We start from the raw sequence: 1,011,429 nt of genomic DNA, 5'->3' as shown, positions 1-1,011,429 counted from the left end.
GGAAGACCCAACCACGAGCCATTTTTAATGTCCTGGTGGAGGGAAGGAGGTTGTCACTCAGGATTTGATGGTACATGGCTCCATCCATTCTCCCATTGATGTGGTGAAGTAGTCCTGTGCCCTTAGCAGAGAAACACCCCCAAAACATAATGTTTCCACCTCCATGCTTGACAGTGGGGACGGTGTTCCTATCCTAGACCTACAGCTTCCTCTTTGATAAGTGAATCCGGGGTGACCTGGGGTATGCCTGATGTGGATATCCACCAGGCGAGCCTCGCTAGCTATGCTATTTAAGGCTACACTATCATAGGCCAGTCTGTCTTTGGAACCTCCTCTATCGCGGGGTCTAACGACAGTGTTAAAATCCCCACCAAAGATGACCTGTCGACTAGAAAAAAGGAAAGGCTTAATCCTCATAAAGAGACTTTTCCGGTCCCACTTAGTTTGGGGACCATAGATGTTGATTAATCGTAATTCTTGTCCCTTTATGAGAACATCTAAACTCAGGCATCTCCCCATTTCTAATTCTATCATCCGTCGGCATTTTACCGGTGCGGTGAAAAGAACCGCCACACCGCTATATGGCTCGGCCGCAAGAGACCAGTAGCAGGGCCCGCGTCGCCAATCCCTCCTGGCTTTTACGACATCTGCCAAAAGTGACTGCCTGGTCTCTTGCAAAAACAAAATGTCAGCTTCAACTCGGCTGAGAAAATCAAAGGCCGTAAATTTAGCCATATCTGACTAAATGCTTGCGACATTAATGGAAGCCAGCGTCAACGGTGTGGGTACCGCCATCCTGGATGATAAAATTAGATGGCTTTCTTCTTCCCACCCCTGTCATGGTCTGAAGAGGACCCCCCAGACTCTCTTCCCTTCTTGGCACGTTTTTTGGAAGCGGTGGAGTCCATTCCCTCCTGGCGGACCTCCCCCCCCCTCACTCACACTCCCATCCTCGTCCCCTTGTCCCGGGTTGACCCCTGCCCCAGAGGCCTTTGTACCTCTCGGGGGAAGGGGTCCAGCGCCCTCTGAGACCCCTACCTCACCCTCCTCTTCACTTTGTTGAAGAGCTGGAAAATCCATGAGGGCTTGGTAGCGGTTGGGGGAGAGCACCAGAGGAGTGCAGATGTTGCCTTCCGTGGCTGGGGCATGGCCAGATGACTTTGGCCCGCTCAAGATCTTACCCTGTGTCCCAGGTGTTTTTTTAGGCTGTACCCTCTCTTCCTCACCAACACTTTCATATTGGGAGGATTGAGAGTCCTCAGCCGCTTGCTCCCTCTGGATCCTCCTGACCTCCTCATCCAATTCAGCGTCCCCAAGGGCATCCGTCTCCAGGGCATGCTCCGGGTTCAGGCCAGAGGTCCGCCCAGTTGCCTGGGCTTCCCTCAGCTCCCTCTCCTTTTGCCTCTTCTCCAGCCTTCGATGGTAGGAAGGCTGGAGCCCTTTCCTTGATGTCTTCACTTGCCCTTTTGCTCCGCCATCCCTGCACGCCTCCTCACACACAGGAGCCACCCCACTCTCTTCTCCTGCAGGCTTGGCGACGGCACTGACCGCAGAGCGGGGACACCTACTGAATAGGTGACCTAAGTCACCACACAGGTGGCACCTAATCTGGTCACACGATGCGGCTAGATGACCTACCCCCCCACAATGAGCGCACTTCTGCACTGTGCAGGCTGCACTCAAATGTGAGGGGTCGCCACACCAGTGACACAGCCTTGGTTGCCCCTGGTAGAAGACCAGGATACGAACCCTTCCAAGGGAAGCAGAAGATGGGATGTGGGACACAGTTTGCCCCAGACGTTTAAGTTTCACCATAAACGTCCAGGCCCCCGACCAGATGCCAAACTCGTCCAGGTTCTTCCTGGGCATCTCCGCTACCTCCCCATACCGACTTAGCCAGGTCATGATGTCAACGCAAGAAAGTGACTCGTTACGGGTGAGAACGGTCACTTTCTTGAGACCATTCTGACGGGATATTGCTTGTGCAGCAAAATCCCGCCAGCCGGGCTCGTCCTTCACCAGCTCATAATTCCCCCAGAAGACCTCTAGGCCTCCCGGTTGAACAAAGCTGATGTCGAACTCAGCCGAGCCATGAGGATGTATCAGGGCGAAGATGTCACGTGCGCTGAAGCCCATCCCCAGCAGCAGCTCCATCACCGTTTTTCTGGCCGGCGGTCCCCCCCCACTACCCCGGCATATGTCCTGCTCGGGGCACTGGGAAGGGGAGCGCCAGGCCCCCCCACATTTCCGGCAGAAACATCCTCCCGTGATCCTAACACCCTTTTGGCCAAGCCAGGTTCCACATTTTTAAGTTTTTCGCTTGCCTTCCCTGCCCTGACCCCAACCAATCTGGCCGCCAGATGACATAAGCGGCACCTCCACGCAACCCTCCGCATCATTGGTGTCCATGTCACTTGCCAGGGCAGGGAGAGGCACATTTTCATTTGCATTTTTATTTACATTTTTATTCACTTTATTATCATTAACTTTATTATTATTAACTTTTTTATTTACTTTTGTATTTACTTTACTATTATTTACTTCTTTATTAACATCTTCATTTGGAACATTGCAGGGTACTTCCATCTCCATTATGTCTGCTGAGCTGCTTAGCAGCGGCCCCTCTATGCGTACATCAGCCAGGCCACTCCCCTCCTCCATATCGGAGTGGCCGGCTCCGCCCCTCCACTTGCCGAGCTGCACAGCAGCGGCCGCTTCACATGTTTACCAGCCGGCTCCGCCCCTTTCACTTGCCGAGCTGCATAGCAGCGGCCGCTCCGTGTATTTACTAGCCAGGCCACTCCTCTCCTCCATACAAGAGTGGCTGGCTCCGCCTCCAGCAGAGGCTTTGGCTACGCCCTTGTCCGAGGCGTCGGGTGCCCGCTGGCCTATCACGCTGGCCTGTTCCGGTGCGACCGAACCGGCCACGTTGCAGGCACCCGACCCGCGGGACAGCGGTGCCCCCGACTTCTGTTCCGCCCCCTCCTCCGGTGTACGGCTCACACCGCACACCGGTCTCCGGGGCTCGCCGTCAGCTGGGACTGGGGCCACGCCCCCTGCAGCGCTCTGACAGCCAGCGCCGCCCACTTTACAGCGAGCGGCGTCCGGCACCATCTTGCCCGCCCTCGATGCCACCTCCCCGCATTCCCGCCCCGACTCCACTGCAGAAGCCGGAGCTGGGGGGTTTGCGGGTCCTGCACGTCGGACCAGAATCTCTTCTGGCCCGGAGTGCAGGGGAGACTCGTGCACATATACCAGCCTCATCTCTTTCCTCCGCTCTTCCATCTGCTTTTGTTTTAGTTTTTTCCTCCGTCTCCGCTCCGATGCCGCACTCCTCTCTTCCTCTTCCGGGGGCAGCTTTGATCCAAAACTAAACCCCTCCAGCGACATGGGGGATTCCTGGTCGCAGATTTGGGTCATCAGACCAGGGGGGTGATCCCCCTCGGACCTGGAGCTGCTCCCCGAATCTGGCAGCGGCACAGCATTTGGCACGATTCTCCTGATGGAGGCATCCCCCGACTGGCTGGGCGCCTCTGTACCTGATCTGTCCCGTACAGGGACCGGCGTTGACATGTCGGGAGTTTCCTCCTCTGAAGTACCTCTGCTTGCTGTCTTGTCTTTTCCTCTGCTTGCTGTCAGTTTTTTGCTTTCTTTATTTTCTTATGTCTGGCTTGACCCAGCCATTTGCAGGTATCGGTCATCGTTCCTTAATTTCCCAGAAAAGGCTCCTCCCCCTTCTAAGATCACGGCTCTCCTATCTTCCACCTCCTTTACCTCCCGCAGCAAGGAGCGGACCTGTGCCGAGTATTTGGCCCGCCTGCTGCCGGAGGATTTTGCCGCTCTCTGCCGGGCCACCCTAACGTCTCCTCGGAGCCGCTGCAGGGACCTCCCCAGGTCTTTATATTCCTCGAGGTGGGCCACCAGGCGGGAGCCAAAAGTAGTAGCCTCCTCTCCCGGCCTCAGTGACCCCCACTCCACGAGGTCCCTGCAGCCATGGTGTTCCGTCCTGCTTCTCCATGAGAATGATCCGTTACCTCTGCTCTCCTGGCGGCATGTTGCGATGCCCCAGCCGAGTGGGGGGATGAGGCCACATTGCTGCAGCCCCGCAATGTCCACCTCTCCCCTGGGGCTGGCTCAGCTTCCCCAGCCGGCTGGGATGTCCCTCTACCACCCACCGGCCTGCTCCGGAGGGTGGAGGATTGGGACTCCATCTCCAGATGGAGCCCCCCTCGGGGCACTCTGCTAGCCCAGGCAGGTGTAATAAACCTGGGCAGGTAATAAAGCAGAGTCCCTGGGAAGGTATGCACCAAAAACACACGAACACACTGCTCGCACACCTCTCCCCTCAGGGAGCAAGCCCGTTCTGACACCAGCACACACAAACTCCTCCTCTTTCCGTGGCTGCTGGCACCAGACTTGCCCTCCAATGAATCCTCGTTAAAGGATTTAAAGTGTACTCATTCCAATTACAGGGCCTCGAAAGAGTCTTGTATTGTTATTTTTCGTCACTACCTCCCCGAGTCGGGAGTGGGTAATTTGCGCGCCTGCTGCCTTCCTTGGATGTGGTAGCCGTTTCTCAGGCTCCCTCTCCGGAATCGAACCCTGATTCCCCGTTACCCGTGGTCACCATGGTAGGCGCAAAAAGTACCATCGAAAGTTGATAGGGCAGACGCCCGAATGTATCATCGCCGTCACGGGGACGTGCGATCGGCCCGAGGTTATCTAGAGTCACCAGAGCGGCCGGGGAGAGCGGCGGGGAGGCCGGAGCCCGACCCCACCGCCCAAGCCCCCGGAATGGTTTTGGTCCTATAAATGCACGCGTCCCGGGTGGTCAGCGCTCGTCGGCATGTATTAGCTCTAGAATTACCACAGTTATCCAAGTCACGGTTGGAGCGATCAAAGGAACGATAACTGATTTAATGAGCCATTCGCAGTTTCACTGTATCGGCCGTGTGTACTTACACGTGCATGGCTTAATCTTTGAGACAAGCCTATGCTACTGGCAGGATCAACCAGGTAGTCCCCCCTGCCATCGAAGTGCTGAGACTACATTCATTTATTGCGCTCGGGAGGTGGGCGGCCTCACAGCGCCAGGGGGACAAGACGACTTTCCAAGGCAGCAGAGAAAGTCCAGGACCTTTGCAGAGAGGTCAACCAAGAGCCCTGCGGGAGGTCGCAGCTGGCTGCCAACTTGGTACCGGTACAACCTTGTCACCGCTCAGAAGCGGCCCAGGTCGGCAGGACATGGGTTGGCATAACTGCTACGACGCGCCCCAGGACAATCCGGGCTACCTGCTCTCACCGACGGCCCAGCTCGAAACCTGCCGAGATGGAGGACGCCTACGAAGACCGGTCGCGGCAGCATCGTTAGCCGAGGATCTAGAGAGAGAGCACAACATAGAGCCGAGAAATGGAGCGCGCTCAGCGTCCCTTACCGTTAACCATTCAACCGATGGTGCGGGTATTTCGGGACAACCGCAATGACAACCTCGACAATCCGGGTTAACTGCTCTCACATGCGATCCAGCTCGCAACCTGCCGAGATGGAGGACGCCTACAAAGACCGGTCGCGGCAGCATCGTTAGCCGAGGATCTAGAGAGAAAGCACAATATAGAGCCGAGAGATGGAGCGCGCTCAGTGTCCCTTACCGTTAACCATTCAACCGATGGTGCGGGTATTTCGGGACAACCGCAACGACAACCTCGACAATCCGGGTTAACTGCTCTCACCGGCGGCCCAGCTCGCAACCTGCCGAGATGGAGGACACCTACGAAAACCGGTCGGGCAGCATCGTAAGTCGAGGACCTGTTTAGAGAGAGCCCAACATAGAGCCGAGAGATGGAGCGCGCTCAGCGTCCGTTACCCTTACCATTAAGGTAGAAAACCTGGTGCAGGTAATATGGGACAACCGCAACGACAACCTCGACAATCCAAGTTAACTGCTCTCACCGGCGGCCCATCTCGCAACCTGCCGAGATGGAGGACGCCTACGAAGACTGGTCGGGGCAGCATCGTAAGTCGAGGACCTGTTTAGAGAGAGCCCAACATAGAGCCGAGAGATGGAGTGCGCTCAGCGTCCGTTACCCTTACCATTAAGGTAGAAAACCTGGTGCAGGTAATATGGGACAACCGCAACGACAACCTCGACAATCCGGGTTAACTGCTCTCACCGGCGGCCCAGCTCGCAACCTGCCGAGATGGAGGACGCCTACGAAGACCGGTCTGGGCAGCATTGTAAGTCGAGGACCTGTTTAGAGAGAGCCCAACATAGAGCCGAGAGATGGAGCGCGCTCAGCGTCCGTTACCCTTACCATTAAGGTAGAAAACCTGGTGCAGGTAATATGGGACAACCGCAACGACAACCTCGACAATCCGGGTTAACTGCTCTCACCGGCGGCCCAGCTCGCAACCTGCCGAGATGGAGGACGCCTACGAAGACCGGTCGGGGCAGCATCGTAAGTCGAGGACCTGTTTAGAGAGAGCCCAACATAGAGCCGAGAGATGGAGCGCGCTCAGCGTCCGTTACCCTTACCATTAAGGTAGAAAACCTGGTGCAGGTAATATGGGACAACCGCAACGACAACCTCGACAATCCGGGTTAACTGCTCTCACCGGCGGCCCAGCTCGCAACCTGCCGAGATGGAGGACGCCTACGAAGACCGGTCTGGGCAGCATTGTAAGTCGAGGACCTGTTTAGAGAGAGCCCAACATAGAGCCGAGAGATGGAGCGCGCTCAGCGTCCGTTACCCTTACCATTAAGGTAGAAAACCTGGTGCAGGTAATATGGGACAACCGTAACGACAACCTCGACAATCCGGGTTAACTGCTCTCACCGGCGGCCCAGCTCGCAACCTGCCGAGATGGAGGATGCCTACGAAGACTGGTTGGGGCAGCATCGTAAGTCGAGGACCTGTTTAGAGAGAGCCCAACATAGAGCCGAGAGATGGAGCGCGCTCAGTGTCCGTCACCCTTACCATTAAGGCAGAAAACCTGGTGCAGGTAATATGGGACAACCGCAACGACAACCTCGACAATCCGGGTTAACTGCTCTCACCGGCGGCCCAGCTCGCAACCTGCCGAGATGGAGGACGCCTACGAAGACCGGTCGGGGCAGCATCGTAAGTCGAGGAACTGTTTAGAGAGAGCCCAACATAGAGCCGAGAGATGGAGCGCGCTCAGCGTCCGTTACCCTTACCATTAAGGTAGAAAACCTGGTGCAGATAATATGGGACAACCTCAACAACAACCTCGACAATCCGGGTTAACTGCTCTCACCGGCGACCCAGCTCGCAAAGTGCCCAGGAGGACGCCTACGAAGAACGGTCACGGCAGCATCGTAAGTCGAGGACCCGTGGAGAGAGGTCAACCAAGAGCTCCGCAGGAGGTCACAGCTGGCTGCTAACTTGGTACCGGTACAACCTTGTCACCGCTCGGAAGCGGCCCAGGTCGGCAGGACATGGATTGGCATAACTGCTACAACGCGCCCCAGGACAATCCGGGCTACGTGCTCTCACCGTCGGTCCAGCTCTCAAAGTGCCGAGGAGGACGCCTTTGTCGCCCACGGGGAACCGAGGCCGCTTTCCCGGCGGCTTAGCGGCTCCACATGGGATGGGGCCGCCCCCCTCCGGAGAGGGGGGGAGGGAAGCCACCGTGGAGCCGCGTGTTGCTTGCATGCGGGCGCCACGCCGACACTTCCAGCCTCGGGCGAGGCGGAAGACCGCTTTGGACTGCTTGCGAGAAACAACCGTGCCTCATGCGCGGGTGCGCCTGGGAGCACCTCGGCAAGAGAGGCCCTTGCGAGCAGTGGACATACGGGGGCGGTCACTGCCTCCCCGTCGCTTAAAGCTTTCTCTCGCGCCTCGGGCTCCGGCGACACCAGCGCGCTCTTGGACGCCTTTCAGAGTGATAGAAGCAGCACTGAGCAAATGCAACTCGCGGGAGCGAGAGGTACCGGTGCCCGCCTTAGCAGGACTGCCGGGCTTTTTGGGACACCGGCCGTAGGTGGCCGGGGGCGAAACAGACCCGGACGGTGTGGGAGGAAGACGCGCTCGCCGTAACCGACAGGGCTCCAAAGCACTGCCGAGCAAGTGGTCCCTCCGCCGCTGGGTCGCGGGGAGCCAGATCGATCTGAGGAGTCTTGGACAAATCCCAAAGACTCAAACGGCGCGGGAGCACGTGCTCTTCTCACAGCTTAACAGCAGGTGGCCGAGGCCGACGGGGACTACCAGGAGGTCGGCATAAGGGGCCACTACCTACCGGTCACACCATGGAAGTCCTTCTCGGCCACGAACGGTTAGGACTTCCCGCTAGGAAGAACCGTTCGGACTTGGAACGCGGAGCAGAAATGCCCTCTCACAGGATTTCAGGTGAAGGAGGTATTCACACCCCTAAAAGTGTCACCTGCTCAAATAAACTGGGGTAAGGTGCCAAAGTACCCGGGCTCCTGGAACTGCTGCCCGGCTGAAGCCCAAAATAAAAACCTCATAGGGTTTTTTCTCCAAAACGTCAATGAAGACCGAGCTGCGAGCGAGGCCGACGGGGACTTCCACGAGGCCGGCATGACGGGCCACTACCTACCGGTCACACCTTGGAAGTCCTTCTCGGCTTGGAACCGGTGCAGCTCCTGCTAGAACGTGCAGCACGATCTCCTTCACAGTACTCGGTAGGAGACGCCATGGTGGCCGAGCTCCTGCAACTGCTGGTCGGCCTGGGACATCAGAAAGAATGCACCAAAGTTCTTTCGTGGAAGTTAAGGCGCAGCGGACCGACCAGCAAGCGAGGCCGACTGGGACTTCCAGGAGGACGGCATGAGGGGGCTGATGCCTACCGCTCACTCCCTGGAAGTCCTTCTCGGCCACGAACGGTTAGGACTTCCCGCTAGGAAGAACCGTTCGGACTTGGAACGCGGAGCAGAAATGCCCTCTCACAGGATTTCAGGTGAAGGAGATATTCGCACCCCTAAAAGTGTCACCTGCTCAAATACACCGGGGTAAGGTCCCAAAGTACCCGGGCTCCTGGAACTGCTGCCCGGCTGAAGCCCAAAATAAAAATCTCATAGGGTTTTTCCTCCAAAATGTCAATGAAGACCGACCTGCGAGCGAGGCCGACGGGGACTTCCACGAGGCCGGCTTGACGTGTCACTACCTACCGGTCACAACATGGAAGTCCTTCTCGGCTTGGAACGGGTGCACCTCCCGCTAGAACGTGCAGCACGTCCTCCTTCACGGTACTTGGTTGGAGTCGCCAAGGTGGTCGAGCTCCTGCAACTGCTGGTCGGCCTGGGACTCCAGAAAGAATGCACCAAATTTCTTTCATGGAAGTCAAGGCGCAGCGGACCGACCAGCGAACGAGGCCGACAGGGACTTCCAGGAGGCCGGCATGAGGCACCACTACCTACCGGTCACACCATGGAAGTCCTTCTCGGCTTGGAACAGGAGCAGCTCTGATGCCCCAGAGGAAGCCAGAAGGCCGAAACCCATGGTCGGGTTGCATTATTTGGCGTGTTACAAGAGCTTCTCTTATGCTTTTATCTATATCTATTTTTGTAAGTATGGAATAAACTCGTGGAATTTGTAGTTTCCAAAAGGTAGTGCACTATCTCCTTTTTCTCCCTTGTTGAAGATTTAGAACATCAAGTACGAGGATCTACACAGCAAGCAGTTGCATTTCTGCAGTTTCATTTCTGTTTAACAAACCGACTAATGCCCCGAATGATACTAGTGGTCCTAGTGACTAATTAAAACTAAACCAGAATAAGAAACAAGTCACGACCAGGTGTTTGAAAAAATACAAATAATCTTTATTAAAGTCAATTAGACACATGGAGACAACATATAACACTTAGACATAATAAAATGCCATGGACCCTCGAACACAAACGGAATCCGAACGTGAAAGCAGAGTAGCCCCCCAGAAGAAAAAATGGTCTGACAAAACCTATATATAGCTAAAGTGCATACATACATATTGATAAGCAGGTACTAGGCATGGTACGCTTTGCATGCTTGTTTATTAGTCACCATGTATTATTCAACCTAGTAATTGAGGTTTGGTTTACTAAATGTTTATAGCAGTAGTCACTGTCACGTTCAGTCATTTGTTAGTTTTAATCATCTTCTCATCACTAAATTTTCTTGGTCACTCATTGTAATTTAATCTGGGTTTGTCCACATCCCTTTTCCCTTTCCCCCTTATCCTTCCCCTCTCCTCCCCCCTACTCATTCTCTCCTTCCCCATTTCCCCCCCCCCTTTCCCTCCCCCCCCCTTTTTTTCCCTCCCCCCCCCCTTTTTGTTTCCCCCTCCATTTTTCTTGCCTCACCTATCACGTTTAATATTACTGACATCAATTGTGCAATTATAGTCTTAGCACATACTTGTGCACTTTGCTCATATTCCTGCACTACTGGATTAAAATGAACTAGATTGATGTATATTTTTATGTATACTCATTTTGGATATAAAGAAATTGTTATTTGACTCACCTTTGGTTTTATTTACCGCATATTCACAATTTTCGGGTTAGATGTACGGTTTGTTGTGCTGCATTAATACTAATTATATTGTTCTGTTCCTCTTCAGCATTAATCAATATACACTTGTTGTGTTGTTCTACTTTCTAATCATTTTTGTTGATATTTTTTCACGTTTCTTCACTTCTCTCACATTCACTACCGCTCACTGTGAACTTATGTATTTTGTGTATATGTTGGTACATATGTGTTTGTGTATATGTGTATATATGTGTATGTATGTGTATGTATATATATATATATGTGTGTTCATGTATATGTAGGTATACCCTCGGTCACTTTTACTTTCTTTCCTCTTTTCATTTTTTTCATTTTTTTATTTTTTATTTTTTTACTTTTCACAGCATTACTGGTTAATTCTGGTACTGTGTTTCAGCTCTGAAGTGTGATATGGACTTGGATAGTCAGCTTCAGCACCTTGGACAGTGACTGCTCTAACTCTCTCGGTTATTTAGCTTTGACGGCTGTGCTGAGCATTTCAGCACGTTGGACAGCGACCTCGGCTCTTAATGCTTTGCTATGCTCTCCAGCGTGTTTAACAGCAACTGCTGCTCTCACGCTGGACTGTCACCTAGCAACGGGACGCTTTGTCCCGCTGCTGCTGCTTAATGAGATCGGCTTGGCCTTTTTTTAACCTTTTTGTAACCTATTTTTTCACCTTAATGATCAGGATAGATAGTTCTACCTTGGGCCAAAACTGGATTGCCACTAAACTTCTAATTTCATTCCTCTTTATATCCCTGCTTCTGACCTCCGGTGATTCCACATCGAGCCGGCGGGCTGATTTCATTCCCCCGCCGGCCTGATGTGGTTATGCCGATGGAGGCGGTTCTGGGAGGAGGACTGTTTTGACATAAGACTACACGATAGGACGCTATCGAGGGTGGGCGGGATGTATCGCCGTCTGTCATTGATGACCGACGCTGAACACCTAACCACCCGATAGGAAACAGCTGTGATTTTACCGGTAAAACATCATTGAGGAAGGTATATCATGGGGTAACTGGGGCATTTGGACATCAACCCCTGACGAAGCACCAGCGAAACGCGCGTTGGGTTAAGCAGAGGTCCCCCTCCTGGTCTTGATCTCCTATTTATCCTCTTATACGCAGGTGTAGGTATACTACTTTACATGTCGTTTTTACTTAGATTGTATCTTATATATATTCTCTATACTTATTTGTGTGTTCATCTGTGCAAAGCGTACCATGCCTAGTACCTGCTTATCAATATGTATGTATGCACTTTAGCTATATATAGGTTTTGTCAGACCATTTTTTCTTCTGGGGGGCTACTCTGCTTTCACGTTCGGATTCCGTTTGTGTTCGAGGGTCCATGGCATTTTATTATGTCTAAGTGTTATATGTTGTCTCCATGTGTCTAATTGACTTTAATAAAGATTATTTGTATTTTTTCAAACACCTGGTCGTGACTTGTTTCTTATTCTGGTTTAGTTTCATTTCTGTGTGGAACCACAAGTACCAGCGAGATATACACACCAGTGGAAATTTGGATCGTTCTTTCTGCATGCTAGCTGGGGGAAGGTCAAACCCTTGATGGACACTTCAGACTTTACATCTACAACCGTCTGAGCGGTAAAAAACTATCACTTTATATGCTGAACAACTGTCATTTTTGTCAAGAATTGACATCAAATGTGAACAAAATCAGTGCTTGAGAGAGACAGTGGGGATGAAGATGGATATATAGGCACATGTTAATTAGAAAATGGGAATCTCCTTTCTGGAGCTTAAATGTTTAAATATGATATATGCAGGGAGATAAGATTTTTTTTTAAAAGGGTAAAGGGAATTTAACAGTACGCCTAAACACTCACTTTATAAATATAGAGATAAATACAGCGATTTAGAGCTTATATGTGCACAAATATGGGTCACTTTGATGGGAAATATGGAAATTAAAGGGTGCTAAAGATTCATTCACCCTATAAAACACAAACAAAAAGAGATTCAATTGGGTGCCTTTTGAATAGTAATACTAATGAGAGTGTTTTCACTGTGTGTACACTGACACTAGTCATATTTTTAAACATAAATGAAGAAAGTGGGACCTTTACAAGGTTTATGCATAAATGAGAAAATGGTAATATGTATTTTCCACTATTTGTTTGAGATAATCAGGAAGATAAATAGGCTGGATATGATATGGGAGGAAAGACGGCGAGGCAGTGGCGGATTAAGTAGACCATGGGCCCTGGGCTGTTACCCAAACTTGGGCCCCCCTTCCTCACCGCCGCCCTGCCGCACCGTAACTATTTTTAACACTACTTTTTGGGGCAAGCATTAACAGTGTTACGATTCCCCTTGTCACAGCGCGGTGTCCCTACATACTGACAGTATCACATTGTGCAGGGACACATCCTCCTGACAAGGGGAATTGTCTATCAGTCCTGGACTGCAGAAAGACTTTTTGTGAAATACAAGGATTTCCTATAATAAACATGTCAGGAGAGGTGACAGATTCTCTATAAATCTAGTGACTCACAGGTGACGACGTAGTTTTTTTCCTCTTCTCCATCCAGTCCAGACTTCATGACGACTTTTCCCGGCCATGACCCATTTCTGCAGAATTTTCCACTCAGATGTCTTTGGCTCCTCACTTTTCCAACATTTCCACACCTATAAACAAAGATAATATTATCATGGTGCCACATACTGTGTCCCTAAATATAATAGCACCAAACACTGCGCCCCTGAATAAAATAGTACAAACACTGTGCCCCTAAATATTATAGCACCATAGACTGCGCCCCTGAATATAATTGTGCCAAACACTGTAGATAGCACCACACACAGCCCCCTGTAAATAGCGCTACACAGTCCTCCCCCTCTGTAAATAGCGTCACATAGCCCTCCCCCTCTTGTATATAGTGCTACACAGAAATCCCCCTTAGATATAGTGATACACAGCGCTCCCATCTATATAGTGCTATACAACAATCCCCCCTTGTATATTGTGCTACACAGTGTCTCCCCCCCTTGGACCTGCAGCTTTTGTAATTGCTCAGTATAATGTCCCCCATAGCTGCCCCCACAGTATATTGCCACCCATAGCTGCCCCCACAGTATAATGCCCCATAGATGTGACACAGTATAATGTCCCCATAGCTGTGACACAGTATAATGCCCCATAGATGTGACACAGTATAATGCCCCATAGCTGCGACACAGTATAATGCCTCCATAGCCGCAACACAGTATAATATCCCCATAGCTGCGACACAGTATAATGTCCCATAGCTGACACAGTATAATGCCCCATAGCTGACACAGTATAATGCCCCATAGCTGACACAGTATAATGCCCCATAGCTGACACAGCATAATGCCCCATAGCTGACACAGCATAATGCCCCATAGCTGACACAGTATAATGTCCCATAGCCGACACAGTATAATGCCCCATACCCGACACAGCATAATGCCCCATAGCCGACACAGTATAATGCCCCATAGCTGACACAGCATAATGCCCCATATGTACGTACCTAATAAAAAAGAAAACATAATTGCTTACCTATCCCGGTTCCCACGACGGTGGGGGATGCTTCTCCTCCTCTGCACTGTGCTGTGCTGTGAGTGACTCCGTGCAGACAGGCGCGATGACGTCACTACATCGCGCCTGCCTGCACCGAGCCGCTCACGGCAGAGTGAATGCTGGAGCGAGGCTCCAGCATTCAACCCAACTGAATCTGCGCCCTGCGGACGCAGATTCAGCCGGAAGCAGGCAGCGCGGTAGCGCTGCATAATTTTTTAAGTTTGTGTGCGGTTCGGGCCGCGATGGGCCCCCTGGCAGCCTCGGGCCCCGATGGGCCCCCTGGCAGCCTCGGGCCCCCTGGCAGCCTCGGGCCCCGATGGGCCCCCTGGCAGCCTCGGGCCCCGGGCGACCGCCCGAAACGCCCACATTATAATCCGCCATTGCGGCGAGGGGAGGGTTAGGTTAGGGTAATTGGTAAAGTAGATTATTGACTATGTCATGTCACAAAGGAAGTTTAACCCGTTAGTGGCCGGCCCATAGTCTTTCTACGTCGGTCATTAACGGGCCTTATTCCGATGCAATAGACTTTTTACGTCGCTTAAGTAAACAGAGCAGGGAGCTGTCAAATCTCCCTGCTCTCAGCTGCCAAAGGTAGCTGAGGGCTGGGGGCGTCCCTGCTCGACCGGGGAGATCGATATTAGTATCGATCTCACCCATTTAACCCCTCAGATGCGGTGCTGAATAGCGTGCACCGCATCTGAGTGGTTTTGGAGAGAGGGAGGGAGCTTCCTATCAGCAAACTGACACCCGGCGATAAGATCGTCTGTTTCTCCGATGGCAGCCGGGGGACTAATAAAGGCCCCCAGGTCTGCCTGTGGTGAATGCCTGCTAGGTCCTGCTATGACCTAGCAAATGCCTGTCCGTTTTACACGGACAGGCATAATACACTGTAATACAGAAGTATTGCAGTGTATTATAAATGCGATCGGATTATCGCATAGTGAAGTCCCCTAGTGGGACTAGTAAAAAAGTTTAAAAAAAAGTTTAATAAAAAGTGAAAAAAAAAAAGTGAAAAAAAAAATTAAAAACCCACCTTTTCTCCCTTACAAACTGCTTTATTATTAACAATGATTAGACAAGATGTCTCGCAGGACAAATGCATATAAAAGGTGGGAAGAACACTCAACCACCCATATGAAAAATTAGAGATAAGGACTCTAACAATATATGATAAACCGGAGAAAAAGAGTCATATATATCAAGGTATGAAACAACTAAATATCTTTATTGAAAAACAGGAATAAAATACATTAAATAACATAGACAGAGAATCCAAAAAATAGTCCTTACATGGATCACAAATGTGTACATTGAGTCTATATATATATATATATATTTTAGAAAACACTTGATGGTATACACAGTTACTATGACTCGATGTGACTACCACATGGGGTGCATTAACATAGGGATGGTATCAAAATATGAATTGTATGAAAAAAATCAATATGCCTAACTCTGAAAAGGTCTGTGGTAACTCGAAAGTAAGTACTACTTGCCTAAAAAAATGGCAAGAAAAGCCAGAGGTAGATCCAGAGTATGCACTTACCCATGTATAGGAAATAGAGTGTGACCCAGCAGTATCGGATAGCGCCCCGACGCGCGTTTCGCCCGTAGCTTTCTCAAGGGGTGCAGATGTTATGATAGTGCCCTGTTTATATGGGGATCGTTAAAATCATATAATCTCCCCTCTACCAATCAGGAGCCGATCTAAGCGGCGCCTGGCTGTGACGGACATGGATATCGCCGCCGGACTCCAGTGACCCACTGCGCATGCGCGAATCCCGGGACGCGTCACCAGGGAAACAGCGCAGGCGCAGAGAGCCATATTGAACGACCGGCCGACGAACACCAAGCCCTACCTATTTCATATAGGTCCCATCTAGTGAACCAGGAAATGTAAGTACATAATTCTGTGGGATGCTCGACCAATACTCTCCGAACATGGCTATTTAATCTTTATATAGAATTATTTATTATTAACAAACAAAATAAAGTAAAAAAGTTACACTTATTTGGTATCGCCGCGTCCGTAACGACCCCAACTACAAACTTATTACGTCATTTAACCCGCATGGTGAACGTCGTAAAAAATAAAATAAAAAAACATGCAAAAATTGCTGTTTTCTTTGAATCCAGCCTTAAAAAAATGTGATAAAACGTGATCAAAAAGTCGCATCTACTCCAAAATGGTACCGATAAAAACGACAAGTCATCCCGCAAAAAAAAGCCCTCATACAATTGCATCGGCGAAAAAATTAAAACGTTACGACTCTTCAAATATGGAGACACAAAAACAAATAATGTTGAAAAAAAAACTATACAAATTTGGTATCGTTGCAATCGCAACAACCCGCTGAATAAAGTTATTGTGTTATTTATACCACACGGTAAACAGCGTAAATTTAGGTTGCAAAAAAGTGTGGCGAAATTGCTGTTTTTTTTCTATTCCCCCCCAAAAAAAGTTAATAAAAGTTAATCAATAAATTCTATGTACCCCAAAATGGTGCTATTAAAAATTACAACTTGTCCCGCAAAAAACAAGACCTTATACAGCTATGTTGACGCAAAAATAAAAAGTGTATAGCTCTTTGAATGAGACGATGGAAAAACTTAAAAAATGGCTTAGTCATTAACATCTAAAATAGGCTGGTCATTAAGGGGTTAAGCAAAGGAAGAAAAATGAAGGGGAAGGGATGGATGGTTAAATAAAACTTAGGGGGGGGGGTCTCTCGTGCTAACATGGAGTGGTATTCTTTTTATTTGTTTTGAACAATGATGTCGGAATTAAAAATAATATCTTGGAATGTGAAAGGGATCAGCACTCCAACTAAAAATGGAAAACATTCTGTGACACCTGGAAAAACTTTGCTAGAGACTCACCTGTCCCAGAAGGAAAATGGAAAAAATGAGAAGGATGTGGTTAGGCCAGCATTTTGGCTCACTAGCCATAGGGGAAAAAGCTGGGGTTCTGATCCTTATACATAAAAAACTTAACTGCCAAATAATATCATCTGGGAGAGATGAGGAAGGTAGAATTACTAGAGTGGTACTGAAATTCCCAAATAAAGAACTGTGTATTTATAGTGTATATGCTCCTAATACTAATCAGAAAGAATTTTTGATGGAATTGGCTACAAGGGTCATCAAAGATTCCAATCCCTTCAAGTTGATAGGAGGTGACTTTAATGAAGTAGTAAATAGCACAGAAGATAGGATAATACAAAGTAGAGGCAAACATCAGAATGTAGTGGGCACATTTTTAAATCTGACCTGCACAGTGGATCCATGGCATCTGATGAATCCGATTGAGATGGATTACACTTTTTTCTCATCAGCTCATGGATCCATGTCCAAGATAGATTACTTGTTGGTGACTGGTAATCTAGTAGATATGCTAGGGAGAACAATGAGGCGCGGAGAGACCCGGTGTTATTTTGGTAAACAGCCAAATCAGTTCTAAGGGGATATATAATATCCTACACAAGAGGGGTCCAGAGAAAGACGAAGGAGAGATATTGGCAAGCAAGTGAAAGCTATAAAGTAGCCTATAATAAATATGAAAAACACCAATCTAGGTAGAATAGAGAGAAAATGTTAAAAACCCAGGAAATCAACAATATATGGCTACAAAAAATCCAGACACTTTATAGTAAGCAAAAAGAGGTGAGATTATTTAGATATGGAAATAAATCAGGCAAGAAGCTTGCAAATCTGTCAAAAAGCTTAAATGAAAATAAAAATATTCATGCTATTAAAGATGATAAGGGCAAAATATGCAGTGAAACAAAACAAATCAATAAAATATTCTTTGTGTTTTACTCAGGCCTATAAAAGCAGGAAAACTGTAATATCGCTCTTAATGATAACTATCTTACAAAATCTGAACTTATTTGAACTGAAGAGCAGCGGAACAAGTTAAATGAGACTATAACGTCAGAGGAAATAGCCAGGGTTATCAGACAATCATCCAGGAATAAGGCCCCGGGCCCAGATGTTTATGTAGGTGAATTTTATAAACTACTTGTAATGATGGGGGTAGGGAAACGGACAAGTGAGCCCTAATCTACCCGCCACTCTGTCCCTGCCTACTTGCAACGACCCGCCCTAGGCGACGGGGTACAACTGGGCGGCGGTCCCTATGCTCAGTAAGTGCACGAGACAAACAGACAAGGGTAAACAAAGCTAAGGGAAGTGGGGCAATTGCCCACGGCAACACCGTGAGCAACAAGAGAGGTGAACGAGCCGAGTCAAACCAGGAGTGTACGAGGTACCAAACGCAGAGCAGGAGAGTAGTCAGTAAGCCAGCGTCAGTATGGAGCAGGATCAAATAGTTAGAAGCTGTAGCTGGGCCAGGAAACCACACGAGAAGAATCACAAGCAAAGGAGGAACAGGAAAGGCAGGTATAAATAGACAGAGGGCGGGAGCTAGGTCCGTCTGGCCAGGCTGCGATAGGCTCTCCCACTCCTAAGCCTGCCATCCTGAGTGGTGGAAGATGGAGTCAGTCTCAGAGACATAGACTCAGGTGCAGACTGATTACCTATGGGCGTATACACAGAAGTTGTGCCTGGCAGATCCTTTACAGTACCCCCCCTTTTATGAGGGGCCACCGGACCCTTTCTAAGTGGACCTGGTTTATTGGGGAAACGAAGGTGGAACTTCCTGACCAATACCCCAGCGTGAACATCCCGGGCGGGTACCCAAGTCCTATCCTCAGGCCCGTATCCTCTCCAATGGACCAGGTACTGGAGGGAGCCTTGGACCATCTTGCTGTCCACAGTCATGGCCACCTCGAATTCCACCCCCTCAGGGGTGAGAACAGGAAGAGGAGGTTTCCTCGAGGGAGCCAAGGACGGGGAGCAACGTTTAAGGAGGGAGGCATGAAACATGTCGTGTATTCGAAAAGATGGGGGCAACTCCAGTCGGAAGGAGACAGGATTGAGGACTTCAATGACCTTATACAGCCCAATAAACCGGGGAGCAAACTTCTTGGACGGGACCTTAAGGCGCAAGTTCCTAGACGATAACCACACCAGATCCCCGACCATAAACAAGGGGTTAGCAGAACGTCTTCTATCAGCCTGAGTTTTTTGTACGCTCTGGGACGCCTCTAGGTTCTTCTAAACCTGGGCCCAGACTGTGCACAGTTCCCGATGAACGACCTCTACCTTGGGATTGTTGGAACTACCAGGTGAAACGGAGGAGAACCGTGGATTAAACTCAAAATTACAGAAAAAGGGGGAGACCCCTGACGAGTTACTGACCCAGTTATTAAGGGAAAATTCGGCGAGGGGAATGAATGAGACCCAATCATATTGACAGTCAGAGATAAAACACCTTAAATATTGTTCTAGAGATTCATTAGTCCTCTCGGTTTGGCCATTGGTTTCAGGATGGAAGGCAGAGGAGAAGGACAGATCAATCTCCAACTTTTTACAGAAGGCTCTCCAAAACAATGAAACTAATTGTACCCCTCTGTCCGAAACAATATTGACAGGGAACCCATGGAAACGCAGGATGTGTTTGACAAACAAGGTAGCTAACGTCTTGACATTGGTTAGTTTCTTGAGGGGCACAAAGTGGCGCATCTTACTGAAGCGGTCTACTACAACCCACACCACCGACTTGCCTTGAGATGGAAGCAAATCGGTGATAAAATCCATGGAGATATGGGTCCAAGGTCTCTGGGGAATGGGCAAAGAACGTAGTAAGCCCGCAGGTCGGGACCTGGGAGTCTTGGACCTAGCACAAACCTCACAAGCGGCGACGTAGGCCTTAACGTCTTTAGGCAACCCAGGCCACCAATAGTTTCTGGCAATGAGGTGTTTGGTACCCAGGACGCCTGGATGACCAGATAGTGCGGAGTCATGATTTTCCCTAAGTACCCTTAGCCGGAATTGCAGGGGAACAAACAGCTTGTCCTCAGGAAGGTTCCCGGGAGCTGAACCTTGATCAGCCGCAATTTCAGAGACTAAATCAGAATCAATAGAAGAAATGATTATACCAGGAGGCAAAATACAAGCAGGATCTTCCTCCGAAGGAGGGCTGGCCATGAAGCTACGCGACAGTGCATCGGCCTTAATATTTTTAGACCCAGCCCTATAGGTAACCAAAAAGTTGAATCTGGTAAAAAATAGCGCCCATCGAGCTTGTCTCGGGTTTAGCCTCCGGGAAGATTCTAGGAAAACCAGATTCTTGTGGTCGGTAAGGACCATTACCTGGTGCCTAGCCCCCTCCAGGAAGTGGCGCCACTCTTCAAATGCCCATTTATGGCTAAGAGTTTGCGGTTGCCAATATCATAGTTACTCTCAGTGGGCGAAAACTTCCTGGAGAAGTAGGCAAAGGGACGGAGATGGGTGAGGGACCTGGTACCCTGGGACAAGACAGTCCCCACTCCCACCTCGGATGCGTCAACTTCCACGATAAATGGCTCCATTTGGTTGGGCTGAACCAGCACCGGGGCCGAGATAAAGCACTTCTTAAGGACCTCAAAAGCCTTGACAGCCTCAGGAGGCCAGTGGACGAGATCAGCACCTTTGCGAGTGAGGTCCGTAAGAGGCTTAGCGATGACCGAGAAATTAGCAATAAATCTCCTGTAATAATTAGCGAACCCCAAGAAACACTGAAACGCCTTCAGGGAGGCAGGTTGGACCCCTTCCGCCACAGCCTGAACCTTGGCGGGGTCCATGTGGAATTCATGAGGAGTGAGGATTTGACCCAAAAATGGTATCTCCTGTACCCCAAACACACATTTTTCGGTTTTCGCAAACAGTTTGTTTTCCCGAAGGACCTGGAGCACCTTCCTGACATGTTCAATGTGGGAGGACAAGTCCTTGGAAAACACCAGTATGTCATCAAGGTACACTACAAGAAATACCCCCAGGTAATCTCTTAAAATCTCATTTATGAAATTCTGGAAGACCGCAGGAGCATTACACAACCCAAAGGGCATGACGAGGTATTCGAAATGACCTTCGGGCGTGTTAAACGCAGTCTTCCACTCATCCCCCTCTTTGATGCGGATAAGGTTATACGCCCCCCGTAGATCAAACTTAGAGAACCATTGGGCCCCCTGAACCTGATTAAAGAGATCAGGAATCAAAGGAAGGGGATACTGGTTCCTTACAGTGACCTTATTCAAGTTACGGTAGTCAATGCATGGCCTAAGACCACCATCCTTCTTCCCTACGAAGAAGAAGCCAGCACCTACCGGAGATGTAGAGGGGCGAATATAACCCTTGGCCAGGCATTCCTGGATATACTCTCTCATGGCTTCACGTTCGGGACAAGAAAGATTAAATATCCTACCCTTAGGGAGCTTAGCTCCTGGTACCAATTCGATAGCGCAATCGTATTCTCTATGAGGAGGTAATACTTCGGAGGCCTCCTTAGAGAAAACATCAGCGAAGTCCTGAACAAACTCAGGTAGTGTGTTCACCTCCTCAGGGGGAGAAATAGAATTAACAGAAAAACATGACGTCAAGCATTCATTACCCCATTTGGTAAGCTCCCCAGTATTCCAGTCAAACGTGGGATTATGCAACTGCAACCAGGGAAGGCCTAAAACGAAATCGGATGATAATCCCTGCATCAACAGTACAGAGCACTGCTCCAAATGCATGGAGCCAACAAGGAGTTCAAAAACAGGGGTATGCTGTGTAAAATAACCATTAGCAAGAGGAGTGGAGTCGATACCCACTACCGGGACAGGTTTAGGCAAATCAATCAAAGGTATAGCTAGAGACATAGCAAATTCCACAGACATGATATTAGCAGAAGACCCTGAATCCACGAAGGCACTGCCGGTAGCAGACCTACCACCAAACGAGACCTGAAAGGGAAGCAAGACTTTATTACGTTTCATATTTACGGGAAATACCTGTGCGCCCAAGTGACCTCCCCGATGATCACTTAGGCGCGGAAGTTTTCCGGCTGCTTATTCTTACACCTAGGACAGGTGTTCACTTGATGCTTGTCGTCCCCACAATAGAAGCAGAGACCATTCTTCCTGCCTAACTCTCTACGTTGTCGAGGGGACACGGAGGACACGAGTTGCATAGGTACCTCCGAGTCTTCCGTGGAAGAGCGAAGCAACGGGACCTCGGGAGGCATCATGGGGGAGCCAGAGGGGAAAACACAAAAACGTTCAAGTTGTCGTTCCCTGAGACGTCGGTCAAGTCGTACCGCTAAAGCCATAACCTGGTCTAGGGAGGCAGAAGAGGGATAGCTAACTAGCAGGTCTTTCAGGGCGTTCGACAGACCCAACCTAAACTGGCACCTTAAGGCAGGGTCATTCCACCGAGAAGCTACGCACCACTTCCTAAAGTCAGAACAATACTCCTCAACAGGTCTCTTACCCTGACGTAAGGTCACCAGCTGACTCTCGGCAAAGGCAGTCCTGTCAGTCTCGTCATAAATGAGTCCGAGAGCCGAAAAGAAACGATCAACGGAGGAAAGTTCAGGGGCGTCAGGAGCCAAGGAGAAGGCCCACTCTTGGGGGCCTTCCTGGAGCCGGGACATAATTATACCCACCCGCTGGCACTCAGAACCTGAGGAGTGAGGCTTTAAGCGAAAGTAGAGCCTACAACTCTCCCGAAAGGAGAGAAAAGTCCTCCGGTCCTCTGAGAACCGGTCAGGCAACTTGAGGTGGGGTTGAAGAGGTGAGGTGAGGGGCACTACCATGGTAGCGTCAGGCTGGTTGACCCTCTGAGCCAGGGCCTGGACCTGTAGGGAGAGACCCTGCATTTGCTGGGCCAGGGTCTCAAGGGGGTCCATAGTCGTGTCAGGGACCAGGGTAGACTAGGTATTTGGGCTTGTGATTATGTAATGATGGGGGTAGGGAAACGGACAAGTGAGCCCTAATCTACCCGCCACTCTGTCCCTGCCTACTTGCAACGACCCGCCCTAGGCGACGGGGTACAACTGGGCAGCGGTCCCTACGCTCAGTAAGTGCACGAGACAAACAGACAAGGGTAAACAAAGCTAAGGGAAGTGGGGCAGTTGCCCACGGCAACACCGTGAGCAACAAGAGTGGTGAACGAGCCGAGTCAAACCAGGAGTGTACGAGGTACCAAACGCAGAGCAGGAGAGTAGTCAGTAAGCCAGGGTCAGTATGGAGCAGGATCAAATAGTTAGAAGCTGTAGCTGGGCCAGGAAACCACACGAGAAGAATCACAAGCAAAGGAGGAACAGGAAAGGCAGGTATAAATAGACAGAGGGCGGGAGCTAGGTCCGTCTGGCCAGGCTGCGATAGGCTCTCCCACTCCTAAGCCTGCCATCCTGAGTGGTGGAAGATGGAGTCAGTCTCAGAGACATAGACTCAGGTGCAGACTGATTACCTATGGGCGTATACACAGAAGTTGTGCCTGGCAGATCCTTTACACTACTACTAGAAGATATTAAAATGGATCTGAGGGAATTATTTAACAATGTTATGCTTGGGAAAAACATCCTTTCCATCTAGCGAAATTAACGTTTTCGCAAAAAAAATTGAAAGATCCACTACTTATGGGGTCCTATAGACCCATTTAGCTGATTAACCAAGACATAAAATATATGAGAAAAATATTGGCTGAAAGATTGGCGGAAATTATGCAAAAATTTATAACATCTGATCTGAATGGCTTTGTCAAGGGTAGGACAATAGTAAAGAGCATTAGAAGGATCCGGACAGTGATGGACTGGACCAAGAAGAAAATAAATAGATAAGAAGATCCGGCTGTACTAATGGTATGTGCCGAGAAAGTATTTCATTATGTCCGATGGCCTTGGCTAGTTACAGTCTTAAATAAAATGGGCTTTGAGGGAGACTTTGTTGACTTTTTGAAGGGCCTATATAAACAACCTAAGGCTCGTCTAGTAGTTGCCGGGGAGATATCAGATGTGATTGAATTGGTGGAGGGACGAGACAGGGATGTCCTCTGTCCCGGCTACTGTTCAACCTATCGATAGAGCCCTTATCAAGATTTATAGTTAAACAAATAAAAATCAAAGGTATTAAAATAAATATGGGGGAACTTAAAATTAATCTATTCGCTGATGACCTTTTAATATTTTTGTCGGATCCAAAGAAATCCCTACCAAGTACATTGGCTATATTGGAGGATTTGAGACTCGATCGGGTTATAAGATCAATAGATCAAAAAGTGAAATCCTTTTTATAAAATCGGCCGGGGATAGGAACTGGACACAAGATTTGGACCTAAAAATAGCAGACTGGAATTTTACCTATTTAGCTATAGTTATTGCATGTAGAAAAAAAGAGATGTATGATCATAATTTTGGAAGTGCAATAGAAAAGATTAAAAAGGAATTGCATAAATGGATAAAAATTATTTGTTTCACGCGTCTATAGTATCCATTGCAGTTAATTCTAAGGATATTATCCATCTTGAAAAGTGCTTCAAAAGATTTATATGGAAGGGGAAGAGGGCACGTATGGCCCTGAGGAGATTGATGATGATTGATTGATTGATGATGACCAGAGAAAGGTGGGGGGGATTTCCGGACATTAAAAATTATAACATGGCTTGCCTGATTAGATGCTTTATAGATTGGATCCAGGGGAAGGATAAGTTTATAAATAGACAGGCAGAGGAGGAATTAGTGGCACCTTTCTCACTTGTGGGCATTTTACATGCCAAGTTGAAAGATATACTGCCTGTAAAAAATTTGATTATCATATCAGATACAAGGTTAACATGGCGACAAATTCGAAAATGGTGTGATCTCCTGATACATATATCCACCCACCTTAAAATAAAGGACCATCCAGGTATATCTTTTAACATTTTGCATATAACCATAGATAATTGGGAAAAAAATTGACCTCTGTGGGTGAAAGATCTATTTACTCAGGTAGGCAAGATGAGAAGCTTTCAAGAGTTATGTACTCAATTTAATATTGCAGATAGACATTACTTTACATATATACAATTAAGGGAGTTTTCTGGAGAAATAAAGGAGAGGAAAATGAATCAATTTAGGCCATGTCCTTTATTTGAATCTTTATTTATATCTGGCAATTTTATGTCATTGGCCAAAATCTATTCAAATTTCAAAAGGGACGAGCTAGTCGAGAGAGAATAAAGTATGGCACAGGGAAATATAAACAATATTGTCAGTGCACGACATAATGGAAAGGATACAGAAAGCAAGTAGGATGGTTAATCGAGTGATAATCTCTGAAAAATGGCGTGAAATGCATTTCTTTATAGTGAATAGACTGTACTGCAATTTTAGTATCCCCCTAGAAAAATATGTACCTTAATACAAGAGTCAATGCCTGAAATGTGGCAAATTGAAATCCTCCTTATACCACAGCTTTTAGACGTGTAGCTTAATTCAACTCTTTCTTGGTGAAGTAGAAGAGGTAATTAGATTGGTTACTAGAGTAAGAAATAGAGTAGATGAGTGACTATTCCTGTTTCACTTCCAGGAAAAAGAATTACCATCTGATAAAATGGCCTTGGCCCATTTAGTGGTCTTGGCAGCTAAAAAGGGCAATATTAATCAATTGGATTAAGCCAGAACCTCCGTCAAGGAGAATGATAGTAGACATATTGGAAAAATTTATGCAGATGGATTTTGCCACAGAGGGAAATAGGGAGAGGCAGGAGGGCTATATCTTCTTTAAAACTAGATGGAATCGGTTTTTAACCCCTTAAGGACGCAGCCTAGTTTTGGCCTTAAGGCTCAGAGCCCATTTTTCAAATTTGACATATTTCACTTTATGTGGTAATAACGCTGGAATGCTTAAACCTACCCAAGCAATTCTGAGATTGTTTTCTCGTGACACATTGGGCTTCATGTTCGTGGTAAAATTTGGTCGATATATTCAGTGTTTATTGGTGAAAAATTGCAAAATTTAGAGAAAATTTTGAAAAAATTGCATTTTTCAGAATTGAAATGCATCTGCTTGTAAAACAGACGGTTATACCACCCAAAATAGTTACTACTTCACATTTCCCATATGTCTACTTTAGATTGGCATCGTTTTTTGAACATTCTTTTATTTTTCTTGGACGTTACAAGGCTTAGAACATAAACAGCAATTTCTCATATTTTTAAGAAAATTTCAAAAGCCTTTTTTTTAAGGTACCTCTTGAGTTCTGAAGTGGCTTTGTGGGGCCTATGTATTAGAAACCCTGATAAAACACCCCATTTTAAAAACTAGACCCCTCAAAGTATTCAAAACAGCATTTAGAAAGTTTTTAAACCCTTCAGGCATTTCACAGGAATTAAAGCAAAGTGGAGGTGAAATTTGCAAATTTCATTTTTCTTGCTGAATTTCAATTTTATTCATTTTTTTTCTGTAACACAGAAGGTTTTACCAGAGAAACACTACTAAATATGTATTGTCCAGATTCTGCAGTTTTTAGAAATGTCCCACATGTGGCCCTACTGCGCTCGTGGACTAAAACACAAGCCCTAGAAGCAAAGAAGCACCTAGTGCATTTTGTGTCCTCTTTTTTTATTAGAATATATTTTAGGCAGCATGCCAGGTTTGAAGAGGTGTTGAGGTGCCAAAACAGTAGGAATCCCCCAATAGTGACCCCATTTTGGAAACTACACCCCTCAAGGAATTCATTTAGGGTTGTTGTCACCATTTTGACCGCACAGTTTTTTAACAGCACGTATTTGAATTGGGCTGTGAAATGAAAAAAATGTCATTTTTTCCAATAAAATGTCATTTGTGATCAAAATTTCTTATTTTCACAGGGAACAAAATACCCCATTTTGTTGCCCAATTTGTCCTTAGTGTGGCAATACCCCATTTGTGGTGATAAACTGCCGTTTGGGCCCATGGGAGGGCTCAGAAGGAAAGGAGCGCTATATGTTTGTTGGAGTCCAGATTTTGTTGGATTGGTTTTCGGGTGCCATGTCGCATTTGCAGAGCCTCAGAGGTATCAAAGCAATGGAAACCCACCAAAAGTGACCCCATTTTGGAAACTACACCCCTCAAGGAATTCATTTATGGGTAATGTGACCATTTAGTCCCCATAGTTTCTTCACAGAACTTATTTGAATTGGGCTGGGAATTAAAAGAAAATATATTTTTTCCAATAATATGTCATTTTAGCTCAAAAATTCTTATTTTCACAAGACATAAAATACTCCATTTTGTTGCCCAATTTGTCCTGAGTGCGGCAATACCCCATTTGTGGTGATAAACTGCCGTTTGGGCCCATGGGAGGGCTCAGAAGGAAAGGAGCGCTGTGTGTTCTTTGGAGTACAGATTTTGCTGGATTGGTTTTCGGGTGCCATGTCGCATTTGCAGAGCCCCAGAGGTATCAAAGCAATAGAAACCAACCACAAATGACCCTATTTTGGAAACTACACCCCTCAAGGAATTCATTTATGGGTGTTGTGACCATTTTGACCCCATAGTTTTTTCACAGACTTTATTTGAATTGGGCTGGGAATGAAAACAAAATTATTTTTTTCAAATAATATGTAGTTTTGGCTGAAAATTTCTTATTTTCACAAGAAACAAAATACCCCATTCTGTTGCGCAATTTGTTCTGAGTGCCACAATACCCCATTTGTTGTGATAAACTGCCGTTTGGGCCCATGGGAGGGCTCAGAAGGAAAGGACCACCATTTGGCCTACTGGGGATTTTCTAGTGCGAAGTCATGTATGCAGAAGCCCCTGAGGTACCAGTACAGTTGAAACCCGCAAGAAGTGACCCCGTTTTAAAAACTACACCCTTAAGGCATTCATCTAGAGGTGTAGTGAGCATTTTGACCGGAGACCTACACCCCATAAACTGTAATGTGGGTTCTCCCGGGTATGGCAATACCCTACATGTGGCTGTTATCAGCTGCCTGGACACACAGCAGGGCTCAGAGGGGAAAGACGAGGGGGGATAAGCTGTGTGGAGTGCATCAGGGTAAGTAAAATTGGGGTAAATTATAAACCAAGGGATGTATGATAAATGTTAAAACACTCTTTCATACAGAGCTCTGGTTATTCGGGACACGTGTCACATTGATATATTGTGTCATCCATTATCGCCCTCTTATAGCAGACTTTGCACCTCTTTTGACTTTTTCCCTTCTTGCCAGTTTGGGGAACTTCTCCTGGAAAGTGTTGCCCTGGTACGATGCGTGTGGCCTCGCTTCCAGAAGTACTGGGTGCCCCCCCTTCTTGGTCCCTAAAGATTAGGTTCTTGATAATCACCTCTTGAAATTCCAGGAAAGTTCCCGTCTGGCCTGCACATCGACGTAGCACGTACGCATTGTACAAAGCCATCTGTATGATGTGCACGGCCAGCTTCTTATACCACACCGCATGGCGCAGTAGGGCTTCAGGGCTTGATCTTACAAGTCCATCCCTCCCATGTACCTATTGTAGTCCAGGATGCAGTCTGGTTTGGGGGTGGCCTTTCCTTCATATATCCTAAACCTGTAGGTATACCCTGATGCACTCTCACAGCTTATACATCTTCACGCCATACCTTGCCCTCTTAACCGGCAGGTACTCGCGGAATTGAACCCTCCCTTTAAAATGTACCAGGGACTCATCAATAGAAATACACTTCTCAGGGGTGTATGCTTGGGAAAACCGGGCACTGGAACGGTCTAATAGGGGTCTCCGTTTATACAAACGGTCAAAACTGGGGTCATCTCGGGGTGGGCACGGCTCATTATCAGTATAATGTAAGAAGCGAAGTATTGCCTCATTTATTTATTGTTTTAGGTTCCAGTTCAGTTCTTTAGTTGCTTTGAGGGGCCCATATATTAGAAACCCCTATCAAACACCCCATTTTAGAAACTAGACCCCTCAAAGTATTCACAACAGCATTTAGAAAGTTTATGAACCCTTTAGGTGTTTCACAAAAATTTAGAGCAAAGTAGAGGTGAAATTTACATTTTTTTTTTTGTCAGAAAATCCTCTTTATACCATTTTTTTTATAACACAAAAGGATTTATCACAGAAACGCAACTTAATACTTATTGCCCAGATTCTGCAGTTTTTAGAAATATCCCACATGTGGCCCTAGTGCGGTAATGGACTGAAACACCGGCCTCAGAAGCAAAGGCGCACCTAGTGGATTTTGAGGCCTCTTTTTTATTAGGCACCATGTCCGGTTTGAAGAGGTCTTGTGGTGCCAAAACATTGTGAACACCCAAAAGTGACCCCAATTTGGAAACTAGACCCCTTGAGGAATCCATTGTAGTTTTCTTGGGGTGCATGCGGCTTTTTGATCAGTTTTTATTCTATTTTTAGGTGGCGTGGTGACTAAAAAACAGCAATTCTACTATTGGTTTTTTTTTTCGTTTTTTTTTACAGCGTTCACCGTGCGCTATAAATGACATATTCACTTTATTCTGCGGGGCGATACGATTACGGCGATACCAGATGTTTATAGTTTTTTTTTATGTCTTATGGCGTTTGCACAATAAAATACGTTTTGTAAACAATCATTCACTTTTTGTGTTACCTTATTCTAAGAGCCAGAACGTTTTTATTTTTCAATCAATAAAGCCGTGCGAGGACTTATTTTTTGCGTAACGAACTGTAGTTTCGATCAGTACCATTTTTAGGTACATGCGACTTTTTGATCTCTTTTTATTCCATTTTTTGGGAGGTGAAGTGACCAAAGAATTGTGATTGTGGTACGGTTTATTATTATTTTATTTTACGGCGTTCACAGTGCGGGATAAATAATGAAATAATTTTGTAGTTCAGGCCGTTACGGACGCGGCGATACCAATTATGTATAGTTTAGTTGTTTGTTTATATATTTTTATTAATAATAAAAGACTGATAAGGGAAAAGGGGGGATTTTTACTTTTATTACTTTTAAATCTTTTATTTTCTTATTTTTACACATCTTTTTTTAACTTTTTTTTTACTGTATTACTTTGTCCCACTAGGGGACTTGAGGGCAGGAGGCCCTGATCGCTATTCTAATACACTGCACTACATGCGTAGTGCAGTGTATCAGAGCTGTCAGCTACTCACTGACAGCAAGCATAGTGGGTCCTGACGTTGTCAGGACCCACTAGGCTTCCGTCTATGGCATAGCCATTGGTGTCCGGTTGCCATAGTCACCATCGCCGGCCGCTATCGCTTAGCAGGCCGGCGATGGCAGCTTAACCCCTAAAAAGCCGCGATCTCTATAGAACGCGGCTTTTAAGGGGTTAATCAGTGGGGACACAGCGATCGGTCCCCGCTGTAGGAGCTGTGACAGCTGCTGAACAAGACAGCAGCGTCACAGCTCCTGTATGTGTCGGGAGGACGGCCGAAACGGCCGTTACTCCCGAGACGTACTATTACGTCATGGAGCGCGAACGATACAGCTGCCATGACGTAATAGTACGTCAATGAGCGGGAAGGGGTTAAAGAAATTTTATGAAATAGGATTCCATGATATTTTCGATTAGAGAATTATGGATATTTCAAGTCGAAAAAGGAAATGTGAAACACGAGAGGTGAGTGGGTGGGAGGTAAAGGGGAGTGGGAACAAAGAGGAAAATATGAGATGTGTTATAATGTTTTGATTGTGATTTGTTATCTTGTTTTGAATAAAGAATTTAAAAAAAAAAGTGCAAGTGATATACATTTCTTCATCAAACAGAAAATGAGGATGTAAATTATGTACAAGTGAAATCACATTGTCATGCATGTTCCCTATAATGGGTCAAAAGTAATAGTAATATAGACATTCAGATATTCACGCAGCAAACTAGCAAGAAAGAATATTCTGGACAGGTCTTTTGCAGCTATTGTCTATATTTTGGCCTCCAGTGATAATGTAGCAAAATGTAAGAAGTTTATATGAGTTATCAAAATTTCCACTAATTAGTAAGGCATCCTACCAAAAAGACAGATTTTCTCTGAAAAAAATCAGTATCGTATTCTAACTTCTACCTGGAAATGCAGATGTGTCCTTTCTTACCTTTCCTTTTATCTCAACATATCCAGAGATGACCAGTTGCAAAAAAGAAAAAAATATTTTGCAATACTCTGTCATGAGATGTCTATGGTATATATGTCTATGTGTGGCTATTCAGTGGTTGTGATGTGAATTGCAGCCTGTGAGGGTATTGCTGGCATGTCATGAAATTGTTTTGAATTGGTTACATGAGAATTTGGAGTAAATTCAAGCCAAAATAAGGGTAGAAACACCTGTACATCAGCCCATGTAAAGTTATAGATTTGCTTTAAATATTGTGCTACACCTAAAGAGTTAAAAAAAAACATTCTAAATGCTGTTTTAATACTTCAGAATTGAATTGGTCCCTAAAGAATAGGATAGTTTTGGAAATTTTCTTAAAAATGTGAGAAATTGCTGCTAAATTTTTAAGCCTCGTAATGTCCTTGAAAAGTGTTTCCCAAACTGTGGGTCGCAAACCCCTGGGTAGTCGTGTGAACATCTCCAGGGTGTTGCGAGCCATTAACCGATTTCCCGGTTTCAATTGTATCTGCGTTCTCAGGATGCAGATACAGTTTAATCCCTTGCTGGAGCAAGGAGCTGACGGCTCTTTGCACCATCATTCACTATACAGTGAGCAGCTCGGCACAGACAGGTGTAATGTAGTGACCTCATCGTACCTGTCTGTGCCGAGCCACAAAGACCAAAGGAGCAGAATGATCTACTCCACTCATCCTGGTAATGGGGATAGGTGAGTAATTATTTTATTATATTTTATTAGGCACTATGGGAACATACTGGGTATGGAGGGCCGCAATGGTGCAATATACTGAATGAGGGCATCTGTGGGGGCATTATTCTCTGTGGAGGCAGCTATGGGGGCATTATTCTGTGTGGGGTCAGCTTTAGGGGCATTATACTGTGTGGGGAGACACAATAGGGGCATTATACTGTGGGGAGCAGCTTTAGGGGCATTATCCTGTGTAAGGCAGCTATTGTGGGGCAGCCTTAGGGGAATTAGACTGTGTTGGGGCAGCTATAGGGGTATTATACTGTGTGGGGGCAGGAATGGGGGCATTATACAGTGTGGGCGCAGCTATGGGGGCATTATACTGTGTGTGTGTGTGTGTGTGTGTGTGTGTGTTACAGCTATGGAGGCATTATACTGTGTGGGGGCAGCTATGGGGGCATTATACTGTGTCGGGTAGCTATTGGGCCATTATACTATGTGGGGGCAGCTATGGGGGGCATTATACTGTGTGGGGGCAGCTATAGGGGCAATATACTGTGTGGGAGCAGCTATAGGAACATTATACAGTGTGGCGGCAGCTATAGGGACACTATCCTATGTAGGTGCAGCTATGGGGGCATTATACTGTATAAGGGGCAGCTTTAGGGGCATTATACTGTGTACTGAGGGACAATAGGGGCAGTATACTGTGTGGGGGCAGCTATAAGGGCATTATACTGTGTGTGGGGGCCCTAAAGGGTCATTATTCTGTGTTGGGGCAGCTATGGGGGCATTATACTCTGTTGAGGCAGCTTTAGGGGCGTTATACTGTGCAAGGAGGTACCATTGGGGTATTATACTGTGTGGGCGCAACTATTGCAGCATTTTCCTGTGTATGGGCAGCTATAGGGGCATTATACTGTGTGACGGCAGCTATGGGGGCATTATACCGTGTGGGGGCAGCTTTAAGGGCAATATACTGTGTGGGGAGGTGCAAAAGGGGCATTATACTGTGTGGTGGCAGCTATAGGGGCATTAAACTGTGTGTGGCAGTTATAGGGGCAATATCCTGTGTCGGGGCAGCTATTGTGTGGGGCAGCCTTAGGTGTATTATACTGTGTTGGGGCAGCTGTAGGGGCATTATACTGTGTGGGGGCAGCAATGGGGGCATTATACTGTGTGAGGGCAGCTATGGTGGCATTTTACTGTATGTCGGGAAGGTTTGGGGGCATTATACTGTGTGGAGGCAGCTATGGGGGCATTATAATGTGTGGGGGCAGCTATAGGGGCATTATACTATGTGGGAGCAGCTATGGGGGCATTATACTGTGCAGGGAAGCACTATAGGGGCATTAGACGGTGCGGGGGCAGCTTTAAGGGCATTATACTGTGTGGGGAAGCACAAGAGGGGCATTATACTGTGTGGGGAACAGCTATAGGGGCATTATACTGTGTGTGGCAGTTATAGGGGCAATATCCTGTGTGGGGGCAGCTATTGTGGGGGGCAGCCTTAGGTGTATTATACTGTGTTGGGGCAGCTGTATTTTTCAGTGCACAGACAGCGATAGGGGCATTATACTGTGTGGAGACATGTGACGATCGCCTATCTCAGGTCACGTAACAGGGGTGTACTACCCTACTGAGTTTATTAATTTACCACATAAATCAACGCCCACCTACTCTAGATGACAGGATTATGCTAAATTAGTCCCATAGTTTCCAACACACCAATAATTTATACCACAGTATGCTACCACCACCTATACTTATCTAGGCAATAGGTGCCTACGTCTCTATGTTCTCTTATACCAGTTACAATAACAGATTATATAAATGGAACATAAAATACAGGTAACGTTCTTCACCTTCGGAAGATTAAGTTCTGTAAGACTACAAGGACGAGACTTATTAATATTTCAAATTTAATACACAATAGTGCAGTGCATTACAAAAAATAGTTGTCGGATTAAAAGATGAAAAATATACATACAGTTACAATGCATTCAGTTTATAAAAATAAAAGGGATAAAAGAAACAGAACAAAACCTTACTGATGTACAGCAGTATTATCCTGGCTGTGGGGACAGCTGAAAATATGGGCAGTCACTCCAACCGAGATATGGATCCCAAATGACTGACACCGACCCTCGCTTCTCCTGGCATTTTAAACTAATTTTTTCCCGCCAGTTCACTGGCTGGTGATGTCACTGAGAGGAGGCTGTTCATATAATATTGAAGCATACTCCTCCCATTACACAGTTGTATTTCTATCGATAAACATAAAAGTGGTCATGTGTTCTTGCAGGAATCCCCTAGAAATATAATATTACCTGCATTCACCTGTGCAGACATTTACCAACCAGGGCATATCAAACACCACTGTAATAGGCCCATGTTTTTAGCCAACAGCCAATTCCAGGTAGTTCCTCTGGGTGTAGGGATGTGAATTTGACGTATATATGAGGGCTATTCCCCCTGATCATAACTAGCAATGTGGGTCACTACAAATATCAATTATGATGGGGTATGCCTTGATGTATTATATTTTCTTTAAACATAGGCCATTGTCCCATGTTTCATCTTCTTCACATGGCAAACACACCACAGGCATCCATTTGCATAGCTTTAAATGTTTTGTCAGGATGTGTGGGCAATTACTTCTAACCCTGGATGAGAAGGTTATCTGATGCTAGATACAGGACCTAGTGTCAAATTCTTAATCAACACATCTCGCACCTTGGTGAGGAAAGGGCCAATTAAACATTTGCCTGACAGTGGACGTCCTTTATTGGCCAAAGATATGCATTTCTTAGGTAAAACAGATGTATCTTCTGTGTCAGAAGGGATTATGAATCGACCCCTTAATAACCTACGTTTAATGATATTACCTGTAACTCCACAAGGCAGCTATAGGGCATTACCCTGCGTGGGGGCAGCTATAAGGTATTATACTGTGTTGGGCCCACTAAGAGGTCATTATACTGTGTGATAGCAAACATAGAATGGTGACAGCACCCTGCGACACTAATGCCACCTAAACCACTAAATATAAATAAATATGCACTAAAGCTAAATCTACTTACAAATAGGGAGGTTCTAAGTGCACATTTTGATCAAAAAGTGTTAGCCCACCTGCCACGACAAGGCGACCTCTGTAAGGTGGGAACCTACGCTGCACATACACCCAGAACTGGGACTAAGCCTACATATATACCTGGGGATGGTAGGATCCAGCATTGAACTGATTAAAATCACCCAGGGCAGAATGGGAGGAGTGCAAGAACAACAAGTGGAGGCAGTCACTAACCCCACATATATGGATCCCATAAACACAACAAAAATTTGAACAGCACATTCCAACTAAATGATACAAAATGTATGCAGGTGCAAGAACACCCATGACTGCAGATATACAGCAAACATAGAATGGTGACAGCACCCTGCGACACTAATGCGACCTAAACCACTAAATATAAATAAATATGCACTAAAGCTAAATCTACTTACAAATAGAGAGGTTCTTAGTGCACATTTTGATCACTGTGTGATAGGCCCATTCAGATGTGTTTCACTCCCCTGTGCTGTACCCCTAGCTACTTCTCTGATGGCCACTGATGGTCACATGACCCACCATCAGTAGCCATAGTTGAGCCTCAGTGACGCGCAGCAGCAGGATACATTGAACCCGCTGAAACAAAATAAAAAATAGTTTTTTTTACTTATATCTAATTGCTTACCATCTCGATGCTTGTTTTTATAGTTTAAATTTATAATGTTAGCACTCTTCAATCTTCTATTTTGTACTTTTAGAAGTAATTTGTAATATACAAGACTATTTAAACTGGGGATGGGTTTTACCACGCATGCTTGAAAAAGGGGGCGGACCCCTGAAACATTGCGCCAGGCGTAGTAAGATGCCAATCTTTCCTCCACGTGAAGTCTCTGCAAACAAGCCATAAAACCACTGGGAGGAATCCATTATGGACTTGAGCACACTGGGTGATATTTATATTTATTCTCTGTATGTGATCAATATGATACTAACTTTTTGATAAAAAGTTATAGAGAAAAAAAAAACGCAATCGTTATGTGCTTATTCTCTGTATAAAATTACCTTGAGCCTGCCCCACCTCACAATTATCCTTGTTTTCGATGTTGCAGGGACTTATTTTTCGAATCGAGCTAACTAACAACAAATGATGTTGACATACGTCAGACTAGATGGGGCTAAGTACGATAGAGGGGGTACCGAACAAAAGTCTCGGCCAACAGTGGATCCCGCCCTCAGAAAGGTTGTTCACCACTGTCCTAGAAATATAAAAGGACATTCAAAAAACTATGCCAACATAATGAAGACATATGGTAAATGTTAACTAGTTACTATTTTGCAGTATTACAAGCAGATACATTTAAATTTAGAAAAAAACTAATTTTACCATTAACATAAAGTTCAATGTGTCATGAGAAAACATTCTCAAAATTGCTTGGATAAGTAAAACCATTTCAAAGTTATTACCACATAAAGTGACATGTCAGATTTGAAAAAAATTGTTGTGTCTACAAGGCCAAAACTGGCTGTGTCTCTAAGGGGTTAAAGCCACTAAATGTACCACCATTTTATATGATGAGCACTGGTTGAACCGATCGAACGAGTGTTTCAAAAGTGAAATTTTCGTTAGGCATAAGACAAATGTGCATTTTGTACCATAGTGTAGTGTTCACATCTTCTCATAAAAAATTATATCTGGTGGATCTGGAGGAGTGATTTGTTTAGAAATACAGAATTAGCAATAATTCTTAGAATAAACTGTTAACATATATGAAAGTGTACAATGCTAGTACTGCAAAGTTAGCAGCCACAATCTGATTTCATGCTACTTTGGCAAGAGATATTAAGACAACCACCATATATCAGATCTAATAGTTTTCACTTAAAGAGGCTCTGTCACCAGATTTTGCAACCCCTATCTGCTATTGCAGCAGATAGGCGCTGCAATGTAGATTACAGTAACGTTTTTATTTTTAAAAAACGAGCATTTTTGGCCAAGTTATGACCATTTTCGTATTTATGCATATGAGGCTTGCAAAAGTACAACTGGGCGTGTTGAAAAGTAAAAGTACAACTGGGCGTGTATTATCTGCGTACATCGGGGCGTGTTTACTACTTTTACTAGCTGGGCGTTCTGATGAGAAGTATCATCCACTTCTCTTCACAACGCCCAGCTTCTGGCAGTGCAGATCTGTGACGTCACTCACAGGTCCTGCATCGTGTCGGCACCAGAGGCTACAGTTGATTCTGCAGCAGCATCAGCGTTTGCAGGTAAGTAGCTACATCGACTTACCTGCAAACGCCGATGCTGCTGCAGAATCATCTGTAGCCTCTGGTGCCGACACGATGCAGGACCTGTGAGTGACGTCACAGATCTGCACTGCCAGAAGCTGGGCGTTGTGAAGAGAAGTGGATGATACTTCTCTTCAGAACGCCCAGCTAGTAAAAGTAGTAAATACGCCCCGATGTATGCACATAATACACGCCCAGTTGTACTTTTACTTTTCAACACGCCCAGTTGTACTTTTGCAAGCCTCATTTGCATAAATACGAAAATGGTCATAACTTGGCCAAAAATGCTCATTTTTTAAAAATAAAAACGTTACTGTAATCTACATTGCAGCGCCTATCTGCTGCAATAGCAGATAGGGGTTGCAAAATCTGGTGACAGAGCCTCTTTAAAGCCTATTTAAAATCTTGCTCTTGAAATCGCTCTGCCAATGGCCAGACCTTCAGATTAAAAGAGATTTTCATAAAAAAGAAAGTATTTGCACAGCGTATTGTCTCTGAACCTAAAGCTTGTAGGGTTTTATAATGTATAAACCAGGCATCTGAACTGGGAATATGGCTTAAATACAGTGAAGATCATTCTCACCTTGAAAAGAGGAGTAGTGAGTATAAACTATACAATGAGCAAAATGGGGGAGATGGAAAAAAACAAACAAAAAACATTATTAGAGAAGAATACTTATGAGATTTAGCTGTGCATATGTAACTGTAACTTTATTTTAAGAAAAATTCAAGTATAAATACAAATATCACAGGTTAGGCAAAGGAGATATTGCAGTATAGATTATAACGCTGAAAATAAGAGCTAACAAAAATAATACAATTGTATTTTTCGATTAGAAACATTGCAAATAACACATAGTGAAGACAAAGGATGTGAAGACAATCAGAAAGGGATATAGCAGCCCGTGTAGACATGTATCCAAACCATGGACTGAACAGAATTACATGAACTATAATGGCAAACATTTAGGACTGCACTAGTATATCCTTAAAAACAAGCAAATTACCTCACTAGGGTTGATATCACAGTGAGCAAAAAAGAGAGAAATAGACATATCAAACCTATACATCAGCCAGTCAACAGTAGATAATACCTGGTAGCAAAACAAGGTAAGATGTCCTACGTAAAGGAGTTAGATCGTTATTTTGGAATCATTCCCTTGATTGCTGATTCTCGGTTGACGTATGTGGCCCAGTACACCAGATTAAAAATGGCGAACAGGATAGGGAAGACAATACGAGAAATCTTATCAATACGACTAACACTGTTATACGATTTTTTCCCATCTAGAGGTTTTAGCTCATGGTGTGGAGGAGAGAGAGGCAATGGAGGAAGAGCTGCATTCTTTGCAATGGATGTCAGGGCTGGTTCCTTTATGTTCAGTGTGTAAGTTGTTCCTACAATGTTGTACATTGTATTGGATTTTTTCTCCAGGATTATGGGTTCCTTTATCTAGGGACATAATAAAAAATTATAATTTTATCAACCAAATGTAATAAGAACCAAAGGCACTGAAAGATATTTTCAATAGCGTTTACAAAACTTGAGGGGAGAATTGGGAACTTATCCCAAAAGCAGTAGCAAATGAATAAACAGAAAATACAATCTAACCTATAACATGTTAACCAGTGATTTATTGCACAGATAAGGCCATATTAGAAAAATAAGTTTAAATTCAAAAGCCCAAAATGTCCTATTCATTGACAGTCATACGTAACTTTTATTGATTTTTTTACGTCTAGAGGAAAACAGGTTTTACCATCATCACAGACCAGGAGAACAGTGAGACTATGGAACACTCTGCCACAAGGTGTTGTGATGGTTGATTCTTTGAAGTTCAAGAAGAGCCTTAAAGAAGCTTTGTCACCAGTTTATAAGTGCCCTATCTCCTACCTAAGGTGACAGGCACTGTAATGTAGATAACAACAGTTGTTTTTTTGCTTTTTTTAAAAACATTTATTTTTGACAGAGTTATGACTATTTTTCATTTATGCTCATTTCTTCTAAATGCCCAACTGGGTGTTTTTTGTTTTTTTTTTACTTTAGAGCAAGTGGGCGTTGTAAAGAGAAGTGTATGATGCTGACCGATCAGCGTCATACACTTCTCTTCATTCATGTTCAGCTGTACTCACAGCACAGCGTGATCTCACGAGATCATGCTGTGCTGTTACTTACTCCCACATTAACTTTGCTGGAGTGTCAGGAGAATGAAAAGACATCGCCTCCAGCCAGGAAGCGGTCTTTCATTCTCCCACACTCTGGTCACGCTATGCTGTGAGTACAGCTGGACATGAATGAAGAGAAGTGTATGACACTGATTGGTCAGCGTCATACACTTCTGTTTACAATGCTCACTTGCTCTAAAGTAAAAAAAAATGCCCAGTTGTGCATTTTGAGAAAATTAGCATAAAACGAAAACTAGTCATGACTCAAAAATAAAAGTTTTTGAAAAAACAAAAAAACTACAGTGCCTATCACCTTAGGTAGGAGATAGGACACTTATAAACTGGTGAAAGTACCTCTTTAATGTCTTTCTTGAAAAATATAATATTAAAAGTTATGAGTACTAGATTCTGGAAATGGGAAGTTAATCACCGGATTTATTCTGATTTTCATATTTGGAGTGAGGGAGGAATTTTTTCCCTAATAAGGCAATTGGCATCCACCTCATGGGGTCTTTGCCTTCCTCTGGATCAACACGGTAGGATTATAGGTTGGACTTGATGGACTTGTGTCTTTTTTTCAACCTTATCAACTATGAAACTATATATGATTTGGTTTTCCAATTACTATATATGATTTGGTTTATGTTCAGCTCAGCAGCAACTACAGCGGCTACTAATACAATTTGTAGTCCTAGTTTGTAGCAGCAACTCAATAGCCTTGTTTCTTGCATATGTACGGACAAATATCTTTCAAATAAGTTGCTGATTTTTTTTCCATCTCCCATTGAAGCCAAAAAAATAAGATACACACTGTCATTTGATTGACTATACATGCCCCTGAATCTCTCCACTCTCCCCCTGTGTCTCTCCGCTCTCCCCTTGTGTCTCCCCGATCTCCCCATGTCTCTACCTGTGTTCAGCGCCGCAGCATACAATGGCGCTGGACACGGGGAGAGCGTGCCAAAGATCAAGACCCCGCGTGCCTCCTGTGGCACGGGTGCCGGAGGTTGCTGACCCCTGGTTTACATCATATGCACATCCTTACAGTTGCTATTCAAACACTATTAACTCCTTAATGAGCAGCCTATTTTAGACCTTAACCTCTTCCCGCGCTGTTCCGCAATAGTACGTCCTGCAGCGGGGTTAGTTCCAGCATCAGGACGTACAGTTGCGGAGTAGTTCCCGGCGCACACTGTCCTGACGGACACTGTCCGGGAACCGGGAGGTCAGCTGTCCCCGACAGCTGACACTCCAGCCTTGCCGGTCAGCGGACCATCGCCGCTGATTTCGGCAATTAACCCCATAAATGCGGCGACAGATTGCCGTCGCCGCATTTAAGTGGTTTGAAGCACATCGGCAGCCCCCACGAATTGATCGTAGTGGCTACCGATGCTTGTCGTGGCAATCATTGTCTGACCTCCGGGTTGCCATGTACGGAAGCCTCGGAGGAGCAGCCTCCTGCAGGTCCTCCGTGTGTAGTGTAATGTACTCTAGCAGCGATCAAAACTGCAAGTCTGGGGGCGTGGCCTAGCAGCAGATGTAAGAGGACGTGTGTGGCTGGAGCTCCTGCTGTATTCATCCTGAAAGTACAGATTATCCCTGAATTACACGGTAATATTCACCGATCTGGAGGCTGGGAGGCTGGAGGAGTCGGTACCGCTTAATACAGCTACAATGACCCGTTCTAAGAAGCAAAAAACGCCGCCGGCGAGTCCGGGGCCGAGGAGGCAAGATGGCGCCGAGGAGACTGAATGCAGGAGCAGGCACATGCGGTCTGAGGCGGCAGACAGGCTGGAGAGATTTGCAAGAACCCCTCGTTCGAGCGGATCTGCAGCAGGCAAGACGCCGATGGCTGGCAGTGGGAAGGCAGACAACATGGCCTCCGGTTCCAGATACTCCGTGCTGGGAGAGGACACGGTGAGTGAGGAGGAGGAAGAGCTGGGGAGTCAGCGGCGGGACAGGCATGTGGAGGAAGATGGCGGCAGAACGCATAGCAGGAGAGACCAGGTGAAGGAGCCTTCCCTTGCGGATATATTCGCTGCGGTAAAGCAGAACTCCTCAATTTTATCTGTGCTGACCGGGCAGGTGGGAAGCCTGAAGGAAGATATACTGCTGTTACGTAATGACTTACAGAAAGTGGCAGAAAGAACCACAGTTATTGAGGGGAGAGTGTCTGAAGTGGAGGATGTTCTGCCGGAGCTCAGGCGGGATGTGCAGTCTCAGTCCTTGGCGGTGGTGGCCCTGCAGGCTAAGGCGGATGATTTAGAGAATCGGCTACGCAGAAACAACGTGCGTTTGGTCGGAGTGCCGGAAAAAACGGAGGGCAATAACTCGGATGAGTTCTTTGAAAAATGGCTGCTGGAGCAGTTTGGCCGGGATGAATTGTCTCCTTTATATGCTGTTGAAAGAGCGCACAGAGTGCCTTCCAGACCGGGACCACCGGGGAGGCCCCCGAGGCCGGTCTTAGTGAAGCTGTTGCATTACAAGGACAGAGATAAGATCCTGAGGAAGGCAAGGGAACGGCAGGATATCTCCATCAATGGCGCCAAAATATCCTTTTATCCGGATTTCTCCGCGGAGGTGCAGAAGAAGCGGCTGCAATATTGGGATGTAAAGAAACGTCTGAGGAACTTGTCCATACCATATTCCATGATGTATCCGGCCAAATTGCGGGTGGTTGCTTTTCGGACTGCTTCATTCTTTGAGAACCCCAGAGAGGCTGCAAGATGGCTGGATAGCAATGAGGCATGGTTGCGGAGACCGGCTGGAGAAGAAGATGCGTGAAAGCCCGCCTGGGCGGTGAAGTCTGGAGCCATGTTGGCGTTTATGGGACTGTAGCATATTATATGTTATTATGCAGTTCTCCGAAGTGTGTGAACACCCTTGTCTGAAACACCGCAGGGTGGTATCCTTTTAACAAAAATGGCCGCACCTGACGGCAATGTTATTGAGGGAATGTTACTGGGTACCTAATGTATCTGTAAACTCTGCTGATTGTGTGGGATTGTTTAATACATGCGAATAGCAGTGGGAGCCAGCGCTCACTGGAAGTGGTGAGAAAGTTAAACGGTTCAAAGAGAGATGCCAGTAGGGCATGTTAAAAGTTCGCACTATGGTGCGTTTCTGCTGGATAGGAGAGACAGTACATGTCGCTCTGACCCTTTTCGGAGGGGAGGTTTTGTTGGGGGGGGGAGGGGAGGAGGGAGGGAACGCACGGCCTAATATCTTGACTGGAGCAGGCTGGAGGAGTTGCAGATTTCTTAAAAATATGACGCCTGATGGGATCGGTTAAATGTCTATCCTGGAACGTCCGGGGAATACGGGAAGCTAGGAAACGGCAGGCAATCTTTAACTGGGTTAAACAACAAAATGCCCTGATAGTGGGGCTGCAAGAAACGCATCTGACTAGAGAGTCTGTATCATTATTGCAGAGAGTGTGGATCGCACATGGGTTTCACTCATTTCATACGACGTATTCCAGGGGGGTGAGTTTGCTGATACACAGGAGTCTTCCCTTTGTCTGTCATTCATCCTTTTCTGATGAGGAGGGGAGGTATGTGGGAGTGCATTGTACTATATATCACTGGGAGTGTATTCTAGTAGTGCTGTATATCCCTCCGCCTTATTCTAGCACTGTACTGAAACGAGTTACGGAGAAACTCTCCAGGTGGCCTGAGGTACCGCTAATTGTGATGGGGGATTTTAATGCTGTGATGTCTGAAGGGTTGGATAGGTTTCATAGAGGAGGAGGAGGGCAAAGAAGAGATCTGACCGCCTTTGGAAGATTAATGGAGGAATTGGGTCTGCGGGATATTTGGAGAGATAAACATCCAGGGGTGAGGCAATACTCGTGTGCATCATCCACATTTCAGTCACTTTCCCGAATAGACATGGTAGCATGCTCAGCTTCAGCGGTGCCGTACATAGCGCAAATAGAGTACCTACAGAGGGCATTGTCAGACCACTCTCCGATGGCGGTGACGCTGGAAGTGGGTGTAAGGCATACCAGGAACCCCGGGAATTGGAAGCTGAATGCGTTTTGGTTAAGATTGATGGATGGAGGGGAAATACGGAACCTGATAAAAGAATATTTTAATTTTAATACTGAGTCGGTGCCGCGGGGAGTGTTGTGGGATGCCATGAAAGCCTGGCTGAGAGGAGTATTCATTCAAAATATTAAACAAATTAAAACTAAATCCAGGCAGTTGGGAGAAAGTTTAGAGGAGCGGGTGACAGAAACAGAAGGGAGACATGTAGAAGAGGGATCCGAGGAGACACTTCGACATTGGGTGGAGGCACAGACGCTGTTAAAAAATCACCAACTAACAATGGCGGATAATAAATGACTATTCCTTAAACAGCAATATTATGAGGAAGGGGAAATGGCGGGGAGATTACTCGCTAGGATGGCAAAACCGCATGGGGGCAATAATTTCATTCATGGCATTAGGGGGGAGGGGGGGAGGGTGGAGACAGACACGGGGCAAATCCTGCAAATATTCCAGCGGTTCTATACTGACCTATATACATCCAAAGTGCATTACAACACACAGCAATTGGACGAGTACCTGGGAAACATTAATTTGCCTACCTTGGGCCGGGAGGACCGTGAAAGTTTGGAGACCCCTATTTCACTAGAGGAGTTGGAACAGGCGATAAGAGATATGGCAAATGAGAAAGCTCCGGGTCCAGATGGGTTACCGGGGGAAATCTATAAGGAATATGGGACGGAACTAGCGCCAGAATATTTGAGTACTTTGCAGGATAGTTTTGACAGAGGTAAACTACCAGACTCCCTATATGAGGCTACGATAGTGGTTCTCCCAAAAGAGGGGAAAGACAGTCAATTACCGGAGTCCTACAGACCAATATCCTTGTTGACATCGGATGTCAAGATCTTGGCAAAGATATTGGCACTGAGGCTGAATAGGGTGGTACAGCATGTTGTGCATGAAGACCAATCGGGGTTCATGCCCTCCAAATCGACAGCGGTCAACCTCAGGCGGCTGTTTTTAAATCTTCAGGCGGCACCGGATGAGCAAGGAGGAAGGGCGGTGCTAACGTTAGATGCTGCAAAAGCGTTCGACTGCGTAGAATGGGGGTATTTATGGCGGGTAATAGAAAAGATGGGATTCGGCCCTAACTTCGTAAAGTGGGTACAGTTGCTATATGTGGCCCCTACAGCCCGCATACGGGTGAATGGTACAATGTCTGAGAAATTTTCACTGGCCCGGGGTACACGACAGGGGTGCCCACTGTCACCATTACTATTCGCCTTGGCGGTGGAGCCACTGGCGTGCCTCATAAGACAGGAGGAACGTATAAGAGGCTTGCAATATGGGGAAATGGGGGAAAAAATTTCATTATATGCAGACGACATTTTAATATATATGACGGACACGGAGAATACACTGCAGGTAGTAATGGATACGATCACAAGGTTTGGGGAGTTCTCTGGATTAAATATTAACTGGACCAAGTCTGCTTTGATGCCACTTGATACAGTGAATATTGTAGATACTGGAGGGGGGATCCGGATTCCGATAGTTTCTGAATTTACGTATCTAGGGGTTAAGGTGACAGCTAGGGTCCAAGACTATATGTCTTTGAATGTCTCACCACTGCTGCTTAAGGTGAAACAAAAGGTGGATGCCTGGAACAGGCTCCCGCTCTCTGCTCTGGGGAGGACTAACCTAATCAAGATGATCCTTATGCCTCAAGTTTTATACATTCTTCATAACTCCCCAGTATGGATACCTAAGCAATGGTTCAGACGATTGCACAATCTCTTTCGGGATCTGGTATGGAAAAAAGGGGTTCCAAGGATTAAATTGGAGAAATTGCAATTGCCCAAAGATGAAGGGGGGGTCGCGCTGCCAAATGCCTGGATATATTACCTGGCTGCCCAGAGCCAACAATTTAAGGGATGGGAGGACACAGAGACTTGGGGTGCCAGTGCACGTTTATTGTCATACATGGGGGGAGGACATAATAAACTAGAGAGTCTGGAAGCGCATACCTTTAAGAGATTGGCGAGTGCTAAACCAACGTTACTCCTGATACATAAAGTATGGTGGCAATGTAAACAGATCCTGGGAGTGGGAATGTGCACCAAATATACTCCCCTATGGCATAATCCGGTCCTGTGGGAACTATACCAATTAGAGGGCATGCAAAAATGGGAGTTGGCAGGGGTTAGACGAATACAACACTTATATGATGATAACGGGCTGAGATCATTTCAGCAGTTGAAGGACCTATTTCCACTAGAGCACAATATGTTTTATCAATATTTGCAGATCCGTCATGCCCTACAGGCGCAGGCGCAGGTAGTGGACCTGACGGTCTGTGCTCTTGGGGTCCTGGAGTATGTGGGAAGGGCTGACACGACCAAAGGCCTGATCTCAATGGCGTACAGGAGCTTGCTGTCCAAACACCTGGGAAACCCAATGATGCTGGTAAAAGCGAAATGGGAACGGGATGTTGGTCCATTGACTGAGCAGGAGTGGGAGGAGATATTAGCATCCACATGTCACTTATCGCTCAGTCTGGCGCAGAGGAGATCACAACTCTTCCTGATACATAGAGTGTATCGAACCCCGTGGGTATTAAAGCAGATGGGTATTAGAGCGGATGCTAAATGTCCTAGGTGCACGGAAGAGAAAGCGGATATACTGCATATGTTTTGGTCATGTGAGGCTCTGAGGACCCTATGGGGGGAAATATTGGATCTGATAAAACAGGTATATGGTCGGGAATTGGCGGCAGACCCTAAAGTTATGTTGTTGGGAGTAGTGGGAGAATTGGAGAGTGACAGAATGGCAAACATGGCAATTGCCAAGATATTATATCAAACAAGGAAATGCATTGCTAAACACTGGCTGGATGCGGAGCCACCAGGGATGAGGGAAATTGTAGGAATGGTGAACTATAATATCCTGATGGAGCATAAGATATTTTCTAAAAGGGGCACGGAAAAAAAATTTGAGAAACAATGGAGCAGATGGATGGCCTGTCCTGAGGTGCTGTCACCTGAACTAAACAGAATAAGGGCGAGAGTCGTCTGAGGAACTGGAGGTGGTAGAGTCTGGAGCAAAAAGGGGTGGTGGGGAAACTTGATAAGAGAAATGTGCTCTGGCCAGGATTGGTGCTAGAAACAAAGGGCAGAGATATAGTGGGGGGCCGTGCGGGGAGGGGGGAAAGGGGGGAAGTTGGGGATTTCCTGATATGCTGTCATTATTGTATACGATGCTGGAAAATTGTAATGTGAATGTTACTATGTTATTTCTTTTATGTGTTCGTATCAATAAAATTGGTTTGATTTAAAAAAAAGCTGCAAGTCTAAGTGTCCCCTAGTAGGACAAGTAAAAAAAAGTAATAAAAATGTTTTAAAAAAGTGTAAAAATAAAAGTTATAAGTTCTATAAACAAACACAGAATTTTTTTCCTATAATAGTCTTTCATTATAGGAAAAAAATTAACACGTTAAAAAAAGTACACATATCTGGTATCACCGCGTTCGTAACGACCCCAACTATAAAACTATAATGTTATTTTCCCCGCACTATGAACACCCCCAAAAAAATCTATAAAAAACGACACCAGAATCGCTATTTTTTGGTCACCACCCCTCCCAAATAGAGAATAAAAAGTGATCAAAAAGTCGCATGTACCCGAAAATAGTACCGATAAAAACTACAACCCGTCCCGCAAAAAAAAGGCCTTACACAGCTTTTTTAACTAAAAAATAAAAAAGTTACGGCTCTCATAATATGGTGACACAGAAAATAAATTATTTTATAAAAAAGTGATTTTATTGTGCAAACGCTGTAAAACATAAATAAACCTATATACATATTGTATCGCCGTAATCGTACCAACCCGCAGAATAAAGTAAAATTCTCATTTATCGTGCACTGTGAATGCCGCAAAAAATAAACTAAAAAACATAGTCAGAATTGCTTGTTTTTGGTCACCCGGCTTGCAAAAAAATTTAATAAAAAGTTATCAAAAAAATCGCATGTACCCCAAAATGGTACCAATGAAAAGTACAGATTGTCCCGCAACAAATAAGCCCTCACGCAGATCCGGTGGTGAAAAAATAAAGAAGTCCTGGCTCTCAGAATATGGCGATGCAAAATGTGCAGTGTTTTCTAAAAGCGGGTAACATCCGACACCATTTATCAGTGCGACACCGGCCACACATCTATGAATTATTATTTATTTACCGCATTATTATACCCTCTTATTATGCCCTGATGTTCTCCGCACAGATTACACATGCCACCACATTATAAACTGATATACCAGCGAAACCCAAAACAGAAAAACTACCAAGCAAAATCCGCGCTCCAAATCAAAATGGCATCCCCCCCTTCTGAGCCCTGCAGCGTGTGCCCAAACAGCAGTTTGCGCCCACATATATGGCACCGCCATACCCGGCAGAACCCGCTTAACGCTTTATGAGGTATTTGTCTTCAGTGGCACAAACTGGGCACGACATATTATAGACTAAAATGGCATACCAGTGGAAAATTGCAATATTCACACCATCCGCTGTGCATTAACCCCTTTGTGCACTATGACCTAATAGCACGTCATGGTGCGGGGGTTGATGTATGGAGCCGGCTCACGTGCTGAGCCCGCTCCATACGCTGTGGGTGTCGGCTGTGTATTACAGCTGACACCCAGGACTAACGGACAGGAACAGCGATCGTGCGGTTACAGAAGCCTGTAAAAATAACAATATACTGCAATACATTAGTATTGCAGCATATTGTACCCGCAATCCAATGATCGCTGGTACAAGTCCCCTATGGGGACTAATAAAATGTGTAGAAGAATAAAAGTTATAAGTAGTGAGAGAAAAAAGTTTAAAGTTAAAAAAAAAAAACTTTTCCCATTTTTCTTTTAAAGTAATGTAAAAAAATAAACAGAATTGATATCGCTACGTCCGTAAAAGGCCGAACTATTACAATATACCATTATTTAACTCGCACGGTGAACACCGTAAAAACTTAAATAATTTAAACCGCTAAAATCGCTGTAGTTGTAATTTTTACCGCACGGCGAAAGCTGTAAAAACGAAAACCTGAAAAAATGGAATCAGATTTTTTTCCTATATTCCTATATTTTCCTATTTTTTTTCAATTTCCCAGTACTGTTTATGGCTCTTTAAATGGTACCAATAGAAACTACAATTCTTCCTGCAAGAAATAAGCCCTCACATCACTCTACTGACGGAAAAAGAAAAAAGTTATGGCTCTTGGAAGGCGGGTAGTGAAAAACGAAAATAAGAAAGCAAAAAAATGGATCAGTCCTGAAAGGGTTAATTCATTTCTAATAAAAAAAAATGTATGACCCAATGTGGGGTATTTCCATACCCGGGAGAAATAGCTTTACAAAAATTGGTTGTTTATTTCTCCTTTATCCCTTGTGAAATTTAGAAAATTCTAAATTTTAGTGGAAAAAAATTGTGATATTAATTTTCTCCGCCTAATTCTAATAAATTCTGCAAAAGACCCATGCTCACTATACCCCTAGAAAAATTCCTTGAGGGGTGTTTCCAAAATGGGGTAACTTGGGGGGCTTCCACTGTTTTGGTCCCTCCAGGGCGTTGCAAAGGCGGCATGGCACCGAAAAACAGTCCAGCAAAATCCGTGCTCCAAAATCCAAATGGCGCTCCCTCCCTTCTGAGCACTGCCATGGGTCCAATCAGCAGTTTATTTACCACATATGGGGTATTGCCGTAATCAGGAGAAAATGCATTTCAAATGTTGTGGTTCTTTTTTTCCTTTATTCCTTGTAAAAATTTAACATTTCTATGCTTTTTCAGAAAAAAAGTTGATTTTTATTTTCACTGCCTAATTCCACAAAATTCTGCAAAAAAACTGTGTGGTCAAAATGCTAACTATACCCCTAGATAAATTCCTTAATAGGTGCAGTTTCCAAAATGGTTTCCCCTGTTTTGGTCCCTCCAGGGGGTTGCAAACGCGACATAGAACTGAAAACCAATCCAGCAAAATCCTTGCTCCTAAATCCAAATGGCGCTCCTTCCCTTCTGAGCCTTGCTGTGGGTCCAATCAGCAGTTTATTACCACATATGGGATATTGCAGTAATCGGGAGACATTGCTTTACATATGTTGGGGTGCATTTGCTTTATTATTTCTTGTAAATATTAAAAATTTCTATGTTTTTTCAGAAAAAAAGTAGTTTTTCATTTTTACAGACTAATTCTAATAAATTTAGCGAAAAACCTGTGTGGTCAAAATGCTAACTATACCCTGAGATAAATTCCTTGAGGGGCGTAGTTTCCAAAATGGGGTAAATTTTGGGGTATTTCCACTGTTTTGGCACCACAAGACCTCTTCAAACCTGACATGGTGCCTAAAATATATTCTAAAAAAAAAGGAGGCCCAAAATCCACTGGGTGCTCCTTTGCTTCTGAGGCCGGTGCTTCAGTTCATTACCACACTAGGGCCACATGTGGGATATTTCTAAAAACTGCAGAATATGGGCAATAAATATAGAGTTGTATTTCTCTGGTAAAACCTTCTGTGTTACAAAAAAAATATTAGAAATTAATTTCGGCTTAAAAAAATTTAATTAGTATATTTCACCTCTACTTTGCTTTAATTCCTGTGAAACGCCTAAAGGGTTAAAACACTTTGTGAATGCTGATTCGAATACCTTGAGGGGTGCTGTTTTCAAATTGGGGTGACTTCTGGGGATTTTCTAATATATAAGGCCCTCAAAGCCACCTCAGAACTGAACTGGTCCCTGAAAAAATAGCCTTTTGAAATTTTCTTTAAAATATGAGAAATTGCTGCTAAAGTCCTAGAAAAATAAAAGGACATTCAAAAAACGATGCAAACATAAAGTAGACACATGGGGGATGTTAAATAGTAATTATTTTGTGTGGTATTACTATCTGTTTTACAAGCAGATACGTTTAAATTTAGAAAAATGCTAATTTTTGCAAATTTTTTCTAAATTGTGGTGTTTTTCAGAAATAAATACCAAAATGATCGACAACATTTTTTCACTAACATAAAGTACAACATGTCACGAGAAAACAATCTTAGAATCGATTGGATAGGTAAAAGCATTCCAATGTTATTACCACATGAAGTAACACATGTCAGATTTGAAAAAATCGGCTGGGTCCTGAAGCCAAAACAGGCTGGGTCCTGAAGGGGTTAATTACCAAGCCATTTTGTACGTTTTTCCATCGTCTCATTCAAAGAGCTATATTTTTGCGTTGACATTGCTGTACAAGATCTTGTTTTTTGCGGGACAAGTTGTAATTTTTAATAGCATCATTTTGGGGTACATAGAATTTATTGATTAACTTTTATTAACTTTTTTGGGGGGGGAATAAAAAAAAACCTGCAATTTCGCCACACTTTTTTGCATCCTAAATTTTCGCCATTTACTGTGTGGCATAAATAACACAATAACTTTATTCAGCGGGTTGTTGCGATTGCAGCGATACCAAATTTATATAGATTTTACATGTTTTACTACTTTTACACAGTGAAAACACTTTTTTTTCAAAATTATTTGTTTTTGCGTCTCCATATTTGAAGAGCCATAACTTTTTTATTTTTTCGCCGATGCTATTGTATGAGGGATCTTTTTTTGCGGGACGACTTGTAGATTTTATCGGTACTATTTTGGAGTAGATGCGACTTTTTGGTCACTTTTTATAAAAAAAATTTAAGGCTGGATTCAAAGAAATATATTATTCGTGGTGTTGTATATCCCCCACCTGGATTATTGTGAATTCACTTCTCCGTAGTATCAGAATAAAGAGAGAGTAGATCCGGAGTACTAAAATATAACTTTTACTGGTATAGGTAAAAAATAATGAACAAACATGTAAAACAACATGAGGATCCTATCTGCCAATACTGCATACAGATATTTATTTATTTTCCATCATTTCGGAATATTGTCAAGATTTCTATTGACAGCGATGAACAGCAATAAATCAGTCCGCCTTTTGTGTGGTTTCCTAATATAAATGGTGCTTGATTTTTGGATCACATGTGGAAAAAATGTAAAAAACAACAGTGGGGCAATTGCCCTCCTACCCCGTATTTGGTTGGTAGTCCTCCACGTAAATGTGTCCAACGAAATATATTGAATCCTCTCTTTGGATGGTGGAAAACGACAGGTAATTCTCCCTACGCGTTTCCTGCTGACCAGGCAATTCCTCAGGGGAGATAGGTCGATGAAGCAGTGATGTCCAAAGTCAGGGTTTTTCTGCTTGAAATGTGGCTGTCAATCTTAATAGAGAGGAATGCTCGATAACTTAGAGCATGTTGAATCAGAGCAGCAGTTGTTTTCAATGTGCTGCTCGGCTGTCATTTCTTGCACGAGGGAAAGCTCGATCAGAGCAAGTTTGCAGTGGCAAAAGGAATCCTTAAGTTAGAACAATCTTGCAGTGGCAACGATTATATCCTTCCTGGTAGGAGGTAAACAAAGAACGCCTGTCCCTGGCGTGTGCCGTCGATTGCTTTAGCAAGGGATGATAAGATAGTGATCAAGTCATCAGACAAAGGGGGCAACGTGGTAATACTGGATAAAAGTAAATATATCGAAATGTGCCATAATATCTTGAATGATCCCATTAGTTACGAGATCTTAACAGAAGATCCCACATCCAAATATAAAAGAGATCTTTTCAAAATATTAAATGAAGCAATGAAAAATAAACTCATCAGTGAGCATGAATTCAAATTCATGATGATCGATAAGCCCAGGACCCCCACATTCTATGCTCTCCCCAAGATACACAAGGGTACCAATCCCCTGAAGGGCCGCCCTATAGTCTCCGGTATTTTGGGCTTGACACAGAATGTGGGGGTCTATCTAGATAAGGTCTTGAGAGGATTTGTGGAAACACTACCCTCCTATACAAGGGATACTATGGATCTGCTTTCCAAAATTGATGGTTTACCAATTGAGCCAGGCACTGCTTTATGCAGTATAGATGTAGAAGCCCTATACTCATCCATTCCTCATGAAATGGGACTCAGGGCAGTACATCACTTCTTGGACACTAGAGGAATACATCATAGGGACCATAACGCGCTCACCTTGAAATTATTGGAGTTTGTTCTAACAAAAAATTATTTCCTATTCAACGGACGAATGTACCACCAACTCAGGGGCACTGCTATGGGCAACTCATGTGCTCCCACATATGCCAACTTGTTCCTGGGTTGGTGGGAGGAAACCATTATATTCACTGACGAACGGTGTTTACAGAACCTTCCGATTTCAATGTGGGCGCGTTATATAGACGATATATTTGTCTTATGGACCGACCCACCTGACATATTCAGAGAATATGTTCAGTCCATAAATCAGAATAACATAGGAATGAGATTTACTTTTGAAATTGATCAAAATTCCCTACCCTTCTTGGATGTACATATTTTTTTAGATGGTGGTGGCAAAATAAAAACCTCGATCTACAGGAAACCCACAGCCACCAATAGCCTTCTGCGGTGGGAGAGTTACCATCCTCTACCACTTAAAAAAGGTATACCCAAGGGCCAATATCTTCGTCTCAGAAGAAATTGCTCTGACCCGCATGATTTTAAAGTAAAGGCCAGGGACCTGAAGGCTAGATTTATGGAGAGAGGCTACCCATCAAAAATTTTGAAAGAATCATTTCTACATGCACATTCATCAAAAAGGGAGGAATTACTTATACCTAAAAAGAAAGTAACTACACAACAACCTATACGACTAATAGGTACATTTGATATGGCAAACTATACAATCAGGAGTATACTAGACAAACATTGGAGAATTCTCCAGATGGACACAGATCTTAGGGGGATAGTTACACCTAAAGCACAAGTTACCTACCGAAAAGGCAGAAGCATCGGGGACCAACTAATGCATAGCCATCTAGAAACCACAAAAAGTGAAGGTTGTTGGTTAGATCGTAAAATAAATGGATCCTTTAAATGTGGGCACTGCAGAGCATGTACATTTATACTAATTACTAAAATGTTCAACAGTGCACACACAGGAATTCACTACCCGATTAAAAGCTTCTCAAATTGTAGTTCTAATAATGTGGTATATAAAATCACCTGCCCATGTCCCTTGGACTACATTGGAAAAACAACAAGAGAATTCAGAAAGAGAATTTTAGAACATATAGGTGATGTGCGTCATAAAAGAGATAAACCTGTTTCCCGTCATGTACACTTGAAACATAAAGGAGATCCAAATTGTCTTAAATTTATGATAATTGAACAACTACGACCATCTATAAGGGGTGGAGATCTGGATAGAACTCTGTTACAAAGAGAATCCAAGTGGATTTTTAAACTGGGTACTATGGTACCAAATGGTCTAAATGAACAACTGGACTTTGGTTGTTTCATCTAAATCCACTTTATATCTAATATTCAAGTATTAAATAATATTTCTGCTAAGTATCTCTAAATACATATTGAATTCTTTCAACCTCTGATAATAGCCTTAAAAATATCAAACTAAGTTTGCTACTTAAATATCCCAAGGATTTTAGTCACATGACTATTTATGAATGGATTACCCTAAATTAAACATAGCTTTTTTGATTATGCTCAGACATAATGCTGTGTCCCTGGTTCATTGAGTGCTGACATGCTTATGTCGGCACCACTGTCCCACGCACACGGCATTTGTTCCGTTCTGACACTTCCCCTCTCATCATCCCACCAATTACTCCCTGGCCATGTTCCTCATCTCTAAGCATGGATATCTTCCATGTTATTCTCTCTAACACAGACCCGTGATGCCTGTACAGGCACACGGACCTGATGCTGGAGAAAAACACTGGGTACGTCACAACCAATCATTGGCTGATACGTCACCACAAGGGATATATCTTCCCCTCATACATCTCCTGTCTGCACTTGACCGCAACCAGGGGATGCAGTAATATCTGCAGTAAATTGATCTGGATAAGTCTGCCGGGGGTAAATAGAGGCACTCCTTCTCGCCGCGGCTGCTCGCACGGCCGTGGCATGATTTTCATGCCCGGCGTGCGTTCAGTCGCGGGGAGGAGAGATCTGTCACTTCAAACACACACCTCCCTTGATACGTCACAAGGGGGTGTGTTGGGTGGGATGGGCCAGGGGAAATAATCTAGCATAAAAAGCAGGGATTCCCTCAGTACACCGACGGCACACGCCAGGGACAGGCGTTCTTTGTTTACCTCCTACCAGGAAGGATATAATCGTTGCCACTGCATGATTGTTCTAACTTAAGGATTCCTTTTGCCACTGCAAACTTGCTCTGATCGAGCTTTCCCTCGTGCAAGAAATGACAGCCGAGCAGCACATTGAAAACAACTGCTGCTCTGATTCAACATGCTCTAAGTTATTGAGCATTCCTCTCTATTAAGATTGACAGCCACATTTCAAGCAGAAAAACCCTGACTTTGGACATCACTGCTTCATCGACCTATCTCCCCTGAGGAATTGCCTGGTCAGCAGGAAACGCGTAGGGAGAATTACCTGTCGTTTTCCACCATCCAAAGAGAGGATTCAATATATTTCGTTGGACACATTTACGTGGAGGACTACCAACCAAATACGGGGGAAAGAAGGGGGGCAATTGCCCCACTGTTGTTTTTTACATTTTTTCCACATGTGATCCAAAAATCAAGCACCATTTATATTAGGAAACCACACAAAAGGCGGACTGATTTATTGCTGTTCATCGCTGTCAATAGAAATCTTGACAATATTCCGAAATGATGGAAAATAAATGAATATCTGTATGCAGTATTGGCAGATAGGATCCTCATGTTGTTTTACATGTTTGTTCATTATTTTTTACCTATACCAGTAAAAGTTATATTTTAGTACTCCGGATCTACTCTTTCTTTATTTGGATTCAAAGAAAACAGCAATTTTTGCATGATTTTTTATTTTATTTTTTACGACGTTCACTGTGCGGGTTAAATGATGTAATATGTTTATAGTTGGGGTCGTTACGGACGCGGCAATGCCAAATATGTGTAACTTTTTTACTTTATTTTGTTTATTAATAATAAAGCAGTTTGTAATGGGAAAAAGTGGGTTTTTCATTTTTTTTCCACTTCTTATTAAACTTTTTTTTAACTTTTTTACTAGTCCCACTAGGGGACTTCACTATGCGATTATCCGATCGCATTTATAATACACTGCAATACTTCTGTATTGCAGTGTATTAGTGCTTGCATTAGTGCTTGTCCGTGTAAAACGGACAGGCATCTGCTAGGTCATGCCAGAGGCACTGTGGGCACTGATGTGGAATGTTTATAAGAACCATTCAGTGCATAGTGGAGGAAGTATCCACCGGATAGGTCATCAGTACATAATCTGTACTGATCCGACACCCGGACCCCGCACTGATCAGCTGCTCAGGACACCTCCGAGCACCGGACATACCTGCCGGAAGCAGTTGGCTCTGGCCACGGAACAGGGGCCGAACTGCAGTACTGCAGCACTGCTCCTATTCAAGTGAATGGGAGCAGAGCTACAGTTCTACAGCATGGCTGCTATGCTATGTATGGACGAGTGGATAGGTCATCAGTTGTCCGGTAGTGGACAACCCCTTTAAGCAAAGATAACACAGTAAAAAAAATAGGCTGTAACACTTAAAGGGAATAGCCAGAAAATACATTTATCACCTATTTACAGGATAGATGATAAGCGTCTGATATTGGACCCACCACTGGGGCCCCCACCGGTCACTAGAATAGGGTCCCAAGTCCCCCATTTCTCCTCACTCCACCCCTCGCAGTGAGAAGAAGCTTGACTGGAGTGGAGGATGAGTATGTGCCATGTTGCTCCATTCAATGTCTATGGGACTGACGGAAAAAGCCTAACAATGTACTCGACTGTCAGCGTCTGTCCCATAAACTTTGAATGTAGCGGTTCTGCGCATGATTGTCCGCAGATCCAATCAAAGTTCTCCTTACTGCTGTATTGTAGTGAGGAGGAATGGGGGCTCGGCACTCTGGCTCTGTTGATTGGCGGGGGTCCCAGCAGTGAATAGGCAATAAATGTCTATTCTGGGAATACCCCTTTAGAGCTCTCCTTTAGGCTTACAAACTGCAGTCTGATTTCATGTCCTTATTCTACATGAAATATCACTCCAAGTTCTCATATTCACGTTTACTCACCTTAAATGTCTGACCTTCCTGAGCCCTTTTGCCATCCCACGCCCATCCTCTTTTAGTGAAGTAATTGACTGTAGCGAATTCAATAAGTGCAGAGAAGACAAAAGCATAGCACACTGCCATAAACCAATCCATTGCAGTGGCATAAGCAACCTTGGGCAGAGAGTTCCGCGCACTAATACTTAAAGTTGTCATTGTCAAAACAGTGGTGACACCTAAAGAAAAAAAAATGCAATCAGACATACTACAGTTTATAAAACGTCACTGGATATCAGTCTCATACTCTTCACTGATACAAATGAGTTGCTAGTATTTGAAAAAGATCTGCTTCCCGTTACAGCGAAGACTTTTTATGTCCTAAAAGAAAGTGCCACTTTCCATTAGGACATGGTTATCTGCTAGTTCCCACAGGTACAGCGGTGTGAGGGCTCCCCCCCTCTTTTTTATCCAGCTCTCTCAAAGCCCCAAGTACGAACATAGCAGCGGTGATTTAGTGGGTTGGGAGTATTTGATTTGCTCGGTTAACTCCTTAGATGGAGTATGACGGAGGAATGGGGCTTCCATCAGCAGCATGCAACGCGATTGCGGGTTGCCGATGGGTTTCAATGGCAGCTGGCCCCCATGTCTGCGAGAGACATCTGCCTATGCCTAATAGTTTGCCTGTCAGTTTTATACTGACAGGTAATAATGCTTTGGAATACTATGTTATTTTTTCTTTAAAGAATATTCTCTTTTTTAAAAATAGTAAACAAATATAAAATAAAATTAAGGCGGGATTCACACGACCGGGTTGCGTCCGAGCCCGAGTGCCGGCCGGTAAAATCGGCCATTCTGCCCGGCCGGTTTGCATAAAGTTATGCATCCGTGCCGGGCCGGGCAGATCCGGACAGTGACATCATCGGCAACTCCTGAAGGGGAATCCCCATGTGTTCGGGGATTCCGCTTCAGGAGTTTCCCCTGATGTCACTGCCCAAATATGGACAGAGACATCAAGCGCTCTGTCCAGGAGCGGAATCCCCGAACACACGGGGATTCCGCTCCTTCAAGGAGCTAAAGTGCGGCTAGCACATAGCAGAACGGGGAGATACCTCCCCGCTCTGTTATAGTGGCGTCGCTACAGTAGTAGCAGCAGCAGCAGCAGCTGCTGCAGCTGCTAGCGGCGCCATCAAAGGTGTCGCCGGGCCAGGGCGCTTTTAACAAGCAGGAGAAGGGAGCCAGCGCAGCGCTCCCTTCCACCTGCTGTACACCCCGGCCCTGCCACACCGTGTACAGCGATGCCATTCGTCAGAATGGCATCAACTCCTCCTCCTCACATGCACTCTGCGCTGTGAGGAGGAGGAGATAGAGCGCAAGAGCCGGAAAACCCGGCCGTCACTCGGGACACATCCCGGTGATGGCCGGGTATTACTCGGCCCCATAGACTTCTATGGGAGCCGGGCGACCGGGTACCCGGGCGAAAATAGAGCATGTCCTATTTTTTGACGGGCGGTTTTCCCGGCCGTCAAAAAATCGGTCGTGTGAATAGCCCCATTAGGGGTCTATTATTCCTAATGCAGCCGGGTGCCGGCCGATTTATGAACGGCCGGCACCCGGCCGGGAAACCCTGCCAGGTGAATGAGGCCTTAGCCGTGACACCATTGGCCAGACAGGAAACTGTGAAACATTTTTGCCTATAAAATTGTTTAACCCGTTAGTGACCGGCCCATCGTGTTTCTACGTCGGTCACTAACGGGCCTTATTCCGATGCCATAGACTTTTTACGTCGGAATAAGTTTACAGAGCAGGGAGCTGTCAAATCTCCCTGCTCTCAGCTGCTAGAGGCAGCTGAGGGCTGGGAGCGTCCCTGTTCTGCCGGGTGAGATCGATATTAGTATCGATCTCACCCGTTTAACCCCTCAGATGCGGTGCACAATAGCGAGCACCGCATCTGAGTGGTTTTGGAGAGAGGGAGGGAGCTGCCTCTCTCCCCCACCGACACCCGGCGATACGATCGCCGAGTGTCTGTGTCTCCAATGGCAGCCGGGGGTCTAATAAAGGCCCCCAGGTCTGCCTGGAGTGAATGCCTGCTAGATCATGCCGCAGACATGACCTAGCAGATGCCTGTCCGTGTTAAACGGACAGGCAGTAATACACTGCAATACAAAAGTATTGCAGTGTATTATAAATGCGATCGCAGAATCGCATATTATAGTCCCCTAATGGGAATAGTAAAAAAGTGAAAAAAAAAGTTTAATAAAGTTAATTTAAAAAAAAATGTGAAAAAAAAATGAAAAACCCAGCTTTTCCCCTCACAAAATGCTTTACTATTAAAAAAACAAAATAAAGTAAAAAAGTTACACATATTTGGTATCGCCGCGTCCGTAATGACCCCGACTATAAATCTATTACATTATTTAACCCGCACGGTGAACGCCGTAAAAAATGTAATAAAAAACTATGGAAAAATTGCTGTTTTCTGTGAATACTGACTTAAAAAAAATGTGATAAAAAGTGATCAAAAAGTCGCATCTACTCCAAAATGGTACCAATAAAAACTACAAGTCTTCCCGCAAAAAAAAGCCCTCATACAACCGCATCGGCGAAAAAATAAAAACGTTACGGCTCTTCAAATATGGAGACACAAAAACAAATAATTTTGAAAAAAAAGCGTTTTTACTGTGTAAAAGTAGTAAAACATACAAAAATTATACAAATTTGGTATCGTTGCAATCGTAACAACCCGCTGAATAAAGTTATTGTGTTATTTATATCACACGGTAAATGGCGTAGATTTAAGACGCGAAAAAGAGTGGCGAAATTTCAGGTTTTTTTCTATTTCCCCCCAAATAAAAGTTAATAAAAGTTAATGAATAAATAATATGTCCCCCAAAATGGTGCTATTGAAAAGTACAACTTGTCCCGCAAAAAACAAGACCTTATACAGCTATGTCGACGCAAAAATAAAAACGTTATAGCTCTTGGAATGCGACGATGGAAAAACTTAAAAAATGGCCTGGTCATTAAAGAGGCTCTGTCCCCAGATTTTGCAACCCCTATCTGCTATTGCAGCAGATCGGCGCTGCAATGTAGATTACAGTAACGTTTTTATTTTTAAAAAACAAGCATTTTTGGCCAAGTTATGACCATTTTTGTATTTATGCAAATGAGGCTTGCTAAAGTACAACTCGGCATGTTTACAGTAAAAGTACAACTGGGCGTGTATTATGTGTGTACATCGGGGCGTTTTTACTTCTTTTACTAGCTGGGCGTTCTGACGAGAAGTATCATCCACTTCTCTTCAGAACGCCCAGCTTCTGGCAGTGCAGACACACAGCGTGTTCTCGAGAGATCACGCTGTGACGTCACTCACTTCCTGCCCCAGGTCCTGCATCGTGTCGGCCACATCGGCAACAGAGGCTACAGTTGATTCTGCAGCAGCATCAGCGTTTGCAGGTAAGTAGCTACATCGACTTACCTGCAAACGCCGATGCTGCTGCAGAATCAACTGTAGCCTCTGGTGCCGATGTGTCCTCGCTCGTCCGAGACGATGCAGGACCTGGGGCAGGAAGTGCCTGATTTGCATAAATACAAAAATGGTCATAACTTGGCCAAAAATGCTCGTTTTTAAAAAATAAAAACGTTACTCTTATCTACATTGCAGCGCCGATCTGCTGCAATAGCAGATAGGGGTTGCAAAATCTGGTGACAGAGCCTCTTTAAGGTCCAAAATAGGCTGGTCATTAAGGGGTTAAAGGGGTTGTCCAGGAAAAAAAAAAATTCTAAAAAAATGTCCCCCAGCCTTGATTTGCCTTCCCGAATACCCCCTATTAACCCGTTAGTGACCGGCCCATCGTGTTTCTACGTCGGTCACTAACGGGCCTTATTCCGATGCCATAGACTTTTTACGTCGGAATAAGTTTACAGAGCAGGGAGCTGTCAAATCTCCCTGCTCTCAGCTGCCAGAGGTAGCTGAGGGCTGGGGGCGTCCCTGCTCTGCCGGGTGAGATCGATATTAGTATCGATCTCACCCGTTTAACCCCTCAGATGCGGTGCGCAATAGCGAGCTCCGCATCTGAGTGGTTTTGGAGAGAGGGAGGGAGCTCCCTCTCTCCCCCACCGACACCCGGCGATACGATCGCCGAGTGTCTGTGTCTCTAATGGCAGCCGGGGGCCTAATAAAGGCCCCCAGGTCTGCCTGGAGCGACTGCCTGCTAGATCATGCCAGAGGCATGACCTAGCAGATGCCTGTCCGTTTTAAACGGACAGGCAGTAATACACTGCAATACAAAAGTATTGCAGTGTATTACAATAGCGATCGGAAAATCGCATATTAAAGTCTTCTAGTGGGACTAGTAAAAAAGTAAAAAAAAAGTTTAATAAAGTTAATGAAAACAAAAATGTGAAAAAAAATGAAAAACCCAGCTTTTCCCCTTACACAATGCTTTACTATTAAAAAACCAAAATAAAGTAAAAAAGTTACACATATTTGGTATCGTCGCGTCCGTAACGACCCCGACTATAAATCTATAACATTATTTAACCCGCACGGTGAACGCCGTAAAAAATTTAATAAAAAACTATGAAAAAATTGCTGTTTTCTGTGAATCCTGACTTTAAATTTTTTTTATAAAAAGTGATCAAAAAGTCGCATCTACTCAAAAATGGTACCAATAAAAACTACAAGTCTTCCCGCAAAAAAAAGCCCTCATACAACCGCATCGGCAAAAAAATGAAAACGTTACGGCTCTTCAAATATGGAGACACAAAAACAAATAATTTTGAAAAAAAAGTGTTTTTACTGTGTAAAAGTAGTAAAACATACAAAAACTATACAAATTTGGTATCGTTGCAATCGTAACAACCCGCTGAAAAAAAGTTATTGTGTTATTTATATCACACGGTAAATGGCGTAGATTTAAGACGCGAAAAAGAGTGGCGAAATTTCAGGTTTTTTTCTATTTCCCCCCAAATAAAAGTTAATAAAAGTTAATCAATAAATAATATGTCCCCCAAAATGGTGCTATTGAAGAGTACAACTTGTCCCGCAAAAAACAAGACCTTATACAGCTATGTCGACGCAAAAATAAAAACGTTATAGCTCTTGGAATGCGACGATGGAAAAACTATGGAGGACAGAGCCACTGCGTCCGGGTATCTGGTAGCGAAGTCTACCAGGGTTAGGATGTAACGCTTTCCCCCTCGGCTGGGGGGATTAATGGGGCCAACCAGATCTATGGCCACCCGCTGGAAAGGCTCTCGGATGAGGGGCAGCTGCTTGAGCGGCACCTTGCGCGGGGCCCCCGCCACCCGTTGGCAGACAGGGCACGAAGCTCGGTACCGCTGCACGTCCTCAGTCAGCCCTGGCCAAAAGAAAGCCTTCGAGAACCAGGCCCTGGTGGACCTGGTCCCAGTGTGACCCGTCGCGGGTATATCGTAGGCCAGGGCTAACAGTCGTGCACGGTAGGCTTGGGGAACAAGCAGCTGTTTGGAGGCGGTCCAGGGCGACTCGGGCTTGGTCGGGGCTTCGACCCGGTACAACAGCCCGTTGTCCCACTGGAACCCTGCCTGGGCCCCTCCACTGGGTGGTCGATCTGCCAGGCTATGGGCAGAGGACAGGGAAGGATCCGTATGCTGGGCCTCCCTAAAAGCGACCCTATCCACCTCCCCCAGGTCTGTCGGGGGGTTCGTCGGGTCGGTCAGTTGTGAGGTGTCAGGGGCTTGGGTACTTACCACCGGCGGTTCGGGGAGCGGGGCTTCCGGGAGAGGAGCCTCGGTGGTTACACTGGTCGGTGGTGGAGGCAGGTAAAGGTTCTCCCGGGCTTGGCTGCGGGTCACGGCCCCAGCGAACTGACTTGTCAGACCGTTCCCAAGGTCGTTCCCCAATAAGACATCGGCGGGGAGATCCGGCATGAACCCGACTTCGACCTCCCCTTTTCCGGGGCCCCAGTCCAGGTAGACTCTGGCGCGGGGAATGGACCGCTGCTGTCCGTCCGCCAGGGCAATCCGGGCTAATCGCTGGGGAAGAACCTTAGACTGGGGAACCAGGTCCGCTCTTACCAGGGTGAGGGATGCCCCCGAGTCACGGAGTCCCTGGACGGTGCGGCGTCCCAGCACCACGGGCTGTCGTGGCCCTGCATGTTGGCAGGGACCTGGTTCATCACGAGGCTCGCAAGCTCTACGTGGTAGACCACCTCCTCCACCTCTGGTGAATCTAGGAGGTGGTCACACTCATCGGGGTCGCCCGCCTCCGGGCAAAAGGCGACCCGGGTTGGGGTTGGTCTGGGAAAGGGCACCGTTGATTGGGCCAAGGGGCAGTCCCGTCGGATGTGCCCCGGCTGGTGGCACCCATAACACTGGCGGGAGTCCATAGGGCCGCGGACCCTTGGAGGGATCGGGGCGGCCGTAGGCTGCGGCTGGGGTCTCATCGAAGCTGGTCGGGGTGGTTCCGCTATTTTGGTAGGGGCTCGGAGCTCTCGGCGTTGGTCCTGGCGCGGAAGGCTTCTCCACTGGGGTCGGTGGGCCAAGAACTCGTCGGCCAGGGTGGCGCCATCTTCTGGGGTGCTGGGGTGGCAGTCCGCGACCCAGGCACGAACGGGGACCTCCATCCTGGAGAGGAGTTGCTCCAAAATGACGAGGTCCCCCAGGGCCTCCCGACTGAAGGCCTTCTTCCCCTCGGCCCACCTGGAGCAGCTTAAGCGGAGCTGGGCTGCCAGTTCCACATGGGTACCCTGGCCGGCGAGCGTCAAATTACGAAACCGCTCTCTGTAAGTCTCTGGGGTGATCGCATACCTCCTCAGCAGGGCGTCCCGGAGGCAACCGTAGTCCCGTCCATCCTCTGAACCTAGGCTTCGGTAGACTTCAAGGGCCCTCCCTTGCAGGCTGGGCCCCACGTAGCGAGCCCATTCGGTGGTGGGGATGTCATGCACCTGTAGCTGTGTCTCCAGCATGGTTAGGTGCGCATCGATGTCCGTGGACGAAGGATCCAACTTGGGGAGGTCATTGTATCGTAGTTGGGGTCTTCGGGGCCCAGCAGGGATTGGGGTTGTTGGTTCTGGGGGTGCCACTGCACGGGCCACGGCCCCAACGATGATCAGGCGCTCGGCCTCGGAGCTTTGAGGCCCCAGAGCGGTCAGCAGATCCCCCATCCGCAGGGCCTGGGCGTCCGAGATGGTGCTACGGCCGGTTCCCTGGCGACTGGCCGGTTCTTCGGGGCAGTAGTCAACGTCACCCTCGGCCATCTCTCTCATCTCGGCCGGGTTCGTTCAGGTCCCAGGCCTGGAGCTTCTCAATCAGCCGATCCTTGATGTCGCGGGACGAGAAGGCAATGCGCCGGAAACGGCACAGCTCTTGGAGTATAATTCAGAGGTAGCTGCCATAGGGGACAGCCTCTGCTCCGCCGGGAGGATCTATAAAGTCAGACTCCATGACTGGGGATTTAGGTGCCTGTGGTCCCCCTGTACTGCAGCACGTGTGGCAGTCCGCCCTTGAGGTCTGGCCGCGAAGCGCCGGATGGTACCAGGGTACCTATCCCCTGCCGCTTTCCCTAGAATGGGCTGAATCTATCCCACCGCTGCCACCAAATGTGGCGAAACCGGGTCAGTGGGGGTCGGTTTACTCCAAGAGAATGTGGGCGATAGATTCAGGCGACACAGATTAACAGGGGACAAGCCACAGAGGCGCGTTTATTAACAGGGACAGACACACACAGAAACAATGCACCGCTGCTTCTCCCCTCTGGGCTGGATGTGACGGGCTACCTCACTTTGGGGTCTCTCCACTGTACCTTTCATCCTTTGGGGTGTCTCCAGATCCTTCTTAGTTAGATGGGACTCCAGCACTTGCCCTCTATTACTGTCCCTAGGTCAGGTACCATCTCTGAGGTAGATCTCACACAGCACCACTATCTCCCTCACTCACCCCTCCCTCAGGAATCAGGCCATGTGCTTTCTGCTTTTGCCCCCTCCTTTTTCTTATTTACATTCAGACAAGTTCCCGCTTGCAGCCTGTGACTCACTCTCCTACAGTGTAAGATTAACCCTAGAGGGGAGGACAGTGAAGCAGCACTGAATACAATATAATATAAATCAACTGGTTATCAAACATAACGTAATGCAGTTTGAGGGGACATATCCCCATCTAGCACCGGGCGCCATCTAAGCTATGGCACCCGGATGGCGGGAGTGCGACGGTTTGCGGCAGGCTTAACCTTTATTTGGTTACAATGCCTGTAACCGTCACCCGTTCCGCCACAGAGTGCACGGCCCGCGATTTGTGGGTGGCTCGCAGGTGACACTCAGGGGCAGGCCGACACGAAGATCACGGCCGTGCACATGGCTACGGTCGTGTGCATGAGGCCTTAGTGTGTCTCACTATTTATATATATTTTTATATATAAAATGTTGTGTATGTGTGTATATATATATATATATATATATATAAATATATAAAATGTGTGTGTGTGTATATATATATATATATATATATATATACACATACATATATATGAACACATACATATTATATATATATATATATATATATACACACACACACACGCATATACATACACACACAAAATTTTATATATATATATATATATATATATATATATATATATACACTACTGTTCAAAAGTTTAGGGTCACTTAGAAATTTCCTTATTTTTGAAAGAAAAGCACAGTTTTTTTCAATGAAGATAACATTAAATTAATCAGGAATAAACTCTATACATTGTTAATGTGCTAAATGACTATTCTAGATGCAAACGTCTGGTTTTTAATGCAATATGTACATAGGTGTATAGAGGCCCATTTACAGCAACCATCACTCCAGTGTTCTAATGGTACATTGTGTTTGCTAACTGTGTTAGAAGGCTAAAGGATGATTAGAAAACACTTGAAAAACCCTTGTGCAATTATGTTAGCACCGCTGTAAACAGTTTTGCTGTTTAGAGGAGCTATAAAACTGACCTTCCTTTGAGCTAGTTGAGAATCTGGAGCATTACATTTGTGGGTTCGATTAAACTCTCAAAATGGCTAGAAAAAGAGAGCTTTCATGTGAAACTCGACAGTCTATTCTTGTTCTTAGAAATGAAGGCTATTACATGCGAGAAATTGCCAAGAAACTGAAGATTTCCTACAACGGTGTGTACTACTCCCTTCAGAGGACAGAACAAACAGGCTCTAACCAGAGTAGAAAGAGAAGTGAGAGGCCCCGCTGCACAACTGAGCAACAAGACAAGTACATTAGAGTCTCTAGTTTGAGAAATAGACGCCTCACAGGTCCTCAACTGGCAGCTTCATTAAATAGTACCCGCAAAACGCCAGTGTCAATGTCTACAGTGAAGATGCGACTCCGGGATGCTGGCCTTCAGGGCAGAGTGGCAAAGAAAAAGCCATATCTGAGACTGGCTAATAAAAGGAAAAGATTAATATGGGCAATAGCACACAGACATTGGACAGAGGAAGATTGGAAAAAAGTGTTATGAACAGACGAATCAAAGTTTGAGGTGTTTGGATCACACAGAAGATTTGTGAGACGCAGAACAACTGAAAAGATGCTGGAAGAGTGCCTGACGCCATCTGTCAAGCATGGTGGAGGTAATGTGATGGTCTGGGGTTGCTTTGGTGCTGGTAAAGTGGGAGATTTGTACAAGGTAAAAGGGATTTTGAATAAGGAAGGCTATCACTCCATTTTGCAACGCCATGCTATACCCTGTGGACAGCGCTTTATTGGAGCCAATTTCATCCTACAACAGGACAATGACCCAAAGCACACCTCCAAATTATGCAAGAACTATTTAGGGAAGAAGCAGACAGCTGGTATTCTATCTGTAATGGAGTGGCCAGCGCAGTCACCAGATCTCAACCCCATAGAGAAGTTGAGGGAGCAGCTAGACCGCATGGTACACAAGAAGTGCCCATCAAGCCAATCCAACTTGTGGGAGGGGCTTCTGGAAGCATGGGGTGAAATTTCTCCCGATTACCTCAGCAAATTAACAGCTAGAATGCCAAAGGTCTGCAATGCTGTAATTGCTGCAAATGGAGCATTCTTTGACGAAAGCAAAGTTTGAAGGAGAAAATCATTATTTCAAATAAAAATCATTATTTCTAACCTTGTCAATGTCTTGACTATATTTTCTAGTCATTTTGCAACTCATTTGATAAATATAAGTGTGAGTTTTCATGGAAAACACAAAATTGTCTGGGTGACCCCAAACTTTTGAACGGTAGTGTATATACACATATATACACACACAGTGCGGGAACTACAAGTGTGAAGAAGGATGAGAAGGTGTGGACGACGAGATTTTTAGAGGAGGGGGCGTGTTCTGTGATTGATGACGCTCCGTGTCTTTGCTAAGACAGCACTTTCGACTGTGTAAAGACATGGCGCGTCATCAACTACCTTTAGGCTCTATTCACATAAGAGGGTCTTAGTGTCGGCCTATCAAAAACGGCGGTTTTGGTCAGTATTCTCGGCCGTTTTGCATCTGTTCCGTTCCGGGCCATGCTTCCGTTTTTAACCTGTTTTGCACCTGTTTTTTCCTTGTCCGTTTTAAAAACGGATGAATTTAATTTGTCAATTTTCTGCCACACACTGCCCCCTGTAGATAATAGATAATACTACCTTCTATAGATACTGCCACAGCCCCCTGTAGGTAATGCCACACAGCCCCCTGTAGGTAATGCCACACAGCCCCCCTGTAGGTAATGCCACACAGCCCCCTGTAAGTAATGCCACACAGCCCCCTGTAAGTAATGCCACACAGCCCTCCTGCAGGTAATGCCACACAGCCCCCCTGTAGGTAATGCCACACAGCCCCCCCTGTAGGTAATGCCACACAGCCCCCTGTAGGTAATGCCACATAGCCCACCCTGTAGGTAATGCCACACAGCCCCGCAGTAGATAATGCCACACAGCCCCCCTGTAGGTAATTCCACACAGCCCCCCTGTAGGTAGTGCCACACAACCCCCCTCTAGGCAATGCCACACAGCCCCCCTTGTAGGTAGTGCCACCCCCCCCCCTACTTTCCTGTAGGGGACGGCTCTGGAGAAATCCCTCACTTCACTGTCCATATATGAACAGTGAAGTGAGGTACTTCCCCTGGAGCGGAATCCCCGGCCACATCGGCGGGGATTCCGCTTCAGGAGTCCCTGACGTCATTGTGTCCATATATGGACACAGTGAAGTCTGTGACTTCTCCTGGAGCGGAATCCCCGGCCACATCTGCGGGGATTCCGCTTCATTAGTCCCTGACGTCACTGTCCATATATGGACACAGTGAAGTCAGTGACTTTTCCTGGAGCGGAATCCCCGGCCAATTCGCCGGTGATTCCGCTTCAGAAGTCACTGTGTCCATATATGGACACAGTGAAGTCTGTGACTTCTCCTGGAGCGGAATCCCCGGCCACATCGGCGGGGATTCCGCTTCAGAAGTCCCTGACGTCACTGTCCATATATGGACACAGTGAAGTCAGTGACTTTTCCTGGAGCGGAATACCCAATCCCGGGCTTGGGGATTCTGCTCCTACAGTGAGCAAATAAACACCCTCCTCCTCCTCACATGCGCTTCGGACTGTGAGGAGGAGAAGGAGAGAGCGAGCGACGGCAGACACTGCCGTCACAGTACACACCGTCTCCACATATTAAAACTTGCGCATGCGCAATGAAACACACGGCTGCTGAAGACGCAGCCATATCATTTAACAGAGCATGCGTGGTAGTGTCAACCACGCATGCTCTAAGCAGATGGGGAAAACACGTGGTACAGTTACGTCATTTATGACGTAACCGTACAATGTGAAAACCGAAAACCGCAAACCGGAAGTTAGGCGCGAATGGACGGGTATGCACAGGAAGTGCAGTTACGTCTGTGCTTTGACAGTTAACCGCCGCGCGCCGCTTCACCCTGCTGCAGCGGTTAACTGTGCAGGGCGTCTGCCCTGCATTCCCCGTTGCCGATCAGCGGCCTATCGCCGCTGATTTCGGCAGTTAACACCTTAATTGCGGCGTTCGATTTGAACGCCACAATTAAGGTGTTTAGCGCCGATCGGCAGCCCCCATGTGAAATCACGGGGGCTGGCGATCGTACCCATGGCAACCGGACGCCAGACAATGGCTTCCGGGTTGCCATGTACATATGCCTATGAGGACCACCCCGAGGCTGGTCGTCATAGGCTTCCTGTCAGTGTGACTGTTACGTCACAATGACAGTTGGAATGCATTACACTACGTGTGTAGTGTAATGTATTCCAGCAGCGATCAGAGCTGCAAGTCTAAGTGTCCCCTTAGTGGGACAAGTGAAAAAAGTAAAAAAAATAATAAAAATGTTTTAAAAAAAGTGTAAAAATAAAAGTTATAAGTGACATAAACATGAACTGCTTTTTTTCCTATAATAAGTCTTTTATTATAGGGAAAAAAATGAACACGTAAGAAAAAAGTACACATATTTGGTATCACTGCGTTCGTAACGACCCCAACTATAAAACTGTAATATTATTTTTCCTGCACGGTGAACACCGCAAAAAAAATAAATGAAAAACAAAGCGAGAATCACTATTTTTTGGTCACCACCCCTCTCAAAATATACAATAAAAAGTGATCAAAAAGTCGCATGTACGCCAAAATTGTACCAATACAAACTACAACCCGTCCCGCAAAAAACAAGCCCTTAAATAGCTTTTTGGACTGAAAAATAAAAAAGTTACGGCTTTCAGAATATGGTGACACAGAAAATAAATAATTTTCTAAATAAGTGATTTTATTGCGCAAACGCTGCAAAACATAAAAAAAAACTATATACATATGGTATCGCCATAATCGGACCGACCCGCAGAATAAAATATAATGGTCATTTATAGCCCAGGGTGAACGCTGTAAAAAATAAATAAAAATCATTGTCAGAATTGATGGTTTTTGGTCACCTTGCTTGCCGAAAAATGGAATAAAAAGTGATCAACAAAATCGCATGTACCTCAAAATGGTACCAATGAAAATTACAGATTGTCCCGCAACAAATAAGCCCTCACATGGCTCCGGTGGTGAAAAAATAAAAAAAGTTCCAGCTCACAGAATATGGCGATGCAAAATGTGCAGAGCGTTCCAAAAGCGGATAAGATCGGGCGCCATTTATAATATAAGTGCAACACTGGCCACATATCTGCGTATTATTATTATTATGCCCCTGATGTACTCTGCCCAACCTACATTTGCCCCCACATTATAAACTGAAATACCAGCAAAAGGCCAGAGCTTCTACCAAGCAAAATTTGCGCTCCAAAAGCCAAATGGCGTCCCTCCCTTCTGAGCCCTACAGCGTGCCCAAACAGCCGTTTACGTCCACCGATATGGCATCGCCATACCCGGGAGAACCCTGTTAATATTTTATTTGTGGTATTTGTGGCACAAACTGGGCACAACATATAGTGCACTAAAATGGCACATCAGTGGAAAATTGTAATTTTCACTTTCCACCATCGGATGCGCATTAAACCCTTCGCGCACCATGACTTAATAGCATGTCGTGGTGTGGGGGTGATATATGGAGCGTCTCACGCGCTGAGCCCGCGCCATACGCTGCGGGTGTCAGCTGTGTATTACTGTTACAGGAGCCTGTAAAAATCACAATATACTGCAATACATTAGTATTGCAGTGTATTCTACCAGTGATCTAACGATTGCTGGTTCAAGTCTCCTATGGGGACTAATAAAATATGTAAAAACAAAAGTATATAGTTATTATTAGTGGAAAAAATTAAATTAATATTTAAAGTCCAAAAATAAACCCTTTTCATATTTTTTCTCTAAAGTAATGTAAAAAAATACACAAAATTGGTATCGCTGCGTCCATAAAAGTCCAAGATATTACAATATACCATTATTTAACTCACACGGTGAACGCCGTGAAAAAGAAAGAATTTTAAATGGCAAAATCGCAGTTTTTTGGTCACCTTGGCTCTACCAAAAAATGTAATAAAAAGTACTTAAAAAGTCTTCTGTACCAAAAAATGGTACCAATAAAAACTACGGCTCGTCCCGCAAAAAATAAGCCCCCTCACCGCTCTATTGACGGAAAAATAAAGACGTTGTGGCTCTCGGAAAGCGGGGAGGAAAAGCGAAAAAGAAAAAGCAAAACATGGATCAGTCCGGAAAGGGTTAATTTATTTTCTAATGAAAAAACATTTATGACCACATGTGGGGTATTGCCGTACTCGGGAGAAATTGATTTACAAATGTTGGGGTGCATTTTCTCCTTTATCCTTTGTAAAATTGAAAAAATTCAACATTTTAGTGGAAATAATGTTGATATTAATTTTCACGGCCTAATTCTAATAAATTCTGCAAAAGACGTGTGGGGCCTAAATGCTCACTATACCCCTAGATAGATTCCTTAAGTGGTGTAGTTTCCCAAATGGGGTTACTTTTGGGCGGTTTCCACGGTTTTAGTACCTCAGGGGCTTTGCAAATTCGACATGACACCCAAAAACTATTCCAGCTAAATTTGAGCTCCAAAAGCCAAATAGCACTCCTTCCGTTCTAAGCCCCGGTGTGGGTCCAAACAGCAGTTTATTACCACATATGGGGTATTTACGTAATCAGGAGAAATTGTTTTACAAATGCTGGGGTGCTTTTTCTCCTTTATTCCTTGTAAAAATTTAAAATGTATAAGTTCTTATAGAAAAAAAGTTGATTTTTACCTTTACAGACTAATTCCAGTGACTTCAGCAAAACAACTGTGGTGTCAAAATGCTAACTTTACCCCTAGAAAAATTCCTTGAGGGGTGTAGTTTCCAAAATGGGGTCACTATTGGGGGGTTTCCACGGTTTTCATCCCTCCAGTGCATTGCAAACGCGACACGGCAAAATCAGAAATCCAAAATCCAAATGGTGCTCCTTCCCTTCTGAGGCCTGCTGTGGGTCCAGACAGCAGTTTATTGCCACATATGGGGTATTGCTATAATCGTAAGAAATTGCTTTACATATGTTGGGGTGTTTTTTCTATTTTATTCCTTGTAAATATTTAACATTTTTACGTTTTTTCACAAAAAAAGTAGATTTTCATCTTCACATACTAATTCAAATAAATTTAGCAAAAAAACTGTGGGTTCAAAATGCTAACTATACCCATAGATAAATTCCTTGAGGGGTATAGTTTGCAAAATGGGGTCACTTTTGGGGGGTCTTTACTGTTTTGGTACCACAAGACCTATTCAAACCTGACATGGTACCTAAAATAGATTCTAAAAAAGGAGGCCCCAAAATCCACTAGTTGCTCCTTTGCTTCTGAGGCTGGTGTTTCAGTCCATTACCGCACTAGGACCACATGTGGGATATTTCTAAAAACTGCAGAATCTGGGCAATAAATATTGAGTTGCGTTTCTCTGGTAAAACCTTCTGTGGTACAGAAAAAATGTATTACAAATTAATTTTCGAAAAAATAAATGAAATTTGTAAATTTCACCTCTACTTTGCTTTAATTCCTGTAAAACGCCTAAAGGGTTAAAACACTTTCTGAATGCTGTTTTGAATACTTTGAGGGGTGCAGTTTTCAAAATGGGGTTATTTATGGGGACTTTCTAATATATAAGGCCCTCAAAGCCACTTCAGAACTGAACTGATCCCTGAAAAAATAGGCTTTTGAAATTTTCTTGAAAATATGAGAAATTGCTACTAAAGTTCTAAGCCTTGTAACGTCCTAGAAAAATAAAAGAATGTTCAAAAAACGATGCAAACATAAAGTAGGCATATGGGAAATATAAACTAGTAACTTTTTTGTCTGGTATTACTATCTGTTTTACAAGTAGATGCATTTAAATTTAGAAAAATGCAAATTTTTGCTAATTTTCTCTAAATCTTGGTGTTTTTTTACAAATAAATATTGAATTTATCGAACAAATTTTTTCCATAACATAAAGTACAATATGTCACGAGAAAACAATCTCAGAATCACTTGGATAGGCAAAAGCATTCCGGAGTTATTACCACATAAAGTGACACATGTCAGATTTGAAAAATCGGCTTCGTCCTGAAGGCCAAAACAGGCTCAGTACTGAAGGGGTTAAGTTCTTTAGTTGCTGCAACAGCTGCATCCTTGTAAGTTATATATCGATGGATCGGTCCTCAAAGGTACAGTGCTCATATTATCATTGAGCAGTACTGTGACTTGTAAGTTGGGATGACCTGGATATTATACGAGGAAGCAAAATAAACTACCGCCCGATGGCATGAGCTGACCTGCAAAGGTACATAAAGGGACGCTACATAGGTGAGTTCTTGTCCACAGACAGGCCATGCAGTAGAAAGCTGCAGTGTCGTGGTGACGTGTTGGGGACGAACCTGCCTTGGCCCGATTCACAGAATTGTTGTCACTTTGTAAAAAATTTCTATATAAAGTAATCATAATAAATACAAATTAAAAAAAATCTCCCTGGGAAACTGTCAACAGATTACTGATGACGTTGGTTTATTAATATTCTTTAAGTATATAGCACCAGCATATTTTACAGTGTGTCACAATTTAGACAATTGGCATACATACTGACATAAATTAACCTAATGATGAAGAGAAAGGGTAGACTTATGATAGGTCTAAACAAAAACTCGGTTACGAGTGCCAAATTTTGTAGTCGGCAAGTCCCCTTTACACTCAGCTGTCGGTGCTTTCACCCGATGCCAAATGTATGGAGCTAGCTGCAGTCACAGGTAATAAGTGAGGAAGGGGGGCAGATTCCTTGCTGTGACTACTGGGTAAGGGCTGGGGGAGTCAAGTGGGACTACTCTGTGAGAGGAGGAAAATGAGAGGTGGGTTGGACCTGCTGCAACTGATGTGGGCTGCTACAACTTTAGGGAAGTTGTAGAGGGGACCTGTTATGACTAGACAAGTGTGTGGGGGGGGGGGACTGCTGTAACTACAAGTGTATTGAACGATGGGTCCTGTAACTATTGTGGGGTAGGTGATGTGAATATTGTGGGGGGGGGGCGGGGCTGTGACTACTGGGATCGTAGTAAGTGCTGGAGGTGAGGTCATGGCCTTGCTATGATTAGTAGTGAAATGGAGGCTTCTGTGGGAGCACTTGCTGTAACTACTGTGTGGAGGTCTGCTGTGACTATTGCCTGGGGAAGTGGAGAGAAAAGTGGGGATGGGGCACTACTGTTTAGGGGAGTCTTATTCTCACTACTGTCGCAGATTTCACCCACTGCAATGCAATGGGTAAAGTCCGCTGCAAAATTTGTACAGAACAGTATTATCCAAATTTTCCATTAAAAGACGTTCTTAACTCACCAAACACAGTCCTTGCTGGCACAGACTCTCTGTTCAGCCAGAATGACACTTGGGACAGGATTACTGTCATTATACAAGGGAGGTACGTTTGAATGACAAAGTATCCAATCTTACGCTTTAGGTGGAAGTGAGTAGTCATAACAATGTATTCACCTAAGAGACAAAAAGAACGAAAAACTCAATTACATAAAACAATAAATATGCTATGTCAAACAAAATAAAGTAACAGATATTTGTGTACAATAAGCACAGCATGAATTACGAATGCACTCTCTTCTTTACCAAAATATATAAGAATCAGAAGACATTTCAGATATTATAAAGCTACTTACTATTGTTTACCTCCTATGAATACTTAAAAGTTAATTAAGAAGGACTTAAACACTAGACTATCCAAATATCAAATCTTGGTTTATTATTTGACAGTCAAATGAGAAAACCAATCTGTGGAGAATCCACAAGGGAAAAAAGAAAACCTGGACCGCACTTCCACTTGCTATACTTGATCTATTGCGTCCCCCCACAGATACAGCCCCACAACAACAAAAAATTACCACACAATACCACAAAAAAAATAATACAAAAAACATTTACGGATGTATACATGGTCTGTTTTGTTTTTTTCTGGTACCAGCACCCCACCCCATTTGGCCCGGGTGTTTTTAATAGCAGGAAACTGCATAAAAAGGGTTCCTACCTAATTGTTCTCAGTTAAGTTCTGAGACTACAAGGAAAGATGAGCTTTTTCCATCTGTTAATTTTTTTGTGGTATTGTGTGGTAATCTTTTGTTGTTGTGGTGCTGTATCTGTGGGGGGACCTGGTCCAGAGCCAAGCTGGTCTAGACTGGCAGCATGGGTGCTGTTGGTCCCTCTTCAGGTGCTGTGTTGCAGCGGCATTGGTTGCCATGGGATACTACACTTAGTAGAGTAGGGACTAACTTGAAAGAGGTTGTTGTGAAGTGGCAAGTGGGCTCATACGGTTTGATTAAAATGTTTACTAAGAATCTCATGTTAATACATTTTATTTTGCTGAGCCGCAATAGATCAAGCAGTGTTGTAACTACCACGGTAGCAGCCATAGCGGCTGCTACTGGGCCTGCCACTTAAGGGGGCCTGTGCCACTAGCCGACACGCACCCCCATATGTCTGGTTGCGCCGCTAGCAGCCGTTATGGCTGCTACAGCTGTAGCGATGCTACAACGGGGCCCGTACCACCGAGCATCTAACATTTATGGGCCGTGCGACACTTGCCCTCTCATGCCTGGGGGTGTCGCTAGCACCGAAGGGGGCCCTGGTGCTAGCGACAGCCACCCCCTCTTGGAGTATTTGTACCTGCGTCTATAGCATGCAGGTACAAATACATGCATTAGCGCTGAATGGTAGGGCATGTTTCGACCATTCACGACTTGCCCCGCCAAACAGTGCCTTTCAACGATGCTAGCGGCGCGATGACATCATCGCCTTGCTTCCATGCTTGAAAGGTGCTGATTGACGGGGCAAGTCATTCTGCCCTGCCAATCAGCGCCTTTGAACGAGGCGTCATTCCATTCCAGCAGAACTGCTCAGAAGAGAGCAGGTCTGCATTGCCACCGGACGGCGCCGGAACGGGATCATGTATGTAAAGTTTTTTTCTAATAAAACTGTGAGTGGCATTATCTACAGGGGGGTCTATATGTGGGGATGCGGCCACTATATACAGGGGGGTCTATCTGTGGGGATGTAGGGCACTATCTACCGGGGGGTCTATATGTGGGGAGGTGGGGCACTATATAGAGGGGGGGTCTATATGTGGGGATGTGGGGCACTATCTACAGGGGGGTCTATATGTGGGGATGTGGTGCACTTTATAGAAGGGGGGCTAAATGTGGGGATGTGGGTCATTATATACAGGGGGTCTATATGTGGGGATGTGGGATACTATCTACAGGGGGTCTATATTTGGGAATGTGGCCCACTATATACAGGGGGTTCTATATGTGGGGCACTATCTACAGGGGGGTCTATATGTGGGGATGCGGTGCACTTTATAGAGGGGGGCTATATATGGGGATGTGGGTCATTTTGTACAAGGGGGGTCTATATGTGGGGATGTGGGCCACTATATACAGGGGGGTCTATATGTGGGGATGTCTTATGTGGGGATGTGGGGCACTATATACAGGGGGTCTATATGTGTAGATGTGGGGCACTATCTACAGGGGGGTCTATATGTGGGGCTGTGGGGCACTATATACTGGGGGAGCTATATGTGGGACACTATATACAGGGATGGGCTTTATGTAGAGCACTGTCTATGGGGGAGCTATTTGTAGGGCACTATCTATAGGGATGGGCTATATGTGGGACACTATACTCAGGGGGAGCTATACGTGAGGTACTATATACAGAGGTGGACTATATGTGGAGCACTATCTATAGGGGGGCTATATGTGGGACACTAAATACGGGGGTGGGTTACCTGTGGGGCACTGTCTACAGAAGGGCTATATGTAGGGCACTGTCTACAGGGGTGGGCTATATGTGAGGAACTATCTGTAGGGTAAGCTATATGTAGGGCATCACGGTGGTTCAGTGGTTAGCACTATTGCCTTGCAGATCTGGAGTCCATATGTGGGCACTATCTACAGAGGGCTGTATGTGGGGCACTATCTACTGGGGGCTATGTAGGGCTCCTATGTAGGGCACTATCTACAGAGGCTCTATGGGGGTCACTATCTACTGGGGGCTATGGGGGCACTATCTACAGGGGACACGGTGTGTGTGTGTGTGTGTGTGTGTATGTGTGTGTGTGTGTGTGTGTAACACAGTGCATGGTACTATTATAATCAGGGACACAGTGTATGGCGCTATTATAATTAGAGGCGTAGTGTATGGTACTATTATAATCAGGAACACAGTGTATGGTGCTATTATATTTAGTAGTGCAGTGTATGGCACTTTAATATATTTAGAGGTGTTGAGAATTTTAACTTAGTTTATAGGTGCAGAAATGTTTTAAAAGTGAGAAGCGAAGACATCTGAGCAGAAAACTGCAGAATTGGGTCGTGGCAAGAAGAAATCCCTCACAGTGGTCTGGACCGGTGGGAGAAGAAAATATCTAGAATCTGAGACGTCACCGGTGAGTCACTTAATGTAAATGTTTATTCTGCCTCTAATCAGCACTGTAGTCACTGTATGACCTGCAGAGAGATGATGGGTGGTATGATTTTTTTTTGTGAAACAGCATCTCCCAGCATATCTTTACTATTGTTCGGGCCATTCTGGGAGCTGTAGTTTCACGCCGTGCAAACCTACACGGCAGGGGTTGCACTAAATTGAGCTGTATTTGTTCTGGTGTTGTATATATGTACTGAGCTTGGTTCTGGGGCTGTATATATGTACTGAGCTTTGTTCTGGGGATGTATATATGTACGGAGCTTCTGTATTTATGTACTGAGCTTGGTTATGGGGCTAATTCACTGATTATATCACTATATTGGGTTATATAAACTCAGCTTTGAATGTTAGTCATTGCTTGACAAAGATCCCATTGAGACAGATCAAAACGTTGCCTGCCTGTGGGTTGATTAAAACACATCACCTTTTTCACCTATTTCCTTGGAGTGCTGTCTCTTCATTTGAATTTTTTTTAATCTACAAGGGTTCTTAGCCTCAACCCAGGAGGTTTGCACCCACTACTGTAGCTGTGCTGCTTAACTATTTTTTCACTATAGCTTTGGCCTATAAGCTTGCACGCTGTTACCTTTATCAACATGTCTCGTCCACAAGACATTCACCACGATACTTCACCCCCAGATGTCTATTCCTACAATAGAGCCGAGGAGGAACGCATACTATGTGGACTGCCATCTTCCTATTAACACCATCCACCATTGATCTAAAGAAAAAGTTTGAGCAGGAGTCTAAGAGACGTGTCCATCTGGAACTACACTTAGCTACTCTTGGGGAATACCACAAGCTGAGTAGAATTCCACGAGGTATGAGGTCGCAAATGAGGCCAAACCTTTTTTCAAATGATACTGAATTTAAGATCCGTTTTGCTCAAATTGCTAACAAATATGCATTGGATATCATTTTGGTCAATATCGAATTCCTGACCAAAGAACTTAGTATGCTGATCCCAAAGATCACAGAAACAGAGTCTCAATTAAGGAGTGCCCTGTCTACACATGATTTTGATTTTTACATTGATTCCTTGATACCCCACCTGAGTAAAAAATAGAGTGGAGTTGGAAACTACCAAAGGACATAAATGGCAAAGGGATGCCGATGATTATGACAAGGGTTATGTCTACAATTGGCAGGCAGAGACCAGGAGAGTGGATCAACGTGACGACGGGAATAGGAGAAAGACTAAGCCAAGTATTAACCAACCTGGTGTCCTTAATGTTGGTTCCACATACCGTAGCTCAAAATTTTCCTTTATACATTTTTTTCCCAAGCGAACGTACAACCCACGCACTAGAAGAGGAGGCAGAAGGCAACACAGCGGCAGTGAAGTCCAAATCTCCGAAGTCGCAACGAATATTGACTCCACGCCAGGCGACACTGAGGACAAAGGATGCCAGCCAATCCCTAACTTAGTGGTAAATAGTTAATCACAAGTTTTGACATTAGAACAAGAGAGACTTTTGAACAAGGGCCTCTCGTTTTGCCCTAGAACAAAGGCTAATTGGCTTGATCTGGAGGTTGATAAGTTTTTCCGTTCCATTAAAGTGAAAACTTTCTTTTTAGAGGGACAATCTAGTAAAGATTGTACTACTGTGAGTAATCATGTTGAATAAACCCTTAAGAAATGTGGTTTAGCTTTAAAAAGTGATTTTGTTCCCTCTAGCTGCCCACCAGCCATTGACACGTTCATCACTGCAGTCAAACTAGATATAGGGAGACTGAGAGATTAGAGTAAGACATCATGTCTACAACACCCAAACATGACCAGTAGTGAGATAATGGCTTAATCTGAACTAGTTAAAAATAAGGACATAATTACCAAGCCTGCCGATAAAGGGGGAGCCATAGTTATCCTAAATACAGTTACAGGACAATACCATCTACCGGAAGGTCGATAATGACGGCAAATTTTACATCATTAAAAAATTTAAAGTAGTGATTCAGGATGCTATCTCTGAAGGTTTGATTGATGAATCCCCAAAGAAATTTTTGATTATAGATCACCCTGTGACCCCCACTCTATACATTTTACCCAAAATACATAAGACCCTCATATATCCACCAGGACGTCCCATTAGTCTCGGGCATCGGATCCATCTTTTCTAATGTGGCTATCTTTTTGGACAGAAACATTAGGGATTTTGCAACAGACACTCCATAATATAGTAGGGACACAAGTGACTTCCTGCTTACACAGGTGAGTCTCCCTACAGGAGCTATTCTAGCTTCCTTTGATGTAGCTAGTCTCTATACATCTATTGAGCATCAGAGGGGCCTCGATGCCATCGAGCAACATTTACAGAACAGCATCTTTTCAGAGAAATGCAGAGTATTCATGCTCTAGCTCCTTAATATTATCTTGCGGTACAACTACTTTACTTTTCAGGATGTCTTTTAAATGCAACAGCAGGGAACAGCCATGGGCTCAAACATAGCACCCACATATGCCAATATAAATATGGCCATGTTAGAAACATCATCTATCTATCCTTCTTCACATTTCTCTTAAGTGTTACACTGGTGGCGCTACATTGACGACTTCCTGATTTGGACATGATCCACTGAGGTATTATCCACTTTTCCCATGTTTCTTAACACAGTAGTTCCCAGTGTTAAGTTTACATTGGTACACTCATCCTCCTCCATTACCTTTCTTGACACTAGGGTGTTCATATCGGAGAATCACTTGTTCACGGACTTGTTTGTCAAAACCACACATGTCAATAATCTCTTAAGATTTGACAGCAGCCACCCACGGGGTATGATACGTTCCCTACCAGTGGCATAACTACTGCTGTAGCAGCCGTAGCGACTGCTATGGGGCCCGAGGCATGAGGGGGCCTGTGTCGCCCGCTGGCACGGGCCCCCACCATGACCGCAGGCTCCGCTAGCAGCCGCTATGGCTGCTACAGCGGGACGCCACTGAATACTACGGCAGAGCAGGGAGGTATCTCCCCGCTCTGCCATTAAACAAAAGACATGTATCCCCTATCCACAGGATAGGGGATACATGTGTGATCGCTGGCAGCGATAGGGAGAACAGGGGACTGAAAGTCCCCCTGAAGTTCTCCATGACTAACTAACCTCTGACTTCCCAGGTCTGTGTCGGCAGCTCCGTAGAAATGAATGGAGCGCCGGTCGCGCTTGTGCGCATGCGTGACCAGCGCTCCTTTCATTTTTATTGAGCTGCCGACACAGACGCCGGAAGTCAGAGGTTAGTTAGTCATGCAGAACTTCAGGGGGACTTTTAGTCCCCCGTTCTCCCTATCGCTGCCAGCGATCACACATGTATCCCCTATCCACTGGATAGGGGATGCATGTTATTTGTAGGACACACTATAGGTCGCATTTTTTTGGGGGGGGGGGGCGCTGTATGGCGTTCCCTGCAGGGGGGCGCTGTATGGCGTTCCCTGCAGGGGGGGGCGCTGTATGGCATTCCCTGCAGGGGGGAGCTGTATGGCGTTCCCTGCAGGGGGGGAGAGCTGTATGGCGTTCCCTGCAGGGGGGGGAGCTGTATAGCGTTCCCTGTAGGGGGGGGCGCTGTATGGCGTTCCCTGTGGGGGGGGGTGCTGTATGGCGTTCCCTGCAGGGGGCACTGTATGGCGTTCCCTGCAGGGGGGGCGCTGTATGGCGTTCTCTGCAGGGGGGGCGCTGTATGGCGTTCCCTGCAAGGGGGCGCTGTATGGCGTTCCCTACATGGGGGGGCTGTATGGCGTTCCCTACATGGGGGGGCTGTATGGCGTTCCCTACATGGTGGGGGGCTGTATGGCGTTCTCTAGAGGGGGGGCTATATGGCGTTCTCTACAGTGGGGGCTGTATGGCGTTAGCGCCATACAGCCCCCTCTGTAGAAAACGCCATACAGTCCCCCTGTAGATAACGCCATACAGTCCCCCTGTAGATAACGCCATACAGTCCCCACTGTAGAGAACGCCACACAGCCCCCCCTGTACATAACGCCACACAGCCCCCCTGTACATAACGCCATACAGTCCCCCTGTAGATAACGCCACACAGTCCCCCCTGTAGATAACGCCACACAGTCCCCCCTGTAGGTAACGCCACACAGTCCCCCTGTAGATAACGCCACACAGTCCCCCCTGTAGATAACACCACACAGTCCCCCTGTAGATAACGCCACACAGTCCTTCCTGTAGATAACGCCATACAGTCCCCCCTGTAGATAACGCCATGCAGTCCCCCTCTGTAGATAACGGCATAAGTCCCCCTGTAGATAACGCCATACAGCCCCCTCTGTAGATATCTACAAAGGGGGCTGTATGGCGTTATCTACAGGGGGGACTGTATGGCGTTATCTACAGAGGGGGGCTGTATGGCGTTATCTACAGGGGGCTGTATGGCGTTATCTACAGGGGGGGGCTGTAAAAAAGGCACTATCTACAAGGGGGGGTTGTGTGACACCCAGGGGAGGGGGGGCCCCAGTCAAAAGTTTGCTATGGGGCCCAGTCTTTCCTAGTTACACCCCTGTTCCCTACCCTATAGTCAGGGTGAAGACAATAGTCACTGACCACTCAATTGCAACATGCAGACTCAGGGAGATGGGTAGAAAATTCAGACAATGGGGTTGTAAAGGATTTGCCTGACACAGCTTCTGTGTCGACGCCCGTGGTTAATCAGACTGCATCTGTTCCTAGGTCTGCTAGAGTGACTCGATCTGCTACCACTCAGGCTGGTAGGCTGAGGAGTGGGAGAGCCTATCGCAGCCTGGCCAGATGGTTCTAGCTCCCGCCCTTGGTCTACTTATACCTTAATTTGCTGCTTGTCCTTTGCCTGTGAATCTCTTGTTTCCTGGCTCTGCTGCCTGGCTTGACTGACTATTCTCCTGCTCTACATTTGTTACCACGTACACCGCTGGTTTGACTCGACTCGTCCACTACTCTGTTGCTCACGGTGTTGCCGTGGGCAACTGCCCCACTTCCCTTTGCTTTTGTGTACCCTTGTCTTGTTTATCTGTCGTGCACATATTGAGCGTAGGGACCGTCGCCCAGTTGTACGCCGTCGCCTAGGACGGGCTGTGCAAGTAGGCAGGGACTGAGTGGCGGGTAGGTTAGGGCTCACCTGTCTGTCTTCCTATCCTGACATTACAGGGATTACCCTAAATCCGTTGTAGTTACCAATATGAACAGAACTACAGCCATCTCTAGGGAAACACTACTCTCTGACAGTACAATCACCTATGCAGCAAAAAAAGTTGCCAGAGTTCCTTTTATATCTACATATACAGAACAGAGCAATAAGGTCGCCAATATTATTAGGAGACACTGGCCCATTCTCCACAGCAGTCTCAGACATGTACCGGAATTTGATATCCCTCCATTGTTTTCCTATAGGCGCTCAGCCAATCTCAAGGACAAATTAGTCAGGGCAGCCATGGAACCGATGGTCAAAAAGGCAGGACAACGGTTCCTAACAACATGCAATACAGGTTGTTATCCCTGTTTAGCCTGCGTCAACTGTCATTTCATGATCAAGGGTCGCTCCTTTAAACATCCCATTACTGATAGAATAACTCAAATTAAATACTATCTCACTTGCAACTCCTCATTTGTGATCTACTTACTTGAGTGTCCCTGTGGACTATGGTACATTGGTGAGACCACTTTGGAACTAAAATTGCGACTAAATAATCACCGTTTTACTATCAGGAATAAGAGATTAGACTTACCCGTTTCCAAACACTTCACAGAAATGATTCGCACCGAGAAACAGCTCAAGTTCACAATCATTGACCATATCCCACCCTTGCGTCGTGGGGGGGATAGAGTGGCATTACTAAAGAGAAGGGAGCTTGAGTGGATATTTAGGTTAAATACCCTTAGATCTTATGGCCTTAACATAGATTTTAAGGTGGGTGGTGCTGGTTTAGGTTAGGTGACCCTGTTCGCCCGCCTGGTATTTATGTCTCCTTATGTTCTTTCTAGGGTCATACAAGAACTGACATTTATTTACTGTTTTAATTATTGTGATTTTTAATAAATCATATTTTCTGTTTTTCCAGGGATTCGATTTCCCCTTCAGTATTCGGAAGATTGATTCTCACCTCCGTTGGACACATATTTAGTTTTTTGTTAAAATTATTGTTTTCTTTTTCTTTTCAGTGTGGCAACTGTACTCTATTCCCTATACCATTTATCCTTTACCAGGACCGTAATTATATGTCGGAATGATATTTATATTTATGGCGACACATTAAAAAATATTTAATATTCTTTACACTTGGCGTCTCTGTGTTTTTGCATCGCGCATTAGAAGTGCCTCCACAATACTGGCATAACCATCCCTCTATAGTCCAGACACTGGGCGGTGTGATGCTCGCTTGTGTAACAACGGGCGAACCATCCCTTGATCCCTTGTACCCAAAGGAGAGGACTCCATCACGTGGGATCCCTGTGACGTGTTGTGTCTTGACACATTGGGTCTGGGTTATAGCAGGCTATTTGGAGATCTTTTGGGTTCATCCCATATGCTTATACCACAGGACTCAAGTGTCTTAGGTGTACTTCTATTGTTCACTCCCGGTCTCCACCACTAGATGTCGCTAATGCCTTATTACTTTGCAACATGTGTACTATTCCTTCCATTTATTTATATATTATACTATATTATCTTATGATTATCTATTATACCCTTTCTGTGAATTTAGTCCTGTTATTGGCTGTTCTTTGGTTTTTCTCCCATTCCTTCTCTTTGCCGTACTGAATTTCTATTATGAGAATGGTGCGCATGCGCAGTACGCTTGTGACTCGGGGACGCTGATGTAGCGAGTCTCTAATTAACAGTGTCGTCCAGCGGTGAGTATTGTCTTCCCCCACTGTAGTTCCTATTATGTTTTTTGTACATCTACCACACCACTAATGTTTATTACATGGTTTCTCCACATCACCAATGTACATACACTTGATTAAAGGGCTCTCTGTGTAGATGCCCTTCATGCACTTGATATACTATGTTAAAGTTATGACCACCACAACTGTATCACCTGTTGTTTATTCTAAGTTTATACCAATTCACTGATTATATCACTATATTGGGTTATATAAACTCAACTTTGAATGTTAGTCATTGCTTTACAAAGATCCCATTGAGATGGATCAAAACGTTGCCTGCCTGTGGGGTGATTAAAACACATCACCTTTTTCACCTATTTCCTTGGAGTGCTGTCTCTTTATTTGAATTTTTATATCTACAAGGGTTCTTAGCCTCAGCCCAGGAGGTTTGCACCAACTACTGTAGCTGTGCTGCTTTACTATTTTTTCACTATATATATATATTAGAAGAATTGCAACATGCGGACAATGTGTGGCTTAGAGAGGGGATTGTTTCTATGATGGCCATCTTCTGTAGTGCTGTCACCCATGAATGCAACTTGAAGATATAAAGGCGATGCTTACAGATTGTCTTTTTTAAACGGTGGCTATAGGGATCCGATCGTGTGGTAGACTTGCCCCTGGATCTTGAACGTTGGTACGTATCCTGGCTCCAGCATACGTTTTCCACATCCAAATTACATCACCTGGAAGGTATTGTTGTAGACCCGGATATATTTCAGAGACTCGGCAGAGTGCAGTGAGGAACCATCGTGCAAAGTTGTGAGCTCTTCTGGTGGAACCGGTAAATCGGGTATTCTGACCTTTCCGCCAGAGAAGCACATTCCTAGTCGTTCACCTTCATACTTAAAGAGGCTCTGTCACCAGATTATCAAATCCCTATCTCCTATTGCATGTGATCGGCGCTGCAATGTAGATAACCGTAAAGTTTTTTGTTTTTTTTTAAACTATCATTTTTGGCCAAGTTATGAGCAATTTTATATTTATGCAAATGAGCCTTTCTAATGGACAACTGGGCGTGTTTTCTCTTATTTCCAACTGGGCGTGTATTGTGTTTGTAACATCTGGGCGTGTTTACTTGTTTTACTAGCTGGGCGTTGTGAATAGAAGTGTTTGTCAGCATCATACACTTCTATTCACAACGCCCAGCTAGTAAAACAAGTAAACACGCCCAGATGTTACAAACACAATTGTCCGCATTGTTTCTCCATTCGACCAATCTGAAGCAACAGAGCTTGACCATATAGGGATTTTGAATTGTAATGGAAAGCAGAATTACACATATCAGCCCAGATAGTAGCTTGTCGATTAGTAAATCGGCATGGAGACGGGCTTATGTCTGCTGGGGAGTCTCTGCTGCTCGTCTGTCTCGCTGAGACTGCAGTCGTTCCTCAGTCTGCTGGGGAGTTTCAGTAGCTCGTTGTTGGCTGTGGCGCGTCTTGTCAGCCTGGAGACAGGCTTGGGTCTGCTGAGAGTTTTCAGCATTTCGGGCAGCTGCCATGCACTTTGCCACAGTAAACTTTCATCCAAGTGCCGGGTTCCTTTTTGGAGGCATGACTGCTATGAAAGGGTTTCAATTTATGAGAATGCTGAAATCCAGTATAGGTACAGTGTAGAGTAGGTATAGGTCCTTTCACGGCGAGTACCATGTCAAGTAAAGAAAAATTGCTGGGTTCTTATGGAAACCAGGTCTAAAACTGTGCGTATGTGAGTGAGGCTTAGAATGAAGGACCTGCGATATTCTATTGTCTAATACGGGCCATCTGATGTGATATGGGGGGAGGTCCTTGATGTGAAAGCCAGTGGTGCCTTATTTACTTTTGTGAATATGTCGAGAATGGTAGGTCCTAGAGAGCTGAAACCCGGTCTAAAACCTTCGGAAATGCCTGATTTACTTATGTGTCCAATTTGGTTCAGATTGGTTCAGTTGTTTGGCTGTGCATAAAGAACATACATCAGACAAAAAGTACCCGGCGCAGCCCGGGTATAACATGTCGGTCGGTCGGTCTGTCCGTTAGTGTGCTCATTGGATTTCCAAGGGTGCCCAGGAGGCCAATCCATGCCCTCATATTTTCTTGGTTTACGGGAAAATCGCTAGTAGCCCTATATACCCCAGCAGTTACACGCTGTTTATTTCAATTTAACTTCCTAATTACCTAACAGCTAAACTGGTCCTGGCCTTCAGTAATCTGATTGGTTGCTATGGGAAACCGCTCCACTGTACCTTCTCATCTAGGATTATCTTGTAAGGTGCACTTCCTGATACTGCCAGATATAAATATCTCTACTATAAAAGTGAATGTCTGTATTCGCTTTTATAGTAATAGGTCGTGATGATGTGATAATGACTGATAACAGAGAAAAACAGCAAGGTCGAAACCTTTACGAAAACCTTCCTGAACACCCGCTGTACCTATGTGCCAAATTTGGGGTCAAATTGTTCAGGTGTTTGGATGCCTATAGAGGATGTCAAATAGACATTCACTATAATGGCTGATAACAGAGAACCACGGCAAGGTTGGGACATTTACGAAAACCTTACCCGACACCTGATGTACCTATGTGCCAAATTTGGGGTCAAATGGTTCAGGCGTTTGGATGCCTATAGATGACAAACAGACATTGACTTTTATAATATAGATTAGCAGAGTTCCCCGGCTTCACACTGGTCCATTTGTTTATTGTTTGTGTGTGTGGTTAAAAACTTCATTTCCTACTGATATGAAGCCAACATATCCAATAAAGTCTAAGTGCAGGTTCCTTTTTGGAGGCATGACTGGTCTGAAAGGGGTTCAATCAGGGGCGTAACTAGGAAAGACTGGGCCCCATAGCAAACTTATGACTGGGGCCCCTCCCTCCCCTGGGTATCACACAACCCCCTCTTGTAGATAGTGCCTCCCTGTAGATTCTGCCACACAGCGCCCCCTGTAGATAGCATCATAAATCCCCCCCTGTAGATAACGCCATACAGCCCCCTGTAGATAACGCTATACAGCACCCTATAGCGAACGCCATACAGCGCCCCTGTAGATAACGCCATCCAGCCCCCTGCAGATAACACGATACAGCCCCCGTGTAGATAACGCCATACAGCCCCCGTGTAGATAGCATCATACAGACCCCCCTGTAGAGAACGCCATACAGCCCCAAATCCCCCTGTAGATAACTCCATACAGCCCCCTGTAGATAACGCCATACAGCCCCCCTGTAGATAACACCATACAGCCTCCCCACTGCAGATAACGCCATACAACCACCTGTAGATAACGCCATACAGCCCCCCTGTAGATAATGCCATACAGCCCCACACCCCCTGTAGATAACACCATACAGCGTATCTGTAGATAACGCCATACAGCCCCCCTGTAGATAACACTATACAGCCCCGCTGTAGATAACGCCAAACAGCCCCCTTCTGTATATAACGCCATACAGCTCCCCTGTAGATAACGCCATACAGCACCCTGTAAATAACGCCATACAGCCCCCTCTAGATAACGCCATACAGCCCCCCTGTAGATAACGCCATACAGCTCCCCCTGTAGATAACGCCATACAGCCCCCTGTAGATAACGCCATACAGCGCCCCTGTAGATAACGCCATACAGCACCCCTGTAGATAACACCATACAGCCCCCCTGTAGATAACGCCATACAGCCCCCGTGTAGATAACCCCTTACAGCCTCCCCACTGCAGATAACACCATAAAGCCCCCTGTAGATAACGCCATACAACCCCCTGTAGATAACGCCATACAGCCCCCTGTAGATAACGCCATACAGCCCCCCTGTAGATAATGCCATAAAGCCCCAAACCCCCTGTAGATAACGCCATACAGCGTCTCTGTAGATAACGCCATACAGCCCCCCTGTAGATAACAATATACAGCCTCCCCACTGCAGATAACGCCATACAGCTCCCCCTGTAGATAACGCCATACAGCCCCCCTGTAGATAACGCTATACATCTCCCCCTGTACATAACGCCATACAGCCCCTTTAGATAATGCCATACAGCGCCCCTGTAGATAACACCATACAGCCCCCCTGTAGATAACGCCATACAGCCCCCGTGTAGATAGCACCATACAGACCCCCCTGTAGAGAATGCCATACAGCCCCAAACCCCCCTGTAGATAACTCCATACAGCCCCCTGCAGATAACGCCATACAGCCCCCTGTAGTTAACACCATACAGCCTCCCCACTGCAGATAACACCATACAGCCCCCCTGTAGATAACGCCATACAACCCCCTGTAGATAACGCCATACAGCCCCCCCTGTAGATAATGCCATACAGCCCCAAACCCCCTGTAGATAACGCCATACAGCGTCTCTGTAGATAACGCCATACAGCCCCCTGTAGATAACGCCATACAGCTCCCCCTGTAGATAACGCCATACAGCCCCTGTAGATAACGCCATACAGCGCCCCTGTAGATAACGCCATACAGCCCCCCTGTAGATAATACCATACAGCTCCCCTGTAGATAACGCCATACAGCCCCCGTGTAGATAGCACCATACAGACCCCCCTGTAGAGAACGCCATACAGCCCCAAACCAACCTGTAGATAACTCCATACAGCCCCCTGTAGATAACGCCATACAGCCCCCCTGTAGATAACACCATACAGCCTCCCAACTGCAGATAACACCATAAAGCCCCCCTGTAGATAACACCATACAACCCCTTTAGATAATGCCATACAGCGCCCCTGTAGATAACGACATACAGCCCCCCTGTAGATAACACCATACAGCCCCCTGTAGATAATGCCATACAGCCCCCGTGTAGATAGCACCATACAGACCCCCCTGTAGATAATGCCATACAGCCCCCCTGTAGATAACGCCATACAGCCTCCCCACTGCAGATAACACCATAAAGCCCCCCTGTAGATAACGCCATACAACCCCCTGTAGATAACGCCATACAGCCCCCTGTAGATAACGCCATACAGCCCCCCTGTAGATAAGACTATACAGCCTCCCCACGGCAGATAACGCCATACAGCCCCCCTGTAGATAATGCCATACAGCCCCCTGTAGATAATGCCATACAGCCCCCCTGTATGTAATGCCATACAGCCCCCCTGTAGGTAACGCCATACAGCCCCCAACCCCCCCCCAAAAAAAGACATATAGTTTGTCCTACAAAAGACATGCATCCCCTATCCACAGGAGAGGGGATACATGTGTGATCGCTGGCAGCGATAAGGAGAACAGGGGAAAGTCCCCCGAAGTTCTCCATGACAAACCTCGGACTTCCGGAGTCTGCGCAGTTCAATTAAAATGAAAGGAGCGCTGGTCACGCATGCGCACAGGCACGACCGGTGCACAATTCATTTCTATGGAGCTGCCGTCAGACCCCGGAATTCCGAGGTTTGTCATGGAGAACATTGGGGGACTTTCGGTCCCCTGTTCTCCTTATTCCCTGGAGAGTAATGAGATTCTTGTTACTTGTGACGTCGAGAGCCTATACACCTCCATGGGGCATGACCTTGGGTGCCGGGCGGTAGAATTTTTCCTAGAACAAGAGCCTAATTACAATCCCAAAAGGTTGAAACCTGTAATGAAGGCTCTCAAATTCATCCTGACCAGGAATTATTTCCTATTCGATGCACTCTTCTTCCTACAGACCCAAGGAACAGCGATGGGTGCAGCATGTGCCAACATGTTCCTTGGGTAGTGGGAAGAAGAATTTGTCTTCTGCGAGCAGCAACAAGAATACATCAATAGTGTAACGACTTGGCGTTGCTATTATTGATTATGTCATTTTCATATGGCGGGGGGAAGAACAAAGGTTGTTAGAATTTGTGAATGGTCTTAATAACAGCCAACTCAATATCAAATTGTCATTGAGTTACAGTGAAGTAGAAATTCCCTTCCTGGACATTAAAATTGGCATTAACCAGCAGCGGCAGATTGAGACAGATTTATATAGGAAAGAGACGGATACCAATAATTTGCTGGAAGTGCCCACTTGTGGAGAACGATAAGAGGTATCCCCAAGGGCAAATTTCTGAGGTTGAGAAGAAATTGCTCAACCTTTGAAAAATTCAAACTTGGGGCTGCCTCTTTAAAAAAACGTTTGAGAAAAACAAATTACTCAAACCGCCAAATAAAATATTCCTATAATCAAGCACTCCGTACAGATAGGGATACGTTATTAATAACCAAAGAGAAGGTGAAAATACAGTGAGATTCATCACAACCCTACATGATAAATGGGAAGAGATGAGTAAAATTGTGAATAATCATTGGAAGATTTTGCTAATTGACCCAGATATACAAAAGCATCTGGGCGTTAAAGCCTCAATAGGCTACAGAAAGAACAACACAATTGGTCAACATATAGTCAAGAGCCATTTCACAAGGGACTGTATCCAGAGAAAACCTCAGAAATTTCCGTGGTTTTTCCCATGTGGGACATGCACAGCATGTCAGATCCTAGTGAAAAAAAAGGTCTTTGAGGATGGTTCAGGGAAGTCCTATACCATTAGACAACATATCTCCTGCTCCACTAAGGGGGTTAGCTACATGTTAAAATGTAAATGTAAACTACACTATGATGAATACCTGAAATCTGTCCTATAATAAAGTATAATATTCTACTTATATGGGCAGAAATATTTGGCTATAAAAACATAAACAAAAATAAGAGTACAATAAAATAATAATAAAATTGAAACCAAAATAAAAACTAATTGTAACATAATGTTTACTTGGTGTAGGTAATACGCATTGTATAAAAAGTAAATTAAATAACTGTTGTGACACTTGAGATGCTGTCATAATATAATTCTTAATAACAATATAAAAACTATGATGAATAATATTGTCAGTTAACTGGTTGAAGACGCAGGACGAGAATGCTCGTCCTGAGCGGCGGGTTGTTGCCGCATTAGGACGAGCATTCTCGTCCTGCAGTTAAACTGTCACCGCTTGTAAACAAACGGTGACAGGACAGTGACTTCAGCTGTCACAGACAGCTGAGCGTAACAGCTATCGGCGGTGGGACCAATCACGGTTCCCCCCCTCTCCCGTGGATCGCTGTGATTGGTCAGTCACTCCAGACTGACAAATCACATCAGAAAAGTGAATTGCCGCCCTTCCTCTGTGACGGATCTCCTCAGAACGGTCACAGTTGTGACCGTTCTGAGGAGATCGGACCAGAGCGAATTTAGTGCGTCCCCTCACGAGTGAAATACACCACACAAACCCGTTTTTTAACCCCTTAGAGCTCCCCAATCCACCTCCCTCCCCTCTCCTTTTGGGAGACCTGTCAAAAGTTACTTCGTTTGTTAAAAAAAAAAAAAATCCATAAAATATCTAAAAAATAATATAAAAAAAATATAAAAAAATTATAGGTAGTAGTGTAGGATATATATAGGTGATTATTTTCTATATATATATTATATATATATACACACGTGTATATTATATACATACATATATACGTTATATAGTATATATATGTTATAAATATACGCTATATATATCGTACGCAGACGTCCGAAAAAGAGTGTTAACCCTTCCTGCGCTGACGTTTTAGGCTCGATTTTTTTGTTTTAGCCTAAAATAAAAAGTTTAAATTTAAACAATCTAAAAATTATTAGTAGTAGTTTAGGTAGGTTACATATATACACACACGCATACACCAGGTTTCTGACGACATTTAAGACGTAGTTTTTTTAATTGTCATAAAATTTTAAAAAAATTGTTAAAAAGTATAAAATTATGGCTAAACAGAATTACACTGTGGAGGAGGCCTACGCCATGCTGTGTTCAGACACAGACACGGAAACCGCCAGTGAGGATGAGGAACACTTCCTTATTTTGTCATCCTCTAGCGATAGTGAGGAAACCCCACAAAGGCGTTGTAGGCAGAGTGACAGTCACTCAAGTGACTCCAATTGGGTGCCCCCAAATATTTTTTCACCCCAAATTCCTGAATTCACTTCTGCCCCGGGAATAAAAATTGATACCACTGGCTACACGGAATTAAATTTTTTTCAAATTCTCTTCACGGAGGAATTGGTGAACCTAATGGTCACCCAAACAAATATTTATGCCGAACAGTATCTGGCCAGTCACCCCGCGTCATATTACGCTAGAGGCCAGAAGTGGCATCCAACATGTGCTGCAGAAGTTAAAAAGTTCTGGGGGCTCCTTCTTAATATGGGGCTTATTAAGAAACCCACCATACGGTCCTACTAGTCGACCGACGTTTTGTATGCTACGTCAATGTACAGTGGTGTAATGGTGAGAACTCGGTTTGAGGCAATATTAAGATTCCTCCATTACACTGACAACAGCCAGTGCCCTCCGCCTGGTGACCCCAACCAGGACAGATTATTTAAAATTAGGCCGCTTATTTCACTTCTGAGTGAAACATTTTCAGAGGCATACACCCCTAATAAAAATATTGCCATAGATGAGTCGCTCGTGCTCTTCAAAGGAAGGCTACGATTTAGGCAATACTTGCCAAGTAAAAGGACAAAATACGGGATAAAAATGTATAAGCTCTGTGAGAGTGAAAGTGGGTACACTCACAGATTTAGAATTTACGAGGGAAAAGACTCCAAAATCTGCCCAACAGAGTGTCCCCCTGTCCTCAATACAAGCGGCAAAATTGTGTGGGACCTTTTGTACCCCCTGCTAGATAAAAGTTATAACCTTTATATAGACAATTTCTATACTAGCGTCCCACTGTTCCACTGCCTATTTGATAAAAATACAGTCGCCTGTTGCACAATACGGAGGAATCAAAAAGGCCTCCCCAAAAATTTGGTCGACCAGAAATAGTGATAGCAGGTCATTGTCTAATGGGACTGTGATGGTGACCAAATTTAGGGATAAAAAATATGTTTTTATCATCACGTCCATTCATGGGGACAGCAGCACCACTGTTCCAGTAAGAGGGTGTAATGCCACAGCCCTCAAGCCCGTGTGTATACAGGAGTATAACCAACACATGGGTGGCGTAGACCTGGCAGATCAAATGCTACAGCCGTACAGCGCAATGAGGAAGTCCCGCGTATGGTACAAGAAGACTGCAGTGCACTTCATACAAACAGCGCTGTACAATTCTTTTATTGTTTATCGGAAGTCAGGGAATCAAGCACCGTATCTTGAATACCAGGAAAAGTTATAAAACAACTACTTTTCAAAGACCGAGCAGAAGAGGCTGCAAGAACATCCCATAGCAGCGAGGCCTGCAGAATTATATCAGGGCAGCACTTCCCAAGTGAAGTTCCCCCCACTGAGAAAAAGAGAAGACCATACAAAAAATGTCGCATCTGTTATAAAAACGGAATGCGAAAAGACACGGGCTATCAGTATGACACTTGTCCTGATAAGCCAGGATTGTGTATCAAGGACTGTTTTTGCGCCTACCATTCCTCCCTAAATTATTAATTTTATGACTTACTCTCTACTTTTTTTTTCTTACCCATTTTTGACCTTTCATCCCTATTTCCGGTACATTATTGCCCATTTATGAATTGGAATTAAACCTAAAAAAAAACTAAATACTTCATTATACCCCTAGATGAATACTGAAAAACTAAATACTTCATTATACCCCTAGATGAATACTGAAAAACTAAATACTTCATTATACCCCTAGATGAATACTGAAGGACAGTGTTTTCTGCTCAGTCACTTCAGAAAGTCTGCAAATAAATTGTGCCTGGAATTCATCTAACTAGGCCCAAAAAGCCACAAGGCGCTCATTCAGTTGTATGCTCTCCCGTAATTCTAGCTAAAAAAAACGACATGGTCAACATAATCACTATACCCCTAAATGAATACTTTCAGGGTGTAGTTTCCAAAATGGTGTAACTTTTTTGGAGTTTCCACTGTACTGGCACCTCAGTGGCTCTGTAAACGTGACATGACATGACACCGAAAACCATTCCAGCAAAATCTGTTCTCAAAAAGCCAAATGGCACTACTTCCCTGCCATGGGTCCAAACAGCCGTTTATTACCACATATGAGGTATTCCCGTAATCAGGAGAAGTTTCTTTACAAATTTTGTGGTTCTTTTTCTCCTTTATTCCTAGTAAAAATTAAAAATTTCTAAGTTTTTTCAGAAAAAAAGTCGATTTTCATATTCATGGCCGAATTCCACTAAATTCTGCAAAAAACCTGTGGGGTCAAAATGCTCACTATACCCCTAGGAAAATTCCTTGAGGGGTGTTGCTTCCAAAAGGGGTCGCTTTTGGGGGGTTTCCCCTGTTTTGGTACCTCCAGGACGTTGTAAACGCGACATGGCACCGAAAATCATTCCAGCAAAATCTGTGCTCCAAAACCCAAATGGCGCTGTTTCCCTTCTGAGCCATGCCGTGGGTCCAAACAGCAGTTTATTACCACATATGTGGTATTCCCGTAATCGGGAGAGGTTGCTTTACAAATTTTGGGGTACTTTTTCTCCTTTATTTCTAGTAAAAATTAAAAATGTCTACGTTTTTTGAGAAAAAAGGAGGACTTTCAATTTTACAGACTATTTCCAATAATTTTAGCAAAAAACCTGTGGGGTTAAAATGCTAACTATACCCCTCGATAAATTCCCTGAGGGGTGTAGTTTCCAAAATGGGGTCACTTTTGGGGGCTCTCCACTGTTTTGGCACCACAAGACCTCTTCAAACCTGACATGGTGTCTAAAATATAATCTAAAAAAAGGAGGCCCCGAAATCCTGTAGGTGCTCCATTGCTTCTGAGGTCCGTGTTTCAGTCCAAGAGGACACTAGGGCCACAGGTGGGATATTACTAAAAACTGTAGAATCAGGGTAATAAATGTTGAGTTGCAATTCTTGGCTAAAACCTTCTGTGGTACAAATTTTTTGTATCACAAATAAATTTTGCCAAATAAAAGTGAAATTAGTAAATTTCACGTCTATTTTGCTTTAATTCCTGTGAAACGCCTAAAGGGTTAAGAAACTTTTTGAATGCTGTTTTGAATACTTTGAGGGGTGCAGTTTTTAAAATGGGGTGATTTATGGGGTCTATCTAGTACATAAGGCCTTCAAAGCCACTTCAGAACTGTACTGGTCCCTGTAAAAATAGCCTTTTGACATTTTCTTGAAAATGCGAGAAATTGCTGCTAAAGTTCTAAGCCTTGTAACGTCCTATAAAAATAAAAGGACGTTCAAAAAATGAAGCAAATATAAAGTAGACATATAGGAATGTTAACTAGTAACTATTTTGTGTGGTATTACTATCTGTCTTACAAGCATATACATTTAAATTAAGAAAAATGCAAATTTTCACTAATTTTCTCAAAATGTTGGTGTTTTTCACAAATAAATACTGAATTTATTGACCAATTTTTTTCACTAACATCAAGTACAATATGTCACGAGAAAACAATCTCAGAATCGCTTGGATAGGTAAAAGCGTTCCAGAGTTATTACCACATAAATTAACACATGTCAGATTTGAAAAAATCGGCTGTGTCCTGAAGGCCAAAACAGGCTGTGTCCTTAAGGGGTTAAATAAATTAAAAATAAGCAATAAAAAAACAAAAACAATAAAAATAATTAATATAAATTAAATTGAAAATTAAAAATTCAAACATAGGTATATAAACACAGATTAATATACAACTTCTGTTTATAAACTTTGTAAAAGTTTCTCTCTAAATGGATAGGTCTGTATACCTCAGGACAATAATCCTTTCTTGTTTGACTCTTGACACTATTAGCTCTAACCTGTAGGAGTTTTTCTTTTATCAATTAAACACTATATTTATCTTACTGAGTTGTGATTGGCTGTGACAGCTGTCAATCACAACTCCTGACATAAAGGACACGAGAAACTGAGCGTCCATGCCCCTAGAAACGCGCGTCGGGACATATCCGGTCTTAGATCAGGGAAAGACAATACAGATTTGAAGGGAAATTTACTGATGTAATACCTGCTGGTGAACGATCACCAAGCAGGGTAATAATTACTGGCTGTAATGACGGGGTAGGGAGACAGACAGGTGAGCCCTAATCTACCCGCCACTCAGTCGCTACCTACTTGCACGACCCGTCCTAGGCGACGGCGTACAACTGGGCGATGGTCCCTACGCTCAATATGTGCACAACAGACAAGGGTACACAAAAGCTAAGGGAAATGGGGCAGTTGCCCATGACAACACCGTGAGCAACAAGAGTAGTGAACGAGCCGAGTCAAACCAGGAGTGTACGAGGTACCAAACGCAGAGCAGGAGCGTAGTCAGTAAAGCCAGGGTCAATATGAATCAGAGGTCAATAGTAATAGCTGGAAAAGCAGAGCCAGGAAACAAGAGAGAATCACAGGCAAAGACAAGGGCGGGAGCTAGAACCGTCTGCCCAGGCTGTGATAGGTTCTCCCACTCCTCAGCCTACCAGCCTGAGTGGTAGCAGATCGAGTCACTCTATCAGACCTAGGAGCAGATGCAGACTGATTAACCACGGGCGTCGACACAGAAGCTGTGTCTGGCAGATCCTTTACACTGGCACTGCTAGACGCCGTTCATGGGGAGACAAGTGTGATCTTGTCTAATAGCTTAATATCAGCTCGGCTGCTCAGCGCTCGAACAGCGTGTGAGCAGCAATTTAAACAGCTGGCGTGCTGTTTCAGGCATCTGGCTTGTTGCTTGGCAACGTGCTCTCCACGTGTGCTGGAGAGAAAGGCAGCGTTCTTTCAGCTGCCTTTAATGTCTAAGGGTATGTGCACACGTAGTGTCCAAAAACGTCTGAAAATACAGAGCTGTTTTCAAGGGATACTTCAGCACGTTGGACAGCGACTTCTGCTTTTACTGCTGCAGTGGGCTCTCCAGCACTATGGATAGCGTGTGCTGGACGGTTACCTAGCAACAGGACGCTTGAGTTCTGCTGCTGTGTTTAAACGGCATTTGTCGGGCTGAGTATGGTGCCCCCTTTTTTACACTGTGTGGGAGACATTTTGACCTTTGACCAGGTCTGGCCAATTACCACTTTTAAGTACTGATGCATCATCTCATTTTCGGCTCTACTCCCTGCCTTTGCCTCGGGCTGGGGTGCCGTGTCGGGCGGGCGGGGATTTCTTTCTCCCCGCCCGCCGGGCGGGGCTGCACTGCTGGGGGCATACACGAGAGGAGGTGATTGTAACTATGGGTTTATACGATAGGACGCTATCGTGGGTGGGTGGGGTGTATCGGCGGCTGTCATTAGTGACTGCCGCCAAACACCTTATCACCTGATGGGAAACAGCTGCTGCTTCATTTTCAACCACTGGAGAGGAGAGTATATCTAGGGCTATGTGGGGCATCTGGACATCACCCCTGACGAAGCACCAGCGAAACGCGCGTCGGGTCTGGCAGCGGTCTCCCCTCCCGGTCCTGATCGCCTGCTCATTTTCCACTACGTAGGTGTAGGTATACTGCTCATTAGTTTGCCTATGACTGCACTTTGCATGTATATTTTTTTAGGTATCTATCTGTGCAAATGTACTATGCTTAACACCTGCCTAATAATATTGATTTATGCTCTTTGTGGGATCTTGTGACCATTTTAACATCTGGGGGACCAGGCTGCTTTTATGTTCGGATTCCATCTCTTTATGAGGGTTCATTCTTTTTACTGTGTATAGTTGTAATGTGTTTTCTGTGTATTTTTGACTGAAATAAAGATTGTTTGTAATTTTGCAAATACTTGGTCGTGACTTTTCTTCTCTTTCTGGTTTATTATATCAGTCACTGTGACCATTGCCACAATTTGGGGCATTGCTCTGTCAAATGCTGTGTCGCCCAGGGTTGTCTCTCCAACAAATCCTAGGCGTTGGAGTTTTTTGGCTTCTGGGGACACAGACACACGACATGGCCAGTGAGGCCACAATATGGACAGAGTCCAGAAGTGTGCCTGCTCTGTTTCTCCTGGACAGACAGTTTAAGCCGATCCACTTGCATCGGAACCTCGGGTGGAGCAGCAGATGAAGACAAGAGGGGTTGCTGGAAGTTGGGAGCCAACCTAGGAAGCCTTCTCTTTTGATGAACCACTTGGGATCTTTCTCTGAGCCTCATGTCCACTCGGGTGTTAAGTAGAATTAGGTCGTCCAAGGTAGGTGGCAGCTAGTTCGTCTTTGATCTCGGACGACAGACGATGCCAGAAGGAAGCTACTAAAGCCTCATTGTTCCATGGCAGGAGAACCTCCTTGTTCCAGGACAGCTCTCCTGCCAGGGTCTGGAACTGGATGGTGTACTCACCCACAGAGGAGTCCTCATGGCAAGGTTCAGTATAGCAGTAGCTGCCGATGAGACTCGTCCAGGCTCCTCGAACACAGTGTGGAATAACCGCACGAATCCATGGAAGTCTCGGGTCCCTGTCGTTCCCAAATTGGGTTCGCCCAAGCCAGGACCTTGCCGGCAAGTAGAGAAATCATAAAAGCGATCCTGGCACCATCTGAAGGAAATTCTCTGGCGTGCAGGGTGAAGTGGATATGACACTGGTTAAGAAATCCCCTGCACGCGCTTGCTTCTCCATAGAAATGAGTTGGCAGTGACAGCGAGAACCGAGGATCAGAACCGGTGCTGCCAGGAGGTGAAGCAGGAGGATCAGTCAGAGGAGCTGGAACAGGAGCAGAGAAGGAAACAGCTAGCGCCCCTAGCTGTAGTGCCATGGAGTCTACTGCCACAAGAAGTTGATCCTGTCGTGTTCGCAGGTCCTGCAGGTACGCCTGCATGGCTTGGGAGGGTGACAGGCCCTTGAATTGACCAGCGGGGTCCATGGCCTGAGCGTACTGTCATGACGCGGGGTGTGGACCAACTGGGCCGTACCACGTAGCGGGATAGCAGCTGGCCAAACAGGTACAATGCAGAGTCTATAGTTCAGAGAGGATAAAAATAGAAAAAATATTGCTTCAAGTTCGCTCACCGCATTTCCCCTGCGTTAATTTCTGCAGTTGATTGATTCCACGTCCAAATGTTGAAGGTGCTTGAAGATACTCCCAAGATAATTCTGAGTCGACAGCAGGTATACAAGGCAATTGAAGTGAACTATAAATGGTGTATCCAGCACTCAGTATAAAATATTATGGCTTTAATTTTAAAACAGAAAGATTAAAATAAAAATCCCGGGACCACGCTTACGTGTTTCAGACCACTCAGGTCCTTAGTCATACCTATGACTAAGGACCTGAGTGGTCTGAAATGCGTAAGCGTGGTCCTGGAATTTTTATTTGAATCTTTCTCTTTTAAAAGGACCGAATAAAGCCATAATGTTTTGCTCACTTCAGAGAGGGTACCTGAGGCAATGTAGACCGTAGCGGTAGATTCAGGCTAAGATGAGGCTCCGACAGTAGACAGACACAATAGATGCAGTGGAGAGCACAACACGACTCCAACTCTTGATGGCACGGTAGCATGGGATACAGGGTACAGGCAGCAGGGACGGGTAACACTGGGAACTGGAAAACACTACGAGACCATTTGCAATGACAAACTTTAGGTAACACAACAACGCTCAGGCAATGACTAGAGAGCAGGGCCCCTTTTATAGTCCTGAAGCATTCTGAGCTAATTCCAGTATTCTGCAACTGTGTGAGTACTGGCCCTTTAAGGCTGTGAGCGCGCGGGCCCTGCGGGAGACAGTGTCCGGACCAGGAGGGAGACGCTGCCGGGAATTCACTCATCCATGGCCGCGGCCATCAGAGAGTAAGTCAGGACGACGGTCCACGGCCATAGACGTTACAAGTACATATATGCATCCCCAGAACCAAGCTCAGTACATATATACAATGCCAGAACAAAGCTCAGTACATATATACATCCCCAGAGCCAAGCTCAGTCAATATATACAGAGCCAAATCAAAGCTCAGTACATATATACATCCCCAGAACCTAGCTCAGTACATATATACAGCACCAGAACAAAGCTCAGTACTTAAATACATCAGAACCAAGCTCAGTACATATATACGGCCCCAGAACCAAGCTCAGTACATATATACAACACCAGAACAAATACAGCTCAATTTAGTGCAACCCCTGCCATATAGGTTTGTATGGCATAAAACTACAGCTCCCAGCATGGCCCAAACAATAGTAAGGATATGGTGGGAGATGCTCTTCACCCAAAAAAATCATACCACCCATCATCTTGCTGAAGATTAAACAGTGACTACAGTGCTGATTAGAGGTAGAATAAACATTTACATTAAGTGACTGACCGGTGACGTCTCAGATTCTAGTTTTTTTCTTCTCCCTTCGGTCCAGACCTCTATGATGGATTTCTTATGGCCATGACCCATTTCTGCAGTTTTATGCTCAGATGTCTTCACTTCTCACTTTTAAAATATTTCTGCACCTTTAAACGAAGTTAAAATTCTCAACACCTCTAAATATAATAGCGCCATACACTGTGTCCCTGATTATAATAGTACCATATATCGTGTCCCTGATTATAATAGTAACATACACTGTGTCCCACACACACACCGTACCCCCTGTAGATAGTGCCACCATAGCCCCCTGTTGATAGTGACCCCCATAGAGCGTCTGTAGATAGTGCCCTACATGGAAGCCCCTGTAGTTAGCGCCCCACATACAGCCCTCTGTAGATAGTGCCCACATATGGACTCCAGAGCTGCAAGGCAATAGTGCTAACTACTGCGCCACCGTGCTGCCCTACATATAGATTCCCCTATAGATAGTGCCTCGCATATAGCCCACCCCTTTAGACAGTGCCCTACATATACCCACCCTGTAGATAGTGCCCCACAGGTAACCCACCTCAGTATATAGTGTCTCACATATAGCCCACACCTGTAGATAGTGCCCTACAAAATGATCCCCCTATAGATAGTGTTTCACATATAGCCCACCTCTGTAGATAGTACCTCACATGTAGCTCCCCCTGTATATAGTGTCCCACATATAGCCCACCCCTGTAGACAGTGCCCTACATATAGCCCCCCTGTAGCTAGTCCCCCACAGGTAACCCACCCCTGTATATAGTGTCCCACATATAGCCCACCCCTATAGATAGTGCTCTACATATAGCCCACCCCTGTATATATTGTCCCACATATAGCTCCCCCTGTTTATAGTGCCCCATATCCCCACATATAGAACCCCCTGTATATAATGCCCCATATCCCCACATATAGACCCCCCTGTATATAGTGGCCTACATCCCCACATATAGACCCCCTGTATATAGTGCCCCACATCCCCACATATAGACCCCCTGTAGATTGTGCCCCACATCCCCACATATAGACCCCCTGTATACAGTGGCCCACATCCCCACATATAGACGTCCCCGCTGTGGATTTTTCCCGACATTCCCACATATAGACCACCCTGTATACAGTGGCCCACATCCCCACATATAGACCCCCGTGTATATAATGCCCCACATCCCCACATATAGACCCCCCTGTATATAGTAGCCTACATCCCCACATATAGACCCCCTGTAGATAGTGCCCCACATATAGACCCCCTGTATACAGTGGCCCACATACCCACATATAGACCTCCCCGCTGTGGATTTTTTCAGACATCCCCACATATAGACCACCCTGTATACAGTGGCCCACATCCCCACATATAGACCACCCTGTATATAATGCCACTCACAGTTTTATTAGAAGAAACCCCAAAAACGTTACATACTCACATGATCCCGTTAACGTGCCATCCTATGGCAATGCAGATCTTCTGAGCCGGTCTGCTGGAGCTGAACGACACGTCGTTCAAAGGCGCTGATTGGCAGGGCAGAATGACTTGCAGCGTCAATTAGCGCCTTTCGAGCACGGAAGCGGCGCGATGATGTAATCACGCTGCTAGCGGCGTTGAAACGTGCTGATTGGCGGGGCAAGTCATTTTGCCCCGCCAATTAGTGTAATTGTAAGGCGCTGAATGGTCAGGCACGGAACATTCAGCGATTCAGCGCTAATGCATGTATTTGTACTTGCGTTCTATAGACGCAGGTACAATTACTGCAAGGGGAGGCTGTCGCTAGCACTGGGCCCCCTCCGGTGCTAGTGACGCCCCCAGGCATGAGGGGGCCCGTGTGGCCCGGCCCATAAATGTTAGTGGCTCGGTGGCGCAGGCCCCAAAGTAGCGTCGCTACAGCTGTAGCAGTCATAACGGCTGCTAGCGGCGCCACCGGACATACGGGGGGCATATCGTCTAGTGGCATGGGCTCCCTCAAGCCACGGGCCCCATATCGGCCGCTACGACTGCTACCGCAGTAGTTATGCCACTGCCTGATGTACTCTGCCCAGCTTACATATATACTGATGTACTCGGCCCCAGCTTACATATATACTGATGTACTCGGCCCCAGCTTACATATCCCCTTCTGTACTCCGCCCAGCTTAAATATACTCTGATTTACTACTCACAGCTTACATATACCCTGATGCACTCCACCCAGCTTACATATACCCTGATGTACTCCGCACAATTTACATATACCCTGATGTACTCCGCACAGCTTACATATACCTTGATGTACTCCGCTCAGATTACATATATCCTGATGTACTCCGCCCAACATACATATGCCCCCACATTATAAGCTGAAATACCAGTAAAACCCCAAAAAAAACTACTACCAAGCAAAATCTGCTACAAAAACCAAAGGGCGGTCCTTCTGAGCCTGACAGTATGCCCAAACAGCAGTTTATGACCACATATGGGGTATTACTGAATTTCGGAGAACCTGCTTAACAACATATGGGGCATGTTTTTCCAGTGCCACAAGCTGTGCACAACATATTGGTCACTGAAATGGCATATCAGTGGAAAAATGTCAATTTTCAATCTGCAACATCCACTGAGCACTAATTTCTGTAAAACACTTGTGGGGTCAAAATTCTCACAATACCTCTAGATGAATTTCTTCAGGGATGTCGTTTCCAAAATGAGGTAATTTTTTGGGGCTTGCCAATTTCCTCGTACCTTAGCTCAATGCAACATGGTGTCAGAAAACTAATTTTGTAAAATCTCCACTCCAAAAACCAAACTGCGCTCCTTCCCTCTAGAGCCTTGCTGTGTGTCCAAATAGCAGTCTATGACCAAATATGGGGTATTGCCAAACTCGGGTGAAATTTCTTTACAAATGTTGGGCAGCTTTTTCCCTTTTATCCCTTGGGAAAATGAAAAAATTAAACTTTTTAGTGTAAAAAATGTTGATATTAATTTTTACGGCCTAATTCCAATAAATTCTGCAAAAGACCTGTGGAGTCTAAATGCTCACTATACCTCAAGGCGTGCAGTTTCCCAAATGGGGTCACTTTTAGGGGGCTCCTAGTGTTTTGACCCCGCAGGGGCTTTTGAAATGTGACATGGCACCCGAAAACCATTCCAGCTAAAATTTTGACCCCTGCAGTGCATCCAAACAGCAATAAATGACCACATATGGGGTATGGCCGTAATCGGGAGAAATTGATTTTCAAATGTTGGGGTATTTTTTGTCCTTTATGCATTGTGAAGATTTAAAATTTCTACGTTTTATTGGAATAAATGTAGCTTTTCAATTTCGTGGCCTAATTCCACTTAATTCATCAAAAAACCTGTGGGGTTAAAATGCCCACTATACCACTCGATAAATTCCTTCAGGTGTGTAGTTTCCCAAACGGGGTTACTTTTGGGAGGTTTCCACTGATTTGGTCCCGAAGGGGCTTTGCAAATGTGACATGGCGCTGCAAACGATTCCTGCAAAATTTGAGTTCCAAAAGCCAAATGGTGCTCCTTCCCTTCTAACCTATGCCGTGTGTCCAAACAGCAGTTTATTGCTGCCTAATTTTCACTGCCTAATTCCACTAACGTGAGCAAAAAAACCTATTGGTTAAAAATGCTTACTATACCCCTTGATACATTCCTTGAGGGGTGTAGTTTCCCAAATGGGGTCACTTTTTTTTTTACTGTTTTGGTCCCACAGGGGCTTTGCAGATGCGACATGGTACCCGAAAAACATTGCATCAAACCTTGCGCTCCAAAAGCCAAATGGTGCTCCTTCCCTTCTGAGCTCTGCCGTGTGTCCAAACAGCAGTTTACTACCACATTGCTTTTCAAATATTGTGGTGTTTTTTATCCATTATGCCTTGTAAAAATGTAACATTTCTACATTTTATTGGAAAACATTTAGATTTTCATTTTCACGGCCACATTCCACTAAATTCAGCAAAAAAACTGTGGGGTCAAAATGCCTTGATAAATTCCTTGAGGGGTCTAGTTTGCCAAATGGTTTCTTTTTGGGAGTGTTTTTGAGCCACAATAGCTCTTCAAACCTGACATGATGCCTAAAATATATTCTAATAAGAAAGCCCCAAAATCCACTAGGTGCTCCTTTGCTTCTGAGACCTGTGTTTCAGTCCATTAGCACACTAGGGCCCCATGTGGGATATTTCTAAAAACTGCAGAATGTGGGCAATAAATATTGAGTTGTGTTTCTCTGGTAAAACCCTCTGTTACTGAAAAAAAAGGTTTAAGTATGAATTTCTGCAAAAAAATTAGATTTGTAAATTTCACCCCTACTTTGCTTTAATTCTTGTGAAACGCCTAAAGCGTTAAGAAACTTTCTTAATGCTGTTTTGAATACTTTGAGGGGTACAGTTTTTTAAATAGGGTGATTTATGGGAGTTTGTATTGTATGGGCCCCTCAAAAACTCTTTACAACTGAACTGGGCTCTGAAAAAATAGCTTTTTGAAATTTTCTTGAATATGTGAGAAATTGCTTCTAAAGTTCTAAGCCTTGTAACATCCTAGAAAAAGAAAAGAACGTTAAAAAAAACAATGCCAACATAAAGTAGACATATGGGATATGTGAAATACTATTTTGTGTAGTATTAGTTTTACAAGGAGATACATCAGATACATTTCAATTTAGAACTGCGCTAATTTTCTGTACATTTCTGTAGTTTTTCACAAATAAATATTGACTTTATCGACAAAATTTTTTCACTAACAAAGTACAATATGTAACGAGAAAACAATCTCAGAATCATTTGGATAGGTTAAAGCATTCCAAAGCTATTACCACATAAACTGACACATGTCAGATTTGAAAAAATCGGCTTTGTCTTTAAGGCCAAAACAGGCTGTGTCCTGAAAGGGTTAAGCCCTGTCAAAGGAATCCAAAATACTTTATAGGGGTACAAAGGGTACCTAACCACTATATAGAGGCACCTAAGGAGACCTAACTATCATGGGGACACAAAGGGGTCTTAACTACTATATGGGAACCCATAGGGGGAACCTAACTACTATATGGGGACACAAAGGAGGACCTAACTTCTAGGGAAGCATTCCTGTGCAAGGAGGGCACTATTATTGTATGTGGGGCACTATTATTGTGTGGGGGTACTATTACAGTGTGGGGCACCAAGAGGGGGCATTATTTCCATCTGTGGCACTATAAATGGTGAGTTTTTGTAGAGGGTGGGGAGGGTGCCGGAATAGCAAGGAGCCAAAGATGTTTGTGTTGCAAATTCTGCAGAGGCAATACGTGGCTGTAAGAAGTCGTCATGGCGTTTTGGGCCGGATAGTGAAGAAAAGGGAAAGTGAACTACTCCAATGTGAGAAGACATCACTGGTGAGTCACTGTATATGCCTGTACTGTAATCACTAATATGATCTGCAGAGTGTAACGTCTATAGTCACGGCCCGTCGTTCTGACTTATCCCTCAACGGCCGCGGCCATGGACATGTGAGTTCCCTGCAGCATCGTCCCTCTGTGAGGCGCCGGCACTCACTTCCTGGTATCGAGACTGTCTCCAGGGGGCGCGCGCGCCTGCGCGTGCACGGTCTTAAAGGGCCAGTGTGTGCATAATTGCAGGAAGTCTGCAATCAAGCCCAGAATGCTACTGGACTATAAAAAGGGCTCTGCCCTCTTGTTCTTTGTCTGAGCGTTGTTCATTATCCAAAGTTTGTCTTGCAAATGGTATCCTAGTGTCTTCCAGTTCCAAGTGTTCCATGTTCCTGTTCCTGTATCCTGTATCCCGTGCTGTCCTGGTCAAGTGCCGTGCTGAAGCTGTTGTCCTGTTCTGCTACTCCACGCCTGACGTCTACCTGCTGCCTGGTCCCAGCCGAGCCTGCCTTGCTACTGTCCGAGTTGCCACAGGTACCCTTTCTGGATTATAGACTCTGTACTATACCTGTATGGCCAGCTGCCATCCCACTACGCGGTACGGCCTAGTGGGTCCCCCCCCTCTCATCGTGACACAGAGCACCTGTATAGGACTGATATACTGGTAAGGCTGGGTTCACACAGAGTTTTTTGGTGAGTTTTTTGATGCGGAAACCGCGCTGCAAAGCGCGCCAAAAAACGCCCAAAAATGCCTCCCATTGATCTCAATGGGAGGTGGAGGCGTTTCTTTCAAGTGAGCGGAAAAACCGGCTCACGGGAAAATAAAGGGACATGCCCTATCTTCGGGCGTTTACGCCCCTAACTTCCCATTGACAATGATAATCCGCCACTGGAGAGAAGTGTATGATGCTGATTGGTCAGCGTCATACACTACTCTGTACAACGCCCACTTGGTCTAATGTAAAAACATGCTCACTTGGGCATTAAGAAACTCATTAGCATAAAGCTAAAAATCGCTCATAAAGTGGTTTAAAATAGATTGTTTTTCTAAATAAAAAGCATTACTGTCACCTACATTACAGCACCGATCTCCTTATATAGGAGATAGGGCACTTATAATGTGGTGACAGAGTCTCTTTAAGAAAGGGTTAGACATCTCCCTTGAAAAATACAATATACAGGGTTACTGGTATTAACCGGGTACTTTAACGTTTTTATTTTTTGGACTATCAACGTGGTTTTGCTGACTTTTTCATGATCAATACAGTTTTCTTTTTTAATGTCATGGGTTTAACAACCAGGGCTGCCCTCTGAAAATTTACAGCAGACAATACTTAAGTGGTTAATGCAGAATGTTGATCCAGAAATCTGTCCGATAACCAGTAGCAGGTAAGGAAGGAATTTTTCAAGGGTGTTTGTTTTTTCTGGATGATCGACCGTGGTTTGTAAGTATAAGAGGTTGAACTTGATTGCTACTTAAAGGTGTTATTTCCAAATGTACAAACTTCCTAATTCTAACTCTTTATAATAAGACAGCCTTTCTATCCCTTTCTGAATACCCTTGAATCACATTCAATTCTCCTACATTCTACATACAAATGCCCCAACAAATACCCTTTATTCAACCAGTTGATCGGCGGGGTTCCCGGGAGTCGGACCCCCACCGATCTGATATTGATGACCTATCCAATGGATAGGCCATTACTACAAAATGCCTGGAAAACCCCTTTAACTTTACATTTTACAAATATTAAGAAGCTATTTAGATGAGAAAATTCAGCAAACAATTTCAAGGTTACAAGGTAAAAATAATGCTATATATCAGGACACAAGCAAATCTCCAATACATTGTTAGACACTAACTATGCTGAAGAATACATTAAAAATGAGTAACATACTGTGTATGATATGGTTACATTTTGTATAATTTCTAGCCATCATTTGCCAATGTCAGATGTGATTCTGAAATCTGTCTCTGCAAATACAATCCCCAAAAGTATTTATGTGGTAAGAAAAATCAACACATTCATTTTACATATATTTCCATGAAATATTTGCCTAAATACACAGTGAAATCACATAAAATACTGTTTATATCTGACATTTGTCACTACATACCTGTGCTTGAACGGACTGTTTCAGTTCCTACTACTAAGCCTAATAGGTCATATTGATTGAGTCTAGAGCCATCTGGAGCAACAGCAACAGATTTATCAGATCCATTGGTCCATGCATAAACTACTTCAGTACTGGGATATGCATCTGCAGAAGAAAAACAGATATATATGATGATCATCTCAATTATAAAACAAATTGTAATTAAAAAAAAACAAGCAAAACAACCTTTTTTAAAAAAAAACTAAATTTCCCATCAGCAGCATACGGTGCATTCTGAAAGTTTTCAGACTCTTTCACTTTTTTCATATTTTGTTATGTTGAGGCCTTGTGCTACAATAAAAATAATTCTGTTTTTCCCCATCATTCTACACACAGTACTCCATAATGGCAAAGTGAAAACAGAATTTTATAAATTTTTGCAAATATATTGAAAATTAAAAACTCAATTTTCAAATGGACATAAATATTCAAACCCTTTGCTATGACACTTGAATTTTAGCTGTAAGGGCCTCCCATTTTTCTAGATCATCTTCTAAATAATTTTACACCTTGATTGCAGTCCACCTGTGGTAAATTAATTTGTTTGGACATTATTTGGAAAGACACACCCCTGTCTATATAAGGTCTCACAGCTGACAATGTATATCAGAGCAAAAACCAAACATGAGGAGAAAAGAACTGCCTGTAGAGCTCAAAAACATGATTGTGTGGAGGCACAGATTTGGAGAAGTGTACTAAATGTTCCCAAGAGTACAGTGGCCTTCATAATTCTTAAATGGAAGAAGTTTGGAACAACTAGGACTCTGAGAGCTGTCCGTCCCACCAGACCAGGTAATCGGGGAAGAAAGCCATTGGTAAAAGAGGTGACCAAGAACCCAATGGTCACTCTGGCTGAGCTCTAAAGATTCCTTGTGCAGATGGGAGAAACTTCTAGAAGGTCAACCATCACTGCAGCACTCCACCAATCTGGGCTTTATGGCCAGAAAGAAGTTTCTCCTCAGTAAAAGACACATGAAAGCTTGCCTGGAGTTTGCAAAAAAGCATCTAAAGGACTCTCAGACTGTGATAAACAAGATTCTGTGGTCTGATTAAACTAAAATGTAACTTTTTGGCATCAATTCTAAGTGTCATGTCTGGAGGAAACCAGGCACTGCTCATCACCTGTCCAATACCATCCCTACAGTGAAGCATGGTGGTGGCAGCATAATGCTGTGGGGGTGTTTTTCAACGGCTGGGACAAGAAGACTGTTCAGAGTTTGAGGGAAAGATGAATGGAGCAAAATACAGAGATATTCTTAATGAAAACATGATCTAGAGGCTAAAGGTTCACACCCCCTCCACACCTCAGTGATTTGCAAGAAAGGAAGTACCCGGAGGAGTGAAACAAAATAAAAGATAAAAGGTATTTTGAAGGATGACAACAGAAGAGGCAGAGATTAAAGGGACCCAAATCTGGTAAATTATATCCATATTCTGCCTAGGCCAGACACTGACCTATAAACCTCCACACGGAGGAAAGGATAGTGAGTTAACTGACTCTCTTAGTGCCAAATAAAATCTTATAAGGGATGGAATATAAATGGTGCTGTGAAGAGTTCCAGAAAAACAATTACCTATAAGTAATTATTGTTTTATCATCGTTCATGACAGCATCCATGCGAGAATAGACTAGTAGTCATTAGGAAGTCTGCAGGACTTTGCTACCAAAGGAAACATCTGCTTCAAAAAGAACCTACAGAAGATAATATCTAAAAAATGTATGTGGAGAACTCCACGTAGCTGCCTTATAAATTTGAAAAAGAGAGGCTCCTGCTTTCTCAGCCCAGGAAGTGACAACTGACCTGGTTGAATGAACTCCAAACCCTACTGGTGGAGGAAGAGATAAGGACACGTAAGCAAAATGTATTGCCTGCCTAATCCACCTGGCAATGTATACTGTAGAAGCCTTACTAACTATACGAGGTCACTGAAACTGTAGGAGAAGATTTTCGTCTTTGCTCCAATGAGAAGTAACCTCTACATATCTCAGAAGACATCTCCTCACATCCAGGCAGTGGAATCATTCTTACTGAATGTTCTCTGGGTCAGGAAAGAAAGAAGGAATGACATCCTGCGAAGTATGGAACTTTGACACTACCTTTGGAAGGAAGGAGGGGAGGTTTAATGACCACCCTGTCATCCAATACATTAGTATAAGGGGGCTGAGCTGAAAAAGCCTGAATTACAGAAATCCTCCTGGCAGATGTAATGACCTTAAGGAAATCTAATTTCATAGTTAGAAGTCATTTGTCTATACCTGCCTGTAGGAAATCTAGAATGAGTGGTATGTTAGGATCTGTCAGAGGATCTTGTTCTGAACCTACAAACTTAGTAAAGGTGTTCCAAACTCTCAAGTGGATGTTAGATGTCACTTTATTCTTACTGGCTAAGAGTGTGTCTACTAGATTGTCCGAAAGATCTTCTCTAGAGAGAATTAACCTCTAAATTCCATGCCGTCAATTGACGTTTGTTGAGATGTGGATGGAAAAGGGAACACTGAAAGAGAAGATCCTTCCTGATGGGAAGGACCCAAGGAGGAACTACTGACAGGGAAATTAACCAAGTGAACCAGGCTCTCCTGGGCCACCTTGGAGCAACCAGAATCACTTCAGCCCTGTCTTCCCTGATTTTCATTAATATCCTGGGAATAAGACAAAGGGGTGGGAAGGAAATCCCAATTCCTGACCCCAAGATTGACTCAAAGCGTCCATAGCTAGAGGATGATCTAGAGGGTTCGGAGAGTAAAATTTCCCTACTTGATTGTTCCCCCTGGTGGCAAAGAGATCTATCAGAGGAAGACCCCATCTGGAAACAATCTGCAGAAAAATATCCCTGTTCAAGCACCGCATGCCTTGCCTGATTCTGACCCTGCTGAGGAAGTCTGCAACATAATTGTCCTTTCCCCTGAGATGAACTGCAGATAAGCTGTTGAGGTGGAGTTCTGCCCAGAAGAATATTGACTGTGATAGTGCTTGGAGGTGAGGAGCTCTTGTACCTCCCTGGCAATCTAGGCCATTGATGCTGTGTTGTCTAAATAAATTCTGACATCCTTTCCCTGTAATAGGGGACCTGCAGCTAGAAGACCGTTCTTTATGGCCATCAGTTCCTTGAGATTTGTGGAGGAAGATCTGGTCAAAGGATCCCATCTTCCCTGCCAGAGATCCTCCGCCAAGTGAGCCCCCCAACCCCATGGACTTGCATCTGTGGTGAGGCTGACCGGGTTGTGAACTGACCAGGACATCCCAGACTGGAGATTCTCTACCTTTGTCCACCACAGAAGAGAGAGTCTCACTTCTGAAGAAAGGTGAAATTTGGTGTCCAAAGAGAGGGGGGAACCATCCCAAAGGCCAAGAATCTCCCCCTGAGGTGGCATTGAGTGATGCTGAGCCCACCCTATTGCTGGGATAGCTGAGGTCATAAGGTCTAGAATGGACATTGCTTTCCGGAGGGAGCACTGGTGGAAAATAAAGAGATCCATTACCCTGTTCTTTAGGGACTGGACTTAATGACGGGGGAGAAAGCACTTCTGACAAGTGGGGTCTAGCAGAATTCCCCCAAAAATATCGATTTTGGAGGGGCTGGAGCTGATTTTTTCCCTGTTTATATTACACCCCAGGACGAAACCGGTAGAAAGTCGTCTAGATAGGGTACTAGAAGTAACCCCTGGATTCTGACAAAGGCCGTTATTTCTGAAATTACCTTCATGAAAAAGCTCGGGGCCTAAAAGACCCCAGAGGGAAGAGCCTTGTACTGGAGATGGAGAAGGCTTCTGTTCATCCAGACAGCCAGCTTTGAAAACCTCTGGAAGGATGCATACATCAGTGTATGGTAATAGCATCCTCTAGGTCTAATGTGGCCATTACACAGTCGGGAATCATCAGACCGATAGTTGAGGCAATAGTTTCTGATTTTTTTTGTATGTTAAAAACGTGTTCAGGGACCTGAGGTTGATATTAAGCCTGAACTTGGCAATGGGTTTCTTTACTAGAAATAAGGGGGAGTAAAAACCCCTTCCAATCTCTGCCGGAGAACTGGGACTAACACCCCCTTCTGAATCAAGGAGTGGAGTTCCCCTAGTAAGGCCGGTCTCTTGAAAATATCCCTTGTGTTTTTTTGTTGGGATAAATCTTTCCCCAGGGGGAGAGAGAAACTCTAGTCTGAAACCCTCTCTTATACCCTCTAGTACCCAGGGGTTGGTTACATACATAATTACATAGTTTGTACGGTTGAAAAAAGACACATGTCCATCAAGCTCAACCAAGGGATGGGAAAGGGGAAGTAAAAAATTTCTACACATAGGAGCTAATATTTTTTTGTTCTAGGAAATTACCTAAGCCTTTTTTAAAGCCATCTATTGTCATTGCTGTGACCAGCTCATGCGGTAGACTATTCCATAGATTTACAGTTCTCACGGTAAAGAAGGCTTGTCGCCTCTGCAGGTTGAACCTTTCTTGTTCCAGACGGAGGGAGGACCGCCTTGTTTTTTGAGGGGGTTTTACATGGAACAGGATTATATACTTATTATTATATATATTATACGGTATTTTTTGTATGTGCCATTAATATATTTATATAAGTTAATCATGTCCCCCCTTAGTCGTCTTTTTTCAAGTCTAAATAGGTTTAGTTCTTTTAATCTTTCCTCATAACTTAGATTCTCCATGCCCCTTATTAGCTTTGTTGCTCTTCTTTGTATTTTTCTAACTCCAGGGCATCCTTTCTATGAACCGGAGCCCAGAACTGAACTGAATATTCTAGGTGAGGCCTCACTAATGCTTTGTAAATTGGTAATATTACATCCCTCTCCCGTAAGTCCATGCCTTTTTTAATACATGACAATATCTTGCTGGTGTAATGACGGGGGGTAGGGAAACGGACAAGTGAGCCCTAGTCTACCCGCCACTCTGTCCCTGCCTACTTGCAACGACCCGCCCTAGGCGACTGGGTACAACTGGGCGGCGGTCCCTGCGCTCAGTAAGTGCACGACAAACATACAAGGGAATACAAGCAAGGGAAAGGGGCAGTTGCCCACTGCAACACCGTGAGCAACCAGAGTGGTGAACGAGCCGAGTCAAGCCAGGAGTGTGCGAGGTACCAAACGAAGAGCAGAAGAGTAGTCAGTAAGCCAGGGTCTGTATGGAGCAGGATCAAAATAGAAGGAGCTGTAGCTGGGCCAGGAAACCACACGAAAAGAATCACAAGCACCGAGGGACATGAAGGGCAGGCTTAAATAGACCGAGGGCGGGAGCTAGCTGAGTCTGGCCAGGTTGCGATAGGCTCTCCCACTCCTAAGCCTGCCAGCCTGAGTGGTGGAAGCTGGAGTCAGTCTCAGGGATGTAGATTCAGGTGCTGACTGATTAATTATGGGAGTTAACCCCGAAGCTGTGCCTAGCAGATCCTTTACAGTACCCCCCTTTTATGAGGGGCCACCGGACCCTTTCTAAGTGGACCTGGCTTACTGGGGAAACGCAGGTGGAACCTCCTGACCAATACCCCAGCGTGAACATCCCGGGCGGGTACCCAAGTCCTCTCCTCGGGCCCGTATCCTCTCCAATGGACCAGGTACTGGAGGGAGTCTTGGACCATCTTGCTGTCCACAATCTTGGCCACCTCGAATTCCACCCCCTCAGGGGTGAGGACGGGAACAGGAGGTCTCCACGAGGGAGCCAAGGACGGGGAGCAGCATTTAAGGAGAGAGGCATGAAACACGTCGTGTATACGAAAAGACGGGGGTAACTCCAGCCGGAAGGAGACAGGATTGAGGACCTCAATGACCTTATACGGCCCAATAAACCGGGGAGCAAACTTCTTGGACGGAACCTTGAGACGCAATTTCCTAGACGACAACCACACCAGATCCCCGACCATAAACAGGGGGTTAGCAGAACGTTTTCTATCAGCCTGAGTTTTTTGTACGCTCTGGGACGCCTCTAGGTTCTTCTGAACCTGGGCCCAGACTGTGCACAGTTCCCGATGAACGACCTCTACCTTGGGATTGTTGGAACTACCAGGTGAAACGGAGGAGAACCGTGGATTAAACCCAAAATTACAGAAAAAAGGGGGAGACCCCTGACGAGTTACTGACCCGGTTATTAAGGGAAAATTCGGCGAGGGGAATGAATGAGACCCAATCATATTGACAGTCAGAGACAAAACACCTTAAATATTGTTCTAGAGATTGATTAGTCCTCTCAGTTTGGCCATTGGTTTCAGGATGGAAGGCAGAGGAGAAGGACAGATCAATCTCCAACTTCATACAGAAGGCTCTCCAAAACAATGAAACAAATTGTACCCCTCTGTCCGAAACAATATTGACAGGGACCCCATGGAGATGCAGGATGTGTTTGATAAACAAGGTAGCCAACGTCTTGGCGTTGGGTAGTTTCTTGAGGGGCACAAAGTGGCACATCTTACTGAAGCGGTCTACTACCACCCACACCACCGACTTGCCTTGGGATGGAGGCAAATCGGTGATAAAATCCATGGAGATATGTGTCCAAGGTCTCTGGGGAATGGGCAACCAACGCAGTAAGTCCGCTGGTCGGGACCTGGGAGTCTTGGACCTAGCACAAACCTCACAAGCGGCGACGTAGGCCTTAACGTCTTTAGGCAACCCAGGCCACCAATAGTTTCTAGTAATGAGGTGTTTGGTACCCAGGATGCATGGATGACCAGATAGTGCGGAGTCATGATTTTCCCTAAGTACCCTTAGCTGGAATTGCAGGGGAACAAACAGCTTGTTCTCAGGAAGGTTCCCGGGAGCTGAACCTTGATCAGCAGCAATTTCAGAGACTAAATCAGAATCGATCGAGGAAATGATTATACCTGGAGGCAAAATACAAGCAGGATCTTCCTCCGAAGGAGGGCTGGCCATGAAGCTACGCGACAGTGCATCAGCCTTAATATTTTTAGACCCAGCCCTATAGGTAACCAAAAAATTTAATCTGGTAAAAAATAACGCCCATCGAGCTTGTCTCGGGTTTAGCCTCCCGGCAGATTCTAGGAAAACCAGATTCTTGTGGTCGGTAAGGACCGTTACCTGGTGCCTAGCCCCCTCCAGGAAGTGGCGCCACTCTTCAAATGCCCATTTAATGGCTAAGAGTTTGCGGTTGCCAATATCATAGTTACTCTCAGTTGGCGAAAACTTCCTGGAGAAGTAGGCACAGGGGCGGAGATGGGTGAGGGACCTGGTACCCTGGGACAAGACAGCCCCCACTCCCACCTCAGATGCGTCAACTTCCACGATAAATGGCTCCATTTGGTTGGGCTGAACCAGCACCGGGGCCGAGATAAAGCACTTCTTAAGGACCTCAAAAGCCTGGACAGCCTCAGGAGGCCAGTGGAGGAGATCAGCTCCTTTGCGAGTGAGGTCCGTAAGAGGCTTAGCGATGACCGAGAAGTTAGCAATAAATCTCCTGTAATAATTAGCGAACCCCAAAAAACACTGTAACGCCTTCAGGGAGGCAGGTTGGACCCATTCCGCCACAGCCTGAACCTTGGCGGGGTCCATGCGGAATTCATGAGGAGTGAGGATTTGACCCAAAAATTGTATTTCCTGTACCCCAAACACACATTTTTCGGTTTTGGCAAACAGTTTGTTTTCCCGAAGGACCTGGAGCACCTTCCTGACATGCTCAATGTGGGAGGACCAGTCCTTGGAAAACACCAGTATGTCATCAAGGTACACTACAAGAAATATCCCCAGGTAATTTCTCAAAATCTCATTTATGAAATTCTGGAAGACCGCAGGGGCATTACACAACCCAAAGGGCATGACGAGGTATTCGAAATGGCCTTCGGGCGTGTTAAACGCAGTCTTCCACTCATCCCCCTCTTTGATGCGGATAAGGTTATACGCCCCCCGTAGGTCCAACTTAGAGAACCATTGGGCCCCCTTAACCTGATTGAAGAGATCAGGAATCAAAGGAAGGGGATACTGGTTCCTTACCGTGACCTTATTCAGGCTACGGTAGTCAATGCATGGCCTAAGACCACCATCCTTCTTCCCTACGAAGAAGAAGCCAGCACCTACCGGAGAAGTAGAGGGACGAATGTAACCCTTGGCCAGGCATTCCTGGATATACTCTCTCATGGCTTCACGTTCGGGACAAGAAAGATTAAATATCCTACCCTTAGGAAGCTTAGCTCCTGGTACCAATTCGATAGCGCAATCGTATTCTCTATGAGGAGGTAACACTTCGGAGGCCTCCTTAGAGAAAACATCAGCGAAGTCCTGAACAAACTCGGGTAGCGTGTTCGCCTCCTCAGGGGGAGAAATAGAATTAACAGAAAAACATGACGTAAAACATTCATTACCCCATTTGGTTAGCTCCCCAGTATTCCAGTCAAACGTGGGATTATGCAACTGCAACCAGGGAAGGCCTAGAACCAAATCGTACGATAATCCCTGCATCAACAGTACAGAGCACTGCTCCAAATGCATGGAGCCAACAAGGAGTTCAAAAACAGGGGTATGCTGTGTAAAATAACCATTAGCAAGAGGAGTGGAGTCGATACCCACTACCGGGACAGGTTTAGGCAAATCAATCAGAGGCATAGCAAGAGACATAGCAAATTCCACAGACATGATATTTGTAGAGGACCCTGAATCCACGAAGGCACTGCCGGTAGCAGACCTACCACCAAAAGAGACCTGAAAGGGAAGCAAGTTCTTAGTACGTTTCCTATTTACGGGAAATACCTGTGCGCCCAAGTGACCTCCCCGATGATCACTTAGGCGCGAAAGTTCTCTGGCTGCATTCTTACGCTTAGGACAGTTGTTCACTTGATGCTTGTCATCCCCACAGTAGAAGCAGAGACCATTCTTCCTGCGGAATTCTCTACGTTGTTGGGGGGACACGGAGGCCCCGAGTTGCATAGGTATCTCTGAGTCTTTCGGGGAGGAACGAAGCAACGGAACTTCGGGAGGCATCATGGGGGAGTCGGAGGAGAAAACACATAAACGTTCACGTTGTCGTTCCCTGAGACGTCGGTCAAATCGTACCGCTAAAGCCATAACCTGGTCTAGGGAGTCAGAAGAGGGATAGCTAACTAGCAGGTCTTTCAGGGCATTCGACAGACCCAACCTAAACTGGCACCTTAAGGCAGGGTCATTCCACCGAGAAGCTACGCACCACTTCCTAAAGTCAGAACAATACTCCTCAACAGGTCTCTTACCCTGACGTAAGGTCACCAGCTGACTCTCGGCAAAGGCAGTCCTGTCAGTCTCGTCATAAATAAGTCCGAGAGCAGAAAAGAAACAATCAACGGAGGAAAGTTCAGGGGCGTCAGGAGCCAAGGAGAAGGCCCACTCTTGGGGCCCTTCCTGGAGCCGGGACATAATTATACCCACCCGCTGGCTCTCAGAACCTGAGGAATGAGGCTTTAAACGAAAGTAAAGCCTACAACTCTCCCGAAAGGAGAGAAAAGCCCTCCGGTCCCCTGAGAACCGGTCGGGCAACTTGAGGTGGGGTTCAAGAGGTGAGGTGAGGGGAACTACCAAGGTAGCATCAGGCTGGTTGACCCTCTGAGCCAGGGCCTGGACCTGTAGGGAGAGACCCTGCATTTGCTGAGCCAGGGTCTCACGGGGGTCCATAGTGGTGTCAGGGACCAGGGTAGACTAGGTATGGGCTTGTGATTATGTAATGACGGGGGACAAGTGAGCCCTAGTCTACCCGCCACTCTGTCCCTGCCTACTTGCAACGACCCGCCCTAGGCGACGGGGTACAACTGGGCGGCGGTCCCTGCGCTCAGTAAGTGCACGACAAACATACAAGGGAATACAAGCAAGGGAAAGGGGCAGTTGCCCACGGCAACACCGTGAGCAACCAGAGTGGTGAACGAGCCGAGTCAAGCCAGGAGTGTGCGAGGTACCAAACGAAGAGCAGAAGAGTAGTCAGTAAGCCAGGGTCTGTATCGAGCAGGATCAAAATAGAAGGAGCTGTAGCTGGGCCAGGAAACCACACGAAAAGAATCACAAGCACCGAGGGACAGGAAGGGCAGGCTTAAATAGACAGAGGGCGGGAGCTAGCTGAGTCTGTCCAGGTTGCGATAGGCTCTCCCACTCCTAAGCCTGCCAGCCTGAGTGGTGGAAGCTGGAGTCAGTCTCAGGGATGTAGATTCAGGTGCTGACTGATTAATTATGGGAGTTAACCCCGAAGCTGTGCCTGGCAGATCCTTTACAGCTGGCCTTTGAAGCAGCTGATTGACATTGCATGCTGTTATTTTGTTTATGACTTACAAGTACACCCAGATCCTTCTCAACAAGTGACTCCCCCAGTGTAGCTCCCCCTAGGACATATGATGCATGCAGGTTGTTCGTACCCAGGTGTATAACTTTACATTTATCTACATTAAACTTCATCTGCCAAGTGGACGCCCAAACACTCAGTTTGTTTAAATCCGCTTGCAATTCACGAACATCTTCCATAGTCTGAACTATATTACATAGCTTGGTGTCATCTGCAAAAATAGAAATAGTTCTATTAATCCCATCCTCTATAAAATTAATAAATAAGTTGAATAATAGTGGTCCCAGCACTGAACCCTGTGGTACACCACTTATAACCAGGGACCATTCAGAGTAGGAATCATTTACCACAACTCTCTGGATACGGTCCTTGAGCCAATTCTCAATCCAATTACAAACTATACTTTCTAAATCTATAGTCCTTAATTTACCCATTAGACGTCTATGAGGGACAGTGTCAAATGCCTTTGCAAAGTCCAAAAACACTATATCCACAGCGGCCCCTCTGTCTAGGCTTCTGCTCACCTCTTCATAAAAACAAATCAGGTTGGTTTGACAACTTCTGTCCTTAGTAAAACCGCGCTGGCTGTCAATTATAATACTATTTTTTGTCACATAATCCTGTATATAGTCCCTCAATAGCCCCTCAAACATTTTCCCCAGGATGGATGTTAAGCTTACTGGTCTAAAAACCCGGGGAAGACCTAGAGCCCTTTTTGAACATAGGCACAACATTTGCCCTGCGCCATTCCCTTGGCCATATACTAATCACTAGAGAATCTCTAAATATTATGAAGAGGGGGACATAAATAACTGAACTAAGCTCATTAACCCCTTCAGGACCAAGCGCATTTTGGCCTTCAGGACCAGCCCCATTATTTCAAATCTGACATGTTTCCCTTTATCTGGTAATAACTCTGAAATGCTTTCACCTATCCAAGCGATTCTGAAACTGTTTTCTCGTGACATATTGGACTTCATGTTAGTGGAAAACTTTGGTCGATAAATTCAATATTTATTTGTGAAAAACACCAAAATGTAGAGAAAATGTGCAAAAATTAGCATTTTTCTAAATTTAAATGTTTCTGCTTGTAAAACAGATATAAATACCACACAAAATAGTTACTATTTCACATATCCCATATGTCTACTTTATGTTTGCATTGTTTTTTGAACACTCTTTTAGTTTTTGTACGACGATACAAGGCTTAGAACTTTCGTAGCAATTTCTCACATTTTCAAGAAAAAATCAAAAGGTTATTTTTTCAAGGACCAGTTCAGTTCTGAAGTGGATTTTAGGGCCTTATATATTAGAAAATCCCCATAAATCACCCCACTTGGAAACTGCACCCCTCAAAGTATTCAAAACACTCCTTAGGTGTTTCTCTGGAATCAAAGCAATGTAGATGTGAAATTCACAAATTTCTTTTTTTTTTGCCAAAATTAATTTGTAATACATTTTTTTCTGTAACACAGAAGGTTTTACCCAAGAAATGCAACTCAATATTTATTGCCCAGATTCTGCAGATTTTAAAAATATCCAAAACGTGGCCCTAGTGTGCGAATAGACTGAAGCACAGACCTCAGAATCAAAGGAGCACCTTGAGGATTTTGGGGCCTCGTTTTTAGAATATATTTTAGGCACTATGTCAGGTTTGAAGGCTCTTGTGGTGCCAAAACAGTGGAAACCCCCCAAAATTCACTCCATTTTGGAAACTACACCCCTCAAGGAATTTTTCTAGGGTTATAGTTAGCATTTTGACACCACAGTTTTCTGCTGAATTTATTGGAATTAGTCTGTGAAGATGAAAATCTACTTTATTTCTGAAAAAAAAATAGAATTTACTAATTTTTACAAGGAATAAAGAAGAAAAAGCACCCCAACATTTGTAAAGAAATTCCTCCCAATTACGGCAATACCCCATATGTGGTAATAAACTGCTGTTTAGACCCACGCCAGAGCTCAGAAGGGAAGGAGCGACATTTGAATTTTGGAGTGCAGATTTTGCTGGAATGGTTTTCGATGCCATGTCGCATTGGCAACGCACTGGAGGGACCAAAACAGTGTAAACTCCCAAAAAGTTACCCCATTTTGGGAAATACACCACTCAAGGAATTTTTATAGGGGTACAGTTAGCATTTTGACCACACAGGTTTTTTTTGCTGAATTTATTGGAATTAGTATGTGAAGTTCAAAATCTACTTTTTTCTGAAAAAACATCGAATTTTCTAATTTTTACAAGGAATAAAGGAGAAAAAGCACCCCAACATTTGTAAAGCAATTTCTACTGATAACTCAATACCCCATATGTGGTAATAAATAGATATTGCTGGAATGGTTTTCGGTGCCATGTCGTGTTTGCAACGCCCTAGAGGGACCAAAACAGTAGAAACCCCCCAAAATGACCGAATTTTGGAAACTACACCCATCAAGGAATTGCAAATGTGTCATTTCTAGGACATATTTTTCCTACATAGTACATAAAACTGATGAAATGCATCCCAACATTTATTACGTAGTTTCTCCTGTGTCCAGAAATACCCCCACTTAGGCCGTAATCTGCTGAATTCCCACACAGTGTGGCCCCAAAGCAAAGAAGCACCCTTTGGCTTTTCAGAACATAATTTTAGCTTGAATGACTTGATAGGCCCCACTCCATGAAATTGTCTATATGGACATTATATCCCTGGCCAAGTAGCAGGTGTATAAGATCCCACACAATTTTTCCACTGACACTAAGGGAAGGGGGGCACTCTGGGGGATCGATTTTGGAATCCCTTCCCTCATAAATCCGGAAACAATGTGTGTACCCGGTGGAACGTTTGCAGATCTCATATAGCTTTTGTAATGACGGGGTGGGGAGGCAGACAGGTGAGCCCTTATCTACCCGCCACTCAGTCCCTGTCTACTTGCACGGCCCATCCTAGGCAACGGCGTACAAATGGGCGACTGTCCCTACGCTCAATAAGTGCACGACAGACAAACAGACAAGGCTACACAGAAGCTAAGGGAAATGGGGCAGTTGCCCACGGCAACACCATGAGCAACAAGAGTAGTCAACGAGCCGAGTCAAACCAGGAGTGTACCAAACGCAGAGCAGGAGCGTAGTCAGTAAAGCCAGGGTCAATTTGAAGCAGAGGTCAATAGTACTAGCAGGAACAGCAGAGCCAGGAAACAAGACAGAATCACAGGCAAAGGAAGAGCAGGAAATGAAGGTATAAATAGACCGAGGGCGGGAGCTAGCTCCGTCTGGCCAGGCTGTGATAGGTTCTCCCACTCCTCAGCCTACCAGCCTGAGTGGTAGCAGATTGAGTCACTCTATCAGACCTAGTAGCAGATGCAGACTGATTAACCACGGGCGTCGACACAGAAGCTGTGTCTGGCAGATCCTTTACAGTACCCCCCCCCCCTTTTATGAGGGGCCACTGGACCCTTCCTAGGTGGACCTGGCTTATTGGGGAACCAAAGATGGCACCTCCTGAGCAATACCCCAGCGTGAACATCCCAAGCGGGTACCCAAGTCCTCTCCTCAGGCCCGTATACTCTCCAATGGACCAGGTACTGGAGGAAGCCTCGGATCATCCTGCTGTCCACAATCTTGGCCACCTAGAATTCTACCCCTTCAGGGGTGAGAACAGGGACCGGAGGTTTCCTCGAGGTAGTCAAGGACGGGGAACAGCGTTTCAGGAGGGAGGCATGAAACACGTTGTTTATTTGAAAATACGGGGGTAACTCCAGCCGGAAGGAGACAGGGTTAAGGACCTCAATGACCTTGTACGGCCCTATATACCGGGGAGCACATTTTTTGGACGGAACTTTAAGATGATAATTTTTTTAAGACAGCCACACCAGATCCCCGACCACAAACAAGGGGTTAGCAGAAGGTCTTCTATCTGCTTGAAAAAAGTCCAGTTGGACTGAAACGTCGCATGGGTGAATAAATAGCTCTTGCTCTTTTTGGAAGTGCTGCCTCTGTCCATTCTTTGTCTGCTTTCTATCTGCCTGAGTCTTTTGTATGCTCTGGGACGCCTCTAGGTTCTTCTGAACCTGGGCCCAGACTGTGCACAGTTCCCGATGAACTACATCTACCTCGGGATTGTTGGAACCAGCAGGTGAAACGGAGGAGAACCGTGGATTAAACCCAAAATTACAGAAAAAGGGGGAGATCCCTGACGAGTTACTGACCCGGTTATTAAGGGAAAATTCGGCGAAGGGAATGAAGGAGACCCAATCATATTGACAGTCGGAGATAAAACACCTTAAATATTGTTCTAGAGACTGATTAGTCCTCTCAGTTTGGCCATTAGTTTTAGGATGGAAGGCCGAGGTGAAGGACAGATCAATCTCCAACTTTTTACAGAAAGCTCTCCAAAACAATGAAACAAATTGTACCCCTCTGTCAGAAACAATATTGACAGGAACCCCATGGAGACGCAAGATGTGTTTGACAAACAAGGTAGCTAACGTCTTGGCATTGGGTAGTTTCTTGAGGGGCACAAAGTGGCACATCTTACTGAAGCGGTCTACTACAACCCACACCACCGACTTGCCTTGAGATGGAGGCAGATCGGTGATAAAATCCATGGAGATATGGGTCCAAGGTCTCTGGAGAATGGGCAAAGAACATAGTAAGCCCGCTGGTCGGGACCTGGGAGTCTTGGATCTAGCACAAATTTCACAAGAGGCGACGTAGGCCTTATCGTCTTTAGGCAACCCAGACCACCAATAGTTTCTAGCAATGAGGTGCTTGGTACCCAGGATGCCTGGATGGCCAGATAGTGCAGAGTCATGATTTCCCTGAGTACCCTTAGCCGGAATTGCAGGGGAACAAACAGCTTGTTCTCAGGAAGGTTCCCGGGAGCTGAACCTTGATCAGCTGCAATTTCGGAGGCTAAGTCAGAATCAACAGAGGATATGATTATACCTGGGGGCAAAATACAAGCAGGATCTTCCTCCGAAGGAGGGCTGGCCATGAAGCTACGTGACTTTAATATTTTTAGACCCAGCCCTATAGGTGACCACAAGAAGTGGCGCCACTCTTCAAATGCCCATTTAATGGCTAAGAGTTTGCGGTTGCCCAAGTCATAGTTACTCTCAGTGGGCGAGAACTTCCTGGAGAAGTATGCACAGGGACGGAGATGGGTGAGGGACCTGGTACCCTGGGACAAGACAGCACCCACTCCCACCTCGGAGGCATCAACCTCCATGATGAATGACTCCATTTAGTTAGGCTGAATCAGCACTGGGGCAGAGATAAAGCACTTCTTAAGAATCTCAAAAGCCTGGACCGCCTCTGGAGGCCAGTGGAGGAGATCAGCACCTTTGCGAGTAAGATCCGTAAGAGGCTTAGCGATGACCGAGAAGTTAGCAATAAATCTCCTGCAATAATTAGCAAACCCCAGGAAGCACTGTAACGCCTTCAGGGAGGCAGGTTGGACCTATTCAGCCACAGCCTGAACCTTGGCAGGGTCCATGCGGAATTCATTAGGAGTGAGTATTTGACCAAAAAATTGCATCTCCTGCACCCCAAACACACATTTTTCAGATTTAGCAAAGAGTTTGTTTTCCCAAAGAGCCTGGAGCACCTTCCTGACATGCTCAATGTGGGAGGACCAGTCCTTGGAAAACACAAGTATGTCATCAAGGTACACTATAAGAAATAACCCCAGGTAGTCTCTTAAAATCTCATTTATGAAATTCTGGAAGACCACGGGAGCATTACACAACCCAAAGGGCATGACAAGGTATTCAAAATGACCTTCGGGCGTGTTAAACACAGTCTTCCACTCATCCCCTTTTCTGATTCGAATAAGGTTATAAGCGCCCCCAAGATCAAACTTAGAGAACCATTGGGCCCCCTGGACCTGATTGAAGAGATCAGGAATCAAAGGAAGGGGATACTGGCTCCTCACAGTGACCTTATTCAAGTTTCGGTAATCGATGCACGGCCTAAGACCACCATCCTTCTTCCCTACGAAGAAGAAGCCAGCACCTACCGGAGAAATAGAGGGGCGATTGTAACCCTTGGCCAGGCTTTCCTGGATATATTCTCTCATGGCCTCAATTTCGGGACAAGAGACATTAAAAATCCTACCCTTAGCGATCTTAGCTCTTGGTACCAAATCGTTTGTGCAATCGTATTCTCTATGACGAGGTAACACTTCGGAGGCATTTTTAGAAAAAACATCAGCGAAGTCCTGAATAAACTCAGGTAGAGTGTTCACCTCCTCAGGGAGAGAAATAAAATTATCATTAAAACAGGCGTCATCCATTCATTACCCCATTTGGTAAGATTCCCAGTATTCCAGTTAAACGTGGGATTATGCATCTGCAACCAGGGAAGGCCTAAAACCAAATCGTAAGATAATCCCTGCATCACCAGTACAGAACACTGCTCCAAATGAATGGAGCCAACAATGAGTTAAAAAACAGGGGTATGCTGTGTAAAATGACCATTAGCAAGTGGAGTGGAGTCGATATGCACTAACGGGACAGGTTTAGGCAAATCAATCAATGGCATAGCTAGAGACATAGCAAATTCCACACACATAATATTAGCAGAAGACCCTGAATCCACAAAGGCACTGCTGGTGGCAGACCTACCCTCAAAAGAGACCTGAAAGGGAAGCAAGATCTTATTAGGTTTCATATTTACGGGAAATGCCTGTGCGCCCAAGCGACCTCCCGGATGGTCACTTAGGCGCGGAAGTTTTCCGGCTGCTTATTCTTACGCCTAGGACAGTTGTTCACTTGATGCTTGTCATCCCCACAGTAGAAGCAGAGACCATTCTTCCTGCGGAGCTCTCTACGTTGTTGGGGAGACACGGAGGCCCCGAGTTGCATAGGTTCATCCAAGTTTTCCGTGGAAGAACGAAGCAACGGAACCTCGGGAGCCATCATGGGGGAGCCAGAGGAGAAGGCACAAAAATGTTCAAGTCGTCGTTCCCTGAGACGTCGGTAAAGACGTACCGCTAAAGCCATAACCTGATCTAGAGAGTCAGGAGAGGGATAGCTAACTAATAGGTCTTTCAGGGCGTTCGACAGACCCAATCTAAACTGGCACCTCAAGGCAGGATCATTCCACCGAGAAGCTACGCACCACTTCCTAAAGTCAGAACAGTACTCCTCAACGGGTCTCTTCCCCTGACGTAAGGTCACTAGCTGACTCTCGGCAAAGGCAGTCTTGTCAGTCTTGTCATAGATGAGCCCGAGAGCAGAAAAAAAGGTCAACATAGGAAAGTTCAGGGGCATCAGGAGCCAAGGAGAAGGCCCATTATTGAGGGCCGTCCAGGAGCCGGGACATAATTATACCCACTCGCTGGCTCTCAGAACCTGAGGAGTGGGGTCTTAATAGGAAATAGAGCCTACAACTCTCCCGAAAGGAGAAAAAAGTCTTCTGGTCCCCTGAGAACTGGTCAGAGAACTTGAGGTGGGGTTCAAAAGATGAGGTGGAGGGCACTACCTGGTTAGCATCACGCTGGTTGCACCTCTGAGCCAGGGTTTGGACCTGTAGGGAGAGACCCTGCATTTGATGAGCCAGGGTCTCAAGGGGGTCCATAGTTGTGTAGGAACCAGGATAGAAAAGGTATATGGACCTGTGATTATGTTATGACGGGGTGGGGAGACAGACAGGTGAGCCCTAATCTACCCGCCTCTCAGTCCCTGCCTACTTGCATGGCCCGACCTAGGCGACGGCGTACAACTGGGCAACGGTCCCTACGCTCAATAAGTGCACGACAGACAAACAGACAAGGGTACACAGAAGCTAAGGGAAATGGGGCAGTTGCCCACGGCAACACCGTGAGCAACAAGAGTAGTCAACGAGCCGAGTCAAACCAGGAGTGTACCAAACGCAGAGCAGGAGCGTAGTCAGTAAAGCCAGAGTCAATTTGAAGCAGAGGTCAATAGTACTAGCAGGAACAGCAGAGCCAGGAAACAAGACAGAATCACAGGCAAAGGAAGAGCAGGAAATGAAGGTATAAATAGACCGAGGGCGGGAGCTAGCTCCGTCTGGCCAGGCTGTGATAGGTTCTCCCACTTCTCAGCCTACCAGCCTGAGTGGTAGCAGATCGAGTCATTCTATCAGACCTAGGAGCAGAAGCAGACTGATTAAGCACGGGCGTCGACACAGAAGCTGTGCTGGCAGATCCTTTACAGCTTTATACCAGGCCCTTTTATTTCGGAGGTATTGACGGAAGTGGAGCCTTCTCTTACAACTGACTCGTCGACCGCAATATTTTTACCTGGGATGTAAATTTGGGCAAATTTTAAATTAAAATGGTTGATGACAAGCCTTATTTTATAGTAGGATGTGGGATTATGGGCGAGAAATTGTTCTGCATATAAATTTGTCTGTTTGACCATTAAATTTATATATTCAGCGGAGAAAAATTATTTAAAAAAATGAAACTCTCCGAACCCCGTGGTCTCCACTTGGATTCCGGATGATGTGGTCGAAGTTGGGATCCTGGGGGGCAAAATTTGTAGCAGGCATCCATATCACCTCTCTATCGGGGGGCTGGTCAGAACCAGCAACTCTTCTGCGCTGCTGAGGGGGCTCATCAGACTCGCTAGACGAAGATAATGTCAGCACGAACTGCATTTCATCCATGCTAGCAGAGTTTGTATCCGAGCATAGCATAGCGTATGCCTCCTCTGGGCTATAAAATGTCTGCACCATATTGCAGTAATGTACACTACAATGTAACAGATATAATTTTATTGTAACCATAAAACGTAACTGTACCTAAGAAAAAAATAAATTTAAAATAATAATTTTTTATTGCACTGTGATTGCACTTATATCTATTTATTTTCACTATACCAATCTGTGCAAATGTACCATACCTGGCACTTGCTTTAAATTTACGACATGCACTTTAACAGTCTGGGCGATCCTTTGACCGGCTTTCTATCTGGGGGGCCATGCTGCTTTCATGTTCTGATTCCATCTTTTTACGAGGGCTTATTTTATTGTGTATAGTTTTGTTTATGTGTTTGTCTGTGTCTAATTGACTTTAAAGAGGCTCTGTCACTAGATGTTCAAACCCCTATCTCCTATTGCAGCAGATCGGCGCTGCAATGTAGATAACAGTTTTTGTTTTTTTTCAAAAACGAGCATTTTTGGCCAAGTTATGACCATTTTTATATTTATGCAAATGAGCCTTTCTTATGTACAACTGGGCGTGTTTAAATTTATGTCCAACTGGGCGTATATTGTGTTCGTTACATCTGGGTGTTTTTACTTGTTTTACTAGCTGGGCGTTGTGAATAGAAGTGTATGATGCTGACGAATCAGCATCATCCACTTCTCTTCGTTACCACCCAGCTTCTGGCAGTTCACAGACACACAGCGTGTCCTCGCTCGTCCGACACGATGAAGTTCCTGTGGGAGGAAGTGAGTGACGTCACAGCGTGATCTCGCGAGGACACGCTGTGTGTCTGTGCACTGCCAGAAGCTGGGTGGTGACGAAGAGAAGTGGATGATGCTGATTCGTCAGCATCATACACTTCCATTCACAACGCCCAGCTAGTAAAACAAGTAAAAACGCCCAGATGTACACACACAATACACGCCCAGTTGGACATAACTTTAAGCATGCCCAGTTGTACATAAGAAAGGCTCATTTGCATAAATATAAAAATGGTCATAACTTGGCCAAAAATGCTCGTTTTTCAAAAAAAACAAAACGTTACTGTTATCTACATTGCAGCGCCGATCAGCTGCAATAGGAGATAGGGGTTTGAAAATCTGGTGACAGAGCCTCTTTAACCCCTTCCCGACATTTGACGTACATGTACGTCATGGAAAGCATTGACTTCCCGCAAAATGCCGTACATGTACGTCAAACGTTTGGCACCGGCCCAGAAGCTGAGTCGGTGCCATCATCGTCGGATCTCAGCTGTATCTTACAGCTGACATCCGACTGTAACGGCGGGGACCGAAATTAGCTTCGATCCCCGCCATTAACCCCTTAAGTGCAGCGCTCAAACGCGATCGCTGCACTTAAGGTGTTTGCAGCTCATCGGAGCCCCAGCAATGAAATTGCCGGTGTTCCGGTGGCTGCAATGGCAACCGGAGGCCTAATACTGGCCTCCCGGTCTGCCTAGCACCGAAGCCGGTCAAGATCCGCCCGGCGGCGGAGCCTGATCGGCTTCCGTAGCTGCCGGCAAGATGGCGCCGGGTCAGGAGCTGATCCGGCGTCATCAGCGGTGGAGGTCAGCTGTACTGTACAGCTGACATCCACCTGTAACGGCAGGAACCGGAGCTAGCTCCGATTCCTGCCATTAACCCCTTCGATGCAGCAATCGAAAGCGATTGCTGCATCGTAGCGGTTACAAGCAGATCGCCAGCCCTGACAGGCAATCGGGACTGGCGACTGCTGTTATGGCAACAGGAGACACAATGGTCTCCTGCTCTGCCATTACGGAAGCCGATTTAGGCCCCGCCGGGAGGCGAAGCCTAAACGGCTTGCTGTCAGTGAATGACTGACAGATCTAATACATTGCACTACATAGGTAGTGCAATGTATTAGAAAAAAAAAATCTGACCGTTGGACCTTCAAGTCCCCTAGTGGGACTGGAGAAAAAGTGTAAAAAAAGTATAAAAAAGTGTAAAAAAAAGTGCAAAAAATAAAAGTTTGAAAACAATAAAAGTTTCAAGTAATCAAATAACACACAATCCCCCTTTTACTCTTATCAAGTCCTTTATTATTGAAAAATAATAATAAACCATATGTATTTGGTATCGCCACGACCGTAACGACCGGAGGTATCAAAATATTGTATTATTTATTGCACGCGGTGAACAGCGTAAAAAAAACCCGTAAAAAACGTTACCAGAGTTTCTGTTTTTTGGTCACTTTGCCCTACAAATATTACAATAAAAAGTGATCAAAAAGTCGCACGTATCCAAAAATGGTACCTATAAAAACTATAGCTCGTCCCGCAAAAAACAAGCCCTCATACACGTCCGTCGACAAAAAAATTAAAAAGTTATGGTTCTCACAACTTGGCGACAGAAAAAATACATTCTTTTTACAAAAGTAATTTTATTGTGAAAAAAGTTGTAAAACATAAAAAAGTGCTATAAATTAGGTATCGCCGGAATCGTACGGACCCACAGAATAAAGTTAACATGTAGTTTATAATGCGTGGTGAACGCTGTATAAAAAAAAACAAAAAAAGCTTTGCCAGAATTGCGTTTTTTTGTTTACCTAGCATCCCAAAAAATAGGATAAAAGGTGATCAAAAAGTCACATGTACCCCAAAATGGTACCAATAATAACTACAGCTCGTCCCGCAACAAACCAGCCCTCATACCGCTACGTCTATGAAAAATAAAATTAGTTATGGCTCCAATAAGTCAGGAAATAAAAAAATATGCAGTTGTGCCCGAGGGGAACATTTCTTCTGTTTCAAGAGGCGATTTATCAAGGACCTAAAATTAGGGAACCAGGAAAGGGCCCAAACATATCCGCTGGAAGCGACGGTGCCCGTATTATACCAGGACAACACTTCCCAGCAAAATTCCTCAAACTACAAAGGCGCGGAGTGTGGACCAAAAGGGGGATAAGAAATGACACCATTTATCAGTGCGACACCGGCCTGTGCAGAAAGGATTGCTTCACAGCGTAACACACATCTATGGATTATTTTTATTTTTTTATACCACCTGACTATGCCACTTATATACTCCGCCCCGCTTACATGTACCCCCACATTATAAAACACCAGCAATACTCAAACAAATATAGTACCAAGCAAAATCCGCTCTCCAAAAGCCAAATGGTGCTCCCTCGGCCCTGAACCCTACAGCGTCCCCAAACAGCAGTTTCCTTCAACATATGTGGCATCGTCATACCCGGGAGAACCCTTTTAACAATTTTTGGGGTGTGTCTCCAGCGTCATAAGCTGGGCATGACATATTTGCCACTGAATGGCATATCTAGGGAAAAATATAAATTTTTAATTTGCACCATCCGCAGCGCATTCATTTATGGAAAAGACCTGTGGGGTGAAAATGCTCACTACACCCCTTAATTAATGCCTTGAGGGGTGCAGTTCCATAGTGGGGGTCACTTATCAGGGGTTTCTTTTTATTATTTCACATCTGAGCCTCTGCAGTTGTGAACCAATACTTTGTAAATCGCCAAATTAGGCCTCCACTCCGCATGGTACTCTTCACTTCTGAGCCCTGTCATATGTCCAGACAAAAGATTAGGGCCACATGTAGGGTGTTTCTAAAACCGGGAAACACCGCATAATAATTAGAGAGCTGTCTTGTTATGGTGGCACAAGCCGGGCACCACATATTGGCATATCTATGGAAAAAAATCCCATTTTCACTCTGCAACATTGAGCGCACACTAATTTCTACAAAACACCTGCAGGGTTAAAATGCTTACTACACCCCTTGGTAAATGCATTGAGGGGTGTAGTTTCCAAAATGGGGTCACTTCTGGGGGGTTTCCACTGTTTTGGGCCCACAGGTGCCCAGAAACCAATCCAGCAACATCTGCACTCCAAATGGCGGTCCTTCCCATCTGAGCCCTGCGGTTTGCCCAAACAGCAGTTTATGACCACATATGGGGTATTGCCGTACTCGGGAGAAATAGCTTTACAAATGTTGGGTTCTTTTTTTCCTTTATTTGTTGAGAAAATGAAAAAATTTGCGCTAAAGCTACGTCTTATTGAAGAAAAAGGACTGTTTTTATTTTCACTGCCTAATTCTAATAAATTCTATGAAACATCTGTGGGGTCAAAATGCTCACTACACCCCTAGATGCATTCCTCAAGAGGTGTAGTTTCCTAAATGGAGTCCCTTTTTGGGCGTTTTCATTGTTTTGTCCCCTCAGGGGCTTTGCAAATGTGACCTGGCCTCCGCAAACCATTCCTGCTAAATGTGATCTCAAAAAGTCAAATAGCGCTCTTTCCCTTCTAAGCCCTGCCGTGTGTCCAAACAGCCGTTTATTACCACATGTGGGGTATTGTTTTACTCGGGAGAAATTGCTTTACAAATTTTGTGGTGCTTTTTCTCCTTCAGTCCTTCTGGAAATGAGAAAAAATTAGCTAAACCTACATTTTCTTTGAAAAAATGTAGATTATTATTTTCAGGGCCTACTTCCAATAATTTCTGCAAAAAAACTGTGGTGTCAAATCGCTCACTATACCTCTAGATAATTTTCTCAATGGGTGTTGTTTCCAAAATGGGGTCACTTGTGGGGGGTTTCCACTGTTTTATCCCCTCAGGGGCTTTGTAAATGTGACATGGCCTCCGCAAACCATTCCTGCTAAATTTGAGTTCCAAAAGCCAAATGGCGCTCTTTCCCTTCTCAGCCTCGCCGTGTGTCCAAACAGCCATTTATTACCACATGTGGGGTACTGTTTTACTCGGGAGAAATTTCTTTACAAATTTTATGGTGATTTTTCTCCTTTAGTCCTTGTGGAAATGAAAAAAAATTAGCTAATCCTACATTTTATTTGAAAAAATGTCGATTTTCATTTTCACAGCCTACTTCCAAAAATTTCTGCAAAAAACCTGTGGGGTCAAAATGCTCACTATACCCCTAGATAATTTCCTCAAGGGGTATAGTTTCCAAAATGGGGTCACTTGTTTGGGGTTTCCACTGTTTTGTCACCTCAGGGGCTTTGTAAATGTGACATGGCCTCCGCAAACCATTCCTGCTAAATGTGAACTCCAAAAGCCAAATAGTGCTCTTTCCCTTCTCAGCCACGCCGTGTCTCCAAACAACCGTTTATTACCACATGTGAGGTATTGTTTTACTCGGGAGAAATTGCTTTACAAATTTTGCGGTGCTTTTTCTCCTTTAGTCCTTGTGGAAATGAGAAAAAAAATCGCTAAACCTACATTTTCTTTGAAGAAATGTTGATTTTAATTTTCACGGCCTACGTCCAATAATTGCTGTAAAAAACCTGTGCGGTCAAAATGCTCACTGTACCCCTAGATAATTTCCTTGAGGTGTCTAGTTTCCCAGATGGGGTCACTTTTGGGGGATTTTGACTGTTTTGGCACCGCAAGAGCCCTTCAAACCTGACATGGTGCCTAAAATATATTCTAACAAAAATAAGGCCCCAAAATCCACTAGGTGCTCCTTTGCTTCTGAGGCCGGTGCTTCAGTCCAGTAGCACGCTAGGGCCACATGTGGGATATTTCCTAAAACTGCAGAAACTGGGCAACAAATATTGAGTTGCATTTCTCTGGTAAAACCTTCTGTGTTATAAAAAAAATTGTATTAAAAATGTATTTCTGCAGAAAAAGATGAAATTTGTAAATTTCACCTCTACTTTGCTTTAATTCCTGTGAAATGTGTAAAGGGTTAAGACATTTTCTAAATGCTGTTTTGAATACTTTGAGGGGTGAAGTTTTTAAAATGGGGTGACTTTTTTGGGGTTTCTAATATATAAGGCCCTCAAAACCACTTCACAACTGAACTGGCCCCTGTAAAAATAGCCTTTTGAAATTTTCTTGAAAATGTGAGAAATTGCTGCTAAAGTTCTAAGCCTTGTGAGGTCATAGAAAAATAAAAGGATGTTCAAAAAACGATGCCAATCTAAAGTAGACATATGGGTGATGTTAATTAGCAACAATTTTGTGTGGTATAACTGCCTGTCTTACAAGCAGATACATTTAAATTGAGAAAAATGCTAATTTTTGCAATTTTTCGCTAATTTTTGGTGTTTTTCACAATTAAATACTGAACATATCGAGCAAATTTTGCCAGTAACATAAAGTCCAATGTGTCACGAGAAAACAATCTCAGAATCGCTTGGATAGGTGAAAGCATTCCGGAGTTATTACCACATAAAGTGACACATGTCAGATTTGAAAAATGAGGCTCTGTCAGGAAGGTCAAAAGTGGCTAAAGAGGGAAGGGGTTAATAAAGGCTTTTTTACTTTTTCTATTATTTGGTCGTGACTTGTTTCTCTTTTTGGTTTATCTTATTAGTAACTAGGACCATTGGTATACTTAGGGGCATTGCTCGGTTTGTTTTGGTTAAGGAATAGCCAAACTCTACTACTGTGAGGTTGTGGTAGACAGTTTCATGTCACAGGTCCACCATGACAAGACTGAGCACAGCAACAAGACACAAGGTAGTTATACTGCATCAGCAAGGTGTCTCCCAGGCAAAGATTTCAAAGCAGACTGGGGTTTTAAGATGTGGTGTTCAAGCTCTTTTTGAAGAAGCACAAAGAAATGGGCAACGTTGAAAACACAATGATCGGCCAAGGAAACAGTGCAGCAGATCAAAGACACATCATGCTTACTTTCCTTCGAAATTGGAAGATGTCCAGCAGTGCCATCAGCTCAGAACTGGCAGAAACCAGAGGGACCCAGGAACACCCATCTATTGGTCATAGTCTGGGCAGAAGTGGTCTTCATGGAGGAATTGCACCCAAAAAGCCATACCTTCAATGTGAAAACAAGGCCAAGCCACTGAACTTTACACAAAAACATAGGAACTGGGGTGCAGAAAAATTACAGCAGGTGCTCTGGACTGATGAGTCAAAATGAGAAAATAGAAATATCCAGAAAATGTAGATAAGTCAGTTAGGCCAGTGAACAATAAAGTGAACACTGCCAAGTGCCAGTATTTACACAAATGTCCGCTATTCCAGCAGATCCTCATGGCTGTAGCAGAAGGCAGTTTGTTCGCCGAAGGGCTGGAGAGCGGTACAATAATAAGTGTCTGAAGGCAACAGTGAAGCATAGTGGAGGTTCCTTGCAAGTTTTGGGCTGCATTTCAGCAAATGGAGTTGGGGATTTTGTCTGGATTATTGGTGTCCTCGATGCTAAGAAATACAGGCAGATATTTATCTATCATGCAATACCATCAGGGAGGGGTCTCATTGGCTGGAAATTTATTGTGCCGCAGGACAGCGACCACAAACATAAAGCCAATGTCATTAACCCGTTAGTAACCGCCCATAGGTGTTCTTACGGCGATCAGTAACAAGCTTTATTCTGATGCATTAGCCTTTTTACGGCGCTGCAGCAGCACCGCCAGGAGCAGTAAAAGCCGAAATAGGCAACAGTCCCACCCATTTAACTCCTCAGATGCGGCTGTCAATAGCGACTGCCGCACCTCAGTGGTTTTACAGGAAGGGGGCGGCTCCCTCTCTTTCCCCATCGGCACACCTGCGATGCGATCGCGGGGTGCTGATGGTTTTTATGACAGCCAGGGGCCTAACAAAGGCCCCCAGGTATGCCTGTAGTGAATGCCTGTTAGTTTATAATAAATAAATAAAAATCCCAAGTAAAAAGAAAAATGAAAAACCCATGTTTTCCCCTTACAAAATGTTTTATGAAAAAAATAAAAAAAGTTGCACATATTTGGTATCGCCGCATTCATAACAACCCCAACGATAAAACGATTACATTACTTAACAGCACAGTGAGCGCTGTAAAAAATAAAATAAAGAACAATGCCAGAATTGCTGTTTTGTGTACATCCTGCCTTCAAAAAAAGTGATAAACAGTGATCAAATAGTCGCATGTACTCTAAAATGGTACCAATAAAAACTACAAGTTGTCCCGCAAAAAGACTAGCCCTTAAACAGCTATGTCAGGAGAAAAATAAAAAGTTATGGTTCTTAAAATATGGCGACACAAAAACAAATAATCTTGAAAAAAAGTGTTTTCACTACGTAAAAGTAGAAAAACATAAAAAAACAATATAAATTTGGTATCACCACAATCGTAATGACCCACTAAATAAAGTTATTATGTTATTTATACCCAGTGGCGGATCATCATATGGGCAGATCGGGCTGCCACCCAGGGCCCAAGGCTCCCAGGGAGCCCATGGCCGCCTGATCCGCACATAATCTTATATATAATGCAGCGTGCTAGCGCTAATGGCTGAAGGCACATCTGCTAGTGGTAGGACACACCTCTCTGATGCTGCACGTACCGTCAGAGAGGAACAGGAGAGCAGGGTGGTAGTTAAGCGATGAGATTAGTGTGGTACTTGCCTCCTGCCCTAGCTAAGATTAAACTGATCGTCTGACGCTGGGCGGGGTCCATCTAACTCAATGCAGAGGGCTTTATGCGGGATGGGGGGATTATTCTCCCCTTCATAGAATCCTCTGCAGTCACTTAGATAGTTAGACCCCCTTTCAGTATAATCCTCCCCCTTCCCATAGAGCCCTCAGTAGTTACTATATTGCAAGGGGAGGTCAGATTGTCTGACTGACTGCAGGGAGCTCTATAGGGGGTATCTGAGCGACTAACAGCTGAGGGCTCTATGTGAGGTATATCCCCCTCCATAGTGATTTCAGAGTCAGACACTATAAGGGAAGGGGTGTCTGACTAAATAAAGGGGTTTTGACATCAGGGACATTTAGGACATACCCACAGGATATGTCATAAATGTCAGATAGATGCGGGTCCCACATTTGGGACCCACACCTATCTCTAGAACGGGACCCCCTAAACCCTGTTCTACCTTTTTCTGCTCATGCTGACTCCTGGCCACTTCCTGATTACATTGTCGGGACATACAAAAACAGCATAGCTCTCTTAGCTACACTGTTTCCGTAAGTCCCATAGAACTGAATGGTAGTTACAGTAACAGCATAGCTTGCATGCTACGCTGATTCCGTAACAGCCATTAACTACTATGAGAGTTACGGAAACAGCGTAGCCTAGCGATTCTGTTTTCTTAACTCCCAACCATGTAATCAGGAATTAGCTGGGAGGCAGAGGGAGCAGAAAGAGGTAAACCGGGATTTTGGGGGCACTGTTCTAGAGATAGGTTCGGGTCCCGCATCTATCTGACATTTATGACATATCCTGTGGATATGTCATAAGTGTGCATCATGGGAAAACCCCTTTAAAGTGTAACTAAACTTGTAAACAAACTTCTGACATGCCATAGTGACATTTCAGAAGATTTGATCGGTAGGGGTCCGGGCACGGAGACCCCCACTAATCGATAACACAAAGTGACAAAAGCGCTCGGGTGAGCGTTGTGCCACTTAGTTTCTGAAAGGCTTTTCACGGACAGCACGCAATGTTCGATCGGAAACTAAGCCGATCAGAAACGAAGCGCTCACCCGAGCGCTTCTGCCACTTCGTTTTAGTGATCGGTGGGGGTCCGACCGTTTAAATAAGTCAAAAGTTTAGTTACCCTTCAAAGAGTAATTCAACTTTTAACAAACTTTTGACATGTCATAGTGACATGTCAGAAGTTTTGATCGGTGGGGGTCCGGGTGCTTAGACCCCCACTGATCGCTAAAGCAAAGTGGCAGAAGCGCTCGTTTGTGCGCTGAGCTGCTTGGTTTCTGTTAGTTTTTTTACGGAAAGCCGAGAGGTTGGCGTATGGACCCATAGAAAGGCTATAATTTCGTACACCGCTACATTGGCATTCCGGAAAACGCCAAACAGAAAGTATGCAGCTCAGTGCATTTGAAAAAAAAATATTACTAACGTTGTTTGATTTAAAGGTTAAATAAAAGTTCAAAGAAGAAAAGCGTTGTGTCAGGAGTCTAACACGGGGGAAAGCGGGTTGCATTGCGTTTGCAATTGAGGGGGAAGGAGGAGGCCCAAGTTGTGTTAACAGTCCAGGGCCCATAGTACACATAATTCGCCACTGTTTAAACTACACGGTAAACGGCGTAAATTAAAGGTGCAAAACAGAATGGCAAAATTTCGGTTTTATTTCTCTCCCCGCCCAAAAAAAGTTAATAAATGAATAAATTATATGTACCCCAAAATGGTGATATTAAAATATACAAGTTGTCCTGCAATAAAAAGTCCTTATACAGCTATTTTGACGGAAAAATAAAAAAGTTATAGCTCCTTGAATGCGATGATGGAAAAACGTAAAAAAAAATGCTTTGTCATTAATGCCTAAAATCGGCTGGTCACTAAAGGTTAAGAACTATCTTCAGCGTAAAGAAGAACGAGGAGCCCTGCAGGTGATGATATGGCCCCCACAAAGCCCTGATCTCAGCATCATTGAGTCTGTCTGGAATTACATACAGACATGGCCGGCCTTAGATACGTTCGACGAGTGCGGTCGTACAGGGCGCCAGCCGCCACACTGCAAGAGGGGCTCCAGCGGGTGTGTGTATCCCCGCGCCATTGCAACTACCAGCGGGTCATGTGGCATTCGCTAACTGCACCCAGGGCCGGCCTTAGGCAGTCGCCTTTCCACCTGGGCGCTTCTTCACTTAGTAGCAGTCGCTACCGCTGTAGCAGCCATAGCGGCTGCTAGCGGCGACACCGGGCATGAGGGTGGTGGCGCCGCTAGCAGCCGCTGTGGCTGCTATAGCGGTAGCGATGGAACTATAGCAGAGCAGGGAGGTATCTCCCTGCTCTGCTATCTACTAGCGCCACTGTAGCTCCCTGAAGGAGCGGAATCCCCACGTGGCCGGGGATTCCGCTCCTGGAGCGCTCCTTGATGCCTCTGTCCATATATGGACAGTGACATCAGGGGAAACTCCTGAAGCGGAATCCCCGGCCACAGCGTTGCAGACACTATGACCGGGGATTCCACTCCAGGAGAAGCCAATGACATCATGGACACAGAAGACAGGAGTTTCTCCTGGAGTGGAATCCCAGGTCACAGCGTCTGCAACGCTGTGGCCGGGGATTCCGCTTCAGGAGTTTCCCCTGATGTCACTGTCCATATAAGGACAGAAGTAGAGAGTTACCTCAGCACTGAACCGCTAGAGCGGTGCACGCCTCTTCAGAACCCGGTCCAAGGTCCTCAATATAGGGCAAAAAATGGACAAGGAGGCAGCACGTCCAATAAAACGTAGAAAACCTTTAATCACCCATGCAACGTTTCAATCCCTCAGGACCTTTCTCAAGCATGAGATAAGGCATGAGGCCTCAAGCATGAGGCCTGACCCCTCTCTAACCTATCTACCCTTTTATTTTTTTTCCTTGACCTACCTCCTCAGCCCTAGTTTAACCCCTTCAGGACATATCATCAAGGCATTTCCAAGTTATTACCACATAAAGTAACACAAAGCCTTGAGGACGAAGAAGATTTTTTCAAATCTGACATGTGTTACTTTATGTGGTAATAACTTGGAAATGCCTTTACCTATCCAAGCGATTCGGGGATTGTTTTCTCGTGACATATTGTACTTTATGATAGTGGTCCATAAATTCAGTATTTATTTGGGAAAAACACCAAAATTCTGCGAAAATTTGCAAAAACAAGCATTTTTCTACATTTAAACGTATCTGCTTGTAAAACAGATAGTAATACCACACAAAATAGTTACTATTTCACATATACCATATGTCTACTTTATGTTGGCATCGTTTTTCGAACGTCCTATTTTTCTAGGACATTACAAGGCTTTAAACTTTAGCAGCAATTTCTCACATTTTCAAGAAAATTTCAAAAGGCTATTTTTTTTAGAGACAAGTTTAGTTTTAAAGTGGCTGTGTGGGGCCCATATATTAGAAACCCCCATAAAACACCCCATTTTGAAAACTGCACCCTTAAAGTATTCAAACCAGCATTCAGAAAGTGTTTTATCCCTTTAGGCATTTTACAGGAATTAAAGTACAGTAGTGGTGAAATTTATAAATTCTATTTTTTTTTTCCCAAATTTATTTGTAATACATTTTTTTTTCTGTAAAGGGAAGTTGACACGGCCTATTTTCGCCCGTTTTTCGGACCGTAAACGTCGAAAAATGGCTGAAAAATCGGAAGCAGAACACCTCCAAACATCTCAGACGGAGAAAAAAAACGGCCGCGAAAAAGAAGTGCAGGACACGTCTTGGCACGTTTTTGGAGCCATTTTCCATAGACTCTATTGAAAAAAACTCCAAAAACGGCCATAAAAAATGCCGCAAAAATCGCAAGTGGCATAAAAAACAGCTGAAAATCAGGAGCTGTTTTCTCTTGAAAACAGCTCCGTATTTTGAAATGTTTTTGAGTCTGCGTGTGAACATATCCTTACACAGAAGGTTTTACCTGAGTTTTGCAACTCTATAAAAACTGCAGAATCTTAGCAATAAATTAATATCCCACATGTGACCCTAGTGTGCTAATGGACTGAAGCACAGGTCTCAGAAGCAAAGGAGAACCTAGTGGATTTTGGGGCCTCCTTTTAAAAAAAATATATTTTAGGCACCATGTCAGGTTTGAATCGGTCTTGTGGTGCCAAAACAGTGGAAACCTCCCCAAAAGTGAACTCATTTTGGAAACAAAGCCCCTCAAAGAATCTAGGGGTATAGTTAGCATTTTGACCCCACAATTTTATTGCTAAATGTATTTGAATTAGTCAGTGAAAATTAAAATCTTTCTAAAATTTTTCAGAAAAAACATAACAAAAGTAATAATGGTGAAAGAGCATCCCAACATTTGTAAAGCAATTTCTCCCGATTACGGCAATACCCCATATGTTGTAATAAACTGGTGTTTGGACCCACGGTAGGGCTCAGAATGGAAGGAGTGCCGTTTGGATTTTGGAGCGCAGATTTTGCTGGAATAATTTTTGGTGCCGTGTCATGTTTGCAAAGCCCTGATGGGACAAAAATAGTGTAAACCCCCCAAAAGTGACCCTATTTTGGAAACTACACCCTCAGTAATTTTTCTAGGCGTATAGGCAGCATTTTGACCCCCACATGTTTTTTCTGCTGAATTTATTTGGATTAATCTGTGAAAATAAAAATCTGAAAAAACATAGAAATATTAAATTTTTGCAAGGAATAAAGTAGAAAAAGCACCCCAACATTTGTAAAGCAATTTCTCCTGTTACGGCAATACCACATATGTGGTAATAAACTGCAGTTTGGACCCACAGTAGGGCTCAGAATGGAAGGAACGCCATTTGGATTTTGTAGCGCAGATTTTGCTGAATTGGTTTCTGGGCACCATGGCACATTTGCATAGCTTCCTGAGGTATCAGTACAGTAGAAATTACCCAGATGTAACCCCATTTTTGAGACTTTATTCCTCAAGGAATTAAATTAGGGGTGTAGTGAGCATTTTGACCCCACAGGTGTTTTATAGATTTTATTAGAATTGGGCCATGAAAATGTAAATCTACATATTTTCCAATAAGATCTAGTTTTAGCTCAACATTTTTCATTTTTACAAGGCCTACAGGAGAAAAGGCACCCCAAAATTTGTTGCGCAATTACTCACGAGTAAGGCAATACCCCATATGTGGTCTTAAACTGCTATTTGAACACACAGCAAGGCTCTAAATGGATGTTGCAGATTGAAAATTGTAATTTTTCCACTGATATGTTGTGCCCAGCTTGTGCCACTGGAGACACACACCCAATGAATTGTTAAGCTGGTTTTCGAGAGTACAGTAATACCGCATATGTGGTCATAAACTGCTGTTTAGACACACTGCCAGGCTCAGAAGAACCGCCATTTGGCATTTGGAGTGCAGATTTTGCTTGGTAGTAGTTTTGTTTGGGGTTTTACTGGTATTTCTGCTTATAATGTGGGGGTATAAGTGAGCTGTGCGGAGTGCATCAGGGCATAATAGTGTGATATAATAATGGGGTGAATGAATAATTAAATGAATAATCCATGCATTGGTGTGGTACTCTTTGTACCAATCTTTTATGCATAGGCCAGATTTTTGGGGTATTATACAAAATAACTACGCTCCAGTACTCCCTAATATTTGACTTCTTTACTAGCCCTATAAGCAGCACAAGGCCCTAAAGTGTCCTCATCTCTGCTGCATCCACGGGGTCTACCTGTGTGGTTTAGCAAATGATGATGTGGGGTTTTTAATGAAAAACTAGTGGACCTCAAAAATATGTCTGGGCCGTCATTTAGCATCATTGCGTTCTGAGAGTCATAACGTTTTATTTTTCCATTGATGGAGCTGTGTAAGGGCTTGGTTTTTGAGGAACGAGCTGTAATTTTTATTGGTTCCATTTTGGGATAGATTGCAAAAATATTAAAAAAATACTCACATGTGTGAGGAGAGCCAGGCACCTAGCTCCCTTCGGATCCTCGTTCACTTTATATATCACTCCCCTGGTCACTCTTTCAGTAATGCAGCAGGTAGAAACATCAACGGTAGTAAAAGGGTGATTTTAATAACATTTGAATATAAAAACAATTATAAAAATGGTCAAACATTCCGCTTCATTATATTTCTTTTTATATTGAAATATGCAATGGTGGTGGCTAGAAGAAAAAAATAAAAAGCGGCAGAATCTGTGTGGTGCATGCAATCTAACTGAGACGTCAACTGCAGTTTTTTGGGCAGGTGACCGGTTCAAGCCATGCATCTCATTCCCTGAGCACCCGATGTCTTTCCTGTGATGTACATGGCACAGGCAATATTCCAGAGAATACAGCCTTGGAAGGCTTTCCCTTAAGCTTGTAGCCTAGTTCTTTAACCTCTAGGCGCACCATAACGTAACTGTACATCCTGGTAGCCAGTGTCTTAGCGCACCAGGACGTACAGTTACTGAGCGGTTCCCGGTGCACACTGTCGGTGACAGTGTGCACTGGGTGCCAGGGGATCAGCTGTCCCCAGCAATTAACCCCTTTAATGCGGCGATCGATTGCAATCGCTGCATTTTAGAGGTTTCTAGCACAACTGCAGAAACTACGATAAAATCATGAGGTTTTCAGATGGTTGGCATGGCAATTGGAGGCCTCCATGCCTGCCATGTACAGAAGCCTGTGTCGTTCCCGATGCATACTGTCGGTGACAAGTGTGCATCAGGAATCGGGAGGTCAGCTGTCCCCAACAGCCGACACTCCACTGTTGCCGATTAGCGGCTCATCGCCGCTGATTTTGTAAATTAACCTCTTTAATGCGGCGATCGATTGCAATCGCCGCATTTAGGGGGTTTGTAGCACATCGGTTGTAATGGCAACCGGAGGCCAGACAACGGCCTCCGGGTCTGCCATGTATGGAAGCCTATGAGGACCAGCCTCTGGTGTATTCCAAATCTGGCAGTTAGAATACATTACACTACCTAGGTAGTGTAATGTATTCTAGCAGCGATTAGCTCTGCAGGTAAAAAAAAAAGTGTTTTTTTTCCCATAATAGGTCTTTTATTATAGGAAAAAAATTAAAACGTTAAAACAAAGTACACATATTACTGTGTTCGTAATGACCCAAACTATAAAACTATAATGTTATTTTTCCCGCACGGTGAAAACCGCAAAAAATAAACGAAAGACAATCCCAGAATCACTATTTTTTGGTAACCACCCCTCCCAAAATATAGAATAAAAAGTGATCAAAAAGTTGCATGTACCCCAAAATAGTACCAATAAAAACTACAACCCGTTCCGCAAAAAAACAATCCTTTAGCCATCTTTTTTGACTGAAAAATAAAAAAGTTATGGCTCTCAGAATACACCGTGTTCCAAATTATTATGCACATTGGATTTAAGTGTCATAAACATTTAATTATTAGTTTTTCAATTAAACTCATGGATGGTATTGTGTCTTAGGGCTCTTTGGATCATTGTAATCAATCTCAGACACCTGTGATAATTAGTTTGCCAGGTGTGCCCAATCAAAGGAAAACTACTTAAGAAGGACGTTCCATATTATTAAGCAGGCCACAGGTTTCAAGCAATATGGGAAAGAAAAAAGATCTCTCTGCTGCCGAAAAGCGTGAAATAGTGCAATATCTTGGACAAGGTATGAAAACATTGGATATTTTCAAGAAAACTTACGCGTGATCATCGTACTGTGAAAAGATTTGTGGCTGATTCAGAGCACAGTCGGGTTCGTTCAGATAAAGGCATAATGAGGAAGGTTTCTGCCAGACAAATTAATAGGATTAGGAGAGCAGCTGCTAAAATGCCATTGCAAAGCAGCAAACAGGTATTTGAAGTCGCTGGTGCCTCTGGAGTCCTGGGAACCTCAAGGTGTAGGATCCTCCAGAGGTTTGCAAGTGTGCATAAAGCTATTATTCGGCCACCCCTAAACAATGCTCACAAGCAGAAACGGTTGCAGTGGGCTCATAAATACATGAAGACTAATTTTCAAACCGTGTTGTTCACTGATGAGTGCCGTGCAACCCTGGATGGTTCAGATGGATGGAGTAGTGGATGGTTGGTGAATGGCCACCATGTCCCAACAAGGCTGCAACGTCAGCAAGGAGGTGGCGGAGTCATGTTTTGGGCTGGAATCATGGGGAGAGAACTTGTAGGCCCCTTTAGGGTCCCTGATGGTGTGAAAATGACCTTTGCAAAGTACATAGAGTTTATGACTGACCACTTTCTTCTCTTTCGTGGTACAAAAAGAAGAACCGTGCCTTCCGTAGCAAAATTATCTTCATGCATGACAGTGCACCATCTCATGCTGCAAAGAATACCTCTGTGTCATTGGCTGCTATGGGCATACAAGGAGAGAAACTCATGGTGTGGCCCCCATGCTCCCCTGACCTCAACCCTATTCAGAACCTTTGGAGCATCCTCAAGCAAAATATCTATGAGGGTGGGAGGCAGTTCACATCAAAACAGAAGCTCTGGGAGGCTATTCTGACATCCTGCAAAGATATTCAAGCAGAAACTGTCCAAATTCAATGGATGCAAGAATTGTGAAGGTGATATCAAAGAAGGGGTCCTATGTTAACATGTAACTTGGCCTACTAAGTTTTTTTTGATTGAAAGAGCTTTTGATTTCTGTAAATATGACCTCCTGATGCTGCAAATTCAACAAATTACCATTTTACTTCTCTTTACAACCTTTAAAATGTTTTGATCTTTGTTGTGCATAATAATTTGAAACAGCGCATTTCGAGTTTTTTACTTCTAAAAAAAATCTGTTATCATTAGGAGATTTGTTTAATAAAATTTGCATTATACTCCAACGGTTGATGGCTTGAAGATTATACTGACTGTCATTTGCATCGACTATTTAGGAAAATCAGCGAAAAATAACATTTGCATAATAATTTGGAACGCGGTGTATGGTGACACAAAAAATTTATTATTTTATAGAAAAGTGATTTTATTGTGCAAACGCTCCAAAACATAAAAAAAACCTATATACATATGGTATCGCCGTAAACATACCGACCCACAGTTTAAAGTAAAATGTAATTTATAGCGCACAGTAAACGCCGTAAGAAATAGAGAATTTAAGACGACAAAATTACAGTTTTTTGGTCACCTTAGCTCTAAATAAAATGGAATAAAAAGTGATCAAAACCTTGTATTTACCAAAAATTGGTACCAAGAAAAACTGCAGCTCGTCCTGCCAAAAATAAGCCCTCACACTGCTCAATCAACCAAAAATAAAAAAGTTATGGTTCTCAGAATGTGTTGATACAAAACAATTTTTTTTCAACAAATAGTTTTTTCTTTGTAAAAGTAGTAAAATATAAAAAACCTATATAAATTTGGTATCACCGTAATTATATTGAGACGCAAAGTAATGTTAAGTTGTCTTCTTTACCACACGGTGAAAGCAGTAAAAACGAAACCCAAAAAACAATAGCTGAATCAGAGTTTTTCCAATTTCAGATTTTTTTTTCAGGTTACCAGTACATTTTATGGTACTTTACATGGTGTCAATAGAAACTACAACTCCTCCCGCAAAAAATAAGCTGCCATACCACTCTATTGATGGAAAAATAAAAAAGTCATTATGTTTGGAAGGCAAAGGATCAGTCCTGAAAGGGTTAATTAATTTCTACTAAAAAGACATTTAACCACATGTGGGGTATTGCTGTACTCGGGAGAAATTGCTGTACTAATGTTGGGCGGCTTTTTCTTCTTTATGCCTTGTGAAAATGAAAAATTCAACATTTTAGTGGACAAAAATGTTGATATCCTTTATCACAACCTAATTCCACTAAATTCTGCAAAAAAAACCTGTGGGGTCAAAATACTAACTATACCCCTAGAAAAATTACTTGAGGGGTGTAGTTTCAAAAATGGGGTCACTTTTGGAGTGTTTCCACTGTTTTGGTCCCTCCAGTGTATTGCAAACGCGACGTGGCACTGAAAACCAATCCAGCAAAATCTCAAAATCTGCGCTCCAAAATCCAAATGGCGCACCTTCCTTTCTGGGCCCTGCTGTGGGTTCAAACAGCAGTTTATTACTACATATGGGGTATTTACGTAATCGGGAGAAGATGCTGTACAAATTTTGGGGTGCATTTTCATACTTTATTCCTTGTAAGTACTAAAAATGTCTATGTTTTTTCAGAAAAAAAATAGATTTTCATTTTCGTAGACTAACTACAATAACTATTGTAAAATACCTGTGGGGTCAAAATGCTAACCGTACCCCTAGATTTATTCCTTGAGGGGTGTAGTTTCTAAAAGGGGGTCACTTTTGGGGGATTTCCACTGTTTTGGCACCACAAGGCCTCTTCAAATCTGACATGGTGCTTAAAATATAATCTTGAAAAAAGGAGGCGCCAAAATCCACTAGGTGCTCCTTTTAGCTTCTGTGACAGGTATTTCAGTCTATTAGCACAATAGGGCCACATGTGGGATATTTCTAAAAACTGCAGAAACTGAGCAATAAATATTGAGTTGTGTTTCTCTGGTAAAACCTTCTGAGTAAGATAAAAAAAAATGTATTACAAATTAATTTCTGCAAAAAAAATGAAATTTGTAAATTTCCTCTCTACTTTGCATTATTTACTGCGAAACGCCTAAAGGGTTAACAGACTTTCTGAATTTTATTTTGAATACTTTGAGGGGTGCAGTTTTTAAAATGGGGTGATTTATTAGGGTTTCTAAAAGATAAGGCCTTCAAAACCACTTCAAACCTGAACTGGTCCCTGTAAAAATAGCCTTTTGAAATTTTCTTGAAAATGTGAGAAATTGCTGCTAAAGTTCTAAACCTTGTAACGTCCTGGAAAAATAAAAGGACGTTCAAAAAACTATGCAAACATAAAGTAGACATATGGGAAACGTTAACTAGTGACTATTTTGTGTGCTATTACTATCTGTTTTTCACTAATAAATATTTCATTTATCAACCAAATTTTTCCACTAACATAAAGTACAATATGTCATGAGAAAACAATCTCAGAATCACTTGGATAGCTAAAAGCATTCCCAAGTTATTACCACATAAAGTAACACAAGTCGGATTTGAAAAAAATCGCCTGTGCCCCAAGGCCAAAACAAGCTGCGTCCTGAAGGGGTTAAAATTATTCTTAAGGCTCCTCCATCTACTTATTCTATTAAACTTCCTTATTATGGAATCCCCTACAACTACTAATTGTCATGCCCTACCAGCATTACCATTCCCCAACTACTAGCTGGGCTGTTCTACCGGCTGTTAGGGAGAGCAGTATCCACCCAATATGGCAACTGGATCGATCATGTGTGATACTGTCTGATAGACCATGTATCTAAGCCTACCATAATGGAGGCTTAGAAACAGGACCCCATCAGACAGTAATCTTATACTGTAAAAGATTACTGTCTGCTGGGGTCCTGTATCTAAGCCTGCAGTGTGGTAAGCTTAGATACATGGTCCAACAGACCGTATTACACATGGGACTGTGTCTAAGCCCATGTGTGATGCTGTCTGCTCGACCCTGTATCTAAGCTTACCACAAGGCTGTCTTAGATACAGGACCCCATCAAGCAGTAGTGATGTTACACTTACCCAGCTCTTCGGTGCAGCGGATGTCCCAACACCATCCCGTGTTGTGACGTCATGCGTGGCGCACAGCGTCATAACGCGAGAAGACGTCAGGACATTTGCTGCGCTCGTGAAGGAGGGTAAGTATAGTGGTGTTACTTTAGTACCAGGGGCCCCCTGTATTTTATGTCATATGCCCCAGTTACTATAGTAAATTTCTATAGATGCGGTGCTAGGGCCGCGGCCCAGTTGCAATCGCGACCGCTTTAGTGGAAGTCGCCCGAGGATCCGGGGCATCGGGCCAAAGATCCGGGGCTGGGCCCTGTAGGTCCGGTGCTAGCGATGCCACTGCCTTAACCCCTTCCCGACATTTGTCTTACGTATACGTCATGGAAAGCCAGTGCTTCCCACAATTTGTCGTATACTTACGACAAATGGATGGCACCGGCTCAGAAGCTGAGTCGGTGCCATCATTCCCGGGTGTCAGCTGTATGTTACAGCTCACACCATACTGTAATGGCGGGGACAGACATTAGTTCCGATCACTGCCATGAACCCCTTAAATGCAGCGGTCAAGAGCACTTAAGGAGTTTGCAGCTCATCAGCACCCTAGCAATGTAATTGCCGGAGTGCCGGTGGCTGCAATGGCAACTGGAGGTCTAATACTGGCCTTCCGGTCTGCTTTCTATGGAATTCTTCTGGGCCCTGCCGGGAGGCGGGGCCTGAAAGGCTTCCGTAGCCAAAGGCAAGATGGTGCCAGTTCAGTACCACAGCAGGTTTTACCAGACAAACCCAACTCAATATTTATTGCTCAGATTCTGCAGTTTTTAGGAATATCCCACATGTGGCCCTAGCATCCTAATAGACTGAAACAAAGGCCTCAGAAGCAAAAGAACACCTAGTGGATTTTGGGGCCTCCTTTTTTTTTAGAATATATTTTAGGCACCATGTCAGGTTTGAAGAGGCTTTGTGGTGCCAAAACAGTGGAAATACCCAAAAGTGACACCATTTTGGAAACTACACCCTCAAGGAATTTATCTAGGGGTATAGTTAGTATTTTGACACCTTAGTTTTTTTGATAAATTAATTTTAATTAGTCTGTGTAGATGAAAACCTACTTTTTTTCTGAAAAAACATAGAATTTTCTAATTTTTACAAGGAATAAAAGAGAAAAACATTTACAACATTTACAACATTTGTAAAGCAATTTCTCTTGATTACGGCAATACCCCATATGTGGTAATAAACTACTGTTTAGACCCACGACAGGGCTCAGAAGGGAAGGAGCACCATTTAAATTTTGGAGCCCAGATTTTGCAGGAATGGTTTTCGGTGCCATGTCGCGTTTGCAATGGCCTGGAGGGACCAAAACTATGGAAATGCCCCAAAAGTGACCTATTTTGGAAATTACACCCCTCAAGGAATTTTTCTAGTGGCATAGTTAGCATTTTAACCCTACAGTTTTTTTTGCAGGATTTAGTGGAAATAGACAGTGAAGATGAAAATTCTACTTTTTTTCTGAAAAAACATTTTTTAATTTTTACAAGGAATAAAGTCGAAACAAAACCAAACAGCATTCGTAACGTAATTTCTCCCGATTACGGCAATACCCCATAAGTGGTCATAAACTGCTGTTTAGACCCACGATAGAGCTCAGAAGAGAAGGAGCACCATTTGGAGCACAGATTTTGCTGGAATGGTTTTCAGGTGTCATGTCGCGTTTGCAGTGCCCCTCAGGTACCAGTACAGTGGAAACCCCCATAAAGTGACCCCATTTTGGAAACTGCACCCCTCAAAGAATTTGTTTAGGGCTGTGCTCACTTTTATGACCCCATAGTTTTTGTTTGCTGAATTTAGTGGAAATTTTTCACAAGTGAAGTAAAGCACCTCAATATTTATCTATTTATTCTGAGTTCGTAAATACCCCCAAAGTTGTCTAAATATGTTGTCTGTAAACTTAGCAGTCCCTGGAAGTGAAGAAGCACCACAAGGATTTTGAGGCCTTATTTTTACTTGGATGATTTTAGCCACAAGCATAGGCCTAAAAAAAAATTGTGCAGATCATAGACATTTGTTAGAGTATTAGGTATTCATCTAGGGGTATAATGAGGGTTTTTAGTTTTGTTATATGTTTTTTTAGCGTGTCCAATTTTAAAAATGGTTAAAAAACCAGAATGATAAAGGGGTGGGTGTGATAATTTTTTTTAATCCAGAGAAGTGTGGAAGATGCGAAATCAGTCCTTCATAGAGAGTCCGGGTTTTGATGGACAGGTGTCGCACTGATATATGGTATCCTTACGGATAACTCTTTTTGCGCAGACACGGCACCTTTTTTGTGCCCTGCGTTTTTTTGGTGTTGCATGCACTTCACTTGGAAAGTGCTGCCCAGGAACGATACGGCAAGTACTACTTGAAGCAGCAGAAGTTTCCCCCACCTCATCTCCAAGCAGAAGAAATTTTATATTGTTGTCTTGGTATTCCAAGTAGGTACCCGGGTGTCCAGCTTTATGGAAAATTAAAAATAAAATGTACAGTGCCATCTGTACAAGGTACACTGCCAATTTCTTGTACCATATTTTACTTTTTCGCATGGCACTGTAAGGGTATTAAAACCTGATCATTCAGGTCAAACTCCCATAAATTTATTATATGCCTGCATGCATATAGGCTTCATCTTGAATCCACGTGTGGGGACAGGGGTGCAGCTGGCGTCATGCATAGATCTTTTTTATCCCGGTATTTGAGAAACAGGACCCCACCCAGCAGCAATGCCCTGCTTTCTCCAATTTGCAGGGATTGACCAATGAGGGTCTTGGGAAGGTGCCGCTGGTTTTTTCGGACCGTCCCACATGCCACTTTTTTTTTGTCTTTTAGACATTTGAACAGGGGTAAACATGTGTATCATTTGTCCAAGTACAAGTTGTACCCCTGATCTAACTGTGAGTGCAGGAGGTCCCAACTATCTGCCCTGTTGTAGACAGGACGGGGGGACAATTTGGGGGCTGTATTGTCCTGTCATAGATCCGGAAAGCGTATGTGTATCCGGTCTCAGACTCACACAGCTTGTACACCTTGATCCCGTACCTGGCGCGCTAATTGGGCAAATATTGGCGAAACTTCAGGCTGTCCTTGAAGTGCACCAGGGATTCATCAACTGAAATCTCTTTGTCAAGGGTGTAGATTTGGGAAATTTTTGGGGAGAAAATGTTTATGAGGGGCCTAATTTTAAAAAGTCTGTTAGAATTGGGTGTCATCCTGATGGTGGGGGCATTGGGAGTAGCCAATCTATAGTGCTGAAATTTTTGGAGGGCCTCAAATCGGGGTCTTGTCATAGTATTTCGGTACAACAGACAATGATATAAAATATCCGTGGACCAGTAGGATCTCACTTTGGGCTTTTTAGTGAGACCCATGTTGAGGACTAACCCCCAATATCTTTGCATTTCTGCACAATTAGTCAGTTGCCAACGATTGGTCTCGGCATAAAAGGAGTTGGGGGTGTTCGGCTATAAATTGGTGTGCGTAAACATTGGTTTGGTCCACCATAAGTTTTATTAAATTGTTGGTAAATAACAATTTGAAAAATACAATTACAGGCTTCCCTTCTGTCTGCACATACATTCCTGCCGCAGCAGTAAATTCTTGGATTTGGGGGGTGTAATTGGCTGGGTGTGACCAATCACTGCTGGCAGTACCAGGGTCAGGCAGAACGGCAGTTTTAGGGTTAGGCAGAACCTGGGCACTAACCCTCCTGTGACTATGAGAAGGTTCCTCACTGTCACTAGAGGAGGATGAGGAAGACGAGAGAAAGAAATCTGGTTCCTCACCGCTCGCTCAGTCCGTATCGGATGTGCTCATGGCATACACCTCTTTAGCGGTGTAACGCTTCGCAGCCATTTTATTAATTTGTGTCTAAATATATATATAGTTTATACACACATAGCTGTAACAAACCATTGTATAACAAAGATTTGTTTTAATTTTTTCATATAAAACACTAACAACACTAACTAACGCTTGCTAATGCTAACACTGACACACTACGTTTTTTTTATATTTTTTCATGGAAAACACTAACAAATAGAATTTTATTTTAATTTTTTTTATAACACTTAGTACCACTTACTAACTGAAACTTACTAATGCTGACTAACTGACAAGTGACGAGACTGACAGTGACGGATTGACACTAACTGACAAGTGACGCGACTGACAGTGACTGATAGACACCAGGACGTAGAGTTGCGTAGGGGTTAACTGATGAAATTGCCCATGTAGCATTGTCATAGAACTTCTGACTAAATACTGTCATACAATCCAAGCCAGAGTGTGCCCAATATTCAATGCACCACAGAGCATCAGAGCAGCAGCACAGACCAGGAGTTCTGCCACAAACAAGCAACATTATATACTTCTGGTCACCCTACTTCGTGCACATGATTAATTTGCTGGTGCATTGTTTTCTGTGTAAATTACCATGGCCCACAGTATGTGTGTACCTATTCATATGCCATTTGAATAAGATGAATTGTTTAAAATTCAACCTCATTTTAGTTGCTAAAAGAAAAATCAGCTACATATCATCTGTATGATTTTTTTTTTTTAATGGTGATTGAAGTGTTTTTTTTCACATGAGTTACTTTTGGGAGCCCTAATAATGGAAGCATAGACATACTATGCTACAGCAAAAATGTTCATATAAGCCCTTCCCAAGCTTTACCCCTTATTACCATGGCATCACCTCCAAAACTCCCCCTGGTTGTAATCTCAAGACATTACTGTCTTGTCAGAGTGTCCATACCTAGTGACGCCAGTTGCGCTCCTGCATTGTTTCAAATTGTAGGACCATATAGAAAAAAAAAGGCCATATATTACCTACATAATGGTGCTAGCTTAGTGTAGGTTAGTGTACTGTAGGTTAAACAATAGTGTCACTAAAATAAAATTACATGGAATTGCCAATTAACATTACGTCCACAACATACATAAAATAACTACATAGCAGTGCCCACATAGTAGTAACTACTACTACAGAGGTGCTGATACCAATGTGTCTGACATATTACCACAATAATACAACACATTTATCTCCTCTATGGACCGTGGTTGGATTTTGCCAGGGTGTCTGTGGACACAGGGGCCTGAATTGACTCAAGTGTTGCCGTGTATCTCTGAGGAGCAAATCTCTACCACTCAACTGTCCCAACGTTACCTCGCACCTTATTGTGCTATGCACATGACCCTTCAAGAGGGACACCCTCCTCGGCTCAACAATAGTCGTGTGTCCTCGATAAGGCACCGATACCTTTGTCGACCGAACTACACCCAATGGCGAAAAGCCACTGAAGAATTGGAGCGTTAATGTGACAAGCCCAAAGACCATGCATCGAAACACAGAAGATACTACTTTAGACCGCCACACAATCTGACACAGCAATGAAGTTTGGGGTACGTCCACCATAACTTTACACAGCTTTAGCAGTCCTTTTACTGACTAGCATATTTTACAGAGATGAAGAGAAGGAAGCTTTCATTAACTATTATCTTCTGAGCAATATGTCTACCCTGAAGTCAGTTGTAACTAACTGTCACATATAATCACCTATATAATGGATACCGACTTATATACGTTAAAAAAGAGGGCACAGGTCCATCAAGTTACATCTTTCTCAATCAATAACACGTCATTCATTGCTAGCTTTAGTTATAATCCTCAATGCCTTTCATCATTAGCTAAGAATCTAGTCCTTTTTTTAACTGCTGACATAGTATCTGCCATTACTCAATTATTCCTGATTTTAATGGCGGCAGGGGCGTAACTAGGAAAGACTGGGCCCCATAGCAAACTTTTGACTGGGGCCCTCCTCCCCTGGGTGTCACACAACCCCCCCTTGTAGATTGTGCCTTTTTTACAGCCCCCCTGTAGATAACGCCATACAGCCCCCCCTGTAGATAACGCCACACAGCCCCCCTGTAGATAGTGCCATACATCCCCCTGTAGATAATGCCACACAGCCCCCTCTGTAGATAACGTCATACAGCCCCCCTGTAGATATCGGCATACAGCCCCCTCTGTAGATAACATCATACAGCCCCCCCTGTAGATAACGCCATACTGCCCCCTGTAGATAACGCCATACAGAGTCCCCCCTGTAGATAACGCCATACTGCCCCCTTTGTAGATATCTACAGAGGGGGCTGTATGGCGTTATCTACAAAGGGGGCTGTATGGCGTTATCTACAGGGGGGACTCTGTATGGCGTTATCTACAGGGGGGCTGTATGGCGTTCTCTACAGAGGGGGCTGTATGGCGTTATCTACAGGGGTTCTGTATGGCGTTATCTACATGGGGGCTGTATGGCGCTATCTACAGGGGGGCTGTATGGTGTTATCTACAGGGGGGCTGTATGGCGTTATCTACAGGGGGGCTGTATGGCGTTATCTACTGGGGGGCTGTATGGCGTTACATACAGAGGTAACCCACTGTAGAGAACGCTATACAGCCCCCACTGTAGAGAACGCCATACAGCCCCCCCTTTAGAGAACGCCATACAGCCCCCCCTGTAGGTAACGCCAAACAGCCCCCCCTGTTGGTAACGCCATGCAGCCCCAACCCCCCAAAAAAATCCGACCTACAGTGTGTCCTACAAAAGACATGTATCCCCTATCCACAGTATAGGGGATACATGTGTGATCGCTGGCAGCGATAAGGAGAACAGGGGACCAAAAGTCCCCCGAAGTTCTCCATGACAAACCTCGGACTTCCGGAGTCTGCGCAGTTCAATAAAAATGAAAGGAGCGCTGGTCACGCATGCGCACAAGCGCGACCTGCGCTCCATTCATTTCTACGGAGCTGCCGACACAGACCCCTGGAAGTCAGAGGTTTGTGATGGAGAACTTCAGGGGACTTTCAGTCCCCCGTTCTCCCTATCAATGCAGGCGATCACACATGTATCCCCTATCCTGTGGATATGGGATACATGTCTTTTGTTTAATGGCAGAGCGGGGAGATACCTGCCGTAGTATTCAGTGGCGTCGCGCTGTAGCAGCCATAGCGGCTGCTAGCGGAGCCTCCGGCCATGTTGGGGGCCCGTGTTGGCGGGCCACACGGGCCCCATCATGCCGCGGGACCCGTAGCAGCCGCTACGGTTGCTACGGCGGTAGTTATGCCACTGAATGGCGGGTTTGTGATGAATCCCCCCGATCGAGCAGGCCCCTTTTTTTCCTGCTAGCTGAAAAAAAAATCAGCTAGCAGGAAAAAGAAGCGTACGACTCCCATTGAAATGAATGGGAGGCGCAATTTTGTGGCGGGTTCTACCGCTAAAATTCCGCAGTGTGAATAGGGCCTTACTGTTAAGAACCCTTTTCTATATTGATGACTGAGATGCCTTTCTTCCACATGCAATGAATGTCCCGTGGTCCTTTGTAAAGTCCTTCAAAAGAACAAACCATGTGCTAATTCTTTATATTGGCCTCACATGGACTATGTTCACACATGGTGGATACGATGTGTAAAAGCACATATCGTATCTGCTCTGGGTGCTGCAGTGAATTACAGCCGAAAAACTGCACCAAATTGTGGTGCAGTTTTTCGGCCGAAATGTCCGCTGCAGAAAACTGCACATAGGAAAAAAACCTCCACATACCCTCTTTGACTGGCCTCCTGGGATGATGTTTAACCGGTTAAGGACTAGGCTGTTTTACAGCTAAATGACCAGAGCAAATTTCACAATTTTGCTATGTGCTTCTTTAGATGACTATAACTCTGCAGGTGAATAAAGTTCATCTTTGAATTTTACATTCTTTTTAAACGAGATAGGGCTTTGTTTTAGTGGCATTTGTCAGTATATATCATTTTAATTTTTTTCTCTAAAGAATGCAAGAATTTAGCAATTGTGTCAGTTTATGCCAGCATTTTTCACACATAGTATTGGACCACGGACAAAATTAATCTCCTTTCACATTCTTCCACTTCTCCCGTGCATGGGGATACCAAATATGTGTGCCTTATTCACTGTGCGGGCATGTGCCAGGGCTTGGCATAAAAGGAGGCTTTTTGGCCTTTTCGGTCCAGGAATTTTGCATTTGATTTTATATCAGCATACTGTTTTCTTGGGGGCGTAATGCTGCTGAAACATTAGAATCACCCCATAAATGACTTCATTCAAACAAGTATACCCCACAAGGTTTCCTTCAAGGGGTTTATCATATTTTTAGCAAGTCCAGTTTTCTTCTGAAAGTTTCTTGAATAAGATGTAAAAAAATAAAATTACCAATTTTTTAGCAAATGCGTCAGTTCATGCCAGCATTTTTCACACACAATATAGACCATGGACAAAATTAATCTCCTTTCACATTCTTCCACTTCTCCCGTGCATGGGGATACCAAATATGTGTGCCTTATTCACTGTGCGGGCATGTGCCAGGGCTTGGCATAAAAGGAGGCTTTTTGGCCTTTCCGGTCCAGGAATTTTGCATTTGATTTTATAGCAGCATACTGTTTTCTAGGGGGCGTAATGCTGCTGAAACATTAGAATCACCCCATAAATGACTTCATTCACACAAGTATACCCCACAAGGTTTCCTTCAAGGGGTTTATCATATTTTTAGCAAGTCCAGTTTCTTGAATAAGATGGAACAAAATAAAATCAGCTTTTTTTTTAGAAAATGCGTCAGTTTAGGCTAGCATTTTTCACACACAGTATAGACCACGGACAAAATCCATCTTCTTTCACATTCTTTCACTTCTCCCGTACATGGGGATACCAAATATGTGTGCCTTATTCACTGTGTGGGCATGTGCCAGTGCTTGGCGTAAAGGGAGGCTTTTTGGCCTTTTCGGTCCAGGAATTTAGCATTTGATTTTATAGCAGCATACCTTTTTCTTGGGGGCGTTGTGCTGCTCATAGGCGTAAGGTTATAGACTGAGATTTGTGACGTTATTTTCTATGCAAGTAATTAGTGCTCCAGGTGCCATCTAGTAGCCAGTGTTAGTAATTTCCTCCTTTGCGTAATTTCTTGTTTTCCCCACCCATGAGAAGGTGAAAAGCATTCTGGGAAGAAGAAGGGCAGTCTCTTCTATATCTGCTCAGAGAGAAGACCATTTTGATTCATTCCATCCTTCTCGTCCAAGTATAGTCGGTAAGCAGATAGATGGTTTATATTACTGGCTATCAGCAGCCACAGGAATACTGTTAGGACAGTATTCACTCTGTTACATGGGACTGTAATATATCAGTTCGTGTAGTTGTGAAGCTCGGCCTAGCCTCATGGTCAGCCATGTATGGTCCTATACTGTATTTGTACTGCCATACACTGTTCATACTGTACTATAACTGTTATCTCTACTGTTTATTTGTATATAGGCTTAATATATATCAGCCTGTTACCTGCATATGTAGTACATTTATTCAATGTGCCTTGTTCTTATGTATTGCTGTAATCTAATGGCATGTATATTCTTGTTTGTTCCTCAGTTTTACCCTAATCCTACGACCAGTTAATAAAGCTACAGACTTTCAACCAGTCTCATTTATTGGCTAGTAGGAAGGTGTTTAGCTGCCTGTCGAGCTCCACATAGACCCCGGGGGTGCGTGAAGTGGGGGCAGGACAGTAAAACGACTGCTGGAATCAAGAAGGAAAAGATTAAGACTACACTGCTACTGTCTACGCAGTCACCTGCAAACAAGCAACACGGCGATCTCTACGGTCAAGCTATGTCACGAAGCCAGATATCTTTTCTCAAGACAAGATCACATGTCAGTTCCTCCAAGGCATCATCTGTTGGCAATGCAGCCGCCATCGCCCGCGCAAAGGCTGAAGCAGCAAAGACACGGGCCACCTTTGCTGAGAAAGAGATGCAACTGAAATTACAACAAGCAGAGAGGGCACAACATAAAGCATCCTTATAAGCAGAGAGGTCACAACAACAAGCATCCTTAGAAGCAGAGAGGGCACAACGACAAGCATCCTTGGAAGCAGAGAGAGAGCGCAACAACAAGCCTCGCTAGACCTGGAAAGGGCGCGCCTGGAAGCGACACTTGCAAAGCTCACCATTGAAAAGGAAGCAGCAGCTGCCATAGCTGAAGCAGAAGTCTTAGAAGCAGCCGCATACCCTGACAGTGAGCACAGCAGACATAGCAATTTGCTAGGCCTAGAACAGGATCCCAAAGATTCACTACAGAGCACTTCAGAATATGTCCTTCAACACTCCATCAGTAACTCTCAGACTACACAAGAAACAAAAGAGATCATCAGAGAGCCAAGTCAAACACACCAGACCTTGCGTCAGGAAGCTGACCTCAGACCACAGTTCTGCAAGCAAGAGAATGACACAGCTCAAGTCAAATTCCCTGCTCACCAAAGAACCCAACCTCCATTCCAGTATACAGGGAGTTTCTTCACCCCAAAACGGTATGGCACGGGCGAGCCTGAAGCAGAGACTCCTAACAGGTATGACCACACACCACACTCTCACCATGGCAATGCTCTGCCAACCTGTCTCAGTACTAACCAAGCCACAATAGACTTTGCTAAGTTCTTTGCTCGACGTGAGCTGGTCACCAAGGGACTTGTAAAGTTTAGCGATAGTCCTGAGAACTATAGAGCTTGGCGATCCTCTTTCCAGAATGTTATCAGAGACTTAGACTTGTCATGCAGAGAAGAGCTAGATCTCCTAGTGAAATGGCTTGGAAATGAATCTGCTGAGCATGCTAAGAGGATCAGGGCCATCAACACAAACTACCCAGAAACAGGTCTTAAGATGATCTGGGACAGACTTGATGAGTGTTATGGCTCGGCAGAGGTGATAGAAAGTGCATTATTCAAAAGAATTGAGGACTTCCCTAAAATAGCTAGTAAAGGCTACCAAAAACTTAGGGAACTTAGTGACCTTTTAATGGAACTACAGGTCGCCAAGGCAGAAGGAGATTTATTGGGGCTTGCATTCCTTGACACAGCTAGAGGTGTCAACCCTATAATCCAAAAACTTCCCTACAACCTGCAGGAGAAGTGGGTCACACATGGCTCTAGGTACAAGCAAATTCACAATGTACCATTCCCTCCTTTCAGTGTGTTTGTGGAATTTATTACACAGCAAGCAAGAATTAGAATTGATCCTAGCTTCGATCTTACACTATCCAGTGCCACTCCTGGTTTCAAGCAGCATAAAACACCAGCGGCAGTTCACAAAACTGATGTTTCTCTTAAAGGTTATCCCTACAGGTCTTCAAGCTCCTCTCACCAAGAGGACAGATTCCAGGATCCCAGTAAGCAGTGTCCCCTGCACAGGAGGCCACATTCCCTACTGAAATGCAGAGCCTTCAGGGAGAAGTCCATGGAGGACCGCAAAGCCTTGCTCAGAGAAAACAAGATCTGCTACAAATGCTGCTTAGCGACATCACATTTCGCCAAGGACTGTAAGGTCAGTGTAAAATGTACAGAATGTGACAGCACAGATCACAACACAGCTTTACACCCTGGGCCACCACCATGGACACATGCAGTAAGTGCCCAGGAGCAGGGCGGAGAGGAAATGAACACTGATACAGAGACACCAGCAGTTACTTCTCAATGTACTGAGGTCTGCAAAGGACTTATAGGTGGCAGGTCCTGTTCAAAAATCTGCCTAGTCAGAGTTTACCCAACAGGCCACAAAGACAAAGCTATTAAAGTCTATGCAATTCTCGATGACCAAAGTAACAAGTCTCTAGCCAGATCTACCTTCTTTGAAATTTTCAAAATGAAAGGACCCAGCTCTCCCTAATTCCTAAAGACTTGTGCCGGTACTGTTGAGACGGTGGGGAGGAGAGCTACTGGTTACCCAGTCGAGTCTATAGATGGTTACACATCCTTGCCTTTACCAACTATAATTGAGTGTAACCAGATCCCTGATAACAGGTCTGAAATCCCTACACCAGATGCTGCAAAACACCAACCCCATTTGAGACATATAAGTTATCTCATACCAGAATTAGATCCACAGGCTCAGATAATCCTGCTTCTTGGGAGAGATATTTTACGAGTTCACAAAGCTAGAGATCAAATCAATGGTCCTCACAATGCTCCATATGCCCAGAGACTTGACTTGGATGGGTGATTATAGGAGATGTTTGTCTAGGAAGTGTGCACAAACCACCCTCAGTAAACAACATGCTTACTAGCACACTAGAGAATGGACGCCCTTCTCTTTTCCAACAATGTCAAAGCAATTTCCTCATAAAAGAGCTACCTCACAGCATCCATCTGCCATGTCCCTTCATAGGCAACTCCTGTGACAACCATGCCTGTGACAGGGACCAAGACCACTTAGGATGCACAGTCTTCCAGAGAACAAAGGAAGACAATCAGGTGGCAACAGGGCCGCCATCAGGAATTTCAGGGCCCCCTACAGCTACATTTTCTGGGCCCCACTACCGTGGCACCGCCTGTTAACGGTACTCCGTCCAGTACTATATCATGGTACCCAGGGCCGCCATCAGGGGGGGTATTAGGGGTACTGATGTGAGAGGCCCGGCCAAACCTAATTGAAAGGGGGGCCCGGCAAACTGCCGCGACTTGCCTTTGGTAGAAAAAAAACAGGCCCCGTTTTTTTCACCAAAAGAATGTCATGAGCTGCGGGCCCCCCTTTCAATTAGGTTTGGCCGGGCCTCTCACATCAGTACCCCTAATACCCCCCCTGATGGCGGCCCTGGGTAGCATGGGGGCCGTCAAACACCGCCGCCCGTGCGACCGATCACGCGCACCACGCAAACTCCCGCGCATGCGCACCGGCGACCGCCTGGAAGCGCGCACCGAATTTTGAGGCAGATTTTGACCTGCCCACACTATCTTGCCGCGTTTTTTGCCCACGGCGATTGAGGACAGCAGACAGAAAACGCAGCGAAAAATGCATTTTCTGCCTCCCATTGATTTAGATGGCAGGTCAGAGGCAGAACCGCGGCAAGAAAGGATGTGCTGCTTTTTCTTTTTTCCGCGACTGGCTCCCATTGATTTCAGATTAAATCAATGGGAGGCGGTTTTGGAAGTTTTTTGGTGCTGATTCTGACGCAGTGTCCGAGTCAATATCAAGGCCCAAAAACGTTGAACTGGGCCTTATTGTTAGGGCTTATTCAGACGAACGTGTAATACGTCCGTGAAACGTGTGTGATTTTCACGCGCCTTGCACAGACCTATGTTACTCTATGGTGCCGTGCAGACTGTCAGTGATTTTCACGCAGCGCGAGTCCGCTGCGTAAAACTCACGACATGTCCGATATTTGTGCATTGTTCGCGCATCACGCACCCATTGAAGTCAATGGGTGCGTGAAAATCACGCCCAGCGCTTCCGCAGCCGTATAAACTATGAATGAAAACAGAAAAGCACCACGTGCTACAAACATACAAACAGAGTGTCATAATGATGGCGGCTGCGCGAAAATCACACAGCCGCGCATCATACGCTGCTGACACACGGAGCTGTTATGGACCTTTTGCAAGCGCAAAACGCCACGTTTTTGCGCGCGCAAAAAGCACACGCTTGTGTAAATCCGGCCTTAGGGTAGGAACACACTAGGCATGAACACTGCGGATTTTATGCAACACATTTTATTGTGGATAATCCGCAGCGTATTACAGTCGCAGCAGAGTGGATGAGGTTTGAACAAATCTCATCCACACGCTGCAAAAATAATGGACCTGCAGTGTGACTTTTTGGCTTTTTAAGTCGCATGTCAATGTATTCTGTGGAATCGCCGCTCCTCTGTTGCAGAAATGCTGCGGTTCTGCCGCAAAAATCACAAATGAGAAAAAAAAAAAAAGCCACTTTTTTAAATTGATAAAGTTTAGACTTGCCCCGGCCGTAGTCCTGGTGACGCGATCCTCTATTCTTAGCGCAGCCCCGCCTCCTGTCATGACGTTTCATCCCATGTGACTGCTGCAGCGGTCACATGGTCTACAGCGTCATCCCAGGAGGCGGGGCTACGTTCAGAAGAGAGAGATGCGTCACTTAAACTACGGCCGGGGTAAGTCTAAACTTTTTTTTCCCTGCAGGATTCCCGCAGCGGACACGCCTCACCAAACCTGTGCCACTATTTGGTGCGGTTTTGCTGGCGGAATTCCCTGCGGCTCCCGGGATAAGCTGTGTAGTTTTACTCAGCATATCCGCCTAGTGTGTCCCTTATGATGTCGCTCCTGGAGCTGCTGCCGGTCTCTAAATAGGCAGTTGGTCCAGTAGAATTTGGAATTATTTTTTTTTGTGAACCAGCTTAAAAAAATACAAAACTTTGGTGTTAGGGCCTGTTCACATCACTGTTCGCTTCCGCTCCGGGGTTCCTTCTGAGGTTTCTGTCGGGTGAACCCCGCAACGTAAAGTAAAAGTGATAGCACAGCTTCCGTTTGCATCACCATTAGCGCAGTCGACTGCGCTATTAATTCCGTCCGAAAACCAGCCGGAATGGTGACGAACGGAAACCATTAGCGATGTTTCCGTCACCATTGAGATCAATGGTGACTGAAACGGAAGCTGTGCTGTCACTTTCACTTTCCGTTGCGGGGTTCACCCGACAGAAACCTCAGAAGGAACACCGGAGCGGAAGCGAACGGTGATGTGAACAGGCCTTAACACAAAAGTTTTGTATTTTTTTAAGCTGGTTCACAAAAAAAAATAATTCCAAATTCTACTGGACCAACTGGCTATTTAGAGAGCGGCAGCAGCTCCAGGAGCGACATCATAAGGGACACACTAGGCGGATATGCTGAGTAAAACTACACAGCTTATCCCGGGAGCCGCAGGGAATTCTGCCAGCAAAACCGCACCAAATAGTGGCGCAGGTTTCGTGAGGCGTGTCCGCTGCGGGAATCCTGCAGGGAAAAAAAAGTTTAGACTTGCCCTGGCCGTAGTCCTGGTGACGCATCTCTCTCTTCTGAACGTAGCCCCGCCTCCTGGGATGACGCTGTAGACCATGTGACCGCTGCATCAGTCACATGGGATGAAACGTCATGACAGGAGGCCGAGCTGCGCTAAGAATAGAGGATCGCGTCACCAGGACTACGGCCGGGGCAAGTCTAAACTTTATCAATTTAAAAAAGTACCTTTTTTTTCTTCTCTTGTGTGATTTTTGCGGCAGAATCGCAGCATTTCCGCAACAGAGGAGCAGCGATTCCATAGAATACATTGACATGCGACTTAAAAAGCCAAAGTCACACTGCAGGTCCATTATTTTTGCAGCGTGTGGATGAGATTTGTTCAAATCTCATCCACTCTGCTGCGACTGTGATACGCTGCGGATTATCCACAATAAAATGTGTTGCATAAAATCCGCAGTGTTCATGCCTAGTGTGTTCCTACCCTAAGGCCGGATTTACACAAGCGTGTGCTTTTTGCACGCGCAAAAAACGTGGCATTTTGCGCATGCAAAAGGTCCATAACAGCTCCGTGTGTCAGCAGCGTATGATGCGCGGCTGTGTGATTTTCGCGCAGCCGCCATCATTATGACACTCTGTTTGTATGTTTGTAGCACGCGGTGCTTTTCTAATTTCATTCATAGTTTATACGGCTGCGGAAGTGCTGAGCGTGATTTTCACACACCCATTGACTTCAATGGGTGCGTGATGCGCGAACAATGCACCAATATAGGACATGTCGTGAGTTTTACGCAGCGGACACACGCTGTGTGAAAATCACTGACAGTCCGCACGGCACCATAGAGTAACATAGATCCGTACGAGGCGCGTGAAAATCACGCACGTTGCACGGACGTATTACACGTTCGTCTGAATAAGCCCTAACAATAAGGCCCAGTTCACAGAGTTTTTGGGCCTTGACATTGACTCGGACGCTGCGTCAGAATCAGCACCAAACCACTTCCAAAACCGCCTCCCATTGATTTAATCTGAAATCAATGGGAGCCAGTCGCGGAAAAAAGAAAAAGCAGCACGTCCTTTCTTGCCGCGGTTCCGCCTCTGACCTCCCATCTAAATCAATGGGAGGCAGAAAATGCATTTTTCGCTGCGTTTTTTGTCTGCTGTCCTCAATCGCCGCGAGCAAAAAACGCAGCAAAAAAACGCGGCAAGATAGTGTGGGCAGGTCAAAATCTGCCTCAAAATTCTTTAAGGAATTTTGAGGCAGATTTTTTTTTGCCTGCAAAATACTGTGTAAACAGGGCCATACATAAACAACACTTTGAGATAATTTACTCACTGTGTGTCAGAAGAGCTGCTCCCACTCCAGTCCTCTTCCGGCGATGTCTTCCAGGGGAGGTCTTCGGTCCAGACGTCCAGTCCTTCACCTCCAGCCAGGCTCCAGGTAAGTTTTGTCCATGTGTGTCCGCGGCTGCGCGCGCTTCGTTCGCGGGTGCGCGCGCGGCCGGTCGCGGGTGCGCGCGCTTCGTTTGCGGGTGCGCGCGCGGTCGATCGCGGGTGCGCGCGCGGACGGTCTCCAGTGCGGGCGTTCGTGGATGCGCGCTCGCGAGTGCGCACGCGCGGCAGTTTCATTGTGCGCGAGATCGGGTGCGCGCGCGGGCGGACGGTTTGACGGCCCCCCATGACGAGGGGAGGGGGCCCGCAGCAGCAGCAGCAGCAGCAGCTCACGACATTCTTTTGGTGAAAAAAACGGGCCCCATTGCAGGGGCCCGTTTTTTCCTACCAAAAGAATGTCGAGGCAGTTGCCGGGCCCCCCTTTCAATTAGTTTTGGCCGGGCCCCTCACACCACTACCCCTAATACCCCCCTGATGGCGGCCCTGGGTGGCAATGTCACATGAAGATAGACTGTTCTTATCAATAATGGAGCAGGAAATAGTCAAAGATAAATCAAATAGCTGGGTTTCACCACTTCCCTTCAGGTCCAAGAGACAACGCTTGCCTAACAACCGAGAACAAGTCTATAAACGCTTCACTTCCCTTAGACGTAATTTGCAGAGAAAGCCAGATATGAGAGACCACAAAATATTTGAGAATGATCATGCAGAGATAGCTCCTATCTTAAAGGACACAGAGGAGTGCTGGTACCTACCCATATTCGGTGTATACCACCCAAAGAAACCAGGTCAGATAAGAGTGGTATTTGACTCTAGTGCCAAACATGAGGGTGTCTCCTTAAACGATGTCCTCCTGTCAGGTCCAGACCTCAACAACCGACTCCTAGGAGTACTTCTCCGCTTTCGCAGAGACTCTGTTGCATTCATGGCTGACATCCAACAAATGTTCCATTGCTTCCTTGTTAAAGAAGAACACAGGAACTTCTTAAGGTTCTTTTGGTTCAAGGAGAACAATCCCTCCAAAGACCCCATAGAGTACCGCATGCGGGTACACATCTTTGGTAACAGTCCTTCCCCTGCAGTGGCTATTTATGGACTAAAACATTCAGCGAAGGAGGGTGAGAAAGAATATGGATCAGATGTTAGACACTTTGTAGAAAAATACTTTTATGTGGATGACTGTTTACAATCCCTGCCTACAAATGAGTCTGCAATCAGTCTTCTTAAAAGAGCTCAGGAAATGCTCGCCAGTTCAAACTTGAGACTCCACAAAATCGCCTCCAACAGTAAAGAATTGATGGAAGCCTTTCCTTCGCACGACCACTCAAATCATTTAAGGGACTTAGATTTGGGAACTGACACTCTTCCCATGCAACGTAATCTTGGGATACTCTGGGACTTAAAGTTTGACACCTTTACCTTCCAAGTCAGCAGGGAGGAAAAACCCTTTACTCTGAGGGGAGTCCTGTCTGCTATAAACAGCTTGTATGACCCTTTAGGATTTGCAGCTCCTGTCACCATACAAGATAAAGCAATACTCAGAGATTTAACTTGTGATCCTTCCGACTGGGATGATCCACTTCCCACTGAAAAGAGAGGTCTGTGGGTAGAGTGGAGGAACTCTCTAACCACTCTATCTACTCTACATGTTGCACGTCCATATGCCCCTGTGCCATCTACAGAAGTTCAAATACAAAGACTGTGTGTGTTTTCTGATGCTTCTGTTAAAGCCAAAGAGCTCCAAATTCCTACAAACCTGGATACAATGAGTGTCGAGAGATACCTAAGTGAGCGAGGTTGCACTTGTACTTTCAATCCACCCCATTCTTCTCACATGGGTGGAGCTTGGGAAAGAATGATAGGCATAGCACGTAGAATCCTGGACACCATCTTCCTGCAAGTGGGTACAGCAAGGCTTACCCATGAGTGCTCGACTACTTTCATGGCAGAAGTATCAGCCATCATTAATGCCAGACCTTTAACTCCAGTCTCAAGTGATCCTGAAGATCCAGTAATCCTTACTCCTGTACTGCTGCTTACTCAGAAGACTAGCACTGCTCATGCTCCCGCTGGAGAATTCAGTACCAAAGACCTTTACAAATGTCAATGGAGACAAGTACAAAGCCTTGCCAATACCTTTTGGGATAGGTGGAAAAAGCAATATATCTCCACGCTACAACCAAGGAATAAATGGCAGAACACCAAACCTAACATCAGAACTGGTGATGTCGTGCTTATGAAAGACTGCCAAGCACATAGGAATGAGTGGCCTCTAGGTCTCGTTACTAAAACATTCCCGGGAGAGGATGGGAATTTCCGGAAAGTTGAGGTCAAGGTTCATAATCAGAAGGAGACCAAACTATTTCTCAGACCAGTAACAGAACTTGTTTTACTGTTTTCATCTGGGGACTCTGATGGTGGCATCGATTGACGCCAGACGGGGAGTGTGCTGCTCATAGGCGTAAGGTTATAGACTGAGATTTGTGACGTTATTTTCTATGCAAGTAATTAGTGCTCCAGGTGCCATCTAGTGGCCAGTGTTAGTAATTTCCTCCTTTGTGTAATTTCTTGTTTTCCCCACCCATGAGAAGGTGAAAAGCATTCTGGGAAGAAGAAGGGCAGTCTCTTCTATATCTGCTTAGAGAGAAGACCATTTTGATTCATTCCATCCTTCTCGTCCAAGTATAGTCGGTAAGCAGATAGATGGTTTATATTACTGGCTATCAGCAGCCAAAGGAATACTGTTAGGACAGTATTCACTCTGTTACATGGGACTGTAATATATCAGTTCGTGTAGTTGTGAAGCTCGGCCTAGCCTCATGGTCAGCCATGTATGGTCCTATACTGTATTTGTACTGCCATACACTGTTCATACTGTACTATAACTGTTATCTCCACTGTTTATTTGTATATAGGCTTAATATATATCAGCCTGTTACCTGCATATGTAGTACATTTATTCAATGTGCCTTGTTCTTATGTATTGCTGTAATCTAATGGCATGTATATTCTTGTTTGTTCCTCAGTTTTACCCTAATCCTACGACCAGTTAATAAAGCTACAGACTTTCAACCAGTCTCATTTATTGGCTAGTAGGAAGGTGTTTAGCTGCCTGTCGAGCTCCACATAGACCCCGGGGGTGCGTGAAGTGGGGGCAGGACAGGCGTAATGCTGCTGAAACATTAGAAACACCCCATAAATGACATCATTCACACAAGTAGACCCCACAAGGTTTTCTTCAAGGGGTTTATCATATTTTTAGACAGTCCAGTTTTCTTCTGAAAGTTTCTTGAATAAGATGGAACAAAATAAAATTACCAATTTTTTAGCAAATGCGTCAGTTCATGCTAGCATTTTTCACACACAGTATAGACCACGGACAAAATTAATCTCCTTTCACATTCTGCCACTTCTCCCGTGCATGGGGATACCAAATATGTGTGCCTTTTTTATCACATAGAGAAGTAGTAGGGCGGACGATAGAAGAAGCTTATTTCACAAATCGCCTTTTTTCAAAGCTGGTTTTACAAAACACAACAGAGTTTCTATAACACTTCCAAAATATCTGCTCTTGAAGCAGAAATCCCAAAATATTCATCTAGGGGTATAATGGGAATTTATTTTTTGGGGTTTTCTAAATTAAGAAATTGCAGGTTTATGCAAATGGAGCTCTCCAGCAGATGAACTTTAGAAAATATGCAAACATGACATCCACCCCCCACCCATTCCCTCCCTCACACTTGGCGTAACATCAGGGGAAAAATAAAAATGTAATGTAGGGCAAATATATTTTCAACTAATTAACTAAAATCTAATAATGCAGAACAGTGTGGTATTTTTTAAAACATGGCTCAATGCACAGGCCTGGTTGCGAGGGACATGAGGGACAGAAATATCGGGAATCTTTGCGGTGCCCGTCTTTTCTGCAGACGCGGCACTTTTTCTGCGGGTTGCTTCTAGTTGGTGTTGGGGAATCCGACTGATGAAGTGTCTTTCAGTCAGTCGTGTGACATCCTCAGACTGGGGGCATTCTCGGGTGTCCTGAACATCAAAAATGAGGCCTTCAATAATTTTCTCCTGGAAATCCAGGTATGTGTCTCTGCCTCTGTTTTTTTTGTAGAGCACAAATGAGTTGTGGATGGCCACGTGTAACAGATAAATGGCCACTTTTTTGTACCAGGTTTTTGTTTTTCGCTTCACTAAGTAGGGCTGTAAAACCTGGTCGCTTAAATCCACCCCCCCCATGTACTTGTTATATTCGGACACGCTCACTGGTTTGTGCTTGTCCGATGTTGCCCCTCTTTCCCTCACTGCCACTGTTCCTGCGGTATGAATCGTGCTTAGCACATACACATCTTTGCGATCCCTGTACTTGACCGCCAGCAATTCCTCAGATGCATAAGCACAGGAGTCCCCCTTTACCATGCGCTTCCCCACTAATTGCTGTGGAAAACCAATTCGGTTTTTGCGCATGGTACCACATGCCCCAGTTCTTGCAGCATGCAAATGCCTAAACAGCGGCACACTAGAATAAAAATTGTCACAGTACAGGTGGTACCCCTTGTGTAGCAGAGGCTGCATTATCTCCCACACGATCTTACTGCTGGTGGAAAGATCAGGGGGGCATCCAGGAACATTTATTGTGCGGTCTCGCCCTTCATAAATCCTGAAGGCGGTGGTATATCCTGACCCGCTTTCACACAATTTGTAGAGCTTAACGCCATATCTTGCACTTTTGGAAGGTAGATATTGGCGAAAGCTAAGTCTTCCATGAAAGTTAAGGAGGGATTCGTCCACGCTTACATTCTGCTCAGGAGTGTAGATTTGCAGGAATAAATTATTGAGGGAATTTATCAGTGGTCTTATTTTGAACAACCGATCTCGGTTTGCATCGGTACTTGGGGGGGCCTGTGCGTTGTCGTTGAAGTGGAGGAACCTCATTATTGTCTCATAACGAGACCTGGGCATTACTGCAGAATACACTGGGGTGGCTTGGGCGGGTCTTGTTGACCAGTAAAACCTAATGGAGGGCTTTTTGACAATACCCATATTTAGGGTGAGCCCCAAAAAATTTTTTAATTCCTGCAAATTGGTCCAATCTCTGGCATGGGTGGATGAAGGTTTCTGCCTTATATACTCAGCAGCGTATAAATTTGTTTCGTGGACAATGATATTTAGGATGTCGTCAGTTATAAATAAATGGAAGCAATCCATTTGAACAAAATTTGTATTGTCCACGGTTATGCCAGGAGTGGCAGTAAATCCGTGGATTCTAGGCCCAAAAGATGGGGCAGGTGCCCATACAAGAGCCTGAACTGGAGGGACCAGGCTGTCCTGTGCTACAGTGCTACTTGGCCCTGCGCTTCCATGTTCTGCAGTTTCAACTGCGTCAGGTATAACGTCCCCTGAAGATGAACCTGAAGTGACGCTATCATCGTCACTGCCCAAAACAGGTTCCATCTCTGACGCCATCTCTAATGCAGTCTCAGACTCCGACCACAGCATGGCGTATGCCTCCTCGGCGCTAAACAACTTCCTCGCCATAACGTCACTAACACTAACTAAACAAACTTTTTTTTTTTTTTTTTTATAAAACACACAAACTAACTGGTATATATATCTACACTACCTCTAACAAAAAAATAAACCGCTATTGCTATATATATTATATATATGTGGATATATATATAATTATATATTCCCTACCTGCCTATTCTAATAGAATAAAAGATAGAAAGGTAGATAGAAAGAAAAAAAGATAGATGGATAGATTGTATAGATAGATAGATATCTATCTATACAGAGAATGTTTTATAGAGTGTAACTGTATTTTTTTTGTAACTGTAATCTTCTGGTTGCAATTCTGTCGAGTTCTCTTCTTCTCACACTGAAACAATGTTTGAGGAGAAGAAAAGAGGCAGGAGATTTGCTGCCATAAATATCAAAATAAAACAAATGTGGTCGCTGTGATAGGTTTTCACAGCGACCACATGTTCAGGGACCATCAGATTGGTCCCTGATACTCTGCCCAGTGCCTAGAGCTGTTGGTAACAGCGTGGGCACAGGGCTGTGTGCACGCGATCGCGTGCACACTGTATTAGACGTACAAATGCATGTGATCGCTGTGATTGGTTGTCACAGCGATCACATGTTCAGGGGCCAAAATATTGGCCCCTGACACTCAATTGACTTCAATGGAGATTCTAAATTCCGCAATGAAGTCCGCAGATGTAATGTAGATGCTATGTGTGCTGCGGAGCGTATTGGTTTTTTAACATGACATTTCTTCATTCTTGCTGGACCTATGTGTATTTCTAGGTCTACAGCCAGACTGAGGAAGTCAATGGGGCTCCCGTAATTATGGGTGACTACGTGTGTGCACCCGTAATTACGGGAGCGTTGCTAGGCGACGTCAGTAAATAGTCACTGTCCAGGGTGCTGAAAGAGTTAAGCGGACAGTTGCGGAAGAAATACGCTACGTGTGGCCATGCCCTTATACTGCTTGCACCGTCCCTGGCTGGGATTATCTACCTTGTTCCCCTCTGGAGGAATTCTGTTGGTCGTGCTGCTGATTTCTTTTGAACCCGTTGAATAAAGTTATTGTGTTATTTATACCACACGGTAAATGACGTAGATTTAGGGCGGAAAAAAAAGTGGTGAAATTTCCGGTTTTCTTCTATCCCCCCACAAAAAAAAGTTAATAAAAATTAATGAATAAATTATATGTACCCCAAAATGGTGCTATTAAAAAGTACAACTTGTCCCGCAAAAAACAAGACCTTATACAGCAATGTCGACGCAAAAATAAAAAAGTTATAGCTCTTCGAATGTGACAATAGAAAAACTAAAAAAATGGCTTAGGCATTAGGGCCCAGAATGCAAGCAGGGAGAAGGGGTTAAAGAAGCAATCCCACAATTTTTTTTATTTTCTGGCCCGTTGGAAAGGCACATTATGTAAATTGTGGTGCAGGAAATGTTCTTACCGGTTCGCTGTATTTGTGAGTTATCCACTCCGTACTGGTCCACAGCTGTGTCATGTGATACGCAATAAGACTCTCCAACTTGGTGTAGAGGAGAAGGATTTGGGTTCCTAGAGCACTGGGCTGACTTTTCATTGGGGTACAAACTGTATTCTGCAGATGATTTGCACCTAAATGGAAGGGGGTCCGCTGTGCTGGGGGAGAGAATTCTAGCTGGGGTGGCGGAGTATTTAAACTAGGGCTGAGGAGGGAGGTCAATGTAGAAAAAAAAGGGGTAGCCAGGTTAGAGAGGGGTCAGACTATATTGGTGGGGGGAGAAACAGAATGTGGGGAGAGGACTAGACAACAGGATAAGGAGATCCTTTCGTTACAAAACATCAGTGTAAATAAAAAGGCCCGATTAATGTCAAATCACATTTCTGATAATAAAAGTGAAAAACTGACAGGCAAGTTAAAGTGTATGTTCACAAATGCCAGAAGTCTAGCAAGCAAAATGGGGGAGCTGGAGGCCTTGATACTGGAAGAAAATATAGATATAGTTGGTGTTGCTGAAACATGGCTGGACTCTTCACATGACTGGGCTGTAAATCTACAGGGTTTTACACTTTTTCGGAAAGACAGGACAAATAGGAAAGGTGGTGGTGTATGTCTGTATGTGAGAAATGATATGAAGGCGAGTGTGAAAGAGACAATAGTGGGTGAATACTGTGAGGAGGTTGAAACCTTGTGGGTGGAACTAGAAAGGGAGGTAAACACTGAAAAAATTACTTTTGGTGTAATCTATAGACCCCCCAATATAACTGAGGAGATGGAAGTTCAGCTATATAAACAGATGGAGCGGGCTGCACAGGCGGGTACTGTAGTGATAATGGGAGATTTTAATTTCCGGGATATTAATTGGTGTCATGGTTCGGCTTCAACTGCAAAGGGGAGACATTTCCTCAACCTGTTGCAGGAAAATTTTATGGGCCAGTTTGTGGAAGACCCGACTAGAGGTGAAGCTCTGTTGGATCTGGTCATTTCTAATAATGCAGATCTTGTTGGGAATGTCAATGTTCGTGAAAACCTCGGTAACAGTGATCATAATATAGTTACATTTTACCTATACTGTAAAAAACAAACGCAGGCTGGGAGGGCAAAAACATTTAATTTTAAGAAAGCCAATTTCCCCAGGATGAGGGCTTCAATTCAGGATATAGACTGGGAAGAACTAATGTCAAATAATGGAACAAATGATAAATGGGAGATTTTCAAATCTACTTTGAGTTATTATAGTGCAAAATTTATTCCTACAGGTAACAAGTATAAACGACTCAAATTAAACCCCACATGGCTTACACATTCTGTGAAAGGGGCAATACATGACAAAAAAAGGGCATTTAAAAAATACAAATCTGAGGGTACAGCTGTAGCCTTTGTAAAATATAAAGAGCTTAATAAAATCTGTAAAAATGTAATAAAATTATCAAAAATACAAAATGAAAGGCAGGTGGCCAAGGATAGTAAAACAAATCCCAAAAAATTCTTCAAGCATATAAATGCAAAAAAGCCCAGGTCTGAACATGTAGGACCCCTAGATAATGGTAATGGGGAGTTGATCACAGGGGATCAAGAGAAGGCAGAGTTACTAAATGGGTTCTTTAGCTCTGTATATACAACTGAAGAAGGAGCAGCTGATGTAGCCGGTGCCAGTGCTGTTAATATATCAGTTGATATACTGAATTGGATGAATGTAGAGATGGTCCAAGCTAAATTAAATAAAATAAATGTGCACAAGGCCCCGGGACCAGATGGGTTACACCCTAGAGTTCTTAAAGAGCTTAGTTCAGTTATTTCTGTCCCCCTTTTCATAATATTCAGAGAATCTCTAGTGACTGGTATAGTGCCAAGGGACTGGCGCAGGGCAAATGTGGTGCCTATTTTCAAAAAGGGCTCTATGTCTTCCCCGGGTAATTATAGACCAGTAAGCTTAGCATCCATCGTGGGGAAAATGTTTGAGGGGCTATTGAGGGACTATATACAGGATTATGTGACAATAAATAGCATTATAAGTGATAGCCAGCACGGTTTTACTAAGGACAGAAGTTGTCAAACTAACCTAATCTGTTTTTATGAAGAGGTGAGCAGAAGTCTAGACAGAGGGGCCGCTGTGGATTTAGTGTTTTTGGACTTTGCAAAGGCATTTGACACTGTCCCCCATAGACGCCTAATGGGTAAATTAAGGACTATAGGTTTAGAAAATATAGTTTGTAATTGGATTGAGAATTGGCTCAAGGACCGTATCCAGAGAGTTGTGGTCAATGATTCCTACTCTGAATGGTCACCGGTTATAAGTGGTGTACCCCAGGGTTCAGTGCTGGGACCCCTATTATTCTACTTATTTATTAATGATATAGAGGATGGGATTAATAGCACTATTTCTATTTTTGCAGATGACACCAAGCTATGCAATATAGTTCAGACTATGGAAGATGTTCATGAATTACAGGCAGATTTAAACAAACTAAGTGTTTGGGCGTCCACTTGGCAGATGAAGTTTAATGTAGATAAATGTAAAGTTATGCATCTGGGTACCAACAACCTGCATGCATCATATGTCCTAGGGGGAGCTACACTGGCGGATTCACTTGTTGAGAAGGATCTGGGTGTACTTGTAAATCATAAACTCAATAACAGCATGCAGTGTCAATCAGCTGCTTCAAAGGCCAGCAGGATATTGTCGTGTATTAAAAGAGGCATGGACTCGCGGGACAGGGATGTAATATTACCACTTTACAAAGCATTAGTGAGGCCTCATCTAGAATATGCAGTCCAGTTCTGGGCTCCAGTTCATAGAAAGGATGCCCTGGAGTTGGAAAAAATACAAAGAAGAGCAACGAAGCTAATTAGGGGCATGGAGAATTTAAGTTATGAGGAAAGATTGAAAGAATTAAACCTATTTAGCCTTGAAAAAAGACGACTAAGGGGGGACATGATTAACTTATATAAATATATTAATGGCACATACAAAAAATATGGTGAAATCCTGTTCCTTGTAAAACCCCCTCAAAAAACAAGGGGGCACTCCCTCCGTCTGGAGAAAAAAAGGTTCAAGCTGCAGAGGCGACAAGGCTTCTTTACAGTGAGAACTGTGAATCTATGGAATAGTCTACCGCAGGAGCTGGTCACAGCAGGGACAGTAGATGGCTTTAAAAAAGGGTTAGATAATTTCCTAGAACAAAAAAATATTAGCTCCTATGTGTAGAAATGTTTCCTTCCCTTTTCCCTTCCCTTGGTTGAACTTGATGGACATGTGTCTTTTTTCAGCCGTACTAACTATGTAACTATGTAACTATGTAACTGCCACAGCGTCTCATGTGTGGACAGTAAGTTTCTCCATTCATTCCTATAAGACTCACATCGAGGCTGTGATAGTAATTAATAGAGAAACTGTCTTCCTGCCCACACATGAGACGCTGTGTCCGTTGTAGAGTCCTATTGCGGGTCACATGACACAGCTAAGAACCAGAAGGGAATGGATAACTCACAAATACAGCCACCGGTAAGAAAACTACCTTCACCACAATTTACATAATATGCTTCTCTAATGGGTCAGAGAATAAAAAAATCAGTGGGAGTGCTTCTTTAACATGTATAAATATATGGGTTAGTTCACACATAGCGTATATACTGCGGATTTTCCACAGCGGATTTTCCGCAGCGGATTTAATTGCGGAAAATCCGCAGCATAATGCAGTAGCAGCAAAGTGGAGACTTGAACAGAGAGGAAAAAAACACTTAGAAATTGAGTTGCAGTTTATTTTAATCCACAGCCTGTCAATTGTATTTGCGTAATCGCTGCTTTTGTGTTGCGTTTTCCCATTTGAATTCAATGGGAAGGTAAAATCTGCAACAAATAGCCTCCTTGGAGACTGATACACAGGTATTGCACTAGCGATCTACAATAGTATTTCCATTTTACTTGAGTATGATGATGTGGGGGCTTCTTTTACTATGTTATGATGTAATTGTGAGGGTTTATTAACGTTACTATTGTTGTGGACGTTCAGGAAGTGATGTCATATCACAGGTGGTATATAAAGTGTGCACTTATGTATTATCACTATGCTTGACAAAGACCCAATAGAGGTTGAAACGTTGCAGTTTTTTATGCTTGGTGAATAAATCTACTTTTTTGGACATCTGAGTGCTGCAGTCTTTCTTTCTATTGCTTTATTCAACGGGTTGTTACGATTGCAAAGATACCAAATTTGTATAGATTTTGTATTTTTTACAACTTACACAGTAAAAACACTTTTTTTTCACAATTATTTGTTCTTGCGTCTCCATATTTGAAGAGTCATAAATATTTTATTGTTCCGCCAATGCAGTTGTATGAGAGCTTTTTTTTGCGGGACTACTGTTAGTTTTTATTGGTACCATTTGAGAGTAGATGTGACTCTTTGAGCACTTTTTATCAAATTTTTTTTAAGTCAGGATTAACAGAAAACAGCAACTTTTCCATTGTTTTCTATTTTATTTTTTACGGCGTTCACCGTGCGGGTTAAATAATGTAACAACTTTATAGTCGGGGTCGTTACGGACGCTGTGATACCAAATATGTGTAACTTTTTTGCGTTATTGTGTTTTTTTTTTTTACAGTAAAGCATTTTGTAAGGGGAAAAAGCGGGTTTTTAATTTCATTCCGGCATGACCTAGCAGGCATTCACTACATGCAGACCTGGGGGCCTTTATTAGGCAGACCTGGGGGCCTTTATTAGGCCCCCGGCTGCCATTGGAGACACAGACACTCGGCGATCTTATCGCCAGGTGTCGTGGGAGAGAGAGGGAGCTCCCTCCCTCTCTCCAAAACCACTCAGATGCGGCACACTCTATTGAGCACCGCATCTGAGGGGTTAAACGGGTGAGATCGATACTGATATTGATCTCACACGTTCGAGCAGGGACGCCCCCAGCTCTCAGCTACATCTGGCAGCTGGGAGCAGGGAGATTTGACGGCTCCCTGCTCTGTTTACTTTATTCTGATGCAGCACCGTGGAATGGCGGCGCTGTAGAATAAAGCCCACTAATGACCGCCATGAAAAGGCTTATCGGCGGTCATTAAGGGGTTAATAAGATCACCTCTAAAGTGTCTTTTTTCCAAGCTAATCAAGTACAATTTTTCTAGCCTATCATTGTGAGAATGATCTCCCATCCCCCAGATTTGAACCCTCTCCAGCTCTCCTATATTATTTTTACTAAGTGTGGCCCAAAACTGAATCCCATATTCAAGATGTGGTCTTACAAGGGATAATATTTAATTTGAATCAGTTTTTTTTTCCCCTCTTTTTATACACCCTAAAATATAATTTGCTTTTGCAACTGCTGTTTGACATTGAGAGCTGCTTAGCTTACTTGTAACCAGAATACCCAGGTCATTCTCTTGTTTCATTATCCCCAGTTTATTCCATTTAATGTGTATGCAATTATACTATTTCTTCGGCCTAGGTGCATTACTTTACATTTATCAACATTAAAATTAATCTGCCATTTTTTTGCCCATGCTGTCTGCTTATCTAAGTCTTTCTGTAATGTTTTACAATCAAGCTGTTTTTTTTTAACCCTTTCCCGACCCATCACGAAAATGAAAGTCATGGAGAAGGGGGGTAATGTTTGAAGCGGGCTCACGTGCTGAGCCCGGTCTATATGCTGTAGGTGTCAGCTGTGTATCAGGCCAGGAACAGCGACCGCGGAATTTAAACCGTTAAAACGCAATGCGATCGAGGGGCGCCGATGGGTGTCATGGCATGGCCTAATGAAGATCCCCAGGTCTGCCTTCTGTCTGCCTCTGCCAAGCTATGCCTCTGGCAGGGCTTAGCAGAAGCCTGTACAAATTACAATATACTGCAATGCATTTATATCTAATGATTGCTGGTTCAAGTCCCCTAATGGGGCTAATAAAATGTGTAAAAAAGAGAAGTGTAAAAAATAAAAAAATATATAAGTTAAAAAAAAATAATTCAAATTTTTCCCCAAGCACAATGTAAAAAAATAAAAAAAATAAACAAGTTTGGTATCGCCGTGTCCAAACTATTACAATATACCATTATTCAACTCGAACGGTGTAAAAACTTTTTTTTAAAACACCAGTATCGTTGTTTTTTTGTCACCTTAACGCTCAAAAAATATTTAATAAAAAGTGATCAAAAAATCGTATGTACCAAAAAATGGTACCAATAAAAACTACAGCTTGTCCCGCAAAATAAAAGCCCTCACTCCTCTCAATTGACCAAAAATTAAAAGGTATGGCTCTCTATTTTTTTCTTTTAAAAATTTATAATTCGTTTTTTATTAAGTTTTCAAAATACAAACAATAAAGTTAATACGGCACATGTTAAACTTATTAGTTCGTACAGGTGCAACATTGTAAAGCAAAGGCAATCAGGTAAGGAGGTTGGGAAGGGGAGAGGGGAAAGGGAAAGGAAAGTGAACATAAGAATACCTGAGTATAAAAATGTAAAAGTAAACCAGCATTCAATACCAGTATTACCGATCAAAAATCAAAATTGTTAACGTAAGTCAACATTTACAAACACTAATATAAACCTGCATGTGTAATATAGGGACAATGACATGGTGACAACTGTCATCTCTTAACAAATGAAAGATAGCAAAGAAACATCTTCTCAACGGTACCCAGGAAAATAGGGACACCACAAATTTTCATAGGAGACTAAGAAGAAACAAAAGCTTGAAAGAGAATCCATGGGAGCCATAAAGACAAATCTGAACGACCCCCAGGGAATCTGGCACAATATAACTGCTCTATCTTGCAGGAGTGAGTTACTTCAGAAATTACCTCCTGTTTCGAAGGGGTGATAGAAGATTTCCAGTGAGCAGCGGATAACCAGACGTGTAGCAAGGATTATATGGCTATTGACCACCACAAGGTCTTTCGAGAGGTGGTTTGTTCCCAAGAAGCATAATGCCAACGCTGGATTAGGTGGAATCAATTGTTTGGTTACTGTATGAAACAAAGTAAATATTGATTTCCATAAGGACCGGATTGCCGCGCATGACCAATTTTTTTTTTAACAAATAGATTTTTCTTTGTAAAAGTAGTAAAAAAAAAATATATATATATATAAATTTCGTATCACTGTAATCAGATTGATCCGCAGTATAAAGTTAAGTTGTCGTTTTTACCACACGATGAAAGCAGTAAAAACAAAACCAAAAAGCAATGGAGGTATTGAGTTTTTTTCAAATTGCACCCCAGACAGAAAATACATGGTCTTTTAAATGGAGCCAATAGAAACAAAAATCCCCCTGCAAAAACTAAGCCCTCACACCACTCTGTTGATGGAAAAATAAAAAAGTTATGGCTCTTGGAAGGCGGGGAGTAAAAAGCTAAAATGTAAAAATGAAAAATGCCTGGTGTTATGGAATCACTGGTTGCGCAATCCCCAAAAAGGCTGCTGGAGACTGTCGGGAGTAAGCGTGCAATTCATCACAACTCTGATCGACAGAATCTAAAGCTACTCTGAGGTATTTGCCATAGCCCACTGCAAGGCGGGATGTTTTTTGTTGCACAGAACCCAGGTTGTTCTAACATAGTTCAGTGTTGGATAAGGGGTGCAATGCAGGCTATACCTGAACAGGCATCCATACAGCCAGAGGGTAAACAGAAAGTCCAAAACAGAGCGAGTGGAAACCAGGTACAGCAGAGGTCAGAGCCAGCCGAGAGCAGATAATCAAAATCGGTAAACAAGGGGTTAACGAGAGACAAGCCGAGGTCAGTGTAAAATTCATTGCCGCGGACCGCCAGGTTTACTTACCTCTTGACGGCCACAGCCATGGATCAGCTCACTTCCGCTTCACTCTGCTGTGTCCCGTAGGGTGCGCGCGCACGCTCCTGCCCGCTCTTAAAGGGCCAGCGCGCACACCTGAATTAAAGACCAAATTAGCCCATGAGCACCCTGGACTATAAGAGGGGCCCAGCCCGTTCCTGAATTGCCTGAGCGTTGTTGTAATTTACCTATGTTTTACCTATGGGCCCTTAGTGTTTCCTAGTTCCCAGTGTTCCTGTTCCTGCTACCTGTATCCGTACCGTGCTATCCAGAACCAAGTGCCGTATAGAGTTGGAGTCGAGCTGTGCTAAGTACCACGCCTGTCTTGTTACACCATGCCTGGTGTCTGCCTACTGCCAAAGTCTCATCCGAGCCTGTCTTGATGCTGTCCAAAGTTGCCACAGGTACACCTATTTGAGCTGTAGACTTTGACCTGTGACTTGTTGGCCAGCTGCCATACCGTTAAGGCGGTATGGCCCAGTGGGTCCACGCACCCAACGTGACAGTCAGTTTCCAAGAAGTCCAGAAGTCTAGGTCACAGGGTAAATTAGATTTTAAATGAAAGCTTTTAACTAGACGACTAGCATGTACAAAATAGGCCCGAACCCAAGTTTGTTCCTCCGGCCCATACCCCTTCCAATGCACCAAGTACTGGGGAGTACCCCTGACCCTTCAGAAATCCACGATCAACTGAACCTCAAACTCTACATCTCCTTCCACCTGAATTGGAGGAGGAGGTTTCTTGCGGGGATTAGATGGTGGAAATTTTTTTTTAAAGGAGAGATTTGTGAAAAACATTATGAATCTTAACCGCTTCCTGCACCTTGCCGTTAATGCACGTCGAGTATAATGGTCATTTATAGCCCAGGAAGAACGCCGTAAAAAATAAATAAAAAACATTGTCAGATTTTATGCTTTTTGGACCTTGCTTGCCGAGAAAATGGAATAAAAAGTGATTAAAAAAATCGCATGCACCCCAAAATGGTACCAATGAAAACTACAGATTGTCCCGCAAAGAATAAGCCCTCACACAACTCCGGTGGTGAAAAAAATAAAAAAGTTCTGGCTCCCAGAATATAGCGATGCAAAATGTGCAGTGTTCCAAAAGCGCATAAGATCGGGCGCCATTTATAAGTGCGACACTGGCCACATATCTGTGGATTATTATTTATTTACCCCATTATTATACCCTCTTATTATGCCCCTGATGTACTCTGCCCAGCCTACATATGCCCCCACATTATAAACTGAAATACCAGCAAAACGCCAGAGTTACTACGAAGCAAAATTTGCGCTCCCTAAAGCCAAATTCCGCCCCCTCTCTTCTGAGGTCTGCAGCGTGCCCAAACAGCAGTTTATGTCCACCGATATGGCATTGCCATACCCGAGAGAACCTTGTTAATATTTTATGAGGTATTTGTGGCACAAACTGGGCACAACATATAGTGCACTAAAATAGCACATCAGTGGAAAATTTTAATTTTCACTTTGCACCATCCGCTGCGCATTAAACCTTTCGCCCACCACGACTCAATAGCATGTCGTGGTGTGGGGGGTGATGTATGGAGCTGGCTCACGCACTGAGCCCGCGCCATACCCTGTGGATGTGGGTGTATTACCCACCATACGCTGTGGGTGTATTACAGCTGACACCCGGGACTAACGGACAGAAACAGCGATTGCGCTGTTCCAGGAGCCTGTAAAAATGACAATACACTGCAATACATCAGTATTGCAGTGTATTGTACCAGTGATCTAATGATTGCTGGTTCAAGTCTCCTATCGGGACTAATAAAATGTGTAAAAACAAAAGAAAATAGTTATTATTAGTGGAAAAATTTTTATAAATATTTAAAGTCCAAAAAAAAACACCCTTTCACATTTTTTCCTCTAAAGTAATGTAAACATCTTTTTAAAAATACACAAAATTGGTATGGCTGTGTCTGTAAAAGTTCAAACTATTACAATATACCATTATTTAACTCACACGGTGAACGCCGTGAAAAAAAAAAAATTTAAGATGGCAAAATCGCTGTTTTTTGGTCAACTTGTCTGTACCAAAAAATGTAATAAAAAGTGTTCAGAAAGTTGTACGTACCAAAAAATGGTACCAATAAAAACTACAGCTCGTCCCCTAGATAGATTCCTTAAGTGGTGTAGTTTCCCAAATTGGGTTACTTTTGGGGGGCTTTCACTGTTTTGGTCTCTCGTGGGCTTTGCAAATTCGACATGACACCCAAAAACGATTCCAGCTAAATTTGAGCTCCAAAAGCCAAATAGCGCTCCTTCCCTTCTAAGCCCCGCTGTGGGTCCAAACAGCACTTTATTACCACATATGGCATATTTACGTAATCGGGAGAAATTGTTTTACAAATTTTGGGGTGCTTTTTCATATTTATTCCTTGTAAAAATTAAAAATGTGGGGTCAAAATGCTAACTTTACACCCCTCAAGGAATTTTTCTAGAGGTAGTTTCCAAAACGGGGCACCAGTTGGGGACTTTCCACTGTTTTCATCCCTCTAGTGCATTCCAAAAGTGACATGGCACTGAAAACTATTCCAGCAAAATCAGAAATCCAAAATCCAAATGGTGCTCCTTCTCTTCTGAGCCCTGCTGTGTGTCCAAACAGCAGTTTATTACCACATGTGGGGTATTGCTATAATCGGAAGAAATTGCTTTACATATGTTGGGGTGTTTTTTCTACTTTATTCCTTGTAAGAATTAACATTTTCAGAAAAAAAGTAGATTTTCATCTTCACATACTAATTCAAATACATTTAGCAAAAAAACTGTGAGTTCAAAATAACTATACCCCTAGATAAATTCCTTGAGGGGTGTAGTTTCCAAAATGGGGTCACTTTTGGGGGTCTTTACTGTTTTGGCACCACAAGACCTATTCAAACCTGACATGGTGCCTAAAATATATTCTAAAAAAAGGAGGCCCAAAAATCCACTAGGTGCTCCTTTGGTTCTGAGGCCGGTGTTTCAGTCCATTACCACACTAGGGTAACATGTGGGATATTTCTAAAAACTACAGAATCTGGGCAATAAATATTGAGTTGAATTTCCTGAGTGAAACCTTCTGTGGTACAGAAAAAAATGTATTACAACTGAATATTGGGAAAAAAAAAATGAAATTTGTAAATGTCACCACTACATTGCTTTAATTCCTGTGAAACGCCTAAAGGGTTAAAACACTTTCTGAATGCTGTTTTGAATACTTTGAGGGGTGCAGTTTTCAAAATGGGGTGACTTCTGGGGATTTTCAAATATATAAGGCCCTCAAAGCCACTTCAGAACTGAACTGGTCCCTGAAAAAATAGGCTTTTGAAATTTTCTTGAAAATATGAGAAATCGCGAGAAGTTCTAAGCCTTGTAACATCATAGAAAAATAAAAGAATGTTCAAAAAACAATGCAAACATAAAGAAGACATATGGGAAATATAAACTAGTAAGTATTTTGTGTGGCATTACTATCTGTTTTACATTAAGTAGATACATTTAAATATAGAAAAATGCAAATTTTTGCTAATTTTCTCTAAATGTTGGTGGTTTTTTTTACAAATAAATATTGAATTTATCGACCAAAGTTGTTCACTAACATAAAGTACAATATGTCACGAGAAAACAATATCAGAATCACTTGGATAGGTAAAAGCATTCCAGAGTTATTACCACATAAAGTGACACATGTCAGATTTGAAAAATCGGCTTCGTCCTGAAGGCCAAAACAGGCTCAGTCCTGAAGGGATTAAAAGACCGAGGAAGAGCCAGATGAAAAGATACAGGATTAATCATTTAAAAAATTTCATATGGACCAATAAACCTAGGAGCAAACTTGCGAGACAGTACTTTCAGTCAGAGATTTTTAATAAAAAAAGGCACACCCTTTGCCTCACACCAAACACAGGACCCACCGTATGTTTTTTGTCAGCATTTTTCTTTTGAGTAACTTGGGAGTTCTTCAGGTTCAATTGAACCTGAGACCAAACTGTGCACAGTTTATTTGATTAAACTTCCACCTCTGGGTTATCACTAAAAGAGGTGGAAAATTAGCTAAAACGAGGATGAAAACCATAATTACAGAAAAACGGCGACAATTATTTATGGCAAATTCCGCTAATGAAAGATATGTGACCCATTCAACCTGGTTATCAGCAATATAACACATAAGATACTGTTCCAAGGTTTGATTAAAGCGCTCAGTTTGTCCATTAGTCTCAGGGTGGAATGCAGAAGAGAACGATAACTGTACAACAAGTTTCTCACAGAAAGCTCTCCAGAAGCTAGCCACAAATTGTACACCTCTATCAGAGACAATATTATCCTGGAATAAAATGCAGACAAACCACTTGATCAACAAATAATTTAGACAAAGTCTTGGAATCAGGGAGTTTAGGCATGAAATTAAAAATTTACCCAAATGACAGTTTTCCCTTCAGAGGGAGGCAAATCAGTGATAAAATCCATAGACAGCTGGGACAAAGTATTCTGTGGTTTCTGTGGAACAGACAATGGCAACAGTTCACCCACAGGACGAGTTTGAGGAGTCTTAGCGCGAGCGCAGGCATCACAAGCAGAGACATAGGAACTCACATCACAAGACAAAGATGGCCACCAATAGAGCTGACAATTTAGTCCCAATTATCCATGGATGGCCACACAAAACAGAATCTGGTAACTCATTGAGCAAATGAAATCTGAACTGAGGAGGTACAAACAACCTCCCAGCAGGAATGGTTTGCAGAGCGAGTTGTTGACATACTTTAATCTCAGTTGCAAGGTCAGGTGATATATCTAAAGAGATAATGATTTCTGCAATAACAGGGAAAAGGAAACACTCCCAGTCGAGTCCTCCTGTATCCGTCCTATCGAAGTGAAAGCTTCAGATGGTGAAGACAACTTGAGTTTCAGGAAAATAAAACCTTTTATTAAAACCCTGTCACAGAGAGGGTTAAAAATGATAAAAGAACTGCAACACATTCCAACCCTTTACTAGGGTCTTCATCAGGCATATAAAACATGACATTATGTCACGATCCGTGGGTATGTAGACCCACTAGGTCGCTCCGCCGTTGCGGAGTAGCAGCTAGCCAAACAACAGAGTACCTGATCAATACAAAATCCAGCACAAGGGTACCTGAATAGTCCAGATATTCGCAGTGGCTAGGCACAGATGGAATATTCACGGCAGAGGATGCCACACGTGGCGGAGGATGTCAGAAGTGGCAGATGACACCAAACGTGGTGTACGACAGCAGGCGTGACCGATGGCACAACACGACTCCAAAAAATCTATAGGGATCAGGAACTAACACAGCAGAGAATACAGGAATAGGTAGTAGGACACGGGGACATTTGGGAACAGGATAACACTAAGGGACTATTTGCCAAGACTAACATGGGAAAACACAACAATGCTCAGGCAAGGAGTGAAGGGGCAGAGCCCTATTAATAGTCCAGGGTGATCATGGGCTAATTATTGATAACTTACATGTGCCGGCGCTGGCCCTTAAAGGCCAGGCACGAGCGTGCGCGCGCACCCTACGGGACACAGCCACGTGGAGTGGTAGTGAGTGCTCGCGTCTCCTAGGAAGAAGATGCCGGCCAGAACTCACAGATCCATGGCCCCGGCCACCGAGGGGTGAGTAGGAACGGCGGTCCGTGGCCATGGATGCTAAAGTATACCCCTCTTACGCCCCCTCTTCTTGGAACCAGAGCGAGAGAGAAATTTATTAATGAGGGTTGGGACATTAAGGTTCTATTCTGGCTCCCTGGACCTCTCCTTAGGACCAAACCCTCTCTAGTCCACCAAATTGAAAGTCCTTCCTCGTACCCTCTTGCAGTCCAGGATCTCTGTCACCTCAAACACATCAGATGAACCGCTGGGAGAAACTGTGGACTACAGGTTTCAGAGGGACACATGAAAGGAGTTGGGGATTCTGTGGGTAGGAGGCAGCTGAAGCTTATAGGAGACAGCGTTTATCTGTTGTAGTATCTCAAAGAATCTGAGGAACCTGGGAGCAAACTTGTACAAAGGCACCATTAAATGGATATTGCTTGAGAACAGCCAGACTTTGGTACTCGGAAGAAACTGAAGCGGTTTTCTTCTCCTAGTATCCGCTTTTCAGTTCATGCGATTGACTGCCAGCAGAATTTGTTGCCAGATTTGCAGAAAGTCCCCAAATACAGAGTCAGCTGCGGGTACCTGGGAATTAGCCAAAACAGAGAGAGGAATTAGTGGATGTTGGCCGTAGACAATGAAGAACGGTGTGGAAGCAGTGGACTCACTTGTGTGGTTGTTTTATAAGAACTCGGACCATGGAAGAAGCTGTACCCAGTCATCATGCTGCATGGAGATGAAGTGACGAAGGTAATTCTTCATGATCTGGTTAATCCTCCGGGGAGGACTTTTCCAGAGGGATGTCTCTAACTTGCAGGGGATTAGCCGTAATAATGCAGGACGGGTCTATGATACATTGCAGGGACTCCACAATTTCCTCTGTTTCAAACGACCTGGATTGGCCCTCACATTTTTGTCAGCAGGACGTTAGTGGAGCAGAAGTTGGTGAAGAACAGCGAGCACCTGGATTGACAGGGATTGAGCCGTTGAGCCGACAGGAGATAAGTGAGGTTCTTGTGGTCGGTGTAAATCAGGATGGGATGAGCTGCGCCCTCTAGCAGATGTCTCCACTTCTCCAGAGCCAATTTGATGGACAATAACTCCCGATTCCCAATAGAGTAATTGCGCTCAGTGGAGGAAAAAGTCTTGAGTAATAGCCACACACCACTGGCTTTCCTTTGAAGCTTCTCCGGAACAGAAGTGCCCCTGCACCAACAGAGGAAGCGTCCACCTCCAACGAGAACTGTCAAGAGATGTCAGGATGATGGAGGATTGAGGCTGAGGTAAAGGCACTCTTGAGGCTATTAAATCTAGATTCTGCCTCTGGAGTCCACACCTTGGCGTCCACACTGTTCTTGGTAAAGTTAGAGATGGGAACCGCCAGTGATGAGAAGTTTGGGATAAACTTCGGGTAGAAGTTGGCGAATCCCAAAAAATGCTGTATGGACCGCAGGCCCTGAGGACGTGGCCATTCCAGGACGGACTTTACTTTCTCAGGATCCATCTTGAGACTTTGATCCGAGATGATGTAGACCAGTGTCACGAGTAGTTCGTGGACCCACTGGGCCGTACCGTCTTGGCGGTATGGCAGCTGGCCAACAGGACGCGGGTAAATGTCTATAGTTCGTATAGGGTACCTGTGGCAGGTCAGATAGTAGCGAGGCAAGCTAGGCAGGAACTTGGCAGCAGGTGGACGTCAGGTGTGGAGAGGCAAGTCAGGTCTAGAATACGGTACAGCACGACTACAGCAAGCATGACACTAGATTCAGGATACAGGAACAGGAAACAGGAAAACACTGGGAGCAGGAAACACTAGGGGGCCATTTGGAAGACAGACTAGGGATACAACAACAGGGCTCAGGCGTGGGAGGATGGGGCTGGGACCTTCTTATAGCCCAGGGTGCTCTGGAGTAATTAGCTCAAATCACCAACATGCTTCTTAAGTCTGGACTGAGCTCATGAGCGCACCCTGGTGGTCACAGTGGAGCAGGACGGCCGTATGTGCAGACATCTCTTGAGAGAAGGGCGTCGACTGGATGGAAGGAGTTCGTGGTTAGCAACCACAGACGTTACAACCAGGAAGGGCAGAGAATTGTTTTCAAAGACGCACTTCTCCAGCTTGGCATATAGACGATTCTCTCTTAATCACAGCAGAACTTGACGAACATTCCTCCGATGAGTCGTCGGATCCGGAGAGAAAATCAAAATATTATCAAGATAGACCACAACACAGACATAGAGGAGATCTCGAAAGATATCATTGACAAATTTCTGGAAGACCGCGGGAGCGTTACACAGACTGAAGGGTCTGTGTCGAGTGTTGAATGCTGTCTTCCACTCTTCACCTTGACGGATTCGGATCAAATTCTAAGCCCCACACAGACCACGGTAGCCAATGCAGGGTCGAAGAGATACGTCATTCTTCTTAACAAAGAAGAATCCGGCCCCGGCCGGGGAGGGAGACTTTCATATGAAACCCCTCTCCAGATTCTTGATATAGGCTGACATGGAGTGAGTCTCTGGAAAGGAGAGAGGATTTACCCGTCCATTTGGAGAAGAAGCACTTGGAACCAGTTCAAATTGGACAGTTGTAAGACTGGTGTGTAGGAAGCATCTCAGCCTCCTTTTTGCTGAAGACATCTGCAAATTGGGAAAAATTAGTAGGTAATCCCGCTAATGACTGAGGCAGAGGAGACCGGATGGGATGGATCTGTAACAGGCAGCGATGGGCACATTTGGGACCCCATTGGAGAACTTCTCCGGAATTCGAATCTAGGACTGGAGCATGCAACTGGAGTCAAGGCAGACTCAGTAGAACCGGATTGACGGTTTAAGGCAAGACAGGGAAGGTATTCAGTTCAGTATGAAGGGCTCCATCTTGGAGCATTAGTGGTTCTGCCTAGGGTTGTCTCTCCAACCAGTTGTCTCTCCAACCAATCCTAGGTACTGGAGATTTTTTGACTTCTGGGAACACAAACGCACAACATGGCCTCTGAGGCCGCCATACAGACAGAGTCCTGAATTGCATCCGCGTTGTTTTTCCTGGGTAGACAATTTGACCCGGTCCACTTGCATAGGAACGACTGATGAAGACAGTTGGGATTGCCGGAAAGTAGGAGCCAGCCTAGGGAATCTTCTCTCCCGGCGAACCTCTTGGGATCGCTCCCGGATCCTCGTGTCAATCCAGGTGGCTAGAAGAATAAGATCATCCAGGGTAGGTGGCCGATCATAAGCGGCAAGCTTGTCTTTAATCCCAGAAGATAGTACCTGCCAGAATATAGCCACCAAGGCCTCGTTGTTATAGGTTAGTTCTGCGGCCAGGGTATGAAAATAAATGGCATATTCGCCCACGGAGATGTCTCCCTGGTGTAGGGTCAGCAGGGATGCAGCAGCAGAAGAGATTCTCCCAGGTTCCTCAAATATATTACAGAAAGTCTGTAAGAAACAATGTAAGTCACGGGTCTCTGGTCCCTGTCGTTCCCAAATGGGGTTCATCCATGCCAGGGTCTTGCCAGTAAGGAGAGAGATTACGAAGGCAATCCTTGAGTCATCAGAAGGGAAGGAATTTGCATGTAGTCTGAAGTGGATCTGGCACTGGTTCAGAAATCCCCTGCAGGTCCACGTGTCTCCATCATATCGAGGAGGTAGTGGCAGGGAGCATCGGGGGTCTGCACCGGTACTGACAGGAGGTGTAGCAAGAGGAACAAAAGGAGCGACAGGAACAGGTGCTGTGATGACTGCGGCTTGCGCATCCAGCCGATGTGCAATGGCCTTCACCGCCAGGAGGAGTTGTTCTTGTCGTGGCTGAAGGCCTCGCATGTCTGCCTGCATGGCTTGTGACGTCATCATGGTCTTGGATTGACCAGTGGGGTCCATGGCCTGAGTGTTTTGTCACGATCTGTGGGTATGTGGAACCACTAGGCTGCTCCGCCGTAGCAGAGTAGCAACTGGCCAACCAACAGAGTACCCAATCAATACAAAGTCCAGCACAAGGGTACCTGAATAGTCCAGACAGTCGCAGTGGCTAGGCACAGATGGAACTTTGACGGCAGAGGATGCCACACGTGGTGGAGGATATCAGGCCTGGCGGAGGATATCGGGCGTGGCAGATGACATCAGACGTGGTGTACGACAGCAGGTGTGACCGATGGCACAACACGTCTCCAACACTCAATATGGCTCAGGAACCAACACAACACAAGATACAGCAACAAGTAGTAGGGCATGGGAACACTTCGGAACAGGATAACACTAAGGGACCATTTGCTAAGACTAACATGGGAAAACACAACAACGCTAAGGCAAGCAGTGAAGGGGCAGGGCCCTATTAATAGGGTGATCATGGGCTAATTAAAGATAACTTACATGTGCGCATGCTAGCCATTTAAGGCCAGGCACGAGCTTTCACGCGTGCACCCTACGGGACACAGCCGAGTGGAGCTGAAGTGAGTGGTGGCGTCTCCTAGGAAGGAGATGCCGGCCAGCACTCACAGATCCATGGCCGTGGCCACCGAGGGGTGAGCAGGAACGTCGGTCTGTGGCCGTAGATGCAACACATTACAAAGCATGGTATATTTATACTAGTCCGTGCTTTATGACATGAGGGTCAAATAGTATAGGTCGAGGTTCATGGATGGGAGGTGTTTAACTCTCCTTAGATAATGTGTATTGTCATTTAATCTGCTCTTTTTTGCTTGAAAAAATACAATCCAGTTTTGTAAATGCTAGCTTGCTATTGTGCAAACATGTTGTATTAATAAATATAAGTATATGTATTGATACTACTACGTTTTTAACCATTGCTAATAGTGATGCTTTGCCTGCCGGCGCAAAGAATGATTTTTGTGCTTGACTCCCGTGTCAAAGCACAATGAGAAAAGGAATGTTTATGAAGCTAGATCGCTACTTTGTTTCAGAGGAAATGAATGTGCATATATTAAAGAAAACCTTTCACCTGCCCATACATGTGCTGTTGAGTGCAGCATGTAATAGGCAGGGCTTCACAAACACTGTCTCCCTTGAAAGTATTTTTTCTAACTTCCTCCGTTATTTACATATCGGTATGTAAATAAGCTCCTGAACTGTCAATGGGTCGTTTCTATCTAACTAAATGGATGGCAAGGGGCCGTGAGCTGCTCGCTCTGATACTGTCCAATCAGTTACGGACAGTGTCAGGGCGGCTTTTTCTTTGTTCCCTCCTGCGAGAACACAAACACACTGGTGGTTCTGCCGAGAGCGCTCTCAGTCTGTGTGTGTTCTCGCGGGTGGGAACACAGCGCGAGCCGCCCTGACACTGTCCGCAGCTGATTGGACAGTGTCAGAGCGAAGACATCACACCCCCTTGCCATTTAGTTAGATAGAAATGCTCCCAAATGCGTAAAATATAACGGCACCGATATGTAAATAACGGTGGAAGATAGGAAAAAAATGTAAAGTGAGACAGTGTTTGTGAAGCCATGCCTATTACATGCTGCACTCAGCTGCACATGTATGGGCGGGTGAAAGGTTCTCTTTAAAACTTTTGGGATGATTCATGTATTTGACTACAGTGTCAGTACATAATAAAAGAGAAAGTGCTTAGTGGCTGTATCGTTACTTTTTTTCAGGAGAACTGAATGTTTACATAATGGAGCTTTCAGAAGAATGTGCGTGCTTGTCTCCCGTGTCAAGGCATGATTAGAGAGAATATACTTCTGAATCACTACTTCGTATCAGAGGAAATGGGTGTTTTCAGTGGGATACCTACCATTGTAGCAGTCGTAGCGACTGCTACGGGGCCCGCGGCATTACGGACCCTGTACCGCCTGCCGACACGCCCCCCAATATGCCCGGTGGCGCCGCTAGCAGCTATTATGGCTTCTACAGTGGTAGCAATGCTACTACGGGGCCTGGGCCGCCGAGCCTCTAACATTTATGGGCCGGGCGGCACGGGCCTTCCCATGCCCGGTGGCGTCGCTAGCAACAGCCAGTCCCTCCTGCAGTAATTGTACCTGTGTCTATAGCAAGCAGGTACAAATACATGCATTAGTGCTGAATGGCGCTTCCGTGGTTGAAAGGCGCTGATTGACGGGGCAAGTCATTCTGCCCTGCCAATCAGCGCCTTTCAACGATGCATCGTTCAGCTCCAGCAGACCTGCTCAGAACAGAGCATATCTACATTGCCACCAGACGTGCGGGAACAGGATCAGGGTGAGTATGTAAAGTTTTTGGGTTTTTTTTCTACTAAAACTGTGAGTGGCATTATCTATAGTGGGGGCTCTATCTACATGGGTGGGTCTATATGTGGGGATGTGGAGCACTATATACAGGGGGAGCTATATGTAGGGCACTATCTACAGGGGTGGGCTATATGTGGGACACTATGTAAAGGGATGGGTTACCTGTTGGGCACTAGCTACAGGGGGGCTATATGTAGGGCACTGTCTACGGGGGTGGGCTATACGTGGGACACTATATACAGGGGGTGCTATATGTAAGGCACTATAAGCATCGGTGGGCCATATGTGGAGCACTATCTATAAGGGCAGCTATTTGTAGGGCACTATCTACAGGGGTGGGCTATATGTGGGACACTATATACAGGGGTGGGTTTCCTGTGGGACACTATCTACAGGAGGGCTATATGTAGTGCACTGTCTACAGGGGTGGGCTATATGTGAGGCACTATCTACAGAGTTGGGCTACACGTGGAGTATTATCTAGAGGAGAAGCTATATGTAGGGCAGCACGGTGGCTCAGCACTATTGCCTTGCAGCTCTGGAGTCCATATTTGGGACACCATCTACAGAGGGCTGTATGTTGGGCACTATCTACAGGTGCTTCTATGTAGGGCACTATCTACAGAGGCTCTATGGAAGTCACTATCTACAGGGGGTTATGGGGGCACAATCTACAGGTGGCACGGGGTGTGTGTGGGACACAGTGTATGAATTTTATCTTCGTTAATAGGTGCAGAAATGTTTTGAAAGTGGGAGGCTGAAGACACCTGAGCGGAAAACTGCAGAAATGGGTCGTGGCCAGGAGAAATCCATCATAGAGGTCTGGACCGGAGGGAGAAGAAAAGAGAAAAATAACTAGAATCTGAGACGTCACTGGTTTAATTGTTTATTCTGCCTCTAATCAGTACTGTAGTCACTGTATGATCTGCAGGGAGATGATGGGAGGTATGATTTTTTTTTGTGAAACAGCATCTCCCAGCAAATCCTTACCATTGTTCGGGCCATGCTGGGAGCTGTAGTTTTACACCGTACAAACCTATTTGGCAGGGGTTGAAATAAATTGAGCTGTATTTGTTCTGGTGTTGTATATATGTACTGAGCTTTGTTCTGGAGCTGTATATATGTACTGAGCTTTGTTCTGGTGCTGTATATATGTACTGAGCTTTGTCCTGGTGCTGTATATATGTACTAAGCCTTGTTCTGGGATGTATATATGCACTGAGCTCGGTTCTGGGGCTATATTTATGCACTGAGCTTGGTTCTGGTGCTGTACATATGTACTGAGCTTGGTTCTTGGGATGTATATATGTACTGAGCTTTGTTCTGGTGCTGTATTTATGTACTGATCTTGGTTCTGGGGCTGTATTTATGTACTGATCTTGGTTCTGGTATTGTATACAGTGGCATAACTATAGGGGTCTCAGCAGTTGCAATTTAGACCCGGCCCCGAAGTCAGGGGGCCCGCGGTCCCCCGCACCACATCAATGAAAAGTTACTATAGTAACTGGGGCCTATGTAATAAAGACACAGGCCCCTGTTACTATAGTAATTGACAGTACTTACCCCCCCCTCTTTTCGTAGGGCAGCACAGGTTCTGACATCACAGCACTGTGCGCAGCGCATGACATCCCGACGCTATGCGCTGTGCACAACATCCCGACACTTGATGGAGTGAGGACCTCCCCTGCGGCCGAAGAGTAGGGTAAGTTTAATATCAGTGTCTTGCTGAAGCTGATGGGTCGAGGTCTGACTCCCAGGACCCCCACCAATCAGCTGTTTTGAAGGGGGTGCAGAGCTCGTACGAGCGCTACTTCCCCTTCATTACGGTCACTTTCCCACACTGAATCGCCGACACGGACATGGGAAATGAAGGGGAAGTAGCGCTTGTACGAGCTCCCCACCCCCTTCAAAACAGTTGATTGGCGGGGGTCCTGGGAGTCAGACCCCGACCCATCAGCTATTGATGGCCTATCCTGAGGATAGGCCATCAAAGTTTAGGGACTGGACAACCCCTTTTAAGCCTACCATGTGGTAGGCTTAGATACAGGGACCCAGCATACTGCATAAGATTACTGTCTGCTGGACCCTGTATCTAATCCTACCTTAGGCTTAGATACAAGGTCCAACAAACAGTATCACACATGCACATGGGCCATGTATCTAAGGCCCTGTTCACATCACATGGCCTAGTTGTGCGATCTGTGATCTTAATGGTGATGGAAACTTTGTTAATGGTTTCCGTTTGTCATCGTTGTGAACGTGTTCCGTTGTTTTGGCGGAATCAATAGCGCAGTCGACAATGCAAAGCAACTGAACCCTGTCACAACAGTGACAAACGGAAACCTTTAGCAACATTTCCGTCACCATTGAGATCAATGGTGAGGGAAACGGAAGCTGAGGTTTCAGTTTGCCTTTCTGTTGAGGGGTTAATCGGACGGAACCCCTCAAAGAAAAGGGCAGCGGTGATGTGACTAGGCCCTTACTAACGTTTTTTTTTTGTGTTTTTTTTACAGGTTTGGTCATTGGACTACGTCGGATTCATGGACTACTTCGATGACGGCTTTTTTATTTTCAATAAAATGGTTAATGAGGTTTGTGTGGGGGTTTTTTATTTAAATAAATCTATTTGTTCTATGTCTTTGTATTTTTTTTAAACTTTATCGCTACCACTTTAGTAATGGTTGCTGATTGATTGACAGCGTCCATTACTAAGGTGGGGCTTAGTGTAAAGTGAAAAGGCTAAAACTAACTCCTATTATTACCCTGGTACCCACCGCCACCTGGGGTGTCGGGAAGAGCCGGGTACAATCCAGTACCCGACCATCTGTAGTGATGGTCGGGCACCGCGGCGGCTGCAGGCTGGTATTATTAGGCTGGGAAAGGCCCTTCCCACCCTGGCAATGCTAGTCTGCTGCTGCTATGTTGTATCTGGCTGATTTTGAAAATGGGGGGGACCCCACGTCATTTAAAAAAAAATAAAAAAAATGGAAAGCATGATGTGGGTTCCCCATTTTTACACCCAGCCAGATACAACACAGACGCAGCAGGCTGGGAAGGGCCACTATTTTTGGGCTTTCCCAGCCTAATAATAGTAGCCTGCGGCCAGGCCACTGCCCAACCATCACTACAGACGGTCGGGTACTGGATCGTACCTTGCTCTTCTCGGTACCCCTGATAGCGGTGGGTACCGGGGTAATAATAGGGCTTAGTAATAGCCTCTTCATGGCTAACATTAAGACCGGCCTTATTAATGGACGCTGTCAATCAGACAGCGGCCATTACTAAGGCGGTAGTAATAAAGTTTAAAAAAATCCAAAGACATAGAAAAAATATTTTCTTGAAATAAAAATCCCACACACAATCCTCGTTATCCATTTTATTGAGAATAAAAAAATGCCGTTATCAAAGTAGTCCTTGAATCTGCAGTAGTCGAACAACCGAACTTGTAAAAAAATACAAACACACAAAAATAATTAGTAACACATGAAAAAGGCAAATAATTCTTATACTTACCTTTCCTAGGTCCAGCGCTGGAGCCGCAATGTCAGCGAGCTGGGCCCTATATCTAATCCTACCATGTGTCCAAAGAGATGTCAGCCACACAGCCCCAATAGTATGTGGGTGGAAGCCCGCCTGGGTCATGACCATAAGACCCAAAAACAGTAGATCCAAAAAATCAGGCAGAAAAATGTCATGTGAAAACAACATTTTTCAAAAAGGGCTCTAGGTCTTCCCCGGGTAATTATAGACCAGTAAGCTTAACATCCATCGTGGGGAAAATGTTTGAGGGGCTATTGAGGGACTATATACAGGATTATGTGACAATAAATAGCATTATAAGTGACAGCCAGCACGGTTTTACTAAGGACAGAAGTTGTCAAACTAACCTAATCTGTTTTTATGAAGAGGTGAGCAGAAGTCTAGACAGAGGGGCCGCTGTGGATTTAGTGTTTTTGGACTTTGCAAAGGCATTTGACACTGTCCCTCATAGACGTCTAATGGGTAAATTAAGGACTATAGGTTTAGAAAATATAGTTTGTAATTGGATTGAGAATTGGCTCAAGGACCGTATCCAGAGAGTTGTGGTCAATGATTCCTACTCTGAATGGTCCCCGGTAATAAGTGGTGTACCCCAGGGTTCAGTGCTGGGACCACTATTATTCAACTTATTTATTAATGATATAGAAGATGGGATTAATAGCACTATTTCTATTTTTGCAGATGACACCAAGCTATGTAATATAGTTCAGTCTATGGAAGATGTTCATGAATTGCAGGCAGATTTAAACAAACTAAGTGTTTGGGCGTCCACTTGGCAGATGAAGTTTAATGTAGATAAATGTAAAGTTATGCATCTGGGTACCAACAACCTGCATGCATCATATGTCCTAGGGGGAGCTACACTGGCGGATTCACTTGTTGAGAAGGATCTGGGTGTTCTTGTAAATCATAAACTCAATAACAGCATGCAGTGTCAATCAGCTGCTTCAAAGGCCAGCAGGATATTGTCGTGTATTAAAAGAGGCATGGACTCACGGGACAAGGATGTAATATTGCCACTTTACAAAGCATTAGTGAGGCCTCATCTAGAATATGCAGTTCAATTCTGGGCTCCAGTTCATAGAAAGGATGCCCTGGAGTTGGAAAAAATACAAAGAAGAGCAACGAATCTAATTAGGGGCTTGGAGAATTTAAGTTATGAGGAAAGATTGAAAGAATTAAACCTATTTAGCCTTGAAAAAAGACGACTAAGGGGGGACATGATTAACTTATATAAATATATTAATGGCACATACAAAAAAATATGGTGAAATCCTGTTCCTTGTAAAACCCCCTCAAAAACAAGGGGGCACTCCCTCCGTCTGGAGAAAAAAAGGTTCAAGCTGCAGAGGCGACAAGGCTTCTTTACCGTGAGAACTGTGAATCTATGGAATAGCTTACCGCAGGAGCTGGTCACGGCAGGGACAGTAGATGGCTTTAAAAAAGGGTTAGATAATTTCCTAGAACAAAAAAATATTAGCTCCTATGTGTAGAAATGTTTCCTTCCCTTTTCCCGTCCCTTGGTTGAACTTGATGGACATGTGTCTTTTTTTCAGCCGTACTAACTATGTAACTATGTAACTATGTAACATATATATATATATATATATATATATATATATATATATATATATATATATATATATAGGAGGACCACAATCAAATTTTAAATGTAAAAAAGTAGTGCCAATTAAATATAAATTCAAATATACCGTTTTTATTCAAAATTTATAAAACAGAGTGTAATCATACATTGTTGGAGTGAGATTGTGTAAACGTTCCTTGCCATACATCAAAACCTCATCGTGGCAGGAAGTGTATCTTTAAAATATCAGTGCTATAATTATGAATAACCATCCAAATAATACACCTGTGTAAAAAGTTTGACATGTAAAAGACTCACCACAATAAGGACCGGCTCCTCTGCAAATGTAATCAATGCACGCTCACAACGGCGTTCACTAAATGCTACTGCGCATGTTCGAACTAATCGAGCTGTCAGAAATCCAATAACCCTATTGCGCATCACCACGTATACGCAGATCACAAAGACCGCACACCGCGGCCATGTTAGTGTCGGGCATGCCGAAATGAGTGACATCAATATAAATTGATGGAGAGAAGCAGGAGAACAAACAATCGGCGCTAAATGAATTAATCATACACATAAAAACTGTTTAGTTAACAGGTGTATTCTAATATTATCATCAATGCTTGGGATAGTATCGATGACCATAGAGCTCCATATATCACACGGAAGCCCTTTAGGATACGCATATATATATACACATAGTTTCACATACACAATATCCCAAGGGAGTGCACGACCAATCACCCCCCTATTCGCAAGGGAGAAATCTGTCATGCAAAGAGGGAAAGGACACATACCAGGCACATGTATAATATGCCTAGGTGACTAGACCTCCACCACTCATCATCCCAACGGAGTATGTCCGTGTAAGGCCTGTCTCAGCCATTATGTAAGTGACCATTAATCCACACACAAATGTATTAAATCCAATGGATACCATCCCAAGTTTTATAATATATAAGAAAAGTTGCTATTAAAAAGCCCTTAATCGACTGCTAGTGCCATTATAAATGTTACTCAATAGCAAAAAAGGTTCATTATATTAAATAGGTGTCATAAGAAATACGTTCGTAACATGTTGGTTTGTAAATAGAAAATATTTACTGAACATCAAAAAGTTGTAACCAGTATAAGCCGGTCCCATTATTGCTGAGGCAATCCATGCTTCAACATAATGTAAAGAATATGAACTCTGAACAAGAAAAAATGAAGATATCTTAAAATGAATCAATATAAATTACAATATATAATCAATGACGATATATAATCAATAACTACAATGATGCTGATAAAGACCACAATAAAGGGGAGAGAGAAGTCGGTAAGGACTCATCTAGGAGACAGTACCAAGTGGACAATCTGCATTCAGACCCCGTGGTTTCAGAGCATCAAGTTTATGTATCCATTGTAGCTCTCAAAGCTTAAGTAGCTTATTTTTATCGCCAAACCGCCTCAAAGGGGGAACATGGTCTATTATCGAGAATCTCAAATCCCGCTATCCGTGTTTAAAATCTGTAAAATGATTTGAGACTGGAAGATCAAGTCTCTTCTTCCGTATCGTATAACGATGTTGATTCAGTCGTGTCTTAACATCAGGTGACGTCTCCCCTACATATAATAAATGACAGGGGCACTGGAGTACATATATCACAAATTCCGTATTGCAAGTAAGGAAGTTGTTAATTCTAAATTGTCTGTCAGTTTTGGGATGACTGAAGATGTTCCCTTTCATCATAAGTGTACAGTTTATACAACCGTAGCATGGAAAGCAACCTTTTTTAGAAGGATGTAAATAAGTTTGTCGATTACCCTTGGAAAAGCCTAGATCCGATCTTACAAGTTTATCTCTAAGATTAGTCTCCGATACGAAAATATTGGCATTCCTCTAAAGTCATCTATATTAGGAAGACAACGTCCAAGCATTGGCCAATGCCTTCGGATGATATCATTAATCTGATTACTCATATGGGAGAAAGTGAAGACAAAGGGAATACGTTTATCACTATCGCTGTCAGTTCTCTTCTGTAATAGATCTGTTCTAAGAATTAGGTCAACCCTTCTTCTATGTTGATCCAACAGATATCAAGAATATCCTCTAGCTTTAAATGTATCTGTCATACCTTCTAGACCGTAACTCTAAGTCTATCAGGTTTATTAATGATCGCTTGGTCCGTGACAGTTGACTAACAGGTTGAGATTTTATCATGCTTCTTGGATGTGAACTATCGTAGCATAAGAGACTGTTTCTATGAGTAGGTTTCACAAATAAATCCGTGGTAAAGGTAGTTCCACTCAGTTCCACTAACACATCCAAACATTGTAATGTGGTTTTGGAACTGACTAGAGTAAATTTAAGAGTTTGGACAATTGTGTTAAGGAAATCATGAAAATTGGTGAGTTCAGATAGTCCTCCCGTCCAGACGAGGAAGACATCATCTATGTACCGCCACCACCTCAGCACATGCCGAAAGTGGTGGGATACATAGACGAGGTCCTCCTCGAGAGTACACATGTATATATATCTGCATATGTAGGTGCTATGTTTGAACCCATAGCAGTTCCTTTGCATTGAACATAGTATTGGTCACGAAAGAGGAAATAATTTCTAGTCAATATAACCTCTAGTAGAGATAATAATAGAGATTTTCATTCAGTTGTATAACAAGATTTATCCAAAATGTTCTTAACAGCCCTAAGGCCGACAGTCATGTTGTATGGAAGTGTAGAGGGATGTCACATAGAACGAGGCTAAAATGACATCTCTACTCTCAGTTAAGGAGATTCCTTGCAGTTTGATAAGATAATCGGTTGTACCCTGAATGTACGACTCAGCCCCAACAGTTAAGTGCCTTGGACACTTGTCCCAAAAGATGGCTATATTGGAGAAAATAGAATCAGTCCCTGAGATGATTGGACGCCCTGGAGGGTTAATCAACGTTTTATGGATCTTGGGCAATATGTATAGTACCGGAGTCCTAGGATGCTCCACAATCAAATAATGTTTTAGATCATCTATAAGGCCACCACTACTTGCTTCATTGATGATGATGATAGTGAATAATTTCAAAATCTCAACCTTGGGATCATGAGGGATAGGTACATACAGTGAAGGAAATAAGTATTTGATCCCTTGCTGATTTTGTAAGTTTGCCCACTGTCAAAGACATGAACAGTCTAGAATTTTTAGGCTAGGTTAATTTTACCAGTGAGAGATAGATTATATATAAAAAAAAAAGAAAATCACATTGTCAAAATGATATATATTTATTTGCATTGTGCACAGAGAAATAAGTATTTGATCCCCTACCAACCATTAAGAGTTCAGCCTCCTCCAGACCAGTTACACGCTCCAAATCAACTTGGTGCCTGCATTAAAGACAGCTGTCTTAAATGGTCACCTGTATAAAAGACTCCTGTCCACAGACTCAATTAATCAGTCTGACTCTAACCTCTACAATATGGGCAAGACCAAAGAGCTTTCTAAGGATGTCAGGGACAAGATCATAGACCTGCACAAGGCTGGAATGGGCTACAAAACCATAAGTAAGACGCTGGGTGAGAAGGAGACAACTGTTGGTGCAATAGTAAGATTGAACTCTGACCCGCTGGTTTTGGCGGTTTTTTCAGGACTCTGGTCTGAATTAGGCTTAATTAGCCCTGCATTCCGTATGTGTATAAATATGTGCCTCCTTGCTGTCATCTTAACTTGCCTGAGGAAGACGCCAGTCCGGCGTTGAAACGCGTAGCAATTGTCTATTTATACTACCTCAATTAAATGTATTAACTCTTTATCAAGCAGCGCCTCAGTATCCCGTTTTTTTTTTCTTTATCAATCGAGTAACAGGAGGGCGATTGCTCAATGTTCGTTGAGCTCCCCGCGGTAATGCCTCCTGCCGCCCCTTCTACTACGTCTCCTGTTGGTGCGGACACTTCCTGGGCTTCCCCTAGAAAAGAGTTGTCCCCAGATGTCCCCTTGTTGTCAGATATCTTTTGGTGTCAATATGACTCCTCTTTTTCCTATTGTCCTTCATTTATGGTCCAATTCCCTTGGTGTCCTCATTCTGCCAGTTATAGATGCGACCACGGCTTTAATCAACCGCATCATGGTGCCATTTCTTCCTTTTCTTATCTTCAAGTTCAGATCTGAACTTCAATAAATATGTATTAATTCCAGTATTGATTTTATTGAATTCAAAAGGAGAGACAATGGATCTAAATTTCATATCTGTCTCTTGTATACAGGTCAAAGATGCAATCTCATATTATAGAAATTCAATATTTAATAATAGAATATCCATAGCATACTTGTTGGAAATTTGTTGAAGGCGTGTACAAAAAGCATGATTCTCTGTAAATAGATTAGGTATCATGTTAGATTTCATTCCTCTAGGGATCCTCTTGACCCTGAAATACTCGCCAAGCGTGGCCAAGTGCAGTTGAAGATTAGTTAATCTTTAAGATTCTTTCTCCTTTCTATATTTCAAATCGGTAAGAAAGGGTGTATTTAGAAAACCAGCCTCACCCATATCGCCCCCAAGTATCCGGTCCACATCAGCATCAGTGTAGGTAAAAAGGTCACGACACAACGCACCATTGGATTGAAGAGGAAGTGACATTTTCAATATGTCGTGCAGGCACAATTAGCCAGTGTACAGTGTCCAAAAAGATGTCAGCCGAAAGGCCCCAATAGTATGTGGGTGCAAGCCTGCCTGGATCATGACGATAAGACCCAAAAAGAAATGTGTAAGGCCCTGTTCACACTGAGTTTTTTTTACGAGTTTTTTGATGCGGAAACCGCGCCGCAAAACTCCTCAAAAACCGCCCGAAAATGCCTCCCATTGATTTCAATGGGAGTTGGACGAGTTTTTTTATCGCGAGTAAAAAAACTGCGTTGCGGTAAAAAGAAGCGTCATGACCCATCTTGAGGCGGTTTCCGCCTCCAAAACCCCATTTGAATTAGTCAGAAAGAGGAAAAAAACGCCTCGACAAGTGTTTTGACGAGTTTTTGTCAAACCACTGTGCACAAAACGTCTGTCGCAGTTTTTGCAGGAGGAATTTTCCTCCTGCAAAAAACTCAGTGTGAACATAGCCTAAAAGAGATCGGAGAAGACAGAAGCAGCGAAAGCTGCTTCTATCCTCTCCTCAGGGTCCCCGGCAGTCACTGACAGCCGGAGACCCGACATTCAGCTGCCCGATCGCTCGGGCAGCAAGTTAAGATCCGCGCTGTAAAAAGTCTATGGCGCGTGTTTTAAGGACAGTGACCGCTGGCCATAAAAACACAGCCAGCGGTCGGGAACCAGTTAACAGTTTCACATGTAAAAGACTCACCACAATAAGCACCGGCTCCTCTGCAAATGTAATCAACGCGCCCTCTTTTACATCTCAAACTTTTTACACAGGTGTATTATTTGTATGATTATTCATAATTATAGCACTGATATTTTAAAGATACACTTCCTGCCACGATGAGGTTTTGATGTATGGCAAGGAACATTTACATGATCTCACTCCAACAATGTATGATTACACTCTGTTTTATAAATTTTGAATAAAAATTGTATATTCGAATTTATATTTAATTGGCACTACTTTTTTACAATTACAATTTGATTGTGGTTCTCCTATATATATGTTGTTTTCACATGACATTTTTCTGCTTGAGAATGGCTATTGTGTTGAGCTGAAATGTTGCAATACCTATGGACCAATAAACACCACCACTTCGTTTTGCTAATACCTTGGAGTGCTGCCTGATTTTTTGGATCTACTGTTTTTGGGTCTTATGGACGTGACCCAGGCAGGCTTGCACCCACATACTATTGGGGCTGTGCGGCTGACATATTTTTGGACACTGTACATAGGCTAGTTGTGCCTGTATGCCATATTGAAAATGTCACTTCCTCTTCAATCCAATGGTGCGTTGTGTCCTGACGTTTTTTATCTACACTGATGCTGATGTGGACCGGATACTTGGGGGCGATATGGGTGAGGCTGGTTTTCTCAATACACCCTCTGTTACCGATTTGAAATATAGAAAGGAGAATGAATCTTAAAGTTTATCTAATCTCCAGCTGCACTTGGCCACGCTTGGGGAGTATTTCAGGGTCAAGAGGATCCCTAGAGGGATGAGATCTAACATGAGACCTAATCTATTTACAGAAAATCATGCTTTTTGTACACGCTTTCAACAAATTTCCAACAAGTATGCTATGGATATTCTATTATTAAAAATTGCATTTATACAATATGAGATTGCATCCTTGACCTCCTGTATACAAGAGACAGATATGAAATTGAGATCCATGGTCTCTCCTTTTGAATTTAATAAAATCAATACTGGAATTAATACATATTTATTGAAGTTCAGATCTGAACTTGAAGATAACAAAAGGAAGAAATGGTACCGTGATGCGGTTGATTACAGCTGTGGTCGAAACTATGACTGGCAGTATGAGGACACCATATAGCTATCTTTTTGGACAAGTGTCTAAGGCACTTTGCTGTTGGGGCTGAGTCGTACATTCAGGATATGATCGATTTTCTTATCAAACTGCAAGGGATCTCCTTAACTGGGGGTAGTGATGTCCTTTTGGCCTCATTTGATGTGACATCTCTCTACACGTCCAAACAACATGACTGTGGCCTTAGGGCTGTTAAGAAAATGTTGAATAAATCTTGTTATACAACTGAGTGCAAATCTCTATTATTATCTTTACTAGAGGTTATATTGTCTAGAAATTATTTCCTCTTTCGTGACCAATACTATGTTCAATGCCAAGGAACTGCTATGGGCTCAAACATAGCACCTACATATGCAAATATATACATGCATACTCTCGAGGAGGACCCGTCTATGTATCCCACCACTTTCGGCATGTGCTGATGTGGTGGCGGTACATAGATGATGTCTTCGTCGTCTGGACGGGAGGACTATCTGAACTCTCTGATTTTCATGATTTCCTTAACACAATTGACCAAATGTGTTAGTGGAACTGAGTGGAACTACCTTTACCACGTATTTATTTGTGAAACCTACTGATAGAAACAGTCTATTATGCTATGATAGTTCATATGCAAGAAGCATGATAAAATCTCTACCTGTTAGTCAACTGTTAGGGACCAAGCGGATCATTAATAAACCTTATAGACTCAGTTATGGTCTAGAAGGTATGACAGATAAATTTAAAGCTAGAGGATATCCTGGATATCTGTTGGATCATCATAGAAGAATGGTTGACCTAATTCCTAGAACAGATCTATTACAGAAGAGAACTGACAGCGATAGTGATAAACGTATTCCCTTTGTCTCCACTTTCTCCCATATGAGTACTCCGATTAATGATATCATCCGAAGGCATTGGCCAATGCTTGGAAGTTGTCTTCCTAATAAAGATGGCTTTAGAGGTATGACAATATTTTCGTATCGGAGACCGCCCAATCTCAGAGATAAACTTGAAAGATCGGATCTAGGCTCTTCCAAGGGTAATGGACAAACTTATTTACATCCTCCTAAAAAAGGTTGCTTTCCATGCTTAGGTTGTATAAACTGCACACTTATGATCAAAGGGAACTTCTTCAGACATCCCAAAACTGACAGACAGTTTAGAATTAACAACGTCCTTACTTGCAATGTGGAATTTGTAATATATATACTGCAGTACCCCTGTCATTTATTATATGGAGGGGAGACGTCACTTTTTTGTTAAGACACGACTGAATCAACATCGTTATACGATACGGAAGAAGAGGCTTGATCTTCCAGTCTCAAATCATTTTACAGATTTTAAGCATGGAGAACGGGATTTGAGATTCTGGATAATAGACCATGTTCCCCCTTTGAGGCGGGGTGGCGATAGAAATAAGCTACTTAAAGAGGCTCTGTCACCAGATTTTGCAACCCCTATCTGCTATTGCAGCAGATAGGCGCTGCAATGTAGATTACAGTAACGTTTTTATTTTTAAAAAACGAGCATTTTTGGCCAAGTTATGACCATTTTTGTAGTTATGCAAATGAGGCTTGCAAAAGTCCAAGTGGGTGTGTTTAAAAGTAAAAGTCCAAGTGGGCGTGTATTATGTGCGTACATCGGGGCGTTTTTAATACTTTTACTAGCTGGACGCTCTGAAGAGAAGTATCATCCACTTCTCTTCAGAACGCCCAGCTTCTGACAGTGAAGATCTGTGACGTCACTCACAGGTCCTGCATCGTGTCGGCCACATCGGCACCAGAGGCTACAGTTGATTCTGCAGCAGCATCAGCGTTTGCAGGTAAGTCAATTGTAGTTATTGATTATATATCGTCATTGATTATATATTGTAATTTACCGTATATTGATTGATTTTAACATATCTTCATTTTTTCTTGTTCAGAGTTCATATTCTTTACATTATGTTGAAGCATGGATTGCCTCAGCAATAATGGGACCGGCTTATACTGGTTACAACTTTATGATGTTCAATAAATATTTTCTATTTACAAACCAACATGATAGGAACGTATTTCTTATGACTCCTATTTAACCCCTTCCCTCTTTAGCCACTTTTGACCTTCCTGACAGAGCCTCATTTTTCAAATCTGACATGTGTCATTTTATGTGGTAATAACTCTGGAATGCTTTCACCTATCCAAGCGATTCTGAGACTGTTTTCTCGTGACACATTGCACTTTAAGTTACTAGCAAAATTTGCTCGATATGTTCAGTATTTAATTGTGAAAAACACCAAAAATTAGCAAAAAATTGCAAAAATTAGCATTTTTCTCAATTTAAATGTATCTGCTTGTAAGAAAGGCAGTTATACCACACAAAATGGTTGCTAATTAACATCACCCATATGTCTACTTTAGATTGGCATCGTTTTTTGAACATCCTTTTATTTTTCTATGACCTCACAAGGCTTAGAACTTTAGCAGCAATTTCTCACATTTTCAAGAAAATGTCGAAAGGCTATTTTTACAGGGGCCAGTTCAGTTGTGAAGTTGCTTTGAGGGCCTTATATATTAGAAACCCCCAAAAAGTCACCCCATTTTAAAAACTTCACCCCTCAAAGTATTCAAAACAGCATTTAGAAAATGTCTTAACCCTTTACACATTTCACAGGAATTAAAGCAAAGTAGAGGTGAAATTTACAAATGTCATATTTTTTTGCAGAAATAAATTTTTTATGCAATTTTTTTTATAACACAGAAGGTTTTACCAGAGAAATGCAACTCAATATTTGTTGCCCAGTTTCTGCAGTTTTAGGAAATATCCCACATGTGGCCGTAGCGTGCTACTGGACAGAAGAACCGGCCTCAGAAGCAAAGGAGCACCTAGGGGATTTTGGGGCCTTATTTTTGTTAGAATATATTTTAGGCACCATGTCAGGTTTGAAGGGCTCTTGCAGTGACAAAACAGTAAAAATCCCCAAAAAGTGACCCCATCTGGGAAACTAGACACCTCAAGGAAATTATCTAGGGGTGTAGTGAGCATTTTGACCGCACAGGTTTTTTACATAAATTATTGGAAGTAGGCCGTGAAAATGAAAATCAACATTTCTTCAAAGAAAATGTAGGTTTAGCGATTTTTTTTCTTATTTCCACAAGGACTAAAGGAGAAAAAGCACCACAAAATTTGTAAAGCAATTTCTCCCGAGTAAAACAATACCCAAAATGTGGTAATAAATGGATATTTGGACACACGGCATGGCTGAGAAGGGAAAGAGCGCCATTTGGCTTTTGGAGCTCAAATTTAGCAGGAATTGTTTGAGAGGCCATGTCACATTTACAAAGCCCCTGAGGGGACAAAACAGTGGAACCCCCCCCAAGTGACCCCATTTCAGAAACTACACCCATTGAGGAAATTATCTAGGGGTATAGTGAGTGTTTGGACCCCACAGGTTTTTTGCATAAATTATTGGAAGTAGGCTGTGAAAATGATAATCTAAATTTTTTCAAAGAAAATGTAGGTTTAGCTAATTTTTTCTCAGTGCCACAAGGACTGAAGGAGAAAAAGCACCGTAAAATTTGTAAAGCAATTTCTCCCGAGTAAAACAATACCCCAAATGTGGTAATAAACGGATATTTGGACACACGGCAGGGCTTAGAAGGGATGGAGTGCCATTTGGCTTTTGGAGTCCACATTTAGCAGGAATGGTTTGCGGAGGCCATGTCACATATACGAAGCCCCTGAGGGGACAAAACAGTGGAAACCACCCACAAGTGACCCCATTTTGGAGACTACACCCATTGAGGAAATTATCTAGGGGTATAGTGAGCGATTTGACCCCACAGTTTTTTTGCAGAAATTATTGGAAGTAGGCCCTGAAAATAATAATCTACATTTTTTCAAAAAAAATCTAGGTTTCGCTAATTTTTTCTCATTTCCAGAAGGACTGAAGGAGAAAAAGCACCATAAAATTTGTAAAGCAATTTCTCCCGAGTAAAACAATACCCCACATGTGGTAATAAACGGCTGTTTGGACACACGGCAGGGCTTAGAAGGGAAAGAGCACTATTTGGCTTTTTGAGATCACATTTAGCAGGAATGGTTTGCGGAGGCCAGGTCACATTTGCAAAGCCCCTGAGGGGACAAAACAATGAAAACGCCCAAAAAGGGACTCCATTTAGGAAACTACACCTCTTGAGGAATTCATCTAGGGGTATAGTGAGCATTTTGACCCCACAGATTTTTTGCAGAAATTATTGGAAGTAGGCCCTGAAAATAATAATCTACATTTTTTCAAAAAAAATCTAGGTTTCGCTAATTTTTTCTCATTTCCAGAAGGACTGAAGGAGAAAAAGCACCATAAAATTTGTAAAGCAATTTCTCCCGAGTAAAACAATACCCCACATGTGGTAATAAACGGCTGTTTGGACACACGGCAGGGCTTAGAAGGGAAAGAGCACTATTTGGCTTTTTGAGATCACATTTAGCAGGAATGGTTTGCGGAGGCCAGGTCACATTTGCAAAGCCCCTGAGGGGACAAAACAATGAAAACGCCCAAAAAGGGACTCCATTTAGGAAACTACACCTCTTGAGGAATTCATCTAGGGGTATAGTGAGCATTTTGACCCCACAGATGTTTCATAGAATTTATTAGAATTAGGCAGTGAAAATAAAAACAGTCCTTTTTCTTCAATAAGACGTAGCTTTAGCGCAATTTTTTTCATTTTCTCAACAAATAAAGGAAAAAAAGAACCCAACATTTGTAAAGCAATTTCTCCTGAGTACGGCAATACCCCATATGTGGTCATAAACTGCTGTTTGGGCAAACGGCAGGGCTCAGAAGGGAAGGACCGCCATTTGGAGTGCAGATGTTGCTGGATTGGTTTCTGGGCGCCTGTGGGCCCAAAACAGTGGAAACCCCCCAGAAGTGACCCCATTTTGGAAACTACACCCCTCAATGCATTTACCAAGGGGTGTAGTAAGCATTTTAACCCTGCAGGTGTTTTGTAGAAATTAGTGTTCACTCGATGTTGCAGAGTGAAAATGGGATTTTCTTCCATAGATATGTGGTGCCCGGCTTGCGCCACCATAACAAGACAGCTCTCTAATTATTATGCGGTGTTTCCCGGTTTTAGAAACACCCTACATGTGGCCCTAATCTTTTGCCTGGACATATGACAGGGCTCAGGAGTGAAGAGTACCATGCGGAGTGGAGGCCTAATTTGGCAATTTACAAAGTATTGGTTCACTACTGCAGAGGCTCAGATGTGAAATAATAATAAAAAGAAACCCCTGAGAAGTGACCCCCATTATGGAAACTGCACCCCTCAAGGCATTTATTAAGGGGTGTAGTGAGCATTTTCACCCCACAGGTCTTTTCCATAAATGAATGCGCTGCGGATGGTGCAAATTAAAAATTTATATTTTTCCCTAGATATGCCATTCAGTGGCAAATATGTCATGCCAAGCTTATGACGCTGGAGACACACACCCCAAAAATTGTTAAAAGGGTTCTCCCAGGTATGACGATGCCATATATGTTGAAGGAAACTGCTGTTTGGGCACGCTGTAGGGTTCAGAGCCGAGGGAGCGCCATTTGGCTTTTGGAGAGCGGATTTTGCTTGGTACTATATTTGTTTGAGTATTGCTGGTGTTTACAATTATAATGTGGGGGTACATGTAAGCGGGGCGGAGTAGATAAGGGGAATAGTCAGGTAGTATAAAAAAAATAAAATAATCCATAGATGTGTGTTACGCTGTGAAGCAATCCTTTCCGCACAGGCCAGTGTCGCACTGATAAATGGTGTCATTTCTTATCCCCCTTTTGGTCCACACTCCGCACCTTTGTAGTTTGGGGAATTTTGCTGGGAAAGTGTTGTCCTGGTATAATACGGGCACCGTCGCTTCCAGCAGATATGTTTGGGCTCTCCCCTTCCTGGTTCCCTAATTTTAGGTCCTTGATAAATCGCCTCTTGAAACAGAAGAAATGTTCCCCTCGGCCCCAACTGCATATTTTTTTACTTCCTGACTTATTGGAGCCATAACTAATTTTATTTTTCATAGACGTAGCGGTATGAGGGCTGGTTTGTTGCGGGATGAGCTGTAGTTATTATTGGTACCATTTTGGGGTACATGTGACTTTTTGATCACCTTTTATCCTATTTTTTGGGATGCCAGGTAAACAAAAAAACGCAATTCTGGCACAGCTTTTTTCGTTTTTTTTTATACAGCGTTCACCATGCATTATAAATTACATGTTAACTTTATTCTGCGGGTCAGTACGATTCCGGCGATACCTAATTTATAGGACTTTTTTATGTTTTACAACTTTTTGCACAATAAAATTACTTTTGTAAAAATAATGTATTTTTTCTGTCGCCAAGTTGTGAGAACCATAACTTTTAATTTTTTTTGTTGACGGAGGTGTATGAGGGCTTGTTTTTTGCGGGACGAGCTATAATTTTTATAGGTACCATTTTTGGATACGTGCGACTTTTTGATCACTTTTTATTCTAATATTTGTAGGGCAAAGTGACCAAAAAACAGAAACTCTGGTATAGTTTTACGTTTTTTTTTACGCTGTTCACCGTGTGCAATAAATAATATAATATTTTGATACCTCAGGTCGTTACGGTCGCGGGGATACCAATGGTTTATTATTATTTTTCAATAATAAAGGACTTGATAAGAGTAAAAGGGGGATTGTGTTTTATTTGATTACTTGAAACTTTTATTGTTTTCAAACTTTTATTTTTTGCACTTTTTTTTACACTTTTTTATATTTTTTTTACACTTTTCTTCAAGTCCCACTAGGGGACTTGAAGGTCCAATGGTCAGATTTTTTTTTTTCTAATACATTGCACTACCTATGTAGTGCAATGTATTAGATCTGTCAGTCATTCACTGACAGCAAGCCGATTAGGCTTCGCCTCCCGGCGGGGCCTAATCGGCTTCTGTAATGGCAGAGCAGGAGACCATTGTGTCTCCTGTTGCCATAACAGCAGTTGCCAGTCCCGATTGCCTGTCAGGGCTGGCGATCTGCTAGTAACCGCTACGATGCAGCAATCGCTTTCGATTGCTGCATCGAAGGGGTTAATGGCAGGGATCGGAGCTAGCTCCGGTTCCTGCCGTTACAGGTGGATGTCAGCTGTACAGTACAGCTGACTTCCACCGCTGATGACGCCGGATCAGCACCTGACCCGGCGCCATCTTGCCGGCAGCTACGCAAGCCGATCAGGCTCCGCCGGGCGGATCTTGACCGGCTTCGGTGCTAGGCAGACCGGGATGCCAGTATAAGGCATCCGGTTGCCATTGCAGCCACCGGAACCCCGGCAATTTCATTGCTGTGGCTCCGATGAGCTGCAAACACCTTAAATGCAGCGATCGCGTTTGAGCGCTGCACTTAAGGGGTTAATGGCGGGGATCGAAGCTAATTTCGGTCCCGGCCGTTACAGTCGGATGTCAGCTGTAAGATACAGCTGAGATCCGACAATGATGGCACCGACTCAGCTTCTGAGCCGGTGCCAAACATTTGCCGTAAATGTACGGCATTTTGCGGGAAGTCAATGCTTTCCATGACGTACATTTACGGCAAATGTCGGGAAGGGGTTAATATAATGAACCTTTTTTGCTATTGAGTGACATCTATAATGGGACTAGCAGGCGATTAAGCGCTTTTTTTAAGTAACATTTCTTATATATTATAAAACTTGGGATGGTATCCATTGGATTTAATAAATTTTTGCGTTGATTAATAGTCACTTACATAATGGCTGAGACAGGCCTTACACGGACATACTCCGTTGGGATGATGAGTGGTGGAGGTCTAGTCACCTAGGCATATTATACATGTGCCTGGTATGCGTCCTTTCCCTCTTTGCATGACAGATTTCTCCCTTGCGAATAGGGGGGTGATTGGTCGTGCACTCCCTTGGGATATTGTGTATGTGAAACTATGTGTATATATATATGCGTATCCTAAAGGGCTTCCGTGTGATATATGGAGCTCTATGGTCATCGATACTATCCCAAGCATAGATGAAAATATTAGAATTCACCAGTTAACTAAACTGTTTTTTCCTGTGTATGGTTAATTCATTTAACCATACTCCAACAATTTATATTGATGTCACTCATTTCGGCAAGCCCGACACTAACATGGCCGCGGTGTGCGGTCTTTGTGATCTGCACATGCGCGGTCATGCGCAATAGGGTTATTGGATTTCTAACAGCTCGATTAGTTTGAGCATGCGCAGCAGCATTTAGTGAACGTCGTTGTGAACGCGCGTTGATTACATTTGCAGAGGAGCCGGTCCTTATTGTGGTGAGTTTTTTACATGTCACACTGTTTACACAGGTGTATTATTTGGATGATTATTCATAATTATAGCACTGATATTTTAAAGATACACGATGAGGTTTTGATGTATGCCAAAGAACGTTTACATGATCTCACTCCAACAATGTATGATTACACTCTGTTTTTTATATTTTGTATAAAAACTGTATATTTGAATTTATATTTAATTTGCACTACTTTTTTACAATTACAATTTGATTGGGGTCCTCCTATATATATATGTTGTTTTCACATGACATTTTTCTGCTTGAGAAAGGCTCTTGTGTTGAACTGAAACGTTGCAATACCTATGGACCAATAAACACCACCACTTTGTTTTGCTTATACCTTGGAGTGCTGCCTGAGTTTTTTGGATCAAATCCTATCATGTGTGATACTGTCTACTGAGCCACTGTATCTAATCCTACCTATAGGGTCGTATTGCTATAGATATGCTGTCTCTCATATATATATATATATATATATATATATATTCACACATATACACACACATATACATGCACGCACACATTTTTTTTTTGGGGGGGACACACCTATGTATTGGGGCTATTTCCCCTGATGTTTTAAGTCCTTAGTGACGCCCCTGGCTGCTAGTGCTGCATTGTTGGATCACTTAGGAGATCCAGCGATCTAGCTGAAAGCTGCAGGCCATCGGCCATGAGAAGTTTGGGGGAGCCCAAGAAGAACCTTTGCATCGGGGCCCATGAGCCTTTAGCTATGCCCCTAATTGTATATATGTACTGACCTTGGTTCTGGTATTGTATATATATACTGAGCTTGTTTCTAGTTCTGTATTTATGTACTGAGGTTGATTTTGGTTCTGTATATATGTCAGAGCTTGGTTCTAGTGCTGTATTTATGTACTGAGGTTGGTTCTGGTGCTGTATATGTGTATTGAGCTTGGCTCTTGTGCCGTATATATGTATGAGCTTGGTTCTAGTGCTGTATTTATGCACTGAGCTTGGTTGTGGTACTGTATATATGTCAGAGCTTGGTTCTAGTGCTGTATTTATGTACTGAGCTTGGTTGTGGTACTGTATATGTGTATGAGCTTGGTTCTGGAGCTGTAATTATATAGGATATATTTATAATAACAAAAATGCAGGGCAGATGGAATTGTTTTCAATTCATTGTATATTTAATGGGAACCTGTCTGGTAGGTTTAATTTATTTATTTACTTATTTATGTTACTTATATAGCGCCAACATATTACGCAGCGCTGTACAGAGGTCCACTTTTACTGTCCCCATTGGGGCTCACAATCTAAATTCCCTATTGATATGTTTTTTTGGGATGTGGGAGGAAACCGGAGTATTCGGAGGAAACCCACGGAGAACATACAAACAGCATGCAGATGTTGTCCTTGTTTTTTTCATTTGAACTCAGGAACCCAGCGCTGCAAGGCAACAGTGCTAACCATTGAGCCACCCCTTGAACTGCCACCATGCGGTAATACATGACCTAACAATATTTCCAAGTGTATGTTTCATTCAGATTCAGCAAAATCTATAAAATCAACTTTTAAAACGGCGCACATTGTATGCTAATTACTCATTAAAGGGTCATGGGTCGGTGCCGCTATCCTGAAGAGTCACATTGTCCTGCCTCCAAACCCACCTTTCCATGTTTGATTGACATCCCCCTGGCTGATACATTTTTATCAGATGCACCATTGCCTTGTACTGCTTGGGGGGGCTGTCTGGCACTATATACAAGGGGGGCTGTGTGGCACTATACACATGGGGGAGCTTTGTGGCACTATATACAAGGGGCTGTGTGGCACTACTAAGGGGGAGCTGTGTGGCACTATCAACTAGGGGGGCTGTATGGCCCTGTTTACAAGGGGGGGACTGTGGCTCTATCTACAGGGGGCTGTATGTGGCGAAATCTACAGGGGTCTGTGTGTGGCACTATCTACTATGGGGGACTGTGTGGCACTATCTACTAAGGGGGTGCTGTGTGGCACTATATACAAGGGAGGGGGTCTGTGTGGCACTATATACAGGGGGAGCTGTATTGCACTATATACAGTGGGGGCTTTATGTTGATATCTACAGGGGGCTGTATGGCACTATCTACAAGGAAGAGGTTGGGGGCGCTATCAACAAGTGGGGTGTGACACTGTCTAAAGGCGGGGCTGTATAGCACTGTCTACAGGGGGGCTGTATGGCACAATCTACAGGGTGTACTATCTATAAGGCGGGCTGTGTGTGGCACCTGGGGGGCCTCAGTGAAGAGTTTTCTATGGAGCCCAGTCTTTCCTAGTTACGCCCTTGTGTGTTTGCAACGTATGTCTCTTGAGAGTAAACTATATTGTTACCAATGAAAGTTCATCGTGGCTCAAGGCTTTTTTCCAAGGAAGGTAAACTATCCAGGATCTGGGAAATTGTTTTTTAATATAAAAAAAAATTCAAGAAACTTGTATTGTTGGACGGCAAAACTTTAAAAAGTGACCTGTTCTAGGGGGTGGAGCCTAGCCGCCGAGGTCATGGCTGCTGAATGAGTTAGCTGCAACTACCTCTGCTCCGAGCGGCACAAAATGATGTTATCCGACCTGAATTGTTAGCTCTTCACTGGGGAGGAATAAGCAAAACCGATGTGAAGACCTACAAGGCAACAACTTACCATATGTCCATTTGCCCATCTGTCTGTTGGAGGTTTGGAGGATTTGGAGGATTGATTTGACCTGTCGGACGTCAGCCGGTCTCTTCTTGCTGTACATGCTGCATACACTGCTGCTGAGTCTGCCGGGATTGACGGGCTGAGAGCTTCCAGCTGAGAGCTTCCAACTGTGCTGAGTGTTGCTGCTGTGCTGTGCTGGGATCTGCTGGGGCTCGCTGCTGGGTCTCCCAGGTGTAGAGAGTCTTGTCGCTAAGGAAGTCGGCGCAAGATCCGGCTCCAGCGATCAGCTGCTTACTGACAGGGAGGCTGGACTTTCGATACCACGTGTCTCGGTGTGTCTCGGCGCCAGAAGGGTTCTTACCTACAGTTGTGCTGTGCTGTGTTGTCTTGCGGTGCCTTGCTGAGTCTTGCTGAGTCTTGCTGCGCCGTGCTGTGCCTTGTGGTGCCGTGCCTTGTGGTGCCGTGCTGTGCCTTGTGGTGCCGTGCTGTGCCTTGTGGTGCCGTGCTGTGCCTTGTGGTGCCGTGCTGTGCCTTGTTGTGCTGTGCCCTGCATTCCTGTAATGTTCCACTCCAGGAGGAATTAATTTAAGAGATCTGGTAATATGCTCTAAGGTCTAATTAAGTGACTGTATCTTGCAAATTGTCCCTTTAAACTGTGCTTAGCCGTGACGAACTGTGACGAATTGTACTTAACTGTGCCCCATCGTATTGAATTATATGTGTCTGGAGATTAGAGGTCTGGAACGTTTCACTGGTTGGATTTGTGTTTTTCTCGCCCAGCTTTTCTGTTAATATAAGAGCAGTCAAGATGACTAAACATAAGGGTAGAACTGCTCCTAGGAAGCTGACAGAATACTTTGCGAACTCAGTCCTCTCTCAAGAAGCTGATTCAGGGCCAGGAATCACTGGCGTTTTACAAGAGGAGGTGAGCCAGCCCGTAAGCATATCTACACGAGCTCTTACACAAGATGAAGCCTCACTTGAAGATGGGGCCTCTGGTTCTCCCTCAACAATAAATGGGGACAGGGCCTCATGTGGGGATACGTTCTCCCCCTTGGTTTCTCCAGCAACTAAAAGTCCTGCCCGCAAAAAGTCTTCAAGGGTGGAAGAATTTACGCTGCCACAATCAATAACGGATGAATCTTGTGATATTAACCAGTTTCCCTCCTCTGACGCTCCCATTACTGTAGACACATTAAAAGGAATGCTAATCTTGTTACAAAAGGGCATAGACAAAAGTGTGTCAACCCTGGTGAGCAAATTACAGTCTAATGTTAACGCTCTAGGTGAACGCACTGATCTAATAGAACGCAAGATGGGAGATTTTACAACCGCCCATAACGAGTTGGTGAATGCCCACAACGCCTTGGAAAATGAGGTTGTTTGGCTTAAACATAAAGTTACAGATACTGAGGATCGATCAAGGCGTAACAATATTAAAATACGAGGCATAGCAGAGGAGATATCAGCTACAGAATTGGCTCCCTATTTGAGCAAACTATTCCTTGCCATAATACCATCACTTTCAGAACTGGATCTGATAATAGATCGGGCTCACAGATTACCCAAATCTAAAGCAGCACCAGAAAATGCGTCCCGAGACACGTTGGTCAGAGTACATTTCTTCAATATCAAAGAAATAATAATGTTTGAGGCTAGAAGAATCGGCTCCCTTCCGACTCCCTTCAATAATATTTCTCTATTTCCGGACCTATCAGATGGCACTCTTCAAGCCCGTAGGAACTTTTCCAAAGTTACGAAAATCCTGTGTGACGAGGGTATCAAGTACAAATGGGGTTTTCCGACAAAATTGTTGATAACACATAACGGGACTTTTGTTATCGCCGCGTCTGTAGAAGAAGGAATAGCACTGTTACAGAAGTGGAACATCCCGTTTCCTGGTAATGTTCATAGAGCTGGGAGGGCCAACACACCCTCCACACTCCCTCTGGAATGAAAGACAGTGAATATTCGACATCATATGACTTGATATTTTTTTTGTACGTTTTTTTCGCCCCCTAAAGCTAAGATGGTGCTCATATATCTTGAAGTTGGTTAATCTAAATTTGAAATTACTATTGGAGCAATTTGTGTTTTTCCAATTGCATTTTTCTCTTCCCCCATGAGAATGCAGTGCGAAATTCGCACTATGATTGTTCTCAACTTATTTTTATTTTTTCCTTTTCTTCTTCCTTTCTCTTTCTTTTTAACATGTACTTTCTTGTACACAAATTACTTACATAAAGGGGCAGCTTTGAATTTTGTGCCTCAGACATTTAGTACATTTAAGGTCCTTCATAAAAAGAAAGGGTTCCGTAGCTAGATCCTCATGGTCAGGTTGGGATTATTTGGCGCTTACTTGTATTTGTTTTTTAACTTGTAAACATGGTATTAAAAATGTGTTCAATTAATTTAAGGGGTCTTAATAGCCCCTTTAACCCCTTCCCGACATTTGCCGTACATGTACGTCATGGAAAGCATTGACTTCCCGCAAAATGCCGTACATGTACGTCAAATGTTTGGCACCGGCTCAGAAACTGAGTCGATGCCATCATCACCGGATCTCAGCTGTATCTTACAGCTGACATCCGACTGTAACGGCGGGGACCGAAATTAGTTTCGATCCCCGCCATTAACCCCTTAAGTGCAGCGCTCAAACGCGATCGCTGCACTTAAGGTGTTTGCAGCTCATCGGAGCCCCAGCAATGAAATTGCCGGGGTTCCGGTGGCTGCAATGGCAACCGGAGGCCTAATACTGGCCTCCCGGTCTGCCTAGCACCGAAGCCGGTCAAGATCCGCCCGGCGGCGGAGCCTGATCGGCTTCCGTAGCTGCCGGCAAGATGGCGCCGGGTCAGGAGCTGATCCGGCGTCATCAGCGGTGGATGTCAGCTGTACTGTACAGCTGACATCCACCTGTAACGGCAGGAACCGGAGCTAGCTCCGATCCCTGCCATTAACCCCTTCGATGCAGCAATCGAAAGCGATTGCTGCATCGTAGCGGTTACTAGCAGATCGCCAGCCCTGACAGGCAATCGGGACTGGCGACTGCTGTTATGGCAACAGAAGACACAATGGTCTCCTGCTCTGCCATTACGGAAGCCGATTTAGGCCCCGCCGGGAGGCGAAGCCTAATCGGCTTGCTGTCAGTGAATGACTGACAGATCTAATACATTGCACTACATAGGTAGTGCAATGTATTAGAAAAAAAAAAATCTGACCGTTGGACCTTCAAGTCCCCTAGTGGGACTTGAAGAAAAGTGTAAAAAAAAGTATAAAAAAGTGTAAAAAAAAGTGCAAAAAATAAAAGTTTGAAAACAATAAAAGTTTCAAGTAATAAAATAAAACACAATCCCCCTTTTACTCTTATCAAGTCCTATATTATTGAAAAATAATAATAAACCATATGTATTTGGTATCGCCACGACCGTAACGACCTGAGGTATCAAAATATTGTATTATTTATTGCACGTGGTGAACAGCGTAAAAAAAACCGTAAAAAACGTTACCAGAGTTTCTGTTTTTTAGTCACTTTGCCCTACAAATATTAGAATAAAAAGTGATCAAAAAGTCGCACGTATCGAAAAATGTTACCTATAAAAACTATAGCTCGTCGACAAAAAAATTAAAACGTTATGGTTCTCACAACTTGGCGACAGAAAAAATACATTCTTTTTACAAAAGTAATTTTATTGTGAAAAAAGTTGTAAAACATAAAAAAATGCTATAAATTAGGTATCGCCAGAATCGTACGGACCTGCAGAATAAAGTTAACATGTAATTTATAACGCATGGTGAACGCTGTATAAAAAAAACGAAAAAAGCTGTGCCAGAATTGCATTTTTTTGTTTACCTGGCATCCCAAAAAATAGGATAAAAGGTGATCAAAAAGTCACATGTACCCCAAAATGGTACCAATAATAACTACAGCTCATCCCGCAACAAACCAGCCCTCATACCGCTACTTCTATGAAAAATAAAATTAGTTATGGCTCCAATAAGCCAGGAAATAAAAAAATATGCAGTTGTGCCCGAGGGGAACATTTCTTCAGTTTGAAGAGGCGATTTATCAAGGACCTAAAATTAGGGAACCAGGAAAGGGAGGGCCCAAACATATCCGCTGGAAGCGACGGTGCCCGTATTATACCAGGACAACACTTCCCAGCAAAATTCCTCAAACTACAAAGGTGCAGAGTGTGGACCAAAAGGGGGATAAGAAATTACACCATTTATCAGTGCGACACTGGCCTGTGCGGAAAGGATTGCTTCACAGCGTAACACACATCTATGGATTATTATTTTTTTTTCATACCACCTGACTATGCCCCTTATATACTCCGCCCCGCTTACATGTACCCCCACATTATAAGACACCAGCAATACTCAAACAAATTTAGTACCAAGCAAAATCCGCTCTCCAAAAGCCAAATGGTGCTCCCTCGGCTCTGAACCCTACAGCGTGCCCAAACAGCATTTTACTTCAACATATATGGCATCGTCATACCCGGGAGAACCCTTTTAACAATTTTTGGGGTGTGTGTCTCCAGTGTCATAAGCTTGGCATGACATATTTGCCACTGAATGGCATATCTAGGGAAAAATATAAATTTTTAATTTGCACCATCCGCAGTGCATTCATTTATGGAAAAGACCTGTGGGGTGAAAATCCTCACTACACCTCTTAATAAATGCCTTGAGGGGTGCAGTTTCCATAATGGGGTCACTTCTCATGGGTTTCTTTTTATTATTTCACATCTGAGCCTCTGCAGTTGTGAACCAATACTTTGTAAATCGCCAAATTAGGCCTCCACTCCGCATGGTACTCTTCACTACTGAGCCCTGTCATATATCCAGGCAAAAGATTAGGGCCACATGTAGGGTGTTTCTAAAACCGGGAAACACCGCATAATAATTAGAGGGCTGTCTTGTTATGGTGGCACAAGCCGGGCACCACATATTGGCATATCTATGGAAGAAAATCCCATTTTCACTCTGCAACATCGATTGAACACTAATTTCTACAAAACACCTGCAGGGTTAAAATGCTTACTACACCCCTTGGTAAATGCATTGAGGGGTGTCGTTTCCAAAATGGGGTCACTTCTGGGGGGTTTCCACTGTTTTGGGCCCACAGGCGCCCAGAAACCAATCCAGCAACATCTGCACTCCAAATGGCGGTCCTTTCCTTCTGAGCCCTGCCGTTTGCCCAAACAGCAGTTTATGACCACATATGGGGTATTGCCGTACTCGGGAGAAATTGCTTTACAAATTTTGGGTTCTTTTTTTCCTTTATTTGTTGAGAAAATGAAAAAATTTGCGCTAAAGCTACGTCTTATTGAAGAAAAAGGACTGTTTTTATTTTCACTGCCTAATTCTAATAAATTCTATGAAACGTCTGTGGGGTCAAAATGCTTACTACACCCCTAGATGAATTCCTCAAGAGGTGTAGTTTCCTAAATGGAGTCCCTTTTTGGGCGTTTTCATTGTTTTGTCCCCTCAGGGGCTTTGCAAATGTGACATGGCCTCCACAAACCATTCCTGCTAAATGTCATCTCCAAAAGCCAAATAGTGCTGTTTCCCTTCTAAGCCCTGCCGTGTGTCCAAACAGCCGTTTATTACCACATGTGGGGTATTGTTTTACTCGGGAGAAATTGCTTTACAAATTTTATGGTGCTTTTTCTCCTTCAGTCCTTCTGGAAATGAGAAAAAATTAGCTAAATCTAGATTTTTTTTGAAAAAATGTAGATTATTATTTTCAGGGCCTACTTCCAATATTTTCTGCAAAAAAACTGTGGGGTCAAATCGCTCACTATACCCCTAGATAATTTCGTCAATGGGTGTAGTCTCCAAAATGGGGTCACTTGTGGGGGGTTTCCACTGTTTTGTCCCCTCAGGGGCTTTGTAAATGTGACATGGCCTCTCAAACCATTCCGGCTAAATTTGAGCTCCAAAAGCCAAACGGCGCTCTTTCCCTTCTAAGCCCTGCCGTGTGTCCAAATATCCATTTATTACCACATGTGGGGTAGTGTTTTACTCGGGAAAAATTGCTTTACAAATTTTGCGATGCTTTTTCTCCTTTAGTCCTTGTGGAAATGAGAAAAAAAATCGCTAAACCTACATTTTCTTTGAAGAAATGTTGATTTTAATTTTCACGGCCTACTTCCAATAATTTCTGTAAAAAACCTGTGCGGTCAAAATGCTCACTACACCCCTAGATAATTTCCTTGAGGTGTCTAGTTTCCCAGATGGGGTCACTTTTGGGGGATTTTCACTGTTTTGGCACCGCAAGAGCCCTTCTAACCTGACATGGTGCCTAAAATATATTCTAACAAAAATAAGGCCCCAAAAGCCACTAGGTGCTCCTTTGCTTCTGAGGCCGGTGCTTCAGTCCAGTAGTACGCTACGGCCACATGTGGGATATTTACTAAAACTGCAGAAACTGGGCAACAAATATTGAGTTGCATTTCTCTGGTAAAACCTTCTGTGTTATAAAAAAAATTGTATTAAAAATTTATTTCTGAAAAAAAATATGAAATTTGTAAATTTCACCTCTACTTTGCTTTAATTCCTGTGAAATGTGTAAAGGGTTAAGACATTTTCTAAATGCTGTTTTGAATACTTTGAGGGGTGAAGTTTTTAAAATGGGGTGACTTTTTGGGGGTTTCTAATATATAAGGCCCTCAAAACCACTTCACAACTGAACTGGCCCCTGTAAAAATAGCCTTTTGAAATTTTCTTGAAAATGTGAGAAATTGCTGCTAAAGTTCTAAGCCTTGTGAGGTCATAGAAAAATAAAAGGATGTTCAAAAAACGATGCCAATCTAAAGTAGACATATGGGGGATGTTAATTAGCAACAATTTTGTGTGGTAAAACTGCCTGTCTTACAAGCAGATACATTTAAATTGAGAAAAATGCTAATTTTTGCAATTTTTCACTATATTTTCGTGTTTTTCACAATTAAATACTGAATGTATGGACCAAATTTTACCACTATCTTAAAGTCCAATGTGTCACGAGAAAACAATCTCAGAATCGCCCGGATAGGTGAAAGCATTTCAACGTTATTACCACATAAAGTGAAACATGTCAGATTTGAAAAATGAGGCTCTGTCAGGAAGGTCAAAAGTGGCTAAAGAGGGAAGGGGTTAAGAGAAGTCTGTTGTGGCGTGAAGCTAAGGCTCTAAAATGTGACGTTTTATTGGTACAAGAAACTCATTTTCAGGCGGAAAGAACCCCAAAATGTTCAAATAAATACTTCCCACATATCTTCACTTCTTCATGTTTGACTAAACGTAAAGGGGTCATGATTGCTATTAAAAATAGAGTTGCCTTTATTTTTAAATCACTTATAAGCAATCCTCAAGGAAGATATTTGGGAGTAGTATGTGAAATCAATAATATATTGTATACTGTTATTAATGTTTACTTTCCAAACAAACACCAACATAAATACCTGGTCTCTATATTATCCAAAATTAAAGCCATATCACAAGGTATGCTGATTGTAGGTGGAGACTTTAATATGATTATCGACTCGGATATAGATTGTACCACTAAAAATAGACAAGTGTCTCCCTTTGCACTGACGCTGGCGGAGGAAGGTTTGTTTGATGTGTGGAGATGTCAACATGGAGGGGAGAGGGATTATACTTTCTTTTCTCCCCCACATGGTTCTTACTCCAGGATTGATCTGTTATTGGTAAACAATAAGGCACTTTTACAATCCAAAGCCTCAGAAATCGTACAGATAACCTGGTCCGATCATGCACCAATTTCGCTTTATATAGAAGAAAAAATATTGCTTTCCTATCCGTCACAGTGGCGTTTGAACGACTATATACTCCACCACCCTGACCATGCTACAAAACTGCCTAAAGAATTGTCTTTCTTCTTTGAAGTAAATGTGGGTTCGGTTCCTTGTCCTTTTACTGTTTTGAATGCGCATAAAGCATTTATGAGAGGGCTGTTAATTAAAGCTTGCTCTCAGAGAAAAAGAGAAAATTAGATTTTTAATATTAGTAAGCAGATAACAGTTATGAATGGTAAAAACAAGGCTACTCCTACACCGGCATACTCTTCTGAACTGAGATCCTTGCGTTTGTCATTGCAGTCACTGCTGGCAACCCAACATGATATTCATCTTAAACGTTTACAAATGAACACTTACGTACATAACAACAAAGCTGGCGCTTTTTTGGCCAAAAGGATAAAACAGCTTACCCCATGTTCTCGTCTTACTCACCTTATTGATAACCAAGGTAATAAAATAATAGATCCTAGGCTGATAGTTGGTCAATTTCGAACTTATTTTAATAATCTCTATAGCTTACATACGGATGATAATACTTATCAGCCTTCACAGTTGGATATTGCAGATTTTCTCCTTACAGTTCCACTGCCTCAGGTTTCCCAATCTCAACTTGCAGCCATATCGGCTCCTTTCTCTGAGCCCGAGGTACTTAAAGCAATATCATTGCTTAAACTTCATAAAGCGCCGGGCCCAGATGGATATACAAATAATTACTACAGAGAATATTCACAGATTTTAGCTCCCTATTTAGTGCAGATATTTAATAAAGCAGCACAGGAGGGTGCTTTCCCTATGGAAACGCTTTTGGCCACGGTAGTTACCCTCCCGAAGCCAGATAAGGATCCTACGTCCCCAGTAAATTTTAGACCAATTTCTCTTTTAAATACAGACATTAAAATATATGCAAAAATGCTTTCACAAAGATTATATCATATTATCTCTCATTTGATTAACCCTGACCAAGTTGGGTTTGTGGCGGGTCGTCAGGTCTCTGATGGAACCCGGCGGTTTATGAATCTAATCCAGTGCGCGGAGACCTTGAGAACACCTTCTCTGCTTCTTTCCTTAGATGCGGAGAAGGCGTTCGATAGAATACACTGGGGTTACTTGTCCCAACTTTTTGAACATTTTGGTCTTAAGGGACAAATAAAATCTTCAATACTGGCTTCTATATTCGTCACCCTCAGCTAGAGTTCTTTCCGTTGGTTTTCTCTCTGACCCTTTCTTAATAGCGAACGGCACCCGTCAAGGCTGCCCACTTTCTCCAATCGTGTTTGCCCTAGCAATGGAACCTTTAGCAGAAGCAATAACACTTAATATAAAAATTCAGGGCATCAAAGTGGGAACTAAAGCCCATAAAATCGATCTGTATGCGGACGATGTACTTTTGATGGTCTCCAATCCCTTTAACTCTTTACCCGCTATTCAAGACACCCTTTCCAAATTTAGTAAAATTTCATATTATAAAGTTAACTCAAACAAGTCTAAAATGATGGGGATTGGATTAGATCAGGTAATGAAAACCTCTTTAATTATACGCTTTCCCTTTGAGTGGAGGGAAGAGAGTATTACATACCTAGGTACCTTTATTACAAGTTCGAGTTCGACATTATTTTCAAAGAATTACCTTCCACTTTTACTTAAGGTATCAAAACTAGCGGACAGCTTCTCCAAACCAATGATCTCTTGGGCCGGGAAAATTGCTATCGTTAAGATGATGATCCTGCCTATAATACTATATGTATTCCGTACAGTAACTATTCCACTTCCTATTAATTACCTTTCGAAACTTCAAAAGTTAATTACGGACTTCATATGGGCTGGCAAAAAACCTAGGATTCGATTTTCCACCATGTTCCGCTCTTGGTCCACATTGGGCGATATTTTCACTCTACGGTTCTCAGTCAGATTTACCATTGGTGGGGTAGGCATAATGATCTTAAATGGGTAGAAATTGAGAGGGCTACTCTGGGGACTCACCTAATTTCTCTTTTGTCACTAGACCGCCCTAAGCGCCCGCATAGGAATATAAATATGCTTTCTATTGTTGCCTCTATAGCCTCTTGGCAATATGTAATTTCACATACCTCTAAGGCTGACTGCCACCCCCTTCGGTTATTACCCCTTCGGTACCTCTCCTCCTTCATGCCGGATTTAAATGTATTAAAATGGGAAGCAGCTGGGATAGTTACGATCGGTTCTCTTTACGAATTAAAGGGAATGTTGCCCTTTAACAAATTGGTTGAATCATACGGCATATCTACTCATGATCTGTACAAATACTTTCAGATCCGTCATATTTTAAGCAGTAGGAACTTGGATGGGCGAATATTCCCAAAAAGTGCATTTGTGGCTTTCAACTCCGCTGCGCCTAAAATAAAGTGCATTTCATGGTTTTATTCTACCATTTCTAATTCTCAGAGATTAACTAAACCAGGGTATTTGCTTAAATGGGTGGTGGAATGTGAATGTGGTTATCACCTTAGCAGAATAGCACCAGGCGATGAATTGGGTCTCTAAAATTTCTAAAGGTGAGAGTCATAGAGAAGTAGCACACAAAATACTGCTTAGATGGTATAGAACCCCAACACTGTTGACTAAATTTAATCCTTCTTACTCTCCCCTCTGTTGGAGAAATTGTGGCATGTTAGGTCACTATATGCATGTGTGGTGGAACTGCCCTGTAGTTTTTCGCTTCTGGAAAGCTACCTTTGTATTTTTGTCCACCATTCTACGTCATACAATACGCCCTTCCCCTGCATTGGCGTTGTGCTTTATTGGTTTGATTGACATCCCTAGAGACCTAAGGTGCATAACGGGGCATGTTATTCGTGCAGCTAGATTGTTGATAGCCAGGTCTTGGAAATCTTCAGACCTTATTACTATCACTGAGTTAATAAATCTTGTCCAATTTGATTATACCATGGAAAAAATGGTAGCGGTTCGCTCTATTTCATATGGGAAATTTTTAAGCAACTGGATGTTATGGTCAGACTATAATACCTCAAGATTATTTCCTTCTTAGGTTATAAGCATTAGAAGCTTTCCTAATTGATTGGTGCAAGGACATTAGGACATAGCAACAAGGATTTAATAATATTACCGAACTGGATCTATAGTAGATTACAAAGATAAAGTCCCGTATTGTTACTCATGTAACAAAAGTTAGTCAAATTACTTTCGGAAAAAAATCGTAACTGCCTTTTTTGTATTATGCACTCTTTCTTCTTTTTTTTTTCCTTTCTCTTTTTGTAATGTTTTTACTGTATTGGTTGAATAGTGGAAAAGACAATTTAATACTTAATGGTATTTGGATATGTATGTTAAATTAACCTGTCTTTTTCTTTTGTTATGTTTATGTTATGTTGAAAAATAATAATAAAAATAAAATTTAAAAAGTGACCTGTTCGTTGCCATTAGGTTCACTTCGTATAGTGAAAGGTATTTATATCATATAATTGATTCTTGAGGGATATGAAAATTTGCTGTGTGTCTTAAATAAAATTGATAGGATCAACTATTGAGATGGGGGGAAGCTGTGTTTTTTAGACTGTTTCAATACTCACATTTTAGCCGTCAGGGGAGAGGGTTTGGAGCTTAAAATCCAATATGCCTCACGTTTCTTTAAACGGCTTATTCGGTAGTGTACATTTTTTGGGATTTGTTCTATAGGTAAGATTTTTATATTTGCAAAAGAGGAATTATGAAATCTTAGTAGGTGTCTCGAGAGGCTATGTTTCAAGAAACCAATTTTAGTGTTAAATCTGTTCCCATTAAGTTTACATCTCAGGGGTTGGGTGGTCCTTCCTACATATTGAATGCCACAACTGCATTCTATCACGTATATAACATGGTTGGAACCACAGTTTAAGAAAGATTTATGTAATGTCTATGGCCACGGACCGTTGTTCAGACTTACCCTCTGACGGCCGCGGCCATGGACGTCTGTGTTCTCGGCGGCATCTCCCTGGAGGGAGATGCCGGCACTCACTTCCGGGTTCTGAGACTGTTTCTCGCAGGGCACGCGCGCCCGCGCATGCATGGCCTTAATGGGCCAGTACGCGTCCAGTTGTTAAAAATCTGTAATTAGCCCAGAATGCTGCTGGACTATAAAAAGGGCTCTGCCCACTTGATCTTTGACTGAGCGTTTCTGTATACCTAAAGTTTGTCTTGCAAATGGTCTCCTGGTGTTTTCCAGTTCCCAGTGTTACCCGTTCCTGCTGCCTGTACCCTGTATCTGTGCCATCTACAGTGAAAGTCAAGTCGTGTCTTCCGCTGCATCTACTGTGCCATCTACAGTGAAAGTCACAACTACTGTCTACATTGCCTTAGGTACACTTTCTGGACTATAGACATTGTATTGTACCTAGTTGGCCAGCTGCTATCCCGCTACGCGGTAAGGCCTAGTGGGTCTACACCCCACACTGGGACAATTTAATTGGAAACTCTTCTTTAGTAATGTTTGATTTAAAAGTCTTGTTCCCAAAATTAATACTGGAACAGCGGAGGCATTTGTTTTTGCCTCATATGTGGATACATACAATGGAGGAAATAGGCCTATTGTTTTGGTTGGCACTAGAGTTCTTAATCTGCTAGGCTCAACAATATTTTTTATGGTTCTGCCTCGTCTAAATGTAATCGTTGTTTTTTAGGCATGATTTTACTCAATATGGGATCATTCAACAGGATACCCCAATGTTTATTTAGCACATTTCTGATTGTGCCAGACCCTGCATTATAAGTGGCAATAAAATTGCTTTAAAAATGCTTCTTTTTATTATCTATTTCTTTAGGATCTTTTATTTTTTCTATAAGGCATTCCTCTTGCGGTGTAGCCAGATTCTTTATGAAGGCACTAGTTATTACCTTTCTAGGATAGCCTTTTTCTTTGAACCTTTGATCTAGGATTTTTTCTTGCTCCCTATAGATTGACGATGAAGAGCAATTTTTTCTAACACGTCTATACTGGCTAAATGGAACGTTAAGTGTCCATATTTTATAGTGTGCACTTTTGAAATTTAAGAAGCTATTAGTGTCCATTTCTTTAAAATTAACGCTTTTGATATAGTGCGGTGAAACCGAAACCCCAAGTGTTTTTATTGAGGTGATCTACAAAATGCATGGCTTCTTCATAAGATGGCCATAAGATGAACAGATCATCAATATATCGACGATAATATACCAGGTTATCTAGATGTACGTGTCCATCCAGAATGTAAAGGGATTCAAATCGACCCATAAACAAATTAGCATAACTGGGGGCAACCAGGGTCCCCATAGCTGTGCCTTTAATTTGGTGGTACAGGTTGCCTTCATATCTAAAGATGTTTCTATTTAGTATAAAATGTAAGCTCTCTATTAGAAAGTCACTCTGATCTTTGTGTAATAAATCATTATTTTCCAAATAAAACCTTGTGGCTTCAAGGCCTAGCTTGAGTTCAATATTCGAGTATAAAGAGGTCACATCTAGAGTCATTAGAGTGTAGTTATTGTCCCATCTCTGTTTTTCAAATCCCTAATTAGACTAGTAGAATCTTTAAGGTAGGAGGGAAGTTGTGTCACTAGCTCCTGCAGATGTAAGTCTATGAAATTGGATAGCTAACAGGTTAGTGAATTTATGTCCGATATTATCGGGTGTCTAGTTGGATCCTTTTGATCCTTATGGATCTTAGATAGATGATAGAAAAAGGGGGTTTCTGGGTTCCTAACAATCAAAAAGTTTTTTCTTTTTTATTCAAAAGCCCTTCTTTAAAAGATTTCTTAATCAGTTGTAAGAATTCACCTGCAAACCCTACTGAGGGATCATGTGTAAAAATATGATAGTAAGCTGTGTCAGAGAGAATTCTGTGTGCCTCTTTATTGTATGAAACTCGGTCTTGAATGACAATGCCCCCCTTTGTCTGCAGACCAAATCACTATATATTTTGTGTCTTCTGTAGATTCCTGAGGGCTGCTCATTCTTCTTTATCCAAATTTTCATGGTGGGGTGTTAGTTTACTAATATTCCTGAGATCATTAGAGGCTAGAGAATAAAAGGTTTCTAGGTAGTTCCCTCGGTGATATAGGGGACAAAAGTTGGATTTTCCCTGCACTGGCAAATGCTTGTATTTCTCAAACATGATATCCTCATCTGTGTTGACAATAATTTTTGTTTCTTTAATTGTGAAGTGCCGTTGTAATGTTAATTTCTAATGAAATTATTTAGGTCCAGAAAGAGTTGAAAGTCATCAGCTCTCTGTGTGGGGCAGAAGGATAGGCCTTTGGACAATAATTTGTCTTCTCCTTCTTCTAGATATTTTTGGGGATGTTTTCGGGGGAAAAGGTTTGATGGGGACTGATATCTGGTATGGGAGGGGGGTCTAAAAAAAAAATATGAAAATGATTGCTATGAGGCGAAGGCTCAGCGGAATCCATAGTGGGGATGGTAGTGGTATGAATATCAAAGGCTCCAAGGTGTAGAACTAAAGGAGATATGAGAGCTTGTGTCCTATATGGGGTTTTTGTTGGCAGGGTGTTCCTACCCAACATATAGTGGTGTTCACCCTATCTGAGGAGTCATGTGTAGTGAAAAACATATTATCACAAAGTGTGGATATATCCAAATCCTCTATGGACATATTTTTATACGGAGTGACTAGTCAATCCAATGCGGGGAGATTTGGGTTGGCAGGGACCCATGTGGCAAGGTCCAGCTCTTTATTACTTATGGAATTCCTTTCACAATCAACCACAGTGTGAGGGCTTTTTTGGCTGAGTTTTCGGAAGGAACTGTGTCTATGATCGGTGTATCAAGGGAATCTATCTGATGTTGTTCAATAAGGAACGTTCCATTATTGTGTGTTGATTTGTGTCCTTTTATATTGGAAGATAAATGTACTGTAGATGTTTCTTTATGACGGGGTTATGATCTTGTTGGGATGTATTCATGTTTCTGCATGTGTTCCTTCTGAATTAAGTTCTATATTGCTGTTGGATCTGTGGAACACGGTTGTGACGTGCTAATGAAGACATAGAGTGGATGTCTGTATTTCTCTCCCTTTAGATAAAATAGGTTCAGGATGAATGCAGAGGACCTGTGAGGAACAGAAACTTTGAGATAATGCATCAGCCCCGACATTTTTAGATCTGTAGTCTTACAATAAAGTCCAATCTGGTAAAGAACAAGGCCCATCTAGCCTGTCTGGGATGGAGTCTTTTGACTGATTCTAAAAAAGTCAGGTTTTTCTGGTCAGTCAGAACAGTAGTTTGATGTTTAGCCCCCTCTACAAAGTGGTGCCACTCTTCAAATGCCCACTTAATTGCAAGAAGCTCACGATTACCTATATCTTAGTTCTTTTCAGTGGCAGAATATTTGCGAGAAAAAAACCCACAGGGACGCAAATTAGTCAATACACAAGATCCTTGAGATAAAAAGGCCCAAATGTCAAATAATCACATTTCTGATACTAAAAGTGAAACATTTAAAGGCAAGTTAAAGTGTATGTTCACAAATGCCAGAAGTCTAGCAAGCAAAATGGGGGAGCTGGAGGCCTTGATACTGGAAGAAGATATAGATATAGTTGGTGTTGCTGAGACATGGCTGGACTCTTCACATGATTGGGCTGTAAATCTACAGGGTTTTACACTGTTTCGGAAAGACAGGACACATAGGAAAGGTGGTGGTGTATGTCTGTATGTGAGAAGCGATATGAAGGTGAGTGTGAATGAGACATTAGAGGGTGAAGATTGTGAGGAGGTTGAAACCTTGTGGGTGGAATTACAAAGGGAGGTAAACACTGAAAAAAATTACTTTTGGTGTAATCTATAGACCCCCCAATATAACTGAAGAGATAGAAGGTCAAATATATAAACAGATGAAGCGGGCTGCACAGGCGGGTACTGTTGTGATAATGGGAGATTTTAATTACCGGGATATTAATTGGTGCCATGTTTCGGCTTCAACTGCAAAGGGGAGACATTTCCTCAACCTGTTGCAGGAAAATTTTATGGGCCAGTTTGTGGAAGACCCGACTAGAGGTGAAGCTCTGTTGGATCTGGTCATTTCTAATAATGCAGAGCTTGTTGGGAATGTCAATGTTCGTGAAAACCTTGGTAACAGTTATCATAATATAGTTATATTTTACCTATACTGTAAAAGACAAACACAGGCTGGGAGGGCAAAAACACTTAATTTTAAGAAGGCCAATTTCCCCAGGATGAGGGCTGCAATTCAGGATATAGACTGGGAAGAACTAATGTTAAATAATGGGACAAATGATAAATGGGAGATTTTCAAATCTACTTTGGGTAATTATAGTGCAAAATTTATTCCTACAGGTAACAAGTATAAACGACTAAAATTAAACCCCACATGGCTTACACCTTCTGTAAAAAGGGCAATAAGTGACAAAAAAAGGGCATTTAAAAAATACAAATCTGAGGATACAGCTGTAGCCTTTGTAAAATATAAAGAGCTTAATAAAATCTGTAAAAAGATAATAAAATCAGCAAAAATACAAAATGAAAGGCAGGTGGCCAAGGATAGTAAAACAAATCCTAAAAAATTCTTCAAGCATATGAATGCAAAAAAGCCAAGGTCTGAACATGTAGGACCCTTAGATAGTGGTAATGGGGAGTTGGTCACAGGGGATCAAGAGAAGGCAGAGTTACTAAATGGGTTCTTTAGCTCTGTATATACAACTGAAGAAGGAGCAGCTGATGTAGCCGCTGAAAGTGCTGTTAATATATCAGTTGATATACTGAATTGGATGAATGTAGATATGGTGCAAGCTAAATTAAATAAAATAAATGTACACAAGGCCCCGGGACCAGATGGGTTACACCCTAGAGTTGTTAAGGAGCTTAGTTCAGTTATTCCTGTCCCCCTCTTCATAATATTTAGAGATTCTCTCATGACTGGTATAGTGCCAAGGGACCTTTCGCAGGGCAAATGTGGTGCCTATTTTCAAAAAGGGCTCTAGGTCTTCGCCGGGTAATTATAGACCAGTAAGCTTAACATCAATTGTGGGGAAAATGTTTGAGGGGCTATTGAGGGACTATATACAGAATTATGTGACAATAAATAGTATTATAAGTGACAGCCAGCACGGTTTTACAAAGGACAGAAGCTGTCAAACCAACCTGATTTGTTTTTATGAAGAGATAAGCAGAAGCCTAGACAGAGGGGCCGCTGTGGATTTAGTGTTTTTGGACTTTGCAAAGGCATTTGACACTGTCCCCCATAGACGTCTAATGGGTAAATTAAGGAATATAGGTTTAGAAAGTATAGTTTGTAATTGGATTGAGAATTGGCTCAAGGACCGTATCCAGAGAGTTGTGGTCAATGATTCCTTCTCTGAATGGTCCCCAGTTATAAGTGGTGTACCCCAGGGTTCAGTGCTGGGACCCCTATTATTCAACTTATTTATTAATGATATAGAGGATGGGATTAATAGCACTAGTTCTATTTTTGCAGATGACACCAAGCTATGCAATATAGTTCAGACTATGGAAGATGTTTGTGAATTGCAGGCAGATTTAAACAAACTAAGTGTTTGGGCGTCCACTTGGCAAATGAAGTTTAATGTAGATAAATGTAAAGTTATGCACCTGGGTACGAACAACCTGCATGCATCATATGTCCTAGGGGGAGCTACACTGGGGGAGTCACTTGTTGAGAAGGATCTGGGTGTACTTGTAAATCATAAACTAAATAACAGCATGCAGTGTCAATCAGCTGCTTCAAAGGCAAGCAAAATGGACTCGCGGGACAGGGATGTAATATTACCACTTTACAAAGCATTAGTGAGGCCTCATCTAGAATATGCAGTCCAGTTCTGGGCTCCAGTTCATAGAAAGGATGCCCTGGAGTTGGAAAAAATACAAAGAAGAGCAACGAAGCTAATAAGGGGCATGGATAATCTAATTTATGAGGAAAGATTAAAAGAACTAAACCTATTTAGCCTTGAGAAAAGACGACTAAGGGGGGACATGATTAACTTATATAAATATATGAATGGCACATACAAAAAATATGGCGAAATCCTGTTCCATGTAAAACCCCCTCAAAAAACAAGGGGGCACTCCCTCCGTCTGCAAAAAGAAAGGTTCAACCTGCAGAGGCGACAGGCCTTCTTTACTGTGAGAACGGTGAATTTATGGAATAGTCTACCGCAGGAGCTGGTCACAGCAGGGGCAGTAGATGGCTTTAAAAAAGGCTTAGATAATTTCCTAGAACAAAAAAATATTAGCTCCTATGTGTAAAAAATTTTTACTTCCCCTTTCCCATCCCACTTCCCCTTTCCCATCCCTTGGTTGAACTTGATGGACATGTGTCTTTTTTCAACCGTACAAACTATGTAACTATATGTATGTAACACAGCCCCCACACCACTTTCTGAGGCATCAACCTCCACAATAAAGGGGCTTGAAACATCAAGGTTTCAAAGGCGGAGACCGCACTAGGTCTCCAATTTAAAAGATCAGAACCCACTTTCAAAAGATCCGTCAAATGTTTGGCAAAGGAGGAAAAATTAATTAAATCAATTTTCGGTAATAATTAGCAAAACCCAAAAATCTCTGCAGAGCATTAAGTGAAATGGGTTGGACCCACTCAAGAATTTCCTGAACCTTAGCGGAGTCCATACGAACATCATTAGGAGACAGCACACATCTAAAAAAATTTACTTCCTGAACTGACGTTTTTCAAGTTTTGCGTAAAGACAATTTTCCCTCTGTACTTGAAGGACGGACCTTAAATGTTGAACATGAGAGGACACTTAATTTTTTTAACTGTTCTCTCACAGCGTCCGTTGAGACAATAAAAACCCCTGTACCACATCCATCTCTATTAATTGCATCATCTCTACCAATCACATTAGATTTATCATAGGATCCACAATACCATCCTTAACATTTGAAAATCTATTGAAATACTCGTTCAATTCATTAAATTTTTCCTCATCCATATCGACTATCCTTTGTTTGATCTTCATCCCTGTTATGGCCTTCATTCCTGACCATACCTCCCCCTGATTATTTTTAGAAAGTTTGAGCTCCAATTTCCTTTTACACACCTCCTTACTTTCTTTTATTTTATACTTCAACTTACTTTTCACTATTTTAACCGCCTCATCATCCCGATCTCTACAGGCTATTTTCTTTCTATTTTATAACTTCTTGAGATCCTTTCCTACCCATGATTTGTTATTTCCAAAACACTTCACTTGCACCTAAGGTACGATTAAATCAGTGCAAAAATTAATATAATCTGTTATATGTTCTGTAACCTCATTTATATCACATCCGTCTACCCCAACTCCAAAAACTCCCCAATGCGTTACTTCAAAACAAGCATTTAACCTCTCCTCACTTTCCTTAGTCCATTTTCTCACATGTTTAATTTCCACCGGATTTGATTTTACAATTGGACAATATAGTGGCCGACTTAATACCAAATTATGGTCCGAACAACCCAACGGTGGTAATATATCGTTACAATATGCTTTCCTCACATTGGCATACAATAAATCCAGCGTTTTGTCGCCTATTGTTGCACCTTCCACATACTGCTTAAAGTTTGGTAAGACTCCACTCAATGACACATGATTAAAATCCCCTGTTACTACAAAAAACAGTCAGGATGTTCAGTCATAATACCTGATATTAACCAGTTCAGGACCGGGCTATTTTGAGCCTTCAGGACCAGACACCGTTTAGCCCTTTTTAGCATGTGTTAGTTAAATGGCTATAACTTTTTTATTTGTTGAGCTAACTACGTGATTTTTTCAACGTTTTTTCCATACACAACGCAGGTTTCTTTTTTTTATCATTTTTATACACACCTTTTTTGCTATTTTAGAATTTCTATTCATAAAGTTTGAAAATAATAGTAAAAAAATAAGCTTTTTTACGTTTCAGCTATTTTTTTTTGTTAATAACATAGTTTTACCCTAAAGTAGACCTTTTATTTGTGATCGTCATTGTCTACCGTAAATTTTAATATATTACATGTCTATATTAGGGTAATTGGGTCAGCGCTAGCGTTAATAAAATGATTGGCAGGGGGGAAAGTTTTTTTTGGGGTGGGTATTTTATGTCTATTTATTATTAAAAAAAAATTGCACTTGACTTTACTATTTTTTTATTACTATTGTCTGCCCCTCAAAAGGTCAAAAAAGACCTTTGGGGAACTTTAAATTTTTTTTTTCTTTCTTTTACACCAGGCTTTTCCCCTGTAACTGGGGCTGCACAGCAGCCCCAGTAACAGGGGAAATCAGCCCTCTCATAGTGACGATTGTCACTAATAGGGCTGTGCTGTGTCTAGTAAGACCCAGCAGCAGTCTGGGAGTAACGGCACCCGGCGATCATGTGACCAGTCACATGATCACCGGGAGGAATAGAGACAGTGCCGCTGCTGCTGTCTCTTTTCCTATACACAGCGTTCATTGAGCGCTGTGTAAAAAGACATTGGAGAAGACAGAAGCAACGAAAGCTGCTTCTATCTTCTCCTCAGGGTCCCTGGCAGTCACTGACAGCCGGAGACCCGACATTCAGCTGCCCGATCGCGCGGGCAGCAAGTTAAAACCCAAGCCGTAAAAAGTCTATGGCTCGGGTTTTAAGGACCCTGACCGCTGGCCGTAAAAACACAGCCAGCGGTCGGGAACCAGTTAAAGATAATACCTCACACACCACTTTAGCGTCGCCTGACGGCGGAATATACACCACACCCACCATCACAACATTACATTTCCTCGGCAAATAATACGGTCTTATTCCCACCACAAGCAATTTAATATCAATACTGGAATATAGCTTGTTTACAGTAACATGCCCTGGATGACACAATTTATTATTATTATAAAGTAGTGGTCGGGAACCAGTTAAAGATAATACCTCACACACCACTTTAGCGTCCCCTGACGGCGGAATATACACCACACCCACCATCACAACATTAAATTTCCTCGGCAAATAATACGGTCTTATTCCCACCACAAGCAATTCAATATCAATACTGGAATATATCTTTTTTACAGTAATATGCCCTGGATGACACCATTTACTATTAATATAAAGTACCACTCCTCCCCCTCTTTGCTTACCTGTGCTCTCAAAGTCTCTATCCGCTCTTACTAAATCAAACCCTGGAACTTCAATATTCGCATCGGTTATATCACTGTGGAGCCACGTCTCGGTAAAAGCTAAAATACTACACTCCCTCACATCACGAACAAACATCCCAATTGCAACAAGCTCATCCATTTTATTTCCTAGAGACCTGACATTCCCAATTAAAACAGATGGAACCGCCGGTTTATACCTCCTTCTTTTTTTCCACACCTTATGGCCTGCCCTGCACCCCATAAATGGCCTCCACACATCCCTAGGAATCCTCACTAATTTTGTAATACCTTTCGGCATATCATTGCATATCTGCATTAGCTCTCTCCTTGAATATTTAAAGGGAAGGTGTCACGAATATTTTTTTTTTTATATGTTATTGCTTTTAGTATGTCATTAAAAGAAATTTTATTTATCTGTGTTTCTGAGTTGTACTTTTTTCTTTCTTTTACTTCTCTATGGGGGCTGCCATTTTTTTTTTCATCTCTGTATGTGTCGATTAACGACACATACAGAGATGGAATACGGCACATACATCCCCATAGAGAATTCAAACGGGAGCCGTTCCATTCACTATAGCGTACGCCATCTGTGTGGGAACGGCGCATGCGCCGCTCCCACACAGACCAAAAGGAAGGTCTTCGGCAGAGCGACATCCGACGCCATTTTCATGAGGACCGGAAGCCGCGGCCAGACAGTAAGACGACTACTTCCGGTCGTGGCTTCCGTCCATATGTTCAGAAGCAAGGACTAGGAGCGGAGGCAGCGGCGGCGGCGACAGCGACGGCGGCGGCAAGAGCAGGTAAGATATGTTTGTGTATGTGATGTGTGTGTATGTTCGTGTTATACTGTGTGATTACCACTGTATCTAATCCTCCTACACTGTGCACTCGCTCAAAAAATGGCGGCACACAGTGTAGGAGGTTTTAACATTCAACCCCCTCCTTTCTCCTGCCACTAGCCATGATAAAGGAGGGGGGATTGTTTGAGGACACTAGAGCGAGTGTGTATTCTCCAATTTTGCAGCATAAAGCAATGAGGTTGCTTTACCACATGCCAATGCTGCAATCTTGAGAATCTAATTTATAATATTTACTGACTTGTAAAAAAAATTAAAACATTAGAACAATGTGTAATCATTTATATACTAACTGTTTAACTAAAAATAAAAATATAATTTTTCTAGCGACATATTCCCTTTAATCACAACAATGGTACCCCTGTTAACCCCTTCCCGCTCCTGGACGTACTATTAGGTCATGGTAACTATAGCGTTCGCGCTCCATGACCTAATAGTACGTCTCGGGAATAACGGCCGTTTCGGCCATCCTCCCGACACATACAGGAGGTGTGACAGCTGCTGTCTTGTTCAGCAGCTGTCACAGCTCCTACAGCGGGGACCGATCGCTGTGTCCCCGCTGATTAACCCCTTAAAAGCCGCGTTCTATAGAGATCGCGGATTTTTAGGGGTTAAGCTGCCATCGCCGGCCTGCTACTCGATAGCGGCCGGCGATGGTGACTATGGCAACCGCACACCAAACAATGGCGTCCGGCTATGCCATAGACGAAAGCCTAGTGGGTCCTGACAACGTCAGGACCCACTATGCTTGCTGTCAGTGAGTAGCTGACAGTTCTAATACACTGCACTACGCATGTAGTGCAGTGTATAAGAATAGCGATCAGGGCCTCCTGCCCTCAAGTCCCCTAGTGGGACAAAGTAATAAAGTAAAAAAAACTTTAAAAAAATGTGTACAAATAAGAAAATAAAAGTTTTAAAAGTATTAAAAGTATTAAAAGTAAAAATCCCCCCTTTTCCCTTGTCATTTATTATTAATAAAAATATATAAACAAACAAATAAACTATACATAATTGGTATCGCCGTGTCGGTAACGGCCTGAACTACAAAATTATTTCGTTATTTATCCCGCACGGTGAACGCCGTAAAAGAAAATAATAATAAACCGTACCACAATCACAATTGTTTGGTCACTTCACCTCCCAAAAAATGGAATAAAAAGAGATCAAAAAGTCGCATGTACCAAAAAATGGTACTGATGGAAACTACAGTTCGTTACGCAAAAAATAAGTCCTCGCACAGCTTTATTGATGGAAAAATAAAAAATTTCTGGCTCTTAGAATAAGGTAACACAAAAAGTGAATGATTGTTTACAAAACGTATTTTATTGTGCAAACGCCATAAGACATAAAAAAAACTATGAACATCTGGTATCGCCATAATCGTATCACCCCGCAGAATAAATGGAATATGTCATTTATAGCGCACGGTGAATGCGGTAAAAAAAATAGAATAAAAAAACAATAGTAGAATTGCTGTTTTTTAGTCACCACGCCACATAAAAATAGAATAAAAACTGATCAAAAAGCTGCATGCACCCCAAGAAAACTACAATGGATTCCTCAAGGGGTCTAGTTTCCAAATTGGGGTCACTTTTTGGGGGTTTCCAATGTTTTGGCACCACAAGACCTCTTCAAACCGGACATGGTGCCTAATAAAAAAGAGGCCTCAAAATCTACTAGGTGCTCCTTTGCTTCGGAGGCCGGTGGTTCAGTCCATTACCGCACTAGGGCCACATGTGGGATATTTCTCAAAACTGAAGAAACTGGGCAATAAGTATTAAGTTGCGTTTCTCTGATAAATCCTTTTGTGTTGTAAAAAAAATGGTATAAAGAGGATTTTCTGACAAAAAAAAAAAAGTAAACTTCACCTCTACTTTGCTCTAAATTCCTGTGAAACCCCTAAAGGGTTCATAAACTTTCTAAATGCTGTTGTGAATACTTTGAGGAGTCTAGTTTCTAAAATCGGGTGTTTGATAGGGGTTTCTAATATATAGGCCCCTCAAAGCAACTTCAGAACTGAACTGGAACCTAAAAAAATAAATAAATGAGGCAATACTTAGCTTCTTACATTATACTGATAATAAGCCGTGCCCACCTTGAGATGGCCCCAGTTTTGACCGTTTGTATAAACGGAGACCCCTATTAGACCGTTTCAGTGCCCGGTTTTCCCAAGCATTCACCCCCAAGAAGTGTATTTTTATTGATGAGTCCCTGGTACATTTTAAAGGGAGGGTTCAATTTCGCGAGTACCTGCCGGGTAAGAGGGCAAGGTATGGTGTGAAGATGTCTAAGCTGTGCGAGAGTGCAGGATATATGAAGGAAAGGCCACCCCCAAACCAGACTGCATCCTGGACTACAATAGGTACATGGGAGGTATGGACTTGTCAGATCAAATCCTGAAGCCCTACAGCGCCATGCGGTGTGGTATAAGAAGCTGGCCGGGCACATCATACAGATGGCTTTGTACAATGCGTACGTGCTACGTCGATGTGCAGGCAAGACGGGAACTTTCCTGGAATTTCAAGAGGTGATTATCAAGAACCTAATCTTTAGGGACCAAGAAGGGGGGGCACCCAGTACTTCTGGAATCGGGGCCATACGCATCGTACCAGGGTGGCAACACTTTCCAGGAGAAGTTCCCCAAACTGGCAAGAAGGGAAAAAGTCAAAAGAGGTGCAAAGTCTGCTATAAGAGGGCGATAAGGGATGACACAATATATCAATGTGACACGTGTCCCGAATAACCAGAGCTCTGTATGAAAGAGTGTTTTAAAATTTATCATACATCCCTTGGTTTATAATTTACCCCAATTTTACTTACCCTGATGCACAGCTTATCCCCCCTCGTCTTTCCCCTCTGGGCCCTGCTGCGTGCCCAGGCAGCTGATAACAGCCACATGTAGGGTATTGCCATACCCGTGAGAGCCCACATTACCGTTTATGGGGTGTAGGTCTCCGGTAAAAATGATCACTACACCTCTAGATGAATGCCTCAAGGGTGTAGTTTTTAAAACGGGGTCACTTCTTGCGGGTTTCAACTGTACTGGTACCTCAGGTGCTTCTGCATACATGACTTCCCACTAGAAAATCCCCAGTAGGTCAAATGGTGGTCCTTTCCTTCTGAGCCCTCCCATGGGCCCAAACGGCAGTTTATCACCACAAATGGGGTATTGCGGCACTCAGAACAAATTGCGCAACAGAATGGGGTATTTTGTTTCTTGTGAAAATAAGAAATTTTCAGCCAAAACTACATATTATTGGAAAAAAATAATTTTGTTTTCATTCCCAGCCCAATTCAAATAAGTTCTGTGGAAAAACTATGGGGTCAAAATGGTCACAACACCCATAAATGAATTCCTTGAGGGGTGTAGTTTCCAAAATGGGGTAATTTGTGGTTGGTTTCTATTGCTTTGATACCTCTGGGGCTCTGCAAATGCGACATGGCACCCGAAAACCAATCCAGCAAAATCTGGACTCCAAAGAACAAATAGCGCTCCTTTGCTTCTGAGCCCTCCCATGGGCCCAAACAGCAGGTTATCACCACAAATGGGGTATTGCCGCACTCAGGACAAATTGGGCAACAAAATGTAGTATTTTATTTCTTGTGAAAATAAGAATTTTTGAGCTAAAATGACATATTATTGGAAAAAATATATATTTTTTTCATTCCCAGCCCAATTCAAATAAGTTCTGTGAAGAAACTATGGGGTCTAAATGGTCACATTACCCATAAATGAATTCCTTGAGGGGTGTAGTTTCCAAAATGGGGTCACTATTGGGGGATTCTTACTGTTTTGGCACCTCAACACCTCTTCAAACTTGGCATGCTGCCTAAAATATATTCTAATAAAAAAGAGGACTCAAAATGCACTAGGTGCTTCTTTGCTTCTAGGGCTTGTGTTTTAGTCCACGAGCGCACTAGAGCCACATGTGGGACATTTCTAAAAACTGCAGAATCTGGACAATACATATTTATTAGTGTTTCTCTGGTAAAAACTTCTGTGTTACAGAAAAAAAATGAATAAAATTGAAATTCAGCAAGAAAAATTACATTTGCAAATTTCACCTCCACTTTGCTTTAATTCCTGTGAAATGCCTGAAGGGTTAAAAAACTTTCTAAATGCTGTTTTGAATACTTTAAGGGGTCTAGTTTTTAAAATGAGGTGTTTTATCAGGGTTTCTAATACATAGGCCCCTCAAAGCCACTTCAGAACTCAAGAGGTACCTTAAAAAAAAGGCTTTTGAAAATTTCTTAAAAATATGAGAAATTGCTGTTTATGTTCTAAGCCTTGTAACGTCCAAGAAAAATAAAATAATGTTCAAAAAACGATGCCAATCTAAAGTAGACATATGGGAAATGTGAACTAGTAACTATTTTGGGTGGTATAACCGTCTTTTTTACAAGCAGATGCATTTAAATTCTGAAAAATGCTATTTTTTCAAAATTTTTTCTAAATTTTGCAATTTTTCACCAATAAACACTGAATATATCGACCAAATTTTACCACAAACATGAAGCCCAATGTGTCACGAGAAAAAATCTCAGAATCGCTTGGATAGGTTTAAGCATTCCGACGTTATTACCACATAAAGTGAAATATGTCAGATTTGAAAAATGGGCTCTGAGCCTTAAGGCCAAAACTAGGCTGCGTCCTTAAATGAACAGTGTCATCACAAATAATTTTTTTATATGTTAAAGATGTTAGTGCTTTATTAAAAACGTTTATATTCATTTGTGTGTTTGTGTTTTACTTTTTCTTATTTTTACACTTTTTCTTCCCTATGGGGGCTGCCATTTTTTGTTCCATTTCTGTGTGTGTCGATTAACGACACATACAGACATGGAATACGGCAGCCACAGTCCCTTAGGGACTGCGAACGGCTCCCGTCCCATTGACTGCAGTGTACGGCGTCTGTGTGGGAACTGCGCATGCGCCGCTCCCACACAGTCCTATTCGAAATTGGCGCCGTCCGGCGCCATTTTCCTGTGGGCCGGAAGTCGCGGCCGGACAGTAATATTACTACTTCCGGTCGCGGCTTCCGGATTTGTGCACTTGCACCAGCGGCAGCAAACGGAGCGGACGGGCCGGAGGGAGCCGCGGCGGCAGGAGCAGGTAAGAGATTTCAATGTATGTTAGTGTTAGTGTGTGTTTACTACTGTATGTAAACCTACTACACTGTGGGTTAGCTCAAAAAATGGCGACACACAGTGTAGGAGGTTACACCGTTCAAACCCCTCGTTTATCCCGGCACTAGCCAGGATAAAGGAGGGGGGGTTGCTGAGAGCTCACTAGAGCGAGGGCTTTTAACCCAATGTTGCAATGCTGCAATTTTGGGAACAGCTCCATCTAGTGACCAAAAATGGGTAGTATTATAAATTAGAAATAATTTATAATATTTCCTGGCTCGTGCAAAAAAAAAATAAAAAATTTGAACAATGTTTAATCACCCACACACTAAATGTTTAATTTTTAAAAAAAAAACATGTTTTTCTGGCAACACATTCCCTTTAAGGGGTTAACAACCACAGTTTGTCCTTTATTCCACCCCAATACTGGGGTCCCTTTGGACTTCCAAAGTCCTGAGTGTCAATTATCTCCATGGAATAACCAGACATTTTAAGGCACGATGATAAATCAGACCCCCCTAACTGCATCCTCAATAACGATAATACTGGAAGTATGGATAATAAGGGAGACAGCATTTGGCAAAAAAAGCCCTCCTAATCCCTCCATCCTTTTTCGCACCGGTTGCCTCATCAATCCCGGCATGGGCCCCTCTGTCAGTGCTGGCAATGAAATGTCCAATATTGACGGACAGGCACCTGTAGCCCGTAAAACAGGCACCTGTATGTCCATGACAAATGTGTCATTTATGACACTGCCCACGATACCTCCACCTGCTCCTCTTGATCAGTTGTGGATACAGATCCCCACCCACAGAAACTCTCACCTCTTCAGCAATTCTCCAGTAGTTCACCCTATACCCTCCAGGCACCCAGCAGTCTGTTCTTATTAACCTTGTTCACAGGCGCTGCCGGTTCGTGCTCTCTCACAGCCGGACCAACACTTCCTCCAACTTCTTTCCAGGCACCCCGCAGTCTTTCACTGCCGGCCACATGCGATTTAGGTCAGTGCACTAAACGGTCGTTCTCTCTCACAGCTGGTCCAATACCGCACCTCTTTCTCTCCAGGCACCTCACAGACCCTCTCAGCTGTTCACATGAACTTTCGGTCTGTTCACCACATGGTCTGGCTCTCTCACAGCTAGACCAACACCCAGGGCCGCCATCAGAAGTTTCTGGGCTCCATACAGCCAAAATGTCTGGGCATCCTCCATTACCAGAGGTGGACTACGGAAAGTGTGGCGCTCATGTTTGTACATTATACGCGTTAACCGATTTTGGTGCTGATGTCAATTACAGTGAACAAAACCATGGAGCTGGCAGTGACCAGTTAATGCTCTGGATTTTGTTTAATTTAGCCAAAACTTATCCGACTGTATGGCATATAGTGGGATACGTTGTTCGGGGAGTGGACCTTTCCCATGGCTGGAGTCCCCGGGAAGATCTTCTACTAGCGCTCTGCCCAGGGAATCTGTGGCTGTTCCTTATGTCAATATATGTTAGGCTTCGTTCACATCTGCGTCGGGACTCCGTTCATGGGTTCTGTCTGACTTTTCCGTCAGGGAAACCCATGAATGGAAACCAAACTGAAACAATCGGAAACCATAGCTTTCCATTTGCATTACCATTGATTTCAATGGTAACGCATCAGTTGCAAATGGTTTCCGTTTGTCTCCGTTTTATAAGGTTCCCCTTGTTTGCACGGAATCAATAGCGCAGTTGACTGCGTGGTCTTGGTGCATTTTTTTTAACTGCACCTCAAACGCTACATGTGAATATACCCTCCCCCGCACAAAAACTATAACTAAACTTTTCCCTTGCAAAACATCTACAGCAAAGCCCCCTACCCTACACAAATGAACTACAAGGGTCTCTTCACATGTCGAGGTCAACTCACGTTTTTTGCAACAGTTTTTGTAAAATTGCTTTATAACCATGTCATTTGCCATGGTTTTGCGAATTCTCTGCAAAAAAAACAAAAATGCAATATGACTGTAACTTGTAAATATATGCTAAATAAGTTCCAACACACATGGCATTTACAGTCAAATCCCCTCTCCCCCACAAAAATTATTTAAAGGATACAGCCGCTATACCTTTGAAAACCTTTTTTAAATAAAAATGTTTATCAGTGTGTTTTGTGCAACTTGGCAATTACATTTTATTCAAAATAATTTTTACTTTTTGAGATACAACTGCTTTATATCCTGTATACAGAGCAGCTGTATCGTACGCTGAAACCTGAATCCTTCAGGTCAGCGGGACTGACAGGTTCAGTGACACCGGATCCTGCATGTTTCTGGCACGCAGGATTGAGCTGTTAGGCTGGGTTCCTACGGGTCGGATACGCTGCATAAAAATCCCGCAGGGTGTCCGATTTGAAACCCGCAGGACATTCTGTCCGAAAAATTGCACCACATTGCGGTGCGTTTTTTTCCGGACAGAAATTCCTCTGCGCAAAAAAACGCTCATACTTATACCCTCCTCTGACATCCGCTCCGGCCTCCCTGGATGACGTTGCAGACCATGTGACACTGCAGCCTGTGATTGGCTGCAGCGGTCACATGGGTTGCAACGTCATCCCAGGAGGCCGGACTGCAGGAAGAAGGATGGCCTTCTGGGTAATTCTGGGTAAGTATGATTTTTTTTTCTCCAGAGTTGCAATTTTTGCAGTAAAAACGCTGGGATTACACCACAAACGTTCCAACACTTGGCTTTCTGTTGCGGGTTTTGCATCCCCATTGATTTCAAAGGGGAAAACATACAGCAGAATATCAACAAAAACGCAGCATAAATTGACATAATTTTAATTCCGCACCGAGGGTCAATTTATCAACGTTTATGCTGCGGGTTTTTTCCGCAGCATGGGCATGAGATTTACAAAATCTCATCCTCTTTGCTGCTACTGAAAATGCTGAGGAATTTCCGCACAGAATTCCGTTGCAGAAATTCTGCAGCGTTTAGCTACGTGGGAACCCGGCCTTACCAATCACATCTAAGTCATAAACAAAGGTGTGATCGATAACAGCTTGATCCGACCGATGTCACTGAACCCGTCAGTGTCCCGCTGATCTGACGGATTTAGGTCTCAGAACTACATACAGCTGCTCTGTATACAGGATATAAAGCAGCTATATCTCAAATAGTAAAAATAATTAGTAATAATATGTAAATGCCCAGTTGCACCAAACACAATGATAGCCATTTTTTTTTCTTTACGTTTTCAAAGGTTTACAACAGAATCCCCTGATATGTCGAATCGCACATCGGCCGCATTTTCCAGACCAAACACAGTGCAGGGAGCCGGGCTCCTAGCATCATAGTTATGTACGATGCCAGGAGTCCCTGCCTCGCTGCGGGAAAACTGTCCTGTACTGTAATCATGTTTTCAGCACGGGACAGGGGAGGTAGGGACACCTGGCATCGTACATAACTATGATGCTAGGAGCCCGGCTCTCTCCACTGTGTTCGGTCCGGGAAATGCGGCCGACATGTGGTCTGTACATCACGGACCGAACACTGTCGTGTGAATTAGGCCTTAGGGTCAGTTCACACGTAGCGTAAATACTGCAGTTTTTCCGCAACGGAATTTGTTACAAAAAATCCGTAGCAAATACAGTAGCAGCAGAGTGGATGAGATAAAACAAATGTCATCCACACGCTGCATAAATACTGAGCGGTAAAAACGCTCAAAAATTGACTTGCGGTACAGAATTGAATTCCGCAGCAGGTCAATTGTATTTGTGTAATCGCTGCTTATTTGTTGCGGGTTTTCTCCATTGAATTAAAAAAATGCAACTCATAAAAAAAATAAAAATCTTATAGTTACACAGAAGTCTGGGTTTCTTCCTCCCTCCAGCGCGCCTTCCTGAGATGACGTTTCATCCCATGTGACTGCTAGCAGGCCGGCTAAATGATGCAGTTTCCACAGCGGACATTCCGGGTGAAAAACTGCACCACAGTTTGGTGTGGATTTTCAGTCGGAATTACCTGCGGCGCATAGGGCGGATACGCTGCGTGCTTTTACGCAGCGTATCCGCCCAGTGTGAACTCAGCCTAACAGTTAAGTTCCCCCTCCCAAGAACAATTAATAATGAATCCCTTCTCCCACACATAGCATTCACTGCCAAGTCACACCATCCTCCACATATAGCATTTTACACAAAATCCCCTCCCCCACACATAGCATTCACAGCCAAGTCCCACCATCCCCCACATATAACATTTCATACAAAATCCCCTCCCCCACATATATCATTAAGGGTATGTTCACACGGCTTATTTACGGACGTAATTCTGGCGTTTTCCACCTCGATTTCCATCCAAAAATGCGGCTCGATAGCGTCGGCAAACATCTGCCCATTCATTTGAATGGGTCTTACGATGTTCTGTTCCGACGGTCATTTTTTTTACGCCCCGCTGTCAAAAGGCCGTCATCCTGTAAATAGACGCCCGCATCAAAGAAGTGCCTGTCACTTCTTCAGACGTTAAATGGAGCCGTTTTCCATTGACTCCATTGAAAACCAGCTCCATTTACGTCTGTAATTGATGCAGCGAAAAAGCGCCTCAACATGCCATTACGGCTGAAATTACGGAGCTGTTTTCTCCTGAAAACAGCCCCGTAATTTCAGCCGTAATGGACGCTGCCGTGTGAACATACCCTTACAGTTAAGTTTCTCCGCTACCACAAAAAAGATTTGCAAAGAATCCCCTACACATAACATTACAGTTCCCTCTTAGGCTGGGTTCACACGACCTATTTTCAGGCTTAAACGAGGCGTATTATGCCTCGATTTACACCTGAAAATATGGCTCCAATACGTCGGCAAACATCTGCCCATTCATTTGAATGGGTTTGCCGACGTACTGTGCAGACGACCTGTAATTTACGCGTCGTCGTTTGACAGCTGTCAAACGACGACGCGTAAAATAACAGCCTCATCAAAGAAGTGCAGGACACTTCTTTGGACGTAATTTGAGCCGTTTTGCATTGATTCCAATGAAGAACAGCTCACAATTACGGCCGTCAAAGACGCCTCGCAAAATGCGAGTACGAGCAATTACGTCTGAAATGACGGAGCTGTTTTCTCCTGAAAACAGCTCCGTCATTTCAGACGTAAATGCAGTTAGCGTGTGCACATACCCTTACCTATCCTGGAAGAATCTTCCTCAGCAGTTGCAAGTTGCAGGCAGGAGGGGGCGGCGCTGCATGTCACTGCTCCTCTCCAACTTTTCTTCCTCCGTCCTCCCTGTCTTGTGGGCGGCTCCCTGCACATGTAACACGGAGCTTCTGGTTCCTGCTCAGGCAGCATCTTCCTCTCAGGGCCCCAGTGTAAGTTACTTCAGAGTAAAGAACGTCCCGTTACGTTGCAGGGTCCGTTCCTTTCTCCAAGTACCTAATGCTGGGGCCCTCAATGAAATGTTTGAAGTAGCGGATGGGCCCCTTCTTTTCATCCTTGTTGCCGGGCCCCTGACAGGCATACCAGCAGTGCTGCCCTGATGGCGGCAATGCCAACACCACCTGGAGCACACGTACCTGGAGGTCTGGCTCTCTCAAAGCCAGAAAGCCGCTTACTCCTACCCCTTTGCTGGAGTGCTGGTGTAATGACGGGGTAGGGAGACAGACAGGTGAGCCCTAATCTACCCGCTACTCAGTCTCTGCCTACTTGCACGGCCCGTCCTAGGCGATGGCGTACAACTGGGCGACGGTACCTACGCTCAATATGTGTACGACAGACAAACAGACAATGGTACACAGAAGCTAAGGGGAATGGGGCAGTTGCCCACGGCAACACTGTGAGCAACAGGAGTAGTGAACGAGCCGAGTCAAACCAGGAGAGTACGAGGTACCAAATGGAGAGCAGGAGCGTAGACAGTAAAGCCAGGGTCAAAATGAAGCAAGGTCAATAATAGTAGCAGGAGCAGCAGAGCCAGGAAACAGGAAAGAATCACAGACAAAGAAAAGCAGGAAATTAATATATAAATAGACCGAGGGCGGGAGCTAGAACCGTCTGGCCAGGCTGTGATAGGTTCTCCCACTCCTGAGCCTACCCGCCTGAGTGGTAGCAGATCGAGTCACTCTATCAGACCTAGGAGCAGGTGCAGACTGATTAACCACGGGCGTCGACACAGAAGCTGTGTCTGGCAGATCCTTTACAGCTGGTTCCCCCGAGTCATCCCCCAAGAACTCCTCACAACTCCTCTTAACTCGTCCTCTGACGCCGGATCACTTACGGCCGGCTTATTCACAGCCGCACTGCCATGAGCCGTATTGCTCTATTGCTGACTCCACCACTTTCTCCAAGCTCTCTGGGCTACCACCTTGAGCGGCTCACCTCCACCTCCTGACTCCTCCGACTCCGCTCGTCCTGTGCACCGAAAATGAGCCGCGAACACCACCTAACACCAGACACAGACACTGACATACACCAAACTGGGAGCTGCTCCTGCTTGCAGCCACTGACGCGGCGCATCAAATCGCTTTTACCCAATAAATAACTGGATTATGTGACTGCAACCATGGAATACGAAATATATTACTTCAGAAGGCACATTTTCTAGAATAAAGAAAGTAATTTTTCAGTATGCACAGTACCCACTTCCAATGTAACAGGCGGAGTAGAGAACTTGACCGACCCCTGAGCGAGAGGGGTATTATCAATAGCAGAGACTTTGACTGGGGTACTTAACTGAACAAGGGGGATAGCCAATCTCTTTGCAACCTGAAAATCCAAGAAATTAGCCGCAGAACCACAATCTACGAAAGCTTGGCCAGAAATACAAACATTATTAAACCATACATTAACAGGCAAAAATATATTTTTTTTAAATGTGGGAAAAACCTGACTACCCAGATGGCATTCCCGGGGACCATCTAGGCTCTGAAGTTTTCCGGAGCTGACGTACTAGACGCCTGGAACAGTTCTTTAGAGTATGACCAGCGTCCACGCAGTAGTAGCACAGCCCTTTGCGTTTTCGAAAAAGTTTATATTCTTGAGAAGACATAGTGGAGCTCAATTGCATGGGCTTGTAGTTGTCGGTCCAGACGCACAACAAGGGTCATAGTCTCCTATAGAGACAAGGGTGGAGGGTAATTTATAAGGAGATCTTTCAAGGTTTCTGAAAGACCTCGGCAAAATTGACATCGGAGTGCAGCATCATTCAATTGTGAAGAGAAGAACCATCGTCTAAACTCTGAGCAATAATCTTCGACAGGCCACCGTCTCTGCTGTCGAGACAACAGATTGGCCACTGCAGTGATATCTTGTTCACCATATATTAAACCTAAGGCCCCAAAGAAGACCTCCACAGAAGAAAGTTCAGGGGCATCAAGTCTCAACGAAAAGGCCCAGAATTGAGGATCACCCTGCAAGAGCGAAATGACGATACCCACCTGTTGTGGCTCCGTTCCAGAGGAGATTGACAAAAGTTTTACCATCACCAGAGAAACGATCAGGTAAATTCACCTTTGGTCCAACCGGAGTTGCGACTGGGCTGACTGCTTGGGCCTGCGCTGTTTATTTTTTTAATAAACAGATTTTTATTGATCCAGTATACATCTAATCATTACATACAGCAATGAAACATTGCAAACAAAGCATTGGGATACGGATCACATTTTTTACAGAAAAAAAACAAAAAAGAAACATACAAACAAACAAAACTCCGGATCCAGACACAACAAATTGACCACATATTAGACTAAGGTAATCATAAGAGTATGTCGGAGTAAGTAGAGTCAGTCCATTGATCCCATAAGGAAGTACGAGCGTAGGACCCTTGAATAGAGGCTAAAGCGCGTTCCATAACACAATTATTGTTAACATATAAAATCACTTCACTCATACTAGGCACTTTTGTAGATTTCCAGTATTTTGCAATCAATATTTTTGCAGACAGCAATAAATGAAAAAGTATGTTTCTGACACCCGGAGAGAAATCCACCAATCCCACATGCAGTAGGGCTAGAGCAGGGGCGAGCTGAATGTCAACCCTTTTAAGATAAGATACCGATAGCAGAATAGGTAAATGTCTAAATAGATATAGTATTTTTGGGAGGATCATCATCTTAACCGCAGAGCTTCTCCCTACCCATGATGCCTCATACTTCATGTACTTGGATAAGTCTGCTTCTATCGCAGATACCAATGGTATATAATTATATTTATATAAAAGAGAGGTGGGGTAGGTAAGTTGTATTCCTAAGTATGAGAAAGAGTGCTCAACACAAATAAACGGAAATTTCTTCCGGAGAGAGTCCAAAAGAAGACGAGAAATATTCATACTCAAAACCATAGACTTGGTAACATTAAGCTTATAATACGAAACTGCACTAAAAGCCTCCAATATCTTAGTGACCTCTAATAGAGAGGTCTCAGGGTCAGATATATTTTGATGTACATCCAGAGGTAAATACCAATGCAGAGGGAGAAGAATATAGGGCCATTATACTATGATGCGCCGTACCATGAATTCCAAATGCCTCTAGAAGTAACCGCAAATATCCCCAATGGACCCGATCGAAGGCCTTCTCCGCATCCAAGGAAAGAAGCAGAGATGTATCAAATCAGGCAAAATGCCGGCTAGGCGTTCCGCAATTATTTTAGCAAACAATTTTAAGTCTGTATTCAGCAATGATATAGGTCTGAAGTTACCCGGTTTGTCCAGAGTTTTCCCCGGTTTAGGTAAAACAACTACTGTAGCTTTTAACATTTCCACAGGGAAATTACCACCTTGCTGTACATCAATAAACAGATTCAATAAATGGGGTAGGAGAAGAGAACCAAATTTTTTGTAGTAGTCTACTGTGAGACCATGGGGGCCAGGAGTCTTATGAGGTTTCAAGGACTCATAGCCTGCAGGATTTCAGTTTCAGATATACTAGCAGAGAGCATCTCCAACTGATGAGAGGTGACTGAAGGCAAATTCATGTCCTGTAGAAAGGAAGAAATCATGGACACAGAAGGCTGTGGGGTATCTAAATTATCCTTGAGATTATATAGATCTGCATAGTAATCTGCCAGTACATTTGCTACGCCTTGAGGATCAAATACCTTTTCATTCTTACTATTATAAAGGAAAGGAATCCTAGATTGAGCCGATCGCTGTTTGAGATGTGAAGCTAATAAGGCGCTGGTTTTATTGTTAAATCCATAATAACGTGCCTTTACCTTTCTCAAGGACTGCTCATATTTATAAAGGTCAAGTTGGTGGAGTTGATTCTGTAAATTCTTGAGCAAAGCAGCCCTGTGTGGACAGTAAGACTGCTTGTTGGAAGCTCTTAATTGAGTGATGTTGGATGACAAATGAAATCTCAATTCATTTTTCTGTCTTTTATCTCTAGCTGCAATACTGATAAATTGACCTCGCATATAAGCTTTGTGTGTGCACCAAAGCGTAGCCGAGGACACGTCGGCAGTATCATTGAGCAAAAAAAATTCTTGCAATAAATCAGCGGATTTGTTAGCAAATTGAGGGGCAGATAGAAAATAATTGTTAAGTCGCCATTGGTTCGCAGGAGGAGTACTATATCTTTCTGCAATGGATAAATAAATGGGCGCATGATCGGACCAATCGATATTACCTATTTTTGTAGATATTATTCTACGAAACAAAAAAGCATCCGCAAAAAACATATCTATCCGTGAATATGTCTTATGTGGATGAGAGAAAAAGGTGTAATCTTTCTCTGAGGGATGCTGGAGCCGCCACACATCTAATAGCATTTCTTTTTGAGTAATATTGTACAAGTCGGACGGTTTATCTGATCCTGAATGAGCTGAGGAGTCTAGTGCGGGCCACATTGTTTTATTAAAGTCTCCCATAAGTAACACCGAACCCGACCGATGCTTATTGAGAAGTTTGAACATTGATTGAAAAAACCGTAACTGTTTTTAGTTGGGCGCAGAAATTACGACCAGAGTGTAGGTAATATTATTAATGTCACATATCAATAGCACAAAACGCCCATATGGATCTATATGGGCCTCCCTAAGTATAAAAGCCACAGAGTTTCTAATCGCAACTCCCCTTTTTTTGTGATAAGCCGGGGAGGCATATATATTCGCAAATTTCTTATGGTGCAACCTACTTACATCTACCTGATTTAAATGGGTTTCCTGCAAACAGACGATATCCGCATGGGACTGTTTTGCCTCTTTCCATACCATAGAACGTTTAAACGGACTATTAAGTCCTTTAGTGTTAAGCGAAACTACCTGTAGCACCATTTTAAGACATGAAATGCATCTGCTAAAAGACAATTACCTGAGACCCACTGACTTACTACATGTCTGAGAAAGAGATTTCCAGAGCAGCTTTGACCTGCCCTGTATAGACCGGAGTTAACAAAAACAGACATACAACAATTAAACAGTATCCTGAGAGGGAGGACATCAAACCCTAAGGTGAGATGTAGAGGGGGGAAGGTGAAACACATCAATTGCAGTGTATCACCGTGAACCATACCATGGCATTTAAGAAAATACAGCAAGGATATACAACAGACAGTTATGTCATAGCCCTTTCTGAAGTACAGAGAATATTCTGCAATAACCTTTAGGCCCTGTTCACACCGAGTTTTTTGTTTTTTCTTTTTTTTCTTTTCTCGGACGCGGAAACCGCGCCGCAAAACCGCCCGAAAATGGCTCCCATTGATTTCAATGGGAGTTGGATGAGTTTTCTTTACCGCGAGTAAAATAAATAAATAAATAAAAAAATAAAAAAACATCAAAAAGAAGCGTCATGACCCATCTTGAGGCGGTTTCTGCCTCAAAAACACACCTTCAATCAGTCAGAAAGAGGAAAAAAAACGCCTCAGAGTGTTTTGACAAGTTTTTGTCAAACCACTGTGCAAAAAAACGTCTGGAGCAGTTTTTGCAGGAGGAATTTTCCTCCTGCAAAAAACTCAGTGTGAACACAGCCCTAGGAATCATATCAGAATTTATCAAGACATACAAGAGGCAGTCAGTCAGGATCTTTAGTTTCCCATTCCTTCTCCAATCTAGGTAAGGATCTGGATCTTAGCGATTTAGGAAGGGAAGCAATCGGAGATAAATGCCATTCCTGAAGCAGTTGCAGAACTTTGGCTGGATTGTTCGCAATCACTTTCCGACCATCTTTAGTGATAATGAGCTTGACAGGAAATCCCAGCGATATTGAACATTGTGCGATCTTAAAATCTTCGCCACATCTTGGAACTCCCGTCGTTTCGCCAATGTAACCGCTGACAAATCCGTGAACGCGGAGACACCTTGAAACCTGTCTGGAAGAAGAGGTGGTTGTCTGGCAGCTTGCATCATCTTCTCTTTAAATCGATAGAAGTGTAAACGAGCGATCACATCCCGTGGAATAGTGGCAGGTAATTCTTTGGGTTTTGGTATACGATGCACTCTATCAATAAGCCAATCTGACACAGGGACATCCGGTACTAGCGCCACAAAAAAATCAGTGAGAAATTCTTCAAGTTGTTCCGGTTTTATCGCTTCAGATATGCCTCTAAACCGCACGTTATTGCAGCGGGACCGATCTTCCAAATCCGCCACCTTTAAACGTAAGGACCCCACTACCTCTTCTAAAGAATTGTTGATATCTACCAGCTCATTATGCGCTGCTGAGAAGTCAGCCATTTTATCCTCCATATGAGAGATACGTTCTCCCAGAGCAGCAAATTCCATTAGGATATTTTTAAAAGCAGCTTGAATGTCAGACTGGAGAGAGGTTCTCAAACTATCCAGTAAGATTTTTAAAGTATCTTCCGATACAGGCGAAGGAGTAGACTGTGATGCGTGCATAGCAGGGGAGAGACAAGTCTCTGTACTTTGCATATGTGGCATAGGAGACAGAGTATGAGGAACAACATGAGTACTCACTCGGCCCCTGGATGTATCACTTCGCATCTGAGGAGAGGATCCATGAGAGGACCGGGTGTGGTCTCTCCCACTAGCTGAAGATTGCAGCGAGGAAGCAGGAGAAGAAGGTCCCTCTTCAGCCGTTCTCACAGCCTGGAAGCCGCCGGCGCCACTTTGGGACCTCGTGGAGGGAAAGAACTCCGTAAGTCTAGCAGAGTTTGCTTTCTTTTTAGCTTTCCCCATGTTGCAGGGCGGAAAGCAGGACTTAAGTGCCGCTGTCAGTGCACTTGCTGGGTCTTTTCTCAGCCGTTTAGAGCCGCTTAGGGCCGTTTGTAATGCCTGGTGTTTGCGGCCTGCGCTGTTTCATGCTGCTGTATATGTACAGCCAGACCTTGTACCAGCTGAGTCAGATTATGCATTTGACCTGCCAAAACTTGCATAGGTTCCATAGAGAAAAAATAATATAAGTGGCTTGTGAATATGTTATGGAATCACTGGTTGCGCAATTCCCAAAAGGCTGCTGGAGACTGTCAGGAGTAAGCGTGCAAATAAAACCGCAACCCCAAATCCGTCACAACTCTGATCAACAGAATCTAAGGCCACTTTAAGGTATTCACTAGAGCCCACCGCAAGACGGGATGGTTTTTGCTGCACAGAACCCAGGTTGTTCTAATAGAGTTCAGTGTTGGAAAAGGGGTGCAATGCAGGCTATACCTAAACAGGTAACCAGACAGCCAGAGGGTAAACAGAAAGTCCAAAACAGAGCTAGTGGAAATCAGGTACAGCAGAGGTCAAACCAGTCGGGAGCAGATAATCAAAATCGGTAAACAAGGGGTTAACGAGAGATAAGCCATGGTCAGTTTCCAAGAAGTCTAGCGCACAGGGTAAGTGAGAGCTTGATCACAACACCTAAGTAAGGAGAAAGATTCACAAGCAAAGAAAGAGGGAGAAGGCCAGGTATAAATACCCCACCCACACCTGATAGGAAGAAGACAGAGAAGTGGGATAGGCTCAGGAAGTAAACAGAACCGCCGAGAAGCTAGATCAGTAGTCTTGGCGATCTTAAAGGCAAAGACGCTTCCTAACATCTGGGTCTTTAAAGGGTTAAGTATCCTAATAATTTTTGTTTCGTCATCAAAAACTGAAACGTTAATACACTTCTGACTTAAGCTCACTTTGAGTAAGTACCATTTATATTGAGTCTTTGTTTTCTGTCCCTTAACAAATTCTTTACCCACATAAAGAGCTGCCTGTCATGTCCATGGCCGCGGGCCGTCAGGTTCACTCACCTCCTGACGGCCGCAGCCATGGGTCTGCAAGCGCTGGACCCAGTCTCCTCCTCAGGAGACGCCACACTCACTTCCGCTTCCCTCGGCCTGGTCCCGTAGGGTGCGCGCGCACGCTCATACCTGCTCTTAAAGGGCCAGCGCACGCACCTGAGTTAATGTCAAAATGAGCCCATGAACACCCTGGACTATAAGAAGGGCTCAACCCCTTCCTCCCATGCCTGAGCACTGTTATCATACCCAAAGTTTGTCTAAGCAAATGGTCTCCTAGTGTTTCCCAGTTCCCAGTTTTCGCCGTTCCTGTACCTGTATCCCGTACTATCCTGGTCAAGTGCTGTGCTGTATACCACGCCTTTCCTGCTACACCATGCCTGACGTCTGCCTGCTGCCTAGTCCCAGCCGAGCCTGTCTTGATACTGTCCGAGCTGCCACAGGTACACTATACAAACTATAGACTGTGACCTGCGTCCTGTTGGCCAGCTGCCATACCGTTAAGGCGGTATGGCCCAGTGGGTCTACGTACCCAACGTGACACTGCCATCCACTTCTTATCAGGATTCCTCTCTTTGGAGACTGCCTGTTCCCATTTCTGATGACCCGTAGCACTCTACACTAAATGCCCCCTTGTCCCTCCTATCTGGTCCTCTAGCAACCAGGTAGGCCTCCTGAGAGAGCTCATTCTATGCCTCAGTAAGATGCAGCGCCGGCTGCAGAACACAGAGGCAGTGCAAAGGGCAAAGACGCAGGACACGACAGGGGACAGCACAAGGGGGAACACAGATGCCAATGAACGGCACAAGGGCAAACACCAAAAACAACACCAGGAAGGACAGCATGGACCAGCAAATAGAGGGTAGACACAGACAGTAACACGAACACAGCGAACAGTGAACAAGACAGAAGAGGGACACAATACACTCACCAGGACAAGGGGTGAACCCTCTGCACTATCAGGACCACAACCTACACGCTCTCTACTCAACCAACTTTTATTCAGTAAGCCAATCGTAGCCACTTAAAAGTAGACTGCTTTCTTTGTCAATCTCCAGAGTCAGAAATCAGCACTGGGGCATTTCATTGGGCAGAGCCAATCTATGAATAATCTCTTCTATTGGACAGATGTGTTGTGTAATGGAATAGTGATTGAAAAGTGGATATAGAGGTTACATAATTATCCCAAGCAAATCATTAGAATTTCAGAAAGCTATTTAAATCACTCTGATCTGTAATTTATATAAAGTCACTGCAAGGAAACATAGATCACATCTTCCATGATACTCTAAGTGTATGTTCACACGCAACGTCAAAAACGTCTGAAGATGACAGAGCTGTTTTCAAAGGAAAACAGCCTCTGATTTTCAGCCATTTTTGTAGACGAAACCTCTTTTTTAGGGCTTTTTTGGAGCCGTTTTTGGAGCTGTTTTTTCATTGACACAATGAAAAACAGCTCCAAAACGGCTCAAGAAGTGACATGCTCCTTCTTATTACGGGGCGTTTTTTTACATGCCGTTTTTTAAAACTAAACTGAACTAAACACCGTTTTTCCCATTGAATTCAAGGGACAGATGTTTGTAGGCATTCAGCTACCATTTTTCCAGCCGTATTTTGAGGCGTTAACTCAGTGTGTGAACATACCCTTAGCCTCAGTGTAAACTTGAATACATTAAAAGATAGAGACAAATACAAAAAACAATAGTATAGCATAAAAAAATAAGTAGAAAAAAAGAAGGAAAGTATTAAATAAATATTAAATAAAAAATATAAATGAAAAAAGTTAAAATCATCTTTCCTGCCACGTATACATTTTCAATGGAATTTACAAGCTATTACATATCTAAAAATCATTATAACCATAACAAAGGTGTACATACACTTTAATATTCATTTTCTCTGATGATAGTTTTTACTACATTTTAGTCTAGTTGCTATAAACCTTAATTATTTACATTCTACATAGTAGCAAAAGCACAAATGTGAAAATACGCACAGCTTCCAAATTTTAGTGGACAGGCGTGAACATCCATGGGAAAATCTTCAAGGTGCATTGTGCATTCAGCATGGATTGTAAGCCTGAAATAAAGAATAGAAAAAAGGTTTCTGTTCATTTTAAAAGACTTTTAGTCTGGTGCTTATATTCACTTGCAAGTGTAAAATTTAATAGTCATTTAGATTAGTATTTCAATATTTAAAATATATATTTATATTGGATCACGTCTTGAGAATGTGCACATATAGACAAATATTCTGTTGTGATGTAAATGATCGAAAATCATTATGATCATTGCAAAAAACAATATTGATTTAATACTTGCATAGTCCCACATGAAAATCACGGTAATAATGAGAGAAAATGTTAGACCTGTATCCAATAACTTCTCTATCTGGTGCAACAGCCTTCCATAAAAATTACCATTTTGATACCATTAGATTTTCAGTCTCAGTGGCATCAAAACCTGCAAAAGTAAGCGGGCAGCTGTCATCTGACAGCTACTCTTTTCTTTGTGATTCGCACAATAGCTATTCATATTTGTGCTCCCTTGAGACTGAATATCTTAAAAGACTGGTCAGTTCTTAGAATAGTGGCTGGTAAGGGGTAGCCATTTACGGTAGAAACTAATGAGCGTAGAGGATAGCAAATTGTCATAGAAGGACTGGAGAAAGAATGTTTTAGGAAGTCAGACACATAAGAAGGGGACATTTCAGGAATGGATTTAATTCTACCTTCCAACATTTAATGAACGTAAAGAGTGACAACCCATCATTGCAAATTTATATTACGCTAAGTCACGCCTCTAACCCTGCCCAGTCCCTATCCCTACACACCCAGTTTTCTTTGTGCCCCCACACAGTAATAGTGCCCTCTTTGGGGTACCATTCAGTAATAGCGCTCCTTTGGACTCCACTCACTTTCATAGTGCCCTTTTTGTATGTCACAGAGTAATATGTAATGCCCCCATATTCCCCCTACACAGTACCTTGCCCCCATAGTTCCCCCACACGGTATCATGCCCAGTAGTACCTCCACACAGTATCATGCTTCCGTAGTGCTCCCACACAGTTTCATGCCCCCAGAGTGCACACACACAGTATGATACCCCCAGAGTGCCCCACAAAGTATGAAGCCCTCATAGTGCCCCCACACAGCATCATGCCCCCAGAGTGCCCCCATACAGTATCATGCCCCCAGAATGCCCCACAAAGTATGTTGTCCTTATACTGTCCACACACAGTATCATACCCCCATAGTTCCTCCCCACACAGTATGATGCCTCCATAGTGCCCCAATATAGTATAAATCTCCCACAGTGCCTCCACTCAGTATCAAGCCCCCATAGTTCCCTCACACAGTATCATGTCCACATAGTGGCCCAACACAAGGTATAATGCACCCATAGTGCCCCCACACCATATAGTGGCACCATAGTGCCCGTCACATGGAATTATGCTCCCATAGTGCCACCACACAATATAGTGGCACCATAATGCCTCACCACACAGTATAATGACCCCATAGTGCCCCACACACAGTATAATGTCCCCACAGTGCCACCCTTCACATTATAATGCCTCCATAGTGCCCCCACACACAGTATAATGCCCCCATATTCAGGGGCGTAACCAGGAAAGGCTGGGCCCCATAGCAAACTTTTTGCTGCCCCCCCAAGGTAGGTGCCACACGCAGCCCCCCTTACAGATAGTGCCCCCTGTAGATACTGCCCCCTGTAGATTGTGGCATACAGCCCCCCTGTAGACAGTGCTATACTGCACCCTCTGTAGACAGTGTCCCACCCCACTTGTAGATAGTGCCCCCACCTCCCCGTTGTATATAGAGGCATATAGCCCCCCTGTAGATATCACCATAAAGCCCCCTGTATATAATGCCACACAGCCCTCCTCCCTTGTATAAATTGCCACACAGCCCCCTCCCTTGTATATAGTGCCACACAGCCCCCCTTAGTAGATAGTGCCACACAGCCCTCGTTAGTAGATAGCGCCACACACAGACGCCTGTAGATTCTGCCACACAAAATCCCCCGAGTAGATAGTGCCACACAGCCCCTCCTGTACATAGTGCCACACAGCCCCCCTTGTATATAGCGCCACCCAGCACCCTCCCTTGTAGATAGTGCTTCGCAGCCCCCTCCCTTGCAGATAGTACACAGCCCCCCCTAGATAGCGCTAGACACAGCCCAGTGTAGATAGCGCCACACACAGCCCCTGTAGATAGCGCCACACACAGCCCCCCTGTAGATAGCAGCACACAGACGTCTCCCTTGTAAATAGTGTCATACAGTCCCCCTAGTAGATAGTGCCACACAGTTCCCGCTTGTATATAGTGCCACCCTACTTCCCCCTTGTAAATAGTGACACCCTGCTCCCCCCTTGTATATGGTGCCACGCTGCCCCCCCTTGTATATAGTGCCACCCTGCTCCACCCTTGTATATGTCACACAGCCCCCTTTTGTATATGGTGCCACCCTGCCCCCCTTGTGTATAGTGCCACCCAGCACCATTTGTATATAGTGTCAGCCTGCTCCCCCCTTGCATATAGTGCCACCCTGCTCCCCCTCTTATATATACTCCACCCTGCTTCCCCCTTTATATAGTGCCAACCTCCTCCCCCCTTGTATATAGTGCTACCCCATTCTCCCCTTGAATATAGTGCCACCCTGCGGACGGAGCACTGCACTGCCTCAGGATGGGACGCATGCACAGACCAACGTGATGCACATCACGCCGGCCTGCGCAGGTAGTCTTCCCAGCACCTTTAGGCTGCAGGCCTAACGTGGCCTGCAGCCTATGGTATTCATTTGTATCTGCATCCTGAGGACGCAGATACATGTGAATGTGCCTGTTGCTAGCAGCGGGGCCCACTCCGGTGCTAGCGACATCACCCGGCATGAGGGGTCCCAAGCCGCCGGGCTCATAAACGTTAGGGGCCGGGCGTCGCAGGCCCAGTAGTGGCATCGCTACCACTGGAGCACCTATAATGGCTGCTAGCGGCGCTAACGAGCATGGGGCACCATGTCAGCAGGCGGCACAGGCCCCCTCATGCCATGGGCCACGTAGCAGGCACTACGGCTGCTTCAGCGGTAGTTACGCCACTGCCCATAGTGCCAAACACACAGTATGATGCCTCATTAGTATAATGACCCTTAGGTGCCTTCCCACACAGTATAATACACCCATAGTGCCTCCCACACAGTATAATGCCCTCATAGTGCCCCCACATACAGTATAATGCCCCCATAGGGCCCCCACACTCAGCATAATGCCCCTATATTGCCCCCACACTCTGCATCATTTCCCATAGTGCTCCCCACACACATTATAAAGCCCTCATAGTGTCCGACATACAAATTACAATGCCCCCATAATGACCCTACACACAGTATAGAGCCCCTGTATTGACTAAAAAAACACACAGTATAATGCCCCCGTAGTGCCTCCCTACGCAAAATAATGCCCCCGTAGTGCTTCCCCACACAGTATCAAGTCCCCATAGTTCTCTCATATAAAGTAAGTAGTGCCCCAAAAACACATTATAATGCCCTCATAGTGCCTCTCTACACAGGATAATGTCATATTGTCCCTCTTTACACAGTATATTGACCCATAGTGTCCCACGCACAGTATAATGCCCCCATAGTGCCTGCCTACACAGTATATTGTCCCCATAGTGCCTCCCACACAGTAAAATGCCCCCATAGTGCCCCACACACAGTACATAGCCCCAATATAGCCCCATACACAGTATAATGCCCCTAGAGTGCCCACTACATAGTTTAATGACCATAGTGCCCCCACACCCAATAATGCCCCCAAAGTTACACACACACACACACACACACACACACACACACACACACACACACAGTAAATGCCCCTTTAGTGCCCCCACACAGTATTATTCTCCATAGTACCACACTATAATGCCCAATAACTCAGTATAATGTCCCATAATGCCACACACATTGTAATGCCCCAATATTGCTCCCACACAGCATAATGCTCCCATAGTGACCCCACACAATATTATTATTATGTCACTATAATGCCACACACACAGTATAATGCTCTAAAAGTGCCCCTCCCACACACGGTATAATGCCCTAATAATGCTTCCCTACACAATGCCCCCACGCAAAGAATAAAGCCTTCATAGTGCCCACACACACAGAATAAAGCCACCATAGTGCCGCCACACACATTATAATGCTCCCATATTGCCCCCACCCTCAGTATAATGTACTCATATTGCCCCTACACTCAGTATTATGATCCCATAGTGCCCCATTACAAAGTTTAAAGCCCCCATTATGCCCCCCAACACATAATGCCCCCATAGAGACTCCCAACACAGGATAATTTCCGATAGTGTCTCCTCACACACTATAATGCCCCCATAGTGCCCCACACACAGTATAATACCCCATAGTGCCACCCACAATGTATAATATCCCCATAGTGCTTCTCTACACAGTATAAGGCATCCGCCGAAACGCGCGTCGGGCTCAGGCGTCTTCCCTGTGCAGGACCATGAACCCTGGTATGTACCTCTATTTGTATATGCATTCTGTTTTACATTTCCTAGGCCTTTGTTAAACCTCTGTTGTCAGGCCTCATAGTTCGCTGCCTGTGTTTTGCATTTCTTTTACATATGTGTGCACCGCAGTGATTATTTGTACCTGCACTAGCATTTTACACTGCACTGGTAGCTGCACACATATTCCTTACCTTGTGCATACCGGGCAAAATCAGTGTTCCTTTACGTATTCTCATCCATATGTCTGTATATTTCCATTCATGTATGTTCATACCTAGATTATACTTTATCGCGTCCTGTATAAGTTGATGCTCTGTTTCTTTTTATTGTGTGACTCATCTTTTTAATGTTTTGTATCGATCTTTAAAATAAAGCGATTTTTTTTTTTTATTACTTATCACGTTTGTGCTATTATTGATCATTTTCGTTTGTAGGTTTAACAGTATAATGCTCTCATAGTGCCCCCAAGGTCAGTATAATGTCCCTATAGTACGCACACACAATATCATGCCCTAATAATGCCCCTAACAGTATAATGCACCAATAGTGCCCACACACAGTATAATGTCTCCATAGGGCTTCCACACACAGTGTAATGCACCTATAGTGCCCACACACATAGCATACAGTCCCCATAGTGCCCTTCACACACTATAATGCCCCCATAATGCCTCCCTACACAGGATAATGCCCCATAGTGCGCCTCTACGCACCATAGTGCCCCACACAGTATAATTCCCCCTGCCGACTGGAATAAGGGATTGTCCCGCTGGATCCAAAAGTACTTGAAAGGCATGGATTTCAAGGCCCCCTGAACGCTGAATGGTAATGCTGCAGATTTTTCCTGCGGATTTGCACACACAATAAAATGCTACCATAGTGCCTGCCCACACAAAGTATAATGCCCTCCAGTATAAAACCCCATAGTGTCCTTTCCACACACAGTACAAAGCTACAACAAAGCCCCCCCACACAGAATAATGCCACCAGAGTGCCTCCACCAAGTTTATAGCCCTCAGTACCCCACACACAGTATTATGCCCCATAGTGCCCCCACACAGTATAATGCCCCCAAACTTCCCCACAAACAGTAAAATGCTCCTGTAGTGCCTCCCTACACAATGTAATACCCCCATAGTGTCCACACACAGTAAATACCCCCATGGTGCCCCACATACACACAGTATAATGCCCCCATAGTGTCCCCAAAATCAGTATAATCCACCCATAGTGCCCTCATATGCACAGTATCATGCCCAAATACTGCCTCCCACACAGTATAATGCACCCATTGTGCCCCCTACAGACAGTATAAAGTCCCCGTAGTGCCCTCCACACACATAATTTCCCCACATTGCCCCCACACCGTATCATGCCCCCATAGTGCCCCCACACAGTATAATGTCTGAGTAGTGCCCCACCACACAGTATAATTCCCCCATAGTGCCCACACATAGCATAATGCCCCATAGTGCTTCAGACACAGTAGAATGCCCCCATAGTGCTTTACACACACAGAGTAAAGCCCCCATAATGCCCCCACACACAGTATAAAGTCCCCATAGTGCCCTCCACACACATTATAATTTCCCAACAGTGCCCCCACACATTAGCATGCCCCCATAGTGCCCCACACAGTATTATGTCTGAGTAGTGCCCCAACACACAGTATAATTCCTCCATAGTGCCCTAGACACAGCATAATGCCCCACAGTGCTTCAGACACAGTAGAATGCCCCCATAGTGCTTTCCACACATAGTGTAAAGCCCCCATAATGCCCCCACCCACAGTATAATGTTCCCATAGTTCCACCATACACAGTTTAAAAGCCCATAGTGCCCCTTACACACAGTATAATGAAACTATGGTACCCCTTATACAGTGTAATACCCAACTAGTGCCCCCACACACAATAATGTCTCCATAGTTCTCCCACACACTAAAATGCCCCAATAGTGCCCCCAACAGAGTGTAATGTCCACATAGTGCCTATCACACAATATAATGCCCCCATAGTGCCCTACATACCTTATAAAGTTTCCACACAGCATAATGCCCACCATAGTGCCTCCCTACACAGGATAATGTCCCATAGTGTCTCCTCACACACTATACTGCTCCCATAGTGCCCCACACACAGTATAATAGTGCCCCCACATATTACAATTCCTCCATAGTGCCTCCCTACAGATGATAATGTCCCATAGTACCTCACACATAGTATAATTCCCCCATAGTGCCGCCCACAAAGTATAATATCCCCATAGTGCTTCCCTACACAGTATAATGCTCTCATAGTGCCCCAAAGTCAGTATAATGTCCCCATAGTGCGCACACACACACAATATAAAGTCCCCATAGTGCTCTCCACACACTATAATGCCCCATAATGCCTCCTTACTCAGGATAATGCCCCATAGTGCCCCTCTACACACCATAGTCCCCCACACAGAATAATTCCCACATGCCATCTGGAATAAGGGATTGTCCCGCTGGATCCAAAAGGCACTTGAATGGCATGGATTTCAAGGTCCCTTGAACACTGAATGGTAATGCTGCAGATTTTTCGTGGGGATTTGCACACAATAAAATGCTACCATAGTGCCTGCCCACACAAAGTATAATGCCCACCAACAGTATAAAACCCCATAGTGTGCCCTGCAAACAGTACAAAGCTACAATATAGTCCCCACACACAGAATAATGCCGCGAGAGTGCCTCCACCAAGTTTATACAGGATGTGAAGGGGGAAAAAATGCAGTATTCGGGACAAGGCTTTATTTGTAATAGATAATACGCGTTTCAGGACCGGACAGGTCCCTTCCTCAGGTACATACAGTGCTCCACAAGAAACAGGCATCATTTTATACACAGAAAGACCGGGGAAAAAAAGAGACGACAAGCGTTTTTTCCTGGATGGTAATTACACCTGATTAACAAACAGGAAGGGCGGAGTGAGTTAACCCCAAAGGTCAATCTAGATCAAAAGGTAATGACAAGTCCTAGCTTCTCCTGATCGTATGCAGGTGAACAATAAATACACTATTGTAATGACGGATGTTTACCTTGTCATCACAACTGTCTTTCTCATACAAATACATAAATATTGAACATATTGGAAAGATACATTCACGTATACATAAATATTTCAGATTATAATCTGTAAAAAAAATAAATATATATATATATATATATATATATATATATATATATATATATATATATATATACACACAGCAAAAATAGGCAGCACTCTGTTTGTGCAGGTGAAAAAAAGAGGATACTTTTATTGTCCCATAAGTACCCTCTTTTTTTCACCATCACAAACGGAGTGCTGCCTATTTTTGCTCTATATACAATTGGGATTTTGGACTAATCTCCTGGGCTTGCACCCACATTATACCGGTGCTGCTGGATACATCTGTTTATCTATATATATATATATATATATATATATATATATATATATATATATATATATATATATAAAACAAAGCATAGTACTGCATGTTTAGATAAGAAACTGTTAAAATTTATTAACGACCAGAGTAAAAAAAAAAAAAAAAGGAAGAAGAGATAAAAATGTATAAGAATGTATAGAAAACCATCCTTATTCAAACATAATGGACAAAGTAGTGACTGGCTGGTTTTGGTGTAAACCAATGTGTATGCAAACCAAAGTGTATGATCTAGTCTAACGACCACATTTTTGCTCTTATTACAATTTTTAAAAAGGTGGCAAAATGGTATAGTGAGGCTACCCTTAATTAAGTAGATGGATTGTTGTGTAAAAGAACCGTTCCATACAGTGTGCTGTCATCCTTTACTAGCGATTAATATTGAATTGATTTATATGAGTGCTATTTAGTGCTGAGGGACCCATAGGGTATATATTTTATTTAGCAGGTGTTCTCCAGGGTCTCATTCAGCCCCTCCGGAGAGAGACTACAAAATTTGTAAATCCAAAAGGATTCCCGATTTTTCAAAAGTGAGAATCTGTAATTACCATCCAGGAAAAAAACGCTTGTTGTCTCTTTTTTTTTTCCCGGTCTTTCTGTGTATAAAATGATGCCTGTTTCTTGTGGAGCACTGTATGTACCTGAGGAAGGGACCTGTCTGGTCCGTAGTATCTATGCCAAATAAAGCCTACTATAACATACTCCGTTTTGAATATCTACCCGTCAGGCGCCGTGTCCCGAATACTAAATTTTTTTCCCCTTCACATCCTGTGTTCGTTTTCCCCGGGAACAGAACTTTTTCTCGTGGGATAACAGCGAGTGGCAGCCGACTTCCACAACGATCTTCATGTCATTCTACTTTCCATGCTCAGCAATAGTGTTGTGCCTATCCTAGCACAACACTGACAGGTAAGTACATCAGCTCACCTTTTGCTCACCTTGTCCCCCTTTCCTTACAATATTACCTTAGAGGAGCGCCGTGTTCTCCTCTCTTCGTTTTTCTTTATCCAGATATCCACCAAGTTTATAGCCCTCAGAGCCCCATACACAGTATTGTGCCCCATAGTGCCCACACGCAGTATAATAACCCCAAACTTCCCCACACACAGTAAAATGCTCCTATAGGGCCTCCCTACGCAATATAATACCGCCATAGTGACCACACACAGTAAATACCCCCATGGTGCCCCACATACACACAGTATAATGTCCCCATAGTGTCCCCAAAATCAGTATAATGCACCCATAGTGCCCCCATATGCACAATATCTAGGGGGGCGGAGCATGTGCCACGGGTGCAACAAAGAGGGAAGGTGGGGGGCGCAGGTGCCGCACCGTCCATGACGGTGGCCTGCTGCCTCACTGAGGGGGCGGCGGCGCCACTAAAACCAGCCGCCACCACCCCCTCCCGCACTATAGGCGATAAATGGCCAGGTATTACTTATTTGCGCTGCTTGCATCATTGAATTTGGTCCGAATTGTATAAACTTTTTTTATTAGCCGTAAGCCTAAATGTTTGAAGTTCTCGTCAGCCACCATTTTGTAGGTTATAGAACAAAAAAGGGTAGAAGAGGAAATTTTTTAAAAAAAAACACCATACTCACCACCTTCCCTGGTCTTCTATGGCAACGCATTCCTGTCGGCAGGTGAGATGATGTAGCTGTCCCATGTGACCTCTGCAGCCTGTGATTGGATGTAGGGATCAGATGGGACAGCTACGTCAACTCACCTGCCGGCAGGGACACGTCGTTACGAAAGACTAGGGGTGTGTAAAGGATCTGCCAGGAACAACTTCTGTGTCAACGCCCATAGGTAATCAGTCTGCACCTGCTTCTATGTCTGTGAGACTGACTCCATCTTCCACCACCCAGGATGGCAGGCTTAGGAGTGGGAAAGCCTATCACAGCCTGGCCAGACGGAGCTAGCTCCCGCCCTCTGTCTATTTATACCTGCCTTTCCTGTTCCTCCTTTGCTTGTGATTCTTCTCGTGTGGTTTCCTGGCCCTCCTACAGCTTCTAACTATTTGACCCTGCTCCATACTGACTCTGGCTTACTGACTACTCTCCTGCTCTGCGTTTGGTACCTCCTACACTCCTGGTTTGACTCGGCTCGTTCACCACTCTTGTTGCTCACGGTGTTGCCGTGGGCAACTGCCCCATTTCCCTTTCTTTGTGTACCCTTGTCTGTTTGTCTCGTGCACTTACTGAGCGTAGGGACCGTCGCCCAGTTGTACCCCGTCGCCTAGGGCGGGTCGTTGCAAGTAGGCAGGGACAGAGTGGCGGGTAGATTAGGGCTCACTCGTCTGTTTCCCTACCTCCATCATTACATAATCACAAGCCCATATACCTAGTCTACCCTGGTCCCTGACACTACTATGGACCCCCTTGAGACCCTGGCTCAGCAAATGCAGGGTCTCTCCCTACAGGTCCAGGCCCTGGCTCAGAGGGTCAACCAGCCTGACGCTACCATGGTAGTGCCCCTCACCTTACCTCTTGAACCCCACCTCAAGTTGCCTGACCGGTTCTCAGGGGACCGGAGGACTTTTCTCTCCTTTCGGGAGAGTTGTAGGCTCTACTTTCGCTTAAAGCCTCACTCCTCAGGTTCTGAGAGCCAGCGGGTGGGTATAATTATGTTCCGGCTCCAGGAAGGGCCCCAAGAGTGGGCCTTCTCCTTGGCTCCTGACGCCCCTGAACTTTCCTCCCTTGATCTTTTCTTTTCCGCTCTCGGACTCATTTATGACGAGACTGACAGGACTGCCTTTGCCGAGAGTCAGCTGGTGACCTTACGTCAGGGTAAGAGACCTGTTGAGGAGTATTGTTCTGACTTTAGGAAGTGGTGCGTAGCTTCTCGGTGGAATGACCCTGCCTTAAGGTGCCAGTTTAGGTTGGGTCTGTCGAATGCCCTGAAAGATCTGCTAGTTAGCTATCCCTCTTCTGACTCCCTAGACCAGGTTATGGCTTTAGCGGTACGACTTGACCGACGTCTCAGGGAACGACAACTTGAACGTTTTTGTGTTTTCCCCTCTGACTCCCCCATGATGCCTCCCGAGGTCCCGTTGCTTCGCTCTTCCATGGAGGACTCGGAGGTACCTATGCAACACGGGGCCTCCGTGTCCCCCCGACAACGTAGAGAGTTCCGCAGGAAGAATGGTCTCTGCTTCTATTGTGGGGATGACAAGCATCAAGTGAACACCTGTCCTAGGCGTAAGAATAAGCAGCCGGAAAACTTCCGCGCCTAAGTGATCATCGGGGAGGTCACTTGGGCGCACAGGTATTTCCCGTAAATATGAAACTTAATAAAATCTTGCTTCCCTTTCAGTTCTCTTTTGGTGGTAGGTCTGCTACCGGCAGTGCCTTCGTGGATTCAGGGTCTTCTGCTAATATCATGTCTGTGGAATTTGCTGTCTCTAGCTATGCCTTTGATAGATTTGCCTAAACCTGTCCCGGTAGTGGGTATCGACTCCACTCCTCTTGCTAATGGTTATTTTACACAGCATACCCCTGTTTTTGAACTCCTTGTTGGCTCCATGCATTTGGAGCAGTGCTCTGTACTGTTGATGCAGGGATTATTGTCCGATTTGGTTTTAGGCCTTCCCTGGTTGCAGTTGCATAATCCCACGTTTGACTGGAATACTGGGGAGCTTACCAAATGGGGTAATGAATGCTTGACGTCATGTTTTTCTGTTAATTCTATTTCTCCCCCTGAGGAGGTGAACACGCTACCTGAGTTTGTTCAGTACTTCGCTGATGTTTTCTCTAAGGAGGCCTCCAAAGTGTTACCTCCTCATAGAGAATACGATTGCGCTATCGAATTGGTACCAGGAGCTAAGCTCCCTAAGGGTAGGATATTTAATCTTTCTTGTCCCGAACGTGAAGCCATGAGAGAGTATATCCAGGAATGCCTGGCCAAGGGTTACATTCGCCCCTCTACTTCTCCGGTAGGTGCTGGCTTCTTCTTCGTAGGGAAGAAGGATGGTGGTCTTAGGCCATGCATTGACTACCGTAACTTGAATAAGGTCACTGTAAGGAACCAGTATCCCCTTCCTTTGATTCCTGATCTCTTTAATCAGGTTCAGGGGGCCCAATGGTTCTCTAAGTTTGATCTACGGGGGGCGTATAACCTTATCCGCATCAAAGAGGGGGATGAGTGGAAGACTGCATTTAACACGCCCGAAGGTCATTTCGAATACCTCGTCATGCCCTTTGGGTTGTGTAATGCTCCCGCGGTCTTCCAGAATTTCATAAATGAGATTTTAAGAGATTACCTGGGGGTATTTCTTGTAGTGTACCTTGATGACATACTTGTGTTTTCCAAGGACTTGTCCTCCCACATTGAGCATGTCAGGAAGGTGCTCCAGGTCCTTCGGGAAAACAAACTGTTTGCGAAAACCGAAAAATGTGTGTTTGGGGTCCAGGAGATACAATTTTTGGGTCAAATCCTCACTCCTCATAAATTCCGCATGGACCCCGCCAAGGTCCAGGCTGTGGCGGAATGGGTCCAAACTGCCTCCCTGAAGGCGTTACAGTGTTTCTTGGGGTTCGCTAATTATTACAGGAGATTTATTGCTAACTTCTCGGTCATCGCTAAGCCTCTTACGGACCTCACTCGCAAAGGTGCTGATCTCCTCCACTGGCCTCCTGAGGCCGTCCAGGCTTTTGAGGTCCTTAAGAAGTGCTTTATCTCGGCCCCGGTGCTGGTTCAGCCCAACCAAATGGAGCCATTTATCGTGGAGGTTGACGCATCCGAGGTGGGAGTGGGGGCTGTCTTGTCCCAGGGTACCAGGTCCCTCACCCATCTCCATCCCTGTGCCTACTTCTCCAGGAAGTTTTCGCCAACTGAGAGTAACTATGATATTGGCAACCGCGAACTCTTAGCCATTAAATGGGCATTTGAAGAGTGGCGCCACTTCCTGGAGGGGGCTAGGCACCAGGTAACGGTCCTTACCGACCACAAGAAACTGGTTTTCCTAGAATCTGCCCGGAGGCTAAACCCAAGACAAGCTCGATGGGCGCTATTTTTTACCAGATTCAACTTTTTGGTTACCTATAGGGCTGGGTCTAAAAATATTAAGGCCGATGCACTGTCGCATAGCTTCATAGCCAGCCCTCCTTCGGAGGAAGATCCTGCTTATATTTTGCCTCCTGGTATAATCATTTCTTCTATTGATTCTGGTTTAGTCTCTGAAATTGCGGCTGATCAAGGTTCAGCTCCCAGGAACCTTCCTGAGAACAAGCTGTTTGTTCCCCTGCAATTCCGGCTAAGGGTACTTAGGGAAAATCATGACTCCACACTATCTGGTCATCCAGGCGTCCTGGGTACCAAACACCTCATTGCCAGAAACTATTGGTGGCCTGGGTTGCCTAAAGACGTTAAGGCCTACGTCGCCGCTTGTGTGGTTTGTGCTAGGTCCAAGACTCCCAGGTCTCGACCAGCGGGCTTACTACGTTCTTTGCCCATTCCCCAGAGACCTTGGACCCATATCTCCATTGATTTTATCACCGATTTGCCTCCATCTCAAGGCAAGTCGGTGGTGTGGGTTGTAGTAGACCGCTTCAGTAAGATGTGCCACTTTGTGCCCCTCAAGAAACTACCCAATGCTAAGACGTTAGCTACCTTGTTTGACAAACACATCCTGCGTCTCCATGGGGTCCCTGTCAATATTGTTTCGGACAGAGGGGTACAATTTGTTTCATTGTTTTGGAGAGCCTTCTGTAAAAAGTTGGAGATTGATCTGTCCTTCTCCTCTGCCTTCCATCCTGAAACTAATGGCCAAACCGAGAGGACTAATCAATCTCTAGAACAATATTTAAGGTGTTTTATCTCTGACTGTCAATATGATTGGGTCTCATTCATTCCCCTCGCCGAATTTTCCCTTAATAACCGGGTCAGTAACTCGTCAGGGGTCTCCCCCTTTTTCTGTAATTTTTTGTGTTTAATCCACGGTTCTCCTCCATTTCACCTGGTAGTTCCAACAATCCCGAGGTAGAGGTCGTTCATCGGGAACTGTGCACAGTCTGGGCCCAGGTTCAGAAGAACCTAGAGGCGTCCCAGAGCATACAAAAAACTCAGGCTGATAGAAGACGTTCTGCTAACCCCTTGTTTATCTGGTGTGGTTATCGTCTAGGAACTTGCGCGTTAAGGTCCTGTCCAAGAAGTTTGCTCCCCGGTTTATAGGGCCGTATAAGGTAATTGAAGTCCTCAATCCTGTCTCTTTCCGACTGGAGTTGCCCCCATCTTTTAGAATACACAACGTGTTTCATGCCTCCCTCCTTAACCCCTTCCCGCTCCTTGACGTACTATTACGTCATGGCAGCTGTATCGTTCGCGCTCCATGACATAATAGTACGTCTCGGGAGTAACGGCCGTTTCGGCCGTCCTCCCGACACATACAGGAGCTGTGACGCTGCTGTCTTGTTCAGCAGCTGTCACAGCTCCTACAGCGGGGACCGATCGCTGTGTCCCCGCTGATTAACCCTTTAAAAGCCGCGTTCTATAGAGATCGCAGCTTTTTAGGGGTTAAGCTGCCATCGCCAGCCTGCTACGCGATAGCGGCCGGCGATGGTGACTATGGCAACCGGACACCAAACAATGGCGTCCGGCTATGCCATAGACGGAAGCCTAGTGGGTCCTGACAACGTCAGGACCCACTATGCTTGCTGTCAGTGAGTAGCTGACAGTTCTAATACACTGCACTACGCATGTAGTGCAGTGTATTAGAATAGCGATCAGGGCCTCCTGCCCTCATGTCCCCTAGTGGGACAAAGTAATAAAGTTTAAAAAAAGTTAAAAAAAGATGTGTAAAAATAAGAAAATAAAAGATTTAAAAGTAATAAAAGTAAAAATCCCCCCTTTTCCCTTATCAGTCTTTTATTATTAATAAAAATATATAAACAAACAAATAAACTATACATACTTGGTATCGCCGCGTCCGTAACGGCCTGAACTACAAAATTATTTCATTATTTATCCCGCACGGTGAACGCCGTAAAATAAAATAATAATAAACCGTACCACAAACACAATTCTTTGGTCACTTCACCTCCCAAAAAATGGAATAAAAAGAGATCAAAAGGTCGCATGTACCGAAAAATGGTACTGATCGAAACTACAGTTCGTTACGCAAAAAATAAGTCCTCGCACGGCTTTATTGATTGAAAAATAAAAACGTTATGGCTCTTAGAATAAGGTAACACAAAAAGTAAATGATTGTTTACAAAACGTATTTTATTGTGCAAACGCCATAAGACATAAAAAAAACCTATAAACATCTGGTATCGCTGTAATCGTATCGCCCCGCAGAATAAAGTGAATATGTCATTTATAGCGCACGGTGAACGCTGTAAAAAAAAAAGAAAAAAAAAACAATAGTAGAATTGCTGTTTTTTAGTCACCACGCCACCTAAAAATAGAATAAAAACTGATCAAAAAGCCGCATGCACCCCAAGAAAACTACAATGGATTCCTCAAGGGGTCTAGTTTCCAAATTGGGGTCACTTTTGGGGGGTTCCCAATGTTTTGGCACCACAAGACCTCTTCAAACCGGACATGGTGCCTAATAAAAAAGAGGCCTCAAAATCCACTAGGTGCGCCTTTGCTTCTGAGGCCGGTGCTTCAGTCCATTACCGCACTAGGGCCACATGTGGGATATTTCTAAAAACGGCAGAATCTGGGCAATATGTATTAATTTGCGTTTCACTGATAAATCCTTTTGTGTTATAAAAAAAATGGTATAAAGAGGATTTTCTGACAAAAAAAAAAATGTAAATTTCACCTCTACTTTGCTCTAAATTTTTGTGAAACACCTAAAGGGTTCATAAACTTTCTAAATGCTGTTGTGAATACTTTGAGGGGTCTAGTTTCTAAAATGGGGTGTTTGATAGGGGTTTCTAATATATGGGCCCCTCAAAGCAACTTAAGAACTGAACTGGAACCTAAAACAATAAATAAATGAGGCAATACTTCGCTTCTTACATTATACTGATAATGAGCCGTGCCCACCCCGAGATGACCCCAGTTTTGACCGTTTGTATAAACGGAGACCCCTATTAGACCGCTCCAGTGCCCGGTTTTCCCAAGCATACACCCCCGAGAAGTGTATTTCTATTGATGAGTCCCTGGTACATTTTAAAGGGAGTGTTCAATTCCGCGCGTACCTGCCGGGTAAGAGGGCAAGGTATGGCGTGAAGATGTATAAGCTGTGAGAGTGCATCAGGGTATACCTACAGGTTTAGGATATATGAAGGAAAGGCCACCCCCAAACCAGACTGCATCCTGGACTACAATAGGTACATGATCAAGCCTTGAAGCCCTACAGCGCTATGCGGTGTGGTATAAGAAGCTGGCTGTGCACATCATACAGATGGCTTTGTACAATGTGTACGTGCTACGTCGATGTGCAGGCCAGACGGGAACTTTCCTGGAATTTCAAGAGGTGATTATCAAGAACCTAATCTTTAGGGACCAAGAAGGGGGGGCGCCCAGTACTTCTGGAAGCGAGGCCACACGCATCGTACCAGGGCAACACTTTCCAGGAGAAGTTCCCCAAACTGGCAAGAAGGGAAAAAGTCAAAAGAGGTGCAAAGTCTGCTATAAGAGGGCGATAATGGATGACACAATATATCAATGTGACACGTGTCCCGAATAACTAGAGCTCTGTATGAAAGAGTGTTTTAAAATTTATCATACATCCCTTGGTTTATAATTTACCCCAATTTTACTTACCCTGATGCACGCCACACAGCTTTTCCCCCCTCGTCTTTCCCCTCTGAGCCCTGCTGTGTGTCCAGGCAGCTGATAACAGCCACATGTAGGGTATTGCCATACCCGGGAGAACCCACATTACAGTTTATGGGGTGTAGGTCTACGGTCAAAATGCTCACTACACCTCTAGATGAATGCCTTAAGGGTGTAGTTTTTAAAACGGGGTCACTTCTTGCGGGTTTCAACTGTACTGGTACCTCAGGGGCTTCTGCATACATGACTTCGCACTAGAAAATCCCCAGTAGGCCAAATGGTGGTCCTTTCCTTCTGAGCCCTCCCATGGGCCCAAACGGCAGTTTATCACAACAAATGGGGTATTGCGGCACTCAGAACAAATTGTGCAACAGAATGGGGTATTTTGTTTCTTGTGAAAATAAGAAATTTTCAGCCAAAACTACATATTATTTGAAAAAAATAATTTTGTTTTCATTCCCAGCCCAATTCAACTAAGTTCTGTGAAAAAACTATGGGGTCAAAATGGTCACAACACCCATAAATGAATTCCTTGAGGGGTGTAGTTTCCAAAATGGGGTCATTTGTGATTGGTTTCTATTGCTTTGATACCTCTGGGGCTCTGCAAATGCGACATGGCACCCGAAAACCAATCCAGCAAAATCTGGACTCCAAAGAACACACAGCGCTCCTTTCCTTCTGAGCCCTCCCATGGGCCCAAACGGCAGTTTATCACCACAAATGGGGTATTGCCGCACTCAGGACAAATTGGGCAACAAAATGGAGTATTTTATTTCTTGTGAAAATAAGAATTTTTGAGCTAAAATGACATATTATTGGAAAAAATATATATTTTTTTAATTCCCAGCCCAATTCAAATAAGTTCTGTGAAGAAACTATGGAGTCTAAATGGTCACATTACCCATAAATCAATTCCTTGAGGGATGTAGTTTCCAAAATGGGGTCACTTCTGGTGGGTTTCCATTGCTTTGATACCTCTGGGGCTCTTCAAATGCGACATGGCACCCGAAAACCAAACCAGCAAAATCTGTACTCCAAAGAACACACAGCGCTCCTTCCCTTCTGAGGCCTCCCATGGGCCCAAACGGCAGTTTATTGCCACAAATGGGGTATTAATGCACTCAGGAGAAATTGGGCAACAAAATTGAGTATTTTGTTCCCTGTGAAAATAAGAAATTTTGATAAAAAATTACATCTTATTGGAAAAAATGTCATTTTTTTAATGTCACAGCCCAATTGAAATAGGTGCTGTGAAAAAACTGTGTGATCAAAATGCTAACAACAACCATAAATGAATTCCTTGAGGGGTGTAGTTTCCACAATGGGGTCACTTTTGGTGGGTTTCCATTGCTTTGATACCTCTGAGGCTCTGCAAATGCGACATGGCACCCGAAAACCAATCCAACAAAATCTGGACTCCAACAAACATATAGCGCTCCTTTCCTTCTGAGCCCTCCCATGGGTCCAAACGGCAGTTTATCACCACAAATGGGGTATTGCCACACTAAGGACAAATTGGGCAACAAAATGGGGTATTTTGTTCCCTGTGAAAATAAGAAATTTTGATCACAAATGACATTTTATTGGAAAAAATGCCATTTTTTTTCATTTCACAGCCCAATTCAAATACGTGCTGTGAAAAAACTGTGCGGTCAAAATGGTAACAACAACCCTAAATGAATTCCTTGAGGGGTGTAGTTTTCAAAATGGGGTCACTATTGGGGGATTCCTACTGTTTTGTTACCTCAACACCTCTTCAAACCTGGCATGCTGCCTAAAATATATTCTAATAAAAAAGAGGACTCAAAATGCACTAGGTGCTTCTTTGCTTCTGGGGCTTGTGTTTTAGTCCACGAGCGCAGTAGGGCCACATGTGGGACATTTCTAAAAACTGCAGAATCTGGACAATTCATATTTAGTAGTGTTTCTCTGGTAAAATCTTCTGTGTTACAGAAAAAAAAATGAATAAAATTGAAATTCAGCAAGAAAAATGCAATTTGCAAATTTCACCTCCACTTTGCTTTAATTCCTGTGAAATGCCTGAAGGGTTAAAAAAACTTTCTAAATGCTGTTTTGAATACTTTGAGGGGTCTAGTTTTTAAAATGGGGTGTTTTATCAGGGTTTCTAATACATAGGCCCCACAAAGCCACTTCAGAACTCAAGAGGTACCTTAAAAAAAAGGCTTTTGAAATTTTCTTAAAAATATGAGAAATTGCTGTTTATGTTCTAAGCCTTGTAACGTCCAAGAAAAATAAAAGAATGTTCAAAAAACGATGCCAATCTAAAGTAGACATAAGGGAAATGTGAACTAGTGACTATTGTGGGTGGTATAACCATCTCTTTTACAAGCAGATGCATTTAAATTCCGAAAAATGCAATTTTTTCAAAGTTTTCTCTAAATTTTGCAATTTTTCACCAATAAACACTGAATATATCGACCAAATTTTACCACGAACATGAAGCCCAATGTGTCACGAGAAAACAATCTCAGAATCGCTTGGGTAGGTTTAAGCATTCCGACGTTATTACCACATAAAGTGAAATATGTCAGATTTGAAAAATGGGCTCTGAGCCTTAAGGCCAAAACTAGGCTGCGTCCTTAAGGGGATAAAAGCTGCTCCCCATCCTTGGCTCCCTCGAGGAAACCTCCTGTTCCCGTTCTCACCCCTGAGGGGGTGGAATTCGAGGTGGCCAAGATTGTGGACAGCAAGATGGTCCAAGGCTCCCTCCAGTACCTGGTCCATTGGAGAGGATACGGGCCTGAGGAGAGGACTAGGGTACCCGCCCGGGATGTTCACGCTGGTGTATTGGTCAGGAAGTTCCAACTTTGTTTCCCCAATAAACCAGGTCCACTTAGAAAGGGTCCGGTGGCCCCTCATAAAAGGGGGGGGGGTACTGTAAAGGATCTGCCAGGCACAACTTCTGTGTATACGCCCATCAGGTAATCAGTCTGCACCTGAGTCTATGTCTCTGAGACTGACTCCATCTTCCACCACTCAGGATTGCAGGCTTAGGAGTGGGAGAGCCTATCGCAGCCTGGTCAGACGGAGCTAGCGCCCACCCTCTGTCTATTTATACCTGCCTTTCCTGTTCCTCCTTTGCTTGTGATTCTTCTCGTGTGGTTTCCTGGCCCTCCTACAGCTTCTAACTATTTGACCCTGCTCCATACTGACCCTGGCTTACTGACTGCTCTCCTGCTCTGCGTTTGGTACCTCGTACACTCCTGGTTTGACTCGGCTCGTTCACCACTCTTGTTGCTCACAGTGTTGCCGTGGGCAACTGCCCCATTTCCCTTTCTTTGTGTACCCTTGTCTGTTTGTCTCGTGCACTTACTGAGCGTGGGGACCGTCGCCCAGTTGTACCCCTTCGCCTAGGGCGGGTCGTTGCAAGCAGGCAGGGACAGAGTGGCGGGTAGATTAGGGCTCACTCGTCTGTTTCCCTACCTCCATCATTGCAGTTTTACTACTTTTACACAGTAAAAATACTTTTTTTTCAAAATTATCTTTTTTATTTTTACGCCGATGCAGCTGTATGAGGGCTTGTTTTTTGCGGGACGGCTTCTAGGTTTTATTGGTACCATTTTGGAGTAGATGCGACTTTTTGATCACTTTTTATCACATTTTTTTGAAGGCAGGATAAACAGAAAACAGCAGTTCTGCCATTGTTTTTTATTTTATTTTTTATGGCGTTCACCGTGCGGATTAAATAATGTAATAGCTTTATAGGTGGGGTTGTTACGGACACGGCAATATCAAATATGTGTAATGTTTTACTTTTTTTTTATATTAAAGTATTTTATAAGGGAAAAAGTGTGTTTTTCCTTTTTTTTTTTGGGGGGGGGGGGGTTTATTTATTTATTATTAACTTTATTAAACTTTTTGATAACTTTATTTTTTGTCCCACTAGGACTTCACTATGCGATCTTCTGATTCCTTTTAAAATACAGTTCAATTCTTCTGTATTGCAGTGTATTATTGTATTTATTATTGTATAATATTATTGTATTATTAGTGTAAAACTGACAGGCACCTACTAGGTCATGCCTCAGGCATGGCCTAGCAGGCATCCACTACAGGCAGACCTGTGTGGGCCCTTCTTAGGTTCCTGTCTGCCATAGAAGCCATTTGCACCCTGCGATTGCAATTGCAGGGTGACGGTGGGGTGAAAGAGGGAGCACCCTCCCTCCAAAACCACTTGGAATGCGGCGCTCGCTATTGAGCGCCGCATCTAATCGGTTAAACGGGTGAGATCAATGTTGATTTTGATCCCGCCCATTAGAGCAAGTGCCCGGCTGTCTTTAGACCACACGACAACCACTTTGCCGCCACAGTACACCCGTGCGCTATATGTTACAGCGCGTGAAGAGGTGGCGCTCTTGCATAAGTACCATCAATGGCCGCCGTGAAAAGGCATATTGGCGGTCATTAATGGGTTAATCATATCCTCTATATCATTAATAAATAGATTAAATAACAGTGGTCCCAGCACAGAACCCTGGGGTACACCACTTATAACCAATGACCATTCAGAGTAGGAATCATGGACCACAACTCTCTGGATAAGGTCCTTGAGCCAATTCTCAATCCAATTACAAACTATACTTTCTAAACCTACAGTCCTTAATTTAGTTCTTCACCAGGAAAGTGCTGCCCTGGAACTATCCTGGGGACATCAGTACTTGCAGAGGTAGATATTTCTCCTACCTCTGCCCCATTACCAAAGAGAAGGGATTTAATTACCTTCTCCTGGTATCCCAAATATGTCCTGTCATGACCAGTGCTCCTGTAGATGACAAATGAGTTGTTAAATGCCATTTGGACGAAGTACACTGCCAGTTTTTTATACCAAGTTTTTTGTTTCCACATGGCATTGTACGGCTTGAGCATCTGGTCAGATAGGTCCACCCCGCCCATAAATTTGTTATACGCCTGGATGCCGACAGGCTGTGACGTGGTGGTGGGTGTACCACCGCGCACAGGGACAATAGAGTAGGTAGACTAATGAATGGATGTTAGCATCAATACATCCTTCTTGTCCCTGAATAAAAAAAAAAAAAAAAGGAACCCTTCGCTTTGGAGTGCCCTGCTCTCCCTGCGCTACAGGGTCTGGCTAAGAAGGGTTAGGGAGCTGTATTCGATTTTTGCGAACCATCCCACACACCGTTTTTTTTGCTCCACCGGGCACTTGAACAGGGTTACTGAATCAATAGCGCAGTCGATTCCTCCGCTATGGATTCCGTCGGAAAACCGGAAACCTTCCGGAATGGTGACGAACGGAAACCATTAGCAATGTTTCCATCAGCATTGATATCAATGGTGACTGAAACGGAAGCTGTGGTTTCACTTTCACTTTCCGTTGCAGGGTTCACCCGACGGAAACCTCCGACGGAACCCCGGAACGGAAAGCGAACGGTGATGTGAACAGGCCCTTAGTCAGTTTTAGTGTCATAAAATAAAAAATAAAAAAATACTTATTAGTGTACGTTAGTGTTAGTATTTAGTGTTTTATGTAAAAAAAAAAAGACAAAAAAAGGTACTATTATACAATTTTTTGGATACAGCTCTCGACAGTATACAAGTATATGAACAGGCCCTATCTCTGACTAAGCTACACTGACAAAAAGACGATGACTAACGTCGCTGACTCACGCTAACTGACTGACACTAGCTGACGCTGATTGACTGACGCACTGACGCGGACTGACACTGATTGGCTGACGCTGACTAACAGACGGTCTGACGCTGACTGACACTGACTGATGCTGACTAACTAAATTGAGACTGGCTAAATTGACACTGACTAAATTGACACTGACTAAACAATCTTTCAGTGTGTTATGAATTTTAAAAAAAAAACACAACAAGAAAAGCACCCTTATACACTGGGAGAGGTAGGGGGGAGGTTAATGGGGGCTAAAGGGGCTTTTTTTTTTTGCACTTCCTCACACAATGATAAGAAGCTCTGATCCCCACTTTAGAACTCCAATAGAGGAGATCAGAGTCTACAAAGACTTTTTTCTTCACTTCTAAACTCTGATTGGTAAGTCTGTACAGACTAACCAATAGGAGCGATCTCCGACAAGGGACCACTTAGATTGGTCCTTTGTAGTCTGCCTGAAGACCAGGGCAGATGATACGTACACTTAAAGAGGCTCTGTCACCAGATTTTGCAACCCCTATCTGCTATTGCAGCAGATAGGCGCTGCAATGTAGATTACAGTAACGTTTTTATTTTTAAAAAACGAGCATTTTTGGCCAAGTTATGACCATTTTTGTATTTATGCAAATGAGGCTTGCAATAGTACAACTGGGCGTGTTTAAAGTAAAAGTCCAAGTGGGCGTGTATTATGTGCGTACATCGGGGCGTTTTTACTACTTTTACTAGCTGGGCGTTCTGACGAGAAGTATCATCCACTTCTCTTCAGAACGCCCAGCTTCTGGCAGTGCACAGACACACAGCGTGTTCTCGAGAGATCACCAGAGGCTACAGTTGATTCTGCAGCAGCATCAGCGTTTGCAGGTAAGTAGCTACATACGCTGATGCTGCTGCAGAATCAACTGTAGCCTCTGGTGCCGATGTGGCCGACACGATGCAGGACCTGTGAGTGACGTCACAGCGTGATCTCTCGAGAACACGCTGTGTGTCTGTGCACTGCCAGAAGCTGGGCGTTCTGAAGAGAAGTGGATGATACTTCTCGTCAGAACGCCCAGCTAGTAAAAGTAGTAAAAACGCCCCGATGTACGCACATAACTTGGCCAAAAATGCTCGTTTTTAAAAAATAAAAACGTTACTGTAATCTACATTGCAGCGCCTATCTGCTGCAATAGCAGATAGGGGTTGCAAAATCTGGTGACAGAGCCTCTTTAACCGCCGCTGCGGTGTAGCGCAGTGCGGTGGTTAACTTTTAAAGTGCAGACGTAACTGCACGTCTAGGTGCGAGTAGTTACTGCTTACCTGGACGTGCCGTTACGTCTAGGTGCGGGAAGGGGTTAATTCTTTCACAACATCTGCCGTACATGCGTGGCGGAAGTTTAAGGGGTAGGTATGCTGCGGTTGTTTGCTGTATATTACAGCTGACACACTGCTGTAACTGCCAGGATCAGAGATTACTCCAATCCCGGCAGTTTAACCGCTACGATAGAGACAGTGGCATCTAAGCCATTAGACAGAGGTGGGGGTGGGGGGCTTTTTCCTATGTGTGAACAAGGTCTAAGACTCTTTTCAGACATTATTTGTGGACTACGTCACAAGGATAGGTTTGCAATGAAAATTGATAAGTAAATCAATATAAATCTCTCAGATCACTCTGACATGAGCACTATCTTAGAAACAGCCATTCTCCCCTGAAAACTACACTCAGAGGGATGAAACATGTGGTGCGGCTGGGGCAAATGCTAAATCTTTATAGGGGGGTTTCCAAATGCACATTTTTTCAAACCAAGTTATCTTATGCTATGAATAATGATCTACACTTATCAAACAGCATAGCCCTTTATATTACAAGCTCTGATAAAAAACCACCACCTTGTAGAAGCACCACACCCCACCTTGTAGATAATGGCACACACCGTCCTTGTAGATAATGACACACAACCCCCTAGTAGATAGTGCCACTCCCCCTTGGAGATAGTGCCACACTACCCCATAGATACCGCCACACACACACACCCTTGTAGATAATGTGACACACCCCTCTTCTAGATAGTGCCACACCCACTCTGTACATAGTGCCTGGGTGCCCCCCCAAAAAATTAAAAAAACTTATACTCACCTGGCCCTGTTCCCACAGTGGAAACCCCACCTACATGCGCCACTGGGAGGCTGTATGAATGCATGCTAGTTTTTAAATCACAATCTATGTAGCCTATTGAGTGATACTTCAATATGTTATTATAGACCAAGTGCAGTGTACAGGAGCAAGGAGTTCAGCTCGTGTGTGTCAGTAGTACCTGGTTTAGGAAATGAAAACATAATTAAGGCAGTTCTATCCACTTTATTTATATAAATAATGTGTCATATATAATACACTGATCTATATAGTAGCAATATCTTCCATTGCTATTGGTCTAGCAATCTCAAGAAATACAATTAACAGAAGACTCATGGAGAAAATATTAAAAGCACTTTGTTGGTTTTCTGTTTGTGAAATTGATGTAATTGATTGAAGTTTTTAGAGAATACCAATAACACGTATAGTTTTAAATTTAATCTCACACAATTAGTGGGAGCATCGAGTGGGTAGTGTTCACACTACCTTTAAGTTTTAAATAATGTGAAGAAAAAAATACAAGTGTATTCTTTGACATACCCATTGGTTTCTAGCAATTAAACGTATGCCATAAGATTGTCCTTTTTTGTATACAGCTAAATGCGGTATTGAAAGCGTACCTAACCTTTCAGGCGACTTTTCAGAATAAGCTGCCATATGTGCGTACATGTGGAATAACACTATTTCTGGTTACTATATGACTTGTGTATGGCATTTTTCATTAGTTTTCACCTCTGTAAGCTTTATCTCTTATTCTCGGAGCTAGTGGGTGAAACCCAACTGGTATCATTTCTTCTATAAAATTCACACACACAGCAGTCCCCTGTATCTATCTAATCCATATATAGAAGCTGCAGCAGCATGGAAAACATCATACAGTAGTAATCAGCAGTGTAGCTGAGAATCCAGCACTGGGGCGACATATAACTCTTACCAGTCGCGTGTGTCTCCTCTCTTTCTCTCTCTCTATCTCTCTATCTGCTCTTGCTCCCTCTTCCCCCTCTATAGACTTCTATACGCAGCGTATCTTTGTCTCTCTATGCACCTGCTCCTTTCACCTACTCTCCCCTCCCCTCACCATAGATTTCTATGGGCAGCAACGTCTGTGTCTATCTGCTCCTGCTCCCGCCTCCTGTTCCCTCTACCCCTTTCCATAATCTTCTATGGGCAGCAGCGTAGTGTTTCCTCTTGCTCTGCTCCTACTACCTCATCCTGCTCTCCCTCCCCTCTCTATAGATATCAGGGCAGGCTGTGAAGACACAGGAATGTGCTTTGATATAGATAAACCCCCCCCCCTTCATGCCGTCCGTCTCCTCTGCTCTGTAACTAGAGACGGATTTTGCTTGACAACAGAGGGTGGATAGCAGATTACAGGAAGAGATACACCTAGTGGCAGTAACTTCACACAGGGATTGCATAGATAAAGCGAGTACATTTTAACAGTAAATAAATTACAAAGTTAATATATCAGGAATACTATTAGAATAGCATAAGTTGATTTGAAAATTTAGTGTCCATTAAAACGTGTATTTTACTATGCCTTTCAATACAACAAAAAAGTTTACATCAAAGTAAACATATTGGATCAGAGTTACATACATTTGAGCACACTTTTTTTTTAGAAGAAAAAACAATTAAAATGTATACAGTACGTCAACAGCATGCCCCTAATTGGATTACTTTTTCCAATACATCTACAAGGGAATGTTCACATGCTGCAGATTTGGTGCACAAATGTAATATTTACTCTATACATCTGAACGGGGCTATTTCTGCTGCATGTGAATGGATTTCTGTAAACCTCACTTGGATGAATGGGAGAATTGTAGAAATGTCTTCAAGATGTGAATATAACCTAGATTTCATTAGCCAAATATATGCCAAAAGAGTGGGACAGTATATGGTTCCCCGAACTGTGCTGAGTGTGGTAAACTATGCCTTTTAATACAGCTGTATGCAAAAACGCACAGTATGTTTTTGTTTTTTTTATGGGAGTCAATGGCCGACGTTTGTAACTATACAGCTATTCAGTTGCATACGCCTGGGGTATACATTCGGTGGACTATTTCAACCAGTACCGCAAAACTTAATACCATAACATGGTGGGAATGTGAACATAGCCTAACATGTTCGTTCCAGCAAAACTTAATACCATAACATGGTGGGAATGTGAACATAGCCTTGCAGATTCGTTCCAGCTGAGCAGCTGACGAGGGGGAAGGGGTTAACTGGACACAGGTGGTATAAATTAGTCAGCAGACCTCATTTTGAGCTTGCTCTTTCTGAGCTTGGTGGTTTAAGTGGCTTGTGAACTAAGTGGAGTTCTAAAACCGGATTGTGTTGCTGTACTTCTGTATTGTGTTGCTGTATTTCTGTGTTTGTGATTCTGTTTTGATTGCTAGCAAATAGAAGATAGCAAAAACTCACACAATTGAAAAAAAAAATTTGTAAATTATTTATTTATTTATTTTTTTCCCTTGCAGATTCGTTCCAGCTGAGCAGCTGACGAGGGGGAAGGGGTTAACTGGACACAGGTGGTATAAATTAGTCAGCAGACCTCATTTTGAGCTTGCTCTTTCTGAGCTTGGTGGTTTGAGTGGCTTGTGAACTAAGTGGAGTTCTAAAACCGGAGTTGAAAAGAGGAGTTGAAGCCCCAGTAAGTACTTTTCTTTTTCTTTGACAATTGTTCGCTGTTTTGGTGTAACTTGGATAATGGATAGCAAGATTGGAGGTTTTCTTCAGTGCACAGTTTGTCATATGTATACAAGACTGGAGCCGGAGTTCCAGGGTGAATATCTCTGTGGCAGATGTGAGCATGTTGTTCACCTGGAAGCTCGCATTAGAGATCTGGAGGAGCAAAATGCAACACTGAGGAAGATAGACAATTTTGAGCGGAGCTTGCTGCTCACAGAGCATGCAGTTAGTGGGTTAGAACTGGAGGGTGAAGACATGGGTGAGCAGGATCAGGTAAGTAGCTGGGTTAATGTAGTTAGGGGCAGTAGAAAGGGGTCAAAGACAAGGAAGGCCGATCCGGTTTCTGGCATTCCAAGCAAAATTGCCAGGTTGGGTGATGATGCGAGGGTGTCAGTCTCAGAAAAGGCAGCCCTAGTGGATACTGATCTCCCTAACAGCCGGGAGAACAGCCCAGCTAGTAGTCGGCGGGATGGTAATGCAGGTAAGCCAAGACAATTGATAGTTGTAGGGGATTCTATAATCAGGAAGACGGATAGAATAATTTGTCGCCAAGACCGCCTCAACCGAATGGTTTGCTGTCTCCCTGGTGCCAGGGTTCGGCATGTGGTGGAACGGGTGGACAAATTGCTGGGAGGGGCTGGTGATGATCCAGCTGTCGTGGTCCATGTCGGTACCAACGACAGAATAAATGGTAGGTGGAGGAGCCTTAAGAATAATTTTAAAGAACTAGGCTACAAGCTGAAGGGAAGGACCTCCAAGGTTGTATTCTCAGGAATACTGCCTGTGCCATGCGCATCACAGGAAAGACAGCGGGAGCTTAGGGAGTTAAATGCATGGCTGAAGTCTTGGTGTAGAGGAGAAGGATTTGGGTTCCTAGAGCACTGGGCTGACTTTTCATTGGGGTACAAACTGTATTCTGCAGATGATTTGCACCTAAATGGAAGGGGGTCCGCTGTGCTGGGGGAGAGAATTCTAGCTGGGGTGGCGGAGTATTTAAACTAGGGCTGAGGAGGGAGGTCAATGTAGAAAAAAAAGGGGTAGCCAGGTTAGAGAGGGGTCAGACTATATTGGTGGGGGGAGAAACAAAATGTGGGGAGAGGACTAGACAACAAGATAAGGAGATCCTTTCGTTACAAAACATCAGTGTAAATAAAAAGGACCGATTAATGTCAAATCACATTTCTGATAATAAAAGTGAAAAACTGACAGGCAAGTTAAAGTGTATGTTCACAAATGCCAGAAGTCTAGCAAGCAAAATGGGGGAGCTGGAGGCCTTGATACTGGAAGAAAATATAGATATAGTTGGTGTTGCTGAAACATGGCTGGACTCTTCACATGACTGGGCTGTAAATCTACAGGGTTTTACACTTTTTCGTAAAGACAGGACAAATAGGAAAGGTGGTGGTGTATGTCTGTATGTGAGAAGTGATATGAAGGCGAGTGTGAAAGAGACAATAGTGGGTGAAGACTGTGAGGAGGTTGAAACCTTGTGGGTGGAACTAGAAAGGGAGGTAAACACTGAAAAAATTACTTTTGGTGTAATCTATAGACCCCCCAATATAACTGAGGAGATGGAAGGTCAGATATATAAACAGATGGAGCGGGCTGCACAGGCGGGTACTGTAGTGATAATGGGAGATTTTAATTTCCGGGATATTAATTGGTGTCATGGTTCGGCTTCAACTGCAAAGGGGAGACATTTCCTCAACCTGTTGCAGGAAAATTTTATGGGCCAGTTTGTGGAAGACCCGACTAGAGGTGAAGCTCTGTTGGATCTGGTCATTTCTAATAATGCAGATCTTGTTGGGAATGTCAATGTTCGTGAAAACCTCGGTAACAGTGATCACAATATAGTTACATTTTACCTATACTGTAAAAAACAAACGCAGGCTGGGAGGGCAAAAACATTTAATTTTAAGAAAGCCAATTTCCCCAGGATGAGGGCTGCAATTCAGGATATAGACTGGGAAGAACTAATGTCAAATAATGGAACAAATGATAAATGGGAGATTTTCAAATCTACTTTGAGTTATTATAGTGCAAAATTTATTCCTACAGGTAATAAGTATAAACGACTCAAATTAAACCCCACATGGCTTACACCTTCTGTGAAAGGGGCAATACATGACAAAAAAAGGGCATTTAAAAAATACAAATCTGAGGGTACAGCTGTAGCCTTTGTAAAATATAAAGAGCTTAATAAAATCTGTAAAAATGTAATAAAATTAGCAAAAATACAAAATGAAAGGCAGGTGGCCAAGGATAGTAAAACAAATCCTAAAAAATTCTTCAAGCATATAAATGCAAAAAAGCCAAGGTCTGAACATGTAGGACCCCTAGATAATGGTAATGGGGAGTTGATCACAGGGGATCAAGAGAAGGCAGAGTTACTAAATGGGTTCTTTAGCTCTGTATATACAACAGAAGAAAGAGCAGCTGATGTAGCCGGTGCCAGTGCTGTTAATATATCAGTTGATATACTGAATTGGATGAATGTAGAGATGGTCCAAGCTAAATTAAATAAAATAAATGTGCACAAGGCCCCGGGACCAGATGGGTTACACCCTAGAATTCTTAAAGAGCTTAGTTCAGTTATTTCTGTCCCCCTTTTCATAATATTCAGAGAATCTCTAGTGACTGGTATAGTGCCAAGGGACTGGCGCAGGGCAAATGTGGTGCCTATTTTCAAAAAGGGCTCTAGGTCTTCCCCGGGTAATTATAGACCAGTAAGCTTAACATCCATCGTGGGGAAAATGTTTGAGGGGCTATTGAGGGACTATATACAGGCTTATGTGACAATAAATAGCATTATAAGTGACAGCCAGCACGGTTTTACTAAGGACAGAAGTTGTCAAACTAACCTAATCTGTTTTTATGAAGAGGTGAGCAGAAGTCTAGACAGAGGGGCCGCTGTGGATTTAGTGTTTTTGGACTTTGCAAAGGCATTTGACACTGTCCCCCATAGACGCCTAATGGGTAAATTAAGGACTATAGGTTTAGAAAATATAGTTTGTAATTGGATTGAGAATTGGCTCAAGGACCGTATCCAGAGAGTTGTGGTCAATGATTCCTTCTCTGAATGGTCACCGGTTATAAGTGGTGTACCCCAGGGTTCAGTGCTGGGACCACTATTATTCAACTTATTTATTAATGATATAGAGGAAGGGATTAATAGCACTATTTCTATTTTTGCAGATGACACCAAGCTATGTAATATAGTTCAGACTATGGAAGATGTTCATGAATTACAGGCAGATTTAAACAAACTAAGTGTTTGGGCGTCCACTTGGCAAATGAAGTTTAATGTAGATAAATGTAAAGTTATGCATCTTGGTACCAACAACCTGCATGCATCATATGTCCTAGGGGGCGGTACACTGGCGGATTCACTTGTTGAGAAGGATCTGGGTGTACTTGTAAATCATAAACTCAATAACAGCATGCAGTGTCAATCAGCTGCTTCAAAGGCCAGCAGGATATTGTCGTGTATTAAAAGAGGCATGGACTCGCGGGACAGGGATGTAATAATGCCACTTTACAAAGCATTAGTGAGGCCTCATCTAGAATATGCAGTTCAGTTCTGGGCTCCAGTTCATAGAAAGGATGCCCTGGAGTTGGAAAAAATACAAAGAAGAGCAACGAAGCTAATAAGGGGCATGGAGAATTTAAGTTATGAGGAAAGATTGAAAGAATTAAACCTATTTAGCCTTGAAAAAAGACGACTAAGGGGGGACATGATTAACTTATATAAATATATTAATGGCACATACAAAAAATATGGTGAAATCCTGTTCCTTGTAAAACCCCCTCAAAAAACAAGGGGGCACTCCCTCCGTCTGGAGAAAAAAAGGTTCAAGCTGCAGAGGCGACAAGGCTTCTTTACAGTGAGAACTGTGAATTTATGGAATAGCCTACCGCAGGAGCTGGTCACAGCAGGGACAGTAGATGGCTTTAAAAAAGGGTTAGATAATTTCCTAGAACAAAAAAAATATTAGCTCCTATGTGTAGAAATTTTTCCTTCCCTTTTCCCTTCCCTTGGTTGAACTTGATGGACATGTGTCTTTTTTCAGCCGTACTAACTATGTAACTATGTAACTATGTAACTATGATTTATGCCTAGAGCCAGTCCTGCAAAAATAATATATAAATATATAGACCGTATATTTGTGATCCTAGAAATAGATAGAAAGCAGTACTAAAGAGAAGATTTTAATCAACTTATCTCTGGAAAATATCCAACCAGAAGTTATAAATGCTATAATGTAATCTCACAACATTAAACATGTCAGAATGTCTTGATTAAATATTTTGCAATACAGCTAAGATTTACGAGTAAGCTCAAAGGATTTTGCCAACTGCATTTTGTGAACTTCAGTTGGGTACAATAAGGCACACCTGGTTATACTTATTTTTTTTAAATAGTCTTTATGAATAATAGTAGATAATGATGCAAAGCATATGAGCAGCACTATAGTATACACAAAACGTATTACCTCATGGTGTAAAGTAGAGTCCCATTGTATGTAAGTCTCAGCAGCTTGTTGGGCGTGGTCATGTTGTGTGCCACAGATTTCTTTCCATTGTGAAAGAAAGTGTCTGGAGTCCAAATCTTGCTTGCCAACAGGTTATTCAGAGGCAGAGTTTTTATTGGTCCATCAAATTTCAATCTCTCATCCAGCCAACTCTGTCTAAAGAACACATCTATTGTGTATTCCTATGAAAGCAAATATATAGAGAAATGTACAGTAGGTAATGAAAAAAACATTAATCTGAAGGTTTTATATTACATATATAATATTTAGTATTGAACCTCTTCTATATTTTGCTTTTTGTTGAATAATACTCATGATCTAAGTTATAAAATATTTTGTAAATTTTTCATTTTACAATCAAGTTTATATATTTAAAATAATTTAAAATGTAGATTAGGCTTAGATTGGCTTGTAAAATAAACTCTTTCCCTAGATATTGTTTGCTGTGTCAGGGGGCTGTAAGAAGAAAGCAGTATTTAGTTCACAATATATCTTAAAGGCTACAAACAGCTTTGAAAAGGAATTTAAAAAAAAATAAACAGGTCAGTCAGTGTGATTTTTTTTCAACTTTATAAACAGTTTTTATTAAAAATTAGTTTTACTTTTTGAGATACAGCTGCTCTGTATTCTCTATACAGAGTAACTGTATCATTCGCTAAATCCTGTTCCCATCTGGTCCATGGGACTGACGGCTTCAGTGACAGCGGGTCCTGCATGTCTCTGACACCACATCTAAGTTCATAACTTAAAGGTCGATCCTGCATGTCAGAGACACTCAGGACCTCTTGACACTGAACCCGTCAGGTCCACGGGACTGACGGATTCAGGTTTTAGCAAAAGATACAGTTGCTGTGTATAGAGAATACTATAGAGGACCCAATCACAGGCTGCAGCGGTCACATGGACTGCCACAGCCAATCACAGGCTGCAGCGGTCACATGGACTGCCGCGTCATCCAGGGAGGTCGGACTGGAGGTCAAAAGAGGGACGCGTCACTAAGACAACGGCTGGGGTACGTATGAACTTCTTTTACTTACAATCGCTGCGTTCTGTAGCGGAAACTCTGCCCGAAAGGGCTGCCCCTTCTCTCGATCCAGCACTGATAGAGAGAAGGGGCTGCCGATTAGTGCAGTGCAATTTTGCTGAGAAAAAGGGTCCGTAAATACAGGTGGAATATGGGTGACAACAGGCCCATATTTACGGGCACGGGTCCGTAAATACTGGTGGAATACGTGTGACAATGGACCAGTATTTACGCCAGTATTTACGGACATAAAAAAATATGTTCGTGTGCATGGGGCCTTACTATGTAATGTAACTTTGCATTTTGTTAATTGATTAAAAAAAAACTATTAACACTTCTATTTTTTAAAGCATTCTTACTTTCCAGCATTTTTCCACAACTGCCTAAAACTTTGCAAAGCACTGTTTAGAGTTTAATTTATGTTTTTCTACTCTTGTCCAATAAAAACCCTTTTTTTTTTTTAATTAAAAAAAGTTTGGGTTCGTTCCATTCAAAGACTCTTAACATTTTTATTTTTTCCATCAAATAAGCTCTATGAGGGCTTTCTTTTTGCGAGAGGAATTGTAGTTTTGATTGGTACCATTTTGGGGTGCATACCATCATTTTTTATTCCGTTTTTTAATAGGCAGGATCATTTAAAAAAATGCAATTTTGGAATTGTTTCATTGCATTTTTATTTTTTATTTTTTTACTGTGTCTGGCATAAATATAGTGTTCACTTCACTGATCATAGATATTCAAGGTGTGTTTTTTTTCCATTTAAGGCTGTTTGGCACTGAATTCACTAATGGATTGAAAGGAACTTTTTTTTAATATTAAAAATTATATACTTTAAACGATATGCATCAAAATAATGTCCAGTTAGAATTCACTGCTTATATTTAAATGTCTTTATTAGTTTTCCCCAGAGTGTGTACTTATTTTCTCACTGATTTTGATCTTTAGGGATATAATGTATTACAGGTAACGATGTTACTGTGTTTGGTTAATGAATGATCTCTGCATATATTGATAGATAATGCAGATGTGATAGTATTTGCTACTAGTGCATTATGCACTTACTTTGACACTATCAACTCAGTAATGTGGTCAATAAACTAGATATATGTACAGAGTATGCCTATTATTTATCTCATCTCTATATAGTTGTTATATCCTGATATGGCATTATTTTATATTGTTTTTGTTATTTTTATTCATTTATATTTGTATTTATATTTTTATATGTTGTTTTTTTATTTATATAATATTTTGTTATTATTTTATTTTATTATCCACATCAGATTTGTTTAGGCACTTCTGTTTACGAGGATCATCACCCCGTTTGTGTGTACGTTTTCAAGTTCACAGTTGTGCACTGCCATTAGAACCTAAAAACTGAGCAATTGTGTTTGTTCAACAATCCTAGATAGTTGCACTATGTACGTTGCAGGCTGATTAATGTTTTCTATATAGCACAAACGATGGTACAACTTCCAGTTTGTTGTGCTGGAAAGATCTCTGCCTGATAGGTATTTCCTAAAGCACACTTGGTAGTGCAGCTACCATTAGTGCCCTTATAAGGGTTAATATCTCGTTCCGTGGCTAGCAATCTGGACCCACGTTAGGCATGAATAGATGCCTCTTAGACATTGTATGCTTTAACTATTAGGGTATGTTCACACGCACTAATTACGGACGTAATTCGGGTGTTTTTGCCCCGAATTACGTCCGAAAATAGCGCCTCAATAGCGCTGACAAACATCTGCCCATTGAAAGCAATGGGCAGACGTTTGTCTGTTCACACGAGGCGTATATTTACGTGCCGCTGTCAAATGACGGCGCATAAATAGACGCCCGCGTCAAAGAAGTGACCTGTCACTTCTTTGGCCGTAATTGGAGCCGTTATTCATTGACTCCAATGAATAGCAGCACCAATTACGTCCGTAATGGACGCGGCGTTCAAGCGCCTGCACATGCCGTTACGGCTGAAATTACGGGGATGTTTTCAGGCTGAAACATCCCCGTAATTTCAGCCGTAACGGACGCCCTCGTGTGAACATACCCTTAGACAGTTTAATTCTGCAGGCCCCTGATGAATTACGGCCGAAATTACCTTTAGGGTATGTTCACACGGCCTATTTTCGGACGTAAATCGGGCGCTTTTGCCCCGAATTACGTCCGAAAATAGCGCCTCAATAGCGTTGACAAACATCTGCCCATTGAAAGCAATAGGCAGACGTTTGTCTGTTCACACGAGGCGTAATTTACGCGCCGCTGTCAAATGACGGCGCGTAAATAGACGCCCGCGTCAAAGAAGTGACCTGTCACTTCTTTGGCCGTAATTGGAGCCGTTATTCATTGACTCCAATGAATAGCAGCGCCAATTACGTCCGTAATTGACGCGGCGTTCAAACGCCTGCACATGCCGGTACGGCTGAAATTACGGGGATGTTTTCAGGCTGAAACATCCCCGTAATTTCAGACGTTACGGACGCCCTCGTGTGAACATACCCTTAGTAAGGAAACGCGTAAGGCTTTAGACTTGGTAACTGGAACGAGATATTAACCCTTATAAATGGCACTAATGGTAGCTGCACTACCAAGTGTGCTTTAGGAAATACCTATCAGGCAGAGATCTTTCCAGCACAACAAACTGGAAGTTGTACCGTCGTTTGTGCTATATAGAAAACATTAATCAGCCTGCAACGTACATAGTGCAACTATCTAGGATTGTTGAACAAACACAATTGCTCAGATTTCAGGTTCTAATGGCAGTGCACAATGTTTAATTCCTGTGTACAAAGTGAACTTGAAAACGAACACTCAAACGGGGTGATGATCCTCGTAAACAGAAGTGCCTAAACAAATCTGAAGTGGATAATAAAATAATAACAAAATATGATATAAATAAAAAAACAACATATAAAAATATAAATACAAATATAAATGAATAAAAATATCAAAAACAATATAAAATATTACCATATCAGGATAGAACAACTATATAGAGATGAGATAAATAATAGGCAGACTCTGTACATATATCTTGTTTATTGACCACATTACTGAGTTGATAGTGTCAATGTAAGTGCAGAATGCACTAGTAGCAAATACTATCACATCTGCATTATCTATCAATATATGCAGAGATCATTCATTAACCAAACACAGTAACATCGTTACCTGTAATACATTATATCCCTAAAGATCAAAATTAGTGTCCAGTGATTTATTACACTGTAAATCCTATCACAGGAGATTTGAGGGTGCGGCCCTGACATGGTCGCAATGCGGCCAACAACCACGCCGGCACCATGTAGGACAAATACCTCGTTAAGAGGTATTCCGGTCACATGCACATGCGCACTGTCGCTCCATTCATTCTCTATGGGAGCCCCGGAGATAGCCAAGTGCATTGTTCGGCTTTTTCCGGCGCTGCCATAGAGAATGAATAGGAGGTAAGTTGTTGTAATTTGCAAAATCGTGCGGCCATAAAGGGTGTATTAATTCATGGATTTTGCAGATAAAGGGACGGTTTACCTGCGTTAACATGCGGCCACTAACAGGCTGTTGGCGGCATTGCGAGAGTGTCAGGGCCGCTCCGTGTTGCCTTACCCTTAGGCTTAATATCTCAGCAGACAGAATTGGCTGTTGCAGATTGCAAAACAACCCTCTTGTATGTGACAGCAATAAGTGATCACTGGTTTACGCAGCCCGGATTCCTGAACTAATTTATCGGCAAGAAAACAGTTTCCGGTACACAAATTCTCTGCCTCACATTGATCTGCCTGACTACCTAGCCTATTATGACCCAACGTGTTTCTATTCTGCTTAAAGAGACAGTGTCATGATTTCTTTTTTTAATTAATTTATTTGTTTTTATTTAATAAAATATTATATTTACTTTATTTATTTTTTCACACACAATGTTTTTTTTATTAACACTTTCTTACTGTACTGGTGACTGCCATGTTTTATTTCATCTGTGTATGTATCTCTTAACGGCACATACACAAATGGAATAAGACAGCACAGTGCAAAGGACACAATGAACGGCTCCCGTTCATTGCATCTGACATCTGGCTCTGAACTGCGCCAGCGCAGTTCAGAGCGACCCAGCAGAGAAGCTGGTTTGCAGGGAGATAGCAGGCGCCATTATGAACCCCCCCCCCCTTGGTGACCCCCCCTCACGACCTCCCACACACCTGATGTAACTGTGTGTGTGTCTGTGTGTAGCAGAGCTGTGTGTGCGCGTGTAGCAGTGCTGTGTGTACGCGTGTAGCAGAGCTGTGTCCCGGAGTATACACGGGCGCCACTAATCCTTCATAGCCACTTATCAGCTGTTTTGAATAATCAGCGGCGAGCACACACACAAATCCCCCCAAACATGCAACTAGGGCCGGCCTTAGTATATATGGTGCCCTGTGCGAAATTATCTTTCGGCGCTCCACTCACATCATAAAGAAAACACCCCATACAAAAAGTATAATGTCCCCCACAGTATAATGCCCTATATAGTGCCCCCACACAGTATAATGCCCCTTTAGTGCCCCCCATACAGTATAATAATAATAATATTTAATATAATATATTATAGCTCCACACAGTATATTGCCCCCTGTAGTACCCCCACACACTGGAAACATTTCCTCAGGCACCCCTACCGAAAATTGTTTTGAGAAAGACACAAAACGGTTAAAATCAAGCACTAAACTCGTAGGGTATGTTCACACAGCGTTTTTTATAAGGCAAAAAATTCCTTCAGGAACTGACAGCGTTGTTTGACCTTTATTTTTTGGCGTTTTTTTTAAACTGTTGAAGCGAATACAAAAGACGCAGGAAAAAAAGCGCCAAACAAGCAGATACATTTAATGTAAAGGATCTGCCAGACACCGCTTCTGTGTCGACGCCCGTGGTTAGTCAGTCTGCACCTGCTCCTAAGTCTGATCGAGTGACCCCTCCTTCTACCAATCAGGCTGGGAGGCTGAGGAGTGGGAGAGCCTATCACAGCCTGGCCAGACGGAGCTAGCTCTCACCCTCTGTCTATTTATACCTTCACTTCCTGCTCCTCCTTTGCCTGTGATTCTGTCTGTTTCCTGGCTCTGCTGCTGCTGCTTGTACTTTTGTCCTCTGCTCCATATAGACCCTGGCTTACTGACTACTCTCCTGCTCTGCGTTTGGTACCTCGTACACTCCTGGTTTGACTCGGCTCGTTCACTACTCTCCTGTTCTGCGTTTGGTACCTTGTACACTCCTCGTTTGACTCGGCTCGTTCACTACTCTTGTTGCTCACGGTGTTGCCGTGGGCACTGCCCCATTCCCCAAGCTTCTGTGTACCCTTGTCTGTTTGTCTGTCGTGCACATAGTGAGCGTAGGGACCGTCGCCCAGTGGTACGCCGTCACCTAGGACGGGCCATTGCAAGTAGGCAGGGACTGAGTGGCGGGTAGATTAGGGCTCACCTGTCTGTCTCCCTACCCCGGCATTACATTTAAATTTAGAAAAATGCAAATTTTTGCACATTTTCTCTAAAGTTTGGTGATTTTCACAAACAAATACTGAATTTATTGATCAAATTTTTCCACTAACATATAGTACAAAATGTCACGAGAAAACAATCTCAGAATCGCTTGGATAGGTAAAAGCATTCCCAAGTTATTACCACATAAAGTGACACATGTCAGATTTGAAAAAATTGGCTGTGTCCACAAGGTTAATTTAAATAAGCCGGGGAACCACCATTGATTAATAGTGGAACATTAGTTCCATTTTCAAATTGAGACCCATTGGATCCCTAGTCTTAAGACTATAGATCCAAAAGGCCTCCCTATCCAGTAGAGTCTGTTTCATATTGCCACCCCGTATAGAACCCTTTATTTTCTCAATAGCATATGTTTTAAATGAATTGACTGACCTGTTATGGCACGTAATAAAATGTCTGGCTGCGTTGGAAATGCCTGGAATGTTGGGATTCCTGACATATCCCAAATGCTCCAGGGTTCTGGTTTTTAATTTTTTTGTTGTACAACCAACATACATTAGTTTGGATTCTGTACACTCGATAACATATGTGACATATTCACTATTGCACTTAATATACGTTTTGATTGGAAAATTCGTTACTCCCCCCCAAATCGTAGAAAATTTTTGTTTCTCTGGGCCACAATCTTTATAAGATTTTTTGTTCTTATTTTTAAAGAGTAATTGGTCTCCAGATTTGGATCTTACTATTGATTTTGCTCTATCTAAAGTCCACTTTCGATATTCCCGGTTAGGTAACCTCTTACAGATTTGAGCCTGTTCCGTGATAAAACTTTGTGTTTGGTTGCAATTTCTCCTAGCTCTAATCATCTCACCCACGGGTATGGAAGAGATGGTATGTCTGGGGTGACTACTATTTGCGTGGACGATAGTGTTTCCTGAGATTGGTTTGCGGTATGTTTTGGACTGAACAGTCTCACCAGGCATGGCTTACAGCTCTAAGTCCAAAAAAACAAATACTGTTGGTCTCAACCTAAAATATAAATCTAAGGTTACAACTGTTGTCATTGAGATAATTAATGAACTCTGGTATGGCAGACACATCGCCCCCTCCCATACCATTAGGAGGTCATCAATGTATCTGCCATACCAGTGTAAGTAGTTGGTGTAGGGGTTTTCTGTTGAGAAGATAGTATACTCCTCCCACCAGACCATAACCAGGTTTGCCAAAGAGGGGGAAAATTTTGCCCCATTGACACACCCTTTAATTGCAAAAAATATTGCCCGTCAAATAATTATGTGTCATAAGGAACACAAGCAGTTCCACACAAAAGGATTGTAACTCCAATGTATATGTACTGTACTTAGAAAGATGATGATCTAGGGCTTTGGTCACTATTGCATGTGGGATACTAGTATACAATGATATCACATGACAGCTTAGCCAGATATGCTTATGATCCCAAATTTTGACATTAAACATTGTAGCGTCCATGGACGCGGGCCGTCGGGTTTACTCACCTCCCAACGCCCGCAGCCATGGATCTGTGAGCGCTGGTCTCCGTCTCCCTCCTAGGAGATGCCAGCGCTCACTTCCGCTCCGTTCGGCTGGGTCCCGTAGGGTGCGCACGCACGCTCGCGCCCGGCCTTAAAGGGCCAGCGCGCGCAATTAGGAAATCGTCATCACTATCAACTGCCATGATTTCCTGGTCTATAAGAAGGCCCCTGGCATTCTAATCCTTGCCTGAGCATTGTTAGTCTTTCCCAGTCTGTCTCGCAATGGTCCCTTAGTGTCTCCCGTTCCAGCTGTTACCCGTGCCCTGTTACCGTCCCTGTATTCCGTATTGTTCTAGTTCCTGTGCCTACCAGCGTTGGTGTAAAGGAATCTGCCAGGCACAGCTTCGGGGTTAACTCCCAGAACTAATCAGTCAGCACCTGAGAATACATCCCTGAGACTGACTCCTGCTTCCACCATTCAGGCTGGCAGGCTTAGGAGTGGGAGAGCCTATCGTAACCTGGCCAGACTCAGCTAGCTCCCGCCCTCGGTCTATTTAAGCCTGCACTTCCTGTCCCTCGGTGCTTGTGATTCTTTCCTTGTGGTTTCCTGGCCCAGCTACAGCTCCTGCTATTTTTGATCCTGCTCCATACAGACCCTGGCTTACCGACTACTCTTCTGCTTTTCGTTTTATACCTCGCACACTCCTGGCTTGACTCGGCTCGTTCACCACTCTGGTTGCTCACGGAGTTGCCGTGGGCAAAGGCCCCTTTTCCTTGCTTGTGTTCCTTTGTATGTTTGTCGTGTTTGTCGTGCACTTACTGAGCGCAGGGACCGCCGCCCAGTTGTACCCCGTCGCCTAGGGCGGGTCGTTGCAAGTAGGCAGGGACAGAGTGGCGGGTAGATTAGGGCTCACTTGTTCGTCTCCCTACCCCCTGCCATTACATAATCACAAGCCCATACCTAGTTTACCCCTGGTCCCTGACACCACTATGGACCCCCGTGAGACCCTGGCTCAGCAAATGCAGGGTCTCTCCCTACAGGTCCAGGCCCTGGCTCAGAGGGTCAACCAGCCTGATACTACCCTGGTAGTTCCCCTCACCGCACCTCTTGAACCCCACCTCAAGTTGCCCGACCGGTTCTCAGGGGACCGGAGGGCTTTTTTCTCCTTTCGGGAGAGTTGTAGGCTTTACTTTCGTTTAAAGCCTCATTCCTCAGGTTCTGAGAGCCAGCGGGTGGGTATAATTATGTCCCGGCTCCAGGAAGGGCCCCAAGAGTGGGCCTTCTCCTTGGCTCCTGACGCCCCTGAACTTTCCTCCGTTGATTGTTTCTTTTCTGTTCTCGGACTTATTTATGACGAGACTGACAGGACTGCCTTTGCCGAGAGTCAGCTGGTGACCTTAAGTCAGGGTAAGAGACCTGTTGAGGAGTATTGCTCTGACTTTCGGAAGTGGTGCATAGCTTCTCGGTGGAATGACCCTGCCTTAAGGTGCCAGTTTAGGTTGGGTCTGTCGAATGCCCTGAAAGACCTGCTAGTTAGCTATCCCTCTTCTGACTCCCTAGACCAGGTTATGGCTTTAGCGGTACGACTTGACCGACGTCTCAGGGAACGACAACGTGAACGTTTATGTGTTTTCTCCTCCGACTCCCCCATGATGCCTCCCGAAGCTCCGTTGCTTCGTTCCTCCCCGAAAGATTCAGAGATACCTATGCAACTCGGGGCCTCCGTGTCCCCCCAACAACGTAGAGAATTCCGCAGGAAGAATGGTCTCTGCTTCTACTGTGGGGACGACAAGCATCAAGTGAACAACTGTCCTAAGCGTAAGATTGCAGCCAGAGAACTTCCGCGTCTAAGTGATCATCGGGGAGGTCACTTGGGTGCACAGGTATTTCCCGTAAATATGAAACGTACTAAGATCTTGCTTCCCTTTCAGGTCTCTTTTGGTGGTAGGTCTGCTACCGGCAGTGCCTTCGTGGATTCAGGGTCCTCTACTAATATCATGTCTGTGGAATTTGCTATGTCCCTTGCTATGCCTCTGATTGATTTGCCTAAACCTGTCCCGGTAGTGGGTATCGACTCCACTCCTCTTGCTAATGGTTATTTTACACAGCATACCCCTGTTTTTGAACTCCTTGTTGGCTCCATGCATTTGGAGCAGTGCTCTGTACTGTTGATGCAGGGATTATCGTATGATTTGGTTCTAGGTCTTCCCTGGTTGCAGTTGCATAATCCCACGTTTGACTGGAATACTGGGGAGCTAACCAAATGGGGTAATGAATGTTGTACGTCATGTTTTTCTGTTAATTCTATTTCTCCCCCTAAGGAGGCGAATACCCTACCCGAGTTTGTTCAGGACTTCGCTGATGTTTTCTCTAGGGAGGCCTCCGAAGTGTTACCTCCTCATAGAGAATACGATTGCACTATCGAATTGGTACCAGGAGCTAAGCTTCCTAAGGGTAGGATATTTAATCTTTCTTGTCCCGAACGTAAAGCTATGAGAGTGTATATCCAGGAATCCTTGGCCAAGGGTTACATTCGTCCCTCTTCTTCTCCGGTAGGTGCTGTCTTCTTCTTCGTGGGGAAGAAGGATGGTGGTCTTAGGCCATGCATTGACTACCGTAGCCTGAATAAGGTCACAGTAAGGAACCAGTATCTCCTTCCTTTGATTCCTGATCTCTTTAATCAGGTTCAGGGGGCCCAATGGTTTTCTAAATTGGATCTACGGGGGGCGTATAACCTTATTCGCATCAAAGAGGGGGATGAGTGGAAGACTGCGTTTAACACGCCCGAAGGCCATTTCGAATACCTCGTCATGCCCTTTGGGTTGTGTAATGCCCCTGCGGTCTTCCAGAATTTCATAAATGAGATTTTGAGAAATTACCTGGCTATTTTTCTGGTAGTGTACCTTGATGACATACTGGTGTTTTCCAAGGACTGGTCCTCCCACATTGAGCATGTCAGGAAGGTGCTCCAGGTCCTTCGGGAAAACGAACTGTTTGCCAAAACCGAAAAATGTGTGTTTGGGGTACAGGAGATTCCATTTTTGGGTCAAATCCTCACTCCTCATGAATTCCGCATGGACCCCGCCAAGGTTCAGGCTGTGGCGGAATGGGTCCAACCTGCCTCCCTGAAGGCGTTACAGTGTTTTTTGGGGTTCGCTAATTATTACAGGAGATTTATTGCTAACTTCTCGGTCATCGCTAAGCCCCTTACGGACCTCACTCGCAAAGGTGCTGATCTCCTCCACTGGCCTCCTGAGGCTGTCCAGGCTTTTGAGGTCCTTAAGAAGTGCTTTGTCTCGGCCCCGGTGCTGGTTCAGCCCAACCAAATGGAGCCATTTATCGTGGAAGTTGACGCATCTGAGGTGGGAGTGGGGGCTGTCTTGTCCCAGGGTACCAGGTCCCTCACCCATCTCCGCCCCTGTGCCTACTTCTCCAGGAAGTTTTCGCCAACTGAAAGTAACTATGATATTGGCAACCGCGAACTCTTAGCCATTAAATGGGCATTTGAAGAGTGGCGCCACTTCCTGGAGGGGGCTAGGCACCAGGTAACGGTCCTTACCGACCACAAGAATCTGGTTTTCCTAGAATCTGCCCGGAGGCTAAACCCGAGACAAACTCGATGGGCGTTATTTTTTACCAGATTCAATTTTTTGGTTACCTATAGGGCTGGGTCTAAAAATATTAAGGCTGATGCACTGTCGCATAGCTTCATGGCCAGCCCTCCTTCGGAGGAAGATCCTGCTTGTATTTTGCCTCCAGGTATAATCATTTCCTCGATCGATTCTGATTTAGTCTCTGACATTGCGGCTGATCAAGGTGCAGCTCCCGGGAACCTTCCTGAGAACAAGCTGTTTGTTCCCCTGCAATTCCGGCTAAGGGTACTTAGGGAAAATCATGACTCCGCACTATCTGGCCATCCAGGCATCCTGGGTACCAAACACCTCATTTCCAGAAATTATTGGTGGCCTGGGTTGCCTAAAGACGTTAAGGCCTACGTCACCGCTTGTGAGGTTTGTGCTAGGTCCAAGACTCCCAGGTCCCGACCAGCGGGCTTACTGCGTTCGTTGCCCATTCCCCAGAGACCTTGGACACATATCTCCATGGATTTTATCACCGATTTGCCTCCATCCCAAGGCAAGTCGGTGGTGTGGGTGGTGGTGGACCGCTTCAGTAAGATGTGCCACTTTGTGCCCCTCAAGAAACTACCAAAAAGCCAAAACGTTGGCTACCTTGTTTGTCAAACACATCCTGCGTCTCCATGGGGTCCCTGTCAATATTGTTTCGGACAGAGGGGTACAATTTGTTTCATTGTTTTGGAGAGCCTTCTGTATGAAGTTGGGGATTGATCTGTCCTTCTCCTCGGCCTACCATCCTGAAACCAATGGCCAAACGGAGAGGACTAATCAATCTCTAGAACAATACTTAAGGTGTTTTGTCTCTGACTGTCAATTTGATTGGGTCTCTTTCATTCCCCTCGCCGAATTTTCCCTTAATAACCGGGTCAGTAACTCGTCAGGGGTCTCTCCTTTTTTTGTAATTTTGGGTTTAATCCACGGTTCTCCTCCGTTTCACCTGGTAGTTCCAACAATCCCCAGGTAGAGGTCGTTCATCGGGAACTGTGCACAGTCTGGGCCCAGGTTCAGAAAAACCTAGAGGTGTCCCAGAGCGTACAAAAAACTCAGGCTGATAAAAAACGTTCTGATAACCCCGTTTATGGTCGGGGATCTGGTGTGGTTGTCGTCTAGGAACTTGCGTCTCAAGGTTCCGTCCAAGAAGTTTGCTCCCCGGTTTATTGGGCCATATAAGGTCATTGAGGTCCTCAATCCTGTCTCCTTCCGGCTGGAGTTACCCCCGTCTTTTCGGATACACGACATGTTTCATGCCTCCCTCCTCAAACGCTGCTCCCCGTCCTTGGCTCCCTCGAGGAGACCTCCTGTTCCCATCCTCACCCCTGAGGGGGTGGAATTCGAGGTGGCCAGGATTGTGGACAGCAAGATGGTCCAAGGCTCCCTCCAGTACCTGGTCCATTGGAGAGGATACGGGCCCGAGGAGAGGACTTGGGTACCCGCCCAGGATGTTCACGCTGGGGTATTGGTCAGGAGGTTCCACCTTCGTTTCCCCAGTAAGCCAGGTCCACTTAGAAAGGGTCCGGTGGCCCATCATAAAAGGGGGGGTACTGTAAAGGATCTGCCAGGCACAGCTTCGGGGTTAACTCCCAGAACTAATCAGTCAGCACCTGAGAATACATCCCTGAGACTGACTTCTGCTTCCACCATTCAGGCTGGCAGGCTTAGGAGTGGGAGAGCCTATCGTAACCTGGCCAGACTCAGCTAGCTCCCGCCCTCGGTCTATTTAAGCCTGCACTTCCTGTCCCTCGGTGCTTGTGATTCTTTCCTTGTGGTTTCCTGGCCCAGCTACAGCTCCTGCTATTTTTGATCCTGCTCCATACAGACCCTGGCTTACCGACTACTCTTCTGCTTTTCGTTTTGTACCTCGCACACTCCTGGCTTGACTCGGCTCGTTCACCACTCTAGTTGCTCACGGTGTTGCCGTGGGCAACGGCCCCTTTTCCTTGCTTGTGTTCCTTTGTATGTTTGTCGTGTTTGTCATGCACTTACTGAGCGCAGGGACCGCCGCCCAGTTGTACCCCGTTGCCTAGGGCGGGTCGTTGCAAGTAGGCAGGGACAGAGTGGCGGGTAGATTAGGGCTCACTTGTCCGTCTCCCTACCCCCTGCCATTACAGTTGGAGTGTCATCTGCCACATCAAGTGCCATCTGCCACGTCAAGTGCCATCTGCCACGTCAAGTGTCATCTGCCACGTCAAGTGCTATCTGCCACGTCAAGTGTCATCTGCCACGTCAAGTGCCATCTGCCACGTCAAGTGGCATCTGCCACGTCAAGTGCTATCTGCTACGCCAAGTGTCATCTGCCACGTCAAGTGTCTTCCACTTCATCGGATACTGCCCGCCACATCTGGCGCCACCTGCCGCATCTGCCTCCATCCGCGCTGAAGCCACAGCCACCGTCCGGACTATTTCAGGTACCCAAGCATTACTGTCTGCCATTGACTTCCGCATAGACTGTGACCTGGTCAGCTGCCTCCCCGCTACGGCGGAGCGGCCTAGTGGGTCCACATACCTTGTGTCCGTGACAGTACGCTCAGGCCATGGAACCCGCTGGCCAGTGCAAGACCCCAGTACACAAGATTCAGACAGAGATGCATGACCTACGCACACGTCAGGATCAACTCCTTGAGGCGGTGAATTCTATCCTGGTCCGCCTGGATCTACTCGCTGTTCCACCTCCGGTTCTTCCTCCTGAAGCTGTTGCCGTGCCACTGCCTGTTGCTCCCCCTGTTTGTTCCGGATCCTCAGTTCCTCTGCCCCTTCCTCCTCGCTACGACGGTGATCCCAGAGCATGTAGAGGATTTCTCAATCAATGCACGGTGCATTTTAGGCTACGGCCTCATCTCTTCCCCTCCGAGGAGGCCAAAGTGGCATTTATTATCTCCCTCCGTGCTGGCAAGGCCAATCTTGGAGCAACAAGGACCTGTATCCGCGGACCTAGCCTTGTTCCTGCAGTCCTTTCGTGCCGTGTTCGAGGAGCCGGGTCGAACTTCCTCTGCCACAGCTACTCTGTTGACCATCAAGCAAGAGGGCTCCACAGTAGGGGAGTATGCCATCTCCTTCCGTACCCTAGCAGCCGAGCTGGCATGGAACAATGAGGCACTGGTGGCGACCTTCTGGCAGGTACTGTCCTCTCACATCAAGGACGAACTGGCAGCCCGCGACCTTCCTTCTACCTTGAATGCCCTCATCCTGTTAGCCACCCGGGTTGATATGAGAATCCGGGAGCGCTCTCAAGAGGTTCGTCAGGAGAGCCGGGCCCACAGACCAGCACCCTCTGCCCAGATACCACTATTGTCCACTCCTAGTGCGCTACCTGAAGAACCCATGCAGGTAGACAGAGTCCGGTTATCTGAACAGGAGAAGCAGCGCAGACGCTCCTCTTGACTTTGTATGTATTGTGGCCTCAAGGGTCATTTTGTGCGCCAATGCCCACAGAAACCGAGAAACTCCAGTACCTAGGGTTGGTTGGAGAGGCAACTCTAGGTGGAACGTCTCCAAACGTTAAAACCTTCCAAATTATCGATACCTGTGGCCATCGTCACCGGACAGACATCTCATCCTTCCTCCGCCTATCTTGACTCTGGAGCGGCTGCTAATTTTATCCACCAGGATCTAGTGGATCGGTTTCAACTACCCACAGTCCGTCTGGAGAGACCCCTGGCAGTTGCCTCTGTGAATGGTCTACCGTTGCCTGATCCGATCATGCTCATCACTGAGCCGTTGACACTACGGGTCGGAGCTCTTCACTCGGAACAGATCTCCTTCCTGGTACTACCTAAGGCTATCAATCCTATCCTGCTGGGTCTGCCATGGCTCCGTCTACACGCCCCGACACTCGACTGGAATTCTGGAGAGGTTCTTCAATGGGGTTCCAGATGCCATAACCATTGCCTGTCTCAAGTCCGTCCTGTTGTGCCCCCTCTGCCTCAGTCACTCTCCGATCTACCTTCTCAGTATGCCAGTTTTGCGGATGTCTTTTGCAAACGAGAGGCTGAGACGTTGCCTCCACATCGGAATTATGACTGTCCCATTGAACTGGTTCCTAATGCTTCTCTTCCCCGTGGACGAGTATATCCTCTCTCCTTGCCAGAGACTTTATCGATGTCAGCCTATATCAAGGAGAACTTGGAGAGGGGTTTTATTCGAAAATCTTCCTCCCCGGCCGGGGCAGGCTTCTTCTTCGTTAAAAAGAGAGATGGATCTCTCCGACCCTGCATTGACTACCGTGGTCTTAATCAGATCGCGGTCAAGAACAAATACCCCTTGCCACTCATTTCCGAGCTGTTTGATCGCATACGAGGAGCCAACATTTTTTCCAAGCTAGATCTGCGGGGGGCCTATAATCTAATCCGGATTCGCCGTGGTGACGAATGGAAGACGGCATTTAACACCCGCGATGGTCACTATGAATACCTAGTGATGCCCTTCGGACTGTGTAACGCTCCCGCAGTATTTCAGGAGTTCGTTAATGATATCTTCCGAGATCTCCTCTATATGTGTGTTGCAGTTTATCTCGATGATATTCTAATTTTCTCCCCAGATCTGATGACCCATCGGAGGCATGTTCGTCAAGTTCTTCTGCGACTAAGAGAGAATCGCTTGTATGCCAAGTTAGAGAAATGCACCTTTGAAAAGAGGTCTTTGCCCTTCCTTGGCTATGTCATCTCGGATCAAGGCCTTAAGATGGACCCTGAGAAATTAAAGTCTGTCCTGGAATGGCCACGTCCCCAAGGCCTAAGGGCCATACAGCGGTTCCTGGGTTTCGCCAATTTCTACCGGCAGTTTATTCCGAACTTTTCTTCTCTGACGGCTCCCATCTCTACCCTTACCAAGAAGGGTGTGAACGCCAAGGTATGGACTCCAGAGGCAACTGCCACGATTTCCTGGTCTATAAGAAGGCCCCTGGCCTTCTAATCCTTGCCTGAGCGTTGTTAGTCTTTCCCAGTCTGTCTCGCAATGGTCCCTTAGTGTCTCCTGTTCCAGCTGTTACTCGTGCCCTGTTACCGTTCCTGTATTCCGTATTGTTCTAGTTCCTGTGCCTACCAGAGTTGGAGCGTCATCTGCCACGTCAAGTGCCATCTGCCACGTCAAGTGCCATCAGCCACGTCAAGTGTCTTCTGCCATGCCAAGTGTCATCTGCCACGTCAAGTGTCTTCCGCTTCGTCGGATACTGCCCGCCACGTCTGGCGCCACCTGCCGCATCTGCCTCCATCCGCGCTGAAGCCACAGCCACCGTCCGGACTATTTCAGGTACCCAAGCATTTCTGTCTGCCATTGACTTCCGCATAAACTGTGACCTGGTCAGCTGCCTCCCCGCTACGGCGGAGCGGCCTCGTGGGTCCACATACCCTGTGTCCGTGACAAACATGCATTGGACATCTATTGTATCCCGTAGATGGCCTGGAACCCTGCACACAAGAGGCTGGAGGAGTGAATCTAGCCACTCCGACAGCCTCTCGGTAAGGTATCCAATGCCGGAAACAATTGGGCGCATTGGTGGAGGGTTGGTGCCTTTATGTGTTTTAGGAAGGGCATGATGGAAAACTCAACCCAAAGATAATCTTATTGCTTTTAGTGATCATTCCCCCCTGGAAACCTTCATCCAACACTTTTTTTTACAATTAATTTGGAAAGCTTTTGTAGGATTGCTATCCAATCTCCTGTATGTATCTTTATCTGACAGGAGCCCCGGAATCTGTGTTTTATAAATATGTGTGTCCATAACTTTTATGCTTCCTCCTTTATCAGCCATTTTTATTGTGATCTCCGGGTTATCTCTTAGTGATTTTACTGCAGCGTTTTGAATGACTGTCATGTTCGGATTATTCCTGTTATATTTGCTCGCATCATAAAGCTTCTGCAGATCCCTTTCTATGGCAAATTGAAATTTATCCACTGAACCAGCCGTTGACTGTATGGGGTAAAATCTTGGATTCGAGGTAGCAAAATTTTCAGCAATATTAGACAATGTGTCTAGTTCCTCAAGACACGACAGAGCAATTTGTTCCATAAAAGTAAACAGTCCTGGGTCCTTTTGATGTTCAATTGCAGTATTGAATTCAGGGTATGTTGTAAAGTTCATTTCAATTTGGGCTGCATTGGATGATGCCAGAAAATGTCTCTTAGCTGTTAAGTTGCGGATAAATTTGTTGATGTCCAATAGTGTACAAAAAACATCAAATTTCCGATTTGGAACATAATTTAGACATAAGGAGAGAACATCTAGTTGAGCTGGTGTAAGGGGGGGTGGATGACAGATTGATAACATCCATATTCGATATCAATTCTTGTGATTGTGCAGGCGGTGAGGTTCCATATCTGCTTGCTTTATATTTCCTACCCCCTCTCTTCCCCCGTTTTCTGACAAATTACGGTTATTGCCTGTTAATTGTCTAGGAAGTTGTTGTAATCTTCTAGTATCCGTTTCAGACCCACTGTTACCTCCATCAGTAGAATCCTGTTCAGTGGAGCTGAAACTGACTCTAATGGGATTTGCATCATGTTTTCTGAACTTTCTCTGATTTTTAGGTATTGGTCTAGTTGTACCAGTTGTACACCTCATTGTTTGCATAATCTGAGAGATCCCGTTGGAACTTAGATTTTTTAATTTCTGCAATAAATTTCTCCAATTGTTCCCTATACTTAGAAGTTCTCATTTCCAAGGTACAATATTCAGGTGAGCTTGAGAAATTGTTAAATTATTCTTTCAGTTTGGTGATGGCTGTCTGTAATTCAGACAATTTCATTTCCTCATGTTTAATAATAAGTCCCATGAGGTTAAGTGAGCAATCTATAAGATTTACATTCCAATCTCTAATAAATTCATCAGAATAGTTAAATGTTGCAATTTTCCTGATGCGTAATCCTATCGGACCATTTTTTTTTAGATATATAGTTCCAAAGGGTCGTGGAATCCCACCAGACCCTTGCTTCCTGTGCTGATAATTTTTCCAGCTCACGGAATTTGTCCTGTAAAACCAAATTATTAGCTTCGGTGCTATCAGTGCTGCCAAACACTAAAGCCGCCATTTCCAGCCTGGAGCGTTGAGGCTCTTGTGACATAGTGAATAAAAGAACAACACAGCACTCTGTAGGTAGTGCCACACAGCCCCCTGGTAGGGAGTGCCACACAGCCCCCTGGTAGGGAGTGCCACACAGCCCCCTGGTAGGGAGTGCCACACAGCCCCATGGTAGGGAGTGCCACACAGCCCACAGCCCCCTTGTTGGTAGTGCCACACAGCCCACAGCCCCCTTGTAGGTAGTGCCACACAGCCCCCTTGTAGATAGCAACCCCCCCCCCTTACTGTAGATAGCGCCACTGTAGCTCCCTGAAGGAGTGGAATACCCGTGTGGCTGGGGATTCCGCTCCTGGAGCGCTCCTTGATGTCTCTGTCCATATATGGACAGTGACATCAGGGGAAACTCCTGAAGAGGAATCCCCGTCCACAGCTCCTGTCGTCTGTGTCCATTTATGGACAGTGACGTCATTGGCTTCTCCTGGAGTGGAATCCCCGGTCACAGCATCTGCAACGCTGTGGGTGGGGATTCTGCTTCCGGAGTTTCCCCTGATGTCAGAGACAGAGACATCAAGGAGCGCTCCAGGAGTGGAATCATCGGCCACACGGGGATTCCGCTCCTTCAGGGAGCTACAGTGGCGCTAGTAGATAGCAGAGCAGGGAGATATGTCCCTGATCTGCTATAGTGCGGTCGCTACCACTGTAGCAGCTAGCAGCGCCACCCCCTTATGCCCAGCATAGCTATGGCTGCTACAGCGGTAGCGACGGCCACTAAGTGAAGAAGCGCTCAGGCGGAAAGGCGACTGCTGAGCCAGGCACGGGCGCTTCTGAAACAAGCAGGGGAAGGGAGCCTACGTGTAATGTCTGTGGCTGCGGGCTGTCAGCTCCAACCTACCGCTGACAGCCGCAGCCACGAGTCAGCAAGCGCTGGCCCCAGCCTCCTCCTCAGGAGACGCCAGCGCTCGCATCCACTCACCTCTGCCGGATCCCGCTCTTAAAGGGGCAGCGCGCGCACCGGACCTCATGGACGACCTTTGACCCGTGAGTACCCTGGACTATAAGAGGGGTCCAGCCCCCTAGTTCTATGCCTGGGCGTTGTTGTGTTTCCTTAGTCTGTCTATGCAAATTGGTCCTCTACTGTTTCCTGCTCCCAGTGTTTTCTGTTCCTGTATCCCAATCTAGTTTCGTGCTTGCTATTGTCGTGCCGTGCTGGATACCATGCTTGACTGCCTACCCACGCCTGTCGTCCACCTGCTGAATAGTTCCTGCCAAGCTACTGTCCATGCTACCACAGGTATCCTATATACCGTAGACTCAGACCTGCGCCCTGTTGGCCAGCTGCCTTACCGCCAAGGCGGTACGGCCCAGTGGGTCCACAGACCCTTCGTGACACAGTGCAGCGCCCCCTTCCACCTGCTGGAGTGATGCGCCCTGTGCGAAGGCACAGGTCGCACACCCCTAAGGCCAGCCCTGCATGCAACTGCGCCACACACAACTCCACCCCACTGTTCTTTTTACGCAACACGTTTTTTTTAAAAACGCTTGCATAAAAAAGAACGTCTCGCTTTCCCATTGATGTAAATGGGATGCTTAATCAAGCGTTTGACACTTTTTTCACGTATTTTTTTAACGCACTTAGTGTGCGCTTTTTGACGCATAATTAGGACTCCCACTGACTATGGGAACATTTGGCATGTTTTACGTGCAAATGGATTGACTCGACACCACTTTATTTACACAATGTTTTTTTTAAAACTGAGTGTGTAAAAAAAGTGAGTTGGATGTACTTACAGCGCACTTTACCAATTATGTAAATGAAAAGCGTAATCTAGCGTTTTTTGATGCAGTTTTTGGCACGTAAAATGTGCAAAAAAAAAAGTGTCAAATACACGCCGTGTGAACCTGTCAACGGAAAAATCATTCACTTCACTTTCATCATTCTTAGGGTATGTGCACACACAAAATCAAAAATATCTGAAAATATGGAGCTGTTTTCAAGGGAAAACTGATCCTGATTTTTAGGCGTTTTATTTAGCAACTCCACGTGCTTCCAATTTTTACGGCCCAAAAAACGGACGAAAATAAGCCGTGTGAACATACTGTTAGGATATGTGCATACGTAGTGTTTTCAACCATTTTTCAGGCTGTAAACATCCCGAAAAACGGCTGAAAAATCGGAAACAGAACGCCTGCAAACATCTGCCCATTGATTTCAATGGGAAATACGGTGTTCTGTTCCGACGGGGCGTTTTTTTACACCTCATTTTAAAAAACGGCACGTAAAAAGACACCCGTGAAAAAGAAGTGCATGTCACTTCTTGGGTTGTTTTTGGAGCCGTTTTTCATTCACTCTATAGAAAAAGAGCTCCAAAAACTTCCGTAAGAAAAATCACGAAAAACTCGAGTTTGATTAAAAAACGGCTGAAAATCAGGAGCTGTTTTCCCTTGAAAACAGCTCCGTATTTTCAGACGATTTTTTTAGTAAGCGCGTGAACATACCCTTAGCCTTTTGGTGTGCACTATAGCTTCTGCCAGCTGCCATTTGTACAATCACTCCCAAAATGGCAGCCGGACAATGCTTAGCGATTTGAAGACACCTTTTCCAGGCTTGTAGCCAAAAATAGGGATGGGGTGAGATTCCATCCCACATTTACAGCAGCCATGAGTCAGGTTGCTTTGCCTTATTCACCTTGCTGTTATTCTTGGAAGTGCTCCCTCTGGTGGCCAACATAGGAAAACATGTCAAATTATTATTTAATTTTTAATACTTTCCACCATGTGGAAGAAAAAAAAAATACAGCAAAAAACTTAAAAAATATAATAGAAATAAATAACTTACTTAAAAAAAAGTTTAATTCGCGACACATTACCTTTAACTTCATCAGGGGTAATTTTGAGCAAATCAAATTAACAAATGAACGGGATTATAACGTGAATAATCCAAAGGTTAGGTGATAAACAAATTCTATAAAATTAGTTCACCCAATTAGTGCTCCCAATTGTAAATAGGACGGCCATTTGCTACAACAAGACACAGACAGTTCTGTGTCTGTTGGAGTCTGAAGAACACTCCCTTAGCCTACTTCTTTTATTGTTAAGCAATGTGGGATAGCATTTTAGAGGATCATTTGACACAACACCTATCGTTCGACATCGACATTCAATAAAGAGGTAAGGAAAATATGCATACATTACTAGTATGATACACCCAGATGTGTCCCTGAAATGGTCAAGGAGATGCTCCTAACCCCTTCCTTGGGGAACCAGCCAGCACCAGTTTTTACTGCTTAATATTTGTGTCTGCACTAACGAAATGGAACTTTAATTTACTTATACTATCTCCCTTTTCTGTATAACATCCCTTGTACTTCAAGCTCCAGTTTTGAAGACGCTACTCCTATAATATGCCATCATACCTACAAGTTCCAGAAGTCTTATATGGAAAAGGAACCAGGGTTCACTAGTCTTATTATAAGAAAAACTGAAATAATTATCCAATTAAGTAACTTAGAAAAAATGCAAAACAATATAATATTCATGGTGCCGTCCAAATTATTATATGACAAAAACTAAAACAAAAAAGATCATTGGACACAAACTAGCACACTCTAGGTAAAATATTTAGTATTAGGCCGGGTTTACACGAGCGTGTGCATTTTGCGCACGCAAAAAACGCTGCGTTTTACGTGCGCAAAAAGCACTTAGCAGCTCCGTGTGTCAGCCCCGTATGATGCGCGGCTGTGTGATTTTCGCGCAGCCGCCATCATTATGACACTCCGTTTGGATGTTTGTAAACAGAAAAGCACGTGGTGCTTTTCTTTGTTTTCATTCATCCTTTTCAGTGCTGTTGCGCGATTCACGCTTGTCCCACAGAAGTACTTCCGTGTGACATGCGTGATTTTCACGCACCCATTGACCTCAATGGGTGCGTGATGCGCAAACAGTGCACAAATATAGAACAGGTCGTGAGTTTTTCGCAGCGGACTCACGCTGCGTAAAAATCACGCACCTGTCTGCACGGCCCCATAGACTAATATAGGTCTGTGCGACGCGCGTGAAAATCACGCGCGTTACACGGACGTATAACACGCTCATGTAATAGAGCTTAAAGTAAGTACAAATTTATTAATTAATTTAAAAAGTATAGTCGATTCCGATCACTATAATAAGTAAAGCATTCATAGACCTGGAAACAAAGATCTATGACATACAATGTAATTGCTAAAAAAGAACACCATACATGATCAGCTGAGAAGATAAATATATCACGATAAGTACTGCTGATTAAGGATCCAAAACTATAGAATTCAAATATACAGACAATATATGAGAGATTACGTGAAGCAAAACAATTGAAGACTAAGTACAAAATATAACATAATGAATGCATACAGATCTAAATGTACTTATCTATATCTTATCTATATCTTGACGTGATCAAGGGGCCCCTTTGATAAAATTGTCATGCGGATTGTAGGTTTGGCCAAATGAATGTCCTTCAATGATGATATAGGGAACCTGTGTCTTTGTGCTGAAGTATAGAAGCACAAATCCCTTGAAAGACACCTCCAGTTGTTAGGAAAAAATTAGATGTGGGAGAAGGTTTAAATTTAACTCCCCAGATCAGTCCGACATGATCCAATTCAAGCCACCTGGGTAAAATGAAGTCCACTCATAGCGTAGAGTGAACTACACGATAGATCCCAGTTGCGTACTTCAGAACGGGGTCAGTAAGGGAGATAGGTTCCTGACACTCCTCACCCGACAAGGCGATCCGGCACAGACCTCCTAGTTTGGTTTATGTGCACCCGCACATCACGACTCAATTTGTGGTACAGGACCATGTTACCATGATCCAGCATGGGATCAGCTCCAGAGCAGGTACACGGCTTATATTCAGTAATACTCATGGATTAGATAGAGTTAAATTGCATGTACATATTTATTTCTCTTAAACAAAATATCTTTTGTAGGTTAATAAAAACTTCAGTAGGGGAAGTAACCTCTTGATAATTATAAAGTATTTGTAGAATCAAGGAAATAATCATATTCCTCAGTATTACCAATCTCCATATTTGAAGATATTGCAAAGTAAAGTCTTATATAAATAATTTTAAGTACAAGACAAAAAATGTCACACATATAATAAAGACTCCATTTCCGCTAATAATTAATCTACATCTGAGGTTCCATCTTTGGGCATACATACATTCTCTATATTGTTTAATTCCCACTTTACGGACCTCAGCCCTACCACCTCTATGGCTGTTTAAACAACATCCTCTTTTTTCTTGCTTCCCTGGGCCCCCATCACTTCCCAGTAGTGCTTCTAGTTTAAACCCCCCTGGCCTCTCTTGGGTTCCCTGAACTCTGAACCCTTATGTTGGGGTCCCTGACCCCCGGTTTCTCTTGGGTTCCGTGAACTCTTATGTTGGGGTTGTTGGGGTCCGTGACCCCCTGACTTCTCTTGGGTTCCCTGAACCCTTATGTTACGGTTGTTAGGGGTCATGACAACCTGGACTCTCTTGTTCTAGAAGTTTCTTATATACGTTTAACCCAAAATGATGCAAGGAGGGTGAGGTCCCTAGTTTGTCACAAGCTTATCACAATACAAAAGGGTGAACTTACTTTATAGGAGGCAGATCCCCAATGTAGGCAGCACTAGACAGAACAGAGCACAGGCAGAAGTGTAAGAAACTAAGGTCCTTACTTACCGTGGTTTTTATTACCCCGACTGTCCTCCCCTGCCCACTTCCCGCCTGAGCTGGAAATAGTTGCCTCCCGGGTTTCGGCACCAAAATGTCAGAGTAATCTAAAGGTTAGGCGATAAACAAACACTATCAAAGCAGTTCACCCTGTGTCCCCAATTGTAAAAGATGACGGCCGTCTGCTACAAGAAGATACAGACACACACAGTTCTGGGTCTGATGGAGTCTAAAGGACATTCCCTCAGCCCCCTTCTTTTATTGTTTAGCAAACTGAGAGAGCATTTTAGAGCATCATTTGACACAACACCAATCATTCCACATCAGTTGGGCATTGGTCACCAATCACAATATAAAATAACAGATGTGTCCCTGAAATGGTCAAGAAAATGCTCTTAACCACCTCTTGGGGAACCAGGGACAAAATTAATCTCCTTTCACATTCTTCCACTTCTCCCGTGCATAGGGATACCAAATATGTGTGCCTTATTCACTGTGCGGGCATGTGCCAGGGCTTGGCATAAAAAGAGGCTTTTTGGCCTTTTCGGTCCAGGAATTCTGCATTTGATTTTACAGCAGCATACTGTTTTCTTGGGGGCGTAAGGCTGCTGAAACATTGGAAACACCCCATAAATGACTTCATTCACACAAGTAGACCCCACAAGGTTTCCTTCAAGGGGTCTATCATATTTTTAGCAAGTCCAGTTTTCTTCTGAAAGTTTCTTGAATAAGATGGATCAAAATAAAATTTGCAATTTTTTAGCAAATGCGTCAGTTTATACCAGCATTTTTCACACACAGTATAGACCACGACCAAAATTAATCTCCTTTCACATTCTGCCACTTCTCCTGTGCATGGGGATACCAAATATGTGTGCCTTATTCACTGTGCGGGCATGTGCCAGGGCTTGGCATAAAAGGAGGCTTTTTGGTCCAGGAATTCTGCATTTGATTTTATAGCCGCATACTGTATTCTGGGGGGTGTAATGCTGCTGAAACATTAGAATCACCCCATAAATGACTTCATTCACACAAGTAGACTCCACAAGGTTTCCGTCAAGGGGTTTATCATATTTTTAGACAGTCCAGTTTTCTTCTGAAAGTTTCTTGAATAAGATGGAACAAAATAAAATTAGCTTTTTTTAAACAAATGCGTCAGTTTATGCTAGCTTTTTCACACACAGAATGCACCATGGACAAAATTCATCCCATTTCACATTCTGCCACTTCTCCTGTGCATGGGGATACCAAATATGTGTGCTTTATTCACGGGCATGTGCCAGGGCTTGGCATAAAAGGGGGCTTTTTGGCCTTTTCGGTCCAGGAATTCTGCACTTGACTTTATAGCCGCATACTGTTTTCTGGGGGGCCTAATGCTGCTGAAAGATTAGAATCACCCCGTAAATTACTTCATTCACACAAGTAGACCCCACAAGGTTTCCTTCAAGGGGTTTATCATATTTTTAGCAAGTCCAGTTTTCTTCTGAAAGTTTCTTGAATAAGATGGATCAAAATAAAATTAGCAATTTTTTAGCAAATGCGTCAGTTTATACCAGCATTTTTCACACACAGTATAGACCACGACCAAAATTAATCTCCTTTCACATTCTGCCACTTCTCCTGTGCATGGGGATACCAAATATGTGTGCCTTATTATCACATAGAGATGTAGGAGGGCGGACGATAGAAGAAGCTTATTTCACAAATCGCTTTTTTTCAAAGCTGGTTTTACAAAACTCAACAGAGTTTCTATAACACGTCCAAAATATCTGCTCTTGAAGCAGAAATCCCAAAATATTAATCTAGGGGTATAATGGGAATTTATTTTTTGGGGTTTTCTAAAATAAGAAATTGCAGGTTTATGCAAATGGAGCTCTCCAGCAGATGATCTTTAGAAAACATGCAAACATGACATCCACCCCCCACCCATTCCCTCCCTCACCCTTGGAGTAAAATCAGGGGAAAAATAAAAAAGTAATGTAGGGCAAATATATTTTCAACAAATTAACTAAAATCTAATAATGCAGAACAGTGTGGTATTTTTTAAAACATGGCTCAATGCACAGGCCTGGTTGCGAGGGACATGAGGGACAGAAATATCGGGAATCTTTGCGGTGCCCGTCTTTTCTGCAGACGCGGCACTTTTTCTGCGGGTTGCTTCTGGTTGGTGTTGGGGGAATCCAACTGATGAAGTGTCTTTCAGTCAGTCGCGTGACATCCTCAGACTGGGGGCATTCTCAGGTGTCCTGAACATCAAAAAAGGCCTTAAATAATTTTCTCCTGGAAATCCAGGTATGTGTCTCTGCCTCTGTTTTTTTTGTAGAGCACAAATGAGTTGTGGATAAATGGCCACTTTTTTGTACCAGGTTTTTGTTTTTCGCTTTACTAAATAGGGCTGTAAAACCTGGTCGCTTAAATCCACCCCCCCCCCATGTACTTGTTATATTCGGACACGCTCACAGGTTTGTGCTTGTCCGATGTTGCCCCTCTTTCCCTCACTGCCACTGTTCCTCCGGTATGAATCGTGCTTAGCACATACACGTCTTTGCGATCCCTGAACTTGACCGCCAGCAATTCCTCAGATGCATAAGCACAGGAGTCCCCCTTTACCATGCGCTTCCCCACTAATTGCTGTGGAAAACCAATTCGGTTTTTGCGCATGGTACCACATGCCCCAGTCCTTGCAGCATGCAAATGCCTAAACAGGGGCACACTGGAATAAAAATTGTCGCAATACAGGTGGTACCCCTTGTGAAGCAGAGGCTGCATTATCTCCCACACAATTTTGTTGCTGGTGGAAAGATCAGGGGGGCATCCAGGAACATTTATTGAGCGGTCCCGCCCTTCATAAATCCTGAAGGCGGTGGTATATCCTGACCCGCTTTCGCACAGTTTATAAAGCTTAACGCCATATCTTGCCCTTTTGGAAGGTAGATATTGGCGAAAGCTAAGTCTGCCATGGAAGTTGAGGAGGGATTCGTCCACACTTACATTCTGCTCAGGGGTGTAGAGTTGCAGAAATTAATTATTCAGGGAATTTATTAGCGGTCTTATTTTGAACAACCGATCCCGGTTTGCATCGGTACTTGGGGGGGCCTGTGCATTGTCGTTGAAGTGGAGGAACCTCATTATTGTCTCATAACGAGACCTGGGCATTACTGCAGAATATACTGGGGTGGCTTGGGCGGGTCTTGTTGACCAGTAAGACCTAATGGAGGGCTTTTTGACAATACCCATATTTAGGGTCAAATGAGCCCCAAAATTTTTTTTCATTCCTGCAAATTGGTGGGCGTCCAATCTCTGGCATGGGTGGATGAAGGTTTCTGCCTTATATATTGAGTGACATATAAATTTGTTTCGTGGACAATCTGATTTAGGATGTCGTCCGTTATAAATAAATGGAAGTAATCCATTTGGACAAAATTTGTATTGTCCACGGTTATGCCAGGAGTGGCAGTAAATCCGTGGATTCTAGGCCCAAAAGATGGGGCAGGTGCCCATACAAGAGCCTGGACTGGAGGGACCAGGCTGTCCCGTGCTACAGCGCTACTTGGCCCTGCACTTTCATGTTCTGCAGTTTCAACTACATCAGGGACAACGTCCCCTGAAGATGAACCTGAAGTGACGCTATCATCGTCACTGCCCAAAACAGGTCCCATCTCTGACGCCATCTCTGATGCGGTCTCTGACTCAGACCACAGCATGGCGTATGCCTCCTCGGCGCTAAACAACTTCCTCGCCATAACGTCACTAACACTAACTAAACAAATTTTTTTTTATTTTTTTTTTATAAAACACACAAACTAACTGGTATATATATCTACACTACCTCTAACAAAAAAAAATAAACCGCTATTGCTATATATATTATATATATGTGGATATATATATATAATTATATACTCCCTACCTGCCTATTCTAATAGAATAAAAGAAAGAAAGGTAGATAGATAGAAATAAAGATAGATGGATAGATAGATAGTATAGATAGATAGAAATCTATCTATACAGAGAATGTTTTATAGTGTAACTGTATTTTTTTTCACTGTATTCTTCTGGCAGCAATTCTCTCGAGTCTCTTCTTCACCTCAAACTGAAACAATGTTTGAGGAGAAGAAAAGAGGCAGGAGATTTACTGCCAGAAAAGTAAAAATAAAACAAATGTGGTCGCGACCACATGTTCAGGGACCATCAGATTGGTCCCTGATACTCTGCCCAGTGCCCAGAGCTGTTGGTAATAGCCAGGGCATAGAGCTGTGTGCACGCGATCGCGTGCACACTGTTTTATACGCAGAAATGCATGTGATCGCTGTGATTGGTTGTCACAGCGATCACATGTTCAGGGGCTAAAGATTGGCCCCTGACATTCTGCCCAGTGCCCATGGCTGTTAGCAACAGCCAGGCCACAGAGCTGTGTGTACGCGATCGCGCTTGCACAGTCTCTGAAGTGCCGCCGTAATTAGTCTATACGGCGGACTTCAGAGACCCTGACCGCTGGCCGTATATATACAGCCAGCGGTCGGGAACCTGTTAAAGCATTCAATCTCTTATCCTATTTCATCCTCCTGTTTGCACTTTTTACTGGCCTTGGTGCCATGGTGATTATTGCCTCAGCATCACTCCACTCCAAAGGTCAGGTTATCCAAGCAAATAGTAAATCTCATTCAAACTGACCTAGATATTTTCTTTTTAGTAGTCAGTTGACTTTATTGCCTCATAAGGGCTCAATTATTTTATTATTAGATGAAGCAACCAAAGAATATGAAGTCTTTTAGACCCTTTAGTTTTACAAATTAGAGTCTGTAAGTCCACTGGGGTTCTGTCCTCAAAAGTAGGTTATCCCAGTTACCTCATCTATTCGGGGGTCTTACTGGTGATACAATTCCCTTGCCCCCTTGTTTAAACCATACATGGTTTGCCACTAGTGCTGTTGAAACCGAAAGAACTTTTGCATCAGATCCAGGGTACGAGAAAGAGTAAAACACATGAAAAAAAAGGACATGAAACATTCCCAGTTCATAAGGGATCTTTAGGAGTTCAAAGATAAGAGATTGTATGAATTTGTGATTAATACAGTAGCAGATACTTAAGAAACTGACTTATAATCCTCTGACTGTGATACCTCTGACACAGAGAGGGCACCTGGGCTGGGCCGATTCTAGCTTTTTTGCTGCCTTAGGCGAAAATTAAAATGGCACCCCCCCCCCACCCCCCAGGCTGTTCTATATCACTAGCAGCCTTACAAAAAAAATAAAAAATCCTACCACCCATCATCTCTCTGCAGATTATACAGTGACTACATTACTGATTAGAGGTAGAATAAATACTTACATTAAGTGACTTACCGGTGACATCTCAGATTATAGTTGTTCCTTTTCTCTTCTTCTGGTCCAGAACTCTATAATGACTTCTCCCAGCCATGGCCCATTCAAGCCGTTTTCTGCTCAGATGTCTTCAGCTTCTCACTTTTCAAACATTTCTGCACCTATAAATGAAGATACAATTCTTATGATGCCACACACTATGTCCCTAAATAAAATAGTGCCATACACTGCACCTCTAATTATAACAACACTGTGTCCCTGATTATAATAGCACCATAAACTGTGTCCAATACACACACACACACACACACACACACACACACACACACACACACACACACACACACACACACACACACACACTGTGCCCACTGTAGATAGTTCCACCCATAGAGCCTCCTGTAGGTAGTGCCCTCCATAGAGCCCCCTGTAGTCAGTGCCTCACATAGAGCCCTCTGTAGATACTGCCCCCATAGAGCCCCTGTAGACAGCCCCCTGTAGATAGTGCTCCACATATAGCCCCACATATAGCCCCCACCCCCTGTAGATAGTGCTCAACATATAGCCCCCACCCTCTGTAGATAGTGCTACACATATAGCCCCCACCCCTGTAGATAGTGCCCCACATATAGCCCCAACCCTGTAGATAGTGCTCCACATATAGCCCCCACAGTCTGTAGATAGTGGTCCACATATAGCCCCCACCACTGTAGATAGTGCTCCACATATAGCCCCCACCCCCTGTAGATAGTGCTCCACATATAGCCCCCACCCCCTGTAGATAGTGTGCCACATAAAGTCCCCACATACAGCCCCACCCTGTAGATAGTGCTCCACAAATAGCCCCCCTCTAGATAGTGCTCCTCATATAACCCCCACATACAGCCCTACCCCCTGTAGATAGTGCTCCACATATAGCCTACTGTAGATAGTGCTCCACATATAGCCTACTGTAGATAGTGCTCCTCATATAGCCCCCACATACAGCCCTACCCCATGTAGATAGTGCTGCACATATAGCTCCCACATACATCCCTACCCCCTTGTAGATAGTGCAGCACATATAGACTCAACATACAGCCCTACCCCCTGTAAATAGTGCTGCACATATAGCCCCACATACAGTCCTGCCCCCTGTAGATAGTGCTGCACATATAGCCCCACATAAAGCCCTACCCCACTGTAGATAGTGCTGAACATATAGCCCCCACATACAGCCCTACCCCCTGTAGATAGTGCTGCATATATAGCCCCATATACAGCCCTGCCCCCTGTAGATAATGCTGCACATATAGCCCCACATAAAGCCCTACCCCACTGTAGATAGTGCTGCACATATAGCCCCCACATACAGCCCTACCCCCTGTAGATAGTGCTGCACGAATAGCCCCCACATACAGCCCTACCACCCTGTAGATAGTGCTGCACATATAGCCACCCCAAATACAGCCCTGCACCCTGTAGATAGTGCTGCACATATAGCCACCCCACATACAGCCCTACCCCCCCCTGTAGATAGTGCTGCACATTTAGCCCCTCACACTTTTAGCAAAAAAAAACAACTTTACATACTCACCTAAACTGATTCCCGTGCCATCTTCTTGCAATGCAGGGCAAGTCATTCTACCCATACAATCAGCACCTTTCAATGTTGCGTCGTTGAAAGGCACTGATTGGCAGGCCTTGCCCAGTCATTTGACGCAAGCAATGCGATGACATCATCGCGCCACTTGTGCTGTCAAAAGGCTCTGAGTGGCAGGGCAAGTCACTCTGCCTAGCCAATCAGTGCCTTTCAATGTTGTGTCATTGAAAGGCGCTGATTGGCAGGCTGCCTTGCCCTATCATGCCATTGAGCCGCTTACATCAGTGAAAGGCTCTGAATAGCAGGGCATGGAACGTATCCCACCATTCAGCACTTATGCATGTTATTGTACCTGTGTCCTTTAGATGCAGGTATAATTATAGTGCAGGAGGGGGTGGCGGCGGCTGGTTTCAGTGGTGCTGCCTGAGACGACATGCTCATCTCGCCTCATGGCCCTGCACCTGCGCAACAACCACCAAGAGGCAACTACAGACGTATGGGGGCCCCTAGGTACAAAGGAAGAACAAGAGGGAGATACCAGGCAACAGTTTTTTACGCAACAGCCCCCCCCCCCATCTCACAGTATCTGCTGAGAGACAGAAGAGTAGGGCAGAGCAAGCAATAGAGGAAGACTTTCAAATAATAAACTCGTCAACAAAAGAACTATTGACAACTTAGATAGAGCTCATCAAAAAAGATTTATCATATGTTCCCATGATAAAAATTCTTCCAATCACACAATAGACGCCATAGCCTTGAAATGGGATTGAAGGAGTCAGAGATCCTGTATCTTATAGCATTGGAAGATTTGGCAAAGGCCGTGCAGGGACATAAGGATGTGGGGCCATTCCCTCTATTCAGTCCTAAAAGTAGGAAATGCCCCCCATTAGTGGACTATGCAAATATAGATCTCTTTGTCGGCTTGGTAAAAAACGTACTTTGGGATTTCAACGAGCAAACAAAATCAAAGTCACAATGAGGCACTGTGAAAACTTGTACGTGATTCCTCCCTTGTCATAAAGTCTTTTGACAAAGGGAGTGGACCGTTATATCCATTTGCTTGGATAACCTGACTTTGGGAGTGGACTGGTGCTGAGGAAATAATCACTGCAGCAGCAGGGCCGGTGAAATGTGCAAACAGGAGGCTGTAATAGGATAAGAGATCAAATGCTTTAACCCCTTGGAGACACAGCCTATATTTATTTTCTTTTTAAAATCTTTTTATTGAATTTTATCAACAATACATAACAGAAAAACACAGCTGGTCAAGTCAGTTGGAAACAGTCTCAATCAGAGAATATATATATACATAGTAAATATAAGGCACCATACCGTACAGTACATGAAATGATAAGTACCGTATTTTTCGGACTATAAGACGCACCTGACCATAAGACGCACCCAGGTTTTAGACAACAGAAAATAGGGAAAAAATAATTTGTTAAAAAATAATTTATTCTGTTTCACCACATTCTGAGAGCCAAAACTTTTTTTACATTTTTTTTTTATCGATTGAGCGGTGTGAGGGCTTATTTTGTTGCGGGACGATATTATTCTATTTTTTACATTGTGCTTGGGGAAAAATGGGAAAAGGTTTTTTTTTTTTTACACTCCTAAAAATGTATCCAACATTTTTTTTTTACACATTTTATTAGTTCCCCTAGGGGACTTGAACCAGCGGCCACTTGGTTACATGTGGAGTCACTGAAACAGCGTAACTACACTGTTTCCCTAACTCCCATAGTAGTGAATGACAATAACGGACGCAGTGTAGCATGCGAGCTATGCTGTTTCCATAACTACTGTTCCGTTCTGCGGGAGTTACGGAAACAGCGTAGCTCTCCGAGTTATGCTGTTTCAGTAACTCCACATGTAATCAAGTGGCCGGGAGAGCACAGAAAGCTAAAACAGGGTTTAGGGGGCCCCGTTCTAGAAATAAGAGCAGAGGTGGGACCCGCATCTACCTGACATTTATGACACATCATGTGGATATGTCATAAATGTCCTTCATAGAAAAACCCCTGTAAATGCAGCGGTCGCTATTGACCACGGTCTTTAACTAGTTAAAGGGGTTTGCCATAAAACAAATGTTTCCCCTATCCACAGAATAGGGGCTACATGTGAGATCGACGGGGGTCCGACCGCTGGGACCCCCAGCGATAAGGAGAACAGGGGAGCGAAAGTCACCCAGAGCTCTACATGAGAAGCCTGGACTTCCGGGTTCTGTTCCGCAGCTCCATAGAGATCAATGGAGAGCCGCTCGCGCATGCGCAGAAGAAACCCATTGATCTCTATGAAGCTGCCGGACACAGAACGCGGAAGTCAAAGTTTCTCATGCAGCTCTCTTGGTAACTTTCGGTCGCCAAACTCCTTATCGATCACACATGTATCCCCTATCCTGTGGATAGGGGATACATGTGTTTTTTATGGCACAAGCCCTTTAAACTGCCAGGAACAGCAAATTGCTGTTCCTGGCCGTTATAGCAGCATGTCAGAACCTGACACCTGCAGTGATTGGAGCGGGCTAAGTGCGTGAGCCCGCTCCATACATCACCACACCCCCCCACTCCATGATGTGCCGGCACGTCATGGGTCGGGAAGGGGTTAAGTAATGAAGCGGTCATGACTGCGGACTATAAGATTTATTCTTGCTAAAAATTGCGTCTCATAGTCCAAAAAATACGGTATATAATCAGCGCAATGCAGAAATGCAGTCCTCAAGTGAAAACACTCATATGAAAGTGAATCAGGTACTGACACGACAGATGAATATAAGAAGTAGGCGTAATGTAAAAGGTAAAACTAGTAGGGGAGGGCAGAGGAAAGGGAAAGGGGGGAAAACAATAGGAATGTAAATCAAAAGAGTGGAGCCACCTTTGAAAAGGAGAGCACTAAAAGCAATATGTAAATATATCTAAATGCTCAGCATTCTTGTTAAAGACTGGAGGTAAGCCGTTCAGGTAAAGGTTAAAGGGAATGTGTTGCCAGAAAAACATGTTTTTTTTTTTTTTAATTAAACATTTAGTGTGTAGGTGATTAAACATTGTTCAATTTTTTTTTATTTTTTTCACGAGTCAGGAAATATTATAAATTAGATTCTAATTTATAATATTTCCCATTGCTGGTCACTAGATGGAGCTATTCCCAAAATTGCAGCATTGCAAAATTGGGTAAAAAGCCCTCGCTCTAGTGAGCTCTCAGCATCCCCCCCTCCTTTATCCTGGCTAGTGCCGGGATAAACGAGGGGTTTGAACGGTCTAACCTCCTACACTGTGTGTCGCCATTTTTGAGCTAACACACAGTGTAGAAGGTTAACATACAGTAGTAAACGTACACAAACACGAACATACATTGAAATCTCTTACCTGCTCCTGCCGCCGCGGCTCCCTCCGGCCCGTCCGCTCCGTCTGCTGCCGCTGGTCCAAGTGCACAAGTCCGGAAGCCACGACCGGAAGTAGTAATCTTACTGTCCGGCCGCGACTTCCGGTCCACAGGAAAATGGCGACGGACGGCGCCAATTTCAAATTGGACTGTGTGGGAGCGGCGCATGCGCAGTTCCCACACAGACGGCGTACACAGAAGTGGATGGGACGGGAGCCGTTCGCAGTCCCTATGGGACTGTGGCTGCCGTATTCCATGTCTGTATGTGTCGTTAATCGACACATACAGAAATGGAACAAAAAATGGCAGCCCCCATAGGGAAGAAAAAGTGTAAAAATAAGAAAAAGTAAAACACAAACACACAAATAAATATAAACGTTTTTAATAAAGCACTAACATCTTTAACATATGAAAAATAAATTTGTGATGACACTGTTCCTTTAAGGACAATTGCCCCGATTCGAACATGAGGGGTGGTGGAGACAGACAAAATTTAGGGCCTCTGTGTTCGGAAACCTATCGATCTATATATATATATATGGGGTTTCTAGGTTGTCCATTCTTTCCACGCCTGAGTGAATTTGTGATGTGTGCGGAGTTCCCAATGAGATAGTTCCTCCAATCTGGATATTTGTTCGACTTTGGAAACCCAATGCAGTACTGATGGGATTTCTGTTAACTTCCAATATAGTGGAATTAAAAGGCGTGCTGCTGCAATCAGTAGCCTCAGGAGCTTTTGGGAGTGTATGGGAAAATCTCTGGGAAATAAAGCCAGCAGAGCAACTGGAGGCGACGCCTGAAGTGTGGTGCCACAGACAGTGTTAAGGCTTATTCAGACGAACGGGAAAAACGTCCGTGCAACGCGCGCGTTGCACAGACCTATATGTGTCTATGGGGCCGTGCAGACATGTCCGTGATTTTTCCTCAGCGTGAGTCCGCTGAAAAAAAGTCACGACATGTCCATTCTTTCGGCATTTTGCACGCATCACGCACCCATTGAAGTCAATGGGTGCGTGAAAACCACGCATGCCGCACGGAAGCACTTCCGTGCGAACTGCGTGATTCACGCAACAGCTGTCAAAAGGATGAATGTAAACAGAAAAGCACGACGTGCTTTTCTGTTTACAAACATCCAAACGGAGTGTCTTTGAGAAGAGCGAACCCGGACAACCGAACTTCACCGGGTTCAGCCGAACTCGTTTTGGCCGAACCCGGCAACAAAATTTCCGGTACGCGACGTCAGGAGATAGTCACTGTCCAGGGTGCTGAAAGAGTTAAACTGTTTCAGCACCCTGGACAGTGACTTCCGATCCCAATATACATGAACGTGTAAAAAAAAAAAAGAAGTTCTGACTTACCGATAACTCCCGGCTTCTTCCTCCAGTCTGACCTCCCGGGATAACTATTCAGTCCAAGTGACAGCTACAGCCAATCACAGGCCAAGCACAGGCTGCAGCCAATCACAGGCTGCAGCGGTCACATGGACTGCCGCGTCATCCAGGGAGGTGGGGCCAGATGTCAAGAGAGACGCGTCACCAAGGACGCGTCACCAAGGACGCGTCACCAAGGCAACAGCCGGGAAGTTCTCGCTAAGTACGAACCTCTTTTTTTTTTTTTAACAGGTTGCTCGATATGGTGATCGGAATTCACTGTCGAGGGTGCTGAAAGAGTTACTGCCGATCAGTTAACTCTTTCAGCATCATACACGGATGACACACGGAGCTGTCAAGTGGTTTTTGCGTCCGCAAAAACGCCACGTTCGTGTGAATCCAGCCTTAATATGTTGGAAGATCTGTTGCCGGAATTGTAATAGTAACAGGGGTACCTTCCTACATATTTGGTGGGAGTGCCCAGAGATTTTACATCTCCAACAAATGTCTGAAGTAGAACCATACATCTGCTTTAGTCTGACAGGAGTAAGATACCACCTAGAGAGAACCTTGCAGGTGTATAGTCAGAAGAATCAAATGTAAGGACAACAATGGTTGCCTCCGTGCAATGTTTTAAGTGTTTACGAAGAGATGAATATGTAGTCCAATCTGTGGTAGAAGTTATGAAGTGCTGAGAAGTGAGTGTAGTCCTTGGTGTCCGGGTTGAGGAAACGCCATGCGTCTGATAGTTTGGCTCTATGAAACAGCTTCTTAATGCCAGCTAATGCCTTGTAGGACAATGTTAAAGTGCCTGTGGAAGAATCCAAGCAGAGTCAAGCAAAACATTGAGACCTCCTGTAACTATAGCTCCACCCTCCGAAAAGTCCATAAATTGACCTATAGTTTGGCTTTTCCATGGTAGTTGGGAGGTGTTTGGTACATGAAGGTCACCAATAGTGAAAGTTTGATGTTCAATTTTGCCTTTCATAAACACATATCTCCCCTCTGGGTCAGACATGTTATCCAGCACTAAAAAATTTAAAAAATGTATGAAAGCCGATGCTGGCCGCAGAGGGGGAGGAACTATGAAGCCACTTTGAGAAATAGGAATTGGAGAGGATCGGGACACAGCCTATATTTTCAAATATGACATGTGTCACTTTATGTGGTAATAACTTTGGAATGCTTTTACTATCCAAGCAATTCTGACACTGTTTTCTCGTGACATATCGTACTTTATGTTACTTGTAAAATTTGGTTGATACATTTAGCGTTTATTTGTGAAAAACACCAACATTTTTAGAAAATGTGGAATAATTTGCATTTTTCTAAATTTAAATGTATATGCTTGTAAGACAGATGGCAATACCACACAATAGTTTCTAGTTTTCATTTACCATATGTCTACTTTATGTTTGCATTGTTTTCTGAACGTCCTTTTATTTTTCTAGGACTTACAAGGCTTAAAACCTTAGCAGCAATTTCTTACATTTTCAAGTACAGTAAAAAATAGTGTAGTACCACGTCACATCCCCCATCAGACTGAGGCCGGATTCAGACGAGCGTGTGCGTTTTGCGCACGCAAAAACCGCGCTGTTTTGCATGCGCAAAAGGCACTTGACAGCTCCATGTGCCCTATTCATATGGATGCGCGGCTGCGTGCTTTTCGCGCAGCCGCCATCTTTATGACACTCTGTTTGGATGTTTGTAAACAGAAAAGCACATTCATTCTTTTACTGTTATTGCGCGAATAACGCTTGTCCCAAGGAAGTGCTTCCGTTGGGCATGCGTGATTTTCACGCACCCATTGACTTCAATGGGTGCGTGAAACGCACGAAAAACGCCTAAATATAGAACATGTCATGCGTTTTACGCAGCGGACTAACGCTGCGCAAAAAACACGGACTGTCTGCACTGCCCCATGGACTTGTATTGGTCCGCGCAAGCCGCGTGAAAACCACGCAGGCTGCACGGACGCAAGTCACGTTCGTGTGAATCCGCCCTAACTCCGGATGCCTTAACTCCTAAGTCATCACCCCTATAATGTCAGTTTTATTGCCCCGGCTTATCACCTCATGTACTAAAAGTTATTCATTTGTAAACTTGCCTGACGAAGGAGCCTGTGTGCTCTGAAAGCTTGCATATAGAACTTTTATGGTTAGCCAATAAAGGTATCATACCTACTATACTTTTGTCTTTTTTGAAACAAAAGTATTTAACATTGCATTACATTTTCAAGAAAAATTCATAAGGCTATTTTTTCATGGATCAGTTCAATTCTGAAGTTGCTTTGAGGGCCTTATATATAGGAAAGTCCCCATAAATCACCAATTTTAAAAACTGCACCCTCAAAGTATTCAAATCAGCATTCAAAAAATGTCTTAACCCTTTAGGCGTTTCACAGGAATTAACCCCTTCCCGCCGCAGCTTTTTTCGTATTTCATTTGTGTTTTCTCCTTCCCACGTTCCAAAAGCCATAACTTTTTAATTTTCTTGTTGATATAGTCCTATGAGGGCTTAATTTTTGCGGGACGAGCTCTAGTTTTTAGTAGCACCATTTGTTGTACCATATAATGTACTAGGAAAAAAAATATTTGTGGGGTAGAAAATGAAAAAAACTGTGATTCCTCCATTGTTTTTTGCGGTTCGTTTTTATGGAATTATCCATGCAATTAAAACAACATGTTAACTTTATTTTGTGGGTCAATATGGTTATGGCAATATCAAATCTATATAGTTACTAACTGTGAAAAATAAAATGTATTTTGTCGCAAAATTCTGAGAGCCATAACTTTTTTATTCTTCCGTTGATTAAGCGGTATGAGAGCTTATTTTTTGCGGGACAAGCTGTAGTTTTTAATGCTACCATTTTGAGGTACATGCAAGGTTTTGATAACTTTTTGTTTTATTTTTTTGTAGGAGAAGAGGTGACCAAAAAAATAGCAATTCTGGCGGTTCATTTTTCATTTTTTTTCTGGTGTACACCGTGCAGGTTGAATAATTATATATTGTAATAGTTCAGACTTTTATGGATGCGTCAATACCAATTATGTTTTTTTATTTATGGAGGGAGGGAAATGGGAAAAGGGGAGGTATTTTGAAGTTTTAATATTTATTTTTTTTGTACATAAAAAACAACAACTTTATTTCATTGATCTTTACTATATTTATTAGCCCCGCTAGGGGACTTGAATCAGCCAACGTATATCATCTTTCTGACAGACTTCTATTAAGTCCTGCCAGAGGCAGGGCTTAATAGGAGCACAAAGTTTGCAGACTTGGGGGCATTCATTGGGCCCCCAGGCTGCCATAACAACCATCACCACCCCGCAATTGCATTGCAGGGGTAATGAGCTGCTTGAGGGGATGGCCCCCTCTTTCTAACAATTTAAATGCTGTGGTTACTATTGACCATGGCATTTATTGGGTTGAGCAAGCGGGATCGCACTCTAGCCCGATCCTGCTCGTTGCTGTGAAGTGTCGGCTGTATCATACAGCCGACACAAGCATTGTATGGAGCGGTCTCAGCCCATGAGCCCGCTCCATACTTCCCCTACCTGGCTATGACGTATGGATCTGTCAAATGTCGGGAAGGGGTTAAAGAAAAGAGGGGCGAAATATACAAATTTCTTTTTTTTTGCCGAAATTTATTTGTAATACATTTTTTTCCTGTAACACAGAAGGTTTTACCAGACAAATGCTACTCAATAATTATTGCCTGGATTCTGCAGTTTTTAGAATTATCCCACATTTGGCCCCAGTGTGCTCCTTGACTCAAACACAGGCCTCAGAAGCAAAGGATCACCTAGTGCATTTTCTGGCCTCCTTTCTATTAGAAAATATTTTAGGCACCATGTCAAGTTTGAAATGGTCTTGTGGTGCCAAAACATAGGAAACACCCCCAAAAAGAAATCATTTTGGAAACTACACCCCCAAGGAATTTATCTAGGGGTATAGTGAGCATTTTGACCCTACAGTTTTTTTTGCTAAATTTCTTTGAATTAAGCCGTAAAATTGAAAATCTAATTTTTTTCCATTAACCCCTTCCCACATTTGACGTATCCATACTCCAAAGTCGGGTAGGGGAAGTATTGAGCGGGCTCACGGGGTGAACCCGCTCCATACGATGCCGGTGTCGGCTGTTTGTTAAAGCCGACACTTCAGAGTAACGAGCGGCATCGCACTCAAGCGCGATCCCGCTCGTTGAACTCATTAAATGCCGCGGTCAATAGCGACCACAGCATTTAAATAGTTAGGTAGAGGGGGGCGACCCCCTCTGACGCTCATCGCGCTGTTCAAAAAGTTCCAAAAAAAACACTTTTTCTCCCTAGATCATAGTGACAAAATATATAAATAAACATAATTGGTATAGCTGCGTCCGTAAATGTCTGAACTATTACAATATATAATTTTTAACCCGCACGGTGAACGCCATAAAAATAAAATTGTGAACGCCAGAATCTCTATTTTTTTGTCACCTAATCTCCCACAAAAAATGAAATAAAAAAAGTGATCAAACCGTTGCATGTACATCAAAATGATATTATTAATAACTACAGCTTATCCCGCAAAAAATAAGCCCTCATACCACTTAATCGACGGAAAAATAAAAAAGTTATGGCTCTCGGAATATAGCGACACAAAATAAATGTTCTTTTTACACTTAGGTTTTTACTTGTAAAAGTAGTAAAATATAGAAAAAACAATATATATTTGGTATCGCCGTAATCGTATTGACCCACAGAATAAAGTTAATATGTTGTTTTAATTTCACAGTGAATTACGTAAAAACGGCACGCAAAAAAACATGGAGGAAATGCTGTTTTTTTTCATTTTCTACCCCGCAAATATTTTTTTTCCCATTTCCTAGTACATTATATGGCAAAATATGGTGCTACGAAAAACTACAACTCGTCCCGCAAAAATCAAGCCCTCATAGGACTATATTGATGCAAAAATAAAGACGTTGAATACCTATACGAGTATAGACCATTGGAATGCGCCAAACAATAATGCGTCCACACAAATCGTAAAGCAAATATCAATACCTATACCAGACTGTGAAGACTACTAGTATATCCAGAAAATGAAACACACATAGCACAAGTCATGTACCATGACAATATAAAATAAACTTTATTGAAATATACATAACACATTGGCCATCAAAATATAAAAACAATATAGCACACAGTAAAAAGGAGAGTATGGAGGAGCTGCATGAATAATCCAATATATATGCTACCATACTATAAACATCCTGTGATGTGGTAACAAATGCAGATATCTATAGAAAAGATAATCATATAGATCAAGTATTTGGACAACAGAAGCACATAAATATATTTAGCACCTAACAGAAGAGCACACAATTGTGCATGCATATAAGAGTATACAGCTAAAGCTCCAAGTTGCACCCAAAACAAAGACCATGCTTTATAAATAAAGGATATTGCACAAACCCATGGACTGCATGATAGGAAGCAAGCAGGAACACTCCACACTGACCGCCCCCGACGCACGTTTCGCCGTCAGCTTTCTCAAGGGGTACTGACTGAGGGGATAGTGGTTGTTTTAAATATAAAATGCAGAGGGAGGGGACTACACGAATAGCCAAACACTAAGCAGTGTTTACAGCATATGGAGATCTGCAATCACAGATCAAATTACAGCTACCATGCTGCAGGCACCATTAGGCTATGTACACACGGGGTATTCTGCAGGAGGAATATCTGCCTCAAAATTCCGATTTTCGCTGCGCGACCATTGAGCGCCGCGGGCACAAAACAGCGCGAAACACGCTTTCTCTGCCTCTCTTTTTACTGTGTGCTATATTGTTTTTATATTTTGATGGCCAATGTGTTATGTATATTTCAATAAAGTTTATTTTATATTGTCATGGTACATGACTTGTGCTATGTGTGTTTCATTTTCTGGATATACTAGTAGTCTTCACAGTCTGGTATAGGTATTGAAAAATAAAGACGTTATAGCTTTTGGAAGGTGGGGAGGAAAAAACGAAAATGAAAATCTGAAAATGGGCTGCGGCGGGAAGGGTTTAAAACCTACAATGTTTTCATTTTTACAAGGAATAAAGCAGAAACAACATCCAAACATTTGTAAAGCAATTTTTCGCAATTACGGAAATACACCATTTGTGGTCATAAAGGAAGGAGTTCTATTTGACTTTTGGAGCTCAAATTTTGTTGGAATTGTTTTTCATGTGCCATGTCGCAATTGAAAAGTCCCTAAAGGATCAAAGCAGTGGAAACCCCTTAAAAGTGACCCCATTTTGGAAACTATACCGCTTATGGAATTTATCTTGGGGTATAGTGAGCATTTTGAGCACACAAGTTTTTTGCAGAATTAATTGGAAGTAGACTGTGAAAATGAAAATCTCATTTTCTTTCCATAAAATGTAGGTTTAGCTTAGATTTTTTTCATTTTTGCAAGGGCTGAAGGAGAAAAAGCACCCTAACATTTGTAAAGCAATTTATCATGAGCACGGCAATACCCCATATGTGGTCATAAATTGCTGTTTGGACACATGGCAGGGCTTAGAATGGAAGGAGCGTTTTTTGGCTTTTGGAGCTCAAATTTTGCTGAAATGTTATGCGGTGCCATGTCGCATTTACAAAGCCCCTGAGGGATCAAAACAGTGGAAACCCTCCAAAAGTGACCCTGTTTTGGAAACTACTCCCATTATGGAATTTATCTAGGGGTATAGTGAGCATTTTGACCCCACAGGTTTTTTGCAGAATTAAATGGAAGTAGCCGTGTAAATGAAAATCTAATTTTTTTTTCACATCAAATGTAGGTTTAGCTTAGGTTGTTTCATTTTCACAGGGGCTAAAGGAGAAAACCACACCAATATTTGAAAAGCATTTTCTCCTGAGCACGGCAATATCCAATATGTGGTCATAAATTGCTGTTTGGACACACGGCACGGCTTAGAAGGGAAAGAGCGTTTTTTGGATTTTGGAGCTCAAGTTTTGCTTGAATGGTTTGCGGTGCCATGTCGCTTTGGCAAAGCCCCTGAAGGACCAAAACAGTAAAAACCCCCCAAAAGTGACTCAGTTTTGGAAACGACTCTCCTTATGGAATTTATCTAGGGTTATAGTGAGCATTTTGACTCCACATTATTTTTTTCAGAATTTATTGGATGTAGGCCGTGAAAGTGAATATCCAAAATTTTTTCCCATAAAAAGTAGTTTTAGCTTAGAGTCTTTCATCTTCACAAGGTCTAAAGGAGAAAAAGCACCCCAACATTTGTGAACCAATTTCTCCTGAGCACGGAAATACCCCATATGTGTTCCTAAACTGCTGTTTGGGCACACGGTAGGGCTTAGAATGGAAGGAGCGTTTTTTTGGGGTGCAAATTTTGCTGGATTGGTTTTCAGCTGCCATGTCACATTGGAAAATCCTCCGAGGGAACAAAACAGTCGAAATCTCCCAAACGTGACCCCAGTTTAGAAACTACACCCCTTAGGGCATCTCCAGCTAGAGGAAAAATAAGTATTATTTTTTGGGGGTTTTGCTGGTATTTCAATTTATAATTGTGGGGGCATATGTATGTTGGGTGGAGTACATCAGGGTATAATAAGGTGGTATAAAAAAAGGGTACATGAATTAATAATTAATAATCCATAGATGTGTGGTAGACTTTGAAACACTCCTTTATGCACAGGCCAAGTTTTTCTGGGCAGGTGTCACACTGAAAAGTGGTGTCCATACTTATCGCCGTTTTGGAACACACTCTGCACCTTTTTTGGGACCTTCCCTTCTTAGCAATTTGGGGAAAATAGCTGGGAAAGTGCTGCCCTGGTACAATATGGGAGCCCTTGCTTCAAGCAGATGTGCTTCGGTCCTCCCCTTCCTGGTTTCCAAATAGAAGTGCTTTGATAACCAGCTCTTGAAATGTCCCTGTCCGACCTGCACATAGGGATAGCATGTAAGCGTAATACAATGCCATCTGTACAATGTGCATGGCCACATTTTTGTACCACACCCTTGTCTTTTCGCATTGCACTATATGGCTTCACGACTTGATCTGAAAGATCAACCGCCCCCATGTATTTATTATATCCCAGGATGCAATCTGACTTAGGGGTCACTGTACTGGAACCTCTTACAGCGACAGGGGTGCTGCCATTCCCATGTATTGTGGTCAAGAGAAGGATATCCCTCTTGTCCTTGGACTTGACAAACAACATGTTCTCACTGCATACTGCCCTGCTCTCACCCCTCCTGAGACTTTGGCCAAGCAGTGTTTTATGGAGGCCTCTCTGGTTTCTGCGCACGGTGCCGCATGCTGCAGTACTTCTGGAGGAGAGGCACTTAAATAATGGGATGCTGGTGTAGAATGAATCCACGTAAAGGTGGAAACCCTGGTCCAGCAGAGGGTGCATCAAATACCACACTATTTTCCCACTAACTCTCAGGACAGGGGGGCATTCTGGGGGTTCAATCCTGGAGTCCTTCCCTTCATAAACCCGAAACCTGGGGGTATATCCTGAGCTACTCTCACACAGATTGTACACTTTCATCCAATGTACAAGGTACTCGTCTACTGAAATATTCTTTTTGGGGGTGAACACTTGGCTAAATTTCTTGCTAAAATGATCAAGGACAGGCCTGATTTTAAATAGGTGGTCATATGTGGGGTCATCACGGGGCGGGCACTGTGCTTTATCAGTATAATGCAAAATCTTTGAAATTGCATCAAAACGAGTCCGGTTCATGGTCATGCGTTAAATTGGGGTGTTGTACAAAACATCTGTACTCCAATATTGCCTAATCTTTGGCTTCTTTACAAGACCCATATGAAACACAAGGCCCCAAAATATCATCATCTCTGCTGCATCTACGGGGTCCACCCAGGGGGTCTAGCATATGATGACGTGGGGTTCTGGGCGTATAAATTGGTCTGGGCCACCATTAAATTCACATATTCCTCTCTGAAAAAACCTTTAAAAAAATCTATTTCTGTGAGGGACTTCAGTCTTAAAATTATTTCCTGAGTTGCCAATAAAATCAGGGATCTGAGGCACATCATTTTCAAGTCTGGGCTCCACATGAGCTCACTAATTTGGGGGTTTCCTCAGCTGATGTTCTGGGGCGCCTTTGCAGGTTTTCCTCAACACCGGATGATGCGGAAGAGGAGGAGGAGGACAAGATGTATGGAGCAAATTCCTCTTCTCCCTCAATGGCCGAATCAGTGTCAGAGGCCAGGAGGGCGTATGCCTCCTTTGCTGAATAGACCCTTTTGGATGATTGGGACATTTTTATTAGGGGGGGTGTAGTGCTTCAACATGTGTAATACTCAATTTATTTTTACACAGGAGGTTGTGTGTGTTGTGCTTTTACACGTGTATAAATGTACAAAATAAAAACAATTTGGAGAAAAAAATGTACTGAATAAACTTCAGTAAAAAAAAATTATGGCAACATCAAGCTGCAAAAAAAGTTCTGACTTACTGACACTAACAAATTAGCCCTAACTGTAGTAAAAATATACTACAGTAAATTTAGACTAAAACTACAACGCTACGCTATGTAAAATTTAGTGAATGAACTTCAATAAAAACCAAACTGAAGCCCGCCACGAATTGATGCTAATCCTGTAACGCTATTTATTAGTACTAAAAAACTGTAGTAAAAAAAATTACTATAGTAAATTTAGACTAAAAATATAAAGCTATGCTATGTAAAATTTAGTGAACGAACTTCAGTAAAACCCAAACTAAACGGCCGTCACTGACACTAATCCTGTAATGCTAAGGTATCAATAACTGACGCTAAAAAACTGTAGTATAAAAAATATACTACAGTAATTTACACTAACTCCCTACCTAAGGCCCCATGCACACGACTGTAAAATCGCCCATAATTACGGAGCGTGATTACGGTCCATAATTATGGGCCCATTCATTTCTATGGCTGACGGACACCTTCCCATATATTTAAGGGAAGGTGTCCATGCCGTAGATTCTCGCCGAAACAATAGGACGTGTCCTATTTTTTTATTTTACGGACCATGCACCCATACTTTATAATGGAAGCAAAACACGTAAATACGGCCGGCTATGTCCGTAATTACGGGTCGTAATTACGGGCAGGCTCGTGTGCATGGAGCATAAGCAGGTACTATATACACCTAGCTATATATTTTTTTTACTTTTCACTTTTTTTTTTTCAAAAAAACCTACATCAACAAATTACCACTGAGGCGGCCACAGTGGCCGCAAGGCGTGCACAAAAAGATAGTGCTGTAAAAATAGGCCAAAAAGCAAAAAACCTGCGCTAAAAAATGTTCACAAATGCTGATCAGTGATGGCGGTCACTGAGCAGTTCTCAGCGGCCAAAGGACGCACACAAGAAATGGTGCGAGAAAAAAAACACTTTTTCTTTTCACGCGCGTCGCACGGACCTATGTTAGTCTATGGGGCCGTGCAGTCAGTGATTTTCACGCAGCGTGAGTCCGCTGCGTGAAACACACGACGTGTCCTATATTTGTGAGTTGTTCGCGCATCACGCACCCATCGAAGTCCACGTGCTTTTCTGTTTACAAACATACAGAGTGTCATAATGATGGCGGCTGCACGAAAATCACGTAGCCACGCATCATATGGTGATGACACACGGAGCTGTTAAGTGCCTTTTGCGCGCGCAAAACGCTGCGATTTTTGCACGCGCAAAAAGCACACTCTCGTGTAAATCTGACCTTAGAAAAATGAAGAAGAAAAGCAAAAAACCTGTGTAAAAAAAATTATTACAGATGCTGATCAGTCATGACGGTGGCCACATGTCGCGCCCACGGATATGGTGCAGAGGAAACATTTACATTGTCCTGTGGCAAAAACTGAACACAAATGCTAGCAGTGACGCATACTTGCCAACATTTGAAATTTTTATCCAAGGACACTTCGGGTGTAGCATCTTTGTGGGTGTGTCTTATTGGGGCATTGTTTATCTAGTCCGTGTGGCTAGCGGGGCGTGGCTTTCCAGAAATTCTGCATACGAAAAAAAATTAACAAATCTTTGCACTAGTTTGGCTGACAACCACTATGGTGGCCAACATCTCTCTGGTTATCTGGTTGTTTACAGGCAGGTGATGTCTCACTTTATCACTAGGGCTAGGCGATATGTCCTGACCATGCTGACCACTACTGGTAGCGTAAAAACCAGCGTAGATGATGGCACACACTCCCCCTGTTGATGATGCCACACAGCGCCTCTGTAGATGATGCCACACAGTTCCCCTTGCAGATGCCACACAGACCCCCTGTAGATGTTGCCACACAGACCCCCTGTAGATGATGCCACACAAAACCCTGTAGATGATGCCACACACACACCACCTCTGTCATGTCCATGGCCGCGGGCCGTCAGGATCACTCACCTCCTCATGGCCGCAGCCATGGACATTTTGCACGGTGTTTGAGGAGCCAGGCTGAGTCTCATCTGCAGCAGCTTCCTTGCTGAACCTACGCCAAGGAGACATCTCAGTGGGCGAGTACCATCTACTTCCGCACCCTGGCAGGAGAACTGCTGTGGAGCAATGAGGCCCTGGTGGCTAAATTCTGGCATGGACTGTGTCCTAAAATTAAGTACAAACTTGCCGACGAGACCTGTCGTCTACCCTGGATGACCTCATCCTTCTGGCCGCCCGGATTGATAGAAGGCTCAGAGAATGGATTGATAGAGGTTTGTCGGGAGGGAGGTCTTCCTAGTCCGGTCCCTACCTTGCAGCAACCCCTGCTGTCCTCAGATGCCGATCCTCCTAAGGAGTCTGTGAGGATGGACCAATGTAAGCTATCTACCCAGGCGAGACAACGCAGACACACTTCAAGACTCTGTCTTTTTTGCAGTCTAGGAGGCCCTCTTGTGCGTCTGTGTCCCCAAAAGCCCCAAAGCCTAGGGTTGGTAGGAGAGACAACCTTGGGTAAAAAAGGACTTCCGTCTAAATTGTCCATACCCGTGACCATAGTGTCCGGTGAGAAAACGCATCAGGTCTCTGCTTATCTGGACTCTGGATCCGCTGCTAATTTCATTTGTATAGACCTGGTGGATGTTCTTCAATTACCCACTACCCCTCTGGAGATACCGTTGATGGTTGTATCGGTAAATGGACTACCTCTGCCAGACCCAGTTATAGCTGTAACCCAGCTGCTGAGGCTCCAAGTAGGGGCTCTCCACTCCGAGCGTCTATCATTCTATGTCCGATCCAAGGCCGTTAACCCCGTGCTGCTGGGCCTGCCTTGGCTCCGACTACATTCCCCAGTCCTTGGCTGGAACTCTGGAGAGGTTCTCCAGTCGGGCCCCGAGTGTCACAGCCATTGCCTGGTGCAGATTAGTTCGGCTCAGCCTCCTCTGCCTCGGTCATTGGCAGGATTGCATGGTCATTATGCTGCATTTTCGGATGTCTTCAGCAAAAGGGAGGCAGAGACACTGCCCCCACGCTGGGCGTATCACTGTCCTATCGAGCTGATTCCTGTTGCATCCCTTCCCCGTGGTAGGATATATCCTCTCTTCTTGCCAGATACTCTGTCCATGTCCACCTATGTTGAAGAGAACTTTGAGAGGGGCTTTATATGGATGTCTTCCTCTCCGGCAGGAGCCGGGTTCTTTTTCGTCAAAAAGAAGGATGGCTCCCTGTGTCCTTGTATTGACTACCGGGGTCTCAACCAGATCACGGTGAAAAATAAGTATCCATTGCCACTGATCTCAGAACTGTTTGATCGTATACGTGGTGCAAAGATTTTTTTCCAAACTAGACCTGCGTGGGGCTTACAACCTAATCTGGATTCGCCGGGGTAACGAACGGAAGACTGCATTTAACACCCGTGATGGACACTATGAATATCTAGTAATGCTCTTCGGCCTGTGTAATGCTCCCGCATGTCTTCCAGGAGTTCGTTAATGACATTTTCCGTGACCTCCGTTATATTTGTGTTGTGGTCTATCTTGATGACATCTTGATTTTTTTCTCCAGATCCTATGACGCATCAGAGAAGTTTGCAGAAATGGAGGGTGTTTCAAATGCCCTACACTAGCTCTGTCCGCCTCATTCCGATTAATAATGGTGAGCACAGCTGGTGCATATCTACTGTCTCCCATACTGACCGTTATTGAGGCCTATTTTGCTGGCGATTGTTGTCTCCTGCATCCTGCTGTGATCGTCATCATCATCAACTGTGCTGCTGTTTTGTTTTTGTTTTTAGTAGCAGCACTGTGATCTGTCCCTAAATTTTCTTGTCCCAGTCCCTGAAACTGTCCCCCCTCCTGTCCTGGGGCAGTGACAGCCGTCACCATACTTGCCAACTGTCTCGAATTTTCTGGGACTGTCCCAAATTTACAGAGACATTCCCAGCAAATTACTGTCCCGGGAATTGTCCTGGCAACTGCTACACAGAATTGTATTTGCATTCTCAGGACGCAGGTACAATTGAATACTATACAGGGGCGTAGCTAAAGGCTCACGGGCCCCGATGCAAAGGTTTTTCTTGGGCCCCCCAAACTTCTGATGGCCAACAGGCCGCAACTTTCAGCTGCATCGCTGGGTCTCCTAAGTGATCCAAAGATGCAGCACTAGCAGCCAGGGACGTTGCTAAGGTCTTGAAAAGATCGGCCGGAGCTGAGACCCGGGCTTATTAGGAGGCCACATGACCGGGACAAACAGAAAGGGGAGGAGCTTGTGCCACGAGGCCGGACAGGCGGCGCTCTGGTTTGAGCACCAGTCTGTCCGGAAATACAGGGAGGAGCAGTTGTCTCCTCTGCTCTCTCCGTCCTCTGGCTTCCCCGCGTCTCCGTGCCTCCATGGACATACAGGTAATCCTGGAGCAGCTCCGTTCTATGGCTGCCAAGCATGGGTCAGATTGGCTAAAGACCCAGCTCGCTGGTCTAGTCGATGGTCTGGCCGGGCCTGGCTCACCCGGTCCTGCGGGTGGGCCTGCAAGTGAGTTGGAGGCAGGGAAGGAGGAGATTGTGGGGGGATTGCAGGATTGTGTTCCCCAGGGCGGGTGGCAGCGCCGGTCGAGGTGGGCTTGGCCGCCGTCCGGTTTCAGCCCGGATGTTACTACGAGGGTTCGGCGCAGGGTTGGAGCCCAGGGTTCGGCGCAGGGACCCTGGAGACCGGGGGGCTGGCCCGCATCTTCAGGCCGCAGGCCTCGGTCTGGCAGGAATCTCGCTTCCCGGGCGGATCCATCGGCAGCAGGTGGTTCAGTCCCCATGGGGCGGGGACACCACCTGGCTCCAGGTCAGTCTCTCCTGGATCGGCGGTGGGCCGGCCTGGCGATGGTCCACTTAGGCGGCCCACCTGTGCACAAGACGGACGTTCTAGCACTGCGCGGTGGCTACGGTCGGTGGTCGTGCAGGGGTAACGGCAGCGGGCGGTGCCCCGCTGGCTGTGTGTTGGTGGAGATCATGCCTAGGAGTTACCCCCCAGTGTTCGTCATCATCGCAGATTGGGGAGGAAGATGGAGGCCATAGTGAGGGACGGCTGAATGATCCGGGTCTTCCGGCTGGTGGGATCACAGCTCCTGTGCAGCCCGGTGAGTCTATGTCTTTATCTTATCCCATCCCTGCCATTTTTAGTTCCCCGGGGTCGGGGGGAGTCTCTGTCGGGGGTGGGGTGGTTGAGTCAGGTAGTAGCAGGGTAGGATCGTGGGATGGTGCAGTGGTGCAGGGGTTATTGGGCAGTTTGCAGGAGTTGCTATCGAGGTGCGAGCAGGTAGGTTTGTTGGGGGAGCCATCCCCGGTGGCTGCTTGGGGCGGTGGTAGTGGGATTCCGCAGGATATGGAAGGTGTCCCAGTGGTGGCGGGCGTGCCGGTGGTTCGTGAAGCGGGGGTTGCAGTGTCAGTCCAGACGGAAAAGATGGGGAGGTGGATCGGTGCGGTTGGATGATAGGGCAAACGGGGAGGTGTATGTTTGTTTTGAGGGGCCGTTGGGAGCTCATTTAAAATCGGAAGTTAAAGAAAAGATCTGGATGGATGAGTATGTTGAGATCTTCTCACTGCTCCCCTTGGAGAAGTTCAATCTAGATAAGCCAAAACGGATTGAGAGCAAAAAGGAGGAGGAGAAACGGAGGTATCGGCTGATACCTCAGACGTTTCCCAATTGGCTGCAGGCATTTGCCATATTGGCGAGTGTTATTGGGAGAAGGTACCGGATAATTGCTCGGGCCTTTTTTGCAATATGGATGCCATTGGGAGACTTATAGGGTGTATGGGGGTATGGCGTGGCTTAGGTATGATGAGCAGTTCTGGCAAAGAAAGGTGGTCCGCCCGAATATACGGTGGTACCAGAAGGATATTGGATTGTGGTTGAGGGTTATGGCCCCGATGCGTTTTGGGATGGAGTCCTTTCCAGGGGCGGCTGGGGGGTCCGGCCAGTATAGCCAGCAGCGGACTGGTGGACAGTCAGGGACTTTCTCAAGGGGTAGGTCGGGCCTTTGTTAGCAATTCAATGAGGGTCAGTGTAAGTTTGGAGCGGGCTTCAAATTTAAACACTCCTGTTCAGTCTGTAGTGGGGCATCACATGGCGCGTCGAGAGGTTTTAAGAAAGGAAAGGGGAGAGTGACGCCGGTGAAGTTGGGAGAGATGATGCTGTGTCTAAATAGATACCCTTATAGGGAGAAGGCAAGTTTGTTGTAGGGGGGTTCGCGTCAGTTTCCGGATCCCCCCTTCTCATGTTGTCCCTTTTTCGTTACGTAATTTAAAATCTGCGCATTATCACCCGACGGTTGTGTCCGAGAAATTGAGTAAACAGGTGCGGTTGGGGAGGATGGCGTGTCCTTTTTTGTCCCCTCCTTTCGTTGACACGGTAGTCTCTCCGTTAGGTGTCATGCCTAAAAAAGAGCCTAATCAGTTCCGGTTAATACATAATTTATTGCATCCAAAGGGGGTGTTCGGTGAATGACGGGATTTATCCAGCGCTTTGTTCTGTTGTTTATACGTCCTTTGACGTGGCGGTTGAGTGGGTTTGGCGGTATGGTCTGGGGGCTCTCATGGCAAAAACGGACGTGGAGTCAGCTTTTTGTTTGCTTTCAGTGCACCCCGATAGTGTTCGGTTGTTGGGCTGTTACTGGGAGAGTTCGTATTTTGTGGACAGATGTCTTCCGATGGGCTGCTCCATTTCCTGCGCCTATTTTGAAGCCTTCAGTTCATTCTTGGAATGGGTGATTTGTGAGGTGGCGAGAGTTGCCTCTGCCATCCATTACTTGGATGATTTCCTTTGTGTGGGGCCCGCGGACGTGGGTGGCTGGTCGTTTTGGAGTGCCCATCGCGCCCGAAAAAACGGAGGGTCCGAGGTCGGTCCTGGTGTTTTTGGGAATCACGATTAATTCCAAGAGCATGTAATACAGACTCCACCAGGAGAAATTGGAGGATTTGAAGTTGTTGGTAGGCAGGGTGTGCCATTTGAGGAAGATTCAGTTGCAGGACTTGCAATCTCTCCTGGGGAAGCTTAACTTCGCTTGCCGCATCATGCCTATGGGGAGGGTTTTCTGTAGACGGTTGGCGTGGGCTACAGTGGAAGTCATTTTATTAGGTTGGGGGAGGAACATCGGGAGGATTTGAAAGTATGGTGTGACTTCCTGGGGCAGTATAATGGGAGGTCAATTATCATGGCCCCGGTGATTGAAAATGTTGATTGGGATTTATTCTCGGATGCATTGGGGAGTGTGGGCTTTGGGGCCTGTTGCGGGGGACAGTGGCGCATAGGTCAATAGGCTGTTAAGTGGGTGGAGGTGGGCTTGCAACGCAACCTGGCATTTTTGGAGCTGTTCCCTATTGTGGTAGCGGTGTCTATTTGGGAGGTCAGATTTAGGAATAAGAAGGTGCGTTTCCATTGCGATAACATGGGGGTGGTGATGGCAATTAATAATGTTTCGGCGTCATGTCCCCATGTTGTTTGCTTGTTAAGACATTTGGTCCTACTTTGGGTTACAGCTGTTCATCTCCCGGGAGTAGATAACTCAAATGCGGATTCTCTTTCTCGCCTGCAGTGGGATCGGTTTCAGCAGTTGGTCCCGGAGGCAGATGCGATAGGGCTCTTATGCCCTCAGCACTTGTGGGAGCTGGTCTAGAGGGAGCAAATCGACTGATTCGGTCGTCATTGGCTCTAGGGACGTGGACTGCTTATGAGGCAGCCTGTCGCGAATGGGAGGATTGGCTCGATGTGTTGGATAGAGTAGTTTCTTATGGGGATCAAGTGGTGGTGTTGTTGGCATTTTTGGGTCATGTGTCTGCTGCGGGCAGGTCGGTTGCGAAGGTTAATTGCTTTGTGGCGGCCATAGCATTTGGTTTTAAATGGAGAGGTTTACGGGACGCCACATTGGAATTTTTGGTAGGCCAGGCCCTGAGGGGGTTAGAGGGGGTCGGGTGGCGCCTGATAAGCAGCACCCGGTATCATTTGGTCTGTTGGAAAAATTGGGGATTGCGGCGAATGTGCATATCAGAGTATGAATCTTTGTTATTTCAATTGGCATTTTCTTGGGCCTTTTTTCGGGCGCTACGGGTAGGGGAATTGGTGTCACCCAGTGGAGTGCGGCCGGGGGAGTTTGTTGACGGACGATGTGGTGCATTTGGGGATCGGGTGGAGTTCTGGATTTGTCGTTCCAAAACGGATCAAAGGGGGAGGGGGCGGCGAGTGGTATTGAAGGAGGTCGTGGGCGCGGTTATGTGTCCGGTTCACTCGTTGGGGGCTTATTTCAGGTATGGCCAGTTTAGGGATGGGCCTTTGCTATGTCATGAAGATGGACGTTTTTGTCGCGGGATCAATTTACGATGGTGTTTCGTAAATGTTTGTCGTGTGTTGGTCTGGAGGAGAAGGCTTTTGCGCCGCATTCGTTTCGGATAGGGGCCACCACGGACAGTGGCGGATTAAGTAGACTATTGGCCCTGGGCTGTTACCCAAACGTGGGCCCCCCCTTCCGCCCTGCCGCACCGTAACTATTTTTAACACTACCTGTTTGGGCAAGCATTAACAAATGGGTCTTACGATTCCCCTTGTCGCAGGGCTGTGTCCCTACATACTGACAGTATCACACTGTGCAGGTACACATCCTCCTGACAAGGGGAATTGTCTATCAGTACTGGAATGCAGAAAGATTTTTTGTGAAATACAAAGATTTTTATAATAAACATGTCAGGAGAGGAGACAGATTCTAGTGACTCACAGGTGACGACTCCTCAGATTCTAGTAGTTTTTTTCCTCCTTTCTTCTCCATCCGATCCAGAGCTCATGACCCATTTCTGCAGAATTTGCAGAATGTCAGATGTCTTCGGCTCTTCACTTTTCCAAAATTTCCACACCTATAAATGAAAATAAAATGATCATGGCGCCACATACTGTGCCCCTAAATATAATAGCACCAAACACTGCGCGCCTGAATATAATAATACCATACACTGTAAAACACCACATACACACAGCCCCCTGTACATAGTGCCACACATAGCCCCCTGTATATATCACACATCCCCCTATAGCTAGCACCACACACATCCCCCAGTAGAGACCGTTACACACAGCCCCCTATAAATAGCGCCATACAGCCCTCCCCCTCTTGTAAATAGTGCTACAAAGCCCCTCCCCTTTGTATATAGTGCCACACAGTGCTCCCCCTTTGTATATAGGGCCACACAGCGTTCCCCCCTTGCAGATAGATAGATAGATAGATAGATAGATAGATAGATAGATAGATAGATAGATAGATAGATAGATAGATAGATAGATAGATACATTATTTATCCCCAAAGGGAAATTGGTTTACAGTTCTAACTCCCATTTACAGTACATATTATATAAAAACAATACAACATACATCGACAACATATAATAAAATATGTATTAAAAAGCATCATCACACACTACAAAAACATATTATAAAGTGCAATAGCTTTTGGCATAAAAGATCTTTTAAATCGTTTTCCTACATCGAAATTGTAGCAATCGATCACTAAAACAGCTTTGTTTATCGATTAAAATGCTATGCAACGGTTGCAATTCCTCTAATTTAATTGCACTAATCTTCCCTAATAACCTTTTATTTAATACCTCCTCAAATAAAGGCATCTCACTAACCATGATCGATTTTCCCTTTTTGATCACCTTATTCAATTTATTCTTTTCTGCTTCTCTGATATTACCTCCCCAACAGACAGCACCATAAAATATAACGCTAGCGACCACAGAGTTATAAAACATTAATATCATTTTATCACACACATTAAACGAGCGCAAATTACATAAATAATACAACCGGCTCATTGCCTTTTTGTGCACCTTTTCTGTATTCTCGATCCTATCCAAATTCTGGTCCAAATATATACCCAAATATTTGTAGGATCTGAATCTCTCCACTTCCTGATTTAGAATAGACACCGGCGCCGCTATCTCTTTTTTCTGCGTAAATCAATAATCATTTCTTTTGTTTTCCCAATATTTAATTCCAACCCATTATCCACACTCCATTTAACAAATTCAGATATCACATCCCTATATTCTTTATCTCAGTCTCCTTTTATCACAGTCTACACAGGCCACTTAGTGCTCCTTCTTGTATATAGGGCCACATAGCGCTCCCCCTTGTATATGGTGCACACTGCTCCCCCCTTTGTATATAGTGCCACACAGCGCTCCCCTCCCCCTTGTATATAGGGTCACACAGCACACCCCCCCACCTTGTATATAGGGCTACACAGCGCTTCCCCCCTTGTACATAGGGCCACACAGCGCTCCCCCTTTGTATATAGTGCACACAGCGTTCCCCCTTTGTATATAGTGCACACAGTGCTCCCCACTTTGTATAGTGCACACAGCACTCCCCGCTTTGTATATAGTGCACACAGCGCTCCCCCTTTGTATATAGTGCACACAGCGCTCCCCACTTTGTATAGTGTACACAGCGCTCCCCACTTTGTATACAGTGCACACAGCGCTCCCCTTTGTATATAGTGCACACAGCGCTCTCCCTTTGTATATAGTGCACAGAGCGTTCCCCCTTTGTATATACTGCACACAACGCTCCCCCTTTGTATATAGTGCACACAGCGCTCCATGCTTTGTATATAGTGCTCACAGCGCTCCCCCTTTGTATATAGTGCACACAGCGCTCCCCCTTTGTATATAGTGCACACAGCGCTCCCCCTTTGTCTATAGTGCACACTGCGTTCCCCCTTGTACATAGTGTCACAGAGCACACATCCCCTTTGTATATAGTGTCACACAGCGCTCCGCTCCCCCTTGTATATAGGCACACACAGCGCTACCCTCCCCCTTGTATATAGGGCCACCCAGCACTCCCCACTTGTATATGGTGTAACGGAGAACTCCCCTCCCTCCTTGTATATAGTGTCATGGAGCACTCCCCCCCTCCTTGAATATATACACAGCACTACCCCCACCTAAAAAAATATATATATTACTTACCTTGCCCCGTGGCGGCCGCTCCAGCTGCATGCATGTGAATCCTCCGGACTAGACGCATGCGCAGACCGGCGTATGTAGTGCCACACAGCGCTCCCCTCCCCCTTGTATATAGGGTCACACAGTATACCCCCCCCTTGTATATAGGGCTACACAGCGCTTCCCCCCTTGTATATAGGGCCACATAGCGCTCCTGCCTTGTATATAGTGCACACAGCGCTCCCCCTTTGTATATAGTGCACACAGCGTTCCCCCTTTGTATATAGTGCACACAGTGTTCCCCACTTTGTATAGTGCACACAGCGCTCCCCCTTTGTATATAGTGCACACAGCGCTCCCCACTTTGTATAGTGCACACAGCGCTCCCCGCTTTGTATACAGTGCACACAACGCTCCCCCTTTGTATATAGTGCACACAGCGCTCTCCCTTTGTATATAGTGCACAGACCGCTCCCCCTTTGTATATAGTGCACACAGCGCTCCCCCTTTGTATATAGTGCACACAGCGCTCCCCCTTTATATATAGTGCACACAGCGCTCCCCCTTTGTATATAGTGCACACAGCGCTCCCCCTTTGTATATAGTGCACACTGCGCTCCCCCCTTGTATATAGTGTCACAGAGCACACATCCCCTTTGTATATAGTGTCCCACAGTGCTCCGCTCCCCCTTGTATATAGGCACACACAGCGCTACCCTCCCCCTTGTATATAGGGCCACCCAGCACTCCCCCCTTGTATATGGTGTAACGGAGAACTCCCCTCCCTCATTGTATATAGTGTCATGGAGCACTCCCCCCTCCTTGAATATATACACAGCACTACCCCCACCTACAAAAATATATATATTACTTACCTTGCCCCGTGGCGGCCGCTCCAGCTGCATGCATGTGAATCCTCCAGACTAGACGCATGCGCAGATCAGCGTGATGCAGTACCTCATCACGCCGGCCTGAGCAGGGAGGCTTCCCAGGGCCTTATAGGCTGCAGGCCTAACGTGACCTGCAGCCTGTAATATTCATTTGTATCTGAGTCCTGAGGTCTCAGTTACAAATGAATGTGGCTGCTGCCCTAATGATGATCTGCCACTGGCCACGGAGGCGGTAGGGTGAGGTCTTGGGCCAGATGCCGTGCGTCGTATAGGGAGGTGGGAGTTCCAACGGTCAAGGCTGTATGTTCGCTCCCATCTTGTTTGATCTCGGGAGAGGGGGGAGTTTCGGTGAGGGGGTCTTATGGTTATTTAGGATTGCGCCGGAAATTTTTTTGGTGTTATAATTGCGTATGTAACGGTTGCTGATTTTTTCTTTCAGATTCCTCCCCGTGTCTGGTTTGGAGTTTTGGGCATTCCTATGTCCATTGGGGTGCGTTGCGGGCTGACATTCATCCAGAGGGGTGGCAGCTGGGGTTTTCCAGTGCTGCGGAGTTTCATCACTGTGCGATGTTGGACCGTGCTCCTGATGTATTGGTTCTGCATATTGGGGGGAATGATCTGGGGGCATGGCCGTCTTGGTAATTGATCCAGGGCATAAAGTATGATCTACTGCGGTTGTGGGTGGTTTTCCCTCGGGTAACTGTAGTGTGGTCGGAGATAGTGCATCGACAAACATGGAGATTGGTGAGGTCAGTGGTGGGTATTAACAGGGCTCGTGTGAAAGTGAACAGGGCTGTGTCGGCATTTGTGGTGAGGAATGGTGGAGTGTTCGTGAGACATGATTTTGAGGATGGTACAGGCAATTTTTGGCTGGCTGATGGGGTGCATTTGACTGTGGTGGGAATTGACCTGTGGGCATTATGGATTCAAGAGGGAATCGAACGTGCCATTTTGTTGAGGGTTGAACTTGCATACTTGAGGTGGTCAAGGTATGCTCATTGTGGCGGGTTTTGGGGGGTCCTTGGAGTTGGTTAAAATTAGCAGGGGAGAGATTCATACTGGTGATGGCCCCCCAGATTATACATGGTGGAGGATCTGGCTTATATGGGCTCCTGCTGGGTGGGGTCCCAGGGCGCAAAATAGAAATGCTTCAGCCATCTGCGGTTCACACGGTGTCTCTGAGCCTGTAGCAGGAAGTCTGGGGGTAAAAAATACAGAAATGGGCAGAATGGCGCCAGATCTTTCTTATTAGCTCCAAGCAGGACCTTCCCAATTTTCTGTATGGGGGTGTATGGTTTTCACGTTATTAAGTTATGGTTATTTATTTGGTATTTGTTACTGGTATTTATTATTGTGTTGTTTTTCTGTTTCTTGTTAATAAAATGGCTGCTGTGGCCAATTCATTCCAGCTCTAAGTCTCAGTGTCATCATTTGGTGAAAGAAAGGTAAAGGGTAGCCTAAGGGAGTTGGGAATGTCACACGCAGTTAATGATTTAAGGGTTACAGAACCGTACTCTGTTTATCCCAAGGTCAAGAACGGCCAGAGCTGAGCCCCGGGCTTAGGAGGAGGCCACATGAGCGGGGGAAACCAGAAGGGGAGGAGCTTGTGCCATGAGGCCGGACAGGCAGTGCTCTGGTTTGAGTGCCAGTCTGTCTGGAAACACACTGAGGAGCAGTTGTCCCACCCACCCTCCCTCTTTTTTGTGTTGTGGGTTATGTTGTTTAGGTGTTCATGTTGTGTGTCCAGTCGTCATGGCAGCATATGGCGGGTTTGGGGGGGTCCTTGGAGTTGGTTAAAATTGGTGGGGGAGGGATTCATACTGGTGATGGTCACTCCCAGATTATACATGATGGGGGATCTGGCTTATATGGGCTCCTACTGGGTGGGGTCCCGGGGAACAAAATGGAAATGCTTCAGCCATCTGCGGTTCGCACGGTGTCCCTGAGCCTGTAGCAGGACGGATGGGGGTAAAAAATACAGATATGGGCAGAATGGCGCCATATCCTTCTTATTAGCTCCAAGGACCTTCCCAATTTTCCATATGGGGGTGTATGGTTTTCACGTGAATGATGTTTGTATGGGGGGTTTGCGTGAAGAGGTTATTAAGTTATGGTTATTTATTTGGTATTAGTTACTGGTATTTATTATTGTGTTGTTTTTCTGTTTCTTGTTAAGAAAATGGCTGCTGTGGCCAATTCATTCCAGCTCTAAGTCTCAGTGTCATAATTTGGTGAAAGAAAGGTAAAGGGGTAGCTTAAGGGAGTTGGGAATGTCACACGCAGTTAATGTTTTAAGGGCTACAGAACTGTACTCTGTTTATCCCAAGGTCATGTCAGGGTAAATAGCCCCAATACATATACCCCCACCCCCAAAAAAAATGTGTGTGTGTGTGTATGTTTATGTGTATACAGGAGACAGAATATCTATAGCACTACGACCCTATAGCTATGGATAGAATTAGATACAGTGGCTCAGCAGACAGTATCACACATAATAGGATTATCTATCAGGCCCAACAGACAGTATCACACAAAAAATGGTTAATGAGTGTTGTGTGTAGGGTTTTTATTTCAATAAAACATTTTTTCTATGTCTGTATTTTTCTAAACTTTATTAATATTGCCTTATTAATAGCTGCTGGCTGATTGACAACATCCATTACTAAAGCGGGGCTTAGTGTTAGCCGGTACAGAGGCTATCACTAGCCCCCAATATTACCCCGGTACCCACCGTCACCAGGGGTACCGTGAAGAGCCGGGTACGATGCAGTACCCGACCATCTGTAGTGATGGTCGGGCACTGGCGCGGCCGCACGCTTGTTTTATTAGGCTTAGAAAGCCAAAAAACAGTGGTCCTTCCCACCCATGTAATGCTAGCCTGCTGCTGCTATGTTTTATCTGGCTGGTTATAAAAATGGGGGAACCCCACATCGTTCTTTCCAATTATTTATTTATTCACTTTTTAAAAAAGAAATACGTGGGATCCCCCCCCCATTTTTCATAACCAGCCAGATACAACACAGCAGCAGCAGGCTAGCACTACCAGGGTGGTAAGGGCTACCGTGTTTGGCTTTACCCAGCCTAATACTACCAGCCTGCGACCGCCCCAGTGCCCGACCATCACTACAGATGGTCGGGTACTGGATCGTACCCGGCTCTTCCCGGCACCCCTTGTGATGGTGGGTACTGGGATAATAATGGGGGTTAGTGTTTGCCTCTGCACCAGCTAAGACTAAGCCCGGCTTTAGTAATGGACACTGTCAATTAGCCATCGGCTATTAATAAGACAGTAGTAATAACGTTTAGAAAAATACAAAGACTGAGAAAAAATATTTTATCAAAATAAAAATCCCACACACAACCCCCAATAACCATTTAATTTAACGCCGTTATCGAAGTAGTCAAAGTATTAATAAGGCGGTAGTAATAAAGTTTTAAAAAAATACAAAGACACAGAAAAGCTAGCGATGCCCCTGGTGACAAACATCATAGAGAAGTATGGAGTGCACTCCATACTGAGGGTGTCAGCTGTTTACTACAGCTGACATTTGGGACTAATGACCAGGACAGGGGCATTGCTAGGGTCTTAAAAAATCAGGGGCACAAGCCCCGAGACATATATTTACCCCCTAAAAAAAATCAAATACATTTTTACATACATATCGGAGATAACATATCTATAAGACTAAGACTCCTATAGCAACACCGCTGGATAGAATTTGATGCGCTGTCTCAGCAGACAGTATCACACATGATAGGCTTAGATACATGGCTCCAGCATACAGTATCACACATGATAAAATTAGGGCTCATTCAGACGAGCGTGATTCTCGTTAGTGTGCTGAAACAACGCACAGCACACGGCCCCATTGATATCAATGTGGCTTTTCACACATGCGTGAATTATCACACAGCGAGTGTCCGTTGCGTGAAACTCACTGCATGTCCTATATTGGTGCTTTTTCACGCACCTAGCTGTCCATTGAAGTCAATGGGTGCGTGAAAACCATGGAGAACACATGGACAACCGCTGTGTGCTGTCCGTGTTCTATGCATCAATAACACTGAAAAAAGTGCTTGCAAGTGCGCGAAAAACATGCCACATGCAAAGCACACCTGATGCAAGATGTAAATTTGTCACGCTCGTGTGAATGTAGCCTTAGATACAGAGCCCCAGCAGTAAGTATCCTTGTACTATACCTCAGTGGCAAATTTGGCATTTCTGGAACCCCAAGCAAAGTAATGTCTTGGGGCTCTAATCAAAGACCCTTGTAGAGAGTTCCCCACACAATGCCCCCTGTATATAGTGTCACAACTCCCCTGTATGGTTCCACACAGGGCTGGCTCCAGGTTTATTTGGGCCCTTGGGCGACACAAACTTAGTAGGCCTCTATGCGGGGAAACGCACGGCGGCAGTAAAATGGCAGAAAACGTCACTTTGTGCCCTCATATAGAAGTTAGGCCCTGTTTATGCCCCCATATAGAAGTTAGGCCCGCAGTTTGTACCTCCATAAATTTAGTCCCCTCTGTAGATAGTGCCACACAGCCCCCTCCCATGTAGTGCCACACAGCCCCCCCTACCAGGTAGTGCCACACAGCCCCCCTCCCAGATTCCATTTCAGGAGAAGCCCCTGACATCACTGTCCATATATACAGTGGCTTATATACAGTGGCTTAGATACAGGGCCCTTAGATACAGTGGCTTAGATACAGGGCCCCAGCAGACAGTAATCTTATACAGTATAACATTACTGTCTGCTGGGGCCCTGTATTTAAGCCAACAATGTGGTGGGCCTAGATTCAGGGCCCGGGGCGGATTGGCCATATACTTCACCGGGAATTTTCCCGGTGGGCCGGCCGCCCGCCCCACTGCTCAGGGGCCACTCTCCTGAACGGTTCTGCAGACATCTGTTTATGCGGGGACTGATAAAGAAATCCCCACAAACAGATGTATGCAGGAGCCTCCGTCCACTGAATGGGGGGGGGGGTGTATATGAGTGTGTGTATATATGAGTGTGTGTATGTATATATGAGTGTGTGTGTGTGTGTGTGTGTGTGTGTGTGTGTGTGTATATATGAGTGTGTGTATATGAGTGTGTGTGTGTATATATGAGTGTGTGTGTGTATGTGTGTGAGTGTATATATATATATATATATATATATATATATATATATGAGCATCTGAGGTGTCCCCTTTCCGACAGTTTATCGGGCCCCCCTGCGACGAGATCGCATGGTGCCGATTGTTGTCATGGGAGGCCAGGGGCTTAATGAATGCCCCCAGGACTGCCTTCACTCTTCCTCTGTTAAGCCATGCGGGATGTTTTACAAGCAGCAACAGCCGATCCTGCCTGCCAAGATATTAAGCCTAAAATCTCCTGTGATAGGAGTAACAGACAGTCTAATAAAGCAATGGACATTCTATTAATGCAAATGGATAAAGTATATAATTTTTAATAATAAAAACAAAACTGTTCTTTCAATCCGTCAGTGAATTCTGATAAATATTATGGTAATGTTTTACCAAAATAAAGGGTTTTGTATGGGGAAAAATTGTGACTTTAAAGAGAACCTTTCACCTCCCCATACATGTGCAGCTGAGTGCAGAATGTAATGGGGAGGGCTGCACAAACCCTGGGGCACTTTAAAAAAAAAATCTACCTCCCTCCGTTATTTAGATAACGGTGCCGTTATATTTGGTGCCCGATATTTAAATAACCCCCTGAACTGTCAACGGGGTGTGTACTGGCAAGGGGGCGTGTTACTATGGCTGTGACACTGTCCAATCAGATTTGGACAGTGTTACAGCAAGAGCACACGCTCTCTCACTCTTCAGCTTTTAAAATCAGTCATCTGCCGAACTGGCAAGGGGGCGTGTCACTGCATACGCGCTCTCATCTCTTCAGCTCGTGCGAGAGATCAGTCTTGTACATTGTTTGCCGAACGCTCCCCAGCTCTTACACTGTCCGTAGCAGTGACACGCCCCCTTGCCAGTTTGGCAGACAACGTACAAGACTGATCTCTAGTTGCAGGGACTTTGGGCTTCAGGAACTGCTTCGGGACCTCAGTATACATTGGACAATGTATATACATATCCTTGGTCTATTAAGAGATTAGTTCAATTACTACAGTGTGTCCCAAGCAGGGGTGTTGCATGGAAACCTACCATGAAATTTCTTGTGAAGAACAGTTACTAATGCAGGTTTGTCCCCGATGAAAGGATTTCCTGTCTTCATAAAAGGAGATGGCACAAGTGGTGAGAATGTTACCCAGCAATCCAATAGCTGCAGTGATAAGAAAGAGCTTGCTCTTGCAGTAATGCTGCAGCCATTTGATCTCACAGAATAAACCAACAAAAAAAAGGTTCCTAAACTCAGCCAATGTGGTGATAAACAAGTTTCAGGTGACTAAAGGCTTTTACACCTGCCGATATTCAGCCGGTACAGCGAGCGCTGATCAACGAGACATTGTTGATCGGCGCTCGTTTGCTCCTGTCACACGGAGCTATGTACAGGGACGAGCGGTCGTTACTCCGATCGCTTGTCCCCATACGTCATTATCATGTCGACAGCGCATCTCCCTGTTTACACAGGTAGATGTGCTGCCAACAACTATAATATATATTTTTTTTAAAACGATACGATCAGCAGATGATTGAGCGTTTGCTCATTTGTCTGCTGATCGCTGCCCTGTTTACACAGGGCATTTATCGGGAACGAGCGTTCTATGAACGCTTATGTGCCCCATAATCGCCCAGTGTATAAGGGCCTTAAGACAGACTCCTGCAGTATTCTAATTTGCCTGCTGCCGATTATTCTGCTGTTAGTGTGTAAATAAAGATTGTGCTTCCACTTTCAACATGTAGGACTGCACCCTAGCTCTCCAGACCCTGGTCTGCTTTCCTCAACAACATATAGGAGATGAAGGATGCATATGGGCTTTGGGCGACTACCAATTTTGCTCTCATTATAATCTGCAGGAGTGTAGCTAGGGGGGGGGAGGCAGGGCATGTGCCTCAAGCGCAACTAGAAGGTAAGGAAAGGGAGGCGCCTAGCGACCTGGGCATAGTTGCCAATAGTCCCGAATTTTCCAGGACAGTCCTGAATTTACAGAGACAGTCCCAGAAAATGACTGTCCCGGACGCGTCCCAGCAACTTCCATATTTAATCGCATCTGCTTCCTCGGGCACAGATACAATTGAATATTATGGCAGAGCCGGAAACTATCCGCTCCCTGCACTGCCATTCACTCCTCCTGGAGCGGAATCTCCGGCTGGGGTGTTGCCGACGCTCTGGCCAGGTACAGTATTCTGCTCCTAGAGAAAGCCCCCTATGTCCCTATCCATATACGTCAGGGCACCTTCAGGAGAGGAATCCCCGGCCAGAGCGTTGCCAATGCACCGGCTGGGGATTCCAATCCTAGACGGAACCCCAATGGTGTATCTACAGGGAGGGAGTGTAGCGCTATCTATAAGAGGGGGCTGTGTGGCACTATCTACAAGGGGGTCTGTGTGGTTGTATCTGCAAGGGGGGCTGTGTGGCTTTATCTAAAAAGGAAGGCTGTGTTGCTTTATCTGCAAGGAGGTGTGGCACTATCTACTAGGGGGGAGTGGGGTGGTATCTACAAGTGGGGGGTGTGGCACCACATACTAGGGGGGAGTGTGGCAATATCTACAAGGGGGCTGTGTGGCACTATCTACCAGGGGGAGTGTATTTGGCACTACCTACAAGGGGGGAAGTGTGGCACTATCTACAAGGGTGAGTGTGGCAATATCTACAAGGGGGTGTCGCACTATCTTCAAGATGAGGCTGTTTATTCACCATATAATCTCATTAGCCTTAGTTATACAATCTGTTTTAGTCAGGCACACTGACCTCTTTCATTTTTTTTTTTTTTCATTTATTGTTATGTTAACTACTTTATAAAACTATATTGCTTGTAAAAAGTACAAGCAAATTTATGTTTGAATTACATTTAAAAAAAAATGTAAAAAAAAAAAATACATCTCATTGACTGGTAGAGAAAGCAAACATGGCCAGGGGAAGAAACATGTTCGCGCCAAATGGAATCTTTGCCCTGGGTGCAGGAGAACCTAGCTATGCCTCTGTGTCACATAGGGTTCGTGGATCCACTTGGCCGTACTGCCTTGGCGGTAAGGCAGCTGGCCAACAGGGCGCAGATCAAAGTCTATAGTTTATATGGGGAACCTGTGGCAGCTCGGACAGTAGCAAGGCAGGCTTGGCTGGGACTAGGCAGCAGGTAGACGTCAAGCATGGAGTAGCAGGACAGGCGTAGATACAGCACAGCACGACAACAGCACAGCACGGCACTAGACCAGGATAGCACAGGATACAGGTTACAGGATACAGGAACAGGGAACTCTGGAACTGGAAAACACTAGGAGACCATTTGCTTAGACACACTAGGATAAACAAACAATGATCAGGCAAAGATCAGAAGGGCAGAGGCTTTCTTATAGTCCAGGAAACATGTGAGTTGATGATGATGATTGTTTTCATGTGCGCGCACTGGACTTTTAAGAGCGGGCACGAGCCTGCGCGCACACCCGACGGGACACAGCGGACTGGAGCGGAAGTGAGCGTTGGCGTCTCCTAGGAAGGAGATGGGGACCAGCGCTCACAGATCCATGGCTGCGGGCATCGGGAGGTAAGTAAACCGGACGACCCTCGGCCATGGACGCTACACTCTGTAATCTGCCCCTGCCTGTCCCTAATTAATAAAGCTTCTAAACAATATAAATCAAAGAGAAGTTGTAAATACTGTATACTGACTGTGAATCCTAGTCTATATGATTACATCTGGGCCCTTTTGTTTCACACCCTTAAACTACAGTGGTGCAATGGTTTCATATGCCAAAACTATCAGAAATACATTGACGAAAATGCCCCAATATTTATGCACGGATGTAGTCATTTTTATCTTGACTCTTAATGCAGTAAAAACACAGTGGCGAGAAACTTTAACCCCTTCCCGACATCCGCCGTATATATACGGCGCTGCCGGGAAGGTGTTCCTGCAAAGCGCAGTACAGTTACGGCGCGATGATGGTGCGGGCTCAGAAGCAGAGCCGGCACCATCACCGCGGAGTGACAGCTGTATTATACAGCTGGCACCCTCCTGTAACTGCCAGGACCGGAGCTATTCTCCAATCCGGCAGATTAACCCCTCAGATGCTGATTTTCACCCGACCGGCAACCCAGTGACGTAATCGCTGGGTTGCTGTGGCAATCGGACGCCAGAAAACGGCGTGTCCTCATAGGCTTGCTGTCAGTGAATAACTGACAGCGCTAATACACTGCACTACGTATGTAGTGCAGTGTATTAGAGTAGCGATCGGGGCATCAGGCCCCCATGTCCCCTAGTGGGACAAGTAAAAAAAGTAAAAAAAAAGTTAATATAAATGTGGTAAAACAATAAAAACACACACTTTTCAAATAAAAATAAAGCTAAACAGAATTTTTTCCCATAGTAAGTCTTTTATTATGGGAAAACCCGTAAAAATTAAAAAAAACTATACATAATTGGTATCGCCGCGTCCGTAACGACCCAAACTACAAAACTATTATGTAATTTATCCCGCACGGTGAACGCCGTAAAAAAAAAAAAAAACATGAAAAACAACACCAGAATCTTTGTTTTTAGCTCACATCTCCTTCCAAAAAATGCTATAAAAAGTGTTCAAAAAGTCACATTTACTCCAAAATAGTACTAATAAAAACGGCAATCCGCCCGCAAAAAATAATCCCTGACGCCGCTTTGTGCACGCAAAAATAAAAAACTTATGAGTCTTAGAATATGGCGACACAGAAAACAAATGATTTTATAAAAAAAGTGATTTTATTGTGCAAAAGCTGCAATACATAAAAAAAACGATATAAATTTGGTATCGCTGTAATCGTATCGACCCGCAGAATAAAGCTAACGTGTAATTTAGGGCGCACTGTGGATGCCGAAAAAAAAAACAATAAAAAACTATTCCAGAATTGCTTGTTTATGGTAATTTTCCCTTACCAAAAAATGAAATAAAAAGTGATCAAAAAGTCGTATGTGTTCTAAAATGATATCAATAAAATCTACAGCCCGTCTCGCAAAAGACAAGCCCGTACACCGCTCAATCAACTGAAAAATAAAAAAGTTATGGCACTAGAAATGCGGTGATGAAAAAACATCTCAATGCGCAGGCCGGAGGGGCACATTCCTTCAGTTTCAGGGCCCTAGTATTGAGGAACTAGGAAGGAAAGGGACATATCACATCCGCTGGAAGCGAGGGTGCCCGTATCATACCAGCGCAAAACTTTCCCAGCAATATTTCCCAAACAATGAAGGAGAAAAAGTCCCCAAAAGCTGCAGAGCGTTACAAAAGGGGGATAAGAAAGAAAACCGTTTATCAGTGTGACACCTACCTGTGCATAACGGATCGCTTCACAGCGTAACACACATCTATGGATAATTGTATTATTTACCCCATGATTATACCCTCTTATTATACCCTGATGTACTCCGCACAGATCACATATGCCCCCACATTCTAAACTGAAATACCAGCAAAACCCCAAACAGAAAAGCTACCAAGCAAAATCCATGCTCAAAATGGCGGTCTTTCCCTTCTTAGCCCTACAGTGTGCCCAAACAGCAATTTATGGCCACAAGTAAGGCATTACCATACCAGGGAGAACTCGCTTACCAAATTTATGGGGTAAGATTCTCTAGGGGCACAACATATTGTGCGGTGAATAGGCAGATAAGTGGAAAAATTGCAATTTTCACTTTGCACCATCCACGGCGTATTCATTTCTGAAAAACACCTGTGGAGTCTAAATTCTCACTACTCTCCTTGATAAATACCTTTAGAGGTGTAGTTTCTAAAACGGGGTCACTTTTGTTTGGTACATCAGGGGTTTTGCAAATGCAACATGGCGTCCACAAACCATTCCAGCAAAATCTACATTCCAGATAAATACCGCTCCTTTTCTTCTGAATGTTCCCATATATGTAAACAGCTGATTATAACAACATATGGGATGCTACCGTACTCGGGAGAAATTTCTTTACAAATGTTGGCGTGCTTTTTTTTCTCTATTCCTTGTAAAAATGAAAAATGTTGATCTAAAACTACATCTTGTTGGAAAAAAAATTATTTTTCATTTTCATGGCTTAATTCTAATTAATTCAGCAAAAAACCTTTGGGATCAAAATTTTCACTATACCCCTAGATGATTCCTCAGGGGGTGCAGTTTCCCAAATGGAGTACTTTTGGGGTGTTTCCACTGTACTAGTACTACAGGAGCTCAGCAAATGTGACATGGCGCCGAGAAACCATTCCAAAATCCAAATGGTGCTCCTTCGTTTCTGAGCCAAACCGTGGGTCCAAACAGATGTTTATTACCACATGTTGGGTACTGTTTTACTCGGGAGAAATTGCTTTACAAATGTTGTGGTGCTTTTTCTCATTCAGTCCTTGTGGAAATGAAAAAAAAATACCTAAACCTACATTTTCTTTGAAAAAATGTAGATTTTCATTTTTACGGCCTACTTCCAATAAGTTCTGTAAAACACCTGTGGGGTCAAACTGCTCACTGTACCCCTAGATAATTTCCTCATGGGGTGTAGTTTCCAAAATGGGGTCACGTGTTGGGGGTTTCCACTGTTTTGTCCCCTCAGGGGCTTTGCAAATGTGACATGGCCTCCGCAAACCATTCCTGCTAAATTTGAGTTCCAAAAGTCAAATGGAGCTCTTTCCCTTCTCAGCCTCGCTGTGTGTCCAAACAGCCGTTTATTACCACATGTGGGGTACTGTTTTACTCGGGAGAAATTTCTTTACAAATTTTATGGTGCTTTTTCTCCTTTAGTCCTTGTGGAAATGAAAAAAAATTAGCTAAACCTACATTTTATTTGAAAAAAATGTAGATTTTCATTTTCAGAGCCTACTTCCAAAAATTTCTGCAAAAAACCTGTGGGGTCAAAATGCTCACTACACCTCTTGATAATTTCCTCAAGGGGTATTGTTTCCAAAATGGGGTCACTTGTTGGGGGTTTCCACTGTTTTGTCCCCTCAGGGGCTTTGCAAATGCGACATGGCCTCCGCAAACCATTCCTGCTAAATTTGAGATCCAAAAGCCAAATGGCTCTCTTTCCCTTCTCAGCCCTGCCGTGTGTCCAAACAGCCGTTTATTACCACATGTGGGCTACTGTTTTACTCGGGAGAAATTGCTTTACAAATGTTGTGGTGCTTTTTCTCATTCAGTCCTTGTGGAAATGAAAAAAAAATACCTAAACCTACATTTTCTTTGAAAAAATGTAGATTTTCATTTTTACGGCCTACTTCCAATAAGTTCTGTAAAACACCTGTGGGGTCAAACTGCTCACTGTACCCCTAGATAATTTCCTCATGGGGTGTAGTTTCCAAAATGGGGTCACGTGTTGGGGGTTTCCACTGTTTTGTCCCCTCAGGGGCTTTGCAAATGTGACATGGCCTCCGCAAACCATTCCTGCTAAATTTGAGTTCCAAAAGTCAAATGGAGCTCTTTCCCTTCTCAGCCTCGCTGTGTGTCCAAACAGCCGTTTATTACCACATGTGGGGTACTGTTTTACTCGGGAGAAATTTCTTTACAAATTTTATGGTGCTTTTTCTCCTTTAGTCCTTGTGGAAATGAAAAAAAATTAGCTAAACCTACATTTTATTTGAAAAAAATGTAGATTTTCATTTTCAGAGCCTACTTCCAAAAATTTCTGCAAAAAACCTGTGGGGTCAAAATGCTCACTACACCTCTTGATAATTTCCTCAAGGGGTATTGTTTCCAAAATGGGGTCACTTGTTGGGGGTTTCCACTGTTTTGTCCCCTCAGGGGCTTTGCAAATGCGACATGGCCTCCGCAAACCATTCCTGCTAAATTTGAGATCCAAAAGCCAAATGGCTCTCTTTCCCTTCTCAGCCCTGCCGTGTGTCCAAACAGCCGTTTATTACCACATGTGGGCTACTGTTTTACTCGGGAGAAATTGCTCTACAAATGTTGTGGTGCTTTTTCTACTTTAGCTAAACCTACATTTTATTTGAAAAAATGTAGATTTTCATTTTCATGGCCTAGTTCCAAAATATTTTGCAAAAAAACTGGAGGGTCAAAATGCTTGCTACACCCCTAAATAAATTCCTCGAGGGGTGTAGTTTCCCAAATGGGGTCACTTTTGGGGGGTTTCCACTGTTTTAGTTCCACAAGACCTGTTCAAAGCTGACATGGTGCCTAAAATATATTCTAATAAAAAGGAGGCCCATTTGCTTCAGTCCAGTACCGCACTAGAGCCACATGTGTGATATTTCCTAAAACTGCAGAACCTGGGCAATAAATATTGAGTTGCATTTCTCTGGTAAAACCTTCTGTGGTACAAAAAAAATGGATTCAATATGAATTTCTGGAAAAAAATAATGAACTTTGTAAATTTCACCTCTATTTTGCCTTAATTCCTGCGCAATGTCTAAAGGGTTAAGAAACTTTCTAAATGCTGTTTTGAATACTTTGAGGGGTGCAGTTTTTAAAATGGGGTGACTTATTGGGGGTTTCTAATATCTAAGGACCTCAAAGCCACTTCACAACTGAACTGGCCCCTGTAAAAATAGCATTTTTAAATTTTCTTGAAAATGTGAGGAATTGCTGCTAAAGTTCTAAGCCTTGTAACGTTCTAGCAAAAATAAAAGAATGTTCAAAAAACAATGCCAAACGAAAGTAGACATATGGGTGATGTTAATTAGCAACAATTTTGTGTGGTATAACTGCCTGTCTTACAAGTAGATACATTTAAATTGAGAAAAATTCTAATTTTTGCAATTTTTAACATAAAGTCCAATGTGTCACGAGAAAACAATCTCAGAATCGCTTGGATAGGTAAAAGCATTCCGGGGTTATTACCACATAAAGTGAAACATGTCAGATTTGAAAAATGAGGCTCTGTCAGGAAGGTCAAAAGTGGCCAAAGAGGGAAGGGGTTAATTTGACATTTTAACTTTTCAATGGCTTTTGTTGTGTGATATCACGCTGCAGCAAGTTATCAGAGTCAAGATAAATATGGCTACATCCGTAGCAGAGACGTGGCATAGCAAACACTTGGTACTGATGATACGTAGCATGGCAGATGACACTTGGCACAGATAATACGTAGCCCAGAGGATACAATTGACTCCAACTCTAGACTTAGCTCAGAAACAAACACAGAAACTGGATACGGGATATAGGAAGCAGGATACGGGAAGACTGGGAACAGGATACAACTAAGGGACCATTTGTTATACGAACATGGATAGACAACAACAATGCTCATGCATGGGGTGGAAGTGCAGAGCCCTTTTTATATTCCAGGGTGATCTGGTGATTGGTTTGGGAACTTTTTACTGGTGCGTGTGATGGCCCTTTAAAGCCGGGGACGAGCACCCTAGGAGAGACTGCAGGGTAGTACGGTCGTGTGTGCTGGCGTCTCAAGGGATGGAGATGCCTACACAAGCTCAGAAGTCTGGGGTCGCAGCCACCGGGAGGTGAGAGAAGGCGGCGGGCCGCGGTCGTTTTACCAGGCATGTACTGCTCCCATCCATGCCTCACTCTGGTGACCTCATGAAGGTCCAGCACGCGCATCACTATATTCTTCCCTAGCATATCTCTGTTCTCCCTGTCCTACTTAAGTCCGTCCTGCCCCTTCCTGTGCCTGAGCGTTGTTGTGTTTACCCATGTTCGTTATTGCAAATGGTTCCTTAGTTGTATCCCGTATCCTGTGTTCTGTATCATGTATCCAGTATCCAGTAATTGTGTTTGTTCCTGAGTGAAGTCTAATGTTGGAGTTATCCTATCTGCCACGCCAAGTGTCAACTGCCACGCCAAGTGTCATCTGCCATGCCGAGTATCATCTGTGCCACGTGTCATCTGTGCCAAAGTGTCTACTACGATAAGTGCCTGCCATGCCAATGTATCTCCTACGTCTCGTGTCTCTTAGAACTTCTGTACAGGTAATCTTGTTCTAAACACTTTCTTTTACTGTAGTTTGGCCTGCTGCTACTCTGCTACGGCGGAGTGGCCTAGTGAGTCTACATACCCCACAGCCATGACAATACGCTCAGACCATGGATCCCGCTGGTTAACCCAAGACTGCACTCCAGTTGATGCAAGCAGACATGTGTGACCTTCGGGCACGACAGGATCAGCTTCTTCATGCAGTGAATTCCATAGTTAATCACTTGGATCTTTTTTCCGTGGCTGCTTCTCCTGTCAGTACTGGTCCCGGAATCTCTCTGCCACTATCACCTCGCTACGATGGAGATGCAAAGACCTGTAGAGGCTTTATTAACCAATGCCAGATTCACTTCAAATTGCATGCACATCTGTTCCCCTCTGATGTTACCAAGGTCGCTTTCATCGTCTCCATCCTTTCTGGCAAAGCTCTTGCATGGGCTAATCCCATTTGGGAATGTTAGGGCCCGGAATCCTCTAATTTACAGTTGTTCCTAGAGCCTTTACGCATTGTTTTTGGGGAACCAGGTTGGACGTCTTCCGCAGCTTCCTCTCTTCTAACCCTCCGTCAAGGGGAGGCGACGGTTGGACAATATGCTGTCCAGTTCCGTATCCTGGCAGCGGAACTTGCCTGGAACAATGAGGCCGTAGTAGCTATTTTCTGGCAAGGACTCTCTCCACACATCAAGGATGAGCTTGCGGCTCCCATCCACCCTGGATGCCCTTATACTGTCGGCAACCCGGATCGACATGGGGATCCAGGAACGTGCTCAGGAGGTCCGCTTGGAAAGAAGGTCCTATAGACTGACACCTAAGTTCCAGAGCCTCCTACTGCCTTCTTCAGTTTTTCCACCTGAAGAGCCCATGCAGGTGGACAGAAATCAAATTATCCGACCAGAAGAAACAGCACAGACGCTCTCCAGGACTGTGTCTGCATTGTGGCCACAAAGGCCATTTTGTTCGTCAATGACCGCAGAAGCCTGGAATCTACAGAACCTAGGGTTGGTTGGAGAGACAACCCTATATGGAATGATGCTAAATGCCAAATCGTCTCCCAAATTATCCATTCCAGTATCCATTTCTGGAATGGATACTGGAATGGAATTAATGGAATTCCAGTGTGTGTGAGTTCTAGTAAGAAATCACACACCAACTGTAAAGGATCTGCCAGGCACAGCTTCTGTGTCTACGCCCATAGGTAATCAGTCTGCACCTGCTTCTATGTTTGTGAGACTGACTCCATCTTCCACCACTCAGGATGGCAGGCTTAGGAGTGGGAGAGCCTATCACAGCCTGGCCAGATGGAGCTAGCTCCTGCCCTCTGTCTATTTATACCTGCCTTTCCTGTTCCTCCTTGCTTGTGATTCTTCTCGTTTGGTTTCCTGGCCCTGCTGCAGCTACTTGAACTATTTGACCCTGCTTCATATTGACCCTGGCTTACTGACTACTCTCCTGTTCTGCGTTTGGTACTTCGTACACTCCTGGTTTGACTCAGCTCGTTTCACCTCTCTTGTTGCTCACGATGTTTCCGTGGGCAACTGCCCCATTTCCCTTAGCTTTGTGTACCCTTGTCTGTTTGTCTCGTGCACTTACTGAGCGTAGGGACCGCCACCCAGTTCTACCCCGTCGCCTAGGGCGGGTCGTTGCAAGTAGGCAGGGACAGAGTGGCGGGTAGATTAGGGCTCACTTGTCCGTTTCCCTACCCCCATCATTACATAATCACAAGCCCATATACCTAGTCTACCCTGGTCCCTGACACTACTATGGACCCCTTGAGACCCTGGCCCAGCAAATGCAGGGTCTCTCCCTACAGGTCCAGGCCCTGGCTCAGTGGGTCAACCAGCCTGACGCTACCATTGTAGTGCCCCTCACCTCACCTCTTGAACCCCACCTCAAGTTGCCTGACTGGTTCTCAGGGGACCGGAGGACTTTTCTCTCCTTTCGGGAGAGTTGTAGGCTCTACTTTCGCTTAAAGCCTCACTCCTCAGGTTCTGAGAGCCAGCGGGTGGGTATAATTATGTCCCGGCTCCAGGAAGGGCCCCAAGAGTGGGCCTTCTCCTTGGCTCCTGACGCCCCTGAACTTTCCTCCATTGATCTTTTCTTTTCTGCTCTCGGACTCATTTATGACGAGACTGACAGGACTGCCTTTGCCGAGAGTCAGCTGGTGACCTTACGTCAGGGTAAGAGACCTGTTGAGGAGTATTGTTCTTACTTTAGGAAGTGGTGCGTAGCTTCTCGGTGGAATGACCCTGCCTTAAGGTGCCAGTTTAGGTTGGGTCTGTCGAACGCCCTGAAAGACCTGCTAGTTAGCTATCCCTCTTCTGACTCCCTAGACCAGGTTATGGCTTTAGCGGTACGACTTGACCGACGTCTCAGGGAACGACAACTTGAACGTTTTTGTGTTTTCCCCTCTGACTCCCCCATGATGCCTCCCGAGGTCCCGTTGCTTTGCTCTTCCACGGAAGACTCGGAGGTACCTATGCAACTCGGGGCCTCCGTGTCCCCCCGACAACGTAGAGAGTTCCGCAGGAAGAATGGTTTCTGCTTCTATTGTGGGGATGACAAGCATCAAGTGAACACCTGTCCTAGGCGTAAGAATAAGCAGCCGGAAAACTTCCGCGCCTAAGTGATCATCGGGGAGGTCACTTGGGCGCACAGGTATTTCCCGTAAATATGAAACGTAATAAAATCTTGCTTCCCTTTCAGGTCTCTTTTGGTGGTAGGTCTGCTACCGGCAGTGCCTTCGTGGATTCAGGGTCTTCTGCAAATATCATGTCTGTGTAATTTGCTATGTCTCTAGCTATGCCTTTGATTGATTTGCCTAAACCTGTCCCGGTAGTGGGTATCGACTCCACTCCTCTTGCTAATGGTTATTTTACAGAACATACCCCTGTTTTTGAACGCCTTGTTGGCTCCATGCATTTGGAGCAGTGCTCTGTACTGTTGATGCAGGGATTATCGTCCGATTTGGTTTTAGGCCTTCCCTGGTTGCAGTTGCATAATCCCACGTTTGACTGGAATACTGGGGAGCTTACCAAATGGGGGAATGAATGCTTGACGTCATGTTTTTCCGTTAATTCTATTTCTCCCCCTGAGGAGGTAAACACGCTACCTGAGTTTGTTCAGGACTTCGCTGATGTTTTCTTTAAGGAGGCCTCCGAAGTGTTACCTCCTCATAGAGAATACGATTGCGCTATCGAATTGGTACCAGGAGCTAAGCTCCCTAAGGGTAGGATATTTAATCTTTCTTCTCCCGAACGTGAAGCCATGAGAGAGTATATCCAGAAATGCCTGGCCAAGGGTTACATTCGCCCCTCTACTTCTCCGGTAGGTGCTGGCTTCTTCTTCGTAGGGAAGAAGGATGGTGGTCTTAGGCCATGCATTGACTACCGTAACTTGAATAAGGTCACTATAAGGAACCAGTATCCCCTTCCTTTGATTCCTGATCTCTTTAATCAGGTTCAGGGGGCCCAATAGTTCTCTAAGTTTGATCTACGGGGGCGTATAACCTTATCCGCATCAAAGAGGGGGATGAGTGGAAGACTGCGTTTAACACACCCGAAGGTCATTTTAAATACCTCGTCATGCCCTTTGGGTTGTGTAATGCTCCTGCGGTCTTCCAGAATTTCATAAATGAGATTTTAAGAGATTACCTGGGGGTATTTCTTGTAGTGTACCTTGATGACATACTGGTGTTTTCCAAGGACTTGTCCTCCCACATTGAGCATGTCAGGAAGGTGCTCCAGGTCCTTCGGGAAAACAAACTGTTTGCAAAAACCGAAAAATGTGTGTTTGGGGTACAGGAGATACCATTTTTGGGTCAAATCCTCACTCCTCACTCCAAGGTCCAGGCTGTGGCGGAATGGGTCCAACCTGCCTCCCTGAAGGCGTTACAGTGTTTCTTGGGGTTCGCTAATTATTACAGGAGATTTATTGCTAACTTCTCGGTCATCGCTAAGCCTCTTACGGACCTCACTCGCAAAGGTGCTGATCTCCTCCACTGGCCTCCTCAGGCTGTCCAGGCTTTTGAGGTCCTTAAGAAGTGCTTTATCTTGGCCCCGGTGCTGGTTCAGCGCAACCAAATGGAGCCATTTATCGTGGAAGTTGACTCATCCGAGGTGGGAGTGGGGGCTGTCTTGTCCCAGGGTACCAGATCCCTCACCCATCTCCGTCCCTGTGCCTAATTCTCCTGGAAGTTTTCACCCACTGAGAGTAACTATGATATTGGCAACCGCGAACTTTTAGCCATTAAATGGGCATTTGAAGAGTGGCGCCACTTCCTGGAGGGGGCTAGGCACCAGGTAACGGTCCTTACCGACCACAAGAATCTGGTTTTCCTAGAATCTGCCCGGAGGCTCAACCCGAGACAAGCTCGATGGGCGCTTTTTTTACCAGATTCAACTTTTTGGTTACCTATAGGGCTGGGTCTAAAAATATTAAGGCCGATGCACTGTCGCGTAGCTTCATGGCCAGCCCTCCTTCGGAGGAAGATCCTGCTTGTATTTTGCCTCCTGGTATAATCATTTCTTCTATTGATTCTGATTTAGTCTCTGAAATTGCGGCTGATCAAGGTTCAGCTCCCGGGAACCTTCCTGAGGACAAGCTGTTTGTTCCCCTGCAATTCCCGCTAAGGGTACTTAGGGAAAACCATGACTCCGCACTATCTGGTCATCCAGGCGTCCTGGGTACCAAACACCTCATTGCCAGAAACTATTGGTGGCCTGGGTTGCCTAAAGACGTTAAGGCCTACGTCGCCGCTTGTGAGGTTTGTGCTAGGTCCAAGACTCCCAGGTCCCGACCAGCGGGCTTACTACGTTCTTTGCCCATTCCCCAGAGACCTTGGACCCATATCTCCATGGATTTTGTCACCGATTTGCCTCCATCTCAAGGCAAGTCGGTGGTGTGGGTTGTAGTAGACCGCTTTAGTAAGATGTGCCACTTTATGCCCCTCAAGAAACTACCCAAAGCCAAGACGTTAGCCACCTTGTTTGTCAAACACATCCTGCGTCTTCATGGGGTCCCTGTCAATATTGTTTCGGACAGAGGGGTACAATTTGTTTCATTGTTTTGGAGAGCCTTCTGTAAAAAGTTGGAGATTGATCTGTCCTTCTCCTCTGCCTTCCATCCTTAAACTAATGGCCAAACTGAGAGGACTAATCAGTCTCTAGAACAATATTTAAGGTGTTTTATCTCTGACTGTCAATATGATTGGGTCTCATTCATTCCCCTCGCCGAATTTTCCCTTAATAACCAGGTCAGAAACTAGTCAGGGGTCTCCCCCTTTTTCTGTAATTTTGGGTTTAATCCACGGTTCTCCTCCGTTTCACCTGGTAGTTCCAACAATCCCGAGGTAGAGGTCGTTCATCGGGAACTGTGCTGTGTCTGGGCCCAGGTTCAGAAGAACCTAGAGGCGTCCCAGAGCGTACAAAAAACCTCAGGCTGATAGAAGACGTTCTGCTAACCCCTTGTTTATGGTCGGGGATCTGGTGTGGCTATAGTCAAAGAACTTGCGCCTTAAAGTCCCGTCCAAGAAGTTTGCTCCCCGGTTTATAGGGCCGTACAAGGTCATTGAAGTCCTCAATCCTGTCTCCTTCCGACTGGAGTTGCCCCCATCTTTACGAGTACACGACGTGTTTCATGCCTCCCTCATTAAACGCTGCTCCCCGTCCTTGGCTCCCTCGAGGAAACCTCCTGTCCCCGTTCTCACCCCTGAGGGGGTAGAATTCGAGGTGGCCAAGATTGTGGACAGCAAGAAGTCCAAGGCTCTCTCCAGTACCTGGTCCATTGGAGAGGATACGGGCCCGAGGAGAGGACTTGGGTACCCGCCCGGGATGTTCACGCTGGGGTATTGGTCAGGAGGTTCCACCTTCGTTTCCCCAATAAACCAGGTCCACCTAAAAAGGGTCCGGTGGCCCCTCATAAAAGGGGGGGTACTGTAAAGGATCTGCCAGGCACAGCTTCTGTGTCTACGCCCATAGGTAATCAGTCTGCACCTGAGTCTATGTCTGTGAGACTGACTCCATCTTCCACCACTCAGGATGGCAGGCTTAGGAGTGGGAGAGCCTATCACAGCCTGGCCAGACGGAGCTAGCTCCCGCCCTCTGTCTATTTATACCTGCCTTTCCTGTTCCTCTTTTGCTTGTGATTCTTCTTGTGTGGTTTCCTGGCCCTGCTGCAGCTTCTTGAACTATTTGACCCCGCTTCATATTGACCCTGGCTTACTGACTACTCTCCTGCTCTGCGTTTGGTACTTCGTACACTCCTGGTTTGACTCGGCTTGTTCACTACTCTCCTGCTCTGCGTTTGGTACCTCGTACACTCCTGGTTTGACTCGGCTCGTTCACCACTCTTGTTGCTCACGGTGTTGCCGTGGGCAACTGCCCCATTTCCCTCAGCTTCTGTGTACCCTTGTCTGTTTGTCTGTCGTGCACTTATTGAGCGTAGGGACTGTCGCCCAGTTGTACCCCGTCGCCTAGGGCGGGTCATTGCAAGTTGGCAGGGACTGAGTGGCGGGTAGATTAGGGCTCACTTGTCTGTTTCCCTACCCCCGTCATTACATCATCTCTGCTTATTTGGACTCCAGAGCGGCTGCAAATTTTACACAGCAGGACCTAGTAGATCATCCCCATCTGGCCAAGGTTCCTCTGTAGAGACTCCTGGCAGTCGCCCCTGTGAATGGGCAACCACTGCCTGATCCTATTCTGTCCATCAATAAACCTCTGAGACTACAAGTCGGATTCCTCCACTCGGACCACATTGTGTTCTTCGTCTTGCCAAAAGTTATCAACCGTATTCTGCTGGGCCTACCTTGGCTTCGTCTACATGCTCTGGATTTCCGGAGAGGTCCTCCAATGGGGATCCAAGTATATTCACCGCTGCCTGCCACAGGTTTGTCCTGTTCTGCACCCACTGTTTCAGTCACTCTCTGGACTACCCCCACATTATGCCAGCTTGGCAGGCATCCCTAGCAAAAAGGAGGCAGAGGTTCTTCCTCCCCATCGTTCCTACGATTGTCCTATTGAACTGCTCCCTGACGTCTCACCCCTCATAAACGAATGTATCCTCTCTCCTTGCCAGAAACCCAGGCCATGTTGGCTTACGTCAAGGAGAACCTTGAGAGGGGGTTTATCCAAAAATCTTCTTCTCCGGCTAGAGCCGGATTCTTCATAGTTAAGAAAAAAGATAAATCACTTCGACCATGTAACGATTACTGTGGTTTGAACCAAATCAAGGTTAAAAACAAGTACTCCTTGCCGCTAATCTCAGAGCTCTTCAATCAAATTCGTGGAGCCAAGATTTTTACAAAGTGCGTGCTGTATCCTGATCTGTATTCGTCAAGGTGACGAATGAAAGACTGCATTTAACACCCGAGACGGTCATTATGAGTATCTCTTTTTTTATTTTTTTTTAATATTTTTTTTTATTAGTTTCCAAAGTCATATAGAATAGCAACTTTCAGAAAATTATACAATTCCACAAAGATGAGGGGTACTCACAGGAACCCAAAATAATAAATCTCAATATATCACTTATATACAACAGTGCATACATAGCAGAAAATAAAATACGAAGACAAAAAAAAAAACTGAGAAAAATACACAACATTTGGAACATTGCTCACATTTACACTCTGAAAATACAGTACAATACATCACTACAAATATCAACACCTTTGCATATTATTGACCGTGATCCTACAAAAAGACACCTAATAGGACCCTATAGACCCCAGACCAAAGGATAATCAACATCCCCAATTTAACGAATATGACACCTGCAAATTTTTATGAAGTGGAATTGCTTATATGAAGGACCTGAGACGTGTAATATGAAACCCATGAATCCCATCTATTGTCAAACTGAGAAATAGAATGAGACGATTTAACCAACAGTCTTTCAATATTATGTGTGAATTGTACATGTTGACATAATTCTTTGGCAGTTAAAGGAGAATTGGACTTCCAAGTTCTCACATGGATCTGGCCGCAAGTATAATATGACCTTTCACTGTTCGCACCTCCACAGCAAATTCTGACATGCCAATAAAACACAATGCTAATGTAGATTGTATGTGAACGCAGAGACCAGTAACAGACTTTATAAGACCCGCCGCTGCCAGCCAAAACGAGTAAACTAGGGGACAATCCCACCAAACGTGTCTGTATGTGCCTATCATGCCGCAGCCTCTCCAGCAATAATGTGGATAAGTAGGGTTCATTTTAGAACTATGCGCGGGAGTAAGGTACCAGCACAACATAATCTTAAAGGACATCTCCCAATAACTTTCACTCTTGGACATTCCCTTAACCCCTTTAGGACCAAGCTCATTTTGGCCTTCAGGACTAGACCCATTTTTTCAAATCTGACTTATTTCACTTTATGTGGTAATAACTCCGGAATGCTTTTACCTATCAAAGTGATTCTGAGATTGTTTTCTCGTGACACATTGGACTTTATGATAGTGGAAAAATGTGGTCGATAAATTCAATATTTACCAGTGAAAAACACCAAAATTTTGTGAAAAATTGCAAAACTTAGCCTTTTTCTAAATGTAAATGTATCTGCTTGTAAGACAGGCAGTTATACCACTCAAAATTGTTGCTAATTAACATCCCCCATATGTCTACTTTAGATTGGTATCGTTTTTTGAATGTCCTTTTATTTTTCTATGACGTCACAAGGCTTAGAACTTTAGCAGCAATTTCTCACATTTTCAAGAAAATTTCAAAAGGCTATTTTTACAGGGGCCAGTTCAGTTCTGAAGCGGCTTTTAGGGCCTTATATATTAGAAACGCCCAAAAAGTCACCCCATTTTAAAAACATCACCCCTCAAAGTATTCAAAACAGCATTTAGAAAGTTTCTTAACCCTTTAAACGTTTCACAGGAATTAAAGCAACTTAGAGGTGAAATTTTCAAATTTAATTTTTTTTTTGCAGAAATTCATTTTTAATCAATTTTTTTTGTAACACAGAAGTTTTTACCAGAGAAACGCAACTCAATATTTATTGCCCAGATTCTGCAGTTTTAGGAAATATCCCACATGTGGCCCTAGTGCAGTAATGGACTGAAGCACCGGCCTCAGAAGCAAAGGAGCACCTTGTGGATTTTGGGCCTCCTTTTTATTAGAAAATATTTTAGGCACCATGTCAGGTTTCAAGTGCTCTTTCGGTGCCAAAACAGTGGAAATCCACCAAAAGTGACCCCATTTGGGAAACTACACCCCTTGAGGAAATTATCTAGGGGTATAGTGAGCATTTTGACCCCGCAGGTTTTTTGCAGAAATTATTGGAAGTAGGCCGAGAAAATGAAAATCGTCATTCTTTCAAAGATAATGTAGGTTTAGCTAATTTTTTCTAATTTCCACGAGGACTAAAGGAGAAAAAGCACCACAACATTTGTAAAGCAATTTCTCCCGAGTAAAACAATACCCCACATGTGGTTATAAACGGATGTTTGGACACACGGCGGAGCTTAGAAGGGAAAGAGCGCTATTTGGCTTTTGGAGCTCAAATTTAGCAGGAATGGTTTGCGGAGGCCATGTCGCATTTGCAAAGCCCCTGAGGGACCAAAACTGTGAAAACGCCAAAAAAGTGACTCCATTGAGAAAACTACACCCCTTGAGGAATCCATCTAGGGGTGTAGTGAGCATTTTGCCCCCACAGGTGTTTCATAGATTTTATTACAATTGGACAGTGAAAATAAAAAAAAATCCTTTTTCTTCAATAACACGTAGCTTTAGCTCCAAATTTTTAATTTTCTCAATAAATAAAGGAAAAAAAGAACCCCAACATTTGTAAAGCAACTTCTCTGGAGTACGGCAATACCCCACACGTGGTCATAAAATGCTGTTTGGGCACACGGCAGGGCTCAGAAGGGAAGGAGCGCCATTTGCTTTTGGTGTACAGATTTTGCTGCATTTGGTTTCTGGTCGCTATGTTGCATTTGCAAAGTCCCTGTGGGACCAAAACAGTGGATCCACCCCAGAAGTGACCCCATTTTGGAAACAACACCCTCAAGGTATTCACCTAGGGGTGTAGTGAGCATGTTAACCCCACAGGTGTTTTGCAGAAATTCGTGTGCACACGATGTGGGAGAATGAAAATGGGAATTTTTCCTTAGATACGCCAATATGTGGTGCCCAGCTTGTGCCACCATAACAAGACAGCTCTCAATTATTATGCAGTGTTTCCCTGTTTTAGAATCACCCTACATGTGGCCCTAATCTTTTGCCTGGACATTCGTCAGGGCTCAGGAGTGAAAGAGTACCGTGTAAAATTGAGGCCTAATTTGGCGACATATAAAGTATTGGTTCACAATTGCAAAGGCTTTGATGTGAAATAATAAAAGAAACCCCTGAGAAGTGACCCCATTTTGGAAACTGCACCCCTCAAGGCATTTATTAAGAGGTGTAGTGAGCATTTTCACCCCACGTGTCTTTTCCATAAATGATTGCGCTGCGGAAGGTACAAATTAAAAATTTTCCCTAGATATGCCAATTCAGTGTCAAATATGTTGTGCCCAGCTTGTGCCACTTTTTTTTTATATACAGCGTTCACCGTACGTTATAAACTACATGTTACCTTTATTCTGCGGGTCAGTTTGATTCCGGCGATACCAAATTTATAGAACTTTTTTATAACTTTTTGCACAATAAAATTACTTTTGGAAAGAGAATGTATTTTTTCTGTCGCCAAGTTGTGAGAGCCATAACTTTTACATTTTTTCGTCGATGGAGCTGTGTGAGGGCTTGTTTTTTGCGAGACGAGGTATAGAGTTTTTTAGGTACCATTGTTGGATAAATGCGACTTTTTGATCACTTTTTATTTCAATTTTTGGAAGACAGTGACCAAAAAAACAGTAACTATGTTTTTGAGTTTTTTTTTTACGGCGTTCACTGCGCTGGATAAATAACATAATATTTTTATAGTTCAGGTCGTTATGATCGCTGCGATACCAAATATGTATGGCTTTATTATTTTTTTCTATAATAAATGACTTGATAAGTGAAAAAGGGCGATTGTGTTTTGTGTTATTATTTGAAACTTTTATTGTATGTTTTACAACTTTTATTTTCTTTACACTTTTACACTTTTTTTTACACTTTTCTTTAGTCCCACTAGGGGACTTGAATGTCCAACTGTTTGTTTGATGTTCTAATACATTGCACTACCTATGTAGTGCAATGTATTGGAACTGTCAGTTGTTCACTGACAGCAAGCCGATCAGGCTCCGCCTCTGGCGGGGCCTAATCAGCTTACGTAATGGCCAACAGGAGTCCATTGTTAGGGCTCCTGTTTCCATAGTAACAGTCGCCAGCCTTGCCATCGCATGGCAAGGCTGCCGATTTTCTTCAAACCTCAAGGATGCAGCGATCACAATGGATCGCTGCATCGAAGGGGTTAATGCCAGGAATCGGAGCTAGCTCCGATTCCTGGCGATAGATCGGGGTGTCCGCTGTAACATACAGCGGACACCCACTGCTGATGACGCCGGCTCAGCTTCTGAGCCGGAAGCTGAGCCGGCGCCATCTTGCCGATGGTACCAGAAGCCTCCTGGGCCCCGCCGACGATGGGGCATAGGAGGATTCCGTTACTGACGGACCGGGAGGTAAGCATTAGCCCTCCGATCACTTTTGCAGCCACCGGCAACCCAGCGATCACGTTGCTGGGGTGCCGGTGGCAATAAACTCCTCACATGCTGCGATCTCTATTGAACGCAGCATGCGAGGGGTTAATCGGTCGGATCGGAGGCTAGCTCCGGTCCTGCCCGATACCTCAGGGTGCCAGCTATAACATATAGCTGTCACCCGGCGGTGATGTCGCTGGCTCAGCTCCTGAGCCAGTTTCATCTCCATGACGTACAGTAACATGAAAATGCGGTAAGACACCAGTTTTCTTGACGTTACTGTACGTGATCCGGCGGGAAGGGGTTAAGAACCTTGATTACAGGGTACCATTCTTTTGAATTTATAGTAACATTTAGATCTTGTTCTCATTTAAGAATATAAGAGGGATCAATTATCAATTGTGGTTGCACTAACAATTTATAAAACAATGAAATCCGTCGAAGAGCAGGCCTAAGAGATTAAAAGAACTGATATATAACCTGTAATGACGGGGGTAGGGAAACAGACAAGTGAGCCCTAATCTAACCGCCACTCAGTCCCTGCCTACTTGCAACGACCCGCCCTAGGCGACGGGGTACAACTGGGCGATGGTCCCTACGCTCAATAAGTGCACGACAGACAAACAAACAAGGCTACACAGAAGCTGAGGCGAATGGGGCAGTTGCCCACAGCAACACCGTGAGCAACAAGAGTGGTGAACGAGCCGAGTCAAACCAGGAGTGTACGAGGTACCAAACGCAGAGCAGGAGAGTAGTGAACAAGCCGAGTCAAACCAGGAGTGTACGAAGTACCAAACGCAGAGCAGGAGAGCAGTCAGTAGGCCAGGGTCAATATGAAGCAGGGTCAAATAGTACAAGAAGCTGCAGCAGGGCCAGGAAACCACACGAGAAGAATCACAAGCAAAAGAGGAACAGGAAAGGCAGGTATAAATAGACAGAGGGTGGGAGCTAGCTCCGTCTGGCCAGGCTGTGATAGGCTCTCCCACTCCTAAGCCTGCCATCCTGAGTGGTGGACGATGGAGTCAGTCTCACAGACATAGAAGCAGGTGCAGACTGATTACCTATGGGCGTAGACACAGAAGCTGTGCCTGGCAGATCCTTTACATAACCGTTGGGAATGTTGGTGAGTGAATTTAAGTATTGTGTAGTGCATGACGGATTTGAAGGAACTTATAAAAATCTCTTGCAGGAAGAGAATAAGTGCGGGTTATATGTTCAAACGTATGTAGGAAATCTCCAGAGTATAAAAGTCCAATTGTCTTTACACCTGCTACCTTCCACTTACTGAGGTCCAACTCAGGAATATGTGTGTTCATGAATTGTATGGGTAAATCTCCAAGAATAATCATATCTAATGCGGAGGTACATGTACAATGCGATTTCCATGCAGAAATGGAAGCTGAAATCCTGGACAATTTATTAGGAACCTTGTAAAGGTGCGATGATGACATGCAAAATAATGCATTTAATGGGATCCCCAAATGTGCACTTTCAATGTCCACCCATTGTTTTTTTGTGAGTTGTTCCACCAAAATTTTGTTTGATCCAAAATAGCCGCCAAGTAATATTTTTTCAAATCTGATACTCCCATACCGGCTTTGGTCCAGGGTCTAGTCATGGTGTTAAATCTAATTCTAGGTTTCCGCCCTGCCCATATGAAGTCTGACAAAATTTTATGCAATTTTGAAAAATAAGTGTTGGTCACCGACACAATCACAGTCCGAAATACATACAAAATGGAAGGTAAAATTAACATTTTAACAATAGCCACTCTAGTAACCCAGGTAAATAGTGGTTTATTAAATTTCTGTACTAATTGAGACATCTTAGGCAACAAGGGTATATAGTTACACCCGAAAAGATCTTTACTGGAGCTTAAAGAAACACCCAAATAAGTAATACACTTATCTTGCCAATGGAAAGGAAAACTCGCCTCCAACGAGGATTTAGTTAAAGGAGCTATACCTACTTTCAATATTTGCGATGTAGAAGGGTTAATTTTATATTATGATGTATTCCCAAAATTAGTAATGATTTGTTTGACAGCTGGAATGGAAACAATAGGGTCTGTTATAGAAGGTATTACATCATCTGCATATAAGCCTATGGTGTGTGAGGAGGTGCCTACTGATATACCGTGAACATTACAATTGGTCCTGATATGTTTTACAAAAGGTTCCATTACTAGGGTAAAGACAATAGGGGACAATGGGCAACCCTGTCTAGTTCCATTAGTGATATCAAAATTGTCGGACAGAAACCCTTGCGGAGAATACTCTCGCAGCTGGACGTGAATACAACACAAGAATAGCAGACTTTATCATACCTTGAAATCCAAACTTGTCCAACATAGCCGACAAATATCCCCAGAAAACCCTGTCAAACGCCTTCTCCGCATCCAAAGCGAGAAGCAGAGAAGGCGTTCGAGAGGATTCCACCAGCTGAACAACGTCCATAAACCGGTGAGTACCGTCTGAGGATTGACTTCCTGCCACAAACCCAACTTGGTCGGGATGAATTAATTTCGGTAAGATATGCACCAACATTAGCGATAAAATCTTATCATAAAGCTTTAGAACTGTGTTGAGCAGCGATATTGGCTGAAATTTAGCAGGAGTCATGGGATCTTCCAGGTTTGGGAAGAGTGATTATAGTAGCCTCCAACATCTCAGGCGGAAAGCAACCGTCCACCGCAGCCTTATTAAAACTATCTGCCAAAAATGGTTCAAAGATACCAGAAAAAAGTTTTAAATACGAATTTTAAAAACCATCAGGGCCCGGGGATTTAAAGGGTTGCAATGTGAGTATCGCCTTCTCTACCTCAAGAGTTGATATGGGAGCTGAATTATAATCTAATTGACTCGAGGACAAAGAAGGAAGACTAATGGCTCTTAAGAACCCATCAATGTCATCCTTTGTAGGATGATGTAATAGTGGATCTGTAATGTCGGGGTAGGGAGACAGACAGGTGAGCCCTAATCTACCTGCCACTCAGTCCCTGCCTACTTGCATGGACCGTCCTAGGCGACGGCGTACAACTGGGTGACGGTCCCTACGCTCAACAAGTGCACGACAGACAAACAGACAAGTGTACACAGAAGCAAGGAAAATGGGGCAGTTGCCCACGGCAACACCGTGAGCAACAAGAGTAGTGAACGAGCCGAGTCAAACCAGGAGTGTACGAGGTACCAAACTCAGAGCAGGAGCGTAGTCATTAAAGTCAGGGTCAATTTGAAGCAGAGGTCAATAGTACTAGCAGGAACAGTAGAGCCAGGAAACCAGACAGAATCACAGGCAAAGGAAAAGCAGGAAATTAAGGTATAAAAAGACCGAGGGCGGGAGCTAGCTCAGTCTGGCCAGGCTGTGATAGGTTTTCCCACTCCTCAGCCTACCAGCCTAAATGGTAGCACATCGAGTCACTCTATCAGACCTAGGAGCAGATGCAGACTGATTAACCACGGGCGTCAACACAGATGCTGTGTCTGGCAGATCCTTTACAGTATCCCCCCTTTTATGAGGGGCCACTGGACCCTTCCTAGGTGGACCTGGCTTATTGGGGAACCGAAGATGGAACCTCCTGAGCAATACCCCAGCGTGAACATCCCGGGCGGGTACCCAAGTTCTCTCCTCAGGCCCGTATCCTCTCCAATGGACCAGATACTGGAGGGAGCCTTGGACCATCCTGCTGTCCACAATCTTGGCCACCTCGAATTCAACCCCTTCAGGGGTGAGAGCAGAGACCGGAGGTTTTCTTGACGTAGCCAAGGACGGGGAGCAGCGTTTCAGGAGGGAGGCATGAAACACGCCGTGTATTTGAAAAGACGGGGGTAACTCCAGCCGGAAGGAGACAGGGTTAAGGACCTCAATGACCTTGTACGGCCCTATATACCGGGGAGCACATCTTTGGGACGGAACTTGAAGACGCAAATTTTTTTGAAGACAGCCACACCAGATCGCCGACCACAAACAAGGGATTGGCAGAACGTCTTTTGTATGCTCTGGGATGCCTCTAGGTTCTTCTGAACCTGGGCCCAGACTGTGCACAGTTCCCGATGAACTACATCTACCTTGGGATTGTTGGAACCACCAGGTGAAACGGAGGAGAACCGTGGATTAAACCCAAAATTACAGAAAAAGGGGGAGACCCCTGATGAGTTACTGACCCGTTATTAAGGGAAAATTCAGCGAGGGGAATGAAGGAGACCCAATCATATTGACAGTCGGAGATAAAACACCTTAAATATTGTTCTAGAGACTGATTAGTCCTCTCAGTTTGGCCATTCGTTTCAGGATGGAAGGCCATTCGTTTCAGGATGGAAGGCCGAGGAGAAGGACAGATCAATCTCCAACTTTTTACAGAAAGTTTTCCAAAACAATGAAACAAATTGTAAACCTCGGTCAGAAACAATATTGACAGGAACCCCATAGAGACGCAGGACGTGTTTGACAAACAAGGTAGCTAACGTCTTGGCATTGGGTAGTTGCTTGAGGGGCACAAAGTGGCACATCTTACTGAAGCGATCTACTACAACCCACACCATCGACTTGCCATGAGATGGAGGCAGATCAGTGATAAAAATCCATGGAGATATGGGTCCAAGGTCTCTGAGGAATGGGCAAAGAACATAGTAAGCCCACTGGTTGGGACTTGGGAGTCTTGGACCTTGCACAAATTTCACAAGCGGCGACGTAGGCCTTAACGTCTTTAGGCAACCTAGGCCACCAATAGTTTCTAGCAATGAGGTGCTTGGTACTCAGGATGCCTGGGTGGCCAGATAGTGCAGAGTCATGATTTTCCCTGAGTACCCTTTGCCGGAATTGCAGGGGAACAAACAGCTTGTTCTCAGGAAGGTTCCCGGGAGCTGAACCTTGATCAGCTGCAATTTCGGAGGCTAAGTCAGAATCAACAGAGGATATGATTATACCTGGGGGCAAAACACAAGCAGGATCTTCCTCCGAAGGAGGGCTAGCCATGAAGCTACGCGACAGTGCATCAGCTTTAATATTTTTAGACCCAGCCCTATAGGTGACCACAAAGTTGAATCTAGTAAAAAACAACGCCCATCGAGCTTGTCTCGGGTTTAGCCTCCGGGCAAATTCTAGGAAAACCAGATTCTTGTGGTCGGTAAGGACCGTTACCTGGTGCCTACTCCCCTCCAGGAAGTGGCGCCACTCTTCAAATGCCGATTTAATGGCTAAGAGTTTGCGGTTGCCAATGTCATAGTTACTCTCAGTGGACGAGAACTTCCTGGAGAAGTAGGCACAGGGATGGAGATGGGTGAGGGACCTGGTACCCTGGGACAGGACAGCACCCACTCCCACCTCGGAGGCGTCAACCTCCACGATGAATGGCGCCATTTGGTTAGTCTGAATAAGCACTGGGGCCTAGATAAAGCACTTCTTAAGGACCTCAAAAGCCTGGACCGCCTCTGGAGGCCAGTGGAGATCAGCACCTTTGCGAGTAAGATCCGTAAGAGGCTTAGCGATGACTGAGAAGTTAGCAATAAATCTCCTGTAATAATTAGCAAACCCCAGGAAGCACTGTAACGCCTTCAGGGAGGCAGGTTGTACCCATTCAGCCACAGCCTGAACCTTGGCAGGGTCCATGCGGAATTCATGAGGAGTGAGGATTTGACCAAAAAATGGTGTCTCCCGCACCCAAAACACACATTTTTTGGTTTTAGCAAACAGTTTGTTTTCCCGAAGGGCCTGGAGCACCTTCCTGACATGCTCAATGTGGGAAGACCAGTACTTGGAAAACACAAGTATGTCATCAAGGTACACTACAAGAAATACCCCCAGGTAGTCTCTTAAAATCTCATTTATGAAATTCTGGAAGATCGCGGGAGCATTACACAACCCAAAGGGCATGACGAGGTATTTGAAATGACCTTTGGGCGTGTTAAACGCAGTCTTCCACTCATCCCCCTCTCTGATGCGGATAAGGTTATAAGCCCCCCGTAGATCAAACTTAGAGAACCATTGGGCCCCCTGAACCTGATTGAAGAGATCAGGAATCAAAGGAAGGGGATACTGGTTCCTTACAGTGACCTTATTCAAGTTTCGGTAATCGATGCATGGCCTAAGACCACCATCCTTATTCCCTACAAAGAAGAAGCCCGCACCTACCGGAGAAGTAGAGGGGCGAATGTAACCCTTGGCCAGGCATTCCTGGATATACTCTCTCATGGCTTCACGTTCGGGACTAGGGAGATTAAATATCCTACCCTTAGGGAGCTTAGCTCCTGGTACCAAATCGATTGCGCAATCGTATTCTCTATGAGGAGGTAACACTTCGGAGGCCTTTTTAGAAAAAACATCAGCGAAGTCCTGAATAAACTCAGGTAGAGTGTTCACCTCCTCAGGGAGAGAAATAAAATTAACAGAAAAACATGACATCATGCATTCATTACCCCATTTGGTAAGATCCCCAGTATTCCAGTTAAACGTGGGATTATGCATCTGCAACCAGGGAAGGCCTAAAACCAAATTGATAATCCCTGCATCACCAGTACAGAGCACTGCTCCAAATGGATGGAGCAAACAAGGAGTTCAAAAACTAGGGTACGCTGCGTAAAATAACCATTAGCAAGTCTATACCCACTACCGGGATAGGTTTAGACAAATCAATCAATGGCATAGCTAGAGACATAGCAAATTCCACAGACATAATATTAGCAGAAGACCCTGAATCCACGAAGGCACTGCCGGTAGCAGACCTACCCTCAAAAGAGACCTGAAAGGGAAGCAAGATCTTATTAGGTTTCATATTTACGGGAAATACCTGTGCGCCCAAGTGATCTCCCCGATGGTTACTTAGGCGCGGAAGTTCTTCCGTCTGCTTATTCTTACGCCTAGGACAGTTGTTCACTTGATGCTTGTCATCCCCACAGTAGAAGCAGAGACCATTCTTCTTGCGGAGCTCTCTACGTTGTTGGGGAGACACGGAGGCCCCGAGTTGCATTGGTTCATCCGAGTTTTCCGTGGAAGAACGAAGCAACGGAACCTCGGGAGCCATCATGGGGGAGCCAGAGGAGAAAGCACAAAAATGTTCAAGTCGTCGTTCCCTGAGACGTCGGTAAAGACGTACCGCTAAAGCCATAACCTGATCTAGAGAGTCAGAAGAGGGATAGCTAACTAACAGGTCTTTCAGGGCGTTCGACAGACCCAATCTAAACTGGCACCTCAAGGCAGGGTCATTCCACCGAGAAGCTACACACCACTTCCTAAAGTCAGAACAGTACTCCTCAACGGGTCTCTTACCCTGACGTAAGGTCACCAGCTGACTCTCGGCAAAGGCAGTCTTGTCAGTCTCGTCATATATGAGCCCGAGAGCAGAAAAAAAAAATCAACAGAGGAAAGTTCAGGGGCGTCAGGAGCTAAGGAGAAGGCCCCTTCTTGGGGCCCTTCCTGGAGCCAGGACATAATTCTACCCACTCGCTGGCTCTCAGAACCTGAAGAGGGGGGCCTTAGACGGAAATAGAGCCTACAACTCTCCGGAAAGGAGAAAAAAGTCTTCCGGTCCCCTGAGAACCGGTCAGGCAACTTGAGGTGGGGTTCAAGAGGTGAGGTGGGGGCACTACCAGGGTAGCATCATGCTGGTTGTCCCTCTGAGCCAGGGCTTGGACCTGTAGGGAGAGGCCCTGCATTTGCTGAGCCAGGGTCTCAAGGGGGTCCATTGTTGTGTCAGGGACCAGGGTAGAAAAGGTATATGGGCCTGTGATTATGTAATGACGGGGTAGGGAGACAGACAGGTGAGCCCTAATCTACCTGCCTACTTGCACGGCCCGTCCTAGGCGACGGCGTACAACTGGGCGACGGTCCCTACACTCAATATGTGCACGACAGACAAACAAACAAGGGTACACAGAAGCTAAGGGAAATGGGGCAGTTGCCCACGGCAACACCGTGAGCAACAAGAGTAGTGAACGAGCCGAGTCAAACCAGGAGTGTACGAGGTACCAAACGCAGAGCAGGAGAGTAGTCAGTAAAGCCAGGGTCAATATGAAGCAGAGGACAATAGTACAAGCAGCAGCAGCAGAGCCAGGAAACAGGCAGAATCACAGGCAAAGGAGGAGCAGGAAATGAAGGTATAAATAGACAGAGGGCGGGAGCTAGCTTCGTCTGGTCAGGCTGTGATAGGCTCTCCCACTCCTCAGCCTCCCAGCCTGAGTGGTAGTAGATCGAGTCACTCTATCAGACTTAGGAGCAGGTGCAGACTGATTATCCACGGGCGTTGACACAGAAGCTGTGTCTGGCAGATCCTTTACACCGATTGTCACAGTTTAATGCAACTTGAAGCTCAAGGGTTACCAGGTGTCACTAGTGTACCTTTGACTAACTATGATGTTCAGTATTTTGTAGACGGATCTAGATAATGGAATGAGCAGACAGGACATTTCACCACCGGGTATGCAGTAGTCCAGGCAGGTAAGACAGTGCTGCAAAAGTCACTGCCCTCCAGCAGCTCTGCCCAAGAGGCAGAACTCGTGGCACTCGCAGAAGAATGTAAGTTGGGCACAGGTAAAAGGGTGAATGTCTATATAGACTCAAGGTACGTCTTTGGAGTTGCACACGATTATAGCACAATATGGCGAGCAAGAGGCTTTCTGACTTCAGTAGGCAAACCAATCAAAAATGCTGATGCAGTACAATAACTATTTGAGGCTTTAGCATTACTTACAGAAGTAGCCATAATTAAAGTGCAATCGCACACAAGACTAGACACCCCTGAAGCGGAAGGGAATGCACTGGCTAACCAAGCAGCAAAAGCAGCTGCAACATTCCCGTGGGCACAGTCACGGAGGAGTTGCTGTGTGCTTTCCAGACCCAAGCGCCGGCCCCTGAACAGAAATTGCAGCAGGAGGTAGGAGCTGTCAGAGGCAAAGGAAAGCCATGGCATGTAAAGGGTAAAACGTGCTTACCACATAGTTTTTTCCCAATGATGTGTGCCCTAGCGCATTCCCCAGTTCATAACTCAAAAGGATGAATAACACAGTGTTACATCACTGGTTTGCCCCTGTATTTCAGAACGCAGCTACTCGACATGTAGAGGGTTGCCTGACATACACAACCCCGGTAAAATGACAAAAACACCCAGTAAGCACATGCCTCGCCCTGATTACCCCTTCCAGCGACTGCAGGTGGACTACATACAGCTACCCGAGGTAAGTGTATAGGAATATGTTCTCGTATGTACAGACTTGTTTTCAAACTGGCCTGAGGCATGGCCAGTAACCAAAGCCACAGCTAAAAACACTGCTAGGAAAATACTCAGTGAAGTAATATGCCGATATGGGGTCCCTGAAGTATTTGAGAGTGATTGAAGAACCCACTTCACAGGAGAAGTACTAAGGCATATACTTACTAGCCTCGGCAACACACAGGCATTCTATGAACCATATTACCCAAGGAGGCAAACATCTAGATGAAGGAAGAAGGTCAACTGTACTCCAAGCACCGAAACCTCTGACAAAAAGGTATGACCAACTTCTGCAGAAGTTGGATAGCCAATTATGCTGCTATTATAGGACCATTAATGTCTTTGATTTATGAGGAACACCTTGCAGCCCAGGATTCCATTAAATAGACTCCTGAAGCTGAGGAGACATTTTTTCAGATAAAACAGGTTCTTGTAGGATCTTCAGTGCTTGGACTACCTGATTATTCATAACCCTTCATTCAAACTGTAGATTATAAAAATGGATACATGACTTCAGTGCTAACACAGTAATATGGGGGAAAGGATAGACCTCTAGCTTACTACTCATCAAAACTTGACACAGTAGCTAGAGCCTTACCTCCCCGTGTTCAATCAGTTGTAGCTGCCGCAGAAGCTATGAGAGCTTCCGCCACATTAGTGTTATTCCATCCATTAACTCTTAAAGTATGACACGCAGTAGCTGTAAGACACTTGTCATGCATGACATTGTTACTTTCACAACCAAATTTGATGATAGAAAGATGTACTACTTTAAATCCTTCAACCTTGATGCCTACTGCTGAGGATGGTGAACCACATGATTGCCTATCCTCCATAGCAGAAAGAGTGGACCCAAGGTCAGATCTCAAAGATACTCCACTACCAAATAATGATCTCATACTGTTTGTAGATGGATCTTGTTAGAAAAATCCGGATGGCACCAATGCCGAAGGGTTTGCAGTGGTCACACAAGAGGAAACATTAATAGCTAAAGCCCTACCTAAACACTTGTCAGCACAAGCAGCTGAATTAATAGAATTAACTGAAGCGTGTAAAATTGCAAAGGATAAAACGGTAACTGTCTATACTGATAGTCAATATGCATTTTCAATTATCCATGTGTTTGCCCAACAATGGAAAAATAGAGGCATGGTAACTTCTACAGGAAAATATATTAATCATAAAGATCTTATATTGCAACACTTGGAGGCTGTTCAGCTACCGAAAGCGGTGGCAATATGCAAATGTGCTGTAGCAAAACATGCAGCTACAGGACAAGATAATCTACTCATACAACAGACACCGCAAATTATAGATCTCCAAATACTACAAGACATGCAACAGTCCTCACCTAAGTCAGAACAAAATAAATGGACAAATAAAGGAGCCACCATTCAAAATGGGCTATACATATCCACAGAGAACAAATACATCCTACCCAGCAACTTATTCTGATATGCAGCCATATTGAGCCATGGGAAAAGCCATGTCTCAACAGGGGGGATGGTAGAAATCATATCTAAAATGTTCATGGCATATGGCTTTACTAACTACTCTAAAAAAAATATTTGTTTAACCAGTCTAATATTCACCATACATAATCCACAGGAGAATGTAAGAACAAAGAAAGGACAGTTCCCAAGTCCACAATATCCATTCCACTATATTTGTATGGATTTCATTGAATTAAACAAATGTGAAGGGAAGAAATATTGTTTAGTGATTATTGATGCATTTACTAAATGGGTAGAAGTATTCCCCACAGCAGGCCCAGATGCTATCACAGTTGCTAGAGCATTGGTAAAGGAAATAATACCTAGGTTTTGGATACCTGAGAAAATATACAGTAACAGTGGATTTCACTTTGTGAATAATGTCGTATTCTTACTAGCACAGAACTTACAAAAAGAATTGAAAAATCGCTGTGCATACCATCCGCAATCAGCAGGATTGGTAGAAAGACACAATGGGATACTAAAAACAAACTCAAGAAAACAATGGAAGAGACTGGGAAGAATTGGGTATATTGTTTACCATTAGTAGTTCTAAATATGCATGTGACTCCTATTAGCATCAGGTTTGAAGCCTTTTGAAATTATGTATGGTAGACCATTTGTAATACCACATTTAAAACCATTCTCTAGGATGTATGAGGAGTCTGATTTTACACTTGCTGAATATATGGCAAAAATGGTAACTAACAAGGAAGTTTTTATTTTTAATTGTATTCCAGGTGACCCTGTACCTGAACCTGTGAAGCCAGGAAATGGTATCCTGATCAAAGTTCTAAAAATAAATCACTGGTATCATCTTCGTTGGGAAGGACCATATCAGGTTCTGCTTACTACACCTACGGCTATAAAGAAAGCCGAACGTACCTCTTGGATACACTTATCACACTGTAAGATAGTTAGGGAACTGCCACTATCCTCCTAGGCTATAAAAGACTGATTACAAAGGGTGGTCATTTGTTAGAAGTGACTGGTCCCAAAGTTCAGTGAAGAAAACATCCAGAGCCTGGATGGAGACAGGGCAAAATGTCATTAGTTATTCTAAGTATCCTATGGGGGTCCAAGGTGTGTAAACCTAAGGTATGGGATCCCTGGGAAACAGGGTCGCGGTATGATTCCCCAAAGACTTAGCTTGGAGGGTTAAATATTTTAATTTCACTGAAGGTGAGATTGCAACATATGAAATAGATTTTTACGCTGTGGTTAGAGACCAATGCATGGATAGAAACATAGCTTACAAACTAGCATATTCAGATAAATACATTTGTACTATCTATGTAAATACCCTAGGGAAAAGGAGATGTTCTTCATGGTCTTCAGCCAAATAGATCACAGATGAATTATCAAGCAGGAAGCCGAATTACTAAGATATGTATTCTCTATTATTTTAATGACCTCTCCTCTACATAGTTGCTCAGGTCTCAAAGAAATGTGTTATCTCTATGTGTTCAATATGGCCTTCATACATCCCATTGTAGCAGGTTGACTGAACGCCCAGACATAAAATGAAACTATTTCCCATTATCTCCCTAATGGGAAAGCACAGCTAACAACATCTCATTGTTTGTTTGTCTCCAGGTGTTAACTGATGTCAGCATTTTAATGAACAATTATAATTATGTACTTGAAATATTCTTATTGTCTGCTATTGGCTGAATAGGAGTATTTTGAGCACATTACCTCTGATTGGTTAACCTCAAGCCTACACCCCTTCTGAGTGATAATATTTTTATTGAGTTTGGCAATAAACCCCTAGAGCAGTATGTCCCTCTTTAAAAGAAAAGTTAATTATTATTAAGAAATCTACCTCTCCCTGCACAAGTTCCAGCAACTGTAACTAGTTATTTTCGACCTTCCAAAATCCTAATAAAAGGATAAGGGACTATATGCTATATGAGCTGATGTTTCAGGTACTGACTCTATAGGGCATTTCCTTATTGAAGTTAAGGAAAAGGATGGAACTGAAAGTCCTTTAGCCCTGACAATAGAATTACCCTCTATAGTCTATCTGGCCAATTTAACTTATGAAGATAAATTAGCATTAGAAAAAGGTTACAGTGATAAAAATGAGTGGTTAGCCTGAATAGGATACAGTGCAATCCAAAATAACTAACTGTATTGCTTGTGCAAAAGCTAGGCCACATCTGGCTACTATACCTTTCAGGCTATCAGATAAGGAGAACCTACAAGGTCTGCAATGCGTGTTATCATTATATGATGCATCATATAATCCAGGTGATAAATTATGTTAGACATTCTCTTTATTGTACCCACCTGTAGGGAGAGATGAAATCCCTCCCTTAGTAGTTGCTTACCTAGGCAACTACACCTGCTTTCTGAGGAATGGGCAAGGTAAGAGAGTAGGGAACCTCATTGAAGCGGTCTATCCCTGGAGGTTCTTTTGACCATAGAATATATGTAGATGAAATAGGAGTACCCCGAGGGGTGCCAAATGAGTTTAAGGCCCGAAATCAGATTGAATCAGGGTTCGAGTCTATACTTTTCTGGTGGTCTACGATAAATAATGTCGACTGGATTCATTATATTTATTACGATCAACAGAGAGTTGTTAATTATACCAGAGATGCAATAAAGGGCATTGCAGATCAGTTGGGACCTACATCTTTAATGACATGGCAAAATAGAATGACTCTGGATATGTTACTAGCAGAGAAAGGGGGTGTCTGCAAAATGTTTGTATCTTCTATTGTACTTTTATTCCCAATAATACAGCTCCTGATGGTAGTATTACCAAGGCATTGGAAGGACTAAATTCCCTGTCCGAAGAGCTTGCGGAAAACTCTGAATTAAATGACATCTTCACTAATTGGCTTGAAGGATGGTTTGGATATGTGGTTACTCCATTTTCCAGTCTATTGATTTCCTTAGCAACAGTGGCAGACATACTTGTAACTCATGGATGTTGTTGCATTTCTTGCATAAGGGGACTAATTCAGAGACTCATTGACACTTCAATTACTAAGACAATGTACTAAGAGATTCAAAGTAAGAACGTATACGATGACTTGGAAACACCCCATAACGATTGACAAAATTCTGACGGACTGGTGAAAACTTAAAGAAAGAATTTGTTTTAGATGTTTCACAGAACATTTCTTGATAAATTTACAACAGGGGGGATGTTAGGAAAGTTTTATTTTAAATTTATGTATCGGAAACTAAGGTGTGCATTGAGCTATACAGGTTTCTCTGCAAAGGTTTTTGGCTGACAAAGTGTTAAATATGCTATCAAGTATGAGGGGGTGGGCAGCTGAATTCGTTTATAGAGAGAATTGAAGCATTCACATAAGTTTCAAGGTCAAGAGATGACAAAGCTGTGTAAGAACTGGTTTGAACTAGGTTCATCCCATGTATAAAAGCTATGATACTCAAGGTAGCAGCAGACAAAAGCTGAAAGATGACTAAATCTGCTGTTGTTAATGAGAATAAAAGGCTGCGATATTTCAATTTATTCAGGTGACTCCTTAAATCTCTTTGATAAATACATAAATTCTTCTATCAGCCGGGCACTCTGGTGTCCGTAAGACACGGGACTATATATCTTGTTAGTACTTGTGGCCCACGCTGCCTAGAGATGTTGTGGACTATGTTGCTTCTTGTATCAGTTGTGCCCAGGACAAGTCCTCTCATTCTGAGCCTGCTGGTCTGCTTCAGCCTCTTTCTTTTCCTGATGGACCTTGGCAACACATTACCATGGATTTTATAACCGACCTTCCTCCTTCTGCAGGTTGCACTACTGTCTGAGTCATAGTTACATAGTTACATAGTTAGTACGGTTGAAAAAAGACACATGTCCATGAAGTTCAACCAAGGGATGGGAAAAGGGAAGGTAAAAATTTCTACACATAGGAGCTAATATTTTTTTTGTTCTAGGAAATTATCTAAGACTTTTTTATAACCATCTACTGTAGCTACTGTGACCAGATCCTGCGGTAGACTATTCCATAGATTTACAGTTCTCACAGTTAAGAAGGCTTGTTGCCTCTGCAGATTGAACCTTTTTTTCTCCAGACGGAGGGAGTGCCCCCTTGTTTTTTGAGGGAATTTTACATGGAACAGGATTTCACCATATTTTTTGTATGTGCCATTAATATATTTATATAAGTTAATCATATCCCCCCTTAGTCGTCTATTTTCAAGGCTAAATAGGTTTAATTATTTTAATCTTTCCTCATAACTTAGATTCTCCATGCCCCTTATTAGCTTCGTTGCTCTTCTTTGTATTTTTTCCAACTCCAGGGTATACTTTCTATGAACTAAAGCCCAGAATTGAACTGCATATTCTAGATGAGGCCTCACTAATGCTTTGTAAAGTGGTAATATTATATCCCTGTCCCGCGAGTCCATGCTTCTTTTAATACACGACAATATCTTGCTGGCCTTTGAAGCAGCTGATTGACATTGCATGCTGTTAATTAGTTTATGATTTACAAGTACACCCAGATCCTTCTCAATAAGTGACTCCCCCAGTGTAGCTCACCCTAGGACATAAGATGCATGCAGGTTGTTGGTACCCAGATGGATAACTTTACATTTATCTATATTAAATCTCATTTGCCAAGTGGATGCTCAAACACTTAGTTTGCTTAAATCCGCATGTAATTCACGAACATCTTCTATAGACTAAACATTACTACATAGCTTGGTGTCATCTGCAAAAATTTAAATAGTGCTATTAATCCCACCCTCTATATCATTAATAAATAAGTTGAATAATAGTGGTCCCAGCACTGAACCCTGGGGTACACCACTTATAACCGGGGACCAATCAGAGTAGGAATCATTGACCACAACTCTCTGGATACGGTCCTTGAGCTAATTCTCAATCCAATTACAAACTATACTTTCTAAACCTATAATCCTTAATTTACCCATTAGACGTCTTTGAGGGACAGTGTCAAATGCCTTTGCAAAGTCCAAAAACACTATATCCACAGCGGCCCCTCTGTCTAGGCTTCTGCTCACCTCTTCTAAAAACAAATCAGGTTGGTTTGACAGCGTCTGTTCCTTATTATGAAGAGGGACTGAAATAACTGAACTAAGCTCTTTAAGAACTCTAGGGTGTAACCCATCTGGTCCCGGGGCCTTGTGTACATGTATTTGATTTAATTTAGCTTGGACCAGATCTACATTCAGCCAATTCAGTATATCAATATTAACAGCACTGGCTACATCAGCTGCTCACTCTTCTGTTGTATATACAGAGCTAAAGAACTCATTTAGTAACTCTGCCTTCTCTTGATTCCCTGTGACCAACTCCCCATTACTACTATCTAGGGGGTCCTACATGTTCAGACCTTGGCTTTTTTGCATTTATATACTTGAAGAATTTTGCTCATCTCTTCATAAAACAAATCAGGTTAGTTTGACAACTTCTGTCCTCAGTAAAACCGTGCTGGCTGTCACTTATGATAATATTTTTTGTTACATAATCCTTTATATAGTCCCTCAATAGCCCCTCAAACATTTTCCCGACAGTGGATGTTAAGCTTACTGGTCTATAATTACCCGGTAAAGACCAAAAGCCCTTTTTGAAAATAGGCACCACATTTGCACTGCGCCAGTCCCTTGGCACTATACCAGCCACTAGAGAATCTCTAAATATTATGAAGAGGGGGACAGAAATAACTGAACAAACTCTTTAAGAACTCTAGGGTGTAACCCATCTGGTCCCGGGACCTTGTGCACATTTATTTTATTTTATTTAGCTTGGACCAAATCTACATTCTGTAGCGTCCATGGCCGCGGGCCGTCGGGTTCACTCACCTCCCGACGCCCGCAGCCATGGATCCGTTTGCGCTGGTCCCCGTCTCCCTCCTAGGAGACGCCAGCTCTCACTTCCGCTCCGTTCGGCTGTGTCCCGTAGGGTGCGCGCGCGCGCTCGCGCCCGGCCTTAAAGGGCCGCAATAGGAAATCGTCATCATCATCAACTGCCACGATTTCCTGGTCTATAAGAAGGCCCCTGGCCTTCTAATCCTTGCCTGAGCGTTGTTAGTTTTCCCAGTCTGTCTTGCAAATGGTCCCTTAGTGTTTCCAGTTCCTATTGTTACCCGTGCCTTGTTACCCGTTCCTGTTCCCACGTGCTGTGCCTTAGTATCGAGTCGTGCCACATCCTGTATCATCTGCCACATCCGGAGGAATCCGCCACTTCCTGTGTCATCTGCTATGTCCGGAGGAATCCGCCACGTCCTGTGTCATCTGCCACATCCGGATGAATCCGCCACGTCCTGTGTCATCTGCCACGTCCAGAGGAATCCACCACGTCCTGTGTCATCTGCCACGTCCGGAGGAATCCGCCACGTCCTGTGTCTTATGCCACGCCTGGAGGAGTCCGCCACGTCTGGCGCAACTTGCGGCTCCTGTGTCATCCGCCACGTTTGGCGCCATCTGCTGCACCCATCTCATCTGTGCCAGAGCTGTGGCCACCATCTGGACTATTCAGGTACCCTTGTGCGGGACATTGTATTTCTGGGGTGTCCTGTTGTTTGGCCAGCGGCCTCCCCGCTGCCGGGGTACGGCCTAGTGGGTCCACTAACCCGCTCCGTGACACATTCATCCAATTCAGTATATTAATTGATGTATTAACAGCACTGGCACCGGCTTTAGCTGCTCTTTCTTCTGTTGTATATACAGAGCTAAAGAACCCATTTAGTAACTCTTCCTCCTCCTGATCCACTATTACCAACTCCCCCATTACCACTATCTAGGGGTCCTATATGTTCAAACTTTGGCTTTTTTGCATTTATATAGTTGAATTTTTTGGGATTTGTTTTACTATCCTTGGCCACCTTCCTTTCATTTAGTATTTTTGCTGATTTTATTACCTTTTTACTGTCACAATGCGGGGTGTGGACCCACTGGGCCGTACCGCGTAGCGGGATGGCAGCTGGCCAAACAGGTATAGTACAGAGTCTATAGTCCAGAAAGAGTACCAGTAGCAAGGCAAGCTCGGCAAGTAGAGACACGATGAAGGCGATCTTGGTTCCATCCGACGGAAATGCTCAGTCATGCAGGGTAAAATGGATATGGCATTGGTTCAGAAACCCCCTGCACATACTTGCGTCTCCATGGAACCGAGAAGGTAATGGCAGCGAGAACCGAAGATCCAAACCGGAACTGTCAGGAGGTGTAGCAGGAGGGTTGATCGGAGGAGCTTGCATAGGAGCAGGAAGGGAACAAGCTAGCACCCCTAGCTGCTGTGCCATGGAGTCCACTGCCACAAGAAGTTGATCCCGTCTTGCTCGGAGATTCTGCAGGTCCACCTGCATGGCTTGGGAGGGTGACATGCCCTTGAATTGACCAGCGGGGTCCGTGGCCTGAGCGTACTGTCACAATGCGGGGTGTGGACCCACTGGGCCGTACTGCGTAGCAGGTTGGCAGTTGGCCAAACAGGTATAGTACAGAGTCTATAGTCCACAAAAAGTACCAGTGGCAACTCGGACAGTAGCAAGGCAGGCTCGGCTGGGACCAGGCGGCAGGTAGACATCAGGCGTGGAGTAGCAGAACAGGTGTGGAATATAGCACAACACGACAACAGCTCAGCACGGCACTTTACCAGGATAGCACTGGAAACAGGATACATGATACAGGAACACTTGGGAACTGGAAGACACTAGGAGACCATTTGCAAGACAAACTTTTGGTAACGAACAACACTCAGGCAAAGATCAAGAGGGCAGAGCCCTTTCTATAGTCCAGTAGCATTCTGGGCTTGATTGCAGACTTCCTGCAATTATGCGCGCACTGGCCCTTTAAGACCCCGCACGTGCGGGCACACGCGCCCTCTGGGAGACAGTCTCGATACCAGGAAGTGAGTGCCGGCACGTCACAGGAGGACGACGCTGCAGGAAACTCACATGTCCATGGCCGCGGCCGTCGAGGGGTAAGTCAGAACGACGGGTCGTGGTCTTAGACGTTACATTTACAGATTTTATTAAGCTCTTTATAATTTACAAAGGCTACAGCTGTACCCTCAGATTTGCATTTTTCAAATGCCCTTTTTTTTGTCATGTATGAACCGTTTTACAGAAGGTGTTTATACTTGTTACCTATAGGAATAAATTTTGCACTATAATTACCCAAAGTAGATTTTAAAATCTCCCATTTATACCATTATTTGACATTTGTTCTTCCCAGTCTATATCCTGAATTGCAGCCCTCATCCTGGGGAAATTGGCCTTAAAATGAAGTGTTTTTGACCTCCCAGCCTGTGTTTGTTTTTTACAGTATAGGTAAAATGTAAGTATATTGTGATCACTGTTACCAAGGTTTTCACGAACATTGACATTCCAAACAAGCTCTGCATTATTAGAAATGACCAGATCCAACAAAGCTTCACCTCTAGTCGAGACTTCCACAAACTGGCTCATAAAATTTTCCTGCAAAAGGTTGAGGAAATTTCTTCCCTTTGCCGTTAAAGCCGAACCATGACACCAATTAATATCCCGGTAATTAAAATCTCCCATTATAATTACAGTACCCGACTGTGCTCACTGCTACATTTGTTTATATATTTGACCTTATATCTCTTCAGTTCTATTGGGGGGTCTATAGATTACACCAAAAGTAATATTTTCAGTGTTTACCTCCCTTTCTAGTTCCCCCCACAAGGTTTCAACCTCCTCGCAGTCTTCACCCACTATTGTCTCTTTCACACTCGCCTTCATATCACTTCCCAGATACAGACATACACTACCGCCTTTCCTATTTGTCCTGTCTTTCCAAATCACTGTAAAACCCTGTAGATTTACAGCCCAGTCATGTGAAGAGTCTAGCCATGTTTCATCAACACCAACTACACTACCGTTCAAAAGTTTAGAGTCACTTAGAAATTTCCTTATTTTTGAAAGAAAAGCACAGTATTTTTCAATGAAGATAACATTAAATTAATCAGAAATACACTCTATACATTGTTAATGTGCTAAATGACTATTCTAGCTGCAAACGTCTGGTTTTAATGCAATATCTACATAAGTGTATAGAGGCCCATTTCCAGCAACCATCACTTCAGTGTTCTAATGGTACATTGTGTTTGCTAACTGTGTTAGAAGGCTAATGGATGATTAGAAAACACTTGAAAACCCTTGTGCAACTATGTTAGCTCCGCTGTAAACAGTTTTGCTGTTTAGAGGAGCTATAAAACTGACCTTCCTTTGAGCTAGTTGAGAATCTGGAGCATTACATTTGTGGGATCGATTAAACTCTCCAAATGGCTAGAAAAGAGAGCTTTCATGTGAAACTCGACAGTCTATTCTTGTTCTTAGAAATGAAGGCTATTCCAAGCGAGAAATTGCCAAGAAATTGAAGATTTCCTACAACGGTGTGTACTACTCCCTTCAGAGGACAGCACAAACAGGCTCTAACCAGAGTAGAAAGAGAAGTGGGAGGCCGCGCTGCACAACTAAGCAACAAGACAAGTACATTAGAGTCTCTAGTTTGAGAAATAGACGCCTCACAGGTCCTCAACTGGCAGCTTCATTAAATAGTACCCGCAAAACGCCAGTGTCAATGCTGGCCTTCAGGGCAGAGTGGCAAAGAAAAAGCCATATCTGAGACTGGTTAATAAAAGGAAAAGGTTAATATGGGAAAAAGCACACAGACATTGGACAGAGGAAGATTGGAAAAAAGTGTTATGGACAGACGAATCAAAGTTTGAGGTGTTTGGATCACACAAAAGAACATTTGTGAGACGCAGAACAACTGAAAAAATGCTGGAAGAGTGCCTGATGCCATCTGTCAAGCATGGTGAAGGTAATGTGATGGTCTGTGGTTGCTTTGGTGCTGGTAAAGTGGGAGATTTGTACAAGGTAAAAGGGATTTTGAATAAGGAAGGCTATCTCTCCATTTTGCAACGCCATGCCATACCCTGTGGACAGCGCTTGATTGGAGCCAATTTCATCCTACAACAGGACAATGACCCAAAGCACACCTCCAAATTATCCAAGAACTATTTAGGGAAGAAGCAGGCAGCTGGTATTCTATCTGTAATGAAGTGGCCAGCGCAGTCACCAGATCTCAACCCCATAGAGCTGTTGTGGGAGCAGCTTGACCGTATGGTATGCAAGAAGTGCCCATCATACCAATCCAACTTGTGGGAGGGGCTTCTGGAAGCATGGGGTGACATTTCTCCCGATTACCTCAGCAAATTAACAGCTAGAATGCCAAAGGTCTGCAATGCTGTAATTGCTGCAAATGGAGCATTCTTTGACAAAGGCTAAATTTGAAGGAGAAAATTATTATTTAAAATAAAAATCATTATTTCTAACCTTGTCAATGTCTTGACTATATTTTCTAGTCATTTTGCAACTCATTTGATAAATATAAGTGTGAGTTTTCATGGAAAACCCCAAATTGTCTGGGTGACCCCAAACTTTTGAACGGTAGTGTATATCTATATTTTCTTCCAGTACCAAGGCCTCCAGCTCCTCCATTTTGCTTGCTAGACTTCTGGCATTTGTGAACATTCACTTTAACGACTTTCATTTTTTCACTTTCAGTTTCCGAAATGTGATTATTTGACATTATCTGGGCATTTTTATTTTCATTGCTGTTTTGTAAAAAAAGGATCTCCCTATCCTGTTGTCTAGTCCTCTCCCCACAGTCTATTTCTCCCCCACCAATATAGTCTGACCCCTCTCTAACCTGACTATCCCTTTATTTTCTACATTGACCTGCCACCTCAGCCCTAGTTTAAATACTCCGCCACCCCAGCTAGAATTCTCTCTCCCAACAAACCAGACCCCCTTCCATTTAGGTGCAAATCATCTGCAGAATACAGTTTGTACCCCAATGAAAAGTTAGCACAGTGCTCTAGGAACCCAAAACCTTCTCCTCTACACCAAGACTTAAGCCATGCATTTAACTGCCTGAGCTCCCGCTGTCTTTCCTGTGGTGCGCATGGTACAGGCAGTATTCCTGAGAATACTACCTTGGAGGTCCTTCCCTTCAGCTTGTAGCCTAGTTCTTTAAAATTATTCTTAAGGCTCCTCCATCTACCATTTATTCTATCGTTGGTACCTACATGGACCACTACAGCTGGATCATAACCAGCTCCTCCCAGTAATTTATCCACCCGTTCCACCACAAGCCAAACCCTGGCACCAGGGAGACAGCAAACCATTGAGTTGAGGCGGTCTTGGCGACAAATTATTCTATCCGTCTTCCTGATTGTAGAATCCCCTACAACTACCAATTGTCTTGCCTTACCTGCATTACCAACCCGCCGACTACTAGCTGGGCTGTTCTCCCGGCTGCTAGGTAGATCAGTATCCACTAGGGCTGCCATTTCTGAGACCGACACCTTTGCATCATCACCCAACTTGGTAATTTTGCTTGGAATATCAGAAACAGGATTGGCCTTCCTTTTCTTGGACCCTTTTCTACTGCCCCTAACTACATTATCCTAGCTACTTGCCTAGTGGATCGCTTTTCTAAGATGGCACATTTCATCCCCCTAATTGGACTTCCTTCTGCTCCTCATCTGGCAAACCTATTTATACAGAATGCCTTTCGTCTGCACATTGTTTCTGATCGGGGTGTACAATTTACTTCTAAATTCTGGAGAGCCCTATGTAAACATCTTGATGTGAAATTGGACTTTTCTTCTGCGTATAACCCACAATCTAACGGCCAAGTTGAAAAGATTAATAAAACACTGGAAAATTATCTTCGTCACTTCGTCACTTTATTTCTGTTCAACACGATAACTGGGTGCAGCTCCTTCCTTGGGCCGAGTCCTCCTACAACAGCCACACGAGTGAATCTATTGCCTCTTCCCCATTCTTCATTGTATACAGCCAACATTCACGTGTTCCTCTCCCTGTGCCTGCTACATCTCAAGTACCTGCAGCTAATTTTCCAAATTCTTAATTTGGAGACTTTCTTCATATCTGGAAGCAGACCAAGTCCTCCATCCTACAGGTGGTAGACCACATGAAGAAAAATGCTGATAAAAAAAGAAGAATCCTTCCTCAGTTTCTTCCCCGAGCCAAAGTCTGGCTATCATCGAAGAATGTTCCTTTAAAAATCTCCCAGATTTGCCCCCCGATTTCTTGGCCCTTTAGAAGTTCTCCAACAAATCAATGCTGTGTCATATAGGCTACGGCTGCCTCCGACTCTCAAAATTCCCAACTTCTTCCATGTTTTCCTCCTAAAGCCCCTGGTTCTGAATTGCTACAGCAAATCCCCTTGTCATGTAACTTCTCCAAGTGGTGCTTCTGACATCTTCAAAGCCAAGGAGATTCTGGAGTAGAAGAGGGTAGGAGGAAAAATCTTCTGCCTGGTTGACTGGAAGGGGTTTGGTTCTGAGTTCTGGTCCTAAGAAGAGGGGGCATAAAAGGGGGAGTACTGCAGTGCTGGTGGCCGACGTACGCCACTATCCGGCTTCCACTGGCGGCTGCCAGGATCTATTACCTTCTTGCTGGTGTCCTGCACCTCATCCCCGGGGACGCCAGCATGTATTGGTCCCATCTTTGCCTCGCTCCCGTAGGGTGCGAAGCACGCTCTGGTGACCTCTCAAAGGGCCGGCGCGCTCAACACTATATACTTCCATAGCCTATCCCTGTTCTACCTGTCCTACTTAAGTCCGTCCTGCCCTCCTACCTGTGCCTGAGCGTTGTTGTGTCTACCCATGTTCGTTATTGCAAATGGTCCCTTAGTTGTATCCCGTATCATGTGCTCCCGTATCCTGTATCCCGTATCCAGTAATTGTGTTTGTTCCTGAGCAAAGTCTAGAGTTGGAGTCGAGTTCATCCTCTCTGCCACGCCAAGTGTCATCTGCCACGCCAAGTGTTATCTGTGCTAAGAGTAATCTGTACCATGTGTCATCTGTGCCACATGTCATCTGTGTCGTGTGTCATCTGTTCCAGAGTGTCTGTTACGTCAAGTGCCTGCCACGCTAAAGTATCTGCTACATCTGTCAGAACTTCTATACAGGTACTCTTGTTCTAAAGACTTTCACTGACTGTAGTTTGGTCAGTTGCTACTCTGCTACGGCGGAGCGGCCTAGTAGTTCCACATACCCCACAACCATGACGTGTATCCAGATGTAGCCATTTTTCTCTTGACTTTTAATGCATTAAATACACAGTAGCAATAAACTTTACCTTTTCAATGGCTTTTATTGTGTGATATCAAGCTGCAGCAAGTTAGCAAAATCCAGATAAACTTGGCTACATCCAGGGCCGGCCCTAGGATAGATGGCGCCCTGTGCGAAATGATCTATTGGAGCCCCACCCATCATCAAAAAAAAATGCCCCATAAAAAAATTATAATGCCCCTTTAGTGCCCCCATACAGTATAATAATAATATTGAATAATATAATATATTACAACCCCTTCAAGGACACAGTATTTTGTCCTCTAATTGTGCCCACAGTATTATGCTATCTGTAGTACCCCTACACAGTATAATGTCCGCTTAGTGGCCCCCACACAGTATAGTGCCCCCTGTAGATTTTGCCATACAGCCTCCCTGTAGACAGTGTCATAATTCCCCACCTCCTTTTTGTAGATCGTGCCATACAGCCCCCCACCTCCCCCTTGTAGACATTGCCGTACAGTCCCCCACCTCCCCTTTGTAGACAGTGCCATACAGTCCCCCAACTCTTCCTTGTAGATCGTGCCATACTGTCCCCACACCTCCCCCTTACAGACAGTACCCCCAAACAAAAACAAAAATTGTACTCACCTAGGCCCCGTTCCCATGACGAACTGAGCTGCTCCATGACGGGACCCTGTAGCCTAGTACAGAGTTTCCAAACCTTTTCGGACTCGAGGCAGCACTTAAAAAATAAAATTGCCTCAGGGCCCCCCTAGGAAAAATTGTTTTGAGAAAGACAGAAAACGGCTAAGAACAAGCACTCCACTCGTAGGGCATGTTCACACACGTTTTTTGTAAGGCAAAAAAATCTGCCTCAAAATTCCTTCAGGAACTGACAGCGTTGTGTGACCTTTTTTTTATGTTTTTTCTTAAGCTGTTGAAGCGAATGCAAAAGACGCAGGAAAAAAAAGCTCCAAATGGGCTCCACAGGTATTTTCTGCCTCCTATTAATTTCAATTGGCGGTCAGAGGTGGAAACCACTTGAAGACCATCAGCCCCCCACTCACAGTAAAATGACCATCAACCCCCGACTCACAGTAAAATTAACATCAGCCCACCACTCACAGTAAAATGACCATCAGCCCCCCACTCACTGATTCCCCCTGTAGGTAGCGCCACACAGCCGCTTGTAGGTAGCGCCACACAGCCCCTTGTAGGTAGCGCCACACAGCCCCTTGTAGGTAGCGCCACACAGCCCCTTGTAGGTAGCGCCAGACAGCCCCCTTGTAGGTAGCACCACACAGCCACTTGTGGGTAGTGCCAGACAGCCCCCTTGTAGGTAGCGCAACACAGCCCTCTTGTAGATAGCGCCACACAGCCCCCTTGTAGATAGCGCCACACAGCCCCCTTGTAGATAGCGCCACATAGCCCCCTTGTAGATAGCGCCACACAGCCCCCTGTAGAGTGTGCCACACAGCCCCCTGTAGAGTGTGCCACACAGCCCCCTGTAGGGAGTGCCAAACAGCCCCCTGTAGGGAGTGCCGCACAGCCCCCTGTAGGGAGTCCTGCACAGCCCCCTGTAGGGAGTGCCACACAGTCCCCTGGTAGGAAGTGTGCAAAGAGCATTGGTAGGGAGTGCCACACAGTTCACAGCCCCCTGGTAGGGAGTGCCACACAGCCCCCCTGGTTGGTAGTGCCCCACAGCCCCCTGGTTGGTAGTGCCCCACAGCCCACTGGTTGGTAGTGCCACACAGCCCACTGGTTGGTAGTGCCCCAAAGCCCCCTGGTTGGTAGTGCCCCAAAGCCCCCTGGTTGGTAGTGCCCCACAGCCCCCTGGTTGGTAGTGCCACACAGCCCACTGCCCCCTGGTTGGTATTGCTACACAGCCCACAGCCCCCTGGTTGGTAGAGCCACACAGCCCCCTGGTAGGTAGTGCCACACAGCCCCCTGGTTGGTAGTGCCACACAGCCCACAGCCCCCTGGATGGTAGTGCCACACAGCCTACAGCCCCCTGGTTGGTAGTGCCACACAGACCACAGCCCCCTGGTAGGTAGTGCCACACTGCCTACAGCCCCCTTGTAGGTAGTGCAAGGACTACGAAATGACCCTGATAGCTGGCGGGCAATAGACACTCAAAAAAGGACAACTGTGCAGGAGCACACAAAATACCCAGCTTTCCCAGCTATCAAATAAATGTGTGGAAATAAACTAAGATATAACTTTTATTTAGTCTGAGTAAAGGATTAATCCTTTTAGCTAGATTAAATAAAAGTTATATCTTAGTTTATTTCCACACTTTTTTTTGATAGCCGGGAAAGCTGGGTATTTTGTGTGCTCCTGCACAGTTGTCCTTTGTAGGTAGTGCCACACAGCCCACAGCCCCCCTGTAGATAGCAACCCTCCCCCTTCCAGTAAAGATAGCGCCACTGTAGCTCCCTGAAGGAGCGGAATGCCCGTGTGGCCCGGGATTCCGCTCCTGGAGCGCTGCTTGATGCCTCTGTCCATATATGGCAGTAACAGAAGGGGAAACTCCTGAAGACGCTATGACCGTCGATTCCACTCCAGGAGAAGTTCCTGTCGTCTGTGTCCATGACGTCATTGGCTTCTCCTGGAGTGGAATCCCCGGTCATAAAGTCTGCAAGGTTGTGACCGGGCATTCCGCTTCAGGAGTTTCCCCTGATGTCACTGTCCATATATGGACAGAGACATCAAGCAGCGCTCCAGGAGCGGAATCCCCGGCCACACGGGGATTCCGCTGCTTCAGGGAGCTACAGTGGCGCTAGTAGACAGCAGATCAGGCCGGTGTCACAGCTAGCAGCTGCTATGGCTGCTACAGCGGTAGCGACGACCACTAAGTGAAGAAGCGCCCGGGTGGAAAGGCGCCTGGATACACACACCCGCTGGCGCCCCTCTTGCAGTGTGGCGGCTGGCGCCATATGCGACCGCACTGGTCGAACATATCTAAGGCCGGCCATGGCTACATCCGTATGTAACCTTAAGCCTCAATTTTCGGTATATTGTTTAAAGAATTTAAGTCATTGTGTTCTTCTGCGCAACTTTATCAGTAAAGTGCAATAGTGACTGAATACTGCAATACTGGAATTATGACTTTGTAGCAAAAATTTATTCAAAATACTCAATAATTGCACCAGACAAATCTATCATGATCTTTCAGTTCACAAAACTTACAAGAACTTGAACAACTTCTACTGGGCATAACTAGTTATAGTAAATATTATATATGCTACAATTATTGCATTATAATTGCATGGATCCTTGAAAAGTTTACCTTGGATCACTTACCATATCTGTGTCAGAAACTGGGCCAAAACTGGTGACATATATTTCTGTCTTCACTTCTGTCACTGAATCTAAAAGCAACAACAAAGACAAAACAAATTTGAATAGTTTGCTCAATAACAGCACATAAACATAACAGGTTAAATGGACACTAACTTTTTGAACAACTTATGCTAATCTAATAGTATACCTGATATCTAGCAACTTTGTAATTGACTTACTGCTAAAATTTAGTTATACTTTATACACACAAATTCTGTGTGACATTACTGCCACTAGGTATCTCCCTTCCTGCATTTTACCCACTTTTGTCAAGCAAAATCCATCCCTAGTTACAGATCAGATAATACAGACTACAGTAAGTGGGGGATGTCTTTTTACAGCCTGTCACTCCGCTGTTCTGGCTCAAGATTAGCTGAGAACGTATCGATTGGTTCTGTCTTCTATTGCCATTTATTGATTTTATTTCCTGGTTCCTTCTGCTGGTGTGCTCTGTGTTTTGGTTTGTATCCTTAGGCCTCATGCACACGATCGTAAAAACACCCGTTATTGTGGGTCGTAATTACGATCCGCAATAACGGGCCCATAGACTTCTGTTAGTCACGGGAAGGTGCCCGTGCCGTTAAAAAAATAGAACATGTTCTATTTTTTCATTTTACGGGCCGTGCTGCTATGCTTTATAATGGAAGCACGGCTCGCAAAAGCGGCCGGCTGCCCGTGGCCGGCTGTGCTCGTAATTACGAGTCGTAATTACGAGCATGGTCGTGTGCATGAGGCCTTAGGTTGTTTTTCTCCCCTGTTGACTATTTTTCTGTCTGCTAATTTGGTACGGTTTTGACTCTCTTGTTGTTTTGACGGAGCTTTACTCTATTTATGATATTGGTTATCGTTTTGGCTCTGACACCACCGCTTCGTTACTGACATTTGCTAGTTTGACATTTCTTTTTTTATAAATCAGTACATTTTTACTGAAATATATATTTTCCTTACAAAACAATACTAAAACAATACCCAACTCCCTCCCCCCAAAACATAGTCCCATTATAGGAATATGAGAATCCTGCTTCTGTTTCATTTCTGCCTCCCATCGTTCTTCGCTCCTCATCGGACATTTAGGGATCATAAGCGCTTTATAAAGACATGGGGGAATTCCGGCCAAAGTCCCTGTAGTCTCTATCAAATGGACAATCTCGTTATCATCAGTGATAACACATCCATTGTCCCCAACATAGTCCGCCTGGAATGTATGTCGTAACAAGGTATTTATAAAAATCTGGCTCAATATCCCATGGCTTACAAGCTGTGCCACCCTTGTGAGACCAGCAAGTTTGCGGTTACCCAGTCCTTCAGGCTGATATAGATTAGACGGCCACGGAGTATCCCATATGGTTATATACTGCGTAGTCCCCGGTATAAGTTGTATGTCCCTAACCTCTCACCACACCTTATGGATAAGATTCACAGTGGGTAAATGACTCGCCCGCAAATTACATTTATCTGCATCCAGCACCTCGTATAAACTATCCCTTTCAAAAAGCTCTTTTAATAAAGATCTTTGTGGGTCTTTATCTGTCCCTTCCCATCCTCTTATGTGCTGAAGTTGTCCCACCAAAAAGTACACCCATGGATTAGGGATGGCTAAATCCCCCACTGTCTTTGGTGAGTTTCCAGTTTAACAAAAAAGGAAAGAATTCCACAGCACTGGACCACAGGCGGGTGCACGCCTCAACAGGACCTGGTCCACAGTCCTCAATACTAGGATGGACAAAGAGGCAGCACTTCCAAAAAAAAGACAGCTTTAATCACCCATGCAACGTTTCAGTCCAACAGGACCTTTCTCAAGCATAGTGAATACATCAAATCACAAGTCTATAAGGACTCACAGAGTCAATGACAATCAAAGAGTGATAAAGGCAAAACAGTCGAATATATCCATATACTGTATAGCAATACAATTTAAAACCCACAGGTCACTAGAATAAGTGATGATACAAAAATATCTAAAATATTAAGGGACTGGTACAACAATAAGCAGTCCAATATACATTAATAAGATAATGAGTAATAACTCACCCAAGTGCGTGTGAAATAAAATAAATTGCAAACTAATGTCTGCAGATGCTAGATGGACTCACTCCTCGTGGGTTACGGCGTCTGTATATTCACACTGCGCATATCACACATATGTATGGAGAGGAAATCACTTAGTGAGTTCCTTAATCCAGACTCCGCATGCCTAAACCGCAATGTCCCACGAGACTACGCTGAATACTTCCCGCACATGCGTGTTGCACTAAACACTGTGCGGCGGCGGAGTTTAAGGCCTTATTCACACGAACGTGCTAAACGTCTGTGAAGCAGCGGAATCCCCGTGTGGCCGGGGATTCCGCTCCTGGAGCGCTGCTTGATGTCTCTGTCCATATATGGACAGTGACATCAGGGGAAACTCCTGAAGCGGAATGCCCGGTCACAACCTTGCAGACTTTATGACCGGGGATTCCACTCCAGGAGAAGCCAATGACGTCATGGACACAGACAACAGGAACTTCTCCTGGAGTGGAATCGACGGTCATAGCGTCTTCAGGAGTTTCCCCTTATGTTACTGCCATATATGGACAGAGGCATCAAGCAGCGCTCCAGGAGCGGAATCCCGGGCCTATATAATTCAATGTGGCCGTTCACACGGCCGTTATTTCAACGGACCGTGTGAAGGGTCCGTGAGAAAATAGGACATGTCCTATTTTTTCACGCATCCCTCCATAGACTCTAGTCTATGGGGGATGCGTGATATCGCATCCCGCAGCACAGATGAACCTCGGACGTGAAACACGGCCATTTTTCACATCCAAGATGCGCAACGCCCGTGTGAATCTAGCCTAATGCGTGTATAGTCACCACGCAACATTAGTTAGCGAAAACACATATTGACTTGTTGAAAGAATCTCAGGGGTATCCACACTGGGGCATTATAAAGCAGATATAACAGTTGCGGCATCCATAGCATTTTTCTAAGATTTGCTCGGCCACCATAGACAGACGTAGTCCAGCCCAAGCATCTAATGTGCGCTCAAACCTGCCTATTAATGGAGATAAATTAGTTTCTCTTATTCCAAAATCTGACGGGTAACCACCACTCCCAAATATTTAACTCCTTCCCGACATTTGACGTATACATACGTCATAGCCGAGTCGGGGAAGTATGGAACAGGCTCACGGAGTGCACCATCTCCATATGATGTGGGTGTCGGCTGTATGTTACATCCGGCACTTCACAGTAACAAGCGGAATCGCGCTCGAGCGCGATCCCGCTCGTTTAACCCATTAAATGCTGCGGTCAATAGTAACCGGAGCATTTAAATCGTTTGAAAGAGGGGGGCGACCAATCGCGGTGTGCCGATGGTTGCTATGGCAGCCTGGGGCCCTAATGAAGGCCCCCAGGTCTGCCATCTTTGTGCTCCTATTAAGCCCTGCCTCTGGCAGGGCTTAATAGAAGTCTGTCAGAAAGACGATATACTGCAATACATTAGTATTGAAGTATATAGTGCAAGCAATCCAACGATCACTGGTTGAAGTCCCCTTGGGGGACTAATTAAAAAAAAGTAAAAATTAGTACAATAAAGCTTTTTAATTATGTAAAAAAAAAACTATTAAAAAAAAAAAACATTTCCCATTTTCCCCCCTAGTGTAAAAAAAATAATAAATAAACATAATTGGTATCATGGCATCCGTAAAAGTCGGAACTATTACAATATATCATTATTTAAACCGCACGGTGTACGCCGTAAAAAAAAAAAATTGTAAACGCCAGAATCGCTATTTTTTGGTCACCTCATCTCCAAAAAAAAAATGGAACAAAAAGTTATCAAAACCTCGCATGTACCCCAAAATGATATCATTAAAAACTACATCTTATCCCGCAAAAAATAAGGCCGCATACCACTTAATCGACGTAAAAATAAAAAAAAGTTATGCCTCTGAATTTGGCGACACAAAATAAATCAAACTTTTTACACTTAATCATATTGACCCGCAGAATAAACGTAACATTTTGTTTTAATTGCACAGTGAATACTGTAAAAACGAAACGCGAAAAACAATGGAGGAATCGCTGTATTTTTCATTTTCTACCCCACAAATAATTTTTTTCCCGTTTCCTAGTACATTATATGGCACAATAAATGGTGCTACAAAAAACTACAACTCGTCCCGCAAAAATCAGGCCCTCATAGGACTATATCGATGGAAAAATTAAAAAAGTTATGACTTTTGGAATGTGGGGAGGAAAAAACAAAAATGAAAATCTGAAAGTTGTTTACGACGGGAAGGAGTTAAATTCTGACACCACCTGTAATCCAGATGGAGCATAGGAAACTTCATCACGAAGAATATTTTAAGCGAATAAAGTGGATTTGGACCAATTAATAACCAAACCAAAGTAGCCCTGAAAGTGGCAATGACCTCCATAGCCAACCCTAAGGCTATGTTCACACGGGGTATTTTGCCGAGCTTTTTGACGCGGAAACCGCGTCGCAAAACTCTGCAAAAACGGCCCGAAAATGCCTCCCATTGATTTCAATGGGAGGCATCGGCGTCTTTTTCCCGCGAGCAGTAAAACTGCCTCGCGGGAAAAAGAAGCGACATGCCCTATCTTCGGGCGCTTCCGCCTCTGACCTCCCATTGACTTCAATGGGAGGCAGAGAAAGCGTATTTCGCGCTGTTTTATGCCCGCGGCGCTCAATGGCCGCGGGTGAAAAACGGCGCGAAAAACTCCACGAAAATCGGCGTGCAGGGAGAGGAATATCTGCCTCAAACTTCCAAACGGAATTTTGAGGCAGATATTCCTCCTGCAAAATAACCCGTGTGAACATAGCCTAAAGATTCCCTAGCATTAGCCAAAAATAAGGGATAGCAAAAATTCCTCTTGAGGACCCTTTATTGCTTCCAATTTAGCCCTGATGTACACCACCAAATTTAATTAAACAAATGGAAAGGGAAGGGAAAGAAATGGGAAAAAGAAGGGCAAGAAGATCAACTGATCTATTATATTGAATTATTAAAATTCAAGTGCGATCCTGACACATAGCTGAATATCAGCTCGCTGCTCACAGCGCTCGGCGTGTGAGCAGTGATTCAAACAGCTGACGTGCGGTACCTGTCTTTGGAGTCTGGTCTGTTGCTCTGTAACGTGCTCTCCACGTGTGCTGGAGAGAAAGGCAGCGTTCTTCATACTGCCTTTAATGCCAAGGAGTTACATGCACAGATGCAGGAGTGATAGCAACTCCAAGCTGAACACCAGCACAGCAGCTCACAGTGCCTCAGCAGCCTGTGAGCAGTGAGTTCAACAGCTGACACGCTGCTTGGGTCTCAGGCGTCTGGCCTGTTGCTTGGCAACCTGTTCTCCACGAGTATTGGAGAGAGGTGCAGCGTTCTCTTTGCTGCTCTCAGTGTTTCCTATGTTGCCAAACACTCACAAATAAATATAAAGTGTCACTGACATTGACTATTACATCAACACTGGTTCATTTTGCTGTGGAAAATACTTGTCAGATTTCTACCATTGACAAGGTTGCTGATAATAAAATAAATAAGGCACCTGTCAATGTTTAGCACTGACAATTACATTTGTCTGCTATGTGTGACACACTTTGCTACATTCAAGTGTGCAGCTGCCTACTTTAGTCTTATACAGACTCATTCCACAGGCATTAATTAGTACCAGAGGATTATATAGTGGTGTGCCCCGGGGACATAGACATTTTCATATTATTTGCCCCTCTGTGCACTCCACTCTAGTTATCTGATACTGATGCATGCAATGTTTTCCCTTCACCCCCATTCTACCATCCTACCATCTTATCACATATAGGTTGAATGGGTTTATCTATTATATGGGGTGTACTTTAATGAGGGACCGTTCGCCCCATCCCTTTTTGGTATATTATACATAAGCCAGTAATTTTACTGAATTTTAATAATTCAATATAATAGATCAGTTGATCTTCTTGCTTTTTGCCCTTCTTTTTCCCATTTCTTTCCCTTCCCTTTCCATTTGTCCAAAATATACTGATGTACAGATAAAAATAGAGTCTCCAAGGCGCTGCTGCACAGGGAAGGCAATGAGCATGAAGGATATGTGATGTATAAGTAATTTATTGAAAACAAGGCTACGCGTTTCAATGCCGCACCGGCATCTTCATCAGGCCATAAAAGAAACATATCAACTGCACAGTTTAAATACACACTGAACACTGAAAAAACCCGCCAATGTGACCGGGGTCAAAGTGCTCGGATGACGTCACAAATGAAAGGAATGCAACCATTCACACGAGGCAGTAGATGGTATAATCAGCGGTCAGGACCTTGGACAGCAGCAATGTAAAACATACGCAACCGAATCGAAGGAAACACATAGCAAACAGAACAATAATGGTACATAGAGTATAAAATTACAAATGGGATAAAATATTATTATAATACTCATTATGTCGGAGTAGTATAAATATGAAAAATATAAAAGAAAAAAGAAGAAAGATCCAAATCTACAGAAAAAATTATATATATATGTACGGCAATAAAATTACTTGGAAAAGAAAGCATCCAAATGGATGTTAAAAAGACGGCATATAAATGAATGTGGAAAGACAGAATAATAATAACAGAATGATGTTAGAAACATCTAAACATATGCTGAAAGTAATAGCATCCAAAAGTATGCTAAAGTGACAGCGCATTTATGAATAGAAAGACGGGCATCCATTAAATCTGTACTCTGAAAATGATAACCAAATGTGATACAATAGGCTACCATTATGAACTAACGTTATGATGAAATAATATACAATTATGGAATATAATTATGTAGGTACAGTACAATAGGTAAATAAACGAATTATTAGTATAAAAACAGGATAAAAGGGAAACAGATGCGTGTCAACCAGTATACAGTTAGATCATCAAATAGCTAGGTGAGGCAGAAATTAAAAATGAGGGATGTGAAGGAAAAATAGGATATCGAGAAGATAAATAGCGGTAAGGGAGTGACACTAATAATCTCTATGTAATTGCAAAAAGAGCCGCTATATCGGAATAACCTGAATTATGAACTAAACGAATTTGAAGGAGTGCATGGAGCTAGGAACTGCAAAGCAATGGCAAATGTGAGGAAAAAACGGACCCAAACGAACGAGCACAGAAATTACTGTTGAATGGATAAACGTGATTGTTTATCAATAATCATTAATCTAGGGAAGATTCAGTGAGATCATTTAAACCATATGGTTGGAGAGTCCTGAGTTTGAAAATCCAATAATTTTCACGCTGCTTAAGTTTATTAAATCTATTTGCAGTATTTAGTGAAATTAGTTCGATGGGTGTGACTGTTATTTCATTAAAAAGATTATTATGAGTAGAGGCAAAATGACATGAAACACTATGTTTCATAAAACCAGAAGTTACATTGAACCTGTGACTATTGATTCTGGTTCGTAGGCACTGAGTAGTGCGGCCAATGTATTGTAGACGACAGGGGCATTCAAGCATATAAATAATATATGCAGTGGCGGACACAGACTGCAAAAGGCCCCTGTGCAGATAATGTGCCAGGGCCCCCCCGCCCCCCCCCCCCCAATACCGACAAAGTTACCTAAACATATATATGCATATAAAAATAAACCTTACTAATAAAAATTATGAAGGAAGATTTATATTGTACATTTTATTACCAGTTTAGAACACAAGTAACACATTTTTTTCAGGGTTAAATTCTTATCTAAACTAAGTCCCTAAATGTGGGCAAAGAAAATGAAAAACCTATACTCACCTCCTCCGGCGCCTCCGTTCCCCCTCCGCAGCCCCTATCCCTTTCTGTGTTTACAAAGCTGCTGTGGTGACGCGCGGTCGATGGCACATGACCGCTGCAGCCAATCAATGCCCTCAACAGCGATTTGCTGTGGAACTACTGTCCTCAGCAGCACACCAATGAGGAGTTATTGGCAGCAGCGGTCACGTGCCATCGGCAGCGCGTCACCAGTGCAGCCTTGTACACTTGTAACACAGACCGAGACAGGAGGATGGGGGCTGCGGCGGGTGAACGGAGGCGAGGGAGGAGGTGAGTATAGTTTTTTTATTTTCTTTGCCCACATTTAGAGACTTAGGTTAAATTGAATCATTGAATATAACACAAAGCACTCATGCAACTGAGATGCAATAATTTAGATGATCTTATCATGCTTAGCTTACTGCACTGTTACCTATCAAGCAGGACTGAATCTCAAGATATCTACAGAGGGGGCTGTATGGCGTTATCTACAGGGGGGACTGTATGGCGCTATCAACAGAGGGGGCTGTATGGCGTTATCTACAGGGGGGACTGTATGGCGCTATCTACAGAGGGGTCTGTATGGCGCTATCTACAGGGGGGTCTGTATGGCGCTATCTACAGGGGGGACTGTATGGCGCTATCTACAGGGGGGACTGTATGGCGCTATCTACAGGGGGGACTGTATGGCGCTATCTACAGGGGGGACTGTATGGCGCTATCTACAGGGGGGACTGTATGGCGCTATCTACAGAGGGGGCTGTATGGCGTTATCTACAGGGGGGCTGTATGGCGTTATCTACAGGGGGCTGTATGGTGTTATCTACAGGGGGGACTTTATGGCGTTATCTACAGTGGGGTCTGTATGGCGTTATCTACAGGGGTTCTGTATGGCGTTCCCTACAGGGGGGGTCTGTAGGGAAAGTCATACAGCCCCCCCCTGTAGGGAACGCCATACAGACCCCCCTTTAGGGAACGCCATACAGACCCCCCTGTAGGGAACGCTATACAGCCCCCCCTGTAGGGAACGCTATACAGCCCCCCCTGTAGGGAACGCCTTACAGCCCCCCCCTGTAGGGAACGCTATACAGCCCCCCCCCTGTAGGGAACGCCATACACCCCCAATCACTCAAAAAAATGCGACCTACAGTGTGAAAAGACAAAAGACATGTATCCCCTATCCACAGGATAGGGGATACATGTGTGATCGCTGGCATTGATAGGGAGAGCGGGGGACCGAAAGTCCCCCGAAGTTCTCCATCACTCACCTCTGACTTCCGGTGTCTGCGCAGCTCAAGTGTGACCGGCGCTCCATTCATTTCTACGGAGCTGCCGACACAGACCCCGGAAGTCCGAGGTTTGTGATGGAGAACTTCAGGGGACTTTCGGTCCCCCGTTCTCCCTATCAATGCCAGCGATCACACACGTATCCCCTATCCTGTGGATAGGGGATACATGTCTTATGTTTAATGGCAGAGCGGGGAGATACTCCCTGCTCTGCCGTAGTGTTCCGTGGCATCGCGCTGTAGCAGCCATAGCGGCAGCTAGCGGAGATTCCGGCCAAGGTGGGGGCCCGTGCCGGCAGGTGACGCGGGCCCCCTCATGCCGCGGCCCCGTAGCAGCCGCTACGGCTGCTATAGCAGTAGTTACGCCCCTGTGTTAGGGGGAGTTCACACTGAGGTTTTTTTCGCGAAAAACGTCAGAAAGTGCCTCCCATTGAAATCCATGAAATTTTTCCTGCGAGCAGTAAAAACCGCATGCGGGAAAAAGAAGCGCAATGCCCTTTCTTCGGGCGTTTCTGTCTCTGACTTCCCATTGACAACAATGGCAGGCAGAAAATGCGTTTTTTGCTGCGTTTCCCTGCCCACGGCCCGATGGCCGAAAAACGCCACAAAAAAACGCAATGAAAAACGCGGGAAGTGTTCTACCGGCAGGTCAAAATATGCCTCAAAATTCCGGAAGGAATTATGAGGCAGATTTTTCTACATAAAAACTTCTCCCTTCTGACATGAACTTTTTAACTTCATCTACCTGTCCTCTGCAGTCTGCACGTCCTCCACTCGTCCTGTGTCTGTCCTCCGCTCATCCTATGAGTTCTCCGGCAGTCCTGACTGTACTGTCCAGCCGCCCGAAGTCTTACGTCGCACCGCCCCCTGTCCTCTCCCCTGCCTGAGCGCTCCTCCTACCACCAGCATCGCCGTCCTGTCCTATTCATCTGTGCCAGATTGGCAGTGCAGTGTAGCGGCTATCACCGGGCCCGGGCACCCGCCCCCTCCCTCCCGATTGGTAGTGCAGTGTGGCGGCTATCACCGGGCCCCCGCCCCCTCCCTCCCCTCATGCCTAGTGTTGTGATGCTACTAGGCATGAGGGGGCCCGTGCCGCCAGGCCTGGTACATAAAATGTAATGTGCCTGTCAGGGCGACACGGGCCCCCCCATGCCGCGGGCCCCGTAGCAGCTGCTACGGCTGCTACTGTGGTAGTTACGCCACTGAACGGGCCCCCTTCCCACGCGGGGCCCTTGTGCAGCTGCACCGGCTGCACATGCGGTATGTCCGCCCCTGAATATATGAACTCCCACAATTCAGGAAACTATTAGAAACTATTTAGAAACTTTTTCCACTCTCGTAGGTAATGAGTTCAGATCACTTGGCAAACCTACACACAATTCTGATAACCTCACATATCAGGAAAGAAATTCCCTCAAAACATTGGCGAAAAATGAGAATATCACGATTCGTTCAGCTGACAAAGGAGGAGGCATTGTAGTTATGAACAGAGACCAATACTTGGGGGAGACCCACAGAATTCTGGGAGACACTAATTTCTATGTTCAATTGACAGCGAATCCCCTACACGACCACTCATTAAAATATGCTAATCTAATTGAGACAGCGTTCCGAGATGGCATTATTACAAAAAAAGAAAAGGGCTTTCTCCATATGCCTTTTCCTAGTTTGCCATTTATGTACCATCTTCCTGTTAGGGATCTGCCAGGTACTTCATCTAGGTATACTCCTGGGATTAATCAATCCACACCTGAGGCCAGACCTGTTCGACTGACACCATCTCCCACCAACCAGGGTGGCAGGCTCAGGAGTGGGAGAGCCTATCGCGGCCTGGTCTGTCGGAGTTAGCTCCGCCCCCTGTCCTTTATTACCTGCCCTGTTCTCTCCCTCAGTGCTTGTAATTCTTTTGGATTCCTAGCCCCACTGCTGCTTGCGCCAGCCTGCTTCTGCCGTGCTTCTGCCTTGCTGCAGTTCTGCTTGACCTGCTTTGCTTTGCCCCCGGCTTGCTTCTGTCTCCTTGCCCGCTTGGGTATACTCACTTCGTCCTGGTCCTGACTGTCCGTTCGCCGCTCCGTTTCCTCGTGGCGTTCCGTGGCTACTGCCCCTTCCCTTGCATGTTCCCTGTTTGTTTTCCTGTGCACTTAGACAGCGTAGGGACCGCCGCCCAGTTGTACCTCGTCGCCTAGGGCGGGTCGTTGCAAGTAGGCAGGGACAGGGCGGTGGGTAGATTAGGGCTCACTTTCCCTTCACCTCCTTCCGGCCATTACATAATTACAAGCCCCTCCATGTCCCCTCGACAACGTAGGGAGTTTCGCAGAATGAATGGTCTCTGCTTCTACTGTGGGGACGACAAGCATCTACTGAACACCTGTCCCAGGCGCAAGAATAAGAAGCCGGAAAACTTCCGCGCCTAAGTGATCATCGGGGAGGTCACTTGGGCGCACAGGTATTTCCCGTTAATGTGAAACGCAATAAAATTTTGCTTCCCTTTCAGGTCTCGTTTGCTGGCCGGGCTGCCACGGGCAGTGCTTTCGTGGATTCAGGGTCATCTGCTAATATCATGTCTGCAGAATTTGCTATGTCTCTAAAGATGCCTTGTATTGATTTACCTTATCCTATCCCTGTAGTAGGAATCGACTCAACTCCCCTTGCTAATGGTTATTTTACTCAGCATACTCCTGTTTTTGAACTCCTTGTTGGCTCCATGCATTTGGAGCAGTGCTCTGTACTGGTGATGCAGGGATTATCGTCTGATCTGGTTTTAGGCCTTCCCTGGTTGCAGTTGCATAATCCCACTTTTGATTGGAATACTGGGGATCTCACCAAATGGGGTAATGAATGTCTTATGTCATGTCTTTCTGTTAACTCTATTTCTCCCCGGGAGGAGGTAAACACGCTTCCTGAGTTTGTTCAGGACTTCGCCGATGTGTTTTCTAAGGAGGCCTCCGAGGTGTTGCCCCCCCATAGAGATTACGATTGCGCTATCGATTTGGTGCCTGGTGCCAAGCTTCCTAAGGGTAGGATATTTAATCTTTCATGTCCTGAACGTGAAGCCATGAGGGTGTATATCCAAGAATGCCTGGCCAAGGGTTTCATTCGCCCCTCGACTTCTCCTGTAGGTGCTGGCTTCTTCTTCGTGGGGAAGAAGGATGGTGGTCTTAGGCCGTGCATTGATTATCGTAACCTGAATAAGGTCACCGTAAGGAACCAGTACCCACTTCCTTTGATTCCGGATCTTTTTAATCAGGTTCAGGGAGCCCAATGGTTTTCTAAGTTCGATCTACGGGGGGCATATAACCTTATCCGCATCAAAGAGGGGGATGAGTGGAAAACTGCGTTCAACACACCCGAGGGTCATTTCGAATACCTGGTCATGCCCTTTGGGTTGTGTAATGCCCCTGCTGTCTTCCAGAATTTTATTAATGAAATCCTGAGAGAGTACCTGGGTAATTTTCTTGTTGTGTACCTTGATGACATACTGGTGTTTTCCAAGGACTGGTCCTCCCACATGGAGCATGTCAGGAAGGTGCTCCAGGTCCTTCGGGAGAATAATCTGTTTGCTAAGACTGAAAAATGTGTCTTTGGGGTACAGGAGATACCATTTTTAGGGCAAATCCTCACTCCTCATGAATTCCGCATGGACCCTGCCAAGGTTCAGGCTGTGGCGGAATGGGTCCAACCTGCCTCCCTCAAGGCGTTACAGTGTTTTTTAGGGTTCGCCAACTATTACAGGAGATTTATTGCCAACTTCTCGGTCGTCGCTAAGCCTCTTACGGACCTTACCCGCAAGGGTGCTGATGTCCTCCATTGGCCCCCTGAGGCCGTCCAGGCCTTTGAGACCCTCAAGAAGTGCTTTATCTCGGCCCCCGTGCTGATTCAGCCCAACCAAGAGGAGCCATTTATTGTGGAGGTTGACGCTTCCGAGGTGGGAGTGGGGGCCGTCTTGTCCCAGGGTACCAGCTCCCTCACCCATCTCCGCCCCTGTGCTTACTTCTCTAGGAAGTTTTCGCCCACGGAGAGTAACTATGATATTGGCAACCGCGAACTTCTAGCCATTAAATGGGCTTTTGAGGAGTGGCGGCACTTCCTGGAGGGGGCCAGACACCAGGTAACGGTCCTTACGGATCACAAGAATCTGGTTTTCCTAGAATCGGCCCGGAGGCTTAATCCTAGACAAGCTCGGTGGGCACTATTCTTTACCAGATTTAATTTCTTGGTTACCTATAGGGCTGGGTCCAAGAATATTAAGGCTGATGCTCTGTCACGTAGTTTCATGGCCAATCCTCCTTCCGAGAAGGATCCTGCTTGTATTTTACCCCCTGGTATAATCGTCTCTGCCACGGATTCTGATTTAGCTTCTGATATCGCGGCTGATCAGGGTGCAGCTCCCGGGAACGTCCCTGGGGACAAACTGTTTGTTCCCCTGCAATACCGGCTGAGGGTAATCAGGGAAAACCATGACTCCGCTCTATCTGGTCATCCTGGCATCTTGGGCACCAAACACCTCATTACCAGAAACTATTGGTGGCCTGGGTTGCCTAAAGACGTTAGGGCTTACGTCGCCGCTTGTGAGGTTTGCGCTAGGTCCAAAACCCCTAGGTCCCGACCTGCGGGCCTACTACGTTCCTTGCCCATTCCCCAGAGACCTTGGACCCATATCTCCATGGATTTTATCACCGATTTGCCTCCATCTCAGGGCAAGTCGGTGGTGTGGGTGGTAGTCGACCGCTTCAGCAAGATGTGCCACTTTGTGCCCCTTAAGAAGCTACCTAATGCCAAGACGTTAGCTTCTTTGTTTGTGAAACACATCCTGCGTCTCCATGGGGCCCCAGTCAATATCGTTTCTGACAGAGGGGTACAATTTGTTTCCTTATTTTGGAGAGCTTTTTGTAAAAAGTTGGAGATTGATCTGTCCTTCTCCTCCGCCTTCCATCCCGAAACTAATGGCCAAACGGAAAGGACCAACCAATCCCTGGAACAATATTTAAGATGTTTCATCTCTGACTGTCAATTCGATTGGGTCTCATTCCTTCCCCTTGCTGAATTTTCCTTGAATAACCGGGTCAGTAACTCGTCAGGGGTCTCCCCGTTTTTCTGTAATTTCGGGTTTAACCCAAGATTCTCCTCCGTCTCCCCTGGTTGTTCCAATAATCCTGAGGTAGAGGATGTTCATCGGGAACTGTGCACTGTCTGGGCCCAGGTTCAGAAGAACCTAGAGGCGTCCCAGAGCGCACAAAAGATTCAGGCGGATAGTAGACGTTCTGCTAACCCCCGGTTTGTCGTCGGGGATTTGGTCTGGTTGTCGTCCAGGAACTTGCGCCTTAAGGTCCCATCCAGGAAGTTTGCTCCCCGATTTATTGGACCTTATAAGATCATTGAAGTCCTCAACCCTGTATCCTTCCGTCTGGAGCTCCCCCCATCATTTCGCATACATGACGTCTTCCATGCCTCCCTCCTTAAACGCTGCTCCCCGTCCTGGTCCCCCTCGAGGATACCTCCTGTTCCCGTTCTCACCCCTGAGGGGGTGGAATTCGAGGTGGCCAAGATTATGGACAGTAGGATGGTCCAGGGCTCCCTCCAGTACCTGGTCCATTGGAGAGGATACGGGCCGGAGGAGAGGACTTGGGTACCTGCCCGTGATGTTCACGCTGGGGTATTGATCAGGAGGTTCCACCTTCTCTTCCCCACTAAACCGGGTCCCCTTAGTAAGGGTCCGGTGGCCCCTCATAAAAGGGGGAGTACTGTTAGGGATCTGCCAGGTACTTCATCTAGGTATACTCCTGGGATTAATCAATCCACACCTGAGGCCAGACCTGTTCGACTGACACCATCTCCCACCAACCAGGGTGGCAGGCTCAGGAGTGGGAGAGCCTATCGCGGCCTGGTCTGTCGGAGTTAGCTCCGCCCCCTGTCCTTTATTACCTGCCCTGTTCTCTCCCTCAGTGCTTGTAATTCTTTTGGATTCCTAGCCCCACTGCTGCTTGCGCCAGCCTGCTTCTGCCGTGCTTCTGCCTTGCTGCAGTTCTGCTTGACCTGCTTTGCTTTGCCCCCGGCTTGCTTCTGTCTCCTTGCCCGCTTGGGTATACTCACTTCGTCCTGGTCCTGACTGTCCGTTCGCCGCTCCGTTTCCTCGTGGCGTTCCGTGGCTACTGCCCCTTCCCTTGCATGTTCCCTGTTTGTTTTCCTGTGCACTTAGACAGCGTAGGGACCGCCGCCCAGTTGTACCTCGTCGCCTAGGGCGGGTCGTTGCAAGTAGGCAGGGACAGGGCGGTGAGTAGATTAGGGCTCACTTTCCCTTCACCTCCTTCCGGCCATTACACTTCCCAAGATACATAAATCCATCACTAATCCCCCCGGACGCCCCATCATTTCTGGTATTGGGTCCTTGACCAGCAACCTTTCCCATTTTGTTGATCTGCATTTACAACCCCTAGTGGTCGGCCTATCTTCATATCTCAAGGATTCGACGCAAGTTATTAGAGAGCTTCTTGCTACTAATGTAACTAATTTCATGCACCCCATTAATTTTCTCACTGCAGATGTCACTGCTCTATACAGCAATATCTCCCACTCCAAAGGCCTTGATGTTATTGAGTCGGCACTAAACACCAAAACCAACATGCCCACTGTTCAGATTGATTTTATCACCAAATGCGTTCATTTTATTCTCCACCATAATTTGTTTCGTTTTGATAAAAAAAATTATAACCAAATTAAGGGGTGTGCTATGGGTTCCAGGTTCGCACCCTCATATGCCAACCTCTATATGGGTAATTTTGAAGAACATTATATACACCAGGATCATCGCTTCAAAAATAAGATTTTATTGTATAAACGCTATATTGACGATCTTCTCTTCATTTGGATGGGCAATGAGTCTGAGGCTGCATCTTTTATTGAATTTCTTAATCAGAATACGTATGGGCTTTCTTTTACACATACCTTTTCAACCACGTCCATTGATTTTCTGTATTTAAATATTTCCTTTGACACTGCCTCCAATAAATTTAATACGAAGACTCATTTTAAAACGGTAGATGTCAATAGTTACATCAATTTTAATAGTGCTCATTATCCACCATGGATCAAGAATGTCCCTTTTGGTCAATTTAGGAGGGTAAGAAAAAACTGTACTACTAATATGGATTTTAATAGGGAATGTAATATTTTAGAAAAAAGATTTAAAGAGAAGAATTTTCCAACCAATCTCATAAAAGGAGCTCGGCGCAAAGCTGCCCTACTAACCCAAGCATCGTGCATTGAGGAAAAGGTAGACAAGAGGACTGCCCAAAATTTTAGTAATAATTTCATCACCACATTCAACAGTGGTAATAAGAAAATCAGGGAAATCCTAGAGAGGCATTGGCATATCCTGACCAGTGATCCCTATCTTAAGAGTGAATTGCCCAGTAAACCTATAGTTACTTTTAGACGTTCAAAATCTTTAAAAAATATTTTGGCTCCGAGTAGACTGAGCAATCCTTCAGCGACCAGCTCAACTTTGCTCCTTAAACTATTAGGCTCTTTTAAATGTGGCCATCAACGCTGTATGTGCTGTGCTGTGATCACCCATAGAGCCACAAAATATACATCCACAGTGACTGATGAATCTTTCAAGATTAATAGTTTCCTGAATTGTGGGAGTTCATATATTATTTATATGCTTGAATGCCCTTGTCGTCTACAATACATTGGCCGCACTACTCAGTGCCTACGAACCAGAATCAATAGTCACAGGTTCAATGTAACTTCTGGTTTTATGAAACATAGTGTTTCACGTCATTTTGCCTCTACTCATAATAATCTTTTTAATGAAATAACAGTCACACCCATCGAACTAATTTCACTAAATACTGCAAATAGATTTAATAAACTTAAGCAGCGTGAAAATTATTGGATTTTCAAACTCAGGACTCTCCAACCATATGGTTTAAATGATCTCACTGAATCTTCCCTAGATTAATGATTATTGATAAACAATCACGTTTATCCATTCAACAGTAATTTCTGTGCTCGTTCGTTTGGGTCCGTTTTTTCCTCACATTTGCCATTGCTTTGCAGTTCCTAGCTCCATGCACTCCTTCAAATTCGTTTAGTTCATAATTCAGGTTATTCCGATATAGCGGCTCTTTTTGCAATTACATAGAGATTATTAGTGTCACTCCCTTACCGCTATTTATCTTCTCTATATCCTATTTTTCCTTCACATCCCTCATTTTTAATTTCTGCCTCACCTAGGTATTTGATGATCTAACTGTATACTGGTTGACACGCATCTGTTTCCCTTTTATCCTGTTTTTATACTAATAATTCGTTTATTTACCTATTGTACTGTACCTACATAATTATATTCCATAATTGTATATTATTTCATCATAACATTAGTTCATAATGGTAGCCTATTGTATCACATTTGGTTATCATTTTCAGAGTACAGATTTAATGGATGCCTGTCTTTCTATTCATAAATGCGCTGTCACTTTAGCATACTTTTGGATGCTATTACTTTCAGCATATGTTTAGATGTTTCTAACATCATTCTGTTATTATTATTCTGTCTTTCCACATTCATTTATATGCCGTCTTTTTAACATCCATTTGGATGCTTTCTTTTCCAAGTAATTTTATTGCCGTACATATATATATATAATTTTTTCTGTAGATTTGGATCTTTCTCCTTTTTTCTTTTATATTTTTCATATTTATACTACTCCGACATAATGAGTATTATAATAATATTTTATCCCATTTGTAATTTTATACTCTATGTACCATTATTGTTCTGTTTGCTATGTGTTTCCTTCGATTCGGTTGCGTATGTTTTACATTGCTGCTGTCCAAGGTCCTGACCGCTGATTATACCATCTACTGCCTCGTGTGAATGGTTGCATTCCTTTCATTTGTGACGTCATCCGAGCACTTTGACCCCGGTCACATTGGCGGGTTTTTTCAGTGTTCAGTGTGTATTTAAACTGTGCAGTTGATATGTTTCTTTTATGGACTGATGAAGATGCCGGTGCGGCATTGAAACGCGTAGCCTTGTTTTCAATAAATTACTTATACATCACATATCCTTCATGCTCATTGCCTTCCCTGTGCAGCAGCGCCTTGGAGACTCTATTTTTATCTGTACATCAGTATATCTCTTGCGGTTTTCCTTGGAACACCGGCACCGAGTCCTGGCAGCAGCAGCAACGATTCTCTCCACTGTTCGTTGTCCTCTGATCCTAGGTGAGCACCTAATTGGATTTCTGGATTTTGTACCTCTTTACCCCGGGTAATCTACACTATGTGGCGCTGTGTTTTTTATCTCCCATTTGTCCAAAAATAAGGGAGCATCATCCGCATATAGTGCCACTTTCTCCTCTCCCTCATTTTGGCCAAAACCTATAATGCCTGTGTGGGTCCGAAGAGCTGCCGCCAGAGGTTCGATGGCCAGTGCAAATAGCAGGGGAGACAAGGGGCAACCCTGTCGCGTACCCCTACTCAGCGCAATGGATTATATCAAACAGCCGTTAAGGCCCCATACACACGACAGCAAAAAACCTCCGTTTTTGCGGACCGCAATTGAGGTCCGCAAAAACGGAGCCATTCACTTTCATTGAACACTGACACCTTTCCATAGCACTACAGAAGGGTGTCAGTGCCGTGGAAATATTCCGGGAATTATGGAACATGTCCGTTCTTTCGCATTTTGCGGGCCGTGCTCCCATACTTTGTATGGGAGCACGGCCCGAAAATGCGGCTGTCAGTCAGCGGCCGGCCGTGCCCGCAATCGCGGGCTGTGATTGCGGGCACGGTCGTGTGCATGGGGCCTAACTCTAAGGGGATGTTCACACGGCTTATTTACGGACGTAATTCGGGCGTTTTAAGCCTCGATTTATGTCCGAAAATGCACCTCGATAGGGTTGGCAAACATCTGTCCATTCATTAGAATGGGTCTTACGATGTTCTGTGCACACGGTCAATTTTTTTTACGCCCCGCTGTCAAAAGGCGGGGCGTAAAAAAGACGCCTGCGTCAAAGAAGTGCCTGTCAATTCTTCAGACGTAAATGGAGCCGTTTTCCATTGACTCCATGGAAAAACAGCTCCATTTACGTCCGTAATGGACGCAGCGAAATAGCGCCTCAACATGCCATTACGGCTGATATTACGAAGATGTTTTCTCCTGAAAACAGCCCCGTAATTTCAGGCGTTACGGACGCTGCCGTGTGAACATACCCTAACTCTAGCAGTTGGTCTATCATACAGCAGTTTTACCCATGAGATATATTGGTCCAGCAAACCAAACATCTTCATTACTTCTCAAAGGTAGCTCCATTCAACACTATCAAAAGCCTTAGTGGCATCAAGAGAGCAGATAACTCTATCCCCGGAATTGTCTATAGGGGTCTGCATGTTTAAGTAGTGTCTGCGTATATTTATGGCCGTAGATCTGGCTGGCATAAAGCCTGACTGGTCCGAGTGAATAATAGTGGATATTAATGGGGATAACCGAAGAGCTAGGACTTTAGCCAAGACTTTAATATCGATGGTAAGCAATGATATGGGTCGGTAAGAATCAGGTATAAAGGGGATACTTGCCAGGTTTAGGAAGAGCTCCAACAATTTCTTCCAGGATAGTACAGGGTATATGTCCAGATTCCAATGCCTCTTGAAAAACTGTAAGCAGTTGGGAGAACAAAATATCACCAAATTTCTTCTACATTTCCATAGGGAGACCATCACCCCCCAGAGACTTATTATTGGCCATGGATGCCATTGTGCTCTCCAGTTCCTATAGTGTTAGCAGGCCATTTAAGTATTCTCGAATGTCTTCAGATAATTGTGGGTGATTAAGATCTCTTAAATAGGAGACAACCTGCTCCCGAGAGTACATTAGTCTAGAGTCATAAAGTCGGGTGTAGAATGAGTGGAATAAAGGCAGAATCTGTGCAGTCATAAATACTAACTCTCCCTTCTCATTCTTCATAGCGGACACATATGAAGAATCCGATTGTGCTCGTGCAATCCGCACCAGCACATGACCTGTCTTCGAGCCCACATCATACTATTTCTGTTGTTGGAAAGCTCACTTAGTCTTACCCAGTTCAAGTTTATGGTTAGTATATGCATCCTGTGCCTCTCTCCACTCCAGTAGAAGGACACGATCCACATATTTCTGTTCCAAATGTTGGCCCCTTAGGCTCAAGAAATCCCCGAATTGACGGGTTTTTAATTTAATTCTGCTCACTGCTTGAATAAGTGTACCACGTAAATAAGCTCCCATGGCATCCCATAGTAGCCCTAATGACACTGTTCCCACATTATTTTCAAAGTATTCTAGTAAAGAGGATTCCACCCTGGAAACATCAATCACCTGCAACCAAAATGCAATAAAGGGCAATACACGTTGCGAGGACATTAAAGCCGAGTATGCCAGGAGGGTCAACAACAATGCCCAGTGATCAGAAAGGACTCTAGAGTTATATTCAATAGAGACTAGAAGTTGTAATATATCATCAGATATATCATCAGATTATGAGATTTAGAATGGCACGAGAATTGACGAGTGGCATGAGAATTGACGAGTCCCCGAATGGCGATCTCGCTACAAGTCAATGAATGATAGTTCCCTAAAAAGTTCACCGAAGTGAGTCAAAGATTTAGGAGTCGGGGGTTTTGGCTGAGCCCAGTCTATTCCAATAGGGTTGTATTACAGTGTTAAAATCCTCTATCATTATAATTTGGACTACCACATTACCTCTTTAATAACTGAATGATTGTTCGGTAGCGGCACATATATAGAGATCAGCAAATATTCATTATTATAGATTTTGCAGTGGAAGCAAACATACCTGGCTTCCTGATCCAGCTGTAATGTAATACATTTATACGGAATAGATTTATGAACAACAATACTAATCCCCCTATAATTGCTAGAAAAAGCAGAGTGGAACATATGACTCGTCCGTGGTCTTTTCAAGGTGTTCATTTTATCCCTATCCGGATTAGTCTTCTGGAGACATAATATCGCTGGCATATGTGTTCGAAAAACAATCAAACATTGCAAATCGTTTAGTTTGGTCTCCCAGACCACGCACATTCCAACTTACAATATGAAATTCTTCACCCATTATCATAGATGAGATTGATGACATTCCCCAGCAAGATACTATAACATGCTAACTCCATAAAGTACCACAAGATGGCAGGAGAGCACCACATATATTTTAGCAAAGCTCTGAAAGAAACCTTTGAACTACAGGGTGGGCCATTTATATGGATACACCTAAATAAAGTGGGAATGGTTGGTGATATTAACTTCCTGTTTGTGGTACATTAGTATATGGGAGGGGGGAAACTTTTCAAGCTGGGTATTGACCATGGCGGCCATTTTGAAGTCGGCCATTTTGTATCCAACTTTAGTTTTTTCAATGGGAAGAGGGTCATGTGACACATCAAACTTATCGAGAATTTCACAAGAAAAACAATGGTGTTCTTGGTTTTAACGTTACTTTATTCTTTCATGAGTTATTTACAAGTTTCTGACCACTTATAAAATGTGTTCAAACTGCTGCCCATTGTGTTGGATTGTCAATGCAACCCTCTTCTCCCACTCTTCACACACTGATAGCAACACCACAGAAGAAATGCTAGCACAGGCTTCCAGTATCCGTAGTTTCAGTTGCTGCACATCTCGTATCTTCACAGCATAGACAATTACCTTCAGGAGACCCCAAAGATAAAAGTCTAAGGGGGTCAGATCGGGAGGCATTTCTTCTGTGGTGTTCCCAGGACTTTAGAAAAACAAAGGAAAAACAATGAAAGGGGTTTTCCACTTTATGACAACTGATGACCTATCCACTGGATAGGTAATCAGTATATGATCGGTGCGTGTCCAACCGCCGGACCCTGCACCAATCCGCCTCTCGGGCCGCCAGACGATGTTGCAGATGGCTCCGGTCAAAGAAAAGCGGTCGAGCTGCAGTATTGCTGTTCTGCTCCTATTCAAGTGAATAGGAGCAGAGCTGCAGTTCTGCCGAACGGCCGCTATGCAGTGGTCAGAGCCATCTGCTTCCGGTTCCAACTACTGCATCCTGTTTCAAAAATCCGTTGTACGGAGGCAGCCGAAGTAGCAGATCGGTGCGATCATATACTGATGACCTATCTGGTGGATAGGTCATCAGATTTCAGAAAGTGGAAAACCCCTTTAAACAGTGGTATAACTTTCATCGACGTGCCCACTCCAACGTACCAAGTGGTATAGGAAACCAGTCTTTCCTGAAACCAAATATGAAAGTGCAGCATACAGAGAGTCAGTAAGTAGGCGTACAATCTTCCCGCCTTAGAAAGGATACACGGACTCCTCGGGCTCAATATCACATCAGCCAAGCTCCTCACACTTCTCTCCCATAAACATCTTGAGATCACTTTTCGATATAACTTGCAGAATCAATTTCTCTCTTCTTGTTGCAGTTTTTGCTCATTCTGGTCCAGTCAGCGAGCCGCATCTCAGGGATTCTCAAAGAAGTGTGTACTATCCAGCGCCGCAATTCTCAGTCGGGCAGGGTATAGCATAGAATAAGGCATGGCCAAAGCTCTCAACCACTTCTTGATTTGCAGAAATTGCGCTCACCGCTTTTGAACTTCTGAAGAGAAATCCAGGTAAAAAGTGACAGAGTGAACTTTAACAGCAATTTCCGGTCAATTTCGAGCCAATTGGATGGCATCTCTATCTCTATAGTGAAGCAGTTTAATTAGTACTGGTCTCGGTGGTGCACCCTGTGACAAGGGCCTGGTAGAATCCCTGTGTGCCCGTTCCACGATGTATAGTGGAGATAAAACAGCTGGGCCAAATACATTTCTTAGCCAGTCCTCAAAGTGGTAAGTGGGATTAGACCCGTTCGTCTTTTCGGGGATTCCAAGTATTCGCACATTGTTGCACCTCAGGCGATTCTCCATATCATCGGTTTCAGCAAATAATGCTGCAATTTGTCATGACTACGTATATCTGCAAGCAATAAGGGCAATTTATCTTCCAGTTCACTCACGCGTCCCTGTAGTATCGCAGAGATGGTACTTCTGTTCCACTATGTTGTGCAGCAAGAGGATATGATCATTTGAATGATTTACCATGTTATGGCCTTATTTTATTGTCCTATGCAATGTATTAATTATTTACTATCACTTTAGATCACAGTAGGAGCTGTGGAGGTCTTATAATTAGTTATCCACAAGAGGGCGCATCGACATCTGTGGATGTTTCTGGAAGGTGAGTGCAGCCTGGTTTTGGAGACCATAGAGCTCAGTTTAGTCTGCATTTGGTACGCATCAGACACAACCTCCAGCAGTGTTTTAGGCTCCAGTGTAACTGGCTGGGCCTACATCAACCACCGATGCCTGAAAGGAAGGAAGGTGGAGTAGAGACTGATTCCTTCTAGAAGCATACCTGAAAGCCAGCTTTGTAGCAGCATCCAAGAAACCTTGCTGTCTAAAGATACAGTCATCTCTGACGGAGAGGTTTTTGTGGGCCTCAGAGGCTTTCTTGGGAAACACCGGGACACGTCCTACCCAGCATCAGAAGAAAGTAGTTTACATGCTATTGCCACTATTAGCGAAGATTTAGAAGCTAGATTATTTAGTGAATCCATAGAAATTAAGGGAGATATCTACTAAATAGCTATCAAGTCATAAGGTACTGCTGAAAGGAAGAAAGATTGGAATCCTACTTAGATCTACCACCAGCTTGTTTACCTAAGAACTGATTGATTACTACTACCTCCATCATTGTGCAAGGACTGTTCATTGTTATCAGCAAGTTACAAGTAAACCGTGAGTTATTTGCACGAAGGACTGTTGTCTCAGGTTCATCTGCACGCTACATCAAGGGCACCCCAACCGCCATCAGGCTGAGATACACTACACAGGGTGTGCCCTGGGGGAACAACAAGCACCATCATTCACTGTACCAGCCCAGGGGGAGTGGGGGAGGATAGGTTGAGTTACATTTATCCACCGGATACATCGTTGACGCTAAAGAGGCCAGATACTACAATTCCCATCCTCTCCAGCACAGCGCACATTACCCGCAAGGGTTAGCGTCACAAACTACATTTTAAATCTACCGTGCGCTGGTGCTGCGCTCGGTCCTGGGGTGCCACACAATTTGGCGTAGTCATGAACAGGATACAATACCTAGTGCGGGGAACCCCCAAAAAACACCCCCACAAATAACAGGATTTGACATATAGTGTTGGGGACCCCTAAGATCCCTATACGAACAGGATATGAGAACTGCTATATTATTTGGCACTGTGAACAGATTTTCAAAGCCTCATGTGGGAACCTCCTATCAACATTCCACAAACCGTTGGATTACAAATATTTTTGTGGAAACCCCCAACAAGAGAGAGTTTTGCCTCAAAATGCCCTTGTACATGCTTAAAAGGAACTTTTCCAGCCATTACTCCACGGATGAAGAATGGGAAAAAGAATTTTCCAGCCCACAAGGGGTTAAACCGCCATTTTGAGAGACTGTTCCAGCCCTAACAGGGTTAATCTGCCATCTTGGATTAATTCCAGCTGCATCACACTGTTTCTACCAGCCGCAGAGCGGTTAAGACTGCAGTTCCAGTTGTCACCAGAGGAAGCTGCGACACATTATGAATATCCACCACCGCTATACCACCAATAACGCTGACGTGAATGTCTGGGAGCCCCCTACAAAATACCCACTGCTGACCAAAAAGTCCAGGAGCACCCCCAGAAAAGAATGACCATAATCACAGCAACCTGCAATTTATGTTCAAGGCCACAAGAGGGCCACAGGAGGCCTTGTACTTCAAATAGACTCTCAGAACAATTGACTTTACTAGACCATTCCCTACAATCTGCGGTGATCATTACAACAAACCAGTGTCTGGGAGCTGTCCGCTAACATAAAAAAAAATGTTGGACAGCACTGACACAGAATAACCGGGCCCAAGCGTACAACCAAATACTGTTACTTCTGGGAGATCCCCCACTTCAGCAGTGCCCACCATGATGCCATTATCTAAGGAATACTATCTTGGAGCCCCATGGCTACCCCGTTATAAAGCTGAACCACATATCCTAAAAGACTTTAGAGAAAAGATCTTTGCTATGTTTCGCCTGTACCCAGTTACTGAAGAACAGAAAGTGAAGATACTTGTGGGTCAGTCAGAGGACGTTGCACTAAAGGAGGTGAAGTCTTAGCCTCCTCCTCAAATAAGGACAGTAGAACAAATCTTCAAGAGACTGCATGCCATCTTTGAGCCCAAAACTATTTCAGAGCTGAGGATGTGGTTCTTTGACAGAATACAGCAGCCAGATGAGACCTTATGAAATTTTGCACTCTCTCTACAGGAGGCGATGAGAGCCATCATCCAAGCTGTTCCATCTGAGGCTGACAAGGCAGACCAAATCCTGCGAGCGCAGTTCATAGAAGGAGTCGCCATGGAAACCATAAGCGGTCATTTGCAAATGTCATCTGTACAGAATCCTGATTGTTCTTTCATAGACTTTAACCCCTTAGTGACCAACAATACGCCTATTCACGTTCATCACTAAGGGGCTTTAGGCTAAGGCGACGCCTTTTCACATGATCGCTTTAGCTTACTGTAGCGCCAAAACAAATGATCAGAGCTCCGTTCTCTCAGCTACCGGAGGTAGCTGAGTGTTCAGAGCAACGACCAGAGACCATCACGAGTGGTCTCTGGTCACGTGATCACCGTGAATCGTTATATCACTGCAAAGCGGCAGAACGTTATCCTTTCTCTCTCCACTCATGGAATAACTCCTTAGAGAGGAGAGAGAAAGGGTAATTAGTGTTCCCCAGTATACCCCAGATTAATCCCCCCCTCCCACGTCCGATCCCCCCCAAAATGGCACACGCACGCGCTGTGCATAACTTACCTGTGTCGGCAGCTGGCACAGCAACAATGAGGGACCGTTGTGACTAGTCCCTGATCAGGTGAACTCTGTGATAAAACAGACAGTTATTTTCATAACACAGCCAGGACATGGGCTGTGTTTCTCTCTCCTCCCATTGTAGTTGTTCTAAGAGGAGAGAGAGATCAGTCTGCGTCCTGTTTTGTCAAAAAAAAAAGTGAAAAAACAAATCATCTTTCTAATATATACATATATATATATATATCATATATAAAATCTAGATTAGCGTCAGCGCTAGATTAGCGTTAGTGCTAGATTAGCGTTAGTGCTAGTTTAGCGTTAGTGCTAGATTAGTGTTAGTGCTAGTTTAGCGTTACTTTAGGGTTAGGGCTAGTTTAGCGTTAGTGTTTAGGGCCGTAATACTACATTAGTGCTTTATTTTATTGAATTTTTTTCCGTCTCTTATATAAAAAAAAATAATAATAATAATTAGTGTCGTTTTTAGGTTTACTTTAGGGTTAGGACTTATAGGGCATATATATATATATATAAATATAATGTCTCAGCGAATGTACTGCGCGGAGCAAGCCTACGCCATGCTATGTTCCAACAGTTCTGAAAGCGAAACAGACACCGCTTCAGAATTTGTTCCCGACAGTGACAGTGACAATTCAAATTCTACCGCTGAACCCTATAGTCCTATGGTGGTAGATACGGCAGTCGCTGTAGAGGTGTCAAGTGCAGGGATGAGTGTTGCAGTCCCTCCCGTGATGTGGGATCCTGCACTATCATTTTCCCCCCAAGTACCCCAATTTGAAGCGACTCCAGGAATTAGGCCCCATGCACACGACCGTGTTTTTGCGTCCGCAATTCCCCCGCAAATCCACGGGAGAATTGCGGACCCATTCATTGCTATGCGCCCATACACACTATCCGTGTTTTCACGGGTCTCCGCAGGTCCGCACATCCGTGCCGCAGAAACTCAGGACATGTCTTATTACGGGCCGCAAATTCGATGCGGACATGCCAATAGAAGTCAATGGGCCCGTGGAAATTGCGGATACACCTCCGTGTGTCATCCGCAGTTTTGCGGATTTGCGGAAGTGTTGCTAGGCGACGACCGGGAATGAGTTCTGTCGTCATCCTGTTTTACCTAGGCTTTTTTTTTTTCATCCGCATTTTGCGGATTACATACGTATGAACTGCGGATTACATACGGATGAACTGTGGAGGACATTTCACGGAACACGGTCCTGGAATTTGCTGACCAGAAACACACTACGGTCGTGTGCATGAGGCCTTAGTGTTGACATCCAAAATTTTACCCCCTATAATTTTTTTCATTTATTTGTATGCGATACGGTCCTAGACTTGATAGTCCAGCAGACTAATCTGTATGCTAGGCAGTTTGTTCTGCAAAAGCCTGCGTCTATATATTCAAGAATGTGGAACCCCACAAGTGTCCCAGAAATAAAAAAAAATTTAGGCATTACCCTCACTATGGGTTTGGTTAAAAAACCATCTGTCCGGTCCTACTGGACTTCTAGTGCTGTCCACGCTACCCCTGTATTTGCAGCAGTAATGTACAGAAACCGCTATGAGGCCCTAATATGATTCATGCATTTTACCGACAATTCCCAAGTCCCCCCAAGAAGTGACCCAGCCTATGATCGGCTTAATAAATTAAGGCCATTAATCACCCTTCTAAATGATTTATTTTTAAAGTTGTACACCCCTGATAAAAATTTGTCTGTAGATGAATCGCTCATGAGCCTCAAAGGCCGTCTTTCCTTTAGTCAATTCATCCCTTCCAAACAAGGCAGATATGGGGTGAAATTATACAAAGTGTGCGAGAGCACAACGGGTTACACCTGCGGTTTTAAAATATATGAAGGCAGGTGTTAGAATAGTTTTATTTTAAATTTATTGTTACTTCATGTAATAGATATTAAATGTGCATGCAGGGTTCTCAGAAAATGCTTTAGTTGACAAAGGGTTAAATATGTTATATTCTTAAGTGTATGAGGCGGTTGGACTTCTTAATAAAGATTGCAATCTCCAGAGGAAGTCCAACGTGGCCTAATCTCATTCTGAAGTGTAACATTTCATATGACAGGAAAGCCACAAACGGTTTTCAGTTGGTATATGTGTATATAAACCTATGCTTATGTAATGAAGGCAGACAACTGCTGAATTCGACTTGTCTCCTCATCGATGAGAATAAAACTCTTATTGGGATGAAAACTTGAATCATTATTGATAAGTATGGAAAATTCTTCTAACATCTTGGTCCTTCGAACCGGAAACCAATATTTCCAGACCCTCGTCCACCCGAGGACTGTACACCGTGCACGGGGTGAGTCATCAAAATACTCACTTAATTCAAAGACCTCCGGTTAAATTACCGTTAAAAAGAGGCCAGTCAGACGGAGGGACGAGGTGTGGAATGACGGTTTTTAAAAGAACATAGTAAGGAGAATTGAGGATTCGAGTTTTCATCTGAATAACGGTAATATAATTTTGTATATATGTGTTTTTATTATTTTTCATATTTAGATGTTATAAGGTTATGTGATAAAAAAAACAAAAAAAAAAGATAACGTAAAAAACCTGAGTTGGAACTTAGGTACTAAGACTGGGTCTTAGTTATATTAAGCACAGGTCTTAATATAAAAACCTGGGAATAGCGGTTCTCGAGGTTAGTAGTCCATAGCCTGTGTGAGAAGGCTACAGGTAATAAATAACTCCGTGCAGCACGTAAAAGATAAAGTACTTGGAGATTTGGAGGATCTCCTATAGAATAAGTATTATGATTGTTTCTTATAGAGTATTATGATTGTTTCTTATAGAGTATTATGATTATTTGTTATAGAGTATTAGGATTATTTGTTTTATAAAGTTTATGATTGTGACTAAAAGTATTGAATGATTGAGATAAACTAAATCCAAAGTTAAAGAAAGATAAAGACTTTCAAACTGTGGTGTAAAGACACATCCAGGACATCTGCTGCTGGTCTGACCAGCCTCTTATTGTCTCTGGACGCCCCTGACACCAGAAGTTTTAAGGTAATCAAGTATTTCTTTGGTGCAGTTGAAAGAAATGGTTGTTCTAGATGAAACATATATGAGACTCCTTGACTGTGAAGAATGAATGTATGAGGGTTAAATAAATAAAACCCTGTGTGTATAAGGGAGTCCGATTAGGAATGGTCCTTTGTAAAATTGTTACAAGGACAAATCAGTAGGAAAAATACTGTAAAACACCCAGGAACATGAAGTATATGACTGATCAGCATAATACTTGTAAATATTGTTGTGTTTTGTGTGTGTTCTGTGAAACTTTGGTGAAAATACCTTGTGGTCAAGATATATGAGTTATACAGAAATATAGAGTATGATAGTAGGTTTTGTTATTCATATCGAATTTGTCTGTTTGTTAATCGTTAATCATGTGTCTTGTCTAAATGTGGTAAAAGTGAGAGTTGAGACAGTCTTTCACATTTGCTCGTCGTGGTCACCTTGGGTGAGCGACATTACTGTCTTGGGACTGTGTTTTCGTAAGCAGCTCTAGGCGTGTAGAGTGCAGCGAGTCCTACAGTCCAGGGAGAATAACGTTTTGGTGCAGCAAACACTGTTATTCAATATTCCCAAATGACCATCAAAATTCTACAAGACTCTTTGAATGAGATCAAATTAGAGTCAGATCATAGAATAGTCAAAATAATTGATAAAGGATACAAAGTTAATCAACTCTTTTCATATTAAAAGTGCTCGTAAGACTCCTATTCTAGAAAAAAAGAAAAACTATTTAGGTGTCCATTAAATAAATAGAGAGACATATACTAAAATTGCTAAATTAGATTTCCTTTCAAAAGGACACTGCTTGTAACATGTGGTTGTTTGTGTTAAAAAGTATTAAATATTCCTTTAGAAGGGGATGTTAAGTATATGCACAAATTAGATGTGGTGAATGTACAATGATGATGATGATAAAGGTGTGGCAAATTTGGATTTAAAAGGACTTTGAGGGTAATTGAATGCTATAATTTAGTGAAGGAAAAAAGAGAAGTGTGGTTTTGATTGTGTAAGACGACGGTTGGAAGATTCTCACAAAGGAGAACAAGGTAGAAGGTTGACAGAATGTTAAAATGATAAGGAATGTTAAAGAAGGTTGTTTATATAGTTCAAGATGAAAAACTTTCATAGAACAAAATGCTGGCTGGTTGAAAGACCATGAAATGATCGGAAAAGCAGAACTATAGAAGAGTGTGTCAATAAATGTTGATATGTATAGCATGTGCATAAAATAATAGCATTCAATAATAGTGACTGTAGTAGTGATAAAGAGTAATACAGATAGGTACATTGCAATAAGTAAGGTGGATGATAACAAGAAGTATGATGTAGACGTGTATACAGGGTGTTTGTTGCAGACTAGTCTGAGGAGGAAATGAAATTGTGTACGGTTTGATGTGAGATGTTTTTCTCAATCCAGATTAAGAACTGAATTAATTGAATTTCAAATTATTATTATTATTATATGTAAAATTAGTGTGTAAAAAGTCCTAGAACATTGAACTAAAGTACAAGATTGTGTAAATAGACTGACTTTTTAATTAATTAAGTTAGCTGTATAAAATCAGATTTTAAAGTTATAAATACAGTTTCCTTAATGTACGAATTTGCGAATGACAATGTCTTGTTTGATATGGAACATGAGTCTGATTGTTACAGTTTAATGTAACTTGACGCCCAAGGGTTACCAGGTGTCACTGATGAACCTTTGACTAACTATGATGTTCAGTATTTTGTAGACGGATCCAGATACTGGAATGAGCAGACAGGACATTTCACCACCGGGTATGCAGTAGTCCAGGAAGGTAAGACAGTGCTGCAAAAGTCACTGCCCTCCAGCAGCTCTGCCCAGGAGGCAGAACTCATGGCACTCGCAGAAGCATGTAAGTTGGGCACAGGTAAAAGGGTGAACGTCTATATAGACTCGAGGTACACCTTTGGAGTCTCACACGATTATGACACAATATGGCGAGTAAGAGGCTTTCTGACTGCAGCAGGCAAACCAATACAACACTGGTTTGCACCTGGATTTCAGAACGCAGCTGCTCAACATGTAGAGGGCGGCCTGACATGCGTCAGACACAACCCCGGTAAAATGATAAAAACACCCAGTAAGCGCACGCCTTGCCTTGATTACCTCTTCCAGCGACTGCAGGTGGACTACATACAGCTACCCGAGGTGAGTGTATATGAATATGTCCTTGTATCTATTGAAATGTATTCAAATTGACCAGAGGCATGGCCAGTAACCAAAAACATAGCTAAAAACACTGCTAGAAAAATATTCAGTGCAGTAGTATGCTGATATGGGTGACAGAAGAACCCACTAAACAGGAGAAGTATTAGGGCATATACTTACTAGCCTCGGCATCACACAGGCATTCCATACACCATATTATCCATGAAGGTAAACATCTAGATGAAGGAAGAAAGCCAGTGATACTCCAAGCACAGAAACCTCTGACAAAAAGACAAATGATGTCCTTTTTGGGTATGACTAACTTCTGCAGGAGTTGGATATGCTGATATTACAGGACCATTGATGTCTTTGATTTATGAAGAGGCATTTTTTTTCAGATAAAACAGGTTCTTGTAGGATCTTCAGTGCTTGGACTACCTGATTATTACCTTACCTCCCCTGTTTTCAATCAGTTGTAGCCGCCGCAGAAGCTATAAGAGCTTCACATTAGTGTTATTTATGATAGAAAGATGTACCACTTTAAATTTTTCGACCTTGATGTCTACTGCGGAGGATGGTGAACCACTTGATTGCCGATCCTCCATAGCAGAAAGAGTGTTACCAAGATCAGATCTTAAAGATATTCCACTACTAGATAGTGATCTCATACTGTTTGTAGATGGATCTTGTAAGAACAAATACATCCTACCCAGCAACTTATTCAGATATGCAGCTATATTGAGCCATGGGACAAGCCATGTCTCAACAGGGGGGATGGTAGAAATCATAGTTAAAGTATTCACGGCATATGGCTTTACTAACTACTCTAAAAAAAAATTTTCGTTTAACTAGTTTAACATGCGCCAAATATAATTCACAGGGGAATGTAAGACCAAAAAGAGAACAGTTCCCAAATCCACAATATCCATTCTAACACATTTGTATGGATTTCATTGAAGTTGTTTTTGCTTCCTAAGATATTTGGAATATGTATAAGGGTGTTAATTTGAATCTCAGAGTATGAAAGAAGAAATTTGGTTTGAGACACTTGTCAGATAAAACGTATGGTATATGTGAATATTTCTGTGAGTAGAAGATGTTACAGATAATCATCTCAGATCAAGGTACAAATCCTGCTGAAAAGGGTAACAACAAGTGTGACATAAAATGTACCCAGTAACTACATATTATCTATGTGCCCTGTCCAGAGAGACAGAGAAGTTTTTCTTATATAAAGGTGTTTGTTTGATTTGATGTACAAGACTTGTCAATGAACTGATGACACCCAAACCAGAGGGGTGATAGCGTGAGATTGGTGATAGTATTCTTTTCTTAGTTGAGACTCTATTGTTTATATTGTCTGAGGTTTATAATTATAATGTATGCCACGGTATTGTGAATAACAACTTGAGGTGTTTTATGTGGAGTTATGAGGTGAAGGTCACTGGTTGTTGTCACTCATATGTAAGAAGTACATGGCAGCAATGAGAGCCCAGAGGTCATGTGACCTGGGTGTCTTTAGGTTTGAGAAAGATGCTGCCCACAACCTGTTATATCTGCAGGGGTAAAAGTCGAATTAGGACAGTAAGTGACAGTGCGACAATTATGACCAATATGTACCGTGGAGGAGAAGTTTGGATTATTGAAAATGTTAGTAGGTTTAGCAGTAAAGAATGCTCATAATGTAGAGAAAGTGGCCGACAGATTGGACACTGCTCCCTTGGCATTTGCCAAGTAGTTGGCTCAACCTGTTGCCATTGTATAGACCTTTTTGGCATTATGCAGGATAGAGCAAACTAAGAAAATAAAGTCCGTAAGGGGGATAAGCCCTATTAGGATGGATGAAGAGTTTTATTTTACACTTGCTGAATTTATGGCAAAAATGCTAACCAACAAGGAAGTTTCTATCTCTAATTGTATTCCAGGTGTACCTGAACCTGTGAAGCCAGGAAATTGGATATTATTTTCATTTAAAAAGATCATATCAGGTTCTGCTTACCACACCTACGGCCGTACAGATAGCTGAACGTACCTCTTGGATACAATTATAACACTGTAAGGTAGTTAGGGAATTGCCACTATCCTCCTAGGCTATAAAAGACTGATTACAAAGGGTGGTCATTTGTTAGAAGTGACTGGTCTCAAACTTCAGCGAAGAAAACATCCAGAGCCTGGGAGGAGACAGGGCAAAATGTTATATGTTATTCTAGGTATCTTATGGGGGTCCAAGGTGTGTCAACCAAAGGTATGGGATCCCTGGGAAACAGGGTCAGCGTATGATTTCCTAAAGACTTAGCTTAAAGAGTTAAATATTTTAATTTCACTGAAGGTAAGATTGCAACATATGAAATAGATTTCCGCGCTGTGTTATAGATCAATGCAAGGATAGAAACATAGCTTACAAACTAGCGCATATTCAGATAAATACATTTGTGCTATATATGTAAATACCCTAATAAAAAGGATAAGGGACTATATGATATAGGAATTGATGTTTCAGGTACTGGCCTATAGGGCATTTCTTGCAACTGAAAGTTTTTTAGTTCCAAAGATAGACCTGCCCTCTAAAGTTTATCTGGCCAACTTCACTTATAAATTGACATTAGAAACAGGTTGCAGTGATAAACATGAATGGTTAGCCTGGATGAGATACACTGCAATCCAAAATAATAGAACTAACTGTATCGCTTGTGCAAAAGCTAGGCCTCATCTGGGTACTATACCTTTTAGGCTATCAGATAAGGAGAACCCACAAGGTCTGCAATGCATGTTATCTTTATATAATGCATCATATAATCCAGGTGATAAATTATGAAAGCCATTCTCTTTATTGTACCCACCTGTGGGGAGAGATGAAATCCCTCCCTTAGTAGTGGCTTACCCAGGCAACTACACCTGCTTTCTGAGGAATGGGCAAGGTAAGAAAGTAGGGAACCTCGCTGAACAATTTTGTGACCGATAATGGTAATTACTCCTCTAATTAGTTTACCTACCAGACAAGGGCAAGGACTGATCTCTGGTGGCTATGTGGAGAAAGGAAGGCCAAATGGCAGGGAAGCTGTACTCTGGTTCAGCTTCTGATGCCATTCCACTTGTTTTTAGCACCTGAGTTTCAGAGAATGAGAAAACGCCCTGGAGACTATCTGAATCGCTATAAGCGGTCTATCCATGAAAGTTCCTTTGACCATAGAATATACATAGAAAATAGGAGTACCCCAAAGGGGGCCAAATGAGTTTAAGGCCCAAAATCAGATTGCATCAGGCTGCGAGTCTGTACTTTTCTGGTGGTCTACGATAAATAAGAATGTCGACTGGATTAATTATATTTATTACAATCAACAAAGATTTGTTAATTTTACCAGAGATGCAATAAAGGGCATTGCAGATCAGTTGGGACCTATATCTTTAATGACATGGCAAAATAGAATAACCCTGGATATGTTACTAGCAGAGAAAGGGGGTGTCTGCAAAATGTCTGTTGTACTTTTATTACCAATAATACAGCTCCTGATGGCAGTATTACCAAGGCATTGGAAGGACTCAATTCCCTGTCCGAAGAGCTTGCAGGAAAACTCCAGAATAAATGACATCTTCACCTCATGGATTGAGGGATAGTTTGGAAAATGGACTGGCCTGGTAACATCTGTACTCATGACCATTGCTGTTGTTGCCAGTATATTGACTGTTTGTCGATGCGACACTCTGCATAAGAGGATTGATCCAAAGATTAATTGAGACCTCAGTGACAAAGACAATGTACCAAGAGATTCAAAAGAAGAGAACCTGTCCTGGATAATCTTACAGAACATGTCTACATAAATTTATAAGAGGAGGGAATGTTAGAATAGTTTTATTTTAAATTTATTGTTACTTCATGTAATAGATATTAAATGTGCATGCAGGGTTCTCAGAAAATGCTTTAGTTGACAAAGGGTTAAATATGTTATATTCTTAAGTGTATGAGGCGGTTGGACTTCTTAATAAAGATTGCAATCTCCAGAGGAAGTCCAACGTGGCCTAATCTCATTCTGAAGTGTAACATTTCATATGACAGGAAAGCCACAAACGGTTTTCAGTTGGTATATGTGTATATAAACCTATGCTTATGTAATGAAGGCAGACAACTGCTGAATTCGACTTGTCTCCTCATCGATGAGAATAAAACTCTTATTGGGATGAAAACTTGAATCATTATTGATAAGTATGGAAAATTCTTCTAACAGCAGGTACCGCCAAATTCATACCCCATGCTGCCCAGAAACTATTGGCACCTCTGGCAAAATAGTGTGGAACCTAATGGAGCCATTTCTGCACAAGGGGTACCACGTCTATACAGACAACTTTTATACAGGTGTTGCCCTTTATAAAGCCCTCCATGCTGCAAATACAGGGGCCTGTGGGACAGTACGGAAGAACAGAGTGGGACTCCCACAACAGTTGGTGTCCAGGCGTTTGAGAAAAGGAACATCCATGGCCCTTGCAAGTGAGGAATTACTTGCAGTGAAGTGGACCGACAGGAAGGATGTCTACATGCTGTCCACAGTATACACGGACACCACTGTGGCAATTACGGAGAGGGGGGCTACCACTGCAAAGCAGAAACCTGTCTGTGTAACAGACTACAACAAATTTATGGGGGGTGTAGACCTTTCCGACCAGGTGCTTCAGCCTTAACTGGTGAAGCACAAAAATAAGGCCTGGTACAAAAAGGTAGCAATCTACCTCATCCAGGTTGTTACCTATAACAGTTTTGTTATTTTCAAAAAAGCCCAAGGAACGCTAACTTTTCTTCAATTTCAGGAGAAGGTCATTGAGCATCTCCTTTTTGAGTCCACTATACCGGCACAATCCTGCGAATATGAGGATGTGCGCAGGCTTTCAGAGCGCCACTTTTTACACCCTATTCGTACCACTGAGACCAAAAATATCCCCAAAAAAGGTGTTGGGTATGTAGCAAGCATGGAAGGAGGAGGGATACCCGCTTTTATTGCCCCATGTGTCCATCAAAACCAGCCCTTTGTAACTACCCCTGTTTCGAAACCTTTCACACGGTTTCAAATTACTAGCATTTAAAACAAAAAAAACAAAAAATGGGTGGGGGGTCTTTTTAGGGAGTCAATTTCTTTATATTTTCTTTTTAGTTTGTGGGCTTTCCAAGTACGGATTATTTCTTGTGGGAGAGGTTGTAGAGCACATTTTTTTCAGACCGTGAAACTAATTTTACCCCTTATGATTTTTTTTATTTATTTGTGGGTGATCAAGTGCTGGAATTAATTGTCCAGTACAAAATCCCACATCCACAATTTTTTTATTTTGACTGTTCTTATGACTATGTCCCGCCACATACAGCTGTTACATTCATATTTCTGCACCGTGAAATGGGCATGATCTTTTTTTATTTGGAGGATCTCTAATAATCGAGCTGTTCCTTATCAATACACCATGGGCTTTGTTATAGTTCTTCTGGAAATACTGACATCATTTTGGGGATTAGTGGTCCTTTACTGTTCCTATAAATGGTTTTGGACATTGCACCTCTATATATTCTGTAGGTGATTGGTTGTTTTGTGCACATAGCGGTTCCTACCTTGCCGGGCAGGGGCCTGTTATGGTGTACCGCGTCACTTGGCACGTTCGTCCCTCATAAGGATTGATGGAGCTAAAGAGACATTGTACAACCAGTCACTGAAAAAAAAAAAGCTTGTCATGACAGCCCTGCAGGTGTTCTTCTATCTAGTGAACAAACTCGAGTTTGCAACATAGTTGGATACATTTTCCTCCATTTGTATATATTGCCCTTCACTCCAGTACAGATTTTTTTTTCTGCTATTTGTTACACATCAGACCAGAACGCTGTTGACAACGACATCAGAATGAAACAAATGTGGGACAACTGCTTTGTTAGCAAGACATAGTCATATAGACAGTCAAATGCATTTCTAGGCACATGCCTCCCTTATTAGAAAATAGCATTGCTTTTCTTCTGTACGGCCCCCCAAGATAAGAATGCAATATATTTCTAACACAGCAGCCGATTTACACAGATATATTTTTCTATCAATTCATTTGAAAATGTATTAAAAATTTGCATAAAACAATATATAGCCATATTTATCTGAGAATTCCTATTAATTCCTCCTTTTTACATTTTTGCGTTGTGTATTTCTACACCCCTAGATAAATACCTTAAGGGGTCTAGTTTTCTAAATGGGGTAATTTATGGGGGATTTCTATCATTCTGGCAGCTCAAAGCCTCTCCAAATGTGCAGTGGGGCCTAGAACATTTTCCAGCAAAATGTGTCCTGAAAGCCTCCGGGTGCTCACTCCTTTTCGGGCCCTGCCGTGTGTCCAGGCAACGCATTAGGGTCACAATGGGGGCATTTTTGAAAACAGGAGAAACAGGCTGATAGATTTTGTGGTGTGTTTCTTCATTCTCATGGTCGCTTTACAAAGAAATCGGTCTTCAAAGTGATACTTTTATATAAAAAGTTTTTTTTTTTTTTAATTTCACCTGCTATGCATTTAATTTAGCAAAAAAAGTGGGGTCAAAATCCTCGCTACACCCCTAGATAAATACCTTAAGGGGTCTAGTTTTCTAAATGGGGTCGTTTATGGGGCGTTTCTATCGTTCTGGTTGTTCAAAACCTCTCCAAATGTACAGTGAGGCCTAAAACATTTTCAAGCAAAATATGAGTCCTCAAATAAGAGCGGTCACTATCTGAAATGGCTAAAAAATATACCATATAGCCAGGTTAAGAGGATCCGGAAAAACTGTACTTTAAACAAAGATTTTAACAATCAAAGCCATATTTTGCATAAACGGTTCAAAGAAAAAAACTACCCACATACACTCCTTTCAGACGCATATAAAAAGACAGTAGTTTTAAGCCAACAAGATTGCCTACCCACTAATGATATAGCATCAAATCGAATCAAAGACAATAAGGCAATTAGTACAAAAGAGGCGAAGGAAAAACATAAGAACTCTTTTTCCTTTAATTTTGTAATAAAATATAACTCGGCACACAAAAATATAAAAAAAATTATGAATAGACATTGGCCCATCTTACATGTTGACCCCTTTTTAAAAAATAGTTTACCAATGAAACCGATAATAACATTTAAAAGAGCAAAAACGGTTAAAAATATCTTGGCACCCAGCCGGATAAATTTTTCTGGTAAACAAAAACCATTTCAACAAATTACCGCTAATTCATATTTACATACAAAAGGGAGCTCAAAATGCAGAAAAAAGAGATGCTTATGTTGCTCTAGCATTCTCACCACAGACATTTTTCGATCTAATCAAACGAAAAATGAATATCAAATTGAGACACATCTAAACTGTCAATCAAATTATGACATATATCTCATTAATTGTATTTGTGGTCTCCAATACGTGGGAAGAACAGTACAACCTTTACACTGTCGCCTAAATAAGCATCGATCCAATTGCAGAAACAAATTCCTCCTACATAGTATTTCTAAACACTGCACTTTGTTTCATAATGATGATTTTAAATGTTTTAGTAGCATACCTATTGAACATATAAACGAAAGTCGAGTGGAGAGGTTCGATTTGCTCTGTAAAAAAGAAATCTTCTGGATTTATAAACTTAAGACCCTAAAACCGGAATATATTTCTAACACAGCAGCCGATTTACACAGATATATTTTTCTATCACTTCATTTGAAAATGTATTAAAAATTTGCATAAAACAATATATAGCCATATTTATCTGAGAATTCCTATTAATTCCTCCTTTTTACATTTTTGCGTTGTGTATCTCTACACCCCTAGATAAATACCTTAAGGGATCTAGTTTTCTAAATGGGGTAATTTATGGGGGATTTCTATCATTCTGGCAGCTCAAAGCCTCTCCAAATGTGCAGTGGGGCCTAGAACATTTTCCAGCAAAATGTGTCCTGAAAGCCTCCGGGTGCTCACTCCTTTTCGGGCCCTGCCGTGTGTCCAGGCAACGCATTAGGGTCACAATGGGGGCATTTTTGAAAACAGGAGAAACAGGGTGATAGATTTTGGGATGTGTTTCTTCATTCTCATGGTCACTTTACACAGAAATCGGTCTTCAAAGTGATACTTTTATGAAAAAAGTGTTTTTTTTGTTTTTTTTTCACCTGCTATGCATTAAATTTAGCAAAAAACTGTGGGGTCAAAGTACTCAATACACCCCTACATAAATACCTTAAGGGGTCTACTTTTATGAAAAAAGTGAAATTATATTTTTTTACGCCTGCTTTGCATGAATTCTTACAAAAAACTGTGAGGTCAAAATACTTACAACACCCCTTAATAAATACCTTAAGGGGTGTAGTTTTCAAAATGGGGTCACTTGTGGGGGTTTCCACCATTCTGACACCTATGAGCCTCTGAAAACCTGGCTTGGTGCAGGAAAACAAAATGTACTTCAAAATTTATAAAATTATTACTAAATTTGTAAGTCTTCTAAATTGCTCTAAAATTATTATTATTTTTTTTTTCAAAAGTGCTGCCAAAATAGAGTAAAGAGATGGAAATATATATTTAATTAAAAAAAATTGTACAGTATGTATGTACATATGTGACATATTGCAGTTAAATATAGGGAAAAATTATAATTTTTACAAAATTTCTTAAATTTTTCTATTTTTTAATTAATTTCCGCAAATCGTATCAGTCTACTTTTACCACTAAAAAACAATGTCAGAATTACTTGGATATTCAAAACTTTCACAGAGTTATTCTCTGATAAACTCAGACATACCAGATTTGACAAATCTGGCTTGGTCATTAAGGTCTAAACAGGCCCAGTCATTAAGGGGTTAAAGAGATAGCCCTGGAAGTGCTAGAGAGAAGACCAAAAAGAAAAACTGTGAGAACAGCTGTAGCAACCTTAGAGGATGTCTTAGAGCTTCCAACTGATTCTGTGTTCAACACCGGTATCTGAGTTACCAGCACCTAGAGACTTTCCTCAGGACAGCCCACAGAAGGAGTTCCGTCAGGGTCCTGCTAAGGATCCCACAAACAGATTAGACAGAAATGGCATACCTTTCTGTAACTATTGTAGAAAAATGGTGCTGGGCATTAAACAGGCACCCCCCAAAGCCAAGGACAATCCCTCGAAAGGAGAAACAATATGTCCTGAAAATCCCAAATTGATGCCACGGTTTGTTGGGCCCCAACCTGAAGTTACCATCCGTATCAATGGAGTCCCTATAACTGCCATCCTAGACACGGGGTCCCAAGTAACCACCATCCGTCAAACCATTTTCAACAGATACTGGAGCGGTGAAGCCCTGAAACAGCGAACCAATGCATGGTTGAGTGTCATGGCAAGTAATGGTCGACATACCCCTATAGAAGGCTACTAGGAACCAGATGTTCAAGTGGGAAATGCGAAGCTGCAGAAGCAAAGTATCATTGTGCTCAAGGTACCTTATGATGACCTATGCTCCTAGGGATTAATATTTTGCGACATTTCTATGGAGAAATGCTGGAAGCCCTGCAACAGTCTAAACCCACAGCGACACAGAATGCCCAACAAGTGATCAACAAGACCATCAATGTCCTGTCCGCTCAGCAGAGGTTCACTAATGCCAGAGGAGAGATATGCCGTTCACACATACAGGACAGCCGTCCAGTCGTCTTACAACCTATTACTGAAACTCTACTATGGAGCTCGTTCTGGTATACAAGGTGAATACTACCATCATGAAGTGTTCAGCCAGCACCCCTTGGATTATGGTCACGCTAGAGACATTCCTCACACCATACCAACAGGTATGCATCCTCCTATCAAGGAGAGGCAATGACCAATCCCACCTGCTATGTACCAACTTGTGAAGTCCAGGATCCGGGACATAAACAGGTGGGAATCATCCAAGATAGTCACAGCTCATGGGCTGCACTGCTGGTGTTGGTTCGTAAAAAGGACGGTAATATTAGATTCTGCATGGACTATCGCAAAATTAATAGCATTACACACAAAGATATGTATCCCCTGCCACGCATTGAAGAGTCCTTGACTGCTCTAGGGTCAGCTGCGTTCTTCTCCAACCTTGATCTCACCAGTGGGTACTGGCGGGTACCCATGGCAGAGGCAAACAAAGAAAAGATTGCCTTCACTACTACCATGGGCTTATTCAAGTTCAATTACAGGCTTTTCGGACTTAAAGGGCCAGTGTGTGCACCTAAATAGTATGTCAAATTAGCCTATGATCACACTAGACTATAAGAAGGGCCCTGCCCCTTCCTTCATTGCCTGAGCGTCCGAAACGGAAGAGAAAAGTTTAGAGTAATAGCTGCATACAACTGCCTTGCCTTTGGGACCGGAACATAAGTGCCCCAGCACTAACCGAGGAGGCGTCCATCTCCAACGAAAACTGTCGAGATACATCAGGATGATGGAGGGTCGAGGCTGACGTGAAGGCACTCTTCAGGCTATTAAATGCGGATTCAGCTTCTGGAGTCCACGCCTTGGCGTTCATGCCTTTCTTGGTGAGGGTAGAGATGGGAGCTGTCAGTGAGGAGAAGCTTAGGATGAAGTTGGCGAATCCCAGGAAACGCTGTATGGACCTTAAGCCTTGAGGATGTGGCCTTTCCAGGACGGCCTTTACCTTCTCAGGATCCATCTTGAGACTTTGATCTGAGGTGATGTAGCTCAGGAAGGGTAGAGCATTTCTCTCAAACACGTACTTCTCGAGCTTGGCATACTGGCAATTCCCCCTTAATTGCAGCAAAACTCGACGGACATATTTCTGATGAGTCGTCAGGTCTGGAGAAAAAATGAAGATGTCATCGTTATAGACCACAACACAGACATAGAGGAGGTCACGGAAGATGTAATTAACGAACTCTTGAAAGACCGCAGGAGCGTTAGACAGAGTGAAGGGCATCACCAGGTATTCATAATGCCCGTCTTGGGTGTTAAATGCCATCTTCCATTCGTCACACTGGTGGATCCGGATTAGGTTGTAAGCCCCACACAGGTGTAGCTTGGAAAAAATCTTGGCTCTTCGTATGTGGTCAAACAGTTCTGAAATCAGCAGCAACGGATATCTATTTTTTACCGTGATCTGGTTGAGGCCCCGGTAGACGATGCAAGGTCGAAGAGATCCGTATTTCTTTTTGACAAAGAAGAATACGACCCTGGCCAGGGAGGTGGACTATCGTATGAAACCCCTCTCCAAATTCTCCATAATATAGGCAGATATAGACTGAATCTCTGGCAAGGAGAGAAGGTTTACCCTTACACGGAGAAGGACGCATCCAGAACAAATTCAATATGGCAGTCATATGCCCGGTGTAGGGGCAGCGTCTCCGCCTCCTTCTTGTTGAAGACATCCGCAAACTGTGAATAGTGAGTAGGCAATCCTGCCAATGACTGAGGAAGGGGAGGCTGGGCCAGATGGATCTGCCCCAAGCAGCGGTTGAGGCACTTGGGACCCCACTGGAGAACCTCTCCATAATTCCAGTCCAGAACTGGGGCATGTAGTCGAAGCCAAGGCAGGCCCAGCAGCACAGGGTTGATGGCCTTAGGCAGGATAAGAAACTAGGCTAGCTCTGAATGAAGGGCTCCCACTTAGAGACTCAGTGGTTTGGTCACAGCTACAATTGGGTCGGGCCGAGGCAGTCCATTCACTGAGGCAACGATCAATGGCCTCTCCACGGGGGTTGTGGGCAACTGGAGAAGATCCACCAGGTCTTTTTGAATGAAGTTAGCTGTGGATCCAGAGTCAAGATAGACAGAGACCTGGTCTTTTCACCAGACACTATGGTCACGGGGATGGACAATTTGGAAGCAAATCCTTCCCTACCTAGAATTGTCTCTCCAACCAACCCTAGGCTCTGGGGCTTTTTGGGGCACAGACGCACAAGATGGCCTCCATGGCCGCAATACAGACAGAGTCCCGAAGTGCGTCTGCATTGTTTCTCCTGGATAGACAACTTGAGATGGTCCATCTTCATACACAAAAACAAGGTATGACCCTGATAGCTGGCGGGCAACAAACATCCAATGAAAAAAACAAATGTGTCTGAAAGCACACAAAACCCAGCTTTCCCAGCTATCACAGCGTATAGGTAAATAATTAATAATTAACTTTTATTAGGTATAACTAAAAGGGTATCAAAGTGGGACATACAACATATAAATTAAAAATAGCCAAAGTTGACCAGCAAGTAGGTATATAAAGAAGCGTGATCGTATTTGAGTGAGTGGAGAGCACCTAGGCACTAGTGTAGCGGACCGGCGGCAGTCGTATGTTATGCCGCTGACGCTAACAATATCGTTGCTGGCCTAACTCTGAATTAAAATTGGCACAGAAGCCCCCCGGACATGTTTCGCTACAAACGTAGCATCCTCAGGGGCTTAATGGGGCTAATGATGGTGTGCACGAGATTTCCTTCTCTTTAAAACCTCAGGGGTGATGTAAGTGGAGGTGTGGTGTGGCCCAGACCAATGAAGATACCTAGAAAGTGTCGCACCTTCAACCCCTGTGATGGACGTAAATGCCGTCCAATCAGAGGACGGGACTCGCGGCCAATCACAATAGCCGAATGGCGCATGCGTACAACACCAAAATCATCTGTCAGAGAGAATAAGTATCGGAGTGTCTGCGCATGACACTATACTTAGAAAATAAACAGCAGAAGACATTGAATGGAGTGCCAATAGTGGTAAGTATACTGTTGATCAAAATAGCTGTCATGATGTCAAAAGGTGTCAACAGCGCATCCCTGAAAGTGAAGAGAAACTCTCATACGATTGTACTATAAGGACAATCAAATTAGTGATAACCATATTGTTTCACTAGTAGTCCCAGATATAGTGCTCATTGTAGTTCACTAGAGACTGTATGGTGGAAATAAAAGGAATTGCTGATTACACATCTGAAATGGTAGGGCCAATAGTATAACTATTACCAGATCTTAATTAAAGAGGTAATAGAGAGGAAAAAAATGTGTGTATACCCCAAAATAGGATTCCTCCTAATAATGCACATAATAAATAAACCAATGAATCTCTTAGATTAGAGAAATACATATAGGTGTGAATAAATGAGACCTTAATAATAGAGGATATGAAGCATGGCTATTTCTGTACTGTATATTAATGCTAAATATTGCTTCTGAAAAGAGGCAAAAGAATAGAATAAAATAAAATAACCAAGAGGACCTAAAAAGAGGGTTGGAAAGATATAGTATAGTCCATTTAGAGGAAAGCAACGAAGGTAAAGCCCTCGTTAAGTCCTGTAGGGGGTCAAGGGTTTTTAATCTGTGTATCCATCTTGCTTCTTCCTGTAAAAGTTTTTTGTCCAAATTGCCAGCTTTAGGGCCTAATTTAAGTTGTGTAATGCCCCAAAACTGTAAGGAAGGGGTAATACCATTGTGGAAGGATCGAATGTGCTGAGAGAGGGATATCCTCTTTTGTATTGATGGTACTTATATGTTTAGAAACCCTTCTTCTTAGTTGTTGCACAGTTTTCCCAACATATAGTTTAGGGCATGGACATTTGGCAGCGTATATTACTCCACTGCTCTGGCAATTGATAAACTCTTTTATCTGAAAGGATTTGCCATCAAGCGGATTGCAGAAACTCTTCATGATAGACATGTAGGGACAGAAGGAGCATCTCCCACACGGGTGAGAACCTATAACCGGGGAAGAGAGCCAGGTCTTTCGTGAGATGGAAGGTGTAGAATAATGGCTATGAACCAAAAATTCTCGGAGGTTCTTACCTCTACGATATGTTATACTAGGAGAAATAGAGATGGCCTCTCTAAGATCTGAATCAGCTTGTAGAATGGGCCAATGTTTGCATAACATACTGTGGATTTGAGAGGAACAGACATCAAAATTCCCAACACATCTAACAATAGGTGAAGATGTAATTGATTTCCTGCTAGCACCATAAAGAAGATCTTCTCTCATAGTGGCCTTAGCTCTTGCATATGCGTAGAACCTTTTTAGGGTACCCTGGTGCTAGGAACTTAAGATACAAAGTATCGCATTCCCGTTGAAAGATATTCTCGTCTGAGCTGTTCCTTCTCGCCCTCAGGTATTGACCAATCGGAATACCCTTTTTAAGAGCAGGTGGATGGAAGCTCTCCCAGTGTAGAAAACTGTTAGTAGCAGTAGATTTCCGAAATATATTTGTATGGACACTACCACCGGGATCCAGGGAGATTTTGAGATCAAGGAAACTTATTTCCTTTTCATGTATTTTGGAAGTGAATTTCCTCCCGATGTTGTTGGTATTAAGAATATCCATGAAATAAAAGAAAAGGTTCTTGTCACCATCATCTATATACCTTCCCCAAAACAGAATATGAGATGTGAAAAAAAAGCAAACCATCGGTGAAAACGAAAGTGTCTTCCCACCACCCTAAAAATAAATTGGCATAAGTGGGTGCACAAACGGTGCCCATAGCAGTGCCTTTAAGATGATGGTAAAATTTACAATCAAACAGGAAACAATTGTGAGTGAGTAAAAATTTAAGAAGTGATAGGATAAATTTGTTGTGGGCCTGAAACTGAATGCCTTTGGTGCTCAGAAAGAGTTGTATAGCATCAAGACCTAGATTATGCTGGATATTGGCGTAAAGAGATTCAACATCGACGCTTGCTATCATGGTGGTGGTAGTAACATTAATATTCTGGATCATGGTGAGAGTGTCCTTGGTGTCCCGCAAATATGAAGGAAGAGCTGCGACAAAGGATGAAAGGACTTCGTCTACATACATACTGATACCTTGAGTGAGATTGTCATTGCCAGACACAATACGTCTACCTGGCATGGGGTGAGTGCATTTGTGTAGTTTGGGCAGTGCATAAAATGTCGAGATGGTAGGACTGAGATTATACATCCTTTTAAACTCGTCAATAGAAATTAGACCCTGTAACTTAGCTTCAGTCAGGAGAAGTCGTAGTTCAGCTAGAAAGCTAGTAGTAGGATTTTGCGCCATGGCGATATAAGTGGTGGTGTCATCCAACAGTCTATGGACCATAGATGAATAGTCCACCCGATCCATAATGACAATATTACCCCCCTTGTCAGAGGGTTTTCGAGTAATATCCTCATTCTTACAGAGTTCAGCCAGGGCTGTTTGTTCCACCATACTGAGATTATTATAAGTTTTTGCTTTATGAGCTTTAAGTTTTTCCAATTCACTTGTAATGACCGGGGAGTAGGGAAACGGACAAGTGAGCCCTAATCTACCCGCCACTCTGTCCCTGCCTACTTGCAACCACCCGCCCTAGGCGACGGGGTACAACTGGGCGGCGGTCCCTGCACTCAGTAAGTGCACGACAAACACGACAAACATACAAGGGAATACAAGCAAGGGAAAGGGGCAGTTGCCCACGGCAACACCGTGAGCAACCAGAGTGGTGAACGAGCCGAGTCAAGCCAGGAGTGTGCGAGGTACCAAACGAAGAGCAGAAGAGTAGTCAGTAAGCCAGGGTCTGTATGGAGCATGAACAAAATAGAAGGAGCTGTAGCTGGGCCAGGAAACCACACGAAAAAGAATAACAAGCAAGGAGGAACAGGAAATGCAGGTATAAATAGACAGAGGGCGGGAGCTAGCTGAGTCTGGCCAGGCTACGATAGGCTCTCCCACTCCTAAGCCTGCCAGCCTGAGTGGTGGAAGCTGGAGTCAGTCTCAGGGATGTAGATTCAGGTGCTGACTGATTAATTAAGGGAGTTAACCCCGAAGCTGTGTCTGGCAGATCCTTTACAGTACCCCCCCTTTTATGAGGGGCCACCGGACCCTTTCTAAGTGGACCTGGTTTACTGGGGAAACGCAGGTGGAACCTCCTGACCAATACCCCAGCGTGAACATCCCGGGCGGGTACCCAAGTCCTCTCCTCGGGCCCGTAACCTCTCCAATGGACCAGGTACTGGAGGGAGCCTTGGACCATCTTGCTGTCCACAATCCTGGCCACCTCGAATTCCACCCCCTCAGGGGTGAGGACGGGAACAGGAGGTCTCCTCGAGGGAGCCAAGGACGGGGAGCAGCGTTTAAGGGGGGAGGCATGAAACACGTCGTGTATACGAAAAGACGGGGGTAACTCCAGCCGGAAGGAGACAGGATTGAGGACCTCAATGACCTTATATGGCCCAATAAACCGGGGAGCAAACTTCTTGGACGGAACCTTGAGACGCAAGTTCCTAGACGACAACCACACCAGATCCCCGACCATAAACAGGGGGTTAGCAGAACGTTTTCTATTAGCCTGAGTTTTTTGTACGCTCTGGAACGCCTCTAGGTTCTTCTGAACCTGGGCCCAGACTGTGCACAGTTCCCGATGAACGACCTCTACCTCGGGATTGTTGGAACTACCAGGTGAAACGGAGGAGAACCGTGGATTAAACCCAAAATTACAGAAAAAGGGGGAGACCCCTTACGAGTTACTGACCCGGTTATTAAGGGAAAATTCGGCGAGGGGAATGAATGAGACCCAATCATATTGACAGTCAGAGACAAAACACCTTAAATATTGTTCTAGAGATTGATTAGTCCTCTCCGTTTGACCATTTGTTAAAGGATGGAAGGCAGAGGAGAAGGACAGATCAATCCCCAACTTCATACAGAAGGCTCTCCAAAACAATGAAACAAATTGTACCCCTCTGTCCGAAACAATATTGACAGGGACCCCATGGAGACGCAGGATGTGTTTGACAAACAAGGTAGCCAACGTCTTGGCGTTGGGTAGTTTCTTGAGGGGCACAAAGTGGCACATCTTACTGAAGTGGTCTACCACCACCCACACCACCGACTTGCCTTGGGATGGAGGCAAATCGGTGATAAAATCCATGGAGATATGTGTCCAAGGTCTCTGGGGAATGGGCAACGAACGCAGTAAGCCCGCTGGTCGGGACCTGGGAGTCTTGGACCTAGCACAAACCTCACAAGCGGCGACGTAGGCCTTAACGTCTTTAGGCAACCCAGGCCACCAATAATTTCTGGTAATGAGGTGTTTGGTACCCAGGATGCCTGGATGACCAGATAGTGCGGAGTCATGATTTTCCCTAAGTACCCTTAGCCGGAATTGCAGGGGAACAAACAGCTTGTTCTCAGGAAGGTTCCCGGGAGCTGAACCTTGATCAGCAGCAATTTCAGAGACTAAATCAGAATCGATCGAGGAAATGATTATACCTGGAGGCAAAATACAAGCAGGATCTTCCTCCGAAGGAGGGCTGGCCATGAAGCTACGCGACAGTGCATCAGCCTTAATATTTTTAGACCCAGCCCTATAGGTAACCAAAAAATTGAATCTGGTAAAAAATAACGCCCATCGAGCTTGTCTCGGGTTTAGCCTCCGGGCAGATTCTAGGAAAACCAGATTCTTGTGGTCGGTAAGGACCGTTACCTGGTGTCTAGCCCCCTCCAGGAAGTGGCGCCACTCTTCAAATGCCCATTTAATGGCTAAGAGTTCGCGGTTGCCAATATCATAGTTACTCTCAGTTGGCGAAAACTTCCTGGAGAAGTAGGCACAGGGGCGGAGATGGGTGAGGGACCTGGTACCCTGGGACAAGACAGCCCCCACTCCCACCTCAGATGCGTCAACTTCCACGATAAATGGCTCCTTTTGGTTGGGCTGAACCAGCACCGGGGCCGAGATAAAGCACTTCTTAAGGACCTCAAAAGCCTGGACAGCCTCAGGAGGCCAGTGGAGGAGATCAGCACCTTTGCGAGTGAGGTCCGTAAGAGGCTTAGCGATGACCGAGAAGTAAGCAATAAATCTCCTGTAATAATTAGCGAACCCCAAAAAACACTGTAACGCCTTCAGGGAGGCAGGTTGGACCCATTCCGCCACAGCCTGAACCTTGGCGGGGTCCATGCGGAATTCATGAGGAGTGAGGATTTGACCCAAAAATGGTATCTCCTGTACCCCAAACACACATTTTTCAGTTTTGGCAAACAGTTTGTTTTCCCGAAGGACCTGGAGCACCTTCCTGACATGCTCAATGTGGGAGGACCAGTCCTTGGAAAACACCAGTATGTCATCAAGGTACACTACAAGAAATATCCCCAGGTAATTTCTCAAAATCTCATTTATGAAATTCTGGAAGACCGCAGTTTCATTACACAACCCAAAGGGCATGACGAGGTATTCGAAATGGCCTTCGGGCGTGTTAAACGCAGTCTTCCACTCATCCCCCTCTTTGATGCGAATAAGGTTATACGCCCCCCGTAGATCCAATTTAGAGAACCATTGGGCCCCCTGAACCTGATTAAAGAGATCAGGAATCAAAGGAAGGGGATACTGGTTCCTTACCGTGACCTTATTCAGGCTACGGTAGTCAATGCATGGCCTAAGACCACCATCCTTCTTCCCCACGAAGAAGAAGCCAGCACCTACCGGAGAAGAAGAGGGACGAATGTAACCCTTGGCCAGGGATTCCTGGATATACTCTCTCATGGCTTCACGTTCGGGACAAGAAAGATTAAATATCCTACCCTTAGGAAGCTTAGCTCCTGGTACCAATTCGATAGCGCAATCGTATTCTCTATGAGGAGGTAACACTTCGGAGGCCTCCCTAGAGAAAACATCAGCGAAGTCCTGAACAAACTCGGGTAGCGTATTCGCCTCCTCAGGGGGAGAAATAGAATTAACAGAAAAACATGACGTACAACATTCATTACCCCATTTGGTTAGCTCCCCAGTATTCCAGTCAAACGTGGGATTATGCAACTGCAACCAGGGAAGGCCTAGAACCAAATCGTACGATAATCCCTGCATCAACAGTACAGAGCATTGTTCCAAATGCATGGAGCCAACAAGGAGTTCAAAAACAGGGGTATGCTGTGTAAAATAACCATTAGCAAGAGGAGTGGAGTCGATACCCACTACCGGGACAAGTTTAGGCAAATCAATCAGAGGCATAGCAAGAGACATAGCAAATTCCACAGACATAATATTAGTAGAGGACCCTGAATCCACGAAGGCACTGCCGGTAGCAGACCTACCACCAAAAGAGACCTGAAAGGGAAGCAAGATCTTAGTACGTTTCCTATTTACTGGAAATACCTGTGCGCCCAAGTGACCTCCCCGATGATCACTTAGGCGCGTAAGTTCTCTGGCTGCATTCTTACGCTTAGGACAGTTGTTCACTTGATGCTTGTCATCCCCACAGTAGAAGCAGAGACCATTCTTCCTGCGGAATTCTCTACGTTGTTGGGGGGACACGGAGGCCCCGAGTTGCATAGGTATCTCTGAGTCTTTCCTGGAGGAACGAAGCAACGGAACTTCGGGAGGCATCATGGGGGAGTCGGAGGAGAAAACACATAAACGTTCATGTTGTCGTTCCCTGAGACGTCGGTCAAGTCGTACCGCTAAAGCCATAGCCTGGTCTAGGGAGTCAGAAGAGGGATAGCTAACTAGCAGGTCTTTCAGGGCATTCGACAGACCCAACCTAAACTGGCACCTTAAGGCAGGGTCATTCCACCGAGAAGCTACGCACCACTTCCTAAAGTCAGAGTAATATTCCTCAACAGGTCTCTTACCCTGACGTAAGGTCACCAGCTGACTCTCGGCAAAGGCAGTCCTGTCAGTCTCGTCATAAATAAGTCCGAGAGCGGAAAAGAAACAATCAACGGAGGAAAGTTCAGGGGCTTCAGGAGCCAAGGAGAAGGCCCACTCTTGGGGCCCTTCCTGGAGCCGGGACATAATTATACCCACCCGCTGGCTCTCAGAACCTGAGGAATGAGGCTTTAAACGAAAGTAAAGCCTACAACTCTCCCGAAAGGAGAGAAAAGCCCTCCGGTCCCCTGAGAACCGGTCGGGCAACTTGAGGTGGGGTTCAAGAGGTGCGGTGAGGGGAACTACCAAGGTAGCATCAGGTTGGTTGACCCTCTGAGCCAGGGCATGGACCTGTAGGGAGAGACCCTGCATTTGCTGAGCCAGGGTCTCACGGGGGTCCATAGTGGTGTCCGGGACCAGGGTAGACTAGGTATGGGCTTGTTATTATGTAATGACCGGGGAGTAGGGAAACGGACAAGTGAGCCCTAATCTACCCGCCACTCTGTCCCTGCCTACTTGCAACGACCCGCCCTAGGCGACGGGGTACAACTGGGCGGCGGTCCCTGCACTCAGTAAGTGCACGACAAACACGACAAACATACAAGGGAATACAAGCAAGGGAAAGGGGCAGTTGCCCACGGCAACACCGTGAGCAACCAGAGTGGTGAACGAGCCGAGTCAAGCCAGGAGTGTGCGAGGTACCAAACGAAGAGCAGAAGAGTAGTCAGTAAGCCAGGGTCTGTATGGAGCAGGAACAAAATAGAAGGAGCTGTAGCTGGGCCAGGAAACCACACGAAAAAGAATAACAAGCAAGGAGGAACAGGAAATGCAGGTATAAATAGACAGAGGGCGGGAGCTAGCTGAGTCTGGCCAGGCTACGATAGGCTCTCCCACTCCTAAGCCTGCCAGCCTGAGTGGTGGAAGCTGGAGTCAGTCTCAGGGATGTAGATTCAGGTGCTGACTGATTAATTAAGGGAGTTAACCCCGAAGCTGTGTCTGGCAGATCCTTTACATCACTACTAACCATTTTGACAAAGATGTCGATATGTGCATATTGAGAGAAAGGTGGTGTCATCCGTGATTTGGGGCGCAGGGAAGAAAAGGGACCAGTGGCTATGTCAGCACTGATAACATTTTCATTTTTTCAAATCTTCTAGGTCTCGAAGAGTACGTGATTCAATATGTTCAGTAGAATTATAGTCAGAAGGATGTCCTTTGAAGTGTTTTAATAGGGCAAGTTTCCTTGCAAATAGATTGATGTCTTTCATCAAGGGAGGCAGGCCCAGCAGCACAGTGTTGACGGCCGTAGACAGGACAAGAAACTAGGCTAGCTCTGAATGAAGGGCTCCCACTTGGAGCCTCAGCGGTTTGGTCACTGCTACAATTGGTTCGGGCCGAGGCAGTACATTCACTGAGGCAACGATCAATGGCCTTTCCGGGGGGGTTGTGGGAAACTGGAGAAGATCCACCAGGTCTTTTTGAATGAAGTTAGCTGCGGATCCAGAGTCAAGATAGACAGAGACCCGATGCGACTTTTCACCGGACACTATGGTCACGGGTATGGACAATTTGGAAGCAAGTCCTTACCTACCCAGAATTGTCTCTCCAAACAACCCTAGGCTCTGGGGCTTTTGGGGGCACAGAGGCACAAGATGGCCTCCGAGGCCGCAATACAGACAGAGTCCCGAAGTGCGTCTGCATTGTTTCTCCTGGATAGACAACTTGAGATGGTCCATCTTCATAGACTCATCTGGTGGAACAGCTGATGAGGGCAGCAGGGGTTGCTGAAATGTAGAAGCCGGAATAGGGAGTCCTCCCTCCCGACGAACCTCTTGGGACCATTCTCGGATCCTCATGTCAATCCGGACAGCTAGAAGAATGAGGTCATCCAGGGTAGATGGCAGATCTCGGATGGCAAGCACGTTCCTAATTTCGTTGTTCCAGGTTAGTTCGGCAGCCAGCATGCGGAACTGAATGGCATACTCACCCACGGAGGTGTCCTCCTGGAGAAGAGTCAGCAGGGATGCAGCAGCCGATTAAACTATACCGAGTTCCTCAAATATAGTACGGAAAGTCTATACGAACCGCTCTAACTAACGGGACTCGGATCCATGACGTTCCCAAAAGGGATTCGCCCATGCCAGGGCTTTGCCAGTGAGGAGAGAGATTATAAGGTGTTCTTTGCGTAATCAGAAGAAAAGGCCTGTGGATGTATTATAATTATAATTAGGTAGAGGGTGCATCGACATCTGTGGATGTTTCTGAAAGGTGAGTGCAGCCTTTTTTTGGAGACCATAGAGCTCAGTTTAGTCTGCATGTGGTACGCGTCAGACACAACCTCCATCAGTGCTTTAGGCTCCAGTGTAACTGGCTGGGCCTTCATCAGCGACCAATGCCTGAGAGGAAGGAAAGTGGAGTAGAGACTGATTCCTTCTAGAAGCATACCTGAAAGCCAGCTTTGTAGCAGCATCAAAGAAACCTTGCTGTCTGAAGATACAGTCATCTCTGAAGGAGAGGTATTGGATGGGCTTCAGAGGCTTTATTGGGAAACACCGGGACATGACCTACTTAGCATCAGATTCCTTGTAGCTTACATGCTATTGCCACTATTAGCGAAGATTTAGAAGCTAGATTATATAGTGGATCTATAGAAATTAAGAGAGCTGTCTACTAAATAACTATCAAGCCATAAGTTATTGCTGAATGGAAGAAAGATTGGAATCCTATTTTAACCTCTTCACGCGCTGCTCCGCAATAGTACGTCCTGCACAGGGCTTGCTTCCCGCATCCAGACGTACTATTGCGGAGTAGTTCCCGGCACACACTGTCCTAACGGAAAGTGTACGGGAACCGGGAGGTCAGCTGTCCCCGACAGCTGACACTCCAGCCTTGCCGGTGAGCGGACCATCGCCGCTGATTTCGGCAATTAACCCCATAAATGCGGCGACGGATTGCCGTCACCGCATTTAAGTGGTTCGAAGCACATCGGCAGCCCCCACGAAGTGATCGTGGGGGGTTCCGATGCTTGTCGTGGCAATCGGAGGTCAGACAATGACCTCCGGGTTGCCATATACGGAAGCCTCGGAGGAGCAGCCTCCTGCCGGTCCTCCGAGGCTTCCTGTCATTGTGACTGTCACGTCACAATGACAGTTAGAGTACATTACACTACGTGTGTAGTGTAATGTACTCTAGCAGCGATCAAAGCTGCAAGTCTAAGTGTCCCCTAGTGGGACAAGTGAAAAAAGTAAAAAAAAGATAATAAAAATGTTTTAAAAAAAGTGTAAAAATAAAAGTTACAAGTTACATAAACAAACACTGCATTTTTTTCACCGCGTTCGTAACGATCCCAACTATAAAACTATAATGTTATTTTTCCCGCACGATGAACACCCCAAAAAAAAATCAATAGAAAATGACACCAGAATCGCTATTTTTTGGTCACCACCCCTCCCAAAATAGAGAATAAAAAGTGATCAAAAAGTCGCATATACCCGAAAATAATGCCGATAAAAACTACAACCCGTCCCGCAAAAAACAAGCTCTTACACAGCTTTTTTGAATGAAAAATAAAAAAGTTACAAAAAAAAAGTTACAGCTCTCAGAATATGGTGACACAGAAAATAAATTATTTTATAAAAAAGTGATTTTATTGCGCAAACGCTGCAAAACATTAAAAAAAACTATATACATATGGTATCGCCGTAATCGTACCGACCCGCAGAATAAAATATAATGGTCATTTATAGTGCACGGTGAACGCCGCAAAAAATAAACTAAAAAACATTGTCAGAATTGCTTGTTTTTGGTCACCCGGCTTGCAAAAAAATGTAATAAAAAGTGATCAAAAAAATCGCATGTACCCCAAAATGGTACCAATGAACAGTACAGATTGTCCCGCAACAAATAAGCCCTCACGCAGCTCCGGTGGTGAAAAAATAAAGCAGTTCTGGCTCTCAGAATAATGCGATGCAAAATGTGCAGTGTTTTCTAAAAGCGGATAAAATCGGGCGCCATTTATCAGTGCGACACCGGCCACACATCCATGAATTATTATTTATTTACCGCATTATTATACCCTCTTATTATTCCCTGATGTTCTCCGCACAGATTACATATGCCCCCACAGTATAAACTGAAATACCAGCGAAACCCAAAACAGAAAAACTACCAAGCAAAATCTGCGCTCAAAAAGCAAAATGGCGTCCCTCTCTTCAGAGCCCTGCAGCGTGCCCAAACAACAGTTTGTGCCCACATATATGGCATCGCCATACCCGGGAGAACCCGCTTAACGCTTTATGAGGTATTTGTCTTCAGGGGCACAAACTTGGCACGACATATTATGAACTAAAATGGCATATCAGTGGGAAATTGCAATATTCACACCATCCGCTGTGCATTAACCCCTTTGCGCATTATGACTTAATAGCATGTCATGGTGCGGGGGTGATGTATGGAGCGGGCTCACGTGCTGAGGCCACTCCATATGCTGCGGGTGTCGGCTGACACCCGGTACTAACGGACAGAAACAGCGATCGCTCTGTTACAGGAGTCTGTAAAAATAATAATATACTGCAGTACATTAGTATCGCAGCATATTGTACCCGCGATCCAATGATCGCTGAAACAAGTCCCCTAAGGGGACTAATAAAATGTGTAGAAGAATTAAAGTTATTAGTAGTGAGAGAGAAAAACTTTAAAATTCAAAAAAAAAAACCTTTTCCCATTTTTCTTCAAAAGTAATGTAAAAAAATAAACAGAATTGATATTGCTATGTTCGTAAAAGGCCGAACTATTACAATATACCATTATTTAACTCGCACGGTGAACACCGTAAAAAACTTAAATAATTTAAACTGCCAAAATCGCTGTAGTTTTCGTTTTTACCGCACGGCAAAAGCTGTAAAAACAAAAACCCCAAAAAATGGAATCAGATTTTTTTCCTATATTACTATATTTTCCTATTTTTTTTTCAGTTTCCCAGTACTTTTTATGGCACTTTAAATGGTATCAATAGAAACTACAATTCCTCCCGCAAGAAATAAGCCATCACATCACTCTAAAGTTATGGCTCTTGGAAGGCGGGTAGTGAAAAACGAAAATAAGAAAGCAAAAATGGATCAGTCCTGAAAGGGTTAATTCATTTCTAATGAAAAAAATGTATGACCCCATGTGGGGTATTTCCGTACCCGGGAGAAATAGCTTTACAAAAATTGGTTGTTTATTTCTCCTTTATCCCTTGTGAAAATGAGAAAATTTAACATTTTAGTGGATAAAAATTGTGATATTAATTTTCTCCGCCTAATTCTAGAAAAATTCTGCAAAAGACCCGTGGAGTCTAAATGCTCACTATACCCCTAGAAAAATTCCTTGAGGGGTGTTTTCAAAATGGGGTAGCTTGGGGGGCTTCCACTGTTTTGGTCCCTCCAGGGCGTTGCGACATGGCACCGAAAAACAATCCAGCAAAATCCGTGCTCCAAAATCCAAATGGCGCTACTTCCCTTCAGAGCGCTGCCATGGGTCCAATCAGCAGTTTATTACCACATATGGGGTATTGCCGTAATCAGGAGAAAATGCTTTACAAATATTGTGGTTCTTTTTTTCCTTTATTCCTTGTAAAAATTTTAAATTTCTATGTTTTTTCAGAAAAAAAGTTTTTATATTCATTTTCACTGCCTAATTCCCAAAAATTCTGCAAAAAACCTATGTGGTCAAAATGCTAACTATACCCCTAGATAAATTCCTTGAGGGGTGTAGTTTCCAAAATGGGGTCACTTTTGGGGGGTTTCCCCTGTTTTGGTCTCTCCAGGGCGTTGCAAACGCCGCATGGCACCGAAAACCAATCCAGCAAAATCAATGCTCCAAAATCCAAATGGCGCTCCTTCCCTTCTGAGCCTTGCTGTGGGTCCAATCAGCAGTTTATTACCACATATGGGATATTGTCGTGATCTGGAGACATTGCTTTACATATGTTGGGGTGCATTTTCTTTATTATTTCTTGTAAATATTAAAAATGTCTTTGTTTTTTCAGAAAAAAGTAGATTTTCATTTTTACAGACTAATTCTAATAAATTTAGCGAAAAACCTGTACGATCAAAATGCTAACTATACACCTAGATAAATTCCTTGAGGGGTGTAGTTTCCAAAATGGGGTAACTTTTGAGGTGTTTTCACAGTTTTGGCACCACAAGACCTCTTCAAACCTGACAAGTTGCCTAAAATATATTCTAAAAAAAAGGAGGTCCAAAATCCACTGGGAGCTCCTTTGCTTCTGAGGCCGGTGCTTCAGTCCATTATCACACTAGGGCCACATGTGGGATATTTCTAAAAACTGCAGAATCTGGGCAATAAATATTAAGTTGCATTTCTCTGGTAAAACCTTCTGTGTGGGTTCGTCTTGGAGCACAATATGGCCGACCTCTTTAGCCAGATTATTTGTCGGGGAGGTAGTAGTACTCACTGAAGTATGTGCACCAGTAGGCATGATGTTGCCATCATCTCCCTCTTCCAGCAGTTCTTCCCACTCCACAGGCAGTACAGCGAACCTGTTCTGCCTGTCCCTGGCAAATGCTGCTAGTCTAGGCTGCCCCCTTCCCCGCTCTATTTCCTATTGAATGCTCCAGTCTGCAGCTCCCGACGGCTCTCTACACCGCATTCCAAATTATTATGCAAATGTTATTTTTCGCTGATTTGCCTAAATAGTTGATGCAAATGACAGTCAGTATAATCTTCAAGCCATCAACCGTTGGAGTATAATGCAAATTTTATTGAACAAATCTCCTAATGATAACAGATTTTTTTTTAGAAGTAAAAAACTCAAAATGCACTGTTTCAAATTATTATGCACAACAGAGATCAAAACATTTTAAAGGTTGTAAAGAGAACTAAAATGGTAATTTGTTGAATTTGCAGCAACAGGAGGTCATATTTACAGAAATCAAAAGCTCTTTCAATCCAAAAAAACTTAACAGGCCAAGTTACATGTCAACATAGGACCCCTTCTTTGATATCACCTTCACAATTCTTGCATCCATTGAATTTGTGAGTATTTGGACAGTTTCTGCTTGAATATCTTTGCAGGATGTCAGAATAGCCTCCCAGAGCTTGTGTTTTGATGTGAACTGCCTCCCACCCTCATAGATATTTTGCTTGAGGATGCTCCAAACGTTGAGATCAGGGGAACATGGGGAAAGAAGGAAAACGCCAAATAAAATCATTTCCACGTTTGTGCATGTCTGCTACCTCCAAGCAGACTGGTGCATGATCCGAGATTAATAGTTGTTCTATAGTTGGATTAGTCATGCGAGGTAAAAGCAAAGTCCCTGCCAAGATGTAATCAATCCTTGACCAAGACCCATGAGCATTAGAGTAGTGTGTGTATTCCCTCCCATCTGGATTAAAAGATCGCCATACATCCACCAGTTGCAGATCTGAGAGGAAAGATTGTAAGATTTTATCAGATGCTCTCACTGTCACTGGAGATGTTCTCGTGCCCTTCCTATCTTCCATGTGCGACAATACAGTATTCAAATCTCCTGCAACAATTTTGTTGCGGGCATTATCAAGTGAAATTTGGATCTGTAAGTCCGCGTAGAATTGCTTGTTATCCCCGTTCGGTCCATAAATGTTATAAATGCTAAGTTCCCCCGCTGGAGTATCTAAAAGGGTATGGAGAAGCCTGCGTTCAAAGTCTGCATGTTGGGACTTTACCTGAAAAGCTAATGATTTACTCAAAAGCGTAAGAACTCCACCTTTTCTATCAGCAGAGGCTGATCCTAGTACTTCTCCCACCCAGAATTTTTTCATCCGAAAAAAATCCCTTTCACGTAAATGAGTCTCCTGGAGGAGGGCTATGTCAGCTCCCAGACGCTTCAGGTGCCGGAGTACCATAGAGCGTTTATGAGGGGACAATAGTCCCTTGACATTCCATGTCACAATCTTCATGGGAGGAATAGAGTAATACACGATTTAATGTCTCGGAGTTCTGTCCACACCCAGCATAACATAAGATATAGGCAATAATATAAGAATTTGCAGTCCTGACCAATTTGTCTATGCACATATATAACCAATTGAACAACGAAATAACAAACATTAACCATAGCAGTAAATCTGCAAATCTCCTGTGGGAGAAAAATCATCATAAATGGACTTCGCTTTTTTCCGACATGCGGAGTGCCCGTGCGGCCATTTGTAAAGAGAAGGAGGTCGTACCAACCATTGGTGAACATAACCCGACATATCGACTCCATCCATTACCCTTTACACATTGAATATCACAGAACTAAAACATAGCAATATGCATTTTGTATATCAACCATACTCACGTATCCCCATATCCTGTCATACCACAGAGTAGGAGGATGGTCATCTATTGCAAATATGAGCATAATGCATGAAAGCAATCAAATCAGTCCTTCAGATATTAAAGGAAAAAATAGTGGAAGAGACCCTTTAGTCCCGATGTCAGCGGTGTTTCAGAGGCGTCTTCGCCGCCCCAATGTCGGCTGTTGAGGACCGCGTTCTGCTTGCTGCAGCCGTTGCATATGTTCCAGATGATGAGGCGGCCAAAAGATCAGACAGTACTGTCTCCGCTTCTTCAGGATCCGTGTAGATCTCATTGGTGCCGTCTGGCCTGGTAAGGCGTAGTGTCGCTGGATATTGAAGCTGAAATCGCCATTTATTGTGATGGAGCGCTGTACAAATCTTGCTGAACGCTCTGCGCCTGCGGGTGAGCTCAACAGAATAGTCTCCAAACAATAGCACTTTTACCCCTTCAATGCGTAAGGGCTGGGCCTTTCTTTTATAAGCTCTCAAAATGGCCTCTTTTTCTGAGTAGTCGAGATACTTGGCTATAACTTGTCGAGGCCGATCAGGCTGACTCCTAGTCTGTGGCATGGTAGTGCGCTGCATATTGTCAGGGCCCAGACGGTGTGCTCGCTCAACTTTAAACGGTCCCTCCAAATCGATAAGGAGAGGTATTTGCACCGCACATATGTGAAACAGTGCACTGGCATGCACAGATTCCGGGAGACCCACCAACCTTAAATTACTGCGTCTGGACCGATTTTCTAGGTCATCAATTTTTTCCAAAATACGGCCTTTTTCCCTCAGCAGATCGTGTGCTTTCGCCATATCATCCTCAGCAGCTGAAATGCGATGCTCCGCTTCATCTAGTCTGGCGGTATGCGCAGCAACTTCCGATTGTAGAATCTGAAGAGAGTCAGTGATAGTTTTAGCCAACGTAGATTGTAAATCCGGTGAAATCCGTTTAGCGACTTTAATAGCCAGTTTTTTATAATCAATGTGAAGAGGCTGTGCATTAGATTTGGAGTCCTCAGACTCTGCCTCAGATGAAAGATCTTCCACTTCCTCTTTGCTAGCAGACGAGCGGCTCGCCGCCATCTTATCTGTGCGAGACGTCGGAGACATGTCTCCCTCAAGATGTATAGATGCAATCACTCCTCCGGTAAGTAAACGTGTCTTCCTCTGTAGGGTTAAGAAAACAACCCTGAAGGTTTTCTCTGCGTTGTAAATCACAGGAGCTTATGATTTAGGGAGGCCACTACGGAGCACTCGTCTCCTGCTTCTTCACATGTCGGCGCCGGAACCGGAAGTCCAACTTGAACGTTTTTGTGTTTTCTCCTCTGACTCCCCCATGATGCCTCCCAAGGTTCCGTTGCTTCGTTCCTCCACGGAAGACTCGGAGGTACCTATGCAACTCGGGGCCTCCGTGTCCCCCCAACAACGTAGAGAGTTCCGCAGGAAGAATGGTCTCTGCTTCTATTGTGGGGATGACAAGCATCAAGTGAACAACTGTCCTAGGCGTAAGAATAAGCAGCCGGAAAACTTCTGCGCCTAAGTGATCATCGGGGAGGTCACTTGGGCGCACAGGTATTTCCCGTAAATATGAAACGTAATAAAATCTTGCTTCCCTTTCAGGTCTCTTTTGGTGGTAGGTCTGCTACCGGCAGTGCCTTCGTGGATTCAGGGTCTTCTGCAAATATCATGTCTGTGGAATTTGCTATGTCTCTAGCTATGCCTTTGATTGATTTGTCTAAACCTGTCCCGGTAGTGGGTATCGACTCCACTCCTCTTGCTAATGGTTATTTTACACAGCATACCCCTGTTTTTGAAATCCTTGTTGGCTCCATGCATTTGGAGCAGTGCTCTGTACTGTTGATGCAGGGATTATCGTCCGATTTGGTTTTAGGCCTTCCCTGGTTGCAGTTGCATAATCCCACGTTTGACTGGAATACTGGGGATCTTACCAAATGGGGTAATGAATGCTTGACGTCATGTTTTTCTGTTAATTCTATTTCTCCCCCTGAGGAGGTGAACACGCTACCTGAGTTTGTTCAGGACTTCGCTGATGTTTTCTCTAAGGGGGCCTCCGAAGTGTTACCTCCTCATAGAGAATACGATTGCGCTATCGATTTGGTACCAGGAGCTAAGCTCCCTAAGGGTAGGATATTTAATCTCTCTTGTCCCGAACGTGAAGCCATGAGAGAGTATATCCAGGAATGCCTGGCCAAGGGTTACATTTGCCCCTCTACTTCTCCGGTAGGTGCTGGCTTCTTCTTCGTAGGGAAGAAGGATGGTGGTCTGAGGCCATGCATTGACTACCGTAACTTGAATAAGGTCACTATAAGGAACCAGTATCCCCTTCCTTTGATTCCTGATCTCTTTAATCAGGTTCAGGGGGCCCAATGGTTCTCTAAGTTTGATCTACGGGGGGGGGGCGTATAACCTTATACGCATCAAAGAGGGGGATGAGTGGAAGACTGCGTTTAACACGCCCGAAGGTCATTTCGAATACCTCGTCAAGCCCTTTGGGTTGTGTAATGCTTCCAGAATTTCATAAATGAGATTTTAAGAGATTACCTGGGGGTATTTCTTGTAGTGTACCTTGATGACATAATTGTGTTTTCCAAGGACTGGTCCTCCCACATTGAGCATGTCAGGAAGGTGCTCCAGGTCCTTCGGGAAAACAAACTGTTTGCGAAGACCGAAAAATGTGTGTTTGGGGTGCAGGAGATACCATTTTTGGGTCAAATCCTCACTCCTCATGAATTCCGCATGGACCCCGCCAAGGTCCAGGCTGTGGCGGAATGGGTCCAACCTGCCTCCATGAAGGCGTTACAGTGCTTCCTGGGGTTCACTAATTATTACAGGAGATTTATTGCTAACTTCTCGGTCATCGCTAAGCCTCTTACGGATCTCACTCGCAAAGGTGCTGATCTCCTCCACTGGCCTCCTGAGGCTGTCCAGGCTTTTGAGGTCCTTAAGAAGTGCTTTATCTCGGCCCCGGTGCTGGTTCAGCCCAACCAAATGGAGACATTTGTCGTGGAGGTTGACGCGTCCGAGGTGGGAGTGGGGGCTGTCTTGTCCCAGGGTACCAGGTCTCTCACCCATCTCCGTCCCTGTGCCTACTTCTCCAGGAAGTTTTCGCCCACTGAGGGTAACTATGATATTGGCAACCGCGAACTCTTAGCCATTAAATGGGCATTTGAAGAGTGGCACCACTTCCTGGAGGGGGCTAGGCACCAGGTAATGGTCCTTACCGACCACAAGAATCTGGTTTTCCTAGAATCTGCCCGGAGGCTAAAATCGAGATGGGCGTTATTTTTTACCAGATTCAACTTTTTGGTTACCTATAGGGCTGGGTCTAAAAATATTAAGGCTGATGCACTGTCGCGTAGCTTCATGGCCAGCCCTCCTTCGGAGGAAGATCCTGCTTGTATTTTGCCTCCAAGTATAATCATTTCCTCTGTTGATTCTGATTTAGTCTCTGAAATTGCTGCTGATCAAGGTTCAGCTCCCAGGAACCTTCCTGAGAACAAGCTGTTTGTTCCCCTGCAATTCCGGCTAAGGGTACTTAGGGAAAATCATGACTCCGCACTATCTGGTCATCCAGGCATCCTGGGTACCAAGCACCTCATTGCCAGAAACTATTGGTGGCCTGGGTTGCCTAAAGACGTTAAGGCCTACGTCGCTGCTTGTGAGGTTTGTGCTAGGTCCAATACTCCCAGGTACCGACCAGCAGGCTTACTACGTTCTTTGCCCATTCCCCAGAGGCCTTGGACCCATATCTCCATGAATTTTATCACCGATTTGCCTCCATCTCAAGGCAAGTCGGTGGTGTGGGTTGTAGTAGACCGCTTCAGTAAGATGTGCCACTTTGTGCCCCTCAAGAAACTACCCGATGCTAAGACGTTAGCTACCTTGTTTGTCAAACACGTCCTGCGTCTCCATGGGGTCCCTGTCAATATTGTTTCTGACAGAGGGGTACAATTTGTTTCATTGATCTGTCCTTCTCCTCTGCCTTCCATCCTGAAACTAATGGCCAAACTGAGAGGACTAATCAGTCTCTAGAACAATATTTAAAGTGTTTTATCTCTGACTGTCAATATGATTGGGTCTCATTCATTCCCCTCGCCTAATTTTCCCTTAATAACCGGGTCAGTAACTCATCAGGGGTCTCCCCCTTTTTCTGTAATTTTGGGTTTAATCCACGGTTCTCCTCCGTTTCACCTGGTAGTTCCAACAATCCCGAGGTAGAGGTCATTCATCGGGAACTGTGCACAGTCTGGGCCCAGACTCAGAAGAACCTAGAGGCGTCCCAGAGCATACAAAAAACTCAGGCAGATAGAAGACGTTCTGCTAACCCCTTGTTTATGGTCGGGGATCTGGTGTGGCTATCGTCAAAGAACTTGCGCCTTAAAGTCCCGTCCAAGAAGTTTTTTGCTCCCCGGTTTATTGGGCCGTACAAGGTCATTGAAGTCCTCAATCCTGTCTCCTTCCGACTGGAGTTGCCCCCATCTTTTCGAGTACACGACGTGTTTCATGCCTCCCTCCTTAAACGCTGCTCCCCGTCCTTGGCTCCCTCGAGGAAACCTCCTGTCCCCGTTCTCACCCCTGAGGGTGTAGAATTCGAGGTGGCCAAGATTGTGGACAGCAAGATGGTCCAAGGCTCCCTCCAGTACCTGGTCCATTGGAGAGGATACGGGCCTGAGGAGAGGACTTGGGTACCCGCCCGGGATGTTCACGCTGGGGTATTGGTCAGGAGGTTCCACCTTCGTTTCCCCAATAAACCAGGTCCACCTAGAAATGGTCCGGTGGCCCCTCATAAAAGGGGGGGTACTGTAAAGGATCTGCCAGGCACAGCTTCTGTGTCATCGCCCATAGGTAATCAGTCTGCACCTGCTTCTATGTCTGTGAGACTGACTCCATCTTCCACCACTCAGGATGGCAGGCTTAGGAGTGGGAGAGCCTATCACAGCCTGGCCAGACGGAGCTAGCTCCCGCCCTCTGTCTATTTATACCTGCCTTTCCTGTTCCTCCTTGCTTGTGATTCTTCTCGTTTGGTTTCCTGGCCCTGCTGCAGCTTCTTGAACTTTTTGACCCAGCTTCATATTGACCCTGGCTTACTGAGTAGTCTCCTGCTCTGCGTTTGGTACCTCGTACACTCCTGGTTTAACTCGGCTTGTTCACTACTCTCCTGCTCTGCGTTTTGTACCTCGTACACTCCTGGTTTGACTCGGCTCGTTCACTACTCTTATTGCTCACGGTGTTGCCGTGGGAAACTGCCCCATTTCCCTTAGCTTCTGTGTACCCTTCTCTGTTTGTCTGTCGTGCACTTATTGAGCGTAGGGACCGTCGCCCAGTTGTACCCCGTTGCCTAGGGCGGGTCGTTGCAAGTAGGCAGGGACTGAGTGGCGGGTAGATTAGGGCTCACTTGTCTGTTTCCCTACCCCCATCATTACAGTTCCCTTGCTGGCTATCGTTGGCATACTCACGGTTGCAGCGCTTCTTCAGGTGTGGTCACTCGTCTTCACGGGTTTGAAGGCGCCTCGATGATGTCATCGCCCAGTCGCGCTGCCTTGCCCGATCCCGTGCAGACGAGTGACCACACCTGAAGAAGACAAGAGACGGCGCTACACCCGTGAGTATGTGGCATCAAGTACAGGGAGGCTGGTGTGGCATCTACAGGGAGGCTGGTGGGGCATCTACAAGGAGGCTGGTGTGGGCATCTACAGGGAGGCTGGTGTGGCATCATGTACAGGGAGGCTGGTGTGGCATCTACAGGGAGGCGGATGTGGCATCTACAGGGAGGCTGGTGTGGCATCTACAGGGAGGCTGGTTTGGCATCATGTACAGGGAGGCTGGTGTGGCATCATGTACAGGGAGGCTGGTGTGGCATCTACAGGGAGGTTGGTGTGGCATCTACAAGGAGGCTGGTGTGGCATCTACAGGGAGGCTGGTGTGGCATCTACAGGGAGGCTGGTTTGGCATCATCTACAGGGAGGCTGGTGTGGCATCATCTACAGGGAGGCGTGTGGCATCATCTACAGGGAGGCTGGTGTGGCATCATCTACAGGGAGGCTGGTGTGGCATCATCTACAGGGAGGCGTGTGGCATCATATACAGAGAGGCTGGTGTGGCATCATATACAGGGAGGCTGGTGTGGCATCATTTACAGGGAGGCTGGTGTGGCATCATATACAGGGAGGCTGGTGTGGCATCATATACAGGGAGGGTGGTGTGGCATCATATACAGGGAGGGTGGTGTGGCACCATATACAGGGAGGCTGGTGTGGCATCATATACAGGTAGGCTGGTGTGGCATCATATACAGGGAGGCTGGTGTGGTATCATATACAGGAAGGCTGTAAATAGTGTCTAGGTGAACATGTGACCTTCCTTTGGGTGTTTTCAGGGGGCTGGGACAAAAAAAGCCTGACCAATGAAATTCATCAGTTTTTTTTAACGGCCATGAAAAACTGATGCAAAATGGATGTCAAACGGCCATTAAAAACGGACAGACGGACTGGAAATGGATGAAAATTTAGAGACACACTGATGCAAAATGGCCATGAAAAACTGACAGTTGATCAGTTTTTAATGGACATTTTTTTTCACTGTCGTGTGAATAAGGCCTAAATTTTGACTACTCTCCTGCTCTGCGTTTGGTACCTCGTACACTCCTGGTTTAACTCGGCTTGTTCACTACTCTCCTGCTCTGCGTTTTGTACCTCGTACACTCCTGGTTTGACTCGGCTCGTTCACTACTCTTATTGCTCACGGTGTTGCCGTGGGAAACTGCCCCATTTCCCTTAGCTTCTGTGTACCCTTCTCTGTTTGTCTGTCGTGCACTTATTGAGCGTAGGGACCGTCGCCCAGTTGTACCCCGTCGCCTAGGGCGGGTCGTTGCAAGTAGGCAGGGACTGAGTGGCGGGTAGATTAGGGCTCACTTGTTTGTTTCCCTACCCCCATCATTACAGTTCCCTTGCTGGCTATCGTTGGCATACTCACGGTTGCGGCGCTTCTTCAGGTGTGGTCACTCGTCTTCACGGGTTTGAAGGCGCCTCGATGACGTCATCGCCCCGTCGCGCTGCCTTGCCAGATCCCGTGCAGACGAGTGACCACACCTGAAGAAGACAAGAGACGGCGCTACACCCGTGAGTATGTGGCATCAAGTACAGGGAGGCTGGTGTGGAATCTACAGGGAGGCTGGTGGGGCATCTACAAGGAGGCTGGTGTGGCATCTACAGGGAGGCTGGTGTGGCATCATGTACAGGGAGGCTGGTGTGGCATCTACAGGGAGGCTGGTGTGGCATCTACAGGGAGGCTGGTGTGGCATCTACAGGGAGGCTGGTGTGGCATCATGTACAGGGAGGCTGGTGTGGCATCTACAAGGAGGCTGGTGTGGCATCTACAGGGAGGCTGGTGTGGCATCTACAAGGAGGCTGGTGTGGCATCTACAGGAGGGCTGGTGTGGCATCTACAGGGAGGCTGGTGTGGCATCATCTACAGGGAGGCTGGTGTGGCATCATCTACAGGGAGGCGTGTGGCATCATATACAGGGAGGCTGGTGTGGCATCATCTACAGGGAGGCTGGTGTGGCATCATCTACAGGGAGGCTGGCGTGGCATCATCTACAGGGAGGCGTGTGGCATCATATACAGGGAGGCTGGTGTGGCATCATATACAGGGAGGCTGGTGTGGCATCATCTACAGGGAGGCTGTAAATAGTGTCTAGGTGAACATGTGACCTTCCTTTGGGTGTTTTCAGGGGGCTGGGACAAAAAAAGCCTGACCAATGAAATTCATCAGTTTTTTTAACGGCCATGAAAAACTGATGCAAAATGGATGTCAAACGGCCATTAAAAACGGACAGACGGACTGGAAATGGATGAAAATTTAGAGACACACTGATGCAAAATGGCCATGAAAAACTGACAGTTGATTAGTTTTTAATGGACATTTTTTTTCACTGTCGTGTGAATAAGGCCTAAATTATGAATTTCATTTGGAAATCAAGGTCCCAGAGACTGGAGGAAGAGTGGAGAAGTTTCCACAGTCAGTGATGGTTTGGGGAGCCATGTCATCTGCTGGTGTTGGTCCAGAAGGCCTACATTTCGGTATTAAAGGGGTTGTCCACCTTTGAAAAATAATTGTGCAATACATTAAACATATGTAATAAAGTGACACAACTCTGTAGTAGAAGACATCTACACCTTTGAAACGGTAAGTATATTAAAAAGATACTTCATTACATATGTATAATGTATTGCACAATTGTTTTTAGAAGGTGGACAACCCGTTTAACGCCTAGTTTGGGCCTTAAGGCTCAGAGCCCATTTTTGAAATCTGACATATTTCACTTTATGTGGTAATAACGTCGGAATGCTTAAACCTATCCAAGCGATTCTGAGATTTTTTTTCTCGTGACACATTGGGCTTTATGTTAGTGGTAAAATTTGGATGATATATTCAGTGTTTATTGGTGAAAAATAGAAAAATGTAGAGAAAATTTATAAAAAAAATTGAATTTTTCAGAATTTAAATGCATCTGCTTGTAAAACAGATGGTTATACCACCCAAAATAGTTACTAGTTCACATTTCCCATATGTCTACTTTAGATTGGCATCGTTTTTTGAACATTCTTTTATTTTTCTTGGATGTTACAAGGCTTAGAACATAAACAGCAATTTCTCATATTTTTAAGAAAATTTCAAAAGCCTTTTTTTAAGGTACCTGTTTGGTTCCGAAGTGGCTTTGAGGGGCCTATGTATTATAAACCCCAATAAAACACCCCATTTTGAAAACTAGACCCCTCAAAGTATTCAAAACAGCATTTAGAACGTTTATTTAACCCTTTAGGCATTTCACAGGAATAAAAGCAAAGTAGAGGTGAAATTTGCAAGTTTAATTTTTCTTGCTGAATTTCAATTGTATTAATTTTTTTTCTGTAACACAGAAGGTTTTACCAGACAAACACTACTAAATATGTAATGTCCAGATTCTGCAGTTTTAATAAATGTCCCACATGTGGCTCTAGTGTTCTCATGGACTAAAACACAAGCCCCAGAAGCAAAGAAGGACCTAGTACATTTTGAGGCCTCTTTTTTATTAGAATATATTTTAGGCAGCATGCCAGGTTTGAAGAGGTGTTGAGGTGCCAAAACAGTAGGAATCCCCCAAAAGTGACCCCATTTTGGAAACTACACCCCTCAAGGAATTAATTTATGGTTACCATTTTGACCCCCACAGTTTTTACACAGCACGTATTTGAATTGGGCTGTGAAATTTAAAAAAATGATTTTTTTTTCCAATAAGATGTAATTTTTCATCAAAATTTCTTATTTTCACAGGGAACAAAATACCCCATTTTGTTGCCCAATTTCTCCTGAGTGCAGCAATACCCCATTTGTTGCTATAAACTGCCATTTGGGACCATGGGAGGCCTCAGAAGGGAAGGAGCGCTATGTTTTTTTTGGAGTGCAGATTTTGCTGGATTGGTTTTTGTGTGCCATGTCACATTTGCAGAGCCCCAGAGGTATCAAAGTAATGGAAACCCACCAGAAGTGACCCCATTTTGGAAACTACACCCCTCAAGGAATTCATTTATGGGTGTTGTGACCATTTTGACCCCATAGTTTTTTTTACAGATGAATTGGGCTGGGAATTAAAAAAAATATATATTGTTTCCAATAATATGTAGTTTTAGCTCAAAATTTCTTATTTTCACAAGAAATAAAATACTCAATTTTGTTGCCCAATATGTTCTGAGTGCCGCAATACCCCATTTGTGGTGATAAACTGCTGTTTGGGCCCGAGGGAGGGCTCAGAAGGAAAGGACCACCATTTGGCCTACTGGGGATTTTCTATTGCGAAGTCATCTATGCAGAAGCCCCTGAGGTACCAGTACAGTTGAAACCCCGAAGAAGTGACCCCGTTTTAAAAACTACACCCCTTAAGGCATTCATCTAGAGGTGTAAAGTGTCACGAGCACAGGGTATGTGGACCCACTAGGCCGCTGGGCCGTAGCGGGGAGGCAGCTGACCAGGTCACAGTCTATGCGGAAGTAAATGGCAGACAGTAATGCTTGGGTACCTGAAATAGTCCGGGCGGTGGCTGTGGCTTCAGCACGGATGGAGGCTGGTGCGGCAAGTGGCGCCAGACGTGGCGGGCAGTATCCGATGAAGCGGTAGACACTTGGCGTGGCAGAAGACACTTGGCGTGGCAGATGACGCTAGATGTGGCAGATGGCACTTGACGTGGCAGATGGCACTTGACGTGGCAGATGGCACTTGGTGTGGCAGAAGACACTTGACGTGGCAAATGGCACTTGACGTGGCAGATGACACTTGACGTGGCAGATGACACTTAACGTGGCAGAAGACACTTGAACGCTGGTAGGCACAGGAACAATACGGAATACAAGAACGGTAAAAGGGCACGGGTAACAGCTGGAACGGGAGACACTAAGGGACCATTTGCGAGACAGACTGGGAAAGACTAACAACGCTCAGGCAAGGATTAGAAGGCCAGGGGCCTTCTTATAGACCAGGAAATCGTGGCAGTTGATGGTGATGACGATTTCCTAATTGCGCGCGCTGGCCCTTTAAGGCCGGGCACGAGCTTGCGCGCGCACCCTACGGGACCCCGCCGAATGGAGCAGAAGTGAGCGCTGGCATCTCCTAGGAGGGAGACGGAGTCCAGCGCTCACAGATCCATGGCTGCGGGGGTTGGGAGGTGAGTAAACCCGACGGCCCGCGGCCATGGGCACTACAGTATCCCCCCTCTTACGCCCCCTCTTCTTGGGGCCAGAGTGAGAGAGGAACTTTTTAATAAGAGTAGGGGCGCTGAGGTTCTCTTCTGGCTCCCAGGACCTCTCCTCAGGACCAAACCCTTTCCAGTCCACCAAATAGAAAGTCCTTCCTCCTACCTTTTTGCGGTCCAGGATCTCCTTTACCTCGAATTTAATAGAAGGACCACTGGGAGCAACTGTGGAACTAGAAGTCTTGCTGTAGCGGTTCAGGACCACTGGTTTCAGGAGGGACACATGGAAGGAGTTAGAGATTCTGAGGGTAGGGGGCAGCCGCAGCTTATAGGAGACAGGGTTAATTTGTTGCAGGATCTCGAAAGGACCAAGGAACCTGGGAGCAAACTTGTATGAAGGCACCCTCAAGCGAATGTTCCGAGAGGACAGCCAGACCTTAGTCCCAGGAAGATACTGAGGCGGCTCTCTTCTCTTGGTATCTGCCTTTCGCTTCATGTGATCTACCGCCAGAAAAATAGAGGACCGGGTCTGTTGCCAGATTTGCAGGAAGTCCCCATATGCAGTCAGCAGCGGGTACCTGAGATGAAGTTGATACAGGAAGAGGAATTCTGGGATGTTGACTGCACACGATGTAAAACGGAGTGGAAGTGGTGGACTCACTTGTGTGGTTGTTGTAAGAAAACTCGGCCCATGGAAGAAGCTGTACCCAGTTATCGTGCTGTGAAGAGATGAAGTGGCGGAGATAATTTTCCATGATCTGGTTGATCCTCTCAACTTGCCCATTGGACTGGGGGTGATAGGCAGAGGAGAAGTCCAAACTCACATCCAGGAGTTTACAGAGGGCTCTCCAGAACTTAGAGGTAAACTGAACCCCCCCGGTCGGACACAATGTGAAGAGGCAAGCGAAAGATGTGCTGAATGAAGAGACTCGCCAGTCGAGGAGCATAGGGTAGGCCGGTCAGCGGGATAAAATGTGCCATCTTAGAGAACCGGTCCACCACCACCCAGATGGTGTTGCATCCTGCTGAGAGAGGAAGGTCTGTGACGAAGTCCATAGCGATGTGCTGCCAGGGTGTACTGGGTACAGGCAGGGGTTGAAGCAGGCCGGCAGGCTTGGAGTGAGTCACTTTATTAGAGGCACAGACCGTGCAAGCAGAGAAAAAGTCCAGAACATCCTTAGGTAGCGTGGGCCACCAGAAGTGATGAGCAATCAGGTCTTGGGTTTTACGAACACCGGCTTGCCCAGCTAGTTTAGAACTGTGTCCCCAGCGGAGAATTCTTTTTCTGTCTGCAAACCGAACAAAAGTTCTCCCCGGAGGGATATTTCTAAGCTGCAGAGGATTGGCGGTGACAACGCAGGATGGGTCTATGAACATCTGAAGGGACTCCACCGTGTCTTCCGTCTCAAATGATCTGGACAGGGCATCGGCCCTCACATTCTTGTCAGCGGGACGGTAGTGGAGCAGAAATTGGAAACGGGTGAAGAACAGCGACCACCTGGCTTGACGGGGATTCAGTCGTTGTGCAGACTGAAGGTAGGTGAGGTTCTTGTGGTCGGTGAAGATCAGGATGGGGTGAGCAGCGCCCTCCAGAAGATGTCTCCACTCCTCCAGGGCCAATTTGATGGCCAGTAGCTCCCGATCTCCAATGGAGTAATTGCGCTCAGCAGAGGAAAACAGTCTTGAATAGTAGCCACATACAACTGCCTTTCCTTTGGAGCTCCTCTGGAACAGAAGTGCGCCTGCACCAACAGAGGAAGCGTCCACTTCTAGTGAGAACTGCCGAGTTACGTCAGGGTGATGGAGGATCGAAGCTGAAGTGAAGGCTTTCTTGAGGCTAATGAATGCGGACTCTGCCTCTGGAGTCCATACCTTGGCATTCACACCCTTCTTGGTAAGGGTAGAGATGGGGGCCGTCAGAGAAGAAAAGTTCGGAATAAACTGCCGGTAGAAATTGGCGAAACCCAGGAACCGCTGTATGGCCCTTAGGCCTTGAGGACGTGGCCATTCCAGGACAGACTTTAATTTCTCAGGGTCCATCTTAAGGCCTTGATCCGAGATGACATAGCCAAGGAAGGGCAAAGACCTCTTTTTAAAGGTGCATTTCTCTAACTTGGCATACAAGCGATTCTCTCTTAGTCGCAGAAGAACTTGACGAACATGCCTCCGATGGGTCATCAGATCTGGGGAGAAAATTAGAATATCATCGAGATAAACTACAACACACATATAGAGAAGATCTCGGAAGATATCATTAACGAACTCCTGAAATACTGCGGGAGCGTTACACAGTCCGAAGGGCATCACTAGGTATTCGTAGTGCCCATCGCGGGTGTTAAATGCCGTCTTCCATTCGTCACCCCGGCGAATCCGGATTAGATTATAGGCCCCCCGCAAATCTAGCTTGGAAAATTTTTTGGCTCCTCGTATGTGATCAAACAGCTCGGAAATGAGTGGCAACAGGTATTTGTTCTTGACCGTGATCTGATTGAGACCACGGTAGTCAATGCAGGGTCGGAGAGATCCATCTCTCTTTTTAACGAAGAAGAAGCCTGCCCCGGCCGGGGAGGAAGATTTTTGAATAAAACCCCTCTCCAAGTTCTCCTTGATATAGGCTGACATCGATAAAGTCTCTGGCAAGGAGAGAGGATATAGTCGTCCACGGGGAAGAGAAGCATTGGGAACCAGTTCAATGGGACAGTCATAATTCCGATGTGGAGGCAATGTCTCAGCCTCTCGTTTGCAAAAGACATCCGCAAAACTGGCATACTGAGAAGGTAGATCGGAGAGTGACTGAGGCAGAGGGGGCACAACAGGACGGACTTGTGACAGGCAATGGCTATGGCATCTGGAACCCCATTGAAGAACTTCTCCAGAACTCCAGTCGAGTGTCGGGGCGTGTAGACGGAGCCATGGCAGACCCAGCAGGATAGGATTGATAGCCTTGGGTAGTACCAGGAAGGAGATCTGTTCTGAGTGAAGAGCTCCGACCCGTAGTGTCAACGGCTCAGTGATGAGCATGATCGGATCAGGCAACGGTAGACCATTCACAGAAGCAACTGCCAGGGGTCTCTCCAGACGGACTGTGGGTAGTTGAAACCTATCCACTAGATCCTGGGGGATAAAATTAGCAGCCGCTCCAGAGTCAAGATAGGCGGAGGAAGGATGTGATGTCTGTCCGGTGACGATGGCCACAGGTATCGATAATTTGGAAGAGGTTTTAACGTTTGGAGACGTTCCACCTAGAGTTGCCTCTCCAACCAACCCTAGGTACTGGAGTTTCCAGGTTTCTGTGGGCATTGGCGCACAAAATGACCCTTGAGGCCACAATACATACAAAGTCCAGAGGAGCGTCTGCGCTGCTTCTCCTGTTCAGATAACCGGACTCTGTCTACCTGCATGGGTTCCTTAGGTAGCGCACTAGGAGTGGACAATAGTGGTCTCTGGGCAGAGGGTGCTGGTCTGTGGGCCCGGCTCTCCTGACGAACCTCTTGAGAGCGCTCCCGGATTCTCATATCAACCCGGGTGGCTAACAGGATGAGGGCATTCAAGGTAGAAGGAAGGTCGCGGGCTGCCAGTTCGTCCTTGATGTTAGAGGACAGTCCCTGCCAGAAGGTCGCCACCAGTGCCTCATTGTTGCATGCCAGCTCGGCTGCTAGGCTACGGAAGGAAACCGCGTACTCCCCTACTGTGGAGCCTTCTTGCTTGAGGGTCAACAGAGTGGCTGCGGCAGAGGATGTTCGACCCAGCTCCTCGAACACGGCACGAAAGGACTGCAGGAACAAGGCTAGGTCCGAGGATTCAGGTCCTTGTTGCTCCAAGATTGGGTTCGCCCATGCGAGGGCCTTGCCAGCGAGGAGGGAGATAATAAATGCCACTTTGGCCTCCTCGGAGGGGAAGAGATGAGGCCGTAGCCTAAAATGCACCGTGAATTGATTGAGAAATCCTCTACATGCTCTGGGATCACCGTCGTAGCGAGGAGGAAGAGGCAGAGGAACTGAGGATCCGGAACAAACAGGGGGAGCAACAGGCAGTGGCACGGCAACAGCTTCAGGAGGAAGAACCGGAGGTGGAACAGCGAGTAGATCCAGGCGGACAAGGATAGAATTCACCGCCTCAAGGAGTTGATCCTGACGTGTGCGTAGGTCATGCATCTCTGTCTGAATCTTCTGTACTGGGGTCTTGGGCTGGCCAGCGGGTTCCATGGCCTGAGCGTACTGTCACGAGCACAGGGTATGTGGACCCACTAGGCCGCTCCGCCGTAGCGGGGAGGCAGCTGACCAGGTCACAGTCTATGCGGAAGTAAATGGCAGACAGTAATGCTTGGGTACCTGAAATAGTCCGGGCGGTGGCTGTGGCTTCAGCACGGATGGAGGCTTGTGCGGCAAGTGGCGCCAGACGTGGCGGGCAGTATCCGATGAAGCGGTAGACACTTGGCGTGGCAGAAGACACTTGGCGTGGCAGATGACGCTAGACGTGGCAGATGGCACTTGATGTGGCAGATGGCACTTGGCGTGGCAGAAGACACTTGCTGTGGCAGATGGCACTTGACGTGGCAGATGACACTTGACGTGGCAGAAGACACTTGAACGCTGGTAGGCACAGGAACAATACGGAATACAGGAACGGTAACAGGGCACAGGTAACAGCTGGAACGGGAGACACTAAGGGACCATTTGCGAGACAGACTGGGAAAGACTAACAACGCTCAGGCAAGGATTAGAAGGCCAGGGGCCTTCTTATAGACCAGGAAATCGTGGCAGTTGATGGTGATGACGATTTCCTAATTGCGCGCGCTGGTACTCAAAGGCCGGGCGCGAGCGTGCGCGCGCACCCTACGGGACCCCGCCGAACGGAGCGGAAGTGAGCGCTGGCATCTCCTAGGAGGGAGACGGAGGCCAGCGCTCACAGATCCATGGCGCTACATAGTGAGCATTTTGACCGGAGACATACACCCCATAAACTGTAATGTGGGTTCTCACAGGTATGGCAATACCCTCAATGTGGCTGTTATCAGCTGCCTGGGCACACAGCGTGGCTCAGAAGGGAAAGACGAGGGGGATAAGCTGTGTGGAGTGCATCAGGGTAAGTAAAACTGGGGTAGATTAAAAATAAAGGGATGTATGATACATTTTAAAACACTCTTTCATACAGAGCCTTAGTTTTTTGGAAAACGTGTCACATTGATATATTGTATCCTTCCTTATCCCCCTCTTATAGCAGACTTTGCACCTCTTTTGACTTATGCCCTTCTAACCAGTTTGGGGAGCTTCTCCTGGAAAGTGTTGCCCTGGTACGATGGTACATTGCATGTGGCCTCGCTTCCAGAAGTACTGGGTACCCCCTTCTTGGTCCCTAAAAATTAGTTTCTTGATAACCACCTCTTGAAATTCCAGGAAAGTTCCCGTCTGGCCTGTACATCGATGTAGCACGTACACATTATACAATGCCATCTGTATGATGTGCATGGCCAGCTTCTTATACCACACCGCATGGCGCTGCAGGGCTTCAGGACTTGATCTGACAAGTCCACCCCTCCCATGTACCTTTTGTAGTCCAGGATGCAGTCAGGTTTGGGGGTCTCTGTACTGGTACCTCGTACAGGTACATGGGTACTGGTGTGGCCATGTATTGTTGTCAATACAAGGACATCTCTCTTGTCTTGTACTTGACACACAATATGTTGCTGCTAGAATGTGCCCTGCTCTCACCCATTCTTGTTTGCCCAAGCAGAGTCTTAGGGAGGCCTCTCAGATTTCTTCTAGCAGTGCCGCATCCAGCAGTGGGTGCACCAAATCCCACACAATTTTTGCGTTAACTCTCTGTAAGGGGGGGCATTCTGGGGGCTGAATACTGGTGTCCTTTCCTTCATATATCCTAAATTTGTAGGTATACCCTGATGCGCTCTCGCACAGCTTATACATCTTCACGGCATACCTTGCCCTCTTACTCGGCCGGTTACTGGCGGAATTGAAGCCTCCGTTTAAAATGTACCAAGACTGATCAATAGAAATACACTTCTCGGGGGGGGGGGGGTCGGGGGGTTTGGGGGTGTATTCTTGGGAAAACCAGGCACTGAAATAGTCTAATACGGGTCTTATACAAACGGTCAAAAGTGGGGTCATCTCGGTGTGGGCACTGCTCATTATCAGTATAATGTAAGAAGTTTTATTTTTTTGGTTCCAGTTTAATTCTGAAGTTGCTTTGAGGGGCCTAGATATTAGAAACCCCTATGAAACACCCCATTTTAGAAATTAGGCCCCTAAAAGTATTTACAACAGCATTTAGAAAGTTTATGAAACCTTTAGGTGTTTCACGGGAATTTAGAGCAAAGTAGAGGTGAAATTTACATATTTATTTTTTTGTCAGAAAATCCTTTTTATACCATTTTTTTCTATAACACAAAAGGTTTTACCAGAGAAACGCAACTCAATACTTATTTCCCAGATTCTGCAGTTTTGAGAAATATCCCACATGTGGCCCTAGTGTGCTAATGGACTGAAACACCGGCCTCCGAAGCAAAGGAGCACCTAGTGGATTTTGAGACCTCCTTTTTAGTAGGCACTATGTCTGGTTTGAAGAAGTCTTGTGGTGCCAAAACAGTGGAAACCCCCCAAAAGTAGCCCCATTTTGGAAACTAAACCCCTTGAGGAATTCATTGTAGTTTTCATGGGGTGCATGCAGCTTTTTGATCAGTGGTGACTAAAAAACAGCAATTCTACTATTGTTTTTTTATTCTATTTGTTTACAGCGTTCACCGTGCGCTATAAATGACATATTCACATTATTCTGCGGGGTGATACGATTACGGCGATACTAGATGTTTATAGGTTTTTTATGTATTATGGCGTTTGCACAATAAAATACTTTTTGTGTTACCATATTCTAAGAGCCATAACGTTTTTATTTTTCCAACAAGAAAGCCGTGGGAGGACTTGTTTTTTGCATAACGAACTGTAGTTTTGATCAGTACTATTTTCAGGTACATGCAACTTTTTGATCTCTTTTTATTCAATTTTTTGGGAGGTGAAGTGACCAAACAATTGTGATTCTGGTACGGTTTATTATTACTATGTTTTACGGCGTTTACCGCGCGGGATAAAAACCGAAATAATTTTGTAGTTCAGGCCGTTACGGATGCGGCGATACAAATTATGTATTGTTATAGTGTAGGGGATTCTTACTTTTATTACTTTTAAAACTTTTATTTTTACACATATTTTTTTTACTTTATTTTAACTTTACTTTGTCCCACTAGTGTACTTGAGGGTAGGAGGCCCTGATCGCTATTCTAATACACTGCACTACATGCGTAGTGCAGTGTATTAGAGCTGTCAGCTGCTCACTGACAGCAAGCCTAGTGGGTCCTGACTTTGTCAGGACCCACTAGGCTTCTGTCGATGGCATAGTCAGACGCCATTGTTAGGTGTCCGGTTGCCATAGTCACCATCGCCGGCTGCTATCGCTATTGAATGCGGCTTTTAAGGAGTTAATCAGCGGGGACACAACGATCGGTCCCCGCTATAGGAGACAACAGCTGTCATAGCTCCTGCATGTGTCGGGAAGACGGCCGAAATGGCCGTTACTCCCATGACGTACTATTCCGTCATGGAGCGCGAACGGGATGGTTTCCATGATGGAATAGTACGTCGCTGAGCGTTAAGGGGTTAAAAATCATATTTGAAATTGGGTTTATATAATATTCTACTTTTCTGAGACACTAAATTTGGGGCTTTCGTTACCGGTCAGCTATAATCATCAACATTTAAAAAAATGCTGGAAATAGATCACTCTGTTTGTAATTAATCTACAGTACATCATATATGAGTTTCACTTTTTGAATAGAATTACTGAAATAAATGAACTTTTTGATGATATTCTAATTCATTGAGGAAGACTAGTATATATATATACATACACACACACACACACACACACACACACACACACACACACACACACACACACACACATATACATATATATATATATATATATATATATATACATACATATACACAGTACTGTTTAACCCCTTTAGGACACAGCCTGTTTTGGCCTTGTGGACACAGATGATTTTTTCAAATCTGACGTGTCACTTTATATGGTAATAACTCCGCAATGCTTTTACCCATCCAAGCGATTCTGAGATTGTTTTCTCGTGACACATTGTATTTTATGTTAGTGAAAAAATTTAGTCGATAAATTCAATATTTATTTGTGAAAAACTTCAAATTTTAGCAAAAATTTGCAAAAATTAGCATTTTTCTAAATTTTAATGTATTTGCTTGTAAAACAGATAGTAGTACCACACAAAATAGTTACTAGTTAACATCCCCCATATGTCTACTTTATGTTGGCATCGTTTTTTTCACGTACTTTTATTTTTCGAGGATGTTACGAAGCTTAGAACTTTAGCAGCAATTTCTCATATTTTCAATAAAATTTCGAAAGGCCATTTTTTCACGGACCAGTTCAGTTCTGAAGTGGCTTTGAGGGCCTTATATATTAGAATGTCCCCATAAATCACCCCATTTTGAAAACTGCACCCCTCAAGGTATTGAAAACCACATTCAGAAAGTATTTTAACCCTTTAGGCGTTTCACAGGAATTAAGGCAAAGTAGAGGTGAAATTTACAAATTTCATTTTTTTAGCCGAAATTCATTTGTAATAAAAAAAAATCTGTAACAGAAGGTTTTACCAGAGAAACGCAACTCAATATTTATTGCCCACATTTTTCAGATTTTAGAAATATCCAACATGTGGCCCTAGTGTGCTAATGGACTGAAACACAGGCGCAGAAGCAAAAGAGCACCTAGTGGATTTTGGGGCCTCCTTTTTTTAGGAATATATTTTAGGCATCATGTCAGGTTTGAGGAGGTCTTGTGGTACCTAAACAGTCGAAACCCCTAAAAAGTGACCCCATTTTGGAAACTACACCCATCAAGGCATTTTTCTAGGGATATAGTTAGCATTTTGACCCCACAGTTTTTTTGCAGAATTTAGCGGAATTAGTCTGTGAAGATGAAAATCACCTATTTTTCTGTGGAAACATAGAATTTTTTCATTTTTACAAGGAATAAAGGAGAAAAAGCCGCCCAACATTTGTAAAGCAATTTCTCCCGATTACGGCAATACCCCATATGTGGTCGTAAACTGATGTTTGGACCCACAGCAGGGCTCAGGAGGCAAGGAGCACCTTTTGGATATTGGAGCGCAGATCTTGCTGGATTGGTTTTCAGTGCCATGTCGGGTTTGCAACGCCCCGGAGGGACCAAAACAGTGGAAACCCCCTAAAAGTGACCCTATTTTGGAATCTACACCCCTCAAGTAATTTTTCTAGGGGTATAGTGAGCATTTTGGCCCCTCAGGATCTTTTTTAGAGCTAAGGTGACCAAAAAACAGCGATTTTGGATCTTTAAATTCTTTATTTATTACAGCGTTCACCGTGCGCAATAAATTACGGTTTAATTTATTCTGCCGGTCGGTACGATTACGCCGATACCATATGTGTATAGTTTTTTTTAAGTTTTGCAGCGTTTGCACAATAAAATTCCGTTTCTATAAAATAATTTATTTCTGAGACACGCTATTCTGAGCCGTAACTTTTTTATTTTTTCGTCAAAAAAGCTGTGGGAGGACTTGTTTTTTGCGGGACGGGTTGTAGTTTTTATTGGTACCATTTTGGGGTAAATGCGACTTTTTGATCAATTTTTATTCTATATCTTGGGAGGGGTGGTGACCAAAAAATAGCGATGCTGACAGTTTTCCGTTTATTTTTTTTGCGGCGTTCACCGTGCGGAAAAATGAACATTATAGTTTCATAGTTTGGGTCGTTACGAACACGGTGATACCAAATATGTGTACTTTTTTTTAACGGTTTACTTTTTTTCCCTATAATAAATGACTTATAGGAAAACAAAACCTTTTATTTTTACACTTTTATAAAACATTGTTATTAACTTTTTTTACTTTTTACACTTTATATTTTTGTTTATTAACTTTTTTTTACTTTTTACACTTTCTTTTTTGGACCTGCAGCTCTGATCGCTACAAACCCGCTACATGCGAAGATCGCAATCGAGCCCCGCATGTAATGGGTTAATTGCCTAAATCAGCGGTGATGAGCCGCTGATCGGCAACACTGGAGTGTCAGCTGTCGGCGACAGTTGATCTCCAAGTTCCTGATGCACACTGTCGCCGACAGTGTGCTATCGGGAACGACACAGTGACTTCCTGTCACTCTTACAGGAAGCCTATCAGGACCAGCCGAAGGTTGGTCCTGATGGGCTTCCGTCCATGGCAGACCCGGAAACCATTGTTTGGCTTCCGTTTGCCATAGTAACTATCGGCAAACCCCGCAATTTCGGACCGGGGTATGCCGATATGTTAGAAACCCCCAAAATTCGGCGATTGCAGCTGATCGCCAAATTTAAGGGGTTAATTAGCCGAAACCAGCGGCAAAGGACCGCTGGTCGGCAAGAGTGGAGTGTCAGCTGTCGGCGACAGCTGACCTCCCGTTTCCCGGTGCACACTGTCGCCGACAGTGTGCACCGGGAAAAACTCAGTAACTGTACATCCTCGTGCGGGAAGTAACCTCCCGTGATGACGGACAGTTACGTCCTGGTGCGGGTAGGGGTTAAGAGGCAGTTGTAGAAAAAAAGGTTCAAAAACAGAGGTGTTAATAGCTTTTTATATCAATTAACAAAATGCAAAGTGAATGAACAGAAGAGAAATCTAAATCAAATGAATATTTGGTGGGACCACCCGTTGCATTTTAAACAGCATCAATTCTTCTATGTACATTTGGTTTTTAACCCCTTCATGACCAAGGGTCATTGATACCCCTGTGTCCAGGTCAAATTTTCCATTTCTAATATGCACGTCTTTAAACGATAATATGTTTGCAACCGCTTTGAATATCACAACTATTTTTACTTTGTTTTTTTTTTTTAACAAGACTAATGAGGCTTTCATTTTCTAGATTAGTTTAATTAATTCCATGTTTTAAGTTTTTATTATGAGCAGACAAATCACAAAAAATGTGAAAAAAACACTTTTTTGCAATTTTTTATATATTTTCCTATATATATATATATATATATATATATATATATATATACAGTCCAGGGTGGATGAACACAGCACTCCAAATGCAACAAATCAGGCCATGTGCTCGTTACCTGGGGGTGAATCAATTCCCCAATATCCAGATAGAGAGAAATGTAGAGCGTAGTAACGGCACCAGGACTTCAAGATGGATGAAAGCAAAAGTGGATTTATTTCACCTCAACACAGCAACGTTTCGGTTCAACAGGAACCTTTCTCAAGCCATAGTAAACTGAATAAAGTGTCAAACATTTATAGGAGGAGCATACATCAATTAGTAATAAAACAATTACATGTGTAAATCCATCAAAATATGAACAAAACATATACCAGTATTGAATGAAAACATTTCATAAGGTGCAGATCACTTTTCCACTGTGAAATATACAAAAACAATAAAATATACATACAAAATGTAGTGATAATATACAAGACAACCTAAATAAGGACAATTTCCGATAATTGGAAGCAGGCAGAAGCTAATTATAATAAAGCACCAATGTACTCACTGTAAATCATTCAATCTGTGAAGAGATGACAAGTGCGTCCGACACACACATGTGTGCGTCTAGTACGCATGTCCAAAGATGGCGCCCAAACCGGATGTTTACATCCGGTGGAACGCATCAGATAGCAGGTTCCTACTGCGCACGCGCCACGACGGAGCTTGCGTTCCACCGCTCCTGCGCATGCGCCAGCCGGAACTAAGCTATTCAAAACCTAAAGATGTCCGAAAATAGCACAATATCCAAATTTAGACCATACTTGACACAATGCATTGGACTCAATTGTCCTTCCATAATGGATTTATGCAGATATTCAATCGCCTATACAGATAGTAAGGCTACAGCAAATATCAATGTGTACAAGATGCAAAGCTGCAGATGTAGTATACGACCCCCTAGTGGTAGAGAACTAAATCTACATGTCATATTATCTAAATATGATATGATTGTAAATATCAATGGGAATATTACGAATATTCTATTAGAGGGAACTTTAAACACTCCAAGCAAGGATATCAGATAGTCCCAATAAATAGCAAGGCAGAGAGAAACACATCTGCCAAAAATCGCGTAATATAAATGAATATCGACGCTAAACCCATATTTAGGTGGAGAAATAGAGTAACATTTATTAAAAATGCCAGGGAGGAAATACAAACATCAATAGCATTGCAACTATGTGGTCCGGATAAACAAAAATTTTAGGTTTAAACAAAGCTCTTCTAATATGTATTACAAGTGTAGCGTTGGTGCTTTTAAAGGGAAGACTTCTGCCGCTATCCAATGCCTCTCAAAATTGTTTAACAAGCAGTTGTGTATCTAAAGCGTGGAAAAAAAACGTGGAAAAAAAAAAAGGAGAAGTATATTAATATACAAAATATGCCAATTAAAAACAAATGTATAAAATATATGTATATAAATTATATGTATATAAATTCAACGAAGGTCAAAATAGGACCCCAGTTGAACTATACATTACAGACACAAATTATACCTTTGAGGACGTCAACCAATCATATCTCTAAAGAACCACGGGAGAGAATAGATATCAAAAATTATCTCAAATATGTGGGCCACAAGAATATTCAATGTTCAACCCCTTAGGAGACATGGTTTCCAGTCTAAAAATCCACTCAAGCTCTTTCCTTTTGAGTACCAGACCCCTGTCACCGCCACGTCTCAGCTGAGGCACTGAGTCAATGACTCTAAATCTCAACTGTGATAAACTATGCTTCTTCTCAACAAAGTGTCTCGATACTGGTAGATCTTGTCTCTTAGTTTTAATGTTTGATTTGTGATTTCTCATCCTGAGACGTACCTCCGTAGTGGTCTCACCAACATAGTGAAGACCACATGGGCAGCTCAGCAGATAAATCACATAAGATGATTGGCACGTGAAAAAACCTTTTATCTTTATTGACTGGCCATTTTGTGGGTGACTAAAAGTGCTACCTTTGATCATCATATCACAGATGTTACAACCAAGACATGGGAAACACCCATGTTTAGGGGGGGCCAGAAACATCTGATTTTTCCGATGTGACCCGATGTCTGCCTTGACCAAAGAGTTTTTTAGTGTTTTACCTCTCCTATATGCCATCATAGGCCTCTCCTGGAATTCAGTAACCCCAGGAAGAGCTCTTTCCAACATCTTCCAATCCCTCCTCAGAATCCCACCAATCTGTGGGCTTAATGAGGAAAAAGTGGAGATAAATGGCAACCGAACATTCTTCCTAATAGCAATCTGACCACTAAGAAGGTCCTGTCTGTCCAGCAGATCCACCTTCCGTCTATTGGAATCCAGCACATAGTCTGGATACCCCCGATCGGAAAATTTTTTACACATTTGGTTAAGTCTGAAGGATACTTTTTCTTCCTGACTCACCACCCTTTTAACTCGAATAAGCTGACTATAAGGTAATGACTTCAGCAACATACTTGGATGCCCACTTGTAAAATGTAAGAGATTATTTCTATCCGTTTTTTTGGAAAACAGGTCAGAAACCAATCCATTGTTGACAATAGAAATTCGGGTATCCAAAAATTCAATAGAACTTGTAGAGAAAGACATAGTAAATATAATTGTGGGATTCAAATCATTGAGAAATGTGACAAACTCCTGTAGTTGAAGCATTGAGCCGGTCCATATGAGGAAGACATCGTCTATGTATCGCCACCACCGCAGCACTGAACTGAAGTGGTGGGACACATAAACAAGGCCCTCCTCAATACGCCGCATGAAAATATTGGCATATGTGGGGGCCACATTGGACCCCATTGCCGTTCCTCTTTTCTGTAGATAAAAAGTGTCTCCTACTAAAAAATAATTTTTCACAAGAATAAATTCCAATAATGATTGAATAAACCCAATTTTATTCTCAGAAAAGCCAGACCTCTCTAGATAGAAAAGCGAGGCATCAATACCCTCCTGATGGGTGATTGAGGTATACAGACTACCCACATCAAGGGTAACCAGAACCGACCGGTCAGGAATCACAAGATCCTGAATCCTGACCAGGAAGTCCGAGGTGTCCCTGATGTAGGAGTCTGCACCAATGGCAAACTGCCTAAGAATTTTATCCAGAAATGTAGCAGCTGGGACAAATAGGGAATCACACCCCGAAACAATAGGACGTCCAGGGGGCCGAGTGGGATCCTTGTGAATTTTGGGCAGTAAATAAAGAACGGGGGTCACAGGGAATTTCACCTGTAAAAAATCATGTAGATTCCTGTCAATAATTTTGCTCTTGAATGCATTGCCAATCAGGGTATCTAACTCACGAAGATACATGAACTTAGGGTCACCCAAAAGAGCAGCATAGACATTACTATCATTCAGTTGTCTGGTCATTTCTTCCAGATAAAGGGAGGTGTCCATAACAACTATGGCACCCCCCTTATCTGCCGGTTTGATGGTAAGATCCCTATTATCAATCAATTCTTTAAGTGCCAAATTTTCTGTGTATGTCAAATTTCTCTGAGTAAACTGACCACTCTGCACTTTCTTCAATGAATTTATCTGTTCTCTAACAAGTAAAATATAAGTTTCAACAGCATGGTTATTTTGGGGAGGTTGAAATTTACTCTTATTAAATAACCCATAATCCCTCAGATGGAGCATCTCACTAGCTGAAGTCATGGAGATTTCATCAGCGAATTGAGACTGTTCGCAAAAATATGCTTTAAGTCTCAATGATCTAAAAAAACATTCAAGGTCTAAATTTAATCTAAACCAATCAATAGGGTTATTTGGACAAAAAGATAGGCCACGATTAAGCACTTTAACCTGTGAATCGGTTAATATACATGACGAAATATTCACCACTAGATCTGGGGGTTTTTCTTTCTGGTCTGGTATTGCCGTATCCCCCGTGCTGGAGTCGACCTGCCTCTGGTTCTGTTGGTATTCGCTCTTCCTCCTATATTTCCTCCCGCCCCGGCGGGTTCGCTTTCTCCTAAAATAGGGGTGTCCATGTTGTCCCCTAAAAAAGGAACATTATACTGGTCATCAGAGAATTCTGAATCCGTGACGTATGGCTCGGCTCCCCTGTATCTTCTTCTGGGTCCTCTTTCGATCCTCCTGGGACCCCTTGGGTCAGCCTCTTCACCCTGCCAGCAATAGATTTTGCCAGTGGCGTAATCATCTAGATCTCGCTGCCATTTCTGGCGTTTGGTCTTCTCAATGTCGCTGCGGAACTTCTGTAAATATAAAGCAACTTTATCTCTCAGGTTAGAGAAATCTTGTGGAGACATCATCTCTCTCAGCTGAGCCTCTTTCTCGCTCACACGTATTTTCACCAGATCGATTTCCTTCTGTAAGAACTCCAGGTTCAACAGCAGAAGGTCTTGGGAGTATTTATTTGAGATAGCTTCAAACCTCTCCTTAAATGCTGTATTGGCAGGGAAGAGATTGGGTCTCAAATGCGAGCGCATGCCACGCGGTATACGGAGACATCTGTAATACTCGCCAAGTGTTGATAAATGTAGCTCAAGGGAAATTGACCTCTTGGAATCTGCCTCCCATTTTCTCCGTACATTTTCAACGGTGGGAACACTTAAAAAGGTGACATCTCCCGATAGACCTTGTAGGATACGGTCGGCGTCCTCTCTGGTATAAGTAAAAACTTGAGGCGTAATCACACCTATATCCAGCTCATCCTCAGTAGACATAATCAAAGCAATAATGTAAGCAGGGTGCACGTGTTCGATTCAAACAAACACAGTCCAGGGTGGATGAACACAGCACTCCAAATGCAACAAATCAGGCCATGTGCTCGTTACCTGGGGGTGAATCAATTCCCCAATATCCAGATAGAGAGAAATGTAGAGCGTAGTAACGGCACCAGGACTTCAAGATGGATGAAAGCAAAAGTGGATTTATTTCACCTCAACACAGCAACGTTTCGGTTCAACAGGAACCTTTCTCAAGCCATAGTAAACTGAATAAAGTGTCAAACATTTATAGGAGGAGCATACATCAATTAGTAATAAAACAATTACATGTGTAAATCCATCAAAATATGAACAAAACATATACCAGTATTGAATGAAAACATTTCATAAGGTGCAGATCACTTTTCCACTGTGAAATATACAAAAACAATAAAATATACATACAAAATGTAGTGATAATATACAAGACAACCTAAATAAGGACAATTTCCGATAATTGGAAGCAGGCAGAAGCTAATTATAATAAAGCACCAATGTACTCACTGTAAATCATTCAATCTGTGAAGAGATGACAAGTGCGTCCGACACACACATGTGTGCGTCTAGTACGCATGTCCAAAGATGGCGCCCAAACCGGATGTTTACATCCGGTGGAACGCATCAGATAGCAGGTTCCTACTGCGCACGCGCCACGACGGAGCTTGCGTTCCACCGCTCCTGCGCATGCGCCAGCCGGAACTAAGCTATTCAAAACCTAAAGATGTCCGAAAATAGCACAATATCCAAATTTAGACCATACTTGACACAATGCATTGGACTCAATTGTCCTTCCATAATGGATTTATGCAGATATTCAATCGCCTATACAGATAGTAAGGCCACAGCAAATATCAATGTGTACAAGATGCAAAGCTGCAGATGTAGTATACGACCCCCTAGTGGTAGAGAACTAAATCTACATGTCATATTATCTAAATATGATATGATTGTAAATATCAATGGGAATATTACGAATATTCTATTAGAGGGAACTTTAAACACTCCAAGCAAGGATATCAGATAGTCCCAATAAATAGCAAGGCAGAGAGAAACACATCTGCCAAAAATCGCGTAATATAAATGAATATCGACGCTAAACCCATATTTAGGTGGAGAAATAGAGTAACATTTATTAAAAATGCCAGGGAGGAAATACAAACATCAATAGCATTGCAACTATGTGGTCCGGATAAACAAAAATTTTAGGTTTAAACAAAGCTCTTCTAATATGTATTACAAGTGTAGCGTTGGTGCTTTTAAAGGGAAGACTTCTGCCGCTATCCAATGCCTCTCAAAATTGTTTAACAAGCAGTTGTGTATCTAAAGCGTGGAAAAAAAACGTGGAAAAAAAAAGGAGAAGTATATTAATATACAAAATATGCCAATTAAAAACAAATGTATAAAATATATGTATATAAATTATATGTATATAAATTCAACGAAGGTCAAAATAGGACCCCAGTTGAACTATACATTACAGACACAAATTATACCTTTGAGGACGTCAACCAATCATATCTCTAAAGAACCACGGGAGAGAATAGATATCAAAAATTATCTCAAATATGTGGGCCACAAGAATATTCAATGTTCAACCCCTTAGGAGACATGGTTTCCAGTCTAAAAATCCACTCAAGCTCTTTCCTTTTGAGTACCAGACCCCTGTCACCGCCACGTCTCAGCTGAGGCACTGAGTCAATGACTCTAAATCTCAACTGTGATAAACTATGCTTCTTCTCAACAAAGTGTCTCGATACTGGTAGATCTTGTCTCTTAGTTTTAATGTTTGATTTGTGATTTCTCATCCTGAGACGTACCTCCGTAGTGGTCTCACCAACATAGTGAAGACCACATGGGCAGCTCAGCAGATAAATCACATAAGATGATTGGCACGTGAAAAAACCTTTTATCTTTATTGACTGGCCATTTTGTGGGTGACTAAAAGTGCTACCTTTGATCATCATATCACAGATGTTACAACCAAGACATGGGAAACACCCATGTTTAGGGGGGGCCAGAAACATCTGATTTTTCCGATGTGACCCGATGTCTGCCTTGACCAAAGAGTTTTTTAGTGTTTTACCTCTCCTATATGCCATCATAGGCCTCTCCTGGAATTCAGTAACCCCAGGAAGAGCTCTTTCCAACATCTTCCAATCCCTCCTCAGAATCCCACCAATCTGTGGGCTTAATGAGGAAAAAGTGGAGATAAATGGCAACCGAACATTCTTCCTAATAGCAATCTGACCACTAAGAAGGTCCTGTCTGTCCAGCAGATCCACCTTCCGTCTATTGGAATCCAGCACATAGTCTGGATACCCCCGATCGGAAAATTTTTTACACATTTGGTTAAGTCTGAAGGATATATATATATATATATAGCAACGATTCCAAAAGACAAGACAGCACTCCAAATTCAGTGATAGATAGGATCACTTTTAATCACCTCTTGCAACGTTTCAACCCTACTCAATGGGGTCTTTTTCAAGCAATACATTTCAGTGAACAGTGCACATATATATACATGGTTTACAAAATTTGTATAATGAAGCAATAAAAATTCAATATTGCATAATCTCTGTGTTCAAACGCAAACATTGCAGTGCAAAAACATCAATGTGCTAAACACACTTTTCTTGTGTACTTCGTGTACAAACGATTATAAGGGCATATTCCCGTACTGTATAAAAGTTAAAATACAATATAATTGGCTAACTGCCAATCAGTGTAAATGCAGGTGCAAAACATTATAAATATTAAAAACTATTTGATTTCTTAATTTGGCTCACCGTTCAGTGGATCCCCTCACTTCTTCCATGCTGATCATAGTTCTCGGCTTCTTCCGGGAATGAGTGCGCATGCGTCAACCAAAACGTCACCTAAAGGGCTGTTCTTGCTCTTGGCTTGAGAACGAGTCCTGGTACGCTGTGATTAGATGGAACGCATCTCGCGCTGGTTCAATCCTTTTGGTTGTGTTTTGTGAATATTAACCCTACATGTCCCTTTCGGGAACACTGCATTACGATCATAGGTTATCTTTTTCCATTTTTTTAAAAAGAAATAATAATAAATATATACTCTATCCTCTGGATTCATTTAAGTCCTTAAGGTTAAGGGAATCCCATAAACACGGGTACACCCAACCTATATCAGGGTATGTTTGTAGTGCTAGATTCGTTATCCACAGATTCTGCACATTACATCCCTACGGACTGTAGTAAACGACTGTTGGAAATGATAGAATACCGAACAGACGTACACGGAATGATGAGAGGAAGGGTGAGAATCCCATTGTGGAAAATAAGGAGCATGATTTTTTAGGAAGAACACGGGACGAAGGACGCCCGAAAACTACCAACGGAGAACCCGACGCGGGGGAAGAAGGCACTTCAGACAACGCAAACTCCATACAACCCAGTTTGCCCAGATCAGTGAAGACACGGACACAGTCTCTCCGCAAGATGGACTATCCACAGAAACATTAGTGGTAAATATCTCTTCTGTATCGTTGACTAAAGCACAATACAATGTATTAAATAAGGGTTTGTCATTTTGCCCAACATCAAAAACTGATTGGTTTGAGTTGGAATTAGATTTACATAGATTTTACCGCACAATTAAATTTAAGACGTGGTTTGCAGAGCATAGTTATAGCCCTGCCAATGATAGAGTTGGAGAATTAAAACTTTGTGATTTTGATCTTTCCCTCAAAAGCGACTTTGTCCCCTTTTGTAGTTTATCAGCAATTGAAACCTTCATTACAGCTGTTAAACTAGACATCGGAACTCTGAAGGATAAAAGTAGAACTCGGGGATTCAAACACCCTAACATGACCACTGAGGAAGTTAAGGCGTTGACAGAACTTAAAGGAAATACTAAAATTACTATCAAACAGGCAGATAAGGGGGGAGCAGTGGTGGTCATGGACACCAAGGAATATATTGAAGAAATCTTGAGACAATTGCAGGACAAACAGGTATATGGGGAACTAACATCTGATCCAAAATTTAATATAGGAAGACTTATAGAGAGGGTAGTAGAAAAAGCAATACAAAATAACATTATAGACAAGGACTTGAAACAATTTTTATTGGTCCAACATCCAGTTACACCCATAATATACATACTTCCAAAGATACATAAGTCTCTCATAAAACCTCCTGGAAGACCTATAGTCTCCAGTATTGGGTCTATTCTCGGCAATATCTCAATCTTTTTGGATAAAATATTAAGGAAATATGTGATTGAAGTGCCTTCATATATAAGAGACACCTCTGATTTTTTGCTAGAAATCAGAGAAGTCCAGATTCCCACCACGGCCCTGCTGTGCTCTTTTGACGTAGTAAGTTTGTACACGTCGATAGACCACAGTAGAGGGATTTTCTCCATCTACAAGGTTCTACGTGACAGTGAATATACACCTGCGTGTATAGAATTTATACTCGCTTTATTGGATATTATCCTGAGGCACAACTACTTTTTGTTCCAAGATCAATTCTTTATACAACTGAGAGGGACAGCCATGGGTGCTAATGTGGCACCAATTTATGCCAATATATTCATGGCGGCTTTGGAGAGGGAGTTCGTCTATGTGTCAAGCCACTTCAGACAAGTGCTGAGGTGGTGGAGATACATAGATTACATCTTTTTCATCTGGTTGGGGACAATAGGGGAACTGCACCTGTTCCATGAATACATCAACCAGATTGATGCAGACATAAAATTTACGCTGGTACAGTCCAGCAACTCTATAGAATTTTTGGATACCACGATAACCAAATTAGGATCAAGACTCACATCAGACATATTTACGAAAATAACGGATAGGAATAATCTATTGCGATTCGAAAGTTGCCATCCTAGGGGCCTAATTAGGGCCCTTCCATACAGTCAGCTACTGAGGGTTAAATGTATAGTAGATACAGAAGAGTTAAGCACTAAAAGGTTGGATGAAATGGGTGAAAAATTTATGTCACGGGGGTACCCAAAGGAAATAGTCCAACAACATAGAAATAAGGTATTAATGTCTGACAGAGAAAAACTTTTGTCTACACAGAGAACCAAAAAGAACCTTGACAAAAGGATACCATTTGTGTCCATATATAATGAAACAAGTAAAGATGTAGCAAAGATAATTAACAAACACTGGTCGATACTTGGTAGTAATCTAAAATATGTTCCAGAATTTTTAGCACCCCCTCTCATGTCATACAAACGTACTAAAAATCTGAAGGATAAATTGGTAAGAGCAGATGTGGGCTCTAATAAGAAAAAGACACAGACCTTCTTTGGCAGCCAGAAATTGGGATGTTTTCCCTGTCTTGGTTGTGTGAATTGCAAATATATGATTAAAGGGGAATCTTTCATTCATCCTATAACTGGCACTGAATATAAAATAAAGCAATTCCTCACTTGTACCTCAGAATGGGTTATCTACATGCTGCAATGTCCATGTAATCTTCTATACATAGGAGAGACAACATTGGACTGCAAAACACGCATAAACAACCATAGGTTTACCTTACGAGGTAAGAGACTGGATTTGCCAGTGTCAAAACATTTTGTGGAAGCAAATCACACAGAAAAGGATTTACGGTTTAGAATTATAGATCAAATTACTAAACCAAGACGAGGTGGGGACAGAGTATCCTTTTTAAAAAAACGTGAGTTAGAGTGGATCTACAGATTGAACACATTACGACCATACGGATTAAATGTTGACTTCAAGTTGAGTGGTGTGGGGTAGGAAGTGGTTTACCCATGACCTTGTTATGTATTTGACATGTCGAGGGGTATTTTAAGAAGACAGAATTTATATTCTATTGGACTAACATAACAAATTCTTTCTCTGTCTATTACAGATAAACTGTGGAGACTCACCGAATATGGATCCCCTCATTCTAATATCATGCATACGTTATATATGAAAAATCGGTTTATTTATTGCTATGTTTTGAAAAAATGTGAAAAACAAATGGAATGCATACATTGTAATCGAAGTATTATGATAAAACCCTAAATGAATATGAAGATCAAGTGTGATATAGCTCTAATGGTCCTCAGTATGTGGTTACTACAGTCCGTAGGGATGTAATGTGCAGAATCTGTGGATAACGGATCTAGCACTACAAACATACCCTGATATAGGTTGGGTGTACCCGTGTTTATGGGATTCCCTTAACCTTAAGGACTTAAATTAATCCAGAGGATAGAGTATATATTTATTATTATTTCTTTTTTAAAAAATGGAAAAAGATAACCTATGATCGTAATGCAGTGTTCCCGAAAGGGACATGTAGGGTTAATATTCACAAAACACAACCAAAAGGATTGAACCAGCGCGAGATGCGTTCCATCTAATCACAGCGTACCAGGACTCGTTCTCAAGCCAAGAGCAAGAACAGCCCTTTAGGTGACGTTTTGGTTGACGCATGCGCACTCATTCCCGGAAGAAGCCGAGAACTATGATCAGCATGGAAGAAGTGAGGGGATCCACTGAACGGTGAGCCAAATTAAGAAATCAAATAGTTTTTAATATTTATAATGTTTTGCACCTGCATTTACACTGATTGGCAGTTAGCCAATTATATTGTATTTTAACTTTTATACAGTACGGGAATATGCCCTTATAATCGTTTGTACACGAAGTACACAAGAAAAGTGTGTTTAGCACGTTGATGTTTTTGCACTGCAATGTTTGCGTTTGAACTCAGAGAATTATGCAATATTGAATTTTTATTGCTTCATTATACAAATTTTGTAAACCATGTATATATATGTGCACTGTTCACTGAAATGTATTGCTTGAAAAAGACCCCATTGAGTAGGGTTGAAACGTTGCAAGAGGTGATTAAAAGTGATCCTATCTATTACTGAATTTGGAGTGCTGTCTTGTCTTTTGGAATCGTTGCTGGTTATTTGGGACACTGGTCGAGTGTCTTAACAGGAACCTGTGCACCCGATACTTTCAATTACGGTGCTGCTTCTATTTTTCTTTTAATATATATATATATATATATATATATATATATATATATATATATATATACATATATATACACTACCGTTCAAAAGTTTGGGGTCACCCAGACAATTTTGTGTTTCCCATGAAAACTCACACTTATATTTATCAAATGAGTTGCAAGATGACTAGAAAATATCGTCAAGACATTGACAAGGTTAGAAATAATGATTTTTATTTGAAATAATAATTTTCTCCTTCAAACTTTGCTTTCGTCAAAGAATGCTCCATTTGCAGCAATTACAGCATTGCAGACCTTTGGCATTCTAGCTGTTAATTTGCTGAGGTAATCTGGAGAAATGTCACCCCATGCTTCCAGAAGCCCCTCCAACAAGTTGGATTGGCTTGATGGGCACTTTTTGCGTACCATACGGTCAAGCTGCTCCCACAACAGCTCTATGGAGTTGAGATCTGGTGACTGTGCTGGCCACTCCATTACAGATAGAATACCAGCTGCCTGCTTCTTCCCTAAATAGTTCTTGCATAATTTGGAGGTGTGCTTTGGGTCATTGTCCTGTTGTAGGATGAAATTGGCTCCAATCAAGCGCTGTCCACAGGGTATGGCATGGCATTGCAAAATTGAGTGATATTCTTCCTTATTCAAAATCCCTTTTACCTTGTACAAATCTCCCACTTTACCAGCACCAAAGCAACCCCAGACCATCACATTACCTCCACCATGCTTGACAGATGGCGTCAGGCACTCTTCCAGCATTTTTTCAGTTGTTCTGCGTCTCACAAATGTTCTTCTGTGTGATCCAAACACCTCAAACTTCGATTCGTCTGTCCAGCATCCCGGAGTCGCCTCTTCACTGTAGACGTTGACACTGGCATTTTGCGGGTACCATTTAATGAAGCTGCCAGTTGAGGACCTGTGAGGCGTCTATTTCTCAAACTAGAGACTCTAATGTACTTGTCTTGTTGCTTAGTTGTGCAGCGGGGCCTCCCACTTCTCTTTCTACACTGGTTAGAGCCTGTGTGTGCTGTCCTCTGAAGGGAGTTTTACACACCGTTGTAGGAAATCTTCAGTTTCTTGGCAATTTCTCGCATGGAATAGCCTTAATTTCTAAGAACAAGAATAGACTGTCGAGTTTAACATGAAAGCTCTCTTTTTGTAGCCATTTGGAGAGTTTAATCGAACACACAAATGTAATGCTTCAAAGGAAGGTCATTTGCACAAGGGTTTTCAAGTGTTTTCTAATAATCCATTAGCCTTCTAACACAGTTAGCAAACACAATGTACCATTAGAACACTGGAGTGATGGTTGCTGGAAATGGGCCTCTATACACCTATGTAGATATTGCATTAAAAACCAGACGTTTTCAGCTAGAATAGTCATTTAGCACATTAACAATGTATAGAGTATATTTCTGATTAATTTAATGTTATATTGAAAAAAACTGTGCTTTTCTTTCAAAAATAAGGAAATTTCTAAGTGACCCTAAACTTTTGAACGGTAGTGTATATGTACACACTGTCACCCTGGATCGATGTGAGCGAGTAAGGGGGCTATAAGGCTATATTCACACGACGTGGAAAAAAAGGGCGGTTAACAACGCATCAACTGTCAGTTTTTCATGGCTGTTTTGCATCATTGTGTCTCAAAATTTGAATCCATTTATTATCTCATTATCTGGCTGGCTATGAAAATGGGGGATCCCACGTCGTTTTTGTTTTTAAAAAATTGAAGAAATTGACGAAAATGACGTGGGGTCCCGCCCATTTTCATAACCAGTCAGATACAAAAAAGCAGACGCAGCCTAGCATTACCAGGGTGGGAAGGGCTACTGTTTTTGGTCCTTCCCCACCTAATAATACCAATCTGCGGCTGCTCCTGTACCAGACCATTACTACAGATGGTCGGGTACTGGATCGTACCCGGCTCTTCCCGAAACCCCTGATGGCGGTGGGTACCCGGGTAATAATGGGGGGTTAGTTGCAGCCTTTTTATTGGCTAACACTAAGCCCCGCCTTAGTAATGGATGTTGTCAAACAGACAACTGTCATTACTGAGGCGGTAATAAAGTATTAAAAAACAGTGATATAACTCCCTGTTCACACAGAGCTTGCCGACGCTGATTTTGATTCGGAAATCATGTTGGAATCAGCGCCATAAGACCCCCGAAATCTCCCCGCATTGATTTCAATGGTAGGCAAAGGCAGTTTTTTTCCCAGGCGGCTTTTGACCGCTCACTTCGAAAAAAAGTTCTTGTGGCTTCCGTCTCTGACCTCCTATTGAAATCTTTTTGTAGGCGTTTTTCGTGGGCGTTTTTGCCCATGTTTCCTGCTTCAATGGCCGGGGACAAAAACTGCCATGATAACAGCGGAAAAAAAGTGCAGGCAGTTTAAAATCAGCCTCAAGATTCCAGAAGGAATTCTGAGGCACATTTTTTTTCTGCCTGCAAAAAACTCTGTGTGAACAGGGCCTAAGGGTGTATTCACACAGTGCAGTTTTGCCGCGTCTTTCCCGCATAACCGAAAACCACATCGAATAGCGCATGCGTTTTTAGTAAAAAAATTTCGATTCGGCTTTCGGCTGTGTGGCGAAAACGCGGCAAAACCGCACTGTTTCAATAAACCCTAAGAAAATATTTTTTTATTCAAATAAAAAGTCCCCCACACAACCCTCGTTAACCATTTTATTTAAAAAAAACAAAACGTAGGTCATTGAAGTAATCCAGCGTATCTACGACGTAGGCCAAACGGTCAAGAAGAACATGCAAAATTAAAAAATAAAGTTAGTAATATAAAAAATAAAACCTATAGCGACTTCTGTCTTCTCCCTGCACTGCAATAGAAACTACAGGTGAATGAAAAATAATTCCCTTAGGGAATGTTCACACGCCGCTCCAAAAAAAAAAGCGACGTGTAAAATACACTTGCGCTTCTTGTGAAGCGCCTTTTAAAATACTGGCGTTTTTTACGTGTGTCTTTCACTTGTTTTTTGACGCAATTTGCGTAATTAGGAGTCCCATTGACTATGGGAACATTTAGCACGCTTTACGTGCCAAAGAACTGACAAGACGCTCTTTTTTTTTCGCAACCCGTTTTATAAAAACGCTAACGTAAAAAATAGTGTTGTATGTAGTAACGGCACGCTTTCCCATTGATGTAAATGGAAAGCTTAATCAAGTGTTTTTTGACGCTTCTTTCTTCACATTTGTGTGTGCTTTTTGCACATTTCATGGCACGTAATTAGGAGTCCCATTGACTATGGCAACATTTGGCGCGCTTTAGGTGCCAAAGAATTGACAAGACGCTTCTTTTTTCCGCAACGCGTTTTTTAAAAACTCTTGCGTAAAAATTGTGTTGTATGTACTAACGGCGCATTTTCCCATGGATGTAAATGGGAAGCGTAATCAAGCGTTTGACGTGTTTTTTGGCACGTAAAATGCGTCAAAACCTGAGTCAAATACACGCAGTGTGAACCTGTCAACTGAAAAGAGATTCACCACAGGTTCTTACGTCTTGACTTTCATCATTCTTAGACTTTTGGTGTGTCCTGTAGCTTCTGTCAAAAACACTCCCAAAATGGGACCTGGACACTGCTTAGCAATTTGAAGACACCTTTTCCTGGCTTGTAGCCAAAAATAGGTAGGGTGTGAGTCTCTCTCCCACATTTACAGCAGATGTTGGTCAGGCTTCTGTTCCTGATTCACCTTTCTGTAATTCTGGGAAATGCTCCCTCTGGTGGCCAACATAGGAAAACATATAAAATAATTATTTCATTTTTAATACTTTCCACCTTGTGGAAGAAAAAAAAATACAGCAAAAAAACCTTAAAAAATATAATAAAAAATAGTAACTTACTTAAAAAAATGTTTTTATTTGGCGACACGTTCCCTTTAAGTGCTAACTCTAAAAGCGGAATCCCCTGCACCAGCGTCAGCAGCGCTGTGGCCAGGGATTCCGCACCAGGAGTAGCCCCTGACGTCACTGACCATATATGGATAGTGACCCAGGGGCTTCTCCAGTAGCGAAATTCCCGGTCAGAGTGTCGGACAGGGATTCGGCTCCAAATGGACAGTGACATCTCTAGAAGTGTAATCCCCGTTACAGAGCGATCTGACACCGGGGATTCCTCTCCGTGTGGGAGTTTAGGTGGCGCTATCTACAGCCCCCCTGCTATCTAAAGGGGGGGGGCACTATTTACAGCGGGGATGGAGAGACGTCGGGGGCTCCCTGTAGGAGGGGAATCCATGGCCAGATAGCTGGTTAGGAATTCTGCTCCTAGAGGGAGCTTAGGTAGCGCTATCTGCAGGTTATTTTGTGTTATCTACGGGGGTTTGTGTGTGGAGCTATCTACAGTGGAGGGTGTAGTCCGCAGCTCTTAAAGCCCCGGCTGACATGAGAGTGCAGCGCTGCTCAGACTGAAGCAGCACTGCACTCTTTAAACCCCGTTCAAGGCTGTCGGGGTTTAATGAGGGGCATTGGCAGTCGGAACGTATATAGCCGTATCTCAGTCGTAAAGGGGTTAAAGGAACTCGGCAGGGAGGTAGTTTCAAACATCTTGGACCACAGATCTAACTACTGATCTTCTGTGGATGTAGGCTTCCTCAAATCCTTATGTCTCCTTGTTCTTCTTTATTGTGAAGACAGTACTTAATGACATTTGCTGTATGTTTCGGGTCATTGTCCTGCAGCAGAATAAAACTGAAGCCAATCAGACACCTCCCTGATGGTATTGCATGATTGATAAATATCTGCCTGTATTTTGTCAGCATTGAGGACACTAATAAATCCTGACCAAATCCAAAACTCCATTTGCTGAAATTCAGCCCGAAACGTGCAAGAAACCTCCACCATGCTTCACTGTTGGCTGCAGACACTCATTATTATACCGCTCTCCAGCCCTTTGGCCTTTTGTTACAGCCAAAAATATCAAATTTTGGCTCATCAATCCAGAGCACCTGCTGCCAGTCGCTTGTACTTGTTTCCATTTCAAAGGTATAGCTCTTTTGCTGCAATTTTTCCATGAATCCACTTCTGAACAGACTTCTCTAAACAATAGATGGGTCCCACTAGTTTCTGCAAGTTCTGAGCTGCTGGACATCTGGTATTGAAGGGAAGTAAGCATGATGTGTCTTTGATCTGCTTCACTAAGTTTACTAGGCCGACCACTGCATCTATGGTCCACATTGTTGCCCGTTTCTTTGTGCGTCTTTGAAGGCGGATTTACACAAACGTGATTTGTGTCCGTGCAGCCCGTGTGGTATTCACGCGGGTCGCACGGACCTATGCAAGTCTATGGGGCAGTGCAGACTGTCCGTGAGTTTAAAACTCGCGACATGTTCTATATTTCGGCGTATTTTGCGCATCACGCACCCATTGAAGTCAATGGGTGCATGAAAATCACTCATGCCCCACGGAAGCACTTCCGTGGGACAAGCGTTATTCGCGCAACAGCAGTAAAAGAATGAATGTAAACAAAAAAGCACCACATGCTTTTCTGTTTACAAACATCCAAACGGAGTGTCATATTGATGGCGGTTGAGCGAAAAGCACGCAGCCGCGCATCCATATGAACATGACACACGGAGCTGTCACGCTGCTGCCACGTGCGCAAAATGCAGCGTTTTTTGCGCGCGCAAAACGCTCATGTTCGTGTAAGTCCGCCCTAAGAGATCTAGAACAGCACATCTTGAAACCCCAGTCTGCTTTGAAATCTTTACCCAGGAGAGACCTTGCTGTCTTGTTGCTGTTCTGTGTCTTACCATGGTGTACATGTGACATGAAACTGTCTTCCACAACCTCAGCTTTGTAGCAGAGTTTGACTGTTCCTTACCCAGTTTTAAGCCTCCTACACAGCTGTTTCTGTTACAGTTAATGACTGTGTTTTAACCACCGTATGAAAATGTTGATCATTATCGCCTGTGTGGTATAATTAGTTAATCATAGACCTGACTATAATCCTACAAAATCCATGACTTTGTGCAAGTATACCTTAAAGAATTGATGCTGTTGAAGGAAAAGGGTGGTCACACCAAATATTGTATAATACCATTAACGCTTCTATTTTTGAAAGCATTCTTAATATGTTTTTCCACAACTGCCTAAAACTTTTGCACAGTACTGTGTGTGTGTGTGTGTGTGTGTGCGTGTGTGTGTGTGTGTGTGTGTGCGCGTGTGTGTGCGGGTGAGTGTGTGTGTGTGTGTGTGTGTGTGTGTGTGTGATAGAGATAGGGGGGCAGGGTTCTACTCTTTTTTGTGCAGTGTATAGAAGACATCATAGCCGTTAAGCTCCGTCCACTATCTTAGGGAAAACTGGGAATTGAAGATAAAGCCTGAAGAGGGGAAAATTTCTACAAAATGCAGAATAGGAGTAATATAATGGCCAAAAATAGTGTTATTCCATATGTTCACACATATGACGGCTTATTTTCAAAATTCATCAGAAAATATAGGTATGCTTTAGGGCAAGACAAATTGGAAAATTTAGTTACCTGAAATTTTCATTTCCTGGAGTCCACTCGGGTTAAAGTCTTTTGACTTTATAGAAGAAACAGGGTTAAAAAGCAGTACATGCAAAAAAAAAAACAATCAAGCAATCAGCCTTCCCCTATAAAGCTCCCAGAGACTAGAATGAAGATGCATAGTTGCAAGCAGTAGAAAATTATTGGGTGGGATATTGTGCTGCCTTGGACTCCAGGAAATGAAAATTTCAGGTAAGTAATTTTTCCAATTCCTGTTCTTCCTACAGCAGCACATACGCAGGGAACTTATAAAGCAGTGTAACAAGGGAGAGAAGACGTAGTAGCAGCTTTAAGCACTCGTTTACCATAGGCCGAACCCTCTGCAGAATGGACATCCAGCCGGTAGTGCTTCACGAAGTTGGACCATGTTGCTGCCTTACAGATTTCATCCAGAGAGAGATTTGACTTTTCCTCCCGTGAGGGTGTGATGGATCTGATTGAATGCGCCCTTATATTAAGGGGAGGAATATTGATCTCCTAGATCTACAGTATCTGTCATGGTGGGGGGTGTGGACCCATTGGGCCGTGCCACGTAGCGGGGTAGCAGCTGGCCAACAAGGTAAAAAACAATGTCTATAGTTCAGAACGGGCACCTGAGGCAATGTAGACAGTATCGGGAGCATGACTTGACTTTCACAGCAGGTGGCACCGTGGATGCAGCGGAAGACACGACTTGACTTTCACAGCAGGTGGCACCGTGGATGCAGCAGAAGACACGGCTTGACTTTCTCAGCAGGTGGCACCGTGGATGCAGCGGAAGACACGACTCGACTTTCACAGCAGATACGATAGCACGGGATACAGGGTACAGGCAGCAGGAACGGGTAACACTGGGAACTAGGAAACACTGGTGGACCATTTCCAAGACAAACTTTGGTATACAACAACGCTCAGGCGAGGAACCCCTTTTTATAGTCCAGCAGCCATTTGGGCTAATTATTGGTTGGTGACAGCTGGACGTGTACTGGCCCTTTAAAGCCATGCGCGCGCCCTGCAGGAAACAGTCCGAGGACCCGGAAGTGAGTGCCGGCATCTCCCTGGAGGGAGCTGACACCAAGAAGACAGATGTCCATGGCCGGGGCCGTCAGAGAGTAAGTCTGAGCGACGGCCCCCGGCTATAGACGTTACAGTATCTTTTGATAAGATCTCTAATCCACCTGGCAAGAGTTGACTGGCTAGCTGTATTCTCTTTATTGGGCCCGTGAAATTGAAGGAATAATGCGTCGCAAACCCTGAAGAGTTGAGAGTGCTGACAATATGCCAGCATTGCTCTTTTCACATGAAGTAGGTTCAGGTTTGAGGATAGCTCTTGACTCAAAAGGACTATTCCCCGATTTATGTTTGAGGCAGAAGGAACCTTTGGAAGGAACTCTGGCATGGTTCTGAGGACAACAGCGTCAGGAAGAAATCTCAGGTATGGGACCTTAGAGGACAAGTGTCACGGACACAGGGTATGTGGACCCACTAGGCCGCTCCGCCGTAGCGGGGAGGCAGCTGACCAGGTCACAGTCTATGCGGAAGTCAATGGCAGACAGTAATGCTTGGGTACCTGGAATAGTCCGGGCGGTGGCTGTGGCTTCAGCACGGATGGAGGCAGATGCGGCTGGTGGCGCCAGATGTGGCGGGCAGTATCCGATGAAGCAGATGACACTTGACATGGCAGATGACACTTGACGTGGCAGATGACACTTGACGTGGCAGAAGACACTTGACGTGGCAGATGACACTTGACGTGGCAGATGACACTTGGCGTGGCAGATGACACTTAACGTGGCAGATTACACTTGATGTGGCAGATGACACTTGACGTGGCAGAAGACACTTGACGTGGCAGATGACACTTCAACGCTGGTAGGCACAGGAACTAGAACAATACGGAATACAGGAACGGTAACAGGGCACGGGTAACAGCTGGAACGGGAGACACTAAGGGACCATACCGAGACAGACTGGGAAAGACTAACAACGCTCAGGCAAGGATTAGAAGGCCAGGGGCCTTCTTATAGACCAGGAAATCGTGGCAGTTGATAGTGATGATGATTTCCTAATTGCGCGTGCTGGCCCTTTAAGGCCGGGCGCGAGCGTGCGCGCGCACCCTACGGGACCCAGCCGAACGGAGCGGAAGTGAGCGCTGGCATCTCCTAGGAGGGAGACGGAGACCAGCACTCATAGATCCATGGCTGCGGGCGTCGGGAGGTGAGTAAACCCGACGGCCCGTGGCCATGGACGCTACAGTATCCCCCCTCTTACGCCCCCTCTTCTTGGGGCCAGAGTGAGAGAGGAAGTTTTTAATAAGAGCAGGGGCGCTGAGGTTCTCTTCTGGCTCCCAGGACCTCTACTCAGGACCAAACCCTCTCCAGTCCACCAAATAGAAAGTCCTTCCTCCTACCCTTTTGCAGTCCAGGATCTCCTTTACCTCGAATACATCAGAAGGACCGCTGGGAGCAACTGTGGAACTAGAAGTCTTGCTGTAGCGGTTCAGGACCACTGGTTTCAGGAGGGACACATGGAAGGAGTTAGGGATTCTGAGGGTAGGAGGCAGCCGCAGCTTATAGGAGACAGGGTTAATTTGTTGCAGGATCTCGAAAGGACCAAGGAACCTGGGAGCAAACTTGTATGAAGGCACAGCCAGACTTTAATCCCAGGAAGATACTGAGGCGGCTCTCTTCTCTTGGTATCTGCCTTTCGCTTCATGTGATCTACCGCCAGAAAAATAGAGGACCGGGTCTGTTGCCAGATTTGCAGGAAGTCCCCATATGCAGAGTCAGCAGCGGGTACCTGAGATGAAGTTGATACAGGAAGAGGAACTCTGGGATGTTGACTGTACACGATGTGAAACGGAGTGGAAGTGGTGGACTCACTTGTGTGGTTGTTGTAAGAAAACTCGGCCCATGGAAGAAGCTGTACCCAGTTATCGTGCTGTGAAGAGATGAAGTGGTGGAGATAATTTTCCATGATCTGGTTGATCCTCTCAACTTGCCCATTGGACTGGGGGTGATAGGCAGAAGAAAAGTCCAAACTCACATCCAGGAGTTTACAGAGGGCTCTCCAGAACTTAGAGGTAAACTGAACCCCCCGGTCGGACACAATGTGAAGAGGCAAGCCATGCAAGCGAAAGTTGTGCTGAATGAAGGGACTCGCCAGTCAGGGAGCAGAGGGTAGGCCGGTCAGCGGAATAAAATGTGCCATCTTAGAGAACCGGTCCACCACCACCCAGATGGTGTTGCATCCTGCTGAGAGAGGAAGGTCTGTGATGAAGTCCATAGCGATGTGCTGGCAGGGGGCACTGGGTACAGGCAGAGGTTGAAGCAGGCCGGCAGGCTTGGAGTGAGTCACTTTATTAGAGGCACAGACCGTGCAAGCAGAGACAAAGTCCAGAACATCCTTAGGTAGCGTGGGCCACCAAACGTCAGGTCTTGGGTTTTACGGACACCGGCGTGCCCAGCTAGTTTAGAACTGTGTCCCCAGCGGAGAATTCTTTTTCTGTCTGCCAACCGAACAAAAGTTCTCCCTGGAGGGATATTTCTAAGCTGCAGAGGATTGGCGGTGACAACGCAGGATGGGTCTATGATCGCCTGAAGGGACTCCACCATGTCTTCCGTCTCAAATGATCTGGACAGGGCATCGGCCCTCACATTCTTGTTAGCGGGACGGTAGTGGAGCAGAAATTGGAAACGGGTGAAGAACAGTGACCACCTGGCTTGACGAGGATTCAGTCTTTGAGCGGACTGAGGGTAGGTGAGTTTCTTGTGGTCGGTGAAGATCAGGATGGGGTGAGCAGCGCCCTCCAGAAGATGTCTCCACTCCTCCAGGGCCTCAGCAGAGGAAAACAGTCTTGAATAGAAGCCACATACAACTGCCTTTCCTTTGGAGCTCCTCTGGAACAGAAGTGCGCCTGCACCAACAGAGGAAGCGTCCACTTCTAGTGAGAACTGCCGAGATATGTCAGGGTGATGGAGGATTGAAGCTGAAGTGAAGGCTTTCTTGAGGCTAATGAATGCGGACTCTGCCTCTGGAGTCCATACCTTGGCGTTCACACCCTTCTTGGTAAGGGTAGAGATGGGAGCCGTCAGAGAAGAAAAGTTCGGAATAAACTGCCGGTAGAAATTGGCGAAACCCAGGAACCGCTGTATGGCCCTTAGGCCTTGAGGACGTGGCCATTCCAGGACAGACTTTAATTTCTCAGGGTCCATCTTAAGGCCTTGATCCGAGATGACATAGCCAAGGAAGGGCAAAGACCTCTTTTCAAAGGTGCATTTCTCTAACTTGGCATACAAGCGATTCTCTCTTAGTCGCAGAAGAACTTGACGAACATGCCTCCGATGGGTCATCAGATCTGGGGAGAAAATTAGAATATCATCGAGATAAACTACAACACACATATAGAGGAGATCTCGGAAGATATCATTAACGAACTCCTGAAATACTGCGGGAGCATTGCACAGTCCGAAGGGCATCACTAGGTATTCGTAGTGCCCATCGCGGGTGTTAAATGCCGTCTTACATTCGTCACCCCGGCGAATCCGGATTAGATTATAGGCCCCCCGCAGATCTAGCTTGGAAAAAATGTTGGCTCCTCGTATGCGATCAAACAGCTCGGAAATGAGTGGCAACGGGTATTTGTTCTTGACCGTGATCTGATTGAGACCACGGTAGTCAATGCAGGGTCGTAGAGATCATCTCTCTTTTTAACAAAGAAGAAGCCTGCCCCGGCCGGGGAGGAAGATTTTCGAATAAAACCCCTCACCACGTTCTCCTTGATATAGGCTGACATCGATAAAGTCTCTGGCAAGGAGAGAGGATATACTCGTCCACGGGGAAGAGAAGCATTGGGAACCAGTTCAATGGGACAGTCATAATTCCGATGTGGAGGCAACGTCTCAGCCTCTCGTTTGCAAAAAACATCCGCAAAACTGGCATACTGAGAACGTAGATCGGAGAGTGACTGAGGCAGAGGGGGCACAACAGGACCAACTTGTGACAGGCAATGGCTATGGCATCTGGAAGCCCATTGAAGAACCTCTCCAGAATTCCAGTCGAGTGTCGGGGCGTGTAGACGGAGCCATGGCAGACCCAGCAGGATAGGATTGATAGCCTTAGGTAGTACCAGGAAGGAGATCTGTTCCGAGTGAAGAGCTCCGACCCGTAGTGTCAACGGCTCAGTGATGAGCATGATCGGATCAGGCAACGGTAGACCATTCACAGAGGCAACTGCCAGGGGTCTCTCCAGATGGACTGCGGGTAGTTGAAACCGATCCACTAGATCCTGGTGGATAAAATTGGCGGCCGCTCCAGAGTCAAGATAGGCGGAGGAAGGATGTGATGTCTGTCCGGTGACGATGACCACAGGTATCGATAATTTGGAAGAGGTTTTAACGTTTGGAGACGTTCCACCTAGAGTTGCCTCTCCAACCAACCCTAGGTACTGGAGTTTCCCGGGCATTGGCGCACAAAATGACCCTTGAGGCCACAATACATACAAAGTCCAGAGGAGCGTCTGCGCTGCTTCTCCTGTTCAGATAACCGGACTCTGTCTACCTGCATGGGTTCTTCAGGTAGCGCACTAGGAGTGGTCAATAGTGGTCTCTGGGCAGAGGGTGCTGGTCTGTGGGCCCGGCTCTCCTGACGAACCTCTTGAGAGCGCTCCCGGATTCTCATATCAACCCGGGTGGCTAACAGGATGAGGGCATCCAAGGTAGAAGGAAGGTCAAGGGCTGCCAGTTCGTTCTTGATATGAGAGGACAGTCCCTGCCAGAAGGTCGCCACCACTGCCTCATTGTTCCATGCCAGCTCGGCTGCTAGGGTACGGAAGGAGATAGCATTCTCCCCTACTGTGGAGCCCTCTTGCTTGAGGGTCAACAGAGTAGCTGCGGCAGAGGATGTTCGACCCGGCTCCTCGAACACGGCACGAAAGGACTGCAGGAACAAGGCTAGGTCCACGGATACAGGTCCTTGTTGCTCCAAGATTGGGTTCGCACATGCGAGGGCCTTACCAGCGAGGAGGGAGATACATTTTGGCCTCCTGGGAGGGGAAGAGATGAGGCCGTAGCCTAAAATGCACCGTGCATTGATTGAGAAATCCTCTGCATGCTCTGGGGTTACCGTCGTAGCGAGGAGGAAGGGGCAGATGAACTGAGGATTTGGAACAAACAGGGGGAGCAACAGGCAGTGGCTCGGCAACAGCTTCAGGAGGAAGAACCGGGGGTGGAACAGCAAGTAGATCCAGGCGGACCAGGATAGATTTCACCGCCTCAAGGAGTTGATCCTGACGTGTGCGTAGGTCATGCATCTCTGTCTTAATTTTCTGTACTGGGGTCTTGGGCTGGCCAGCGGGTTCCATGGCCTGAGCGTACTGTCACAGACACAGGGTATGTTGACCCGCTAGGCCGCTCCGCCGTAGCGGGGAGGCAGCTGACCAGGTCACAGTCTATGCGGAAGTCAATGGCAGACAGTAATGCTTGGGTACCTGAAATAGTCCGGGCGGTGGCTGTGGCTTCAGTACGGATGGAGGCAGATGCGTCAGGTGGCGCCAGACGTGGCGGGCAGTATCCGATGAAGCAGATGACACTTGACGTGGCAGATGACACTTGACGTGGCAGATGACACTCCAACGCTGGTAGGCACAGGAACTAGAACAATACGGAATACAGGAACGGTAACAGGGCACGGGTAACAGCTGGAATGGGAGACAATAAGGGACCATTGCGAGACAGACTGGGAAAGACTAAAAACGCTCAGGCAAGGATTAGAAGGCCAGGGGCCTTCTTATAGACCAGGAAATCGTGGCAGTTGATAGTGATGACGATTTCCTAATAGCGCGCGCTGGCCCTTTAAGGCCGGGCGTGAGCATGCGCGTGCACCCTACGGGACCCAGTCGGACGGAGCGGAAGTGAGCGCTGGCATCTCCTAGGAGGGAGACGAGGGACCAGCGCTCACAGATCCATGGCTGCGGGCGTCAGGAGGTGACTAAACCCGACGGCCCGCGGCCATGGACGCTACAACAAGGCTTATATTTCACCAGTCCTTCTATCCGATGTTATGGTCACTAGAAACAGAGTCTTAAATTAAAGCTACTTCAGAGAACCTTCCTCAATTAGTTCAAAGAGGGGATTACACAGGTGACTCAAGACAATAGCAAGGTCCCACGATGGTACGGGTCTAAGGAATATAGGTCTCAGTCTATTGATTCCCTTGAAGAATCTGGACACCAAGGGTTGACGAGTAAACTTTTCTTCAGTGAAGGCATTAATTGCTGTTATATGAACTTTTAAGCGTGTCAGGTTTGAGACCCTTCTTTTAAAAACTGAAGGGAAGCCTTATCAAAGAGGTCTGTTTCTCTGGAAACACCCAGATAAGAATATATTCTAGATGTGGGAATAGACTTGAGGTACTTGGTTCCTGGAGGCTGGTAGAGTGTTAACACCTCTTCAGAAAGGACCTTGGATTTTAAGGAGCTCTGCAAAGTCAGAGCTGTCAGGTGCAGGTATTCTAAATTGGGATGCAGGAACCCTTTTTGGAACAGTGGATTCTTGTGTGACGATAGCTTCCATGATCTTCCTCTTGATAAAGCTAGCATGAGTGGAAATCGTGCCCTTCTGAGTTAGTGGGAAATGATGGCTTCCACCTTTTCATCCCAAAACTTCTTCAGGACCCAAGGAATTAACAGAGGAAACACACAAATGAAGGTCCTCTCCCAGAATATGGATAGGCTATCTATGGCTACAGAATGGTCCTTCTTCTAAACAGAGCAAAAATGAATGGTCTTGACGTTGGATCTGGTTGCCATGACATCCAGCTGAGGATTCGCATTCTGGCTGTGATCTGTAGGAATACCTCCTTACTGAGGCTCCACTCCACCGGACGTAAAGTATATCAGCTTAACCAGTACGCTCTGGTGTTGAAGTCGCCTCTGATGTGGATGGCTGAAATAAACAGGTGGTTGCTTTCTGCCCATTCCATGATTTGACTGCATTCCTGTATCATATAAGCACTTCTGGTACCTCACTGTTTGTTCAGATAGAACACAGTCGGAAGATTGTCATACTGAATCTGGACCGGCTGCTGGTGTAGGAGTTGCTGGAAATTAAACAGGGCTAACTTGACCTCTCTAATTTCTTTGAGGTTGGAGGATAAGGGTATTTCCGTTCTGGACCATTTCATGTTGACAATTGCTGCATACAGTATGTTGTGCCTATACTTCCTTCACTTCTTCCTGCTTTAAGAAGGAGAGGCCATCTGAAAGATAAGGAGGCACAGATTTAATAAAGCAGGGTATTGCACAGAGGAGGAAATAATACCATGCAGGCACCACTTCAAAGGATCCTGCTGCCCAGGCAGAACACTGGGATCCCATCTGCATAACTGGACCTTAAAATGCAGAGATCTTGCGAGACCGAGATCCCAGTCATGCGCGCATGATGCCGGGAACTGAGAAAAAACTGCGCAGTGGGCATTTTCGAGAGGGGAGGCGCATACGCCAAACTGTAAACACCAGTACAGTGGCCAAACTGAAATTCCTTAGCAGGAAACTTCAGCGGCCGCCATGTGGTGCGCCCTATGTCGGACAGAAGGTGCAGGTAACTCGGGTCCCCAGGTATCAGAGGGTAAATAACCTTGATAGATCAAACTCAAAGGCATCCAGGAGCCATATACTGGAGTTCAGGATGGCTACGTTCCTGCGCTGAGGGACAGGTATCGCCTGTATACAGCATTAGGGGAGTATGGTACATTCAACCCTGTAGCCTAGGCCTTAGGGACAGAGAAACACTCTCTTTATAGCGGGCCTAGAGCAACACTGAAGGTCTTTGTCTTCTATCCACAGAAGAGACAAATAAAATGCATCTTCATTCTGGTCTCTGGGAGCTTTATAGCGGAAGGCTGATTGCTTGATTGTTTAATTATTATTTTTTTGGCATATACTGCTTATTATTCCTGTCTCTTCTATCCGGAAGTCAATAGACTTTAATCCCTGTATATGCGCTGCCGTAGGACGGACAGGAATATATGATTAAAATTGAAATATGTACATTGGCCTACATGCTTCTCTGCCTTTCTTTATCTCTACCGTAATCTATTTTTTGTCACTAATACAGGTAGAGAAAAGCAATGGACAAGCAAGGGTTGTGAATTATCTAAATAATTAGGCAGATATAGGATAAGGATACATGTAGTGACTGCCCTTAGTTCTGAGTGCAGCCATGATTCAGCTAAAGAACACGAAACGTGCAGGTTTATTTGCCAATCGGCACAGAATTTAAATGCCTGTTAATGTCTGGGTGGTTTTTGCAGGTAGAACCACATGTTGGCATGCAAACCCTGTAGTAACGGTAATGGGTTATCACCAGCTTTTCCAGAAATTGATATTCCTTGAAAACATCTGAATGGAGTTTTTAACTTGACACAAGAGTACAGATCATAGGCTTGTACTTTCCTATGTTTTTTGGTCGTCTGTAGTGACCTTCCGGCGTATACACCAGGAAAATCTTCTGACGTGTACATGTAACATGCCCACAGACTTTAAGATAACAAGCGTATGCCAGACTGTATGCCAAACATGTGTGCCAAACGTATGCCAGACTGTATTGAGAAGCCTAGTGGATTTTGCTAGTCAATATAAATGCAAGCAAAAAAAAAGAGTATTTTTTTTTTAATGAAAGTTAAGGGCAGGCAGATGCAAATGCATGGGCATACATTCTGCTTACATCTGAAGCATATGTTGGGTAGACTTCTTTCAAACGGTCCTGATGAACGTAATAGTTACATTTATTGTAGATCTAAATGATGGAAATATAATCAACAAAATAAGGCTTTATTTTGTTGATTATATTTTCATAATTAAGACCTACCATCCAGGGGCGTAGCTAAAGGCTCATGGGCCCCGATGCAAAAGTTCTTATTGGGCCCCCCCTCCCCCCGCAAACTCCTCATGGCCAACGGTCCACAGCTTTCAGCTGCATCGCTGGGTCTCCTAAGTGACCCAACAATGCAGCACTAGCAGCCGCCGGGGGCGTCACTAAGACTGGGTTCACACACCCTATTTACGGACGTAATTCGGGCGTTTTAGCATTGGATTCAGCACAATGGATTCTATGAAACAGCCGTTAATTCTAAGGGTATGTTCACACGGCTTATTTACGGACGTAAATCGATTTACGTTCGAAAATGCGCCTCGATAGGGTTGGCAAACATCTGCCCATTCATTAGAATGGGTCTTACGATGTTCTGTGCCGACGGTTATTTTTTTTTACGCGCCGCTGTCAAAAGGCAGCGTGTAAAAAAGACGCCGCGTCAAAGAAGTGCCTGTCACTTCTTCAGACGTAAATGGAGCCATTTTCCATGGAAAAACAGCTCCAATTACGTCCGTAATGGACGCAGTGAAAGACGCCTGCACATGCCTTTACGCCTGAAATGACGGTGCTGTTTTCTCCTGAAAACAGCACCGTAATTTCAGCCGTAAGGGACGCTGCCGTGTGAACATACCCTCCGGGCTAAAAATGTCAGGGGAAATAGCCCCAATACATATGTGTCCGCCCCAAAAAAATGTATGTATAGGAGACAGCATAGCATATCTACAGCACTACGACCCTATAAACTATGGATAGGATTAGATACATTGGCTCAGCAGACAGTATCACACATGATAGGATTAGATACAGTGGCTGAGCAGGCAGTATCACACATGATAGGATTAGATACAGTGGCTGAGCAGACAGTATCACACATGATAGGATTAGATACAGTGGCTCAGCAGACAGTATCACACATGATAGGATTAGATACAGTGGCTCAGCAGACAGTACCACACATGATAGGATTAGATACAGTGGCTTAGAAGGCAGTATCACACATGATAGGATTAGATACAGTGGCTCAGCAGACAGTATCACACATGATAGGATTAGATACAGTGGCTGAGCAGACAGTATCACACATGATAGGATTAGATACAGTGGCTCGGAAGGCAGTATCCCACATGATAGGATTAGATACAGCGGCTCAGCAGACAGTATCACACATGATAGGATTAGATATAGGGCCCAGCAGACAGTATCACACATGATAGGATTAGATACAGTGGCTCAGCAGACAGTATCACACATGATAGGATTAGATGCAGTGGCTGAGCAGACAGTATCACACATGATCAAATTAGATACAGTGGCTTGGAAGGCAGTATCCCACATGATAGGATTAGATACAGCGGCTCAGCAGACAGTATCACACATGATAGGATTAGATATAGGGCCCAGCAGACAGTATCACACATGATAGGATTAGATACAGTGGCCCAGCAGACAGTATCACACATGATAGGATTAGATACACAGCTCGCTGACATTGCTGCTCCAGCGCTGGACCCAGGAAAGTTAAGAATAATAATTTTGCTTCTTTATGTGTTACTGATTATTTTTGTGTGTTTGTGTTTTTTTACAGGTTCGGTTGTTGGACTTCGGATACGAGGACTTCAATGACGGCGTTTTTTCAATTCTCAATAAAATGGTTAATGGGGGTTGTGTTTTTTTATTTCAATAAAATATTTTTTCTATGTGCTTGTATCTTTTTAAACTTTATTATCACCACCATAGTAATGGCCGCTGGCTGATTGTCAACCTCCATTACTAAGGCGGGGCTTAATGTTAGCCGGTGCAGAGGCCAACACTAACCCCCATTATTACCCCGGTACCCACCGCCACCAGGGATGCTGGGAAGAGCCGGGTACGAACCAGTACCTTACCATCTGTAGTGATGGTCAGACACCAGGGCGGCCGCAGGCTGGTAGTATTAGGTTGGGGAAGGCCAAAAACAGTGGCACCTACCACCCTGGTAATGCTGCCTGCTGCTGCTGTGTTGTATCTGGCTGGTTATGAAAATTGGGGGGGGGACCCCACATCGTTCTTTCCAATTATTTTTTTTATTTTTTTAAATGACGTGGGGTCCCCCCCATTTTTCATAACCAGCCAGATACAATAAAGCAGCAGCAGCCTAGCATCACCAGGGTGGGAAAGGCCACTGTATCTGGCCTTTCCCCTCCTGATACTACCAGCCTGCGGCCGCCCCAGTGGCCGACCATCACTACAGATGGTCAGGTACTGGATCGTACCCGGCTCTTCCCAGCACCCCTGGTGGCGGTGGGTACCGGGGTAATAAAGGGGATTAGTGTTAGCCTCTGCACTGGCTAACACTAAGCCCCGCCTTAGCAATGGATGCTGTCAATCAGCCGGCGGCCATTACTAAGGCGGTAGTAATATAGTTTAAAAAAAAAAACAAAGACATAGAAAAAATATTTTATTGAAATTAAAAAAAAACCCACACAACCCACATTAACCATTTTATTGATAATAAAAAAAAAGCCGTCATCGAAGTAGTCCTGGAATCCGACGTAGTCCAACGACCGAACCTGTAAGAAAACACACAAAAAAAACGATTAGTAACACATGTGTTAGGCTTAGATACAGGGCCCATGTGTGATACTATCTGTGGGACCCTGTATCTAAGCCTACCACAACATAGGCTTAGATACAGGGTCCAGCAGACAGTAATCTTATACAGTATAAGATTACTGTGTGCTGGACCCTGTATCTAAACCTACAGTGTGGTAGGCTTATATACAGGGCCCAGCAGACAGGATCACGCATGGGCTATGTATCTAAGCCTACCATGTGATTGGCTTAGATACAGGGCCCATCAGACAGGATCACACATGGGCCATGTATCTAAGCCTACCATGTGATTGGCTTAGATACAGGGCCCAGCAGACAGGATCACACAATCTGTGATCCTGTCTCATGGGCCCCCTAAGCCTGCAACATCGTAGGCTTAGGGGTTGTCCAGTCCCTAAACATTGATGGCCTATCCACAGGATAGGCCATCAGTAACTGATGTGTCAGGGTCCGTCTCCCGGGACCCGCAAATCAGCTGTTTTGAAGGGGCCGCAGCACTCGTACGAGAGCTGCTTCCCCTTCATTTCACTACTCGCTCACACTGTGAATCGCCGACACCGATTCACAGTGTGACCGGAATGAAGTGACCGGAATGAAGGGGAGGCAGCTCTCGTACGCTGCGGCCCCTTCAAAACAGCTGATTGGCGGGTCCCGGGAGTCGGATACCGCCAGTCAGGGCTAATCTTACCTTCCTCTTCAGCCGCGGCGGTAGTTCTGTCGTCTCGATGCTGTGCGCGGCGCATAGCGCTTTGACATCATGCGCTGCACACAGCGCTTGACGTCAGGACCTCCGCTGCGATCCGGAACCAGGAAGGTAAGTACAGTCTGTTACTATAGTAACAGGGGCCCGCGGCCCGAGTTACTATAGTAACTTTTTATTGATGAGGTGCGGGGGGCTGTGGGCCCCCCTGGCTTCGGGGCCCGGTCGCAATTGCGACCGCTGCGACCCCTATAGCTACGCCAGTGCTACCATCAGTAATCAACATTATCCTTACCCCCTAGTCCCGGCCTTAGCCTGTTGTCATATCCATCAAGAAGTCGGTCCAGGATCCTTGTAAATAAAGTGATATTGTCCTTGCTGTCATCAACAACTTCAGGAGCATGTTTAGGTGACAGCCTGTGTAAGAAAGCATAGAATGACAGTCAAAGCTTTATCATGTAACTGTGTAAATATATAGTCACTTTGAAAAGCACAAGATTTACTACATTAAAATGCAGTTAATTAAATAATGTTAGAAATATTTGTTATCAATAAATGTCAGTGGTAAATCATCTGGTTTCAATGGCGCCGCAATCCCCTAAGAGATGCTCATCTCACCTCATGGACGGTATGGCCCTGGCTACATAGTTAGTATGGTTGAAAAAAGACGTATGTCCATCAAGTTCACCCAAGGGATGGGAAAAAGGGAAGGGATTGGAGAAATTATAGAACTTTGTTTTTCCCCTATTGATCCCGAGGAAAGTTAAACTCCTTCCCGACATTTGACGTATCCATACATCATAGCAGTGTAGGGGAAGTATGGAGCAGGCTCACGGGCTGAGCCCGCTCCATACAATTTGGTTGTCGGCTGTATGTTACAGCCGACACTTCACAATAACGAGCGGGATCATGCTAAATAATTTAAAGAACGGCGCGACCCCCTCTAGCAGCTCATCGCACCCCCGCAATGCAATCACAGGGTGGAGATGGTTTCTACGGCAGACTGGGGGCCCCCAGGTCTGCCATCTTTGTGTTTCTAGTAAGCCCTGCCTCTGTATTACAGTATACAGTATAGTGCAAGCGATCCAACGATCGCGGTTTAAAAAAAAAAAAAAAAACATTTCCCCCTAAAGCATTGTAAAAAAAATGAAATAAACATCCATAAAAGTCTGAACTATTACAATATATCATTATTTCACCTGCACGGTGTACGCCGTAAAAAAAACCAATATGGAATAAAAAGTGATCAAAACCTTGCATGTACCCCAAAATGGTAGCATTAAAAACGACAGCTTATCGCGCAAAAAATAAACCCTCATACCGCTTAATCGACTGAAAAATCAAAAAGTTATGGCTCTCAGAATTTGGCGACACAAAATAAATTTTATTTTTGACCGTTTTTGTAAGAGTAGAAAAAAATAGAACAACTATATATATATATATATATATATATATATATATTTATATATATATATATATATATTTATATATATATATATATATATATATATATATATATATATATATATATATATACAGTGAAGGAAATAAGTATTTGATCCCTTGCTGATTTTGTAAATTTGACCACTGTCAAAGACATGAACAGTCTCGAATTTTTAGGCTAGGTTAATTTTACCAGTGAGAGATATCACATAGTCAAAATTATATATATTTATTTGCATTGTGCACAGAGAAATAAGTATTTGATCCCCTACCAACCATTAAGAGTTCAGCCTCCTCCAGACCAGTTACACGCTCCAAATCAACTTGGTGCCTGCATTAAAGACAGCTGTCTTAAATGGTCACCTGTATAAAAGACTCCTGTCCACAGACTCAATTAATCAGTCTGACTCTAACCTCTACAACATATGCAAGACCAAAGAGCTTTCTAAGGATCTCAGGGACAAGATCATAGACCTGCACAAGGCTGGAATGGGCTACAAAACCATAAGTAAGACGCTGGGTGAGAAGGAGACAACTGTTGGTGCAATAGTAAGAAAATGGAAGACATACAAAATGACTGTCAATCGACATCGATCTGGGGCTCCATGCAAAATCTCACCTCGTGGGGTATCCTTGATCCCGAGGAAGGTGAGAGCTCAGCCGAAAACTACACTGGGGGGACTTGTTAATGATCTCAAGGCAGCTGGGACCACAGTCACCAAGAAAACCATTGGTAACACATTACGCCGTAATGGATTAAAATCCTGCAGTGCCCGCAAGGTCCCCCTGCTCAAGAAGGCACATGAACAGGCCCGTCTGAAGTTTGCAAATGAAAATCTGGATGATTCTCAGAGTGATTGGAAGAAGGTGCTGTGGTCAGATGAGACTAAAATTTAGCTTTTTGGCATTAACTCAACTCGCCGTGTTTGGAGGAAGAGAAATGCTGCCTATGACCCAAATAACACCGTCCCCACTGTCAAGCATGGAGGTGGAAACATTATGTTTTGGGGGTGTTTCTCTGCTAAGGGCACAGGACTACTTCACCGCATCAATGGGAGAATGGATGGAGCCATGTACCGTCAAATCCTGAGTGACAACCTCCTTCCCTCCACCAGGACATTAAAAATGGCTCATGGCTGGGTCTTCCAGCACGACAATGACCCGAAACATACAGCCAAGGCAACAAAGGAGTGGCTCAAAAAGAAGTACATTAAGGTCATGGAGTGGCCTAGCCAGTCTCCAGACCTTAATCCCATCGAAAACTTATGGAGGGAACTGAAGATCCAAGTTGCCAAGCGACAGCCTCGAAATCTTAATGATTTACAGATGATCTGCAAAGAGGAGTGGGCCAAAATTCCATCTAACATGTGTGCAAACCTCATCATCAACTACAAAAAACGTCTGACTGCTGTGCTTGCCAACAAGGGTTTTGCCACCAAGTATTAAGTCTTGTTTGCCAAAGGGATCAAATACTTATTTCTCTGTGTACTATGCAAATAAATATATATAATTTTGACAATGCGATTTTCCGTTTTTTTTTAAATATATATAATCTATCTCTCACTGGTAAAATTAACCTAGCCTAAAAATTCTAGACTGTTCATGTCTTTGACAGTGGGCAAACTTACAAAATCAGCAAGGGATCAAATACTTATTTCCTTCACTGTATATATATATAAATTTGGTATCACTGTATTTGAATTGACCCACAGAATAAAGTTAACATGTTGTTTTAATTGCACTGTGAATTCCGTAAAAACGAAGCGCAAAAAACAATGGAGGAATCACAGTTTTTTTTATTTTCTACCCCACAAATAATTTTTTTCCCATTTCCTAGTACATTATATGGTACATAAAATAGCACTCTGAAAAATTACAACTCTCCCGCAAAAATTAAGCCCTCATAGGACTAAATTGGATTAAATCGACGGAAAAATGAAAAAGTTATGACTTTTGGAAGGTGGGGAGAAAAAAATGAAAATCTGAAAAATGGGTTTATCTGGAAGTCAATCCAGATCCTTTTAAACAAGTGACTCTCCGAATTTAGCTTCCTCTAGGACGCATGCAGATTGTTTGTACCTAGATGCATAAATTTACATTTATCCACAAGGCACTCTATAGTCATCCGTAAATAATCCGCAAATACGGGATAATATCCTAAATTATGGTCCGTAGTGCATCCGTATTTACGCATCTGCCAAAAAGAACCCAGAGAGTAAACAAGTGATGTGACCAACATGTCCCAACTCATTTAAAAGGTCATATGAGTACTCTGGCACCATTTTCTTAGGTATTTATGCTTTGGCAGAGCTCTGGTGGATTCCTCGGCTGATATAGCTTTGGTTATATGTATAGCGTTTATTTTGCTGCAAGAATGCCCTACAGACGTGTGGATTATGCTCTTCTAGACTGGCTCTTCTCTTGGCGATTCGGACAGCAAGCTATGCTGGAAGAAGAACCGAAGAGAAGCAGGAGGCACTGGTTTCACCCCACTGTCTCCCAACGGCCCAGGAAAGGGCATTTCTACACCCTCTACGCTAACCTGCGGCAGCACCTGGACAAGTTTCACAACTTCTGCTGCATGTCGATCTCCAGCTTTCACTGTCTGCTGTCATACCTCCGTCCCGGAATCATCTTACCCGAACACCAACATGCGACGGTGCAACGGCTCACTGTCACCCTCAGGTAAGAACACATAATTTCCCCTTTGCCCATTGCCGCCATGTCACCCTGCTACAGATAGTATAACCGTACTTGTCCCATGTGTCTATTGCTGTCCTGTCCCCTTTTTACTGCTAGCAGTACTAATTTGTTTTTTTTCTTCATAGGTTTCTAGCAACCGGCAACTCATTTACATAACTGCATTTTCAGTTTTTGCTGATCATCCGTCTGACCTGCGAATTCATCTGGCAGCGACTAAGAACGACCGTGATGCCACAGCCCAAGGCAGAAGACTGGCTTGGTATTACTGACGGCTTCTACCAATCTGCACAGTTTCCAGTATCGGTGCGCTGGATTGGAAACATATTCATGTGAAGAAGTCGCCTCACTCGGGGTCCCTATATTTCAATTACAAGCAGTATTTGTTGGTGGTGTGGATGACCTTGGCTGACAGCAACTACCCGTTTGTTATTGTAGATATAGGGACCTATGGGAGCTCTTCGGAAGCTGGCATCTCTAGGGCTTCCAGAAGAGAAGCACATGCGGCCGTCCTGTTCCACAGTGACCACCAGGGTGCACTCGCGAGTCCAACCTTAAGTAGCCAAAGTGCACACAGGTGTGAGATTGAGCTGATTGCTCCCAGAGCACCCTGGACTATAAGAAGGGCCCAGCCCCTTCCTGCCTTGCCTGAGCTTTGTTGTTGTTACCCTAGTATGTCTATACAAATAGTCTCCTAAGTGTTTTCCAGTTCCCAGTGTTTCCCGTTCCTGCTACCTGTAACCTGTATCCCGTGCTATCCTGGTCAAGTGCCGTATTGAGTTGGAGTCGTTCTGCGCTGAGTACCACGCATGTCCTGCTTCACCACGCCTGGTGCCTGCCTGCTGCCTAAGTCCCAGCCAAGCCTGTTTTGCTACTGTCTGAGCTACCACAGGTACACTTATACGAACTATAGACTGTGACTTGTGTCGAGTTGGCCAGCTGCCATACCATCAAGGCGGTATGGCCCAGTGGGTACACGTACCCAACGTGACAAGCGGCTTCAGTCTAACCAGCTCGCCCTTTCAAAACCGAGACAACTATCTGGATCCTCTGGACCACCAGCGACCATTATAGCATATGAAGGATTTGGACTTTCCCCTATGTGCTTGGGCCACCCCAACTCACCCCCCCCCCAACCCCCCAGTCGATGGTTTGATTTGGAAAGTTGTCTTTCCGATGCTAGTTCTGGACAATTGTTATCTGTGGTGCTACATATAACTGTAGGTAACTTCTACTAAATTATATTTACTCATAGTTATCACTATGTGTTAAGTGTAGTGTTAATAGGACTGCAGATAACTCTACTACATTGTCTGTACACAGAGAGTTATCACTGTATGATATCTGTGGTGTTACATTTGTCTGAAGGTAACTACTACATTATCTGCTATTAGTTATGTTTTATTAGTGGTTTTACATAAGACTGCAGGTACCATCTACTACATTATCTGTACTCAGAGAGTTATCACTGTGTGTTATCTGTGGTGTTACATAGGACTGCAGGTAACACTGCTACATTATATGTACTCTGAGTGTTATCATTGTGTTTTATCTATGGTGTTATATAGGACTGCAGATTAACCTACTACATTATCTGTATATAATGAGTAATCGCTGTGTGTTATCTGTAGTGTTACATATGACTGCAGGTAACACTACAGGTAAACATTATCTGTATATAGAGAGTTATCCCTGTGTGTTATCTGTGGTGTTACATATGAATGCATGTAACACTACTACATTATCTGTATATAGAGAGTTATCCCCGTGTGTTATCTGTGATGTTACATATGACTGCAGGTAACATCTACTACATTATCTGTACTCAGAGAGTTATCCCTGTGTGTTATCTGTGGTGTTACATATGACTGCAGGTAACACTACTACATTATCTGTATTCACAGAGTTACAAGTGTATGTTATCTGTGGTGCTACATAGAACTGCAGGTAAGTTCTAATACATGACCTGTTCTCAGAAAGTTATCACTGTATGTTATCTGTGGTCAGGGCCGCCATCAGGGGGGTATTAGGGGTAGTGGTGTGAGGGGCCCGGCCAAACCTAATTGAAAGGGGGGCCCGGCAACTGCCGCGACATTCTTTTGGTAGGAAAAAACGGGCCCCTGCAATGGGGCCCGTTTTTTTCACTAAAAGAATGTCGTGAGCTGCTGCTGCTGCTGCGGGCCCCCTCCCCTCGTCATGGGGGGCCGTCAAACCGTCCGCCCGCGCGCGCGCACCCGATCGCGCGCCCAAGGAAACTCCCGAGCGCGCACCCACGAACGCCCGCACTGGAGACCGCCCGCGCGCGCACCCGCGATCGGCCGCGCGCGCACCCGCGATCGGCCGCGCGCGCACCCGCGATCGGCCGCGCGCAGCCGCGGACACACATGGACAAAACTTACCTGGAGCCTGGCTGGAGGTGAAGGACTGGACGTCTGGACCGAAGACCTCGCCTGGAAGACATCGCCGGAAGAGGACTGGAGTGGGAGCAGCAGCTCTTCTGACACGGTGAGTAAATTATCTCAAAGTGCTGTTTATGTATGGCCCTGTTCACACAGTATTTTTCAGGCAAAAAAAAATCTGCCTCAAAATTCCTTAAAGAATTTTGAGGCAGATTTTGACCTGCCCACACTATCTTGCCGCATTTTTTTGCTGCGTTTTTTGCCCGCGGCGATTGAGGACAGCAGACAAAAAACGCAGCGAAAAATGCATTTTCTGCCTCCCATTGATTTAGATGGGAGGTCAGAGGCGGAACCGCGGCAAGAAAGGACGTGCTGCTTTTTCTTTTTTCCGCGACTGGCTCCCATTGATTTCAGATTAAATCAATGGGAGGCGGTTTTGGTAGTTTTTTGGTGCTGATTCTGACGCAGTGTCCGAGTCAATATCAAGGCCCAAAAACTCTGTGAACTGTGCCTTATTGTTAGGGTTTATTCAGACGAACGTGTAATACATCCGTGCAACGTGCGCCTCGCACGGACCTATGTTACTCTATGGGGCCGTTCAGACTGTCAGTGATTTTCACGCAGCGTGTGTCCGTGTGTCCGCTGCGTAAAACTCACGACATGTCCGATATTTGTGCATTGTTCGCGCATCACGCACCCATTGAAGTAGTCCTGGTGACGCGATCCTCTATTCTTAGCGCAGCCCCGCCTCCTGTCATGACGTTTCATCCCATGTGACTGCTGCAGCGGTCACATGGTCTACAGCGTCATCCCAGGAGGCGGGGCTACGTTCAGAAGAGAGAGACGCGTCACCTAAACTACGGCCGGGGCAAGTCTAAACTTTTTTTTCCCTGCAGGATTCCCGCAGCGGACACGCCTCCCGAAACCTGCGCCACTATTTGGTGCGGTTTTGCTGGCAGAATTCCCTGCGGCTACCGGGGCGGATAAGCTGTGTAGTTTTACTCCGCATATCCGCCTAGTGTGTCCCTTATGATGTCGCTCCTGGAGCTGCTGCCGGTCTCTAAATAGGCAGTTGGTCCAGTAGAATTTGGAATTATTTTCTTTTGTGAACCAGCTTAAAAAAATACAAAACTTTTGTGTTAGGGCCTGTTCACATCACCGTTCGCTTCCGTTCCGGGGTTCCGTCTGATGTTTCCGTTGGGTGAACCCCACAACAGAAAGTGAAAGTGACAGCACAGCTTCCGTTTCAGTCACCATTGATCTCAATGGTGACGGAAATATCGCTAATGGTTTCCGTTCGTCACCATTCCGGCTGGTTTTCGGACGGAATCAATAGCGCAGTCGACTGCGCTAATGGTGATGGAAACGGAAGCTGTGCTATCACTTTCACTTTCCGTTGCGGGGTTCACCCGACAGAAACCTCCGACGGAACCCCGGAACGGAAGCGAACGGTGATGTGAACAGGCCCTAACACAAAAGTTTTGTATTTTTTTAAGCTGGTTCACAAAAAAAAATAATTCCAAATTCTACTGGACCAACTGCCTATTTAGAGACCGGCAGCAGCTCCAGGAGCGAAAACATAAGGGACACACTATATATATTCTCAAATATGTAAGGATGCACACCTTCTATAAACGTAGTATTGGTGCTATGAAGGTTCGGGCTGGATGACCCACAATAGTGATCAATAAAACCTAGAAGCACTCCAATGATTTTTTCGAGATATTTTCAAGATAATTTTATTATGAATAATTCATACACGATATTCCTTTTCAAGCGATATTTCTTGGACGTTTCGACCTCACCTAGGTCTTTATCACAATCGCTGTAATAACATAACATGTATAACGTATGTAATGACATAATAAAATATAACGGACAACTGAAAAGACTAAACAAATGATATAAAATAGAAAAAAACCACACATAATAAACAATGTAAAGAGCAGACTAAGTCAGCAAAGCATATATATTGAAGCATATATATTGATCAATAAATCACCATATGAAGTAATGCATCAACCATGAGGGTTGTACAGACATGTATATATATTCATGCAATACAGTACTATAATACTATCGCATAGTATCTCACTACATGTTGCTTAGGTGACAGTTCTAATCTAAAATTTATTCTTACCTGTATGCGATAGTATTATAGTACTGTATTGCATGAATATATATACATGTCTGTACAACCCTCATGGTTGATGCATTACTTCATATGGTGATTTATTGATCAATATATATGCTTCAATATATATGCTTTGCTGACTTAGTCTGCTCTTTACATTGTTTATTATGTGTTTTTTTTTTCTATTTTATATCATTTGTTTAGTCTTTTCAGTTGTCCGTTATATTTTATTATGTCATTACATTACATTACATTTTCACGCAGCCGCCATCTTTATGACACTCTGTTTGTATGTTTGTAGCACGCGGTGCTTTTCTGTTTTCATTCATAGTTTATACGGCTGCGGAAGTGCTGGGCGGGATTTTCACGCACCCATTGACTTCAATGGGTGCGTGATGCGCGAACAATGCACAAATATCGGACATGTCGTGGGTTTTACGCAGCGGACACACGGACACACGCTGCGTGAAAATCACTGACAGTCTGAACGGCCCCATAGAGTAACATAGGTCCGTGCGAGCCACGTGAAAATCACGCGCGTTGCACGGATGTATTACACGTTCGTCTGAATAAGCCCTAACATTAAGGCCCAGTTCACAGAGTTTTTGGGCCTTGATATTGACTCGGACGCTGCGTCAGAATCAGCACCAAACAACTTCCAAAACCGCCTCCCATTGATTTAATCTGAAATCAATGGGAGCCAGTCGCGGAAAAAAGAAAAAGCAGCACGTCCTTTCTTGCCGCGGTTCTGCCTCTGACCTGCCATCGAAATCAATGGGAGGCAGAAAATGCATTTTTTGCTGCGTTTTCTGTCTGCTGTCCTCAATCGCCGCAGGCAAAAAACGCGGCAAGATAGTGTGGGCAGGTCAAAATCTGCCTCAAAATTCGGTGTGCGGTTCCAGGCGGTCGCCGGAGCGCATGCGCGGGAGTTTGCGGGTGCGTTTGACGGCCCCCATGCTACCCAGGGCCGCCATCAGGGGGGGTATTAGGGGTACTGATGTGAGAGGCCTGGCCAAACCTAATTGAAAGGGGGGCCCGCAGCTCATGACATTCTTTTGGTGAAAAAAACGGGCCCCATTGCAGGGGCCTGTTTTTTTTCTACCAAAGGCAAGTCGCGGCAGTTTGCCGGGCCCCCCTTTCAATTTGGTTTGGCCGGGCCTCTCACATCAGTACCCCTAATACCCCCCCTGATGGCGGCCCTGGGTACCATGATATAGTGCTGGACGGAGTACCGTTAACAGGCGGTGCCACGGTAGGGGGGCCCAGAAAATTTAGCTGTAGGGGGCCCTGAAATTCCTGATGGCGGCCCTGTCTGTGGTATTACATATGACTGCAGGTAACATCTACTACTGTTATGTCCGCGGTCGCTGAACGCCGACACGTCTCACTTATGGCAGCCGCGTCTGCAGGACTGTATCTTCATGTTGGCTTCTCCCCCCTCAGAATCGTCGACACACATGGCTGCAGTGCCCTCCTGTGTCTTGCAGGGTGCATGGGTGCGCTCACTCCCGACCTTAAGGGGCCAGCGAGCTCACCTATCTAAGGTTTCCCAATCAACCCAGTATCACCCTGGACTTTAAAAAGGCTCTGCCCTTCATCTCCCTGCCTGAGCTTTGTTAGTCTTCCTGTGTTCGTCTATGCAAATGGTCCCTTTGTCGTATCCTGCTCCCAGTGTTCCCGTTTCCTGCTTCCCATATCTATTTGCTTTGTTTAATTTTTGTTCCTAAGCCTATTGTTGGAGTTGTGAGTGCCTCACCTGCCACGTCTGGTGTCATCTTCTACGTTTGGTATCATCTGCCACGTCTGGTGTGCCCTGCCGCATCTGGTATCACCTGCCACGTCCTGTGTCATCTGCCACGCCAAGCATCACCCATGCCATGTGTCTACTACTCTGAGCATCTGCCCGTAGCCTGTACATCCTCCCAGGTACTCTTGTCCGAGAGACTGTTATTGATTATTGCTTGGCAAGTTGCTTCTCCGCTACGGTGGAGCGGTCTAGTGGGTCCACATACCCCGCAGCCGTGACAATACGCTCAAGCTATGAACCCCGCTGGTCAGCCCAACACCACAAAGGCATTCCAAGCGATGCAAGCGGACATGCGAGACCTATGATCACGGCAGGATCAGCACCTACAGGCAGTGAACTCGATTGCACATCGGTTGGATCCTCTTGCTGCAATCGCCACGTTGCCTCCTCCTGCTGCTCGTCCTGTCAGTACTGATCTCAGAATCTCCCTGCCGCAAGTTTCTCGCTACGACGGCGATGTGAAGAACTGCAGAGGATGTATTAATCAATGCCAGATCCACTTCAGGCTGCATGCAAGTTTGTTTCCCTCTGATGAGACCAAGATCGCTTTCATCATCTCCCTCCTTACTGGCAAGGCACTGGCATGGTCTAATCCTATGTGGGAACGTGAGGGCCCTGAAATCTCCAACTTGCAATTGTTCCTAAAGACTTTCCACACTGTTTTTGAGGAAGCTGGTTCTGCATAGACTGTGTATCTACTTCTGGACTTTGTTTGTATTGCGGCCTCGGAGGTCATTTTGTGTGTTAATGTCCACAAAAGCTGGGAAACTACAGCACCTAGAGTTGGTTGGAGGGACAACCCTAGGTGGAACAACGACGACTGCCAAATTCTCTCACAAATTGTCCATTCCTGTGACCATTGTTTCTTGTGAATGCTTTGTATGCTGAACTGGAGAAATGCATCTTTGAGAAAATTTCTCTGCTTTTCCTGGGCTACATAATCTCCTCTAAATGGATCCAGAGAGGGGGAAGTCTATCTTAGAGTGGCCAAGTCCTCAGGGCCTTCGGGCCATACAGCGATTTCTGGGATTCGCAAACTTCTACCTGCAGTTTAGCCCAAACTTCTCGTCACTGACTGCTCCTATCTCTGCCATTACTAAAAAGGGTGTGAAAGCTAAAGTGTGGACCATTCTCCTTTATCCGGACATATCCCGACAGTTCTCTTTGGAGGTTGACGCTTCGTCTATTAGTGCAGGTGCACTTCTGTTCTAGAGAAACTCCTAGGGTAAGGCAGTGGTGTGTGGCTACTACTCGAGACTTTTTTCCCGAGCAGAACGCAATTACTCCATTGGGGATCGGGAGTTACTGGCCATCAAATTGGCCTTCGAGGAATGGTGACATTTGCTGGAGGGTGCCATACATCCTATCATCATCTATTCTGACCACAAGAATCTTACCTATCTCCAGTCTGCTCAACGATTAAATCCTCGTCAAGCCAAGTGGTCGCTGTTCATCACCCAATTCCAGTTTGTGCTCCACTCCCGTCCTGCTGACAAGAATGTGAGGGCCGATGTTCTGTCCCGGTCGTTTGAGATGGAGGACTCTGAAGAGGCTCCTCAATACATTATAAACCCTTCCAGTGTTATTTCCATCAATCCTCTTCAAATTAGAGACATTCCTCCTGGCAAGACCTTCGTCCCTCTTGTAGATAGGAGAAAGATTCTCTGCTGGGGACACAGTTCCAAACTGGCCGGGCACTCTGGCATCCGTAAAACTCGGAGCCTAATTGCACGCCAATACTGGTGGCCCAAGCTGCCTAAATATATTATGGACTTTGTTTCCTCCTGCACTGTCTGTGCCTCTAATAAAGCTGTTCATTCCAGCCCTGCTGGTCTGCTCCAGCCCCTACCAGTGCCCGATGCTACCTGGCGACATATTGCAATGGACTTTATTACAAACCTTCCTCCTTCGACTGGATACACTACTGTCTGGGTGGTTGTGGACCGTTTTTCTAAGATGGTACATTTCATTCCACTGATGCCCCAGAGGAAGCCAGAAGGGTGAAACCCAGGGTCGGGTTGCATTATTTGGCATGTTACAAGAGCTTATCTTATGCTTTTATCTATATCTATTTTTGTAAGTATGGAATAAACTCGTGGAATTTGTAGTTTCCAAAAGGTAGTGCACATTCTCCTTTTTCTCCCTTGTTGGAGATTTAGAACATCAAGTACGAGGATATACACAGCAAGCAGTTGCATTTCTGCAGTTTCATTTCTGTGTTGAACCACAAGTACCAGCGAGATATACACACCAGTGGAAATTTGGATCGTTCTTTCTGCATGCTAGCTGGGGGAAGGTCAAACCCTTGATGGACACTTCAGACTTTATATCTACAACCGTCTGAGCGGTAAAAAACTATAATTTTGTCTCTGTTTTTTGTGGTGTTGAGGATTTCACCTCTTTTTTACCTGCTCCGGTTGTTCATCTCCTTGTTGAGATATTTCAGTGAGTAGAGAGCTGAGTTGCATATTTGATTTCATTCCACTTATTGGCTTCCCCTCTGCTCCTCGTCTGGCGAACCTCTTCATACAACATATCTTCCGTCTGCATGGCTTGCCTCTCCATATCGTATCCGATCGGGGCGTTCAATTCACTTCAAAATTCTGGAGAGCCCTCTGTAAACTCCTCGATGTAAAATTTGACTTTTCCTTTACCTACCATCCTCAGTCTAACAGCCAAGTCGAGAGATTTAACCAAATATTGGAGAATTACTTTTGTCACTTCTCCTACAACAACTACACAAGTGAATCTACTACCTCTACTCCATTCTTACATTGTTTACAGCAAACATCCACGAGTCCCTCATTCAGTTCCTGCTACATCTCAGGTACCCACAGTTAACTCTGCGTTTGGGAACTTTCTTCACCTCTGGCAGCAAGCCATGTCATAAATCCTACAGGTGGTCGACTGCAAAAAGGGGAATGCTGATAGGAAGATTAGAAAACCTCCTCCGTTTCCGCAAGGAAACAAAGTCTGGTTATCTTCTAAAAACATCCGCTTAGAGATTTCTTACAAATTTGCTCCCAGGTTCCTTGGACCATTTGTCTTGTAACAAATAAACCCTGTGTCCTATAAACTTTGGCTGCCTCCTACCCTCAGAATCCCCAACTCATTTTATGTATCCCTAGTGAAACCCATGGTTCTGAACCACTACAGTAGGTCTCCACGTTCTGCAGTTGCTCCCAGCGGTTCTTCGGACATCTTTGGGGTGAAAGAGATTCTGGACTACAAGAGGGTAGCAGGAAAGACATTCTCTCTGGTGGACTGAAAAGGGTTTGGTCATAAGGAAAGGTCCTGGGAGCCGGAGGAGAACATCAATGCCCCACCCCTAATCCAAAAGTTCCTCTTACGCTCTGCACCTAAAGAGGGGGTACTCTTATGCCCACGGTCACTGACCACCGGCACGTCCTACTTACAGTCAGCCTCAACCGCAGGACTGTATTTTCATGTCGGCATCTCCCCCTCAGAGAAGTCAACACACACAGTTACAGCGCTCTCCTGTGTCCTGTAGGGTGCGCATACGCTACTCCTGGCCTTAAAGGGCCAGCGTGCACACCAGTCTAAAGTTTCCCAATCAACCCAGTAACACCCTGGACTTTAAAAAAAGGCTCTGCCCTTCCTCTCCTTGCCTGAGCATTGTTAGTCCTCCTGTGTTCATCTATGCAAATGTCTTTGTAATATCCTGCTCCTAGTGTTCCTGTTTCCTGCTTCCCGTATCCTGTATCCATTTGCTTAGATTAATTCCTGTTCCTAAGCCTATTGTTGGAGTCGTGTGTGCCTCATTTGCCACGTCTGGTGTCGTCTGGTGTCATCTGCCACATCTGGTGCCATCTGCCACATCTGGTGCCATCTGCCAGGTCCTGTGCCACCTGCCACGTCCTGTGTCATCTGCCATGTCCTGTGTCATCTGCCACACCAAGCATCACCCGTGCCACATGTCTGCCACTCCAAGCATTTGTCGGTACACCCTCCAACGTTCTCATGTCCAAGAGACTTTATTGACTATTGCTTGGCCAACTGCTTCTCCGCTATGGCAGAGCGGTCTAGTGGGTCCACACACCTTACAGCCGCGAAAACTACATTATCTGTACTCAGAGAATTAACACTGTGTGTTATCTGTGATGATACATAGGACTGCAGGTAACATTTACTACATTATCTGTACACAGAGAGTTATTACTGTGTGGTCTGTGGTTTTATAAAGGACTGCAGGTATAATCTAATATATTATTTGTACACAGAGAGTTATCACTGTGTGTTATCTGTGGTGTTACATAGGTATGCAGATAACACCACTACATTATCTGTATTCGCAGAGTTACGACTATATGTTATCTGCGGTGTGACATAGAACTGCAGGTAATATCTACTACATGATCTGTACTCAGAGAGTTATTAATGTGTTATCTGTGGTTTTACATGGGACTGTAGGTACGATCTTCTACATTATCTGTACTTAGAGTTGTCACTGTGTGTTATCTGTGATGATACATAGGACTGCAGGCAACATCTACTACATTATCTGTTCACAGAGCGTTATCACTGTGTGTTATCTGTGGTGTTACATAGGACTGCATGTAACATTACTACATGATCTGTTCACAGAGAGTTATTACTGTGCGTTATCTGTGGAGTTATATAGGACTTCAGATAACACCACTACTGTCACGGTCTTTGGATATGTGGACCCACTGGGCCGTACCGCCGAAGCGGGATAGCAGCTGGCCAACAGAGTACCAAATCAATGTATAAATAGTCCAAGCAAAAGTGTACCTGTAGTGGTTCAGACAGTAGCATCGGCTAGGCACAGATGGGATGTTTACAGCAGACACCAGACATGGTGTAACACAGCAGGCAGAATCGGTGGCACAACACGACTCCAGCAGGTTTAAGGCACAGGAACAAATAGCATGGGATCAGGATAAAGGTAGCAGGGCACGGGAAACAACGGGAACAGGATAACACTAAGGGACCATTTGCAAGACTAACATAGGAAAAAACAACAACGCTCGGGCAATGAGCAAAGGGGCAGGGCCCTTCTTATAGTCCAGGGTGATCATGGGCTAATTAGTGATAATTCCCATGCGCCCTTTAAGGCCGGGCACGAGCGTGTGTGCGCAACTTACGGGACAAAGCGGACCAGTGTGGAAGTGAGCACTGGCGTCTCCTGGGAAGGAGATCCGGGCCAGCGCTCACAGATCCATGACTGCGGCCGCCGGGGGGTGAATAATCCCAATGGTCCGCGGCCATGGACACTACAACTACATTATCTGTGTTCACAGAGTTACCACTGTATGTTATCTGTGACGTTACATAGAACTGCAGGTAACATCTATTATATTATCTTTACTTAGAGTTATCAATGTGTCTTATCTGTGGTGTTGCATAGGATTGCAGATAACACTAGTACATTTTCTGTATATAGGGAGTCAGGGCCGCCAACAGGGCAGTACTAGTGCTACTTCCGTTAGGGGCCCGGCCACATGGCTGAAGAAAAGGGGCCCGCCGGGCTGTCGTCGTCCCCTCCGTACTGTCTACCCCCCTTGCAACCTTCGCGGGCCCCCCTCGTAACCCTTGCAAACCTCGCGGGCCCCCCCTCACAACACTCGTGGCCCCCCCTGCAGACCTGTTGTAACTTCACGAACTGGATGAATAAGAAACAAATTTCAGCATCGTAGAGGAATAACAGAAGGGGATGATGCCGCATGAGAAGCAGAATCTCTATGTGGAGATCCCACCTCCCCAGACATGTCCTTCTCTACACAAGCAACTGGACCTGCAGGCTGGTGAGTTTCCCCCCCTCTCCATCCTGCTTCCCATCCCTCCTGACCCCACTTATAGAATATATAAAGTATGTTAAATAAAATATTTTTTTTTCTCATTTTTCTAGCAGTTTTTTTCCGCGATCTTCGCAATCACTGCAAAAATGGTGCAGTTTTTCCGCGATTATATACAAATTGTGGAAAAAGCGTGTGATTTGTGCCACAATTACGAAAATTGCATAACAAAAAGGATACAAAACATGAAAAAATAGTGCTGTTAGGCTATATTCTCACAGTCCGGTCAAATCACGTTTTTGCCGCGATTTTGCAAAAATTGTTTACAAAAAATTTGATTTGACCGCACTGTGTATCTAGACTAAGGCCTTATTCAGACAGTCCTGTTTGGCCCGTAATATACAGAGCATGTATCGGCCGTATTTCCCTGGTCGACCCCAATACATGGAGCCGGACTCCTAGCATCACAGTTTTCAATGCTGCTAGGAGTCCCTGCCTCTCAGCGGGAATAATGTCCTATACTGTAATGATGTTTTCAGTTCGGGACCGAGGACAGTGTTTCCACGGGAAGGGAGTGACTCCTATGATTATAGATAACTGTAATGCTAGAAAGCCGGCTCCCTGAACTGTGGTCGGCCCGGGAAATATGGCCAATACACAGTCCGTATATCACAAATCGAACATGGACGTCTGAATAAGGCCACTTAATTGTCTCCTATTTTTGGTGCGGATTGGGCACTGAAAATTCACTACAAATTACAATATAAGGCTATATTCAGACGAACATTTGTGAAATCAGCCGTGAATAACAGACGCTTTTCACGGATGATTTGCACCCGTGCGGGACCCATTTTTACAGATCCCCTATAGACTTGAGTCTATTGAGGGATCTGTGAAAATGCACAAAAATAGGACATGTCCTATTTTTTTACAGGCCCTTCACATGGTCCGTTAAAGCAACGACCATGTGAATAACCCCATAGAAATACATGCAGCCAAGAGACCAGTGGTAAAGAGCATTCCCCATCTCTCTTAAATCCTCTTCCTGTACTAATCATCAAGAATTATATTATAAAATATTCTATAGATGGTATCTCACTCCATATAAACTTTCCATAATATATAGTAATGCATCCCCCCAATGTTGGAAAAGTTGTAACCATTTGGGATCCATACTTCACATATTTTGGGAATGTCCTTTATTATTAACCTTTTGGCAATCAATTAGTGCACTACTAAATGAGATTACAACTCAAAATATTAACCTCATGCCAGAACTTGGGTTACTACGGCTTGGAATTTATGTTATTCCTAAACAATTCCAAATTGTAATATGTCATAATTTAATATTTGCCACATCAGCTGTAGCGTTCAGATGGAAAACATGTAACATCCCGACCATCACAGACATCATTAAAAAAGTCAATACAAACTATCAATATGAATATATTTATGCCTGTAGCATACAAAGACATGACCGGTTCTGTAAAGATTGGATGTGTTGGAATATCTCTGTACATGCCGTACCACTCCCTTCCTAGTGGGAGCTCATATGTTGTCTGTTGAATAAATTTTATTTTTTCTTTATGATGACCTGTATATGTTCTTCACAACATTTATTTTATTTACCTTTCTTTTATTATCCATATTATTTTGAATCCCATTTCCTCAAAATGTTAAAACTCATAGGAATTAACGATTTAATTATTATTTGAGACTTTACCTATTTACTTCTACCTGCGAGTAGAACTATTCAGATATATTTTCTGATGTCTCAATTGTTTAATAAAAACATATTGAAACAGAAATACATGTAGCCGTGTGAAGGCCATTAAAAAAATCGTCCTTCAAATGGACGATTAACACGTTAGTCTGAATAAGCCCTGATTCATGTGAATGGGGTTTTCAAAACCCCATGCACGTGCAGCAGAAAAAAAATCTGCATGGAATTTAGGACGTGCTGCTGATTTATAACCCCTTTAAGGGTATGTTCACACGCAGTCACCAAAAACGTCTGAAAATACTTTTCAGACATTTTTGTAGCAACTCACGTTTTTCGCGGCATATTTTATGGCCGTTATTGGAGCTGTCTTTCAATGAAGTCAATGAAAAACAGCTCCAAAAACGTCCCAAGAAGTGACATGCACTTCTTTTTCGCGGGCGTCTTTTTACGCGCCGTATTTTTGACAGCGACACCTAAAATTAAGGCTCGTGGGAACAGAACACCATAAAACCCATTGAAAGCAATGGGCAGATGTTTGTAGGCGTATTAGGGTTTTTTTTTTCAGGCGTAATTCGAGGCGTAAAACGCCCGAATTACGTCTGAAACCACTGCGTTTGTACATATCATAACTGTACGTGATAAGGGTTAGGTATGTATGGGAAGTATAGAGCAAGCTCACGGGCTGAGCTCGCTCCATACACAACTGGTGACGGCCGTGTTACGCAGCCGACACCTCACTGCAACAGGCGGAATCAAAGATCACTTTGATTCCGCCCGTTTAACACCTTAAATTTCATGGTCAATCGCGACCGCGGCATTTAAAGTGTTAGAATCAGGGGGCGCTCCCTGAAACAAGCCATCGCGCCACCCCCCACCCCGCGGCACTAAATCGACTATTAAAGAGGCTCTGTCACCACATTATAAGTGGCCTATATTGTACATGATGTGATCGGCGCTGTAATGTAGATTACAGCAGTGTTTTTTATTTAGAAAAACAATCATTTTTGTCGGAGTTATGACCTATATTAGCTTTATGCTAATAAGTTTCTTTAATGGACAACTGGGCGTGTTTTACTTTTTGACCAAGTGGGCGATGTACAGAGGAGAGTATGACTCTGACCAATCAGCGTCATACACTTCTCTCCATTCATTTACACAGCACTAACGATATAGCTATATCGCTATGTGCAGCCTCATACACACACTATAACATTACTGCAGTGTCCTGACAATGAATATACATTACCTCCAGCCAGGACGGGATGTGTATTCAGAATCCTGGCCACTTCTTGTGTGAGACTACAGCACAGCACAGCGAGATCTCGCTGTAAATGACAGCTTACAGCGTATTCTCGCGAGACTACGCCTGCTATGCTATAAATCACAGAGAAGTGCAGAGAAGTGCCAGGATTTTGAATACACATCACGTCCTGGCTGGAAGTGATGCCTATTCATTGTCAGGACAATGCAGTAACGTTATAGTGTGTTTATGTGGCTGCACATAGCGATATAGCTATATCGCTATGTGCTGTGTATATAAATGGAGAGAAGTGTATGTTGTTGATTGGTCAGCGTCATACACTCCTCTGTACAACGCCCACTTGGCCAAAAAGTAAAACATGCCCAGTTTTCCATTAAGAAACTCATTAGTATAAAGCTAATATAGGTCATAACTCCATCAAAAATGATCGTTTTTCTAAATATAAAACACTGCTGTAATCTACATTACAGCGCCAATCACATTATGTACACTATAGGCCACTTATAATGTGGTGACAGAACCTCTTTAACAACGGTTGTTATAGCAGCCTGGGGGCCTAATGAATGCCCCCAGGTCTGCCATCTTTGTACTCCTTTGAAGCTCTGCCTATATACTGTATAGTAAAAAAGTAAAAAAACAGTTAAATAAAGTTTTTTTATGTTCCAAAAAGAATAAAGTATTTAAAGTTCATAAAACCCCCCTTGTAACATGTTTTCCCTAAATCAATGTTAAAATAAAATAAAAGTTATCATAACTGGTATTGCAGCGTCCTTAAAAGTCCGAACTATCACAATATAGCGTTGTTTAACCCGCAGGGTGAATACCGTAAAAAAAAATATATCTAAAACACGCAAATTGCTGATTTTTGGTCACCTTAGCGCTCCAAAAAAAGAAATCAAAAGTGATCAAAAAGTCGCATATACCTCAAAATGGTAATGGTGAAAACTACAGCTCGCCCCGCAAAACTTAAGCCCTCACATCGCTAAATTGATGGAAAACCGAAAAAGTTATGGCTCTCAGAACATGGTGACACAAAACATTTTTTTAATTTAGCAAATAGTTTTATTTTTTTAAAAGTGGTAAAACATAAAACAAAATATATAAATTTGGTATCGCCGTAATCGTATCAACCTGTATAGTAAGGTGAATATGTAGTTTTTACTGCCTGACGGATCCCGTAAAACCAAAAGCCCCAAAAAATGTCGTAATCGCAGTTTTTTGGCCATTTTACCCCACAAATATTTTTTTTTCAGCTTCCCAGTACATTATGCAGTACAATAAATGGTGCCATGAAAAAATACAACTTGTTCCGCAAAAAACTAGCCCTCATATGGCTATATAGGCGGAAAAATTAAAAAATTATAGCTTTTGGAAGGTGGGGGAGGAAAAAACAAAGTGAAAATCCAAAAAGAGGAGGGAAGGTGTTAAATCAGCTGCATGCCTATTATGTTGCAGAATTGTAACGTATTTCATCCTTAGGGCGGATTTACACGAACGTGATTTGCATCCGTGCAACCCGCGTGGTTTTCATGCGGGTCGCATGGACCTATGCAAGTCTATGGGGCAGTGCAGACTGTCCGTGAGTTTTGCGCAGCGTGAGTCCGCTGCGTAAAACTCGCGACATGTTCTATATTTCGGCGTATTTTGCGCATCACGCACCCATTGAAGTCAATGGGTGCGTGAAAATCACGCATGCCCCACGGAAGCACTTCCGTGGGACAAGCGTTATTCGCGCAACAGCAGTAAAAGAATGAATGTAAACAGAAAAGCACCACGTGCTTTTCTGTTTACAAACATCCAAATGGAGTGTCATAATGATGGCGGCTGCGCGAAAAGCACGCAGCCGCGCATCCATATGAACATGACACACGGAGCTGTCACGCTGCTGCCACGCCTCGCAAAACGCTCACGTTCGTGTAAATCCGCCCTTAGGGTATGTTCACACGCTTACTAAAAAACGTCTAAAAATACGGAGCTGTTTTCAAGGGAAAACAGCTCCTGATTTTTAGGCGTTTTTTAATCAAGCTCATGTATTTCGCAACATTTGACGGCCGTTTTTGGAGCTGTTTTTCTATGTAGTCAATGGAAAATGGCTCCAAAAATGCCCCAAGAAGTGACATGCACTTCTTTTTCACGGGCATCTTTTTACTTGCTGTTTATGGAAAACGAGGTGTAAAAAAACACCCTATCGGAACAGAACGCCATATTTCCCATTGAAAATCAATGGGCAGATGTTTGTAGGCGTTCTGCTTCTGTTTTTTCAGGGGTTTTTTGAGGCATAAACGCCCCGAAATACGCATGAAAGGGTATGTGCACACACAAAATCAAAAAACGTCTGAGTATACGAAGCTGTTTTCAAGGGAAAACACCTCCTGAATTTCAGCCGTTTTTTTTATTCAAAGTCACGTTTTTCACTGCGTTTTTAGAGTCAATGAAAAACGGCTCCAAAAACGTCTCAAGAAGTGACATGCACAAAAACGCCCCATCAGACGAGAACGCCGCTTTTCCCATTAAAATCAACGGGCAGATGTTTGGAGGCATTCTGCTTCCGATTTTTCAGCCATTTTTCGGGATATTTACAGCCCGAAAAACTGCTAAAAACACTCTGTGAGAACATACCCTAAAGGGTAAATCCCTAGCAAATTTTGTAACGCAGACATTGAGGAATTTGGTGCACAAAATCAGCAGGTAATTCCACAGTTAAAATCTGCACCTAAGGGAGTTTACACGAGCGTGTGCGTTTTGCGCACGCAAAAAATGCGGCATTAACAGCTCCGTGTGTCAGCCCCGTATGGTGCGCGGCTGTGTGATTTTCGCGCAGTCGCCATCATTATGACACTCCGTTTGGATGTTTGTAAACAGAAAAGCACGTGGTGCTTTTCTGTTTTCATTCATCCTTTTCAGTGCTGTTGCACGAATCACGCTTGTCCCACGTAAGTGCTTCCGTGTGACATGCGTGGTTTTCACGCACCCATTGTCTTCAATGGGTGCGTGATCCGCGAACAGTTTTTCGCGCGTCGCAGGGACGTATAACACGCTCGTGTAAATGAGCCCTAATAGTGCGTTTTTGATAGGTATTTAGGTGCGGTTTTTACATTTTGATGCGGAAATAGGTGCAGGTTTTATGCTGTCAGAAACAATTCGCAAGCGAAAACGCAAGATAAATTGACATGTATCATATTTTCAAATACGCACCACAGGTCAATTTTTGGGAAGAAAAAGCAACATGTAGATGACATTTCTTGATCTCATTTACTTTGCTGGTACTGTATTACACTGAGGATTTTCCGCATGAGAAAACACGCAACAAATTTGCACGTAATTGCACGTATTGTGTGTATTTGGCCTAACAGCGTTTTATTTAACCCTAAGGCCCCAGTCACACTATTTAGATTCCGATGACATGTCGATGATTCTGCATCCCATGCATATGAGGTTTCCGCAACCCAGTTCAGATGCTACGAAAAATATTCCACGTGTATTTTTGTCCGCACCATGATAAGAAATCCACCACAACAATAAGTAGCATGCTAATTATTTTGCATGGAAAAGCTGAGGATAAGCAACATTGAATAACAATGGGACTTAGGCCTTGTTCACACAGTTTTTTGCAGGTAGAAAAATCTGCCTCTTAATTCCTTCAGGCTTTCTCTGCCTCCCATTAATATCTAAGGGAGGTCAGAGACAGAAATGCCCGAAGAATGGGCATGTCGCTTTTTTTTCCCGTGAGCGTTTTTTTCCGCTCGCAAGAAAAAAACGCCTTCGCCTCCCGTTGAAATCAATAGGAGGCGATTTCGGCTGTTTTTTTCCACAGTTTCCAACACGGTTTCTGCTGTAAAAGAATGCAGCAAAAAAAACTCTGTGTGAACAGGGCCTTATTGTCGTGCGGATCTGCTACACGCTTGTGGCACATCTACGCCAGAAATCAAAGGGAAAGACTCCGATTTTTGCTGTTGAGAAACACATTAAACTTTTAGTGTATGTTCACACGGCCTATTTTCGGCCGTTTTTCTGGCCGTAAACGCCCGAAAAACGGCCTAAAAATCGGAAGCAGAACGCCTCCAAACATCTGATCATTGATTTCAATGGGAAAACAGCGTTCTGTTCCGACGGAACGTTTTTTTCCATAGACTCTATTGAAAAAAGCTCCAAAAACGGGCGTAAAAAAACGCAGCGAAAATCGCGAGTGGCACAAAAAACTTCTGAAAATCAGGAGCTGTTTTCTCTTGAAAACAGCTCCGTATTTTGAGACTTTTTGACTCTGCGTGTGAACATACCCTCATGGCAACGTGAGAATGGAGCATTGGACATCCTCACAAGCGCTTCCTCCTATCTTAAGGCCCCCCCTCACATCATGTTGTTGCCCTCAGTTTATTGTGTACATCAGGAAATCTCCTAACGTACACTACAAACAACGTAAACGATAATTCATAGGTCTCCATTACGTCCTTTTAGCCTACGTCGGGCTGGTAGACAGGGCTGCCATCAGGAATTTCTGGGCCCCATACAGCCAAGATGTCTGGGCCCCCCCTTCCATTACCAGGGGTGGGCAATGGAAAGTGTGGCACTCATGTTTGTATGTTATACGCATTAGCTGATTTTGGTGCTGATGTCAATTACAGTGAAGGAAAAAATGGAGCAGTCAGTGACCGGTTAATGCTCGGGATTTTGATCTATTTAGTATATGTATATGGCATACAGTGGGATATGTCACCCGGGGAATGGCCCAGGGGAAACTCCTGAAGTCACTGTCCATGAACAGGGCAGGAGTTTCCCCTGGGCCATTCCCCGGGTGACGTATCCCACTGTATGCCATATACATATACTAAATAGATCAAAATCCCGAGCATTAACCGGGGCTCCAGCCCAGGGACTATGGTGCTGTTCCTGATGTCCATATACGTAAAGTGACATCCGAAGCTTTCCAAAGCATGAGTACACGGCCGGAGCGTCGGCAACGCTCTGGCCAGGGATTCCGGCCCTGGAGAATCCCCTGACTTCACTTTACATATATGGACAGTGATGTCAGGAGCTTTCCCAGGGACAAAGTCCACGGGTAGAGCACTTGTGATGCTGCCGTGTAGGAGGGGTTCCAGCCCCCATGCTGTGGAAGGGGTCCCACTCCCCACATTTACCAGACCGGTTATGGGGGTTCCAGCCCCCTTGGGTGATAGGGGCATCAGCCCCCTCCATACCCACGATATTGTAGGGGTCCCAGCCCCCTTGTACGATAGGGGTAATAGCCCCCTTCCCAACGTCAGTCACAGGGGTCCCAGCCCCCTTCTATTTCCCCCCTTTTTTCAGCCCTTGGGTGTCTGTCTACTTCCCCCCCTTCCTTCTATTTGTGTAGGAGGTTGAAGCATGGTTTGTTACTTACTATTGTATAATGTCTGTTATATCGTTAGTGACCACTAGATGGTGGTAGAGCAGTTGCAGTGAGTTGCTGGACAGATTTCACTGGACATGAAAACGGAGGGTTAAAGGGGGAGGAGCTAAAAGCGGAACAGGGGGGGAGATTAGCAAGTGGAGAGGGGACAGCCATGTTGAAAGAGAGAGAAGGAGCATGAGATATGAGCTCAGGGAAGAGATATTGAAAGTTAAAGTAAACAGCAAGAAAGAGTAAGCAGCAGCATAAGGAGCTCCAGACTGGTGTGAGGAAAAGAAGAACCTAGGAGTCATATCCAGCAGACTGTTATCTGGTACCCTGATCGAGAGACTGGGAGCAACGGTGACCAGGCTGCTGCTATTACACGAGAGAAGCACCCTTGGCTCAGCGATCCAAAGAGTGGACTTACTGGACACCGCACATACTGCCAAGGTGAGCCGTCAGCCAATTACAGAACCCCTGCCAGGCTCGCCACTATTTCCCTGTAGCGTCCAGAGACTATCAGGCGGAGCTATTGAAAGATAAATAGACTTGTACTTATACTGTTGCTGATTTCATCTGTTTATACGGTTATTGATTAAATAAAGATTGAGGGTATGTTCACACTGCTTATTTACGGACTCGATAGCGTTGGCAAACATCTGCCTATTTAAAGCAATGGGCTGACGTATGTCTGTTCACACGAGGCGTATATTTACGCGTTGCTGTCAAAAGATGGCACGTAAATAGACGCCCGCACCAAAGAAGTGTCATGTCACTTCTTCAGACGTAAATGGAGCCGTTTTCCATGGACTCCATGTAAAACCAGCTCCAGTTATGTCCGTAATGGACGCGGCGTTCAAGTGCCTGCACATGCCGTAACGACTGAAATGACGGGGCTGTTTACTCCTGGAAACAGCCCCGTAATTTCGGCCGTTACGGATGCTGCCGTGTGAACATACCCTTATATAGAAAACCGCAGTAGTGTTGTGGTTGTATCACGTTTTAGTTCCATCTAACAGCCTGGGGACTCCGGAATAGAAAAGTCTACTACGCTATTCCATCCTTCAAAAAAAAGGTTTACCGACGTCTACCAGCCTGACGCAGGCTAAAAGGACATAATGGAGCCCTGTGAATTATCGTATACTTTGTTTATAGTGTACATTAGGAGATTTCCTGACTACACGATAAACTTAAGGCAACAACATGATGTGAAGGGGCCTTAAGGTTGGAGGAAGCGCTTGTGAGGATGTAAGGAGCACTAATGCTGCGTTCTTACGTTGCCATTAAAGTTCAATGTGTTTTCCACAGCAAAAATCTGAGGCATTCCCTTTGATTTCTGATGCAGATGTGCCACAAGCATGTAGCAGATCTGCACGAGAATAAGGCCCTGTTCACACAGTTTTCTGCTGCATTTTATGCAGTGGAAACTGCATTGGAAGCTGCGGCAAAAAACAGCCAAAATAGCCTCATATTGATTTCAACGGGAGGCAAAGGCGTTTTTTTTCCCGCGAGCGGAAAAACGCACGCGAGAAAATGAAGTGACATGCCCTTTCTTCTGGCTTTTCCGTCTCTGACCTACCATTGACATCAATGGCAGGCAGAGAAAGCCTGAAGGAATTTTGAGTCAGATTTTTCTGCCTGCAAAAACTGTGTGAACAAGGCCTAAGTCCCATTGTCATTTACAGTTCCGACAGCAGGCTATCACAGCTCAGTGTGCCCGCCGATTAACCCCTTAGAAGCCGCGTTCAATAGCGAACGCGGCTTCTTAGGGGTTAAACCACAATCGACGGCCCGCTACACGAAGTTGGCTGGCGATTGCTACTATGGCAACCAGAGTCCTAACAATGGTCTCCGGCTACGCCACCGACGTAAGCCTAGTGGGTCCTGACAAAGTCAGGACCCACTATGCTTGCCGTCAGCGAATAGCTGACAGCTCTAATACACTGCACTATGCATGTAGTGCAGTGTATTAGAATAGTGATCAGGGCCTCATGCCCTCAAGTTCCCTATTGGGACAAAGTAAAAAAGTGTAAAAAAAAGTTGTGTAAAAATAAGAAAATTAAAACTAAAAATCTCCCTTTTTCCCTTTATCAGTCCTTTATTATTAATAAAAATAAATAAATAAACTATACATAATTGGTATCGCCGCGTCCGTAATGGCCTAAACTACAAAATTATGTCATTATTTATCACGCGCGGTGAACGCCATAAAAAAAATAAATAATAAACCATACCACAATCACAATTGTTTGGTCACTTCACCTCCCCAAAAATTAAATAAAAAGAGATCAAAAAGTCGCATGTACCTAAAAATGGTCATGTTCGAAACTACAGTTTGTTACGCAAAAAATAAGTCCTTGCACGGTTTTCTTGATGGAAAAATAAAAAAGTTATGGCTGTTATGATATGGCAACACAAAAAGAAAATTATTTTTTACAAAAAGTATTTTATTGTGCAAACGCCATAAGACATAAAAAAAAACTATAAACATGGTATCGCCGTAATCTTATCGCCCCGCAGAATAAAGTGAATGTCATTTATAACGCACGGTGAACGCTGTAAAAAAAAAAATAGAATAAAAAAACAATAGTAGAATTACTGTTTTTTAGTCACCACGCCTCTTAAAAATAGAATAAAAACTGATCAAAAAGTTGCGTGCATCTCAAGAAAACTACAATGAATTCCTCAAGGGGTCTAGTTTCCAAAATAGGGTCACTTTTGGGGGGTTTCCACTGTTTTGGCACCACAAGACTTCTTCAAACCGGACATGGTGTCTAATAAATTAAATTAATTCAATTTCACCTCTACTTTGCTCTAAATTCCTGTGAAACACCTAAATGGTTAATAAACTTTCTAAATTCTGTTGTGAATACTTTGAGGGGTCTAGTTTCTAAAATGGGGTGTTTGATAGGGGTTTCTAATGTATAGGCTCCTCAAAGCAACTTCAGAACTGAACTGGAACCTAAAAAATAATAAAAATTAGGCAATACTTCGCTTCTTACATTATACTGATAATGAGCAGTGCCCACCCCGAGATGACCCAAGTTTTGACCGTTTGTATAAACGGAGACCCTTATTAGATCGTTTCAAGGCCCGGTTTCCAAAGCATACACCCCCGAGAAGTGTATTTCTATTGATGAGTCCTTTGTACATTTTAAAGGGAGGCTTCAATTCCGCGAGTACCTGCCGAATAAGAGGGCAAGGTACGGCGTGAAGATGGAGAATCATGACTCAGTACTATCTGGTCATCCAGGCATCCTGGGTACCAAGCACCTCATTGCCAGAAACTATTGGTGGCCTGGGTTGCCTAAAGACTTTAAGGCCTACGTCGCCGCTTGTGAAGTTTGTGCTAGGTCCAAGACTCCAAGGTTCCGACCAGCGGGCTTACTACGTTCTTTGCCCATTCCCCAGAGACCTTGGACCCATATCTCCATGGATTTTATCACCGATTTGCCTCCATCTCAAGGCAAATCGGTGGTGTGGGTTGTAGTAGACCGCTTCAGTAAGATGTGCCACTTTGTGCCCCTCAAGAAACTACCCAATGCTAAGACGTTAGCTACCTTGTTTGTCAAACACATCCTGCGTCTCCATGGGGTCCCTGTCAATATTGTTTCTGACAGAGGGGTACAATTTGTTTCATTGTTTTGGAGAGCCTTTTGTAAAAATTTGGGGATTGATCTGTCCTTCTCCTCTGCCTTCCATCCTGAAACTAATGGCCAAACTGAGAGGACTAATCAGTCTCTAGAACAATATTTAAGGTGTTTTATCTCTGACTGTCAATATGATTGGTCTCATTCATTCCCCTCGCCAAATTTTCCCTTAATAACCGGGTCAGTAACTCTTCAGGGGTCTCCCCCTTTTTCTGTAATTTTGGGTGTAATCCACGGTACTCCTCCGTTTCACCTGGTAGTTCCAACAATCCCGAGGTAGAGGTCGTTCATCGGGAACTGTGCACAGTCTGGGCCCAGGTTCAGAAGAACCTAGAGGCGTCCCAGAGCATACAAAAAACTCAGGCAGATAGAGGACGTTCTGCTAACCCCTTGTTTAAGGTCGGGGATCTGGTATGGCTATCGTCAAAGAACTTGCGCCTTAAAGTCCCGTCCAAGAAGTTTGCTCCCCGGTTTATAGGGCCGTACAAGGTCATTGAAGTCCTCAATCCTGTCTTCTTCCGACTGGAGTTGCCCCCATCTTTTCGAGTACACAACGTGTTTCATGCCTCCCTCCTTAAACGCTGCTCCCCGTCCTTGGCTCCCTCGAGGGAATCTCCGGTCCCTGTTCTCACCCCTGAGGGGGTAGAATTCGAGGTGGCCAAGATTGTGGACAGCAAGATGGTCCAAGGCTCCCTCCAGTACCTGGTCCATTGGAGAGGATACGGGCCTGAGGAGAGGACTTGGGTACCCGCCCGGGATGTTCACGCTGGGATATTAGTCAGGAGGTTCCACCTTCGTTTCCCCAATAAACCAGGTCCACCTAGAAAGGGTCCGGTGGCCCCTCATAAAAGGGGGGGGGGGTACTGTAAAGGATCTGCCAGGCACTGCTTCTGTATCAACGCCCATAGGTTATCAGTCTGCACCTGCTTCTATGTCTGTGAAACTGACTCCATCTTCCACCACTCAGGATGGCAGGCTTAGGAGTGGGAGAGCCTATCACAGCCTGGCCAGACGGAGCTAGCTCCCGCCCTCTGTCTATGTATACCTGCCTTTCCTGTTCCTCCTTGCTTGTAACTCTTCTCTGTTGGTTTCCTGGCCCTGCTGCAGCTTCTTGAACTATTTGTCCCTGCTTCATATTGACCCTGGTTTGCTGACTACTCTCCTGCTCTGCATTTGGTACCTCGTACTCTCCTGGTTTGACTCGGCTCGTTTACTACTCTTGTTGCTCACGGTGTTGCCGTGGGCAACTGCCCCGTTTCCCTTGGTTCTGTGTTCCCTTGTCTGTTGTCTGTCATGCACTTATTCAGTGTAGGGACCGTCGCCCAGTTGTACCCCGTCGCCTAGGGCGGGTTGTTGCAAGTAGGCAGGGACTGAGTGGCGGGTAGATTAGGGCTCACTTGTCTGTTTCCCAATCCCTGTCATTACATAGGCGTTCAAAATTTTTTTTTAACGGCATAAACCGTGCAGATTAAATAATGATGTATTGTAATGGTTCAGACTTTTATGGATGCGGCGATACCAATTATGTTGTTTTTTTTTTTGTTGTTTTTTTTACTATGCTCTAGGGGAAAATGGGAAAACGGTTGTTTTTTTATTTATTTTTTTTACACATAAAAAACCCTTTTATTTTACAAATGTTTCCTTTTTTTATTAGTCCCCCAAGGGGATTTTAATCAACAAGCGTTGGATTGCTTGCACATAATACTGCAATAGTAATGTATTGCAGTATATCGTCTTTCTGACAGGCTTCTATTAAGCCCTGCCAGAGGCAGGGCTTAGTAGGAGCACAAAGATGGCGGACCTGGGGGCCTTCATTAGGCCCCCAGGCAGCCACAGTAACCATCGCCAACCCGTGGCGGTGGGCGCGATAAGCTGCTAGATGGGGTCACCCCCTCTTTCTAACGATTTACATTATGCGGTCGCTATTGACCGCCGAATTTAACGAGCTAAACTAGCAGGATCGCCCTCGAGCGCGATCCCGCTCGATACTGTGGAGCGTCGGCTGTAACAGTCATTTTCATGGCTTCATTCCACTAAATTCCGCAAAAAAAAAAGTGGGGTCAAAATGCCCACTATACCCCTTGATAAAATTCTTGAGTGGGTGTAGTTTGCCAAATGGTGTCTTTTTGGGGGTGTTTACACTGTTTTGGCTTCACAAGACCTCTTCAAACTGGACATGGTGCCTAGAATATATTCAAATAAAAAGAAGGCCCCAAAATCCTCTAGGTGCTCCTCTGCTTTGGAGGTCTGTGTTTCAGCGAATTAGCACACTAGGGCCATATGTGGGATATTTCTAAAAACTGCAGAATCTGGGCATTAAATATTGAGTTGCGTTTCTCTGGTAAAACCTTCTGTGTTACAGAAAAAAAAAGAATTAAAAATAAATTTCTGCAAAAAAAAAATTAATTTCTACATTTCATCCCTACTTTGCTATAATTCTTGTGAAACGCCTAAAGTGTTAATAAACTTTCTAAATGCTGTTTTGAATACTTTGAGGGGTGCAGTTTTTAAAAATTGGGTGATTAATGGGGATTTGCATTGTATGGGGCCCCTCAAAACCACTTCACAACTGAAAACGTCCCTGTAAAAATAGCCTTTTGAAATTTTCTTGAAAATGTGGGAAATTGCTGCTAAAGTTCTAAGCCTTGTAACGTCCTAGAAAAATAAAAGGATGTACAAAAAACGATGCCATTCTAAAGTAGACATGTGGGAAATGTTAATTAGCATTTATTTTGTGTGGTATTACTATCTGTCTTACAAGCACATACATTTAAATTTACAAAAATGCAAATTTTTGCAGTTTTTCACAAAATGTTGGTGTTTTTCATAATAAAATACTGAATGTATCGCCAAAATTTTACAATAATGTGTCCCCCGAGAAAACAATCTCAGAATCGCTTGGATAGGTAAAAGCATTCCAAAGTTATTACCACATAAAGTGAAACATGTCAGATTTGAAAAATGGGTCTGCGTCCTGAACGTGCAAACCAGTCCAAGTCCTTAAAGGGAATGTGTCACTAGAAAATTTTTTTTTTTTTTTAGTTAAACAGTTAGTGTATAAGTGATTAAACATTGTTCTAATTTTTTTTAATTTTTTCACGAGTCAGGAAATATTATAAATTAGATTCTAATTTATAACATTTCCCAGTGCTGGTCACTAGATGGAGCAATTCTCAAATTTTTCAGCATAAAGCAATGTGGTTGCTTTACCACATGCCAATGCTGCAATTTTGGGAATACTCACTCGCTCTAGTGAGCTCACAGAATCCCCCCTCCTTTATCCTGGCTAGTGGCAGGAGAAAGGAGGGGATTGAACGGTCAAACCTCCTACACTGTGCGTCGCCATTTTTTGAGCTACCACAGTGTAGTAGGTTAACATACAGTAGTAAACACACAGTAAAACACGTACATACACAGACCTAACTTACCTGCTCCTGCCGCCGACGCTCCCTCCGGTCCGTCCGCTCCGTCTGCTACCTCCGCTCCAAGTGCACAAGTCCGGAAGCCGCGACCGGAAGTAGTAATCTTACTGTCCGGCCGCGGCTTCCGGTCCACAAGAAAATGGCGCCGGACGTCGCTCGGCGGAAGACCTTCAATTTGGACTGTGTGGGAACGGCGTACAGCATAGTGGATGGAAGGTGGCCCGTTCGCATTCACTATGGAACTGTATGTGCCGTATTCCATGTCTGTATGTGTCGTTGATCGACACATACAGAGATGGAAAAAAAATGGCAGCCCTCATGGACAAGAAAAAGTGAAAAAATAAAAAAAAGTAAAAAGCAAACACACAAATAATTTTTTTTTTTTTTTAATAAAACACTAAAAGCAAATTGATATAAAAAAAAAAATTTCCGCGACACTCGTCCTTTAATGGGTTAAGGCCCCCTTTGTCATCATGTTGTTGCCCTAAGTTTATCGTGTACGTCAGGAAATCTCCTAACGTACACTATAAACAACGTAGATGATGATTCATAGGTCTCCATTACATCCCTTTAGCCTACGTCAGGTTGGTAGATGCCGGTATACCTTATTCTTGAAGGATGGAATAGGGTAGTAGACTTTGCTATTCCGGAGTCTCCAGGCAGCATTACAAGTGCTCCACCCGGGGACTTTGTCCCTGGGAAAGCTCCTGACATCACTGTCCATATATGTAAAGATTCTTCAGGGCTGGAATCACTGGCCAGAGCGTTACCGACGCTCCGGCCGAGTACTCAGGCTTTGCAAAACTTCGGACGTTACTTTACGTATGTATGGACATCAGGAACAGCGCCATAGTCCAGAGGGCTAGTAGAAGGCTGCAGCCCTGTTCATGGACAGTGACTTCCGTAGTTTCCCCTGGTGACGTATCCCACTGCATGTCATACAGCGGGATACATTTTAGCTAAATAGATCGAAATCCAGAGCATTAACCGGTCACTGCCTGCTCCATGGTTTAGTTCACTGTAATTGTCATCAGCACCAAAATCAGTTAATGCGTATAATGTACAAACGTGAGTGCCACACTTTACGTTGCCCACACCCGGTAATGATTGAGGGCCAGACATCTTGGCTGTATGGGGCCCAGAAATTCCTGATGGCGGCCCTGGTAACATCTACCACATTATCTGTACATAGAGAGTTATCACTGTGTGTGTTATCTTTGGTGTTACATAGGACTGCCGATTACACTACTACATTATCTGTATATAGAGATTTATTGCAGGTAACATCTATTACGTTATCTGTACACAGAGTTATAACTGTGTCTTATCTGTAATTTTACAAAGGACTGCAGGTACCATCTACTACATTATATGTATATGGAGAGTTATCACTGTGTGTTATCTGTGGTGTTACATAGGACTGCAGGTAACATCTACATTATCTGTACTCAGAGACTTATTACTGTGTGTTATCTGTCGTGTTACATAGGACTGTCGATTACACTACTACATTGTCTGTATATAGGGAGTTATTACTGTGTTATCTGTGGTGTTACATAGGACTGTATGTAACACAACTACATTATCTGTACTAAGTTATTGTAATGGCCTCGGTCGTGGACCGCAGCCTCCCCTTACCTGCTGCCGACCGCAGACCTCCTTCCTGTGGCCAACGTCTCCCTCCCCAGAGACACCTGCGCATCCAGCCGCTCTGTCCTGCAGTGTCTGCGAGGGGACACGCGCTGGCTCCCAGCCTTAAAGGGCCAGCACGCGCATATGTAATGAATTAATTATTTCTAAGACCAAACTGGACTATAAAAAGGGCCATGTCCTTTCACTCCTTGCCTGAGCGTTGTTGTATTTTTCAAATGTTCGTTTTGCAAATCGTCCCTTAGTGTTATCCTGCTGCCAGTGGTTCCCGTGCCCTGCTACCTGTATCCTGTAACCCGTGCTGTGTTTGGTTCCTGAGCCTGTCTAGTGTTGGAGTCGTGTTGTACTACCTGCTGTTATACACCACGTCTGGTGTAATCTGCCATCCCTGGTATCATCCGCCACGTCTGGCGCAACCTGCCACACTTGCTGGTATACACCACCTCTGGTGTCATCTGCCATCCCTGGTATCATCCGACACATCTGGCGCAACCTGCCACATCTAGCCCCATCTGTGCCTAAGCCTCTGCCACTATCTGGACTTTCTCAGGTACCCTTGTGTTACGAACTTTGTATAGACTGTGACTTGGCCAGCTGTCTCTCTGCTACGGCAGAGCGGCCTAATGGGTACACATACCCCAGCATCGCTCAGGCCATGGAACCAGCTAGCCAATCCAAGACCGCAGTTCAGGTGATACAAACAGATATGTGTGACATACGTGCACGCCAAGATCAACTCCTCAAGACTGTAAACTTCTTCATCGCCTGACTGTATCAACCTCCTGCTCCTCTTCCGGATTCTGCTGCCGTTCCACTGGCTGTCACACCTCCTGTCTGTACCGTATCCACAGTTTCATTGCTTCTTCCTCTCCACTATGACGGTGACCCTAGAGCCTGTAGAGGTTTGCTCAACAAATGTCATTCATTTTAGGCTACGAGATCATCTCTTTCCCTCTAATGAGGCCAAAGTAGCGTTCATCGTTTCCCCCTCTTGCTGGGAAGGCCCTGGCATGGGCATGGGACCCATTCTCGGACCAGGCTTTATTCCTACAGACTTTCCGTTCTGTGTTCGAGGAGCCGGGTCGAACAGCCTCTGCAGCAGCCACTCTGCTAACCCTCAAGCAAGGAGGGTCCACAGTTGGAGAGTATACTATCTCCTTCCGTACCCTGGCAGCAGAGTTGGCATGGAACAATGAGGCATTGGTGGCGACCATTTCGCAGGGAGTGTCCTCGCACATCAAGGATGAGCTAGCAGCCTGCGATCTTCCTTCTACCCTGGATGCTCTTATCCTGTTCTACCCGGGTTGACATGAGAATCCAGGAGCGTGCTCAGGAGGTTTGGCGGGAGAGACATTTCCACAGACTGGCACCCTCGTTCCAGAGACCACTATTGCCTTCTCCTGTTGTCCTACCTGAGGAACCTATGCAGGTAGACAGAATCAGACTGTCAGAGCAGGAGAAACAGCGCAGACACTTTTCAGGTCTGTGTCTGTATTGTGGCCATAAAGGCGATATTGTGCCCCAATGTCCACAAAAACCGGGAAACTCCAGCAAATAGAGTTGGTTGAAGAGACAACCCTAGGTTGGAAACCGCCAAGTGTCAAAGCCTCTCCCAAGTTATCCATTCCTGTGACCATCATCTGTGGTGAGACATCATACTCCTCCTCAGCCTATCTGGACTCTGGAGCAGCTGCAAATTTTATTCAGCAGGATCTAGTGGATTGCCTACATCTACACACAGTTCTTCTGTAGAGACCGTTGGCGTTTTCCTCTGTGAATGGACTACCTTTGCCTGGTGCTGTCGTATTCGTCACTAAACCCCTGACACTGCAAATCGGGGTTCTTCACTCGGAACGGATTACATTCCTCTTTCTACCTAAAGCCAACAGCCCTGTCCTGTTGGGCCTGACTTGGCTTCACCTACATGCTCCGGTTCTCGACCGGAGTTCTGGAGTTGTCCTCCAATGTTGACCCAAATGCCTGGTCCGCTGCCTGCCACAGGATCGCCCTGTTTTGCCTCCACTGCCACAGTCAGTCTCCGATCTACCATCACATTATGCTTGTTTTGCGGACGTCTTCAGTAAGAAGGAGGCAGAGACTCTTTCTCCCCATCAAAACTACGGTTGCCCTGTTGAATTAGTTCCTGATGCCTCACCACCTCGATGTCAAGTTTATCCCCTTTCCCTGCCAGGGACCCTAGCCATGTCTGCCTACGTTAAGGAGAATCTCGAGAGAGGGTTCATCCGGAAGTCATCCACTCCAGCAGGATCTCGATTCCTCTTCGTACAGAAAAAGGACGGATCTCTTAGTCTATGTATTGACTACCAGGGCCTTAACCAAATTACGGTTAAGAATAAGTATCCCCTACCGCTTATCTCAAAACTTTGATAGAATGTGTGGGGCCAAGGTGTTCACAAAGCTGGATCTACGCGGAGCTTATAACTTGATCCGAATTTAACACTCGAGACGGAGGTTAACTGGTTCCCGACCACTGTCTGTGTTTTTATGGCCAGCGGTCAGGGTCCTTAAAACCTGCGCCATAGACTATTTACGGCGCGGGCTTTAACTCGCTGCCCGAGCAATCGGGCAGCTGAATGTCGGGTTTCCGGCAGTCAGTGACTGACTGGGACCCTGAGGAGAGGATAGAAGCAGCTTTCGCTGCTTCTGTCTTCTCCGATTTTCTTTTATACAGCGCTCAATGAACGCTGTGTAGAGGAATAGAGGCAGCGGCCGCGCCGCTGCTTCTATTGGTCCCGGTGTTCATGTGTCTGGTCACATGATCGCCGGGATGCCATTAGTAGCAGACTGCTGCTGGGTCTTACTAGATCCAGCACAGCCCCATTAGTGACAATAGTCACTATGAGAGGGCTGATTTCCCCTGTAACTGGGGTTGCTGTGCAGCCCCAGTTACAGTGGAAAAAGATGATGTAAAAGGAAAAAAAACAATATATAAAGTTCCCCAAAAGTCTTTTTTGACCTTTGAGGGAAAGACCATAGTAATAAAAAAATAAAAGTAAAGTAAAGTGCAAAAAAATAAATAATAAATACACATCCGCAAATCATTGTCGTAACGCTAGCCCTGACCCAATTACCCTAATATAGACATGTAATATATTAAAATTGACGGTAGACCATGACGATCGCAAATAAAAGGTCTATTTTAGGGTAAAACTGTTATTACAAAAAAAATAGCTGAAATGTAAAAAAGCTTATTTTTTTACTATTTTCAAACTTTAAAGAGGCTCCGTCACCACATTATAAGTGGCCTATATTGTACATGATGTGATCGGCGCTGTAATGTAGATTACAGCAGTGTTTTTTTTTAATTAGAAAAACTATCATTTTTGAAGGAGTTAGGACCTGTTTTAGCTTTATGCTAATGAGTTTCTCAATGGACAACTGAGTACAAATATGGTGGACCTGCTGGACTTCTTCAGGCAGTCGTGCCAACCAACGGCTCCCCCCGATCTCGCCACGGGGGGGCTGTCAGGACATTACAGGGGGTCGCCCCCCCCTGTTTTTAGTAATTTAAATGTCGCGATCACAATTGAAAGCAGAATTTAACGGGTTAAACAAGCGGGATCGCGCTCGAACGGGATCCCGCTCGTTACTCGGAAGTGTCGGCTGTAACACACAGCAGACACACTTGCTCTATAGAGCGGTCTCAGCCCGTGAGCCTGCTCCATATTCCCCGACATGCGCCGTATATATATGGCGGATGTCGGGAAGGGGTTAAGGGAGAATCGCCTATATGCTAAATACTTGAAATGTGTGTTCAAGAGGAACTCTCTGCCCTTCCTGGGCTACATCGTATGTGACTGTGTTCTCAAGATGGATTCAGAGAAGGTGAGATCCGTCTTAGAATGGACACACTGTAGCGTCCATGGCCGCGGGCCGTCGGGTTTACTCACCTCCCGACGCCCGCAGCCATGGATCTGTGAGCGCTGGTCCCCATCTCCTTCCTAGGAGATGCCAGCGCTCACTTCTGCTCCGTTAGGCTGTGTCCCGTAGGGTGCGCGCGCAGGCTTGTGCCCGGCCTTAAAGGGCCAGCGCGCGCAAATAGGAAGTCATCATCATCAACTGCCACGATGTCCTGGTCTTCTAATCCTTGCCTGAGCGTTATTAGTTTTCCCAGTCTGTCTTGCAAATGGTCCCTTAGTGTTTCCCATTCCTGTTGTTACCCGTGCCTTGTTCCCCGTTCCTATTTCCCGTGCTGTGCCTTCGTATCAAGTCGTGCCACGTCCGGAGGAATCAACCACGTTCTGTGTCTTCTGCCACGCCCAGAGGAATCTGCCACATCCTGTGTCATCTGCCACGTCCGGAGGAATCCGCAACGTCTGGCGCAATTCAGGTACCCTTGTGCGGGACATTGTATTTCTGGGGTGTCCTGTTGTTTGGCCAGCTGCCTCCCTGCTACGGCGGTACGGCCTAGTGGGTCCACTAACCCGCTCCGTGACACATAACCATAGGGTCTTCGTCCCATGCAACGATTTCTGGGATTTGCAAACTTCTATCAGCAATTCATCCCAAACTTATCATCTCTGACTGCTCCAATCTTGGCCCTCACCAAAAAGGGGGTGAACGACAAGGTTTCGCTTCCGGAGGCAGAATAAGCTTTTACTGGTCTCGAGCGCTTTTACCTCAGCATCTGTTCTCCATCACCCTGATGCTTCTCGGCAGTTCTTTCGGGAGGTGGACGCCTCTTCCGTAGGTGGGGGAGCACTACTATGCCAAAAGAACTCTAAAGGCAAGATGGTGGCTTGTGGCTTCTACTCAAAATTATTCTCCCCAGCAGAACGCAACTATTTCATCGGGGATCGGGAATTGCTGGCCGTGAAGTTGGCCTTCGAAGAGTGGAGACACTTGCTGGAGGTTGCTATCCATCCTATTATCCTCTATACAGACCACAAGAACCTCGCATACCTACAGTCGGGTCAATGGTTAAATCCACGCCAAGCCAGATGGTAGTTGTTCTTCGCCCCATGTCAGTTTTTGCTTCACTTCCGTCCTGCAGACAAAAATGTGAAGGCTGACGCCCTGTCTCACTCCTTCAAAGCCAATGACTCTGTGGAGATTTCTCAATACATCATAGATCCTTCTAAGATTATTGCTGCAAACCTCTGTATATTAGAGACATTCCTACTGGAAAGACTTTTGTCCGTCTTGCTGACAGGAAGAGAATTCTCCACTGGGGACACAACTCTAAACTAGCTGGGCACTCTGGTGTCCGTAAAACACAGGACTTGATAGCATGTCGCTATTGGTGGCCCACTTTGCTTGGAGATGTTGCAGACTATGTCTCCTCATGTATGATCTGTGCCTCGAACAAATCTACCCGCTCCAAACTTGCTGGGCTGCTTCTATCCCTGCCTGTTCCTGATGCCCCTTGGTGGCATATCGATGTGGACTTTATAACTGACCTTTCTCCTTCAGCTGGATGTGCTACAATCTGTGTTTATAAAATTACAAATTTTATTGGACAATACAAAAATACATGGTTAAAAAACAGACTACAAACCCAATAACTGCATATCTCCAAAGTAGGAGACAATGTGGAGCCACAAAGCTACTTTAATTAATACAGTTTTTATATGTCACATTCATCGGGAAAGTTTCCCAAAACAGGTTATCAAAAAATATGCTCTAAAACAAGTCCCTAGAACAATGTAATGAGGCTAACAGAACACTTGTGTCCAAAGTATTGTCTGAAAATTCCCAATATAATGCGTCTCTGTAAACAGTAATAGGGGATACCGAGGTAGTGATTTATTTATAGTAGTGAGTACATTTAATCCACTCGGTACCAGTTTAGTAATTAATTCAAAAAAGGACCAATAGTAGAGATAGCCTATTTAAGACATTGTCTAAATATGCAGATAACCCGGTAACAGCATGACAAAAACTAGTAGTTTAGTAGAAAAAACCAGCAAGTACTAACCCATGTGGCTCCTCAGTTGTGACAGCTCCCAAGTATGGAGAAAAACCCCAACGCGCGTTTCGCGTAGATTGCCTTTTCAAGGGGTGATGATCCAGCTGTCGTGGTCCATGTCGGTACCAACGACAGAAGAAATGGTAGGTGGAGGAGCCTTAAGAATAATTTTTAAAGAACTAGGCTACAAGCTGAAGGGAAGGACCTCCAAGGTTGTATTCTCAGGAATACTGTCTGTGCCATGCGCATCACAGGAAAGACAGTGGGAACTCAGGGAGTTAAATGCATGGCTTAAGTCTTGGTGTAGAGGAGAAGGATTTGGGTTCCTAGATCACTGGGCTGACTTTTCATTGGGGTACAAACTGTATTCTGCAGATGATTTGCACCTAAATGGAAGGGGGTCCTCTGTGCTGGGGGAGAGAATTCTAGCTGGGGTGGTGGAGTATTTAAACTAGGGCTGAGGAGGGAGGTCAATGTAGAAAAAAAAAGAGGTAGCCAGGTTAGAGAGGGGTCAGACTATATTGGTGGGGGGAGAAACCGAATGTGGGGAGAGGACTAGACAAAAGGATAAGGAGATCCTTTTGTTACAAAACAGCAGTGTAAATAAAAATGCCCAAATAATGTCAAATCACATTTCTGATAATAAAAGTGAAAAACTGAAAGGCAAGTTAAAGTGTATGTTCACAAATGCCAGAAGTCTAGCAAGCAAAATTGGGGAGCTGGAGGCCTTGGTACTGGAATAAAATATAGATATAGTTGGTGTTGCTGAAACATGGCTGGACTCTTCACATGACTGGGCTGTAAATCTACAGGGTTTTACACTGTTTCGAAAAGACAGGACAAATAGGAAAGGCGGTGGTGTATGTCTGTATGTGAGAAATTATATGAAGGCGAGTGTGAAAGAGACCATAGTGGGTGAATACTGTGAGGAGGTTGAAACCTTGTGGGTGGAACTAGAAAGGGAGGTAAACACTGAAAAAATTACTTTTGGTGTAATCTATAGACCCCCCAATATAACTGAGGAGATGGAAGGTCAGCTATATAAACAGATGGAGCGGGCTGCACAGGCAGGTACTGTAGTAATAATGGGAGATTTTAATTTCCGGGATATTAATTGGGGTTATGGTTCGGCTTCAACTGCAAAGGGGAGACATTTCCTCAACCTGTTGCAGAAAAATTTATGGGCCAGTTTGTGGAAGACCCAACTAGAGGTGAAGCTCTGTTGGATCTGGTCATTTCTAATAAGGCAGAGCTTGTTTGGAACGTCAATGTTCGTGAAAACCTCGGTAACAGTGATCATAATATAGTTACATTTTACCTATACTGTAAAAAACAAACGCAGGCTGGGAGGGCAAAAACATTTAATTTTAAGAAAGCCAATTTCCCCAGGATGAAGGCTGCAATTCCGGATATAGACTGGGAAGAACTAATGTCAAATAATGGGACAAATGATAAATGGGAGATTTTCAAATCTACTTTGGGTTATTATAGTGCAAAATTTATTCCTATAGGTAACAAGTATAAACGACTAAAATTAAATCCCACATGGCTTACACCTTCTGTGAAAGGGGCAATACATGACAAAAAAAGGGCATTTAAAAAATACAAATCTGAGGGTACATCTGCAGCCTTTGTAAAATATAAAGACCTTAATAAAATCTGTAAAAATGTAATAAAATTAGCAAAAATACAAAATGAAAGGCAGGTGGTCAAGGATAGTAAAACAAATCCCAAAAAATTCTTCAAGTATATAAATGCTAAAAAGCCAAGGTCTGAACATGTAGGGCCCCTAGATAATGGTAATGGGGAGTTGGTCACAGGGGATCAAGAGAAGGCAGAGTTACTAAATGGGTTCTTTAGCTCTGTATATACAACAGAAGAAAGAGCAGCTGATATAACCGGTGCCAGTGCTGTTAATATATCAGTTGATCTACTGAATTGGATGAATGTAGATATCGTCCAAGCTAAATTAAATAAAATAAATGTGCACATGGCCCCGGGACCAGATGGGTTACACCCTAGAATTCTTAAAGAGCTTAGTTCAGTTATTTCTGGCCCCCTTTTCATAATATTCAGAGAATCTCTAGTGACTGGAATAGTGCCAAGGGACTGGCGCAGGGCAAATGTGGTGCCTATTTTCAAAAAGGGCTCTAGGTCTTCCCCAGGTAATTATAGACCAGTAAGCTTAACATCCATCGTGGGGAAAATGTTTGAGGGGCTATTGAGGGACTATATACAGGATTATGTGACAAAAAATAGTATCATAAGTGACAGCCAGCACGGTTTTACTAAGGAGAGAAGTTGTCAAACTAACCTAATCTGTTTTTATGAAGAGGTGAGCAGAAGCCTAGACAGAGGGGCCGCTGTGGATTTAGTGTTTTTGGACTTTGCAAAGGCATTTGACACTGTCCCCCATAGACGGCTAATGGGTAAATTAAGGACTATAGGTTTAGAAAGTATAGTTTGTAATTGGATTGAGAATTGGCTCAAGGACCGTATCCATAGAGTTGTTGTAATGACAGGGGTAGGGAAACGAACAAGTGAGCCCTAATCTACCCGCCACTCTGTCCCTGCCTACTTGCAACGACCCGCCCTAGGCGATGGGGTACAACTGGGCGGCGGTCTCTACTCTCAGTAAGTGCACGACACAAACATATAAGGGAATACAAAGCAAAGGGAAAGGGGCAGTTGCCCACGGCAACACCGTGAGCAACAGGGTGGTGAACGAGCCAAGTCAAACCAGGAGAGCACGAGGTACCAAACGCAGAGCAGAAGAGTAGTCAGTAAGCCAGGGTCAGTATGGAGCAGGATCAAATAGTTAGGAGCTGTAGCTGGGCCAGGAAACCACACGGAAAGAATCACAAGCAAGGAGGAACAGGAAAGGCAGCTATAAATAGACAGAGGGCGGGAGCTAGCTGAGTCTGGCCAGGCTGCGATAGGCTCTCCCACTCCTAAGCCTGCCATCCTGAGTGGTGGAAGAAGGAGTCAGTCTCAGAGACGTAGATTCAGGTGTAGACTGATTACCTATGGGAGTTAACCCCGAAGCTGTGCCTGGCAGATCCTTTACAGTTGTGGTCAATGATTCCTACTCTGAATGGTCCCCGGTAATAAGTGGTGTCCTCCAGGGTTCAGTGCTGGGACCACTATTATTCAACTTATTTATTAATGATATAGAGGATGGGATTAATAGCACTATTTCTATTTTTGCAGATGACACCAAGCTATGTAATATAGTTCAGTCTATGGAAGATGTTCATGAATTGCAAGCAGATTTAAACAAACTAAGTGTTTGGGCATCCACTTGGCAGATGAAGTTTAATGTAGATAAATGTAAAGTTATGCATCTGGGTACCAACAACCTGCATGCATCATATGTCCTAGGGGGAGCTACACTGGCGGATTCACTTGTTGAGAAGGATCTGGGTGTACTTGTAAATCGTAAGCTAAATAACAGCATGCAGTGTCAATCAGCTGCTTCAAAGGCCAGCAAGATATTGTCGTGTATTAAAAGAGGCATGGACTCGCGGGACAGGGATGTAATATTGCCACTTTACAAAGCATTAGAGAGGCCTCATCTAGAATATACAGTTCAGTTCTGGGCTCCAGTTCATAGAAAGGATGCCCTGGAGTTGGAAAAAATACAAAGAAGAGCAACGAAGCGAATTAGGGGCATGGAGATTTTAAGCTATGAGGAAAGATTTAAAAGAATTAAACCTATTTAGCCTTGAATAAAGACGACTAAGGGGGGATATGATTAATTTATATAAATATATTAATGGCACATACAAAAAATATGGTGAAATCCTGTTCCATGTAAAACCCCCTCAAAAAACAAGGGGGCACTCCCTCCGTCTGGAGAAAAAAAGGTTCAATCTGCAGAGGCGACAAGCCTCCTTTACTGTGAGAACTGTGAATCTAAGGAATAGCCTACCTCAGGAGCTGGTCACTTCAGGGACAGGAGATGGCTTTAAAAAAGACTTAGATAATTTCCTAGAACGAAAAAGTATTAGCTCCTATGTGTAGAAATTTTTTCCTTCCCTTTTCCCGTCCCTTGGTTGAACTTGATGGACATGCGTCTTTTTTCAGCCTTACTAACTATGTAACTATATGTAACTATGTAAACCTGGACTTACACAAGTTACATACTTACATAGTTAGTACGGTTGAAAAAAGACACATGTCCATCAAGTTCAACCAAGGAATGGGAAAGGGAAGAATTTCTACACATAGGTGCTGTCACAAAGGGTTCGTGGAACCACTGGGTCGTACCGCCTTAGCGGTATGGCAGCTGGCCAACAGGGCGCAGGTCACAGTCTATAGTTCGTAGAGGGTACCTGTGGCCGCTCGGACAGTAGTAAGACAGGCTCGGCTGGGACTAGGCAGCAGGTAGACGTCAGCCGTGGATTAGCAGGACAGGTGTGGAATACAGCACAGCATGACTACAGCACGGCACTTGACCAGGATAGAACGAGATACATGATACAGGAACTGGTAGCTGGAAAACACTAGGAGACCATTTGCTTAGACAAACTAGGATACGACAAACCACGCTCAGGCATGGAAGAAAGGGTCTGGGCCCTTCTTATAGTCCAGGGCACTCAAGGGCTGATTGCACATTAAAGTCTGGTGCGCACGCTGCCCCTTTAAGAGCGGGCACGAGCGTGCGCGCGTACCCTACGGGACCCAGCCGAGATGAGTGGAAGTGAGCGCTGGCGTCTCCTGAGGAGGAGTCTGGGGCCAGCACTCGCAGACCCATGACTGCGGTCGTCAGGAGGTGAATGAACCTGACGGCCCGCGGCCATGGACATGACAGGAGCTAATATTTTTTTCTAGGAAATTATCTAAGCCTTTTTTAATGTCATCTACTGTAGCTACTGTGACCAGCTCCTTAGATTTTCCATGCCCCGTATTAGCTTTGTTGCTCTTCTTTTGTAGTTTTTTAAATTCCAGGGCATCCTTGCTATGAACTGGAGCCCAGAACCGAACTGCATATTGTAGATGAGGACTCACTAATGCTTTGTAAAGTGGTAATATTATATCCCGGTTCCGCGAGTCCATGCCTCTTTTAATACATGACAATATCTTGCTGGCCTTTGAAGAAGCTGATTGACATTGCATGCTGTTATTTAGTTTATGATCTACAAGCATGGCCGGCCTTAGCTATGTGCGACACGTGCGGTCGCACAGGGCGCCGGCCGCAATGCTGTAAGGGGGGCGCCAGTGGGAGTGGGTACGAGCCGAAGAGAGGAGAAATGTTCCTTCCTCTGCCCTGCTGTGTGAAGTGAGCGCTGATTGGAGGAGCAGCAGCAGGTGACTGTCTGCTCCTCCAATAAGCACAGCCTGTACTGCACAGTCACACAGACTCAGCACCTCACGCAGCTCCTTGCTGCTGTGCTGCTGCCACAGTGAAGACTCCTCCACTGAGCTCCAGTTTCAGGTAAGAGCAGCAGCTTTAGCTTAACCCCTTAACGCTCCATGACCTACTATTAGGTCATGCTAACTGTAGCGTTCGCGCTCAGTGACCTAATAGTAGGTCATGGAGTAAACACGGCGCTGTTCGCGCGGGGCGCGTTCATGAGCTGTGATAGCTGCTGTTTCCGACAGCAGACTATCACTGCTCAATGTGCCGGGACCGATCGCGGAGCTCCCCCGCCGATTAACCCCTCAGAAGCCGCGTTCAATAGCGATCGCGGCTTCTTAGGGGTTAATCCGCCATCGCCGGCCTGCTACACGATAGCGGCCGGCGATGGTGACTATGGCAACCGGACACCAAACAATGGCGTCCGGCTATGCCATAGACGGAAGCCTAGTGGGTCCTGACAACGTCAGGACCCACTAGGCTTGCTGTCAGTGAGTAGCTGACAGTTCAAATACACTGCACTACGCATGTAGTGCAGTGTATTAGAATAGCGATCAGGGCCTCCTGCCCTCAAGTCCCCTAGTGGGATAAAGTAATACAGTAAAAAAAAAGTTAAAAAAAGATGTGTAAAAATAAGAAAATAAAAGTTTTAAAAGTAATAAAAGTAAAAGTCCCACTTTATCCCTTATCAGTCTTTATTATTAATAAAAATATATAAACAAACAAATAAACTATACATAATAGGTATCGCCGCGTCCGTAACGGCCTGAACTACAAAATTATTTTGTTATTTATTCCGCACGGTGAACGCCGTAAAAAAAAATATGAATAAACCGTACCACAATCACAATTGTTTGGTCACTTCACCTCCCAAAAAATGGAATAAAAAGAGATCAAAAAGTCGCATGTACCGAAAAATGGTACTGATGGAAACTACAGTTCGTTACGCAAAAAATAAGTCCTCGCACGGCTTTATTGATTGAAAAATAAAAACGTTATGGCTCTTAGAATAAGGCAACACAAAAAGTGAATGATTGTTTACAAAACGTATTTTATTGTGCAAACGCCATAAGACATAAAAAAAAACTATAAACATCTGGTATCGACGTAATCGTATCGCCACGCAGAATAAAGTGAATATATCATTTATAGCGCACGGTGAACGCAGTAAAAAAAAAAGAATAAAAAAACAATAGTAGAATTGCTGTTTATTAGTCACCACGCCACCTAAAAATAGAATAAAAACTGATCAAAAAGCCGCATGCACCCCAAGAAAACTACAATGAATTCCTCAAGGGGTCTAGTTTCCAAAATGGGGTAACTTTTGGGGGGTTTCCAATGATTTGGCACCACAAGACCTCTTCAAACCGGACATGGTGCCTAATAAAAAAGAGGGCTCAAAATCCACTAGGTGCTCCTTTGCTTCGGAGGCCGGCGCTTCAGTCCATTACCGCACTAGGGCCACATGTGGAATATTTCTCAAAACTGCAGAATCTGGGCAATACGTATTGAGTTGCGTTTCTCTGATAAAACCTTCAGTGTTATAAAAAAAATGGTATAAAGAGGATTTTCTGACAAAAAAAAAAGTAAATTTCACCTCTGCTTTGCTCTAAATTTCTGTGAAACACCTAAAGGGTTCATAAACTTTCTAAATGCTGTTGTGAATACTTTGAGGGGTCTAGTTTCTTAAATGGGGTGTTTGATGGGGGTTTCTAATATATAGTCCCCTCAAAGCAACTTCAGAACTGAACTGGAACCTAAAAAAATAAATAAATGAGGCAATACTTCGCTTCTCACATTATACTGATAATGAGCCGTGCCCACCCCGAGATGACCCCAGTTTTGACCGTTTGTATAAACGGAGACCCCTATTAGACCGTTTCAGTGCCCGGTTTTCCCAAGCATACACCCCCGAGAAGTGTTTTTCTATTGATGAGTCCCTGGTACATTTTAAAGGGAGGGTTCAATTCCGCCAGTACCTGCCGGGTAAGAGGGCAAGGTATGGCGTGAAGATGTATAAGCTGTGCGAGAGTGCATCAGGGTATACCTACAGGTTTAGGATATATGAAGGAAAGGCCACCCCCAAACCAGACTGCATCCTGGACTACAATAGGTACATGGGAGGGGTGGACTTGTCAAATCAAGTCCTGAAGCCCTACAGCGCCATGCGGTGTGGTATAAGAAGCTGGCCGGGCACATCATGCAGATGGCTTTGTACAATGCGTACGTGCTACGTCGATGTGCAGGCCAGAGGGGAACTTTCCTGGAATTTCAAGATCTAATCTTTAGGGACCAGGAAGGGGGGGCACCCAGTACTTCTGGAAGCGAGGCCACACGCATCGTACCAGGGCAACACTTTCCAGGAGAAGTTCCCCAAACCGGTGGAAAGGGAAAGAGTCAAAAGAGGTGCAGAGTCTGCTATAAGAGGGGGATAAGGAAGAACACAATATACCAATGTGACACGTGTCCCGAAAAACCAGGGCTCTGTATAAAAGATTGTTTTAAAATGTATCATACATCCCTTGATTTTTAATTTACCCTGATGCACTCCGCACAGCTTACCCCCCTCATCTTTCCCTTCTGAGCCCTGCCGTATGCCCAGGCAGCTGATAACAGCCACATGTAGGGTATTGCCGTACCCAGGAGAACCCACATTACAATTTAAGGGGTGTATATCTCCGGTGGCGCATGCTGGGTACACTATATTGGACACTGAAATGGCATATATATATATAAAATTGCAAATCTCACACTGCACCATCTGCTGCGCATTATCTTTTACACAGTACCTGTGAGGTCAAAATGCTCACTACACCTCTAGATGAATGTCTTAAGGGGTGTAGTTTTTAAAATGGGGTCACTTCTCGAGGGTTTCAACTGTACTGGTACCTCAGGGGCTTCTGCATACATGACTTAGCACCAGAAAAGCTCCAGTAGGCCAAATGGTGGTCCTTTCCTTCTGAGCCCTCCCATGGGCCCAAACGGCAGTTTATCACCACAAATGGGGTATTGCCGCACTAAGGACAAATTGGGCAACAAAATGGGGTATGTTGTTCCCTGTGAAAATAAGAAATTTTGATCAAAAATGACATCTTATTGGAAAAAATATCATTTTTTTCATTTCACAGCCCAATTCAAATAGGTGCTGTGAAAAAAACTGTGCAGTCAAAATGATAACAAAAACCATAAATGAATTCCTTGAGGGGTGTAGTTTCCAAAATGGGGTCACTTCTGGTGGGTTTCCATTGCTTTGATACCTCTGGGGCTCTGCAAATGCGACATGGCACCCGAAAACCAATCCAGCAAAATCTGGACTCCAACAAACACATAGCGCTCCTTTCCGTCAGAGCCCTCCCATGGGCCCAAACGGCAGTTTATCACCACAAATGGGGTATTGCCGCACTAAGGACAAATTGGGCAACAAAATGGGGTATGTTGTTCCCTGTGAAAATAAGAAATTTTGATCAAAAATGACATCTTATTGGAAAAAATATCATTTTTTTCATTTCACAGCCCAATTCAAATAGGTGCTGTGAAAAAACTGTGCGGTCAAAATGATAACAAAAACCATAAATTAATTCCTTGAGGGGTGTAATTTCCAAAATGGGGTCAATTCTGGTGGGTTTCCATTGTTTTGATACCTCAACACCTCTTCAAACCTGGAATGCTGCCTAAAATATATTCTAATAAAAAAGAGGCCTCAAAATGCACTAGGTGCTTCTTTGCTTCTAGGGCTTGTGTTTTAGTCCACGAGCGCAGTAGGGCACATGTGGGACATTTCTAAAAACTGCAGAATATGGACAATGCATATTTAGTAGTGTTTCTCTGGTAAAACCTTCTCTGTTACAGAAAAAAATTGAATAAAATTGAAATTCAGCAGAAAAAATGAAATTTGCAAATTTCATTTCCACTTTGCTTTAATTCCTGTGAAATGCCTGAAGGGTTAAAAAACTTTCTATATGCTGTTTTGAATACTTTGAGGGGTCTAGTTTTTAAAATGGGGTGTTTTATGGGGGTTTCTAATACATAGGCCCCTCAAAGCCACTTCAGAACTCAAGAGGTACCTTCAAAAAAAGGCTTTTGAAATTTTCTTAAGAATATGAGAAATTGCTGTTTATGTTCTAAGCCTTGTAACGTCCAAGAAAAATAAAATAATGTTCAAAAAACAATGCCAATCTAAAGTAGACATATGGGAAATGTGAACTAGTAACTATTTTGGGTGGTATAAGCGTCTGTTTTTCAAGCAGATGCATTTAAATTCTGAAAAATGCTATTTTTTGTAAATTTTCTCTAAATTTTGCAATTTTTCACAAATAAAGACTGAATATATCGACCAGATTTTACCACGAACATGAAGCCCAAAGTGTCACGAGAAAACAATCTCAGAATCGCTTGGATAGGTTTAAGCATTCCGACGTTATTACCACATAAAGTGAAATATGTCAGATTTGAAAAATGGGCTCTGAGCCTTAAGGCCCAAACTAGGCTGCGTCCTTAAGGGGTTAATCTATGTTTATTTATGTGCTTTGTGAGGGAGGAGGAAAGAGGGAGCTTTCAGTGATGTGTAACAGGATGTTTTTGTTTTGCAAAGATCGATTTTGTGGGGGAGGGGAGACTAGTTTATAGGTGCTTTGTGTGTGTGTATTCAAACAGATCGATTTTGAAGGTGAGGGGACATTGCCCTAAATGCTATAGGAATGTGGGGGGATTCTTTATAAATGTATTTTATGGGGAGGGGGACTTCTGTATAGTTTCTTTTGTGGTGTAGGAGCTTATTAGGAATCATGGGGGAGGGGAACTTAGCGTTATGTATGGGAAGAAAGGATTCTTTAGGGTACGGCCACACGGAGCGGCCCTCACACTGTCGCAACGCGGCCAACAACCGCGCTGGCACTATGTAGGAGCGGCTGTCAAATACCTCGTTAAGGGGTATTCCGGTTACATTCGCGTGCGCACTGCCGCTCCATTCATTCTCTATGGGAGCGCCGGAGATAGCCGAGTGCAGTGTTCTGCTTTTTCCGGCGCTCCCATAGAGAATAAATAGGGGGTAAGTTGTTGTAATTTGCAAAATCGTGCGGCCATAAAAGGTGTATTAATTAATACCCTTTATGGCCGCACGATTTTGCAAATTACAACAACTTACCCCCTATTTATTCTCTATAGGAGCGCTGGAAAAAGCCGAACACTGCACTCGGCTATCTCCGGCGCTCCCATACAGAATGAATGGAGCGGCAGTGCGCATGTAACCGGAATACGTGCGCCCACTAACAGGCTGTTTGACAGCCGCACCGAACATGGTGCCGGCGTAGTTGTTAGCTGCGTTGCGACCGTGTCCGGGCTGCTCTGTGTGGCCTTACCCATAGGCTGGATTCACACGAGCGTGTGCCTTTTGCGCACGCAAAAAAACGCGGCGTTTTGCCTGCGCAAAATGCACTTGACAGCTCCGTGCGGCAGCAGCATATGATGCGCGGCTGAGTGCTTTTTGCGCAGTCGCCATCATTATGACACTCCATTTGGAAGTTTGTAAACAGAAAAGCAGGTGGTGCTTTTCTGTTTACATTCATCCTTTTCACAGCTATTGCGCGAATCATGCTGTTCGCACATTAGTGCTTCCGTGTGGCATGCGTGGTTTTCACACACCCATTGACTTCAATGGGTGCGTGATGCACGAAAAACGCTCAAAGAACGCACATGTCTGCACAGCCCCGCATTGCACGAACGTATATCCCGTTCGTCTGAATAAGCCCTTAGAGATAATATTTGTGGGGAGAGCAACTTGATTATAAGGGTAGGAACACACAGGGTGGTTACGTAAAACTACACAGTGTATACGTCCTGAGAACCGCGGGGAATTTCACCTGAAAAACAGCACCAAATTCTGCAGAAATAAATTTTAAAAAAAGCTAATACTCCCAGCCGTAGTCCCTCTCTCGTTGAGCGTAGCCCGGCCTCCTGCGATGACGCTGTAGTCCATGTGACCGCTGCAGCCTTTGATTGGCTGCAGCTGTCACATGGGATGCATCGTCATCCCTGGAGGCCGGGCTACGCTCAGAACAGAATACGCATCGCTATGACTATGGCCGGGTGTATTACCTTTTTTTTTTTTCTCATTTGAGATTAACGATAAGCAAAGTTTTTATCATTGATCTTCTCCTTTGTTAACACTGACCAAATATCATTATAATTGGTCAGAAACTGGCGAATCATGATGATAATTGGCTAAACTAAATAGGCCTTTAATGGGGGTATATTCAGGCTTAGTGCCTAGGGCAGCGTGAGATGTAAATACGGCTCTGCTAAAGACGCAGATACTATTGAACACTATAGCAGAGCAGGGAGGTATCTCTCTGCTCTGTGATCTACTAGGCTGGTGGTTCCCAACATGAGGTTCCCATGAGAACCTCCAGGGGTGCCGCGACACTCCTCTGGAAAACTGCCACGGACGTGCTTTCTCTCCTCCTCCTCATAGCGCGAAGTGGATGTGAGGAGCAGGAGATTTTTTTGCAGAACCCCTGTAGATTGCACCCCCCGACTAAATGGACAGAGACGTCAGGGACTTCTCCTTGAATGGAATCCCCGGTCACAGCGTCGGCAACGCTGTGGACAGGTATTCCACTTCAGGAGTTAGTTGCCCCTGATCTCACTGTTCATATATGGACAGACATCAAGCGCTCCGTCAAGGAGCGGAATCCCCAGCCACAGGGAACTACAGTGGCGCTATCTACAGGAAGGGAGTGCTACCTACACGGGGGCTGTGTGGCACTACCTACAAGGGGGTGTGTGGCACTACAAGGGATCTGTGTGGCACTACCTACAAGGGGGCTGTGCGGCAAGGGGGGATTTGTGGCACTACTTACTAGGGATGCACAATGCATCGAAACTTAGATACTGTTTCGATACTGTGCATCCCCAAATGGTTCGAGCCACACAGCTAAGTATACTAATACATGATGAATGAGAGCGGGGCTGCGGCTGTGTAATAAAGCCATTACCCCGCTCCTGAGTCCTGACAAGTGCGCGACGCGAGGATGATGCGATGCGGCCAGCGCTGCACTAATGAGCGGCAGCACTGAAGACAGAACATGGCGGCCGCACTGAAAAACACCCCCCTGTTCTGTCTTCGGTGTCTGCACCGCAGCTCATTAGTGCAGCGCCGGCCGCATCACCTCATGTCTAATGTCAGGAGCGGGGCAATGACTATTAGACAGCCGCAGCCCCGCTCTATAACGGCGGAGATCAGAGAAACCGCTCATGTCCGCCGCTATTCTCCTGAATGCTGCGATCAAAGCGGACTGCAGCATTCAGGGGAAAGTGAGGAAGGGGGATGCCCCTGGATCGCGTCACAGGGAATTCCTGTGACGCGATCGAGGGCCATACCATATATGGGCAGACAACCCAGGGTCTATTGAAGGACCCCAGGGCTGTCATACCATATTTCCTGTTAGGGCATACTTAGGTATGTCCTAACAACTGCCTGTGTACTATCAGTACACAGGCTAATGTACTGGCACATATCTGATATGTGCCAGTATATTAAAGTTTAAAAATAAAGTAAAAACATAAAGTAATGTTAAATTTAAAAAAATACACATACCCTTTTTTTTGCAATAAACATTAAAATAAGTCTCCATACATAAAATATTCACATATTCGGTGTTGGCGCGGCCGTAATAACCAGCACAACAATTTTTTTTGCGTCATTTATGATGTGTACGCTGTAAAAAAAAAAATTCAAAAAACTTCTTCCACTAAAATAAACTGCTTTCTTTCACTTATTAATGTGAGACACGAGGTGCGATTAATTTAACCTCCATGTGCCTCACATTAATATTAACTAATCCCATAATGTACCTTACATATTAACCCATTATGACTGAGAAACATGATGGTGTTAATTACTATTAATGTGAGGCAAATGGAGGTTAAATTCATCATCGCACCTCGTGCCCCACATCAGAAAATGGAGGAACTTTTTTTTATTACTGTTGGCAAAGTATTGTTTTGGTATCGAAATCGCAATACTACACGAAGTATCGGTATCGAAGTCCAAATTCAGGTATCGTGACAACCCTACTACCTACAAAGGGGCTGTGTTGCACGACCTACAAGAGGGCTGTGTGGCACTACCTACAAGGGGGCTGTGCAGAAAGGGGGTATTTGTGGCACTACCTACAAGGGGGCTGTGTGGTACTATCTACAGGGGGCATCTGTGAGTGGCGGGCTGATGGTCATTTTACTGTAAGTTGCAGGCTGATAGTTGTTTTACTGTGAGTGGGGGGCTGATGGTTGTTTTACTGTGAGTGGGGGGCTGATGGTCATTTTACTGTGAGTGGACGGGCTGATGGTCATTTTAGGGTATGTTCACACGGCAGCGTCCGTTACGGCTGAAATTACGGAGCTGTTTTCAGGAGAAAACCGCTCCGGAATTTCAGTCGTAATGGCATGTGCAGGCGCTTTTCGCTGCGTCCATTACGGACGTAATTGGAGCTGTTTTTCCATGAAGTCAAGGGAAAATGGCTCCAATTACGCCTCAAGAAGTGACAGGCACTTCTTTGACGCAGGTGTCTTTTTTTACACGCCGTCTTTTGACAGCGGCGCGTAAAAAAAATGAGCCGCATTTTCGGACGTAATTCGGGGCTAAAATGCCCGAATTACGTCCGTAAATAGTGTGTGTCAACCCAGCCTTACTGTGAGTGGTGGGCTGATGGTCATTTTACTATGAGTGGAGGGGCTGATGGTCATTTTACTGTGAGTGGGGGGCTGATGGTCTTCAAGTGGTTTCCACCTCTGACCTCCAATTTAAATTAATAGTAGGAAGAAAATAGCTGTGGCGCTCGTTTGGAGCTTTTTTTGCTGCGTCTTTTGCATTCGCTACAACGACTTAAAAAAAACGTCAAATAAACCCCATCAAATAACGCTGTCAATTCAAAAGCAGATTTTTTCTGCCTTACAAAAAACTCTGTGTGAACATACCCTAAGAATGTAGTGCTTATTTTTAGCTATTTTCTGTCTTTCTCTAAACTATTTTTGGTAGGGGGGCCCTGAGGAATTATTTTTTTCCAGGGGTGGCTCAAGTCCGAAAAGGTTCGGAAACTCTGTAGCAGGCTACAGCGGCGGCTGCAGCCTGAGAGGCACAGGGACAGGATCCCTGCGCAGTTGGCGTGATGACATCTCTGGATCAAGCCGGCCTACGCAAGGATCCTGTCAGGTGGAGGTGGGGGGCAGTATGGCACTGTCTACAGGGGGGATGTGGGGGCTGTATGTCGCTCTCTACAATGGGGAGGTGGGTGCTGTATGACAGTCTACAAGGGGGCGGTGGGGGGCACTGTGTACAAGAGTGAGGTGGGGCTGTATGACACTCTACAAGGGGGAGGTGGGGGATTATGGCACTCTCTACAGGGAGGCTGTACGGCACAATCTACATGGGGCACTTTCTACTAGGGTGGCTGTGGGGGCATTATACTCTGTGGAGGCCACTAAGCGGACATCATACTGTGTAGGGGCACTTGGGGGGCATAATACTGTGTGGGCACAATTAGAGGACAAAATACTGTGTCCTTGAAGGCGTTATAATATATTACATTATCAAATATTATTATTCTACTGTGTGTGGGGCACTAAAGGGGCATTACACTGTGTGGGGGCACTATATAGGGCGTTATACTGTGGGGAGGAATTATGCTTTTTTATGGGGCATTTTTTATAATGGCGTGGGGCGCCGAAAGATAATTTCGCACGGGGCGCCATCAACCCTAAGGCCGGCCCTGTCTACAAGTACACCCGGATCCTTCTCAACAAGTGACTCCCCCAGTATAGCTCCCCCTAAGACATATGATGCATGCAGATTGTTGGTACCCAGATGTATAACTTTACATTTATCTACATTAAAGGCATGGTGTTGCCCTAAAAACATGTATTTTTTTTAAAAATTAAACATTTAGTGTGTGGGTGATTAAACATTGTTCAAATTTTTTTTTTTTTTTTTTGGCACGAGCCATGTAATATTATAAATTATTTCTAATTTATAATACTACCCATTTTTGGCCACTAGATGGGGCTGTTCCCAAAATTGCAGCATTGCAACATTGGGTTAAAAGCCCTCGCTCTAGTGAGCTCTCAGCATCCCCCCCTCCTTTATCCTGGCTAGTGCCGGGATAAACGAGGGGTTTGAAAGGTTTAACCTGCTACACTGCGTGTCGCCATTTTTTGAGGTAACCCACAGTGTAGTAGGTTTACATATAGTAGTAAACACACACAAACACTAACATACATTGAAATCTCTTACCTGCTCCTGCCGCCGCGGCTCCCTCTGGCCCGTCCGCTCCGTTTGCTGCCGCTGTTCCATGTGCACAAGTCCGGAAGCCGCGACCGGAAGTAGTAATATTACAGTCCGGCCGCGACTTCCGGTCCACAGGAAAATGGCGCCGGACGGCGCCAATTTCGAATAGGACTGTGTGGGAGCGGCGCATGCGCAGTTCCCACACAGACGCCGTACACGGCAGTCAATGGGACGGGAGCCGTTCGCAGTCCCTATGGGACTGTGGCTGCCGTACTCCATGTCTGTGTGTGTCGTTAATCGACACACACAGAAATGGAACAAAAAATGGCAGCCCCCATAGGGAAGAAAAAGTGTAAAAATAAGAAAAAGTAAAACACAAACACACAAATGAATAAAAACGTTTTTATTAAAGCACTAACATCTTTAACATATAAAAAAAATTATTTGCCATGACACTGTTCCTTTAAACTTCATTTGCCAAGTGGATGCCCAAACTCAGTGTGTTTTAAATCAGCTTGCAATTTAAGAACATCTTCCATAGACTGAACAATACTACATAGCTTGGTGTCATCTGCAAAAATAGAAATAGTGCTATTAAACCCATCCTCTATATCATTAATAAATAAGTTGAATAATAGTGGTCCCAGCACGGGACCCTGGGGTACACCACTTCTAACCGGGGACCATTCAGAGTAGGAATCCTTTACCACAACTCTCAGGGTATGGTCCTTGGGCCAATTCTCAATTCAATTACAAACTATACTTTCTAACCCTATAGTCCTTTAATTTACCCATTAGACTTCTATGAGGGACAGTGTCAAATGCCTTTGCAAAGTCCAAAAACACTATATCTACAGCGGCCCCTCTGTCTAGGCTTCTGCTCACCTCTTCATAAAAACAAATCAGCTTGGTTTGATAACTTCTGTCCTTTGTAAAACCGTGCTGGCTGTCTTATATTACTATTTTTTGTCACATAATCCTGTATATAGTCCCTCAAAAGCCACTCAAACATTTCCCCACGATGGATGTTAAGCTTACTGGTCTATAATTACCGGGAAAGACCTAGAGCCCTTTTTGAAAATAGACACCACATTTGCCCTGCGCCAGTCCCTTGGCACTATACCAGTCACTAGAGAATCTCTAAATTTTATGAAGAGGAGGACAGAAATAATTGAACTACGCTCTTTAAGAACTCTAGGGTGTAACCCATCTGGTCCCGAGGCCTTGTGTACATTTATTTTAAGATTAAACGTTTTTGCCCTCCCAGCCTATGTTTGTTTTTTACAGTATAGGTAAAATATGACTATATTGTGATCACTGTTACCAAGGTTTTCACAAACATTGACATTCTCAATAAGCTCTGCATTATTAGAAATAACCAGATCCAACAGAGCTTCACCTATAGTCGGGTCTTCCACAGACTGGCCCATAAAATTTTCCTGCAACAGGTTGAAGAAATTTCTCCCCTTTGCAGTTGAAGCCGAACCATGACACCAGGGCCGCCATCAAGAATTTCAGGGTCCCATACAGCTAAATTGTCTGGGCCCCCCTACCGTGGCACCGCCCGTTAACGATACTCCGTCCAGCACTATATTACGCTCTTTGTGTGATACATAACTAATAACTTTTTATTTTGCATAAAGATTTTGAAGCCTGCCACCACAACAAGGTAGACTCTTTTGGCAGGGCCCTACTCTTCTAAAACTTAAAAATATATAGACTTTATTCCTTTTTCTGCAAATTTAATGAACATAATACTTAAAGGGGTTTCCCAGTCCCTAAAAATTGATGGCCTATCCCCAGGATAGGCCATAAATAGCTGGTGGGTCGGGGTCCAACTACTGGGACCCCCGCAAATCAGCTATTTTGAAAGGTGTGCAGTGCTTGTACGAGCGCTGCTTCCCCTTATTTCTACTTGCTCACTGTGAATCGTCGATACAGATTTTGCGGAATTCAGAGTATTGCAGCATTCTCATAATCACTTCAATGTGGGAAGGCTGCAATACTGTGAATCGCCGCTACATCCGTGTCGACGATTCACAGTGAGCAAGTTGAAATGAATGGGAAGCATCATTCGTACGAGCGCTACACTCCCTTCAAAATAGCTGATCGGTGGCAGTCTTGATAGTTGAACCCCCGACCCATCAGCTATTAATGGCCTATCCTGAGAATAGGCCATCAGTTTTTAGGGACTGGAAAACCCCTTTAGGCTATGTTCACACGGAGTATTTTGGGGGAGGAATATCTGCCTCAAAATTCAGTTTGGAACTTTGAGGCAGATATTCCTCTCCCTGCACGCCGATTTTCGCGGCGATTATCGCGCCGTTTTTTGCCCGCGGCCATTGAGCGCCGCGGGCATAAAACAGCGAGAAATACCCTTTCTCCTGCCTCCCATTGAAGTCAATGGGAGGTCAGAGGCGGAAACGCCCGAAGATAGGGCATGTCGCTTCTTTTTCCCGCGAGGCAGTTTTACTGCTCGCGGGAAAAAGACGCCGACGCCTCCCATTGATATCAATGGGAGGCGTTCTCGGGCCGTTTTTGCCGAGTTTTGCGACGCGGTTTCCGCGTCAAAAAACTCGGCAAAATACCCCGTGTGAACATAGCCTTAAAGGGAAGCTTTTAGCACACTCATGCTGCCCTAAAAATGGACACAAGCCAGTGCTAAAGCTATGACTTCTCTTATATGACGCGGCACTTTAGAGTAACACGTAGTTTAGTTTAAGCAATGCACCTGTCACTATATCACACTGCCCGCAGTTAGGGAAACATTAACAGCCCGACAGGTTCACATAAACAAAATAGAAGATACAGGATTTGTTTTGGTACAATCTTAAAACCCCATCTATGATCAAAAATAGATGCATAAGAACAAAGGAAAAAACTGTTGTTAAAACAGTGGCATAACAATTGCGGTCACAGGGGGTGGGTTGACCTGGAATGGGCGAGCCCCACTTAAAACTGGATCCACATATTTAACGAAGCGTTAGGACAGTGTATGCTGCGTCGCATATAATTTCCTGACGCTGCCCGGCCTGATGTGGCAGTGGGTCTTGTGAAGCAGGATATGAAGGTAAGAGGAGCGAGTATTAGGGAGTAGTGGGGCAGTTTATTTCAATAAAGTGTTTACATTTTTTTCAACTGTGTAACAGTGCTAGTAATCGAGGTGTCTGACTGACACCTCTACATTACAATCGCTAGGGCTTGGCGTCGGCCAGAGGTGTGGTACCCGGAAGAAACTGAGGAGGATCTCTTCTCCTTGTGTCTGCCTTTCGCTTCATGCGGTCGACCGCCAGAAAAATAGAGGATCGGGTTTGCTGCCAGATCTGTAGGAAGTCCCTGAATGCAGAGTCAGCTGTAGGCACCTGGGACGTAGCTGACACCGGGAGAGCAATTTGTGGATGTTGGCCATAGACAATAAAGAACAGTGTAGAAGCAGTGGACTCACTTGTGTGGTTGTTATAGGAGAACTCGGCCCAAGGAAGAAGCTGCACCCAGTCATCATGCTGCCTGGAGATGAAGTGTCATAAGTATTTCTCCATGATCTGATTGATCCTCTCAACTTGGCCATTGGACTGGGGGTGGTAGGCTGAGGAAAAGTCCAACTGTATATCGAGGAGTTTACAGAGGGCCCTCCAGAACTTTGGTGAACTGAATCCCCCAATCAGACACGATATGCAGAGGTAGGCCGTGTAGGCGAAAGATGTGTTGGATGAAGAGTTTGGCCAGTCGAGAAGCAGAAGGTAGGCCGGTGAGCGGAATAAAATAAGCCATCTTTAAGAATCGGTCCACCACCACCCAGACCGTACAGCATCCAGCAGAGGGAGGAAGATCCGTGATAAAGTCAATTGCAATATGCTGCCAGGGAGTATTGAGCACAGACGGCTACTGGAGCAGGCCAACTAGTTTGGAATGAGCAACTTTGCTTGCTGCGCACAACATGCATGAGGAGACAAAGTTCATGACGTCTTTGGGCAGCGTGGGCCACCAGAACTGATGGGCAATCAGGTCTCTGGTCTTACGGACACCCACGTGACCTGCCAATTTGGAGCTGTGTCCCCAGGATTCTTCCTCTGTCTGCCAGATGCACAAAAGTCCTCCCCGAGGGATGTCTCTAACGTGGAGAGGGTTGACAGAGATGATACAGAATGGGTGAATGATATTTTGTGGAGACTCCATGGTGTCCTCTGTCTCGAATGACCTGGGCAAGGCATCGGCCCTCACATTCTTGATGGCAGGGTGGTAGTAGAGCTCAAACTGGAAATAGACAAAGAACAGCGACCACCTGGCTTGACGGTGGTTCAGCCTTTGGGCCATCTGGAGATAGGTGAGGTTCTTGTGGTCAGTGAAAATCAGGATGGGATGAGCTGCGCCCTCTAGTAGGTGTCTCCACTGCTCCAAGACCAGTTTGATAGCCAGTAACTCCCGATCCCCAATCGAGTAGTTGCGCTCTGCAGAAGAGAAAAGCTTGCAATAATAGTCAAATACCACTGTCTTGCCTTTGGGACCTCTCTGGAACGGAAGTGCGCCAGCACCAACAGAGGAGACGTCCACCTCCAATGCAAACTGTAAAGATACATCCGGATGATGGAGGGTTGAGGCTGACTGGAAGGCATTCCTCAAGCTATTGAATGCGGTCCATGCCTCTGGAGTCCGCACCTTGGCATTCATGCCTTTTTTGGTGAGGGTAGAGATGGGAGCTGTCAGTGAGGAAAAATTTGGGATGAACTGGCAGTAGAAATTGGCGAATCACAGGAAACGCTGTATGGACCTTAAGCCTTGAGGACGTGGCCATTCCAGGACGGCTTTTACCTTCTCAAGGTCCATCTTGAAAGCTTGATCCGAGATAATGTAGCCCAGGAAGGGTAGAAACTTTCTCTCCTGCTAGGGTGCGAAATTAAATGGCGTACTCGCCCATGGAAGTGTCACCCTGGCGAAGGTTCAGCCAGGAGGCGGCTTCCAATGACTCATCCAGGTTCCTCAAATACCATGCGTAATGTCCGTAGGAAATCCTGGAAATCACGGGTCTCTGGTCCTTGTCGTTCCCAGATGAGGTTCGCCCAAGCTAGGGCCCTGCGAGTGAGGAGAGAGACCATGAAAGCGACCCTTGCGCCGTCAGTAGAAAATATCTTGCATATCCTCTGCAGGTCCTCGCGTCTCCATCATAGCGATGAGGTAGTGGCAGAGAAAATCGGGGATCAGCACTGCTAGGAGGTTTCGTCGGAGGATCCGTACTGCCAGGGGGTGTAGTAGGAGCTTGCATATCCAGCCGATGTGCAATAATGTTAAACACCAGGAGGAGTTGGTCCTGTCGAGACCGGAGGTCTAGCATATCAGCTCGCATTACTTTTGATGTCGTCATGGTCTTGGGTTGACCAGCGGGGTCCCTGGCCTGAGCTTACTATCGCAATCTGTGGGTATGTGGATCTACTGGGCTGTACCGCTGTAGTGTCACGAAGGGTCTGTGGACCCACTGGGCCGTACCGCCTTGGCTGTAGGGCAGCTGGCCAACAGGGCACAGGTCACAGTCTATGGTATATAGAGTACCTGTGGCAGCACGGACAGTAGCTTGGCAGGAACTAGGCAGCATGGAGACAGGCGTGGGTAGGCAGTCAAGCATGGTATCCAGCACGGCACGACAATAGCAAGCACGGCACTAAATTGGGATATAGGAACAGGAGCAGGAACGGGAAACACTGGGAGCAGGAAAAACTAGGGGACCAATTTGCATGGACAGACTAAGGAAACACAACAACGCTTAGGCATAGAACTAGGGGGCTGGACCCCTCTTATAGTGCAGGGTACTCACAGGTCAAAGGTCATCCATGATGTCCGGTGCGCATGTTCGTCCCCGCTCTTAAAGGGGCAGCGCGCGCACCCTACGGGATCCGGTCGAGCTGAGTGGATGCAAGCTCTGGTGTCTCCTGAGGAGGAGGCTGGGGCCAGCACTTGCTGACTCGTGGCTGCGGCTGTCAGCGGGAGGTTGGAGCTGACAGCCCGCAGCCACGGACATTACAGTATCCCCCCTCTTATGCCCCCTCTTCTTTGGGCCAGAGCGAGAGAGAAACTTCTTCAGAAGAGTAGGGGCATTGAGGTTCTCCTCTGGCTCCCAGGACCTCCCTTCGGTACCAAACCCCCTCCAATCCATCAAATAAAAGGTCTTTCCTCTCACTCTCTTGGTGTCCAAGACCTCCTTGACCTCAAAGATGTCCGAGGGGCCGCTGGGGGTAACCGCAGGGCTGGGAGTCTTGGAATAGCGGTTTAGTATCACAGGCTTCAGGAAGGGAGACGTGGAAGGAGTTGGGAATCCTGAGGTTAGGAGGCAGCCGAAGCTTGTAGGCGACAGGGTTGATCTGCTGCAGGACCTCGAATGGTCCGAGGAACCTGGGGGCAAATTTACATGATGGCACCCTCAGTCGGATATTCCTGGACGACAGCCAGACCTTAGTGCCAGGAAGAAACCAAGGAGGCTCTCTTCTCCTTGTGTCAGCCTTCCGTTTCATGCGGTCCACTGCCATTAGGATGGAGGATCTAGTCTGCTGCCAGATCTGCACCCAGTCATCATGCTGCTTGGAGATGAAGTGGCGTAGGTAGTTCTCCAAAATCTGGTTGATCCTCTCGACCTGACCATTAGACTGAGGATGGTAGGCAGAAGAAAAGTCCAACTTCACGGCAAGAAGTCCGCAGAGGGCTCTCCAGAACCTCAAGGTAAACTGAACCCCCCCCCCCCAATCGGGCACAATATGCTGTGGCAAGCCGTGCAGGCGGAAGATATGTTGAATAAATAATTTGGCCAACTGAGGAGCGGAAGGAAGGCCAGTCAGAGGAACGAAGTGGGCCATCTTCGAAAATCGGTCCACCACTACCCAGACAGTACTGCATCCAGCAGAGAGAGGCAGGTTTGTGATAAAGTCCATCGCTATATGCTGCCAGGCAGCATTGGGCACAGGCAATGGCTGGAGCAGGCCAGCAGGTCTGGAGTGGGTCGCCTTGTTGGCTGCACATACCGCACAGGAAGAAACGAAGTCCACAATATCTTTGGGCAGAGTGGGCCACCAGAAATTATGAGCAATCAAATCCCGGGTCTTACGTAACCCCGCGTGACCTGCCAGTCTAGAGGAGTGACCCCAGCGGAGGATTCTTCCACGATCAGCCAGGCGCACAAAAGTCCTCCTAGGAGGAATGTCCCCAATCTGCAGGGGATTGACCGAGACAATGCAGGATGGATCGATAATATTCTGTAGATTCTCAATGGTGTTTTTTGTCTCGAAAGACCTGGACAAGGCATCAGCCCTCACATTCTTGTCGGCCGGGCGATAATGAAGCTCAAACAGAAACCTTGCAAAGAACAGTGACCACCTGGCCTGACGAGTGTTCAGCCGTTGGGCCGTCTGGAGGTAGTTCAGATTCTTGTGGCCCGTAAAAATCAAGATCGGGTGAGCTGCGCCCTCTAGTAGATGTCTCCACTCCTCCAGAGCCAATTTGATGGCCGGTAACTCCCGATCCCCAATCGAGTAGTTGCATTCTGCGGAAGAGAAGAGCTTATAGAAGTATACACATACCCTTGACTTGCCCTTGGGACCTCTCTGGAACAGGAGTGCACCAGCAACGACAGAGGATGCGTCCACCTCCAACGAGAACTGTAGAGAGATATCCGGATGATGGAGGATAGAAGCTGACGTGAAGGCACTCTTCAGGCTATTGAATGCAGACTCTGCCTCGGGAGTACACACCTTGGCGTTCATACCCTTCTTAGTAAGTTTAGAGATGGGAGAAGTCAGTGAAGAGAAGTTCGGAATAAACTACCTGTAAAAGTTAGCAAATCCCAAAAAGCGCTGTATGGCCCTCAAGCCTTGAGGGCGTGGCCACTCCACGACAGACTTTACCTTCTCAGGGTCCATCTCGAGACCTCGATTCGAGACGATGTAGCCCAGGAAGGGTAGAGCATCCTTGTCAAATACACACTTCTCCAACTTGGCGTACAGACGATTCTCCCTTAACCGTAGCAGAACCTGATGGACATGTCTCTGGTGCGTCACCGGATTTGGGGAGAAAATCAAGATGTCATCAAGGTAGACTACAACACAAACGTATAGGAGGTCACGGAAAATTTCATTAACGAACTTCTGGAAGACCGCGGGAGCATTACACAGGCCGAAGGGCATTACTAGATACTCATAGTGTCCATCACGGGTGTTAAATTCAGTCTTCCATTCATCGTCCTGACGAATACGGATTAGGTTGTAAGTCCCACGCAGGTCTAGTTTTGAAAAAAAATTTGCACCACGTATTCGATCAAACAGTTCGGAGATCAGTGCCAATGGATATTTATTCTTCACCGTGATCTGGTTAAGACCACGGTAGTCGATACAAGGGCGAAGAGAGCCATCTTTCTTTTTGACGAAGAAGAACCCGGCTCCTGCCGGGGAAGAAGACTTTCGTATGAAGCCCCTTTCTAGGTTCTCCTTCACATAGGCGGACATGGACAGAGTCTCTGGCAAGGAGAGAGAATATACCCTACCACGGGGAAGGGATGCACCAGGTAACAGTTCAATAGGGCAGTCATACGCCCGATGTGGAGGCAAAGTCTCCGCCCCCCTCTTGCTGAAGACGTCCGAAAAGGCAGCATAATGACCCGGCAATCCTGCTAATGTCCGAGGCAGAGAAGGCTGAGCCGGACGAATCAGCACCAGGCACCCGGGGCCCCACTGGAGAACCTCTCCAGAATTCCAGTCAAGAACTGGGGCATGCAGTCGGAGCCAAGGCAGGCCCAGCAACACAGGATTAACGGCTTTGGATAGGACATAGAACGACAGGAGTTCGGTGTGAAGAGCTCCCACTTGGAGCCTCAGCGGCTTGGTCACAGCAATAACAGGATCTGGCAGAGGTAGTCCATTCACTGAGGCAACTGTCAATGGGCTTTCCAGGAGGGTGGTGGGTAATTGCAGGAGGTCCACCAGATCTCTGCGGATAAAATTAGCAGCGGATCCAGAGTCCAGATACGCAGGGACCTGGTGCGTTCTCTCGCCGACCACTATAGTCACGGGTATGGACAATTTAGACGGAAGTCCATCTTTACCCAGGGTCGTCACTCCAAGCAATCCTAGGTTTTGGGATTTTTGGGGTCACAGGCGCACCAGGTGGCCATCGAGGCCGCAATAAAGACAAAGTCCAGATGTGTGTCTGCGTAGTCTCTCTTGGGTAGATAACTTATAATGGTCCGTTATTACCGACTTTTCAGGAGGATCGGCATCTGAGGGCAGCAGGGGTTGCTGCAATGTAGGGGCCAGACTAGGAAGGCCTCCTTCCCATCGAACCTCTTGGAGACGTTCACGGATCCGCATATGAATACGGGCAGAGAGAAGGATGAGGTCATCCAGGGTAGACTGCAGATCCCGGGCGGCAAGTTCGTCTTTAATTCTGGAAGATAGTCCGTGCCAGAATGCAGCCACCAGAGCCTCATTGTTCTATGTGAGCTCTCCCACCAGGGTGCGGAAGTGGATGGAGTACTCACTCATGGAGGTGTCTCCTTGGCGCAGGTCAATACAAGAAGCCGCTGCAGATGAGACCCGGCCGGGCTCCTCAAACACCATGCGAGACGTCCAAAGGAAGGCAGGGAAGTCACGGGTCTCTGGTCCTTGTCTCTCCCAGACAGGGTTCGCCCATGCAAGGGCCTTTCCGGTGAGGAGAGAAATGATGAACGCGACCTTGGTGCCATCAGACGAAAAAGTCCCCTGGCGTACAAGCTGAAGGGGATCTGGCATTGATTAAGGAAACCGTGACAGGCACTTGCTTCTCCATCATAGCGGTCAGGTAGGGGCAAAGAAACACGTGGGTCAATACTGCCAAGAGGTCTAGACTGAGGATCCACATTGCCAGGAGGTGTAGTAGGAGGAACAATATTGCCAGGAGGTGTAGTAGGAGGAACAGCAGCTTGTGCTTCCTGCCGACGTGCGAGAATGTTCAACGCCTGGAGGAGTTGGTCCTGTCGGGACCGGAGGTCCAGCATATCCGCTCGCATCTCTTGCGTTGTCATAGTTTTGAACCGGCCAGCGAGGTCCATGGCCTGAGCGTACTGTCACAAAGGGTCTGTGGACCCACTGGGCCGTACCGCCTTGGCAGTAGGGAAGCTGGCCAACAGGGCGCAGGTCACAGTCTATGGTATATAGGGTACCTGTGGCAGCACGGACAGTAGCTTGGCAGGAACTAGGCAGCAGGTGGACGACAGGTGTGGGTAGGCAGTCAAGCGTGGTATCCAGCACGGCACGACAATAGCAAGCACGGCACTAGATCGGGATATAGGAACAGGAGCAGGAAACACTAGGGGACCAATTAGCATAGACAGACTAAGGAAACACAACAACGCTCAGGCATAGAATTAGGGGGCTGGACCCCTCTTATAGTCTAGGGTACTCACGGGTCAAGGGTCGTCCATGATGTCCGGTGCACGCGCTGCCCCTTTAAGAGCCAGGACGAGCGTGCGTGCGCACCCTACGGGATCTGGCTGAGGTGAGTGGATGCAAGCGCTGGCGTCTCCTGAGGAGGAGGCTGGGGCCAGCGCTTGCCGACTCGTGGCTGCGGCTGTCAGCGGGAGGTTAGAGCTGACAGCCCGCAGCCACGGACATTACACGTAGTGGTATAGCAGCTGGCCAATACAGAGTACCAATTAAAGTCTATAGTTCATGCAAGGGTACCTGTGGTGGTTCAGACAGAAGTGATGACTAGGCTCAGATGGGACCTTGGCAGCAGACACCAGGCATGGTGTAACATAGCAGGCAGATCAGTGGTACAATGAGACTCCAACTCTAAGGCGCAGGAGCAAGGTAGCACGGGATACAGGGTACAGGTAGCAGGTACGACAATACTGGGAACTGGAAGACACTAAGGGACTTTTGCATAGACTAACACGGGTAACACAAACAAAGCTCAGGCAATGAAGGAAGAGGCAGGGCTCTTGGTTGATCATGGTAGCAATCAGTCAATCTAAAACATGTGTGTGCTCTGGCTCATTATGGCCGGGAATGATCTCGAGCTCTGAACGTAGCCTAGCCTCCTGGGATGATGCTGTAGACCATGTGATCGCTGCAGCAGTCTCATGGGATGAAACATCATGACAGGAGGCCGAACTGCGCTACTAGAGGATCGCATCGCCTATAGACTATAGACTACAGCCGGGGTAAGTCTAAACTTTTTTTATAAATTTAAAATAAGAAAATACCATTTTTTTTTATTATTTGTGGCAGAACCGCAGCATTTCCGCAAAAGAGGAGCAGCGATTTCTGCAGCATAAATTGACATGATGCTGGTTATAAAAACACACTGCAGGTCAATTATTTTTGCTGTGTGTGAATGAGATTTGTTCAAATCTCATCCTCTCTGCTGCTACTGTAATACGCTGCAGATTTTCCGCAATAAAATTTGTTGCATAAAATCTGCAGTGTTCACGCCTAGTGTGTTCCTACCCTAATAATAAGTAAGTTTAGAGATGGGAGAAGTCAGTGAAGAAAAGTTCGGAATAAACTACCTGTAAAAGTTAGCAAATCCCAAAAAGCGCTGTATGGCCCTCAAGCCTTGAGGGCGTGGCCACTCCACGACAGACTTTACCTTCTCAGGGTCCATCTCGAGACCTCGATTCGAGACGATGTAGCCCAGGAAGGGTAGAGCATCCTTGTCAAATACACACTTCTCCAACTTGGCGTACAGACGATTCTCCCTTAACCGTAGCAGAACCTGATGGACATGTCTCTGGTGCGTCACCGGATTTGGGGAGAAAATCAAGATGTCATCAAGGTAGACTACAACACAAACGTATAGGAGGTCACGGAAAATTTCATTAACGAACTTCTGGAAGACCGCGGGAGCATTACACAGGCCGAAGGGCATTACTAGATACTCATAGTGTCCATCACGGGTGTTAAATTCAGTCTTCCATTCATCGTCCTGACGAATACGGATTAGGTTGTAAGTCCCACGCAGGTCTAGTTTTGAAAAAAAATTTGCACCACGTATTCGATCAAACAGTTCGGAGATCAGTGCCAATGGATATTTATTCTTCACCGTGATCTGGTTAAGACCACGGTAGTCGATACAAGGGCGAAGAGAGCCATCTTTCTTTTTGACGAAGAAGAACCCGGCTCCTGCCGGGGAAGAAGACTTTCGTATGAAGCCCCTTTCTAGGTTCTCCTTCACATAGGCGGACATGGACAGAGTCTCTGGCAAGGAGAGAGAATATACCCTACCACGGGGAAGTAATGCACCAGGTAACAGTTCAATAGGGCAGTCATACGCCCGATGTGGAGGCAAAGTCTCCGCCCCCCTCTTGCTGAAGACGTCCGAAAAGGCAGCATAATGACCCGGCAATCCTGCTAATGTCCGAGGCAGAGAAGGCTGAGCCGGACGAATCAGCACCAGGCACCCGGGGCCCCACTGGAGAACCTCTCCAGAATTCCAGTCCAGAACTGGGGCATGCAGTCGGAGCCAATACAGAGTACCAATTAAAGTCTATAGTTCATGCAAGGGTACCTGTGGTGGTTCAGACAGAAGTGATGACTAGGCTCAGATGGGACCTTGGCAGCAGACACCAGGCATGGTGTAACATAGCAGGCAGATCAGTGGTACAATGAGACTCCAACTCTAAGGCGCAGGAGCAAGGTAGCACGGGATACAGGGTACAGGTAGCAGGTACGACAATACTGGGAACTGGAAGACACTAAGGGACTTTTGCATAGACTAACACGGGTAACACAAACAAAGCTCAGGCAATGAAGGAAGAGGCAGGGCCCTTGGTTGATAATGGTAGCAATCAGTCAATCTAAAACATGTGTGTGCTCTGGCTCATTATGGCCGGGAATGATCTCGAGCTCTGAACGTAGCCTAGCCTCCTGGGATGATGCTGTAGACCATGTGATCGCTGCAGCAGTCTCATGGGATGAAACATCATGACAGGAGGCCGAACTGCGCTACTAGAGGATCGCATCGCCTATAGACTATAGACTACAGCCGGGGTAAGTCTAAACTTTTTTTATAAATTTAAAATAAGAAAATACCATTTTTTTTTATTATTTGTGGCAGAACCGCAGCATTTCCGCAAAAGAGGAGCAGCGATTTCTGCAGCATAAATTGACATGATGCTGGTTATAAAAACACACTGCAGGTCAATTATTTTTGCTGTGTGTGAATGAGATTTGTTCAAATCTCATCCTCTCTGCTGCTACTGTAATACGCTGCAGATTTTCCACAATAAAATTTGTTGCATAAAATCTGCAGTGTTCACGCCTAGTGTGTTCCTACCCTAATAATAAGGCCCAGTTCACAGAGTTTTTTTTGGCCTTGATTTTGAATCTACGTCGGAATCAGCGCCAAAAAACGACCAAAACCGCCTCCCATTGATTTAATCTGAAATCAATGGGAGCCAGTCGAAAAAAAAAAAGCAGCCTGTCCTTTCTTGCCGCGGTTCCGCCTCTGACCCGCCATCGAAATCAATGGAAGGCAGAAAAAGCATTTGTCGCTGTGTTTTTTTGTCCGCGTTCCTCAATCACCGCGGGCAAAAAGAACAAGACAAAAAATGCGGCAAGACAGTGGGGGCAGGTCAAAATCTGCCTCAAAATTCTTGAAGGAGTTTTGAGGCAGATTGTTTTTCTGCCTGCAAAATACTCCATGTGAACAGGGCCTAATACTTAGCACTTTCAGACACTTTACTTACTGTATCAGAAGAGCTGCTGGCTCCCACTCCAGTCCTCGTTGTCCCACAACCTTGTCAGGCACCACAGGTCTTCCAGGTCCAGACCTCCAGGCTCCAGAAAATGACGGGGATCGTAGAGAATGCCCGCCGCCGTGCGCTACAACTTGACTCCTCCCCCTCTCCTTACGCAGCTACGTTCTTACGTTGAGGAGGTTAGTAATAGGGAGGGGGGACGTACTCTGCAAATAGCAGAGGAGAGAGCGGCCGGGTGCGTTGGTGAGTGTGCACGCGAGTGCGCGCAGATGAGGGTGGGTGCGTGCGTGTGTGCTTGTGTGGACGACAAATTATTCTATCCGTCTTCCTGATTATAGAATCCCCTACAGCTACTAATTGTCTTATTTTACCTGCATTACCATCCCGTCAACTGCTAGCTGGGCTGTTCTTCTCTTCTGCATATCACCCACAGTCCAATGGTCAAGTGGAGAAGAACAATTAAATTTTGGAAAACTATCTCCGTCATTTCGTTTCCGCCCCAACACGACAATTGGGTGCAATTTCTGCCTGGGATGGAATTCTCGTACAACAATCACACAAGTAAGTCTACTGCCTCGTCTCCTTTCTACATTGTGTACAGTCAGCATCCTCGAGTTCCTCTTCCTGTGCCAGCCAGGACTCCAGTACCAGCAGCAAATTCTTCATTTGGGTCTTTTATTCATATATGGCCGCAAACTAAGTCTGAGATCTTCCAGGCAGTAAAACGCATGAAAAAGCATGGCGATAAAAGAAGAACAGTTCCTCAGATCCCTCCTGGAGACAATGTCTGACTTTCCTCAAGGAACATTCGTTTAAAGGTGCCCTCATACAAATTTGCCCCAGATTCCTCGGCCCCTTTGAGATCCTACAACAGCTAAACCCTGTCTCCTATAAGCTCCGGCTGCCTTCAACCCTCAGAATCCCCAAACTACATTTATATGTCCCTCCTGAAACCTGTGGTCCTGAATTGCTACAGTAAAACTCATAGTCCTGCAGTTGCTCCCAGCGGTTCATCTGATGTGTCATGTATTACCACATGGTCGTGGTTTAAGAGGTTAAAACTACCAGACAGTTTCCCATTAAATATACAATGAATTGAATACAATTCCATCTGCCCTGCAATTTTGTTATTATAAATATACTCTTTATAATTATAGCATCAGAACCAATCTCTGACATTTAAATAGCACCATAACCAAGCTCAATACATAAATACAGCGCTAGAACCAAGCTCTGACCTATATACAGTACCAGAACCAAGCTCAATACATATATGCAGCACCAGAACAAGCTCTGACATATATGCAGCACCAGAATGAAGCTCAGTACATAAATACAGCACCAGAACAAAGCTCAGTATATATATATATATATATATATATATATACATATACATATATATATATATATGTGTGTGTGTGTGTGTACAGCACCAGAACAAAGCTCAGTACATAAATACAGCACCAGAACCAAATTCAGTACATATATATACAGCCCCAGAACAAAGCTCAGTGCATATATACAGCCTCAGAACCAAGCTCTGTACATATACACTACCTGTAAAGGATCTGCCAGGCACAGCTTCGGGGTCAACTCCCATAGGTAATCAGTCTACACCTCAATCTACATCTCTGAGACTGACTCCTTCTTCCACCACTCAGGATGGCAGGCTTAGGAGTGGGAGAGCCTATCGCAGCCTGGCCAGACGGAGCTAGCTCCCGCCCTCTGTCTATTTATAGCTGCCTTTTCTGTTTCTCCCTTGCTTGTGATTCTTTCCGTGTGGTTTCCTGGCCCAGCTACAGCTCCTAACTATTTGATCCTGCTCCATACTGACCGTGGCTTACTGACTACTCTTCTGCTCTGCGTTTGGTACCTCGTGCTCTCCTGGTTTGACTTGGCTCGTTCACCACTCTGTTGCTCACGGTGTTGCCGTGGGCAACTGCCCCTTTCCCTTTTGCTTTGTATTCCCTTGTATGTTTGTCTCGTGCACTTACTGAGCGTAGGGACCGCCGCCCAGTTGTACCCCGTCGCCTAGGGCGGGTCGTTGCAAGTAGGCAAGGACAGAGTGGCGGGTAGATTAGGGCTCACTTCCTTTTCCCTACCCCTATCATTACACTACCGTTCAAAAGTTTTGGGTCACCCAGACAATTTTGTGTTTTCCATGAAAACTCACACTTATATTTATCAAATGATTTGCAAAATGACTAGAAAATATAGTCGAGACATTGACAAGGTTAGAAATAATGATTTTTATTTGAAATAATAACCTTCAAACTTTGCTTTCGTCAAAGAATGCTCCATTTGCAGCAATTACAGCATTGCAGACCTTTGGCATTCTAGCTGTTAATTTGCTAAGGTAATCGGGAGAAATTTCACCCCATGTTTCCAGAAGGCCCTCCCACAAGTTGGATTGGCTTGATGGGCACTTCTTGCGTACCATACGGTCAACCTGCTCCCACAACAGCTCTATGGGGTTGAGATCTGGTGACTGTGCTGGCCACTCCATTACAGATAGAACACCAGCTGCCTGCTTCTTCCCTAAATAGTTCTTGCATAATTTGGAGGTGTGCTTTGGGTCATTGTCCTGTTGTAGGATGAAATTGGCTCCAATCAAGCGCTGTCCACAGGGCATGGAATGGCGTTGCAAAATGGAGTGCTAGCCTTCCTTATTCAAAATCCCTTTTACCTTGTACAAATCTCCCACTTTACCAGCACCAAAGCAACCCCAGACCATCACATTACCTCCACCATGCTTGACAGATAGCGTCAGGCACTATTCCAGCATCTTTTCAGTTGTTCTGCGTCTCACAAATGTTCTTCTGTGTGATCCAAACACCTCAAACTTCGATTCGTCTGTCCATAACACTTTTTTCCAATCTTCCTCTGTCCAATGTCTGTGTGCTTTTGCCCATATTAATCTTTTCCTTTTATTAGCCAGTCTCAGATATGGCTTTTTCTTTGCCACTCTGCCCTGAAGGCCAGCATCCCGGAGTCGCCTCTTTACTGTAGACGTTGACACTGGCGTTTTGTGGGTACTATTTAATGAAGCTGCCAGTTGAGGACCTGTGAGGCGTCTATTTCTCAAATTAGAGACTCTAATGTACTTGTCTTGTTGCTCAGTTGTGCAGCGGGGCCTCCCACTTCTCTTTCTACTCTGGTTAGAGCCTGTGTGTGCTGTCCTCTGAAGGGAGTAGTACACACCGTTGTAGGAAATCTTCAGTTTCTTGGCAATTTCTCGCATGGAATAGCCTTCATTTCTAAGAACAAGAATAGACTGTGGAGTTTCACATGAAAGCTCTCTTTTTCTAGCCATTTTGAGAGTTTAATCGAACCCACAAATGTAATGCTCCAGATTCTCAACTAGCTCAAAGGAAGGTCAGTTTTATAGCTCCTCTAAACAGCAAAACTGTTTACAGCGGTGCTAACATAATTGCACAAGGGTTTTCAAGTGTTTTCTAATCATCCATTAGCCTTTGAACACAGTTAGCAAACACAATGTACCATTAGAACACTGGAGTGATGGTTTCTTGGAAATGGGCCTCTATACACCTATGTAGATATTGCATTAAAAACCAGACGTTTTCAGCTAGAATAGTCATTTAGCACATTAACAATGTATAGAGTGTATTTCTGATTAATTTAATGTTCTCTTCAATGAAAAAAACTGCTTTTCTTTCAAAAATAAGGAAATTTCTAAGTGACCCTAAACTTTTGAACGGTAGTGTATACAGCACCAGAACAAATACTGCTCAATTTAGTGCAAGCCCTGCCGCATAGCTTTGTACAGCGTAAAACTACAGCTCCCAGTATGGCCCGAACAATGGTAAGGATATGCTTGGAGTTGCTGTTTCACAAAAAAAATTATAACCCCTCACTGCAGATCATATAATGATTACAGGCATAATAAACATTTACATTATGTGACTCACCGTTGAAGTTTCAGACTATAGTTCTTTTTCTCTTTTCTTCTCCATCCGGTCCGGACCTCTTTAAGGACTTCTCCCGGCAACAACCCATTTCTGCAGTTTTCCGCTCAGATGTCTTCAGCTTCTCACTTTGAAAACATTTCTGCATCTATAAACGAAGATAAAATTCTCAACACCTCTATATATAATAAAGCAGCATACACTGCAACTCTAATTATAATAGCACCATACACTGTGTCCCTGATTATAATAGTACCATACACTTGCACACACGCACACACACACACACACACACACCAGGCCCACGTTAGATTGTCCCCCTGTAGATAGTGACCCTCTGTAGATGGTGCCCAAATATGGACTCCAGACCTGCAAGGCAATAGTGCTAACCACTGAGCCACCATGCCGCCCTACATATGGCCCCCCCTATAGAAGGTGCTCAACATAGCCCACCTATGTAGATAGTGCCTCACATATAGCTCCCCTGTATATAGTGTCCCACATGTAGCCCACACCTGTAGACAGTGCCCTACATATAGCTCCCCTGTAGATGGTGCCTGACAGGTAACCCACCCCTGTATATAGTGCCCCACATATAGCCCACCCCTGTACATAGTGCCCTAAAAATAGCTCCCCCTATATATAGTGTGTAGGGGTGCACTCGTACTTGCCTCTCCCGCTGGTGCAACGCAGGAACACGGGCTCGTCGGGCGGCACAGCAGTCGGCTCCGGACGGAGGAGCATCTTGGGCATCATGGCAACCGACAGCCATGACGCATGCGCCCAAACAGGGCGAAGTCTCGCGACGCCGGGACTGGAGGAAGGGAGGACCGGATGCTGAGGGGGGCGGGAGCGTGGAGTAAAGCGCGCGCAAACAGGAGAGAGCGGGAGGGAGTAAAGGAGTAGGAGGAGCACGGTCAGGTGTCCGGACGGCAGAAAAGCAGGAGAAAGCTACAGGGAGAGAAGCGGAGTGATAGAGAGAGGAGAGGCTGTAGAGGCTGTTGGACTCGCAGCTGCAGAGAAGAGGGTTAACAGTGTGGCAGCAGGAGGACATTGAGAAGGAGGAACGTGCCTTCCTGCAGAGGAAAGGAGCAACAGGAGTGCACCAAACGGAGGACTGCCTGAACAAGAGTGGAGTGGAGCATCAGCATCCACTGCAGGTACCAGCCACACACACACGTAGCCTAACTAGGACCCTCAGACCTCCCCAGGCGAAGTTCCATTAGTCGCATGTAACCCTGCATGGAACTGTTACTGCTAGAACACCGCATGTAACCCTGCATGGAACTGTTATTGATGAAACGTTGCATGTAACCTTGCATAGAACTGTTATTTATGAATCTTGTTGGAGCAGGAGCAGACAGAAGGAACGGTCGGGTTGACGGGACTTTGTTGGACTATTAGCTGGACTTCGTGTAACTCGTAGCGTCAGCCCGCCAGTTCAGTTGCGTCCTAGGTGGTCCACCGTTCGGACCACTGACTGAGGAGAGAGAGTTTGTCATGAAAGGTAGCGGATAGCTCCGCAAGGACCCGTGACGGTGCTAGTAGGTACATTAGTCGCTGATTCCCACGACGCGATCCGTGGGCCGAGAGTGTGACTCTTACCCTAGGGTAGGCTGCCAGTAGCGGGTAGCTCCCGCCGTGACTGACAGCGGCGTTTCCTTAGCCAAGCCGGCAACGTGGGGTCAGGCACAACCTCTCTCCGGGGGACTTCCAGCGGGATCGAAGTCCTCAACCTCAGGCTTCCTGTCTGCTCCATAGAGAAGAAGTTATTGTTATTTGTCCGCTGCAGTAAAGAAGTTGCCCAAAACCGAAGGTGTGTCTTGTTCATTGTGTACCAACCACGGTAGTTCCTCCTACAAGTGCTCCACATATAGCCCACCCCTGTATATAGTGTCCCACATGTAGCCCACCCCTGTAGATAGTGCCCTACATATAGCTCCCCCTGTATATAGTGCTCCACATGCCCACATATAGAACCCCCCCATGTAGATAGAGCCCCCCCTGTAGATAATGCCACTCACAGTTTTAATAGAAAAAAAAAAGAACTTTACATACTCACATGATCTCGTTCCTGTGCCGGACGATTGCAATGCAGGCCTGCTCTTTTCTGAGCATGTCTGATTGGGCTAAACAATGCTAGCGTCGTTGAAAGGCGCTGATTGGCGGGGCAAGTCATTTTGCCATGCCAATTAGCGCCACTGTAAGGAACGTGCCCGGCCATTCAGCGTGTTATCTGTGGTGTTACATAGGACTGCAGGTAACAACTAAAAGAGGTGTCTCCTCAGGTGTATATTTTCTCCATCTGCCATCAGGTCCATCACAGGTATTTGATCAGTTCTATATATTAAATTTTCTGCACTTTCTCACTTTTACTAGATTGGAACTGTGGTCTATCCAGTGGGACGATCCTAGATACTTTGTCCCCTGATGTACAATTATTGAGATATAACATTATTGATCCTATCATCTATATTGGATTAGTGTGGCTTTGTTTTCACCTGAGATCGTTTTTAAGTATATGTGTTTAACAGTTTTGTACTATGTTTGATTATTTCAGTTTTGATTGGGCTTATTAGACATATTTTGGTTTTATAACGTTACAAAGAACTTCAGGTAACACTACTACATTATCTGTACTCACTGTGTTATCTCTTGTGAAACGTAGGACTGTAGGTAACATCTACTACATTATCTGTATATAGGGAGTTATCACTGGTTGTTATCTGTGGTGTTAAATAGGACTGCAGGTAACATTTACTACATTATCTGTATATAGGGAGTTGTCACTGTGTGTTATCTGCGGTGTTAAATATGACTCCAAATAACACTACTGCATTATCTGTACTCAGTTATTACTGTGTGTGATCTGTCGTGTTACATAGGACTTCCAATTACACTACAACTATATCTGTATATAGAGAGTTCTCAATGTGTGTTATCGGTGGTGTTACATAGGACTGCAGGTAACATCTACTACATTATCTGTATTCAGAGAGTTATTACGGTGTGTTATCTGTGGTGTTAAATATGACTGTAGGTAACATTACTACATTATATGTACTCCAAGTTATTTCTGTGTGTTGCCTGTGATGTTGCATAGGACTGCAGCTAAGACTACTATATTCACTGTATTATATAAACAAAAGACTCCTACAGCAATTTTGAAAGGAAGGGGCTAGCTGCTATAAGGTAAAGCATGCTCCCCGAGTAACAATAAAGACACTCCTATATAAGCATTTAGACACAGAAGAAAGAAAAGGAGAATACGAGCCTATACAATAAAATATAACTTTATTAACACTTACACGCAATGTAATAAAAACAGGTACAAAAGGACAGGAGGACACTATTACAATTACAGTGAAAAGGGCACGTAGTGGCAGACTGTATAGTAGTACAAGTAGATAGCATCAGAGACTCCGAGAATGCAGGGGCGTAGCTAGGGGGGGCAGGCGGGGCACGTGCCCCGGGCGCAGCTCAGAGGGGGGCGCCAGCGCCACCTCCTTCACTATAATTGTACCTGTGTCGCAAAGACACAGGTACAATTAGAAGCAATGAATGACCGGGCACGTTCTGTGCCCGGCCATTCAGCGCCTCTCCACGAATGAAGCGACTGGTCCCTTTTGTACCAGTGACGCTTCCGTCGATGAAAGGCGCTGACTGACTGGCAGGGAAAGTCATCCTGCCCAGCCAATCAGCGCCTTTCATAGACGCTGTGTTCAACCCCCTGGAGACCTGCGCAGAAGAGAGCAGGTCTCCATGGCTGCTGGACGGCGTGGGAGTGGGATTAAGGTGAGTTTGAATAATTTTTTTATTTTTTTTTAATTGTAATAGAAGTGTGTGGCTGTATCTGCGGGGGAGTGGGGGACTATATCTACAGGAGGGCTATATCTACAGGGGTGGGCTAAATACAGGGAGACTATATCTACAGAGGGGCTATATCTACAGGGGGTGGGCTATATACAGGGGGACTATATCTACAGGGGGCTATATCTACAGGGGGTGGGCTATATACAGGGGGACTATATTTACAGGGGGTGGGCTATATACAGGGGGACTATATCTACAGTGGGTGGGCTATATACAGTGGACTATATCTACAGGGGGTGGGCTATATACAGGTGGACTATATCTACAGGGGGTGGGCTATATACAGGGGGACTATCTACAGGGGGGCTATATCTACAGGGGTGGGCTATATACAGGTGAACTATATCTACAGGGGTGGGCTATATACAGGGGGACTATATCTACAGAGGGGCTATATCTACTGGGGGTGGGCTATATACAGGTGGACCATATCTACAGGCGGTGGGCTATATACAGGTGGACTATATCTACAGGGGGTGGGCTATATACAGGGGGACTATATCTACAGGGGGGCTGTATACTGGGGTGGGCTATCTATGGAGCACCATATACAGGGGTGGGCTATAGCTACAGGGGGGGCTATATAGTATATAGCCCACCCTTGTAGATATAGCCCACCCCTGTAGATAGCCCCCTGTAGATATAGTCCCCCTGTATATAGCCCACCCCTGTAGATATAGTCCACCCCTGTAGATATAGTCCACCCCTGTAGATATAGCCCACCCCTGTAGATATGGTCCCCCTGTAGATATGGTCCCCCTGTAGATATGGTCCCCCTGTAGATATGGTCCCCCTGTAGATAGCCCACCCCTGTATATAGTCCCCCTGTAGATATAGTCCCCTTGTAGATATAGCCCACCCCTGTATATAGTCCCCCTATAGATATAGCCCACCCCTGTATATCGTATCCCACAAATAGCTCCCCCTATAGTGCTCCACAGAAAGCCCAGCCCTGTATATAGCCCCCTTGTACATATAGTCCACCCCTGTATATAGTACTCCACAGATAGCCCATCCCTGTATATACTATATACAAGGGTGGGCTATCTGTGGAGCACTTTATACAGGGGTGGACAATCTAGTGGAACACTATATACAGGGGTGGACTATATGTACAAGGGGGGCTATATACAGGGGTGGGCTATCTGTGAAACACTATATACAGGGGTGGACTATAAGTGGAGCACTATATACAGGGGTGGGCCATATCTACAGGGGGCTATATACAGGGGTGGGCTATCTGTAGAGCACTATAGGGGGAGTTATTTGTGGGACACTATACAAAGGTGGTCTGTATGGGGGCACTATCTACAGGGGCTCTATGGCAGGAACTATCTACAGGGGGCACAGTGTGTGTGTGTAGGACACGGTGTATGGTGCTATTATAATTAGAGATGCAGTGTATGGCGCTATTATATTTAGGGGAGTAGTGTGTGGTATAATGATAACTTTATATTTATTTATAGGTGCAGAAATGTTGGAAAAGTGAGAAGCTGAAGACATCTGAGCAGCAAACTGCAGAAATGGGCTGTGACCGGGAGAAGCCACCATAGAGGTCTGGACGGGATGGAGAAAAAGAACTAGAATCTGAGACGTCACCGGTGAGTCACTTAATGTAAATGTTTATTCTGCCTCTAATCAGTAATGTAGTCACTGTATGATCTGCAGCGAGATGATGGGTTGTATGATTATGATAGGATTTATTTTTTGTGAAACGGCATCTCCCAGCAAATCCTTATCATTGTTTGGGCCATGCTGGGAGCTGTAGTTTTACGCCGTACATACCTATACGGCAGGGGTTTCACTAAATTGAGCTGTATTTGTGCTGGTGTTGTATATATGTAGTGAGCTTGCTTCTGGGGCTGTATATATGTAGTGAGCTTGCTTCTGGGGCTGTATATATGTGCTGAGCTTGGTTCTGGTGTTGTGTATAGAACCATATTGCTTGTAAAATGTACAAATGTTTTTATGCTCTCGCTACATAAAAATAAATGACACGTCAATTGGTAGAGAAAACAAACACTGCGAGGGGGAAGGAGATGTCGGGAAAGAGGTTGGGGGAGCGCCAAACTGAATCTTTGCCCCGGGTGCTGGAGAACCTAGCTACGCCTCTGGAGAATGTGACTATAGAGTATGGCCGATATTCATATAAACAGCGCTAGTTTTCCAATCATGGCATAATGCCAGTAATGCAAAGCAGTGTGCAAGGAAAGAACTAGTATATTAAAGAATGAATAAGTCGCTAAAAAGTCAGATAAAGCCATTACCCATAAGTAGCTGATAGTACAGTCTGGCAATCGTGCACAGGACCCCAACGCGCGTTTCGCAGTTGTGCTTCCTCAAAGGGTGTTACATAGGATTGCAGATTACACTACTACATTATCTGTATATACACTGTGTTCCAAATTATTATGCACATTGGATTTAAGTGTCATAAACATTTAATTATTAGTTTTTCAATTAAACTCATGGATGGTATTGTGTCTTAGGGCTCTTTGGATCATTGTAATCAATTTCAGACACCTGTGATAATTAGTTTGCCAGGTGTGCCCAATCAAAGGAAAACTACTTAAGAGGGATGTTCCACATTATTAAGCAGGCCACAGGTTTCAAGCAATATGGGAAAGAAAAAGGAAATCTCTGCTGCCGAAAAGCGTGAAATAGTGCAATACCTTGGACAAGGTATGAAAACATTGGATATTTCAAGAAAACGTAAGCGTGATCATTGTACTGTGATTTCTGTATAGGACCCTGACACCGTCTATATAGCTGTTATGCCCACCGCACTTTTTTCTTTCTCTGTTTTATTGTGAAGGTTACATATCAGATTTTATCTATTTGTATGTTTGTATGTTTGTATATTTTAAATGGATTAATTAATAAAATACGTACTTTTTATTGTTCATTGAAGGTCGTGTCTTGTCCTCAATAGGTTCTATTTAATTGAGTTAGAAGTAACAATATATTAAGGGTTGTTCTACTTTTGGTTTTCTTATACTATCTGTATGAGTTATCACTGTGTGATATCTGTGATTAGAGATGAGCGAACTTATGAAAAGTTTGGTTCGGCTGGTTCGCCGAATTTCATGAAAAAGTTCGATTCGGACCGAACTAGTTCTGACCGAACCTGTAATTCCAGAAAGCCCTTAAAAATCGTGTATAACACGGTTTAAAAGCCCTAGAAGCCCTGTATAACACTCTTAGGTCACCCATGAGTGTTTCCAAGTACTTTTGAGCTGTCTTTAAGGCAAAGTTAGTGTTAAAGTTATGCCAACATGTATGGCTATGGGAAAACGGATGGGACACGGTGATAACTAACAGAAACCACTGCACTTGTGCATGTTGTATGCTTAATGCATTGTTAAAAAAGGTACAAAAATTAACCATTTTTGGCGGCAGATGCCTGCCAGGGTTCATACATATAAGGTGGTAAAAGAAGAAGCAATGGCTTTTGACAAGCCCTCAAAAAATTTACCCTTTATAGTGGCAGATGCCTGCCGGGGTTCATCCATACATGGATGTAAAAGCAACAAGCAATGGCTTTTGACAAGCCCTCCAAAAATGTACCCTTTTTATTGGCAGATGCCTGCCAGGGTTCATACATACCATGGATGTAATGTACAAGCAATGGCTTTTGACAAGCCCTCCAAAACTGTACCCTTTTTATTGGCAGATGCCTGCCGGGGTTCATCCATACATGGATGTAAAAGCAACAAGCAATGGCTTTTCACAAGCCCTCCAAAAATGTACCCTTTTTATTGGCAGATGCCTGCCGGGGTTCATCCATACATGGATGTAAAAGCAACAAGCAATGGCTTTTCACAAGCCCTCCAGGCCTGCTTGTAGCAGATGGCAGTGGAGGTGTATTGGTGGTAGTAGAGGTAGCCAACGGACAGCAAGGGTGGTGGTAGTAGCAGTAGCAGCAAATTAAAAGAGACTGGACAGTCACAGGACAAAGCCCTGTGGTGGGGCAGGCCTGCTTGTAGCAGACGGCAGTGGAGGTGTATTGGTGGTAGTAGAGGTAGCCAACGGACAGCAAGGGTGGTGGTAGTAGTAGTAGCAGCACATTAAAAGAGACTGGACAGTCACAGGACAAAGCCCTGTGGTGGGGCAGGCCTGCTTGTAGCAGACAGCAGTGGAGGTGTATTGGTGGTAGTAGAGGTAGCCAACGGACAGCAAGGGTGGTGGTAGTAGTAGTAGCAGCACATTAAAAGAGACTGGACAGTCACAGGACAAAGCCCTGTGGTGGGGCAGGCCTGCTTGTAGCAGACGGCAGTGGAGGTGTATTGGTGGTAGTAGAGGTAGCCAACGGACAGCAAGGGTGGTGGTAGTAGTAGTAGCAGCACATTAAAAGAGACTGGACAGTCACAGGACAAAGCCCTGTGGTGGGGCAGGCCTGCTTGTAGCAGACGGCAGTGGAGGTGTATTGGTGGTAGTAGAGGTAGCCAACGGACAGCAAGGGTGGTGGTAGTAGTAGTAGCAGCACATTAAAGGAGACTGGACAGTCACAGGACAAAGCCCTGTGGTGGGGCAGGCCTGCTTGTAGCAGACGGCAGTGGAGGTGTATTGGTGGTAGTAGAGGTAGCCAACGGACAGCAAGGGTGGTGGTGGTAGTAGTAGCAGCAGCACATTAAAAGAGACTGGACAGTCACAGGACAAAGCCCTGTGGTGGGGCAGGCCTGCTTGTAGCAGACGGCAGTGGAGGTGTATTGGTGGTAGTAGAGGTAGCCAACGGACAGCAAGGGTGGTGGTAGTAGTAGTAGCAGCAAATTAAAAGAGACTGGACAGTCACAGGACAAAGCCCTGTGGTGGGGCAGGCCTGCTTGTAGCAGACGGCACTGGGGGTGGATTGGTGATAGAAGTAGTAGCAGCACCAACAGCGGCACATTATAAAAAAAGAGTGGACAGGACAGAATCCCGTAGTAGCAGGCGGTAGCAGCAGCAATGTCAGATCTAATCAGTGGCATCAGGCACAGGGGTTTTAAAATCCTCACCGATCCACGCTTGATTAATTTTCAGAAACGTGAGATTTTCCAAGCTGTTGGCGGACAATCTTGTTCGCTTAGGGGTGACGAAGCCCCCTGCCGCGCTGAATACCCTCTCTGACACTACACAGGAGGGTGGACAAGATAGTACACCCATGGCAAACTGGGCTAGTTCTTGCCAATGATCCAATCTGCTGACCCAGAAGTCCATGGGGTCTGGGATCAGGATTTCTGACGGAGAAAGGACACAGTCCAGGTACGAGTGAACCTGGTTGTTTAGGTGCTGGTGATGGTGAACATCCCTTTGGTGACTACGATGTGTGTCAGGTCAGGGTATTGGATGTAAAAATGTTGTCATGATATTTTCCAAACTGAATTGGCTGCTGCTGCTGCTGCTGCCGCCTATTGCAGAGGTAGCTCTGCCAGAGGCGTTGGAACGATGAGACAGTGGGGAGCGGAGAGTGGCCCCCCCGGTCAGACATGCTTGCAGCAGGTGTTTGCCGTTTGAAAGCCGTGACAAGCTGGCTGCATAGCTTCTCTCGATAATAAGCCAATTTTGCCTCCCTCTCGGAAGGCGCAAAAAAACTCCCCCATTCTGGCTTTAGACCAAGGGTCTAAAAGTGTGGCTATCCAGTACTCGTCTATTTGCTTCATGTTAACAATACGGCAGTCAGCGCGCAAGTAACGAAGCTCGCCATCCTGGCCAACGTTTCAGAGGGCCCGGTTGGTTCCATCTCCGCCCCATACTGCCATGGTTGTCCATCATCAAGGTCGTCGTCAGACTCGTCATCATCATCACTGTCATGTTGTGCGGCTGCCTCGTCCCCTATCCCTTCCTGTGATTCCATCTCCAAATCCAGCTCCTCTTCAGGTCCTGTTTCCTCATCCTCATCCTCCTCAACATCCATAGCCAGATGTGATCCTTCCTCCATCCTTTGCTGAATCATCGCTGTGAGCGTTTGCTCCATAATGAATATCAGCGGTATAACATTGTTCATTCTGCTAGCGTCACGGCTCACAAATCGAGTGGCCTCTTCAAAGGGCCTCAAAACGCGACATGCGTCTCTAACAATGCTGCCCGTCTGCTGCATCAGGAAATCATTCACGGCTTTCCGCTGTTCGTACAGACGGTCCAACATGTGCAGGGTGGAATTCCAGCACGTTGGAACGTCGCAAATCAGGCTGTGTTCTGGGAGATTGTTTTGACGCTGCAAGTCCAGGAGGGCGTGCTTAAATGCATACAAACGTCTAAATAGAACGCAAACCCTCCTGGACATGGCCAGCACACCCTTCAAACCAACATATGACTTTAAGAAGCGTGTTTTGACCAGATTGATCACATGTGCCATGCAAGGAGCGTGTGTCAGGTGACCTAGACGCAGTGCAGCCACAACGTTCTTCCCGTTATCAGAGACAACATTGCCCAGTGTGAGTTTCAGAGGAGACAGCCAGCGTGCGATTTCCTCCTTGATGCACAGCAGCAGCTCCTGCCCTGTGTGGCTTTTCTCGCCCAGGCTCAGCAGGTGTAAGACAGCGTTGTGGCGCTTCACCTTGCACCTATGAAAAGAGGAGGGAGGAGGAGTGGAAGATACGCTGTATCCTGTCGGGGACGGGAAGACCTCCATTGAGGAGGGCAAGGAGGAGGAGTAGGAGGAGTGGGATGGTAGGCGCCTGGTGTCCGGAGTTGAACCAGAAAGATACAAGAGTGGAGGTGGTAATGCCTGGCATTGCTGCGGTGGTGCATCGGACTGACCCAGTGGGCCGTGAAAGACATGTACTGTCCCTGCCCATAGTTGCTGCTCCACTTGTGGACGGTGGCATGTACCCTGCTGCACACGGATAATTGCAAGGACTGGCACACCTTTTCCTCCACGTGCTTGTGCAAGGCAGGGACAGCTGTCTTAGAGAAGTAATGGCGGCTAGGTATTCGTCACCTAGGCTGAGCGCACGCCATCAATTGCTTGAAGCCGGCGGAGTCAACCAGGTGGTACGGCAGCGACTGCACCACCAACAACTTAGCCAGGTGTGAATTAAGCCGCACGACAAGTGGATGACTGGGTATATATTGTTGCTTATTGGACAACGATTCCGTAATGGATAACTGACGGGACGTAGGAGGAGCACTAGATGACAGTGATGATGATGACAACGAGATGGTGGATAAGGCCTGGCTACTACTTAGATGACAGGGACTCGGAGCAGCAGCAGCAGCGGCAGAGGTGTCTTCATTAGATGTACATGATGGTGGGGCATGTCGATTGTCCCACATGGCCTTGTGATGCCGCTCCATGTGTTTATGTAGAGCGGTAGTTCCTACATTGCTGCCCTGCCCACGCCTTACTTTCTGCTTGCAGATTCGGCACTGTGCCATGTTTTCGTCCTCCGGGAAGGTACAGAAAAATGGCCACACGGCAGAGTACCGTAAAGAGGAAGTATAACGTCCACCACCACTTGCCCCTTGTCTGGCCGTCACCGGCTCCTGAACTGACCCTACCGCTGCAACGTTTTGCAGATTGACTTCTGCCCCTACCTCGGCTTGGCTGTTTATCACTGCCAGTGCCGCCACTACTACCCTCCTCCTCTGACGCCGTCATCACCTCGTCACCTGGTTCCCACGTCCTGTCTAAAACAACATCATCATAGCCCTCCTCATCATCCTCGCCACTTCTGTCACTGTGTTGTGAATGTGATGTGACATCATGGAGGGCTCCATGCCCCCCCCTCATTACTGCGTCTGCCACCACGGCTACCACCAACACCCCCACTACCACAGCTATGCATCTCGGACACCACCTCCACCACCGCCGCAACACACTCCGTTGGCTGACTCGCGGAAAACAAATCATCATCACTATGTTGTTCAGTATCTTCCTTCGCACCCGAGGAGATGTCTCTTAGGACTCTCAGGAAAAATGGCTTCCCGCTAGGAAGGGGGAGTGAAGACATAGATGATTTAATGGAAACGCTAGAAATACCCATATTACTACTGTCACTGTGCCAAGAAACTGTAGAGGATCTGGAATCCAGATTGTCAGAGTCTTCCTGTTGAGATGACGGCAAGCCAGCCAACCAGTCCACAATGGCCGTATTGTCTAAAGTAACTCGCCCAACGGAGGAGATGGACAAGTCTGGCTTGCTGATACTGCTACTACTACCAGCAGGCACATGGCTGCTGCTACTAGAGGAACTGGCCACATGTCTTGTGCCACAAATGCTGGTATTGGGTCTGGCACCAACAGATCCAACATTTGGACTGGAAGAGGACATGGCATGGGTGTTTTTTCCTCTACCCCGTCCTTTCACAACCTTTTTTTTACCAGACATTTCACTGCTGGAGTGCAGCAAGTTGAATCAAAACCCCTTCCCCTACTAGAGGAATGAGGCCCTTATAAAATATTATTGGACTGGCTGAAAATGAGTGACTGTGAATAGGTGGCAGTCAGTGTATGCTGTGACTTGTATAGTAGCACCAAAGGCAAGGGCTGTACTTAATTAGCACATTGAATTAAACCCTTAGACAGAAATGAGGCCCTTTTAAATTGTTATTCGGACTGGCGGAAAATCAGTGACTCATAAGGTGCCAGTCAGTCGGGGAATGCTGGGCGTTATAGTACTACAAAGGCTGCCTGTATTGCAAGTTGGATGTTAACCCATGCAACGGGGATGAGCCCCTTCTAAAAGCTTATTCACACACTGGCTTGGCAAATGGCAATGAATGAGAATTTCTATCAGCCACTGTGCACTCAGGGAATGCTGGGCGTTGTAGTACTACAAAGGCTGCCTGGATTGCAAGTTGGATGTTAACCCATGCAACGGGGATGAGCCCCTTATAAAAGCTTATTCACACACTGGCTTGGCAAATGGCAATGAATGAGAATTTCTATCAGCCACTGTGCACTCAGGGAATGCTGGGCGTTGTAGTACTACAGCTGCCTGCCTGGATTGCAAGTTGGATGTTAACCCATGCAACGGGGATGAGCCCCTTCTAAAAGCTTATTCTCACACTGGCTTGGCAAATGGCAATGAATGAGAATTTCTATCAGCCACTGTGCACTCAGGGAATGCTGAGCGTTGTAGTACTACAAAGGCTGCCTGTATTGCAAGTTGGATGTTAACCCATGCAACGGGGATGAGCCCCTTATAAAAGCTTATTCACACACTGGCTTGGCAAATGGCAATGAATGAGAATTTTTTATCAGCCACTGTGCACTCAGGGAATGCTGGGTGTTGTAGTACTACAGCTGCCTGCCTGGTTGCAAGTTGGATTGTTAACCCATGCAACGGGGATGAGCCCCTTCTAAAAGCTTATTCACACACTGGCTTGGCAAATGGCAATGAATGAGAATTTCTATCAGCCACTGTGCACTCAGGGAATACTGGGCGTTGTAGTACTACAGCTGTCTGCCTGGATTGCAAGTTGGATTGTTAACCCATGCAACGGGGATGAGCCCCTTCTAAAAGCTTATTCACACACTGGCTTGGCAAATGGCAATGAATGAGAATTTCTATCAGCCACTGTGCACTCAGGGAATGCTGGGCGTTGTAGTACTACAGCTGCCTGCCTGGATTGCAAGTTGGATGTTAACCCATGCAACGGGGATGAGCCCCTTCTAAAAGCTTATTCACACACTGGCTTGGCAAATGGCAATGAATAAGAATTTCTATCAGCCACTGTGCACTCAGGGAATACTGGGCGTTGTAGTACTACAAAGGCTGCCTGTATTGCAAGTTGGATTGTTAACCCATGCAACGGAGATGAGCCCCTTCTAAAAGCTTATTCACACACTGGCTTGGCAAATGGCAATGAATGAGAATTTCTATCAGCCACTGTGCACTCAGGGAATGCTGGGCGTTATAGTACTACAAAGGCTGCCTGTATTGAAAGTTGGATTGTTAACCCATGCAACGGGGAGGAGCCCCTTCTAAAAGCTTATTCACACACTGGCTTGGCAAATGGCAACGAATGAGAATTTCTATCAGCCACTGTGCACTCAGAGAATGCTGGCCGTTGTAGTACTACAGCTGCCTGCCTGGATTGCAAGTTGGATGTTAACCCATGCAACGGGAATGAGCCCCTTATAAAAGCTTATTCACACACTGGCTTGGCAAATGGCAATGAATGAGAATTTCTATCAGCCACTGTGCACTCAGGGAATGCTGAGCGTTGTAGTACTACAAAGGCTGCCTGTATTGCAAGTTGGATGTTAACCCATGCAACGGGGATGAGCCCCTTATAAAAGCTTATTTACACACTGGCTTGGCAAATGGCAATGAATGAGAATTTCTATCAGCCACTGTGCACTCAGGGAATGCTGGGCGTTGGAGTACTACAGCTGCCAGCCTGGATTGCAAGTTGGATGTTAACCCATGCAACGGAGATGAGCCCCTTCTAAAAGCTTATTCACACACTGGCTTGGCAAATGGCAATGAATGAGAATTTCTATCAGCCACTGTGCACTCAGGGAATACTGGGCGTTGTAGTACTACAGCTGTCTGCCTGGATTGCAAGTTGGATTGTTAACCCATGCAACGGGGATGAGCCCCTTCTAAAAGCTTATTCACACACTGGCTTGGCAAATGGCAATGAATGAGAATTTCTATCAGCCACTGTGCACTCAGGGAATGCTGGGAGTTGTAGTACTACAGCTGCCTGCCTGGATTGCAAGTTGGATGTTAACCCATGCAACGGGGATGAGCCCCTTCCAAAAGCTTATTCACACACTGGCTTGGCAAATGGCAATGAATAAGAATTTCTATCAGCCACTGTGCACTCAGGGAATACTGGGCGTTGTAGTACTACAGCTGCCTGCCTGGATTGCAAGTTGGATTGTTAACCCATACAACAGGGATGAGCCCCTTCTAAAAGCTTATTCACACACTGGCTTGGCAAATGGCAATGAATGAGAATTTCTATCAGCCACTGTGCACTCAGGGAATGCTGGGCATTATAGTACTACAAAGGCTGCATGTATTGCAAGTTGGATTGTTAACCCATGCAACGGGGATGAGCCCCTTATAAAAGCTTATTCACACACTGGCTTGGCAAATGGCAATGAATGAGAATTTTTATCAGCCACTATGCACACAGGGAATGCTGGGCGTTGTAGTACTACAGCTGCCTGCCTGGATTGCAAGTTGGATGTTAACCCATGCAACGGGGATGAGCCCTTATAAAAGCTTATTCACACACTGGCTTGGCAAATGGCAATGAATGAGAATTTCTATCAGCCACTGTGCACTCAGGGAATGCTGGGCGTTGGAGTACTACAGCTGCCTGCCTGGATTGCAAGTTGGATGTTAACCCATACAACAGGGATGAGCCCCTTATAAAAGCTTATTCACACACTGGCTTGGCAAATGGCAATGAATGAGAATTTCTATCAGCCACTGTGCACTCAGGGAATGCTGGGCATTATAGTACTACAAAGGCTGCCTGTATTGCAAGTTGGATTGTTAACCCATGCAACGGGGATGAGCCCCTTCTAAAAGCTTATTCACACACTGGCTTGGCAAATGGCAATGAATGAGAATTTCTATCAGCCACTGTGCACTCAGGGAATGCTGGGCGTTGTAGTACTACAGCAGGCTGCCTGGATTGCAAGTTGGATGTTAACCCATGCAACAGGGATGAGCCCCTTATAAAAGCTTATTCACACACTGGCTTGGCAAATGGCAATGAATGAGAATTTCTATCAGCCACTGTTCACTCAGGGAATGCTGGGCGTTGCAGTACTACAGCTGCCTGCCTGGATTGCAAGTTGGATATTAACCCATGCAACATGGGATGAGCCCCTTATAAAAGCTTATTCACACACTGGCTTGGCAAATGGAGAATTTGTATTGCAATTTGGATGTTGATTGTTGAGAGTAGAGTAGACTCCCGCTGTAGTGGATGAGCCCCTTCAGTTGCTGGATTCCTGGCTTTTAGATTCCTAAAGCTTTCCCTTACTGCACAGAGATGCTATTCCTACAGCTCCTGTCTCTAAAATGGCCGCTGAGCTCCAAGCATAGACTTTTATTGCAGGCTTGAGCCCGCCCCTATGCTGCCTCCCGTTTGGCTGGGAGAGCCGTTTGCAAGGCATTATGGGGTAGCCTGATGTCAGGTGATATTTTGAAATCCTCCATTTTAGATGTAACATGTGGCAGGCGCCAAAATATAGCCGGGTTCGGTCAAAACGGGTTCGGCCGAACCCGGTGAAGTTCGGATTCGCTGCGAACCAAACTTTTCACGATGTTCGGACCGAAACCGGGTTCGGTTGTCCCGGTTCGCTCATCTCTATCTGTGATGTTACATAGAACTGCAGGTAACACTACTACATTATCTGTATATAGAGCGTTATCACTGAGTGTTATCTGTGGTGTTCCATAGGACTGTAGATAATTCTCTATGTACAGATAATGTAGTAGTGTTACCTGTAGTCCTATGTAACACCATAGATCACATACAGTCATATCTCTTTATAAACAGATACTGTAGTAGTGTGTTACACCACAGATAACAGTGAAAACACTCTATATACAGATAATGTAGTAGTGTTATGTGCATTCCTATGCAACACCACAGATAACACACCGTGATAACTCTCTATATACAGATAATGTAGTAGTGTTATCACTGTGTGTTATCTGTGATGTTACATAGGACTGCACATAACTCTACTACATTGTCTGTATTCAGAGAGTTATCACTGTGTGTTATCTGTGCTGTTTCTTAGGACTGCAGGTAACACTACTACCAGGGTCAGCCTTAGGTTGGATGGTGCCCTGTGCGGGATTCTTTATTGCTGCCTCCCCAACGAAAAAAAATTAACTATATATATATATATATATATATATATATATATATATTAGGAATAAAGAACGAGTAACGGCACCAGGACTTCAGTGTTGGGGAGATGTTGGTTCATTCACCACCAGGTGGAAAGAATGAGCGACGTTTCGGTTCACACCTGAACCTTTCTCAAGCTAATTACAACAGTGCATAGTGCCACATATAAATAGGGATACAAAGCATATACATTCAACAGTGCAATTAATAATATATACGTAAAAAATACATTAATATACAACATATAGTTATACACAAGTAAATACATACCAATATGTGTGTCCAATACATGTGTTTAAGAAACAACATCTCATAATATGTGAAAAATAATACAAAAAAATAAGGTAATGTTATAATTACCCTAATCAAAAACACCAGCTCATAATGAGGGGGGAGGAGCAGAGGGAATGCTCCAAGTAGAAAAAGTAATATTACATCATAAAGAATCATAAAAACTTAGTGTCAGCTCTCGGTGATACATGGAATAAACCATGGCGTCCCGCAGTCGATAATGCGCATGCGCAAGATGGCGAACTGCCGGAAATGCGTCACGTGGAACGCATACCTGAAACGCAGTATAGCCGCGCATGCGCAGACAGTGGATTCTGTCTCGACGTATGTTTACATCAATATGGAAAGAAAACTCAAAAGAGTATATAACCAACAATCTATAGTTTTTTATATATATATAGATAGCCCATATTATATATATGGGAGATATATTCGAATGTCTATAATAAAAAAAGATTCATTTATATAGTCTAAGGGGAATGGCCACGGATCACAGCATAAATGGGGAGAACGGCTATGTCTATGAATAGGCGGCCGTATCTCACAGAGACAACATAGTCTCAACCACCCACTCATGTCTTTTTTGAATTAAGGACCCCATTATAGACATAAAATAGAAGAGTAATGTTTTATCACATATATTGATTATAATTCATTCCACATGATTACCACAGAGAGCATGTAATACACATAGAAAGTTTCTGATATACATCAAAGAAAATCTATATATAATCCTTGGAACAAAAATTGTTGAGGAAACGTGACCTCTGCTCCCATGATGTACATCCCTTCATATAAGTTGGTATCTGTGAATAGAAAAAATATTTTATTAAAAGTGAGAAGATATTCAAAAATGAATATACATAAGAATACACCTATAGTTATGTAAATTTAAAAACAATGTAAAAAAAATCCCACCTACACTCAAAAGAATGGATCGCATATAGATATATCGGACTCAAAATCAATCATGTCATATATACATGAGCTTTCAAATATGTGGGAAATATGTATATTCTACATTAAGTCCCTTTGGGGACATGGTTTCAAGAGTAAAAATCCACTCAAGTTCTTTACGTTTGAGGGCCAGCTCTCTATCACCCTTGTCTGTTTAGGGGTACTGAATCAATAATTTTAAAACGCATTTGGGATACATTATGTCTACAGTCTACAAAATGTCAGGAGACTGGAAGATCTCGTCTCTTGGTGTTAATACTAGATTTGTGGTTCCTCATTCTAAGCGTTACTTCCGTAGTGGTCTCACCCACATAATATAGGCCACATGGACAAATCAATAGGTAAATTGCAAAGGTGGTTTTACAGGTATAGAAGCCATGAATTTTAAAAGTTTTACCTGTTCGCGGATGACAAAAACTGTCACCCTTAATCATATGATTGCACATATTACATCCCAAGCATGGGAAGCATCCATATTTTTTGGGGGCTAAAACACTCTGTGACATCTTGATTTTAGATCCAATATCTGCCTTTACTAGCTTATTTTTGATGGTTTTACCTTTACGGTATGCTAATAATGGTGGCTCTTGGAATTCCTTAATCATTGGAAAAGCCCTAGTTAATAGACGCCATTCTCTTCTCAGAATATTGCCAATTTCTGGGCTTGATGTAGAAAAAGTTGACACAAATGGTATACGAACATTTTTCTTATGCACCACTGTCTGTTTGTCTAAAAGTTGTTGTCTATCCATTTTTGTCATCTGTCTTTTATATAAATTGAGCATGTCAGTTGGATATCCCCTACATTTAAATTTGTTACACATCTCGTCCACTCTCTTGGACAGCTGATCTTTATTACTAACAATTCTTCTAACTCTAAATAGTTGGCTGAAAGGCAATGATCTCACCATAGCCCTGGGGTGTCCACTATTATAGTACAACAGACTGTTCCTATCGGTTTCCTTACAAAATATACTTTCTCCTGGTGTTTCGATATTGTCCCCTAAAAAAGGAACACTATATGGATCATCCGACAACTCCGAATCGGTAATGAAGGCATCTGTCATCTTCTGACGCCTCCAAACATTTCTGTCCTTCTTCACTGGACCTCTATATTCTGTGTCATCCCCCTGCCAGCAATATATTTTTCCTGGTGTGTAATCGTCCAGATCACGTTGCCATTTCTGGCAACGTGTAAACACATGTATTGGACACACATATTGGTATGTATTTACTTGTGTATAACTATATGTTGTATATTAATGTATTTTTTACGTATATATAATTAATTGCACTGTTGAATGTATATGCTTTGTATCCCTATTTATATGTGGCACTATGCACTGTTGTAATTAGCTTGAGAATGGTTCAGGTGTGAACCGAAACGTCGCTCATTCTTTCCACCTGGTGGTGAATAAACCAACATCTCCCCAACACTGAAGTCCTGGTGCCGTTACTCGTTCTTTATTCCTACTATTTTCATTCCAAGGAGTTGATTCATCCTTACTATGGTAACGTGCACATGGCCTGATTTCCAGTCTGCATTGAGTGCTGTGTTTTTTGCATCTATTTGAACTGTATGAATCCTAACACGTGCACCTCTATTTGAATATGCTGGGAGAAGGAGATTTTGATTGTGTTGGTAATCCACCACAGGTGTTTGCCTACACTCAGGAGGATGCTGATCGTATTTTACAGGGACTCACTGGAAATGTGGCTTTCTTGAGTATACCCACGATTGTAAGAAAAAAGTGGGAAGCTGATTCTAAGAGGCAAATTGCTTTGGAATTACACCTCTCGACGCTGGGGGAATATTTTAAATGTCAACGTATACCACGTGGGATGCGATCTCATTTGAGACCTAATCTATTTCCAACCAATTCCAGCTTCAAGGAAAGATTTGAAGGTATCTCCAACAAATATTCCCAAGATTTGTTACTTCTCAATATTGAATATCTTCAAAAAGAAATTGAGATCATCAAGCCGCGAGTAATTGAGAGGAATGATCAACTCAAAGAGATGATGGTAATATCTGATTACGAAATATATCAAAACAAAATGTCCGAATTTTTCAAAAAGTTCCGGAATGATATTGAAAAAACAAAACGCCAGAAATGGCAACGTGATCTGGACGATTACACATCAGGAAAAATATATTGCTGGCAGGGGGATGACACAGAATATAGAGGTCCATTGAAGAAGGACAGAAATGTTTGGAGGCGTCAGAAGATGACAGATGCCTTCATTACCGATTCGGAGTTGTCGGATGATCCATATAGTGTTCCTTTTTTAGGGGACAATATCGAAACACCAGGAGAAAGCGCTCTCGCAGGGGCGGTAGGAGGCATAAGAGATCCGGAAATCAATATCAAATCGAGGGGGAGGATAACCCCAATACGAGGGAATCGCCACTACCAGACGAGGAAAAAGAATCCGTAAATCTTGTGGTTAATATTTCATCCTTTTCTCTTGATCAGTTACAGTTAAAAATTCTTAATCGTGGGTTATCATTTTGTCCCACTAATGTTGTCAACTGGTTTGAATTAGATCTTGATTTGAAACGCTTTTTCAGAATGTTGAGATTAAAAGCACATTTTTCAGATCAACCAGTGTTTGGTTCTTCTGATATAAATGTACCCCTGTCTAATGAGCATATGTTTGATTTGAAAAGTCTAGATCTCACTATAAAGAGTAAGTTTCAGCCACCCCAAAATTCGCATGAGGTTGAGGCATATATCTCATTGGTTGATAAGCACATTCAAACATTTAGAAACAAGCAAAATAAAAGGGATAACTATCATAGAAACATTACACGGTTGGAACAGATGGCTTTAAATGAATTGATTGACAATACTTCCGTCACTGTTAAACCTGCAGATAGGGGGGGTGCCATTGTTGTGATGGACACGTCCCTTTATCTGCAGGAATTAGAGATGCAATTGAATGACCATGATGTATATACTGAATTATCGGGTGATCCAAAATTTTCCTTTATGAATGAATTGAAATCACTTGTTGATGAGGCTTTTCTATCTAGAATTATTGATAAGGACCTTTGTGAGTTTTTGAAGGTGAGGCATCCGGTCACACCGGTGCTTTACCTTCTTCCTAAGATTCACAAGGATCCATGTAAACCCCCTGGCCGCCCCATTGTGTCGGGTAGTGATTCGCTATTTGTTCCAGCAGCTATCTTTATTGACAAAATTTTGAGACAGTTTGCTATGGGGGCTGACTCCTACATCAAGGATACCACTGATTTCCTCGTCAGGATTGGCTCCCTCAGGGTCCCTGGCCGATCTATCCTTGCTACCCTTGATGTGGGAAGTCTGTATACCTCCATAGATCACTCCTTAGGCATTGAAGCTGCTCTTCACTACCTGACACGTCTGGATTTTTCAAATAGAAAAATTGAATTTGTTAAAACATTACTTGAGTTTATACTCACTAAACATTATTTCATGGTTGGTGATAAATTCTACCTTCAAAAAAGGGGTACGGCAATGGGGTCTAATATGGCCCCGACATATGCCAATATTTTCATGCGGCGGATTGAGGAGGATCTTGTCTATGTGTCCCACCACTTCAGAAATGTTTTGCGGTGGTGGCGATACATAGACGATGTCTTCCTCATCTGGACCGGTTCAGAGGATGAATTGAAATTATTTCACTCTTTTCTAAATGATATGTGTCAGGGGATCAAATTTACTATGATCCATTCTGACTCTTCAGTTGAGTTTTTGGATACTAAGATCCATTTACAGGATGGCATTCTAACTACCGATATATTTTGTAAGGAAACCGATAGGAACAGTCTGTTGCACTATAATAGTGGACACCCCAGGGCTATGGTGAGATCATTGCCTTTCAGCCAACTTCTTAGAGTTAGAAGAATTGTTAGTAATGAAGATCAGCTGTCCAAGAGAGTGGACGAGATGTGTAACAAATTTAAATGTAGGGGATATCCAACTGACATGCTCAATTTATATAAAAGACAGACGACAAAAATGGATAGACAACAACTATTAGACAAACAAACAGTGGTGCATAAGAAAAATGTTCGTATACCATTTGTGTCAACTTTTTCTACATCATGCCCAGAAATTGCCAATATTCTGAGAAGAGAATGGCGTCTATTAACGAGGGCTTTTCCAATGATTAAGGAATTCCAAGAGCCACCATTATTAGCATACCGTAAAGGTAAAACCATCAAAAATAAGCTAGTAAAGGCAGATATTGGATCTAAAATCAAGATGTCACAGAGTGTTTTAGCCCCCAAAAAATATGGATGCTTCCCATGCTTGGGATGTAATATGTGCAATCATATGATTAAGGGTGACAGTTTTTGTCATCCGCGAACAGGTAAAACTTTTAAAATTCATGGCTTCTATACCTGTAAAACCACCTTTGCAATTTACCTATTGATTTGTCCATGTGGCCTATATTATGTGGGTGAGACCACTACGGAAGTAACGCTTAGAATGAGGAACCACAAATCTAGTATTAACACCAAGAGACGAGATCTTCCAGTCTCCAGACATTTTGTAGACTGTAGACATAATGTATCCCAAATGCGTTTTAAAATTATTGATTCAGTACCCCTAAACAGACGAGGAGGTGATAGAGAGCTGGCCCTCAAACGTAAAGAACTTGAGTGGATTTTTACTCTTGAAACCATGTCCCCAAAGGGACTTAATGTAGAATATACATATTTCCCACATATTTGAAAGCTCATGTATATATGACATGATTGATTTTGAGTCCGATATATCTATATACGATCCATTCTTTTGAGTGTAGGTGGGATTTTTTTTACATTGTTTTTAAATTTACATAACTATAGGTGTATTCTTATGTATATTAATTTTTGAATATCTTCTCACTTTTAATAAAATATTTTTTCTATTCACAGATACCAACTTATATGAAGGGATGTACATCATGGGAGCAGAGGTCACGTTTCCTCAACAATTTTTGTTCCAAGGATTATATGTAGATTTTCTTTGATGTATATCAGAAACTTTCTATGTGTATTACATGCTCTCTGTGGTAATCATGTGGAATGAATTATAATCAATATATGTGATAAAACATTACTCTTCTATTTTATGTCTATAATGGGGTCCTTAATTCAAAAAAGACATGAGTGGGTGGTTGAGACTATGTTGTCTCTGTGAGATACGGCCGCCTATTCATAGACATAGCCGTTCTCCCCATTTATGCTGTGATCCGTGGCCATTCCCCTTAGACTATATAAATGAATCTTTTTTATTATAGACATTCGAATATATCTCCCATATATATAATATGGGCTATCTATCTATATATATATATATATATATATATATAGAGAAAGATATAGAGCACAGTAACGGCACCAGGACTTCAAGGTAGATGAAAGCAAAAGTGGATTTATTTCACCTCAACACAGCAACGTTTCGGTTCAACAGGAACCTTTCTCAAGCCATGGCTTGAGAAAGGTTCCTGTTGAACCGAAACGTTGCTGTGTTGAGGTGAAATAAATCCACTTTTGCTTTCATCTACCTTGAAGTCCTGGTGCCGTTACTGTGCTCTATATCTTTCTCTATTTGATTTTGGGGAATTGATTCACCCCCAGGTAACGTGCACATGGCCTGATTTGTTATAGCATTGGAGTGCTGTGTTCATCTACTCTGGACTGTATATATATATATATATATATATATAAAAAACTATAGATTGTTGGTTATATACTCTTTTGAGTTTTCTTTCCATATTGATGTAAACATACGTCGAGACAGAATCCACTGTCTGCGCATGCGCGGCTATACTGCGTTTCAGGTATGCGTTCCACGTGACGCATTTCCGGCAGTTCGCCATCTTGCGCATGCGCATTATCGACTGCGGGACGCCATGGTTTATTCCATGTATCACCGAGAGCTGACACTGTAAGTTTTTATGATTCTTTATGATGTAATATTACTTTTTCTACTTGGAGCATTCCCTCTGCTCCTCCCCCCTCATTATGAGCTGGTGTTTTTGATTAGGGTAATTATAACATTACCTTATTTTTTTGTATTATTTTTCACATATTATGAGATGTTGTTTCTTAGGGCATGACCACACGTGGCGGATTTCCTCCGCAACTGTCCGCATCAATGCCGCACAGAATCTGCGTTGCAGATTCTGCTGCGGATCTGCACAAAATGTGCAGTAAATTGATGCGGACTAGCTGCTGCGGACTGCGGTAAAAGTACTTCCCTTCTCCCTATTCAGTGCAGGATAGAGAGAAGGGACAGCACTTTCCCTTGTGTAAGTCAAAGAAATTCATACTTACCGCCCGTTGTCTTGGTGACGCGTCCCTCCTTCGGCATCCAGCCCGATCTCCCTGGATGACGCGGCAGTCCATGTGACCGCTGCAGCCTGTTATTAGCCTGTGATTGGCTGCAGCCGTCACTTAGACTGAAACGTCATCCTGGGAGGCTGGACTGGAGACAGAAGCAGGGAGTTCTCGGTAAGTATGAACTTCATTTTTTTTTTACAGATACATGTATATTGGGATCGGTAGTCACTGTCCCGGGTGCAGAAACAGTTACTGCCGATCGCTTAACTCTTTCAGCACCCTGGACAGTGACTATTTACTGACGTCTCCTAGCAACGCTCCCGTCATTACGGGAGCCCCATTGACTTCCTCAGTCTGGCTGTAGACCTAGAAATACATAGGTCCAGCCAGAATGAAGAAATGTCAAGTTAAAAAAGCAAGACGGATCCGCAGCACACATAACATGTGCATGACAGCTGCGGACTTCATTGCGGAAATTAGAATCTCCATTGAAGTCAATGGAGAAATTCCGCCATGAGTCCGCCACTGCTCCGCAACAGACAGAGCATGCTGCGGACACCAAATTCCGCTCCGCAGCCTATGCTCCGCAGCGGAATTTTACGCCTCGTCTAAACGAACACTGCTAAATTAAAGTGTAAGTCAATGGACAAACGGCTCCGCTGCGGATTAACGCTGCGGAGTGTCCGCAGCGGAATTTAAGTGAAATTCCGCCACGTGTGAACCCAGCCTTAAACACATGTATTGGACACACATATTGGTATGTATTTACTTGTGTATAACTATATGTTGTATATTAATGTATTTTTTACATATATATTATTAATTGCACTGTTGAATGTATGTGCTTTGTATCCCTATTTATATGTGGCACTATGCACTGTTGTAATTAGCTTGAGAAAGGTTCCGGTGTGAACCGAAACTTCGCTCAATCTTTCCACCTGGTGGTGAATAAACCAACATCTCCCCAACACTGAAGTCCTGGTGCCGTTACTCGTTCTTTATTCCTACTATTTTCATTCCAAGGAGTTGATTCATCCTTACTATGGTAACGTGCACATGGCCTGATTTCCAGTCTGCATTGAGTGCTGTGTTTTTTGCATCTATTTGAACTATATATATATATAATCACACACGAGGCATGTATACACACATAATGGGTCATATACAGATACATATAGGCAAATATATGGGCATACAGGCCCAAATATACCCACGCAGGCACATGTATACACAGAACAGATAGTTACCTGCAGTCCTATGTAACACCACAGATAACACAGTGATCGCTCTCTGAGTACAGATAATGTAGTAGATCTTACATTCAGTCCTATGTAACACCACAGATAACATAGTGATAACTCTCGGGGTACAGATAATGCAGTAGATGTTACCAGCAGTCCTATGTAACACCACATATAACAGTGATATCTGAGTACAGATAATGTAGTATATGTGTAGCGTTCGTGGCCACAGGCCATCGGGTTTACTCAGCTCCTGACACCCGCAGCCATGGATCCGTGAGCACTGGCCCCCATCTCCTTCCTAGGTGACGCCAGCGCTCACTTCCGCTCCGCTCTGCTGTCACGTAGGGTGCGCGTGCACGCTCGTGCCCGGCCTTAAAGGGCCATCGCACGCACAAAGGATCGTCATCATCATCAACTGCCATGATTTCCTGGTCTATAAGAAGGCCTCAGGCCTTCTGATCCTTGCCTGAGCGTTGTTCGTTTATCCCAGTCTGTCTTGCAAATAGTCCCTTAGTGTTTCCCTTTCCAGTTGTTACCCATGCCCTGTTCCCTGTTCCTGTATCCCATACTGTTCTTGTTCCTGTGCCTACCAGTGTTGGAGTCGTGTCTACTGCACCTGCTGTCGTTTGTCACGTCCAGTGTAATTTGCCACGCCCAGTGTCGTTTGCCACGCCCAGTGTCTAATGCCACATCTGTTACTGCCCGCCATGTCTGGCGCTACCTGCTGCATCGGCCTTCATCCGTGCTGAAGCCATAGCCACCGTCTGGACTAGTTCAGGTACGCAAGCGTTACTATCTACTATTGACTTTCAAATAGACTGTGACCTGGTCAGCTGCCTCTCCGCTATGGCAGAGTGGCCTAGTGGGTCCACATACCCTGTGACTGTGACAATATGCACACACAAATATATACACATACATATCTAGGCACTTAGACCCACAAATACACACACACCTGCAGTCCTATGTAACACCACAGATCACACACAGTGATAACTCTCTGAGTACAGATAATGTATTAGTGTTACCTGCAGTCCTACGTAACACCACAGATAACACACAGTGGCACATGCAATATTGTTGGAATGCACATCCGCCATACATACTCGGATAGTTTTAACAGGTTAAAGGGATTGTCCTGGTTTAAACTTTTTATGTGGCAGCAGGAGAGGAGGGCTTCAAATTAAAAAGCAGCACATACTTACCGGGGCCGGCGTCAGCACCCGGCGTACTCAGGGGAGTACGGTCACGGTATCACTATCCATATATGTCATATAGATGTCAGGAGCAGAGCAGGAGTCCCGGGGCAGAGTGCTAGTAGTGCTCTGCACGGGACTATGGCTCTGGGGCTGCCTCGGAAAACACTGTCCATATATGGACAGTGACGTGAGGGGCTGCTCCTGAAGCGGAATCCCGACCCAGAGTGTCGGCAATGCTCTGGCTGGGGATTCCACTCCTAGAGGGAACCCCAGAGGTGCAACCTACAGGGAGGGTGGCTGTGTGGCACTACCAGGGAAGGGGGGCTGTGTGACACTACCAGGAAGGGGGTTGTGTGACACTACTTGGGAGAGGGGGGCAGTGTGACACTACTTGGGAGGTGGGGGCTGTGTGGCACTACCTGGGGTGTGCTGTGTGGCATTACCTGGGGGGTGCTGTGTGGCACTACCTGGGGGGTGCTGTGTGGCACTACCTGGGAGGGGGGCTGTGTGGTACTACCTGGGAGGGGGTCTGTGTGGCACTATCTACAGAGGGTGCTAAACTTATGGGGGCACAAACTGGGGCCTAACTTCTATATGGGGGCATAAACAGGGCCGAACGTCTATATGGAGGCACAAAGTGAAATTTTATGGCATTTTACTGCCGCCGTGAGTACCCCTACAAAGGGGCCTACTAAGTCTTGTGTCGCCCAAGGGCCCACATAAACCTGGAACCGGCCCTGATACTTACCACTGTCCTCCCAGACGTTCCTGCGCTGGGGGTACATCACCGCCGCAGCTAATTATTGGTCTCAGCTGAATGCTGCTGAGGCTATTAATAGGCTGCAGCGATGGTGTATGTCAACATGATGTCACCGCTATATACAAACAGAACAGATTTGACGGGAGACCCCAGCGCAGGAACCTCTGGGAGGAGAGAGGTAAGTATGAGTTATTTTTTTTATTTTAACTCCTCCTGCTGCTTCAACAAAATGTTTAATTTGTATTCCGGACAACCACTTTAAAGGCTATGCACACCTTTGAAATCGTAATTTTTATTTTTATTTTTTTTTTGTTGTTTTTTTTTTTAAATAATCAGTGTGTTTTGTGCAACTTTCTAAATAAATTGTATTAAAAACTATTTTTACTTTTTGAGATACAGCTGCTTTGAATTCTGTATACAGAGCAGCCGTATCTAGCGCTGAGACCTGAATCCGTCAGGCCAGTGGGACTGACGGGTTTAGTGTCAGCAGGTCCTGCGTCTGATACGCAGGATCCACCTGTTATCGATCACAACTAAGTTATGAACCGTCGACACGCAGGACCCACTGACACTGAACCCGTCAGTCCCACTGACATGACGGACTCAGGTCTCAGCGCTAGATACGGCTGCTCTGTATACAGAATACAAAATAGCCGTATCTCAAAAAGTAAAAATAGTTTAATAAGGCTCCGTTCACATGTGCGTCAGGGCTCCGTTCAGGCAATCCATCTGAGCTTTCTGTCAGAACGGAACCCTGACTGAATCAATACTGTAGTCGACTGCGCTTTTGATTCCATCAAAACGACGGTACCCTTGCACAATGGAGACAAACGCAAACCATTTGCACTGAATTCGTCACCATTGAAATCAATGGTGATGCAAACGGAAGCCTATGGTTTCCGTTTGTTTCAATTAGGGCTCCGTTCTGATGCAAAGTTCCGATGGAACGCCTGAACGGAGCCCTGACGCAGATGTGAACGAAGCCTTAAATGTAATTGCAAAGTTGCACCAAACACATTGATTTTTATAAAAAAAAATTCAAAGGTGTACATAGCTTTTCACGTAATCTAAACAGGGTTTAAAATGGCAACAAATGGTAAATCTGCACTAATGAAGGCATTGAATTCTGTGCCCATTTGACATTTATTAACACCTTAGTGCCACCATGGTGCCCATTTGCCACTTATTGCCCCTTTAGCGTCCTTCTGTTTGGTGGCCCCTTGATGGCCATTTACTGCCCCTGTAGACTTTAGCATCTTTTGGTCACAGAAGAACAATAAAGGGGCAACAAAATGGCAAATGTGCATCAAGGGGGCACTGAATAGAAGGACACCATAGGGGCAATAAGTGGCAAATGGGCACCAAGGTGGCACTGAATCCTCTGTCCATTTGCCATTATTGACCTTTTTAGAACCCCATCAGTTCCACCATTCAAACAATGTCCAGTCAGTGACTTACCTGCTGGGCTTCCGGCAAACGCTTCCTGCTGGAGCCGCCATAGAGAAAACTTTCCCTCAGTGTCTCCACCAACCCTGGAAGCGCACAGGAAGCGCGGTGTCCCCTCCCTATCTTGCGTCCTGAATGATGTACTCACGCCTGTCTCGTCATGCAGGACAGGACGAGCGGTGGCCAGGGCGCCGGGCAGCCAGTGTGAGGTCGGTGCAGTAAGTGGGTGGCACCTGACCCGCTGGCTACCCGAGTAGTGGCCATGGCGTGGGGCATGCACTCCCAGTGGCGCCCCCCTTACAGTGCGGCGGGCGGCGCCCTGTGCGAACGCACTAGTCGCACGTACCTAAGGCCGGCCATGACTACTACATTATCTGTTGTAGCAGTGTGGCTACTAAAGGGCAGGATTCGGGTCCAGAATGTTATATTCAAAAGGAAAGTTACAAGAAAAAGTGTCCTTTCTCCTTATTCATTAGGCAAGAAACCTGGGAAAGTGTCTGGGTTGCTGAAGTGGAAAAGAAGTTCCACTCTGTCTTCAGGACAGTCCAGGGTTTAGGCTTCCTTAGGAATCTCATTAGCTGCCAGCTGTGAAGGCTCCTTTAAGAAAGGTGTTATCTATTCACACAATGCTCCCAGTCTGAGGAAGACGGCATGCCAGCCTGTGGGAGTCAGAGGTTCTGGTAAGAAGACGTTTGTTGTGAGCAGAAGTCCTTTCAACCTGATTGCTAGGGAAGCTACAGTGAAGGAAATAAGTATTTGATCCCTTGCTGATTTTGTAAGTTTGCCCACTGTCAAAGACATGAACAGTCTAGAATTTTTAGGCTAGGTTAATTTTACCAGTGAGAGATAGATTATATAAAAAGAAAAAGAAAAGAAAATCACATAGTCAAAATTATATATATTTATTTGCATTGTGCACAGAGAAATAAGTATTTGATCCCCTACCAACCATTAAGAGTTCAGCCTCCTCCAGACCAGTTACACGCTCCAAATCAACTTGGTGCCTGCATTAAAGACAGCTGTCTTACATGGTCACCTGTATAAAAGACTCCTGTCCACAGACTCAATTAATCAGTCTGACTCTAACCTCTACAACATGGGCAAGACCAAAGAGCTTTCTAAGGATGTCAGGGACAAGATCATAGACCTGCACAAGGCTGGAATGGGCTACAAAACCATAAGTAAGACGTTGGATGAGAAGGAGACAACTGTTGGTGAAATAGTAAGAAAATGGAAGACATACAAAATGCCTGTCAATCGACATCGATCTGGGGCTCCATGCTAAATCTCACCTCGTGGGGTATCCTTGATCCTGAGGAAGGTGAGAGCTCAGCCGAAAACTACACGGGGGGAACTTGTTAATGATCTCAAGGCAGCTGGGACCACAGTCACCAAGAAAACCATTGGTAACACATTACGCCGTAATGGATTAAAATCCTGCAGTGCCCGCAAGGTCCCCCTGCTCAAGAAGGCACATGTAGAGGCAGTTTGCAAATTAACATCTGAGAGTGATTGGGAGAAGGTGCTGTTGTCAGATGAGACTAAAATTGAGCTCTTTGGCATTAACTCTACTCGCCGTGTTTGGAGGAAGAGAAATGCTGCCTATGACCCAAAGAACACCATCCCCACTGTCAAGCATGGAGGTGGAAACATTATGTTTTGGGGGTGTTTCTCTGCTAAGGGCACATGACTACTTCACCGCATCAATGGGAGAATGGATGGAGCCATGTACCATCAAATCCTGAGTGACAACCTCCTTCCCTCTACCAGGACATTAAAAATGGCTCGTGGCTAGGTCTTCCAGCACGACAATGACCCGAAACATACAGCCAAGGCAACAAAGGAGTGGCTCAAAAAGAAGCACATTAAGGTCATGGAGTGGCCTAGCCAGTCTGCAGACCTTAATCCCATTGAAAACATATAGAGGGAGCTGAAGATCCGAGTTGCCAAGCGACAGCCTCGAAATCGTAATGATTTACAGATGATCTGCAAAGAGGAGTGGGCCAAAATTCCATCTAACATGTGTGCAAACCTCATCATCAACTACAAAAAAAAGTCTGACTGCTGTGATTGCCAACAAGGGTTTTGCCACCAAGTATTAAGTCTTGTTTGCCAAAGGGATCAAATACTTATTTCTCTGTGCACAATGCAAATAAATATATATAATTTTGACAATGTGATTGTTTTTTGTTTTTTTTATATAATCTATCTCTCACTGGTAAACTTAACCTAGCCTAAAAATTCTAGACTGTTCTTGCCTTTGACAGTGGGCAAACTTACAAAATCAGCAAGGGATCAAATACTTATTTCCTTCACTGTATATGTTTACTTAGAGGCTGGACGGCCTAGGGTTTATTTTTGAGTGAAAATTCTTAAGTGTGCCAACCATCTTGCCCCTGGAGATGGTGATCCTGTGAGCTAACTTACCCCGAGTTTTCACACTGTATATAGAGAGTTATCACTGTGTTATCTGTGGTGCTACATAGGATTGCACGTAACACTACTCCGTAATCTGTACTCCGAGATTTCTCACTGTGTTATCTATGATGTTACATAGGACTGCAGTTAATACTACTACATTATCTGTACTCCGATTTATCACTGTGTGTTATGTGATGTTACATAGGACTGCAGATACCACTACTACATTATCTTTATTCAGAGAGTTACCACTGTTTGTTACATTGGACTGTAGATTACACTACTACATTATCTGTATATAGAGAGTTAACACTGTGTGATATCTCACAAAAAAGGCCATACTTACTAGGTAGGTGGGTGGGTGGGTGAAAACCCGTTCCCAGCAGGACGCAGACAGGTCAAAAAATGCTGCAGAAGGAGTGTGCATTAAATAGTAATAGCCAATCCCACTAGTCTTGAGGGGAGTGGCGAACTAAGTGCTCAAAGGTGTGCGATAAATGAGTGTCAGTGTAGTGCTAGGGTGTGAATGTATGGTAAAAAAGAAATATGTATGTATGAAAGTGTCAGAACTGTGTAATAATGTCATAAAAATAAATGATAAATAAATGTGATGAATAGGGGTCAGTGCTGTGAATAGTACATGGGGTGTCAGTACTATGTGTAATACGTGGAGGGATAATGTGCTGGTCGTCAGGCATAGCGTATCTTGCCGAATAAATATCCATGTTTCATGGATATTTTTTACTATGTATACTACTTTTTTTCAGGACGCAGCCAGGTCTTATATGCTGGGAGGGCATGATGTGCTGGCGTTTGGTTTGGCATGCAGAGCAGCCCGCTTTAGCTAACAGTAGCGGCGTTACAAATAGGCTGTTATTCGGCAAGATACGCAATGCCTGACGACCAGCACATTATCCCTCCACGTATTACACATAGTACTGACACCCCATGTACTATTCATAGCACTGACCCCTATTCATCACATTTATTTATCATTTATTTTTATTACATTATTACACAGTTCTGACACTTTCATACATACATATTTCTTTTTTACAATACATTCACACCCTAGCACTACACTGACACTCATTTATCGCACACATTTGAGCACTTAGTTCGCCACTCCCCTCAAGACTAGTGAGAGTGGCTATTACTATTTAATGCACACTCCTTCTGCAGCATTTTTTGACCTGTCTGCGTCCTGCTGGGAACGGGTTTTCACCCACCCACCCACCTACCTAGTAAGTATGGCCTTTTTTGTGGTTTTGATGTTATCTATGTCCCATTTTTTCTGCTACTGTGTGATATCTGTGGTGTTACATAGGATTGCACGTAACACTACTACATTATGTGTACTAAGAGAGTTATCACTGTGTGTTATCTGTGCTTAATATGACTGCAGGTAACCCTACTACATTATCTGTATATAGTTTTTACTTCGTGTTATCTGTGCTATTACATAGGACTGCAGGTACCATCTACTACATTCTGTACTCGGAGCTATCATTGTTTATTATCTGCGGTGTTACATAGGACCCCAGATTACACTATTACATTTTCTGTGTTATACCCACGGTCGCTGACCACTGACACGTCCCACTTATCGTCAGTAATGAACGCAGGACTGTATCTTTATGCCGGCGTCTTCCTCCTCAGAGACGTCGACATACACAGCTTCAGTGCTTTCCTGTGTCCTGTAGGGTGTGCGTACACTTCCACTCCAGACCTTAAAGGGCCAGAACACGCACCTGTCTAAAGCTGTGTTCGTCTATACAAATGGTCCCTTAGTTGTATCCTGCTCCTAGTGTTTTCGTATTCTGCTTCACGTATTCTGTTGCTGTGTTTGTTCCTTAACCTAAGTCTGTTGTTGCAGCCGTGTGCGCCTCATCTGCCACGTCCTGTGACATCTGCCACGTCCGGGGTCATCTGCCATGCCAAGCATCTGTGCCACGTGTCTGCTACTTCGAGGATCTGCCAGATCATCTCCCCAGGTACTCTTATCTGACAGACTATTATTGATATTTGTTTCGCTAGCTGCTTCTCCGCCATAGTTGCTTCGCGGCCTAGTGCGTCCACATACCCCACAGCCGTGACAGTACGTTCAGGCCCTGAACCCCGCTAGTCAGCCCAAGACCACGACGGCATTCCAGGCAACGCAAGCGGATATGCGAGACCTTCGGTCGCGGCTGGATCAGCTTGTACAGGCAGTGAACTCCATCGCGCATCGATTGGATGCTCCTGCTGCAATCGCCATGGTACCTCCTCCTGTCAGTGCTGATTCCAGAATCTCTCTCCCGCTACCACCTCGCTATGATGGGGATGTGAAGATCTGTAGAGGTTTCATTAACCAATACCAGATCCACTTCAAGCTGCATGCTAGTCTGTTTCCCTCCGATGAGACTAAGATCGCCTTCATCGTCTCCCTCCTCTCTGGCAAGGCCGTGACATAGGCTAATCCCATATGGGAACGTGATGGTCCGGAGACCTCCAGTTTGCATTTTTTTTCTCCAAACTTTCCGCACTGTCTTTGAGGAGCCTGGTCAGTCATCTTTCAGAGTTTCATCTCCTCTGACCCTCCGTCAAGGAGAAACCATGGTCAGCAATCGGCCATTCTCCTTCTCAGGGCACATGGTGCTAGTGTTCTCCTGCTTCCCTGGTGTGAGCCCTGACGGGACAGCATTTCAAGCTCTGGAGTGGCCCCAATTAAGGTAACCCACCCCTCACTTCATGCCAGCAACATCTCCCAAAGCGGCAGCCTGATCCACACCCTTAGCAGCTTGCAAGAGTACAAGACGCTGAGACACAGCAGCCCCTGCTTGACACACTAGTCTCATATCACTTCTATTGGACCACCTGTGATCTACTGGACTGATTACCTTCAACAGTGGCATAACTACCGCGGTAGCAGCCGTAGTGGCTGCTACGGGGCCGCCATATGCTCGGTGGCGCTGCTAGCAGCCGTTATAGCTGCTACAGCGGTAGCTCCACTACTATGGGGCCCACGATGCCGAGCCTCCAACAAGTATGGGCCGGGTGACACAGGCCCTCTCATGTCTGTAGGCGTCGCTAGCACCGGAGGGGGCCCTGGTGCTAGCGACAGCTAAATACATGCATTAGCGCTGAATGGCCGGGCATGCCCGACCATTCAGCGCACTACAATGACACTGATTGGCTAGCGGCGCGATGCCGTCATCGCGCTGCTTCCATGCTTGAAACGCACTGATTGACGGGGCAAGTCATTCAGCCCCGCCAATCAGCGTCATTGGTTCAGACCCGCTCAGAAGAAAGCAGATCTGCATCGCCAGTGAACAGTGTGGGAATGGCATCATGTGAGTATGTCAAGTTTTTTGTTTTTTTCCCCTCATAAAACTGTTAATGGCATTATCTATAGTGGGGGCTCTATCTACAGGGGGGGGTCGTCTATATGTGGGACACTATATACAGGGGGCCTATATGTGGGCCACTATCTACAGGGGGGTCTATATGTGGGGATGTGGGGCACTATCTACAGGGGGGTCTATATGTGAGACACTATACAGGGGTGGGCTATATGTAGAGCACTATCTATAGGGGAACTATTTTTAGGGCACTTTCTATAGGGATGGGCTATATGTGGGGCACTATATACAGGGGTGGGTTACCTGTGGGGAACTAGCAACAGGGAGGCCATATGTAGGGCACTGTCTACAGAGGTGGGCTATACGTGGAGCACTCTCTATAGGGGAAGATATATGTAGGGCAGCACGGTGGCTCAGTGGTTAGCACTATTGCCTTGCAGCTCTGGAGTGCATATGTGGGCACTATCTACAGGGGCTTCTATGTAGGTCACTATCTGCAGAGGCTCTATGGGGGTCACTATCTACAGGGGGCTATTGGGGCACTATCTACAGGGGGCACTGTGTGTGTGTGTGTGTGTGTGTGTGTGTGTGTGTGTGTGTGTGTGTGTGTGTGTGTGTGTGTCAGTGTATGGTACTATTATAATCAGGGACACAGTGTATGGTGCTATTATAATTAGAGGTGCCGTGTATGCTGCTTTATTAAATTTAGAGGTGTTGAGAATTTTAACTTCGTTTATAGGTGCAGAAATGTTTTAAAATTGAGAAGCTAAAGACATCTGAGCGGAAAACTGCAGAAATGGGTCATGGCCGGTAGAAATCCATCATGGATGTCTGGACCGGAGGGAGAAGAAAAGTATTAGAATCTGAGACGTCACCGGTGAGTCACTTATGGTAAATGTTTGTTCTGCCTCTAATCAGCACTGTAGTCACTGTATGATCCGCAGCTAGATGATGGTGGTATGATTTTTTTTTTTTGTGAAACAGCATCTCCCAGCATATCCTTACTATTGTTCGGGCCATGCTGGGAGCTGTAGTTTTACACCGTACAAAAAAATACGGCAGGGGTTGCACTAAATTGAGCTGTATTTGTTCTGGTGTTGTATATATGTACTGAGCTTTGTTCTGGTGCTGTATATACGTATGAGATTGGTTTTGGTGCTGTGTATATGTACTGAGCTTGGTTCTGGGGATGTATTTATGTACTGAGGTTGGTTCTGGTGCTTTATATATGTATGAGCTTGGCTCTCGTGCCGTATACATGTATGAGCTTGGTTCTAGTGCTGTATTTATGTACTGAGCTTGGTTCAGGTGCTGTATATATGTCAGCGCTTCGTTCTAGGGCTATATTTATGTACTGAGGTTGGTTCTGGTGTGGTATGTATGAGCTTGGTTCTAGTGCTGTATTTATGTACTGAGCTTGGTTGTGGTACTGTATATATGTCAGAGCTTGGTTCTGGAGCTGTAATTATATAGGATATATTTATAATAACAAAGTTGCAGGGCAGATGGAATTGTTCTCAATTCATTGTATATTTAATGGGAATCTGTCAGGTAGTTTTAACCCCTTGAACCGCCACCATGCGGTAATACATGACCTGACAATATTTCCAAACATTCCCTTGTATGTTTTTTTTCAGATGCAGCAAAAATCTTAAAATCCACTTTTAAATAGTCACACACTATATGCTAATTGCTCATTAGAGGGTCATGGGGCGGTGCCGCTATCCTGAAGAGTCACATAGTCCTGCCTCTAAACCCACCTTTCCATGTTTGAGTGACATCTCCCTGGCTGATACAACTTTCTCGGATGCGCCATTGCCTTGTGGCACTATACACAAGGGGCAGCTGTGTGGCACTATACACAAGGGGGAACTGTATGGCACTATTTACAAGGGGGAGGGCTGTGGATCTATCTACAGGGGGCTGAGTGTGGTGCAGACAGTATCACACATGATTGGATTAGATACACAGCTCAGCAGACAGTATCACACATGATTGGATTAGATACAGGGCCCAGCAGGCAGTATCACACATGATTGGATTAGATACACAGCTCATCAGACAGTATCGCACATGATTGGATTAGATACAGGGCCAGCTCGCTGACATTGCGTCTCCAGCGCTGGACCCAGGATAGGTAAGAATAATAATTTTGCTTCTTTGTGTTACTGATTATTTTTGTGTGTTTGTGTTTTTTTTACAGGTTCGGTTGTTGGACTTCGGATTCGAGGACTTCAATGACGGCGTTTTTTTTATTCTCAATAAAATGGTTAATGAGGGTTGTGTTTTTTATTTCAATAAAATAATTTTTCTATGTGCTTGTATCTTTTTATACTTTATTATCACCGCCTTAGTAATGGCCGCCGGCTGATTGACAACCTCCATTACTAAGGCGGGGCTTAATGTTAGCCGGTGCAGAGGCCAACACTAACCCCCATTATTACCCCGGTACCCACCGCCACCAGGGGTGCTGGGAAGAGCCGGGTACGAACCAGTACCCGTCCATCTGTAGTGACGGGCAGGCACCGGGGTGGCCGCAGGCTGGTAGTATTAGGCTGGGGAAGGCCAAAAACAGTGGCCCTTCCCACCCTTGTAATGCTGCCTGCTGCTGCTGTGTTGTATCTGGCTGGTTATGAAAATTGGGGGGGACCCCATATAGTTCTTTCCAATTATTTTTATTTTTTTTAAATGACGTGGGGTCCCCCCCATTTTTCATAACCAGCCAGATACAATAAAGCAGCAGCAGCCTAGCATTACCAGGGTGGGAAGGGCCACTGTTTTTGGCCTTTCCCCTCCTGATAATACCAGCCTGCGGCCACCCCAGTGGCCGACCATCACTACAGATGGTCAGGTACTGGATGGTACCCGGCTCTTCCCAGCACCCCTGGTGGCGGTGGGTACCGGGGTAATAAAGGGGGTTAGTGTTCGCCTCTGCACCGGCTAACACTAAGCCCTGCCTTAGCAATGGCTACTGTCAATCAGCCGGCGGCCATTACTAAGGCGGTAGTAATATAGTTTAAAAAAAACCACAAAGACATAGAAAAAATATTTTACTGAAATAAAAGAAACCCCCACACAGCCCTCATTAACCATTTTATTGATAATAAAAAAAAAAGCTGTCATCGAAGTAGTCCTGGAATCCGACGTAGTCCAATGACCGAACCTGTAAGAAAACACACAAAAAATGATTAGTAACACGTGTGTTAGGCTTAGATACAGGGCCCATGTGTGATACTGTCTGTGGGACCCTGTATCTAAGCCTACCACAAGGTAGCCTTAGATACAGGGTCCAGCAGACAGTAATCTTATACAGTATAAGATTACTGTGTGCTGGGGCCCTGTATCTAAACCTACAGTGTGGTAGGCTTATATACAGGGCCCATCAGACAGGATCACACATGGGCCATGTATCTAAGCCTACCATGTGATTGGCTTAGATACAGGGCCCAGCAGACAGGATCACGCATGGGCCATGTATCTAAGCCTACCATGTGATTGGCTTAGATACAGGGCCCAGCAGACAGGATCACGCATGGGCCATGTATCTAAGCCTACCATGTGATTGGCTTAGATACAGGGCCCAGCAGACAGGATCACGCATGGGCCATGTATGTAAGCCTACCATGTGATTGGCTTAGATACAGGGCCCAGCAGACAGGATCACACAATCTGTGATCCTGTCTCATGGGCCCCCTAAGCCTGCTACATCGTAGGCTTAGGGGTTGTACAGTCCCTAAACATTGATGGCCTATCCTCAGGATAGGCCATCAATAGCTGATGTGTCTCTCGGGACCCGCAAATCAGCTGTTTTGAAGGGGCCGCAGCACTTGTACGAGAGCTGCTTCCCCTTCATTTCACTACTTGCTCACACTGTGAATCGCCGACACGGATTCACAGTGTGACCGGAATGAAGTGACCGGAATGAAGGGGAGCAGCTCTCATACGAGTGCTGCGACCCCTTCAAAACAGCTGATCGGCGGGCCCCGGTAGTCGGACCCCGCCAGTCAGGGCTAACCTTACCTTCCTCTTCGGCCGCGGCGGGAGTTCTGTCGTCTCGATGCTGTGCGCGGTGCATAGCGCTGTGACGTCATGCGCTGCGCACAGCGCTTGACGTCAGGACCTCCGCTGCGATCCGGAACCAGGAAGGTAAGTAAAGTATGTTACTATAGTAACAGGGGCCCGCGGCCCGAGTTACTATAGTAACTTTTTATTGATGTGGTGCGGGGGGCCGTGGGCCCCCCTGGCTTCGGGGCCCGGTCGCAATTGCGACCGCTGCGACCCCTATAGCTACGCCAGTGACCTCCCGTCATATCGCCATCATACACCAGCTCCAAGATAAAATTGATGACTTGGAAAACAAGGTGTAACCTCCGTTTTGTCGGAATCCCTGAATCCATCAGGGGTGACGACTTAGCGTCCTTTCCAGTACGAGACCTTCCGACTACACCAGGCCTATCATTCCAATACTCAAAATACTTCTATTTCAATGGATAAGTTCTAATCTGCGATACTTAGGCATACAAATTGCAAATAGCATCTTAAAAACAAACGTGATAAATAAAAAAAACCTTCTTGAAGTTGTACGGGAAGATGTAAGGAAGCTAACCAAAATAAATCTGTCCTGGATAGCAAGGATAAATGTTTTCAAAATGAACTGAATACTGAAAATACTCTATGTTTCGCAATATTCAGATTTAGACTCCCCTTCATTTGGATAAAGGAACTACAAGGTATCATATCTCACTACATTTGGAGGGGATGTAGATGCAAAGTTAGAGTTTCGGGGGGAAATTACTTATTTACACATGAAAAATGGAGGATTGGGGATACTGAGCCTACTGTCTTATTACAAAGCTGCAATTATAGAGCCAATTAAATTTTGGTGGCAAGACCACGTAACCCCTGTATGGGCTAAGCTAGAAGCCGTGTCTTTAATAAATGGATAGCATTTAAAACCATTTTTGATCTTTGATAGCTTGAATCTGCCTACCCCACACAACCTCCGTCGTATAGTGTTCAACACTCTTTATGCGTAAAGAACAAGGGGAATTCACTATTCTCAAAATTATAGATTTTAAAATGAGAAATATTTCCAGCACCTATTACAAAACTGGGTGGACAATTGGTGGGAACAAGGAGGTATCACATCCTTGGCAGACCTTTACTACAGGGACCGGTTTGGACCATTAGAGAAGTTGCAAGCTGTGCCATGATGTAGGGGAAAGACATTTTTTTTTAAACTTTAGCAACTACAAAGTGTTATTAGCAAATACAAGATCGTCAATACTATTAGATTACAGGGACAGACGGAAAAAAGGGCATTTATTTATATTACTGAGACTAATAAATTCACGAAAGGTCTGTCAATGATATATAGTGATTTTGTATCTACTAATATCAATGGTAAACTCAAATATATGTTGCAATGGGAAAAAGACATACATAAAGAGCTTTCGATAGAGGAATGGGCAAAGGCCATATAGTAGACTTCCACAAACACTAAATGTATAAACCATCTTTTAAGAGTTAAAAAAAACAAAAACATTTTTTGTTATACCTACATCAAAAAAAATTGGCTCAGTTTAATAGAAATACATTTAGGTTTGTGCTGGCGAGAATGTGGTAAACTAGGAGACTTGGCACGTGTTGTGGGGGTGTGAAAAAATAAAGGCCTTTTTGGTCCGAGGTGTCCAGTCTTCTCAAACCAGTGACTGGAAAATAAGGGGATCTTACAATGGAATTAGCCTTATTTAAATGTAACTGTTAACCAAATCTCCAAAGAAAACAGATGGGTCTGTTGTAGAATACTAGATGCAGCACATAACCGAATTGTAACAAAATGGAAAACAAAGAAAACCCGCTGCAAGACAGAAGTAGTAAATAAAGTAAATATATATTTACAGTATGAAATAACACTCTCTGGTTAGACTATGAAGTTGGAAATTCTTTATTTCAGGAAAGATGGATCCCCTGGATAAGAGATAATTATCTTTATAAAGCCCTGGTTGTTAAAAAAAAATGTTCCCTTTTCTCCTTTCTTTGTTTTATCTGTATTTTATATCGCTATATGTATGTGATGTGAAAATATTTTGATTAATAAAGAAATTTTGATATAGAAAAATAAATAAATAAATAATTCCCGACGGATCCACCGCTCATCGAATGGGCTCCCATACCGGGCAGTACCGTGCCAAGGGAAAATGAGAGACCACGCCCCGCCAATTGCTAAATCTTTCCATTACCAAACAAAGGCAAAAATCCCCCAAGCTTTCTGGCAACACCTAGCTATCATAGTCAGGGGCCATCACATCCTGATCTTCCAGGACTTTTCCGCAGCTGTAACCGCCAAGCGAAAGCTGTTCTCTCCCATCTACAAGCATCTGTTCAACCATAATATCCGCTTTCAACTCCAATACCCTGCTCGGCTCAGAGTAACCGAACACGGACGTTTTTTGTTTTTTTACATTAACTTAACTTCTTTTTTTAATCCCATAAAGGGATTTTATTTATATTTTTTAACTGTAATGTACTGGCATATATCTATATGGCAGTACTTTAGCCTGTGTACTGATTGTACGCAGGCAGTTGTTAGGACATACCTCAGTATGCCCTAACAGGAAATATGTTCAGACAGCCCTGGGGTCCTTCAATGGACCCTGGGCTGTCTGGCCATAGAAGTTATGGGTTTTGATTGCATCACAGGGATTTTCTGTGATGCGATCAAAGGGCAGTCCCCCCTCCTTGAACGCCGCGATCGGCTTTGATCGCGGCATTCAAGGGGTTAATGGCGCAGAGAAGATGTTTCTCTTCCCTCCGCCATTAGAGCGGGGCTGTGTATTACAGCCGTCACCCTGCTCCCGCGCGGACACTGGCTGTCACACAGGACAAGACTGCTTGTCCTAATGCGCAAAGTACCCACTGCTCAGGACGAGCATTCTCGTCCTGTGACGGCAACCAGTTAAGCGAGTCACTGTTGTTCACATGACATTGTTTTTTTGCATTCTTAATATTGTTTGCATCTTGTATTCATATCTTGTTTACTTTTCTTCAGGATGATGTTTATTTCACCCCCCTGAGGATGTGCAGACTGACACCTCAACCACGGTACGTCTGGGAGCCTGCCCCTTTTTTGCTCTGCTGATCTGACCCATCGCACCGGAGTAGTATGAGTACTCAAACCTCGGCATCAACACTCATTCATTTGACACCTAACACCATCATATTCATGTCCTGGAAAGTGTCAGGGCTGAATACGCCAATAAAGTGGTGGCGCGCCTTGACACATATCAAGAGGTTCCAATCGGACATAGCCTTTTTGCAGGAGACACATTGGAAATCAGGAGACCCATGCACTCTTAAGGCCCCATGGATAGGCCACTGCCTTACAGCCACTTACAAGTCTAAATCTCATAGAGTAGCTATCATACTTAGCACCTCACTACAATATACCATAATAGAAGATTATGTTGACCCTAATGGCAGATTCTTGTATGTTTCTCTCCTCATCAATGCCACTAAATATACATTAATAAACTAATACGCCCCCAACACCCCCAATGAAGCATTTTACTCTGACCTTTACCAATTTCTACTTCATAAGAATTTGGACAACCTTATTCTGGGAGGTGACGTTAACACCACACTTTCCCCGCAACTGGATCAATCCTCAGCTACCACTCGTGACCACAGAGCCCTGGCGCTCATACTCAATATTATGTGACAATTCTCCCTCTGTGTGCTTGGTGTCTCCTCCCCACTACAGAACGGGACTACACCTATTTCTCTCAAGTCTACCATACCCATTCTCCAATTGAGTATTTCTTGATTCCGGACTTCTTATTTCACAAGGTCACATGTACTACTGTGGAGCTCATTACCATCTCCGACCACACTCCCATTGCTCTCACGATCACTGTGGGACCCCCAGGGGTGGCGAGAAGGAACTGGAGATTTCCCTCCTATCTCTTTATCTCTGAGGACTTTAAAAGATATCTTAATATCCAATGGGGCAATTTCATGGATGATAACCTATCATCGCAGTATGATTACTCCCTCACGTGGCTATCATGCGTGGCCCTATTTTTTTCTATGTCATACGTCGGAGGGCTGAACAGAGAGAAAAGTACAACACCCTACATATTGATCTCCTTACTGCCCACCAGACTTATCTAAACCTTCCAACAGATTATTCTAAGCAGCGTTACCTAGAAGCAAAGCGCCTGATAGATGCTTTCACATTAGCCCTTGTCAAACACCGTATAGAACTTACTCACAACAATTACTTTAGGTGGGGGTCAAAACTGGGAGGGAATTGGCCAGACTAACTACACCACTCCGTACCAAGAACACAATCTTAAATATATGCCACCCTGTTTCCAACTAACTCCACACCTCGACAACTGACATACACGGCGCATTCATGCACTACTACTACTACTACTACAGTCTATATAAGGCACGGCCATATTCCTCCTCAGATACCTGGGATCTCCTCTACCAATCCACCCAAATTGACCTCAGAGGAACAGGAGGTTCTTTGAGGCCCTATTCTAGAACAGGAGGTCACCCGTGCCATCGCCTTCCTTCATGATAACAAAACGTCTGGCCCAGATGGACTTTCAGCTGAGTATTATAAATTGATCCAGCCCCAGGTCAACCCATTACTCACATTCTTGCTGAACTCAGTCTATCAGTGGGGATCCTATGATCCTTCCGAAACCAGACAAAGCTCTTACCGATGTTGGTGCGTATCGCCCAATATCCCTCTTAAATGTTGAGTATAAAATACTGATGAGGATCCTCACTGATAGACTCCTCCCTTATCTATTAACACCTTCCAAATTAGGCTTTGTCAGAGGTAAACACTCCACCAAGGCAGTACGCACAGCCATAGTGGCCACAGTACACGCACGTCAACTTAAATACCCTACGGTCCTGCTCCTCAGGTTATGAAAGGTTAGGGACTTTCCTTAGGTAACGAAACTTTAGGGACTGCTTCCACCAATTTCTTCAGCTCCTGCAGACAAGTGCAAACCAGCTTGTCCATCAATGGCCTCAACTCAAATACATCTAGAGGGGTGCCAGGCAGGGCTGACCCCCTATTCCCTCTCCTTTTCAACCTTGCTCTGGATCCACTGCTATGACATCTGCATGATTGGACGGACTTCCGGGGCATTGTGATTGGCGCGGAAGAATTGAGAATCACCGCATTTGCGGATGACTTGCTTCTGTTTGTCTCCCTCCCGTCTCCTGTGCCCACTTTTACAAGAAATAGAATTTAAGGGAGCTATTATGGGCTTTCACATCAATGTTAATAAGTCAGAGGCCCTGCTACTCACCGGCACCCCTCAGCCCACCTGGTCACGTGCTTTCCCCCTAAAATGGCAAACTCTGTCATTAACATATCTGGGTGTCCAAACTGTACCATTACTCCATTAATCTAAACCATTTTTATGGTCAGTTACAAACTGACATAACAACTTAGGGTAATTTCACCCTTTAATTTCTAGGTAGGGCAAACTTCATTAAAATTATCTCTTTCCCAAGACTCCTTTACTTGTTCCAAATGCTACCTCTACACCTGCGTGCCAAAGATGAACGCACAATAAACTGTCTTTTCTGCAAATTTATTTGGCAAAACAAGAAGCCACGAATTTGGCTATACCTCCTTCAACCACACAAATTAAATGGGGGAATCAACTTGCCAAACATTAGGCTTTACAATATTACTGCCAATACCCGTATCCTGCAGGACTGGTTTAATGACTCCTCTACCCATGCTTCCACAGCGGTTGAAACAGCCATGTGCTTCCCCATTGCTCTACCTTGTCTTCTCCATCTCCCCTACTCACTCCACATCACGGTCTTCTGTCTGGAAAAACTGGGTCATAATCACCTTAATCTTTCAGCCCTAACCTCTCTATCTCCCGTTTTGTGATAATCCAAATTTCCAAGGGGGCAAGGCACACCCGATTTTCCATCGGTGGATGTCGCAGGGCATTTTGAGGGTGGGACATTTGGTGGACACTTCCACGTGTAAAGCTCTCTTGTTCTCTCAAGCTTGCGTTAAATATGAATTCATACGGCCACATTTCTTTCACTTCTTGCAGGCACAAAGCTATATCGTTGGTGTGTTTTGCTCCATGAGGGAGGAGGACTGGAACGACAATTTTTGTCTTCGGCATGTCAACTTGATGAAACCCCAGAAAAAAATCTCAGCTTGTTACTCCAGAAACAGGTTGATTATCAGACACTCAACTCGGGATTGGGAAGGTGGACTTCTCATAACTTGGAGCTCACACCTGATTTAATCCTTTGTACTTTTGGCAAGGCACTGAAATACATACTGGCAATTTCCTACTGGGAAATGTTCTTGAAAATTGCACATAAAGGCTATATCTCCCCCCTACGAAACTTCCATATGGGAAATGTCCCAACCTCGTCTTGCTCCAGGTGTGGGGCAGATGTGGCTGACATGTACCACTGCTTATGAATCTGCCCAGTGTTCCAGTTGTTCTGGACTAGGATACCACTTTTCACCCACACACACTAAGCAACAGATTCCCCTAACCCCCAGTTGGGCTCTTTTTGGTCATCTGCCTGACATCACTCCTCCCGTCCTCCGGCTCTACAAGCGGCTCATTTTATGCATTTCCGCTGCTGCCCGAAAAACTATGCTGCAGACCTGGCTGGGCCCAAATATCCCATCCCTCCATTTTATTTTTAGAAAAGTTGGTCTTTCTATTACGCATGGATTGGGTGAACGTCTCCCTCCAAAATGAATCAAGAATATGTGGTTTCTTTGAGACTGGGTAACCCATAATCGACATCCTCACCACACACATTAAGACCAGAATACGAGATTGTTTTTGTCCCATCGTCTGGTTCCTGGAACGGATGTTAGTCGGTGATGATCCTGATGAAATCATACACACTGAGTGATTGGTTTTCTTTTTTTCTCATCGGTCTGTCCTTTTGAACCATTGGGGTGTTTATGGTCTGCACGTCCTCATATCGCTATCGCCCCCCATTTATTTCTTTTTATTTTTTTATTCTCCTTGCTACCGATAAACGCCAGCCTTTAATACACAACTACAGCTGAAGCCCAGTAGTCTGGAATTCTGTACACTGTTCCGATCGTGGACAAATTCTCTGCTGGGGACACAGTTCCAAGCTGGCAGGGCACTTTGGCCTTTGTAAAACTTGGGACCTCATTGCTCGTCAATACTGAGGGCGCATGCTGCCTAAGGATGTTGTGGACTTTGTCTCTTCCTGTACTATCTGTGCCTCTAATAAAACTGCTCACTCCAGACCTGCTGGCCTACTCCAACTCCTGCTAGTGCCTGATGTCCCTTGGCAATATATTGCAATGGACTTCATTACTGACGTTCCTCCTCCGGCTGGATGCACTACTGTCTGGGTAGTGGTGGACCGTTTCTCTAAGATGGCACATTTCATCCCACTAACGGGTCTTCCTGTGCTCCTCGTCTGGCAAATTTCTTAATAAAGCATATCTTCCGTCTGCATGGACTGCCTCTCAAAATTGTGTCCGATCTGGAGAGCCCTCTGTAAACTCCTTGATGTAAACTTTTCCACTGCCCATCATACTCAGCCTAACGACCAAGTTGAGAGAATTACTAAAATATTGGAGAATTACTTTCGTCATTTCATTTCTGTTCAGCATGACAACTGGGTGCAGCTTCTTCCCTGGGCCGAGTTCTCCTACAACAACTACACGACTGAATCTACTGTATCTACTTCATTCTTCATTGTACACAGCCAACATCCACGTGTTCCTCTTCCCGTGCCTGAGACGTCTCAAGTACCCGCAGCTAACTATGCATTTGGAGACTTTTCTTCATATCTGGCAGCAGACCAGGTCCTCTATCCTATGGGCGGTCGACCGCATGAAGAGGAATGCTGATAGGAAGAGAACCTTCACAGTTTCCTCCTGGAACCAAGGTCTGGCTATCTTCAAGAAATATTCATTTAAAAATTCCCTCTTACAAATTTGCTCCCAGGTTCCTCGGACCTTTCGAAGTCCTGCAACAAATAAACCCTGTATCCTACAAGCTTTGGCTGCCTCCTACCCTCAGAATCCACAACTAATTTCATGCATCCCTTCTGAAACCAGTGGTTCTGAACTGCTACAGTAAGTCTCCTCATTCTGCAGTTGCTCCCAGCAGTTCTTCTGACATCTTTGAGGTGATAAAAGTTTCTGGACTACAAGACGGAAGCAGGAAAGACATTCTATCTGGTGGATTAGAAAGGGTTTTGTCCTGAGAAGAGGTCCTGGGAGCCAGAGGAGAACATCAACGCCCCAGCTCTCATCCAAAAGTTCCTCTTACACTCTGCACCAAAGAAGAGGGGATGTAAGGGGGTGGGATATTATGCCCGCAGTCGCTGACTGCCGATATGTCCCACTTACCGGCAGCCACGACCACAGGACTGTATCTTCATGTCGGCGTCTCCCTCCTCAGAGACGTCGACACACACAGCTGCAGTGCTCTTATGTGTCCTGTAGGGTGTGCGCACGCTCACTCTTGGCCTTAAAGGGCCAGAACACGCGCCTGTCTAACGTTTTCAATCAACCCAGTAACACCCTGGACTTTTAAAAGGCTCCGCCCTTCCTCTCCTTGCCTGAGCGTTGTTTGTAGTTCTGTGTTCGTCTATGCAAATGTTCTCTTAGTTGTATCCTGCTCCCTGGTTCCCATATCCTGCTTCCCATATCCTGTTGCTGTGCTTGTTCCTGAGCCTAAGCATGTGTGCCTCATCTGCTACGCCCGGTGTAATTTGCCACGCCCAGTGTCATCTGCCACACCAAGCATCCTCATTGCCACGTGTCTGCTACTTAGAGTATCTGCCAGATCATTTCCCCAGGTACTCTTATCCGAGAGATTATTGACTGTTGTTTGGCTAGCTGCTTCTCCGCTTCTCCACAGTGGAGCGGCCTAGTGGGTCCACATACCCCACAGCCATGACAATCTGTATATAGAGAGTTATCCCTGTGTGTTATCTGTGGTGTTACATATGACTGCAGGTAAAATCTACTACATTATCTGTACCCAGAGAGTTATCACGGTGTGTTATCGGTGGTTTTACATAGGACTGCAGTTATACATTATCTGTATATAGAGAGTAATCCCTGGGTGTCATCTGTGGTGTTACAACTACAGGTAACATCTCCTACATTATCTGTACTCAGTGTGTGTAATCTGTGGTGTTACATAGGACTGTAGCAAACATCTAGTACTTTATCTGTACTCGTGTCCTTCCCTTCATAAACTCTAAACCTGTGGGTTTACCCTGAGCTGCTCTCGCACAGCTTCTACATTTTAATTCCATACCTCACCCACTTGCTGGGCAGGTATTGGCAGAATTTTAGTCTCCCCTTAAAATGTACAAGGGTATTGCAATGTTCATTTTGGGGGTGTATAATTATTCAAATGTGGTGCAAAAATAATCAATGACTGGCCTGATTTTAAATAGGCAGTCATATGTGGGGTCATCACGGGACGGGTACTGTGCATTATCATTATAATATTTCAGAATTATTACAAAACGTGTACAAAACCTGTTTGGGGCATTGCCATGCGGTAAAATACTGTGCTGTATAAGAGATCCGTTTTCCAGTATTGCCTAATCTGTGGCTATTTTTACTAGGCCCATATGTAGCACAATGCCCCAAAATGTCATCATCTCCGCTGCATCTATGGGGGTCCACCAAGCAAAGGATGACCTAGGGTTTTGGGCTAAAAATTGCTGGGCGTATAAATTTGTCTGGGGCACTATTAAATTCACAAAAAGACCTTGAAAAAGTCAATTTCTGCGAGGCCTGCAATCTCAAACCGAATTCCTGTTCTGCCTATGAAATCTGGAATGTGATGCTCATAATTCTCAGGGGGTGGGTTCCACATGGTATTATTTGGGGGGTTGCCTCAGCTGCAGTCCTGGGGCACCTTTTGTGGAGGTTCCTCATCACTGGATGAGAATGATGAGGAGGAGGACATGAGGAATGGGGCATAATCCTCGCTGGCCGCATCAGTGTCGGAGGCCAGTATGGAGTATGATATGCCTGCTCGGCTGAATAGACCCTTTTGAGATGATTTGGACATTTTTATTAGGGGGTGTGCAGTGCTTGAACACATGTAATACTGAAAAAAAAATTATGCATTTACACGTGTATATTATATTTCATATGGAAAAAAAAAGCAAGAGAAGAAAATGGAGAAAAGACTAAGATAAAAATTTAGAAGAAAAAAAATGTACTGAAATTTACTGAACAAGTGTCCCATGTAAAACTGTAAAACATTCCTGACTACCTGACACTAACAAATTAACCATAACGCTGGAAAAATACTGTAGTATAAAAAAAACTGCGCTTTCAAAAATTTCGTCATCGAACTTCAGTTAAAAAAAACTGTAAATGTACACTAAAACTGTAGAAAAAATATATAAAACTTCTGCTATATACACTACCGTTCAAAAGTTTGGGGTCACCCAGACAATTTTGTGTTTTCCATGAAAACTCACACTTATATTTATCAAATGAGTTGCAAAATGACTAGAAAATATAGTCAAGACATTGACAAGGTTAGAAATAATGATTTTTATTTGAAATAATAATTTTCTCCTTCGAACTTTGCTTTCGTCAAATAAATGCTCCATTTGCAGCAATTACAGCATTGCAGACCTTTGGCATTCTAGCTCTTAATTTGCTGAGGTAATCGGGAGAAATTTCACCCCATGCTTCCAGAAGCCCCTCCCACAAGTTGGATTGGCTTGATGGTGCCTGCACTTCTTGCGTACCATACGGTCAAGCTGCTCCCACAACAGCTCTATGGGGTTGAGATCTGGTGACTGCGCTGGCCACTCCATTAGGGTATGTTCACACGAGGGCGTCCGTAATGGCTGAAATTACGGGGATGTTTCAGCCTGAAAACATCCCCGTAATTTCAGCCGTAACGGCATGTGCAGGCGCTTGAACGGCGCGTCCATTACGGACATAATTGGCGCTGCTATTCATTGGAGTCAATGAATAACGGCTCCAATTACGGCCAAAGAAGTGACAGGTCACTTCTTTGACACGGGCGTCTATTTACGCGCCGTCATTTGACAGCGGCGCGTAAATTATGCCTCGTGTGAACAGACAAACGTCTGCCCATTGCTTTCAATGGGCAGATGTTTGTCAGCGCTATTGAGGCGCTATTTTCGGACGTAATTCGGGGCAAAAACGCCCGAATTACGTCCGTAATTAGTGCGTGTGAACATACCCTTATAGATAGAATACTAGCTGCCTGCTTCTTCCCTAAATAGTTCTTGCATAATTTGGAGGTGTGCTTTGGGTCATTGTTCTGTTGTAGGATGAAATTGGCTCCAATCAAGCGCTGTCCAGAGGATATGGAATGGCGTTGCAAAATGGAGTGATAGCCTTCCTTATTCAAAATCCCTTTTACCTTATACAAATCTTCCACTTTACCAGCACCAAAGCAACCCCAGACCATCACATTACCTCCGCCATGCTTGACAGATGGCGTCAGGCACTCCTTCCAGCATCTTTTCAGTTGTTCTGCATCTCACAAATGTTCTTCTGTGTGATCCAAACACCTCAAACTTCGATTCGTCTGTCCATAACACTTTTTTCCAATCTTCCTCTGTCCAATGTCTGTGTGCTTTTGCCCATATTAATCTTTTCCTTTTATTAGCCAGTCTCAGATATGGCTTTTTCTTTGCCACTCTGCCCTGAAGGCCAGCATCCCGGAGTCGCCTCTTCACTGTAGACGTTGACACTGGCGTTTTGCGGGTACTATTTAATGAAGCTGCCAGTTGAGGACCTGTGAGGCGTCTATTTCTCAAACTAGAGACTCTAATGTACTTGTCTTGTTGCTCAGTTGTGCAGCGGGGCCTCCCACTTCTCTTTCTACTCTGGTTAGAGCCTGTTTGTGCTGTCCTCTGAAGGGAGTAGTACACACCGTTGTAGGAAATCTTCAGTTTCTTGGCAATTTCTCGCATGGAATAGCCTTCATTTCTTTTCTTTTGACCCTAAACTTTTGAACGATAGTGTATATATTTTTTCAAATGAACGTCAGCAAATGTTCGCTAACCTAACTGTGTAGGTACTAGCTACGCCCAAACCTCCCTACCATCCCGGATTCAGCGGGACAATCCCGGTGATATGTCCCAGTGTCAACTGTACCTGCGTACTCAGGACGCAGATACAGTTGAACCGATTGCTGATACAGTTTAACCCAATGCTGAAGCAGTGAACAGTCAGTTCCCTGCTTCAGCGTTCATACAGAGTGGAGGAGAGGAGGGAGCTCCTTCGCGTGTCAAGCACTCCCCAGGCACAGCGCTGCTTTAAGCGCTGAGCCCGGCAAAAGGCCCTTGATGTCACTGTCCATATGTGGCTCCTCCAGGAGCGGAATCCCTGCCAGAGAGTTGCCGATGCTCTGGCCAGAGATTCCGCTCCTAGAGGGAACTTCTGACGTCACTGTCCATATATTGACAGTAACGTCAGGGGCTACTCCTGGAGCGAAATCCCCAGCCAGAGCGTGGCCGATGCTCTGGCTGGGGATTCTACTCCTAGAGATCTTCAAGGGGGGTGTGGTACTATCTACATGGTTACTGTATAATGGCACTATCTATAGGGGACAATGGTGATATCTACATGGGCACTGTGTGTGTCACGATCTACATGGGCACTGTGACACTGTTTATGTGAGCAATGGCACTTTATATGTGGCATTGGTACTAGGGGCAGCTAAGGGGGCATTATACTGTATGGGGCAGCTAAGGCAGCATTATACTATATGGGGCATTATACACTATGGTGTCAGCTAAGGAGGCATTATACTGTATGGGGGCATCTGTGGGCATTATACTGTATAGGGCAGCTATGGTGGCATTAAGCTGTATGGGGGATCTGTGTTGGCAGTATACTGCAAGGGGCATCTGTGTGGGCATTATACTGTATGGAGGCATCTCTGTTGGCTTTAAACTATATGGGTGCCTCTATGAAGGCATTATACGGTATGGTGGTAGCTAGAGGGTATTATATTGTGTGGGGCAGCTAGAGGGCATTATACTGTGTGGGAGGCACTATGGGAACATGATACTGTGTGGGCTGAACTGGGTGTGTATGGACAAAGATTGGGTGGGATTACAGGTGTGGCTTAAAAGAAAAAAAAATGTGTGTCCCCCCTTGCGATACTTGAAAGTTGGGAGGTATGGCTACACCTTATCAGCTAACCGAAATATCCACTACTCTAACGTCCTACCTATAAAAGTACTAGCTGCATCTAACTATATTTCTATTTATTTTTTTTTACAAATTTTTACAGTTTTATATAAAAAAGGGCCCCAAAAAACCTGCATCAACAAATTACCACTGAGGCTGAATATAGACTCCGCACACACACACACACACACACACACACACACACACACACACACACACACAGGTAGATGGTGTAGTAAAATAAAATGGCAAAAAAATTAAAACCTGCACCAAAAATTGAGCAAAGATGCCGATCAGCGATTGCAGTTACTGATCAGTGCTCAAGGCCACAGGATGCACAGAGTGAATTGGTGCGGGGAGGTGAAATAAAAACCTGCGTCAAAAAAATTGCGAGAGGCTGATCAGTGATGGCGGTCACTGATCAGCACTCAGTGGCCACAGGACATACACAGGAAGGGGGATACAGGAACAGGGTATGGGAACTGGGACAGGAAAATGTAGGGACAACTCTAGTGCTGCTGCTCCTATAAAAAAAAATTACAAAATCAGCAGCATCATGGTGGATGATTATGATCACCCAATGAATGATCACGCAGCAGGATGCAGAAGACTGAGCAGGATACAGAAGCGGATCACAAGACCAGAAGGCCTTAGTAACAGTCAGCATAGCACACAGAAATTCACACATCAGCTCCGTTCACCTTTCCTAACCAGAATGAGGCAGGCAGAGCTGGTGCAGGGTGTTTGAAACACCCAACATGGCTGTGATTGGTCGGTCTGTGCAGACCGACCAATTGTAGCGATCGGGGAGGTAGCACCACGCCACATAAATACATGGTAGGGATTAGCGCATCATCATCATATCACTTTTGGCACAGTGATTCGCTAAAGCCGCAAAAAGCCGCGATTGGCTAGTCTGAATTGACCGGCCAATCATAGCGATCGCCATTGCAGGTGGGGGTGCGCGACAGCCCCTTGGGCGTTTTATAAATATCTCCTATTGCACTCATCCCTTCCTAGCCAGTGTCACTCTGTGCCAGGATAGCCTCCAGCACATAAAGGGGAGGATCCTCTGACCTTCTCTGCGTTGAAGCTGTTTGCTATGGTACATGGCACGTCTTTCTGCACGGTCGTCATGGCTACCCTGCTCTGCTTCTCGGTTTGGTAGTCAGGCTGTTATCATGCTGCCTCGCTGCCCTGCCAGACACTGGAGAGGGGAAAAACACACCACAGAGGGGTAACACAAGAGACGACAAACTGAGTGAGCAGACAAGACCACACAAGGTACAGGCAAGAATAAGGGCAACAGGCACGCGGTTTTTGAAGGAGCTTTGAAGTTGAGAAGGTCAAAGAAAATGCAATATACAAATTCCGGGTAGACAACTGGAGCCTTAACCTGGAGACTTAGTAAAATAATTTGTTAGTCTGAAAAAATATATACATCTATCTAGTTCAACATAGTTTCCTTCAATTTTGATCCAGTAGAAAGAAAAAAAAACAATGAGGCATATGAAAATAAGACTAAATCTCTAGGTCAACGACCTGTCTCCAGTAATCTAGTGTCCATAAATTGTAATATTCTTACTTTCTTGAATAGCATTCAGACCCATTTTAATCCTTAAGTGACATGTACATGTACAGCAGATGTGCACTCTAACAATAGGGCGTGGCCTCAGGAGCTAAGCCTGGACAATATACGGCAGATACTGGGATTATATTTTTATTACAGCTGACACCCTCCTTTAATGGCCAGTATCAATGTGATTGGTGCAACTTTTAATTACTTTTTATTAAAAATTATTTTTACTTTTTCAGATATACAGCTGCTTTGTGTCTCGTGCTGAAACCTGTATCTGTCATGAAAATTAAATGTATCTGCTTGTAAGACAGACAGTAATACCACACCAAATAGTTACTATTTCATATATTCCATATGTCTACTTTATATTTGCATCGTTTTTTGAAAATTTTTTTACTTTTTTAGGACGTTACAAGACTTAGAACTTTAGCAGCAATTTCTCATATATTCAAGAAAATTTCAAAAGACCATTTTTTCAAGGACCAGTTCAGATCTTAAAGAGGCTCTGTCACCAGATTTTTCAACCCCTATCTGCTATTGCAGCAGATAGGCGCTGCAATGTAGATTACAGTAACGTTTTTATTTTTAAAAAACGAGCATTTTTGGCCAAGTTATGACCATTTTCGTATTTATGCAAATGAGGCTTGCAAAAGTACAACTGGGCGTGTTGAAAAGTAAAAGTAAAAGTACAACTGGGCGTGTATTATGTGCGTACATCGGGGCGTGTTTACTACTTTTACTAGCTGGGCGTTGTGTATAGAAGTATCATCCACTTCTCTTCACAACGCCCAGCTTCTGGCGTTGTACTTTTACTTTTAAACACGCCCAGTTGTACTTTTGCAAGCCCCATTTGCATAAATACGAAAATGGTCATAACTTGCCAAAAATGCTAGTTTTTTAAAAATAAAAACGTTACTGTAATCTACATTGCAGCGCCTATCTGCTGCAATAGCAGATAGGGGTTGCAAAATCTGGTGACAGAGCCTCTTTAGCTACATCGACTTACCTGCTAACGCCGATGCTGCTACAGAATCAACTCAAGCCTCTGGTGCCGATGTGTCCTCGCTCGTCTGACACGATGCAGGACCTGTGAGTGACGTCACAGCGTGATCTGGCAGAAGCTGGGCGTTCTGAAGAGAAGTGGATGATACTTCTCGTCAGAGCGCCCAGCTAGTAAAAGTATTAAAAACGCCCCGATGTACGCACATAATACACGCCCACTTGGACTTTTACTTTTAAACACACCCACTTGGACTTTTGCAAGCCTCATTTGCATAACTACAAAAATGGTCATAACTTGGCCAAAAATGCTCGTTTTTTAAAAATAAAAACGTTACTGTAATCTACATTGCAGCGCCTATCTGCTGCAATAGCAGATAGGGGTTGCAAAATCTGGTGACAGAGCCTCTTTAAGCGGCTTTGAGGGCGTTATATATTAGAAAGACCCCATAACTCACCCCATTGTTAAAACTGCACCCTTCAAAGTATCCAAAACAGCATTCAGAAAGTGTTTTAACCCCATAGGCGTTTCTCAGGAAATAAAGGAAACTAGAGGTGAAATTGACAAATTTCATTTCTTTTTGCTAAAATCATTTGTAATACAGTTTTTTCTGTAACACGGAAGATTTTACACGAGAAATGCAACTCAATATATATTGCCCAGATTGTGCAGTTTTTCAAAATATCCCACATGTGGCCCTAGTGTGCTTATGGACTGAAAAGCGGCCTTAGAAGCAAAGAAGCACGTAGAAGATTTTGGGGCCTCCTTCTTTTTTTTTTTTTTATATATATATTTTAGACACTATGTCAGGTTTGAAGAGGTCTTGTGGTGCCAAAACAGTAATAAATAAATAAAAGTGAACCAATTTTGGAGAACTACGCACCTCACTATGGGTATAGTTAGGATTTTGACCCCACAGTTTTATGCAAAATGTATTTGAATTAGTCTGTGAAGATGAAAATCTAAGTTTTTTCTGAAAAAATATAGAACTGTCAAATTTTTACAAGGCATAAAGGAGAAATAACACACCAGCATTTGCAAAGCAATTTCTCCTGATTACGGCAATAACCCAAATGTGGTAATAAATTGCTGTTTGGACCCACAGCAGGGCTCAGAAGAGAAGAAGCGTTATTTGGATTTTTGGAGCGCTGATTTTGCTGGATTCGTTTTCAGTGCCGTGTCACGTTTGCAATGAACTGGAGGGACCAAAACCATGGAAACCACCCAAAAGTGACCCCATTTTGAAAACTACACCCCTCACTGAACTTATATAGGGGTATAGTTAGCATTTTGACCCCACAGTTTTTATGCCAAATGTATTTGAGTCTGTGAAGATGAGAATCTACTTTTTTTCTGAAAAAACATAGACATTTTTAATTTTTACAAGGAATAAAGGAGAAAAAACTCCCCAGCATTTGTAAAGCAAATTTTCCCGATTTATGGAAATACCTCACATGTGGTAATAAACTGCTGTTTGAGCCCAAAGCGGGGCTTAGAAGTGAAGGAGCACTATTTGCATTTTGGAGCTAAGATTTAGCTAGAATAGTTTGTGGGTGTCATGTCGCATTTGCAAACCCCTTGAGAGACCAAAACAGTGAAAATACCTTAAAAGTGACCCCATTTGGGAAACTACGCCACTTAAAGAATCTATTTAGGGGTATAGTTAGTATTTAGACCCCACAGGTCTTTTTCAGAATTTATTACAATTTGACTGTGAAAATGAATATCAACATTATTCCGACTAAAATGTTGCATTTTTTTAATTTTCACAAAGAATAAAGGAGGAAAAGGCACCCCAAGATTTGTAAAGCAATTTCTCCCGAGTATGGCAATACCCCACATGTGCTCATAAATGCTTTTTTATTAGAAATTAATTAACTCTTTCTGGACTGATCCATTTTTTGCTTTTTTTAATTTTGTTTTTCACTCCCCGCATTCCAAGAGCCATAATGTTTTTATTTTTCCGTCAATAAAGTGGTGTGAGGACTCATTTCTTGCAGGACCTACTGTAGTTTTTATTGGTACCATTTTTTGTTACGTACAACTTTTTTTTATTAACAATTTTTTAGAGCTGAGGTGACCAAAAAACCGCAATTTTGGCGTTTTAAATTCTTTATTATTTACAGCGTTCAACGTGTGAGTTAAATAATGATATATTGTAATAGTTCTGACTTTTACGGATGCAGCGATACCAATTTTGTGTTTTTTTTATTTTTTACATTGCTTTAGTGAAAAAATTGGGAAAAGGGTTTTCTTTTGGACTTCAAATATTTATTTAATTTTTTTCACGAATAACTTTATTTACTTATTTTTATTTTTTTTTACACATTTTATTAGTCCCCCTAGGGGACTTGAACCAGCGATCATTAGATCTCTGGTACAATACACTGCAATACTAATGTATTGCAGTATATTGTCATTTTTACAAGCTCCTGTAACAGTGCGATCGCTGTTCCTGTCCGATAGTCCTGGGTGTCCGCTGTAATACACAGCTGACACTCGCAACGTATGGTACGGGCTGAGTGCGTGAGACCGCTCCATACATCCCGCCGCCCCCCCCCCCCACACACACACCACGACATGCTATTAAGTCGTGGTGCACGAAGGGGTTAATGCGCAACGGGTGATGTGGAGGGAAAATTAACATTTTCCACTGATATGCCATTTGAGTGCACAATATGTTGTGCCCAGTTTGTGTCACTGAAAACAAATGCATCATAAAATATTAATCGGGTTCTCCCGGGTATGGAGATGCCAGATCTGTGGGCGTAAACTGCTGTTTGGGCACGCTGTAGGGCTCAGAAGGGAGGGGGCAGCATTTGGCTTTTGGAGCGCAGATTTAGCTTGGTAGTAGTTCTGTTTGCCGTTTTGCTAGTATTTCAGTTTATAATGTGGAGGCATATGTAAGCTGGGCAGAGTACAGCAGGGGTATAATAATAGGGTATAATAATGGGGTAAATAAATAAGAATCCCCTTAGATGTGCCCGGTGTCGCACTGATAAATGGTGCCCAATCTTATCCCCTTTTGGAACTGCACATTTTGCATCACCATATTCTGAGAGCCAGAACTTCTTTATTTCTTCTTCACCGGAGCTGTATTAGGGATTATTTGTTGCGGGATAATCTTTAGTTTTCATTGGTACCATTTTGGGGTACATGCGTTTGTTTTTTTTTATCACTTTTTATTCCATTTTTTGGCAAGCAAGGTGACCAAAAACCAGCAATTCTGACAATGGTTTTTATTCATTTTTATTTTTTTATGGCGTTCACCCTGAGCTATAAATGACAATTTTACTTTATTCTGCGGGTTGATACGATTACGGCGATACCAAATGTATATAGTTTTTTTTACGTTTTGCAGCGTTTGCGCGATAAAATCACTTTTTTATAAAATAATTTATTTTTTGTCACCATATTCTGAGAGTCATAACTTTTTTATTTTTCAGTCAAAAAAGCTGTGTAAGTGCTTGTTTTTTGCGGGACGGGTTGTAGTTTTTATTGGTACTATTTTGGCGTGCATGCGACTTTTTGATCACTTTTTATTGTATATTTTGGGAGCGGTGGTGACCAAAAAATTTTGATTCTGGACTATTTTTTTTTCATTTTTTTCTTGCAGTGTTCACTGTGCGGGAAAAATAACATTATAGTTTTATAGTTTGGGTCGTTACGAACGCAATGATACTAAATATGTGTACTTTTAGCGTGTTCATTTTTTTTCCTATAATAAAAGACTTATTATAGGAAAAAAAAGCATTTTTTTGTTGATGTAACTTATAACTTTTATTTTTAAACTTTTATAAAACATTTTTATTGTCTTTTTTTTACTTGTTTTACTTGTCCCACTATGGAAAATTTAGTCTTGCAGCTCTGATCGCTGCTGGAATACATTACACTATCTACGTAGTGTAATGCATTCCAACTGTCATTGTGACGTCACTCTGACAGGAAGCCTACGAGGACCAGCCTCCGGCCGGTCCTCATAGGCTTCTGTACATGGCAGCCCGGAAGCCATTGTCTGGCGTCCGGTTGCCATGGGTACCATCGCCAGCCCTCGTGATTTCACGTGGGGGCTGCTGATCACCGCTAAACTCCTTAAATGCGGCGATTGCAATCGACCGCCGCATCGAAGGGGTTAACTGCCGAAATCAGCGGCGATGGGCCGCTGATCGGCAGACACCCTGCACAGTTAACAGCCGCTGCGGTGTAGCGCCGCGCGGCGGTTAACTGTCAAAGTACAGACATAACTGCACATCGAGGTGTACAAAGTTACTGCTCATCTTGACATGCAGTTATGTCAAGGTGCGGGAAGGGGTTAACTTTTCAAACAATTTATCCTAATCTAATAGCATACCTGACGTAGTTCTACTTAGCAATTTACTTACAGTTAAAATGTAGTTGTTTAATTGTTTTCCATGCTGCAGTAACGGCTGTTATACTGTGACTGGAACCTGCACCCAGAAGCATCTAGAACAGCTGATGAGTGGACCCCCATCAATCATATACTGGGGACAGGTCATCAGTATAAAAAACAGCCCAAACTGGACAACCCCTTTAACAAACACACTTTACTGAGGAATTGAACACCTCACTGCATTGAACAGACCTTGCTTGCAGACAGAGAAGCTTGTAGCTAACCAGTAGGTCTTACCCTCTTCCTGGGGGAAGTAGGCACATCTGCAGAAGAAATCCTAGAGCAACCAGTGATAGTAGAGATGTCTCTTTCTGCCCCCGTGCCATGAGGGGGCTATCTGCTAGACCTGGAGAGCAAATAAGATTTATAATACTTCAATATCAACTTCTTTAATATTAACTTTATAAAACACATACAAAAACATTTGATAAAACTAAACTTTTCAGCTAATCCAACACTAGTTAGATTATACATCTGTGTAGATACCAATAACAAAATGCAATTTGGAACACTAAGGGTATGTTCACACAGGTTGGATATGCTGCGTAAAAATGCACAGCGTATCCAACCTAGAACCAGCAGGAAATTCCAGACGAAAAACCGGCACCAAATTGTGGTGCAGATTGTAGTCTGGAATCCTCGCTGGGTAAAACAAAGGTGAATAAAGAAAAGGCCAATACTTACCTTCACTGGCGTTGCCATAGTGACGCGTCGGCATGTGACCACTACAGCCTGTGATTGGCTGCAGCAGTCACATGGGATGAAACCTCATCTCGGTAGGTTGGGCTGCATGGAAAACAGCCGAAAAACAAGGAGTGGTCACTGTGTAGCATATCCGACACGGAACGCACAGGGAATTGTAGCCGAAAAGATTTACAAAACCTTGGGGACAGATTTTCGTCCGGAGTCTACGCTGCGGAAAACAGATTTTGTGGCTGCAGCAGTCACATGGGATGATAAGTCATCCTAGGAGGCCAGGCTGCACGGAGATAAGAAATTTAAAACAAGAAAAGGTGTTTTGGTTTTTTTATTTGCAATTTTTACGGCAGAATCATAGATTTTCAGCTGCAAAAATTTCAACCATTGCAATTCGTTGCAGATTTTACCTCCCCATTTAATTCAATGTGGAAAACCCACAACAGAGGTGCAGCAATTTCGCAGCATAAATTGACATGCTTAAAAAAATCGCACGCCAGTCAATTTCTGAAACTTTTCTCAACAGGTTTTTTTTCTGCAGCGTGTGGATGAGATTTATTCAAATCTCACTTTGCTGCTACTGTAATACGCTGCGGATTTGGCGCAATGAAGTCCGTTGTGGAAAAAACGCAGCTAATCCGCTAAGTATGAACATACCATACGTGGGGATTAGTTTGCAATGCTTTTACTTATTCAAGAGATTCTGTTTTTTTTATGACACATTGTACTTTATGTTAGTGTTCAATTTTGGTCAATACATTCTGTGTTCATGATAGAAAAACACCGATAGGTTTAGGAAACATTCTAAATTTTTCTTTCTTTCTTGTAAGACATAATCATACCACACAAAACAGTTAATAATTAACATTTAACTTATGTCTACTTTAAGTTCAATTATTTTTTAAATGTTCTTCACTCCTGAAGTGGCCTTGAGGGGCAAATATATTAGACAACCCCCTCCCCCATTAATCAGCACATTTTAACTGGACCACTCAAAGTATTTAAAACAGCAGTTAGGAAGTTTTCTAACCCTTTCGATGTGTCACAGGAATTAAAGGTGCAGGTGAAATGTAAAAGAATTTTTGCAGATATGAAATTTTAATATTTTTCTGTAACACAGCAAGAGAACCCCGAGTAATTATTTCTTATCTATATTCTACAGTTTTTAGAAATATTCCACATCTGGCCTTAATGTGCAACTTGACTAAAAATACAGAAGGAGCATTTTGTGGATTTTGGAGCCTCTTTTATATTAGGATGTTTTCCAGGCACCATTATAGGTTTGCAGTAGCCTTAAGGTTCAAAACCCCCAAAGAGATCTCATTTTGGAAACTTTGGGCTCCATAAGTGTTTTAAAGAATTGGACTGTGAAAATGAATATTTTTTTTTCCAATAATATGCAGTTGTATTTACAAGGTTTTGATTTTCACAAGGGGTAATGGGAGAAAAAACACCACACAATATGTGGCCATAGCTGCTGCTTGGGCACACAACAGAGATCAAAAGGGAAGGACTGTCATTTGTCTTTTGGAGTGCAAATTTAGTTCAACTAGTGTTCGTGAGACATGTTGCGTTGCATTGCCCTGATGAACCAATACAGTGGAAAATCACGAGAATTGACCCCATTTTGGAAAATATACTCCTCAAGACATTTATCAAGGGGTGTAGTGAGGATTTTGACCGCACAGGTGTATTCCAGAAAATAATGAGCAACCGATGGTGCAAAGTGAAAATGGCAATTTTTCCACTGTTATGCTCTTTCAATTTTCAATTTTTTGTGCCCAGCATGTTCTACGGTAGGCAGACAGACCATACATTGTTAAGCGGGTTTTCCTGGGTATGGCATATATGTATACATAAACTGCCGTTTGGGCACACTGTAGGGCTCAGAAGGAAGGGAGTGCCATTTGGCTTTTGGAGTGCGGATTTTGCTTGGTAGTAGTGTAATGGATGGTCAATTTGCTTATATTCTCTGTATTAAATTACATTATGATTTATCAAGTCGGATGCCAAAATACACAGAGATGTAAACTCCATCTCAAATGACCTTCTCATTCCCTCCATTATTTCTGGTGAGTCTGCAAGAAATATGTTATCTCTGTGTAATCATCTTATGGCCTTGGACACGCTAACGGCTGGCAGTCTGGCTGTACGCCCAGACATAAAACTATTAGACTTCCAAGGTTTTATCTTTATCGCAACATTTCTTATGTATGGGAATGAAACTCCCTAAAACTCTCTCATGAGGAAGAACAGCTTATAAGGATTCTATTGTACTCTTGTCTCCAGCTGCAAACCTGATGTCCGCATCTAATGAAAAATTGTAATATTATATTTAAAATGTAATGTATGCCTGTAATTGGCTAAATATGAATATATCAGAATTATTGTCACATTGCCTCTGATTGGTTAAACTCAAGTATACACCCATTTAGAATGATATTATTGTAATTGAGTTTGGCAATAAACCTCAGAAGAGTATTTTAAGCATGCAAGCAGTCTGTGTGTTTATTCCTCTCCGATATATATCAATATAAAATCTACTGATTAGAATGCTGAATAAAATTCCTCGAGTGAGTGTATTTTGGAAAACTCGTCAGAATTTCAGTGTAATATATTTTGAGCTATGAATTCCTTAACAGTTTTTGGTGCCGAAAACAGGGAGATTGATCATCTGATAGCTGTCACGAGAGATGTCGGGCATTACATTTGTGAATTTAAAAAAACGCAGTAGATGAGGAGCATATTCTTATACAACCTTTCACACATGTATTGCGTAAGCCTTCGTATTTTAGCTCTCATGACATCACATCTTCTGGACGGGGAATATTATCCAGTAATAGTATGAAAGAATGGATCCAAAAAGGTATGTTAAAACTTTTTGTGTGATGAATGATTGCAAGTGCGTATGTGAATTTGTGTTGCTGTTGAAGATGTGTAAATCTTGAATTGTTGATAGGAAAGGACATGAGAGAATTTTTTGCCGGCAATGAAACCAACCAGAATAAGTTGTGAGGAGTGGTACCTCCCCTTTGGAATGAAGTGACGTAGTACATGGTTGAGCGGAGTTGTAACTTACATGTGAAGTTTTGAAATGGAAGGATTGCAGTTTGGATAGTGAGAACAAATTTGTGCTGATCTGATGTAGTGTGTCATTTGTTATTTAGCTGTTGTGTGTAGTTGCTAAGGATCAAAAGGTTTTCCTGTTTCGAGTGTGCTCTGAGATAGTGTTGGGCGAGGTACTGACTTTCTGTAAGAGACAGAAAAGTTGGATATTTGTCTGTAATATCCTGTAGTACCACAAGGGCTTCTACGGTTAAGTCCTGATAATGGAGAACCCAGTGCAATAGGGAAAACTTTGAATGTTGTATTGAATAACCATTGATACTCTTCTAGCACACTGCCAGTTTGTATTATTGTGTGTAAGAGTCCTTAAAAAAAATCAGTTGTATGCATTGTCAGAATTGAGTTAACTAGGTTAAATGGCAAAGTAAGTGATTACTGGTGGTTACAAGTAAGTTGATGTAAGATTTGAATACAGGTGTAAATTTTGATAGGAAGAGTGAAGAATATAGAGCAGGTAGGTACATTGCAGTGACTAATGTGGGTCAGAATGAGGGGAGTGTAATGTGAACGGGTGTGATGTGACGTGTGTGATGTAACGTGTGAAGTTTGATGAGACGAGTGGCCACAATATAGCATTGATTTTAGATCTATATTGCATGCTCTCATTCTTAACAGCAGTACTGTGTAAAATTTTTAGTGTCTTGTGTATGGGGTTAAATAATTTATAAATGTAATCAATTTCTCTCCTCCTGTGTAAAGGAATGTCTTATCTTTGCACATGCGCTGTTGTCCGTAAGTACACAGAGTGAGTAAAATATTACAGCTGCATGAAGAAACAAGTTATAAAATATGAACCTTTTGGAATGTTCATGTATTGTGATAAGATATATGATTTTATGTTTTGAAGTTAATTCAAATAAGTTAAAATACAGATATTGCGAGACACGGGGTCTTGAAAATGTATGTACACGATGTGTAAAAAAAAAAAAAAAAAACGGACCGCACACGGACAACATCTGTGTGCTCTGCGTTTTTCAGGGATCAGTTCCTAAAGAAATACACAAAAAAAGAAAAGTGAAACCAGAAAGGGCTTGCAGAGGAGAAAAACGAATGACACACAGAAACCATGCTGATGCAACACAGACATTTATATGCATGAAAAACAGTCAGTTTTTTTGGATGCAAATTGAACACACTCTTGTGAATTAGGCCTTATAGACAGGGAAACTTTACTGTAAGGCTAGGTTCACACGACCACATTAACGTCCGTAATGGACGGACGTATTTCGGCCGGAAGTCCCGGACCGAACTCAGTGCAGGGAGCCGGGCTCCTAGCATCATAGTTATGTACGATGCTAGGAGTCCCTGCCTCTCTGCAGGACAACTGTCCCGTACTGTAATCATGTCCCGTCCATCCATTACGGCCGTTAATGTGCTCGTGTGAACCCAGCTTAAGAGCAGTGAGACTATGGTTAATTCAGTAAAGACTTCTATGAGGTAGGAATGGAACTCCCCAGGGATAAGAAATAATTTCAGGGGTACCCCCCTCCCAAGGTACTAAATCATCAAATCACATTCAGGAGAAGACATGAGGGGCAGGAGAATGAGCGGACAGTCAGAGGCTGGCTAGCAAATTATAGCCTGGGAGGCAAGCACACAGTACTGATGCATGAGTAGCGGTCAATCCTTTAAGCTGCTATAAAGGTGGTTAAGGTAACTGGGCTTTATTTCTAGCTGCCCTTAAAAGACGACAGCTGTAAATGTTCTCATGTTGGGATCGCACATGCATGTTCAATCCCAGATACACGATTGAGCTGTTAGCAATAGAGGAACTTTGAACTAAAAACTATTGGTTTCTGATCCGGTGAAAAAAAAATACCCCTTTACTATATATCACATACAGGCTAGAAACTCTCCTCTTACTTTACATTATATGTAGGCTAGAGACCCCATGCCACCTTTTACTATATATTACATGCAGACTAGAGACCCCCCCATACTATATATAGTATGCAGACTAGAGAACCCACTCCCTATACATTATATGCAGGAGAGAGACCCCCTTCCCCCTTACTATATAATACATACAGTCATTACTATGCATTATATGCAGACTGAAATTACAGAAACCACGTCGCTCGCTGAGCTTCGCCGTTTACGTAATTCCCATAGAGCTGAATGGTAGTTACGGGAACAGAGTAGCTTGCATGCTTCACTGCTTCTGTAACTGCCATTCACTACTATGGGTGTTACAGAAACAGCATAGCTCAGTGTAATTCCATAATTCATGGTCGAAATCTCACGCTTCAGCCAAAACATAGAGCAGTAGAACAGAGTTTAGGGGGCCCCGTAATAGAGATAGGTGCGGGTCCCAGAGGTGGGACCCGCATCTATCTGACATTTAGGACATATCCTGTGGATATGTCCTAGATGTCTCTGATAGAAAAACCCCTTTAACCCCTTAATGACCAAGCTTGTTTGGACCTTAATGACCAAGCCAGATTTGTCAAATCTGATATGTATGACTTTATCAGAGAATAACTCTGCAATAGCTTTTCATATCCAAGTAATTCTGGCATAGATTTTTCATCACATGTTGTACTATATTTTAGTGGTAAAAGTAAACTGATACTATTAGTGTAAATTAATTAAAAAATACAAAACTTGATGAAATTTTGTAAAATTAAAGTTTCCCTAATTTGAACTGCAACATGTCACATATGTAAATACATACTGTACAATTTTTTTTTATTAAATATATATTTCCTACTCTCTACTCTATTTTGGCAGCACTTTTGAAAAAAAAAACCAACCCATTTTTGAGCAATTTAGAAGACTTACAAATTTTATAATAATTTTATAAATTTTGAAGTACATTTTGTTTTCCTGCACCAAGCCAGGTTTTAAGATACTCATAGCTGTCAGAATGATGGAAAACCCCACAAATGACCCCATTTTGAAAATTACACCCCTTAAGGTACTTCCGAAGGGGTGTTGTAAGTATTTTGAGGCCACAGGTTTTTTTTGTAAGAATTCAGGCAAAGCAGGCGTAAAAAATGATGATACATTTTTTCACACAAATGTGTCATTTTAAAGACAGATTTCTTTGTAAAGCAAACGTGAGAATGAAGAAACACAACCCAAAATCTTTCACCCCGTTTCCCCTGTTATCAAAAATACACCCCTTGGAGCCTTAATGCGCTGTCTGGGCACATGGCAGGGACCAACATGAAGGGAGCACCTGGAGGCTTTCAGGACACATATTTTGCTGTAAAATGTTTTAAGCCCTACTGCATATTTGGAGAAAAATTGAGCTACCAGAACGATTGAAACTCCCCATTTAGAAAAGCCCTTAAGCCCTTAAGGTATTTATCTAGGGGTGTAGTGAGTATTTTAACCCCCATAGTTTTTAGTGAATTTAATGCAATGCAGGCGGAAAAAAATGAAATTCCACTTTTTTCAATAATGTATCATTTTAAAGATATATTTCTTTGTAAACGAACATGAGAATGAAGAAACAGACCCCAAAATCTATCACCCTATTTCTCGTATTTTCAAAAATACCTCCATTGTAGCCTTAATGTGCTGTCTAGATATACGGCAGGGCCAAAAAGAAGGGAGCACCTAGAGGCTTTCAGGACACGTATTTTGCTTGAAAATGTTTTAGGCCCCACTGCACATTTGGAGAGGCTTTGAGCTGCCAGAACGATAGGAACTCCCTATAAACTACCCCATTTTTTTCAGAAAAGTATCATTTTAAGGCCTCATTTACACGAGCGTAATATACGCGCGTGCGACGCGCGTGCTTTTCACGCGTGTCGTACGCACCTATATTACTCTATGGGGCAGTGCAGACGATGCGTGAATTTTGCGCTGCGCGAGTGCGTGGCGTAAAACTCACGACATGTTCTATAATCGTGCATTTTTTGCGCATCACGCACCCATTGAAGTCAATGGGTGCGTGAAAACCACGCATGCCGCACGGAAGCACTTCCGTGCGAACTGCGTGATTCGCGCAAGAGCTGTCAAACTGAATGTAAACAGAAAAGCACCATGTGCTTTTCTGTTTACAAACATCCGAACGGAGTGTCTTAGACATAAGCGAACCGAACTTTACCAGGTTCGGCCGAACTCGTTTTGACCGAACCCGGCAGGAGACAGTCACTGTGCTGGGTGCTGAAAGAGTTAAACTGGTTCAGCACCCTGGACAGTGACTTCCGATTCCAATATACGTGAACGTGTCAAAAAAAAAAAAGTTCTGACTTATAACGATAACTCCCAGCTTCTTCCTCCAGTCTTACCTCCCGGGATGACAATTCAGTCCAAGTGACAGCTGCAGCCAAGCACAGGCTGCAGCGGTCACATGGACTGCCGCGTCATCCAGGGAGGTGGGGCCAGATGTCAAGAGAGGCGCGTCACCAAGGACGCGTCACCAAGGACGCGTCACCAAGGCAACGGCCGGGAAGTTCTCGGTAAGTACGAACCTCTTTTTTTTTTAACAGGTTACGTGATATGGTGATCGGAATGCACTGTCGAGGGTGCTGAAAGAGTTACTGCCGATCAATTAACTCTTTCAGCACCATGGACAGTGACTGACGTCGACTAGCCTCATCTCTATGATGGCGGCTGCGCGAAAATCACGCAGCCGTGCATCATACACGGATGACACACGGAGTTGTCAAGTGCCTTTTGCGCACGCAAAACGCTGCATTTTTTGCGCGTGCAAAACGCACACGCTCGTGTAAATGAGGCCTAAAGGTAGATTTCTTTGTAAAGCGAACATGAGAATGATGAAACACGCCCTGTTTCTCCTGTTTTCAAAAATACCCCCATTGTGGCCTCAATCTGCATGCAAGACGTGTGGCTGATAAAAAAAAGAGAGGGGGCACCCTTTTGGTTTTCAGGGCACAATTGAATAAATTCTAGGCCTCATATCATGCGTTTAGAGGTATTGAGCTGCCTGAAAAAAAAAAATACCCAGAAATTACCTATTTTAAAAACTGGACCCCTAAAGGTATTCATCTAGTGCTGTAGTGATCATGCTGACAAATACATCTTTAAAGGAATATAATGGGTATTATTTCAGACACTGTGGGTATATAATGTTTACTTCAAATTCTTATTACATTTCCACATATGAGGAGAGGGACCTGTGGTAAAAGGTTATTTTGTTAGAAATATGCCACATTAATAAATTTGAGCGGCATACAAAAGAGAAGTGAAACTGTATATTCGTAACGGATGCATCTCGCTATATACATATTTGCCTGTACTTATGACTGTCTTGCTAAAGAAGCAGATAGGACCATTGCGTAGGCCGGCATGATCCATTGACGACATCGTGCTGGCCTGCATAGTGCTTAGCTGAATTAATTGTATCTGCTTCCTGAGGATGCATATACAATTACATGTGTCAGTCCTTGGGGATTCGGGCACTGGGCCAAAAATCTGGGGCTTGGGCCCCTGATGACCGGTGCTAGCGATGCCACTGACTATATACAAGAAGGGGGGGAAGTGCTGTGTAGCACTATATACAAGAAGGGGGAGCGCTGTGTGACACTATATGCAAGGTATAACAAAGAAACAAACACGGTGCCACATAGTGTGAGTAAGCCCAATCAGACAGTCAGAGTGTGACGGATGGATGCTTACCACAGCTGGATAGGTCAAACACTTTGAAATAGATGTAGATCGTGGAGAGTGCTGCTGCCGAAATCCCAAACGGTCACACCAATGGGTAACCGTACAATATTGGTAATTTAAGGTAGAAAGAAAAGGGATGTAACCACGGCGCTGCTACTCAATAAGGATGCAGAAATTGTTAATAGTATTTATTGGTAAGAAGGCTACGCGTTTCAATGCCGCACCGGCATCTTCCTCAGGCCATATGAATTGCAGTTAAAACAAGGTAGCTTTATATGCACCACGCGGATAAAAAAGCCGCCAATGTGTTCAGGGTCAGAGGGCACAAATGACGTAATCAGTGCACAGATCTCCAATGAAACAGAAAAAACATGTCAAAGAACAAAAAATGACATTAATGTTTAAACAAACACCAAAGTTTACACATCGTAACATTTTACAGGTTAGCTGAAATGAAAAAATAAATAAATCAATAAATAAATAAATGGAAACATGAGGAAAGGTAGTCCACAAATAGAAACGCCCGAAAGTCACCACCCGGTAACTGCAAAAGACTAATACTATAATAAGAGCAGCTAAATAGTAAAAGTGACAAAGAGACAATATATATAAAATACTTAATAAATAGATCTAAAAATAAAAAATGCATAAATGTGCATTCAGTTAGGTCAAAAACCTATTAGCATATTGAATAATCAACGAATATATTGGAATAGATATAATTATAATTAACATTAACCGATAACATGTGTGAAACAAATATCTGCAAAGGTGCCGGGAAAAAAAGACAGAACCCGGCAATACAATAACCAGGCACCCACATAGCCGCTCGAGAATCAGAACCATGGACAGCTCAGGGGAAATAAATAAATAAATGAATAACCGGACCCAAGAAAAAAATGTACACCGACCATTATACCATTATATTACTAAATACTAAAATATTAAACTACTAAAATATACTGCTAAAATATATAAATATAAATGAGATCAAAAGCGATAAAAGATGCATGAATGTATATTTTGAAAAATCAAAACCTCTTAGCATAATGAGTAATCAATGAATGTATTAAATGGATATAATTAAAACGACAATGCACAGAAAAAATGCAGACAAAAGTCTGCACTAATAAACAGAAAAGTGCCGAAACCCGGCAATAAACCAAACCGGCTCCCACGTAGCCGTTCGAGAATCAGCACCACGGACAGCTCCGGAGAACAAGAAAACCGGACCAAAAGAGGTTTGCAGTGTGTACATACACCATTAGACCACAGAAAAAACATGTTGCCAATGACAGCAAAAATAAGTATATATGAATAATAAATCCACATATATCTCTCTAGTCTCTCGATTCCAACAGAAAAAAAGTGTCCGAGAACAACAAATGACATTAATGTTGGGGCAACAGCAATATCAACACATTCAAAAATAAACACACATCAATCTCTCAAGAAAAATAATCTAAAGATCGACAACAATTGTATACAGTAATAAACCAAAGGAGTATATAGATATAAATATGTAAACTGATTGCAAATGAATATATAGATATAAATATGTAAACTGGATTACAAATGTATTGTTAATCAATGGTTGATTCAGAGGGCAGGACCATTGGACCAATCGAAATAAATAAATATGAAAAATAGACCATCATAATTGTACTACAAGGAGATGAATAAGATCTTAGATAGAAGCCAAGCTAATTAGCACTTATCAACCAAAAGATAACAATATAAATAGATGAAATAAATTGTTAGTCAAGTGATGATTCAGAAATATCATTTAAACCATTCGGATTCAGAGTCACTAATTTGAAGATCCAAAAGTTCTCTCTCTGTTTTAATTTCTGGAAACGATTTGAGACAACACAAGATATTTGTTCTATAGGGGTGATTTTAATTTTGTCAAATTGGCATTTATGAGAAGAAGCACAGTGCCTTGAAACACTGTGCTTTAAAAAACCTTTGGTAACATTATGCCTGTGTTTACCAATATTGTACGGTTACCCATTGGTGTGACCGTTTGGGATTTCGGCAGCAGCACTCTCCACGATCTACATCTATTTCAAAGTGTTTGACCTATCCAGCTGTGGTAAGCATCCATCCGTCACACTCTGACTCTCTGATTGGGCTTACTCACACTATGTGGCGCCGTGTTTGTTTCTTTGTTATATCTTTCTAGATCAGGTTACGCTACTCCTGAGGGACTAGCAACCCGAATTTGGAGGTTTCATTTCACCAATCAGTTCCCATTGGATTCTATCAGTCTTGGGGCTGTTTCGGAATTGTATCCTCCTGCACTGGCTGCCGCATTACCACCCTTTTTTTCCCGTCATTGAGAGATTCCCTCTCCACCATTTGACCCTCCCATGATGTTGGATTTCACGGACAACAGAGAACTTTTGCGGGAACGCCTTATCTTACAATCAATTGGGGCTGAGATACCTCCAGCAACATCACTAACAGTGAGTACAGGATTTACGCCTGAACAAACTAAATCGATGACTGATCTCTTTCTACTTTTGGAGGACACTTTGAAAAAGGAAGCTCTTCAGAGCATTGACTGTCGTTTCTTGAAATTTTATATTGATGAGAACATTGCTCCTAGGGGTCTAAGAATTTTATTCAACAACCCCTACCCCACTGGTGCGTTTAAACTTGATTGGTATCAACATATTGGGCAGTGTAATAAAGGTTTTCTAGAGAGACTTAGAAATAAGAGATGTTCAATTAGTGAGCTACTAGTTCTTGAGATTAACTCCCTGAAAAAGAAACTCATGGTGTTTTTTGAACATCAAGATTTTGGCAAATTGGAGATCTCCACTAATAATAGATTAATTCAATTCGAGAATGATCTTGTACTTAAAAAGGCTAACAAACTTAAAAGAGACCGTAATGACTACTCCACGGACTTATTGGGTGATTGGAGAGTGGAGCTTCATCAGCACACCCCCTTACCTATTAATGTACCTAACAATCCAAGGACCATTAAACCTTTTCCTAAAAAAACCACTTACCCGTCGGAGTTCCACCAATACTCATCCCCCACCTTTGTGAGGTCTCTCAGGAATAACTCCAAATATATTGGTAAAGAACCCCAGAGCACAGAATCCTCTAGTTCCTTACGCAAGCCTAATACATTTTTTCCTGTGATTAGTTCTAACAGTAAGAACATTAACCCAAGTAATGAACTAACTATTCCATTTACAGGTGCTACTCTGATTAATGCTGGTGTGGTGAGTACTTCCATTACTCACCAACTTTCCATTATACCTATTAATGCTTTCAAATCTACAGATCTAGATCTTCAATTATCACGCCTAGATTTGCAGTCGGGTGTTCCCCCGCCCGTGGACCCATTGTCTCCACATCTCGATGATTCTACGAATTCCCATGATTTAGGCAGTATATCATTACTCATGCAATTATCCATCCATAGTACCCCCAATTCTAATGAACAGCTTGTGTTTTCAGTACATGATATAGAATCCCCGTTGAATTCTGATAACTCGGTAGGGGCTACACAACATAATGCACACATCTTAACAGATAATGTATTTCCTCCTGCTCGACCCTCTACGTCCACTGATAATACCACCTCCACTATTTCTTTTTTGGGCCTTCCATCGGAATTAACCATGCCTCCGATAACTCCAGTATTGAAAAGCAAGGACTGCCTAATACCTTATATCTTGAGTCCCAAAATCCAAACTATAACCAGTTTTTTTCCAACAATACAAAAAATCTCGACAAAAAGAAAACTAGAAACAGACAGAGATATAGAGGAAAGAGGGGCGGTAGGAAACGAAAACTTGTCACCACCCCACTTACAGTCCAAAAAACAAAGGAGCATACAGTGAAACTTTTTAACCTATCTTCTTACGAGTTAAATGATTTTGAGATAAGTTTATTAGGTAAAGGGCTTTCGTTTTGTCCAGTGGCCCCCCCTGACACCTTCGAACTTTTTATGGACCTTAACAGGTTCACTAGAAAATTAACCTTATAGAGACATTTCGCTTTGGCTAAATATTCCCCAGCAACTTCTGTAATAAGTGATACCCTTGAGCATGAGCCCTCCCAAAAGGCTTTAACCCCTTCCCGCTCCTTGACGTACTATTACGTCATGGCAGCTGTATCGTTCGCGCTCCATGCCGTAATAGTACGTCTCGGGAGTAACGGCCGTTTCGGCCGTCCTCCCGACACATACAGGAGCTGTGACGCTGCTGTCTTGTTCAGCAGCTGTCACAGCTCCTGCAGCGGGGACCGATCGCTGTGTCCCCGCTGATTAACCCCTTAAAAGCCGCGTTCTATAGAGATCGCGGCTTTTTAGGGGTTAAGCTGCCATCGCCGGCCTGCTACGCGATAGCGGCCGGCGATGGTGACTATGGCAACCGGACACCAAACAATGGCATCCGGCTATGCCATAGACGGAAGCCTAGTGGGTCCTGACAACGTCAGGACCCACTATGCTTGCTGTCAGTGAGTAGCTGACAGTTCTAATACACTGCACTACGCATGTAGTGCAGTGTATTAGAATAGCGATCAGGGCCTCCTGCCCTCATGTCCCCTAGTGGGACAAAGTAATACAGTAAAAAAAAAGTTAAAAAAAGATGTGTAAAAATAAGAAAATAAAAGATTTAAAAGTAATAAAAGTAAAAATCCCCCCTTTTCCCTTATCAGTCCTTTATTATTAATAAAAATATATAAATAAACAAAGAATCAATACATAATTGGTATCGCCGCGTCCGTAACGACCTGAACTACAAAATTATTTTGTTATTTATCCCGCGCGGTGAATGCCGTAAAATAAAATAATAATAAACCGTACCACAATCACAATTCTTTGGTCACTTCACCTCCCAAAAAATGGAATAAAAAGAGATCAAAAAGTCGCATGTACCTAAAAATGGTACTGATCGAAACTACAGTTTGTTACGCAAAAAAAAAGTCCTCGCACGGCTTTATTGATTGAAAAATAAAAACGTTATGGCTCTTAGAATAAGGTAACACAAAAAGTGAATGATTGTTTACAAAACGTATTTTATTGTGCAAACGCCATAAGACATAAAAAAAAACTATAAACATCTGGTATCGCCGTAATCGTATCGCCCCGCAGAATAAAGTGAATATGTCATTTATAGCGCACGGTGAACGCTGTAAAAAAAAAAGAATAAAAAAACAATAGTAGAATTGCTGTTTTTTAGTCACCACGCCACCTAAAAATAGAATAAAAACTGATCAAAAAGCTGCACGCACCCCAAGAAAACTACAATGGATTCCTCAAGGGGTCTAGTTTCCAAATTGGGGTCACTTTTGGGGGGTTCCCAATGTTTTGGCACCACAAGACCTCTTCAAACCGGACATGGTGCCTAATAAAAAAGAGGCCTCAAAATCCACTAGGTGCTCCTTTGCTTCTGAGGCCGATTTTTCTGTCCATTACCGCCCGAGGGCCACATGTGGGATATTTCTCTAAACTGCAGAATCTGGGCAATACGTATTAAGTTGCATTTCTCTGATAAATCCTTTTGTGTTATAAAAAAAATGGTATAAAGAGGATTTTCTGACAAAAAAAAAATGTAAATTTCACCTCTACTTTGCTCTAAATTTTTGTGAAACACCTAAAGGGTTCATAAACTTTCTAAATGCTGTTGTGAATACTTTGAGGGGTCCAGTTTCTAAAATGGGGTATTTCATAGGGGTTTCTAATATATGGGCCCCTCAAAGCAACTTCAGAACTGAACTGGAACCTAAAACAATAAATAAATGAGGCAACACTTCGCTTCTTACATTATACTGATAATGAGTCGTGCCCACCCCGAGATGACCCCAGTTTTGACCGTTTGTATAAACGGAGACCCCTATTAGACCGTTCCAGTGCCCGGTTTTCCCAAGCATACACCCCCGAGAAGTGTATTTCTATTGATGAGTCCCTGGCACATTTTAAAGGGAGGGTTCAATTCCGCGAGTACCTGCCGGGTAAGAGGGCAAGGTATGGCGTGAAGATGTATAAGCTGTGAGAGGGCATCAGGGTATACCTACAGGTTTAGGATATATGAAGGGAAGGCCACCCCCAAACCAGACTGCATCCTGGACTACAATAGGTACATGGGAGGGATGGACTTGTAAGATAAAGCCCTGAAGCCCTCCAGCGCCATGCTGTGAGGTATAAGAAGCTGGCCGTGCACATCATACAGATGGCTTTGTACAATGCGTACGTGCTACGTCGATGTGCAGGCCAGACGGAAACTTTCCTGGAATTTCAAGAGGTGATTATCAAGAACCTAATCTTTAGGGACCAAGAAGGGGGGGCACCCAGTACTTCTGGAAGCGAGCCCACACGCATCGTACCAGGGCAACACTTTCCAGGAGAAGTTCCCCAAACTGGCAAGAAGGGAAAAACTCAAAAGACGTGTAAAGTCTGCTATAAGACGGCGATAACGGATGACACAATATATCAATATGACGCGTGTCCCGAATAACCAGAGCTCTGTATGAAAGAGTGTTTTAAAATTTATCATCCATCCCTTGGTTTATAATTTACCCCAATTTTACTTACCCTGATGCACTCCGCACAGCTTATCCCCCCTCGTCTTTCCCCTCTGAGCCCTGCTGTGTGTCCAGGCAGCTGATAACAGCCACATGTAGGGTATTGCCATACCCGGGAGAAACCACATTACAGTTTATGGGGTGTAGGTCTCCGGTCAAAATGCTCACTACACCTCTAGATGAATGCCTTAAGGGTGTAGTTTTTAAAACGGGGTCACTTCTTGCGGGTTTCAACTGTACTGGTACCTCAGGGGCTTCTGCATACATGACTTCGCACTAGAAAATCCCCAGTAGGCCAAATGGTGGTCCTTTCCTTCTGAGCCCTCCCATGGGCCCAAACGGCAGTTTATCACAACAAATGGGGTATTGCGGCACTCAGAACAAATTGCGCAACAGAATGGGGTATTTTGTTTCTTGTGAAAATAAGAAATTTTCAGCCAAAACTACATATTATTTTAAAAAAATTATTTTGTTTTCATTCCCAGCCCAATTCAAATAAGTTCTGTGAAAAAACTATGGCGTCAAAATGGTCACAACACCCATAAATGAATTCCTTGAGGGGTGTAGTTTCCAAAATGGGGTCATTTGTGGTTGGTTTCTATTGCTTTGATACCTCTGGGGCTCTGCAAATGCGACATGGCACCCGAAAACCAATCCAGCAAAATCTGTACTCCAAAGAACACACAGCGCTCCTTCCCTTCTGAGGCCTCCCATGGGCGCAAACGGCAGTTTATTGCCACAAATGGGGTATTGATGCACTCAGGAGAAATTGGGCAACAAAATTGAGTATTTTGTTCCCTGTGAAAATAAGAAATTTTGGTAAAAAATTACATCTTATTGGAAAAAATTTCATTTTTTTAATGTCACAGCCCAATTGAAATAGGTGCTGTGAAAAAAGTGTGTGGTCAAAATGCTAACAACAACCATAAATGAATTCCTTGAGGGGTGTAGTTTCCAAAATGGGGTCACTTTTGGTGGGTTTCCATTGCTTTGATACCTCTGAGGCTCTGCAAATGCGACATGGCACCCGAAAACCAATCCAACAAAATCTGGACTCCAACAAACATATAGCGCTCCTTTCCTTCTGAGCCCTCCCATGGGCCCAAACGGCAGTTTATCACCACAAATGGGGTATTGCCACACTAAGGACAAATTGGGCAACAAAATGGGGTATTTTGTTCCCTGTGAAAATAAGAAATTTTGATCACAAATGACATTTTATTGGAGAAAATGACATTTTTTTTTCATTTCAGTGCCCAATTCAAATACGTGCTGTGAAAAAACTGTGCGGTCAAAATGGTAACAACAACCCTAAATGAATTCCTTGAGGGGTGTAGTTTCCAAAATGGGGTCACTATTGGGGGATTCCTACTGTTTTGGCACCTCAACACCTCTTCAAACCTGGCATGCTGCCTAAAATATATTCTAATAAAAAGAGGACTCAAAATGCACTAGGTGCTTCTTTGCTTCTAGTGCTTGTGTTTTAGTCCACGAGCGCAGTAGGGCCACATGTGGGACATTTCTAAAAACTGCAGAATCTGGACAATACATATTTAGTAGTGTTTCTCTGGTAAAACCTTCTGTGTTACAGGAAAAAAAATGAATAAAATTAAAATTCAGCAAGAAAAATGAAATTTGCAAATTTCACCTCCACTTTGCTTTAATTCCTGTGAAATGTCTGAAGGGTTAAAAAACTTTCTAAATGCTGTTTTGAATACTTTGAGGGGTCTAGTTTTTAAAATGGGGTGTTTTATCAGGGTTTCTAATACATAGGCCCCTCAAAGCCACTTCAGAACTGAACAGGTACCTTAAAAAAAAGGCTTTTGAAATTTTCTTAAAAATATGAGAAATTGCTGTTTATGTTCTAAGCCTTGTAACGTGCAAGAAAAATAAAAGAATGTTCAAAAAACAATGCAAATCTAAAGTAGAGATATGGGAAATGTGAACTAGTAACTATTTTGGGTGGTATAACCGTCTGTTTTACAAGCAGATGCATTTAAATTCTGAAAAATTCAATTTTTTCAAAATTTTCTCTAAATTTTGCAATTTTTCACCAATAAACACTGAATATATCGACAAAATTTTACCACGAACATGAAGCCCAATGTGTCACGAGAAAACAATCTCAGAATCGCTTGGGTAGGTTTAAGCATTCCGACGTTATTACCACATAAAGTGAAATATGTCAGATTTGAAAAATGGGCTCTGAGCCTTAAGGCCAAAACAAGGCTGCGTCCTTAAGGGGTTAAGTGTGGAAGTACACCCAAAATCCAATTTTTATCCAATTCATCATCAGGGTTCATTTGCGGAAACTTTTTCCACATTGGTTGGTAATGAGTTTCGGGCATTAGACAAACCACATTTCATGCCGGATAATTTGACTATTAATGAGAGACGAGTGATCAAATCTTTACGTAGTAATGAAGATATTGTTATCCGCTCTGCGGATAAAGGCGGAGGTATTGTCATTCAGAACAAAAGTGACTATTTAAATGAAACCTCTAGGATATTATCTGACAGTTCATTCTATTTGAAATTATTGGCTAACCCACTTCCCACTTATATATGTGAGTATAGGTGTTTGATTGATACGGCTTTTCTTGATGGGATATTAACTAAAAAAGAAAAAAAAATTCTAAATGTATCATGTCCCAGTTTACCATTCATGTATCATCTTCCTAAGATACATAAATGTGTGACTAACCCTCCAGGCCGGCCCATCATTTCGGGCATCGGGTCTCTTACAAGCAATTTATCCCACTACATCGATTTACATCTTCAACCATTTGTGCTCCAACTGCCTTCCTACTTGAGAGTTTCTACTCAGTTGATTAAAGAGTTACAGGATCTAACAGTCGATCCCTCTTTTACCAAAATATGTTTTTTAACTGCAGACGTCACTGCATTATATAGTAATATACCTCATGATAAGGGCCTGGAAGTGGTGGAAACATTTTTAGCTTCTAACCCTGAGCTCCCAATAGCACAAATTCAGTTTTTAACTAATTGTGTGGAATATATACTCAAACATAATGTTTTTAGTTTTGGAAATAATTTTTATAACCAAATAAAGGGCTGTGCCATGGGCTCTAGGTTTGCCCCGGCATACGCCAATCTCTACATGGGGGAATTTGAGGAGAAGTATATTCACAACGATCATAATTATAGGAATAATATTCTTTTATATAAACGTTTTATTGACGATTTATTTTTTGTGTGGAATGGGACGGAAGATGAATCAACTTGTTTTATGGAAATGATCAATAGTAATAATTATGGAATATCTTTTACTCACACTTTTTCGGTCACGAGCATTGACTTTTTAGATCTCACCATTGACTATGATAGAACTACTAATAATTTTAACACCAGAACACATTTTAAAACAGTCGATGTGAACAGTTACATTGATTTTAAAAGTGCCCATTACCCTCCGTGGATAAGGAATGTGCCGTTTGGACAGTTTAGGAGAATAAGGAAGAATTGTTCCTCTGACCACAATTTTGAAAAGGAATGCAACATACTTGAGGGTAGGTTCAAGGAAAATAATTTTCCAATTCAATTAATCAAGGGCGCTCGCTCTAGAGCGTCTTTATTGACTCAAAAGTCCTGTATTGCCCCTGTAAAAAAGGTGACGACAGGTGCTGATTGCACAAATGAAAATGTTAAAACAAATACTATCAAGAATACTAATACATTGCCAAATAATTTTATTACAGCATACAATAGTGGTCATAATTTCATAAGATCAATTTTGTCAAAACACTGGCACATCCTGAAAAACGATCCATTTCTTAAAGAGTTTTTACCAGATAAACCGGGCATAACCTTCAGACGATCATCAAATTTGAGAAATATATTAGCACCAAGCCGTGTTCGTAATACCAAGTCCTCTATTCCAATAATTTTTCCCAAACTAAATGGCTCTTATAAATGTGGGCAAGGACGTTGCTTATGTTGTGATAATATTTCACACAGAGAACACTCTTTTCGTTCTAATATTACTAATGAAGTATTCCCCATTAGAACTCTTCTCAACTGTGCCAGTAACTATGTCATTTACCTTTTAGAATGTTCATGTCATCTACAGTACATTGGACGGACTATCCAGTGTCTGCGGAGCAGAATCAATAAACACAGGCATAATGTTACCAAAGGTTTTTTAAAGCACAGTGTTTCAAGGCACTGTGCTTCTTCTCATAAATGCCAATTTGACAAAATTAAAATCACCCCTATAGAACAAATATCTTGTGATGTCTCAAATCGTTTCCAGAAATTAAAACAGAGAGAGAACTTTTGGATCTTCAAATTAGTGACTCTGAATCCGAATGGTTTAAATGATATTTCTGAATCATCACTTGACTAACAATTTATTTCATCTATTTATATTGTTATCTTTTGGTTGATAAGTGCTAATTAGCTTGGCTTCTATCTAAGATCTTATTCATCTCCTGGTAGTACAATTATGATGGTCTATTTTTCATATTTATTTATTTCGATTGGTCCAATGGTCCTGCCCTCTGAATCAACCATTGATAATCAATACATTTGTAATCCAGTTTACATATTTATATCTATATATTAATTTGCAATCAGTTTACATATTTATATCTATATACTCCTTTGGTTTATTACTGTATACAATTGTTGTCGATCTTTAGATTATTTTTCTTGAGAGATTGATGTGTGTTTATTTTTGAATGTGTTGATATTGCTGTTGCCCCAACATTAATGTCATTTGTTGTTCTCGGACACTTTTTTTCTGTTGGAATCGAGAGACTCGAAGAGAGATATATGTAGATTTATTATTCATATATACTTATTTTTGCTGTCATTGGCAACATGTTTTTTCTGTGGTCTAATGGTGTATGTACACACTGCAAACCTCTTTTGGTCCGGTTTTCTTGTTCTCCGGAGCTGTCCGTGGTGCTGATTCTCGAACGGCTACGTGGGAGCCGGTTTGGTTTATTGCCGGGTTTCGGCACTTTTCTGTTTATTAGTGCAGACTTTTGTCTGCATTTTTTCTGTGCATTGTCGTTTTAATTATATCCATTTAATACATTCATTGATTACTCATTATGCTAAGAGGTTTTGATTTTTCAAAATATACATTCATGCATCTTTTATCGCTTTTGATCTCATTTATATTTATATATTTTAGCAGTATATTTTAGTAGTTTAATATTTTAGTATTTAGTAATATAATGGTATAATGGTCGGTGTACACTTTTTTTCTTGGGTCCGATTATTCATTTATTTATTTATTTCCCCTGAGCTGTCCATGGTTCTGATTCTCGAGCGGCTATGTGGGTGCCTGGTTATTGTATTGCCGGGTTCTGTCTTTTTTTTCCGGCACCTTTGCAGATATTTGTTTCACACATGTTATTGGTTAATGTTAATTATAATTATATCTATTCCAATATATTCGTTGATTATTCAATATGCTAATAGGTTTTTGACCTAACTGAATGCACATTTATGCATTTTTTATTTTTAGATCTATTTATTAAGTATTTTATATATATTGTCTCTTTGTCACTTTTACTATTTAGCTGCTCTTATTATAGTATTAGTCTTTTGCAGTTACCGGGTGGTGACTTTCGGGCGTTTCTATTTGTGGACTACCTTTCCTCATGTTTCCATTTATTTATTTATTTATTGATTTATTTATTTTTTCATTTCAGCTAACCTGTAAAATGTTACGATGTGTAAACTTTGGTGTTTGTTTAAACATTAATGTCATTTTTTGTTCTTTGACATGTTTTTTCTGTTTCATTGGAGATCTATGCACTGATTACGTCATTTGTGCCCTCTGACCCTGAACACATTGGCGGCTTTTTTATCCGCGTGGTGCATATAAAGCTACCTTGTTTTAACTGCAATTCATATGGCCTGAGGAAGATGCCGGTGCGGCATTGAAACGCGTAGCCTTCTTACCAATAAATACTATTAACAATTTCTGCATCCTTATTGAGTAGCAGCGCCGTGGTTACATCCTTTTTCTTTCTACCTTAAATTACTATATGCAAGGGGGAGCGATGTGCGACGCTATAAACAAGGGGGGAAGCGTTGTTTGGTACTATATATAAGAAAGGGGAGCGCTGTGTAGCACTATATACAGGAAGGAGCGTTGTGTAGCACTATATACAAGGGGGGAAGTGGTGTTTGACACTATATACAAGGGTGGGAAGTGCTGTGTGACACTATATACAAGGTTGTAGCGCTGTGTAGCACTATATACAAGAAGGTGGAGCGCTGTGTAGCACTATATACAAGGGGGAAGAGCTGTGTGACACTATACACAAGGGGGGAGCGCTGTGTGCAGGGATGTCGCTAGCACCAGACCTCCGGGCCCAAGCCACGGATCTTTGGCACGGTGCCCTGGATCCCCGGGCGACTGCTACAGGGGGTGCAGTGGTCTATAGAAATTTACTATAGTAACTGGGGCCTATGTCATAAAATACTCGGACCCCTGTTACTACAGTAATACCACTATACTTACCCTCCTTCCCAAGCGCTACGGAAGTTCTGACGTTCTCTCACGTCATGACATCACGACACTGTGCGCTGCGCATGACATCACGACGCTGGATTGTGTCGGGACATCCGCTGCACCAAAGAACTGGGTAAGTGTAACATCATGGGGTTCTGTATCTAAGCCTGCCTTGTCGTACAGCCTGCCTTAGATACAGGACCCCAGCAGACAGTAATCTTATACTGTATGAGATTACTGTCTGCTGGGGCCCTGTATCTAAGCCTAACATGTGGTAGGCTTAGATACAGGGTCCAACAGACCGTATCAGACATGAGCCCTGTATCTAAGCCTACCACATGGTAAGCTTAGATACATTGCCCATGTGTGATCCTGTCTGATGGGTCCTGTATGTAAGCCTACCACGTAGTATGCTTAGAAACAGGTCCCCAGCAGATAGTAATCTTATACAGTATAAGATTACTGTCTGCTGGGGTCCTATATCTAAGCCTGCTTAGATTCATGGTCTAACAGGGGGCATTGTGTGGGGAACACTCTACAGGTGTCATTGATTAGAGCCCCGAGACATAACTTTGCTTGGGGCCCCAGAAATGCCAAATTTGCCTCTGAGGTTTAGTACAAGGATACTTACTGCTGGGGCCCTGTATCTAAGGCTAGTGCAGGGGGGCCCGACGGCAGAAGTCATCCCTGTCTAAGTGTCATATGTCAAAGTGTCCTGGCAGTTATACATGGCACAGATCTAACATCCATCTCTCTTCTCTTCATACAGGTATATAATCCATTCCAATCCTGCATTAACTATATCCAGGGGTGTAACTAGGAAAGACTGGGCCCCATAGCAAACTTTTGACTGGGGCCCCTCCTCCCCTGGGTGTCACACAACCCCCCCCCCCTTGTAGATAGTGCCTTTTTTACAGCCCCCCTGTAGATAACGCCATACAGCCCCCCTCTGTAGATAGCGCCATACATCCCCCTGTAGAGTACGCCATACAGCCCCCCTGTAGATAACGCCATACAGCCCCCCTGTAGATAACGCCATACAGCCCCCCTGCAGAGAACGCCATACAGCCCCCCCTGTAGAGAACGCCATACAGCCCCCCCTGTAGGGAACGCCATACAGCCCCCCCCCTGTAGAGAACGCCATACAGCCCCCCCCCTGTAGGGAACGCCATACAGCCACCCCCCCTGTAGGGAACGCCATACAGCGTCCCCCCCCCCCCGTAGGGAACGCCATACAGCTTCCCCCCTTCCAAAAAAATGCGACCTACAGTGTGTCCTACAAAATACATGTATCCCCTCTCCACAGGATCTCCACAGGATAGGGGATACATGTGTATTCGCTGGCAGCGATAGGGAGAACGGGGGACTGAAAGTCCCCTGAACTTCTCCATGACTAACCTCTGACTTCCGGCGTCTGCGCAGCTCAATAAAAATGAAAGGAGCGCTGGTCACGCATGCGCACAAGCACGACCGGCGCCCCATTCATTTCTACGGAGCTGCCGACACAGACCCCTGTCCTGTGGATATACTGTGGAGAGGGGATACATGTCTTTTGCTCTATTTTGCGCCTTCAGGACCAGACACCGTTTAGCCATTTTTAGCATGTGTTAGTTAAATGGCTATAACTTCTTTTTTATTTGTTGGGCTAACGACGTGATTTTTGCGACGTTTTTTCCGTAGACAATGCAGGTTTCATTTTTTATCGTTTTTATACACACCTTTTTTGCTATTTTAGAATTTTTATTCATAAAGTTTGAAAATAATAGTAAAAAAATAAGTTTTTTTACATTTCAGCTATTTTTTTTTGGTAATAACATAGTTTTACCCTAAAATAGACCTTTTATTTGTGATCGCCATTGTCTACCGTAAATTTTTATATATTACATGTCTATATTAGGGTAATTGGGTCAGCGCTAGCGTTACAACAATGATTGGCGGGGGGGGGGAACGTTTTTTTTTGGGGGGTGGGTATTTTATGTGTATTTATTATTTAAAATTTTTTTGCACTTTACTTTATTATTTTTTTATTACTATGGTCTGTCCCTCAAAGGTCAAAGAAGACGTTTGGGGAACTTTATATATTTTTTTTCTTTCTTTTACACCATGTTTTTCCACTGTAACTGGAGCTGCACAGCAGCCCCAGTTACAGGGGAAATCAGCCCTCTCATAGTGACGATTGTCACTAATAGGGCTGTGCTGGGTCTAGTAAGACCCAGCAGCAGCAGTCTGCCACTAACGACACCCGGCGATCATGTGACCAGTCACATGATCACCGGGAGGAATAGAGACAGCGCCGCTGCTGCTGTCTCTATTCCTATACACAGCGTTCATTGAGTGTAAAAAAACATCGGAGAAGACAGAAGCAGCGAAAGCTGCTTCTATCTTCTCCTCAGGGTCCCCGGCAGTCACTGACAGACGGAGACCCGACATTCAGCTGCCCGATCGCGCGGGCAGCAAGTTAAAACCCGAGCCGTAGAAAGTCTATGGCTCGGGTTTTAAGGACCCTGACTGCTGGCCGTAAAAATACAGCCAGCGGTCGGGAACCAGTTAATGGCAGAGCGGGGATATACCTCCCTGCTCTGCCGTAGTGTTCAGTGGCGTCCCGCTGTAGCAGCCATAGCGACTGCTAGCGGAGCCTCCGGCCATGGTGGCACGGGCCGGCACGGGCCCCCTCATGCCGCGGGCCCCGTAGCAGCCGCTACTGCTGCTACGGCGGTAGTTACGCCACTGACTATATATCTGCTGTACCTGCATATCAAAACGCTGAAACTTTTATTTTATGGTATTCTGCTTTCCTGTCTTCCTATATAGTCTAATGTTATCTCTAACTTTTGTCAAAGTGTTTGATCGTCGTTAAGTTTTATGATAATCCAGGTAGCATCTACCAGCTAGTCTGTTTGTTTATCTCTGCATAGCTTTTCACCTCATGTGTCTAGTTGATTTGATTAATAGCTGAACGAGCTTAATTAGGCCTAGATCTGAGCATCTACTCCCCTATAAATTAAGATGTAGCATATGGGGAAGGCACTCGTGCAGGGGGCTCTTGTGCAGAAGTCATCCCTCTCTAAGTGTCATATTGTCAGTGTCCTGGCAGTTATACATGGCAGTTGGACAGGGAAAGTGACAGGTAAGCTGCAAAACCAAGCAAACTAGCACACATTCTAATTATTAGATTCAATATTCTATCTGTTTACAAACAAAATACAAACAAACATGTTCACTACCGCACTCATCATTATAGCTGCTATTGGTTTACAATCCCACCACCCATTTAAGCCTTGTCAAAAAACGGTCCACATCAGTCCCTCTCTCCTTGCCTCGCCCATGTACAGCTCCCATGCACTATTCAATTTCCTCAATCACCTTAACCCATCTCATCCCACTGCTCAACATAAAAAACACTCTCATAAATGACAGAATCATCTACTGTCTCTGTAATGACGGGGGTGGGGAGACAGACAAGTGAGCCCTAATCTACCCACCACTCAGTCCCTGCCTACTTGCAACGACCCGCCCAAGGTGACAGGGTACAACTGGGCGACGGTCCCTACGCTCAATAAGTGCACGACAGACAAACAGACAAGGGTACACAGAGCTAGGGGGAGAAAGGGGCAGTTGCCCACGGCAAAACCGTGAGCAACAAGAGAAGTGAACAAGCCGAGTCAAACCAGGAGAGTACGAGGTGCCAAACGCAGAGCAGAAGAGTAGTAAACAAGCCGAGTCAAACCAGGAGTGTACGAGGTACCAAACGCAGAGCAGGAGAGTAGTCAGCAAGCCGGGGTCAATATGAAGCAAGGACAATGGTACAAGAAGCTGCAGCAGGGCCAGGAAACCAAACGAGAAGAATCACAAGCAAAGGAGAAACAGGAAAGGCAGGTATAAATAGACAGAGGGCGGGAGCTAGCTCCATCTGGCCAGGCTGTGATAGGTTCTCCCACTCCTAAGCCTGCCACCCTGAGTGGTGGAAGATGGAGTCAGTCTCACAGACATAGAAGCAGGTGCAGACTGATTATCTATGGGCGTTAACCCCGAAGCTGTGCCTGGCAGATCCTTTACAGTACCCCCCCTTTTATGAGGGGCCACCGGACCCTTTCTAAGTGGACCTAGTTTACTGGGGAAATGAAGGTGAAACCTCCTGACCAATATCCCAGCGTGAACATCCCGAGCGGGTACCCAAGTCCTCTCCTCAGGCCCGTATCCTCTCCAATGGACCAGGTACTGGAGGGAGCCTTGGACCATCCTGCTGTCCACAATCTTGGCCACCTCGAATTCTGCCCCCTCAGGGGTGAGAACAGGGACCGGAGGTTTCCTCGAGGGAGCCAAGGACGGGGAGCAGCGTTTAAGGAGGGAGGCATGGAACACGTCGTGTACTCTAAAAGATGGGGGCAACTCCAGTCGGAAGGAGACAGGATTGAGGACTTCAATGACCTTGTACGGCCCTATAAACCGGGGAGCAAACTTCTTGGACGGGACCTAAAGGTGCAAATTTTTAGACGATAGCCACACCAGATCCCCGACCATAAACAAGGGGTTAGCAGAAAGTTTTCTATCTGCCTACGTTTTTTGTATGCTCTGGGACGCCTCTAGGTTCTTCTGAACCTGAGCCCAGACTGTGCACAGTTCTCGATGAACGACCTCTACCTCGGGATTGTTGGAATTACCAGGTGAAACTGAAGAGAACCGTGGATTAAACCCAAAATTACAGAGAAAGGGGGAGACCCCTGACGAGTTACTGACCCGGTTATTAAGGGAAAATTCGGCAAGGGGAATGAATGAGACCCAATCATATTGACAGTCGGAGATAAAACACCTTAAATATTGTTCTAGAGACTGATTAGTCCTCTCAGTTTGGCCATTAGTTTCAGGATGGAAGGCAGAGGAGAAGGACAGATCAATCTCCAACTTTTTACAGAAGGCTCTCCAAAACAATGAAAGAAATTGTACCCCTCTATCAGAAATAATATTGACAGGGACCCCATGGAGACACAGGATGTGTTTGACAAACAAGGTAGCTAACGTCTTAGCATTGGGTAGTTTTTTGAGGGGCACAAAGTGGCACATCTTACTGAAGCGGTCTACTACAACCCACACCACCGACTTGCCCTGAGATGGAGGCAAATCAGTGATAAAATCCATGGAGATATGGGTCCAAGGTCTCTGGGGAATGGGCAAAGAACATAGTAAGCCCGCTGGTCGGGACCTGGGAGTCTTGGACCTAGCACAAACTTAACAAGTGGCGACGTAGGCCTTAACGTCTTTAGGCAACCCAGGCCACCAATAGTTTCTGGTAATGAGGTGCTTGGTACCCAGGATGCCTGGATGGCAGAGTCATGATTTTCCCTAAGTACCCTTAGCCGGAATTGCAGGGGAACAAACAGCTTGTTCTCAGGAAGGCTCCCGGGAGCTGAACCTTGATCAGCCGCAATTTCAGAGACTAAATCAGAATCAATAGCGGAAATGATTATAACTGGAGGCAAAATACAAGCAGGATCTTCCTCCGAAGGAGGGCTGGCCATGAAGCTACGTGACAGTGCATCAGCCTTAACATTTTTAGACCCAGCCCTATAGGTAACCACAAAGTTGAATCTGGTAAAAAATAACGCCCAACGAGCTTGTCTCGGGTTTAGCCTCCGGGCAGATTCTAGGAAAACCAGATTCTTGTGGTCGGTAAGGACCGTTACCTGGTGCCTAGCCCCCTCCAGGAAGTGGCGCCACTCTTCAAATGCCCATTTAATGGCTAAGAGTTCGCGGTTGCCAATATCATAGTTACTCTCAGTGGGTGAAAACTTCCTGGAGAAGTAGGCACAGGGACGGAGATGGGTGAGGGACCTAGTACCCTAGGACAAGACAGCCCCCACTCCCACCTCGGACGCGTCAACCTCCACGATAAATGGCTCCATTTGGTTGGGCTGAACCAGCACCGGGGCCGAGATAAAGCACTTCTTAAGGACCTCAAAAGCCTGGACAGCCTCGGGAGGCCAGTGGAGGAGATCAGCACTTTTGCGAGTGAGATCCGTAAGAGGCTTAGCGATGACCGAGAAGTTAGCAATAAACCTCCTGTAATAATCAGCGAACTCCAGGAAGCACTGTAACGCCTTCAGGGAGGCAGGTTGGACCCATTCCGCCACAGTCTGGACCTTGGCGGGGTCCATGCGGAATTCATGAGGAGTGAGAATTTGGCCCAAAAATGGTATCTCCTGCACCCCAAAACACACATTTTTCAGTCTTTGCAAACAGTTTGTTTTCTCGAAGGACCTGGAGCACCTTCCTGACATGCTCAATGTGGGAGGACCAGTCCTTGGAAAACACAAGTATGTCATCAAGGTACAATACAAGAAATAACCCCAGGTAGTCTCTTAAAATCTCATTTATGAAATTCTGGAAGACCGCGGGAGCATTACACAACCCAAAGGGCATGACGAGGTATTCAAAATGACCGTCTGGCGTGTTAAACGCAGTCTTCCACTCATCCCCCTCTTTGATGTGGATAAGGTTACACGCCCCCCGTAGATCAAACTTAGAGAACCATTGAGCCCCCTGAACCTGATTAAAGAGATCAGGAATCAGAGGAAGGGGATACTGGTTCCTTACAGTGACCTTATTCAAGCTTCGGTAGTCAATGCATGGCCTAAGACCACCATCCTTCTTCCCTACGAAGAAGAAGCCAGCACCTACCGGAGAAGTAGAGGGGCGAATGTAACCCTTGGCCAGGCATTCCTGGATATACTCTCTCATGGCTTCACGTTCGGGACAAGAGAGATTAAATATCCTACCCTTAGGGAGCTTAGCTCCTGGTACCAAATTGATTGCGCAATCATCTTCTCTATGAGGAGGTAACACTTCGGAGGCCTCCTTAGAGAAAACATCAGCGAAGTCCTGAACAAACTCAGGTAGCGTGTACACCACCTCAGGGGGAGAAAAAGAATTATCAGAAAAACATGACATCAAGCATTCATTACCGCACTTGGTAAGGTCCCCAGAATTCCAGTCAAACGTGGGATTATGCAACTGCAACCAGGGAAGGCCTAAAACCAAATCGGACGATAATCCCTGCATTAACAGTACAGAGCACTGCTCCAAATGCATGGAGCCAACAAGGAGTTCAAAAACAGGGGTATGCTGTGTAAAATAACCATTAGCAAGAGGAGTGGAGTCGATACCCACTACCGGGACAGGTTTAGGCAAATCAATCAAAGGCATAGCTAGAGACATAGCAAATTCCACAGACATGATATTAGCAGAAGACCCTGAATCCACGAAGGCACTGCCGGTAGCAGACCTACCACCAAAAGAGACCTGAAAGGGAAGCAAGATTTTATTACGCTTCATATTTACGGGAAATACCTGTGCGTCCAAGTGACCTCCCCGATCATCACTTAGGCGCGGAAGTTCTCCGGTTGCATTCTTACGCTTAGGAGAGTTGTTCACTTGATGCTTGTCATCCCCACAGTAGAAGCAGAGACCATTCTTCCTGCGGAAATCTCTACGTTGTTGGGGGGACATGGAGGCCCCGAGTTGCATAGGTACCTCCGAGTCTTCCGGGGAGGAACAAAGCAACGGAAACTCGGGAGGCATTATGGGGGAGTCAGAGGAGAAAACATCAAGACGTTCAAGTCGTCGTTCCCTGAGACGTCGGTCAAGTCGTACCGCTAAAGCCATAACCTTGTCTAGGGAGTCAGAAGAGGGATAACTAACTAGCAGATCTTTCAGGGCGTTTCGACAGACCCAACCTAAACTGGCACCTTAAGGCAGGGTCATTCCACCGAGAAGCTACGCACCACTTCCTAAAGTCAGAGCAATACTCCTCAACAGGTCTCTTACCCTGACGTAAGGCCACCAGCTGACTCTCGGCAAAAGCAGTCTTGTCAGTCTCGTCATAGATGAGTCCGAGAGCAGAAAAGAAAAGATCAACGGAGGAAAGTTCAGGGGCGTCAGGAGCCAAGGAGAAGGCCCATTCTTGGGGCCCTTCCTGGAGCTGGGACATAATTATACCCACCCGCTGGCTCTCAGAACCTGAGGAGTGGGGCCTTAAACGAAAATAGAGCCTACAACTCTCCCGAAAGGAGAGAAAAGTCTTCCGGTCCCCTGAGAACCGGTCGGGCAACTTGAGGTGGGGTTCAAGAGGTGAGGTGAGGGGGACTACCATGGTAGCATCAGGCTGGTTGACCCTCTGAGCCAGGGCCTGGACCTGTAGGGAGAGACCCTGCATTTGCTGAGCCAGGGTCTCAAGGGGGTCCATAGTTGTGTCAGGGACCAGGGTAGACTAGGTATGGGCTTGTGATTATGTAATGACGGGGGTGGGGAGACAGACAAGTGAGCCCTAATCTACCCACCACTCAGTCCCTGCCTACTTGCAACGACCCGCCCTAGGCGACGGGGTACAACTGGGCGACGGTCCCTACGCTCAATAAGTGCACGACAGACAAACAGACAAGGGTACACAGAGCTAGGGGGAGAAAGGGGCAGTTGCCCACGGCAACACGGTGAGCAACAAGAGAAGTGAACAAGCCGAGTCAAACCAGGAGAGTACGAGGTGCCAAACGCAGAGCAGAAGAGTAGTAAACAAGCCGAGTCAAACCAGGGGTGTACGAGGTACCAAACGCAGAGCAGGAGAGTAGTCAGCAAGCCGGGGTCAATATGAAGCAAGGACAATGGTACAAGAAGCTGCAGTAGGGCCAGGAAACCAAACGAGAAGAATCACAAGCAAAGGAGGAACAGGAAAGGCAGGTATAAATAGACAGAGGGTGGGAGCTAGCTCCGTCTGGCCAGGCTGTAATAGGTTCTCCCACTCCTAAGCCTGAGTGGTGGAAGATGGAGTCAGTCTCACAGACATAGAAGCAGGTGCAGACTGATTATCTATGGGCGTTAACCCCGAAGCTGTGCCTGGCAGATCCTTTACAGTCTCTCTCCATTCTCTTGCTACTAGCTGCAGGGGACATCTCTCCCAACCCTGGTCCTCCCTTTTCTTCTGCCAAGCTCAACCACTTACCTGCCACACATAGAAAACTAGCAAATCTTCTTACCATTCCTTGTACGTCTTCTCCTGTTTCTTTTAACTGTGCTCTCTGGAATTCTCGGTCCGTGTGCAACAAACTCACCTTTATTCATGACTTATTCCTTTCTAACTCTCTCAACCTTCTGGCTCTTACAGCAACATGGGTACACCTGTCTGACAATGCTTCCCCTGCTGCTCTATCTTATGGTGGTCTGCAGTTCTCTCATGCCCCAAGACCTGAGAACAGGCAGGGTGGAGGAGTAGGTATACTTCTTTCCCCACACTGCACTTTTCAGGTCATTCCCCAGGTCCCCTCACTCACATTTCCCCCTTTAGAAGTCCACACCCTCAGACTTTTTCATCCTTTTTCCCTCCGAGTGGCAGTTGTCTACCACCCCCCCCCCCCTGGCTCACCCCACCAATTCCTGGATCATTTTGCTGCCTGGCTTCCACAATTCCTATCATCTGAAAACCCACTATCATCATTGGTGACTTCAACATTCCCCATTGATAACCCAATCTCCCCATCTGCCTCCCAGTTTCTATCTTTAACCTCGTCGCTAAGTCTGTCACAACTTACTAACTCTCCTACACATGAAGACGGACATTCACTTGACCTGGTCTTCTTCCGTCTCTGCTCAGTTTCTGACTATATTAACTCTCCTCTCCCACTCTCTGACCACAATCTTCTCTCCTTTACTATCAAATATTCTCTACCTCCTCAGGTCATGCCTACGTATCAGACATACAGAAATCTACATGCCATTAACACTCAGAAACTCATAGACCGTCTACAGTCCTCATTGTCCCCTATCTCTACTCCCTCCTGTCCCAATCTGGCTGCCAAACTTTACAATAACACTTTCAAAAATGCATTGGATGAAGCAGCCCCCCCTACACTCCGAACCACCCGACAAAGACGACGACAACCCTGGCACATGCCTCAATCCTGCTTTCTTCAGTGGTGCTTGAGATGTGCCGAACGACTGTGGAGAAAATCGCATTTGGCTGTAGACTTCCTCCATTACAAATTTATGCTCAAAACTTACAACTCTGCCCTTCACCGCGCCAAACAAGTATATTTTACTTCTCTCATCTCCACACTATCTAATAATCCAAAACGCATCTTTGATACTTTTCACTCCCTCATTATTCCTAAAGTGCGGATGCCAATTACAGATCTCAGTGCTGAAGACCTGGCCACTTATTTTAAAGCTAAAATTGACAACATCCGGCATGATATTATCTCCCAGTCCCCTAGTAACATCGATCCCCTTCCCTCCCGCACTCCCTCTTCTTCACTTTCAGCATTTGACCCAATAACAGAAGAAGAAGTCTCTAGGCTCCTCTCTTCTTCTCCTCTTACTACCTGCCCTAGTGATCCTATCTCCTCACACCTCCTCCAGTCCCTCTCCCCAACTCTCACTTGTCACCTGACTAAAATATTTAACCTCTCTCTTTTATCTGGAATCCTTCGATCCTCTTTTAAACATGCCATTATAAACCCCATTACTGAAAAAATCAACTCTTTACCCATCCAGCGCTGCTAACTACCGACCAGTCTCTAATCTGCCCTTCATCTCCAAACTCCTGGAACACTTGGTCTACTCTCGCCTTATTCGCTTTCTCTCTGCTAACTCCATTCTAGACCCCTTACAATCTGGTTTCCGCACTCTACACTCCACAGAAACTGCCCTTACTAAAGTCTCAAATGATCTCTTGGCGGCTAAATCGGACGGTAAATACTCTCTCCTGATTCTTCTGGATCTCTCTGCAGCCTTTGACACTGTAGACCACAAACTCCTACTTAACATGCTCCACTCTATTGGCCTCAAGGACGCGGCTCTCTCTTGGTTTTCCTCCTATCTCTCTAACCGCTCGTTCAGTGTGTCATTTGCTGGTTCTACTACTTCTCCTCTTCCTCTTGCTGTCGGGGGTTCCTCAGGGATCAGTCCTCGGTCTGCTCCTCTTTTATCTCTAAACAGCGCCTATTGGACAAACCATCAGCAGATTTAGCTTCCAGTACCATCTCTACGCTGTTGACACCCAATTATATGCCTCTTCCCATGACCTCACCCCTGCTCTAATACAAAACACCAGTGATTGTCTGTCCGCTGTCTCTAACATCATGTCCTCTCTCTATCTGTAACTGAATCTTTCTAAAACTGAGCTCCTTGTGTTCCCACCATCTTCTGACCTCCCTATATATAAAAAAATTGGATAGCACTCCTTGTAGAGATGTTGAGGTGCTGTGAGGGTTCGGGTTTGGCAAACCCACAATAGTCATTCAGCAAATAACCCAAGCACTCAAACGTATGAATGAATAAGATTCGTTTAATTCTTGTATTATTTAATTTTCAGTTTATTCTTCACTGAATTAAATCTTCTTCAAAATTTCAGTAATTGCTAACAAGCGAGCAGCAGACACACATGCAGACACACATGCAGAGCGTCTGGTAGACGCCTCGTTACACAGTTCCACAGCTCCATTCAGTTTAAGCGATTTTGAAAAAGGCAAGAGTCGGCCGAAACGTCAAATTTACAATCGCTTCTAACCTCCCTAAACCTGATGTCTCCATCTCTGTGTGTGGCACTATCATAACTCCTAAGCAGCATGCCCGCTGTCTCTCGGTTATTTTTGACTCAGATCTTTCCTTTACTCCTCACATTCAATCACTTTCACGCTCCTGTCATTTTCACCTCAAATACATCTCCAGAATCCGCTCTTTTCTTACGGAGGAAACCGCCAAAACTCTCATTGTTGCTCTGATTCACTCTCGTCTTGACTACTGTAACTCATTACTAGTCAGTCTTCCCCTCACTAAACTCTCCCCTCTCCAATCTATCCTCAATGCAGCATCCAGGCTCATCTTTATGACCAACCGCTACACCAATGCCTCTAATCTTTGCCAGTCACTGCACTGGTTGCCCATCCCCTTCAGAATAAAATTCAAACTTATTACTCTTACCCACAAAGCTCTCCACAGTGCTGCACCTCCTTACATCTCCTCCCTCATCTCTGTCTACCACCCTACTCGTGCTCTACGTTCTGCCAACGACCTTAGATTAAAATCCTCCATAATCCAAACCTCCCACTCCCGTCTCCAAGATTTTTCTCGTGCTGCACCAGTCCTCTGGAATGTGCTACCCCGAACAAACAGATTAACTCCCAATATCCACAGTTTTAAACGTGCCCTGAAAACACATCTATTTAGACAGGCCTATAACATTTCCTAATCCTTTCCATGGCCCCCCTTTTAGGTTAGTCATCAGAATAAGATTCCCTCACACTCCTTCTCTTCATGTACGTCATACACGGATACTGGCTGGTGACCGTCTCATGCAGCTTTATGTGAACCACCCCATGTGTATAAATTTTTTTTTTTAAAAATGGCTGGACCATGGTATAGAACAAACACTGTTACACTTTGTGTCTCCCTTATTTCCTCATAGATTGTAAGCTCTTGCGAGCAGGGTCCTCACTCCTCTGGTTTGAATTGTAAATTAACCCCTTAAGGACGCAGCCTAGTTTGGGCCTTAAGGCTCAGAGCCCATTTTTCAAATCTGACATATTTCACTTTATGTGGTAATAACGTCGGAATGCTTAAACCTATCCAAGCGATTCCGAGATTGTTTTCTCGTGACACTTTGGGCTTCATGTTCGTGGTAAAATTTGGTCGATATATTCAGTCTTTATTTGAGAAAAATTGCAAAATTTAGAGAAAATTTAGAAAAAATAGCATTTTTCAGAATTTAAATGCATCTGCTTGAAAAACAGACGGTTATACCACCCACAATAGTCACTAGTTCACATTTCCCATATGTCTACTTTAGATTGGCATCGTTTTTTGAACATTCTTTTATTTTTCTTGGACGTTACAAGGCTTAGAACATAAACAGCAATTTCTCATATTTTTAAGAAAATTTCAAAAGCCTTTTTTTTAAGGTACCTGTTCAGTTCTGAAGTGGCTTTGAGGGGCCTATGTATTAGAAACCCCCATAAAGCACCCCATTTTAAAAACTAGACCCCTCAAAGTATTCAAAACAGCATTTAGAAAGTTTTTTAACCCTTCAGGCATTTCACAGGAATTAAAGCAAAGTGGAGGTGAAATTTGCAAATTTCGTTTTTATTTCTGAATTTCAATTTTATTCTATTTTTTTTCTGTAACAAAGAAGGTTTTACCAGAGAAACACAACTAAATATGTATTGTCCAGATTCTTCAGTTTTTAGAAATGTCCCACATGTGGCTCTAGTGCGCTCGTGGACTAAAACACAAGCCCCAGAAGCAAAGAAGCACCTAGTGCATTTTGGTGGTGCTTTTTTATTAGCATATATTTTAGGCAGCATGCCAGGTTTGGAGAGGTGTTGAGGTGCCAAAACAGTAGGAATCCCCCAAAACTGACCCCATTTTGGAAACTGCACCCCTCAAGGAATTAATTTATGGTTATTGTTACCATTTTGACCCCGTAGTTTTTTCACAGCGCGTATTTGAATTGGGCTGTGAAATTAAAAGAATGACAATTTTTCCAATAAGATGTCATTTTTGATCAGAATTTCTTATTTTCACAGGGAACAAAATGCCCCATTTTGTTGCCCAATTTGTCCTGAGTGCGGCAATACCCCATTTGTGGTGATAAACTGCTGTTTCGGCCTATGGGAGGGCTCAGAAGGAAAGGAGCGCTGTGTGTTTGTTGGAGTCCAGATTTTGCTGGATTGGTTTTCGGGTGCCATGTCGCATTTGCAGAGCCCCAAAGGTATCAAAGCAATGGAAACCCACCAGAAGTGACCCCATTTTGGAAACTACACCCCTCAAGGAATTCATTTATGGGTGTTGTGACCATTTAGACTCCACAGTTTTTTCACAGAATTTATTTGAATTGGGCTGTGAATTCAAAAAAATTTATTTTTTTCCAATAAGAGGTAGTTTTGGCTCAAAATTTCTTATTTTCACAAGGAATAAAATACCCCAATTTGTTGCCCAATTTGTCCTGAGTGCGGCAATACCCCATTTGTGGTGATAAACTGCCGTTTGGGCCCATGGGAGACCTCAGAAGGAAAGGAGCGCTATGTGTTCTTTGGAGCCCAGATTTTGCTGGATTGGTTTTCGGGTGCCATGTCGCATTTGCAGAGCCCCAAAGGTATCAAAGCAATGGAAACCCACCAGAAGTCACCCCATTTTGGAAACTACACCCCTCAAAGAATTTATTTATGGGTGTTGTGACCATTTAGACCCCACAGTTTTTTCACAGAATTTATTTGAATTGGGCTGTGAATTAAAAAAAAAAATTTTTTTTCCAATAAGAGGTAGTTTTGGCTCAAAATTTCTTATTTTCACAAGGAATAAAATACCGCATTTTGTTGCCCAATTTGTCCTGAGTGTGGCAATACCCTATTTGTGGTGATAAACTGCCGTTTGGGCCCATGGGAGGGCTCAGAAGGAAAGGACCACCATGTGGCCTACTGGGAATTTTCTGGTGCTAAGTCGTGTGTGCAGAAGCCCCTGAGGTATCAGTACAGTTGAAACCCCCGAGAAGTGACCCCGTTTTAAAAACGACACCCCTTAAGGAATTCATCTAGAGGTGTAGTGAGCATTTTGACCCCACAGGTATTGTGTAAAAGATAATGCGCAGCAGATGGTGCAGAGTGAGATTTGCAATTTTCAATATATATGCCATGTCAGTGTCCGATATATTGTGCCCAGCATGTGCCACCGGAGACATACACCCCATAAACTGTAATGTGGGCTCTCCCGGGTACGGCAATACCCTACATGTGGCTGTTATTAGCTGCCTGGGCACACGGCAGGGCTCAGAAGGAAAGGACCACCATTTGGCCTACTGGAGCTTTTCTTGTGCTAAGTCTTGTACGCAGAAGCCCCTAAGGTACCAGTACAGTTGAAACCCCCAAGAAGTGACCCTGTTTTAAAATCTACACCCCTTAAGGAATTCATCTAGAGGTGTAGTGAGCATTTTGACCCCACAGGTATTGTGTAAAAGATAATGTGCAGCAGTTGGTGCAGAGTGAAATTTGCAATTTTCTATACATATATGCCAATTCAGTGTCCGATATATTGTGCCCAGCATGCGCCACTGGAGATATACACCTCATAAACTGTAATGTTGGCTCTCCCGGGTACGGCAATACCCTACATGTGGCTGTTATCAGCTGCCTGGGCACACAGCAGGGCTCAGAGGGGAAAGATGAGGAGGGGTAAGCTGTGCGAAGTGGATCAGAGCGAGTAAAACTGGGGTAAATTAAAAATAAAGGGATGGATGATAAATTTGAAAACACTCTTTCATACAGAGCTCTGGTTTTTCGGGACACGCGTCACATTGATATATTGTGTCCTTCCTTATCCCCCTCTTATAGCAGACTCTGCACCTCTTTTGACTTTTTCCCTTCTTGTCAGTTTGGGGAACTTCTCCTAAAAAGTGTTGCCCTGGTACGATGCCTGTGGCCCCGCTTCCAGAAGTACTGTAAGGCTTCAGGACTTGATCTGACAAGTCCACCCCTCCCATGTACCTATTGTAGTCCAGGATGCAGTCTAGTTTGGGGGTCCCTGTACTGGTACCTCGTACAGGTACATGGGTACTGGTGTGGCATCTCTCTGGTCTTGTACTTGAAACACAATATGTTGCTGCTAGATTGTGCCCTGCTCTCACCCCTTCTGAGTGTTTGCCCAAGCAGAGTCTTAGGGAGGCCTCTCAGGTTTCTTCTAGCAGTGCCGCATGCCGCAGGACTTCTGGAAGCGAGGCAGTTGAAGAGTGGGACGCTGGTATAAAAATTATCCAGGTAGAGGTGGTAACCCTGGTCCAGCAGTGGGTGCACCAAATCCCACACAATTTTTGTATTAACTCCCAGTAAGGGGGGGCATTCTGGGGGCTGAGAACTGGTGTCCTTCCCTTCATATATCCTAAATTTGTAGGTATACCCTGATGCACTCTCGCACAGCTTATACATCTTCACGCCATACCTTGCCCTCTTACCCGGCAGGTACTCGCGGAATTGAAGCCTCCCTTTCAAATGTACCAGGGATTCATCTATAGAAATACACTTCTCGGGGGTGAATGCTTGGGAAAACCGGGCACTGAAATGGTCTAATAGGGGTCTCCGTTTATACAAACGGTCAAAACTGGGGTCATCTCGGGGTGGGCACGGCTCATTATGAGTATAATGTAAGAAGCGAAGTATTGCCTCATTTTTATTTTATTTTTTAGTTTCCAGCTCAGTTCTGAAGTTGCTTTGAGGGGCCCATATATTAGACACCCTTATCAAACACCCCATTTCAGAAACTAGACCCCTCAAAGTATTCACAACAGCATTTAAAAAGTTTATTAACCCTTTAGGCGTTTCACAGGAATTTAAAGCAAAGTAGAGGTGACATTTAATTAATTTAATTTAATTTATTAGGCACCATGTCCGGTTTGAAGAGGTCTTGTGGTGCTAAAACAGTGGAAACCTCCAAAAAGTGACCCCTTTTTGGAAACTAGAGACCTTGAGGAATCCATTGTAGTTTTCTTGGGGTGCATGCGACTTTTTGATCAGTTTTTATTCTAATTTTAGGTGGCGTGGTGACTAAAAAAACAGCAATTTTACTATTGTTTTTTATTAATTTTTTTTTACAGCGTTCACTGTGCGCTATAAATGACATATTCACTTTATTCTGCGGGGCGATACGATTACGGCGATACCAGATGTTTATAGTTTTTTTTTATGTCTTATGGCGTTTGCACAATAAAATAAATTTTGTAAAATATAATTCATTTTTTGTGTTACCTTATTCTAAGAGCCATAACTGTTTTATTTTTCCATCAGGAAAGTCGTGCGAGGACTTATTTTTTTGCGTAACGAACTGTAGTTTCGATCGGTACCATTTTTAGGTACATGCGACTTTTTGATCTCTTTTTATTCAATTTTTTGGGAGGTGAAGTGACCAAACAATTGTGATTGTGGTACGGTTTATTATTATTTTCTCTCACGGCGTTCACCGCGCGGGATAAATAACGACATCGTTTTGTAGTTCAGGACGTTACGGACGCGGCGATACCAATTATGTATAGTTTATTTGTTTATTTATATATTTTTATTAATAATAAAGAACTGATAAGGGAAAAAGGGGGACTTTTACTTTTATTACTTTTAAATCTTTTATTTTCTTATTTTTACACAACTTTTTTTTACTTTTTCACACTTTTTTTACTTTGTCCCACTAGGGGACATGAGGGCAGGAGGCTCTGATCGCTATTCTAATACACTGCACTACATGCGTAGTGCAGTGTATTAGAGCTGTCAGCTGTTCGCTGACAGCAAGCATAGTGGGTCCTGACTTTGTCGGGACCCACTAGGCTTCCGTCGATGGCGTAGCCAGAGTCCATTGTTAGGATTCTGGTTGCCATAGTAGCCATCGCGGCCCGCTATCGTGTAGCAGGCCGGCGATGGCAGCTTAACCCCTAAGAAGCCGCGATCGCTATTGAACGCGGCTTCTAAGGGGTTAATCGGCGGGGACCACCGCGATCGGTCCCTGCACACTAAGCTGTGATAGCCTGCTGTCGGAAACAGCAGGTATCACAGCTCAAACACGCGCCGGGATTAAATGGCGCCGTGTTTACTCAGGTCAGTAATAGTACTGACCTGAGCGCGAACGTTCTACTTAGCAGGACGTACTATTACTGACCTGAGCGCGAAGGGGTTAACTTTGTCACTATGTAATGTCTGATATTGTTTGTTTCATGTTCCCTCTAAATTGTCAAGTGCTGCGTAATATGTTGGGGCTATATAAATAAAGATTATGATTATTATTATTATTATCTAAGGCTACAATCAGACGAGCGTGACAGATTTCCATGCGTAAAAAAACGTGAGTAAATCTGTCCGTGTGCGTTACGTTTCTGCATCAGTGGGCTTTGCGTGTGGCATTTGTTTTTCACGCACTTGCAAGCACTTTTTTTTCGTGTAATTGATGCGTAAAACACGGACAGCACATGGAAGTCGTCCGTGTGCTGTCAGTGGTTTTCACACACCCAATGACTTCAATGGGTGGTTAAGTGCGTGAAATACACCAATATAGGACATGCAGTTAGTTTCACGCAACAGACACTAGCTGCGTGAAAACTCACACATGTGTAAATAGCCCCATTGAAATCAATGGGTCCGTGTGCTGTGCGTTGTTTGATCATGTGTGATCCTGTCTGCTGGGGCCATGTACAGGTATCTAAGCCTATCATGTATGATACTGCATGCTGAGACAATGCATCCAATTCTGTCCATCAGTATAGCTATAGGAGCCTTCGTCTTATAGATATGCTATCTCCTATATGTATGTAAAAAGGTATTTTTTTTTTGGGGGGGGGGATTTATGTCTCGTAGCAATGCCCCTGGCTGTGGAGCACTATATGCAAGGGGAGAGCGCTGTGTAGCACTATATGCAAGGGGGGAACGCTGTATGGCACTATACACACGGGAGGAAGCGCTGTGTGACACTATATACAAGGGGGAAGTGCTGTGAGACACTATATACAAAGGGGGAGTACTGTGTAGCACTATATACAAGGGGGGAGGAGCTGTGTGACACTATATACAAGGGGGAAGCGCTGTGTGACACTATATATAAGGTGGTGGAAGCGCTGTGTGACACTATACAAGGGGGAAGCACTGTGTGACACTATATATACAAGGGGGGAGCGTTGTGTGGCATTATCTACAGGGGGAAGTGTGTGATGCTATCTGCAGGGTTTCTGTGTGGCGCTATCTATAGGGGGTCTGTACTATCTACAGGGGGTTGGGTGGCGCTATCTACATGTGGGGGTGTGGCACTATCTACAGGGGTGTGTGTGGCGCTATCTATATGGGGTAGTGTGGCACTTTATACAGGGAGCACTGTGTATGTGGTGCTTTACTTTACAGTGAGTGACACAATTATATTCAGTGGCACAGTGTTTCGTACTATTTTATTCAGGGGCACAGTGTTTGGTGCTATTATATTTAGGGGCACAGTGTGTGGCACCATGATAATTTTATCTTCGTTTATAGGTGTGGAAATGTTGGAAAAGTGAAGATCTGAAGACATCTGAGTGGCAAATTCTGCAGAAATGAGCCATGGCCGCAGTGGCGGATTAAGTAGACCATGGGCCCTGGGTTGTTACCCAAACTTGGGCCCCCCTTCCTCACCGCCGCCCTGCCGCGCCGTAACTATTTTTAACACTACCTTTTTGGGCAAGCATTAACAGTGTTACGATTCCCCTTGACACAGGGCTGTGTCCCTACATACTGACAGTATCACACTGTGCAGGGACACAACCTCCTGACAAGGGGAATTGTCTATCAGTCCTGGACTGCAGAAAGAATTTTTGTGAAATACAAGGATTTCCTATAATAAACATGTCAGGAGAGGTGACAGATTCTCTATAAATCTAGTGACTCACAGGTGACGACGTCTCAGATTCTAGTAGTTTTTTTCCTCTTTTCTTCTCCATCCGGTCCAGCGCTCATGACGACTTCTCCCGGCCATGACTCATTTCTGCAGAATTTGCCACTCAGACGTCTCCTCACTTTTCCAACATTTCCACACCTATAAACGAAAATAAAGTTATCATGGTGCCACATACTGTACCCCTAAATATAATAGCACCAAACACTGCGCGCCTGAATATAATAATACCACACACTGTAAAACACCACATACACACAGCCCCCTGTACATAGTGCCACACACTGCCCCTGTAGATATTACACACCCCCATAGATATTGCCATACACAGCCCCCTCTATATATCACACATCCCCCACGTAGAGAGCGTTACACACAGCCCCCTATAGATAGTGTCATACAGCCCCCCTGTAGAGAGCGCCACACAGCCCTCCCCCTCTTGTAAATAGCACCAAAAAGCCCCCCTATAAAGAGTGCCACGCACATACCACTGTGGATAGCACTACACAGCCCCCCCTTGTATATAGGGCCACACAGCCCTCCCCTTTGTATATAGTGCCACACAGCGCTCCCCTTGTATATAGTGCCACACAGCGCTCCCCAATGTATATAGTGCCACACAGCGCTCCCCCTTGCATATAGTGCCTCACAGCGCTCCCCCTTGTATATAGTGCCTCACAGCGCTCCCCCTTGTATATAGTGCCACAAGGTTATGTACACATTTAAAAACTTTATATTATATATATATATATAGTATGTGTGTGTATCAGTGAGATTGATTGATTTTATTAAAAAATATTTTTACTTTTTGAGATACAGCTGCTTTGTATCCTGTATCCGTCAGATCAGCAGGACTGACAGGTTCAGTGACACGCAGGATCCACCTCAAATCTATCACATCTAAGATTATAATTTAGCGCAGGGCCCATTTTACTGATCCTGTCAGTCCTGCTGACCTGACGGATACAGGATACAAAGCAGCTGTATCTCAAAAAGTGAAAATATTTTTTAATAAAACGTAATTACAAAGTTGCACCAAACACACATTTTTATTAAAAAAAAATAAAACCGACGTGATTTTTGCGACGTTTTTTCCGTAGACAATGCAGGTTTCGTTTTTTATCGTTTTTATACACACCTTTTTTGCTATTTTAGAATTTTTATTCATAAAGTTTGAAAATAATAGTAAAAAAATAAGCTTTTTTACATTTCAGCTATTTTTTTTTGGTAATAACATAGTTTTACCCTAAAATAGACCTTTTATTTGTAATCGTCATTGTTTACCGTAAATTTTAATATATTGCATGTCTATATTAGGGTAATTGGGTCAGCGCTAGCATTACAACAATGATTGGCAGGGGGAACGTTTTTTTCTGGGGTGGGTATTTTATGTGTATTTATTATTTAATTTTTTTTTTGCACTTTACTTTACTATTTTTTTTATTACTATGGTCTGTTCCTCAAAGGTCAAAAAAGACCTTTGGGGAACTTTATATATATTTTTTCTTTCTTTTACACCATGTTTTTCCACTGTAACTGGGGCTGCACAGCAGCCCTAGTTACAGGGGAAATTAGCCCTCTCATAGTGACGATTGTCACTAATAGGGCTGTGCTGGGTCTAGTAAGACCCAGCAGCAGCCTGCCACTAACGGCACCCGGCGATCATGTGACCAGTCACATGAACACCGGGAGGAATAGAGACAGCGCCGCTGCTGCTGTCTCTATTCCTTTACACAGCGTTCTGTTAAGGATCTGCCAGGCACAGCTTCTTTATCCACGCCCATAGGTAATCAGTCTGCACCTGCTTCTATGTCTGTGAGACTGACTCCATCTTCCACCACTCAGGATGGCAGGCTTAGGAGTGGGAGAGCCTATCACAGCCTGGTCAGACGGAGCTAGCTCCCGCCCTCTGTCTATTTATACCTGCCTTTCCTGTTCCTCCTTGCTTGTGATTCTTCTCGTTTTGTTTCCTGGCCCTGCTGCAGCTTCTTGTGCCATTTGACCCTGCTTCATATTGACCCTGGCTTACTGACTACTCTCCTTCTCTGCGTTTGGTACCTCGTACACTCCTGGTTTGACTCGGCTTGTTCACTACTCTCCTGCTCTGCGTTTGGTACCTCGTACACTCCTGGTTTGACTCGGGTCGTTCACCACTCTTGTTGCTCAAGGTGTAGCCGTGGGCAACTACCCCTTTTCCCTTGCTTCTGTGTACCCTTGTCTGTTTGTCTGTCGTGCACTTATTGAGCGTAGGGACCGTCGCCCAGTTGTACCCTGTCGCCTAGGGCGGGTCGTTGCAAGTAGGCAGGGACTGAGTGGCGGTTAGATTAGGGATCACTTGTCTGTTTCCTTACCCCCTTCATTACATAATCACAAGCTATCATATACCTACTCTACCCTGGTCCCTCACACTACTATGGACCCCCTTGAGACCCTGTTTCAGCAAATGCAGGGTCTCTCCCTACAGGTCCAGGCCCTGGCTCAGAGGGTCAACCAGCCTGATGCTACCATGGTAGTGCCCCTCACCTCACCTCTTGAACCCCACCTCAAGTTGCCTGACCGGTTCTCAGGGGACCGGAAGACTTTTCTCTCCTTTCGGGAGAGTTGTAGGCTCTATTTTCGTTTAAAGCCCCACTCCTCAGGTTCTGAGAGCCAGCGGGTGGGTATAATTATGTCCCGGCTCCAGGAAGGGCCCCAAGAATGGGCCTTCTCATTGTTGGCTCCTGACGCCCCTGAACTTTCCTCCGTTGATCTTTTCTGCTCTCTGACTCATTTATGACGAGACTGACAGGACTGCCTTTGCCGAGTGTCAGCTGGTGACCTTACGTCAGGGTAAGAGACCTGTTGAGGAGTATTGCTCTGACTTTAGGAAGTGATGCGTAGCTTCTCGGTGGAATGACCCTGCCTTAAGGTGCCAGTTTAGTTTGGGTCTGTCGAACTCCCTGAAAGACCTGCTTGTTAGCTATCCCTCTTCTGACTCCCTAGACCAGGTTATGGCTTTAGCGGTACGACTTGACCGACGTCTCAGGGAACGACAACGTGAACGTTTTTGTGTTTTCTCCTCTGACTCCCCCATGATGCCTCCCGAGGTTCCGTTGCTTCGTTCTTCCACGGAAGACTCGGAGGTACCTATGCAACTCGGGGCCTCCGTGTCCCACCAACAACATAGAGAGTTCCGCAGTAAGAATGGTATCTGCTTCTATTGTGGGGATGACAAGCATCAAGTAAACACCTGTCCTAGGCGTAAGAATAAGCAGCCGGAAAACTTCCGCGCCTAAGTGATCATCGGGGAGGTCACTTGGACGCACAGGTATTTCCCGTAAATATGAAACGTAATAAAATCTTGCTTCCCTTTCAGGTCTCTTTTGGTGGTAGGTCTGCTACCGGCAGTGCCTTCGTGGATTCAGGGTCGTCTGCTAATATCATGTCTGTGGAATTTGCTATGTCTCTAGCTATGCCTTTGATTGATTTGCCTAAACCTGTCCCGGTAGTGGGTATCGACTCCACTCCTCTTGCTAATGGTTATTTTACACAGCATACCCCTGTTTTTGAACTCCTTGTTGGCTCCATGCATTTGGAGCAGTGCTCTGTACTGTTGATGCAGGGATTATCGTCCGATTTTGTTTTAGGCCTTCCCTGGTTGCAGTTGCATAATCCCACGTTTGACTGGAATACTGGGGATCTTACCAAATGGGGTAATGAATGCTTGACGTCATGTTTTTCTGTTAATTCTATTTCTCCCCCTGAGGAGGTGAACACGCTACCTGAGTTTGTTCAGGACTTCGCTGATGTTTTCTCTAAGGAGGCCTCCGAAGTGTTACCTCCTCATAGAGAATACGATTGCGCTATCGATTTGGTACCAGGAGCTAAGCTCCCTAAGGGTAGGATATTTAATCTCTCTTGTCCCGAACGTGAAGCCATGAGAGAGTATATCCAGGAATGCCTGGCAAAGGGTTACATTCGCCCCTCTACTTCTCCGGTAGGTGCTGGCTTCTTCTTCGTAGGGAAGAAGGATGGTGGTCTTAGGCCATGCATTGACTACCGTAACTTGAATAAGGTCACAGTAAGGAATCAGTATTCCCTTCCTTTGATTCCTGATCTCTTTAATCAGGTTCAGGGGGCCCAATGGTTCTCTAAGTTTGATCTACGGGGGGCGTATAACCTTATCCGCATCAAAGAGGGGGATGAGTGGAAGACTGCGTTTAACACGCCCGAAGGTCATTTCGAATACCTCGTCATAACCTTTGGGTTGTGTAATGCTCCCGCGGTCTTCCAGAATTTCATAAATTAGATTTTAAGAGACTACCTGGGGGTATTTCTTGTAGTGTACCTTGATGACATACTTGTGTTTTCCAAGGACTGGTCCTCCCACATTGAGCATGTCAGGAAGGTGCTCCAGGTCCTTCGGGAAAACAAACTGTTTGCGAAGACCGAAAAATGTGTGTTTGGGGTGCAGGAGATACCATTTTTGGGTCAAATCCTCACTCCTCATGAATTCCGCATGGACCCCGCCAAGGTCCAGGCTGTGGCGGAATGGGTCCAACCTGCCTCCCTGAAGGCGTTACAGTTCTTCTTGGCGTTCGCTAATTATTACAGGAGATTTATTGCTAACTTCTCAGTCATCGCTAAGCCTCTTACGGACCTCACTCGCAAGGGTGCTGATCTCCTCCGCTGGCCTCCAGAGGCTGTCCAGGATTTTGAGGTCCTTAAGATGTGCTTTATCTCGGCCCCGGTGTTGGTTCATCCCAACCAAATGGAGCCATTTATCGTGGAGGTTGACGCGTCCGAGGTGGGAGTGGGGGCTGTCTTGTCCCAGGGTACCAGGTCCCTCACCCATCTCCGTCCCTGTGCCTACTTCTCCAGGAAGTTTTCGCCCACTGAGAGTAACTATGATATTGGCAACCGCGAACTCTTAGCCATTAAATGGGCATTTAAAGAGTGGCGCCACTTCCTGGAGGGGGCTAGGCACCAGGTAACAGTCCTTACCGACCACAAGAATCTGGTTTTCCTAGAATCTGCCCGGAGGCTAAACCCGAGACAAGCTAGATGGGCGTTATTTTTTACCAGATTCAATTTTTTGGTTACCTATAGGGCTGGGTCTAAAAATATTAAGGCTGATGCACTGTCGCGTAGCTTCATGGCCAGCCCTCCTTCGGAGGAAGATCCTGCTTGTATTTTGCCTCCAGGTATAATCATTTCCTCTATTGATTCTTATTTAGTCTCTGAAATTGCTGCTGATCAAGGTTCAGCTCCCGGGAACTTTCCTGAGAACAAGCTGTTTGTTCCCTTGCAATTCCGGCTCAGGGTACTTAGGGAAAATCATGACTCAGCACTATCTGGTCATCCAGGCATCCTGGGTACCAAGCACCTCATTGCCAGAAACTATTGGTGGCCTGGGTTGCCTAAAGACGTTAAGACCTACGTCGCCGCTTGTGAGGTTTGTGCTAGGTCCAAGACTCCCAGGTCCCGACCAGCGGGCTTACTACGTTCTTTTCCCATTCCCCAGAGACCTTGGACCCATATCTCTATGGATTTTATCACCGATTTGCCTCCATCTCAGGGCAAGTCGGTGGTGTGGGTTGTAGTAGACCGCTTCAGTAAGATGTGCCACTTTGTGCCCCTCAAAAAACTACCCAATGCTAAGACGTTAGCTACCTTGTTTGTCAAACACATCCTGCGTCTCCATGGGGTCCCTGTCAATATTGTTTCTGACAGAGGGGTACAATTTGTTTCTTTGTTTTGGAGAGCCTTCTGTAAAAAGTTGGAGATTGATCTGTCCTTCTCCTCTGCCTTCCATCCTGAAACTAAAGGGCAATTAGTTTTCTAGCTATATATAGCAACCTTACAATAGCCAAACGCTCCAAAGTAGAGGGTGGGGTGTCCATAATACATCCCAAAACGCATTCCATAGGCCTCCTGAATCACCTTCAGTACATCCATCCAGTACGTGGTTAACTGTGGGCATATGGTCAGCCTCCTCTTCCGCGCATCTGGGGCATTTCGAGTCACTCCTTACCCCAATATGAAAAATAAATTTAGGAGTCCTGTATACTCTATGGATAATATATAATTGAGAAAGGCGCCCAGCCTCACTAAGAGAAGTATTGGGAACTGCTTTTATAATATCTATCCATTGTTCTTCAGAGATGGGACCCATATCTCTTTCCCATTTTTTAGAAGCCATATAGTGATCTTTAACCCCTTCCCGCTCCTGGACGTACTATTACGTCATGGCAGCTGTATCGTTCGCGCTCCATGACGGAATAGTACGTCTCGGGAGTAACGGCCGTTTCGGCCGTCCTCCCGACACATACAGGAGCTGTGACAGCTGCTGTCTTGTTCAGCAGCTGTCACAGCTCCTACAGCAGGGACTGATCGCTGTGTCCCCGCTGATTAACCCCTTAAAAGCCGCGTTCAATAGAGATTGCGGCTTTTTAGGGGTTAAGCTGCCATCGCCGACCTACTACACGATAGCGGCCGGCGATGGTGACTATGGCAACCGGACACCAAACAATGGCGTCCGGCTTTGCCATCGACGGAAGCCTAGTGGGTCCTGACAAAGTCAGGACCCACTATGCTTGCTGTCAGTGAGTAGCTGACAGTTCTAATACACTGCACTACGCATGTAGTGCAGTGTATTAGACTAGCGATAAGGGCCTCCTGCCCTCAAGTCCCCTAGTGCGACAAAGTAGTAAAGGTAAAAAAAAGTAAAAAAAAGATGTGTAAAAATAATAAAATAAAAGTTTTAAAAGTATTAAAAGTAAAAATCCCCCTTTTTACCTTATCAGTCCTTTATTATTAATAAAAATATATAAACAAACAAATAAACTATACATAATTGGTATCACCGTGTCTGTAACAGCCTGAACTACAAAATTATTTCGTTATTTATCCCGCACGGTGAACGCCGTAAAAGAAAATAATAATAAACCGTACCACAATCACAATTGCTTGGTCACTTCACCTCCCAAAAAATGGAATAAAAAGAGATCAAAAAGTCGCATGTACCTAAAAATGCTACTGATCGAAACTACAAAAATAAGTCCTCACACGGCTTTAATGATGGAAAAATAAAAAAGTTATGGCTCTTAGAATAAGGTAACAAAAAAGTGAATGATTTTTTACAAAACTTATTTTATTGTGCAAACGCCATAAGACATAAAAAAAAACCTATAAACATATGGTATCGCCATAATCGTATCGCCCTGCAGAATAAAGTGAATATGTCATTTATAGCGCACGGTGAACGCTGTAAAAAAATAGAATAAAAAAACAATAGTAGAATTGCTGTTTTTTAGTCACCCCGCCACCTAAAAATAGAATAAAAACTGATCAAAAAGCCGCATGCACCCCAAGAAAACTACAATGAATTCCTCAAGGGGTCTAGTTTCCAAAATGGGGTCACTTTTGGGGGGTTTCCACTGTTTTGGCACCACAAGACCTCTTCAAACCGGACATGGTGCCTAATAAAAAAGAGGCCTCAAAATCCACTAGGTGCTCCTTTGCTTCGGAGGCCGGTGCTACAGTCCATTACCGCACTAGGGCCACATGTGGGATATTTCTCAAAACTGCAGAATCTGGGCAATACGTATTAAGTTGCGTTTCTCTGATAAAATCTTTTGTGTTATAAAAAAATGGTATAAAGAGGATTTTCTGACAAAAAAAAATATGTACACTTCACCTCTACTTTGCTCTAAATTTCTGTGAAACACCTAAAGGGTTCATAAACTTTCTAAATGCTGTTGTGAATACTTTGAGGGGTCTAGTTTCTAAAATGGGGTGTTTGATAGGGGTTTCTAATACATGGGCCCCTCAAAGCAACTTCAGAACTGAACTGTAACCTAAAAAAATAAATAAATTAGGCAATACTTCGCTTCTTACATTATACTGATAATTAGCCGTGCCCACCCCGAGATGACCCCAGTTTTGACCGTTTGTATAAACGGAGACCCCTATTAAACTGTTTCAGTGCCCGGTTTTCCCAACCATACACCCCCGAGAAGTGTATTTCTATTGATGAGTCCTTGGTACATTTTAAAGGGAGGGTTCAATTCCGCGAGTACCTGCCGGGTAAGAGGGCAAGGTATGGCGTGAAGATGTATAAGCTCTGCGAGAGTGCATCAGGGTATACCTACAGATTTAGGATATATGAAGAGAAGGACAGCAGTATTCAGCTCCAAGAATGCCCCCCCCCCCCCCTTACTGAGAGTTAATGCAAAAATTGTGTGGGATTTGGTGCACCCACTGCTGGACCAGGGTCACCACCTCTACCTGGATAATTTTTATACCAGCGTCCCACTCTTCATCTGCCTCGCTTCCAGAAGTCCTGCAGCATGCGGCACTGCTAGAAGACATCTGAGAGGCCTCCCTAAGACTCTGCTTGGGCAAACACTCAGAAGGGGTGAGAGCAGGGCACATTCTAGAAGCAACATATTGTGTGTCAAGTACAAGACAAGAGAGATGCCACACCAGTACCCATATACCTGTACGAGGTACCAGTACAGAGACCCCCAAACCAGACTGCATCCTGGACTACAATAGGTACATGGGAGGGGTGGACTTGTCAGATCAAGTCCTGAAGCCCTACAGCGCCATGCTGTGTGGTATAAGAAGCTGGCCGTGCACATCATACCGATGGCTGTCACGGGCACAGGGTATGTGGACCCACTAGGCCGCTCCGCCATAGCGGGGAGGCAGCTGACCAGGTCACAGTCTATGCGGAAGTAAATGGCAGACAGTAATGCTTGGGTACCTGAAATAGTCCGGGCGGTGATGTGGCTTCAGCACGGATGGAGGCAGGTGTGGCAGAAGACACTAGACGTGGCAGATGGCACTTGATGTGGCAGAAGAGACTTGGCATGGCAGAAGACACTTGACGTGGCAGATGACACTAGACGTGGCAGATGGCACTTGACGTGGCAGATGGCACTTGACGTGGCAGATGGCACTTGACGTGGCAGATGGCTCTTGACGCTGGTAGGCACAGGAACAATGCGGAATACAGGAACGGTAACGGCACGGGTAACAGCTGGAACGGGAGACAATACGGAACCATTTGCGAGACAGACTGGGAAAGACTAACAACGCTCAGGCATCGAACTAGGGGGCTGGACCCCTCTTATAGCCCAGGGTACTCACGGGTCAAAGGTCGTTCAAGATGTCCGGTGCGCGAGCTGCCCCTTTAAGAGCGGGGACGAGCGTGCGCACGCACCCTGCGGGCTCCGGCGGAGGTGAGTGGATGCAAGCGCTGGCGTCTCCTGAGGAGGAGGCTGGGGCCAGCGCTTGCCGACTCGTGGCTGCGGCTGTCAGCGGGAGGCTGGAGCGGACAGCCCGCAGCCACGGACATTACAATGGCTTTGTACAATGTGTACGTGATACGTCGATGTGCAGGCCAGAGGGGAACTTTCCTGGAATTTCAAGAGGTGATTATCAAGAACCTAATCTTTACGGACCAAGAAGGGGGGGGGACACCCAGTACTTCTGGAAGCGAGGCCACACGCATCGTACAAGGGCAACACTTTCCAGGAGAAGTTCCCCAAACTGGCAAGAAGGGAAAAAGTCAAAAGAGGTGCAAAGTCTGCTATAAGAGGGGGGTAAAGGAGGACACAATATATCAATGTGACACGTGTCCCGAAAAACCAGAGCTCTGTATGAAAGAGTGTTTTCAAATTTATCATACATCCCTTGGTTTATAATTTACCCCAATTTTACTTACCCTGATGTACTTCGCACAGCTTATCCACCCTCGTCTTTCCTCTCTGGGCCCTACTGGGTGCCCAGGCAGCTGATAACAGCCACATGTAGGGTATTGCCGTACCCAGGAGAACCCATATTACAGTTTATGGGGTGTAGGTCTCCGGTCAAAATGCTCACTACACCTCTAGATGAATACCTTAAGGGTGTCGTTTTTAAAACGGGGTCACTTCTTGCGGGTCTCAACTGTACTGGTACCTCAGGGGCTTCTGCATACATGACTTCGCGCCAGAAAATCCCCAGTAGGCCAAATGGTGGTTCTTTCCTTCTGAGCCCTCCCATGGGCCCAAACGGCAGTTTATCACCACAAATGGGGTATTGCCGCACTAAGGACAAATTGGGCAACAAAATGTGGTATTTTGTTCCATGTTAAAATAAGAAATTTTGATCACAAATGAAATTTTATTGGAAAAAATGTCATTTTTTTAATTTCACAGCCCAATTCAAATAGGTGCTGTGAAAAAACTGTGCGGTCAAAATGGTAACAACAACCATAAATGAATTCCTTGAGGGGTGTAGTTTCCAAAATGGGGTCACTATTGGGGGATTCCTACTGTTTTGGCACCTCAACACCTTTTCAAACCTGGCATGCTGCCTAAAATATATTCTAATAAAAAAGAGGCCTCAAAATGCACTAGGTGCTTCTTTGATTCTAGGGCTTGTGTTTTATTCCACGAGCGCACTAGAGACACATGTGGGACATTTCTAAAAAACTGCAGAATCTGGACAATACATATTTAGTAGTGTTTTTCTGGTTAAACCTTCTGTGTTACAGAATTTTATTTTTATAAAATTGAAATTCAGCAAGAAAAATGAAATTTGCAAATTTCACCTCCACTTAGCTTTAATTCCTGTGAAATGCCTGAAGGGTTAAAAAACTTACTAAATGCTGTTTTGAATACTTTGAGGGGTCTAGTTTTTAAAATGGGGTGTTTTATCAGGGTTTCTAATACATAGGCCCCTCAAAGCCACAAAAAACAAGATAGCTAAAATCTGTAAGCAAACAAAACTTATTTGGATTCAAGCCCTACCATTAGCTCTATTTGCAATGAGGCATACACCAAGGGGAATGCATGGACTTTCACCATTTGAGATACTATTTGGCAGGCCACCGCTGACAGGCCTTTTCTTTCCACAGGAATTACATGGACAGTATGCTTCTCCTTCTGACTATGTTGTTCAGCTCCATAAGCAGCTGACTAATTTGGATGGCTTAGTCTTTTCTTCTTTACCAGACCCACAAGACAAAACTGGAACTCACCGCCTACAACCTGGAGATTGGGTCATGATAAGAAGATACGTGAGGAAACATCTGGAACACAGATTTGATGGCCCATACCAAGTACTACTGACAACTCCTACCTCAGTGAAAGTAGAGGGGAAACCCAGCTGGATTCACGCTTCTCACTGTAAAAACTTCAACTTTCAGTTCAGTGACACAGATCTGTGCAAATAGGATGAGGCCACTCTGAGAAAGGAGGATTTACTATATGAAAATGTCCAAAATGCATTTGCTGTCTTGCCTGTTCTTTGGTATCTTTTACTAATGTATATAGGTGAACGGAGAATGGCGAAATAGCTATTTGGCTTCTACATTAACAAACAGCTAAACAACTGAACACAAAAGACTGTTGGATCTGTTCAACAAATCATAAATTAATCCCTTTAATTGGTGTATCAATATCAATGAATGACCTCAATGACTTCACTAGCTAGAATGAAAGGGTGCAAAGTCAATTTACTTAAGGTACACATTGGAGAAAAAGATTGTAAAACTGCCACATTACTGTTTAATATGAAGTATGATGCAGTAAAATGTGATGAGGTACATGGTAATAGTAATAACCAATTATAACAGCATTTTGTGCCCCCAGGTGTCCCTATCCTGACAATGGAGATGATGATGATGAATGGGACTGTAAGACTAAAGTGCATGACAATATGAGATGGTTTCAAAGTTGGCTGGGGAATCATGGTAAAATAGTTCCTAGGGTGATAAAACCAGGACTATATTATATTTTTAGTAACAGAGCCTATTCTTGGAGACTAGATATAAAAGAGAGTTGTTTACAAAACCAGAAAAAATCTGAACGTGGCTCCCATCTTGGACAGGCTGGGGAGTCTAACTAGAGAATAAGTTAAACAAATATGCTAGTATCATGGATGGGATAATTAATGAGACCACATGTTCTATCCATGCTATCAATGAAAAGTTGGCCCAAGTTAGGAAAGTTGCCCTCCAAAATAGAATGGCTCTTGATTATCTGTTCGCAATAGAAGGTGGAAATTGTGCTGTTATAGGTGAAGAAAGTTGCACCTGGATTGAAGACTCACATGACCGCACAGAGGCACACATGAATAAAGTAAAGGAATTGCAGAAAAAAACAAGAGATATATCAAAGGAGGGATGGAATCCCTTTTCTTGGATGTGGTCTATTGGTGTTTGGTTTAACAATATGCTTTCTGGATTGCAGAAAACCATAGTGGTAGTGATAGGACTGATTTATTTTTTTATTTTTTTCAAATTCAAAGTTTTTATTGTTTTCAATACAGACAGATACAAAAAAAGACAGAAGAATTGTGTCCTCATAAAAAAGGGAACATGACAAATAGGGCGCAGCCCAAACAGTAGGGTAAACATAACATCCCATGAAGGGCACACACCACAACAGCCAGCTGGCCATCATAACGGGAGGTAGTGATACTGAAAAGGAAGTGGTAAGCAAAACAAAATAATGCGCTATATGTTATTTTCCCGTACATCTTGAAACGCCCAGGCCATAGCATGTGAACATCAGCACAGGAAGCAAGTTACCCCGCACAATAAACACAAGAAGAAAGGAAAAAAACGACCAAAATAAAATAGAATCAAAGACAGACAAGGTATGGGAGAGACCGGGGTAGTTTGTGGTGAGCCTGGACTCCAGCTCCGGATAATCAAGGATACGTAGAAGCAGGAAAACGCAACCATATACTTAAGAACTTAAGAAACACCTGAGTGAGTCAAACAAGCCAGCACTCCTCTCCACCGCCATATGCAGTCTCCCCACAGACGAAATCCCGTGGAGAGGGCGGGGCATTGGGCCTCAGGCTACTACAGTGTGGTAGGTGGGAGACGAGAGAAAGGAAAGCCATGGGGACCATGTATCTATATATCGTGCAGAGGCCGCCTGGGTTTGAGCCAGGAAGTGTTCCATACATTGTATTAAGGCGACCTCCTGAAACCAATCATCCAAGAGTGGTGGAGCCACCGTCTTCCACTTGCGGGGAATAACTGATTTGGCAGCCTGAAGGAGGTGTCTAATTAGGGAGCGCTTGTAGATGGGTAGTGGCACAGGGAATATGAATAGAAGGGCCGCCTCGGGGGAGCTAGGAACAGAGACCCCGAGACTTCCAGTATGATTTGAAGAATTGCCTCCCAAAAATTCCGTAGGGAGGGGCAACTCCACCAAATATGGGCCATGGAGCCCACTGCCGCCCCACAACGCCAACACGTGTCAGGTACAGACGGGTACCATTTGTGTAAGGCAGAGGGGACCCGATACCACCTAGAGATAATTTTATAGCTGGTCTCCTGGGATCGTGTCGTAATCTAGGCTTTCTGGGACAAGTGAAAAGATCGTCTCCACTGTGCGTCAGTAAAGGTCATGTTCAATTCAGCCTCCCAAGCTTTACAGAAGGATGGGAGGTGAGGAGATCGCTGGATTAGAAGTAACATATAGAGCGTGGAGATGGCATGGGCAGGGAGCCGAGAGGAAACACACAAACCCTCAAAGTCAGTAAGTGGGCGATGAAGGTGCGCCAGGCGTTTAGTAGCACCATAGAAATGTTTTAATTGGGCATACTGAAATATATGGCGGGGGGAGGACGTCTCGACCGGACAAATAGCAGTTAAAGGGAGCAAAGAAGAATCGGAGAGGACCTGAGCGAAATACATGGGATTAGTGGAAGACCTGCCTAAGGAGAGACGCGCCTCCCCAGCAGGAAATGCTGGGTTGTCAGTAACAGGTAGCAGTGGCCCCAGTGGGTCCACGAGCGAACCCCCCTTCCCAGAAGAGCGTAGCGCCAAGAGGGTATGAAAAACCACAAAGGAGTCAGGTCTCGGACTGTTCCCAGGCAGGGTCCACGGTAAAGTAGAAAGGGTACGAGCACAGAGCCCCTGGGCCAACTGAACCCAGAGTTTGGAATCACGATTATGGAAAAAGTCGAGAACACGGGCATGCGTCGACGCTAAGTAATAAAGGTGACAGTCCGGCAGACCAACCCCACCTGCGTCCCTGGAGCGAGTGAGAATTGTCCTACTCAGACGGGGACGACCCGTTGGCCAGATGAAGGATCCAAAACACTGTTGGATACGCAACCAATAAGAAGAGGGGACGGACATGGGGATCGTCTGCAAGAGATATAGCAATCTGGGGAGGAGTGACATTTTAATGATATTAATACGGCCAAACCAGGAGAATTCCTTTTTATGCCATGAAGCGAGATCAGTACGGAACTTGCTTAGTAAAGGGGCAAAGTTATTAGCAAATAGCTGGGAGAGGTCAGAACTTATACGCACTCCTAAATATGTGATGCCTCTAGAAGGCCAAGAAAACGGGAAGTTACTTTGAAGGATTGACAGTGTCGAGGGCGGAAAAGACACATTCAGAGTCTCGGACTTGGAAAAGTTAATCTTAAAGTTGGACCATGAACCAAAACGGGCCAGCTCGGACATCAACGATGGGAGAGATACATGCGGGTTCGTAAGATAGACCAAAAGGTCATCAGCAAATGCAGAGCACTTATATTCCGTCCCACCTATGAGAATACCCTTAATATCCGAACTGCTCCGAATGGAGGCCATAAGATGTTCCATGACGAGTACGTACAGTAATGGGGAGAGAGGGCATCCCTGTCTGGTGTCATTATGAATGGCAAAGGGTGCAGAGAGGAAGCCGTTTATTTTTATTTGGGCAGATGGGGAGTGATAAAGGGCCATAATTTTACCTATAAAGGAGGGACCGAGACCTATTTGTTGGAGAGTCTGGTGAAGGGCTGGCCAGGATATTCTATCGAATGCCTTTTCGGCATCCAGGGACAGGATCATGAGAGGGATGTGGTGGGACTGGGCATAATGAATAATATCTAGGGTTTTTAGGGTATTATCACGCGATTCCCGGCCAGGCACAGAGCCCACCTGGTCCGCATGAACTAAATGGGGAAGATGCTTATTTAGCCGGTTAGCGAGCAGTTTGGCGTATATTTTTAAATCTACGTTGAGTAAGGAAAGGGGGCGATAGCTGGAGCAGAGCTGTGGGTCCTTACCTGGTTTAGGAATGACCGTAATGTGCGCCAAGGTGAAACCCGTGGGGAACAAGACTGCAGGGGAGATGGAGTTAAAGGCGAGGAGGAGAAGCGGCGCCAGACCATCCGTCAAAGCCTTATAAAATTTGCCAGTATAGCCATCCGGTCCCGGACTCTTCCCCCCCCCCCCGGGAGATCCTTAATAACTGTGAGGAGCTCCGGTAAAGTAAAGTCAGCCTCCATCTCCTCAGTCACCGCACCAGATAAGGATGTGGAGGGAGAGGGGAGAGAGATTCGACCCAGGGATGAAAAGTCTGCGGAGGGTGTAAGGTTGTAGAGATCGGAGTAAAAGTTATGAAAGAAATCTGCAATCTCGGGGGTCGCGTGGACGACCTGGTCAGGGGGGGATTTAATGTTTAGTATATGGGATTGGGCCAACTGAGCCTTTAACGCCCTGGCCAACATGCGTCCGCTTTTGTTCCCAAACTCATAAAACTTACTCTTACAAACTTGGAGGGCACGCTGCTGGGCCGAGTCTAACAGACGTCTAGCCTCCTGGCGGGCTCTCTGTAATTCCCGTAGGAGTGGGAGAGAAAGCGCACGCTTGTGAGCCAATTCAAGGGAGCTAATTTTTTGGAGGGCAAGTTTTAGGGAGTGGGCTCGTTCTCTTTTAAGCTGTGCGCCGTGTTTAATAAGAACCCTGCGGAGCACACATTTGAGCGCCTCCCACTGCATCATGGGAGTAGTGGTATCATGGGTGTGGTCGGCAACAGCTCAGTACCACAAACCCCATCAAGCAGCAGGGACTCGTTAAGTCTCCAGGACCCGGGACCTTTAGTGAGAAAGGGGAGATGTAGGGTACAAAACACCGGGGCATGGTCTGACCACAATATATTGCCTATAGACGTGGAAACCGCCCAAGGGAGGGCATGATGTTGGAGCAGGATGTAGTCCAAGCTACTGTAGGTACCATGCGGGTTAGAGTAGAAGCGAAAGTCTTTATCAGAGGGGTGTTGAAGACGCCAAACATCGCACAGTTGGAGTTGTGAGAGCGCACGCCGCACCCGTCTGATAGCGCCATAGGCGACACTGGAGCGACCAGTAGAATTATCTAGGGTTGGGTCCAGGGTAAGATTAAAATCACCGCATAGAACCACAGTCCCCCGCACAACCGGTATGGCAGTGTCTATGAGCTGAAGGAGGAAAGGGACCTGACCAGTATTAGGGGCGTAGGCATTGATCACTGTGAACTCACGTCCACCAATGTTCAAGACTAGGATGACATATCTCGCGTCAGTGTCGGTAACGACATCAAGGACCTGATGGGTGAGGAATTTATGCAGAGCTATGGCTACCCCACATGACCTGGAGTGTGGATTGTTACTAAAGTGCCACTGTGTATAAAATTTGTGTCTAATGGGCGGGGAGTGACCCTCCTTAAAGTGTGTTTGCTGGAAACAAGCAATTTGTACCTTACGCTTATGGAGATGGTATAGAATCTGCGCTCTTTTCTCAGGTGTATTCAACCCCTTCACATTGAAGGAGGCTACAGTGAGGTCAGCCATTAACGCAAGCGGAACCGCATGCTGAAGTAGTCCGGAGAAAACAGGAGAGGCAGGAGTCCAGAATCACCACAGGGAAAGGGAAAAGAAGAGCGGGGAACAAACTAGGCAAAGAAAAAATTGCATGAGAGAAAACCAAAAACAACAAAACAAAAGGCAGCAATACCGAAACTGCCGCATAAGCTAAACACAAAAATATAAGGGACCATTGAGCGCCGACTGCGCTCTGGAGTGGTCCAGTACCTACGGGGGGAAATTATAGCTATTCATGAGAGCGACCCGCTCTCCCAGCATATAATAACAGAAGCATAAAGATCACAGCTATTGTTATAGGTACAATGAGACTAGAGGGAAAGGCATATGGCAGCAGCAATAAACACAATTGCTAAGGCATAAAACAGATTACGCATCGCACAGTAAAAACTAAGTGGACTTGCAGGACCATAAAGAGAAGAAAAAATAAATAAAAATAAAATAATCTCGGGAGGCACATCAAGTCCTGAGGTAGACACAGGAGGTTCCTGTCAGCCCAGGTCCTCATGCCCGAGGGGTCAGTCTCATCCAACGGAGTGTGTTCCCAGCCGCGTCCGCGACCGGATCGTCTTCTAGGGCCTCTCGGGGGGCGGCCCCCGGTGGAATCCTGGCGCGATAAAGGAGGGCGACCTAGCTGGGGTCCTCTGCCCGCAGAGGACAACAACGAGGGCCACCCTTGAATAGAAACAGATGGAAGGCCGAGTTCTCTGAGAAAGTTAGGCAGGCCAGTAGGAGACCTCAAGGTATAGGTATGGCCATCACGTCTGACCATGAGAGCAAAGGGGAAGCCCATCTATAAATGATGCCTCGATTCTGGAGGACCTCCAAAAGGGGCTTCAGTGCTGCTCTCTGTGCCAAGGTGTGTCTGGATAAATCCGGCAATATGCATATCTGCGTCCCGTGCTGATAGAGGGATGGTTGTTGTCTGACTTTCTGCAGAATAGCATTTTTGATGGCATAGAAATGTATCCAGCAAACAACGTCTCGGGGCCGCTGATCATCAAGACTCATTGGGTGGAGGGCCCTATGGGCTCGGTCAAGCTCAATATGAGTATTAGGCGGGCGTCCCAATAGGTTGTTGAAAATGGTGGACAACGTGGAGAAAAGATCAGATGTTAGGACCGATTCAGGCAGACCCCGGATACGTATGTTGTTCCTCCAGTTCCGGTTCTCAATGTCGTCCAGATGTTGTTGCAGGGTGAATAGTTGAGCGGAATGATGCTGCAAAGTTGATTGCACAGTGGCCAGTGTTGCATTGTCAGCAGCCCGATCATGAGCAAGGGTATCCACCCTAGTGGAGAGTGAGGAAAGTTCCGCTCGGAACTGAGAAATCTCCAGTTTACATTCGTCCACTATCTGTCTGGCGAAGGAAGTCATATCAGCCCTAGTGGGTAGCAATTGATAGGACTGATTTTAATACTATTAATTTCCTGGAAATTATTAATGTGTTGTGTTTTTCGTTGCAGTAAAGATGTGGATGCATCTATTCCCTAGGCATGATGACATAACAGTGTGTGTGTGTGTGTGTGTGTGTGTGTGTGTGTGTGTGTGTGTGTGTGTGTGTGTGTGTGTGTGTGTAATACTATTCGTGGAAGAGCAGAGAAAGTCGCTACCATGAAACAGTCAAGAATAAATGTGTGACATCTCATGGTCTATGCAGCTTATCTGTATGCTCTGTGAAGTACGGACGGTCTCGGCAGCCGTTTCCATGATAGGAAGGATGTCAGTTAGTGTGAGATGCATAATATATATATATATATATATATATATATATATATATATATATATTATGTGTGCGATATATATATAGTATGTGTCTGATATCGATATTATCAAAGGGGTGTATAGTTTAAACTTCCATTTTTACTTCAATATAAGAATGATACCTAGAGAGAATGTATTAATGTGGTTTTTGCTGTGTCAGTGTAATGATGGGGGTAAGGAAACAGACAAGTGAGCCCTAATCCACCCGCCACTCAGTCCCTGCCTACTTGCAACGACCCGCCCTAGGCGACGGGGTACAACTGGGCGATGGTCCCTATGCTCAATAAGTGCACGACAGACAAACAGACAAGGGTACACAAGCAAGGGAAAAGGGGCAGTTGCCCACGGCAACACCGTAAGCAACAAGAGTGGTGAACGAGCCGAGTCAAACCAGGAGTGTACGAGGTACCAAACGCAGAGCAGGAGAGTAGTCAGTAAGCCAGGGTCAATATGAAGCAGGGTCAAATGGTACAAGAAGCTGCAGCAGGGCCAGGAAACAAAACGAGAAGAATCACAAGCAAGGAGGAACAGGAAAGGCAGGTATAAATAGACAGAGGGCGGGAGCTAGCTCCGTCTGGCCAGGCTGTGATAGGCTCTCCCACTCCTAAGCCTGCCATCCTGAGTGGTGGAAGATGGAGTCAGTCTCACAGACATAGAAGCAGGTGCAGTCTGATTACCTATGGGCGTGGTTACAGAAGCTGTGCCTGGCAGATCCTTAACAGTGCCCCCCCTTTTATGAGGGGCCACCGGACCCTTTCTAGATGGACCTGGTTTATTGGGGAAACGAAGGTGGAACCTCCTGACCAATACCCCAGCGTGAACATCCCGGGCGGGTACACAAGTCCTCTCCTCAGGCCCGTATTCTCTCCAATGGACCAGGTACTGGAGGGAGCCTTGGACCATCTTGCTGTCCACAATCTTGGCCACCTCGAATTCTACCCCCTCAGGGGTGAGAACGGGGACAGGAGGTTTCCTCGAGGGAGCCAAGGACGGGGAGCAGCGTTTAAGGAGGGAGGCATGAAACACGTCGTGTACTCGAAAAGATGGGGGCAACTCCAGTCGGAAGGAGACAGGATTGAGGACTTCAATGACCTTGTACAGCCCAATAAACCGGAGAGCAAACTTCTTGGACGGGACTTTAAGGCGCAAGTTCTTAGACGATAGCCACACCAGATCCCCGACCATAAACAAGGGGTTAGCAGTACGTCTTCTATCTGCCTGAGTTTTTTGTATGCTCTGGGACGCCTCTAGGTTCTTCTGAACCTGGGCCCAGACTGTGAACAGTTCCCAATGAACGACCTCTACCTCGGGATTGTTGGAACTACCAGGTGAAACGGAGGAGAACCGTGGATTAAACCCAAAATTACAGAAAAAGGGGGAGACCCCTGACGAGTTACTGACCCGGTTATTAAGGGAAAATACGGCGAGGGGAATGAATGAGACCCAATCATATTGACAGTCAGAGATAAAACACCTTAAATATTGTTCTAGAGACTGATTAGTCCTCTCAGTTTGGCCATTAGTTTCAGGATGTAAGGCAGAGGAGAATGACAGATCAATCTCCAACTTTTTACAGAACTTTTTAACAAAGAAACAAATTGTACCCCTCTGTCAGAAACAATATTGACAGGGACCCCATGGAGATGCAGGATGTGTTTGACAAACAAGGTAGCTAACATTGGGTAGTTTTTTGAGGGGCATAATTTGGCACATCTTACTGAAGCGGTCTACTACAACCCACACCACCGACTTGCCTTGAGATGGAGGCAAATCGGTGATAAAATCCATGGAGATATGGGTCCAAGGTCTCTGGGGAATGGGCAAAGAACATAGTAAGCCCGCTGGTCGGGACCTGGGAGTCTTGGACCTAGCACAAACCTCACAAGCGGCGATGTAGGCCTTAACGTCTTTAGGCAACCCAGGCCACCAATAGTTTCTGGCAATGAGGTGCTTGGTACCCTTAGCCGGATTTTTAGGGGAACAAACAGCTTGTTCTCAGGAAGGTTCCCAGGAGCTGAACTTTGATCAGCAGCAAATTCAGAGACTAAATCAGAGTCAATAGAGGAAATTATTATACCTGGAGGCAAAATACAAGCAGGATCTTCCTCCGAAGGAGGGCTGGCCATGAAGCTACGCGACAGTGCATCAGCCTTAATATTTTTAGACCCAGCCCTATAGGTAACCAAAAAATTTAATCTGGTAAAAAATAACGCCCATCGAGCTTGTCTCGGGTTAAGCCTCCGGGCAGATTCTAGGAAAAACAGATTCTTGTGGTCGGTAAGGACCGTTACCTGGTGCCTAGCCCCCTCCAGGAAGTGGCGCCACTCTTCAAATGCCCATTTAATGGCTAAGAGTTCGCGGTTGCCAATATCATAGTTACTCTCAGTGGGCGAAAACTTCCTGGAGAAGTAGGCACAGGGACGGAGATGGGTGAGGGACCTGGTACCCTGGGACAAGACAGCCCCCACTCCCACCTCGGACGCGTCAACCTCCACGATAAATGGCTCCATTTGGTTGGGCTGAACCAACACCGGGGCCGAGATAAAGCACTTCTTAAGGACTTCAAAAGCCTGGACAGCCTCAGGAGGCCAGTGGAGCAGATCAGCACCTTTGCGAGTGAGGTCCGTAAGAGGCTTAGCGATGACCGAGAAGTTAGCAATAAATCTCCTGTAATAATTAGCGAACCCCAAGAAGCACTGTAACGCCTTCAGGGAGGCAGGTTGGACCCATTCCGCCACAGCCTGGACCTTGGCGGCGTCCATGCGGAATTAATGAGGAGTGAGGATTTGACCCAAAAATGGTATCTCCTGCACCCCAAACACACATTTTTCGGTCTTCGCAAACAGTTTGTTTTCCCGAAGGACCTGGAGCACCTTCCTGACATGCTCAATGTGGGAGGACCAGTCCTTGGAAAACACAAGTATGTCATCAAGGTACACTACAAGAAATACCCCCAGGTAATCTCTTAAAATCTCATTTATGAAATTCTGGAAGACCGCGGGAGCATTACACAACCCAAAGGGCATGACGAGGTATTCGAAATGACCTTCGGGCGTGTTAAACGCAGTCTTCCACTCATCCCCCTCTTTGATGCGGATAAGGTTATACGCCCCCCGTAGATCAAACTTAGAGAACCATTGGGCCCCCTGAACCTGATTAAAGAGATCAGGAATCAAAGCAAGGGGATACTGGTTCCTTACAGTGACCTTATTCAAGTTACGGTAGTCAATGCATGGCCTAAGACCACCATCCTTCTTCCCTATGAAGAAGAAGCCAGCACCTACCGGAGAAGTAGTGGGGCGAATGTAACCCTTGGCCAGGCATTCCTGGATATACTCTCTCATGGCTTCACGTTCGGGACAAGAGAGATTAAATATCCTACCCTTAGGGAGCTTAGCTCCTGGTACCAAATCGATAGCGCAATCGTATTCTCTATGAGGAGGTAACACTTCGGAGGCCTCCTTAGAGAAAACATCAGCGAAGTCCTGAACAAACTCAGGTAGCATGTTCACCTCCTCAGGAGGAGAAATAGAATTAACAGAAAAACATGACGTCAAACATTCATTACCCCATTTTGTAAGATCCCCAGTATTCCAGTCAAACGTGGGATTATGCAACTGCAACCAGGGAAGTCCTAAAACCAAATCGGACGATAATCCCTGCATCAACAGTATAGGGCACTGCTCCAAATGCATGGAGCCAACAAGGAGTTCAAAAACAGGGGTATGCTGTGTAAAATAACCATTAGCAAGAGGAGTGGAGTCGATACCCACTACCGGGACAGGTTTAGGCAAATCAATCAAAGGCATAGCTAGAGACATAGCAAATTCCACAGACATGATATTAGCAGACGACCCTGAATCCACGAAGGCACTGCCGGTAGCAGACCTACCACCAAAAGAGACCTGAAAGGGAAGCAAGATTTTATTACGTTTCATATTTATGGGAAATACCTGTGCGTCCAAGTGACCTCCCCGATGATCACTTAGGCGCGGAAGTTTTCCGGCTGCTTATTCTTATGCCTAGGACAGGTGTTTACTTGATGCTTGTCATCCCCACAATAGAAGCAGAGACCATTCTTCCTGCGGAACTCTCTACATTGTTGGGGGACACGGAGGCCCCGAGTTGCATAGGTACCTCCGAGTCTTCCATGGAAGAACGAAGCAACGGAACCTCGGGAGGCATCATGGGGGAGTCAGAGGTGAAAACACAAAAACGTTCACGTTGTCGTTCCCTGAGACGTCGGTCAAGTCGTACCGCTAAAGCCATAACCTGGTCTAGGGAGTCAGAAGAGGGATAGCTAACTAGCAGGTCTTTCAGGGCGTTCGACAGACCCAACCTAAACTGGCACCTCAAGGCAGGGTCATTCCACCGAGAAGCTACGCACCACTTCCTAAAGTCAGAGCAATACTCCTCAACAGGTCTCTTACCCTGACGTAAGGTCACCAGCTGACTCTCGGCAAAGGCAGTCTTGTCAGTCTCGTCATAAATGAGTCCGAGAGCAGAAAAGAAAAGATCAATGGAGGAAAGTTCAGGGGCGTCAGGAGCCAAGGAGAAGGCCCATTCTTGGGGCCCTTCCTGGAGCCGGGACATAATTATACCCACCCGCTGGCTCTCAGAACCTGAGGAGTGGGGCTTTAAACGAAAATAGAGCCTACAACTCTCCCGAAAGGAGAGAAAAGTCTTCCGGTCCCCTGAGAACCGGTCAGGCAACTTGAGGTGGGGTTCAAGAGGTGAGGTGAGGGGCACTACCATGGTAGCATCAGGCTGGTTGACCCTCTGAGCCAGGGCCTGGACCTGTAGGGAAAGACCCTGCATTTGTTGAACCAGGTTCTCAAGGGGGTCCATAGTAGTGTGAGGGACCAGGGTAGAGTAGGTATATGGGCTTGTGATTATGTAATGATGGGGGTAAGGAAACAGACAAGTGAGCCCTAATCCACCCGCCACTCAGTCCCTGCCTACTTGCAATGACCCGCCCTAGGCGACGGGGTACAACTGGGCGACGGTCCCTATGCTCAATAAGTGCACGACAGACAAACAGACATGGGTACACAAGCAAGGGAAAAGGGGCAGTTGCCCACGGCAACACCGTGAGCAACAAGAGTAGTGAACAAGCCGAGTAAAACCAGGAGTGTACGAGGTACCAAACGCAGAGCAGGAGAGTAGTCAGTAAGCCAGGGTCAATATGAAGCAGGGTCAAATGGTACAAGAAGATGCAGCAGGGCCAGGAAACAAAACGAGAAGAATCACAAGCAAGGAGGAACAGGAAAGGCAGGTATAAATAGACAGAGGGCGGGAGCTAGCTCCGTCTGGCCAGGCTGTGATAGGCTCTCCCACTCCTAAGCCTGCCATCCTGAGTGGTGGAAGATGGAGTCAGTCTCACAGACATAGAAGCAGGTGCAGACTGATTACCTATGGGCGTGGATACAGAAGCTGTGCCTGGCAGATCCTTAACAGTCAGAGAATCTTTGCTGATAACAAAGAAGTTGACTTTACAGCTTTTCAACACTCTTATTCTGACAAAGGGAAAAAGTAGAGTACGCAAGACCATGCCCTCCACAGAAGACAGAAGATGATAAAGGAGAGTTGAATACTAAAATAAAATTAATCCTAGATAATGAATTGATAGAAAATATTGCAACGCCAAGAAAAATTGTGAATGTAATGTATTTTGTTTTGAGCAAACTCAAGAAAAAATATTATAGCTGATGTAGTAAAAGCTCAGTCTAAAAGCTGTATATATACTCCCTCATATTGTATGGAAGAGAGCATTTGTGTAGTGTCCACGGCAGTGGACCATTGGGATTACTCAACTCCGGACGGCCACAGCCAATGATCTGTGAGTGCTGGCCCGCATCTCCTCCCCAGGAGGCGCCAGCACTCACTACTGCTTCTGCTGTGTCCCGTAGGAGTGCATATGAAAATAAACATCAATTAACCCATGATCACCCTGGACTATAAAAAGGGCTCTGCCCTTTCACTCATTGCCTGAGCGTTGTTGAGTTTACCCGTGTTAGTCTTGCAAATGGTCCCTTAGTGTTATCCTGTTCCCAGTGTTCCCGTACTTGCTACCTGTACCATGTATCCCGTGCTACTGTTGTTCCTGTGCCTTAGAAAGTTGGAGTCATGCTGTGCCATCGGTCACACCTGCTGTGTTACACCACGCCTGGTGTTTGCTGCCAAGGTCCCATCTGAGCCTAGCCGTTACTACTGTCTGAACTGCTACAGGTACCCTTGTGCTTGGACTATATAGACATTGACTTGGTACACTGTTTGGCCAGCTGCTATCCTGCCACGGCGGTATGGCCCAGTGGGTCCACATACCCTCAGATCATGATAGCACGCTCAGGCCATGGACCCCGCTGGTCAACCCAAGACCGTGAAGACATCACAAGTCTTGCAGGCAGATACAGTGAAGGAAATAAGTATTTGATCCCTTGCTGATTTTGTAAGTTTGCCCACTGTCAAAGACATGAACAGTCTAGAATTTCTAGGCTAGGTTAATTTTACCAGTGAGAGATAGATTATATAAAAAAAAAAAAAGAAAATCACATTGTCAAAATTATATATATATATATTTGCATTGTGCACAGAGAAATAAGTATTTGATCCCTTTGGCAAACAAGACTTAATACTTGGTGGCAAAACCCTTGTTGGCAAGCACAGCAGTCAGATGTTTTTTGTAGTTGATGATGAGGTTTGCACACATGTTAGATGGAATTTTGGCCCACTCCCCTTTGCAGATCATCTGTAAATCATTAAGATTTTGAGGCTGTCGCTCGGCAACTCGGATCTTCAGCTCCCTCCATAAGTTTTCGATGGGATTAAGGTCTGGAGACTGGCTAGGCAACTCCATGACCTTAATGTGCTTCTTTTTGAGCCACTCCTTTGTTGCCTTGGCTGTATGTTTCGGGTCATTGTCGTGCTGGAAGACCCAGCCACGAGCCATTTTTAATGTCCTGGTGGAGGGAAGGAGGTTGTCACTCAGGATTTGACGGTACATGGCTCCATCCATTCTCCCATTGATGCGGTGAAGTAGTCCTGTGCCCTTAGCAGAGAAACACCCCCAAAACATAATGTTTCCACCTCCATGCTTGACAGTGGGGACGGTGTTCTTTGGGTCATAGGCAGCATTTCTCTTCCTCCAAACACGGCGAGTTGAGTTAATGCCAAAGAGCTAAATTTTAGTCTCATCTGATCACAGCACCTTCTCCCAATCACTCTCAGAATCATCCAGATGTTCATTTGCAAACTTCAGACGGGCCTGTACATGTGCCTTCTTGATCAGGGGGAACTTGCGGGCACTGCAGGATTTGAATCCATTAAGGCGTAATGTGTTACCAATGGTTTTCTTGGTGACTGTGGTCCCAGCTGCCTTGAGATCATTAACAAGCTCCCCCCGTGTAGTTTTCGGCTGAGCTCTCACCTTCCTCAGGATCAAGGATACTCCACGAGGTGAAATTTTGCATGGAGCCCCAGATTGATGTCGATTGACAGTCATTTTGTATGTCTTCCATTTTCTTACTATTGCACCAACAGTTGTCTCCTTCTCACCCAGCGTCTTACTTATGGTTTTGTAGCCCATTCCAGCCTTGTGCAGGTCTATGATCTTGTCCCTGACATCCTTAGAAAGCTCTTTGGTCTTGCCAATGTTGTAGAGGTTAGAGTCAGACTGATTAATTGAGTCTGTGGACAGGAGTCTTTTATACAGGTGACCATGTAAGACAGCTGTCTTTAATGCAGGCACCAAGTTGATTTGGAGCGTGTAACTGGTCTGGAGGAGGCTGAACTCTTAATGCTTGGTAGGGGATCAAATACTTATTTCTCTGTGCACAATGCAAATAAATATATATAATTTTGACAATGTGATTTTCTGTTTTTTTTTAAATATAATCTATCTCTCACTGGTAAAATTAACCTAGCCTAAAAATTCTAGACTGTTCATGTCTTCGACAGTGGTCAAACTTACAAAATCAGCAAGGGATCAAATACTTATTTCCTTCACTGTATGCTAGTCTGCCAATTACAACAGGACCAACTCCTCCAGGCGTTGAATGCCAATACACATTGGCTGGATACACAAGCTGCAGTCATCTGAACAACCCTATCTGGGAACGTCAGGGACTAGAGACCAGTGACGTCCAGTGTTTCCTACAGACTTTTCGCACAGTATTTGAGGAACCTGGACGAGTCTCCTCAGCAGCTGCATCTCTACTGACCCTTCGCTAGGGGGACACCTCGGTCGGCGAGTACACCATTCAGTTCCGCACCCTGGCGGCAGAACTGTCCTGAAACAACGAAGCCTTGGTGGCTACATTATGGCAGGGACTGTCTCCTAAAATTAAAGACAAGCTTGCCGCTCGTTATCTGCCACCTACCCTGGATAACCTCATACTTCTAGCCACACGGATTGACATGGGGATCCGGGAGCGATCCCAAGAGGTTCGTCGGGAGAGAAGATTCCCTAAGCTGGCTCCTATCTTCCAGTAATCCCTGTTGCTCTCACCAGTTGTCCCACCAGAGGAGCCTCTGCAGGTGGACTGGCTCAAACTGTCTGCCCAGGAGAAACACCGCAGACGAACTTCAGGATTTTGTCTGTATTGCGGCCTCGGAGGCCATGTTGTGTGTTTGTGCCCTCAGAAGCAAAAGAAACTCCAATGCGTAGGATTGGTTGGAGAGGCAACCCTAGGTGGAACGGTGCTAGATAGAATGCTCTCCTCGAAACTGTCCATTCCCGTGACCATAGTGTCTGGTGAAAAGACGCACCGGGTCCCTGCATATCTGGACTTAGTGTCGGCAGCAAAATTCATCCAAAAAAAGCTAGTGTATCTTCTCCAGTTGCCCACAGTCCCTCTGGAGACGTCTTTGGCTGTTGCCTCGGTGAATGGACTGCCTCTGCCCGACCCGATCGTATCTTAAACCAAGCCACTGAAGCTCCAAGTTGGAGCCCTTCGTCCGGAAATAATTTAGTTTCTTGTTTTGCCTAAAGCTGTCAATCCTGTCCCTCCTGGGCCTGCCATTGTCTACAACTAGATGCCCCAGTCCTGGACTGGAATTCCAGAGAAGTTCTCCAATGGGGCTACAAATGTCGTAGCCGCTGTCTGTTACAGATCCATCCTGTCCAGCCTCCTCTGCCTCAGTCTTTGGCAGGATTACCTCCTCATTTCTCTCAGTTTGTGGATGTCTTCAGCAAGAAGGAGGCTAAAACGCTTCCTCCACACCGGGCTTATGACTGCCCCATTGAACCGGTTCCAAATGCGTTCCCTCCCCGTGGCCAGGTATACCCTCTCTCTTTGCCAGAGACTCAGTCTATGTCGGCCTATATCAAGGAGAATCTGGAGAGGGGTTTCATACAAAAATCCTCCTCCCCAGCCGGGGCCGGGTTCTTCTTTGTCAAGAAAAAATACGGATTTCTTCTGCTTTGTATTGACTACCGTGGTCTCAATCAAGTCGCGGTCAAGAACAAATATCCATTGCCACTAATTTTCCGAACTATTTGATCGCATACGAGGAGCCAAGATCTTCTACAATTTGATCTGAATCCGTCAAGGTGATGAGTGGAAGTCTGCGCTTAACACGGGCACTACGAATACCTGGTGATGCCATTCGGTCTGTGTAATGCTCCCGCAGTCTTCCAGGAACTCGTCAATGATATCTTCCGAGATCTTCTCTATGTCTGTGTTGTGGTCTATCTTGATGATATTCTGACTTTCTCTCCAGATCCGACGACTCATCGGAGGCATGTTCGTCAAGTTCTACTGCGATTCAAGGAGAATCGTCTGTATGCCAAGCTGTATGCCAAGTGCGTCTCTGAAAATAACTTTCTGCCCTTCCTGGGTTACATCATCTCGGATCAAGGCCTCAAGATTGATCCTGAGAAAGTAAAGTCCGTCCTGGAATGGCCACGTCCTTAGGGCCTGCGTTCCATACAGCGTTTTTTGGGGATTCGCCAACTTCTACCGGCAGTTTATCCCAAACTTCTCATCATTGACGGCTCCCATCTCTACCTTTACCAAGAAGGGTGTGAATTCCAAGGTGTGGACTACAGAGGCAGAATCTGCATTTAATAGCCGCAAGAATGCCTTTACCTCAGTCAGCTGAACCCCTGTCAAGCCAGGTGGTCGCTGTTTTTCGCCTGGTTCCAGTTTGTGCTCCACTACCGGCCCGGGGACAAAAATGTGAGGGCCGATGTCCTGTCCAGGTCATTTGAAACAGAGGACACAGTGGAGCTTCCGCAAAGTATCATTGACCCATCCTGTATTATTTCTACTAATCCTCTGCAATTTAGAGACATCCCTCCGGGGAGGACTTTTGTGCGGTTGGCAGACAGGAGGAGAATCCTTTGCGGGGGCACAGCACCAAACTAGCTGGGCAAGCGGGTGCTCGTAAGACCCGAGATCTGATTGCCTGTCATTTCTGGTGGCCCACACTGCCCAAAGATATTGTGAACTTTGTCTCGTCCTTGCAACAATGTTGCTCAATCCAAGCATGCCGGTCTGCTCCAACCTCTGCCCAATGCTCCCTTGCAGCATATATGTAAAGGATCTGCCAGGCACAGCTTCGGGGTTAACTCCCAGAGCTAATCAGTCAGCACCTGAGAATACATCCCTGAGACTGACTCCTGCTTCCACCATTCAGGCTGGCAGGCTTAGGAGTGGGAGAGCCTATCGTAACCTGGCCAGACTCAGCTAGCTCCCGCCCTCGGTCTATTTAAGCCTGCACTTCCTGTCCCTCGGTGCTTGTTATTGCTTGTGTTTCTTTCCTTGTGGTTTCCTGGCCAAGCTACAGCTCCTGCTATTTTTGATCCTGCTCCATACTGACCCTGGCTTACCGACTACTCTTCTGCTTTTCGTTTTGTACCTCGCACACTCCTGGCTTGACTCGGCTCGTTCACCACTCTGGTTGCTCACGGTGTTGCCGTGGGCAACGGCCCCTTTTCCTTGCTTGTGTTCCTTTGTATGTTTGTCGTGCACTTACTGAGCGCAGGGACCGCCGCCCAGTTGTACCCCGTCGCCTAGGGCGGGTCGTTGCAAGTAGGCAGGGACAGAGTGGTGGGTAGATTAGGGCTCACTTGTCCGTCTCCCTACCCCCTGCCATTACAATATAGCTATGAACTTTGTCACAGACCTTACTTCCTCTGCTGGATGCAATAAGATCTGGGTACTGCATCGGTCGGGTTCGGTGTTACTTATGGGTGACTTTAATAAAACAATGTGGCCCGCACTAGACTCCTCAGCTCATTCATGATCAGATAAACCGTCCGACTTGTACAATATTACTCAAAAAGAAATGCTATTAGATGTGTGGCGGCTCCAGCATCCTTCAGAGAAAGATTACACCTTTTTCTCTCATCCACATAAGACATATTCACGGATAGATATGTTTTTTGCGGATGCTTTTTTGTTTCGTAGAATAATTTCTACAAAAATAGGTAATATTGATTGGTCCGATCATGCGCCCATTTATTTATCCATTGCAGAAAGATATAGTCCTCCTCCTGCGAACCAATGGCAACAATTATTTTCTATCTGCCCCTCAATTTGCTAACAAATCCGCTGATTTATTGCAAGAATTTTTTTTGCTCAATGATACTGCCGACGTGTCCTCAGCTACGCTTTGGTGCACATGTGAAGGATGGAGTGGACAGAAGTTAATGTTTATAATAATTTTCTTTCTTTAATAAAATATAGACTATAGAGTTGTGTACATAATTGTGATGAAGCAATAGTAGGATTAGATAAGTATACGTGGCAAGATGGCCCCTGAACAGGGACTACGCACTAATAAAATAACAAGTCACTTCCTGGTATGAACCAACTATGAACTATGAAGACATATCTAAAGGACCAGATAAGGGTGAACCTATCCAAGGATGACACAAGTAACAAGAGACTTACAGCAATACGTGCTTTTATAAAAGTGTGATAACATGTACCCACCCCCAGGAGAAAGGAGATATAGAACAAATGTGTCTAATAAAGCAGTGACGCCTCTCCTGATGCTGAGTGAGGAGCTTTATACCAGACTTTGTGTGGTGTGATTCCTTTCGTACGAACTCAGCGTATTATCCCTGCCGTTTGAGACTGATTAGTACCCGAACAATTTGGCGCTCAGCGTGGGGCCACACTCGAGGGATAAGCCGTGTCCGTGATCGACGACCCCCAGACGCCTCAACATCGAATCGCCAGCCACGCTCCCAGGAAGTCTGATCAGCTTCAAATAAAACACGGTAAGGTTAAGTTCATTTTTATGAATATTGGCTCTTATCCGTGTGGGAGAGTGAGCAGGTGATAAGATACCGAGGTATTTGGAGTCGATCCCGGCCACACTCTCAGCGACAGAGAGTTAACCCGCTGTGTGGCTCCAAGAATCATAGTATAGATAGTCGCGTCTCGCCGACATAGGTGATAAGTATAAGTGTAATTATTTAATTCGTCGCAGGGTATAGTTTGATACCATTAAGACGACAGAGACAATTAGTCGCAGGGTATAGTTTGATACCATTAAGACGACAGGTGTAAGTGTAATAATTTAATTGGTCGCAGGGTATAGTTTGATACCATTAAGACGACAGGTGTTAAGTGTAATAATTTGATTAGTCGCAGGGTATAGTTTGATACCATTAAGACGACAGAGACAGAGACAGACAGTCAGTTATAATTGTGTTTTGTGTTCAGAAACATCGAGAATAAGGTTTCATTCTCAGGACGGTGTTAAATATAGAACAGTATGTTTAATGTGTTAAAAAAAAAAAAAAAAGAGACAGGCAAAGGAATGTGGTTCATTAACCGCAAAAGAGATAGTAGAAAAAAGAGAAGGCAAGAAGAATGTAGAAAATAGTAAGAAAGTTATGCACATATGTGGAAAAACAAGGGAAGATTAAGTGACGAAGGAAAGTTAGATGAAGCATTAGCTTGGCAAAGAACAGCCATAGCCATAACTAAAGACAAGTTTACTGAGCAAGAAATACGAGACAGAAAGGGTAAAATCATCAAATATGTGTATTACAAAGAACGTATCCAGCCACCGCCCTATAATGGCGACGGTGGAATTCTAACTTCGTGGGAGTGTCCCAGTTGTGGTCAACAGAACCCGCCCCAAGTTGAATATTGTGTATCATGTCACTTTACACGCCCCGATCCTCCCATATATGCCACGCCTTCGGCACCACTCCCCGCCCCAGGAGGCCATCTTGGTACACCTAAACCTGTTGTTCCGTTATATCCGGTACTCACACAAGAAGGTGGATTTTATAAGCCCCCTCCGTAGGATGTGGCCACGCCCGGCCCAACCAAATCAGTATGAAATAATCACCTTGTTAATTTTGTCATTTGTAGTGTTTTTTCTATTTACAGAAGTTCCAGTCTAGTTCACTGATGAAACAACACGTCATCATAATATAGAGATGGTGGCCGTCAGATTGTACTGTTAAACATTAACGTAGATAATTCCTGTACAATGGTGTGATAAATGATTGCAGATACGTATGTTGTTTTGCCGGCATTGAAAGTGTTAAGATTGTGAGAAGTTGTGAGAAATGAGTGTGTGACCTCCCTCCCTCCCCCCTAAAGTGTGCTGTGTTTGGGAGGAGGAGGAGGGGGGCTGACTGGGTGCAGTCTGCAGGGCTGATGAGACAAAGGGATTTCAATATGCACTGCTGAGATATATATATATCAGTAATGTCTACAAACCTAAATACATTTCTTCTCTTTTGCGCAAGCGCTGTTGGTTATAAAAGTTACGATATTTATGTGTTATGATGTGATCAGATTTCATGTGTTTTGATGTTAATTCAGATGTATTAAACTACAGATACTGTGAGACACGGGGGTTTGAAAATGTATGTGCCCCCACCGTTCCCTATTTTTATATACTGTTTATTGGTTTGCAGTAATTAATGTGATCAGAGATAATATTTTCTGTTTTATTGAATAACTAACTACAATTGTTTTATTTTTGATTTCACACATGAGTTATGTCATTGTAAAGATCAAATGTATTTTGTCAGGAAAAAGTCATTTTTGTTTCAGGCTGTTGTACATTACAGGGGGTTAAATTAGTGTTATGTTGAGATGTAGTTTTGAACTCTGCTACATCACTCTCGCAGAGTCCACAAAGGGGGGAAGGGTGAAGGAACTGATCAGGTACAATTTTGGTTTATGTGTAAGAGACCATCCCCCTCCAGCAAAGTTACACAGGAGGCGAGGTGACATCACTCACACGAGTCTTTATGTATTTAGATGAGGGAGAAGGCAAAACAAAACTTGTCTGGACATTGTTAATTTGATGTAAAGTTTTTAGGGATGTTTTATTTTTATTTGTTTTTGTATTAATCAAGTATTTGCAGAACCTGATAAAAGTGAGATTCTCAAAGTATTGTGGATTATCAGCTGAATGAGGAGGAGTTGTGTTTGGTAGCGGCTCGTGACACCAATCCATGGAGTACCTCTACACAAGCATATACTTTGTACTGTACTGAACAAAATGGACATGCCACTGCAGTTCTCACACAAAGTCATGGACCACAGCAGCGCCCGGTAGCATATTATTCAGCTAGACTAGACCCTGTGGCCCGAGGTTCCCCATCATGTGTGAGAGCTATCATTGCTGTAAATTCAATGTTAAACAAGGCCTCAGATTTGGTCCTGGCATTTCCACCACATGATATTACTGCTATTCTAACTCAAGTACAACCGAAGCATTTGTCCACTGCAAGACATTTGAGATTAATCTGTGCGCTTCTTCTCCCTGAGCAGGTTACTTTACACCACTGTACTACATTGAACCCAGCTACCTTACTGCCTTTGGAGCAAAGGGGAGAAGACGTAGGTAAAGTATGGTCACAATTTTTGTCTGAAACTGATGAACATGATTGTATGGCCCTTATGGCCCAGGAAACAGTGGGGTTCGCACATGTAAAAGATACCCCACTCCAAAACCCAGACCTAAATACTCTTTGTGGATGGTTCAAGGTATTTTGTAGAAGGATCTTTTCTTACAGGATATGCAGTAACCACCGAAGATGTAGTCCTAGAAGCAGCCTCCTTACCAGCGTCCCGCTCAGCACAAGAAGCGGAGCTTAAGGCCCTGGCAGCAGCATGCCAACATGCAGAAGGAAAGACAGAAAATATATACACTGACTCTCGAAGTAGCAGTAGTAAACATTAAAAGCTCACACCAAGGTGAGTTCACCAGAGACAAAAGGAAATGCTTTGGCAGACCAAGCCGCAAAAGCAAGCAGCACAGAAGCTACCCGTGTTAGCAGCCGTATGTCAGATAAAAGATCCAGAGGAAACAAGACCAGCTGTAAGCCCGGAACTACGGCAAAAACTTCAAGGACAAGCAGCAAAAGAAGAAAAAGACAAGTGGACGGCCCAAGGAGCAACGCTACGAAAAGATGGCCTCTGGCAATGGCAGAATAAACTGTGCCTGCCTAAGACAATGTTCCCAATGACGGCCCAAATAACACATGGAGCGAGTCACCAATCAAAAACGGCAATGATGGACTTGGTAAACAAGGTGTGGTATGCCCCAGGGTTTAGTGTGATGGCCAGCAGTTTTACACAAGGATGCATGATCTGTGCAACACATAATATTGGAAGAACTGTAAAAGTACCACAGAAGCACACACCCAGACCTATATATCCGTTCCAGAGACTGCAGATAGACTATATTCAACTACCCAAAGTTGGTACCTAGGAGTATGTGCTTGTTTGTATTGATCTCTTTTCAGGATGGCCAGAAGCTTTTCCAGTAACCAAAGCTACAGCCGTAGCCACAGCAAAGAAACTGATCAACGAGGTGGTGTGCAGATATGGAGTTCCAGAGATGATCGAGAGCGACAGAGGAACTCATTTTACGGGTGAAATCATGAACCATGTGTTGTCAGCTCTAGGCATAAGTCAAGCCCTACATACACCATACCATCCACAAAGCAGTGGGAAGGTTGAGAGACTAAATGGGACTCTCAAATTGAAAATCCAAAAAGCAATGGTAGAAAACGGGAAACCATGGACCGAGTGTCTACCATTAGCCTTGTTCTCAGTAAGATACACGCCCACAAAAAGAACAGGTCTCAGCCCATATGAGATCTTATTTGGGTCGGCTCCCAGATTAGGATGTTATTTTCCACAGGTGCTCCAAATGCAGTATGGTAGACTAACAGATTATGTATCAACGCTTGACAAACAATTGACCAAGGTGCATGCACAAGTCTTTGCTTCCATTCCAGGTCCTGATTCAGTTGAAGGGACGTATAAGCTAGAACCAGGAGATTGGGTCATTGTCAAAAGACACGTGAGGAAGAGCCTTGAGCCACGGTTTGATGGTCCTTTTCAAGTTTTGCTCGTTACAAGCACCTCAGTGAACCTCGAAGGAAAGGCAAGCTGGATTCACGCCAGTCATTGTAAAAAGGTTCTTCAGCCAGAAGAATGAAGATCTTTGCGGTTGTTGCGGCGGTTGTTGCGTGTGCTCTTATACAAAAAGGCAGAACTGCTACTCCTGTACACGTAATCAGTACAGAATCACTGGAACAGTTCAGGACAGGGTGGGCGAATGCCACAGTGGATAGAAAGCTTATATGTGAGGTCAATTTATCAGTATTGCAGCTAGAGATAAAGGACAGAAAAATGAATTGAGATTTCAGTTGTCATCCAACATCACTCAATTAAGTGCTTCCAACAAGCTGTCTTACTGTCCACACAGGGCTGCTTTGCTCAAGAATTTACAGAATCAACTCCACCAACTTGACCTTTATAAATATGAGCAGTCCTTGAGAAAGGTAAAGGCACGTTATTATGGATATAACAATAAAACCAGCGCCTTATTAGCTTCGCATCTCAAACAGCGATCGGCTCAATCTAGGATTCCTTTCCTTTATAATAGTAAGAATGAAAAGGTATTTGATCCTCAAGGCGTAGCAAATGTACTGGCAGATTACTATGCAGATCTATATAATCCCAAGGATAATTTAGATACCCCACAGCCTTCTGTGTCCATGATTTCTTCCTTTTTACAGGACATGAATTTGCCTTCAGTCACCTGTCATCAGTTGGAGATGCTCTCTGCTTGTATATCTGAAACTGAAATCCTCCAGGCTATAAAGTCCTTGAAACCACATAAGGCTCCTGGCCCTGATGGTCTCACGGTAGACTACTACAAAAAATTTGGTTCTCTTCTCCTACCCCATTTATTGAATCTGTTTATTGATGTACAGCAAGGTGGTAATTTCCCTGTGGAAATGTTAAAAGCTACAGTAGTTGTTTTACCTAAACCGGGTAAAACTCCGGACAAACCGGGTAACTTCAGACCTATATCATTGCTGAATACAGACTTAAAATTGTTTGCTAAAATAATTGCGGAACGCCTAGCCGCCATTTTGCCTGATTTGATACATCAGGATCAGGTGGGATTTGTAAAGGGGAGGCTCTCATCTGATAGCACAAGTCGTTTTGTGGACTTGTTGGGCTTGGTGGAGGGAGATCGGACGCCTTCTCTGCTTCTTTCCTTGGACGCGGAGAAGGCCTTCGATCGGGTCCATTGGGGATATTTGCGGTTACTTCTAGAGGCATTTGGAATTCATGGTATGGCGCATCATAGTATAATGGCCCTATATTCTTCTCCCTCTGCATTGGTATTTACCTCTGGATGTACATCAAAAAATTTTAACATAACCAATGGGACTCGACAAGGGTGTCCTCTATCTCCACTCATCTTTACCTTGGTGATGGAGCCGTTGGCTACTTCCATTAGATGATCTGTTGCTATTAGTGGGATAACGGTGGGGGATGTATCTCATAAAATTGGCATATTTGCGGATGATGTGCTCATTGCTATATCTGACCCTGAGACCTCTCTATTAGAGGTCACTAAGATATTGGAGGCTTTTAGTGCAGTTTCGTATTATAAGCTTAATGTTACCAAGTCTATGGTTTTGAGTATGAATATTTCTCGTCTTCTTTTGGACTCTCTCCGGAAGAAATTTCCGTTTGTTTGGGTTGAGCACTCTTTCTCATACTTAGGAATACAACTTACCTACCCCACCTCTCTTTTATATAAATATAATTATATACCATTGGTATCTGCGATAGAAGCAGACTTATCCAAGTACATGAAGTATGAGGCATCATGGGTAGGGAGAATCTCTGCGGTTAAGATGATGATCCTCCCAAAAATACTATATCTATTTAGAAATTTACCTATTCTGCTATCGGTATCTTATCTTAAAAGACTCCAAGGTATAATTAATAAATATATATGGAAAAACTCCCGCCCTAGAGTAGCTGCGGAGGTATTATACCAGCCAATTATTAAAGGGGGTTTGGGTCTCCCGAACTTGACTCATTATTATTATGCAGCAATTTTGGATCAAGCCAGAATGTGGAAGACTAAAGTTCCTATGAAACATTGGATTTCTATGGAAAAGGAATTACTTGATGGATCTTCTGTAGAAGCGCGCATGTGGCTATTGTCCACTGGTGCTAAAATATTGAAATCTTCTTTTTTAACGATTGATGCAGGGCTCCAGGTCTGGAAAAAATTTACTGTTGTTCACCCTATAATCCCGGTGAGATTTTCTAATCTTCCTCTTCGACTGCTTCCGCTTCTGATACCTGATATTGATATCCAAAATTGGCTGTTGTCCGGCATTGAGTGTATTTCTGACATTATGGAGCGAACTCATCTAATGGCATTTAATGATATATGTCTGAAGTACAACATACCCCGTAGGGACTTCTATAAATTCCTTAGAATACGTCACTTGTTGAGTACATTGCCTCCTCTGATTGATTCCCCTAAAATGCCTTTTGAATTGTCATTCACTAATCTGGATAAAACATGCAAAGGGATATCAAAAATTTATAAGGTATTGTGTGAGGGTTTGCTTCGGGAGGAATTTCCTTGTCTGGGGCATTGGGAGAGAGATCTGGGAATCCCTATAAGTATGCAGGATTGGGAAGCCACTTTCAATCTAGCTTGCTCTCTCTCTAAGTGCGCTACACATTTGGAAGCGTCTAGGAAAATAATGTATACATGGTATTACACTCCTAGTCGTTTGTCGCGAATATATCCAACATCATCAGATAGGTGCTGGAGGTGCCTCACTTCTAAGGGTACCATCCTCCACATTTTCTGGGAGTGTACAGTATTCTCCAGCTTTTGGCAGCAAGTAGAACATTTCTTACGATCTCTTTTAGGGGTTGACATTCAGCTCGCCCCTGCTCTAGCCCTACTGCATGTGGGATTGGTGGATTTCTCTCCGGGTGTCAGAAACGTACTTTTTCATGTATTGCTGTCTGCAAAAATATTGATTGCAAAATACTGGAAATCTACAAAAGTGCCTAGTATGAGTGAAGTGATTTTATATGTTAACAATAATTGTGTTATGGAACGCGCTTTAGCCTCTATTCAAGGGTCCTACGTTCGTACTTCCTTATGGGATCAATGGAATGACTCTACTTACTCCGACATACTCTTATGATTACCTTAGTCGAATATGTGGTCAATTTGTTGTGTCTGGATCCGGAGTTTTGCTTGTTTGTTTGTATGTTTCTTTTTTGTTTTTTTCTGTAAAAAATGTGACCCTTATCCCAATGCTTTGTTTGCAATGTTTCATTGCTGTATGTAATGATTAGATGTATACTGGATCAATAAAAATCTGCTTATTTAAAAAAAAAGAAAAAAGAGGATCTGGGTACTGGTGGACCGGTTCTCGAAAATGGCTCATTTTGTTCCGCTGACCTGCCTATCTTCTGCCTCTCGACTGGCTAACCTCTTCATCCAACACATCTGCCACTTGCATGGCTTGCCTCTTCATATTGTGTCTGATCGGGGGGTTCAGTTTACCTCGAAATTCTGGAGAGCCCTCCGTGAACTCCTAGATGTGAAGTTAGACTTTTCCTCAGCCTATCATCCCCAGTCCAATAGTCAATTCGAGAGAATTAACCACATCATGGAGAATTATCTACGACGCTTCATTTCCATGCAGCATGATGACATGGGTACAGCTTCTTCCTTGGGCCGAGTTCTCATACAACAACCACACAAGTGAGTCCACTGCTTCTACACCGTTCTTCATTGTCTACGGCCAACATTCACAAATTCCTCTTCCTGTTTCAGCTACGTCCCAGGTGCCCGCAGCTGACTCTGCATTAAGGGACTTTCTACAGATCTGGCTGCAAACCCGTCCTCTATTCTGCTGGCGGTCGACCACATGAAGCGAACGGCGGATACTAGAAGAAGAGAGGCGCCTCAGTATCTTCCGGGTAACAAAGTCGGGCCGTCCTCAAGGAATATCCGTTTAAAGGTACCTTTGTACAAGTTTTCTCCCAGGTTCCTCTGAACCTTTGACATCCTACAGCAAAACAACCCTGTCTCCTACAAGCTACGGCTGCCTCGCACCCTCAGGATCCCAAACTCCTTTCATGTGTCCCTCCTAAAGCCTGTGGTCCTCAACCGCTACAGAAAAACGCCTAGCTCTGCAGTTGCTCCCAGCGGTTCTTCCGATGTATTTGAAGTTAATCCTGGACTTAAAAAAAGTAGGAGGAAGAACTTTTTATTTGGTGGATTGGAAGGAGTTTGGTCCAGAGGAGAGGTCCTGGGAGCCAGAAGAGAACCTCAATGCCTCTGCCCTCATTAAGGAGTTCTTATCTCGCTCTGCCCACAAGAAGAGGGGCCGTGCATGGCCGCGGACCGTCTAGATTACTCACACCGCGACGGCCGCAGCCACTGATCTGTGAGCGCTCGCCCGCATCTCTTGCCCAGGAGACGCCAGCGTTCACTTCCGCTCCGGTCCGCTGTGTCCCGTAGGGTGCGCGCGCACACTCATGCCTGGCCCTAAAGGGCTAGTGCGTGCATTGGGAATTATCATTAATTAGCCCATGATCACCCTGGACTATAAGAAGGTCCCTGCCCCTTTGGTCATTGCCTGAGCGTTGTTGTGTTTTCCTATGCTAGTCTTGCAAATGGTCCCTTAGTGTTATCTTGTTCCCATTGTTCCTGTGCCCTGCTACCTGTACCCTGTGCTATTTGTTCCTGTGCCTTAAACCTGTTGGAGTCGTGTTGTGCCACCGGTTCCGCTTGCTGTGTTACACCACGTCTGGTGTCTGCTGTCAAGGTCCCATCAGTGCCTAGCCGTCGCTACTGCCTGAACCACTACAGGTTACCCTTGTTCTTGGACTATTTATATATTGACTTGTTACTCTGTAAGCCAGCTGCTATCCCGCTACGGCGGTACGGCCCAGTGGGTCCACATACCCATAGATTGTGACAAATGGGTTCTTTAGCTCTGTATATACAACAGAAGATAGAGCAGCTGATGTAGCCGGTGCCAGTTCTGTTGATACATCAATTAATATACTCAATTGGCTGAATATAGATATGGTCCAAGCTAAGTTAAATAAAATAAATGTGCACAAGGCCCCGGGACCAGATGGTTTACACCCTAGAGTTCTTAAATAGCTTAGCTCAGTTATTTCTGTCCCCCTCTTCATAATATTTAGAGATTCTTGTCACGTAGGGTTCGTGGACCCACTGGGCTGTACCGCCTTAGCGGTATGGAAGCTGGCCAACAGGGCGCAGGTCACAGTCTATTGTTTGTATAGGGTACCTGTGGCAGCTCAGACAGTAGCAAGGCAGGCTCGGCGGGGACTAGGCAGCAGGTAGACGTCAGGCGTGGAGTAGCAGAACAGGCGTAGAATACAGCACAGCACGACAACAGCTCAGATTGGCACTTGACCAGGATAGCATGGGATACAGGGACAGGGAACACTGGGAACTGGAAAACATTAGGAGACCATTTGTTTATCCAAACTAGGATGCGACAAACAACACTCAAGCAAGGATCAGAAGGGCAGAGGCCTACTTATAGTCCAGGAAATCATGTGAGTTGATGATGATGATTGTTTTCATGTGCGCCCGCACCCTTCGGGACACAGCAGACCAGAGCGGAAGTGAGCGCTGGCGTCTTCTAGGAAGGAGATGGGGACCAGCGCTCACAGATCCATGGCTGCGGGCGTCGGGAGGTAAGTAAACCGGATGCTACAATTCTCTAGTGACTGGTATAGTGCCAAGGGACTGGCGCAGAGCAAATGTGGTGCCTATTTTCAAAAAGGGCTCTAGGTCTTCCCCAGGTAATTATAGACGAGTTAGCTTAACATCAATCGTGGGGAAAAAATTTTGAGGGACTACATACAGGATTTTGTGACAAAAAGAAGTATTATAAGTGACAGCCAGCACGGTTTTACTAAGGACAGAAGTTGTCAAACCAACCTGATTTGTTTTTATGAAGAGGTGAGCAGAAGCCTAGACAAAGGTGCCTCTGTGAATATAGTGTTTTTGGATTGGGAATTGGCTCAAGGACCGTATCCAGAGAGTTGTGATCAATGATTCCTACTCTGAATGGTCCCCGGTTATAAGTCCCCAGGGTTAAGTTCTGTGACCGCTATTATTCAACTTATTTATTAATGATAAATAATAGAGGATGGGATTAATAGCACTATTGTTATTTTTGCAGATGACACCAAGCTATATAGTAATGTTCAGTCTATGGAAAATGTCCGTAAATTGTAAGCTGATTTAGACACACTAAGATTATGTTCACACAAAGTGCTTTTAGGCGTATTTCGGGGGCGTTTACGCCTTGAAAAACGCCTGAAAAAACCGAAGCTGAACGCCTACAAGCATCTGCCCATTAAAATCAATGGGAAAAACAACATTTAGGCTGGGTTCACACGACCTATTTTCAGACGTAAACGAGGCGTATTATGCCTCGTTTTACGTCTGAAAATAGGGCTACAATATGTCGGCAAACATCTGCCCATTCATTTGAATGGGTTTGCCGACGTACTGTGCAGACAACCTGTCATTTACGTGTCGTCGTTTGACAGCTGTCAAACGACGACGCGTAAAAATACAGCCTCGTCAAAAGAAGTGCAGGACACTTCTTTCAGACGTAATTTGAGCCGTTCTTCATTGAACTCAATGAAGCACAGCTCAAAATTTACGGCTGTCAGAGAAGCCTCGCAAAATGCGAGGAGGAGCTTTTACGTCTGAAACGAGGCAGCTGTTTTCTCCTGAAAACAGTCTGTCATTTTAGACGTAAATGCCTGCTATCGTGTGCACATACCCTTAGGCTGGGTTCACACGAGCACATTAACGTCCGTAATGGACGGACGTATTTCGGCCGGAAGTCCCGGACCGAACTCAGTGCAGGGAGCCGGGCTCCTAGCATCATAGTTATGTACGATGCTAGGAGTCCCTGCCTCTCTGCAGGACAACTGTCCCGTACTGTAATCATGTTTTCAGTACGGGACAGTAGTTCCACGGAGAGGCAGGGACTCCTAGCATCGTACATAACTACGATGCTAGGAGCCCGGCTCCCTGCACTGAGTTCGGTCCGGGACTTCCGGCCGAAATACGTCCGTCCATTACGGACGTTAATGTACTCGTGTGAACCCAGCCTTAGTGCATACGGGGCGTCTTTTTACGCCACTGTTTTAAAAAATGCATGTCACTTCTTGAGGCATTTTTTGGAGCTGATTTTCCATTGAACACTATGAAAAACGCTTCAAAAGAAGCCTGAAAAGAAGCCTCAAAAGAAGCACCAAATTAAAAGAAGCTTAATTTTCAGCTTCAAAAACCCCTGAAAATCAGAGGCTGTTTTCTCTGAAAACAGCTTCGTATTTTCAGACGTTTTTTGTTAAGCGTGTGAACATACCCTAAGGGTATGTTCACACGTGCACGTCCTTTACGGCTGAAATTACGGAGCTGTTTTCAGGCGAAAACAGCTCCTGAATTTCAGACGTAATGGCAAGTGCAGGCGTTTTTCGCAGCGTCCATTACGTCCCAAGAAGTGACATGCACTTCTTTGACGCGGGCATCTTTTTGACAGCGGCGTGTAAAAAAAAATGACCGTCTGCACAGTACATCGTAAAACCCATTCAAATGAATGGGCAGATGTTTGCCGACACTTTCAAGCAGTATTTTCGGCCGGTAAAACGCCTGAATTACGTCCGTAAATAGTGCGTGTGAACATACCATAAGTGTTTGGGCATACACTTGGAAAATGAGGTTTAATGTAGATAAATGTAAAGTGGATACCAACAATCATATGTCCTAGGGGGAGCTACACTGGGAGAGTCACTTGTTGAGAAGGATCTGGGTGTACTTGTAGATCATAAACTAAATAACAGCATGCAATTTCTATCAGCTGCTTCAAAGGCCAGCAAGATATTGTCGTGTATTAAAAGAGGCATGAACTCGCGGGACAGGGATATACTATTACCACTTTACAAAGCATTAGTGCGGCCTCATCTAGAATATGCAGTTCAGTTTTGGGCTCAAGATCATAAGAAAGGATGCCCTGGAGTTGGAAAAAATACAAAGAAGAACAACGAAGCTAATAAGGGGCATGGAGAATCTAATTTAACAGGTTCTCGACCACTGGCTGTATTTTTACGGTCAGCGGTCAGGGCCTCTGAAGTCCGCCGTATAGACTAATTACGGCGGCACTTCAGAGACAGTGCTCGCACGATCGCGTCCACACAGCCCTGTGCCCTGGCTGTTGCTAACAGCCATGGGTACTGGGCAGAGTGTCAGGGGCCAATCTTTTGGTCCCTGAACATGTGATCGCTGTGACAACCAATCACAGCGATCACATGCATTTCTGTGTAAAATACAGTGTGCACGCAATCGCGTGCAAACAGCCCTGTGCCCACGCTGTTACCAACAGCTCTGGGCACTGGGCAGAGTATTAGGGACCAATCTGATGGTCCCCGAACATGTGATCGCTGTGTCACAACGATCACATTTGTTTTATTTTGACATTTCTGGCAGCAAATCTCCTGCCTTTTTTCTTCTCCTCACACATTGTTTCAGTGTGAGGAGAAGAAGATACTTGAGAGAATTGCTGCCAGAAAAATCCTGTGAAAAAAATACAGTGTTACACACCAATACATTCTCTGTATAGAAAGATTTCTAGCTATCTATACAATCTATCCATCTATCTTTTTTTCTATCTATCTACCTTTCTATCTTTTGTTATATTAGAATAGGCAAGTAGGGAATATCTAATTTTATATACAGTATATATACAGTATATATATATATATATATATATATATATATATATATAGATCCACATATATATAATAGCGGTTTAATTTTATGTGGGCGGTAGTGTAGATATATATATATATATATACAGTCCAGAGTAGATGAACACAGCACTCCAATGCTATAACAAATCAGGCCATGTGCACGTTACCTGGGGGTGAATCAATTCCCCAAAATCCAATAGAGAAAGATATAGAGCGCAGTAACGGCACCAGGACTTCAAGATAGATGAAAGCAAAAGTGGATTTATTTCACCTCAACACAGCAACGTTTCGGTTCAACAGGAACCTTTCTCAAGCCATAACAAACTGAATAAAGTGTCAAGCATTTATAGGAGGAGCATACATCAATCGATAATAAAACAATTATATGTATAAATCCATCAAAACATGTATAGAGCATATGTAAATATTAAATGAAAGCATTTTATACAGTGCACATCACTCTTCCACTGTGAAATATATAGGAAAAATGTAATATATATACAAAATGTGGTAAAAATTACAAGGGATACTGTAAATGAGGGCAATTTCGGATAATTGGAAGCAGGCAGAGGCTAATTACAATATAGCACACATGTACTCACTGTAAATCAATCTGTAGAGAGAATGGAAAGTGCGCCCGACACACACATGTGTGTGTCTAATGCGCATGTCCCAAGATGGCGCCCAAACCGGATGTTACATCCGGTGGACCGCATCAGACAGCAGGTTCCCACTGCGCACGCGCCACAACGGAGCTTGCGTTCCACCGCTCCTGCGCATGCGCCAGCCGGGATACAGCTAATTAAGAACCTATAAATATCTGTATATAACATAATATCCGAATTTGGATTGGAACAGAAACTAGGACACACTTGTCCATCCACATAGAAGCATATCGATATAGGTCCATAAAAATAGAGAGACTATACCAAATGCATATGTGTACATAGATGCAGTGCTGCTAATGCAGTATATGGCCCCCTAGTGGTAAAGAACCAAATCTACACGTTATGTTCTCTCAATATGATGTGATTGTAATCACTAATGGGACTGCTACGTATAATATATAAAAGGAAAAATACACACTCCAAACATGGATATCAGATAGTCCTAGTAGAATAGTATAGCAGAGAGAAACACGTTGGACCCATATTTGAATGGAGAAATGAACTAACGTTTATTGGAATTATCTGGGAGGAATTACATACATGAACCGCATTGCAACAATATGGTGCGGATACACAGTACTTCTAGGTTATAGTTGAATTTAGCTATCTCAAAAGAGCCCTGCAAAAATATATTCCAAGTGTAACGTTGGTGCTTTTCAAAGAGAGAAGAGAAGAACTTCTGCCGCTTTCCAATATCTCTCAAAATTGCTTAACAAACAGTTATGTATCTAAAACGTGGAAAGAAAAGAAAAAGTGCATTAATATACAAAATATGCAAGTTTAAAAAGAAATATATAAAATATATAATATAGTATGTATATTCAAAGAAGGTCAACATAGGACCTCACTTGAACTATACATAACAGACACAAATTATACCTTTGAGAGCGCCAACCCATCCTATCTTTATAGGTCCACGGGAGAAAATGAATACATAGTCACTAACTCAAATATGTGGGCCACAAGGATATTCTATGTTCAACCCCTTAGGAGACATGGTTTCTAGTCTAAAAATCCACTCGAGCTCTTTTCTTTTGAGCATTAACCCCCTGTCACCGCCACGTCTAAGCTGAGGCACCGAGTCAATGACTCTAAATCTCAGCTGTGATAAACTATGCTTCTTCTCAACAAAATGTCTCGATACTGGTAGAGCTTGTCTCTTAGTTTTGATGTTTGATTTGTGATTTCTTATCCTGAGGCGTACCTCTGTGGTGGTCTCACCAACATAGTGAAGACCACAGGGGCAGCTGAGCAGATAAATTACATACGATGATTGGCACGTAAAAAAACCTTTGATATTTATAGGTTGGTCATTATGTGGGTGATTAAAAATGCCACCCTTAATCATCATATCACAGATGTTACAACCAAGACATGGGAAGCACCCATATTTCGGGGGGGCCAGAAACATCTGGTTTCTCCGATGCGACCCAATATCGGCCTTAACCACACTATTTTTGAGTGTTTTACCTCTCCTATATGCCATCATAGGCCTCTCCCGGAATTCGGTGACCCTCGGAAGAGCTCTTTCCAACATCTTCCAATCCCTCCTCAGAATCCCACCAATCTGTGGGCTTAATGAGGAGAAAGTGGAGATAAATGGCAACCGAACATTCTTTTTAGTAGCAGTCTGACCACTGAGAAGGTCCTGCCTATCCAACAGATCCACCTTTCGTCTATTGAAATCCAATACATGATCTGGATAACCCCGATCTGAAAATTTCTTACACATTTGGTTGAGTCTTGAGGATAACTTATCCTCCTGACTCACCACCCTTTTAACTCTGATAAGCTGACTATAAGGTAATGACTTTAACAGCATACTTGGATGCCCACTAGTGAAATGTAAGAGATTATTTCTGTCCGTTTTTTTAGAGAACAGATCAGAAACCAATCTATTGTTAATAATGGAAATTCGAGTATCCAAAAATTCAATAGAACTTGTAGAGAAAGACATGGTAAATATTATTGTGGGATTTAAATCATTTAGAAATGTAACGAACTCCTGTAATTGATTCATTGAACCGGTCCATATGAGGAAGACATCGTCTATGTATCTCCACCACCGCAGTACTGAACTGAAGTGGTGGGACACATAGACAAGGCCCTCCTCAATACTCCGCATAAAAATATTGGCGTATGTAGGGGCCACATTGGACCCCATTGCCGTTCCTCTTTTCTGTAGATAAAAAGTATCTCCTACCAAAAAGTAATTTTTCACAAGAATAAATTCCAATAACGATCGAATAAACCCAATTTTATCGTCAGAAAAGCCAGATCTCTCTAGATAGAAGAGTGAGGCATCAATACCCTCCTGATGGGTAATTGAGGTATACAGACTCCCTACATCAAGGGTAACCAGAACCGACTGGTCAGGAATCACCAAATCCTGAATCCTGACCAGGAAGTCCGAGGTGTCCCTGATATGGGAGTCTGCACCAATAGCAAACTCCCTAAGAATTTTATCCAAAAATGTTGCAGCTGGGACAAATAGGGAATCACTCCCCGAGACAATAGGTCGTCCAGGGGGCCGAGTGGAATCCTTGTGAATTTTAGGCAGTAAATAAAGGACAGGGGTCACAGGGAATTTCACCTGTAAAAAATCATGTAAATTCCTGTCAATGATTTTGTTCTTAAATGCATTGCCGATCAGGGTATCTAACTCACGTAAATACGCGAACTTAGGGTCACCCAAAAGAACAGCATAGACATTATTATCATTCAGTTGTCTGGTCATTTCTTCCAGATAAAGGGAGGTGTCCATAACAACTATGGCACCCCCCTTATCTGCCGGTTTAATGGTAAGATCCCTATTACATATCAATTCTTTAAGCGCCATATTCTCTGAGTGTGTCAAATTTCTCTGAATATACTGACCACTCTGCACTTTCCTCAATGAATTTATCTGTTCTCTAACAAGTAAAATATACGTTTCAACAGCATGGATATTTTGGGGAGGTTGAAATTTGCTTTTATTAAATAACCCATAATCCTTAAGATGGAGCATCTCACTAGCTGAAGTTATGGAAACAGCATCAGCCGATTGAGGCTGTTCAGAGAAATACGCTTTAAGCCTTAATGATCTAAAAAAACATTCAAGATCTAAATTCAATCTAAACCAATCTATAGGGTTATTTGGACAGAAAGATAGGCCACGATTGAGCACTTTGACCTGTAAATCGGTAAGTATACATGACGAAATATTCACCACTAGATCTGGGGATTTTTCTTTCTGGTCTGGTATTGCCGTGTCCCCCGTGCTGGAGTAGACCTGCCTCTGGTTCTGTTGGCACTCACTCTTCCTCCTATGTTTCCTCCCGCCCCTGCGGGTTCGCTTTCTCCCATAATGGGGGTGTCCATGTTGTCCCCTAAAAAAGGAACATTATACTGGTCATCAGAAAATTCTGAATCCGTGACGTATGGCTCGGCTCCCCTTTGTCTTCTTCTGGGTCCTCTTTCGATCCTCCTGGGACCCCTTGGGTCAGCATCTTCGCCCTGCCAGCAATAAATTTTGCCAGTGGCGTAATCATCTAGATCTCGCTGCCATTTCTGGCGTTTGGTCTTCTCAATGTCGCCACGAAACCTCTGTAAAAATGCAGAAACTTTCTCTCTCAGGTTTGAGAAATCTTGTGTGGACATCATCTCTCTCAGCTGGGCCTCTTTCTCGCTCAGACGTATTTTCACCAGATCGATTTCCTTCTGTAAGAACTCCAGGTTCAACAGCAAAAGATCTTGGGAATACTTGTTTGAGATAGCTTCAAACCTCTCCTTAAATGCTGTATTGGCAGGAAAGAGATTGGGCCTCAAATGTGAGCGCATGCCACGCGGTATACGGAGACATCTATAATACTCGCCAAGTGTTGATAAGTGTAGCTCAAGGGAAATCACTCTCTTAGAATCTGCCTCCCATTTTCTCCGTACGTTTTCAACGGTGGGAACACTTAGAAAGGTGACATCTCCCGATAAACCTTGTAGGATACGGTCAGCGTCCTCTCTGGTATAAGTAAAAACTTGAGGCGTAATCACACCTATATCCAGCTCATCTTCAGTAGACATACTTACCTACTTACTTACCGATTTACAGGTCAAAGTGCTCAATCGTGGCCTATCTTTCTGTCCAAATAACCCTATAGATTGGTTTAGATTGAATTTAGATCTTGAATGTTTTTTTAGATCATTAAGGCTTAAAGCGTATTTCTCTGAACAGCCTCAATCGGCTGATGCTGTTTCCATAACTTCAGCTAGTGAGATGCTCCATCTTAAGGATTATGGGTTATTTAATAAAAGCAAATTTCAACCTCCCCAAAATATCCATGCTGTTGAAACGTATATTTTACTTGTTAGAGAACAGATAAATTCATTGAGGAAAGTGCAGAGTGGTCAGTATATTCAGAGAAATTTGACACACTCAGAGAATATGGCGCTTAAAGAATTGATATGTAATAGGGATCTTACCATTAAACCGGCAGATAAGGGGGTGCCATAGTTGTTATGGACACCTCCCTTTATCTGGAAGAAATGACCAGACAACTGAATGATAATAATGTCTATGCTGTTCTTTTGGGTGACCCTAAGTTCGCGTATTTACGTGAGTTAGATACCCTGATCGGCAATGCATTTAAGAACAAAATCATTGACAGGAATTTACATGATTTTTTACAGGTGAAATTCCCTGTGACCCCTGTCCTTTATTTACTGCCTAAAATTCACAAGGATTCCACTCGGCCCCCTGGACGACCTATTGTCTCGGGGAGTGATTCCCTATTTGTCCCAGCTGCAACATTTTTGGATAAAATTCTTAGGGAGTTTGCTATTGGTGCAGACTCCCATATCAGGGACACCTCGGACTTCCTGGTCAGGATTCAGGATTTGGTGATTCCTGACCAGTCGGTTCTGGTTACCCTTGATGTAGGGAGTCTGTATACCTCAATTACCCATCAGGAGGGTATTGATGCCTCACTCTTCTATCTAGAGAGATCTGGCTTTTCTGACGATAAAATTGGGTTTATTCGATCGTTATTGGAATTTATTCTTGTGAAAAATTACTTTTTGGTAGGAGATACTTTTTATCTACAGAAAAGAGGAACGGCAATGGGGTCCAATGTGGCCCCTACATACGCCAATATTTTTATGCGGAGTATTGAGGAGGGCCTTGTCTATGTGTCCCACCACTTCAGTTCAGTACTGCGGTGGTGGAGATACATAGACGATGTCTTCCTCATATGGACCGGTTCAATGAATCAATTACAGGAGTTCGTTACATTTCTAAATGATTTAAATCCCACAATAATATTTACCATGTCTTTCTCTACAAGTTCTATTGAATTTTTGGATACTCGAATTTCCATTATTAACAATAGATTGGTTTCTGATCTGTTCTCTAAAAAAACGGACAGAAATAATCTCTTACATTTCACTAGTGGGCATCCAAGTATGCTGTTAAAGTCATTACCTTATAGTCAGCTTATCAGAGTTAAAAGGGTGGTGAGTCAGGAGGATAAGTTATCCTCAAGACTCAACCAAATGTGTAAGAAATTTTCAGATCGGGGTTATCCAGATCATGTATTGGATTTCAATAGACGAAAGGTGGATCTGTTGGATAGGCAGGACCTTCTCAGTGGTCAGACTGCTACTAAAAAGAATGTTCGGTTGCCATTTATCTCCACTTTCTCCTCATTAAGCCCACAGATTGGTGGGATTCTGAGGAGGGATTGGAAGATGTTGGAAAGAGCTCTTCCGAGGGTCACCGAATTCCGGGAGAGGCCTATGATGGCATATAGGAGAGGTAAAACACTCAAAAATAGTGTGGTTAAGGCCGATATTGGGTCGCATCGGAGAAACCAGATGTTTCTGGCCCCCCCGAAATATGGGTGCTTCCCATGTCTTGGTTGTAACATCTGTGATATGATGATTAAGGGTGGCATTTTTAATCACCCACATAATGACCAACCTATAAATATCAAAGGTTTTTTTACGTGCCAATCATCGTATGTAATTTATCTGCTCAGCTGCCCCTGTGGTCTTCACTATGTTGGTGAGACCACCACAGAGGTACGCCTCAGGATAAGAAATCACAAATCAAACATCAAAACTAAGAGACAAGATCTACCAGTATCGAGACATTTTGTTGAGAAGAAGCATAGTTTATCACAGCTGAGATTTAGAGTCATTGACTCGGTGCCTCAGCTTAGACGTGGCGGTGACAGGGGGTTAATGCTCAAAAGAAAAGAGCTCGAGTGGATTTTTAGACTAGAAACCATGTCTCCTAAGGGGTTGAACATAGAATATCCTTGTGGCCCACATATTTGAGTTAGTAACTATGTATTCATTTTCTCCCGTGGACCTATAAAGATAGGATGGGTTGGCGCTCTCAAAGGTATAATTTGTGTCTGTTATGTATAGTTCAAGTGAGGTCCTATGTTGACCTTCTTTGAATATACATACTATATTATATATTTTATATATTTCTTTTTAAACTTGCATATTTTGTATATTAATGCACTTTTTCTTTTCTTTCCACGTTTTAGATACATAACTGTTTGTTAAGCAATTTTGAGAGATATTGGAAAGCGGCAGAAGTTCTTCTCTTCTCTCTTTGAAAAGCACCAACGTTACACTTGGAATATATTTTTGCAGGGCTCTTTTGAGATAGCTAAATTCAACTATAACCTAGAAGTACTGTGTATCCGGACCATATTGTTGCAATGCGGTTCATGTATGTAATTCCTCCCAGATAATTCCAATAAACGTTAGTTTATTTCTCCATTCAAATATGGGTCCAACGTGTTTCTCTCTGCTATACTATTCTACTAGGACTATCTGATATCCATGTTTGGAGTGTGTATTTTTCCTTTTATATATTATACGTAGCAGTCCCATTAGTGATTACAATCACATCATATTGAGAGAACATAACGTGTAGATTTGGTTCTTTACCACTAGGGGGCCATATACTGCATTAGCAGCACTGCATCTATGTACACATATGCATTTGGTATAGTCTCTCTATTTTTATGGACCTATATCGATATGCTTCTATGTGGATGGACAAGTGTGTCCTAGTTTCTGTTCCAATCCAAATTCGGATATTATGTTATATACAGATATTTATAGGTTCTTAATTAGCTGTATCCCGGCTGGCGCATGCGCAGGAGCGGTGGAACGCAAGCTCCGTTGTGGCGCGTGCGCAGTGGGAACCTGCTGTCTGATGCGGTCCACCGGATGTAACATCCGGTTTGGGCGCCATCTTGGGACATGCGCATTAGACACACACATGTGTGTGTCGGGCGCACTTTCCATTCTCTCTACAGATTGATTTACAGTGAGTACATGTGTGCTATATTGTAATTAGCCTCTGCCTGCTTCCAATTATCCGAAATTGCCCTCATTTACAGTATCCCTTGTAATTTTTACCACATTTTGTATATATATTACATTTTTCCTATATATTTCACAGTGGAAGAGTGATGTGCACTGTATAAAATGCTTTCATTTAATATTTACATATGCTCTATACATGTTTTGATGGATTTATACATATAATTGTTTTATTATCGATTGATGTATGCTCCTCCTATAAATGCTTGACACTTTATTCAGTTTGTTATGGCTTGAGAAAGGTTCCTGTTGAACCGAAACGTTGCTGTGTTGAGGTGAAATAAATCCACTTTTGCTTTCATCTATCTTGAAGTCCTGGTGCCGTTACTGCGCTCTATATCTTTCTCTATATATATATATATATATATACACCAGTTAGTTTGTGTGTTTATAAAAAAAAAACGTTTGTTTAGTTAGTGTTAGTGACGTTATGGCGAGGAAGTTTTTTAGCGCTGAGGAGGCATACGCCATGCTGTGGTCTGAGTCTGAGACCGCATCGGAGATGGCGTCAGAGTTAGAACCTGTTTTAGGTAGTGACGATGATAGCGTCACTTCAGGTTCATCTTCAGGAACGTTGTCCCTGACGCAGTTGAAACTGCAGAACATGGAAGCGGAGGGTCTAGTAGCGCTGTAGCACAGGACAGCCTGGTCCGTCCAGTTCAGGCTCTTGTATGGGCACCTACTCCATCTTTTGGGCCTAGAATCTACGGATTTACTGCGACTCCTGGCATAACTGGGGACAATACAAATTTTGTCCAAATGGATTACTTCCATTTATTTATTACTGACAACATCCTAAATATGATTGTCCACGTAACTAATTTATATGCCGCTCAGTATATAAGGCAGAAACCTTCATCCTCCCATGCCAGAGATTGAATGCCCACCAATTTGCAGGAATTAAAAAAAAAATTGGGGCTCACCCTAAATATGGGTATTGTTAAAAAGCCCTCCATTAGGTCTTACTGGTCAACAATACCCGCCCAAGCCACCCCAGTGTATTCTGCAGTAATGCTCAGGTCTCATTATGAGACAATAATGAGGTTCCTAAACTTCAATAACAACGCACAGGCCCCCCCAAGTACCGATGCAAACCGTGATCGGTTGTTCAAAATAAGACCGCCTATAAATTCCCTCATTAATTTATTCCTGCAACTTTACACCCCTGAGCAGAATGTAAGCGTGGACGAATCCCTCCTCAACTTCCATGGAAGACTTAGCTTTCGCCAATATCTACCTTACAAAAGGTCAAGATATGGCGTTAAGCTTTACAAATTGTGTGAAAGCGGGTCAGGATATACCAACGCCTTCAGGATTTATGAAGGGCGGGACCGCACAATAAATGTTCCTGGATGCCCCCCTGATCTTTCCACCAGCAGTAAGATAGTGTGAGAGATAATGCAGCCTCTGCTTCACAAGGGGTACCACCTGTACTGCGATAATTTTTATTCCAGTGTGCCCCTGTTTAGGCATTTGCATGCTGCTAGGACTGGGGCATGTGGTACCATGCGCAAAAACCGAATTGGTTTTCCGCAGCAATTAGTGGGGAAGCACATGGTAAAGGGGGACTCCTGTGCTTATGCATCTGAGGAATTGCTGGCGGTCAAGCACAGGGATCGCAAAGATGTGTATGTACTAAACACGGTTCATACCGCAGGAACAGTGGCAGTGAGAGAAAGAGGGGCAATATCGGACAAGCACAAACCAGTGAGCGTGTCCGAACATAACAAGTACAAGGGGGGGGGGGGTGGATATAAGCGACCAGGTTTTACAGCCGTATTTAGTAAAACGCAAAACAAAAACCTGGTACAAAAAAGTGGCCATTTATCTGTTACAGGTGGCAATCCACAATTCATTTGTGCTCTATAAAAAAAAACAGAGACAGAGACAGAGACAAATATCTAGATTTCCAGCAGAAAATTATCGAAGGCCTCATATTTGATGTTCAGGACACCAGAGAATGCCCCCAGTCTGAGGATGTCACGCGACTGACTGAAAGACATTTCATCACTCGCATTCCCCCAACACCAACCAGAAGCAACCCCCAGAAAAAGTGCAGAGTCTGCAGAAAAGACGGGCACCGCAAAGATTCCCGATATTTCTATCCCTCATGTCCCTCGCAACCAGGACTGTGCATTGAGCCATGTTTTAAAAAATACCACACTGTTCTGAATTATTCGATTTTAGTTAATTAGTTGAAAATATATTTGCCCTACAAATATATGGGGGGACGGGTGGATGTCATGTTTGCATATTTTCTAAAGTTCATCTGCTCAAGAGCCCTACTTGCATAAACCTACAATTTCTTATTTTGGAAAACCCCAAAAAATAAATTCCCATTATACCCCTAAAAGAATATTTTGAGATCTCTGCTTCAAGAGCAGATATTTAGGAAGTGTTATAGAAACTATAAAGCCTTCTTTTATGCCAAGCCCTGGCACATGCCCATGAATAAAGCACACATATTTGGTATCCCCATGCACGGGAGAAATGGAAGAATGTGAAAGGAGCTGAATTTTGTCCGTGGTCTATACCATGTGCGAAAAATTCTAGCATAAACTGATGCATTTGCTAAAAAAATGCTCATTTTATTTTGTTCCATCTTATTCAAGAAACTTTCAGAAAAAAACTGGACTTTCTAAAAATATGATAAACCCCTTGAAGAAAACCTTGTGGGGTCTACTTGTGTGAATGAAGTCATTTATGGGGTGATTCTAATGTTTCAGCTGCATTAGGCCCCCAGAAAACAGTATGCTGCTATAAAATCAAGTGCAGAATTCCTGGACCGAAAAGGCCAAAAAGCCTCCTTTTATGCCAAGCCCTGGCACATGCCCGCACAGTGAATAAAGCACACATATTTGGTATCCCCATGCACGGGAGAAGTGGAAGAATGTGAAAGGAGATTAATTTTGTCCGTGCTCCATAATATGTGTGAAAAATGCTATCATAAACTGACGCAATTGCTATATTCTTGCATTTTTTTCCAATTTTGCCCACTTCCGAGAAAAAAAAAAATGATGTATACTGACAAATGTGACTAAAACAAAGCCCTATCTGTCCTTTAAAAAGATTGTAAAATTCAAAGATGAACTTTATTCACCTGCAGAGTTATAATTATCTAAAGAAGCGCATAGCAAAATTGTGAAATTTGCTCTGGTCATTTAGTTGTAAAACAGCCAAGTCCTTAACCGGTTAAAAGAATATTAGAGAAGATTAAAAGAATTAAACCTATTTAGCCTTGAAAAGAGACGACTAAGATGGGACATGATTAACTTATATAAATATATGAATGGCACATACAAAAAATATGGTGAAATCCTGTACCATGTAAAACGCCCTCAAAAAACAAGGGGGCACTCCCTCTGTCTGGAGAAACAAAATGAGGCGACAAGCCTTCTTTACATCATGGGAATGGGGCCTAGGTGAGTACAGTTTTTTTTTTATGATGGGGTGGGGCGCCGAAAGATCATTTCGCACGGGGTGCCATCTACCCTAAGGCCGGCCCTGGATGGACATGTCTTTTTTCAACCGTAGTAACTATGTATCTATGTAATCCTCTTCAGTGTCCCCTGCACCCCATGAGACCCCCTGCCACTTTCTGTTTCCCATAGTACCCCTACCACTTGCTGCCTGGCATTTTAATGGACAAAATAGTGCAGCATGCTGCACTATTTTGGTCACGATTTTTTTCACCCGCAGTGGAAGCTTCTAAGGCTTCTTTCACACACACTGGTATTTCTATCAGTTTACTGTATGTGGTGAGAAATCTCCTGTCGCATACGATAAATGAATCCAAAGACACCCAACGGAGGCTAAAAAAAAGATATTTTTTTTGCTGCGTGGAATAGCTTTGAAGGCTGCGCTATTCCATGCATATGTATGTGTTTTTTGTTTGTTTTTTCAACATGGGCTCCTATGGAGGATGGAAAGCAGAGATATCCATTTTTTAAACTGTTTAATGCATCTTCTGGGAGCTTCAACAGCACATATGTTATATTGATAGAAATACTGTGGTGTGAATGCCGCCTAAGAGCGTCCCATGCAGATGTGAACACAGCCCAATGCTGACACTAATAATAGGGCTGCATTATTAGATCTATCACCAATGGGGCTACAGCAAACGGTTTGCAGACTCCGCCTATGTGTGCTGGCCCCACACACAACATGGGGCCGCTTTTAAAAAAAATTTCCATGGCCACTTTAAAGGAACAGTGTTACCACAATTTTTTTTTTAATATGTTAAAGATGTTAGTGCTTTATTAAAAACGTTTGGATTAATTTGTGTGTTTGTGTGTTACTTTTTCTTATTTTTACACTTTTTCTTCCCTATGGGGCTGCCATTTTTTTTTCCATTTCTGTATGTGTCGATTAACGACACATACAGACATGGAATACGGCAGCTCCAGTCCTATAGGGACTGCGAACGGGGCCCGTTCCATCCACTTCAATGTACGCCGTCTGTGTGGGAACGGCGCATGCGCCGCTCCCACACAGTTCAATTTGAAATGCGCGCCGTCCGGCGCAATTTTCCTGTAGCCCGGAAGTCGCGGCCGGACAGTAAGATTACTACTTCCGGTCGCAGGAGCAGGTAAGAGATTTCTATGTATGTTCGTGTTTGTGTGTGTTTACTACTGTATGTAAACCTACTACACTGTGTGTTAGCTCAAAAAATGGCGACACACAGTGTAGGAGGTTAGACCGTTCAATCCCCTCGTTTATCCCGGCACTAGCCAGGATAAAGGAGGGGGGGATGCTGAGAGCTCACTAGAGCGAGGGCTTTTTACCCAATTTTGCAGCATAAAGCAATGTGGTTGCTTTACCACATGCAATGCTGCAATTTTGGGAATGGCTCCATCTAGTGACCAGCAATGGGAAATATTATAAATTAGAATCCAATTGAATCCAATTTATAATATTTCCTGACTCGTGAAAAAAAAATAAAAAAATGTGAACAATGTTTAATCACCTATACACTAATTGTTTAACAAAAAAAAAAAAAAAAAACATGTTTTGCTGGCAACACATTCCCTTTAAGCTCCCAGTCTGTCCTTGCATTCAGGCTAGAGACCCCTCCCCCTTACTACAGTGAAGGAAATAAGTATTTGATCCCTTGCTGATTTTGTAAGTTTGCCCACTGTCAAAGACATGAACAGTCTAGAATTTTTAGGCTAGGTTAATTTTACCAGTGAGAGATAGATTATATTTAAAAAAAAAACAGAAAATCACATTGTCAAAATTATATATATTTATTTGCATTGTGCACAGAGAAATAAGTATTTGATCCCTTTGGCAAACAAGACTTAATACTTGGTGGCAAAACTCTTGTTGGCAAGCACAGCAGTCAGACGTTTTTGTAGTTGATGATGAGGTTTGCACACATGTTAGATGGAATTTTGGCCCACTCCTCTTTGCAGATCATCTGTAAATCATTAAGATTTCGAGGCTGTCACTTGGCAACTCGGATCTTCAGCTCCCTCCATAAGTTTTCGATGGGATTAAGGTCTGGAGTCCGGCTAGGCCACTCCATGACCTTAATGTGCTTCTTTTTGAGCCACTCCTTTGTTGCCTTGGCTGTATGTTTCGGGTCATTGTCGTGCTGGAAGACCCAGCCACGAGCCATTTTTAATGTCCTGGTGGAGGGAAGGAGGTTGTCACTCAGGATTTGACTGTACATGGCTCCATCCATTCTCCCATTGATGCGGTGAAGTAGTCCTGTGCCCTTAGCAGAGAAACACCCCCAAAACATAATGTTTCCACCTCCATGCTTGACAGTGGGGACGGTGTTCTTTGGGTCATAGGCAGCATTTCTCTTCCTCCAAAACCCGGCGAGTTTATTTAATGCCAAAGAGCTAAATTTTAGTCTCATCTGATCACAGCACCTTCTCCCAATTACTCTCAGAATCATCCAGATGGTCATTTGCAAACTTCAGACGGGCCTGTACATGTGCCTTCTTGAGCAGGGGGACCTTGCGGGCACTGCAGGATTTTAATCCATTATGGCGTAATGTGTTACCAATGGTTTTCTTGGTGACTGTGGTCCCAGCTGCCTTGAGATCATTAACAAGTTCCCCCCGTGTAGTTTTCGGCTGAGCTCTCACCTTCCTCAGGATCAAGGATACCCCACGAGGTGAGATTTTGCATGGAGCCCCAGATCGATGTCGATTGACAGTCATTTTGTATGTCTTCCATTTTCTTACTATTGCACCAACAGTTGTCTCCTTCTCACCCAGCGTCTTACTTATGGTTTTGTAGCCCATTCCAGTCTTGTGCAGGTCTATGATCTTGTCCCTGACATCCTTAGAAAGCTCTTTGGTCTTGCCCATGTTGTAGAGGTTAGAGTCAGACTGATTAATTGAGTCTGTGGACAGGAGTCTTTTATACAGGTGACCATGTAAGACAGCTGTCTTTAATGCAGGCACCAAGATGATTTGGAGCGTGTAACTGGTCTGGAGGAGGCTGAACTCTTAATGGTTGGTAGGGGATCAAATACTTATTTCTCTGTGCACAATGCAAATAAATATATATAATTTTGACTATGTGATTTTCTGTTTTTTTTTTATATAATCTATCTCTCACTGGTAAAATTAACCTAGCCTAAAAATTATAGACTGTTCATGTCTTTAACAGTGGGCAAACTTACAAAATCAGCAAGGGATCAAATACTTATTTCCTTCACTGTATATATGATATACGAGCTAGAGAACCCCTCCTGAGAGGATGTGCTCCTAAGGGTATGTGCACACGATAACTGCAATTACGTCTGAAATTACGGAGCTGTTTTCAGGAGAAAACAGCTCCTGAATTTCAGACGAAAACAGCTCCTGAATTTCAGACATAATTGCATGTACTCGTGTTTTGCGGGGCGTCTTTTACGGACGTAATTTGGAGCTGTTCTTCATTGGAGTCAATGAAAAACAGCTCGAATTACTTACCAAGAATTGTCCTGCACTTCTTTTGATGAGGCTGTACATCGTAAAGCCCATTGAAAGTAATGGGCAGATGTTTGCCGACGTATTGGAGCTTTTTCAGATGTAATTCGAGGCGTAAAACGCCTCCATTACGTCTCAAAATAGGTAGTGTGAACCCAGCCGCAGAGGACGTGTGACTCCTCCCCCTCTGCCCCTCAACCTCCGGCCCCTCGCTGCATGGTGAATGCCGGCGTCTGACACATGCATCTCTTCATGCACACATTTCCTCTTGCCGGCCTTGACCAGACCGAGACTCCCCCTGCTTACTCTTCCTTCTGCCGACACGGATTGGACTGCTACTCCTGGCGTGACATGCAGTTGCCCTGTCGAGGCAGCATATTAATGATAGGTAGAGCAGGGAGAGCGCTTTATTTTTCATGTTTCCCCTATATCTACTCTGAATCCCCGCTATCCACCTGGTTCTCTATATACCGCCCTGTTTGGGCAGCCTGGAAGATATTATTCCTCATTAATAAAAATCTGTCAGAGCCCTACTGTACCACATAGACTGGACATACGGCTGATTGGGGAACTCTGAATGCTGTCTTCATTTGTAGTCCAGGAAAAGAGCTCTCTGTTTGCCAGACCACTACTACTGCTAAACCACCACCAGTTTGCCATTATTCTCCAGACTACCATGACTTGTCTGGCTGGACTGTTGGAGGAAGCGGGATATGGTCAAGACACTTTGAGATCAGGGGTATATTTGGATTGGAGACTGGATACTGAATCTCTGGCGCCTCTATCACGGTCGGACTGACACAAGATGAAATTAAAACTTCATTTGATAATTGAAACTTTGTATATGTGTCTTATATCCATCTTGTAAAGCAATGTGCTTTAATTTACTGTAAATGCAGAGCCTCTAATCTGTATTTGTAACCGTGTAATATTGGCAGGGAAAAAGAAAGTAGAGCAAACCATTTCAGCAATTAAAAATGATAAATGTTTTATGAGGCTAAAATAAATTCCTCATTACTATTACCATTATTGTTTGATTTATCTGGATGTCAGCAGCGCTGGATTTCTCCCTGGGTTTCTACCTCCTTTTATCCGTTTATTGCAGTGACACTTGATGTCCACCAGTTTGGGGATAGCTGGAGTTGACGATTTGACTCATTTCCTGCCTACAACAGTGAGCAGCATTATCTTCACTTGCCATACACTCCTTTCAATACTGTTTTGATCTGCACAATGTGTCAATCTTTTAGATTTGCATACATGGATAGTGACACCAGGGGCTCCTCTAGGAGCGTTATCCCTGGCAAGAGCATTGGCAATGCCCTGGTCGGGGATTCCGGAAGAAGCCCCTGACGTCACTGTCCATATATGGACAGTGCAGTCTAGGGCTTCCCCAGACTCAGCGCTTAAAGTAAGGCTGTGCCAGCTAAGTCACCGCCACCTCCTCCTGCACTAATTGTACCTGCGTCTATAGGATGCAGATACAATTACATGCATAAGCACTGAATGGCTGGCCACATTCTGTGCCCGAACATTCAGCTTCTAACAATGACGCTGATTGGCAGGGCAGAATGACTTGACCCGCCAAACAGCGCCTTTCAACGTCGCTAGCGCTTCCGTTGTTGAAAGGCGCTGATTGGCGGGGCAAGTCATTCTGCCATACCAATCAGCGCCCTTCAACGACGCAAGCATCATCATAGAGGTCTGGACCGGATGGAGAAGAAGAGAATCTGAAAATACGTCACCATTGCGTCATGTTAATGTAAATGTTTATTCTGCCTCTAATCAGTATTGTAGTCACTGTATGATCTGCAGCGAGGTGATGGGTGGTATGATTTTTTTTTTGTGAAACAGCAACTCCCAGCATATCCTTACCATTGTTTGGGTCATGCTGCTAGCAGTAGTTTTATGTCATACAAACCTATACGGCAGCCTGGCTGGTATATATAGGGATGATGGGGTTTATATACAGGGATTATGGTTGTTCTATACAGGGATGATGCTTGTTATATACAGGGATGATGGGTAGTCCAGCCATCATCACTCTATTAACCCCCATCATCCCTGTGTATACCAGCCGTCATCCCCTTATATAACCCCCATCATCCCTGTAGATAACTCCTATCATCCCTGTATATAGCAGCCATCATCCCTGTTGATAACCCTCATCTTACCTGTATATACTAGCCAGGCTGTTATATACAGAGATGATAGGGGTTATATACAGGGATGATGGCTGGTATATGCAGGGATGATGGGGGTTATATACATGCATGACGGCTGGTATATTCAGGGACAGGGCCGCCAACAGGGCAGTACTAGGCCTTTGCTGCCACGTGCTGCTGGCCTGTCGCTAATTATTGCTACTCTGCCAGACTTCACATTGAAGGGGCCCGTGTTTTTTTTACCAAATTAAAGTCATGGGGGCTCGACCGCCCTCCGCCTGCAAATGACTGCTGCCAATGAGGCCCGACCGCCCCGCCCCCCTTGAGCCCGGCTTCCCCCTCCCTCGCGCGCCCTCTCTTTTACTAACCTTCAAATCCTCCTCACTGTAATAGCGTTGCTGCGTGAGGAGAGGAGGGAGAGCCAGGTCACGATTTATAATGCGGTGGCGGGATTTCTATGAGACAGTTGCTCTCTGAGCCTGGTGAACTGACCTGCTTTGCTGGATTCACCGCTGGGAGCCGAGGCCTGGCTACGGGGCGACGAGGCCTGGACTGGTGTGGGAGCAAGCAGCTTTAGTTCTCTTCTGACACAGTAAGTAAGGTGTCTGAAAGTACTGAAAAAAACTGCTGCCTGTCTCTGAATAGGCAGTTGCTTTAGTAGAAATTGTAATTGTTAATTTGTTTTGCAGATGCCTTTCCTTCCCTTTCCTCTCTGTTCAAGATATTCTAAGATAAGTGGTGCAAAAAGACCAGCTTTGGAAAAAAATAATTTGTGTTAGGCCTTATTTGCATCTGCGTCGGGTCATTCTGCTCCAGGGAATACTGGAAGCAATGGTTCCATTGCACCACGGACTCCACCGGTGGCCGACGGAACCCATTGACTTTAATAGGTTCCATCGACTTTCCGCCATGGTCCATGGTTTTACGGTAAACAATAGCGCAGCATGCGCTAATGCGCATGTTAACGGGGACTCATTCACATCTGTGTTGGAGGCTCCATTAGGGGCCTCCATCACAGATCCAGCCGAGAATATCGGAAACACTGGCGTAGCTATAGGGGTCGCAGCGGTCGCAATTGCGACCGGGCCCCGAATCCAGGGGGGCCCACAGCCCCCCGCACCACATCAATAAAAAGTTACTATAGTAACTCGGGCCGCGGGCCCCTGTTACTATAGTAACAGACTTTACTTACCTTCCTGGTTCCGGATCGCAGCGGATCGCTATGCGCCGTGCACAACATCGAGAGGACAGAACTACCGCCGCGGCTGAAGAGCAAGGTAAGATTAGTAGCCCTGACTGGCGGGGTCCGACTCCCGGGTCCCGCCAATCAGCTGTTTTGAAGGGGCCGCAGCACTCGTACGAGAGCTGCTTCACCTTCATTCCGGTCACACTATGAATCCGTGTCGGCGATTCACAGTGTGAGCGAGCAGTGAAATGAAGGGGAAGCAGCTCTCGTACGAGTGCTACGGCCCATTCAAAACAGCTAATTGGCGGGTCCAGGGAGACGGACCCCGGCACATGAGCTATTGATGGCCTATCCTGAGGATAGGCCATCAATGTTTAGGGACTGCACAACGCCTTTAAGCCTACAATGTAGCAGGCTTAGAGGGCCCATTAGACAGGATCACAGATTGTGTGATGCTGTCTGCTGGGCCCTGTATCTAAGCCAATCACATGGTAGGCTTAGATACATGGCCCATGTGTGATCCTGTCTGATGGGCCCTGTATATAAGCCTACCACACTGTAGGTTTAGATACAGGGCCCCAGCACACAGTAATCTTATACTGTATAAGATTACTGTCTGCTGGACCCTGTATCTAAGGCTACCTTGTGGTAGGCTTAGATACAGGGTCCCACAGACAGTATCACACATGGGCCCATTATCTAAGCCTAACACATGTGTTACTAATCGTTTTTTTTGTATGTTTTCTTACAGGTTCTGTCATTGGACTACGTCGGATTCCAGGACTACTTCGATGACGTTTTTTTTATTATCAATAAAATTGTTAATGAGGGTTGTGTGTATTTTTTCTATGTCTTTTTGGTTTTTTTTTAAACTATATTACTATCGCCTTAGTAATGGCCGCCGGCTGATTGACAGCATCCATTGCCGGTACAGAGGCAAACACTAACCCCCTTTATTACCCCGGTACCCACCGCCACCAGGGGTGCTGGGAAGAGCCAGGTACCATCCAGTACTTGACCATCTGTAGTGATGGTCGGCCACTAGGGTGGCCGCAGGCTGGTATTATCAGGAGGGGAAAGGCCAAAAACAGTGGCCCTTCCCACCCTGGTAATTGTAGGCTGCTGCTGCTTTACTGTATCTGGCTGGTTATGAAAAATAGGGGGGACCCCACGTCATTTAAAAAAAATAAAAATAAAAAATAATTGGAAAGAACGATGTGGGGCCCCGTCCCCAATTTTCATAACCAGCCAGATGCAACACAGCAGCAGCAGGCAGCATTACCAGGGTGGGAGGTGCCACTGTTTTTGGCCTTCCCCAGCCTGATACTACCAGCCTGCGGCCGCCCCGGTGCCTGCCTGTCACTACAGATGGTCGGGTACTGGTTCGTACCTGGCTCTTCCCAGTACCCCTGGTGGCGATGGGTACCGGGGTAATAATGGGGGCTAGTGTTGGCCTCTGCACCTGTTAACACTAATCCCCGCCTTAGTAATGGAGGCTGTCAATCAGCCAGCGGCCATTACTAAGGCGGTGATAATAAAGTTTAAAAAGATACAAGCACATAGAAAAAATATTTTATTGAAATAAAAAAACACAACCCTCATTAACCATTTTATTGAGAATAAAAAAACGCCGTCATTGAAGTCCTCGAATCCGAAGTCCAACAACCGAACCTGTAAAAAAACACAAACACAAAAATAATCCGTAACACATAAAGAAGCAAAATTATTATTCTTACCTTTCCTGGGTCCAGCGCTGGAGCCGCAATGTAAAGGAGCTGGGCCCTGTATCTAATCCAATCATGTGATACTATCTGCTGGGCCCTATATCTAATCCAATCATGTGTAATACTGTCTGCTGGGCCCTATATCTAATCCAATCATATGTGATACTGTCTGCTGGGCCCTATATCTAATCCAATCATGTTTGATACTGTCTGCTGAGCCACTGTATCTAATCCTATCATGTGTGATACTGCCTTCTGAGCCACTGTATCTAATCCTATCATGTGTGATACGGTCTGCTGAGCCACTGTATCTAATCCTATCATGTGTGATACTGCCTTCTGAGCCACTGTATCTAATCCTATCATGTGTGATACGGTCTGCTGAGCCACTGTATCTAATCCTATCATGTGTGATACTGTCTGCTCAGCCACTGTATCTAATCCTATCATGTGTGATACTGTCTGCTCAGCCACTGTATCTAATCCTATCATGTGTGATACTGTCTGTCAGCCACTGTATCTAATCCTATCATGTGTGATACTGTCTGCTGAGCCAATGTATCTAATCCTATCCATAGTTTATAGGGTCGTAGTGCTATAGATATGCTGTGCTGTCTCCTATACACACGTTTTTTTGGGGGCAGACACATATGTATTGGGGCTATTTCCCCTGACATTTTAAGCCCTGAGGGTATGTTCACACGGCAGCCTCCGTTACGGCTGAAACTATGGAGCTGCTTTCAATATAAAACAGCTCCGGAATTTCAGCCGTAATGGCAAGTGCATGGAAAACGGCTCCATTTACGTCTGAAGAAGTGACAGGCACTTCTTTGACACGGGCGTCTTTTTTACGCGCCGCCTTTTGACAGTGGCGCGTAAACAAAATGACCGTCGGCACAGTACATCGTAAAGCCCATTCAAATGAATTTTCGTACGTAATTCGGGGCTAAAACGGCCGAATTACGTCCGTAAATAAGGTGTGTGAACCCAGCCTTAGGATGGGCTCACACGAGCGTGGCGTTTTTGCGCACGCAAAAACGCAGCGTTTTGCGAGCCCAAAAACCACTTAACAGCTCCGTGTGGCAGCAGCATATGATGCGCGGCTGCGTGGTTTTCGCGCAGCCGCCATCATTATGACACTCCATTTGGATGTTTGTAAACAGAAAAGCACGTGATGCTTTTTTGTTTACATTCATCCTTTTGACAGCTGTTGCGCGAATCACGCAGTTCACACAGAAGTGCTTCCGTGCGGCATGTGTGGTTTTCACGCACTCATTGACTTCAATGGGTGCGTGAATTGTGCAAAATGCCGAAAGAACGGACATGTCGTGACTTTTTTTCAGCGGACTCACGCTGAGTAAAAATCACGCACATGTCCGCACGGCCCCATAGATTAATATAGGTCCATGCGACGCGCATGAAAATCACGCGCGTTGCACGGATGTAATTCCTGTTCGTCTGAATGAAGCCTTAGTGACGCCCCTGGCTGCTAGTGCTGCATTGTTGGGTCACTTAGGAGACCCAGCGATGCAGCTGAAAGCTGCGGACATCGGCCATGAGAAGTTTGCGGGGGGCCCCAATAAGAACTTTTGCATCGGGGCCCATAAGCCTTTAGCTACGCCCCTGATAGGAAACAATAGTCTAGCATGCTGGGCTATTGTTTCCGGTAAAACTATGGACCCTGACGGAAAGTCGACGGAAGCTATTAAAGTGAATTGGTTCCGTTGGCCACCGGTGGCGCAACGGAACTGGCACTTCTGATGGAGCAGAACAACGGAAAAATTAACACTGGTATGAACTCAGCCTTAGGCTTTATTCAGACGAACGGGAAAAACGTCCGTGCAACGCGCGTGATTTGCACGCGCGTTGCACGGACCTATATTAGTCTATGGGGCCATGCAGACATGTCTGTGATTTTTACTCAGCATGAGTCCGCTGAAAAAAAGTCACGACATGTTCGTTCTTTCGGCGTTTTGCGCGAATCACGCACCCATTGAAGTCAATGGGTGCGTGAAAACCATGCATGCCACACGGAAGCACTTCTGTGCGAACTGCGTGATTCGCGCAACAGCTGTCAAAAGGATGAATATAACCAGAAAAGCACCACGTGCTTTTCTGTTTACAAACATCCAAATGGAGTGTCATAATGATGCCGGCTGCGCGAAAAGCACGCAGCCGCGCATCATATGCTGCTGCCTCACGGAGCTGATAAGTGGCAAAAAGGCCTTAGATGTTGAAAATTCAAAGCTGGTCATCTTGCACTACTCATCTGGTTTATCTTGAACCAAGAGGAAAGATAACGACAGATACATTTTATATGTCAACTGCTATTTCCCCCTCCCTTTCCCTAAAGAGTCATAATTAATTGTTTTTTTTCTACCCTGCCATCTTCTCTCTGCCTTAACCCATTAGTGTTTTTACGTCGGACACTAACGGGCTTTATTCAGATGCAGTAGCCTTTTACGGCGCTGCATCGGAATTAACAAAGCGTGGAGCGGTTAAATCCGGCTGCTCTCAGCTACCGGAGGTATCTGAGGGCTGGGTGCAGACTTGCCCGAACAGGGGAGATCGATATCAGTATTGATCCCGCTCGTTTATCCCCTCAGATGCGGCGCTCAATAGCGAGCGACGCATCTGAGTGGTTTTGTAGGTAGGGGGCACCCTCTCAGCTCACTGGTCCCATTCTATTTGATCACAGGGTGCCAATGTCTTCTATGCCAGTCAGGGGCCTAATAAAGGCCCCCAGGTCTGCCTCTCGTTAATGCCTGCTAGGCCATGCACGTGGCATGGCCTACCAGATGCCTGTCCGTTTTACACAGACAGGCAATAATACACTGCAATACAGAAGTATTGCAGTGTGTTATAAAAGCGATCAGAAGATCGCATAGTGAAGTACCCTAGTGGGACTAATAAAAAAAGTTTAATAAAAGTTTATAATAGATAAATAAAAATCCAAAGTAAAAAAATAAATTAAAAACCCACTTTTTCCCCTTACAAAATGCTTTTGTAACGACGGGGGTAGGGAAACGAACAAGTGAGCCCTAATCTACCCGCCACTCTGTCCCTGCCTACTTGCAACGACCCGCCCTAGGCGACGGGGTACAACTGGGCGGTGGTCCCTACGCTCAGTAAGTGCACGAGACAAACATACAAGGGAATACACAGCAAAGGGAAAGGGACAGTTGCCCACGGCAACACCGTGAGCAACCAGAGTGGTGAACGAGCCAAGTCAATCCAGGAGAGCACGAGGTACCAAACGCAGAGCAGAAGAGTAGTCAGTAAGCCAGGGTCAGTATGGAGCAGGATCAAATAGTAGGAGCTGTAGCTGGGCCAGGAAACCACACGGAAAGAATCACAAGCAAGGAGGAACAGGAAAGGCAGGTATAAATAGACAGAGGGCGGGAGCTAGCTGAGTCTGGCCAGGCTGCGATAGGCTCTCCCACTCCTAAGCCTGCCAGCCTGAGTGGTGGAAGCTGGAGTCAGTCTCAGAGACATAGACTCAGGTGAAGACTGATTATCTATGGGCGTTAACCCCGAAGTTGTGCCTGGCAGATCGTTTAGAGCTTTATTAGGAAAAAACAAATAGAAAAGTTAAAAAGTTACACATATTTGGTATCGCGGCGTCCATAACGACCCCAACTATTACATTATTTAAACCGGTTGGCGAACGCCGTAAATAATAAAATAAAAAACAATGAAAGAATTGCTGTTTTCTGTGCATCCTGCTTTAAAAAATGTGATAAAAAGTGCTAAAAAAAGTAAACTGTATAAATTTAGTACGCAAAAAAGTGAGACGAAATTGCTGTTTTTTTTCTATTCCCACCCAAAAAGAAAGATAATAAAAGTTAATCAATAAATGATATGTATCCCACAATGATGCTATTAAAAAACACAACTTGTCCTGCAAAAAAAAAAGACCTTATATAACTATGTCATCGCAAAAATAAAAAAGTTATAGCTCTTTGAATAAGACTATGGAAAAACATACAAAATTGCTTGGTCATTAACCCCTTCTCGCAATTTCATGTACAGTTAAATGATGGGAACTGGTGTTTTAACGCAATTCCACGTAACTGTACGTGAAGGAGATGGAGCTGGCTCAGGAGCTGAGCCAGCGATATCACCGCCGGGTGACAGCTGTATGTTACTGCTGGCGCCCTGAGGTATCGGCCAGGACCGGAGCTAGCCTCCGATTCGGCCGATTAACCCCTCACAATAGAGATCGCAGCATGTGAGGAGTTTATAGCCACCGACACCCCAACAATGTGATCGCTGGGTTGCCGGTGGCTGCAAAGGCGATCAGGGGCCTAATACTTACCTCCTGGTCTGCCAGCAACTAAATACTCCTATGCCCCGCTCGTCCGCGGGGGCCCAAAAGGCTTCCGGTACCATCGGCAAGATGGTGGCGGCCCAGCTTCGGGCTCAGAAGCTGAGCCGGTGTCATCAGCAGTGGGTGTCCGCTGTATGTTACAGCGGACATCCCACTCTAAAGGCAGGAACCGGAGCTAGCTCCGATTCCTTCCATTAATCCCTTCAATGCAGCGATCCAATGCGATCACTGGATCAAAGTGGTTTGTATCAAATTGGCAGCCTGCCATGCGATGTCAAGGCTGGTGACTGCTACTATGGCAACTGTAGGCCTTACAATGGCTTCCTATCTGCCATTATGGAAGCCAATTATGCCCCGTCCGGAGGCGGAGCCTGATCGGCTTGCTGTCAGTGAACAACTGACAGTTCTAATACATTGCACTACATAGCTAGTGCAATGTATTAGAACATCAAACAAACAGTTGGACCTTCAAGTCCCCTAGTGGGACTAAAGAAAAGTAAAAAAAAAAGTTTTAAAAAATACAATAAAAGTTTCAAGTAATAACATAAAACACAATCACCCTTTTTCACTTATCAAGTCATTTATTATTGAAAAAAATAATAAAACCATACATATTTGGTATCGCGTAACGACCTGAATTATAAAAATAGTGTTACTTATTCCGCACAGTGAACGCCGTAAAAAAAAACTAAAAAATACTGACATAATTGCTATTTTTTGGTCACTTTGTCTTCCAAAAATTGAAATAATAAGTGATCAAAAAGTCGCATGTACCCAAAAATGGTACCTATAAAAACTATAACTCGTCTCGCAAAAAACAAGCCCTCATACAGCTCCGTTGATAAAAAAAAAAAAAAAAAAAGCTATGGCTCTCACAACATGGCGACAGAAAAAATACATTCTTTTTACAAAATTTTATTGTGCAAAAAGTTGTAAAACAAAAATGTGCTATAAATTAGGTATCGCCGGAATCGGCCAAACCCGCAGAATAAAGTTAACATGTAATTTATGATGCGTGGTGAACGCTGTATAAAAATAACTAAAAAAATATGCCAGAATTGTTGTTTTTTTGGTCACCTTCCCTCCCAAAAAAAGGATAACAATCTATCAAAAAGTCGCATGTACCCCAAAATAGTACCAATAAAAACTACAGCTCGTTCCGTAAAAAAACAGCATTCGTACCACTACGTCTATGAAAAAATAAAACTAGTTAAGGCTCCAATAAGACAGGAAAGAAAAAATATGCAGTTGTGCCGACCCGAGGGGAACATTTCTTCTGTTTCAAGTGGCGAATTATCAAGGCCCCTAAATTTAGGAAACCAGGAAGGGGAGAGCCGAAACATATCTGCTGGAAGCGAGGGCGCCCGTATTATACCAGGACAACACTTTCCCAGCAAACTTCCCCAAACTGCAAATATGCCGAGTGTGGACCAAAAGGGGAATAAGTAAGGACATTTATCAGTGCGACACTGGCCTGTGCAGAAAGGTTGCAACACACAGAAGCCTTGTCGCCTCTACAGCTTGAACCTTTTTTTCTCCAGACGGAGGGAGTGCCCCCTTGTTTTTTGAGGGGGTTTTACAAGGAACAGGATTTCACCATATTTTTTGTATGTGCCATTAATATATTTATATAAGTTAATCATGTCCCCCCTTAGTCGTCTTTTTTCAAGGCTAAATAGGCTTCATTCTTTCAATCTTTCCTCATAACTTAAATTCTCCATGCCCCTAATTAGCTTCGTTGCTCTTCTTTGTATTTTTTCCAACTCCAGGGCATCCTTTCTATGAACTGGAGCCCAGAACTGAACTGCATATTCTAGATGAGGCCTCACTAATGCTTTGTAAAGTGGCAATATTACATCCCTGTCCCGTGAGTCCATGCCTCTTTTAATACACGACAATATCCTACTGGCCTTTGAAGCAGCTGATTGACACTGCATTCTGTTATTGAGTTTATCATTTACAAGTACTCCCAGATCCTTCTCAACAAGTTAATCTGCCAGTGTAGCTCCCCCTAGGACATATGATGCATGCAGGTTGTTGGTACCTAGATGCATAACTTTACATTTATCTACATTAAACTTCATCTGCCAAGTGGATGCCCAAACACTTAGTTTGTTTAAATCTGCCTGCAATTCATGAACATCTTCCATAGACTGAACTATATTACATAGCTTGGTGTCATCTGCAAAAATAGAAATAGTGCTCTTAATCCCATCTTCTATATCATTAATAAATAAGTTGAATAATAGTGGTCCCAGCACTGAACCCTGGGGTACACCACTTATTACCGGGGACCATTCAGAGTAGGAATCATTGACCACAACTCTCTGGATACGGTCCTTGAGCCAATTCTCAATCCAATTACAAACTATATTTTCTAAACCTATAGTCCTTAATTTACCCATTAGGCGTCTATGGGGGACAGTGTCAAATGCCTTTGCAAAGTCCAAAAACACTAAATCCACAGCGGCCCCTCTGTCTAGGCTTCTGCTCACCTCTTCATAAAAACAGATTAGGTTAGTTTGACAACTTCTGTCCTTAGTAAAACCGTGCTGGCTGTCACTTATAATGCTATTTATTGTCACATAATCCTGTATATATTCCCTCAATAGCCCCTCAAACATTTTCCCCACGATGGATGTTAAGCTTACTGGTCTATAATTACCCGGGGAAGACCTAGAGCCCTTTTTGAAAATAGGCACCACATTTGCGCTGCGCCAGTCCCTTGGCACTATACCAGTCACTAGAGATTCTCTGAATATTATGAAAAGGGGGACATAAATAACTGAACTAAGCTCTTTAAAAATTCTAGGGTGAAACCCATCTGGTCCCGGGGCCTTGTGCACATTTATTTTATTTAATTTAGCTTGGACCATATCTACATTCATCCAATTCAGTATATCAACTGATATATTAACAGCACTGGCACCGGCTACATCAGCTGCTCTTTCTTCTGTTGTATATACAGAGCTAAAGAACCCATTTAGTAACTCTGCCTTCTCTTGATCCCCTGTGATCAACTCCCCATTACCATTATCTAGGGGTCCTACATGTTCAGACCTTGGCTTTTTAGCATTTATATACTTGAAGAATTTTTGGGGATTTGTTTTACTATCCTTGGCCATCTGCCTTTCATTTTGTATTTTTGCTAATTTTATTAAATTTTTACAGATTTTATTAAGATCTTTATATTTTACAAAGGCTACAGCTGTACCCTCAGATTTGTATTTTTTAAATGCCCTTTTTTTGTCGTGTATTGCCCCTTTCACAGAAGGTGTAAGCCATGTGGGGTTTAATTTGAGTCGTTTATACTTGTTACCTATAGGAATAAATTTTGCACTATAATAACTCAAAGTAGATTTGAAAATCTCCCATTTATCATTTGTTCCATTATTTGACATTAGTTCTTCCCAGTCCATATCCTGAATTGCAGCCCTCATCCTGGGGAAATTGGCTTTCTTAAAATTAAATGTTTTTGCCCTCCCAGCCTGCGTTTGTTTTTTACAGTATAGGTAAAATGTAACTATATTATGATCACTGTTACCGAGGTTTTCACGAACATTGACATTCCCAACAAGATCTGCATTATTAGAAATGACCAGATCCAACAGAGATTCACCTCTAGTCGGGTCTTCCACAAACTGGCCCATAAAATTTTCCTGCAACAGGTTGAGGGAATGTCTCCCCTTTGCAGTTGAAGCTGAACCATGACATCAATTAATATCCCGGAAATTAAAATCTCCCATTATCACTACAGTACCCGCCTGTGCAGCCCGCTCCATCTGTTTATATAGCTGAACTTCCATCTCCTCAATTATATTGGGGGGTCTATAGATTACACCAAAAGTATTTTTTTCAGTGTTTACCTCCCTTTCTAGTTCCACCCACAAGGTTTCAACCTCCTCACAGTATTCACCCACTATTGTCTCTTTCACACTCGCCTTCATATCATTTCTCACATACAGACATACACCACCACCTTTCCTATTTGTCCTGTCTTTCCGAAAAAGTGTAAAACCCTGTAGATTTACAGCCCAGTCATGTGAAGAGTCCAGCCATGTTTCAGCAACACCAACTATATCTATATTTTCTTCCAGTATCAAGGCCTCCAGCTCCCCCATTTTGCTTGCTAGACTTCTGGCATTTGTGAACATACACTTTAACTTGCCTGTCAGTTTTTCACTTTTAATATCAGAAATGTGATTTGACATTAATTGGGCCTTTTTATTTACAGTGATGTTTTGTAACGAAAGGATCTCCTTATCTTGTTGTCTAGTCCTCTCCCCACATTCTGTTTCTCCCCCCACCAATATAGTCTGACCCCTCTCTACCCTGGCTACCCCTTTTTTTTCTACATTGACCTCCCTCCTCAGCCCTAGTTTAAATACTCCGCCACCCCAGCTAGAATTCTCTCCCCCAGCACAGCGGACCCCCTTCCATTTAGGTGCAAATCATCTGCAGAATACAGTTTGTACCCCAATGAAAAGTCAGCCCAGTGCTCTAGGAACCCAAATCCTTCTCCTCTACACCAAGACTTCAGCCATGCATTTAACTCCCTGAGCTCCCGCTGTCTTTCCTGTGATGCGCATGGCACAGGCAGTATTCCAGAGAATACTACTTTGGAGGTCCTTCCCTTCAGCTTGTAGCCTAGTTCTTTAAAATTATTCTTAAGGCTCCTCCACCTACCATTTATTCTGTCATTGGTACCGACATGGACCACGACAGCTGGATCATCACCAGCCCCTCCCAGCAATTTGTCCACCCGTTCCACCACATGCTGAACCCTGGCACCAGGGAGACAGCAAACAATTCGGTTGAGGTGGTCTTGGCGACAAATTATTCTATCCGTCTTCCTCATTATAGTATCCCCTACGACTATGAATTGTCTTGGCTTACCTGCATTACCATCCCGCCGACTACTACCTGGGCTGTTCTCCCGGCTGTTAGGGAGATCAGTATCCACTAGGGCTGCCATTTCTGAGACTAACACCCTCGCATCATCACCCAACTTGGCAATTTTGCCTGGAATGTCAGAAACCGGATCGGCCTTCCTTTTCTTTGATCCCTTTCTACTGCCCCTAACTACATTAACCCAGCTACTTACCTGATCCTGCTCACCCATGTCTTCACCCTCCAGTTCTAACCCACTAACTGCATGCTCCGTGAGCAGCAAGCTCAGCTCAAGATTGTCTATCCTCCTCAGTGTTGCATTCTGGTCCTCCAGATCTCTAATATGAGCTTCCAGGTGACCAACATGCTCACATCTGCCACAGAGATATTCACCCTGGAACTCCGGCTCCAGTCGTGCATACATATGGCAAACTGTGCACTGAAGAAAACCTCCAATCTTGCTATCCATTATCCAAGTTACAAAAAAAAAACAAAAAAAAAACAGCGAACAGTTGTTAATCAAAAAGAAAAATAAATAGAAGAGTACTTACTGGGGCTTTAACTCCTCTTTTCGGAACTCCGGTTTTTGGAACTCCACTTGATCTACAACCCACTTGTTTTTTCAAGCCACAGAGCAGGCTCTACAGAGTACTGAGACCTGATTTATAGCACCTGGGATCAGCTAACCCCTCCCCCTTAGTCAGCTGCTCAGCAGGAAGGAAGCTGCAAAGGAAAAATGGTTTTAAATTATGTCACTTTTGCAAATCTATGGATTATTTTATTGTTTTTTTTTACCCCATTATTATACCACCTGACTATCCCCCTTATATACTCCGCCCGGCTTACATGTACCCCCACATTATGAACGGAAACACCAGTAAGACTCCAAACAAAACTACTACCAAGCAAAATCCACGCTCCAACCCTACAGTGTGCCCATACAGCAGTTTACTTCCACATCGCACCGCCATACCCGGGAGAACCCTTTCAACAATTTTTGGGGTGTGTGTCTCCAGTGGCACAAGCTGGGCACGACATATTTGCCACTGAAATAGCATATCTAGGGAAAGATTTAAATTTTTACTTTGCACCTTCGGCAGCGCAATCATTCATGGAAAAGGCCTGTGGAGTGAAAATGCTCACTACACTCCTTAATAAATGCCTTGAGGGGTGCAGTTTTCAAAATGGGGTCACTTCTCAGCAGTTTCTTTTATTATTTCACATCAGAGCCTCTGCAATTGCAATTACTTTGTAAATTGCCAAATTAGGTCTTCATTTTACATGGTATTGTTTCACTCCTGAGCCTGGTCGAATGTCCAGGCAAAAAATTAGGGCCACACGTAGGGTGTTTCTAAATCCGGTAAACACAGCAAAATAATAAGAGAGTGGTCTTGTTATGGTGGCACAAGCTGGGCACCACACATTGGCATATCTATGGAAAATATCCAATTTTCACTCTGCAACATCGAGTGCACACCAATTTCTGCCAATCACCTGCGGGGTTAATATACTCACTACACCCCTAGGTAAATACCTTGAGGGGTGTCGTTTCCAAAATGGGGTCAGTTCTGGGGGGGATCCACTGTTTTGGTCCCACAGGGACTTTGCAAATGCGACATAGCGCCCAGAAACCAATCCAGCAAAGTCTGTACTTCAAAAGCAAATGGCGCTCCTTCCCTTCTGAGCCCTGCCGTGTGCCCAAACAGCAGTTTATGACAACATATGGGGTATTGACGTACACAGGAGAAGTTGCTTTACAAGAGCTGGGGTGCGTTTTTTCATTTATTTGTTGAGAAAATTAAACATTTTCAGCTAAAACTACGTCTTATTGAAGAAAAAGGATTTTTTTTCTTTTCACTGCCAATTCTAATAAAATCTATGAAACACCTGTGGGGTCAAAATGCTAACTACACCCCTAGATGAATTCCTCAAGGGGTGTAGTTTTGTGAATCGAGTCACTTTTGGGAAGTTTCCACTGTACTGGTACCTTAGGAGCTTTGCAAAAGTGACATGGTATCAAGAAACCAATCCAGCAAAATCTGTGCTCCAAAAGCCAAATGCCGCTCCTTTCCTTCTGGTCCTTGACGTGTGCCCAAACAGCAGTTTATGATCACAAATGGGGTATTTCCGTACTCCAGAGAAGTTGCTTTACAAATGTTGGGGTTCTTTTATTCCTTTATTTGTTGAGAAAATGAAAAATTTTGAGCTAAAGATACGTCTTATTGGAAAAAAAGGATTTTTTTTATCTTCACTGCCCAATTCTAATAAAATCTATGAAAACCCTGTGGGGTCAAAATGCTCACTACACCCCTAGATGGATTCTTCAAGGGGTGTAGTTTCCTAAATGGAGTCACTTTTTTGGCGTTTTCACTGTTTTGATCCCTCAGGGGCTTTGCAAATGTGACGTGGTCTCCGCAAACCATTCCTGCTAAATTTGAGCTCCAAAAGCCAAATGGTGCTCTTTCCCTTCTAAACCCTGCCCTGTGTCCAAACAGTCGTTTATGACCACGTGTGGGGTATTGTTTTACTCGGGAGAAATTGCTTTACAAATGTCATGCTGCTTTTTCTCCTTTAGTCCTTGTGGAAATTAGAAAAAATTAGCTAAACCTACATTTTCTTTGAAAGAATGTAGATTTTCATTTTCACGGCCTACTTCCAATAATTTCTGCAAAAAACCTGCGTGATCAAAATGCTCACTATACCCCTAGATAATTTCCTCAAGGGGTGTAGTTTCCAAAATGGGGTCACTTTTGGGGGATTTCAAACCTAACATGGTGCCTAAAATATTTTCTAATAAAAAGGAGGACCCCAAAATCCTCTAGCTATGCTCCTTTGTTCTGAGGCCTGTGCGTCAGTCCATAAGTGAACTAGGACCACATGTGGGGTATTTCTAAAAACTGCAGAATCTGGGCAATAGATATTGAGTTGCATTTCTATGGTAAAACTTTCTGTGTTACAAATAAAAGAGATGAAAAATACATTTCTGCAAAAAAAAAAGAAATGTGAAAATTTCACCTCTACATTGCCTTGATTCCTGTGAAACGTCTAAAGGGTTAAGAAACTTTCTAAATGCTGTTTTGAATACTTTGAGGGGTGAAGTTTTTAAAATGGGGTGACTTATCGGGGGTTTCTACTATATAAGGCCCTAAAACTCGCTTCACAACTGAACTGGCCCCTGTAAAATTAGCCTTTTGAAATTTTCTTGAAAATGTGAGAAATTGCTGCTAAAGTTCTAAGCAGTGTAACGTCTGTAGCGTCCATGGCCGTTGGCCATCGGTTTTACTCACCTTCCGACGGCCGCAGCCATGGATCCGTGAACGTTGGTTCCCATCATTTTCCTAGGAGACGCCAGCGCTCACTTCCGCTCCGTTCTGCTGCGTCCCGTAGGGTGCGCGCGCACGCTCGTGCCCGGCCTTAAAGGGAATAGTCATCATCATCAACTGCCATGATTTCCTGGTCTATAAGAAGGCCCCAGGGGGGGCGTGGCCGGATGCCGAGGAGAGCGGTCGCATAATTCTGAGCTCCGCTCCTAGCCTCAGATAAAGCGGCTTACAGCTACTTTTAAAGGTCGGGTACCGAACTAAAACTTACCCGGAGACTCCCGAAGCAGTCATAAAGCGGCAGGGATGGTGAGAGGAAGATCCAAACCGGCTGGTCCGGTGAAACTCACGTCCTTCTATCCCACGGCGGGATACTCACAAAATGGCGCCGGCCAATCTCTGCAGGAAGACGCACTGGATCTCAGAGCTCCTATCCTCTCCCAGGCAGCACAATGCACAGCCGGCAGTTCTAATGTGGAAGGCACTTCAAGCACAACAGACAAGCTGTATGCGCTGGATTTCAGGTCAGTCTCTCTCCCTCCTTTTCTGCCCAAACTGGGGAAATCTGCCTTTACCACACTGTCTAAGGACATTAGAGATATTGGTGAACGTACAGCTCATCTTGAATCAAAAATGGATGAATTCTCCTCTGCTTTTAACACTTTAGTGGACGCTCAAAATGAGACAGATGAAGACATGTTGGCAGTAAAATTAAAATTGGCTGATTTGGAGGACCGCTCCCGAAGGAACAACATTCACTTCCGCGGCATACCTGAAACCATCATGCCGGCGCAACTCAGAGAGTTCCTGATCGATTATTTTTCCACATTACTGCCAGAGGCAGATCAAAGAGATTTGATGATTGATAGAGTACACAGATTGCCAAAACCCAAACAGTGTAGTGCAGTGTGAGGGAAATCACTTACCTCTAGCATGGATGCTTCTTTGGAGTCCATGATGGCCAGGATTCGGGATGCGGCGCTGCTGCATGGGCCTGAATGGCTGGAGAGGCATTTTGTGGTGGCTCTTCCTCTGGTCCCGGCGGCTGGAGTGTCGGGTGTGGAGGGACGCAGGAGTCGGCGTTCCAGGCCTCCAGAGCGGCTTTCACCGGAGGTAACACCTCAGTCCCGTCGGCGCCGTGGGAGCCCCACCAGGGACCCTCCTCCTCCAGCTCCTAATCAGGCGCCATGCTTGGGGGCTAGGAGGTCAGGGCGGAATCCCTGCAGGTGGGCGGAATTGGAGGTGGCAGGAGGAGTGGGGCCGCGGCCATCTTCCCTCCTCCTGTCTTCAACGACGAGACCGGAAGTAACAGCGGGACCGGATGTGACGGCACTCTCCAGCGCTGATGTTCCGGGCACTGGAGGAGCTCAGCGGATGGAGCCGGGGACTTCACGGGCAGCCCGCAGGGAGCGGCGGTTAGGCTCATCTTGGAGGATACTATCGTCTCCTGCTGGAGCAGGGAGGCGTGCGGCGGGGACCGGAAGTCCCCGGTCCGGGAGTCATAGTGACTTTTCACCCCTTCCGGTAAGGGGGGGCGGCGGCCATCTTGACCACCTGAAAGGGCTGCTGAGGAGTCGGAGGACAGCATTGGGAACGCAGAGGATCCTGGGAGCCTGGACTGTCTATCGGTGTATGCCACGCCAGAAGCGGGTGGCTGCATTTTGGACTGGCCGGTGTCGGCTGGGCCTAGTTCTTCATCAGCCGAGATGACAGCCAGCTGCGGGGAGAGGGTGGTGCTGGATCATTACCCCCCTGGAACGCCGCGATGAGGGAGAGACCGTCTGGATCCATGGACACGGCCGTTGGGAGGTCACCTCAGGGATGGCCGGGTGAGTCTACCACTGCTTATGTTCCGGGGATGGGTGGGAGTGATTTGGGTGGCATGTTTTCTATGGGTAATATGCAGATGTTTTTTAAGGGTATGCAGGAATTTTTTGCTAAAGGTATGGGGGATGTAGGTCAGTCCCTGGCGAGGGCGTGGGGTGCTGCTAGTGAGGTGTGTGGAAGTGCGGCTGTGGCAGGGTTTGCAGTTGCTAGTGAAGTTGAGCCTGGTGCGGGGGCTGTGGTGGATTTGGATAAGTCTGTTGATGCGGGGGTTGGTAGATCCAAGAAAGTGGTGTATGATGTGTGTTTGGCTGACGCTGCAATAGGCGAGGTGCATGTTTGCTTTGAGGGCCCACTTGGGGCGCATTTGAAGTCTGAACTAAAAGAAAAGATATGGAAGGATGAATATGTGTAGATTTTTGCTCTGTTGCCATTGGAAAAGTTTACTCTGGACCGGTGGAAACCGGATGAGAGTAAAAAGGAGGAAGGGGAGCGACATCATTATCGGTTACTTCCTCAGACATTTTTGAATTGGCTACAGCCCTTCGCTGTTTTGGCTAGCGTGGTGGGCGAAAAGACGCCAAAGAATTGCTCAGCGCTGTTTTGCTACATGGATTCCGTGGGGGTGGCATACAGTGTATACGGCGGTAACGCATGGTTGAGGCACAAACAATTTCGTCAGCGAAAGGCGGTGGGCCCTTCCTTGAGATGGGATGACAAGGACATTAGTCTTTGGATGCGATTAATGTCGGCTCCAAAACAGGGGCATCATCCCTTTCGTGATGCAGCCGGCGGTCAGGGGTCAGCAACAGGTCAGTCGGCTTCATCCGGGAAAGGATGTTTCTGGCAGTTTAACGAGGGGCATTGTAAATTTGGATCAGATTGTAGGTACAAGCACGAGTGCTCCGGTTGCGGAGGCACCCATGGTTTGTCCAGATGCTTCCGGAAGCATAAGTGCAAGCAGGGAGATGCTGAACAGAAGAGGGGCGACGCCGGTGAAGGTGGAAAGGATGCTTCCATTTTTAAGGGCGTGCCCAAATAAGAAAGTGGCAGATTTATTGTTTCTGGGTTTTGCAGAGGGTTTCCAGATTCCTTGTACTTCTGCAGTACAGGATGGGGTGGTCCGCAATTTGGCGTTTGCCTTGGCACGGCCCGATTTGGTTACTGATAAATTGATGAAAGAGGTGGCTTTGGGCCGCATGGCTGCCCGTTTTCCTCTCCCCCCGTTCCTGGTTTGCGGGTTTCCCCTTTGGGTTTGGTGCCGAAAAAGGAGGTTAACAAATTCCGCCTTATTCATCATTTATCTTATCCGGAAGGGGAGTCGGTGAACGATGACATTGATCCTAACCTTTGCGCAGTTAGTTACACTTCCTTCGATGCTGCGGTCGTTTGGGTTCACAAATACGGGAAGGGCTCACTGTTGGCAAAAACTGACATTGAGGCCGCGTTTCGTTTGTTGCCGGTGCACCCGGAGAGTTTTTGTTTGTTAGGTTGTTGTTGGCAGGGTGGTTATTTTGTCGATTGTTGCCTCCCGATGGGCTTCTCCATTTCCTGCGCTTATTTTGAAATGTTTAGCATGTTTTTGGAGTGGGCGGTTCGGCACGAGGCGCAAGTGTCATCGGCGCTGCACGATTATTTGTTTATCGGTCCTCCAGCTACATATGTGTGTGCAGAGTTGCTGCATACTATGGAAAGGGTGGTGATTGACTTTGGGGTACCACTGGCGCCCGAGAAAACTGAGGGACCTACAACGGTCATAAAGTTTATGGGGTTAATTATTGACTGGGACAGAATGGAATGTCGTTTGACTGAGGATAAATTGCTGGAATTGAGAGAGCTGGTGGCGAGTGCATTACGCAGGAAGAAGATTAAGTTACGGGACTTGCAATCGTTATTGGGACGTTTGAATTTTTCATGTAGGATTATGCCCATGGGGCGGGTTTTTTGTAGGCGGTTGGCTAGTGCTACCGCGGGGGTTCATTCTCCCCATCATTTAATTAGGTTGTCCTGTGAGTTAAAAGTGGATTTGTTGGTGTGGGGGGAGTTTTTGCAAAGCTACAATGGGCGGTCTATTCTCATGTATAGGCCAGTGTCTAGTGTGGATTTGGAGCTCTGTACTGATGCGTCAGGTGCTTGTGGTTTTGGGGCGTATTTCCAGGGGCAGTGGTGTGTGGGTGTTTGGCGTAAATGTGGTTTTGTCCTTAATTTGGCTTTGCTAGAATTGTTCCCGATTGTGGTGGCTGCGGAACTGTGGTGGGATTGTCTGAGGGACAGGAGAGTGCATTTTGTGTGTGATAATTTGGGAGTGGTTCAGGCCATCAATGCGCAGACGGCAAATTCCCCGCCAGTTGTGCGATTATTGAGACATTTGGTTTTGAGGGGGTTGGTTTTGAATTCGTATTTTGTGACAGTGCATGTGCCGGGGGTGCTTAATCAGTGTCTGATTCCCTTTCTCGTCACAGTGGGTCAGGTTTCGTCTGCTGGCGCCGGGGGCAGAGACTCAGGGCCTTGCTTGACCGGTGCATCTTTGGAAGGTGGTATGACGGTGGCAATGTCGCTAATTAGAAAGTCAGTTAGTGGGGTTACGTGGAAGAGGTACAGTGCGGTTTGGCGGGTTTGGGAAGCCTTGATGGGGGATGCCTAGTTGGGTATTTCGGACGTGGATCGGTTGGCCTGCTTGCTGTATTTTATAGGGAATTCTTACAGTGAGGGGGTGTCTGCCTCAGGGGTCTCTTGGTGTTTGTCTGCAGTAGCTTTTTGGTTTAGACTCAGAGGGGAGGAGAACGTGACTAAGTCTTTTTTTGTCATGCAAGCGATGAAGGGTTTCAGGAGGGGTTCCGTGTTTAGGGATTATAGGAAGCCAGTATATTTTGATCTTTTGGAATCTCTTTGTGAGCATTTGCAGACTGTTTGTGTGTAAGGGTTTGAAATACGTTTGTTTATGCTGGCTTTTTCTTTAGCTTTCTTTGGAGCTTTCAGGATATCGGAGTTGGTGGCGGCAAGTAAGCGGGTGGCTGGGGGCTTATTGTTCACGGATGTTGAATTGAAAGGGTCCTACATGTCATGCTTGCTACGCAGATCAAAGACAGACCAAGCGGGGAAAGGTTTTTTGGTGTGCTTGCATGTGTTACCAGGGTCTAGGGTATGCCCGGTTTGCTGTCTTCAAGAGTTTGTCACAGTTAGGCCTGAGTGGCTGGCATCCTTATTGGTTCATGCAGATGGTATGTCTTTGTCAAAATATTAGTTTGTGCAGGTTTTCAGAAAATGTATCCTGTTGTCTGGCTGGGTGGGTTCGGGGTATAGCTCTCACTCGTTTAGAATTGACGCGGCTACTGAAGCAGCTAGGTGGGGTTTATCCCCGGCGATGCTCAATAAGATAGGTAGGTGGGAGTCAGACAGATGTAGGATTTATGTTCGGCCTCATTTGCTTTAGGGCGGTTGGGGTGAGTTATGTTGTAAGTGGGGGATTGATTTGCTTACCTTACTATTGCTCTGTGTTTTGTTCTAGGTGCGGGCCCTTGCCTGGTGTGGATAATGGGGCACTCATACGTGCACTGGGGAGGTGTTCGGGCTGATGTTCGTGCGGCTGGACGCCAGTTGGGCTTGGACCAATCCGAGGTTCAGGTCAGATGGTTTGGTTTGAGGGGCATGCTTTGGTGCAGGTTGTTGCCGGAACTCCAGTTTTATGCAGGTTTGGATAGGGCGCCCAATATTTTGGTCATTCACCTTGGTGGAAATGATTTAGGAATGAGGTCATCCAGGGATCTTATGCGGGATGTCAAATTGGACCTTTTGCATTTGTGGTCCTCATTTCTGGGTCTGATCATCATTTGGTCGGACATTGTTGCTCGCAGGGTGTGGAGACAAGCGCGTTCAGTGCAGAGTTTGAATCGGGCTAGGTCAAAGGTGAATAAAGTTGTGGAAAATTTTGTGGGTTGCAATGGTGGTGTGGTGGTGCGTAATAGGGAGTTGGAGGTGGCTGAGGTCGGCTTTCTTCGGTTGGACGGGGTCCATTTAAATGATGTGGGGTCGGACATGTGGACTCTGGGCATTAAAGACGGTTTGGAGAAAGCCCTGCGGTTGTGGAGGGACATTCATGTGTAAGGTGTCACACATGAATGTCGTGGCGGTAGGAGGAGGGGTCTGTGAAGGCACGTAATGGGAAGAAGGAGAACAACATATGGCATTGTTGGAAAAGAACTCGGGGCATTTAAAGAGGCTCTGTCACCAGATTTTGCAGCCCCTATCTGCTATTGCAGCAGATCGGCGCTGCAATGTAGATTACAGTAACGTTTTTATTTTTAAAAAACGAGCATTTTTGGCCAAGTTATGACCATTTTCGTATTTATGCAAATGAGGCTTGCAAAAGTACAACTGGGCGTGTTGAAAAGTAAAAGTACAACTGGGCGTGTATTATGTGCGTACATCGGGGCGTGTTTACTACTATTACTAGCTGGGCGTTGTGTATAGAAGTGTCATCCACTTCTCTTCACAACGCCCAGCTTCTGGCAGTGCAGCACTGTGACGTCACTCACAGGTCCTGCATCGTGTCGGCACCAGAGGCTACAGTTGATTCTGCAGCAGCATCAGCATTTGCAGGTAAGTAGCTACATCGACTTACCTGCAAACGCCGATGCTGCTGCAGAATCATCTGTAGCCTCTGGGGCCGACACGATGCAGGACCTGTGAGTGACGTCACAGTGCTGCACTGCCAGAAGCTGGGCGTTGTGAAGAGAAGTGGATGACACTTCTATACACAACGCCCAGCTAGTAAAAGTAGTAAACACGCCCCGATGTACGCACATAATACACGCCCAGTTGTACTTTTACTTTTCAACACGCCCAGTTGTACTTTTGCAAGCCTCATTTGCATAAATATGAAAATGGTCATAACTTGGCCAAAAATGCTCGTTTTTTAAAAATAAAAACGTTACTGTAATCTACATTGCAGCGCCTATCTGCTGCAATAGCAGATAGGGGTTGCAAAATCTGGTGACAGAGCCTCTTTAACTCTGGGTAGTATCGTAGGGGCTGGGGAGTGGTTACCCAGCTTGTTTCATACATTCCTGGTGGGCAGGTTCCCCAGGAAGGGTAGGTCTTGGAGATGGTTGGTGCCCTCGGGTCAGGTGCAGTACGGCTGTAGGGCAATAAGTTCCAGACCTGATAAGGAAAGGATGGAATGAAAATATAATGCCTGAAGTGCCTTCAAGGATATTTTAACAGGTGAATGTTGCAGAATAGAGCAGGATGTTAATTTATGGAGTGTTTGTTATATTATGTGTTATGCTATTTGATTGCATTTGAGTATTTTTGTGTATTTAATAAATGGCTGCTGTGGCCTTTACAACAATTCAAGTCGTGGTCCCTTATTTGGTTACTGGTGGTGGAAGGTCATAGATAGCAAAGGCATCAAACATACCTCAGGTCAAGTCCCAGCCTAAATCTTTAATGTAAAGTATTGTGCTACAAAAATTGATATATTCTCTTCCTCCAAGTACTTTAAAGGAGTTTTCCACTTTCTGACAACTGATGACCTATCCACTGCAGTACTGACGCAGATGTGAACAAAGCCTTGTATGTACTACATTATCTGTACTCAAAAATGTATCACTGTTTGTTATCTGTGGTGTTGCATAGGGCTGCAAATAACACTACTACATTATCGGTATTCAGAGAGTTATCACTGTGGGATCTGTGGTGTTACATAGGTCTTCAGATAAAATTACTGCATAACCTGTACTTAAAGACTTATCACTGTGTGTTATCTGTGATGTTACATAGGACCGCAGGTAACACTACTAATTTATCTGTACACAGAGAGTTATCACTGTGTGTTCTCAGTGGTGTTACATAGGACTGCAGGTCACATCCACTACATTATCTGTACTTAGAGTTATCACTGTGTGTTATCTGTGGTGTTATATCGGACTGCAGGTAACACTACTACATTATTTGTATTCAAAGAGTTATCACTGTGTTATCTGTGATGCTACATAGGACTGCAGATAAAATTATATAGTGGCACACACCCCCTGTAGATAATGCAGAGGCGTAGCTAGGTTCTCCTGCACCCGGGGCAAAGATTCAGATTGGCGCACCCCAACTTATTTCCCGACATCTCCTTCCCCCTTGCCATGTTTTCTTTCTCTACCAATCAATGAGGGGTAATTTTTTTTCACTATTTTTTTAATGTAACTCGAGTATAAAAGCATTTCTACAAGCGATATAGTTCTATAATGCAATTAACATAAAAATAAATGAAAATAAAATAAATTAAAGAGGCCACACACAGCCCCCTGTAGATAGTGCCACACACAGCCCGCTTCCCCCCTAGTAGATAGCGGCACACTCCCCCCCTTGTAGATAGTGCCACACACAGCCCGCTGCCCCTTTGTAAATAGCTCCACACTCCCCCCCCTTGTAAATAGTGCCACATTCCCCCCTTTTAAATAGCGCCACACTCCCCCCCCCCCCTTGTAGTTAGCGCCACACTGTGAACAGACCTGTGAGCGGTAGCCTACCGCTACCACTCTCCGCTCTGCCTGGTGTGACTTACCAGAGGAGCCGAGGAGGTCATGCGGCGCAGGCAGCGGCGGAGTTCCTTCTGACTAGGGTTGGTGACAGCCAGGGCTGGCCTTAGGTTGAATGGCGCCCTGTGCTGGACTCTCTATTGCCGTCCCCTACACAAACCAAAAATTAACCACATATATTTACACGCTGGAACATATATACTGTACATACATAAAGACAGATATTTGGACATACAGGCATATATACATACACACATTCTGGAATACATACATACAGGCAAATATATAAATGTACAGAAATACGCACACACACCGGCAGATAAATACACAGACAGGAACATATACAAATACATAAAAGACACATATATACCCACACAGGCACATATATGCACAGTACAGATAATGTAGTAGTGTTGCCTGCAGTTCTATATAACAACACAGATAACACAGTGATAACTCTCTGAGTACAGATAATGTAGTAGTGTTGCCTGCAGTCCTATGTAACACCACAGGTAACACACAGTGATAACTCTCTGAGTACAGATAATGTAGTAGTGTTGCCTGCAGTCCTATGTAAGACCACAAATAATGTAGATGTTACCTGCAGTCCTATGTAACACCACAGATAACACAGTGATAATTCTCTGAGTACAGATAATGTAGTAGATGTTACCTGCAGTGGTATGTAACACCACAGATAACCCATTGATAATGTTCTGAGTATAGATAATGTAGTTATGTCACCTGTAGTCCTATGTAACTCCATAGATAACACAGTGATAACTCTCTGATTACAGATAATGTAATAGATGTTACCTGCAGTCCTATGTAACACCACAGATAACACAGTGATAACTCTCTGATTACAGATAATGTGGTAGATCTTGCCTGCAGTCCTATGTAACACCACAGATAACACAGTGATAACTCTCTAAGTACAGATAATGTAGTATTGTTACCTGCAGTCCTATGTAACACCACAGATAAAACAGTGATAACTCTCTGAGTACAGATAATGTGGTAGATGTTACCTGCAATCCCTATGTAACATCACAGATAAAACAGTGATAACTCTCTAAGTACAGATAATGTGGTAGATGTTACCTGCAGTCCTATGTAACACCACAGATAACACAGTGATAACTCTCTGAGTACAGATGTAAAGGATTTGCCAGACACAGCTTCTGTGTCAACGCCCGTGGGCAATCAGTCTGCACCTGCTCCTATGTCTATGAGACTGACTCCATCTTCCACCACTCAGGAGGGCAGGCTTAGGAGTGGGAGAGCCTATCACAGCCTGGCCAGACGGAGCTAGCTCCCGCCCCCTGTCTATTTATACCTGCCTTTCCTGTTCCTCCTTTGCCTGTGATTCTTCTATGCTTGTTTCCTGGCTTGCTGCTGCTGCTTGTACTACTCATCCTCTGCTTGTTATTGACCTTGGCTTTCTGACCACTCTCCTGCTCAGCGTTTTGTACTTCGTTCTCTCCTGGTTTGACTCGGCTCGTTCACTATTCTTGTTGCTCACGGTGTCTCCGTGGGCAGCTGCCCCGTTTCCCTTGCTTCTGTGTACCTTTGTCTGTTTGTCTGTCCTGCACTATCTGGCCATCCAGGCATCCTGGGTACCAAGCACCTCATTGCCAGAAACTACTGGTGGCCTGGGTTGCTTAAGGACGTTAAGGCCTACGTCGCCGCTTGTGAGGTTTGTGCTAGGTCCAAGACTCCCAGGTCCCGACCAGCGGGCTTACTATGTTCTTTGCCCATTCCCCAGAGACCTTGGACCCATATCTCCATGGATTTTATCACCGATCTGCCTCCATCTCAAGGCAAGTCGGTGGTGTGGGTTGTAGTAGACTGCTTCAGTAAGATGTGCTACTTTGTGCCCCTCAAGAAACTACCCAATGCTAAGACGTTAGCTACCTTGTTTGTCAAACACATCCTGCGTCTCCATGGGGTTCCTGTCAATATTGTTTCTGACAGAGGGGTACAATTTGTTTCATTGTTTTGGAGAGCGTTCTGTAAAAAGTTGGAGATTGATCTGTCCTTCTCCTCGGCTTTCCAACCTGAAACTAATGGCCAAACTGAGAGGACTAATCAGTCTCTAGAACAATATTTAAGGTGTTTTATCTCTGACTGTCAACATGATTGGGTCTCATTCATTCCCCTTGCTGAATTTTCCCTTAATAACCGGGTCAGTAACTCGTCAGGGGTCTCCCCCTTTTTCTGTAATTTTGGGTTTAATCCACGGTTCTCCTCCGTTTCACCTTGTAGTGCCAACAATCCCGAGGTAGATGTCGTTCATCAGGAACTGTGCACAGTCTGGGCCCAGGTTCAGAAGAACCTAGAGGCGTCCCAGAGCATACAAAAGACTCAGGCAGATAGAAGACGTTCTGCTAACCCCTTGTTTGTGGTCGGGGATCTGGTGTGGCTATCTTCTAAAAATGTGCGCCTTAAAGTCCCGTCCAAGAAGTTTGCTCCCCGGTTTAAAGTGCCGTACAAGGTCATTGAAGTCCTTAACCCTGTCTCCTTCCGACTGGACTTGCCCCCGTCTTTTCGAGTGCACGACGTCTTTCATGCCTCCCTCCTTAAACGCTGCTCCCCGTCCTTGGCTCCCTCGAGGGAACCTCCGGTCCCTGTTCTCACCCCTGAGGGGGTAGAATTCGAGGTGGCCAAGATTGTGGACAGCAGGATGGTCCAAGGCTCCCTCCAGTACCTGGTCCATTGGTGAGGATACGGGCCTGAGGAGAGGACTTGGGTACCCGCTCGGGATGTTCACGCTGGGGTATTGGTCAGGAGGTTCCACCTTCGTTTCCCCAATAAACCAGGTCCACCTAGAAAGGGTCCGGTGGCCCCTCATAAAAGGGGTGATACTGTAAAGGATTTGCCAGACACAGCTTCTGTGTCGACGCCCGTGGGCAATCAGTCTGCACCTGCTCCTATGTCTGTGAGACTGACTCCATCTTCCACCACTCAGGAGGGCAGGCTTAGGAGTGGGAGAGCCTATCACAGCCTGGCCAGACGGAGCTAGCTCCCGCCCCCTGTCTATTTATACCTGCCTTTCCTGTTCCTCCTTTGCCTGTGATTCTTCTATGCTTGTTTCCTGGCTTGCTGCTGCTGCTTGTACTACTCATCCTCTGCTTGTTATTGACCTTGGCTTTCTGACCACTCTCCTGCTCAGCGTTTTGTACTTCGTTCTCTCCTGGTTTGACTCGGCTTGTTCAATATTCTTGTTGCTCACGGTTTCTCCGTGGGCAGCTGCCCCATTTCCCTTGCTTCTGTGTACCCTTGTCTGTTTGTCTGTCTTGCACTTACTGAGCGTAGGGACCGTCGCCCAGTTGTACCCCGTCGCTTAGGACGGGTCGTTGCAAGTAGGCAGGGACTGAGTGGCGGGTAGATTAGGGCTCACCTGTCTGTCTCCCTACCCCATCATTACAACAGATAGTAGTGTTACCTGCAATCCTATGTAACATCACAGATAACACAGTGATAACTCTCTGAGTACAGATAATGTAGTTATGTCACCTGCAGTCCTATGTAACACCACAGATAACACAGTGATAACTCTCTGAGTACAGATAATGTAGTTATGTCACATGCAGTCTTATGTAACACCACAGACGACACAGTGATAACTCTCTGAGTACAGATAATGTAGTAGTGTTACCTGCAGTCCTATGTAACATCACAGATAACACAGTGATAACTCTCTGAGGACAGATAATGTAGTAGATGTAAGAGGCAAACACATGAAGAGACACACATACACACACACACACACACACACACACCACACACTGTAGCATATACACATACAAAGACAGAGACACACACTGTATACACACTACACACACATATACACACAGACACTCACCATGTCTCCTTGCTGACAGGTCAGGATGTGCTGTGGGCGGAGCTTCCTCCTCCGTTTCTCGGCTGTGTGTAACAGCAGAGCACAGAGTAGAGACAGAGCTGGAAGGGTGCAGCACGGGAGTGGACCTGTCCCCTGACCTGAGTCATCTGACCTCATGTCACTGACGTGAGGTCAGGTGACAGGTAAGGTGACTGGACCACTCCCTGGCCGTCACAGACCCCAGTCAGAATGCCGCTGCGTAATTTCCTGGCTCTTCCTAAAGTTGCTGCAGGTGTCAGACAAACGGGGCGCCTATCAGCAGCGATCAACTGCTCTTCGGCGCCCCCCCTTCCCTACCACCTAATTGTGCCCGTGGCACATGCCCCGCCTGCCCCCCCTAGCTACGCCCCTGGATAATGCCACAGTGCCCTCTGTATATAGTGCCACACACCCCCTGTAGAGAATGCTGCAGTGCCCCCTGTAGATAATGCCACAGTACCTCATGTAGATAATGTCCCACAACCCCTTGTAGATAGCGCCACACAGTGCCCCCTGTACATAACGTCACACCGCGCCCCCTGTAAATAGCACCACACAGCGCCCCGGAAGATAGCGCCACACATTGCCCCCTGTAGATAGCGCCACACAGTGCCCCCTGCGATAGCGCCACACAGTGCCCCCTGTAGATAGAGCCACACAGCGCCCCCAGTATATAGCGCCACCCAGCTCCCCCTGTAGATAGCCCCACCCACACTGTACAAAGTGCTACCCCCTTCCCCTGTAGATAGCGCTACTGAAGCTCCCTCTAGCAGTGAAATCCATGGCCAGAGAATTGCCGGCGCTGTGGCTGGAGATTCCCTCCAGGAGCAGCACCTAATGCCACAGTCCATATAAGGACAGTGACTTCAGTGGTTACCTCTAGAAGTGGAATCTCTGGCCCGAGTGTTGCAACACTCTGCTGGCTGGGGATTCCACTCCATGAGAAGCCCCTGATGTCACTATCCATATATGGACAGTGACATCAGGGGCAACTACTGAAGCGAAATCCAAGGCCATAGCATTGCCGACACTGTGGCCAGGGATTCCCTCAAAAAGGAGCCCCTGATGCCACTGTCCACATATGGACAGTGACATCAGGGGTTACCGCTAGGAGTGGAATCTTCGGCCACAGTGTTGCCGACGCTGTGACGGGGATTGCGCACAGAGAGTAGCCCCTGACGTCACTGTCTATATATAGACAGTATCGTCAGGGGCTCCGTCTGGAGCGGAATCCCGGCAATGCCATGACCGGGGATTCCACTCCTAGTGGTAACCCCTGACATCAGGGTCTCCTGCTGGGGGGTATCCCCGGCCACAGCCACAGTGGCACTATCTACAGGGGGGTGTCACTAAATTCCGCTCCTGCTCGCTTCCACCTTCCAGCCTGGTGCTGCTAGAAAGTATATGCGGCAGGGCCTAGTCTTCATCCAGCCATAGCTAATTAAGATAGGACACGGCACCACAACTGATGTCCCCCATGCCAGAATAGATACCAGAGAAAGCTATGGGATCTGTACTAGCATCAGTTTCCCTCCGGCTGTTCTGCAACACGCAGGAAGGAAACAAACAGACAACTGACATATGTGAACGGTCCCTAAGAGGTGCAATGCAGGCAATACCAGAGCAGATGGCAAGACAGACCAAGGGTAAACAGAAATTCCAAATCACAAAGCTAGTTGATATCAGGTATAGCAGAGGTCAAAACCAGTCGTGAGCAGAAAGTCCAAATCAGTAAGCAAAGGGTAATCCAGAGACAAGCTAAGGTCCAGTTCCAAAAAGTGCAAATAGTTAAAGGTACAGGGTATTGCAGCATCCCAGAAGATACCCTTCTTGTTCCTGTCTAAATGTATTTTGCATGTTTTGTTATTTTCCACATTATGTGCTGTTCACCATGCAAATATGATGTGACAGTTCCAGTTGGGAGCCACTAGAGGGAGCATTGTGCATCCTTGATGTGTTTGGAAGAAAGCGGAGCCTACTTTAACCATAGAGTTCTCACAGAAAACAGTTATAGAGTTGAGTCCTGCCTGCTCTAAGCAGAGGATGTGTTTCTTGGGTGTCTATACACAGCTACACCTTCCAAAAGGCGATAGGCCCCAGCCCTGTTAGCTGAGTCTACCACAGCCTCAATGCAGACAGGAGACTGAGAATCATCCATCTGCATACCGGCTTTCACCACAACTCCACAGCAATATTCCTTCAGCTCCTAAGAAGCTGTATGTTCTGCCTCTGAGGAGACGTTTAACCGTTACCAGGCTTCAGAGCACGTGCAGGCATTGTCTAGGGTTCTGCCCCACGCTGCAACAGAATCTAAGTGTCTATCAAGTCACTCCATTTAATCAAAATCACTTCAAAAGTGAATTCATGTAGCTATACAACTGCTGCTGGAAATTGTGGAATCTCTGCCAAGGCATTGCTGGACATGAGAAACGATAACCAACTAGTCACCTTCATTTCCCTATTGGCTGAAGTGGACCGTAAGAACTGTGCCTCCATCTTGGACATATTGTACATATTTGGATTCTTCAGTAAACGTGAATTGTACCATCCATCCGTATCCTCTGGTCCATGCTCTACACCATCATGGGCACCCCACTCACAACACTGGCCAGAGACACTATATTGCATCAGGTGTTGTCCCGGGGGAAAGACCAGTACCACCATTATCATCATCAGTGCAGTCTCCCTATCACTGTACCAGCCCAAGAGGAGTAGGGGAGGAGAAAGTAGAATCCCTAGGAACCACCGGATACACCGTAGACTACAGCCAGCCGTGTACTATGACTCCCATCCTCTCAACACACGCTCCCCTGGGTTGCTGCAGTATAGTCAGTAGTTTGATCAAACACATGGAGACAAGGAAAATCACAAGCAAAGAAAAGAGAACCAACCCAGATTGAAGTACTCCACCCTTCAATCTGATAGGAGAAAGGACAGAGAAGTGGAATAGGCCCAACAACTAAAACCAGAACCGCCCAGAAGCTAGACTAATAGTCATGCTAATCTTAACGTGACGCACGTTTCCTAACACATTATCTGTACTCAGAGAGTTATCACTTTGTTATCAGTGGTGCTAGATAGGACTGCACATCGCATTACTACATAACCTGTACTCTAGAAGCGGAATCCCCGGCCTATGCTCTGGTTGTGGATTCCACTCCTAGAGGGATTCCCAATAGCATTATCTACAGTGGAGGTGGTGCTATTATTAAGGGGTGTGTGGCAATATCTACATAGACACTGTGGCACTATATAGGGGCACTATCTACATGGGCACTGTGTCACTATCTTCAAGGGCACTGGCACTATAGGCAGCTAAGGGGGCATTATACTGTATAAGGGCAGCTATGGGGGCATTAAGCTGTATGGGGCAGCTATGGGGCATTATACTGTATGAGGCAGCTATGGGGTATTTTACTGTATGAGGCAGCTATGGGGACATTATGCTGCATTGGGGCAGCTTTGGGACATTATTCTGTATGGGGAATTTGTTTGGGCATTATGCTGCATGGGGCACCTGTATGGGCATTATCTGGGGGCATCTGTGTTGGCATTATACTGTATGGGGACATCTATGGGTCGTTATACTGTATAGCGGCTGCTATGGGGGCATTATACTATATGGTGGCAGCCAGAGGGAATTATACTGTGTGGGGGAAGTTATTTGGTATTATACTGTGTGGGAGGCACTATGGGATCATGATACTGTGTGGGCTGAACCGGGTGTGTATGGGAGGGGACTGGGTGGGATTAGAGGTGTGGCTTAAAAGAAAAAAAATTGGCATCGGTTGTCCCTCTTTCTGGTACTTGAAAGTATAGCATTGTCTACAGGGAGGGCTGCATAGCACTGTATGGGGAGAATGTATAGCCCTGTCTACAGGGGGCGCTGTATAGCACTGTCTACAGGTGGGCTGTATAGCACTCTCTACAGGGAAGGCTGTATAGCACCGTATACAGGGGGGCTGTATAGCACTGTATGGGGACACTATATAGCACTGTCTACAAGAAGGGCTGTATAGCACTGTCTACAGGGGGGCTGTATAGCACTGTCTACAGGGAGAACTGTATAGCACTGTCTACAGGGGGAGCTGTATAGCACTGTCTACAGGGGAGGCTGTATGGCACAATCTACAGGGGGCACTATAGACAAGGGCGGGCTGTGTGTGGCACCCAGGGGAGGGGGGCCCATTCAAAAGTTTGCTATGGGGCCCAGTGTTTCCAAGTTACGCACCTGTATGTGTACGTACATGTGTCTCTGTGTGTGTGTATGTGTGCATATATATTTGGCTTTCTATCTAAAATATGTGCCTTTATGTATGTACAGTATATATGTGGTTAATTTTTGGTTTGTGGAGGGTAGCAATAGGGAGTCCTGCACAGGGTGCCATCTAACCTAAGGCCGGCCCTGCTCAGACTTATAGTTGAAGTAGCGCTGTATCCATTTCTGGACACTGCTTGAGGGGAACGGCGGATCCCTGGCACAACTGGAAGGCACCAGGTAAGGTATGTATTATTTTACCATGTTTTATGTCCCTGGGACCAGAGGGTTGCTTCATTTGTATCCGCGTCTAATACAATTGAAAGCGCAGGCAAGCTAAGGGAAGCATCAGTTCTCTTTCGGCGCTTTTTTGTGGCGCAGGTGGTGCGATGACGCTATCGCGCCATTTGGCATTGTTCCACTGGGGCAGGCCCAATCTGAAAAGGCCAGGTCTGCATCAACAGCAAACATAAATGGTGATCCCGGGTCGACGCTAATAACTCCTAGCACGGGGATTCCTTTGTACCTAAAGGAGTCCAGAACTAGGGTCATAGTGGTACACGCACCCGAGATGCGCAAAAATTCTGGTGCATCACGGATGATCCTGCGCCACTTGCAAGGCTCAGCGGTAACAGCTATAAGCTGTCATTGGTTAGTTTACATTACGTGACTTTTAAAAGTAGGCCAATGAACTGAGGTAACCTGTAACAATGTGATGTAAACTAACTTATGTCAGCTTAAAACGGTCACTGCTTAAATTAGGGTGTGTTCACATCAGCATTGGCTTTCCGTTGATTGGTTCCGTCAGACCTTTTTCTTACGGAACGGAGACAAACAGAAACCATTAGCAACAGCAGAATTACCATTGAAATCAATGGCAATGCAAATGGAGGATATGATTTCCATTTGCCTTTCCGTGGATGGGTTCCCCCGACTGAAAGGTCTGACAGAACCCATCAACTGAAACCGAACGCTGATGTGAACAGGCCCGAAATGTCATGGATCGGGGAAGGTAAGTATGATAATTGTTTTGCTGTTTTGTGTTTTTATTACAGGTTCGGTTGTTGGAATACATTAGATTTGAGGACTACTGCGATGACGGCGTTTTTATATTCAATAAAATGGTTAACGAGGGTTTTTTATTTCAATAAAAAAAAAATTATGTGTTGGGGATTTTTTTTTTAAATCATTACTACCGCCTCAGCAATGGCTGCTCTCCGATAGACAGCGTCCATTACTAAGGCGGGGCTTTGTGTTAGCTGATGAAAAGCTAGCCGTAACCCCCATTATTATCCCGGGACCCACCGTGACCAAAGGTACCGGGAAGAGACGAGTACGATCCAGTACCCGAATAACTGCAGTGATGGTCGGGCACTTGGGCGGCCAGAGGCTACAATTATTAGGCTGGGAAAGCCCAAAAACCGAAAGTCTTCCCACCCTGGTAATTCTAGCTTGCTGCTTCTATGCTGTATCTGGCTGGTTATGAAAAATGGCGGGGACCCCACATAGTTTTTTTTTATTTTTTAAATAAATAATTGAAAAAAAAACATGGGGTCTCCACCATTTATCATAACCAGTCAGATACAACATAGCAGCAGCAGGCTAGCATTACCAGGGTTTGAAGGGACACTTTTTTTGGTCTTTCCCAGCCTAATAATACCATCCTCTGTCGACCCCAGTGCCTGACCATCATTGAATCTGAAGTAGTCCCAGAACCGATCCTGTAAAATAAACACAAACCAACACCAAAAAAACATTAGTAACACATAAAAAAGCAAAACAATCAGGCTGATTTCACACGTCGCGGATTTCACTCAGATTTTCAGCGCATATTTTACACTTTGCAATGCAAAAGGGTGAGATCCGCGTCAAAACCGCAACAAAATCTGCAACAAATCCGCAACGTGTGAACTCAGCCTTATTATACTTACCTTTCCTGGGTCCAGCGCTGGAGCCGCAATGCCAGCGAGCTACGCTGTTTCCGTAACTTCAGGGAGTTATGGTGGGTGTCAGCACTAAAAGTGCCCAGGACAGCATCAACTATAAATATGGCCCTGCCCACCATCGCTGTAGACAAGTCTTATGAGCACTCGAGTGAGCGCTCAATCTCTTAGCAGGAGTTGTTGCTAACAGCTCCTGTACTCAGAGAAATATGCTAAATATAGTGGAGACTCCAGCTGTTTAACCCTATGATCGCTGTGGTCGGTGACTGTGGCATGATCGAGGTGTACTCCACTCTTCGATTGCATCACTGAAAACCTGGTGACGCGATCAGAGACTGGGAGGACCCTCTGAAGTCAGCTATGCGACCTAGAAAGGACCCCAGGGCTATCTGTTCAGTATTCTCGCGCTGTTAGGGCAAACTGTGTGTTGCCCTAATAGCAGCCTGTGTCATAGTCACAGTATAATGTATTAGAATACAGGATCAACTATTATTATTATTTTTTTTTAAGAGAACAGTCATTTAAAACTGGCCAAAAAATAAGTAATTATTTAGCATAAAATATAATTTATTGCCCATACGTTACATAAAAAACAAAACACCTACAAATATTAGGTATCTACACGACCATAATAACCTAAATAATTAATTTAACAGTGTATTAAAAACAAAACTGAATGGGATAAAAAAAGAAATAAGAAAAACAATGGCGGAAAAATAAATTACTTAAAGAGGCTCTGTCACCAGATTATCAAATCCCTATTTCCTATTGAATGTGATCGGCGCTGCAATGTAGATAACAGCAAAGTTTTATTTTTTTGAAAAACGATCATTTTTGCCCAAGTTATGAGCAATTTTATGATTATGCAAATGAGCTTTCAATGGACAACTGGGCGTGTTTTCTCGTTTTACAAGCTGGGTGTGTATTGTGTTTTTACCAACTGGGCGTGTATTGTGTTTTTACCAACTGGGCGTTGTGAATAGAAGTATATGACGCTGATGAATCAGCATCATACACTTCTCATCGTTCCCACCTGGCTTCTTTCACTGCAGACATAGGGCTGATTCAGACAAACGTGACGTTTTTGCGCGCGCAAAATACGCTGCGTTTTGCGCGCACAAAAGGCACTTGACAGCTCCGTGTGCCCTGTTCATATGGATGCGCGGCTGCGTGCTTTTCGCGCAGCCGCCATCAATATGACACTCCCGTTGGATGTTTGTAAACAGAAAAGCACGTGGTGCTTTTCTTTTTACATTCAGTTTGACAGCTGTTGCGCGAATAACGCTTGTCCCACGGAAGTGCTTCCGTGGGGCATGCGTGATTTTCACGCACCCATTGACTTCAATGGGTGCGTGATGCGTGGAAAACGCAGAAATAGAGAACATGTAGTTAGTTTTACGCAGCGGACTAACGCTGCGCAAAACTCACGGCCAGTCTGCACTGCCCCATAGACTTGCATAGGTCCGTGCGACCCGCGTGAAAACCATGCGGGCTGCACGGACGCAAATCACGTTCGTGTGAATCCCCCCATACAGCGTGACATCACCCACAGGTCCTTCAACATTGTCGTCGGACAAAGAAGATACATCGGCTCCAGGTGTCCAAAAGGTTAATATGCTCGTCTCTAGGGAGTTTGCTATGCTTACCTGCACCTACCCTGCACTGTACCCTCTGACGACTGGAGCTGATGTGTCTTCTCTCTTCCGACGCCAAGGTTGAAGGACCTGTGGGTGACGTCACGCTGTGTGTCAGCAATGAAAGAAGCTGGCTGGGAATGATGACGTCACCCACAGGTCCTTCAACCTTGGCGTCGGAAGAGAGAAGACACATCAGCTCCTGGCATCAGAGGGTACAGTGCAGGGTATGTCCAGGTAAGCATAGCAAACTCCCTAGAGACGAGCATATTAACCTTTTGGACGCCTGGAGCCGATGTATCTTCTTTGTCCGACGACAATGTTGAAGGACCTGTGGGTGACGTCACGCTGTATGTCTGCAGTGAAAGAAGCTGGGTGGGAACGATGAGAAGTGTATAATGCGGTTTCGTCAGCGTCATACACTTCTATTCACAACGCCCAGTTGGTAAAAACACAATACACGCCCAGTTGGTAAAAACACAATACACGCCCAGTTGGTAAAAACACAATACACGCCCAGTTGTCCATTGAAAAGCTCATTTGCATAAATATAAAATTGCTCATAACTTGGGCAAAAATGATAGTTTAAAAAAAATAACTTACCTGTTATCTACATTGCAGCGCCCATCACATTCAATAGGAGATAGGGATTTGATAATCTGGTGACAGAGACTCTTTAACTTACACAGTAAAAAAATTTTGCACACCCCCAAACTGTGCAGCAAAAAAAATTTCACCTGTGTAAAACAAGGCCTCATATAGCCACATCAATGAAAAAATAAAAAAGTTATTGCTGCTGAAAGCAGATTTAAAAATGAAAACATTTAGCTGGTCATTAAAGAGGCTCTGTCACCAGATTCTCAAATCCCTATCTCCTATTGCATGTGATCGGCGCTGCAATGTAGATAACAGTAACGTTTTTTGTTTTTTTTTAAAACGTTTATTTTTGGCCAAGTTATGAGCTATTTTATATATATGCAAATGAGCTTTGAAATGGACAATTGGGCGTTTTTTTTTCGTTCTGTCCAACTGGGCGTGTATTGTGTTTTTAACTGGGCGTGTTTACGTGTATGACGCTGACCAATCAGTGACCAGTCAGCGTCATACACTCCTCTCCATTCATTTACACAGCAGCGATGTGCAGTCACATACACAGAGATTAACGTTAATCAAGTGTCCTGATAATGAATACACATGAAATCCAGCCTGGAAGTCATGTGTATTCAGAATCCTGACACTTCTGAATCTTTTCTGTGAGATTCCAGCAAGCCACGCGTAATCTCGCGAGATTACGGAGGTAAACGAGATTTCGTTTCCCTTGCTGAAAATCTCAAAGAAAAGAGTCAGAAGTGTCAGGATTCTGAATACACATGACGTCCAGGCTGGATTTCATGTGTATTCACTATCAGGACACTTGATTAACGTTAATCTCTGTGTATGTGGCTGCACATCGCTGCTGTGTAAATGAATGGAGAGAAGTGTATGACGCTGACTGGTCACTGATTGGTCAGCGTCATACACGTAAACACGCCCAGTTAAAAACACAATACACTCACTGTTGGACATAACGAAAAAAAAACGCCCAGTTGTCCATTTCAAAGCTCATTTGCATATATAGAAAATAGCTCATAACTTGGCCAAAAATGAACGTTTTAAAAAAACAAAAAACGTTACTGTTATCTACATTGCAGTGCCGATCACATGCAATAGGAGATAGGGATTTGAGAATCTGGTGACAGAGCCTCTTTAAGGCCTTTTCAGGCCCGGTCATTAAGGCGTTAAAAATGGGTTACAAGTGAGCCATTATATGTTCAATCTGTAGCTAAGCCTACTAAACATACAAATAATGCTGCTAGCACAAAAGAAATAGAAGGAAGATCATCTGTAGCTTTTTATTTTGAAGCAAATCCTTTAAAAGAGATCTTTGTGAAGACAAAATTTCTATAATGCTCATTGTAATGTGTGCATACTGTGTATACATTTGATTTTCGAAACATTAAAATATTTCCTGCATGTTTATTTGTTCACATCATGTTTGAGCCTTCTGTTGAAGGTATACAGGGCCGGCCAAGGATAGATGGTGCCCTTTGCGAAATTTTCTTTTGGCGCCCCACCCCACTATAAAAAAAAAAAGACCCATAAAAGAGTATAATGCCCCCACACAGTATAATGCCCTTTTTAGTGCCTCCACACCTTAACCACATAGTGACTGAATAATACCCCATACTGCTACTGAATAATACCTCCACACCATAACCACATAGTGACTGAATAATTCCCCCATACTGTTACTGAATAGTACCGCCACACCATAACCACATAGTGACTGAATAATACTGATAATACTAAGAATGATACTGTTACTGAATAATACATGCATGCCATGAATAAGGACACGCGACGTGTCAGAAACGTGTAGGCACATTCCAACAAGGAAAACTTTGATCCTTTACCCATCACTCATCCCTGTACTCTTCACATTGCAGAACTATCCTATTTAGTACTTTTTATTGTTATACCAATAAAATTGGAACAGGAGTTCCTTTTTACTTTCACCCAGCGCTGTATTTTGTTTCACTTTTTTCTCCTGAATAATACCCTCATACTGTTACTGAATAATACCCCCATAATGTTGCTGAATAATACCACCACACATAACCACTTAGTGACTGAATAATACCCCCATACTGTTACTGATTAATACCGCCACACCGTAACCAAATAATGACTGAATAATACCCCCATACTGTTACTGATTAATACCGCCACACCATAACCACATAGTGACTGAATAATACCTCCGTACTGTTACTGAATAATACCGCCACGCCATAACCACATAGTGACTGAATAATACCCCCATATTGTTACTGAATAATACCACCACACCATAACCACATAGTGATTGAATAATACCCCCACACAGTATAATGCCCTTTTTAGTGCCTCCACACCTTAACCACATAGTGACTGAATGATACCCCACACTGTTACTGAATAATACCGCCACACCATAACCACAGTGACTGAATAATACCTGCATACTGTTACTGAATAATACCGCCACACCATAACCACATAGTGACTGAATAATACCCCCAATAATAATACTGTAGCTGAATAAAATCCACTATACAAAGACCTATATTACCACCATATAGCGACCATATAGTGGTAGATGCCAGTTGCAGTCGCTAGAACCGGGGCCACCTCTGGTGCTAGCGACGCCACTGGGCATGAGGGAGCCAGTGCCGCTCGGCACATAAATGTTATGTGCTGGGCGCCGTTGGCCCCCTCATGCCCACGGCCCCGCGGCACTGCCGGGTGCTTCAGAAGCGCAAGGAGAGGTAAGCTGTTATGGCAGGAAGGAGGGGAAGGGGACAAGTGAGCCCTAATCTACCCACCGCCCTGTCCCTGCCTACTTGCAACGACCCGCCCTAGGCGACGGGGTACAACTGGGCGGCGGTCCCTACGCTGACTAAGTGCAAGGGAATACAAACAGGGAACAAGCAAGGGGCAGTAGCCCACGGAACACCGTGAGGAAACCAGAGTGGTGAACTAGCCAGTCAGGATCAGGATGTCACGAAGTATACGAACGCAGAGCAAGGAGCAGGAAGCAAGCCGGGGGCAGAGCGAAGCAGGATAAGCGGAAGCTGTAGCAAGGCTGAAGCAAGGCAGAAGTAGGCTGGAGCAAGGCTGTAGCCGGGCCAGGAAACCAGGAAGAATCACAAGCAATGAGGAAGAGAAAACGGCAGGTATAAATGGACAGGGGGCGGAGCTAACTCCGACTGACCAGGCCGCGATAGGCTCTCCCACTCCTGAGCCTGCCACCCTGATTGGTGGGAGCCAGAGTCAGTCTAAGAGGTCCGGCCTCAGGTGTCGATTGATTAATCCTGGGAGTATCCACAGACGTAGTGCCTGGCAGATCCTTTACAGTACCCCCCCCTTTTATGAGGGGCCACCGGACCCTTACTAAGAGGACCTGGTTTAGTGGGGAAGAGAAGGTGGAACCTCCTGACCAATACCCCAGCGTGAACATCTCGAGCAGGTACCCAAGTCCTCTCCTCCGGCCCGTATCCTCTCCAATGGACCAGGTACTGGAGGGAGCCCTGGATCATCCTACTGTCCACAATCTTGGCCACCTCGAATTCCACCCCCTCAGGGGTGAGAACGGGAACAGGAGGTTTCCTCGAGGGGGACCAGGACGGGGAGCAGCGTTTAAGGAGGGAGGCATGAAAGACGTCGTGTATGCGAAAGGATGGGGGCAGCTCCAGACGGAAGGATACAGGGTTGAGGACTTCAATGACCTTATAAGGCCCAATAAATCGGGGAGCAAACTTCCTGGACGGGACCTTAAGGCGCAAGTTCCGAGACGACAACCACACCAGATCCCCGACGACAAACCGGGGGTTAGCAGAACGTCTTCTATCAGCCTGAATCTTTTGTACGCTCTGGGACGCCTCTAGGTTCTTCTGAACCTGGGCCCAGACTGTGCACAGTTCCCGATGAACGTCCTCTACCTCGGGATTATTGGAACTACCAGGAGAAACGGAGGAGAACCGTGGATTAAACCCGAAATTACAGAAAAACGGGGAGACTCCTGACGAGTTACTGACCCGGTTATTAAGGGAAAATTCGGCGAGGGGAATGAATGAGACCCAATCAAATTGACAGTCAGAGATGAAACACCTTAAATATTGTTCCAGGGATTGATTAGTCCTCTCCGTTTGGCCATTAGTTTCAGGATGGAAGGCGGAGGAGAAGGACAGATCAATCTCCAACTTTTTACAAAAGGCTCTACAAAATAAAGAAACGAATTGTACCCCTCTGTCAGAAACGATATTGACTGGGACCCCATGGAGACGCAGAATGTGTTTAACAAACAAAGAAGCTAACGTCTTGGCCTTAGGTAGTTTCTTAAGGGGCACAAAGTGGCACATCTTGCTGAAGCGGTCTACTACCACCCACACCACCGACTTGCCTTGAGATGGAGGCAAATCGGTGATAAAATCCATGGAGATATGGGTCCAAGGTCTCTGGGGAATGGGCAAAGAGCGTAGTAAGCCCGCAGGTCGGGACCTAGGGGTCTTGGACCTAGCACAAACCTCACAAGCGGCGACGTAAGCCCTAACGTCTTTAGGCAACCCAGGCCACCAATAGTTTCTGGTAATGAGGTGTTTGGTACCCAAGATGCCAGGATGACCAGATAGTGCAGAGTCATGGTTTTCCCTAAGTACCCTTAGCCGGTATTGCAGGGGGACAAACAGCTTGTCCCCAGGGAGGTTCCCGGGAGCTGAACCTTGATCATCCGCAATGTCAGAGACTATATCAGAATCAGTGGCAGAAATGATTATACCAGGGGGTAAAATACAAGCAGGATCCTTCTCCGAAGGAGGATTGGCCATGAAACTACGTGACAGTGCATCAGCCTTAATATTTTTGGACCCAGCCCTATAGGTAACCAAGAAGTTAAATCTGGTAAAAAATAGCGCCCATCGAGCTTGTCTCGGATTAAGCCTCCGGGCAGATTCTAGGAAAACCATATTCTTGTGGTCAGTAAGGACCGTTACCTGGTGTCTGGCCCCCTCCAGGAAGTGACGCCACTCTTCAAAAGCCCATTTAATGGCTAAAAGTTCGCGGTTGCCAATATCATAGTTACTCTCCGTGGGCGAAAACTTCCTGAAGAAGTAAGCACAGGGGCGGAGATGGGTGAGGGCCCTGGTACCCTGGGACAAGACGGCCCCCACTCCCACCTCGGACGCGTCAACCTCCACGATAAATGGCTCCCTTTGGTTGGGCTGAACCAGCACAGGGGCCGAGATAAAGCACTTCTTGAGGGTCTCAAAAGCCTGGACAGCCTCAGGAGGCCAGTGGAGGACATCAGCACCCTTGCGAGTGAGGTCCGTAAGAGGCTTAGCGACGACCGAGAAGTTGGCAATAAATCTCCTGTAATAGTTAGCGAACCCCAAAAAACACTGTAGCGCCTTCAGGGAGGCAGGTTGGACCCATTCCGCCACAGCCTGAACCTTGGCAGGGTCCATGCGGAATTCATGAGGAGTGAGGATTTGACCCAAAAATTGTATCTCCTGTACCCCAAACACACATTTTTCGGTTTTCGCAAACAGATTATTTTCCCGGAGGACCTGGAGCACCTTCCTGACCTGCTCCACGTGGGAGGACCAGTCCTTGGAAAACACCAGTATGTCATCAAGGTACACTACAAGAAAATTTCCCAGGTAATCTCTCAGAATTTCATTAATAAAATTCTGGAAGACAGCAGGGGCATTACACAACCCAAAGGGCATGACCAGGTATTCGAAATGACCTTCGGGCGTGTTGAACGCAGTCTTCCACTCATCCCCCTCTTTAATGCGGATAAGGTTATACGCCCCCCATAGATCAAACTTAGAGAACCATTGGGCCCCCTGAACTTGATTAAAAAGATCCGGAATCAAAGGAAGGGGATACTGGTTCCTTACTGTGACCTTATTCAAGTTACGATAGTCAATGCACGGCCACCATCCTTCTTCCCCACGAAGAAGAAGCCAGCACCTACAGGAGAAGTCGAGGGGCGAATGAAACCCTTGGCCAGGCATTCTTGGATATATTCCCTCATGGCTTCACGTTCAGGACATGAAAGATTAAATATCCTACCCTTAGGAAGCTTAGCACCTGGTACCAAATCGATGGCGCAATCGTAATCTCTATGAGGGGGCAACACCTCGGAGGCCTCCTTAGAGAAAACATCAGCGAAGTCCTGAACAAACTCAGGTAGCGTGTTTACCTCCTCACGGGGAGAAATAGAGTTAACCGAAAGACATGGCGTCAGGCATTCACTACCCCATTTGGTGAGATCCCCAGTATTCCAATCAAACGTGGGATTATGCAACTGCAACCAGGGAAGACCTAATACCAGATCGGACGATAATCCCTGCATCAACAGTACAGAGCACTGCTCCAAATGCATGGAGCCAACAAGGAGTTCAAAAACAGGAGTATGCTGAGTAAAATAACCATTAGCAAGAGGAGTGGAGTCGATACCCACTACCGGAACAGGATTAGGCAAATCAATAAAAGGCATTTTTAGAGACATAGCAAATTCCACAGACATGATATTAGCAGATGAGCCTGAATCCACGAAGGCACTGCCGGTGGCAGACCGACCAGCAAACGAGACCTGAAAGGGAAGCAAAATTTTATTGGGTTTCATATTAACGGGAAATATCTGTGCGCCCAAGTGACCTCCCCGATGATCACTTAGGCGCGGAAGTTTTCCGGCTGCTTATTCTTGCGCCTGGGACAGGTGTTCAGTTGATGCTTGTCATCCCCACAATAGAAGCAGAGACCATTCTTCCTGCGGAACTCTCTACGTTTTCGAGGGGACACGGAGGCCCCGAGTTGCATAGGTACCTCCGAGTCTTCCGTGGAAGATCGAGGAGACGGGACCTCGGGGGGAATAGCAGGGAAGTCAGAGGGGAAAACACTGAAACGTTCAAGCTGTCGTTCCCTGAGACGTCGGTCAAGTCGTACTGCTAAGGCCATAACCTGGTCTAGGGAGTCAGAAGAGGGGTAGCTAACAAGCAGATCCTTCAGGGCGTTAGATAAGCCTAACCTAAACTGGCACCTTAGGGCAGGGTCATTCCACCGAGAAGCTACGCACCACTTTCTAAAGTCAGAACAGTATTCCCCAACAGGTCTCCTACCCTGACGTAAGGTCACCAGCTGACTCTCGGCTAAGGCAGTCCTGTCAGTCTCGTCGTAAATGAGTCCGAGGGCAGAGAAAAAACGATCAACGGAGGAAAGTTCAGGGGCGTCAGGAGCCAAGGAGAAGGCCCACTCTTGGGGCCCTTCCTGGAGTCGGGATATAATGATTCCCACCCGCTGGTTCTCGGAACCTGAGGAGTGAGGTTTTAGACGGAAGTAAAGTCTGCAACTCTCCCGAAAGGAGAGAAAAGTCTTACGGTCCCCTGAGAACCGGTCAGGTAACTTGAGGTCAGGTTCTAGAGGTGAGGCGAGGGGTACTACTATGGCAGCGTCAGGCTGGTTGACCCTCTGAACCAGGGCCTGGACCTGTAGGGAGAGGCCCTGCATCTGCTGGGTCAGGGTCTCAAGGGGGTCCATGATAGAGTAGAAGAAAGGGTAGACTAGGTATGCGCTTGTGATTATGTTATGGCAGGAAGGAGGGGAAGGGGACAAGTGAGCCCTAATCTACCCACCGCCCTGTCCCTGCCTACTTGCAACGACCCGCCCTAGGCGACGGGGTACAACTGGGCGGCGGTCCCTACGCTGACTAAGTGCAAGGGAATACAAACAGGGAACAAGCAAGGGGCAGTAGCCCACGGAACACCGTGAGGAAACCAGAGTGGTGAACTAGCCAGTCAGGATCAGGATGTCACGAAGTATACGAACGCAGAGCAAGGAGCAGGAAGCAAGCCGGGGGCAGAGCGAAGCAGGATAAGCGGAAGCTGTAGCAAGGCTGAAGCAAGGCAGAAGCAGGCTGGAGCAAGGCTGTAGCCGGGCCAGGAAACCAGGAAAAATCACAAGCAATGAGGAAGAGAAAACGGCAGGTATAAATGGACAGGGGGCGGAGCTAACTCCGACTGGCCAGGCCGCGATAGGCTCTCCCACTCCTGAGCCTGCCACCCTGATTGGTGGGAGCCGGAGTCAGTCTAAGAGGTCCGGCCTCAGGTGTCGATTGATTAATCCTGGGAGTATCCACAGACGTAGTGCCTGGCAGATCCTTTACAAATGCAGTGCCCCATTCCTCTTGCTGGAGTAATACGCCCTGTGCAGTCGCACAGGTTGCACACCCCAAACGCCGGCCCTGAAGGTAGACCTAATGTATACCTCTGATGGAAGACTGCATCGTATGGCTCTGCAGAGCACCATTGTAAAAAAAAATTGTATACCACGGGGTATACCTTTTGTTTTTTTACAGTTTTTCTCTGTATAGAATAGTCTATACAGAGATATTTTATATCGCAAAAAAAGCGATTGTCAAAAGGGAACTGTTGGCATATGAAGGGTGAATATGGGGCCTATGGATCTATTTGGCATATTTGCTGCCAGCTTTCCAGGTGTATATGCCAAATGTTGTTGACAAACGTGATGTGAACAATGCCTAAATGTAATGCCGGCGGTGGGTCCCGCTCTTTCCGGCAGCCTGGTCCTGCCTCTCTATCAGGCCACTGATGTCTGCTGTGTTCCTCTGCGTGCGCATTAAAACCGCACGCGGAACACCTTGAGCTCATGTTCAAAATGGTGCAGTTGCTGATTTTTTTCCATTCGCCCACCTCAAAAAAATATATGAATGTAAATGTACCCCCACAATGATGACATTATAAAATACAAATCGTCCCGCAAAAAACAAGCCTCATTCAACTACATCGACTAAAATTTTAAATGATGGCCCTCAAAACGCAGAGATGAAAAGACAAAAAAAAAAAATCATTGCGTTCTCGAGGCCCAATATAACTGTGTCCTGAATGGATTAAATAGAAAAGTGGCAAAAAATTGATCTGTCGCTTGGTGCAATTGGGGAGAGTTCCAGTGTCGCTCTAACATATTAGTGGGCCCAGTGCAAATATTTCATATGTAAACCCCCCTCCTGATCACTTTCATAACATACATAACAGTGTGCCAGCACCTGATAACTCCATACAAAATCAATATTGTTAAAACTAAATGTGTATTTTATTTTTATTATTATCCAAATAATTTTTGAAAAGTGTCTAGAAAAGAACGTGGCTAAGTCTAGTTGGATAATGTGCCAAATTTACTAATAGCGTGTGCAATTATTTTTGTGCAAAATATTGGTATAAAGTATGCCAGTTATGTTTGTTCTAGCTTTATACTGCCTAAATTTAAAGGGAATCTGTCACCGCAGAAAACCCGCCAGAACTAAGGTACTGTAATAAAGTATAGCTTAAGAGACACAGATTCCGAATGTCATTTTTATGTTTGTACTTGCATTGTCCCGCAGTAAGCTCCTAGCTAGGGCATTCGTTGTATGCTACTGCATAAGGGTATGTTCACACGGCCTATTTACGGACGTAATTCGGGCGTTTTTGCCCCGAATTACGTCCGAAAATAGCGCCTCAATAGCGCTGACAAACATCTGCCCATTGAAAGCAATGGGCAGACGTTTGTCTGTTCACACGAGGCGTAATTTACGCGCCGCTGTCAAATGACGGCGCGTAAATAGACGCCCACGTCAAAGAAGTGACCTGTCACTTCTTTGGCCGTAATTGGAGCCGTTATTCATTGACTCCGTAATGGACGCGGCGCTCAAGCGCCTGCACATGCCGTTACGGCTGAAATTACAGGGATGTTTTCAGGCTGAAACATCCCCGTAATTTCAGCCGTTACGGACGCCCTCGTGTGAACATACCCTAACCTAGACTCCTAAGCTCAGTAAAAAAAGTACAGCAGACTTGGGCCGTTGTGGGCTTACTGCAGGGAAAATGCAAGTCAACACAAACAAAAAAATTACATTCAGAATCTAGTAATGAATACATACACATTGAAACACTGAGGTACTGTAAGTCCGATCACAACCTAGTAATAAATAAATACACAACTACCCTGGGGCTTGTCACAAGGGCAGTCTGTTAAAAGTGCAGTGTTTATATAGTGGCATATAGTTACATATATAACTACAAATATCGTTACATAGTTAGTATGGTTGAAAAAAGACACATGTCCATCAAGTTAAACCAAGGGATGGGAAAAGGGAAGGTAAAAATTTCTACATATAGGAGCTGATATTTTTTTGTTCTAGGAAATTATCTAATCCTTTTTTAAAGCCATCTACTGTCCCTGCTGTGACCAGCTCCTGCGGTAGACTATTCCATAGATTCACAGTTCTCACAGCAAGGGCTTATTCAGACGAACGTATAATACGTCCGTGCTACGCGTGTGATTTTCACGCGCGTCGCACGGACCTATGTTAGTCAATGGGGCCATTCAGACTGTCCGTGATTTTCACGCAGCGTATGTCCGCTGCGTAAAACTCACGACATGTCCTATATTTGCCTGTTTTTCGCGCATCATGCACCCATTGAAGTCAATGGGTGCGTGAAAACCGTGCACGGCACACGGACGCACTTCCGTGTGCCGTGCGTGATGCGCGCTAAAGTAGTCAAAACTATGAATGAAAACAGAAAAGCACCACGTGCTTTTCTGTTTACAAACATAAAAACAATGTCATAATGATGGCGGCTGCGCGACAATCACGCAGCCGCGCACCATATGCTGATGCCAAACGGAGCTTTTATGGACCTTTTGCGCGCGCAAAACGGCGTGTTTTTTTGCGCACGCAAAAGGCACACGCTCGTGTGAATCCGGCCTAAAGAAGGCTTGTCGCCTCTGCAGGTTGAACCATTTTTTTCTCCAGACGGTGGGAGTGCCCCCTTGGTTTTTGAGGGGGTTTTACATGGAACAGGATTTCACCATATTTTTGAGGGCACATCGGAAATATCTCCAAAAAAAAACCGACGACACCATTAGTAAATATAATTTTACTGAGGCCGTCATCAGGGTCGTACGGCTGGAACTCCTGTCAGGGGCACTGCCACAAAAATAAAAAAAGGTGCCTGTCCGTTTCCACTGCACACTACCGCCAAAATAAAATTATCCCCAGAAGTAGTTGGTTTTGAGGAAAGAACGGGCCCCATTATATTGCAGGGACTCTTCCCTTCTCTACAGCAACTACCGTTGGGGCCCTGCTTTACAAAGTCCTGACACTGGCCATCGTTATATGCGCCACCACACGCAACTTCCTGACTACACTGGCTAGAATGTTGTGAAACAGGGCCCCAGCGTCAGGATCTTGGGGTGCCGGAAGTGAAGAGCATATATTTATATAGAAAAGCTGAACCATAAACAGCTCTGCTACCATCAAGGACGTGTCCAGGATTAATGAACAAAATGACAGCTTTTTAAGAAAGCAAATTGGCTACGCGTTTCAACACTGTACTTGTGTCTTCCTCAGGCCTGAGGAAGACACTAGTACAGCCAGGGGCGTAGCTAGAGGCTCATGGGCCCCGATGCAAAAATTCTTACTGGGCCCCCCCCCCCACAAACTTCTCATGGCCGACGGTCCGCTTTCAGCTGCATCGCTGGGTCTCCTAAGTGACCCAACAATGCAGCACTAGCAGCCAGGGCGTCACTAAGGCTGGGTTCACACACACTAGTTACGGACGTAATTCGGGCGTTTTAGCATTGAATTACGTCCGAAAATGCGGCTCAAAAGCGTCGGCAAACATCTGCCCATTCATTTGAATGGGTCTTACGATGTTCTGAGCCGACGGTCATTTTTTTTACGAGCCGCTGTCAAAAGGCGGCGCGTAAAAAAGTGCCTGTCACTTCTTCAGACGTAAATGGAGCCGTTTTCCATGGACTCCATGGAAAACCAGCTTCAATTACGTCCGTAATGGACGCAGCAAAAGACGCCTGCACATGCCATTACGGCTGAAATTACGGTGCTGTTTTCTCCTGAAAACAGCACAGTAATTTCAGCTGTAACGGACGCTGCCGTGTGAACATACCCTCAGGGCTTAAAATGTCCGGGAAATAGCCCCAATACATATGTGTCCGCCCCAAAAAAAAGTGTGTATATGAGACAGCATAGCATATCTATAGCACTACGACCCTATAAACTATGGATAGGATTAGATACAGTGGCTGAGCAGACAGTATCACACATGATAGGATTAGATACAGTGGCTCAGAAGGCAGTATCACACATGATAGGATTAGATACACAGCTCAGCAGACAGTATCACACATGATAGGATTAGATACAGTGGCTCAGCAGACAGTATCACACATGATAGGATTAGATACAGTGGCTCAGAAGGCAGTATCACACATGATAGGATTAGATACACAGCTCAGCAGACAGTATCACACATGATAGGATTAGATACAGTGGCTCAGCAGACAGTACCACACATGATAGGATTAGATACAGTGGCTCAGCAGACAGTATCACACATGATAGGATTAGATACAGTGGCTCAGCAGACAGTATCACACATGATCGGATTAGATATAGGGCCCAGCAGACAGTATCATACATGATTGGATTAGATACACAGCTCAGCAGACTGTATCACACATGATAGGATTAGATACAGGGCCCAGCTCGTTGACATTGCGGCTCCAGCGCTGGACCCAGGATAGGTAAGAATAATAATTTTGCTTCTTTATGTGTTACTGATTATTTTTGTGTTTGTGTTTTTTTTACAGGTTCGGTTGTTGGACTTCGGATACGAGGACTTCAATGACGGCGTTTTTTTTATTCTCAATAAAATGGTTAATGAGGGTTGTGTTTTTTTATTTCAATAAAATATTTTTTCTATGTGCTTGTATCTTTTTAAACTTTATTATCACCGCCTTAGTAATGGCCGCTGGCTGATTGACAACCTCCATTACTAAGGCGAGGCTTAATGTTAGCCGGTGCAGAGGCTACACTAACCCCCATTATTACCCCGGTACCAACCGCCACCAGGGGTACTGGGAAGAGCCGGGTACAAACCAGTACCCGACCATCTGTAGTGACGGGCAGGCACCGGGGTGGCCGCAGGCTGGTAGTATTAGGCTGGGGAAGGCCAAAAACAGTGGCCCATCCCACCCTGGTAATGCTGCCTGCTGCTGCTGTGTTGTATCTGGCTGGTTATGAAAATTGGGGGGGACCCGAAATCGTTCTTTCCAATTATTATTTATTTTTTATTTTTTTTAAATGACGTGGGGTCCCCCCCATTTTTCATAACCAGCCAGATACAATAAAGCAGCAGCAGGCAGCATTACCAGGATGGGAAGGGCCACTGTTTTTGGCCTTTCCCCTCCTGATAATACCAGCCTGCGGCCACCCCAGTGGCCGACCATCACTACAGATGGTCAAGTACTGGATGGTACCCGGCTCTTCCCAGCACCCCTGGTGGCGGTGGGTACCGGGGTAATAAAGGGGGTTAGTGTTAGCCTCTGCATCCGCTAACACTAAGCCCCGCCTTAGCAATGGATGCTGTCAATCAGCCGGCGGCCATTACTAAGGCGGTAGTAATATAGTTTAAAAAAAAAACACAAAGACATAGAAAAAATATTTTATTGAAATAAAAAAAAAAAACACACAACCCTCATTAACCATTTTATTAATAAAAAAAAAGCCGTCATCGAAGTAGTCCTGGAATCTGCCGTAGTCCAACGACCGAACCTGTAAGAAAACACACAAAATATGATTAGTAACACATGTGTTAGGGTATGTGCACACACACTAATTACGTCCGGAATTGACGGACGTATTTCGGCCGCAAGTACCGGACCGAACACAGTGCAGGGAGCCGGGCTCCTAGCATCATACTTATGTACGATGCTAGGAGTCCCTGCCTCGCTGCCGGACAACTGTCCCGTACTGAAAACATGTTTACAGTATGGGACAGTTGTCCTGCAGAGAGGCAGGGACTCCTAGCATCGTACATAACTATGATGCTAGGAGCCCGGCTCCCTGCACTGTGTTCGGTCCTTTACTTGCGGCCGAAATACGTCCGTCAATTACGGACGTAATTAGTGTCTGTGCACATACCCTAAGGCTTAGATACAGGGCCCATGTGTGATACTGTCTGTGGGACCCTGTATCTAAGCCTACCACAAGGTAGGCTTAGATACAGGGTCCAGCAGACAGTAATCTTATACAGTATAAGATTACTGTGTGCTGGGGCCCTGTGTCTAAACCTACAGTGTGGTAGGCTTAGATACAGGGCCCAGCAGACAGGATCACGCATGGGCCATGTATCTAAGCCTACCATGTGATTGGCTTAGATACAGGGCCCAGCAGACAGGATCACACAATCTGTGATCCTGTCTCATGGGCCCCCTAAGCCTGCTACATCGTAGGCTTAGGGGTTGTGCAGTCCCTAAACATTGATGGCGTATCCACAGGATAGGCCATCAATAGCTGATGTGTTGCCCGGGACCCGCAAATCAGCTGTTTTGAAGGGGCCGCAGCACTCGTACGAGAGCTGCTTCCCCTTCATTTCACTACTCGCTCACACTGTGAATCGCCGACACCGATTCACAGTGTGACAGGAATAAAGGGGAGCAGCTCTCGTACGAGTGCTGCGGCCCCTTCAAAACAGCTGATTGGCGGGTCCCGGGAGTCGGACCCCGCCAGTCAGGGCTAACCTTACCTTCCTCTTCGGCCGCGGCGGGAGTTCTGTCGTCTCGATGCTGTGCGCGGCGGCATAGCGCTGTGACGTCATGCGCTGCGCACAGCGCTTGACGTCAGGACCTCCGCTGCCATCCGGAACCAGGAAGGTAAGTAAAGTATGTTACTATAGTAACAGGGGCCCGCGGCCCGAGTTACTATAGTAACTTTTTATTGATGTGGTGCGGGGGGACGTGGGCCCCCCTGGCTTCTGGGCCCGGTCGCAATTGCGACCGCTGCGACCCCTATAGCTACGCCAGTGAGTACAGCGTTGAAGATTTAAGAGCCTGCAAGGATCCAGAAGCAGCATCCAGCACTGCAAATTAGTGAGGGAATCTGCAGTGTAAAAGCAGCAGGTTCAGTGCAATATTTTTTTTTATGTTGTCCCCTGCACACCCACTGTCTCCCCCTTGGCCTCCCACAGAGCCCCTGCCCATCTATCTCCTCCCTCTGACCCTCAGAGTCCCTGTAAGGGTATGTTCACACGGCCTAGTTTCGGCCATTTTTCGGGCTGTAAACGCCTGAAAAACAGCCGAAAAATAAGCAGAACATCTCCAAACATCTGCCCATTGATTTCAATGGGGAAAATGGTGTTCTGTTCCGAAGGGCCGTTTTTTTACGCGGTCGTTTTGAAAAACGCTCGCTAAAAAGAAGTGCGGGTCACTTCTTGGGAACTTTTTGGAGCAGTTTTTCATAGACTATTGAAAACAGCTACAAAAACGCCTGTAAAAAACGCTGCTTAAAAACGCCACGAAAAACGCGGGTGGCATAAAAAACGTCTGAAAATCAAGAGCTGTTTCCCCTTGAAAACAGCTCCGTATTTTCAGACGTTTTTGACTCAGCGTGTGAACATACCCTTAGGGTGCGTATCCCCCCTGGCCCCTCTCCTGCTCTTGCTGCTTTCTGTTGTCTCTTAGGGTATGTTCACATGCTTAACCAAAAATTTCTGAAAATACGGAGCTGTTTTCAAGGGAAAACATCTCCTGATTTTCAGAAGTTTTTTAAGTCACTCGCGTTTTTCGCTGCGTTTTACACTGTGTTTCTTACGGCCATTTTTGGAGCTGTTTTCAATATGTCTATGAAAAACGGCTCCAATAATGCCCAAAGAAGTGACTTGCACTTCTTTTTCATGCCCGTTTATTTACGCGGCCGTTTTGAAAAAAGGGCCGCGTAAAAAAACGGGCCGTCGGAACAGAACGCAGTTTTTCCCATTGAAATCAATGGCCAGATGTTTGGAGGAGTTCTGCTTCCGATCTTTCGGCCGAAAATAAGCCGTGTGAACATACCCTCAGCCCTCTCCCTCGCTCCCAAAGAGCCCTTCCACCTACTCTCTCCCCTTTGTCCCTTGACACTTAGGGCACATTCAGACGTGGCGGAATTGCTGATGAGTTCCGCTGCGGACAGTCAGCAGTGGAAATCCACAGCAGACAGTTTGTCCATTGGTTTCAGCACCTTTTTAGTTAACGTCGTACAGACGTTGTGGAAAACACCGCTGTGGAACATAGGCTGCAGTGTGGAATTTTCAGACCGCAGCAGCACTGTCTGTTGCGGAGAAGAAGCGGAATTTCACTGCGGATTTCAGCCTTTGCAATACAAAAACTGAAATCTGTGGCAAGTCCGCTGTGATTTCTGCAACGTCTGAATTACCTGTCAAATATGCAAATGTTGGTGCAGATTCGTTGCGTAATTGCCCCAAATCTGCACCAACCTTTGCAGCGGAAAAATTATGCCACGTCTGAACGTGCCCTTACTGTCTTCGTCCTGCCCTTCCACAGAGCCACTGCCAGATTGTGTCTTATCCCTGCCCGACGTCCTGACTCTATGGGGCCCAGAAATTTCTGATAACGGCCCTGTGCTCACCAGACATAGAAAAGTCATTCTTATTTTTATATTGTCAAAAGTAATGTGTTATGTCTTCTCCATATAATATGGGAAAATAGCTTGATATCATGCGGTGTACTCATAAAGCCACCATACATTATAGAGAACTAGCCTGATAATACACAGTACGTGAATCCTTCCTGAATTTGGACATAACTGTACGTTCATTTTAGCGGTGCCTTCCCACAAATGGGCGTACAGCTACGTCCATTGGATGCATACAGGAGAAAGCAGCCGCGGTATATAAGTAGTTAGACAGAGGGAAGGGGCTCCCTTTGTCAGCAATCAGTGCCTCCGATACGATCACAGGGTACCGATGCGTTGCTATGGCAGCCAGGGCCTAACAAAGGCCCCCAGGCCTGCTATAGCTGTATGCGCCGAAATGCTTTGATATTTTAAGTATACCGAGGCATTATATCAGCGATCAAAGAATGACATTGTGAAAAAATAAATTAAATAAAGTTTAATAGAGTTGATTAAAAAAAAGTGGTCACCTAAAAGAACCCCCCCCCCCCCAATGTGGTTTTAGTTTGCAAAAGGGTAAAAAAAATTATACACATGTATGCATAAAATTTATTAATAATTCATATGTACTCCAAAATGGTTCTATTAAAAAATATGACTTATCCCAGAAAAACAGGCCCTCATTTGATTACATAATACAAGATTGGGTTCAAAAAAGAAACCCTACCTAATAGAAAAACCCAACAATGAATGCAATATCTATATCGCACGGTGCCCATTCTGAATGAAATATATGCAAAACAAAAAAGAAAAATTGTATCAAAATATAACAAGGCACTCTTGGATCATTGAAAAATTATGAAAATTTATTTTATTCTTTAAACTCCAAATATTGAAAATATAAATATATTCACACAAATTTTAAAACATTTTTTTCTCCTGGCCAGGAAAAGGTTACATATGGATACAGATACCTCCCATACACAGATTGTATAGCTAATTTGACAAAGCATTCATGTACACCTTGTTTACTCCAAAAAATTGGGGTCAATAGCATAGACCGAAAAAAAGAAGCCGCTGGGTTACATTCACACCTGCGTTTTTTTGTCTATATACATTTCTTTGTGTATTTCCTCGTGAGATGGCAACAGTTCCTATTAAGAAGATATGAAAATAGGTTGATAAGGAAGGCTTTCCCATATATGATCGTTCCTTTACAGGGATAAGGCCATCCTGCAAAAATGAGGTTATATTTTCAATGTGTATATCTCTCGTTTCTCCCTTTCAGAAACAGATCTTTCCTAGGGAATCAAGGGAAACCAGCAGTCTGTTTTTAGACCATTACGGTCAATATATATTCCTCCTGATCCTTAACGTTATCGTTATCTCAGAGAGCGTCGTTCCTTATGATTTAATACGGTACATCTTACGTCTATTGTCCACATGGTTTTTACCTTTAATCATCCAGGGAAACACGTGGAAGAGGAGCAGGCACAGCTTAGGCTCCAATGGCTCTCACCAGGTAATTTTCAGCCCATGTGCTCGTATATTCTTTCCAGCCTTTGAGATTGCGTTTCCAATAAAGGCTTTTTGTTCCTCCGATGTACAAGGTTACTCCACCATAAGCGCCAAAAGGTATTTGATCCAAGAGAAAGAGGGGCCCACACTTTCAAGAAGGTAAGTTTCCGAACCACATCGTAACCTTTTTCATGTGATGTTCCCAGCACGGTCAGGGATTCACAAGGCAGAGTCTCGACGTCACTACCTGCCTCGCTTGATTAGGTCAGCTGACGCGTTTCATCCCTTGTCGGGATTTCCTCAGAGCTGTCTTGGCAAGTTCAGCCAAAGTCATTGTATTTATAGTATCCAACATACATTTTATTGGTTCTACAATTAAGAATGAAGTATTCCACACAGGAAATTTATGCTATTGCAGGATTGCCAACATGTTCCTTCCAAGATGTAATCATTATAATTTCATTTCTACATCCAAAAAATTATTTAAGAAAGAAATGACAATTAGATCATTTAATATTAACCCACATTCACAAGGTATTATTAATCCCTGTGTAATCAATGGATAGTCAATAGTGTACCTTCATACGCAGATACATATGTACATCCCAAGCATGAAAGAAAATTATTTCATGCCTCGATATGATTTTATAACAGTGCACTAATTGTACATTTTATATTGCGTATTTTTGCAGAGAGACATATATGGGAAGAGCTAATAAGTATTACATACCAAACATCAAAATATTTAAGCCAATTTTTTACAATTATTCCGTAAGAAAATTCTGCCACATAAGTAAGTTGTCAATTTTATGGCAGAAATATATGTGGATGGAATTTATTTAGCGTTCCGGGGAAGGCAGGGAGGGGGATCATATACCTAAAAAGGCAATAGAACCGGGTCCCCACCAGCCCTGGAAAGCATAACAAATAATTCCCCACATATCCGAACTTCTCCAACAATTTGGGAGACAAAGTATTAGTCGGCATTCACAAGGTTTTTTAATCCCTATATGAATGATGGATAATCAGTGGTGTGTCTTCATACGCAAATGTATATGTGAGTCTCGAGTATAAAGGGAAGTTGTTTCCTACCTAAATATAGTTGTATAGCGTTGCACCAATTGCGCTCTTTATATTATATTTTTCACCAAGAGACATATATAAAAAGAGCCAATAAGTATCTCATATCAGATATCACAATATTCATGTCAGTTTATTTCAATTCATCCACGAATACCAATCTCGCACTTAAGTAATTCTAAATTTTATGGCAGAAACATATGTGGATGAAATTCATTTAGTGTCCCAGGGGTGGCAGGGAAGGGGTTCCTATGCCTGAGGAAGCAATAGAGCCCCGGTCCCCACCAACTCTGGGAGACATGATGTGTTAGAGTATCAGGGAACAGGATAGATAATTCATGGTATGTCTCAATAGATACCTGAGGAAAATGATATCAACTGGAAATATTGAGTTCTCTTCTCCCTAAGTGTTCCCTATGCAACATACAGGGACTCATTGGCATAAGAGGAACAAAATAAAAATAAAAATAAAAAGAATTCATTTACCTAACCAATTATATATTCTATATTTGGGAGCACAGTCCACCAGTTAATTTTACCCTTTTGATCTCAAGTTAATTATTCCAAGAGATTTCTGCATATTTATTCTACAGTTGGAATTACCGGGTTTAAAACCAATCCATCATATGTTTCCTAAGGTCAAGGTCATTGTAAAAAATTGGCTTAAATATTTTGATGTTTGGTATGTAATACTTATTAGCTCTTCCCATATATGTCTCTCTGCAAAAATACGCAATATAAAATGTACAATTAGTGCAATGTTATAAAATCATATCGAGGCATGAAATAATTTTCTTTCATGCTTGGGATGTACATATGTATCTGCGTATGAAGGTACACTATTGACTATCCATTGATTACACAGGGATTAATAATACCTTGTGAATGTGGGTTAATATTAAATGATCTAATTGTCATTTCTTTCTTAAATAATTTTTTGGATGTAGAAATGAAATTATAATGATTACATCTTGGAAGGAACATGTTGGCAATCCTGCAATAGCATAGATTTCCTGTGTGGAATACTTCATTCTCAATTGTAGAACCAATAAAATGTATGTTGGATACTATAAATACAATGACTTTGGCTGAACTTGCCAAGACAGCTCTGAGGAAATCCCGACAAGGGATGAAACGCGTCAGCTGACCTAATCAAGCGAGGCAGGTAGTGACGTCGAGACTCTGCCTTGTGAATCCCTGACCGTGCTGGGAACATCACATGAAAAAGGTTACGATGTGGTTCGGAAACTTACCTTCTTGAAAGTGTGGGCCCCTCTTTCTCTTGGATCAAATACCTTTTGGCGCTTATGGTGGAGTAACCTTGTACATCGGAGGAACAAAAAGCCTTTATTGGAAACGCAATCTCAAAGGCTGGAAAGAATATACGAGCACATGGGCTGAAAATTACCTGGTAAGAGCCATTGGAGCCTAAGCTGTGCCTGCTCCTCTTCCACGTGTTTCCCCGGATGATTAAAGGTAAAAACCATGTGGACAATAGACGTAAGATGTACCGTATTAAATCATAAGGAACGACGCTCTCTGAGATAACGATAACGTTAAGGATCAGGAGGAATATATATTGACCGTAATGGTCTAAAAACAGACTGCTGGTTTCCCTTGATTCCCTAGGAAAGATCTGTTTCTGAAAGGGAGAAACGAGAGATATACACATTGAAAATATAACCTCATTTTTGCAGGATGGCCTTATCCCTGTAAAGGAACGATCATATATGGGAAAGCCTTCCTTATCAACCTATTTTCATATCTTCTTAATAGGAACTGTTGCCATCTCACGAGGAAATACACAAAGAAATGTATATAGACAAAAAAACGCAGGTGTGAATGTAACCCAGCGGCTTCTTTTTTTCGGTCTATGCTATTGACCCCAATTTTTTGGAGTAAACAAGGTGTACATGAATGCTTTGTCAAATTAGCTATACAATCTGTGTATGGGAGGTATCTGTATCCATATGTAACCTTTTCCTGGCCAGGAGAAAAAAAATTTTTAAAATTTGTGTGAATATATTTATATTTTCAATATTTGGAGTTTAAAGAATAAAATAAATTTTCATAATTTTTCAATGATCCAAGAGTGCCTTGTTATATTCTGATACAATTTTTCTTTTTTGTTTTGCCCTCATTTGATTACATTAATGTAAAAATAAAAAAGCTATGGGAATTCAACGATGTAAAAATGACACACAACCCCCTGTAGATAGAGAAAAAAAACCTGTAGATAGCGCAACTTAAGCTCCCTCTAGGAGCGGAATCTCTGGCCAGAGCGCTCTGGCCGAGGATTCCCCTCCTATAGGGAGCCCCTGACGTCTCTCCACCCCCCCTGTTGATAGCAACCCCCCTCCGTAGAAAGCGCAACCCTGTAGGAGTGGAATCCCCAGTTGGACAGTGACATCCCATTTGGACAAAGACATCAGGGGCTCTCTCTAGGAGCTGAATCCCCGGCCGACGCTCTGGCCGGGGATTCTGCTACTGGAGAAGCCCCTGGCGTCACTATCCATATATGGATAGTGACATTAGGGGCTACTCACTCCTGGAGCGGATACCTTGGCCAGAGCGCTGCCTAAGCTCTGGCAGGGGATTCCGCTCTTTGAGGGAGCATCTAACGTCACTGTCCATATATGGACAGAGTCATCAGGATCCCCGGCCTGAGGGATTCCACTCCCATAGGGAGCTATAGTGGTGCTATCTACAGCAAGGAAATGCCATTTACGGGGGAGGGGGCGGTGCTATCTACAGCGGGAGAGGCACTAGCTACAGGGGGAGGTGCTATCTGCAGGGGGTGGTGCTATCTGCAGGGGGTGGCACTAACCTTTGCCTCAGGCAGTAGCATTATTTGACTGTGAGGCTGGGTTCACACGAGCACATTAACGTCCGTAATGGACGGACGTATTTCGGCCAGAAGTCCCGGACCGAACTCAGTGCAGGAAGCCGGGCTCCTAGTATCATAGTTATGTACGATGCTAGGAGTCCCTGCCTCGCTGCAGGAAAACTGTCCCGTACTGTAAGCATATTTTCAGTATGGGACAGTAGTTCCACGGAGAGGCAAGGACTCCTAGCATCGTACATAACTATGATGCTAGGAGCCGGCTCCCTGCACTGAGTTCGGTCCGGGACTTCTGGCCGAAATACGTCCGTCCATTACGGACGTTAATGTGCTCGTGTGAACCCAGCCTAAGGGGCAGCATTTTGGCAGATATACTGTTTATCCCTGCACTTAGCCATACCAGCTTTTGTTGGGGACGCCATTTCATTTTTTCCCATAGGAAGAAAAAAGCCTAGAATGTCCCTGTTCACACTGTGTGTTTTGGACACGCTTTTTGCCATGGAAACAGCGGCGGAAACCATGGCAAAAAACGCCCGAAATTGCCTCCCCTTGATTTCAATGGGAGGTGGAGGTGTTTTTTTCCCACGAGCAGAAAAAACGCTTGCGGGGAAAAAGAAGCGACATGGCCTATCTTGAGTTTTCCGGCTCAAAAACCCCCATTAAAATCAATGGGAGACAGAAAAAACAAATTTTTTGACACGTTTTATGGCATAAACCGCTTACAGTTTTTTCCCTTGCCTGTTGAAGAAAGAGGTTAAAAAACGTGGCAAAAAAACGCCTGTGGTGCAAAACCACTTAAAAAAAACCGGAGCTGATTTTTCCAGGCAGAATTTTCTCCTTGCAAAAAACTCTGTGTGAACAGGGCCAATTACCACTGCTCTGACACCTCACAATGCAAGTTGTTGACTAGCTGTAGTTTCAGACACAGCTGTACAATTAGGGCTTATTCAGACAGTGCGGTCAAATTCGTGGTTTATTGACACAAAATTGTGGCCTGATGCTGCGGTTGTGCCACGATTTAGCAAAAACTGCAGCAAGTTCCCAGGATTTTGTGGTATTTGCAGTAATAAACTGCATTTTGACCGTACTGTATGAATGAGCCCTTAGGATATTGAGGAAAATGCATTACGTGGCCGTGTCCGTGATTACGGGCACGGCCGGCCGCTGCGGGCCACGGACAGTCACCTGCATTTTTGGCCTGTGCTCCCATGCACACAATTTAGTTCGTAATTGCCTAAGGCCCCATGCACACGACCATAGATTTCATCCGCAATTACGGACCTATTCATTACTATTGACCACAGACACCTTCCCGTATATTTGAGGGAATGTGCCCAGGCCGTAGAAAGCCTCTGCAAAAGATAGGACATGTCCTATCTTTCGCTTTTCATGGACAGTGCTCCCATACTTTATATGGAAGCACAGGCCAAAAATGCGGATGGCTGTCTGCATCGCCAGCAACCGGCCGTGCCCATAATCGGGGACCGTGATTATAGGCACGGCCGTGTACATGAGGCCTAAATCCTGTCAAGTACCCACCAATGTCCAAATATTTTAGTCTCTATATGCACAATGATACATTATATAAAATAATGACTGTAGAAACTCAGGATAAAAAATGGGTCAGAAACAACACAGGCATAGACAGGCAGCAGTATACACCTCATAATCATGGAGTAAAACCTGCATCACACACATCCTAAAAGCTGTGCACCTTAACACACACACACACACACACACACACACACACACACACATGCACAAGCTATCAAATATCTATCTATCTATCTATCCAGAAAAACATATATAAAATTGTTATGTTATATTAGTGTTGGGTTCACACCTGTGTTGGTGTGTTCCGTTGTTATGCTCCGTCAGAAGAGCAGAACAAGGAAATAACGGAACCAATGGTTCCGTTGTACAACAGATACCACGGGTTGCCAACGGAATCCATTGACTTTAATCAGTTCCGTCGGGGTGTCCATGATTTTACAGGACACAATAACTATGGCAAACCCTGCCGGATCTGCGACGGAAGCCACTAACGGAGCCTCTGATGTGTACATAGCCTTAACATGCATATAACAAGATGTATTTATACCTCCGTCTGTGGATTCCTTTTTGGTTTGATTCTATTGCTTCTGAGTACAATTGTCCACTATGGAAACCTGTCGCCTCTTGCAGTTTACCACATGCCGCCGTGAGCCTTGTGCTCGTTAAATACAATAATCCTTCCGTGACCAGCAGTGATTAATGTTATCTTGGCTCCTATGATGTAGAGGATCTCATTGATTTCTGCAGGTGTCAGTCCCAGGATCACTGTTCAGTTATATATTCAATCTCCCGTGGATTCATGTAGCTGTCACACAATAATCCTCTCATGCATAAAAAAAAATCCCTTATAACAGGTAAATCCAGCTGTGCTACGAACTAATCACATAGGACATGTGAGGATTCCCTCATACATATATATAAATATATATATATGTATAGATTTACATAAATCGTGTAAATGATTCATGTAGTATGGCTTCTGTGTCTATTCTGTCAAACGAAGCATTTTCCAGATGTAGTAGGGAGGGATGGCAGGCTGACATCAGATGAGACAGAGAGACTCCCTCCTCCTACTCCCCTCTTTCTGCTACCCCTGCACGCCTCCTTTATTGCCATTTCTAGAATTCAGTACACCAATTAAACACAATGAGGTCACTTGTCAATCTGTTGTGAACAAAAAAGGGGGCATACTAAAAGGAATGGCATCTCCAGTTTGATAAAGGGAAAGCCAATTGAATATATTGAATGGACAATGAAAGGGCAAGCTTTATGTATATTCTAAAAAAATCTCATCCGTACAGACTATATCTCGCACATACTGGTTACTAAAATGCTTTGCCATTTCATACACGTGGAACAACATGAAAGGGAATGCCAATGCAAACATGTAGAGAAATAATCAGAGGTTGCATGAAAAAAAACAGATCCCCTGAATCCAAATGAAGTCCCCTATATTTGTGAACCACTATAATAATAATAATAATAATAATAATAATAATATGGAATGGCAATTCAATTGTGACGAATAGTAGTTTGTCTTTTGGTTAATGTCAGTGTCAAATTAATAGTCCTGCCTAGAAAAACGTTAAAAGTAGTTTTATTTGTATAGTATTAAAAATAGGGCACTAAATGCCAAAAGTACTGAGTGTAGGCGTAGGCACACAGATCCACGGTCCCTGATAAATGTCAGGAAACAGGTGATATTGAAAAACATTTCAATCGATATGACACAAGACAGGGCTAGCAGTAGTGCTCCTCAATCACTTGCCATAGCGATGCAAAGGTAAACAAGCCTCCTTGAAATGTCCTGTATGCACATAGAAACAAACGTGCCACACTCTGGACATGCACAGGGGACCTAAGCATATATAAATGTGGTCTGGTTACCACTGTGCATGTCCAGAGTGTGGCACGTCTGTTTCTATGTGCATACAGGACATTTCAAGGAGGCTTGTTTACCTTTGCATCGCTATGGCAAGTGATTGAGGAGCACTACTGCTAGCCCTGTCTTGTGTCATATCGATTGAAAGGTTTTTCAGTATCACCTGTTTCCTGACATTTATCAGGGACCGTGGATCTTTGTGCCTAAGCCTACACTCAGTACTTTTGGCATTTAGTGCCCTATTTTTAATACTATACAAATAAAATGACTTTTAACGTTTTTCTAGGCAGGACTATACATTTATTACTTAACGTTTACTATTTACACTGAATTTTTGGAATTCAGTATCAAATTATATGTAAAAAATAAATATCTGCATAGGCTCCATAAAAACCATTATTTTACTAAATTTCCTCTACCCAGGAGCGGACATACCATTGGTGCAACCTGTGTAGCTGAACAGGAGCCCAGTAGGTTAGGGGGCCCACTGTCACCTTAAAGCGACCTTCTTCTGACTGTAAGGGTATGTTCACACGCCCTATTTATGGATGTAATTCAGGCGTTTTACGCCTCGAATTACAGCCAAAAAAACGGCTCCAAACCGTCTGCAAACATCTGCCCATTGAATTCAATGGGTCTTACGGTGTTCTGTGCATACAGGCTTTTTTTTACGTGCCGCTGTCAAAAGATGGCGCGTAAAAAGACGCCGGCCTCAAAGAAGTGCATGTCACTTCTTGGGACGTAATTGGAGCAGTTTTTCTTTGACTCCACTGAAAACCAGCTCCAAATACGTCCGTAAAAGACACCGCGAAAAACGCGTGCACTTAGCAAAACATCTGAAATTCAGGAGCTGTTTTCGCCTGAAAACAGCTCCGTAATTTCTGACGTAAATGGCGTTACCATGTGAACATACGCTTACATTGCATGCCTGAGTTGATGAATTTTACAGCTAAGGGATATCTCTATCCCACTCCCTCCTAATATAACTTTCCCTATACACTAAGGGTTAATAAGGGATAAGGAGTAACAAGGGGAATGGGTTTCTGTGTACCTGGGGATGTGCAGGTCAAGGGTCACTGCAGGGTACTTAGGGCAGCAAGGGTGAACTTAGGGAACACAGGGTTACTCAGAGAAGCAAGGGTTAACTCTGGGACAGTAGGGACAGTACTCAGGGAGAGCAAGGGGTTAACTTACTCAGGGAGAGCAAGGGGTTAACTCAGGGACTCAGGGAACTTAGGGAGGGCAAGGGGTTAACTTCCTCAGGGAAAGCAAGGGGTTAACTCAGGGACTCAGGGAAGCAAGGGTTAACTCTGGGACATTACTCAGGGAGAGCAAGGGGTTAACTCAGGAACTCAGGGAAGCAAGGGTTAACTTAGGGAGAGCAAGGGGTTAACTTACTCAGGGAGAGCAAGGGTTAACTTAGGGAGAGCAAGGGATTAACTTACTCAGGGAGAGCAAGGGGTTAACTCAGGAAAGCAAGGGTTAACTCTGGGACAGTAGGGACTCAGGGAGAGCAAGGGGTTAACTCAGGGAACTCTGGGACAGTACTCAGGGAGATCAAGGAGTTAACTCAGGGAAGCAAGGGTTACAGCAGGAGGAGACAGGGAGAGACAGGGTTAAGTGTAGCTGCTGCTACACTTGATACTTAACGACTTTGGTGGAGCAGCAGAGGCAGGAGCAGGAGCCCAGGTCTTTGGAGGAGAGAGAGGTGAGCCGGGTCGGTGGTGTGGGAGGCAGGCAGCTCTCAACTGATCGTCTTCTGCTAGCTCCAGCTAGCTTCGGCTCCTGAGCGTACCGACGCAGGGCTATTTAACCCTGTCGGTACGCTCGCAGCGGGGGATGTGGCGCTTGCCCCTGGCTAGCATGGGTCGGCATGGTGATAATGTATCACTAGTCGACTCATGATTGCCCGCACGAGACAGTCCGTGCGCGCGGGAGACTTGAAATGGAGACAGGGGATAACTATCCCTTGTCTCCATGGTTTCCAAACAAAGCAGGGCCATGCTAATTGTCCTGCTTTGCTTAGAACCGCATTCATGACCAGGGCTGTTGTTGTTACAGCCCTGGCTCATGATACATTATATACACTTCCCTTTACAATCCCCCTATTGTCGGGGACTCGACAATGCAATTTGGGGAAGTGTTTGTGGGGTTCTATTTACCCCCTCAACTTCCCTGGTTACTGGTAATGGTCTGAGATGGAAGGAAGTATACTATTGGACCTAGATACTCGACATCAGCTATCTCCTCAAGGACACCTTCCCGCCAGTCCTCTGACTCTGAAGTCTAGTGTCCAAGGAAACGAAACCTCAAAGTTCAAAGAATGAAGATGAAATTAAATCTCCTAGTCCATAGAACAAGGCCTCAAAGTCCATAGAACGAAGTCTCAAAGCTCATCAGACGAAGTTGAAATGAAACCTTCATAGTCCATAGAACGAAGAAACCTTCATAATCCATAGAACGAAGAAACCTTCATAGTCCATAGAACGAAGAAACCTTCATAGTCCATAGAACGAAGAAACATTCATAGTCCATAGAACGAAGAAACCTTCATAGTCCATAGAACGAAGAAACCTTCATAGTCCATAGAACGGGTTAAAATAAACTCACAGTCCATAGAACGAAGTTGAGATAAAACTCACTGTCCATAGAACGAAGAAACCTTCATAGTCCATAGAATGGGGTTGAAATAAACTCACAGTCCATAGAACGAAGCCTCAAAGCTCACCAGACGAAGTTGAAATGAAACCTTCATAGTCCATACAACGAAAAAACCTTCATAGTCCATAGAACGGGATTGAAATAAACTCACAGTCCATAGAACGAAGCCTCAAAGCTCATCAAACGAACAAAGCTCATATGAAAACCTCAAAGTCCATGAACCGCAGATTTCTTGTTCTTTCTTGCTTGGAGATTCTTCCTCTTGAGTGGCGTCAGCAGGTCTTTCCAGTGGCCGATCCAATTTTAGCATGCCGACCCGTGTAAGGCTACTTGTGCCCTCACATGGTCAGCCTTGGAATGGCTTAGCCCGCCTTTCAACAACCTTTTGTACGTGATCCATTACTTTTCCAACTTTTCCCAGCATCTTGATTGAAGACGAAACAATCTTTGTGGGGCGATATCCAGGTCTCTATCATGGCAGGTTATCATCCCCGAGGAGGAGGTGAGGTCTTGGTACCCAGGAATCTACTGTGGGGTGGAGCATCGCCTTCCATTTCCCCTCTGACATTCAATCCATCATCATATTGACCATACCAGTTCTCAGGTTGAGGTCGCAAATACCTACAAGGGTGTGTGAATACCTTACCTGTCCCTAAGGGTTCATACACACTACCCAATCATACAAACAAAGTGAAAAATAACCAAACATACAAAAATATTCCCCCCCAAACCATAGGTATATATACATATAGAGATTCATGCTCAAACAGCATCTCTCACTACCACTCCATAAACACGTGAAAGGTCCACATGTAAATGGTGTGACTACAGGCTGTAAATATATGCCCGCCTACACGTACACACTCACTCACTGTGGGACGGGCACGTCCTCACTGAGTATGCCTATGTTGCGGACACATATCAACACCTAGAATGTCTATATGAACACATTGAAAATTTTGTACGACCCATTGATTAAGATTTACACTTTACAAATATATATACACATACAATAATAAACAATTCGGGGTCGCAGGACTGTATCATTATGTCCTTCGACCCCGTCTACGAATGTATTCGTGGCTTTCTGCTTGACCTCGTTGTATTTAGTCAACCGATCCTTTCATTCATCGGTACACGCAGAACAGTCCAACGTACATAATCGCCACAAGAGTGAGAAGGATTATCACTGGGTGGATGAGCAAGTTGAAGAAAGAAGTGGCCTTGGGACTATATCCGAACAAGCTCTCCCACCAAGACACTTCTGCGTCCGCCTCAAGGTTGTTCACAATTCCTGTGATCTTTTTAGTGTCATGTTCCAACTGAATAGTGGCTTGGTGTTGGGAATCTTTCAGTTTCTCCACGACATCCTCTTCCTCATTGAAGTCTAGCAGGAGATTTCTTAGTTCGATGCCAAACCCAAGAGGAATCGTCTGGAGTCTCACAGGGGTGTCTGGACGGATGTCGAGCCTTTTTTCAGGTGTCACCGGAGTTCTTCCCTTCTGATCCGCCACATCAACGCCTAATACGGGATTAAGGGTACAGTATGCTCCGGGGAGGAGTATGCCTCTTTCGGTGCAGTTAGTCGCGTGGATAGTATATGAAACGTTCTGTATTTGATACCAGCACCAATATCCTTGACCTATGTATTTTAAGTTTGAAGAGGGTATTGGGTTGGCCTTCATTTCACAGGACCCCTTGGTATCCCAACACTGGTGTCTAAGCACCCCGTCGTAATTACCTTGGCAGAGGATAGAATCCTCCTTCCTCCAACAACCATCTGTGTCAAACAGATATGGATGGCTGCCCTCATAGGTTAGGATATCCTAGGGGAGCTGGGGATGAAACACCATGTTCTGCATGACAACACCCAGGTTTGTGGCACTATATCCCAGTCTTACATTGCCCGATACGGGTGCTAAGGATGAGGCGGTACACGTTAGATTCCGACACCCATGCCACTGAACTACCCACCAGTTGGTATGATTCATTGCAAACGAAGATATCAGAGGACTTACCCTTTGTCGGAGGTTAAATGGGTAGTGGCAACTATACAGTTACATATAGTTACATAGTTACATAGTTACATAGTTAGTACGGCTGAAAAAAGACACATGTCCATCAAGTTCAAACAAGGGAAGGGAAAAGGGAAGGAAAAATTTCTACACATAGGAGCTAATATTTTTTTGTTCTAGGAAATTATCTAACCCTTTTTTAAAGCCATCTATTGTCCCTGCTGTGACCAGCTCCTGCGGCAGGCTATTCCATAGATTCAGAGTTCTCACTGTAAAAAAGCCTTGTCGCCTCTGCAGCTTGAACCTTTTTTTCTCCAGACGGAGGGAGTGCCCCCTTGTTTTTTGAGGGGGTTTTACAAGGAACAGGATTTCACCATATTTTTTGTATGTGCCATTAATATATTTATATAAGTTAATCATGTCCCCCCTTAGTCGTCTTTTTTCAAGGCTAAATAGGTTTAATTCTTTCAATCTTTCCTCATAACTTAAATTCTCCATGCCCCTAATTAGCTTCGTTGCTCTTCTTTGTATTTTTTCCAACTCCAGGGCATCCTTTCTATGAACTGGAGCCCAGAACTGAACTGCATATTCTAGATGAGGCCTCACTAATGCTTTGTAAAGTGGTAATATTACATCCCTGTCCCGCGAGTCCATGCCTCTTTTAATACACGACAATATCCTGCTGGCCTTTGAAGCAGCTGATTGACACTGCATGCTGTTATTGAGATTATGATTTACAAGTACACCCAGATCCTTCTCAACAAGTGAATCCGCCAGTGTAGCTCCCCCTAGGACATATGATGCATGCAGGTTGTTGGTACCCATATGCATAACATTACATTTATCTACATTAAACTTCATCTGCCAAGTGGACGCCCAAACACTTAGTTTGTTTAAATCTGCCTGCAATTCATGAACATCTTCCATAGACTGAACTATATTACATAGCTTGGTGTCATCTGCAAAAATAGAAATAGTGCTATTAATCCCATCCTCTATATCATTAATAAATAAGTTGAATAATAGTGGTCCCAGCACTGAACCCTGGGGTACACCACTTATAACCGGTGACCATTCAGAGAAGGATATAATTGACCACAACTCTCTGGATACGGTCCTTGAGCCAATTCTCAATCCAATTACAAACTATATTTTCTAAACCTATAGTCCTTAATTTACCCATTAGGCGTCTATGGGGGACAGTGTCAAATGCCTTTGCAAAGTCCAAAAACACTAAATCCACAGCGGCCCCTCTGTCTAGACTTCTGCTCACCTCTTCATAAAAACAGATTAGGTTGGTTTGACAACTTCTGTCCTTAGTAAAACCGTGCTGGCTGTCACTTATAATGCTATTTATTGTCACATAATCCTGTATATAGTCCCTCAATAGCCCCTCAAACATTTTCCCCACGATGGATGTTAAGCTTACTGGTCTATAATTACCTGGGGAAGACCTAGAGCCCTTTTTGAAAATAGGCACCACATTTGCGTTGCGCCAGTCCCTTGGCACTATACCAGTCACTAGAGATTCTCTGAATATTATGAAAAGGGGGACAGAAATAACTGAACTAAACTCTTTAAGAATTCTAGGGTGTAACCCATCTGGTCCCGGGGCCTTGTGCACATTTATTTAATTTAATTTAGACCATATCTACATTCATCCAATTCAGTATATCAACTGATATATATTAACAGCACTGGCAGCGGTTACATCAGCTGCTCTTTCTTCAGTTGTATATACAGAGCTAAAGAACCCATTTAGTAACTCTGCCTTCTCTTGATCCCCTGTGACCAACTCCCCATTACCATTATCTAGGGGTCCTACATGTTCAGACCTTGGCTTTTTAGCATTTATATACTTGAAGAATTATTTGGGATTTGTTTTACTATCCTTGGCCACCTGCCTTTCATTTTGTATTTTTGCTAATTTTATTACCTTTTTTACAGATTTTATTAAGCTCTTTATATTTTACAAAGGCTGCAGATGTACCCTCAGATTTGTATTTTTTAAATGCCCTTTTTTTGTCATGTATTGCCCTTCGCAGAAGGTGTAAGCCATGTGGGGTTTAATTTGAGTCGTTTATACTTGTTACCTATAGGCATAAATTTTGCACTATAATAACTCAAAGTAGATTTGAAAATCTCCCATTTATCATTTGTTCTATTATTTGACATTAGTTCTTCCCAGTCTATATCCTGAATTGCAGCCCTCATCTTGGGGAATTTGGCTTTCTTAAAATTAAATGTTTTTGCCCTCCCAGCCTGCGTTTGTTTTTTACAGTATAGGTAAAATGTAACTATATTATGATCACTGTTACCGAGGTTTTCACGAACATTGACATTCCCAACAAGATCTGCATTATTAGAAATGACCAGATCCAACAGAGCTTCACCTCTAGTCGGGTCTTCCACAAACTGGCCCATAAAATTTTCCTGTAACAGGTTGAGGAAATGTCTCCCCTTTGCAGTTGAAGCTGAACCATGACACCAATTAATATCCCGGAAATTAAAATCTCCCATTATCACTACAGTACCCGCCTGTGCAGCCCCCTCCATCTGTTTATATAGCTGAACTTCAAACTCCTCAGTTATATTGGGGGGTCTATATATTACACCAAAAGTAATTTTTTCAGTGTTTACCTCCCTTTCTAGTTCCACCCACAAGGTTTCAACCTCCTCACAGTATTCACCCACTATTGTCTCTTTCACACTCGCCTTCATATCATTTCTCACATACAGACATACACCACCACCTTTCCTATTTGTCCTGTCTTTCCGAAAAAGTGTAAAACCCTGTAGATTTACAGCCCAGTCATGTGAAGAGTCCAGCCATGTTTCAGCAACACCAACTATATCTATATATATCTGCTAATCTATGGGTAGGGACGTTACAAGAGTCAGAATGAGTTTTTACTGGCTGGAGACCTTCTGACTCGTAAGAAATTCGTACTACCGTCACACATGCCTGACCTCTTCCTTTAAAGGGATACCATTGATCACTGTCCCCAGCCTGTAATACTAGGTTCCGGATGGGTTTAATTTTGGAGGATAGATAAACCCACTGTAATGTCCGTGGCTGCGGGCTGTCAGCTCCAGCCTCCCGCTGACAGCCGCAGCCACGAGTCGGCAAGCGCTGGCCCCAGCCTCCTCCTCAGGAGACGCCAGCGCTTGCATCCACTCACCTCTGCCGGAGCCCGCAGGGTGCGCGCGCACGCTCGTCCCCGCTCTTAAAGGGGCAGCGCGCGCTCCGGACATCTTGAACGACCTTTGACCCGTGAGTACCCTGGGCTATAAGAGGTGTCCAGCCCGCTAGTTCGATGCCTGAGCGTTGTTAGTTTTCCCAGTCTGTCTTGCAAATGGTCCCTTAGTGTTTCCCGTTCCTGTTGTTACCCGTACCTTGTTCCCCGTTCCTGTTTCCCGTGCTTTGTCCTAGTATCTAGTCGTGCCACGTCCAGTGTCATCTGCCACGTCCAGAGGAATCTGCCACGTCCTGTGTCATCTGCCACGTCCGGAGGAATCTGCCACGTCCTGTGTCATCTGCCACGTCCGGAGGAATCCGCCACGTCCTGTGTCATCTGCCACGTCCGGAGGAATCCGCCACGTCCGGAGGAATCCACCACGTCCTGTGTTATCTGCCACATCCGGAGGAATCCGCACGTCTGGCGCAACTTGCGGCTCCTGTGTCATCCGCCACGTTTGGCGCCATCTGCTGCACCCATCTCATCTGTGCCAGAGCTGCGGCCACCATCTGGACTATTCAGGTACCCTTGTGCGGGACATTGTATTTCTGGGGTGTCCTGTTGTTTGGCCAGCTGCCTCCCCGCTGCGGCGGTACTGCCTGGTGGGTCCACTAACCCGCTTCGTGAGAGTACGCTCAGGCCATGGACCCCGCTGGTCAACCTGACACGTTGACTACACAAGCCATGCTGGCTGAGATGGAGGATCTCCAGTCACGACAAGACCAGCTCCTCCTGTCGGTGAACGCCATAGCCCATCGGCTGCTTGCTCCATCCACAGTCATCACCGCACCCGTTCCTGCGTTTCCGCCTGCTACACCTCCTGTCTGTACCGGTACCAACCCCCTGTGTTTCTTGCCGCTACCTCCACGCTATGACGGAGATCCGAGGTCCTGCAGGGGATTTTTGAATCAGTGCCTGATCCATTTCAGACTACATGCCAGGTCCTTCTGCTCGGATGACGTCCGGATCGCTTTTATCATCTCTCTCCTTAACGGCAAAGCCCTGGCATGGGCCAATCCTCTGTGGGAACATCAGGGACCTGAGACCCGGGACTTGCAGTGCTTCTTACGGACCTTCCGCTCGATCTTTAAGGAACCTGGGAGAGTTTATTCGGCTGCTGCATCCTTGCTGACCCTACACCAGGGAGACCTCTCCGTGGGCGAGTATGCCATTCAGTTCCGTATCCTGGCTGCTGAGTTGACCTGGAACAACGAGGCTTTGGTGGCTACATTCTGGCAGGGACTGTCTTCAGGGATCAAGGATGAGCTGGCTGCTAGCGATCTGCCATCTACCCTGGACGATCTTATCCTACTCGCCTCCCGTGTTGACATGAGGATCCGGGAACGTTCCCAAGAGGTTCTCCGGGAGAGAGAACTTCCTAGGCTGGATTCTGCTGTCCCTCAATCCTCCTCAGTCGTCCCACCAGAGTACCTGATGCAGAGTAACTATGTTAAATTGTCTACCCAGGAGAAACAACACAGACGCACTTCTGGACTTTGTTTGTATTGCTGCCATGGAGGCCATATTGTGCGTCTGTGCCCCCAGAGGCCGGAGAGACCCCATTGCCTATGATTGGTTGGAGAGACAACACTAGGTGGAACAGAATCTAACAGAGGATTCGCTTCCAAACTGACTATTCCTGTGACCCTGGTATCCGGCGACAGGACGCATCAAGTCTCTGCCTATCTTGACTCTGGCTCTGCTGCAAATTTCATCCAGAAAGAGCTTGTGGATCATCTTCAGCTGCCCACAGTTCCCCTGGAGACATCTTTGGCTGTGGCCTCAGTTAATGGACTGCCTCTGCCTGATCCCATTATCTCTAAAACCAAGCCGTTGAAGCTCCAGGTTGGAGTACTTCACTCTGAATTTATTTCGTTCCTTGTTTTGCCCAAGGCCATCAATCCTGTTCTGCTGGGCCTGCCTTGGCTTCAACTTCATGCCCCAGTCCTGGACTGGAATTCTGGAGAGGTTCTCCAATGGGGCTCCAAGTGCCATGGTCGTTGTCTGTTGCAGATCCATCCTGTCAAGCCTTCTCTGCCTCAGTCGCTGTCGGGACTGCCTCCCCATTTTGCTCAGTATGCAGATGTTTTCAGCAAAAAGGAGGCTGAGACGCTGCCTCCACATCGCACCTATGACTGCCCCATTGAACTGGTTCCTAATGCCTCTCTTCCCCGTGGACGGGTATATCCTCTCTCCTTGCCTGAGTCTCTATCCATGTCGGCCTGTATAAAGGAGAATCTGGAGAGGGGTTTTATACGAAAATCTTCCTCCCCGGCCGGGGCTGGATTCTTCTTCGTTAAAAAGAAGGATGGATCCCTTCGTCCCTGCATTGACTAAAGGGGCCTCAACCTGATCACAGTCAAGAACAAATACCCGTTGCCACTCATCTCTGAGCTATTTGATCGCATACGAGGGGCCAAAAATTTTTCTAAGCTAGACCTGCGTGGGGCTTACAATCTAGTCCGGATTCGCCGGGGTTACGAATGGAAGACGCCATTTAACACCCGGGACGGGCACTACGAATACCTGGTGATGCCCTTCGGACTGTGTAACGCTCCAGCAGTGTTTCAGGAGTTCGTTAACGACATCTTCCGCGATCTACTCTATGTCTGTGTTGTTGTTTATCTCGATGATATTTTGATTTTCTCCCCAGATCAGACAACTCATCGGAGGCATGTTCATCAGGTTCTACTACGATTGAGGGAGAATCATTTATACGCCAAGCTGGAGAAGTGCGTCTTTGAGAAGAGTTCTCTGCCCTTCCTGGGCTACATCATCTCGGATCAAGGCCTCAAGATGGATCCTGAGAAAGTGAAGGCTGTCCTGGAGTGGCCACGTCCCCAAGGCTTAAGGGCCATACAGCGGTTCCTGGGATTCGCCAATTTCTACCGGCAGTTTATTCCTAACTTCTCTTCTCTGACGTCTCTCATCTCGACCCTTACCAAGAAGGGTGTGAACGCCAAAGTGTGGACTCCAGAGGCAGAGTCTGCATTTAATAGCCTGAAGAGTGCCTTCACTTCAGCCTCAATCCTCCATCATCCTGACATATCTTGGCATTTCTCACTGGAAGTGGACGCTTCCTCTGTCGGTGCAGGTGCACTTCTGTTCCAGAGGAGCTCCAAAGGAAAGGCTGTAGTATGTGGCTACTACTCTAGACTGTTTTCTTCTGCTGAGCGCAATTATTCCATTGGAGATCGGGAGCTGCTGGCCATCAAATTGGTCCTGGAGGAGTGGAGACATCTTCTGGAGGGCGCTGCTCACCCCATCCTGATCTTCACCGACCACAAGAACCTCACTTACCTTCAGTCCGCTCAAAGACTTAATCCTCGTCAAGCAAGGTGGTCGCTGTTCTTCACCCGTTTTCTGTTTGCGCTCCACTACCGTCCCGCGGACAAGAATGTGAGGGCAGATGCCCTGTCCAGATCCTTTGAGACGGAAGACACGGTGGAGTCCCTCCAGACCATCATAGACCCGTCCTGCATTGTCACTTCTAATCCTCAGCAGGTTAGAGACATCCCTCCTGGGAGGACTTTTGTTCGGTTGGCGGACAGGAGAAGGATTCTCCGCTGGGGACATAGTTCTAAACTTGCTGGGCACGCCGGTGTCCGTAAAACCCGAGACCTGATCGCTCGTCACTTTTGGTGGTCCACGCTACATAAGGATGTTCTGGACTTTGTCTCTTCTTGCAAGGTGTGCGCCTCTAACAAAGTGACTCACAGCAAGCCTGCCGGCCTGCTTCAACCTCTGCCTGTACCCAATGCCCCCTGGCAGCACATTGCGATGGACTTCGTCACAGACCTTCCCCCCTCAGCAGGATGTAACACTGTCTGGGTGGTGGTGGACCGGTTCTCTAAGATGGCTCATTTTATCCCGCTGACCGGCCTACCTTCTGCTCCTCGTCTGGCAAGTCTCTTCATCCAGCACATCTTCCGCTTGCATGGCTTGCCTCTTCACATTGTGTCCGAGCGGGGGGTTCAGTTTACCTCTAAGTTCTGGAGAGCCCTCTGTAAACTCCTGGATGTGAGATTGGACTTTTCCTCTGCCTATCACCCCCAGTCCAATGGGCAAGTTGAGAGGATCAACCAGATCATGGAAAATTATCTCCGCCATTTCATCTCTTCACAGCACGATAACTGGGTACAGCTTCTACCATGGGCCGAATTTTCTTACAACAACCACACAAGTGAGTCCACCACTTCCTCTCCGTTTCACATCGTCTACAGTCAACATCCCAGAGTCCCTCTTCCTGTGTCGACTTCATCCCAGGTTCCCGCTGCTGACTCTGCATATGGGGACTTCCTGCAAATCTGGCAACAGACCCGGTCCTCTATTTTGCTGGCAGTAGATCGCATGAAGCGAAAGGCAGATACTAAGAGAAGAGAGCCTGTTAGGGATCTGCCAGGTACTACGTCTAGGTATACTCCTGGGATTAATCAATCCACACCTGAGGCCAGACCTGTTCGACTGACACCATCTCCCACCAACCAGGGTGGCAGGCTCAGGAGTGGGAGAGCCTATCGCGGCCTGGTCAGTCAGAGTTAGCTCCGCCCCCTGTCCTTTATTACCTGCCGTGTTCTCCTCCTCAGTGCTTGTAATTCTTCTGGATTCCTGGCCCCACTGCTGCTTGCGTGCTTCTGCCGTGCTTCTGCCTTGCTGCAGTTCCGCTTAACCTGCTTGCTTTGCCTCTGGCTTGCTTCCTCCTCCGTGCTCACTTGGGTATACTCCACTTCATCCAGGTCCGGACTACTCTTTCACCGCTCCGTTTCCTCGCGGCGTTCCGTGGGCTACTGCCCCTTCCCTTGCGTGTTCCCTGTTTGTTCTCCCGTGCACTTAGACAGCGTAGGGACCGCCGCCCAGTTGTACCCCGTCGCCTAGGGCGGGTCGTTGCAAGTAGGCAGGGACAGGGCGGTGGGTAGATTAGGGCTCACTTTCCCTTCACCTCCTTCCTGCCATTACAGAGCCGCCTCAGTATCTTCCGGGGACTAAAGTCTGGCTGTCCTCTCGGAACATTCGCTTGAAGATGCCCTCATACAAGTTCGCTCCCAGGTTCCTTGGACCATTCGAGGTCCTGCAGCAGATCAACCCTGTCGCCTACAAGCTTCGGCTGCCTCCTACCCTCAGAATTCCCAACTACTTCCACGTCTCGCTCCTGAAGCCTGTGATCGTAAACCGCTATTCCAAGACTCCCAGCCCTGCGGTTGCTCCCAGCGGCTCCTCGGACATCTTTGAGGTAAAGGAGATCTTGAACACCAAGAGAGTGAGAGGAAAGACCTTGTATTTGGTGGATTGGAGGGGGTTTGGTCCCGAAGAGAGGTCCTGGGAGCCAGAGGAGAACCTCAATGCCCCTACTCTTCTAAAGAAGTTTCTCTCTCGCTCCGGTCCCAAGAAGAGGGGGCGTAAGAGGGGGGATACTGTAATGTCCGTGGCTGCGGGCTGTCAGCTCCAGCCTCCCGCTGACAGCCGCAGCCACGAGTCGGCAAGCGCTGGCCCCAGCCTCCTCCTCAGGAGACGCCAGCGCTTGCATCCACTCACCTCCGCCGGAGCCCGCAGGGCGCACCGGACATCTTGAACGACCTTTGACCCGTGAGTACCCTGGGCTATAAGAGGGGTCCAGCCCCCTAGTTCGATGCCTGAGCATTGTTAGTTTTCCCAGTCTGTCTTGCAAATGGTCCCTTAGTTTTTTCCGTTCCTGTTGTTACCCGTACCTTGTTCCCCGTTCCAGTTTCCGTGCTTTGCCCTAGTATCTAGTCGTGCCACGTCCTGTGTCATCTGCCACGTCCAGAGGAATCTGCCACGTCCTGTGTCATCTGCCACGTCCGGAGGAATCTGCCACGTCCTGTGTCATCTGCCACGTCCGGAGGAATCTGCCACGTCCTGTGTCATCTGCCACGTCCGGAGGAATCCGCCACGTCCGGAGGAATCCACCACGTCCTGTGTTATCTGCCACATCCGGAGGAATCCGCCACGTCTGGCGCAACTTGCGGCTCCTGTGTCATCCGCCACGTTTGGCGCCATCTGCTGCACCCATCTCATCTGTGCCAGAGCTGCGGCCACCATCTGGACTATTCAGGTACCCTTGTGCGGGACATTGTATTTCTGGGATGTCCTGTTGTTTGGCCAGCTGCCTCCCCGCTGCGGCGGTACGGCCTAGTGGGTCCACTAACCCGCTTTGTGACACCCACTGTGTAAATGTCCAGCACCCTTCGTCGACTGCCTCACAAAACGGCCATTTAAAGGAGCCATCTATATTGATGTTGAAGTTAATATCCCTGCCTCTGGGGTCCTTCCAATCGGAAGATACGTATCTATTCCGGTATTCCTCAGTCATAGGGGCCCCATCCATCCATACATGAATCATTGGGGCGTCCACCCCATTATATACTATATCCCATCTCCAGGGGTTAGTATTGGACATCACCATCTGTGTATCTGGTTCCCAGTGGGCATAGGTGACAAAATAATGTCCTGTCACCACCGGTACACAGCCATCTCTCATTATAGTAATCATGAAAGATCGTATGAATGGGGATCCCTCTACCTGAGTATACCTATGATCTTTGGCATCAGTCTGTACTCCTAAAACAGTTGCTCTGTACAAGCCTTCCAGTTTTACCTGACCGTCCTGATCATTCCATATTACTTGCCCAGAGTTGCTGCAGTTTAGCTTCAACATCATTACACTGGTCCTTAAATAGTCCGTGGAAACATGTCCATGTGCATATTTTGGTTTCCTATTCATGACCATATAAGAATCCCTTAACATACAGTACGCCTTCAGGGTGCCGATTACAGGTATGGGTCTGTCAAAATATGTCTTTACTCTCAGGCCATCCTGACTACTAGTACTCAGGAAAATGGCTTTAAGAATATACCACCCACTATACTCTGCCCCAGTGACATCTTCAGGACTCAGAACTCCTTCCCTAGTGCACAACACCTTTGTTGTATTAGATGTCGCATGTCTCTAAGGATGCAGATGTGGATTCTTTGATACCCATCTTAGGGATTTAGTGGGCGTCATATCTAAGTCCCGAAAATGTCTATATTCCTTGAGGCATAGAGCATGTAAGTCATGTTGTATGGCAGAGACGTTGTCCACCGGAGTATAGTGTTGAACTACACCATTGGTAAAACCCTCTCTCTGGAACCCATACAAATACCACTGCCCTGGCTCAAATGTAAGGTTGTTGTATGGTTCCAGCACTCTACCTTCCAAACATTCTACTGCGAGAAGACTTGGTAACCCAAGTAATCTGCCATCTGTATCTAATGTGGGTTCAAGACTATCCCCAGAAGAACCAGTATCCGCCAAAATCATGCTTATCACTAGCATCACAAACTGGAGATATACCCTTTTCATGTGGTAACTACCCCTCACGATACTTGGTTCAGCGATGTTCCGTCGTCCTGAGATCTGCTAAGGGATAATGTGTTTGTGTTTAACATGCCTTCCCTTATCAGCTTCAAATGTATATGTAGTGTGTTTTGTTATCCACCTTCGACCTACCACCCCCCCCCCCCCTTACCCAACTCCGATATACTATTGAGATGGGGAGGCTTGGGTGGCTTTTGCTTGGTCGATGTGGATCCAATAAACTGTTTGTCGTCTATTTGAGCTTTTCTTGGATGTTTTCAGCCTCCGTACTTTTAGCATGGTCTCACCCATTACCTCAGGACCTTGTAGGGTCCTTCCCAGTTTGCATCCCAGGGACCCGCCCTGCGGAACACCTTTACCATTACCGAATCTCCTACAGAGGGCAAGGGAGTCTCCACCTGTATATACGGTCTGTGCATCAGGCAGCAATTCCTTCAGGTTGTGCTGAACCTGTTGGAGATACACATCCCTGGCAATGGCATCCTTCATGGGTTCAGATATCTGAGGCTCGTTTGGAAAGCAGAGCGGCATCTTGCGACCCGTCATGATTTCAAATGGGGTGATACCTGTTGATGATGCCTCTGTGGCTCGGATACACATAAGCACAGCTGGGAGGGAGGTCACCCACGAGGTACCTTTTTCCAGCAGTGCTTTATAAAGCCGTGTTTTGATGGTGCGGTTCATTCGTTCCACTATACCTGCGGACTGGGGATGGTAAGGCACATGAAATCTTTGCTTTATGTCCAATAGTCCGCAAAGTGCTTTCATTACCTTACCAGTGAAGTGAGTTCCCCGGTCTGATTCTATCACTCTGGGCACTCCCCATCGTGATAGAACCTGCTCCCAAAGGACTCGAGCAGTAGTGGCAGCTGTATCATTTGGTGTTGGGATGGCTTCCACCCATTTGGAGAAGACATCCACAACCACCAGTGCATAGCGGCAATTACGGCTACCTGAAGGTAATGGTCCTATGTAATCGATTTGGATTGCAGACCATGGTCCCTCTGCTGGAGGAACCCGCTGCAATACCGGCTTTAGAGCTGGGGCTCTTGGGTTAACTTGGGCACACACCAGGCATTGTTGTGTCAATTCCTTTACTGTTTTGGACATTCCTGGCCAGTATAATTTGTCCTTTAAGAGAGACAACAGTTTATCCCGACCAGGGTGTCCTAACAGCTGATGGTTGAGCCTCGTCAGTTCTGCTTGCAGATGTTGCGGGACTACTGGTAGGGGAAGTGTGTTAGTACTCGTGCCATAGCACAGGATACCCTGTCTGATTGACCAAGGATCCTATGGTGCAGAGATGTGTGTCATTAGAAGAGGATCTTTGGATTGTTCCTCCTCAAATGATACAGGACCATCCTTAAAGAGGCTATGTCACCAGATTTTGCAACCCCTATCTGCTATTGCAGCAGATAGGCGCTGCAATGTAGATTACAGTAACGTTTTTATTTTTAAAAAACGAGCATTTTTGGCCAAGTTATGACCATTTTTGTATTTATGCAAATGAGGCTTGCAAAAGTCCAAGTGGGCGTGTATTATGTGCGTACATCGGGGCGTTTTTACTACTTTTACTAGCTGGGCGTTCTGACAAGACACAGAGATCACGCTGTGACGTCACTCACTTCCTGCCCCAGGTCCTGCATCGTGTCGGCCACATCGGCACCAGAGGCTACAGTTGATTCTGCAGCAGCATCAGCGTTTGCAGGTAAGTCGATGTAGCTACTTACCTGCAAACGCTGATGCTGCTGCAGAATCAACTGTAGCCTCTGGTGCCGATGTGTCCTCGCTCGTCCGACACGATGCAGGACCTGTGAGTGACGTCACAGCGTGATCTCTCGAGAACACGCTGTCTGCACTGCCAGAAGCTGGGCGTTCTGAAGAGAAGTGGATGATACTTCTCGTCAGAACGCCCAGCTAGTAAAAGTAGTAAAAACGCCCCGATGTACGCACATAATACACGCCCACTTGGACTTTTACTTTAAACACGCCCACTTGGACTTTTGCAAGCCTCATTTACATAAATACAAAAATGGTCATAACTTGGCCAAAAATGCTCGTTTTTTAAAAATAAACACGTTACTGTAATCTACATTGCAGCGCCTATCTGCTGCAATAGCAGATAGGGGTTGGAAAATCTGGTGACAGAGCCTCTTTAAGGTTACTACTGCGCACTGCAATTTGATATGCGGGAAGATCTTCAGTGCCTGGTTCTCGGAGGACCCCAGACACTGCAGCCAATTTGGCAGATTCATCTGCCTTATTGTTTCCCAGGACCAAGGGATCATCCCCTTCCTGGTGTGCTGGGATTTTTAGGATAGCTGACTCCAGAATGCGCCATGCTCCATTCCCACAATTCTTTCAGGACAGTGACATAGGCTAGTGTTTTGTTCTGGCTATCCACAAACCCTCGTCTCTTCCAGGTTTCTAGATGAAGTGTGAGGGATTGGACCACATATGAGCTATCGCTATATATGGTTCGATTCCCTGGGGGCTTAAGGAGAAGGACTTCTCGTACAGTCTCCAGTTCAGCCCGTTGTGCTGACAGGTGACCTGGCAGCCGGACAAGACTCTGGGTACCTGTGGTCTTATCCAGAACAGCAAACCCTATCACATAAGTACCATTCAAATAAGTGTATTCGTCCTGAACATTTGTGAGGCAGTGGTCAACGTGGATTGACCACAGTCATGTTCAGTTCCAGTCGTATTTAACAGCTGGGAAAGAACATACTATGCCTTGTGGCTCACTGTCAAGTTTCATCCACTCAGGTCCATTATCCACCTACCAAATCTCTGTTGAGAGACTCCAGGGAGTGTTTCCCTGAGTAGGAGGACCAATGGAGAGTGCGGAGTCTGTATAGTGAGGGGCCTGAAACCTACAATATGCTCAGTCATCTTGACCGCATAATGTATGGCTGCCAGTTGTTTGGCACACTCATCAAAGCCTCTCTCAACAGGTGAAAGAAGCCTGGAGAAGTATCCCAGAGGCCTTTTCTCAGATCCTTCCAGTTGTAGGAGGACCGCCGAGATCGACTCTGTTCCAGCATGGGCCTGAATGGCCATTTCCCTATCAGGGTGAGGGGTGGCCAGTACTGGGGCAGACGAGAGGTCTCTCTTCAGAGTAGAAAAGGCCTCCTCCTCTGTCTCAGACCAGTCCCTCAGGGAAGGCTCTTCCCCTCTGAGAAGTTCATATAAGGGTTTTGCTTTATCAGCAAAATCCTCTATGAACTCTCTCATGAAATTTGCTACTCCTAGGAACTTGCACAAGTCCTGTAGAGTGCCTGGTCTGGGTAATTTCACCATAGCTTCCACACGGGCCACCATGATGCCTTTGGCTCCATGAGAGATCTGGACACCAAGGAAGGTCACTTCTGTCCTAGCAAGGCTTGCCTTGTGAGGGCTCAGTTTGAGCCCCGCCCGGGCCAGGAGTCCCAGCAGTTCCCTCAACAGAGCCAAGTGTTCTTCCATGGTTTCTGTATGAAAGAGCAAGTCGTCTACATTTTGCAGCAGGCATCCCGGCCGCGAGAACACACTCAGTACGGCTGCCAATGCCTGGTGAAAATATGTAGGGCTACTATGGAACCCCTGGGGGAGTACACAAAACATGTACTGCTTGTTCCCCACCGTGAAAGCAAACTTGTACCTACAACTCTGAGTTATCTCAATAGAGAAAAACCCATTTGCAACATCAATGGTCGAGAATATGCGACTTTTGCCACTTATCCTCGCCATTATGTCAGGAGTCTGTGCAACCACGGGTGCAGACATAGGGGTGTATTTGTTAAGGACTTGGAGGTCTATCGTTAGCCTCCATGCATTGGTGTCCTTTTTCTTAACTGGCCATAGAGGGTTATTGCATCTTGAATTACCCTCTATGACCACTCTCCTAGTTGCTAAGTCTTGGACTGTATCCATTATTGACCGTGTGGCTTCGGGAGGAAAACGGTATTGTCGTTGAGGTGGCGGGTGTGGCCCTTGTATGTCCACCTGAACGCCAACCATTCTCCCACAGTCATTCTTGCCATGAGCCCAGAGGTCTGGGTGCTCGCACACAATAGGCTCGAGGTCTGCATTGTGTGCAACTTCTGGCCATTTGTGTTCCAGGATGTCAGATGTGTTGCCAACCATGGGCAGGGGTGGTCCCAGACAATGCCGTTGTATGACACATACCTTTGATTGTCTGGGGCCCCTCCACACAATGCAGTTTGCCAGGTCAATGATCCATCCGTTCTGTGTCATTATATCGGTTCCGATGATATTGTCGGAGCCGTGGTAATACCACATTGGGACTTTCAGGGTCATGTATTTGGCAATCTGAACCACAACTTCATCTATCTTGTGGGCTCTCACCCCCGCCCCCCCTTTGTTCGTGATCAAATCCGATCACAACACATTGAGGGCTGTCTGGTTGTAGATCATGCTTGACATTGGTAATTGAAATTTCCACACCCGTGTCAAGCATGATCTTTGTGTCCTGGTTTTTTATTTTGGCTTTAATGTGGGGTCTCCCTGAAAAATCCAGTATGATGTGACATACTGGAGCCAAATTTTAGGGATCCCAAGCCTTCAGTTAAATTGCACCAGACTACCAGTGGGTACTTCTCTGGAACAAATCGCCACCTGCGATTTGTCCACTGAAGTGTTATGTGAAAAATTGGGAGATTCTGAACCTGACGTACCGTTACCTACTTTGTCTGGAGCATTTACTAGTGCCACGCGTTTCAGTGTCTGCGCCGGCAAATGTCCCTGAATGCTGTCAGTATGTTCCCCGGTCTGTTTGGCATAATTAGGCTTCATCTTGAAACCATTGTTATTACCATTCTTCTCTGGGTAGGTACGATTCGTGCGTACCAGTTTAGGACAGTTCCTTTTCATGTGACCATATTGTAAACACAAGAAGCATCGTATGCTGCCTGTCTTTTCTAATGATGGAGCTGTTGGAGCAGAGATGGGTATATCTTAGCATGATGTCCACGTTGATCTTGCGATTTAACGTTGAAATCCCCACGCTCCCTAATTTTAATGGTCTTCTTATTCTGCAGTATAACTGTTAAGGATCTGCCAGGCACAGCTTCTGTATCCACGCCAATAGGTAATCAGTCTGCACCTGCTTCTATATCTGTGAGACTGACTCCATCTTCTGCTCTGTGTTTGGTACCTCGTACACTCCTGGTTTGACTCGGCTTGTTTACTACTCTTGTTGCTCACGGTGTTGCCGTGGGCAACTGCCCCGTTTCCCTTTGTTCTGTGTTTCCTTGTCTGGTTGTCTGTCGTGCACTTACTGAGTGTAGGGACCGTCGCCCAGTTGTACCCCGTCGCCTAGGGCGGGTCGTTGCAAGTAGGCAGGGACTGAGTGGCGGGTAGATTAGGGCTCACTTGTCTGTTTCCCTATCCCTGTCATTACATAATCACAAGCCCATATACCTACTCTACCCTGGTCCCTGACACCACTATGGACCCCCTTGAGACCCTGGTTCAGCAAATGCAGGGTCTCTCCCTACAGGTCCAGGCCCTGGCTCAGAGGGTCAACCAGCCTGATGCTACCATGGTAGTGCCCCTCACCTCACCTCTTGAACCCCACCTCAAGTTGCCTGACCGGTTCTCAGGGGACCGGAAGACTTTTCTCTCCTTTCGGGAGAGTTGTAGGCTCTATTTTCGTTTAAAGCCCCACTCCTCAGGTTCTGAGAGCCAGCGGGTGGGTATAATTATGTCCCGGCTCCAGGAAGGGCCCCAAGAATGGGCCTTCTCCTTGGCTCCTGACGCCCCTGAACTTTCCTCCGTTGACCTTTTCTTTTCTGCTCTCTGACTCATTTATGACGAGACTGACAGGGCTGCCTTTGCCGAGAGTCAGCTGGTGACCTTACGTCAGGGTAAGAGACCTGTTGAGGAGTATTGCTCTGACTTTAGGAAGTGGTGCGTAGCTTCTCAGTGAAATGACCCTGCCTTAAGGTGCCAGTTTAGGTTGGGTCTGTCGAACGCCCTGAAAGACCTGCTAGTTAGCTATCCCTCTTCTGACTCCCTAGACCAGGTTATGGCTTTAGCGGAACGACTTGACCGACGTCTCAGGGAACGACAACGTGAACGTTTATGTGTTATCTCCTCTGACTCCCCCATGATGCCTCCCGAGGTTCCGTTGCTTCGTTCTTCAACGGAAGACTCGGGGCCTCCGTGTCCCCCCAACAACATAGAGAGTTCCGCAGGAAGAATGGTCTCTGCTTCTATTGTGGGGATGACAAGCATCAAGTGAACACCTGTCCTAGGCGTAAGAATAAGCAGCAGGAAAACTTCCGCGCCTAGGTGATCATCGGGGAGGTCACTTGGGCGCACAGGTATTTCCCGTAAATATGAAACGTAATAAAATCTTGCTTCCCTTTCAGGTTTCTTTTGGTGGTAGGTCTGCTACCGGCAGTGCCTTCGTGGATTCAGGGTCGTCTGCTAATATCATGTCTGTGGAATTTGCTATGTCTCTAGCTATGCCTTTGATTGATTTGCCTAAACCTGTCCCGGTAGTGGGTATCGACTCCACTCCTCTTGCTAATGGTTATTTTACACAGCATACCCCTGTTTTTGAACTCCTTGTTGGCTCCATGCATTTGGAGCAGTGCTCTGTACTGTTGATGCAGGGATTATCGTCCGATTTGGTTTTAGGACTTCCCTGGTTGCAGTTGCATAATCCCACGTTTGACTGGAATACTGGGGATCTTACCAAATGGGGTAATGAATGCTTGACGTCATGTTTTTCTGTTAATTCAATTTCTCCCCCTGAGGAGGTGAACACGATACCTGAGTTTGTTCAGGACTTCGCTGATGTTTTTTCTAAGGAGGCCTCCGAAGTGTTACTGTAATGATGGGGGTAGGGAAACAGAGAAGTGAGCCCTAATCTACCCGCCACTCAGTCCCTGCCTACTTGCAACGACCCGCCCTAGGCGACGGGGTACAACTGGGCGACGGTCCCTACACTCAATAAGTGCACGACAGACAAACAGACAAGGGAACACAGAACCTAAGGGAAACGGGGCAGTTGCCCACGGCAACACCGTGAGCAATAAGAGTAGTAAACGAGCCGAGTCAAACCAGGAGTACGAGGTGCCAAACGCAGAGCAGGAGAGTAGTGAACAAGCCGAGTCAAACCAGGAGAACACGAGGTACCAAACGCAGAGCAGGAGAGTAGTCAGCAAGCCAGGGTCAATACGAAGCAGGGACAAATAGTACAAGAAGCTGCAGCAGGGCCAGGAAACCAACAGAGAAGATTCACAAGAAAGGAGGAACAGGAAAGGCAGGTATAAATAGACAGAGGGCGGGAGCTTGCTCCGTCTGGCCAGGCTGCGATAGGCTCTCCCACTCCTAAGCCTGCCATCCTGAGTGGTGGAAGATGGAGTCAGTCTCACAGACCTAGAAGCAGGTGCAGACTGATTACCTATGGGCGTTGATAAAGAAGCTGTGCCTGGCAGATCCTTTACAGTTACCTCCTCACAGAGAATACGATTGCGCTATCGATTTGGTACCAGGAGCTAAGCTCCCTAAGGGTAGGATATTTAATCTCTCTTGTCCCGAACGTGAAGCCATGAGAGAGTATATCCAGGAATGCCTGGCCAAGGGTTACATTCGCCCCTCTACTTCTCCGGTAGGTGCTGGCTTCTTCTTCGTAGGGAAGAAGGATGGTGGTCTCAGGCCATGCATTGACTACCGAAAATTGAATAAGGTCACTGTAAGGAACCAGTATCCCCTTCCTTTGATTCCTGATCTCTTTAATCAGGTTCAGGGGGCCCAATGGTTCTCTAAGTTTGATCTACGGGGGGCTTATAACCTTATCCGCATCAAAGAGGGGGATGAGTGGAAGACTGCGTATAACACGCCCGAAGGTCATTTCGAATACCTCGTCATGCCCTTTGGGTTGTGTAATGCTCCCGCGGTCTTCCAGAATTTCATAAATGAAGTTTTAAGAGACTACCTGGGGGTATTTCTTGTAGTGTACCTTGATGACTTACTTGTGTTTTCCAATGACTGGTCCTCTCACATTGAGCATGTCAGGAAGGTGCTCCAGGTCCTTCGGGAAAACAAACTGTTTGCGAAGACCGAAAAATGTGTGTTTGGGGTGCAGGAGATACCATTTTTGGGTCAAATCCTCACTCCTCATGAATTCCGCATGGACCCCGCCAAGGTCCAGGCTGTGGCGGAATGGGTCCAACCTGCCTCCCTGAAGGCGTTACAGTGCTTCCTGGGGTTCGCTAATTATTACAGGAGATTTATTGCTAACTTCTCGGTCATCGCTAAGCCTCTTACAGATCGCACTCGCAAGGGTGCTGATCTCCTCCACTGGCCTCCTGAGGCTGTCCAGGCTTTTGAGGTCCTTAAGAAGTGCTTTATCTCGGCCCCGGTGCTGGTTCAGCCCAACCAAATGGAGCCATTTATCGTGGAGGTTGACGCGTCCGAGGTGGGAGTGGGGGCTGTCTTGTCCCAGGGTACCAGGTCCCTCACTCATCTCCGTCCCTGTGCCTACTTCTCCAGGAAGTTTTCGCCCACCGAGAGTAACTATGATATTGGCAACCGCGAACTCTTAGCCATTAAATTGGCATTTGAAGAGTGGCGCCACTTCCTGGAGGGGGCTAGGCACCAGGTAACGGTCCTTACCGACCACAAGAATCTGGATTTCCTAGAATCTGCCCGGAGGCTAAACCCGAGACAAGCTCGATGGGCGTTATTTTTACCAGATTCAACTTTTTGGTTACCTATAGGGCTGGGTCTAAAAATATTAAGGCTGATGCACTGTCGCGTAGCTTCATGGCCAGCCCTCCTTCGGAGGAAGATCCTGCTTGTATTTTGCCTCCAGGTATAATCATTTCCTCTATTGATTCTGATTTAGTTTCTGAAATTGCGGCTGATCAAGGTTCAGCTCCCGGGAACCTTCCTGAGAACAAGCTGTTTGTTCCCCTGCAATTCCGGCTAAGGGTACTTAGGGAAAATCATGACTCCGCACTATCTGGTCATCCAGGCATCCTGGGTACCAAGCACCTCATTGCCAGAAACTATTGGTGGCCTGGGTTGCCTAAAGACGTTAAGGCCTACGTCGCCGCTTGTGAAGTTTGTGCTAGGTCCAAGACTCCCAGGTCCCGACCAGCGGGCTTACTACGTTCTTTGCCCATTCCCCAGAGACCTTGGACCCATATCTCCATGGATTTTATCACCGATTTGCCTCCATCTCAAGGCAAGTTGGTGGTGTGGGTTGTAGTAGACCGCTTCAGTAAGATGTTCCACTTTGTGCCCCTCAAGAAACTACCCAATGCTAAGACGTTAGCTACCTTGTTTGTCAAACACATCCTGCGTCTCCATGGGGTCCCTGTCAATATTGTTTCTGACAGAGGGGTACAATTTGTTTCATTGTTTTGGAGAGCCTTCTGTAAAAAGTTGGAGATTGTTCTGTCCTTCTCCTCTGCCTTCCATCCTGAAACTAATGACCAAACTGAGAGGACTAATCAGTCTCTAGAACAATATTTAACGTGTTTTATCTCTGACTGTCAATATGATTGGGTCTCATTCATTCCCCTCGCCGAATTTTCCCTTAATAACCGGGTCAGTAACTCGTCAGGGGTCTCCCCCTTTTTCTGTAATTTTGGGTTTAATCCACGGTTCTCCTCCGTTTCACCTGGTAGTTCCAACAATCCCGAGGTATAGGTCGTTCATCGGGAACTGTGCACAGTCTGGGCCCAGGTTCAGAAGAACCTAGAGGCGTCCCAGAGCATACAAAAAACTCAGGCAGATAGAAGATGTTCTGCTAACCCCTTGTTTATGGTCGGGGATCTGGTGTGGCTATCGTCAAAAAATTTGCGCCTTAAAGTCCCGTCCAAGAAGTTTGCTCCCCGGTTTATAGGGCCGTACAAGGTCATTGAAGTCCTCAACCCTGTCTCCTTCCGACTGGAGTTGCCCCCATCTTTTCGAGTACACGACGTGTTTCATGCCTCCCTCCATAAACGCTGCTCCCCGTCCTTGGCTCCCTCGAGGAAACCTCCGGTCCCTGTTCTTACCCCTGAGGGGGTAGAATTCGAGGTGGCCAAGATTGTGGACAGCAAGATGGTCCAAGGCTCCCTCCAGTACCTGGTCCATTGGAGAGGATACGGGCCTGAGGAGAGGACTTGGGTACCCGCCCTGGATGTTCACGCTGGGGTATTGGTCAGGAGGTTCCACCTTCGTTTCCCCAATAAACCAGGTCCACCTAGAAAGGGTCCGGTGGACCCTCATAAAAGGGGGGGGGGTACTGTAAAGGATCTGACAGGCACAGCTTCTATGTCAACGCCCATAGGTAATCAGTCTGCACCTGCTTCTTTGTCTGTGAGACTGACTCCATCTTCCACCACTCAGGATGGCAGGCTTAGGAGTGGGAGAGCCTATCACAGCCTGGCCAGACGGAGCTAGCTCCCGCCCTCTGTCTCTTTATACCTGCCTTTCCTGTTCCTCCTTGCTTGTGATTCTTCTCTGTTGGTTTCCTGGCCCTGCTGCAGCTTCTTGAACTATTTGTCCCTGCTTCATATTGACCCTGGCTTACTGACTACTCTGCTGCTCTGCGTTTGGTACCTCGTACACTCCTGGTTTGACTCGGCTTGTTCACTACTCTCCTGCTCTGCGTTTGGTACCTCGTACACTCCTGGTTTGACTCGGCTCGTTCACTACTCTTGTTGCTCACGGTGTTGCCGTGGGCAACTGCCCCATTTCCCTTAGCTTCTGTGTACCCTTGTCTGTTTGTCTATCGTGCACTTATTGAGCGTAGGGACCGTCGCCCAGTTGTACCCCGTCGCCTAGGGCGGATCATTGCAAGTAGGCAGGGACAGAGTGGCTGGTAGATTAGGGCTCACTTTGTCTGTTTCCCTACCCCCATCATTACAGGCTCATCCTGTATGGAAGGTTTGAACTTTGTAAGGATCTCTGGAGTGACATCCAGATGACCTGTTGCCAATCTCATGAGTATTGAAAGGCGATCTTCCTCATCATGAAATTGGCCATTTTTTGGATACGTACTCTCCGTTGCTTCGTACCTCTGGTTGAGGTGGGTAGGCAACCATAATTTAAACAGTTCCATGCGATATTCCGGGGCCACCGAATATTTTCTGCAATGGCCCTCAAAAATATCACATGCTGTAAACGGATCCACACTTGGATCATACTTTGGGATCTATTTACAGATCCTCGACAAGAAGTTTATCCTTTCCATGTTGTTACGGCAGTGATAAAATTCTTGTGATTTTGGAGGACACGTTGGTGGATTGGAAGCGGTATGTACCGTATCCCATCCGCTGCCCAATCCCCAATTGGAGCCCTCTCCATGGAGGTGACTACTACGCAGGGCCGGCCTTAGGGTAGATGGCGCCCCGTGCAAAATTATCTTTCGGCGCCCCACGCCATTATAAAAAATGCCCCATAAAAAAGCATAATTCCTCCCCACAGTATAATGCCCTATATAGTGCCCCCACACAGTGTAATGCCCCTTTAGTGCCCCCACACAGTGTAATGCCCCTTTAGTGCCCCACACACAGTATAATAATAATATTTAATAATGTAATATATTATTAGGCCTTCAAGGACACAGTATTTTGTCCTCTAATTGTGCCCACACAGTGTTATGCCCCCTAAGTGCCACACACATTATATTGTCCCCTGTAGTGCCCCTACACAGTATGATGTCCTCCACAGAGTATAATGCCCCCACAGCCCCCCTAGTAGAAAGTTCCCCCTGTAGATTGTGCCGTAAAGCCTCCCTGTAGACCGTGCCATAATCCCCCACCTCCTCCTTGTAGACAGTGCCATACAGCCCCCATCTGCCCCTTGTAGTGCCATACAGCCCCCATCTGCCCCTTGTAGTGTCATACAGCCCCCATCTGCCCCTTGTAGTGCCATACAGCCCCCCATCTGCCCCTTGTAGTGTCATACAGCCCCACCTCCCTCTTGTACACAGTGCCCCCCACCGCCCCCTTGTAGAAAGTGACATACAGCCCTCACCTCCCCCTTGTAGACAGTGCCATACTGCCCCCCACCTCCACCTGACAAGATCCTTGCGTAGGCCGGCTTTATCCAGAGATGTCATCACGCCGACTGCGCAGGGATCCTGTCCCTGCACCTCATAGGCTGCAGGCGCCTCTGTAGCCTGTTACAGAGTTTCCCAACCTTTTCGGACTTGAGCCACCCCTGGAAAAAAAAATTCCTCAGGGCCCCCCTACCAAAAATTGTTTAGAGAAAGACAGAAAATAGCTAAAAATAAGCACTACATTCTTAGGGTATGTTCACACAGCATTTTTTGGAAGGCAGAAAAAATCTGCTTTTGAATTGACAGTGTTATTTGATGGGGTTTTTTTTGCGTTTTTTTTAAAGCTGTTGAAGCGAATGCAAAAGATGCAGCAAAAAAAGCTCCAAACGAGCGCCAAAGCTATTTTCTTCCTACTATTAATTTCAATTGGAGGTCAGAGGTGGAAACCACTTGATGACCATCAGCCCCCCCCCCACCACTCACAGTAAAATGACCATCAGCCCCCCACTCACGGTAAGGCTGGGTTCACACACACTATTTACGGGCGTTTTAGCCCAGAATTACGTCCGAAAATGCGGCTCAAAAGCGTCGGCAAAGATCTGCCCATTCATTTGAATGGGTCTTACGATATTCTGTGCCGACGGTCATTTTTGCGCCCGCGTCAAAGAAAAGCCTGTCACTTCTTGAGACGTAATTGGAGCCGTTTTCCCATGACTCCATAGAAAAACAGCTCCAATTACGTCCGTAATGGACGCAGCGAAAAGCGCCTGCACATGCCATTACGTCTGAAATTCCGGAGCCGTTTTCTCCTGAAAACAGCTCCGTAATTTCAGCCGTAATGGACGCTGCCGTGTGAACATACCCTAAAATGACCTTCAGCCCGTCCACTCACAGTAAAACGACCATTAGCCCCCCACTCACAGTAAAATGACCATCAGCCCGCCACTCACAGTAAAACTACCATCAGCCCCCACTCACAGTAAAACTACCATCAGCCCCCACTCACAGTAAAACGACCATCAGCCCCCCACTCACAGTAAAATGACCATCAGCCCCCCACTCACAGTAAAACGACCATCAGCCCCCCACTCACAGTAAAATGACCATCAGCCCCCCACTCACAGATGCCCCCTGTAGGTCATGCCACACAGCCCCTTTGTAGATAGTAGGGATGTCACGACACCTGAATTTGGACTTCAATACCGATACTTCGTGTAGTATTGCAATTTCGATACCAAAATGATACTTTGCCAACAGTAATAAAAAAAAGTTCTTCCATTTTCTGATGTGAGGCGCGAGGTGTGATGCTGAATTTAACCTCCATTTGCCTCATATTAATAGTAATTAACCCCATCATGTTTCTCAGTCTTAATGGGTTAATGTGTGAGGTACATGATGGGGTTAACTACTATTAATGTGAGGCACGTGAAGGTTAAATTCATCACACCTAGTGCCACACAATAATAAGTGAAAGCAGTTTGTTTTTTACAGCGTACACATCATAAATGACGCAAAAAAATTGTTGTGCAGATTATTACGGCCGCGCCAATACTGAATGTGTATATTTTATGTATTGAGACTTATTTTAAGGTTTATTGTAAAAAAAAAGGTGAATGTGTATTTTTTTAAATTTAACATTACTTTATGTTTTTACTTTATTTTTAAACTTTAATGTACTGGCATATATCAGATATATGCCAGTACATTAGCCTGTGCACTGATAGTACACAGGCAGTTGTTAGGACATACCTAAGTATGCCCTAACAACAGGAAATATGGTAAGACAGCCCTGGGGTCTTTCAATGGACCCTGGGCTGTCTGCCCATATATGGTATGGCCCTCAATCGCGTCACAGGAAATCCCTGTGACGCGATCCAAGGGGCATCCCCCTCCTCACTTTCCCCTGAATGCTGCAGTCAGTTTTGATCGCAGCATTCAGGACAATAGCGGCGGAGATGAGCGGTTTCTCTGATCTCGGCCGTTATAGAGCGGGGCTGCGGCTGTGTAATAGTCATTGCCCCGCTCCTGACAGAAGTGCGTGCGCGGTCAGCATGAGGTAATGCGGCCGGCGCTGCACTAATGAGCGGCGGCGCAGACACCGAAGACAGAACATGGGGGTGTTTTGCAGTGCGGCCGCCATGTTCTGTTTTCAGTGCCGCCGCTCATTAGTGCAGCGCTGGCCGCATCGCATCATCCTCGCGGCGCGCTCTTGTCAGGACTCAGGAGCGGAGCAATGGCTGTATTACACAGCCGCAGCCCCGCTCTCATTCATCATGTATTACTATACTTACCGGTGTGGCTCGAACCATATGGGGATGGACAGTATCGAAGTTTCGATGCAGTATGCATCCCTAGTAAGTAGTGCCACAAATCCCCCCCTTGCCGCACAGCCCCCTTGTAGGTAGTGCCACACAGCCCCCATGTAGGTAGCACTCCCTTCCTGTAGATAGCGCCACTGTAGCTCCCTGTGGCTAGGGATTCCGCTCCTTGACGGAGTGCTTGATGTTCATATATGAACAGTGACATCGGGCAACTAACTCCTGAAGCGGAATCCCTGTCCACAGCGTTGCCGACGCTGTGACCGGGGATTCCACTCCAGGAGAAGCCCCTGACGTCTCTGTCCATTTAGTCGGGGGGTGCCATCTACAGGGGTTCTGCAAAAAAATCTCCTGCTCCTCCTCACATCCACTTTGCGCTATGAGGAGGAGGAGAGAAAGCACGTCCGTGGCAGTTGTCCAGAGGAGTGTCGCGGCACCCCTGGAGGGTTCTCATGGGAACCTCATGTTGGGAACCACCAGCCTAGTAGATCACAGAGCAGTGAGATACCTCGCTGCTCTGCTATAGTGTTCAATAGTATCTGCGTCTTTAGCAGGGCCGTATTTACATCTCACGCTGCCCTAGTCACTAAGCCTGAATATACCCCCATTAAAGGCCTATTTAGTTTAGCCAATTATCATCATGATTCGCCAGTTTCTGACCAATTATAATGATATTTGGTCAGTGTTAACAAAGGGGAAGATCAATGATAAAAACTTTGCTTATCGTTAATCTCTAATGAGAAAAAAAAAAGGTAATACACCCGGCCGTAGTCATAGCGATGCGTATTCTGTTCTGAGCGTAGCCCGGCCTCCAGGGATGACGATGCATCCTATGTGACAGCTGCAGCCAATCAAAGGCTGCAGCGGTCACATGGACTACAGCGTCATCGCAGGAGGCCGGGCTACGCTCAGAGAGAGAGAGAGGGACTACGGCCGGGAGTATTAGCTTTTTTTTAAATTTATTTCTGCAGTTTTTCCGCCCAAAAAACTGCACCAAAATTTGGTGCTGTTTTTCAGGTGAAATTCCCTGCGGTTTTCAGGACGTATACACTGTGTGGTTTTACGTATCCGCCCTGTGTGTTCCTACCCTTATAATCAAGTTGCTCTCCCCACAAATATTATCTCTAATGGCTTATTCAGACGAATGGGATATACGTCCGTGCAACGTGCGTGATTTTCATGCGCTTTGCACGGACCTATATTAGTCTATGGGGCCGTGCAGACATGTGCGTGATTTTTATGCTGCGTGAGTCCGCTGCGTAAAAGTCATGACATGTCCGTTCTTTGAGCGTTTTTTGCGCATCACGCACCCATTGAAGTCAATGGGTGCGTGAAAGCCACGCATGCCGCACGGAAGCACTTCCATGCGAACAGCGTGATTCGCGCAACAGCTGTGGAAAGGATGAATGAAAACAGAAAAGCACCACGTGCTTTTCTGTTTACAAACATCCAAATGGAGTGTCATAATGATGGCGGCTGCGCGAAAAGCACGCAGCCGCGCATCATATGCTGCTGCCCCACGGAGCTGTCAAATGCATTTTGCGCAGGCAAAACGCCGTGTTTTTTGCGTGCGCAAAAGGCACACGCTCGTGTGAATACAGCCTAAGGGTAAGGCCACACAGAGCGGCCCTGACACGGTCGCAACGCAGCTAACAACCACGCCGGCACCATGTTCAGTGCGGCTGTCAAACAGCCTGTTAGTGGCCGCACGTATTCCGGTTACATTCGCACGCGCACTGCCGCTCCATTCATTCTCTATGGGAGCGCCGGAGATAGCCGAGTGCAGTGTTCTGCTTTTTCCGGCGCTCCCATAGAGAATGGATAGGGGGTAAGTTGTTGTAATTTGCAAAATAGTGCGGCCATAAAGGGTGTATTACTTCATGGCCGCACGATTTTGCAAATTACAACAACTTACCCCATATTCATTCTCTATGGGAGCGCCGGAAAAAGCAGAACACTGCACTCGGCTATCTCCGGCGCTCCCATAGAGAATGAATGGAGCGGCGGTGCGCGTGCGAATGTAACCGGAATACCCCTTAACGAGGTATTTGACAGCCGCTCCTACATAGTGCCAGCGCGGTTGTTGGCCGTGTTGCGACAGTGTGAGTACCGCTCCGTGTGGCCGTACCCTAAAGAATCCTTTCTCCCCATACATAATGCTAAGTTCCCCTCCCCCATGATTCATAATAAGCTCCTACACCACAAAATAAACTATACAGAAGTCCCCCTCCCCACAAAATACATTTATAAAGAATCCCCCCACACTCCTATAGCATTTAGGGCAATATCCCCTCACCCTCAAAATCGATCTGTAAAAAATACACTCAAAGTACCTCTAACCTAGTCTCCCCTCCCCCACAAAATCGATCTGTAAAAAATACACTCAAAGTACCTATAACCTAGTCTCCCCTCCCCCACAAAATCGATCTTTAAAAAAAAGAAAAAAAACATCCTGTTACACATCACATAAAGCCCCCTCTCTCCCCCTCCCTCACACTGCACATAAATAGAAATAGATTAAGCTAAAGCTGCTGCTCTTACCTGACTCTGGAGCTCCGTGGAGGAGTCTTCACTGTGGCAGCAGCACAGCAGGAAGGAGCTGCGTGAGGTGCTGAGTGTGTGTGACACTGCAGTACAGGCTGTGCTGATTGGTGGAGCAGACAGAAGCACCTGCTGCTCCTCCAATCAGCGCTCACTTCACGCAGCAGTGCAGAGGGAGGAACATTTCTCCTCTATTCTGCTCGTACCCACTGGCGCCCCCCTTGCAGCATGGCGGCCGGCGCCCTGTGCGACCGCACGTGTCGCACATAGCTAAGGCCGGCCATGCTACTACGTCTATTCTCCAAGGGTGTTGGAGAAAAGGTCAATGTCCGCTCCACCTGTACCCTAGTATCGGAACCCGATTATTGGATCTGTGATCCTCAGAAGACAATGGCGCTGTTGCCGCTGTCTCCCCCTGTGCCGTTCCCGAAACGCAAACCTGTTTTGTGGGCAAGGGTCCCATGCCATTAGTACTAGGCCCAAACAGCTGAGTGATGGTCTACTGCAAACTCGCAATGGTTTGCAATTTTGCAGTTAGATCACCCCTCAGTGTCTCTATCATTGCATCCATGGATGCAATCCTATGTTTGTGATGATTTATCTCCGTGTACAATCTAAGAAGCTCTGTATCCATGTCGGAAAAATAAGTCTCTTTCTCCGAGAGCTTATCCTCCAACATGCAGATCTTCTTGCCTCTCTGGGCCGTACACTGGGCTTCTTCATGTAGCTGAGTTTCTAGTGTGTATACTTGTTTGATGTTTTCAACACAACAATGGCAGTGGAAGTCGCCTGTGGCCACTTCACCTGCCACTCTTGTGCCAGCTATAGTCTCAGCGTGTTCTGGCTTCCAAATGGTGTCCTCAAAAATATGCACTAATTTTGCCAACATTTGGAGGTTTTGTTAAAAACACTCCTTTTGCTAATGCATAACTTGTCGTGTGCATAAGCCTGGTCCAATAAAGTGGACCACAGCAGTTCTACTGATTTATATGTTGTAGGTGTTACTGGATTAAATTTACTGTTTTTGGCGAGGTGTTTAAGTGTGGAGAAGTTCATGCTCACTGTTCCAGAAGTCATCTCCGTCTGTGTTGTCCTCCTTGTCACCTGCTGTTTTGAAAAAGGTCCTTTTCTTCCGGAACGCCTTTTCCCGATCAGCTGGACTTCACCGGAAGAACACCGATGTTGATACTTTGTATAAGTTGCTCGCTCGCCCGACGATTCGTCACCGTAGAACAGCACGCCGCAAAGCAAAATAAAAAACGTTAATACCTCAGAAAATAAAACAAAAAACAATAGGTTCGCTGATCAATTGTATCCTGTATCAAGCCTTAAATAAAATTGTGTTACTCGTCTGAACTTCAAAAAGGTCTAGGCGCAAAGTATAACTCAACACTACACCGTGTATGTACGTTACCTGTCCACGCCTCTCCGCGTATCTTCAGTTCACGTTTTGACACAATTTTATTGTACAAAAATACAGAAATAAATTGACAACAGGTCAGGCTGGCTCGCCAATGTTAAAGAGGGTGGGGTAATAGCGGGATTCACTGGTTAGTGGCACCCACTATTACTACTGCCTTTATAATCAGGGTCACTAGGGTTATGCCTAGTTCCCCTACCTTTTCCTTATACGAACGTAGATCTTATTGCTTTAGCGGTTACTCAAGGGAATAAGACCGTATAGTAAATAAAGGTAATATTAATTAACATACAGTAATCACTCTCATATATATAATACAGTAACTAATCACAGTACAGTATAAACACAGTATCACAATATTATCCTGCCACCCACTTACCTAAACATACACAGAATACAGTTACGTTACAACACAATACACATGTTACTCGTGATTCTCACACGCTCTCTATCTCTATCCCACTCCCTCCTAATATAACTTTCCCTATACACTAAGGGTTAATATGGGATGAGGAGGAACAAGGGGAATGGGTTTCTGTGTACCTGGGGATGTGCAGGTCAAGGGTCACTGCAGGGTACTTAGGGCAGCAAGGGTGTACTTAGGGAACAAAGGGTTACTCAGAGAAGCAAGGGTTAACTCTGGGATAGTAGGGACAGTACTCAGGGAGAGCAAGGGGTTAACTCAGGGACTCAGTGAAGCAAGGGTTAACTTAGGGAGAGCAAGGGGTTAACTTACTCAGGGAGAGCAAGGGGTTAACTCAGGGACTCAGGGAACTTAGGGAGAGCAAGGGGTTAACTTACTCAGGGAGAGGTTAACTGACTCAGGGAAGCAAGGGTTAACTCTGGGACAGTACTTAGGGAGAGCAAGGGGTTAACTCAGGGACTCAGGGAAGCAAGGGTTAACTTAGGTAGAGCAAGGGGTTAACTTACTCAGGGAGAGCAAAGGGTTAACTTAGGGAAGCAAGGGTTAACTCAGGGACTCAGGGATATCAAGGGGTTAACTCAGGGAACTCTGGGACAGTACTCAGGGAGATCAAGGGGTTAACTCAGGGAAACAAGGGTTACAGCAGGAGGAGACAGGGAGAGACAGGGTTAAGTGACTTTGGTGGGGCAGCAGAGGCAGGAGCAGGAGCCCAGGTCTTTGGAGGAGAGAGAGGTGAGCTGGGTCGGTGGTGTGGGAGGCAGGCTGCTCTCAGCTGATCGTCTTATGCTAGCTCCAGCTAGCTTCGGCTCCTGAGCGTACCGATGCAGGGCTATTTAACCCTGTCGGTACGCTCGCAGCGGGGGATGTGGCGCTTGCCACTGGCTAGCATGGGTCGGCATGGTGATAATGTATCGCCAGCCGACTCATGAGCGCCCGCACGAGACAGTCCGTGCGCGCGGGAGACTTGAAATGGAGACAGGGGATAACTATCCCTTGTCTCCATGGTTTCCAAACAAAGCAGGGCCATGCTAATTGTCCTGCTTCGCATTCATGACCAGGGCTGTTGTTGTTACAGCCCTGGCTCATGATACATTATATGTATTATACATACACATATATATTATATATATGTGTGTATATATATATATATATATATAAACATATACACTGTATATATACACACATATACATACACACTATATATATATATATATATATATATATATATATATATATATATATATATATATGGACACTTCCCTTTACATGCACACACAAAATAAAGAACGTCTGAAAATACGGAGCTGTTTTCAAGGGAAAACAGCTCCTGATTTTCAGACTTTTTTTAGCAACTCGCGTTTTTCGCTGTGTTTTTTACGGCCGTTTTTGTAGCTGTTTTTCTATAGAGTTGTCCCGAAGGGTCTGGGCCGTACCGCCTTGGCGGTAAGGCAGCTGGCCAACAGGGAGCTGGTGATTGTCTATATTGCTATAGGTACCTGTGGCAGCTCAGACAGCAGCAGATGTAGAGATTCTTTGGAAAAACGGGACCCCGTGAGGCGCTGCTACTCAAGAAGGATTCAATGGTAATAATAAATGATGCTTTATTGTTGTAGGCTACACGTTTCAATGCCGCATCGGCATCTTCCTCAGGCCACACACATTGCAGTTAAAACAACAGCCCTTTAAATACACCACGCGGGAGAAAAACCGCCAATGTAAACAGGGTCAAAGTGCAAAGGTGACGTAATCTCCGGGACAAGTTCAGGCTTAAAAAATACATGGAAAACATCTATTCGTATATGCTGATAAATTAAACTAGAATAGACAAAGTTGAATTAAAAAGGGGGTATGGAATATATGAAAAAAGGAAAATTTCAGACAATCTCATGAAACAATAATATACATATCGATGAATTTAAACAGGAGTTAGAACGCAACGAAATATACAGAAGTTTGTGCTGTATCGTAACAGCGATGTTTTGCGGTAATTCACCAATTAATTACAATGAAAACGAATTAAAGGAAAATAAACTAAATGGGTGAAAATAATAAAAACTGCTATTGGACCCATCTTACTGGGAACTCAACTAAACCTGGAAAACACACCAAATGATGTCTATTTTAGTAAAACCAATGATCATCCATTGAGATCATCTTAATGTTATTTTTAATAGTTATCCATTGGACTAAAGTGTGGAAAATTCAGTGGGGAATTCTATCATAAATGAGTATAAGTGTTGAGTATACTTAATGTAAATAAAAGGGGGACTATTGCAGACAATCTCATAAAAACAATATCGATGACTTTAGACAAGAGTTAAGAGCTCAAGATGATATATAGAAGTTTGTGCTGTATCGTAATAGCGATGTTTTGCGGTAATTCACCAATTAATTACAATGAAAACGAATTCGAGAACAGTGAACTTAAAGGGAAAAAAAGATAAAAACTACTATTAGACCCATATTGACCAGAACTCAACTAGACAGAGAAATCACACCAAATGATGTCTATTTTAATAGAACTAATGATCATCCTTTCAGATGATCTTGATATTATTTTCAATGGTTGCCCTTTGGAGTAAAATGTGGAAAAATCAATGTGGACTTCTATCATAAAAAAATAAGTATTAGGTATACATGTATAAGTCAAAAATAAATACTATATGCTAAAAATGAGAATAAAAATAATAATAATAATAATAATAATAATGATAAGAAAGAAAGGAGCCAACTATTCATGTGTAGAACGATCAACCAGATTCAGGGCAACAAATTCATCTGCTACAGGGGGCCCATAATGAGCAAACTTTCAAGACCACAAGGAATAAATAAATTTTAACAACTATTTTCACAATGAAGGGAATTAAAGAATAACCCCAACGTCAGAAAACTTTCTCTGAAGAAGCGGACAGCCACAGAAATGTTCGAATTCCTGAATAATGATCAAATGGACGAAAAGGTAACTCAATGAAAATAGATACATGTAGAGTAAGTGAATATTAAAAAATATAGTAGATATACACCTAAAAACTCTTCTGCGTATTTAAAAAGAATCAATTAATGTACGAGAAAGATAAAACCAAGTGATCCCAGAGTGATTGGAAAAACACAAATTCATCTGTGATATAAGAATACATAGACCATTAATCAAGACTAGTTTCCGAGATGTCATTCAAACCGTTTGGATGTAGGGTCAGTAGTTTAAAAATCCAAAAATTTTCTCTTTGCTTGAGTTTTTGGAACCGGTTAGGAACGTCGCAAGGAATTTGTTCAATAGGCGTAATGGTAATTCTATCGAACTGGCAGTTATGGGAAGAAGCACAGTGTCTCGAAACACTGTGTTTTAAAAACCCCTTTAGAACATTATATCTATGTTTGTTAATTCTGCTTCTCAAACATTGGATGGTCCTCCCAATGTACTGTAAGCGACACGAACACTCAAGGAGATAAATTACAAAATTGCTACCACAATTAAGGAAAGCCTTAATTGGGAAAATTTCATTGGTTGTATTGGAACAGAAGGTCAGTTTTTTGTGTGAGATATTGTTACAACACAAACAACGCCCTTGGCTACACTTATAGGATCCATTCAAAACTGGTAGAACTCTTGGGATAGAAGGCTTAGAGTTATTGATACGACTAGGGGCCAATATATTTTTCAAATTAGCTGACCGTCTAAAGGTGATGCTTGGTTTATCTGGTAAAGAATTTTTGAGAAAAGGATCATTTTTCAAGATATGCCAATGTTTGGACAAAATACATCTCACCATTTTATGTCCACTATTATATGCTGTAATGAAATTATTTGAAAACTTGGTCTTGTTGGTATTCATTTTACCATTTTTGTTTGTACAATCAGTGGTATCCTCCGTCTTTTTTGTTTGATTAACACAGGACTTTTGGGTCAATTCTGCCGCTTTACGGAACAATAAGGAGATCGTGATCCGCTCCGCAGATAAAGGAGGGGGCATCGTAATACAGAACAAGTGTGATTACCTCAAGGAAACCTCCAGAATTTTATCAGACAGTTCATTTTATTTAAAATTTGTGGCGAATCCCCTTTCTTCGTCCATAAATGAATATAGAACCTTTATAGACGCAGCTTTTTCAGAAGGTTTATTGACCAAAAAAGAAAAGAATTTCCTTAATATGCCATGTCCTAGTTTGCCATTTATATACCACTTACCGAAAATACACAAATGTATTAATAATCCTCATTGCCGTCCCATCATTTCTGGCATTGGATTTCTCACCAGTAATCTGTCTCATTATATTGATTTACATCTCCAGCCTTTTGTGTTACAACTACCCTCTTATTTGAGGGATTCTACTCAACTCATTAATGATTTACAAAATCTTTTGGTTGTACCCCCCTTATCTAAAGTGTGTTTCCTAACAGCTGATGTCACAGCCTTATATAGTAATATTCCCCATGACAGAGGTCTTGAAGTTATTGAATCGGTTTTAGCCTCGAATCCCAAAATTCCAACTGCACAAATTCTGTTTTTAACGAATTGTGTGGAATACATCCTCAAGCACAATGTGTTCAGCTTTGGAAACAATTTTTACAATCAAATAAAGGGCTGTGCGATGGGCTCCAGATTCGCACCGGCATATGCCAATTTATATATGGGTGATTTTGAGGATAAACATATTTTTAATGGTCATAATTTTAAAGACAAAATTTTACTTTATAGACGTTTTATCGACGATTTATTTATTGTATGGAAAGGTAATGAAAAAGAAGCTACGGATTTCATGGAAATATAAAATAGTAATGACTTTGGAATAACTTTCACTCACACTTTCTCTACTACGTGCATCGATTTTTTTAGATCTAACCATTGATTATGATGATATTAACAGCAATTTTAATACTAGAACACATTTTAAAACCGTTGATGTTAATAGCTACATCGATTTTAGAAGTGGCCGCTACCCCCCGTGGATCAAAAACTTACCCTTTGGCCAATTTAGGAGAGTGAGGAAGAATTGCTCGTCTGAACTTAATTTTTTAAAGGAATGTGATATTTTAGAAAGTAGATTTAAAGAAAAAAAAATTCCTATACAACTGGTTAAAGGTGCACGTTTTAAAGCGGCAGAATTGACTCAAAAGTCCTGTGTTAATCAAACAAAAAAGACGGAGGATACCACTGATTGCACAAACAAAAATGGTAAAATGAATACCAACAAGACCAAGTTTTCAAATAATTTCATTACAGCATATAATAGTGGACATAAAATGGTGAGATGTATTTTGTCCAAACATTGGCATATCTTGAAAAATGATCCTTTTCTCAAAAATTCTTTACCAGATAAACCAAGCATCACCTTTAGACGGTCAGCTGATTTGAAAAATATATTGGCCCCTAGTCGTATCAATAACTCTAAGCCTTCTATCCCAAGAGTTCTACCAGTTTTGAATGGATCCTATAAGTGTAGCCAAGGGCGTTGTTTGTGTTGTAACAATATCTCACACAAAAAACTGACCTTCTGTTCCAATACAACCAATGAAATTTTCCCAATTAAGGCTTTCCTTAATTGTGGTAGCAATTTTGTAATTTATCTCCTTGAGTGTTCGTGTCGCTTACAGTACATTGGGAGGACCATCCAATGTTTGAGAAGCAGAATTAACAAACATAGATATAATGTTCTAAAGGGGTTTTTAAAACACAGTGTTTCGAGACACTGTGCTTCTTCCCATAACTGCCAGTTCGATAGAATTACCATTACGCCTATTGAACAAATTCCTTGCGACGTTCCTAACCGGTTCGAAAAACTCAAGCAAAGAGAACATTTTTGGATTTTTAAACTACTGACCCTACATCCAAACGGTTTGAATGACATCTCGGAAACTAGTCTTGATTAATGGTCTATGTATTCTTATATCACAGATGAATTTGTGTTTTTCCAATCACTCTGGGATCACTTGGTTTTATCTTTCTCGTACATTAATTGATTCTTTTTAAATACGCAGAAGAGTTTTTAGGTGTATATCTACTATATTTTTTAATATTTACTTACTCTACATGTATCTATTTTCATTGAGTTACCTTTTCGTCCATTTGATCATTATTCAGGAATTCGAACATTTCTGTGGCTGTCCGCTTCTTCAGGGAAGTTTTCTGACGTTGGGGTTATTCTTTAATTCCCTTCATTGTGAAAATAGTTGTTAAAATTTATTTATTCCTTGTGGTCTTGAAAGTTTGCTCATTATGGGCCCCCTGTAGCAGATTAATTTGTTGCCCTGAATCTGGTTGATCGTTCTACACATGAATAGTTGGCTCCTTTCTTTCTTATCATTATTATTATTATTATTTTTATTCTCATTTTTAGCATATAGTATTTATTTTTGACTTATACATGTATACCTAATACTTATTTTTTTATGATAGAAGTCCACATTGATTTTTCCACATTTTACTCCAAAGGGCAACCATTGAAAATAATATCAAGATCATCTGAAAGGATGATCATTAGTTCTATTAAAATAGACATCATTTGGTGTGATTTCTCTGTCTAGTTGAGTTCTGGTCAATATGGGTCTAATAGTAGTTTTTATCTTTTTTTCCCTTTAAGTTCACTGTTCTCGAATTCGTTTTCATTGTAATTAATTGGTGAATTACCGCAAAACATCGCTATTACGATACAGCACAAACTTCTATATATCATCTTGAGCTCTTAACTCTTGTCTAAAGTCATCGATATTGTTTTTATGAGATTGTCTGCAATAGTCCCCCTTTTATTTACATTAAGTATACTCAACACTTATACTCATTTATGATAGAATTCCCCACTGAATTTTCCACACTTTAGTCCAATGGATAACTATTAAAAATAACATTAAGATGATCTCAATGGATGATCATTGGTTTTACTAAAATAGACATCATTTGGTGTGTTTTCCAGGTTTAGTTGAGTTCCCAGCAGTTTTTATTATTTTCACCCATTTAGTTTATTTTCCTTTAATTCGTTTTCATTGTAATTAATTGGTGAATTACCGCAAAACATCGCTGTTACGATACAGCACAAACTTCTGTATATTTCGTTGCGTTCTAACTCCTGTTTAAATTCATCGATATGTATATTATTGTTTCATGAGATTGTCTGAAATTGTCCTTTTTTCATATATTCCATACCCCCTTTTTGATTCAACTTTGTCTTTTCTAGTTTAATTTATCAGCATATACGAATAGATGTTTTCCATGTATTTTTTAAGCCTGAACTTGTCCCGGTGATTACGTCACCTTTGCACTTTGACCCTGTTTACATTGACGGTTTTTCTCCCGCGTGGTGTATTTAAAGGGCTGTTGTTTTAACTGCAATGTGTGTGGCCTGAGGAAGATGCCGGTGCGGCATTGAAACGCGTAGCCTACAACAATAAAGCATCATTTATTATTACCATTGAATCCTTCTTGAGTAGGAGCGCCTCACGGGGTCCCGTTTTTCCAAAGAATCTCTAAATTTTCTATTGTGGTGGTCCTCTAGGGCTGACCAGCTGGGATCTCGGCAGCAGCACTCATTTAACACCTATCTACCTACTATACGCTCTAGACCTATCCACCTGTGGTAAGCCTCCATCTGTCAAACTAAAGTTTGTTATTTCCTGGGCTTACTCACACTATGTGGCGCCGTGCTTTTTTCTTTTAATTCTCTATCCAGACAGCAGCAGGGCAGGCTCAGCTGGGACTTAGGTAGCAGGCGGACGTCAGGCGAGGTAAAGCAGGTCAGATGTGGATGCAACACGGCACGACTTTGGCACAGCTCCGTGCTAGACCAGGAAGGTATGGATTGCTAGGAACAGGAACTGGAAACAAGTATAGGTACAGGGACAGGGACTAGAACAGGGACTGGAAAAGGAAACACACTAGGAGGCCATCAAATAAACAAACTATAGGGAACACAACAACGCTCAGGCATAGAACTAGGGGACTGGACCCCTCTTATAGTCCAGGGTACTCATAGGTCAAAGTTCGTCCATGAGGTCCGGTGCGCGTGCTGCCCCTTTAAGAGCGGGCACGAGCCTGCGCGCGCACCCTACGGGATCCGGCACAGGAAAATGGACGTGAGTGCTGGCGTCTCCTGAGTAGGAGGCTGGGGCCAGCGCTTGCCGAGTCGTGGCTGCGGCTGTCAAGGGGAGGCGACAGGGTTAATCTGCTGCAGAACCTCGAATGGTCCGAGGAACCTGGTTGCAAATTTACATGACGGCACCCTATGTCGGATATTCCTGGACGACAGCCGGACCTTAGTGCCAGGAAGAAACGGAGGAGGCTCTCTTCTCTTTGTGTCAGAGGAATTCGTGGGTGCTGGCCGTAGACAATGCAGAACGGTGTATTCCTAGTAGACTCGCTGGTGTGATTATTGTAGGAGAACTCCGCCCATGGGAGCAGCTGCACCCAGTCATCATGCTGCTTGGAGATGAAGTGGCGTAGGTAGTTCTCCAAAATCTGGTTGATCCTCTCGACCTGACCATTAGACTGAGGATGACAGGCAGAAGAAAAGACCAACTTCACGCCAAGAAGTCCGCAGAGGGCTCTCCAGAACCTCGAGGTAAATTGAACCCCCCCCGATCAGATACAATATGCTGCGGCAAGCCGTGCAGGCGGAAGATGTATTGGATAAATAACTTGGCCAACTAAGGAGCAGAAGGAAGACCGGTCAGAGGAACGAAGTGGGCCATCTTTGAAAATCGGTCCACCACCACCCAGACAGCACTGCATCCAGCAGAGAGAGGCAGGTCCACGATAAAGTCCATCGCTATATGCTGCCAGGGAGCATTGGGCACAGGCAATGGCTGGAGCAGACAAGCAGGTCTGGAGTGGGTGGCCTTGTTGGCTGCCTATACAGCACAGGAAGAAACGAAGTCCACAATATCCTTGGGCAGAGTGGGCCACCAGAAATGACGATCAATCAATAGGGGGTCTTACATAACCCCGCCTGACCTGCCAGTCTAGAGGAGTGACCCCAGTGGAGGATTCTTCCACAATCAGCCAGGCCCGCATAAGTCCTCCCTGGAAGAATGTCCCCAATTTGCAGGGGATTGACCGAGAGAATGCAAGATGGATTCATAATGTTCTGTGGACTCTCAATTGTGTCTTCTGTCTCGAAAGACCTGGACAAGGCATCGGCCCTCACATTCTTGTCGGCCGGGCGATAATGAAGCTCAAACTGGAACCTTGCAAAGAACAGTGACCACTTGGCCTGACAAGGGTTCAGCCGTTGGGCCGTCTGGAGGTAGGTCAGATTCTTGTGGTCCGTAAAAATCAAGATTGGATGAGCTGCGCCTTCTAGCTGATGTCTCCACTCCTCCAGAGCAAATTTGATGGCCAGTAACTCCCGATCTCCAATCGAGTAGTTGCGTTCTGCGGAGGAGAAGAGCTTGGAAAAGTATCCACATAACCTTGACTTGCCTTTGGACCTCTCTGGAACAGGAGTGCACCAGCACCGACAGAGGATGCGTCCACCTCCAACGAGAACTGCAGAGAGACATCCGGATGATGGAGGACAGAGGCTGACGTGAAGGCACTGTTCAGGCTATTGAATGCGGACTGTGCCTTGGGAGTCCACACCTTGGTGTTCATACCCTTCTTAGTAAGGTCAGAGATGGGAGAAGTCAGTGAGAAGAAGTTTGGAATAAACTGCTTGTAAAAATTAGCAAATCCCAAAAAGCGCTGTATGGCCCTCAAGCCTGGGACAGACTTTACCATTTCAGGGTCCATCTCAAGACCACGATTCGAGACGATGTAGCCCAGGAAGGGTAGAGCATCCTTGTCAAATACGCACTTCTCCAAGTTGGTGTACAGACGATTCTCCCTTAACCGTAGCTGAACCTGACGGACATGTCTCTGGTTCATCATAGGATCTGGGGAGAAAATCAAGATGTCATCAAGGTAGACTACAACACAAACATAGAGGAGGTCACAGAAAATGTCATTCACAAACTCCTGGAAGACCGCGGGGGCATTTCACAGGCCGAAGGGCATTACTAGATACTCATAGTGGCCATCACGGGTGTGAAATGCGGTCTTCCATTCATCACCCTGGCGAATCCAGACAAGGTTGTAAGCCTCACACAGATCTAGTTCTGAAAAAAAAATTGCACCACGTATACGATCAAACAGTTCGGAGATCAGTGGCAACGGATATTTATTCTTCACCATGATCTGGTTGAGACCACGGTAGTCGATGCAAGGACGAAGAGAGCCATCTTTCTTTTTGATGAAGAAGAACCGGCCGGGGAGGAAGACTTTCGTATGAAGCCCCTTTCTAAGTTCTCTTTCACATAGGAGGACATGGACAGAGTCTCTGGCAAGGAGAGAGGATACACCCTACCACGGGGAAGGGATGCACCAGGGATCAGTTCAATAGGGCAGTCATGTGGGGGCAATGTCTCCGCCTCCCTATTGCTCAAGACGTCTGAAAAGGCAGCATAATGACCCGGCAATCCTGCCAATGACCGAGGCAACGAAGGCTGAGTCTAACGAATCCGCACCAGGCATCGACCTTGACACTCAGGGCCCCACTGGAGAACCTCTCCAGAATTCCAGTCCAGAACTGGGGCATGCAGTCGGAGCCAAGGCAGACCCAGCAACACAGGGTTAACAGCTTTGGGCAGGACATAGAACGACAGAAGTTCGGAGTGAAGGGATCCCACTTGGAGCCTCAGCGGCATTGTCACGGCTATAACTGGGTCTGGCAGAGGTAGTCCATTTACTGAAGCAACTGTCAACGGGCTCTCCAGAGGGGTGGTGGGCAATTGCAGAAGGTCCACCAGATCTCAGCGGATGAAATTAGCAGCGGATCCAGAGTCCAGATACGCAGAGACCTGATGCGTTTTCTTGCCGGACACTATGGTCACAGGTATGGACAATTTAGACGGAAGTCCATCTTTACCCAAGGTTGTCACTCCAAGCAACCCTAGGCTTTGGGATTTTTGGGGGCACAGGCGCACAAGATGACCATCAAGACAGCAATAAAGACAGAGTCCAGATGTGCGTCTGCGTTGTCTCTCTTGAGTAGATAACTTACACTGGTCCGTTAGGAGGATCGACATCGGGGGACAGCAGGGGTTGCTGCAAAGTAGGAACCAGACTAGGAAGGGCTCTCTCCCATTGAACCTCTTGGAGGCGTTCACGGATCCGTATATCAATCCGGGCAGACAGAAGGATGAGGTCATCCAGGGTAGACGGCAGATCCCGGGCGGCAAGTTCATCTTTAATTCTGGAAGATAGTCCATGCCAGAATGCAGCCACCAGAGCCTCATTGTTCCATAAGAGCTCTCCCGTCAGGGTGCGGAAGTGGACGGCATACTCACGGAGGTGTCTCCTTGGCGCAGGTTAATCAAAGAGGCCGCTGCAGATGAGACCCGTCCAGGCTCCTCAAACATGCGAAAAGTCCAAAGGAAGGCAGGGAAGTCACGGGTCTCTGGTCCTTGACTCTCCCAGATAGGGTTCGCCCATGCAAGAGCCTTGCTGGTGAGGAGAGAAATGATGAATGCGACCCTGGCACCATCAGACAAAAAAGTCCTAGCATACAGGCTGAAATGGATCTGGCATTGATTAAGAAAACCACGACAGGTACTTGCTTCTCCATCATAGTAGTCAGGAAGTGGCAAAGAAACACGTGGGTCAATACTGCCAAGAGGTGTAGACTGAGGATCTGTATGTTGGACCCTCTATCTAAGCCTACCACATTGTAGGCTTAGATACAAGGCTCCAGCAGACAGTAATCTTGTACCCTGCATCTAAGCCTACAATGTGGTAGGCTTAGATACAGGGTCTCCCAGACAGTATCACACATGGACCCTGTGTCTAAGCCTAACACGTGTTACTAATCGTTTTTTTGTGTTTGTGTTTTCTTACAGGTTTAGTCATTAGACTACGTCGGATTCCAGGACTACTTCGATGACAGCTTTTTTTATTATCAATAAAATGGTTAATGAGGGTTGTGTGGGGGTATTATATTTCAATAAAATATTTTTTATATGTCTTTGTGTTTTATTTAAACTATATTACTACCGCCTTAGTAATGGCCGCCAGATGATTGACAGCGTCTATTACTAAGGGCTTAGTGTTATCTGGTGCAGAGGCTAACACTAACCCTGCACCTGCTAACATTAAGCCCCGCCTTAGCAATGGAGGTTGTCAATCAGCCAGCGGCAATTACTAAGGCAGTAATAATAAAGTTTAAAAAAATACAAGGACATAGAAAAAATATTTTATTAAGAATAATTAAAACGCTGTCATTGAAGTAGTCCACGAACCCGACGTAATCCAATGATCGAACCTGTAAAATAACACAAACACACAAAAATAATTAGTAACACATAAAAAAGCAAAACAATTATTAGTCTTACCTTTCCTGGGTCCAGCTCTGGAGATGCGATGTCAGCGAGCTGGGCTCTATATCTAATCCTATCATGTGTGATACTGTCTGCTGAGCCAATGTATCTAATCCTATCCATAGTTTATAGGGTCGTAGTGTTATAGATATGCTGTCTCCTATACACACACATACACCTTTACACACCCACGCACACACATATATACTCACATATACATACACACACACACAAATTTTTTGGGTGGACACATATGTATTGGAGCTATTTCCCCTGACATTTTAAGTCCTTAGTGACGCCCCTGGCTGCTAGTGCTGCATTGTTGGGTCACTTAGGAGACCCAGCGATGCAGCTGAAAGCTGCAGGCTGTCTGCCATGAGAAGTTTGCAGGGGGGGCCCAATAAGAACTTTTGCATCGGGGCCCATGAGCCTTTAGCTACGCCCCTGCCCCCAGCGGTCTGTGTCCGCCCCTGCCTAAACCCATGTGCTGAATCATATTGAAAACCGATTCCCCCATACCTTAGCTCCCCTATATGAGTAAACTAAAGTGGAATTATATTGGAGTAATAATGCAACTGCCATTTCCGCTAATTTTAAAAAAAGTTACAGCACCGTATTTTCTATTAACATTTTGAGTTTTAGATTTGTTTTTATAGCGGTCTATTAATACAGAATATCTGCTAATCAGGGATCCATGTGTTCCCTTATTTGAGATATATATATATATATATATATATATATATATATATATATATATATATACACACACTACCGTTCAAAAGTTTAGGGTCACTTAGAAATTTCCTTATTTTTGAAAGAAAAGAACAGTTTTTTTCAATGAAGATAACATTAAATGAATCAGAAATACACTCTATACATTGTTAATGTGCTAAATGACTATTCTAGCTGCAAACGTCTGGTTTTTAATGCAATATCTACATAGGTGTATAGAGGCCCATTTCCAGCAACCATCACTCCAGTGTTCTAATGGTACATTGTGTTTTCTAACTGTGTTAGAAGGCTAATGGATGATTAGAAAACACTTGAAAACCCTTGTGCAATTATGTTAGCACCGCTGTAAACAATTTTGCTGTTTAGAGGAGCTATAAAACTGACCTTCCTTTGAGCTAGTTGAGAATCTGGAGCATTACATTTGTGGGTACAATTAAACTCTCAAAATGGCTAGAAAAAGAGAGCTTTCATGTGACACTCGATAGTCTATTCTTGTTCTTAGAAATGAAAACTATTCCATGCGAGAAATTGCCAAGAAACTGAAGATTTCCTACAACGGTGTGTACTACTCCCTTCAGAGGACAGCACAAACAGGCTCTAACCAGAGTAGAAAGAGAAGTGGGAGGCCCCGCTGAGCAACAAGACAAGTACATTAGTCTCTAGTTTGAGAAATAGACGCCTCATAGGTCCTCAACTGGCAGCTTCATTAAATAGTACCCGCAAAACGCCAGTGTCAACGTCTACAGTGAAGAGGCGACTCTAGGATGCTGGCCTTCAGGGCAGAGAAAAAGCCATATCTGAGACTGGCTAATAAAAGGAAAAGATTAATATGGGCAAAAGCACACAGACATTGGACAGAGGAAGATTGGAAAAAAGTGTTATGGACAGACGAATCGAAGTTTGAGGTGTTTGGATCACACAGAAGAACATTTGTGAGACGCAGAACAGCTGAAAAGATGCTGGAAGAGTGCCTGACGCCATCTGTCAAGCATGGTGGAGGTAATGTGATGGTCTGGGGTTGCTTTGGTACTGGTAAAGTGGGAGATTTGTACAAGGTAAAAGGGATTTTGAATAAGGAAGGCTATCACTCCATTTTGCAACGCCATGCCATACCCTGTGGACAGCGCTTGATTGGAGCCAATTTCATCCTACAACAGGACAATGACCCAAAGCACACCTCCAAATTATGCAAGAATTATTTAGGGAAGAAGCAGGCAGCTGGTATTCTATTTGTAATGGAGTGGCCAGCCAGTCACCATATCTCAACCCCATAGAGCTGGTTGTGGGAGCAACTTGACCGTATGGTACGCAAAAAGTGCCCATCAAGCCAATCCAACTTGTGGGAGGGGCTTCTGGAAACATGGGGTGAAATTTCTCCCGATTACCTCAGCAAATTAACAGCTAGAATGCCACAGGTCTGCAATGCTGTAATTGCTGCAAAGGGAGCATTCTTTGACGAAAGCAAAGTTTGAAGGAGAAAATTATTATTTCAAATAAAAATCATTATTTCTAACCTTGTCAATGTCTTGACTATATTTTCTAGTCATTTTGCAACTCATTTGATAAATATAAGTGTAAGTTTTCATGGAAAACACAAAATTGTCTGGGTGACCCCAAACTTTATATATATATATATATATTGTGAGACAGTGACAGGTAAAGTCATTGAGGGAAGGTACATTTCCCCTAGAATCCTGTCATATGTATCCTAGGCTCCAGGGAATGAGTAGTTTTTGCAATAGAAAGCTCTAGCTTTCCAATCTCGGCTTAAGGAAAAGCCGGAAAAAGGGCCTGGAGTTGGATTGGGGAAGAGCAGGGCGGGTTCCCCAATCCCTAGTCCATCTCTGCTTGTAGGACAAGGCTGCTGCTCAATTAGCTGCACCTGCAGCCTGTATATAAAAAGGTGCAGACACAGTGTGTGAGAGTCTTACCCCTGACTCAGACCGGTGACTACTAAGTCTGGAGTAGCCTGTATTCTATGTGAGTAAAGACCTGTGTTACTTTGTGTCCAGTGCCTGGTAGGAAGGCACTTGGTATAGTTAGATAATATCTTGTTTAGTTAGTGCTCAGACAAGCAGGATTTATTTTGTATTTTGCCTTGTTGTACAAGAGGCTGTTTCTTTGACAAGAATAAAACACAGGCAAAGCCCTGTTATGAACTTTAATGCACGGTGTCCCTGTCTCTGGCTACTAAGAAACCGCTGTACCAACCTCTCCTGATGCTAAACCCCCACAATATATATATATATTTAGGTAGAAAAAAGCAGCACTTCATAGTAGAGCAGTGGGTGCTATGCGAACCTGACCTTGATCCAAATGGTCTTATAGATATACGCAAAATGATCGCAGCACTCCAAAAGTTGGTTTCAAATAGAAATGTGGTTTAGTGTTCCTTGTCCAATAACAAGCTACGTTTCAGTCCTCTCAAAGGTCCTGTGAATTGAAGGGGTTGAACAAAAATATCCTGTGAAACGTTAAGGGTATGTTCACATAGAGTTTTTTGCAGGCAGAAAATTCTGCCTCAAATTACCCTCTGGAATTTTGAGGCAGAATTTGATCTGCATGCCGTTTGCCGCGTTATTCGCCCACAGTCATTGAGCGCCACGGGCAAAAAACGCAACGAAATAAACTTTCTCTGCCTCCCATTGATGTCAATCGATGGTGAGAGACGTAAACGCCCGAAGATAGGGCATGTCGCTTCTTTTTTCCGCAGGGCGGTTTTTCCGCTCGCGGGAAAAAAATGCCTCCGCCTCCCATTCAAATCAATGGGAGGCCTTTTTGGCTATTTTTCTGGCGTGTTTTCCGACGCGGTTTTCGTGTCAAAAAACTCTGTCTGAACTGGCCCTAAGGGTATGTTCACACTGAGTTTTTTGCAGGCAGAAAATTTTGCCTGGAAAAACTTAGCTCTGTTTTTTTTTTTAAGGACTTTTGCACCACACGCGTTTTTTGATGTGTTTTTTACGCTTCTTTTAAGGCAGTTTTCTTTACCTATTTCGTCAGACAAAGGGAAAAACCGCGAGTGTTTTTTTGCCCAAAAATGAATAAAAAAGCGTCACAAATCGCAGCAAAACCGCGTAAAAAAAACGTGTTTGTTTCCATATCACATTGATTTCAATGGGGTTTTCGAGGCGGAAAACACCAAGTTAGGGCATGTCGCTTCTTTTTCCCATGAGCATTTTTTTTGCTCGCGGGAAAAAAGTTGCCTCCACCTCCCATTGAAATCAAAATGAAAAAATAAAATGAAGTCTGGAACCCATGGACATCACGAAACACTGGGTCTCCTCCTTTGTGATGCTTTGCCAGGCCTTTACTGCAGCTGTCTTCAGTTGTTGCTTGTTTGTGGGTCTTTCTGCCTTAAGTTTTGACTTAAGCAAGTGAAATGCATGCTCGATCGGGTTGAGATCTGGTGATTGACTTGGCCATTACAGAATATTCCACTTCTTTGCCTTAAAAAACTCCTGGGTTGCTTTCACAGTATGTTTTGGGTCATTGTCCATCTGTACTGTAAAGCGACGTCCAATAAACCTTGCTGCATTTGGTTGAATCTGGGCAGAAAGTATATCCCTGAACACTTCAAAATTCATCTGGCTGCTTCTGTCTTCAGTCACAACATCAATAAACACTAGTGACCCAGTGCCTTTGGCAGACATGAATGCCCATGCCATCACACTACCCCCAGCATGTTTTACAGAGGATGTGGTGTGCTTTGGATCATGAGCCGTTTCAAGCCTTCTCCATACGTTCTTCCTCCCATCATTCTGCTACAGGTTGATCTTATTTTCATCTGTCCAAAGAATGCTGTTCCAGAACTGGGCTAGCTTCTTTACATGTTGTTTGGCAAAGTCTAATCTGGCCTTTCTATTTTTTAGGTTGATTAATGGTTTGCACCTTGTGGTGAACCCTCTCTATTTGCTCTCATGAAGTCTTCACTTTATGGTAGACTTAGATACTGATACACCTACTTCCAGGAGAGTGTTTTTCACTTGGGTAGATGTTGTGAAGTTGTTTTTCTTCACCATGGAAAGGATTCTGTGATCATCCACCACTGTTGTCTTCAGTGGACGTCCAGGCCTTTTGGAGTTCACGAGATCAACAGTGCGCTCTTTTTTTTCAAGAATGTACCAAACTGTTGATTTGGCCACTCCTAACATTTGTGCTATCTATCTGATGGATTTCTTCATTTTTTTCAGCCTAACTATGGTCTATTTCACTTGCATTGAGAGCTCCTTTGACCTCATTTGTGGATTCACAGCAACAGCTTCCAAATGCAAATGCCTGACCTGGAATGAACTCCAGACCTTTTACCGGCTTAATTGATGATTGATTAATAAAGGAATAGCCCATGCAGCCCATAAGAAGCTTTTGAAATACTTGTCCAATTACCTTTGCTCCTTTGAAAAAAAGGCAGCTACATATTAAAGAGCTGTAATTCCTAAACCCTTGCTCAAATTAGGATGTGAATACCTTCAAATTAAAGCTGAGAGTCTGCACTTTAAGCCCATATTAATTATATAACTGTATATTCAATATGTTTTGGTAAACAGCTAAAACTTGTGTCACTGTCCAAATAATTCTGGACCTAACTGTATATACACCGTAAGATCGACTTACCTGCAAACGCTGATGCTGCTGCAGAATCAACTGTAGCCTCTGGTGCCGATGTGGCCGTCACGATGCAGGACCTGTGAGTGACGTCACAGATCTGCACTGTCACAAGCTGGGCGTTCTGAAGAGAAGAGGATGTTACTTCTCATCAGAGCGCCCAGCTAGTGAAAGTATTAAAAACGCCCCGATGTACGCACATAATACACGCCCACTTGGACTTTTACTTTTAAACACACCCACTTGGACTTTTGCAAGCCTCATTTGCATAACTACAAAAATGGTCATAACTTGGCCAAAAATGCTCGTTTTTTTAAAATAAAAACGTTACTGTAATCTACATTGCAGCGCCTATCTGCTGCAATAGCAGATAGGGGTTGCAAAATCTGGTGACAGAGCCTCTTTAAGTGTCATAAACATTTAATTATTAGTTTTTCAATTAAACTCATGGATGGTATTGTGTCTTAGGGCTCTTTGGATCATTGTAATCAATCTCAGACACCTGTGATAATTAGTTTGCCAGGTGTGCCCAATCAAAGGAAAACTACTTAAGAAGGACGTTCCACATTATTAAGCAGGCCACAGGTTTCAAGCAATATGGGAAAGAAAAAGGATCTCTCTGCTGCCGAAAAGCATGAAATAGTGTAATACCTTGGACAAGGTATGAAAACATTGGATATTTCAAGAAAACTTAAGCGTGATCATCGTACTGTGAAAAGATTTGTGGCTGATTCAGAGCACAGACGGGTTCGTTCAGATAAAGGCATAATGAGGAAGGTTTCTGCCAGACAAATTAATAGGATTAGGAGAGCAGCTGCTAAAATACCATTGCAAAGCAGCAAACAGGTTTTTGAAGCCGCTGGTGCCTCTGGAGTGCCGCAAACCTCAAGGTGTAGCATCCTCCAGAGGTTTGCAAGTGTGCATAAAGCTATTATTCGGCCACCCCTAAACAATGCTCACAAGCAGAAACTGTTGCAGTGGGCTCAGAAATACATGAAGACTAATTTTCAAACCGTGTTTACTGATGAGTGCCATGCAACCCTGGATGGTCCAGATGGATGGAGTAGTGGATGGTTGGTGAATGGCCACCATGTCCCAACAAGGCTGCGACGTCAGCAAGGAGGTGGCGGAGTCATGTTTTGGGCTGGAATCACGGGGAGAGAGCTGGTAGGCCCCTTTAAGTTCCCTGACGGTGGGAAAATGACCACTGCAAAGTACGTCGAGTTTATGACTGACCACTTTCTTCTGTGGCGCAAAAAGAAGAACCGTGCCTTCTGTAGCAAAATAATCTTCATGCATGACAATGCACCATCTCATGCTGCAAAGAATACCTCTGTGTCATTGGCTGCTATGGTCATAAAAAGAGAGAAACTCATGGTGTGGCCCCCATGTTCCCCTGACCTCAACCCTATTGAGAACCTTTGGAGCATCCTCAAGCAAAATATCTATGAGGGTGGGAGGCAGTTCACATCAAAACAAAAGCTCTGGGAGGTTATTCTGACATCCTGCAAAGTTGTTCAAGCAGAAACTGTCCAAATACTCACAAGTTTTTTTTTGATTGAAAGAGCTTTTGATTTCTGTAAATATGACCTCCTGATGCTGCAAATTCAACAAATGACCATTTTAGTTCTCTTTACAACCTTTAAAATGTTTTGATCTCTGTTGTGCATAATAATTTGAAACAGTGCATTTTGAGTTTTTTACTTCTAAAAAAAAATCTGTTATTATTAGGAGATTTGTTCAATAAAATTTGCATTATACTCCAACGGTTAATGGCTTGAAGATTATACTGACTGTCATTTGCATCGACTATTTAGGAAAATCAGCGAAAAATAACATTTGCATAATAATTTGGAACGCGGTGTAGGTACTTAGGTTGAAAAAGACACATCCATCAAGTTCAGTCTTTCTCAGATATAAATTTATTAAAAGTTGTCATTCCATAATGCACAGCCATTATTCCACAGGGTACCTTTTGATAAAGAATATCAAATATTCCTATACATTTTTACAAAGTTATTTAATTTTTATAGAACAGTCATTACACATTATATTGCAGTTTTGTGCTGGACACATGTGTCAGATTATCAGGCAGGGGATGCTTGTGCTTTTTCTGAACTAAAGTTTAACTAACAACCAATATTCTGGTGACTGCTAACAAGTGTTCATGCCACATCCTGTAACATACGTGTTCAGTGGCGGATTATCATTAGGGCCCATGGCCGGCGAACCACACATGATCGCACGGCCCCCCTCATGCCCGGTGTGGCGTCGCTAGCACCGGAAGGGGCCCCGGTGCTAACGGCAGCCACATTCACACATCAATGAAAAGTTACTATAGTAACTGGGGCCTATGTAATAAACTACACGGGCCCCTGTTACTATAGTAACTGACAGTACTTACCCCTCCTCTTCCTGGAGCGCATCAGAGGTTCTGACGTCACAGCGCGGTGCGCAGCGCATAACGTCACGATGCTATGCGCTGCGCACAGCATCCCGACACTTGATGGAGTGAGGACCAGCGGCCGAAGAGGAGGTAAGTTTAATTTTATTGTCTTGCTGATGGGTTGGGGTCAGATACCCGAGACCCCCGCCAATCAGCTGTTTTGAAGGGGTTGCAGCCGCTTGTACGAGTGCTGCTTCCCCTTCATTCCAGTCACTTTCTCATACTGAATCACCGACACGGACGTGTCAGCGATTCACAGCGTGAGCAAGTGAGGGAAATGAAGGGGAAGCAGCACTCGTACAAGTGGCTGCAACCCCTTCAAAACAACTGATTGGCGGGGGTCCCAGGTGTCTGACCCTAACCCATCAGCTATTGATGGCCTATACTGAAGATAGGCCATCAATGTTTAGGGACTGGACAACCTTTAAAGCCTACTGTGTTAGGCTTAGATACAGGGCCCCAGCTTATACTGCATAAGAATACTGTATGCTGGACCCTGTATCTAAGCCTACATTAGGCTTAGATACAGGGTCCAACAAACAGTATCACACATGCACATGGGCCCAGTATCTATCGCAGGGGTCTCAAACTCGGCCGGGTAAGTGGGTCGCATATAGAAAAAATGGGAAGTTGACGGGCCGCATTACTTTCAAATTTGATACAATACAAAATACTATAACACTATATTACTAGAATAATAATACTACATTACTATAATAATAGCGCTAGGTTTAAAATTTGAGATATTTCTCCACGTGCTTATTTCAACAATCCAGCTTTCCAGTTTAAGTGTCGCTAAATGCAGTCCGGCGGCTCAGTTAGCACACATGTCAAGATTGGGCAGCCCCTTTTTAGATAGTGCCGCAGTGCCCTCTGTGGATGCTGCCGCAGTGCCCTCTGTGGATGCTGCCGCAGTGCCCTCTGTGGATGCTGCAGCAGTGCCCTCTGTGGATAATGCAACACACCCCTAGATAAGGCCACAGTGCCCTCTGTAGATAAGGCCACAGTGCCCTCTGTAGATAAGGCCACAGTGCCCTCTGTAGATAAGGCCACAGTGCCCTCTGTAGAAAAGGCCACAGTGCCCTCTGTAGAAAAGGCCACAGTGCCCTCTGTAGATAAGACCACAGTGCCCTCTGTAGAAAAGGCCACAGTGCCCTCTTTAGATAAGGCCACAGTGCCCTCTGTAGATAATGCAACACACCCTTAGATAATGCCAGTGTCCTCTTCAGATACTGTCACACACCCACTTGTAGATAACGCCACAGTGCCCTCTGTAGAGGCTGCTACAGTGCCCTCTGTAGAGGCTGCCACAGTGCCCTCTGTAGAGGCTGCCACAGTGCCCTCTGTAGAGGCGGCCACAGTGCCCTCTGTAGAGGCTGCCCCAGTGCCCTCTGTAGAGGCTGCCCCAGTGCCCTCTGTAGAGGCTGCCCCAGTGATGTCAGGGGCTTGCCCAGAGCTGGAGTCCCAGGCAGAGCGCTAGTAGGCTCTTCCTGGGACTCCAGCTGTGCTCCTGACATCACTGGGACTCTTGCTCTGGGGAAGCCCCTGACATCATTGTCGCTGTATGGACAGCGATGTCAGAGGCTTCCCCAGAGTCCCGGAGCAGAGCCGATAATAGCGCTCTGCCCGGGACTCCGCTCTGGGGAAGACCCTGACACACTGTCCATATATGGGCAGCGATGTCAGGGAATTCCACAGAGTCCCGGAGCAGAGCCGACACCAGCGCTCTGCTCCGCTCTGGGCAAGACCCTGACACACTGTCCATATATGGGCAGCGATGTCAGGGAATTCCACAGAGTCCAGGAGCAGAGCCGACAACAGCGCTCTGCTCCGCTCTGGGCAAGACCCTGACACACTGTCCATATATTGGCAGTGATGTCAGGGAATTCCACAGAGTCCCGGAGCAGAGCCTGTACTAGCGCTCTGCCCAGGACTCCGGCTCTGGGGAAGCCCCAGACATCGCTGTTCATATGTGGACAGCGATGTCAGGGAATTCCACAGAGTCCCGGAGCAGAGCCGACACCAGCGCTCTGCTCGGGACTCTGGCTCTGGGGAAGCCCCAGACATCGCTGTTCATATGTGGACAGCAATGTCAAGGAATTCCAGAGTCTCGGAGCAGAGCCGATACTAGCGGCTCTGTGTCCCGCAGGCCGCAGATGACAGCCCCAGGCTAAGGCCCTGTTCACATCACCGCTGCCATTCCGTTGAGGGGTTCCATCTGGTTAACCCCTCAACGGAAAGGCAAATGGAAACCTTAGCTTCCGTTTGCATCACCATTGATCTCAATGGTGATGGAAACTTTGCTAAAGATTTCCGTTTGGGGGGATATTCATTTGTATCTATAGGGGGCTGTGTGTAATGCTCTCTACGGGGGGGGGATGTGTGATATCTACATCTACAGGGGGCTGTGTGTGGCGCTATCTATGGGGGGTGTAATATCCACAGGTGCTGTGTGTAGCACTATGTACAGGGGGCTGTGTGTGGCGCTATCTATGGGGGAGGTGTAATATCCACAGGGGCTGTGAGTGGCACTATGTACAGGGGGCTGTGTGTGGCACTATCTATGGGGGTTTGTAATATCTACAGTAGATGTGTGTGGCACTATGTACAGGGGGCTGTGTGTGGCACTATGTACAGGGGGCTGTGTGTGGCGCTACCTATAGGGGGGTGTAATATGTACAGGGGGCTGTGTGTGGCACTATGTACAGGGGGCTGTGTGTGGCACTATGTACAGGAGGCTGTGAGTGACACTATGTACAGGGGGCTGTGTGTGGCACTATGTACAGGGGGCTGTGTGTATGAGTTGTTTTACAGTGTGTGGTATTATTATATTCAGGCGCGCAGTGTTTGGTGCTATTATATTTAGGGGTACAGTATGTGGCACCATGATAACTTTATTTTCATTTATAGGTGTGGAAATGTTGGAAAAGTGAGGAGTCGAAGACATCTGAGTGGCAAATTCTGCAGAAATCAGTCATGGCCGGGAGAAGTCGTCATTTGCTCTGGACCGGATGGAGAAGAAAAGAGGAAAAAAACTACTAGAATCTGAGACGTCGTCACATGTGAGTCACTAGATTTATAGAGAATCTGTCACCTCCCCTGACATTTTTATTATAGGAAATCCTTGTATTTCACAAAAAGTCTTTCTGCAGTCCAGGACTGATAGACAATTCCCCTTGTCAGGAGGATGTGTCCCAGCACAGTGTGATACTGTCAGTATGTAGGGACACAGCCCCGTGACAAGGGGAATCCGTAACACCCATTTGTTAATGCTGGCCCAAAAAGGTAGTGGTAAAAATAGTTACAGGGCGGCGGTGCGCAAGGGGGGGTCCAAGTTTGGGTAACAGCCCAGGGCCCATCGTCTACTTAATCCGCCGCCGTACGTGTTGCTCCCCTTGCTTCGTTCCAGCGGCGGATCCTCGTTACCGGTTCTAATGTGGTGGTATTATTGGGCACTTAATAGCAATAACAAGTTGGAACTGTATGGCATTATTATTTGGGCATCGCAAGCTCGTAATATATATGTTTTGCATAACAGTGTTATTTATATGTTGTCGTACCCAAAGTTTATCTATGCAAATTGTCTCCTAGTGTTTTCCAGTTCCCAGTGTTCCCCGGTCCTGTACCTGTATCCTGTGAACTGTATCCTGTGCTATCCTGGTCAAGTGCCGTGCTGAGCTCTAGTCGTGCTGTGCTGTATACCATGCCTGTCCTGCTACTCCATTCCTGATGTCTACCTGCAGCCTAGTCCCAGCCTCGCCTGTCTTACTACTGTCCGAGCTGCCACGGGTACCCTATACGAACTATAGACTGTGACCAGCGCCCTGGTGGCCAGCTACCATACTGTCAAGGCGGTACGGCCCAGTGGGTCCACAAACCCAACGTGACAGTACGCTCAGGCCATGGACCCCACTGGTCGAACCAAGACCAAGATGACGTCACAAGAGATGCGCACGGATATGCTAGACCTCCAGTCTCAACAGGATTAACTCCTCCAGGCCTTGAACATTATTGCACGTCGGCAGGAGGCGCTAGCTGCCGTTCCTCCTACTACACCTCCTGGCAGTGTTGATCCTCAGAATACACCTCCTGGCAGTGTTGATCCCCGTTTTTCTTTGCCACTTCCTGACCACTATGATGGAGACGCATGTACCTGTCGTGGATTTTTGAACCAGTGCCAGATCCACTTCAGCCTGTATGCAGGGCATTTTCGCTTGATGGCGCAAGGTTCGCTTTCATCATCTCTCTTCTCAATGGCATTGCCCTTGAATGGGCGAATCGTATCTGGGAGAGACAAGGTCCAGAGACTCGTGACTTCCAGTGCTTCCTCCAGACTTTTCGCATGGTGTTTGAGGAGCCTGGACGAGTCTCTTCTGCAGTGGCTTCCTTGCTAAACCTACGCCAAGGACTCACCTCCTTCAGCGAGTACGCCATCCACTTCCGCACCCTGGCGGGAGAACTGTTGTGGAACAATGAGGCCCTGGTGGCTGCATCCTGGCAGTGACTGTCTCCCAGGATTAAGGACGAACTTGCCCCTCGAGATCTACCGTCTACCCTGGATGACCTCGTCCTTCTGTCCGCCCGGATTGATATGAGGATCCGAGAACTGCTCCAAGAAGCTCGTCGGGAGGGAGGCCTCTCTAGTCCGGCCCCATCCTTGCAGCAACCTCTGCTGTCCTCAGATGCCGAACCTCCTAAGGAGTCGGTGAGCATGGACCGGTGTAAGCTATCTACCCAGGAGAAACAAAGCAGACGCACTTCGGGACTCTGTCTATATTGCGGCCTCGGAGGCCATCTTGTGCGTTTGTGTCCCCAAAAGCCCCAAAGCCTAGGGTTGGTAGGAGAGACAACCTTGGGTAAGAATGGACTTCCGTCTAAATTGTCCTTACCCGTGACCATAGTGTCCGGTGAGAAAACGCATCAGGTCTCTGCGTATCTGGACTCTGGATCCACAGCTAATTTCATTTGTAGAGACCTGGAGGACCTTCTTCAATTACCCACTACCCCTCTGCAGAGACCGTTGATGGTTGCATCAGTAAATGGACTTCCTCTGCCAGACCCAGTTATAGCTATGACAATCTGCTGAGGATCCAAGTGGGAGCACTCCACTCCGAGTTGCTATCGTTCTATGTATTGTCCAAGGCCGTTAACCCTGTGCTGCTGGGCCTGCCTTGGCTCGGACTACATGCCCAAGTACTTTCATGGGAGAGATTCGTTCGGCTTAGCCTCCCCTGCCTCAGTCCTTGGAGGACCAGCCTGGTCATTATGCTGCAGTTTCAGACATCTTCAGCAATAAGGAGGCGAAGACGCTGCCCCCACACCGGGTGTATAACTGTCCTATAGAGCTGATTCCTGGTGCATCCCTTCCCCACATTATGGTATATCCTCTCTCCTTACCAGAGACTCTGTCCATGTCTGCCTATGTTAAAGAGAACTTGGAGCGGGGCTTCATATGGAGGTCTTCCTCCCCGGCAGGAGCCGGGTTCTTCTTCGTCAAGAAGAAAGATGGTTCTCTGTGTCCCTGTATTGACTACCGGGGTCTCAATCAGATCACGGTGAAAAATAAGTATCCTTTGCCATTGATCTCAGAACTATTTGACCGTATACGTGGTGCCAAGAGTTTTTCCAAACTAGACCTGCGTGGGGCTTACAACCTAATCCGTATTCGCCGGGGTGACAAATGAAAGACTGCATTTAACACCCGTGATGGACACTATGAATATCTAGTAATGCCCTTCGGCCTGTGTAATGCCACCGCAGTCTTCCAGGAGTTCGTTAATTACATCTTCCGTGACCTCCTCTATGTTTTTGTAGTAGTCTATCTTGATGACATCTTGATTTTTTCCCCCAGATCCTATGACTCATCAGAGACATGTCCGTCAATTTTATCTGCGGTTAAGGGAGAACCATCTGTACGCCAAGTTGGAGAAGTGCGTGTTTGAGAAAGATGCTCAACCCTTCCTGGGCTACATCGTCTCGAATAGAGGTCTCAAGATGGATCCTGAAAAGGTAAAGTTCGTCCTGGAACAGCCATGTCCTCAAGGCTTGAGGGCCATACAGCGCTTTCTGGGATTCGCCAAGTTTTACAGACAGTTCATCCCAAACTTCTCTTCACTGACATCTCCTATCTATAACCTCACCATGAAGGGCATGAACGCCAAGGTGTGGACTCCTGAGGCTGAGTCCGCATTCACTAGCCTGAAGAGTGCCTTCACATCAGCCTCTATCATCCAGATGTTTCTCTACAGTTCTCGTTGGAAGTGGACGCCTCCTCTGTCAGTGCTGGTGCACTCCTGTTCCAGAGAGGTTCCAAGGGCAAGTCAATGGTATGTGGATATTTTTCTAAGCTCTTCTCTTCTGCAGAACACAACTACTCGATTGGGGATCGGTAGGTATTGGCCATCAAATTGGCCCTGGAGGAGTGGAGACATCTACTGGGGGCCGCAGCTCATCCCATCCTAATTTTTACAGACCACAAAAATCTCAAATACCTCCAGACGGCCCAACGGCTGAATCCTCATTAGGCCAGGTGGTCGCTGTTCTTTACCAGGTTCCAGTTTGAGCTCCATTATCGCACGGCTGAGAAAAATGTGATGAGCAATGCCTTGTCCAGGTCTTTCGATAGAGAAGACACCATGGAAATTCCACATAACATTATTGATCCGTCTTGCATTGTCTCTGTCGACCCCCTGCAAGTCGGGGACACTCCTCCAGGGAGGACTTTTGTGCGCCTGGCTGACCGAGGGAGAATCCTCCGCTGGGGACACTGCTCTAGACTGGCAGGTCACGCGGGGACCCGTAATACCCGGGATCTGATTGCGTGTAATTTCTGGTGGCCCACGCTGCCCAAGGACATTATGGACTTTGTTTCTTCCTGCTCAGTGTGTGCAGCTTACAAGGTCTCTCACCCCAGACCTGCTGGCCTGCTCCAGCCATTGCCTGTGCCCGATGCTTCCTGGCAGCATATAGCTATGGACTTTATCACTGACCTGCCTCTCTCTGTTCAGTTCACCTCGAAGTTCTGGAGAGCCCTTTGCGGACTCCTAGGTGTAAAGTTGGACTTTTCATCTCCAAGCAGCATGATGACTGGATGCAGTTGCTCCCGTGGGCTGAGTTCTCTTACAATAATCACACCAGCGAGTCCACACAGAAGAAACCGTTATTTATTGTCCATGGCCAACACCCACGAGTTCCTCTCCCGGTGCCTAATACGTCCGAGGTACCACGGCTTTTAGGGACTTTCTGCAGATCTGGCAGCAGACTCGATCCTCCAGCAAACGGAAGGCAGACACAAGGAGAAGAGAACCTCCTCAGTTTCTTTCCGCCATGAAGGTCTGGCTGTCCTCCAGGAATATTCTAATGAGGGTGTCGTCGTACAAATTTTCTCCCAGGTTCATCAGACCCTTCGAGATCCTGCAGCAGATTAACCCTGTCGCCTACAAGCTTCGGCTGCCCCCTACCTTTAGGATCCCCAACTCCTTCCATGTCTCTCTCCTGAGACCAGTGGTTTTGAACCGCTTTACCAAGACTCCTAGCCCTGCGGTTGCCTCCAGGGGACCTTCAGATACCTTCGAGGTTAAGAAGATCTCGGACACTAATAGGAAAGTCTTTGTATTTGGTGGATTGGAGGGGCTTTGATCCTGAAGAGAGGTCATGGGAGCCAGAGGAGAACCTCAATGCTCCTACCCTTCTGAAGAAGTTTCTCTCTCGCTCTGGCCCCAAGAAGAGGGGCGTAAGAGGGGGGATACTGTCATGTCCGTGGTTGTGGGCCGTCAGGTTCACTCACCTCCTGACGGCTGCAGCCATAGGTCAGCGAGCTCTGGCCTCAGTCTCCTCCTCAGGAGACGCCAGCGCTCACATCCACTCATCTCGGCTGGGTCCTGTGCGCGCACTGCCCCTTTAGGAGCGGGCACAAGCGTGCGCGCACCGGACTTTCATGTGTAATCAGCCCATGAGTACCCCCTCTAGAAAGTGGCGCCACTCTTCAAACGCCCACTTAATAGCAAGAAACTCACGATTACCTATATTGTAAGTTTCCTCAGTGGAGGAAAATTTGCGAGAAAAAAAAAAGCACAAGGACGCAAATTAGTCAATACAGAAGATCATGAGACAACACAGCCCCATAGCTATTTCTGAGGCATCAACCTCAACAATAAAGGGGCTAGAAAGGTCAGGTTGAACAAGTACAGGTGCTTCTATAAAACACTGTTTTAAAGGGTCCTATTTTAAGTTCACCTTAAAAGGGTTCACCTATTTAACTTTACTTATCCCTCACTGGCCGCTGCTATCAAAAGTTCATTGCCATTATCCCCTCTCCTAAACTCCTCCTCCAACTGTAAATAATGGTCTGCAAACATTTTGCTCCTTTAATCATAATAATCCGGTGTCCCTTTGTGCGCACACACCAGAAAAGTACATCAATGCACAAGCGCAGGATTTTGTGTGCTAGGGAACGGCATGGAGCTGTCAATCAAAAGTAAGGAGGCAGGGTAAACTCGGAAAGACTTGAGGAATGAAGATATGACTCTTTTCAAATGAATGTAAGGAGAAAGAGGCAGCACTCCAAGGACCAAAAATAGAAAGTTTATTCACCCATCAGTGAAAAAGGTGCAACATTTCAGCTGCTCAATGCAGCCTTTGCCAGGCTTGACAAAGGCTGCATTGAGCAGCTGAAACGTTGCACCTTTTTCACTGATGGGTGAATACACTTTCTATTTTTGGACCTTGGAGTGCTGCCTCTTTCTCCTTACATTTGTATACCATTGGGGATTTACAAGTCGGATCCCTGGAGGCTTGCACCCTTATGCCCTGGAGGTTTTTGTTCTACTGTGCTGCCCATACACCTTCTCGTGGTCTTTTCAAATGAAGGTTTGACTCTTTTATGCTCATTAGCATACGGTGTGGGGACACACAAAAAAACGACTAAGAAGACAATTATAAGTTATATAGAAATGTTTTTTTACCCACTACCACCAGGTATTGCTGGTTTAATAGGTGAAATGCTGGTGACAGGTTCCCTTTAAGTCTTCCAATTAGTATTCCAATTTTCAAGGTCAGAACCCAATTTCGTAAGATCCGTCAAAGGTTTAGCAATTATTTTTTTAATAAACAGATTTTTATTGATCCAGTATACATCTAATCTTTACATACAGCAATGAAACATTGCAAACAAAGCATTGGGATAAGGATCACATTTTTTACAGAAAAACAAAAAAAGAAACATACAAACAAACAAACAATACTCCGGATCCAGACATGACAAATTGACCACATATTCGACCAAGGTAATCATAAGAGTATGTCGGAGTAAGTAGAGTCAGTCCACTGGTCCCATAAGGAAGTACGAGCGTAGGACCCTTGAATAGAGGCTAAAGCGCGTTCCATAACACAATTATTGTTAACATATAAGAACACTTCACTCATACTAGGCACTTTTGTAGATTTTCAGTATTTTGCAATCAATATTTTTGCAGATAGCAATACATGAAAAAGTAAGTTTCTGACACCCGGAGAGAAATCCACCAATCCCACATGCAGTAGGGCTAGAGCAGGGGCGAGCTGATTGTCAACCCCTAAAAGAGATCGTAAGAAATGTTCTACTTGCTGCCAAAAGCTGGACAATACTGTACACTCCCAGAAAATATGGAGGATGGTACCCTTAGAAGTGAGGCACCTCCAGCACCTATCTGATAATGTTGGATATATTCGCGACAAACGACTAGGAGTGTAATACCACCTATACATTATTTTCCTAGACGCTTCCAAATGTGTAGCACACTTAGAGAGAGAGCAAGCTAGATTGAAAGTGGCTTCCCAATCCTGCGTACTTATAGGGATTCCCAGATCTCTCTCCCAATGCCCCAGACAAGGAAATTCCTTCCGAAGCAAACCATCACACAATACCTTATAAATTTTTGATATCCCTTTGCATGTTTTATCCAGATTAGTGAATGACAATTCAAAAGGCGTTTTAGGGGAATCAATCAGAGGAGGCAATGTACTCAACAAGTGACGTATTCTAAGGAATTTATAGAAGTCCCTACGGGGTATGTTGTACTTCAGACATATATCATTAAATTCCATTAGATGAGTTCGGTCCATAATGTCAGAAATACACTCAATGCCGGACAACGATCAATTTTGGATATCAATATCAGGTATCAGAAGCGGAAGCAGTCGAAGAGGAAGATCAGAAAATCTCACCGGGATTATAGGGTGAATAACTGTAAATTTTTTCCAGACCTGGAGCCCTGCATCAATCGTTAAAAAAGAAGATTTAGATATTTTAGCACCAGTGGACAATAGCCACATGCGCGCTTCTACAGAAGATCCATCAAGTAATTCCTTTTCCATAGAAATACAGTGTTTCATAGGAACTTTAGTCTTCCACATTCTGGCTCGATCCAAAATTGCTGCATAATAATAATGAGTCAAGTTCGGGAGACCCAAACTCCCTTTAATAATTGGCTGGTATAATACCTCCGCAGCTACTCTAGGGCGGGAGTTTTTCCATATATATTTATTAATTATACCTTGGAGTCTTTTAAGATAAGATACCGATAGCAGAATAGGTACATTTCTAAATAGATATAGTATTATTGGGAGGATCATCATCATAACCGCAGAGATTCTCCCTACCCATGATGCCTCATACTTCATGTACTTGGATAAGTCTGCTTCTATCGCAGATACCAATGGTATATAATTATATTTATATAAAAGAGAGGTGGGGTAGGTAAGTTGTATTCCTAAGTATGAGAAAGAGTGCTCAACCCAAACAAATGGAAATTTCTTCCGGAGAAAGTCCAAAAGAAGACGAGAAATATTCATACTCAAAACCATAGACTTGGTAACATTAAGCTTATAATACGAAATTGCACTAAAAGCCTCCAATATCTTAGTGACATCTAATAGAGAGGTCTCAGGGTCAGATATAGCAATGAGCACATCATCCGCAAATAAGCCAATTTTATGAGATATATCCCCCACCGTTATCCCACTAATTGCAACAGATGACCTAATGGAAGTAGCCAACGGCTCCATCACCAAGGTAAAGATGAGTGGAGATAAAGGACACCCTTGTCGAGTCCCATTGGTTATGTTAAAAATTTTTGATGTACATCCAGAGGTAAATACCAATGCAGAGGGAGAAGAATATAGGGCCATTATACTATGATGCGCCGTACCATGAATTCCAAATGCCTCCAGAAGTAACCGCAAATATCCCCAATGGACCCGATCAAAGGCCTTCTCCGTGTCCAAGGAAAGAAGCAGAGAAGGTGTCGGATCTCGCTCCACCAGACCCAACAAGTCCACAAAACGCCTTGTGCTATCAGATGAGAGCCTCCCCTTTACAAATCCCACCTGATCCTGATGTATCAAATCAGGCAAAATCCCGGCTAGGCGTTCCGTATTATTTTAGCAAACAATTTTAAGTCTGTATTCAGCAATGATATAGGTCTGAAGTTACCTGGTTTGTCCGGAGTTTTCCCCGGTTTAGGTAAAATAACTACTGTAGCTTTTAACATTTCCGCAGGGAAATTACCACCTTGCTGTACATCAATAAACAGATTCAATAAATGGGGTAGGAGAAGAGAACCAAATTTTTTGAAGTAGTCTACCGTGAGACCATCGGGGCCAGGAGCCTTATGAGGTTTCAAGGACTTTATAGCCTCGAGGATTTCAGTTTCAGATATACTAGCAGAGAGCATCTCCAACTAATGAGAGGTGACTGAAGGCAAATTCATGTCCTGTAGAAAGAAAGAAATCATGGACACAGAAGGCTGTGGGGTATCTAAATTATCCTTGAGATTATATAGATCTGCATAGTAATCTGCCAGTACATTTGCTACGCCTTGAAGATCAAATACCTTTTCATTCTTACTATTATAAAGGAAAGGAATCCTAGATTGAGCCGATCTCTGTTTGAGATGTGAAGCTAATAAGGCGCTGGTTTTATTGTTATATCCATAATAACGTGCCTTTACCTTTCTCAAGGACTGCTCATATGTATAAAGGTCAAGTTGGTGGAGTTGATTCTGTAAATTCTTGAGCAAAGCAGCCCTGTGTGGACAGTAAGACTGCTTGTTGGAAGCACTTAATTGAGTGATGTTGGATGACAACTGAAATCTCAATTCATTTTTCTGTCTTTTATCTCTAGCTGCAATACTGATAAATTGACCTCGCATATAAGCTTTGTGTGTGCACCAAAGCGTAGCCGAGGACACGTCGGCAGTATCATTGAGCAAAAAAAAATTCTTGTAATAAATCAGCGGATTTGTTAGCAAATTTAGGGGCAGATAGAAAATAATTGTAAAGTCGCCATTGGTTCGCAGGAGGAGTACTATATCTTTCTGCAATGGATAAATAAATGGGCGCATGATCGGACCAATCGATATTACCTATTTTTGTAGATATTATTCTACGAAAAAAAAAAACATCCGCAAAAAACATATCTATCCGTGAATATGTCCTATGTGGATGAGAGAAAAAGGTGTAATCTTTCTCTGAGGGATGCTGGAGCCGCCACACATCTAATAACATTTCTTTTTGAGTAATATTGTACAAGTCGGACGGTTTATCTGATCCTGAATGAGCTGAGGAGTCTAGTGCGGGCCACATTGTTTTATTAAAGTCTCCCATAAGTAACACCGAACCTGACCGATGCTTATTGAGAAGTTTAAACAGTGATTGAAAAAAACATAACTGTTTTTGGTTTGCAGCATCCCAGAAGATACCCTTCTGGTTCCCTGTTATTTGTATGTCATGCATTGTATGTGTTTTACATGTCTTTATTATTTTTCACACAGTGTGCTGTTCACCAGCTGAAGAGAAGGATGAAGGTATCAGTGGGGAGCCACTAGAGGGTGCATTGTACATCTAGCATTGTTTGAAAAGGGGGGTGGAGCCTGGCTACAGCCCTAGAGCCTCACTCTGACTCTGTCTCACAGTCTACACAGAGGAGTCGGGTCGTGTCTGTGAGGAGACAGACATGTCTGCTAGCTGCTCTGACACAGCAGATTAATACAATCCTTTCAACTGGCAACAGGTCTCAGCACCTGCAGCCCAATGCAAGAGGAGGAACAGTAAGGAGATTGTAACCAGCATATCATCTCTATCATCACCACAGCAAGTATTATTTAGCTGAAAAGCTGTCTGTCTGTTTCTGAGGAGAAGTCTATATAATATTGGGCCTCAGAACTCCTGCTGGCGCTGTTACCGGTTCTGCCGCACGCCACAATTAATATAAGAAGTGTCTATCAAGTCACTCAACTACAACCCTCATCACTGAGAAAAGTGAGTTCATTTATTACACACGCTGCTGGAAAAGTGAATGATTTCTAGATATAGCTGGACAATTGAAACCCTCATTGGTCACCCACTGGTCCCTTCTTCCCCTCAACTGTTGAAGTGGACAGAAGATAACGTGCCTCCATTTTGGAAGACTGTATAAAGTTCTTCAGTAAACGTGAGTTATTCAAATCCCCTGTGTCGTCTGGTCCCTGCACTGCATAACATCAAGGGCACCCCACATACCACCTTGCCAGGCGCACACATACTACTACCACCATCACGGGAGTTGCTACGGGGGAAAAGACTATCACCACCATCATCCATAGTGCAGCCCCCCTGTCACTGTGCCAGCCCGAGAAGGAGCGAGGGAGGAGAGGTAGAGATTCCTACAGATAACTCAGGCCATACACTGTGCACTTCACTACTGCTCCCATCCTCCTGGGAAGCTCTTCCTCGTGGTTGCTGCATATAAACTTTGGCGTCACGAACAGGATACGTTTAAATCTCATGTGGGCCCCAAACCAGAGAGACTTTGTCCCAAAGCCCTGGTCCCCACCGTACAAAGCTGCAACCGCAGCTGCAAGAGACTATTTCAGCCCCAAAAGGGGTTAAAATCACTGTTTCCTGGCAGTTCCAGCCCAAAAGGGGTTAATCCGCCATTTTACCTCACAAACTGCTGCGTCACAGTTCCATTTACCCGCTCCAGACAGGTTAACCTGCGGCGCCAGTCTAGCGCCACCATCTGGATGATTATAGGAACTCACAATATCCAGCACAGGCAAGAGGGAACGGCCGAAAACTGCTAGGCGCCGCCATCTTGGATGAGTGAAGCCTCTGCACGGCACCTCCACCGCGGATCCCCTGCAACCAGCAACCTGTCCCAAAAACATCACAGGAGAGCAACGGAACAGCCCGGTAACAAAGTACAGCCCAGAGGGAAGCAACAGCATACCATCGGTGAGTCCCGATTCCATTGGCCATCAAGTTAACCCCTGCTGTACCACCACCGGTGCCCAATAAAAAGCCCGGGAGCATCCTGGACATCACTCCGGACCCAATAAAAAGTCCGGGAGCACCTTTAACAAGACCCCCGACTCAGTTAAAAGTCCGGGAGCGCCAATAATAGACATTGGAAAAATTTAAAGGGACAGTAACAATGTCGGACTCAAGTGACACGGAAGAGCCCGGTCTCAGCACGGTCACTACACCGGCCATGACAGAAAGAACAACACCTGCTGCAGCACCCTGCATCATGCCGCTGTCCATGCCCTACTATGCAGGGGCCCCATGGCTGCCCCACTACAAAGGTGAACCACACACCTTAAAAGACTTTAGAAAAAAGATGCTTGCCATGTTCCGCCTCTACCCCATTCCAGAAGAACAGAAGGTAGAGATCTTAATGGGACAACTACAAGATGTGGCCCTAAAAGAAGTGGAGTCCTGGCCACGTATCCAAAAGAAGGCTGTGGATCAGATCCTGGTCCAGCTACGTACCACCTTTGAGCCCAAATCCATCTCTGAGCTCAGGATGAGGTTCATGGACAGAGTTCAGCAACCAGGTGAGACACTCCGAAATTTTGCTCTTTCCTTACAGGAGACCATGAGGGCCATGATACAAGCCGACCCCCATGAGGCTGAAAAAGCAGACAGAATCCTGAGGGAGCAGTTCATTGAAGGAGTCGCCTCAGATTCCATGAGTCATCAACTACAAATGATGTCCGTCCAGAACCCTGACAGCACCTTCCATGAGTTTAAAGAACTGGCCATAGAGGTACTAGAAAGAAGGCCCAGAAGAAGAACAGTCAGGGCTACCACCCCTCTTAAAGAGGCAGAAGAGGAACCTGCCCCAGTAGCACCACATCCAACACCTTGCAAGCCCATCACCTACCAGGCTACACAGGCTCAAATCACAGCTGTGGGAGATCAGTACCAAGATCAACTGAAACTCATTGCCAAAAGCCTGGAGCAAGTCTGCCAACGACTGGAGAATCTAGAAGCCAGCTCTCCAGTAAAATGTGAGCTGCCAACATCTAGAGACAGTTATCCAAATAGTCCTAGCAAGGGCTACCGCAATAGTCCCAACAAAATGTCGACAGATCGCTTTGATGAACATGGGAGACCTGCCTGCAGACACTGCCATAAGATAGGTCACCAAGAACGTCAATGCTGGGCGTTAAACGGACGTCTCCCGAGGCAGAGGACCATTCCTCGGGAGGAGAAATAATAGGTCCCAAAGATCCAAAATGGCTGCCACGGTTTGTCGGACCTCGTCCAGAAGTTACCATCCGCATCAATGGAGTACCATTTGCTGCCCTCCTGGATACGGGATCCCAGGTGACAACCATCCAGCAGGCCGCCTTTGAACAACACTGGAGTAGCGAGATCCTGATGCAACCTCCAGAAGCCTGGTTAGACGTCATCGCTACCAACGGCCAGTCCCTACCTCTGCACGGGTACTGGGAGCCTACTGTCCAAGTGGGAGGAGTGCACATACCTCAGCAAGGAGTCCTCGTGATCAAAGTTAAAGATCAAGGACAACCCACAGTAATTCTGGGAATGAACATCCTAAAGCACTGCTATGGAGAAATGCTAGAGGCCCTACGACAATCCGTCCCCAAGGCTTCCCAGGCTGCCCAGAAGGTAATACACGACCATCCGTGTACTGGCTGCCCAACAGCGATTCACCAACGCCAGAGGAGAGATCTGCAGAGCTCGCATCAAGGACCACCATCCAGTAACCCTAAAACCTGGCACAGAAACACTGCTATGGTGTCGGGCCCGTTCAGGCCTACAAGGACTTGATTACCAAGCCCTAGTGGAACCAATACCACTAGATGAACATCCAATGGTTATGGCTGCCCGAAGTTTAGTGACTGTGGTCGAAGGGAAAGTACCCATCCGTCTTCTCAACTTAGGAGACCATTCAGTAACCCTGAGGAAGTACTACCCTGTAGCACAGCTGTCCCAACTCAGTGTGCAAGACCTGGTGGACATTCCAACTGTCACCGCTAAACAGGCTGCACAGCAACTAAAGACGTCAGAAGAAGCACCAGTAACACCCTGGTGGGGAGAAATCCATGTGGGAACTGCAACAACACCTGCCTACCAGATCCAAGGAGTACTTAAAGTGGCTCAGGATAGCCATGAAGCCTTCAGTAAGCATCCTCTGGACAATGGGAGAGCAAAAGACATTGAGCACACTATTCCCACTGGTACTCATCCTCCCATTAAGGAAAGACACAGGCCTATACCACCTGCCCTATACCAAGACGTGAAGCAGATGGTCCACGACATGAAAGAGGCTAAAGTCATCCAAGAAAGTCACAGCCCCTGGGCTGCACCACTAGTTCTTGTCAGGAAGAAAGATGGCAACCTTCGCTTCTGTGTGGATTACAGAAAAATTAATAACATTACCCACAAGGATGCCTATCCTCTTCCAAGGATTGAAGAATCTCTGACAGCCCTGGGATCAGCTGCCTACTTCTCTACACTGGATCTCACAAGTGGTTACTGGCAAGTACCAATGTTTCCAGCTGATAGGGAGAAGACAGCCTTCACCACCTCAATGGGCTTATTCGAGTTCAATTGCATGCCCTTCGGACTGTGCAATGCTCCTGGAACATTCCAAAGGCTGATGGAAAGATGCCTAGGTCACAGGAACTTTGAGACTGTGCTCCTATACCTGGATGACGTCATAGTCTACTCCAAGTCCTATGAAGATCATCTCAAGCATCTAGCTGAAGTGTTCCAGGTCCTAACCAAAAATGGCTTAAAAATCAAACCCTCCAAGTGTCACCTCCTCCAACCTCAAGTCCAGTATTTGGGACACATAGTGAGCGCAGAAGGCATAAAGCCAGATCCTGAGAAGATAGCTGCTGTCCACAGTTGGCCTACACCTACCACTGTGAAGGAAGTAAGAAGCTTTCTCGGATTTGCCGGGTACTACCGGAGATTCATTCCTCATTTTGCCCGCATCGCTGAACCGCTACAAGAACTCTTAAGGGGGCACCCTAAAGAACACTTGAAGAGGAGAATTCCCATTAACTGGAAAGAAGAACAAGAAATTGCCTTCCAGTTACTAAAAAGATTATTGACTGAACCACCCATTCTGGGCTACCCAGATTACAGCCTGCCCTTCCATCTTTACACAGATGCAAGCAACCAAGGACTTGGTGCAGTGCTGGCCCAACAACAAGGAGACAAAGAAAGAGTGATCGCCTATGCAAGTAGAGCACTCAAAGGAGCTGAAAGAAACGATCAGAACTATAGTTCCTTCAAGCTGGAGTTCCTTGCATTGGTCTGGGCCATCACAGAGAAGTTTAAGGACTACCTTGCCGCTTCTTCCTTCACTGTCTTCACAGATAACAACCCGCTAGCACACCTGAACACCGCAAGGCTGGGAGCCTTAGAACAGAGATGGGCTTCACGATTAGCAAATTACAACTTCGTGGTCAAATACAGAACAGGCAAGTCCAACATCAATGCGGATGCCTTGTCCCGCCTGCCTACAGGAGAAGACCCGGAGAATCCTGATGATGACAACCACAAAGAGGAAGTAGAGATGCCTGCATTCTACAACCGCTTTGCAGATCCTGATGCTATCAACAACAAAACCCAGGTACATTGTTCTTCCCAACAGGCCAAGAAGCAGTCACCAGAACAAGAACAATGGGCCCTGTTGCAAGCTGAGAGCAGAGTGATTGGAGATATCCTAGACTACCTGGATACCAAAAAAATACCCATTAGAATCCGCCGAGGCAACACAGACCCAGAACTACTTCGCCTTTGGAGACAAAGGAAACGTCTCTTTGAAGAGAATGGTCTGCTGCTGAGGAGAGTGCTGGATCCCATCACCAGTAATCGGCTGCACCAAATTGTCATCCCAAGGAGAGATGCCAAAGTTGTCCTTGAGGCATACCACAACAAGTCTGGACACTTTGGAGTTCAAAAGACAGAAGCTACAATTCGCAGAAGATTCTATTGGATCGGAATTAGAGGAGATGTCGAGAAATGGTGTCAAGAATGTACTGCTTGTGCCTTAGCAAGAGGAGAGAAGCCAAACCAAAAGGCCCCTCTGCATCTTATCGTGAGTCATCGACCGCTGGAGATCGTGGCCATCGACCATGTGAAAATGGAGCCAAGTAGAACAGGATACACCTATGCCATGACCATCATCGACCATTACACCAAATTCACAGTCGCAGTACCAGTAAAGGACTTGACAGCAAAGACCACCGCTGCAGTCTTCCTAAAAGCTTTCCTTCTACCCTATGGCTGTCCTGAGAAGATCTTGACAGATAGAGGTTCTGCATTTGAATCCCAACTATTTCAGGAACTTTGTCAGCTGTACAACTGTAAGAAACTAAGAACAACCGCTTACCATCCCCAAGGAAATGGGTTGTGTGAGAAGATGAACCAGATTCTGATTGAGATGCTCAGAACTTTACCGCCTCATCAGAGAGCTGTCTGGCCAAATCATTTGCCTGAGTTGGTGTACATCTACAACAACACTATGCAAGCCTCCACAGGTTACACCCCATACTTCCTATTGTTCGGAAGACAAGGAAAGCTGCCTTCAGACATTTCATTGAATGTGTCCGTTCCAGATGACTTGAACCCTCTACCAACCACAGAGTGGGTGAGTGAACACCAAAGACGCATGGCTGATGCAAATGAAATTGTTGAAGCTAGGATGGAAGAAGCGAGAAAGAAGCAACAACATGATTATGACCAACATGCTAATGCTAAACCCTTTCAAGTTGGAGACCTTGTCTGGTTGAAAAACTTTCAAAGAACCAGCAAATTGGACACTAAGTGGGAAAGAATCCCTTATACCATCAAGGCTGTCCCATACCAAGGAACAGATATCTATGAGATCCAAAGAGATGGTAAACAACCGCAAATTGTCCACCGTAACAGGCTTAAACTGTGCCTACTAGATCAACAGTTGCCTACCATTGAACAGGAAATATCAATTGAAGAACCAGTTGCAATTGATCTACCAGAAGTAACTGAAGCTATTGAAGCAACAACTACTGAGTCCTCAACTCAAGAGCAACACTTGGACATAAAGAACCCACTGAGTTGGTGGTTTACCCCAATTTTGTCATTCCTTGCACCTGATCCTACACCTACAGTGTCTACAACTCACACAGAGGACAGATCTGGGGGTTCAGCGCCCTCTGAGACCCCTACCTCACCCTCCTCTTTACTTTGCTGAAGAGCTGGAAAATCCATGAGAGCTTGGTAGTGGTTGGGGGAGAGCACCAGAGGGGTGCAGATGTTGCCTTCCGTGGCCGGGGCATGGCCAGATGACGTTGGCCCGCTCAAGATCTTGCCCTGTGTCCCAGGTGTTTTTTTAGGCTGTACCCTCTCTTCCTCACCAACACTTTCATATTGGGAGGATTGAGAGTCTTCAGCCGCTTGCTCCCTCTGGATCCTCCTGACCTCCTCATCCAATTCAGCGTCCCCAAGGGCATCCGTCCTCAGGGCAGGCTCCTGGTTCAGGCCAGAGGTCTGCCCAGTTGCCTGGGTTTCCCTCAGCTCCCTCTCCTTTTGCCTCTTCTCCAGCCTTCGATGGTAGGAAGGCTGGAGCCCTTTCCTTGATGTCTTCACTTGCCCTTTTGCTCCGCCATCTCTGCACGCCTCCTCACCCACAGGAGCCACCCCACTCTCTCCTCCTGCAGGCCCGGCGACGGCATTGACCACGGAGCGGGGACACCTACTGAATGGGTGACCTAAGTCACCACACAGGTGACACCTAATCTGGTCACACGATGCGGCTGGATGACCTATCCCCCCACAATGAGCGCACTTCTGCACAGTGCAGGCTGCACTCAAATGCGAGAGGTCGCCACACCGGTGACACAGCCTCGGCTGCCCCTGGTAGAAGACCAGGATATGATCCCTCCCAAGGAAAGCAGAAGATGGGATGTGGGACACAGTTTGCCCCAGACATTTAAGTTTCACCATAAACGTCCAGGCCCCCGACCAGATGCCAAACTCGTCCAGGTTCTTCCTGGGCATCTCCGCTACTTCCCCATACCAACTTAGCCAGGTCATGATGTCAACGCAAGAAAGTGACTCGTTACGGGTGAGAACGGTCACCTTCTTGAGACCATTCTGACGGGATATTGCTTGTGCAGCAAAATCCCGCCAGCCGGGCTCGTCCCTCACCAGCTCATAATTCCCCCAGAAGACCTCCAGGCCTCCCGGTTGAACAAAGCTGATGTCGAACTCAGCTGAGCCATGAGGATGTATCAGGGCGAAGATGTCACGTGCCCTGAAGCCCATCCCCAGCAGCAGCTCCACCACCGTTTTTCTGGGGGGACAGATTTCATTGCCATGCCACCGGAGACGGACCACATTCCTCCTGACCACAGCCTGCCCGGTTGTCGGGAGTGACCACTGATCTCCTCTTTTCTCTCGGAAGGCCTCTAACCCGTACCTATCTATCCAGAAGGATAGATCCCTCTGCACACCCTCTATGGTTAGGGACTGCTTCCCCTCCCTTAAGGCCTGCAGGAGGCACTGTTGAAAGTTACCCTCCCCAGGGCCCGAGGACGAGGGCGGGCGGGCCGACGGTCCCCCCCCCCCACTACCCCGGCATAAGTCCTGCTCGGGGCACTGGGCAGGGGAGCGCCAGGCCCACCCACACTTCCGGCTGAAACATCCTCCCGTGATCCTAACACCCTTTTGGCCAAGCCAGGTTCCACATTATTACGTTTTTCCTTCGCCTTCCCTGCCCTAACCCCAACCCCCACCTCTGCATCATCAGGCGCAACTTTGGAGGGGCCGCCAGATGACATAAGCGGCACCTCCACGCAACCCTCCGCATCATTTGTGTCCATGTCACTTGCCAGGGCAGGGAGAGGCACTTCTTCATTTATATTTTCATTATTTAAATTTTTTTTTACACTTGCATTTTCATTAGTATTTTTATTTACATTTACATTTTTATTCACTCTATTATTAACTTTATTCTTCACCATTTTGTTTTCTGCTTCAATCAGCATTTCATATGATGAGCTGCTTTGCAGCGGCCGCTCTATGCATTTGTCAGCCAGGCCACTCCCCTCCTCCACTCTGGAGTGGCCGGCTCCGCCCCTTTCACTTGCCGACCTGCATAGCAGCGGCCGCTCCGTCTGTTTACTAGCCAGGCCACTCCTCTCCTCCATACAGGAGTGGCTGGCTCCGCCTCCAGCAGAGGCTTTGGCTACGCCCTTGTCCGAGGCGTCGGGTGCCCGCTGGCCTATCACACTGGCCGGTCCCGGTGCGACCGGACCGGCCACGTTGCAGGCACCCGGCCCACGGGACAGCGGTGCCCCCGACTTCCGGTCCGCCCCCTCCTCCGGTATGCGGCTCACACCGGTCTCCGGGGCTCGCCGTCAGCCGGGACTGGGGCCATGCCCCCTGCAGCGCTCTGACAGCCAGCGCCGCCCACTTCACAGTGAGCGGCGTCCGGCGCCATCTTGCCCGCCCTCAATGTTATCTCCCCGCTTTCCTGCCCCGACTCCACTGCAGAAGCCGGGGCTGGGGGGTTTGCGGGTCCTGCACGTCGGACCAGAATCTCTTCTGGCCCGGAGTGCAGGGGAGACCCGTGCCCATATACCAGCCTCACCTCTTTCCGCCGTTCTTCCATCTGTTTCTGTTTTCGTTTTTTCCTCCGTCTCCGCTCCGATGCCGCACTCCTCTCTTCCTCTTCCGGGGGCAGCTCCGATCCAAAACTAAACCCCTCCAGCGACATGGGGGACTCCTGGTCGCAGATTTGGGTCATCAGACCAGGCGGGTGATCCCCCTCGGACCTGGAGCTGCTCCCCGAATCTGGTGGCCGCACCGCATTTGGCACGATCCCGCTGATGGAGGCTTCCCCCGCCTGGCTTGGTGTCTCTGCACCCGCCTCATTGCGTGCCGGGACCGGCATTGGTATGTCAGGAGTTTCCTCCTCTGAAGTACCTCTGCTTGCTTGTTTACTTCCTCTGCTTGCTGTCAGTTTTTTTTTTGGGTTTTTTTCTTCCTGGCTTAATCCAGCCATTTGCAGAAACCTGTCGTCGTTGCGCAGTTTTTCAGAGAAAGCTCCTCCCCCTTCCAAGATTGCAGCTCTCCTGTCTTCTACCTCCTTTACCTCCCGCAGCAGGGAGCGGACCTGTGCCGAGTATTTGGCCCTCCTGCTGCCGGAGGATTTTGCCGCTCTCTACCGGGCCACTGTTAGGTCTCCTCGGAGCCGCTGCAGGGACCTCCCCAGGTCTTTATATTCGTCGAGGTGGGCCACCAGGCGGGAGCCAAAAGTAGTGGCCTCCTCTCCCGGCCTCAGTGACCCCCACTCCACGTGGTCCCTGCAGCCATGGTGTTCCGGTCCTGGTTCTCCATGCTCCGTTACCTCTGCTCTCCTGGCGACATGCTGCGATGCCCCAGCCGCTTGGGGGGATGAGGCCACATTGCTGCAGCCCCGCGATGTCCTCCTCTCCCCTGGGGCAGGCTGAGCTTTCCCAGCCGGCTGGGATGTCCCTCCACCCCCCACCGGCCTACTCCGGAGGGTGGAGGACCGGGACTCCATCTCCAGATGGAGCCCCCCTCGGGCACTCTGCTAGCCCAGGCAGGTGTAATAAACCTGGGCAGGTAATAAGGCAGAGTCCCCGGGAAGGTATACACAAAAAACACCACACCCAAGAGAGCAAGCCGCATCTGCCAATAAACAGGGTCAATTTTTGGAGGGCTTGTGAAAAGCCATTGCTTGTTGCTTTTACATCCATGTATGGAAGAACCCCGGCAGGCATCTGCCACCATAAAGGGTAAATTTTTTGAGGGCTTGTCAAAAGCCATTGCTTCTTCTTTTACCACCTTATATGTATGAACCCTGGCAGGCATCAGCCGCCAAAAATGGTTAATTTTTGTACCTTTTTTAACAATGCATTAAGCATACAACATGCACAAGTGCAGTGGTTTCTGTTAGTTATCACCGTGTCCCATCTGTTTTCCTATAGCCATACATGTTGGCGTAACTTTGACACTAACTTTGCCTTAAAGACAGCTCAAAAGTACTTTGATACACTCATGGGTGACCTAAGAGTGTTATACAGGGCTTCTAGGGCTTTTAAACAGTGTTATACACGATTTTTAGGGGCTTTCTTGTATTACAGGTTCGGTCAGAACTAGTTCGGTCCGAATCGAACTTTTTCATGAAATTTGGCGAACCTGCCGAACCGAACTTTTCATAAGTTCGCTCATCTCTACTCCTGAGTACGGAAATACCCCACATGTGGTCATACGTTTTTTTTCATTAGAAATGAATTTACCCTTTCAGGACTGATCCATTTTTTGCTTTCTTATTTTCGTTTTTCACTCCTTGCCTTCCAAGAGCCATATCTTTTTTCTTTTTCCGTCAGTAGAGTGATGTGAGGGTTTATTTCTTGCGGGAGGAATTGTAGTTTCTATTGACACCATTTAAAGTGCCATAAAAAGTACTGGGAAACGGAAAAAAAATAGGAAAATATAGTAATATAGGAAAAAAAATCTGATTCGACTTTTTGGAGTTTTCGTTTTTACAGCTTTCGCCGTGCGGTAAAAACGAAAACTACTGCGATCTTGGCTGTTTCAATTATTTAAGTTTTTTACGGTGTTCACCGTGCGAGTTAAATAATGGTATATTGTAATAGTTCGGCCTTTTAGGGTATGTGCACACGAGAACTGGCTTTTACGTCTGAAAAGACACACTGTTTTCAGGAGAAAACAGCTGCGTCGTTTCAGACGTAAAAGCTCCTCCTCGCATTATGCGAGGCGTCTTTGACGCCCGTAATCTTGAGCTGCTCTTCATTGACTTCAATGAAGAACGGCTCAAATTGCGTTGCAAAGAAGTGTCCTGCACTTCTTTGCCGAGGCAGTCAATTTACGCGTCGTCGTTTGACAGCTGTCAAACGACGACGCATAAATGACAGGTTGTCGGCACAGTACGTCGGCAAACCCATTCAAATGAATGGGCAAATGTTTGCCGACGTATTGGAGCCGTATTTTCAGACGTAAAACGAGGCATAATACGCCTCGTTTACGTCTGAAAATAGGTCGTGTGAACCCAGCTTTACGGATGTATCGATACCAATTTTGTTTATTTTTTTACATTACTTTAGAAGAAAAATAGGAAAAGTTTTGTTTTTTTTAACTTTAAACTCTTTTCTTTCTCACTACTAATAACTTTAATTCTTCTACACATTTTATTAGTCCCCTTAGGGGACTTGAACCAGTGATCATTGGATCGCTGGTACAATATACTGCAATACTAATGTATTGCAGTATATTGTTATTTTTACAGGCTTCTGTAACCGCACGATCGCTGTTCCTGTCCGTTAGTCCTAGGTGTCAGCTGTAATACACAGCTGACACCCGCAGCGTATGGAGCGGGCTCAGCATGTAAGCCCGCTCCATACATCAACCCCCGCACCATGACGTGCTATTAAGTCATAGTGCGCAAATGGGTTAATGCACAGCGGATGGTGTGAATATTGCAATTTTCCACTGGTATGCCATTTTAGTGCATAGTATGGTGTGCCCAGTTTGTGCCACTGAAGACAAATACCTCAAAGCATTAAGCGGGTTCTCCCGGGTATGGCGATGCCATATATGTGGGCGCAAATTGCTGTTTGGGCACGCTGCAGGGCTCAGAAGGAAGGGACACCATTTTGCTTTTGGAGCGCAGATTTTGCTTGGTAGTTTTTCTGTTTGGGGTTTCGCTGGTATTTCAGTTTATAATGTGGGGGCATATGTAATCTGTGCGGAGAACATCAGGGAAGAGGGTATAATAATGCGTTAAATAAATAATAATTCATAGATGTGTGGCCGGTGTCGTACTGATAAATGGTGTCGGATGTTACCCGCTTTTGGAAAACACTGCACATTTTGCATCCCCATATTCTGAGAGCCAGAGCTTTTTATTTTTTCACCACCGGAGCTGTGTGAGGGCTTATTTGTTGCGGGACAATCTGTAGTTTTCTTTGGTACCATTTTGGGGTACATGCGATTTTTTTTGATCACTTTTTATTACATTATTTTGCAAGCCGGGTGACCAAAAACAAGCAATTCTGACAATGTTTTTTAGATTATTTTTTGCGGCGTTCACCGTGCACTATAAATTACAATTTTACTTTATTCTGCGGGTCGGTACGATTATGGCGATACCAAATGTATATAGGTTTTTTTATGTTTTGCAGCGTTTGCGCTATAAAGTCACTTTTTATAAAATAATTAATTTTCTGTGTCACCATATTCTGAGAGCCGTAAATTTTTTATTTTTCAGTCAAAAAAGCTGTGTAAGGGGGTTGTTTTTTGCGGGACGGGTTGTAGTTTTTATCGGTACTATTTTCGGGTACATGCGACTTCTTTATCACTTTTTATTGTCTATTTTGCGAGGGGTGGTGACCAAAAAATAGCAATTCTGGTGTAGTTTATTTATTGATTTGTTTTTGGGGTGTTCATCGTGCAAGAAAAAATAACACTACAGTTTTATAGTTTCGGTCGTTACGAATGCGGTGATACCAAATATGTGTACTTTTTTTAACATGTTAATTTTTTTCCTATAATGAAAGTCTTATAGGAAAAAAATGCAGTGTTTGTTTATATAACTTATAACTTTTATTTTTACACTTTTATAAAACATTTTTATAACTTTTTTTTACTTTTTTCACTTGTCCCACTAGGGGACACTTAGACTTGTAGCTCTGATCGCTGTAGTGTAATGCATTCCAACTGTCATTGTGACGTGACAGTCACACTGACAGGAAGCCTTGGAGGACCGGCCGGAGGCTGCTCCTCCGAGGCTTCCATACATGGCAACCCGGAGGTCATTGTCTGACCTCCGATTGCCACGACAAGCATTGGCAGCCCCCCCTTCGTGGGGGCTGCTGATGTGCTTCAAACCACTTAAATGTGGCGAACGCAATCTGTCGCCGCATTTATGGGGTTAATTGCCGAAATCAGCGGCGATGGTCCTCTGACCGGCAAGACTAGAGTGTCAGCTGTCGGGGACAGCTGACCTCCCGGTTCCCGGACACTGTCCGTTAGGACAGTGTGCGCCGGGAAATACTCCGCAACTGTACGTCCTGATGCGGGAAGCAAGCCCTCTGCAGGACGTACAGTTGCGGAGCAGCGCGTGAAGAGGTTAAAATTAAGTGTTTTTCCCTCCCAGCCTGTGTTTGTTTTTTACAGTATATGTAAAATATAACTATATTATGATCACTGTTACCGACGTTTTCACGAACATTGACATTCCCAACAAGCTCTGCATTATTAGAAATGACTAGATCCAACAGAGCTTCACCTCTTGTCGGGACTTCCACAAACTGGCTCATAAAATTTTCCTGCAACAGGTTCAGGAAATGTCTCCCTTTTGCAGTTGAAGCCGAACCATGACACCAATTAATAGCCCGGTAATTAAAATCTCCCATTATCACTACAGTACCAGCCTGTGCAGCCCACTCCATCTGTTTATATAGCTGACCTCCCATCTCCTTGGTTATATTGGGGGGGGTCTATAGATTACACCAAAAGTAATTTTTTCAGTGTTTACCTCCCTTTGTAATTCCATCCACAAGGTTTTAACCTCCTCGCAATCTTCACCCTCTAATGTCTCATTCACACTCACCTTCATATCACTTCTCACACACAGACATACACCACCACCTTTCCTAAAACCCTGTACATGATAGAGACACATATATAAAAGTGAAACTAGAAGTGTGAACCAATTTTAAATTCCTGATTCAGACCCTTTGGTTCTAAACAGTCAAGCTCAAAGATCTAACGAAGTTCCAACCTTTTTAACATAGCTTCCCTATCTCCTCCCCTGTGAAGCACAGGGACCCCATCAATAATTCTGAAGTATTTGGTATCGCCGCGACCGTAACGACCTGAGGTATAAAAATATTATATTATTTATTGCACGCAGTGAACAGCGTAAAAAAAACCATAAAAAAACTACACAAGAATTTGTTAAGGATCTGCCAGGCACAGCTTCTGTATCCACGCCCATAGGTAATCAATCTGCACCTGCTTCTATGTCTGTGAGACTGACTCCATCTTCCACCACTCAGGATGGCAGGCTTAGGAGTGGGAGAGCCTATCACAGACTGGCCAGACGGAGCTAGCTCCCGCCCTCTGTCTATTTATACCTGCCTTTCCTGTTCCTCCTTGCTTGTGATTCTTGTTTTGATTCCTGGCCCTGCTGCAGCTTCTTTAACCATTTGACCTTGCATCATATCGACCCTGGCTTACTGACTACTCTGCTGCTCTGCGTTTGGTACCTCGTACACTCCTGGTTTGACTCGGCTTGTTCACTACTCTCCTGCTCTGCGTTTGGTACCTCGTACACTCCTGGTTTGACTCGGCTCGTTCACCACTTTTGTTGCTCACGGTGTTGCCGTGGGCAACTGCCCCTTTCCCCTTGCTTCTGTGTACCCTTGTCTGTTTGTCTGTCGGGCACTTATTGAGCGTAGGGAATGTCGCCCAGTTGTACCCCGTCGCCTAGGGCGGGTCGTTGCACGTAGGCAGGGACTGAGTGGCGGGTAGATTAGGGCTCACTTGTCTGTTTCCTTACCCCCATCACTACAAATTTCAGTTTTTGGTCACTTTGCCCTACAAATATAAGAATAAAAAGTGATCAAAAAGTCGCAGGTATCCAAAATGGTATAGCTCATCTCACAAAAAACAAGCCCTCATACAGCTTTGTCGACGAAAAAGTAAAGTTATTGTTCTCACAACTCGGCGACATAAAATTTTTTCTTGTGCAAAACGTTGTAAAACACAAAAAAGTGTTAGCAATTTGGTATCGCCTGAATCGGACTGACCCCCAGAATAAAGTTAACAGGTAATTTATAACGCATAATGAACGCTGTATAAAAAAAAAAACGAAAAAAACGATGCCAGAATTGAATTTTTTTTAGTTACCTGGCCTCCCAAAAAATAGGATAAAAAGTGATCAAAAAGTCGCATGTACCGCAAAATGGTACCAAAAATAACTGCAGATCGTCCCTGCAAAAAAACAGGCCTCATACCACTATGTCTATGAAAAAATAAAGTAAGTTAAGGCTCCAATAAGTCAGGAAATATATAAAAATATGCAGTTGTGCAGGTCTGAGGGGAACATTTCTTCTGTTTCAAGAGGCGATTTATCAAGGCCCTAAAATTAGGGAACCAGGAAGGGGATGGCCCAAACATATCTGCTGGAAGCTAGGGCGTCCGTATTATACCAGGACAACACTTCCCAGCAAAATTACCCAAACTGCGAATGTGCCGAGTGTGGTCATAAAAGGGGCATAAGAAAGGACACCATTTATGAGTGCGACACCGGCCTGTGCAGAAAGGATTGCTCCACAGCGTAACACACATCTATGGATTATTTTATTGTTTTTTTACCCCATTATTATACCACCTGACTATGCCCCTGATATACTCTGCCCAGCTTACATGTGCCCCCACATTCTAAACGGAAACCCCAGCAATACTCAAACAAAACTACTACCAAGCAAAATCCGCCCTCCAAAAGCTAGATGGCGCTCCCACCCCTCTGAAACCTACAGAGTGCCCAAACAGCAGTTTACTTCCACATATATGGCATTGCCATACCCGGGAGAACCCTTTTAATAATTTTCGGGGTGTGTGTCTCCAGTGGCACAAGCTGAGCACGACATATCTGCCACTGAAATGGCACATCTAGGGAAAAATAATTTTTTTTAACTTGCACCATCCGCAGAGCATTCATTTATGGAAAAGACCTGTGGGGTGAAAATACTCACTACACCCCTTAATAAATGCCTTGAGGGGTGTAGTTTCCAAAATGGGGTCACTTTCTTTTTATTATTTCACATCTGAGGCCTGCAATTGTGAGCCAATACTTTGTAAATCACCAAATTAGGCCTCAATTTTACATTGTACTCTTTCACTCCTGAGCCCTGTCAAATGTCCAGTCAAAAGATTAGGGTCACATGTAGGGTGTTTCTAAAACCGGGAAACACTGCATAATAATTAGGGAGCTGTCTTGTTATGGTGGCACAAGCTGTGCACCACATATTGGCATATCTATAGAAAAAAATCCCATTTTCACTCTGCAACATTGAGTGCACACTAATTTCTACAAAACACCTGCGGGGTTAACATCCTTTAGTCCTTGTGGAAATGAGAAAAAAAATCGCTAAACCTACATTTTCTTTGAAAAAATATAGATTTTAATTTTCACGGCCTACTTCCAATAATTTCTGTAAAAAAAACTATGCGGTCAAAATGCTCACTATACGCCTAGATAATTTCCTTGAGGTGTGTAGTTTCCCAAATGGGGTCACTTTTGGGTGATTTCCACTGTTTTGGCACCGCAACAGCCCTTCAAACCTCACATGGTGCCTAAAATATATTTTTATAAAAATAAGGCCCCAAAATCCACTAGGTGCTCCTTTGATTCTGAGGCCGGTGCTTCAGTCCAGTAGCACTCTAGGGCCACATGTGGGATATTTTCTAAAACTGCAGAACCTGGGCAATAAATATTGAGTTGTATTTCTCTGGTAAAACTTTCTGTGTTACAAAAAAATGTTATTAAAAATAAATTTCTTCAAAAACATATGAAATTTGTATATTTCACCTCTACTTTGCTTCTATTCCTGTGAAACGTCTAAAGGGTTAAGAAATTTTCTAACTGCTGTTTTAAATACTTTGAGGGGTGAAGTTTTTAAAATGGGGTGACTTTTTGAGGGTTTCTAATATATAAGGCCCTCAAAGCCACTTCACAACTGAACTGGCCCCTGTAGAAATAGCCTTTTGAAATTTTCTTGAAAATGTGAGAAATTGCTGCTAAAGTTCAAAGCCTTGTAACGTCCTAGAAAAATAAATGGATGTTCAAAAAAAGAAAGTTATTACCACATAAAGTGAAACATGTCAGATTTGAAAAATGAGGCTCTGTCAGGAAGGTCAAAAGTGGCCAAAGCGGGAAGGGGTTAAATAATCATTTCTGTAATAATATTGAGACAAACTGGGTTCAATGTATTTAGCTTATACATCCGGAACACTTCCCTCTTACATAATTTTTCAAAGCTATTGTTCGAAGTGGGGTCTACATAATCTATTGGAGTGATGGTGTAACAGTTATGGTGTAGGGCACAGTTTCGGGATCCACTATATTTGCATAAAACCTTTGGTGCAATTTGATCTACTGTATGTTTGTTTGAGTCTGCAGTATAATGGTTGTATTGTTCTGCCAATGTACTGTAGTGGGCAAGTGCATTGTAGTAGATAAATTAGTGATCTGGATTTGCATGTGGGCTGGTGTTTGATATCAAAGGTACTACCCGAGTATGTAGATGAAAAAGTGGTTTGGTTATGTGTAATTATTTCACAACACAGTCATCTTTTCATGCCCCATTTAAAACTGCCCTTCTTGATTTTCTGGGTGGTTGATTGTTTCAAAGTAATCCAATGTCGAGATCTACTTGGGGCAAGTAAATTCTTTAAAGTAGGCGCTCGTTGGAAGGTTACCATTGGCAATACAGATTCTAGAAAAGGGTCAATCCCTAATATGTGCCTGTTTTTGATCAGAGTGCTACGTATCTTATGTGCAACAGTAAAGTGGTTATAAAATTGAGGGTATCCTGTTTGTCTTGTTCTACGAGGGGTTTCAGTTGTAAACAGTCTCTTTGGGATAGGCTTTGTTGTTTTTTTTTTTTTTAAACTTGTGTTAAAAGTTCTTTAGGATATCCTTTCTCTCTAAAACATTTGTTTAAAATTTTGGATTTAGTCAGAAAATCAGTATCCATGGTACAATTTTTCCTGATCCTCTTGAACTGGCTAAAAGGGATATTTGTAATCCATTTGGAGAAATTCAAATAACTGTTTGTGTCCACTTTCTTAAAGAAGGTTCTTGTAGTGAAGATGTTGTTATTGGATGAAATGATGAAGTCTAAGAATTATAATTCTTTTATTTTTATAGTGATGGTAAAGGAAAGTCCCCAGGTGTTATTATTGAGGTAATTGCAAAAATCGTGTGCCTCTTTGGTATTTCCTTTCCACAGGTAAAAAGGTCATTAATATATCTCTTAACCCCTAGGCGCACCACAACACAACTGTACGTCCTGGTGGCCAGTGTCTTCGCGCACCAGGACGTACAGTTACAGCGCAGTTTCTGATGCACACTGTCGGTGACAGTGTGCACCGAGAAACGGGAGGCCAGCTGGCCCCAACAGCTGACACTCTACTGTTGCCGATCAGCGGCTCATTGCCGTTAATTTCATCAATTAACCCCTTAAATGCGGCGATCGATTGCAATCGCCGCATTTTAGGGGTTTCAAGCACATCGGCAGACCTCACAATGAAATTGCGAGGTTTGCCGATGGTTAGCATGGTGACCGGAGGCCAAACAATGGCCTCCGTGTATGTCATGTAAGGAAGCCTCCTGAATGGTTTCCTGTCAGAGTGACAGGAAGTCACTGTGTCATTCCTGATGCACACTGCCGGTGACACGACATCTGACACTCCACTGTTGCCGATCAGTGGCTCCTCGCCAATGATTTCGGCAATTAACCCCTTAAATGCGGCGATCGATTGCGATCGCCAGATTTAGGGGGTTTGTAGCACATTGGCATGCAATTGTGGGGGTTGCCGATGGTTGTGATGGCATCTGGAGGCCAGACAACGGCCTCCTGGTCTGCCATGTATGGAAGCCTATGAGGCTGGTCCTCATAGGTTTACTGTCAGAGTGATTGTGACATCCCACTGACAGTTGGAATACATTACACTACTAAGTAGTGTCATGTATTTCTTTCAGCGATCATTGCTGCAGGTAAAACAACTAGTGTAAAAAGTAAAAAAACGTTCATAAAAATGTTTTACAAAAGTTTAAAAATAAGTGTTTTTTTTCCTCTAAGTTTTTTATTATAGAAAAAAATAAAAATGTTAAATTAAGTACACATATTTGTTATCACCGCGTTTGTAACGACCTAATCTATAAAACTATAACATTATTTTTCCCACACGGTGAACACCGCAAAATTTTTTTACGAAAAACAATACCGGAATCACCATTTTTTGGTCACCAACCCTCCCAAAATATAGAATAAAAAGTGCTCAAAAAGTCGCATGTACCAATAAAAACTACAACCTGTCCTGCAAAAAACAAGCCCTGACGCCCCACGCACACGACCGCATTTTTCCTCTCCCGTAAATACTGGCGCAAATACGGGTCCTTTCTCACACGTATTTAACCAGTATTTACGGACCCGTGCCCGTAAATACGGGTACGTAGTCACCCGTATTCCACTCGTATTTACTGACTCGTTTTCTCTGCTTCTCTTTACACGTAGCGAGAGATATTGCACTGCACTAATCGGCAGCCCCGTCTCTCTATCCAGCACTCATAGAGAGAAGAGGCTGCTGATCAGTGCTGGATAGAGAGAAGGGGCAGCCCTTTTTGTCAAAGTTTCCATAGCGGAACGCGGCGATAGAAAGAAAAAGAAGTTCATACGTACCCCGGCAGTTGTCTTGGTGACGCGTCAATCTTTTGACATCCAGTCCGACCTCCCTGGATGACGTGGCAGTCCATGTGACCGCTGCAGTCTGTGATTGACTGCAGCGGTCACATGGGATGAAACATTATCCCAGGAGGCTGGACTGGAGGAAGAAACAGGGAGTTCTGGGTAAGTATGAACTTTTTTTTGTTGTGGGTTTTTGAAGGAAACATTAGAAATCTATATTGTGAGCGCCGCACATGGTACTCACTGTCCAGCAGTAGTCACTGTCCAGGATGCTGAAAGAGTTACTGCCAATCAGTGCAGCCCCTTCTCTCTATCCAGCACTGATCGTTTTACTCTTTCAGCACCCTGGATATTGACTACCGCTGGAAAGTGAGTACCATGCGTAGCAACGCTCCCGTAATAATGAAAACTGTAGGGATACATCGGAATGATGAAGAATTGAGGCTGACGTGAAGGCCTTCTTTAAGCTTTTGAATGTGGCCTCTGCTTCTGGAGACCACACCTTGGCATTCATGCCCTTTTTGGTGAGGGTAGAGATGGGAGCTGTCAATGAGGAGAAGTTGGGAATGAACAGCGGGTAGAAGTTGGCGAATCCCAGGAAGCGTTGTATGGCCCTTAAGCCTTGAGGATGTGGCCATTCCAGGACATCCTTTACCTTCTCAGGATCCATTTTGAGGCCCTGATCGGAGATGATATAGCCCAGGAAGGGTAGAAACTTTCTTTCGAACACGCACTTCTCCAGCTCGGCATATAGGTGATTCTCCCTTAATCGAAGCAAAACCTGGCGGACATGTCTCTGATGAGTTACTGGATCTGGGGAAAAAAATCAAAATGTCATCGAGATACACCACAACACAGACATAGAGGAGATCACAAAAAATGTCATTGACGAATACTTGAAAACCGCGGGAGCGTTACATAGTCCGAAGGGCATAAGCAGGTATTCGTAGTGCCCATCACGTGTATTAAATGCAGTCTTCCACTCGTCAGCCTGATGAATCCGGATTAGATTGTAGACCCCCCGCAGGTCTAGTTTAGAAAAATTGCCCCCCGTATGCGATCAAACAGTTCAGAGATTAAAAGCAATGGGTATCTGTCCTTTATCATGATCTGGTTGGGACCCGGTAGTGAATGCAGGGTCGGAGGGATCCATCTTTTTTTCTTGACAAAGAAAAACCCGGCTCCGGCCGGAGATGAGGATTTACGTATGAAGCCGCTCTCTAGATTCTCCTTAATGTAGGCAGACATTGACTGGATTTCAGGTAAGGAGAGAGGGTATACTCTACCACGAGGAGGGGACGAATCAGGAACCAAGTCAATAGGACAATCATACGCTCGATGTGGTGGCAACGTCTCTGCTTCCTTCTTGTCGAAGACATCTGAGAACTGAGAGTAACAAGGAGGCAACCCTGCCAATGACTGATGCGGAGAAGACTGAGGCGGATGGATATGCCCCAGACAGCGGTTGAGACACTTGGGGCCCCACTGGAGAACCTCTCAGGAGTTCCAATCCAGGACTGGGGCATGTAGACAGAGCCAAGGCAAACCCAGCAGCACAGGGTTGACGGCCTTGGGCAGGACAAACAGGGAGATGAGCTCAGAGTGAAGGTCTCCCTCTTGAAGCATCAATGGCTTGGTCACAGACAAAATTGGGTCAGGCAGCGGCAGTCCATCTACCGAGGCAACGATCAATGGCTTCTACAGAAGGACAGTGGGCAAGTGAAGAAGGTCTTGGCGTATGAAATTGGCTGCAGTGACAGAGTCCAGGTAGGCAGAGACCGGATGGGGCCTCTCGCCAGCGACAATGGTCACAGGGATGAACAGGTTGGAGGAGAGCTCTCTATCAAATTCTGTGTCGCCCAGGGTTGTCTCTCCAACCAATCCTAGGCATTGGAGTTTTTTGGCTTCTGAGGACACAGACGCACGACATGGCCAGCGAGGCCGCAATATAGACAGAGTCCAGAAGTGTGCCTGCTCTGTTTCTCCTGAACAGACAGTTTAAGCCGATCCACTTGCATCGGGACCTCGGGTGGAGTAGTAGAAGAGGGCAAAAGGGGTTGCTGGAAGTTGGGCGCCAGTCTAGGAAGCCTTCTCTCTTGTCAAACCTCTTAAGATGTTTTTCTGAGCCTCATTTCCACTCGAGTGGCAAATAGAATCAGGTCATCCAAGGTAGATGGTAGATCCCGAGCAGCAAGTTCGTCCTTGATCTCGGATGAAAGGCCATGCCAGAAGGAAGCTACCAACGCGTCGTTGTTCCAGAACAGCTCTTCTGCCAGGGTCCGGAACTGGATGGTGTACTCGCCCAAGGAGATGTCCTCCAGGCAAAGGTTCAGCATAGCAGTAGCTGCCGACGAGACTTGTCCAGGCTTCTCGAACACAGTGCGGAATAACCGCACGAACCCATGGAAGTCTTGGGTCCCTGTCATTCCCAGATTGGGTTCACCCATGCCAGGGCCTTGCTGGCAAGTAACGAAATAATGAAGGCGATCCTGGCTCCGTCTGAAGGAAATGCTCTGGCATGCAGGGTGAAGTGGATATGACACTGGTTAAGAAATCCCCCACACGTGCTTGCATCTCCATGGAAACGAGGTGGCAGCCAGAACCGAGGATCAGAACAGGAGCTGCCAGGAGGTGTAGCAGGAGGATCAGTCAGAGGGGCTGGAATAGGAGCAGAGAAGGAAGCATCTAGCGCCCCTAGCTGTTGTGCCATGGAGTCTACTGCCACAAGAAGTTGATCCTGTCATGCTCGCAGGTCCTGCAGATCCGCCTGCATGGCTTGGGAGGTTGACAGGCCTTTGAATTGACCAGCGGGGTCCATGGCCTAAGTATACTGTCACAGCGCGGGGGGTGGACCCTCTGCGCCGTACCACGTAGCGGGATGGCAGCTGGCCAAACCGGTACAATACAATGTCTATAGTTCAGAGAGCGTACCTGAGGCAATGTAGAAAGTAGCGGTGGATTCAGGCTGAGACAGGTGCCAGAACGAGCTTGATCTCTGAGGAGAGAGGAGTGTTTTGGGTGTGGTGCACTGTGCTTGGAGCATATACCGTCCCGGGGACTCTGCTTTATCATCTGCCCAGGTTTACTACACCTGCCTGGGCTAGCAGAGTGCCCCGAGGGGGGGCTCCATATGGAGATGGAGTCCCGGTCCTCCACCCTCCGGAGAAGGCCGGTGGGTGGTGGAGGGACATCCCAGCCAGCTGGGAAAGTGGAGCCAGCCCTGGGGGAGAGAAGGACATCTCGAGGCAGTAACAGCGTGGCCTCGTCCTCTCCCAGGGTTGGGGCATCGCAGCATGCCGCGAGGAGAGGAGGAGAATGACAACCGGGAATGGATGGGTCACTGAGGCCAGGAGAACACGCCGCCACGTTTGGCTCCCGCCTGGTGGCCCACATGGAGGAGTACAAATATCTGGGGAGGTCCCTGCAGCGAATCCGCGGTGACCTGACCGTGGCCCGGCAGAGGGCAGACCAGTCATCAGGCAACAGGTTGGCGAAGTTCGCTGCACAGGTCCGTGCCCTGCTAAGGGAAGTGAAAGAGGTGGAGGAGCGGAGGGGAACGATAATGGCCGGAGAGGGAGTCTTCGCCGAAAAACTGAGGAATGAAGAAAGATTCCAGGCAATGGCTGACGCAAGCCAGAGAGGGGGGAAGCAGCAGGAGGAGGCAGCTGAGACCAGCATGGAGGCCAGCATGGAGACCACCATGGAGACCAGCATGGAGAGCACCGTGGGAGAAACCCTTGACGTGCCGGTGCTGGTCCCTGACAGTGAGTCAGACTCAGAGGCACCGCGCGAGTCAGGGGAGCTCACGGTGAGGGAGGAGATCTCTCCCAACATGGCACGCCTGCCAGAGTCCAGTTCCGGGTCGGAGGGGAAGCATCCCCCCGGGATTCTAACACAGATCCGGGATCAGGAGTCCCCCGTGTCTTTGGAGAACTTCAGCTTTGGCTCGGATCTGCCCCCAGAGGAGGAAGTGCGAGGTGCGGCAGCAGAGAAGCGAAGGAGGAAGAAGCTGAGACAGAAGCAGAGGGAGGAGAGACGGCTAAAACAAGAGGTTAGGCTCGTATATGTTTATGGGTCTCCCCTGCACTCTGGTTCAGAAGAGATTCTGGTCCAGAGTACAGGTCCCGCAAATCCCCCAGCCCCGGCTTCTGCAGTGGAGTCGGGGCGGGAGAGCGGGAAGATTGAAGTGAGGACGGGCAAGATGACCACTGTGAAGTGGGCGGCACTGGCAGCCGGAGCGCAGCAGGGGTCGTGGTCCCAGACCCGGCGGATGGCGAGCCCCGGAGACCAGTGAGCGGTGTGAGCCGTTCATCGGAGGAGGGGGCGGACCGGAAGTCAGCTGCAGCGCGGTCCCGTGGGTCGGGTGCCTGTAACGTGGCCGGTCTTGTCACACCGGGACCGGCGAGCGTGATAGGTCTGCAGGCACCCGATGCCTCGGATAAGGGCGGAGTGGACGAGGGGAGTGGCCTGCCAAGAATAAGTGCAGAACGGCCGCTGCAAAGCAGCCTTGCAAAAGGGAAAATCGCTGATAAGGTTAATGACGAAAGTAAAAGTAAAAATAAAGATATGGGAAAAAATATTTTTGCAGATAAAGGAGTGTCTTTTCCTGCCCTGGCAAGCAATATGGACACCGATGATGCGGAGGGTTGCGTGGGGGTGCCGCTTATGTCAGCTGGCGGCCCCTCTATAGCTGCACTTGATGATGCAGAGGTGGGGGTTGGGGTCAGGGCAGGAAAGGTAACGGAAAAGCAAAAAAATAAAGAACCTGGCTTGGCCAAGAGAATGGTAGGATCGCGGGTGAATGTATCAGCTGGTGAAGTGGGGGGGCCTGGTGCTCCTCTTCCCAGTGCCCCAAGCAGGACTTATGCTGGGGTAGTGGGGGGAGAACCACCAGCCCACCCATCCTCGTCCTCTGGCCCTGGGGAAGGTCACTTGCAACAGCACCTCCTGCAGGCCTTAAGGGAGGGGAAGCAGTCACTAACTGTAGGGGGTGTGCAGAGGGACCTATCTTTCTGGATAGACAGGTACGGGTTGGAGGCCTTCCGAGAGAAAAGAGGGGATCAGTGGTCACTCCCGACAACCGGGCAGGCTGTGGTCAGGAGGAATGTGGTCCGTCTCCAGTGGCGCGGCAATGAGATCTGTCCCCCCAGAAAGACGGTGGTGGAGCTGCTGCTGGCAATGGGCTTCAGGGCACGTGACATCTTTGCCCTGATACACCCTCATGGCTCAGCTGAGTTTGACATCAGCTTTGTTCAACCAGGAGGCCTGGAGGTCTTCTGGGGGAATTATGAGCTGGTGAAGGACGAGCCCGGCTGGTGGGATTTTGCTGCACAAGCAATATCCCGCCAGAATGGTTTCAAGAAGGTGACCGTTCTCACCCGTAACTAGTCACTTTCTTGTGTTGACATCATGACCTGGTTAAGTCGGTTTGGAGAGGTAGCGGAGATGCCCAGGAAAAATCTGGATGAGTTTGCCATCTGGTCGGGGGCCTGGACGTTTATGGTGAAACTTAAGTGTCTGGGACAAACTGTGTCCCACATTCCATCCTCTGCTTTCCTTGGGAGGGATCGCATCCTGGTCTTCTACCAGGGATAGCCGAGGTTGTGTCACCGGTGTGGCGACACCTCACACTTGAGTGCGGCCTGCACGGTGCAGAAATGCGCTAATTGTGGGGGGGTAGGTCATCTAGCTACATCGTGTGGCCAGATTAGGTGTCACCTGTGTGGTGACTTAGGTCACCCATTCAGTAGGTGTCCTCGCTCCGTGGTCAATGCGGTCACCAAGCCTGCAGGAGAAGAGAGTGGGGTGGCTCCTGTGGGTGAGGAGGCATGCAGAGATGGCGGGGCAAAAGGGCAAGTGAAGACATCAAGGAAAGGGCTCCAGCCTTCCTACCATCGAAGGCTGGAGAAGAGGCAAAAGGAGAGGGAGCTGAGGGAAGCCTAGGTAGCTGGGGGGACCTCAGGCCCGAACCCGGAGCCTGCCCTGGAGATGGATGCCCTTGGGGATACTGAACTGGATGAGGAGGTCAGGAGGATCCTGAGGGAGCAAGTGGCTGAGGACTCTCAATCCTCCCAATATGAAAGTGTTGCTGAGGAAGAGAGGGTACAGCCTAAAAAAACATCTGGGACACAGGATAAGATCTTGAGGGGGCCAAAGTCATCTGGCCAAGCCCCGGCCATGGAAGGTAAAATCTGCACCCCTCTGGTGCTCTCCCCCAACCGCTTCCAAGCCCTCATGGATCTTCCAGCTCCTCAGCAAAGTGAGGAGGAGGGTTAGGTAGGGGTCTCAAGGGGTGCTGGGCCCCTTCCCCCGAGAGGTACAAAGGCCTCTGGGGCAGGGGTCAACCTGGGACAAGGGGACGAGGATGGGAGTGTGAGTGAGGGGGGGAAGGTCCGCCAGGAGGAGATGGACTCCACTACCTCCAAAAAAAGAACTAAAGTGAAAGGGTCTGGAGGGTCCTCTTCAGATCATGACAGGGGAGGGAAGAAGAAAGCCGTCAAATTTTATCATCCAGGATGGCGGTACCCGCACCGTTGACGCTGGCTTCCATTAATGTCGCCAGCATTAAGTCAGATATGGCTAAATTTGCAGCCTTTGATTTTCTCAGCCGAGTTCAAGCTGACGTTTTGTTTTTGCAAGAGACCAGACTGTCACTTTTGGCAGATGTTGTAAAAGCCAGGAGGGATTGGTGACGTGGACCCTCCTACTGGTCTCTTGCGGCTGAGCCATATAGCGGTGTGGCGGTTCTTTTCACTGCACCAGTAAAATGCCGACGGATGATAGAATTAGAAATGGGCAGGTGCCTGATTTGAGATGTTCTCATGAAGGGACAAGAATTAAGGCTAATTAACATCTATGGTCCCCAAACATAGTGGGAGTGAAAAAGTATCTTTATGAGGATTAAGCCTTTCCTTTTTTCTAGTCGACAGGTCATCTTTGGAGGGGATTTTAACACTGTTGTTAGACCCTGTGATAGAGGAGGTTCCAAAGATAGACTGGGCTATGATAGCGTGGCCTTAAATAGCATAGCTAGCGAGGCTTGCCTGGTGGATATCCACGTTATGCATACCCCAGGTCACCCCGGGTTCACCTATCATAGAGGTAGTTGTAGGTCTAGGATAGACAGGTTTTTTTTGAAGGAGGAAGCCATCTCTTCACCAGTGTCCGTTGTTGAGGTGGAATTCTTCGACCACTGTATGATTTTGTTTTCTCTGGACATTGCAGAATCCCTCCGGATGGGACAAGGTATATGGAAGCTGAATTCCTCTCTCCTGGAAGAAGCAGAGATAAGACAGGCCTTTGAGGATTTTCTTCAGGACCAGGTACCTTTGTTGGATCTAGGTGGCACTAAGTCAGAGTGGTGGGAGTTGTTCAAATATCGGGTGGCAGGATTTTTCCGCCGGCTTTCAGGCATCCGGTCCATGAGCAGGTACCGCCTGTATCAGGAACTGAGGAGGAAACTCGAACATCTGGTCTCGGCCGGAGGTAGCCAGGTGGAGATCTCCGGGGAGAAAGCGTTGCGCAAGAGGTGTCAGTATGATAGGCACGCATCTTTGGTTCTTGAGAGGGATTTCGGGAGGTACCGCTCGCCCGACCCCTACAGGAACTGTAAGATGTCAGTGAGTCGTAAAATAGTGACTGGACTAATAGACAGTACAGGGTCCCTGAGGAGATCCAAGTCAGGGATTCTGGCGATCGTTAGATCCTTCTACTCTCACATTTTGGGTAAGCAGAATCCAGACACGGATATGTCGGCTTTCCTGGCTGAAACTGTTCCCGAGTCAGGAGAGGATTCCTCTCTTAATGTTTTGATAGATCCAATCAAACAAGAGGAAGTAATGCTGGCGATTGACGGGCTAGGTCTGAAAAAATCGCCAGGGCCGGATGGCTTAACATCCGAATTCTATAAGACCTTTAAAGGAACCCTAGTTCCCCTCTTAACATCGGTGTTTAATGAGTGTCTATCCTCGGGCACTCTGCCGAGGTCAATGAGGAGGTCAGCTTTGATTGTTCTATCAAAGGGTAAGCATTCGACTCGTATTGAGAATTGGCGTCCCATAGCGCTCCTCAATATGGACAGAAAGGTTCTCACCAAGGTGCTGTTTAATCGGTTGGTGAAATTTGCACCCCGGCTCCTTTCACCTGTCCAGCATTGTTCCGTTCCAGGCCGCAGCACATTTAGTGCTGTCCTTAGTGTCAGAGAGGCAGTGGAGCAGGGAAATTCTGGCCAGTGGTAGGGGTACGTCCTGTCCTTGGACCAGGCCAAAGCATTTGCCCGGTGAATCATGAGTATCTATGGTCGGTCCTTCTGAGGTATGGCCTGCCGTGTGGGTTTGTCAATTGTCTCTAGACCTTATACGCTGGGGCAGAGACTTTTGCACTGGTTAACGGTTGGGTTGGAACCCCCTTTGAGGTTGGTCTGGTGTCCGCCAGGGCTGTCCTCTGAGTCCCTTGCTATATGTGTTCGCGATTGACCCCTTTCTTAGAAGGGTTGACCGTGGACCATTGGCGGGGATCGGGATCGGCTTGGAAGGGCCAGAAGCCACCATCTTCGTCTCCTCGCAAAGGGAGGCGGGATGGGTGATGTCAGTAGTGGAATGTTACTCGTGGGTATCTGGGTCCAAGATTAACCGTGACAAGTGTGAGAGTCTCTGGCTGGGAGGAGGAGATCCTAATTTTGGTCTCCTGGACACCCTTCCAGAGCCTCAGGGGTCTGCAAAGATCTTAGGAGTGGAATTTGGCCCGGGTGATTATCCCAAGAAAAACTGGGATGGCAGGCTAAACTTAGTTGACTAGAAGGTCGGCCAATGGAAGGGTTGGTCCTTAGCCCTTAGAGAAAGGGTTAATTTGACCAAAGCTTACCTGATGCCCATGTTGCTCTACCTTGGCAGTGTGTGCATCTTGCCAGAACCTCTCTGGGCTCCAGTCTATAGCCTGTTCTTCCAACTGTTGTGGGGGAGCAGGCTTAACCCCTTAATGACCGGGCATGTTTGTACCTTAATGACCAAGCCAGATTTGTCAAATCTGGTATGTCTGAATTTATCAGAGAATAACTCTGTGAAAGTTTTGAATATCCAAGTAATTTTGACATTTTTTTTTCGTCACATGTTGTACTTTATTTTAGTGGTAATAGTAGACTGATACGATTTGCGGAAATTAATTAAAAAATAGAAAAATGGAAGAAATTTAGTAAAAATTACCATTTTCCCCTATTTTTAACTGCAATATGTCACATATGTACACACATACTGTACAATTTTTTTAATTAAATATATATTTCTATCTCTTTACTCTATTTTGGCAGCACTTTTGAAAGAATAAAATAAATTTTCAGCAATTTAGAGGACTTCAAAATTTATAACATTATTATTCAATTTGTAAGTACATTTTGTTTTCCTGCACCAAGCCAGGTTTTCAGAGGCTCATAGGTCTCAGAGTGATGGAAACCCCCCACAAATGACCCCATTTAGAAAACTAGACCCCTTAAGGTATTTACCTAAGGGTATAGTAAGTATTTTGACTCCACAGTTTTTTGCTAAATTTAATACATAGCAGGTGAAAAAAAAAATTTCACTTTTTTTCATAAAAGTATCAGTTTGAAGACCAATTTCTTTGTAAAGCGACCATGAGAATGAAGAAACACACCACAAAATCTATCACCCTGTTTCTCCTGTTTTCAAAAATACCCACATTGTGGCCCTAATGCGCTGCCTGGACACACGGCAGGACCCAAAAGGAAGGGAGCACCTGGAGGCTTTCAGGACTCATATTTTGCTTGAAAATGTTTTAGGCCCCACTGTACATTTGGAGAGGCTTTGAGCTGCCAGAACGATAGAAACTCCCCATAAACGACCCCATTTCGAAAACTAGACCCCTTAAGGTATTTATCTAGGGGAATAGTTAGCATTTTGACCACACAGGTTTTTCGCTAAATATATTGGAATTAGTCTGTAAAAATTAAAATGTACTTTTTTTCTGAAACAACATAGAATTTTTTATTATTTACAAGGAATAACGAAGAAAATGCACCCCAACATTTGTAAAGATGAGATGAAGCAAAAAACACGGCGCCACATGGTGCAGGTTACCCAGGTATAAAGTGGTGGATGAGAAGAATAATACTAACCTGGTAACGGTGTTAAAAAAGCAATGGAGAGATAAGGTGCTGCTGCCAGGACTCGAGGCCGGTGATTCGGATGAAAGACCGCAAAGGATATGCTGCGTGAGCTAGAAAGGAGTCTCCGAGGGCGCTGCTGCACTTCAAATAGGACCGAAAGGACACAAACTTCGGATGATAATAAATGGAATTTATTGGTGGTATGACTACGCGTTTCAATGCCGTACCGGCATCTTTATCAGGTCATAAAGAAAAACATACAAATCACTGTTTAAATAGCAATGTAAAAGTTGAAAAAACCCACCAATGTGAACGAGGTCAGGGCGTTCCAATGACGTCAGAGTTCAAAGGTTAAAAGAATGGATAATCACATCGATAATACAGATTAAAACATATAATAGAAACAATTGCAAATAAAAAAGAGATAAAAGCAATATGAGAACATTGTAAGTAATAGCAAGGAGTGTATCCAAAAAGGATGCTGAAACATGACATTGGAAAGAAAAACAAATTGTCGGCAATGATTCTAAAACCGCATAATGCAAATAAAAGAGCTATGAAATAAAATTAAAAAGGGACACTATTCATGAACTGAACTTTGGGCATAGTGAACACGCCGAAAACATGGAATATGCAATATGATATATAAAACTATGTGCATAGTGTGACGAAAAAATAATAAATAATAAATAAAATGGCTCCAGAAGAAATGGAACAGAATGTCACATAATGAGAATTATTTCGGGGGTAAGAAGTATATATACAAGGTGTAAAGAATACAGATATTAACAAACCTGTCAGAAATTGCCAGAGAAGTAGTAAGAAATACCCTTATATATTCAAAAAGAGCTAAGTCGGCAAAGCCGGTAAATCATAATTGATGGCACAACGAAATTGGAAAGAGGCAATGTGTCATGTATGAAATTCAAATGTAAAACCTAACTAAAATTGTATCTAAGAAGGGGAGCAACAATAATGTATATGAAACTGACAAGGACCTTAGTGAAAGGACTATGTATAGTATAATCTTGTAACACGCTATGTAGTAGATTGTAAAGTCGGCAAAAGCCGGTAATTAGTAATTAATGGCATAACGAAATGAAAGAAGAGCAATATGTTATAAGTAAAATTAAACTGAGAATATATCAGAAAAGGAGGGGGGCACCCTTAATGTATAGGAAAATAAAGGGATATGATGACCAAACTATGTGTAGTATAGGGTTCAAAAGTGAACAGACTATGTATAGTATAATCTTGTAACACGCTATGTAGTAGATTCTAAAGTCGGCAAAAGCCGGTAAAAAGTAATTAATGGCATAACGAAATGAAAAAAGAGCAATATGTTATAAGTAAAATTAAACTGAGAATATATCAGAAAAGGGGGGGCACCCTTAATGTATAGGAAAATAAAGGGATATAATGACCAAACTATGTGTAGTATAGGGTTCTAAAAGACTATGTAGTAATTTGTAAAGTCGTCAAAGCCGGTAAATAGTAATTATTGGCCCAACGGGAATCAAAAAGAGAGGCCATATGTCATGAGTGAAATTCAATGAAAAACATAACTGAGCATATATTAGAGACGAGGAGCACCAATAATACATATGAAAATAACAAGGAATGTATTAAACAAAAAATGTATGGTATAGGGTCAAATATCAATACAGTGATAATATAATAATGAATTAATAAATCATAAATCGGTTAGCGGAAAGAAAACAAACGGTGAGATAATTCTTAATTGAGTCATTTTCTAATCCAGAGTAGACTCTGATACATCATTAAGGCCATCAGGTTGGAGAGTTTTCATTTTAAAAATCCAGAAATTTTCACGCTGTTTAAGCCTACTGAATCGATTGGTAATATTAAGTGGAATTTGCTCTATAGGCGTAATAAGTAAACTACTGAACTGGCTGTTGTGTGTGGTAGAAAAGTGTTGAGAGACGCTATGTTTCAAAAAAACGGTATTTATGTTGAACCTGTGATTATTGATCCTTGTCCGTAAGCATTGCGTAGTGCGGCCAATGTATTGGAGATGACATGGACATTCCAACATATAAATAACAAAAGAGCTTCCACAATTAAGAAAGCTATTAATATTGAAGGATTCTTTGGTTACTGTAGATGTGTAGGTGGAGGCTTTATGAGTTATGTTGGTACAGCACATACAACGCTGTCGGCCACATTTGTAAGAGCCTAGAATCCTAGGGAGCAAAGTGGAACAGGGTACCATGGGATTTTTTAGTTTGCTGGGTGCTAAAATGTTTTTGAGGGATTTTGATCGTCTATAAGTGATGGTGGGTCTATCAGGTAATTCAGTTTTTAAAAAGGGATCATTTTTCAAGATGTGCCAATGCTTATCGAGAACCTCTCGGATTTTTTTGCTTCCACTGTTAAATGTTGTGATAAAATTATTACTGAAATTTTGTTTATTTTTAATTGCTTTATCTTGCTTAATGCATGAAACTTGTGAGAGTAGAGAAGCTTTATGACGTGCCCCTTTAATGAGACTCAAAGGAAAATTGTTTTCCCTGAATCTTTTTTCTAATAGATTACATTCCTCTATAAAATCCGAGTCAGTAGTACAGTTTTTTCTCACCCTTCTAAATTGACCAAAGGGAACATTTTTTATCCATGGGGGATAATGGGCACTGTTAAAATTTAAATAGCTATTTACATCAACCGATTTAAAATGTGTCTTTGTTGTAAATTTGTTGGTACTGGTATCGAAAGAAATGGTCAGGTCCAAAAAGTCAATAGACAAAGCAGAAAAAGTGTGTGTAAAAGACAATCCTAAACTGTTCATATTTAAGGACTCAATAAAAGATATAGACTCAGTCTCATTGCCCAACCAGATAAAAAGAAGGTCGTCAATGTAACGCTTATAAAATAGAATTTTGCTTTTAAAGGGGTGATCTTGATAAATATACTGATCTTCAAAATGTCCCATATACAAATTCGCATAAGATGGTGCGAACCTTGAGCCCATGGCGCATCCTTTTATTTGATTGTAAAATTTATTATCAAAACTGAACAAATTGTGATTTAAAATAAAGTCAACACATTTAATACATTTTAATACATTTAATACAATTTTAGTTAGGTTTTACATTTGAATTTCATACATGACACATTGCCTCTTTCCAATTTCGTTGTGCCATCAATTATGATTTACCGGCTTTGCCGACTTAGCTCTTTTTGAATATATAAGGGTATTTCTTACTACTTCTCTGGCAATTTCTGACAGGTTTGTTAATATGTGTATTCTTTACACCTTGTATATATACTTCTTACCCCCGAAATAATTCTCATTATGTGACATTCTGTTCCATTTCTTCTGGAGCCATTTTATTTATTATTTATTATTTTTTCGTCACACTATGCACATAGTTTTATATATCATATTGCATATTCCATGTTTTCGGCGTGTTCACTATGCCCAAAGTTCAGTTCATGAATAGTGTCCCTTTTTAATTTTATTTCATAGCTCTTTTATTCGCATTATGCGGTTTTAGAATCATTGCCGACAATTAGTTTTTCTTTCCAATGACATGTTTCAGCATCCTTTTTGGATACACTCCTTGCTATTACTTACAATGTTCTCATATTGCTTTTATCTCTTTTTTATTTGCAATTGTTTCTATTATATGTTTTAATCTGTATTATCGATGTGATTATCCATTCTTTTAACCTTTGAACTCTGACGTCATTGGAACGCCCTGACCTCGTTCACATTGGCGGGTTTTTTCAACTTTTACATTGCTATTTAAACAGTGATTTGTATGTTTTTCTTTATGACCTAATGAAGATGCCGGTACGGCATTGAAATGCGTAGTCATACCACCAATAAATTCCATTTATTATCATCCGAAGTTTGTGTCCTTTCGGTCCTATTTGAAGTGCAGCAGCGCCCTCGGAGACTCCTTTCTAGCTCACCCAGCAAAACATTTGTAAAGCAATGTCTCCCGATTACGACAATACCCCATATGAGGTAATAAACTGCTGTTTGGACCCACAGCAGGGCTCAGAAGGGAAGGAGCGCCATTTGGATTTATGATTTTGCTGGAATGGTTTTCGGTGCCATGTTGCATTTGCAATGCACTGGAGGGACCAAAACAGTGGAAACCCACCAAAAGTGACCCCATTTTGGAAAAACCTTCAAGGAATTTTTCTAGGGGTATAGTGAGCATTTACACCCCATGGGTCTTTTGCAGAGTTTATTAGAATTAGGGCGTGAAAATTAATATCAAAATTTTTTCCACTAAAATGTTGCATTTTCTCAATTTCACAAGGGATAAAGGAGGAAATACACCACATGTGGTCAAAAGTTTTTTCATTAGAAATGAATTAACCCTTTTTTTTTCCATTTTTTGCTTTCATATTTTAGATTTTCACTCCTCGCATTCCAAGTGCCATAACATTTTTATTTTTCCATCAATAGAGTGGTGTGAGGGCTTATTTCTTGCGGAAGGAGCTGCAGTTTTTATTGGTACCATTTTTTGGTACATAAAAAGTGATTCAAAAGTTGTATTACATTTTTTTTTTAGAGCGAAGGTGACAAAAAAAAAAAAACTGCGATTTTGGCGGTTTCAATTATTCAATTTTTTTAAGGTGTGCACTGTGCAAATTAAATAATGGTATATTGTAATAGTTCGGACTTTTACGGACGTAGCGATACCAATTTTGTTCATTTTTTTACATTACTTTAGAAGAAAAATGCGAAAAGGTGTTATGTTTTTTTAACTTGAAAAAAAAAAATTCTCACTACTAATAACTACAGTTCTTCTACACATTTTCTTAATCAATCCCCTTAGGGTACTTGATCCAGCGATCATTGGATCGCTGGTACAATATACTGCAATACTAATGTATTGCAGTATATTGTTATTCTTACAGGCTACTGTTAGGGTATGTGCACACGATAGCAGGCATTTACGTCTGAAAAGACAGACTGTTTTCAGGAGAAAACAGCTGCCTCGTTTCAGACGTAAATGCTCCTCCTCGCATTTTGCGAGGCTTCTCTGACAGCCGTAAATTTTGAGCAGTGCTTCATTGAGTTCAATGAAGAACACCTCAAATTACGTCTGAAAGAAGTGTCCTGCACTTCTTTTGCCGAGGCTGTATTTTTACGCGTCGTCGTTTGACAGCTGTCAAACGACGACGCGTAAATGACAGGTTGTCTGCACAGTACGTCAGCAAACCCATTCAAATGAATGGGCAGATGTTTGCCGACGTATTGTAGCCTTATTTTCAGACGTAAAACGAGGCATAATACGCCTCGTTTACGTCTGAAAATAGGTCGTGTGAACCCAGCCTAACAGAGCGATCGCTGTACCTGTCCGTTAGTACCGAGGGGGCCTGCTGTAATACACAGCCGACACCCGCAGCTTATGGAGCGGGCTCAGCACGTGAGCCGGCTCCATACATCAACCGCCGCACCAGGACGGGCAATTAAGTCATAGAGCGCAAAAGGGTTAATGCGCAGCGGATGGTTCAAAGTGAAAATTTTCCACTGATACGCCATTTTAGTGCATAATATGTTGTGCCCAGCTTGTGCCACAGAAGACAAATACCTCATAAAACGTTAAGCGGGTTCTCTCGGGTATGGCGATGCCATATGTGTGGGCACAAACTGCTGCTTGGGCACGCTGCAGACCTCAGAAGGGAGGGAGCGCCATTTTGCTTTTGGAGCGCAGATTTTGCTTGGTAGGTTTCTGTTTTGAGTTTCGCTGGTATTTCAGTTTATAATGTGGGAGCATATGTAATCTGTGCGGAGTACATCAGGGCATAATAAGAGGGTATAATAATGGGGTAAATAAATAATAATTCATAGATATGTGGCCGGTGTCGCACTGATAAATGGCGCCCGATCTTATCCACTTTTGGACACTGCACATTTTGCATCGCCATATTCTGAAAGCCAGAACTTTTTTATTTTTTCACCACCGGAGCTGGGTGAGGGCTTATTTGTTGCGGGACAATCTGTAGTTTTCATTGGTACCATTTTGGGGTACATGCGATTTTTTTGGATCACTTTTTATTCAATTTTTTGGCAATCCTGAGCAAAAAACAGGAATTCTGACACCGTTTTTTAGGTTTTCTTTTTGCGGCGCTCACCGTACGCTATAAATTAAATTTTTACTTTATTCTGCGAGTTGGTACGGTTACGGCGATACCATATGTATATAGGTTTGGTCCTTTTTTTTTAGCGTTTGCACAATAAAATGACTTATTTATAAAAAAATAAAAATCTGTGTCACCATATTCAGAGAGCCATAATTTTTTAATTTTTTAGTCAAAAAAGCTGTGTAAGGGCTTGTTTTTTGCGGGACGGATAGAAGTTTTTATTGGTACTATTTTCAGGTACATGCGACTTTTTGATCACTTTTTATTCTTTATTTAGGGAGCGGTGGTGACCAAAAAAATTGTGATTCTGTCGTAGTTTTTTATTGATTTTTTTTTTGGGGTGTTCATCGTGGGGGAAAAATAACATTATAGTTTTATAGTTGGGGTCGTTACGAACGCGGTGATACAAAATATGTGTACTTTTTTAACGTGTTCATTTTTTTTATATAATAAAAGTCTTATTATAGGAAAAAAGCATTTTGTGTTTATAGAACTTATAACTTTTATTTTTACACTTTTTTAAAAAAAAATTTATTACTTTTTTTTACTTTTTTTACTTGTCCCACTAGGGGACACTTAGACTTGCAGCTTTGATCGCTGCTAGAGTACATTACACTACACACGTAGTGTAATGTACTCTAACTGTAATTGTGACGTGACTGTCACACTGACAGGAAGCAGAGGAGGAACGACCGGAGGCTGTTCCTCCGAGGCTTCCGTACATGGCAACCCGGAGGTCATTATCCGACCTCCAATTGCCGTGACAAGCATCGGTAGCCCCCACGATCACTTTATGGGTGCTGCCGATGTGCTTCAAACCACTTAAATGCGGCGACGGCAATCCGTCGCCGCACTTAAGGCTTTAACTGCCGAAAGCAGCGGCGATGGTCCGCTGTCCGGCGAGACTGATGTCTCAGCTGTCTAGGACAGCTGTCAGCGTGCGTCTGTCACTCTGTGTTTACACAGAGTGACAGTTTGAAATGCGGACGAAAATGAACGTCATGGTGCGGGAACTAGCAGCCGACCATGATGTTCATTTTCGTCCTTGGTCGTGAAAGGGTTAACCTAATTAAGAGAGAAGTCACGTATCTACCAAGGAGACTAGGAGGGTTAGGTATGGTTAACCCAGTGGTGTTCCTAGTGAACACTTTTATTAAGATTAATCTAGCAAACCTCGGAAAAGAGAGGGCTCCTTGGTGGATTCTCTCCTGCAGGGAGTGGTTTCAGCCCTTCTTCCAGGAATGGGAGAGAGGAGGCTGTAACGTCCGTGGTCGCTGACCACGAACTCCTTCCATCCAGTCGACGCCCTTCTCTCAAGAGATGTCTGCACATACGGCCGTCCTGCTCCACTTTGACCACCAGGGTGCGCTCACGAGCTCAGTCCAGACTTAAGAAGCATGTTGGTGATTTGAGCTAATTGCTCCAGAGCACCCTGGGCCATAAGAAGGTCCCAGCCCCATTCTCCCACGCCTGAGCCTTGTTGTTGTATCCCTAGTCTGTCTTGCAAATGGCCCCCTAGTGTTTCCTGCTCCCAGTGTTTTCCTGTTTCCTGTTTCTGTATCCTGAATCTAGTGTCGTGCTTGCTGTAGCTGTGCTGTACTGTATTCTACGCCTGACCTGCCTCTCCACACCTGACGTCCACCTGCTGCCAAGTTCCTGCCTAGCCTGCCTCGCTGCTATCTGAGCTGCCACAGGTACCCTATACGAACTATAAACATTTACATGCATCCTGTTGGCCAGCTGCCATACCGCCAAGACGGTACGGCCCAGTGGGTCCATGAACCAGTCGTGTCAGTAGGCTCAGGCCATGGACCCCGCTGGTCAATCCAAGACCATGACGACGTCACAAGAGATGCGGGCGGATTTGCTGGATCTCCAGTCTCGACAGGACCAACTCCTCCAAGCTTTGAACACTCTCGTTCGTCAGCAGGAAGCAAGAGCTGCTGTTCCTCCTACTATACCTCCTGGCAGTGTTGATCCTCAGACTACACCTCCTGGCAGTGTCGACCCGTGTTTTTCTTTGCCACTTCCAGACCGCTATGATGGAGACGCAGATTCCTGTCGTGGATTTTTGAACCAGTGCCAGATCCATTTCAGCCTGTGTTCCAGGACATTTTCATCTGACGGCGCAAAGGTCGCATTCATCATCTCTCTCCTCAACGGAAAGGCTCTTGCATGGGCGAACCCTATCTGGGAGAGACAAGGACCTGAGACCCGTAACTTCCAAGCCTTTCTCCGGACCTTTCGCATGGTATTTGAGGAGCCTGGACGGGCCTCATCTGCAGCGGCTGCCTTGATTAAACTACGCCAAGGAGACACCTCCGTGAGTGAGTACGCCATCTACTTCCGCACCCTGGCGGGAGAACTGTTGTGGAACAATGAGGCTCTGGTGGCGGCATTCTGGAATGGACTGTCCCCTAAGATTAAGGACAAACTTGCCGCTCGAGACCTGCCATCTACCCTGGATGACCTCATCCTTCTGTCCTCCCGGATTGACATACGGATCCGAGAACACCTCCAAGAGGTTCGTCGGGAGGGAGACCCTCCTAGTCTGGGACCTACTTTGCAGCAACCCCTGCTGTCCTCAGATGTCGATCCTCCTAAGGAATCTGTGATGATGGACCGGGGTAAGCTATCCACCCAGGAGAGACAACGCAGACGCACTTCGGGACTTTGTCTCTATTGCGGCCTCCGTGGCCATCTTGTGCACCTGTGTCCCCTAAAGCCTCAAAGCCTAGGGTTGCTAGGAGTGACAACCCTGGGTAAAAAGGGACTTTCATCCAAATTGTCCATACCAGCGACCATAGTGTCCGGCGAGAGAATGCATCAGGTCTCTGCGTATCTGGACTCGGGATCCGCGGCTAATTTCATCCGTAGAGACCTGGTGGACCTTCTTCAGTTGCCTACCATCCCTATGGAGAGCCTGTTGACAATTGCTTCTGTAGATGGTCTACCCCTGCCTAACCCAGTTGTTGCTGTGACCAAACCACTGAGGTTCCAAGTAGGGGCCCTCCACTTCCAACTGCTGTCATTCTATGTCCTACCCAGAGCCGTTGATCCTGTGTTGCTGGGCCTGCCTTGGCTCCGATTACATGCCCCAGTCCTGGACTGGAACTCTGGAGAGGTTCTCCAGTGGGGCCCCGAGTGTCACAATCGTTGCCTGGGACAGATTCGTTTGGCTCAGTCTCCTCTGCCTCGGTCACTGGCAGGATTGCCTAGTCATTTTGCTTCATTTGCGGATGCCTTCAGCAAGAAAGAAGCGGAGACACTGCCCCCACATCGGGCGTATGACTGTCCTATTGAGCTGGTTCCTGGTGCTTCCCTTCCCCGTGGCAGGGTATATCCTCTCTCTCTGCCAGAGACTCTGTCTATGTCCGCCTATGTTAGAGAGAACTTGGAGCGGGGCTTCATACGCAAGTCTTCCTCCCCGGCAGGAGCCGGGTTCTTCTTCGTCAAAAAGAAGGATGGTTCTCTTCGTCCCTGTATAGACTACCGGGGACTCAACCAGATCACGGTGAAAAATAAATATCCATTGCCATTGATCTCAGAATTATTTGACCGTATACTTGGTGCCAAGATCTTTTCCAAGTTAGACCTGCGGGGGGCTTACAACCTAATCCGGATTCGCCAGGGTGACGAATGGAAGACTGCATTTAACACCCGGGACGGACACTATGAATATCTAGTAATGCCCTTCGGCCTGTGTAATGCTCCCGCGGTCTTCCAGGAGTTTGTGAATGACATTTTCCATGACCTCCTTTATGTTTGTGTAGTAGTCTATCTTGATGACATCTTAATTTTTTCTCCAGATCCTATGACGCATCAGAAACATGTCCGTCAAGTCTTGCTGCGATTAAGGGAGAATCAACTGTATGCCAAATTGGAGAAATGCGTATTTGAGAGAGATGCTCTACCCTTCCTGGGCTACATCATTTCGAATAGAGGCCTCAAGATGGATCCTGAAAAGGTAAAGTCCGTCCTGGAATGGCCACGTCCTCAAGGCTTGAGGGCCATACAGCGCTTTCTGGGATTCGCCAATTTTTACAGACAGTTCATCCCAAACTTCTCTTCATTAACATCTCCTATCTCTAACCTCACCAAGAAGGGCATGAACGCCAAGGTGTGGACTCCTGAGGCAGAGTACGCATTCAATACCCTGAAGAGTACCTTCACATCAGCCTCTATCCTCCATCATCCAGACGTTTCCCTACAGTTCACGTTGGAGGTGGACGCGTCCTCTGTCGGTGTTGGTGCACTCCTTTTCCAGAGAGGTTCCAAGGGCAAGTCAAGGGTATGTGGATATTTTTCTAAGCTCTTCTCTTCCGCAGAATGCAACTACTCGATTGGGGATCGAGAGTTACTGGCCATCAAATTGGCCCTGGAGGAGTGGAGACATCTGCTGGAGGGCGCAGCTCACCCCATCCTGATTTTTACGGACCACAAGAACCTCACCTACCTCCAGACAGCCCACCGGCTGAATCCTCGTCAGGCCAGGTGGTCACTGTTCTTTGCCAGGTTCCAGTTTGAGCTCCATTATCGACCAGCTGACAAGAATGGGAGGTCCGATGCCTTATCCAGGTCTTTAGAGACGGAGGACACTATGGAGATGCCCCAGAACATTATCGACCCGTCCTGTATTGTTTCAGTCAACCCACTGCAAGTTGGGGACATCCCTCCAGGGAGAACTTTTGTGCGCATGGCTGACCGAAGGAGAGTCCTCCGCTGGGGACATGCTTCTAGACTGGCAGGTCACGCGGGGATCCGTAAGACCCGGGATTTGATTGCCCATCATTTCTGGTGGCCCACGCTGCCCAAAAATGTTATGGACTTTGTTTCCTCCTGCTCTGTGTGTGCAACTAACAAGGTCGCTCACTCCAGACCCGCTGGTCTGCTCCAGCCATTGCCTGTGCCCGATGCTCCCTGGCAGTATATAGCTATGGACTTTATTACGGACCTGCCCCTCTCTGCCGGATGCAGCACTGTCTGGGTGGTCGTGGATCGATTTTCAAAAATGGCCCACTTCATTCCTCTGACCGGTCTTCCGTCTGCTCCCCAACTGGCCAAACTGTTTATCCAACACATCTTCCGCCTGCACGGCTTGCCACAGCATATTGTGTCTGATCGGGGGGTTCAGTTCACCTCGAGGTTCTGGAGAGCCCTCTGCGGACTTCTAGGTGTGAAGTTGGACTTTTCCTCGGCCTACCATCCTCAGTCCAATGGACAGGTCGAGAAGATCAATCAAATCTTGGAGAACTACCTGCGTCACTTCGTCTCTAGGCAACATGATGACTGGGTACAGTTGCTCCCGTGGGCTGAATTCTCCTACAACAATCATACCAGCGAGTCCACAAGGAACACTCCGTTCTTCATAGTCCTTGGCCAACACCCACGAATACCTCTCCCGGTTCGTGATTCATCCAAGGTACCAGCTGCTGACGCAGCCTTCAAGGATTTTCTACAAATTTGGCGGCAAACTCGATCCTCCATCCTGCTGGCGGTGGATCGTATGAAACGGAGGGCGGACACAAGGAGAAGAGAACCACATCAGTTTCTTCCTGGCACAAAGGTCTGGCTGTCCTCCAGGAACATTCGACTAAGAGTACCGTCATGCAAGTTTGCTCCCAGGTTCCTCGGTCCTTTCGAGATCCTACAGCAGATCAACCCTGTCGCCTACAAGCTTCGGCTGCCTCCTACCCTCAAGATCCCCAACTCCTTCCATGTTTCTCTCTTGAAGCCAGTGGTTCTGAACTGCTTTACCAAGACTCCAAGCCCTGCTGTTGCCTCCAGCGGCCCTTCAGACACCTTCGAGGTTAATGAGATCTTGGACATTAAAAAAGTAAGAGGAAGAACCTTTTATTTAGTAGATTGGAAGGGGTTTGGTCTAGAAGAGAGGTCCTGGGAGCCAGAGGAGAATATCAACGCTCCTACCCTCATCAAGAAGTTTCTCTCTCGTTCTGGTCCCAAGAGGAGGGGGCGTAAGAGGGGGGATACTGTAACGTCCGTGGTCGCTGACCACAAACTCCTTCCATCCAGTCTACGCCCTTCTCTCAAGAGATGTCTGCACATACGGCCGTCCTGCTCCACTATGACCACCAGGGTGCGCTCACGAGCTCAGTCCAGACTTAAGAAGCATGTTGGTGATTTTAACTAATTGCTCCAGAGCACCCTGGGCCATAAGAAGGTCCCAGCCCCATCCTCCCACGCCTGAGCCTTGTTGTTGTATCCCTAGTCTGTCTTGCAAATGGCCCCCTAGTGTTTCCTGCTCCCAGTGTTTTCCTGTTTCCTGTTTCTGTATCCTGAATCTAGTGTCGGGCTTGCTGTAGCCGTGCTGTACTGTATTCTACGCCTGACCTGCCTCTCCACACCTGACGTCCACCTGCTGCCAAGTTCCTGCCTAGCCTGCCTCGCTACTATCTGAGCTGCCACAGGTACCCTATATGAACTATAAACATTTACCTCCATCCTGTAGGCCAGCTGCCATACCGCCAAGACGGTACGGCCCATTGGGTCCATGAACCAGTCGTGTCAGAGGCCAAGAGAAAGATCTGCGTACACCCCACGGGTGACGGGGTAAAACTTCCTTTTTTCCCTGTTATCTCACACCGAATAACCACCACTGTAAATTGAAAACTGAAAGCATGCATGGAAAAAAGTACACCAGACAGACAAGTGTTGGTAGACATCTTTCCCTCAGTCAAGCAGGAAGTGAACTGAAACTTTTTATTGAACAAAGAAAAGAAAATCAAAACTCCTCCCTAGAGATGTGGGACGTGCTTAAGCCCCATTGGCTCCTCAGCTGTGAGTTCTTCTGTACATTCCTCTTGCATTCCAGGGACGGTGTCTCCATAGGCGTGCCCCTGATATATTCTCCATTTTGTTAGATTCCAGTTCTTTGTGTAATATACTGATATATACATACATATATACGAGGATAATATTTTTGCAAACAATATACATGGTAATGATCCCTGACAGTCCCCCCTAAAAATATTATTACTTTATCCCTGAGTCTTGCCTAGTAACCTACCACTGACCACTCGAACCAGGCGGGTAGGGGTTTTGGATTTCTTCACCAGCTTGAGACGAGCTACTCTTGATGAGTAACCCCCCTTTGTACCTTGACTTCCAAGGTTTCGGAGTGGTCCTAACTGTCCCTTTCTCCTCAGTATACAGGATGGTTGTCTTGGTATAATCTACAAACCGCTGCTGGTTGTAATATATATAATTAATCCAGTCTATATTTTATTAATGGTAATAATTGTCGCACTGTCACTTACTGTCCTAATGGGACTTTTACCCATACAGATATAACAGGTCATGGGCAGCATCTTCCCCAAACCTAAAGACCCCCGGGTAACATGACCTCCGGGCTCTCATTGCTGCCATGTACTTCTTACATATGAGTGACAACAACCAGTGACCTCCACATAAACCTCCTCAGATCGTAATTTGCAGTGCCGAAGCATATCTACATACATTATAATTATAAACCTCAGACAATATAAACAATAGAGCCTCAACTAATAATATAATTCTATCACCAATCTCATGCTATCACCCTCAGGTTTTGGGTCCCATCAGTTCATCTTCTGACGAGTCAGACTGCACAGTGGTGTCCAGTGCGGGATTTATTACTATCCTCCACCTGGTCATTTACTTATTAAAACACTTGATACTGCTGACGGATTCACTCAGGTCTTTGGTCTTTACTTTGATCTTTGCTGATGTCATCAGGACTTGGTTTGGTCCTTCTCATCTGTCAGACACCGTCTCTCTCACCGGGCTTTACATAGTACCTCATGATGTGAGTCTGGGGTGAGTTCCCACGTAGACGGATTAGTGGAGTTTATTGTGACTACCACAAACTCTCCGCATCTGTCCTCTTCCTCTGGCAAGTTACTTGTCTGGGCGGCTGCTTAGAACTGTGACACTGCCGTCAGTTCATGATAAACGCGTTGTATTGGCTCAGGCTGCGCCTGCTGCATCTCAGTGATGGAGTTAATCATATTAAAAGTCTTCTAGTTCATGTTTACTGGCACTTGCTGGGGACCCCCAACCCTTGTCAATTGCTAAAATAAATACTAATCTGGTGATAACATCATCCGCATTCACTATAAACGTTGTTCTAAGTACATACAATAATAATGACAGGCCCTTAAACGACAAACAAACACCTTTATGTAAGAAAAACTTTTCTGTTACACTGGACCTAGAAAATGTGTAATTATTGGGTACATTATATTTGAACTTGGTGTTTACACTTTCCAGCAGGATTTATACCTTAATCTCAGCTGATTACCTGGAACTGCTCCTACTCGCAGAAATATACACAGATTCCACATGTTTATCTGACAAGTGTCTCAAACCAATTTTTCCTCCCCCTACTCTGGTTCGTTCTACCTGGGAAGGCCTCTCAAGGTCTGTTCTCTTCGTGGGAGGCAGGTATGATAAGGTTGGCACCGGTCTGCCAGGACTGTTCTGTAGGCAAATCAAACAGCTCTAACAGAATTTACCAGCATTAGCTGTAAAGCCTGGGACATACCAATTAGATCTTACCACATCGATCCTTGCAGACTTGGGGCATATGTGAGGTCATACACTATCAATGCAAGTGCCATCAAGAGTGCCTTGGGTGGTACCGGTTTACCTTCCTTTATCCGTCCACATTCTGTCAGAATCTGGTTCTCACGCCAGTTGGTCTCCTCCTGTGGAGAACAATCTTTTCAACGCATAATCAGTAATTGATCTTAATCAGATAATTAATTTGAAGAAAAACATTAACAAATAACATCTTTACATTAAACGTTCACATTGAGCAGTAACTAGAAGTGATACATGCAAACTCATTTTACTTCTTTATATATATCTATACATCCACATATACACTGCACAGAATTCTCTGCTCTATAATTTCCTTTCACAACAAAAATATTTTGAAATGGGAATCTACTTGCACTGTGAAGTTCTCATTTACACAAACATAATACTGACGCCTCCAATAGTCCAATGCTAAGGCTGGTCCAGAAATGTACATAGAACTTAACCTCAGTATTTAATATTCTCACTACACACAACGTCTGCAGTGGGGAAGATACCGGCCGGGCTTCAGGCCCCCCTGAGAACAGGTCTACACATACGAGCACATTGTCCTACACTTCTACCTCGGGTAGTTGTATGTTCTGCAGTCGCTTGGACGGATAATCTGGCCACACTGCACTTTTCACAGGTACCTTTGCTGTTTTACCTATGTCATGCCGTGCGCACATCATGCCGGCTGCTACAAACCTAGTGGTGGCATTATTGTATCCAGGGACAAGCCAATTTACTGACACCTGGCTGCACATACCCTTGTTGTCAGTTCTGTCTTCTCTTGCTCTCTCAATTGGCTTACCCAATTATCCAATAAAGTTCCTACTACCAATGGGCCCATAATTGTGGGCGATGCCAAAAGCATACCTAGAGTCAGTGTAAATGTCGGCCGTCTTACCTTCTGCCAGTTTACAGCCTCAGCGAGGACCTCCAGCTCTGCTCCTTGAGATGAATGTAAAGGTGAGAGTGGTTTCTGGATAATTTACCTGGTGCCTCGTATCCTGTCTTGTACATACTGTATATGATCAAGTATTTCTACATTACAAATTTACATTAAAACCCATGTCACATGTAGATAGAACATCTCAAAGGGGTGGCGTCTTCATCCTCTAAAATAAAAACAAATGTTATACACTTCTCGACACTCATATAATAATCCAGAACACTTTGAGAATCTCACTTTATCAGGTTTTGTAAACACTTGATTAATACAAAAACAAATAAAAATTACTAAAATCTTTACATAAAATTAACAATCTTCAGATAATTTTCACCTCCTTCCCTCCTAAATCTGTAAAGATTCATCTGTGAGTGACCTTGACCTCTTGTGTAAATTTGCTGCAGGGGGATGATCTCTTACACAATACCTCATATTGGGTGGAGACTACAGCACAGCATACCCAGTGCCATATTTACTGTTCTGGAAGGATCTACACAGAAAAAGCTCAACATTTAGGTTACTCTTATACACATTTAATCTGGATTACTCATTGGGGTCTCTTACACATTTTGTAGATCTCCTGGAACCAAATTAATTAATTCAAAACAAACCAAAATTGTACCTGATCAGTCCCTTCACCATTCCCCCGTTTGTGGACTCTGCGAAAGTAATGTAGCAGCGTTCAAAACTACATCTCAACATAACAAGGTCTGGCACTCTATCTGGGGGGCACTAGTTTAACCCCCTGTAATACACAACAGCCTGGAACAAAAATGACTTTCTCCTGACAAAAATAAATTTTATCTTTAAAATGACTTGCAACCATTTACCTGTAAAACATTTCACATTTTCCAAAATAACATTTAGGCAGCACTATAGCACGTGCCTCATGGGTAAAAACAAAACAATTGTAATTAGTTATTCAATAAAACTGAAAATATTATATCTGGTAATATTAATTACTGCACACCAATAAACTGTATATAAAAATAGGGAACAGTGGGGGTACATAAATTTTCAAGACCCAGTGTCTCACAATATCTGTAGTTTAATACATTTGAATTAACATCAAAACACATTAAATCTTATCACATCATAACACATAAATATGCAGCGTACCTTTTATCAACAACAGCGCATGCGCAAAGATAAGAAACTTTCCTGTATACAGAAAAAAAATAAACTGATTTTAACCCCATACACAAAACACTAAGAATTTTTTTTATTTTTTTTAGACATTACTGCTATTAAAAATAAGAGCATATAATATAGATCTAAAATCTGTGCAATATTGTAACCCCCTTGTCTCATCACTCCTTGCCCTGTACAGCAGTCAGTCTGCTTTTTACACTGCACACATCCCACAGCCCCCCTCTCCCTCCCAACCAAATTCTATAGGAGGGGGTCACACACTCACTCCTCACAGCCTCTGTTCTCACAATCTTAACAATTTCAATGCCGGCAAAACAACGTACGTATCTGTAATCATTCATCACACTATTGTATAGGAATTTTCTACGTTCAAAACATTAAACACATAACCTGTAACAGTGTCTAATCTGTCAGCCACCATCTCTATATTATGATGACATGTCTTTACATCAGTGCACAGCGTGCAGGACGGAATCTAGAATAGAAAAAAAACACTGCAGCATGTGTTACTGAGGGAAATGAGAAAATTAACTTTAAAATTAAGGCTATCATTTCATACTGATTTGGTTGGGCCGGGCGTGATCTCATCAGGGGTGTGGGCGGCCTCTCCCACAGGAAGCACATTGCTCAGCTGTGAGGGGGGTTTTGCTGCCCACAATGAGGACAGACTCACCATGAGGTACGGACGCCATTACAGGGCGGCGGCTGGTCCTGTGGTTTCTAATACATATAACATACAATACCTTTCTTATTCCTAACTTCCATTCGCTTCACCAAATCATACGAATAGGATCGTCCGGGTACGGGTGATCCTGATTATTTGAATATGGACCGTAAACCATCCATTCTAACAGTCTATATTATACACGTAATTTATATAACACCTTTGGTCTACAACCTTCTAGTTTCACCGAGGTCTGGCCAACATATTACGTACGACTTATTGCACGACTTATCAGTGCGTTGCACCCCGCGTGCGCCTGTCCCACGACTTATCACACGACTTATCGCACATTTTACCGTGCCCGCATGCCCGCGTATAAGACAGGTTATAATACTATCCATGACTTATCACACGTATTGTGCCCGTGTGCGCCTGTATAAGACAGGTTATAATACTATCCACGACTTATCAGTGTTTATACACACCCCGCGTGCACCTGTATAAGATAGGTTATATTTTCTATCTAGTCCCTAATTACCCAGAGGATGGTTAGTCGGGCGCGACTAATTTCTTACGGGTTCGTGACCACACAGCGGGGATGTCGCCTCTGTCGCCTGAGATAATCCAGGCAATCGACCAGGGTTCTATAGACTACCAAAAGACCGTCCACTAACACAGATAAGTCGAAGATTAATAAAATCAACTGACTTACCGTGTTATTATGGAGGTGATCAGGCTCCTTCAGTGGGCAGTCCTGGGTCGTCTGTTTCACCCTGTGATTGTCGGTTGTCCGGATTCTGAAATCCCCTCAAGTATGGCCCCACGCTGCGGGCGCCAAATGACAGGGTAAAACTTCCTTTTTTCCCTGTTATCTCACACCGAATAACCACCTCTGTAAATTGAAAGCATGCATGGAAAAAAGTACACCAGACAGACAAGTGTTGGTAAACATCTTTCCCTCAGTCAAGCAGGAAGTGAACTGAAACTTATTGAACAAAGAAAAAAACACAAAACTCCTCCATAGAGATGTGGGATGTGCTTAAGCCCCATTGGCTCCTCAGCTGTGAGTTCTTCTGTACACTCCTCTTGCATTGCAGGGGCGGTGTCTCCATAGGCGTGCCCCTGATATATTCTCCATTTTGTTAGATTCCAGTTCTTTGTTTAATATACTGATATATACATACATACATGCGAGGATAATATTTTTGCAAACAATATACATGGTAATGATCCCTGACACGGGTATCTCCCGGCTTATGGTTTTGAAGATGGTGAGCCGGTGGGGTCTGGAGGTGTGGGAGATCGAGACCATGCCGAGAAAATTTCTCAACAGAAGGGTTCTGATGACCCACTTCCAGAAGCCCCTGGCACTCAAAGACTGCCCAAGTAGTGACCTCGGGGAGGGATTAAAACTTTTAAATTCAGTGAGGATTCCCCAGAAGTTTTGGGATCTGGCTTGGCGCTGCTTCCACGGGAGACTGTACTTAAGGGGCAATCTGAAGTACAGAAACACTGATGACAGAGGATGTCCTCGGGAGGAGTGTAGCAATACACTGGAGAGTATGGAGCATTTCCTGCTTCATTGCTTCTTTAATGCAGAGGTATATAAAAGGGTGGGTACCTCCATCGGCTGGCCCGGCTTAGCCAACCTCTCCTATGCCGGGTGGGCTTATGGGATGTTCAGAGACCTAGGTGGTAGGCACCGTAACACTTCCTTTTTAGTTAGCATAGTGGTTAGGCACTTTACTTGGAATGCATGATGTTTAATATCTACGCAGAGCAAAATCCTCCGGTTTGATGAGGTCGTAGGGAATATCATCGGTGACCTGGTGAAGGTGCGTTCTTTGGAGGTCGATAGACTGGGAGCACCCAAAGCCTCTCGCTTATGGAGGGGCTTTTCATTTATGGTGCCTTAGGGTATCGGCCTTCGGGGGGGGGCTCATCCGGCTTGTCTGGGGGGGGGTTCGCCCTCTTTTCGGCACAGGAAGCGATAGGGAGAATAATAAGGAAAGGAGGGTAAGTTTAGGGCTAAATTAAATGTAGGGTAAGAGAAGGGACAGTAATAGGGGAAAGCGATAGGGGGAGCGATGGGGAATGTGTCGGCGCGGGTAGACCCTGGCCTCGGGGGCGTCAGGTGGTTCTCCTGTCTCCTCCCTTCTGGTGGTAGGCTGGATTAGTGCACTTCAGGTTTTTTTTTTTTGATACGTAAAGGCAGTATAAAGGCTTGCAGGAGCCGAACTTGGTGCTTTCGGGTTTTGGTGTTTCGTTGCTATGAATATGTGAGGGATAGTGAAAGGGGCTTAGAAAGGTTGGGTGGGGGAATTGAGGGGGAGTGGGGAGGGGGGTGGTTTTTCTTTTCCTACTCAGGCCCGGACTATATAGAACATGAGAGGACATGGGGCGAGGGTCTGAGTGGGAGGTTTGGTGGAGGCCAACACCAGGACTAAGCGGACATGAGAGGACATGGGTGGTGTGGTGATGGGTTAATTTAGATAGAGTTAGGGTCAGTATATTAATATAAAAAAGAAAAAGAAAAATACATATAAAAAATAAAAAATAAATGTTAGGGTGTATATAATGTGTGCGGTGTATGGTGTTTCACCATGTATATAGGTATGTATGCCGGGGGTTTGACACATTTCCGGCTGATTGTTTCAAATGAGTACGGAAGGGAGTGAGTGGGGGTGAGTGGATTCTGGTGGGAGGAGGGGGGAATATGATAAAGGTTGAATGTGGATGAGTGCAAATGGATGAGGAAATTGGCCAAGACCAGGGATGGGAAAAAAAATGCAGTAATGTATTTTGTGTATATATTGTATATATTGTTGTGATTTATGTTATGTATTAGTCATGTTGTTATGTTTTTCTATTTTTCTAATAAAACAAAGAGTTTCAGGCTAAGATGAGGCTCCGACAATAGACAGACACCCAGCGGGTGTGACACAATAGATGCAGCGGAAGACACAACACGACTCCAACTCTTGACGGCACAGAGGCACGGTAGCACGGGATACAGGGTAAAGGCAGGAGGAACGGGTAACACTGGGAACTGGAAAACACTAGGAGACCATTTGCAATGACAAACTTTAGATAACACAACAACGCTCAGGCAATGTTCAAGAGGGTAGAGCCCGTTTTATAGTCCAGCAGCATCCTGGGCTAATTGCAGATTTTCTGCAACTGTGCGCGCACTGGCCCTTTAAGGCCGTGCATGCGCAGGCGTGCGTGCCCTGCGGGAGACAGTGTCCGGACCAGGAAGTCAGTGCCGGCATCTCTTAGTTGGGAGATGCCTCCGAGAACTCACACGTCCATTGCCACGGCCCTCAGAGGGTAAGTAAGGACGACAGTCCACAGCCATACACGTTACACAGGCTCACATTATAGCTCCTTCAACCCTAACCCTATTGTGTAATTATAACTTCTAACAAAAAGACAATCCACTCAACGTCTGATGCACACAAATTAACAAAGTTTAATGGGAGGGAAAGCTGTGCTGCTGCTTTGGACTAAAGGAAATTAATTTACGGTAAGTAGAAATTACACTTTCCTTGACGTCTTACAGCAGCAGCACAAATGAGGACACAGCAATTAACCATTTTTCAGGGAGGGTTATCTTGCACCGCAGACTGTAGAACTGCTATGCCGAAGGCTGTTTGCCCTGGTCGGTGGATGTCCAATTTGTAATGCTTCACAAACGTGTGAGAGGAAGCAGACAAGGCTGTCCTGCAGATCTGATCATGCGGTACGCAACCTCTTTCAGCCCATGCGGTTGACATCACTATTGTTGAATGGCTCTGATAGGACCTGGTGTCTGAAGACCAATCTGATCATAAAAAAGGGTTATCCATCTGGACAGGGATGGTTTTGAAATTTTCTGTCCCTTATTTTTCCCTGCAAAGGAAACAAATACTGTAGATGTTCAGACTTCCTTATTTGCTTTGTGCGTTCCACATAGATACTTAGGGCTCTCCCCACATCTAATGTGATGGCAGGAAGGAGGTGAAGGGAAAGTGAGCCCTAATCTACCCACCGCCCTGTCCCTGCCTACTTGCAACGACCCGCCCTAGGCGACGAGGTACAACTGGGCGGCGGTCCCTACGCTGTCTAAGTGCACAGGAAAACAAACAGGGAACACGCAAGGGAAGGGGCAGTAGCAACGGAACGCCACGAGGAAACGGAGCGGCGAACGAACAGTCAGGACCAGGACGAAGTGAGTAACCCGAGCGGGCACGGAGACAGAAGCAAGCCAGGGGCAAAGCAAAGCAAAGCAAGTCAAGTCAAGGAGAACTGCAGCAAGGCAGAAGCACGGCAGAAGCAGGCTGGAGCAAGCAGCAGTGGGGCCAGGAATCCAAAAGAATAACAAGCAATGAGGAAGAGAAAACTGCAGGTATAAATGGACAGGGGGCGGAGCTAACTCTGACTGACCAGGCCGCGATAGGCTCTCCCACTCCTGAGCCTGCCACCCTGATTGGTGGGAGCCGGTGTCAGTCTAAGAGGTCTGGCCTCAGGTGTCGACTGATTAACCCTGGGAGTCTCCACAGACGTAGTGCCTGGCAGATCCTTTACAGTACTCCCCCTTTTATGAGGGGCCACCGGACCCTTACTAAGAGGACCCGGTTTAGTGGGGAAGAGAAGGTGGAACCTCCTGACCAATACCCCAGCGTGAACATCTCGAGCAGGTACCCAAGTCCTCTCCTCCGGCCCGTATCCTCTCCAATGGACCAGGTACTGGAGGGAGCCCTGGATCATCCTACTGTCCACAATCTTGGCCACCTCGAATTCCACCCCCTCAGGGGTGAGAACGGGAACAGGAGGTTTCCTAGAGGGGGACCAGGACGGGGAGCAGCGTTTAAGGAGGGAAGCATGAAAGACGTCGTGTATGCGGAAGGATGGGGGCAGCTCCAGACGGAAGGATACAGGGTTGAGGACTTCAATGACCTTATAAGGCCCAATAAATCGGGGAGCAAACTTCCTGGACGGGACCTTAAGGCGCAAGTTCCTGGACGACAACCAGACCAAATCCCCGACGACAAACCGGGGGTTAGCAGAACGTCTACTATCCGCCTGAATCTTTTGTGCGCTCTGGGACGCCTCTAGGTTCTTCTGAACCTGGGCCCAGACAGTGCACAGTTCCCGATGAACATCCTCTACCTCAGGATTATTGGAACAACCAGGGGAGACGGAGGAGAACCTTGGGTTAAACCCGAAATTACAGAAAAACGGGGAGACCCCTGACGAGTTACTGACCCGGTTATTCAGGGAAAATTCAGCAAGGGGAAGGAATGAGACCCAATCGAATTGACAGTCAGAGATGAAACACCTTAAATATTGTTCCAGGGATTGGTTGGTCCTTTCCGTTTGGCCGTTAGTTTCGGGATGGAAGGCGGAGGAGAAGGACAGATCAATCTCCAACTTTTTACAAAAGGCTCTCCAAAATAAGGAAACAAATTGTACCCCTCTGTCCGAAACGATATTGACTGGGGCCCCATGGAGACGCAGGATGTGTTTCACAAACAAAGAAGCTAACGTCTTGGCGTTAGGTAGCTTCTTAAGGGGCACAAAGTGGCACATCTTGCTGAAGCGGTCGACTACCACCCACACCACCGACTTGCCCTGAGATGGAGGCAAATCGGTGATAAAATCCATGGAGATATGGGTCCAAGGTCTCTGGGGAATGGGCAAGGGACGTAGTAGGCCCGCAGGTCGGGACCTAGGGGTTTTGGACCTAGCGCAAACCTCACAAGCGGCGACGTAAGCCCTAACATCTTTAGGCAACCCAGGCCACCAATAGTTTCTGGTAATGAGGTGTTTGGTGCCCAAGATGCCAGGATGACCAGATAGAGCGGAGTCATGGTTTTCCCTGAGTACCCTCAGCCGGTATTGCAGGGGAACAAACAGTTTGTCCCCAGGGACGTTCCCGGGAGCTGCACCCTGATCAGCCGCGATATCAGAAGCTAAATCAGAATCCGTGGCAGAGACGATTATACCAGGGGGTAAAATACAAGCGGGATCCTTCTCGGAAGGAGGATTGGCCATGAAACTACGTGACAGAGCATCAGCCTTAATATTCTTGGACCCAGCCCTATAGGTAACCAAGAAATTAAATCTGGTAAAGAATAGTGCCCACCGAGCTTGTCTAGGATTAAGCCTCCGGGCCGATTCTAGGAAAACCAGATTCTTGTGATCCGTAAGGACCGTTACCTGGTGTCTGGCCCCCTCCAGGAAGTGCCGCCACTCCTCAAAAGCCCATTTAATGGCTAGAAGTTCGCGGTTGCCAATATCATAGTTACTCTCCGTGGGCGAAAACTTCCTAGAGAAGTAAGCACAGGGGCGGAGATGGGTGAGGGAGCTGGTACCCTGGGACAAGACGGCCCCCACTCCCACCTCGGAAGCGTCAACCTCCACAATAAATGGCTCCTCTTGGTTGGGCTGAATCAGCACGGGGGCCGAGATAAAGCACTTCTTGAGAGTCTCAAAGGCCTGGACGGCCTCAGGGGGCCAATGGAGGACATCAGCACCCTTGCGGGTAAGGTCCGTGAGAGGCTTAGCGACGACCGAGAAGTTGGCAATAAATCTCCTGTAATAGTTGGCGAACCCTAAAAAACACTGTAACGCCTTAAGGGAGGCAGGTTGGACCCATTCCGCCACAGCTTGAACCTTGGCAGGGTCCATGCGGAATTCATGAGGAGTGAGGATTTGCCCTAAAAATGGTATCTCCTGTACCCCAAAGACACATTTTTCAGTCTTAGCAAACAGATTATTCTCCCGAAGGACCTGGAGCACCTTCCTGACATGCTCCACGTGAGAGGACCAGTCCTTGGAAAACACCAGTATGTCATCAAGGTACACAACAAGAAAATTACCCAGGTACTCTCTCAGGATTTCATTAATAAAATTCTGGAAGACAGCAGGGGCGTTACACAACCCAAAGGGCATGACCAGGTATTCGAAATGACCCTCGGGTGTGTTGAACGCAGTTTTCCACTCATCCCCCTCTTTGATGCGGATAAGGTTATATGCCCCCCGTAGATCGAACTTAGAAAACCATTGGGCTCCCTGAACCTGATTAAAAAGATCCGGAATCAAAGGAAGTGGGTACTGGTTCCTTACAGTGACCTTATTCAGGTTACGATAATCAATGCACGGCCTAAGACCACCATCCTTCTTCCCCACGAAGAAGAAGCCGGCACCTACAGGAGAAGTCGAGGGGCGAATGAAACCCTTGGCCAGGCATTCCTGGATATACACCCTCATGGCTTCACGTTCAGGACATGAAAGATTAAATATCCTACCTTTAGGAAGCTTGGCACCAGGCACCAAATCGATAGCGCAATCGTAATCTCTATGGGGGGGCAACACCTCGGAGGCCTCCTTAGAAAACACATCGGCGAAGTCCTGAACGAACTCAGGAAGCGTGTTTACCTCCTCCCGGGGAGAAATAGAGTTAACAGAAAGACATGACATAAGACATTCATTACCCCATTTGGTGAGATCCCCAGTATTCCAATCAAACGTGGGATTATGCAACTGCAACCAGGGAAGGCCTAAAACCAGATCAGACGATAATCCCTGCATTACCAGTACAGAGCACTGCTCCAAATGCATGGAGCCAACCAGGAGTTCAAAAACAGGAGTATGCTGAGTAAAATAACCATTAGCAAGGGGAGTAGAGTCGATTCCTACTACAGGGATAGGATAAGGTAAATCAATACAAGGCATCTTTAGAGACATAGCAAATTCCACAGACATGATATTAGCAGATGAGCCAGAATCCACGAAAGCACTGCCCGTGGCAGACCGGCCAGCAAACGAGACCTGAAAGGGAAGCAAAATTTTATTGCGTTTCACATTAACGGGAAATACCTGTGCGCCCAAGTGACCTCCCCGATGATCACTTAGGCGCTGAAGTTTTCCGGCTTCTTATTCTTGCGCCTGGGACAGGTGTTCAGTAGATGCTTGTCGTCCCCACAGTAGAAGCAGAGACCGTTCATTCTGCGAAACTCCCTACGTTGTCGAGGGGACATGGAGGCCCCGAGTTGCATAGGTACCTCCGAGTCCTCCGTGGAGGGGCGAGGAGGCGGGACCTCGGGGGGGATCGCAGAAAAGTCAGAGGGGAGCACACTGAAGCGTTCTAGCTGACGTTCCCTGAGACGTCGGTCAAGTCGTACTGCTAGGGCCATAACCTGGTCAAGAGAGTCAGACGAGGGGTAGCTAACCAGCAGATCCTTCAGGGCGTCAGATAATCCTAACCTAAACTGGCACCTTAGGGCCGGATCGTTCCACTGAGAAGCTACGCACCACTTCCTAAAATCAGAACAGTATTCCTCAACCGGTCTCCTACCCTGACGTAAGGTCACCAACTGACTCTCGGCTAAAGCAGTCCTGTCAGTCTCGTCGTAAATGAGTCCGAGGGCAGAGAAAAAACGATCAACAGAGGAAAGTTCAGGGGCGTCAGGAGCCAAGGAGAAGGCCCACTCTTGGGGCCCTTCCTGGAGTCGGGATATGATGATACCCACCCGCTGGTTCTCGGAACCTGAGGAGTGGGGCTTAAGGCGGAAATATAGTCTGCAACTCTCCCGGAAGGAGAGAAACGTCTTACGGTCCCCTGAAAACCGATCAGGTAACTTGAGGTCGGGTTCTAGAGGTGAGGTGGTGCGCCCAACCCTTTGGGCCAGGGCCTGGACCTGTAGGGAGAGGCCCTGCATCTGCTGGGTCAGGGTCTCAAGGGGGTCCATGATAGCGACAGCGTAGGAGAAATGGTAGACTAGGTAAGGGCTTGTTATTCTGTGGGCTTGTTATTCTGTGATGGCAGGAAGGAGGTGAAGGGAAAGTGAGCCCTAATCTACCCACCGCCCTGTCCCTGCCTACTTGCAACGACCCGCCCTAGGCGACGAGGTACAACTGGGCGGCGGTCCCTACGCTGTCTAAGTGCACAGGAAAACAAACAGGGAACACGCAAGGGAAGGGGCAGTAGCAACGGAACGCCACGAGGAAACGGAGCGGCGAACGAACAGTCAGGACCAGGACGAAGTGAGTAACCCGAGCGGGCACGGAGACAGAAGCAAGCCAGGGGCAAAGCAAAGCAAAGCAAGTCAAGTCAAGGAGAACTGCAGCAAGGCAGAAGCACGGCAGAAGCAGGCTGGAGCAAGCAGCAGTGGGGCCAGGAATCCAAAAGAATAACAAGCAATGAGGAAGAGAAAACTGCAGGTATAAATGGACAGGGGGCGGAGCTAACTCTGACTGACCAGGCCGCGATAGGCTCTCCCACTCCTGAGCCTGCCACCCTGATTGGTGGGAGCCGGTGTCAGTCTAAGAGGTCTGGCCTCAGGTGTCGACTGATTAACCCTGGGAGTCTCCACAGACGTAGTGCCTGGCAGATCCTTTACATCTAATGAGTGGAACTTTATCTCCTCATCGGAGGAGGGGTCTGGTAAAAACATAGGTAATTCGATCTGTTCGTTCACATACTGAAATTACGGTACCTTCGGAACATGGGATGGAAGAGTTCTCAAAATAACTCGGTCCTGGAGGAAGAACAGATAGGGGTCTGAGACACCCAAAGCCTGGATCTCACTGACACATCTTGCCGATGTAATGGCCACCAAAAAGCTGACCTTGAGTGACAAATTTTTGAACCCCACTTCTTGAAGAGGCTCAAATGGTGCCTTATAGAGTTGATTTAGTACTATACTCAGGTCCCATCTGGGTACTCAATCAGTAAACATTGGTCTAATTCTTTGGACCGCTTTAAAGGACGGGTGTCGCCAAAAAATTTTTTATTATATAATATTGCTTTTAGTATGTTATTAAAATAAATTGTATTTATTTGTGTGTTTGTGTTTTACTTTTTTCTTTTTTCTAACTTTTACTTCTCTATGGGGGCTGCCATTTTGTTTTTCATCTCTGTATGTGTCGATTAACGACACATACTGAGATGGAATACGGCAGCTACAGTGCATAGGAGTCAATGAACGGGAGCCGTTCCATTGACTCTGCTCTCTGGCTCTGTACTGTGCAGACGCAGGTCAGAGTCACACAGCAGATCAGCTGTTTGCAGGGAGATAGCAGGCACCATACTGAAGACCAGCTGCACTGCAGGTAAGATGTGTGTCTCTGTCTGTCCCACTCTCTATCTCACAGACCCCCGCTCTCGTGACCCCCGACGGGCCCCCCCTGATGCCCCCCCCCCCGACGGGCCCCCACCCCTAACGCCCCCCCCCCTGACGGTACCGCCCTAACGGCCCCCCCCCCTGACGGCCCCCGACAGGACCCCCCCTAACGCCCCCCCCCCCTGTATGAAGGACACATGATGCAACTGTACAGGGAAAGCCCTGAACGGTAAATCTCTCTAGTTGTGCTGAGACTGTTTGGGGATGTGACTAATGAACCTCTCAGTCTCCGCACAACTAGAGAGATTTTATCGTTCAGGGGTCTGGGAAAGCTGGGTGACCACCATTACCCCTCCTACTGGATGTGAAAGGTTCATTAGTCACATCCCTAAACACACTCCAGTAGGAGGGGTAATCGTGGTCACCCAACTTTCCCAGAAGCAGATATAATCAGGAAAGGGCTGGATGGACGGACTGAGGGTGCACAAGGTTTTTGGTGACCCCCTCTGTCATGTGATCAGACCTAGGTTACCGGTTCATCAGACGGGGTTCATGTGACTATAAATCTGTCCATAACAAGAGACAGTGCACTCAGGACAAGCCCTGCCCTCATGCCTTAGTTGTATGGTTCTGTCTGCAGTGATGGCGGTGGGTGGCTCTGACATCCGCCTCCCCCGTCGGGTCATCTCCGGACAGAAGGAGTGTCCGGATTGGAGACACAACGCCGCACCTGTCCTCAGGTTTTGTCTGGTATTGCATTACACCTCCATTGACGTGAATAGGACAGAGCTGTAATACCACACACGACCTGAGGACATGTGCGGCGCCATGTTTTCCTGGACGACCCCTTTAAGACTTTTCCCGTGTGTGTGTGTGTCTGTGTGTGTGTGTGGCAGAGCGGAGTGTGCACGGGCGCCACTGATACTTCATAGCCGCTTATCAGCTGTTTTGAAGAATCAGTGGCGAGCACCCCCCCACACACACACACACACACACACACACACACACACACACACACACACAAATACCCCCAAACACGCAAAATCAAGTGTAATCAAGCGTTTTTTAATGCGCTTTTTTGCACGTAAAATGTGCACAAAAAAAACTTATCAAATACACGGCGTGTGAACCGGTCAACTGAAAAGTCATTCACTTCCCTTTCATCATTCTAAGGGCTCATTTACACGAGCATGTTATACGTCCGTGCGACGCACGTGATTTTCACACGCGTCGCAGGGACCTATATTAGTCTATGGGGCCGTGCAGACAGGTCCGTGTTTTTTGCGCAGCGTGAGTCCGCTGCGTAAAAGTCACGACATGTCCGTTCTTTGAGCGTTTTTCGCGCATCACGCACCCATTGAAGTCAATGGGTGCGTGAAAACCACGCATGTCGCACGGAAGCACTTCCGTGGGATGCGCATGATTCGCGCAACAGCAGTGAAAAGGATGAATGAAAACAGAAAAGCACCACGTGCTTTTCTGTTTACAAACATCCAAACGGAGTGTCATAATGATGGCGGCTGCGAGAAAATCACGCAGCCACACATCATACGGGGCTGACACACGAAGCTGTTAAGTGCCTTTTGCGCACGCAAAACACAGCGTTTTTTGCGTGCGCAAAATGCACACGCTCGTGTAAACCCGGCCTAAGGCTGGATTCACACGAGCGTGCGCTTCTTGCGCATGCAAAAAACGTGGCGTTTTGCCTGCGCAAAAGCCACTTAACAGCTCCATGTGTCAGCAGCGTATGATGCGCGGTTGCGAGATTTTCGTGCAGCCGCCATCATTATGACACTCCGTTTGGATGTTTGTAGCATGTGGTGCTTTTCTGTTTTCATTCATCCTTTTCACCGCTGTTGCGCGAATCACGTGCGTCCCACGGAAGTGCTTCCGTGCGACATGCGTGGTTTTCACGCACCCATTGACTTCAATGGGTGTGTGATGCGCGAAAAACGCTCAAAGAACCGACATGTCGTGACTTTTACGCAGCGCACTCATGAAAATCACGCACCTGTCTGCACGGCCCCATAGACTAATATAGGTCTGTGCAATGCGCGTAGCACGGACGTATATCCCGTTCGTTTGAATAAGCCCTAAGAGTAAGGCCACACACAATGTTTACAGCTGAAAAATCGGAAGCAGAACGCCTACAAGCATCTGCCCATTGGTTTCAATGGGAAATACGGCGTTCTGTTCCGACAGGGCGTTTTTTACGTGGTCGTTTTCCAAAACTGGCACGTAATAAGACGCCCACCAAAATGTAGAGCGCATCAATTCTTGGGATGTTTTTGGAGCCGATTTTCATTGACTTTATAGAAAAACAGCTCCAAAAACGGCCGTTAAAAAACGCGAGTTTGATAAAAAAATGGCTGAAAGTCATGAGCTATTTTCCCTTTGTTTAGTAAGAGTGTGAACATACCCTTAGCCTTTTGGTGTGTCCTATAACACACCCAAAATGGCTGCCGGACACTGCTTAGCAATTTGAAGACACCTTTTCCTGGATTGTGGGAGGGGGGGTGAGATTCCCTCCCACATTTACAGCAGCTGTGAGTCAGGTTGCTTTGCCTTATTCACCTTGCTGTAATTCTGGGAAGTGCTCCCCCCTGGTGGCCAACATAGGAAAACATGTCAAATTATTATTTGATTCTTAATACTTTCCACCATATGGAAGAAAAAAAAAATACAGCAAAAAACGTAAAAAAATATAATAGAAATAAGTAACGACACTTAAAAAAAAAGGTTTAATTCGCGACACATTCCCTTTAACAAATCTATGAATCTGTTGAGAGAGTCTTGCCTCAATGCTGCTGATAAGGCTGAAATACCTGGATCATGCTAGGTTTCAGGCCCTTGTCAAATCCATCCTGTAAAAAATGCAGAATATTCTGGACTGTTGGAGCTGAAGATATTACTTGGTTAATCTGGCACCATGAGGTGAAGGCCCTCTTAATTCTGAAGTATGTTTTATTGGTATTGGAACTTCTTGGAGTGTAGGAGGGTTTTTATTACAGCCTCCGATAACCCTGAACTGGCTAAAAGAGGGCGGTCAACTTCCATGCTGTCAGGTGGAGGTGGTCCAGGTGAGGACAGCATCGCCATCCTGTGTCACCAGATGTGGATTCCGAGGAAGCCTCTAATAGACCCCCTTGCTCAGGATCATCAGGGAGGTGAACAAGCCCTCTTGGGCCAGTACGGGCAGATATTATTATTGAGACCTGGTCCCGTTTGATCTTTTGTAAGACCTTTGGCATCATTGGGATGGGCAGAAATATGTAAGCCAAATGGAATTTCCGCGGGATGGGTAAGGCATCTAAGACCTGAAGAGGGGGCAAAATCGGGTTACTTTCATATTCTCTCGAGTGGCCATTAGATCCACTCGAGAAAGACCCCCACAGATGCACAATCTGTGCAAAGATGTCCCGGTCCAGTGACAATTCTCCCGGGAGGGGAAGATCTCGACTTAGTCTGTCTGCAATGGTATTGCGGTTCTCCTTGATATGCACAGCCATCAGCTGCTGAAGATGGGTTTCCGCCCAAACACCGGTTCCACTTCTATCAGAAGGGCTATGGATCTCGGTCCTCCTTGGCGGTTGTTGCGTTGTCCAATCTGATCTTCACTGTTCTCCCTTGTATGGATGGGTGAAAATGTGTCAGAGAACTCAAGACTGCCCTCATCTCTCTGAGGTTGGATGACAAAAGTCTCTCTGTCGGGGACCATGCCCATTTCACCATCTGCCCCGTCATGTGGGCACCCCATCTGCTTTCTTAATGCGTCTGTTGTTATCTCCATCCAGGCTGGGGGAGCAAAATTCTTAGGCATTCTCATTTCTTAGGCATAACCACCATCTCAAGGATGTCCTTGTTTTTCTGGAGATTATAACAAGGTTGTCCAGAGTATTCAGGTCTCTGTTCCACCTCTGCAGGATCTCCTGCTGTAATGGATGCATGAGCCAGCTTGCCCACTCTATGGCCTCGCTGGCTGATGTCATGAGATCTAAAACCATCCTCTTGTGACAAAGTGAAGTAGGTCTGGGTTGTCTTAGATGATTGACAGCTCTTAGAATATTGTGCATAGGGAGAAAGACAATCATGCGTCTGGTGTTAAGAATAAATCCTAGAAATAGTTTTTCCTGAGCCGGAATAACGTGGGCCTTCTCCCAATTAATACTCCATCCCAGGGATTGGATGTGAGGGCATAACAGATCCAGACGTCCATTGAGAGTTTCTTCAGAGCTAGCCTTTATTAGCCAATCGTCTAAGTAAGGAATTATCGTTATTTATTTTTCTCTTAGGCCATTGCTGCCACAATTACCTTGGTAAAGGTATGTGGGGCAGAAGAAATCCCGAATGGGAGGGAAGTAAACTCTAGGTGATGAATGCTCCCTTCCAACCTACCGTGATGCGTAGGTATTTTCGATGACCCATATGAATAGGGTTATGCAAATACACATCCTTTAAGTTGATCGTCGCTAAAAAGTCTCCTTCCCCTATGACAGATAGAGCAGTGCGGATGGTCTCCATACAGGACTCCCGAGCCTAAATAAACAAATTTAAATATCTGAAGTTTATTATTGTTCTCCACTTGACTAGATCTTTGGAAACAAGAAAGACCCTGCAGTAGACGCCCTGCTGTATTTTCTTTGTGGTACCTTTTTGTAAGACCTTCATGTCAATAAAATTGATTAAGGCTTTCTCTAAAGTAATCTGCTTTTCTGATGACATAAGTGGGGTGACTATGAATCTGTTTGGAGGAAGACCAGAGAGCTCTATACAATAACCATGTTTTATTGTGTCGAGTACCCAGAGATCTCTGATCGCCTTCTGCCACTGGGGAAAGAAAAGAAATGAGCTCATCTTCCTCCTACTGGCAGATATCTGGTGTCAGAACTCCAGTTTCTTGCCAGCAAAGGGGAACCCTCTACCTCGGCCTCTCTGACGCTGATTAAAGGGTCTGCGGGAACCCCTATCCGCAGATGAAGTGTATGCTCCTTTCTCTTGTCTAGTACCCCTAACACCTCTGTTAGGTGGTTAAAAAAGTCTCCACTTTCTTTTCGTGGCTGCGGAAAGGATTTCCCCTTTTTCTCAGAAAGGCCCTCCATATGGGTGTATAGCTGATCACCATAGAGTCTCGCGGGTTGATATTCTATGGAGCATACCAAGTTTTTATAATGAATATCGACTACCCAAGTTTTTATCTATAGGGGTCTTCGTCCAGCCCCTTACAAAGTATCACGGTTCTCACCGGTTTGTTTGTGGATCCTCTGTGTCGTCTGGGAGATGGTGCTTGTAACCCAGGGCAACGCTTGGCACAGCAGGTTTAGAGGCAGTCAGATGAATAGGCCAGAAGTCAGAACAGGCAGCAGACGTCTTTACGGGTATGGATAGCAATAGGTCAAGATAGGCGGCAGGCAAGGATAGTACAAGTTCAGGCAGAGGTCACAACGGGAAATCCAGACAATGGCAGAAGGCAAGGTAACAGGGTAACCTGGGTACAGGGAAGCTCACAGGTATAACTTGGTTGAACAAGCAAATATTTGAGGGAGGCGGGTCCTTACATAGGAAGTCTTATGATTTTGACACATGCCGGCCCTTTAATAAGGGAAGAGTCAGCGTGTGCGCCCTCTAGTGGCTGCAGCCGCACATAGTGGATGATGGCCGTGGAGGAAGGTGAGAGATGCAGTTATCTGACGACGCCCAGAGCCTGCAGATCGGGTGAGTGGAGCTCGGGACGAGCATGAGGGAATGGAGTGTGCAGGAACAGAAGCAGAGGCCATGGAAGCAGCGGGAAACGTCATGGCAGCCGTTACAGTACCCCCCCTTTATGCCCCCTCTTTTTTGGCATGCATGGGAACCTTCGTTCAAAGTTCTTGATGAGATCTGGGGCGTTGACATTCTCCACGCGTTCCCATGATCTATCCTTAGGACCATAATCCTTCCAGTCCACCAGGTACCCCAATCTTCCCCGTGTTCTTTTGACATCAAGGATCTCTTTAATCTCAAACTCAGAATCAACTGCAGGAGCAGGATGGACAGGAACTTTTTGGGAAAATCGGTTGAATATTGTAGGTTTCAGCAGAGAAATGTGAATTCGAGATTTTCAGAGACTGGGGAAGGCGAAGTCTGAAAGTTACTGGATTAATCTGTTCTGTAATCTCATAAGGACCCAGAAAACGAGGAGCGAGTTTGTAACAAGGGGTCTTCAGTCGTATGTACCGGGTGGACAGCCAGACTTTATCCCCAGGAAAGAGCTGCGGCAGTATCCTGCGTTTTTTATCCGCGTTTCTCTTGAACCTGTCTACGGCTTTGTGGATGGAGTCCTTGGCCTCCTGCCATATATGTGCAAAGTCACGGTGGACCATTCGGCCCATGGAAGTAGACATGCCCATTCGTCTTGTCATGGAGACACAAAATTCCTGAGGAAACTTTCAAGTATTTGATTTATCCGCTCTACTTGACCATTGCATTGAGGATGGTAAGTGGAAGAGAAGTCAAGTTTGACCTCCAGCAGTTTGCACAAGGTTTTCCAGAACTTGGATGTGAACTGTACTCCTCTGTCGGAAACAATATGATTAGGAAGACCATGAAGGCGAAAGATGTGCTTGATAAACAGCGTTGCCAGTCGGGAAGATGACGGAAGGCCTGAAAGGGGTACAAAATGCTCAATTTTGGAAAAGCGATCCACGACTACCCAGATCACGGTACACCCAGCAGAACTTGGCAGATCAGTAATGAAGTCCATGGCAATGTGCGACCAGGGAGAGTCAGGCACGGGTATAGAGGATGCAAAAGACCTGCAGGTCTTAAATGGGAGACTTTATTCTGAGAGCAGATGAGCAGGCTGAATCAAAGTCTTTAGTGTCTTGGAACATGGAAGGCCACCAGTATGACAGCTAATCAAATTGAGAGTCTTTTTGATGCCAGGGTGCCCAGAAACCCTGGAGGCATGACCCCAGAGAAGAACACAATCCCTTTGTTTAGGGAGTACGTAAGTCTTCCCTCGGGGAATGTGTACCACTTCAGCCGGGGCAGTGATCATAATGCATTCTGGATTTATAATGAACTGGAGACTGGGCTCTTGATCTGTGGGGACAAAAGAGCGAGATAAGGCGTCAGCCTTGGTTTTCTTTCCAGCGGGTCTGTAGTGAAGATGGAAATCAAGTCTGGAGAAGAATAATGCCCACCGTGATTGGCGAGGATTTAGGCATTGAGCAGATTGCAGGTAAAGGAGGTTTTTATGATCTGTGTAGATGATGATAGGATGCCGTGCAACCTCTAGCAAATGTCTCCACTCCTCCAGGGCCAATTTAATAGCCAAAAGTTCTTTATCTCAAATACCATAATTTTTCTCCGCAGGTGTAAATGATTTGGAGAAAAAGCCATAGGCCACATGTTTCCCTCTACAACTCTTTTGTGAAAGAATAGCTCCAACACCCACAGATGAAGCATCGACCTCCAGAACAAAGGGTTGGGTGGAATCCGGTCTATGTAGGACGGAAGCAGAAGAGAAGGCAATTTTATGAGCTTGGAATGCGGATTCGGCCTCCGTGGTACAGTCTTTGGCATTAACCCCCTTTTTGGTCAGTGCAGAAATAGGAGCTGTCATAGAGGAGAAATGAGGAATAAACTGGCGGTAATAATTTGCGAATCCCAGCAGGCATTGGACAGCTTTGAGTCCTTGCGGATGAGGCCAGTTGAGAATTGAGGACAGCTTGGCTGGATCCATTTGAAGTCCCTGGTCGGAAATGACATACTCCAGGAAAGGCAGGCTGGTTTTCTCGAAGAGGCATTTCTCCAGTTTAGCAAACAGAGAGTTCTGTTGCAGACGCTGCAACACTTGGCGCACATGGACACGATGCGTCTGAATATTAGGAGAAAAGATTGAAATGTCATCTAGGTATACCACCACACAACTGTACAACAGGGAAAAATGTAATTAACAAAGGCCTGGAAAACCGCAGGAGCATTACAAAGTCCAAAGGGCAAGACGAGGTATTCAAAATGCCCATCACGAGTGTTGAACGTGGTTTTCCACCCATGGTAATCAATGCAAGGACGCAGGGAGCCATCTTTTTTCCCCCACAAAGAAAAACCCTGCGCCAGCAGGAGAGGAGGACTTACGGATGAATCCTCTCTCCAGATTCTCTTGGATATAGCGGGAAATGGCCTTCGTCTCAGGCAAAGACAGGGGGTAGACTCTACCTCTGGGAGGCATGGCGTTGGGGACCAGGTCTATGGCACAGTCGTACGGCCTGTGAGGTGGCAGCGATTCAGCTTGTTGTTTACAGAAAACATCAGAGAAGCTTTTATATGGAGTAGGAAGTCCTGCTGAGTTAGGTTCTGTAGGCTGAGGCATGGATGGGCGAATAGTTTGTAGACAATATTGGTGACAGAAGTCATTCCAGCGGGTAATTTGACCTCCAGTCCAGTCAATAACAGGAGAGTGCATCTGCAACCACGGTAGACCCAGTAGCAAAGGGTTCAGAGAGTTCTTTAAAATGTAGAAGGAGATACGTTCCTTGTGCAGCGCCCCTGTTAACATGAAAATGGGCTAAGTGACAAGATAGATAGTCTCCTGTAGAAGCCTCCCATCCACAGAAGCAATGGACAAAGGTTGGGTTAGTTCTTGAACTGGGATTTTGTAGCGATTAACCAGGGACTGGCACAGGAAATTCCCAGCGGATCCGGAATCTAGAAAGGCTTGAATGCAGAAAGTGGTTCCTGAAAAGGACAGTTTTGCCGGTATGGTCATCTTTTGAGAGGGTGGTACTCCACCTAGGTTAGCCTCTCCTACTTGCCCTAGGCGTTGAAGTTTTCCGGCCTCACTGGACAGTCCTTGAGGAAGTGCGTTTTACCAACACAAAATAGACATAAATTCAACTTGCATCTATTCTGGCGCTCCTCAGGCGTGAGTCTTGTTCTCTCCACCTGCATGGGTTCATCCGACCGAGAGGAAGATGAGGCAAGAAGAGGCCTTTGGAAGGTTGGTGCCAACCGTGATGTCCGATTGCCCCGAGTAGATTCTTGTTGTCTCTCGCGGAAACTTATATCAATCCAATTGGCAAGAGTGATCAAGTCATCCAAGGATGGTGGAAAGTCTCGGCCAGCAAGTTCATCCTTGATTCGGCCCGCCAGACCCCCCCAGAAGGTAGATACCAAAGCCTCGTTATTCCACTGGAGTTCAGTAGCGAGGGTGCGAAATTGAATGGCGTATTGACCTACAGTGGAGGTTCCTTGCTGGAGCTTGAGAAGAGAGGAAGCTGCTGAAGACGCTCGACCCGGTTCTTCAAACACCTTTTTAAATGTGGAGAGAAAGTTCTGAATATCATACATTATGGGGTAGTTTCTCTCCCACAAGGGCGATGCCCAAGCCAGCGCTGTGCCAGAAAGCAGAGACAGGATGTAGGCCACCGTAGTCCGGTCTGAGGAAAAATGATGCGCCATGACCTCAAAATGAATGGTACATTGATTAACAAATCCCCTGCAGGTTTTGGGGTTACCCTTATAGCGGGCAGGCTTAGGTAAATGTAGTCCTGGACTGTAGACAGGAGTTTGCGGTGATTGTGGCTGTATCGGAGGCGCCGCAGTCGCTAGTTCATTCAAACGAGTGGACAGATTTTGCAGAAGCTGGAAAAGCTGGTCTTGGCGGACTCAATGTCTTGAAAGTTCCTGAGCAATATGAGCCGCATCAAGCAGGGCTGTGTCAAGGGGATCCATGGCTTTTTAAGAAGGGAAGAGTCAGCGTGTGCAGCCGCACATAGTGGATGATGGCTGTGGAGCGAGGTGAGAGATGCTGTTACCTGACGACGCCCAGAGCCTGCAGAGCGTCCGGATCGGGTGAGTGGAGCTCGGGACGAGCATGAGGGAATGGAGGGTGCAGGAACCGGAGCAGAGGCCATGGAAGCAGTGGGGAACAGCGTTGCAGCCGTTACACAAAGTCATGGAGCGGGCAGCGAACCTAGCCTGCTGCACTGCAGCGTCACAAAGAAGGTCGGAGCCTAAGGCAATATGTTTGAAAGACTTTAATATCTCATCTTTGTCTACCCCTTTGTCAATGTCATCCTCCATCTGGAGGAGATATGACCTTAAGTTTTTTGCCACAGTATAAGAAGATAAAGCAATTTTGGCCTGTGCAGAGGCAGACTGATAATTTCTCCGTAGGGCACTGTCAACTCTGCGGTCCATGGAATCGCTGAAACTAGATCCATCCTTACTAGGAATGAAAGTGCGTTTGTGCAATTTCGAGACTGCCACATCGACCCTATGGGGTTTCCCCCACATTGTCTCCTCTTCCTGATCAAACATATACATAGTTTTAAAACGTTTATTGAATGCAGGACCCTTATCTGGCGCCTTCCATTTGTTAACTATTAACTTTTTAACCATAGAATTGGCCTTAAAGACTCTAACCCTTTTGGGTTTACCTTCTTCCCTCAAGACCTCAGACAGCAGTAATCTTCAGTATCCATCGAATCTTAGACATTTTCTCAACAGGAAAAAGATTCATGCCTTGTTCATCCTTGCTGTCAGAGGAATAATTAGCCTCGTCAATAATTCTAAATTCACTCAGAAATTTTTAATCTCTAGGAGAAACAACTTCTGGGTTCCCCCACAACTTCTACGTCCCCGAATTTATATTCCATCATGGCATCATGCATGTAATCTTTTAACCATAGGAGCATCTCTTTATTTGAAATCGCTTTCTCTTCAACAGGAAAGTCATTTGTTCTACAATCCGTGCAGAAGTAAAATTTACTGCCGTCTGCCAGAAGGACTTTACATGATCTACATGCAAGATGTCTGGAATTCCCAGATGATTTCCTGCCCATAGAGCCTCTCTCACCAGATCCTTGAGACATCTGTAGACCGGGAATAATTCAGCGTTAATAAAGAAACTCTTTAATAAAACAGAGTACTCTTAAAAAAAAAACAACTGCACCCAGGATTACCTTGATACACTTGAGTTACAAGTATCCAGCCTGGCAGAGAGGCAACAAACTGTCTGCCAGGTCTACTTAAATATCGACTGGAGGAAGGAGGAGGAGGGTGGGAAAAGAGTGGCGTGAACCAAACCCCTCTGCCCAATAGCCTTACTAGACATCAAAGTGCGGTCTCTCTAAAAAAAATTCTCAGGCCGACAAGACCACGTCGCCCGCCCGAGACCATGGGCGCATGCGTATAGGGAAAAAACAGAGCGTGGCAACGCCACCCATCCGGAGAGGAGAGTGAATAAGAAGATACCTACTGGACATGAAAGCAAAGGTCCAGTAAGTAAAACTATGAAAAATACTAAAAAACATAGGATCCCAGAATATAATTCCGCCTGCAGAACATGCAAGCGGAGTTCCACCAGGAAGGAAAAAACAAATGAATAAATAAATAAGAGATACTTCCCAGCGAGACCCCACCTGAGCCTTACCGGAAGGACAGAAAAAAACACAATAGGGTTAGGGTTGAAGGACCTATATGTGAGACTGTAATTAAATTGTTACCAACTGTCCTATCATTCCAGGGAGACAGAATCTCCCCATTTGCCCCTATTTGTTCTGCTGCTGTAGGACGTCAAGTAAAGATATGCTGAAAATATTTATGTAATATGAAAGGTATTAAGTTCAGGAAGTCAATATTTTTAAGACTAAGCATCTTGATTCTTGAACAAGCGGGCACACATTGAAATTGGAGGGAAGAAGAGTGACATATAACACAAATAAAAACTGCTTTTCAGGAAGAATGATAGATCCATGGAACAGTCTTAGCATACAATTAAAACATTCAAGAATGCTTGGGACATTCTCCAATCTATTAATTAAAACGGAATGCCAGCCTGCAATTTCATACCATCAACCCATCTTAAATCTTGGACGTAAAATTTTCCTGAGGCCTTCTAAACGGACTCTAGCGATCACTAATGTGGAGAACTTATTGGTCTATACCAGGGGTCTCAAACTCGGCCGGGTAGATGGGCAGCACATAGAAAAAATTTGAAGTTGACGGGCTGCATTACTTTCAAAATTGATACAATACAAAATTATTGTTAATCAATTCGTTATTTGACCTGCTATAACAATACTATATTACTATAATAATACTGCGAGGTTTAAACTTACCGTAAATTTGATCGTTTATTCCACGTATTTTAACAATCCCGTTTTGCAGTTTAAGTGTCGCTAAATGCATCTGGCGGCTCAGTTGGCAGCGTTTGGCAGACACAAGAATGTCGAGATTGGGCAGCCCATTCTTGCCCTCTGTAGAAAATGCCACCCTGCCCTCTGTAGATAATGCCACACTACCCTCTGTACATAATGCCACCATGCCCTCTGTAGATAATGCCACACTGGCCTCTGTAGATAATGTGACACTGCCCCCTGTAGATACTGCCACACTGCCACCTGTAGATAGAGCCACAGTGCCCTCTGTAGATACTGCAACACTGCCCTCTGTAGATACTGCCATACTGCCCCTTGTAGATACTGCCACAGTGCCCTCTGTAGAGTAGATAGTGCCACACCTCCTTGAAGATAGCGCTACTCCCCTGTAGATAGCGCTACCCCTAGGTAGAACCCCTGATGTCACTGTCCGTATACGGACAGTGAAGTTAGGGGCTACTCCTTGAGCAGAATCCCCTGCCAGAGCGTCGGCAATGGGGATTCCGCTCCAGGAGTAGTCACTGACATCACTGTCCATATATGGAGAGTGATGTCAAGGGCTTCCCTGGGCACAGCGCTTTAGTAGCGCTTTGCCCAGGGAGTCCTCAGCGAGCGGAGGAACTCCCTCTGCTCTGAACTAATGCTGAAGCAGGGAGCTGACGGTTCCTTGCTTCAGCATTAGGGTTCAACTGTATCTGCATCCTGAGAACGCAGATACAGTTGACAGCGGGACACCGCCAAAAATCCGGGACTGTCCCGCTGAATCCGGGACAGTTGGGAGGTATAGCCTGGGGGGAATGTAGCGTTATCTACAGGGGGTGTATGGGGGGCAGTTCTACAGGGGGTTGCACTATCTACAGTGGGCTGCTAGGCGATTGCTCACCTACCACCAATGGACTGCGCTCCTTCATGATGTCATGAAGGAGCGCCGACGCATTCCTCCTTCGGCCTGCTCTCTCCTCTCCCGAGGGCGCAACGGTGTCCCGCGAGCCGCAGATGACAGTCTCAGGGGCCGCATGCGGCCTGCGGGCCACATGTTTGAGACCCCTGGTCTATACCAAGTAACACTAATATGAATGGTGTAACAAGGCACATTCCTTGTTGACTCCCCAACTATGAGTAGTCGACTCGGTATGTCCTCAAGAATGCCCAAGGTCACATGATATATTTGAACCTGAGCAATTCACCAAGCTCTTTCATGACTATTATTCTCACCTGTATTCACTTCCCTCTTCCTTGCCTGTGGATCCATCTCTGCACTTACACCGTCTTTATACCTATCTCGACTCTTGACACCTCCCTACACTTACAGCTAGTGAGTTATGCTTAACACCCTGATTATTCTTGAGGAACTGTCTACGACCATTAACCCCTTAGCGCACCAGGACGTACCGGTACGTCCTGCATTGAAGTGCTTTAAGGCACAGGGACGTACCGGTGCGTCCTGGCTAAAAACTGTCACCCTGTCAAAGGACAAGGTGACAGAACTGTGCCGTCAACTGTTTATGACAGTTGATCGGCACAGTAAGACGGCAGGGGACCATTCACAGCGGTCTCCTGCCGGCGATCGCTGTGATTGGTCAGTCAAAGCAGACTGACCAATCACAGCTCTATGACGTGTGTATGTGATGACGCTGGCTCAGAAGCTGAGCCAGCGTTATCACCGCCGGGAATCAGATGCCCGACGCCCCTCTGCAACGGCCAGGACCGGAGCTAGGCTCCGATCCGGCCGATTAACCCCTTCGATGCATCGATAAACGTGATCGATGCATCGAAGTGGCTTGTAGCCCTGTCGGCAACCACGATGGTTGCCACGGGCGCGGGTGTCAGCTGTTTGTCACAGCTGACATCGTGCCCTAACGGCCAGGACCGGAGCAAGGCTCCGATCCGGCCGATTAACCCCTTAGATGCAGCTATCGCTGCATCTAAGTGATTAGATCGTACCCTATGGTTGCTAATAACAACCATCGGCACCCGCGAGTGTTCTGATGGTTGCTATGGCAACCATAGCCTAACAATCGCTTCCTAGTACGGAAGCCTATTAGGCCCCGCCGGGAGGCGAAGCCTAATAGGCTTGCTGTCAGTGAATAGCTGACAGCTCTAATACACTGCACTATGTAGGTAGTGCAGTGTATTAGAATAGCGATCAGGGCTTCATGCCTTCAAGTTCCCTAGTGGGACAAAAGTAAAAGTTAAAATAAGTTAATAAAAATGTTGTAAAAAAGTAAAAAAAAATAAGTTTCATGTTAAAAAACACTATAACAGCCTTTTTTCCTATAATAAGTCTTTTATTATAGGAAAAACCAAAAAACATAAATAAAAGTACACATATGTGGTATCCCCGCGTCCGTAACGACCCAAACTATAAAAATATCACGCTATTTTACCCGTACGGTGAACACCGTAAAAAAATTAAATAAAAAACTATTCCAGAATCGCTTTTTGTTAGTCACTACCCCTTGCAAAACAGAATAAAAAAAGGGATCTAAAAATTGCATGTACCCCAAAATTATACCATTAAAAAACGCAGCCCGTCCCGCAAAAAACAAGCCCTCCCGCAGCTTTTTTGACGGAAAAATAAAAATGTTATGGCTCTCAGAATCTGGTGACACCAAAAATAAATTATTTGAAACAAAAGTGATTTTATCGTGCAGACGCTGCAAAACTTAAGAAAAACTATATATATATGGTATCGCCGTAATCATACCGACCCGCAGAATAACGTAAAATTGTCATTCATAGCGCATGGCGAACGCCGTAAAAAAAATAATAATAAAAATCATCAGAATTGCAGGTTTTTGGTCACCTTGCTTGCCAAAAAAATTTAATACAAAGTGATCAAAAAATCGCATGTACCCCAAAATGGTGCCAATGAGATCTACAGATTGTCCCGCAACAAATAAGCCCTCACCCAGCTCCGGGGGAGAAAAAATAAAGACGTTTTGGCTCTCAGAATATGGCGATGCAAAATGTGCAGTGTCTCCAAAAGCGGATATCGGGCGCCATTTATCAGTGCAACACCGGCCACGTCTGCGGATTATTATTTATTTACCGCATTATTATACTCTCTTATTATACCCCTGATGTTCTCCACACAGCTTACATATGCCCCCACATCATAAACTGAAATACCAGCAATACCCCAAACAAAACAACTAGCGAGCAAAATCCACGCTCCAAAAGCCAAATGGTGCGCCCTGCAGCGTGCCCAAGCAGCAGTGTACATCCACATATATGGCATCGCCATACCCGGGAGAACCCGCTTAACAGTTTGAGGTATTTGTCTTCAGTGGCACGAACTGGGCACAAAATATTGTGCACTAAAATGGCACATACCTGTGGAAATTTGCAATTTTCACTTTGCACCATCCACTGAGCATTCATTTCTAACAGAAAAAAAAAAACCTGTGTGGTCAAAATGCTCACTACACCCGTTAATAAAATGCCTTCAGGGGTGCAGTTTCCAAAATGGGGGTCACTACTTGGGGGTTTGTTTTACTATTTGACCCCAGAGCCCTGCCGTTGTGGGCTAATGCTGCGAAAATCACCAAAATTGGTCTCACATGCGCCTTTCACTCCTAAGCCGTCATATGTCCAGGCAAATGATAAATGCCTTGAGGGGTGTAGTTTACCAAATGGGGTCACTTTTGCCGGGTTTGCAGTATTTTGGCCCCTCAGTGGCTTTTCAAATGTGACATGGGGCCGCAAACCATTCCAGCAAAACTTGAGCTCCAAAAGTCAAATGGCGCTCCGTCCTTTCTAACTTCCGCCATGTGTCCAAACAGCAGTTTATTACCACATATGGGGTATTGCTGTGCTCAGAAGAGTTTGCTTTACAAATATTGGGGTGTGTTTTCTCCTTTATCTGTTGTAAAAATGAAAAAATCTGAGCTAAAACGACATTTTATTAGAAAAAATTTAGATTTTCAATTTCACGGCATAATTCCCATAGATTCAGCAAAAACCGTGTAGGGTCCAAATGCTAACTATACCCCAAGAAAAATTCCTTGAGGGGTGTAGTTTCCAAAATGGGGTCACTTTTGGGGAGTTTCCACTGTTATGGTCCCTTCAGGGCTTTGCAAACACGGCATGGCACCGAAAACCATTCCAGCAAAATCTGCGCTCCAAAATCCAAATGGCCCTCCTTCCCTTCTGAGCCCCGCTGTGGGTCCAAACAGCAGTTTATTACCACATATGGGGTATTGCCGTAATCGGGAGACATTGCTTTACAAATGTTGGGGTGCTTTTTCTCCTTTATTCCTTGTAAAATCTAAAACATTGTATGTTTTTCCAGAAAAAAAGTAGATTTTCATTTTCACAGACCAGTTCCAATAAATTTAGCAAAAAATCTGTGGGCTAAAAATGCTAAATATACCTCTTGAAAAAATCCTTGAGGGGTGTAGTTTCCAAAATGGGGTCACTTTTGGGGAGTTTCCACTGTTATGGTCCCTCCAGGGCTTTGCAAACACGACATGGCACCGAAAACCATTCCAGCAAAATCTGCGCTCCAAAATCCAAATGGCCCTAGTTCCCTTCTGAGCCCTGCCGTGGGTCCAAACAGCAGTTTATTACCACATATGGGGTATTGCCGTAATCGGGAGACATTGCTTTACAAATGTTGGGGTGCTTTTTCTCCTTTATTCCTTGTAAAAACGAAAACATCGTATGTTTTTTCAGAAAAAAAGTAGATTTTCATTTTCACAGACAAGTTCCAATAAATTTAGCAAAAAACCTGTGGGCTAAAAATGCTAACTATACCCCTAGAAAAATTCCTTCAGGGGTGTAGTTTCCAAAATCGGGTCACTTTTGGGGGGTTTCCGTTGTTTTGGCACCACAAGACCTCTTCAAACCTGACATGGTGCCTAAAATATATTCTAATAAAATAGAGGCCCCAAAATCCACCAGGTGCTCCTTTGCTTCTGAGGCCGGTGTTTCGGTCCTTTACCGCACTAGGACCACATGTGGGATATTTCTAAAAATTGCAGAATCTGGGCAATAAATATTGAGTTACATTTCTCGGGTAAAACCTTCTGTGTTACAGAAAAAACTGTATTACAAATGAATTTAGTAAAAAAAAATTGAAATTTGTAAATTTCACCTTTACTTTGCTTTATTTCTTGTGAAATGCCTAAAGGGTTCAAATAATTTCTGAATGCTGTTTTGAGTACTTTAAGGGGTGCAGTTTTTAAAATGGGGTGTTTTATAGGGGGTTTCTAATATATAAGGTCCTCAAAGCCACTTCAGAACTGAACTGGTCCCTGAAAAAATAGCCTTTTGAAATTTTCTTGAAAATATGATAAATTGCTGCTAAAGTTATAAGCCTTGTAACGTCCTAGAAAAATAAAAGCACGTTCAAAAAACAATGCAAACATAAAGTAGACATATAGGAAATGTTAACTAGTAACTATTTTGTGTGGTATAACTATCTGTTTTACAAGCAGATACATTACAATTTAGAAAAATGCAGATTTTTGCAAATTTTCTCTAAATTTTGGTGTTTTTTACAAATAAATATTGAATTTAACGACAAAATTTTTTCAGTATCATAAAGTCCAATGTGTCACGAGAAAACAATCTCAGAATCGCTTGGATAGGTAAAAGCATTCCGGAGTTATTACAACATAAAGTAACACATGTCAGATTTGAAAAAATAGGCTGTGTCCTTAAGGCCAAAACAGGCTGTGTCCTTAAGGGGTTAAAGAATTGCCTCAGGGCATATCTCCAGGACAAAACAACTTTGCCCACTTGTATTATAAGGTCTTTCTAGATACTCTAGCTTCTCATATGATTGAGTTGTTTAATTCCATACTTTTAGTTTTCTCCATTCACTCTACTATGTATAACTGTAGTTCCTGAACCTAGGAAAAATCCTTTGGAATGTGCCTTAATATCTGTACTCCCTGGAATTCTGGTGTATAATGTGCCAGGGTTTACAAAGTGAAAAGTGTTCCATCAGCGAGAGGAGGGTAGATGCTCCTAAACGGCCTTGTGAGCTTGGCTTAGATCTATCAATTACAAAGTTTAAAGGGGTTTTGCAGTCCCAAAAAAATGATGGCCTATCCTCAGGATAGGCCATTAATATGTGATCGGTTGGGATCCATCCCGATCAGCTGTTTTGAAGGGGTCGCAGCGCTCGTAAATGTATTTTATGTCTGTGATATGCTCAATATGAAATATTCTCGTTGTATGCTATTGGCTGAATAAGAGCTATTACCATATTGTAAGTGATTGGCTGAAATCAAGCCTACACCTGTTAGGAAACGTCCGTCCCTTTACGATTGCCATGACTACTAGTCTAGCTTCTGTAAAAATGTCTAAGGCAGGCACTGCATTTGTACTACCACATACCCTGTGAAACACAGTAACTCAAAGACAAAGAATGGGTATGTATAGGGCAAAAAGCAATAAGTCATGGAATAGCTATGTGAATATCCAAAATATATTTTATTTGATTAGAACTCAGTATGTTATGCAGAGCTTAAAAACATTTAAAAACGGCATAAAGAATGCCATATACAAGTCAATGGGAAGGGGAGACAGACCACCATGATAAGTGGCAAACAAAGTAGTAACTCCCACTCACTCGCCTAAACCCCTAGAGCAGACATTCGAATGCCAAAGATAGAGGAACAAGGACAAAAATGTTGCATCAAAATTAGTATAAGATCAGCATGTCCTGTGTGAGAACCATTTTAGGGGAGTGGGAGGAAGAGAATGAGCCCCACGCGTATCGCCAACAAGTGGCTTCCTCAGGGGTTAGCTAACAACTGAGCATGTATTGCCAGTTATATAGAGGGATAAGAGGATATTAGTTAGTGCACAGGTGTGCACCCTAGGTCGCATGGACCTTCCTTCCTGATCAGAGCAGGAAATTCAATGAACAATCAGTCCTCCGTTCATGCGCAGTGCGCACGTGCCAGAGCCGGCACCATGTGCACCTGGTGGCGGCCCAGGCGCACGTGTAGTGCGCACGGAGGGACGGTAGGCGCCATTGAAATCAATGGCAAAAGATCACTGCTGAGGCGCACGCGTCGGGTCCGCAACCATGGCAACATGACGCGGAAACCCGAACGTGCGCAGAGCCAGCTCAACAGGAAGGAAGCGCAAAGGAGACAACAAAGACAGGGAAGGAGACGGAGCTATATGCTAAAGTAAGTGAGCATGTCTCTAGACAACAATCTTGCACTGGGGACATAGGACATGGTAATCTATGCCAAAAGTCCGCAAAAATAGACAAAATAAATATAAGACATAATAAGTAATATATCAAAACGGGAGCATGCCACAATGTTAGATATATAAGTACAGACAAAAGAGCCATAATGTTGAAGTGACAAAAACTGAGAGACCACAGGATACCTATGTATAAACTACAATAAGTGTATCTGTATCAGGCTTAAATGCATATAATACACAACATTTGGATTTTAGCATTATGGGGAAGAGATATATGAAAATTATCAATCTTTTCTTCTTTATCCTTTTATGTACAAAGGTGTTCTTATTGAATTCAAGACATCAGAGCCGAAAGTATATATGTTGTACCCTAAGAGAGAAAAGATCTTTAATTATTACATTTCAAGAGTAGTTTGCCATGCATATTGAACGAGAATACCAGAGAAAGTAAAAAATAATAACAAAAATAAAAATAAAATAAGATAAAATGAAACAAATGTGAAAAGTGAGAAGTGAAAAGATGTTAATAAAATATTGTGTGGATGTAAAATTCTATATCTGAAAAAAAATAATATATATATATGTATATATATATATATATATGTATGGATATACTAATGTAATAATACTGCAAACAACAAAATATGTGTGTATATATATATAATATATAATAAGAGACCTAGATAAAATAAAGACAAAATATATTTATAGAAATATACATATATATATAATATAAAAAATATATAAAATATATATATATATATTTATATATATATATATATATAGACAAACAAATGGATCCAGCAGCACCGGCAAACAGTGGGTGCAATTCCTCAGGAACAGACCACGTTCCAGATTCAGTAGTATTCAAAAAAATAGGCAGCACTCCGCAGTAAATGTGAAAAAAGGGTACTTTTATTTCCCCCTGTGCAACGTTTCAGCTCTGTCCTCTAGAGCCTTTCTCTAAATATATATAGATGAAGGTCATGGGTGAAAAATGTGTATGCTAGTCTAGCTTCTGGGCGGCTCTGGTTTTAGTTGCAGAGCCTATCCCACTTCTCTGTCTTTCTTCCTATCAGATTGAAGGGTGGAGTATTTAAATTTGGTTTGGTTCTGTTTTCTTTGCTTGTGATTCTCCTTGTTTGCATGTGTTTAATCAAGCTTCTGATTATACCCAGTATCTTTGACTATTTGGACTTTTGGAACTGGACCTCGGCTTGTCTCTGGATTTACCCTTTGCTTACTGATTTGGACATTCTGCATCCGGCTGGTTTTGACCTTGGCTATTCCTGACATTCTCTAGCTTTGTGATTTGGGCTTTCTGTTTTCTGGCTGTCTTGTTATCTGTCAATGTATTGCTTGCATTGCACCTCTTGTCTAACACCGAACTCTGTTGAAACAACATGGGTTCTATGCAGTGAATCCCAACCTGCCTTGTGGTGGACTCTATTAAAGACCATGGAGTAGCCTTGGACTTTGCTGATCAGAGTTGTGACGGATTTGAGGTAGCAGATTTAGTTGCACGCTTGTCCCAGGCAGTCTCCAGCTGCCTTTCGAGAATCACTCACATAGCAATTCCATCAACTTTCACTCTGGGAATTGCAACTAGCAATTCCATAACAACACTCCTTTTAAATTATATTATTGTAATTGTTTCATCAATGAACCTCAGAGGAGTATTTTGACCATACAAGCAATGTCTGTGTCTCTACTTTTCTCCGATATATAGATATAATCTTTGATTTGGAGCTGGATAAATTTCCATATCAAGTGTCGGTTGAAACACTCGTCTAAAATTTCAGTCTAATATATTTTGTGCCATGACTTCTTCAACCAAGGGGCATCCCTATTCTCATTTTCCCCTTGAATGCTGCAATCAGCTTTCATAGCGGCATTCAAGGAAATAGCGGCGGAGATAAGAGGTTTCTCAGCATGAAGTGATGCGCCCGGAGCGGCACTAATGAGCGGTGACGCCGGCATTGAAGTCAGAACATGGGGGTGTTTTGCAGTGCACCCCGCCATGTTCTGTCTTCAGTGCTAGCGCTCATTAGTACAGTGCCAGCCACATCACATCCTGCTGACCGTGCATGCACACTTATCGTCAGGAGCAGGCTATGGCTGTATTACACATCCGCAGCCCCGCTCTGACTAAATTAATGTGTTACAATACTAAGCTGTGTGGCTGCACAGCTTAGTATTGCAATACATGAATTACCGATATTGAACCGTTTGAGGGTGCACGGCATCGAAATAGTATCGATATTTTGATGCATCGTGCAACCCCACAGAGGGCACTGTGGCATTATCTACAGGGTAGCTGTGTGCGTCTATCTACAGGGGGCTGTGTGGCTCTATCTACATAGGGCACTGTGGCACTATCTACAGGGGGATCGTCGGGTACAACGGCATTATCTATGGGAAGCAGTGTGTGGCACTATCAACTCCGGGTAGTGTGGGGCACCATCTACAAGGGGCACTGAGTATGACACTATCTATGCTGGGTTTTACGCTACCAGTACTGGTCAGCGCATATCGCCTATCCCTAGTGATAAAGTGAGACATCACCTTCCTGTATACAACCAAGATAACCAGAGAGATACAGTACTGGCCACCATAGTAGTTGTCAGCCAAACTAGTGCAGACGTTTTCGTTTTTTATTTGTATGCAGATATTCCTTGAAGAAAGCCACGCCCATTAACCATATCCCCAGAAAAGCCATGCCCCATGCAACACGCCCACCAAATAAGCCACACCCTTACTGTCACTGAAAAAAATTTATTAAAATGTTGGCAACTATATACTGGTCCTTTTTCATTTACATGTCAGTCGCTGAGTTAGAGGCTGGGTAGACTTATGCAAGAATTTGTCCATCATCCTAGCAGGGGGAGAGGCAATTGGACAGATTCAGGGAGATGTTCCCTTACATTCTAAGGGGTCGACATTAATCTGAGGCGTGTGGATACATTTAATGTCAAATGGGTAGAGTCTCAGGCGCAATAATGTTGAAATAGGTCAACGATATAAGGACAACAACAGTTTACAGGTGTTGAAAGATGGAAAAACACTGCAACTTCCAGAGATCGTTATATATTCAAGAATGGTGTTTGTAATCCAACATGCAGTATTTGAACTATTCACTAGGTGGCAGCAACATATAAGTTTTTTGCACGGATCCAATAGAAAAATATGTAAGGTTAGAAAAGTATAGCAGTGTGTTTAACAACACAGGTATGCCCCCAAGTATATAAAATTTGAGGGAAGGTGCTATCCACTAAGTATATCACTAGGGTGTCACTGGTCCAGTGGTCTTGGATGGGCTATTGCGGATGGTCAGGAGATAGTGAGGTCCATACGGGGTCTGATCCACCGACCTGAAGCTGCTTTCTGCAGCGAGAAAAGCACTGCATATGAAGGAGGGAGAGTAGAGCCTTGGAGTGCTATGTGCACTTGATCAGCGGGTTATGTGCACTTGATCGGCGGTTACCTCTCCGGCTGCGGCCTAGTTCCTCTGCGACATACAGCGTAAAAAGATGCCACACTGGGCTGAGCGGTCCAAGTCCCTCAGTGGGTCGTCCAGGAGAGGGCAGGTATGATCCTGGAGCGAGGGGAGAGGATGGCTGACTGGCCGCCGGGTACACGCGGCAGAGTCGTAGGCCCGAAGATGGGCGATGGGCCGCATATATTTATTCTGTGTACTATGTACATTGGGCTTCTGGAGCAGAAAGGAACAGCCCACATTGATGTAAAGTGTGGCAGCGATGTCCCCACGGCAAGTAGTGACAGGATGGGCCACGGATGGTGCTGCTTTAGGGTATGTTCACACGGCAACGCCAATTATGTCTGAAATTACAGAGCTGTTTTCAGGCGAAAACAGCTCCTGAATTTCAGACGTTGTGACAAGTGCATGCGTTTTTCCCAGCATCTTTTACGGACGTAATTGGAGCTGGTTTTCATTGGAGTCAATGAAAAACGGCTCCAATTACGTCCCAAGAAACGACATGCACTTCTTTGAGTGCAGGGAGCCGGGCTCCTAGCATCATAGTTATGTACGATGCTAGGAGTCCCTGCCTCTCTGCAGGACAACTGTCCCGTACTGTAATCATGTTTTCGGTACGGGACAGTAGTTCCACGGAGAGGCAGGGACTCCTAGCATCGTAAATAACTATGATGCTAGGAGCCCGGCTCCCTGCACTGAGTTCGGTCCGGGACTTCCGGCCGAAATACGTCCGTCCATTACGGACGTTAATGTGGTCGTGTAAACCCAGCCTAAGCCTTTGGTTGTCATTTGGTAGTGCTAGAACAGCTGAGGCTCTGTCTGTATGTCAATATATATATATATGTCAGTATGTCTGTATCTCAGCTTCTGCACATGCAGAGAGCTATTTCCTGTGCGGTTCTCAAGCCTATGATAACCACTTCTCTTAAACAAACTGATGGAGCAAACATTTTGGGTATTAAGAATTCATGGAAATCATGCAAAAGCTGATTATATATTTAAGGTAAAAATTGCCTGTTCTTTGGGGGCACTGTCATTGCAGTCATTATTGTACTTTATTTTACTGATACAGTAAATTTTAGGTAAAGTGAAGTCTGCAAGCAATCGATCTTGTGGGTTTTGGGGATCCAGTAAAAACAGAAACGCTTTCATGTAAGGCCTCATGCACACGGCTGTGCCCGTAATCATGGCACAAGATTACGGGCACGGCCGGCTGCTGGCGGCTGCGGACAGCCACTCCCATTTTCGGCCCGTGCTCCCATACAAAGTATGGGAGCACGGCCCGTAAAAAGCAAAAGAACGGACATGTAAAGTCCACCAGACAGTAGTAAACTCCCCTTTTCACCAAGAACAATGCAAGAGTAAAACAAATCAAAAACCAGGGACGGGCGGGCGTGGACGTGTTCTTGCTCCAGCGTCCAGGCAACCAGAGAGAGAAAAGACAGCGGGAAGGCAGGTACAGCCTCCTAACCACCCACCCTTTCTCCTTCAGGCCCTCCCCTTCTATCCCTACCTGTAATCCCATAGTCCAAAAACCAACTCGCTACCCTCCCTACTATTTTTGTCATGGAGGCCTCCTCTTATTTTATTTTATGGCTGAAGTACGGCCTCTTCTTGACTCAAATAAACAGAGTCGTATACCCTTTATGTGAACCCTTTCTTTTGAGTAATGCAGACACAGAAACAGAATTGGATTTTAATGGTCACCCCAGCCGTTTATTACTTATAGTAACCAAGAATTATTAATAACAAATTAAAATAACATTGAATTCCAAGAATGGAATTCTACATATAAATAAACTACAACCCTATCAGGGTCATAACATTAACATTTTCAAACAGAATGACAGGGGCAAGTCCTCGAAGCCACCCAGATTTAATTTATTGGTCATCTGCCCACCAATACCTTACTCCCAGCCATAACCCGGCTTGGAGGCACCGATTACCTTTTGCTGATGACCTCCGATATATATCCAAGCCTTCAAAAGGGGTAACACCCTAAGAAGCAGTCTTTCAACTAATTGGGGAGTGCATCCCGTGATGCATCCTCCCACCACTTTTATGACCTACTTCAAGGACTCCACCCGCCATAGTGAAACAGGCCATAAATAAACGGCACCCTCAAGCATGTGAGTTCCTCCACACACCCACCACCCATTCCGTGCCACAAAGCCAGAGATGGCCTGATTAGCCTTAATACGGGCCTTATTAACCCTTTACACTGAGCGAGCCAGACGCCCACTTTTCCTCTGGATCATCTCTGACCAAACCGTCACCAAATTGGGATGTAATGCCCACAAACAAAGTAGGTCATGCTTGACATCCCTCACCAGTTCCCAAAATGGGCATAGGCCCAAATAATTTCCACCGAAATACAGTACCAAGATGTCCGGTGCCCTATCCAATAGCATGTAAGTATGGAACTCGGGCTACACTCGACCCCAGAGCATTCCCTGGAAACCCATTCAATGAAGGACCGCGGTGTTCCGAGGAACGCTCACACCCATAACACAGTTATGCAAAAGACGCAGATCACAGTATATGAACGGAAACGCGATGATACCCATCGCCCGTTACGACGCACCCTCACTTCATCTAACCCCCACCTAACCGCTTCCGTTGCAGCTCCAATCCGAAACGGGTGAGACGAGTAACGGTCCATACATACCTCACAAGCCAGCAGACATTTCTTAAAAATCAGCATTGTGAGAAACTAGACATGGACCGCACAATCCACAATATATACGTTGATCTGAGCCGCTAGGCATAATTTAGAAACATGAACGTGAGGTTCTTTGTAAACATTTTGATCAAACTGTATAAGCCCACTTGCCACTTCACGGCGACCTCTTTTAAGTGGGTCCCTACTCTATCGGCTGCAGCACCGCATGGCGGTCCCCGCCACCGCAGCACCGCTCCCGCAGAGGGAGCAACCCAGTGGTCCAAAAGCACCCATGCTAACAGACCGTGCCAGACGTCACACCAGCCACAACACATCACCCATTGAGCACAACAATTCGAATGACACTGGGCGCCTCTGGTCCCTCACAACCACACCCTGTCTCAATCCTTGCAGAGCCTGGCCCACCAGGAAATGCTTTGTGACGTCCACAACCCCACATAGTTTAAAACCAAAGGCTATGGCCGCCACAAAGCGATTGACCCTGGCGACCGTGCAACCAGCCAAAACAAGCTTCCCACAACCAAAACAACAATGCGATCAACCTGCCATTATCAGAGACAACATCACCAAGAGACCTCACCCAATCTTCCCACTGATGCAATCCAGCTGAGTACGCCACCCACGTCGAGCTGGCAAAGCAGAAAGCTTGCCATCAGGCAGCCTTCACTCCATGCCCTATGAACCAATAGTAATACCCAAAAAACAATTGGACGCCGACATGCCCTGTTTTTTCCGGGGCCAGCGGGACCCCACAGTCCCACGAGACCCTTTAAACTGTGTGTAGCAGGTTCTCGCAGACTCTGGAACCCCCTGGACCGACACACAAAAAGTCATCAAGATAGTGGATCACCGAATCCACTCCTGCAACAGCCTTAACAACCTACTCCAAAAACTAACTAAAACCCTCAAAATAAGAAATAGAACAGCCCATAGGTAGGCAACGATCAACATAGTAACCACCATCCCAGTAACATCCGAACAGCCTCTGGCTGTCAGGGTGCACTGGCTGCAGACGGTCTCGATGTCTGTCTTTGCCATCAAGGAACCCTTCCAGCAAGCATGCACTAATGCCACAGCAGATAGCCCCCTGGAAGAAGCTATGTGCGAAATACATGTTGGGGTTGGATCCCCTAATAGCTCTGGTCTGTATACCTCCTTACTACTGGACTGGGTTTCTGTTTATGCCTTATAATTTCTGGATGATCCTTCATCCATATTCATCCTTCGATATAGTTATCAGTTCCCCCTTTTTGCACGATTTGCACTTTATTATATTGGGGCTTTAGACCCTACTTATGTGGGGATCCACCTTTTTATGGGTAAATGTGACCGCTATACATTGTTTTAATTGAATGGTTTTCTAATAAAGATATATATATTTTGTGAATAATAGTTAGTGTGACTCATTGTATAGGTGTAGATAGTTCTAGTCACACAGTTCAAAGTATTTACTCTATATGCATATATTGGTACAATCGTCTTAGTAGGTGTAATGTCACAGCAGAATCAAACTAGGTATAGACGACGGAGCACATTTCTGGATCAATCCCGTCGTTAACCGACGACCCTTTTGGAAACGACAAATGGTGTATGAGCCAGAACTTGTTAGGTTCCCGCATTGGGACCACCCCCAATGGTTACATAGTTACATAGATAGTACGGCTGAAAAAAGACACATGTCCATCAAGTTCAACCAAGGGACGGGAAAAGGGAATGGCAAAATTTCTACACATAGGAGCTAATACTTTTTTGTTCTAGGAAATGATCTAAGCCATTTTTAAAGCCATTTACTGTCCCTGCTGTGACCAGCTCCTGCGGTAGACTATTCCATAAATTCACTGTTCTCACAGTAAAGAAGGCTTGTCGCCTCTGCAGGTTGAACCTTTTTTTCTCCAGATGGAGGGAGTGCCCCCTTGTTTTTTGAGGGGTTTTTACATGGAACAGGATTTCACCATATTTTTTGTATGTGCCTTTAATATATTTATATAAATTAATCATGTCCCCCCCTTAGTCGTCTTTTTTCAAGGCTAAATAGGTTTAATTCTTTTAATCTTTCCTCATAACTTAGATTCTCCATGCCCCTTATTAGCATCGTTGCTCTTCTTTGTATTTTTTCCAACTCCAGGGCATCCTTTCTATGAACTAGAGCCCACAACTGAACTGCATATTCTAGATGAGGCCTCACTAATGCTTTGTAAAGTGGCAATATTACATCCCTGTCCCGCGAGTCCATGCCTCTTTTAATACACGACAATATCCTGCTGGCCTTTGAAGCAGCTGATTGACACTGCATGCTGTTATTTAGTTTATGATTTACAAGTACACCCAGGTCCTTCTCAACAAGTGACTCCCCTAGTGTAGCTCCCCCTAGGACATATGATGCATGCAGGTTGTTGGTACATAGATGCATAACTTTACATTTATCTACATTAAACTTAATTTGCCAACTGGATGTCCAAACACTCAGTTTATTTAAATCCGCTTGCAATTCACGAACATCTTCCATAGACTGAACTATATTACATAGCTTGGTGAAACTACCAAACTCGTCACAGGGACAGTAGGGATAGGGCCCGCCATTCTACCCAAGTCAACCTCCTTTCCAAGTTTTTCCAATACCACCCCGGCATGCTGATATCAGACCAAAGGTTGCGCTGGGTAAAAGGGACAGCATGAGGAGGGGGTGGAATGATAAACGAAAGTCCTCGCCAATCAACAGGGCCCTGGCCCTATCCAGGTATCTATTTAGAAAGGGGGCCATCTTTGTTATCATCACTGGAGTCACCCCCATGACTAGCGTAATAGAGTGATCCGCCTGGCCTCTTACCTTCTTTGAGACACTTAGAAGCCCCGTGTGACTGACCGTTGCAATGGGAACAGATGTGCTTTGCAAGTTGCGCCAAATTTACACTGCCCGTCATTAAGCTGACAAACATAGTCCAAGCTTCGAGTCCAAGGTTTGTCCCGTACTACCGGAATGCCCTGATGTGTTCCCGCATCCGGGAAAGGACTGGCCAGCCTTAAAAGGCGCAGTCACCTTCATCCACAATGCTATGTCCTTATGGTCCCACCTAATGTTAAGCCGCACTGTTCATTATATCGGAGCCAAGCCTGGCCCCCATAAGCCCTATGCACCTCCCCCACTGCATCCAAATAATAAAACAGAGCAGAGCAATTTTCCGGCGCTTTCTCTCAAATAACACTCCCAATATAGCAAAGGCCTGCAACCAATTAACAAATGTTTTTGGTATCCGCCTATACGTGCGTTTTTCCTCCTCCTTTTTGGTCTCATTGCGCTTGACTTTATCTAACTTAAACTTCTCAAGCGGTAGCAGGGAAAAAATATCAACATATTTGTAATGATGGGGGTAGGGAAAAAGACAAGTGAGCCCTAATCTACCCGCCACTCAGTCCCTGCCTACTTGCAACGACCCGCCCTAGGCGACGGGGTACAACTGGGCGACGGTCCCTACGCTCAATAAGTGCACGACAGACAAGGGTACACAGAAGCTAAGGGAAATGGGGCGGTTGCCCACGGCAACACCGTGAGCAACAAGAGTAGTAAACGAGTGGTGAACGAGCCGAGTCAAACCAGGAGTGTACGAGGCACAAAAACGCAGAGCAGGAGAGTAGTGAACAAGCCGAGTCAAACCAGGAGTGTAGGAAGTACCAAACGCAGAGCAGGAGAGTAGTCAGTAAGCCAGGGTCAATATGAAGCAGGGGCAAATAGTTCAAGAAGCTGCAGCAGGGCCAGGAAACCAAACGAGAAGAATCACAAGCAAGGAGGAACAGGAAAGGCAGGTATAAATAGACAGCGGGCAGGAGCTAGCTCCGTCTGGCCAGGCTGTGATAGGCTCTCCCACTCCTAAGCCTGCCATCCTGAGTGGTGGAAGATGGAGTCAGTCTCACAGACATAGAAGCAGGTGCAGACTGATTACCTATGGGCGTTGACACAGAAGCTGTGCCTGGCAGATCCTTTACAATATTAGTCTTTCTAAATACGTTCTCTAACTTCTTTTAAATGGGCCCTTAAAACACGTGTACACCTCCCCACGGGCGCGATCATCAAAACGAACCATATCTACTTTCTTCGGCGACTCCGTCTGCACCAATAGCACCACCGCGGTAGAGACCGTCGACCCCCTTGTCACTACTGCACGGGCAGCAGTAACCGGCGCCCCTGGGGTACCTGCCCAAACCGCGAATGGCGACGCAAACATTGCCCCCTGTGAGGGAGCCCCATCTAGCCACAACACTAGATACTTCAAATTCCCCACCAACTCAGCCAGATTATCCTGTCCTACATTCGCCTGCGAAACGGCCACCCCATATCCTGTTGTGCTCACCCCCGACACAACTAAATCCGACCCGATTCCCGACATTAAAATAGCAGGAAAAGGCAAAGGAGATAACTCACCAGGCTGAACAGGCGCTGTAAAGCGTCAATAAGAGACTGTACTGCAGCCATTATATAAAATAAGGGGAGGGCTCCATGACTATAATAGTAGGGAGGGTAACGAGTTAGATTTTGGCCTATGGGATTACAGGTAGGGACAGTAGGGGAGGGCCTGAAGGAGAAGGGGTGGGGGGTTAGGGGGCTGTACCTTCATTCCCGCTGTCCTTTCTCTCTTCACCTGAACGCTGAAGCAAGAACACGTCCATAGCTCCTCTACCACTGGGACCCGCACCTATCTCTAGAACGGGGACCCCTAAACACCGTTCTAGCTTTCTGTGCTCACGCTGACTCCCGGCCACTTACTGTTTACATGGTTTACATAGTAGTTACGGAAACAACATAGCTCGCATGCTACGTTGCTTCTGTAACTGCCATTCACTACTATGGGAGTTACGGAAACAGCGTAAGCTGTTTCCGTAACTCCTGACCATGTAATCAGGAAGTGACTGGAAGTCAGCACAAGCACAAAAAGCTAGAACGTGGTTTAGGGGACCCCGTTCTAGAGACCCCTGGATGTGGGACCCGCACCTATCTGGCACTTATGACATATCCTGTTGACATGTCATAAATGTCTCTCACGGGAAAACCCCTTTAAGTTCTAGTTCACACAGAGTTTTTTGGTGTTGTTTTTGACGCGGAAACCCAGTTTAGATTTCAAATAATTGAACAGGTACCAAGACCCAGGCGAGGAGGTAACCATATAAATTTACTAAAACAAAGGGAATTCTTTTGGATACACACATTAGAGACATTGACACCTAAGGGATACTCTATAAGGAGTATGATCCGTTGTCCTAATTTTATTATCCATCTTTTACCTTTATTAATTATGTAATTTGTTTATTTTCTCTTTGTGCCACGATACCATAAAACCAGTTCACTCTATAGCATCTACCTCACACCCTATACCACCTTCTTCTCCCACCTCCCTTCTTTTACGTTATACGTGCATTTGCACTTTAGTCATTTTCTGCTTTCCTCTGCTTTTTTCCATGTCCATCCATATTGTTGCGAGACACCGCCACTAATTGGATTTAATTACCTACAAGCACACTGACACACCTTCTCTTTCTCTGCCCTGCACATGACTATTAGGTTAACTAGCTGTTTCTAATGAGCCCAATTAATTGCCCTATATAAGATACAGCAGTGTGTATCCAGCTACACATTCACTTTGGAGTGTCTGGCAGATGCCATAACAGGACAGAAACAACCTTCTCTTATACAGGTAATAACAACTTTAATTCCCAGATTACTCTTATTCCTTTCCTAACTACATTCACTGCCGGTATTTTATGGTATGGTAAGGTCTTGAGGGGTGTTTTTACATTACCCCTCTAGCTATGTATTACACAACTTACCTGTACGCAAATTTTTTTTTTGTACATCTTACCTGGATTCACACGTATTGTAAAAATTTGCCCGTATAGATTGCTCTCTTGATATGTCATAAACGTTTTTTATATATATATACATATATATATATATATATATATATATATATATATATATATATACATATACATACACATATTCCTAGGATGTATTGTAGTTCTTAATCATACATATTAATGGTAATGTTACTTTTTTCTATTGATTGGAGTTTCTCCTTCTCTGAACTCTACCAATGCTCATAATTCATGATGACATCCTTTATAAACATGGAAAGCAGACAGATTCATGTTCTCTGCATTTGTCAATGAAAAAATGTATTATGAAAATCTCTATTATGGTCATTTTTTTTTTTTTTGCATGATATCTTGATATATGCACTACCGTTCAAAAGTTTAGGGTCACTTAGAAATGTCCTTATTTTTGAAAGAAAAGCACAGTTTTTTTCAATGAAGATAACATTAAATTAATCAGAAATACACTCTATACATTGTTAATGTGCTAAATGACTATTCTAGCTGAAAACGTCTGGTTTTTAATGCAATATCTACATAGGTGTATAGAGGCCCATTTGCAGCAACCATCACTCCAGTGTTCTAATGGTACATTGTGTTTGCTAACTGTGTTAGAAGGCTAATGGATGATTAGAAAACACTTGAAAACCCTTGTGCAATTATGTTAGCACTGTTGTAAACAGTTTTGCTGTTTAGAGGAGCTATAAAACTGACCTTCCTTTGAGCTAGTTGAGAATCTGGAGCATTACATTTGTGGGTTCGATTAAACTCTCAAAATGGCTAGAAAAAGAGAGCTTTCATGTGAAACGCGACAGTCTATTCTTGTTCTTAGAAATGAAGACTATTCCATGCGAGAAATTGCCAAGAAACTGAAGATTTCCTACAACGGTGTGTACTACTCCCTTCAGAGGACAGCACAAACAGGCTCTAACCAGAGTAGAAAGAGAAGTGGGAGGCCCCGCTGCACAACTGAGCAACAAGACAAGTACATTAGAGTCTCTAGTTTGAGAAACAGACGCCTCACAGGTCCTCAACTGGCAGCTTCATTAAATAGTACCCACAAAGCGACAGAATCAACGTCTACAGTGAAGAGGCGACTCCGGGATGCTGGCCTTCAGGGCAGAGTGGCAAAGAAAAAGCCATATCTGAGACTGGCTAATAAAAGGAAAAGATTAATATGGGCAAAAGCACACAGACATTGGACAGAGGAAGATTGGAAAAAAGTGTTATGGACAGACTAATCGAAGTTTGAGGTGTTTGGATCACACAGAAGAACATTTGTGAGACGCAGAACTGAAAAGATGCTGGAAGAGTGCCCGACGCCATCTGTCAAGCATGGTGGAGGTAATGTGATGGTCTGGGGTTGCTTTGGTGCTGGTAAAGTGGGAGATTTGTACAAGGTAAAAGGGATTTTGAATAAGGAAGGCTATCACTCCATTTTGCAACACCATGCCATACCCTGTGTACAGCGCTTGATTGGAGCCAATTTCATCCTACAACAGGAAAATGACCCAAAGCACACCTCCAACTTATGCAAGGACTATTTAGGGAAGAAGCAGGCAGCTGGTATTCTATCTGTAAGGGTATGTTCACACGGCGGGGTGTCCGTAACGGCTGAAATTACGGGGATGTTTCAGCCTGAAAACATCCCCGTAATTTCAGCCGTACCGGCATGTGCAGGCGCTTGTACGCCGCGTCCATTACGGCCGTAATTAGCGCTGCTATTCATTGGAGTCAATGAATAGCGGCTCCAATTACGGCCAAAGAAGTGACAGGTCACTTCTTCTATGCGGGCGTCTATTTACGCGCCGTCATTTGACAGCGGCGCGTAAATATACGCCTCGTGTGAACAGACAAACGTCTGCCCATTGCTTTCAATGGGCAGATGTTTGTCAGCGCTATTGAGGCGCTATTTTCGGGCGTAATTCGGGGCAAAAACGCCCGATTTACGTCCGTAAATAGGCCGTGTGAACATACCCTAATGGAGTGGCCAGCGCAGTCACAAGATCTCAACCCCATAGAGCGGTTGTGGGAGCAGCTTGACCGTATGGTACGCAAGAAGTGCCCATCAAGCCAATCCAACTTGTGGGAGGGGCTTCTGGAAGCATGGGGTGAAATTTCTCCCGATTACCTCAGCAAATTAACAGCTAGAATGCCAAAGGTCTGCAATGCTGTAATTCCTGCAAATGGAGCATTCTTTGACGAAAGCAAAGTTTGAAGGAGAAAATTATTATTTCAAATAAAAATCATTATTTCTAACCTTGTCAATGTCTTGACTATATTTTCTAGTCATTTTGCAACTCATTTGATAAATATAAGTGTGAGTTTTCATGGAAAACACAAAATTGTCTGGGTGACCCCAAACTTTTGAACGGTAGTGTAATAATGTTGTAATTAATTATATTATGTCGATATAGAAACAAGTGATCATGTTATTTATGCTATATTTATTTTTCTGTATTATAAAACAGCGATTGTGACAAAGGCCTGGGATGGGCTGAAACTCGCCTGACATAAAACAACATAACAAAAAGTTGAATTACTTTCTTTTTCTCTCTCGTAATTAAAAAAAATAATATTTGGAAAGCACAATGTGGGGTTCCCCCATTTTTATAACCAGCCAGATACAACGCAGCAGGCCAGCATTACCAGGGTGGGAAGGGCCACTGTTTTGGGCTTTCCCAGCCTAATAATACCTGCGGCCGCCCCGATGCCCCTCCGTCACTACATAGGGTCGGGTACTGGATCGTACCTGGCTCATCCTGGTGGCGGTAGTTACCAGGGTAATAATAAGGGTTCATGTTAGCCTGTTAATGTCTAACATTAAGACCCCCCTTAGTAATGGGCGTTGTCAATCAGACAGCGACCATTACTAAGGTGGTAGTAATAAAGTTTAAACAAATACAAAGACATAGATAAAATATTTTATTGAAATAAAAATCCCACACAACCCTCGTTATCCATTTTATTGAGAATAAAAAGAATGAAGTAATCCTCGAATCCGAAGTAGTCCAACAACCGAACTTGTAAAAATAACACAAACACACAAAAATAATTAGTAACACATAGAGGAAAATAATTCTTATACTTACCTTTCCTAGGGCCATCGCTGGAGCTGCAATGTCAGCGAGCTGGGCCCTATATCTAATCCTATCACGTGTGATACTGTCTGCTGAGCCACTGTGCCTAATCCTATCACGTGTGATACTGTCTGCTGAGTCACTGTATCTAATCCTATCATGTGATACGGTTTGCTGAGCCACTGTATCTAATCCTATCATGTGTGATACTGTCTGCTGAGCCACTGTGCCTAATCCTATCACGTGTGATACTGTCTGCTGAGCTACTGTGCCTAATTCTATCATGTGTGATACTGTCTGCTGAGCCACTGTATCTAATCCTATCATGTGATACGGTTTGCTGAGCCACTGTATCTAATCCTATCATGTGTGATACTGTCTGCTGAGCCACTGTATCTAATTCTATCCATAGCTATAGGGTCTTATTGCTATAGATACGCTGTCTAATTATATATATATATATATATATACACACGCACACTTTTTTTTTGGGGGGGGGGGTGGGACACATATGCATACCTCCCAACTTTTGAATTAGGAAAAGAGGTACATTTTTAAGCCACCACGCCCAATATTCTGCATAAACACATCAAATCACAGCCAGATCCTTCTGCAAATAACACGCGCACATTCTCACTGCGGATCTCTAGACTGTCTGGATATCACAGATATTATGGGTCCGGCTATGTCGTCTTTATGTTACTTTTCCTATCTTCGGTATAACATTTGCTCATCATGGCAGCAGCAGCTGCAGGACACACCAAAAGGCTGAGAACAATGAAAATCAAGAGGGAGATCCTGTGGTGGATGACTTTTCAATTGACAGGTAGCAGAGTTACATGATGGGGATTTTATTTTTTCCAGTTGTGTAACTCTGCTACTGGTCAATGGAAAAATCATCCACCAGAGCCCCCCTGTAGATTGCTCCACACACAGCCCCCCTGTAGATTGCTCCACACACAGCCCCCCTGTAGATTGCTCCACACACAGCCCCCCTGTAGATAGCTCCACACACAGCCCCCCTGTAGATAGCTCCACACACAGCCCCTCCTGTAGATAGCTCCGCACACAGCCCCTCCTGTAGATAGCTCCGCACACAGCCCCTCCTGTAGATAGCTCCGCACACAGCCCCTCCTGTAGATAGCTCCGCACACAGCCCCCCCTGTAGATAGCTCCGCACACAGCCCCCCTGTAGATAGCTCCGCACACAGCCCCCCTGTAGATAGCTCCGCACACAGCCCCCCTGTAGATAGCTCCGCACACAGCCACCAGAGCCCCCCTGTAGATTGCTCCACACACAGCACCCCTGTAGATTGCTCCACACACAGCCCCCCTGTAGATTGCTCCACACACAGCCCCCCTGTAGATAGCTCCACACACAGCCCCCCTGTAGATAGCTCCACACAAAGCCCCCCCTGTAGATAGCTCCGCACACAGCCCCCCCTGTAGATAGCTCCGCACACAGCCCCCCTGTAGATAGCTCCGCACACAGCCCCCCTGTAGATAGCTCCGCACACAGCCCCCCCTGTAGATAGCTCCGCACACAGCCCCCCTGTAGATAGCTCCGCACACAGCCCCCCTGTAGATAGCTCCGCACACAGCCCCCCTGTAGATAGCTCCGCACACAGCCCCTCCTGTAGATAGCTCCGCACACAGCCCCTCCTGTAGATAGCTCCGCACACAGCCCCTCCTGTAGATAGCTCCGCACACAGCCCCTCCTGTAGATAGCTCCGCACACAGCCCCTCCTGTAGATAGCTCCGCACACAGCCCCTCCTGTAGATAGCTCCGCACACAGCCCCTCCTGTAGATAGCTCCGCACACAGCCCCTCCTGTAGATAGCTCCGCACACAGCCCCCCTGTAGATAGCTCCACACACAGCACCCCTGTAGATAGCGTCAGACACCGCCCCCCTGTACATAGCGCCACACACAGCACCCCTGTACATAGCGCCACACACAGTCCCCCTGTAGGTGCCACATTGTCGCCAGAGCGGAGATCAGTAGAGGTAGGCTTTATTCACCCGACAGGGTCCGCGTGTCGGCCGTTTTGGGCCGTTTATCCCAGCCGTTTTGCATACGTTCCGATTCTGTTCCGGGCCGTGTTGCCGTTTTTAATGGCCGATTTTTTTACCCATTTTGCATCCGTTTTTTCCCCTGTCCGTTTTAAAATCGGATGAATTTCATTTAAATTTGTTGGCACACACAGCCTTCTGTAGATAATGCCACCCAGCCCACTGTAGGTAATGCCACACAGCTCCTTGTAGGTTGCACCCCCCCCCCCCCTTCCAGGAGAAGTCACTGACTTCAATTTCCATATATGGACAGTGTAGTCACTGACTTCTCCTGGAGAGGAATCCCCGATTCCGCTTCAGAAGTGAGTAACGTCACTGTGTCCATATATGGACAGTGTGGTCACTCACTTCTTCTGTAGCGGAATCCCCAACCACAGGGTCGGGGATTCCGCTTCACAAGTGAGCGACATCTCTGTGTCCATATATGGACATTGTAGTCACTCACTTCTCCTGTAGCGGAATCCCCAATCCCCAGCCAGGGATTGGGGATTTTGACTTCTACAGGGAGAAAAAAAAGACCCTCCTCCTCCTCCTCACATGCACTGCGAGAGAGAGCGTGAGCGACGGAAGACACGGCCGTCACTCGGGACACATTCCGGTGGCGGCCGGGTAAACGGCCGAAAATAGGGCATGCCCATTTTTTGATGGCCAGGTTTCCTGGGCCGTCAAAAAAATCGGTCGTGTGAATAGCTCCATCACTTACCGTCAGAAGAAGGCAGGAGTCTTGCAACGGCGTTCTCACTGGTGTCGATGCCGGCCCGGGAGTGAACCAGTCCAGTCACCTGACCGGTGAGGTCAGCTGACAGGTCAGGTAGCTGGACTGGTCCATTCACGAGCCGGCATCGATCCCAGTGAGAACACCGCCGCAAAACTCCTGCCTTCTTCTGATTGCTGCTCCAGTCAGCAGCAATCAGCTGTTCTGATGCAGCGCCCAGCGGGACATTTGCAGACTGCCTGGGACAGCGGTGAGAAACCAGGACTGTCCCGCCATAAGAAGTTAGGGGGGGGGGACCTTTGCATCTGGGCCCATGAGCCTTTAGCTATGCCCCCGATTTTATATATATATATATATATATATATATATATATATATATATATAATGTATGTGTGTGTCATATATAGATAGAGACACACTTTTTTTCCATTCACTAAAACCATGTCATTCCACAAGTAAAATACGAGAAGGTATCTCAACATGTAGAGCAGTGGTCGCAACCTGTTTCGCAATGGCACCACTAGTTGACTATGAAAGATATAATTTGCAATGTACACAAATGCTCATTATTCTGAGATTCAGTTCTCATTTCTTTCAATAGACTGGTGCCGCCTCTCCCTTACTATTTTCCCCCACTTATTATATCATAGTTACATAGTTACATAGTTACATAGTTACATAGTTAGTACGGCTGAAAAAAGACACATGTCCATCAAGTTCAACCAAGGGAAGGGAAAAGGGAAGGAAAAATTTCTACACATAGGAGCTAATATTTTTTTGTTCTAGGAAATTATCTAACCCTTTTTTAAAGCCATCTACTGTCCCTGCTGTGACCAGCTCCTGCGGTAGACTATTCCATAGATTCACCGTTCTTACTGTAAAGAAGCCTTGTCGCCTCTGCAGCTTGAACCTTTTTTTCTCCAGACGGAGGGAGTGCCCCCTTGTTTTTTGAGCGGGTTTTACAAGGAACAGGATATCACCATATTTTTTGTATGTGCCATTAATATATTTATATAAGTTAATCATGTCCCCCCTTAGTCGTCTTTTTTCAAGGCTAAATAGGTTTAATTCTTTCAATCTTTCCTCATAACTTAAATTCTCCATGCCCCTTATTAGCTTCGTTGCTCTTCTTTGTATTTTTTCCAACTCCAGGGCATCCTTTCTATGAACTGGAGCCCAGAACTGAACTGCATATTCTAGATGAGGCCTCACTAATGCTTTGTAAAGTGGCATTATTACATCCCTGTCCCGCGAGTCCATGCCTCTTTTAATACACGACAATATCCTGCTGGCCTTTGAAGCAGCTGATTGACACTGCATGCTGTTATTGAGTTTATGATTTACAAGTACACCCAGATCCTTCTCAACAAGTGAATCCGCCAGTGTAGCGCCCCCTAGGACATATGATGCATGCAGGTTGTTGGTACCCAGATGCATAACTTTACATTTATCTACATTAAACTTCATTTGCCAAGTGGACGCCCAAACACTTAGTTTGTTTAAATCTGCCTGTAATTCATGAACATCTTCCATAGTCTGAACTATATTACATAGCTTGGTGTCATCTGCAAAAATAGAAATAGTGCTATTAATCCCATCCTCTATATCATTAATAAATAAGTTGAATAATAGTGGTCCCAGCACTGAACCCTGGGGTACACCACTTATCACCGGGGACCATTCAGAGTAGGAATCATTGACCACAACTCTCTGGATACGGTCCTTGAGCCAATTCTCAATCCAATTACAAACTATATTTTCTAAACCTATAGTCCTTAATTTACCCATTAGGCGTCTATGGGGGACAGTGTCAAATGCCTTTGCAAAGTCCAAAAACACTAAATCCACAGCGGCCCCTCTGTCTAGACTTCTGCTCACCTCTTCATAAAAACAGATTAGGTTAGTTTGACAACTTCTGTCCTTAGTAAAACCGTGCTGGCTGTCACTTATAATGCTATTTATTGTCACATAATCCTGTATATAGTCCCTCAATAGCCCCTCAAACATTTTCCCCACGATGGATGTTAAGCTTACTGGTCTATAATTACCCGGGGAAGACCTAGAGCCCTTTTTGAAAATAGGCACCACATTTGCCCTGCGCCAGTCCCTTGGCACTATGCCAGTCACTAGAGATTCTCTGAATATTATGAAAAGGGGGACAGAAATAACTGAACTAAGCTCTTTAAGAATTCTAGGGTGTAACCCATCTGGTCCTGGGGCCTTGTGCACATTTATTTTATTTAATTTAGCTTGGACCATCTCTACATTCATCCAATTCAGTATATCAACTGATATATTAACAGCACTGGCACCGGCTACATCAGCTGCTCCTTCTTCTGTTGTATATACAGAGCTAAAGAACCCATTTAGTAACTCTGCCTTCTCTTGATCCCCTGTGATCAACTCCCCATTACCATTATCTAGGGGTCCTACATGTTCAGACCTTGGCTTTTTTGCATTTATATGCTTGAAGAATTTTTTAGGATTTGTTTTACTATCCTTGGCCACCTGCCTTTCATTTTGTATTTTTGCTAATTTTATTACATTTTTACAGATTTTATTAAGCTCTTTATATTTTACAAAGGCTACAGCTGTACCCTCAGATTTGTATTTTTTAAATGCCCTTTTTTTGTCATGTATTGCCCCTTTCACAGAAGGTGTAAGCCATGTGGGGTTTAATTTGAGTCGTTTATACTTATTACCTGTAGGAATAAATTTTGCACTATAATAACTCAAAGTAGATTTGAAAATCTCCCATTTATCATTTGTTCCATTATTTGACATTAGTTCTTCCCAGTCTATATCCTGAATTGCCGCCCTCATCCTGGGGAAATTGGCTTTCTTAAAATTAAATGTTTTTGTCCTCCCAGCCTGCGTTTGTTTTTTACAGTATAGGTAAAATGTAACTATATTGTGATCACTGTTACCGAGGTTTTCACGAACATTGACATTCCCAACAAGATCTGCATTATTAGAAATGACCAGATCCAACAGAGCTTCACCTCTAGTCGGGTCTTCCACAAACTGGCCCATAAAATTTTCCTGCAACAGGTTGAGGAAATGTCTCCCCTTTGCAGTTGAAGCCGAACCATGACACCAATTAATATCCCGGAAATTAAAATCTCCCATTATCACTACAGTACCCGCCTGTGCAGCCCGCTCCATCTGTTTATATATCTGACCTTCCATCTCCTCAGTTATATTGGGGGGTCTATAGATTACACCAAAAGTAATTTTTTCAGTGTTTACCTCCCTTTCTAGTTCCACCCACAAGGTTTCAACCTCCTCACAGTCTTCACCCACTATTGTCTCTTTCACACTCGCCTTCATATCACTTCTCACATACAGACATACACCACCACCTTTCCTATTTGTCCTGTCTTTACGAAAAAGTGTAAAACCCTGTAGATTTACAGCCCAGTCATGTGAAGAGTCCAGCCATGTTTCAGCAACACCAACTATATCTATATTTTCTTCCAGTATCAAGGCCTCCAGCTCCCCCATTTTGCTTGCTAGACTTCTGGCATTTGTGAACATACACTTTAACTTGCCTGTCAGTTTTTCACTTTTATTATCAGAAATGTGATTTGACATTAATCGGTCCTTTTTATTTACACTGATGTTTTGTAACGAAAGGATCTCCTTATCTTGTTGTCTAGTCCTCTCCCCACATTCTGTATCTCCCCCCACCAATATAGTCTGACCCCTCTCTAACCTGGCTACCCCTTTTTTTTCTACATTGGCCTCCCTCCTCAGCCCTAGTTTAAATACTCCGCCACCCCAGCTAGAATTCTCTCCCCCAGCACAGCGGACCCCCTTCCATTTAGGTGCAAATCATCTGCAGAATACAGTTTGTACCCCAATGAAAAGTCAGCCCAGTGCTCTAGGAACCCAAATCCTTCTCCTCTACACCAAGACTTCAGCCATGCATTTAACTCCCTGAGCTCCCGCTGTCTTTCCTGTGATGCGCATGGCACAGGCAGTATTCCTGAGAATACAACCTTGGAGGTCCTTCCCTTCAGCTTGTAGCCTAGTTCTTTAAAATTATTCTTAAGGCTCCTCCACCTACCATTTATTCTGTCGTTGGTACCGACATGGACCACGACAGCTGGATCATCACCAGCCCCTCCCAGCAATTTGTCCACCCGTTCCACCACATGCCGAACCCTGGCACCAGGGAGACAGCAAACCATTCGGTTGAGGTGGTCTTGGCGACAAATAATTCTATCCGTCTTCCTGATTATAGAATCCCCTACGACTATCAATTGTCTTGGCTTACCTGCATTACCATCCCGCCGACTACTAGCTGGGCTGTTCTCCCGGCTGTTAGGGAGATCAGTATCCACTAGGGCTGCCATTTCTGAGACTGACACCCTCGCATCATCACCCAACTTGGCAATTTTGCCTGGAATGTCAGAAACCGGATCGGCCTTCCTTGTCTTTGACCCCTTTCTACTGCCCCTAACTACATTAACCCAGCTACTTACCTGATCCTGCTCACCCATGTCTTCACCCTCCAGTTGTAACCCACTAACTGCATGCTCTGTGAGCAGCAAGCTCCGTTCAAAATTGTCTATCCTCCTCAGTGTTGCATTCTGCTCCTCCAGATCTCTAATACGAGCTTCCAGGTGAACAATATGCTCACATCTGCCACAGAGATATTCACCCTGGAACTCCGGCTCCAGTCGTGCATACATATGGCAAACTGTGCACCGAAGAAAACCTCCAATCTTGCTGTCCATTATCCCAGTTACAAAAAAAAACAGCGAACAGGTGTTAATCAAAAAGATAAAGAAGTAGAAGAGCACTTACTTGGGTTTTAACTCCTCTTTTGAACTCCGGTTTTTGGAACTCCACTTAATATACAAACCACTTGCAATTCAAGTCACAGAGCAGGCTCTACAGAGTAGTGAGGCCTGATTTATAGCACCTGGTTGCACCTGGTTGCAGCTAACCCCTCCCCCTTACTCAGCTACTCAGGAAACTGCAAGGGAAAAATAGTTACAAATTATGTCACTTTTGCAAACTTTGTAGCAAGCAAGCAATCAATACATATATCACATACAATGGCCCCCCACTTTGTCACACACAACACAGTAAATCAATCCGGTTTTTGGAACTCCACTTAATATACATGGTAAACTTATTTCTAATGGCAAGTCCTCGGCAACACTCCTCCCATCCCTCCCGCCTCCTCCCCTTCACACTCAGGCTCTCCTCTTGTCCAGTTCGTGAGGAGGACCTGCAGGCTGCACAGTTACTAAGGGACGAAGCTCAATGGCAGCGAGTGACGAGAGAAGGTAAGTTTGTGCCAATTATGAACGTCAGTTTATTTCATGTATGGCGTTTGTTTCTGCCCTGGGCGCTATAATGTCACATTTGTGAGGATGACTGTGCTTTCATAGTACGCTTACATTACTGACCGGTTTCCCGGGTTTTATTATCAGCATGTTGGAGGCTTCTGTGCATCTCCCTCCCGTTCACCTGCAGAGCTTGTCTGAGCTGGAGAGGTTCCGGCTGCAGGAGATTGCGCTTTACACTCTGGAGGAACGAGGACTCTGCTCTGACATCAAGCCGGGTGAGATACGAACTCTACTACACATGAGTACCATGAAGGGGAGTGGAGCGCATTGTATGCATGTGTCTGTGCAGCATGGATGACAAGATGCGGTTGTGTGACACTAGTGGGGGGAAGGGGCACTTTCCCAGGCTGAAAGGAAATGATCTGTTTATTTTTGGGATTCCTGCTGGACTGTGCTGCATGCAACCAGTGACCGCAATATGGTCCACGTTATCTGTGTGCTACATTCTGATTGGTGAAGATCTGCCTGACTAACCTACACCCCTTTATGCTGCAGGTTATGAAAACGCAAAGAAAATTGCGAAACGCAAACAAGAGCGAAAAGGTATTTTATTGTGTGTCTATATATATATATATATATATATATAGTGTGTATGTACACTTGTTTTATGTGGAGTTGATAGAAACTGCCTGATCATACAGTATATAACACACACACACACACACACACACACTTTGTACATTTAGACTGTTCCCTCAGTGTTTTTAGGTTCTACATTGTCGCACCTCTTTTCACTGACAGGGTATACCCATTCATTTTCTATGTATTGTTAATCCACTGTACTTGACAGGTACCGACCGCCCTATCAGCTTTTTCATTATTTTACTAAACCTTTCATGGTTACCATTCCCTGGTGTGTATGTGTGTAGTTAGTGGTTTTTTTTTCCCTGGAGTTCATTGTTTTAGTGCAACCATTTTGAAAAGCACTGAAGGGAGAAGTTCTCTCTTTCTTTAATCCTCGCTATTGCAGTACTTCTACCTGGCTGTTGGAGGGTATGTAGACCTATATATAAGTTAATCGGAGTAACTTATGAAATAATACATTTCATTACAGTTTGGCTGGTCATCATTGGAAACCGTTTACTAACATCACTAAAAGTTCAAACACCGAGCACTAGAAAGTAGATTCCAGTGTGAAATTCATTACAATTTCCAGAAAAAGTACTGGGGGGACTTTAAAGGCTAGAAAGACAAAAAGGTGTATCGGTGCGTTTTATGTAACTTTGTAAATACTTTTTTATTAAAAATTGTCTACTTGTTTTAGATACAGCTGCTCTGTATTCTCTATCCGGTATGTACAGCTATATCTTGCGCTTTTCACTGAATCTGTCAGTCCCGCGGACCTGACGGCTTCAGTGAGAGCGGGTCCTGCATGCCTGACACCCCGGACGGATGCACCTCTGACGTGAAAAACTGCAGTTTTTCATGTCAGGTGCGCAGCGCTCATGTGAATCAGGCCTTAATGCGCGGTTCCCAGTGCACACTGTTGGCGAACAGCTGACACTCCACTGTTGCCGATCAGCGGCTCATCGCTGCTTGTTTTGGCAATTAACCCCTTAAATGCGGTGATCGACGCATTTAGGGGGTTTGTAGCACATCGGCAGCCCCCATCAAGCGTGGGGTTTGCCGATGTCGTTGTTATAACGGCCTCTGTGGCTGCCATGTATGGAAGCCTCTGGCTGGTCCTCATAGGCTTACTCTCCGTCACACTGACGGTTGGAATACATGACACTACATATGACTCAGAATATGGTGACACAAAATGGTGCAAAACATAAAAAAAAACTATATACATATGGTATCGCCGTAATCGTACCAACCCGCAAAATTTAATTTATAGCGCACGGTGAACGCCGTGAGAAGTAAAGAATTTTAAAACGCCTTAATTCTAAATAAAATGTAATAAAAGTGATCAAAAAGTTGTATGTACCAATAAAAACGACAGCTTGTCCCGCCAAAAATAAGCCCTCATACCGCTCAATCAACCAAAAAATAAAGTTATGTCCCTCAGAATGTTACACATTTTTTTTTTAACAAATAGTTTTGTCTTTGTAAAAGTAGTAAAATATATTTTAAAAAAAAACTATATATATTTGGTATAGCCGTAATTGTATTGAGATGCAAAATAAGGTTAAGTTGTCTTTTTTTTACTGCACGGTGAAAGCTGTAAAAACGAAACCCAAAAAAATGTAGGAATCGCTGTTTTTTCCACTTTCACCCCACAAATATATTTTTTTCAGTTTACCAGTAAATTATATGGTACTTTAAATGGTGTCAATAGAAACTACAACACCACCTGCAAAAAATAAGCTCTCACACCGCTCTACTGACGGAAAAATAAAAAAGTTATGGCGTCTGCAATGCGGGGAGTGAAAAACCAAACACAGGATCAGTCCTGAAAGCGTTAATTAATTTCTAATAAAAAAACATTTCTAAACACATGTGGGGTATTGCCGTACTCGGGAGAAATTGCTTTACAAATGATTGGGTGCTTTTTCTCCTTTTATCCCTTGTGAAAATAAAAATATTTGAATGGACAAAAATGTTGATATTCCTTTTCAGAGCCTAATTCCACTAAATTCTGCAAAAAACCTGCGGGGTCAAAATTCTAACCATACACCTAGAAAAATTTCTTGAGGCGTGTCGTTTCCAAAACGGGGTCACTTTTGGGGGGGTTTCCACTGGTTTTTGTCATTCCAGTGCATTTCAAACGCGACATGACACTGAAAACCAATCCAGCAAAATCTGCGCTCCAAAGTCCAAATGGCGCTCGTTCCCTTCTGAGCAAAGTGTGGGTCCAAACAGCAAGAAGATGCTTTACAAATGTTGCAGAGAATTTTCTTCTTTATTCCTTGTAAATATTAAAAATTGCATTTTCATAGACTAACTCCAATAAATATAGCTAAATACCTGTGGTGTCAAAATGCTAACTATACCCCTAGATAAATTCCTTGAGTGTAGTTTACAAAATGGGCGTCACTTGTGGGGGATTTCCACTGTTTTGGCATCACATGACCTCTTCAAACTTGACATGGTGCCTAAAATATATTCTAAAAAAAAGGAGGCCCCAAAATCCACTAGGTGCTCCTTTGCTTCTGAGGCCGGTGTTTCAGTCCATGGCCACATGTGGGATATTTCTAAAAAATGCAGAATCTGGGTAATAAATATTGAGTGCATTTCTCTGGTACTCTTTTAATAGAAAAATATAAAACATTACAAAATAAATGGTACATATACAACAAAACAAAACATATGTACATTTCTGTGCATCACAAGTTACCCAGCCTGGCCCTTCTTACGTACATCCCCATGCATACATAACTATAATCCCATACTCATTCATACACACACCTATACCCCCAACCCCAAGAAAACCTAACTATAACACTATATACAACATACTCTTAAAAATCATGTGCCAACCAATGGCCCCCTAAAAAAAAAAAAAAAAAAAAAACACACATATATAAAACAAAATAAATAATAATCACAATAATAGAAACAAAATAATAATAATAAACTCTAAAAATAAGTTACCATCCCATGGTGCACTTACTTCAGTGCACCATGTAAATGAAAAGAAAAGAACAAAACACAAAAAAACAAGATTTTTTTTTTTTTCATTTTTTTTTTTTTAAAAAAATTTCTTACATTGTTTTTAATTTTTTATATATATATATATATATATATATATATATATATATTTTTTTTTATATTATTAACTTAACTACATTCATACCTAACCTTGTGCATACTAACTTAACCATCACCTCCCCCTACCAGCATCACGCCTCATGTCCTTCGATGTCTGCATAGTTCAGATGCTGGTCCCCACCACCCAACACATCACCCACCCAGCCCGATCCCACTTCTCATGTCCTCCTCACATCCACGTAGTCCAGAATCGGGCTGGGCACACCCCCAGGCCCCCCACCCCACCTATCTACTGCCCATCTTACCTAAACATTCACACAAACCCATGCATACACCATATAACCATACTGACACATAACTATAACCAAATACCATACTATATACATAAACCAGAAAACCTAAGTTTGGCTGCTTGTAAGCCCTTTTTCTGTCTCCAAAAAACCTACTTGTGCTTACTCAGCCCATCACCAGAGGAGAGAGAGAGAGAGGAAAGCCCCCCCTTCCCTAGAGCACCAGCCCAGAGGCCAAAGCCACCCCCAACCACCACCCCGGTCCCTATCGCTAAACCTATCCTGCTTGCCCTATCTCTATCCCTTATTACTTTATAAACTAATCTGTCCCTCCTGCTGTCTCTCATTCTGTCCCTATCGCTATTTCCCGGTGTCATGGCCAGGTGTAGACCCCCTACCTCCAGTCTAATACCCAGGGGCACCCCCTCCCCTCCCCCTGAAGGTTGGTTCCACCTAGGGCACCCTAAAATTAAAGCCCCTCCAAAGTCGAGAGGCCTTGGATGCACCCAGTTTCTCAACCTCCAGAGACCGGACTTTCACCAGGTCACCCATGATATTCCTACTGTTATGTCCGTGGCTGCGGGCTGTCAGCTCCAGCCTCCCGCTGACATCCGCAGCCACGAGTCGGCAAGCACTGGCCCCAGCCTCCTCAGGAGACGCCAGCGCTTGCATCCACTCACCTTCGCCGGAGCCCGCAGGGTGCACGCGCACACTCGTCCCCGCTCTTAAAGGGGCAGCGCGCGCACCGGTCATCTTGAACGACCTTTGACCCGTGAGTACCCTGGGCTATAAGAGGGGTCCAGCCCCCTAGTTCGATGCCTGAGCGTTGTTAGTTTTCCCAGTCTGTCGCAAATGGTCCCTTAGTGTTTCCCGTTCCTGTTGTTACCCGTACCTTGTTTCCCGTGCTTTGCCCTAGTATCAAGTCGTGCCACGTCCTGTGTCTTCTGCCACGTCCTGTGTCTTCTGCCACGTCCGGAGGAATCCGCCACTTCCGGCGCAACTTGCGGCTCCTGTGTCATCCGCCACGTTTGGTGCCATCTGCTGCACCCATCTCATCTGTGCCAGAGCTGCGGCCACCATCTGGACTATTCAGGTACCCTTGTGCGGGACATTGTATTTCTGGGGTGTCCTGTTTGGCCAGCTGCCTCCCCGCTGCGACGGTACGGCCTAGTGGGTCCACTAACCCGCTCCGTGACACCTACACACCTCGTCCTCCAGGAGGATTTTAAATAGAGTCGATACTAATACCTGATCACTAGACTAACTAAAAAAGAAGTGCAATGATCCCTTCCACCCAGGTCTCTGAATGCCCCATAGGCCCAACCAGCGTAGGAGAGGTTGGTCAGACCGGGCCAACCGATGGAGGCACCCACCCGTTTGTAAACCTCTGCATTGAAGGGACACTGAAGCAAGAAATGGTCCATGCTTTCCAGCGTGTCATCGCACTCCTCCCGAGGACAACCTCTTTCATCTGAGTTTCTGAACTTCAGATTGCCCCTTACATACAGCCTCCCATGGAAGCAGCGGCAAGCCAGATCCCAAAACTTCTGGGGAATCCTCACAGAGTTTAAAAGATTTAATCCCACCCGAGGTCGCTACTTGGGCAGTCCCTGAGCGCCAGGGGCTTCTGGACGCAGGTCAACAAGACCTTTCTGTCAAGAAATTTTCTCGACATGGTCTTGATCTCCCTCGCCTCCAGACCCCACCGACGAACAACCTTCAGAACCAGGGCGGCATAAGCCGGGAGGTGCCCATGGGGTGCACGCAGGTCTTTCGCTTGGCCTCAAGTCTCCCGTTCCTGGAAGAAAGGCCGAAACCATCCCCTGCAGGAGGATATCCACAGAGGAGCCCTTTCTCTTTCAAAGCGGTTCGCCAATTTAATTTTAATGAAGGTGTTTACTAGAAACACCACTGGGTTAACCATACCTAACCCACCTAGTTTCCTCGGTAGGTAAGTAACCTCCCTCTTGATTAGGTTAAGCCTGTTTCCCCATAACAGTTGGAAGAACAGGCTATAGACCCGAGTCCAGAGAGGTACAACATGCACACGCTGCCAAGGTAGAGCAACATGGGCATCAGGTAAGCCTTGGCCAGGTGAACCTTTTCCCTAAGGGACAAAGACCATCCCTTCCATTGGACAACCTTCTGGGCAGCTATTGATAGCCTACCTTCCCAGTTTTTCTTGGGGTAATCACCCGGGCCAAATTCAATGCCTAAGATTTTAGCAGACCCTTTGGGCTCTGGGAGGGTGTCTGGGAGATCAAAACTGGGATCCCCCCCCCATAGCCAGAGACTTTCACACTAGTCCCGGTTGATCCTGGACCCAGATGCCCGTGAGTAGCGCTCAACTTCTGACATCACCCATTCTGCCTCCCCTCTCGAGGAGACAAAGATAGTGACGTCAGCCGCGTACGCAACCACCCTCTGAGTGGCTTCCGGCCCCTCCAAGTCCATCCCCACCCCCGCCAATGGCCCACGATCGAGCCGCCTAAGAAAGGGGTCGATCGTGAACACATACAGCAAGGGGCTTAAGGGACAACCCTGGTGGACACCAGACCCAACCTCAAAGGGGGTTCCAGTCCAACCGTTCACCAGTGCAAAAGACTCAGCCCCAGCGTATAGGGTCTGGAGCCAAATAACCAACTCACCCGGTAGGCCATACCTCAGAAGGACTGACCAAAGGTACTTGTGATTCACCCAGTCAAAAGCTTTGGCCTGATCCAAGGACAGCATGTACCCTTCCCATCGGCCAGAATGTCCCTGCTCCACTGCCTCTCTGACACTGAGGACAGCACTAAAGGTGCTGCGGCCTGGAACAGAGCAATGCTGGGCCGACGAAAGGAGCCGGGGTGCAAACTTCACCAGCCGATTAAACAGTACTTTTGCGAGAACCTTTCTGTCCGTATTGAGGAGCGCTATGGGACGCCAGTTCTCAATACGGGTCGAATCCTTACCCTTTGACAGAATGATCAAGGCCGACTTGCCCATTGACTTTGGCAGAATGCCCGAGGAGAGGCACTCATTAAAAACCGCAGGGAAGAGGGGAACTAAGGTTCCCTTAAAAGCCTTATAAAACTCAGATGTTAAGCCATCTCTGGGCCTGGCGACTTTTTGATGGCCAACCCATCAATCGCCAGCATCACTTCCTATTCCTTGATCGACTCTGTCAAAACACCAAGCGAGGGGTCTGCTCCTGGCTCAGGGATGGTTTCAGCCAGGAAAGCCGACATTTCGTCTCGGTTTAGATCCTGCTCACCCAAAAGCTGCGAATAAAAGGATCTGATGACCTCCAGGATCCCTGATTTGGATCTCATCAGGGAGCCTGTACTATCTACCAGTCCTGTCACCACCTTACGACTCACTGACATCTTGCAGTTCCTGTAAGGGTCGGGCGAGCGGTACCTCCCGAAATCCCGTACAAGAACCAAAGACGTGTGCCTATCATATTGGCATCTTTTGAGCAGAGCTTTCACCCTGGAGATTTCCTCACGGCTACCTCCGGTTGAGACTAGATGTTCGAGTTTCCTCCTCATGTCTTGATACAGGCGATACCTGCTCATGGACCTGAGGCACGAGATCTGGCGGAAAAACTCAGACTCAGACTTAGTACCACCTAGATCCAATAAAGGTACCTGGCTCTGAAGAAAATCCTCGAAGGCCTGTCTTATCTCTGCTTCTTCCAGGAGAGTAGAATTCAGCCTCCATATACCTCTTCCCATCTGGAGGGACTCTGCAACATTCAAAGAAAACATAATCATACAGTGACCGGAGAACTCCACCTCAACGACGGACACTGCCGAAGAGATGGCGTCCTCCTTTAAAAAAAACCTGTCTATTCTGGACCTACGACTACCACTGTGATAGGTGAACCGCGAGTGACCTGGGGTATACCGAATGTGGATGTCCTCCAGGTGAGCATCACTAACTATTCTATTCAACTCGACACTATCATAGGCCAGTACCTTTCTGGAACCTCCTCTGTCTTGGGGCCTAACGACATTGTTAAAGTCCCCTCCAAAAATGACTTGTCGGCCTGTAAAAAGGAAGGGCTTAATCCTCATAGTTACATAGTTTGTACGGTTGAAAAAAGACACATGTCCATCAAGTTCAAGCAAGGAAAGGGGAAGTGGGATGGGAAAGGGGAAGTAAAAAATTTCTACACATAGGAGCTAATATTTTTTTGTTCTAGGAAATTATCTAAGCCTTTTTTAAAGCCATCTACTGTCCCTGCTGCGACCAGCTCCTGCGGTAGGCTATTCCATAGATTCACAGTTCTCACAGTAAAGAAGGCTTGTCGCCTCTGCAGGTTGAACCTTTTTTTCTCCAGACGGAGGGAGTGCCCCCTTGTTTTTTGAGGGGGTTTTACAAGGAACAGGATTTCACCATATTTTTTGTATGTGCCATTAATATATTTATATAAGTTAATCATGTCCCCCCAGTCGTCTTTTTTCAAGGCTAATTAGGTTTAATTCTTTCAATCTTTCCTCATAACTTAAATTCTCCATGCCCCTTATTAGCTTCGTTGCTCTTCTTTGTATTTTTTCCAACTCCAGGGCATCCTTTCTATGAACTGGAGCCCAGAACTGGACTGCATATTCTAGATGAGGCCTCACTAATGCTTTGTAAAGTGGTAATATTACATCCCTGTCCCGCGAGTCCATGCCTCTTTTGATACACGACAATATTTTGCTGGCCTTTGAAGCAGCTGATTGACACTGCATGCTGAAATTTATTTTATGATTTACAAGTACACCCAGATCCTTCTCAACAATTGACTCCCCCAGTGTAGCTCCCCCTAGGACATATGATGCTTGCAGGTTTTTCGTACCCAGATGCATAACTTTACATTTATCTACATTAAACTTCATTTGCCAAGTGGACGCCCAAACACTTAGTTTGTTTAAATCTGCCTGAAATTCACAAACATCTTCCATAGTCTGAACTATATTGCATAGCTTGGTGTCATCTGCAAAAATAGAAATAGTGCTATTAATCCCATCCTCTATATCATTAATAAATAAGTTGAATAATAGTGGTCCCAGCACTGAACCCTGGGGTACACCACTTATAACTGGGGACCATTCAGAGTAGGAATCATTGACCACAACTCTCTGGATACGGTCCTTGAGCCAATTCTCAATCCAATTACAAACTATACTTTCTAAACCTATAGTCCTTAATTTACCCATTAGATGTCTATGAGGGGCAGTGTCAAATGCCTTTGCAAAGTCCAAAAACACTATATCCACAGCGGCCCCTCTGTCTAGGCTTCTGCTTACCTCTTCATAAAAACAAATCAGGTTGGTTTGACAGCTTCTGTCCTTTGTAAAACCATGCTGGCTGTCACTTATAATACTATTTATTGTCACATAATTCTGTATATAGCCCCTCAAACATTTTCCCCACAATTGATGTTAAGCTTACTGGTCTATAATTACCCGGCGAAGACCTAGAGCCCTTTTTGAAAATAGGCACCACATTTGCCCTGCGCCAGTCCCTTGGCACTATACCACTCATGAGAGACTCTCTAAATATTATGAAGAGGGGGACAGAAATAACTGAACTAAGCTCTTTAAGAACTCTAGGGTGTAACCCATCTGGTCCCGGGGCCTTGTGTACATTTATTTTATTTAATTTAGCTTGGACCATATCTACATTCATCCAATTCAGTATATCAACTGATATATTAACAGCACCGGCAGCGGCTACATCAGCTGCTCCTTCTTCTGTTATATATACAGAGCGGAAGAACCCATTTAGTAACTCTGCCTTCTCTTGATCCCCTGTGACCAACTCCCCATTACCACTATCTAAGGGTCCTACATGTTCAGACCTGGGCTTTTTTGCATTTATATGCTTGAAGAATTTTTTAGGATTTGTTTTACTATCCTTGGCCACCTGCCTTTCATTTTGTATTTTTGCTGATTTTATTACATTTTTACAGATTTTATTAAGCTCTTTATATTTTACAAAGGCTGCAGATGTACCCTCCGATTTGTATTTTTTAAATGCCCTTTTTTGTCATGTATTGCCCCTTTCACAGAAGGTGTAAGCCATGTGGGGTTTAATTTTAGTCGTTTATACTTGTTACCTGTAGGAATACATTTTGCACTATAATTACCCAAAGTAGATTTGAAAATCTCCCATTTATCATTTGTCCCATTATTTGACATTAGTTCTTCCTAGTCTATATCCTGAATTGCCGCCCTCATCCTGGGGAAATTGGCTTTCTTAAAATTAAATGTTTTTGCCCTCCCAGCCTGCGTTTGTTTTTTACAGTATAGGTAAAATATAACTATATTATGATCACTGTTACCAAGGTTTTCACGAACATTGACATTCCCAACAAGCTCTGCATTATTAGAAATGACCAGATCCAACAGAGCTTCACCTCTAGTCGGGTCTTCCACAAACTGGCACATAAAATTTTCCTGCAACAGGTTGAGGAAATGTCTCCCCTTTGCAGTTGAAGCCGAACCATGACACCAATTAATATCCCGATAATTAAAAACTCCCATTATCACAACAGTACCCGCCTGTGCAGCCCGCTCCATTTGTTTATATATTTGACCTTCTATCTCTTCAGTTATATTGGGGGGTCTATAGATTACACCAAAAGTAATTCCACCCACAAGGTTTCAACCTCCTCACAGTCTTCACCCTCTAATGTCTCATTTACACTCACCTTCATATCGCTTCTCACATACAGACATACACCACCACCTTTCCTATTTGCCCTGTCTTTCCGAAACAGTGTAAAACCCGGCAGATTTACAGTCCAGCCATGTTTCAGCAACACCAACTATATCTATATCTTCTTCCAGTATTAAGGCCTCCAGCTCCCCCATTTTGCTTGCTAGACTTCTGGCATTTGTGAACATACACTTTAACTTGCCTTTAAATGTTTCACTTTCACTATCAGAAATGTGGTTATTTGACATTTGGGCCTTTTTATTTTCACTGCTGTTTTGTAACGAAAGGATCTCCTTATCTTGTTGTCTAGTCCTCTCCCCACATTCTGTTTCTCCCCCCACCAATATAGTCTGACCCCTCTCTAACCTAACTACCCCTTTATTTCCTACATTGGCCTCCCTCCTCAGCCCTAGTTTAAACACTCCGCCACCCCAGCTAGAATTCTCTCTCCCAGCACAGCGGACACCCTTCCATTTAGGTGCAAATCATCTGCAGAATACAGTTTGTACCCCAATGAAAAGTCAGCCCAGTGCTCTAGGAACCCAAATCCTTCTCCTCTACACAAAGACTTAAGCCATGCATTTAACTCCCTGAGCTCCCGCTATCTTTCCTGTGACGCGCATGGCACAGGCAGTATTCCTGAGAATACAACCTTGGAGGTCCTTCCCTTCAGCTTGTAGCCTAGTTCTTTAAAATTATTCTTAAGGCTCCTCCACCTACCATTTATTCTGTCGTTGGTACCGACATGGACCACAACAGCTGGATCATCACCAGCCCCTCCCAGCAATTTGTCCACCCGTTCCACCACATGCCGGAACCCTGGCACCAGGGAGACAGCAAACCATTCGGTTGAGGCGGTCTTGGCGACAAATTATTCTATCCGTCTTCCTGATTATAGAATCCCCTACAACTATCAATTGTCTTGGCTTACCTGCATTACCATCCCGCCGACTACTAGCTGGGCTGTTCTCCCAGCTGTTAGGGAGATCAGTATCCACTAGGGCTGCCTTTTCTGAGACTGACACCCTCGCATCATCACCCAACCTGGCAATTTTGCTTGGAATGCCAGAAACCGGATCGGCCTTCCTTGTCTTTGACCCCTTTCTACTGCCCCTAACTATATTAACCCAGCTACTTACCTGATCCTGCTCACCCATGTCTTCACCCTCCAGTACTAACCCACTAACTGCATGCTCCGTGAGCAGCATGCTTCGCTCAAGATTGTCTATCCTCCTCAGTGTTGCATTTTGCTCCTCCAGATCTCTAATACGAGCTTCCAGGTGAACAATATGCTCACATCTGCCACAGAGATATTCACCCTGGAACTCAGGCTCCAGTCGTGCATACATATGGCAAACTATGCACTGAAGAAAACCTCCAATCTTGTTGGCCATTATCCCAGTTACTCAAGGTAGTAGCAGAAAAGCAAATATGTCAGTGAGAATAGACATTTGCATGAGTTGCATGGAGCCGATTTCAAATGTAATAAATTCAGCTTTTCCATTTAAAGGAAACACTAAATTTAGCATTTTTAAAATACATTTAGAAATACATTTAAAAAATAACCATTTCTAGCTAGCCATTTCTAGCTAGAATATTATCAATTGCAGGTAAGAGATGCATGAAGCTAATGTGGAGTGTGTAATGGGTTTTACCGCTGACTCCATCTTGAAGATACGCGGTTACAGGAAACAGATAATGTATCTCTCTACAGCTTTCATTTCACAAAAATGAGGTTATCACTTTATCCAGACAAGGTTAGCTTTATTTTCCAGAGGCAGCGGCACATTCCTGCAACGGCTTTAAGTAATAGCGTCTGAATGATGTATATATACCATTACAAGCAATATACAGAAACGGTATTATAATGTCAGGCATTGACAAGTGCAGGGGATGGCGCGGTGACGTATGGAGAGGGGGGCGGCGCGGAAGTGGGCAGAAGGCGGCAATACCCCCGTATTTCCCCGAAAGTAAGACATATGTCTTACTTTCGGGGTACGGCTTATATTAGCCGACCCCCCTGAAACCCCCGATACGTCTTACAATCGGGGGTGTCTTACTATCGGGGAAACACGGTAGGGGTCCTACATGTTCAGACCTTGGCTTTTTAGCATTTATATACTTGAAGAATTTTTTGGGATTTGTTTTACTATCCTTGGCCACCTGCCTTTCATTTTGTATTTTTGCTGATTTTATTACCTTTTTACAGATTTTATTAAGCTCTTTATATTTTACAAAGGCTGCAGATGTACCCTCAGATTTGTATTTTTTAAATGCCCTTTTTTTGTCATGTATTGCCCTTTTGGCAGAAGGTGTAAGCCATGTGGGGTTTAATTTGAGTCGTTTATACTTGTTACCTATAGGAATAAATTTTGCACTATAATAACTCAAAGTAGATTTGAAAATCTCCCATTTATCATTTGTTCCATTATTTGACATTAGTTCTTCCCAGTCTATATCCTGAATTGCAGCCCTCATCTTGGGGAATTTGGCTTTCTTAAAATTAAATGTTTTTGCCCTCCCAGCCTGCGTTTGTTTTTTACAGTATAGGTAAAATGTAACTATATTATGATCACTGTTACCGAGGTTTTCACGAACATTGACATTCCCAACAAGATCTGCATTATTAGAAATGACCAGATCCAACAGAGCTTCACCTCTAGTCGGGTCTTCCACAAACTGGCCCATAAAATTTTCCTGCAACAGGTTGAGGAAATGTCTCCCCTTTGCAGTTGAAGCTGAACCATGACACCAATTAATATCCCGGAAATTAAAATCTCCCATTATCACTACAGTACCCGCCTGTGCAGCCCGCTCCATCTGTTTATATAGCTGATCTTCAAACTCCTCAGTTATATTGGGGGGTCTATAGATTACACCAAAAGTAATTTTTTCAGTGTTTACCTCCCTTTCTAGTTCCACTCACAAGGTTTCAACCTCCTCACAGTATTCACCCACTATTGTCTCTTTCACACTCGCCTTCATATCATTTCTCACATACAGACATACACCACCACCTTTCCTATTTGTCCTGTCTTTCCGAAAAAGTGTAAAACCCTGTAGATTTACAGCCCAGTCATGTGAAGAGTCCAGCCATGTTTCAGCAACACCAACTATATCTATATTTTATTCCAGTATCAAGGCCTCCAGCTCCCCAATTTTGCTTGCTAGACTTCTGGCATTTGTGAACATACACTTTAACTTGAGTGTCAGTTTTTCACTTTTATCAGAAATGTGATTTGACATTATTTGGGCATTTTTATTTACACTGCTGTTCTGTAACGAAAGGATCTCCTTATCTTGTTGTCTAGTCCTCTCCCCACATTCTGTTTCTCCCCCCACCAATATAGTCTGACCCCTCTCTAACCTGGCTACCCCTTTTTTTTCCTACATTGACCTCCCTCCTCAGCCCTAGTTTAAATACTCCACCACCCCAGCTAGAATTCTCTCCCCCAGCACAGCGGACCCCCTTCCATTTAGGTGCAAATCATCTGCAGAATACAGTTTGTACCCCAATGAAAAGTCAGCCCAGTGCTCTAGGAACCCAAATCCTTCTCCTCTACACCAAGACTTCAGCCATGCATTTAACTCCCTGAGCTCCCACTGTCTTTCCTGTGATGCGCATGGCACAGGCAGTATTCCTGAGAATACTACTTTGGAGGTCCTTCCCTTCAGCTTGTAGCCTTGTTCTTTAAAATTATTCTTAAGGCTCCTCCACCTACCATTTATTCTGTCGTTGGTACCGACATGGACCACGACAGCTGGATCATCACCAGCCCCTCCCAGCAATTTGTCCACCAGTTCCACCACATGCTTAACCCTGGCACCAGGGAGACAGCAAACCATTCGGTTGAGGTGGTCTTGGCGACAAATTATTCTATCCGTCTTCCTGATTATAGAATCCCCTACGACTATCAATTGTCTTGGCTTACCTGCATTACCATCCCGCCGACTACTAGCTGGGCTGTTCTCCCGGCTGTTAGGGAGATCAGTATCCACTAGGGCTGCCATTTCTGAGACTGACACCCTCGCATCATCACCCAACTTGGCAATTTTGCCTGGAATGTCAGAAACCGGATCGGCCTTCCTTGTCTTTGACCCCTTTCTACTGCCCCTAACTACATTAACCCAGCTACTTACCTGATCCTGCTCACCCATGTCTTCACCCTCCAGTTGTAACCCACTAACTGCATGTTCTGTGAGCAGCAAGCTCCGTTCAAAATTGTCTATCCTCCTCAGTGTTGCATTCTGCTCCTCCAGATCTCTAATACGAGCTTCCAGGTGAACAATATGCTCACATCTGCCACAGAGATATTCACCCTGGAACTCAGGCTCCAGTCGTGCATACATATGGCAAACTATGCACTGAAGAAAACCTCCAATCTTGTTGGCCATTATCCCAGTTACAAAAAAAAACAGCGACCTGTTGTTAATGCAAAAAGAAAAAGAGGAGTACTTACTGGGGCTTTAACTCCTCTTTTTAACTCCCGGTTTTTGGAACTCCACTTGATATACAAACCACTTGTTTTTTCAGGCCAACAGAGCAGGCACCACAGAGTACTGAGGCCTGATTTATACCACCCGGGACCAGCTAACCACTCCCCCTAGTCAGCTACTCAGCAGGAAGGAAGCTGCAAAGAAAAAATGGTTTTAAATTATGTCACTTTTGCAAACTTTGAAGCAAGCAAGCTATCAATTCATATATCACATACAATGGCCCCCCACTTTGTCACACACAACACAGTAAGTCAATCCAGTTTTTGGAACTCCACTTGATATACAAACCACTTGTTTTTTTCAAGCCACAGAGCAGGTTCTTCTCCGAGCTTTGGTTTACGAATACTGATGCAGAATATTGACCAAAATACTTTTTTATGAATGTGTCCTATAAGTCTACGTTCACAACTGTGTTGTGCTGTTCCGTCGTTCTGCTTCGTCAGAGGAGCTGAACAAGGGAATAACAGAACCAACGGTTCCATTGCACAACGGACACCGCCGGTTGCCGACAGAACTCGTTGACTTTAACAGGTTCCATCGGGGTGTCCATGATATTACCGGACACCATAGTGCAGCATGCTGCGCTATTGTCTCCGGTAAATCCTGCCAGATCGACGACAGAGGCCTCCGACGCAGGTGAGAACAGAGCCCAAGAGGGTTTTTTTTCCTCCTTTTATTATATTTACATCAGATGAAATAAATATAGATTAGGTAATGCCCTAGCTGTTTCGCCTTACAATTACGTCACTTGAAAACATGTGCTCTCTTGTAAGTGTCCGACACTCTACCAACACCATAAATCTAAAAAAAACAATTACCAGATAAAACTAAATGTAATTGATTAAAGCCACTAATAACTGTGTAATCCTTATAGAGGCAACAGATTAACCAGTTCAAGACCAGGCTATTTTGAGTCTTCAGGACCAGATACCGTTTAGCCCTTTTTAGCACGTGTTAGTTAACCCGTTAGTGACCGGCCCATAGGGTTTTTACATCGGTCACTAACTGGCCTTATTCCGATGCAATAGACTTTTTACGTCGCTGCATCGGAATAAGTAAACAGAGCAGGGAGCTGTCAAATCTCCCTGCTCTCAGCTGCCAGAGGTAGCTAAGGGCTGGGGGCGGCCATGCTCGAACGTGTGAGATCCATATTAGTATCGATCTCACCCGTTTAACCCTTCAGATGCGGTTCTCAATAGCGTGCACCGCATCTGAGTGGTTTTGGAGAGAGTTGGGAATCTCCCTCATCTCACTGACACCCGGCGATAAGATCGCAGAGTCTGTGATGGCAGCCGGGGGCCTAATAAAGGCCCCCAGGTCTACCTGTAATGAATGCCTGCTAGATCATGCCTCTGGCATGACCTAGTAGATGCCTGTCCGTTTTACACGGACAGGTATAATACACTGCAATACAGAAGTATTGCAGTGTATTATAAATGTGATCGTATAATCGCATAGTGAAGTCCCCTAGTGGGACTAGTAAAAATGTAAAAAAAAAAGTTTGATAAAAAGTGAAAAAAAAAAATGAAGAACCCACTTTTCCCCCTTACAAACTGTTTATTATTATTAACAAAATAAAGTAAAAAAGTTACACAAATTTGGTATTGCCGCGTCCGTAACGACCCCCACTATAAACTTATTACATCATTTATCCCGCACGGTGAACATCGTAAAAAATAAAATAAAAAAACATGCAAAACTACAAGCCGTCCCGCAAAAAAAAAGCCCTCCTACAATTGCATTGGCGAAAAAATAAAAACGGCTCTTCAAATATGGGGAGACAAACAAATAATTTTGAAAAAAAAGTTTTCACTGTGTAAAAGTAGTAAAACCTACAAAAACTCTACAAATTTGGTATCGTTGCAATCGCAACAACCCACTGAATAAAGTTATTGTGTTCTTTATACCACACGGTAAACGGCGTCAATTTAGGACGCAAAAAGGTGTGGCGACATTGATGTTTTCTATTCCCCCCCCCCCACCCCAAAAAAAAGTTAGTAAAAGTTAATTAATAAATTATATGTACCCCAAAATGGTGCTATTAAAAATTACAACTTGTCCTGCAAAAAAGAAGACCTTATACAGCTATGTCGACGCAAAAATAAAAAGTATATAGCTCTTTGAATGAGACGATGGAAAAACGTAAAAAATGGCTTGGTCATTTAGGTCTAAAATAGGCTGGTCATTTTGGGGTTAAATGGCTATAACTTTTTTTATTTGTCGGGCTAACTACGTGATTTTTGCGGTGTTTTTTTCCATAGACCATGCAGGTTTCTTTTTTTTTTTTTTATCTGTTTTATACACATCCTTTTTTCACATTTTACAATTTTTATTCTTAGTTTGAAAATAATAGTAAAGAAATAAGCTTTTTTACTTTTCAGCAACTACCTGGGAAGGGGGCCGCGTGGCACTACCAGGGGGAGGCGGCTGCTGTGTGACACTAAATTTAGGGGGGCATAAACATGGCCTGACTTCTATATGGGGGACAAAATTAGTTTTTCTGCCATTTTACTGCTGCCGTGAGTTTCCCAGCAAAGGGGCCTAATAAGTCTGTCTCCCAAGGGCCCACATAAACCTGGAGCCGGCCCTGAATACCACCATTATATAAAAGGTAAGCGGTGCCAGGGGACTATGGATAAGGGACCCAACATGCAGAAACCCCAACATGTGCAGAAGGCACGCCAGAAGTGTCAATCGCCCTGTAAATTGTACTCATATCAACTGTACCTTATGTACATTATTGAACCATAATTAGAAAATAGGACCATACAAAAATGTTACCTTTTAGGTTGTTATAAGACACATTTTTTATTTTTTTCACTGCAAAAAAATATAAAAATCATAACCGTAGACTTTGGTGTGTTTTCGACCCAAGTCTATAGTCCTAGTTACAGCCACGTTCTTTACAAAACACCCTCCTAGTAGGCTGTAATCACATCACAGTTCAAGCACCACCCAATTTATTTATTTTTTTTTAGTTCAATGCCAATTATCCTCCCTGTGAGCGAAAAGAAAACATTCAAAACACTAAATATGTTTCGTTCTAACCAGCCGACTCAGATTTTAATGACTTTCATATTTTCCTTTAGGCTAATAAAGCTTTGTTTTACATGTCCTAAAGTTGTTTTTTTTTTTTCATTGCTTAAATGGTCACTAACTTTATATTAAACTTTGCCTAAATTAATATTACGAGCGAATATAAGAAACTTTGCAATATATCTTAAGTGGAGAAAGAGGCATTTTCTTTATCAGGCTCCTTTCCTCCTCTTCCTCACTGTTCATTCACGTCGAACTTACTACATTGATGCACCCTCAGCTCTCTGAAATATCAGGTTACAGCTGCCCATAGTCTATGGCAGGGGTCTCCAACTCGGCCGGGTAAGTGGGCCGCATATAGAAAAAATGTGAAGTGGTCGTGCCGCATTACTTTCAAATTTGATACAATACAAAATTATTGTTAATCAATTAGTTATTTGAACTACTATAACACTATATTACTATAATAATACAGGTAGGTTTAAAATTTGAGAGATTTCTCCACGTGCTTATTTCAACAATCCAGCTTTCCAGTTTGTGTCGCTAAATGCAGTCCGGCGGCTCAGTTAGCACACATGTCAAGATTGGGCAGCCCCTTTTTAGATAGTGCCACTGTGCCCTCGGTGGATGCTGCCACAGCAGTGCCCTCGGTGGATGCTGCCACAGCAGAGTGAAAGAGAGAGAGACATAGTCTGCAGCAGAGTAAGTAATTATATCTTACCAAGTGCTGGATTCACAGTTACACTGCTGATTACTGCTATATGATGTCCTCTGTGTTGCTGCTGAGTCTATATATGTGATATATAGAGATAGCAGAGCAGGATTCTTCTCGGAGTGCAGTGTATAGAAGACATAATAGCCGTTAGGCTCCACCCACTAGCTCAGAAACGACTGAGAATTAGAGGGAGCACCTGCAGAGGAGAAAACTGCTAAATAACGCCCCATCAAGTCCTATAATGGCCAGAAATTGTGTTACACACATGACGGCTAATTCTGAAAAAAGAAGAAAACCTTGGACAGCACTGTTTAGCTTGGGGACCCACTTAAGAGGTTGCCTTGTCATGGCAGATGGGCTCACGCAATTTGATCAAAATGTGCGCTAAGGACCTCACATTTGTATGTAAACAAAGCAGTAATGCAAATGTGTCTAGCTACAGTAGAATAGGTAGTCTTAGTCTTTGCAGATTGCTGTTGTAATGTTTTTTCTGTTTACATATATTATTTGCAGTCACAGCGTACGTGCACCTGCATATTTTTCTAGGATGTGCTGACCATCTTTTTTTGTGTTTTGTGTAGCTTCTTCTGAAAAGTCACCTGAAAGGTCAGGTACACTTTAAGGAAGAGAATGTTAGAAAACTGAGCAATTAGTACCCGGGCAACAAGTAGGGAACTAAAAATAGCACCGTTGTGTTTATTGATAGTTAGATCATCTAGAGGACATAACCTAGGGTCTAACAAAACTTCTATGTAAAAAAAATTCGTTTATACGTGAACCGAATCTAAACAACTTGGGACATTTCAAAGGGAGATGGAACCAGTCGGCGTTTGGACTTAAAGTGTAGCTAAACGTTCGGCAAACTTCTGACATGTCATTTAAGAAAAATAGAAAAATACTTTATTGAAAATGACAAATAGGTGTACAATAATTAAAAAGAATCCACAACCAACAGGTTAAAAAATACATACATGCCATGCAACTCACAACAATAAACAGGCCATATAGTAATAAATGCCACTAGGCAATCACTAGAACGAAGCAGCTGAAGTGCTCGTGTGAGCGCTCAGCTGCTTCGTTTCTGTTTGGCTTTTTCTGAAAAGCTGATGTGTCGCAGTTCGGGCTCATAGACTTTCTATTGAGTCCGTACACCAATACATTTATTTCCGGAAAAAGCCAAACAGACACGAAGCAGCTGAGCGCTCACACGAACACTTCAGCTGGCTCGTTCTAGCGATTGGTGGGGGTCTCAGTGCTCGGACCCCCACCAATCCAAACTTCTGACATGTCACTATGACATATCAGAAGTTTGCCCAACGTTTAGCTACACTTGAAACATTTAGGTAATTTATTTGTCCGTCTTTTTCTAATCTTGTAATAAACTGTTTAGAGATGCTACTTGAGATACCTACCATCCTAACAAGTTCTCGATACTAGATACTGCCCATATCTTGATAAAAAAGTATATTTCATTTTTGAACTTGAAAAACTATTTTGGTTTGCTTTTAACCCCTTCAAGACACAGCCTGTTTTGGCCTTCAGGACACAGCCAATTTTTTCAAATCTGACATGTTTCACTTTATGTGGTAATAACGTCGGAATGCTTTTAAATATCCAAGCGATTCTGAGATTGTTTTCTCGTGACACATTGGACTTTATGTTACTGGCAAAATTTGCTCGATACATTTAGTATTTAATTGTGAAAAACACCAAAATTTAGCGAAAAATTGCAAAAAATAGCATTTTTCTAAATTTATATGTATCTGCTTGTAAGACAGATAGTTATACCCCACAAAATTGTTGCTAATTAACATCACCCATATGTCTACTTTAGATTAGCATCGTTTTTTGAACATCCTTTTATTTTTCTATGACATCACAAGGCTTAGAACTTTAGCAGCGATTTCTCAAATTTTCAAGAAAATTTCAAAAGGCTATTTTTACAGGGGCCAGTTCAGTTGTGAAGTGGATTTTAGGGCCTTATATATTAGAAACCCTCTAAGTCACCCCTTTTTAAAAACTTCACCCCTCAAATTTCTTTTTTTTTTTGCAGAAATTCATTTTTCAACTATTTTTTTTTTTGTAACACAGAAAGTTTTACCCAAGAAACGCAACTCAATATCTATTGCCCAGATTCTGCAGTTTTTAGAAATACCCCACATGTGGCCCTAGTGCACTTATTGACTGAAGTACAGGCCTCAGAAACAAAAGGAACACCTAGGGGATTTTGGGGCCTCCTTTTTATTAGAAAATATTTTAGGCTCCATGTCGGGTTTGAAAGGCTCTTGCGGCACCAAAACAGTGGAAATCCCCCAAAAGTGACCCCATTTTGGAAACTATACCCCTTGAGGAAATTATCTAGGGGTATAGTGAGCATTTTGACCCCGCAGGTTTTTTGCAGAAATTATTGGAAGTAGGCTGTGAAAATGAAAATCTACATTCTTTCAAAGAAAATTGTAGGTTTAGCTAATTTTTTTCTAATTTGCACAAGGACTAAAAGGAGAAAATACACCACTACTTTTGTAAAGCAATTTCTCCCGAGTAAAACAATACCCCGCATGTGGTCATAAACAGCTGTTTGGACACACGGCGGAGCTTAGAAGGGAAAGAGCGCCATTTGGCTTTTGGAGCTCAAATTCAGCAGGAATGGTTTGCGGAGACCACGTCGCATTTGCAAAGCCCCTAAGGGACCAAAACAGTGAAAACACCAAAAAAGTTACTCCATTTAGGAAACTACACCCCTTGAAGAATACATCTAGGGGTATAGTGAGTAATTTTTTTTTCCCAATAAGATGTAGCTTTAGCTCAACATTTTTCATATTCTCAACAAATAAATGAAAAAAAGCACCCCAACACTTGTAAAGCAACTTCTCCTGTGTACGGCAATACCACATATGTGGTCATAAACGGATGTTTAGGCACAGAGTAGGGCTCAGAAGGGAAGGAGCGCCATTTGGCTTTTGGAGTACAGATTTTGCTGGATTGGTTTCTGGTCGCTATGTCGCATTTGCAAAGTCCCTGTGGGACCAAAACAGTGGATTCCCTCCCCAGAAGTGACCCCATTTTGGAAACTACACCCCTCAAGGTATTCACCTATTGGTGTAGTGAGCATATTAACCCCACAGGTGATTGGTAGAAATTGGTGTGCACGCGATGTTGCAGAGTGAAAATGGTTTTTCAATAGATATGCCAATATGAGGCGCCCAGCTTGTGCCACTGGAGACACACACCCCAAAAATTGTTAAAAGGGTTATCCCGGGTATGGCGATGCCATATATGTGGAAGTAAACTGCTGTTTGGGCACACTGTAGGGTTCAGAAGGGAGTTGGCGCCATTTGGCTTTTGGAGCGTGGATTTTACTTGTTGTAGTTTTGTTTGGAGTCTTACTGGTGTTTCCGTTTATAATGTGGGGGTACATGTAAGGCGGGCTGGAGTATATAAGGGGCATAGTCAGGTGGTATAGTGGGGTAAAGAAAAACAATAAAATAATCCATAGATGTGTGTTACGCTGTGACACAATCCTTTCTGCACAGGCCGGTGTTGGACTAATAAATGGTCCTTACTTATTCCCCTTTTGGTCCGCACTCGGCACCTTTGAAGTTTGGGGAATTTTGCTGGGTAGTGTTGTCCTGGTATAATACGGGCGCCCTCACTTCCAGCAGATATGGTTGGGCCCTCCCCTTCCTGGTTCCCTAATTTTAGGGGCCTTGATAATTCGCCACTTGAAACAGAAGAAACGTTCCCCTCGGGCCGGCACAACTGCATATTTCTCTTTCCTGACTTATTGGTGCCTTGACTAATTTTATTTTTTCATAGACTTAGTGGTATGACTGCTGTAGTTTTTATTGGTACCATTTTGGGGTGCATGCGACTTTTTGATCACTTGTTATCCTTATTTTTTGGGAGGCAAGGTGACCAAAAAACAGCAATTCTGGCATATTTTTTTAGTTCTTTTTATACAGCGTTCACCACTTGTTATAAATTACATGTTAGCTTTATTCTGCGGGTCAGTCCGATTCCGGTGATACCTAATTTATAGCACGTTTTATGTTTTACAACTCTTTGCACAATAAAATAACTTTTGTAAAGAGAATGGATTTTTACTGTCGCCAAGTTGTGAGAGCCATAACTGTTTTAAATTTTTCGTTGACGGAGCTGTATGAGGGCTTGTTTTTAGCAAGACGAGTTATAGTTTTTATAGACACCATTTTTGGGTACATGCGACTTTTTGATCACTTTTTATTTCAATTTTTGGAAGACAAAGTGACCAAAAAATAGCAATTATGTAAGTATTTTTTAGTTTTTTTTTTATGGCGTTCACTGTGCGGAATAAATAACATTAATATTTTTATAGTTAAGGTCGTTACGGTCGCAGTGATACCAAATATGTATGGCTTTATTATTTTTTTCAATAATAAATGACTTGATAAGGGAAAAAGGGCGATTTGTGTTATTTGAAACTTTTATTTTTATTTTTTTTACACTTTTTTTTTTACACTTTTCTTTAGTCCCACTAGGGGACTTGAAGGTCCAACTGTTTTTTTGATGTTCTAATACATTGCACTACCTATGTAGTGCAATGTATTAGAACTGTCAGTTGTTCACTGACAGCAAGCCGATCAGGCTCCGCCTCCGGGCGGGGACTAATCGGCTAACGTAATGGCAGATAGGAAGCCATTGTTAGGCAACCTGTTGCCATAGTAGCAGTCGCCAGCCTTGCCATCGCATGGCAAGGCTGCCGATTGCATACAAACAACTTTGATGCAGCGATTGCATTGAATCGCTGCATTGAAGGGGTTAACGGCAGGAATCGGAGCTAGCTCCGGTTCCTGCCGATAGATCGGGGTGTCCGCTGTAATGTACAGCGGACACCCACTGCTGATGACGCCGGCTCAGCTTCTGAACCGGAAGCTGAGCCGGCGCCATCTTGCCGATGGTACCGGAAGCCTCCTGGGCCCCACCGACGACGGGACATAGGAGGATTCCGTTACAGGCTGATCGGGAGGTACGTATTAGCCCTCCGATCGCCTTTGCAGCCACCGGCAACCCAGCGATCACGTTGCTGGGGTGCCGATGGCTATAAACTCCTCACATGCTGCGATCTCTATTGAACGCAGCATGTGAGGGGTTAATCGGTCGGATCGGATGCTAGCACCGGTCCTGGCCGATACCTCAGGGTGCCATCTGTAACATACAGCTGTCACCCGGCGGTGATGTTGCTGGCTCAGCTCCTGAGCCAGCTTCATCTCCATGACGTACAGTTACGTGGAGATGCGGGAAAAGGCCATCTCCCATGACGTAACTGTACGTGAAATTGCGGGAAGGGGTTAATGAAGTATTTGCAATATTAAGTCAATGACCCCTTTTAGGTACTCAATCAAATTTTATACGACCAAACGAAAAAAAAATGGTCATAGTGGAGATATAGCCAAATATTTAAAAAAAAATTGAAATCCTTTTAATTTCCCGCCAAACCTGGTAAATCATACTGTACCCATACATTCTCACTGAATCGAGCAGTACTTTTTTCAGTCTAACATTCCATAATATATTTAAACTTGGCAGCTATATAATCCATTGTAACTTGAGAGGCCTCCATCATCCTGCCTATAAAATAATTTATTAAGGGCCATGTACTGGGTCTTTCCTTTCCATATAAGATCTCCATTATTTAAACTCTTTCTATATACAATGTAATCTTATATATAATTCGCAAGGACGTGGTGTCCGAGGCACAGTTGAGAGGACACGTGAGGGGCTTTCCAGCCATTCAGGAAGAGGTGCGGATGGTGGGAGAGCCTGATGTCCCCTTGCTCCAGCATTCACTGTGCTGCGAGTGGCTCGGCGCAGGCAGGCGCGATGTAGTCATGACATCGCGCCTGCCTGTACCGAGTCACTTACAGTGCAGGGCAGAGGAGGAGAAGGATCCACCACCTGTCGGGGGATCGGTAAGTATTTATTATTTTCTATAAGGCACATATGGGGGGCATTACACTGGGTATGGGATGTGGTCGGTCTGATATGATGGCATCTATAGGGTTGCATTGTACTGTGGGGGGCATTATACTGTGGGGACAGCTATGGGGCATTATACTGTTTGTGGGCAGCTATGAGGGCATTATACTGTGTGTGGGCAGCTATGGGGGCATTATACTGTATGGGGGCATTATAATGTGTGGGGGCAGCTATGGGGGAGCATATATATATATATATATATATATATATATATATATATATATATATATATATATACATACATACACAGACCACTGCATTCCTTTTGCTAGCAAACCTGTGTAATAGTTTTAACTAGTATAGAAAAAAAAACTGTAAGTGGGACTCCTTGATTTCCAGCCATACCATTCGGCAGCTTTAGTCACTTCTATTCTGGATCTCTTCCATAATTCTTTGAGTAAACAATGAGTTTTGCTGGAATCTGACTTGGCTACAGCTAAGTCAGGGGATTATTCTTCTGCTTTACCATTCCTCATGCGCGCACTCAGACACTTTTTTCTTTTTTCCTCCAATATTCTTAAACCTGTTTCTGAGTTTCTTTCCTTAGGCCGGGTTCCCACATAGCGTAAACACTGCGGAAAAAAACTGCAACGAAAACGTTAATAAATTGACCTGTCGTGCGGAATTTAAATTTGCAGCATGTCAAGTTGCAGCATGTCGTTGCTTTTCTCTTGCAGATTTTCCCATTGAATTCAAAGGGGTGGCAAAACTTGCATCAGAAAGCTAAGTGTTGCAACTTTTGCAAAAATTGCAACTCAGAAAAAAAACCAAAACACTTACCCAGGACTCCCTGCCTCTTACCCAGTCCAGCCTCCTGGGATGACGTTTTATCCCGTCTGACCACTCCAGCCAATCCCAGGCTGCAGCAGTCGCATGGGCTGTAGTGTCATCCAGGGAGGCTGGAACGGACATCAAAGGACGGACGTTTCACCCTGACAATAGCCTATGTATGGACCTTTTTTATTTCTACGCTGCTTACTGCAGCGGAAATTCCTGCTGATAAACCGCACCGTAATGTAGTGCGGTTTTTCGCACGGAATGTGGTGAGGGTTCCAGGTCGATTTTACGTTGCGTGGCTTTTATGCAGTGTATCTGACATGTGGGAATCCGACTTTTGGAGTATCTGAGGTTTTTGGTATTTCTATTTCCAACTGCAAAGCCTTTACAGCTCCCTTACACCTCACTCAAGTTCACTGTGACCTCACCCAATTCAGACTTCCAGAGAACATCTGCCATTCCACACTATCACTTTGCTCTACAGACTGCTGAGGGTTAAGACTGGTATGACCTTGGCGCCTAACTTTTTTTTTATTTATATGGAAAAAAAAAGATCTTGAAATTCACATTAGCATAGAGTGTCTATCCAAGATCTCACACAAGTGCTTCATATCGGGTTATGCCTAGGAAAAGTCTCCAGATGGTATCTCTGTCCGGATCGCCTCCACTGCATTTACCACACAGTCCCAGACACATGATCCTCCGACAATGGATCTTACATCCACGTTTGGAGTTGCCCTAAAATTAAAGGGGCTCTGTCATCACATTATAAGTGCCCTATCTCCTACATAATCTGATTGGCGCTGTAATGTAGATAACAGTGGTTTTGAAAAACGATAATTTTTGGCCAAGTTATAAACAATTTTAGATTTATGCGAATTCTTTTCTTATTAGACAACTGGGCGTGTTTCACTTTTTTACCAACTGGTCATACACTTCTCATTGTTCCAGCCCAGCATGATCCACAGCGCAGCTTGATTGTGCAGTGAAAGAAGCGGGTTTTTTTTTCTTAATTTTTACTGCCTCATTCTAATACAATCTATGAAACACCTGTGGGATCAAAATGCTCATTACACCCTACGATGATTACCCTGAGGGGTATAGTTTTGAAAATCCAATTTTTCTTCTCAGGGGTTTCTACTGTACTGGTACCTCAGGGGCTCTGGAAATGCGACATGACGCCCAAAAACCAGAATCTACATGTCAAGTAGCACTCCTGCCATTCTGAGCCCTGCGGTGTGTCCAAACAGCAGTTTATTACCACATATGGGGTATTGCCGTACTCGGGAGAAATTGCTTTACGATTGTTTGGGTGCGTTTTCTCCTTTTATTCCTTGTGAATATGAAAAAAATTCAACATTTTAGTAGAAAGAATGTATATTTTCATTTTCACTGCCTAATTCCAATAAATTCAGCAGAAAAACAATGGGGTCAAAATGCTCACTATATACTGCTAGATAAATTCAATGAGGCGTGTAGTTTCCCAAATGGGGTAACTTTTGCAGGGTTTGCACTATTTTGACCAATCAGTGGCTTTGCAAATGTGACATGGTGCCGCACACCATTCCAGCAAAACTTGAGCTCCAAAAGTCAAATGGCGCTCCGTCCTTTCTAAGCCCTGCCGTGTGTCTATACAGCAGTTTATTACCACATATGGGGTATTGTTGTGCTAAGAAGAGTTTGCTTTACAAATGGTTGGGTGGATTTTCTCCTTTATCTTCTTTATCTATTTTAAAAATAAAAAAATATGAGCTAAAACTACATTTTATTTGAAAATCTAAATTTTTTTCTATTTCATGGCATAGTTCCCATAAATTCTGCAAAAACCGTGTGGGGTTAAAATGATAACTATACCCCTAGAAATATTCCTTGAGGGGTGTAGTTTGCAAAATGGGTCACTTTTGGCGGTTTCCGCTGTTTTGGTCTCTCCAGGGCATTGCAAACACGACATGGCACTGAAAACTATTCGAGCAAAATCTGCTGTCCAAAATCCAAATGGTGCTACTTCTCTTCTGAGCCCTGCTGTGGGTCCAAACAGCAGTTTATTACCACATATAGGGAATTGCTGTAATCGGGAGAAGATGCTTTACAAATGTTGGGGTGCTTTGATTCCTTGTAAAATTTCTACGTTTCAGAAAAAAGTAGATTTTCATTTTTACAGACTAATTCCAATAATTAGCAAAGAAACTGTGGGGTCAAAATGCTAACTACCCCTAGATAAATTTCTTGAGGGGTGTAGTTTCCAAAATGGGTTCACTTTTGGGGGGTTTCCACTGTTTTGTCACCACAAGACCTCTTCAAACCTGACATGGTGCCTAAAATATATTCTAAAAAAAGGCAGCCCCAAAATCCACTAGGTCCTCCTTTGCTTCTGAGGCCTGTGTTTCAGTCCATTAGCACACTAGGGCCACATGTGGGATATTTCTAAAAACTGCACAATCTGGGCAACAAATATTGAGTTGCATTTCTCTGGTAAATCTTTCTATGTTAAAGAACAAAATGTATTAGCAATGAATTTTGGGGAAAAAAAAGGACATTTTTAAATTTCCCCTCTACATTGCTTTAATTCTTTTGAAACACCTAATGGGTTAAGGAACTTTCTGAATGCTGTTTTGAGTCCTTTGAGGTGTCTAGTTTTTAAAATGGGGTGATTTATAGGGACTTTCTAAAATATAAGGCCCTCAAAGCCACTTCAGAACTGAACTGGTCTCTGAAAAAATAGCCTTTTGAAATTTTCTTGAAAATGTGAGAAATTGCTTCTAATGTTCTAAGCCTTGTAACGTCTTAGAAAAAAAAAGGATTTTTAAAAACGCTGTAAACATACAGGAATTGTTAACTAGTAAGTATTTTGTGCGGTATTTGTAACGTCTATGGCTGCTTCCTCCAATTTCTCCGTCTGCTCCTCCTGTCAGCACCAGTTCTGATCCCTAGTTCTCACTGCCATTACCACCTCGTTTTATCTGAGACATGCAGGGGATTTCTCAACCAGTGTCATCCACTTCACCTTGCATGGCAGAGCATTTTCCTCGGATGGTGCCAGGATCGCCTTGATTGTTTCCTTGGCGTGGGCGAACCCTATCTGGGAATGACGGGGACCTGTGACTTTTAGGGGTTCCTGCGGTTATTCAGCACTGTGTTTTGAGCAGCCTGGACGAGTCTTGTCAGCAGCTACCTCCCCTACTGAACCTTCGCCAGGAGGACACCTCCGTGGGCGAGTACACCATCCAGTTCCGGACCCTGGCAGGTGAGCTGTCCTGGAACAACGAGACGTTGGTAGCTTCCTTGTTGGCGCGCTATATTTAAACATCTTCTCGGGGACATGAATCACAGACCGTAATCGGGATTAGAGCGTCTGGCAGACGCCGTTACGACATTACATTTACACTACCAACAGGTAAGCTGACTCTTAGATTCATTTCAATGGTACTTTTTCTCTTTGCTTTACTCTGTGCACAGCGTTTAATTACCGGTCTTTATGGTATGGTCGGAGGGGACATCGTAGCTATTCCCCCCCCCTTTTTTATAACTATTTTCTTTGATTACTTACCAGCATGACTTAATGTTTTCTTGAGTGCCTTGATACCTTTACTCCTTTGGAGGAAGTCCCACTTCATCTATTTTCATTATTAAGCGACAGCATTAACACATTGCGTGTCATATAGATTCCTACTGTGAAAGAAATTATTTAATTCCACCATTTTGTCTTCTATTCTATATTTCCATTTTAACTTCAATATAAGAGTGATATTTTGAGAGAATGCATTTCTGTTTTTGCTGTGTTAAGGAATTGAATCAGCAAGAATAAAGGCTGAGGGAAAACTGATGACTCAAGACCCCACCCTCTACGCCCTCCTTACAGAATACAGAAGATGATAAGGACTTACCATTTTCTGACTTGATAGGAAAATATTGCAATGCTAAGAAAATATTGTGAATGTAATTTGTTTTGTGCAAACTCAAGAGAATATATTACAGCTGATGTAGTAAAAGTTCAGTCTAAAAAACTGTATATAAGCCTACTCATAATGTATGTAAAATGCCGTCTGCCATCACTTGCTGAGTGACATCATTATGACACTGCTGTGAAACCTTCTCATGAGGAAATAAATATGAATGAATCTGGAGCAACTGTTTGACTTTGAATTATCCACAACAATTTTGGTGCCGAAAAGTCCCGGGAACCGAAAGCGGCTGCAACGGAACCAGGATGGGAACCAAGGACAGGAGACCGAAATGGCGCCATCAAACAGGTGAGAAACTTTTTTTCTCATTCGCTCTCTCTTCCTTTGGTCCCCAGTCCCTCTGTTCTCTGTCGTGAGTACGGTTGCCAAGAACCTCAAACAGTTGTTAAATGTACTAACCTCTTTTTGATATGTATGTGAATGAATGAATGAGGATGTTGGTGCACGCCACATCAGCGTGAAAGAGGCCTTTACGGCGGAGTGCTTAAAACTGCCTCAAGACGCACCTCTACGGAGAAGGCATGGTGGGGGCAGTGCTGTGATAAGTAAGAGGACCCTACCGTCCTCAGACACGATTGTTGTTCTATTTTTCTGTGTTTGTCAAGTAAATTGTTATTAACCACTGCCTGAGCAGCAGAAGGACAAAAAAGTGCGCGTGTCCTGAAGCTACTCCTGGCTTGTCTCCCTCATGAAAAATCATACTGCTTAGAAGATACCTTTCTTAGATTGTTTGATATAGATGATATAATGAGCAGATCCTGTGTGGGATTATTGTTTAGTTGGTTGTAATTTGGCTCAGTTGGAATATTTGTGTAGTGTATACAGGGTGTATACGGGTACGTAGGAGATACGTAGTGTGGGACTTTCCCTAACAGCCAATAGCCATAGTGTTTGTTAGTGAAAATAAAAACTGAGAGAGAAGGGTAGGAGTCCCCTCCATCATAGCAGGGCTATGGGCAACAGTCACGGCAAACGAGGGTCTGGCCGATCACCAGATCACAGAGTAGGGCGTCCGCAGGCTTCTCTGACCCCACAGGAGGAGATTAATTTGAAGTATGGCATATGGGTAAGCAAGCACCTGTTAAAATGGTGTAAGCTTACTAGGGGATTGGATTCAGGTATTCCAAAAAAAGGAACATATGAACTGACTCGCTGGGTCTGTTTCTATAAAAATTTTAAATCCAGAATCACTGAGCCAAATGAGAAAGCAGCTTGGAGTAGATGGATTGTAGAGTCTTTTAGAAAGCAACAAAAAGGCGAAGGTATATACACAGTAGGCATTAAAACAGGGTCTAGTCAGTCAGGTGAAGATAAGCAGGTTGAAGATGAGGAAGAGGGAGAGTTAATTTCAAATATAGAACAAATTGCAATGTCTCTAGTGGAGCCCACCGCAGCGGACTTAGAGGTCCCTGACTCGAGCACCCAGGGTATTCCAGTGGACACAGGGGCTAGATCTAAAAGCCCGCTTCAAGTGCCCACTAGCTCGGCTGCGTTGTACCCCACTGCAGACTTGTCACTTGCATATAGCTCTCCACCCCCAGTGTATATTGAACCTGAGGTCAGGGCCACTGCCCCTGAATTTATGTCTCCTCACTCTACCCCCACCCCATGGGAGAAAGTATCTGTCCCAGGGGGAGGAAAGGTTTTGTGCGGAGTACATGGGGAACTCCTGATCACCCCTAAAATAAACCAAAAAGAAGTAGACAGGATGACTGAGGAACAATTGTTGCCTTTGGCCTCAGCTTTCCCTGTCAGACAACAACTAATACCTGGTACAAATGGCCAGACAGAGAGGAGGATCACTCAACATGTCCCGTGGACACCTGGGGAAATGAAAGGATTCCTCTCATCAATCCCTAAGCCACGGAACAATCCACATGGATTTGTAAATGAACTGTACAATGTCGCAGTGAGTTACAATCCTACTTGGAGGGACCTGTTGCAGATAATAAAGGCCACGGCTGGTCAAATAGATGCAGCAGCCATCTGCACCAGGCTCACCCTACCACAAAATCCATCGGAACGTGAAGACACTCCTCAAATGGCGTTGCAATATGTCACCCAGATCAAGGACAAGATTGGAGATGTCTTTCCTCCACAGTCCTGGATAAGGGTGACTAATATTCAACAAAGGGTTAAAGAACCAGTGGAGGATTATTTTGAAAGGTTTAGACAGGTTGTAGAAGAGGCAGGTGGGAATTTAGATGACCAAGGAATGGGAAAGATGCTGACTGCCACCTTAGTGTCTGGACTGAATAAGGATATCCATGATAAATTAATCTCAGCCCATGCCGATTGGCGTGATAAATCAGTCCCAGCACTAATGAGCCTAGCTAGCTCAATCCAGAGGAATATACAAGATGTACAGGAAAAAAGAGTTCAGAAGATAATGTTGGTAGATGTACCAGAGAGACAGATAGAAGGAGGTAAAAGCTGGGGAGGAAATAGATGGGATCGTAGCAAATTCAGATGTTACAATGGTGGAAAAATGGGTCACTTTTTAAGGGATTGCAGGGCCCCGAGGAAAGGGAGACAGGAGGATAATTGACGAGGAGGGCTTCCAGTGTTACCAGTGATCTCTGAGAGCAGGGGGGGTGATGCCTTTGTCCATTTGACCCTCTCTGAAATGCCTTTTTATACAGTAGAGTGCCTGGTGGACACTGGTGCAGCCCGCAGTGTTCTTAAAAGATCAGAAGCCCCAAATTTAGAAACTACCGGATTTATAGATGCTGTAGGACTGGGGGGTAAACCCATTACATTGAGGGAAACGGTAGAGACCCCTGTAAATATAGGTCCAATTAGCACCTCCCTTTCTTTTGTCATTAGTGAATCTGTTCCTTGCAGTTTGCTGGGGAGAGATGCACTGATGAAGTTGAAAGCTAACATCCAGTACACAGAGAATGGACCTATTGTGACATCATCGGTGGGATCAGATGACCATAACACTTTGGAAAGTCTGATTCCTCTGATGGTGGTCTGCAGTCTTGCAGAGCAGGATATCCCTCCTGATCTGAAAGATGTCCCCCAGGAGATCTGGGCTACAAAAGGAGGACCAGTGGGCCTGATAAAACAAGCAGACCCAGTGGTCATCAAGCTTAGACCTGGAGCTAACCTACCCCGAGTCCCTCAATACCCCCTCAGTCTGAAACAAATGAATGGCGTAAGAGACCAAATTAAATCTTTGGTGAATCAGGGCATCCTAGTTCCCATAAAGTCCCCGGTAAACACACCCCTGTATCCAGTGGCTAAGCCTGGGAAACAAGGCCAGTTCCGTTTGATCCATGACCTACGGGCGGTAAACAAAATTATCCAGGAAGACTCCCCACTTGTCCCAAATCCTCACACTATTCTAGGAGAGATCCCACCAAATGCCTCCTGGTTTAGTGTGATAGATTTAGTTGATGCTTTCTTCTGTGTGCCTGTGCACCCAGACTCTCAGTATCTGTTTGCCTTCACCTTTGAGGGACAACAGTATGCTTGGACAAGATTGCCACAGGGAATGATTTCTTCACCTTCTGAATTTGGTCAAACTATGAAACAGGTCCTCGATAGGTGGCGATCGCCACCAGAGGTCACTATTGTGCAGTATGTTGACGATCTATTGCTAACAGCCCCCTCAAAGGAGTTGTGCATTAGTGCAACTGCTTCTCTATTGTCCCACCTGAGTGCTGAGGGATGCAAAGTATCCCCTAGTAAGTTACAGTTTTGCCAGGAAAAAGTTACCTTCTTGGGACACTGTATTTCACAGGGCTCTAAACATATCACTACTGATAGAGTCTCTGTGATCCAGAGGGCACCATACCCACAGAGTGGCAAGCAAATTAGAGCCTTTTTGGGACTAGTTGGGTACTGTAGACAATGGATACCAAATATGTCTCAACATGCTGCTCCTCTTTATGCTCTGACGACTCAGGCTGGTCACTTAGAGTTGTCTGCAGAGGAAAAACAGGCTGTAGATCATTTGAAAGCTGCCATACTTAGTGCCCCTTCACTAGCACTCCCAAACTATACAAAGCCATTCTACCTGTTCTGCCATGAACAGGAGGGACAGGCTTCAGGGGTGCTTACTCAGAAGTATGGAGGGAAACAGAAACCAGTGGGCTACTTTAGTGCCAAGCTTGATTCTGTTATCTCAGCAGGAGCTGCATGTGTCAAATCAGTAGCTGCAGGAGCCCTCCTAGTTGAAAAGACAGCTTATATTGTGTTGGGAAATCAGTTATTTCTTATGGTTCCCCATGCTGTACAAGCAGTCCTTCACAGCCTAACCACCAGACACCTCTCTGCTGCCAGATTAACCAAATATGAAATCTCCCTGTTAGCACCATCTAATATCACCATACTCAGGTGTAATGTACTAAATCCTGCTACCCTCTTACCACTCCAGACTAATGAGGATGGACAGGATCCAGAGCATGATTGTGGGCAGGTGGTGGAACTTTTTTACACCCCTTCCAGTCCTGTGCTGGATGAGCCCATCCCAAACGCTGAAATGACCCTCTATGTGGATGGGTCCAGGCAACAAAAACCAGAGGGAGGGTTTGCTGCAGGTTTTGCTGTAACAGATGACACCTCTGTTTTATACTATGAGACCCTTGATCCTGGCATACATTCTGCACAGAGTGCAGAGTTGCTTGCCCTGATCAAGGCATGTAAACTGGCAGAGGGAAAGACTGTAAATATATATACGGACTCCCGTTACGCTTATGGAGTTGTGCATGATTTTGGTTTTCTGTGGGAGCACAGAGGTTTCTTAACTTCATGTGGGAAGGTTGTGAAGCATGCAGACCTCATACAGCAGCTGCTGGAAAATGTAAAGCTACCTAGAGCTATAGCTGTTATCAAATGTCAGGCACATCAGCGAGCAAAAGATCCTATCACTATGGGTAATAACAGGGCAGATGAAGCGGCTAAAAAGGCTTCTTTTCTGATAATCCAAGAGTCCCCAAATGACGACCAAAATCTGACAATGGACACTCTCATAACTTTGCAAAAACAGGCAGGTCCCCAGACACACAGTAAATGGAGGAAGACAGGTTGTAAGCCAGATAATGGTGTTTGGAAACATGAGGATGGTCGATTGTGTGCCCCTCCAGCTATATATCAGTTTTTAACAAACTTATCTCATCTTCCATCTCATGTTTCCAAAGGAGGAATGGTTTCTATTGTAAGTAAATTTTGGTTTGCACCCGGATTCTCACAATTTGCAACACAATGGTGCAAGAAATGCATGATTTGTGCCAAGCACAATCCAGGTAAAAAGACTAGGGTACAGATGAAACACCTTGTAAAACCTGACTACCCATTCCAGAGACTGCAGATAGACTACATTCAACTACCTAAATGTGGTGTCTATGAATATGTCTTAGTATGTGTGGATATGTTCTCCTCTTGGGTAGAAGCATGGCCTGTTGCTAAGGCAACAGCTGTAGTGACGGCTAAGAAAATAATATCTGAGATTGTGTGCAGATACGGCCTACCTGAGACGGTAGAGTCTGACCGGGGGACACATTTCACGGGGCAGGTATTTGCAGAAATGTTGAAAGGGTTGCAAATTAATCAACAGCTACACACTCCATATCATCTACAGTCATCAGGGAAGGTTGAGAGAGCAAATGGCATCTTAACAAATAAGATAGCTAAAATCTGTGAGCAAACAAAACTTACTTGGGTACAAGCCCTACCGTTAGCTCTATTTGCAATGAGGCATACACCAAAGGGAATGCATGGACTTTCACCGTTCGAAGTGCTGTTTGGCAGGCCACCGCTGACAGGACTTTTCTTTCCACAGGAATTACATGGACAGTATGCTTCTCTAACTGACTATGTTGTCCAGCTCCATAAGCAGCTGACTAATTTGCATGGCTTAGTCTTTTCTTCTTTACCAGACCCAGAAGGCAAAACTGGAACTCACCACCTCCAACCTGGAGATTGGGTCGTGATAAGAAGATACGTGAGGAAACATCTGGAACCCAGATTTGATGGCCCATACCAAGTACTACTGACCACTTCTACCTCAGTGAAAGTAGAGGGGAAACCCAACTGGATTCACGCTTCTCACTGTAAAAAGGTGAACTTTCAGGTCAGGTGACGCAGATCTGTGTAAAAAGGGTGAGGCCACTAGGAGACAGGAGGATTGACTATAGGAAAATGTCAAAAATGCATTTGCTGTTTTGCCTGTTCCTTTGTATCTTATGCTATTGTACACAGGTGAATGGAGAACGGCGGAAGAACTCTATTTGGCTTCTACATCAACAAACAGCCAAGCAGCTGAACATAACGGACTGTTGGATCTGTTCTCATGTTCCTGCAAATCATAAAGGAATCCCTTTAATTGGTGTGCCAATATCTATGAATGATCTCAATCTCACAGACTATAGCTATGATGTTGAAATAGATGTAAATCACACTGCTCACAAAGCTCTCTCAGACCAAGGAACATATTTAGAAATTGCTGGCCTACTAAATACACCCACTATGTGCATAGGGCCTATGTATGCTGATCACATAGCCAGTATTAATGGGCGCAAAGTCAATTTACCTAAGGTACACGTTGGAGAAACAGATTGTAAAAATGCCACATTACTATTCAATATGAAGTATGAAGTAAACTGTGATGAGGTACATGGTAATTGTAATAACAAATGTTGGTGTGCAACTATGACAGCGTCTTGTGCCCCCAGGTGTTCCTGTCCTGACAAAGGAGATGATGATGAATGGGACTGTAAGACTAAAGTGCATGACAATATGAGATGGTTTCAAAGTTGGTTGGGGAATCATGGTAAAATAGTTCCTAGGGTAATAACACCAGGGCTATATTATATTTGTGGTAACCGAGCCTATTCGTGGCTTCCTATGGGAGCGTGGGGTAATTGCACTATAGGAAGAGTTGTTCCAGCCATCAGACAACGTCCAAATATCTCAATTGCTGACATTTATGAAATGTATTCTAAGGAGACTAGATATAAACGAGAGTTGTTTACAGAAGCAGATAAAGCTTGGATGTGGTTCCCCTCTTGGACAGGCTGGGGAATCGAACTAGCGAATAAGTTAAACAAATATGCTAGTATTATGGATGGGATAATTAATGAGACCTCCAGTTCTATCCATGCTATCAATGAAGAGTTGGCCCAAGTTAGGAAAGTCGCCCTCCAGAATAGAATGGCTCTTGATTATCTGTTAGCGATAGAAGGTGGAACTTGTGCTATAATAGGTGAAGAATGTTGCACCTGGATTGAAGACTCACATGACCCCATAGAGGCACACATGAATAAGGTAAAGGAATTGCAGAAAAAAGCTAGAGATATATCTAAGGAGGGATGGAATCCCTTTTCTTGGATGGGATCTACTGGTGTTTGGTTTAATAATATGCTTTCTGGATTGCTGAAACCCATAGTGGTAGTGATAGGACTGATTTTAATGCTATTAATTGCCTGGAAATTATTAATGTGTTGTGTTTCTCGTTGCAGTAAAGATGTGGATACAACTATTCTCTAAACATGATGACAAAACAGCTACAGAGTTGATCGTCTGACAGCCAAGCTCGACTACCCGCCTCTCCTGAAGACCCCTCAGCTGTTTGAGAGTAGGGTGGAGGACATCATCTCTGAGAAGAGGGTCCCACAGATGCACCCCAGCAGTTTGAGCACCACCCTTAAAGAAGAGTTAATGCTCTGAGAATGATTTCACCGGGGATTTCTCCGGGGTGGTCCTTGTGATGTGATGCATCTCTGGCCGGCTGTTGTCATCTACAATAGTTAGAAAAGAGTTTGTGTGTGTGTTTTGCTATCAATACAACATATGGACGATTTAGTGGAAATTTCTACCAAGAAACAGTCAAGAATAGATGTTTGACATCTCATGGTCTATGCAGCTTATCTGTATACTCTGTGAAGTACGGACTGTCTCGGGGGTGGTTTCCAGGATAGGAAGGATGATAGTTAGTTAGTGAGAATAATATATATATATGTGTGATAATGATATTATCAAAAGGGTGAAATGTGAAAGAAATTATTTAATTCCACCATTTTGTCTTCTATTCTATATTTCCATTTTAACTTCAATATAAGAGTGATATTTTGAGAGAATGCATTTCTGTTTTTGCTGTGTTAAGGAATTGAATCAGCAAGAATAAAGGCTGAGGGAAAACTGATGACTCAAGACCCCACCCTCTACGCCCTACTTACAGAATACAGAAGATGATAAGGACTTACCATTTTCTGACTTGATAGGAAAATATTGCAATGCTAAGAAAATATTGTGAATGTAATTTGTTTTGTGCAAACTCAAGAGAATATATTACAGCTGATGTAGTAAAAGTTCAGTCTAAAAAACTGTATATAAGCCTACTCATAATGTATGTAAAATGCCGTCTGCCATCACTTGCTGAGTGACATCATTATGACACTGCTGTGAAACCTTCTCATGAGGAAATAAATATGAATGAATCTGGAGCAACTGTTTGACTTTGAATTATCCACAACACTACTCAATGACATATGCATTGTTATAATACTTGGAGGTGGACGTATTGCATTATTACATTAACTTTATAGAACATATTACAGAGTTGTATGTATGTTTATTATCGATAATGTTCGATTTGCATATTCTATACCATTTCTAGACATGGAATTTTATTTTTTACGTTTATTTTCGTCATTTTCAGTGATCTACTGTGTTTTGTTATGTTAGTATATATGATTGATTATTATTTCTATTTTTATCGATTGTGATAAAGACCTAGGTTAAGTCGAAACGTTCAAAAATCGCTTTATAAATCGCTTTAAACTTATATGACGATTTCAAGAAGTATACATAATAAAATTATTTTGAAAACCATTCCTAAAGGATCATTCGAGTGCTTTCAGGTTATTTTTTGGTAGCTTCCTTTTGGCATGGACTGTCATCTGAGATCAAAGGCAAACTGGCTGCCCGTGATCTACCACCTACCTTGGACGACCTAATTTTACTTGCCACCCGGGTTGATATGAGGCTCAGAGAAAGATTCCAGCAACCCCTCTTGTTCTCATCTGTTGCTCCATCCGAGGTTCCTATGCAAGTGGATACTATCTGTCCAGGAGAAACAGCGCAGGCGCACTTCTGGACTTTGTCTATATTGCGGCCTCGGAGGCCATGTTGTGCTCCTGTGTCCCCAGAAGCCAAAAAACTCCAACGCCTAGGATTGGTTGGGGAGACACAACCCTTGGCGACATAGCATTTGACAGAGAACTTTCTTCCAAGCTGTTCATCGCTTTGACTATTGTCGCTGGCGAGAGGACCCACCTGGAAGCTGCCTATCTGTGTTCAATCTGTTTTTATTGGTAAATGCATATTGAAAAGGGATACAACATAATATGAGAACATTGGCTACGCAGAGCCAAAACTAAGTATCATAGGAAAGGAGCAATAACCGTGTAACATAAAGGGGGGGGGGGATTGAGGGAAGGGAAAGACTAAGGAGTTAGGGTAGGACAATAGAGGGGTCCAAAATAAGTAAATTAAACAATAATAAGAGCAATGTGTGGCAACAATGGCTGTACGGTGCTATTATGTCTCATGTGGACAGTGATAATCAAACAAACAGTGATCAGCAAAGAACCGCAGTATGAAAATGACCAGCATATCAGCATATACCATAGTATGCAAAATAATACATCAAAATATCATTTATAGGGTGGAAAAATCAGGGAAGTCAAGCCAGGGAGACCAGGTGGACAAGTATTTCTCACGTGTCCTAGATTCCTAATGTGCTAGTTCCTCAAAACGTTGAATTTCAAAGGGTTCATAAACTTTCTAAATGCTGTTGTGAATACTTTGAGGGGTCTAGTTTCTAAAATGGGGTATTTGATAGGGGTTTCTAATATATGGGCCCCTCAAAGCAACTTCAGAACTGAACTGGAACCTAAAAAAATAAATAAATGAGGCAATACTTCGCTTCTTACATTATACTGATAATGAGCCGTGCCCACCCCGAGATAACCCCAGTTTTGACCGTTTGTATAAACGGAGACCCCTATTAGACCGTTCCAGTGCCCGGTTTTCCCAAGCATTCACCCCCGAGAAGTGTATTTCTATTGATGAGTCCCTGGTACATTTTAAAGGGAGGGTTCAATCTCCTGCGAGAGTGCATCCGGGTATACCTACAGGTTTAGGCTATATGAAGGGAAGGCCACCCCCAAACCAGACTGCATCCTGGACTACAATAGGTACATGGGAGGGATGGACTTGTAAGATCAAATCCTGAAGCCCTACAGCGCCATGCGGTGTGGTACAAGAATCTGGCCGGGCACATCATACAGATGGCATTGTACAATGCGTACGTGCTACGTCGATGTGCAGGCCGGTCGGGAACTTTCCAGGGATTTCAAGAGGTGATTATCAAGAACCTAATCTTTAGGGACCAAGAAGGGGGGGGCACCCAGTACTTCTGGAAGCGGGGCCACACGCATCGTACCAAGGCGGCAACACTTTCCAGGAGAAGTTCCCCAAACTGGCAAGAAGGGAAAAAGTCAAAAGAGGTGCAAAGTCTGCTATAGGAGGGCGATAAGGG

At 44.7% G+C, this 1,011,429-nt stretch overlaps 2 protein-coding genes across 5 annotated transcripts in view; one reads left to right on the top strand and one right to left on the bottom strand.

The window, feature by feature from the left end:
* Window positions 1-37,440: 37,440 nt before the first annotated feature.
* GABRA3 (gamma-aminobutyric acid type A receptor subunit alpha3) lies at window positions 37,441-803,221 on the bottom strand. 4 transcript variants are annotated; one of them, XM_075835629.1, is made up of 11 exons: window positions 802,705-803,221; window positions 681,953-682,098; window positions 640,326-640,434; window positions 508,956-509,077; window positions 396,360-396,427; window positions 285,321-285,541; window positions 253,613-253,695; window positions 107,343-107,486; window positions 73,656-73,808; window positions 56,395-56,606; window positions 37,441-38,496 (listed from the first exon to the last, which is right to left on the bottom strand). In XM_075835629.1, exons 3-11 carry the CDS (start codon window positions 640,412-640,414, stop codon window positions 38,185-38,187), a joined length of 1,404 nt encoding a protein of 467 aa, XP_075691744.1. In that variant the 5' UTR covers window positions 640,415-640,434; window positions 681,953-682,098; window positions 802,705-803,221; the 3' UTR covers window positions 37,441-38,184. The 4 variants fall into 4 exon arrangements, with proteins under 4 accessions (XP_075691744.1, XP_075691743.1, XP_075691745.1 ...); XM_075835628.1 differs by lacking the exon at window positions 681,953-682,098 and having other exon boundaries at window positions 802,705-803,220; XM_075835630.1 differs by lacking the exons at window positions 681,953-682,098; window positions 802,705-803,221 and adding an exon at window positions 766,419-766,483.
* Window positions 803,222-971,090: 167,869 nt separating this feature from the next.
* The window catches only part of LOC142659465 (rho GTPase-activating protein 6-like), a 370,769-nt gene continuing 330,430 nt past the window's right edge, over window positions 971,091-1,011,429 (top strand). The window contains exons 1-3 of the mRNA XM_075835626.1: window positions 971,091-971,178; window positions 971,326-971,456; window positions 971,737-971,784. Of these exons, the coding sequence (XP_075691741.1) occupies window positions 971,156-971,178; window positions 971,326-971,456; window positions 971,737-971,784 (202 nt within the window). The 5' untranslated portion in view covers window positions 971,091-971,155. The remainder of the gene's footprint in view (window positions 971,179-971,325; window positions 971,457-971,736; window positions 971,785-1,011,429) is intronic.

The sequence above is a fragment of the Rhinoderma darwinii genome, chromosome 8 (assembly GCF_050947455.1).
Source record: "Rhinoderma darwinii isolate aRhiDar2 chromosome 8, aRhiDar2.hap1, whole genome shotgun sequence".
Classification (NCBI taxonomy): Eukaryota; Metazoa; Chordata; class Amphibia; order Anura; family Rhinodermatidae; genus Rhinoderma; species Rhinoderma darwinii.
This window is presented reverse-complemented; position numbering and strand designations above follow the sequence as displayed.

Coding starts and splice junctions, on each gene's coding strand:
- GABRA3 (XM_075835629.1), bottom strand. CDS start 640,414: ATGGCACGGGGGCAGAAAGAGACATCTCTACTATCACTGGTTGCTCTA. Junction 285,542..396,359: donor CAGTTTCTGACACAGATATG/GTAAGTGATCCA, acceptor TTGCTTTCATAG/GAATACACAATAGATGTGTT. Junction 56,607..73,655: donor GCCAGCAAGGACTGTGTTTG/GTGAGTTAAGAA, acceptor TTTTTTCTTTAG/GTGTCACCACTGTTTTGACA.